The sequence below is a fragment of the Eurosta solidaginis genome, chromosome 5, assembly GCF_040869045.1.
Source record: "Eurosta solidaginis isolate ZX-2024a chromosome 5, ASM4086904v1, whole genome shotgun sequence".
Taxonomy (NCBI): Eukaryota; Metazoa; Arthropoda; class Insecta; order Diptera; family Tephritidae; genus Eurosta; species Eurosta solidaginis.
In genome coordinates this window covers 224,846,934-225,818,454 of record NC_090323.1, presented here as the reverse complement: position 1 = coordinate 225,818,454, position 971,521 = coordinate 224,846,934, and the positions used below count along the sequence as shown (strand labels likewise).

Below are 971,521 nucleotides of genomic sequence, written 5' to 3'. Positions count from 1 at the left end.
TTTTGTTGAAGAGCATAATTCTTCATTAATGTTTAACTTATTATACACTCCTATTAAAATCTCTAGGGTCTTGAGCACAAAAAAAGTTTTTATTTCCCATTCAACTTTGGTATTTATCACCAACCCAGCTACTGTGCGCTCCATATTTGGAGTATAGATGTAGAAACACAACTCTTCTGCATCATCTCCTGGTAGGAAGTGTGTCAAATAGCCTTTCAGAATAATTCATTGCTGTGTGACTGTTCCCCATCATCCTTTTTTGTCAGTCACTGAACCGTATTTCCCTTAGATAGCATTTTCCTCAGTATCTCCGTATCGCTGGAGCATTCTATCACTGCGCAGAAAATTTCCCATGAAACCCTCGTTGACCTGCTGATTTCATGTTTATGATCTTCATCATATCTCTGTATTCTCCCAACAATCCTCGCTTTTGCCAACTTAAAAACCTCTGTTACTTGCCCTCTAAGAAGACTCAACTTCTTAGTCCGCCATGGTTGCTTTGCCTTTCCCTTAAATATTCTCAGAGGATAAGCGCGGTTGTATGCAGTTGTCAGCGCCTTTGGCAAGAAGTTGTTGCAGTCCTCCAAACTCTATAGGGTGGTAGCTTCTTTAGATTACCCAAGTCTTCCTGCTACATATTTGCTGAAATGCGTACCAGTATATTGTCCTAGAGTTTCTTAAGGTTTTTCCCTCCTCTACCCTCTTAAGGGGGACGCTGATCATAAATCATATATATATATATACCTAATTCCTTACATCATCTCCAAAAATGTACTTGCGTTTTCCTGAAGTTTCCCAATGAGCATAAAAGAAGCTGTTCTATCGAAACGTTTTACAGACGCATAAGAATAGGATGTTTCTGGTAATCCCGGGCTATCTCTAGAATTGTGACCACCCTAGCAATGGCATATCGTCTGACGTACCTTTGGTGTATGCTTGTCTGTAAGACCTGACTAAAATATCAAATTGATTTAAAGAGTTTTGTAGCGCAACCCTTTTAAAATGTTTCCAGCGGAAAATATAGCTTCTCCAACCCAATTGTCAACTATAGCTATCCGTGGCGAATCATATTACCTTAACAGCCAAGGCTCTGGCGACTCCAAGTTCCTCATGGATCTATGTGGTGGGAGGGCGGTATGACCTTGAATGTTTCATATGGTCATACTAAATCGTTACCGAGCTGGTCGGCCTGGTGTCTTAATGGTACTTGTTACCGGAACGTACCGGATCTACATCCGGCAAAGCACCATCAACATCGATAACACTCCCCAAGGGCTTCGGGGAGTGTCCTTATCGCCACAACAGCAACAACAATAGCATATCTGTAGAACAAGTTTTTCATTGCTTAAGTGGATAAACCTAAGGATGTTATTGTCACCAATCCAGGAACAAAATTCTAGTAATCCAAGCATTTCTGTGCTAATAAATACAACTATCACGCAATACCGAGATTGCGAAACGTCATAGCTAATCTTCTATCGTCTTTTTCCATATATATAAAATTAATTTCCGTTTGTGTGTGGCTTATAGAATCAATGGTTGCGATCGACGCACAGGGTCTCGAGATATAGCCCAAAACGTGGACACGGGTACCCCTAGAATGTGTTTATAGAATATGGATATAAGAAGAAAGCTGTTGATGAAAGCTTTAGTAATTTTTTAGTAATTTAGGTAATTTTCACACCCCTGGGTGACTAGGGTCTCGAGATATAGACCAAAACGTGGATCAGGGTAACACTAGGGTGTGTTTTTCACATTGTGGGTATCAAATTGAAGCTGTTGATGTGTGCTTTAGTACAGAGTAAGTTTTACACCGCTGGGTGACTAGGGTCTCGGGATATAGGCCAAAATATGGATCCGGATACCCATAGAATGTGCGTGTATTATGGATATCAAATGAAAGCTGTTGCTGAGAGCTTTAAAGTAATTTTCATTGTGATATTCGATTTAGTCGCATCAACCTGGCAAAACTGATAAATATGCAAGCGAAGCCGGAATAAAGACATGAGTTAATAATACCCACATACCTATTTACATACGTCCTATTCGATTTGCCTTAAATTTGGTATATAAATTTGCCTATATTAGTATTTACGATGCTTTTTTCCGGGAAGTGGACCAGAGACGGACTGGGACTGGGATTAGGACTAGGACTGGGACTGAGACTGAGACTCAGAGTGGGACTGGGACTGAGACTCGTAATGGGACTGGAACAAAGTACAGACTACACTCTGGGAGTGGCAAAAAGAGATGAAGATGAATGAGAAAAAATTGGAAAGAGATAGAATGAGACGAAGATGGAGATAGATGAAGCGAAAAAGACGGAGGGAGGAGTGAATAAAAATATTAGGAAAAAGTGTAGAGGGGGGAGGACACAGTTAGGCGGAAAAAGCTTATTAAAATGTATGCAGATAGACCAAATTTAGGGCAGAGCAACGTCTGCCGGGTCTGCCCACTTAAGTTACATTTCTGCACGTTAGACATCGCTCACATTCCTATTGGCACATAATTACGCTATAATCATAAAATGTTGGAAATTTTAATGAGTTATCGGAAGAGAAAAATTAAAAAAAAGAAAATTTCATGCTGTCTGTCTACCAACTGGTGATGCGTGATATATGACATAAGAAATACACCACCCACCAAACTAGTGGCGCTCTCGTAACGAAGTCATACATTATTCTTACCATTAGTTTGGAACTGCAAGTGTATACAATTCCATCTAATACAGTCGACTAAAATACTGAAATATGCAAGTCACGTTTTATACCTTTCATGAACATGAAATGGTATATTAACTTTGGTCCGATGTTTGTAACGTTGAGAAATATAGAAGATAGACTCACCATTAAGTATACCGAATTTATCAGGGATACGAACTGAGTTGATATAGCCATGCCCGTCTGTCCGTCCGTCCGTCCAACTGTCTGTTTGAACGCAAACTAGTCCCTCAAATTTTGAGATATCTCAATGAAATTTGGCACAAGGATGTATTTTTGTATTATATTAGACATTTGTCGGATCCAGTAGGATCGGCCACTATAACATATATCTCCCATACAACCGATCGTTCAGATAAGACGATTTTGGTCATTCCTGCCGCAATTTAGAAAGTATAAACGTGGAACTCGGTGATATATATTCTAATATATCATAGAAGATTTTCTGAAAAAATCACTTTGATCGGAGCTATATATAGTATATATCCCATACAACCGATCATTCAGATGGAAAGATTTTTGGCCATTTCTCCCTTAGTTTCCAATATAAAAACGTGAAACTTGGTGATATTTATTCTAATATATCATAGAAGCTTTCCTGTAAAAATCATTTCGCTCGGAGCTATGTACAACATATATCCCATACAACCGATCGTTTGGATAAGGGGGTTTTTGCCATTTTTTATTTTATATTTATCTTAAAAATCATTTAGGTATGTACATATTTTCACTATATATTTCTTATCTTATACATCCTATTATTTGGAGATTACGAACGGGATAAGATTGTTGTTCAGGCCCATTCATGAAAGGTAGGAAGTCTTCGGCACAGCCGAAGACAGTCACGTCCTTACTTGTGTTTGTTGTTTTACATCTTGACAGCGTAAAATTGATGGTAAAATAAAATCGTGTCTCTTATTTTTGCTTTTATAACAGTAAAGCATTAAAGTAAGAAATAGTAAGCATAGATAGAGAATACGACGTGCTAACAGCGTGACACTTCATGGTGTCCCTCACACAGAGTGAGAGACGCAATGTGATGTGAATTGAATTGCAAAATCTCGCCGCTAGCACTGGGGTAAGAGATATGTGCTGATGCAACTTATAGATGTCGATGCATCACTGAGCGCACCGTAGTGCGGTGATCTGCAAAGTTGCTTGACAGCTTTTCTGTAAAAGACAAAAACTTGTTTTTTTTGTTTGAATTTCTGGATTTTCTTATTACTGCTGCTGCATAACGAGATTGCATTCCAATCGCTATTGCCACAGGTCAAATATTGCTTGGGCAATCACGCAAATAGCATCACCACATACAAACATACACAGGTATATATATAAAAATGTAGTATGGTTATCTACGATACCGCTTTGCTGTCTAAAAACTAGTTGGCAAATTTTGATACCTACTTCTGCAAATCTGTTGGTAATTTGCTAACGTACTACGTATAAGCTAGATGTCGATGGTGGCGAAATGTTTTGAAGATTTCTTGGTAATTTAACTAATGCAGATTTTCCGAATACAATATGGTAAGAGTGTGAGATGTCTGTGATTGTCTGATATTGTCATTTATAGGCGGGGGAAATCTTAGAAGTGTATACATGAATTTCTTAATATTCTTAAACCCCCTTTGTTCAGATCTGGGTTTGAACGCGTCTGGTAATCTTCACTTCGCCACTTCAATCTCGTTTGGTGCTGCATGCAGGTACGTTCGTCAAGCCCTATATATTCTCTACGGAACCACTGTATAGCTTCTTAGTTTCCATTTGATCAGAATGCCAGATCAGGTCCTTTTGGGTTGCACTGTCGGTGGTAACACTACGACACATTATTCCAAGACAAAGAAGATTCACCCTTGTCTTAAAAGATGGACCGCAAATTATCTGAATGGTCGGAACAGGGCCGCCGAGAGAAAATCCGGGCCTGGGGGCAAAAATAAATACGGGCCCCATACTAAAATAAACGAATTCTCAAAATCAAAATTACCATCTTTTACATATTTATATGCATTTGTATATACAAAGTATATTTAAGCGTATACATGTATACGTATTAGGCTGGGTAGATTTATTAACCGATATCGCGCCATCGATTTTTCGATAGGATTTGGGCTTAGGAAGAAAAATTTCCACTACGCATACCCAAACAAATAATATTCGAGCCTGCGGAAAAAAATAGCGAAAGGGTCAATTTTTCAACCAAAACACTCCCCAAAACCCAAAAGATATCTGTTTTTTTTTTTATAAACTGTTATCGCCAACGTTTTTACAAACATACATATATGTATATCGCTTATAAGAATTTGTATCATACCGAATTTTTCTGCTGGAACAGAAAACGAATTCAACTTTATGCTACAAAGCCAACGCCAAAAACCATCAACACCTTATGCGGGGTGCAGACACGTTAAGAGATTTTTAAAATTTGGTGATATTTAAAATGATTGCTATATACGAAAGGTGATTAAAGGTGTGTTTTGTTTATTTTCTGTAAGCAAAAAGCTTGGATAGCATTTTGAGATTCCCGGGCCCCTCCAAAGCCCGGGCCCGTGGGTAATGACCCCTCATCCCCCCCTCTCGTCAGGCCTGAGTCGGAAAGCGGTAGTTTAATTGAGGAACGAAACCTCAAAACCTCGCAGAATTAAACAGGAGATGTCAAAGTCTGGTTCCCACCTTCCAGGCGCATGCCTCTGAAATTGTATCTAAAATACAAAGCAGCAACATAATTTTCAAGTCGCTTGCCGACAGCACTAAGACTAAAGGCCAGCCAAAATGCTTCACTCAGAACTGTCACGGGTTGTCCTCTTATGACCCCTGAACATCACTTACATAGTGCATACCGAAATGCTGAATAGACAGATGAATTTGTCACAAACCTATCTCAAAAATCTTAAAGTTTTGAGTGCCCGACCAAAGATCGAATTAGATCGAACTACTTGCTAACCGAACTCGCATAGGAAATAAAACGAAATTCAGACATATCTTCTAACCAATCGATTACTAATTAAAAATCGATTGTCCTATTGGAAAATCCTCTGCAGTGGCTTTGTGCAGCTAACCAAGTTGCTTTCATAATTTCACTTAATGCGATGTTTACATGCAAAAATAGCAAACACAATAAAATTTGCTTTAATAAATTAATTTGCAAGCATTACAATGCAAAATCAGGAAATGTCTCTCAGTGCCCTTGTTTATTTGTAAAGCTTTGCTAAAATGCATTTAATGCAAATCGTTACACAACAACAAGTAAAATCTACAACTGCAACTATACAAAGCCAAATCAGTTGGCAATGCAGTTGTCATATTAACATACAATGCACCTACCGCCTTCACGCTAAGGTCCTATTCCCGCTCACCTTTCTCCTAACTATATTCAAAACGGAAGCAGCAATATTGCTTACTCGCATTTGCAAAGGATTAGGCGTGCTAAAAGCAAGAACAATAGTGGTAAATACTGTTCAATATTGCTAATGTTCACGCAGTGCATGCATAGAAAGGACGTACCTATCCTGCCGGAAAAAGCTGATAGTTAAAAAAAATTATCAATTTGAGAAGTAGTTGCTATTCAACTGCTTTACAGTGATTGAAAATCTCAGATAACTTGCGGTTATATTCGATAGACCAACCTTTACAAATATTCCTACTGGATTCTAGCCGCACATACAGACAAACTTTTAATGCAATCCATAATTTTTTAGAATTTTTTAGTATGTAAAACAATGTGAGCTATATGCATATTTTTCTTGTGCTGAGGTCTTTCATACACACCCGCGAGTTAAAAAATAGCAGCACAAATTATTTGCAAATTATATCAACTTTGTTTCATATTTCTTATGGAAAAAATAAAGAACACCCTTCTGGAAAAGCTTATTAAAAATCAATGCGAACTTTGCGAGACCGATAACTTGTACTTTGTGAATTAAAAAATAAATTTTGTTTCAAAATATCCAAACAAAATTCAGAAACATCTAATTAAAAATTTAAATTTTTGTAAATTTTCTCCCAATTTTCAAAAACGTTTTTGAGATTTATATATATAGTTTCAGTTCCAAAATTTGTATAAGTTTTTTCTTAAATTATCGAGAAAAGGAGAATCTAGTAGACGAGCTTTGTTAAAAATTACCGCTGCTATTTTCGTGGTGGCTACTGTACGTGTTTAATGCCGGCCGCAAACAGCATTTGAAAGCTTAAGTATTCTAGACGAGAATTGTGAAGTAATGAGAAACTCCAGCTCAACTAAAGCTTCTGTTGTTGTAGCGATAAGGACACCCCCCGTAGGCCTTGGGGAGTGTTATCGATGTTGATGGTCCTTTGCCGGATGCAGACCGTTACCAAGCCCGACCATCTCGGGAATGATTTATTATGACCACATTCGACCTTCTTGGGCATCACGCCTTCCCACCCACTAGATCCATGAGGAGTTCGGGGTCGCCAGAGCCTCGGCTAGAAGGATTGCCCTACACAACCCTTGAACCTGGTATTTTAGTCGCCTCTTACGACAGGCATACCTACCGCGGGTAAATTCTGACCTCTAACCCGCTGGGGGCAACTAAAGCGTCTAGATGAGAATTGTGAAGTAATGAGAAATACCAGCCCAACTAGTGGTTCTACCAACAGGACTGCTTGAAGTCCTCAGGTAAAAAAAAAACATTTGAAAAGCGGACAAAAATAAAACTAAAGATAAGAATTAAGTTAGCGTAAAGTAAAAGTAAGGCTTTTTTGGCGCATAAACCCCAAACGACCTAAAATTTTAAAAATAAAGTGCGCAGAAAAAATTACTTAAAATAAGCAGAAGATTATAATTTGCAAGCAGTTAATTTTTTTTTCTTAAACCATGATCCGAACGTAACTAACGTATGGGGCATTTGTCTGGTGGAAGGCGCTAAACAATAAGAGTAATGAATATAGGGTTGGGAAGATGCAAGGACTAGCATGCGTCGGTACTACAGACACAGCACACCTTACGAAGAGTTAAATGTAACTTTTTACTTGATGCTTCTTCAAGTTTAGGGATTGGCCGCGAATGGGGCTCTGCCACTTAAGAAAGCCAACATGTGGAGATCAACTGAATAACAGCACGCAACGATATAATAAGATGATATGACAAGGGGGCCACTAAACGTAATCACAACTGAGTCCGACATTGACCACAGCACGGAGGTTTTTGACTTTCTGCTGCAGAACATAAAAGATCTTTCAAGGGAGGAATAAGGTGAAGGTCTAGACAGTTTCGGCATTACTATCTGAAACTACAAGGTACACAAATCATCTACAGTTAAACTAATTGTACCGACTGCCTGACTCGCTTCAGTGTCTTCCAGGCGGGGAGGTCTATGCCATAAAGAAAGCAGCCAGACTTCAATGTAACGATCTTTGTCGACATCCGGGCCACCATAAAGGTATTAGAATCAAATGTGATAGAGTCAAATATCGTGCGGAAGTGTAGAGTCTCGCTGGCGCCTATAAGGCACCTAAGTTTTAACCAGGGCACAAAGATATTGCTGGGAATGAAATTGCAAATGAGATGGCCAGGAAAGATTCCGAAAGTAATTATAAATTAATATAAGTGATTTTGACACCTCCGTATGACCACCGCTGGGTTATCTCCTAAGAAAAAATCGATGCACATGAAACTGAGGCAACAGACTCACTGTGGCACAAACGGTTGCGAGGTCTCAAGGTCCTTGCGGCTATGTTTGGATAGAAAAGCAATTAGGTTCCTTCTAGAGCTTACCAAATATGCATTGAGAATACTTACGGGTCCAACAAGTTCACGCTACAGGAGCTGTAAAATTTCTGCGCTCACGGTTTTTCGACAGTCTGGTAGAGATTCGGAAAGGTGACCTTTCACTCCTACTAAGGTTTATCAGAGAAAGCAAATGTTGAGGAGTAATCTGTTTGGGGGAATATGCCGCCACCCGGCAAATTAAATTAGAAATTAAAGAAAATCATCGTACTACTATTTTCGAATATTTAGCGCACTCAGGACTTCTAATGTCATTAAAATAATTGAAATAGCAATAGCTACATAAACATCTGTTCACATGTTTTGGTGACACATTTCACCGTATCCAAATACGTCTTATAACACTCTTAACTCCAGTAATTGGTTTGGGAAAAACGATTTCTTGTGAATTACTCGTACATAAATAGTAAGTAAAATGCTTCGTATTAAATGTTTTACCATTTTTATTTGGGTCCTGGTGATAGCTAAAATAATTCACAGTTTATGAGCCATCATTCAAGCTTGCAGGCATTTTTCGACCCACGCAAACACATTCAAATAAATTTAAGATTTAGTGTGTTATTATTATTATTGTGGGTGTAGTAGTCATATTATTTTTTTCATCATCATTTTTACGCTCTTTATTGTTATGGCAATGAATAAAGGAATGCATACATACATACATATGTTTATTCGAGATCGCAAACAACAGTTCCCAAAATCGATTTTTGCAATCAAAAGAGTTACTCAATGAACACTTTTGAAATAACTGTTAAATGCCGGCATTGTTGCTTTTGGCTTCTCACAGATAAACAAAACAAGAGCTAACAATTTGTTCAGCGACCCAAAATCCATATGAAGTGATTTCTCTATTCCCTTGAATATCCCACTTTTTTCTGTTGGTCTGTGTAATATTAAAGGAAAGAAAGAAAAATAATGTAAAAGAAGAGCAAAACGGAATGGAATTGAAAGAATATCAACCATAATCGAGGAGTCGAGGATCGCTATCGACGGTTCATGGGCTTTTAATAATTTTATTTTAGATAGAATATCGGTTTGTTATCCATTTAGTACCGGTTTGTTATCGGCGATGCATAGATGAGTTAGCGAAATGTAAATTTGTAATCGTTTTCGTTGACGTATCGGTTAATTATCGATCTGTTGTTGAAAATACATCGATTTGTTATGAAAACTTATCCAATCATTACCGAGTATATATCGATTTTTTATAGAAAAAATCTGTTTGCTTTCGAAAAATTTCCGCTTGTTATCGAAAAATATTAAATTTTTATAGAAAAGTTAAGAAAAAACATCGACTTCGAAAACAAACCGATAGCTTTTCGACAAAAAATCGATACATTTGGATAATATTCGATAGCAAATTGATATTTTTACGGTACAAAACGATAATTTTTCGTTAACCAATAAATTTTTTTTGAAAAGCAATCGATGATGACAGCACTTAGATAATTCGCAAAAAACATACAGATAACTCTTCATAAGTAAAGAGATAAAAATTGTTGTCGATAACACGTCAATTATATAGCGATGACAATCTGATAATTATAACAACCCTATACATTTTCGTGTTCATATATGAATTTTTTCGAACCTGCTAACTGATTCTAAAATTGTGCCGAAATAATTGGTAACTCAATCCCGAACTTTCACGAAATGGCGCCAGAATGATTATCCACAGTAATCACAAAGTACCCCCGACATAATTCGGAAATAGTTCCGCAATGTTCCCAAACGCCTTCTCAAAATCATCTCTATATAGTACCGAAAATTCAAAATAGTCCCGAAACTATCCAAAAATATTGCTGCAATAAACACAACATTAGTACTAAGAAGTCTAGATATGATCCCAAAACTATTCCCGAACAGTTAAGAAATGATCTCAAATAAAGTCTAGAAATAGTCCCTGCTTGACCCCAACAATATACGTTTGAGGAATAACAGTTATACCAATAATGTTATATTTATTATGTAAATTCTAACAGAGCAGAAGAGGGATTTTCCATTCTTGAAACCAAAGAAACCCAGAGGCAATAAATATACACGAAAGTAGTAGATGAAAGAACATTTGGAAAAAAATTTTCACCGAGAAGGGCCGCATAAGAAATCTAAGAAACATATCTCACTGAGGAAGTCTATTCTGTTTAAATATCGTTTTTATCCGTGATGAACTGAATACTGAACAAATAAACAGATCAAGCATTAAAAAATGGGAGAGCAGAAAAATTATAGTTAGCTGTGAAATAAATTTTCTCGGCGTAACGTCACGCTTTTGACAACATTTTTCATTTTGACGCAGTGTTCAGACTTTATTCTAATCGAAGTATTTTGCTCCGCTCTTACCTGCTACTAATTTTTTATCTCGCAGGTTTATTTGAGTCGATAAGAAAACTAAATATGATTACTACCTAATATCATTCGGTTGAAGTTTTCATTGCATACGTATGAAAAGCTGATTATTTACAAGTGACAATTGGATGCAATTTTTTTACATGCATTAATTTTTCGTGTCTTAATGAAGACATGTTTATTAATATTGTAACGAATTTACTGCAACTCATCTTATTTGCAACCTTCTGATAACGTTCGAATCACTAAACTGTTGAATAAATAACTCCACTATTCAATAATGCAAAATGGCTTTTATTAAAGTACTTCACAATAACACTACTATTGCTCGCCAGACATCGCCTTAAATCAAACTGATTGTCGTGCCTCTACTGTTGCTGCCTTTTATTCTAGGCATTTCTATTTCCAGAACTTACTAGTTAGTTATCAGCTATAAAATTACTCAGCTGTAACTACAGATGCATGATTTAAAAGCTTCTCTCGAACCCTATGCGCTTGTATGTGTTAGCGACACTTGCACAACCATTGCATACCTTCGGTTGTATCTCAGATTTATGCATGTGGTTGTACGTTGCTTCTACGCTGCGTGTACGTACATATGTGTAGACATAATGATTGAATTATTGATGTGCATACAAGTCACTCCTTAGCATCGGCTTAGAGGTGATAGTATCCCTTAGTGCTGCTAATATTCGTTATAATATTATATTTACAGTGTTTGTAGTTTTTTCATACGGAATGAAAAATAGTAAAATATATGCAAAAAATATGTCCGGACACCATCTGTAGGTCCTGCGAAAATTCAACATACAGCACTTCCGGAAGTTTTATATAAAAATTAAATACGTTGATTAAGTGACGTCAGCTATCTCTGTTTCGTGATAACAGTCACCAATTGGGAGCACATAGTGAGGTCAAATCTCCTACGACTACCTCTGGAGGTCTTCCCCTTCTGCTTCCAAACTGCTGTTACTTTTTTTCTTGGCCGGAGCGTATTCAACCATTCGCATAACATGACTTAGTTAGCGAAGCTTTCTGTTTTTTTTTCGCTGCACTATCGTCATATCTGCGTACAGCTCATATAGCTTATCAATATACCTCCTTCTATACTCGCCGTTGACATCACAGATAGGACTATAAAACTTCCGGAGAACTTTTCTCTCGAATACTCCAAGAGCAATCTCAACTTCTCTCGACACCTTCCATGATTCCGAGTCAAAGATCAGGAAAGGCATGATGAGCGACTTCCAGAGCGAGATTTTGTTCGTCGTACTTTTCAATTGCCTAAAGAAGTAGTTCTTGGCAAGATTCCAAGCAGAATTTTTTTGGTTTTTAATACTGGTTCCCAAATAGACAAAACTTTCAGTCTCGAATTTTTATCCGTTAACAGTGATGTGGCCTTTGCAGCCAGGCCACGCCGACACCAAGTACTTCGTCTTGTCCTCGTTTCCAACAAGACCCACTTTTTTTGCTACTTTATCTAATACCAACTCTTCGCCTCCTTGTGATATTTTAGCCGGTATATTGCCATTCTCACTTCGCCATATATGAGTGCCGGAGCGTGTTTTTCATCATCGGTGATCGGAGTATCGGGTTCGTCTTCTCCTACACTATTTACGTCAGTTACCAGATCGTCATTATCGTTCCTGCAGCAGTCTGCCTGGTCTTGAAATCTTCCGTCATTAAAAGAACAAAATATGTATGGTAAAAGCCCAGTTGACTGTTAAGTACGATCCTGTATATCTTCCCAAAATAATAATAATAATAATATTTTTTCGCGATAAATAACCGGTCATCCTACAGTTTTTCGGCCGACTGGCAAAAAAACAACCGAAAGGGTTTGTCAAGCCATCAAATCAGTTTGATGTTAGTTGTTCACGCGCTTTCCAAAAAGGAAGAAAAACCATACTCCGAAAATGTAACTCTAACTCCCGCGTAGTCGTTTACTTAGACAACAGTTTTAAATACTCCGAACACTGGTAGCGAAGTTTGAAAGAAATGTAATAAATCGAAAATTTTCGAAAGCGCTACGTCAACAAACTTTTTTTTTCAAATTCCATTACAAACAATTCCGAAATGCGTGATCTTGGCTCACTTGTTTAAGGAACTGAGTTGCCTTTTTTCTGGTTAACCGCTATATGCAATCTGTGCTATTTATTCGCAAGTGCTAACATATATTACCTCTTAATGGACAGCTATGTAGTCAGTAGAAGAGGGATCGATCCATCTCTTCATACCAATTTGAAACTAACAGACACCCACATATACTTTTATCTTAAAAAACACATCAGCATTTTAGTGCTTTTGTTTTGCGATGATGGAAGCTATTTTTTTTATTTTACTTTATTATATGTATGTGTTGATTACATTATCGCAGCGCAGTCATAGTCCATACTCAGTAAACCTTTGCTATTATTAGTTTCCATATCAGCTTTCATTCTCAATAGCTTCAACTCAATTTCGTTTATCCCTTTTTATCGTTATTGCAAAATTGTGTTGTTAGTATTTTCATTTAACTATTTTTCTACATCGATTATTGTTTTATTTTTTCGTCTCTAACATTATATACAAAACAATTTTCCATAACATCCTTTTAATGGTTTAAACTGATTTCGTTGTCCTCTGTTATTTCACATTATTTCGTCCTCAGTTTCTTTTTTGCTCTGCTTTTATTTTTCACATAAATTTTAATTTTTTTATTTGGTTTTGTTCCCCATTTTTTTCGACCATAGTTTCTTTGCTAAGTTATCTGGTTGGCCGCTTTAGTCACTATTTTACACCATATCTACAAATATATCTCTATCTATCTCTAGCAAATTTACACTACATCCTCAAGTGAGTCTGTCCTTCACTCACTCACTCAAGCAGCACACATGTCATTCACCCATTTGAATGCTTACTATCTCATACATGCTCACATATACATGTGTATTAGTGCGGGTCGATTTGTGGGAAGGCAAAAAAATCGCTCATTGCTCTGTGAAAATCATATTCAAGGAGCCAAAATAAGAAACTTTGTCGAAGGAACCATACCTCTAAAACGAATTCTGATGCCCCCCCCCCCCCGGTAGGGGTAAATTTTGAAAACTGTAAGACCGACCCCCACTAACTTTGGTGGCCCGACCCACCGATGCCAGTGGCACACCCCCTGGAACCCCCCTGAGGGTTCACCATACAAACATTTCAAAAAATCGCCGGTTTTGCACTTTACATGAAAAAATCGGCGATTCCCCAGGGGGGTTCCAGGGGTGTGCCACTGGTATCGGTGGGTCGGGCCTCCAAAGTTAGTGGGGTCGGCCATTTAGAGTGCTCCAATTGAGTCCAAATGTATGACCGACCCCCACTAACTTTGGAGGCCCGACCCACCGATGCCAGGGCGCACCCCCTTGAACCCCCCTGGGGGTTCTCCATACAAACATTTCAAAAAATCGCCGGTTTTGCACTTTACATGCACTTTACCCCCAGGGGCGTTCCAGGGGGTGTGCCACTGGCATGGGTGGGTCGGGCCTTCAAAGTTAGTGAGGGGTCGGTCATACATTTGGACTCGATTGGAGCACTCTAAATGGGTCAAAGTGGGATTTTTCAAAATTTACCCCTACCTGGGGGGGGGGGGGGGCATCAGAATTCGTTTTAGAGGTATGGTTCCTTCGGCAAAGTTTCTTATTTTGATCCCTAGAATGAGTGATTTTTAAATCGACCCGCCCTAATGTGTATTAAACTGGGTCGATTTATTAACCTATATCGCGCCATCGATTTTTCGATAGGTTTTGGGCTCAGGAAAAAAAGTTACACTAAGCATACCAAAAAAATAATAATTTTCGAGTCTGCAAAATTTGAGTTTTTTGACTTCTTTTTTCTTTGATTTTTAAGGTTTTTTTTCATAACCTACTTAAAAAATTTTCATTTGATTTTAAAATTTTCATGTATAGGAGAGTTTTCTTTAGAAACGTGCAAAAGTGTTGCCGATGAAAACGAATTTGTCTGATAGTTCCTATCCCACTCAAAATTATGCGATAAAAACGTTGGCGTTAACAGTTTTAAAAATAAAATTTTTTTTTTTGGTTTTTGGGACTTGTGTTGGTCGAAATCGATTTTTTTAATTTTCAAGGCTCCAAATCATTTTTTATGTAAATGTTTCCGTTAGACCCAACAATAGGTATGCCAAAATGACCAGGGGACGAGCTGAGTTGATTTAGCCATGTCCGTCTGTCCGTCCGTCCGTCCGTCTGTCCGTCCGTTTGTATGAACGCAAACTAGTCCCTCAATTTTTGAGATATCTTGATGATTGGTAAGCAGGCATATTTTGATGGGGGATTTGACATTTGTCGGAATCGACCGGATCCGACCACTATAGCATATACCTTCCGTACAACCGATTGTTCAATAAGAGGGTTTTCGCAATTTCTGCCCCATTTCTGCCTCATTTTAACAGCTAGCAACATCAAATTTTACCACAAGCTTACGTATTGGGCATAGATGGTTGTCTGAAAAAATCGTCAATATCGGACATATTTTTGCCGAAATCGATTTTAGTCCCAAGTGAATTCATGCGCTAAAGACGGTGGTAAAGACAAATTCGTTTTCATCGGCAACATTTTTGCACGTTTCTGAAAAAGCCCTTAAAAAAAAATGGTGAAAAAATTAATTTTTTCACCAAAACACTCCTCAAAACCCAAAAAATATATATATTTTTTTTTTTTCAAAAAACTGTTATCGCCAAAGTTTTTAGCGGACAATTTTGAGTCGGACAGGGTATACATGAAAATTTTAAAACCAAATGAAAATTTTTTAAGTAGGTCATGAAAAAAACCTTAAAAATCAAAGAAAAAAACTCAAATTATGAAAGCTCGAAAATTATTTTATTGGGTATGCTTAGTGGAACTTTTTTTCCTGAGCCCAAAGCCTATAGAAAAATCGATGGCGCGGTACGGGTTAACTTTCGTCCATGCAAATCAACCCAGCTTAATGTGTATATTGTGATTATGTCTGTGTTCGAGTCCTTTCGTTTATGTGATTTCTAATGCTTTTATGTTTAACAGTATATCCCCTCATATACCATTAACATATTTGCTTTTGCGACACTTAGAATCAAGTTTCACGTAAAGTCTTCTTTATTTTATTTGTCGCCTTCTTTACTTATTTTTTTCGCATTTTTTTTTTTCGTATACGTAATAATTTTACCATTCGCCATTAGATTTTCAACAAACACACATTCGCAATTTTCTCTCTATGACTTTAACATTTATCTACGTATTTATCGTTGTGAGTTTATGTGTGAAATAATTGGCTTAAATTTTATTGCAACATTCACTTAAAGCATTTTTCGGATGTTGTTCTTTTAAGCTTCTTACTTGTAAATGTTCTTTCGTTAGCTTTATTTTGGACCGGTTATTGTATTAAAGAGCTGTGATTTTCGAACGATATATGTAGATATGTTTCTATTTAAACGATAATCAGACCTGGGATAATGTATTAATAATAACTTTCATAATGAATGATATTGACTTTTGTCCAATATTTGTAGCTCAATAAAAAGCCTCACATACATACATACATATACTGCGTTTGTTCACAGTGTTCTGATATTTGTAGATACTAGAAGAAAAACAAGTACAGGTGTCTAAGTTCGGGTGTAACCGAACTTTATATACTCAGCGTGATCTTCTATTGTATATTTCATTTCAGATAAATTACTTTTCTACATAATACGTGGAGAGGGAAGGAATGGCCTGAAGGTTTAATGTGGCCACATAAATCGTTCCCGAGAACGTACCGGATCTGTATCCGGCAAAGGACCATCACATCGATAACACTCCCCAAAGCCTTCGGGGAGCAACCTTATCGCTACAACAACAACAACAAGTAACCTTTAAAGTTCCGTCTAGGGCAATGATACCTTTGGCATCAATGGAATCACTTGTTGCTGTTGTTGTGCTGAAAAGGTCGCTATCATGAGGAGATATCATGCAGTTTTACCGCTGGCCGGTCGACCGGTCGACCAAGCATGTCAACCATACGTTGCTACGCAGAGGGTGGTAAAAAGGTTGAAATTCTTGTTTTCGAAAAAGCGTTGTAACTTCGTCAATTTTTAACATTTTTCAATAAATAAGAACTAGTTTTACTCAGAATTAATAGTAGAACAATAATATAATTAAAGCACGTTTTTCGAATTGTACCAAAAATAAGGCGTCAAACTCGAAAAAACAAAAAAAATTTACGAAAATTTCAGATTTAAGTGGAAAAATTTCTTCTTATACCTTATAAACTAACAAGCTGCTGTTTATATATTAAGAATATCATTATTTAACTTTCCGAAACCGTTGGAAAAATTGAAATCGGTTCAAAATAGCCCATCTAGGAACTTTTATGTGCCAACAAGCATGGAATAACGGTTTTTTCACAATAAAAAAAATTTGAGGGTATAGCGGATTTTTCAAATACATTTTCGTGTTACACTTGACTAGATAAACAATCTTAGCTAGGTCACTTGATGAGTGTATTTACTTTTTTTTTTTGTAGCACTGTGTTATCAACCATAAACATCAAAATAGATATAGAAAAATTAATAGCGGACAATTTACAGTAGGTTAATATCGCCACTTTAATCCTTCTTTCTGAAATACTATTAAATAAAAAAATTAAAAAGGCCGATATAACAACAAAAATTGTTAATACATCCCAGAGCACGGGGAAAAAAGTGTCAATAAAATATGACACTATGGCAGCATTGCCATCAAACAAGTCCAATTTTCACATCCATTCTGCAACAGATGTCGCAGTGTTGTGAATATCAATTGGCACGAAACAGAATAGAAGTAGGATTAATGAAGACAAACAAAAAACCGCTGTGATGGCTGAATGGTTATAGCAGCGGCGCCTAAACGTTGCCGATGAAGGAATTTAGCAGTTCCCGAAATGGATCTAACAACGAGCTTTGGCCGTTGTCTAAATTTTTTTCTTTCTTCAATTCTAATTTAAAAAATTTTTCAATTAAGGAAAAATTTATCATAACAATAATAATGATAAACAAGTAAGGAAGGCTAAGTTCGGGTGTAACCGAACATTACATACTCAGTTGAGAGCTATGGAGACAAAATAAGGGAAATCACCATGTAGGAAAATGGACCTAGGGTAACCCTGGAATGTGGTTGTATGACATGTGTATCAAATGGAAGGTATTAAAGAGTATTTTAAGAGAGAGTAGGCCATAGTTCTATTGATGGACGCCATTTAGGGATATCGCCATAAAGGTGGACCAGGGCTGACTCTAGAATTTGTTTGTACGATATGGGTATCAAATGAAAGGTGTTACTGAGCATTTTAAGAGGGAGTGGGCCTTAGGTCTATCGGTGGACGCCTTTTCGAGATATCGCCATTAAGGTGGACTAGGGGTGACTCTAGAATGTGTTTGTACGATATGGGTATCAAATGAAAGGTGGTAATGAGTATTTTAAAAGGGAATGGGCTTTAGTTCTATAGGTAAACGCCTTTTCGAGAAATCGCCATAAAGGTGGACCAGGGGTGACTCTAGAATATGTTTGTACGATATGGGTATCGAATGAAAGCTGTTAATGAGTATTTTGAAAAGGAGTGATCCTTAGTTCCATAGGTCGACGCCGTTTCGAGATATCGCCATATCAAACGAAAGGTGTTACTGAGCATTTTAAGAGGGAGTGGGCATGAGGTCTATAGGTGGACGCCTTTTCGAGATATCGTCATTAGGGTGGGCAGGGGTGACTCTAGAATGTGTTTGTACGATATGGGTATCAAACGAAAGGTGTTACTGAGCATTTTAAGAGGGAGTGGGCATTAGGTCTATAGGTGGACGCCTTTTCGAGAAATCGCCATTAGGGTGGGCCAGGGGTGACTCTAGAATGTTTGTACGATATGGGTATCAAACGAAAGGTGTTACTGAGCATTTTAAGAGGGAGTGGGCATTAGGTCTATAGGTGGACGCCTTTTCGAGATATCGCCATTAGGGTGGGCCAGAGGTGACTCTAGAATGTGTTTGTACGATATGGGTATCAAATGAAAAGTGGTAATGAGTATTTTAAAAGGGAGTAATCCTTAGTTCAATAGGTGGACGCCTTTTCGAGATATCGCCATAAAGGTGGACCAAGGGTGACTCTAGAATGTTTGTACGATATGGGTATCAAACGAAAGGTGTTAGTGAGCATTTCAAGAGAGAGTGGGCATTAGGTCTATAGGTGGACGCCTTTTCGAGATATCGCCATTAGGGTGGGCCAGGGGTGACTCTAGAATGTTTGTACGATATGGGTATGAAACGAAAGGTGTTACTGAGCATTTTAAGAGGGAGTGGACATTAGGTCTATAGGTGGACGCCTTTTCGAGATATCGCCATTAGGGTGGGCCAGGGGTGACTCTAGAATGTTTGTACGATATGGGTATCAAACGAAAGGTGTTACTGAGCATTTTAAGAGGGAGTGGACATTAGGTCTATAGGTGGACGCCTTTTCGAGATACCGCCATTAGGGTGGGCCAGGGGTGACTCTAGAATGTTTGTACGATATGGGTATCAAACGAAAGGTGTTACTGAGCATTTTAATAGGGAGTGGGCATTAGGTCTATAGGTGGACGCCTTTTCGAGATATCGCTATTAGGGTGGGCCAGGGGTGACTCTAGAATGTTTGTACGATATGGGTATCAAACGAAAGGTGTTACTGAGCATTTTAATAGGGAGTGGGCATTAGGTCTATAGGTGGACGCCTTTTCGAGATATCGCCATTAGGTTGGGCCAGGGGTGACTCTAGAATGTGTTTGTACGATATGGGTATCAAATTAAAGTTATTAATGAGGGTTTTAAAAGAGAGTGGCCCTTAGATGTATATGTGAAGGCGTTCTCGGGATATCGACCAAAATGTGGACCAGGTGATCCAGAAAATCATCTGTCGGGTACTGCTAATTTATTTATATATGGAATACCACTAACAGTATTCCTGCCAAGATTCCAAGGGCAGTTGATTTCGCCTTGTAGAACTTTTTCATTTTCTTCTACTTAATATGGTAGGTGTCACACCCATTTTACAAAGTTTTTTCCAAAGTTATATTTTGCGTCAATAAACCAATCCAGTTCCAATGTTTCATCCCTTTTTTCGTATTTGGTATAGAATTATGGCATTTTTTTATTTTTCGTAATTTTCGATATCGATAAAGTGGGCGTGGTTATGGTCGGATTTCGGCCATTTTTTATATCGAGATAAAGTGAGCTCAGATAAGTACGTGTGCTAAGTTTAGTAAAGATATATCGATTTTTGCTCAAGTTATTGTGTTAACGGCCGAGCGGAAGGACAGACGGTGGACTGTGTATAAAAACTGGGCGTGGCTTCAACCGATTTCGCCCTTTTTCACAGAAAACAGTTATCGTCCTAGGAGCCAAGCTTCTACCAAATTTCACAAGGATTGGTTAATTTTTGTTCGACTTATGGCATTAAAAGCATCCTAGACAAACTAAATGAAAAAGGGCGGAGCCACGCCCATTTTGAAATTTTCTTTTATTTTTGTAATTTGTTGCACCACATCATTACTGGAGTTGAATGTTGGCATAATTTACTTATATGCTGTAAAGATATTAACTCTTCTTTTAAAATTTGAATTAAAAAAAATTTTTTTTTAAAAAGTGGGCGTGGTCGTTCTCCGATTTTGCTAATTTTTGTTAAGCAGACATAAAGTAATAAGGGTAATGTTCCTGCCAAATTTCATCATGATATCTTTAACGACTGCCAAATTACAGCTTGCAAAACTTCTAAATTACCTTCATTTAAAAGTGGGCGGTGCCACGCCCAATGGCCAAAATTTTACTAGTTTTCTATTCTGCGTCATAAGCTCAATTCACCTACCAAGTTTCATCGCTTAATCCGTATTTGGTAATGAATTATCGCACTTTTTTGATTTTTCGAAATTTTCGATATCGAAAAATTGGGCGTGGTTATTGTCCGATATCGTTCATTTTAAATAGCGATCTGAGATGAGTGCCCAGGAACATATATACCAAATTTCATGAAGATACCTCAAAATTTACTCAAGTTATCGTGTTAACGGACAGACGGACGGACGGACGGACGACTGTGTATAAAAACTGGGCGTGGCATCAACCGATTTCGCCCATTTTCACAGAAAACAGTTAACGTCGTAAAATCTACTCTCCTACCAAATTTCAAAAGGATTGGTTAATTTTTGTTCGACTTATGGCGTTAAAAGTATCCTAGACAAATTAAATGAAAAAGGCGGAGCCACGCCCATTTTGAAATTTGCTTTTATTTTTGTATTTTGTGGCACCATATCATTACTGGAGTTGAATGTTGACAGAATTTACTTATATACTGTAAAGATATTAAATTTTTTGTAAAAATTTTACTTAAAAAAAAATTTTTTTTTAAAAGTGGGCGTGGTCCTTCCCCGATTTTGCTAATTTTTATTAAGCGTACATATAGTAATAGTAGTAACGTTCGTGACAAATTTCATCATGATATCTTCAACGACTGCCAAATTACACCTTGCAAAAGTTTTAAATTACCTTCTTTTAAAAGTGGGCGGTGCCACGCCCATTGTCCAAAATTTTACTAATTTTCTATTCTGCGTCATAAGTTCAACTCATCTACCAAGTTTCGTCGCTTTATCGGTCTTTTGTAATGAATTATCGCACTTTTTCGGTTTTTCGAAATTTTCGATATCGAAAAAGTGGGCGTGGTTATAGTCCGATATCGTTCATTTTAAATAGCGATCTGAGATGAGTGCTCAGGAACCTACATACCAAATTTCATCAAGATACCTCAAAATTTACTCAAGTTATCGTGTTAACGGACGGACGGACGGACATGGCTCAATCAAATTTTTTTTCGATCCTTATTATTTTGATATATGGAAGTCTATATCTATTTCGATTCCTTTATATATGTACAACCAACCGTTATCCAATCAAACTTAATATACTCTGTGAGCTCTGCTCAACTGAGTATAAAAATTATTGTTAGGCCTTGAGCTCGATTCGAACCCGCGATCTTAAAAAAATTAAAAACAAAACAAAAAAAATTTTTTAAATATATAAAAAATAAAAAGAAAAAATATAAAAGATTAAATAAAATAATTGAATGAAATATTCTTTTTTCAGAATTACAAAATTATTATTATTTATATTATTATGTTTCTAAAAAACAAAACAAGACAAAAGAATAAAAAAGCTAAAAATATAAAAAATTTTAGAAATAAAATAAAAAAAAAAACTAATGAATTTACCTTCTATCTAGATTACAAAATGTATAATTTTCTTTGTAAAATAATATCATTTTATGAATTTTAGAAGTTTTTACAGTGTACTTTTTACTAGCTCCGTCGCCATGGATTTCAAAGTAGGTGTGGTCACACTTCCATAAGAAGCTTGTGGTTTTATATATGTAAAAAGTGGGCGTGGTTATATTCCGATTTCGGTCACTTAAAATAGCGATCTGAGATTAATACCCAGGAATTTGCATACCAAATTTCATTAAGATACCTCAAAATTTACTCAACTTATCGTGTTTACGGACAGACGGAAGGACGGACGGACATAGCTATATGAATTTCTTTTTTTCGCCCAGATCATTTTGATATATAGAAGTATATCTATCTCGATTAGTTTATGCCGTTACGGGGTACCGATATGCGAACAAAATTAATATACTCTGTGAGTTCTGCTCAGCTGAGTATAATAAGAAGGTAAATATAATGGTATACTAAACAGGAGTTGCATATCATCCATCAAGTAGTAAAGGTTTGGAAAAAAGCGCGGGGCTGCAAAATTTCTAAGATCATGTGCAAAACCTACGATATTAGACTCACAGAGCATGCAGGCCTCGTCAGCAACAGCAAGTGTAGAAAGTGTGAGGTGCAGGAAGAAACGGTTGAGCACGTTCTGTGTTCATACCCTGCGCTCGCCAGGTCAAGGGTCCAGCTACTAGGCGCTGCAGAGGTGCCAGATTTCGATGCGGCAATTAAGTTGGTTTTAGAAAACTGCTAGTATTTGCCAAGAGGACGGAGTTATTCTATAACATATGCCCTGGCACCTGAATGGGGTTCTTTCATCTGGTCGTCAAACAAATTCTGGTAACACAATGGACACATTCAGTCTATGTGAGGTCTTTATTGGCCGGTCAGTTCAACCAACCTAACCTAAGGGTATACTAAAGCGATCAGCAATTCCCACGAAGTTGATTTAGCCATGTCAGGTGAATCGGTTAAAGCACACCTTACGGTTTGCTGGTGTAATCGGTGAACGGTTTTGGGTTTCGGAGAACGTTGCATCGATTGACAGTGGCGGAGTTTGCAGCGGGTTAGTGTCTTATTGATCAATAGAGGTGAGTTACAATGATTGGAATGGCGATTGGTGGAGGCGATGGCGAATTGGTGGATCGATTCCCAAGCAACCTGTGGTTGATGTAATCAATACCCTGCGTGTCTTAGATGACAAATCGGTGAATTGGTGGATGTTGATGAGTAGAATTGATAAATCGGCCGGGAAGAATCAGTGGGTCGACTCCCGAGCAAACGGTGGCCATAAATATTCCGAAAAACTTTTTTCACAAACATTTCCAGATTCGCCATATCTGAGGTGGTTATGGTGCATACTCCTACATCATATAAACGAAGTCATTTATAAACTTACTTCGATGTTGGTTAACCGTTATCCAACAAGGCGCGCCAGTCGCTTATATACTGTTATAAATGGCTCCAGTTGCTAACATGAAGGAAACTTAAATCGTTTTCCGCTTGCTCCTTCCAGTGAACTCAGAACCGCCCTCTTTCTCCGCTTACATACGTAGGTATGTTGCAATACGAATACTTTTTTGGCCGTGCGTTTTTATTCTCCGGATTATGTTAATGTCTGCGTGCAGCTCGTACAGCTTATATTTAAATATTCTTCGGTCCTCGTCGTCGCCAACGCGTAGAGGTTTGTTAATTTTTCGAAGACATTTTTTCGAACACTCATCAAATACGAGCTCGAGTTCATAATGTTTATCATTTTCCATCCCTTTTTGTATTTAGAAGCCTTAAAAATTATTCCCTCCGTAATCTAAGCACCCTCTTCACCTTGACCTTATAGCTGTCGCCATTTTCGTTTCTGCAGAAGTTTTCCTCGGGCTTAAAACCTGTCTGTCGCTGGATTTTATGGTCATATTTTACGGCGTTATTTCTGGTAACTAGTAATTCAAACTCTTCGCACAAAAAGCTTTCTGCCCCTGCCTTTTGCTTGCTGCAAAAGCTTCTCGTTTCCTTCTTCAACTCGTTCAATTTGGTTTAGAAAAATATTTTCGCATAGTGTGGGTATTTTTTACTGTGTTGCTTTTTCGGTTTATCCGTGTTAAATAAAGCTACATATAATTCCGGACGATATACCCGCAAATCGAAAAGGCTAAAGCCGCCTTGTCCACGTTGATAGTCAACCGCATCCAGAAATGTTCATATCGGAGCATCCGATATTTTATATAAACTTTTCATGGCAAGAATTTGTCTCTTAAGATTTATGCAGCGTCATCTTCTTACATCGAAAGTTTGATGGGTTCCATATGAGAACAGCAGATGGAAAATTAAACGTTCTCATGTTCACTTATTTCCTGTGTTCATAAAACTCCCATTTACAAGTAATGTTTAGGTATCACAATATTCAGTGGGTTGTACTTTGATGCAGTTCACCCATTTCGGACATTGTTGGAAGCCTTTCTCTGGTGTATATGTGTTTCGCAGAAGAAAATGTTTGTTCGCCCATTTTCGACTATATATGCAAATATTGTACCCTATCAAGGGTAAGACATGAGAAGACGTAGAGTTCATGGGGCTGTATTCTTTTCGTTTCAAATGATTAATCTTTCCCGTGTTTAGGTAGGAACTTGAATACAGCTCATTCACTTCGAGAGAGTGGCATAACTCAGTCTTGAACACTTGTCCCAGAATTTCGTGCGCCATACTGAGACTGCTTCAACCGACATTTGTAGGCCTTGTTTGGGATACTCTGTGTTTGCAATTAACATAACCATGGAAAGTTTTTGTCGTCCATTCGATTTTGGTCTTTGTCACCCACCCTTGCGCTACTCTCTTCTGTACCGAGTGTTAGTATTTGCAAACAAAAAAAAAAGAAAAGTGATTAGTCTGAAAAAAATGGCATTTTCGCGATGGCTTGGAAGAAATCTTTTCTTATTCCACTCCATAAAAAAGGAAGCAAGTCGTCTATTGAAAACTATCGTGGAATAGCAAAGCTCTCCGCTATCCCTAAGCTTTTCGAAGCAATCGTTACTAATCACCTTACATTTTCGATTTCTACATTGATAGATAGTTCTCAGCATGGCTTTTGTAGAGCCAAATCAACCACAACCAATTTGCTTGAATTTACAACTCACGTCTTTAATGGGTTTAGAAACAATCATTATACCGACGTTATATACACTGATTTCAGCAAAGCATTCGACAAAGTACGCCACTCATTAATTGTTTATAAACTCGAATTGCTTGGTTTTCAACCTGGCCTAACTCGCTGGATCTCCTCCTATCTTTGCGGTAGAACTCAAAGAGTCATTTTTAAAAAAAATTGTACGAATGTCATCGATGTTCCCTCCGGTGTGCCTCAGGGCAGCCATCTCGGTCCTATTCTGTTTTTGATCTTTATAAACGATGTTTCCACAACTATAAAATATTCTAAAATTTTAATGTATGCCGACGACGTAAAACTTTTTAAGTCATAAGCGTCGGTTGAAGAACGTTCTGCACTCCAGGCGGATTTAAATCGTTTAGTTACTTGGTGTAATACGAATTTTATGCCACTCAACATAGAAAAATGTAAATCCATGTGTTTTTCACGTGGGAACATACAGCCAGCTTCCTACACAATTAATGGCCAAACTCTGGAAAGCGTTGATGTTTTTGTCGACTTGGGAGTTACAATGAATTGTAAACTTAGTTTCAACCCTCATATTAATGCCACAGTCAATAAAGCGAGAGGAGTTTTAGCATTTGTGAAGAGATGGGCAAAGGAGTTTGGTGATCCTTACGTTACAAAAACCCTTTTTACATCATTGGTGAGGCCGATATTATAATATGGATCGATAATTTGGAATCCGCGTTATCAAGTTCATGTGGATAGACTAGAATCAATTCAAAAACAGTTTTTACTTTTCGCCTTTAGAAATCTTACACTAATCGATTAAAACTAATAAATCTTCCTACCCTTGCAAGTCGTAGAGAAATGCTAGGTGTACTATTTATGGCTAGACTTTTAAATGGATCGATTTCAAACCCATTTCTATTGAACGAAGTAAACTTGAATGTTCCATGCCGAGTTTCGAAGCATTATAAACCTATAATTCTTAAACAATGCAGAAGCAATTTCCAACTACACGAACCTTTTCTATGTTTGTGTGAAGATTATAACTCTCACTCGAGAATAAATGATGTTTCGGACTCGCTCTTTGCCATAAAAAATACGGTTCTATCTTCTCTTAATAATTAAAAAATTATATTTATACTTTTAGTCTATTGTATTTTGTGAATCTATATTTCTCAGCTGATGAGTTTTTCTGTAGCTGAGCGGTTTTAGATCTCGGCGCTTAAGAAGCCACTGCCTCTCAAAGACTCGGTAACAAAAAAATTATAAGTAACACATAAATAAGAATTAGGATACAAAAAAATAAAAATAAAAAAAAAACAAAAAAAAAAAAAAAAAAAAAGTATGTATGAATTAAAAAAAAAAAACAGGATTAGCCTGGTTTCATCGGGCCACTTGAGGGCAGTGTGCTGCCACAACGTCCGAGAAAAAAAAAAAAAAAAGGTGAGTTTTTCCCAGTGTAAGTTGTACCACAGAACCCATCCGGAGTATAGTGCAGTCCTTGATCTCTCAGTGATGCAATTGGTACAAAAGGTAGGGTTGACGAAAAAAGCTAGAAATTTATCTTTAAGGGATTTTCCAAGTGACTGGAGGCCTTAAGGTTAAATTTAAGTTGGCTTTAACTTATGACTCCATCTTTCGACTCAGCAAGCAAACCACTAACTTCCTCCTAACATTTCAGTTCAATAAAACTACCCAAACTTCAAAACTTCCTACTAATAGCATACCAATCAACAGCCAATTCAACATTCTTTCCACATTTTGCACAAATGATTTCCACAGCGAATTGGTTACATATCCCAAAGCTCATTTACTTTGGCATTGCTAAAGTGCTAAGAACCGCAACGAGCAATGTAAATTATCCGGAATGATGTTGCGTAGGAGCGAAGCATTTTCGTAAATAAAGTGAAACATTTTTTTTTTTTTTTGTTGGTTTGGAGTTTTTGTTTTTATCATCGACAAAGGACCAATGTTGATGGGCTGCTGAAGCAAAGAGCAAATTTTTTGTTATTGTACGCTACTGGCTAACATAAAATGCCACCATAACTACATAAGCATATACGAAAATAACAACTTTTTGCAATTTTTGCTATTTTTACTTTTTTCTCAACTTTTATCGCTGTAAAATGGTATTCAACCGCACTTCGTTCCTATAGTTTTACGCGCTTCTTGAAACATTGTATCTGGTTTTTCGTTTGTTTCAAGCCTCAGCCGAGACGCCTGCAACTAACTGCTCATACCCGCATTTAGCTGTTTTGCTGTGTTAGTGTTGTCAGCATTGTATTCAAATAAGTCACCGCAGAAGGCTTACGAGAAATACTTCAAGTGCTTGTGTACCGTTTCGCTTTCCTTTGCAGTATCCTTCTGCTCGTTTTCCTAAATGGTGCCCGATGGCGTATACGTAACGAGTATTTTGCAATGTTTGAATTTACGACTGGAACGCTATAGCATAGCACGCCTAAACGCCCACTTACACATACGAATTGATGCGTAACCCCATTGTAATTCACCGCTTCTTGATGTTTTTCTTTACTACTGCCATTTGGCTATTTTATTTGCCTTTTTTTTCTTTCTATTTAGTTATTTTAATGTTGTTCTTGCCCCATTTTATTAAGGTTTTTGTGTTAGCCTAGTGCTTAATGCTTCTGTTTCTGTTTTACGTTACAAATTTTATTTGGGCCCCATCTAATGGACTGGATTGCACAGGGCACAATGCTTTTCGTGATTGACTGTAGTGATTTGATAAGTTTTTGCTTGTCTTTTATACACTATTGGGTAACATTACAATTATTATTGGAATGCTCCTTTTATACTCAGCGTGTTTTGCATACAGAATATTGTAAGATGGTAAAGTAAAGAATGAAATTCTGAGTAGTGCCATTTAAGCGGCACCAAGATTGAATTGACTTTATTCAGTAAATTTTGGCTTATTTACACTAAAATATTCTAAACAATTTCTTATGTATTAAAGTTCCTATATACTAATCATACGTACATACATATTGCATGAGCGATGTAAACGTTTGTACATAGCAACCGTTCGCATGGTCGCTGGGGTATAAGCGTGGCTCATATATCGCACGCGCTTCGCTTGTTTGCCTGCCTGTGGGAACGTAATTATGTTGACAGTGCTTATCATAAACACATTCATACTTACGACATAAGCAAAGTGTCGAATGCATTGCAGCGTGAGAAACGTTTAGAACGCATGCAAGATATATGTACGTAACAGTATATTAACTTTGATTGGATAACGTTTGGTTGTACAGGTATAAAGGAATCGAGATAGATATAGACTTCCTTATATCAAAATCATCAGTATCGAAAAAAATTGATTGAGCTATGTCCGTCCGTCCGTTCGTCCATCCGTCCGTCCTTCTGTCCGAAAACACGATAAAGTGTGTAAATATTGAGATATCTTCATAAAATTTGGTACACGAGCTTATCTGGACCCAGAATAGATTGGTATTGAAAATGAGCGAAATCGGATGATACAAAAAACCTAATTATTTAGTAAATAATACACCTAGAATATTGAAATTTGACATATGGACTGATATTGAGACTCTTTTAAAATGGGCGTGGCACCGCCTACTTGTGATAAAATTAATTTTACAAATATCAATAATACAAAATTCGGCAGATTGCTTTGAAGAAAAACTAACGAAATCGGTTATGGACCACGCCCACTTTTATATTGTAACGAATTTACTGCAAATCTTCTTATTTGCCACCTTCTGCTAAGTTCGAATCACTAAACTGTTGAATAAATAACTCCAATATTTAGTAATGGAAAATGGCCTTTATTAAAGAACTTCACAATAAATAACTCTACTATTGCTCGACAGATAGCGTGCTTAATCAAAACTGATTCTCGCGCTTCTACTGGTGTCGCCTTTTATACTTTTTGGTTTACTCGTTGACATTTCTAGGCGGACCTGTTCTAGAATCTACTAGTTGGTTATCTGCTATAAGTTTCTCAGCTATAACTACAGATGCACAATTTTTATAGCTTCTCTCACAGCTCATGCGCGTGTGTTTGTGAGCGACACTTATATTGCATATCTCAGATAAGATATCTGCATGTGTTTGTGCGTTGTTTCTCCGCTCCGCGTACGTACATATGTGTAGACATAATTATTGAATTATTGATGTGCATCAAGTCACTGCTTAGCATCGGCTTAGAGATGGCAATACCCCTTAGTGTTGCCAATATTCGTAACAATATAAAACATTTTTAAAAGGGTCGTGGACGAATAAAGTAAGCTATATCTTTGCATAAAAGAGTTTTATATCAATGGTATTTCATTTCTCAAGTGGATTTATAACAGTAAATAGGAAAAACATAAAATTTGAAAAATGGGTGTGGCACCGCCCCTTTTATGACTAAGCAATTTTCTATGTTTCGGGGGCCATAACTCGAAGAAAAATTAACGGAATGTAATAAAATTGGGTACACAAATTTTCCCTATAGTAGGAAGTATTTCTAAAATAATGGACGAGATCGGTTAAAGACCACGGCAACTTAGGTATAAAACAAGTTTAAAAGGGTTGTACACTAGAATAATAAGTTATAACCTAGCAAAAAATTGTTTTGAATCAATGATATTTCACTTATCATGTTTTATTGTAAGAGGAAATGGGGAGAAATTTTTTTAAACGCGTAGTGCCACGTGTTATGTAGAAAAGTAATTTATCTGAAATAAAATGTGCAATTGAAGCTCACGCTGAGTATATAATGTTCGGTTACACCCGAACTTAGACACCTTTATTTGTTGTTTTTAATTCCAAAAATAAAACGAAATAGTCCTTATGGTAATTCTGGTCCCTAAGGGAAGAAAAAGAACTGAAAGCTAGGCTTTAGACAGAGAACCAATCAAACTCAAGGCGTATGCAATTGCCGTTTCAGTCATCATAACCGCCAGATGTCTATCAACAATCAGTTCTCTGATATGTCAGGCGCTTCGGGATGTATATACCAGAGCATCTGGAATGGGGTTAAACGCTGACGCGGAAAAAATGATCTGGTACTATTTACTAAGAAAAGGCCACTCTCGGTAAACGAAAATCATGCTCTACAAGTCACTTATCGTACCCGTCATGCTAAATGGTGCAGAAGTATGGGAGTGTTCGAGAGAAAAGTTCTTCGAAAGATTTATGAACCTCTACACGTTGGCGTTGGTTAGTAGCGAAAAAGATTTAATGATGAGTAGACTTAACCGAAGGGGGAAGTTAAGAAAGAGCTGATTCAAATAAAACCTATCTCCTTTCAACTGCTTGGAAGCCAAAATCTAAACGATAACCAAATTTACACCACAAACTTATCCTGTAAAAACTCGGGACTAAATCATGTAAAGAACCTGCAAATACCTGAAACAATTTTTTTTGGGACTTAGTTGTTTGATAATAGGTACGATATTTAAGCCTTGTTCGAACCGAAACAAGAATTGTAAGTAAAGCTGAAAGGAAACCTAAAAACTAAAAACTAAACCGAGCTATCTACCGAAGCTGCCGTAAACGAAAGTAGAAAAAAACCATCACCAACGTTGATTTTTGGATTTAGGCAGAAACCAAAGAAAGCTTAGAGCTTAAGAATAGAACCAAACGAAGAACCTATCTAGACATCGAATTTTTGTACCATAACTTTAGATGAAAACAAAAAGATTAAAACTGGAAACAAATAAATGTAAACCAAAATCAAACCCTCAACAATGACTGAAATCGGAAACAAATAAAACCGAAGCAGAAACTGGTATATCCATGTAACTCGCTACAGTGAACGAAAAACCAAAACAAGCACTTGTGGCTAACAAAAACTGAGTTCGAAACCTGAACCGAAATTTTAATTAGAGCCGAAAATTTCATCAATACTGGAACTAAAGCCGTAATGATACCGAAATCGGGTTCAAAATAAGAACAACAGAAATAACGGAATATGAAACCGAAATGAAAATCAATCTTAACAGTCTAATAATCAATTCTTAAGCTAATATCCGAAACGAAACCTTGGCCGTAGCAGCATCTTCTATTCACATAACATGGCCCAGTCAGCTTATCATTAAATCTTCTTCTGTATTCGCCGTCACCGACGCAAGAGGTCCGCAAATCTTTCCATGATCGATTCCGAAATAGTATCCACTCTGAATAAGTACCTTCTTATTAGAAAAGTAACCGGATCTAAAAAATTACCCAGTTATGAAAAGGATACAAAACTTCTAAGATATTTTAATCGCTTCCTAGCAAACACTCCGAGTGTATTTTTACCATCAAAAGCTTCTCAGTGAAAACTCGTCTGCCTTGTGGATGCCGTTCGGTGTCGACGTAAAACATGTAGGTCCCGTCCCTACTATTTTTTAGGAAACATTAAAAGGAGTACGACGCATATTGAAAGAGTATCTCAGCCTAAACTCTCTCCGTTCTTAAAAACTAACCGGTTCAAAAATTTACCTGGTTTTGAAAAAGTTCCACGTTTTAAAAATTACCCGTTTCCAAATAGTACCCAGTTCTTGTAAGTATCCAGTAAAAAATCTACACGGATTTAAAAAGTACCCGGTTCAATGAATTTTCTGGGTTTAAACTATATCAGGTTCAAAAGGTTCTGAAAAAGTACCTGGCTCTCAAAATGTAGCCGGTTCCTAAAAGGTACCCGGTTCTAAAACGGACCCGAAAAAGTACCCGGTTCTAAAAAAATAGCCTCATCCCAAAAAGTGCTCGGCCCTGTTTAATTCGCACTTATAGACTGTGCAATAGGGCCTTCTGCTTGCCCGAGCATGAACATGTAACAGATTGGCTTAGATAACTCTCACATTCTTCAACTTCTTCTCCTACCATACTTTGATCAATTTTGTCGGGTCCCTAGAGCGGAAAGAGTGTCTTAAAGTAGGAGAACTTATAGAGTTAATAAACAGTTGTCTACTTCAACAATACCAAGGAGATATTAAATGCAATTTAAGCATCTAAATTTCTTCTATGTTGCACCTTCCATAAACGCATTAAAGTTCAGATATTTTTATTATGCACGAACTGCTGGTGTCCAAAGTCTTTCCCACAAAAAATAAACCGCTACCAACAATCCCCTTTTTACTAAACGTGTTGTGGTGTGAAATGTTAGCCACTTGAAATGCGGTAGCTTTTAGGCAGTTAAAGCACTAAATTTATGGTTTGCCACTTACGGAACTTCAGGTAGCCGTTGGTAATTTTTACTTGCACATCTATATACATACTAAAGGTTTACGCCGATCTCTTTATCGGCGGCGGCGGCGTAGGCTCGATTATATACCGGCGGCGGCGGCGTGAGCGGCGCGTCGGCGTACGCCGGTGTTTTTACTTTAAAAAGCTTGATTTTTCTATTTAAAAAAATAATACTTAGGAAAGGTTTTATTTGTATGTATTTAAGGAAATCAACGTTTAGGCCATTTCGGAAAGATCCGGGTTTTTGCCTCAAAAACTCGCTGTTCATTCAAAAATTTTCAGGAGTAGCTAGCTCTTTGCGGAGGAATTGTCTCTCGTTGACTTACTCCAGGGAGGCTTCGAACCTAAACCCGGTCTTTCGAATTGGTACTGCTGCGTCTGCTGGAAAGAAATAGAGATACATAAAATGGTCACACTTTTGTCTGTATATGTCGTGCAAAGCGTAGTTTCACCTGGGGTTAACTCCTAATAATCGTCGCGAACACAATTTCTTTAAATCATTTGTGGCTCCTTGGCGGTCACGCAAAATGGCGACTTACTTACTTACTTAATTGGCGCTTAACCGTCTAAACGGTTATGGCCGTCCAACAAGGCGCGCCAGTCGCTCCTTCGCTCCGCCAACTGGCGCCAATTGGTCACACCAAGGGAGTTTAAATCGTTTTCCACCTGGTCCTTCCAACGGAGTGGGGGCCGCCCTCTACCTCTGCTTCCATAGGCGGGTTCCGATAGAAACACTTTCTTGGCCGGAGCATCATCATTCATTCGCATAACATGGCCTAGCCAGCGCAGCCGCTGCGTTTTAATTCCCTGTACTATGTTGATGTCTGCGTATAGCTCGTACAGCTCATCATTAAATCTTCTTCGGTCTATTAATACTCATGACTCTCGTGGCACACGGCGCCACAAATTCCCGATGATTAAGAGCTACAATTCCCGATGTACGAACAGTAGCAATCCGACCGCCAGTCGCTACGACGCCTCCTGACCCTCACACCATAATACCAGCACATAAACTATAGAATTGCGACTTCGAACTCATATGTATCTTCGTCGACGTCACTTTCCTAGAAGCTCTAGGTGTAATTCCGAAGAATTTATAACGGATGTTTTTGTCGCGCTATGCTGCGCGAGCTACACCAGAGAAACACCTTGAAACGTAAGGGAGTGAATATTCGGCCCAGGATGCCGCCCTCGAAATCATAAGCAGTCTAAGTGGATGTTATTGCGTAACTCATGGGAGAAAATCGTATAATCATCGGTGCACCTACATAATTAAAATTTTACAAGGACCCTGGATACAATTTTTAAAATGTAGGCCAAAGTTTGCAGAAGTTTGTGTTCACAACATTGATTTCAATAGTCTTCGTTAAATCAAAACGATATTTTAGAATGGATGACCGCGTAGCTTCAGTTTTCAGACTAGTTCGACTGTCCACTACGTTAGGGTAGTAGCACACATTAGTTCGACTGTCTTGGGAAAGCTTTTGCTTCACCACTTTGAGTGTTCTTGAGAAGGACAAAGCCCCACCTGGTAAATATATGTGCCTACGTATTCACATTTGTAAAAGGAGTCGTAACGCGTAGGTTATATTTAAACTTGGTTGGTAGGCTACAAACAATGTGATTCACTCCAAGGGACTAGTTTTGGATAGGGCCGCCAACTTTAGGAAATGTCAAACCAGGAGACTTGGGTGTTGAAAGATGAAGTGTGAAAATCAAAATTAACATTTCAGACGCTATTTTAAAGTTTCGTAAATAAACAACAGGTGTTTGAATGTAGGCCCAAGTGATTTTTCAAATCCTTCTCATACGTACATATATCCTCAACTTAGGTATGAGGTAAGAATCGTTTCAAAGGAGTTTTTATGCCCCTAGAACCTACTAAAGGATTTTGCATCACTGATTTCGCTTATTATACCTTTCATGAAAATGAAATGGTATATTAATTTCGTCACGAAACCGAAAATTGTAAGTCCTTAAAGGAAAATAGATAGACCCACCATTAAGTATACCGAAATAATCAGGTTGAAGAGCTGAGTTGATTTAGCCATGTCCGTCTGTCCGTCTGTCTGTTTGTATGCAAACTAGTCCCTCAATTTTTGAGATATCTTGATAAAATTTGGTGAGCGGGTGTATTTGGGTGTCCGATTAGACATTTGTCGGAACCGACCGGATCGGACCACTATAGCATATATCCTCCATACAACCGATTTTTCAGAAAAAGAGGATTTTTGTAATATCTTACCCAATTTAACAGATTGAAGCTTCAAACTTCACCATATACTTTCGCATATTGCACGTATTGTTGCCTGAAAAAATTGATGAGATCGGTCGTATATATAGTATATATCCCCCACAACCGATTGTTCAGATAAGGAACTTTTCGTAATTACTGCCCCATTTTAAGAGCAAGAGGCTTCAAATTTCAACGAATGCTTAGGTATATAGCATATATTGTTGTCTGAAAAAATCATAAAGATCGGTGGTATATATAGTATATATATGGTGGTATATATAGTATATATATATAGTATATATATATATATATTTTCGCAAATTTTGGCCCCATTTTAACAGCTAGAAGCTTCAAATTTCACCGAATACTTACGCATATAGCATATATTGTTGTCTGAAAAAATCATAGAGATCGGTTGTATATATATTATATAGCTCATACAACCGATTGTTCAGATAAGAAACTTTTCGCAATTTCTACCCCATTTTAAGAGCTATAAGCTTCAAATTTCACTGATTGCTTACGTATATAGCATATATTGTTGTCTGAAAAAATCATAGAGATCGGTTGTATATATAGTATATATCTCATACAACCGATTGTTCAGATAAGAAACTTTTCGCAATTTCTACCCCATTTTAACAGCTATAAGCTTCAAATTTCACCGATTGCTTACGTATATAGCATATATTGTTGTCTGAAAAAATCATAGAGATCGGTTGTATATATAGTATATATCTCATACAACCGATTGTTCAGATAAGAAACTTTTCGCAATTTCTACCCCATTTTAACAGCTAGAAGCTTCAACTTTCACCAAATGCTTAAGTATATAGCATATATTGTTGTCTGAAAAAATCATAGAGATCGGTTGTATATATAGTATATATCTCATACAACCGATTGCTCAGATAAGAAACTTTGCGCAATTTCTGCCCCGTTTTAACAGTTAGAAGCTTCAAATTTCACAAAATGCTTTCGTATATAGCATATATTGTTGTCTGAAAAAATCATAGAGATCGGTGGTACATATATTATATACTTCATATAAACTCTCATTTTTGCCCCTTTTTTACGGCTAGAAGCTTCAAAATTCATCAAATTTCATCAAATAGTTACGCTTACGTCATATATTTTTGAAATACGTGATTCGTAGTCATAGTTTTTACATGCAGACCACAAAAAACGTGAAGCTTTCCATCCTCACACAGATTACCTACCTATTTTTATACCTTTCATGAAAATGAAATGGTATATTAATTTCGTCACGAAACCGAAAATTGTAAGTCCTTAAAGGAAAATAGATAGACCCACCATTAAGTATACCGAAATAATCAGGTTGAAGAGCTGAGTTGATTTAGCCATGTCCGTCTGTCCGTCTGTCTGTTTGTATGCAAACTAGTCCCTCAATTTTTGAGATATCTTGATAAAATTTGGTGAGCGGGTGTATTTGGGTGTCCGATTAGACATTTGTCGGAACCGACCGGATCGGACCACTATAGCATATATCCTCCATACAACCGATTTTTCAGAAAAAGAGGATTTTTGTAATATCTTACCCAATTTAACAGATTGAAGCTTCAAACTTCACCATATACTTTCGTATATTGCACGTATTGTTGCCTGAAAAAATTGATGAGATCGGTCGTATATATAGTATATATCCCCCACAACCGATTGTTCAGATAAGGAACTTTTCGTAATTACTGCCCCATTTTAAGAGCAAGAGGCTTCAAATTTCAACGAATGCTTAGGTATATAGCATATATTGTTGTCTGAAAAAATCATAAAGATCGGTTGTATATATAGTATATATATGGTGGTATATATAGTATATATATATAGTATATATATATATATATATTTTCGCAAATTTTGGCCCCATTTTAACAGCTAGAAGCTTCAAATTTCACCGAATACTTACGCATATAGCATATATTGTTGTCTGAAAAAATCATAGAGATCGGTTGTATATATATTATATATCTCATACAACCGATTGTTCAGATAAGAAACTTTTCGCAATTTCTACCCCATTTTAACAGCTATAAGCTTCAAATTTCACTGATTGCTTACGTATATAGCATATATTGTTGTCTGAAAAAATCATAGAGATCGGTTGTATATATAGTATATATCTCATACAACCGATTGTTCAGATAAGAAACTTTTCGCAATTTCTACCCCATTTTAACAGCTATAAGCTTCAAATTTCACCGATTTCTTACGTATATAGCATATATTGTTGTCTGAAAAAATCATAGAGATCGGTTGTATATATAGTATATATCTCATACAACCGATTGTTCAGATAAGAAACTTTTCGCAATTTCTACCCCATTTTAACAGCTAGAAGCTTCAACTTTCACCAAATGCTTAAGTATATAGCATATATTGTTGTCTAAAAAAATCATAGAGATCGGTTGTATATATAGTATATATCTCATACAACCGATTGTTCAGATAAGAAACTTTGCGCAATTTCTGCCCCGTTTTAACAGCTAGAAGCTTCAAATTTCACAAAATGCTTACGTATATAGTATATATTGTTGTCTGAAAAAATCATAGAGATCGGTGGTATATATATTATATACCCCATATAAACTCAATTTTTGCCTCCCTTTTTACGGCTAGAATCTTCAAAATTCATCAAATTTCATCAAATAGTTACGTTTACGTCATATATTGTTGAAATACGCGATTCGCAGTCATAGTTTTTACACCCAGACCACAAAAAACCAGAAACTTTGCATCCTCACACAAAGTACCTACCTGTTTTTATTTTATATTTATCTTAAAAATCGTTAAGGTATGCAGATCTGTTCACTATATATTTCTTATCTTATACATCCGATTATTCGGAGATTACGAACGGGATAAGATTATTGTTCAGCCCCATTCATGAAAGTTATGAAGTCTGCGGCACAGCCGAAGACAGTCCCGTTCTTACTTGTTCCTTCAGCCAATCGCAATGTAAATTTTTTTTAAAAATCTGCACCTTTTTTGGGTAATTGGCTTTTTTTAACAACTTGAGGACAATTTAAAAACATGTTCGCCTTGGGTTTTTTTATTTGAATTCATTGTTATTTATTAATTTTATGAAAAAAAAAATATGCAAAGTGAGCATATAAATTTATTATAAAACTTTTCTTTTAGTGTTTTGTTTTAATAACTTGGTGAATTGGGTGATGCAAAGTCCGTGTTAGGCTGACATCGAAAGCGCCTGTTTTCTCAAATAAGCTTTGAACGGTTAGAAAGAGTTAATTTTCGCAATTGGTTTCTTATAACTGGCAGTGGTGATGCGCATCCGTTGATACCACTTTCGACCATATCCGACCAATTTTCGACATGATCAATAAATGGCATAAACAGTCTGAAACGAGTAGAAAATACAGTAACGCGCCGGACGCCGCCGCCGCTGCCGCCGCGCCGATATTTTTGAAATTCGGCGGTGGCGTGCGAAAAACGACTAAAATCGGTGGTGGCGGCGGCGTTTGTCGGCGGCGTATATCTCTAATACGTACATAAATGCATACATATATGTCCTCAAGTGCTGAAGGCTTAGGTAAAAAATCGCCTAAAAATCTCACTCAAATCATTTTTATTTGCCACTACCAATTGTTCTTTGGGTCAAATTTATGAGCGCTGCGGGCGAAAGCTTTCCACTTTCAACCGTTTTTTGATTTTATGATCACTCTTATTGCGTTTATTTTTTGTAAGAGTTTATGTGTGTGTGTATGCATGTATATGAAAAAGTATGTTTTTGTGTATAATTTTTTCACTTTCGCCTTTTGATTGCCGGTGGCCACTTGACAGTGCATTGTTGTTGAACGGATGAGGAGCGCACTTTTGACAACCGATGCGCTTTATTTTCATTGTTTGTAAGCTGCAAACTTAAACAAAGCGCACATGCGCACAACCCAAGTAGGTGCTTTGAATTAATAATGGGTATAATTTAAAAGCATTTAATGTATGTAATGCCAGTGCATAAAAGTTTTCGTTAAACTGAACAAGTTTTCGTTAAACTGTTTTTGTATTTAAAGAATTTATTTTTTATTATGCTAGAAAACAATAAATTTGGAGTTAGAAGACGTGAGAAAACAATCGCCCTCTTTTCAAAAAATAATAGGTATATTCACATAAAAAAAAATTGCTATTCTATTCCTTTGCAATTAACCATCTTATTCGAAAATTTTCGTATTTGCTGTCACAATCTTTTGAATTGCATTGATTTTCATTACATTTTATCCGTTTTTATTTTCTTTCAATTCCACGCACGTATTGTCCTTCGAAATAATCTAACAAATAAATTTGAAAAGTTTTTAGCACGTGAGCTGATAAATATTTCATGTGTGCTGCGAATAATACAAATGAACTTCTAGCGAAGTTACACGTGCCGGGATTCATACATAAATATATATCAATGTATGCGTTTGTACAAAAGTATTGCTAATATTAATACCAAAAGGCTACTTTAAAGGACATTCACATATTTTCTAATAACTATAGCAATGGATTTTTGTAAGTGCTGCCCGCGTTCACACCTTATCTGCCGGTTATGCTATACAAAAATCGATGGAAATCTAAAAGAATCTATTATATAAATGGAAAGTAGAAAACTTCGCTCCCTTTTAACGTCCTAACTATAATTCTAAGTTATAAACAATTTTATATGCACCAGTAGGTATTCTCAAGGAAAAGTACAGGGAATTAAAAAAATTTCAAAAATGTTAAATATACCTATTGTTTTTGTTTTTACCTGCCTATAGCTAAATGATTCAAGGTTCGATTCGAGCTCAAGGCCAGAACAATAATTTTTTTCTAATGATAATTATTGTTATTTTTTAATTTTTCTATAATTTAAAAAAATATGTCTGAAAAATTTTCTACTTACTATTCCAAGAACAAAATACAATTTTCCAATTATAGAAAAATTAATAAAAAGATGATAAAAAATGTTAAGGACTACCTTTATATAAATGGACCAAAAATAGAAGGCAGTTTTTCCTTTAATACAATAATTATAAAGGTAGAACGCGTGTTTAAATTTTAAATAATCAATTAGTTAATACCAAGTACATGGTTTGCATTAAATTGAAAGATTGCGCCCAGCTGAAAATCGTGGTGAAATTCGCATACGCCTGCAAGTCTAAAAAAATTGTGGTGAAAGTCGCGTACGCCTTAAAGTATTCAAGGACGTGCATTGAGTTGGGCCTTCAAAGAGGTGGAATTCTATAACGCCTGGAACACTCAGGAGGCTAGCCATGAAGGCATGGCCTAATCTTCTAAATAGTTCGACTTGTGCGTTACGTAGCTCAAATTTTTTGTTCAAACATTGCACTGTCACCGAGTTTTCAACTGTATTTCAGGTCTCTCTTTCAATCTCTAGATATCCAGGAAGTTAGTTAAAAATCGATTGCAAGATTCCCAGTTTAAAACTAGTTTTCTCAATATCTCGATCCATGCGCAACCTAGCGGAATAGCTAGAAAAATTGGTACTGGAGACATGTGGTAACCGACGTCCCTGAAAGCCGAAATCATCTTCGAAGCTCAGCACTCAGTTGTTATGATTTTTAATTAGGTCTTAAAAGACAATAACTCAATTTCATTAGAGTCGCTAGATTTAGTTGTTAAAATAAGTGTTCATTACACACAGTTCCTTTACTCCCCAAGATCTTTTAAATAAGTAGGAAAACAAACACAAATAACTAGTTTTAATCGGCCAGACAATGAAATTGCTAGTTTTTGTAAGTCATTAGCCGAAAGTGTTAGTTTTCGTAAGAAATTTTTAAAGTTTTACTTTTTGAATTGCACGTTGATATGCGCTTAAGCAATCCGTGAATCCAAAGCCTCACAGAAAAAGTTCAACTAGATGATAGATGGCCTAGTTCGGGGCATTCTTTTTCATGTGGACTGAGCAGAGCGTACTTAAGTTCCGCGTTTTGGTAAACAGTTGATGCTTATTACTATTCTTACTCAGCTGCGTCAGGTTGCGGAGCGTAGATTCCGTTTTGAGAGATTGTAGAATCAATTTCTTTATCTCCCTCGTTATCTCTTTATCTGTTCACCGATACCAATGTACCAATATAATAACTGCAGCAACTTTCTTGTTAGTACACCTTGATTACTAGGTTGAATTTCCCTTTACTGCTGCCTTGCTTTCAGGCCCCAGGTTTCTTTTTGCTGTCAAAGTGGCTCTCAACATATCGTTTCCGCAGCGGCTGTACGTGGTGAGTGAGAAATGTGCTCAAACTGCTCGTGTACATCATCAGGTAAAGGAGTGCTCTCAATGAGAAGATGTTAGAATTATGTGGTTGTAATTTGCGCAGCTCCTCTACGGGAAACTTTTCGTGTGCTACCACGTGCACTTTCCTCCCAACATATATACTTGTGCGTATATTGGTTGCCACTTGCTTATGCTACAAGTTCATACTGGCCCTCGTAGATTGCATAAATTCGAGATACATACCTGAATGTTTCCAGAGAGTTTTTCGGCATATAGTCAGTACAAACACAGAGTGTCCTAGACAGTGTGCTACTCTTAGTGTGGATTTAAAGCATTTATATCTGAAGTTTTCAAAAAATTCGGCAATCCGGATATAACAAGTGAGTTCTTCCGAATATGAAAAATTTCTTAATATTCTCAAACAAAAAAAAAAAAAAAAAAAAAAAAAAAAAAAAAAAAAAAACTTCCTATATTTATGAAAGAACATATTCAAAGCGTGTTTACATGCATATATTAGCTTCACCTATAAAATTGTATGTATGTAACTCTTTTATACAAAAAAAAAAAAAAAAAACCTTAAACGCACCGGTGTCCAGTTCAGCTGGTGGTTTTAGTAAATCGACGTTTTTATTTTAAATTGTTTTTTCAACTCGGCCACATGTTCTACCTCCTCTCGCCATTTTGTGATTGTTTATCATGCTGTTAATAAAAATATCTACTTTTGGCACGTAGAAATGGACCATTAATATTGTCAAAATATTACCATAAATCATTGGACGCAAATCGAAGAACGATGCATAAAATTCGTCAAAGTAAGCTGTTTCTACATTCATATGTGCTTATAACAATAAGAATAAAATATGTTTGGAACAACAATGATTTTATCAAGACAAGGGTAAAAAATGATTGACATTAAATTCAGTGAAGATGCAAACTGTTTGTTCAAAGCGTGAAGTGGGGATAGCCCATTTTGATGCAATAAAGCAATTTTGAAGCATAAAGCAAAGAAAACAAGTGGGGAAGTCTAACGCTGGGCGAAGCCGAATATTATATATACATCAATGTGCTTTTACATATTTATTAAGATGTCAAGAGAAATGTCACTAAAACTAAAGGAATTCGAAATATCTTACCAACGACGTACAGTATCACAGGTGCTCCTCTTCAATCCCTACTTAAATTCAAAGGTGTCATTCTTAACTCCTCGTCCTCGTTCAATAATAATTATATCATCTGCAGTGGTTTATGTTTACTTACGCGTAACAGCATAAGTTTTTCAGATCCATATACCCTGAAATTGCTGTACTTAGCATTTGTACGTTCTAAACTTTGGACCTAAGTTAGCAATTGAAAGAATTGAACAAGTAGAAAATGTTTTTCTTACATTTTGTCTTAGATCACTACATTTCTCCGACCCAATAACTCCGAACCGCTCCCGCCTGTCAAAAAGGCCGTTTGTGTGTTCGCTGTCAGCATTTCGCCAATACATGCGGTTAGCGAGAGCATTCCACCACATAAGATCAGATAACGCCAATATTAAATACACACTCAGCCGATTTTGTTAATATTTTGAAGATAGATGCATGAACACCCAGACATTATTCCTGTCAATTATATTTCGGGAACTGGACAAGACTGAATTGTGAAAAAACTATGTTTGGGATGCCATTGTATAAATTTAGCCTCTAGCTTAGATTATGTAGTACTTAGGACATTATTTTTGTAGATAGGGAACTAGAGACCGATCTATGTGAAAAGATTTAATTCATGATGCGTTTTCAGCAATTCGCCTAAATTAATATTGCCCGTTATTTTTTCAGATTGATACAAATTTGGATAGAGAAAGCGAGAGAAAGGAAAAGCAACACGTATAGAGATAGAGGAATCCGGGAAGGAAGAGAGAGAAACTGAGCTAAAGACATAGACAGCGGAAAAAAAATGAAAATACGGTGGGGAAGAAGGAGAGAAGAGTGAGAGCAAGGAAGAAGGAGGAGCGAACAAAAGAAATAGAAATGGGGAGGAGGAGCTAGAGATAAAACTTTGTGTAAAGTCATGCAGATATACTAAAGCTAGGACAGGACAACGTGCGTCGGGTCTGATAGTTTTGATATAAGTTATTCAATATCTGTTCTGATTTCTTTATGCTCTCACGTACAACCCTTATTGATCCTTGTATAAAAGTACACGCCGGGTACAATAATGCCGAACGAGTTTCATCGAATCTACATCACTCAACAACAAACAAATTTTTGCACAAGTGCGTGTTCAAATCCCTTCACAAAAGAAAGGGCTTTGACTGGAGTACTGTCTTCCTGCCGCTAGTCAAAAAGCATATAAAATATATTACCAGGAAATTAGAGGCCCTGTTTTTACCAACGAATTCAAACAACAAGTTAAGGTGATCGTAATTTAACCTTGCTACTTTGACTTTTTACCCTAATCTCTAGCTCGCCTCCTTGTTAAAGCACCCAAAGTCCGGGTTTAACTCGAGTTAGCTCACACATTTTAAAACGTGGTCAACGTATAGAACGGGTTAGTTGTTTGTTGTTGAAAATACCAGAAGCCAAAGAAAATAATCGATCTAGTATCATTTCGAAGTTCCTGTTTCATTCTGCCGTCTGAAGCTTCTTCCTCCTTCCTTCCTTCCTGGTGGCTGCACCGAGAATTTACACATATTTTACGTGATGTTTACAAATGTGAAATACCGGCTGAGAAGTGGTGATTTTTTCAAGTACGGTCTGTGGGTCAGAAGAATAATAGTTTGAATGATTTTATGCAATAAACCGACTTAGAACTGATAATCAGAATGCTATTCTGAACCTTGAGTCTGTTGTTTAAACAATTTTTTTTTTTTACATTTTTTTCCAAATTTGCTACAAACGTAGACTACCGATTACATGAAGATTAGTTATAATTTTGTTTCTGAATCCCATTTTCGCAGTTCTTATCTTTACCGAATTAACAGAAAATTTAAATTTCCTCAAAAATGTCGCATAATAAATTTCCTACTTTTATGTTTCTTTGTGCTGCAATTATTTAAAATAAACTTTGTTGTTTGCAAGTATTGTTGTTTTTGTCTTTATTTATTCTACATATATTTCATTCTAGATTTACGCCTGTCTGCACATGATGCATTTTCACAGTGACTTGTGAAACTAGCAGACAAGCAGAAACAGACAGACAGCTTAGTAAAAAGACAACTCTTTTGTATGACAAACGAACACCCAATAGAATTCTACCCAACAAAAACTGGCATAAGCGCTTGTAAGCTCTGGCAAAAGAATTATTAAGAGATTGTATTCATAAGGTACTATAAGATACCGAACCAAAGCCGAGGAGTGACCCGTTTAGAAAAACTTTTAAAACGTATTTTTAATGTTACTTGTCTCGTTACTTGAGCACAGGAACTGATAATGAATTTTCGATAATAGATTACCCATCTATACTTGAGTTCTCTTTCGAAATAAGTGAATATATCTAAAGAAAACTAACGGAATTTTACGTCAGACGGTGTCTTATTATAAGTCCTATGCAAGCCTGACTTTATATGTGCAATAAGGCTAAAATATGACATCATTTTCCTAATTCTACCTAATCCTTATTCTATAAGCTTCATAAGCAAGTTTTTGTACTCAATGTATTATCTTAGTATAACGCCTTTCGAAAAATTTTTTTCAATTATTATATAAAAGGTCCGAATACAGCAAGTAGTATCTTAAAATAAGACCTTATGTAAGGCCTGTGTTCTTTGGTACATTACCTCTATAATAGGGTTGTTGTATTTCACCTAATGGCTTACAATAATTTCTTATGCAGTCCTCATTACATATGGGCTATAAGCCTTAGTACCTGTGTGACCGTGCTTTGCTGGATATTCTTCGAGTATCCGCATAATATACTATGTCCCACTTTTTTATACTCAGCGTGCTTTGTACACACAGTATATTAACTTTGATTGGATATCGGTTGGTTGTACAGGTATAAAGGAATCGAGATAGATACAGACTTTCAATCATCAATATCGAAAAAATTTGATTGAGCCATGTCCGTCCGTCCGTCTGTCCGTCGGTCCGTCTGCCCGTTAACACGATAACTTGAGTAAATTTTGAGGTATCTTGATGAAATTTGGTATGTAGGTTCCTGGGTACTCATCTCAGATCGCTATTTAAAATGAACAATATCGGACTATAACCACGCCCACTTTTTCGATATCAAAAATTTCGAAAAACCGAAAAAGTGCAATAATTCATTACAAAAGACGGTTAAAGCGATGAAACTTGGTAGGTGGATTGACATTATGACGCAGAATAGAAAATTAGTAAAAATTTGGACAATGGGCGTGGCGCCGCCCACTTTTAAAAGAAGGTAATTTAAAAGTTTTGCAAGCTGTAATTTGGCAGTGGTTGAAGATATCATGATGAAATTTGGCAGGAATGTTGCTACTATTACTATATATGGAGTAAAAAAAAACTAGCAAAATCGGATGAAGAACACGCCAACTTAAAAAAAAAATTTTTTTAAGTCAAATTTTAACAAAAAGTTGAGTATCTTTACAGTATATACGTAAATTATGTCAACATTCAACTTCAGTAATGATATGGTGCATCCAAATACAAAAATATAAGAAAATTTCAAAATGGGCGTGGTTCCGCCGTTTTTCATTTAATTTGTCTAGAATACTTTTAATGCCATAAGTCGAACAAAAATTTACCAATCCTTTTGAAATTTGATAGGGGCATAGATTCTATGACGATAACTGTTTTCTGTGAAAATTGGTTGAAGCCACGCCCAGTTTTTATACACAGTCGACAGTCTGTCCTTCCGCTCGGCCGTTAACACGATAACTTTAGCAAAAATTGATATATCTTTACTAAACTTAGTTCACATACTTATCTGAACTCACTTTATCTTGGTATAAGAAATGGCCGAAATCCGACTATGACCGCGCCTACTTTTTCGATATCGAAAATTACGAAAAATGAAAAAAAAAATGCCATAATTCTATACCAAATACGAAAAAAGGGATGAAACATGGTAATTGAATTGGTTTATTGACGCAAAATATAACTATAGAAAAAACTTTGTAAAATGGGTTTCACACATGGCATATTAAGTAGAATAAAATGAAAAAGTTCTGCAGGGCGAAATCAAAAGCCCTTGGAATCTTGGCAGGAATACTCTTCGTGGTATTACATATATAAATAAATAAGCGGTACTCGACAGATTATGTTCTGGGTCACCCTTGTGCACATTTTGATCGATATCTCGAAAACGCCATCACATATACAACTAAGTGCCACTCCCTTTTAAAACCCTCATTAATACCTTTAATTTGATACCCATATCGTACAAACAAATTCTAGAGCCACCCTGGTCCAACTTTATGGCGATATCTCGAAAAGGCGTCCACCTATAGAACTATGGCCCACTCCCTTTTAAAATACTCTTTAATACCTTCCATTTGATACCGATGTCATACAAACACATTCCAGGGTTACCCTAGGTTCATTTTCCTACTTCGTGATTTTCCCTTATTTTGTCTCCAAAGCACTCAGCTGAGCATGTAATAAGATATCCTCAGAGGTAACAACTAGGTGGAAAGTCTTAGAATATTAAACACTATACATGTACAAAATTTTATTCAAATGGGTTAAGCCGCGATAGGAGTAGGTATACAAAGAGATGTAAATAATAAAGTGAGGTGGCGACCCTAAGTGGCAGCCATATTTATGAATTTCTCTATTGAAATGCGGAGTGAAATACCTTTTACTTGATACCTTGATACCCATATTGTCATATCTCATGTAATTTTTTTTAATTTCAAATACGTGGCAACCTTGTGAATATATCCTCTGTGGCTACACCTAGGTAGAAAGACTTAGAATGTGATGCACTATCTATAAACAAATTTCCTTTAAATGTGTTGAGCCTTTGCTGAGATAGCAGTGGATATTCAAAGAAATATAAATAATAAGGTGAGGTGGCAACCCTGATTAAAAATTTCTCTATTGAAATGCAATACCCATATTGGCATGTCTCAATTTTTTTACAATTTCAAATACGTTGCAACCCTGTGTGTGTGCAACACCTATGTAGAAAGCCTTAAGATGTGATATACTATCAATGTGCCAAACTTCATTCAAATCGGTAAAGTCCTTTCCGAGATCCTTCCGGATATACAAACAATTTTTACTCATTTACAGTAATAAGATACATAACCTTATCTTTCTGCAAAATTTTATGGCTGATGACCTAAGTTCAAAAATATAAGGAGTATTATAAGAAATACTCCATACAACTTAAATTTCTTCTAGAATTCAAGCCTGATGCCGTAAGCCTTTTAGCCTAATGAAATAAGCCTTATATAAGGTTAAAATTTTTATCTGTGCATATGTAGTTGCAGTCAAGGAAGAATGAAAAAGTTGTTTATTTTATTAGAGAATTATTTTAATTTCTTTGTTGCACTACATTCTAAATATAATAAAGCAAACAAATTAGAAATTGTCACCAAAAAGAATGTGTCGGCAACAACAGGGCGCATTTAGTGTGACAACATTTAGAGTAATTATTTAATTTTATTTATTTGTTGGAGAGAATAGCGAAGAGTTTGATTTACTTTGGCAAAAATAAGTACTAAAATTTAGGCGAGCATTTATTTTTGTTTCTTAAGGGTTCCTTGATTAAATTTTGTAATCTTAATACGATTAGGAGGAATTTATTTATTTTCGATTATTAATTTATTCTATTCAACCGCTTGCTCAAATCTCATAGGTTAAATGTGTCTAGAGAGAAGGTATTCCGGGCATCATCCTCGCCTTCTTGTTGCAGAAGATTAAACATCAACTTCATGCAATCTTTAGCATACATATATAGCCTATGTTGTCCGGACTTTAACTAATAATAAAATTCATTATTAGGTTAGGTTAAACAAGCCGATCAATAAAGTCACGTAGACTGAAAGGGTACATAGTGCTACCATAATTTGTTTGACGAATAAACGAAGAAACCCCAATTAGGTACCATGACTTATGTTATAGAATAACTCCATACCCTTGGCAAATACTTGAATCATTCTAGGACCTAGCTTAATTGCTGCCCCAAAATCTGGCATCAATGCCACTCCTTACAGCTGAAGCATTGATAAGCCGAGCGCAGGACACGAATAAAGAACGTGCTCAATCGATTCTTCCTGCAACTTACATTTTCTACATCTGCTATTACTGGCGGGGCCTAACTTATAAGTAACCTTTTGACCCCCGAAGGCAGTGTCCAGTTTGTATGCACGTACTTGGTGGATCATATGCAACTCCTGTCTCCTTCTGATTCCTTGAAAATGGATTGGGATGTCTACCGTCATCGAGTACCACCCTCAGTTGCCAACTCTAAGCTATTTGCGTTAGCTTTTACCTCTTTGTGACCGGGAACCCAGTACAGGTGTATGATCCCGCCTGAGCGAAGACTCTGCAATTGCTTACATAATAGTTCTGAATGAATTACAGTTTAACATTATTGATTTGATCGCCGCCTGACCATAAATTTTTGTATTGGAGCAATTGTCGAATATCTGCTTATTTCTTCGTGGCTACAAACTTCCGCCTAAAAAGCACTGCAGTGACTTGGCAAAAGCACCGCAGTTATTTTTGTATCGACACAGTAAACAGCAGACCCGATCCGTTCCGTTGATTTGTAACCACCGATATATAAGTGTACAGCATATTCTGTAATTTTCGCACCCTTGCGCTCACCCTTTGGCTCTATTGTGGTTTCAAGATCTAGTTCAAACCTCAGGTAAGATACCATGTATTCAGCTTGTCCTGCATTTAATGGCGCTATACTGCTGTGGCCATAAGGCGTGAGTCCCAGAGGCAAGTCTTGTTGCAATTGTTAGTGGTATATTTTTTTCCGTTACGTCTGTGATAGGAGAAGTGATTTCATATTCAAACGAAAACTCAAAATATATATGTGACCTGAAATTATCAAACGACCCTATAACTTTCGGCCACGGTTGTGGCCAAGTATTTGTAACAGATGCGAATCTGCTTCAGTTTTAGCTTAGTTTCGTTTGCAGCTTTGCGTTTGGCACTAGTTGGGCTTAGGCACCTGTTTCATCCCGCTGTTCTTTCAGTCCTAGTTTGGGCACCTGTAATAGCCTTGAACTCTGGTTTCGTTTTTGTTCCTAATATAAATCTTGTTTTGGTCCCAGTTTCAGGTACATTCTCGTTACCAATTTCGGCCCAGCCTTAGTTACAATTTTGTGTTTATATGGTTTCAGTTCAGATTGCGGTTTTGGTTTGTGTTCCTAGTTTTTGTTAAGGCTTGTGCTCCAGTTATGTTTACGGGCTTAGCCCAGGGTCGATCCGCTTTTGTTTTAGATTTTGATTCTGTTCTTGCTTCATTCGCGGTTCCATTTTTGGCTTTGAATCGGTTCCAGTATAATTTTGGTGCGAATTTCGGATCGTTTTGGCATCGGTCGCTGTTTTTGTTTCTATCCGCTTTTTATCCAGGATTCAGTTCTGTTTTCGGTTTGTGTTTCAGTTTGGTTTTAAGTTCGGTTTCTCGTAACTGTTCAGTTACGGCTTAGCTTCTTAATCTTGAATAACTTTTCCTTTCATTGAAATTAAAGCATAACACTAAACTTCTTGCAGGAAAGTTTAAAATTAATATCATTTAACAATTTCTTAGTACAGACTGTATACAATTTCCTGAATTTGAGATAAGTATATTTTTTTAAAAATAGCGATACATATTTCTCTTTGAATAATATACAAATCCTTAATACAGCCTATGTGCCTTGCCAAGATAGTTTAAATTAACTTTATTCTGTGGTTAAGAATTCATCCGGCAGTTAAATTTCGTAGACCAGCACAAATAAGTTTACTCTCGTGTGTGTGTGTCTTGTTGTACGATTTGTTTTTGATTGTATTTCAGCGAAATGTTCCTATTTGGCGCCTTTATATTTGGCTACCGTTCAGGTAGCCCCAGGATGACATTGGTAAATTGACAGCACAGCAGTGCCAAAATAAACTGTCACGAACACACACACACGATATGAGAGAGTGATAATTGTTTATTTACATAATTTGAAATGTAACAATTACGTGGTAACATCATATGAGATAGGAACAGCCACTGTCTGCTTACTGAAGTGCAAGTTCATTGAATATGACTGAAAATGTTCTGACTGTTCATTTGAATTTTTTTATACTATGTCTCCACGGCACCAAAATCAAGTTGATTTCGGAAGATTCTTAATTTCAGCCGTAATTAGCTAATTATGTGAAAATTGGCAAACGAATTAAGAAATTTTTCTTAATTTCATCGAAATTGGACCCAAATTATGTGCAATTTACTGAGCGACTCTGTGGTCGATTACAATTTACACAAAATAATAGATGGTCTCCCGGACTAGCTGTCAAATTTCAAAACCATATATTTATTTCAGCTCTGGGAAAAAAGCGAAAACAAATTACGCTCAAACACATATGTGACCCGGCCTATGAAAAAGTGGCTTAAGATTCAAAAAAGAAATTGCGAGAAACAGCTGTTAAAGATAAACAATGCATTTTTTCAGTTTCTTAGTAGTTTTTTTGCATTATGAACAGTCATGCCCAAAAGGCAAAGTACAAACCAGTTTCTGACCGATATTTTGGCTCCATTGCCATCGAAAAAATGCTATCAAAAAAATCTGAGGATGAGACACCAGCTACCAAAGTGGCATCGAAGGAACCAAAGGCTTCATCGTCTTTCATTTGCGTTCTTCTTTCTCTACATTTTTAGTACACTTCTAAGCAAGTTAGGACTTTCTAGTTTTCATTACGTGAAAAAGCGTCTCAAAAACTATCGAAACCAGAAAAAAAGTAGAAAATTTTTTTTTGGAGTCATAAGCCACCTTTTCATAGACAGGGTCACATGTGGTAAACACTTAATGGTTAGTCAGTGTCAGTGTCGGGTTGATTCTGAGAAAAGTTCAACATACTAGCTTCAATTAAGCATTTCGTTGTTTTCTTAGATAAGTTCAGTCTATGCACTATTTTGGTTATATCAATGCGGGTTCATTTTCAGATAATTAGAATTTTCAATTAAAAATGTTTTAAGAACCACCACAGCATTATTTTTAAGAATATTCTGAGGAGTACTCAAAACATAATATTCCAAATTCCATGACCCAAAACGTCCAATTTGTGAGCCAAAAATATTTTTTTTTTTCTTTTTCACATTTTGAGCAGCAATAACACTTTTCACAAACTGTTGGAGTTACCGCCGATAAAGCAAACCTTTGCTGGATAAGGTACGATGAGCTACAATCACCTGTTGATAGTACTCCTATTGCCGTGGACACGTGTCTCACTTTTTATGATAAAAAAATGTGTATATTAGTTGCTGCCTCCCAGAAAAACATTGTGGAATATTGAGGCTGCTGAAAAAAATTGAAAAAAAATACGGGAGTACTAAGTACTTGTGAAGCGCACTGTGTAAACGGTGTACGTTTAAAAATTTATAATTTTAAAGTAAAGGTAAGACCTCTTTGATTGAGCTTAAACCACAACAGAGGTAACATTTTCAGAAGCAAATGGTTTTGGGCTATTTGAGAAAAGCTTCGTGGGCTTATAATCTTTGTCTCGTTGAGTTATTGGTTTATTATCTGCTTTTTATTGCCATCGTCTTCTTATTAGTTTTTTATCAGCTTTGAATTAAGATTTTATCGGTATCTGTTTTATTACATCCTGATGAGTAGTCGAAAACAACTCCATAACAAATCGCTTTCTAGTTCCATAGCAAATTGATAAGTTTTCAATACAAAATCTAAACTTTTTAAACTTTTCGATATCTTATAAATTACACGCCGATAGCAAATCTATAACTTTGTTATAGCAAACCGAAACCTATTATTGATATTTCTCGATAATACAACGATCACCTTTCAAAAAGCAATTCTTCCCTTTTCTGTAATAAACCGACAGCATTCTAATAACATATTGTAGCGAATGTTCTTATCACTAGTTATGCGGTTAGCATATAAACGCACCTACAAAACACAGCAAGCAGCGACACTTATGTACTAGGAAAAGAAGAGATATCACACACATACACATCTAGTCAGCGGCCGAAGTAGTTACTCACACATACACATGCATATGTCTACTAGAAAAGCATAAACTACAAATATATGTACATATATATAGCTGGCATGAGATACAACTGTTCCCGAAATTACTAGATCTTAGAAAAAATGGGTGAACGGAAAAAGTGAGAGTATAAAAGCAGCGCAAGCTGAGGAATCAGAGTCAGTTTGATTTAAACACGCTTTTGAAAAGTACGTGATATTGAAGTGTACTACTCTCAAAGTAGATTAAATAAAGATAATATTGCAATACTGGATATTTATTCGACAGCTCAGCGACACGAACGTTAGCAGAAGGTTTAAACTAAACGGAATTTTCCTAAATTCGTTACAATATGTATAACTCCTATATAAAAAAGCGACAACTTTTAGATAATAAATCGAACCACAAATTGTGCATATTAAATCGATAATCGTTTTCTAAAAAGCAGATAGATTTTCGATAAAAAAAAATGTTAACTCATGCATAAAATTTGTTATCGATAAGAAATCGATAACTCGTTTACACTTCGTCGATAACAAACTTATGCATAAATCGTCGAAACGAAATTAATAATAATCCCATATTCCGCCAATAACAAATCGATAATTCATCGAATAGAAACCGTTGCCACTTCGATACCAAATTGATAAGAGACGCCCGGTGTTGATTGGTTTCGTTTTTGACTTCTAATATTTTCTTTCCTCTACCCTTGTTTTATTATTTGCTTTGCTCTCCTTTAGTTTCGGATATTACCTACATTGTTGAGGAAATCCATATAATTCTTTAAGCTTGCGTGGTAACAACGATAACACCGAATCCGGTTAGCTCTCTTACAGACTTGACCTTGATTTAGCGACTCGATATGGCCGATGAGTGCCTGAATTTTCGAAAAATAGGTTTCTAGTAAAAGTCTCAGATCGCTCTACCAAATTTCTATAAGGCGGAAGTAACACAATATCAACTTTAAAGGAAATTTAGTGGAAACTTCTTAGCACAGAAGCACTCGAAAGTCAATGATGTCAAGCCTGGATTGCTCTCACGTTTTGAAACAAACGGAATATTTGATGTAGCGAAAGACATCTTCATGTACATATGTACATATGTATCTTTAACACGTTCGCCACTCAGCGTCACATATATGTGACGTGGGGTATTTAAAAAAAACTCATGTCACATATATGTGTCGTAAAATTACTAAAATGTATTGAGCTGTTATTTCATGAAGGTTTGTAGGAAGTAATTTTCTTGCATGTTTTAGTATCTGGCAAGGTGTCAAATATATACAAAATCTGTGGTTTGGGTATGGGCTAAGCCGTTATTTTAAAATTTCGCTTTTTAAGGGGGTATTCCCCGAATTTTTTCAATGTGCTAATTAATGTGAAAATAAGTTTGAAGTATGCTTTCATCAGTTCATTCGTGTCACAATAGCATTAGAAGAAGGTTCTTATAAGTAAAAGTGTGCATATTTTTTAAGGTAAGTTTTTTTACAATGCTTCAACTATTTTATACTAACATAGAAAACATATAACTATTTATATATATGTGTATATTTTTCGTTTATTGTTTAGAATGGAGGGATGTAGACGAAGGCAAATATCTGAGGAGGAAATTCTTGAAGCCATTTTGAATTCCAGCGAAAGCGACCTGGACTTTGAGGATTCTGGAAGCAGCTTCGCCCCAGAAAGTGAGGACGAAGAGTCTGGGGAAGAAAATTACTCAGAAGGTGGGATAGAGATAGAAGAAACCGATCTTGGTGGAGACGTTACCAATGAAAATGAGTGGATGGATTTAGAGCCCGAAATCCAAAACATGGAATTTACAGGTGAAGAGAAAATTTCTATTGATTTACCACCTAGTGCAAAACCCATAGATTATTTTATGAAAATATTTGATGAAGTGCTTGTAAAGAAAATTGTTTTGTGGACAAATGCACGTGCTAATTTTTTATCTAAAAATGAGAAATTGGGGACGAAATCTAATCTTCTCAGATGGAAGGACGTAACCGCTGAGGAAATAAAAAAGGTAATCGGTTTATGTATTACAATGCCCTTAAATAAAAAGCCGGAAATGAGATAGTTTTGGAGCAAAGATCCTCTTTATTTTCAAAATATTTTCGGAGGAACTATGAGTCACATAAAATTTGAAAATATACTTCGTTGTATGTGTTTCTATTTTCATGACCAATGTGATAGATCCAACCGTCTACACAAAATTGAAAATTTGGTAAACCATATTCTTCAAAATATAAAAAAAAATCTATAGTCCCCCGCAAAACTTATCTTTGGGTGAAGCTCTCCTTTTGTGGAGGGGAAGACTTTTATTTCGGCAGTATATTCCAAATAAAAGACATAAATATGGAATAAAATTTTACGAACTGTGTACCTCAGATGGATTTTTAATAAATTTACTTATATACACTGGAAAAACTACCGTGTGCAATGAAAAAGGACATGCATTTGGTGTTGTCGCTAAATTAATGGAGAATTACTTACAAAAAGGGCATACGCTTTACATGGACAACTATTACAATAGTGTAGATCTCGCTGAATATTTATTGAGTAATAAAACAAAAATGTGTGGAACGTTGAGAAAAAATAGAAAACGGAACCTCTCATATGTCATCAAAAGCAAACTGACCCAAGGAACAACAGCATGGAGACGAAACGCAAACGGTGTTGTTGTTTTAAAATGGAAAGATAAACGGGACGTACTCATGATTTCTACAAAGCATAATGCTTAAAACGTAAACACAACATCGAAGAGAGGAGTAAGTATAGTCAAACCGAAAATGGTTCATGACTATAATAAAAATATGTCAGGTATCGATCGTTCCGATCAAATGGTATCGTATTATGCGTGTCCCAGACGATCAATTCGCTGGTATATGAAGGTATTTTTTCACCTAATAGATATATCGCTTTGGAATGCCTGCTGGATTTACAACAAAATAAATTTCGAAAATCCATTGACACTCCTGTCGTTTAGAGAAAAAATTATAAAAGCCTATTTGGTTGAACCTCCAAGACAAAGATTATCTGTTCATGTAACACCCAGTACATCTACTGCTGCTCATTTTCCAGACATGACCTCTTCAAGAAAACGATGTCGCCAGTGCAGTAAAACTAAAACTAGGACCGCACCTAAATATATATGTGGAGTCTGCAGAGACAAATATGGCGATGTAATTGGATTATGCCCATATCCATGTTTTAGGGACTGGCATATCCAATAAAGCAGACATATGTACATATATAGAAAATAATAAAAATGTTTAATATATAATAAAAAAATTCAGTTTATGTTTTATTGATAGAAATCAAACTATGTTGTGACTCCCATATGTGACACAAGTACTTCCCAAAACTCATGACACTTATATGTGACTTTTGTGTATGTCACAAATACGTGGCACACAGATTCTCTTAAGAAAATTGCTTAGAAAACTCATGTCACATATATGTGACATATTTTTTTTTTGTTCGTGAGTTTTTTTTGAAAGCACAAAAAATCAACGAGTGGCGAACGTGTTAAATTTGGCAAAGCATATTTTTACTAGTTCAGCTTTTACTTTTCATCTGCAATTAACAAAATAAAAAAGTTTGCTAACTCACTTTACAATAGCATGTAAACATTACTTAACACATCATTAAAAATGTATGGTACTAACAGATGGAATTGCACACGCTTAACGGTCTTATCGTGATGTTACTAAAGAACCTAATTTGAAAATCACATGTTTCTTTAACACCTGTCGCACATTCACACGCACACATCTATATAAAAATAAATATGTGTATGTATGTTTGTACATCAACAATATCAAATGCAGTCTACCTTTTGCATGTGTGACAGCAATTGTGATTAAATGGTGGCAAACACTTGTATGCAAATGGCTAACAAATTAAAACAAAAGAATGTAAACAAAATATAACCGAAACATAATGGGACACCATGGCGTATGAGTAACAAATTGCTTGTCAACGAAGAATACATATATGTAAATGCTATGTATACATACAAAGTGCTTAATTGAAAATTTTAGTGTATAGTAGAGGTAATTTTACTTGTAGAAAATCTTCACACCTAATAGGTTTTTGAATGCATTTGCCATTCGAGCACCAATATGAAACCAACTTGATTGGTATTTTCTTATACTCATTAGATAAAATGATGAAGATAGCTTTGGCGTAGACTGGATCGAAAAAAAAGCTGCTAATGTCCGCCCCTAAATTTAAGGATTATGTTGAGAGGGTTTCGGAAAATTTTTTTTAAATTTTTTTTGATCCTTCGAAATACAGCCGAAAAGGTTTTTTCGTTGTAACTTGGTTATTTGACGTCCGACTTTTAAAAATGATATGTCATTATTTTGGCCTTGAGAAGCTTTACATTTCCGTTAAATGTCCTATTAAGCTATGAAGTCGTTTTCACGTGATTAGGTCAGCTAATAAAGTAAAACTGACTGTAGCGCCTCTACGGTTCCTGCATCTTCTAGGCGCTTTTGTTCTAGAATCTACTAGTTGGTTATCTGCTATAATTATAACTACAGATGTACGTGTATAGCTCTCATATGCGCGTGTGTTTGTGAGCTACACTTCCACAATTATAATTGCATATCTCAGATAAGATATCTGCATGTGTTTGTGCATTGCTTCTCCGCTGCGTGTACGTACATATGTGTAGACATAATGATTGATGTGCATACAATCACTGCTTAGCAGCGGCTTAGAGATGGCAGTACCCCTTAGTGTTGCGGATATTCGTAACAATATTTTTTGAGAAAAATTTTTATTAGGGTTTGCGTTTAAAAGTTAATAAAGATATGCCAAATGTCATGAATAAGGGGAAGTCAAAGTAAATAAATGAGTCAAACATGTTGTTTCGTATTTATAATAATAACACTTTTTTTCTGGGTATTGCACAAAACCCACTTTTTTTGTAGAGATTGAGGCTTAAGTAAACAAATTGCTATCTCCGTTTTTCGAACTTAGCCTCGAAAAATAGATATCGGCTTTCGAAGTTCGAAATTCTACATTTCGAAATTTTACAGATTTTTTTTTTTTTTTTGTTAACACGTTCAGCAAATTGAAAAAGTAAAAATGTGGGCGTGGTCCGCTCTTTTCCCTTATTTGAAGGGCTGAATTCCTTTTCTGAGGAATTTAGTATAACAGCTGTTATACGAGGTTAAAAGTCAGAAGTTAGAGTCTGACTGTATTCAGAAATCAAAAAAAAACACATAGTGTTATTATTATAGTTACGAAACAACAGGTTTGACTCACTTATTTACTTTGACTTCCCCTATTCATGACATTTGGCATATCTTTATTAACTTTTCAACAACTTTGTTAGCTGACCTAATCATGCGAAAACGACTTCATAGCTTAAAACGACATTAAACGGAAATGTGAAGCTTCTCAAGACCAAAATAATGACATATCAATTTTAAAAATCGGACGTCAAATAACTTTTTCGGCTATATTTCGAAGGATAAAAAAAAATAAAAAATAATTTTTCCGAAACCCTCTCAACATAATCTTTAAATTTAGGGGCGGACATTAGCAACGTTTTTTTTTGTATGGGGACAAACCCAGTCTACTATGGCCTACCTCGCACTATGAGGGAACTTATTTGTTTCTATCTTTTATTGACAAATATATATTTCGTTTATCAACAAGACTGGTATGCAAAAAAATGTTTACGTAATTTAACTATATATAGCGCCTATCATCAATATTAACGGAGAGTGACGGGAGTGATGTCTGAAAGATACTGATGTGATCAAGTTGTCTGAAGGACCGTTGGAGGACTAGGCGCCTTGAATAGACTTCACCTCCAACTCTGTTGTTTAACTATATAACCATCGATATATATGGAAATGCTTCCATCAATAGCAAGGCACCCATCCGACTTTGCCGAATCATGAATACTGAGAACTTTTACAATAACATTGCTTTCCGCAACAGTTGTGATCGCACAGCGATCCGTGGGGAAGAAAATTTTTGTGTTTGGTATGCAAGAGTGTTCTTTGGTTAAATTGTTCCAGCTATTCCCCCTGGGGTTTGGAATACGAAGAATGAGACTCTGATAAGTCCGTAGTCCTTTGGTTTATTATGAAAAGCCTTCCCTGCCGTTGGAATGTAAATAAACTTGGCACTCCGCAACGCATACGGAATATAGTTATGAGCCAGGCAAGCGGCATAAATGTACAGCAGCCAGTAAGCTAATATCTCCAAAAAGTAGATAAGTTAAGCACCAACAGTCCTGTATACTCCAGCAGTCTTAAGAGGTTTAAATTTCTAAGGTTTCTTTTTCTATGCTGGTTCAGGTACCGTTTTTTTTTTTTGGCAGCGCACCGTCCTCAAGTGGCTTAATAAAACCATGCTTATTCTCCTAATGACAGTTAGACATAATGCCACGGGGTAAAGGCGATTTAATCGCAACTGCTTGGCATTCGCATTTATCTGCAACCTATTTGTCTTCAACTTAAGGGATTTAAATTCCTTTTGGAAGGTTTCTCCACAAAAATCTGTGTACAGTGGGTCTTTTGAGAGAAGGCGGGGGCAATGAAACATTACGTGTTTTACGTTTTCTTATTCGTTGGGACAGTGTTTATAGACAGGGTCCTCCTCTATTCTACGCTTTTGCAAATAATCCTTGAAATCGTCGTGTCACTGAATATTCGCATGAGGTGATAGTTTAGTTTGCCGTGCTTCTGCTCATACCATTCCTCTATATTTCAAACTGAAGTGAATGCCCATCGCCCTTCTTTCGATATTTTTCACCGTTTTTGCTACCCTACTATTCATTTGTGATATATCTTGGTATCTCCAGATGGTCGCACAACTTCAATGTACACAGATAGGCCATTTCGCTTGGCATCAGATCAATTGGGATTTTCCGTAATATACCAAGGATTTCGTCATCAGATACTGACTGATAGGCACTCGTAAGGCGTGTGTACGGAGGTCAGCGTTAAGTATGTGCCTCTGTTTGCCAACGTCGCCATAATAATAGTTAAGTAAGAAAAATATTTTTTGCTCGGACCTGACGAAATAGAGGGTTTATTTTTATTTTCTTCTGCAGCTCCGATGTGCTTGAACCCAGTGACTCTCAAACCTCAAATACCTAAGTTGTTTATCCAGGCTTCTTGCATGAGGACCACATCAATGTCGCCTTTAGAAAGGCGTCTAAACCAATGCTACCTTACGTTTGTGCAGGTTTATCTGCTGCACTCTCAACCAAAAGCAGTGCTTGTACAAATTTTGCTTTATTTTACAGTTAGCTTTATTCTCACATGGAACGTAAGTTTATACACTTTTGTATACAAAGCATCGAAAACTCGAAGTTTTACGAAATTTTAATTTAGAACTTCGAATTTTTAACGATGAGCTGTACAAGGTCTACGCAGACATCAACATAGTCAAGCGAATTAAAACGCATCGGCTGCTAGACCATGTTGGCTCCAGCCAAGAAAGTTTTTCTATCGGATCCCGCCTATGGAAGCAGAGGTAGAGTGCGGCCCCCACTCCGCTGGAAGGACCAGGTGGAAAACGGTTTAAACTACCTTGGTGTGACCAATTGGCGCCGCTTGGCAGAGAGAAGAAGCGATTGGCGCGCCTTGTTTAAACGGTTAAGCGCCAATTAAGTAAGTAAGTGAGCTATTTTTGAGCCCACTCTATTTTAGTTCAACAAAGTACTAGTTATAGGACTATTGAAATTCGCATTTTTATTTGACATTTTTTTTGCAGGACGCTTTGAATTTTCTTCCACACGAAGGGCGCATATGGAAGAAAATCTGAAATAACCATCGGAAAAAATATGTAAAAGATCACTTAAGAACCTTTAACTTATATTTTGTTAAACAAAACTGCTTACCAAAAAATAATTCAGAAAGCATTAAATAAAAGGTTCGAATTTTCGAAAAACTTTCTTGAACTTTCGAATTTTTTCGAACAGGGTTTGATATCGGTTTGCATAGAAACATTTACAGAAGTTATAAAACTCTTTCTTATATTATCCATAGTAAAAAAATAAAAATTTTATTTATGAGATTTGATAAAACTTGCCACTACTATTTTCGTACTTGCTACTGTATATGAAATTAAATCTACAACATCTAAATGCCAGAGTATGTTCAACCAAATTGAGTCTTTTGTATTATGTCGTAATTAGAGTATGGTCATGGAAATTATAAGGTTTTGATGAAAGCGACGTGCAATCAGATAAAGTTGGTTGTTTTCAACAATCCCAAATGGAAGCATATGTTGCATTTGTGAATTCAGTGTTCTTGTATGTCCCAGAAATCATGCAGGGGTTCACCGTTATATACTCCTTAAGGCGTCTAGATTGTCTTAATTGAGCAACTATGGCTACTTATCCAGATGTACATCCATGTTCCATTACGTTCTGAAAATCTAGGTGACATTGGATGTAAATCATTTAAATGTATACAAACTTTTGTGATTACACGAATGTAAGTGTAAGTTAAGCAAGACTCTAAAACCACAAAGCTTTAAATTTTAAACCACAAACTTATGTATGTAAAACAAAAACACAGAAACTTTTTGCACTTGTCACGCTTAATTAGGCTCGCCCTTATCATCATTTCTTGTATAAAGCGAAAATATCTACTATCGAAAAGTTTTACAATTCCTTTTGCAAAATAATACTCACACACACACACAAGCATGCACAAATAACCGACAAGTGATTTTGCTGAGTGCCAGACAGTTCTGCGCAATTTCACTTGAAGTCTAATAGCCGAGGCCCACGATATAATTTCCAACCAACGTTCGAGTATTTTATTATACCCAGCTGTACGTGTATACAGGGTATTATAACTTTCATTTGATAACGGTTGGTTGTACAGGTATAAAGGAATCGAGATAGATATAGACTTCCATATATCAAAATCATCAATATCGAAATAAATTTGATTGAGCCATGTCCGTCCATCCGTCTGTCCGTTAACACGATTACTTGAGTAAATATTGGGGTATCTTCACCAGATTTGGCACACGAGCCTATCTGGACCCAGAATAGAATCGTGTTGAAAATGAGCGAAATCGGATGATAACCACGCCCACTATTTATATATATAACTTTTAGGAAAACACAAAAAACCTGATTATTTAGTAAATAATACACCTAGAATGTTGAAATTTTACGTGTGAACTGATATTGAGACTCTTAATAAAAATTTGATTTTTTTTTTTAAATGGGCGTGGCAGCGCCCACTTGTGATAAAATCTCAAATTTAAAAACAATTCAAATTTAAAAAAATGTGCGTAACACCTCCCCTTTTATGACTAAACATTTTTCTATGTTCCAGGAGCCATAACTCGAAGAAAAACAAGTAACGACGGGACTGTCTTCGGATGTGCCGAAGAATCCATACCTTTCATGAATGGGGCTGAACAATAATCATATCCCGTTCGTAATCTCCAAATAATCGGATGTATAAGATAAGAAATATATAGTGAACAGATGTACATACCTAAACGATTTTTAAGATAAATATAAAAAAATGGCAAAAAAAACCCCTTATCTGAACGATCGGTTGTATGGGATATATATTATATATAGCTCCGATCGAAATGATTTTTACAGAAAATCTTCTATGATATATTAGAATATACATCACCAAGTTTCACGTTTGTATATTGGAAACTAAGGGAGAAATGGCCAAAAATCTTTCTATCTGAATGATCGGTTGTATGGGATAGGTATATACTAGGGCGGATCGATTTAAAAATCGCTCGTTGCTCTGTGAAAATCGTATTCTAGGGATCAAAATAAGAAACTTTGCCGAAGTAACCATATCTCTAAAACGAATTCTGATTGGGACCCTTTGGGTCGAACTTTTGGGTAGGGGCAATTTCAATTCTACTTGCTGTGTCTTGTGGTGGCTTAAAAAAAACAACACAAGCAATTTTGCTATCTGCAATTGTGTCACAGTGATACCTTCAATTTTTAAAACGGTTGAATAAAAAACCCACACAACTATGGTTACGACATGCAAATGCATTACAGTGACGCCTTGGTTTTAAAAGGGGATTGTAAAAACGCTAATTTCTAAATATTTTTTTTAATTTCTTTTCTATTACTAAGTTAAATTCATTTTTTCATTTACATATGTTCTGACTAAATAAATTTCTGAAGAAAAAAATAAACTCCAAAAAGAAAAAAACATAAGCATTTCAAAGTGGGATTTTTCAAAATTTTCAAGTTCGACCCAAACATCAGAATTTATTTTAGAGGTATGGGTACTTCGGCAAAATTTCTTATTTTGATCCCTAGAATTTTCACAGAGTAATGGGCGATTTTTTTGCCTGCCCACAAATCGACCCGGCCTAGTATATACTATATACATATAGCTCCGATCAAAGTGATTTTTTCAGGAAATCTTCTATGATATATTAGAACAAATATCACCAAGTTTAACGTTTTTATATTGGAAATTAAGGGAGAAATGACTAAAAACCTTTCTATCTGAACGATCGGTTGTATGGGATATATCTTATATATAGTTCCGATCGAAACGATTTTTTTACGAAATCTTCTATGATATATTAGAATAAATATCACCAAGCTTAACGCTTTTATATTGGAAATTAAGGGAGAAATTGCCAAAATATCACCGAGTTTCACGTTTATATTTTCTAAATTGCGGCAGGAATGACCAAAATCGTCTTATCTGAACGATCGGCTGTATGGGAGATATACGTTATAGTGGTCCGATCTTACCGGATCCGACAAATGTCTAATATAATACAAAAATACATCCTTGTGCAAAATTTCATTCAGATATCTCAAAATTTGGGGGACTAGTTTGCGTTCAAACCGACAGACGGACAGACAGACGGATAGACGGACGGACATTGCTATATCAACTCAGTTCGTCGCCCTGATCAATTCGGTATACTTAATGGTGAGTCTATCTTCTATATTTCTCAACGTTACAAACATCGGACCAAAGTTAATATACCATTTTATGTTCATGAAAGGTATAATTAACGGATCGTAATAAAATTACGTACACAAATTTCCCTATAGCAAGAAATATTTCTAGAAAAGACCACGCCCACTTTTATATAAAAGATTTTTTAAAGGGTTGTAGACGAAAATAATAAGCTATATCTTAGCGAAAAAATCATTGTATCAATAGAATTTTACTTTCTAAATTGAATTATAACATTAAATTAAAAACACTAAAATTTTTGAAAATGGGTGGGGCACCGCCCTTTTTTTGTCTAAGCAATTTTCAATGTTTCGGGAGTCATAACTCGAAGAAAAATTAACGGATCGTAACAAAATTCGGTACCTACACATATTTTTCCTTATAGAAGGAAATATTTCTAGTAAAAATGGATAAAATTGGTTAAGGACCACGCCCACTTTTATATAAATGACTTCAAAAAGGGTTGTAGGCAAAAATAATAAGCTAAATCTTAGCGAAAAATAGTTTTGTACCAATCGTAATGTGACGAATATTAGCAACACTAAGGAATACTATCATCTCTAAGCCGATACTAAGCAGTCACTTGTATCTACATAAACGAATAAATCATTATGTCTACACATATACACGTACACGCAGCGGAGAGAAACGCATAAACACATGCATATATATTTTCTGAGATGCTCACAAAAGTAGGCAATCATTTGTGCTAGAATCACTCACATATACACGTGCATATGAGAAGCTATAACGTGCATCTGTAGTTATAGCTGGTAATTTTATAGATGGTACCTACGTTAAATTCTAGAAAGTCTAGAAGTATGCGAACGAGGAAACCGAAGAGTATAAAATAGCGCAAGCTTAGCAAATCATAGAATCAGTTTGATTTAAGCACGCTATCTGTTGAGAAGTAGAAGTGTTATTGAGAAAGTAGTCTAATAAAGACTATTTTGCATTATTCAATATTGGAGTTATTTATTCAACAGTTTAGTGATTCGAACGTTAGAAGAAAGTTGCAAATAAGTAGAAATACCATAAATTCGTTTCAGTATTTTTATTGTTCTGTTATATCTTTATTTTAAAATAAACATTAGGGAAATCCCTATATTTGAAGGAAAACTGCATTATTACCCGCTCAAGGTAATTGGTGTTATCCTCTGTATCCTTTTTGCTTCTTTTAAGCGAAAATTACTTCAGAATAGAACCATATGTATATGTATTATTGCGCAGCCTTGTAACACTATTAAGCACACAAAACAAACAACAACAGCATTTCAAGTGCACAGCTGGGTATGTAATGTTCGGTTTCGCCCGAACTTAGGCTTCCTTACTTGTTTTTTACTATTTTTTATTTCATGTGTTTATTCGTAGTTGTAGTTGCGATATGCGTATGTGTTTATGTGTGTATTTGTATGTGTATGCGTTATAATTATATTCACTAACTTGATAGCGATATTACAGAAATTCCATTTATAGGGTAATTAAGGTCAGATAATTACTAACCGAGTATGAAATGCTGCGCCAGAGTAATGTAATATGAACAAGTGGGTGGTTGGTAATAAGTCGTGTTTTTGTATGTATGTACATATGTATATGAATCATCGTTCTTGATAAGTATTTGCAAGTACGAGTACAAAAAACATAGGCTGTATAAATTTGTTCCAACTGTGCCGTTGCGGCAAAGTGGTGATGTGCAATACAACCACAAATTAAGCCACAGAACAACACTTCAAGATATAGCTGCAGTATGCGTTTGTATCAGTTGTATGCATACTGTAGGATAATGCTGTTAGTTTTTGCTATTGACGATATTTCATTGTAAAAATTGATGACAGCGCGATTCCTTGCCGTACGTTATATGATGAGCCTGAAGTTGATATGATATTGTGATTGCGAATTTTTACCAAACACACTGAATGACAAACTCTTGTGGGGAAGGCTGCTTATTTTTCACATATTTTATGTCGAATCAAAATGTCATTAGCTAAACACAGCAGTTTATGACAAAAATCACAACTTCATTTGAACACTGGGAACTTTTTAGGACCTTTGTCACTTGCTGCTTCTAGAGCTGATATCTGTAACACTCCAAATAGCTGGGTTCTAACCCGACGCGCGCAGAGCTTGAGCACAAACATGCTTGATCGCTTCGTCTTCCAAACCCCATCTCCCACATCTGCTATCACTGACTAAACCTCGTTTAAAAGCCTGTGACGACTGAAGGCAGTGTCCAGTCAGAATACCCGTCATGAGCCTACAGTCCTCTCTTCTTAATCATATTTAAGTGTAACTTTTTTAGTCGAAGATTATAAACCTTTCACATAATCTTCAACACTTTTCAGGCTCGAGCTATGGTTCATGCCTTTCCTGCTGGGTCTATCATGGGCAACTAGCACCTTCTCTCAGTTGTTCCCAATCTGGCTGTCACGTCCATGAATAAGCTTTGAGAGATGCTCCCTGTTTAGCTAGCTCATCCGCTTTTCATTTCCCTCTATTCCCTTATGCCTACGGTCATAATGTCGATTTTTATTTCTCCCTATTCTGAGGGGAGTATGGTTGTGCTTTAACACGTGTATCGATTTTGTGCTATGAGTGATTAAAGCTACTTAGCTATATATGTATATACTTAAGGGGATGCAATTTAAGCTTTTTTTCTTCTTTAGTCACGGCTGCTACTTATGCCTGAAAAACACTTAGGTGATTTGGATGCTTTTACAGTTTATTTATTCTGGTTCTGCCCAGTATACCGCAGACCTTGCTTCTTCCATTATTTTCGAATCATCAGTGTACACATGTATCGCTTTGTCTGCCATTTGTCTGCCATTTGAATGCCCTTTGGCCAACTTTCCACCTCTAATGTGGCTCTAAGAGACACATCGAAGCGGTTTGGAAACTAGGTTGTCTGCTTGTCCAATATTTGATGAAACCACGCTACTATGATCCTGAGGCAGTAAGTCTCGTTGCTGTTATTAACGCTAGGTTCTTAGCCAACAGGCATCCAGGTGGAATTTACAGAATAGCAGCCCTTGGGGTTGTTTTCAGGGATCTTTTTATGGTAAGCGTTGTTTGCCTTATTGGTCCGTCTAATTTGCAGAGGTGTGCTTAACAATCGCTTTAAATATCCAATGATAGAGAGACAGATGGTGATAAGCCCCACACCGCGGCATTCTTTTACATGCATAAAATGCAGTCGAACACTTCTTCACTCTCTACTCAACGTTGAGCTTTCACTACAACATACTATCTAAAATTATTCCGAGATATTTGGTACTTAGGTTTAGTCCAATTCGGAACCTCATACTTCCTAGTAAAGAAGGCTATATAAGGCCCAACTCGACATAAGATGCTCAGCTATGTATATCCCAAAGCACCCGGCGCATCGAAGACAGTTTTAGGAAGGCTTTTTCACCTTATGACAACTGCAACGTCATTTGCATACGCCGCAAGTTTGAGCATAAAACTTCTAGCATATTGATTTATGAGGCAAAAAAATATGTAAATGGAGTGGCACTTGCCTATTTTTTGGAGCCCTCAAATTTCAGATCTAATTTGGCAACAAGACACTGCAATGATTTTTTAAGGTGTGCATAATGACCATTGAGATATTGATCAGACTCACTTACTTACTTAATTGGCGCTTAACCGTTTAAACGGTTATGGCCGTCCAACAAGGCGCGTTTCTTCTTTCCAATTTGTCACACCAAGCGAGTTTAAATCGTTTACAACTGGTCCTTACAGCGGCGGCCGCTCTCTACCTCTGCTTCCAGAGGCGGGTTCCGATAGAAACACTTTCTTGGCGTCATCCTTCATTCGCATAACATGACCTAGCCAGCGCAGTCCGTGCGTTTTAATTCGCTGGACTACGTTGATGTCTGCATATAGCTCGTACAGCTCATCCTTAAATCTTCTTCGGTACTCGCCATCGCCAACGCGTAGAGGTCCATAAATATTTCGAAGAACTTTTCTCTCGAACACTCCCAAAGCCACTTCATCTGCTGTTGTCATGGTCCATGCTTCTGCCCCATATAGCAGGACGGGTACGATAAGTGACTTGTAGAGTATGACTTTCGTTCGCCGAGAGAGGACTTTATTTTTCAACCGCCTACTTAGTCCAAAGTAGCATTTATTGGCAAGATTGTGTCTTCGCTGGATTTCAGGGCTGATGTTGTTGCTAGTGTTGATGCTGGTTCCCAAATAAACGAAGTATTTTACTATTCGGAAATTATGACTGCCAACAGTACTGATCAAAGGTCTAGGTAAATGTAAGTAAGTGCATCTAAGAACAGAAAATCGTCAATGAACTGAAGTCAACGTAGCAGAATACTTTAGTGTGTGGAGCTGGAACTCTCACAAGTACTTTCCGATGTGTGATGATGACTTATGTATGGCAAGCCTGTGCTGAGGAAAGAGGGTGTTGGGCAGGTAAAATATTATCACACACCAAAAGCAAAGTTCTCTCCCGGCAAACGAAAATTATGATCTTAAGTCACTTATCGTACGCGTACTGATATATGGTGCAGAGACATGGACACAGAAGTAGCTCTTGAAGTGTTCGGGATAAAAGTTTTTCATGTTTTTAGTTTCTACACACTGGGAATTCAATTTAGCATATACAATACTATTTTACGATAGCTTAAAGAGCTTTTCAATATTCAGCTATGTATAACATTCTAAAAACCTAAACTAGAAGAAGAGGCCACACAAACCAAGTGACAGTTTTGAGTAAGACAACTTCCGCAAAAAGCAATTAGAGATAAGCAGATTCAAAAGTCAAATAGCGCCTTATAGCAATATACATACGTGCAGTACATACACATATATACCAATGTATAAGTATGTACATGTTGTGGTCCATTGCAATTACAAAGATCATTATTTAAATTAAATCAATTTAAATTAAGACACATTTTCGGAGATTACAGCTTAAACAAAATATTTAAATTAAGCAGTTAACAGCGTATATGCCGACCTTTGTTTACGAGACCGTTGGGAATTTTTATAACAAAGTAATAGCACATAATACTACCACAAGGTAAGCCGGCAATTTCTTTTCGAAAGAAAAAAATATAAACGTTTTCTCAAACAGGCTAATGTAAGTGAATTCCTTATTCCATTTGCATACATATTTATTAGAGCGGGTATTTTTTTTTTTTTTTAAGTATATAAAAAACGTAATCTACTGATGATTCTAAGAAAAATTGCTGAAGACACCAAAATTCTAAGTCCGATTTCGAATCCCCAACTCTTGCAAAATAAATATTTTGCATTTGAATGTAGGGTTTGGCCAAAAAATATCCTTAGCTTCTGATAGAATTATAGGAAAATATCATATTGGGGTTACTTTAAAGGTATTTTACGTAGATTTCAGAATCTGTATTAATTCACTACTGTTTTTGAATTTTAGTAGAGATATCAGGCTTAAATTATGAGAAATTAGCCTAAAATGAACTTTTAACAACTTTTATCATTTTTAACAAATTTCTTATGGAATTTTTTTTTCTTTACAGCTAAGAGAAGTTCAGAACATTTCCAACAACTTTTATTCAGACAGTTTTCCTTTTTTTTGAATTCGTTTTAGTAGAAAAAAATGTTGGAAAAAAAACTGTGACGTGGGTTTCGTCGAAGACTGGGGTAGCACTCAGCCAATCCAGAGTCGGAAAAGGACACCTATTTCCTTTTGAAATGAACACACGTCAATTTGTTGTTGGTATTTTGGTAAAATACACACACACCGTTGCAGAGAGGTAGACCTGGCCGAGGAATTGGAAGTGTACTGTCTGTGGATCGATTTCCCCAAACGACCGGAGGTCGGTGGAATCGATGCACGTCGCAAGTGGGCAGCTGGTGGATTGCAGCGGGCCAGTGGATATGGCTCGTGGATCGTTCGATCGGTTTCCAAGCAACCGAAGCTTGGTGAAACCGATACACGTCGTTGGTTGACAATTTGGTGGATTCCGACGGATCGGTGAATACGGAGGGTGATCGTTGGATCGATTTACAAGCAACCGAAGGTTGGTGAAATCGATACAAGTTGCTGGTTGACAAACTGGTGTATTCCGGTGAGACGGTGGATTCCGGTGAGTCGGTGGACACGGCAGGTGGATCGTTGGATCGATTTCCAAGCAACCGAAAGTTGGTGAAGTCGATACAAGTCACTGGTTGACAAACTGGTGGATTCCGGCGGGTCGGTGAATACGGCTCGTGGATTCCGGTGAGTCGCTGCATACGGCAGGTGGATCGTTGGAGCGATTCCCAAGCAACCGACGGTTGGTGAAATCGATAAAAGTCACTGGTTGACAAGCTGGTGGACTATGGTGAGCCGGATGGTGGATCGATTTCCGGGCAACCAAAGGTTGGTGAAACCGATACACGTCACCAATTAATAAAGTGGTGGCTTCCGGTGAATCGGGAGTTAGTTACTGAACCCAATTTATTCGGTGGTATCTTCCCGTAGATGGGGAGATGATTCACCAGTGTCGGAGGGAAACTGTGAGGTGGAAATTAAATCTCCTCACTCACTACTTCCTGGATACACAAAGAGGAAGCGACCAAGGTCGCCCACTTCGCACAGGATCGAAGGTACCAGACTAGGTAATGGTATCCGCTCAGACGCATGGGGTGCGGCTCTTACCTTGCGGAAGGTTGAGCTCTCGCTAATCATGAAATGCATATTATTTGTACTTAAGTAGAAGTGGATATGAAAAGGTTGAGACTAATACGCCGTCTCAGCTAGACGATCGGTGCACGAATGAAATGATTGCCCATTATTACTTACATTTGTCAGTGCCCGTCATTCTCTTGTAGTCTGCTGTTATAGTGGTGGCGTATGTAATAGGGGCAGTGTATTGGCTACAGGGGGGGGGGGGGGGGGGGGGGGGTGGGTGGCAGTGTATTGGCTACAGGGGGGGGGGGGGGGAGGGGGTGCATGTAGAAAATACTGCCAGACCTTCGTCATTTTATAAATTCGCCAGTGTCTAGTTCCAACTGAAGCAGGATCGTTGGTCTATTATAAAACTTGAGTCACAGTGGCTTTAACAGATATCGTGCAAAAATTTTGCAGAAAAATAGACCTTTCTTTCGTCATCTTATAAAGACTGATTTTCATATATGGTCTTCGTCATGATATAAGAAGCCTTATTGTCAGCCACTTTCCATAGTGGTTTTGTCCAGCCAGACACTTTTTATAATGCAAAACTGCACTATTTCATAAAGCTAAATACTTTTTCATAAGCTGAAAGTTTTTTACGGCAAACAATATTTCAAAAGTTTTTTTAAAGATATTATATTCGAATTTCAGTATAAAATTGCTTCGAAGTTCTTTGAAGTTTGGAAGGATTAAAAGTGTCTGGCTAAAAGTGTCGAAATCGGACTTAGAGCTACGGTGTGTTCAGCAATTTTTCTTAGAATCATCTGTAGATTACGTGTTTGCTATACTCCTGATGAAAAAAATCCATCCAGACAATATGACCCGTTCTAATATTTATGTATGTAAATTGTTTTATTTTGGATGCGCCCACTATGGGTTTCACATTTCTTGTTGTGAACATGAAATTAGCTAAAGTAATTTATACATATACTTAGTTAGACAGAGAAGGGGAGGCGAAGATGTAGATAACAAATTTACTTGAAATTTTTGTGGAAATCAAAAATGACTTAATTGCTGCTGTCAGTGTTGGTTAATTGCTATCATTGGCACTGTCCCTTGACCCGACGTTGCTCCCCGCTTCTCATATCTTTTGTTGGCATGTTGCTGGAATTTTTATGCATTCGCACATACATATTTAGATAAAATCTAGTAAGTTAGAGCATCCGATGTGGTAACAGATGAACTTGATTTTAGTTAACCACATTTGGGTTCCTTCGAATTGGATTTCGTTTGATATTTTGTAAATCATGAATGTGGAGGGCTAATAACAAATTATTTGTTTGTAGAGTTTTGTGCTTGTTATACCGCAATTTTCGAATTATTTTTAATATAATTTAAGATGTTGAGATTGAAGTTTATAAGCTAAAGTTTTGGTGACTGGCCAACGCATTGATGGCCTCTGATAGAAGCATTTGAAGTTTGTTATTGTGACGAATATTAGCGACACTAAGGGATTATCTGAGATGCTCCCAAAATTATGCCATTATAATTGTGGAAGTGTCGCTCACAAATACACGCGCATATGACAAGCTATACACTTGCATCTGTAGTTATAATTATATGGCAGTAACTAAGTAAATTCTGGAAGAGCCTAGAAGTAGGCAAACGAGAAATCACAGAGTATACAAGCACCAACAGTAGAGGCGCGACTATCAGTTTCGATTTAAGAGCTATCTGGCGAGCAATAGTAGTGTTATTGTGAAGAACTTTAATAAAGGCCATTTTGCATTATTGAATATTGGAATTATTTATTCAACAGTTTAGTTATTCTAACGTTAGCAGAAGATTACAAATAAGGGGAATTGCAGTAAATTCGTTACATTATTTTAAAGAAATTGATAAGGTTTTTATACCAAGCGGTTACTTGTACACAACGGTGTGATTGTCAAACGGCGAATAAGCTAAGTAGCAATAAACAATCAGGATAGATATAGACCTCCTTATATCAAAATTTATAGCATTGGAAAAAATTGTAATTGGATCTTGTCCTTCTGTCCCACCGTTAACCTGATAACTTTAGCAAAAATTGAGATATCTCCACGAAATTTAATGCACTGGTTTACCTGCACCCAGAAAAGGTTTGTGATGAAAATGGTAGAATCCACTATAACCACGCCCACTTTTCTGTATAGAAAATTTTCTAAAACTGTTGTATTTCATTACCAATAACTTGATCACTCCAGTTTCTTCGCCTCGCGAAACCTGACATTTTCACCGATGAAATCATCGCGACTTTATTTACAACATGGATGCGTCAAATTTCGACCATATTGAGCATCAACGTCGATGGCACCAAGCTACCAAGCTACTGTCTTACACCCTAAAATCTTGGGTGTGAAGTTCGAACAGGATCTACATTTTAGAGAGCATGCAATTGTACCGAAAACCCAGAGCCGTTATAAAATCCCCAAATCTCTTGCTGGCAGTACCTGGGGTAAAGATAAAAAAGCGCTCATTACAAATCAATTAGCCGGCCGATTGCATGCCACGTGTCACCGATATGGTCGCTAAGCTAAAAGGTTACTCGCTGGAAGAAAATACAGACATGCCAAAATACTACCCTCCGAACCGCTACGGGCTGTCTTCTTGTTTTCCCAGAACACCATCTACATAATGAGGCGAGAGTACTCCCCATTAGTACTCCCCATTAGAAATGAAGTGCTAACCAAACAGTTTCTGTTGAATACCTAGAAACCAAGGCATGCCAACAGGCATCTGATTGATGAGGCCACACCGCTTAGGGGCTTAAGGGGTCATCTCTGTAGGCATTATGAGGAAATACGGCACCTGTGAGTACAACCGTATGAAGCAAAAAAGGACAAGCAGATCCTCAGTGATATGCACAGGAAGGCGTCGTACCTCTATGCCAGGAATTGCCCGGCGAATCCAGTACTTAAAGAAAAATACCCAGAACTAGCAGAGGAAAAGCACTCTCCCTAGGGACACGCGCGTCACTCTAGCTCAACTTCGATCTAGGTACTGTAACAGGTTAAACTCTTACCTATCCAGAAACAACCCCGGCATACAAAATGTATGTGCTGCTTGCAATGTGTTCCCACATAACACCAACCATCTCTTCAATTGTATTGTAGAACCAACGCCTCTAACACCCCTCTCATTATGGTCCACCCTTGTTCAAATAGCAAGCCTCATTGGACTCCTGTTAGAGGACATTGATGACAATTTATGACTGGTCGTATCTATTGGATGGGACGAAGCACTGCTACAACAACAACAACAACCAATGACCGGTAAATTGATGAAAGTTGATGAGTGTGTTGACTTGAGCACAAAGTGGATACCTGGTAAATTTTAAAAATATAGGCGTTCTTTGAATTGTTGCAATTTTGTTACTACTTGTTCCTAAAAATCGGTCCAGCTCGTTTACTTTAGGGTGATGCTGAAAATAATAACTATACGCATGGTCGGAGAGAGATCGTGTATCAATCAAAATCAATGTTATATCAAAAACAAGGCTGGACTTTGGACCAACATATGTAGGGACATTACCCTGTTAGCTATTTGCGAATTGCTTTGAGCTAGGTAGCAAAATAGCGACTCGCCCCTGTCATTTGTATCTCCTTCTCCCCCCGCATTATGGTGCGCACAAAAACCTGCTTGTTCTTATACTCGACGGCCACTACTGCGAAGTCATCAGAAGCGTAGTTAGTCAGCATGTATGAGTGCAGCTCTTTTCTTACTATGACTGAAGCTCGCCCTTTCTTCCGATTGCGCGTAGTAAACGCCGTGCGTGCTGAGCCCAGAAACTCTTGGCTTAAGGCTTTCGAGGTCCTCTTAAACTTCTCCTGATTCTTACATACGATAGCCCTAGATACACTAAATACCTTCCAATCAAGTGTCAGTATGTTCGGGCTCTGACTCTGCAGAAATCCTTAGACTTCATCACACATAGTATTTTTAATTCACTTTTGGTATCGTGGCGATTTTCGCTCTATACACCACCTCAATCCACACGTTCCTGCCATGCCTATGGAAGTTTGGAACCACATCCACAAGCTCGCGATATTGTCACTAGCTATCTTCGCAGCGTTGTACCACCCCACCAAATCAAAGGTCGAAAGAGGCTTACATGGTTTTTCCTACATTATCTTGAACATTGAGCCAGTATGCTCACTCCCTACAGACAAATTCCTGCGATCAACCAGCGCAACAGTCAACGATTACTTTGCCAATGACTCACCTGCTCGGAAACATCAGAAATATGAGTGTGGCCTCCCTTCGGTACCTCCGAAAAAGCCTTAGTTTTAGCGTTATCTATCATTAGCTTTTCTCCTACTTTCACATCCGTGGTTGGCACAACGCCAATTTTAACGTCCTCTCCCTAATTTGCAGTTTTTGGGGTAGCTGTTTCCGAGGTGGGTACTACGTCACTATTGAGGTCCATCTGTCCTTCAGCTTTGGGTATATGCGACTGCCCTGCCTCGCGAACCTGGGACTGAGTTCTTTCCGCCTCTTCAAAGCAGGTTTGTCGCCTATCGACGAACGTTGTCTGTTTATTATGCCGTTCGAAGCTTCTTTCTCCTCGCACCTGTTCGCAAAAAACGCAGCCTCATGGGCCCACTATATGCGCTTGCTCAAAAGCTCTGTTAGATCGACCCCTGCTTCCCAGCGGTTCACAATCTTTTTGCAGCCCGATACTGTGAGATAGCTCTCTAACTACATCTGCTTCATACCCTTATCCACTCTACTTCTCTATACGTTCGGATTTGTATGGTTTTTCATCACGGAAGTTATTGACTCTCGACTACTTTCGCTCCCAGAATACGACGCATCGCTTGTTGCGTGTTGTTCTCCTTAGTTTAAGACTCTGTTCTCCCTCTCTTATCCTCCTTATTTAAATAAGATCTTGAGTTGTTCATCTTGGTCGAACGACCGCCTGCCGGATAAGGTGCAGCGTTCCAATATTAAATATGGGGAAAAGCCATCCGCCAAAACAACGCCTCTTACCGTGGTACGGCCACCAACACCTTCCGAGGTAACCCAGTATCGGGAAATCTCCATTGAAATACAGCCGAATGTAGCAACTGACTGCAAATCACCTAATAAGTGCGGTCCGCACAACATCTTCGATTAGGGGTGTTCACAATTCTTGGTCACCGATTTTACGCCACCCTAAAATGAGGTGAAACGGCGTAGATGCAAGCTTCTAAACTGTTCAGCCAACTAATCGTGTGCTTTGGCTAAGCCCCCACACCATCGAGAAGGTGATTACCCAATAGCTCAGGTTAATAAAGTACCAATTATTGCTTTTGATTGGCATTTAAATTAACCTTAAAATCGGGACAGGGAGAAGCATGCATCTATATTGGGTCCCAGGGCATATGTGAATAGATGGGAATGAAAAAGCGGATGAACTAGCTTAAAAGGGCGCTTCCCTTGAAGCGTGCTCCGTAGACGTCCCAATTAGACTGGACGAAATTAAGCGAAGGCGAGAGGTGCACATGATCGACCAAGCAGGAAAGGCGTGGTTTCAAGCGCGGGGCTGTAAAGTGTCGAAGATTATGTGCAGGTCTTACAACCTTAGACTAACTAAGTTGCTTCCATCATTAAAAAGAGAGGACTGTAGGCTCATGACGAGTATTCTGACTGGGTACTGCCTTCTGGCGTCACAAGCCTTTAAATTAGGCTTGTTCAGTGATAGCAGATGTAGGAAGTGCTGTTAGGAGTGATACAGCTGTCAGATCTTGAAGCAGCAAGTGGCTTAAATCCTAGGAAGCTTCTGTATTTTCTGTATTTGCCAACAGGACGAAGTTATTTTATAAGATAGGTCCTGGTTTTTTATAGGGTTTTTCAGTTTGGTCGTTAAAACAAACTTCTGTTAACCAGTTCATGGACCAGCCAGTTCAACCTAACCTAACCTTAACCTTAACATTCTTATTCATAAAATCCAAATAGAAGCACAAAAGACTAGTCAATTTCTATTAATATCTGATTTATTGCATTTTCTGCACTTCCTTCAGAAAGTAAAAGTCTTTTGCTGTCCTTGACTCAATACTCCTACCCGTGCTGTTGGCCAGAATTCCAATTTTGCTGACTTGATATGCATGAAATATATTCGTAATTATAAAATATGGCAAAGACACGCATATTCATAATTTAAGGATGGTTACCGACATACTCCACGTCGCTGAAGAAGAAAAATACTGAAACTACAGAGCGTGTAATGCCACAAAATAAATTGAATTGAAATACGAGAAAAATGTGAAACACGCAAAGACGAGAGATGTCCGTTACTCAAATTATGGAAAACGAAATTTGACAAATGAAAAATGTAGTGGAGGTTGAATGAATTGAACAAAAACAAGAAATTTGTAGTCAATTTTAATTTGGGAAGATGCATAGATTCTGGCAGCACCAATCAACAAAGCGTGCGTATTGTTATAGACGCAATCATATTTTGTACATTTAATAGGCAATGTCAAATTGTACAAGGCTTTATTAATAATTGAAGCTAAAACTAAAATTAGATATATAAAAATATATGTACATAAATATTAATCGTAGGCGCAGTAGGAAATATCAAATACAAGGTTAAATCGAAACAAATGCCGCCTTTTCTGTGGAACGAAATTGAAAATTTGGGACTTAGGACTTTAAATGTACATTTTCGTATTCTGTGATCTTTTTCCATAATTTATTGTTATACAACATTTTGTCGTAAAACCTAATTTAAAAAAGTTATAACACTTTTAGTAACCGGGTTTCATATCGACATACCCTAACGAGCAATTTTGGCTTCACTAAAATAATTTTTACTATTCAGAATGGTTTATTGGTAGACGTGGTAAAGCAAGGGCACGGTACAACGAATGATGGAAATGCCACTAGACGATTTTTCGTTGACATTAAAACTACCGCCTCTATAACTGGTGTTAGTGAAAATCTCATTCAAAGATCATCTATAATATTAGGGGCACTTTCATGTGGGTGTTCAATAAATGTACAAAAGTTCAACATGTACGCCAGAGAAGCCATTTGAGTTTCCGTCGAACTATATGAATGGTATTGCATGCTTTCAAGTGTTCATAAAGTTTTAGTAGACGGAGCTTCAATAATAGAGCATTTTGGTTCCATTCCTATCGGAAAGTTGTTCGAAGAAGCCGCTGAATCCAGAAAAAAAGATTTTGGAGCATATCTTCGAGACCATGCAAGTAAAACTAGCCGCAAAGCCACAAATGAGGACATTTTAAATAATTTGTTAGTTACTTCTGACACATTTATTTCATCGAGGAGAACGAAATTACCTAGTAAGCATGAGCAAATATCCGAAGAAGTGAAATCTCTACCACTCCTACCGCAACACCTCGACTATGATACAGAAAACTCAATTTTAATTGGGTACGAACATGATATAAAAAAAAAAAATTAACGAACAAGCTGGAATAGCTAAATTTTTTATTTGAGTTTTTTGGATTGTGAAATGCAAATACAATATAAAAAAATTAAACGCATAATATGAATTATCAAATATTTTTGTTTTTAAATATTACCCAGAATTAAAAAGTGATTCGCAACAATAACATTAAAAAAAAACCAAAAAACAAAAAACAAAAAAAAAATATTTTTGTCTTTAAATTCTACCCAAAATTAAAAAGTGATTCGCAATACTAAAATAAAAAAAAACAAGTAAGGACGGGACTGTCTCCGGCTGTGCCGAAGACTTCATACCTTTCATGAATGGTGCTGAACAATAATCTTATCCCGTTCGTAATCTCCAAATAATCGGATGTATAAGATAAGCGGCCACCGTGGTGTGATGGTAGCGTGCTCCGCCTATCACACCGTATTCCCTGGGTTCAACTCCCGGGCAAAGCAACATCCAAATTTTAGAAATAAGGTTTTTCAATTAGAAAAAAATTTTTCTAAGCGGGGTCGCCCCTCGGCAGTGTTTGGCAAGCGCTCCGGGTGTATTTCTGCCATGAAAAGCTCTCAGTGAAAACTCATCTGCCTTGCAGATGCCGTTCGGAGTCGGCGTAAAACATGTGGGTCGCCTCCGGCCAATTTGTAGGGAAAATCAAGAGGAGCACGACGCAAATTGGAAGAGAAGCTCGGCCTTAGATCTCTTCGGAGGTTATCGCGCCTTACATTTATTTTTTTTTTTTTTTATAAGATAAGAAATATATATTGAACAGATGTACATACCTAAACGATTTTTAAGATAAATATAAAATTAAAATGGCAAAAGACCCCCTTATCTGATCGGTTGTATGAGATATATATTATATATAGCCCCGATCGAAATGATTTTTACAGGAAATCTTCTATGATATATTAGAATATATATCACCAAGTTTCACGTTTTTATATTGGAAACTAAGGGAGAAATGGCCAAAAATCTTTCGATCTGAACGATCGGTTGTACGGGAGATATATGCTATAGTGGTCCGATCCTACCGGATCCGACAAATGTCTAATATAATACAAAAATACATCATTGTGCCAAATTTCATTGAGATATCTCAAAATTTGAGGGACTAGTTTGCGCTCAAACAGACAGACGGATGGACAGACGGACGGACAGACGGATATGGCTATATCAACTCAGTTCGTCGCCCTGATCAATTCGGCATACTTAATGGTGAGTCTATCTTCTATATTTCTCAACGTTACAAACATCGGACTAAAGTTAATATACCATTTCATGTTCATGAAAGGTATAAAAAACAAAAAACAAAAAAAAAAAACCCGAACCTTTTCGAACCATGAAATCGAGTACATTGCATAGTATATAACCCTAATCTAATATCTAATCTAATCTAATATTATATTATAAATGGCAAAGTTTGGATGTTAAGATGTTTGGATGTTTGGATGTTTGGATGTTTGGATGTTTGTCCAGACGTTTGTCTTTGTGACTCAATAACGCAAGAACGGCTGGACCGATTTGTATGAAATTTTGCACACATATAGCCAATAGTCTAGAAGGATCTACTAGCTATATATTTTTCAAAAGGGGCGTGGTCCCCGCCCCCTAGGAACAGTTATAATTTAATTATTATATTTTTTCGTCTTTGCGACTGAATCACGCCAGAATGGCTACACGGATTTTGATGAAATTTGGGACACAGACAGTAGTATACTAGCGAAATTTTTTTCGAACATGGAAAGAGGGGTGGGGGTCCCACGACCCCTTCGAGAAATTATTTTTCATAATTTTTACACATTATAACTTTACGTATACTGGCCTTCACTAATATCACAGACTCAAAGGGTCAAATAAGTCGAGGGCTTACAAAGTAAGCCCGCCCCCCTTTATCACCCCCCTGGTGTAATATCCATAAATTGTTATAACTCAATCTAAATTTTCTCCTAAATCAATAGTTTTTGGTATCTGGTACATACAGAACGAGATCTAGACAATTTTGGAGGAACGATCAGTGGTCCTCTCCTCTACTCCCGCCATCCGCCCTCCATCAATTGTTTTTATTAGCACGCTTTTATTAGCTTTACCTGTATGTTTCTATCTAACTTTTTATTCGCTCCAATGCGCCTGCTGCCTTATTAACATGGTTTTATAATTAGCTTCACCTTATTTGTAATCCCGTAAGGGTCATATCGAGACCCTTCCGGGATCATTTCTGGATGGTTTTCGGGATCGGTCCGGGATTACGCCGGGGTAATTTCGGGACTTTTTCGGGACTATTTCGGGATAATTTTGGGACCCTTCCGGGATCATTTCTGTATAGTTTACGGGATCCGTCCGGGATCCCGTCGGGGTTATTTTGGAACATTTTCGGGACTAATCCGGAATCATTTCGGGACTATTTCGCGATCATTTGGGGACCCTTCCGGCATCATTTCTGGATGGTTTTCGGGATCCGTGCGGGATCTCGTCGGGGTCATATGGGGACTTTTCGGGATCATTTGGGGGCTCTTCCGGCATCATTTCTGGATGATTTTCGGGATCCGTCCGGGATATCGTCGGGTTCATTTGGGGACTTTTCGGGATCATTTGGGGGCTCTTCCGGCATCATTTCTGGATGGTTTTCGGGATCCGTCCGGGATCTCGTCGCGGTCATTTGGGGACTTTTTCGGGATCATTTTGGGGCTCATCCGGCATCATTTCTGGATGGTTTTCGGGATCCGTCCGGGATCCCGTCGGGGTCATTTCGGGACTTTTTCGCGACTAATACGGGATCATTTGGGAACCCTTTCGGCATCATTTCTGGATGGTTTTCGGGATCCGTCCGGGATCCCGTCGGGGTCATTTCGGGACTTTTTCGCGACTAATACGGGATCATTTGGGAACCCTTTCGGCATCATTTCTGGATGGTTTTCGGGATCCGTTCGGGATCCCATTAGGGTAATTTCGGGACTATTAGGGGATCATTTGGGAACCTTTCCGGCATCATTTCTGGATAATTTTCGGGATCCGTCCGGGATGCCGACGAGGTCATTTCGGGACTATTTCGGGATCATTTGGGATACTTACCGGCATCATTTCTGGATGGTTTTTGGGATTCGTCCGGGATCCCGTCGTGGTCCTTTCGGGACTTTTTTTCGACTAATACGGGATCATTTGCGGACCCTTTCGGAATCATTTCTGGATAGTTGTCGGGATCCCGTCACGGTCATTTCGGGACTATTGGGGGATCATTTGAGGACCTTTCCGGCATCATTTCTGTATTGTTTTCGGAATCCTTTCGGGATCCCGTCAGGGTCATTTTGGGACTTTTTCGGGGCTAATACGGGATCATTTGGGGATCCTCTAGGGGTCGTTTCGTGACTTTTTCTGTTTTATTTCGGGATCATTTGGGGACCCTTCCGGCATAATTTCTTGATGGTTTGCCGGATCCATCAGGGTCATTTCGGGACCATTTTGGGATCATTTCGGGACCCTTCCGAGATCATTTCTGGATCCGTCCGGGATGCCGTAGGAGCCATTTCGGGATTTTTTGTTACTTTTCCGGGATAGTTTTTGGACCCTTCCGGGATCATTTCTGGATCTGTGCGGGATCCCATCTGGGTCATTTCCGAACTATTTCGGGATCATTTTGGGATCCTTCCGGAATCATTTCTGTATGGTTTTCGCGATCCGTCGTTGATTCCCTCGGAGCCATTTCGGAACCTTTTCTGGAGTATGTCGGGGTCATTTGGGGACTTTTTCGGGATCATTTGGGGCTCTTCCGGCATCATTTCTGGATGGTTTTCGGGATCCGTGCGGGATCTCGTCGGGGTCATTTGGGGACTTTTTCGGGATCATTTGGGGGCTCTTCCGGCATCATTTCTGGATGGTTTTCGGGATCCGTCCGGGATATCGTCGGGGTCATTTGGGGACTTTTCCGGGATCATTTGGGGGCTCTTCCGGCATCATTTCTGGATGGTTTTCGGGATCCGTCCGGGATATCGTCGGGGTCATTTGGGGACTTTTCCGGGATCATTCGGGGGCTCTTCCGGCATCATTTCTGGATGGTTTTCGGGATCCGTCCGGGATCCCATCAGGGTAATTTCGGGACTATTAGGGGATCATTTGTGGACCTTTCCGGCATCATTTCTGGATAATTTTCGGTATCCGCCCGGGATGCCGACGAGGTTATTTCGGGATCATTTAGGATACCTACCGGCATCATTTGTGGATGGTTTTTGGGATTCGTCCGGCATCCCGTCGGGGTCATTTCGGGACTTTTTCTCGACTAATACGGGATCATTTGCGGACCCTTTCGGCATAATTTCTGGATAGTTGTCGGGATCCGTTCGGGATCCCGTCACGGTCATATCGGAACTATTAGGGGATCATTTGAGGACCTTTCCGGCATCATTTCTGTATAGTTTGTGGAATCCTTTTGGGATCCCGTCAGGGTCATTTCGGGGCTTTTTCGGGATCATTTAAGGATGGCTTTCAGGATTCGTCCGGGAACCCGTCAGGGTAATTTCTGGACTCTTCCGAGACTATTTCGGGATCATTTTGGGACCTTCCCAAGATCATTTCTGGATGGATTTCGGGATTTGTCCGGGATGCCCTCAGGGTCATTTTGAGACTATTAGGTGAGCATTTGAGGACCGTTCCGGCATCACTTCTGAATGGTTTTCGATATCCGTTCAGATTCCCGTCGGAATAATTGCGGGACTTTTTCGGGATCATTGGGGTCCCTTCCGACATCATTTCTGGATGGTTTTTGGGATTCGTCCGGCATCCCGTCGGGGTCATTTCGGAACTTTTTCTCTACTAATACAGGATCATTTGCGGGCCCTTTCGGTATCATTTCTGGATAGTTGTCGGGATCCGTTCGGGATCCCGTCAGGGTCTTTTCGGAACTATTGGGAGACCATTTGAGGACCTTTCCGGCATCATTTCTGGTTAGTTTTCGGGATCCTTTCCGTGTCCCATCAGGGTCATTTCGGGACTTTTTCGGCATCATTTAAGATTGGTTTTCAGGATTCGTCCGGGATCCGTCAGGGTAATTTCTGGACTTTTCCCAGACTATTTCGGGATAATTTTGGGACCCCCCAAGATCATTTCTGGATGGATTTCGGGATCTGTCCGGGATGCCGTCAGGGTCATCTTGGGACTATTAGGTGATCATTTGAGGACCTTTTCGGCATCACTTCTGGATGGTTTTCGGTATCCGCTCAGGATCCCGTCGGAATTATTGCGGGACTTTTTCGGGATCATTTGGTGTCCCTTCCGGCATCATTTCTGGATGGTTTTGGGATTCGTCCGGCATCCCGTCGGGTTAATTTCGGGACTTTTTCTCGACTAATACGTGATCATTTGCGGGCCCTTTCGGCATCATTTCTAAATAGTTGTCGGGATCCGTTCGGGATCCCGTCAGGGTCTTTTCGGAACTATTAGGTGATCATTTGAGGACATTTCCGGCATCATTTCTGGATAGTTTTCGGGATCCTTTCGGGGTCCAGTCAGGGTCATTTCGGGACTTTTTCGGGATCATTTAGAGATGGCTTTCAGGATTCGTCCGGGAACCCGTCAGGGTAATTTCTGAACTTTTCCGAGACTATTTCGGGATAATTTTGGGACCTTCCCAAGATCATTTCTGGATGGATTTTGGGATCAGTCCGAGATGCCGTCAGGGTCATTTTGGTATTAGGTGATCATTTGAGGACCTTTCCGGCATCACTTCTGGATGGTTTTCGGTATCCGATAAGGATCCCCTCGGAATCATTGCGGGACTTTTTCGGGATCATTTGGGGTCCCTCCCAAGATCATTTCTGGATGGATTTCGGGATCTGTCCGGTATCCCGTCAGGGTCATTTATAGGTGCGTTCGAGATCCCGCCAGGGTCATTTCGGGACTTCTTCGGGACTATATCGGGATCATTTCTGGATGGTTTATGGGATCCGTCCATGACCCCTTAAGGGTCATTTCGGGACTATTAGGTGATCATTTGAGGATCTTTCCGGCATCACTTCTGGATGATTTTCGGTATCCGTTCGGGATCCCGTCGGAATCAATGCGGGACTTTTACGGAATCATTTGGGATTCTTTCCGGCATCATTTCTGGATGGTTTTCGGGATTTGTCCGGCATTCCGTCGGGGTTATTTCGGGACCTTTTCGGGGCTAATACGGGATCATTTGGGGATCCTCTAGGGGTCGTTTCGTGACTTTTTCTGTATTATTTCGGGATCATTTTGGGACCCTTTCGGCATAATTTCTTGATGGTTTGCCGGATCCATCAGGGTCATTTCGGGACCATTTTGGGATCATTTGGGGACCCTTCCGAGATCATTTCTGGATCCGTCCGGGATGCCGTAGGAGCCATTTCGGGATTTTTTGTTACTTTTCCGGGATAGTTTTTGCACCCTTCCGGGATCATTTCTGAATCTGTGCGGGATCCCATCTGGGTCAATTCCGGACTATTTCGGGATCATTTTGGAATCCTTCCGGAATCATTTCTGTATGGTTTTAGCGATCCATCGTGTTCCCCTCGGAGCCATTTCGGAACTTTTTCTGGAGTTAGTCGGGATAATTTAGGGACCCTTCCTGGATATTTTCTGGATGGTTTTTGAGATCCGCCCGGGAGCCCGTCAGGGTCATTTCGGAACCTTTTCGGGATCATTTTGGAATACCTTCAGGGATCATTTCTGTGTGGTTCTCTACATACGTCTAGAATCGTGTCGCTCTCATTTCGGGTTTTTTTGGGACTATTCGGGGAACTTTTGGAGACCCTTTCGGGGCATTTCTGGATGGTTTTCGGGATCCGTCCGCGATAGCGTTGGGGTCATTTCGTAGCTTTTTCTGGATAATTTCGGGATCACTTGGGATCCTATCAGGTTATCAGCTCATTTAGTTCTTTTTTTTACTCAATTACAAAAATAAAATGCATTAGACAGAAAACAAAATTTTAAACAGATAATAAGCAGGCTAACGCGATTAGCCCATATATTTAAAATTTTCCTTGCGGACGGGGCCGCGGGTAAAGTCTAGTTATATAAATAAATTAATGAAGGTTTGAGGAAATGTGAGGAAAATGAGTTAACGGTAAAAATGTGATTTTTCCCATACATACAATTTTTTTATTTGCTATAAATTCTTTGTTTAAGACTTTATGAAAAAATACTCATATATAAAAACGTCATGTGATGATACTTAAAATCGATCCCCATCAAAATTTTTGTGTTGTTAACTTATATTTTTTTCATTTCCCTAATTCCACTGAAAGCCAAATCCAGCCCACTGTGCGGCGCCGCGGCGCTACACTTATTCCCAAGATATTTAATGAATTTGAAAAAAATTTGGTTGCCACAAAAAGTAAAAGTCACTCATAATAATAATGTTAATTTAATTTAATTAAAGCTCATTCATGACATTATAAAAAAAATAAATGTAAGGCGCGATAACCTCCGAAGAGATCTAAGGCCGAGCTTCCCTTCCAATTTGCATCGTGCTCCTCTTGATTTTCCCTAAAAATTGGCCGGACGGGACCTACATGTTTTATGCCGACTCCGAACGGCATCTGCAAGGCAGATGAGTTTTCACTGAGAGCTTTTCATGGCAGAAATACAATCGGAGCGCTTGCCAGACACTGCCGAGCGGCGACCCAGCTTAGACAAATTTTCTTCTAATTTAAAAACCTTATTTCTAAAATTTTAATGTTGCTTTGCCCGGGGTGTGAACCCAGGGCATACGGTGTGGTAGGCGGAGCACGCTACCATCACACCACGGTGGCCGCCATTCATGACATTGTGGGACAGATATAAGCAAGCACAAAAGTGTAGTGTTCTTTTAAAGAAAAAATATAACTTAAATTAAAGTATGACAATAAAATATATTTAAGAACAACATTATCGTACAGGAAAATTTCGTATATGACATGCATGTCAAACATGTCTTCCCTTTTTATTACTTCTTCTATATTAGTTTCGTTTAATGTTTTTCCGCCAATTACCATACAAATTTAGAGAATTTGGCAATCCATTTTTGAGAAACTTCTCGTAGAGCTAGAGTCTAGGAACACACAACGGAAACCGATGATAATTTAACATGAGGTAAAATAAATTTTGCTAGGTGGTACAGGGATCGTAAAAATTCTAAAAAACGTCTGAACTTGGAAATTTTACTTTCGCGTTTTAAGCTACTTCCAGATAACCCAGTCAACTGAAGCTTTGAACATAGCTTTGGGCTTTATTACAACGTTGTTATATTTAGGATAAACAAGTTTTATAGATGGGAGATATTTAGAGATGTTTGGAAAGTCCATTTACGGCATGTTAAATTTTTCGACCGCTATTTGAATAACTTCCCACAGAGCTAAATTCTTGAAACTAAGAACGATGTTCAGAATCTAATTACAATGCAACATGAGGGAACAAAATTTTCGCTAAGAGGTCCAGGGATAATTAAAATTCAAAAAAATCGTATGAGTTTGGAAATTTTGGATTCGAGTTTTAAGGAACTTTTTGATAGCACAGTGACCTGAAACTTGGAAAGAAACTTCAGGCTTTATAAGGTCTTAATATTTAGGATAGAAGGTTTTTCTAGATGGGATAGGGATCTAGATAATCAGAGATATAGAAAGTCCTATTACAACATGTAGATTCTTGCTACCGATATTTGAGTTACTTCACGTAGTACAAAATTCTTGAGACTAAGGACGTACTTCAGAACTCTATGTCTATAAGGTTGTAAAATTAAGAATAAAATAATTTTCTGGATGGGACAGGGACCGAGATGTTTTGAGATATTAGGAAGTTCATTTAGAATTATGCAGTCTTGCGATCGGTTATATATAACCACTCATTGAGCTAGAAACATCAACCCTTACACATAGTTCAGGTCACCTTGACAGTGCAACAAAAAAAAAAAAAACTAACAAAAAGAACATAAAAATTGTTAAAGTAGTACCTTTATATAAATGGACCAGAAGAAATGAAAAATATCTCTTTAAACAAGGACATTATCTTGTTGAAATTTGTTATTCAAACTTTAGCATAATAAAATTTGTATGAATACGTCACTATTATGTATTGCTGAAATATTTAAGAATAGTCAAAAATAGTCAACTATCTAAACTGTTTATAATCTGTGGTCATCGCAAATATCGTTAGCCTAGGAAATAAAGGCTGGTACGTTTTTAAGGTGCATTTCTGATTTTTCTAGACTGAAAAGTAAGCTCAAAATCTACTCATATGTGATGAGTGACGATCGGCTGACATCAGAGTTGTATGAAACTCAAAAAAAGACGTTTTATATTATTTTTTATTTTTTACGACTTGGCTCCCGGAATTCGTGAACAGAGCATTCAAATTTCGGCTCACTTTGTATGTAACACATATGAGCAAACGCAAATCCACCAAATTATGTAGTTGCACAAATGCAAACGGTTTTTAAGAATACATTTTTGAGTGTAATAGAGGGATTAATATCTAAGCTATGTATATTAGGGTGGGTCGATTTGTATGGACGAAAGTTAACCGATATCGCGCTATCGATTTTTCGATAGGAAAAAAAGTTTTACTACGCATACCCAAAAAAATAATTTTCGAGCCTGCGAAATTTAATTTTTTGACTTTTTTCGACTTTGATTTTTAAGGTTTTTTCATGACCTAGTAAAAAAATTTTATTTTTTTTTCAAAAACCGCCAATGTTTTTAGCGGACATTTTTGGGTCGGACAGGGTATATATGAAACTTTTACAATTAAATGAAAATTTTTTTAGTAGGTCATGAGAAAAACCTTAAAAATCTAAGTCGAAGAAAAGTAAAAGAATGAAATTTCGCAGGCTACAAAATTATTTTTTTTGGGTATGCGTAGTGGAACTTTTTTTCCTGAGCCCAAATCCTATCGAAAAATCGATGGCGCGATATCGGTTAACTTTCGTTCATACAAATCGAAAAATAGATGGCGCGATATCGGTTAATAAATCGACCCATTCTAATGTATATCTTTTTTTTTTTCAAAGACATTTCAACGCTAGTATCATGATTACTTTCAGACTGTTTCTCAATAATTTCGGTGGTATTAGGGAACTTTTTTTTGAGATTTTTCGGTATAAAATTCTAAGGAATTGCATTAAGGCCAACAAAATACCAGACATTTTCTGCATTATCTGTGATTTGCACTTGATATTATTTCAAACAGTTTTGAAACTATTTCGAAGTCACCGAATTTCGTCAATCACCTGAAAATTTTCTACAAAAAGTTCCGACCTACCATTAAATAAGGTCTCTTAAGCTAGCCCAACCTTTCCAGCCCAATCATAAAACTAGACCGTACTAAATTGCACAATATTTAATGCTAATTTAATACGGGTTAATTAAATTTATTACATTTCTTTTTTAAAAATTAGCTTAATTAAGCTAGCCCAACCCTTGATATTTTTTAAAAAACAGTTGTAATAAATCTAATTAACCCGTATTAAATTAGCATTAAATATTGTGCAATTTAGTATAGTCTCGTTTTATGATTGGGCTGGAAAGGTTGGGCTAGCTTAAGAGACCTCATTAAATAATTACGAAAACAGCGACAAGGTAAGCCACGTAATAAGGCACATCACTGCATCAAGCAAGTATGTAGCGTTACATAAAAAACAAGTAAGGAAGGCTAAGTTCGGATGTAACCGAACACTACATACTCAGCTGAGAGCTTTGGAGACAAAATAAAGGAAAATCACCAGGTAGGAAAATTAATCCAGGAAGGACATACGGTCGACTGTGTATAAAAACTGGGCGTGGCTTCAACCGATTTCGCCCATTTTCATAGAAAAGAGTTATCGTCATAGAATCTTTGCCTCTACCAAATTTCACAAGGATTGGTTGATTTTTGTTCGAATTATGGCATTAAAAGTATTCTAGACTTTAATTCGTCTGGGCGGAGCCACTCCCATTTTGAAATCTTCTTTTATTTTTGTATTTTGTTGCACCATATCATTACTGGAGTTGAATGTTGACATAATTTACTTATATACTGTAAATATATTAAATTTTTTGTTAAAATTTGACTTAAAAAAATTTTTTTTAAAAAGTGGGCGTGTTCGTCATCCGATTTTGCAAATTTTTTTTTAGTACACATTTAGGAATAGAAGTAACGCTCTTGCCAAATTTCAACTTGATATCTTCAACGACTGCCAAATTACGGCTTGCAAAACTTTCAAATTACCTTCTTTCGAAAGTGGGCGGTGCCACGCCTATTGTCCAAAATTTTTCTAATTTTCTATTCTACGCATAAGGTCAACCCACCTACCAAGTTTCACCGCTTTATCCTTCTTTGGTAATGAATTATCGCACTTTATGGGTTTTTCGAAATTTTCGATATCGAAAAAGTGGGCGTGATTATACTCCGATTTCGTCCATTTTAAATAGCGATCTGAGATGAGTGTCCAGGAACTTACATACCAAATTTCATCAACCTACCTCAAAATTTACTCAAGTTATCGTGTTTACGGACGGACGGACGGACATGGCTAAATGAATTTCTTTTTTCGCACAGATCATTTTGATATATAGAAGTCTATATCCATCTCGATTAGTTTATGCCGTTACGGATTACCGTTATGCGAACAAAGTTAGTATACTCTGTGAGCTCTGCTCAGCTGAGTATAATAAACACATCGCGCGATAACCTTCGTAGTGATTTTAAGTCGAGCTTCTCATTCTACCATGTACGCTATAAAAATATAGCAAATACGTTAAGCTTGCATAACTTTTTTTCGATATGTTTGCTCTTATCTATGTAAATGGTGCTTGCTGGTATCGTAATTCAAGCATTTCCAGATATTTGCAAAAGATATTCTAATTTATAAAACTTTTTTTTTTCTGTTTGTCGTTATTTATTTTTGCTGCCATTGGCTTTTTAGTTATAGCTGCAATATAGGGGGTAGCAAAACGGTAAAATGGCCATAGAAAAAAGAAAGGAAGAGGACATTGTAAGTGAGACTTAAACAAAGGCGCTAAGAAAATTGCCTGAAGTTTTTTAGTTAGTAACTTTTTTTCTATTTTTCTTCTGTCCCATGCAGACTTTATGTTAAAAGCAGTGCATTGAATATGTAAAATATTTATTTTTAAATGTTCGTGAGCGTGTACATAGGCACATTCCTCGAAATTAAAGCAATTGTGAACGTTTTTTGTACAAAACTGGGATGCGTGGTTCAATATGTATATTAGATAGTGTTTCGAATGTTTTCCGAAAGCACCCTGGGGGACTTACATTCATTTGCTTGTGTTTGTAAATCGGACCGTTGTGGATATTTCTATTATTTGAAAATGTTTGCTTTTATTTTTCATGTTTGCTGTATAAAACTACAAACTAAAGTAATTTTTAATATATTAAGAAATATTACAAAACCTTGGATGGAGCATAATTCCATTCTCAATGTGCATACGGCAGCGAACGCGAAAATAGAAGTGGCAATTTTTTATCAAATTCTTTTGATTAAGTTCTGTTTTTTTATACTCAGCTGAGCAGAGCTCACAGAGTATATTAACTTTGTTCGCATAACGGTAATCCGTAACGGCATAAACTAATCGAGATAGATATAGACTTCTATATATCAAAATGATCTGTGCGAAAAAAGAAATTCATTTAGCCATGTCCGTCCGTCCGTCCGTCAGGCGCTCAGATCGCTATTTAAAATGAACGAAATCGGACTATAACCACGCCCACTTTTTCGATATCGAAAATTTCGAAAAACCGAAAAAGTGCGATAATTCATTACTAAAGACGGATAAAGCGATGAAACTTGGTAAGCGCGTTGACCTTATGACGCAAAATAGAAAATTAGAAAAATTTTGAAGAATGGGCGTGGCACCGCCCACTTTTAAAAGAAGGTAATTTAAAAGTTTTGCAGGCTGTAATTGTGCAGTCGTTGAAGATATCAAGATGAAATTTGGTAGGCACATTACTCCTATTACTGCATATGTGCTAAATAAAAATTAGCGAAATCGGACGACGACCACGCCCACTTTAAAAAAAAAAATTTTTTTTAAGTCAAATTTTAACAAAAAATTTAATATCTTTACAGTATGAAAGTAAATTATGTCAACATTCGACTCCAGTAATGATATGGTGCAATACAAAGATAAAAGAAAATTTCAAAATGGGCGTAACTTCGCCTTTTTCATTTAATTCGTATAGAATACTTTTAATGCCATAAGTCGAATAAAAATTTACCAATGTAAGAATTTATTAAACACATTAGCTTGGGTTAGGTGATAGTCGTCCGTGTAGGGGAAGCTCAGTTTGACAGCATGAAGGTCAGTTGTGATACCACATAAAATAACGGTGACATAGATGTAGCTACTTTGAGAATGGTTGCATAACAACTATATAATTTCTAATGGGACTGATCTCAACCTTAGGTAATTCCTGCGGAGATCCAAGTGAGTCACGACCGCAATAATTTCGCCTAGTTCTAGCAAAAGCTGGGCAATCAAGTATAAAGAGACTCGATTATTCCACCTCATCATTCTACAAACAGCTGCAGCAGGATCGGGTTCTCAGTATATTGAGACGTACCGCATATATTCCCATTGGACTGTGCGCTATCAAAACCCCAACGGCCATTGATTGGTGAGCCTTAGTAAACCAAATCATTTCGGCAGTCCTCCTACTATCCACTTCAGGCCAGAAAGTTCTTAATACTCTGCAAGAGGTAGAGTCCGCCTAACTCATGGTGAAACCCAACTATGCAGGAGCAGACCACAGGTGGCCAGCGGAATTCCGAAATACCTTCAACTATCTTCATCCGGTTAAATTGTATCGGTACGGGCTAAGAGATCTGCTTGACAGTTGCTCTTTCCCCAGATAATCTTAATCATGAAATAGTTCGATGCTATCGCCAGCTAAGTTAGGCACTCCCGGACCATCCTCGGTTGCACTATAGTTAATAGCCGCTTGGCTGTCAGAGTAGATGTTAAATTACCTAACCGTTGTGGCAATGGATAGCATTTCATCCCCAATCATGGAAACTTCCGTTAGGAAGACGCTTTAGTGTTCAGCCAGTTTGAACTTGCGGCTTGCATTTAGCTCTTGACAAAATACCCCCACCAACTTTTCCATCCAACTTCGACCCATCCTTGAACTAGTGAGCTGGTCCCTGCCCCATATTAGTTGCCTTTTCCATTCATCTCACGGAGGAATTAGTGGTGTGATGATTGCAAAGGGAACAGTTGTCGGCACACAATAGTTGGAGCTGTCAGGGATAAAGTCGAACCTGGTATGAAGGCTAAAGTGCTCGAAGTCAGAAAGCCCATAGCCCATATTACGAAGTTTGACCAACAAATATATGTTCAGCATGACATTCAATGCCAAGGTAGGTGTTGTTCCAAGAGCGGCGTTGTACTGACACTAATATTTTTATGGTGTTTTTGTTGTTGAAGCAGTGTTTGCTGTGTCCCGTGCATTCCGCCAGATCAACACGCCATAGAGCAGAACGCGTTTGACTAAAGAAAGAAAAGTTCATACTAAAACGTTCGCAGACACCTAAAGTTTTCTAAGAAAATATAGAGACGAAATTGTAATAACCAATGCCGACAAAGGAAATAAGACGGTTTTAATGTACAAAGACGAATATGAGCAAAAAATGAAAGAGCTGCTAAATGACAGGAACACGTACAAAACTATTAGGAACGATCCCACACAAAAATTACTGAGGAAGAACAACGCCATTATAAATGACCTCTACAAACAGAACAGACTCGATACAAAACAAAAATACCAACTGTCTTCCTCGGCTGCTAACGCACCAAGACTGTACGGACTTCCGAAAATACACAAACCGCATACACCACTTAGACCGATTTGCTCCTCTACGAATGTGCCATGCTATAAGCTATCAAAGTTCATTGGAAGTATCTTAAAAAATATTATATCCGAAGATCTCAACAAAAAACTCCATGGAACTCAAAGAAAGTATTAAACATCTCACAATAGAAGAAGATGAAGTTTTGATCTCTATTTACAAATATACCAATACATTTCGCAATACATATTATAATGCAAAAATGGGATAAGTTGGAGAAATATACGAAAATATATAAGAAACTATTCCAGGCGATACTTGATTTATGCTTGCGTGATAATAATTATTTCACATACAATAAAACTTTATATCAACAAATTTAAGGAATGCCAATGGGCAACCCACTATCTCCAACCATTGCAGATATCGTACTTGATAAAATTTTGGACGACAGCCTCGCCGAATTAAAAAGTAAAGACATATATGTCAAATACATGGCCAAATATGTAGATGACATATTCGCTATTGTAAAAACCAAAGACGTGGAAGACATATTGACAATTTTTAACGCACAGCATACCAAAATAAAATTTACAAAGGAAATAGAACAAAACAACAGAATTGCCTTCCTAGACGTGGAAATACATCGAAGAAATAAGAACTTGATTCTTAACTGGTATGCAAAGACAGTATCGTCGAGTAGAATTATTAATTTCCATTCAAATCACCCATGGAAACAAAAAATAAATACGGCAACCAGCCTAATAAGAAAAATACACCTCCTAAGCGATAATGAATTCACTGAAGAAAATAAGAAGAAAATAAGAAGTTTTCTATTTAAAAATAACTACCCCAATAAGTTAATAGAAAATTTACTAAATAATACTACGGAAAAAATGAGCCAACCTAATATTGCAAATGAGCTAACCGAAGCAAATACCAACAAAAAATATATCGGCGTAATCGGCAATCAAGCGCTAAGAAAAATAATGAAAAATGGCGACATAAATTTTGCCTATATACCGCACAATACACTAAGGAGAATCTTTACAAAAACAAAAGACAGGATAGAAAAGGAACAACAAAGCAACGTAGTATACGAAATCAAATGCAAAGGCAACAACAACAATAACTGCAATAAGTGTTACATAGGCACAACAAAAAAGGCATTAGTATCGAGACTATACGAACATCAAATGGACGTGAAAAACAACAAAACAACAACAGCGCTTTCTTAGCAAACAAAAAAAAATATAAATAAATGACGAAATTTTATAAAAGTAGCCACGTCCATTTTTGTGTCCCCCCCCTGTGTCCTTAGCTTTTATGCAAGATTTTCCGAAACTGACACTGTTTATTCAAGTTTCTTTAAAGAAACATACTAGGAATTAATTAACAATATATTCATATATCATTCGTGTGTTTTCGACGGGATATGGAAGCGTTATCCATTTCCGAGTCATTGCTTTGTTATAGGTGTGTTATCGATTAGGTATAGACGTGGTGTTGATTAATAACTCAAGTGTTATTATAAGCTTGATGTATATAAGAAGGGCTATAGATGAGTTATCGGTTCGTTATCTAAAATGTATCGATTTACTTTCGAAAGCTTTAAGATTTTCATCTTTGTTTCAGAACGTTTTCGAATTATTATCAAAAAGTTAACGACATGCTATCAAAAATTTATGGATTATTTATCTAAAAGTTATCTATATACTATCTGCTCAGTTAAATTTTTTAACGTAGTGTTATCGAAACGTTATCGATCGAGAAATTGACAATTTTTTATCCAAAAATGTATGAGTTATTTATCAAAAATTTGTTACCGAAAAATCATCGAATAATTTTCGAATTGTTACCTATTTGTTATCGCCTTCCATAGATTTGTTATCATAAATTTATTATTTCCATCGAATAGTAATCTAGTTTGTACCGAAAAGTTATTAAATTAATCGATTTGTTATCGAAAATTTGTCGACCTCTTATCAAAAAGCTTACAACTTGATATCGAAAAGATACCAATTTTGTATGGGCGTATTATCGAAACGTTATAGATTGGGCAACAAGAAATTTACGATTTGAAATCCAAAAATGTATGGAATATTTACCAAAAAGTTATTGATATGTTAACATAAACTATCGATTCGTTATCGAAAGGTATTCGACTTATTTTCGGAGTGTTACCTCTTTGTTATGGCGTGTCATCGATTTTTTATCAAAACTTTATCAAGTTATCGATTTGTTGTCGGAAGTTTACCAACTTCTTTTCAGTTTGCTATCGGTCTATTAACGATGAGTCATCAAACTGTTATGAAACTATTTGCGATAAAATTTCAATATTAATTTGGTAATACAACTGTTACCCGTCGATAACACGCCGATAAAAAGCCATTAAGGAGGCGATGACTCTCGACAGTAAGCTCATAATTAGCCAGTAACTTGAGGTATCGCTTGTTACTAATAAAAAGCCGATGAAGTTCTTCTCACATGAAGTTCTTCTCACGTGTTATTTGTTTCTGTTTAAATTAACTGTTGTGGTTTAACTTCAACCCCTGGGTGAGTTGTAATTAGTTCACAAACACTAGTTTTCTGGACTTTCACCTGTATGTGTGCCCATCGAACTTCCCCAATGCTTGGTACGCCTGCCCTTTTTTCATAACTGCCATTCTTTATTTCTACCAGCCTGTATTTCAATCCATTTACGCTCAAGCCGTTCGGTATCAGTTTCAACGCATTGTATATCTTCCTACCTCGAGTAACGATGACGCATGCTATGACCTAGGAAAACTCCATATGTCCGATTATCTCATCTTAACTAAACTTCGCGAGAATAATACTGTGACGATTATTAGCAGCTTAGACATGTCAGTATGGTGTTAGTAAATAAATGCTGCAAACACCAGCAAAGCAAGTAGATGACATAAAAATAGTCACACATACATGTAAACAACAGCTAAGATAGCATATGACTTTACACAAACTACCGATATACACGTATGTAACCAAAGCCAATATGAGCTAAAGTAACGAGAAATGAATAAGCAACTATTCGAGAAGGCTGTTCGCGAAATGTCTAAACCCTTGAAATATATGAAACAGGTGAATTGCAGTAAGAACTCTCAGGGACTGAGGAGTATGTTTTCACCCCTCTGTTTTGATGGATGGATAAAGAATGCTCTCAGAGGTAGTCTCCCTCATACACCAACCTAGACTTGATGTTGGCCTTTCAATAATGGTACGCCGCATATGCTGGCCCTTGGTATTTACAGTACATGGAACCGGCTGCTGTTCAACTCAGCTGTGGGAAGTGATATAATTAGGGATAGGCAAAACCTGAAATTTTGATTATTTCTTCAACGTTTTATGTTTACTGGTAATAAAAATTGGATGATGATTATGAGTGATCTCAAATTATTCAGTATGCAAAATGTATGATTGTTAAAACTCCTAAATTGCTGTTCATCTTTTTAAGCCCCAAACTGTCGCCAAATTATCATTTCAGCATTAAGACTTGTGTAAGGTATAGGAGCATGTAAGAAAATTAAGCTGTATTAAAACAGCTTGTATTTTAGACCATTTAAAAAATATTTGAAGATTTTAACACTTCTTTCATTTCAATCCACACAACTAATCAAATTCAATTCAGCAGCTTGTGGCATGCATAAAAGCGCAAGCAATAAATTAGCTATCAATGAAATCGATTCCTTTATTGCATTTGGCAAATCAAGTTGAACACCAAAATGCTAGCTAACATTTTGAAAAAAAAACTTACATTCCTATCCATTTGCGTTCATACATATATTTTTATTTTCTTGGTCTCGTACTTACATAATACATATTTGATGACAGCCGGTATTTTATAGCCGAATATTATTTAAGTTTCTTTTTGTGTTTGCATTTCAAATCCAACCTTATGTTGCATTTGTTGAAATGAGGAAATAAGGACTAATATTATAGCATCTATTTTCATACATAATGCGACGTTTCGTTCTAAGCACTGCTTGGCTACTGGATTTACATGGAATTTGAAAAAGATTGAGGAGCCAAGATATTCACATTTAGCAAATTACAATACAATGATGCCACGACTGCTCTTTCACATCATTCTCTAAAAGGGTTAGGTTATTTTTCAGTGAACTGTTGCTTTTATAACTTTTTATACCTTTCATCAAAATAAAATGGTATATTAATTTCGTCACGAATCCCAAAATTGTAAGTCCTTAAAGGAAAATAGATAGACCCACCATTAAGTATACCGAAATGATCAGGATAAAGAGCTGAGTTGATTTAGCCATGTCCGTCTGTCTGTTTGTATGCAAACTAGTCCCTCAATTTTTGAGATATCTTGATAAAATTTGGTGAGCGGGTATATTTAGGTGTCCGATTAGACATTTGTCAGAACCGGCCGGATCGGATCACTATAGCATATATCCTCCATACAACCGATTTTTCAGAAAAAGAGGATTTTGGTCATATCTTCCTCAATTTAACAGATTGAATCTTCAAACTTCACCATATACTTTCGTATATTGCACATATTGTTGTCTAAAAAAACTGATGAGATCGGTCGTATATATAGTATATATCCCCCACAACCGATTGTTCAGATAAGAAACTTTTCGTAATTACTGCCCTATTTTAAGAGCTAGAGGCATCAAGTTTCAACGAATGCTTACGTATATAGCATATATTGTTGTCTGAAAGAATCATAAAGATCGGTGGTATATATAGTATATATATGGTGGTATATATAGTATATATATTAGGCCGGGTCGATTTGTGGGGAGGCAAAAAAATCGCCCGTTGCTCTGTGAAAGTCATATTCTAGGGATCAAAATAAGAAACTTTGCCGAAGGAACCATACCTCTAAAACAAATTCTGATGTCCCCCCCTATCCCAAATCGGTTTAGCCAGATATCTATATGTATATAAATGAATGTTTGTATGTATGTCATCGATTAACTCAAAAACTACTGGACCGATTATTATGAAAATTGGTATATATATGTATTTTTTCACGGGGAAGGTTTATATAATGAGTACTTTGTTACCGGGTGACTAGGCCCTCGAGATATAGGCCAAAACGTGGACCCGGGCACCCCCAGAATGTGTTTATACAATATGAATATCAAATGAAAGCTGCTGATGAGTGCTTTAGTACAGGGTAGTTTTCATACCTATTGGTGACTAGGGTCTCGAAGTATAGGCCAAAACGTGGACCCGGGTACCCCTAGAATGTGTTTATACAATATGGATATCAAATGAAAGCTGCTGATGGGTGCCTTAGTGCAGGGTAGTTTTCATACCTATTGGTGACTAGGGTCTCGAGATATAGGCCAAAACATGGACCGGATACCCTTAGAAAATGTGTGTATTTTGGATATCAAATGAAAGCTGTTGCTGAGATCTTTTAAGTTATTTTCATTGTGATATTCCATTTAGTCGCATCAACCTGGCAAAACTGATAAATATGCATGCGAATTCGAAATAAAGTCATGAATTAATAATACCCATTTACATACATACGTCCTATTCGATTTGCCTGAAATTTGGTATATAAATTTGCCTATATTAGTATTTACGATGCTTTTTTCCGGGAAGTAGACCAGAGACGGACTGGGACTGGGATTAGGACTGGGACTGAGACTGAGACTCGGAGTGTCTGGAACAAAATACATACCAGCCACTGGGGCTGGCAATAAGATATGAAGGAGAATGAGAAAAACTTGAGAGAAGAGAAAAGAGAGAAGAAGACTGAGAAAGATGGAGATAGATGAAGCGAAAAATACGGAGAGAGGAGTGAATACAAAGATCAGGAAAAAGTGTAGAGAGTGCCGTCTGCCGGGTCTGCTAGAAGTATATATGGGGTATTCCATTCCATTTCGACCAATTTTGAACCCGACCCCTTTAGAATTGGCTGAAAATTTTTCTTCTTTTTCTAGCTTACGAAAGACGTTTTTCAGAATTTTTTCAAATTTTTTCATCCAACTCAAAAAAAGTTATAAATTTAAAAAAACACGGTTTTTGTTTTCAAAGTGCTATAACTTTTTCAAAAATTAACCGTTTGGGATATTTTTTTTTTTTTAATTTTTTTTTAAAGTACTTTTCGGAAAAAATACAAAAAAATTTTAAAGTTTTTTTTGTAATTTTTCAGTTTTTCGAAGATCCCAAACGGTCAATTTTTGAAAAAGTTATAGCATTTTGAAAAAAACACCGTTTTTTTTTTTAAATTCATAACTCATTTTGAGTTGGACACCGTTTTTGTTTGCAAAATGCTATAACTTTTTCAAAAATTGACCATTTGGGATCTTTTTTTTTTTTGTTAAATTGGTTTTTAAATGTACTTTTCGGAAAAAATACAAAAAAAATTTTAAAGTTTTTTTTTTAAGTAAATAAAAAAAAAAAAAATTATCGGCCCACTCCGGGATTAGTTAAGATGATTACAGAATTGATTGGTTTTTTATGATAAAAAAAAAAAAAATGGCCAAATTCGAAAAATCTCGAAAAACTGAAAAATTACAAAAAACAAATTTTAAAAACAAATTTAAAAAAAAAAAAAAGATCCCAAACGGTCAATTTTTGAAAAAGTTATAGCATTTTGACGGTATTTTTTTTGAAAATTCATAACTTTTTTTGAGTTGGATGAAAAAATTTGAAAAAATTCTGAAAAACGTCTATCGTAAGCTAGAAAAAGAAGAAAAACTTTCAGCCAATCCTAAAGGGGTCGGGTTCAAAATTGGTCGAAATGGGATGGAATACCCCATATATATATATATTCGCAATTTCAGCCCCATTTTAACAGCTATAAGCTTCAAATTTCACCGATTGCTTACATATATAGCATATATTGTTGTCTGAAAAAATCACAGAGATCGGTTGTACATATAGTATATATTTATCTCATACCACCGATTGTTCAGATAAGAAACTTTTCGCAATTTCTACCCCATTTTCACAGCTAGAAGCTTCAAATTTCACCGAATGCTTACGTATTAGCATTTATTGTTGTCTGTAAAAATCATAGAGATCGGTGGTATATATATTATATACCCCATATAAACTCTAATTTTTGTCCCCTTTTTACGGCTAGAAGCTTCAAAGTTCATCAAGTTTCATCAAATAGTTACGTTTACGTTATATATTGTTGAAATTCGAGATTCGTAGTTATAGTTTTTACACGCAGACCACAAAAACCTGAAACTTTGCATCCTCACAAAAAGTACCTACCTATTTTGTATTTTATATTTATCTTAAAAATCGTTTAGGTATATACATCTGTTCACTATATATTTCTTATTTTATACATCCGATTATTTGGAGATTACGAACGGGATAAGAGATTACTGTTCAGCTATGAAAGTCATGAAAGCTATGAAGTCTTCGGCGCAGCCGAAGACAGTCCCTTCCTTACTTGTTTTCTCTCAAGTATACACGTGTGTTGTTTTCTCTGAAATGAGTGTTTAACGATTATATATATATATATTTTTTTTTTTTTCTAATATCATATCGAATAAAAAAGGTATCAAATCTATATTTTTCCTTTTAAAAATAATTTAGAATTTTATACTTGGATACGAACGGCTGGAAAACTAAAAACTTGATATATATGACGAGCATTTCTCTAAAAAAAATTACACCACTACCAATGCCAAAAATCTATTTAAATTATGAAACTGCTGAGACGAATACTACGTGTGTTTGATGTTGTTGTGTTGCGCAAAGCAGCCAGCCTCGTGCAAACAATTTGATCTCGCAAGCATAGGAACGAATATTGTGTACATTTGTCTTGTTGAAGGTATAGCGGAAAATTCAGCAAATGTGAGTAAACGTGTAATTTTTAATGCTGATTTTCAAAGTGATTACAAAAACAAACTCGAACAACAAAGTGGAGTGTTTATTCGTATGTTGTTTGCAACATTTTTGTGTACTACCTACCCTCTTCCTTAATAAAATAAAATAAACAAATTTTTTAAAAAATAAAAATATATGATAAAAAAAATAACAAAATGAAATTAAATTAAATTAATATTAAAAATTATATTAAAAATAAAACAAAATAAAATAAAACAAAATTAAATGAAATTAAATAAAAGATCTCATCTGCAAGTTCATTCCCTGCAATATTGAAGTTCCCAGGGACCCAGGAAAGGAAGACATTAAGGTAGCTAATGAATGTTAGCAACTTTGTCGACACCTCAGCATAACATCCGACTCTATCACCTCCGCCTGGAAGATAATTCATGAGTCAGGGAGTACATACGATTGATTTATTTACAGATGCCTTGCGTACATTACAGCTCCAGTTGCTTCTTCCAATTTTGAGCCGTCTGTGTACATGGTTTAAAGTGTAGCCTAAATGTTAAGCCATTCATCAGCTAAAGCCATCTTCGAAACATTTTTATACCAATTTGGAACCCCTTAATTTACTTCGTTGTTTTTTTATTTTATTCAGTTTCAATTTAAAATTTATTCGAACAATAGGCCTAAATTTTTGTTGTTTGAAAAAAAAAAACCCAAAAAAGTTTAAAAATAAAAAAATTTAAACTTTAATACATATCTGGTTTTAAAACATATCCTAACAGTACTTGGTGCTGAAAATTTAAAAGTAAAAAGTTTCATTTGTGAAATTTTTTTTTTAGAAACATTTTGTTATACATACATGGGTGGATCCAGAGAGGCATTTACCTAAGTCTGATAGTCCCGATTAGACCAAATCTCTCGGTCCAACCGCTAATAGCCTAACTCCAAATGAACCACCCTCCTATTTCGTGGTTTCCCAATTGTTTGTATGCGGTAGACTACATCACCGATCCACTTCACAACTTTGTTCGGGCATTCCCGCTGCACTGAAATTTTTATGGAACGCCTTTCCACCGGTGAGGGTTGTATAGCAGTACCAAATCTCCCTCCAGGAGACCTTCCAAATTGTTGTTCTGGTCGTACCTATAATTCATCTTACTACCCAATATCCTGGTTCGTTGCCTCACACTCTGTTGTGATGAACTACTTCAAAGAGTTGTAGCTTCTCGAATTGGCTTTGTATAATCGTTTTGACATGTCACAGCAGTAGTACGCCCTGCCTTATAATCACCCTTGCATTCTTTTTCGAAACCTCTTTTCTTCTTTTGGATGCATCCATTAGGGTTTGTCAACGTCAGTTTTTTTCTCGCAGGTACCTTCGGTTTTGGTTTGTTTGTCCCATTCGTTCCATCAATCTTTGCCCGATCGACTGTCTTCGACTTTTGTGGTCCTTGTCGAATCTTATCTACCAACACCCGCTTACTGCTGAACCCCTTCTCAAAGCTGAAGATAAGTGGCACATCCTTGTTCTTACATCGCATAGTCCTTCTCTGCATATCAATCCTGATGCCATGGCCAAATAAGAAATTCACTCCCAATATGACTTCATCAACGATCTCTGCCACAACGAACCGGAACCTTCCCAATTAAGACTTCACATAGCACAGCATAGTGATGTTAGAAAAGCTAATATTCGCCACAATATTTATGCTAAAATTTTTGATCGTGTATATTTTATTTCCTCTACATCTGTTTGGCTCTTCCTCCCATTTTTCACTTGAAGGAAATATCTTGTTCTGCACCTGGAAGTCAAAACCGGCTGTGATGTGGTCGGTGTCGGATAGGTCACTTTTGATTCTGTTTGATTGTACCCTTTTCAAGTTATCTTATATAGTCGCGTGCCGTAATCGGTTGATTTCTGCATTCTCTTATTAGTAAAGCCCCTTTAGCGATAAGTTGCTGCACGAGCACTTTTAAAGGCATCAAGTGAAAAATTTTAACTTAAGGTGCACCGATCACGGAATACAATGACATGCTATCCTTTGCACCTTCCCTACCCTATGTTGATTGCTTTTCTTGTCTAGCGTCTTCCAGCAAACAATAGCTCTATACGTTTTTATTGTTCGGCTGACTGTGTTGTTCATGCCACTGATGAGTTGCGGTGACAGTCACCAATTCCTCCCGAAATCCTTTTTGAAGGTATGGTATGCTGCCAGAGCTGCCGTATTCATGTGCTCGCTAATCGTTGGCACGAGTTTCACTAAGTCGTTCCTTCTGTCCTAAGGATATCTAAATATTCATTAATTAGCAGTATCCAAAGAAGATAACACGCCGCCCTGATGTGGAATATCGACTGATATAATTATCCCTGATAAACTGAGTTCACGTGTTTTAGTAAAAGTAGCTGCCCTGTCTGCTTTCATTTTTAAGAACGACAAGGGAAAATGTCAGATTGAAAGCGTGTGTAAGGTAGTCAAATTCCTTTAGAAGGTTTAATCTTTTGTATGAATTTTCCATATTCCGTGTGGGTGATAGTTATTTGTACATGGTTTCTTTTTATGCGCCTTTCCGAAGGCTAGGTGGTTGGGCTTGTTTCCTCAAAGCCAACATTGCACGACGGCATCTTAGCATCCAATCTATAGCTGATATGAGATCGTAATTGAAACCGATAACATTGTAGGCCAGACTTACCTCTGGGTGCTCTCTAACTGTAAACGTTCATGTAGATACTTGTTTCTTTTGTGTATGCATTTGTGTTCCTTAGCATAAATATATAAAGCTTTGATTCAAGGTTCGATTCGAGACAACCTGCCATAGCTGCGTAGATAGATTCATTACGCAGCTATGGCAGGTTGTTTGAAAAATTTTCTACTTACTATTCCAAAAGAAAATACAATTTTTCAAATTTAAAAAAACTAAAAAATAAAAAGATGATAAAAAAAATTTAAGGACCACCTTTATATAAATGGACCAAAAAATAGAATGCAATTTTTCCTTTAATACACACATAATCTTGTTGAATTTTGAATAAAAAACTTTAAAAAAAGCTCTTGTAAAAGAATTTTGGGATTTAAAACTACAAAAGTGGAGCGCAATCTTTCAATTTAAGGCAAACCATGTACTTGGTATTAACTAATTGATTATTTAAAATTTAAACCCACACTCTATCTTTATAATTTTAAATCACAAAATTCTTTTACAAGAGCTATTGTTAAAGTTTTTTAGTCAAAATTCAAAAAGATTATGTGTGTATTAAAGGAAAAATTGCATTCTATTTTTTGGTCCATTTATATAAAGGTGGTCCTTAAAATTTTTTATCATCTTTTTATTTTCACTTTTTTAGTGCTGCTTACAAAAAGGCATTTGGAATTTTGGGTTCTTATTCACGGCCCAAGTTTCAAGTCTCTAGCTTACCGGGAAGTTACTTAAAAATCGATTGCAAGATTCCCCTCATTTTTCAAGCATTAACAGTTATCTTGACCAGCGCGTCACCTAGTGGAAATTTGTTTTCTATAAGTTGTATTGTCGCTAGGCCTCTAACTAAGTGCCCAGTTTCAAGTCTCTAGGTAACCGGAAGTTAGTTAAAAATGGATTGAAAAATTCCCAAATCGAAACTAATTTTCTTAATATCTCGATCCATGTGCCACCTAGCGAATTTTTTTTGATAAAATATTGCATTTTCACCGGGTTCTGACTCACGGCCCAAGTTTCAGGTCTCTAGCTCACCGAGAAGTTACTTAAAAATCGATCGCAAGATTCCCTGCGTTTTTTCGTGGGATTTTCAGGAATTTTCGTTTATCTCGATTCGTCTGACACCGGGCGGTATTTTGTTTTGCACGAATTGTAGTGCCATCGACTCGCAAACTATGTGCTAAGTTTCAAGTCTCTGGATTTCGATTTTAAATTTCCATTTTAAAAGTTTATTTCTGTATACGCCGATCCGTGCACCACCTAGCGGATTTTTTTCACTTGCATTGTATTGTCTCCCAGATCTGAACTATGTTCTAAGTATCAAATGTCTAGCTCAACGGGAAGTTACCGAAAAAGACTTTTCCGTGGGTCAAAAATTCGTATGGAAATGAGGGGACAAACATGAAAGCGACTTAATATAAAGGTATTAATAACAATAATTATCATTAGAAAAAAAATTATTGTTCTGGCCTTGAGCTCGTATCGAACCTTGAATCATTTATCAATAGGCCGATAAAAACAAAAACAATATAATGCTTTTCTAAATTTTTGTTTAAATTGTCTTTCGTTTTGTTTCCGCTTTTGATCATTTGAAATACTCCAACACAGTCGAAAAATATTTTTTGATTATATTTTTTTAGGAATTTCTAAATATACTCATACATTAAATTACACTCGCATACAAATGCATTTCTTGCGCTATTTTAAATGCTGATTTGGCAGCGACCAAAGGCGTCCTTTTGCCATAATCATACAATGTGCAGACTCGTGCTGTTTGCAAATTTCATTTCATTTCATTTAGGTTTGGCAGTAATGCAGACACGGTAGCATTAGTTATACTCAAACAAATACACACACACACATACAGACAAAGTTGCACATTAGAGTTGGCCAAATGGCTAACATTATTTAAATGCAAAATTTTCTGTGTTAGTTCATAATAAATTTTAATGTTACACTATTGGCAATGGACCACTTTCGCGTTTGCCGAAATGGCCAAAAAATAAATGTCACTGCTACTGTTTATGCTGTTCTTACAGTGTGCGGCATATAAATTGGCACGCCTTTCATTAATGTGAAAGCTGCAGAGAACGCCCTCACTAAATGGCAATAACTTCACCTCTCAACTAGAGTAAAGTACCTTGGCGTCGAAATAGTCAATGAGTTAAACTTTAAAAATTTTATGAAGTTTTTAGCCGAGTAGAGAAAGCATACATTGCATACCACTTGTGTAAGATAATAGTTAGCAGGAACTGTGGCCTACGGCCAAAGCTTATGAGGTGGCTCTACACAGCGATCACAAGACCCCTCGTAACGTACGGAGCTTAAGTGTATTGACCAGCATTGGAGAAGTTATACAACATCAAGAAATTAAACAGCTACTTGCTCAACCAATAGACAAAGGGAGTTTGAAGATTGCAAGGAAAATCTGTATGACTGTAGCGTTATTCTAAAGGCGTTCCTAAATGTGGATGCGAAAAGAGATAACATATTACCTACATTTTAGGCCGTCGAAAACTGTTAATGTTGTTTTTGTTTTAACGATAAAGAGTTTAGGGTGTTATCGATGTTGGTGATCCTTTGACGGATATAGATCCGGTTCGTTCCGGTAACAAAACACCATTAAGGTACTAGCCCGACCATCTCGCGAGTGATTAATATGACCACATTAAACCTTCTAGACCATACCGCCCCACCCCTAGTTCCATGAGGAACTTGGGGTCGCCAGAGCCTCGCCTGCTTAATATGTGTATGATACATTCATATTTGTAACAGGATTCCACGCCTGTAGCGGAGGTAGACAATTGGGTTTCGGAATCTTTGAAGCTATAAAGCTTTATATTGCTCTTATAACCCCTTGAACCCCCCTCGAAAACTGTAAGATGGGAAGACCGCAATTCGTAATGGGCACTCTACGGAAACTTGCAAAATTAACAAGCAAACATGGCCTGACTACAATCAGAGGAGAAAACAGTCTCTATTGAATATGCCTAGGAAAGAGATATTCGGGATCAAATCCACTATAACGGGACACCGGCCATTTCGCCTATATGCGGAGAGTATGTAAATTCCCTGTAACAATAGGTACAGTAGCTGTAGCATATATGATTGTTAGAGGACAGTCACCCAATTCCTCTGCGAGTGCGCAGCCCTGGATAACATTCGGTTGCGAACTCTAGGCAGTTTTGTGCTGCCCGACCTAGAAATGGTGTCCAATGCTCTGTAAAGGACATGAGATGGTTTCTTGATCTAACCAATTAATTTAATGAGCACACAGTGTAAATTATGCAATTGCTTCCAGGAAAATGTAGATGAAAATGGCGTTTAAAACGATTTAAACTCCCTTGGTGTGACCAATTGGCGCCGGTTGGCAGAAAGAAGAAGCGACTGGCGCGCCTTGTTGGACGGCTATAACCTTTTAAACGGTTAAGCGCCAATTAAGTAAGTAAGTAAGTTGTTTAAATAAAAATCTGAGGTCAAATTAGTTTGAAAACCAAAAACTTTTCCTTAATTATTGGAAACCTTTACAAACAGCTAAAATTTTCTAAATTACATTGAACTCCTTACAGTGGACAATATGGACACATTCAGCATATGTGAGATCTTTATTGACCGGCCAGTTCACCCTTACTACCTTTCATCAATTACATATTTGTATAATGACGTATGGTGAAGATGTAGAATTCATGAGATAAAATTAAATGCCGCCAAGCTAAGCTCGGTAATCCAGGTATAGACTCTTATTTTACATCACATAACTCCACTATTCAATAATGCAAAATAGCCTTTATTAAACTACTTCCCAATAACACTTATACTTCGCAACTGATAGCTTGTTAAATCAAACTGGTTGGTCGTGCCTCAGCTGGTGGTGCTTTTATACTTTTCGGTTTCCTCGTTGGCATATTTCTAGAATTTACTAGTTCGCTGAATATTGCATACTTTTATGAGTATCTCAGAAATATACATGTGTATGTGTGAGAACTACTTTGCTGATGATTGCATACTTTTGTGAGTAACTCTCCGCTGCAGTATGTACATATGTGTAGACATAATGATTGATTTGTTTATGTAGATACAAGTGACTGCTTAGTATCGGCTTAGAGATGATAGTATCCCTTAACAAAAAAAAAAAAAAAAATGCTAATATTCGTCACAATATAAATTCTGCATGGAAAACTAAATATCTTACTTTCGACCCGAATACTAAATTTTTAATAACAATAACCGTATAAATTTTTTTTTAATGACTGTATCTTAATGCCGCACACTGTATCTTTTTACTTGTGCTCATTGCACCATTCCACGCATTCTCGTCACACCAGCACAATTGCAGTAATGAGACGCGCAACATGCAATGGAGCATAGAAATAATTGTTGCTACGTCAGCTGTATATGTGTGTGTGTGCGTGTTGTTCGCTTGTTCTGCAATCGCGCTTATAATGAGCAACAACAGTAACAATAAATTGAGTTTACAAATTTTCGAGAGCAACTCGAGTATAACTTAGTAACATAGGCATTTTGCTCAAATTATATTTTGTTGTATAATTTTTTTTTTTCTGTCATTGCAACACGTTTCTAATGTGCTCACGTTCCATTGCATTTGTTGCAGTAAATTTTCAATATTAGCTGTGTTCAGTTGCTTTATGAGTTTATAGAAAATAATAATGATTTAAAAAAGAAAAATGTACCGAACTTTTTTTTTTTTTGAATTTGAATATTGCATTCAATTTACATCCATTTAGAATGTCACACAAAAAAGCATGAAACTTGATGAATAGATATACCGGTTGATGTCTAGGTTAGGCTTACTTGAAGTGGCTTATCGAGGAAACAAATAGTCTACTGGTATTTGGCAGGTTGTAATACCACGAAAGGACACCTTTACCTTTCCTCTTTGAGAACCTGATAGGGGCCATTAAGACATCGATGCCATACTCCACGATCTGGCGCAGCTTATGAAGCAAGGGAGATCCCTGTAAACGCTTCCTTGCAACCGGCAGTTAGGTGAACCACCGTTTTCTCCTCAACATCCTCTTTACAACTCCTGCAACAACTATGATAAGATTCTATCAATCTTTCTACATGTCAAACTTTAAGGCAATGCCCAGTTACTACTCCCACAAGTGTGGAAATTTTATCCCTTTTCAGGTTGCTGACATAACGGGATCTTTTAGGATCCCATTGTGGCCAAGTTTCCTTCTATTTCCGACACCTTGGTGTTTTTAGCCAACTTTCATTGACTTGACGGTGGATATGCTCCTTTAGTATAAGCTTTCAAGTGGCAGGGGGCATACCTAATCGTTCTTGGTCTGTAATAATCAGTTTTGTCACACCCTGCTTGGCGAGTTCATCCGCAACACAGTTTTCTTTAATATACCTGTGCCACGATGTGCACACAGCTCTGTAGAGCCATCTTTTTAAGAGATCGGCGACAGTTTGTTGTTATTATATAATTGTACGAGTAGGTTAGGTTAGGTTGAACTGGCCGGTCCATGAGAACCTCACATAGACTGATTGAGTCCGTAGTGTTACCTGAAGTTTGTTTTAACGACCAAACTGATAAACCCTATCAAAAACCAGGACCTATGTTATAAAATAGCTCCGTCCTCTTGGCAAGAAGCTTCCTAGGACTTAAGCCACTTGCTGCTTCTAGATCTGACAGCTGTATCACTCCTAATAGCTGGAGTCTTAGCCTGGCAAGTGCAGGGCACGAGCACAGAATGTGCTCGATCGTTTCCTCCTCCAACTCGCACTTCCTAGATCTGCTATCACTGACCAATACTAATTTAAACGGATGTGACGCCAGAAGGCAGTGTCCAGTCGGAATACCCGTTATGAGCCTACAGTCCTCTCTTTTTAATGATAGAAGCAACTGTGTTAGTCTATGGTTGTATGACCTACACATAATCTTCGACACTTTACAGCCCCGCGCTTGAACCCACGCCTTTCCCGTTTGGTCGATCATGAGCACCTCTCGCCTTCGCCAAATTTCGCCCAATTTAATTCGGACGTCTACGGAGCAAGCTTCAATGGATGCGCCCTTTTTAGCTAGCTCGTCCGCTTTTTCATTCCCATCTATTCTCATATGCCCTGGGACCCAATATAGATGTATGTTTCTCCCTGTCCCGATTCTCTCCAGAGACTGCTTACACTCTAACACGCATTTTGATGCTGTGCTATGCGAGATTATTGCCTTAATTGTTGCTTGACTCTCAATATAAAAGTTAACATGGTTGCAGCTTAAGCTATTCTCTTCCAAGGTTTCTACTGCTTTGGTTACGGCTAATATTTCCGCTTGCAAAACGCTACAGTAATCCGGCAGCCTGTAGGATCTGCTTATTTCCGGATCAGCGCAGTATACCGCAGACCCTACTCCTTCCACTACTTTGGAACCATCGGTACATGTGTACAATGTACCGCCTCGTCCGCCATTCGCGCACCCTTGCGCCAACCGTCCACCTCTATTGTGCCCTTAAGATCTCCCTCGAAGCGCAGATAGGGAATCATGTAGTCTGTTCGTCTTGTGATTGATGACGCTATACTACTATGGCCATATGGTCGGCGCTCAAGCTGCCCCGAAGCACCGAGCCTCGTTGCGGTCATTAACGCTTTGTTCTTTGCTACCAGGTCTACAGGTGGAATGTGCAGAATGGCATACAGTGCAGCCGTCGGGGTTGTTTTCATGGCTCCCGTAATGTACGAGTAAGACCCAGGAAAATTTGTTACAGCAAGCTGTCGCGGAAAATAAAAAATTCTGCTTCCAAGATGGTTGAAACTTCTGCCTGGAAAACATTGCAGCGCTCGGCCAGTCTGAAGGAGAGTTGGAGGTCTAGGCCATTTGAATAGACTCCACCTCCATCGGCTAGCTTGAAACCGTGATTGTGTATATGGAAATGCTGCTATCAAACTGTACTTGTTTAGTTAGCTAGAGCGTGGTATGGTTTTATTGTTGCAATTGGATAACTCTCTTAAACGTGGGACTGATGTTACCTCTGCTCTATTATCAGCTAGATCACTGGCTGGATGTCGAGAATGAGCTGAAGAGCTTCGCAAATTGTGGTTATTAAATCACCGCTTATGCTGATCATACTAAATCTGTGGACTTTACCAAACAAGTTTTGGTTTGATGCTTTGCTCTAAGCTTGCCACTAAACGACTATCCCATACAGCAATATCGGCGGGATAATCGCAATACTAATAAACCTATTTACGTCTAAGAAACAAATGTTCTTAAGTTAACTAGACTTCTCTCAGGACTTGGTGTTAAACCACAACATAGGTTACTTTAACGGAAATAAATAATTTAGTCTTTCTTAGAAGTGCTTCGACGGGTTTTTATCGATAACATCCAATCGTAATGAGCCGTCGATGAAAAATTATGCGAAAAAAATTATAATATAACAGTAAGAAGTTTATAACTTTTTGATATCAAATTGATAATTTTTTTATAACAAATCGATCAGTTTTCTGCAAAAAATATAGCAATCTATGGTACTTCAATAAAAAATCAATAACTTTTCGATAGTAAATCGATAGCACGCATGGTTACATTCATCGACAGCCGGTTATCTATTTGGCTTTGGTTTTGACTTTTTTGGCCTTTTTCCTTTCCTTTCATTTCTTTGCGCCCCCTTTCATTACCTTTCCTTGCCATGCCTTGGAGTTAAAAAGATATAAATTAAAATAAGCGCAAATACCCAATACCCTAGAAGAATCTGCTGACTATGTTTACTTAAAATCATTTCCGAACGTTGGAATTCCCTAGGGAGAAGAAAGAATGTGATAAATTTCAGAAATGTTCACCCTGTTATTATCTGTTTGTATAATTTTTTTTATCAGACCCTAAGACATAAATTTAACAATTTTTTTTTTTTTTTTTATTTTCAGGTAAGTGAAACCTTGACACGTACTTTATTTCTTCATTGTAAAACCGAGGTAAGATTTTAAGGTTCATATCACGCACCAAATCTTGTTCGTGTAACTAAAAACACCCCATAGTTTGGCTTCAGAGTTATCAAGGGTATCGTTTGGTACAGCGACGAAGAAAATTTTTATTCTCATGCATTTTGACTCGACCGAGAACAAATAATAATACATATATACATTCTCTAACACCGTCGCCGTGGTGTGATGTTAGCGTGCTCCGCCATCCACACCGAAGATCCTGTGTTCACGCCCCGGGTAAAGCAACATCAGAATTTTATAAACAAGTTTTTTCAATTAGAAGAAAATTTGTCTAAGCGGGGTCGCCCCTCGACAGTGTTTGGCAAGCACTCCGGGTATATTTCTGCCATGAAAAGCTTTCAATGAAAACACATCTGCCTTAGAGATGCCGTTCGGAGTCGGCATAAAACATTTAGGTCCCGTCCCGCAAATTGTAGGAAAAATTAAAAAGGAGCACGACGCAAATTGGAACAGAAGCTCGGCCTAAAATCTCTTCGGAAGTTATCGCGACTTACATTTATTTTATTTTATTTTTTAAACCGTCGAATCTGACACCCCTAAATGGCCACACATTTCCTTATAACTCCGACTGTTGTGCAAAAGATTTGATTTTACCAGGTTGAAACTTCTAAACCATTTCATCATTAACGCATATTTAGAGAAATTATTGAAAAACATTCTCTGGTCTAAGGAGACTCCCAAGGTATAATTCATTTTGTTTATAACCACCCTATGCAGTGTCGTGTTTACCAACTTCCCTTTGGTGTACGCATGTTGTTCTTTGGAGAACAGTTTTTCATCCATGTTGGACTATCAGCCTCTGAAAGGTTTTGAGCAGAAATGATATTAAGCCAATTGGTATGCACTAAGTCTTTGGAATACGTATGAGTGATCTTTCCCGTCTTTGGTAGGCAAAAAATGAGCTGTACTCCAAGAGATGGTTACAAGATTTAGTCTTATGCAGCCTTTGAACTTCATTTTAAGCCATTCCACGATTGCTCTAATCGATATTTGTAGCATGACAGAGAATATACCTTCTGTACCCAGCGAGTTAAACTTAGAAAAAGTTTTCAACACCCATTTGGTCTTGGTATCGAAGTGTAAGTTTTATCTGCGGGCTCGTTTGCGCCTACTTCTGATGGGAAATGTGCGTTGAGAAGCTTTTCAAGGAACTCTTCAAGGGGACAAGAGCTCAATGCGTTTTGTTTAGCTAGGGATATTCGAAATTCTGACAAAAAATATATATATACTTCAATCAGTTTTTTTTATATATATGTAGGGTTCGGAGCCAAGTACTTACACTTTGTTGAAACTAAGATCACTGTTCCATTAAAATAAGTTTAAATGGTATTTAGTACAATAGTTTATAACACATTTTATTGATTTTATTTAAGTGTAAATAAACGTCCGTTGTGGCCTAAGGTAGCACGTAAACTGTAATTCTCTTCAGTCACTTGTATCTCTCGTCTGTCTTTGTGTGTCATTTTCGTTGTTCCTCAAATGTACAGAGGTGTATTTGTTTGTACTATTGTCCGATCATACTATAGTCCGTTCATACTATCGTATAAGTCCGTCTAGTTGTCCACTTCTATATTCCCACACATATGTACATACATACACCTACATAATATTTTTCCCTTCTCATTTCTTAGACTTCCATGTTGTAATAATATTGTAACGAATATTATCAAAACTAAGGAATACTATCATCTCTAAGCCGATGCTAAGCAGTGACTTGTATGCACATCAATAGATCAATCGTTATGTCTACACATATGTACGTACACGCAGCGGAGAAGGGACGCACAAGCACATGCAGATATCTTATCTGAGAAGCTCCCAAAAGTATGCAATTATAATTGTAGAAGTGTCGCTCACAAATACATGCGCATATGAGAAGCTAAACACGTGCATCTGTAGTTATAATTATATAGCAGTAACTAAGTAAATTCTGGAAGAGCCTAGAAGTATGCAAACGAGAAATCACAGAGTATAAAAGTCCGCAACAGTAGAGGCACGATAATCAGTTTCATTTAAGCAAGCTATTGGTTGTGAAGTGTCAGCGTTATTGTGAAGTACTTTAATAAAGGCCATTTTGCATTATTAAATATTGGAGTTATTTATTCAACAGGTTAGCGATACGAACGTTAGTAGAAGGTTGCGAATAAGAGGATTTGCAGTAAGTTCGTTACAATATTGTTATGCAACAACTTTGCTCCAGATTAGTCCCGCCCAAGAGCAACTTAAATTTATATTTCAAATTTTACAAAAATATTCAAAGCGCGTATATCAACACCCTCACATATTTCTTAGCTCATTCATTAGCAGCTGTAATTAAATATTTTCAAGAAACTTAAGTATATAATTATCTGCTTGCTCAATTCAATTAAAAATAATTTACGGAATGACATACACCGTGACTACCAATTTTCCGCCTAACATTGCGCCTTCGGTGGTGTGATGAGCACATAGTTTCGACTTAAAAGCCACATCTTCCAGTTAATATCATTTCAAACATATGTTTGTAGAATCTTATGTATAATCGTACTTTTTAATTGCCGTGTGGTAAGCCTACTAACTCAAATTCACACACACACACACAGACATGTGCATATAACAAAGATGTCTTTTAGAATTGTGTACACGTATGAACATTAAGCTGGGTTGATTTGCATGGACGAAAGCTAACCCATATCGCGCCATCGAATTTTCAATAGGTTTTGGGTCAGGAAAAAAAGTTCCACTAAGCATACCCAAAAAAATAATTTTCGAGCCTGCAAAATTTGAGTTTTTTGACTTTTTTTCTTTGATTTGTAAGGTCTATTTCATGCCCTACTTAAAAAACTTTCATTTGATTTTAAAATTTTCATGTATACCCTGTCCAACTCAAAATTTTCTGCTAAAAACTTTGACCATAACAGTTTTTTGAAAAAAAAAAAACAAAAATATTTTTTGGGTTTTGAGGAGTGTTTTGGTGAAAAAGTTTATTTTTTCGCCATTTTTTTAAGGGTTTATTCAGAAACGTGCAAAAGTGTTGCCGATGAAAACGAACTTGTCTCATAGTTCCTATCCCACTTAGAATTATGCGATAAAAACGTTGGCATTAACAGTTTTTAAAAAAAGTGGTTTTTGGGACTTGTTTTGGTCGAAATCGATTTTTTCCATTTTCAAGGCTCCAAATCATTTTTTATGTATATGTTTCCGTTAGACCCACCAATAAGTATACCAAAATGTTCAGGGGACGAGCTAAGTTGATCTAGCCATGTCCCTCCATCCGTCCCTCTGTCCGTCTGCCCGTTTGTTTGAACGCAAACTAGTCCCTCAATTTTTGAGATATCTTGATGAAATTTGGTAAGTGGGCATATTTTGATGGGGGATTTGACATTTGTCGGAATTGACCGGATCGGACCACTATAGCATATACCTCACATACAACCGATTGTTCAATAAGAGGGTTTTCGCAATTTCTGCCCCATTTCTGCCTCATTTTAACAGCTAGCAACATCAAATTTTTCCACAGCTTACGTATTGGGCATAGATGGTTGTCTGAAAAAATCATCAAGATCCCTGAAAAAAAAAACAAGTCCCAAAAACCAAAAAAAAATTTTTTTTTAAAACTGCCAACGTTTTTATCGCATAATTCTAAGTGGGATAGGAACTATGAGACAAGTTCGTTTTCATTCTGAATAAACCCTTAAAAAAATGGCGAAAAAATAAACTTTTTCACCAAAACACTTCTCAAAACCCAAAAAATATTTTTGTTTTTTTTTTTTCAAAAAACTGGTATGGTCAAAGTTTTTAGCAGAAAATTTTGAGTTGGACAGGGTATACATGAAAATTTTAAAATCAAATGACAATTTTTTAAGTAGGTCATGAAAAAAACCTTAAAAATCAAAGAAAAAAAGTCAAAAAACTCAAATTTTGCAGGCTCGAAAATTATTTTTCTGGGTATGCTTAGTGGAACTTTTTTTCCTGAGCCCAAAACCTATCGAAAAAACGATGGTGCGATATAGGTTAATAAATCGACCCAGCTTAATGAACATACATACCAAGCAACGCTTATGCTTGCCTGGCGCTCGTAGTATGGCTCACTTAAATCTCAAACCAAAACTACGCCAATTCGGTACACAAAGTTTCTAGCATCGAGGTTTTTGATTCTTTGTTCATTGATTTGACATTTCTTGTTTGCCAGCCTCTACCCACAAGTAACGATGCTTTACTTTTGCCTTGTTATCCACAAATTTTCGTCAACATATTCTCATTCAATTAAGTTTTCTAAATGAATTTTCCAGCCTATACACAACCACAAACAAGAAAGCACACACATGTACCCAAACTAATAGACATTCATGTAGCTACATATCCCTAATAAATTTAGGTTTAGAAGCATTTATGTAGCTTGTCGGCGTCTTGATTTACAGTTAGGCATCACATATGGTATTTGGCTGTAATAATTCTCTTCACGCTTTAGAATTTTTTTTCTGGATTGCTTATTAATTTTCCTGCGCTTTAAAGTTTGTATTCTGCTTCAGGCTATACATATGTAAGCGGATAAAGGCCCGCATAGCTCGTGAGTTTTCAAATTTATTAGTGTGCGGCTAGGTTCAAACATTTTCATGTAGGATTGCGGCAACTTAAAAAGTTATAGCTTTCTATTTTTGTGGTTAAAAAGCACTTGTAGGCTGCTTGATGTCTTAATCTGTATGGCAATTTTTGTTGTACTAAAATATTATCATCACCATCATCATCATATGCGATTTTGGTCTCTTCGTAACAATTCACACTAGCGCTCACCTGTTTCGCGATAGCTCATGCTGATTGGGAGCACCAAGGGAGGACAAGTGTTCCTCCACCTACCTCTCCCAACTCAGTGGAGGTCCCCCCTCCATCAGCTTCCAAATTGTGGTGTCCATTGCAATAATTTCTGGACGAGAGCGTCCTAGTCCATTCACATAACAAAACCTGGCCAGAGAAGCCTTTGGAGTTTTATTCGCTGCACAACCTCTATATAGGGCTTATTCAGCTTATCACTATACCTCCTTCGATACTCGCTGTTGGAATCACGCACAGGACCATAAGTATTGCGGAGAAATTTTCTCTCGAATACTCTAAAAGCTATAGTTGTAGATCGCGGTTTTTTTTTGGTCGAGAGAGGACTTTAGTTTTCATTTGCTCACTTAGTTCAAAGTCGCACTTGTTGGCACGAGTTGCTTCCCGTTTGATTTCTAAACTGTCATTGTTTTTTCTATTTTTTCTATTAATTCTGATTCCCAAATAGATGAAACCTTCACAGTCTCAAATTTATATCCGCCTACACTGCTTGGCTGCCAAAGCGCGAATACTTCGATTCTATCTCGGATGACAGCAAGTTTTTCGTATTGTCTTCCTTTAATGCAAGGCCGCAATTTATGTGCTTCATAATCTAACCCAGAGAAGGACACTATACTACTATGGTCATGTAAACTTTGCTCAAGCTGCCCGAGGCATTGAGTTTCGTTACAGTTTTTAACGGTAAGTTTCTCCACTAGGTCTACAGGTGGAATGTACAGAATGTCATGGAGGATTGCCGTCGGGGTTGTTTTAAGAATTCTGGTTTTGCTAAGAACTGATTGCTGGAATGCCCCCTCTAATTTTTTGATGAAGGTATATTTTGCATGGCCTTCCACCAAAAAATGACTCGAAGGTAAAGGATGTGCTTTAACATCGCTATAAATTTCCATTGAAACGTCCACTCCAGCAATCATTTTCATGCATAAAGATGCTTCGTTCACCATACTCCCCACCTTTACCTTCACGACAATCTAGTGTGCAGACATTTTGTGCAAGGTTTCTCCCCTAAGGTCACACCATCTATCTTAGGCTTAGTTCAATTCGAAACCTTATACCTTCAAGTAAACAAGACCATATACGTATGTATTCTCAACATTGATCTTCAACCCGATATTAGATGCTCATACACGCATATCTTGAAGTACACGATCTATTAAAGAGCTAATTGCTTGGAGGGGCTTTTCACTTGGAACAACTGCAACGTCATCTCCGTACGCCGTAAGCTTGACTGGTCCCTCATCGAACAGCCTGAGCAGTTAGTTGATGATCAGTGCCCACAGCAACTAAGTCTGCAGCCGATCCATCTGGTTAGCGTTTTAATGTACCTGAAAATACTTAAGACCATCTATTATCGCCTATTTAGAGACATTGCTGAAATCCCAAATAATGTCTCAATATACTGCTAAGGCGTACTCCTTATATTCCGAAGCTTTCCTGATGTTCAAAACCACCCTATGAAGTGCTGTATCTTCCGCCTTGCTTTTGGTGTATGCGTGTTGTGTTTTGGGGAACATTCTTCATTCGTTTTGAACTTTATATGCACATATATTAGCCTCTCAAAGGTTTTGAACATGTGACCGATACATGTGACCGATCTTATTTGGCTTATGTAGGAAAAATACATGTGCAGTTCTACAAAAGTTGGGTTCATGATTCAGTTGTGGGCATTCGTCGAATATTGTATTAAGCCATTCTACCATCGCTCTACTCGTGATTTATAGCATGGTAGAGAATATACCATCATTCGATCTTGATATCGGCCACAAGCCCGGTATTATCCGCTTCGCGATCGAAGTATGGGGGTTTTTTGCTGGCTCTTTTGTATAATTCACGATGGGAAGAGATTTTAGTGACTACACTACAACATGACAATTCCCAGTTCTCTTTTTGGAGTTCGTAGACTACATTTTTCATAGGTATAACTTTTCTCAACCGCACCGTTTCGCTGGAGCTTTCATTATCTACACAGAAGTTATTCCATGATGCTCTCTTCGCCCTGTAGATTTTCAACTGATACCTATACTCGTCCCTGACCCCTTCTCTTTACGCGACCTTGGCAAGCTTAAACATTTCCTGCTCAATACTCATATCTCATTAAAAATTTATCCAAAAATAAATGTTTTTTAAGCACCTAAAAACAATTTAGGGAACTCATTTTATACTTTCCGCTTTTCATTAATTCAAATTAACATGCAATTTGAAAACTAATTTTCTCAAATATAAATCTCGTTATGCACAGCCGGCTCTACATGAAATATGTAGGTGCGCGTAGGCGTATACGTAACCTACGATTCATACTAATACCACCAAATGCCAACATTGGTCATTCTATTTTATGACCAACACATCTGTTAGATTATTGCCTTAGCCTGCGTCTTGACATATGTACATGCATCTTAGCGATAGATCTTTTCTATGCCACAGAATATGCCAATTAATTTGTCTTATTACATTTTATGTGCGTGTGAGTGTGTGGTTATGTGTCAATAAGACGAACAGCAAAAAGAACAAATTCTTAAAATATTTTAGAGCAAAGGGACAAAAATTTAATTATCGCAAATACCAACTTCGAATGTCGCATGAAAAAGTGAACAAAAAAAATATTTATAAAAAATATATAAAAAAAAAATTAAAAATGAGGACATCACTTTGTTAGGCGCAATATTCTTTATCGCACTTGCACCAGCTGCTGTTGTTGCCGCTTCTCTCTCCCTTACCGCTACAGCTTCCTTGCTAATACTGTTTAACAAATATTCCAGCTAGCAAATCTTTAGTGTTGTTGCTTTCTGTATGATAGTGTGAGTGAAGTGAGCTTGGAATATCTTACTTTTGCGGTAATCCTCAAGATTCTTGGCCGCATTTCTCAGCCTTCTACCGCGCTCTTTGTTGCTGTTGTTGTACAATGCTATGACATAGCAGCATGGCAGGCGGTAGCAGCTTTAATCCGATGTCTAAATATTACGGTTAGAAAATTGTTATGCACTCGTTGGTAGTTTTAGGTACTTTTGTTTTATGTAAGAATTATTGTAGTCAAGTAATCTCTTTGCCTCATGCTGCTCCGCGTACTACGTTTGGATTGTCGTAAAATGTCTGCAGGAACAAAGTTTTCAAAGCAATGGCTGTACTTCAATTCTACTTAAGAATTATATGCCTTTTGAATACCTTCCTTTTTTTTATTACCTTTATATTAAGTCGCTTTCATGTTTGTCCCCTCATTTCCACACGAATTTTTGACCCACGGAAAAGTATTTTTCGGTAACTTCCCGTTGAGCTAGACACTTGGTACTTAGAGCATAGTTCAGATCTGGGAGACACTACAATGCGAGTGAAAGAAAATCTACTAGGTGGCGCATGGATCGAGAAAAACAGGAAATTAATTTTAAAATGGAAATTTTGCGATCGACTTTTAACTAACTTCTCGGTGATCCAGAGACTTGAAACTTAGCACATAGTTTGCGAGTCGATGGCACTACAATTCGTTGAAAACAAAATGCCGCCAGGTGGCAGACGAATCGGGATAAACGAAAATCCCTAAAAATACCTGAAAAAAACGCAGGGAATTTTGCGATCGATTTTTAAGTAACTTCCCGGTGAGATAGAGACCTGAAATTTGGGCCGTGAGTCAGAACCCGTTGACAATGTAATATTTGGCCAAAAAAATTTCGCTAGGTGGCGCATGGAGCGAGATATTAAGAAAATTAGTTTTGATTTGTGAATTTTTCAATCCACTTTTAACTAACTTCGCGGTTACTTGGTGCACTAGTCAAGATAACTACAAATCCTTGAAAAACGAGGAGAATCTTGCAATCGATTTTTAAATAAATTCCCGGTGATCTAGAGACTTGAAACTTGGACCGTAAGTCAGAACCTAAAATTCCAAATGCCTTTTTGTAGGCAGCACTAAAAAAGTGAAAATAAAAAGATGATAAAAAAATTTTCAGGACTACCTTTATATAAATGGACCAAAAAATAGAAGGAAATGTTTCCTTTAATACACACATAATCTTGTCGAATTTTGACTAAAAAACTTTAACAACAATTCTTGTAAAAGGATTTTGGGATTTAAAAATATAAATGTAGAGCGCATGCTTAAATTTTAAATAATAAATTAGTTAGTCCCAAGTACATGGTTTGCCTTAAATTGAAAGATTGCGCTCCACCTTGATAGTTTTAAATCCCAAAATTATTTTACAAGAGCTATTGTTAAAGTTTTTAAGTCAAAATTCAACAAGACTATGTCTGCATTAAAAGAAAAATTGCCTTATATTTTTTGGTCCATTTATATAAAGGTAGTCCTTAAAATTTTTTTATCATCTTTTTATTAAACATCAAAATTTTGCTATGTGTGTCGTTTTTTTCACGCCGAGTGATGAAAGTAATGCTAGTCACGTAAAGTTGTAGGCTTCTGCAACTTCTTTAAATTATGCCCTTTTGAGAATTTTAAATGTTCCTTAGTGGAAAAGAAGAAAAAAATTTATTCAACTAATCTGCATAATGGCCATCGCCTATGACTTGTCTTTTGTACTATCGAGACCCTTTACATGAAGTAACGATGGACTAAAAAGTTGTGAGTACGAAGACCTCCGCCTGGGGTTGAAGTAATAACACAACAGAGAAAATTTACCAGAAAACAAGTAAAGGCCTCTAAGTTCGGGTGAAACTGAACATTATATACTCAGCGTGAGCTTCAATTGTACATTTTATTTCAGATAAATTACTTTTCTACATAACACGTGGCACCGCCCGTTTAAAAAAAATGTTTTTGCTGAGTTATAGCTTAATTATTCTAGTCTACGGCCCTTTTAAACTTGTTTTATATCTAAGTTGCCGTCGTATTTAACCGCTCCCGTCTATTCTTGCTAGAAATATTTTTTGCTCTAAGGACAATCTCATTACGAGTTATGGCTCCCGAAACATAGAAAATTGCTTAGTCATAAAAGAGGTGGTGTCACACCCATTTTCAAAAATTTTAGTGTTTTCCAATTGAATGTTATAACTCAATTTAGAAAGTAAAATTCTATCGATACCAAGCTCTTTTTTACTAAGATAGCTTATTATTTTCGTCTACGACCCTTTTAAAAATCTATTATACAAAAGTGCGCGCAGTCTTTAACCGAGCTCGTCCATTTGTAAACGGTTTTATTTTGCTTGAGTTGACAGGCAGGCCGCACGGCCGTTGTGAACGAATCTTGTAATTGAAATTTAAGTAACTTCCCGATAAGCTACAAGCGTGAAACTTGGAATATAGTTCAGAACCAGATCACAATGCAATAATGAGAAAAAAATCGCCGCTAGGTGGCGCAAGGATCGAGATATTCGCAAAATTCGCATTTGTGATCCGATTTGGCTCATATACATGCAAGAATAGAAATCGACGTGTGAAAAAAAATCGCCGCTAGGTGGCGCATGGATCGAGATATTCGCAAAATTCGCATTTGTGGTCCGATTTGGCTCATATTTGGAACATATAATACATGCAAAAATAGAAATCGACCTGTGAAAAAAAATCGCCGCTAGGTGGCGCATGGATTGAGATATTTACAAAAATCATATTTGTGGTCCGATTTGATTTGGTCCATATTTGAAACACATAATACATACATGAATAGAAAGCGACCTATGATGCCCGATTTGGCTCATATTTGGAACAAATATTGCATACAGTCCAGTAGAAGTGACATCAAAATATTTTGGAGTTGGAGGAGGGACAAGCATACGTGGCGCAGAGTCAAGTAAAGTCTTTGGAAGGATTATGTATTGAGGACTTAGGTTGTAACAAATTGTCAGGAAAGAGTCCTTGTAATAATGAGTCACTAAATGAACTAAATAGAATGAGAAATAATAGGCAATTAAATAAAGACTATAATCTTAAAAATAAATTAATAATCAAAACATTTTTAAGTTATGCGCTTTTATTGAAAACAATACTTACAACGGTTTTATTTAATTGTCTGATCAATGCCCTAGGTTGATAAGGAGTGTGATGACTAGTACCTAGGACCTACCTAATTATTTTCTAGCTTTTCGTATTACTATTATTTCATGTAAGTATTGTTTTCAATAAAACCGTTTAACTTAAATTTTTTTTTTTAATTATTTTATTTCTAGAAATATTTCCTGCTATACGGAAAATTTGTGTGCCCAATTTTATTGCGATCCGTTAATTTTGCTTCGAGTTATGGCTTCCGAAACATAGAAAATTGTTTAGTCATAAAAGGGGCGGTGCCACGCCCATTTTTTTAATTTGCAGTTTTTCCTATTTACTGTTATAAATCTACTTGGGAAATGAAATACCACTGATATAAAGCTTTTTTTTTTGCAAAAATATAGCTTATTTTATTCGTCCACGACCTTTTAGAAATCTTTTATATAAAAGTGGGCGTGGCCCTTAACCTATTTCGTTAATTTTTCTTCAAAGCATTCCCTATAGTAAAAGAAACCCCTCTGCCGAATTTTGTTACGACAGGTTTAACGATTTTTGATTTATAATTAATAATATTTGTAAAATTGATTTTATTACAAGTGGGCGGTGCCACGCCAATTTTAAACAATTTTTTCAAATTTTTATCAATAGTCTCAATATCAGTCCACAGGTCAAATTTCAACATTCTAGGTGTATTATTTACTAAATAATCAGGTTTTTTTTTGTTTTCCAAAATGTTATATATATAAAATGTGGGCGTGATTAACATCCGATTTCGCTCATTTTCAATACCAATCTAGTCTGGGCCCATATGAGCTCGTATACCAAATTTGGTGAATATCTCAATATTTACTCAAGTTATCGTGTTAACGGACAGACGGACGGACGGACGGACATGGCTCAATCAAATATTTTTTCGATACTGATGATTTTGATATATGGAATTCTATATCCATCTCGATTCCTTTATACCTGCACAACCATCCGTTATACAATCAAAGTTAATATACTCTGTGTGCAAAGCACGCTGAGTATAAAAATAACTTTGGACTTTTTAAGAAGAGTCTCATCGGCTTCTTATCGGTAATAGCCGATACCAATATTATTCATTATCGTTAATTGGCGGTTAACGGCCTAAGCGATTTTGACCGTTTTGTAACAAGTCAGCCCAGCAGTGAGGTCAAGTTCCACCTCAGTGGAGGTCTTCCCCTTTCTCTGCTTCCAAAGTTTGGTGTCGACTGATATACTTTCTTCACCAGACCGTACTTGCCGTGCTTTGCATAACATGAGCTAGGCAGCAAAGCTTTTGGGTTTTAACTCGCTGCACTATCGTCATAGCTGCGTAAAGCTCATATAACTCATCTTTACACCTCCTTCGCTCTCGCGTCAGGTTATCACGTACAGAAAGTCTTCAGAAGGAATTTTCTCTAGAACACTCCAAGAGGCATCTGATCTTATCTCGACACTGTCCATGATTCCGAGCCATCTATCAGGACAGATATGATGAGCGACTTGTAGAGCATGATTTTCGTTTGCCCAGAGAGAGTTGTCGTACCCATCCTGCTATATGGTGCAATATCATGGACCATGCCATCATGGGGATGAAGTGGCTCTAGTAGTGTTCGAGAGAAAAGGTCTTCGAAATATTTACGGACCTCTACGCGCTGGCGGCGACCAGTATCGAAGAAGATTTAATAATGAGCTGTACGAACTTTTTGCAGACATCAGCATAGTCCCAGCAAATGAAAACGCTGCGGCTACGCTGTCTAGGCTATGTTTTGCGAATAAAAAATGACGCTGCTAAGAAAGTACATTTATCGGAACATGGCTTTGGATGCAGAGATTCACTCTGATGTAGAGACGCACTCTGCTGTAATGGAAAACAGTTTTAAGTCCCCTAGGGTGATTGGCGCCACATAAACAAAAAAAAGTGGCTGGTGCGCCTTGTTGAACGGCCATAACCGTTTAAACAACTAGGCTTCAATTAAGTAAAAAAAAAAAAATTATGTAAGGCGCAATAACCTCCGAAGGGATCTAAGGTCGAACTTCTCTTCCACTTCGCGTCGTGCCTTTTTTAATTTTTACTACAAATTGGCGGGATGGAACCTACTTGTTTTATGCCGACTCCGAAGTTTCACTGAGAAAGTTTTCATAACAGAAATACATTCGGAGTGCCTGCCAAACACTGCCGAGGGGCGACTCCGCTTAGACAAATTTTCTTCTAATTGAAAAACTTGTTTCTAAAATTTTGATGTTGCGCCAATTAATTAGTTAAGTAATATTGCCATTCTCTTCATTATAATCGGTTGCCGGAACGTGTTTTCTATGCTCGCCGATTTGGGTATCGGGTTCGCCTTCTCCGTCGCTAGCTTGCAGTGAGGATAAGTTTTCCCTCCACAACCTAAGGACAGTCTGTGCGTCAGTTACCAGGTCGCCAATATCGTTCCCGCAGGAATCTGCCACGGTATTGAAAACATCCATCATCCGCCGGGTATCGGCCCATAGATGGCAGCTCCCGTTTTTACGTCATCAAATTTTGATCCGAGCCTGTACGAGTCCTCTGAATTAGGGTCTGTATATGGATTCCCTGTTTTCCAAAAAGTTCTGTCAACAGTACACAACTCAAAATTACGTAAGACTCTGAACGTAGGGGCCACTGCACCACATATCCGATACAGATAGGTAGGGGGTGCAGGGGGTATTTTGTTCACAGCTAAATTTCAGCCGCAAGTTTAAGTTGGCTGAAGACTTCAATGTCTTCTAAGCGAAGTTGATGCGAGTTAGGATGCAGTGGATGAAATGATATTCAGCGCTACTATGGTTAAGAAATCTAACATCTACTCTGATAACCAAGCGGCTATTAAGACCTTTAGTTCAACTACAGTTCGATCTAGGGAGATCTGGAAGTGCCTGAACTCGCTTGCGTTTGCATGGAACTATTTTATGGCTACGATTACCTGGGTCCCGGCTCATTGTGGTATCCCGTTCAAATGTCAAGCGGATCCCTCGCATCGGTACAATTGAACTTGATCAAGATGATTGTAGGGATATCTAGACTCCGCTGGTCATTGGCCGGACATCACCTCTTGCAGGGTGGCAAGCAGGAGGTCTGCCGAAATAATTTGGTGTAATAAGGCTCATCTATCTATGGTCATTGGGATTTCGACAGGTACGTCGAACATGTGCGGTACGTCTCAATGTGCTGCAAACCCCATCTTGCTGCAGCTGTATGGAGAATGATGAGGTGGAGTCACTTTATGCTTAATTTCCCAGCATTTGCCAGAACTAGGCGAAACCATTTTGGCTACGACTCACCTGGATCTGCGAAGGATTTATCCAAAGTTCAGATCGGTCTCATTAGAAACTGTATCGTTAGAAACGGGCGTACATGCTGTCCAAGTTAGCTTCCTCTAACAGGGTGGCTACCACCTCACCTAACCTTACACTACCAATTGTCGATAACAAATTATGAACGCCAAGTCGTCCACTTCTCATTGCAGTTTTATCGGGCTATGTTAAAGCTTAATTGATACTTTTCAATAAGAAATTGATAACTTTTCCACATTAGGTCGATAACCAATCGGTTAAATGATAAAATATCGATATTTTTTCGATAAATAATCCACATATTTTTGGTAAAAAAAAATAAATAAAATTTCGATAATAAGCCGATATCATCGGTAAAATATCGATAACTTATCGCTAACCTTTTGTTATTGATTGCAATTTTTTAACACTTCGATAGTTAATCGATAACTTTTCTATATAACGCGTCTATAAAACACTAGTAGCAAACCGATAACTCGCCGACTGGAAATAATGCGTAGTTTTATTTAAAGGTTATCTCGAACTTGTAATAAATTTGAGTCTTTAAAATTATTTCAGAGACGATTTCGGTTTAAAAATTTTTCATGACCACTTGCTTTTTGAAATAAATCATTTATTTATTAGTTACATAGCTTTAGCGTAATTACTTTGTTGTCAATTCTGCGCTCTGCTGTCATTTGGCAATATTTACCGTTGCCAGTACCGCTATTTTGACTGTTATAAGCCAAATGACTTTAAAATTTTAAATGAAACAAAATATGGTTGGTTTTATTATTACAAATTTTTTTCACATAACAGTTTTTGTCCATTTGTACATTTGTAAATGTGCATTAGGATAGGTCATAGTTTATGTGGGCAAAAGGCATACACATTTTTCAAGTAATATCCTCTTAAGTAGCCCAAAAGCTTCAAAATGCTTTACTTTTTGCCTGCGTTAGAAGAAAATAACGCTCGCTAAAGTTATAAATAGTATGTCAAACAAGAAATCAGTTTTCTCTGCTTCCTTCAAACACTTTTGGAGAACAGATAAGCAAACTGAGACAAGACTTAGCCTCAAGAGCTCTACAATAACCGAAATGATCCACTTATTTTCCAAAAAGCGTTTATGCAGCAAAAGCAACGAGAGTATGAGTCCAATTTTTGAATGATAGTTACCCACTTAGACGGTTTTGGCTGATTTTAGCATGATCTGCCCATCAACCTTCTTTTGCCGATATTCGACGTCTGCTACAAATACCAAGGGGAGCAAGTCTTAGTTCACTTGAGTGTGTCTAACCAGTATAGCTGCTGAATTTCTCAGACGCTAAAATATGTCTAGGTGGGTAGATAGGTAGGTTTGTCGGCTTCGGCCCAGGTCGCCGAAGTAGCTAATGAAAAGCCGTTTTGATGCCAGAAAACTCGTTTGAACTTTCGAAGCGCTACATCGGATATATACTACAACCAACCCGAGTTATTTATAAAATCAAGTATATTTCTACCCAAGTTTTCAAAAAAGGGCTTCCAAGAAATCTAAAGCGTGTTTCAACTAGGCCCGCGTATTTACACAGAAAACGGCCAACAGTCTCTTTTGCAGTTCCGTCTTTATAACTTATGCTTTGGTCATTACGTGAAATAACCATCTTTTCCACATGCGTGCTTCCAGCCAAATGATCTGTGAACACCGCTATAAATTTATGGATATTGGCCTCAGGTATACCCAGTAGACTCCTTGTTCTCTTTTCATTGTAGTCTGGCCATGTAGCTCTTCCAATTGCATAGCCCGTTATCCTTGCAGTGGTTTATTCACTTAAAAATTCCAAATAACCACCTTGGGTCCCTCAGGGACATGCCCTTTTAGACGTTGATTATTTTCTCAACATGTTGATTATTTTCTCAGTATATTGAGAAAAAGTTTTCGAAAGTTTTACAAGTTTCATGTACCCGAATATCACATAAATTCAGACACCCTAATGTGTATGCACATATTTCACATATATTTCGTAGCTGACTATGTTGCACATATATTTTGTGTACATAATTTATAAGCAAATTTAAACGTTTCATACTGTATGTATTTTAACTCATCTGGTTTACCTAATATGATCACATTGCTGTCACTTTCAAAGCTGTTACATGTCAGGTGAGGTGAGAACGAGCCGCAATGGTCACTGTTGTTAACATTGTTAGTTGCTGCGGAATAACAAAATAGTATGTCTGATAGAAAAATACAAATTTGTGAAGAATTTCATATAACTACGTAGAATTGCTGGCAGCGAGAAAAGTTATTTAAAAACTGGTGTGTCTGGCAGACTGTTTTTTCCGAAAATTAATTTTCCTACATATGAATAGCGATTCTCGCTTCCACTGTACACTCTCTATACCAGTTTTCTCTACTTTATCTTCGATTTTTTTTCCATACTTGTCTGATCCTTGCTCCTTTCTATCTCCCTCCCACTTCTAATATCCACTACCACTTTAACTCTCACTCCCACTTCCACACGCACTCCTACTCCCATTCTCACTCTCTTTATATCTACCTTCTTCACCTCAATTTCCTCAAACATGGGATTTTTGGACCAATATGGAATACGTGCTTCCCCTGAAAAAACAATTTCAGTATTTGTGTATAAACTAACACAAAACTATATGAGACAAAATCAAGTATAACTTTTAAAATCGCATTCATTTCTTTATACAAGCCATAGAGAGATAATTAAGATGATCTTCTGCCATTGTAACCGACCAAAGCCTTAATCGACCTGATATAAAACATACACAAAGAAAAAGTCGACCTATTGGACATGCAGTACCCAGAAAGCTGTGCATCCCAGTAGACATCTGATTATAGAGACCTCGCCTCTTAGGAACCTAAGAAGTCAGCTCTGTAAGATTTATGAAGAAAGCCGACACTTAAGAATTCAGCCGTATAAAAAAATAAGTGCGATAAACTTCTCCATTGCGTTCTTAAAGACAAATACGCAAAACTCACAGTTGAAAAAAGCAGCATCCACAGGTAGACGGAGGCCTTTTAGCACAAATTCGGCATATGTTCGATACGTCAACCCTGGTCCAGATATTTGTCTGCTTCTCGAAAGCGCGTTCACATATAGAATTAAAACCCGCTACCTTTTAAACGTTTAATTACAACCTTACATTCAATAACTAAATCACAAAAACACTTTTAAGAGTCACTCGTGGTCCACATTTTGTTCTGAAACGGGATAACAAAGGAACTTAACCCTCACTTTCAAATAATCCACGAGACAACACGAAATCAGCGCAGCTACCATTTTTAAAATCAAATCGGATTATCAAGTTAACAATCGAATTTGCATTAATTTTTATTTATATGATTATAAAAAAAAATTTACCTATACGGATCTGTACCCGTATCTGTAGATGGTATTGACATCGGCATGTAATTGATTTTTAATTAAATTTTTAATTATTATTTAAATAATAAAAAAAAAAAATAATAATAAATGTAAGGTGCGATAACCTCCGAAGAGATCTAAGGCCAAGCTTCTCTTCCAATTTGCGTCGTGCTCCTCTTGATTTTCCCTACAAATTGGCCGGGCGGGACCTACATGATTTTATACCGACTCCAAGGCAAGGCAGATGAGTTTTTACTGAGAGCTTTTCATGACAGAAATACACCCGGAGCGCTTGCCAAACACTGCCGAGGGGCGACCTCGCTTAGAAAAATTGTCTTCTAATTGAAAAACCTTATTTCTAAAATGTTTGATATTGCTTTACCCGGGGTTTGAACCCAGAGCATCCGGTGTGGTAGGCGGAGCACGCTACCATCACACCACGGTGGCCGCCTATTTAAATAATACTGTTTTACAAAATGTTTTATAACAAAATTTATCAACTTTATCAACCTAGGTTAGGTTAGGTTGAACTGGCCGGTCTATGAGGACCTCACATAGACGGATTGAGTCCGTAGTGTTACCAGAAGTTTGTTTTAAAGACCAAACTGAAAAACCCTATCAAAAACCAGGACCTATGTTATAAAATAACTCCGTCCTCTTGGCAAATACTAGAAGCTTCCTAGAACTTAAGCCACTTGCTGCTTCTAGATTTGACAGCTGTATCACTCCTAATAGCTGGAGTCTTAGCCTGGCAAGTGCAGGGCACGAGCACAGAACGTGCTCGATCGTTTCCTCCTCCAACCCGCACTTCCTACATACGCTATCACTGAGCAAGCCTAATTTAAAGGCATGTGACGCCAGAAGGCAGTGTCCAGTTAGAATACCCGTCATGAGTCTACAGTCCTCTAGTTTTAATGATAGAAGCAACTTTGTTTGTCTAAGGTTGTAAGACCTACACATAATCTTCGACACTTTACAGCCCCACGCTTAAACCAACGCCTTTCCCGCTTAGTCGATCATGTGCACCTCTCGCCTTCGCTTAATCTCGCCCACTCTAATTGGGACGTCTACGGAGCAAGCTTCAAGGGATGCGCCCTTTTTAGCTAGTTCGTCCGCTTTTTAATTCCCATCTATTCCCATATGCCCTGGGACCCAATATATATGTATGCTTCTCCCTGCGCCGATTCTCTCCAGAGACTGCTTACACTCTAACACGCATTTAGATGCTGTGCTATGCGAGATTATTGCCTTAATTGCTGCTTGACTGTCAATATAAAAGTTAACACGGTTGCAGATTAAGCTATTCTCTTCCAGGGCTTCTACTGCTTTGGTTGCGGCTAATATTTCCGCTTAGAAAACGCTACAGTAATCCGGCAGCCTGAAGGATCTGATTATTTCCGGATCAGCGCAGTATACCGCAGACACTGCTCCTTGAATCTCAGCTAATGACAGTTTTGAACTTCATTGATAAGGATAGGAAATTTTTGGTATTTAAAATTGAAAATACATATCTATCGGTATCACTGGAACCTTTGGCCTTAAACTTTTTTGTTTTCGAAATTTTCCGATAAAACGAATTGCTTCAATGACATTCGTAAAAGTTTTGTGATGGAAAGCCCTGTCCCACTATATACGCGTGGAGAATCCAAATAACGAATCATAAACATTGTGGGCCCTCTTTTAAGGGTCAATCGATGAGGAAGAATTCCTGATGGCTCAAAAGAGTTAAGAAACACAACCAAATATGCACAGCTTGGTATTCTTCACTTCTTAATAGAGTGATAAGTTGTCTCGGTTCTAGTGATCATCCTTATTGTAGGGTACCAAAAATGCCCTTTCTCGAAGCCATTTATAGTTTGTAAAGATAAATTCAATATTGAAAGAAAAGAAATCAAATCTGATAGTAAATTTTGCCACAGTCAATTTCAAGAAGTTGTTCAGCAAAAGCTGCTGCTGAAGTGTTTCCGTCCAAATACATAAAGCCATCGATGGACGAAAAAGCACGCATTTACTTCATCTGCAGCTTTTACAGCAAGTAAGAGGAAAGCACCACGCTCGGGATGATCATTATGCCTCAAATCCTTAAGCGTTCGATCCATTTGTATGGGAGGTGCCACGCCCCTGTATGTATCGAAATTATTTTTGGCCTATGACCATCCCAGTCGGTGCTGCAAATTTGGTCCGTTTAGGACGGACATACATAATTTGAATTTTATATATATAGATTTCAACGCTCAATATTGCAGGGACGGAAAATAATAATTTTTTTTTCGCAGTCGAAAAAATCCTGGCCAAAAAATTGTCCAAGGTGAAAATGTATGAGTTCGCAGGTATCCCTATAGCAATGTAATGTCGAATCAAGCATTCTTTTTATTTTTCGAACTTTTTCCATAAAAGTCCATTTATAAAAGTATAATCTGTATTTTTATACTCAGTTGAGCAGAGCTCACAGAGTATATTAACTTTGATTGGATAACGGTTGGTTGTACAGGTATAAAGGAATCGAGATAGTCTATATATATCAAAATCATCAGTATCGAAAAAAAATTCGATTGAGCCATGTCCGTCCGTCCGTCTGTCCGTTAACACGATAACTTGAGTAAATTTTGAGGTATCTTGATGAAATTTGGTATGTAGGTTCCTGGGCACACATCTCAGATCGCTATTTAAAATGAACGATATCGGACAATAACCACGCCCACTTTTTCGATATCGAAAATTTCGAAAAATCGAAAAAGTGCGATAATTCATTACCAAATACGGACTAAGCGATGAAACTTGGCAGGTGAGCTGAACTTATGACGCAGAATAGAAAACTAGTAAAATTTTGGATAATGGGCGTGGCACCGCCCACTTTTAAAAGAAGGTAATTTAGAAGTTTTGAAAGCTGTAATTTGGCATTCGTTTAAGATATCATGATGAAATTTCGCAGGAACGTTACTCTTATTACTATATGTCTGCTTAATAAAAATTAGCAAAATCGGAGAACGACCACGCCCACTTTTTAAAAAAAAAATTTTCTAATTCAAATTTTAAAAGAAAAGTTAATATCTTTACAGTATATAAGTAAACTATGTCAACATTCAACTCCAGTAATGATATGTTGCAACAAAATACAAAAATAAAAGTAAATTTCAAAATGGGCGTGGCTCCGCCCTTTTTCACTTAATTTGTCTAGGATACATTTAATGCCATAAGTCGAACAAAAATTTACCAATCCTGAAATTGAAATTTGGTAGAGGCTTAGATTCTAGGACGATAACTGTTTTCTGTGAAAAAGGGCGAAATCGGTTGAAGCCACGCCCAGTTTTATACACAGTCGACCGTCTGTCCTTCCGCTCGGCCGTTAACACGATAACTTGAGCAAAAATCCATATATCTTTACTAAACTCAGTTCACGTACTTATCTGAACTCACTTTGTATTGGTGTAAAAAATGGCCGAAATCCGACTATGACCACGCCCACTTTTTCGATATCGAAAATTACGAAAAATTAAAAAAATGCCATTTTTATATACCAAATACGAAAAAAGGGATGAAACATGGTAATTGTATTGGTCTATTGACGCAAAATATAGCTTTAGAAAAAAAAGTTGGTAAAATGAGTGTGACACCTACCATATTAAGTAGAAGAAAATGAAATTGGAGGGATACTGTTCGTACTATTACATATATAAATAAATTAGCGGTACCCGACAGATGAAAACGCCTTCACATATACAACTAAGGGCCACTCCCTTTTAAAACCCTCATTAATACCTTTAATTTGATACCCATATCGTACAAAAAATTCCAGATTCACCCCTAGCCCACCTTTATGGCGATATCTCGAAAAGGCATCCACCTATAGAACTAAGGCCCACTCCTTTTTAATATACTCATTAACACCTTTCATTTGATACCCATATCGTACAAACAAATTCTAGAGTCACCCCTGGTCCACCTTTGTGGCGATATCTTGAAAAGGCGACCATTATTATATCGGACCAAATTTATATCGGATAAGCCGTTTCTTAGTTATCAAGCGGGACTTTTATTTTGGCCTTAAAGTCCGAGTTTAACTAGTTCTATCGGACTCAAAAAATAAAAATCCGAAAATAATTTTTATCTTGATCCAAATACATTTAAAGTCCAAAATTAATAGTTTTGCAAGGACTTATATTATATAATGAATAACAGTTTCAGCGCCTGCAATATTGCTTGATACACTTCACATCGCGCTTTCCTGTAAGAGAGGGGATGATAAAAAATAAAAGAAATTGTTGACGCTTTAGTTCAAAAAGGAAATCCATCAGTGTACTCAAAAGCAGCTGGACTGCGCCATCTTAATTAAATACAAAACTCAATCTGGCTATGAGAAGTGTTGGTCTCATTTGTTGGGACGACAACCACTTGTGGAATAATAGCACCGTGCAAATACTAGGGCGGGAACGCAAAAACAAAGTTGACATAGCGAACGAACTGCATTTTGAAGTTTACTTGAGAAAATTAACAAAAGGATGAAAAATGAAAGAAATAGAAAAAAGTTTTAAAACATATTTACTCAACAGAAAAACCATTCAGCTCCTTATTCGCCAACTTGGAGAGAAATGTCCAGCCGTACAAAAGATGTAAGATATTTTTTACACTCAGAGTGCTTTGCAAACAGTATATTAACTTTGATTGGGTAACGGTTGGTTGTACAGGTATAAAGGAATCGAGATAGATATAGGCTTCCATATATCAAAACCATCAGTATCGAAAAAAAACTTGATTGAGCCATGTCCGTCCGTCCGTATGTCCGTTGTAACGTAACGTTACAATAACGTAACTCCCCCTGTATTTCCTTATTCACCTAAACCTGAACCTCCCTGTACTTATTTTGCTATAGCATAGCCAACAACCACTTCTTTTATAGCATATTCAACAACCAACTAAATTGCGAACCAATGAAAATCACAATAATGGTGCGTTGAATTCTCAACCAGTTTGCGTCACCACCCATATAAACACTGAATTTGCATTTTCGCAATTCAGTCCTCGCAGGTGAGCCAGCGGGAGTGGATGTCTTTTTAAAGACATATTTTTCCCTCCTGCTAGCTAGCTGAGTGGAAGGGGCGCCGTCATGGCGCGGGTCACCCTTCACTTAGGTAAGGACGACGGGGAGGATGCCTTGTGCTACTTTGCCCCCCGCGCCCTCCTAGGTGTTGAGTGGCCCGACGCGTTCATGGCCATTTAACCCCTCCCCCTCAGTTCTAGCTTAGGCTGGCTGAGTGGAAGGGGCGCTGTCATGGCGCGGGTCACCCTTCACTTAGGTAAGGACGACGGGGAGGATGCCTTGTGCTACTTTGCCCACCGCGCCCTCCAAGGTATTGTGTGGCCCGATGCCTTAATGACCATACAACCCCTCCCCCTCAGTCCTAGCTTTGGCTGGCTGAGTGGTAGGGGCGCCGTCATGGCGCGGGTCACCCTTCACTTGGGTAAAGACGACGGGGAGGATTCCTTGTGCTACTTTGCCCCCCGCGCCCTCCTAGGTGTTGAGCGGCCCGACGCCTTCATGACATTCCACCGCTTCCCCTCAGCTCTGGTTTCGGCCGTGAGCCGATGCGTGCGCACAGGGGCTACCGCTGTGCAGTTAAGGTGCACTTCCCCTCCGCCCACGGGTCGACCCACGGTGTATCGGCTGGTACAACCCCGCCCCCTTTACGCACCTTCTACTAGTGTGCAAGTAGGGGGCGGGAGTGTCCAGCGGTGAAACCAGCACTAACGAGTCCTCGCAGTCTCTTCCGCAGGTGACTGACCCCGCGACTACCAAAGCTGCCGAAGAAGAGCGATTAACCGGATCCCGTGAAGCCGACCGACCAATACCACCCGTTGGTACGCCTATCCTACCCCGCCCAGAACACGCAGCCGCTGTCCAGGTAAACCCCGTCGCCGGCCTAATTTCTCTCTCTCTCTCTCGGCCCTGGTACGCGCTCCGTAGCCCACCGCCGCTGCCGTCGCCCCTCTGGTGCCGCCGCTGCTACGACGACCGTTGGCCGTTCGCCATCCTACCGCCGTTGAGCCGCTGCTACGACGAGCGTTGGCTGTTCGCCATCCTACCGCCGTTGAGCCGCTGTATCCGTCCCGCCGCTGCTACGACGACCGTTGGCCGTTCGCCATCCTACCGCCGTTAAGCCGCTACATCCGTCACGCCGCTGCTACGACGACCGTTGGCCGTTCGCCATCCTACCGCCGTTGAGCCGCTGTATCCGTCCCGCCGCTGCTACGACGACCGTTGGCCGTTCGCCATCCTACCGCCGTTGAGCCGCTGTATCCGTCGCGCTGCTGCTACGACGACCGTTGGCCGTTCGCCATCCTACCGCCGTTGAGCCGCTGTATCCGTCCCGCCGCTGCTACGACGACCGTTGGCCGTTCGCCCTCCTACCGCCGTTAAGCCGCTGCATCTGTCACGCCGCTGCTACGACGACCGTTGGCCGCTCGCCTTCTATCGCCGTTAAGCCGCTGCATCGCCGTCCATCCAGTTCGCTGGTGCCGTCACTTCGTCTATACCGCTACACCCATCCGTCCGCTAATACTGTCCGCCGTCCAACCACTGCGCTTATACTACTGTACCAATCCGTCCGCTAATACTGTCCGCCGTCCAGCCACTGCGCTCATACTACTGTACCAATCCGTCCGCTAATACTGTCCGCCGTCCGGCCGCCGCGCTGATCCCGCCGCTGCTCCCGGACAACCGTACCATCCCGGCCGCTACTGCACCGCCGCTAAACCACCGTACCGACCTCTCCGCTACTACTACGCCTATTAGCCACCGCCTCCATCTTTGTACGGAAAGCTGCTGTCCGCCTAATATCCCCAGCCGTGTGTGCGTGTGTTCGTAACACATAAATATCGTGTATTTACTCAGTAGGGGTTTGTGGGACCTTTACTCGACTCTGGATTGACTGAGTGTTACCCCAGCCTTAGACAAAACCCACCTCATAAATGGCGCCCGAGCAGGGACCCTCCTCCGCAGATGACCGTGGAAAAACAACTGCAACCACCACCAACACTGCCGGGGCGGGTTCAACGAACACATCGCTAGAAACAACACACACACAGGCTCCGGAAGGCACGCTGCTGAACACCGATTCGCTCAATTGGATCTACCTACTTAGGAAGGAGAAGCTGATCGAGGAGTGTAAGGAACACCGAATCGACGTGGAACGCCAAACCGTAGCCGATCTGCGGCGCGCCCTTAGTACCTACGTGCGAGCGAAACGCGCCAGGAAATCCAGTGAAGACCTGTTGAAAGAGCTGGAACGAGAAGTGTACGAGGAGGAGGGGAAGTTCGCTACGCTACCCCAGCCAACAACAAAGCCGATCCCTACAATCCAGATCAACAGCCCACAGCCGCACGGAGGAAAGGGAGAGAACGCACTACCGAAACGAGACGAAATGAGCGACGGTGAACTTATGAATACCGTTCGCCGCTGGGACTTGCACTTTTCGGGGGAGGAGTCACTGCACGAATTTCTTGAGAGGATAGAGGAGCTTGCCGAATGCTACCGCATCCCCGTCGACCGACTCCTCCCAACACTGCCGGAGCTTCTACGTGGGAAGGCACTGCAATGGTACCGCGTCCGTAAGCAACACATACACCGTTGGAGCGATCTGCGGAGGGAGGTGCAAAATTTTTTTCTACCTAAGCGACACATACGACACTTGGAAGAGGCCATCCGACAACGCAAACAGCAAGGCCGAGAGAAGGCCAAGGACTACATCCTCGCACTGGAAACGCTGATCCGCCAACACCCGACGATGTGCGAAGAGAATCACCTCGAACGGATCTATGATGGTCTACGCGTGGAATACCGCCTTTTCGTCAAACGCAGCGAGTTTAGGACGATCGAGGAGCTCCTGGAGCTAACGGAAGAGTATGAGCTGTTAAGAGACGAGAAAGCGAAACAGGGAAAAATGGTGGCCCACAGCCTATACCACCTACCCATGGAATACGACAGCAAAGAGTGCAGTTGGCGCTGCAAGGAACGCGGACACCGCCGCTTCCAATGTAAGGGCCCCTGGAGGAAGGTCTGCTCCCGGTGTGGCCAAGACAACATCCTCTCGAGGGACTGCCCATGCCCTCCGAATAGCCCAACTACCGAGAACGCATCCCGAACACCGTCCAACGCTATTAAAGGAAGCCGCCAAGCACCGTACGTACCAGAGAAGCCGAAGGAACCACCCGCCAGCAAATCAACCGCAAAAACACAAGTAGATGGCCGATTCTATATACCAGTGGTCATCGAGGACATGAGCGTGCGCGCACTAGTGGACACCGGCGCCACCCTATCCTATGTAGATGACACCGTACGGAAACACCTAGAAAAGAACAACATCAAGGCGCGCCCCAACAAGCGAAGCATCCAGCTGGCACACCAAACGTGTGTCTTTACCTCGAACTCCTACCCGGCAAGGATTGTGTATCAAGGACGAGCCACAGACGCGATGCTGTCCGTTATCCCAAACTTGGCCGAACAGGTAATTTTCGGAATGGACTTTCTAAGACAGAGGGGAATCATCCTCACGCTGGATGGTCAGCCGCTAGAGGCCACCGTGACCAAGAGAGCACCCGAACTGGATACGCTATGTGCATTGACGAGCCGAGAACACCTGAGCGACGAACAAAACACGGAACTGGGAAATTTCCTGGCGCATCACCAAAAGCGGTTTGGCGAAATAATCGGACCAAGCACTGCAGCCGAGCATACGATTCATCTCAAACACAACCGACCGCTGAAGCAACGATACTACCCCCGCAACCCGGCCATGCAACAAGTCATCAACGAAGAGGTAGACGAGCTATTAGCAGGAGGAAGGATAGAACCATCGCGAAGCGCGTACAGCTCGCCAATCGTGCTAGTCCGCAAAAAACAGGGCACGTGGAGGATGTGCATCGATTACCGTCAACTCAACGCCGCCAGCGAACCAGACGCTTACCCGTTGCCGCAAATTGGAGCCATTCTCGACCAGCTGAAAGAGGCGAAATTCATCTCGACCATTGACTTGAAGAACGGCTACTGGCAAATCCCGCTCGCCAGAGCATCCCGACCATACACCGCATTTACAGTTCCTGGCAGAGGGTTGTTCCAGTGGAAAGTCATGCCATTTGGCCTACACTCTGCTCCGGCTACCTTTCAACGCGCTCTGGATTCGATACTTGGACCCGAACTCCAACCAAAAGTTTTCGCCTACCTGGACGATATCATCGTATTGGGAGATACCTTCGCAGAACTCTTGGCGATCTTGAGGGAAGTGTTCGAGCGCCTACAAAGACACAGGATGCAAGTAAACTTCGAAAAATGCAGCTTCGTCCAGCAACAACTCCATTACCTAGGACATATCATCAGTTCGAAAGGAATTCACACCGATCTAGCAAAAGTATCCGCTGTACAGGAGATGCCCGCACCGAAAACGCTCAAAGAGCTCCGCCGTTTTCTTGGACTCGCGTCATGGTACCGCCGCTTCGTGTCAGACTTCTCTACGCTCGCCGCGCCGCTTAACCAACTGCTGAAAAAGGGACAAGTCTGGAAATGGGAGGCGCAACAAAATCACGCTTTCAAAGCTCTCAAGGATAAGCTCTCCAGCGCGCCAATACTTTGTTGTCCGGACTTCTCTCGACCGTTTTTTCTCCAGACCGACGCGAGCGGAGAGGGCCTGGGCGTCGTGCTCTATCAACGCCATTCCGACCATGAGAACGTAGTATCTTACGCCAGCCGAAGCCTAACCCAGCTGGAAAAGCGATACTCGGCCACCGAACAAGAATGCCTCGCCGTGCTATGGGGTATCCGTAAGATGAGACCGTACCTGGAGGGGTATCACTTCACCGTCATCACCGACCACCACTCACTAAAATGGCTGCACTCACTCCAAAACCCCTCTGGACGTCTGGCAAGATGGGCACTGGAATTGCAACAATATAATTTCGAGATAGAATACCGAAAAGGAGCACAGAACGTGGTAGCCGACGCACTCTCCCGCTGCCCGCTACGACACGCCGATGACGACATTTTGTACACCATAACCAACGGAATAAACGACTGGCACGAGAGGAAAGCAAGACAGGTGCGGGAAAAACCTCAAGCACATCCAGATTACCAGATCGTCGATAACCGACTCTTCCGCCATATTTCCCCGAGAAATCAACTTTCGCGGTCACCGCAATGGAAGCTGTGCATCCCAGCCGACCGACGAAAGGACGTACTACAGGAAGTCCACGACGCCGCCGCCGCCGGACATCTCGGGGTGAAGAAGACGCTTAAGAGAGCACAACAGAACTATTACTGGCCGGGGATGTTCCGCGATGTCCTCAAACACGTACGGAAGTGTATCAGATGCGCAGAATACAAAGTCGAGCAAAGACGCCCAGCAGGATTGATGGCAACCATGCAATCATCACGACCGTGGGAAATAGTAACCGCTGATTTCGTAGGACCACTACCCCGTTCCAAGCAAGGAAATACTTGCCTCCTCGTCATGGTGGACAAATTCTCCAAGTGGGTGGAGTTGATCCCAGTGCGCCAAGCGACAACGGCAAGCGTAATCAAAGCACTCCAAGAAAGAGTCATATACCGATTTGGCTGCCCGAAAACCTTCCTCACAGACAATGGCAAACAATTCGTTGGGAAGGCATTAGCAACGTTTTTAAAGGACCACCGCATCGATCACAAGTTTACGGCAGCCTACGCCCCGCACGAAAATCCCACCGAGCGAACCAACCGAGTCGTGAAAACCATGATGGCTCAGCGATGCAAGGACGACCACCGCACCTGGGACCAGGAGATACCGCAGATAGCATTCGCGATAAACACGGCCAGCCACGAATCTACAACAGCATCAGCAGCAGAAATCAACTTCGGTAGAGACCTTGCAGCACCGCAGCAAGTGCGCACGGAGGGAGCAGTACCAGCAGAGCCACCAACCGTACCACCGTCCATCACCAAGTTGTGGGACGAGATAAAAGGGCACCTAGCCAAAGCTTCAAAGCAACAGAAAAAACACTACGACTTACGCAGACGGCAATGGAAGCCACGTATAGGCGAGCAGGTGATGAAAAGGGACCACCCACTCTCATCCGCGGCAGACAAATTCGCCCAGAAGTTAGCACCAAAATTTTTCGGCCCGTACTTGGTGATGGAATACGTTTCCACGAACACGGTGAAATTAGGCCACCCGGAGCAACCAAAGCGGCAACACGCACACGCACATTTGCAAGACTTAAAGCCTTACGAATCATAAACAACCCGTTTATCTCTCCATTCCAGGAACCAGACCATCCAACATGAGTCAAAAACACCGGCAACCCATACCACCGGACTCACCAAAACCAATACGGCCGTGGCGCCCACCGTTTGAGGCAACATTATGGCGGGCAAACAAACCAAGGATACAACGCATACAAATTTTTCATGGGCCGCCAATAAACCACCTAATGGCCATCCGGGAGAAGGAGTCGGCGACAGAGCCGCAAGAACGGCGCGCCCCCGAAACCAACGAAACAACAAAAACAGCGCAAAAAAAAAATTACCGGATCCCGAGGAATTTTTTAGAGAACTAAGGCTAAAACGCCCGGCCTACCAATCCAAGAAAACCTGGACATTCCGGTGGAAAGCACAGCGGGTGAGGGTAGAAGTGATAAATGACAAACACGCAAAGGTGTCACTCATGGGAACGAAACGAATCGTACCAATCGAATAAGGGACTGAAGAAGGAAGACGAGACCAATCAAAATTTTCTATTTTTATATATATATGCACCCTCTGTTAATTTTAAGAGAAAATGAAATGTGAATTATTTTTCAAATTACAAAAAAAAAAAGGGAACGAGAGAAGTATGACAACGGATACAGTTCAGTACAACTCCACCCCCGACAAAAAAAAAAAAAAAAATTTTGATGTTTTTTGCAATTGAACCTGAAATAGTAACATTAACTCTGTTAGACTTAAGTAGAATGACTCTGTATATTTTTGGAAAAAATATTTTTTTTTTAAATAAAGTGCTTCGCCCACACGCACACCGGCATAATACCTAGGCCATGCCTGGAGATCCACCTTTCCCCCACCGCAGCTTTCCGTCAACCGAAGTGGGAGGGGGACTGTAACGTAACTTTACAATAACGTAACTCCCCCTGTATTTCCTTATTCACCTAAACCTGAACCTCCCTGTACTTATTTTGCTATAGCATGGCCAACAACCACTTCTTTTATAGCATATTCAACAACCAACTAAATTGCGAACCAATGAAAATCACAATAATGGTGCGTTGAATTCTCAACCAGTTTGCGTCACCACCCATATAAACACTGAATTTGCATTTTCGCAATTCAGTCCTCGCAGGTGAGCCAGTGGGAGTGGATGTCTTTTTAAAGACATATTTTTCCCTCCTGCTAGCTAGCTGAGTGGAAGGGGCGCTGTCATGGCGCGGGTCTCCCTTCACTTAGGTAAGGACGACGGGGAGGATGCCTTGTGCTACTTTGCCCCCCGCGCTCTCCTAGGTATTGTGTGGCCCGATGCCTTAATGACCATACAACCCCTCCCCCTCAGTCCTAGCTTTGGCTGGCTGAGTGGTAGGGGCGCCGTCATGGCGCGGGTCACCCTTCACTTGGGTAAGGACGAAGGGGAGGATGCCTTGTGCTACTTTGCCCCCCGCGCCCTCCTAGGTGTTGAGCGGCCCGACGCCTTCATGACATTCCACCCCTTCCCCTCAGCTCTGGTTTCGGCCTTGAGCCGATGCGTGCGCACAGGGGCTACCGCTGTGCCGTTAAGGTGCACTTCCCCTCCGCCCACGGGTCGACCCACGGTGTATCGGCTGGTACAACCCCGCCCCCCTTACGCACCTTCTACTAGTGTGCAAGTAGGAAGGCGGGGGTGTCCAGCGGTGAAACCAGCACTAACGAGTCCTCGCAGTCTCTTCCGCAGGTGACTGACCCCGCGACTACCAAAGCTGCCGAAGAAGAGCGATTAGCCGGATCCCGTGAAGCCGACCGACCAATACCACCCGTTGGTACGCCTATCCTACCCCGCCCGGAACACGCAGCCGCTGTCCAGGTAAACCCCGTCGCCGGCCTATTTTCTCTCTCTCTCTCTCGGCCCTGGTACGCGCTCCGTAGCCCACCGCCGCTGCCGTCGCCCCTCTGGTGCCGCCGCTGCTACGACGACCGTTGGCCGTTCGCCATCCTACCGCCGTTGAGCCGCTGCTACAACGACCGTTGGCTGTTCGCCATCCTACCGCCGTTGAGCCGCTGTATCCGTCCCGCCGCTGCTACGACGACCGTTGGCCATTCGCCATCCTACCGCCGTTAAGCCGCTGCATCCGTCACGCCGCTGCTACGACGACCGTTGGCCGTTCGCCATCCTACCGCCGTTGAGCCGCTGTATCCGTCCCGCCGCTGCTACGACGACCGTTGGCCGTTCGCCATCCTACCGCCGTTGAGCCGCTGTATCCGTCCCGCCGCTGCTACGACGACCATTGGCCGTTCGCCATCCTACCGCCGTTGAGCCGCTGTATCCGTCCCGCCGTTGCTACGACGACCGTTGGCCGTTCGCCCTCCTACCGCCGTTAAGCCGCTGCATCCGTCACGCCGCTGCTACGACGACCGTTGGCCGCTCGCCATCCTACCGCCGTTAAGCCGCTGCATCACCGTCCATCCAGTTCGCTGGTGCCGTCACTTCGTCTATACCGCTACACCCATCCGTCCGCTAATACTGTCCGCCGTCCAACCACTGCGCTCATACTACTGTACCAATCCGTCCGCTAACACTGTCCGCCGTCCAGCCACTGCGCTCATACTACTGTACCAATCCGTCCGCTAATACTGTCCGCCGTCCGGCCGCCGCGCTGATCCCGCCGCTGCTCCCGGACAACCGTACCATCCCGCCCGCTACTGCACCGCCGCTAAACCACCGTACCGACCTCTCCGCTACTACTACGCCTATTAGCCACCGCCTCCATCTTTGTACGGAAAGCTGCTGTCCGCCTAATATCCCCAGGCGTGTGTGCGTGTGTTCGTAACACATAAATATCGTGTATTTATTCAGTAGGGGTTTGTGGGACCTTTACTCGACTCTGGATTGACTGAGTGTTACCCCAGCCTTAGACAAAACCCACCTCATACCGTTAACACGATAACTTGAGTAAATATTGAGATAAATAAAATAAAAAATAAATGTAAGGCGCGATAACCTCCGAAGAGATCTAAGGCCGAGCTTCTCTTCCAATTTGCGTCGTGCTCCTCTTGATTTTCCCTAAAAAATGGCCGGACGGGACCTACATCTTTTATGCCGACTGCGAACGGCATCTGCAAGGCAGTTTTCATGGCAGAAATACACCCGGAGCGCTTGCCAAACACTGCCGAGGGGCGACCCCGCTGAGAAAAATGTTCTTCTAATTTAAAAACCTTATTTCTAAAATTTTGATGTTGCTTTGCCCGGGGTGCGAACCCAGGGCATACGGTGTGGTAGGCGGAGCACGCTACCATCACACCACGGTGGCGGATATATCTTCACCAAATTTGGTATGCGAGCTTATCTGGACCCAGAATAGGTTGGTATTAAAAAGAACCAATTCGGTTGATAACCACGCCCACTTTTTATATATATAACATTTTGGAAACACACAAAAAACCTGATTATAAAACAAACAAATAATACACCTAGATAGTTGAAATTTGACGTGTGGACTGATATTAGGACTCTTGATAAAAATTTGAAAAAAATTGTTTAAATGGGCGTGGCACCGCCCACTTGTGATAAAATCAATTTTACAAATATTATTAATCATAAATAAAATATCGTTAAATCTATCGTAACAAAACTCGGAAGAGAGGTTGCCTTTACTATAAGGAATGCTTTGAATAAAAATTAACGAAATCGATTAAGGACCACGCCCACTTTTATATAAAAGATTTTTAAAAGGGTCGTGGACGAAGAAAATAAGCAAAATCTTTGCAAAAAAGAGCTTTATATCAATGGTATTTCACTGTCCAAGTGCATTTATTACAATTAATAGGAAAAACTTCAAATTTAAAAAAATGGGTGTGGCGCCGCCCCTTTTATGACTAAGCAATTTTCAACGTTTCGGGAGCCATAACTCGAAGAAAAATTAACGGATCGTAATAAAATTTGGTACACAAATTTTCCCTATAGCAGAAAATATTTCTAGTAAAAATGGACGGAATCGGTTAAAGACTACGGGAACTTAGATATAAAACAAGTTTAAAAGGGTCGTAGACTAGAATAATAAGCTATAACTTAGCAAAAAATAGTTTTGTATCATCAATGTGGAGACATTTTTTTTAAACGGGCGGTGCCACGTGTTATGTAGGAAAGTAATTTATCTAAAATGAAATGTACAATGGAAGCTCACGCTGAGTATATGGTGTTCCGTTACACCCGAAATTGGACACCTTTACTTGTTTTTGTATGTTGTTATTTGTATCCATCAAAACCTAAAACAGAATTGCACAAAGATAGACGAGTTGCTAGCGTTAAATGTAAGTAAGATGATTCCTGCTCCAGCACATACCAAATCCACATCATCAACTGCAATAAAAACTGTACTTTTACGCTGACCACTTTTTTTTTTTTTTTTTTTGGTAGATGCAAGAAAGTTTCTATTCTATTGTCATGTTTTCTAGAACGTGTTGAGAATGACAGAAAATTAAGTTGTTTTTTTTGTTTACATCTATAGAAAGTAGATATTGAGGAATCTAACCCCGCTAAAAACTTAGTTCATATGTGAACAAAAAGTACAGTCACGCCATGTGAAAGTGGTAAAAGTGTTTCGAATTAGATAGATGTTCGCTGTGCTAAAAGTCTTTCAGAAATTTTTGATGAAAATAAATCTCATAGAGTGGTCTGAACTTTCTTTATACATTTGTGCCTAATCGACTGATCGATTAGCCGAATAATCGATTGTTAAGAGAAACCCCAGCGGATAAGGATAATTGGAATATATACCCACAGCAGTTATGCCTGATGTAAAAGACGAATAAAATAACCAATTGATTCAAGGGCTTGTGTTTCGCAAACTTATCAAGGGCGCAATTTATAGCTTGTCCAATCCAATTGTCAACCTAACCTACCATTAAAATTAATAACCTACCCGGTGCTAATCTTGATTCTTAAGCAACCGTAGCTCTGACGACCCAAAGTTCCTCATGGAAGTAGAGTGTGGCGTGCGGAATGGCTCAAAATATTCAATATCGTCATAATAAATCGTTCCCGATATAGTCGGGCCATACCTTAATGGTTCTTTTTTATGGAAAGTATAGGAACTATATCCGGCAAATGACTATCGAAATCAATATCGTGACATTTCCCGAAACCTACGAGGAGTATCTTTATCGCTACAACAACAACCACAAGATTCCACAGAGTAAGCTAATATTCTTGTAGCTGTGATTTTGCCGCGATTGATTGTTTAGGTTTTATACGTCTCGTTCGAAGCAATCACCTTTAAAATTAATCACACTAAAATATAATCCCAACTAGACGCCACAATTAAAATTAGCTAGAACAATGCACCTGTGACCGCAACTTGCGACGTGTACCTCTAGCGCAACTTAATCCGCTATGCAAACATCAACGCAGGCAGCTTACTGTACCTTCAATTACTACTTTGTCGCAGTGCAAATCACATATCGGTCTCGTTTAGATATGCTCTATCGCCGTCTGCTGCTTGTAGAACACATTTTTGCCCTGGTAATAAGAAGGTTGCTGTAGCGTCTACCTCATGTCACACGGCTGTTGTTTCATGGCCCTCATAAATTAGCACCAGATCGTCGGCGAAGGCTAAATTATTTATAAGCCCGTTTTGGGCTTAATGGGCATTTCAAGCGAACTCCGCCTGTATGTGGGTGAGGAGGTACTCACTGCAACCTTCAACTATGTCGTCGTTCTGCTCTAGATGACGCTAATTGTATTAATAATATGCATTTTCAAGGAGTATGGTAGAAGTCGTAAGTCAAGTTCCGCGATATCTGCTTTTTTCCTCTATTTGGTAACGCATAGCGCTTTCTTAAGGACAAGGTATAGAAGGCGATTAAACATCTATTGTCAATGGCCCATTATTTTAATCGATCCGACAGCGAAGCGGCAAATAGCGTCGGCACCGTGTCCCTTAGGTAAATCGGTCGCCAATATGTCACTACACTCACGTCGCCCTTTCATATAGCAAAACAGTTTTGACCTCTGTCCACGCTGTTGGATTCGACTCTGTTTTTAGCACTGCGAATATTCGGTCAACTTTATCGCACTATGGTTAGTTTTACTGAGTTTTATTTCACAAGGAGAGAAGTTGTTAGTCTCGAGCTAACAATATTCTGTAAAAGTTACATACTGTCAATCAATCTAACCGATGTTTCTGTTAAAAGGACTGATTCCATTGGTCATTTCAACGACGAGCAGCTGTCAATATTACTCAAATACCTCCGCGAATGTGGCATCCACTACTTTTTTTATGCCAATGGTGTCACAGAAATGCATGTTGTTCTAATATTGACGATAATCTGTTATTTTAACAGTTATCAATGGTATTCTTTGTGTGATAGTAATTATTGTTAAGTTAACAGAGTAGACATCCACATAGTCCAGCGAACTAAAACGCAGCGGCTGCGCTGGCTAGGCCATGTTATGCGAATGAAAGATGATGCTCCGGCCAAGAAAGTGTTTCTATCGGAACCCGCCTATGGAAGCAGAGGTAGAAGGCGGCCCCCACTCCATTGGATGGACCAGGTGGAAAACGATTTAAATTCCCTTGGTGTCACCAATTGGCGCCGGTTGGCGGAGCGACTGGCGCGCCTTGTTGGACGGCCATAACCGTTTAGACGGTTAAGCTCCAATTAGGTAAGTAAGTAACAGAGCAGTTATTAAATTAAATTGTTGTTGTTTTGACTGTAGCTAAGCGTGGGGCAGTTCAGGGCGAGCAGTTTAATGTGAATTATAAGGGATTAATTGTATGTGCTTGTAGGCGTATGAGTCGTGGCACAGTGGATGACGTACCCGACTCAAACGCTTGGGGTTACGGGTTCAGAGCCCACTGCAACCAAGCATTTTTTTTAAACTTATAAAATTTTTATTATTATTTTAATGGACTGTGTTTTATTTTCATTTAGTTTATGGTGTATTTAAAACACGGGACGATGCAAAGCATCGGTACACCTTTATGTATTTAGTTTGGGGCGAGCATAGGGAACTCTGAGGTTTCGCTCTAATGAGCCACCTCATCTTCTATTTAAAGACCCCTTTAAAAATGTGATGTGGAGGCGAGCTGGGCTCTGAGGTATTGGCATCCCATCTTCTACTCGACGAACCTCAATTTTAAATTAAAAACTAAAATTATGTCTTTAGAATATTTCATAAGCCGGATGAGAATTTCAGCGCTTATGAAACAAACGAAAAAAAAACTCATAGTTTAAGTCGCTTAAAGAGACTGTTTAAGTTATCTATTCTGAATTTATAATTTTTGCGATCGGTAAAAATTTAAACAAAAATATCAGTAAAACCAGCTTTATTCTCTCAGAGTCATGATTGCACCGTCCATCTGACCACAGCATGCCATCGACCAAATGCTCGAAGTTTTAGTGATTTATTTCGAATGATTTGCACTATCCTGCTACTACTACCACTCACTCAAGTTCATTTAGTTATGTCCCTCACCTCTGCTGTCATACTGTACGATATGGCTTTGAGCTACTATAGACTCCCCCAGCGGGTTAGGGGGTTAGAATATACCCGCGCTAGGTATACCTGTCGTGAGAGGCGACTAAAATACCAAATAGATTCAAGGGGTTGTGTACTGCAGCGCTTTCGAGTTGCCAGCGCAATACATAGCTTCTCCAAACCAATGGTCAACCTCACCTGTCCGTGGCGAATCCTGTTTCATTAACAACCGAGGCTATGGCGACCCCGAACTCCACATGGATCTAGGGGGTGGGAGGGCGGTATAGCCTAGAATGTCGCATGTGGTCATAACAAATCGTTCCCGAGATGGTCGGGCTTGGTACCGGAACATACGGGATCTGCATCCGGCGAAGGACCATCAACATCGATAACACTCCCCAAGGCCTTCGGGGAGTTTCCTTATCGCTACAAAAACAACAACAACAACAGCTACTACAGACTACAAACATTTTTCTATAACCTAGACATCTTCCATAATTTTTTGTAATTTTTCTCATTATTTATTTTTTTGAAAATTGTTGTTGCTCCACTCCAACAAGCAACGATGAGATACTCACCGGTCATGGAAGTGCTGGACATGAAGCGTCATAGTTAACTGAAGGTTTAAACAAATATGCGTCAAGCAAACAAGTGGCCAAGAAACCAGTGAACCAAAGAGTAAGTGAAAGAAATAAAATGTGAGGACAAACACGCACTTTTAAGTGAAAACGCGCAAGTGTTCTTCATCAACAATAGCACGCTCCACCTACAATGTAGGTATATATGTAGGTATATGTATGTACATACACTAGGAATATACCAATCTTAATCACCAAGCACTATAAAAACCACTTCAGTTGTCAAACCAAGCCAACATAAGCAATCATTCCTAGTCAGTTGTAAATGAAAAATGCATTGCTTACTTTAGAAGAGGAAATAAATTGAAAAGGTTGTAAATATTAAAGCGGAAAAATCATTGGGAAAAAATAATAGAAGAATTATGTGTTGAAGTGAGTACAAGGTCGATTAGATAACGTCGAACAAATTGATAAGGTAAAATTTAAATAAATTTTTATGGCGCTATCAAGACGTCTTAGAAGTATAGCGTCATCAATTACAGGACGATTCCGAATCTACGCTTCGAAGGGGCTCCTAAAGTCATAATAGAGGTAAATGGTGTGAGCGCCCAAATGGCAAACGAGACGATACACGTGTAGGCCGATAGGGTGGGATGAAGGGATTCAAGGGATTGATAAGGGATTAAAGGGATTTATAAGCGCATTACAAAGTTGTATAGCTTCAAAGCTTCCGCAACCCTCAAATCTCACTAACGCGAGGGGAATCATGGTACAAATGAATGCCTCATACACACATTTAGCAGGCGAGGCTCTGGCGACCCCAAGTCCCTCATGGAACTAGATGGAGGTGAGGGGGGGGGGGGGCTTTACGGCCTAGAAGGTTTATTGTAATCATATTAATCGTTTCCGAGATGGCCGGGCTAGTACCTTAATGGTGCTTTGTTACCGTAACGTATCGGTTCTATATCCGACAAAGGACCATAAACAACGATAACACACCCCAAAAGCTTCGGGGAGTGTCTTTATCGTTAATACAGCAACAACAACCGATAGCTCTAAAGTAGTGGAAGGAGTGTGCACTGCAGTATAACACGGGAAGTAGAAACACGGGAAGTAAAAATAGCCAAACAGCATTTTAGGCTAAACTTTCGTATCGCACAACATCTAAAAGTATGTTGGAGTGTTGGAAGTCCGTAGAAATACCCTTTGTTGGGTCACAGGGCATACGGAAATAGCTCGGATTGAAAAAGCGGATAGTCCTGCTTAAAAAAGTCGCAGCCCTCGAAGCTTGCTCCGCAGACGTCCCAATTTGGTTGGATAAGATTAATAGAATGGAGAGTTGCATATGATTGGCCAATTGGGAAAAGCTTGGGCCGAAGCGCGAGGCTGTGAAGTGTCGAAGATCATTTGTAGGTCTCATTCCTATAATTTAAAAATTGTTCTGACTAGACACTGCTTTCTGGCGTCACACACCTTTAAATAAGGATGTATTAAATGCGGGTTGAAATAGGAAACAATCGAGTATATTTTGCGATCGTGTCCTGCACTTTCCAGACTAAGGCTCTAGCTATAAGGAGTGGCACAGCTATCAGATCCCAAAGCAGCAAGTACTATAGGTCCTTGACAGCTTCTAAAATTTTCCAAAAGGATAGAGTTATTTTATAACATAAGTCCTAGTTTCTGATAGGGTTTTCTAGCTTGGTCGTTGAACGACCTTTTGGTTATACTATAGGCTCATTCAGTCGATGGATGTCCTCACGTAATAGCCAGTCCAACCTAAGCTAACCTAGCAGAGTGAGCGAAATAACATCAAAAGCATTTTGCGATAGGATATCTGAAGAAGAAGATGAATATGAAGATAAAAATGAAGATGGCGTAGACTTGGCTCCAGATTGCTTACCTGTGTGGTTCCGCTGTTTAAACTTCCGGCGCATTAACTGGGACCAAGACTCGACTAATTTTTTTATGGCCTTCGAAGTTCCTGCATGGGAATCTAAATCAGTTCGTCCTCTTTTGTTTTTTTCGGCCCGATTCGCTACACTCCTCTATCTTTTGGGACCTTAATGATCCCATACAGCTCAGCGCTTTTCGAGAAGATCCATGCCAGTCCTTATGTCCTTGGACACGGTGCTCTGCTTGAGCGCGGTTTCCTGCATCCCGCGCAGCACTGCTCCCGCGTACTTCAGTAACTTTTCCTGGCTCTGCCCTCCGAGGGTTGTGTATGATAGGTGTCTTACGTGGCGTTGTGTTCGTCATCGGTATGCATTTTTTTGATATGGTGCCTTGTGTGGGGATTACAGACAAGGTCGTCTTTTGAAACCGGTGATCTCAGCACTTTAGTGCTCTTACTTAACACCTCTTCAACGCCTCTTTCTTTATCGCTCGCTGTAGTGTTATTTAAAATTTTAATTTTCATTAGCTCTAATGAGTCTTCGGTTCAAGCCGCTATCTTTGCACGATTTGCAATAGCCGTCATCAATACCTGTGGTCATGTGCACAAAGTCAGGAACATATGTGTGGGTAGGTTTACACAGGTGCTTATAGAAATCCGTGTACAGAGCCATATGTCAGCGTCAGTCAGGAGTCGTCTCAACTCATTCTGCATCACCAACTCAATTGCGACGTGCTTCGAACGTATTTCAAGACCTGTCCAGATTTTAACGAATGGAGACGTTAACGATATTAACTTACCACCCGTTTTGAAAAGGGGTTTACTCTTGCTACTAAGGTAGTACCTACCGTCATCTCCAGCTTATAGCAAATATTTCAAAGTCGCGTTTCCAGTTCTGGCCAACAGGACCTTCCTGGTATCGGTCCTGTGTATGCTTGATGGAGTAATTCAGGGTGCCATCCTATCGCCTTTTCACCTGACCCGTTGAATGTGTTGCCTTTTGAGCCACACATTCTCGTCGTTTTTTCACTGGATAGCTCGTTTTATTTCGACCTTAGAATTTAATTTCCTCAGTTAGGTTGGGTTAGGTTTATCTGGCCGGTCTATGAGGACCTCACATAGACTGATTAAGTCCGTGGTGTTACCAGAAGTTTGCTTTAACGACCAACCTAAACACCCCTATCAAAAACTAGGACCTATGTTATAAAATAACTCCGTCCTCTTGGCAAATACTATAAGCTTTCTAGGACTTAAGCCAATTGCTTCTTCTAGATCTGACAGCTGTATGACTCCTAATAGCTGGAGTTTTAGCCTGGACAGCGCTGGGCATGAGCACAGAACGCCAGAACCCGCCATTCCTACATCTGTTTAAAAGCATGTGACGCCAGAAGGCAGTGTTCAGTCAGAATACCAATCATGAGTCTACAGTCCACTCTTTTTAATGACAGAAGCAACTTAGTTAGTCTAAGGTTGTAAGACCTACACATAATCTTCGACACTTTACAGCCCCGCGCTTAAACCCACGCCTTTCCCGCTTGGTCGATCATGTGGACCTATCGCCTTCGCTTAATCTTGCCCAGTCTAATTGGGACGTTTACAGAGCAAGCTTCAAGGGATGCGCCCTTTTTAGCTAGTTCATCCGCTTTCCTCAATACCTCCAGTCCTTTTGAAGGCATTTCTCTATCAAAGACGCCCGGTAGGGCACCGATAACCCTAAGGGATAAGTATACATTTAATTGTGCATGTGTGAATACTTTAAACTGTATGCATTTGCGCAAATAATAAGTAAATTAGATACCTAACAATTCTGCAATACCGCGTTCGCCCACTTAACATATCCGGAGGTTCAACAACTAATTTAATATCACAAAATGAATGAAAACACAAACACATGAAAAGCCAACTTCTGTATTATTAGAGAATATTTAATCCAACAAAAAAAACAAGAAACGCGAATCAGTTTTAACTTTTTACCATTCCAGTCCATTTCTCATTCTATTAACCGCGAAGTAATGTATGTAAGTCTATTACTTTTGCTGTTATAATACTTTATTTTTTCCACAATTTTTTTTATCGAATACACATTCTCTCAAGCTATTTTATTATAATTTCTCTTTTATTATACATAAATAGAAAAAAAATAAATTTATTGTATTGTTTTGCTCTACAATAGCGCATAAGTTACCGACTATACGGCTTTGTTTGAAAAATTGTGTCCCCAGTGTTGAAGCGTAAAGCAATACAACAAACAATAAGAAAACTCAGCGCGAATGCGCAATATAATGCAAACGCTCGCTGTGGTATGGTACGGAAAGGAAGCTCGTCGTGGGGTAAGGAAAAACTGTGAAAAACAAAAGATAAATAAATTTTATATCAGCCAGTAGCATTGGAGTCCGGGAACAAAGCATTCTACATTTGCCATTAGCAGAAGTTGCTTCTATTATTGTTCGTTGCGGTTATTCTACTTTTTTTTGTTTTTACTTAACTCGTAGGTGGAAAGAATAATAAAATGCATTTTTAATGTAAGGATAATGCAAAATTTAATTCACCGCATAAAATTTGCTTTTGAATTTTTCACTGTCATTAAAATATATTCAGTATTCACACAAGCGGTGTTTCACAAAACCACACACACACATGTACATACCCAGTAAACAATTCAACAAAGATTCATATCGTTTTTTTACGAGGAAGAGGCATCAAAAGCTTCAAAGTCAGTTTAGGATGAAGTCAACGTTGAATATCGTATTGTGTAAGTGAATTTTCTTAACCGCAAAATGGTAAGGGTGGTCCATTCTTAAATTTTTTTTTTTTATACTCAGTTGAGCAGAGCTCACAGAGTATATTAAGTTTGATTGGATAACGGTTGGTTGTACATATATAAAGGAATCGAGATAGATATAGACTTCCATATATCAAAATAATCAGGATCGAAAAAAAATTTGATTGAGCCATGTCCGTCCGTCCGTCCGTCCGCCCGTTAACACGATAACTTGAGTAAATTTTGAGGTATCTTGATGAAATTTGGTATGCAGGTTCCTGAGCACTCATCTCAGATCGCTATTTAAAGTGAACGATATCGGACTATAACCACGCCCACTTTTTCGATATCGAAAATTTCGAAAAACCGAAAAAGTGCGATAATTCATTACAAAAGAAATTTGGACAATGGGCGTGGCACCGCCCACTTTTAAAAGAAGGTAATTTAGAAGTTCTGCAAGCTGTAATTTGTCAGTCGTTGAAGATATCATGATGAAATTTGGCAGGAACGTTACACCTATTACTATATGTACGCTTAATAAAAATTAGCAAAATCGGAGAAGGACCACGCCCACTTTTAAAAAAAATTTTTTTGAAAGTCAAATTTTAACAAAAAATTTAATATCTTTACAGTATATAAGTAAATTATGTCAACATTCAACTCCAGTAATGATATGGTGCAACAAAATACAAAAATAAAAGAAATTTTCAAAATGGGCGTGGCTCCGCCCTTTTTCATTTAACGCCATAAGTCGAACAAAAATTAACCAATCCTTTTGAAATTTGGTAGGGCATAGATTTTATGACGTTAACTGTTTTCTGTAAAAATGAGCGAAATCGGTTGATGCCACGCCCAGTTTTTATACACAGTCGTCCGTCTGTCCTTCCGCATGGCCGTTAACACGATAACTTGAGCAAAAATCGACATATCTTTAATGAACTTAGTTCACGTGCTTACTTGAACTCACTTTATCTTGGTATGAAAAACGAACGAAATCCGACAATGACCACGCCCACTTTTTCGATATCGAAAATTACGAAAAATGAAAAAATGCCATAATTCTATACCAAATACGAAAAAAGGGATGAAACATGGTAATTTCATTGGTTTATTGACGCAAAATATAACTTTAGAAAAAACTTTATAAAATGGTTGTAACACCTACCATATTAAGTAGAAGAAAATGAAAAAGTTCTGCAGGGCGAAATAAAAAACCCTTAAAATCTTGGCAGGTACTACATATATAAATAAATTAGCGGTATCCAGCAGATGATGTTCTGGGTCACCCTGGTCCACATTTTGGTCGATTTCTGGAAAACGCCTTCACACCACTCCCTTTTAAAACTCTCATTAATACCTTTAATTTGATACCCATATCGTACAAACTCATTCTAGAGTCAACCCTGGTCCACCTCTATGGCAATATCTCGAAAAGGCGTCCACCTATAGAACTAAGGCCCACTCCCTTTTAAAATACTCATTAACTTCTTTCGTTTGATACCCATATTGCACAAAGGAATTCTAGAGTCACCCCTGGCCCACCTTTATGGCGATATCTCGAAACGGCGTCCACCTATGGAACTATGGATTACTCCCTTTTAAAATACTCATTAACACCTTTATTTTGATACTCATATTGAACAAAACAAATTCTATGGCCACCCCTGCTCCACCTTTATGGCGATATCTCGAAACGGCGTCCACCTATGGAACTAAGGATTACTCCCTTTTAAAATACTCATTAACACCTTTCTTTTGATACCCATATTATACAAACAAATTCTAGGGTCACCCCTGGTCCACCTTTGTGGCGATATCTCGAAAATGCGACCACCTATACAACAACCACCACTCCCTTTTAAAACCCTCATTAATACCTTTAATTTGATACCCATATCGTACAAACACATTCTAGAGTCACCCCTGGTCCACCTTTATGGCGATATTTCGAAACGGCGTCCACCTATAGAACTAAGGCCCACTCCCTCTTAAAATACTCATTAGCACCTTTCGTTTGATGCCCATATTGTACAAACCAATTCTAGGGTCACCCCTGATCCACCTTTATGGCGATATCTGGAAACGGCGTCCACCTATGGAACTAAGGATTACTCCCTTTTAAAATACTCATTAACACCTTTCATTTGATACCCATATCGTACAAACGCATTCTAGAGTCACCCCTGGCCCACCTTTATGGCGATATCTCGAAAAGGCGACCACCTATGGAACTAAGGATTACTCCATTTTAAAATACTCATTAACACCTTTCATTTGATACCCATAACGTACAAACGCATTCTAGAGTCAACCCTGATCCACCTTTATGGCTATATCCCTAAATGGCGTCCACCTATAGAACTATGGCCCACTCCCTCATAAAATACTCTTTAATGCCTTTCATTTGATACACATGTCATACAAACACATTTCAGGGTTTCCCTCGGTTCATTTTCCTACATTGTTATTTTCCCTTATGTTGTCACCATAGCTCTCAACTGAGTATGTAATGTTCGGTTACACCCGAACTTAACCTTCCTTACTTGTTTTTTTTGGAAACAAAATTTTTTTTTATATTTTTTTTCTAGAACAGCATTCAAAAATACATACAACCCTCTGGTACTGCGACCTGGACTGGAACTGGGAATAAGGGATGAAGAAACATAAAAAGAACTATAGAGAAAAAACGAGGGAAAGAGAAAACACTGAGATAGGTATAGAGATAGACGAAAATAGAGAAATAGGGATAGAGGGAGCGTAGGAAGAAGAAAGATGAGGAGCTAGATAAAAAATAAGGGGTGGAAAAGACAGATGGGTAGAAAGAAATGCAGAGAGAATAGTAAATAAAAGGATAAGGAAGTTGTGGAGAGGGTTGGGGAGTAAAAGGTTAAACCTTCAAACAGTGGCGGATTTAGCGGGGGTTCGTGTGCAAACTAACTAATTTTTCCCATATACGCCAATTACACGGCTCAAGTATCCTTGTGCCAATTACCAATTTGGTGTATCAATATGGATATTCAATGAAGCGAGCCCATTCAAATGTTCTGACTGACTGATTGTACTCCGCAAATATGATTTTAACCTTTTGAGGCAGAAAATGTGCGTTCTGGTGTTTCTGTCGAAACTGGTAGAACGGCTAATATTCGCAAAATCTTATTTACATGTTCGAAAGCATTTGGATTCACCATTTGACAAAAATAAGATAAATAAGAAATATAGCATACAAATTTTGTAGGTAATCATCAAAATTGTACCCACCTCAAGTGCATCAAACACGTTTTTAAAATTTTGACCACCGACTCGCCTTCTCCACATTTTGACTTCTATTGCAAACTCGGTTTTGGAACAATTCACAACACTTTCATAAAATTCATGCAGTTTATTGCATTTTTCAGAGTTGTATTCATTGCTGGGGAACAAAACACCGAAATTTTCGAAAATTACTTGGTGTTTCATGTAACGGCTCTTGATATGAGTTATGAATGCATCACGGAATGGAATATAGAATGCGATTTTATATTAATCTTCGACGCTGTCAGTACCATCGTTGCATCTATTTAATTGATGTTTACTGATGCGTGGTTTCTTGTGTAACGCAATTCTCTCAAGGGGTTGCCAGCGCATTATATAACTTATACAACCCAATTGTCAACCTCAACTACCCGTGGCGAATCCTGTTTCATTAACAGCCGAAGCTCTGGCGACTCCGAACTCCTGATGGATCAAGGGAGTGGGAGGGCGGTATGGCCTAGAAGGTTTCATGTGGTCATAACAAATCGTTTGCCGAGATGGTCGGGCTGGTACTTTTATTGTGCTTGTTACCGGAAGGTACTGGATCTGCATTCGGCAAAGGACAATCAACATCGATAACACTCCCCAATACCTTCGTGGCTATTATCGCTACAACAACAACAGCAACGTTTGGAATTGCACGCTAGAAGTAGCAGCTTGAAACTTAGAAGCTTGTGCTGAAGTATTGTTGTTTTTCCCTTCTGCTATCTCTTCAAAGGATTCTAATATTGCTGGCTGAAGTTCAATGTAAGTGGATACCGCTTCATGACATTGGCCTATCTTGTTGGGCAGATGCTTTGCAATTTTTGTCTTCGACTTTCTTTTTATACCCAGCTGTACTTGTACACAGGGTATTATAACTTTGATTGGATAACGGTTGGTTGTACAGGTATAAAGGAATCGAAATAGATATAGGCTTCCATATATCAAAATCATCAGTATCGAAAAAAAATTGATTCAGCCATGTCTGTCCGTCCGTCCGTCTGTCCGTTAACACGATAACTTGAGTAAATATTGAGATATGTGCACCAGATTTGGTACACGAGCTTATCTGGACCCAGAATAGATTGGTATTGAAAATGAGCGAAATTGGATGATAACCACGCCCACTTTTTATATATATAACATTTTGAAAAACGCAAAAAACCTAATTATTTAGTAAACAATACACCTATAATGGTGCAATTTGACGTGTGGACTGATATTGAGACTCTTGATAAAAATTTGAAAAAAAAAATTAAATGGGCGTGGCACCGCCCACTTGTGATAAAATCAATTTTACAAATATTACTAATCATAAATCAAAAATCGTTAAACCTATCGTAACAAAATTCGGCAGAGGGGGTTGCCTTTACTATAAGGAATAAATAAATAAATGTAAGGCGCGATAACCTCCGAAGAGATCTAAGGCCGAGCTTCTCTTCAAATTTGCGTCGTGCTCCTCTTGATTTTCCCTACAAATTGGCCGGACGGGACATACATGTTTTATGCCGACTCCGAACGGCATCTGCAAGGCAGATGAGTTTTCACTGAGAGCTTTTAATGGCAGAAATACACCCGAAGCGCTTGCCAAACACTGCCCAGGGGCGACCCCGCTTAGAAAAATTTTCTTCTAATTGAAAAACCTTATTTCTAAAATTTTGATGTTGCTTTGCCCGGGGTGCGAACCCAGGGCATACGGTGTGATAGGCGGAGCACGCTACCATCATACCACTGTGGCCGCCTATACTATAAGGAATGCTTTGAAGAAAAATCAACGGATTCGGTTAAGGACCACGCCCACTTTTATATAAAAGATTTTTAAAAGGGTCGTGGACGAACAAAATAAGCTATATCTTTGCAAAAAATACCTTTATATCAATGGTATTTCATTTCCCAAGTGGATTTATAACAATAAATAGGAAAAACTTCAAATTTAAAAAAATGGGCCTGGCACCGCCCATCGGGAGCCATAACTCGTAGAAAAATTAGTTCAGAATATGTATATGTATTATTGCGCAGCCTTGCAACACTATTAAACACACAAAACAAACAACAACAGCATTTCAAGTTTACAGCTGGGTATGTAATATTCGGTTTCACCCGAACTTAGACTTCCTTACCTTTTGCATAATCGAATTTTTTTCTGGAGAACGTTTTGCCTTTTTGGCCATCGGTATAAATCAAAATAAATGCACCCTGCCTACATCATGTTACAATCAAATAAACGACATAAAATAATGAAGTAAAAACACTGCCTTCAAATTCACAACTATGCAGCTGCACCAAAGTTAAAGCCAAACAACATCTGCCGGGTATGTATACCGCCGTCCTTTTTTATATTTTTTTTTTCTGTAATTTTTTGTTGTAATTTTTTTTATTTTGGTACCTTTTTAAAGCGTGTCACTCCGTAGTATGGATTGTTGAAGAGGCCTAGTCTCCAGTCCGTGGCTCAGTCTGGACTTACTATGCAGGCGATAGGTGTTTGCAGCGATGTTATATTTGGATGGGTAAAAAGGTCAGCTTTGTTACCTGGTCACTTCTTCTGGGGTGCAGCCTTTTCAAGCCTTTTAACCACCTCATTTTGTGTACGATTATATCGCATTTGATTCTTTGGAGCACATAACCTACGATTGTCTCGGGGTGTACTTTTCGCCAAATATGATGCGCAGTCTATATCTAAAGGTTATAACGCCTCGGGCATTCAAAAAAGATTTTGTAAGCATCCTCTATTATTTCGCCTCCACAGTGGTTACATATGTTATATACTTTATGCTTGAACAGATGACGATATTTTTTAAAACAACCGTGAGCAGTTAGGAATTTGGCTAGGAATCCACTTTGCCGTGCGATCTTGTTAGCCACCTATACTAGTCTGGGATGCACCGATGTGTCCAGCATCCTTTTGTACAGTCACTAAATCTCAGCTACCAGGTTTATGTGCTGACTTCTCTTGATCAGGAGCACGCATTTTCCTTCTTAGAAACACCTCTACTTTATTTGGCAATATTTCGATTAAATACATTCCTGCTATTGCTAGAGTTGCCTCAGCTGAGACGGTTCTAAACATACTGCGTTCATGGAGAGCGGATAGTCGGTAAGTTGACTTAATTCCGCAGAAATGTGTGTGCCGCCTGGGCTAAAAAACGCTTAGCTCAGCCCCAATGCCATTTCACAAATATATCTCAAATATTCATGTTCTCAACCTTAAAGAAAATTGAATAATATGGAACTTTTGCTGCTTCTCGAACTGAGAAATATTAATACTCAAACCCAATTAGAACACGACTGAACAAATTGGAAAATGGAAGCTTTTACGTGAGTAAAAATTATGGATTTCAAAGAACGATTTTAGATTCGAAATATGAATCATGCTGCAAATCAATCCGGGGCTTCCATACAAACTTTACTAGTTTCTATGCATTTTGTTGTTTATTGGGTAATCATCATACGGATATCATTTCCAACTTCCTGAAAGCTATAAATATTCAACTGGTTTTAAGCTCATTAAATTTTGACACACCGTGGGACCTCTGTTGAAAATTATGCAGTTAGCTCTACATTGCAGGTTTGGGAGGTTTGCAATTGTATCGCGGGCCATCCCTACTCGTATATCCTCGTCCTATTTCATACACTTTTTACAAAATAATCAATTAGGATCCGTTATTCTACCACCTCTAACGTCAAGGAAGCAGTAAAAAGGAAGGGATCCTAGGTCACTACTCCGGTTTATCGAGTTTAAGTTAAGCTTACGAAGGTTGCAGCAGTTGTCTTAGATCGAGCGGCTTGCTATATAAATATTTAACTATCACAAATTGTGAAACATGCTTGAGCGCCGGGCTTGGTGCTTGCTACATTGAAACTTCCTCGAAAGAAAAATAAGCATGAATCTCATATTAGAGCTCCTTTTTCGAACACAATAATGAAACACGGTGAAAGGGCATGGAAATGTAATGACCGTATACTTTCAAAGGAAGGTGTAGCTACCCGACTGGTTCTTGCCATTATAAACATAAAGCTGATATCAATACCACAGAGAAAACAAAATAAACAGGAAGGGCAGGAGGTCTTTAGAGCCTTGAGGCATATACCATAGTCCCTCAGGAGAACGGAAGGTCTTAGTTTTGTAGTGAGAAAGGAACTTTTTCAACAAACTATACGTAAGCTTTCATCCACAACTGGGAACGATGGTTCGACCGCGTTCAGCAACAAGGCGTGGCCTTTGAATATAACATCCATCTGCAACTTAGCGTCAATAGAAGATCCCGCCGACTTTGATACGGCCTCTCTTTCTAATAAACCTGAAAGGACAGACGTTAACTGACCCGCACACATATCAAAACAAAGCCGGGGACTTTAACGAGAGCGTCAGAAAATTCTTTCTTCTCGCAGACTTTCGACTTACGAATATACCGCTGATCGAACAATGGTCATAAGTGGTATGTAGTTTCATCTTAAAAAGAAACTGTCTCTTGATCAACGAACGCCAAGTCGAATTGATTGCTTTGTACTCAAGGGCAGCCATATTGTTAGTGTTCTGAATGTTCACACTGTACAACGTTCAAATATCGTCCCGAATCATTATTTACCTTATGGCAGGCAAGGCGATCACACTGATCTGTGCAGCGAAGAAGAAAAAGTTTACCATCTATAACCTGAGAGTCCCCTGCATTCCATCCCCATCGGACAAAGGAACTTGAAATGTTCCCTAAGTGGGTGTGGAAGACGTAAAAGGCAACCACAATTCCAAAGCCCGACGGATGATCGAAGGATAAACAAAAAACCGTCTTGGGGCCATCGGGCTAATACCGGAAGATGTTTGTAGCGAAGCATACCACACCCAATCCTACAAAATGCCCATATTCACAACACTCCTGTGTATCCTCGGGTAGTATTTTTACGGTTACCAAACCACAACAACGAAAACAACACGATATCGTTCATCGGGATAGACCCGTTTAATTTTTGAGCGGCAGCGGGAAGTTATTAGCGCTGTAAATGCTTTTTAAAATAAAATAAATGTAAGGCGCAATAACCTCCGAAGAGATCTAAGGCCGAGCTTCTCTTCCAATTTGCGTCGTGCTCCTCGTGATTTTTCCTACAAATTCGACGGACGGGACCTACATGTTTTATGCCGACTCCGAAAGGCATCTGCAAGGCAGATGAGTTTTCACTGAGAGCTTTTCATGGCACAAATACACTCGGAGCGCTTGCCAAACACTGCCGAGGGGCGACCCCGCTTAGAAAAATTTTCTTCTTATTGAAAAACCTTATTTCTAAAATTTTGATGTTGCTTTGTCCGGGGTTCGAACCCAGGGCATACGGTAAGGTAGGCGGAGCACGCTACCATCACACCACGGTGGCCGCCAATGCTTTTTACTAGTTATAAAAACCCATATATTTTCCTACCATTTATTTGCTTAGATAGTCATGATATAGGGTTTTTTGTGAATGGTTTTATTTCTAAGTACAAAGCCCATAAAAGTTGTATCAATAGCAAACAGGAAACAAAAATGCAAAAAGCCTTTCAACTCTTTATTAATTTTTTTTTTTTGTATTTTGCTGACCAGCTTTTACCGACACTGATTGTGGCTGACATGAATACTCATATATTCTCAGTCATAATTTTCCAGTTTGGTTTCGTTTATTATTCTTATTATTGAAGGGTTTCATGGTGAATGGGTATAAAACTAAGTACCTGTTGTCATCCAAAAAAGAGTAAGCGCATTTGTGTCTTGGCAACCACGTCACTTAAGGCAGTCATAATTTTGAAAGAGTAAGAGACTTTGTTTGTTTGGGAAATAGCATTAACACAAACAATAAAGTCAGCCTTGAAATCCAGCGAAGAATCGCTCCAGCCAATAAACGATACTTTTGACAGGGTAGACAATTGAAAAGTTAAGTCCTCTCTCGTCAAACTAAAATCTTGCTCTACAAGTCACTTATCGTACCGAAGCATACACCATGCCAACATCAGATGGGGTGGCGTCCCACCTGCTATATGGAGCGGAAGCATAGACCATGACATCGGATGGGTCGGCGCTGTGTGTGTTTAAGATCTACGAAAACTTTACGCCCCTTACGCACTGGCGACGACGTGTACCGAAGAAGATCAAAAGATGAGATAGTCAAGCGAATTTAGGCCAGTGGCTACGCTGGCTAGCATTTTTATCTGAACAGGCATACGAAAGCAGAAGAACAGGCCGGTCCCTTCTTAGCTGGAAGGACTAGATGAAAAACGATTTTAACTTCTGGAGCCAGTGAGCGTAGCGAAGAAACGACTGGAGCGCCTTGCTGAACGGCAAAAATCGTTTAACTGTTGTGTGTGCCAAAGCACATGGGTACAGTATATTTGTTAAAATATTTACTGAAGTTTTTTTTGTCAGTCTAATTTTTATGCTCATCTGAGCAGAGCTCACATAGTATATTAACTTTGTTCGCATAACGGTAATCCGTAACGGCATAAACTAGTCGAGATAGATATAGACCTCTATATATCAAAATGATCTGGGCGAAAAACGAAATTTATTTAGCCATGTCCGTCCGTCCGTCCGTAAACACGATAACTTGAGTAAATTTTGAGGTATCTTGATGAAATTTGGCACGTATGTTTCTGGGCACTCATCTCAGATCGCTATTTAAAATGAACGAAATCGGACTATAACCACGCCCACTTTTTCGATATCGAAAATTTCGAAAAACCCAAAAAGTGGCAGTCGTTGAAGATATCATGATGAAATTTGGCAAGAGCGTTACTCCTATTCCTATATGTGTACTAAATAAAAATTAGCAAAATCGGATGACGAACACGCCGACTTTTAAAAAAAAAATTTTTTTTAAGTCAAATTATAACAAAAAATTTAATATCTTTACCTTATATAAGTAAATTATGTCAACATTCAACTCCAGTAATGATATGGTGCAGCAAAATACAAAAATAACAGAAAATTTCAAACTGGGCTCCGCCCTTTTTAATTTAATTTGTCTAGAATACTTTTAATGCCGTCAATCGAACAAAAATTAACCAATCCTTGTGAAATTTGGCAGGGGCATAGATTCCATGACGGTAACTGTTTTCTGTGAAAAAGGGCGAAATCGGTCGAAGTCACGCCCAGTTTTTATACACAGTCCGCCGTCTGTCCTTCCGCTCGGACGGTTAACACGATAACTTGAGCAATAATCGATATATCTTTACTAAACTTAGATCACGTATTTATATGAACTCACTTTATCTAGGTATAAAAAATGGCCGAAGTCCGAATATGACCACGCCCACTTTTTCGATATCGAAAATTACGAAAAATGAAAAAAATTCCATAATTCTATACCAAATATGAAATAAAATAATTTAAAAAATTTTTAAGTTAAACGGTTTTATTGAAAACAATACTTATGTACATGAAATAATAATAATACGAAAAGCTAGAAAATAATTAGGTAGGTCCGAGGTACTAGTCATCACACTCCTTATCAATCTAGGGCGTTGATGAGACAATTAAATAAAAGCATTGGGCGCGTGAAATTTCTAAAAATGTGAGGCGTAGCATAACCTGATTAAGGTTCAGTTGGTTTTACTTATGACTATCAGTAGAAATATGACGCGTCCAACGCTTTTATTTAATTGTCTGATCAACGCCCTAGATTGATAAGGAGTGTGATGACTAGTACCTCGGACCTACCTAATTATTTTCTAGCTTTTCGTATTATTATTATTTCTTGTAAGTATTGTTTTCAATAAAACCGTTTAACTTAAAAATTTTTTTTTATTATTTTATTTTCAAGTTTTTAGTCTTTATTTAATTTCCTATTTTTTCTCATTATATATAGTTCATTTAGTGACTCATTATTACAAGGACTCTTTCCTGACAATTTGTTACAACCTAAGTCCTCAATACATAATCCTTCCAAAGACTTTACTCGACTCTGCGCCACGTATGCTTGTCCCTCCTCCAACTCCAAAATATTTTGATGTCACTTCTACTGGACTGTATGCAATATTTGTTCCAAATATGAGCCAAATCGGGCATCATTTGTCGCTTTCTATTCATGTATGTATTATGTGTTCCAAATATGGACCAAATCAAATCGGACCACAAATACGATTTTTGTGAATATCTCGATCCTTGCGCCACCTAGCGGCGATTTTTTTGATAGGTCGCTTTCTATTCTTGTATGTATTATGTGTTCCAAGCATGAGCCAAGTCGGACCACAAATACGATTTTTGTGAATATATCGATCCTTGCGCCACCTAGCGGCGATTTTTTTTCATAAGTCGCTTTTTATTCTTGCATGTATTATGTGTTCCAAATATGAGCCAAATCGGTCCACAAATACGATTTTTGCGAATATCTCGCGCCACCTAGCGGCGATTTTTTTCTTATTATTGCTTTGTCGTCGGGTTCTGAACTATATTCCAAGTTTCAAGCTTGTAGCTTATCGGGAAGCTACTTAAATTTCAATTACAAGATTCGTTCACAACGGCCGTGCGGGCTGCCTGTCAACTCCAGCTAAATAAAACCGTTTAAAAAGTAATGAAACATGGTAATTGGATTGGTTTATTGACGCAAAATATAACTTTAGAAAAAACTTTGAAAAATGGGTGCGACTCCTTCCATATTAAGTAGAATAAAATGAAAAAGGTCTGCAAGGCGAAATCAAAAGCCCCTGGAATCTGGGAAGGAATACTGTTCGTGGTATTACATATATAAATAAATTAGGGGTACCCGACAGATGATGTTCTGGGTCACCCTGGTCCATATTTTGGTCGATATCTGGAAAACGCCTTCACATATACAACTTAGGGCCACTCCCATTTTAAAATACTCTTTAATACCTTTCATTTGATGCCCAAGTCATACAAACACATTCCAGGTTTACCCTAAGTTTATTTTCCTACATAGTGATTTTCCCTTGTTTTGTCTCCAAAGCTCTCAGCTGAGTATGTAATGTTCGGTTACACCCGAATTTAGCCTTCTTTGCTTGTGTTCTTTATTTATATTTTTGAAGTAATGAACAGAAAAATAGCAGTGAATAGTTTTCCCAATTTCGTTATTTCAATTTTTATTTTTGATAATTTAAGAAAATACTTCCATTGGTATTGTAACTAAAATTACGGAAGTCAATTTCTAAAGCGTTTTCGGAAAAATCGAAATTTTCGATTATATAATTTAGCAGCCCAATCAGTCTTAGTTTAACAATATGTAGGTCATTGATCTCTCAAAATTTTAATTGATTTTGAGAATATTTTTTTCTGAACAGTGATTAAGATTTACTTCTATATACAAAAAAATGTTCACACTTTGTACGGAGAAAAATCTTAAATACTCTTCAATTGTCAAAAATTGATTTGGTTATCATAATTTTTCGAATAATTTCGAAAACGTTATTGAGATTAGCTTCCGCAGTTTGAGTTAAAAAACTAATAGAAGTTTTTCTTAAAATTTCGAAAATTAAAAAAGAAGAATTTAATTGACGAAATTTGAAAAAAATTGCCACTGCTTTTCTGATTTTCGCTGCTGTATTTAATTCGACTTTTTTATACTCAGTTGAGCAGAGCTCACAGAGTATATTAAGTTTGATTGGATAACGGTTGGTTGTACATATATAAAGGAATCGAGATAGATATAGACTTCCATATATCAAAATAATCAGGATCGAAAAAAAATCTGATTGAGCCATGTCCGTCCGTCCGTCCGTCCGTCCGTCCGTCCGTCCGTCCGTTAACACGATAACTTGAGTAAATTTTGAGGTATCTTGATGAAATTTGGTACGTAGGTTCCTGAGCACTCATCTCAGATCGCTATTTAAAATGAACGATATCGGACTATAACCACGCCCACTTTTTCGATATCGAAAATTTCGAAAAACCGAAAAAGTGCGATAACTCATTACAAAAGACAGATAAAGCGACGAAACTTGGTAGATGGGTTGACGTTATGACGCAGAATAGAAAATTAGTAAGATTTTGGACAATGGGCGTGGCACCGCCCACTTTTACAAGAAGGTAATTTAAAAGTTTTGCAAGCTGTAATTTGGCAGTCGTTGAAGATATCATGATGAAATTTGGCAGGAACGTTACTACTATTACTCTATATGTGCTAAATAAAAATTAGCAAAATTGGATGAAGAACACGCCCACTTTTTAAAAAAAAATTTTTTTTAATTCAAATTTTAACAAAAAATTTAATATCTTTACTGTATATAAGTAAATTAAGTCAAAATTCAACTCCAGTAATGATATGATGCAACAAAATACAAAAATAAAAGAAAATTTCAAAATGGGCGTGGCTCCGCCCATTTTCATTTAGTTTGTCTAGAATACTTTTATTGCCATAAGTCGAACAAAAATTTACCAATCCTTTTCAAATTTGGTAGGAGCATAGATTCTATGACGGTAACTGTTCTCTGTGAAAATGGGCGAAATCGGTGGAAGCCACGCCCAGTTTTTATACACAGTCCACCGTCTGTCCTTCCGCTCGGCCATTAACACAATAACTTGAGCAAAATCCGATATATCTTTACTAAACTTAGCCCACGTACTTACCTGAGCTCACTTTTTCTTGGTATAAAAAATGGGCGAAATCTGACCATAACCACGCCCACTATATCGATATCGAAAATTACGAAAAATGAAAAAATTCCATAATTCTATACCAAATACGAAAAAAGGGATGAAACATGGTAACTGGATTGGTTTATTGACGCAAAATATAACTTTGGAAAAAACTTTGTAAAATGGGTGTGACACCTACCATATTAAGTAGAAGAAAATGAAAAAGTTCTACAAGGCGAAATCAACAGCCCTTGGAATCTTGGCAGGAATACTGTTAGTGGTATTGCATATATAAATAAATTAGCAGTACCCGACAGATGATTTTCTGGACCACCTGGTCCACATTTTGGTCGATATCGCGAGAACGCCTTCACATATACATCTAAGGGCCACTCGCTTTTAAAACCCTCATTAATACCTTTAATTTGATATCCATATCGTACAAAAACATACCAGAGTCACCCCTGTCCCACCCTAATGACGATATCTCGAAAAGGCGTCCACCTATAGACCTAATGCCCCCTCCCTCTTAAAATGCTCAGTAACACCTTTCGTTTGATACCCATATCGTACAAACATTCTAGAGTCACCCTGGCCCACCTTAATGGCGATATCTCGAAAAGGCGTCCACCTATAGACCTAGTGTCCACTCCCTCTTAAAATGCTCAGTAACACCTTTCGTTTGATACCCATATCGTACAAACATTCTAGAGTCACCCCTGGCCCACCCTAATGGCGATATCTCGAAAAGGCGTCCACCTATAGACCTAATGCCCACTCCCTCTTAAAATGCTCAGAAACAGCTTTCGTTTGATACCCATATCGTACAAACATTCTAGAGTCACCCCTGTCCCACCCTAATGGCGATATCTCGAAAAGGCGTCCACCTATAGACCTAATGCCCACTCCCTCTTAAAATGCTCAGTAACACCTTTCGTTTGATACCCATATCGTACAAACATTCTAGAGTCACCCCTGGCCCACCCTAATGGCGATATCTCGAAAAGGCGTCCACCTATAGACCTAATGTCCACTCCCTCTTAAAATGCTCAGTAACACCTTTCGTTTGATACCCATATCGTACAAACATTCTAGAGTCACCCCTGTCCCACCCTAATGGCGATATCTCGAAAAGGCGTCCACCTATAGACCTAATGCCCACTCCCTCTTAAAATTCTCAGTAACACCTTTCGTTTGATACCCATATCGTACAAACATTCTAGAGTCTCACCTGGCCCACCCTAATGGCAATATCTCGAAAAGGCGTCCACCTATAGAACTAAGGATTACTCCCTTTTAAAATACTCATTACCACCTTTCATTTGATACCCATATCGTACAAACACATTCTAGAGTCACCCTGGCCCACCCTAATGGCGATATCTCGAAAAGGCGTCCACCTATAGACCTAATACCCACTCCCTCTTAAAATGCTCAGTAACACCTTTCGTTTGATACCCATACCGTACAAACATTCTAGAGTCACCCTTGGTCCAGCTTTATGGCGATATCTCGAAAAGGCGTCCACCTACAGACCTAATGCCCACTCCCTCTTAAAATGCTCAGTAACACCTTTCGTTTGATGCACATATCGTACAAACACATTCTAGAGTCACCCCTGGCCCACCCTAATGACGATATCTCGAAAAGGCGTCCACCTATAGACCTCATGCCCACTCCCTCTTAAAATGCTCAGTAACACCTTTCGTTTGATACCCATACCGTACAAACATTCTAGAGTCACCCCTGGCCCACCCTAATGGCGATATCTCGAAAAGGCGTCCACCTACAGACCTAATGCCCACTCCCTCTTAAAATGCTCAGTAACACCTTTCATTTGATTCCCATATCGTACAAACACATTCTAGAGACACCCCTGGTCCACCTTTATGGCGATATCTCGAAACGGCGTCCACCTATGGAACTAAGGATCACTCCTTTTCAAAATACTCATTAACAGCTTTCATTTGATACCCATATCGTACAAACACATTATAGAATCACCCCTGGTCCACCTTAATGGGGACATCCCGAAAAGGCGTCCACCGATAGACCTAAGGCCCACTCCCTCTTAAAATGCTCAGTAACACCTTTCATTTGATACCCATATCGTACAAACAAATTCTAGAGTCAGCCCTGGTCTACCTTTATGGCGATATCCCTAAATGGCGTTCATCCATAGAACTATGGCCTACTCTCTCTTAAAATACTCTTTAATACCTTTCATTTGATACACATGTTATACAACTACATTCCAGGGTTACCCCAGATTGATTTTCCTTATTTTGTCTCCATAGCTCTCAACTGAGTATGTTATGTTCGGTTACACCCGAACTTAGCCTTCCTTACTTGTTATGCTACTAAATTTTACCGTTGTACAAAGTAGTACACTGGCATGTAATCCCATTAAAGAAATCGCGCAAATTGTATGCAGTTGGTTTTCATTTCTCCAAAGAAGGTTAAGAGGAACATTAAAAAATGGTATAAATATTTTCAAGAGCCGTGACACGAAACCGCACAAAGTGAGCCCAACAATATGGAGCACATGAAAAGGTCAGCTATAGCGATAAGTTGCACCACTTTTGAGTTTATGACAATAAATAAAGGGGAATTTATAAAAAAATGTGGAATGAATGTGAATTTAATGAAATATCTAAGAACACTTGTGCTTTTTATTTTTACGCACTTTATTTCAACACACTTGTATGTGTATGAGACTCCTTTATACCAAATAATAAAAAAGTGTTACGTGTACGCACCGCTTCTCTTCTAAGAAGCTTTTCATTTTAGAAATACACTCGGAATGTTTGCCAAATCACTGCCGAGGCACGACCACGCTTAGAAAACCTATCTTCTAAGTGAAAACACTTGTTCCGGAAACTTTGATGTTGCTTTGCCCGGGGCGTGAACCCAGGATCTTCGGTGTGGTAGGCGGAGCACGCTACCACCACACCACGGCGGCCGCCATAATTGAGTGAAGGTGAACATATCTCCGGACCTTCATTGAGAGCACTAATGTGTGGGAAGTGGTGTCCGGAAAAATTAGTTTAGTTATCGCCACTGGCTTAACCCCAGTTACTTTGCGTCTGAGATAGTTCGGTTCCCTCTTATTACACTGATAAACCTTTAGAATGCGTATAGTAGGGGCGACATTGAGTGGGAAAGCGAAACCTGTGATCTCGAGAATTTGGAAATTAGTGAAATATATTTATTCCTAGTAGTGCGCTAGTTTGCTCAAAGCCAAGTGTAGCGCTCTCTGTTGGGAAGATCGTAAGCTGACTATCATAAATATATATATGTAACTAAAAAAATTGTTCAGAAAATACTTGGCTCGATGTCCATCCAAGGAGATTTGGGTCAAGCTTTTATTCCAATTCAAGTCACGGTAGTTTTCTTTTATGCCGACTTCGAACGGTATCTTGAAAGCAGACGAATGCTTTTCTTTGTTTATCTACATTATTTACTAATCAACATTAAACTTTTCAGTATTATGTTGTAAAAATTAATAATTAAATAAGAAAACAAGTAAGGAAGGCTAAGTTCGGGTTTAACCGAACATTACATACTCAGTTGAGAGCTATGGTGACAAAATAAGTGAAAATCACCATGTAGGAAAATGAACCTAGGGTAACCCTGGGATGTGTTGTTTGTACGATATGGGTATCAAATGAAAGGTGCTAATGAATATTTTAAAAGGGCGTTGACCTCAGTTCTATAGGTGGACGCCTTTTCGAGATATCGCCATAAAGGTGGACCAGGGGTGACTCTAGAATTTGTTTGTACGATATGGGTATCAAATGAAAGGTGTTAATGAGTATTTTAAAAGGGAGTGGGCCTTAGTTCTATAGGCGGACGGCTTTTCTCGCGGAAATGTATGCGGTTGAGGTTGGGCTGAGACCTTTTTAATTATAATATAAAAACAAGTAAGGAAGGCTAAGTTCGGGTGTAACCGAACATTACATACACAGCGTGAGCTTCAATTGTACATTTCATTTCAGATAAATTACTTTTATACATAACACGCGGCACCGCCCGTTTAAAAAAATGTCTCCCCATTTCTTCTTACAATAAAACTTGATAAGTGAAATATCATTGATTCAAAACTATTTTTTGCTAAGTTATAGCTTTTTGTTCTAGTCTACGACCCTTTTAAACTTGTTTTATATAAAAGTGGGCGTGGTCTTTAACGGATCCCGTCCATTTTTACTAGAAATATTTTCTGCTATTTTTGTACCCATTTTTATTATGATCCGTTAATTTTTCTACGAGTTATGGCTCCCGAAACATATAAAATGGCATAGTCATAAAAGGGGCGGTGCCACGCCCATTTTGAAAAATTAGAAGTTTTTCCTATTTATTGTTATAAATCCACTTGGGATATGAAATACCATTGATATAAAGCTCTTTTTTGCAAAGATATAGCTTATTTTATTCGTCCACGACCCTTTTAAAAATATTTTATATAAAAGTGGGCGTGGTCCTTAACAGATTTCGTTAATTTTTCTTCAAAGCATTCCTTATAGTAAAGGCAACCTCTCTGCCGAATTTTGTTACGATAGGTTTAACGATATTTGATTTATGATTAATAATATTTGTAAAATTGATTTTATCACAAGTGGGCGGTGCCACGCCCATTTAAAAAAAATTAAAAAATTTTTATTAAGAGTCTCAATAGCAGTCCACATGTCAAATTTCAACATTCTACGTGTATTATTTACTAAATAATCAGTTTTTTTGTGTTTTCCAAAATGGTATATATATAAAAAGTGGGCGTGGTTATCATATGATTTCTCTCATTTTCAATCCCAATCTATTCTGCGTCCAGATAAGCTCGTGCACTAAATTTGGTGACGATATCTTAATATTTACTCAAGTTATCGTGTTAACGGACGGACGGACGGCTCAATCAAATTTGTTTTCGATACTGATGATTTTGATATATAGAAGTCTATATCTATCTCGATTCCTTTATACCTGAACAATCAACCGTTATCCAATCAAAGTTAATATACTCTGTGTGCAAAGCACGCTGAGTATAAAAATAAATATGTGAATTTCCTGGTATTCCTCACTCCTATAATTTAGAAGTTTCGTATGATAAAAAAGACTCAGAAATTATGAGGGCTTTAAGAAGATTCATGATGTTGATGTAGACAACTCTAAACAATTGTGTAGGGTAATATAATACATGACTATGTTTGCGTAGTTCACTGACATGTCAAGCACGTCGAATATATACAAACGATGTAAAATTCGCAACAAAGCTTTTACAAAGTAATCAAGGCAGGGGAACTACAATACCTGGCGGAATTACTCACTTATTTATTACACTTTTAAGCAACGCCGATTAATCACCACCTAACAGCATATTTGCTCGACAATGCACAGCTGTACATACATACTTGGATACATATTCGTATGTCTGTATGAACGTTTACAGCAACGAACTCCAAAATAGCAGTAACAAATATTCAAATTTCGTCAATTAAATTCTCTTTTTTTATTATCTATATTTTAAGGTAAAATTTTTTTTAATTTTGTAAATGAAATTACACAAACCCATGATGCAATAAAACCAGACAAGCGAAGTCATTGTTACAAAATGGAGTCGCATTTCACAATACTCACCCTCATAATTCTAAGCGTTGCTTCTTGACTTATCTGCTGCTTTGATTTTTTTAATATCAAAAAAAAAAAAAAAAAAAACAAGTAAGGACGGGACTGTCTGTGCCGAAGACCTCATACCTTTCATGAATGAGGTGTACATAACTAACCAATTTTTAAGATAAATATAAAATAAAAAATGGCAAAAAACCCCCTTATCTGAACGATCGGTTGTATGGGATATATATTATATAAATAGCTCCGATCGAAGTAATTTTTACAGGAAATCTTCTATGATATATTAGAAAATATATCACCAAGTTTTATACTTTCTAAATTGCGGCAGGAATGACCAAAATCGTCTTATCTGAACGATCGGTTGTATGGGAGATATATATTATAGTGGTTCGATCCTACCGGATCCGACAAATGTCTAATATAATACTAAAATACATCCATGTGCCAAATTTCATTGAGATATCTCAAAATTTGAGGGACTAGTTTGCGTTCAAACAATGAGACGGACGGACAGACGGACATGGCTATATCAACTCAGTTCGTCGCCCTGATCAATTCGGTATACTTAATGGTGAGTCTATCTTCTATATTTCTCAACGGTACAAACATCGGACCAAAGTTAATATACCATTTCATGTTCATGAAAGGTATAAAAATACTACATTAATGCCTTTCTGAAATATGAAGTAACTCGAAGGAAAACAACGCCTGGGGCCTATATTTCCTTATGTGGAAGGGTTTATTCTCTCTTACTGAAAGGAAATGGAAAAATTTTAGTAAACCCAACTGAATAGCTGAATCTTCAGAGTATCCCATTGTCCACAACTAAGGGATATAGAAAAAGACTTTTGACGTCAATGAGATGATTGACGACCTGGAACAATGTTATGAAATCGCGGATGAGTTTCTGGAAGGCCTGTAATACGAAAGCTACGGATCGGTGGTGCACGGTCCTGAGACCCAGCATTTATCTACGTAAACGAAAAGTCAAGGGGTAAGTTCATTGTAGAGAAAATGGTGGCAGGCGTTAAAATATATGTCGGGAGACGTTTTACAGCAACAATGCCTCAAAAAATCAGAACTTAAATCAAAAATATATTTTAAACAGCTCTGGATGACTCTGGAACAGTTTATATTACTACACTATTACTCTTAATCTCATCTTTCTATTATTCTTACTCTTCCTGTAACCCCCTCTTTTCTAATTTCTATCAAACCGTAACCCTTATACTTACTTTACTCTCACTCTCCCTCTTTCTCTTGGTCTCTTAACTCTTCCCACTTCTCTCCAACTTCCTCTACTTTTTCTTCCTATTGTTTCGGTATTCTCATCACTTTTCTGTCATGCTCCCTCTTCCAATGTGTGTGATATATCGATTTTGACTATTTCCTGCACATTACATTGCTAAAGTACCAAAAAAGTACCAAAAGAGTTCCAAACATTTTCCCTTCCTACTACTTTAAAATTCATGACCGGATTATGAGGGCCGTCAAATTTTTGTTCTTGTGCTACTGAGATCACCTGCCTGGTTTTATTGCGTCATGATACAAACTAATCTCAAAAATGCCTTCAAAAAATTTAACGAAATTTTCATCTGGAGTTCTCTGAAATTTATATATTAGTACACATTTTTTCAGCCCAATCAATTTTAGTCTTACAAATTACAAGTTACAGGTCCCTAAAAATTTTCAATGATTTTTGAAATATTTTTACCAAGGGTGTTTTAGACTATGTTCCATATAAAAAATATATCTACGCGCCCTTCATACGACGAGTTATCGGACTATTATCGGTTTATATGTGTGTTATCCATTTGTTTTCAATGAGCTATCGGTTGAAAATTATTTTCTATCGAAAAATATCGATTAGCTATCGAAAAATATTGATCAATTTGATATCGAAGTCTTTGTTATTGATAACCGTCTTTAACGAAGATTTATCGGATTCTTATCTAATTGTTAACTGGATGTTATAGACATGGTAACGACGACTTATCGATTTGCTTTTGACAGTGCTTTAAATTTTTATGGGTAATAAACTTTATTGGTTCTCATCGACGCATTATCAATCTTCCATCGATTAGTTATCGATTTTTAAAAAAAGTTATTGTTTTGCCACCGAAAAAGCTTCTAATTCATTTTTGAATAAATATGGGTTTGTTGTCGAAAATTTATTGTCTTATTAGCGAACAAAAAATTTCGATTTGCTTTCACGAAGTTGTCGATTTGTTATCGTAAAGTAAACGATTTTTTATCAAATATTTATCGGAGTATTATCGATTTCTAATTTTCATGGGATTAAACTAAACCGTAGGAATGAATTGTTAGTTTTGTTCAGATATACATTTGTTTGTGAGTTGAAAAATTGCCGAAATTGTCACTAGTTACGGATTCTAGCCTTAATGTAGCCTTAACATGAAAGCTCAGTGAAACTAACGCCTTCATAAATTGATCTAAGAGGTCCCAGGAAAAGGTTAAGTTGAGTATATCGGGACTCTGTGAACTTTAGGGATATCATCAGCATTGATTGGCGCTTAACTGTCTTGGCAATTTTGGCGGTTTTTTTTACAAGCTGTCGTAAGTAAGTAAGTCGTGACAACTGACTCCACTTGGGAGCTCAATGGGAGGTCAAGTTTTTATCCATCTGCCTATACCTCATTCGATACTCGCCGTTGGCATCAAAGACAGAACCGTAAATCTTATGGAAAACGTTTCTCTCGCAGATGCCAAGAGTCATATTTTCTTCTCTTAAGCCCCCTGCAAGTTATGAGGGCTTGGAATATAACTTCTGTAGGCATGCCTGTGGGAAAAGGCAACTAAAATCCAAAATCCGTTTCTGGGTTTTGTGCTAGGCTTGGGACTTTCCACGTAAAAAATCTTTTGAATGATTTGATATAATAAGCCTCGGATGAGAATTCTTGGGACAGAGGTTAGGTAAATAGCTTTCCAACTCATTTATAAAGGGTAAAATAAGTAAGGTATAAGGAAGTAAGCGACCTGATTTCCACAACATGAGTGTAGAAATTTGTTCTTAATACTTGAACTTATTTCTAGTAAATAAAAGCAAAGAAAACAAGTAAGGAAGGTTAAGTTCGGGTGTACCCGAACATTACATACTCAGTTGAGAGCTATGGCGACAACATAAGGGAAAATAACCATGTAGGAAAATGAATGTGTTTGTATGACATGCGTATCAAATGAAAGGCATGAACGAGTATTTTATGAGGGAGTGGGCCATAGTTCTATAGGTGGACGCCATTTAGGGATATCGCCATAAAGGTGGATCAGGGTTGACTCTAGAATTTGTTTGTACGATATGGGTATCAAAATAAAGGTATTAATGAGGGTTTTAAAAGGGAGTGGTGGTTTTTGTATAGGTGGTCGCATTTTCGAAATATCGCCATAAAGGTGGACCAGGGGTGACTCTAGAATTTGTTTGTATAATATGGGTATCAAAAGAAAGGTGTTAATGAGTATTTTAAAAGGGAGTAATCCTTAGTTCCATAGGTGGACGCCGTTTCGAGATATCGTCATAAAGGTGGGCCAGGGGTGACTCTAGAATTCGTTTGTGCAATATGGGTATCAAACGAAAGGAGTTAATGAGTATTTTAAAAGGGAGCGGGCCTTAGTTCTATAGGTGGACGCCTTTTCGAGATATCGCCATAAAGGTGGACCAGGGGTGACTCTAGAATTCGTTTGTACGATATGGGTATCAAATTAAAGGTATTAATGAGAGTTTTAAAAGGGAGTGGTTGTAGTTGTATATGTGAAGGCGTTTTCCAGATATCGACCAAACTATCTACTTAATATGGTAGGTGTCACAACCATTTTATAAAGTTTTTCCTAAAGTTATATTTCGCTTCAATAAAACAATCCAATTACCTTACCATGTTTCATCCCTTTTTACGTATTTGGTATAGAAGTATGGCATTTTTTTCATTTTTCGTAATTTTCGATATCGAAAAAGTGGGCGTGGTCATAGTCGGATTTCGTTCATTTTTCATACCAAGATAAAGTGAGTTCAAGTAAGCACGTGAACTAAGTTCATTAAAGATATGTCGATTTTTGCTCAAGTTATCGTGTTAACGGCCACCGCGGAAGGACAGACGGACGACTGTGTATAAAAACTGGGTGTGGCATCAACCGATTTCTCCCATTTTCACAGAAAAGAGTTAACGTCATAAAATCTATGCCCGTACCAAATTGCAAAAGGATTGGTTAATTTATGTTCGACTTATGGGGTTAAAAGTATCCTAGACAAATTAAATGAAAAAGGGCGGAGCCACGCACATTTTGAAATTATCTTTTATTTTGTATTTTGTTGCACTATGTCATAACTGGAGTTGAATGTTGACATAATTTACTTATATACTGTAAAGTTATTAAATTTTTTGTTAAAATTTTACTTTAAAAAAAAAATTTTTTTTAAAAGTGGGCGTGGTCCTTCTCCGATTTTGCTAATTTTTATTAAGCTTATATATAGTAATAGGTGTAATGTTCCTGCCAAATTTCATCACGATATCTTCAACGACTTCCAAATTACAGCTTGCAAAGTTTTAAATTACCTTCTTTTAAAAGTGGGCGGTGCCACACCCATTGTCCAAACTTTTACTAGTTTTCTATCCTGCATCATAAGTTCAACTCATCTACCAAGTTTCGTGGCTTTATCTCTCTTTTGTAATAAATTATCGCAATTTTTCGGTTTTTCGAAATTTTTGATATCGAAAAAGTGGGCGTGGTTATAGTCGGATATCGTTCATTTTAAATAGCGACCTGAGATGAGTGCCCAGGAACCTACATACCAAATTTCATCAAGATACCTCAAAATTTACTCAAGTTATCGTGTTAACGGACGGACGGACGGACGGACGGACATGACTCAATCAAATTTTTTTTCGATCCTGATTATTTTGATATATGGAAGTCTATATCTATCTCGATTCCTTTATATATGTACAACCAACCGTTATCCAATCAAACTTAATATACTCTGTGAGCTCTGCTCAACTGAGTATAAAAATTACAAAACCGACAGTTTTACAATATCTGAAAAAAGCTTTCGAAAATATGGTCATTAAGTTGAGTCTGAACTGCTTTTAGTGACTCGCATGGGTTTCAAAGGGCACGGTATTTAAAAGAGTGTGAAACTTAATGAACGTGATTTTATTTGTATTAATTTTAATTAAAGTGTGAATATATACTTTCACATATGAATATATACTAGTATCGCCTGTGGTCGAAATTCGACCAACTCTTATTTTTTTCAACTCAGTCTATGCATCCAGTGTTGGGAGTAGTGAAATAATGCGTTAATAGTTAAGCAGTAAGCGGAAATATAGCAAACTGGTCTAACTTACTGAAATTTTTCATTGAGACATTGTAGTTTTTATTGTATTTTCTTAAATTTTCTACAAAATTTTCAAATGTAATTATAACCTTTTGGTATGGAGCTCCTTAAACAAAAATATAAAAATATGTAAAATCAAAAGAAATTGACATAGAATTAAGGTGAAATTACTTGACATTAAATTGAAAAATAGGTTTCTCCTCACCACCCGGGAGGTCCCCGTTGGGGCGCTACCGAAGTTAGTTTTGTGTGCTCGGTTCCCCAGTAGGCCTATATCTCCCATATACATATATCGCCCATTTACTTCAATAGTGTCATAATTCAAAAACACGAACTTTTAGTTAAAAACGAAGAAATGCGCTTAAGGAATTTAGCCTATTTCACGCCACCCGTTAGGTATGCAATTGGCGCTTTACCGAGTTTAATTTTGTATAAATACAAAAGTGTGACACAAAACGAAAATTTCGAATAGAATAGAGGATATCTTCACAAAAAATAAAAATATAAAAAAATTATGTAATGAGAAAGAAGGCAGAGTTTACTAAAAAAAATTTTAATGAAAGAAAAAAAATAAAGTACTTAAGGTGCGAAAAAATTAATTGATGTGAATAAACAGTTCCATATAAAAACGCAATAAGTGCACTTGGAACTTTTTCCGGGTTTTAATGTTATCATTGTGGAAATATGAAGTTTCTAATATTCGGATATTTAATGTTAGGATTCCCATTGAGATCTATGTACGTAATTAATTTGTATTAAATTTGTAAACATTCATATTCATGAAATGGAGATGAATATATATGACCATATCTACCATAAAATAACGTCTGTGAACGATATAATACTAAGATATAGCAAAGCAGAATAAATTAGAAAAAAAAAAGAAAAAGAAAAACATTGAAATTATTCACGCAAACATATTTACTAAAATAAAATTGATTTCATAATTTTAAGCGACATAAACAAATTAGGATTATGGGATCTAAGCATCCGATTAATGGGCATATAATCAAACAAAGTTAGCCTAATAATAAATATAGTGGGTAATATACTGCCTATGCAATATTTCGACCTAAAATCGAACACGTTTTTGGGTCGTTTTTTTTTCGTTTAATATACAACGTGAAATTTTCCGATTCAATCAAGTTGCATTTAAATAATACTAAACTAAGTTGAAATAAAAGATAATATAATATAATAAAATAAGTAATATCAAAATAAATTAGCATAAAAGACAATATACAAATTTTAATGTAATATCTTTGTAGCAAATTTATTTATTTTTTGTTCACTATAAGACGTGCTATATCTAAAATGAGCGTAAAATCTGGAAATGCAAAAAAAATTTGGGTCAAATTTGCAATTAATTGTTATAAATAAATAAATTTAGTGAGTTTGAACAAAAGTTGACTCATTATTTCTGATTTCATTTTTATTAAAGCATCTAAAATGAAAAACAAAGAATCTGTTAAATAAAGACCTCTGCTTTTACGTGTAAGTAAAATTTGTGCAAAAAAATAGGCCGGTTAAGTTATTACTTCTCTTTAAAGTTTTTTTGTGCGCTAACAATTGTTTTAGAACAATTTTTTAAAGATTTTGGTACAAACCAATATAGGTAATTGGAAACAATATTTTAATTCAACAGAAAATGAGCGAAGCAGTAGTTCTCTCACCGTTTGGCGTGTACAAATATATACATACGTAGAGATGAAACATTTGAGCAACGGAACGATTGAGAATTTGGAGCTATGTACTCAGGGAGGTTTGTGAACATAATGCGTCCTACAGATGGCAATTTCGATAGTTGCACAGATTTTCGAATTTACAAAAAACTTTTTCTATTAATTATAAACAAATAGAGTAATATTTGTTAACAAAAATAGGCCTATGCACTGCGGCTGATCAATACGAATCGATTCATATAACTTTTATATGATTTTACGTATGCTAAGTATGCGAAACAGCCTGTCAATTGATTGTAAGGAAATTTTGTTAGCGTATTAATATATAGATTCAAGAAAACAAGTATACATCCTAGTAACCGCTAATAGCTGCGAATAGCGCCAGTTTATATTTTCAAAGGTACCAAATGCAGACGACACATGATTGAAGACGACTGGCAACTTGACAAGTGTCGCGGGTGACAACTGTTGACGTGCATTGTTAACTCAGTTGAAAGAGAGTCCGACGGACTGATGAAACCGCCAGCCTTGGCGCCACTTAAGCTAGCAATCTGCCTCCCCTGCTATGAGTTTTGTTGAGTTTGAATTTCTTAAACGTTTCAGATTTATGCATTTTCATGGACTGTCATTCATGTCATAGCGCAAATTGTCTCACCACTGTTGGCAGCAAATTTAAAAGTGATACTTGTCTTCGCTGCTAACGTTTCACACCTAGCGCACGTTTGGAAGCAGTACTTCCATTTAACGCTTGCTTGTAAAGTCATTAGTATTCAACTATTTAGTCTACTTTTTTTCGCCACCTTCGTCTCCAATTCACTTAGTCATCAAAATGTTTCTGCTGGTAGCACTTAATACTTACATGCATACATGCTGACATACATATACATCTTCGAATGTTCGGTAAGACGTTCATGTCTAATGAGCCTAATGATGTTGCAACATGTCAAAGGTACCAAAGGCGTTAGTCGTCATTGCGTCGCTCTGTTCTCATTCGACAGCAATTTTAAAGGTGTTCGTGCTAAATTTTGTCATAAATGGTTGACAGGGAGTGCAGTGATTGTATTGCAATTGCCACACAGTCTTTTAGCCTGATTAATAAAGCACGCACACACTCGTACGTATAAACTTACTAGTATGTGCATAAGTTTGTACGTAAGTGTGCGTGCTTGCATGCATTTTTGCAATTATTTTTTAATCGCCTTAACACGTCAAGCGAAGTCATCGACTTCAGGATTTGAACTCTTAAATTTTTAATAACTTTACACACGTTAACATGTTTAAACACTTATTCATATAGTGTAGTGCCTGACTGATTAAGCTTTGCTTGAAGTGAGTTGATTTTGCTGCAGAAAATCTCCAGCTTCACGAAAACGTCTTATATCGAAATGTTTTTTTTTTCTTTTGAAATTTTTATTTGAAATTCATATTCATTTTACCACACAGCGATAACCCCTAATTTGCTTCAAAAACGCTCTGTCTGAAAATTCGGTTGAAGAACCCCTTATTTGGAAATTCTTATCAAAAAAGCCCTATTTTCGTATGTCGAAATGTATTGAACGTACTCTCAGACAGGGTGTTTTTGAAATAAATTCTGAAACAGGAAGATATTGAATTATACTCTGAGACTAGCAGGGTACCCGGGGTTGTTCGGGTTGGGCAGATACTAATCTAACCAAGAAGGTGTATTTTAACGCATTCCTTCCCATTACTCAAAGTCAAGCAATCATTGTATAAGATTTTATTGATCTTCTTCAAAATGTATGAATTACGTTTCCATAGGGAACACACACACACACAGAATTTGATTTATATATATATAGATAGGCCGTTTTTCATACTGTTTCTGAAATGAAGCATTCCCCAAAAATTTTGAGGCAGGGCATTTTCGAAACGACAAATAAGTCTATGTGATGTTGCACTCAGCATTCGATATACAATTATACTAAAACAGTAGCAGACATTGTTCTGCCCTAACTTTGGTCCAGCTTCCTAACTTTTAAGAAGTTTTTACCCTTACTCTGCCCTCCCCCCCTCTCTCCGTATTCTTTTTATCCTTTTATCTACTCGTCTTTCTGCGCCTCTTTCTCTCACTCCGTCTTTTCCATTCCTTCCTTTTCGCTCCAGCTCTTTCCTTATCTATCACCTCGATGTAATGTATTACCATATTTATCTATACAAAATTTCACTCAAACCGATGAATACGCCAGCTCCTTAGCGTTAACGAATTGTTATCGTCGACTTGTCGGTTTAATAGGCTTGTTATTGTCGAGTCATTGGCTTCTTATTGGCTTGTTATCGAAGTTTTACAGACGTGTCAGCGGCATTATACTAAAATTTTATCGGTATTTGTGTCACAACAAACCGATGATTCGTCGATAACAAATAGCTAACAAGCCGATTGATAACACTACGATAACGAATTGATTACCTTCTGATAAAATATCATTCACTTTTTCATAATATCTCGGTAACTTTTCCATAAATTCATTTTTCGATAGATTTCGATAGCAAATCGATAACTTTTTGATTATAAATCGATAACCTCTGAAAAACATACCGAAATTAAAGAAAGCATCAAGAACTTTATTTATTATTAGATATAAATAATAAAGAATCTATGGCAAGCCATTGAGGCTATCTCCCAAAATGGCACACAGTACATTTAATATTGTTGTGAAGCAAATAGTCACTCATGCTTTCGAAGTTCGTTGTTTTAAGAATCTCAGTGAATTTTAAGGTGTCCATTGTGAGCAGAACTCTTTGAGAAATAGCGAATTCGTATCCTGACACTTACTCAGTGGTCTGGTTAACGGAACCTATACATATGGAAAAAATACATGCAGTATACTCACATATGTCAGCCAGCCAGTAAGCCTAGTATTCATGCAGTCTTACTCAACTACTTCTAAGCTAGAGGATGAATGCTTCGCTTCCCAAGGCAGTCGGTTCTATGTACCGGAGCGACTCAGGACTTTTCCCGACCAAGGACTGTCATTTCAGTGTACACTGCTACAACAACAAAAGGATGTATGCATTGGAGTCCTGATCTGGGAGCCCAAACAAGGTTTTGCTAGGATCGGCGCCAGGCTGTATGGCAGACTACCTCGCCAAGTAGGTTACTATATCAACGCTTCTGTAGAATCCTAACGGCAAACACAAGGGAAACTAGGTAAATTGTGTATACACCCAGCCAAACTGTGTATACTCCCAGCAACGAGAGTATCACAAAACCTCATAGATATAAGCAGAGAGGACCAAAGAACTATAGGGAATGCTACAGTCTACGATATCACGTAACTAAAGGAAATCTACTCGATTCACAAATTTTACGCTTAAGTGAGCAATGAGGTCTAGTAATAATAAGTTCAAGTTCGAAAAAAAATAATTGACCTCTTGGGCTCATGAGTAAAATATTTCAGTGAATCAGAATAGCCATGATGTCAATATCATTGATATTGTAACCATTTCAACAGCTGATCTTGTGGAAATTTAAGTGAGCAACTGGTTCGCAGTCCAACGTTCTAGTAAGCAACTGGTTCGCAGTCCAACGGAAAGTTACATACAAACAGGCTGGTGAAGCTAGTATTAAAAAAAAATACTTAGCGCGATTTACCTCCGAAGAGATTTAGGCCGAGCTTGTCTTCCGCTTTGCGTCGTGCTCTTTTTAATTTTCTCTACAGAATGGTGCTTGTCCCATGTTTATGCCGACGCCGAAAGGCATCTGCGAGGCAGATGATTTTCACTGAGAAATACACTGCGGGTGTTTGCCAAATCACTGCTAAGGGGCGATTCGGTTTAGAAAACTTTATTCGAATTGAAAAAACTGTCTTCTAAATTTTTTATGCTACTTTGCCCGCAGGTTGAATCGAGAATCTTCGGTATGGTAGCCGGAGTACGCTACTACCACACAACGGCGGCCGCAGCTCATCATTAAATCTTCTTCTGTGTTCGCTGTCACGTAGAGGCCCAAAAATATTTCGAAGAACTTTTCTCTCGAATACTCCCAGGTCCACCTCATCTGATGTTGTCGTACCCATATAGCAGAACGGGTACGATAAGTGACTTGGATAAAATGATTTTCGTTTGCCAAGAAAGGAATTTTTGTTTCAATTGCCTACCTGATCCGATGTAGAACTACTCAGCAAGAGTGATTACTTGCTGGATCCATTTTGTGTTTATTTCAAAAGGCCCAAAACCTGTGCTTAACCACGAGATAACCATAATTATGAAGCATCGATTTATCGTTTCAATCCCTATTCCTACGGTGCATCGATATACATTAGGCTGGGTCGATTTGTGGGGAGGCAAAAAAATCGCCCATTGCTCTGTAAAAATCATATTCTAGGGATCAAAATAAGAAACTTTGCCGAAGGAACCATACCTCTAAAACGAATTCTGCTGTCCCCCCCTTTGGGTCGTAGGGGCAAATTTTGAAAAATCCCACTTTGAAATGCCTATGTTTTTTTCTTTTTGGAATTTATTTTTCTCTTTAGAAATTTATTTAGTCAAAACATATGTAAATGAAAAAATGAATTTAACTTAGTAATAGAAAAGAAATTAAAAAAAAAAATATTAGAAATTAGCGTTTTTACAACCCCCTTTTAAAACCAAGGCATCACTGTGATGCATTTGCATATCGTAAACATAGTTGTGTGGGTTTTTTATTCAACCGTTTTAAAAAATGAAGGTATCACTGTGACACAATTGCAGATCGTAAAATTGCTTGTGTTGTTTTTTTTAAGCCACCACAAGACACAGCAGGTAGAATTGAAATTGCCCCTACCCAAAAGTTCGACCCAAAGGGGCGGACATCAGAGTTCGTTTTAGAGGTATGGTTCCTTCGGCAAAGTTTCTTATTTTGATCCCTAGAATACGATTTTAATAGAGCAATGAGCGATTTTTAAATCGACCTGCCCTAATATACATAATATATGAATAAGCCGTACGATTCTTTGGCAGATACGAACATAGCGCAGTGAGTTCAAACCTAAAGGCAACGCTGGTTAGAAAATATTAACTAGTATCGGCCAATCAGTCTAGAACTTTATTCACTTTCAGAAAGGTATGTGCCTGATATTTTTCTTATATATCGGTGCGAAATATTGATATTATAGTTCATCCGAAATGTTAAGCACCTTTATTTAGAATAAAACTATCATCAAAAATCGTTAAGTGAATGAATGATGAGGTCATTAAGCAATATCAAATGTTTACTTACATATTAGGTAAATAAAAGTACTTTTTATCAATTTCCCGGATTTGAGAGAAAAGTTTTCAAAAACTTTTTAAACCCCGTGTGCACATGCTTCATATTATCAACCTTTCAAAATTTTGTTCAAAAAGCTTATAAATATATAATTTTAAATGCAGCAATTTTCTACAATGTATGACATACACACATACAAGCATGCCCGCATACTCATACACATACACAAATATGTGCAACGAAGATGTGTCTAACCGCTTCGGAACTATGTATGTGTGAGTTAGGTGTGAGTGGTGGTGTGAGTGCACAGTTGTCACGAATTGTGGCTTATCTTTTACGTTTACCTGTCACACAGGCATAATTTATTATCATAATTTGTAAACCAGAAAATGCTTCAATCGCTCTCCAGAGCGTTAATGGATGAGTAGGGAGCCTTGAAATGGGTGGGTGATGGGATGGTGATAAATATGATACATTTGTTGTTGCATTATGGTGATAGTTCCTGGCAAACATTTTTAAACTTTTCTTTTGTTTTTGTGTTTTTTTGTTTTGTTTTTTTTTTTTTTGTTTTTGTTTTTACTTGCTTGCGATTTATATTGCTTTTTAAATATATCCAAATGTATGACATTTTTTCCATCATTTCACTTCGGTAAAGAAAAAAATGTGAGGGTGTACATTTTTCATTTAATAACACTGGACCACGAATTTCAACTTTTTCTCTTTACCAGAAACGCCGTAATGAAATTCGTTTGTAAAATCACCCCCTGATTTCGAAAATTGAGTTCATTTTTGATTCTATGGTACGGTTTTTGAGATATTTGCAATTTACCGTTATTCGAAAAAACCAAAAAGATGGCTCCCTTTAATTACGTATATCTCACGAACGGGTAAAGCGATTGCAAAAAAGTTTACAGAATCGGAAAGACGATAAAATTTTCTATGAATACATCATACATTGTTTTTTGCTCAACCAAACAGTTTTCGAGTTATTAGCTTATCATTTCAGATTTTTGTTTTTTTTATGGAAAAATATAAAAAAATTACTTTTTGCGAGGGCAACATTCCAAAACCACAACTTCTTATTCAGATATTTTTCCTTTGCGTAAAGATCTGTTTAATTAGAAAAAAGATAAGCTATCATCGAATAAAATCGATGCAAAACTACGTAAGTTATAAACGATCAAATAAAAATACCCAGGTTGGGCAATTTCAACGTATACCTCAAAACGTATGTATGGTATAAAGAAGAGTGAAATATCTAGCTATGCTCTGTTTCTATTTAGTTAAAAGTTCAATTTATGAATGAAATTTCCCATATTTTTAACTTTTTTTTTTTAATTTATTTATGTTTATACTATATTCTAACAATCTTAATTTGATTTTACTATGTAGTCGAAATAATTATGTGTTCTACTTTGACGCTTATTCAGTTTAGGATCGGTTTCTCTTATGAGCTTATATGCTGATGAAACCTTTCGCCATGTTCGTCACTTTCGTCGCCAAGATTGAGCAAAAAACAATGTATTATGCATTTATAGCAAATTTTATTGTCTTTCCGATTCTGTAAACTTTTTTGCAATTGCTTTACCCGTTCGTGAGATATACGTAATTAAAAGGAGCCACCTTTTTGGTTTTTTCGAATAACGGTAAATTGCAAATATCTCAAAAACGGTACCATCGAATCAAAAATGAACTCGATTTTCGAAATCAGGGGGTGGTTTTACATACGAATTTCATAACGGCGTCTCTGGTAAATTTTGGCCGTCGACCAGTGTAATTTATCACCCACGTAAAAAATTAATTCTTCGAACGCACAAATATGTTTTGAATAACTCGAAGAATATCAAAATTTACATATTAGGGTGTTGCACTCGCATCGAGGTCACTTATTTAACATTTTTTCTAGAAAAGGTTAGACCAGGTTGAATTGGCCGGTCCCTGAGAACCTCGCATAGAATTAGTGAGCTCGTAGTGTTATTAGAAGCTTGTTTAACGACCAAACTGAAAAACCCTATCAAAAACCATGACCAGTGTTATAAAATAACTCAGTCCTTTTGGCAAATACTAAAAATTTCTAGGGCCCATGCCACTTGCTGCTTCTAGATATGACAGCCGTATCACTTCGAATAGCTGGAGTATTATCCTGGCAACCGCAGGATCACAAAACGTGCTCGATAGTTTCCTCCTCCATCCCACATTTAATATATCCGCTATCACTGAACAAACCTTATTTAAACGTATGTGACGCCAGAAGACAGTGTCCAATCCGAATACCCGTAATGAGTCTACAGTCCTCTCTTTATAACGATAGGATTAACTCTGTTAGTCTTAGGTCGTGCGAGCTACACATAATCTTCGACATTTTGCGGTTGGATCCACGCCTTTCCCGCTTGATCGATCATGTGCACATCTAGCCTTCTCTTAATCTGGCTCCATCTCAGTGGGATGTCTATGGAGCCAATTTCGGGGGATGCACCTTCTTAGCTAATTGATCTGTTCTTTCATTCCCATATGACCTCTGACGCAATATAGATGAATGCTTCCCCTATCCCGATTCTTTCTGTACATTGGTTATACTCGAACACACTTTAAGATGCTATGCTATGTGCGATTAATGCCTTAATTGCTGCTTGGCTGTCAATACAAAAATTTAAGCGGCTACCGTTGTTCTGCAACTTGATCAATCTCGTCCCTCCGCGTTCAAGCTTAACCTCGTCGACGCTGCATGGCGTCTTTTGAGATTGTTCTTTGCAAAATTCATAACTTTTGAATAATTGACGATATTTTAGAGATCTAAATTGTTGTTCGGACTTTCAATTATTGTTTCGGACCCCAGCAACATGGAACCACTATGATAAAAAAAATGTATCTTAGTGACCGCTTTACAAAATTTTATCAAACACAATAGATGTATTAATTTCTGTGAAAATTTGGTGCACTTCTAAAAGTGAGCCTAAACTTTAAAATAAATTTATATACAGGGTGCTTCAAAATTTATCTTAAAATTTGATAAATTTAAAATAAAAACCAAAAACGTAAATCATAATACCAACTATGAAATTAAATTTACAATAAACAAGTAAGGAAGGCTAAGTTCGGCTGTAATCGAACATTACATACTCAGCTGAGAGCTTTGGAGACAAAATAAGGGAAAATCAACATGCAGGAGAATTAACCTAGGGTAACCTGGAATCCGTTTGTACGATCAAATGAAAGGTGTTCATGAGTATTTTAAAAGGGAGTGGGCCTTAGTTCTATAGGTGGACGCCATTACGGGATATCGGCATAAAGGTGGAACAGGGGCGACTCTAGAATGCGTTTGTATGATATGGGTATCAAATTAAAGTTATTAATGAGGGTTTTAAAAGGGAGTGGCCCATAGTTGTATATGTGAAGGCGTTTTCCAAATATCGACCAAAATGTGGACCAGGGTGACCCAGAACATCATCTGTCAGGTACAGCTAATTTATTTATATATTTAATACCACGAGCAGTATTCCTGCCAAGATTCCAAGGGCTTTTGATTTCGCCCTGCAGAACTTTTTCATTTTCTTCCACTTAATATGGTAGGTGTCACACCCATTTTGCAAAGTTTTTTTCTAAAGTTATGTTTTGCGTCAGAAAACCAATCCAATTACCACGTTTCATCCCTTTTTTCGTATTTGGTATAGAATTATGGGATTTTTTTCATTTTTCGTAACTTTCGATATCGAAAAAGTCGGATTTCGGCCAGGCAGATAAGTACGTGAACTGAGTTTAGTAAAGATATATCGATTTTTGCTCAAGTTATCGTATTAACGGCCGAGTGGAAGGACAGACGGTCGACTGTGTATAAAAACTGGGCCTGGCTTCAACCGATTTCGCCCTTTTTCACAGAAAACAGTTATCGTCCAGAATCTAAGCCCCTACCAAATTTCACAAGGATTGGTAAATTTTTGTTCGACTTATGGCATTAAAAGTATCCTAGACAAATTAAATGAAAAACAGCGGAGCCACGCCCATTTTGAAATTTTCTTTTAATTTTGTATTTTGTTGCACCATATCATTACTGGAGTCGAATGTTGACATAATTTACTTATATACTGTAAAGATATTGAATTTTTTGTTAAAATTTGACTTTAAAAAAAATTTTTTTTAAGTGGGCGTGGTCGTTCTCCGATTTTGCTAATTTTTATTAAGCATACATATAGTAATAGGGGTAACGTTTATGCCAAATTTCATCATGATATCTTCATCGACTGCCAAATTACAGCTTGCAAAACTTTTAAATTACCTTCTTTTAAAAGTGGGCGTTGCCACGCCCATTGTCCAAAATTTTACTAATTTTCTATTCTGCGTCATAAGGTCAACCCACCTACCAAGTTTCATCGCCTTATCTGAATTATCGCATTTTTTCGGTTTTTCGAAATTTTCGATATCGAAAAAGTGGGCGTGTTTATAGTCCGATATCGTTAATTTTAAATAGCGATCTGAGTTGAGTGCCCAGGAACCTACATTCCAAATTTCATCAAGATACCTCGAAATTTACTCAAGTTATCGTGTTAACGGACAGACGGACGGACGGACGGACATCGCTCAGTCAAATTTATTTTCGATACTGATGACTTTGATATATGGAAGTCTATATCTATCTCGATTCCTTTATACCTGTACAACCAACCGTTATCCAACCAAAGTTAATATGCTCTGTGAGCTCTGCTCAACTGAGTATAAAAGTGTTCTAAAGAGTTATGCAGTTTTGTACTTATCGGGTACTTGTGAACTGCTTCATATTTCTACTACTAATATTTTTCGAAAAATCGCAAAGAAACAACACAGTTAACGGATGTCAATTCTGTATGGGAGCAAAATAGCTGCAATTGTCAAAAAATTTGTCATCCGAGCAAACCTCATGTGAAAAAAGCTCTTTCAATTAGAAAAAAGTTTTTCTAAGCGTTGTCTCCCCTCGGCAGTGATTTGGCAAACACTCCGAGTGTATTTCTGTGCAGATGTGGTTCGGGGTCGGCAAAAAACATGTAGGCCCCGTCCCGCCAATTTGTAGGAAATGTTAAAAAGGAGCACGACTCAAATTGAAGAGAGAAGCTCGCCCTGAAATCTCTTCGGAGGTAATCGCGCCCTGCAATTATTTATTTATAGTGTCACGGATATTAGCATCACTAAGCTATACCATCACTAAGGCGATGCTAAGGCCATGGTAAGCGGTATTTACGTCAATAATCAAATCATGTATACACACATATAAGCAGCCGAGAGATGTCACACACAGATGCATTTACTTATACGCCTATGTGTGTGCGAGAGACTGTAAAATACAAACTCACATACATCTGAGAGACGATGAAAAGTAGAAAATTGTAAACAAGTAGAAACTATATGAGAACTATAAACACTCGAAATAGTTGGTAAGTTCTGGAAATAGAAGAGCCTAGATGTATGCAGCGTAAACTATAAAAGTGGCGCAAGCGAGTAAAAAGGAATTCAGTTTGAGTTGAGAAATCAATCAGTTATTGATTAAGCACGCGATCTGGCGGCCAATAGTAGAGTTTCATTTGAGTTATCAGTCAGTTTGGTTATTAAGCCAGCGAGTAGCAAAGTATAAGTGTTATTGTGAAGTAATTTAATAAAGGTCATTTTTCCATTATTCAATATTGGAGTTATTTATTCAACAGTTTAGTGATACGAACTCAGCAGAGGATTGCAAATAAGAGGATTTGCAAGTAAATTCTTTACAATTGGTGTCAGAAGAGGAATTGTTGAATAAATTCCGAAGATTGGGAATACAACTTGGACATGGCAAAGTTCAGTGAATTAAAGATCCAGCAACTGAAAAAGGAGTTGGAGAACCGTGGGTTAAATACAACCGGCAATAAGATCGAACTTCAAGCACGGCTACGAGAGGCAATGGAATTAGAAGGAATTGACGTGGAAGAGTATGTCTTTCATCTTGATGGCGATGAGACAACAAAATTGGAGGAGAAAAATGAAACACCGAAGGCAATGGCGAACACAGACTTGAACATGATATTGGCTGCAATATCGGCACAAATTTCCGAAATGTCATCGCAAATATACACCAACATGTCATCTCAACTAGAAGAACAGAAAACGTATATGTCATCACAGATGGAATCCCAAGAGACACGAATAACATCGAAGATGGAAGAACAGAAAACAAACATGGCGTCACAAATTGCAGAACAATTAAAAGAACAAGAGGCACGCATAACATTACAGCTCGAAGCACAAGAAGAGCGTATCTCAACAAAGCTGGAGGCACAGGAAACAAAATTTTCATCACAGCTGGAGGCTGTTAGTGAACGACAAAATAAAGTGGAGGCCGAGATGGATGCTTTGAAAGATCGGATTCAGGAGTTACAATTGAACCGTCCAATCACTTCAACGTCTACTCTGAAGGTAAAATCCCCAACGTTTGATGGTTCTGTTCCATTCCAGGTATTTAAGCTCCAATTTGAGAAGACGTCGGCAGCGAACAACTGGAATGTGGAAGATAAAGTTGCTGCACTGTTCATGGCGTTGAAAGGGCCTGCAGCTGAGATTTTACAAACCATTCCAGAGAGTGAACGGAACTGTTATGAAGCATTGATGGGCGCTCTAGAGAGGCGTTTAGATCGAGAGATTTGTCTGATCGGGACGATCAGACTTAGGTGGAGGGCAGTGTCACGGATATTAGCATCACTAAGCTATACCATCACTAAGGCGATGCTAAGGCCATGGTAAGCGGTATTTACGTCAATAATCAAATCATGTATACACACATATAAGCAGCCGAGAGATGTCACACACAGATGCATTTACTTATACGCCTATGTGTGTGCGAGAGACTGTAAACTACAAACTCACATACATCTGAGAGACGATGAAAAGTAGAAAATTGTAAACAAGTAGAAACTATATGAGAACTATAAACACTCGAAATAGTTGGTAAGTTCTGGAAATAGAAGAGCCTAGATGTATGCAGCGTAAACTATAAAAGTGGCGCAAGCGAGTAAAAAGGAATTCAGTTTGAGTTGAGCAATCAATCAGTTATTGATTAAGCACGCGATCTGGCGGCCAATAGTAGAGTTTCATTTGAGTTATCAATCAGTTTGGTTATTCAGCCAGCGAGCAGCAAAGTATAATGTTATTGTGAAGTAATTTAATAAAGGTCATTTTTCCATTATTCAATATTGGAGTTATTTATTCAACAGTTTAGTGATACGAACTCAGCAGAGGATTGCAAATAAGAGGATTTGCAAGTAAATTCGTTACAATAGTTCAGGTGGTAGAGCCACTCAAAGTTGACAAATTCTCAACTATGGGAAAAATTTTTAGTTATTCTGCTTTTTCTGTGTATTTAAAATGGCTTTGTCAATCACTCATCACACCACGACGGCCAGCTAAACTAAAGTTTTCTATTTGGTGAGTGTTATTTATTCGTAACCCTAGAAAATTCTCTATTACAAACGTGTTTTAGACATGTATTTCGAAGGATTTCATGAAATTTTTGTATATTTGCTAGACTTTTTTCGGCAGAAGCGCCATAGTGCGACCTAAGCTACGTAAGAAGGCCACTATAGACATCTGAAATTCTTCATACTTGCTTCACACTCAAAATGCTTTAAATTGCCGTTATCGACTGAGAAATACTCATACATATTGCTAAACATAAAGAATTGTTTTCATGCAAGAGCCAAAAATATAAACAAATGAAATAAGAAAATGCTGTTAAGCACGCGAGCGCTCGTTTTCATTTCAACACACCTTTTCTGTGAGTGTTTTTCCCTTAGCAATCGTAAATTAAATAAATGATTTCACAAAACCACTGCCAAAATCGTTGTGGTAATATTCGATATACACTCAACTGTGCTGATATTTATTTGCACATTTGTCTTGGCAGCTGTTGTCGAAACCACGCGACACCGCGAAATGGAACACGGCCAAATATGTATGCCAGCTCAAGTTGTAAGGACATGCGAGAGGAAACAGCATCAGTAAATGCTCGCACACATGCACATGCCACCGCAGGAGCATATTTATATGTACATACGTTTATAAACTTTAAGGGCGCTAAAGACAATCGCAACAGCATTAAACTATTAAAAATATGCATCAGGGCGGATCGATTTTTCCCCACAAAATCGCTTTTGCGAAAAATGCTCTCCGCAACATTCTGAGCATCTTTGCTTTAGACATTGCGATTGCGTATAATTCCTTCGCTAGCGTTTTGAAGCTTACATTAAACTTTATGATTTCTAAATCTGCAAACTTTAAATTAAAACAAAAACTGTTTATTTATAACGAACCACAAGTAAGATCCCACTAAAAAGTCGAAGGCTCGAGATCGTTATTTTACCATTCTTCGAATTTCGGCCTTCTCAAGCACACAATCGCTTTTTTACCCTTGCACTAAAAATTATCAATAGCAAGAGTACAAAAAACGCAATTTTTATACTCAGTTGAGCAGAGCTCACAGAGTATATTAAGTTGATTGGATAACGGTTGGTTGTACAGGTATAAAGGAATCGAAATAGATATAGACTTCCATATATCAAAATAATCAGGATCGAAAAAAAATTTGATTGAGCCATGTCCGTCCGTCCGTCCGTCCGTTAACACGATAACTTGAGTAAATTTTGCGGTAAACTCATGAAATTTGGTATGTGGGTTCCTGATCACTCATCTCAGATCGCTATTTAAAATGAACAAAATCGGACCACAACCACACCCACTTTTTCGATATCGAAAATTTCGAAAAACTGAAAAAGTGCGATAATTCATTACCAAAGAAATCTAAAACGATGAAATTTGGTAGATGGGTTGACCTTATGACACAGGAAAACTAGTAAAGTTTTGGACAATGGGCGTGGCACCGCCCACTTTTAAAAGAAGGTAATTTAAAACTTTTGCAAGCTGTAATTTGGCAGTCGTTGAAGATATCATGATGAAATTTGGCAGGAACGTTACTCCTATTACTATATGTACGCTTAATAAAAATTAGCAAAATTGGAGAAGGACCACGCTCACTTTTAAAAAAAAAATTTTTTTTAAAGAAACATTTTTACAAAAAATTTAATATCTTTACAGTATATAAGTAAATTATGTCAACATGCAACTCTAGTAATGATATGGTGCAACAAAATACAAAAATAAAAGAAAATCTCAAAATGGGCGTGGCTCCGCCCTTTTTCATTTAATTTGTCTAGGATACTTTTAATGCCATATGTCGAACAAAAATTTACCAATCCTTTTGAAATTTGGTAGGGGCATAGATATTATGACGTTAACTGTTTTCTATGAAAATGGGCGAAATCGATTGAAGACACGCCCAGTTTTTATACACAGTCGTCCGTCTGTCCTTCCGCGTGACCGTTAACACGATAACTTGAGCAAAAATCGACATATCTTTACTGAACTTAGTCCACGTGCTTTTCTGAACTCACTTTATCTTGGTATAACCACGGCCACTTTTTCGATATCGAAAATTACGAAAAATGAAAAAAGTGCCATAATTCTATACCAAATACGAAAAGAGGGATGAAACATGGTAATTGGATTGGTTTATTGACGCGAAATATAACTTTAGAAAAAACTTTGTAAAATGGTTGTGACACCTACCATATTAAGTAGAAGAAAAGGAAAAAGTTCTGCAGGTCGAAATAAAGAACCCTTGAAATCTTGGCAGGTATTACATATATAAATAACTTAGCGGTATCCAACAGATGATGTTCTGGGTCACCCAGGTCCACATTTTGGTCGATATCTGGAAAACGCCTTCACACATACAACTACCACCACTCCCTTTTAAAGCACTCATTAATATCTTTAATTTGATACCAATATCGTACAAACACATTCTAGAGTCACCCCTGGCCCACCTTTATGGCGATATCTCGAAAAGGCGACCACCTATAAAACGAGGGCCCACTCCCTTTTAAAAATACTCATTAACACCTTTCATTTGATACCATATCGTACAAAAAAAGTCTAGAGTCACCCCTGGTCCACCTTTATTGCGATACCTCAAAAAGGCGTCCACCTACAGAACTAAGGTCCACTCCCTTTTAAAATACTCATTAGCACCTTTCATTTGATACCATATCGTACAAAAAAAAGTCTAGAGTCACCCCTGGTCCACCTTTATTGCGATACCTCAAAAAGGCGTCCACCTATAGAACTAAGGTCCACTCCCTTTTAAAATACTCATTAACACCTTTCGTTTGATACCCATATTATACAAACGTATTCTAGAGTCACCCCTTGGAGATATCTCGAAACGGCGTCCACCTATGGAACTAAGGATTAATCCCTTTTAAAATACTCATTAACACCTTTCATTTGATACCCATATCGTACAAACAAATTCTAGAGTCAACCCTGATCCACCTTTATGGCGATATCCCTAAATGGCGTCCACCTATAGAACTATGGCCCACTCCCTCATAAAATACTCTTTAATGCCTTTCATTTGATACACATGTCAAACAAACACATTCCAGGGTTTTCCTCGGTTCATTTTCCTACATTGTTATTTTCCCTTATGTTGTCACCATAGCTCTCAACTGAGTATGTAATGTTCGGGTACACCCGAACTTAACCTTCCTTACTTGTTTTTTTTAAGTTTCCTGTGAGAATTAAGCGAAAATTCATTAGGCTCATTCCATTTCAAGACACCCGGCCTGCTCAGGACATGATTTTTGATTTCGATGAAATTTTAATATGTTGTTCTTTGGTCAAAATAATGAAACACGTGTTTTTTTTTTGCCTCAAAAAAATTATTTTTCCGATAGATCGGCAATTGAATTCGATAAAATGCAATCGATACTTTATTCACCAATTTTTTCAATTGTCAATGACTTTGTCAAAAATTAAGAGATTCGCTTAATTTTTTTTTTGAAATATTCGTTATTACTTTTAATTTTATATAATTTAATAAACAATAGCATATATATATATTTTTTTTAGTATTTAGTAAAAGTTTATGACTTTTTTCAAAAATTAATATTTGAATAAATGTAAATTTTTTTTGAAATAAATGTTTTCATATATTTAAAGCGATACCGGCAACCTCCGGTTAACTCATATAAGTAGACAACATTTGGTTAATTCGTTGTAGTTCTATAAATAGAACAAAAACAACAACAAATACCAAGTTTCTCTAAAAAACCGCCTTACAAACATGCATAACTTCAACACATAACTACATACGAATTATGTGATGTGTAGAAGATAATATATGCGAAAGAAAGCAATTGGGAACAACTTTACAACAACTAAGGCATGACGTAGCTGAATGCGTTTGTAACCATTTCAACTATCTTAGGAGTGCGGGTTCGACTCCCACTCCCGAGAGAAAAGGATTTGAAGAGATTTACAAGGTATAACCGAAACAGCTGTCGCCTTGTCCGTCCTGATGTCACCTTGTTTAAATTTTTCCCAAATTATTAAATAAATTATAAAATTAAAAATTGCTTGAAATAAATGTTTTCATACATTTAAAGCGATACGGGCAATCCCCGGTTAGGTAGGTAGGTTGAACTGGCCGGTCCATGAGGACCTCACATAGACTGATTCAGTCCGTAGTGTTACCAGAATTTTGTTTTAACGACCAAACTGAAAAACCCTTTCAAAAACCAGGACCTATGTTATAAAATAAGTCCGTCCTCTTGGCAAATACTAGAAGCTTCCTAGGACTTAAGCCACTTGCTGCTTCTAGATCTGACAGTTGTATCACTCCTAATAGCTGGAGTCTTAGCCTGGCAAGTGCAGGGCACGAGCACAGAACGTGCTCGATCGTTTCCTCCTCCAACCCGCACTTCCTACATCTGATGTCACTGACCAAGCCTAGTTTAAAGGCATGTGACGCCAGAAGGCAGTGTCCAGTCAGAATACCCGTCATGAGTCTACAGTCCTCTCTTTTTAATGATAGGAGCAACTGTGTTAATCTAAGGTTGTAAGACCTACACATAATCTTCGACACTTTACAGCCCCGCGCTTGAACCCACGCCTTTCCCGCTTGGTCGATCATGTGCACCTCTCGCCTTCGCTTAATCTCGCCCAATCTAATTGGGAAATCTACGGAGCAAGCTTCAAGGGATGCGCCCTTTTTAGCTAGTTTGTCCGCTTTTTCATTCCCATCTATTCCCATATGCCCTGGGACCCAATATAGATGTATGCTTCTCCCTGTCCCTATTCTCTCCAGAGACTGCTTACACTCTAACACGCATTTAGATGCTGTGCTATGCGAGATTATTGCCTTAATTGCTGCTTGACTGTCAATATACAATCCCCGGTTAACTTATATAAGTAAATTTTTTTTGTTTAAACTTTTTCTATATCGAGTGAACAGTTTATATTTCAACTTGGGTAAATATCTACGTATTAGCCAAAACTCGTTGTTTTCGGAATGTGAATTTTTGAATATTAAACTTTTTTTTCGCCATATATTGATGCAATACATATCTGCATAAAGGGCGCTCAATGCCAAATGCTTAAAATTAATTAAAATATCACATTTATTATTGAAAACATTTATTTGTTGTTATTTTTAAACAAAAAAAGATAACCTTTTTTTACGAATTGTTTTTTGCAGTCATAAATTTTTACTAAAAACTAAAAAAAATTTAGTTTTAAACTATATGCTATTTTTTATAAATTTATATAAAAGTAAATATAATAACGAACATTTCAAAAAAAAAATCATGACAATCGGTTAATTTTTGACAAAGTTATTGACAGTTGAAAAAATAGGTGAATAAAATATCAATTGCATTTTATCGAATTCAATTGCCGATCAATCCGAAAAAAAATTTTTTGAGACAAAACAAAATACGTATTTCATTATTTTGGCCAAAGAATAACATATTAAAATATCATCGAAATCAAAAATCAGACCGGGTGTCTTGAAATGGAATGAGCCATTATATAGTTGCAGGTTGATGAGGACAACGCCGCCGGCAGTGTTATAAACCAATTTATTTTGTATTCGTTCCTCTCTGACGAAAGAACACAACTTCAGACTCATAGCGGCTTATGTATACCGAAAAGATCGACAATGACGAGCAAAGTTGATTCAGCTATAACCGCCAGTGTATCCACACTAGGCTTAATTATTTTAAGATTTCTTAGTTAACAAAATTTGGTACATAGATTTTTTCTACTAAGCTTTCATATTTTACTAAGCTTTTTCGGTACCGGTAGATTCGAAACACAACTACACGTAATACTATTTTATACCTTTCTCCTCCATAAAAACAGCAAAAAATTTAAATTTCTTGCAGTGTTTACGTATGAGGTGGGTTTTGTCTAAGGCTGGGGTAACACTCAGTCAATCCAGAGTCGAGTAAAGGTCCCACAAACCCCTACTGAATAAATACACGATATTTGTGTGTTACGAACGCACGCACACACGGCTGGGGATATTAGGCGGACAGCAGCTTTCCGTGCAAAGATGGAGGCGGTGGCTACTAGGCGTAGTAGTAGCGGGGGGGTCGGTACGGTGGTTTAGCGGCGGTGCAGTAGCGGGCGGGATGGTACGGTGTTCCGGGAGCAGCGGCGGGATCAGCGCGGCGGCCGGACGGCGGACAGTATTAGCGGACGGATTGGTACAGTAGTATGAGCGCAGTGGCTGGACGGCGGACAGTATTAGCGGACGGATGGGTGTAGCGGTATAGACGAAGTGACGGCACCAGCGAACTGGATGGACGGTGATGCAGCGGCTTAACGGCGGTAGGATGGCGAGCGGCCAACGGTCGTTGTAGCAGCGACGTGACGGGTGCAGCGGCTTAACGGCGGTAGGATGGCGTGCGGCCAACGGTCGTCGTAGCAGCGGCGTGACGGATGCAGCGGCTTAACGGCGGTAGGATGGCGAACGGCCAACGGTCGTCGTAGCAGCGGCGGGACGGATACAGCGGCTCAACGGCGGTAGGATGGCGAACGGCCAACGGTCGTCGTAGCAGCGGCGGGACGGATACAGCGGCTCAACGGCGGTAGGATGGCGAACAGCCAACGGTCGTCGTAGCAGCGGCGTGACGGATGCAGCGGCTTAACGGCGGTAGGATGGCGAACGGCCAACGGTCGTCGTAGCAGCGGCGGGACGGATACAGCGGCTTAACGGCGGTAGGATGGCGAACGGCCAACGGTCGTCGTAGCAGCGGTGGCACCAGAGGGGCGACGGTGCGACGGCAGCGGCGGTGGGCTACGGAGCGCGTACCAGGGCAGAGAGAGAGAGAGAAAATAGGCCGGCGACGGGGTTTACCTGGACAGCGGCTGCGTGTTCCGGGCGGGGTCGGATAGGCGTACCAACGGGCTGGTATTGGTCGGTCGGCTGCAACGGGATCTCTAGTCGCTCTTCTTCGGCAGCTGTGGTAGTCGCGGGGTCAGTCACCTGCGGAAGAGACTGCGAGGACTCATTAGTGCTGGTTTCACTGCTGGACACCCCCGCCTCCCTAGTTGCACGCTTATAGAAGGTGCGTAAGAGGGGCGGGGCTGTACCAGCCGATACACCGTGGATCGATCCGCGCGCGGAGGGGAAGTGCACCCTAACGGCACAGCGGTAGCCCCTTATGCGCACGAATCGACTCACGGCCGAACCCAGAGTTGAGGGGGAGGGGGGGTATAGTCATTAAGGCGTCGGGCCGCTCAACACCCAGGGGGGCGACGGGTGGCAATAGCACAAAGGCATCCGCCCCGCTCGTCCTTACCCGGGTGAAGGGTGACCCGTGCCATGACGGCTCCCCTTCCACTCAACTAGCCGAAGCCAGAGCTGAGGGGGGAGGGGGTTATGTAGTCTTTAGGGCGTCGGGCCGCTCAACACCCAGGGGGGCGACGGGTGGCAATAGCACAAAGGCATCCGCCCCGCTCGTCCTTACCTGGGTGAAGGGTGACCCGCGCCATGACAGCGCCCCTTCCACTCAGCTGGCCGAAGCCAGAGCTGAGGGGGAGGGGCGACATAGTCATTAAGGCGTCGGGCCGCTCAATACCCAGGGGGGCGGCGGGTGGCAATAGCACAAAGGCATCCGCCCCGCTCGTCCTTACCTGGGTGAAGGGTGACCCGCGCCATGACAGCGCCCCTTCCACTCAGCTGGCTAGCAGGAGTGGCAATTTTGTCTTTAAAAAGACAACCACTCCCGCTGGCTCACCTGCGAGGACTGAATTGCAAAAATGCAAATTCAGTGTTTATATGGGTGGTGACACAAACTGGTTGAGAATTCAACGCTCCGTTATTGTGTTTTTCATCGGTTCGCAATTTAGTTGGTTGTTGAATATGCTATAAAAGAAGTGGTTGTTGGCTATGCTATAGCAAAATAAGTACAGGGAGGTTCAGGTTTAGGTGAATAAGGAAATACAGGGGGAGTGACGTTATTGTAACGTTACGTTACAGTCCCCCTCCCATTTCGGTTGACGGAAAGCTGCGGTGGGGGAAAGGTGGATCTCCAGGCATGGCCTAGGTATTATGCCGGTGTGCGTGTGGGCGAAGCACTTTATTTAAAAATTATTATTCTTTTCAAAAATATACAGAGTCATTCCACTTATATATATAACAGAGTTAATGTTAACATTTCAGGTTTTAATGGCGAAAAGTATTGTTTTTTAAAAAAAAAAAATTTATCTTTCATTTTCCAATTTTTTTCTTCTTTTTTTTTTTGTCGGGGATGGAGTCGTACTAAACTGTATCCGTTGTCGTACTTCTCTTGTTCCCTGTATAATGTTATGTAGATATATGTATATATATATATATTGGTTGTTATTAGTTTTTTTTTTTTTTTTTTTTTTTTTTTTTTTTTTTTTTGTTGTTTTTGTAGTATATATTTTTTTTTTTCTCTTATTATTTGAAACATAATTCACAATTCATTTATGTCTTAAGTCTAACAGTTTTGTAAATGGTATAAGTGTATATAAAGAAAAGATATATATTTCGGCCTCCTCTCCTCGTGTCTTATTCGATTGGTACCACCCTTTTTCTCCCCATCAGTGAAACTGTCGCCTGTGTTTTGTCTATCATTCTTACCTTGACCCGCTTGGTTTTCCAGCGGAACGTATAGCTCTTCCTGTCCTTGTGGTTCGAGCGCTTTATTTTCAGTTCTCTGAAGAACTGTTCGGGATCAGGGTCACCCTCGTCGTATGATGTTTTTTTTCCCTGTTTGGTTGTGTTCGGTGTCGCCCCGTTTTTGTTGCTTTGGCGTAATTTCTTTAATAGACTCCTCTGGGTCCGGTCGTTCATTTATTGCCTTTTCTGTGGGCACCTGTTTTGCGTGCGGGTCGGCTTTTCCTTTCTCTGGTGCCAACTCCTGTTCCCTGATGGCCATTAGGTGGTCGTAGATTGGTGGGCCGTGAAAAATTTGTATATTTTGGATTTTTGGCTTGTTCGCCGGCCATAATGTTGCCTCAAACGGTGGGCGCCACGGCCGTATTGGTTGTGGTGAGTCCGGTGGTATGGGTTGCCGGTGTTTTCGACTCATATTGGACGGTCTGGTTCCTGCAATGAAGAGGTAAACGGGTTGTCTATGATTTGTACGGCTTTAAGTCTTGCAAGTGCGCGTGTGCACGTTGCTGCTTTGGTTGCTCTGGGCGGCCTAATTTTACCGTGTTCGTCGAAACGTATTCCATCACCAAGTACGGGCCGGAAAATTTTGGTGCTAACTTCTGGGCGAATTTGTCTGCCGCGGATGAGAGTGGGTGGTCCCTTTTCATCACCTGCTCGCCTATACGTGGCTTCCATTGCCGTCTGCGTAAGTCGTAGTGTTTTTTTTGTTGCTTTGAAGCTTTGGCTAGGTGCCCTTTTATCTCGTCCCACAACTTGGTGATGGACGGTGGTACGGTTGGTGGCTCTGCTGGTACTGCTCCCTCCGTGCGCACTTGCTGCGGTGCTGTAAGGTCTCTACCGAAGTTGATTTCTGCTGCTGATGCTGTTGTAGATTCGTGGCTGGCCGTGTTTATCGCGAATGCTATTTGCGGTATCTCCTGGTCCCAGGTGCGGTGGTCGTCCTTGCATCGCTGAGCCATCATGGTTTTCACGACTCGGTTGGTTCGCTCGGTGGGGTTTTCGTGCGGGGCGTAGGCTGCCGTAAACTTGTGGTCGATGCGGTGGTCCTTTAAAAACGTTGCTAATGCCTTCCCAACGAATTGTTTGCCATTGTCTGTGAGGAAGGTTTTCGGGCAGCCAAATCGGTATATGACTCTTTCTTGGAGTGCTTTGATTACGCTTGCCGTTGTCGCTTGGCGCACTGGGATCAACTCCACCCACTTGGAGAATTTGTCCACCATAACAAGGAGGCAAGTATTTCCTTGCTTGGAACGGGGTAGTGGCCCTACGAAGTCAGCGGTTACTATTTCCCACGGTCGTGATGATTGCATGGTTGCCATCAATCCTGCTGGGCGTCTTTGCTCGACTTTGTATTCTGCGCATCTGATACACTTCCGTACGTGTTTGAGGACATCGCGGAACATCCCGGGCCAGTAATAGTTCTGTTGTGCTCTCTTAAGCGTCTTCTTCACCCCGAGATGTCCGGCGGCGGCGGCGTCGTGGACTTCCTGTAGTACGTCCTTTCGTCGGTCGGCTGGGATGCACAGCTTCCATTGCGGTGACCGCGAAAGTTGATTTCTCGGGGAAATGTGGCGGAAGAGTCGGTTATCGACGATCTGGTAATCTGGATGTGCTTGAGGTTTTTCCCGCACCTGACTTGCTTTCCTCTCGTGCCAGTCGTTTGTTCCGTTGGTTATGGTGTACAAAATGTCGTCATCGGCGTGTTGTAGCGGGCAGCGGGAGAGTGCGTCGGCTACCACGTTCTGTGCTCCTTTTCGGTATTCTATCTCGAAATTATATTGTTGCAATTCCAGTGCCCATCTTGCCAGACGTCCAGAGGGGTTTTGGAGTGAGTGCAGCCATTTTAGTGAGTGGTGGTCGGTGATGACGGTGAAGTGATACCCCTCCAGGTACGGTCTCATCTTACGGATACCCCATAGCACGGCGAGGCATTCCTGTTCGGTGGCCGAGTATCGTTTTTCCAGCTGGGTTAGGCTTCGGCTGGCGTAGGCTACTACATTCTCGTGGTCGGAATGGCGTTGAAAGAGCACGACGCCCAGGCCATCTCCGCTCGCGTCGGTCTGGAGAAAAAACGGTCGAGAGAAGTCCGGACAACAAAGTATTGGCGCGCTGGAGAGCTTATCCTTGAGAGCTTTGAAAGCGTGATTTTGTTGCGCCTCCCATTTCCAGACTTGTCCCTTTTTCAGCAGTTGGTTAAGCGGCGCGGCGAGCGTAGAGAAGTCTGCCACGAAGCGGCGGTACCATGACGCGAGTCCAAGAAAACGGCGGAGCTCTTTGAGCGTTTTCGGTGCGGGCATCTCCTGTACAGCGGATACTTTTGCTGGATCGGTGTGAATTCCTTTCGAACTGATGATATGTCCTAGGTAATGGAGTTGTTGCTGGACGAAGCTGCATTTTTCGAAGTTTACTTGCATCCTGTGTCTTTGTAGGCGCTCGAACACTTCCCTCAAGATCGCCAAGTGTTCTGCGAAGGTATCTCCCAATACGATGATATCGTCCAGGTAGGCGAAAACTTTTGGTTGGAGTTCGGGTCCAAGTATCGAATCCAGAGCGCGTTGAAAGGTAGCCGGAGCAGAGTGTAGGCCAAATGGCATGACTTTCCACTGGAACAACCCTCTGCCAGGAACTGTAAATGCGGTGTATGGTCGGGATGCTCTGGCGAGCGGGATTTGCCAGTAGCCGTTCTTCAAGTCAATGGTCGAGATGAATTTCGCCTCTTTCAGCTGGTCGAGAATGGCTCCAATTTGCGGCAACGGGTAAGCGTCTGGTTCGCTGGCGGCGTTGAGTTGACGGTAATCGATGCACATCCTCCACGTGCCCTGTTTTTTGCGGACTAGCACGATTGGCGAGCTGTACGCGCTTCGCGATGGTTCTATCCTTCCTCCTGCTAATAGCTCGTCTACCTCTTCGTTGATGACTTGTTGCATGGCCGGGTTGCGGGGGTAGTATCGTTGCTTCAGCGGTCGGTTGTGTTTGAGACGAATCGTATGCTCGGCTGCAGTGCTTGGTCCGATGATTTCGCCAAACCGCTTTTGGTGATGCGCCAGGAAGTTTCCCAGTTCCGTGTTTTGTTCGTCGCTCAGGTGTTCTCGGCTCGTCAATGTACATAGCGTATCCAGTTCGGGTGCTCTCTTGGTCACGGTGGCCTCTAGCGGCTGGCCATCCAGCGTGAGGATGATTCCTCTCTTTCTTAGGAAGTCCATTCCGAGGATTACCTGTTCGGCCAAGTTTGGGATAACGGACAGCATCGCGTCTGTGGCTCGTCCTTGATACACAATCCTTGCCGGGTAGGAATTCGAGGTAAAGACGCACGTTTGGTCTGCCAGCTGGATACTTCGCTTGTTGGGGCGTGCCTTGATGTTGTTCTTTTCTAGGTGTTTCCGCACGGTGTCATCTACATAGGATAGGGTGGCGCCGGTGTCCACTAGTGCGCGCACGCTCATGTCCTCGATGAGCACTGGTATATAGAATCGGCCATCTACCTGTGTTTTTGCGGTTGATTTGCTGGCGGGTGGTTCCCTCGGCCTCTCTGGTCGGACGTACGGTGCTTGGCGGCTTCCTCTAATAGCATTGGACGGCGTTCGGGATGCGTTCTCGGTAATTGGGCTAGTCGGAGGGCATGGGCAGTCCCTGGAGAGGATGTTATCTTGGCCACACCGGGAGCAGAACTTCCTCCAGGGGCCCTTACATTGGAAGCGGTGGTGTCCGCGTTCCTTGCAGCGCCAACAGCACTCTTTGCTGTCGTATTCCATGGGTAGGTGGTATAGGCTGTGGGCCACCATTTTTCCCTGTTTCGCTTCCTCGCCTTTTAACAGCTCATACTCTTCCGTTAGCTCCAGGAGCTCCTCGATCGTCCTAAACTCGCTGCGTTTGACGAAAAGGCGGTATTCCACGCGTAGACCATCATAGATCCGTTCGAGGTGATTCTCTTCGCACATCGTCGGGTGTTGGCGGATCAGCGTTTCCAGTGCGAGGATGTAGTCCTTGGCCTTCTCTCGGCCTTGCTGTTTGCGTTGTCGGATGGCCTCTTCCAAATGTCGTATGTGTCGCTTAGGTAGAAAAAAATTTTGCACCTCCCTCCGCAGATCGCTCCAGCGGTGTATGTGTTGCTTACGGACGCGGTACCATTGCAGTGCTTTCCCACGTAGCAGCTCCGGCAGTGTTGGGAGGAGTCGGTCGACGGGGATGCGGTAGCATTCGGCAAGCTCCTCTATCCTCTCAAGAAATTCGTGCAGTGACTCCTCCCCCGAAAAGTGCAAGTCCCAGCGGCGAACGGTATTCATAAGTTCACCGTCGCTCATTTCGTCTCGTTTTGGTAATGCGTTCTCTCCCTTTCCTCCGTGCGGCTGTGGGCTGTGGATCTGGATTGAAGGGATCGGCTTTGTTGTTGGCTGGGGTAGCGTAGCGAACTTCCCCTCTTCCTCGTTCACTTCTCGTTCCAGCTCTTTCAACAGGTCTTCACTGGATTTCCTGGCGCGTTTCGCTCGCACGTAAGTACTCAGTGCGCGGCGCAGCTCGGCTACGGTTTGGCCTTCCACGTCGATTCGGTGTTCCTTACACTCCTCGATCAGCTTCTCCTTCCTAAGTAGGTAGATCCAATTGAGCGAGTCGGTGTTCAGCAGCGTGCCTTCCGGAGCCTGTGTGTGTGTTGTTTCTAGCGGTGCGTTCGTCGAACCCGCCCCGGCAGTGTTGGTGGTGGTTGTAGTTGTTTTTCCACGGTCATCTGCGGAGGAGGGTCCCTGCTCGGGCGCCATTTATGAGGTGGGTTTTGTCTAAGGCTGGGGTAACACTCAGTCAATCCAGAGTCGAGTAAAGGTCCCACAAACCCCTACTGAATAAATACACGATATTTGTGTGTTACGAACGCACGCACACACGGCTGGGGATATTAGGCGGACAGCAGCTTTCCGTGCAAAGATGGAGGCGGTGGCTACTAGGCGTAGTAGTAGCGGGGGGGTCGGTACGGTGGTTTAGCGGCGGTGCAGTAGCGGGCGGGATGGTACGGTGTTCCGGGAGCAGCGGCGGGATCAGCGCGGCGGCCGGACGGCGGACAGTATTAGCGGACGGATTGGTACAGTAGTATGAGCGCAGTGGCTGGACGGCGGACAGTATTAGCGGACGGATGGGTGTAGCGGTATAGACGAAGTGACGGCACCAGCGAACTGGATGGACGGTGATGCAGCGGCTTAACGGCGGTAGGATGGCGAGCGGCCAACGGTCGTTGTAGCAGCGACGTGACGGGTGCAGCGGCTTAACGGCGGTAGGATGGCGTGCGGCCAACGGTCGTCGTAGCAGCGGCGTGACGGATGCAGCGGCTTAACGGCGGTAGGATGGCGAACGGCCAACGGTCGTCGTAGCAGCGGCGGGACGGATACAGCGGCTCAACGGCGGTAGGATGGCGAACGGCCAACGGTCGTCGTAGCAGCGGCGGGACGGATACAGCGGCTCAACGGCGGTAGGATGGCGAACAGCCAACGGTCGTCGTAGCAGCGGCGTGACGGATGCAGCGGCTTAACGGCGGTAGGATGGCGAACGGCCAACGGTCGTCGTAGCAGCGGCGGGACGGATACAGCGGCTTAACGGCGGTAGGATGGCGAACGGCCAACGGTCGTCGTAGCAGCGGTGGCACCAGAGGGGCGACGGTGCGACGGCAGCGGCGGTGGGCTACGGAGCGCGTACCAGGGCAGAGAGAGAGAGAGAAAATAGGCCGGCGACGGGGTTTACCTGGACAGCGGCTGCGTGTTCCGGGCGGGGTCGGATAGGCGTACCAACGGGCTGGTATTGGTCGGTCGGCTGCAACGGGATCTCTAGTCGCTCTTCTTCGGCAGCTGTGGTAGTCGCGGGGTCAGTCACCTGCGGAAGAGACTGCGAGGACTCATTAGTGCTGGTTTCACTGCTGGACACCCCCGCCTCCCTAGTTGCACGCTTATAGAAGGTGCGTAAGAGGGGCGGGGCTGTACCAGCCGATACACCGTGGATCGATCCGCGCGCGGAGGGGAAGTGCACCCTAACGGCACAGCGGTAGCCCCTTATGCGCACGAATCGACTCACGGCCGAACCCAGAGTTGAGGGGGAGGGGGGGTATAGTCATTAAGGCGTCGGGCCGCTCAACACCCAGGGGGGCGACGGGTGGCAATAGCACAAAGGCATCCGCCCCGCTCGTCCTTACCCGGGTGAAGGGTGACCCGTGCCATGACGGCTCCCCTTCCACTCAACTAGCCGAAGCCAGAGCTGAGGGGGGAGGGGGTTATGTAGTCTTTAGGGCGTCGGGCCGCTCAACACCCAGGGGGGCGACGGGTGGCAATAGCACAAAGGCATCCGCCCCGCTCGTCCTTACCTGGGTGAAGGGTGACCCGCGCCATGACAGCGCCCCTTCCACTCAGCTGGCCGAAGCCAGAGCTGAGGGGGAGGGGCGACATAGTCATTAAGGCGTCGGGCCGCTCAATACCCAGGGGGGCGGCGGGTGGCAATAGCACAAAGGCATCCGCCCCGCTCGTCCTTACCTGGGTGAAGGGTGACCCGCGCCATGACAGCGCCCCTTCCACTCAGCTGGCTAGCAGGAGTGGCAATTTTGTCTTTAAAAAGACAACCACTCCCGCTGGCTCACCTGCGAGGACTGAATTGCAAAAATGCAAATTCAGTGTTTATATGGGTGGTGACACAAACTGGTTGAGAATTCAACGCTCCGTTATTGTGTTTTTCATCGGTTCGCAATTTAGTTGGTTGTTGAATATGCTATAAAAGAAGTGGTTGTTGGCTATGCTATAGCAAAATAAGTACAGGGAGGTTCAGGTTTAGGTGAATAAGGAAATACAGGGGGAGTGACGTTATTGTAACGTTACGTTACATACGAATGTATTATAAAAGCAACACATTTTGAAAAAATCACCAGGCTTAGCATATTGTAACGTACTTGGGGGTATTCCGATTATTTTGCACCTTCTGCTAACGTTCGAATCGCTGAACTGTCGAATAAATTACTCCTATATTCAGTATTGCAAAATGATTTTTATTTAGACTACTTTGGGTGTAATACAATTCACTATCACGTACCTATTTCACAAAAGCGTGATTAAATCAAACTGAAACTGATTCCTCAGCTTGCGCTGCTTTTATACTCCCGGTTGTCTCGTTCACCAATTCTCCTAAGGTCTAGTCGTTTCACGATCATGTGTTATAGAATATGTGCCCCTCATGCTTGGTTACCCAGCTATATACATTTGTATTTGTAGTTTATACTTTTCTTCTAGCCATATGCGTGTGAATGTGTGAATATAACTTCTTCTCTTAGCTGATGACTACATACATATATGTGAGATATTCTTCGTCGCCTTCTATATACGTAAGTATTGCTAGCTTTAATGTGTACATGTACATAAATGGCTGCTTGCTGTTTTTGTTGTTGCGATTTTTTACTAACAGCATAGTGATGCTAATATTCGCCACAATATTGTTCGAAAAAAACGATTTTCGATAGATAGTACCTCGAAACTCGGTTTTCAATAACCATTAAATCATTTTGTCGATACTTATTGAATATTTTAGTAACATCTTTCTCAATAATACAAATATTCTTTTCAACTGGATGTTTAGGTTTTAAAACTATCTTCAAAAGTCTTAGTAGGGCGCACAAACATTACTGGTGGACACAGGTTCCAAATTTTAAGTTTGAAAACCGGTCTTAGTTCTCACAAAATTATTCTAAAATAAAATTGCAAAAATAAACGCAACGCGCTATACTCTCCCAAGAGATTTTAGGCCGACATTTTCTCTCAATTTGCGTTGTGCTCCTACAAATTGGCGGGACATGTTTTATGCCGACTCTGAACGATATCTGCGAAGCAGATGAACTTTTACTCAAAAGCTTTCTCTTCGGAGGTTATTTTCACCAAATTTAGTACACGGGCTTATATTAACATGTATTGAAAGAGTCCGAAATCAGATAATTATCACGCCTACTTTTTCGATATCGAAAATTTCGAAAAATTAAACAAATACGGCAATACAATAGAAAATGCTGATAAAGCCAATCAACTTTATATCGCAGAATTAAAATTAGGTAAAGTTTTCGAAAATGGGCGTGGTATCGCCTAAATTTGGTAACAAGTTTTTCAAGCTGTAAATCAGAAATCATTGATATCATTTTACAATTTGGTAGAAGTATAGTTCTTGATATTATATATAGATTACAGCAAAATCGGTTACGGAACACGGCCACAACTCGAAATAAATTCATTAAAGATTTATAAGAATAAAAACTTGGTTCCCTACAAATATTAAAGGATATCATAAAAGGCTATTATTAAAAATTAAAATGGTTATTTTTTTCAACTCGTTATATAGCGATTGTAAATGTCTTAAAAAAAGTTCAAGAATTCCAATACGAAATTGGATATTGAGGCAAAAAAGTGACTCCTGTGGTGAATGACGACAAGACGTAGTACCTGCTACCAGCCAAGCAATAATCGGCGTATTTGCTCTTTTGCATTAACGTCACTGTTGATTGGTATAAGTTAGTGATTTAGAAGGACTTCGTCTATCTGGGAACCAACATTAAGGGTGGAAATATAATTTGCTTAGAAATTAAATAGCTCTTTCCAATAAGTGCTACCTTTATGAAGCAATTGATAAGGAATTGATAAGTAAAGTCCTCGTCACTCATCACACCTGGCTTGATGTATGGTTAGGAATCATGGACTGTGTGGGGAGCCAGTGGACTATCACTGTCGTAAATGGAAGCAAAGGAAGGGGAAACATCCACTGAGTAGGTAAGTTGACGGCAGCTGACACAAAAAAGGAGACTTGGTTACTTTTTACACAAAGGCAACAATCGCCAAAACGGTTAAGTACTATTTAACAAATAATAAGTAGAGTTGAAGAAAAGTATGGTATTAACAACTAGAGTGAAAAACGTCACATTCGAACATTGGCCACGGACCCTAAACTTAAATTTCCCACACCCCCACCTTACGTTAGACAGCTCGAAGGTCAATGTTGTTGTTCTTGTATTAACGATAAAGATACTCCCCGAAGATTTTGGACAGTGTACTCGTTGTTGATGGTCTTTTGCCAGATACAGATCATCGGGTACGTTCCGGTAACAAAGCAACACAAAAGTACTAGTCCGACCATCTCGGGAACGATACAATTTATCACATTGGACCTTCTAGAGCAATTCTGTCGAAAAGTGCTAGTTTCAGGGTATCTGTGGCTTTAATTAACTTGAAATCCGTTTGGTCGTCACTGTATTACTTCGCTAAATAAAGCCAACTGCTATCGGACTAGGAACCGAAATGTAACAAGACACAATTTTAGAGTACGCGTGTGTATTTATGCAGATATGTATATTTATTTATATTCACGTTTGTGTACGGCTTCATAAAGATTGCATGTTCAACAAGATTTTAGTATCTCATAGAGCCAAGTACATTTTGATTACAGCTTGCTCGTTAAATTTCGTAAAACAACCGAAGTTTAAAAGAAGAAGTTGTAGTAGAGGAAGTCAAGTAAGCAAAAGCTTCGGTGTTCATATAGTTAGTACATGTAAGGGTCGCGAACTAATGGCTACTGACTAAGTTGGCTAAAATTGTGCAGAATTCATTAGCTACAAGCGCAGGACATGTAGAAGAAAATTATACAAAACTTTTCAATTTCAACTGCATTGTTAAATTTATGTTAGCTGTTATTTAGCTGATATAAACCGCACCATTAGGGTTGCCACACCATGTTTTTATTTTGGACCAAAATTCAACGAAAAAGGACCGAATATAAAAAAAAAAAGACCAAACTTTAGTTATATTTTATTATGATACAAACAATTCAGCAATTCACAAGAGTGTAGTATTCATTATAAAATATAAAATGTTAGGATGTTTCCATTTTATATAGGAAATTTTACTAAACATAACAAAAGAAGTCTCCTATCCTTTAATTCAAACTTCACAAACAAAAATGAAGTGTACTTTCAGGTATTAAACTTTCACATTTGTAGGATGAGTTTATGTCTTTCACCAACCAAAGGTTTTGAACTTAGTTTTGCTGAGAAAGCTCTTAGTTCCACATTATGTTGTTAATTGCAATGGAATTAAATGTATAGCGCAGTTAGGTTTTAATAAGAAGCGGTTCGAAAACTTTGCGATCTGGTGTTGCCGAGCTATGTGGATCTCAGTATATAATAAATGACAATAAGCAATTATTCGAAGGAATTTCGGTAATGCTATTTTTATAGATGATCACTTTTTAACGTTAAAACTTCATACCAGAGCCTAGATTCAGTAAATGTAAGTTTTGAAAAACTCATATTTACTGAATCTAGTCCCAGGCGTCAGACGTCTAGAATGTTTTAACTATGCATAACGAAACCTGATTACATTTGAATACGTACTAAAACTGGTTTTACAGTGTTCTTATTGAATATTTCGAAATCAAATCTCTTTTTCGTTTGCTCAAAAGCTGAATATCGTATATATTATTTCTAATTGGTGTTTTTATATACGTGTCCCTTTATCGCTCTTATTTGGAATTCAAATCTATAAATAAAGTTTTTGTTGTAAAGATGGAGATTCGGGCTATTAGGAAGCTTTGGATAATTTTGGTCGTAGTGCTTTTGTTTAGCTATATTTTATTAAAATAATTTGTTAAAAAATTGATGGTATAATTAAGTACGTTTGGGACCTCGTTTTCTTGCTATCACAATGTAACACGCTTTTATTAGAACAATTAGGACTGTGGTATAAACTGTAAGATTTAATAACTTAGGTGTAAAGCTTTAATGTTAAAAATATATAATTATGTACAATATTGTGACGAATATTAGCAACACTATGGGGTACTGTCATCTCTAAGCGATGCTAAGCAGTGACTTGTATACACATCAATAGATCAATCATTATGTCAACACATATGTACGTACACGCAGCGGAGAAGACGCGCACAAACACATGCTGATATCTTATCTGAGATGCTCCTAAAAGTATTAAATTATAATTGTGGAAGGGTCGCTCACAAATACACGTGCATATGAGAAGCTATACACGTGCATCTGTAGTTATAATTATATAGCAGTAACTAAGTAAATTCTGGAAGAGCTTAGAAGTATGCAAACGAGAAATCACAGAGTATAAAAGGCCGCAACAGTAGAGGCGGGGCAATCAGTTTTTATTAAGCGAGCTATTGGTTGTGAAGTACCAGTGTTATAGTGAAGTACTTAAATAAAGGCCATTTTGCATTATTGAATATTTGAGTAATTTGTTCAACAGTTTAGCGATACGAACGTTAGTAGAAGGTTGCAAATAAGAGGATTTGCAGTAAATTCGTTACAATATGAATTATTTTTGTCGCAGACGAAGAAGCCTAATTATCGTTAAAGGTTATAAAGTGTTATATTTCTTTACATTTAAATTATTTTTTAATTTTTAGTTAATTTTATTAACCAATAATAAAAGCTTATTTTTAAAAAAGTTTTTTTTTCTTTAATTTTATTTTTTAATTTTTAGTTCGTTTTATTAACAAATAATAAAAGATTGTTCTTAGAAAAGCTTTCTTCTTAAATTTAATTTAAATATTAATTTTTTTTTAATTTTTAGTAGGGTACAATATTGTTTAAATTAGTTATGTAATAATTACTTAGTTATTTGTAACGCTTCTCATTCTATCTATTTCTTTTAATGCATCCACATTACAAGGTTTCTTAGAAATCAACTTTCAACAGTCAAGTCCTTCGATCGAGTGTTAACTAACTTAAAATCATAATTTATTGTGACTTTGCCTATGTCGCGTACAGTTTACAACTACTCATTGCAGATCTCTGCTCTGTTTTGAAATAAAATTCCAACTTTCGCTTAGCTAAAATTCCATCGCCAAAAATCTGTAAAACAAAATCAAGTGCGCAGAAAAGTATGCAATATTTAGCGATAACAGCCTAACTTCTAAGTTCGTTGCATACACAAACCAAGCAAAGTTACCTGCGTTCTTGAGGACTTAGGCTTTTATGCGAAGGTGAGCACAAATCTTTACCGATAACTCAGTTATCGATTAATTTATCGAATTCTCGCAAAGTAATATTATACTTCCCTCGGAGTTATACATGCGTGCAAAATTTCAGCTCAATCGGACACCGGGATGTGTATCAAATTTATCTTGCAAGATTTGATTACAAACAACAGCCAAATGAAACCAAATAAAAGCTTATAAAATAAACGATTGTGAGCACACAAAGAAATCTATTTGTACTATGGCACTATTGTGAATATTTGCACAGCATTATCGGCAGTTGCTACCATACGCCAGATGGCAGCGCAGGCTGTAAGTTTTAACTCATTGATAGAACAGCTGATTTCTTTTGATATTTGATAAGAGACCTTTTTATTGGCTGCGTAAGATGCGCACGGGTCCGGCTCGTAAAATAAATTTTTGTAACCGCAATTCGTAGTACATTTATAAAATTATCGCTTTCAAGAAGTATTTCTGCTTTACTGCCAACTAAACTTAATCTTATGCTAAGCTACTTAATTTTCAAGTATCTTGGGTGGCTTACAGGACTGTAATTCCTTGAACTCATTGAGCTACTTTGATCTTTGTGAGATAAACTTAAATATCGACGTGCCAAACGAAGTACCGCTTTTGAAATATTGCGTAGAAATTCTCTGTAAAAAAAATTTTAAAGTGTTACTTTTTGAGTGGCACCTTAATATATTCCTTCAGAATTGTTTTTTTTTTTCAATTATAGAAAAATTAAAAAAAAAAAACAATAATTACCATTAGAAAAAAAAATATTGTTCTGGCCTTGAGCTCGAATCGAACTTTTAATCATTTACAAATAGGCCGATAAAAAACAAAAATAATTGTTCATAAGCCAAGAGCACTTGGGAATGTCAAACAAAGTAATTGAAAATAAACAAATCCAGCATTATCAGTGATTTGCAACAGATGGCGCAACGCTGATTAAATATAGTTGGTGAGGAGGAACAGAAGTAGCAGTTTATCAGTCAAACAAACCACCGCTGTATAGGCAAATGGTTTGTGCAGCGTACCTAAAGCGTACTGACAGGTTGTCTGATAATTTTTCTACTTACTATTCCAAAAAAAAACAACCAATTTTTCAATTATAGAAAAATTAAAAAAAAAAAAAATTATTGTTCTGACCTTGAGCTCGAATCGAACCTTTAATCGTATATTCCTTCACAAACTTTCAATACCTCTCTGTATAATTGAACATAATTTGGGGAAAGAGGGGCAATTACACCAAACATAAAGCACATTTTTTCATTCTTTTACTTAGTTTTCAATTCATTTTACTCGTAATGGCTCCATCAATGACAATCCCTATCAGTTTCTTAGAGCGACACGTGCATTCGAAATAAATTCTTTTAGCTTAGCTGGGACAAAAATCTGTCACGAGAAGTGTTTGATAAACAATCGAAATATCTGACCACTAAAACAAGACTTTTTATTATAAGTCCGTCTAATGTGTTTACTCTAAGGTCCAACACTTTTATTTTTAATAAAATAAATAAATTTAAGTCGCGATAGCCCCCGAAGAGATTTTAGGCCGAACTCTTCTCCTCTACCCCGCTTAGAAACTGCCTTCTAATAGAAAAAACATATTTCTAAATTTTTTTTTTATTTCCGGTATGGTAGGCGGAGCCAGCTACCACCACACCACGACGCACAGTGGCATTTTTTCATGATTTAGACGCGAAAAATTAATACCTCACTGACAAATGAATATATTTCATTCACAACAAGTGTGTATGTTTGTATGCCTTACCCCCCCCCCCCCCCCCCCCTTCAATGAGGATAGGTAAAGGGGTGGGGGTTTGGGAGGTTGGACCCCCTCCAAAAATTTTGAATTTACCCCAAACAAAAACTTTCTTATAGCCTTATCTTTTGTTCAGAATTGAACATAACCATATTTAAACTTCTTATCTTCTTCAAACCATGAAGCAAACTTTCCAAAAAATTTAAATTTACTTTGGTTTAATTCACTTGAATCCATCTCATTGAGAGTTTGATAAAAAAAATTGGAACTTTACTGCAACATTCAACATAGAATCCCTCGTTTCTATTTACTCCCTCCCTAAAACAGTACACACGTGTTCTAAAACGGCTTTATCCTTTTGCACATACAACTCCCACTTTGTGATCTTCATTATATCAAAAGGCAGGCCTAAGGGGATGAAGAATCATTTGAGTTATATGCAATAATATTGAATTATTGTAGAAGTTCAAAAATTATTGTGCTACAGAATGGTTCAAACTTTAGGCAGGCTTTAATTTTCACGGTTTTATATATTATCAGCACAAAAACAATACACATTAAAAAACTCATAGTTTCGTAAAAAATACTCAAAAACAACTTTTGAACACTTGCAAAATAATATAATTACGTGTAGATTTTAAATATCCAAAAAAATTTTTAGCTTTTTTTCACTACAAAGTTTTATTTAATTTTAAACCACGCGTTATTTCACTTCTGTAAATTGTACTACTTAGTGCGTCATCAACAACTCACAGCATTGTTTACTATAGATTTACAATGACTCAAAGTTTGACAGCAGATTATTCAATGAAGAACAAGAATTATAAGAAACTAGCAGACCCCGCAGACGTTGTTCTGCCCTAAATTTGGTTTTTATGCATAGATTTAAACAAGCTTTTGCCGTCTAACTCTACTCTCCCACTCTTCACTTTTTCCTAATCCTTTTACTCACTCCTCCCTCCGTCTTTTTCGCTTCATCTATCTCCATCTTCGTCTCTTTCTATCTCTTTCTCAATCTCCTTCTCTCTGGTCTCTTCTCTCAAGTTTTTCTCATTCTTCTTCATCCCCTATTGCCTATCCCAGAGGGTGGTATGTATTTTGTTCTAGTTCCAGTCACAGTCCCACTCCGATTCTCAGTCCCAGTCCCACTCCGAGTCTCAGTCCCAGTCCGTTTCCGGTCTACTTCCCGGAAAAAAGGGTCGCACATATTAATATAGGCAAATTTATATACCAAATTTCAGGCAAATCGCATAGGACGTATGTAAATAGGTATGTAGGTATTATTAATTCATGTCCTTATTTCGGATTCGCATGCATATTTATCAGTTTTTCCAGATTAATGCGACTAAATCGAATATCACAATGAAAATTACTTTAGAGCTCTCAGCAACGGCTTTTATTTGTTATCCATATTACCCACACATTCTAGGGGTACCCTATATCTCTAGACTCTGTACGTCGATCGCAACCAAAGCTATGTAATAACCACCGCGTAAAGTATACGCAACTTGTGTGAAATCTTGAACAATATGTTGCTTTTGAAATTCGGCTTAAAAATTGCACATGGAGCAACTAAAGACTCTCCTGAATTAAAAAAAATGTCATAGTACCTCTAAATCGTGGGCCCCCTCAGAAACCCCCTCCCCCCGCCCCCCCCTATCGACGGGCCAGGTGATGTGCTATACTTGATATCATTCGCTATAGCATTTTTTATTGATAAGCACGTTTAATTAAACACCAACCAAATACATGGAAGTACCATCTAAAAATATGAGTGCCGGTGCGTATACGTAACATTTTATTAATACTGTAACGAATTTGCTGCAAATCCTCTTATTTACCCTTTTGCTAGGTTCGTATCGCTAAACTGTTGAATAAATAACTCCAATATTGAATAATGGAAAAATGGCCTTTATTAAAATACTTCACAATAACACTCAAACTGTGCAACGAATAGCTTAATAACCAAACTGATAGCTTAAATGAAAACTGACTTTCAAAATAATACTGCTATTGCTCGCTAGATATCGTCTTAGTCGTAACTGCTTGACAACTCAAATCAAACTGAAGCTCCTCTACATCTGTCGCCTTTTATACTCTTTGATTTTAACATTTTCATCTTCTAGGCGCTTCTAGAATCTACTAGTCCAGCAGCTCTCAAACTTCTCAGCTGTAACTACAATTGCACAATTTTATACATCTTCTAGGCGCTTCCAGAATCTACTAGTCCAGTAGCTCTCAAACTTCTCAGCTGTAACTACAATTGCACAATTTTATAGTTTTTCTCATTGCATACTATAGGAGTATCGCAGATATATGAATGTGTTTGTGCATTGACTCTCCGCTGCTCGTATACGTACATGGTACATATATGTAGACGCAGTTATTGTTTCGTTTATGTAGATACATAATGATTGAATTATTGATGTGAATTCACGTCACTGCTTAGCATCGGCTTAGAGCTGGCAGCACTCCTTAGTTTTGCTAATATTCGTAACAATACATATAAACATTTAAAAAAAATTGCAATAAAATAATATTGCGACTATAAACTGAGATATAACCTATCATATATTTCAAGTTAGACCAACCTACATACGAGCTGCAAAACAAATTCAAAATCGGTTCAGTTGTTTAGGAGTCCATCGCGGACAAACATTGTGACAAGTGATTTTTATATATAAAGATGATAATTACCGTTATATACTGTGGACATTTTAAAAACAAACTGCATTCAAATTCCAAAAAAAAAATGAATTGAAAATTTTGAATTTTTCGCGTCGAAACCAAACAAAAATGCCACTCGCCGACTGCGGCCTTAATTATCTCCTAGGTGAAATGTCATTGTTATGCTACATTATATTGACTGACCAATTGTTGTGGTAAGAGTTTTATTGAAGTAAATTGAAAATTAAACGTGGGTTGATGAAAGCGTATCAAATGTTGTGGGCAGTATTATGAACTTTTAGCTCAGTGAAGAAGATAAGTACCAAAATCGTGGCTACTGCCTTAAAAGGATCAAAATTTAAAAAAAAACTGACCAGAGGAGCAAATTGCTTTTGAAGGGATAATTTTTGGTCGGAATGAACCAAAGTGGCAACCGTGCGCACCATACATGCATACATACATTCATACATACTTATATGCCTCGTGAACCCTGCACCATTCACGCACACAGTGATGCACGAAGCAAACAAGCAAATGGTTATATCTCACTATTTCCTTTATTTGCAAAACTACTGGCAAACTTGTTACAACAAATTTAGATACGTATATGTATGTAACTAAAATGGCCAACAGCACAGTTATCGGCAACTAAAAAATAACAAAAACTAAAAAAAAAATTGTTTAAACTTACCAATAACAAATAACAACAACTATACATACAATGTAATATTTAGCAAGTGCAATCAGTGTCCGTAGCTGCCCACTTCAGATATTGAACAGCATTTGGGCGGCTATCGTTTGTAACAAATAGACCAAAAACGACGAGTAAGTTGTAACAGCAGTAGCAAACATTAAACACGACAAAGCTTTAGCAGCAACAACAAATCCATGCATGTTAAAAGTTTGCCAAAACAAGGCTAACAAATAACAAGTTCGAATTCAGTTTAGTTTCGCAATTGTTTTGTTGTTTATTTATTTGTTAGCCCTTTAGTAACGACAATTCCAGGTATACTTGTTATGGCTAAAATATTTGTGAACTGCACCCACATCCTTGTCGCTCGTAGCTTAGCCACTGGCTGCAATTTCCACAAGCCATAACTTCAAATGGAAACTTACGCTGTTACCTTTCTTCTTGTTGTTCTAGATTTATTTGTGCAATATATTGGCGTTGCGCATGCAACCTTGGCAGTCTGTTTCAAGAAATTTTTTAAAGTTTTGGTTACAAACTTTCTTGGTCATTGATTTTAGGAATAAGATTTTCATGATAAGATTTGTTTTCAATTATCTTTATTTACTTGCCTCCTTTGGGTTGGCTTGCGGCTTGAGTTGATCTGGTTAGCCTTTTAGAAAGGAGACTGAGTTTTTTCTTTGCTCAAGGTATGGGGATGGTCTGTTATATGGAGGAATATAGATTGCCAGTTTAAAGTAAGTGAATGCGCTGTTATTCTTGTTGTTGTTGCGGTGCTCTGCCCCATCTAAGCGGGGTGACCAGTCATAAAATGCCATCAATATCCTCTAACCAGAAGCTGAAGAAACATGCTATTCCAACAGGGTTGGAGACAAGGAGAAAAGAGTGCTAAAGGGGTTGGTTCCACATTGCAATTGAAAATATGGTTGGTGTTATGTGGGGACATGCATGGATAGGCTGCTTTCTTCAACTGGGGGTAACGGCTATGTGTCTGAAAGAACGCGTTTTACCGGGCAATGTGTGGCATATTAGACCATTCTATGCTCCTTTTCCTCATACGGAGATGACTTCCTGTGAGGCTGGGCTTTTTCAACCAAATGTCTGTTGGGATGCTTAGGTTTCTGGGTATTCAGCAGAAACAGTTTATTCAATATTTCATTTCTCTTTCTTATGAGGAGTATTCTAACATCCCATAGCTGTTATGAGTGTGGTATTTTGACAGGCCTGCAGTTTCATCCAGTATAGTTCTCTAAGGCTAAGCTACGATAAGGCGACGCGTAGCATACGTGCGGCCGGCCAGTTGCTTCATTAGTGCTTATATTTGGAACATATATTACATACGGGAATAGAAAGCGACATATGAAAAACAATCGCCTTCAGGTGGCGCAAGGATCGAGATATTACAAAAAATCGTATTTGTGGTCCGTTTTGGCTCATATTTAGAACACATTTGTATTACATACGGGAATAGAAATTGCTTTGTGAAAAAACTTCCTCTAGGACACGCAAGGATTGAGATATTAAAAATACTCGTATTTGTGTCTGATTTGGCTCATATTTGAAACAAATATTACAAACAGTCCGGTAGAAGTGATATCAAAATATTTTGGAGTTCGAGAAGAGACAAGCATACGTGGCGCCGAGTCGAGTAAAGTCTTTGGAAGGATTATGTATTGAGGACTTAGATTGTAACAAATTGTCAAGAAAGATTCCTTGTAATAATGGGTCACTCAATGAACTAAATATAATGAGAAATAATAGGGAATTAAATAAAGGCTAAAAACTTGAAAATAAAATAATAAAAAAATGTTGTAAGTTAAACGGTTTTATTGAAAGCAATACTTACATTAAGTAACAATAATACTAAAATCTAGAAAATAATTAGGTAGGTCATAGGTACTAGTCATCGCACTCCCCATCAATCTAGGACGTTGATCAGACAATTAAATAAAAGCGTTGTGTGGGCTCAATTAAAAGAAGGCAAGTGCTGCACAAGATAGATCAAGCAGGAAAGGGGGTATAACCAAACGCGATATTACAAATGTTCGATGATCATGTGCAGGTCTAACGACCTTAGATAAAAAAAACTTATACTTATCACTAAAAAGAGGGGACTGCTTGCTCTTCTGGCCTCACATGATTTTAAATTATGCCTTTTCAGTGATAGAAGATGCACGCAGTTCGGGTTGCAGGAGAAGAAGATGGAGCGCGTTATATGACGGAGTTATTTTATAATAAATGAACATATTCAGCCTCTATAATGTCCTCACGGATAGGCAAGTTCAAACGAACCTAACTGCATTAGGTATTAACTAGAAAAAGTACACATCGTGGTGGATAATTTGAGTTTGGTAGCATGTGAACCAATGCAATTTTGTTAATACGTTGCAAATATCTCTCCATCATTTAAGTGATAGATATTTTGTTTTATGAACGGCGAGCTGAGCAAATTGCCAAATGAAATATTTATCCCTAAATTTTAAGCAAAAGGCAACTTAACCATTATATAAAGAGAAAAAATTGTAGTCATAACCAACACAGGCAGCCGAGTAAACACGTTGAGCAAATGTAGCGATAAAAAAATGTATATATAAATTTATACTGAGAAATCTGACGCATAACTTCAACCGTTGAGTGGATCGTAACTGCTCAACGGTGCGTTTAGAAAGTTAGCACTCAACGACTGAACAACAGTGTGGTTTTCTGAAAGCGCTCAGCTAGAAAGTGGTTGCGCTACTTAAAAAAAATTTAATAGCTCCGTCACATAAGCAGTTTTTCATATAGATGAGTTTAATACAAGCTTATGCGTTATGAGTAGATTGCACGTATTCTTATGAAGAACGGTAGATTGAGCGATACTGGCGCCATCTGATATGGAAAAGTAGCCAACTCCCAAATTTTGTTGCAAGCAAATCATAAGAAGAAGAATTTGACATTTGCTTTGGCTAAGGGTGTTAGCACACTTTGCAAGTGAAATTATTTTTCCCACTGGTTGATAACTTTTTTAACATTTTTCGCAATTAAAAATTTAATAAAAAAAAAAATAAAAAACAAATGAATACGACACGAAATATGTTAGCAAGTATTTTTGTTGTATAGGGAGAATTTTTATAACATTGCTTCGCGAAATTTTGTATGTGTATCGGCAAGGCGAAATAAACTTCAATTGCCAAGGCTGAAGTTCTTTCATATTTACAAATGCAACATCTTGTTTGATTGTGGCGATGTTATTGGAATGCATAAACGTATCTATATGAAAATAGTCATTGCGCCGCGGCCTTAAGTTCCTGGTATTTATTGACAGTTTCGGCGCGCTGTACTGGTTCGCATCATTTTATTGGCGTAAGCGTGATTTAACTGATTTAGTCCAGCGCTCACGTATGCCCCCATTTCGCAAATTATATGCACATAGCACTTACATATGTATGATACCATGTCACATATGCCACAATACAACAACAACAAATGTTCAACGATTTTTGCTCTCTAAACAACATTACTCGTTCTAATCGACATTGAAAATAAGGTCGCCGGAATGCTTACCAGCGCAACTAGCGTCAATAGTTGGCAAAAGGACAAAATCGTAACTGTATAAAAAATAACAAAATATATGAAAATGCAGAAAAAAAGTACACATAAATAGCCAGTAAAATTTGTATAATGAAATTGCACGCCACATGCAATTCGCATAAATTTACCGACAATGCCAGAAGCTCTCGGCATTTAATGAGTTTGAAAATTTTTTAATTAGATATTTGGTTTTCACATTTTTCCTCGTACGCTTTATCAAATTCTATGAAAATCGCAAAATGCCAAAAATTTATTATACATAGCTAAAGAATTTATTACAGCGTCGTTAACATGGTTTAGAAGGTTTACAATTTTTATTTATTACTTCCTTTATATTAGGTCGGTTGAATGTTTGTCCGCTTTTCATACAAATCTTGCAATCGATTTTTAAGTAACTTCTCGATGAGCTAGAAACGTAAAACTTTACATATACGTTAGAACACCGTGACAAGGTAACAAAAGGGGAAAAAATCGCCGCTAGGTGGCGCAAGGATCGAAATAATTAGATAAGAATTTGAAAATTTTCAAACAAGTTTTTAAGTAACTTCTCGATGAGCTAGAAACTTGAAACTTCAAACTTAATTCAGAGGTCGATGACAGCCGATGACACGATTACAAAAAGATTCGCTAGGGGGAACACTGGATGAGATATTTAGAAAAATCGTACGAATGGGAGAAAATTTTGGGATTGATTTTTATGCAAGTTCTCATTGCTCTACAATTGTAAAACTTCACAGATAGGATAAGACGCCGAGAAAATTTAAGAAAAGGAGAAACAAATTCCGTTAGGTGGCGCACGGATCGAAATATTTAGGTAAGAATTTGGAAATTTGGTCTTTTGAGATCGATTTTAAAGTAACTTCTTACTGAACTAAAAACATGAAAGGCATACAAAATTATATTCGTTTCGTATGCTACTGGTAAAAGTTTACGGAAACTTGGCTTTTCGTTAATCTCACGTCCTTCAAGCTTTCAAGTGATATTTTACGTTGTTTGTATTGAGAGCTAACTTTTATTCATCCCCAAACTAGCGGCGGAAATAATGCTTGATAAAACGGTCATTAGGGACAAGACAAACAATCGATCTCATTTGCTCGTAAGCATCACAATCAACAGCAGGCAAAGTAAATGTTAAAAATCTGGGGTTATAGACAGACTTTAATTACCCACTATAACTGAACCATACCATGCCTCCGTCTGTTACCAAGATTATACTGTTATGTATTTTGAACACAATTTTCGAAGGAGGTACGGCAATTCTAAATTAAATTTTCAATAACTGGCATAAAACAGCATATTCTTCTACATATAATAATTATACATATTTTCACATAAATAAAACAATCATTAATTTACAAAATTTCTTTTTTTTCCTATTTACAGGGAAGTTCTTCCACAGTACCACCTCAGCGTACAGCCTTTCCTGGTGCACCACCACCAACTTCATCGATTGCTTTAAAAGGGGCCCCAAGGCAAGCTATGACTAGTCCAGCAGCAGCAGGCGGCTTAGCAGGTGCTCCATATCGTGGTGCCGCCAGTTGGACTCCACAAGGTTACGCTCCAGCTGCCGCCGCAGCAGCTGCTGCTGTTGCTCAACAAGCCTATAGATATACAGCTCCATTACCGCAACCAGCATATGCTGCATATACACCACATACAGCAACAACACCACAAATAACTACGGTGAGTCCTTCATATACAAAATATATATAAAATAATAAAAGTATTATAGCTGTAGGTAATTAAAAGTATATATGTGGCCCGGTCTATGAAAAGGTGGCTTATGACTCAAAAAAGAAATAGCGAGAAAAAGCTGTTAAAGATAAACAATGCATTTCTTCAGTTTCTTAGTAGTAGTAATTTTTTTTTAGTCATAAGCCACCTTTTCATAGACTGGGTCACATATATAAAAAAAATATAGGAGAAACTTAGACAAGAGAAATATACGAAAAGCCGGTATACAAGCAGCAACTTAATGATCTATTTGAAAATTGTATCTATGGTTGAAGAGTAAGAAAGAGAAGAAAGATTGATAGGGAGAGGAAGAGGTAAATTCCGGGGAGAGTGGGAGATAGAGTGAGGTATAAGGTTCGAATGATGGAAAAAGGAAGGAGAGGAAGTGGTTCAAAAAGACGGAAATTTGCTTGAACAGAGAGGGATGGTTGTGGGAGAATAGAGAGTAATAGAAAGGAAGATAGAGGGTGATAAGGAAGGAAGGGTAAGAAAAGAGGAAATGAGGAAAAAGTAGGGAAAAACAAGTAAGGAAGGTTAAGTTCGGGTGTAACCGAACATTACATACTCAGTTGAGAGCTATGGTGACAACATAAGGGAAAATAACCATGTAGGAAAATGAAACGAGGGAGACCCTGGAAAGTGTTTGTATGGCATGGGTATCAAATGAAAGGCATTAAAGAGTATTTTATGAGGGAGTGGGCCATAGTTCTATAGGTGGACGCCATTTAGGGATATAGCCATAAAGGTGGATCAGGGTTGACTCTAGAATGCGTTTGTACGATATGGGTATCAAATGAAAGGTGTTAATGAGTATTTTAAAAGGGAGTAATCCTTAGTTCCATAGGTGGACGCCGTTTCGAGATATCGCCATAAAGGTGGACCAGGGGTGACCCTAGAATTTGTTTGTACAATATGGGTATCAAAAGAAAGGTGTTAATGAGTATTTTAAAAGGGAGTAATCCTTAGTTCCATAGATGGACGCCGTTTCGAGATATAGCCATAAAGGTGGACCAGGGGTGACCCTAGAATTTGTTTGTACAATATGGGTATCAAAAGAAAGGTGTTAATGAGTATTTTAAAAGGGAGTAATCCTTAGTTCCATAGGTGGACGCAGTTTCGAGATATCGCCATAAAGGTGGACCAGGGGTGACCCTAGAATTTGTTTGTACAATATGGGTATCAAATGAAAGGTGTTAATGAGTATTTTAAAAGGGAGTAATCCTTAGTTCCCTAGGTGGACGTCGTTTCGAGATATCGCCATAAAGGTGGACCAGGGGTGACCCTAGAATTTGTTTGTACAATATGGGTATCAAAAGAAAGGTGTTAATGAGTATTTTAAAAGGGAGTAATCCTTAGTTCCATAGGTGGACGCCGTTTCGAAATATCGCCACAAAGGTGGACCAGGGGTGACTCTAGAATGTGTTTGTACGATATGGGTATCAAATTAGGTGAGGGTTTTAAAGTGGGGGTTTTAAAAGAGAGTGGTGGTAGTTGTATATGTGAAGGCGTTTTCCAGATATCGACCAAAATGTGGACCAGGGTGACCCAGAACATTATCTGTGGGATACCGCTAATTTATTTATATATCTAATACCTACCAAGATTTTAAAGGTTTTTTATTTCGCCCTGCAGAACTTTTTCATTTTCTTCTACATAATATGATAGGTGTCACAACCATTTTATAAAGTTTTTTCTAAAGTTATATTTCACGTCAATAAAACAATCCAATTACCTTACCATGTTTCATCCTTTTTTCGTATTTGGTATAGAATTATGGCATTTTTTTCATATTTCGTAATTTTCGATATCGAAAAAGTGGACGTGGTCATAGTCGGATTTCGTTCATTTTTCATACCAAGATAAAGTGAGTTCAAGTAAGCACGTGAACTAAGTTCATTAAAGATATGTCGATTTTTGCTCAAGTTATCGTGTTAACGGCCATGCGGAAGGACAGACGGACGACTGTGTATAAAAACTGGGCGTGGCATCAACCGATTCCGCCCATTTTCACAGAAAACATTTAACGTCATAAAATCTATGCCCCTACTAAATTTCAAAAGGATTGGTAAATTTTGTTCGACTTATGGCGTTAAAAGTATCCTAGACAAATTAAATGAAAAAGGGCGGAGCCACGCCCATTTTGAAATTTTCTTTTATTTTTGTATTTTGTTGCACCACATCATTACTGGAGTTGAATTTTGACATAATTTACTTATATACTGTAAAGATATTAAATTTTTTGTTAAAATTTTACTTTAAAAAAATTTTTTTTAAAGTGGGCGTGGTCGTTCTCCGATTTTGCTAATTTTTATTAAGCGTACATATAGTAATAGGAGTAACGTTCCTGCGAAATTTCATCATGATATCTTCAACGACTGCCAAATTACAGCTTGCAAAATTTTAAATTATCTTCTTTTAAAAGTGGGCGGTGCCACGCCCATTGTCCAAAATTTTACTAATTTTCTATTCTGGGTTATAAGTTCAACTCATCTACCAAGTTTCGTTGCTTTATCTGTCTTTTGTAATGAATTATCGCACTTTTTCGGTTTTTCGAAATTTTCGATATCGAAAAATTAGGCGTGGTTATAGTCCGATATCGTTCATTTTAAATGGCGATCTGAGATAAGTGCTCAGGAACCTACATACCAAATTGCATCAAGATACCTCAAAATTTACTCAAGTTATCGTGTTAACGGACCGACGGACGGACGGACGGAAGGACGGAAGGACGGACGGACATGGCTCAATCAAATTTTTTTTCGATCCTGATTATTTTGATATATGGAAGTCTATATCTATCTCGATTCCTTTATATATGTACAACCAACCGTTATCCAATCAAACTTAATATACTCTGTGAGCTCTGCTCAACTGAGTATAATAAGGAAGGAAAGAGGGAGGAGGAGATAGAGAACGAGAAAAAGGTAGTGACAGCTACAGAGCAGAAAGGTGAATAAGGACAGAATGTTGAGAAGAAAATAAGACAGAAATTGATACAAAAATTATAAAAAGGTTCCAAAATCAGTGTAGGAGAAGAATTTTAGAGAAAGAAAAAATTATAGAGGAGGAGCAAATTATAGAAACTCTCTAAAAGGTGTTTAGGCTTAATTTGTGAGATTTTTTAAAGCTTACTGCATCAAATGCTTTTTTGGACAATACCAATAGAGCAGAAGTTTTTCTTTTTTGACAGATTTTGGAAGTAAAGAGGTTTATTTTATCAATATTCTCTCTAACATTACAAACGTCGACTGCTAACGAAGTATATGGGCTCCATAAGCTCAATTTCTCTGGAAATCTGGCAAGGTTTCTATTGTAGAAGTATGGAAGTTTTTTTTTCTACAAGGTGTTGCAACTATGAATACGTTATTTCAAAAATAGACAAATAAATAAATTCTTGGGCGATTTACATCGGAGGAGATTTAGACAGAGGTTCTGTTCAAATTGCGTTGTGTTCCTTTTTAAACGGTTTTATTTGTACCTTTATATTAAGTCGCTTTCATGTTTGTCACCTCATTTCCATACGAATTTTTGACCCACGGAAAAGTCTTTTTCGGTAACTTCCCCTTGAGCTAGACCCTTGATGTTTCGAACATAGTTCAGATCAGGGAGATATTACAATGCAAGTGAAAAAAATCTGCTAGGTAGCGCACGGATCGAGATATACAGAAAATTAATTTTAAAATGGAAATTTCGCGATCGACTTTTAACTTACTTCTCGTCGATCCGGATCCTTGAAACTTAGCACGTAGTTTTCGTGTCGATGTCACTACAATTCGCGGAAAAGAAAATGCCGCCAGGTGGCAAACGAATAGAGATAAACGAAAATCCCTGAAAAAACGCAAGGAATCTTGGGATCAAGTTTTAAGTAACTTGCCGATGAGCTAGAGACTTGAAACTTGGGCCGTGAACACCCTGCACAACAGTCACGAGAAGCTGAAGGGGGCCTCGAATACTCTAAACCAAAAGGGCAAGGGGAGGACGACGACGTCAAGACGAAGGTGCTGGAGGGGGACAAACAGCCCGATGGTGCTGCGAGTCCTACAGATAAACCTCCAACACAGTAAAGTGGCGTCGAGCAAACTCCTCCTAACACTTGAGGAGGGTTCGTTTGACGTGGCGCTGATCCAGGAGCCGTGGCTCTCATCGGGAGGAAAGGTTTCTGGACTTAGCGCGCGCAGGTTTGGCGTTTACTACGCGCAAACGGAAGGACGGGTGCGAGCTGTAGTAATGGTAAGGAAACAGCTGCATTCATATATGCTGCCTAATTACACCACTGACGATCTCGTAGCGGTGGCCGTTGAGCAAAAGAATAAGCAGGCATTTATCCTGGCGTCCTGCTACATGGCCCATGATGCGGAGGTCCCACCGATGGAGTGCAAAAGGCTAGTACAGGATGAAGGGCGCAAAGGGCGGTTGGTCATAGGCGCAGATGCAAATGGGCACCACAATGTGTGGGGAAGAGCAGATACGAACGAGAGCGGCGAATCTCTGTTTTGTTACATCCTGCAAACCAATTTGCAGATAGCCAACAGGGGAAATGTCCCTACATACATTGGTCCAACATCCAGCAATGTTCTGGATATTGCATTGAGCTCCGAGCGTGTTATATCAAGGTATGATTGGATGGGTCTTGATAGACCATCCTTCTCCGTCTATGCGTATATCAGCTTCAACATCCCCCTAAAGAGGGTAGAGAAGGGAGGAACCTTTAGAAACCCTAGGTCAACGAACTGGACTAAATTCCAGAAACATGTAGAAACAAAACTGGGACAACCCAAAGAGGTTGCTAATGTAGAGGAACTGGAGGAGTCGAATGAATTCCTAACAAGGACGCTTATGACTGCGTATAACAAAGCTTGCCCTCTAAGAAGATTCAGAGGAAAAGCAAAGCCGCCATGGTGGAGCAATGAGCTGAGTCTTCTAAGAAGACAGGTAAAAGAAATGTTTAAGCTCGCAAAGACCGCGGAGAGCGAAGCGTGTCGGCACAAGTACAGGGATCTACTGAGGATCTACAACCGCGAAATTACCAGGGCGAAGAGAAACTCATGGAAAAGTTTCTGTACGGACATAGAGTGCTCCAGCGAAACAGCACGGCTGAAAAAAGTCCTAGCAAAGGGAAACATAGTCCAAGGACTAATAAGGAAAGAGAACGGGGAATGGTCACGTAATAGTGAGGAATCCCTTGAGGTGCTTCTCGATACACATTTCCCATCGGGAGACGGTTTAGAGGAGCCAGCAGACATCACTCACACTTCGATCACGGAGCTAGTAGTGCCGGGCTTGGTGACCGATACCAAGATCGAGTGGGCAGTGAAGATGTTTTCTAAGTTTAAATCGCCGGGCCCAGATGGTATATTCCCGGCCATGCTACAAGTCTCAAGTAGGGCGGTCGTGGAATGGCTTAAAATAATATTCGATGGGTGCATACGACTGAATCATGTACCGCACTCTTGGAGAACTGCTCGTGTAGATTTTCTACCAAAGGCGGGGAAGATCGGTCACATGTATTCCAAAGACTATAGACCCATTACCTTAACATCATTTCTGCTCAAAACCTTTGAGAGGCTGATAGATGTGTACATAAAGTCCAACGTGGATGAAAAGCTGCTCTCCACAACACAGCATGTGTACACCAAAGGCAAGTCGGTAGACACCGCATTGCATAGGGTGGTAATAAGCATAGAGAAATCCCTGGAATATAAGGCGTATGCTCTAGGAGTCTTCTTGGACATTGCCGGGGCTTTCAATAATGTTGCAAAATGGGCGATTATGGATGGTCTTAATTACATTAAAGTACATCCTGCCTTAATCAGATGGATCGGCTGCATGCTAAATTGCAGAAAGATTACATCACAATGGGGATTGTACGAGGCCACGAAATCAGTGGACAGGGGCACGCCGCAGGGAGGGGTGCTATCACCTCTGCTGTGGACTCTGGTCATCAACCAACTGCTCAGGCAATTCGATGAGGGACCCGTAAAACTTACGGCTTACGCAGATGACGTTGCAATTGTCATAAGTGGAAAGTGCCATCCAACGATTAGTTCTTTGATGGATCGGGCGCTTCGCGATATTCATACCTGGGCATCTAATGTCGGGTTGAAAGTCAATGCGGAGAAGACGGATATGGTCTTGTTTACAAAGAGGTACAGGGTCCCAAACTGGACCAGTCCTAAGTTAGGAGGGGTGACCTTACAGGAAAAACCTTGCACAAAATATTTAGGAATCATCCTAGACAGTAAGCTGTCATGGAAGCTCAACGTGGAGGAGAGGGTCAAGAAGGCCTCAACGGCACTCTATGCATGTAAAAGAATGCTGGGGTGTACGTGGGGCCTATCGCCCTCTCTTTCTCATTGGGTTTTTACAGCGATTGTAAGCCCTATTCTATACTATGGAGTTCTTGTTTGGTGGAAAGCCACACAAAAAACAACATACCTCAAAAAATTAGAGGGGGTATGCAGACTACCGATGCTTAGCATTACGGGAGCCCTGAAAACAACCCCGACGGCTGCACTGTATGCCATTTTGCACATCCCACCTGTAGACCTGGTAGCAAAGACCAAAGCGTTAACGACCGCAACCAGGCTCTGTGCTTCGGGGCATCTTGAGCGCCGACCATATGGCCATAGTAGTATAGCGTCATCAATCACAAGACGAACAGACTACATGATTCCCTATCTGCGCTTCGAGGGAGATCTTAAGGCCACAATAGAGGTGGACGGTTGGCGCAAGGGTGCGCAAATGGCGGAGGAGGCGATACATGTGTACACCGAAGGTTCCAAAGTAGTGGAAGGAGTAGGGTCTGCGGTATACTGCGCTGATCCGGAAATAAGCAGATCCTACAGGCTGCCGGATTACTCTAGCGTTTTCCAAGCGGAAATATTAGCCGTAACCAAAGCAGTAGAAACCCTGGAAGAGAATAGCTTAAGCTGCAACCGTGATAACTTTTATGTTGACAGTCAAGCAGCAATTAAGGCAATAATCTCGCATAGCACAGCATCTAAATGCGTGTTAGAGTGTAAGCAGTCTCTGGAGAGAATCGGGACAGGGAGAAGCATACATCTATATTGGGTCCCAGGGCATATGGGAATAGATGGGAATGAAAAAGCGGACGAACTAGCTAAAAAGGGCGCATCCCTTGAAGCTTGCTCCGTAGATGTCCCAATTAGATTGGGCGAGATTAAGCGAAGGCGAGAGGTGCACATGATCGACCAAGCAGGAAAGCGTGTGTTCAAGCGTGGGCTGGAAAGTGTTGAAGATTATGTGTAGGTCTTACAACCTTAGACTAACACAGTTGCTCCTATCATTAAAAAGAGAGGACTGTAGACTCATGACGGGTATTCTGACTGGACACTGCCTTCTGGCGTCACATGCCTTTAAACTAGGCTTGGTCAGTGATAGCAGATGTAGGAAGTGCGGGTTGGAGGAGGAAACGATCGAGCACGTTCTGTGCTCGTGCCCTGCACTTGCCAGGCTAAGACTCCAGCTATTAGGAGTGATACAGCTGTCAGATCTAGAAGCAGCAAGTGGCTTAAATCCTAGGAAGCTTCTAGTATTTTTCAAGAGGACGGAGTTATTTTATAACATTGGTCCTGGTTTTGATAGGGTTTTTCAGTTTTGTCGTTAAAACAAACTTCTGGTAACACTACGGACTCAATCAGTCTATGTGAGGTCCTCATGGACCGGCCAGTTCAACCTACCTACCTGGGCCGTGAGCCAGAACCCGTTGACAATGCAATATTTGATCAAAAAATTTCGCTAGGTGGCGCATGGATCTTTCAATCCATTTTTAACTAACTACCCGGTGACCTAGGGACTTGAAACGTGGCACACAGTTCGAGGCTTGGTGACAATAGAATTTAGAGAAAACAAAACTCGCTAGGTGGCGCGCTAAGTGAGATAACTACAAATCCTTGAAAAACGAGGGGAACCATGCAATCGATTTTGAGTAATTTCCCGGTGAGCTGGAGATATGAAACTTGAGCCGTAAGTCAGAACCCGGTGACAATGCAATATTTTATAAAAAAATTTCGCTAGGTGGCGCATGGATCGAGATATCGAGAAAACTAGTTTTTTGCAATCGATTTTTAACTAAAAACTTCATGCCATAGCTGTCGAAGGAAGCTGTAAAATAACTATTGGCTTGAAATATGATTGCAATCACAAGGTAAAGAAAATTTCGCAATCATATTAAGAATTCAATCATATGTGGCTGCAAATTTTATAATATAAAATTTACTTCTTCAATCACTTCTGAGAATTTGATTTCAATCATACTTGCCTTGTAATGTTTACTTGTTTGATTCAGTTACAGTATACAGTCATTTTCTTGTAAGAGATTGAAATCCCTTGTTTGCTACAACTATTGCCTTCAGCTACAACTATTGCCTTTAAACATACCTGGTCTCAAATCGTTGATTGCACAAAAATTCTAATTGCAATTAATCTTTGAAAGCAATAATTTTGATTATTTATTAAAGTGTATTTTGAAGAATACGGTACCAGAATGGTGAGTAGCGTATTATAATACAGTGGCACAATGAATCACAAACTTTCTTTGAAACAGCTAATGGCCTTCAGAAGTAATATGTATTTTGTTCAATATTAACAAGTACGTAAACTAACAGAAGTGCGATGATCTATCCAAGTTCCAAATGATTACATATACATATGTTGGGAACAATCATACCATTTCATTGCGTATCTTTACTTATCGCAATCTGGTTGATACAAACGAAGCATGATTGAAAAAAACAATAATACATTGCAAACTGATGACAGTTTTTAAATTTTAAAAACACAAAAAGAAACCAATCACACTTGGTTATAATCACTTAAGCAGGGAAATCGTTGATTGTGAGTCAAAATTATTGTAAAATTTTACAGCTCTATCTATATATAGAACAAGCAAGGAAGTCTTAGTTCGGGTGAAACCGAACGTTGCATACCCAGCTGTATACTTGAAATGCTGTTGTTGTCTGTTTCGTGTGCTTAATAGTGCTACAGGGCTGCGCAATAATACATATACATATGGGCATTTTCACAAAAAGGTCAACCACGAGTGCAAAACTCAAACTGTTCCTGAAAACTTTTTGTTGATGAATAATAAATCTCAAATGTGTTTACTTTATAAATATAAAAGAATTTTTATTATCTTTTAATTTTGAGCCGAAATATACAACAAATAAACAAAATTTACAAAAACCTAACTCTTTTGACCAAATATACCAACTTTTTTCCTTGTATATTCCCTTATTCAAAGTAATACTATGATTTATTTAATAATTTGGGAAAAATTTAAACAACGTGACATCAGGACGGACAAGGCGACAGCTGTTTCGATTATACCTTGTAAATCTCTTCAAAGCCTTTTCTCCCGGGAGTGAGTTTACAACAACTAAGGCATGACGTAGCTGAATGCGTTTGTAACCATTTCAACTATCGTAGGATTGGGGGTCGACTCCCACTCCCGGAAGAAAAGGCTTTGAAGAGATTTACAAGGTATAATCGAAACAGCTGTCGCCTTGTCCGTCCTGATGTCACGTTGTTTAAATTTTTCCCAAATTATTAAATAAATTATAAAATTAAAAATTGCTTGAAGTAAATGTTTTCATACTTTTAAAGCGATAGGGGCAACTCATATAAGTAGACAACATTTGGTTAATTCGTTGTAGTTCTATAAATAGAACAAAAACAAAAACAAATGCCAAGTTTCTTTGAAAACCGCCTCACAAACATGCATAATTTCAACACATAACTACATACGAATTATGTGATGTGTAGAAGATAATATATGCGAAAGAAGGCAATTGGGAAAAACTTTACAACAACTAAGACATGACGTAGCTGAATGCGTTTGTAACCAATTCAACTATCGTAGGAGTGCGGTTTCGACTCCCACTCCCGGGAGAAAAGGATTTGAAGAGATTTACAAGGTATAATCGAAACAGCTGTCGCCTTGTCCGTCCTGATGTCACGTTGTTTAAATTTTTCCCAAATTATTAAATAAATTATAAAATTAAAAATTGCTTGAAATAAATGTTTTCATACATTTAAAGCGATACGGACAATCTCCGGTTAACTCATATAAGTAATACTATGATGTTTTTATAATTTAAAAATCTTCTGCTGATAGTAACATAATGTTTAACAAGCAGACAGACTTAGTGGAGATCGAATAACGGTAGTTTTTTTGATTACTTCTGCTTATATTCGTATGTTGTGTCCGTTACCGAAAAACACCATTTATTGTTCCCATTAGTGCACAAATTGTTGAAGGGTAATTGCTTTCAGACTTTAAGCAAATAAATTATTTAACTTAAGAAAAGTAGCCATTGACTTTCTGCAAAAACGATTAATAAAATTTATTGGTGTTTGAAAATCGTCGCGTCCGTTATCGCAAACCTTAAATATTAAATAAAGTCGTAGAAATTGCACAAGAGTCAAATTTTATAGATGGCAAAAACGGCAAAAGAAACAAGAAAAGCAATAACAATGAAATATAGAGAGAAAATGAAAGAAAACATCGAGAAATGGCAGGAATACAAGAAGAAAGAAGCTAAACGAAAGGAAGAGTACCGAAAAATATTATCGCAAAAAATGAAAAGTTATAGCAATTTATTAGAAAAGAAGAAAGAAAAGGACCGTTTTAGGCAGCAAGTTTTGCGGGAAAAAAAGAGCGTAAATAATATTGATAATTTGAATTGCGAAATTTACAGCTGTAAGTTGAGCGTGCGTTACCTAAAAGCCTGAATAGAAAAATAGCTATACTCAATTCTTTATTCAATAAATATCTTAGGCCAACAGAATCGATGGATGAAAATACTACTAAGTAATCAAAAAAAGTGAAAATTTTATTGAAAAATTCTTTTTGCAAGATGGAACCAGCGTTCAAGCTCTTGGGAGAATGGATACAATGTTAATCAATGGGAAAGTAGTCTCAAAACCTTTTATCCTTATGACCTTAACAGAAGCATATCAACTTTTCAAAGCCGAATATACCGAGGAAAAAGTCTGCAAAACTATTTTTATTCGTTCTAAGCCAACTTACTTTCAGTTAATCAAAGATTTATGACACAGTATGTGTATCTGTAAGTACCATGCAAATTTTATTTTTTTACTAGAAGGCTGTGCAAAGATTATACCGAAGATTCCTGCCAAAGCTGATTTATTTCTTACATCAGTTTGCTACGACGTTATGAATGAAAAGTGCATGGCTAATACTTGTGACAGCTGATATTAAAGACGCTCTAGTTCCAATACAGTTTATTAATAAATTTAATACGCAAATCAAATGGAAATAAAATTGAAGTGTTATAATGGAAAAAATTCTATTTCCTGGTTCATGGAAAATTTTGTCGCGCCCGTAATGTCGCGTCTGTTGTGTCGCGTCTATTTCTACTTCTATACTTAATTGAATAAATCCTTAATTTGCTGAATTTTTTATATTTCTCAATGCGCCTCAAAAAATTATATTTTTTGTCGCGTCCGTATCCCTTTATAATTGCTTATAACTTCGTATTTATTTGTAAAAGATCCTTCACGTATATATTAAAATCTAGCACTCCGTTAGCCCTTTAAAACAATATCAATATATATAAACTTTTACTTTCCCTTCATTGTTTTGGACGCACTTAAAAGCGTACAAATGTCGCGTTCGTTACCGTGGAAATGCCCATATGGTTCTATTCTGAACTAATTTTTGCTCCCGAAACATAGAAAATTGATTAGTCATAAAAGGGGCGATTCCACGCCCATTTTTTAAATTTGAAGTTTTTCCTATTTATTTTTTGCTCATTTATTTCAAATAAGTCTTGATTTCAACTGTTTCTCTATGATGGTATTAATCACCTAACCACTAATGCCAGCAATCGCAATCAAAAGAATTCACTGGTAAAATAAACGTTACCAATTTGCTCGTAATCACTTGCAAAGAGTCTGTCGATTGCTCTACTACATGAAAGAGAAAGAGTGTACGTTAAATAAATTTTTCTGTTGGTTAAACTAAGTATGTTTAAGAAGCGTTCAACATCTTCAGTTAGTATATTATCCTGCAGTTATCAACATTTTCGTTTCCTCTATGCTAACTACAGCATAGGTTGTCACTTGAGTGTAAGGCGAAAGTGTTAACAAAAGTGTAAACAAAAGTCAGCTGTTTTGTGGTTCGCAATAGATTTTCCCAATTTGTTATATAAAATATTCACAATTATTTATTTTAAGTGGGAATTGGTTATCTTTTGTTGGTGCAAATGAAAATATCAAATGAAGCTATCTGAAAGATTGTTATTTTCAAGATAATTTCTAACTTAACTAGAGATTGTAAAACCGACCCTTGCAAGTAGAAAGTTGTTATTAGTATATATACATAAATTTCACTGCATTTAATTCAATAATTTATTTTAATATTTCTCTTTTTTGCAGTTTGTATAAATATTGATTTCATAAATAAAGAATTAGTAATACTACATACACATTAAGAATGTCAATTTTAGGAGCCCGGTTTTGTTAGTTGGATTATTGCACTTTAGTGCCGAGATTGTTCAAAATAGCATTTTAATATCCAATTAAATATTTGAAAAATGTTTTTAAAAGAATCCCCTTTTTAAGAGCCAAACAAGCATTATACTACGGAACAAAAAAATAAAAATCGATTGCACGGTTTATTTTATTATTGATTACTAAGGGTTTTATACAGACCTACAAACAGCCCTATAAATTTTGTACACATAAAGAATATACACAGCTTTGGTCCCGGGATTAAACTTTCGGATCCCAAAAATCACGGGAGACATAAAATCCAGCAAATCGTCATTCCTAACATATACATATGCGTGTTAAAGATGTCGAGAGTTAGGCACAAAATTAAAAAATTAATAACTTTCGAATTTCTGATTTAGTTATTCTCGAAATGAGGAGTATCAAATATCAACGTAAATCAGCGGTTCTTCTAATCAATAAGCTATCAATAAAAACGTACATGCGCTTGCACTGCCATCTGCCGAATGTTAGCAACTGCCGGTAATGCAGCGTTAATCTAATCAAATATTCACAATAGTGCCATGTTACAAATAGATTTTTTTGTGTGCTCACAATCGTTTATTTTTAACAAATTATTTTAATAAAATATAGCCAAACAAAAGCACTACGACCAACAATGCCCAAAGCTCGCTAATAGCATGGATCTCCACCTTTGTAGCCAAAACTTTATTTATAGATTTTGAAATAATATATAAGATAGAATAATGTTAGGTTGAAGGTATCTTGAAAGAATTAGGAGTCCAGAGATTAGAAACGTTGTTTGACTTTTTTTCCTGCCCATCAGGTAGTGCAACAACAAAAACAATGATATTACAAGGGTTTCGGTAAGATATTTCACAATAAAATGCTTAGCTAAACGTGAGCGGCCGTCGTGGTGTAATACTAGCGTGCTCCTGGGGTCACGCCCCGAGCAAAGCAACATCAAAATTTAGAAACAAGTTAGAAGGAAATTTTTCTAAGCGGGGTCGCCCCACGGCAGTGTTTGGCAAGCACTCCGAGCGTATTTCTGCCATGAAAAGCTTCTTAGTGAAAACTCATCTGCTCTGCAGATGCTATCCGGAGTCTGCATTAAACAAATAGGCCCCATTCCGCAAATTTGTAGGACAAACTAAACGGAGCACGACGCAAATTGGAAGAGAAGCTCGGCCAAAAATCACTTCGGAGGTTATCGCGCCTTTCATTTATTTATTTTATTTAAACTTCAGTATCTGTCAAAAATAACCTTACCTCATGGTGCTTGAAAGTAAAACGTATCTTATTTTATGTAGATCACCAACCCCATTAAGGGCTAGATGTTATGCCAGACTCTTCGCTCTTGGCTGGTTCCTATAGATTGATCGTTATACGCTAATACAATCTTCCTTGGTGCTTTTATGTCAACTTCAAACATTGAAGAGATCGCATTACTCCTAAGAGAATGCTTTAATGTCAACTTTTACAAAAGTGAACTATCCTCGCATCCAAACATTCATTCCCACTAACTGGAGATGAGGACTATATACAAGTACAACATAATACAAAATATACAGATTACAAATAGGCTTTCTCAGCTACCCATGACACCATATGGAAATGGAGCATATTTGATCTAATAAGAGGTATACTTCTTTACTATTATTACTTTTTAGAAAAGAATATTTTTCCGGACTAGGTACCCAGTTGAATTTAATGACAGGAAGGCGAAAATACATAACCTCTATCAGGGCAGGGGAAGGATATTTCACTATGAGAAATAAAGCAATCAGTTTAAGAAAGAGGGACACTCCCTTCCGTACAAGCTGTGTGGAGGATAACGCCATTTGGTTCTAAGATGACCGTTAAAATTTGTAATGCCTTCGAACGAATATTAACCGAACAAAGTAGAACTCACAGCAAAATATTGAAATTTTTTTTGTGAAAACTATATTTGCTGCATGTATAAAATGTACATCCATATGTATGAATCCTTCAATGTGTTCTTTATAATTCCGCAAATATATTAAAAATTATTTGAGCGAAAAATCCAAATATAGCAAGTAAGGAAGGCTAAGTTCGGTTGTAACCGAACATTACATACTCAGCTGAGAGCTTTGGAGACAAAATAAGGGAAAATCACCATTTAGGAAAATGAACCTAGGGTAACCCTGGAATGTGTTTGTATGACATTGGTATCAAGTGGAGGTGTTAGTGAACATTTTAAAAGGGAGTGGGCCTTAGGCCTATAGGTGGACACCTTTTCGTGACATCACTATAACGGTGGACCACGGGTGACTCTAGAATATGTTTGTACGATATGGGTATCGAATGAATGGTGTAAATGAGTATTTTAAAAGGGAGTGGGCTTTAGTTATACAGGTGGACACCGTTTCGAGATATCGCCATAAATGTGGACCAGGGTGACCAGAACATCATCTGTCGGGTACCGCCAATTTATTTATATATATGTAAATACGAACAGTATTCCTGCCAAGATTCCAAGGGCTTTTGATTTCGCCCTGCTGAACTTTTTCATTTTCTTCTACTTAATATGGTAGGTGTCACACCCGTTTTACAAAGTTTTTTCTAAAGTTATATTTTGCGTCAATAAACCAATCAAATTACCATGTGTCATCCCTTTTTTCGTATTTGGTATAGAATTATGAAATTTTTTTAATTTTTCGTAATTCTCGATATCGAAAAAGTAGGCGTGTTTATAGTTATTTTTATACCAAGATAAAGTGAGTTCAGATAAGTGCGTGTACTAAGTTTAGTAAAGATATATATTTTTTGTCTTGCTCAAGTTATCGTATTAACGGCCTAGCGGAAGGACAGACAGTCGACTGTGTATAAAAACTGGGCATGGCTTCAACCGATTTCGCCCATTTTCACAGAGAACAGTTACCGTCATAGGATCTATGCCCCTACCCGACTTCTGGCATTAAAAGTATTCTAGACAAATTAAATGAAAAAGGGCGGAGCCACGCCCATTTTGAAATTTTCTTTTATTTTTGTATTTTGTTGCAGCATATCATTACTGGAGTTGAAGGTTGACATAATTTACTTATATACAGTAAACATATTCAATTTTTTGTTAAAATTTGATTTCAAAAAAATTTTTTTTTCAAAGTGGCGTGTTCTTCATCCGATTTTCTTAATTTTTATTTAGCACATATATAATAATAGTAGTAACGTTGCTGCTAAATTTCATCATGATATCTTCAACGACTGCCAAAATACAGCTTCAAAATTTTTAAATTACCTTCTTTTAAAAGTAGGCGGTGCCACACCCATTGTCCAAAATTTTACTAATTTTCCATTTTTATCCGTCTTTAGTAATGAATTATCGCACTTTTTCGGTTTTATGAATTTTTCGATATCGAAAAAGTGGGCGTGGTTGTAGTCCGATTTCGTTCATTTTAAATAGCGATCTGAGATGAGTGCCCAGGAACCTACATACAAAATTTCATCAAGATACCTCAAAATTTACTCAAGTTGTCGTGTTAACGGACAGACGGACGGACGGACGGGCATGGCTCAATTAAATTTTTTTTCGATACTGATGACTTTGATATATGGAAGTCTATATCTATCTCGATTCCTTTATACCTGTACAATCAACCGTTATCCAGTCAAAGTTTATATACTCTGTGTGCAAAGCACGCTGAGTATTAAAAATAAAAGCGAACAAAAAAATCAGTTTGCAAAAGTTATAGTAGTTTCGTCTATTTTTTTATTTTTTGTTGGCACACTGCGCAAGCTGTCGTCGACCAAAACAAGCCACAGTTGAATGTACAATATATTAAAAAAGTTTGTTAAATATCCATACACACACACAATTACACATACATACAAACACACGTAAAATTAACAAATGCAGCTGAAAAGCAATTTCTCAATCTCAACAACAGCAGCGGCAGAGTAATTGCAGACAAAAATTTAATACCAATAAGTATTTTTTATTGCAAATAATTCATGCCACTTTAAGTGACTTAAAATAACCCGCTTTTATATTAATAAGGAAGTGTTAAAAAAAAAAGTTTGTTAAACTTTTGCGGATGTTATAGCAGTTATTTCGAATAGAAATGAAGAGGTTCACAAGTCCGTTGTGAAACTAACTACACTATCGGATGCTGCAAATTGTGCAATTTTTCTATTATATCAATAAATCAGGTTTGTTTTACTTTAATTAACAGATGTTTTGGTAAAATTTATCGGGAATTCAATCGAGTTTTTGAGTCAAGAGAAGAAATTTTATTAGTCATTTCAACAGAATAGGAATTGTTTGTCTTAAGTTAACAATATTATGTAAAAATTACAGATATTCAATCGGTCCAACTGATTTTTCTATTAAGAGAACTGGTTTCATGGTACTTTCAACAGCGAGCAACTGTCAATATTACGCAAATGCATCAGCTAATTTAAAAGAGGAAATTATGCTCACAGCGCACTAAGACCATCTTGCCAATGACATCGCGGCCATACCAACAGCTTTCATTGTTATTCTTATGTTAACGGAAATATGTTTTTTTAACAGTTTCCATTGGTATTCTTGGGGAGGCTGTAATAAATTTCAAGTGAGCAGAGCTATGGCTTATGTATGATGAAAGTTTTTTATTGTAGACTAGCGTACCCGGTGGACGTTGTTCTGCTCTAAATTTGGAAAGTGGAATTCCCTTCTCTCTATCAATCCCTATATCATCGAATAGACAACAACTTTACTAAGCTTTATTTTATTTCTCCTTCTTATTCCTGTAATTTCTTTCTTATTTTTATCTCCACCTCTTCTCAGGCTAGTTTTCCCTCTCACAAGCCTATTTCACTTTCACTCCCACTTTTGGGGAATTAAATTCCTAATGGAAGGCTCCTCTAAAAACTCTGTGTACAAAGACTATTTCGCCGTGAAAACGAGGGCAGTGAAACATTACATGTTCTGCGCTTTCCAATTCGGAAGGACAGTGTGGACATAGAGGATCCTCCTTTATCCCACGCTTATGTAGATATTCCTTGAAGCCGCCGTAGCCGCCAATATCTATGTGAGGTGGTAGTCTAGTTCGCCGTCTTTTCGCTTTTACCATTCCGCTATATTCCGAACTAGCATGAAGATCCATCGCCCTTTTCTCGATTCTTCCCACCGTTCTTGCCACCTAACTATTATTGGTGACCTTACGCTTTTCTTAGCATCTTCAGATGGTCGGCTGATTCCAATGCCATACATATCGGCCATTTCACCTGAGATCTACTTGGATTTTCCTAGATGAAACATGGATCGCCTCGTCGGACACCGTCTGATAAGCACATGCTATTCATATAGCAGTAATATCTAATGTAGGCTGCTAGTATATCTTTTTGCTGGAGCATTTTAGAACCGTGCCATACTGGTGCTGCATATAATACTATCGAGCTGGTTACGTTGGATAACAGCTGACGGGTAGCTTCGCCGATGTTGGGAATTATTCGCTTTACGGCTCCACTAACTCTAGAAACTTTCTCTCCCACCGCCCTGAAGTGCTCCTTAAAAGTTAGTTTTGAGTCAATGTTTACTCCTAGGTATTTCAAGAAAGGCTTTGAATTTATTCTATAATCTGCTATGGTTAGGACAAACTCATCCACAGTCCACTGTGAGCTCACCAAACCCAATTCTGTCTTATTTCTAGCCAACTCCAGCCCCATGTTCGTCAGCCGTTCCTTTATTCTTCCCACGGCGTCATCACATAATGCTTGGAACAAATCAAGTATCTTGACGGCTGCTACTACGACAATATAATATGCATACCCGACAATTTTCGTGCATCCGGAAGATCGATTTGTAACACACCGTCAAATATCGCATTCAATAGTCCCAAGACATCTCTTTCATCTGAAGATATGGTCTACTTTGTGTGCTTGATGATCATATGCAGCTCATCCCACCTTTCTAACATAGTACAGTTATTCCCTTGTACGTGAGCAAGTTATTTTTATAATTTCTTGCACGCCACTTCCCAACACTGTGTGGGATTATTTTCTTACTTTAGAAACTAACGTCATTGTAGCTTCAACATGCTTTCCTCAGTATTTCCACTACTTTCGTCACGACTTAAGTTTCCATCTGAAAGACGACACAGTGATCTGCAGCTTTCAGAATCTATTTATTTCTAGATCGGCGCAGTACACCGCATACGGAGCAGCCGCTCCGTTAAGTTAGTGTCAAGTTATAAATATGTATCGTACTTTCTGTAAACCCCACATTATTTGGACAAGGACCCCATAGTAAAGGCAGGTCTGGAACATCGCCGTAAACAACCTAAGAGAGAGTGTGGACGATAGACCCCAGGTGCTTACCAGCACGTTCCTGTATGCATATAATGCAGCATTCGTCCTCTCCTCTACATGGTGCTTAGACGACGCAACAATTTGCTCTCGGATTTTTAGATATGTTGTGCATTTATGCACTTGTAGAGTTACCTATACCAGTTCGGGTCTATTCAAATTCTGAAACGTGTATTTCTATTAAATAATACTAAATCCATTTTTTTTTTTTTTCTAAGCAGCCCCATTTTAACTTATTATTTAGCCAGAACGATTTCGAGGTATAACTTTTCCTTTGGAGATTAATCTGCTTGCCAACTAAAATATCATAAATTATTTGTTGCAATTTTAAAGCAAGGATAACAACAACTCAAATTAACTACACTGAAAGAAATGGTGCTAGTAAACTCCACGAATCGGTTCTGTTGTTCTTGACTTAACGGAGATTCGGTGAAATTGAACGAATTATGGTTAATTCGACCGAGTTCTTTGTCAAGCGAACAAATTAGTTTAGTCATTTCAACAGAAGAGAAATTGTCGTTCTCAAGTTAACAAAATTCTGTAAAAATGACAGATTCCAATCAATCTAACTGATTTTTTTGTTAACACAACTGATATCACTGGTCATTTCAACAGCGATCAACAGTCAATACATGAGCAAATTTCAAAGAGAATTTTACGCTCACTGCGCTCTTTACTTTGTACTTATGTATGCTGTGTACTATATGTATGCGCATATCTACGTATGTATAAGGCGGCCGCCGTGGTGCCTTGGTGGCGTGCTCCGCCTACCACACTGAAGACCCTCGGTTCATACCCCGGGAAAAGCGACATACAAATATTAGAAATTAGGTTTTTCAATTAGAAGAAAATTTTCCTAAGCGGGTTCGCCCCTCAGCACTGTTCGGCAAGCACTCCGAGTGTATTTCTGCCATGAAAAGGTCTCAGTGGAAACTCATTTTCCTTGCAAATGCCGCAACATAGGTACTTTCGTACAAAGCTGTCGCAACAACTTTTTTTTTGTTCATTTGACTACTAAAACGGTCAATTACGAATCAACGATTTGTGCGCAGTTGATTAAACATCTTGTTGCAATGGATAAAAATTGACAGAAATTTCGGTTGAATTGACCCATACTTCGGTTGCTTTTACCAGTATTTTTCTTTCAGTGTAAGTGCTAGTTGGTGGTACGGCGGCTGCCGTGGTATGATGGTAGCGTGCTCCGCCTACTACACCGAATGCCCTGGGTACACACCCCGGGCAAAGCAACACCAACATTTTAGAAATAAGGTTTTTCAATTAGAAGAAAATTTTTCTAAGCGGAGTCGCCCCTTGGCAGTGTTTGGCAAAGACTCCGTGTGTATTTCTGCCATGAAAAGCTCTCTCTGAAAACTTATTTGCGTTGCAGATGCCGTTCGGAGTCGGCATAAAACAAGGAGGTCCCGTGCCGCCAATTTGTAGAAAAAATTTAAAAGGAGAACGAAGCAAATTGGAAGAGAAGCGCGGCCTAAAATCTTTTCGGAGGTTATCGCGCCTTATATATTTTTTTTAAATTGTCGATTTACGCCTTGTATATTTTTCGGGATAATAGCGAAACATGAAAATTTACGTTGAAATATAAAAGAGAAAGCCCATATAATGAAAAAAAATTTAATTTTAATAAATTGGCCTAACACATAAATACAACAAATGAATACAAATTAGAAATAATTAATCTTGAGCTCTTGTAAACTCTGTCTAAAGAATCTACTAAACATGAAATGAGGATTGGTGATGTGATGAAGTTAATTTTTGTTAATGGCACTTAACACCCAGCATATTTTTAGCAGTCAATTAAAACTGCCGAAATACTTGAGAAAACAGTTTTATTTATTATCTCTCATCCCATTACGAAGTGTTTAATGTGGGAGCGTATTTGTATACTTTATATTTAGTATTTGCTGTATTTAAGACTGAACAGATTGATATACAATGTTGTACACACTGCATTCCTTATTCGAAAATCACCCTTCCAATCATCATTGAAATTAGCAGCTGCCAAATTCAAATCGTTTTCCAGAATTCCCCCAAAATTGCACCGAAATAGGTTTAAAAAGAGACTACCGCTTTGGTATGGTGGTAGCGTATTCCGCCTCACACCGAAGATCACGAGTTCAAGTCTTGAACATAGCAACGTCGAAAATTTTTAAAAATTCCCTTCAGATTCGGCATAAAAAATATTGGTCACGTCCCGCCAATATGTGAATATTGGAAGAGAAGCTCGGCCGAAAACCTTTGGAGGTCAATCAAATCAAACATTCATTTATACATTTTTTTAAAACTTATCTGCGCATTTTTCTTAAGTCATAGTGGTCGTCAACTGCTGCAAAATAAGTAAATCTTTTCCCTTGAATTCAGACAACTCACTCCCCTTTCCTCGAATTCCTACCTTGCATTCATTCGCATAATATGGCCAGCGTGGCTGCTGTGTTTTAATTCTCTGGACTATGTTGATGTCTGCTTAAAGCTCGTACAACTCATCGTTCAATATTTTTCAATACTCATCGTCGCCAACGCCTAGAAGTCCGTAACTCTTTCAAAGAAATTTTCTCTCGAACACCTCCAGAGCCGCTTCATCTGACATGTTCATGGTCCATGCTTCTCCACTATATAGCATGACGGGTGCGGACATCCTGGGCATCCCAACAGACATTTGATTGATGAGACTACACCGCCCCGGGTCTTAAGCGGTCATTTCCGTAAGCACTATGAGGAAATATGGCACCTGAGAACACAGCCATATGACGCAAAAAAGCACAAGTAGGTTCTCAGTGATATCCACAGGCAGGTGTCAGACCTTTGTACCGAGAATTGGCCGGCGAACCCAGTACTTAAAGAAAAATACCCAGAACTAGCAGAGGAGAAACGCACTCGCCTCAGGAAAGCGCGCGTCCCTCTAGCTCAACTTCGATCTGGGTACTGTAACAGGTTAAACTCTTACCTATCCAGAATCAACCCGACATATAAAATGTATGTCCTGCTTGCAATGTGTCCTCGCATGACACCAACCATCTCTTAAATTGTATTGTGGAACCAACGCCTCTAACACCCATGTCATTATGGACCACCACTGTTGAAACAGCAAGTTTCCTTCGACTCCCGGTAGAGGACATTGATGACAATTTGTGATTGGTCGCAGCTATTGGATGGGGCGAAGCACTGCTACAACAACAGCAATAAGAACAGGTGCGGTAAGCGACTTTTAGAGCAAGAGTTTCGTTTGCCGAGAGAGGATTTACTTTTCAACCGCCTACTTAGTCCAAAATAGCCTTTATTGGCAAGAGTGATTCTTCGCTGTATTTCAAGTTGGAGTTTGTCTTTGTATTAATGCTGGTTTCCAAATAAACGAAGTTTTTTACTTTTCCAAAGCTATGGCTGCCAACAGTAGCGTGGTTGCCAATGCCAAGTACGCCGACTCCTTGCTTGATGATCAGATACTTTGTTTTGTCCATATGCACCATCAAACCCATCATTTCCGTTTCTTTTTCTAGTTTGGAGTAAGCAAAACTTACCGAATGGGTGTTCAGACCAATGATCAAATCAATGTCGTCAGCATACACCAGTAATTGCACACTCTTGTAGAAAATTATTCCAGAGTGGTTAAGTTCTGCAACTAGTACAATTTTCTCAAGCATCAAGTGAAGGAAATCGCACGATAGGGGGTCACCATGTCTGAAACCTCGCTTAATTTCAGAGAGGTTCAGAGAGTTCTTTCCCAATTCTGACTGTGCTGATGTTGTTAAAAATCTACGATGAGGTGATGTGTGTAAATTCATTTTTCGTGGGGTTTTTCCAAGATTTGGCGCATGGTGAAAATCTGGTCTTCGGTATATTTATAAAGTCTGAAGCCGCACTGATAAGGTCCAATCAATCTTTCACACAATATGCTTGAGAAAATCTTATGAGGTGTGAAGTTGGAAGAAACAGCCACTTTTTATACCCAGCCATCTTTTATGATTATATTTAAAATATAATAGAATAAAATTTGAGAAGTCCCCTGCAAAAATCGCGAGTACTCCATGCATGCATGTATGGAGTACTCGCTATGGACCAAGCGAGTGCTCCAAAATTAACCACAATTCATACAAAAAATATGGTCCAATTAACATTGCGATGTCCTAGGACCGGACCATATACTCCAGCTCCGCATTACATCATAGTAATCCATGGAGTACCCACAGTCCAATAAACATCGTGTAGTGATAACAATCGTTAAAAACGAGCAATGATCGGCTTACAAAATGTTCGTGTAGAAACATGAGTTGGTCCATCGCTGCATTACAGTGGAGTAGAATGGTAAGTACTCCAGTGGACCACATGGTCCAACGATTTTTGCAGGGGCTTCACCAAATTTAGTACGTGAGCTTAACTGACCTCTAAATATATTGAAATTGAAAACGGTCGAAGTCACATGCATAAAAATATTGACAATTTCAAAAATTAGAAATATGGACAATACTTTAGCAAGTGCTCGCACTTACTTACTTACTTACTTAATTGGTGCTTAACCGTCTAAACGGTTATGGCCGTCCAACAAGGCGCGCCAGTCGCTCCTACGCTCCGCCAACCGGCGCCAATTGGTCACACCAAGGGAGTTTAAATCGTTTTCCACCTGGTCCTGCCAACGGAGTGGGGGCCGCCCTCTACCTCTGCTTCCATAGGCGGGTTCCGATAGAAACACTTTCTTGGCCGGAGCATCATCTTTCATTCGCATAACATTGCCTAGCCAGCGCAGCCGCTGCGTTTTAATTCGCTGGACTATGTTGATGTCTGCGTATAGCTCGTACAGCTCATCATTAAATCTTCTTCGGTACTCGCTATCGCCAACGCGTAGAGGTCCATAACTCTTTCGAAGAACTTTTCTCTCGAATACTCCCAAAGCCGCTTCATCTGCTGTTGTCATGGTCCATGCTTCTGCCCCATATAGCAGGACGGGTACGATAAGTGACTTGTAGAGTATGATTTTCGTTCGCCGAGAGAGGGCTTTACTTTTCAATTGCCTACCTAGTCCAAAGTAGCATTTATTGGCAAGGTTGATTCTTCGCTGGATTTCAGTGCTGATGTTGTTGCTAGTGTTGATGCTGGTTCCCAAATAAACGAAGTCTTTTACTATTTCGAAATTATGGCTGCCAACAGTAGCGTGGTTGCCAAGGCGCGTATGCGCGGACTTTTTGCTGCATGACAGCAGGTACTTCGTTTTGTCCTCATTCACCATCAAACCCATCTTTACCGCTTCTTTTTCCAGTTTGGAGTAAGCAGAACTAACAGCGCGGGTGTTTAGGCCGATGATATCAATGTCGTCTGCATATGCCAGCAATTGCACGCTTTTATAGTATACACGGGTTTTTTCCAAGATTTGGCGCATTGCGAAAATCTGTTCGATGGTAGATTTACCAGGTCTGAAGCCGCACTGATAAGGTCCAATCAGCCGGTTCACGGTGGGCTTCAATCTTTCGCACAATACACTTGAAAGGACCTTATATGCGATACTAAGAAGGCTGATTCCACGATAGTTGGTGCATTTTGCAGTATTCCCCTTCTTGTGGACTGGGCAAAGAACACTTAGATTCCAACCGTCGGGCATGCACTCGTCCGCCCATATTTTGCTAAGGAGCTGCTGCATGCGCCTTACCAACTCCTCGCCGCCGTACTTGAATAGCTCCGCAGGCAATCCATCAGCGCCCACGGCCTTGTTGTTTTTCAGTCTGGTTATTGCTATTCTAACTTTGTCATAATCGGGCGAGGGGACATATATTCCAACATCAATGATTGCGGGATCGGGTTCTTCGTCTCTGCGCGGTGAATTTCTGCCCCCATTTAGGAGAGCAGAGAAGTATTCCCTCCATAATCTAAGCACTCTCTGGACATCAGTTACAAGGTCGCCGTTTTCATTCCTACAGGAGTTTGCCCCGGTCTTAAAACCTTCCGTCTGTCGCCTTTTTTTTTGGTAGAATTTTCGGGCGTTATTCCTGGTGGCTAGCAGCTCAAGCTCCTCGCACTCACGCCTTTCTGCTTTTTTCTTCCTGAAAAGGCGTCACGCTTCCCTTTTCAACTCACGATAGCGTTCGCACACTCCTCTTGTCGCGCTCGCTTTTAACGTAGCCCTGTAGGCAGCGTCTTTTCTTTCGGTTGCAACGCGGCATTCTTCATCGTACCAGTTGATTTTTTGTGGCCGCCGGTAACCAATTTTTCCTCGGCGGCAGTACGAAGTGCTTTGGAGATATGCTCCCACTGCTCCTGTATTCCTTCAGGATGAGCTATGCTCTCAGAGAGCAGGTGTGAGAGTCAAGATGCGAAATCATTGGCAGTTTGTTGTGATTGAAGCTTTTCGACGTCTAGCTTTCCTTGTGTTTTTTGTTCCTTGGTTTTAGCCGCGTTGAGGCTGGTGCGTATTTTGGCTGAACCGAGATAATGGTCCGAGTCGATGTTAGGTCCTCGGATCGTGCGCACAAATAAAACACTGGAGGCATGCCGTCCGTCTATCACAACGTGATCGATCTGATTGCGGGTATTTCGATCAAGAGACAGCCATGTAGATTGATGTATCTTTTTATGCATGAACCTCGTGCTGGATATGACCATGTTTCGAGCACCGGCAAAGTCAATCAGCCTCAGTCCGTTAGGAGAAGTTTCATTGTGCAGGCTGAACTTTCCGACTGTAGGGCCAAAACACCCACCCTGGCGTTAAAGTCGCCAAGCACGACTTTTATATCATGAAGGGGGCAGCGCTCGTATGTGCGTTCTAATTGTTCATAAAAAGTGTCTTTCACCTCATCGTCTTTCTCCTCTGTCGGCGCATGGGCGCAGATGAATGATATATTAAAAAATTTTACTTTTATTCGGATAGCGGCAAGACGCTCGTCCACCGGCGTTAACGCCAGCACTTGGCGACAAATTCTCTCTCCCACCACGAATCCGACGCCGAAACTGCGCTTATTCGTATGGCCACTCCAATAGATGTCACAATTTTTGATCTTCTTTCTTCCTTGCTTCGTCCAACGCATTTCTTGGATGGCGGTGATGTCAGATTTTTCTTCGACGAGGACATCAACCAGCCGGGCATCTGCACCAATCCCATTCAGGGAGCGGACGTTCCAGGTGCATGCCATCAATTCATTGTCCTTCAAACGTTTGCCATGGTCGTCATCAATAGAGAGTGTATTTATCTGAGGCTTGTTGTTATATTTCATTAGAGTATAGTTTTACGTGGCGGGTCCCAAGCCCAGCGCACAACCCACTCAGCGGGGGTGAAAATATTACTTGCACGTTTATATAGCGAGCCGCTTGCTCCAAGACAGACGCCCGCTTGCAGCCGCACCTAGAGGTGTACAGACGCTGCCGATGAGATCTCCCCCGGCTAGCCCTTAAACCGATTATGACAGAGTGGCCTAGCCAGGTTGTTGCCTTCTCACATTAGCTCACCGCTAAACGGATGTTTAGCGGCTACCCAGAGGATACTTGGCCGCAAGCGACCGGCAGTAGTGAGCTGCTTGAACCGCATGCAAAAGAATCGCTCTGGCCATTCCCAGGTGAATGGCGGTCAGAAGCTTTCCCCACTTTCGTGAACTTCTACACACATGTCCACCAGTATTGATTAAATTGAAAATTAGTAAAATTTTGAAAAATAGGCGTGCCAACACCTATATTATGTAGACGAAAGCTCAAAAGTTTTCAAAGGTGTAAATGTGATTTCCTTTTAGATCTAAGCAAAACCGGCTGAGGACCACGACACTTTAAAAAAAAAAAAGTTATTTGAGGGTTTAATTTCATCATAGCATTTGCAAAGTAAACGTAATTGCTCGAATCACTGTGCAACATATTAGATGTCATAACTTTAACAAAAAATACCAATTCTAGCGAAATTTGGCATCTATACGGTTTTAGCATAGTAACCGCCTTATAGCTTCTTACTTTGCTTACTTATTTAATCAGCGCTTAACCGTTTAAACGGTTATGGCCGTCCAACAAGGCGCGCCACTCCCTTGTTCTCTCTGCCAACTGGTGCCAATTGGTCACACCTGGTTCTTCCAGCGGAGTGGGGCCGCCTTTCTTATCATTTTATTTTCGTGGCATTTTCCTTTATATTGTAACGAATTTACTGCAATTCCTCTTATTTGCAATCTTCTTCTAACGTTCGAATCACTAAACTATTGAATAAATAACTCCACTATTCAATAATGCAAAATGGACTTTATTAGACTATGTACTTTCAAACTAACACTACTATTGCTCGCCAGATAGCGTCATAAATCAAACTGATTGTCGCGCCTCTACTGTTGCTGCTTTTATACTCTGTGATTTCCTCGTTGCATCTTCTAGGCGCTTCCAGAATTTACTTAGTTACTGCAATATAATTATAACTACAGATGCACGTGTATAGCTTCTCATATGAGCGTGTATTTGTGAGCGACACTTCCACAATTATAATTGCATACTTTTGGGAGCATCTCAGATAAGATATCTGCATGTGTTTGTGCGACTCTTCTCCGCGTGTACGTACATATGTGTAGACATAATGATTGATCTATTCATGTGCATACAAGTCACTGCTTAGCATCGGCTTAAAGATGATAGTATCCCTTAGTGCTGCTAATATTCATTACAATATTTTGATACATATGTGAAACCGCACAGCTGGGTATAAAATGTTCGGTTGCGCCTGAGCTTAGTCTACTTATTTTAATGTTTATAATCAGATTGCTGTTATCATAGCAAAATATATTTAAGTCCCCTGATGTGGGTTTTTTCGCTTATCTTTTGCTATTTTTGGTAGCCAGGGGGTCAATTCCCTAACTGTGAAAATCTGATAAATGTACACTCACTGAAAACTCATTAGCGCACACAATTTACACTTTAAATTTTCATGCGATTCTGTAAATTATTGTGCATATTGTTTTGCTGAATGTAAAAGTCTTATGTCAGTGAGAAAATATTAATCAAACGCCATAAAAACAAAAAAGTCATTATGCAACAGTGCGTATGAGTTTTGAATGTCACAATAGTATACACTGGCTGCCAAGAAAACTCACGAAGTTTTTATCAGTGAGTTTTTTTGTTAACAGTTTTGCTTTACAGAATCAGAATTTCAAAGTTTACACAATTTCTTGTGTACACTTTATAACTCACAGTTAGCGAATAGGGCCCCAGCAATAATTTATGTGGACTTAGCATTATCATCATTGCGTCTACGGATATGCCAATTCGATTTGCCAAAGACCTTGTATGAAAATACATGTATGCATACGTATATATATATATATATATATATATATATATTAGGCCGGGTCGTTTTGTGGGGAGGCAAAAAAACCGTCGATTGCTCTGTGAAAATCATATTCTAGGGATCAATATAGGAAACCTTGCCTAAGGAACCATACCTCTAGAACGAATTCTGATGTCACCCCCCCCCCCCCCCCCCCCTTTGGGTCATGGTGGCAAATTTTGAAAAATCCCACTTTGAAATGCCTATGTTTTTTCTTTTTGAAGTCTATTTTTCTCTTTAGAAATTTATTTATTCAGAACATATGTAAATGAAAAAATGAATTTAACTTAGTAATAGGAAAGAAATTTAAAAAAATTATTGGAAACTAGCGTTTTTACAACACCCTTTTAAAACCAAGTCATCACTGTGATGCATTTGCATGTCGTAAAATTGCTTGTGTTGTTTTTTTTATGCCACCACAAGACACAGCAGGTAGAATTGAAATTGCCCCTACCAAAAGTTCGACATCATCACAATTCGTTTAGAGGTATGGTTCCTTCGGCAAAGTTTCTTATTTTGATCCCTATAATACCATTTTCACAGAGCAATGAGCGATTTTTAAATCGACCCACCCTAATATATATATACATATATAAATAAATAAATGTAAGGCGCGATAACCTCCGAAGAGATCTAAGGCCGAGCTTCTCTTCCAATTTGCGTCGTGCTCCTCTTGATTTTTCCCTACAAATTGGCCGGACGGGACCTACATGTTTTATGCCGACTCCGAACGGCATCTACATATATATATATTCTAAATATACATTTACTTTATTGATACTTCGAATAACGAAAATCTTTAAACACCACCAAACAGATATTTAATATAGGATTTTAGGAATAGCTTAAATTCAATCATCCATTACTCCGCTTGTGAACTGTTGGGACCTACCTGTACGCATATCGAGTGAATCGTAACGATGTTAAAAAGGAAAACATAAATTGTGGGCATATTACATAAGCTTACCCATTTTTCCCTTAATACTCTCACCACTCTTCTCTCTTCAAATCCTTAAATAGCTTTAGTAAAATTTAATTCGCATACCTTTTACCAAGGACATGATATGTGAAATGGCGAAAACAAATTGTAAAAGTTTTTTTTCGATAGTAGCACTTTTCCTGGTTTACCGTTTTCTTGAGATGGTGAATAGGCTCTCTAGCACATTTTTAAAATGGGATATTTTCATTTTAAGGCATTTGACCGCTTTAACACGAAGTCATTCAGCTTCTGAAATTTTACTTTGTAGTAAGTTTTCATACTCAGCTGAGCAGAGCTCACAGAGTATATTAATTTTGTTCACATCAGAGTACCGCGTAATGGTATAAACCAATCCAGATAGATATAGACTTCTATATATTGAAATGATCTGGCCGAAGAAAGAAATTCATTTATTCATGCCCGTCGGTCCGTCCGTCCGTGAACACGATAACTTGAGTAAATTTTGAGGTATCTTAATGAAATTTGGTATGTAAGTTCCTAGGCACTCATCTCATATCGCTAATTCAAATGAACGAAATAGGACTATAACCACGTCCACTTTTTCGATATCGTATCGAAAATTTTGAAAAACCGAAAACGTGCAATATTTCATTACCAAAGACGGATAAAGCGATGAAACTTGATAGGTGGTTGACCTTATGACGCAGAATAGAAAATTAGTAACATTTTGGGCAATGGGCGTGAAATCGCCCACTTTTAAAAGAAGGTTATTTAAAAGTTTTGCCAGCTGTAATTTGGCAGCTGAGTATGTAATGTTCGGTTCCACCCGAACTTAGCCTTCCTTACTTGTTTAATGGTGTACATATCAAGCTGCGACAATAATTTAGTATCTCCGATTTTCATATTCAAACATCAACAGAGACAGAAAGATATCCATAAAGTCCATATAGCGAAAATGGGAGACGGTCACGCCAAGCTCCAGTTTCCTACTATAGACCTAATGACTACTTCCGAACTGATGCTAATCGAATGGAGAGCGGGGCAGGTGGTAGCCACACTTGCATCAACAGCGCTTAAGGCTGAGTTGCATCCTTATTCATATATTTCTTCTGTATATGTATTTGTGCCTGAGCTCCTCCTAAACAATTGAACCGTTATTGATACAATTTGCATGTGTGTTCAAGGGGATAAGGGGATAAGAGGATTCACTATTTGATCCGTTTTCTTCTTATCTTTCCTAATAGTGAATCAGTATCCGACCTATTTAAAAACTAATTATTTACGGTGCGATTTGCTTTAAATTCGGCGCAGGGACATCTCTGTGAACATGTTAATGTTTGAGAAACTTTTTCTTCCGTGATTTTGACAAGGGGCCAGCCAAGGGGACACGGGGAACCAGTTTTCAAAATAATAGATGCGTTAGTTTCGTAGATGGTTTGTAAAGGGATATAGCTCCATTTGTTGTCTCATTTCTAAGATAAAGACCAAATTGTGGTCTAGAGCCCTGAATGTGTTTTACAATATTTGATATCCATGTAATATGCAAATGAGGGTTTTAAAAGAGGGTGGTTGCTAAGAAGATGAGCGATAGTGAAATGGAGAGTTTTACGAAAAGCATTGGGCTGAAAAAGAGAAAAAAGAAAACGAGAGATAGGAGGGGGAATTGCAGACCGATAAAGAGTGAGAGTGAAAGGAATTAAAATAGAGAGAGGAAGTGGGGAGGGAAGAAAGTTTGAGTAAGAATTGGGGAAAGTTTGAGGGAGTTTAGGAAAGAGAGTAGCCCAAGACGGAAGGAGATGATACCAAATAGATGGAAGTTAAAAGAGAGGAATTAAGTAAGATTAAAAGGGAGAAAATCGAGAAAGTGAAAGGGGGAAGATACGGAGGAGGGACAGGGATCAAACATTGGGATTACAAGGTTGAGCCAAGAATTTAAGAACAATTTTTCTTTGTAGAAGCTACAATATGAGAAATGCCTCTGTTTATTAAAAGGTAGATACATCACAGAGCAAAATATTATCGGGCAGAGAAACATCTTAAAAATTTAACTTTATTTTATATATAAAGGCAAATGTGATTTTAAAAATTGTAAGAGTGAGTGTGAAAAAGGGAATGGGAGTGGAAGAGGAGGGAGAGACAAGAATTTGCAATTTTTTTTTTTGCAGAAACTACAGTATGGGCAATCCCTGGCATAGTAGTCAAATGCCTTTTTATGGATGTCTCTGAGGGCCTCATCTTGCTTCTTTTTTCATACGGCTGAACTATTAAGTGAGGGATCTCTTCATGGTACTTGCGGAGATGGCGGCCGCCGGGTTGTGGTGGTAGCGCGCTCCGCCTACCACACCAAAACACCTCAGTTCACGCCCAGGGCAAAGCAACATCAAAATTTTATAAACAAGTTTTTTCAATTAGACTAAGAATTTTTTAAGCGGAGTCGCCCCTCGGCAGTGTTTGGCAAGCACTCCGAGTATATTTCTACCATAAAAACCTCTCAGTGAAAATTCATTTGCCTTGCAGATGCCGTTCGGTGTCCGCATAAAACATGTAGGTCGTGTCCCGCCTGTTAGTAGGTAAAACTAAAAGCTGAACGACGTAAATTGGAAGAGAAGCTTGGGCTAAGCTCCTCGGAGATTTTCGCGCCTTGCAGTTATTTATTTTTACGAAGATGAATTCTTTGGTTCTTGGGAGGCGGAGCCTCTTCTTCCTCTGAGGTATATTTTGGGATGTCAATGTTGCTGGGTAATTCTCATAAATATTTATCTCACGATTCGCCTTCTCCCTTTTGTACAATTTTCGAATACCTCGATTTGTGCGGCCCCTAGCGGAACTGTTGGTATAGGTATTTCCTTCCCTTTGCCTTCTGAAATACGTTTAAAGTGTCTATCTACAAGCTTTCTAGGAAGTAAAATCAAAAATTATCGAAGGAATCAAAATCTAGAATGAACTTTGTTATTATCTCCATCCATGCGCCATCTAGCGGAAATATTTATATTTTTGTGACATTTTTTGGTCCTCTTGTGTCCACTAAGTGTGAAGTTTCAAGTTTAAGCCTCAACGTGTAGTCTCCAAAAAACTCATCACACAACGAGGGGAAGCTCCCTTCCGTACAATTTTCTTAATACCCCGATCAGTGCGCGCTATATTGGTACTTTTTGCGATTGGTATTGCCGTTTAAAGTATCAAGCTCCAGCTTTCCAGGAAGCAACATTCAAATCGATCAAAAGAATCCAAATCTCGTCTGTAATTCGTTGTTATAGCGGTCCATGCGCTACCTTTTAGAAAGTTGCCTCTACTTGCTGCAATTCTCAGTGCCGTGTCCTATATATGTAGTATGTATGAAGTTTCAAGTTTGTATCTCAATAGTAAGCTAAAATTTGATATCAAGATTCCCCCGTTTCACCACATATGCACTGTATTATCTTCAAGTTCTTAACCAGGTGTGAGTTATAACGTTTGCAACTAAATGGGAAGTAGCTCAAAAATTTATCGCAATTTTCCATCAGTTTCGTACAGTTTCCCAAGTTGTAAAGACGCGACAGCCATCCAGCGAAAATTCTCTTCCTTTTGTTGCATTGTAGCGTTGACATGATCTAATTGTAGGGATTCAAGTTTCTATCTCGATGAGAAGTCACTTACATATAGATTGCAAAATTTCACATGATCTAAAAAGATTTTTTAATTGTACCTTAAATATCAACAACTTAAGAGACAGATAAGATGTGTTCCCGAGATGGTCGGGCTTGAACCTTAATGTTGTTCGTTACCGGAACGTACCGGATCTATATCAGGCAAAGGACCATCAACATCGATAAAACACCCCAAAAACCTCAGGGAGTATCCTTATTGCTAAAACAATAACATGTTCAAAATTTAATCCTTTAGGTTATGAGGAAGTTACTTAAATCTCGAAAGAAATGTGTACGATCCCTCCGCCACGTATTGAAAGTTTTTTCCTCAAGACTCTCAAGACTCAAGCTCCTCGCAAGTTACTCAGGAGTCAATTATAGTAAAACATGAGACTGATCTAATATAAATAAAGTAAAAAGGATACAAAATATAAAAATATTTAGAAATTGAAACCTTGCATCTTTTTCGTTACTCAGGATACTTTGAAATAAGAATATATATTAATCAAAAAATTTTCACAAAAACTAGTTTAGTCACAAACGTTAAACGTATCGACGAAGAAAAAAATTGTATTTTAATTTTTCAAAGGATTAATTTTATATATATATATATTTTTTTTTTTTTTTTGTAATCAACGAAATGAAGCTCTGTGTAATATTTTTCGTACTACTTTCATTAATTATTGCAATTAAAGCTGACGATGAGGACGCTGCACCTGAAGACCCCAAGGATGAAGAAGAAGGCGCAAAAAAGGATGAAGCCGACGGCGATGATGATGACGACGATGACGATGATGACGACGATGACGATGATGACGACGATGACGATGACGATGATAAAGACGAGCGTAATCGTTCCCCAAGAGATATGCCTACGACCTCAAAATATTTGCTTCTACTTGGGTTATTGTGCTTTGTAAATAACTCGATTTGTACTAAATTCTTGTAAAAATTATGTAAGCAGATACCGAGAACGCTATGCAACAAAATTCATAATGTTTGTGAAGTGATTATTTTTTTAAATAAAAATTATTTATATACATACATATGTTTTCTGTAAAATAATTTTTCCCTATTTTAAAATATTACAAAGCGGAACTTTTATCAGTATTTAGGTTGTATGTGCGATTACCATTTTCAATATGGGGAATATGTGATTCGAAATTTCGAAAGTTCATTAGAATAGTATCCGCTCTACAGTCTTGTGTTGGTGAATGCAACTTCCAACTAGAAAATCTAGCGTTATTTTTCCACGGCTGAAGCTATCACCAATAGGTTTGTAGTTGTGGTCATAGTTGAATATTTTATATATATTTAGCGCATGAATGAGACGAAATTATTGAGAACCTCATATACGAATAGTCTGTGAAGGAGTATTCGTTTAATGCCATCCAGTAACAAAAGTTGGGCGCAGCTTAAGTTACATCTCTATTGAACATCTAACATCGAGATTGCTATATGAACGTATCCCAAGTGGTGCCTCACTGAGTGGTGGGGGGGTATTTGAATTGGCTTCAAGATGTTTCGTTGTGCCCCGCTAGTTTTAAAAAAAAAATAAACTAAATGGAAGGCGCGACAACCTCCGAAGAGATCTAAGGCAGAGCTTCTCTTCCAATTTGCGTCGTGCTTCTCTTGATTTTCCCTACAAATTGACCGGACTGGACCTACATGTTTTATGCCGACTCCGAACGGCATCTGCAAGGTAGATGAGTTTTTACTGAGAGCTTTTCATGGCAGAAATACACTCGGAGCGCTTGCCAAACAATTAGAAAATTTTTCTTCTAATTGAAAAACCTTATTTCTAAAATTTTGATGTTGCTTTGCCCGGGGTGCGAACCCAGGGCATACGGTGTGATAGGCGGAGCACGCTACCATCACACCACGGTGGCCGCCGCTAGTTTTTAGGCGTCACAAGTTGTATAATAACTTTGGAAAAAATATTAAAACCAGATATTTTTAGACCAAAAGAAAGGATCTGAACCCTGATCACTATCATTTCTTCGACACTAAATTAAGGTAAGAAAGACTTGAAGACTCATATTGTGGAATACACTTACTTACCCTTAACAACACCGCATCATATTCTTTTACTAGTAATCCATGGCTATTGAACCAATAAGATGTCCAACTCACACAAATACAGCTAAAGTTTTGGTTAGAGCTCTCCTCCGTAATTCCTTCGTATTTGCGCAGAAGCTCCTCTCAGAGGTTGATGGAGCATATCCCCTTGATTCTTCTGTCTTGCTCTCTACTCGATTTCGCAAAGAGGCACATTATCCTACAAAAGACACGCCCAGCTAACTAGGGCTCGGTCTTCTAGCCTTTCAAGTTTTTTTTTTGGAACCAAAGTTGATCCTGCAGTTAAACTTGCTCAACACTTTAAACTTTCTTCGTCTAAAGAACTATTTGCAAAGTCTTCCTTTCCCTCTAATCGACAGTGCCAACAGTAAAACTTCGTTTCAGGAAACTTGGGTTAAATTCCTTGAATATTTTAATTATTTCCTATGGATTAGTTTGCACCGTTGGAACATTGGCTCCAGTTCTTGGATCGTATGTGATTTTATTCTTTTTGATTTAAAAAATTAAAATCTACAATTACTTCTCTGTATTTGATTGCAATCACATTTTGTTTACAATCGTTGCTTGCACAATCAATGGTTGTATAAAAGTTACAATCAACAAATATTGATATGTATGGGATTGCAATCACTTTTCTGCTACAATTAGCAATTGCGGTAATGTATTGGCTGAAATCATTGACTGCGACAATGTATAGGCTGAAATCAAAGATTGCACAAAAATAAAAATTGCATTAAATTTCAATAATTATTATAATTATTATACAGTTTACCTCAAATCTACTTATGCATAAAGTACAAACTATCGAAAAATTCAGATAATGTATCCTAGTTTTTAATGGTTGCATATTTGATGATTGCATTCAAAGAACTTGATTGCGTTTCTAAATTCATTAAATACTGATTACAGATTGTTAATTTTACAATCACAAAAAGCGATCAAATTAATTACATAAGTAGCGTAATAGTTGATTGTAAATCAAAGTGAAGTTAATTTATACAACACTGTTCTTGTTTCTCGCCTTGTAAATAATATTTAATTCATAAAGATTATGACAAAAGTTATCAAAACAAGAAATCTACATTAATGTTCACTTGATAAATAGATTTTGCAGCATTTTGATAAATGTTAACAGAAAATTACAAACAAATCATAGCCACAAACTTCCCTCAACAAACACAATCACAACCGATTAGTTGTTCACTAGCACATATGTATATTGATATTATCATATTCATGTTAATACACAAGAGAATAACACATTTGCCATATAATTGGCTGAATATATGCATCTAAATACTGAGCTTAGCTCATATATTATCCTCTTTAATATTATTAATAATGTAAATTGTTGCATACCTTTAGGCGCCTAACAGCACGTGTACACTTTTACAAACGTTATCTTATTGCCATGCCCAGCGGAAATACTTTATATAAATATGCGTGTCCAAATATTTAGTAGTGAAATATGTCATACCCTAAACACCAGCTGTGCTTACTACACCAGCAACACATTAAGTATCCCATGGGGAGTCAATTAAACTATGCACTGAAGGAAATCTGTGAATAGAAAAAACATCTATTACTAAGGATAATGCATCAAATAGAAATTTATAATTTTTTTTCGTTTATTGATGTGTATAAAAAATTAGTATAGAAGTGTTATCTATATAATATACATAAACTGCTGTTAAATATGTAATTAAAAAAAATTCCGATATATTTATTCATATTATCTTAAAACTTTGTAACTGATGTTATTTCTGAATAATTTTTCAGAAAAGTTTTCAGTTACCGCGTGATCGCCAGTGAGGTTATCATAATGTTACTTGCGTTCACCCAGTGGTTGAAATTTAAATACTACGGTGACATAATGCTATTGCTTTCTTTCCCTTCCTTTCATTTCATCTTTCGCCTTTTCTTTCCATTCTTTTATTTTTCTTTCCTTTCGTCCCCTTTCTTCTTATTTTATACAATTTTTTTCCTATATTTACACTCAGCGTGCTTTGCACACAGAGTATGTTAACTTTGATTGGATAACGGTTGGTTGTAGAGGTATAAAGGAATCGTGATAGATATAGACTTCCATATATCAAAATTATCAGCGTCGAAAAAAAATTTGATTGAGCATGTCCGTCCGTCCGTCCTTCCGTCCGACCGTCTGTCCGTTAACACTATAACTTGCTTAAATATTGAGATATATTCACCAAGTTTGGTGCACGAGCTTATCTCGACCCAGAATAGATTGGTTTTGAAAATGAGCGAAATCGGATGATAACCACACCCACTTTTTATATATATAACATTTTGGAAAACACAAAAAACCTAATTATTTAGTAAATAAACACCTAGAATGTTGAAATTTGACATGTGGACTGATATTGAGACTTTTGGTAAAAATTTGTTTAAACATTATTAATCATAAATCAAAAATCGTTGAACCTATGGTAACAAAATTCGGCAGAGAGGTTGCCTTCACTATAAGGAATGCTTTGAAGAAAAATTAACGAAATCGGTTAAGGACCACCCCCACTTTCATATAAAAGTTTTTTAAATGGGTCGTGGACGAATAAAATAAGCTATATTTTTGCAAAAAAAAAGCTTTATATCAATGGTTCATTTCCCAAGTGGATTTATAACAGTAAATAGGAAAAACTTCAAATTTAAAAATATTGGCGTGGCACCGCCCCTTTTATGACTAAGCAATTTTCTATGTTTCGGCAGCCATAACTCGAACAAAAAATAACGGATCGTGATACAATTGGGTACACAAATTTTCCCTATAGTAGAAAATATTTCCGGTAAAAATGGCTAAAGATCGCGCCCACTTTTATATAAAAAAAATTTAAAAGAGTCGTATACTAGAATGATAAGCTATAACTTAGCAGAGCTCACAGAGTATATTAAGTTTGATTGGATAACGGTTGGTTGTACAGGTATAAAGGAATCGAGATAGATATAGACTTCCATATATCAAAATCATCAGGATCGAAAAAAAATTTGATTCAGCCATGTCCGTCCGTCCGTCCGTCCGTTAACACGATAACTTGAGTAAATTTTGAGGTATCTTGATGCAATTTGGTATGTGGGTTCCTGATTACTCATCTCAGATCGCTATTTAAAATGAACGACATCGGACTATAACCACGCCCACTTTTTCGATATCGAAAATTTCGAAAAACCGAAAAAGTGCAACAATTCATTACCAACGACAGGTAAAGCGATGAAACTTGGTAGGTGAGTTGAACTTATGACGCAGAATAGAAAATTGGTAAAGTTTTGGACAACGGGCTTGGCACCGCCCACTTTTAAAAGAAGGTAATTTAAAATTTTTGCAAGCTATAATTTGGCAGTCGTTGAAGATATCATGATGAAATTTTGCAGGAACGTTACTCTTATTACTATATATACGCTTAATAAAAATTAGCAAAATCGGAGAAGGACCACGCCCACTTTTAAACAAATTTTTTTTTTAAGTAAAATTTTAACAAAAAATTTAATATCTTTACAGTATATAAGTAAATTATGTCAACATTCAACTCCAGTAATGATATGGTGCAACAAAATACAAAAATAAAAGAAAATTTCAAAATGGGCGTGGCTCTGCCCTTTTTCATTTAATTTGTCTAGGATACTTTTAATGCCATAAGTCGAACAAAAATTTACCAATCCTTTTGAAATTTGGTAGGGGCATAGATTTTATGACGTTAACTGTTTTCTGTGAACACGGGCGAAATCTGTTGAAGCCACGCCCAGTTTTTATACACAGTCGTCCGTCTGTCCTTCCGCATGGCCGTTAACACGATAACTTGAGCAAAAATCAACATATCTTTACTGAACTTAGTTCACGTACTTATCTGAACTCACTTTATCTTGGTATATAAAACGAACGAAATCCGACTGTGACCACGCCCACTTTTTCGATATCGAAAATTACGAAAAATGAAAAAATGCCATAATTCTATACCAAATACGAAAAAAGGGATGAAACATGGTAAGTAATTGGATTGGTTTATTGACGCGAAATATAACTTTAGAAAAAACTTTGTAAAATGGTTGTGACACCTACCATATTAAGTAGAAGAAAATGGAAAGGTTCTGCAGGGCGAAATAAAAAACCCTTGAGATCTTGGCAGGTATTACATGTATCCAACAGATGATGTTCTGGGTCACCCTGGTCCACATTTTGGTCGATATCTGGAAAACGCCTTCAAATATACAACTACCACCACTCCCTTTTAAAACTTTCATTAATACCTTAAATTTGATACCAATATCGTACAAAGACATTCTAGAGTCACCCCTATCCACCTTTATGGCGATATCTCGAAAAGGCGTCCACCTATAGAACTAAAGCCCACTCCCTTTTAAAATTCTCATTAACACCTTTAATTTGATACCCATATCGTACAATCACATTCTAGAGTCAACCCTGATCCACCTTTATGGCGATATCCCTAAATGGCGTTCACCTATAGAGCTATGGCCCACTCCCTCATAAAATACTCTTTAATACCTTCCATTTAAAACCCATGTCATACAAGCACATTCCAGGGTTTCCCTCGGTTCATTTTCCTACATGGTTATTTTCCCTTATGTTGTCAACTCTCAGCTCTCAACTGAGTATGTAGTGTTCGGTTACACCCGAACTTAACCTTCCTTACTTGTTTTATGTTGTTTTGTTTCATTTAATTTATTTTATTTATAGTTACTAGGACTTGTTTCTCAATTTCACTTTTTCATCAGTTAGCTTCTAGGGAGATGAGTATTGCACTCGAATATCCAACATTCATACCAGTGTAAAGGCAGATGCCTTTATCCACTCAGCCAACAATCCACCAATCATTGGCGCTTAACCGCCTAAACGTTTTTGGCCGTTTCGTAATAAGTTAGCCGAGTTTCGCGATAAATGATGCCAATTCGGAGTACCAAGAGAGGTCAAGTCTTCCTCCACCTGCTTCTCTCAACTCAGTTGTAGTCTCCCCTTTCCTGTGTTTCCAAACTGCGGTGTCGACTGAAATACTTTCGTGGGTGGATCGTCTTTCTAAATTGGTAATGCTTGATCTAGCCAGCGAAGCCTTTAGGGTTTGCTTCGCTGCACTATCATCATATATGCTTAAAGCTCATACAGCTCATTATTAGACCTCATTCGATACTCGCCGTCGGCATCACAGACAGAGATTGCATTACTCAAAATTTTCAGCACTCAAAAACGCATATGCTGGACAACTTGTTATACTCAGTTGAGCAGAGCTCACAGAGTATATTAAGTTTGATTGGATAACGGTTGGTTGTACATATATAAAGGAATCGAGATAGATATAGACTTCCATATATCAAAATAATCAGGATCGAAAAAAAATTTGATTGAGCCATGTCCGTCCGTCCGTCCGTCCGTCCGTTAACACGATAACTTGAGTAAATTTTGAGGTATCTTGATGAAATTTGGTACGTAGGTTCCAGAGCACTCACCTCAGATCGCTATTTAAAATGAACGATATCGGACTATAACCACGCCCACTTTTTCGATATCGAAAATTTCCAAAAACCGAAAAAGTGCGATAATTCATTACAAAAGACCGATAAAGCGACGAAACTTGGTAGATGAGTTGAACTTATGACGCAAAATAGAAAATTAGTAAAATTTTGGACAATGGGCGTGGCACCGCGCACTTTTTAAAGAAGGTAATTTAAAACTTTTGCAAGCTGTAATTTGGCAGTCGTTGAAGATATCATGATGAAATTTGGCAGGAACGTTACTCTTATTACTGTATGTACGCTTAATAAAAATTAGCAAAATCGGAGAAGGACCACGCCCACTTTTAAAAAAAATTTTTTTTTAAAGTAAAATTTTAACAAAAAATTTAATATCTTTACAGTATATAAGTAAATTATGTCAAGATTCAACTCCAGTAATGATATGGTGCAAAAAAATACAAAAATAAAAGAAAATTTAAAAATGGGCGTGGCTCCGCCCTTTTTCATTTAATTTGTCTAAGATACTTTTAATGCCATAAGTCGAACAAAAATTAACCAATCCTTTTGAAATTTGGTAGGGGCATAGATTTTATGGCGCTAACTGTTTTCTGTGAAAATGGGCGAAATCGGTTGATGCCACGCCCAGTTTTTATACACAGTCGTCCGTCTGTCCTTCCGCATGGCCACTTGAGCAAAAATCGATATATCTTTACTAAACTCAGTTCACGTACTTATCTGAACCCACTTTATCTTGGTATGAAAAATGAACGAAATCCGACTATGACCACGCCCACTTTTTCGATATCGAAAATTGCGAAAAATGAAAAAAATGCCATAATTCTATACCAAATACGAAAAAAGGGATGAAACATGGTAGGGTAATTGGATTGTTTTATTGACGCGAAATATAACTTTAGAAAAAACTTTATAAAATGGTTGTGACACCTACCATATTAAGTAGAAGAAAATGAAAAAGTTCTGCAGGGCGAAATAAAAAACCCTTAAAATCTTGGTAGGTATTACATATATAAATAAATTAGCGGTATCCAACAGATGATGTTCTGGGTCACCCTGGTCCACATTTTGGTCGATATCTGGAAAACGCCTTCACATATACAACTACCACCACTCCCTTTTAAAACTCTCATTAATACCTTTAATTTGATACCCATATCGTACAAACTCATTCTAGAGTCACCCCTGGTCCACCTTTATGGCGATATTTCGAAAAGGCGAACACCTATAAAACGAAGGCCCACTCCCTTTTAAAAATACTCATTAACACCATTCATTTGATACCCATATCGTACAAACGCATTCTAGAGTCAACCCTGATCCACCTTTATGGCTATATCCCTAAATGGCGTCCACCTATAGAACTATGGCGCACTCCCTCATAAAATACTCTTTAATGCCTTTCATTTGATACACATGTCATACAAACACATTCCAGGGTTTCCCTCGGTTCATTTTCCTACATGGTTATTTTCCCTTATGTTGTCACCATGGCTCTCAACTGAGTATGTAATGTTCGGTTACACCCGCACTTAACCTTCCTTACTTGTTTTTTTTTTTTTTTTTTTTTTTGGAAGTGGAAGCTAGCCAGCGTTGCTAATGCGATAGTAAACGAAAGTGTCGAAGCTATCGCTAGTATTTTTTAAACTGCTCAAAATATCGTTTTAATAACGTTACTGTCGGTAGTTTTTCAGAACTGGTTTTATCACCCAAAGTTGTGAAATGTACCACGGAGATTGGAGTATTACGCTACAAATACCCTATGAAAAAGACGTTACACTGATCTCTCGCTTGATGCAAATATTCTCACAACACGTTCTCAGTATCTATTAAAGAAATTAATACGTAGAAATAAAAATCTTTATATTTTATACACCCGTAAATACCTTTTGGTTTGATACAAGCACATTCGAAAGATACGAGAGTGGATAAAGACACCAGGAGCCTAGGGGCTTAAGTTTAACATCGGCTGATGCAATAGTGATAGTTCACTCTACCCTGTGCAGTGGTTTCTAAGGATGCGACTACAACATTTACCTGTTAAAATTTTGTAGCTGTATAATTTTGTAATGCATAAATATTTAAATATAATAAATATATTTTTTTCTTTTGATTTCAGGTAAGTTCCAATTATTGTTCGTCATTCATAAAGGTAAATTACAATGAAATTATATTATTAAACACCGTCTTGACCCACCCAAAAAACTCGTACAAACGAGATATATAGCTATTAAATTTAGGAAAATTTGTTTATATAATAGTTCGCCATACAAATCCTTCCCTAAATCTGGGCAAGTATTTTTTTCAATTAAAAATTTTTCCAATAAAGAAAAAAATTATCATAACAATAATAATGGTAAAACAAGTAAAGACGACACAGCCGAAGACTTCATACCTTTCATGAATGGGGCTGAACAATAATCTTATTCCGTTCGAAATCTCCAAATAATCGGATGTATAAGAGAAGAAATATATAGTGAACAGATGTACATACCTAAACGATTTTTAAGATAAATATAAAATAAAAAATGGCAAAAAACCCCTTATCTGAACGATCGGTTGTATGGGTTATATATTATATATAGCTCCGATCGAAATGATTTTTACAGGAAATCTCCTATGATATATTAGAATAAATATCACCAAGTTTAACGTTTTTATATTGGAAATTAAGGGAGAAATTTCCAAAAATCTTTCTATCTGAACGATCGGTTGTATGGGATATATACTATATATAGCTCCGATCGAAGTGATTTTTTGAGAAAATCTTCTATGATATATTAAAATATATATCACCGAGTTTCACGTATTTACTTTCTAAATTGCGGCAGGAATGACCAAAATCGTCTTATCTGAACGATCGGTTGTATGGGAGATATATGTTATAGTGGTCCGATCCTACCGGATCCGACAAATGTCTAATATAATACAAAAATACATCCTCGTGCTAATTTTCATTGAGATATCTCAAAATTTGAGTGACTAGTTTGCGTTCAAACAGACAAACGGACGGACAGACGGACATGGCTATATCAACTCAGTTCGCCGCAATGATCAATTCGGTATATTATATGGTGAGTATATCTTCTATATTTCTCAACGTTACAAACATCGGACCAAAGTTAATATACCATTTCATGTTCATGAAAGGTATAAAAATAGATAGGTACTTTGTGTTAGGGTGCAAAGTTTCACGTTTTTTATGGTCTGCATGAAATAGCTATGACCATGAATCACTTATCTCAACAATTTATGACGTATACGTAACCATTTCGTGAAACTTGCAGCTTCTCGATGTTAACTTCGTGTAGAAATTGCGAAAAGTTTCTTATCTGAACAATCGGTTCTGAGGGATATGTGCTATATATACGACCGATCTCATCCATTTTTCCAGACAAAAATAAGTGCAATATACGAAAGCATGTGGTGAGTTTGAAGCTTAAATCTGATAAATTGATAAATTGAGGAAGATATGACAAAAATCCTAAAAATCTGAAAAATCGGTTGCATGGGGGACATGAAAAATAGACAGAGGGACATGGCTTAATGGACTCAGCTCGTCATCCCGATCATTTCGGTATACTTATTTGTGGTTCTATCTCTTCTCCTTTAAGGACTTCCAATTTTGAGATTCCTTACAAACTTAATGTACCATTTCATTTTCATGAAAGGTATAAAACCTATTGTTAGGCCTTAAGCTCGATTCGAACCGGCGACAAAACAAAAAAATTTAAAAATTAGAACTATTTGTTTTTTTTGTTAGAGGAATAATTTTCTTAAATGTGGACAAAATTGTATTGAAAAAATTGTAACATTAAATTTTGTTATAATCTCTGATTTAATCGTCATTCGTATTCACAATAATTTCTCTTATTAAATTATTGTAATTTTATAATAGCCGTGTTTTTGAACACGCGTATATCCGTTTACGCTTAAACTTTATATGGACTGCTAAGCGACAAACTTTAAATACACCTCTGAAATTGCTGCGCATAAAATTTGTCCTACTAAATTTCAATATGCATTATACTCAGATGTAACTGAAATATTTGTCTTTGTTTCACCCTCTACACTAATTATACCCTGCAAAAATCGCGAGTACTCCATGCATGCATGTATGGAGTACTCGCTATGGACCAACCGAGTGCTCCAAAATTAACCACAATTCATATAAAAAATATGGTCCAATTAACATTGCGATGTCCTAGGACTGGACCATATACTCCAGCTCCGCATTACATCAGAGTAATCCATGGAGTACCCACAGACCAATAAACATCGTGTAGTGATTACAATCGCTAAAAACGAGCAATGATCGGCTTACAATATGTTCGTGTATAAACATGAGTTGCTCCATTGCTGCATTACAGTGGACTACAATGGTAAGTACTCCAGTGGACCACATGATCCAACGATTTTTGCAGGGTATGTATTCTATGTATGTCCACAATTCATCGCAACTGATTCAGCTATATGTTATACCCTATGGCCATCAGAGCGTTGAGTCCCCGCTTTTCGGTACACCCTGTTGCTGTAGCTGGTTGTTTAACCACAGCCGCTAGATGGGTCTCCTAAGCATTATCTAAGTGAGGATACGCGTTTTTTTTTTTCACGCGCAAACGAAACGTATACGCGTGTGAAAAAACACGGCTATTGATGGAAAACTGAAAGGAATAAAACATACTGGCTGATATTATAACTATTTCGACCCCGCCAAAGTTATCTTCAGATATCTTTGTATTTTGTTTTTTTTTTTTTTTTTAATTAGAAATTATATTCTCCCCGAGTGAGATTCGAAGTCGAGTCTTCAAATTTCTAACACCGCAGGCCTACCATTAGGCTATCACTGCGTATGTTTGTATGTATGTGACTTAACTTCAGTTTTCCCTTTTGTTGTTTTTGTTATTTCGATTTCAATTTATTAAATTTTGTTGCTGTCAGTGCTTTGGATTTCAGGTGGAAGTGCTCAACCTTACAATCAATTGCTCGTGCTCACTGAGCTAACCCGTACATGTAAATATTGTGAGATATTTTCAATCAAGTATTCTTGATTAAAAAAATTTAAGAAAAAAAATTGAAAAATTTAAGTTTTATACAAAAATTTCAAATTCTCACTCATTGAACTGAAATTTTTTCAATAGGAACAACATTTGTAAAAGGGGCCACTTAAAAAAATTATGATTGGATAAGTGAAATAGTTACCAATTTTGGTAGAGGATCGAAAATTAGGATTTCCCCGATATTTTGTTTTTAAAAAAATTGCATACTTTGCAAAAAAATTGCGAATTTTAAAATGGAACTCTCATTTATTGAATTGGTCATAACTTCGGAACGGGTAAAGATATTTTAACCATCTTTGATTTGCATAAGTCGCTTTTTGTTAAAGTTACTATTTCTAGTATTTAACAATTTTTTCTGCAAGTTTGCGAAAAAATATTAATAACCTCAACCTTTCCCAAAAATTAAATATTGCTCATTTTATACAAAAATCTTTTTAACATCGCACATTGGTTCAAAATTGAATTTTTGAGGAATAAAATAGTTGGGGTTAAGCTATCGGTCTAAAATTTTGCATGAGGTATTTGTAGATGGGAATAACATCTTGTGGCAAAAATGGGCGGGCCACGCCCATTTTTCACTACTGCTGCCATACAAAGTGGAAACTATAAATTTAAATTTAATTTCAAACCGGATAGTTTTTTGTATATGTATTTCGATATAAACAGTATTTATTGAACTCGAAAAAACACAAAATCAAAACCTAAAAGAAGTGCGACTCTGCATCAGGAACATCTCCATCTGTAATTATATTACTTTAAAGTTTGTTTATTTGAAATGTGTTTTTAAAATCTTACTGTTACAATTATCAAAAGAATGATCAGTTTCAAGTTCGAATGAATAAAGAGATTCATAAAGGTCCTCCTCATATTAGTAGTGAGTCTCGCTTAGTGCCGCTTTTGAGGTGGAAGGTAATTCACATTCATTAGAGATGTCAGGCATTTTTAAAAGGGAGACTACTGCAGGTGGCAGAGAAAATTTTTGTTTGGCTTTATTGTTTTTCTGTAATGAAGATAATAGTGGATCAGAAGAGTTCATAGCTCTGCTGAAAACATCCTCCATATTGTGCACTCTTGAATCTTTCCTGGCATGTCCGATACGATCACTTTTATAAATTTTGTTACGCGCTTCCGACGCGTTTTCGCTTAAAACACCGAGTGGCAGTATCACAAACTCCAATATTCGCGAAGAGTGCACTAACAGTTTATGAAGAGTTGGTGTCATCGGATTCCAATCGTAAAGCTGAAAATACAATTTTGCTGTTTCCTCACAGTAGTTCTGAAATAGCTGGGTATTTACTTCGTATTCACACGATATAGCTAAGAGTATTATTTGTAAGCGTTTTAAAAAACTAAATCTATTTTAGTAATTGAAGCAAACAATTCTGCGTTTGAGAATGCCTTTCTCGCTGTGTTACCGTCGTTGGTATTACCACTTCCGTTTGTCTTGGGTTTGTCGACATGTAGACCCATTTCGTCCAAGAAATTTTTTTGAATTTCCCGCTTCTTTTTTTCTATTTGCTCTTTGTGTTCTTTGCTTCTTACTTGCCATATTTTTAGATCAAGTTTGTAAGAAAGATGAAGGATAAATTCAAAGCAAAGAAAACATGCATGCAATGGACTTATACCGTACTGCAAACTATCAGATCTAGGTTCAAAACATGGAGATTTCAAGTCCTTAACTGACATAAACATTTTTGGTCCATCACCGCATATTGCACAAACTTGGGTAGATTTCGTATCAGTTAAAACGTTTAAAGCTTTTCCATCGATAAGAGTCATGTTAAGACTATAGTTTATATCAAATCTTGTATCATTTGACCTGAGGGCACAACTCATCCTGAAGGAATACAGGAGCAGTGGGAGCATATCTCCAAAGCACTTCATACTGCCGCCGAGGAAAAAATTGGTTACCGCCGGCCACGAAAAAACAACTGGTATGATGAAGAATGCCGCGTTGCAACCGAAAGAAAAGACGCTGCCTACAGGGCTACGTTAAAAGCGAGCGCGACAAGAGGAGTGTGTGAACGCTATCGTGAGTTGAAAAGGGAAGCGAGACGCCTTTTCAGGAAGAAAAAAGCAGAAGCAGAAAGGCGTGAGTGCGAGGAGCTTGAGCTGCTAGCCACCAGGAATAACGCCCGAAAATTCTACCAAAAAATACGGCGACAGACGGAAGGTTTTAAGACCGGGGCAAACTCCTGTAGGAATGAAAACGGCGACCTTGTAACTGATGTCCAGAGAGTGCTTAGATTATGGAGGGAACACTTCTCTGCTCTCCTAAATGGAGGCAGCAATTCACCGCGCAGAGATGAAGAACCCGATCCCGCAATCGATGATGATGGAATATATGTCCCCCCGCCCGATTATGACGAAGTTAGAATAGCAATAACCAGATTGAAAAACAACAAGGCCGTGGGCGCTGATGGATTGCCTGCGGAGCTATTCAAGTTCGGCGGCGAGGAGTTGGTAAGGCGCATGCAGCAGCTTCTTAGCAAAATATGGGCGGACGAAAGCATGCCCGACGGTTGGAATCTAAGTGTTCTTTGCCCAGTCCACAAGAAGGGGGATACTGCAAAATGCACCAACTATCGTGGAATCAGCCTTCTTAATATCGCATATAAGGTCCTTTCAAGTGTATTGTGCGAAAGATTGAAGCCCACCGTGAACCGGCTGATTGGACCTTATCAGTGCGGCTTCAGACCTGGTAAATCTACCATCGACCAGATTTTCACAATGCGCCAAATCTTGGAAAAAACCCGTGAAAAGAGAATCGACACACATCACCTCTTCGTCGACTTTAAAGCCGCCTTCGACAGCACGAAAAGGAGCTGCCTATATGCCGCTATGTCTGAATTTGGTTTCCCCGCAAAACTTATACGGCTGTGCAAAATGACGTTGAGCAACACCATCAGCTCAGTCAGAATTGGGAAGGACCTCTCCGAGCCGTTCGAAACTAAACGAGGTTTCAGACAGGGTGACCCCCTATCGTGCGATTTCTTTAATTTGATGCTGGAGAAAATTATACTAGCTGCAGAACTTAACCGCACTGGAACAATATACTATAAAAGCGTGCAATTACTGGCATATGCTGATGACATTGATATCATCGGCCTAAACACCCGCGCTGTTAGTTCTGCTTACTCCAAGCTGGAAAAAGAAGCGGTAAAGATGGGTTTGATGGTGAATGAGGACAAAACGAAGTACCTGCTGTCATCGAGCAAAGAGTCAGCGCATATGCGCCTTGGCAACCACGCTACTGTTGGCAACCATAATTTCGAAATAGTAAAAGACTTCGTTTATTTGGGAACCAGCATCAACATTAGCAACAACATCAGCACTGAAATTCAGCGAAGAATCAATCTTGCCAATAAATGCTACTTTGGACTAGGTAGGCAATTGAAAAGTAAAGTCCTCTCTCGGCGAACGAAAATCATACTCTACAAGTCACTTATCGTACCCGTCCTGCTATATGGGGCAGAAGCATGGACCATGACAACAGCAGATGAAGCGGCTTTGGGAGTGTTCGAGAGAAAAGTTCTTCGAAAGATTTATGGACCTCTACGCGTTGGCGATGGCGAGTACCGAAGAAGATTTAATGATGAGCTGTACGAGCTATACGCAGACATCAACATAGTCCAGCGAATTAAAACGCAGCGGCTGCGCTGGCTAGGCCATGTTATGCGAATGAAAGATGATGCTCCGGCCAAGAAAGTGTTTCTATCGGAACCCGCCTATGGAAGCAGAGGTAGAGGGCGGCCCCCACTCCGTTGGAAGGACCAGGTGGAAAACGATTTAAACTCCCTTGGTGTGACCAATTGGCGCCGGTTGGCGGAGCGAAGGAGCGACTGGCGCGCCTTGTTGGACGGCCATAACCGTTTAGACGGTTAAGCGCCAATTAAGTAAGTAAGTAAGTATCATTTGACGTATTGTATTTCAAAGATTTGAGGTTCGATATTTCGAGATCTAATCTCTTTTTTCATTTAAAATATGCTCTTTTGTTTCTTTGACAAATTGAATTTTAAGTGGTCTGCAAAATTTTATAGATTGTGGAGTAGAATTCCACCAAATAATCTTTCCAGACTGCGTTACTAATTTTACGGGAATTATTGACGTCACAAACAACGATTGGTCAAATGACTCGGGAGTATTTTAAAAAAAATTTTGCTTAAATTGGCTATGTCCACTTGAGCCATCAAACCCATAGCTTAAAATTAAAGTTATTGTATTATCTCCTTTAAACTGGAGCAGAACGTCTTCTTGGAGCAACAAAATTCGTTTGACGGTTTGGTTAAGTAAATTTTGTTATGTTACAACTGCTGTAGTTTCTGTTATTTGTATTCCATTCGGTCGGCATTGTGACTTATATTCCAACAACTTATTACAGTGGGGATAAATATCGCAATTACAAGACTTGCTAAGTTGCCGAATGTTGTTATATTGTTGTTTTGTGATATTATTCTCCAAGATAAAAGCCATAGCATCCTCAGGAGAGAAAGGTATTGGATGCACAACCTTCGAGATTTGTTCACTGCATTGAGAACTTAATGAAGATCTGTTTCTTTTGAGTGTTTCGCTGAAATTCAAGCAGCACGAAGCAATAAATTTGAGTTGTGTTCTTGTTCTAATGACACTGTAGACGATATTTTTTTTTCTGCCTTTCGCAAACCATATCATATTGGAGTTTGGTCGGCCTCGAGGCTTTGCAGTAACGGTTTCGAGAACTTCTGCCTCGCACTCTAACCACTCGCGATCGGCTTTTTTTATACCTTTCATGAAAATTAAATGGTATATTAATTTTGTCACGAAACCCAAAATTGTAAGTCCTTAAAGGAAAATAGATAGACCCACCATTAAGTATACCGAAATAATCAGGTTGAAGAGCTGAATTGATTTAGCCATGTCCGTCTGTCTGTTTGTATGCAAACTAGTCCCTCAATTTTTGAGATATCTTGATAAAATTTGGTGAGCGGGTGTACTCGGGTGTCCGATTAGACATTTGTCGGAACCGGCCGGATCGGACCACTATAGCATATATCCTCCATACAACCGATTTTTCAGAAAAAGAGTATTTTTGTAATATCTAACTCAATTTAACAGATTGAAGCTTCAAACTTCACCATATACTTTCGTATATTGCACATATTGTTGCCTGAAAAAATTGATGCGATCGGTCGTATATATAGTATATATCCCCCACAACCGATTTTTCACATAAGAAACTTTTCGTAATTACTGCCCTATTTTAATAGCTAGAGGCTTCAAATTTCATCGAATGCTTACATATATAGCATATATTGTTGTCTGAAAAAATCATACAGATCGGTGGTACATATAGTATATATATGGTGGTATATATTATATATATATAGTATATATATATTTTCGGAATTTTAGCCCCATTTTAACAGTTAGAAGCTTCAAGTTTCACCAAATGCTTACGTGTATAGCATATATTGATGTCGGAAAAAAATCATTGAGATCGGTGAAATATATAGTATATATCTCATACAACCGATTGTTCAGATAAGAAACTTTGCGCAATTTCTGCCCCAATTTAACAGCTAGAAGCTTCAAATTTCACTAAATGCTTACGTATATAGCATATATATTTGTCTGAAAAAATCATAGAGATCGGTGGTATATATATTATATAATTCATAAATCTGTCATTTTTGAAATACGTGTATCGTAGGCATAGTTTTTACACGCAGACCACAAAAAACGTAAAATTTTGCATCCTCACACAAAGTACCTACCTATTTTTATACTTTTCATGAAAATGAAATGGTATATTAATTTCGTCACGAAACCGAAAATTGTAAGTCCTTAAAGGAAAATAGACAGACCCACCATTAAGTATACCGAAATAATCAGGTTGAAGAGCTGAGTTGATTTAGCCATGTCCGTCTGTCCGTCTGTCCGTCTGTCTGTTTGTATGCAAACTAGTCCCTCAATTTTTGAGATATCTTGATAAAATTTGGTGAGCAGGTGTATTTGGGTGTTCGATTAGACATTTGTCGGAACCGACCGGATCGGACCACTATAGCATATATCCTCCATACAACCGATTTTTCAGAAAAAGAGGATTTTTGTAATATCTTACCCAATTTAACAGATTGAAGCTTCAAACTTCACCATATACTTTCGTATATTGCACATATTGTTGCCTGAAAAAATGTATGAGATCGGTCGTATATATAGTATATATCCCCCACAACCGATTTTTCAGATAAGAAACTTTTCGTAATTACTGCCCTATTTTAAGAGCTAGAGGCTTCAAATTTCAGCGAATGCTTACGTATATAGCATATATTGTTGTCTGAAAAAATCATAAAGATCGGTGGTATATATAGTATATATATGGTGGTATATATAGTATATATATGGTGGTATATATAGTATATATATATAGTATATATATATATATATTTTCGCAAATTTTAGCCCCATTTTAACAGCTAGAAGCTTCAAATTTCACCGAATATTTACTTATATAGCATATATTATTGTCTGAAAAAATCATAGAGATCGGTTGTATATATAGTATATATCTCATACAACCGATTGTTCAGATAAGAAACTTTTCGCAATTTCTACCCCATTTTAACAGCTAGAAGCTTCAAATTTCACCGATTGCTTACGTATATTGCATATATTATTGTCTGAAAAAATCATAGAGATCGGTGGTATATATATTATATACTTCATATAAACTGTCATATTGAGCCCTTTTTTACGGCAAGAAGCTTCAAGATTCATCAAATTTCATCAAATAGTTACGTTTACGTCATATATTTTTGAAATACGTGATTCGTAGCCATAGTTTTTACATGCAGACCACAAAAAACGAGAAGCTTTGCATCCTCACACAAAGTACCTACCTGTTTTTTATTTTATATTTATCTTAAAAATCGTTAAGGTATGTAGATCTGTTCACTATATATTTCTTATCTTATACATCCGATTATTCGGAGATTACCAACGGGATAAGATTATTGTTCAGCCCCATTCATGAAAGGTATGAAGTCTTCGGCACAGTCCCGTCCTTACTTGTTAAAATTGCAAAACTTCGACTGTGTTTCTGCCACCTTCTATTGGCGTTTCTACAAAAAATTTTAACTTTGTTTTTTATTGATTCAATTTCTTCCTCCCCATAGCTGTTTTTCAATCTTCCAACAACCCAATCGAACACCGCAACAAAATCTTTTTTATTATCAATCCAAACTTTGAAAATTTCGCTATTTTTGACTACACTTTGCTCTGAAATTGTAGCCTCGCTTGCAAACTCTTGCAGATAAAATAACATTTGCATTAAAGAGGACACTATTAGCAGCAACTACATATATAATTTATATTGATCCTGTTTGATCGAACTTAGTTATATTCTATTTAACACAGAAAAAACTCACAAAAATCAAAACACAACACGGCTTATTTAAACTCAAAAATATATTAACGATTATTATTGTTTCAGAAAAAAGTTTGTTGTTCCTGATTTTACATACCTTTGTTAATATTTTCCATGTTATAAACACACTTTATTCAAATTCGTTAACTTTTTATCACCACGTGAGATTTTTATATAATTTGAGTAAAATCTTTATGAGGTGGGTTTTGTCTTAGGCTGGGGTAACGCTCAGTCAATCCAGAGTCAAGTAAAGGTCCCACAAACCCCTACTGAATAGATACACGATATTTATGTGTTACGAACACACGCACACACGGCTGGAGATATTAGGTGGGCAGCACCTTTCCGTCGCAAGATGGCGAGGGGCGGAGCGGCGGCTAACGGTCGTTGGAGTAGAGGAGGTTCGGTAGGGCGGTTGAACGGTCGGGTAACGGACGGACTGGTACGGCGGTACGGAAGCAGCGGATTGACGGTGGTAGAATGGCAGGCGGCCAACGGTCGTCGTAGCAGCGGCGGGACGGATGCAGCGGCTTAACGGCGGTAGGGTGGCGAACGGCCAACGGTCGTCGTAGCAGCGGCGGGACGGGTGCAGCGGCTTAACGGCGGTAGGATGGCAAGTGGCCAACGGTCGTCGTAGCGGCGGCGTGACGGAGGCAGCAGCTTAACGGCGGTAGGACGGCGAACGGCCAACGGTCGTCGTAGCAGCGGCGGGACGGATGCAGCGGCTTAACGGCGGTAGGATGGCAAGCGGCCAACGGTCGTCGTAGCGGCGGCGTGACGGATGCAGCAGCTTAACCGCGGTAGGATGGCGAACGGCCAATGGTCGTCGTAGCAGCGGCGGGACGGATGCAGCGGCTTAACGGCGGTCGGATGGCAGACGGCCAACGGTCGTCGTAGCAGCGGCGTGACGGATGCAGCGGAGGTGGGCTACGGAGCGCGTACCAGGGCCGTGGTGAGAGGGGAGATAGGCTGGCGACGGGGTTTACCTGGACAGCGGCTGCGTGTTCCGGCGGGATAGGAGGGGCGTATCAGCGGGTTTGTGTTGGTCGGTCGGCTTCGGCAGGTACGGGCTGATCGAAGGTTTTCGGCAGGCTCGGTAATCGGCGGGGTCAGTCACCTGCGGGAGAAACTGCGAGGACTCGGTTAGTGCTGGTTTCACCGCTGGACACCCCCGCCACCCTACTTGCACGCTCATAGAAGGTGCGTAAGGGGGCGGGGCTGTACCAGCCGAGACACCGTGGGTCGATCCGTGCGCGGAGGGGAAGTGCACCTTAACGGCACAGCGATAGCCCCTGTGCGCACGCATCGGCTCACGGCTGAAACCAGAGCTATGGAGAGGGGTCGTGCGGTCGTTCTGGCAGCGGGTCATTGCTCACCAGACCAGGGCGACGGAGGGAAAACTAGCCCGAAAACACCACTCTCGTCGTCCTGATGCAGCAGGGGTTGACTCACGCCACGGCCGCACCCTCTTCTCCCTAGCTAACTAGTGGGAGTGGTCCCACCACTCCGGCCAGCCTATTAAACCAGAGCTTGGGGGGAGGGGTGCTTTGGGTCATTGAGGCAGCGTGCCGCTCAATACCAGGGTGGGCGATGGGAGGGAAAAGTAGTCCGAAGACACCGTTCTCGACGTCCAGCCCTGGTGGAGGGTGACCCGCGCCATGACGGCGCCCCTGCCACGCAACCCGAGCAGAGGGGGAAGGGGCATGTGGTCATTGAGGCAGCGGGCCGCTCACACACCAGGGTGGGCAATGGAGGGAAAAATAGCCCGAAGACACCGCTCTCGTCGTCCAGCCCTGGTGGAGAGTGACCCGCTTTTTTTTTTTGTTTTTTTTTGTTTTTTGTAATTTGAAAAATAATTCATACTTCATTTTTGTGTTTGTCTTAAATCTAACAAGCATTCTTGTAATTGTATATAAAAATGGATTTGTTTGGCCTCCTGTGTTTTATTCGATTGGTACCATCTGGTTAATTCCCATCTGAGAAACTTTCGCCTGGTTCTCGCCAATCATTTTTACTTTAATCCGCTGATTCTTCCAGTGGAACGTCCAGGTTTTCTTTCCCCTTTTTTGGGTCGCTTCAGCCTTAGCTCTTTGAAGAATTCCTCGGGGAAATGTGGCGGAAGAGTCGGTTATCGAGGATCTGGTAATCTGGATGTGCCTGCGGTTGTTCCTGCACTTGCCTTGCTTTCCTCTCGTGCCAGTCGTTTGTTTTGTTGGTTATGGTGTACAAAACATCGTCTTCCGCGAGTTGTAGCGGGCAGCGGGAGAGCGCGTCGGCTACCACATTTTGTGCCTCTTTCATGTATTCTATTTCGAAGTTATATTGTTGTAGTTCCAGTGCCCATCTTGCCAGACGTCCAGAGGGGTTTTGGAGCGAGTGCAGCCATTTTAGTGAGTGGTGGTCGGTGATGAGGGTGAAGTGATACCCGTCGGTGATGACGGTGAAGTGATACCCCTCCAGATACGGTCTCATCTTACAGATGCCCCATAGCACGGCGAGGCATTCTTGTTCGGTGGCCGAGTATCGCTTTTCCAGCTGGGTTAGGCTTCGGCTGGCGTAAACTACTACATTATCGTGTTCGGAATGGCGTTGATAGAGCACGAGCCCAGGCACTCTCCGCTCGCGTCGGTCTGGAGAAAAAACGGTAGAGAGAAGTCTGGACAACAAAGTATTGGCGCGCTGGAAAGCTTATCCTTGAGTGCTTTAAAAGCGTGATTTTGTTGCGCCTCCCATTTCCAGACTTGTCCCTTTTTCAGCAGCTGGTTAAGCGGCGCGGCGAGCGTAGAGAAGTCTGCCACGAAACGGCGGTACCAAGACGCGAGTCCAAGAAAACAGCGGAGCTCTTTGAGCGTTTTCGGTGCGGGCATCTCCTGTACAGCGGATACTTTTGCTGGATTGGTGTGAATTCCTTTCGAACTTATGATGTGTCCTAGGTAATGGAGTTGTTGCTGGACGAAGCTGCACTTTTCGAAGTTTACTTGCATCTTGTGTATTTGTAGGCGCTCGAACACTTCCCTCAAGATCGCCAAGTGTTCTGCGAAGGTATCTCCCAATACGATGATATCGTCCAGGTAGGCGAAAACTTTTGGTTGGAGTTCGGGCCCACGTATCGAATCCAGAGCGCGTTGAAAGGTAGCAGGAGCAGAGTGTAGGCCAAATTGCATGACTTTCCACTGGAACAATCCCCTGCCAGGAACTGTAAATGCGGTGTATGCTTGAGATGCTCTGGCGAGCGGGATCTGCCAGTAACCGTTCTTCAAGTCAATGGTCGAGATGAATTTCGCTTCTTTCAGCTGGTCGAGAATGGCTCCAATTTTCGGCAACGGGTAAGCGTCTGGTTCGCTGGCGGCGTTGAGCTGACGGTAATCTATGCACATCCTCCAAGTGCCCTGTTTTTTGCGGACTAGCACGATTGGCGAGCTGTACGCGCTTCGTGATGGTTCTATTCTTCCTCCTGCTAATAACTCGTCTACCTCTTCGTTGATGACTTGTGTCATGGCCGGGTTGCGGGGGTAGTATCGTTGCTTCAGCGGTCGATTGTGTTTGAGACGAATCGTATGCTCGGCTGCAGTTCTTGGTCCGATGATTTCGCCAAACCGCTTTTGGTGATGTTCCAGGAAGTTTCCCAGTTCTGTGTTTTGGTCGTCGCTCAGGTGTTCTCGGCTCGTCAATGCACATAGCGTATCCAGTTTGGGTGCTCTCTTGGTCACGGTGGCCTCCAACGGCTGACCATCCAGCGTGAGGATGATTCCCCTTTTTCTTAGGAAGTCCATTCCGAGGATTACCTGTTCGGCCAAGTTTGGGATGCAGCGCCATCAGCACTCCTTGTTGTCGTATTCCATGGGTAGGTGGTATAGGCTGTGGACCACCATTTTTCCCTGTTTTGCTTCCTTGCCTCTTAACAGCTCGTTCTCCTCCGTTAGCTCCAGGAGCTCCTCGATCGTCCTAAACTCGCTGCCCTTGACAAAAAGGCGGTATTCCACGCGTAGACCATCGTAGATCCGTTCGAGGTGATTCTCTTCGCACATCGTCGGGTGTTGGCGGATCAGCGATTCCATTGCGAGGATGTAGTCTTTGGCCTTTTCCCGGCCTTGCTGTTTCCGTTGTTGGATGGCCTCTTCCAAATGTCGTATGTTTCGCTTAGGTAGACAAAAATTGTGTACCTCCCTCCGCAGATCGCTCCAGCGGTGTATGTGTTGTTTACGGACGCGGTACCATTGCAGTGCTTTCCCGCGTAGAAGCTCCGGCAGCGTTGGGTGGAGCCGGTCGATGGGGATGCGGTAGCATTCGGCGAGCTCCTCTATCCTCTCAAGAAATTCGTGCAGTGACTCCTCTCCCGAAAAGTGCAAATCCCAGCGGCGAACGGTATTCATAAGTTCACCGTCGCTCATTTCGTCTCGTTTCGGTGATGCGTTCTCTCTCTTTCCTCCGTGCGGCTGTGGGCTGTGGATCTGGATTGAAGGGATCGGCTTTGTTGTTGGCTGAGGTAGCATAGCGGACTTCCCCTCTTCCTCGTTCACTTCTTGTTCCAGCTCGTTCAGGAGGTCTTCACTAGATTTTCTGGCGCGTTTCGCTCGCACGAAAGTACTCAGTGCGTGACGCAGCTCGGCTACGATTTGGCCTTCCACGTCGTTTCGGTGTTCCTTATACTCCTCGATCAGCCTCCCTCCTAAGTAGGTAGATCCAATTGAGCGAGTCGGTGTTCAGCAGCGTGCTTTCCGGAGCTTGTGTGTGTGTTGTTTCTAGCGGTGTGTTCGTTGAACCCGCCCCGGCAGTGTTGGTGGTGGTTGTAGTTGTTTTTCCACGGTCATCTGCGGAGGAGGGTCCCTGCTCGGGCGCCATTTATGAGGTGGGTTTTGTCTAAGGCTGAAGTAACACTCAGTCAATCCAGAGTCAAGTAAAGGTCCCACAAACCCCTACTGAATAAATAAACGATATTTATGTGTTACGAACACACGCACACACGGCTGGAGATATTAGGTGGGCAGCAGCTTTCCGTCGCAAGATGGCGAGGGGGCGGTTGAACGGTCGGGTTACGGACGGACTGGTACGGCGGTACGGAAGCAGCGGCTTGACGGCGGTAGGATGGCAGGCGGCCAACGGTCGTCGTAGCAGCGGCGGGACGGATGCAGCGGCTTAACGGTGGTAGGGTGGCAAACGGCCAACGGTCGTCGTAGCAGCGGCGGGAAGGATGCAGCGGCTTAACGGCAGTAGGATGGCAAGCGGCCAACGGTCGTCGTAGCGGCGGCGTGACCGATGCAGCAGCTTAACGGCGGTAGGATGGCGAACGGCCAATGGTCGTCGTAGCAGCGGCGGGACGGATGCAGCAGCTTAACGGCGGTAGGGTGGCAAACGGCCAACGGTCGTCGTAGGAGCGGCGGGACGGTTGCAGCGGCTTAACGGCGGTAGGATGGCAAGCGGCCAACGGTCGTCGTAGCGGCGGCGTGACGAAGGCAGCAGCTTAACGGCGGTAGGATGGCGAACGGCCAATGGTCGTCGTAGCAGCGGCGGGACGGATGCAGCGGCTTAACGGCGGTAGGATGGCAAGCGGCCAACGGTCGTCGTAGAGGCGGCGTGACGGATGCAGCAGCTTAACGGCGGTAGGATGGCGAACGGCCAATGGTCGTCGTAGCAGCGGCGTGACGGATGCAGCGGCGGTGGGCTACGGAGCGCGTACCAGGGACGGGGTGAGAGGGGAGATAGGCTGGCGACGGGGTTTACCTGGACAGCGGCTGCGTGTTCCGGCGGGATAGGAGGGGCGTACCAGCGGGTTTGTGTTGGTAGGTCGGCTTCGGCAGGATCGGGCTGATCGAATGTCTTCGGCAGGCTCGGTAATCGGCGGGGTCAGTCACCTGCGGGAAAAACTGCGAGGACTCGGTTAGTGCTGGTTTCACCGCTGGACACCCCCGCCTCCCTACTTGCACGCTAATAGAAGGTGCGTAAGGGGGCGGGACTGTACCAGCCGAGACACCGTGGGTCGATCCGTGCGCGGAGGGGAAGTGCACCTTAACGGCACAGCGATAGCCCCTGTGCGCACGCATCGGCTCACGGCTGAAACCAGAGCTTTTGAGAGGGGACGTGCGGTCGTTCTGGCAGCGGGTCATTGCTTACCAGACCAGGGCGACGGAGGGAAAAGTAGCCCGATGACACCACTCTCGTCGTCCTGGTGCAGCAGGGGTTGACTCACGCCACGGCCGCACCCTCTTCTCCCTAGCTAACTAGTGGGAGTGGCCCCACCGCTGGGGGGGAGGGGTGCTTTGGGTCATTGAGGCAGCGGGCCGCTCAACACCAGGGTGGGCGACGGAGGGAAAAGTAGTCCGAAGACAACGCTCTCGTCGTCCAGCCCTGGTGGAGGGTGACCCGCGCCATGACAGCGCCCCTTTCACTAAGCTGGCTAGCCGGAGTGGTTATTTTGTCTTTAACAAGACAACCACTCCCGCTGGCTCAGCTGCGAGGACTGAATTGCAAAAATGCAAATTCGATGTTTATATGGGTGGCGCCGCAAACTGGTTGAGAAGTCAACGCACCATTATTGTGCTTTTTCATTGGTTTGCTATTAGTGGTTGTTGACTATGCTATACAAGCATAAGTACAAGGAGGTTCGGGTTTAAGTGAATAAGGAAATACAGGGGGTGGTTACGTTATTGTAACGCTACGTTACATCTTTTTTACGAATACAAAAATCAAAACCAAGACTTTGAAAGCTTTCTGACAAACAAGTGGCAGCCAAGTGACATTATTTTTTTAATTTTTTATTTACTACAGTAATGTGTAATAAAAGGTAATTATTTTTTTTTTGGGAAAATCAAAAGTCGATAATTGGGTTTAATTCCTCAATATTTCGATTTTGAACCATAGTGCATCGTTTTAAGTGAAATAATTTAAAAAAATATTTAAGTTAAACGGTTTTATTGAAAACAATACTTACATGAAGTAATAATAATACTAAAAGCTAGAAAATAATTAGGTAGGTCCTAGGCACTAGTCATCACACTCCTCATCGATCTAGGGCCTTGATCAGACAATTAAATAAAAGCGTTGGGCGCGTGAAACTAAGAGCATAAATCAACAAGAGACATCACTTAGCATGTTTGCTTCGAACCCAAACTACTAGCTGATTTAGTTTGTGGTTACTGACATTTCTTTTTAAGGCTGTTCGCAAAAACACGGCGAAAACCGCGGTTGCCTCTTCGGGCTCTGTTTGGTGCACTGGTACCTTTTTGTCAATTTTGGTGATTTTTAAACAAGTAGCCACGAATATTTTTGTACTGCACAGATTCAAAAATCGTTCAATCATTTAAGTGCAGCAGAACAAAGGGGATTCCGGCACATAAAGGGGTAATGTCGGATTTTACAAAAAACAAATTTTGTAGATAGTTGATTAAGTTTTAGTGGTTAGATATTTTGATCGATTAAATTAAAAATTTACTTCAAAATCACGTGTGCCTCTTGGTAATTTTATAAAGCTTGCCATTGATGGGGCCAACAAGATGACCAGCAGCGAAAAATTAATTAAAAACAAAATTTTACATTTAGTGCATTCAGGCGAATCGAATTGAACTAGGTAACTTGCCACTCTGCAAAATGGCTGAATTTGTACCCCTTTTCTTATTCTGTAAGAAATATTGCCACGATTTTGTTATGAGAAATTATCTCATTAATTCTCATACATCAGATAATGAATAGCTCTGTGATAATGAAATATTTTGGGTCTTATTTATGTATATGGGCAAGTTGCCTTTAACTTTTAGCTTTTATTCTTAGCGGCGGCCACTGTGGTGTGATGGTAGCGTGATCCGCCTATCACACCGAAGATCCTGGGTTCACGCCCCGGACAAAGCAACATCAAAATTTTAGAAATAAGGATTTTCAATTAGAAGAAAATGTTTGTAAAGAGGTCGCCCTTCGGCAGTGTTTGGCAAGCACTCCGAATGTATTTCTGCCATGAAAAGCTCTCAGTGAAAACTCATCTGCCTTGCAGATGCCGTGCGGAGGCGGCATAAAACAAGTAGGCCAAGTCCCGCCAACTTGGTAGATGAGTTGAACTTATGACGCAAAATAGAAAATTAGTAAAATTTTGGACAATGGGCGTGGCACCGCGCACTTTTTAAAGAAGGTAATTTAAAACTTTTGCAAGCTGTAATTTGGCAGTCGTTGAAGATATCATGATGAAATTTGGCAGGAACGTTACTCTTATTACTGTATGTACGCTTAATAAAAATTAGCAAAATCGGAGAAGGACCACGCCCACTTTTAAAAAAAATTTTTTTTTAAAGTAAAATTTTAACAAAAAATTTAATATCTTTACAGTATATAAGTAAATTATGTCAAGATTCAACTCCAGTAATGATATGGTGCAAAAAAAATACAAAAATAAAAGAAAATTTAAAAATGGGCGTGGCTCCGCCCTTTTTCATTTAATTTGTCTAAGATACTTTTAATGCCATAAGTCGAACAAAAATTAACCAATCCTTTTGAAATTTGGTAGGGGCATAGATTTTATGGCGCTAACTGTTTTCTGTGAAAATGGGCGAAATCGGTTGATGCCACGCCCAGTTTTTATACACAGTCGTCCGTCTGTCCTTCCGCATGGCCACTTGAGCAAAAATCGATATATCTTTACTAAACTCAGTTCACGTACTTATCTGAACCCACTTTATCTTGGTATGAAAAATGAACGAAATCCGACTATGACCACGCCCACTTTTTCGATATCGAAAATTGCGAAAAATGAAAAAAATGCCATAATTCTATACCAAATACGAAAAAAGGGATGAAACATGGTAGGGTAATTGGATTGTTTTATTGACGCGAAATATAACTTTAGAAAAAACTTTATAAAATGGTTGTGACACCTACCATATTAAGTAGAAGAAAATGAAAAAGTTCTGCAGGGCGAAATAAAAAACCCTTAAAATCTTGGTAGGTATTACATATATAAATAAATTAGCGGTATCCAACAGATGATGTTCTGGGTCACCCTGGTCCACATTTTGGTCGATATCTGGAAAACGCCTTCACATATACAACTACCACCACTCCCTTTTAAAACTCTCATTAATACCTTTAATTTGATACCCATATCGTACAAACTCATTCTAGAGTCACCCCTGGTCCACCTTTATGGCGATATTTCGAAAAGGCGAACACCTATAAAACGAAGGCCCACTCCCTTTTAAAAATACTCATTAACACCATTCATTTGATACCCATATCGTACAAACGCATTCTAGAGTCAACCCTGATCCACCTTTATGGCTATATCCCTAAATGGCGTCCACCTATAGAACTATGGCGCACTCCCTCATAAAATACTCTTTAATGCCTTTCATTTGATACACATGTCATACAAACACATTCCAGGGTTTCCCTCGGTTCATTTTCCTACATGGTTATTTTCCCTTATGTTGTCACCATGGCTCTCAACTGAGTATGTAATGTTCGGTTACACCCGCACTTAACCTTCCTTACTTGTTTTTTTTTTTTTTTTTTTTTTTTGGAAGTGGAAGCTAGCCAGCGTTGCTAATGCGATAGTAAACGAAAGTGTCGAAGCTATCGCTAGTATTTTTTAAACTGCTCAAAATATCGTTTTAATAACGTTACTGTCGGTAGTTTTTCAGAACTGGTTTTATCACCCAAAGTTGTGAAATGTACCACGGAGATTGGAGTATTACGCTACAAATACCCTATGAAAAAGACGTTACACTGATCTCTCGCTTGATGCAAATATTCTCACAACACGTTCTCAGTATCTATTAAAGAAATTAATACGTAGAAATAAAAATCTTTATATTTTATACACCCGTAAATACCTTTTGGTTTGATACAAGCACATTCGAAAGATACGAGAGTGGATAAAGACACCAGGAGCCTAGGGGCTTAAGTTTAACATCGGCTGATGCAATAGTGATAGTTCACTCTACCCTGTGCAGTGGTTTCTAAGGATGCGACTACAACATTTACCTGTTAAAATTTTGTAGCTGTATAATTTTGTAATGCATAAATATTTAAATATAATAAATATATTTTTTTCTTTTGATTTCAGGTAAGTTCCAATTATTGTTCGTCATTCATAAAGGTAAATTACAATGAAATTATATTATTAAACACCGTCTTGACCCACCCAAAAAACTCGTACAAACGAGATATATAGCTATTAAATTTAGGAAAATTTGTTTATATAATAGTTCGCCATACAAATCCTTCCCTAAATCTGGGCAAGTATTTTTTTCAATTAAAAATTTTTCCAATAAAGAAAAAAATTATCATAACAATAATAATGGTAAAACAAGTAAAGACGACACAGCCGAAGACTTCATACCTTTCATGAATGGGGCTGAACAATAATCTTATTCCGTTCGAAATCTCCAAATAATCGGATGTATAAGAGAAGAAATATATAGTGAACAGATGTACATACCTAAACGATTTTTAAGATAAATATAAAATAAAAAATGGCAAAAAACCCCTTATCTGAACGATCGGTTGTATGGGTTATATATTATATATAGCTCCGATCGAAATGATTTTTACAGGAAATCTCCTATGATATATTAGAATAAATATCACCAAGTTTAACGTTTTTATATTGGAAATTAAGGGAGAAATTTCCAAAAATCTTTCTATCTGAACGATCGGTTGTATGGGATATATACTATATATAGCTCCGATCGAAGTGATTTTTTGAGAAAATCTTCTATGATATATTAAAATATATATCACCGAGTTTCACGTATTTACTTTCTAAATTGCGGCAGGAATGACCAAAATCGTCTTATCTGAACGATCGGTTGTATGGGAGATATATGTTATAGTGGTCCGATCCTACCGGATCCGACAAATGTCTAATATAATACAAAAATACATCCTCGTGCTAATTTTCATTGAGATATCTCAAAATTTGAGTGACTAGTTTGCGTTCAAACAGACAAACGGACGGACAGACGGACATGGCTATATCAACTCAGTTCGCCGCAATGATCAATTCGGTATATTATATGGTGAGTCTATCTTCTATATTTCTCAACGTTACAAACATCGGACCAAAGTTAATATACCATTTCATGTTCATGAAAGGTATAAAAATAGATAGGTACTTTGTGTTAGGGTGCAAAGTTTCACGTTTTTTATGGTCTGCATGAAATAGCTATGACCATGAATCACTTATCTCAACAATTTATGACGTATACGTAACCATTTCGTGAAACTTGCAGCTTCTCGATGTTAACTTCGTGTAGAAATTGCGAAAAGTTTCTTATCTGAACAATCGGTTCTGAGGGATATGTGCTATATATACGACCGATCTCATCCATTTTTCCAGACAAAAATAAGTGCAATATACGAAAGCATGTGGTGAGTTTGAAGCTTAAATCTGATAAATTGATAAATTGAGGAAGATATGACAAAAATCCTAAAAATCTGAAAAATCGGTTGCATGGGGGACATGAAAAATAGACAGAGGGACATGGCTTAATGGACTCAGCTCGTCATCCCGATCATTTCGGTATACTTATTTGTGGTTCTATCTCTTCTCCTTTAAGGACTTCCAATTTTGAGATTCCTTACAAACTTAATGTACCATTTCATTTTCATGAAAGGTATAAAACCTATTGTTAGGCCTTAAGCTCGATTCGAACCGGCGACAAAACAAAAAAATTTAAAAATTAGAACTATTTGTTTTTTTTGTTAGAGGAATAATTTTCTTAAATGTGGACAAAATTGTATTAAAAAAATTGTAACATTAAATTTTGTTATAATCTCTGATTTAATCGTCATTCGTATTCACAATAATTTCTCTTATTAAATTATTGTAATTTTATAATAGCCGTGTTTTTGAACACGCGTATATCCGTTTACGCTTAAACTTTATATGGACTGCTAAGCGACAAACTTTAAATACACCTCTGAAATTGCTGCGCATAAAATTTGTCCTACTAAATTTCAATATGCATTATACTCAGATGTAACTGAAATATTTGTCTTTGTTTCACCCTCTACACTAATTATACCCTGCAAAAATCGCGAGTACTCCATGCATGCATGTATGGAGTACTCGCTATGGACCAACCGAGTGCTCCAAAATTAACCACAATTCATATAAAAAATATGGTCCAATTAACATTGCGATGTCCTAGGACTGGACCATATACTCCAGCTCCGCATTACATCAGAGTAATCCATGGAGTACCCACAGACCAATAAACATCGTGTAGTGATTACAATCGCTAAAAACGAGCAATGATCGGCTTACAATATGTTCGTGTATAAACATGAGTTGCTCCATTGCTGCATTACAGTGGACTACAATGGTAAGTACTCCAGTGGACCACATGATCCAACGATTTTTGCAGGGTATGTATTCTATGTATGTCCACAATTCATCGCAACTGATTCAGCTATATGTTATACCCTATGGCCATCAGAGCGTTGAGTCCCCGCTTTTCGGTACACCCTGTTGCTGTAGCTGGTTGTTTAACCACAGCCGCTAGATGGGTCTCCTAAGCATTATCTAAGTGAGGATACGCGTTTTTTTTTTCACGCGCAAACGAAACGTATACGCGTGTGAAAAAACACGGCTATTGATGGAAAACTGAAAGGAATAAAACATACTGGCTGATATTATAACTATTTCGACCCCGCCAAAGTTATCTTCAGATATCTTTGTATTTTGTTTTTTTTTTTTTTTTTAATTAGAAATTATATTCTCCCCGAGTGAGATTCGAAGTCGAGTCTTCAAATTTCTAACACCGCAGGCCTACCATTAGGCTATCACTGCGTATGTTTGTATGTATGTGACTTAACTTCAGTTTTCCCTTTTGTTGTTTTTGTTATTTCGATTTCAATTTATTAAATTTTGTTGCTGTCAGTGCTTTGGATTTCAGGTGGAAGTGCTCAACCTTACAATCAATTGCTCGTGCTCACTGAGCTAACCCGTACATGTAAATATTGTGAGATATTTTCAATCAAGTATTCTTGATTAAAAAAATTTAAGAAAAAAAATTGAAAAATTTAAGTTTTATACAAAAATTTCAAATTCTCACTCATTGAACTGAAATTTTTTCAATAGGAACAACATTTGTAAAAGGGGCCACTTAAAAAAATTATGATTGGATAAGTGAAATAGTTACCAATTTTGGTAGAGGATCGAAAATTAGGATTTCCCCGATATTTTGTTTTTAAAAAAATTGCATACTTTGCAAAAAAATTGCGAATTTTAAAATGGAACTCTCATTTATTGAATTGGTCATAACTTCGGAACGGGTAAAGATATTTTAACCATCTTTGATTTGCATAAGTCGCTTTTTGTTAAAGTTACTATTTCTAGTATTTAACAATTTTTTCTGCAAGTTTGCGAAAAAATATTAATAACCTCAACCTTTCCCAAAAATTAAATATTGCTCATTTTATACAAAAATCTTTTTAACATCGCACATTGGTTCAAAATTGAATTTTTGAGGAATAAAATAGTTGGGGTTAAGCTATCGGTCTAAAATTTTGCATGAGGTATTTGTAGATGGGAATAACATCTTGTGGCAAAAATGGGCGGGCCACGCCCATTTTTCACTACTGCTGCCATACAAAGTGGAAACTATAAATTTAAATTTAATTTCAAACCGGATAGTTTTTTGTATATGTATTTCGATATAAACAGTATTTATTGAACTCGAAAAAACACAAAATCAAAACCTAAAAGAAGTGCGACTCTGCATCAGGAACATCTCCATCTGTAATTATATTACTTTAAAGTTTGTTTATTTGAAATGTGTTTTTAAAATCTTACTGTTACAATTATCAAAAGAATGATCAGTTTCAAGTTCGAATGAATAAAGAGATTCATAAAGGTCCTCCTCATATTAGTAGTGAGTCTCGCTTAGTGCCGCTTTTGAGGTGGAAGGTAATTCACATTCATTAGAGATGTCAGGCATTTTTAAAAGGGAGACTACTGCAGGTGGCAGAGAAAATTTTTGTTTGGCTTTATTGTTTTTCTGTAATGAAGATAATAGTGGATCAGAAGAGTTCATAGCTCTGCTGAAAACATCCTCCATATTGTGCACTCTTGAATCTTTCCTGGCATGTCCGATACGATCACTTTTATAAATTTTGTTACGCGCTTCCGACGCGTTTTCGCTTAAAACACCGAGTGGCAGTATCACAAACTCCAATATTCGCGAAGAGTGCACTAACAGTTTATGAAGAGTTGGTGTCATCGGATTCCAATCGTAAAGCTGAAAATACAATTTTGCTGTTTCCTCACAGTAGTTCTGAAATAGCTGGGTATTTACTTCGTATTCACACGATATAGCTACGAGTATTATTTGTAAGCGTTTTAAAAAACTAAATCTATTTTAGTAATTGAAGCAAACAATTCTGCGTTTGAGAATGCCTTTCTCGCTGTGTTACCGTCGTTGGTATTACCACTTCCGTTTGTCTTGGGTTTGTCGACATGTAGACCCATTTCGTCCAAGAAATTTTTTTGAATTTCCCGCTTCTTTTTTTCTATTTGCTCTTTGTGTTCTTTGCTTCTTACTTGCCATATTTTTAGATCAAGTTTGTAAGAAAGATGAAGGATAAATTCAAAGCAAAGAAAACATGCATGCAATGGACTTATACCGTACTGCAAACTATCAGATCTAGGTTCAAAACATGGAGATTTCAAGTCCTTAACTGACATAAACATTTTTGGTCCATCACCGCATATTGCACAAACTTGGGTAGATTTCGTATCAGTTAAAACGTTTAAAGCTTTTCCATCGATAAGAGTCATGTTAAGACTATAGTTTATATCAAATCTTGTATCATTTGACCTGAGGGCACAACTCATCCTGAAGGAATACAGGAGCAGTGGGAGCATATCTCCAAAGCACTTCATACTGCCGCCGAGGAAAAAATTGGTTACCGCCGGCCACGAAAAAACAACTGGTATGATGAAGAATGCCGCGTTGCAACCGAAAGAAAAGACGCTGCCTACAGGGCTACGTTAAAAGCGAGCGCGACAAGAGGAGTGTGTGAACGCTATCGTGAGTTGAAAAGGGAAGCGAGACGCCTTTTCAGGAAGAAAAAAGCAGAAGCAGAAAGGCGTGAGTGCGAGGAGCTTGAGCTGCTAGCCACCAGGAATAACGCCCGAAAATTCTACCAAAAAATACGGCGACAGACGGAAGGTTTTAAGACCGGGGCAAACTCCTGTAGGAATGAAAACGGCGACCTTGTAACTGATGTCCAGAGAGTGCTTAGATTATGGAGGGAACACTTCTCTGCTCTCCTAAATGGAGGCAGCAATTCACCGCGCAGAGATGAAGAACCCGATCCCGCAATCGATGATGATGGAATATATGTCCCCCCGCCCGATTATGACGAAGTTAGAATAGCAATAACCAGATTGAAAAACAACAAGGCCGTGGGCGCTGATGGATTGCCTGCGGAGCTATTCAAGTTCGGCGGCGAGGAGTTGGTAAGGCGCATGCAGCAGCTTCTTAGCAAAATATGGGCGGACGAAAGCATGCCCGACGGTTGGAATCTAAGTGTTCTTTGCCCAGTCCACAAGAAGGGGGATACTGCAAAATGCACCAACTATCGTGGAATCAGCCTTCTTAATATCGCATATAAGGTCCTTTCAAGTGTATTGTGCGAAAGATTGAAGCCCACCGTGAACCGGCTGATTGGACCTTATCAGTGCGGCTTCAGACCTGGTAAATCTACCATCGACCAGATTTTCACAATGCGCCAAATCTTGGAAAAAACCCGTGAAAAGAGAATCGACACACATCACCTCTTCGTCGACTTTAAAGCCGCCTTCGACAGCATGAAAAGGAGCTGCCTATATGCCGCTATGTCTGAATTTGGTTTCCCCGCAAAACTTATACGGCTGTGCAAAATGACGTTGAGCAACACCATCAGCTCAGTCAGAATTGGGAAGGACCTCTCCGAGCCGTTCGAAACTAAACGAGGTTTCAGACAGGGTGACCCCCTATCGTGCGATTTCTTTAATTTGATGCTGGAGAAAATTATACTAGCTGCAGAACTTAACCGCACTGGAACAATATACTATAAAAGCGTGCAATTACTGGCATATGCTGATGACATTGATATCATCGGCCTAAACACCCGCGCTGTTAGTTCTGCTTACTCCAAGCTGGAAAAAGAAGCGGTAAAGATGGGTTTGATGGTGAATGAGGACAAAACGAAGTACCTGCTGTCATCGAGCAAAGAGTCAGCGCATATGCGCCTTGGCAACCACGCTACTGTTGGCAACCATAATTTCGAAATAGTAAAAGACTTCGTTTATTTGGGAACCAGCATCAACATTAGCAACAACATCAGCACTGAAATTCAGCGAAGAATCAATCTTGCCAATAAATGCTACTTTGGACTAGGTAGGCAATTGAAAAGTAAAGTCCTCTCTCGGCGAACGAAAATCATACTCTACAAGTCACTTATCGTACCCGTCCTGCTATATGGGGCAGAAGCATGGACCATGACAACAGCAGATGAAGCGGCTTTGGGAGTGTTCGAGAGAAAAGTTCTTCGAAAGATTTATGGACCTCTACGCGTTGGCGATGGCGAGTACCGAAGAAGATTTAATGATGAGCTGTACGAGCTATACGCAGACATCAACATAGTCCAGCGAATTAAAACGCAGCGGCTGCGCTGGCTAGGCCATGTTATGCGAATGAAAGATGATGCTCCGGCCAAGAAAGTGTTTCTAACGGAACCCGCCTATGGAAGCAGAGGTAGAGGGCGGCCCCCACTCCGTTGGAAGGACCAGGTGGAAAACGATTTAAACTCCCTTGGTGTGACCAATTGGCGCCGGTTGGCGGAGCGAAGGAGCGACTGGCGCGCCTTGTTGGACGGCCATAACCGTTTAGACGGTTAAGCGCCAATTAAGTAAGTAAGTAAGTATCATTTGACGTATTGTATTTCAAAGATTTGAGGTTCGATATTTCGAGATCTAATCTCTTTTTTCATTTAAAATATGCTCTTTTGTTTCTTTGACAAATTGAATTTTAAGTGGTCTGCAAAATTTTATAGATTGTGGAGTAGAATTCCACCAAATAATCTTTCCAGACTGCGTTACTAATTTTACGGGAATTATTGACGTCACAAACAACGATTGGTCAAATGACTCGGGAGTATTTTAAAAAAAATTTTGCTTAAATTGGCTATGTCCACTTGAGCCATCAAACCCATAGCTTAAAATTAAAGTTATTGTATTATCTCCTTTAAACTGGAGCAGAACGTCTTCTTGGAGCAACAAAATTCGTTTGACGGTTTGGTTAAGTAAATTTTGTTATGTTACAACTGCTGTAGTTTCTGTTATTTGTATTCCATTCGGTCGGCATTGTGACTTATATTCCAACAACTTATTATAGTGGGGATAAATATCGCAATTACAAGACTTGCTAAGTTGCCGAATGTTGTTATATTGTTGTTTTGTGATATTATTCTCCAAGATAAAAGCCATAGCATCCTCAGGAGAGAAAGGTATTGGATGCACAACCTTCGAGATTTGTTCACTGCATTGAGAACTTAATGAAGATCTGTTTCTTTTGAGTGTTTCGCTGAAATTCAAGCAGCACGAAGCAATAAATTTGAGTTGTGTTCTTGTTCTAATGACACTGTAGACGATATTTTTTTTTCTGCCTTTCGCAAACCATATCATATTGGAGTTTGGTCGGCCTCGAGGCTTTGCAGTAACGGTTTCGAGAACTTCTGCCTCGCACTCTAACCACTCGCGATCGGCTTTTTTTATACCTTTCATGAAAATTAAATGGTATATTAATTTTGTCACGAAACCCAAAATTGTAAGTCCTTAAAGGAAAATAGATAGACCCACCATTAAGTATACCGAAATAATCAGGTTGAAGAGCTGAATTGATTTAGCCATGTCCGTCTGTCTGTTTGTATGCAAACTAGTCCCTCAATTTTTGAGATATCTTGATAAAATTTGGTGAGCGGGTGTACTCGGGTGTCCGATTAGATATTTGTCGGAACCGGCCGGATCGGACCACTATAGCATATATCCTCCATACAACCGATTTTTCAGAAAAAGAGTATTTTTGTAATATCTAACTCAATTTAACAGATTGAAGCTTCAAACTTCACCATATACTTTCGTATATTGCACATATTGTTGCCTGAAAAAATTGATGCGATCGGTCGTATATATAGTATATATCCCCCACAACCGATTTTTCACATAAGAAACTTTTCGTAATTACTGCCCTATTTTAATAGCTAGAGGCTTCAAATTTCATCGAATGCTTACATATATAGCATATATTGTTGTCTGAAAAAATCATACAGATCGGTGGTACATATAGTATATATATGGTGGTATATATTATATATATATAGTATATATATATTTTCGGAATTTTAGCCCCATTTTAACAGTTAGAAGCTTCAAGTTTCACCAAATGCTTACGTGTATAGCATATATTGATGTCGGAAAAAAATCATTGAGATCGGTGAAATATATAGTATATATCTCATACAACCGATTGTTCAGATAAGAAACTTTGCGCAATTTCTGCCCCAATTTAACAGCTAGAAGCTTCAAATTTCACTAAATGCTTACGTATATAGCATATATATTTGTCTGAAAAAATCATAGAGATCGGTGGTATATATATTATATAATTCATAAATCTGTCATTTTTGAAATACGTGTATCGTAGGCATAGTTTTTACACGCAGACCACAAAAAACGTAAAATTTTGCATCCTCACACAAAGTACCTACCTATTTTTATACTTTTCATGAAAATGAAATGGTATATTAATTTCGTCACGAAACCGAAAATTGTAAGTCCTTAAAGGAAAATAGACAGACCCACCATTAAGTATACCGAAATAATCAGGTTGAAGAGCTGAGTTGATTTAGCCATGTCCGTCTGTCCGTCTGTCCGTCTGTCTGTTTGTATGCAAACTAGTCCCTCAATTTTTGAGATATCTTGATAAAATTTGGTGAGCAGGTGTATTTGGGTGTTCGATTAGACATTTGTCGGAACCGACCGGATCGGACCACTATAGCATATATCCTCCATACAACCGATTTTTCAGAAAAAGAGGATTTTTGTAATATCTTACCCAATTTAACAGATTGAAGCTTCAAACTTCACCATATACTTTCGTATATTGCACATATTGTTGCCTGAAAAAATGTATGAGATCGGTCGTATATATAGTATATATCCCCCACAACCGATTTTTCAGATAAGAAACTTTTCGTAATTACTGCCCTATTTTAAGAGCTAGAGGCTTCAAATTTCAGCGAATGCTTACGTATATAGCATATATTGTTGTCTGAAAAAATCATAAAGATCGGTGGTATATATAGTATATATATGGTGGTATATATAGTATATATATGGTGGTATATATAGTATATATATATAGTATATATATATATATATTTTCGCAAATTTTAGCCCCATTTTAACAGCTAGAAGCTTCAAATTTCACCGAATATTTACTTATATAGCATATATTATTGTCTGAAAAAATCATAGAGATCGGTTGTATATATAGTATATATCTCATACAACCGATTGTTCAGATAAGAAACTTTTCGCAATTTCTACCCCATTTTAACAGCTAGAAGCTTCAAATTTCACCGATTGCTTACGTATATTGCATATATTATTGTCTGAAAAAATCATAGAGATCGGTGGTATATATATTATATACTTCATATAAACTGTCATATTGAGCCCTTTTTTACGGCAAGAAGCTTCAAGATTCATCAAATTTCATCAAATAGTTACGTTTACGTCATATATTTTTGAAATACGTGATTCGTAGCCATAGTTTTTACATGCAGACCACAAAAAACGAGAAGCTTTGCATCCTCACACAAAGTACCTACCTGTTTTTTATTTTATATTTATCTTAAAAATCGTTAAGGTATGTAGATCTGTTCACTATATATTTCTTATCTTATACATCCGATTATTCGGAGATTACCAACGGGATAAGATTATTGTTCAGCCCCATTCATGAAAGGTATGAAGTCTTCGGCACAGTCCCGTCCTTACTTGTTAAAATTGCAAAACTTCGACTGTGTTTCTGCCACCTTCTATTGGCGTTTCTACAAAAAATTTTAACTTTGTTTTTTATTGATTCAATTTCTTCCTCCCCATAGCTGTTTTTCAATCTTCCAACAACCCAATCGAACACCGCAACAAAATCTTTTTTATTATCAATCCAAACTTTGAAAATTTCGCTATTTTTGACTACACTTTGCTCTGAAATTGTAGCCTCGCTTGCAAACTCTTGCAGATAAAATAACATTTGCATTAAAGAGGACACTATTAGCAGCAACTACATATATAATTTATATTGATCCTGTTTGATCGAACTTAGTTATATTCTATTTAACACAGAAAAAACTCACAAAAATCAAAACACAACACGGCTTATTTAAACTCAAAAATATATTAACGATTATTATTGTTTCAGAAAAAAGTTTGTTGTTCCTGATTTTACATACCTTTGTTAATATTTTCCATGTTATAAACACACTTTATTCAAATTCGTTAACTTTTTATCACCACTTGAGATTTTTATATAATTTGAGTAAAATCTTTATGAGGTGGGTTTTGTCTTAGGCTGGGGTAACGCTCAGTCAATCCAGAGTCAAGTAAAGGTCCCACAAACCCCTACTGAATAGATACACGATATTTATGTGTTACGAACACACGCACACACGGCTGGAGATATTAGGTGGGCAGCACCTTTCCGTCGCAAGATGGCGAGGGGCGGAGCGGCGGCTAACGGTCGTTGGAGTAGAGGAGGTTCGGTAGGGCGGTTGAACGGTCGGGTAACGGACGGACTGGTACGGCGGTACGGAAGCAGCGGATTGACGGTGGTAGAATGGCAGGCGGCCAACGGTCGTCGTAGCAGCGGCGGGACGGATGCAGCGGCTTAACGGCGGTAGGGTGGCGAACGGCCAACGGTCGTCGTAGCAGCGGCGGGACGGGTGCAGCGGCTTAACGGCGGTAGGATGGCAAGCGGCCAACGGTCGTCGTAGCGGCGGCGTGACGGAGGCAGCAGCTTAACGGCGGTAGGACGGCGAACGGCCAACGGTCGTCGTAGCAGCGGCGGGACGGATGCAGCGGCTTAACGGCGGTAGGATGGCAAGCGGCCAACGGTCGTCGTAGCGGCGGCGTGACGGATGCAGCAGCTTAACCGCGGTAGGATGGCGAACGGCCAATGGTCGTCGTAGCAGCGGCGGGACGGATGCAGCGGCTTAACGGCGGTCGGATGGCAGACGGCCAACGGTCGTCGTAGCAGCGGCGTGACGGATGCAGCGGAGGTGGGCTACGGAGCGCGTACCAGGGCCGTGGTGAGAGGGGAGATAGGCTGGCGACGGGGTTTACCTGGACAGCGGCTGCGTGTTCCGGCGGGATATGAGGGGCGTATCAGCGGGTTTGTGTTGGTCGGTCGGCTTCGGCAGGTACGGGCTGATCGAAGGTTTTCGGCAGGCTCGGTAATCGGCGGGGTCAGTCACCTGCGGGAGAAACTGCGAGGACTCGGTTAGTGCTGGTTTCACCGCTGGACACCCCCGCCACCCTACTTGCACGCTCATAGAAGGTGCGTAAGGGGGCGGGGCTGTACCAGCCGAGACACCGTGGGTCGATCCGTGCGCGGAGGGGAAGTGCACCTTAACGGCACAGCGATAGCCCCTGTGCGCACGCATCGGCTCACGGCTGAAACCAGAGCTATGGAGAGGGGTCGTGCGGTCGTTCTGGCAGCGGGTCATTGCTCACCAGACCAGGGCGACGGAGGGAAAACTAGCCCGAAAACACCACTCTCGTCGTCCTGATGCAGCAGGGGTTGACTCACGCCACGGCCGCACCCTCTTCTCCCTAGCTAACTAGTGGGAGTGGTCCCACCACTCCGGCCAGCCTATTAAACCAGAGCTTGGGGGGAGGGGTGCTTTGGGTCATTGAGGCAGCGTGCCGCTCAATACCAGGGTGGGCGATGGGAGGGAAAAGTAGTCCGAAGACACCGTTCTCGACGTCCAGCCCTGGTGGAGGGTGACCCGCGCCATGACGGCGCCCCTGCCACGCAACCCGAGCAGAGGGGGAAGGGGCATGTGGTCATTGAGGCAGCGGGCCGCTCACACACCAGGGTGGGCAATGGAGGGAAAAATAGCCCGAAGACACCGCTCTCGTCGTCCAGCCCTGGTGGAGAGTGACCCGCTTTTTTTTTTTGTTTTTTTTTGTTTTTTGTAATTTGAAAAATAATTCATACTTCATTTTTGTGTTTGTCTTAAATCTAACAAGCATTCTTGTAATTGTATATAAAAATGGATTTGTTTGGCCTCCTGTGTTTTATTCGATTGGTACCATCTGGTTAATTCCCATCTGAGAAACTTTCGCCTGGTTCTCGCCAATCATTTTTACTTTAATCCGCTGATTCTTCCAGTGGAACGTCCAGGTTTTCTTTCCCCTTTTTTGGGTCGCTTCAGCCTTAGCTCTTTGAAGAATTCCTCGGGGAAATGTGGCGGAAGAGTCGGTTATCGAGGATCTGGTAATCTGGATGTGCCTGCGGTTGTTCCTGCACTTGCCTTGCTTTCCTCTCGTGCCAGTCGTTTGTTTTGTTGGTTATGGTGTACAAAACATCGTCTTCCGCGAGTTGTAGCGGGCAGCGGGAGAGCGCGTCGGCTACCACATTTTGTGCCTCTTTCATGTATTCTATTTCGAAGTTATATTGTTGTAGTTCCAGTGCCCATCTTGCCAGACGTCCAGAGGGGTTTTGGAGCGAGTGCAGCCATTTTAGTGAGTGGTGGTCGGTGATGAGGGTGAAGTGATACCCGTCGGTGATGACGGTGAAGTGATACCCCTCCAGATACGGTCTCATCTTACAGATGCCCCATAGCACGGCGAGGCATTCTTGTTCGGTGGCCGAGTATCGCTTTTCCAGCTGGGTTAGGCTTCGGCTGGCGTAAACTACTACATTATCGTGTTCGGAATGGCGTTGATAGAGCACGAGCCCAGGCACTCTCCGCTCGCGTCGGTCTGGAGAAAAAACGGTAGAGAGAAGTCTGGACAACAAAGTATTGGCGCGCTGGAAAGCTTATCCTTGAGTGCTTTAAAAGCGTGATTTTGTTGCGCCTCCCATTTCCAGACGTGTCCCTTTTTCAGCAGCTGGTTAAGCGGCGCGGCGAGCGTAGAGAAGTCTGCCACGAAACGGCGGTACCAAGACGCGAGTCCAAGAAAACAGCGGAGCTCTTTGAGCGTTTTCGGTGCGGGCATCTCCTGTACAGCGGATACTTTTGCTGGATTGGTGTGAATTCCTTTCGAACTTATGATGTGTCCTAGGTAATGGAGTTGTTGCTGGACGAAGCTGCACTTTTCGAAGTTTACTTGCATCTTGTGTATTTGTAGGCGCTCGAACACTTCCCTCAAGATCGCCAAGTGTTCTGCGAAGGTATCTCCCAATACGATGATATCGTCCAGGTAGGCGAAAACTTTTGGTTGGAGTTCGGGCCCACGTATCGAATCCAGAGCGCGTTGAAAGGTAGCAGGAGCAGAGTGTAGGCCAAATTGCATGACTTTCCACTGGAACAATCCCCTGCCAGGAACTGTAAATGCGGTGTATGCTTGAGATGCTCTGGCGAGCGGGATCTGCCAGTAACCGTTCTTCAAGTCAATGGTCGAGATGAATTTCGCTTCTTTCAGCTGGTCGAGAATGGCTCCAATTTTCGGCAACGGGTAAGCGTCTGGTTCGCTGGCGGCGTTGAGCTGACGGTAATCTATGCACATCCTCCAAGTGCCCTGTTTTTTGCGGACTAGCACGATTGGCGAGCTGTACGCGCTTCGTGATGGTTCTATTCTTCCTCCTGCTAATAACTCGTCTACCTCTTCGTTGATGACTTGTGTCATGGCCGGGTTGCGGGGGTAGTATCGTTGCTTCAGCGGTCGATTGTGTTTGAGACGAATCGTATGCTCGGCTGCAGTTCTTGGTCCGATGATTTCGCCAAACCGCTTTTGGTGATGTTCCAGGAAGTTTCCCAGTTCTGTGTTTTGGTCGTCGCTCAGGTGTTCTCGGCTCGTCAATGCACATAGCGTATCCAGTTTGGGTGCTCTCTTGGTCACGGTGGCCTCCAACGGCTGACCATCCAGCGTGAGGATGATTCCCCTTTTTCTTAGGAAGTCCATTCCGAGGATTACCTGTTCGGCCAAGTTTGGGATGCAGCGCCATCAGCACTCCTTGTTGTCGTATTCCATGGGTAGGTGGTATAGGCTGTGGACCACCATTTTTCCCTGTTTTGCTTCCTTGCCTCTTAACAGCTCGTTCTCCTCCGTTAGCTCCAGGAGCTCCTCGATCGTCCTAAACTCGCTGCCCTTGACAAAAAGGCGGTATTCCACGCGTAGACCATCGTAGATCCGTTCGAGGTGATTCTCTTCGCACATCGTCGGGTGTTGGCGGATCAGCGATTCCATTGCGAGGATGTAGTCTTTGGCCTTTTCCCGGCCTTGCTGTTTCCGTTGTTGGATGGCCTCTTCCAAATGTCGTATGTTTCGCTTAGGTAGACAAAAATTGTGTACCTCCCTCCGCAGATCGCTCCAGCGGTGTATGTGTTGTTTACGGACGCGGTACCATTGCAGTGCTTTCCCGCGTAGAAGCTCCGGCAGCGTTGGGTGGAGCCGGTCGATGGGGATGCGGTAGCATTCGGCGAGCTCCTCTATCCTCTCAAGAAATTCGTGCAGTGACTCCTCTCCCGAAAAGTGCAAATCCCAGCGGCGAACGGTATTCATAAGTTCACCGTCGCTCATTTCGTCTCGTTTCGGTGATGCGTTCTCTCTCTTTCCTCCGTGCGGCTGTGGGCTGTGGATCTGGATTGAAGGGATCGGCTTTGTTGTTGGCTGAGGTAGCATAGCGGACTTCCCCTCTTCCTCGTTCACTTCTTGTTCCAGCTCGTTCAGGAGGTCTTCACTAGATTTTCTGGCGCGTTTCGCTCGCACGAAAGTACTCAGTGCGTGACGCAGCTCGGCTACGATTTGGCCTTCCACGTCGATTCGGTGTTCCTTATACTCCTCGATCAGCCTCCCTCCTAAGTAGGTAGATCCAATTGAGCGAGTCGGTGTTCAGCAGCGTGCTTTCCGGAGCCTGTGTGTGTGTTGTTTCTAGCGGTGTGTTCGTTGAACCCGCCCCGGCAGTGTTGGTGGTGGTTGTAGTTGTTTTTCCACGGTCATCTGCGGAGGAGGGTCCCTGCTCGGGCGCCATTTATGAGGTGGGTTTTGTCTAAGGCTGAAGTAACACTCAGTCAATCCAGAGTCAAGTAAAGGTCCCACAAACCCCTACTGAATAAATAAACGATATTTATGTGTTACGAACACACGCACACACGGCTGGAGATATTAGGTGGGCAGCAGCTTTCCGTCGCAAGATGGCGAGGGGGCGGTTGAACGGTCGGGTTACGGACGGACTGGTACGGCGGTACGGAAGCAGCGGCTTGACGGCGGTAGGATGGCAGGCGGCCAACGGTCGTCGTAGCAGCGGCGGGACGGATGCAGCGGCTTAACGGTGGTAGGGTGGCAAACGGCCAACGGTCGTCGTAGCAGCGGCGGGAAGGATGCAGCGGCTTAACGGCAGTAGGATGGCAAGCGGCCAACGGTCGTCGTAGCGGCGGCGTGACCGATGCAGCAGCTTAACGGCGGTAGGATGGCGAACGGCCAATGGTCGTCGTAGCAGCGGCGGGACGGATGCAGCAGCTTAACGGCGGTAGGGTGGCAAACGGCCAACGGTCGTCGTAGGAGCGGCGGGACGGTTGCAGCGGCTTAACGGCGGTAGGATGGCAAGCGGCCAACGGTCGTCGTAGCGGCGGCGTGACGAAGGCAGCAGCTTAACGGCGGTAGGATGGCGAACGGCCAATGGTCGTCGTAGCAGCGGCGGGACGGATGCAGCGGCTTAACGGCGGTAGGATGGCAAGCGGCCAACGGTCGTCGTAGAGGCGGCGTGACGGATGCAGCAGCTTAACGGCGGTAGGATGGCGAACGGCCAATGGTCGTCGTAGCAGCGGCGTGACGGATGCAGCGGCGGTGGGCTACGGAGCGCGTACCAGGGACGGGGTGAGAGGGGAGATAGGCTGGCGACGGGGTTTACCTGGACAGCGGCTGCGTGTTCCGGCGGGATAGGAGGGGCGTACCAGCGGGTTTGTGTTGGTAGGTCGGCTTCGGCAGGATCGGGCTGATCGAATGTCTTCGGCAGGCTCGGTAATCGGCGGGGTCAGTCACCTGCGGGAAAAACTGCGAGGACTCGGTTAGTGCTGGTTTCACCGCTGGACACCCCCGCCTCCCTACTTGCACGCTAATAGAAGGTGCGTAAGGGGGCGGGACTGTACCAGCCGAGACACCGTGGGTCGATCCGTGCGCGGAGGGGAAGTGCACCTTAACGGCACAGCGATAGCCCCTGTGCGCACGCATCGGCTCACGGCTGAAACCAGAGCTTTTGAGAGGGGACGTGCGGTCGTTCTGGCAGCGGGTCATTGCTTACCAGACCAGGGCGACGGAGGGAAAAGTAGCCCGATGACACCACTCTCGTCGTCCTGGTGCAGCAGGGGTTGACTCACGCCACGGCCGCACCCTCTTCTCCCTAGCTAACTAGTGGGAGTGGCCCCACCGCTGGGGGGGAGGGGTGCTTTGGGTCATTGAGGCAGCGGGCCGCTCAACACCAGGGTGGGCGACGGAGGGAAAAGTAGTCCGAAGACAACGCTCTCGTCGTCCAGCCCTGGTGGAGGGTGACCCGCGCCATGACAGCGCCCCTTTCACTAAGCTGGCTAGCCGGAGTGGTTATTTTGTCTTTAACAAGACAACCACTCCCGCTGGCTCAGCTGCGAGGACTGAATTGCAAAAATGCAAATTCGATGTTTATATGGGTGGCGCCGCAAACTGGTTGAGAAGTCAACGCACCATTATTGTGCTTTTTCATTGGTTTGCTATTAGTGGTTGTTGACTATGCTATACAAGCATAAGTACAAGGAGGTTCGGGTTTAAGTGAATAAGGAAATACAGGGGGTGGTTACGTTATTGTAACGCTACGTTACATCTTTTTTACGAATACAAAAATCAAAACCAAGACTTTGAAAGCTTTCTGACAAACAAGTGGCAGCCAAGTGACATTATTTTTTTAATTTTTTATTTACTACAGTAATGTGTAATAAAAGGTAATTATTTTTTTTTTGGGAAAATCAAAAGTCGATAATTGGGTTTAATTCCTCAATATTTCGATTTTGAACCATAGTGCATCGTTTTAAGTGAAATAATTTAAAAAAATATTTAAGTTAAACGGTTTTATTGAAAACAATACTTACATGAAGTAATAATAATACTAAAAGCTAGAAAATAATTAGGTAGGTCCTAGGCACTAGTCATCACACTCCTCATCGATCTAGGGCCTTGATCAGACAATTAAATAAAAGCGTTGGGCGCGTGAAACTAAGAGCATAAATCAACAAGAGACATCACTTAGCATGTTTGCTTCGAACCCAAACTACTAGCTGATTTAGTTTGTGGTTACTGACATTTCTTTTTAAGGCTGTTCGCAAAAACACGGCGAAAACCGCGGTTGCCTCTTCGGGCTCTGTTTGGTGCACTGGTACCTTTTTGTCAATTTTGGTGATTTTTAAACAAGTAGCCACGAATATTTTTGTACTGCACAGATTCAAAAATCGTTCAATCATTTAAGTGCAGCAGAACAAAGGGGATTCCGGCACATAAAGGGGTAATGTCGGATTTTACAAAAAACAAATTTTGTAGATAGTTGATTAAGTTTTAGTGGTTAGATATTTTGATCGATTAAATTAAAAATTTACTTCAAAATCACGTGTGCCTCTTGGTAATTTTATAAAGCTTGCCATTGATGGGGCCAACAAGATGACCAGCAGCGAAAAATTAATTAAAAACAAAATTTTACATTTAGTGCATTCAGGCGAATCGAATTGAACTAGGTAACTTGCCACTCTGCAAAATGGCTGAATTTGTACCCCTTTTCTTATTCTGTAAGAAATATTGCCACGATTTTGTTATGAGAAATTATCTCATTAATTCTCATACATCAGATAATGAATAGCTCTGTGATAATGAAATATTTTGGGTCTTATTTATGTATATGGGCAAGTTGCCTTTAACTTTTAGCTTTTATTCTTAGCGGCGGCCACTGTGGTGTGATGGTAGCGTGATCCGCCTATCACACCGAAGATCCTGGGTTCACGCCCCGGACAAAGCAACATCAAAATTTTAGAAATAAGGATTTTCAATTAGAAGAAAATGTTTGTAAAGAGGTCGCCCTTCGGCAGTGTTTGGCAAGCACTCCGAATGTATTTCTGCCATGAAAAGCTCTCAGTGAAAACTCATCTGCCTTGCAGATGCCGTGCGGAGGCGGCATAAAACAAGTAGGCCAAGTCCCGCCAATTTGTAGGAAAAATTAAAAAGGAGCACGGCGCAAATTGGAAGAGAAGCTCGGCCTAAAATCTCTTCGGAGGTTATCGCGCCTTACATTTATTTATATTTATTCTTAGCTTTAAAAATTTTGAGTTCGCTTCTGTTAGCTTTAAATTTTTGCCTTTATAGCTTTTTTTCTGCAAAAAAGTTCTGGCAACACTGCGCTAGTGTTTTGACATGCGGCGAAAATTAAAATGAGTAGCGAGTGTTTGATATCAAATATACGAACTGGCGTATCTTGTTATGTATGCTCTTTGCGTGAAATTTCTAAAAGTGTGAGGCGTAGCATAACTTTATTAAGGTTCAGTTGATGTTATATATGACCATGAACCAATAAACAGATCCCGCATTAAAAAAATGTGAGAGCAAAAAATCATAGTTGGCTGGAAAATAAATTTTCTCGGCGTGACGTCACGCTTTTGAAAACGTGTTTCTTCACTGACGCAGTGTTCAGACTTTATTCCAATCGGAGTATTTTTCCCCAGTCTTATCTCCTAGTACATCTTTTATTTCAAAGGGTTATGTGGGTGGAGTTGAAAACTAAATAGTATTACTACCTAATATCTTTTGGTTGAAGTTTTCATAGCATACAAGTGACGATTAGATGAAATGTCGCGAATTCATTGTTGGTGTCTTATGACATGTTTGTTCACATTTTACTCACAGTTTTTGTACTTTTTTCGTACGGAACGAGAATAGAAAGAGTATAATATAAGCAAAAATGTGTCCGGACGCGATCTGTAAATCCCACCAAGATTCAACATACAGCACTTCTTGAAGTTTTATATAAAAATGAAGTACGTTGAGTCAGTGAGGTCAGCTAACCCTGTTTTGCGATAGCAGTCGCCAATTGGGAGCACCAACGAGGTCAAAGCTTACTCCAACTGTCTCTGCCAACCAAATAAAGGTCTTCCCTTTCCTCTGTTTAGAAGCTGTTGGATCGTATTCGTTCATCCGCATAACATGACCTAGCTAGCGAAGCTTTCTGTTTTTATGTGCTGCACTATCGTCATAAATCTTCCGGAGAACTTTTCTCTCGAATTCTCCAAGAGCATCTCATATTCTCTAGGCACCTTCCATGATTCCGAGCTATACATCAGGACAGGTACGATAAGTGGCTTGTAGAGCGAGAATTGTGTTCATCGAGAGGGAACTTTACTTTTCAATTGCTCAAGTGCTTCTTGTTGGCAAGAGTTATTCTCCGTTTGATTTCTAGGCCGACATTGTTCTTGCTTTTAATGATGCTTCCCAAATAGACGAAATTCTTCACAGTCTCAAATTTATATCCGTCAACAGTGATGTGGCCCCAAAGGCCACGATAACAGCACGTACTTCGTTTTGTCCCCATTTACTGCAAACCCTACTTTTTTTTCTTCTTTATCTTATACCAACTCTTCGCTTCCATGTTTGAACAACCCGGCGGTACCCCGTTATTATTTGGCACCTTGTGATTTTTTAGCCGTGATATTACCACTCTCACTTTGCCATAGTTGGATGCCGGAGCGTGTTTTTCATCATTTCGATCGGAGCTATATATAATATATATCCCATACTACCGATCATTCAGATAGGAGGGTTTTTTTACATTTTTTTATATTTATCTTAAAATCGTTTAGGTATGTACATCTGTTCACTATATATTTCTTATCTTATACAGCGCATTATTTGGGCATTACGAATGGGATAAGATTATTTTTCAGCCCCATTCATGAAAGGTATGAAGTCTTCGGCACAGCCGAAGACAGTCCCGTCCTTACTTGTTTTTTTTTTTTAATTTGGACGTATTCAGGGCCCGTACAGTATTATACGATCACGCACCGAAAAGCAATTAAACCATTTCACACACTTCTCTAATCCAATTGTCCATTTCATAGCTATTGCGATTTTAAAAATATATTTCGATCACGGAACGTATAACGCGTTATGGGCGCAGATTGAACGTACCGTAGGCTAATTTCTGGCTTTAAAATCTGTCGACCTACGTTTTTATATACATTTGTAAATAATTGAGTAATCCATATTTTGTTTTATTAAATTTTCTTTAATAAATTAAATAAATATCTCTAGTTTGAAAAAGTATTTACAGGCAAAAAAAAAATAAGCAACAAAATAATGGCAGAGTTAATTTGATTTAAATATTTAAATTAATCATTCATCATTAAATAAATAGTTTAAAAAAATTTTCGTAATTTACCAAAAAAAAATCGGTCAGTGTGGTTTGTAAATTATTTATTTTTCCATTTTGTGCTTAAATACACTGAAAGAAATGGTGCTAGTAAAATCAACAAATCGGTTCTGTTGTTCTTGACTTAACGGAGATTCGGTGAAATTGATCGAATTATGGTTAATTCGACCGAGTTCTTTGTCAAGCGAACAAATTAGTTTAGTAATTTCAACGGAAGAGAAATTGTCGCTCTTAAGTTAACAAAATTCTGTAAAATTGATAGATTCCTAATCAGTCTAACTGATTTTTTGTTAACACAACTGATCTCACTGGTCATTCCAACAGCGATCAACAGTCAATACATGAGCAAATTTCAAAGAGAATTTTACGCTCACTGCGCCCTCTACTTTATACTTATATATGCTGTGTACTATATGTATGCACATATTTACGTATGTATATGGCGGCCGCCGTGGTGTGATGGTATCGTGCTCCGCCTACCACACCGAAGACCCTGGGTTCTTCACTCCGAGTATATTTCTACCACGAAAAGGTCTCAGTGAAAACTCATCTGCCTTGCAAATTCCGCAACATAGGTACTTTCGTACAAATCTGTCACAACAAAACTGTCACAAGAACTTTTTTGTGCGCAGTTGATTCAACATCTTGTTGCGATGGATAAACATTTACAGAAATTTCGGTTGAATTGACCCGTATTTCGGTTGATTTTACCAGGCTTTTTCTTTCAGTGTAAATTACATTGTTTTATTGTGAAAAATGTATAAAACCAAATTTAGTAAATTTGCTTGCTCTAAATTGTTGTTTATTAATTTCATTAAAATGATGTCCTTAATGACCATTAATTACTTTGCAAACTGCTGTTATTTTTTATCAGCACATTTAAATATTTTAATGTTACTAAATTTTTTATTTATATCTAAATTCTCATTAGCAAAAACAGTTAAAAATTTTCGAATTGAAAAATATATATTATATGTATATATACAACGTAAATTACTATAGTTGAAGTACACACGCTTTTGTGCAAATTTGTTTTTGTAAATTATCAAGTAAATGTAAATACATTGACCAAACGTGCATCATTCGCGCCACAATAGTAAAACTAATACTTACAGTTCGTGATTATTTGGTAATTTGGCAAATTATGTATGCTCAATTATTACAAATGAATACACTTACATAACGGCCGTCATGGTGTGGTGGTAACATCATTACCTACACACCGAAAGTTTTGGGTTCAAACCCCAAGAAAAGCAACATAAAAATACTTAAGGAAATGTTGATCTTAGTGTGAGGTCGCCTATAGGCAGTGGTTTTACAAATACTGCTAGTATATTTGTGCTTTTAAAACCTTTTCAGGGAATGTTACCCTGCCTTGAATATGCCGTTCGAAGTCAGCATAAGACATGTTGGATATGTCCCGCCAATTTGTCGCAAGATTCAAAAAGGTAGGACGACGTAAATTGATAGGGAAGATCGGCCTTAATCTTCTCATACACCTTTGCAATTTGTCTGCAATCAAACCAGATAGCTATAGACTATTATCCTAGTCCACCAAATATCTAATTGGCCTTTACGAGGATCTAAACTAGTCGCCAGAGCTACCGACTAATTCAAATGAATGAATTAAGTTTAGCGAACCTATTTAAATATTCAGTACTGTTCTTGTTTCGAATAGAGATTTAGTCAAGATTAAGACACATTTCATTAAAATTATACAAAAAAATCAAATGCGAAATTTTTTGAGAAAATTAGACCAGTTGCAATGATTTATTCGTATTCAACGCAAAAAATGTATGCAAGAACACTTTTTAACAATTTCAACCATTGATCGCGGTATGAATAAATTCATAAAGTATTGGGAAGGTAGCCTGCAGCGAATCGCAAAATTTCCGAACTAGCGGAAGTGACGGAGCTAGTTCTAATTTAGCCCCGTCGAAGGGCTTTCAACTGACAATTCTAACATTGTAAAAGAGTTCAGATTTCAGTGCTGTTGGTACAAATGTTGCTAGCATCCGAATAGCACTTGTTCGGAGGAAGTCACAGTTCGGATGCCAAACTGTCGACTTTCTCCCCTTTTTTTTGCAAGCGCAAGCCTAAGCGTAGAGTTCGAAAGTGATAGCATACCACTGAGGGAGCACAAAATGTTAGCGTACCTAAAGGTTACTGACTACACTAAGGCACGTTTACTGTACGAAATTGCGACTACGTAATGCAACCATCTCTACACTCAGAATCTCACGGAATTTCGAAGTGTGTATTGTGGAGAGAACTCTTGGTAAAGAGGGAATCCATATACTGACCCTGTATCACAAGTCTGGTTTACAGATGGAACAAAATTCTACTTCAATAAACCGATACCAATGAAGGTAATGAACATGCAGACTGGCTAAGTAGGGCGCTAATTATAGCAGCATGATTCAGAGCCCTTCCATGGACCCACAAAGCCACACACTAGAGAAACCTTCGGTAACTGGAAAACAAAGCAGTTGAGATTGAATTCGAGTGCAAAGATGGTCCAAGTTGTTTATATTCCCAGCAACGCGCTTTCAGCCAAACTCGTTAGAGAGGGCCTACGAACTCTCACTGGGTTCTAAATATACAACGCACTGTAGCATATGATATCACCTATTCAACTAAACCTATCCGACTCACAAATCTATCGTTCTTGTGAGGAGGAGAATAAAACGCATCTCTCGCAAATAGGCGTAGTGACTATTAATTACTTCTTGATATGGACCAAAAAGCCTGAAGAGGTACTTAAATACATTAAAAGCTCCCACAAACCGTAATAGACTGGAAGGTCTGGAGGATTTCGCTTTGTTATCGGCGCCCATATTAGGTGTGTTATCCATTTCTCATCGACGAGTTATCGGTGTGTTACCGACAAGGTGTACAGACGAATTAACAATTTGTTATAAAAGTATTATATATTAGTTATCGACATTTTAAAATCGAGTTACTGGCGTTTAATGGAATATTTATCGATTTTCCATAGAGTCGTTGCCGATTATTGACAAAAACCTTATTGATATGTTTTGTTGTCGAAGAGTGATTGATTTTTTATTTTAGTGATATCACCGTGTTATCGGCATAGTCTCGATAAACTATGGAAAAGGTATCGGTTTTTTATCGAAAAACTATCGATTCATTATCAGAAAATTATTTGTTAACAAAAAATTATTAAATTATTATGAGTATTAGACACTTATTATCAAAACAATATCAATTATTCATCTAGAAATTATCCATATGTTATCAAAAGTTATCGATTTGTAAACGGAGTGTTATAAACTTGAAATCAACATGTTATCGATTTTTTATCGACGATTCGATGATTCGTTATGAAGCAGTTTCAGATAAAGCTGCAATCCAAGATCTATTACACATCTGTAATCCGTCGATAACAAGCCAATAAGAAACGAATAAGAAGCCAATTCATTTGCGATAACAAAGGGTTGACAAACCTACATCTCCATGTAAGTTTTAATTTTGATAATAAGCTGATAGTAAAACAATCAGTATCGGTTGTTACCGATGTAATCCGTCGATAACAGTGAACTCGTCCCAAAAGCCTGAAAATATATATGTTTCTGGTAAAGTAACCTCTGTTGTTGTTTAACTTCAACCTCTGGGCCGAGCTTCTTACTTATTTACTTACTTAATTGGCGCTTAACCCGTTAAAATGGTTATGGCCGTCCAACAACGCGCACCAATCGCTCCTTCTCTCTGCCAACCGGCGTCAACTGGTCACACAAAGGGAGTTTAAACGTTTTGCACCTGGTCCCTCCAGCAGAGTTGGGGCCGCCCTATTCCTCTAAACCGCGTAGAGGTCCATGTATCTTTCGAAGAACTTTTCTCTCGAATACTCCCAGAGCCGATTTATCTGACGTCATTGTTCATTCTTCTGCAGCATATCGCAGGACGGGTGCGGTAAGTTACTTATAGAGCATGATTTTCGTTTGCCGAGAGAGGACTTTACTATTCAATTGCCTACCTAGTCCAAAGTAGTATTTATTGGCAAAATTGATTCTTCGCTGGATTTCAGAGATAATGTTGTTGTTAGTATTAATGCTGGTTCTCAAATAAACGAACTTAACAGTTAACTTATGAGTACATTATACTCACGCCCTCCTTTTGTATCTGTGTTAATAAACAATATGATAGCCAAATACTACAAATCTATTCTGCAGTAATATTATCAACTTCCGACTTTAAGGAACAAATTACCAGCTCGCTTTAACTCTCATAAAGGATTTATTATTTCTATTGTTAAAATTTTATTACCAAATACTCTGTGAAAGTTATTTGTGTTTGTCAAAGTAGAGTAGTTTTTCATACTTTTAATTCATTATCACAAAAAAAGGTAATGTTTCAAATAGTTTTTATTGGACTTTCATTAATGCCGTTAGCATAATAAATTAATTTAATTTAAATTTAAATTTGTTGAACAAATTTTAGTAGTGTGAATAAAGTTTATTTGCATATTTATGCAATGCCATGTACATATATTTTATATAACATAAATAACGATAATATCAGACTAAAATAAATAACAAAAAGTTCGCACAATTTTATATACAAATAGTTATATTAATCTTTTTTTTCTTCAATGATGAAATCAATTGCAGCATTGTAGTTAACACAAAACAAGTAAGGACGAGACTATCCAGAATCAACCCCGACATAAAAAATGTATGCCCCGCTTGGAATGTGTCCCCACATGGCACCAACCATCTCTTTAATTGTAATGTGGAACCAACGCCCCTAACACCCCTTTCATTATGGTCCACCCCTGTTGAAACAGCAAGTTTCCTTGGACTCCCGTTAGAGGATATTGATGACAATTTGTGATCGGTCGCGGCTGTTAGGTGGGGTGAAGCACTGCTACAACAACAACACGGGACTGTCTTCGGCTGTGCAGAAGACTTCATACCTTTCATGAATGGGGCTCAACAATAATCTTATCCCATTCGTAATCTCCAAATAATGCGCTGTATAAGATAAGAAATATATAGTGAACAGATGTACATACCTAAACGATTTTAAGATAAATATAAAAAATGACAAAAAACCCCCTTATCTGAACGATCGGTTGTATGGTATATATATTGTATATAGCTCCGATCGAAATGATTTTTACAGGAAATCTTCTATGATATATTGGAATATATATCACCAAGTTTCACGTTTTTATATTGGAAACTAAGGGAGAAATGGCTAAAAATCTTTCTATCTGAACGATCAGTTGAATGGTATATATACTATATATATCTCCGATCAAAGTATTTTTTTCAGAAAATCTTCTACGGTATATTAAAATATATATCACCGAGTTTCACGTTTATACTTTCTAAATTAAGGGAGAAATGGCCAAAAATCTTTCTATCTAAAGGATCGGTTGTATGGGATATAACTATATATAGTTCCGATCAAAGTAATTTTTTCACGATATATTCTATGATATATTAGAATATATATCACCGAGTTTCACGTTTATACTTTCTAAATTGCGGCAGGAATGACCAAAATCGTCTTTTTTGAACGATCGGTTGTATGGGAGATATATGTTATAGTGGTCCGATCCTACCGGATCCGACAAATGCCTAATATAATACAAAAATACATCCTTGTGCCAAATTTCATTGAGATATATCAAAATTTGAGGGACTTGTTTGCGTTCAAACAGACAGACGGACGGATGGACAGACGGACATGGGTATATCAACTCAGTTCGGCCCTGATCAATTCGGTATACTTAATGGCGAGTCTATCTTCAATATTTCTCAACGTCACAAACATCGGACCAAAGTTAATATACCATTTCATGTACATGAAAGGTATAAAAATACAAGAAATGTTCAAAAGGGCAACAAAGTAAACTGATAATGGTGGCAAAGCAAAAAAGCAAACAATGAAAGAGAATATTTAGATAGGGGTGTGTGTGTTATGCGATAAAAGCAAGCATAGTTTTTGCAGTTGAAAATTTTTTCAAAATTAATATTGACATAAATAATTGTGATGGTGGCCGAAATGGCGATTGTTATTGCCTGCCATTCGCTACTCGCTGTGCTGTTTGTTTGGCGGTTCTCTTCACAATGCCACTTTTACCAGCGAATTTATTACCAAACAACCACAGAAGTGTGTGCAACAAGGATACACATGCATTGTTGGACATAATACATACATACACGACTTAATGTCGCTCGAAAAAGCACGCAGAACACAGTTGCTGTTGAAGATTTTTAAGTGCTAACAGTATCAAAATTTACTTACATGCAGACTAGGGTATGCCGTATTTGTATAGATCTAAATTTTTGATTTTCGGTCATGTTGAAAATATTTTACACATTAATTGTGAAATTTTAGAAGAGCTTTTTACGTCAGAAAATACTGCTTGAAACCTTGTTCTTGGCGTCCGTTTGATAGAGTAAGCAAAATTCTTCCGAAGAGAAAAATCACTTGATTAGGACTTGTATTTGTGTAAAATGGGCCCAAATTTCTCGCGATTGCAGAAAAATGGGAATGAAATGGCACTTAAGAAATTTTTTCCTCATTCGCAAGGCCAAATTTCTTCAAAATGAGGAAAAATTCTTCAAATTGATGAATTTTTCCTCATTTTGAAGAAATATTGGCCATGCGAAGAGTAAAAAATTTCTTAAGTGCCATTTCATTCATGTTTTTTCTGAGTGTAGGGAAAAAAGAAGGATCTACATTTTGGTGAGCACGCAGCCGCAATTGTTCCGAAAATCCAGAGCCGTAATAAAATCCTCAAATCTCTTGCTGGCAGTACTTGGGGAAAAGACAAAGAAATGCTCATTGCCACATACAAAGCAATTGGCCAGCCGTTTGCGTGCTACGCGTCCCATATATGGTCGCCAAGCCTAAAAACTACCCACTGGAAGAAGCTACAGGCCTGCCAAAATACTGCGCTCAGACCCGCCACGGGCTACCTTCTTACGTCCCCAGAACACCATCTACATAATGAGGCGAGTATACTCACCATCAGGGAGAGAAATGAGATGCTAACCAAACAGTTCCTGTTGAATACCCAGAAATCTGGGCATCCCAACAGACATCTGATTGATGAGCCGGCACCGCCTAGGGACTTAAGGAGTCATCCCCGTAAGCATTTTGAGGAAATACGGCACCTGAGAACTCAGCCGTATGAAGCAAAAAAACACAAACAGGTCCTTGGTGAACTCCACAAACAGGCGTCGGACCTTTATGCCGGGAATTGTCCGGTGAATCCAGTACTCGGGGAACAGTACCCAAAACTTGCGGAAGAGGAACGCATACTCCCCAGGGAAATGCGAGTCACTCTGGCTCAACTTCGTTCTGGATACTGTAACAGGTTAAACTCTTACTCGCACTCGCCTCAAGTAAGCGCGCGTCCCTCTAGCTCAACTTCGATCTGGGTACTGTAACTGGTTAAACTCTTACCTATCCAGAATCAACCCCGACATACAAAATGTATGCCCCGCTTGCAATGTGTCCCACATGACACCAACCATCTGCTGTCGAAACAGCAAGTTTCCTTGGACTCCCGTTAGAGGATATTGATGACAGTTTGTGATCGGTCGCAGCTATTAGGTGGGGCGAAACATACAGAGAAAGTAGAGGTAGGGAGAGGAAAAGAAATTCTAGGTAGGCATAAAAAGGAAAGAAAGAAGAGAAATGAAGTGTATGGAAATTAAGGGCAAGGAAAGGACGGAAAACTAAAAAAGCAGAGACAAGGGAAGCAAATGGAATTCAAATAAATAGAGGGGAAAGGAAATATTAGAAGTCCGAAGCCGTAAACGAAACCGGACGACGTGTTATCAATTTACTATCGAAGTGTTAGTGGTTTGTTGTTTATGACGTATTCCTTTGATATCGATAGGTTACTTGTTTGTTACCGAAAAGTTTTGGGTTTAATATCACATAGTTATTTGGTATCGAAAAGATGTCGATTAACTAAGGGTGTCTTTCCAATTCGTTGTTGGCGTACCACCGATTTTCTATCAAAAATTATTGATTTTTAACCGATAAATCATCGATCATTTATCGAAATGTTATCGATGTGTTCTCATAAAATTATGGATTTGGTAGCTAAAGGTTTCCGACTTGTAAAGGATGTGCTAACAATTTATTTTCGTTGTTCGATCGATTTTTTATCAGAAAGTAATGGATTTTTTACCAAAAAAATATCGATTTTCTATCAAAAAATTATGAATTTTTGATCGAAAAATTTTTTATTTCTTGTCGGAGTGTCACCAATTTGTGGCGTGTTTTCCAAAAGTTAAAGATTTGTTTTCGAAAAGCTATACAATTGTTATAGAGGTGCTTCCAATTTGTTATAGATGTGGTGATCTCAAAAATTAGACTATTTTTTATCAAAATGTTATCGATTTAATATCAAACGATTATCAATTTCTTACTGACGTGTTACTAACTTGTTGTCGGAGTTTTATCGATTCGTGATCGACTGCTCATCGGTTTGATAGAAAAAAGATGCTAATACAACTTCAATTTAAAGTCAACTACACATCTGCAAACCGTTAATACCAAACCGGTAATATCGATAATAGGCCGATAATAGAGTCGTAGCTTGTCGGTATCGGCTCCTGCCGAGAGAAATCCGTGTAAGCTCTTTCCAAAAAGCCCGAATTTTTTTGATTCTGCTCAAGTCACCGCGGTAAGGGTAGAGTCCTACTTTGTAGGGCAAAGTTGCAAAATAAGGTGCACCCAAATATGCATCTATCCATGTAAGTACGTACGGCTTTAAAAATGTATGAAAAAGGCAGACAAGGAATGTACAACAACTTTGGCTATTAAAACTGTAACAATATTGTGTACGAAATGTTGCAAGCTAAAACATATTTTTCATATATAAATATTTTTTTTTTACAAATATTTTTAATTGCTCCGCTCAATTATAGCAATTTAAAAGGCATTGGCTACAAATTTTAAGTTTTGGTTGCTGTCAAAGGAAGCCAAAAATAAAAGTGAAATATCACTTAACTTCCACATGCGAGTAAACATACCATGCAGGATATGTTAAAAATGCTTACAAAAATAGCACAGGGTTGCTCAAATTTCTATAGCATAAAGTAACTGTATCGCTAAGCAATCTTACCACTCTACATTTATTTTTAAAATTGAAAAAAATAAAAATAGTCAGTGCATACAATAACCCATTTATACTTGGCAGTTCCTACCCGAGGTATTTCATGGGCTCTAATATACCAGACTCTGGTTAATGTCGTAATTAATATGATTATTTTCCTCTATGTTTCTTATGAGCGGCTGTAGATCGTTTTTTACTTAAGGCAACGTACTTTGCAGGACTTCAATCTTTTTCAACTTTTAACACCCTTTTTAAGCCATTACTGGGAGACCAATGTTGGCAAGAACATACTACTCCCCGAGTTGGTTTCCCATCTATCTCGATTTCCTATATCTCCATAAAATACGGACAGGAGGATTGCCAGAATGGAGTGGAAAGGTTCAGCGAGTGGTGTGCTGTGTCCTCTCCTCTGGATTGTGGTTTGAAAATGGCAAATGAACTACTACCCGAATGTAGAGTGGTGGCTTATGTTTACGATCTAGGAAACACTGCCAAGGGGAAATGTTCGGACATCTAGGGAGGCCTACAGGAATACATGCAATACCTGCAGCGTATTACTTTTAGTTTTATTATTATTAGTACGTTCGGAGCACTGTGATCTTTCTATCCTCTATTGCTTCGCCTTTCAGCCTATTACTGTATTTAAGTACCTCTACTGGCTTCGTACTGTATATCACGAGGTGACTAAGAGTCCCACTACCTAGATGGGAAAGTCTTTGCCTTGCCAGAGCTACGCAATCGAAGATAATGTGAACCGATGTTTCGTACTCCAGCTTACAAAAGCGGATATTTTTTGTATCCGATATATTCACATTACTTAGGTGATATCGTATACTACAATGCGCCTTATAGTTGTAGTACCAAGTGAAAATTCGTAGATTCTGTCCGTTTAAATAAATTGGTTTGGCTGATACTCTCTTGACAAGGTAGCCTACATGCCATTACCTCCATGTCGCTGATACCCGCGAATTATTCCTAACAAAACCTTGTTTTTGACTCCCAGATCATTTAGAACTCCATCTCATTAAACACTAGCTTAGAAATAAGTGTGTAGGACTGTAAGGCACGCAAAACTGCCTAGCTGTCTGAAAAAATTAGAATACTGCAAACCTTTCTGTAGCCCAGCACAGGGAGCTAACTGCGGCCTAGCTGCAAACTAAAATAGTTGTATTTCTATGAATTAAGCGGGGATTGCCCTTATTGCTTTTAAATGTATGAAAACATTTATCTGAAGCAATTTTTAATTTATAATTTATTGAATAATCTGTCGCCTTGTCCGTCCTGATGTCACGTTGTTTAAATTTTTCCCAAAATATTCAATAAAATAGTTATCTTTACGAGGAGATACAAGATCCCTGTACTAAGACCACCCACAACAGGTAGATTATACTTAACCTTCAAAAGTTGTATTTTTCCATGTAGGAGGCTTAATACAATGATAGATGACAATATCAAGCCGAGGTTATATGGGGTGTTAGTACGGTTGTACGCACTGAACATTACATCAAATTTTAAAAAGACCAGAAACTGTGAATCGAATGGCTCTGTTTGGAATTAGCGGGCCCTTTTGACAACACCAACTCTTGGCTTAAACACTATGTTACATATAAACTTAGTGGGCATTTTTGGATGGACAGCTGCAGCTTTGGCGGTAATACGTATTCGAGATGCAGATTAAGACTTTGTGACAAGGACACTCTTACTGGCTTCCATTCACAATAGACAACAGGGTTGCACCAATGTGGAAACAGGGTGAGACTTTTATTCGCCTATAAGGCTGTTGTTACAGTATGGCGAACTTGTTTAGGGATAGGTCCAAGCTGGAACTGAATTACTTAATTAGCTAGAATTTAACCGTTTCGAGTGATTCTTCGCCGGATATATAATGTGATGTTATTTGTGTTAATGTTGGTTCCCAAAAAAGCGAAGTTTTTTACTGTTTCGGCATTGTGGATGCCAAGAGAGCGTGATTTCCAAGGCGCAAATGCTTGATTACAGCAGGTATTCCGTTTTGCCCTCATTCATTATCGAACCCATTTTTTTCGCTTCTTTCTCCAGTTTGTGGTAAGCGGAGCTTACGCGCAGCTGTTTGAGCTGATCAAATCAATTTCATCAGCGACCCAGTAATTCCACGCTTTTAAATTAAATAAATCCCAAAATAGGAGGTAAGCCTGTCTTAAACCTTAGTTTAGTTTCAAATGATTCGCAGAGTCCTTCCCAATTCTCACTGAGCTCATTGTTGCTTATCGTCGTTTTGCACAGCCGTATAAGTTTTGCGGGGAAACCAAATTAAGACATAGCACCATTAAAGCAGCTCCTTTTCGTGCTGTCGAGGGCGGCTTTAAAATCGACGAAAAGATGATGTGGGTCTATTCTTTTTTCGCGGTTTTTTTCCAAGATTTTGCACATTGTGAAGTCTGATCGATGGTAGATATAACATGTCTGAAGCAGCACTGATAAGGTCCAATCAGCCGTTTCAAGGTGGGTTTCAGTCTTTCTGATAATATGCTTGACTGGACTTTACATACAATACTTAGAAGGCTGGCTCCCCGATAGTTGGCGCAGTTTTGCGAATTCCCGTTCTTGTGGACTAAGCAAAGAACACTTAAGCTCACTTGCAGAACGGCAAATTATTTTTTCAGCTCATATGAATTTCACCCCTCATCTAAAGTTAACTCTGAGTTAAAAAGATAGCTTGCCATTCTGCAAGTTGGCCTTAGATTCCAATAATTCTATCACCCTCGATTGCGGACTCAGGTCAATCATCTTCTCTGGGCGTTTCAGGGCTATATCTATTTAGGTGCATGGACAAATGTTCCCTCCATAATCTAAGCACCCTCTGGACATCGCTTACTATGTCGTCGTTTTTGGTCTTACAGGAGTTTGCCCATTGCTTCAAACCGGGCGTTATTCTTGGTGGCTAACAGCTCAAGCTCCTTGCACTCGGGCCTTTCGCTTTTTTCTTCCTGTACAGCCGTCTTTCTTCCCTTTTTAACTCCAGGTAGCGTTCACACACTGTTCTTGTCGCGTCCACTTTCAACGTAGCCTTGTAGGCAGCGTCTTTTATTTCGGTTACAACGCGGCGTTCACCATCGTCCCAGGTGTTTTTCCACTTCCTGAATTCTGATTTAAATTTTTGCCAATAGAAATTATTTGCTCTGATCCTGATATTGACATAACTTTAATGAGCATACATTCAGCAAAACAAACGAAATAACATTTGGAAAAAAAGTTTTTATAATAAAGCTCACAAAAATATCTCAAACAAGTAAGAAAGGCTAAGTTCGGGTGTAACCGAACATTACATATTCAGCTGAGAGCTTTGGAGATAAATGTTGGAGTTGAATGTTGACATAATTTACTTATATATTGTAAAGATATTTAATTTTTATACCCAGCGTGGTTTGACCACAGAGTATATCAACTTTGATTGGATAGGGGTTGGTTGTACAGGTATAAAGGAATCGAGACAGGTATAGACTTCCATATACCAAAATCATCAGTATCGAAAAAAAATTTGATTGAGCCATGTCCGTCCGTCCGTCCGTTAGCACGATAACTTGAGTAAATATTGAGATATCATCACCAAATTTGGTACACTAACTTATCTGGATCCAGAATAGATTGGTATTGAAAATGAGCGAAATCGGATAATAACCACGCCGACTTTTTATATATATAAAATTTTGGAAAACACAGAAAACTTGATAATTTAGTAAATAATACACCTAGAATGTTAAAATTTGACATGTGGACTGCTATTGAGACTCTTGATAAAAATTTGGAAACACTTTTTAAAACGGGGTTGTCACCTCCCACTTGTGATAAAATTATTTTTACAAATATTATTAATCATAAATCAAAAATCGTTAACCTATCGTAACAAAATTCGGCAGAGAGGTTGCCTTTACTATAAGGAATGATTTGAAGAAGAATTAACGAAATCGGTTAAGGACCACGCCCACTTTTATATAAAAGATTTTTAAAAGGGTCGTGGACGAATAAAATAAGCTATATCTTTGCAAAAAGAGCTTTATATCAATGTTATTTCATTTCCAAAGTGGATTTATAACAATAAATAGGAAAAACTTCAAATCTTAAAAAATGCGCGCGGCACCGCCCCTTTTATGACTATGCAATTTTATATGTTTCGGGAGCCATAACTCGAAGAAAAATTATCGGATCTTAATAAAATTGGGTACACAAATTTCCCCTATAGCAGGAAATATTTCTAGAAAAAATGGACAAAATCGGTTAAAGACCACGCCCACTTTTATACAAAAGATTTCTAAAAGGGTCGTAGACGAAAACAATAAGCTATATCTTAGCGAAAAAGAGCTTTGTATCAATAGAATTTTACTTTCTAAATTCAATTATAATATTAAATTGGAAAACACTGAAATTTGAAAAAATGGGTGTGGCACGGCCCCTTTTATGACTAAACAAGTGTTTCAGGAGCCATAACTCGAAGAAAAATTAACATATCGGGGATCGGTTAAAGACCACGGCAACTTAGATATAAAACAAGTTTAAAAGGGTCGTAGACTAGAATAATAAGCCATAACTTAGCAATGAATAGTTTTGAATCAATAATATTTAACTTATCAAATTTTATTGTAAGAGGAAATGGGGAGACATTTTTTTTTAAACGGGCGGTGCCACGTGTTATGTAGAAAAGTAATTTATCTGAAATGAAATGCACAATTGAAGCTCACGCTGGGTATATAACGTTCGGACACCCTTACTTGTTTGTTAAAATTTTACTTTAAAAAAATTTTTTTTAAGTGGTCGTGTTCGTCATCGGATTTTGCTAATTTTTATTTAGCACACATATAGTAATAGGATTAACGTTCCTGCCAAATTTCATCATGATATCTTCAACGACTGCCAAATTACAGCTTGCAAAACTTTTAAATTCCTTCTTTTAAAAGTGGGCAGCGTCGCGGCCATTGTCCAAAATTTTACTAATTTTCTAACCTGCGTCATAAGGTCAACCCACCTACCTAGTTTCATCGTTTTATCCGTCTTTGGTAATGCATTATCGCACTTTTTCGGGCTTTCGAAATTTTCGATATCGGAAAAGTGGGCGTGGTTATAGTCCAATTTCGTTCATTTTAAATGGCGATCTGAGATGAGTGCCCAGGAACGTACACACCAAATTTCATCAAGATAACTCAAAATTCACTCAAGTTATCGTGTTTAAGGACGGACGGACGCACATGGCTAAATGAATTACTTTTTTCGCCCATATTATTCTGATGTCTATATCTATCTCGGTTAGTTTATGCCGTTACGGAGTACCGTTATGCGAACAAAATTAATATAATCCATTAGCTATGCTTAGCTGAGTATAAACAAGTAAGGAAGACTAAGTTCGGTTTTAACCGAACATTACATACTCAGCTGGGAGCATAGCTGCGTTGGTTTCGTAGATGCTTAATAAGTGGTTTTTCATTCCAAATAACATACGTTTGGGAAATATCGAAAAAATTTTAGACCAAGGGTGACGTTTTTTGGAACGATTTTCCTTCATCCTTTGTCGAATAAGGTAAAATCACCATATAGTAAAATGAGCCTAGGGTAACCCTGGAATCTGTTTGTATGATATGTATATCAAATGAACGGTATTAAATAGTATTTTAAAAGGGAATTGGTCTTAGTTCTATAGGTGGATACCTTTTCGAGATATCGCCAATCACCATGTTTCATCTTTTCCGCGTATTTCGTATAGGATTATGGCATTTTTTCATTTTTTTGAAATTTTCGATTTCGAATGAGTCGGATTTCGCCCATTTTTAATACCAAGATAAGGTGCGTTGAGATAAGTACGTGAACTAAGTTTAGTAACGATATATCGATTTTTGCTCAAGTTATCGTGTTAACGGCCGAGCGGAAGAACAGACGGTCGACTGTGTATAAAAACTGGGCGTGGCTTCAACCAAGTTCGCCCATTTTCACGGAAAACCGTTATCGTCAAAGAATCTCAATAAATTTCACAATGATTGGTCAATTTTTGATGTATATTGGAACGATTTTCCGTCATCCCTTGTCAAATTTGGTTTTGAGACAAACCGGTTTCGGCGTTGTGCCATCATCAGTGTCGATTTCGTTCTGATCTGTTGTTGTCATTTGTCCTGTATTTATAGTTCGTAGGTATATGAGCAGGTATTGTCAAATTGATGCTTGTGTATATTTAGTTATGTGTATGTGCTGTGTGTTCGTTCAGAACCGAGGGTGGTTTACTAATCGATTTGTGTGGCTGACTGGGGTAGGTAGAAATCTGTGATTTTAGTCGTTTGACCTTCTTTGTCGGTTTTTTGTTTTGGTGTGTTAATTGTTTTGTGTTTATTTGTTGTTGTGTGTTTGTCTGTTGTACCTGTGTTATTAAGTCGTTTCCTGTAAACAAGTTTTAAAGGCTCGAATATTGTGTCAGAAATTGTGTTTATCTGTTCGTTTATTATTCTACCGTCGAATGTTTTCTGTTTGTAGATTTCCATGTTTTCGAGTACGTTGAGACGTCGGCCCTTTTCTTGTATGTGAAGAACCCTAACTGTTTTATTGATGTTTGCTGGGGAACATTCATTCTCGACCATGTGATTCGCGAAGTTAGACTCGGGTATAATGTTTGGATTCCGTATTTTTTTGTTGTAATCTCTAATATGTTCTCTGAACCTTGTTCTTATTTGCCGTCCTGTTTGTCCTATGTAACCATGCTGGCATCCGCAGGTAAGCTTGTATACGCCGTGGCTGCTAAACGGATCCTCTGAGTTAATGTTAGTTCTTAGTTTTCGCCCTAGATTGTTCGATGTTTTGAATGCTGTGTTAATGTTGTATTTTTTAAAGAAGTTTGCCAATTTATACGTTGCTTTTCCAGTATATGTCATAGTCGTCCAGCTATTATTTTCCTTTTCATTATTTCTTTTTGGTTCTCCATTTGTCCTTCTGAGCTTATCTACTAGTGCTTTTTTATATCCGTTGTTTGCAGCGATATTATATATGACCTCAAGTTCTCTCTTATATGCCTCTTGTGTAAGAGGTGTTCTTTCAAGTCTATGTACCAAAGGCCTTAATGCTGCATTTTTATGATGTTGAGGGTGATTTGAGGTATTGTGTATTATTGTGTCGGTGGCCGTTGACTTTCTATATATGTCATAGTTAAATCTTTTGGCTTCTTTATCGATATTTATCGTGAGGTCTAGATAGTTGGTTCCTCCGTCTTTTTCGGTTTCCATTGTAAATTTTATATTGACGTGCTGTTTGTTGAGGTACTCCAGTACGAGCTCTTCGTTATTAGTAGTTAAAACGCATATTATGTCATCAACGTATCTAGCATAAAATGACACGCCTAATTTGGACTTCAGCTCCTGTATGTACTTTTCTTCCAGATTTTGCATGAACACTTCCATAAGAATTGCTGATGTGGGGCTTCCCATTCCAAGACCGTTTGTTTGTCTATATATTTTATTGTTGAATTTAAAATAGTTTTGACGTAAAGTGGTTCTTAGCGTATTTGTGATTTGCATACTTTTCACTTTGTTTTTTGTGTTATGAACTATTGTTGAGCTAACTATGTCCAAAGTCTCCGATAGTGGTATAGATGGGTATAAATCTTTTATGTCAAAAGATACCAATTTGCTGTTTCTTGTTAGCTCTACGGTCACGAGTCTCTCTATTAGTTCTGTTGTGTTAGCTATTGCATATTCGTTCCTTAGCTCCAGAGTATCTATCAATATCGTTTTTAAATATTTGGACAGTTTGTAACATGGTGCCGATTTGAAATTAATGATGGGCCTCATTGGCGTGTCCGGCTTGTGGATTTTTGGTAGCGCAACCAGTGGAGGAGCCGAAGGGTTCATTTGGACCAATCTATGTGCCATGTTAGAATCTACTATATTTGTTGCATTTTTTATAGCAACTTGAATTTGTTTTTGGTATTCATCTGTGGGATCCTCTCATTCTACGACATTTCATTTCCTCTATGAGATCCTCGGTTTTGGATATATATTGCTCTTTTTCGATTAGCACAGTGGTGTTTCCTTTGTCCGCTTTCGTTGTTACAATATTGTTTTTCCTTAGTTTATGCCGTAGATCCTTTATTGTTTTCTCCTCTGTATTCGGTTTTTGTCCTTCCTGTGCTTTCACCTCCTTTTTTATGATTTCCCTGCACATGTGTCTTGCGTGCTCCTGTTCTTCCTGTGGTATCAATGATATTGCGATCTCCGCATCTACACTCGCTTGCTCCGTTTTTCTTACTGTATTCTGGTCCATGATATTGTGCTTCAGGCCCTTTTCAAGAAGTTGTGCCTCTTCCTTGGTAATGGCCACTGTTGTGAGGTTAACGAACTTGTCATGAAACTGGTGAGTGTTTTGGTTTTTGTTACCCTCTCGTCGTCCTGCCAGCTTGTCCAATTTTCGGTTCAGCGACCTGTATTTTTGTTGTAGTTCCTGATCGACCTCTGTCTTAATGCGGTCGAAACATTCCATTAATGCAGTCGTAGGTAGTTGTTCTGCCAATCTTAAATGGATAGATAATAACTCGGCATTTATCTCATCCTTCTTCGAGTATAAGCTTTCCAACTCATATTTTAAAAAATCATTTTCCGCTTTTCTAACTGTCTTCCTGCTAGATTTGGTATTTGCCTTTATTGTTATTTTTGCGAATTTCGGAGTAGCATTCAATTCCAGGCATTGTTTGTTGAACCAAATGCTCGCCTTTGCTTTATATATTTTCAGTAGGCGTCGCTTGTAAATTGTTAGTAGTCCGTTCGCGTTCAAGTTAAAAGCCTGACAAGCAATAACTGACTCATCTTGTTGTTTGATTTTCCGACAGGGTGGATAAATGATGTATATTGGAACGATTTTCCGTCATCCCTTGTCAAATTTGGTTTTGAGACAAACCGGTTTCGGCGTTGTGCTATCATCAGTGTCGATTTTCGTTCTGATCTGTTGTTGTCATTTGTCCTGTATTTATAGTTCGTAGGTATATGAGCAGGTATTGTCAAATTGATGCTTGTGTATATTTAGTTATGTGTATGTGCTGTGTGTTCGTTCAGAACCGAGGGGGGTTAAGGCACTTGGTACATAGACTTGAAAGAACACCTCTTACACAAGAGGCATATAAGAGAGAACTTGAGGTCATATATAATATCGCTGCAAACAACGGATATAAAAAAGCACTAGTAGATAAGCTCAGAAGGACAAATGGAGAACCAAAAAGAAATAATGAAAAAGAAAATAATAGCTGGACGACTATGACATATACTGGAAAATCAACATATAAATTGGCAAATTTCTTTAAAAAATACAACATTAACACAGCATTCAAAACATCGAACAATCTAGGGCGAAAACTAAGAACTAACATTAACTCAGAGGATCCGTTTAGCAGCCACGGCTTTTACAAGCTTACCTGCGGATGCCAGCATAGTTACATAGGACAAACAGGACGGCAAATAAGAACGAGGTTCAGAGAACATATTAGAGATTACAACAAAAAAATACGGAATCCAAACATTATACCCGAGTCTAACTTCGCGAATCACATGGTCGAGAATGAATGTTCCCCAGCAAACATCAATAAAACAGTTAGGGTTCTTCACATACAAGAAAAGGGCCGACGTCTCAACGTACTCGAAAACATGGAAATCTACAAAGAGAAAACATTCGACGGTAGAATAATAAACGAACAGATAAACACCATTTCTGACACAATATTCGAGCTTTTAAAACTTGTTTACAGGAAACAACTTAATCACACAGGTACAACAGACAAACGCACAACAACAAATAAACACAAAACAATTAACACACCGAAACAAAAAACCGACAAAGAAGGTCAAACGACTAAAATCACAGATTTCTACCTACCCCAGTCAGCCACACAAATCGATTAGTAAACCACCCTCGGTTCTGAACGAACACACAGCACATACACATAACTAAATATACACAAGCATCAATTTGACAATACCTGCTCTTATACCTACGAACTATAAATACAGGACAAATGACAACAACAGATCAGAACGAAAATCGACACTGATGATGGCACAACGCCGAAACCGGTTTGTCTCAAAACCAAATTTGACAAGGGATGACGGAAAATCGTTCCAATATTCATCAGTTTTCAGTTCATTCTGATAGATAAATGTATATATGATGAATCATATCAAAACCTATAAAAAAAAGGCACTTTTTGAACCCGACCCCCTCAGATTTTGATGAAATTTTGCATAGAGGTACACTTTACCTATACAAACACCACATCGTTTTTAGAAATTGAAATTTTGGAAAATGACGGTATTAGGTACTTTTAGCTGTGATAACTACGGAATAGCTCAACCGCTTTCAAAGATCTTGGTACCATTGCAAAGGTATTCAGATCGGCTTTCGAAAATATACACTGTAAAAAAATTGTATTACACTGAAAAATTTTTTGGAAAAAAATTCAAAGGCCAAGTGTTTGAAAATAAACTATATTTTTATTAGAAATACCTATTTAATATATATAACACATCCAAAAACTAAAATTGCGTTTTCTTTCCTTTTTTTTAAATTTTAAGTGAATACATCTCTTTGTATTTGTATATTGTAACGAATTTAGTGCAATTCTCCTTACTTGCAATCTTCTGCTAACGTTCGAATCACTAAACTGTTGAATAAATAACTTCACTATTCAATAATGCAAAATGGCCTTTATTAAAGTTCTTCACAATAACACTACTATTACTCGCCAGATAGCGTCTTAAATCAAACTGATTGTCGCGCCTCTACTGTTGCTGCCTTTTATACTCTATGATTTCCTCGTTGCATCTTCTAGGCTCTTCCAGAATTTACTTAGTGACTGTTATATAATTATAACTACAGACGCACGTGTATAGCTCTCATATGCGCGTGTTTGTGAGCGACACGTCCACAATTATAATTGCATACTTTTGCGAGCATCTCATATAAGATATCTGCATGTGTTTGTGCGTTGCTTCTCCGCCGCGTGTACGTACATATGCGCAAATCCCAAAAACTTTAACTTTTTTAGGTACTCGGATTTTACACGCGGGCAAAAAACTTAAGGCCAGAAAAAAGAACAAGGGCATTAATTTTGACCTTTTAGATATCCGATCGGATGATTTTAAAAATCAAGAAAGTTGATAGTAAGTTTTTGCAGAACTTCGAAACTTAAAAACGTCCATTTTTACACCTTTTCAAGCGATCCCCTTGATTTTTTTTTTTTTTTTTTTTTTTGAAATTTTTCCATACAATTTTGAGGCATCGCTGAAACGCTATGGAATTCAAACTGAATGTTGTTTTTGAGACGCAGATTCTAAAAGTATGTGCAAAATTAATGTGCCCCTCCAATACTCAAAACTATCATCAATCAAATTAGCGATACTTTTTTTGCCATTTTCAATATTCACAGTTTTTTATACCTTTCATGAAAATGAAATGGTATATTAATTTCGTCACGAAACCGAAAATTGTAAGTCCTTAAAGAAAAATAGATAGACCCACCATTAAGTATACCGAAATAATCAGGTTGAAGAGCTGAGTTGATTTAGCCATGTCCGTCTGTCCGTCTGTCTGTTTGTATGCAAACTAGTCCCTCAATTTTTGAGATATCTTGATAAAATTTGGTGAGCGGGTATATTTGGGTGTCCGATTAGACATTTGTCGGAACCGGCCGGATCGGACCACTATAGCATATATCCTCCATACAACCGATTTTTCAGAAAATGAGGATTTTTGTAATATCTTACCCAATTTAACAGATTGAAGCTTCAAACTTCACCATATACTTTCGTATATTCCACATATTGTTGCCTGAAAAAATTGATGAGATCGGTCGTATATATAGTATATATCACCAACAACCGATTGTTCAGATAAGGAACTTTTCGTAATTACTGCCCTATTTTAAGAGCTAGAGGCTTCAAATTTCAACGAATGCTTACGTATATAGCATATATTGTTGTCTGAAAAAATCATAAAGATCGGTGGTATATATAGTATATATATATAGTATATATATATATATATATATTTTCGCAAATTTTAGCCCCATTTTAACAGCTAGAAGCTTCAAATTTCACAGAATATTTATGTATATAGCATAAATTGTTGTCTGAAAAAATAATAGAGATCGGTTGTATATATAGTATATATCTCATACAACCGATTGTTCAGATAAGAAACTTTTCGCAATTTCTACCCCATTTTAACAGCTATAAGCTTAAAATTTCACCGATTGCTTACGTATATAGCATATATTGTTGTCTGAAAAAATCATAGAGATCGGTCGTATATATATTATATACCCCATATAAACTCTAATTTTTGCCCCCTTTTTACGGCTAGAAGCTTCAAAATTCATCAAATTTCATCAAATAGTTACGTTTACGTCATATATTGTTGAAATACGTGATTCGTAGTCATAGTTTTTACACGCAGACCAAAAAAAAACCTGAAACTTTGCATCCTCACACAAAGTACCTACCTGTTTTTTATTTTATATTTATCTAGAAATCGTTTAGGTATGTAGATCTGTTCACTATATATTTCTTATCTTATACATCCGATTATTCGGAGATTACGAACTGGATAAGATTATTGTTCAGCCCCATTCATGAAAGGTATGAAGTCTTCGGCATAGCCGAAGACAGTCCCGTCCTTACTTGTTTCTTATAGCTTTTTGAGGCAACTGAGTATTGAAATTTGGATTATGCACGACAATAGCCTATCAGGGACTAAAAATACGTGGGGCCTCAAATTCGATGTGCCGCTTTCAGTTTTGAAGGTAGAGGCATACAAGTGGAAGCACTTGGTTGCGTAAATTTTTTTCTGGAGCATGTTTTTCTTGGGCACAGCTACAATTTTACTTTTACCACTTCATACCCGTTTGTTAATTTTTTCTCTACACCACAGGCAATTGATGGTTTTATCAGGAAGTACATACCTATATGGGGTATATTTAGGTAAAATTTTGTTGATACCCGAAACCCGGTTTTAGAGATATCGGCAAAAATATGAAACCGGGTAACCGTCAAATATTTTATACCCGTTTGTTAATTTTTTCTCTACACCACAGTAGTAAACCATCAATTGCCTGTGGTGTAGAGAAAAAATTAATGAACGGTTACCCGGTTTCATATTTTTGCCGATATCTCTAAAACCGGGTTTCGGGTATCAACAAAATTTTACCTAAATATACCCCATATAGGTATGTACTTCCTGATAAAATTTCAACAACAATCGGTTAAGAAGTGTTTAAATAAGTAAAAAAAAAGGTTTTCCGGGTTTATATTTTTATCAATATCTCCAAAACCGGATCCCGGGTATTAAAACTTTTTTACCTAAACATATTCGTTCACATATCTATATGTTTTTAAAGTTTCAAAAGAATCGGTAGAAAGGTGTTAAAATAAATGTGTTGCAAACTTTGCAGTAAAAAATATTTGGCGGTTATTCGGTTTTATATTTTTACCGATACCTACAAAACCGGGTCTCGTGTATAAAAAAAATTGTATAGCTAACAGCTGCATATATCTCCATATTTTGTTAAAATTTCGATATAATCGGTAAAGAAGTGTTGAAATAAATATATATTTAACATTGCTACCTCAATCTATATATATTTTGCTCGATCTTTTGACTATATCTTTTTGAAGCATTATGTAAGACGAGTAATGGCGATGCACTATAGCTCCAATTTACCGCTCAATGTTCCTAACAAAAATATATTTGCGTGATACCATGTTTCAAAAAAACCAAAGTTTGGTGGATTTCCCCATATGTGTAGACATAATGATAGAATTATTGATGTGCATACACAAGTCACTGCTTAGCGTCAGCTTAGAGATTGTTTTTAGGCAAACTAAGCGTTTTTAGTTCACAAGATGGTTGGCGCTCGATATAATATTTTACGATTAAAAAAGGCAAACATGCGAACGATCGGAAGTTTCGTGAAGAATTAGAAAAGACATTTTGTTTTATTATTTATATATCAAAGATGTGAATACATTCGATATAATGACATTGCTATAAATTTGTTATCGCAACTTATCGATATATAATATACACGCTTAAGTTCAAAGACATAGTACTTATACAAAATAAAGGCAATATGAGAAATTATAACGTGATTGATTTAAAGCTTAAACATTCACCCCTCCTTGAGAGCACAAAGGGCTATCAACAGGTAGTCGTCTTATTTTAGCAGTGGCCCGCTGAATTTCCTTGCCAGCAGTTTTGATTGTTACTACCCTCACGATACCATCATTGCCTGGATGTAGATGAATTATGCGGCCAAGCTTCCACTGAAGCGGCGAAATGTTTTCTTCCTCCAAAATGACTACATCACCAATATTTAATGGCGGACCTGACTTAACCCATTTATTGCGACATTGCAAGCTTTGCAAGTAATCTTTATGCCATTTGTCCCAGAACTGTTGAAAGTACCATTGTAATTGCTGGTACCTCTGCAAGCGATTGAAGTTTTCGACGCCCTTTACATCTGGTTCAGGAATCGCATTTAACGCAGTGCCAATAATGAAATGGCCAGGAGTAAGGGCAGGTACATCGCGAGCGTTTTCAGGCACTGCCGTGATCGGTCTAGAGTTGAGTATTGACTCGATTTGGATGATAAGAGTATTAAATTCTTCAAAGATTAGTGCAGAGTTATTCATTATTCGTTTGAGGTGGTACTTAAAAGATTTAACGGCAGCCTCCCATAGCCCGCCAAAGTGTGGTGAACGGGGAGGTATATGCTTCCACAGAATTCCGTTAATAGCACATTCCCTTGCGATTTCGTCTTGAGATTGTTTCTGCTGGAACATACTGAACAGCTCTTCTAGCTCCTTTCGAGCGCCCACAAAATTGGTAGCGTTATCGCTATACAAAACCGCGCAACGTCCACGACGAGCTATAAAGTGTTTCAAAGCCATAAGAAATCCCTTGGCAATGAGGTCGTCAACGAGCTCCAGATGCGTGGCCTTAGTGACGAAGCATACGAATATGGCTACATATGCCTTTGTTGGTGCCGTACCGCGGCGGCGAAAATGAATAAAAAAAGGTCCACAGTAGTCAATTCCAACAACATTAAACGGCCTTGATTGTTGTACTCGCAATTCAGGCATATCTGCCATGAGTTGATCGTGCCTTAGTGGACGTGCTCTGGAGCAACGAACACAATGATGAACGATGGAGCGGACAGCAACTTTCCCGTGAATAGGCCAAAACGTTTGTCTCGTTATGCTAAGGAGTGCTTGCGGCCCAACATGATGATTGATAATGTGTAAATGAGTCAATAGTGTTTGTGTAAAGACATGGCACTTGGGAAGTATTATTGGATGCTTGCTGTTGAAATCTAAAGCTGAATTCCGTAAACGTCCACCTATCCTAAGAATTCCCTCACCATCAATAAACGGCATGAGAGCCTTAAGTTTACTTTGCTTTAGCACAGTATTATTGCATCTCAATGAGCGAAACTCTGAAGTGAATTCCTCTTGCTGAATTGATTTTACAATAGCAATCAATGCGAGTCGAAGTTCTTCTGGAGAGAGTACACCTGAGCGACGATTTGATTTAGTGGTTGTGCAGTTATTCTTAAAACGTAATATCTATGCGACTACATTGAGTAGACTTTGATAGTTGTTGTGATATTTGACATTTTCTATGAAGCTGATTTCGTGCGTGGCTGCTAGAACAAGCTTTATTTTTTTTCTTTGTAGAATATCGTCATTGTGATGAATTCCCACAGGCGGGGCAGGCCAAAAATCTTCAGATTGTTTTAAAAAACAAGGGCCGTTATACCACAGGCTGGAATGAATTAATGCCTTAGGTAGTACCCCACGTGACAGTAAATCAGCTGGATTGAGATCGGTTGGTATGTAGCGCCATTGAGAAAATTGACTGCTTTCCTGAATTAACGCAACCCGGTTAGCGACAAATGTTTGCCAGCAGCACGAATCTTGTTGGAGCCAATTTAAAACTATAGTGGAGTCGGTCCAATAGTTGATGCTCTGAAATTCTAGGAAATTAAAAATTGTTTTTATGCGTTTTACCAGCTCGGCCATTATGACTGCAGCACACAATTCTAGCCTTGGCAGACAACATTTTTTAAGCGGCGTTACTCTTGTTTTAGCGCATAATAATTTAATGGTGACAGCGTCCCCGTCTTCAGAGATACTTTTCACATATAGGCATGCTCCATACGCATCTTCAGAACTGTCTGAAAACGCATGAAGCTCATATTTTGCACACGGTGCAAACGCTTGGCGATCGATCTCAAAATCATTTAGGCAATGTAGCTGCTCTTGAAAGTTTTCCCATCTACTATGGTACTCTTGCGGCAGTGCCTCGTCCCAGCTCAGCTTTAAACGCCATAATTGCTGCATGAATATCTTGGCAAGTACTACAACCGGACTAATTAGACCAAGAGGGTCAAAAAATTTAGCAATTTCAGAGAGAATGCTGCGTTTTGTAAATGTTTTTGGGCTCTGTGTAGGCGGTTTTTGATAAAGAAACTTATCTGTAGAAGGGTTCCAAATGTGACCTAATGTCTTGACAGCATTTTTCCCCTTAATTTGAAAAAACTTCTCCTTATCTTCTTCGGGTACAGCCGACAAAATGTCATTATGATTGGCGCACCATTTCTTTAACTCGAATTTCCCTCTCAACAGCATTGACTCTAATTGTCTCTGCAAGATCTTTGCATCTTGAACAGTATTAGGACCTGTTAATAAGTCGTCGACGTAGAATCCATTTAGAGCCGCTTGTGCGGCGTAAGGAAAATGTTGGCCTTCATCTGTACAAAGCTCTTGTAAAGCGCGTGTTGCCAAAAATGAAGCAGATGCTGTTCCGTACGTTACCGTACATAATTGAAATATCTCAATGGGATCACCTTCACATGAACGCCATAAAATGTAATGAAAACGTCGATCATCAGGATGAAGTGATATCTGGCGGTACATTTTTGTGATGTCCGCTGTAAAAACGTATGTAAAATATCGAAAACGAAGCATTGTTGTAAACAAGTCAGACTGAATCACGGGTCCAATCATAAGCAATTCGTTTAAAGAGACACCAGTGCTTGTTTTGGATGAGGCATCAAAAACAACCCTAATTTTTGTTGTGGAGCTAGAAGGCTTAAATACACAGTGATGAGGAATTACGTAGTGTGGAGTTTTAATATCCGAAGGTGCAACCCTTTCCATGTGAGATAAATTAATAAACTCTTCCATAAATTCTACGTATTGTACCCTCAGTTGCTCATTTCTGCGAAATTTTGCCTCTAGCAAATAAAATCTTTTTAACGCAATATTGTAAGATTCTCCTAACATGTTGACATTCTGTTTGAATGGCAATCTTACTTGGTATCGACCGCATTGCATGCGAGCAATATTTTTTTGGAAGTGCGCTTCGCATTCTCTTTCTTCTTTTGTTGTTGTATTATGAGATGGACAGCTGAATTCCTCAATTTTCCAAAAAGCTTTAATCGAGTTATTGAGCATTGAAACTTTGCTTACGTCGGTAAGCGTTGTAAAATAGCTACTTGTATTTTCAGATTTTAGAGCGGAAAGTTTTCCCGCCACTACCCAGCCTAGCAACGTATTCTGTGCTATCGGCAAGTTAGGCCCAAGCTTAATTTGACCGACTGAGAGTATATCATAAAATAAATCTACACTAATAAGAAGATCAACACGTCGCGGAGCGTTGAAAAACGGGTCGGCTAAGGGAATATTTTTTGGAATGTTCCACTCATCAATACAAATTTTGCGATCAGGCATCTGCCCAGTTATATTAGGGAGAATTAAGCCCTCCAAGGTGGAAGAAAATTCATTGAAGCGCGATTTTATTGTTAAGGTAGCTTTAAACTTCGTTGACGTTTGCATGTTACTTGCAGACGTGAAAGATGTAGGAGAATATTGACGTTTGATTCCAGCGATTTTAACGATGCGCTCGGAAATCATGTTTAACTGAGAACCGGAGTCCAAAAGTGCACGGCACGTAATATTTTGATTGAAATTGTTAACCAAGTGTAGGATAACAGTTCCCAGAATATTGCTATCGCTCGATTTGCTATGCAAGGTGACTTGAGGATTAGCTGTAAAATTGAGACTTGGAGATTGCAAATTAGTAGAAAAACCTGTTTGATGGTTGTTGTTGCTGTTCGCTTGCGAGACAGAAGTATTCATTTGGTGCAGTAGTGAATGGTGCTTATGACCACAGGAGTGGCATTTAAAATTAGACGGGCAATTTAATGCAGTATGATTATTTGTTTTTAAACAGTTTTCACATAACTTTAGCTCTCGAATTTTTTGTAATCGTTCCTTTACAGGTAAGTTTATGAATGATATGCATCGATAAATTAAGTGACCTGATTTATGGCAAAAGTTGCATATAATTTTTGTGACCGTGAATGTTTTATGTTGCTTTTGATTTTTAGATGGGCTTGTGTTAGTGGAATTGGGATTGCTCAGAGAGTTTGTTTGTACATTACCTTCTAATATTTGACATCTTTTCTTCAAAAATGCCATTAGTTCAGTAAGCGTTGACATACGATCTGTAGCAGATTCCTCATTCCATTTTAAAGTGGTTTGGGCATCCAATTTTGACGTTATTAAGTGAACAACTAGGTCATCCCACTGATCAGCTGGACGATTTAGGTTACGCAATCCAACCATGTGATTGTTCATCTTGTCGATTAGATTTCGCAGATCGGCAGAGTTTGCATTAGTAATTTTAGGATGATGGAACATAAGTTCGATGTGCCTTTTGCCGATCACTCTTTTATTTTCAAATCGCTCTCGGAGACGCTGTAATGCAACCTCATAATTTTCAGATACTATCTTCAACCCTTCGATAGTTTGCTTAGCAGTACCTTGTAACTTTGCTACCAAATGATGAAATTTCGCGAGAGTTGTGATGTGCTGGTTATTGTGTACCAGTGAAATGAACTCACCGTACCAACTCATCCAAGCAGTAACCTCACCTGAAAATGAGTGCAGTTCTATCTTGGGTAATCTAATGGTGTCATACCTTTCTGGCGTTAAACTATCCACAATTGTTGTGTTGGCTCCATTGTCCAATTTACCGAGCATAACCTTTATGGTGGATGCAGTTAGGTAATATAGCTCCTCGTACGTGGATCGATGATGCTGTGCAGTTTCTTCAGGATCCCTTTCCTCAATTTTTGACTGGGCGCTGAGAAATGTGCTGAATGCATTTTCTAGTGCTTCAAGGCGAATGGTTAGCTCCGATGATGAAATCAAGGTAGGATCTTGCTTCATACGTTCAATGTATTCACGGGTGCGCTCCATTTGTTGCTCGCACACGGTGCGACGGGTATTCAGGATGGTAGCAGCCTTTTGTCCCTTTGCAGAAGCAGTGGAGTTTGTACTTCCTGCGCCTTCGCCCTTTTTAGCCGCGTTGCTCTGCTCATTGTCAGACATGTTTGCACAAATATTTGTTAAATATAATTTTCTCGCCGGGGCCTCCAAATGTTTTTAGGCAAACTAAGCGTTTTTAGTTCACAAGATGGTTGGCGCTCGATAAAATATTTTACGATTAAAAAAGGCAAACATGCGAACGATCGGAAGTTTCGTGAAGAATTAGAAAAGACATTTTGTTTTATTATTTATATATCAAAGATACATTCGATATAATGACATTGCTATAAATTTGTTATCGCAACTTATCGATATATAATATACACGCTTAAGTTCAAAGGCATAGTACTTATACAAAATAAAGGCAATATGAGAAATTATAACGTGATTGATTTAAAGCTTAAACAGAGATGATAGTATCCCTTAGTGCTGCTAATATTCGTTACAATATCATGATAATTTTGAGCTGTGATAACTACGGAAAAATCTTGGTACCATTGGAAAGGTATTTTAATCGGCTATCGAAATCGTACCTATACTGAGAAAATTTTTATTCACTTAAAAGCAATCATATTTCATCAAAAACTGAGGGGATCTGGTTCAATCCATATCGGTTTTTATATGAAATTCTTCATAAATGTAAGTGAGAAACCATTTTTCGTTTGTGGTTAACAGTAAAATGCAATATCTGGTGGCACGTGATTGTAACACTCTTGAAACTATGCCTCATTTGCAGCTTATATGCATTTTAAAATTATTTTGTGCATAATTTGAATGGCATTAAATGCCCATTTCCCGCCGTTTTTTGCATTTAATCTCTCTCAAGCGCTTAATTTGTATTTGATGATCTTGCTGCGTTGAATTTATTAAGACTTTTGATTTCATATACTCAACCTTCTCTGGAAATATGTTTTTCCCGCTGACTTTGCCTGTAAGTTGTTCACTTAGTACATACATACATATACAAGTAGGTTTGTAGGCGCTTTTCATTATCAAATTGAAAACGATCACGGCAATATGCCATCCCTTATTCAAGGCTTAATCCCCCCTCCGTAGCATTCTTCTGCATAGTTGCATTTACAGGATGTGTATTGTGAAGCTTGCTGTCAAAGCCGTTAACAGAATTTCACACAGCAATGCATTTGCACACTTTAATATAGGTAAATAATGAGAGTTAAGCACAAAAGGCGCCTCGCAATAGATATACAGTGAAACCTCCCTTGGGCGGACACTCACCGTCGGCTGATTTTTGTCCGGCCAAGAGAGGTGTCCGGTTATGGGAGTGGGTAGCTATTTTGTGAAGTTTTGAATATTTAACTAATTAAATGCTTACCAATTGCTCATTTAAATAAAATATATTCATTAGATTGCTCACACAAGATTTGTGTTTACTAATTCCAAAATTCATAGACATGCATACATATCTCATATAAAGTAATAACAAAAATAACAATAATTATTCCACTTAGAGCAAGGCACTCTTTCGAAAGTTTGCCTCCTCGACATACCTCATTTTTTACAGCCAACGTTTTGTTTGGCAAAGCTCTAAAGAAAAGGACTGTCTCGTCAGCGTTATAAATATCCCTGGGACCATATCCAATTAGCATTGATGGTAGTTTTTCGAAATTTGATTGACATCTTGCATATCAACAGCAGCAATTTCACCACAAATGTACCGAAAAGTTATGTTATATCTGGTTCGCCATTTTTGTAACCAGCCGTTAGAGGCTACAAAATTATTGAAACCCTGTTTTAAAGCGATACCTCTAGCCTTTTCCTGAATTAGTGGCCCGGAACGTTTTGGCTTCGACCCTACAAAAACACTCGTAACACATCTCGTAAATTTTTTTTCCATCTACTTTCATAAAGGACCTTCTACTTTGAATATTGCTACCATCCATCCATTTCGCTCGGATATCTTCTTTATTTTTAACGATGTGCGCAGCCGGGGTTTTTCCAATTTTGAACCTTAAAACAGATAATATAAGGACTCTGTACATAATTAAGTTGATTTTCTTTTTCATTGAAAATTGTTTTTACACTCCGAATATAAATTTGAACGAAGTTTTTTTTAGTAAAACTTACCTTTTGGCTAATGCTCGTGCGGACAAATTGTTTTCCTCACTAGTGTTTAAGATTGTAATTTTTTCTTTCAAACTCACATTCGACCAAGACATTGTTTTACGTCTTTCACTTTCACTGAACACACTTAACTGAGCAAACCAAACTAAGCATGCGCCTTAAAAAATAATTTCAACAAACACGGGAATCCCCTATTTTTATTTACTCACATCGTATGTGTGTACACAAGCACTACGACGTTTTTTAAAAGTCAGTATAATTGTAACGAACTTTTTGCATTGTTATGTATGTAAAGTTGTGTCCGCTCAAGAGAGGTTTTTCTCTAATTTGTTATGAAACGAAATATCTTTGTCCGTTGACAAGAGGTTCGCGTCCGCTTAATAGAGGTTTTTGGTCTAATTTTATGGCAAATGACTGTCCGCGTCCGGCCAAGAGAGTGTCTGGATAAGAGAGGGGCATTTGTTCTGAAAAATGCACTTAAAACTTGGTGCATATAAAAATGACCGCACAAGGGAGGTGTCTGGTTATTAGAGGTGTCCGTTAGGAAAGGTTTCTCTGTACATATGTATGTATGTACGCACTTCAATACTAACCTATGTAAATGTGTACATGTTGCACTCGATTGAATTCGAAATGCATTTGGCAGCTGGTAGTCATCTTCCACTCTCTATACATTGCCAAAAACTTGCCAAAAATTCGTACACTCCTGTCCGCCCATCAGTTGGAGAGTCGGAGTGATTTATATTATCCTTAATGCGAAAGTGAATGAAATTGTGAATAAACATACACATACATAAACATATTATACAAAACCTGTCGAAAAACAGCAGTCTCAAAAATGTATTGATTACAAAACTAGTAATTGGATATTAACTGCTTTAAACTCATACAGCTTGCGCATTTTTAGTTCTTCAGTTATTACGCTTAGCCTTGCAGAGTTAGGTTTAACTGGCCCATCCCCACATAGACTAGGTGAGTGCATAGTGTTACCAAAAGTTTGCTAAACGACCAAACTGAAAAACCTATCAAAAAACAGACCCTATGTTATAAAATAGCTCCGTCCTCTTCGCGTGGAGTGGCGTGGAATCGCCCACTTGTGATAAAATCAGTTTTACAAATATTGTCAATCATAAATAAAAAACCGCTAAACCTATCGTCACAAAATTCGGCAGAGAGGTTGCCTTTACTATACGGAATGCTTTTAAGAAAAATTTACGAAATCGGTTAAGGACCACGATCACTTTTATATAAAAGATCTTTTAAAAGGGTCGTGGACAAATAAAATAAGCTATATCTTTGCAGAAGAGAGCTTTATATTGTATCGAATTTACTGAAATTCCGCTTATTCCAAATCTTCTGCTAACGTTCGAATCACTAAACTGTTGAATAAATAACTTCAATATTGAATAATGCAAAAATGGTCTCTATTAGACTACTTGAAAGTACTTCACAATAGCACTTATACTTCGCAACTGATAGCTTGCTTAAATCAAACTGATTATTGATTACTCAGCTTTAAATCCTTTTATACTCTGTGGTGTCTCGTTCGCATACTTCTAGGCGTTTTTTCTTCTAGAATTTACTACTTGTTTACCAGCTATAAACTACAGATGCACGTGTATAGCTTCTCATATGCTCGTGTATATGGGAGTGATACTTGCACAAATGCTTGCCTACTTTTGTGAGCATCTCAGATATATACATGTGTATGTGTGAGAAATATTTTGCTGATGATTGCATACTTTTGTTAGCATCTCTCCGCTGCTGGCATGTACATATGTGTAGACATAATGATTGATTTGTTTATGTACATAAAAGTCACTGCTTAGTAGCGGCTTAGAGATGATAGTATCCCTTAGTGTTGCTAATATTCGTCACAATATCAATGGTATTTCTTTTCCTAGGTAGAATTATATCAAGAAATGAGACAAAACTCAAATTTTTAAAAATGCGCGTAACATCGCCCCTTTTATGACTAAGCAATTTTCTTTCTTTCGGGAGTTATGACTCGAAGAATAGTAGGAAATATTTCTATAAAAATAGAAGAGATCGGCTGAGGACTATACCCACATTTATATTAAAGACTTTTAAATAGAACGTAGATGAATATAATAAACTATACCTTTGGGAAAAACAGTTTAATATTAATGGTATTTTACTTAAAAAATTTATAAATTTAAGGCGCGATAACCTCCGAAGAGATTTTAGGCCGATCTTCTCTTCCAATTTGTGTCGTGCTCCTCTTGATTTTTCCTACAGATTGGCGGGACGGGACCTATTTATTTTATACCGACTCTGAACAGCATTTCGAAGGCAGATAAGTTTTCACTGATAGCTTTTCATTTTTATCGCGCCTTGCGTTTCTTTTTTTTATATATATTTTTTTTTTACATCGAAATTCAGTACGATTTTATCGCGAAAAAGTTTCGAATGATCCTGTAATATTCCCGAAACTATCCCGTAAGCAATACCGACATGATCCCGAGTTAATTCAGAAATGATACCGAAATAGCTTCAAAATTATTCCGAAAACAATTTCGAGGATATTCTGAATCAGTCTCCAAATTATCTAGTAATATTCCAGAAATTTCCCAAAAAAACCGAAATAAACCGAAGATGGTGCCGAAATGTTCCAGAAAACTAACCCAAATTATTTCTAAATAGTCCCAAAACGAAGCGGGAAGCGACTAGGATTTGAAGCCCGAAAATAAGAACACTGACTTAAGGCAAATACAATTTTTTTAATTGCATTTCAAATGAATTTCGAACTTACTTCTATGATGGCGCAATTTTATTTTTTTATTTTTTGTGTCACGTGGAAGTAGGAAATACTTTATACAATAAGCGGGTTGTTACGCCTCTGTGCTATACTCTGTAGCAACGAGTCTCTCCGAGTGTAGGAGAATAGATTGTTCTCTTTATAAGCTACCTACTAAAATCTATCTACGACGGCCCGCATATTTTTCATTCCTGGGGCCGCATTTTGCATTACTAAGGGTACGGAAGCGCGCTACGTGAGCTCTATCGCTACTCCCACATTATTGGACTAAGCATTTCTTCTTCCCGTTTCCTATCTGTCACTCCGGCAGTTCATCTTATGGAAGACACTGGCCGGGGATAGATCATCTCATGTGCTATGAGAAATGATCGCATTCGAATAAGATGTGGCGTGCGTCGTCTATGAGCCTACAACAAAGGCATGTCGGGTTTTAAAACTTGCACATTCTATGGAGATATTCCCGAAAGTGGTCATGTCTAAATTGATTTCCTCTCCTCAGCTATATTCTCGCATAGTTTCCGCAATAATAAGGACTGAGTCAGCGAAAACCGTGCGGTAAGCTGAGGCAACTCGTAGCGCCTCCCTACGTTGATGCGAGGTGAAAGCGGCTTTGTACTTCCGGAATTTCATTGCAAAGCAATCAGCTTTCTTATTCATGGCCCTTGCCCGCCTTTGTTTGCATTTAATGGACCTAGGTAATCTTTGGTCTGCCCTGAAAATGTTCTATGAAGGTAAGCTTGCTGTCTCGCCTCACCTCATGTATTTCGTAGTGGTGCGTGTTTGTACTTGCTGCATCGCCATTTTATTATTATTATTCGCACAGTTTGATTTCCCGCAGGTAAGTTGGACTCATTGTTGCAGCCAGAAAAGTACTCCCCGTAGGTTTTGGGTAGTGCAGTGGGAGTCATTTGCAGTATATGAGTCAGTATGCTCCGATACTGACACGTAAGCTGCGTAGGATTTGGTCGACCACCTTTATTAACTGTGCCAGATAAACTGAAGTAAGGCAAGAGATGATAGCGAGGTGGTTGATTGGTCATTAGATTGCACCTTTTCGCCACCAATTACCTAAAAAAAAAATTTAGGTCTTATTCATATTAATAATGAAAAGAATTCGACACGCGAACTAAAAGTAGACAGTCAGTGACATAGAATGAATTGCACTTGACAATTCCACGAATTTTTCTCGCAAGGGATTTGCTGTCATATTCAGCAATGAGCAGCAGTTGAATGTGAAAAATTGTGCTTTTCAGCCAACGGATTGGTGTGGCAAATGAATTCCATTGAAAATTATTTCCTCTTACATTCACTGATTTACGCGAATTAATATAAACGAACAGCAAGAAGTAGAGGAAGAATACAAGAGGAAATCATTTTTTAATTGGTGTAAGTGCGAATTAATGAAAAGCGCAAATTTTACAAAAGGAAAACATACAAATTGGCTTTAAGCACGAAATAACGTCGAAATGAAAGGTGCAAATGATTTAAACCTCAAATATAATGAATAATGAAATCTTTTTATAATTTATTTAATAATTTGGGAAAAATTTAAACAACGTGACATCAGGACGGACAAGGCGACAGCTGTTTCGATTATACCTTGTAAATCTCTTCAAAGCCTTTTCTCCCAGGAGTGGGAGTCAACCCGCACTCCTACGATAGTTGAAATGGTTATAAACGCATTCAGCTACGTCATGCCTTAGTTGTTGTAAAACTTATCCCAATTGCCTTCTCAGCATATTTTCTTTATTCATAGTCCACACTTCGTATGGCATCATATGGTAAAGTTATGCGTTGCTACGGCGGTTTTCAAAGAAACTTTGGTTTTGTTGCTGTTTTTGTTCTATTTATAGAACTACAACGAATTAACCAATTTTGTCTGTTTGTATGATTTAATCGGTGATTGCCCTATTGCTTTTTTTTAAATGTATGAAAACATTTATTTGAAGCAATTTGTTAATTTTTTTATAATTTATTTAATAATTTGGGAAAAATTTAAACAACTTGACATCAGGACGGATAAGCCGTCAGCTGTTTCGATTATACCTTGTAAATCTCTTCAAAGCCTTTTCTCCTAGGAGTGGGAGTCGAAATCTTTTTAAAATTTTGTGTAGAGCTTTATTACGTGAATTGAAGCGAAATTATTTATAGTAGTAAAATTTAATCAAGGATTGAATATTCAACTGCAAAAATTAAGATAAAAAACCAGGGACTTATGTGCAAATTGATTTTCTTTAGCTAACCGATTCCAAGCGAGTTGTTGCTTTTGCCGCAGAATAGTGTCACTTCACCACGATTGTTTGAAGAGATGTAGACTTCATCGTCCCCGATGGGTGTATTGTGTTTTCCACCTCTCTCGGTGTTTAGAAAGGAGACGACACGATTCCTGCATCACTCTGGACGTCAAAATATTCCGCCAGATTATCAAAAACCAGCGTACCTGGAAACTCTTTATTGCTTGAAAATAAGTTTTCCGTTTAAAATAAGTTTTACATTTAAAAAGTCCTAGTTTTTACTTCCTATCACTGTTTATCCCATCCACATCTATCAGGGGCGGATCCAGCACGATTTGGGAGGGGTGGCGATTTAAGTCAACTTTTTAAGTAAGATAAAGTGACCTTAAAATTTTTCATAGAAACACACATACATATCTACACTCATCTACAAAAGTCATCATCACTCAGATTTTTCCAGTTTTTACCAAGTTTTGCTTCGACCTTCATTATTTTCGAAATTTTTATAAAAATATGTATATATTATTATATAACACCAACTTTTTAGAAAAAGTGAGAGATAAATTCTAAATATTCTTACTGAAAGCTAAAAATTTGCATGAAAATTCGCGGAAGTTTCCTTAATTTTCTAAAAAGTTTTAAGTTTCTATTTGGATTTTTTGTGTTATATAACAATACATCTTATATATAAAATTCTTCTGTCACGGTTTTAGAGGCTTAACTCCTCCGAAACGGCTGAACCGATTCTCATGAAATTTTGTGAGCGTATTGGGTAGTTCTGAGAATCGGACCCGGGTACACCTAGAATGTGTTTTTACAATATGTATATCAAATGAAAGCTGTTGATGAGTGCTTTAGTACAGGGTAGTTGTCATACCTATTGGTGACTAGGATTTCGAGATATAGTCCAAAACGTGGATCAGAGTAACACTAGGATGTGTTTTTACATTATGGATATCAAATTGAAGCTGTTGATGAGTGCTTTAGTACAGAGTGCTTTAGTACAGAGAGGCCAAAACAAGGACCTGGATACACCTAGAATGTGTTTGTATTATGGATATCAAATGAAATCTGTTGCTGAGAGCTTTAAAGTAATTTTCATTGTAATATTCGATTTAGTCGTATTAACCTGGCGAAGCCGAAATAAAGACATGAATTAATAATACCCACATACCTTTTTACATACTTTCTATTCGATTTGCCTGAAATTTGTATATAAATTTGCCTATATTAGTATTTACGATGCATTTTTCTGGGAATTAGACCAGAGACGGACTGGGACTGGGATTAGGACTAGGACTGGGACTGAGACTGAGAATTGGAGTGGGACTGGGCCTGAGACTCGGAATGGGACTGGAACAAAGTACATACCACCCTCTGGGACTGACAATAAGATATGAAGAAGAATGAGAAAAACTTGAGAGAAGAGAAAAGAGAGAAGGAGACTGAGAAAGAGTTAGAATGAGACGAAGGTAGAGATAGATGAAGCGAAAAGTACAGAGGGAGGAGTGAATACAAGGATTAGGAAAAAGTCTAGAGGGACGAGGGCAGAGTTAGACGGAAGAAGCTTATTAAAATGTATGCTGATAGAGCAAATTTAGGGCAGAACAACGTCTGCCGGGTCTGCTAGTATTTTTATAAAAACAGCGACAATAATTTAGGTCGAACCAAATTTAGTGACTGTATATATTTTAATAAAAGCTATAAAAGCGTGCAATTACTGGCATATGCTGATGACATTGATATCATCGGCCTAAACACCCGCGCTGTTAGTTCTGCTTACTCCAAGCTGGAAAAAGAAGCGGTAAAGATGGGTTTGATGGTGAATGAGGACAAAACGAAGTACCTGCTGTCATCGAGAAAAGAGTCAGCGCATATGCGCCTTGGCAACCACGCTACTGTTGGCAGCCATAATTTCGAAATAGTAAAAGACTTCGTTTATTTGGGAACCAGCATCAACATTAGCAACAACATCAGCACTGAAATCCAGCGAAGAATCAATCTTGCCAATAAATGCTACTTTGGACTAGGTAGGCAATTGAAAAGTAAAGTCCTCTCTCGGCGAACGAAAATCATACTGCACAAGTCACTTATCGTACCCGTCCTGCTATATGGGGCAGAACCATAGACCATGACAACAGCAGATGAAGCGGCTTTGGGAGTGTTCGAGAGAAAAGTTCTTCGAAAGATTTATGGACCTCTACGCGTTGGCGATGGCGAGTACCGAAGAAGATTTAATGATGAGCTGTACGAGCTATACGCAGACATCAACATAGTCCAGCGAATTAAAACGCAGCGGCTGCGCTGGCTAGGCCATGTTATGCGAATGAAAGATGATGCTCCGGCCAAGAAAGTGTTTCTATCGGAACCCGCCTATGGAAGCAGAGGTAGAGGGCGGCCCCCACTCCGTTGGAAGGACCAGGTGGAAAACGATTTAAACTCCCTTGGTGTGACCAATTGGCGCCGGTTGGCGGAGCGAAGGAGCGACTGGCGCGCCTTGTTGGACGGCCATAACCGTTTAGACGGTTAAGCGCCAATTAAGTAAGTAAGTAAGTATATATTTTAATAATAAGCAGTTTCATGTCCTCTACTACCCACATCAGAATAAATGTTATTCAAATTGTTTGCCTTTTTCGATGGCATAAAAAATAAAGGGACATTTTTGAATACCTAGCGGGGAACCCACTATGTACATGTTGGTAAAAATCCAAATCCTTTTATGTAAACTCTAAAACTTTTTCTATTCGTTTTTTAGCTATTATAAAGGTTATTTATTTTTTTTTTTTGAAAATTTTTTCATTTTTTCGACTTAAAATTAAAGCACATTCTGTTTTTATACTCAGCTGAGCAGAGCTCACATAGTATATTAACTTTGTTCGCATAACGGTAATCCGTAACGGCATAAACTAATTGAGATAGATATAGATCTGGCCGAAAAAAAATGCATGTAGCCATGTCCGCCCGTCCGCCCGTCCGTCCGTCCGTCCGTAAACACGATAACTTGAGTAAATTTTGAGGTATCTTGATGAACTTTGTACCGTAGGTTCCTGGGCTACAACCACGCCCACTTTTTCGATATCGAAAATTTCGAAAAACCGAAAAAGAGCGATAACTCATTACCAAAGATGGATAAAGAGATGAAACTTGGTAGGTGTGTTGACCTTATGACGCAAAATAGAAAATTAGTAAAATTTTGGACATCCGGCGTGGCACTGCCCACTTTTAAAAGAAGGTAATTTAAAAGTTTTCAAGCTGTAATTTGCCAGTCGTTGAAGATATCATGATGAAGTTGGGCAGCAACGTTACTCCTTTTACTATATGTATGCTTAATAAAAATTAGCAAAATCGGAGAACGACCACGCCCACTTTAAAAAAATTTTTTTTTTTTAGGTCGAATTTTAAAAAAAAATTTAATATCTTTACAGTATATAAGTAAATTATGTCAGCATTCAACTCCAGTAATGATATGGTGCAACAAAATACAAAACTAAAAGAAAATTTCAAAATGGGCGTGGCTCCGCCCTTTTTCATTTAATTCGTCTAGAATACTTTTAATGCCATAAGTCGAACAAAAATTTACCAATCCCTGTGAAATTTGGCAGGGGCATAGATTCTATGACGGTAACTGTTTTCTGTGAAAATGGGCGAAATCGGTTGAAGCCACGCCCAGTTTTTATACACAGTCGACCTTCTGTCCTTCCGCTCGACCGTTAACACGATAACTTAAGAAGAAATCGATATATCTTTACTAAACTTAGTTCACGTACTTATCTGAACTCACTTTATCTTGGTATGAAAAATGGCCGAAATCCGACTATGACCACGCCCACTTTTCCGATATCAAAAATTACGAAAAATGAAAAAAAATTCCCTAATTCTATACCAAATACGAAAAAGGGGATGAAACATGGTAATTGAAATGGTTTATTGACGAAAAATATAACTTTAGAAAAAACTTTGTAAAATGGGTGTGACACTTACCATATTAAGTAGAAGAAAATGAAAAAGTTCTGCAGGGCGAAATCAAAAGCCCTTGGAATCTTGGCAGGAAACTGTTCGTTGTATACATATATAAATAAGTCAGCGGTACCCGACAGATGATGTTCTGGGTCACCCTGGTCCACATTTTCATCGCTATCTCGAAAGCGCCTTCACATATACAACTAAAAGCATCTTCCTTTTAAAACCCTCATTAATACCTTTAATTTGATTCTCATATCATACACATTCTAGAGTGACCTCTGTTCCACCTTTATGGCCATATCCCGAAAAGGCGTCCAGCTATAGAACTATGACCCACTCCCTTTTAAAATACTCAATAACACCTTTTATTTGATACCCATATCGTACAAACACCTTTATGGCCATATCGCGAAATGGCGTCCACCTATAGAAATATGGCACACTCCCTTTTAAAATACTCTTTAAGACCTTCTATTTGAAACCCATGTCATACAAACACATTCCAAGGTTACCCTAGGTTCATTTTGCTAAATGGTGATTGTCCCTTATTTTGTCTCCAAAGCTCTCAGCTGAGTATGTAATGTTCGGTTACACCCGAACTTAGCCTTCCTTACTTGTTTTATATTGCATGATTTCGTGAGTTTGCATTCAATTAGGGGCTTTTTAAACTAACACACAGATGCATAAGCAACAACAGATTAACCAAACACAGCTGGCAACCAATCGATGGCTTAAAATATCTGGCATATATTATCTAGATTACCACCTGTTGAAGGATATTATTTTATTGGTTTTCGATGTGGTTTCACTTAAGCTTTATTGTGGCCATTTTGCGTGGCAATATAAATGCATTTTAGGTTCGTTAGTTACGCAGATTTTATTATGTAAATACAATGACGGAATAAAATTTTGCGCTGAAGAATTTAAATCATGTCATGGATTTAAGTTCTGAAAATCTAAGTGTATATGGGTCAATCTGACAAAAAAGTACACTACGAATACAATAATGTATTAACAGCGTTAACTACTCACACATTGTCATCAAAGTGCTCTGACGGGAGTTCAAGAAAACTAACAGTTTGAATAGGGGTGCACCATAAAGACGTTGCTGTTAGAAGCAAAGGTTCCACATTACAATTGAAAAGATGATTGGTGTCATGCCGGTATTCTGGACAAGTAAGAGTTTTACCTGCTCCAGGATCCAGAATGAAGCTGGACCGGGAAGACTCATGTCGCTTGTTAATCTGCTTTCTCCTCCTGCAAGGATAGGATTGTGTATATTGATAACGGGGTACATCACGCGCGATCTAACGGTGTCTACTTGATCTGTTTGTGTTTTTCTTAGGGCCTCATTATGGATCAAGTGGCTGCATAGGCAGCTCTCTGTGCGAAAAGTGGTAAGAAATCTGTTTAGACACCAAATTTTATTGGGGAAAATAGATGGAAATGGAGAGTTATAGCAATTATAAGATACTATTCCAAAGTAGGATAGGTGGGCGGGAGTGTATCTACAAATTTTCAAAATTTGTATACCTCTATAAATCCCTTAGACTTAATATCACTGTTCAAAGTCAGTATGCTTAAAGTAAAGTCCTCTAAATCCGGAAAAAGTAATGTTCATAAGGAATGCAGGAACATACCGCTTTAAAGAAAATATAGTCAGTTGATCCGTCCATACTTACGTCTGTCTCTGTGGCCATTTTCATTCAAATCTGTTCAGCCGTTCTGGCTTGATTGAAAATGAGTCAAAAATTACTCCAAAGTAACTGTTCCCTGGGGGGAGGCAGGATATGCCATTTTCCAAAAATAAATTGCCAGTAGATCCTTTCAGACGATTGGCTATCTGGTGTAAAATTTCATCAAAGTTCGTTCGGCCGTTCTAATGTGATTGAGTCACAAAAACGTTAAGATATTCAAACATCCAAACTATCACACAACCATTAGTTTTTATTAATTATTAATAATAATTAATAATTTACAAAAAATCGCTATATGCATGGGACAAAACCCATGTTCCTATATATATTTCGGAGCGCCATCGACCCGCGATCTACGGATATTAGTATGATCAGGTAGCAGATCGGAAAAAACCCACCAAGCTACTTGGGTATCTTCTGACCAAAATGCCCGCAAATCAGATCTATGGCTCAATGATCAATCAACAACAACATTATCGATATCAAGTATAATGTCAGAGACCACTTTTACGGACACGGTCATCAAGAAACTCAAAAAGCATTTTCCGCATGAACGCATCATTTGTAGGCAGATCGAAAGAATGAAGTAATTTACCGTCGGCAGTAAAGGAATAAAAATGGTAATAAATTTAAATAAATAAATAAATAAATAGCACTGGCCAATGAAATTATGCACTAATTGTGTAAAAACATGGGAAGATCCTGAGTTCACGCCCCGGGCAATTTTAGAAACAAGTTTTTTCAATTAGAAAAATGTTTTCCTAAGCGGGGTCGCTCGGCAGAGATTTGGCAAATACTCCTAGTGTATTTCTGCCATAAAAAGCTTCTCAGTGAAAACTCCTCTGTCGGCCCACTCCTGCCCAATTTTTAGCAAAAATGTAAAAGGAGCGCGGCATAAATTGGAAGAGAATCTCGGTAGGAAATCTCTTCGTGTCGTGCCTTACATTTATTTATTTAGATAATCATCAGCAACTTCATAATATTGCTCCAGATCGTCAGTTACAAGTCAGCTATATGTTTCCATACTCCTAAATTTTGGACAATGTGATACTCTGAAGATGCAGATATTCAATTCCGTTGAATTAAACTTTTCCATTTTCTTTCAGGAAAAGGAAACTAATACTCGCACAAAAGGAAATACAGCCCGCAGGCGTTATTTTCTTGCACGTTACTTCATATTTCAGAAAGGCATTAGCGTAGTATTTTTTAACGATACTGAAAAAATCATTACTGCAGCTAAGTCAAGAAGAAACAGTTCTAACTATTGACTTCGCCTGCCTGGTTTTATTGCGTCATTCAAGCATATCTTTTGATAAATTTCTTAATGTAACGTTCTCAGTTTGAGAATTTGAAATAAAATTTAAATTGTGTCTCTGTTTTAAATCATCTCAAATTCAATCAATACTTTGTTATACTGTTTTTATAACTCGTTTGGCGGATCATAAAATGTCTTGAACAACTATGTGAATAATATATTTTCTAACAACTCATTAAGGCCAAATAATACGGCTTTTCATTCGTCAGTTATCCGTCACTTCATTCTAAATTTTTAACTTGATTGACATTTTTTCCGAAACCCCACATCATGTGTTGGTGCAGTGAAATAACTCCCAAATGAAATAACTCCCAATGAAATAAGTCCCAATAAAAATTAAATAAATCCCAACTTTAATAAATGAAATAACTCCCAAAGAAGGATATGAAATAACTCCCAATATTTGCCAGTTATTTCATAATGAAACCACAAGTCCCAAAAAAAATGAAATAATCCCCAAATCAAAATTTGAAATGGTATCTTTATACTATATAATCAGTTACAATGAGATTTGAAAAATACAGCAAACTATTATGTACATATGTAAAAATTACAATTACAAGAAAACTTGAATAGTGTCGTCGAAGTAAATGTAATTTATTTTAAAAATCGCATTTTTTTATGAAATTAACATAATTTATTAAAAGTAAAAAACAAAAGGAACAAGTTTGCGTAGAACACCTTTTTGCATAGGCGCTCTTATAAAAAATAACCCTAGGCTACGCCATGCCAAGTCCGGGTGTGTGGTATAACCGTGGCTAACGCCACGGTGATGTCCTTCTACCCAGAAGGGTGTAATACGCAGAATTACTGTGCATCGCGCGATTTTTTATTCCAAATTTTCTATTTTTTTGTAAAATAAATAAATAGAGTTGAATGAAAAAGGTTCATTTTCCTCGTTGGTACTATTTAAAAATGTGTCATTCGTTGGAACAATTTAAAGCATCTGGTACCACCAAGCAAGCAGTGAATTAGATAAAATGGCTGTATGCTTGTGTTCGCGGAAAGTAAAAAAATAAATCGTTAAATTTTACAATAATACGCAAATTTAAACAAATGAAAATAGTTGATTGTGGTTTTATAAACATTATAAAGTGTACTCATGTATAAAATTCTTGTGAAAGTGTTCGTATGTAGATAAAAAGTGATAGTTATACCATGGTAACTTTAACTACTAATTACTAGTAAATTGTTAATAACAATTAAAAATTACTTACTGATTCTCATGTGGGAACTCCCTGAGAATCTATGTGAAAAATTTCAATGTCCACATCCCTTTGGTTTACGAATAAAACCAATTGGTCCCTTAATGTATAGTCGACCCATAGAAACTGTTAGAAGAACGTCAAAGTTTGATAAAATTATATTTTTAAGAAAATAAAATGACTCCCAACAAAAATGAAATAACTCCCAATGCTTGATTACAAACAATGAAGTAAGTCCGAATAAAAATGAAACAACTCCCAATCTCAAAAAATTATGAAATAACTCCCAAATGAATTTTATTGGGGATTATTTCATTTGAGAGTTATTTCATAATGAAATATAGCCAGCAAAAATTATGAAGTAAGTCCCAATGAATTGGGAGCTAGTTCATAATGAGATAAGTCCCAATTTGTATGGAAAATATTTGGGAGTTATTTCATTTTTTGTTGGGAGTTATTGCATTTGGGAGTTATTTCACTGCACCGCCTGTGTTTGGGGCGAGATTATGTATGACGCCGTGACATTTTGCGTTGCAATCGCTGGCATTCACATTCACCACTATATAATACCAACAATTTTGCAAAGGCAGTCAGGTTTACTGTTACTCACTGAGGTGAATGAATGCTAAAAATTGCATTATACATAACCTGCCTCTTAATGTGGATACCTTTCGCAGCAACGCAATACAAAGGGCAACTAGTTTTCAATACAAGTAAGGTTATTGCAGCATATTAAATATATTATGTATGTACATTTGAATATTGATTAACTTTTATCGAAATCATGAAAAATTTACCGCAATACAAATAAATAATAAAATTTGCATCAAATTGAACTCAATTTGGTTAAACAATTATAATGACATACACACACATATACAATAAAGGGAAAATACACAAATAATTGGCATGTAATGTGGGTTAATGTTTAAAAAAAAAATTTAACTAATGAATTCCATTTATCAGTAATTCAATTTTAATTTTCATTCCTTTTACGCGTCGCAATAAGAACGCAAAGCGAATTGCTGAATAAATGCTGCATATATTTTTTGCGATAACGGAAAACAGTACGCGAAAATTAAATGGCAAATAACAGTACAACTCAAAGGTTTCCAATGGCAAGAACTTCAACAACTGATATGAACGCTGTTTGTAGTTAATATTGCATACATTCAGGCGCTTAACCACGTTTATTTAATACAGTTTTAGAAATATAATTGGAAATTTATTTCAAAAGAATAAGGATCCCAAATCAAAACAAAAAAATCAAAACATAAGTTTTGTCATCTGTACGTACATTTGGCCAAATATAAGCAGATACTTACATTCATAGTAGATTTAACCACTAAAAGAATTACTTTAGTTATTTTTCTCGGTTTGTCAAACACTTAAGTATGCATGCTTAGAGTAATTTCGTAAATACATAAAAATTAATTGAAAATTCGTCAAGATTACCTCGAACTTTGTGCCATTTATTACAAATTAAGTAAGGAAGTCAAAGTTCGGATGAAATCGAAGATTATATACCAAGCTATGTACTCATATATATAAGTTAAGCATAAATAGAGTAACTTCGGGTATTATGGTATAGGCGTCTAATATAGTACACCTCTCTATATTATGAGCTATTTGCACTGCGACAATGTCGACTACGAAAACAGCTGTTAAATTACGAAAAAGAGAATGGAAAAAAAATTACAGTACTGACAGCTGCCCAGTTCTCTTTCAGTTCTTGAAAACACGTCGTTGTACATGTAAGACATTGTAGTAGAAACGGGGTTTTATTCCGCAACAAAATACGGATAAGTACAAATATCTTTTAAATCGATATTATACAATCAATATTTTATTTTGAAAAGGTGAATTATAAACTTTAAAATTAATGTAAATGAAAGAGGAGTACACTCGTGATGGGGTAATATGGCATAGTGTACCATATTTCCCTCCCTATGTTCAGTAGGTCTGTACGTTAATTTAGTGCTGGAATTTTACAGCAAGAATGCCAAAAAAAGGATGTAAGAAGACCACGGAATGCAGAAAATACGCGCATAGCCATTACAGCGGTGAGAAATGATGAAATTGGGATTTTGTTGGCCTCAAAAAGGTTTGAAGTGCCACACACTACACTGCAACGCATGGCCAGAAGTAAGAAGCCAGAAGCCGGTTGAGGAGCTTCTTTCAGCAAGGCCAGTTTTCACCCAAGAAATAGAACGCGAACTTGTACGATACTATTTAGAGATAGAGTATCGATTTTGGGGACTAACAAGATTAAACCTGCGATCGCTGGCATACCAAATTGCAATTAAAAACGACATTCCAAATAAATTTAGTATCTTGAAAAAAAAATAAAAAATTCGCAGTAAAAGACTGCCTGTAAGGATTTTTTAAACGGCATAGTGAAGTACTAAGCTTGCGAACCCCAACCGGCACCTGATCGAGCAAAAGGATTCACTCGCGAAAATGCGGCTTTGTTTTACAATTTGTTAGAAAATGAGTATGTTAAACATAACTTTTCAGCAACACGCATTTGCAATGTGGACGAAACGGGTTTGTCAGTTGTGCAGTCTCGGTAATCAAAAGTTATTGCACAAAAAGCAAAAACGCAAATAGGCGCGATGACTTCCGCAGAACGCGGATCTCTTGTAACTGTCATTACGGGCATGAGCCTGGTGGCTCTTTTGTTCCGCCTTATTTCATTTTCCCAAGAAAGAACAATCATCCACATCTTATGAATGATGCACCACCTGGAGCGAAATCGTCGTGCAATCTCTCTGGCTGGGTGCAAATACCGATCGTCACAAATTGGTTCAAACAATTCTTGAAGTTTACAAAGCCAATAAAAGAAGAACCTATTCTGCTTATTTTAGATGGGCATTATTCCCGCACGCGAAACATCGAATTACTTGATCTAGCCCATGTAAAGTATAGTTACCTACTTTGTGTTTCTTTACATTACTTATTTTTGACGTATAAGCCAAGTAAATTATTGTATTTTTTTTAATGAATTGGGTTGCTTGTTAGCTTAAAGACGTTTTTGAAATTAATATGACGCCAAGGAGGCTTTATTTGTAATTACATTTCACGTTCTTAATAAAATTGTTTCCATTATACATATTTTGCTTTTTAATTGTATTAATGTTCATGTAAGTTATTTTTTAATTGTAACATTGGGCTGGTAATATGGTATAGTATATCATTTTAAACGAACCTGTATACCATATTACCCGCATGTTTTTCAAAGTGACACTTTTTGAGTTTTTTCAAATTTTCCTCAAGATTTTTTTTTCATATGTTCATGTTTTAGCGATACCGTGTACGAAATAGGTATCCAGTATTACCCGAAGTTACTCTATAAAGAACAAGTGAGAAAGTCTAAGTTCGGGTGAAACCGAACATAACATACCAAGCTGTGCACTTGAAACACTGTTGTTGTTTGCTTTGTGTGGTTAATAGTGTTACAACGCTGCGCAATAATACATATGGTGTGGAGTTCCTTATGGAACTACTTCAGAAAAATTGTTTTTGTGCGCACTCTAATGCACACACGCACTTATTGAAAACCAAACACGTAGTTTATGTTTAACTCTATGTACTTTTGTTTTATTCAGTTTTCGTTTGTAGTACAATAAATGTTTTTGAGTTTTTTTTTTTTTTTTGCACTAAACTTAATTTGTATTTTAGTTTGTACACTTCAATTAAAATGTTTTAGTTCTCCAGACACTTGCTTCGTGTTTTTCTTAACATGTCCAAAATTATAATGATGGCCGCCTTTTTCATTTGCCGACCTCCCCGTTTCCAACTTGTTTCAACACCTGTTGTCCATTCACAATAGACAACAGGGTTGCACCAAGTGGGAAACAGGGTAAGATCATAAGGCTGCTGTTACAATGGTTCTATTCTTAACTCCATTTCGTTCAAAAGAAGCAAGAAGGTTACAGAGGCTACCACTAATGAACTTGAGCGGGTAAAAGTGCAGTTTTCCTTCAGGTATGGGGATTTCTCTAAAATAAAGATATAACATAACAATAAACATATGTTTGCATAAAAATTGTAATTTTTTTTCGACTTATTTTGGAAAGAGTCATAGTAGACTTTTAGGAAAAGTGGGCGTGATCTTTAATCAATTTCGTTTACCTTTACTCAGTCTATATAATTTGGCAAGGATAGTGTGTCTACAAAACTTTAATGTAATATCTTTAATGGCTTTTGATTTAAGGCTTGTTAAACTTTAAAATTTTCTTCTTTTAAATGTGGATAGTACCCCGCGTATATTTCAACATTTTTTTAGATTTAGCTTTTGCGTCATAAAACTAATCCACCTACCAAATTTCATTAGATTAGCGGTATTCGTTTTCGAATGTTCTCATTTTTTTTAAATTTTCGATATCAAAAAGTGGGCTTTGTTACAGACCGATTTCGGTCATTTTCAATACCAACCTATTATGGGTACAATAAGCCCATATACGGAATTTAGTAAAGATATCTCAATATTTGCGCAAGTTATCGAGTTGACGGCCGGACAGATTTCAAATTTGATACACGTGCTTATCTGGGCCCAGAATAGATTGGTATTGAAAATGAGCGAAATCGGATGATAACCACGCACACTTTTTATATATATGTAACATTTTGGAAAACACAAAAAACGTTATTATTTAGAAAATAATATACCTAGAATGTTGAAATTTGACGTGTGGACTGATATTCAGACTAGAAAAAAATTTTAAAATGGGCGTGGCACGGACCACTTGTGATAAAATCAATATTACAAATCGTTAAACCTTTCGTAACAAAATTCGGGAGAAAGGTTGCCTTTACTATAAGGAATGCTTTGAAGAAAAATTAACAAAATCGATTAAGGACCACGCCCACTTTTATATAAAAGATTTTTAAAATAGTCGAGGACGAATAAAATAAGCTATATCTTTCCAAAAAAGAGCTTTATATCAATGGTATTTTATTTCCCAACTAGATTTATAACAATAAAGAGGAAAAACTTCAAATTTAAATAATGGGTCTTGAACCGCCCTTTTTATGACCAAGCAATTTTCTATGTTTCGGGAGCCATAACTTGAAGAAAAATTTGTTCAGAATAGAACCATATGTATACGTATTATTGCGCGGCCTTGTAACACTATTAAGCACACAAAACAAAAAACAACAACATTTCAAGTGTACAGCTGGGTATGTAATGTTCGGTGTCACCCGAACTTAGACTTCCTTACTTCTTGCATAATCGAAATCGGTAAAAATCAAAATAAATGCACCCTGCCCATAACATAACTAAGTGAACCAACTGTAGCAGCTCAAGGCCACTGTATCCAGGTATTCCTACATTAGCTCCCGCAGTGGCTAGCACATGGAAGCACCACAAGCCACAGCAAGGCAGACATATATCGATGTACTCTTTCTCAAAATTGTCTGCTCCATTGCACGATATATCAAGGAACCAATAGCTTGTATCACTAACGACTAGTTAATTCGACTACTGGGTTTATAACTGCCTACATACGTAAAATCAAATATGCAATTACGCATTTCAATTTCCATCAAGCCTTAAATGTGTGAATCCTTGAACTCATTTTACAGCATATTTCGAAAATTTACTTTGATTAATTGCTACCATTTTGCACTTTATGACCATTAAAACATATTAAGCCTCATAAATTGTTGCCAGTGAAATACCCAAATTCTGCTAGCACGAATATTCTGTTATAAATTCTGTATGATTATTACATATGCAAATGCTTTAAGTAAATAAATGAAATCAAATCTATATTGTATAGTCAATTTAATTAAATGTAAATTATCTTTTCAAGAATATTGTGATAGTAATAGGTGTTCTGTTGTCACAGAAGAATTACAGCTTTACACATACCTTTACGTGTACAAACACATACCAATCTTATATTTCTCCTTTGTCTAATTGCAGGTAAGTCCAATGGAATAATGTATCACAGTGTGAACGCTCGTAAATTGCAGGCCTTAAAATTGCTTTATACTTACATACATTGAGGTAACTAAATTTTTACACACACATTTATTACTTCCATTTTATACTCAGCTGAGCAGAGTTCACAGAGTATATCAACTTTGGTCCGTCCGTCCGTCTGTAAACACGATAACTTGAGTAAATTTTGAGGTATCTTGATGAAATTTGGTATGTAGTTTCCTGGGCGCTCATCTCAGATCGCTATTTAAAATGAACGAAATCGGACTACAACCACGCCCACTTTTTCGATATCGAAAATTTCGAAAAACCGAAAAAGTGCGATAATTCATTACCAAAGATGGATTAAGCGATGAAATTTGGTGGGCACGTTACTCCTATTACTATATGTGTGCTAAATAAAAATTAGCGAAATCGGATGACGAACACTTACTTACTTACTTAATTGGCGCTTAACCGTCTAAACGGTTATGGCCGTCCAACAAGGCGCGCCACTCGCTCCTTCGCTCCGCCAACCGGCGCCAATTGGTCACACCAAGGGAGTTTAAATCGTTTTCCACCTGGTCCTTCCAACGGAGTGGGGGGCCGCCCTCTACCTCTGCTTCCATAGGTGGGTTCCGATAGAAACACTTTCTTGGCCGGAGCATCATCTTTCATTCGCATAACTTGGCCTAGCCAGCGCAGCCGCTGCGTTTTAATTCGCTGGACTATGTTGATATCTGCGTATAGCTCGTACAGCTCATCATTAAATCTTCTTCGGTACTCGCCGTCGCCAACGCGTAGAGGTCCATAAATCTTTCGAAGAACTTTTCTCTCGAACACTCCCAAAGCCGCTTCATCTGCTGTTGTCATGGTCCATGCTTCTGTCCCATATAGCAGGACGGGTACGATAAGTGACTTGTAGAGTATGATTTTCGTTCGCCGAGAGAGGACTTTACTTTTCAGTTGCCTACCTAGTCCAAAGTAGAATTTATTGGCAAGATTGATTCTTCGCTGGATTTCAGTGCTGATGTTGTTGCTAGTGTTGATGCTGGTTCCCAAATAAACGAAGTCTTTTACTATTTCGAAATTATGGCGGCCAACAGTAGCGTGGTTGCCAAGGCGCGTATGCGCTGAATCTTTGCTCGATGACAGCAGGTACGAACACGCCCACTTTAAAAAAAAATGTTTTTTAAGTCAAATTTTAACAAAAAATTTAATATCTTTACAGTGTAAAAGTTAATTATGTCAACATTCGACTCCAGTAATGATATGGTGCAACAAAATACAAAGATAAAAGAAAATTTCAAAATGGGCGTAACTCCGCCCTTTTTAATTAATTCGTCTAGGATACTTTTAATGCCATAAGTCGAAAAAAAATTTACCAATCCTTGTGAAATTTGGTAGGGACATAGATTCTATGACGATAACTGTTTTCTGTGAAAATGGGCGAAATCGGTTAAAGCCACGCCTAGTTTTTATACACAGTCGACCATCTGTCCTTCCGCTCGGCCGTTAACACGATAACTTGAACAAAAAACGATATGTCTTAACTAAACTTAGTTCACGTACTTATCTGAAGTCACTTTATCTTGTTATAAAACATGGCCGAAATCCGACTATGACCACGCCCACTTTTCCGATATCGAAAATTACGAAAAATGAAAAAAATGCCATAATTCTGTACCAAATGTGAAAAAAGAGATGAAATATGGTAATTGGATTGGTTTATTGACGTAAAATATAACTTTAGAAAAAAACTTTGTAAAGTTGGTGTGACACCTACCATATTAAGTAGAAGAAAATGAAAAAGTTCTGCAGGGCGAAATCAAAAGCCCTTGGAATCTTGGCCTTGGAATCTGTTTGTGGTATGACATATATAAATAAATTAGCGGTACCCGACAGAAGATGTTCTGGGTAACCCTGGTCCACATATTGGCAGATATCTCGAAAACGCCTTCACATATACAACTAAGGGCTACTCCCTTTTAAAACCCTCATTAATACTTTTAATATGATACCCATATCGTACAAACATATTCTAGAGTCACCCCTGGTCCACCGTTATGGCGATATCCCTAAATGGCGTCCACCTATAGAACTATGACCACTCCCTTTTATAATACTCTTTAATACCTTCCATTTGGTTCCCATGTCATGCAAACACATTCCAGGTTTACCCTAGGTTCATTTTGCTAAATGGTGATTTTCCCTTATTTTGTCTGTTCGGTTACACCCGAACTTAGCCTTCCTTACTTGTTTAATTGGTGCTTAACCGTGTGAGCGTCTATGCTCGTCCAAAAAGTCGCACCATTTGCTTCTTCGTTAGGCTAACTTGGAATTTAAATTGCTTTTCACCTGATCCTTCCAGCGGCCGCCTTCTTCATCTGCTTTCGATAAAAATACTTTCTTAGCCGGAGCATCTTCTTTCTTTAGGATAACACGGCCTAGACAGCGTAGCGCTGTGTTTTAATTCGCTGAACTATGTTGATGTCAGCGTAAAGCTCGTACAGTCCATCATAAAATCTTTTTCTTTAATCGCCGTCGCCAGCGCATAGGTTAAGTTAGGTATGAAACGTCCGGTCCATGAGGACCTCACATAGACTGGATAAGTCCGTAGTGTTACCAGAAGTTTGTTTTAACGACCAAACTGAAATTCCTATCAAAAACCATGACCTATGTTATAAAATAGCTCCGTCTTCTTGGCAAATACTAGAAGCTTCCTTGGATTTAAGCCACTTGCTGCTTCTAGATCTAACAGCTGTATCACTCCTAATAGCTGGAGTCTTAGCCTCGCAAGTGCAGGGCAAGAGCACATAACGTGCTCGGTCGTTTCCTCCTCCAGCCCGCACTTCCTACATCTGCTATTACTGACAAAGCCTAATTTAATGGCATGTGACGCCAGAAGGCAGTGTCCAGTCAGAATACCCGTCATGAGTCTACAGTCCTCCCTTTTTAATGATAGAAGCAACTTTGCTAGTCTAAGGTTGTAAGACCTGCACATAATATTCGACACTTTACAGCCCCGCACTTGAACCCACGCCTTTCCTGCTTGGTCGATCATGTGCACCTCTCGCCTTCGCTTGATTTCGCCCAATCTAGTGGGGACGTCTACGGAGCAAGCTTCAACGGATACGCTCTTTTTAGCCAGACCATCCGTTTTCTTTCCCACCTATTCCCATATGCCCTGGGACCCATTATAGTTGTATGCTTCTCCCTGTCCCGATTCTCTCCAGAGACTGCTTACACTCTAACACGCATTTAGATGCTGTGCTATGCGAGATTATTGCCTTAATTGCTGCTTGACTGTCAATATAAAAGTTAACACGATTGCAGCTTGGGCTATTTTCTTCCAGGGTTTCTACTGCTTTGGTTACGGCTACTATTTCCGTTTGGAAAACGCTAAAGTAATCCGGCAGCCTGCCAGCGCATAGTGGTCCGTAAATTTGTCTCTCGCATACTCCACACTGTCTGAAACCTCGTTTAATTTCGAATGGCTCGGTGATGGTTGTCAATTCTTTTTTCGCGGATTGACCGGGTCTGAGACCGCACTGGTGTGTATAATACACTTGAAGAAACCTTAAATGCGATATTAAGAAGGGTGATTCCGCGATAGTTGGCGCAGTTTGCAAGATCTCCTTTTTTGTGGACTGGGAAGAGAACACTTAGATTCCAATTGTTGGTCATGCACCTGTCCGGCCGTATTTTGCAAAGAAACTGATGCATGCTGATGCGCCTTACCAAGTCCTCGCCGCCGTATTTGAATAGCTACGCAGGCAATCCATCAGCTCCCGCGGTCTTTTTGTTTTTCGGTTACCAGGCCGCCATTTTCGTTTTTACAGGAGTTTGCTCGAGGCTTAAAACTTTCTGCCTGTGGCCGGGTTTTTTTGTAAAACTTGCGGCCGCTTTTGTTAGTGGCTAGCAGCTGAAGTTCCTTGCACTCGCGCCGTCTTCTTTTTTTCTCCCTTTAAAGGCGTCTCGCTTCCCTTTTCAACTCGCGGTTGCGTCTTCTCTCTCTCTCTCTTCTTGTTTTCGTTTGCTTCTAATGTAGCCCATCCTCTCTTTCGGTGGCAACGCAGCGTTATTTATAGTACTTTTATGTTTGGGTGGTCGCCAGTGACAAATTTTTTCCTCGGCTGCGGTATAGAGATATGCTTTCACTGCGCCTGCATTCCGTAGGGTTTACTTTTGTTCTCAGATAGCAGTTGTGAGTGTCGAATTGCGAAATCACTGGCAGTCTGTTGCGATTGCAGCCTTTCGACGTCTAGCTTTCCTTGTGTTTCTTTGTTCCCTAATTTTGGCTGCGCAGAGGTGGGCGCATATTTTTTGACTGCAATGAGATGGTGATCCCAATTGATATTAGATCTTCGAATCGTGCGTACATATAAAACACTGTAGGCATGCCATCCATCTATGGCAAAGTGCTCAATTTGGTTGCCTGTATTTCGATCGAGGGACAACCAAGGAGCTTGGTGAGCAACTGTATGCCTTTATATGGTGCTGGCTATGACCATGTTTAAAGCACCGGCAAAATAGATCAGCTTTAGACCATTAGGGTAGGTTTCGTTGTGGGGGCTGAACTTTGCGGCCGTGGGGCCAATAACACCTTTGCGCCAAAGTCGCCAAGTACGACCTTTATATCATGGCGGGGGCAGTGCAAATGATTTTATGCAGATATCGGCGAGACATTCGTTTACAGGCGTAAACGACAGCGCTTGGCTACATAGTCCGTCTTCTACCACAAATCCAACGCCGAAACTGCGCTTATTTGCATGGCCAATCCAGTAAACGACACAACTTTTAAATGTATCTTTTCTTTGCTTCTTCCGTCGCATTTCTTGGACGGCCGTGATGTTGGCGTCGTGTTTTCACGAAGACATCAACCAGACAGGCATCGGCACTAACCACACTAAGGGAACGGAGGTTCCTGATGCATATCTTCAAACGTTTGCCGAGGTCGTCATCAAAAAAGGGTTTTGTCTCTATCCGAGGCTTTTTAGTGTTGCCTGTGGACTCTGATTTCATGCGGTATGTCCCAAGCCCAGGGCTCAACTCGCTCATGGGGGATAATGCATTCATTATACCCCTTTATATAGCGAGTCGCTTCATCCAGTACAGACGCCCGTTTTCAACCTTATAAAAATCAAACGCTGCTGCAGAAGTCCCACCGCTAGCCTTTAAACCGATTAACCCTATATAGATCATTGCCTTCTACCTTTAGATCATCACCAAACGGAAGTTCAGTGGCCACCCAAATTATACTCATCCGCAAGCGACTGGAGGTATTGAGCTACTTGAACCACATTCAAAAGTATAACCCTAGCCTTCCCTGGTTAATGGCGATCAAAAGCTTTCCACCTACGCGGACTACTACACATCGCCCCAGCCGGCTCTTGTAGGGATAAATGCAATGTTATATGGCACAAAGATTTCAAAATCTCATGATTGCTTACAGTAGGATAATATTTATTTCTAAAAACACACACACCAGAGTTTTAAAAACCTAGAATTTCTACTCCCAACCGTCAGCTTATGGTAGGTGCGCCTAAGACATAGCGGTGCTCTCATACTAAGTAGTACAATTATATCCCGCACGCCTTCCAATTATCTAGCCTACAGTAAAAATAAATCTTCTTGATACAAACGCAGCTTATTTAGCCAAAATGACTCCGTTGATGTACTGGTTTCCCGCTGAATACCACCGCTCCACAGTTGCATAGTTGGTTTTGAAACGGGGACCAGGTATGTAGGATTTATCCATTGACCAGCTTAAGCCTATCTTACCAACCAATATAATTCATCAACCTAAAAGAGTCTGCAGTATTCAAGACAGAACATTTAAATACACATTTCAATCGTAAATCTTTAAAGTGCTTGTTTTTTGAACTTGGCTGTCGCTATTGGCAACATTAAAATTTTTTTAAAAAGAATATAAATAATTTTATTTAGACATTCACAACAGACATTTATTAGTCATCATTCAGTCACAAGAGGTTTGCTCGACAGACAAATTTTTTTACAATTGCAGCCATTTTGCTCCCAAATCGAATTAACTCCGTTAACTGTGTTGTTTCTTTGCGAATTTTCGAAAAATATTAGTAGTATAAATAGGAGGCAATCAGTTTACAAATACCCGATAAGTACTGAACTGCATAATTCCTTAGAACATTTTTTTAAATTTTATAGTGAATTTATTACCTATTCCTCGATCCATTAGTATGACTGAACATTGAACATAGGTTACCATAGACACCATAGACATAGGACACCAAGAAATCGTGCACTTTCGTAAACCTATGAATATACGAACCCTAAACCAATTCAAAATTCATCGTTCAACGTCAAAACCTCGACTACTAAATCGATTAACGTAAAAATGTCATTAGTAAATATTGGGGATTCCATAACGAAATGTACTCCTTGGGCATGTTAACTTAATCAGGTAAAAGTCTAGAACAGGAGTCTCCTGCTAATACGCGTCAAAATATATATCGAGAGAGGTGACCTCTACAACAGTAATCCGAAGGCGGAAAAGAAGAATTGTATCTCTGTCCGGAGATATTTGCAGTTTAAATTGGCAATTTTCATGTGGTTGTTGTAATGTTTTTGTGCACTGAAAAGAGTTTTATGTACAAAAGGATTTTGACACGCATTTAATTTTGATCCCACCTCATGGGTGGACCGGCCAGGGTAATTTTTTATAAGCTCGGCTGAAGGCCGCCAACGCAACCCGGGGCATTTTCGGTTTTTCGTCAATATCTTTTGAACGAGCTAAAATTTTTATTTCCGCCTTCGAATTATTGTTATCGAGGTCAATACGCGTCTCTTGACACTTCTCTGGATATTTTTGGGCGCGTATGAAAAGCCGACCTTCTGTTCTATTCATTCCGTATGTTCGGAACATTCGTCTCCTTTTAAGAATTGGGAATCGGCTTACATCTGGAAAAATGTATGTACTTATTTGATATATTCGGACCTCATGAGGTAGTATCAAATGGACGTATTCCGAATATCCTAAATTAACGGTTTATCCGGAACGCTTCCATGAATACTTAACGAAAAAGAGCTTTCCGAAATATCAGAATAAAATTAAAAAAAATAAATGTAAGGCGCGATAACCTCCGAAAAGATCTAAGGCCGAGCTTCTCTTCCAGTTTGAGTCGTGCTCCTCTTCATTTTTCCCTACAAATTGACCGGACGGGACATACATGTTTTATACCGATTCCGAACGGCATCTGCAAGGCAGATGAGTTTTCACTGAGAGCTTTTCATGGCAGAAATACACTCGGAGCGCTTGCCAGACACTGCCGAGGGGCGACCCCGCTTAGAAAAATTTTCTTCTAATTGGAAAACCTTATTTCTAAAATGTTTGATGTTGATTTGCCCGGGAGTTGAACCCAGGGCATACGGTGTGATAGGCGGAGCACGCTACCATCACTACACAGTGGTCAGAATAAAAAGGTGAATACCCCCTGTGTAGCAGGACCACACAAAAGCTTAACTCGTCTGTCAAAGTCAAGGTAGAAGTCTTAGCGTATCACCCCATGTCGGCTGCCTGTTCAAAATCGTGCTATCTTAAAATATTTTCTGAAAATTCCCCAATTCAGGATTTGTCACAAAACCGCCCTATATTAGAGTTAGATTGAAGAACGCCTTATCTCAGAATGCTGCTCATTAACTCCCTCTTATGACAAAATGCATTGAACTTATGGTCATATAGGGGAGGTTTTGAAACAAATTTTGAGATAGTGCATTTTTGAATAAAATTCTAACATACGGCATTCTTCAAACAATTTCTGAAACAATGACCAAACCTACAGAACTTTATCAATTCACTAAATATTTAGTAGAAAATGAATTATTTCCCCAAAAACGTTTGGCATTTAGAAATTTATTAGCACTACTAATATACCAGTAAAGGTACTTTTCTACAACAATTTTTACTGAAGGGTATTGAATTATTCCCCGATTTCCTTACTTCGTAAAAGCAACCCTTCCAGATTTTTCAACTTGGGAGTGTCAAAGATCTGTCATCATTGGAGAACAAACCTCTAGTAATTGAATCAAAAAAAAAAAAAAAAAGTTAAGTGTTGACAAAACGTGAATGAATCTAAACATGATTTTGATAGAAAAAAATATATCGAAAATATGTACATATATATATACCAAAAATTTGTTACCGCACGAAAAAAAAAAATAGATAAGGAAAAAGTAGTAAAGAATTGTTAAATCCCTTCGGGCAAATAATCTGACATTGTCAACGTTCACAGTGGTTGGTAGTCGTATAGAAAGCGCAATGGATAATGGTTTTGCAGCACAACGGTGGACAGTGGCGGCAGGTCACACAATTTCAAGCTGAAAGTAGCGAAATGGCGCAGATAGGCAGAATTACGCTCTAACAAGCGATAATATGCTTTTGTTTAGTGCAATCACGTTCGTGGAAACTTAAAAGTCCCAAAGCGTAGAGGGAATTTCTTTTATTTCACAATAGTGATAAAAATATGTACATAAGCTAAATTTTATGTTAAATTTAAATTTAATTTGCGCGTAACATTAGCCGTGCTTTTTTTTTTTTTTTTTGCATGTATGTGCAACTGCACTCGCGTGTAAAGAAACGCTTATAATCACTCAGATAATGTTAAGAGCTATCTAGCGGCAATTATTGAAGACTCGCGGCAGTTATAAATAACTCGTTACAAAACAGGTTGCTTTAAATAGCGGAGACACGCTTCTCTGTTGGTCATAGTGTATAACCTATAGCTGAATCGGCTGCGGACTCACACGCATTTCGGCTATAAAATTGGAGAATAATGTGGAGATAAAATGGAGAGATACATTTCATTTGCAACTGAGTGTAATGCATACTGAAATTTAGCAGTACTAATTTTCTGCGCAACAATTTCATAAGTGTACATAAAGTTACACACTTAGCAGTCCATATAAAGCTTAAGTTCGGATGTATATACATGTAAAAAAAAACAGCTATTATCTATTTCAGTTTCGTTAAGCTAATCTTTATACTTGGTTTTCATTAGGTCAAAATAACTGGCGTTAAAAACTACGCCAAACTAAGCCAAACGCTAAACTAAACTAGTCAGTTGGAATCAAAAGCGTTTGAATTATGTCACATTACTGACTCGAAGTCGATAAAGCAGTGCGTGTTAAAAAGCCGTTTCACTACTTCCTGTTGTTTCACACGTTTTGGTCATATTTAATAAAGTGACGCCTGATGGCAAACGAAAATAAATTGCCAACGTGTTTTCAAATAAAACTTGAATGCCTAATTTGTTTTCATTGATATTACCAAGTATGTGGTCAAATATTACCTAGTGAAAAACATACATTACAAACGTAATATGATATCCTTACCTATACATAATAATTGTAATGTTTGGTTTTCATTAAGTCAAAATGACTGACATCAAAAACTTCATCAAGCTGACCCACCAATTAGTTGGGGTTAGTGGCCTTTCCATTATGTCACATCACTGACTCGAGGTCGGCATAACAGTGCGAGGTAAAAACCCACGTCAAATTTTGTATTCATTTATTTCACCAACCGTTTTATTATTTCCCGTTGCTTCGCACGCTGTGGCATTTTTTGATGGTAGGACGCCAGGTGGAAATCCAAAATAGATGGTCAATATGTAACCAAATAAAATTTGAATGTCAAATTTGGCATACCGTATGGTAATTGCCGTTTTCACTTTTTGGTCAACGTAATTGTCAGTATGTAGTCAAAACGTATGATAAACGCATTTGACGTTTTCATTGATATGGCCAAGTTTGTCGTCTAATTTGCCATAATGAAAACTAAGCATTACACCATACAACAGCAATTCTGCAACAAAGCAACCGTGGCATTTCTCTGAAATGTGGCATCGCATATATACACTTTTCGAGCTTGTACAGTTTGTGGTCTTTGCTTTTTAAAGATTATAAGTCCTTATAAAATAAGTAACATTTCATATTAGCGCTCGGAAAATCCATCTTTTCTCCTTTCACCACTTTTTAACATTTTTCCCGAAGGTACTTCGATGGTATGGGCTACGTGCTGATGCAAGTTACTGGGAATTTTTTTTTTTTTTTTTTGCTAAGTGTTCAATATTTGTATTTGTATTTGTATTTATTAGGCAATTCATCCCAGCACATTCCTAAAGTGACAAAACTATGAGAGGACACCAAATTTGTAGGTCCTCCAGATTTTTTAAAACTGGGACTTGGGCCTCTTTTCGTCACTTACTTTTAAGTGCAAATAAAACAAGTAAGGAAGGCGAAGTTCGGGTGTAACCGAACATTACATACTCAGCTGAGAGCTATGGAGACAAAATAAGGAAAAATCACCATGTAGGAAAATGAACCTAGGGTAACCCTGGAATCTGTTTGTATGACATGTGTATCAAATGGAAGGTATTAAAGGTTATTTTAAGAGGGAGTAGGCCATAGTTCTACGGGTGGACGCCATTTAGGGATATCGCCATAAAGGTGGACCAGGGCTGACTCTAGAATTTGTTTGTACGATATGGGTATCAAATGAAAAGTGTTAATGAGTATTTTAAAAGGGAGTGAGCCTAAGTTCTATAGGTGGACGCCCTTTCGAAATATCGCCATAAAGGTGGTTCAGAGGTGACTCTAGAATTTGTTTGTACGATATGGGTATCGAATGAAAAGTGTTAATGAGTATTTTAAAAGAGAATGGTGGTAGTAGTATAGGTGAAGGCGTTTTCGAGATATTGACCAAAATGTGGACCAGGGTGACCCAGAACATCATCTGTCGGGTACCGCTAATTTATTTATGTACGTAATACCACGAACAGTATTCCTGCCAAGATTCCAAGGGCTTTTGATTTCACACTGCAGAACTTTTTCATTTTATTCTACTTAATATGGTAGGTGTCACACCCATTTTGCAAATTTTTTTTTTCTAAAGTTACATTTTGCGTCAATAAACCAATCCAATTACCATTTCCACCCCTTTTTTCGTATTTGGTATAGAATTATGGCATTTTTTTTTTTCATTTTACGTAACTTTCGATATCGAAAAAGTGGGCGTAGCCATAGTCGAATTTCAGCCAATACAAAGTGATTTCATATAAGTACGTGAACTGAGTTTTGTAAAGATATATCGATTTTTGCTCAAGTTATCATGTAAGCGTCCGAGCGGATGGACAGACGATCAACTGTGTATAAAAACTGGGCTTGGCTTCAACCGGTTTCACCCTTTTTCACAGAAAACAGTTATCGTCCTAGAATCTAAGCCCCTACCAAATTTCAGAAGGATTGGTAAAATTTTGTTTTGTATCCTAGACAAATTAAATGAAAAAGGGCGGAGCCACGCCCATTTGGAAATTGTTTGTTATTTTTGTATTTTATTTCACCATATCATTACTGGAGTCAAATGTTGACATAATTTACTTATATACTGTAAAGATATTAAATTTTTTGTTAAGGTTTGACTTAAAAAAAATTTTTTTTAAGTGGGCGTGGTCGTTCTCCGATTTTGCTAATTTTTATTAAGCATACATATTGTAATAGGAGTAACGTTCTTGCCAAATTTCATAATAATATCTTCAACGGCTGCCAAATTACAGCTTGCAAAACTTTTAAATTACCTTCTTTTAAAAGTGGGCAGTGACACGCCTATTGTCCAAAATTTTACTAATTTTCTATTCTGCGTCATAAGTTCAACTCATCTACCAAGTTTCATCGCTTTACCCGTCTTTGGTAATGAATTATCGCACTTTTTCGGTTTTTAGAAATTTTCGATATCGAAAAAGTGGGCGTGGTTATATTCCGATATCGTTCATTTTGAATAGCGATATGAGATGAGTGCCCAGGAACCTACATACCAAATTTCATCAAGATACCTCAAAATTTACTCAATTTATCGTGTTAAGGGACAGACGGACGGACGGACATGGCTCAATCAAATTTTTTTCCGATACTGATGATTTTGATACATGGAATTCTATATCTATCTCGATTACTTTATACCTGTACAACCAACCGTTATCCAATCAAAGTTAATATTCTCTGTGAGCTCTGCTCAGCTGAGTATAAAAAAAATACTCAGACGTGCTGAACGATAAGTATGTATAGTGAGTTATTTGCACTAAGTGCGTTTTCTGAAAAATACCATGGTAACTCAGTTGCCCCGAAAAAGTTCTAATTTTGTTGGACTGCGTTATTTGAGCCTCTATCAAAATCATGAAGCTGTGAATAAGAATAAGGCACTATTGCAGGTCAGCATTTTTTTGCAAATAGATCAATAATAGATTCAGTAAGGCCTTTCTAGATTTTAGCCAACTTTTACGACAGGCATGCCTAACGCCGGAATATTTTTTCTAATTTGGTGGTATCCTATGGTCGTAATACTTTTTCTCATTTTGGTTTAAAACGAAGCTTTATGCTTTCTACTAAGTGAATATGTTCGTCTCGAGCTCATTTTGTTCTTGTTGTAACAATAAGTTCGATAGTTTTAGAAATTTGCATGAAAGTAATTTAACTGAATTCCAAAGAAGCTGGTAGTTTCAAAAAAGTTGAACCATAAAAAATTTGTTCTTGGAGGTGCTAGTTCCACATAACAGATAAATAGATTGCGGAGACGACTTCTCAATATTTTGAAGTAGAATTCCATGATTGAGAGTATCAAAAACTTTTGACAGGAGCATCATGATGTCTTTATTGAGCGTTCTGCCTGTTGAAACGACTGGCGACATAGAGTAATTAATATGGGTAAGCGGTAGCATAGGTCGCCAAATAACGCCTATCTCTTTAGTGAACTGTGTGTTAAAATACCTTTCTTACTTAATATAGCTGAAGGGTCACCCGGGTATATCTTAAGCTTGTTTTCCTGTCTCAAATTTACTTAAGCAACAAGCCGTGTTATACAGCAATGGTGAAAGTCTTTGACGCTGTGATTACAGACTCCTGATAACTTTACAGTTCGCGAACGCCACAATTGGGAGGGATAAACTTTTATTTGATGTGTGTATTTATTAGCCGATTTAGGGTTTTAAGTGGAAGCTTTGACAAACCATTTTGTTTTAACCATAAATAGATACCTTGCAGGTGTATGCGAGTCTTTCGGATGTAGGCGATCCTTTGCCGAACATTAATACAGCAAGCTCGCAACTTTCTTGGCTGGCTTAAATAGTTCGCTAGTGTGCCTCTTGTTATTGTTATTGAAACTGAAAACGGAAATATTAATTGAAAACGGAAATATTCAAAGCTGCTTAACCCTGTGGAGGCTTCTTTAAGTTTTTTTTTCCGTGTATCATTTCCCCCCGGTACTACCATGCAGTATTATTTCGGTAGAGTGGTTGTGCACTGTTGTGCTCACGCTGCAATACATTGACAGTCAGCCGACGTGAGATAAGCTTGGTCTGAAACTCTTATACGCATACGCCGCTTTCTTCCCACCCTTTCCAACTACATTCATGTGTTGATTGGCAATGGACAGCGAGACGTGTTTTAGTATTGTGTTTTCATTTAACTAAAATGTTTTACTCGGTTGGTGTAACTTCTTATTTACTTACGTGTATGTATCTACTTACACTGGTATTTGATTTTGTGTGATTCCGAAAAATTCAAATTTTGTTGAGAAACGCGTTTCTTCTGGTTGAAGAAGACATGTCTCTAATGGCAAATCGCGCTTATACCATTTTTAAATCTAACCTATACCATCTTTACATATAGAGGTATTAAGCTTCGACTCTCCGTCCTTAATTGTAAGGTTGCACATGCCTTGTCTGCAAACCGTAGCGACGCCTTTTCAATTTGATTGCTTCTTTGCCGCTCCTGCGGTTGGAAAGGCTGTGATTCAACTCCGCGGACCTCTTTTAGTGAACACACATACTTATCTGACCTTGGCATAAGAGATAAAAATAAAATTCTTGGAAATGAGGGGGCATTGGTTTTGGTCTGAGCCTTATGTTGACGTAATCTGAAGGTGGGACAAACTTTTTAAAGTTGGTCGTTCTAATTAAATTGGTTTAACAGCAAAATATAAATTAAAATTTAACATTAATTTACAGTGCTATGGAAAAAGTCCCTTACCTATTTTCTTGTTTGCGAACCGGCAAGTTAACCTCTAATTTTTAAGTACATAAACAAAGCTGGTGAGCAAGCATTTCAATGCGCTCACGCAAGAGAGCTCAATTGAGATAAGAGTGAAAATAGCGATAAAAAAAGTCCGTATATAAATATATGTTGCTCTCCTCGATACAATTGCAATCGCGAGCCGGCAAAAACTATAGTCCATATTTACAGACTTTTTTATCAAGTCCATGTTTGCAAAGCCACACGTTTTATGGCATACGATTTTTCTGCAGCAATAACACATACGACTGCATACACATATACAATTCACAGCAGAGATCCAATGTTTAACCACTAAGAGAAAGAAAGAAAATAGCCACTGGGGCGTATACGTAAGGCGCATGCCCTCTACAGATATCGAATGTGCATTATAGAGAATAAGTCATGGCTGCAAAGCAATGCTCAAAAGTTATTTCTCAGCCATCATATGGGCGTAATACATACGTATATGAAAGTGTAATGACGTTTGTGGTGTTATGCGTTTGTAGTAGTTTAGCTGTATTTTCATTTCCTGTAACTATGTATTACTGAAGTGTGTAGTAATGTATCGCTCTGCTTGTTCTTCAAACTAAAATAAAGAAAAATATTAAAAAACGGATGGTCCATATTCTTGTATTTTGCTTCAAATGATTTTATTTCTTATTTATTTTATTTTTGTTTTATTTGTGCTATAATAGTTTTGTTTTATTCTATTTTATTTTATTAATTTTTGTATATGTTTTTTTATTTTATCTTGTTTCATTTTATTTGATTTTATTTTACTATCAAACGTTTTACTTTATTTCAATCCTTTTGCTTTATTTTTTTTATGTTATTTAATTTTATTTCATTTGATTTTATTTAATTTTATAATTTTTTCTATTTTTCTCTATTTTATTCTATTTATTTTATGTTATTTTATTTTATTTTATATTGGTTTTATTTCGTTTTATTTTCCTGTATTTTATCTCATTTTGTTTTTATTATACTCAGTTGAGCAGAGCTCACAGAGTATATTAACTTTGATTGGATAACGGTTGGTAGTACAGGTATAAAGGAATCGAGATAGATATAGAATTCCATATATCAAAATCATCAGTATCGAAAAAAAATTTGATTGAGCCATGTCCGTCCGTGCGTCCGTCTGCCCGTTAACATGATAACTTGAGTAAATTTTGAGGTATCTTGATGAAATTTGGCATGTAGGTTCCTGGGCACTCATCTCAGATCGCTATTTAAAATGAACGAAATCGGACTATAACCACACCCACTTTTTCGATATCGAAAATTTCGTAAAACCAAAAAGTGCGATAATTCATTACCAATACGGATAAAGTGATGAAACTTGATAGGTGGGTTGACCGTATGACGCAGAATAAAAAATTAGTAAACCTTTGGACAATGGACGTGGCCCCGCCCACTTTTAAAAAAGGTAATTTAAAAGGCGGCCACCGTGGTGTGATGGTAGCGTGCTCCGCCTATCACACCGTATGCCCTGGGTTCAACTCCCGGGCAAAGCAACATCAAAATTTTAGAAATAAGATTTTTCAATTAGAAGAAAATTTTTCTAAGCGGGGTCGCCCCTCGGCTGTGTCTGGCAAGCGCTCCGATTGTATTTCTGCCATGAAAAGCTCTCAGTGAAAACTCATCTGCCTTGCAGATGCCGTTCGGAGTCGGCATAAAACATGTAGGTCCCGTCCGGCCAATTTGTAGGGAAAAATCAAGAGGAGCACGACGCAAATTGGAAGAGAAGCTCGGCCTTAGATCTCTTCGGAGGTTATCGCGCCTTACATTTATTTTTTTTTATTTTTAATTTAAAAGTTTTGGAAGCTTTAATTTGGCAGTCGTTGAAGATATCATAATGAAATTTGGCAGGAACGTTTCTCCTATTACTATATGTGTGCTAAATAAAAATTAGCAAAATCGGATAATGAACCCGCCCACTTAAAAAAAAATTGTTTAAAGTCAAATTCTAACAAAAAATTTATTATCTTTACAGTATATAAGTAAATTGTGTCAACATTCGACTCCAGTAATGATATTGTGCAATGAAATACAAAAATAAAAGAAAATTTCAAAATGGCCGTGGCTCCGCCCTTTTTCATTTAATTTGTCTAGGATACTTTTAATGCCATAAGTCGAACAAAAATTTACTAATCCTTACGAAATTTGGTAGGGGATTAGATTCTAGGACGGTAACAGTTTTCTGTGAAAAAGGGCGAAATCGGTTGAAGCCACGCCCAGTTTTTATACACAGTCGACCGTCTGTCCTTCCGCTCGGCCGTTAACACGATACCTTGAGCAAAAATCGATATATCTTTACTAAACTCAGTTCACGTACTTATCTGAACTCACTTTGTATTGGTGTAAAAAATGCCCGAAATCCGACTATGACCACGCCCACTTTTTCGATATCGAAAGTTATGAAAAATAAACAAAATGCCATAATTCTATACCAAATACGAAACGTGGTAATTGGATTGGTTTATTGCCGCAAAATATAACTTTAGAAAAAAACTTTACAAAATGGGTGTGACACCTACCATATTAAGTAGAAGAAAATGAGAAAGTTCTGCAGGGCGAAATCAAAAGCCCTTGGAATCTTGGCAGGAATACTGTTCGTGGTATTACATATATAAATAAATTAGCGGTACCCGACAGATGATGTTCTGGGTCACTCTGGTCAACATTTTGGTCAATATCTTGAAAACGCCTTCACATATACAACTACCACCACTCCCTTTTAAAAACTCATTAACACTTTTCATTTGATACCCATATCGTACAAACAAATTCTAGAGTCACCCCTGCTCCACATTTATTGCGATATCTTGAAAAGGCGTCCACCTGTAGAACTAAGGCCAACGCCCTTTTAAAATACTCACTAACACCTTTCATTTTATACCCATATCTTACAAACCAATTTTAGAGTCACCCCTGGTCCACATTAATGGCGATATCTCGAAAAGGATTCCACCTACAGAACTAAGGCCCACTCCCTTTTAAAATACTCACTAACACCTTTCATTTGATACCCATATCTTACAAACGCATTCTAGAGTCACCCCTGGTCCACTTTTATGGCGATATCTCGAAAAGGCGTCCATCTATATAACTATGGCCCACTCCCTCTTAAAATACTCTCTAATACCTTCCATTTGATACACATGTCATACAAACACATTCCAGGGTTACCCTAGGTTCATTTTCCTACATGGTGATTTTCCCTTATTTTGTCTCCATAGCTCTCAGCTGAGTATGTAATGTTCGGTTACACCCGAACTTAGCATTTTTTACCTGTTTTTTATTTTATTTTATTTTACTTTATTCTTTCTGATTTTATTTCATTCCATCTTATTATTTTATTTTAATTTATTTTATTTTTATTTAATATTTTATTATACCTTATTCTTTTTTATTTGGTTCCATTTTATGCTATTTTATTATTTTTTTTTTTTATTTTTTTCATTTATTTTTTTTTAATTTTGTTTTATTTTTTTAAATTAATTTTATTTTTTATTTTATTTTATTTTATATTATTTTTCCTTATTTTATTTTATTTTGTTTTCACATTTTATTTTATGTCATTTCGTTTTATTTTATTTTACGTTGATTGTTAACTTTATTAAATTTTTTTAAAATTATGTTTTTATTTTTCTTCTTTATGGCACCCTATAACTTTTTCACATAACAGTTTTTTTAATGATTTATTCTTATAATTCTTATATCTTACAGTTCTTATTATACAATTTATATTTGTCTTTAAAAAAGGAAAATTGAAAGCTGAAATTATTAAAACGTCTTTTGTTTGGAAAAAAACTGTATATAAATTTTTATCTTTTTGGCCGGGCCGTGAGGACCTCACATTGGGTGAAAGAGTGCATCGAAAAAAATACTTAAAAAAACACGACATATGTTATACAATAACTCCGTCCTCTCGACAAATACTAGAAGCTTTCTAGGGCCTATGCTGCCCCTGTATCTGATAGCCGTTATACTCAAAATAGCGCCTGACAAGCGCAGTACCAGAGCACAAAACGTGCTCGATCATTTCTTCTCCCTACCCGCACTTCATACATCTGATATCGCTGACTCAGCCTTTCTTAAAATCGAGGGCAGTATCGATTCATAACACCCATCTACAGTTCACCTACAGTCCTCTCTTTTTAATGATAAGAGTGTTCTTGTTAGTCTAAAGTTGCAAGACCTTTATTTTATTTTATCTAATTTTTTCTATATATCTTTTCTTTAAATTTCTCTTTGATTTATCTCATGTAATGTTTAATTTGAATCAGCGACAACGTGTCTGCACAAGCCATATGCGTCCATATGCTTGGGTTTTGGTTTCAACCAAATTAACTTAATAGAATAATTGTCTGTATATACATTAATCTGACCAGTAATATAACAAAGTATATTATTTTTGGTTCAAGCTAGCTTCCTTCCTTAATTTGCATAATATGTGACTGAAAAGCGCACCTGAATAACAAGATGAAGGAGTGCATAAACTGCAAAATTATCCTGAAGCTAACTTTGGATATATTCTCGTTTTTTGGAGATATCTTTACTTCCTATTGATGGCTCATTCCGTTTCATAAAGCCGTGGTAAAAACTGCCAACACTAAAGAATACCTTTTTCAAAAATGTTCAAAAGGTTAATAAATTTTGAGAGTGGGTTTTGAATTCTCATACGAGGCTTGGCGAAATTTTTCATTGGAAATCGTTTTTTATGTGGCAGTACCTAAGCCTAGCGCACATGCCAGGAAAGGATGGTTTTAGTCGCCTTTCATGACAGGCATACGTATCACAGGGGTTATCAAACGCCGTGTGAATTTTGCCTTTTCTTGAATAAGTAAAGAAGCAAAAGAAATGTGGATCTTGCGGTGAATGAGGACAAGTGGAAATACTTGCTGTCTTCCAAGAAAAATCGAGGCATTCGCACTTGGCAGCCACGTTACTGTTGACGGATATAAATACGAGGCTGTGAAGGATTTCGTCTATTTAGGAACCAGCATCAATAGCAAAAACAATATCAGCTTATAAATCAAACCAACAAGAGGTACTTTGGACTGAGTAGACAATTGAAAATTAAAGTCCCCTTTCGACGGACAAAAATCACGATCTACAAATCGCTTTTCAATCCTGTCTTGATATATGGCTCGGAATCGCGTATGGTGTCGACAGAAGATGAGTTGGCTCTTTGAGTGCTCGAGAGAAAATTTTTCTGGAAGATTTATGACTTTGGCCGTACCACTCCGGCCAAGAAAATTTATAAAAGGCGGTTGCAGGAAGACTTGACCTCCGTTGATGCTCCCAATCGGCATCAGTTATCGCGAAAAAGGGATAGCTGACATGACTTGTTGCGAAACGGCCAAAATCGCTAAACGGCTAAGTGTCAATTAATGCTGATGACGACTTTCGAATTTTTTCTGTCTCTCGCAAAATTTTTTTGTGAATGTTCTTAATCTAGTGCTTCCCCTTATTCACATTTTAATTTCCAAACATGTGACTATAAATGTCAAAACTAAAAAATAATTGGATAAAATATTCTTTACAGTCAGGAAGTAATTAGTCTTACAATTTCCGCGATAGCCTATTTACATAGTTTGATTCTGATTCTGCAACGAAGATTCGAAAAAGTAATTTTCAAAATTTTTAACTTGCTTTTTTTCACAATTATATTTTGTGCTCACTCTAATACGCTTTCTATATGTCGTTTGTCGGTTGATAGAGATACTGGTATTCTTATTGACAGAATAACAATTGTGTTGTGTTTTTGTTTTGACGTAAGTTATTTATCTTGTTGTTGGCAGCCACAGGGGTTGAATGACAGTAGCCCAATGGGAAATTTTACTAGTTGAATATCCACCCTTTTTTCATCATATTAAGCATGTAGAGGCTCCCCAGCGCATAAGAGTGTTTTAAGCCAAACAAAAAAATCTGTAATGCCCCGCAAATCTTGAATATATCTTAGTCATTTTTAGTGTGCAGTCAAACTTATGTAATACTCTAAATCCGACTGTAAGTAAAAACTTTAAGTATTAGCTCAGGTGCTCTTGACCAATTCGCAAGCTTTTAAGCTAACTTAGTATTGAGGAAAATTATGGGGGCTACTTCCTTGTACTGGCATATTGTGAATATCTTTCAAATATTATCAGTGAAGCATTATTATTATTTTTATTTGATTTCCGTGTTTCTGATAGTCGTTGTTATTATAGCAAGAGGCTTCTCTCAACTCGAGTTTTTTCCAGTGTAAACAATCTTTTGGGCTTGTTTATAACTCTATGAACAGTTCTCCAGATTACTGTCTCAAGCTTTCTACGCATTATGGTAAATTTTGTTTACAGTGGGACCTATACAATATCTTTAGATTCTAGTAGGTGAAACTTAAATGCATATTTTTAAGTTTTCGATAAGTGATCAAAGTCATCGAAAAACTATCGATATGTTATCCAAAAGTTATCAATCTGTTAACAAAATGTTTTTGCGTTATAATCAAAAATCAACAGGCCATCTGTCGCAAAAACGTCGATATATCAAAAATTTATCGTTTTTTTTTATAGAGAAGCTATCGGATTTTTATCTAATAGTAACCGACTTGTTATCGAAAAGTTCTCGACTTATTATCTTGAAGTTATCGATCTGTTATCGGCGAGTAATCAATTTGCTTTCAGCGTTTTATCGATATGATATCGAAAAGTTATCGATTTATCATCAGATTTGTTATCGAAAGCTTATATATTTACTATCAAAATTATATCGATTTGTTGTCGAAACATTATTGATTTTTTATTTGTGTGTTAGCCGATTTTTTATCGAAAATTTTTAAAAATTGGTTATCGGCGTGCTATTGATTTGTTAAATTTGACTGATCCGATTGTGATGAAGTAGATGACGATAAAAATTCAATATAAAATCGATGAGACTTCTGTTAACAATCCGATATGCGACCAATAAAAAGACGATAATAAGCTGATAACAAACTGATAATTCGACGATGAAAATTCACTACAGATAACAGGTCGATTGAAAAACAACACCTTGTAACAAGGTATCGGTTGTTACCGTAAGTATTTGTTTTCGGTAAAGTTGCCTCTGTTCACCTTCAACACGTGGGCGCGCGCAAGTCAATTCAAAAACTTTTGATTTTAAGCCTTTGACCTGTGTGTTCACTCACGCCTTTTTTTGTTTAAGCTATTTATATATTTATTCCATTTAAATAAATTCTAACCGAAAAGATATAGTATCATCATTACAGTAACCTGCGTAAATTTTTCGAAAACACATTAATTACAGAGTGAGTTTTTCCCGGAGATATCGCACAAAGAATTTAAATTCCATTTAAAAATGCAAATTAAAAAGTCAATGGATGTTTATCAAAGAATGCAATATCGTGTGGCGCTATTGACATTTACAAAAGTTTGATACGTGATATAAATGCGAGATATTTACATACATTAGGGTGGGCCAAATATCAAGTATAATAGTAATAGCGCAGCATGCAAATATAGGAGACAGTCACAAAAAGCGACAATTTCACACTGCTGATCTAATATCTATCTCCGAATTGGTGATAATCGAATGCAATGCGCGACAGCTGGAGCCATTTTTTTCCAATAGCGCTTAAGTGTGTGTGCATATAATTAAATTAATCAATCGACGACAGCGAAAATCTCAGAACCACCTAAAACTGGACTAGCTAAGAACGCATTCAAAAAGTCCGCCAAAGGGGGATATTGACATTTCATCAGCCGTCACAATGTTAAAAGCGTCAGTTGCAATCACTAAGCGGAGAAAGGATAAGAATTAGCACCGTCTATTAATGCGATAGTTCGGAACTAATCATATTTGCTGAAGTGAAAGCTTACCATTGTCCAGAAAGACAAGTCTTCATCAAGATTCAAATTAAAATTATTTAGCGTACTTCATAAAACTATTTGAGAATAGAAAAATTAAAAATAAAAATAAAAACTATTTGAGAAACTTTGATTTAAAATAAAGTTTGACCGACAAGTTCCCTAAAAAGTGTGAATGTTCCTTCATTACACCGTATTATTTTTGAATTAGTTTATATCGAATAACAACTTTATGAATCCAGTTAAGAAAAAGTCTTGTCACGCCTTTTTTTAGATCTTTCAATATTCTATAATAACATGTATAGCTCGGGCTTGGGTACTAGTGTTAAAGCTCTCGAACACTTTTAATAAATGACTGAAAATCTCTCATATGATGAGGTCCATATAAAACATTAAAATAAAAACCCGAAATTTTTACAGGTCATCTTTTTGGATGCCCTGCAACATTTTTGTTTTACTATACCCACAGGAAAAATATTTTTTTTTGGCTCACCTGTATACATATATATAATTTAGTGTATAGATATTTTTTATACTCAGCGTGCTTTGCACACAGAGTAAAGGAATCGCGATATATATAGACTTCCATATATCAAAATCATCAGTATCGAAAAAAAATTTGATTGAGCCATGTCCGTCCGTCCGCCCGTTAGCACGATAACTTGAGTATATATTGAGATATCTTCACCAAATTTGGTACACTAGCTTATCTGGACCAAGAATAGATTGGTATTGAAAATGAGCGAAATTGGATGATAATCACGCCCACTTTTTATATATATAAAATTTTGGAAAACACAAAAAAACTGATAATTTAGTAAATAATACACCTAGAATGTTGACATGTGGACTGATATTAAGACTCTTGAAAAAAATTTGGAAAAATTTTTCAAAATGGGCGTGGCACCGCCCACTTATGATAAAATCAATTTTACAAATATTATTAATCATAAATCAAAAATCGTTAAACCTATCGTAACAAAATTCTGCAGAGAGGTTGCCTTTACTATAAGGAATGATTTGAAGAAAAATTAACGAAATCGGTTAAGGACCACGCCCACTTTTGTATAAAAAATTTTAAAAAGGGTCGTGGACGAATAAAATAAGCTATATCTTTGCAAAAAAGCTTTATATCAATGGTATTTCATTCCCAAGTGGATTTATAACAATAAATAGGAAAACCTTCAAATTTAAAAAAATGGGCGTGGCACCGCCCCTTTTATGACTAAGCAATTTTCTATGTTTCGGGAGCCGTAACTCGCAGAAAAATAAACATATCGTAGTGAAATTGTGTACAGATATTTTCCTTATAGCAGAAAATAGTTCTAGTAAAAATGGACGGGATCGGGTAAAGACCACGGCAGCTTAGATATAAAACCAGTTTAAAAGGTTTAAAAGGCTCGTAGACTAAAATAATAACCTACAACTTAGCAAAAAATAGTTTTGAATCAATGATATTTCACTTATCAAGTTTTATTGTAAGAGGAAATTGGGAGACATTTTTTAAACGGGCGGTGCCACGTGTTATGTAGAAAAGTAATTTATCTGAAATAAAATGTACAATTGAAGCTCACGCTGAGTATATAATGTACGGTTACATCCGAACTTAGATACTTTTACTTGTTTAAGTTAAACTTCTAAGGAAGGTTCCAGCAAAGTAGAGCATGGAAGCGGCACAATTAAAGAGCATAGAATTACAGGAATAGTTCAAAAGTAAGCTGAATTATAGTTCACCCTATCGTTACGTTGTATTATTGACCAAACCTAAACTGTCAGTTGTGGTAGCGGGCAGCATTCAAAGACAAATTTTAGAATTATTCAAGAGATGACTCTACAATCCACAATCGTTATTCAAGGGACTTGCAATTATTACTCTCAGTGCGGCAGCCGTGCTGTGGCGATAACGTGCTCCCTCATACACCAAAAGTCCTGGGTTGAAGGCCGGGGAAACCTCATCACTTTCTAAGAAAACATTTTCAATTATAAAAAGTAAGGAAGACTAAGTTCGGGTGTAACCGAACATTACATACTCAGCTGAGAGCTTTGGAGATAAAATAAGGGAAAATCACCATTTAGCAAAATGAACCTAGGGTAACCCTGGAATGTATTTGTATGACATGGGTTTCAAACGGAAGGTATTAAAGAGTATATTAATAGGGAGTGGGCCGTAGTTCTATAGGTGGAAGCCATTTCGGGATATAGCCATAACAGTGGACCAGGGGTGACTATAGAATGTGTTTGTACGATATGGGTATCAAATGAAAGGTGTTAATGAGTATTTTAAAAGGGAGTGGCCCTTAGTTGTATATGTGAAGGCGTTTTCGAGATATGGACCAAAATGTGGACCAGGGTAACCCAGAACATCATCTGTCGGGTACCGCTAAATTATTTATATATATAATACCACGAACAGTATTCCTGCCAAGGGCTTTTGATTTCGCCCTGCAGAACTTTTTCATTTTCTTCTACTTAATATGGTAGGTGTCACACCCATTTTACAAAGTTTTTTCTAAAGTTATATTTTTCGTCAATAAACCAATCCAATTACCATGTTTCATCTCTTTTTTCATATTTGGTATAGAATTATGGCATTTTTTTCATTTTTCGTAATTTTCGATATCGAAAAAGTGGGCGTGGTCATAGTCGGCCGTTTTTATACCAAGATAAAGTGAGTTCAGATAAGTACGTGAACTAAGTTTAGTAAATATATATCGATTTTTGCTCAAGTTATCGTATTAACGGCCGAGCGGAAGGACAGACGGTCGACTGTGCATAAAAACTGGGCGCGACTTCAACCAATTTCGCCCGTTTTCACAGAAAAGAGTTATCGTCATAGAATATATGCCCCTACCAAATTTCACAAGGATTGGTAAATTTTTGTTCGACTTATGGCATTAAAAGTATTCTAGACAAATTAAATGAAAAAGGGCGGAGCCACACCCATTTTGAAATTTTGTTTTATTTTTCTATTTTGTTGCACCATATCATTACTGGAGTTGAATGTTGACATAATGTACTTATATACTGTAAAGATATTAAATTATGGATGTGCATACAATCACTGCTTAGCATCGGCTTAGAGACGGCAGTACCCCTTAGTGTTGCTAATATTCGTAACAGTATCTTCAACGACTGCCAAATTACAGCTTGCAAAACTTTTAAATTACCTTCTTTTAAAAGAGGGCGGTGCCACACCCATTGTCCAAAATTTTACTAATTCTCTATTTTGGATCGTAAGGTCAACCCGCCTTCTAAGTTTCATCGCTTTAGCCGTCTTTGGTAATGAATTATCGCACCTTTTCGGTTTTTCGAAATTTTCGATATCGAAAAAGTGGGTGTGGTTGTAGTCCGATTTTGTTTATTTTAAATAGCGATCTGAGATGAGCGCCCAGGAACCCACATACCAAACTTCACCAAGATACCTCAAAATTTACTCAAGTTATCGTGTTTACGGACGGGCGGACAAGGCTAAATGAATTTCCTTTTACGCCCAGATCATTTGATATATAGAAGTCTATATCTATCTCGATTAGTTTTTGTCGTTACGGATTACCGTTATGCGAACAAAGGTAATATACTCTGTGAGCTTTGCTCAGCTGAGATGAAAAAGGCAACTTTTTTTGTAGGCAATGAAGCATGGCCTTTTCCTTAAAATTTTGTTCAAAAATTTGTAGATATTATTTTTAGTCGAGTTAACACTTCTTGTTGCTACAGCACTGAATTTGGATTCGTTCATATTAATAATCTTATTCTTAAATATTTCTGAAATGTTTGCGCTAATATTCATTTTAAATAGCTATTTTATTATACTAATTGTAATGATTTATTTAAAGAAAATCGTTGCTCAATAAGTTCAGTAATGTCCAAGATTACCACTTTCCAAAATTTAAGACATCGACTTATAACATGTAAAACAGATATATGTCGTAGTTGAATTTCAATCGCGTGTAGTTAAAGATCATTAAATGCAGAGCCTTTTATATTTAAAATTTTGTACGTCCAATTAAAAATTCTGTATTGCTACATTAAAATTTTTTCGAAAAGTCATCAAGGAACAGCTAGTTGGTCTAGAGGTATCCGCCATGGTAAGAATACTATGAGCTGACCTGTCATGCTAAGGGCCCCAGACAGCTCTAACCTTGAATAAATGTATTATACGATCTGAATTTTCCGTTTAAGCATTTCTGAGTTTACATATTTAATTGAGATCTACAGCAACACGCTCTCAGCAGATTGTGCTGCTAATTTGCAGTATTCCGTACTTAAACGTCCTTAAATGAAATTGCCAAAGATGAGATGCGTTGCTGATATGGCATGAAAAGTCTTAAATTTTATTTGAATTTTTACCAAACAGTGCAACTATCAACTTTTATTGTTAGTCGTTTTGAATACTTATTTTAAAAATAACAGAAAATTTAATTATTGTTAGAGAACGCTAGTTATTTTATAACATAGGTCCTGATTTTTGATATGGTTTTTTTATTTAGTCCTTAAACAAACTTCTGATTACATTACGGACTCATTTACTCCACGTGTGGTCTTCACGGAAGCGACAGTTGAACCTAACCTAACCCAACTTTTTGGTCGAAATCTGCAATTATTTTGGACCCACAAATGCTGTTTCAGTTAAAAGGTATATTTCTTAATATTACATATGTATACTAGCAGACCCGGCAAACGTTGTTCTGCCCTAAATTTGGCCTATTCGCATACATTTTTATAAGCTTTTTCCGTCTAACTCTGCTCTGCCCCCACCCCTCTTCACTTTTTCCTGATCCTTTTATTCACTCCTCCCTCCGTCTTTTTCGCTTCATCTAGTCCCAATCCATCTCTGGTCTACTTCCCGGAAAAAAGGATCGTAAATACTAATATAGGCAAATTTATATACCAAATTTCAGGCAAATCGAATAGGACGTATGTAAATAGGTATGTGGGTATTATTAATTCATGTCTCTATTTCGGTTTCGCATGCATATTTATCAGTTTTTCCAGGTTGATGCGACTAAATCGAATATCACAATGAAAATTACTTAAGAGCTCTCAGCAACATCTTTCATTTCATATCCATATTACCCACACGTTCTAGAGATATTGGGGTCCACGTTTTGGCCTATATCTTGAGACCATAGTCACCAAGCGGTATAATATATTCCTCTGTACTAAAGCACTCATCAACAGCTTTCATTTGATATCCATATAATATAAACAGATTCTAGGGGTACCCGGGTCCATGTTTGAACAAAATCGACCGACGCATCTCTTGAAACACCGGCGACCAACTAACACACATTTTAAGCTTTCCTTATATATATATGTATGGTTTTTTATTTTTCACACTACACTATAATATTGTTACGGATATTAGCAAAACTAAGGAGTGCTGCCATCTCCAGGCCGATGCTAAGCAGTGACGTGAATTCACATCAATAATTCAATCATTATGTATCTACATAAACGAATCAATAATTGCGTCTACACATATGTACACATTCCGACGAGCAACATTTACATACAAGGCAGCGAGAGATGAGATGTCACACACAGATGAATTTACTTATACGCTTATGTGTGTGAGGGAGACTGTAAACTACAAACACATGCATATACCTTATCTGAGTTGTCACAAGAGAGAGCAATAATTTGTGCACGTAGTTGTGGCTGGCGATTTTGTAGCCGAAACAACTAGTAACTTCTGGAAATCGAAGAGCCTAGAAGTATGCAGCGTAAACTATAAAAGCGGTGCAGGCGAGTAAGAAGGAATTCAGTTTGATTTGAGTTTTCAAGCAGTTGCGATTAAGACGATATCTAGCGAGCAATAGCAGTATTATTTTGAATAGTAGAGTTTCATTGAGCTATCAATCAGTGTGGTTATTAAGCAAGCTATTCGTTGCACAGTTGAGTGTATTGTGAAGTACTTTAATAAAGGCCATTTTGCATTATTACAAATTGGAGTTATTTATTCAACAGTTTAGTGATTCGAACTTAGCAGAGGATTGCAAATAAGAGGATTTGCAAGTAAATTCGTTACAATTGGTGTCAGAAGAGGAATTGTTGAATAAATTCCAGCAGACAACAAGGACATGGCAAAGTTCAGTGAATTGAAGATCCAGCAACTGAAAAAGGAGTTGGAGAACCGTGGATTAAATACAACTGGCAATAAGATCGAACTTCAAGCACGGCTACGAGAGGTAATGGAATCGCAAGGAATTGATGTGGACGAGTTTGTCTTTTATCCTGATGGGGACGAGACAACAACAAAAATTGAAGAGAAAAACGAAACATCCCAGACAGTTACGAGCACAGACTTGAACATGATATTGGCTGCAATAACTGCTCAAACATCGACAGTAACATCCAAGATGGAAGCACAGGAGGCACGCATTTCAGAAATGTCGTCACAAATGTCATCTCAACTGGAATCGCAGGAGACACGCATAACATCGAAGATTGAAGCACAAGAAACGCGTATGTCAGAAATGTCGACAAAGATTACATCCAAGATGGAAACTCAACTGGAAGAGCAAAAGACATATATGACATCTCAGTTCGCTGAGCAGTTGAAAGCACAGGAGGCCCGCATATCCTCGCAGCTGGAGGCACAGGAGATAAGGGTAACATCAAAGCTGGAAGCACAGGATACAAAAATTGTGCAGCTCGAGGACAAAATTGATGCCGAGGTAGAAGCTTTGAGAGGTCGTATACAGGAGTCGCAAATGAATCGCCCAGCAGTTTCAGCGAGTAATCCAAAGGTAAAAACACCATCCTTTGACGGTTCTGTTCCTTTCCAGGTCTTCAAGCTACAGTTTGAGAAGACCGCAGCAGTGAACAACTGGAATGCGGAAGATAAAGTTGCTGCACTATTCGTGGCATTGAAGGGGCCAGCAGCGGAAATTCTACAGACGATTCCCGAAGGAGAGCGGAACAATTATGAAGCGTTGATGGCTGCTGTAGAACGACGTTATGGAAGCGAGCATAGGAAACAGATATTCCAAATTGAGTTGCAAAACCGCTACCAAAAAGCAAATGAGACATTGCAGGAGTCTGCTTCAGATATTGAAAGATTGGCTCATCTTGAAAATGCGGACGCACCCGTGGAATACACTGAAAGGGTAAAAATCCAGAGTTTCATAAATGGCATACGGGACGTGGAAACGAAGCGAGCTACATACGCAAACCCAAAGCTGACATTTTCTGAAACGGTATCACATGCATTGACTCAGGAAACGGCCTCACTATTGAGTAAACCAGCATACAAAGCTCATCGTGTAGAAGTGGAAAGACCAGATTGGGTAGACACTATTTTGGAAGCACTGAAGGGATCACAACAGAAAAATGCCGGAGTTATTAAATGTTTCAAGTGCGGCAACCCAGGTCACATTGCACGTCATTGCGATCTTGGTCCTAATAGTTCCAACAATGTGGGTGGCCGTAAACGCAAAGCTGGCGGAAATGAGCAAGAGCGTGTCGAAAGTAAAGAACGAAAACTTGCCCCGGCTGTTGAATGTCCTGTGATACCTGTGTCGCAGATTGGAAGGAAATCAAGCAGTCTTACCATCAGAGGGAATGTGGATGGTAAAGAGCGTGTACTGACTGTAGATACGGGGGCATCTCATTCCTTGATTCGATCTGATTTGGTCTACAGGGGAATAAAGTCATTACCTGGAGCGAGGTTGCGTACGGTCACAGGCGAATATAACCAAGTTCAGGGAGAAGTAATATGTGAAGTCCTAATTGGGAAGGTCATGGTTCTACACAAATTCGTTGTGGCGGAGATCGTTGATGAAGTTATATTGGGAGTGGATTTCTTGGTTGACCATGACATCAAGATCGATATGCAGAGAAGGGTGATGCATTATGAGAACCAAGATGTGCCACTTAACTTCAGTTTGGAAAAAGGGTTCAGCAGTAAGCGAGTGCTGGTCGAGGAGATTCGACAGAGACCACGAAAGTCAAGGAAAGTAGATCGAGCAAAGGTTGATGGATCGAATGTGCCAAATAAAGCGAAATTAAAAGTACCTGCGAGGAAAAGACCGGCATCAACAAACCCTAATGGACGCACTAAATTCACTGAAAGAATTTTTCAGAAAGAATGCAAGGATGATTTCAAGCCAGCGCGCACTTTTGTTGGGAAACGTCGGAACGATACTGAGTATGTGAAGCCAATCCGTCAAGAACAAGCTCTACAAAGTAGTTCTTCATTGGCCAAGCAACAGAGTGCGAGAGAACGATCCAGAATAATGAGTAGTAAGATGGAACACAGGTACGACAGGGAAAATAATTCGGAAGGTTTCCGGAATGGAGATTTGGTACTGTTAAACAACCCTCACCGGCGGAAAGGTGTCCCAGCCCAATTTCGGTGCAGTTGGGAAGGCCCGTACAAAGTTGTGAAGAAGATCAGTGATACCATCTACCGCATACAAACCACTGGGAAACCACGGATTAGAAGGGTGATACATTTGGAGATGCTAGCGGCGTTTAGATTGGGAGATTTGTCTGATCGGGACGATCAGACTTAGGTGGAGGGCAGTGTTACGAATATTAGCAAAACTAAGGAGTGCTGCCATCTCCAGGCCGATGCTAAGCAGTGACGTGAATTCACATCAATAATTCAATCATTATGTATCTACATAAACGAATCAATAATTGCGTCTACACATATGTACACATTCCGACGAGCAACATTTACATACAAGGCAGCGAGAGATGAGATGTCACCCACAGATGAATTTACTTATACGCTTATGTGTGTGAGGGAGACTGTAAACTACAAACACATGCATATACCTTATCTGAGTTGTCACAAGAGAGAGCAATAATTTGTGCACGTAGTTGTGGCTGGCGATTTTGTAGCCGAAACAACTAGTAACTTCTGGAAATCGAAGAGCCTAGAAGTATGCAGCGTAAACTATAAAAGCGGTGCAGGCGAGTAAGAAGGAACTCAGTTTGATTTGAGTTGTCAAGCAGTTGCGATTAAGACGATATCTAGCGAGCAATAGCAGTATTATTTTGAATAGTAGAGTTTCATTGAGCTATCAATCAGTGTGGTTATTAAGCAAGCTATTCGTTGCACAGTTGAGTGTATTGTGAAGTACTTTAATAAAGGCCATTTGGCATTATTACAAATTGGAGTTATTTATTCAACAGTTTAGTGATTCGAACTTAGCAGAGGATTGCAAATAAGAGGATTTGCAAGTAAATTCGTTACAATATTAAAACGAAATGCAGATATTCGTTGCTTTTGAAATTCGGCTTAAAAATTGCACATGGGACAACTAAAGACCCTGCTGAATTTTTAAAAAAATGTCTTAGTACTTCTAAATCGCGGGCCCTCTCAGAAACCCCAGGTCCGGGGGTAATCCCCTCCCCCTCTCTCTCGACGGGCCTGATGATGTGCTATACTTGATATCATTCGCTATAATATTTTTTATTGATAAGAAGTTGTTTAATTAAACACCAAGCAATTACAAGGAAGTATATCCGCACCACCTGAAAATATGAGTGCCGCTGCGTATACGTAACGTTTTATTATTACGTATAAACATATAAAAAAATTTGCAATAAAATAATATTGCGATTATAAACTGAGATATAACTTATGCTATATTTCAAGTTGGATCAAACTACACACGGGCTGCAAAACAAATCCACGATCGGTTCAGTAGTTTAGGAGTCAATCGCGGACAAACAATGTGACACGTGATTTTTATATATATGTATATAAATGCACACATACATTTCTTATCTCCTTAGCCAAGTTGACAAATATCTTCACTCCTCATTATCTTGCACGCTGCTGCGTCATGTATGTCGTGGAATTTCATTTAACTTAACATAAATTCATTGCTTTTTTTTCTTTTCATTGGCATTTTGACTTCAAAATGTCAGCAAGTTGCGAATTCCAAAGTAAATGTCAATAAAATGAAGTCAATGGCTGTTGTTGTTTCTTAAAATAAAAGTTTTAGGTTCATACTCGGCGCAATTTGGTATTTTGGCACATTGTTACAAACAAAGCAATTTAGCTACTTGTTGTTTTTAAAATCATAAGCGAGTAAGCGAGGCAGCATCAGATCTTTTTACACTTTAGTTTTATTTTTTTTTTTTTTGTTAACACTTTCATACCCAGCTGTGTCTGCAAGCGTGGACCAAGCTCGGGGTTATACAGTGTCGAATATCATATGCAGGCAGGTCTAATGACATTATGCTAACAAGTTCCTTATTCCTCTTATCAATAAAAACAAAGGACTGTAGGTTCATAATGGAAATTCTGCCTTCCTGCGCCATATGCTTTTTAATCAGGCCTAGTCAGTAAAGCAGATGTAGGAAGCATTGTGAATGATAACTAAGTGTGATATCTTCTGCATAGACGTCAAAATTCCAAAGTGATTGGATCACCTGATTTGTATTTGACTATCGCTGTCTCATTCTGTATCTCTTTCTATCACCCGCTGAAGATAGGCGCCGCAATATTGAACACCCTGTCAAAACGCTAAAAAGTAGCCATATTGAACATCCTGTCAGGCATTTGACAGATAAGATATCACCCTTAGTTATCATTCACAATGGTAGAAAGTACTGGTTGGATCGAGCACATATTGTCCACATGCCTTGCGGCTATTAGGGGTGATACAATTGTCAGATCTAGAAGCATAATGTGCCATAGGTTATAGAGAGCTTTTAGTATTTACCAAGATTACGGGGTTAATTTATCACGCAGGTTTTGGTTTTTGATTTTGGGGTTTTTCAGTTTGGTCATTATACCAACTTCTGGTAACACTATGGACTCATTTAGTCAGCTACTCACGGATGGGTCAGTTCAACCTATCCTTACTTATACCCAGTTGCAGCTAATAGAGTTTGTATATAATAAACTTAAAAAAAATTCAAATAATTTTGATGAATTTCAGAATAAAAATATTTTACGTTAATTTAGGCAAGAATTTTTTCTAAATTCTGTATTTAGTATATTGAATATGCTATTTTGACGTCGTTAAAGTAACCATTAAGCCAAGCATACACGGCATAGATCTAAAAATATTCCGCCGGGACTCAACATCAATTTCAAAGTGAGACAGACAATTTTTTTCCAGTATATTTTGTTTGGAGCCAAACTCATTCAAAAATAATATTGCGATTGATTTAAGAGAAAAATTATCAATAATCTTCTGCGTGGCTTTATTTGCTGGGAACTACCAGGCAGCATCAGCCCCCATTTTGAGTCCTGGTGCAAACCTTGATACATACACTCATATTGGTGTTAAAGGCAAACATCTCTATTCTCCTCTAAACGCCAGTTCTGTACTCATGTCCCACAGATGGGTTTAATGAAGCAGAAGCGACAACAGAGAAGTGAAAATAATAACACAGAGAAATCTAAGATCTGCCGATGTAACCTAGCAATTGGAGCACATTTCGAGAGATTTAAGGGGTTGCGTAGTTTAACTCTTGCCAGTGCTATATTTAGCTTTTCTAACCCAATTTTCGACCCCAAACACCTGTAGGGAATGCTATTAATTTAGCAAGCGAGACTGTGGCAATCACAAGTACCTCACGGAAGGAGGGGGTGAGATGACTTAGAACATGGCCACGTCAAATCGTTCATTAATGGTGCTATTTATCCGGCAAAGGACCAATAACATCATTTAAACTGCTCCAAACCTTAAGGAAGTCTCCTTATCGCCTCAAGAAGAAGTGCATTTCTAAACCAATACGTACCACACTACCGACATCACAGGGTTCCAGCGAGCAGGCTAAGATAGAGAATGTCACAAAGACTTGGTCCTCAGATGGTAAGAAAAACACCATCCTCAGACCGTTCCCGGTCAGGGAGTCTCCCTATCGCTACAAGAAGAAGAAGCACAGTTCGCAATCAATACGCACCGCGCTGCCGACATTTTGTCGGCTTGGTGGTGGGTGTGCTCGTTAGCATTAGATTTCATGTGGTAAGAGGTACACCTAAGCTTTTTTTATCACGAAGAATCTGCCTGGTTGTACCCTGCCTGGTGAGTTCGTCCGTAATGCAACAACCTCGATTTCCCTGTTTTCTGCGACACACGTGACGTGAACACGGTTCTTTGGAGCCATCTCGTGAAGGCATAGGCGACAGTTTATTGCTAGTTCAGAACTAAACGAATAAGATCCAAGAGATTTGATTGCAGCCCGGCTGTTGCTGAAATAGGGTATCCGTTGCCGATGTTTTGTACACCTATCCTTACTGCGGCTTCCTTTAGAGTTGTTACTTCTACATAGAAGACACTGCAGTGATCGGCTAGTCTGAAAGAGAGTTGGAGGGCTAGGCCTCTTGAATATACTCCACCTCCAACTCTACTGTTTAGCCTGTAACTCTCGTAAATGCTGCCGACAAAAGCAAGGCCCCTATCCGACTCGCACAGCTATCGGTGCTGGGAGTTAGAAAACTGTATTTGTTTAATACGCTAGAGTGTTCTATAGTTTTATTGTTCCGATGATAGGATGTCAGTAATGGTCTGAAGGCTTCAATTTGTTCTCACAGCACCACTTATTCTGGTTATGCTAGGTATGTGGACTTTGCACATTAAGTTTGACGCCTTGCTCAAGGTTGGCCACCATGTGTCTATCTCATACAGAAGTATAGGTGGGATGAGTCCGTATATAATGGAATGTATGCTTTCTTTTGACGCTGAATCGCGTTGTCCGTCCAGTGTATCACTTTGGCAGATCTACGCCTTTGAATTTGGCCTTATCTATCGAGTTTGCGCACACACCAGTTAGTTCTGGTACGTTTAGCGATGGTATTTTGTATCGTTTGGTATATAAAGAAAGCCCAACTTTGTCGGAATCACCATCCCCAACCTTGTATTCTTCAATATTATGAATTGCACCACCAACTAATATTTGTGTTAGTTTTTTTATGTGAAATGTTGTCCATCTCAGCTAAATAAAAACCTGTCCAATAATTATTTTTAAGACTCGCAGCTAGGTATAAAATAATCGAATAAACCCGAAGCTATTAACTTGTTTGCGTTGTTCTGCTGTGTCATCACCTATGCAGCGAGATGTGAATCACTTGAGTGAATGAAAAGTGTGACGTTTGCAAAATATTTTTTACCTATGGGGGCCATGAAACTAAATAGAATTTTTTGAAGTGGGTAAAAGGGCGAATATTTTACTCAAATTATCGAAAAGTCGAAGCACGTCTGCTTAAATTTCCAATACTTCCTACACTAATACATACTTGCCGTCATGTACTTATATGCATCTGTATTATAAAGGACTACTTAAGTCATGCAAAGGGAATAATTTAATTTTCGCGAACGCTTTTGTTTATTCCATACATCTAGATATATTTATATACATACACAACAAAATGGAAGCAAACAACTTTTACTCTGTGTGCGCGTTTTGAATTGCCAAAGAAATTTTTTTTTTTTTTTTGCTTATTGCTGAATTTCCTTTGAAGAATCTCTGTGTCTCCCACGGATTTCCGTTTTCTGTTAAGCAGTTGATAGGAGCAGATGCCCACACATATTGGAGATATATTTCCAGAAATTTATTTGTGGCTTGATAGCCTTTATGACACTGTGTAATGTGTAATCTTTTGTGTTTTTGTTTAATTTTCTCCTCCATACTTTGCTTAGGCCTACTTACAGAATGACAAGTTATCTTTTTAAATCAGATCTGGCATCTCATGGGTGTTAAAACTGAAAGCATTTTGACAAATTGTAAAATTATCTCTCAGCTAAAAATATCTGCAAGAGGGACGTAAATTTTATTTCCATATGAATTAACGGTAGATGACTAAGACGGAATAGGTGACCGGATGGTCTATACCAAATCTGACGATGAAAAAAATGTACGGTGAATCAGTGGTTGGATACGCAAATTCAGCAGTTGTTGTTGTATTAGCATTTACTAGCAATTGTTGTTGTATTAGCATTTACTAGTTATAAGCGCTGACCCATTCAGTAGGCGCGACAAATTCACATCAAATTCCTCTAACGGGATCCCAATTTCGTCTCAGCAGATTGGGGCTACAAGGATATTGATGTTTGGCTCGTTGGTTCCACATCACAATTGAAAATATGGCTGGTGTCATATGGGAACACATCGCATGCAGGACTTATAATCATTCGTCGGGGTTAATTCTGTATAAGTAACAGTTTAAACGGTTCTACAGCATAATACACGGATAACATGTATTGATAACAGAGTTTACCGGGTGCGTATTCACCGACTCAGTGTGGTTGGAGTTTAGAACCTACAGAACCCTTTTGTACTTTTCTGCATTACATGGCTGAGTTTTAAAGTGCCGGATCTTATCCTGCTACTTACGGAGATTTCTCCTTGTCCCACTGTAGGGTAGAGCTAGATCAAACCGTAAGATTTCTGCGATATTCCAGTTTGTGACAATTCAGCAAATACTATCTGTGCATTTCAATATGCATTTTTTTATCGAGGGACCAAGGACTTTTGCCATCACACCTTGGAACAAATTCAGGTTAGCAAAAGTAATTTCGATTCTGAGAGTGAGGGGTGAAAATCGAGGCTAAATTAGAAGACCCGTATCGCGGCGTTTGTTTATGTTAGTTCGAATTTTTTTTTTAATCGACTTTTGATATTGCAGTCAAATGCCGATTTTCAGCATATTGTTTGTATGGTTTTCGAAGGTCGATTAAAAACAATTCGAACTAACATAAACAAATGCCGCGATACGGGTCTTCTAATTTAGCCTCTATTTTCACCCCTCACTCTCAGAATGGACCTAACTTTTGCAAACCTGAATTTGTTCCACAGTGTTATTGTGCAGTCGTCGGCATGGAAAATAATGGTAGGTTCTATTAATAAATAAGGGAGCATTGATATGTAAAATTTAAAAAAGGGTAGGAAACACTCCTGTGGTACCTTGTTTTATTTTCGTAAGTTTTGAGGGTTTTGAGAATGATTTGCTGTCCGTCCTTTTAGATAGGGGTAACGGGTGATCCTTCTATATCTTGGAGTTGTGTGCCGTGGTCGACTGTGTCAAAAGCTTTTGAAAGGTTAAGTGCCGGACTATATGGGGATTTTCGTGGCCTAGAACGCAATATATCAGAATGTTTATGGCATTTAGCGCTGTGGTTTAGCTATACACTTGAGGCCATGCTGATAGCTCGCTACTTTAGAAAGAAGTTACATCGGTCGATATGACTCATTTGCATGTGCTGGTAATGATAAGTTTAAAGGGTGATGGGTTAATCGTTTTTAGCATTCGCACACTTCTTCGAATCAGACATAGTTTTATCACCAAATGCGAATCATATCTTGTCGTTGTATTTAGTCTGATTCAATATATATGAGGATCCCACTGGTCAAGCTGACACGTCAGATTTAATTCTCTCATTAGTGCTGCAGCTTCGCCCACAGAATGAGGTACGATTTCAAGTTTTCTGCCAGCTAGGATGAAGCGAGCCGTATCCAAAGCGATGACCTCACGAAAAGCACGTTCACCCTGCGGGATTTCGTTTTAGAGGAGAACGGCAGCAAGGAGGTTGCCTGTGAATGTCTTGTATTCTTCACAATTTACTTTTTTCAAGTTAATCAAATTTGCAGATGGTTACACTGAGTGGAGTATGGACAGGGGGTCAGATGCTAAGGTAAGCATCGGATACCAATCAACGCAGTTTATGAGTCCTGCGCTGGCAATGGAAATATCTGACGATCTGTGACATTTTCCTGCGATTCGAGTGGGGGAAGTCTATTCTCGATTAGTTTATGCCGTTGCAAGCTATATATAAGCGGACAAAATGTATATTGCCTGTTAGCTTTGCTAAGATTAGTATAAACATTTTTTTTTTGATGGCGTTTTCTTTTCAGAAAATATTATCGCCCTAGTGATTCTTCTTAGGTCTCTTGTAAATGTGTGTGCTCTATTCATAAAATATTTCCCAATGAATAAGAAAACTGGTACCGTTACCTATAACTTCGGCATTCTAGCAGTGCGCCAAGTGGCCTAATTCAAAAGTTAGAATAACATGAAGGTAACATTTTTTACAAAAAGAAAACTCCATAGGTTTAAAATAAATTATTCACTGAGTAATGAAGGCTCGATTATGTGATAAGATTACGGCCGAAAAATAATATAAAGCCTGTGTTTGTTTTATGTCTTTTCCGTCTAATTACAACAAACATGGATTTCTCGAAAGGTCCTTTTATTTCTTCACAAGTAGGTATATAGGCCTTGAATTGGACTACACATAAGCTAGAATCGCAAATTCTGCAAAAAAAAGCGCAGTGTCAAATATCTACGGGTTGTTATATAACCTAAGTTCTGGTTCTTGCAGGTTTTTTTTTTTTTAGGATATACGCTGACGTACCTCTTATACATACAACACAACTCCCTACGCAATTTGTATACTCAGCTGAGCAGAACTCACAGAGTATGTTAATTTTTTCGCATAACGGTACCCCGTAACGGCATAAACTAATCGAGATAGATGTAGACTTGTATATATCAAAATTATCTGGGCGAAAAAAGATATTCATTTAGCCATGCCCGTCCACCGATAATCTGAGTAAATTTTGAGGTATCTTAATGAAATTTGGTATTTTAATTCCTGGGTACTCATATCAGATCGTTGAAATTAACGAAATCGGACTATAAACACGCCCACTTTTTCGATATCGAAATTTTCGAAAAACGAAAAAGTGCGATAATTCATTACCAAAGAAAGATAAAGCGATGCAACTTGGTGGGTGGTTTGACCTTATGACGCGGAATAGAAAATTAGTAAAATTTTGGAAAATGGGCGTGGCACCGCCCACTTTGAAAATAATATAATTTAAAAGTTTTGCAAGCTGTAATTTGGCAGCTGGGTATGTAATGTTCGGTTACACTGAACTTAGCCTTCTTTACTTGTTTGTTCATAACAATGGTAATCACAGTGTCAATAGCGCGGTATGAGCTAAATGTGTGTGATACAAAACTCGCAGCTTTTATAAAATTTATTTCGAGAATTTTCTAGTAATGAGTGACATTTATTCATGTGGTTTTATAGAAAGAAAACTTTATAAAGATTTATTTAATATAATCATACGTGAGCAGGTTCATAAAACAGCTGCATTTCTTTTTTGTAATTCAATTAAATTTGTCATGTCGTATTAACTTTTTTATTTTCTTAAAAAACTAAAAAATCCACGCATGGCACACGCAACGCTCTCACCAATACATACACTAACATAACTATCCCAATAAACACAAGAAAAAATATTCTCTAATAGTTTAGAAGTCCTGCAGGCAGATTTAAGTAATCGCTATAGCCTAAATTTCGAAATATGCTAAGATCCTAAAGCATATGAACTCTCAGAACTTTGGGAAATTTCACTAAATTACGATTTCGAAACACCAGAAGGCCAGCTAAAATTTAATTCACCCCTATTATGGCTGTCAATAGTGAGAAAATTAGTGTCGACACTCATGAATTGGTATCGGCGTTGTCAAGGTCGATAACTATTGACGGGTGTTGACGCTTTTTTGGTATTGGCTATAACAATTTTGAAATTGTGTTGACGTGACGCGACACAAAATTGGTCAACACAATTTTTGGTGACGGCAAGTGCGGCAATACAGAACTCAGCTATTAAAAATTCAAAAAATAAGCTTTTCTTTGCTCTTTATTTATTAATTTTTTATTCAATTTCAGAAAAAATTCAAAATAACCAGCAACAGTCTGTTTAATAGAATTGTAGTAATGTTCTAGGGCAGCGGTCGACTGCTAAAACACGTCCAAAAAACTCAGGAGAGGTATCAAAAGACACGTATCTACCTCGATTTTAATAATCCGAAGGCGGAAAATAGAAATTTTACTTGCGTTAGGAAATATTTACAACAAAAACAGTTGCAAGCTTTCAAGTGGTTCATTAAAAGGTGTTTTGTGAATATTCAAGGATTTTTTATATCCGCCTTCGGATTATTAATACCGAGCTCAATACGGGTATTTTGATATCCCTTCTGAATTCGATTAAGTTTTCCATTAGTGCACCACGCTCTGGGAGGTAGAGGAGTCGCTAATTGTGTACTAAAGAGAAATGCAATCATCTACAATATATTCACTAAAGTTCGTAAACAAATTCCTTGTGTGTATTTTGTCCGGAATGCTTAATTGTGCACTAATAGATTTCAGCAATTATTTAGATCCACAAATTGTTCACTAAACAAAAAATAAACTCAATACAAATTGTAAATAAACAACTGTCAAAAATATAGGGATCGTAGTTTTATCGATATCACGTCAACATCAATACATTGGCTTAAGCGCCAAATACACGACACGAACATTTCCGCGAACATTCCCGTTAAGTCATGTTTCTGCGACCTTTTCTGTCGTGTATGATGGTGTTTGCCAGTTCGCGCAAATGTTGGCCAAAAATCAAAATATTTTAATTTTTGGCGAACATTTGCGCGAACTGTTCGTGCGTGTATGGCGGAATAGCTCATAATCGTAGTAATTTCTGAACGGAACAGACGTGCGCGGAAAAGTAAAATGGACAATAAAAAATTTCTGAGTGAATTTATTGAAATGTATAAATCTTTGCCATCATTGTGGCAAGTAAAAAGCAAATATTATTGTAATAGAATTAAAAAGAATAATGATTATGCGAATTTAATCGAAAAATAAAAAATTAAAATGCCACAGCGAGCAATATTGCTGCAGCACAATTGTTGTCCGTATTCATCGCTGTCTGAAAGAGAACTAATGTTCGGCCAAAAGTTCGTATGGTGTATGGCCAAAGCTGCGAACAAGATTGCGGAATGTTCGCGGAAATGTTCGTGTCGTGTATTTGGCGCTTTAGTAAATACCAATTATGCATTGACGTGACATTGATGTTGATACGACGTGATGTCGATGACGATACGAAGTGATGGTTGACGTTGACAACCGTAATAGGTGTGAATATCTTCTTTTTTTTGTCGCCAGGTTGCGCTGCTGGAGGAAAAACAGCAGTCAAATTTGGGTTTGCTGTCAAATTCAGAAATTTGGCAGATTATTGCTGAATTCGGCAGGTTAAGCTATTTAAGTTTTTCAACACAAAATAGTTGGATTTATAAAATTTAAAATATGCGAAATGAAGTGACAGCTAGTGAAAAACATATATTGCTCACCAATCTATATATTAGGGTTACGAGTTTTGCTTTTCCAGAACTTCAAATTTAACATGAGTAGTCGATAGACAAAAAACCCCTTAGTGAAAAATAAGAGCTTTACATCTGTCAAGAGATATTTGCAAAAGACTGTAGCAATCATTTAGCTTTTGGTTTTTTTATGATTACACATACATACAAACCTAAGCAGAAAATTGTTCCGTGTCCAGAGATATTTTTTTAAAGAGCGCTGAAGGCTGTACATGCGGAAAGAAGTCCCGCTGGGAAATATTATGTATCCCGTTTGAATGAGTCCGTGGCTTTTTTACTTTCAGTAGTTGTCAGTAGTTTTTGAAGGAAGCAATTTTACTATTTGCGCCTTCAAATTATTGATATTAAACTCGAAACACGACTTTGGATACTTTTTCGACATGGTTCACTTCCCGAAGAGAATAGTTGCTCAAATATTAGTCTACTTAATCGAACTTCAAGCAAATCGCACCAGATGTCAGATTTTTTAGAAAAGGTGGTCGGCCATGGTCAACTTTACGGAAAGATCGGCCATGGTCAACTTTACGGAAAGAAAAGGTTTTCAAATATAAGCGTAGGCAGCGCGGTCAGAACAGTGTGTCTGTACCAATAACTGCTGATTACATTATCTAGTTCACTTGGGCATTTATCGTTCATAGCTTAGTCCATTACTAAATGGTGCCAAAAAAAATTATCAAAAATGTAGATTAAAAGAGATTTACTTGAATCGCTAACTTCGCGAAAAAGCGCAAAATAAATAATTTTCTGCTATTACTTGAACATAATACTCATTTACATATCGAAGTTATAAAACATAATTTTTTATAAAAGAGTAAAACTTGAAAAAGAATTAAAAAAAGTAAAATATTTACTATCAAAAATGCAACATAATATGATCAAAGGTTAAGTGGTATTAATGTGAGTTAACTCTACGGATAGTGTGCCTTCTTTATTTTATTTAGAGACCAAGCTGATAATTATCTATCTTCCTAAGATTTGTGTGAAATAAGTAAATTTAAAGTAGAATAAAGAACAAACCCATTATTTAAATGATTTTTAAAGCTAGCATTGAAGATTTCAGAAAATCATTTGACAACCCGTACGTTTCAACTTGATATCAAATGAAATTGTGTGCTGCGATCTATCACCAGCAACGCACGCATTGTAAAAGTACGCGCGAAAAAATTTACAGTATTTGAACCCAAATACGTTAACATTCATAAAGGAGTCTCTTTGTACACCATGTGTTTGAAGATTGTAATTTAAAAGTGAAAAGAGCTGGAATCGCTATACATACGTATACGAAATGTCAGATTTATAAAAAAGCAAAGATGTTTTAAGAATGACACGCGCTATGCACTCATATGTACCTTAGACTGATTAAGCAAATGGTTTTCTTTTCAAACTATTTTAGAAATGTCGTTTTCATGTCACTGGTGCTCTTTATAGAGTTCTTATAATGAAAGTTCTCGAAATGGCAGTCGAGAGATGGGTAAAAAAAATACTGGCCGAATATTTTGGCGAGTGTTTTTAGGGAAGAAAATTATCAGAATTGGCCGTAAATAAACTATTGAGACTTTGGTTCCACATTGCAATTCTAAACATAGCTACTGAAATTTCACGTCAAAACAGGATTCGTCAGTCGTGAATTCAGAAATAAGTTTACCAACTGTTCTGTTTTAGAAGAGAAAGCATTGAAAACTTCAAAATCAGTGTGGGACTGCGCTTAGACTCCTACCATCTAGGTATCAGCTCCCCCTGTACTAATGTCAAGTATTCTATCGTAGTGTTTCTTCATATTATTTGTACTTACCAGGCCTTAGTCGCTTTGATTCAGATTCACTCTATAGTAAGAAACATCATTCAGACGATTGAAGAGGCTTTGTCTTGGCACGGACTGCTTAAGTGGGACCGTAATATCTTGAACTGAAGGATTTTTCTGTTAATTTAAAACTTTTTTTGATACATAAATATTTATATGTATATTTTATTCTCTTGTTTTTGTTTTAGTTTACGTTCAATATAGTAATGCGAATTTAAAAAATTCTCGATCTTTCTGCGCCTTATTTTAACGTTCGAATCACTTAACAGTCGAATAAAAAATTCAAATGTTCTGTAGTTGGCCCATAGATGGCTTTGCAATGCCAGCACTACTATGGTAGTTGATCTCCATAATTTAGTGCATTGGCATACTTCACTTAAAATCAAACGAATTGACTATTTCTTAGCTTGCGCTGGTTTTATACTCTCAGTTTCTTCGTTCGGCTATTTCTCACTGGGTCTAGACTTTTCGCGAACAGCCTTCCCGATTAGTTGCTTACTTACCTCTCTCATACCTCTCTCATACCTCTCCATCTTATATTTAATGTTGCCATATATGTATATGTATGTGTATATGTGGCTGAGTAATACGCGCTATTGCTATTGCTGTTGTCCAGTATTTATTACTAGTGGTATATTGACGTATCGAAAATGCAAATATCCACCACAATGGAATACATTTTTTTTCTTCGTTACCTCTCCGATTTCGTTGGTTGTCTGAGTTGAGGAGGCCATATTTCCAATCCGTGCTCAGACAATCTCTACCTTTGGATTTATCGCTTTTTGTCTCATTCGTCGTTATTTCTAAGGTTTTAGAGGCCTTGTCTCCAATTTGTACATCAGCCTTTACTATTTGATTTTTTTTTCGCAACTTCCGTGTCTGCAGAGACCGTGTTTCAATCCGCGTCTTGGATCTCTTAATGTTACCTGGTCAGGCTGCCGCGGCGTAGTCTTTCTAGACGTCTTAGCCACTTCATGATGTCTGCGACGACGTCGCTTGCCTCTGTCCATTTTTCGTAATTTTCGAGGATATGCCGCGCGAATGTCTCGAGAGTGTAATCTTCCCTTAAAATGATGCGCAGCCTTCATTTATATTAACGAGATTTTGAACATTCAAAAATACAAAGCATACACTCCTTACTTCTTTACATTCACAATGATCGCAGATGTTATTACCTACGTATTTGGCATGAGTAAGGTAGTAGATTTCTACGCAGTGCTTTCGTGACAACCAATGATTGCATGTACCGATGTATTGAGGGATCCTTTGTCAACTTTTTCCATGTCATTTACCAACTCCACATTTTCACTTCTCGTGCTTCGGAGTATATAGTCCTCTTTAGAAGTCACCACTATTTCATTTGACGGTGTCAGATATATTTCCGCTATTAGTAGCGCAACTTCGTCAAATAACGCCGCGAAAGTATGAGTACTCCGTGTGCTTGTTTGGCGCCGTCTTTGCTTTAGCCATCTTATGACGGCATTTATGCTGTAGAGGTAACGTGCTCCCTTACCACACTTATGGTCAAGGCGTAGGAAAAGCAGCTCCTAAACTATTTAGAACGAGTTGTTCGAAGCAGGTTAGCCTTCTTCTTACTATTTTTCTTGAAGCGATAAAGACAATCCCGTCCGTAATATTTTGCGAAGTTTTATAGATGTTGATTTCTTTTTGATTTATCCGTTATGTTCCGCAAAATAGCACAATTAAGGTACCAGCCCGGCCATCTCAAGAACGGTTTGATATGACCACGCTAAACCTTTAAGGTCATCTATGCTCCTCTTTACATGAGTAGCTTGAGGAAGTCGGAGCCTTGCTTGCTAAAGAAAAAGATTTTTCTACATCTAGGTCAGGTTGACAATTAGGTTGGATAAGCTATAAGTTTCGCTGCCAACCCCCTTGAATCCCAGGCTAGGTCGCCTCCGGCAGTTATTTGGCAAACACATAAGGTGTACTTCTGCAATGAAAATTTTCTCGGCGAAAATTCATTTAAGGTGTTAACACGTCAAATTTGCTTTTTGGAACCAGTTTAATATGTACTTCGTATTCATTCTTTTCACTCAGCATCCCTTGAATTGAGGATAGCTGACATGCTGTCGTAACTATCTGATTAGGTCGGCTACGTCTTGCCTATGATGTTGTGCTCTATTTAGGGCTCAAACTAACTTGAAGCTACTTGAGAAGATACAATGGAATTCTATGAAACTAGAAGAGTAAATTGAAGTATATTTATTTTATGTAGGTACATCTGACGTTTTCAACGAGTGACTAGAAGTTAAGTAAGTACAGAAATATTTTGCTACGCAGCGACGACTTAATTAAGAACAAAGCAGCTTTGCTGTTGTTTAAGTTGTGGCCAATGCCAAAGAAATGCATACGCACACTCACACTAACATAAACCCATGTAAATGAAGATACTTACAAGAATAATATTACATTTGAGTTTTAAATAAAGGAAGTTATTTCAGCCAATGCACTTAGAAAAACAATAACCATAGTTTAATGAAATTTTAAGTAAAGTTAGCTGTTGTAGTTGTAAGGGGATGAAACAGAATAGCAGAATTAAGAAAAGCCATAACTAAAATACACAAGTCTGCTTAAAAAAAGCGAAACAGTGAAAATCTTTATGGTTATCTCAAAATGTACTTAAAATGTATGCTTACTTTGAAATGGATAAAATTTTTATATTTTTTAATATAGTATAAGCGCACTTAGTTAAATTGACTTGCATTGTATTTTTTCGTATGTACGAGTAGGTATGCCTAACTGTTATCTGGACCCTGAAATGAGCTTTAGGGCGTGTGCTAAGGATAAAATTTGTTCTTTCCGATATAAATCCTGTACGCTGCTATACCTACATACATGGCATGGTTCTTTCCCAACTGCAGTGGTAGCGACTTCAACCTCTCGAATTTAAAGTTCGAACTATCTTGTAGACTTTTTCTTCAAAAGGTATTTAGGGTTAGCACACATTTTTAGCTTCAAACAAAACAGATTAGTTCCTATGGTAAGTGATCTGCCATCGCATTGGATGCCAATAGCATTTGCGATATAAAAACTCGGTATTTATGTTGGCCAAAATCTGTTGGGCCCGCTATTATTGAAAGAAAGACTTGACTTACCTTTATGTTTTCAAATGGCTATAGGTGGCGTTATAAAGGTGCAACTGCTGTGATTTGTTGGACGCCTATCACACCGAAGATCCTGGGTTTACGCACCGAGTAAAGCAACATCAAAATTTTAGAAACAAGAATCGCGCCTTGGCAGTGATTAGGCAACCACTCTCCACTCAATATTCGAAACAGAATATTGACTGCAGACTTGTGGTGGAGAACTATTGAGAATAGTTTGTTAATGACGTGGGATATCAACTCATATTTATGAAATTTCTCAAAGGTTGGATGGTTATTGGATAATAATCTTTTATATCAACTTGAGAGAGGGATGTTTTTGAAGAATGATGTTGGATATCAACTCCAGAACTAGATATATATTTTCCTAAAAAGTGTTCCTTGTTTTTTACGTAAACAAAATCCAGCTGTTGCCGTATCTATAAATTATCTAGACAATAAAATGTCAATGTTGCCGCACACAAAAGCCTACCCGGCCTTAAACTGCGATGCAATAACTGCAGTTTAAATTTGATTGACAATGAAACAAACTTAGTTTAAGCTAAGTTTAACCAACTCCTGAAAAATCGGGCCAGGAGCATCAAAATTTTATCATCAACTTTAAACATAGTTTTAACTCGCACTGAAAAGCCACGCTTTAGTATAATAAGGCGCGCCTAAAAGTGTGCTAGAAATATAACTGTAATCTGTAAAATCTGTGGTAAAGATCTGTTCAAACTTATAGAAAACCTTAGTTTACTTTCTAGCTTTTCACTTTATTAAATTAAGCCAACTTTTCTTATTCTTCTTAATTTCCATATTTAATCATTTTTGGCAAGAAAAATTTAACATGATAATAAGATACTCCATATCTTTTAGCTACATTACTATCATTGAGGGATCAATGAGTAATTAATTGCAACTAGTGTCATAAACGCTCTACGAGTTATTCGTGGCATACATTTAGGGTGGCAAGCACATTTTATATCTGCACAGAGCAAAGCACTTTATCTTGCGCCAAAAGTTTTGCTTTAAAAACATCTAAACAAAACCAAAAAAACAAGTAAGGAAGGCTAAGTTCGGGTGTAACCGAACATTACATACTCAGCTGAGAGCTTTGGAGGCAAAATAAGCGAAAAATTACCATGTAGGAAAATGAATCTAGGGTAACCATGGAATGTGTTTGTATGACATGGGTGTCAAATGTATCAAAGTAAGGGTGGTAATGAGTATTTTAAAAGAGAGTGATCCTTAGTTCTATAGGTGGACACCTTTTCGAGATATCGCCATAAAGGTGGACCAGGGGTGACTCTAGAATTTGTTTGTACGATATGGGTATCAAATGAAAGGTGTTAATTAGTATTTTAAAAGGGAGTGGGCCTTAGTTCTATAGGTGGACGCCTTTTCTAGATATCGCCATGAAGGTGGACTAGGGGTGACTCTAGAATTTGTTTGTACGATATGGGCATCAAATGAAAGGTGTTAAAGAGTATTTTAAAAGGGAGTGGGCCTTAGTTCTATAGGTGGACGCCTTTTCGAGGTATCGCCATGGAGGTGGACCAGAGTGACTCTAAAATGCGTTTGTACGATATGGGTATCAAATGAAAGATGTTAATGGGTATTTTAAAAGGGAGTGGCCCTTAGTTCTATAGGTGGACGCCTTTTCTAGATATCGCCATAAAGGTGGACCAGGGGTGACTCTAGAAATTGTTTGTACGATATGGGTATCAAATGAAAGGTGTTAATGAGTACTTTAGAAAGGAGTGGACCTTAGTTCTATAGGTGGACGCCTTTTCGAGGTATCGCCATGGAGGTGGACCAGAGTGACTCTAAAATGCGTTTGCACGATATGGCTATCAAATGAAAGTATTTTAAAAGGGAGTGGCCCTTAGTTGTATATGTGAAGGAGTTTTCGAGATATCGACCAAAATGTGGACCAGGGTGACCCAGAACATCATCTGTCGGGTACCGGTAATTTATTTATATGTATATGTCATACCACGAACAGTATTCCTGCCAAGATTCCAAGGACTTTTGATTTCGCCTTGCAGAACTTTTTCATTTTCTTCTATTTAATATGGTAGGTGTCACACCCATTTTACAAAATTTTTTCTAAAGTTATATTTTGCGTCAATAAACCAATCCAATTACAATGTTTCATCCCTTTTTTCATATTTGGTATAGAATTATGACATTTTTTATTTTTTCGTAATTTTCGATATCGAAAAAGTGGGCGTGGTCATAGTCGGATTTTGGTCATTTTTTACACCAAGACAAAGTGAGTTCAGGTAAGCACGTGATCCAAGTTTAGTAAAGATATATCGGGTTTTGCTCAAGTTATCGTGTTAATGGCCGAGCGGAAGGACAAACGGTCGACTGTGTATAAAAAGTGGGCGTGTATTCATCCGATTTCGCCCATTTTCACAGAAAACAGTTATCGTCATAGAATCTATGCCCCTAACAAATGTCATAACGGTTGGTAAATTTTTGTTCGACTTATGGCATTAAAAGTATTCTAGACAAATTAAATGAAAAATGGCGAAGCCACCCCCTTTTGAAATTTTATTTTATTTTTGTATTTTGTTGCACCATATCATTACTGGAGTTGAATGTAGACATAATTTACTTATATACTGTAAAGATATTAAATTTTTTGTTAAAAATTTTCTTTAAAATTTTTTCATCATGATATCTTAAACGACTGCCAAATTACAGCTTGCAAAACTTTGAAATTACCTTCTTTTAAAAGTGGGCGGTGCCACGCCCATTGTCCAAAATTTTACTAATTTTCTATTCTGTGTCATAAGGTCAACCCGCCTACCAAGTTTCTTCGCTTTAGCCGTATTTGGTAATGAATTATCGGACTTTTTCTGTTTTTCAAAATTTTCGATATCAAAAAGTGGGCGCGGTTAGTCGTTCATTTTAAATAGCGGTCTGAGATGATTGCCCGGGAACTCGCATACCAAATTTCATCAAGATACCTCAAAATTTACTCAAGTTATCTTGTTTACGGACGGACGGACATGGCTAAATGAATTTCTTTTTTCGCCCAGATCATTTTCATATATAGAAGCATATATCTATCTCGATTAGTTTATGCCGTTACGGATTACCGTTATGCGAACAAAATTAATATACTCTGTGAGTACAAAAATTACTTCACTTAAAAGAGTATGGAAAAGAGTAAGCGAGAGTTATTGTAAAAACATTCTCCTCTGTTCGCAACTCACCCATGTGTCAACACTGACCAAGAGAACAAACATATTTGCTAATTTTACGCTATTTCCTAAACTATTTTCGTTTTTCTCAGTTACGCTCTATTCTCTCCACTGCAATGTTGTACAGAATCATAACAAGCGGATAGAGTAATATTAAAGTAAAAATCTCATAACTCTATAACAAGAGATAATAAAAACAGCATGGTATTTTAAGCATCGAGCGAAGTATAGTGAATAAATAAATGATTTTTTGTTTAAACAAAACAAATTTTAGTTTTAAATTAATTTATAAACTTAAGTGGTGTTTGTAGAAGTCTGTTGTTGCTAAAATTCATCGTTGGTGTTGCTGTCAGCGGGCGATTTTTAACGTTGCATCTGACGGTGCCATATGGTAAGGATTGTTTTAAGCTTTAATTTTGGTAGACATATTTGCTGTCTCTTGGGCTTTAGGTTTCTGTATAAATATATGTTAGAGAGACAAAGCAAAAAACATATATATTTCTACACGTACACTTTATATATACTTATATATAGCAGTTTGTAAAAGTGCCGGTCATAAATCTCTCACTAGTTTCGGTTTAATTTTTGCAACTAAATAGCTATTGGTGTAGCGTCTATGTACATATCTACGCTGATTCTTATGTGTAAATCAAATTAACGAATTTTTCAGTCAATCTCAGATGGTAATGCCTAGGTCAGAAATTTCCCATATAAATTTGGTACCGATTAGATACGGGTTGGGCGTGTTGCTCAAACTCAAATAACTGAATTTCAATTCTTTGTGTCGCCATAGAGAAATCATTATTTTGAACCCTGCCGACACCCCCTAACCGTCTCCGAACGAAACCAAAATGTATGTGTGATATTTTTGACCTAGGTATTACCATCTGAAGGGATGGGACTGAAAGGAAACGTGCATTTGATCTATCAGGACCACCCTAATATATATTGACTTAAACTATAAATATTGTTACGAATATTAGCAAAACTAAGGGGTGCTGCTATATATAGGCCGATGATAAGCAGTGACGTGAATTCACATCAATAATTCAATCATTATGTATCTAAATAAACGAAACAATAATTGCGTCTACACATATGTACCATGTACGTATACGAGCAGCGTAGAGTCAATGCACAAACACATGCATATATCTGAGATACTCCTGAAAGTATGCAATGAGAAAAGCTATAAAATCGTGAAATTGTAGTTACAGCTGAGAAGTTTGAGAGCTGATGGCAACTAGTAGATTCTGGAAGCGCCTAGAAGATGCGAACGTTGAAATCAGAGAGTATATAAGGCAGCAAATGTAGAGGCGCTGGAATTCAGTTTGAGTTGAGCTATCAAGCAATTTCGATTAAGACGCTATCTAGCGAGCCATAGCAGTATTATTTTGAGCTATCAATCAGTTTGGTTGTTAAGCCAGCTAGTTGCAAAGTATAAGTGTTATTGTGAAGTGCTGTAATAAAGGCCATTTTTCCATTATTCAATATTGGAGTTATTTATTCAACAGTTTAGCGATACGAACGTAAGAAGCAAGTTGAAAATAAGCGGAGTTACAGTAAATTCGTTACAATATATTGTACATACAAATGAATGCATTTATGGGTAAAAGTATACAAGAAATCCTATTTGTCTTTTGTGGTTAGCCGTAACAACGACTTTGTATGTCCATATTGTTAGTAGCAATCCCAACGTAAATCCAACTAGCTCAAGTATTTCGGGCTCTATCATAATTCTCTCTTTTTCGCCAGAGCTGGCTCAACGTGAACTGTTCCGCGACATTGCAGGTAAACGGGTGGTCGGTACCAAGATCTTCTACCCCCCTTTTTCGTAGTGTTATGTAAAGCGTGCCTGTTGAGTGACATGCAAAGAGGATGTATATTCGGTTGTTCTTGAACGAAGCTTTCCCTGTATTAGATCGACTTGGGGGGTAACGGTTACCTTGCCAAGCAAGTTCGGCTGGTGTGGCGAACGTTTCTTTTAAATGAAGATAAGAATGAGTAGAGAGGTTGAGTAGGGGCGTAAATTATGGAGAGCGCCGGGGCTGTGCTTCGATGTGAGAACTTCAACTGGCTGTGCAAACAACAAAAATTAACCCATTGTTATTCGTTTTATTATTATTATTATTATTATTATTATTATTACTATTATTATTATTATTTATTACTATTTATTTGGGAATTATTAGAACAATAAGACCACATTGCGGTCTTCTATAATACAAGACATAGGTTAGGTTAGGTTGAACTGGCCGGTCCATGAAGACCCCACATAGACTGAATAAGTCCGTAGTGTTACCAGAAGTTTGTTTTAACGACCAACCTGAAAACCCCTATAAAAAATCAGGACCTAAGTTATAAAATAACTCCGTCCTCTTGGAAAATACTAGAAGCTTCCTAGGGTTTAAGCCACTTGCTGCTTCTAGATCTGACAGCTGTATCACTCCTAATAGATGGAGTCTTAGCCTGGCAAGCGCAGGGCAAGAGCACAGAACGTGCTCGATCGTTTCCTCCTCCAGCCCGCACTTCCTACATCTGCTATCACTGAACAATCCTAATTTAAAGACACGTGACGCCAGAAGGCAGTGTCCAGTCAGAATACCCGTCATGAGTCTACAGTCCTCTCTTTTACAAGACATTATTACATGAAAATTTTTATTAAAATTTAAGTAAATAGGAACTATATAAATAGAGAAAGCAGTGGCCTCGGGTGAAAAGAAATGTCAGCGGTTTTCTGAAACCACGAGCCTGCTTTTAAGAGGTAACAATAAGAGGATCAACTTACCAGTCCCAGACCGGTGAGGCACTCAGGCCACAACGACGAAGAATGCATCAATAAAGCTGTAGATGAAAGAAGAGGGAATTCGCAATACTCGCCATCCATGTAACTCAAAAGCTGAAACGCAAAAAGATGAGAGAAATAGTGGATGTATCCAAAGAGTAGACAGAAGGATGGTTAAAGTGGTTTTTAAGCCATAACGGTGAAAAGTTTGAGCCTATATCTGAAACTTGTTTTTCTACAAATGTTCCTTACTAAACCAAAGTTGGGTTAAAATTTATATTATACTGGTTTTCAGTGAAAATAAATTCCAGAAGTATGCACAAGCAGTTAAGAAAAAAATTATGCAGGCCGTCGGTAAGTCTTGAGCCGACGTTATCCGAATCAAAGTCGAGTGCTCTACCCACTGAGTTATTGCATCTATATAAACGCATATTTACATAGCATTAACACTTGAAAATTTAGAACTTCAGCAGCAATTTAAAATTTTTGAATATTGGTTTGAAACGAGAAATGTATACAAGTTTGTTTTGTGTTGAGACCAGAAGTGTCTACAAATTTCAATTTTTGAATTTTTTAAACTTTATGGGTTCGTTTTAAAACAATTTTGAAATTTTAAATTGTTGCTTAGGTTAGTTAAGGTTGAGGTGGTTGTCCAGGGGCACACTTTTTTTGTCTCACAACTGGCCTAATATCACTGGCCTAAGCGTGCCCTCGAGCAGCCACCTCAACCAATTCTTGCCTAGTGAAGTTTAAATTTTAAACCGGATAAAATTAAAAACCGTCATATTATATTGAGATGCTTCAAATTTGAGCAAAAAGGTTTGAAAAATTGCTTCAAACGAAAAAACATTTAAAATTGAAACTCTTTCTTTTAATCGTGAAAGAAAATTTGATAATACGGCCTACTCGAAGAAATCAAAGGAGATAACGTCAAGATCCTCCGACCCTATGGTCAACCGATTTAGCAGCTTCCATTATTCCATTCGGCGGGGTGCTACATTGGAATTCAGCTGATAAGGTGCAATAACACAGCGCATTTTGGGGGTTGGCTCAAACTTCTAAAGGTGGTGGAGAGTTCTTTCATCTCCAAAACAGCACAAGCAGACCCTGAAACCACCGACTGCGAATTGGAAGCAACTCCTTATACCTCAATCCACGGAGGAAAATAAGCATAACATCCTCCAAAAAAACAGAGGTATACGATATGCTGCAGCGGCGTGTTTTAGTGGAAGAATGCTGGCCGAACTCACCAATGGTCCCCTACACAACTGCACTAAAGATCACTCTTTACTAAAATTTTCTTTAACAGGTTTCATTTGGTAGAAAAATGTTCACGGTAGCAAATGTTTCGCCCATTTTAAAACGTGCGACAGTGTATAAATGAAAATATTGTTAGAAATATCTATAAACTGTTGTTTGTCCATATGTACGTGTACGCAAACGAAAGTATGTACACAAAACGCTATGAATTTGAGTAGGGAATATTATAAGCAAATATTTACAATAAACAAAAACTTATTTTCTTTTCGACACCTTCGCTTCCGTTCACCCAATTTTCTGTCATGGCTTGCAAATTGGTTTCCGCTTTTTATTTCTGCTGAAATGTGGCTTACGATAACTGACATTTTATTAATTTTAAAATTCGTTGAAGAGGATTAAGAGCGTTAATGAGATTTTTTACTTACTTATTTTGTTTTGTTGATTTTCCGACAGCGTGGATAAATGATGTATTTTGGATCGATTTTCCGCCATCCCTTGTCAAATTTGGTTTGGAGACAAATCGGTTTCGGCGTTGTGCCATCATCTGTGTCGATTTTCGTTTCGTTTTCGAGAAAATCGTTCCAATATACATCATTTTTTCTAAATTTGAGGCTAAACAAATATTCACGGCACTTTTGCAAAACCGCGTAAACGACATATATCAGAGACTCCTGGTGTTAGTGACACTTTTTCCATGTATCGGACATATGTTCAAATAACGGCCCTCGGCCTGAAAGGCCCGGTTTTTCATAGCGAGTTTAAACTTCAGTTTAAGTTGACTATAATTGAACCTTACCACCTTATACGATAGCATACAAGTTTGCTACTCATCTTAGTTTAAGCCGCCAAAGTGATAGGGTTAAATTCAAATCAACTTTAACTGGAGTTTAAACTCGTACCGAAAAACCTGTTCTAAGTATTTTCTATACATGCATTTTTTAAAAACCTAAAGTCAGCGAACTACACCAAATTCCAGAAACAAAGCTTGGCCAACTCAAATAGAGGGCCACTGTGGAAAAAATGGAGGAGTCTAATGACTTCCTATCAAAGACGCTTGTGACTGCATATGAGGTGGCTTGCCCTCTTAGAAGAATCAGGGGAAAAGCAATGTCGCCAGGGTGGAACTGTGTCTTCTTAAAAGACAGATAAAAAAATATTTAAGTTGACAATGGTCGAGGACAACGAAACATGCAGGATCGAGTATAGAGATCTGTTGATTACCTACAAGCGTAAAATTTCCAGGGCGAAGAGACTCTCATGGAAAAGTTTCTGTGCGAACTTAGAGTGCTCTAGCGAAGCATCGTGGTTGAAAAAAGTTATACTCCCCGCTATGCTACAAATTTCGAGCAGTCTGCTCATGGAATGGCTTAAAATAATATTCGATAGGTGCATAAGACTGAATCATGTACCCAACTCTTGGAGAACAGCCCGCGTTGTTTTCCTAAAAAAAAGGCGGGGAAATCAGTGATACAGTTCCATTAGCTGAACATCATTTCTGAGGCTGAGAGATATGTAAATAAAGTACAACGTATGTACACCCAAAGGCAAGTCGGTAAAGATGGCACTTCATAAAGTGGTTATTAACATAGAAAACGCCATGGAATTTAAGTGGCCTTTGGAGTCTTCTTAGACATTGCCGGGACTTTGAATAATGTCTCTAAAGGCCGATCGTGGGTGGGGTTAAATATATTGAAGTACATGCAGCGATAACCATATGAATCGGCTGCATGTTAAATTGCAGGAAGATTAAGTCACTCTGAGGGTTATATAAGGCCATGAAATGAGTGGACATGGAACGCCGCAGGACTAGGTATTGGCATCTCTTCTGTAGACGCTGATTATCAACCAACTGCTAAAGCTGTTCGACGAAGCACACGCCAAAGTGACGGCCTATGCAGAAAGAGAATATGGTGTTGCTTACTAGGAGGTACAAGGTCCCAAAATGGACTAGGCCTTAGCTGAGAAAGGTGGCCCCGCAGGAGAATACTTTGCAGCCACATTTTGTTCGAAAGCGCCGAGGACTGAGCTATATGTATATGCAGAACCGACTACTGCTGAACCAGTTAAAAATGCATTTAAGTCATCTGTAAGAGAAGCAATTGCCAATAGTTCTAAGCTCGTTCGCAACCAGTGCTATTCGCTGCTGGGACGAACCGGCTATGTATATGTATATATAAATATTAGACCGGGTCGATTTGTGGGGAGGCAAAAAAATCGCCCATTGCTCTGTGAAAATCATACTCTAGGGATCAAAATAAGAAACTTTGCCAAAGGACCTATACCTCTAAAACGAATTCTGATGTCCCCCCTTTGGGTCTTAAGGGCAATCCCACTTTGAAATGCCTATGTTTTTCTTTTTGGAGTTTATTTTTCTCTTTAGAAATTTATTTAGTCAGAACATATGTAAATGAATTTAACTTAGTAATAGTAAAGAAATTAAAAAAAAATTATTAGAAATTAGCGTTTTTGCAACCCCCTTTTAAAACCAAGGCATCACTGTGATGCATTTGCATATCGTAAACATAGTTGTGTGGGCTTTTATTCAACCGTTTTAAAAAATGAATGAAAAATGACACAATTGCAGATCGTAAAATTGCTTGTGTTGTTTTTTTTAAGCCACCACAAGACACAGCAGGTAGAATTGAAATTGCCCCTACCCAAAAGTTCGACCCAAAGGAGGGGACATCAGAATTTTTTTTTAGAGGTATGGTTCCTTCGGCAAAGTTTCTTATTTTGATCCCTAGAATAAAATTTTCACAGAGCAATGAGCGATTTTTAAATCGACCCGCCCTAATATATATGTACCTGTGCGCATGTGATAACTTTTTTTTATTCTCAGCTGAGCAGAGCTCACAGAGTATATTAACTTTGTTCACATAACGGTAATCCGTAACGGAATAAACTAATCGAGATAGATATAGACTTCTATATATCAAAGTTATCTGGGCGAAAAAAGAAATTCATTTAGCCATTTCCGTCCGTCCCTCCGTCCGTAAACACGATAACTTGAGTAAATTTTGAGGTATCTTGATAAAATTTGGCATGTGACCATAACCACGCCCACCTTTGAGATATCGAAAATTTCGAAAAACCGAAAAAGTGCGATAATTCATTACCAAAGACGGCTAAAGCGATGAAGCTTCATAGGTGGGTTGACCTTATGACACAGAATAGAAAATTTGTAAAATTTTGAACAATAGGCGTGGCATCGCCCACTTTTAAAAGAAGGTAATTTCAAAGTTTTACAAGCTGTAATTTGGCAGTCGTTGAAGAGATCATGATGAAATTTGGCAAAAACGTTACTCCTATTACTATATATGTGCTAAGGAAAAATTATCAAAATCGGATTACGAACACGCCCACTTTTAAAAAAAAATTTTGAAAAGTCAAATTTTAACAAAAAATTGAATATCTTCACAGTATATACGTAAATTATGTCAACATTCACCTCCAGTAATGACATGGTGCAACAACATACAAAACTAAAAGAAAATTTCAAAATGGGCGTGGCTCCGCCCTTTTTCATTTAATTCGTCTAGAATACTTTTAATGCCATAAATCGAACCAAAATTTACCAACCCTTTTGAAATTTGGTAGGGGCATAGATTTTATGACGTTAACAGTTTTCTGTGAAAATGGGGGAAATCGGTTGAAGCCACGCCCAGTTTTTATACAAAGTCTTCCGTCTGTCCTTCGGCTTGGCCGTTAACACGATAACTTGAGCAAAAACCGATATATCTTTACTAAACTTAGTCCACGTACTTATCTGAACTCACTTTATCTTGGTTTAAAAAATGGCCGAAATCCGACCATAACCACGCCCACTTTATCGATATCGAAAATTACGAAAAATGAAAAAAATGCCATAATTCTATACCAAATACGAAAAAAGGGATGAAACATGGTAACTGGATTGGTTTATTGACGCAAAATATATCTTTAGAAAAAACTTTGTAAAATGGATGTGGCACCAACCATATTAAGTATAAGAAAATGACAAAAGTTCTGCAGGGCGAAATCAAACTCCCTTGGAATCTTGGCAGGAATACTGTTCGTGGTATTACATATATAAATAAATTAGCGGTACCCGACAGATGATGTTCTGGGTCAGCCTGGTCCACATTTTGGTCGATATCTCGAAAACGCCTTCACATATAGAACTAAGGGTCACTCCCTTTTAAAACCCTCATTAACACCTTTAATTTTATACCCATATCGTACAAACACATTCTAGAGTCACCCCTGGTCCACCTTTATGGCGATATCCTGAAACGCCGCCCACCTATAGAACTATGGCCCACTCACTTTTAAAATACTCTTTAATACCTTCCATTTGAAACCCATGTCATACAAACAAATTCCAGGGTTACCCTAGGTTAATTTTGCTAAATGGTGATTTTCCCTTATTTTGTCTCTAAAGCTCTCAGCTGAGTATGTAATGTTCGGTTACACCCGAACTTAGCCTTCCTTACCTGTTTTTTTCTAAAAAAAACATCCCACAATTGCAATAAATGTGTTTATTCCCACTTGTTTTCCTAATCACCTCCGTCGGCTTCCGTAGCAATCAAACGCATCTCCCTACTTTAACATTGTAGAGATAGCCGTATTTAACCTTAACTTTTGCTTTTTCCATTTTGGTTGCCATTTTTCCGCAACAGGTTGTTGCTGCTGGTAAGGGGAAAAATTATGGTTACTAACTTAAACGTAATCGGCGTGATATTTTAACACCCACGCTCCGTCACTTTTTCAACCTTCCTTATCATATCGCCTCCTTTTGCACTACGTCATTTGCGCATAAAAATGTTTTTTTTTTTTGTATGCGAGTGCATTTGTGAGTATAAACGTTTTTTACACTTGTCTTACTTATATTCATCGGACATCCGATTGACACCTTCACTTACTTCATAACTCTTGAATATAATGAAAGCGCGGATGCGTTTGTGAAAACTTATAGATTTTTTATCGGCGTGTTATAGAAAATTTATCGAGTTCGTTATCAAGATTTTATCGAAAGCTATCGATTTATTTTCGATGGTGATGATCCCTAGTGTAATTTTGTATCAGCATGTTATAATTAACTAATAATGGGCGCGACCGATCACAAATTGTCATCAATATCCTCTAACGTAAGTTCATAGAAACTTGCAGAGGAGTGTTAGAGGCGTTGGTGCTACGTTTCAATTGAAAAGATGGTTGGTGTCATGTGGGGAGACATTGCAAGCCGGACATACATTTTGTATATCGGGGTTGATTCTGGATAGGTAAGAGTTTAACCTGTTACAGTACCCAGATGGAAGTTGAGCTAGAGTGACGTGTGTTTCCCTAGGGAGAGTGCGTTTCTCTTCCGCGAGTTCTGTGTATTTTCTTTAAGAACTGAATTCGCCGAGCCATTCCTGGCATAGAGGTCCGACGCCTATCTATGGATATCATTGGGGACCTGGTTGTGTTTTTTGCTTCAAACGACTGTGTTCTCAGGTGCTGTATTTTCTCATAATGCTTACGGATATGACCTCTTAATCCACTGCAAGGTGACGCCTCTTCAATCAGATGTTTGTTGGGATGCCGAGGTCAGCCGGGTTCGTGCTCTCTTTTCAGTTAACGTTCTCTCGCTAGCTTAGGGGTCTCCACTGGAAAATGAGGCCGGATTTCCGGGCTTCATACGGCGGGAACGAAACGAGCCGAATCGGATTCGATGACCGTACGGAAAGCACGCTTCCCTTGACGGGCATCAGTCGGGATAGGTTTATCGGGCAAAACGCCGTTCCTTCTATTTGGTCCGCCAACATCCCGCCCGCTGTCCACCTGCAGATCAGAATACCACAGATTGTGGTGGCCAATGAAATCGTCCAGGTTAATGCGATTTTCACCAGTAAGTAGTACGCTGATTTCAGGGCAGTATCCATTGGGGCAACAGGTAGCAGGATAATTCTAAATTTGCATCGCCTGAACGGACAGATATGCCTTGACGTTCCAGGACACTGTCCCTATGACCGATGTCGGGATCAAGTTAAATGTGTTAAATGCGAGACCGTCTCTATTTCCACTCTCGTGATCTTTTCTGTGGATGTTATACCCAGAACAGGTTTGCAAAGCTGGTCTTGCCGTGACTTTAGTCTCTTGGATCGCAGCGATGCGGATGTTGTGGCGCTTCATAAAATCGACTATATCCGTCATCTTCCCAAATAACCCATTACAGTTTAACTGCAGTATTCTGAAATGCAACGGAGAAGACGTCGTCACTGTGGTTAACTAATGGGTGACTTCGCCTGGGTTGAGGGAGGCCAGGACGTAAGTGCTGTTGTGGCCCTGGGATTTGACGTCCGACTTGTCGGTATAGGTTGTTACCGAAAAGAAACCAACAAACCACTTCTCAAAAAGACCGAAACTATTTGTTTATGGTAAAGTTACCGTTGTTTTGGTTAAATGTTTGCATTCTAATTTCCAGAAATTTATTGACTCTTCAAGCTAAATTTGAACATGTCTTCCAAAACACTAACTCTATTAAAATTTGTCTAATAAGTTCTTTTTGCATTTTCTATTGAATTGCTATTGATACTGTATGTATAACGGTAGGAACCGATTACCCCAATACATGCCAGTTAGCCAGTATCTCTTGTACACAGTCATTCATAACACACCTCCAAGACTCCATCTCTTCAACCTACATGTACTTGCTGCACTAAGGGATGTCCAGTATATTGAGACGTAATACATGAACTTCATTGGGCAGAGAGCCCTAAAAATCCGGCGCTCCAATGCTTTTTGGAGATACTAGCAGAGGCTAATTGATGCGTTAAGGATCCTACTGTCATGCAATGAAGTCAATTTTAACCATTTTTCAAAGCTGAATGCTGGGTCTGGAAATTTTCTAACCCCTCACCTTCGCAAACTTATACAAACAAAAACACATTTTCGCACGTTCTTCAAGGTCTTTGCAAATTTATTTATTACACATTATGTGTTGCATTTTTACCCCAATTCATGCCAAGTGAACACCAATGCCATCAATACATATTGAAATTGCGATTGGTACTATGGCCTTCAGGCCACTGGAGCCACAACTAACAATAAATGCAACTGCACAGTTGGATTACAACGGATATGGATTAGAGTGTCCGCTAATTTAAAGTTGTTACTATTTTTGTTAAAATAAAGTAAAAAGTAAACATAACTTTCACTCTTACAAATGCAATGCAATTTTACCATTTTTAGCTAAAGTTGATATGAGTAAAATAATACAGAAACGGAGGGGTGAGGATGGGTAAGATTATAAGTGAAATTCGATCGGAAACTGAAAACGGGCGAAGTGTTACCAATTTGTTATTGCAGTGTTTTAACGATCAGTTATGGGTATAGACGGGATATGGGCTTTCTGTACTATCGACGAAGTTTAGATGAGTTATCGATTTATTATCGAAGTGTTATAAATTTGCTTATCAATTTTTATCGATGAGTTATCGGGTTTGTCAGCATAAAGTTATGGATTTCTTAAAGAAACCAAAAGGTCTCTATTTGCTGACGAAAAATATAGACTTATTATTGGAGTGTTTGTTATCGACGACGTAAATACGAGCTTTCCGTTGGTTATCGAAGTTTTTTTAAAATCATCGATATATTATCACAAAGGCATCGATACAAAAAAAATAGAAGGGGCGACAAACACCCGAAGAGATTTTATTCCGAGCTTCTCTTCCAGTTTGCATCGTGCTAATTTTAATTATTTCTACAATTTGGCGGGACGGAATGTGTTTTACGTGTTTTACGCCAACTCCGAACGGCATCTTCAAGGCAGACGAGTTTTCATTGAAAATTGTTTCATGGTAGAAAACACTCGCAGGGTTTGCCAAATTGTCGAGGGCCGACCACGCTTGGAAAAACTTTGTTCTAATTGAATAAACTTGTTCCCATATTTTTGATGTTGCTTTGCCAATCTATCTGTATGCTTTCAAAAGTTAAAATTTCATTATCTGCGTGTGATCAATTTGTTTTGGAAAACTTATCAATTGTTTTCGCAGTGATACTAATGTGTTATCGATTATTTATCGAAAACCATCGACTGGTTATCTAAAAAATTATCGATTCTTACTGATTACACTCCTATCAATTTGTTATCGGCGTGATATCGATTTGTTATCGAAGATCAGCGGTTTGTTAAGAAGCAGTTATTAAGAAACTAATAGGATGCCGATAACGAATCGATAGCTCGATGCTCGGTTTCGGTGGTATAATTTGTTACCGAATAAAAGACCGCGATGCTCCTTTCACACAGCCCAATTTTATATGTTTCTGGTAAAGTTACCTCTCTAGTGGTTTAACTTCAACTCCTGGCCGAGCTCCTAATAACGTAAAAACAGTTAGGTTCTAGACATACATCAAACTTCATCAGTACTTAGTATGCACGTCTTTTAAAGCTTTCACTTGAAGGAAGTGCTATGAACAAAAGACCAACCAGTTAAAAAGAGGACACGCTAGTGTATAAGCTTACAAAAGGATATTCCCATACGGCTGTGGCCTTCACTTGCGTGATTTTCCCCAGTACATATTGTATGTACAGTTATTCTTTTGTTTATCGTGCAGCTTCAAATACAGCTGTCAGTTCATCGAGATAACCAAATAAAATAGTGCTCTTTAAATGGGGCTTATTGAATTTGGCTAAATAATTATAACATAGCCACACAAATTAAAAGTAATGGCCAGCACTATTTCTACGTTTGTTTTGATATGCTGATCCCAAATTTGGGACTTTTTTAGGTTCAACTAAAAGGAGTACGTCGCAAATTGGAAGAAAAGCTCGTCCTAAATCTCCTCGTAGGTAAATCGCGCCAATATTTATTTATTTATTTTTATGTAGTGCGATGAGAACAAAATGAAATTTAACCTAAACAAATGTAAGTCCATGTCCTTCATGAGGAAAGCTTTGCTTGTACATAGCTACACGATTGGGGACTACTAGACTACAAGCAGGCTGTAAGCTTACTTCATTGATTTAGGTATTACAATTGACCCTAAAATAGGTTTTAAGTCGCATATTGTAAGTTGTGTAAACCGAGCTAAAGGAATTTTATAACTCGTTAAATGACGTTCAAAGGAATTCAAACCCTACATTGACAAACCGCTCTTCACCTCACTTATTAGAACAATCCTGGAACATGTTTTAGTAGTGTTGAGACCACGTTAATAGATTCGTTGCAATAAATTTAAATCGGTCTAAAAAACGTTTGTACTTTGTGCTGAGAGACTTACCATAGGTGTCGGGAAGAAATCTTGCTTACTAATACAGCCACATAAAACTCATACTCAAACTGCTCAATTTTCAGAATCGTATAGAGATTTTTGATATATTATCTATGGTAAAACTTACAAGATGGTTGGGAATAAGATCGTTTTAGTTTTGAAAGGTTGCGTTCAACGAAAAGTCATCGATTTTTTACAATCAGGAAGTGGAGAAATTTTTATGCACTTTTCTTAAGCACATGCAGATCTTATTTTGAGAAGCAAGAACCTTTCCGTTGTTTGTGCGAGTGTTTTAAAAACATTGTAATTATTTTGACATTACTGTCTCTCAATTCACAATTAAAAAGAATATACTTACTGCCTTGAATAGTTAAAAACTTTTTTAGGGTGGGCGACTCCCAAGTACATACTTTCCAAACTACTGTTTGAAAGGTTTACTATGTTGCTCGAAATCACGTTCATTCCGACAGCATCATTAATAATTGTACACCAATACATAAGAGTTTTGTAAATAATAATATACGAGTAGATTGGAAAATGTGGTTTTTAAACCGAATAAACTTCGGTTGTGTCGCTTTTTTACTTTAAATTATAAAAAGCATAGGATAAATTTGAAAATAATATTTTCCTACCTTCCAACCAACTTAATTTTGGAGCCAATTCCGTCCATTCCGACACTATCAAAAGCTTAATTTAGAATTCATATCAGCTGGGTAATATACTGAAACGCTAATATATTTTTAAATTCTAAATTATTTTTTAAATTCCTTGCTTACACACACATCTACGAAGGTGTTCATGTATGGGTAAAGTACAGCTCTCATTCATCATCATCATCATCTTCCTCAACTCCTATTGGAGCATAGGGCCTCGACCACCGACTTAAATCTTATTCTGTTAGGTGCAGTTCTTTTGATATCATTCCACGTGTATCCTGCGTCTTCGAGTTCTTTGTCCACAGTTCTGCGCCAAGTTTTCGCAGGTGCACCAGGTCGTCGGCTTCCTTGTGGATTCCATCGCAATGCTTGTCTGGCTATATTTACTGAAGGTATTCTGAGAGTATGACCAATCCACGACCATTTACGCTTGGTTATTTCTGTGGCAGCCTTAGGTTGATTTGTTCTAGACCATAAGTCGTCATTTGAAATTCTTTCCGGCCATCGAATTTTTAGGATTCGGCGCAGACATTTATTAATAAAATCTTGTAGACGCTTCTGAATTAAAGTTGAGCTTTTCCACGTCTCGCAAGCATAAAACAGTACTGGTTTGACATTCGTATTAAACAATCCAAGCTTCGTTTTTAAAGATATTTGACTGGACCTCCACAAGTTTGTCAGTTGCCCAAAAGCCATTCTTGCTTTGTTTATGCGAGACTGAACGTCCTCATCTGCACCGCTCTTATTTGAGACAATACTACCAAGATAAACAACGGACTCTACACCTTCGATTTCATTTTCGTCAACCGTAAGCATTAATGGTCTTGATGAAATACTATAGCCGCATCTTATGACTTTTGTTTTCGCTGTATTGATGCTTAGTCCGGCCTCCTTTGCATGTGTGTTGGCAGCTTCTAGATTGTGTTGAAAGTCAGTACTTCTTTGACTTAGCAGACAGACATCGTCTGCATATTCTAAATCCCCTAGCTGAGTGAAAGGCGTCCACTGTACACCGTGTCCACCATTTTCTGCGTTCCTCATAATCTCGTCTAGTGCCAAAATAAACAAGAGCGGCGAGAGTATGCATCCCTGTCGTAACGCGCTTTTAACTTCGAAGGAATCTGAGAGGCACCCATCGTGACTGACCCGGCACTTAAATTCGGCATACATTGCCTTTATAATGTTAATTATTTTATTGTGCATCCCTCGTTTTCGTAGTATTTCCTGTCGAGGCTGTCAAAAGCATTTTTAAAGTCAATAAAAAGTAAATAAGCTGATGTTCTGTATTCACAGCATTGTTCAACAATGATTCGGACGGTATTTATTAGATCAATCGGATCGATTTTGTCTAAAGCCAAACTGAATTTTTCTTAGAGTTCCGTGCACCGCCTCTTGAATTCGGGACAGTAAGATCGTGGAAAACACTTTTCTAGGAATCGAGAGTAAGGTGATACCTCTGTAATTGTTGCAATCCCCTTTTTGCGACTTTTACAAGTATGCCTTCCTTCCACTGATGACGGTAGGATTCTTCTTCCCATACCTGACGGAAGATTGGAAGTAAGGTTTCAGCTGCGGTATCTGGATCTGCTATGAGGTATTCAGCATATATGTCATCAGTTGCTGGGGCTTTGTCCTTTTTTAATGACTTGATTGCTGAAATTATTTCATTTTTCGTAGGGGGCGCGCTGTTTACTCCATTGAAGTGGGGTTGGTTGTTGTAGATTGCAGCACTAGTGTTAGAATTTAAGGTCGCTTCACCTACAATTATTTAATACTTTCTTGAAGTGTTTCACCCATACTCAGCTCTCATTAGACGTAACAAATATTAATGATCTGATTTCAAAGGCAATGTATATCTTTCCATCCGGTGGATCTCTTAGTGTACATTTAGAAGTGATGTATATCTATCTGCTATCAACAATTTCCCCTGCTAGTGTGGAGTCTGAAAAATGTATCTAAACTTCCAGTTATTTCTGTAGGAAGTTAAAATTTTGCCTTTCATATGATACCCCATATACTTCAATATGATGATTTCTTTTTAAAGAGAGAAGTATGTTGAATTGGCTTAACTTTCATATTTAAAACTTGTATAAAAAAAAAAGTTGGGTACTCGCCATCGCCAACGCGTTGAATTTTTCTCTCGAACACTCCCAGAGCCGCTTCATGTGATGTTGACATGGTCCATGCCTTTGCAGCATATAGCAGAACGGGTACAATAAGTGACTTGTAGAGCATGATATTTTACTTGCCGAGAGAGGACTTTACTTTTCAATTACCTACCTAGTCCAAAGGTATGTATAACTACGTTGCATTTACGTTACATCATTATTTATGAAATTCAAAAATAACAGCTCTGTGTAGCTGCTGAAAATCCCGGGACCCTGGGGTTTCGGGATTTAAAAATGACAAAGATATTCGGAATTTGATGCCTTGGTCATCAGTACTCCTTATTTCTTACTATACCTCATGCAATTTTTTGCTGGGTATTTTTCATCATACTTTTTTGTTTGGCTTATTTTTATACCTTTCATGAAAATGAAATGGTATATTAATTTCGTCACGAAACCGAAAATTGTAAGTCCTTAAAGGAAAATAGATAGACCCACCATTAAGTATACCGAAATAATCAGGTTGAAGGGCTGAGTTGATTTAGCCATGTCCGTCTGTCCGTCTGTCCGTCTGTCTGTTTGTATGCAAACTAGTCCCTCAATTTTTGAGATATCTTGATAAAATTTGGTGAGCGGGTGTATTTGGGTGTCCGATTAGACATTTGTCGGAACCGGCCGGATCGGACCACTATAGCATATATCCTCCATACAACCGATTTTTCAGAAAAGAGGATTTTTGTAATATCTTACTCAATTTAACAGACTGAAGCTTCCAAAATTTCAACGAATGCTTACGTATATAGCATATATTGTTGCCTGAAAAAATCATACAGATCGGTGGTATATATAGTATATATATGGTGGTATATATAGTATATATATAAATATTCACAATTTTAGCCCCATTTTAACAGCTAGAAGCTTCAAATTTCACCGAATGCTTCGTATGTGGCATATATTGTTGTCTGAAAAAATCATAGAGATCGGTTGTATATATCTCATAAAACCGATTGTTAAGATAAGAAACTTTTCGCAATGTCTACCCCATTTTAACAGCTATAAGCTTCAAATTTCACCGGTTGCTTACGTATATAGTATATATTGTTGTGTCAAAAAATCATAGAGATCGGTAATATATATAATATATATATGATGGTATATATAGTATATATATATTTTTTTTTTTGCGATTTTGGCCCCCCCCAGCTAGAAGCTTCAAATTTCACCAAATGCTTACGTATATAGCATATATTGTTGTCCGAAAAAATCATTGAGATCGGTGGTATACATAGTATATATCTCATACAACCGATTATTCAGATAAGAAACTTTTCGCAATTTCTACCCCATTTTAACAGCTATAAGCTTCAAATTTCACCAAATGCTTACGTGTATAGCATATATTGTTGTCTGAAAAAATCATTGAGATCGGTGGTATATATAGTATATATCTCATACAACCGATTGTTCAGATAAGAAACTTTGTAAAATATCTGCCCCATTTTAACAGCTAGAAGCTTCAAATTTCACCAAATGCTTACGTATATAGCATATATTGTTGTCTGAAAAAATCATTGAGATCGGTGGTATATATAGTATATATCTCATACAACCGATTGTTCAGATAAGAAACTTTGTAAAATTTCTGCCCCATTTTAACAGCTAGAAGCTTCAAATTTCACCAAATGCTTACGTGTATAGCTTATATTGTTGTCTGAAAAAATCATTGAGATCGGTGGTATATATAGTATATATCTCATACAACCGATTGTTCAGATAAGAAACTTTGTAAAATATCTGCCCCATTTTAACAGCTAGAAGCTTCAAATTTCACCAAATGCTTACGTGTATAGCATATATTGTTGTCTGAAAAAATCATTGAGATCGGTGGTATATATAGTATATATCTCATACAACCGATTGTTCAGATAAGAAACTTTGTAATATATCTGCCCCATTTTAACAGCTAGAAGCTTCAAATTTCACCAAATGCTTACGTGTATAGCATATATTGTTGTCTGAAAAAATCATTGAGATCGGTGGTATATATAGTATATATCTCATACAACCGATTGTTCAGATAAGAAACTTTGTAAAATATCTGCCCCATTTTAACAGCTAGAAGCTTCAAATTTCACCAAATGCTTACGTATATAGCATATATTGTTGTCCGAAAAAATCATTGAGATCGGTGGTATACATAGTATATATCTCATACAACCGATTATTCAGATAAGAAACTTTTCGCAATTTCTACCCCATTTTAACAGCTATAAGCTTCAAATTTCACCAAATGCTTACGTGTATAGCATATATTGTTGTCTGAAAAAATCATTGAGATCGGTGGTATATATAGTATATATCTCATACAACCGATTGTTCAGATAAGAAACTTTGTAAAATTTCTGCCCCATTTTAACAGCTAGAAGCTTCAAATTTCACCAAATGCTTACGTATATAGCATATATTGTTGTCTGAAAAAATCATTGAGATCGGTGGTATATATAGTATATATCTCATACAACCGATTGTTCAGATAAGAAACTTTGTAAAATATCTGCCCCATTTTAACAGCTAGAAGCTTCAAATTTCACCAAATGCTTACGTATATAGCATATATTGTTGTCTGAAAAAATCATTGAGATCGGTGGTATATATAGTATATATCTCATACAACCGATTATTCAGATAAGAAACTTTTCGCAATTTCTACCCCATTTTAACAGCTATAAGCTTCAAATTTCACCAAATGCTTACGTATATAGCATATATTGTTGTCTGAAAAAATCATTGAGATCGGTGGTATATATAGTATATATCTCATACAACCGATTGTTCAGATAAGAAACTTTGCAAAATTTCTGCCCCATTTTAACAGCTAGAAGCTTCAAATTTCACAAAATGCTTACGTATATAGCATATATTGTTGTCTGAAAAAATCTTAGAGATCGGTGGTACATATGTTATATACCCCATATAAACTGTATTTTTTTTCCCCTTTTTTACGGCTAGAAGCTTCAAAATTCATAAAATTTTATCAAATAGTTACGTTTACGTCATATATTGTTGAAATACGTGAATCGTAGTCATAGTTTTTACACGCAGACCACAAAAAACCTGAAACTTTGCATCCTCACACAAAGTACCAACCTATTTTTTATTTTATATTTATCTTAGAAATCGTTTAGGTATGTAGATCTGTTCACTATATATTTCTTATCTTATACATCCGACTATTCGGAGATTACGAATGGGATAAGATTATTATTCAGCCCTATTCATGAAAGGTATGAAGTCTTCGGCACAGCCGAAGACATTCCCGTCCTTACTTGTTTACTCATAGCATTGCTCCTCATCCCTCAGTATACATAAATTTTTTACAATTTCAAATTATGTATAAAATGTTCACAGAGCCCTATGTAGGCGTATGCTCAATGCAGCAACAATACCGGTGCAGTTGTTTCTTTTACACGTACTTTGTCTCACACCTTACTTTTTTATACTTTACAGTAAAATTGCAAAAGTTTTGTGACGAATTTTTTTAACTTCTTTTTCACATTTTCCAATTTTGTACAAATTCCTTGCAGGCACTTTATCGAATTGTCATGTATGTAAATATTGATTTTTGGGTGATTGTTATTTATCTTTCATCAGCTGATGTGGGATATTCATGTAAATATGTATGTTAAGTTTGGTTGGTGTGGAATATTTGTTTAAGTTTTTTGTAATGACATAGATACAAATGTACAAATGTCATCTACTGTCGTCAAGTTATTGAAATCTCTTAAAATATATTACTAATGTTTTAATTCAAGTGCTCCCAAGTCGCTGTCGCCATCTTAGTAGCTTATTGTCTGCAAATGTTTAAACACTATCTCATATATGTATGTATGTATATGGGGTATTCCATCCCATTTCAACCAGTTTTGAACCCGACCCCTTTAGAATTGGCTGAAATTTTTTCTTCTTTTTCTAGCTTACGAAAGACGTTTTTCAGAAGTTTTTCAAATTTTTTCATCCAACTCAAAAAAAGTTATGAATTTAAAAAAAACACTGTTTTTGTTTTCAAAATGCTATAACTTTTTCAAAAATTGACCGTTTGGGAATAAAAAAAAAAATTCTCGCCCCACTCCGGGATTAGTGGGATGATTGCAGAATTCATTGAAGTTTTTTATGAGAAAAAAGGGCGAAATTCGAAAAATCTCGAAAAACTTAAAAATAAAAAAAAAACTTTAAAAATTGTTTGGAATTTTTTCCGAAAAGTACATTTAAAAACAAATTTAAAAAAAAAAACGATCCCAAACGTCAATTTTTGAAAAAGGTCTAGCATTTTGAAGACAAAAACGGTGTTTTTTTTAAATTCATAATTTTTTTTTTAGTTGGATGAAAAAATTTGAAAAACTTCTGAAACACGTCTTTCGTAAGCTAGAAAAAGAAGAAAAACTTTCAGCCAATTCTAAAGTGGTCGGGTTCAAAATTGGTCGAAATGGGATGGAATACCCCATATACAACACTGTTCACACAAATTTTAAATCTTTCATTAAAGAACTTTATCTTTCACAATTTTCGGCTCTGACAATGTTTGACCGATAAAATGATGATTGCTTTGAACGAGATTGTTCAATGGGCCAAATAAATAAGATGGTTACATTTATCAACGCATCCGCGATGCGCCAGATCCTGCGGAAGACTCGCATTAGTCAATTGACACTCACCATATTTTTGTTGCATATGCCATTATGCCGAGCCGCCATTTCAGAGCTATTGTGATTTAAAAAATGAGTTTCGATCACCGATCATAACACGGGATACGGGCCCAGTCTTTGACATCGCGATAAGAAGTTTCTTGTATGTTGATATTTATTTATTTATTTATAGTTTTGTAGACTTAATTTATTTAGTAGCTGGGCGACCGAGCTTTGCTCGGCAACGTTTCTTTTTTTTAATTTCAAATAGGTGGCAACCTTAAATGACAACCCTACTCAAAAATGCCCTATTGTAATGCGGAGTGAAATACCTTTCGTTTGATACCCATATCGGCATATCTCATACAATTTTTTTTTTATTTCGAATAGGTGGCAACCCTAAACGGCAAATGTCCCTATTGTAATGCGGAGTGGAATACCTTTCGTTTGATACCCATACCGGCATATCTCATGCAATTTTTTTTAATTTCGAATAGGTGGCAACCCTATTGTAATGCGGAGTGAAATACCTTTCGTTTGATACCCATATCGGCATATCTCATACAATTATTTTTTATTTCGAATAGGTGGCAACCCTAAACGGCAAATGTCCCTATTGTAATGCGGAGTGGAATGCCTTTCGTTTGATACCCATACCGGCATATCTCATGCAATTTTTTTTATTTCGAATAGGTGGCAACATTAGATGACAACCTACTCAAAAATGTCCCTATTGTAATGCGGAGTGAAATACCTCTCGTTTGATATCCATATCGGCATATCTCATGCAATTTTTTTTAATTTCGAATAGGTGGCAACCCTATTGTAATGGGGAGTGAAATACCTTTCGTTTGATACCCATATCGGCATATCTCATACAATTATTATACTCAGTTGAGCAGAGCTCCCAGAGTATATTAAGTTTGATTGGATAACGGTTGGTTGTACATATATAAAGGAATCGAGATAGATATAGAATATATATCAAAATAATCAGGATCGAAAAAAAATTTGATTGAGCCATGTCCGTCCGTCCGTCCGTCCGTCCGTCCGTTAACACGATAACTTGAGTAAATTTTGAGGTATCTTGATGAAATTTGGTACGTAGGTTCCTGAGCACACATCTCAGATCGCTATTTAAAACGAACGATATCGGACTATAACCACGCCCACTTTTTCGATATCGAAAATTTCGAAAAACCGAAAAATTGCGATAATTCATTACAAAAGAGAGATAAAGCGACGAAACTTGGCAGATGAGTTGAACTTATGACGCAGAATAGAAAATTAGTAAAATTTTGGACTATGGGCGTGGCACCGCCCACTTTTAAAAGAAGGTAATTTAGAAGTTTTGCAAGCTGTAATTTGGCAGTCGTTGAAGATATCATGATGAAATTTGGCAGGAACGTTACTCCTATTACTATATGTACGCTTAATAAAAATTAGCAAAATCGGAGAAGGACCACGCCCACTTTTTAAAAAAAAATTTTTTTAAAGTAAAATTTTAACAAAAAATTTAATATCTTTACAGTATATAAGTAAATTATGTCAACATTCAACTCTAGTAATGATATGGTGCAACAAAATACAAAAATAAAAGAAAATTTCAAAATGGGCGTGGCTCCGCCCTTTTTCATTTAAATTGTCTAGGATACTTTTAACGCCATAAGTCGAACAAAAATTAACCAATCCTTTTAAAATTTGGTAGGGGCATAGATTTTATGACGGTAACTCTTTTCTGTGAAAATGGACGAAATCGGTTGATGCCACGCCCAGTTTTTATACACAGTAGCCCGTCTGTCTTTCCGCATGGCCGCTAACACGATAACTTGAGCAAAAATCGACATATTTTTAATGAACTTAGTTCACGTGCTTACTTGAACTCATTTTATCTTGGTATGAAAAATGAACGAAATCCGACTATGACCACGCCCACTTTTTCGATATCGAAAATTACGAAAAATGAAAAGAATGTCATAATTCTATACCAAATACGAAAAAAGGGATGAAACATGGTAAGGTAATTGGACTGTTTTATTGAAGCGAAATATAACTTTAGAAAAAACTTTATAAAATGGTTGTGACACCTACCATATTAAGTAGAAGAAAATGAAAAAGTTCTGCAGGGCGAAATAAAAAACCCTTAAAATTTTGGCAGGTATTACATATATAAATAAATTAGCGGTATCCAACAGATGATGTTCTGGGTCACCCTGGTCCACATTTTGGTCGATATCTGGAAAACGCCTTCACATATACAACTACCACCACTCCCTTTTAAAACTCTCATTAATACCTTTAATTTGATACCCATATCGTACAAACTCATTCTAGAGTCACCCCTGGTTTATGGCGATATTTCGAAAATGCGACCACCTATACAACAACCACCACTCCCTTTTAATACCCTCATTAATACCTTTAATTTGATACCCATATCGTACAAACACATTCTAGAGTCACCCCTGGTCCACCTTTATGGCGATATTTCGAAACGGCGTCCACCTATAGAACTAAGGCCCACCCTTTTAAAATACTCATTAACTCCTTTCGTTTGATACCCATATTGCACAAACTAATTCTAGAGTCACCCCTGGCCCACCTTTATGACGATATCTCGAAACGGCGTCCACCTATGGAACTAAGGATTACTCCCTTTTAAAATACTCATTAACACCTTTCTTTTGATGCCCATATTGTACAGACAAATTCTAGGGTCACCCCTGGTCCACATTTTTGGCGATATCTCGAAACGGCGTCCACCTGTGGGACTAAGGATTACTCACTTTTAAAATACTTATTATAACCTTTCTTTTGATATCCATATCGTACAAACGCATTCTAGAGTCACCCCTGGTCCACCTTTATGGCGATATCTCGAAAAGGCGACCACGTATACAACGCACACCACTCCCTTTTAAAACCCTCATTAATACCTTTAATTTGATACCCATATCGTACACACACATTCTAGAGTCACCCCTGGTCCACCTTTATGGCGATATTTCGAAACGGCGTCCACCTATAGAACTAAGGCCCACTCCCTTTTAAAATACTCATTAACACCTTTCATTCGATACCCATATCGTACAAACATATTCTAAAGTCACCCCTGGTCCACCTTTCTGACGATATCTCGAAAAGGCGAACACCTATGAACGAAGGCCCATTCCCTTTTAAAAATACTCATTAACACCTTTCATTTGATACCCATATCGTACTAACCAAGTCTAGAGTCACCCCTGGTCCACCATTTATTGCGATACCTCGAAAAGGCGTCTACCTATAGAACTAAGGCCCACTCCCTTTTAAAATACTCTTTAACTCCTTTCGTTTGATACCCATATTGCACAAACTAATTCTAGAGTCACCCCTAGCCCACCTTTATGACGATATCTCGAAACGGCGTCCACCTATGGAACTAAGGACTACTCCCTTTTAAAATACTCATTAACACCTTTCTTTTGATGCCCATATTGTACAAACAAATTCTAGGGTCACCCCTGGTCCACCTTTATGGCGATATCTCGAAACGGCGTCCACATATGGGAATAAGGATTACTCCCTTTTAAAATACTTATTAACACCTTTCTTTTGATATCCATATCGTACAAACGCATTCTAGAGTCAACCCTGATCCACCTTTATGGCCATATCCCTAAATGGCGTCCACCTATAGAACTATGGCCCACTCCCTCATAAAATAGTCTTTAATGCCTTTCATTTGATACACATGTCATACAAACACATTCCAGGGTTTCCCTCGGTTCATTTTCCTACATGGTTATTTTCCCTTATGTTGTCACCATAGCTCTCAACTGAGTATGTAATGTTCGGTTACACCCGAACTTAACCTTCCTTACTTGTTTTTTATTTCGAATAGGTGGCAACCCTAAACGGCAAATGTCCCTATTGTAATGCGGAGTGGAATACCTTTCGTTTGATACCCATACCGGCATATCTCATGCAATTTTTTTTATTTCGAATAGGTGGCAACATTAAATGACAACCTACTCAAAAATGTCCCTATTGTAATGCGGAGTGAAATACCTTTCGTTTGATACCCATATCGGCATATATTATGCAATTTTTTTTTAATTTCGAATAGGTGGCAAACCCAATTGACAATCCTACTCAAAAATATCCCTATTGTAATGCGGAGTGAAATACCTTTCGTTCCATACCCATATCGGCATATCCCATGCAATTTCTTTTTATTTTCGAATAGCTGGCAACCCTAAATAGCAACCCTACTCAAAAATGTCCCTATTGTAATGCGGAGTGAAATGCTTCGATACCCATATCGGCATACCCCATGCAATTTCTTTTTATTTTCGAATAGGTGGCAACCCTAAATGGCAACCCTACTCAAATATGTCCCTATTGTAATGCGGAGTGAAATACCTTTCGTTTGATACCCATATCGGCATATCTCATGCAATTTTTTTTTAATTTCGAATAGGTGGCAACCTTGTGAAACATTCTGAGTGGCAACACCTAGGTAGAAAGTCTTAGAAGGTGATAGATTATCTCTGTGCCAAATTTCATTTAAATCGGTTGAGTCGTTCCCGAGATCGTTCGGCTATACAAACAAACAAGAATTGCTCGTTTAAAGTTATAAGATAAGATACAGTCTTGTAGACTTAATTTACATCTATGAGATCTTTTTATGTTACTGCTAATTGATTTTTTGTTTTACTTCTTAAATATGTCTGTATTTGAGTTCCCTGCAAAGTTGATAAGGCTCTGTCAAATGACATTGAACAACACCACCACCTCCTTAAGGATTGAGATGGATTTCTCCGAGCCTTTCGAAGCCAAACGAGGCTTCAGACAAGGCGACTCCCTTCGTGAGATTAAACATAATGCTGGGGAAGATAATTTTGGCAGCAGAGCTAAACCGTGATGGTAGGATGATGGGATCTATTATAAGAGCGTACAAATTCTGCGGTATGCTGATGATATTGATGTTATTGGGCTTTACAAATGCAACGCGTGTTCTGCAGCATAGAATTCAATGGAGAATAACTCTTGGAAACAAGACTCAGTAAGCAATTGAAAACTTAAGCCCTCTCGCAACGAACAAAAATCTCGCTCTACAAGTTGCTTGTTATACCAGTCCTGATGTATAGCTCGAAATCATGGACGGTGTCGGCCGAAGATGAGATAAATTTTGAATTGTTCGAGGGAAAAAAATTTCGAAAGGTGAATATGGAAGGGGGTATAATGATGAAGAAGCCAAGAAGTTTTAGTCGGCATCGCAGTTGGAAAGCATAGGAACGAGGGATCTATTCTGAGTTACAAGAGGCAGGTAGAGGTGAACTGAGCCTCCCGTTGTGCTCTGAGTTGGCGTCAGATATTGCAAAACTTGGACAGCTGGGTTGATTTATCACGAAACGGATAAAACCACTTAGGCGGTTAAGCGCCAATTAGTGGTGATGATGATGATGAAGGTTAAATCTAAAATATTAGCACATTGCATTATAGTTAATAAGGCTAGAACATAATTACCAAAAACCCAACATCTCATAAACTAACCTGTGAGTTTAAGAGTGTTGATGACAGCAAATACATGACTGGAAAGTAATACTTAATTTAAGCTAAGTATTGAGAGTTACGTTAACCGCACTTCTGTCCAAAGAGTCAGTAAATAGGGAAGAGGTCTTATTAACGGCTTCTGGTTTACCCAGCTCTCGATTTAAAAAGAAGTTGAAGATATGAAAACGAGCCCAACTACTATTTTAAAGGGTTTGATAGCTAAACACGATATACAGCGTTATAACTGCAGATCTTCTCAAATCTGAAGATACAACTCCAACTTTCAGAGTTTGTAGGGTAGGGAATATTCCCCTAGTTTTCCCCCTGTGTACATACCTGCGGTAAGGTCCGAGACGACGCTCAAATAGTTGAAGTTAAATTTGCCTAGATTACATACGCGAAAGATATTCTGGTGGGACAGGCTGAAAGTTTCGTAGTTGTCATATAAAATCTTCTCTGGAGCAATGGATCTAGTACCTACACTTGCTATAAGTTGAGCGTACGTTGTCCATATCCGGCAAAAATTGTCAACATATATCGGCAACAGTTTCACACTTCGGGGATATTTATATAAGATAAAGGTAAGCTTGCTGGAGCTGTACCCTATCATGCCCCATGTATTTGTGGAAGGGTCAACCCAAACCCGGGAGCTTGTTGAGAAATAAGGCCGAGGCAGACAGTATTTTTGATGGAAAAGATTTTGAAAATAAATTAAGTCTGCGTGATTTAAAGCACTCGATAATTCTGTCCAACAAATCATACGGTGTGGTATTTTAACAGTTGGATAAATTCTGCCGATATGGCTTAGAGAGAGGCAGATTTAGCTTACTAATGCCTTTAAAATGCGTCAAATTTATTTAAACCTTAATTATGAACCGAAGAAAGGTTTAAAGCAATAATGTCTGGGACGATTTTTCCTCATAACTGACCGATTTTATTGTGGAGACAAAGCAACCTCGAGTTTTTTCCATCGTATGTGTCCTTTTTCCTCATTTGTGTTCGCGTTTACCTGTACGCATTTAAAATCTTTCATTCCAAATTGACAAACTCTTACCCTGCAAGAAACATAGACATTAAAGAGGACTAAAACGGCCGTGATGTGTTGGTAGCGTGCTCTGCCTCCCACACAGAAAATCCTGGGTTCACGCCCCGGTCAAAGCATCAACAAAATTTTAGGAACAAGTGGAATCTCATCTGCCTTGCAGATGCCGTTCAGAGTCGGCATAAAACAAGTAGGTCCCGTCCCACCAATTTGTAGGAAAACTAAAAGGAGCACGACGCAAATAGGAAGAGAAGCTCAGCCTAAAATCTCTTCGGATGTTATCACGCCTTACATTTATTTTTATTTTATTTTTTAAAACCTTCTCAAGATCCGAGAGAGTTTTTCGGTAAGAAAATCTCTTGCTAGAGACGTTATTAAATATTTCCTTCAAATCAGTAAAAAAAAAAATGCTACCAACACTTTATACATACTTAAATACAGGGTATAACTTCTGGGCTTTCAAACAACACTTCCATTTGTCTTTGTTCGTAAATACAACTTGGTATTCCTTTGCGTATACACAATGGCGCTAAAGTAAGTTTAACAGTGCAGTGAGTAGTAGAGGGGGGAACACGAACGTTTTGCCAACACTTATACAGCTTCCTTTGCTTTGATACTAGCAGGCAGTGAAGAACCAAGATAGATTAAAAAAATATTAGTTTCCAACTGTAGTTTTAAGAGTGAGTTTGAACTAGTCTGAAAAAAACCGACTAAACATTAAAGGCTCTAATACCGTGAAGACCCTAATTGTGATAACTTTTCTCAAATTTCGTCACTTAGATTATGCTTTTTAAGAACATTTTGGTAAACAGAGAATCCATAAACTCATCCTGATTCACAGGTCTGGTGCACTGACGAATCAAAACTTGATGACGAAAGAAATGCAACTTGTACCTATAGGCAGAACTGCAAGAAATCAATACAAAGGGATGTTACCGCACTTTTTTTTTTGGCAGAAATCCATGCAATAGAAGTTTGCGGTAGGAAATGCCTACGAAGAGGCTTATCCTCGAGAACAGCCAGGCAGCCTTGCTTGCCTTGAAGTCTTACACAAATACGTCCAAAGAAGTGGACGAATTCAATCGAGCCCTGAATGATGTAATGTTTTGTTAGGACTACCGGGCATCAGGTGCATGAAGGTAATGAAGAGGCAGACTTTCTAGCCAACCAGAACCCTTAGACTAAAGTTGTTTGGGCTACAAAACTGCATACTCGAAAAATTCAGAAAATTCTAAATAAAAATTTCCAAATTTGTTTATGGAATTCATGAAAGTTTTTTCCTTAATTGCCGAAAATAAAGAAAAAGACTTTATTTGAAGAAATTTTATAAAAATTTCCACCACTATTATCGTGCTAGTTGCTTTACGTCTCCTTTCTGAAAATTTAAGAATTTCCGTCATAAAATGTGTTGGAAGCGCGCTACGTGTGCTTTATTGAGTATTCGCACGTTACTGAGCTAAGGAAACATCTTACCGTTTTGCGAGGAGGAATTTCCTAACTTATTTTCTGATCATTCCCATCTGTCACTTCCGCAGGCCATCCTATAGATGACAATGGCTGGGAATAGGTCTGCTAGTATTACCACCCTTCTCCGTTGCTACACAAAGTGATCGCATTCGAAAAAAATGTGGCGTGTGTCGTCTATGAGCCCACATACAGGCAGTTCAAGTTTTCAACTTTTCCCATTCGGTGGAGATATCCCCGGTAGTAGCGGTGGCCAGTTAAAAATTGTATCAGGTTGAAATCGCCCTCGCCATGTGGCCACTCCAACCATTCCTTCATTCCTCAGGAATCAGTTCCTTATCCACTTGTCTTTAGCACTGCATCTCCATTGCTGCTACCAGCGTCTGATAGATTATTTTCGCGCACGGCAGCAAAATCTCTCCCAACTCCTCATCGGAGATGATAAATGGATTTACTTTCCCCAGCGAGAAGGTGTATCGGTAAAGTTCTTGCATTGACAAGGACTGCATCTGCGGAAACAGTATGGTGAGCTGTGGCGATTCATAAAGATCTTCTTCGTATGACCGAGGTTATAGCTGCTCGGTACTTATGGAATTTCATTGCAACCGTAAAAAGTAAAAAGTAAAAAGTATGGCCTTAGCCACCTATGTTTGCCTTAGGTGTCCTGTAGTTCTGAGAAGGTTAGCTTGCTATTTAGCCTCATCCTAAGATATTTCATGTTGGTACGTGTTTGTACTTACTGCTCCTCAACCATCTTATTGATTGATTATTTTTTCATTCCTCTCTTCGCGAGGATCACGATCTTGTTATTGGCTTCGCAACCTGAACTCCATGGTCATTCATCCACCTTTTTACTTTGTTAAATTTAAGCTGCGGCTTACAGTTCCGTGCTGCATTTACAGAAGCGACGTCATCTGCGAAAGCAACAAGAAAATTACTTTGTGGGTTGTGAAAGCGAAGAAGGCTGTCATACGAAGCATTCCAGAGGCCAAATTCTAACATCGACCATCCGCCTGTTATCCTCATCTTTCTCTGATCTTGATTTGTTTCGTACGTGAGCCAGCGATCTTATAGGTAACACTTTAATTAACTAGGCGAGTAGATAAGAAGATACCTTGAAAGTATTGTAACGAATTTACTGCAAATCCTCTTATTTGACCTTTTGCTTTGTTCGAATCACTAAACTGTTGAATAAATAACTCCAATATTGAATAATGGAAAAAATGGCCTTTATTAAAGTACTTCACAATAACACTTATACTTTGCAACTAGTTGGCTTGATAACCAAACTGACTGATAGCTTAAATGAAACTAAACTATTGCCCACAAGATAGCGTGCTTAACTGAAACTGCCTCTACCGCTGGTGCTTTTATACTCTGTGATTTCCTCGTGGAATCTTCTAGGCGCTTCCAGAATTTACTTAGTTAGTTATAAATTTCCCAGCTACAACTACAGATATATAATTTTTATAGATTCTCTCTTACCCCATGCGCTTGTATGTGTGAGCGACTTCCACACTTCCACAATCACAATTGCATACCTTTTTTACCTATGTTGCTTCTCCGCCGCATGCACACATATGTGTAGACATAATGATTGAATTATTGATGTGAATTCACGTCACTGCCTAGCATCGGCCTAGAGATGGCAGTACCCCTTAGTGCCGCCAACATTCGTAACAGTATGTTTTAAAGCGTCGAGCATATCGTCCGTCCCACCTGAAAGAATTAAAGGTATTTTTAATTTGTTTATATATATGTGCTAGAATTTATTTATACGATACTTTATCTTAGTTTTTCCAAGCTTAAAATTGTTGCTTTTAAGTTTCCCAATATTTTCTAAAAAAAAAAAATATTGCCATTTGTCGCAATTCAGCACTACACTGAACACACTTTCCGCTCTCTTTCATATGACAAAACCTCTAAATGAATCAATTTCAAGCCTATTTCTTTTGAACATAGTGAACTTTAAAGCTCCTTTTAGACCTACCGGACGGTGCAGATCTTTTCGAACGAAACGAAAATTTTTATTTTTGCCAATTTTTTAACTCTCACTCAAACATACATATATTGCTAGCTCGGACTTCCTTTGTTCTATAAAAAGACTACTCTCACCTCACTTCTATTAATTTAGGTATTACACTGATTTTAGCTGATGATATCGCTTCTGTAGCTAAGCAGCTTTAAACCTCAAAATTTAACAACCTGCACATAAGCAACTCGGCAAAAAAATAATAATATTGAACAGGATTAGCTAGTTTCATTGAGCCATCAGAAGCCAGGGTGCCGCCCTAACATCCAAGAAATAAAAAAGGACAAGTTAGTTTCGGAAATCCATTTCCATAACGAAAAATATTCCCCAATTTCCTTTATTTTAATATATGTATTTTTTCTCTGACTTGCGACTATGTTCGAGTTTATTTCCAGAATGTTCTTTGATAAATTTCGCTTCATAAGTCAGTTATTTGATTAGCAATTGTATACCATTTCCTTAGATTACTTGGAGCCCGAGCGCAACCTCAATTTACCTCTGGAAGACTTTCCACCTTATCATGGCTCACTTGGCGCCCGAGCGCAAATCCGCCTTTCCGCAGTATCTGGCGGCCAATGAAAAATTCTATTAGAAATTAGTCAATTGTTTCACTTCTGTCTCAAAAATTATATTTGTTTTTTGTTATGTTTTAAACTGGCGCAGTATATTTCATGTCGGAATAGTAGGGCAGTGCTATTTTCTAAAAATAAATGTTTACCAGTGCCTTCGAAGTCATACTAGTTTTAAAGTAGTTTCCAACTAAATAATAGAATGTATAGCAAGGTGGCTAAAAATAAATCTAAGGTGGGAGTGGAAGAAACCCCAAATGAGCTTGCGTACTTTTGCAGCGTTCAAGCTTGTGATTTTGTTCTTACACAGAACCATTGCGATTATGCGGGTAAACCTCAAAAATTTGGGCAGGCAAAATACATACGACAACATTCCATCGCTTGCTACTATGACTAGCTATGACTGTTTTACTCAAGCCATATTCAATGCCCAGTGGGAATTTTTAGTGTATGCAAATATGCATACCCTATTGTTGTTGTTGGTCGCGCCAGTTGCAGTAACCGTATTGAATGTTGATAATATCTAATGCAAAATCTTAAAGCGACAATCTAACTTAGGTAATGACTCACTTCCATATCACCCGCCTTCATCATCCTTGTAGTTAGTCATCACAAACCATCTGGGTAGGTGCATGAAGAAATTCAAAAATAAAAGAGAACAGCAGCATCTGGTGCACCTCCCAAATGGTGTGACAACATTATCTTATGCTCTTGATTATTCATGCACTTTATGGAGTTCACGAACATTTTTGTAATTTGGGAAAATTTTCCACCGCTCGCACTTCATGTTCTTGCCGCCTGCAATATGCTGCATTTCAATGCAGCATCCAACTTTTCGGTTGCCGAATTTCTTAATTACAAGCAACTACGCATAATTTCATCAAGTGTTCGTGAGATGCATTGTTTCTCAGTTCAGACGCATTTGTTTGCAGAAGAAAGTATTCGCATACAATTTAGTCAGCTTTCGTTCGTCGTCTGGTTTTCGGTTGTCGAAAACTCTATAAACATTGCTTTTCGCTTAATTGAATATGAATTTATTCCTATTCAGTTAGAAGAATAAAATTTTTCTTCCTTTATTTAATTGTCTGCAGAGATATTAGTGCTTTGTAGTCCAGGCGATCTTCAGTGACATTCTCTCTTTATTCGTACCAGAAACACAATGTTCAAACTGGTTTGGCTCAAATTTATTTAGGGTAGTAAGCATATCCCATTCGCTGGGGCGACATAGAACTTCTATATACACATGTATGTATCAATGAGTTGGTGCGCGATAGTCTCTCTAAAACTCAAAAACGGATTTGGATAATTTTTTGGTTCGTTACGGTTCAATGATGGTAAAGAAAAAAACTCTTGGAAAAGTAAGCGGTACCACGCTCCCTATTAGCAAAACTTTAAATACGCTTTAGAGTTAGAGCAGGAGTGAGATGTGGAGTGGGACTGATAGTGAAAATGAGAATGCGAATAAGCGTGAGAGTGGGAATGGGAGTGAGAGTAGGAATGGGAGTGGTAGTAAAAGCGAGATAACGGAATAAGCGATGGATAAGTAGAAAAAGAAAAATGGAGGATAAAGTAGTCGATAGTGGTATAAGGGTGAGGAGAGGGGAAGCGAGGCTCACTTTTTGGGCAGGACAATGTCTTGCAGACACACCTATCATTAACAAAAGCTTTCTTCTTTGCAACAGATAGTATTTTGTTCCCAGACTGGCTTGAAAGGAGTAGGTCTAAAGATTTTGGTAGATTGATTAAGCCTAGCGGCCGCTGTGGTGTGGTGGTAGCGTGCTCCGCACTACACTGAAGATCCTGGGTTCATGTTCCGGGCAAAGCAACATTAAAATTTTAGAAACGAATTACTTTAATTAGAAGTAAGTTTTTCTAAGCGGAGTCGCCCCTCGGTAGTGATTTGGCAAGCACTCCCAGTGTGTTTCTACCATGAAAAGCTTCTCAGTGAAAACTCTGATTCCCTAAGCACAATACGATAGCAACTGTCTGATCAACTTTGCTACTGTTGAAACAAATATACAACCGTGGGTCGTGGCAGTGAAGTTTTATTGACTTAAGCTAAGCGAAAATTTGGGTCGATAAACCTAAACACGAACGAATTTATCGTCGTGATTGACCACAGGTATACAACAGTGTATATGCGACAGCTACGATCCGCACATTCACGAGCTCAGCGCAATAACCTTAGGATATTTTCCTATTGAGAATATGATTTCCGCGCTTAGCTATCGTACTTGCTCTCTGAGATCAATTTATGATCTAACCAAATTGTGGGAACACATTTCTCATAAACTACTTCCGCGGCAAGGAGAAAACAGTGATTCAATGGAGAATGCTGCGCCGGCACGGAAAAGAAGGCCGAAGAAGGCAATGAGCAATATACGTATGTCAGCAGTATGAAAGAAGCCAAAGGTTAAAGGTGCTTAATGTGCTGCATGATAATATAATATAGAGAACTTCTACCAAAAAATACAGCGGATCATAGGAGTTTTTTGAACAGGGGCAAATTCCAGCGACACAGGGCAGGTAGAAAACATGATCTCTCGTGATACCAGAAATTGGGGTAAGTTTTTTAATTTGTTCGAAGTGGCTATGCATTTTCATAAGTAGTACTAACTTCTCGGGCACTTCTTAATAATTCGATCTTATACATTTTGTTGCCTTATCCACTAACCCCGTCCCCAACCACCCCCTCACTGCCTTCTACAATAAAGTAGCTTATTTCGAATGCATGTGTTCGTTAAGCTCTCAAAACTAAGCGTTTCTAGCCCGCAGCAAAAAGTACATACGCATTTCTAGTTGGCGTATTAAAATTTTTAACTACAGAGTGTGCGCTTGAAAGAGATGGCAAATTCTACACACCCGTTTAGAGTGAGGCATTTAAGTCTTTGGTAATCTACAAACCTACCATACAATAGTGTGGTGTGCTGCATGCATACGTGTGTGTTTGCGCGTTTTTGTCGAAAATTTTCAAGTGCACTCAAATAAATTTGCGCATTTCCGGTATGGTTGTTGCGGTAGCAAAGCATATTTCATGATTGTACGTTTGTGTAGGTGCTAGATGTGTGTTTATGTGGGTTTCCTATATCAAAATTATCTTGTGTGTTTAAGTGTCGTTGGTTTGGTGCACTTGCACTTGAGATCTCTTGATGGTTGGAAATTCATATATAATTTTTGAACCAGCGCTTTTTTCTGGAATCAAAAGCAAATAAAATTTCGAGGAACTGTCACGCACTGCAAATGTTATTAATCATCAATTTAAAGATTTTGGTTCACGAATTTGTTTTTCGTAAAGGGATTTAATTTCTCAATTTAATTGGTCTTAAATCATGAAGATGTGTAGTTCTTCCGAGTAATGTGAGTGCGAAAGGTGAGTGGTAATCGCAGTAGTACCAGCTTCTTGTTAGGACCTCTCTTTTTAATAGCACGAATGTTCTGTAAGTTCAACTTGTCCTGCCAAGCCCATGAACATACGAAATTTTTGTTTTGTCACCATCGCCTAATTATTTTACATCGACCCCCATTTCCCTCTTCCACACATCTCCTAGCTACGTTCTTGTATCTATTAAATTGTTGTATTATCATCGGTCCGGCGACCGCCGTGGTGTTGTGTAGCGTACTCCGCCTACCACACCAAAATTCCTGGATTCAACTCCCGGGCAAATTAACCTAATAAATTTAGAAGAAAGTTTCTTCAATTAGAAAAAAGTTTTTCTAATCGGGGCCACCCTCGGCAGTGATTTGGTAAACACTTCGAGTGTATTTCTGAAAACCTTCTCAGTGAAAATTTATCTGCCTTGCAGATTCCGTTCGGATTTCTCTTAAAAACATGTAGGTCCCGTCCCGCCAGCCCGTGTGGGGAGCTAAAAAGAACACGACGCAAATTGGAAGAAAAGCCTAAACGTGTTCGGAGGTAAATCTAGCCAAGTATTTTTTTTATTATCATCGATACTTGACAAGTTTAAAATATTTTAAACATATCTCACCGTACAATATGCATATCCGTTTTATACCCAACATGTACTTGTACAAAAGAAAATTATAACTCTGTCTAGATAATGATTATACGTTAGGGCATAAAGCAATCGAGATAAATGTATATTTACCAAAACTATCAGCATCGAAAAAAATTTTGATTGAGTCATGTACGTCCGCCGGTTAACACGATAGCTTGAGTTAAGATATTTTATAAAATTTTTCTAAGCGGGGTCGCCGCTCGGCGATTTTTGGCAAGCACTCCGAGAATATTTCTGCCATGAAAAACTCTCTGTGAAATCTCATATATCTTGCAGATGCCGTTCAGAGTCGGCATAAAACAAGTAGATCCCGTCCCGCCAACTTGTAGGAAAAATTAAAAAGGAGCACGACGCAAATTGGAAGAGAAGCTCGGCCTAAAATCTCTTCGAAGCTTATCGCGCCTTACATTTATTTATTTATATAGATATTTTCCCTTAGCAATGATATGCTGGAGCAAAATACATGAATTTAAAAATTTTTTTATAATAGGCGTGGCCCAGTCCCCTTTTTAGTATATCGCTCCTTAATATTATCAATGCAATAAATCGGACTATATTGATTCAACAATCAACCAAATGTAACGCAAATTGGTAAAGTATTTTTTTTGGAACAGTAACTGTTTGTTGTAGAAATGGGCGAAATCATCCCCCGAATTTGGTAATTTGAAAACTGCCAAAATGTGATTATAACCATACGTACTTTTTCGATATCGAAAATTTAAAATTGGGATTATGCATTTACAACTACTGGTAAAATGTTGAAATTTGGCTTTAGATAGAAGTATGATATAATTTTGAAAATAAAGAGCGTGATAATCCAACATTTAGTAAAAGAAAATTTTAAATTGATATCATTTCGCAACTCGGCAGAAGTATGGTACTAAGTATTATTTATATAAGGGCATACAGCTGGGTATATAATTTGCGGTATCGCTGGAGTTTAGACGTCCTTACTTGCTTAAGGTAATATTACTTATTTACTTAATTGGCACTTAACCGTTTAAACGGTTATGGCCGGCCAACGAGGCCCACCAGTTGCTTCTTCTCTCTGCCAACTGGCGCCAATTGGTCACACCTAGTGGAGGGTGGAGCCGTGTGTAGAAGTCCATGAAAATGGGAAAGCTTCTCACAGCCACTCACCTGGGAATGGACAAAGCGATTCTTTTGCATGCGGTTCAAGCAGCTCCCTACTTCCGGTCAACTGCGGCCAAGTATCATCTGGGTAGCCACTGAACATCCGTTTAGTGGTGAGCTAATATGAGAAAGCGACAACCTGGCTAGGCCACTCTGATATACTCGGTTTAAGGGCTAGCTGGGGGATATTTCAAAGGCAGCATCTGTCCACCTCGAGGTGCGGCTGCAAGCGAGCATCTGTCTTGGATCAAGCTGCTCGCTATATAAAAGTGCAAATAATATTTTCATCCCCACTGAGCGGATTGTACGCTGGGCTTGGGACCCGCCACGTCAAACTATACTCCAATGAAAGGAAAAAACAAGCTTCGGATAAGAAGAGAACCCTTAAGGTAATACGGTCACTTTTTTCAACAAAATATGCTTAAATTAAAATATAACTTCAATATAAAAACAACTTCTTTGGTATGGCCGGTACCCTGGCAAATTAGACGAGAGATCTTGCGTTCTAAAAGCTCTAAGTAAATGTCGAAACTTTTTGATAAATTTTCAGGTTATCTAATATGTTGATTTCGGATAGCCAATTTACCAACTGATTGAAGATATTACACTATATATTCTTCTGAAAAATGTGAATGATTTGTTTCAAGCTGCGTACATAGGCTATACTTCAAATAGCTTAAGGCCAAGCTTCTCTTATACTTCGTGGTGTGTAATTCTCTCATTTCGTAGGTTCCATGTTTTATACCAACTTTAAAGGATATTTTTGATGTTACTTGTTTTAAGACCTCGTACACAAAGCACAGCTGTTTAAATTGGACAATGAAGCTTGATCTCCGTTTCTACAACAAAATTGGCGTCAGTTATCGCGTAACGATATGGGACCTTTAGTATGGTAGGCCTGCTACTTACTACCTCTATACCTTTGTTTTATAGTTATTTATAGTTTGCTTTTTTACGACTCGTTAACAAAAGATAGCAGCCATATACAGGGTGGCGACGATTCAAATTTACACTTTTTATAGTTCTATCGTGCCAATAGTAGCAAGCGGAACCTAAACTTTTGGTTTAGCTTTGATTTGCGTATTCTTATTACTAATTATAACAACAGCAGAAAAATAATTCATTCAGTGTACATAGAAGGTCTGAGAATGAATTAGAAATGTATAGAGCAAATTCAAAAACAATTCGTTTGAATGGCTGTACATCTCCGTGAATCCAAATTCCGTGCATAACTCTGCATATGGTATTAGATGGTGGAGATGATGAGGACCATAAAACATTTTGAGATGCAACAATTCAAGCAACGCTTATAGAGGATATGGAACGAAATTCTCGACCAAGTCATGCGTGCTGTCAGCGCAGTTTTCACGAAGCACTTACGACTAGCAAAACGCAACGGAGCAAGACAATTTTTAACTAATGTTTAAAGATAAAACTTAAAGGCTTCTAAAATATAAATAACATACTTTTATGAATTAGAAAAAATCGTTCACAGTTTTAATAAAATTTGTGTAACTTTTATTCGTCGACACGCTGTTTATTAAAAAGTTATTGCACTGCTGATAACACTCCTTCGGTAAATTTATCAAATTATGTGTGAGCTTCATTTGTAATAAATATATAAGTGAACACGCATTTACGAATTTAGACATGAATACATATATATGTATACACATACTCCAAACACTTCATCTGCGCATCACTCACATACTTTCAAGTGCACTTTAAACTCGAACTTAGTTTTGAGTTAAATTATTTTAACAGCTACTCACCAAAAATTCTTATTACTATGTCATTTTGTCACTATCAACATAACTAATTGTAGCCGCACCACCTCACACCTCAGCACTCACCACAAACTAATTCTGGTATCACATTTATCGTTTTCCGCCTGTGCGAATACCAAAATATGGTTTCTACATCCTCATGAGCCCTCTTCCTTTCCATGAAATACACCTAGCTGATGTTAACAAACCCTTGCTGACTCGCAAACGAACCTTGCTCCCACCCTTTACACACACATACATATGTACATACACTGAAAGAAAAAGACTGGTAAAATCAACCGAAATACGGGTCAATTCAACCGAAATTTCTGTTAATTTTTATCCATCGCAACAAGACGTTGAATCAACTGCGCACAAATCGTTGATTCGTAATTGACCGTTTTAGTAGTCAAATGAACAAAAAAAGTTGTTGCGACAGCTTTGTACGAAAGTACCTATGTTGCCATATAAATAAATAAATGTAAGGCGCGATAACTTCCGAAGAGATCTAAGGCCGAGCTTCTCTTCCAATTTGCGTCGTGCTCCTCTTGATTTTCCCTACAAATTGGCCGGACGGGACCGACATATTTTATGCCGACTCCGAACGGCATCTGTGAGGCAGATGAGTTTTCACTGAGAGCTTTTCATGGCAGAAATACACTCGGAGCGCTTGCCAAACACTGCCGAGGGGAGACCCTGCTTAGAAAAGTTTTCTTCTAATTGAAAAAACCTTATTTCTAAAATTTTGATGTTGTTTTGCCCGGGGTTCGAACCCAGGGCATACGGTGTGGCAGGCGGAGCACGCTACCGTGGGGCACTTACTAACCGAACATCAATTGGGCTGGCACACATTAAACATTATACACTTTATTATTTTGTTTTATTAAACGCACTTTCACCAAATTTTATATTTTATAATTTATTTAGTTTATGGTTTTGAACTTCACTTTGCAAATAGAAATAAAAATAGTAGTCACAAAACTGGTTCTCAATTCTTTCGGTTGCAGCTCAGTTCATTCTCTATTTCTTCTCTCCCATGTAGTTGCCACACTTTTCGAACAAAACTTGTAGTATAAATGTTTGGCGTAACATTTTAATAAGAGAATTTGTAAGTTATAGAAAAGTAAATAATCAAATCGCAGGAAGGTAACTCACCACTGGAGTAACTCTACATGTAATTCGGCAAGTTTAATTTTCGTAACACTTTAAGTTGAAATGATTCCAAAACAACTCAAACTTTTATGTTGTCGGAAACATCAACATTAAAAAGAAATGTTTTTTATTATGTTATTAGATTCGTTCGCGTGAGTGAAAATTCATAAAAACTTGAACAAAATGTTAATAACTTTGGAAAAATCCTGTTCGTTCAAGCAAAACTTTTGCAACAAGAGGGCACAATTTTGCATTTCGCTTGGAGGAGAAGTTGCAAAATTGTACCCGATAAATAGGTGTCCCGGTATCTCATAATGTTTTGCACAGGAAATTCAAAAAATGGTTTTTCGTTTTCTATTGGTAACTGAAAAACTAGTTTTTTGTTGTTTTCACATTTTGTGTGTTTTTCCAATTGGTGGTTTTCTTATTTTGGTATTTTTTTTAACAAGTGGCACCATCGTCTTAAGTACAAAGTAGAGAGCGCAGTGAGCATAAAATTCTCTTTGAAATTTGCTCATGTATTGACTGTTCATCGCTATTGAAATGACCAGTGAGATCAGTTGTGTTAACAGAAAAATTAGTTAGATTGACCAGGAATCTCTCGATTGTACAGAATTTTGTTAACTAAAGAGCGACAACTTCTCTTCTGTCGAAATGACTAATCTAATTTGTTCGTTTGACAAAGAACTCGGTCGAATTAACCGCAATTCGATCAATTCCACGGAATCTCCGTTAAGTCAAGAACAACAGAACCGATTTTTTGATTTTACTAGCACCATTTCTTTCAGTGTATTTATACAACTATAACGCCAATGTTGAATGGCACTCATATCGCGAATGATGATGACTATTACATCAAAAACTAACGTCAAGTGCAATTAAATTACTCATAAATTTTGTCGTTTGGTAAAGTTTGGACTGTTTTTTTTTTTTTCAATTGTTTTTTGGTTGTATTTTGGAGTATTTTATTAGTTTTGTTGTTGTCATTAGTGTTATTTTGTTTTGGTATATTTTGAAAGCGAATGGGCGTACGACTGTGTCACTAATTGCTCTTAAATTACCAACGGCCTTTATGTTGTTGAAAACTCTGTTGAATTGATTTACTAAATGAAGCATCAAATCTCGTACGCATGCAATTTGGTCAAGAATGAGATAATTTTGAGTAAAGTTTTTTTTTTTTTTTTTTTCACTCACGAATCACTGCTAATGAGGTTGACTTTACTTTTCTAATTAATAATAATAACCTTGACAGATTTTGGTCCCATTAATTTGTGGCGATTTGTGTACTAAATTTAAAGTATAAATTTAGTTATTTTTTTTTGCAAATTGTAATTAGGAGGTTTCTAAGAAAAGAGGACAGCGTGCTGATAATTATTTTTTTTTTTTTAAATACTGTTGCTAAACATATCGCCCTTGTAATTGATATTAGAGAAAAATTGTAAGTTTACCAACGGCGATGGTTACTAGCACATGTTTCTGAATTTCACTTCTTCATCAGCTAGCTTTTCGGGAGCTGAGCGTTGAACTCGAATCTCCAACATTCATATCAGTGCAAGCCTTTTAGCTGCTAAGCCATATGAATGTCCCGTTGTTCGCTGTACAATTGGTCTCTAAGAGTTGCCTTTTTGTTTATATTCCTTTTTGATCGCCATGTAGGCACATACACTCTGTATGTAGTTTATTCCTAATGGTGTGAATATGATTTTTAGGCGCCCTTTTATTTGTAACATTTGCTCTTGCAGATTAGAACGAGCTTGAAGCAAACACACAAGGCGTTCAAATTTTGGTCCCCAGGGATCAAAGGACTTCATCTATTCCAAGTTCCCAATTTCAAGATGTAACTTCTACCTTCGATGGTTAATAAAACAGCTGAAACGTCCGGATTAATTATCCTAATACTTTATTCTTCAGTCGTCAATCCAATAATGAACCGGAAGTCCACCATCTTCTCTTTTCTTCCTTTACAGTGATGTATTTTTTCTTATTCTATTAATTAGTTGACATGGTTGCATTTATGATCTTACAAAGAAGAAATTAGAAATTTTCGTAGAATTTTCTCAAATTTCCGAAAATACTTTGGAGATCGGTTTGCATAATTTTAATTACAAAATTTATGGGTTTTTTCTAAAATAAAAGAAAATAACAATTGTTTTTGTTTTAGCGGCCTATTGATAAAGGACTTCAGGTTCAGGTTTTATATTTTTATTTAATTTTTATTACTTTTTCTAAAATACATATTGTAAACAATTATTGTAATAGTCCTTGACTTAGAATTCTATCCTGGAATTATAGAAAATAAGAAAAATTTTATTTATTTGATGTAAATTGCGACTGCTGTTTTCGTGTTCGCTGCTGTAGATTAGAAAACCCTGTTGGCTCTGGAGATTTTCGTGTATACTTCTGGTCTCCTCTAGTACTACGCAGTGTCATGTACTTAAAAAGCTGAACATGTCGAGTCCAATCAAATGCATACAAAGATATTTGCGCTGATTTTATCGCCGCGGTGGAGAGCCTTAAAGATCTTATTCTCAGAACCCTGGACTAGGTCGGAACACCTCGAGTTATGATGAGAGGACTTAGTCTATTAAAAATTTCTCATTTCAGTTTAGCAAACACATCGAGTGTATACCACTTGTTTAGCAAAAACCCAGCTAGTGCTTCGAGGAAAGCATAATTTTAAGTGCTTTCTACGGATGGCTTAGCTAATGTCATCTATATCGGCTTTGTCTCGCCTCAGCTAGAAAATTCTAGATCCCTTAATAGTTCCTCAGTTTTCTGTTGTTACAGTGTCCTGTGAGCGACAACTCTGTAGCTACTAAGTGATACAAAGATTGGTGGAAAGTCTACCATTAAGAGCATAGATATCAAGCGCAGACAGGAGTTGCATAAGATCCATCAAACAGGAAAGCCATGGAAAAAAGCGCGGGGCTGCGAAATTTCTAAGATTATGTGCAAAGCCTACGATATGAGAATTACAAAGTTGCTCATATCTCTAAAGAGTGGCGACTTAAGGCTCTTGATGGGCATACTAACTGGACACTGACTTCTTGTAAATTAGACCCTCGGCAATTAAGCTAGGTCCAAGAAAACTTCTTGTGTTTGCCAAGAGAACGGTGTGATCTTATAATATAAGTTCTGATACGTAATTCATGTTTTCCGTTTGATCGTCAAACAAATTCGGGTAGCACTTAGGAATCATTCAAACTATGAGAAATCTTTATTGACTGTCCACTTCAACCTAACCCAACCTCCATTAAATGGATCACGACAGGCAAATCAATGTCTTTAAGCATAAACGTCTTTAAAGACTTTCTTTGTATAAATGGACCGGAAGAAACGAAAAATGACTCTTTAAACAACGGCAGCTGTATATCTCGTCGAACTATGAAGTTCTTCAAAACTCGGAAGCGAAATTCCCAAGTTCGGTAGACTTTCAGATTTTTCGCGATATCTGGGCCACCTAGTGAACATTTTTTTCGCTAGCTTAAAGCTTAAAATTTCGATAACTCTTTATTAAATCTTTAGTTTTTGATGTTTTTGCATTCCTTCCTATTTAAAAAAAAACGAAAGGAAATTTGTATGCAAATTCAGTTTCATAATATCTACTAAGCAAATACCCGTAGATGCATACAAATATCTTTATTATATACACATACAATGTAAAGTCACACCCCGAATATATTTACATTTATATGTATGTATGTATTTATTGCAAAGGATATTGGTTAGGGGATGTGCAAACTAAAGTTGAATGAAATTTTACAAAGTACCAAAAACTAACTATGTGCTATGCTTCGCAGAGCTGAATGCATTCACAACAAATTAAAAGATTGCTGCAACAATAACCATTCTGAATACAATAACATAACAAAATAATTCCATACTTTTTATACCTTTCATGAAAATGAAATGGTATATTAATTTCGTCACGAAACCGAAAATTGTAAGTCCTTAAAGGAAAATAGATGGACCCACCATTAAGTATACCGAAATATTCAGGTTGAAGAGCTGAGTTGATTTAGCCATGTCCGTCTGTCCGTCTGTCTGTTTGTATGCAAACTAGTCCCTCAATTTTTAAGATATCTTGATAAAATTTGGTGAGCGGGTGTATTTGGGTGTCCGATTAGACATTTGTCGGAACCGACCGGATCGGACCACTATAGCATATATCCTCCATACAACCGATTTTTCAGAAAAAGAGGATATTTGTAATATCTTACCCAATTTAACAGATTGAAGCTTCAAACTTCACCATATACTTTCGTATATTGCACATATTGTTACCTGAAAAAATTGATGAGATCGGTCGTATATATAGTATATATCCCCCACAACCGATTGTTCAGATAAGGAACTTTTCGTAATTACTGCCCTATTTTAAGGGCTAGAGGCTTGAAATTTCAACGAATGCTTACGTATATAGCATATATTGTTGTCTGAAAAAATCATAAAGATCGGTGGTACACATATTATATACCCCATATAAACTGTATTTTTTTGCCCTTTTTTTACGGCTAGAAGCTTCAAAATTCATAAAATTTTATCAAATAGTTACGTTTACGTCATATATTGTTGAAATACGTGATTCGTAGTCATAGTTTTTACACGCAGACCACAAAAAACCTAAAACTTTGCATCCTCACACAAAGTACCCACCTATTTTTTATTTTATATTTATCTTAGAAAGCGTTTAGTTATGTAGATCTGTTCACTATATATTTCTTATGTTATACATCCGATTATTCGGAGATTACGAATGGGATAAGATTATTGTTCAGCCCCATTCATGAAAGGTATGAAGTCTTCGGCACAGCCGAAGACAGTCCCGTCCTTACTTGTTTACATTATTATATGTTTATATTAGACTGGGTCAGAAAAATAAAAGTTCCAAACGTCCGCCCCTCTAGTCAAAGCTTGTGTATATTGTAAGACTTTCGGAAACAAATAAATTTTTTTTTATACTCAGTTGAGCAGAGCTCAGATTGCTATTTAAAATGAACGAAATCGTACCATAACCACTCCCACTTTTTCGATATCGAAAATTTCGAAAAACCGAAAAAGTGCGATAATTCATTATCAAAGACGGTAAAGCGATGAAACTTGGTAGTTGAGTTGAAATTATGACGCAGAATAGAAAATTAGTAAAATGTTGGACAATAGGCGTGGTACCGCCCACTTTTAAAGGAAGGTAATTTCAAAGTTTTGCAAGCTGTAATTTGGCAGTCGTTGAAGATACCATGATGAAATTTGGCAGGAACCTTACTCCTATTACTATATGTGTGCTAAGGAAAAATTTGCAAAATCGGATTACGAACACGCCCACTTTAAAAAAAAAAAAATTTTTTTTAAGTCAAATTTTAACAAAAAATTTAATATCTTTACAGTATATAAGTAAATTATGTCAACATTCAACTCCAGTAATGACATGGTGCAACAAAATACAAAACTAAAAGAAAATTTCAAAATGGGCGTGCCTCCGCCCTTTTTCATTTAATTCTTCTAGAATACTTTTAATGCCATCAATCGAACAAAAATTTACCAATTTTTTTGAAATTTGGTAGGGGCATAGATTTTATGACGATAACTGTTTTCTGTGAAAATGGGCGAAATCGGTTGAAGCGACGCCCAGTTTTTATACACAGTCGTCCGTCTGTCCTTCCGCTCGGCCGTTAACACGATAACTTGAGCAAAAATCGACATAACTTTGCTAAACGTAGTTGACGTACTTATCTGAGCTCACTTTATCTTCGTATAAAAAATGGCCGAAATCCGACTATGACCACGTCCACTTTTTCGATATCGAAAATTACGAAAAATGAAAAAAATTACATCATTCTATACCATTATATACATTTATTGACGCAAAATATAACTTTAGAAAAAACTTTGTAAAATGAGTGTGACACCTACCATATTAAGTAGAATGAAATGAAAAAGTTCTGCAGGGCGAAATAAAAAACCCTTGAAATCTTGGCAGGAATACTCTTCGTGGTATTATATATATAAATAAATTAGCGGTATCCAACAGATTATGTTCTGGGTCACCCTGGTCCACATTTTGGTCGATATCTCGAAACCGCCTTCACATATACAACTAACGGCCACTCCCTTTTAAAACCCTCATTAATACCTTTAATTTGATTCCCATATCGTACAAACACATTCTAGAGTCACCCCTGGTCCACCTTTATGGCGATATCTCGAGCGTCCACCTATAGAACTAAGGCCCACTCCCTTTTAAAATACTCATTAACAACTTTATTTTGATACCCATATCGTACAACACATATTCTAGAGTCACCCCTGGTCTACCTTTGTGGCGATATCCTGAAATGGCGTCCACCTATAGAACTATGGCCCACTCCCTTTCAGAATAGTAATTAATACCTTCCATTTGAAATCCATGTCATACAAACACATTCCAGGGTTACCCTAGGTTAATTTTGCTAAATGGTGATTTTCACTTATTTTGTCTCCAAAGCTCTCAGCTGAGTATGGAATGTTGGGTTACACCCGAACTTCGCCTTCCTTACTTGTTTTTTTTTTCCTTGTTATTTCGATAAACACCCAAAATATGGGAAAGACAGATATTGTATGAAAAAAATACTATGCGAAAACATGATTCAATTACTAGAGGTTTGTTCTCCAATGATGACAGAGCTTTTACACTCCCAAGTTGAAAAATTTGGACCCGTGGTTTTTACGAATAAGGAAAACGGGGAGCAATACAGTCCCCTTCAACGAAAATTGTAGTAGAAAAGTAGCTTTGGTAGCATATCGGTAGTGATAATAAATATAATAAAAGCCAACAGGTTATGGGGGAAATAATTTATCTACAAAATATTTCGTGAATTGATTAAGAGCTATGTTGGTTTGGTCATTCTTTCAGAATTCGGTTGAAAAACGCTGTACGTTAGAATTTTACTCAAAGATACACTATCTCAAAACTTGTTTCAAAAACCCATTATCTGAGCATAAGTTCAATGCATTATTATATAAGAGGCTGTTAATAAGAGGGACTTCTGAGATAGGGCGTTCTTCAATCTAATACTAATATAGGGCGTTTTTGCGACAAATCCTGAAAGGGGAAATATTTGAAGAATATTTTGAGATAGGACGATTTTGAATAGGTACCTGATATGAGGTGATACTCTGATCAGCAGGCCGAGATGAACTGAAAAACAAGTAAGGACGGGACTGTTGTTATTGTTGTTGTTGTAGCAATGTTTCGCCCCACCTAGTAGCCGCGACCGATCAAAAATTGTCATCAATATCCTCTAACGGGAGTCCAAGTAAACTTTCTGTTTCGACAGGGGTGGACCATAATGAAAGGGGTGTTAGAGGCGTTGGTTCCACATTACAATTAAAGAGATGGTTGGTGTCATGTGGGGACACATTGCAAGCGGGGCATACATTTTGTATGTCGGGGTTGATTCTGGATATGTAAGAGTTTAACCTGTTACAGTATCCAGAACGAAGTTGAGCCAGAGTGACTCGCCTTTCCCTGGGGAGTATGCGTTCTTCTTCTGCAAGTTTTGGGTACTATTCCCCGAGTAGTGGATTCACCGGGCAATTCCTTGCATAAGGGTCCGACGCCTGTTTGTGGAGCTCACCAAGGATCTGCTTGTGTTTTTTTGCTTCATACGGCTGAGTTCTCAGGTGCCGTATTTCCTCAAAATGCTTACGGAGATTACTCCTTAAGTCCCTAGGCGGTGCTAGCTCATCAATCAGATGTCTGTTGGTATGCCCAGGTTTCTGGGTATTCCTTAGGAACTGTTTGGTTAGTATTCTCATTTCCCTGATGTAGCCCCATTTAAAGGACGGGTCTGTCTTCGGCTGTGGCGAAGACTTCATACCTTGCATGAATAGGGCTAAACAATAATCTTATCCCGTTCGTAATCTCCAAATAATGCGCTGTATAAGATAAGCAATATATAGTGAACAGATGTACATACCTAAACGATTTTAAGATAAATATAAAAAAATGGCAAAAAACCCCCTTATCTGAACGAGCGGTGGTACGGGATATATATTATATATAGCTCCGATCGAAATGATTTTTACAGGAAATCTTCTATGATATATTAGAATATATATCACCAAGTTTCACGTTTTTATATTGTAAACTAAGGAGAAATGGCCAAAAATCTTTCTATCTCAGCGATCGGTTGTATGGGATATATACTATATATAGCTCCGATCAAAAAGATTTTTTCAGAAAATCTTCTATGATATATTAGAATATATATCACCGAGTTTCACGTTTAGACTTTCTAAATTGCGGCAGGAATGTCCAAAATCGTCTTATCCGAACGATCGGTTGTATGGGAGATATATGTTATAGTGGTCCGATCCTACCGTATCCGACAAATGTCTAATATAATACAAAAATACTTCCTTGTGCCAAATTTCATTGAGATATCTCAAAATTTGAGGGACTAGTTTGCGTTCAAACAGACAGACGGGCGGACGGACGGATAGAGGGACATGGCTATATCAACTCAGTTCGTCGCCCTGATCAATTCGGTATACTTAATGATGAGTCTATCTTCTATATTTCTCAACGTTACAAACATCGGGCCAAAGTGAATATACCATTTCATGTTCATGAAAGGTACTAAAGTAAAAGAAAATGGCTTATAGTCTTAGAACTTTATATTCCGGCCCTGACTTTGACAGAAGAGCTAAGGTTTTGTACAGTCCTACTGGTTCCTACTTTATTCTGAAATTCCGGAAAGCTCTTTTCCGTTAAGTATTCATGAAAATGTTCTGGATACACCGTTGATGTAGAATATTCGGAATACGTTCGTTTGATACTACCTCACGAGTTCCGAATATATCAAATAAGTATATACATAATATTCCAAATATAAACTGCTTCCCAAATTCTTAAATGGAGACGAATGTTCCGAATCGACGGATTGAACATGGTCATTGTGCGCACATTGAGTACATTTCTTTATGGCATCTCCATTATTTACTAATGAAATTTTTACGTGAATCGTTTACTAGTCGAGTTTTTGACGTTCAACGATGAATTTTGAATTGGTTTAGGTTTCGTATGTTCATGGGTTTACGAAAGCGCACTTGGTGTCCGTACTTTTCATAAACCCATGCTCAGCCACTCTAATAGATCATGGCATAGTTAATAAATTCATCATAAAATTAAAATAAATATTTTGAGGAATTATGCAGTTCAGTACTTATCTGTACTTATTGTAAACTAATTGCTTCTTCTACTACTAATATTTTTCGAAAAATGGCAAAGAAACAACACAGTTAACGGATGTCAACTCGATTTGGGAGCAAAATGTTTGCAATTGTCAAACCTCTTGTGATTGGATCATGATTCGAAAAGACAAAGCTCAACAGAAAATTCAGAGAAATTATTTAATTTCTCACACTCAAAAGAAAATCATATCAGTTTTGAAAATCGCAGGTCAAGTAACAAAATCACAATAAACGTAATTCCAGTTGGTTTAAGCAGGATCAAAATGAAACAAATTTTTACATAAGCTGCGAAAAAAAAAAATGTGCGAAATACCCTTTCGGAAAATACCATAGTTAGTGTGTTGCAAACAAAAGGTCTGAAATCGTTGTACTGTGTTATTATGATATTTTTCTTTTTTTCATCAACTTTAAAGAGAAACACACGAATCTACAAAAAGTATCAAATCTCCATGTTGACTGAAAAAATACTAAAACTTGCCACAACAAAAACTAACATTAACTAAACGGTCACCCCAAACACATACCAGACATTGTGTGCTGAGGTGAAACAAAGCGTGTGGCTGGCTGACTTTTCATTTTCCTTGTGTTATCGGTATACAAAATTATTCCCTTATGCTTCACTTGAATTTTGGTTTCCGTTTGTCTGCTCCAGCTTCATTGCACTGCTTTGCTCTGTTGAAAATAACCTGATGTGTCACGTTTGGGGTGGATTGTAATTTTTGGAATTTTTTTTTTTTTTCTCATATAAACTTCTTTACAGGTCGCGCCACTCTGAAACACTTATGCAAAAATTCGTGCTATTAATTCCTCAGGAGAGTAGTCTGCAATTGATCTTTTTTGTTTACATTGGGGTATAACTGATCCCATCTGGACCCTTTTGGCTATCGTTGGGATTAGTCGGTTTGAAAAAAATTATATTTTTAAATGGATAAAATGAAAAAAGAAGACTTGTCTGACAGTACCCGTAGGTGAAGAAAGAGGACTTGTCAGATAGTACCCATAGGGGTACGAAAAGTATCTGTCCGACAGTACACGAAAGTTACAAAGAAGACCTGTTGAACACTACACGTAAGATCATGAAGAAGAGTAGTAAAATGTCCTGTCTTACACTACTTTGCCTGGCACTACCCGTTTAGGCTTAAAAAGTACAAATAGTCTATGCATACTCAAAAAAAAATTCGTGAAAACGAAAAAAGAATGGGATTGATTTTGCGCCACAGAAACGCTCTCCTTAATCTAGACATGAAACTTTCTCAAAAACTAATATATTAGTTTCCTTGGTTAAAGGAATAATTATCTTAAAAATGGAGAAAAAATGCTTAAAAATCGAGGTCTGAAACTTAACTCTTATTCACAGAGCTAACTCATACATGTAAATATTGTGAAACTATTCGATCAAGTATTCTTGATTGAAAAAAATTAAGACAAATTCTCCCTTTTGTTAATAAGAAGCCTTATACAAAAATTAGATATTCTTACTCATAACATTGAAATTTTCCTTAACTTAAACACAATTTTTTTAGGAAGGATTTTCCTAATTTTATGTAAGTGCTTCTGAGTACAAGGGACATTCTCACACATAGAACAACCCATATAAACTAGATCAAACCCGACTATAGTCAGATACGACTTTGCAGCTCATGCCGGACTCAACTTCTACTTACCGCCAATATCGCACGCTTAGATCAATAGGGAGATAACTCAAATATCTGAAATATTGGAGGTATGAGTACCTCCGGAATTCCTTAACCAATACTAGATAAACCTTCGCTGATTTCGAATTTAAATCAACCTTTGCGAGAGATGATAATGTGTATTATAGCTACAAAAAGGCCTGATGCTTGTCCCAATCTAATATACATACGTACATATCAATACACGTGTGTTATTTTAAACACGTCAGATTGTCCAAAGGTCGTGAAACTTTATTAAATATACAAATATTTGTGTAAAAATATTTTCAAAGTATTTTATGGTTTTTACATACATATATATATCGTTAGCTAAATGTGAAAATGTGCTAAGTCGACTTTTACGAATTTTACAGGAGACGAAAAAAATTAATAATTTTTGAAATAACCTTTTTCTGTCAAAACTGTGAATGAGGATACCTTAGTTGCAATACTTTTGAGAAGCTTTGAAAAAAATAAATGAAAAGCATGTATGCTAACCCAGCAGCAATTTTATGACTTAGCACAATTTCCGCAATCAAAACAAATTTTTTCTCTTGACTTAGCACTTTTTACTCAATACGTTTCCCCATCACTCCTCCCCTTTAATGATTGAAATATAACACTAAAACCATATATTTCACAAAAAATACTATTTATTTGACAAACTATTTCTAACGGTTCTGATCTGGACTCTTTTGCCGGATGGTGCGCAGACAATAATTTATTTTTAAATTCAAACAAATGCTGTGTTGTAACTTATTCCAAAAAGACAACTGCCACATTCTTTATCTACAAACCAAATGCTAAATCTCTTAATCGTTCTCAAGAGAGTAAAGACTTGGGTGTAATTTTTGACTCCAAACTCTCTTTTTCTAGTCACATTGACTTCGTTGTTTCAAAATTTGTTGCAATGGTTGGGTTCAGTAGACGTAACACCAAAGACTTTAAGGACCCTATGACGTTAAAGGCACTTTATATATGCTTGGTCAGAAGTGGTCTTGAATATTACTCAATAATAGGGAATCCTTTCTATGAATCTAACTCCTATAAAACTGAGGAAGTTCAAAAAATTTTTACAAAAATTGTTCACTGCTTCACTGGCCAGACGGCCTCCCATCATATACCAGCAGGCACAAACTGCTTGGTCTTCAGGATGTGCATGCCAGAGGAACTTTTATCTCACTCATGCCCTATAATGTAATAAACGTTAGCAAAAATTGCTCTGATTTATGTAATTTGTTCATTCCATATATTCCAATGCGTGATCTTCGGCATAATAGATTACTTATATAAACAACTAATAAAACGAATTACGTTATGAATGAACCTATAACTAAGACTATACTACATAGCAAATAAATTCAGTGGAGTTGTTTATTTTAGTAACAGCTTATATAACTTTAAATTTGAATTGTTTTCTATTTTTAACTAGTCTGTAAGAAAGCATGTAGTTATCGACATGTAAAAATTGAAGTAGATTATGGTCAGCACAAAGCATTTATCTAACACCAAAGGCATGTCTCTATTGGGTGAATCCAATTTCAAGGGGTTGTGTGCGCAACCCTCTCAACCTCAATTGTTAACCTCACCTACCCGTGGCAAATCCTGTTTCGTTGACAGCCGAGCCTCTGGCAAACCCAAATTCCTTATGGAACTAGGGGGTGGGGAGGGCGGGATGGCCTAGAAGGTTTAATGTGGTAATATAAATCGTTCCCGAGATGGTCGGGCTGCTACCTTAATAGTGCTTTGCTACCGGAAAGTTCCGGATCTATATCCTGCAAAGGACCATCAACATCGGTAACACTCCCCAAAGCCTTCGGGGAGTGTATTTATCGTTAATACAACAACAAGAACAACAACAACAACAACAAAGTGTGTACTTTTACACTGAATGCATTAAATCAATAAATAAAATGCGCGCACAAAGAAATGACTAGTAATTCAGATTGATGGGAGCGTGCCATTATTCTGTATTACAAAATTCTGGGTGGGAAAATTCTGTAAATTGCAAAAAAATTCTGCTTGAACAAATTTCTGCTTTTTTAAAATTCTGCTTTTTAAAATTCTGCTTTTTCAAAATTCTGCATGTTTAACTCTGGAAGTCAAAATTCCGGAATCATGGCATGGCGTAGCCGGTGTTGGATCGGCTAAGGGTTATTTTTTTAAAGTGCGACCGAAGGCCGCCTACGCAGAAGGGTATCTACGCAGAATTACTGTGCATGGCGCACTTTTTCAAAATAATTACATGACACCTTTAACATTGTTAACATTATATTTTAATACAGAATTTTGTAATACAGAATTTTGTAATACAGAATTTTGAAAGCAGAATTTTAAAAAAGCAAAATTTTATTTTTAGAATTTTGTACATACAGAATTTCGACACCAGCCCCAGAATGATATTATTGACAGGTTGACTTAGCACATTCTTTTTAACAACTGACGACTTAGCACATTTACACATCATTGAAAAATAAAATAAAAATATTTTTTTGTGATCGATGTATTTTGAATTCAGTTTTAAAACTGCATTAAAATACAATTTGTCAAACAAAGTGACTTAGCACATTTTCACATTAAGCTAACGATATATTTAATTTTATTTTTGCCAAAGAGTTTTTTTCCAACAGTTTTTTGTTGAGTTTTATTGGAAAATACAATTAAATTTAATATTCTACGTGAATTGTGCAAACGTGCGGTTTTAGTAGAAAATACAAAGTAAGATCATCAGCTTATCTGTTTTAGTTAAATTTAGTACACCCAAAGAAATGAAGCTAGTAAAATTACCAAATCAGGTTTGTTGTTCTTGAAATAACAGTAATTGAGTAAAATTGATCGCACTATGATTAATTCAACGGAGTTTTTTGTCAAGAGGACAAACTTATATTGTAATTTCAACAGAAGAAAAGCTTTTGATCTCAAGTTAACAATATTCAATCAATCTTACTGATTTTAGCATTTTATTTTATTTCAATGTAATAAATGTTAAATATCTATGATAGAGATGAAGTATATTGGCTGTAGAGGTAAGATAACATACCCACAGAAGGTTAGGGGGCTTAGAATATACCGGCGGCAGGTATGCCTGTCGTAAGAGGCGACTAAAATACCAAATTAAGTCAAGCGGTTGTGCAGCGCAACTCTCAAGATATTTTCAGTGCAATTTATAGCTTTTCCAACCCAATTTTCAACCTCAAAAGTTGCTTAAATTCTTTATAACTGTGAGGTTATAGTTGGTAAAGTTCTAGAGTCTTATAAATGATTGATGTCGATACAATAGGACCGACCACATCTCTAAGAATTCTGCTTCTACCTTCATTCCTGAATAGAGTTTATTGATCACAATCTAGGTTGGATGTACAACTTTATATCCATGAGTTATTAGTTATCTAATGGGTGACAAGACCTTCAGTTTCATTGTGGAACGATCTTTTCTCTGTTAGCGTTAATGCCATAAATATTCCGTCGGACATGCCAAAATTTATATTCTGTGGCTTTATTTAGACCAGTGGTCTCAACTGCTTCACTTATTCGTTTATTGAATGTTTTAGTCGTCGCTGAACAAGCGGAGTAGCTACATCGGAGGGGACTATTGTTTAATTGCGTTTTTTTAAGTTAAATAGATTACAAACAAAAGCTCATGGCGGAATATTTAAGTTTTTTAATATTGTACCGAATTTAGTGAAATTCCGCTTATTTGCAACCTTCTACTAACGCTCGTATCGCTAAACTGTTCAATAAATAACTCCAATATTCAATAATGCAAACTGGTCTTTATTAGACTACTTTGAATAACACTTATACTTCGCAACTGATAGCGTGCTTAAATCAAGCTGATTGCTGTTTACTCAGCTTTCGCTCCTTTTATACTCTCGGCTGTCTCGTTCGCATACTTCTAGGCGTTTCGTCTTCTACTACTTAGCTACCAGCTATAAACTACAGATGCACGTTTATAGCCTCTCGCATAGCCATATGCGCGTGTATATGTTAGTAATACTTCTATCTATGATTGCATACTAATATAGGCATGTGAATTTGTAGTTTATAGTCTCTCGCATAGCCATATGCGTGTGTATATGTGAAAACTACTTTGCTGATGATTGCATACTTTTGTATCTCTACGCTGCTTAGTATCGGCTTAGAGATGATAGTATCCCTTAGTGTTGCTAATATTCGTCACAATATTATCAATATATTTTGTTTTGATTTCTTGGTACTCTCATTTAATTAAATACTACTTTCGTAGCATATTTACGAATAATTTTGTGAATATTAGCAAACAATGCGTGTTGCTCGTTGATCAACGACTGAACCGATACAATCATAGTACCTTTACCAACGCATACAGTGTCGTGAAGCGACGGAAATCTATTCGATAAGCGCATCGCCTGATATTCAGCAGAGCAAGCAGTGAATCAGTGTACTTCAAGCTATAAACATCTCATGAGCAAAATCTATGCTTAAATTTTTTTCAGCAGTCGAATTTGTATACGAATCTCTGCAGATATTTTGTATCTCTGATTTAGATCTTTGCACACAAACAGCATTGCATTTTCCCTGTGAAGTTTGGAAAAATTTTAAACGATCTATCACTTTGTTCGATACAAAAGGTGTCCTCCTTTGACATTTTTTTTATAATACATCTAACGAAGAGATCTAATTCGCGAATAGTCATAGCCAAATTCATTTTGTTTTTGTTAAATAATTCAAATTTTTGTAAAAGGAAAATATTAAATTAATTTTCTCGTTTAATTTTGAAATGAACTAAATTTAAAAAAGAAAATATTTCTACCATAACCTTAGCTTTGTTTGACGTATATTCATTGGCACAATTTGAATTTTTCATTTGCATTGTACTGATCAAATATGGGTGTCAAACGTGACTAAAATCCGAAATGTTTTTTTTTTTTTTTTATTGTCTTCATGATTTTGCACATTTTATTTTAATATTCACCGTGGCTGGGGTGGGTTCATTGTACTAGCTGTACTTTACTGACTTTTTGCATACACATAGATAATAAATTCTAATAGCTTGATTCTTACTCATTATGTATGCCTTGGTTGTTTAAGCTATACTTATGGATTTAGCTATGCAAAAAAAAGGAAATCAAACGAAAAAACAGAACGTTAAAAGAGTTTGCAGGTCAACTACTTTCAAAAAAACTGTTGGCGAAATTTTTAATCATGCGCTAGCGTAAGTACCCAACAAACATCGAAAAAATATTTCTTTAGCCAGTCGTGAAGTTGAATTCCAACATCATTCCCTAAATATTATCCAACCTTTAAGAAATTTTGTTAAATGTATACTTTTCGAGTTGATTTCCACCTTGTTCTCCGATTATTCTGCAACAATATAAATCTTGTTCATAACGCTATGATACTCGAGTTGAGCCAACAGCAAGTTAGTTAGCAACTTAAGCTCTAATATGACTCAATCCCAAATAAAAATAAATGTAAGGCGCGATAACCTCCGAAGAGATTTTAGGCCGAGCTTCTCTTCCAATTTACGTCCAGCTCCTCTTGATTTTTTCCCACAAATTGGTGGGACGGGACCTACTTGTTTTATGCCGACTCCGAACGGCATCTGCAAAGCAGACGAGTTTTCACTGAGAGCTTTTCAATGCAGAAATACACTCGGAGTGCTTGCCAAACACTGCCAAGGGGCAACGCCGGTTATACAAATTTTCTTCTAATTGAAAAAACTTGTTTCTAAAATTTTGATGTTGCTTTTCCCGGGACGTGAACCCAGGAGTTTCGACGTGGATGGCGGAGCACGCTACCATAACACCACGGCGGCCGCGGCAAGCCCAAGTGCTTATTGGGTGTTAAGGTATGCTTTCTTTAAAAGTTAAATGGTTTTGAAATCTGATGAAAAGAAAAACCTTATACCGTCGTCAGTAAGCAATTGGCAAATACTGATATATTGGCTGTATGATATGGTGATGAAATCGATTCTCTTTATATAGTTCCGGTCTCCTAAACCACATTATACGATTTTCCATGGTCAAGAGGATGAAAGAGCTGCTTGGAATATTTGGAGCCCTTGGTACAACCCCTATCTTTGTTAGTATCACCCTGTTGTTCTTTTAGCGATAAGGACACTCCCGACGGGTAGTTATATCTCTGTTGATGGTCCTTTTCCCGATGCAAATCCGGTACGTTCCGGTAATAAGCACCATTAAAGTACCCCAGCGGGTTAGGGGATCAGAATATACCCGCGGTAGGTATGCCTTTCGTAAAAGGCGACTAAAATACCAGATTCAGGGGGCTGTGTAGCGCAATCTTTCAGGTTGCCAGCGCAATATATAGCTTCTCCAAACCCAATTGTCAACCTCACCTATCCCCGGCGAATCCTGTTTCACTAACAGACGAGGCTCTGGCGACCCCAAGCTCCTCATGGAACTTGGGGGTAGGGAGGGAGGGAATGGTCTAAAGGTTTAATGTGGCCACATAAATCATTCCCGAGATGGTCGGGCTAGCACCTTAATGGTGCTATGGTACCGGAGCGTACCGGATTTGTATCCGGCAAAGGACCATCACATCGATAACACTCTCCAAAGCCTTCGGGGAGCAACCTTATCGCTACAATAACAACAACAACAACAAGCTCAAACGACATCAACTCTCGAAAAAAACTGAAAGCAAGTGGTCTTACATTTCGACAAAATTAAACAATATATAAATATAGCCGATACGGTCGATTCTTTATAAGCTTTTGGTTCTTCGGAACCGCTAATTATCACCATGAATATCTAAGAATGTTTATTTGATTTGCTTACTATTAAAGTAATTCTGCTTTTGCTTAAATCAATTTTATTATACTCACTTCCAACAGATCTTCTGTTTTAACGTATTTCCAATTATACCTTTTTTAGCTTTTTTTTTTAATTTCACCGTTCGAATTTCGCATTCATTTGCATTGGCTTTGTGAAATCTGTTTATCAGTTTGGTGACATCATTTGCTCTCATTTTTAGCTACTAGAAGCAAAAATCCATATCAATGGTTTGTATTTGTCATGTTTTTATGTTTCATGAAGCCAAAAGGGTATGAACAAAGCAAAGCTATTTATTTTCCAAGAAAAAACTTTATTTGTGTAAGTTCGTAAATATTTGCTTTGCACATATTATGAATGATAAGAACCTACGCTAATTTATGTTATATTCGACTGTTTGTGCTTTTCACTTTTTTTCATTTTCTTCTTCGGGTATAAAATTCTTCATGAAGAAGTATAATTATGTCATCTTTATTCACAAAGAAGATAGGTACACCACGCCGACTCTATCATGTAGACTTCCAAGGTAACAAGAATGGAAACAGGAAGATTTTCTGCAACTAAAATTCACTCTTTTACTTTGGTATTCTACTTTTCTAATAACTTAAGTTCGACCAGTGGTTGATATTCAACCAGCCCAGAGGTAACTATACCTATGAATTCCTTTCCTCTTCGTTTTCTTTTTAACACGCTTATATTAGCTTCACTTGTATGTATGCTTGTTTGTATCTCTCTAGGCTAGATGCGCAACGGAGAATTAGACCCATCTAGGAAATTATTGAAGGCTCGCGGCAGTGGTTAAATAACTCGCTCCAAAACGAGTTGTGCTTAATAGCGGAGACACAAACCTCTGTGCTACTGTACTATCAACATGAAATATCTAAATGCTTTGTAGATACTAAAACGGCACCAAATTTGCGTGTTCTTTAGTTTTTTAATCTACATATATATAGTATTATTATTACTATTGTTGTTTGTATTATAGTTTTATACTCAGCGTTCTTTGCACACAGAGTATATTAAGTTTGATTTGGATAACGGTTGGTTGTACAGGTATAAAGGAATCGAGATAGATATAGACTTCCATTTATCAAAATCATCAGTATCGAAAAAAAGTTTGATTGAGCCATGTCCGTCCGTCCGTCCGTCCGTCCATTAACACGATAACTTGAGTAAATTTTGAGGTATCTTGATGAAATTTGGTATGTAGGTTCCCGGGCACTCACCTCAGATTGCTATTAAAAATTAACGAAATCGGACTATAACCACGCCCAATTTTCGATATCGAAAATTTCGAAAAACACAAAAAGTGCGATAAATCATTACCAAAAACAGATAAAGCGATGAAACTTGGTAGTTGAGTTGAACTTATGACGCAAAATAGAAAAGTGGAAAAATTTTGGACAATGGGCGTTGCACCGCCCACTTTTAAAAGAAGGTAATTTAAAAGTTTTGCAAGCTGTAATTTAGCATTCGTTGAAGATATCATGATGAAATTTGGCAGGAGCGTTACTGCTATTGCTATATGTATGCTTAATAAAAATTAGTAAAATCGGAGAACGACAACGCCCACTAAAAAAAAAATTTTTTTAAAGTCAAATTTTAACAAAAAATTTAATATCTTTACAGTATATAAGTAAATTATGTCAACATTCAACTCCAGTAATGATATGGTGCAACAAAATACAAAAATAAGAGAAAATTTCAAAATGGGCGTGGCTCCGCCCTTTTTCATTTAATTTGTCTAGGATACTTTTAATGCCATAAGTCGAACAAAAATTACCAATCCTTGTGAAATTTGGTAGGGGCTTAGATTCTAGGACGATAACTGTTTTCTGTGAAAAAGGGCGAAATCGGTTGAAGCCACGCCCAGTTTTTATACACAGTCGACCGTCTGTCCTTCCGCTCGGCCGTTAACACGATAACTTGAGCAAAAATCGATATATCTTTACTAAACTCAGTTCACGTACTTATCTGAACTCACTTTGTATTGTATTGTATTGTAAAAAATGGCCGAAATCCGACCATGACCAAGCCCACTTTTTCGATTTCAAAAATTACGAAGAATTAAAAAAATGCCATAATTCTATACCAAATACGAAACGTTGTAATTGGATTGGTTTATTGATGCAAAATATAACTTTAGAAAAAAACTTTGTAAAATGGGTGTGTAAATTAGCGGTACCCGACAGATGATGTTCTGGGTCACCTTGGTCCACATTTTGGTCGATATCTCGAAAACGCCTTCTAATATACAACTAAGCGCCACAACCTTCTAAAACCCTCATTAATACCTTTAATTTGATACTCATATCGTACAAACACGTTATAGAGTCACCCCTGTTCCACCTTTATGGCGATATGTCGAAAAGGCGTCCACCTATAGAATTAAGGCCATCTCCCTTATAAAATACTCGTTAACACCTTTCATTTGATACCCTTATCGTACAAACACATTCTAGAGTCACCCCTGTTCCACCTTTATGGCGATATGTCGAAAAGGCGTCCACCTATAGAATTAAGGCCCTCTTCCTTATAAAATACTCGTTAACACCTTTCATTTGATACCCATATCGTACAAACACATTCTAGAGTCACCCCTGGTCCACCTTTATGGCGATATGTCGAAAAGGCGTCCACCTATAGAATTAAGGCCCTCTTCCTTATAAAATACTCGTTAACACCTTTCATTTGATACCCATATCGTACAAACACATTCTAGAGTCACCCCTGTTCCACCTTTATGGCGATATGTCGAAAAGGCGTCCACCTATAGAATTAAGGCCCTCTTCCTTATAAAATACTCGTTAACACCTTTCATTTGATACCCATATCGTACAAACACATTCTAGAGTCACCCCTGGTCCACCTTTATGGCGATATGTCGAAAAGGCGTCCACCTATTGAACTAAGGCCCTCTCCCTTATAAAATACTCGTTAACACCTTTCATTTGATACCCATATCGTACAAACACATTCTAGAGTCACCCCTGTTCCACCTTTATGGCGATATGTCGAAAAGGCGTCCACCTATAGAATTAAGGCCCTCTTCCTTATAAAATACTCGTTAACACCTTTCATTTGATACCCATATCGTACAAACACATTCTAGAGTCACCCCTGTTCCACCTTTATGGCGATATGTCGAAAAGGCGTCCACCTATAGAATTAAGGCCCTCTTCCTTATAAAATACTCGTTAACACCTTTCATTTGATACCCATATCGTACAAACACATTCTAGAGTCACCCCTGTTCCACCTTTATGGCGATATGTCGAAAAGGCGTCCACCTATAGGACTAAGGCCCACTCCCTTTTAAAATACTCACACCTTTTATTTGATACCCATATCGTACAAACACATTCTAGAGTCACCCCTGGTCCACCTTTATGGCGATATGCCGAAAAGGCGTCCACCTATAGGACTAAGGCCCACTTCCTCTTAAAATACTCACTAACACCTTTCATTTGATACCCATATCGTACAAACACATTCTAGAGTCACCCCTGGTCCACCTTTATGGCGATATGCCGAAAAGGCGTCCACCTATAGGACTAAGGCCCACTCCCTTTTAAAATACTCACACCTTTTATTTGATACCCATATCGTACAAACACATTCTAGAGTCACCCCTGGTCCACCTTTATGGCGATATGCCGAAAAGGCGTCCACCTATAGGACTAAGGCCCACTTCCTCTTAAAATACTCACTAACACCTTTCATTTGATACCCATATCGTACAAACACATTCTAGAGTCACCCCTGTTCCACCTTTATGGATATGTCGAAAAGGCGTCCACCTATAGGACTAAGGCCCACTCCCTTTTAAAATACTCACACCTTTCATTTGATACCCATATCGTACAAACACATTCTAGAGTCACCCCTGGTCCACCTTTATGGCGATATGCCGAAAAGGCGTCCACCTATAGGACTAAGGCCCACTTCCCCTTAAAATACTCACTAACACCTTTCATTTGATACCCATATCGTACAAACACATTTTAGAGTCACCCCTGTTCCACCTTTATGGATATGTCGAAAAGGCGTCCACCTATAGGACTAAGGCCCACTCCCTTTTAAAATACTCACACCTTTCATTTGATACCCATATCGTACAAACATATTCTAGAGTCACCCCTGTTCCACCTTTATGGATATGTCGAAAAGGCGTCCACCTATAGGACTAAGGCCCACTCCCTTTTAAAATACTCACACCTTTCATTTGATACCCATATCGTACAAACACATTCTAGAGTCACCCCTGTTCCACCTTTATGGCGATATGTCGAAAAAGCATCCACCTATAGGACTAAGGCCCACTTTCTTTTAAAATACTCACTAACACCTTTCATTTGATACCCATATCGTACAAACACATTCTAGAGTCACCCCTGGTACACCTTTATGGCGATATGTCGAAAAGGCGTCCACCTATAGGACTAAGGCCCACTCCCTTTTAAAATACTCACACCTTTCATTTGATACCCATATCGTACAAACACATTCTAGAGTCACCCCTGTTCCACCTTTATGGATATGTCGAAAAGGCGTCCACCTATAGGACTAAGGCCCACTCCCTTTTAAAATACTCACACCTTTCATTTGATACCCATATCGTACAAACACATTCTAGAGTCACCCCTGGTCCACCTTTATGGCGATATGCCGAAAAGGCGTCCACCTATATGACTAAGGCCCACTTCCTCTTAAAATACTCACTAACACCTTTCATTTGATACCCATATCGTACAAACACATTCTAGAGTCACCCCTGTTCCACCTTTATGGATATGTCGAAAAGGCGTCCACCTATAGGACTAAGGCCCACTCCCTTTTAAAATACTCGCACCTTTCATTTGATACCCATATCGTACAAACATATTCTAGAGTCACCCCTGTTCCACCTTTATGGATATGTCGAAAAGGCGTCCACCTACAGGACTAAGGCCCACTCCCTTTTAAAATACTCACACCTTTCATTTGATACCCATATCGTACAAACACATTCTAGAGTCACCCCTGTTCCACCTTTATGGATATGTCGAAAAGGCGTCCACCTATAGGACTAAGGCCCACTCCCTTTTAAAATACTCACACCTTTCATTTGATACCCATATCGTACAAACACATTCTAGAGTCACCCCTGTTCCACCTTTATGGATATGTCGAAAAGGCGTCCACCTATAGGACTAAGGCCCACTCCCTTTTAAAATACTCACACCTTTCATTTGATACCCATATCGTACAAACACATTCTAGAGTCACCCCTGGTCCACCTTTATGGCGATATGCCGAAAAGGCGTCCACCTATATGACTAAGGCCCACTTCCTCTTAAAATACTCACTAACACCTTTCATTTGATACCCATATCGTACAAACACATTCTAGAGTCACCCCTGTTCCACCTTTATGGATATGTCGAAAAGGCGTCCACCTATAGGACTAAGGCCCACTCCCTTTTAAAATACTCGCACCTTTCATTTGATACCCATATCGTACAAACACATTCTAGAGTCACCCCTGTTCCACCTTTATGGATATGTCGAAAAGGCGTCCACCTATAGGACTAAGGCCCACTCCCTTTTAAAATACTCACACCTTTCATTTGATACCCATATCGTACAAACACATTCTAGAGTCACCCCTGGTCCACCTTTATGGCGATATGCCGAAAAGGCGTCCACCTATAGGACTAAGGCCCACTCCCTTTTAAAATACTCACACCTTTCATTTGATACCCATATCGTACAAACACATTCTAGAGTCACCCCTGTTCCACCTTTATGGCGATATGTCGAAAAAGCATCCACCTATAGGACTAAGGCCCACTTCCTTTTAAAATACTCACTAACACCTTTCATTTGATACCCATATCGTACAAACACATTCTAGAGTCACCCCTGGTCCACCTTTATGGCGATATGTCGAAAAGGCGTCCACCTATAGAACTAAGGCCCTCTCCCTTATAAAATACTCGTTAACACTTTTCATTTGATACCCATATCGTACAAACACATTCTAGAGTCACCCCTGTTCCACCTTTATGGATATGTCGAAAAGGCGTCCACCTATAGGACTAAGGCCCACTCCCTTTTAAAATACTCACACCTTTCATTTGATACCCATATCGTACAAACACATTCTAGAGTCACCCCTGGTCCACCTTTATGGCGATATGTCGAAAAGGCGTCCACCTATAGAATTAAGGCCCTCTCCCTTATAAAATACTCGTTAACACCTTTCATTTGATACCCATATCGTACAAACACATTCTAGAGTCACCCCTGTTCCACCTTTATGGCGATATGTCGAAAAGGCGTCCACCTATAGGACTCAGGCCCACTCCCTTTTAAAATACTCACTGACACCTTTCATTTGATACCCATATCGTACAAACACATTCGAGAGTCACCCCTGGTCCACCTTTATGGCGATATGTCGAAAAGGCGTCCACCTATAGGACTAAGGCCCACTCCCTTTTAAAATACTCACTAACACCTTTCATTTGATACCCATATCGTACAAACACATTCTAGAGTCACCACCGGTCCACCTTTATGGCGATATGTCGAAAAGGTGTCCACCTATAGAATTACGGCCCAATCCCTTTTAAAATACTCATTAACACCTTTCATTTGATGCCCATATCGTACAAACACATTCTAGAGTCACTCCTGGTCCACCTTTATGGCGATATGTCGAAAAGGCATCCACCTATAGAACTAAGGCCCACTCCCTTTTAAAATACTCTTTAATACCTTCCATTTGATACACATGTTACACAAACACATTCCAGGTTTACCCTAGGTTCATTTTCCTACATTGTGATTTTCCTTATTTTGTCTCCAAAGCTCTCAGCTCAGTATGTAATGTTCAGTTACACCCGAACTTAGCCTTCCTTACTTGTTTAATCTGTTTTATTGTAGTTTGTTTTAGTTTTTTTTATTTTATTTTATTTTATTTTATTTTAGTTTATTTCAACTTTATTTATTTTTTATTTAATAATTTGGGAAAATTTTAAACAACGTGACATCAGGACGGACAAGGCGACAGCTGTTTCGATTATACCTTGTAAATCTCTTCAAAGCCTTTTCTCCCGGGAGTGGGATTTGAACCCGCACTCCTACGATGGTAAACCTTAACCTAATTGCCTTCTTTGCATATTTTTCTTTATTCGCCGTCCATGCTTCGTATGGCACCTGTGGTAAAGTTATGCGTTGGTAAGGCGGTTTCAAAGAAACTTGGTGTTGTTGCTTATTGGTGTATTTATAGAACGACAACGAATTAACCAATGTTGTTTATTTGTATGAGTTTTAAGCGGGGATTACCTTATTGCTTTAAATGTATTAAAACATTTATTTGAAGCAATTTTTAATTTTATAATTTACTAGCAGACCCAGCATACGTTGTTCTGCCCTAAATTAGGTCTATCTGCAAACATTTTAATAAGCTTTTTCCGTCTAACTCTGCCCTCTCCCGTCTACACTTTTTCCTAATATTTTTATTCACTCCTCCCTCCGTCTTTTTCGCTTCACCTATCTCCATCTTCGTCTCATTCTATCTCTTTCTCAGTATCCTTCTCTCAAGTTTTTCTCATTCTTCTTCATCTCTTATTGCCAGTCCCAAAGGGTGGTATGTATTTTGTTCCCATCCCATTCCGAGTCTCAGCCCCAGTCCCACTCCGAGCTTCAGTCTCAGTATCAGTCCCAAATCGAATAGGACGTATGTAAATAGGTATGTGGGTATTATTAATTCATGTTTTTATTTCGGCTTAGCATGCATGTTTATCAGTTTTGCCAGATTGATGCGACTACATCGAATATCACAATGAAAATTACTTTAAAGCTCTCAGCAACAGCTTTCATTTGATATCCATAATAGACACACATTCTAGGGGTATCTGGATCCATGTTTTGGCCTATATCTCGAGACCCTAGGCACCCAGCGGTATAAAACTTACTCTGTACGAAAGCACACATCAACAGCTTCAATTTGAAACCCAAATGTAAAAACACATTCTAGGTGTATCCGGGTCCATGTTTTGGCCTATATCACGAGACCCTAGTCACCAATAGGTATGAAAACTACCCTGTACTAAAGCACTCATCAACAGCTTTCATTTGACATCCATATTGTATAAACACATTCTAGGGGTGCCCGGGTCCACGTTTTGGCCTATATCTCGAGACCCTAGGCACCCAGGGGTACGAAAAATACCCAGTATCAAAGTACTCATAAGCAGCTTCCATTTGATACCCATATTATACAAACACATTCCAGAATTACCCTGGTCCACGTTTTGATCTCAAGACCCTAGCCAGAACAGGATAGAAAGTATCCTATATCCGTTCCCTGGTTCTAAGCTACCTCTCCACCAATTTTCAGCCAAATCGGTTCATCCGTTCTTGAGTTATGCGTAGTGTAACTAACACCACTTTCTTTTATATATAGATTTAATGATTTGCGAAAAATTTAAACAACGTGACATCAGGACGGACAAGGCGACAGCTGTTTCGATTATATCTTGTAAATCTTTTCTCCCGGGAGTGGGATTTGAACCCGCACTTTTATCTTATTTTTTTTTTTTTTGCGCCTAAACAAAACTTACAATTAAAATTTTTCAAATTAGAGATTTATGGAGAAAGGGACTTCGAGGTTTCTGACGAATTTGACTTTAAGTGCATTTTTTATTAGATTAAACCAATAGTTACTTGAACAAATATGATTATTGAAAAACTATCCGACGAAAATATTATCTCTAATCTTGATTATTTTTGCTGTCACCCATATAAATTAATACATTTTATTTACTTTACTTTGCGTGAAAACTTTTGCTTTATTATAACCATGCAACCACAGTTATTTCTGTAGAATTCTAATGATATGTAGCTAAACTGTGTTTATATACATATTTACATGCACATGTACATACATAATAAATTAACACTGTCACTATTCATGCAACAAACTGTATTGACCCAAAGGGATAACCATTTCGCCTTTTGACCATACTGAAAAGTTGGGGGAGCAAGCAAACCAATGTTGCAGACATATTAATATTCCTTAACAGTTTCGTTAATATTTTATTTTTGACGATAGTTTCATAAGATAACCCATGCTTAAATTTTACCAAGGAGTAATGTAAATGGGCGATGTTAAAGTGTCACAAGTTTTCCAACTTCAACTTAATAGTGGACGGCAGAGTTTGTGCATTCATAATTTTTGGAATTTTGGCAAAATTTTGCACAATGTCAGCATACGCAGTTCTGCTTATTTATCATATTTAGAGACATTTTTCAAATATATATTTTTTTTTCGTATTGTTTTTTGCCTTTATTCCATTCTCAAGGATTGCTTCAAGGAAATCCTATAAGTTGTACTTGTGCACATAAAAAATAAAAACGTTGCAAAAAGCTGCCTGTTGGTTTTAATTTGATATTGAGCGGGCCCCGGATTCAATTTCTTTATATTGTTTTGATCCTTCTTACTACATCGGAAATTCTTTGTTTGAAGTACCAAAGTGGATGTTTGACGTCCGATTTTTAAAACTGATAGAGCATGACTTTAGTGATGATTCTTTCTAATTTCCAAGGAGCTATAACTCGTTAAGCAGACAAAACTATATCTAAGTGCCTTCATAGCCCAATATATGGGTAAAAGAAGTATAAGGCTTGTAGAAGCCAATCTTATGGCATCTCAAGTTTAAAAATTAGACATCAAATAACCAACAAAAAATTATTTCATTTAATAATTTGGGAAAAATTTAAACAACGTAACATCAGTTCATCTGTTTCGATTATACCTTGTAAATCTCTGCAAAGCCCATTCTCCCGGCAGTGGGATTTGAACCCGCACTCCTACAATGGTTGAAGTGTTACAAACGTCGTCTTGTACGTCCTAATGTCACGTTGTTTAAATTTTTCCCAAATTATAAAAAAAAATTATAAATAAAAAATTGCTTCAAATAAATGTTTTCATGTTAAAGCTCATATACAAAATTTATTTGCCTACATTAAGAAAAGAATCGAACAAAACTTCTAATTTAGGGGCGAAATTTGGTTACACCTACGGAGTAGGGATTCGGATTTCAACATTACTACATGGATGTTTTACAGGCAGGTCTACATAAAGAACCTATAATTCGATTGCGAGTAAGAGACAGAGCTAGGCGACTTCATTTACCTCGTACTGCTGTCTTATGCCAAACGTTGGTGTCTGGTTGTATGCTGAACTCTTACGGGGATGGAAAATATTCTGTAATTCTTCAGAATGCAGTCAGAGTCACCGTTATTCTTTCTTTGCCTATTACTTCTTCGGCTGGTGGATAGCGGTCTGAAATTAACTGAAGCTCATGATGGTGCCAATCTTCAGACATGAAACTATGAATCATCTAAAATTATTGAGGTAGTTGTGAAAGAAAGGGATTAATCAGTTTGGTATGCAACAATTACCACGCATCGTTGAATATAGATCGAATGCTTCCAATCTGGAGATCTTCAATGAAGATCGTTTCGAAGGTGCAGAAATCGATTCCCCCTATACCAAATTCTCAAGACCTCTCGACATTTCGTTTCGCAGAAGAATTTTATTTCATGATTTAAGTTTTGGCGCTATCGACTATCGTATGAAGTATCTGGCACTAAGGCGCTTAGCCATAGGTTGCTTTATTCTAACTTGGGTGTTCCTTCCTTCATCGCATAACGATGAGGCTTAAAAATATCGAGCGTTGTTTCTTCTCTCTGCAGCGTCACTCTGTAGCAGCGTTCTCTTTTTCAAAGTAACGCGAAATGTCTCATGGTAACGCTTGTTTTCTTTCAGTCTCGCTGGAACCATATAACCACTGCACGGTTATATTGTTACATCAGAGATTGCTTTGAATGATTAAGTGCCAAAGCTGGAAAATTATCATTTGCCTGTTTTGTAAGCAAATTCTCGGTGGAAACCTTCCGTGTGTCAATGGCGTAAGCATTGTTGGCAGAAGGTTAAGGTCCGAGTTGATATTTGGAAAGTATTTCGTAAATCTTGGAGCAAAGTATGGAAGAAATATCAACATAAAGGATATGATTCCTAGTTTTACTACATTATCCCGACATGTCGGCCCAACGGCTCAACAGAAGAGGACAGAATTATCAGCAGAATTAGGGCCTTTTATAGAAGAGGGGGTGTCAATTACATGCCACCTTTGGAGCGATAATTTTGTAAGAAGACATTTTTTATATGCTACTCTTCATTTACAAAAAAATGTCAAGCCAGCAGAGTTAGTCTTAGGTACAAATTCTCCTGAATTCGAGTGACGTACAGGAGAAAATATTTTGTCCAAGCTCCAATCACTTTTAGAGGAATTTAACATAAGATACCTTCAAAATGTTACATTTGTAACAGATAGGGGTTCCAATATAATTAAAGCTCTAGAAGGCTTCAATAGAATTAACTGTGCTAATCATTTGCTGAACAATGTACAACGCTCTGCATTTGAAGCAACTGAGGAACTAGGCCTTGACTCTTGTAAAAAACTGGTCCGTTATTTCCAAAAATCAATTTTACAGCACATGCTAGATACTTCATTAAATAGATTACTCGACTTTAAATGTATTGGTAGAACTTTTTGAAAAGGTGATAGAATCAACCGAAAGCTACAGGGAACAAATTATGTGTCAAGAAACTATGTATACCTTTCGATTTGCAGCATGAGGCTGATTTGTTCTCCTAATCACGAAGACTTATTAGTCATGCAAACATTGAAAGATAAGATTTTGCATCAAATAGTGGAGAAGTGGATTCCAAATCTTAGCATATACCACCAAGTAGCTTGTTTTTTGTATTTTCCCACTAAAAATCTAATTGAAGACAATGCTGAAATCAAAAATTTTTGCATTTCTAAAATTTGGCAAAGAAATATGGTTAACTCAACAATTGAGTATACCTCAATGAGTTCCACAAATCAAGATCTAGATTTCAGTTTATTTTTCTCAAGTGTGATTAGTGCAGAGAACCGTTCAGATTGAGAACATGTAGGAGATGAATTGCAAAGGTACTGCTCGTGTAAAGTAAATCCTGATAAAAAATTTGAGCCATTGAAATGGTGGGATCACCATTCCTCAGAGTATCCCAGCCTAACAAAATTTGCAAGAATGATTTTGTGCATTCCTGCAAGCAGTGCCCCATCTGAAAGCGTTTTTTTCACTCGTGGGAAATATTATGATTGACAAAAGGAATCGCTTAGGACCAAAAAGTTTAAATAATTTATTATTCTTAAATTCTTTAAGTAATTTTAAAAATAATAATAACTAAATATATAATTAGATATATATGAATTTTTTGTATCAAGAAAAACGCATTTAACTTAATTTTAAGATTTTGTACTTTTGTAAGTGGAACTATTATAGTTTTAAAATAAAATTATTTAAAATATATAAAATCTTTTTCAATCAAGAGATAAGTTTAATAGGAATAATTTGTTTATATTGATAAAATATTAGAATAGTATTTTAAATAATATATTTCGAAGCATTTTCAGTATATGAACGAAAATGTTTGTGTGTGCGTGAAAAACCCTGAAAAGTATGCAACATTTTGTCGTTGTTTGATACAGGTTGGTTTCACCACTTTAACATCGTCATACACCTCGAATGACATTCCTGTCTTCTAAAAAGCTTCGAATCATTTTTGGTGTTGGACGAATCATTTTAGGGGATTCCCATTTTCAGAAGAGTTTAGCAGAGGATTCATGCTTACTTTTTTTTGAAATAAAGATAAGAAAAGATAAGAAAAAAACATAAAACATAAATATAAGTTATGAAAAAAATTAAATAAAAATCTCTGAATGATTAATTTTATTTTAATTTTGCCCTTGTGAAACAGCTGGTAAAACCTTCCTTATTTCCTAGCCGTAACTTAAGCATCAAACTTACTTAGATACCAATCATCCGTTCAGCTTTTAAGTAAGTGGACTTAATCAGCATTGCTTTCCGTTCACGATTTTTTAGAAGTTGTTTAAATTAAAATATTATAGAACTCAAGTGGAGACAGCGTATGTAAAAAATACTAATTTTAATTATCTCAACCTTTAAAGCTCGACATAGAGACATAATATCAAGCTGCTAAACAAGTTTCTAACTTTGATCAATTCCTTTTCAATCGACCCTGCTTTTTTCGTGCAATTTTAAAAACTTAATTTGCTTAATACATATCGGCCTGTACTAATAGGAAAGTTGTAACTCAAAAGATTTGTTAAAAAGGACGTATCTCAGACATTCTGATAATAAGACCGTATCTCAACGAAGTCGTTAATAAAGTCGTAGTTAGGTCGAGATATGAACTAAATTTAGTTCAATTTCTTTTGAAAGTTTGTTAAATGCTAATTTGCTAAACTATACTATAGAAGACACAAAAGCAATATTCTGATTTACCAATTTATGTCTTTTGTAAATTGTGAATAGGAAATAAAATTAAATTCGAAGTTTTTTGGACAAAAAAAAAAAGTAATTTTTTCAGTTGCGACCTTTTTAAAACCTGAGATATGACTTTATTAACGACTTCGCTCAGATACGGCCTTATTAACAAAACTTTTAAGTTATGACCCTTCTATTAAAATAGGTCAATAAGTATATTTGTATATTTCAATGCATAAATATATAGTTAGCAATCATACTAGCAGTTTATATAACGTTAAAAGTGGTTCAAACATTTTTGTGACACTAATTTTGTAGCTTCATGAAAAAGGCATCAAGTAATCGTCAAAGGCATAGGTGCATATAAAACCAATCGCGAATACTAGCCGTGTTTTTTAACACGCGCGTATACGTTTCGTTTGCGCGTGTTAAAAAACTCCTATCTTCGCTTAGATAATGCTTAGGAGACCCATCTAGCGGCTGTGGTAAAACAACTAGCTACAGCAACAGGGTATACCGAAAAGCGGAGACGCAACGCTCTGATGGCCATAGGGTATAACATATAGCTGAATCAGTTGCGATGAATTGTGGACACACATATAATACATAGAATTAGTGTACAGGGTGAAACAAAGACACATATTTCAGTTACATCTGAGTATAATGCGTATTGAAATTTAGTAGGACAAAATTTATGCGCAGCAATTTCAGAGGTGTATTTTTAGTTTGTCTCTTAGCAGTCAATATAAAGTTTAAGCGTAAACGGATATACGCGTGTTAAAAAACACGGCTACTAATAAAGTATTCGCTGCATTCAAGCAAATTCACCACAGGCAGTACATGCTTTGACATCAACAGTCACCAACACCACGCTACGTGAATCATGCCTTGAATCCCACTCGCATTTTAGGTACACAGTGCTGATTCACCAATCGTTTTTTTGGGAGTGGCTCATTTTGGTTTTTGTTTGCAATGATGCAGATCACTGATATACAACTGCACTCGCGGGTAAAAAAACGCCTATCATCACTCAGATAATGTTCAGGAGAGCCATCTAGAGGCAATTATTGGAAAGTCGCTGCAATGGTAAATAAAAATTACTCGCTACAAAACGAGTTGCTCGCAATAGCGGAGATGTGTACCTTTGTTGGTCATAGCAAAGACTCTATAAATATAAGATGGGACATTGTAGAGTACTAAAGCTTTGTGGAAATTGTGGGACGGCTGTACCAGGAATTCACCATACTTTTTGCTATGCTGTCCGCCTCAACATAGCTGATTTTATAAGGCTGTTTAACTTTGTAATTTATTTTGCCTTTGGAAAAATTACCTATTTGAAAATAAGCTGGCTGAAAAATATTGGCATAACAGGTTAAGTTAAATCAACAAATGAAAATCTCAGCCAAGCGATTTGTAAAAAAAAGCTAAGTTGTCTATTTCTTACTTTCTCGATATAGGGTTTGTTCGAGCTGCAGCAGTGTTACTTTTTATGACAGCGGATAACGTTATTCAGCAACATTTGAGCAGATGTGGCAATTTCCCGCGTTCGTTGAACGAAATGTTGACCAATCTATTGATCATCTCTAGGAAATTAGCGACATTCCATCAACTAAGCAGCACTTTAGCAATACTACTGTTATTATTTGGCTGCTCAAACACACCCATATAAATTGTGCATTAAATCTAAAATATAAAACTCAAAAATGACTCTGCTTGTTATATCCGCAACATTTATTTAGTTCAAAGTCACAGCCAATAATAGCCAAAGCCATAATAATTTACACGGGTCATCAATTCTTTCTCTGATTCAAAAGCTGAACTACCAGCGCTACCGTCATCAGCTCAGTGACATCATTGCCAGTAGCGCCAATAACACCAAACTCGTGCCTGACACACAAAAGTCGTTTCACACAATAGCGCAAGTGAAATGTACTACGCACTCACTACTAAGTAGCGTCAAAAATTCGCTTGGAGTAATTGCGTCAATGAGTTACCATTGAGCTGGCACCACATTGGCGCTGGCGCCATGCAATTTACATCACTAAAATTGCGGGAATACTCAGGCTCATGACTTTTTTAATCCCGATGGTGAAAACGAAACAGGTGCAAAATGTATGGTGTATTCCTGGTGTAGCCGTTCCACTTTGTGGAGAATGAACGACTCTACAATGCTCCCTCTTATTAATCTACTCTCTTTGGTCATAGTGTGTAACCTGAATCGGTTGCGATGAATAGTGGACTCACACATCTTTCGGTCGTAAAAGTGGAGAACAATTTATAGCTGGTTTTTCAATGCAATTTTAAACTCTAGTTAAAGTTGACCAAAGTTTAACCTTGCCACTTTGTTCGATAACAAAAAATGTTGCTGCTCATCTCAGCTTAAGCGGCTGAAGTGGCAGGGTTAAACCGTAGTCAACTTTGACTGGAGTTTAAACTCGCACTGAAAAACCCGGCCTTAACGATAAAATAGAGAAATACATTTCAGTTATAACTGAGTACAATGCAAGCTGAAATTTAACAGTACTAATTTTCTGCGCAACAATTTCATAAGTGTAGATAAAGTTACATACTTAGCAGTCCATCTAAAGTTTAAGTGCATATGTATATACATCAGAGAAATTTTTCAACATTCTTCCATTTCATCAGTTCTTCCATATTTATTCGCAGTGAAAGAAAGACCGTTTTATCCTAACTTTATTTGACCATCGTCATCATTATCATTTGTTAAATCCATACCACAGCAACAATAAAAATTAATTGGAAATTCTAGTCGTCAGTGGCATCAATGAAAATCTATGCCCCTGCCACTTTTTGTCACATTTATTTCCAGCTTCCATTTTTATACTCAGCTGAGCATAGCTCACAGAGTATATTAACTTTGTTCGCATAACGGCAATCTGTAACGGCATAAACTAATCGAGATAGATATAGACATCAAAATGATCTGGGCGCAAAAAGAAATTCATTTAGCCATGTCCGTCCGTAAACACGATAACTTGAGTAAATTTTGAGGTATCTTGATGAAATTTGGTATGGGAGTTCCTGGGCGCTCATCTCAGATCGCTATTTAAAATGAACGAATTCGGACTGCAACCACGCCCACTTTTTCGATATCGAAAATTTCGGAAAACAGAAAAAGTGCGATAATTCATTACCAAAGACGGATAAAGCGATGAAACTTGGTAGGTGGATTGACCTTGTGACGCAGAATAGAAAATTAGTAAAATTGTGGACAATGGGCGTGGCACCGCCCACTTTTAAAATAAGGTAATTTAAAGGTTTTGCAAGTGTAATTTGGCAGTCGTTGAAGATATCATGATGAAATTTTGCAGAAATGTTACCCATATTACTATTTGTGTGCCAAATAAATATTATCAAAATTGGATGGCGAACAGGCCCACTTTAAAAAAATTTTGTTTCATCAAATTTTAACAAAAAATTTGTTGTCTTTACAGTACATAAGTAAATTATGTCAACATTCGACTCCAGTAATGATATGGTGTAACAAAACACAAAAATAAAAGAAAATTTCAAAATGGGCGTGGCTCCGCCCTTTTTCATTTAATTCGTCTAGAATACTTTTAATGCCATAAGTCGAACAAAAATTTACCAATCCTTGTGAAATTTGGTAGGGGCATAGATTCTATGACGATTTATGTGAAAATGGGCGAAATCGTTTGAAGCCAGGCCCAGTTTTTATACACAGTCGACCGCCTGTTCTTCCGCATGGCCGTTAACACGATAACTTGAGCAAAAATCGATATATATTAACTAAACTTAGTTCACGTACTTATCTGAACTCACTTTATCTTGGTATAATAATGGCCGAAATCGGACTATAACCACGCCCACTTTTTCGATATCGAAAATTAAGAAAAATGAAACAAATGCCATAATTCTATATCAAGTATGAAACATGGTAATTGGATTGGTTTATTGACGCAAAATATAAGTTTAGAAAAAACTTTGTAAAATGGGTGTGACACTTACCATATTAAGTAGAAGGAAATGAAAGTTTTGCAGGGCGAAATCAAAAGCCCTTAGAATCTTGGCAGGTATACTGTTCGTGGTATTACATATATAAATAAATTAGCGGTACGCGACAGATGATGTTTTGGGTCACCCTGGTCCACATTTTGGTCGATATCTCGAAAACGCCTTCACATATACAACTAAGGGCCACTCCCTTTTAGAACCCTCATTAATACCTTTAATTTGATGACCATAACGTACAAACGCATTCTAGTCACCCCTGGTCCACCTTTATGGTGATATCTCGAAAAGGCGTCCACCTATATAACTAAAGCCCATTCCATTTCAAAATACTCACTAACACCTTCATTTGATACCCATATAATATAAACACATTCTAGAGTCACCCCTGGTCCACCTTTATGGCGATATCTTGAAAAGGCGTCCACCTATAGAACTAGGGCCCACTTCCTTTTAAAATACTCATTAACACCTTTCATTTGATACCCATATCGTACAAACACATCCTAGAGTCACCCCTGGTCCACCTTTATGGCGATATCTCGAAAAGGCGTCCACCTATATAACTAAGGCCAATTCCCTTTTAAAATACTCATTAACACCTTTTATTTGATACCCATATCATACAAACACATTCTAGAGACACCTCTGGTCCACCTTTATGGCGATATCTCGAAAAGGCGTCCACCTATAGAACTAAGGCCCACTCCCTTTTAAAATACTCATTAACACCTTTCATTTGATACCGATATCGTACAAACAAATTCTAGAGTCACCCCTGGTCCACCTTTATGGCGATATCCCGAAATGGCGTCCACCTATAGAACTATGGCCCACTTCCTTTTAAATGCTCTTTAGTGCCTTCCATTTGATACCCATGTCATACAAACACATTCCAGGATTACCCTAGGTTCATTTTCCTAAATGGTGATTTTCCCTTATTTTGTCTCCAAAGCTCTCAGCTGAGTATGTAATGTTCGGTTACACCCGAACTTAGCCTTCCTTACTTGTTTCTAACTGCGCTTAGCTCATATACTCTATTTTCATTTCCTTTTTGTGGTCTATCCGCTGTTTGTTTTTTTCATCACTTTTTGTTCTAGTTGTCGTTTGCTGCGTGTGTTTATCAATGGAAAATTTATTACAGTGAAGTTTAAAATGGTTTAAAGATGCATTTGATTGCTGCTGACACGAGCGATTATTGTTGGTTTTTTCGGTTTAACATTATTGGCGGTTTGAACTCGTTAGCTTACATCGCTGTTCGCTTTTTGCCTTATTTTCTTTTTTTGCACTAATTAAATAGTGAAAGTTCGAATGGAATTTGATTATTTCAATATTTTTTAGTTTTTTTCCTTTGAATATTATAGAAACATTTCTCAAAATTATTTATTCTGTTTTAATGCGATTCACTTTATAAATCGCATTTGTATTAACCAACTTTGACTTTTTAAGTTGACTTGATTTCGATAGTGTTAAACTGATTTAGTTTTTATGTGTTAGCAATTGTGCTCTGCCATGAATTCGTTTTTGTTGAGCGCGGTAAATAAAATTCAATTTTTCATGTGATTTGCTTATTAAAATTATCCCTTTCCAGCGGCGCTAATAGAAATACGATAGCATAGCGAAACTTCAAGGTAATAAGATTCACCCTGTGTCGTGCAACATCTACTCCCATGTGGCTCTGCTGTGTCGTGCAACATCTACTCCCATATGGCTCTGCTGTAGCTCGGATACCACATCTGCAGGTGCTCCAGTTCAGTCCCCTATCAGAGGTGGGGTGACGCAAGGTCAATGGCGAAAACTTCAGTTGAAGTTATAACTACTCTTTAAGACCATTTTAAATGGCAACAAGGTCAATTGACTTCATGCCCCTTCATAATATTGTAACGAATTTATTGCAATTCCCCTTATTTGCAATCTTCTGCTAACGTTCGAATCACTAAACTGTTGAATAAATAACTCCAATATTTAATAATGCAAAATGGCCTTTATTAGACTACTTTCAAAATAAATAACTCTACTATTGCTCGACAGATAGCGTGCTTAATCAAAACTGATTCTCGCGCCTCTACTGTTGGTGCTTTTATACTCTGTGATTTCCTCGTTGCATCTTCTAGGCGCTTCCAGAATTTACTTAGTTACTGCCATATAATTATAACTACAGATGCAAGTGTATAGCTTCTCATATGCGCGTGTATTTGTGAGCGACACTTCCACAATTACAGTTGCATACTTTTGGGAGCATCTCAGATAAGATATCTGCATGTGTTTGTTTGTCTCTTCTCCGCTGCGTGTACATATGTGTAGGCATAATGATTGATCTATTGATGTGCATACAAGGCACTGATTAGCATCGGCTTAGAGATGAGAGTATCCCTTAGTGTTGCTAATATTCGTCACAATATGTCTTCCCTTTGCGGGAAAAAGACAATAGCTATATACAGCAATTTAAGATCCGTACAAAAACAAAAAACTTCCGCAGTATAGATTAGGCGTTTACTTTCGAAGGAGTTCTCACGGGCCCAGCGTTCAATCCGATTTTTAACCTGAACTTGGAAAGGCAGATCCACAAGCGACTGAACAAATATAAAGCGGAAAAAATATAACTTAGCTGTAAATCAACAGTTGTTAAAATTTGGAGGCTATAAACAAAATAATTGACCTTATGACCACTTGAGAGTAAAAGAGTTTGGTTTATGACAGCTTCGCGAAAGCAGGATGGTCACAATGTCACTATCGTAAATATGTCAATATCGTCGACATTGTAGCCATTTTAAATTTAACGTTAGGGGGTCATCGTAAAAGGCGACTGAAATACAAATTCAAGGTGTTTTGTAGCGCAATATATATCTTTTCCAAACCAATTGTCAACCTCACCTACCCATGGCGAATCCTGTTCTCTTAACAGCCGAGGCTCTGGCGACCCCCAAGTGTCTCATGGATCTAGTGGGCGCGATGGCCTTGAAGGTTTCAAGTGGTCATACTAAATCGTTCCCGAAATGATCGGGCGTTTTAAGTGTTTGTTTTTTATTTTTTTTTTTTTACGTATTCTAAACATTTATAGATTTTAAGTATAAACGTTGCTTTCTGAGATATTATCACTCAAAGAAATGGTGCTATTAAAATCAACAAATCGGTTATGTTGTTCTTGACTTAACGGAGATTCGGTGAAATTGATCGAATTATGGTTAATTCGACCGAGTTCTTTGTCAAGCGAACAAATTAGTTTATTCATTTCAACAGAAGAGAAATTGTCGCTCTTAAGTTAACAAAATTATGTAAAATTGACAGAGTCCTAATCAATCTAACTGATTTTTTTGTTATCACAACTGATCTCACTGGTCATTTCAACAGCGATCAACAGTCAATACATGAGCAAATTTCAAAGAGACACATATAGCATATGTATGCACATATATACGAATGTATATGGCGGCCGCCGTGGTGTGATGGTAGCGTGCTCCGCCTACCACACCGAAGACCCTGGGTTCACAACCCTGGCAGAGCAACATAAAAATTTTTTAAATAAGGTTTTTCAATTAGAAGAAAATTTTCCTAAGCGGGCTTGCCCCTCGGCAGTGTTCGGCAAGCACTCCGAGTGTATTTCTGCCATGAAAAGATCTCAGTGAAAACTCATCTGCCTTGCAAAGGCCGCAACATAGGTACTTTCGTACAAAGCTGTCGCGACAACTTTTTTTGTTCATTTGGCTACTAAAACGGTCAATTACGAAACAATGATTTGTGCGCAGTTGATTCAACATCTTGTTGCAATGGATACAAACTGACAGAAATTTCTGTTGAATTTACCCGTATTTCGGTTGATTTTACCAGTCTTTTTCTTTTAGTGTAGGAATGGAAAAACGAATATTTTTCCAGACTCGACAACCTGGGATGCGGTTTCAAAAAAAAAAAAAAACAAATAATCAAGCGATGGCATGTTTTCAATCAAATAATTTGATCCGTTCAGTAGCACAGATAGTGTGCCTCGTTTTAATTTTTTTATCCTTCGTTGTTTGCCATTAGCCTGCTTGGCAAAGATACATTTCAGATGCCTTCAATGGATTCATAAGCGCATTTCATAACTTCCGCAACCCAATTGTCAACCTGAACTATGCTAGGTGAATCCTGTTACAAATATGCATGTATCATACACATATTTAGCAGATGAGGTTCTGGTCACCCCAAGTTCCTCACGAAACTAAGGGATGGGGGACGTGATGACCTAGAAGATTCAATGTGGTTATATAAAATTGTTCTCGAGATGGTCGGGCTGCTACCTTACTGCTGCTTTTTACCGGAACCTACCGGATATATATCCGGCAAAGAACCAGCAGCATCGATAACACTCTACAAAATTTATGTATGTTTGTTTAATGGTGTGTTCAGTTAATACTTATATTTAAAAATTCATGAGCTTAACACCGGCTTATTGAATTTTCAATTATTATGTTTTCTAAGAGAAACTGAAAACAATGAAACATTTACTGGCATATTGCTTTGGAACCATTTCGAAAACCGCCAACATAATCATCATCGGGCAATTCTGTAATGTTGTCAAAGGTTTCACCGGGAACATTACAAAATTGCCTGATGATGATTACGTTGGCGGTTTTCGAAATGGTTCCATAGCAATATGCCAGTAAGTGTTTCATTCTCTACAAAATCTTCGGGGAGTTTCCTTATCGCTACAAGAAAAACAACACCTTCTCGCTGCCATTCTGAAAATGTATTCAGTATAGAATCGGTTTAAAACCTAGATAGTTAAGGTTGGGTTTTGAACTTAATTTCAAGGACGGAAGCTCCATTTTTTCAGCCGGAGTTCGTTTTTCCTAACATTTGTTTTGTATGTATCCTTACCTTACTTCTTGCTTTTTCTGTGTCTCAAGCTGTAATAGCAGTGCTGTCTGCGTACCCGACATAGAATGAAGCATCGGTAATTTCTAGATTGGAAATTTCATCGTTGCTAACTTTGCTGGTCCATAGATTACGAGCATTGATCCATGTGCTACTACTCATGCGATTTTTATAGTCCGCTGGCTTTCTGAGTTTTAATATGTAAGTACGTAAGCAGCAAAGTTTGTGGAGGCGTTTCTTATGTCTAAGGATTCTAGGTTGGTGCTACTTCTACACTAGTGAAGATATCTTTCTTTTTGCCTAGTTTGAATTTATCTGGTCGGATGCCATGTTTTCTGGCTGTTCGTCCTCCTTATTGGTCTATGACAGCTTCAATACGTAGTCTTCTGACAGTATAGGCGGTGTGGATATATTTGTTTCAAGCGTATGCAGTTTCGCCTTTTCTCTGCTACTCCACCACCACCAGCAAGCGGACTATTTGCGAAGTTTATTTGATAGGTCTACATTTGTCTACAAAGGACATTTATTGATAGTCGCTTTAGTGAAGCCTAACATTCCTTTTTGTTATAGTTCCAAACTGCTTAAAGGTGACATCATGGTACTTGCTGAGTGTCGGGAAGCAACTAACTGTTTTCACGTTTTGGAATTGTGCCGGCATCCGGTATAACACCTTTCATGTGGTGGTAGCTGGAATATCGAACCAGTTGACTAAGGACTGTGTTAGAAAATAATTTCATTCACAAAAATCCGGATTCGCTTTAAAGTAGCAGACCTTTCTTGTATAATAGCCAGTACTTTTGATTATGGTTTTTGTAATGCTTGAAAGATTTTTCCATAGTTTGTATTTTATGAAATTGGGACTATTTCTTGTACCACCCCCTTTAAGAGCTTTATGATATTTTCGGAGGCTTTACAAGCTTCTAAATATTAATTTACCAAAAATTTTTAAGCGATCTTGGAGGATTCGCATCTTAAAAACCCAGCCAGAAAAAACAGAAATCTTGAAGCGTCTTAGAAGATGATTCATACCTGTCTCTGGAAGTCCATCGTCATCTTTGGATTTGATAATTCCTGTGTGTTTCTGAAAAACTCCGCCTTTCGCTATGCTGTCTGCGTGCTATAGGGGAGATATCGGACGAAATTTTGACTGTGTTTTTTGCCTAAACTTATAGCCTATATTTTTGAGAGGATTTGCAAAGTAAAACTCTTTACCTGAATGCTGTGAACGGACAACCATAGAATATTTCGTTCATGATAGAACTTTCGAAAAAAATTAAACCTTTGTTTTTGACACATTGTTTAGGATCCACGTGGTTCACAAAGAGCACTCTTCTTACTTTAAATTTCTTAACAGCTGCTTCCTCGACTTTTCTTTTCTTCATTTGGTCACTAATGGCTATTTTTCGGGCAGAACCAAGCTTCCAAGTAACGGCCTACACATTTTTGAATTTTTTGATCCTGTCTGAAGATGAGTTTTGGGTTTGCTTTGGTTTCCATTTGTGGTCAAGAACACTTTTCAAATAAAGTAGATAAGCAAGCAATAGGAATTTTTAACTGTTATTTTTTAAAGAAATGAAAGCGCCTAGCGGAAAACTGTAAGTATGATAAATTTTTAGAAGGTAAATCCAATTATTATAAAAAAAGAGAGAAAAATTAAAATGTTTACAAACGCCGATGGTTACTAGGACTTGTTTCTGAATTTCACTTTTTCATCAGCCAGTTTCTCGGGAGCTGAGTATTGAACTCACAATCTTCAACATTCATACTTTATACTAGTGTAGAGGCAGATGCCTTTATCCACTCAGCCATATTAATGCCCCGCTGCTCGCTTTGTAATTGATCTCTAAATGTTGCCTTTTTATAAGCTTTTATTTAGTTTCACTTTTGTTGTCTGTAATGGAATCTTGTAAGTTAAATTTGATACACTTCCCGGTGTCCGATTGAGCTGAAATTTTGCACGCATGTAGAACTCCGATGACAATGCAATATTACTTTGTTAGAATTCGATAAATTAATCGATAACACAATTATCGGTAAAGATTTGTATTTACTTTGGCATAACAGCCTAAGTCCCATACAAACCCGCCGGTACCTATCCGTGGATTGTGATATATGGACGTGGTGAATCACGCGTGGCACGCGTGGTGAATCTCAACGCTTGCGAAAAGCGGAGACACAACCCTCTGTTGTATTTCTGTGTATAACCAACATAGCTGAATTTTTAAGGCTGTTTAACTCTGTAATCTTTTCTGTAATTTATTTTGCTTTTGGAAAAATTACCTATTTGAAAAAAGCTGGCTGAAAAATGTTGGCATAACAGCTTAAGTTAAATCAAGAATGGAAAATCTTGGAAAATTTGAGCAGATGTGGCAATTTCGCGCGTCCGTTGGACGAAATATTGACAATCTGCTGATCATCGCTAGGAAATTAGCGACATTCCATCAACTAAGCAGAACTTTAGCAATACTACTGTTATTATTTGGCCGCTCAAACACACATATATTAATTGTGCATTAAATCTAAAATATACAAATATACCATAATAATTTACACGGCCAAAGCCATAATAATTTACACGGGTCATCAATTCTTTCTCTGATTCAAAATCTGAACTAGCAGCGCTACCGTCAACAGCTCAGTGTCATCATTGCCAGTAGCGCCAATAACACCAAACTCGTGCCTGACACACAAAAGTCGTTTCACTCAATAGCGCAAGTAAAATGTACTACGCACTCACTACTAAGTAGCGTCAAAAATTCGCTTGGAGTCATTTCGTCAATTGAGCTGGTACCGCATTGGCGCTGGCGCCATGCAATTTACATCACTAAAATTGCGCGAATGCCCAGGCTCATGACTTCAATACTTATATTTACTATGCTTTAAACTTTGAATACACCGCTGAAGTTGCTGCGCATAAATTGTGTACTAATAAATTCCAATCCGCATTATACCAAAAATTTTTGAATATAAAGATATTGCATGCGCGAACTTCGGTGGAAAGCAGCGGAGCGTAACAAAATTCTAGTAGGTCACTTTCACCACACCAAACACTTTAACACAATTTTTAACATAATTTAAGCACAGAAATACACTGATTGGAGTTTTAGTGAGTAAAAGTTAAAATTCTGAACACATTAGCTGAATAAAAAGTGTACAAATAATTATTAAATAACAAATACAGACAGTGGTAGTTTAACAAATTCTGCTGTGGTAAGTGGTGAATGTGACCTACTAGAATTTTGTGAAGCTTGCCTCACACGATTTTTCGTCTATGCAATGTCTCTATATTATATCGTTTCTGATTATACGCAGATGTAACTGAAATATGTGTTTTTGTTTCACCTCCTTTACTTATATTTAAAGCTTTTCTAAGAACAAGCTTCTATTACTTCTTAATAAAACGAACTAAAAAGTAAAAAATAAAATTAAAGAAAAAAAAACTTTTTTAAAAATAAGCTTTTATTATTTTGGTTAATAAAATTAACTAAAAAGTAAACAATAAATTGACTCTAAAGAAATATAACACTTTATAAGTTCATTGTAAGCTTAAACGATAATTAGGCTTTTTCGTCTGCGACAAAAAAATCTATATTGTACATAATTATATATTTTTAACATTAAAACTTTACACCTAAATTATTAAATCTTACAGTTTATATCACAGTCCTAATTGTTCTAATAAAAGCGTGTTACATTGCGATAGCAAGAAAATGAGATCCTAAATGTTCTTAATTATACCATCAAAATTTAACACGTTTTTTATTAGAACAATTAGGACTGTGATATAAACTGTAAGATTTAATAATTTAGGTGTAAAGTTTTAATGTTAAAAATATATAATTATGTACAATATAGATTTTTTTGTCGCAGACGAAAAAGCCTAATTATCGTTTAAGCTTACAATGAACTTATAAAGTGTTATATTTCTTTAGAGTCAATTTATTGTTTACTTTTTAGTTAATTTTATTAACCAAAATAATAAAAGCTTATTTTTAAAAAAGTTTTTTTTTCTTTATTTGTAGCTATTCTTCTATTCACTATTTAGGTATGTACATACTAATTCTATATGCTTTTTAATCCTAATTGTGTGGAATAATTATAGGCGCGCTCTAAGAGCTTAGTAAACATTGGGTTTATAGCATTGCTTTTATAAGCAGTACTTCCCCTGTTCACTATTATATCAATTTGTAATTTGTCTCTAATATCAATAACAAAAACAATTGTGTAAAGCAATTAGAGCATGTTTCGCTAATTATATACAGATAGTAAATTGGAATGAAGATATTGGTCAAAAACTATATATGTGAACCGGCTTATGAAAAGGTGGCTTATGACTCAAAAAATAAATTGCGAGAAACAGCTGTTAAAGATAAACAATGCATTTCTTCAGTTTCTTAGTAGTTTTTCTTTTGCATTATGAACGGTCATGCCCAAAAGGCAAAGCACAAACCAGTATCTGACCGATATTTTGGCTCCACAGCCATCGAAAAAAATGCTATCAAAAAAATCTGAGGATGCTTCACCAGCCACCAAAGTGGCATCAAAGGAACCAAAGGCTTCATCGTCTTTCATTTGTGCTCTTCTTTCTCTACATTTTTAGTACACTTCTAAGCAAGTTAGGACTTTCTAGTTTTCACCACGTGAAAGAGCCTCTCAAAAACTATCGAAACCAGAAAAAAGTGGAACATTTTTTTTTAGTCATAAGCCACCTTTTCATAGACCGGGTCACATATGACAATTTCCGAACGCAATCCTTAGGTGTGCGTATACGGGTTTTCTACTCGGTAATTTGGTTTCTAGTGCAATATTCATGGCTTTCCGTGGTACTTGTGCATCCTCACCTTCCCCAGTCGGTTTATGGGACTTATTTGGTAACTAGCTCTGGGCTCTACTGAAATCAGATATGCTATCTTTTCCTGTACTTTTTACATAAAGTTGAAAAAGTATAATTTATGACTATTAAGAAAAAACTCGCTGTATTTGAGTGTTCATTAAAAATTAAAATAATTTTCATTAAATTTTGTGCACCTTTTTTGGTTTCTCTCATTTAAAGTTTTCCAGCTGTCACCAAATTTTTTTTGTTTTTTTTTTTTTTTTTGTTTTAATTCAGCGCGCATGCATGAACAAATTTTTAAAATCGGCATTCTTACCTTTATTTGACGTGCTGCTTTGTTGCGCTTTAGAAGTCAGCGAGTCCTTGTAAATAATACTTTCTCGTTTCAAATAAATCGGCAAAATAAATTAAAAAAAATATCTTGAAAAGAAATAAGCTCACTTTTCATGCCCCAACAACTTTTGTTTTCGTCGCACATATTCATTAATATAAATATTTTATATTTAATACCTTTCCGTTTGCACTTCGCAGCGTTCTTCGCTATTTATTTGTACCAACTCGGCTGGTACATTGATGGGTTAAACAGCGCAGCAGCATTTGGCTTTGTAACCCATTTTCCATTGTCGACAGATTTTTTTTTGATTTTTTATTTTTTTTTTTTTTTTTTTTTTTTTTTTTGATATGGTACACTTAACTACGAATAAAAGTTACTGATTTTCATACCAATGCGTGTTTAATATTATGCAGGTTACACTCACACTTCAAAAATGCAATGCAACAAACTGACTGCGAACACGTCCTCGCTGCTCAGAGAACACAAAAAATCCTCTTAAAATGTTGTCGCTGACTTCTTTTAGTTTGTACGCGATTTTCCTCAGTCGCTTTTTTCTTGCATACATTTTTCTTTTTAAAATGTTATTGGCGCATACTGATCCGGATACATGTCTTTAAATGCCACTTCCATGTTCGGTACGCGAATAAAAAAAAAACAGCGAACAACTAACAACAAAAAGGACAGGGAACTGAGGGGTGGAAAGGGTAGAGCTTAACTACCGCATCGTTGGTCGTGTCGCTGGCTTGTTAACAATTTTCACTTGACATTTTTTTAAGAATAGTGTCAATTTTCGGATCAGACCATGCATAAGTATTTCTCAAACTATTGTACGGGGGCCACTGAGAGTTATGTTAATAGTCTGTCGTAGTGGTAAAAAAAAAATAGTGCATTTACATCAGTAATTCGCCTTCTTAGGGAATTCTGCGGCTCCGGCTAGTAACTTTGATATTTGGGGCTGACTACGAATTTTGGGATGTCTTGGGATCTTGGGATGTCTAAGATTTTTCTGAACGGCACACAATTTTGCTACCTCGACATTGAACTACTTAAGCTTTTTGCGTGTCTTGGGTGAAAAATACTCACGCCTTGCTAGTAATATTGTAAGATCTCCATCATTGTATTTCTACGGCAAATTAGACTTGTAGTACTTGGTTAAGATCAAGCGTTTTGATGATTTGTTTTGCACTGAATTACCAAGGACAACAGATAGATAGGTCAAAGGAACTAACCGACTCCTTTGTTCTAATATTCATCACTTATCTTTTAATGCATAATCAATGTGTGGTGATTGAAAACTGAAGTTATATCAAGATTAGTCGCCCTGAACCGTCTCACTGAAGATCTAGTTTCGATTAATACAAATCCACCGACTTGCTCGTCGTCTTGTAGTCGCTGTTTTAGCAGCACTTTACCTGGTGCTGGTTTAAGAAGAGCTTGCTTTATTGATTATACAAAAAGGACCTATATGAAATTTTAGCAAAAAGTCTATAGTTCATCTAGGTGAATGATGTGCTTCTTCTGCTACAGGTTTCAGTAGAAACCTGATGAAGGCAACCTACCTTCAAATTTTTGATCTCGTTTGTTGACGGCCGCAATGCTAGGCAAGGTTTAGTTGAGAGCAGAAAAGATAATTATAAAAAGCAAATTTTGCAACCATTGATCTCGAATATCTTAAGACCCAGCTTTTACAATGCCAAAATAAGGTTATGATGAAAAGCTGAGTATACAATGGGGCGTTTTTTACTTTTTATATAATCTCTGTTACTGACTTCTCCGATATTCGTCCAAATACAAAGCTTGAGCAAACTCGCTTCATTTAACACACCCCTTTTCCAGTTAATGTAAACTAAATTTAAAAAAAAAAAAAAAAAAAAATTTTTAATTTTTAGTTAAACGGTTTTATTGAAAAGAGTACTTACATTAAGTAATAATATTACTAAAAGCTAAGAAAATAATTAGGTAGGTTCAAGGTAGTACTAGTCATCACACTCATTATCATTGACCAGAAAAATAAATAAAGGCGTTGGGCGCGTGAAATTTCTAAAACCGTGAGGCGAAGCATAACCTGATTTAGATTCACAAAAACGAGTTTTTTGAATGTCTCGATCCTTGCGGCACCTAGCGGGAATTTTTTTACATAAAGAGGTTTCGCTTTCTGTATGTCATAGATGTTTTCCAAATATGAGCCAAATCGGACCCCAAATACGATTTTTTTTATATCTCGACCATTGCGTCGCCTGACGGTAATTTTTTCATGTGTCTCTTTCTATCCATGTTATATGTGTTCCAAATATGAGCCAAATGGAACCACAAATACGATTTTTTGAAATATTTCGATCCTTGCGTCACCCGGCGTCGATTTTTTTCTTATTATTTACATTGTCATCGGGTTCTGAACTATATTCCAAGTTTCAAGCTTGCAGCTTATCGGGAAGTTACTTAAATTGCAATTAACAAATTGTGTTCGGCTATCCGCTCAAGTCAAGCCAAATAAAACCGTTTAAAAATTACAACTCATGTTTAGAATTATCAACTAAATTTTGGAAAGTTACAATTCAAGTTCAGAAATTCCAATCTAAACTCAGAAAGTTACAGTAAGTCAAAAAATTGCAGTTTTAGTTCAGAAAATTACAATTGCACTATAGAACTAGTAGGGAAGGCTAAGTTCGGGTGCAACCGAACATTACATACTCAGTTGAGAGCTATGGAGACAAAATAAGGAAAATCACCATGTAGGAAAATGAACCTAGGGAACCCTGGAATGTGGTTGTATGACATGTGTATCAAATGGAAGGTATTAAAGAGTATTTTAAGAGAGAGTAGGCCATAGTTCTATGGATGGACGCCATTTAGGGATATCGCCATAAAGGTGGACCAGGGCTGACTCTATGTTTGTACGATATGGGTATCAAACAAAATGTGTTACTGAGCATTTTAAGAGGGAGTGGGCATTAGGTCTATAGGTGGACGCCTTTTAGAGATATCGCCATTAGGGTGGGCCAGGGTGACTCTAGAATTTGTTTGTACGATATGGGTATCAAATGAAAGGTGGTAATGAGTATTTTAAAAGGGAGTAATCCTTAGTTCTATATGTGGACGCCTTTTCGAGAAAGGTGGACCAAGGGTGACTCTAGAATGTTTGTACGATATGGGTATCAAACGAAAGGTGTTACTGAGCATTTTAAGAGGGAGTGGGCATTAGGTCTATAGGTGGACGCCTTTTAGAGATATCGCCATTAGGGTGGGCCAGGGTGACTCTAGAATGTGTTTGTACGATATGGGTATTAAATGAAAGGTGGTAATGAGTATTTTAAAAGGGAGTAATCCTTAGTTCTATAGGTGGACGCCTTTTCGAGATATCGCCATAAAGGTGGACCAAGGGTGACTCTAGAATGTTTGTACGATATGGGTATCAAACGAAAGGTGTTACTGAGTATTTTAAGAGGGAGTGGGCATTAGGTCTATAGGTGGACGCCTTTTAGAGATATCGCCATTAGGGTGGGCCAGGGTGGCTCTAGAATGTGTTTGTACGATATGGGTATTAAATGAAAGGTGGTAATGAGTATTTTAAAAGGGTGTAATCCTTAGTTCTATAGGTGGACGCCTTTTCGAGATATCGCCATAAAGGTGGACCAAGGGTGACTCTAGAATGTTTGTACGATATGGGTATCAAACGAAAGGTGTTACTGGGCATTTTAAGAGGGAGTGGGCATTAGGTCTATAGGTGGACCCCTTTTCGAGATATCGCCATTAGGGTGGGCCAGGGGTGACTCTAGAATGTTTGTACGATATGGGTATCAAACGAAATGTGTTACTGAGCATTTTAAGAGGGAGTGGGCATTAGGTCTATAGGTGGAGGCCTTTTCGAGACATCGCCAATAGGGTGGGCCAGGGGTGACTCTAGAATGTTTGTACGATATGGGTATCAAACGAAAGGTGTTACTGAGAATTTTAAGAGGGAGTGGACATTAGGTCTATAGGTGGACGCCTTTTCGAGATATCGCCATTAGGGTGGGCCAGAGGTGACTCTAGAATGTTTGTACGATATGGGTATCAAACGAAAGGTGTTACTGAGCATTTTAAGAGGGAGTGGGCATTAGGTCTATAGGTGGACGCCTTTTCGAGATATCGCCATTAGGGTGGGCCAGGGGTGACCCTAGAATGTGTTTGTACGATATGGATATCAAATTAAAGGTATTAATGAGGGTTTTAAAAGCGAGTGGCCCTTAGATGTATATGTGAAGGTGTTCTCGCGATATCGACCAAAATGTGGACCAGGTGATCCAGAAAATCATCTGTCGGGTACTGCTAATTTATTTATATATGCAATACCACTAACAGTATTCCTGCCAAGATTCCAAGGGCTGTTGATTTCGCCTTGTAGAACTTTTTCATTTTCTTCTACTTAATATGGTAGGTGTCACACCCATTTTACAAAGTTTTTTCCAAAGTTATATTTTGCGTCAATAAACCAATCCACTTACCATGTTTCATCCCTTTTTTCGTATTTGGTATAGAATTATGGCATTTTTTTCATTTTTCGTAATTTTCGATATCGATAAAGTGGGCGTGGTTATGGTCAGATTTCGGCCATTTTTTATACCAAGATAAAGTGAGTTCAGATAAGTAGGTGGGCTAAGTTTAGTAAAGATATATCGTTGTTTGCTCAAGTTATTGTGTTAACGGCCGAGCGGAAGGACAGACGGTGGACTGTGTATAAAAACTGAGCGTGGCTTCCACCGATTTCGCCCATTTTCACAGAGAACAGTTACCGTCATAGAATCTATGTCCCTACCAAATTTGAGAAGGATTGGTAAATTTTTGTTCGACTTATGGCATTAAAAGTATTCTAGACAAACTAAATGAAACTGGGCGGAGCCACGCCCATTTTGAAATTTTCTTTTATTTTTGTATTTTGTTGCATCATATCATTACAGGAGTTGAATTTTGACTTAATTTACTTATATACAGAAAAGATATTAAATTTTTTGTTAAAATTTGAATTTAAAAAAAAATTTTTTTAAAAAGTGGGCGTGTTCTTCATCCAATTTCGCTAATTTTTATTTAGCACATATATAGTAATAGTAGTAGCGTTCCTGCCAAATTTCATCATGATATCTTCAACGACTGCCAAATTACAGCTTGCAAAACTTTTAAATTACCTTCTTGTTAAAGTGGGCGGTGCCACGCCCATTGTCCAAAATCTTACTAATTTTCTATTCTGTGTCATAACGTCAACCCATCTGCCAAGTTTCATCGCTTTAACCGCCTTTGGCAATGAATTATCGCATTTTTTCGGTTTTTTGAAATTTTCGATATCGAAAAAGTGGGCGTGGTTATAGTCCGATATCGTTCATTTTAAACAGCGATCTGAGATGAGTGCCCAGGAATCTACATACCAAATTTCATCAAGATACCTCAAAATTTACTCAAGTTATCGTGTTAACGGACGGACGGACGGACGGACGGACGGACGGACGGACATGGCTCAATCAAATTTTTTTTCGATCCTGATTATTTTGATATATGGAAGTCTATATCTATCTCGATTCCTTTATATATGTACAACCAACCGTTTTCCAATCAAACTTAATATACTCTGTGAGCTCTGCTCAACTGAGTATAAAAATCAAGTCAAGCTTAGTAAGTTACATTTTAAGTTCAGATGTCCAATTTAAATTCAAAAAAGCACAACTCAAATTCAGAAAATTTTTAAAATTTTTTGATTTTTCATTCAAAGGAAATTAATATTTACAAGATAGTAAATATTTCCATTATTAACTTGATGCATGGATAGCGCAGCCTTCTTTCTATTGACGAAATATAGACTTCTAATTATTAGTTGGGTGTCGTCTGGTGCTGTTTGAGAACCGCTATTTACGGATAAATAAGACACACATACAATCACTTACTCTTATTATTAAGCACAATAACAAATATGAGCTTCATGCAGTGGGAAATTGGAGCGTCTGTGTTCTACCATATGTTTGTTTTTTTTTTTTTTTTTGTTTTTTTTTGTCAAATATGATCTGAACATATGGAACAGTTAATTTAATTGTATCGCATTTGTAAGCGTTGAACCGATGAGCATGTTTTTGGATACCAAACAATATTGTAAGCGAGTACTACAAATATCATTCATACGAAAAAATTCAAGTACATGTTTTATAAAAGATTGAAATCGAATTTAGATATCAAAACTGATAACGAAATAACTGAGCCTTTCCCTTTAATCTTTGAACAAAATTTTCACTGTAGTAAACATTTGTAGTCGCTCATAGGCATTCAGGCCCCAGTGAGTTCATTGTGATGCCCTCATATGCATGTAGGCCTTACTGTGCCTGCCACCGAAGATCGAGTCATTTGGTAGAGTCAATAAATTTAACTTAAGGGCGTTAAGCTAGGATACCTCTGCAAAATCATTGAAAAACGATTGACCGAGTGTAGCCAGCCTCCTTATATTTAGTACCGGACTGTAGTTTGGCAGATGCTACACGCTTTCCTCCTCCACAATACATCCGCAGCGGCGGCAGTAATCGTAAGATTAGAAGCGCATCCTAGTGGAGTGAGTACTTATCGTACAGTGACCCTGAATTATTCAGAATCAAAAGAGTGTGAGTTTATCCTTAATCATAGAAAGGCCAAGTCTATCTTGAAGACTCGTACGTTGTAAGCGCTGACGAGAGAATATTCGCCCCGGTTATAATGTTGGGTATATGTACCCCCCTTTACCAGCTTATTTGCTCTAGGATGTCTTCAATATCCCTGTATCCAGGTACCCATATAAGGCTTATACAAACGTTCGGGCCAATCTCATTGAGATATCTGTGTTATTTATTCATCGTCTTTATGTTGTCGACATACCCATACCCAGGCCTGGCTCTCCGAGTTTATAATCACCCGTTTCCGTTTGAGGTAAATAATTTACAGCACCGCGTATTGCTAAAATTTTTGCTTGATATAAAATCCAGCGGCTACGCTGGCTAAACCATGTTATGCGAGTGAAGGATGACGCTCTGGTTAATAAAGTATTTTTATCGGAACCCGCCTATGAAATCAAAGGAAAAGGCTGGCCCCAGTCCACTGATGGCACCTTGAACAGCATGTTTCCTGTTTGCTGATGCACACTTCGAAATTCGTAGTAAAAATTTTGGTATAAGTGCAATAATCAGTGAATATTAGTCATCAAAGTACTTCCTACATACTTAAAATAGGCCCTTTCTCTATTTCGCAAGGCTGCGATAACGGATATTTCCTTCGCCACCAAACCCAGTAAAGGTAGATGCAGGATATTGTTGAGTGCCTCTATCGGAGGGGACCAAAACCTTCGCTATTGCATAGCTCCGAGCTCCACTGGTATTTTTGTGTAAAGATCGTGCCATGTGCAAATAACAAACCAACAAACGAGTAACAATACAGTAGAATTGAGCACACAATGGCTGTAAAGAATCCAATATAATACTTTGGGAGTAAAAACTCACGAGACAGTAATTGCTCTTATAAAGGAAAATAACAGAGTTATTCCTTTCTTCCCTATCTAAAATGACTCCCAGCCAATCCGGCTTGGTATGAGCTTCGGGTACTTGTACTTTCTTGTGAAGAAGACCAGTTATTTCATGGTAGAACAAATGTTCCTGACCTTTTGTTCAGTTAAATATTGTTTATAATGCCGTCACCATCAAATTACCGGAAATTTGAGGGAGTTTTCCTTCATAAAGAGCATTTATAATAATTTTAAGAGACTACTGACCAACAATAAGGGATAGTTTTTTGACTTCGATGTGGCGTTGTTGGTTGGTTGCTTGCCTGCTTTGCTGGCCGGGTTATAAAAGTTGCTCACCCAAGTACCGCTTAAAATGCCATTGGAATTTACTTTTGCCTAATGATCAATTGTTTTAAGCTGCTGCTCAAGTCCATTCTTGAGATGGACCTTACCTTGTTACTCATGTTTAAACTTAGCGATAGTGGGAGATAATCATTTACCGGAATCTCATCGAAGACCTGCTGAGGCTGTTCAGCAGATTGCAGTTTCATGATTTTGAAGTTATATAAAAAGGGAATAGGTTAATAAGTTAGTATTTCTGCTACTCGTACAAAGCCTATTCGCTGTACTTGATTCAGTTTCTCAATATGGTATTGTGTCCAAACCGTTCCCATTTATATGTTTGTAGGTGTCTAGCGGTGGCCTTTCAAACGCATCGTTTAGATCTAAGTTTCTGCTCACTTTTATTATACGCGAGTTCAAACTTACTAGGCCCTTTCCATACTGCGTGTACTGTTAATTTTCCGACAAAGCTTACTGTCTGACTTGACTCCAGATACTCAACGTTCGTGGAAAGGTCGAGTGAAGTACCAGCGGATATTCTGTTTTTTGGCAACGCATATATACATCCTCTAATGCATTCGTTCTTATATTTTACTTACTGTAGAAGTAAATTTACCTCATACATGCGATAACTACGCGTATGCGTATGAGAGTACCTTCACTTCACTTTTATTGAAATCCAGCAGAGTATCCTTCAAGGTGTGGTATTGTCCACCCTTTGAGCGTACTTTTAACATTCTTAAAGTTCTCGGTCGACCCAATGGTATACACAAGTACTGCACTGTACAAAAAGTTTGTGAAAAAACTTTATTATAGGAAGAGATGAATAAAAAAATGATGCGGAAGGGAAACGCCAACCCACTCCATTATTAACATCAAACTACCAAATAAGCAATTCACTTTAGTTTTATCGCCTCCCTGTGCTGGGAATTCGACGAGCTCGTATTAAATCTGCACAAGTGTTGTATTTGTTCTGTATCTAATGACAACTTCCATCTGCGCGTTGCAGTCACTTTTTATTTCTTTGGCTCATCAACTTTTTCGTAATTTTTATGTAACAATCTTCACGAACTTGAGACGCTCTATAGCCGCTCTGATGCTGTTTTGGTGCTTCTCTACATGGTATTAACGCCATCGCGAGTTTGTCGCAACTTGATCTTCGGTGTTGTTGTTGGCATAAATGTCAACAGCAATTCAATTTATTTATAATTTTCTTTTTTGTCATTTTTTAAAAATTGCGTCTTAGCACGTTTGTCGCGATACTTGTGCGCGCATTATTGGCTTGATTGCGTCAATCAAATCACGCCTGCATATCATTTTCACTGTAATTGAATTGAGAATTTTAAAGACATGCATGTAGACTTTATTCTATGATGAGAAGGAAAAATATCTTGAGAAATACTACACAATGCAAATGCAATGCTAGGAGGATTTTTCGCATCAAGTTCCAATCTGATCATAGAAAATTTGTATGTGATTTAGTTTTTAGAACCTTATGAAATGTACTTTTGCAGTATATGAAAGCTAAGGCGCTATATTTTAACTTTCTTAAATCTTTAAAGGTAAAACAATTGGGTATGATTTTTTTATATTCAGTTGAGCAGAGCTCACAGAGTATATTAACTTTGACTGGATAACGGTTGGTTGTACAGGTATAAAGGAATCGAGATAGATATAGACTTCCATATATCAAAATCATCAGGATCGAAAAAAAATTTGATTGAGCCATGTCCGTCCGCCCGTCCGTCCGTTAACACGATAACTTGAGTAAATTTTGAGGTACCTTGATGAAATTTGGTATGTAGGTTCCTGAGCACTCATCTCAGATCGCTATTTAAAATGAACGATATCGGACTATAACCACGCCCACTTTTCCGATATCGAAAATTTCGAAAAATCGTAAAGTACGATAATTCATTACCAAAGACGGATAAAGCGATGAAGCTTGGTAGGTGAGTTGAACTTATGACGCAGAATAGAAAATTAGTCAAATCTTCGACAATGGGCGTGGCACCGCCCACTTTTAAAAGAAGGTAATTTAAAAGTTTTGCAAGCTGTAATTTGGCAGTCGTTGAAGATATCATGATGAAATTTGGCAGGAGGACTCGGAGAACGATCACGCCCACTTTAAAAAAAAAATTGTGTTAAAGTAAAATTTTAACAAAAAATTTAATATCTTTACAGTATATAAGTAAATTATGTCAACATTCAACTCCAATAATGATATGGTGCAACAAAATACAAAAATAAAAGAAAATTTGAAAATGGGCGTGGCTCCGCCCTTTTTAATTTAATTTGTGTAGGATACTTCTAATGCCATAAGTCTAACAAAAATTTACCAATCCTTGTGAAATTTGGTAGGGGCTTAGATACTAGAACTATAACGAAATCGGTTGAAGCCACGCCCAGTTTTCATACACAGTCGACCGTTTGTACTTCCGCTCGGCCGTTAACACAATAACTTGAGCAAAAATCGATATATCTTTACTAAACTCAGTTCACGTACTTATCCGAACTCACTTTGAATTGGTATAAAAAATGGCCGAAATCCGACAATGACCACGCCCACTTTTTCGATATCGAAAATTACGAAAAATGAAAAATATGCCATAATTCTATACCAAATAAGTAAAAAGGGATGAAACATGGTACTTGGATTGGTTTATTGACGCAAAATTTAAATTTAGAAAAAAACTTTGTAAAATGGGTGTGGCACCTACCATATTAAACAGAAGAAAATGAAAAATTTCTGCAGGGCGAAATCAAAAGCCCTTGGAATCTTGGCAGGAATACTGTTCGTGGTATTACATATATAAATAAATTAGCGGTACGCGACAGATGATTTTCTGGATCACCCTGGTCCACATTTTGGTCGATATCTTGAAAACGCATTCACATATACAACTACCACCATTCCCTTTAAAAACCCTCATTAATACCTTTAATTTGATACCCATATCGTACAAACACATTCTAGAGTCACCCGTTGTCCACCTTTATGGCGATATCTCGAAAAGGCGTCCACCTATAGAACTAAAGCCCACTCCTTTTTAAAATACTCATTAACCCCTTTCATTTGATACCCATATCGTACAAACAAATTCTAGAGTCAACCCTGATCCACCTTTATGGCGATATCCCTAAATGGCGTCCACCTATAGAACTATGGCCCCCTCCCTCATAAAATACTCTTTAATGCCTTTCATATGATACACATGTCATACAAACACATTCCAGGGTTACCCTCGGTTCATTTTCCTACATGGTTATTTTCCCTTATGTTGTCACCATAGCTCTCAACTGAGTATGTAATGTTCGGTTACACCCGAACTTAACCTTCCTTACTTGTTGTTACTTATTTTTTCAGTACCTTGCTATGTTTGTGTTATCGATTACTTTAATGAATGATCGAAAACGGAATTTTCGACAAATTTTGAGGCCAAATTAGGACTCGAAATGAAAAATATTATCAAAAAATTGATTTCGAAATTATTGTTACAGTATTTCAGGATTGATTTCCGGATAATTTAAGAATCACCTCGAAAATTTGCGGATTGTCTTCGATTCATTTCCGGGACATGTGGCTTCTGCTTTAGTGATTATTTCGTAATAACTTCAAGATTATTTATAACACATTCCAGAACAATTTTGGTATCAATTCGGCCCATTTCGGATTAATTAGTAACTATTTTAAGATCACTTCGAGACTGTTTTCAGGATAGCTAAGGAACCTTTGTTTGTTTTCGGAATCAATTTGGCAGTATTGTGCTCGTTATTTTTGCAAGGATATTGCGCCAGTTTTTCTGGACTACTTTCGGAGAAAATTTCTAAATTCTCTTTATAACGAGTCATTGATAGGCAGCGATTTGTCATGCGTCGAGATCTAAAATTGCTGAGCTACAGAAATGATACTATCAGCTCAGCGTAATACTTAAATTAATAGAACAGAAACAAACATACTAAACATTAGTTGTTAAGGGAGGTACGAACAGTCTTCATTATAAAAAAGGTAGTCCGAGCTTTCCAATGTGGTTAAGTGTGTCTTTGCACAAACACCGAAAAGTTTCGTTTAGCTCGAAATTCCTTCTACATTGTTTAAGGAGAAGAGGTTTTAAGTGTCTCGTAGCTCGAGAGAGAACATTCAAAATAAATGGGCTGGAAAACGATGCATTTGCTAAATTTATCATAAATATTAAACCAAGCATTTCCCTTCGACTAGCAGGAGTTGGAATTTTGATAAGCCTTAACCGATGGACATAAGGTGGAAGATTGAAATTTTTTTGTAGGCTGTCTACATGGACTTGATAACGCGGGTTCCAGATTACTGAACCATATTCATAGTATTGGCCTAACCTATGTTGTTAAAAAAGGCTTGGGTACGAAGGGTCATTAAATTCTTTGAACCAATTCTTTTTCGGAACCAATTTGATGCGGTTTTCAGAAGAAACGAATTCGTGATCGTTTTTGGACCATCACAATTTTGTTTCTGAACTGTCTTCGCAGGCATTTGATTTCAATGGATGGTTTTTGGAATACGCTTCAAAATAACCTACAGTGGTTAACAAATGTTTCCTACAAATAATTGTATTTGATTTAAATCATAATTAAGCTACCTTCCTACGATCATATTCTTGATTTAACAAAAAATCTTAGCTGGAGCAACCAAATTACTTTTAGGGTGGCTATGACAACAAAATCGGTAGATTTCAATCGTTAGAGTAATCAATGATTACATGCAATGAAACTGCGCTCGGCCCCTCCCCTCCTCTTCCTCCTCCTCCTCCCTCTGCTTTTAAATGACGGTTTTGATTGGAGTATTTTATTAGCCGGACCGTCTCCGTCCATTCAGCAATTAAGCTTTTGAGCCTTAAATCGTTGCTTTATTATTACACCTCCTTCGATACCCGCCGTTGGCATTATGATAAACTTTCGAAAAACTTTTCTCTCGAACACTGAAAGAGCAATCTCATCTTCTGCCACGGGTAGGACGAGCGACCTTTAGCGTTTGATTTTTGTAGGTGGAGAGAGAAATTTAGCTTTTAATCGCCTAATCAGTCCAACTTGTTAGGAAGAGTTACTCTCTATTAAATTTCTAAATACACCTTGTTTTCACTGCTGTTACAGTCTCAAATTTATATACCCCAATAGCGACGCGGCTGTCAAGGTGCGAGTTTGCCAATCTTTTCTTGGATGACAGCATGTATTCGTCTTGTCCTCATTTAACGCAAAGACCCACTTTTTTAACTTTTTATACAATCCAGAGGAGGCAGAACTCACCGCGCGTTTGTTAGGGCCTATAAAAACAATATCATTAGCATACGCCAGTAATTGTACGCTCTTACAAAAGATTGTACCATCATGGTTAAGTTCTGCTTCTAGAATTATCTTCTTCAGCATTAGGTTAAATAAATCTTCGAAAGAAGCCTCGTTTGGTATAGAATTGCTCGGTTCTGCTGAATCTTTACGAAGCTGGTGATGTTGGCTTGCTAAATTTGCAGGGAACTTAAGTTCAGACAAAGCACTACTGAAGCAATTTCTTTCCGCACTGTCAAAGGCTGATTTGTAGTCGACAAAAATATAGTGAGTGTCGATTATGTTATCGTGATTATTCTCCAGGATAAAAAAGAACCTTAAACGCAATACTAAGTAGGCTCATCTGCAGCAGCAAGCGCACTTTGTGGGTTTAATAAGTATTATTCAGACTTAAGTACTGTTGGTACAGTTTGGAGGTAGTCATTGAACCACTCGTGTGAAACTCAGTCCCATTTTCATATAGGGGAAATACTTGTGCATGCGTTTTGTATTTTAGTTTACCTTCATATTTAACATCGCTTTCAAGTTCTACTTTGCCCATTATCGCATATGTTTTATATTTATCAAATATCAAAATGACTTTCTAAATAGTTTTGAAATGATTCTTTTAATATCGCTCATCATAGGTACTCGCATACATTCATGTCATGCTTCATCTTCTCTGTTGCCAGCATAACTGACAAATATGACAAACTTTTTACATTAGCTTAATATATGTGCAATAAGAAATTCATTTATTTCCGAATTTATGAAACTAATGCATAATTTATAATATAATGAAATGTTTTCTGTCATTCAATTCTTTGTAAGCATCTATTAATATAAAATTATTCATCAAAAATTTATTAACGATTTGCTTTTCTTTTTTATTTATTTTCAGGTAAGTTCCATTTAAGAGCATTCATTGAATGATATGGTATGAAGTCTGCATAAATCATTTGGAGTATGGTGAGATAATGATAAAAAATGTTGGCAAAATGTGGGATTTTCTTCAATTGGTAGGGTTTTTTGTACAGAAAATGAGCCAAATATTGTTTAAATAAAAACCAATTACACACAAACATATTCGTAGTACTTTTTTTTGGGGGAGGGCTGAAAAATGCTTAATGCATCATAATTGCTGCCGTTGCAGCAACCGTGTGTCCTTAGACTAAAAAACAGCCCCGTTTTGGAACCATCGCCCACCCCGGTACCACTTTCTCATTACTTCAGGGTGGTGTTCCATATTTCTCATTTTTTAAGAGCCTAATGTTGTACCGCTATTTGCTCTGAGTGTCGATTTAATCGCCACTGCTTCGCATGCCCATTTCTCTGCAGCCATCAGGCGTGTTATGACTATAAATGCCATTTTGCTCACTGCTGTCCAGCACTCTTTCCTGTTGTGATACTAAATTTCTCGTGGTAGGTTCCTCCCCAAAGACTATGCAAGGCAAGCCTTTCCTCGTGGAAACGAGTGCAGTGGAACATGACGTGTTCTGCGTTGTCTAACTCCGTGGTACACAATGCGCAAAGAGGATCTTCCTCTATCCCACGCTTCCATAACTACTCTTTGAAACCGCCATGTCCATTCGGTATCGGCGTGAAAGGCGTGTATTACCTGAAAAGCGGGGTGTATACTTTGTTGTTATTTGGTATAAAGAGTATCAATCATACAAACTAAGAATTAGAGTTAACATTTGGGCAATGCGAACACGACCTTATTGTTCATAAAATCACATAAATAATTGTTTACATATACATATGTAAGAAAAATTTAATATTCAAGGTAATTTTTCTTGGTGGGAAAAAGTGGGGGATTTTCGCAATCGAATAAGGGAAACAATTTATACAATTTCGTGGGATTTTTTTTTCGATTCGATAGCATCACTGATGATAAACTCTTGAAATAGATTCATTAGCAGAATGTCGACAGGAAAATGTTCCCTTTCTATATCACACGCCATAAACACATTTGAAACTTCTTTTAAATTTTACTTTCATACATAATGAAAACATTTTCTGAAAATTAGTTTTTAAACCAAAAATAGTTATTTCATTTAATAATTTGGAAAAATTTAAACAACGTGACATCAGAATGGACAAGGTTGTTCTTTTTGTTATAGCTACAACAACAACAACAGAACGGACAAGGCGACAGCTGCTTCGATTACATCTTGTAAATCTCTTCAAATCTTTTTCTACCGGGTAGTGGGATTCAAGCCTACAACCCTGCGATGGTTGAGGTTTTACAAACATATTCAGCCACGTCATGGCTTAGTTGCTGTAGACTTATCCCGATTGCCCTCTTTGCATATTTTATTCTATGCACCGTACGCACTTACGTTGTGCTTTTTGTTCTTGGCAGGTTTCAATAAAACTGAAATTTTTTCTTTGTTCCGTTCAAAGAAATAAAACTAATTAACCAGTGTTGTCCATTTGTATGAATTAAGCAAATATTGCCCTCATTGCTTTTAAATGTTTCGAAACAGCTGTCGCTTTGTCCTTCATGATGTTTGGTTACATTTTTCCCAAATTCTCAAATAAATTAAAAATCGCTTCAAATAAACGTTTTCATACATTTAAAGCAATGAGGGAGATCACCGATTAATTCATACAAAAAAAATTGTTTTAAAATTTATTACACTGAAAGAAATGGTGCTAGTAAAATCAACAAATCGGTTCTGTTGTTCTTTACTTAAGGGAGATTCGGTGAAATTGATCGAATAATGGTTAATTCGACCGAGTTCTTTGTCAAGCGAACAAATTAGTTTAGTCATTTCAACCGAAGAGAAATTGTCGCTCTTAAATTAACAAAATTTTGTAAAATTTAGAAATTCCTAATCAATCTAACTTATTTTTCTGTTAACACAACTGATCTTACAGGTCATTTCAACGGCGATCAACTGTCAATACATGAGCAAATTTCAAAGAGAATTTTACTCTCTCTACTTTGTACTTATGACGATAGTGCCACTTGTTTAAAAAAAAAACACCAAAATAAGAAAACCATCAAATCGAAAAAACACACAAAATGGGAAAACAATAAAAAACTAGTTTTTCCGTTATCACTACAAAAAGAAAAAACCCTTTTTTGATTTACTGTGCAAAGAATTATGAGATACGGGGACACCTATTTATCGGGTACAATTTTGCAACTTCCCGTCCAAGCGAAATGCAAAATTGCGCCCTCTTGTTGCAAAAGTTTTGCTTGAATGAACAGGATTTTTCCAAAGTGAGCAACATTCAAGTTTTTATGAATTTTCACTCACGCGAACGAATCTAATAAGATAAAAAAAAATCCTTTTTTAATGTTGATGTTTCTAAAAAATAAAAGTTTGAGTTGTTTTGGAATCGTTTCAACTTAAAGTGTTACGAAACTTAAACTTGCCGAATTACAGGTAAAGTTACTCCAGTGGTGAATTACCTTCCTGCGATTTGATTCTTTACTTTTCTATAACTTACAAGTTCTCTTTTTAAAATATTACGTCAAACATTTATACTACAAGTTTTGTTCGAAACAATCAAATGTGGCAACTACATGGGGGAGAAGAAATTGAGAATGAGCTGAGCTGCAACTGAAAGAATTGGGAATCAGCTCTGTGACTACTATTTTCATTTCTATATTCATATGTATGTATATGTAGCAAGCATGCGTATTTATATGGCGGCCGCCGTGGTGTGATGATAGCGTGCTCCGCCTACCACACCGAAGACCCTGGGTTCACACCCCGGGAAAAGCAACTTCAAAAGTTTAGAAACAAGCTTTTTCAATTAGAAGAAAAATTTTCAAAGCGGAGTCGCCCCTCGGCAGTGTTCGGCAAGCACTCCGAGTATATTTCTGCAATGAAATGCTCTCAGTAAAACTCATATGCCTTGCAGATGCTGTTCGGAGTCGGCATAAAACACGTAGGTCGCATCCCGCCAATTTGTAAGAAAAATTAAAAAGGAGCACGACGCAAATTGGAAGACAAGTTTGTCCTAAAATCTCTTCGGATGTTATCGCGCCTTACATTTTTGTATTTATATGGCAACATAGGTACTTTCATACAAAGCTGTCGCAACAACTTTTTTTGTTCATTTAACTACTAAAACGGTCAATTACGAATCAATGATTTATGCGCAGTTTATTCAACGTCTTGTTGCGATGGATAAAAATTGACAGAAATTTTGGTTGAATTGACCCATATTTCGGTTGATTTTATCAGTCTTTTCCTTTCAGTGTAGGGGGTGGGTTCAGTCATTGTGAGTTTGAAAATGTACACATTTTCTTCATATAATAATAATATGTATGGAAGCAGCCCCAGAGGTCGGACTCGTATGCAAAAGCATATATTTCTTTGAGGTTGTAGAAACTCATGTCTCTATATATATCCCCAGAAAGACCATAAATGGTGCCGAACCACTTTTAAAAATAGCAAAAAACTCATGAAGTAATAATATATGCACTTAAGAAAAATAGTCTCGCAAGTGGTCTTAATTTTAAAATAACATTTAGTTTCATTGAACTGGCCGGTCAAAAAAACATTGACTGCATCTGTCCGTGGTATTAACAGAATTTATTTGACGACCAAACGAACCCCAATCAGGTGCCAGAAGTTATGGTATAGAGTAACACCATCCTATTGGCAAATGCTAGAAGTCTTCGAGAACCTAAGTTAATTGGTACCGCGAGATCTGGCAACTCTGCGCCCTAATAGCTGCAACCTTGACCTACCGAGGACACGAACACGGAACGTGCTCAAACGGTTTATTCCTGCATCTGTTGTTACTGACGAGCCCTAAGTAAAGGCGTGTGACGCCAGAGGGAGGTGTTCAGTTAGTATGCCCATCGTCAGCCTTAAGTCTTCTCCCTTCAGAGATATTATCCACGTTGTGAGTCTAATATCGTAGGATTTTTATTTGATATAAGAAATTGCGCTTCTGTTCACGCCTTTCCTGTTTGATAGATGATATGCTTATCCTGTCTCCTTTTTGGGATCTCCCAAACAGATTGGAACGTCTACGTCGATTTAGCGAACGCTGCACCCTCCTTTTCCAACTCATCGGCCTTTTGTTACCTAGTATTCCTTTATGATCGGACACCCAGCATAGATGTATGGTCCGGCCAGAGCAAAATTTTTCCAATGCTTCTTTGCATTCAGATTATTGCTTTAATCGCTGCCTGACGGACAATATATATATTGACGCTTAAGTACACTTCCTACAGAATCCCGGCTGCTTTTTTCACGGCTGTGATTTCCATCGGAAAGGCGCTGCAGTAATTTGGTAACCTGTAGGATCTACATATCTCTGAATGGACATAGTAAACAGCAGAACCGACCCCTTCTGTGAACCTAGAGCCATCGGTATATACGTATATAGTATGTTCTACTATTCCTGTACCCTTACGCAACCCTCCCGCTCAATTGTGGCTTTAAGATCTCTTTCGAAGCTTATGCACGGTGCTCGTACTTGGTTTTCACGAACATAAATTTTACATATTTCTGACATTTATTTTCATTTATTTTGAATATATCTCCAATTTTCATAGAAATCCAAACTCTGGTCCTTGTACACATTGCCCAAGTACATTTTGTGGCCTTTTAATCCGTGCGATTCAACCTTTCAGGAAGATACAATCGTTACTCTGCTGCAAAATTGTTGTTTCACAGCGTTATCCCAAGATTTACAAATAAAAAGTTATTGAGCAACGATAATCCCTCGTCAGTAAAGTACTTTATTGATAAAAATATGTTTGTCTATCATATAAAATTTAAGCGCTACATAAGAAATCATTAATTTTGTTATACTTAAGGAATGACCTATAAAAAATTAATACAAAAGAGTTAAGTGGCTGCATACCCATAAAGCAGTCAAAACATGAGCGGCCACCAAAGGAGGATTAAGTACTCATCCAATAAACCGAACAGAGTGCATTGAGTCAAATATTTGATGCATAAAACTAGTCACTATTCTCTTTGTACTTCTAAGTTTGAAGTTGCTTTTGTCTGCTATAATGATATGAAATTGCTGTGTGCTGATCACAGTTGCCGTTTTGGCCGAAATGTACCATTTTTGGTACAAATTTTTTCTCCAGGTACGTTGGTACGCAACTTCCAAATTTAGTACGTTTTTGCCATTTTTACTTCAACGCAACTCCGATAACTGCTAAATATATCAAACTTGCATTTGAATGCCTACAAAAATTGTTTACACAAACTATCAAATCATTTTTTGTAAATTACAGCATTCCCATTAAAAACATGATCGGCTTTGCCACGGATAGTGTCAGTACCATGGCGGGTCATTTGAATGGTTTGAAGGCAAAACTTAGATCGATACTGATTTGTTTTACATAAAATGCACTTGCAACTCGCTACATCTTTGCTTTAGCTATGCCTGACGCTTCCTGTGCAAATAGAAGAGCTTTACCGTAATGTATACATGTTTTTTTCACATAGTCCTAAGCGTATCAAAGAGTTTCAAGAAATTCAGGACTTTTGTCAGGTTAAGCTCCATAAAAGTTTAGGCTTATCGTTAACCAGATGGCTTGCTTTAGAAGGCGTTATAGCTCGTATTGTCGAGCAGTGGGAACCGTTGCATCTGTATTTTCTAGCTTGCTCCTTTGAAACTAGTGATGTAAAACTACGAGAATTAGCCGATTTATTAGGCAACCCTGAGCTTAAAGCTCATATGATATTTTTAAATTATATTCTTAAAATTATAGATAACTTAAATAAGGAGTTTCAAGCAGCAGAATATGTTCGACTTTCATACTTATAGCAGCAAATGGAAGCACATTTAAAATTACTTATGAGCAATTACATGTCTATTGAACATATTAAACGTACTCAAAGTGTACAGCCAATTGATTTAGAAAATGTCGAAAATTACTTGCCAATTTGTGATATTTTTATTGGATCAAAAGCAGAAAAATTTATTAAGTAAATAGGAATTGTATTGTGACGAACAGCGTGAAACAGTTAAATTAAACATTCGAAATTTCTATATTGAATTTTTGAAACAACTATTAAAGAGATTTGATCTCCACAGGAAAGACATCGGGGGCTTGAGTGTTTTAATTCCTGATAATGTATGCTCCGATTTAAATGAAACCACTGACACATTTTACTATCTGGTCAATGAATTTGATCATTTATTAAAGTGTGATGCTGATACAATTATGACCCAATGGTGTTTGCTGAAGCTAAGAAGTGGCGATTTCAAAAACTATTCCAATATTGAAACCTTTTGGGAAAAAATTTCTTTAGTTAAAAATGGGTTAGAGGAATATGCTTTTAGCGAGTTAACACAATTTGTGTTTCATTTGGTAAGCCTTCCCCATAGCTCTGCAGCTGCCGAACGAAATTTTTTTGAATTGAGTCTGATAAAGACAAAATTGAGAAATAAAATTTTATTTAAAATACTTAATAATGTTATGCTTGCCAAAGAGCTTTCCATAGGATATAGTGACGTTCGGACGGAAAGTAAAATTTTTTAAATTTCAGTTGGTCAAAATATTAAAACGAAAATATTTTTTAATAATTCTTAACTACTATTGATCCTTTATGAAAGGAATTGTGGACATTTTAATTTATTTATTTACTTTTACTCATTATATGGTATATTGAGAAGAAAAAAATGTTATATGTTTTAAATTTTTTTATGTTTATACATACACATATGTATAATGAAACCCGTTTCTGTGTAAATTTGTCAGTAGATGAACTGCTTAAAATTGTTTTAATAAATGTTATATTGTTTGCCTAGCAAATTATTTGGTACGTTTTTTTCGGTTTGGTACTAATTTTGGTACGCAAAATTTTAGGCAAACGGCAACCGTGGTGCTGATATGCTCAGTGAGTCAGTCAATGGTTAAATTGCGATGTAACGTATACGTCATGGCAAACTTTAAACAGTAAAGTCAACGCGGGAGTGCGTGAGACCATAAATTAATGCCTCATCGTACTTTCATCTGCAAGCAACGCACACCAATACATATCTATAAGTATTTTATGTGCTTTTGTGCACATGTTGTATGCAAAAATTAAATATCTATCTCTAGTTGTGGCGCGTGAAAGCAATAAAGTTTGAGTAGAAAATCGAATACCAAGCGGAAAATGGCTGAAATAGCACAACATGACAAGTAGTTTGTCTAAAATTTTAATATAAAGGGTCCAGCATAAGCATTGGTAATGCTGAATTATTTTTGATTAACGACAATACGACAAATAAGAATAAATTGGTATTGGTAACATTTCCACCCGGACTTTGGAAGAATACAAATATAGTTTTAAAAGCGTTTTCTGACTTCTGTTTATAATTCAAGAGATATTCGAAGCACAAGTTTTCCATTTGCTTTTTATTTTTGGAAAAAGGTGTCCTGCCACACCACATTATATTAGTTTTGACCAATGATAATAAGTAAAATAATAGGTAATATGAAAAATGGATACTGTCATTCACCCCGTTTCTGTTCTTCTCCCTGGGAACAGAATTTTTTTAATCAATATAACTCTGAAGCCCACTTGCAGAAGTTTTTAACTCAGAGTTAATTTTAAAATTTGTCATAACTCTTCTGGAGAAACTAACTCTGAGTTAAAAAGATAATTTACCATCATGCAAAAGGGGCTGAATCTGTATATTTTAGACCTACAATGCTGCCATTCATATCAAGGATTGACCAATTTTGGAAAAGTTAGAGTAAGCACACTCGCACTCTTTCCCTTGCCATCGGTATAATCTGTATAATTTTGCATTTGAGCTAGGATAATGATATTTGTTTTATCGACGGCGGCCGTTGTGCTTCGATATTGCGTAAACTATCCGAAAGTCCCTGATTCAACTTATGAGACAACTAAAAAAAAAATAACAAGGTTTTTTCTTCTTTCTTCTACATAGTTGTGTTTACGCCACGGAGATTAATGAAAACAAGTAAGGAAGGCTAAGTTCGGGTGTAACCGAATATTACATACTCAACTGAGAGCTTTGGAGACAAAATAAGGGAAAATTACCATTTAGGAAAATGAACCTAGGGTAACCCTGGAATGTGTTTGTATGACATGGGTATCAAATGGAAGGTACTAAAAAGTATTTTAAAATGGAGTGGGCCATAGTTCTATAGGTGGACGCCTTTTCGAGACATCGCCATAAAAGTGGACCTGGGGTGACTCTAGAATGTGTTTGTGCGATATGGGTATCAAACGAAAGGTGTCAATGAGTATTTTAAAGGGGAGTTGGCTTAGTTCTATAGGTGGACGCCTTTTGGAGATATCGCCATAAAGGTGGGCCGGGGTTGACCCTAGAATGTGTTTGTACAATATGGTCAATGAATTTTTAAAAGGGTGTGGGCCCTAGCTCTGTAGGTGGACGACTTTTCGAAATATCGCCATAAAGGTGGACCGGGGGTGACTCTAGAATGTGTTTGTACAATATGGTCAATGATTATTTAAAAGGGTGTGGGCCTTAGTTCTATAGGTGGACGCCTTTTCGAGATATCGCCATAAAGGTGGACTAGGGGTGACTCTAGAATGTGTTTGTACGATATGGGTATCAAATTAAAGTTATTAATGAGGGTTTTAAAAGGGAGTGGCCCTCAGTTGTTTATGTGAAGGCGTTTTCGAGATATCGACCAAAACGTGGACCAGGGTGACCCAGAACATCATCTGTCGGGTATCGCTAATTTATTTATATATTATTTATATATGTAATGTCACGAACAGTATCATGGCAGGATGATTCCAGGGGCTTTTGATTTCGCCCTGCAGAACTTTTTCGTTTTCTTCTACTTAATATGGTAGGTGTAACGGCCGTTTTACAAAGTTTTTTCTAAAGTTATATTTTGCTTCAAAAACCAATCAAATCACCATTTTTATCCCTTTTTTCGTATTTGCTAAAGAATTTTGTCATTTTTTTCATTTTTGGAAATTTTCGATATCGAAAAAGTGGGCATGGTCATAGTCGGATTTCGGCCATTTTTTGTACCAAAATAAAGTGAGTTCAGATAAGTACGTGAACTAAGTTTAGTAAAGGCATATCGATTTTTACTCAAGTTATCGTGTTAACGGCCGAGCAGAAGGACAGACGGTCGAATGTGTATAAAAACTTGGCATGGCTTAAACCGATTTCGCCCATTTTCACAGAGAACCATTACCGTCATAGAAGCTATGCCCTTACCAAATTTCAGAAGGCTTGGTAAATTTTTGTTCGACTTATGGCATTAAAAGTATTCTAGACAAATTAAATGAAAAAGGGCGTAACCACGCCCATTTTGAAATTTTCTTTTATTTTTGTATTTTATTGCACCATATCATTACTGGCGTTGAATGTTGACATAATTTACTTATATACTGTAAAGATATTCAGCTTTTGTTAAAATTTGACTTTACACAATTTTTTTTTAAATAGTGGGCGAGTTCGTCTTCCGACTTTGCTTATTCTTATTTAAAACACATATAATAATAGGAGTAACGTTCCTGACAAATTTCATCATGATGTCTTCAACGACTGCCAAATTACAGCTTGCAAAACTTTTAAATTACCTTCTTTCAAAAGTGGGCGTTGCCACGCCCATTGTTCAAAATTTTGCAAATTTTCTATTCTGCGTCATAAGGGCAACCCACCTGCCAATTTTCATCGCTTTATCCGTCTTTGGTAATGAATTATCGCACTTTTTCGGTTTTTCGAAATTTTCGATACCGAAAAAGTGGGCGTAATTATAGTCCGATTTCGTTCATTTTACACAGCGAGTGCCCAGGAACATATATACCTAATTTCATCAAGATACCTCAAAATTTACTCAAGATATCGTGTTTACGGACGGACGGACGGACATGGCTAAATGAATTTCTGCAATGAAATACTTCACAGAAAAATTCATATTTTTTGGCAGATGTTGTTTGGAGTCGCCGTAAAAAATGTCCTCCAATTTGTGGAAACAAATCAAAAGAAAAAAACCATAAATTTGATGAAAATCTCAGCCTTAATCAACTCAGAGGCAAACCGCGCAATTTTAGTAAGTCCGCAGTGTCAATAGAGTTTCTTTTGTTTCGGGTCCTACTTGCCACTTTCGGCCTTTTGAAGCACCGTTAGGGCCTAGAGATACGAAATTATTTCCGGACTACTTTGGTATCATTTCGAGGCTTTCTAAGTGTAACTTCGGTACCATCTTTTCGACATACATATAATGTTTTCGCGGTAATAGCCCCGAATTGCATATCATTTTAAGGCTGTTTCGGGATCATTTCTGGGCTATTTTTGAGGCTGTTTCCGGATAATTACAGCATTCGTTTTCGAAATCATTTCGGGACTATTTCCGTACCATTTCGAGCCTATTTTTGGATTATTTTCCAGCTGTTTTGTGGATCCCTTTGAGATGATCTCCAAATCATTTTGCGACCTATTCCAGATGTAATAAAGAATCATATCGTGTATATCCTTGAGCCATTTCGTGGTAATTTTGGAAATATTTTGAGATCATTCCCGGATTGTTTTTAAAACTCTTTTCCTTATAACTTCCCGCTTGGGCAAGTTTCAAGAAAATCTTTTGACCATTTTCGAACTAATTTGGAAGCATTTCAAATTTGTTTCAGAAGTATTTGGTATAGTTTCAGAATTTGCTTTGGAGATCATTTTGGGACTACTTCGCGATCATGTTGAAACTATCTTGGTATCACTGCGGTATCATTTTGGTACTATTTTGATTCTATTCAATTCACAATGGTTTTTGGCCTCACTTTGAATTCAATTTAAGGATCATAATATATCCTATGAACCTTTTTAGAACTATCGGAATCTAGGTTGCATCAGTTTCGGTATATGGTCGCGACTGTTCCCGGAATTATTTGATGACTATGTTTGAACCGTTTTGGTGTTGGAAATCTTTAAGTGCCTATCTATCTCTGGATCTTTAAGTGATGGGTTTCGGATCACTTCTATTTCAGCATTATTCCTAGACTATCTACGGATCTTTTCGGTGTTATCTTGATATAATTTCGACTGTTTTCGGTATAAATTATGAGTTTTTTCGGATTATTTCCTGATTGTTCCCGGACGGTTTCAGCGCTGTTTTCGGGATAGTTTCAAAACTATTTCAAACCGATTTGGGATCATTTCTAACTTTCGGCTCGAAAATATTTGGGGGTATTCAGGACTGTTTTGGGTATCGCGGCAGAATTATTTGGAATTACTCGTATTCATTTAGATTTACTCGTATCGTTTCAGGATTGGTCAGGATCAGTTCGGGAATGTTCAGGTACTTTAAAAGTTTTTCGGTGCTATTATGTGTCGTTTTCAGGACATATTTGGAATGCCTTGGGATGAATTCGAGAATATCTCCGCTTCAAATCGGTTTTATTTTCGTTGTATTTTGGATTTGGCTTTCTTAACATTTCAAGACTATTCCGGCATCAATTGGTGGTTATTTTCCCGAACCGCGGTGTAAAACTAATTATTGGTATACTACAGCTAATACAAATTTTCTTAAATTGTCACTCAGATGTTCAGTTAACGGTTATTAAAACAGCCTTGTAGTTTTTCCACTAGCCATAAGAATGCCTGTTGTAGCATGGGCTGCCTCCGTCTGTACACATTCGATGCCCTTTTAACATTGGAAGTGGAGTCCTGCTTCACGTAGTAATCTTTAGATATTAATAACTATAACACTGAGAGGGTAAGGGAAATATTGTATTGCCTAACTTGATAGACTCTGGGATATTTTTTTTTTTCAATATACTCAACATTGTGAACTAAATGCTGAGAAATATCTGGCGAGAAGGCTTGATAATAGGCATGGTAATAGGGCAATGAGAAAGTGCTCATAGAATTTTTTATCTTACCACTGCTAGAACAACTGAGAGCACCGAATAATTAAAATTTGTATCATCTACATTTCTTAATAAAATTCGCCAATGAAAGCCAATAAAAGTATACTTCCTTCAGTCGCTTCCATTCTAAAAGAATCCCTTAAATAACTTTCAAAGTAAAGTTCACTGTCGCATAAAAGCTCGAGTTTGCAATTTAGCTCAACGATTGCCTCTATCACCCTGTATATCTGCTTACTTCCATGCGCATGTTTGCTTTGTTTAGTACATAAATCCTTAACACAGATTCAAACAGCTGTACCAAACGACGGTTGATTAAATGAATAAATAGACATCTATTTCGATCAAGTTGATGTGATAGTGACATAGCAGGTGCGTCTGTGTATGTTTGTGTGTATAGGACGTAATTGCCTGTGTCAGCTGCGACGGCCGCATAACAAAAGGCATGGAAGAAATTTGAGAAAATGCGGTTGCGAGGCAGAGAGATATAAATGTTTTAGATGACCGCAACCATACATACCAATTTACTACCGATGACGTTGTTGATGTTGATAAACGTGATAGCAATAATAATAATGGCGGCCACCGTGGTGTGATGGTAGCGTGCTCCGCCTATCACACCGTATGCCCTGGGTTCAACTCCCGGGCAAAGCAACATCAAAATTTTAGAAATAAGATTTTTCAATTAGAAGACAATTTTTCTAAGCGGGGTCGCCCCTCGGCAGTGTCTGGCAAGCGCTCCGATTGTATTTCTGCCATGAAAAGCTCTCAGTGAAAATCTCATCTGCCTTGCAGATGCCGTTCGGAGTCGGCATAAAACATGTAGGTCCCGTCCGGCCAATTTGTAGGGAAAAATTAAGAGGAGCACGACGCAAATTGGAAGAGAAGCTCGGCCTTAGATCTCTTCGGAGGTTATCGCGCCTTAGATTTTTTTTATTTAATAATGATAATGCTATTAAAATTATTGTTCTTGTCGTATTACGGAGAAAATTATATATGTGTGCGGTTGTGTATGTATACACTGTGAAAAGAGAAAGCATCATCATGCAAATTACCTTCAATTGACTTACCATATATGCACCTACATACTATATCTAAGCTTATTGCATACATATTTCAATAGCAAATATATTAGCATTTGTGCGTTAATAAAGATACATATATCAAACACCAAAGGATATTACGCTTCTGACGCAGCGTGGGATATGAATCGCTGTCGCTCAAACTTAACCTGGAATGAGCTGATAATTATTGAGTGACATTTAAGCGTAATAATTACTTGCATATATGCTGGAGGATATGGCTTTTGTGGCTTTAAACAGCTGGCAACACACACACCAGAGGCATGTATGGGACCGAGCGTATCGAGAAAACAAAATGTATCCGATCTCATTTGTGGTTCAATCCTTTCGTTGTTGTTGTTGTGCTTCGCCCCATTCAATAGCCGAAATCACTCACAAATTGTCATCAATGTCAAAGTCTTCTAACGGAAGAACAAGGAAAATTGCAGTTTCAACACTTATATTACGTATGTGTAGGTTGATTCTGGACAAGTAAGAGTTTTACCTGTTACAGTATCAACAACGAAGCTGGTCCAGGGTAACTCGCACCTAGGTATTATGCTTTCTCATTCTGCAAGAGTAGGATAGTATATATTAATAACAGGGTTCACCGTGCGTGGTTCACCGGCTGTGTTGGCAGGTGACTCATCATAGTGCTTATGGAGATGTTCCTTTAACCCTCTTGGAGGCGGGGCTAGATCAAGCAGTTGTTTGCTAAGGTATCCTAGGGGATTCTTTCGTGTAATGCATAAACGTTGTTGCGTTATTAAGAAATCCTGTTTTTCGATACCGTCTAATATACAGGTATACATAATATATCTGCGCATATTGATGCTTATGCCGGTAAGTGAAGTGCAAACAATATACACATGTCACATGTTAAATGTATACATTTTATACACACGACCCACCAAAAAACTTGCAACTTGAATGAGGCTGATTTCGTTTGATCAAAAGGCTTTTACATTACACCTGAAACTTTGTAAAGAGTTCAGCAATAGGCTAGTTTCCTTATATCTTACTAACATATTTAGCGCTTCACTGTTGAACTAGTTTTGGGCGTCGCTTCTTTCGTCCTGACGTCTGTCGCCAATTGCAAGCATTTAGCGAAATAACTTATTTTTCTGCTTGGACTCTCTAAATTTTCTAGGTACTTCGAGATCTCTCTTCCTCAACTTCCAAAGGTGGGTCCTCATAAAAAAATTCTAAGACAGAGCATCTCCTTTCATTTGCATAACATGACCTGCCCATTTCCGCTTGGTTTTATTTCGCCGATTCGTCATGATGTCTGCATCAAAGTTCACATATATATATCGGCATTGAATCTGCTAAATAGTTTTTTAAAAATTCAAAAATTTTAAAATATATTCGTCAAACTTTAGCGCGTGATTTCTACTGCTCTTAACTTAGACTTATTAAGAGCTAATTTAATAACTTCACAAAGTGTCAGACTTTTATAAAATCGTAAAATTTAAAATTATTTCACCTTTAGTGCCTCTTCAATTCCCATGAAAGGATTTGACATTTATTAAGCGCGAAATCTATAGTGACCGTACTAGAACGTATAAGGATATAGACTAGCGCTGCATAATTCTACTAAACATAAAAAGCCCGCTAGGATTGTCATCTATGCCAGGTACTTAACCACATATTAGTAAACTATTATCTACAATTATCCATTTCGATTAAGGACTGGATGAACCTAGAATGGAGTTTTTAATGTACTGAATATCTAAGATTGGAGTGGTTATGAGCTAAATAACTTTTTTTCGAGGGCACGGCGAAAAGTTAAGCTTTGCAGGCCAAGAACGAAAACTGAAAATAACTCGAGAAATTGTTAGCTTAGTTTTGGAAAACATTAAAGTTTTTGTTCATTTGTTCCATTTGTAAACAAACTTAAGTCTAGAAAACTATTGTGCCCAGGGGAAGAAGTTAAGCCACTTTACCAGATACAAATAATTAAGTCGATTTCTTATGTACTACAAGCGATACGGAAAATTTCATGTTTTTCTATCGGCTTATTATCGAGGGCTTACAGATGTGTCATTGATTTTTTGTCGAAGGTTTATCGGCATAACATGTCGATCGATAGCTTTTCGGTTGTGAATGTGTAGTTCTTCGATAGCCAGTCGTTAATTTTTGTTAGCAAAACGATAACACATCGATAATTTTTTCATTAATACCCGCCTTACTTTTTGATAACATAACTTTTCTATAGAGAAACGATAATTTTCGATAAAAATTGATAACTTCGGTAATTAACCGATAATATATAAAAAATATCTATAACTTTCCGAACACCAATCAATAGTAAGTTTTCTTTGACAGAAACCTTATGACACTAATTAGTCGATAAGAAATTTATATCATGCCCATATTCCGCCGATAACAGTCTTATAACTCAACGATAACAAATAGTTAACAGTTCGATAACAAACTGATTACTCTTCGATAGCAAACAACTAACACTGTGATACAAAATTCGTCATACAGCGGTTCAGAATTCAATATTTCCTTTCCTCGTCTTTATTTTCTTTTTCCTCTACTTTCGTTTATTTCTTTCCTTTTACTTTTCTCTCCTTTCCCTTTTTTTCCTAACCTGGGCTTCGGCAGCCATGGCAATAACCATAAGCAACGTTAATATCATCAACAACACATACTACCACAAAAAAGTTGCGTTTGAGTTCGAAGCTCTTCGTGGCGTTATGGACCATTGAAATAAATCGTAGATTTGCTTTTCTGCCTTCGTTAGTTAAAGAAACAGGATTTGCCACGGGTAGCTGAGGTTGACAATTGGGTTGGAGAAGCTATATATTGCGCTGGCAGCCCCTTGAAAGGCTTGCGCTACACAACCCCTTTATCCCTATATTCTAAGCCCCCTAACCCGCTGGGGCGACCACGTTCTCATATTAAGCTACAGTGTAGTGACAACACTTACACCTACCGTGAGCTTAGATGTTTACACATCATAAATAAATAAAAAATTCGAAGAACTCTCAAATTCAGGGGTTATCGTTTGCTACTTCTTGTTTCGTTTTTGGACCCACCCAGTCTAATATACATACATACATTGGTACATATAATGTATGCCAACACATTTGCATCGAAATTTGTAAATAAATTTTGTTTGGCTTTACAATGGCATGTGTCGCTGGTCATCTTAGTCATTCATCCGGAATTTATTACATGTAATATGAAACGCTGATATCGCGTAATCAGTAGCATTTCTAACAATGAGCCCCACACATGCATATAAAGACTTAGATTCATATGTTACTTATGTATGTAAACTACATACCCTTTATTGAAGAATTACTTACTATTTATAATCAAAATTGGCCGAAAATTATCAGAATTGGAGGATTAAAGATATTTTTACTTCGGATATTATCAGAGGGACAAAATTTCCATACCGTGGTGTGGTGGTACCGCCTACCACCCGAAGATACTGTACTCAACGCCCGGGCAAAGCCACATCAAAATTTTAGAAAAAAAAATTTCCAAGCCTGGTCGTCCGTCGGCAGTGATTTTACAAGCACTTCGAATGTATTTCTGACATGAAAAGCTTCACAGTGAAAACTTATCTGCCTTTCAGATGTCGTTCGGTTGTGGCGTAAAACATGTGGGACCTACAAGTCCCTCCAAATTGAAGAAAAAATTTAAAATAGAGCACGACGAAAATTGGACGCATTTTTCTATTTTTGTCGAAATAAGTACTTACATAGTAGATAATCTTCAAAGTTCGTCAAAACTATTGGTTAGCCAGTACACCACAACTAACCTGCTACTCTCTGTACAACATTGAATTCCTTAATAATTTGTCCAGAATAATCTTTAGTACTTAATATTTTCCGATAATATATGCAAGGTGATCATCCTGTTTTCCCAGCTCAGGGGTCGTATTGTGTTTTAGGCTGAGAGTTCGAATGCCATTTTTTAACTCACAATAGCGCCGAAAAGGCGAATGGGATTAATAGGTATAAAGCTTTAGTAGTTCCTTAATATATTGTTATGAATAGTTTGTCAGCCTATATTTATCACTTGAGCGAAAATTATCTTCGATCCGTGATTGTAAGTGACGATATGTCCCCACTTTTATTTGAACTCACACTGAGCCCACACCTACCCTATACATCACACTTTCTTACTCGAATTGGTTTTGAATTATTAATTTCATCACAACGAAGCAAGGTTGTTTTATAAAACATTTGCGGACCTTATACACGTTGTTTCCTTTTTCTCTTCCACCCCTTCCTCTAATTCGCATTTTCCACCTCCTGCCTCTTCTACATCTTCTACACTCCTACACTCACATTGCCTTTTCAATTCATAGTCCAACAAAAAATTCCGTTAAGGACGGCTGAGAACTTAGATCAGCTATGAAATCCACACAACCATACTTGTGGGCATTACGAAAAGTTATGATAAATATATTTAAAGAGAGTATCTGCCTCTTAAGCTCATCCTCACGGTGTCAAACACACAAATCTAGTTGCGTGATCAGCGGCACAACGAAACAGCTTCATGTTTCCAAACCAAACATTTTAGCGGCGAATCGTTGGTACCAAATTAGCTTGTAATCGGGTGCACACTCACAACGCCTTACTTTGGTAAGATACAGGTTTTATCTAAACCCCTTACATTGTTATGTATAATGGCATCCAGTTGCAAGGCAATACCTCGAAGCATGAAAAATTCGCTGCATAATGTTCTGATCCTTTGGCACAATACAATCAGATACGTAATACAATTCCACAATTTCAGTACAAGTACCAAGGGATATGAACAACTTTTTCTGAACACCAAGATAACCTGCATCTACAATTAACAAATGTGGTTACAACTTTTTAAAGTGGGTTGTATGAAATGTCCGTTCGAGTCTACGACTCAAAATCTCATATTCTCATCACATTTGAAATATATCAGACTCGGCATAGCTTAACGCAGTTTCAAATATCTAAAAATTAAGAGTGATTAGATACCCAATCTTACAGTATCAACTGTCATGGTAGGCATCTGTCTTGTCAATATTAAGCCAACCATATTACACAACCACTTTACTCAACAGGTATACTCCGGGGTCACAATTAAGGAATTTGATCAACCTTTGCTTCGACTTTCCGCACAAGAATAATTCAAAAATATATGCTTAGTTTACAATAGGTAAAGAAACTGTTTTGCCCGTGTAGGTGGATCAAGAGAAAGCTTTAATGCCAACTTTCCAACGAAGATGACCGCATCAGGCTTTATTATCAACTTCCCCAAAAGTGAACTCCCCCGCATGAAAAGAAAACCACACATGCGAGATGAAATCAGAGCCCCGCGATTCATCCTAATTCTCAAAGCAGAAGACAAGACCTGTATACAAGTATTAAAGATACAATTCATACAGGTAACGACTGGCTTATTTTGCTTCCCTCGATACAATTTTTAACAACCGTTATAGGGTCGCGTTATTGATACATTGATCCCTTACGGCAATTAAAGTCGCCTTTTAAGACCTACCTCGGGCATACTCTACTATCCCTAACCCACAGGACACATTACAAATAGATATATAGGAGAAAGATGCGCAAATAGAGCTGATTACATTCAACACGGCGTCTACAGACCACAACCACAATAAAGCAAAGCTTGACGACAACCGTAGCCTAGCATTGGCTTCTTGATTTCTTTGAAAGCGGCAGCCACTAATATAAATTACAGCAAACAGTAGCGAAAAATTTAGAAAAAAAATTATAATTATGTTTAAAAAACGCCCAAAAGAATGATTTTAGCTTTTATTATCTGTAATTTACTTCTAGTTTAGTTTTTATTGATATATCGTGATTGTAATCAGCCCTAATAGCATTAATATGCTTAAAGCCGGAGTCATTGGTGCCGTATGTCGTATCGCTGTATCCTTATCCCTAACGTAATCAGCTGTTTATCGTTACGACGGTAAACCAAAACCCAATTGGTTGGCTACGATACGGTTACGACCTTAGCGGCACCAATAATCGATTGCATTGATTCTCATAAGATTGGTCGAATCAGCTGTTATAAGGTTACCGATACGGTTACCGATAAAGCACCAATGTCTCCAGCTTAAAAGACATTTGCAGTTATAACGTTTTAGAATTCGATCTTTCCTTGGAGCGCCGCACCACTGCTGCAATTATCGGACAGCCTACGTTCGTTTGTCTGTAAGGTTCCAAGTCTTAAACCTCGAAATCCATACTTTATGGTAATAGTCTCCTATACGCCCACATGACAGTCGGTTTTACCGATGTAAATGGCGAACTCATATCCGATGAAAGCTGTCATTCCTGTAGCATTTCAAATTGGTTTATTTTCCTACTGGGTACTTAAGAGCACACGCATGGGGTTGACATCAAATGATTATGCGAATAACTGCAGGCTTTGCCTCTTTTCGCAGCATTTCTCAGCATAGCTATTGAGCAGATTTGTATTCAATGCTGCCGTTTATGGCTTTTGTCTGTGATGGATGACTTTACAATTGACATTTGAAGCGATCAAAAAAAAAATGTCACATATATGTGCATGTATACACATCTACACAGTTAAATATATATGTATGCATTATCAATATTGAACAATGCGTTTGTGTTTGTATATATGAAGATGTTCAAATATTTTCCAAATGTGTTTTCATATTTAGAACACAAAAACAATTTTAAACTAAACAAAAACACATATGTGCAAAATACGTGATTTATGGGCGTTTTATGCAGCTATTTCCTTAGTTGTTTTTTTTTAGAGAGCGTTTCGTTTCATTCCAGTAATATATCTACAATAACGCCCACTTGCGTTAGAACACCAACGCACTGCTTATAAACTTCAAAACGCCCATCAATGGAATGGAATTCATTTGACGTTAGACATAGTTTCTAAATTGTGAAAAATCGATGCAATATTTAAATATGAAATTCTTCTATCACATTCATGCAAAATATCATTCGATAGAATTTTGAAATGCGTTATTGTTTTATGCAATTGGTGACATAGTATGTTGATGATATTGATCTCAATGGATTAAGCACACGCTTCGAAAGTTTGCTTTCTTTGACCTTGATAAGTAGACGAGGATAATAAAACTCGGCCAATTGCTGAGACTCGATTTATCAAGTAAAATGTTGGTTGTTTTTTTGCTACTGGAACTAAATACCCAGCGTTTGTTCAGAAACTCCAATACGAGCAATTTCTCGCTTTATAGGCATGCGGCTCAATGTGGGAGTATGGTAGAATAAGACAGGGAAGACCACCAAAAACTTTGAAAAATTTACTTTCTTTGTTCCTTGCTGTTAATTATGGCACAGAAATTAACATTTTGAAAAGTAAGGGCTTCATTCTCTATTACGAAACGAACGTTCGTTTCGCCTCAGAGACGAATCGCTAGTGAATTTGTACTATGCTAAACGATGGAAACGTTTCAAATTGTCCTCAAGTTGTTAAAAAAAAAAAAACAAGAAAGGTTCCGATTTTTTTAAAAATTTTATATTGCGATTGGCTGAAAGAATAAGCCAAATCAGTGATGCAAAATCCTTTAGTAGGTTCTAGGGGCATAAACACTCCTTTGAAATTATTCTTACCTCATACTTAAATTGAGGATATATGTACGTATGAGAATGTTTTGAAAAATGATTTGCGCTTACATTAAAAAATCTGTTGTTTATTTGCGAAACTATAAAATAGCGTCTGAAATGTTAATTTTGATTTTCACACTTCATCCTTCAACACCCAAGTCTCCCGGTTTGACATTTCCTAAAGTTGCCGGCCCTATCCAAAACTAGTCCCATGGAGTGAATCACATTGATTATAGCCTATCAACCAAGTTTAAATACATATCACCTACACGTTACGGCTCCTTTTACAAATGTGAATACGTATGCACATATGTATATGTATTTACCAGGTGAGGCTTTGTCCTTCGCAAGAACACTCAAAGTGGTGAAGCAAAAGCTTTCCCAATACAGTCGAACTCAGGACCGTGTGTTCTACTACCCTAACGTAGTGGACAGTCGAACTAGTCTGAAAACTGAAGCTACGCGGTCATTCATAATGAGCTCTTATATCATAAGGCCGGAAAACAGAAGTTAACATCTTTCAACTTAAAATAGGTCGACTTTCATTCTAAAATATCGTTTTGATGTAACGGAGACTATTGAAATCAATGTTGTGAACACAAACGTCTGCAAACTTTGGTCTACATTTTAAAAATTTTATCCAGGGTCCTTGATAAAATTAATTATGTAGATGCGCCGAAGATTATACGATTTTCACCCATTACGCAATGACTTCCACTTACATTGCTTATGATTTCGAAGGCGGCATCCTTGGCCGAAAAGTCACTCCCTAACATTTCAAGGTGTTTCTCTGGTGTAGCTCGGCTGCATAGCGTGACAAGAGCATCCGTTGGAAAGTCTCCGCAGCTACACTTAGAGCTTCTAGGAAAGTGACGTCGACGGAGGTATGCGTTCGAAGTCGCAGTCCAATAGCTTCTGTGCTGGCATATGGTGTGAGGGTCAGCAGGCGTGGTAGGAACTGGTGGTCGGGGTTTGCTACTGTTCCGACATCGGGAATTGTAGCTCTTAACAACAGCCGAAAAAACTGGAGGTGACCAGTGCCACGAGAGTCATGAGTATTAATAGACCATTAATAGCAACCGTAAGTCGCCTTTGTGCGTGACCGCCAAGGAGCCACAAATGATTTAAAGAAATTGTGGTCGCGACGATTATTAGGAGTTAACCCTTGGTGAAACTACGCTTTGCACGAGATATGCAGACAAAAGTGTGGCTTATTTATATATCTCTATTTCTTTCCAAAGACCGAAGTTAGGTTCGAAGCCTCTCTGGAGTAAGTGAACGAGGGACAATCCCTCCGCAAGGAGCTACTCCTGAAAATTTGTGAACGGTCTGCGAGATCTTGAGGCAAAACCCCGGGATCTTTCCGAAACAGCCAACACGTTGATTTCCTTAAATACATACAAACAAAACCTTTCCTAAATACTAGAAAAATTAAGCTTTTTAAAGTAAGAACACCGGCGTACGCCGCCGCCGCCGATTAAGTGATCCGCGTAAACCTCTAATCAATACCTTGGAATAGTATTCCTTCTCATTCTCTTGCGTTAATATTATGACGATATTGAGCAGGTTATCATCATAATACAAGACCATTTTTTGTTCTTTTTATTATTTTGGTAAAGAAAATTTCGAAATCTAGATATTAAACTAAACAGTTCCTGTGAAAAAGAAAATATCATTTGCGGCCACCGTGGTGTGGAGGTAACGTGCTTGCCCGTTACATCGAAGGTTTTGGGTTCAATTCCCGAGAAAAATAGCATCAAAAATACTTTGAAAAATGTTTTTTAACGCGGGGTTGCCCCTCGGCAGTGTTTTAGCAATCACTCCGAATGTATTTGTGGCATGAAAAAATTCTCTTCCCGCCTATTTAGCTTGAACTAAAAAATAACTTAAAAAAAATGTTTTCAGCTAAACGGTTTTATTGAAAACAATACTTACGTGAAGTAATAATAATACTAAAAGCTATAAAGTAATTAGGTAGGTCCTAGGTAGTTGTGATCACACTCCTCCCCAATCTACGGCGTTGATCAGACAATTAAATAAAAGCATTGGGTGCGTGAAATTTCTAAAAATATTAGGCGTAGCATAACCTGATTAAGGTTCAGTTGGTTTTACTTATGACTATCAATAGAAATTTTACGCGTCGAATGCTTTTATTTAATTGTCTGATCAACGCCCCAGATTGATGAGGAGTGTGATGAGTAGCACCTAGTAGGACCTACCTAATTATTTTATAGCTTTTATTATTATTATTACTTCATGTAAGTATTGTTTTCAATAAAACCGTTTAACTTAAAAATTATTTTTTTTTTATTTTATTTTCAAATTTTTAGTCTTTATTTAATTGCCTATTATTTCCCGTTCTATTTAGTTCATTTAGTGACTCATTATTACATGGACTCTTTTCTGACAATTTCTTACAATCTAAGTCCTCAATACATAATCCTTCCAAAGCCTTCACTCGACTTCACTTCGACTCTGCGCCACGTATGCTTGTCCCTCCTCGAACTCCAAAATATTTTGATGTCACTTCTACCCGACTGTATGTAATATTTGTTCCAAATATGAGCCAAATCGGACATCATAGGTCGCTTTCTATTTATATATGCATTATGTGTTCCAAATATGGACCAAATCGGACCACACATTTTGAATATCTCGATCCTTGCACCACCGATTTATTCACAGGCCGTTTTCTATTCATGTATGTATTATGTATTCCAAATATGAGCCAAATCGTACTGCAAATAAGATTTTTTGAATATTTCGATCCTTGCGCCACCTAGCGGCGATTTTTTCATAAGTCTTTTTCTATTTTTGTATGTATTATGTGTTCCAAATATGAGCCAAATCGGACCACAAATACGATTTTTTGCAATATTTCTTATCCATGCGCCAATTCTTCTGTCATGGTTTTAGAGGCTTAACTCCTCCGAAACGGCTGAACCGGTTCTCATGAAATTTTGTGAGCATATTGGGTAGGTCTGAGAATCGGCCAACGTCTACCTTTTTTTCGCTACGTGTCTAGGGTCTTGAGATCAAAACGTGGACCCGGGTACCCCTAGAATGTGTTTATAGAATATGGATATCAAATGAAAGCTGTTAATGAGTGCTATAGTAAAGGATAATTTTCATACAACTGTGAGGCTAGGGTCTCGATATATAGCCCAAAACGTGGACCCGGGTACCCCTATAATGTGTTTATACAATATAGATATGAAATGAAAGCTGTTGATGAGTGCTATAGTACAGGGTAATTTTCATACAACTGGGAGGCTAGGGTTTCGAGATATAGCCCAAAACGTGGACCCGAGTAACCCTAGAATGTGTTTATACAATATGGATATCAAATGAAAGCTGTTGATGAGTGCTATAGTACAGGGTAATTTTCATACAACTGGAAGGCTAGGGTTTCGAGATATAGCCCAAAACGTGGACCCGGGTAACCCTATAATGTGTTTATACAATATAGATATGAAATGAAAGCTGTTGATGAGTGCTATAGTACAGGGTAATTTTCATACAACTGGGAGGCTAGGGTTTCGAGATATAGCCCAAAACGTGGACCCGAGTAACCCTAGAATGTGTTTATTCAATATGGATATCAAATGAAAGCTGTTGATGAGTGCTATAGCACAGGATAATTTTCATACAACTGGGAGACTAGGGTCTCGAGATATAGCCCAAAGCCTGGACCCGGGTACCGCTAGAATGTCTTTATACAATATGGATATCAAATGAAAGCTGTTGATGAGTGCTATAGTACAGTATAATTTCATACAACTGGGAGGCTAGGGTCTCGAGGTATAGCCCAAAACGAGGACCCGGATACACCTAGAATGTGTTTTAACATTATGGGTATCAAATTGAAGCTGCTGATGTGTGATATAATACAGAGTAAGTTTTACACCGCTAAGTGACTAGGGTCACGAGATATAGACCAAAAGATGGACCCGGATACCCCCAGAATGTGTGTGTATTATGGATATCATATGAAAGCTATTGCTGAGAGCTCTAAAGTTCATTGTGATACTCGCTTTCCCGCATCAGCCTGGCAAAACTGATAACTATGCATGCGAAGCCGAAATAAAGACAACAATTAATAATACCCACATACCTATTGACATACGTCCTATTCGATTTGCCTCAAATTTCGTATATAAATTTGCCTATAATAGTATTTATGATGCTTTTTTCCGGGAAGTATATCAGAGACGGACTGGGACTGGGATTAGGACTAGGACTGGGACTGAGACTGAGACTCGGAGTGGGACTGGGACTGAGACTCGGAATGGGACTCTGGAACAAAATACATACCACCCTCTGGTACTGGCAATAAGAGATGAAGAAGAAGGAGAAAAACTTGAGAGAAGAGAAAAGAGAGAAGGAGACTAAGAAAGAGATAGAATGAGACGAAGATGGAGATGAAGCGTAAAAGACGGAGGGAGGAGTGAATAAAAAGATTAGGAAAAAGTGTAGAGGGGTAGGGCAGAGTTAGACGGAAAAAAAATAAATAAATGTTAGGCGCGATAACCTCCGAAGAGATCTAAGGCCGAGCTTCTCTTCCAATTTGCGTCGTGCTCCTCTTGCTGACGGGACCTACATGTTTTATGCCGACTCCGAACGGCATCTGCATCTCCGAACGGCATCTCATGGCAGAAATACACCCGGAGCGCTTGCCAAACACTGCCGAGGGGCGACCCCGCTTAGAAAAATTTTCTTCTAATTGAAAAACCTTATTTCTAAAATTTTTTATTTATTTATTTATTTATTTATTTATTTATTTAATCTTGAAATTGTTACATTTCTTACAGACTAATTACAAATGTAGGCAAATACCAACTAACTTAACTGGTCATTAAGTAGTATTTTAAACCTATTTTCACAAAAGGAGAAATCCAAAACTGAAGAATTCGGAAGCAAATTAAACTCTTTAAGAGCTCTGACAACAGGAGCATTGGCAGCATAATTAGTCCTCGCCAGCCCCACATAAAATGTGGCATGATTCCTTAAACAAATATTAGGAATAACAAAGAAAATACGTTCAAGTAAAAAGGGGCAGTCCACCACCCCAGATATCAAATTAAAAATGAAAGTTAGAGATAAGAAGGTTCTCCTACAATTTAGTGTCTTAAGACCGATAAGCAAACATCTAGACTCATAAGCGGGAACCGGAAGTTCAAAATGAAGGGGTCGCAGAGCATACTTAATAAAGATTTTCTGAACTCTCTCCAATCGACTAATATGACAAGAATAATACGGACGCCAAATTAAAATTTTGATGTTGCTTTGCCCGGGGTGTGAACCCAGGGCATACGGTGCGGTAGGCGGAGCACGCTACCATCACACCACGGTGGCCGCCGACCGCCGAGTTAGATGGAAAAAGTTTATTAAAATGTATGCAGATAGGCTAAAATGAGGGCAAAACAACGTCTGTCGGGTCTGCTAGTATTATATAAACATGTGCCGTGGTAACATATATCCCATACAACCGATCGTTCAGATAGAATGATTTTTAGCCATTTCTCCCTTAATTTCCCATATAAAAACGCTAAACTTGGTGATATTTATTCTACTATATCATAGAAGATTTCCTGTATTTCGATCGGAGCTATATATAATATATATCCCATACAACCGATCATTCAGATAAGGAGGTTTTTTGCCATTTTTTCTTTTATATTTATCTTAAAAATCGTTTAGGTATGTAATTTCTTATCTTATACATCCGTTTATTTGGAGATTACGAACGGGATAAGATTATTGTTCAGGCCCATTCACGAAAGGTATGAAGTCTTCGGCACAGCCGAAAACAGTTCCGTCCTTACTTGTTCCTTATTATTGCATATTCATCGAGTTCTGCACTATATTCCAAGTTTCAAGCTTGCAGCTTATCGGGAAGTTACTTAAATTTCAATTACAAAATTCGTGCCAGCCAGCCAGCCAACTTGTCAATTTAAGCTAAATAAAACCGTTTAAAAAGTAAAACGACGCGAATTGATATTATATCTCTTCTTGGTTTGGTGGAGCACCACTTTTTTCTCGTAAGAATTATGCATCGCGAAACCTGGCATTATCACCGACTAAATCTTCCGCGACCTTATTTACGACATGGGCGTCCCAAATGTCGACCATTTTGAACATCCACGTCGATGGCACTACGCTACCGACTGTCCTACACCCCAAAATCTTGGGTGTGACGTTTGATCAGGATCTACATTTTGGTGAGCACGCAGCCGCAATTGTTCCGAGAATTCAGAGCCGTAACAAAATCCTCAAATCCCTCGCTGGCAGTACTTGGGGAAAAGATAAAGAAACGCTCATGACTACATACAAAGCAATTAGCCAGCCGATTACGTGCTACGCGTCACCCATATGGTCGCCAAGCCTAAAAATCACCCACTGGAAGAAGCTACAGGCCTGACAAAATACTGCTCTCAGAATCGCCACGGGCTATCTTCTTATGTCCCCAGAACACCATCTGCATAATGAGGCGAGAATACTCTCCATCAGGGAGAGAAATGAGATGCTGACCAAACAGTTCCTGTTGAATACCCAGAAACCTGGGCATCCCAACAGACATCTGATTGATGAACCAGCACCGCCTAGGGGCTTAAGGAGTCATCTCCGTAAGCATTTTGAGGAAATACGGCACCTGAGAACCCAGCCGTATGAAGCGAAAAAACACAAGCAGGTCCTTGGTGAACTCCATAAACAGGCGTCGCACCTTTATGCCGGGAATTTCCCGGTGAATCCAGTACTTAACGAAAATTAGCCAAAACTCGCGGAAGAGGAACGCATACTCCCCAGGGAAATGCGTGTCACTCTTGCTCAACTTCGTTCTGGATACTGTAACAGGTTAAACTCTTACCTAGCCAGAATGAACCCCGACATACAAAATGTATTCCCCGCTTGCAATGTGTCCCCACATGACACCATCCATCTCTTCAATTGTAATGTGGAACCAACGCCTCTAACACCCCTTTCCTTATGGTCCACCCCTGTTGAAACGGCAAGTTTCCTTGTACTCCCGTTAGAGGATATTGATGACAATTTGTGATCGGTCGCGACTATTAGGTGGGGCGAGCATTGCTACAACAACAACAACAACAACTGACTCGATGATTCGTTTCGATTTTTCGGTACTCACCTATAAGATATTTAATTTAGATTTTGGAGCGATTAAGTTATCGAAGGAGTTCGCTAAGAATTTCATAATGGGATCAGGTCTTAAGATTTCGCGATCGATGCATTAGTCGCTAGTCGACATATTTGATACCTCAGCTTCTAGGAACAGCTAGGATATTTACTTATCAAGCTGTTGACAGACGAGAATGCCAAATATAGAGGGTGGTAAATAATCTTTGGGCACACTTCAGCAGCCATTGCAGAGAAAAGTACCTGTAGTTCTGCCTTACATGTTTATCAGTAGAAAAAATGCATGACAAGCTCTGGGTACTTTCCAAACAACATGTGCAGTAAACTGAATTTTTTGTGTCAAATAGCTCAGGTCTCTAAACAAATACATATGTATGTTTCGAGGCCATTACACCTAATCCTAATGAAAGTGCGATCCTAAAGTGTTCAACCGTCTCATGCCCTCAGGGCCATATAGGAAGGTTAAGTTTTTATATGTTAACCTTGGGACGTGCCAAGTTATAAATCTGCTCAATGAGAGCGGGTAGCTAGTCAGAAGTTCTGAGAATGATAAGACCATGAGATTTGCCCACCTCTGCCTCGACTTTTCGAAATATTCGCAACGTTTTTGACCATGGCTTCGATGGGTGAAGAGGGCAGTGCTATAACAGAGATGCCTGATTAGGGATACCTCTGGTCAAGTAGTAAGCCTTCTCATACACAGGGACTCTTATGTGTTTCAGTGACCAAAGTATAGCGCGTTATGTTTGGCAACTTTATTTAGCTGCAACTTGCTCCTGTCATAAGTAAAGCTTAGCTGTCACTACAAAAGACTCCTGCCACTTCGCCCATTCTCCGCAGCTCCGTACATGACCTTAAGAATTTCGATAACTTCAGCCTGAAATTCTGAAACATAGTCTTCAATTAAAGTGAAGTTCGTCGGCATTGGCTTCAGGAAGCACCCCAGCTTCTGAATCGCATTCGGTATTTGAGTCGTCAGTAAATATTAAGTAGTGTATCACCCATTAAAAATCACTTGAAGTGAGTTAATCACAGACGCTTATTAACTCCGTAGCTGCATGAGGCTTAGCTTCTTTCAATTATTACAATACACTATAATGTTATCTTGCATTGGGGCCAAACTGCAATAATATTGAACCTAGCACTATCAAGAATACTTTCTATGTCTTCAAAGATACAGAAGGTAAACTATTTCATCTGCATATAGCACTTCTCCTCTCTCTCCCATCCTCACACCTCTCCTCCCTAGCTTCCTTTTCTAGCTGTCTCATTTTCTTTATTCCACTCCGCTTTTTAGCTCTCCCTTCTTCGTTTTTCTGTGTCCATATCGCTTCTCTCAGGTGGGTATGCTAATTCACCATGAATGTGATGTGTTAGAGTGCTCTCGGCGAACACGCGTTTGAATGTTTGGTTCACAGCGAACAAACACATAAACAGTTTTTTTAAGATATCATTTTAAACCAAGTCATTAATCAACTTTTTTACTGCAGAACGAAAGCAAATATTTCAATATATCTTTTTAACTCTGACTTGCCGTTCTGCAAGTGCGCCTTAAAGTTTGAAATATTGACTTTCGTTCTATGCACAGAAAGAAATGGTGCTAGTAAAATCAAATCGGTTGCTCTTGACTTAACGGAGATTCGGCGAAATTGATCGAATTATGGTTAATTCGACCGAGTTCTTTGCCAAGCGAGCAAATCAGTTTAGTCATTTCAACAGAAGAGAAAATGTCGCTCTTAAGTTAACAAAGTTCTGAAAATTGACAGATTCCTAATTAGTCTAACTGATTTTTCTGTTAACACAACTGATCTCACTGGTCATTTCAACAGCGATCAACAGTGATCAACAGTCAATACATGAGCAAATTTCAAAGAGAATTTTACGCCCACTGCGCTCTCTACTTTGTACATATGACGATGGTGCCACTTGTTTAAAAAAATACCAAAATAAGAAAACCACCAAATAGGAAAAACACACAAAATGGGAAAACAACAAAAAACTAGTTTTTCAGTTATCAATACAAAACGAAAAACCCTGTTTTGAATTTACTGTGCAAAAAATTATGAGATACTGGGACACCTATTTATCGGGTACAATTTTGCAACTTCTCGTCCAAGCGAAATGCAAAATTGCGCCTTCTTGTTGTTTTGTTTGAACGAACAGGATTTTTCCAAAGTTAGTAACATTTTGTTCAAGTTTTTAGGAATTTTCACTTACGAGAACGAATTTAATAATAATAAAAAACATCCATTTTAATCTAAAGTTAATGTTGATGTTTCCGACAACAGAAAAGTTTGAGTTGTTTTGGAATCGTTTCAACTTAAAGTGTTACGAAAATTAAACGTGCCGAATTACATGCACAATTACTCCAGTGCTGAATTAACTTCTAGCGATTTGATTCTTTACTTTTCTATAACTTACAAGTTCTCTATTTAAAATGTTATGTCAAACATTTATACTACAAGTTTTGTTCGTAACAATCAGGTGTGGCAACTACATGCGAGAGAAGAAATTGAGAACGAGCTAAGCTGCAACTGAAAGAATTGAGAATCAGTTTTGTGACTACTATTTTTATTTCTATTTGCAAATTGAAGTTCAAAACCATAAATTAAATAAATTGTAAAATATAGAATTTGGTGAAAGTGCGTTTAATAAAACAAAATAATAAAGTGTATAATGTTTAACCTGTGCCAGCATATTTTATGTAAGCCCAATTGAAGTTCTAACCGAACTAAGTGCGTACATATGTATGTATATGTAGCAAGCATGCGTATTTATGTATTCACATATTTTCGTATGTATGTATATGGCCACCGTGATGTAATGTTAGCGAGCTCCGCCTGCCACACCGTATGCCCTGGATTCGCACCTCGGGCAAAGCAACATCAACATTTTAGACATAAGGTTTTTCAATTAGAAGAAAATTTCTCTAAGCGGGGTCGCCCCTCGGCAGTGTTTGGCAAGCGCTCCGAGTGTATTTCCGCTATAAGAAGCTCTCAGTGAAAAGTCATCTGCCTCGCAGATGCCGTTCGGAATCGGCATAAAACATGTAGGTCCCGTCCTGCCAATTTGTAAGGAAAATCAAGAGGAGCACGACGCAAATTGGAAGAGAAGCTCGGCCTTGGATCTCTTCGGAGGTTATCGCGCCTTTCGTTTATTTATTTATGTATATGGCAACATAGGTACTTTCATACAAAACTGTCGCAACAACTTTTTTTGTTCATTTGACTACTAAAACGGTCAATTACGAATCAACGATTTGTGCGCAGTTGATTCAACATATTGTTGCGATGGATAAAAATTAACAGAAATTTCGGTTGAATTGACCCGTATTTCGGTTGATTTTAACAGTATTTTTTCTCTCAGTGTAGTAAAATAATTGAAATAATTAACTCATATAATTAAAATTTGAAAATGACATCTTAAGCTTAAACCCGTTTGCGTGTTTGTGCGCTATACACCAAACCTTCAGCGAGAGCAAATAAGAAAATTTTTTAATCAAGTGATTCATTTTTGGTATATAGCTGGGTAAACAACAATTTTATGAATTTACACCATATTCTGGCAAGCTGCAACGCCCCTTCATAGACTCCTTCGCATTATGTTGAATATAACCGTCCCTTATAGTTAAGGTTCAAAATAAAAAACGCATTTCAAATCGGAGCATTGTGTTCTGAGCTATTTTATCAAATATTCATGTACAAATTTTACAAAAAGAAAATTGACTTAGTTACATATGTACATTCACACCATAAATTCAATATTTCCAAAAGTTCACGAAATGTTTGGCTCAGTATTGACACTTTGTAAAGAAGAAAGTTATTATTGAAAGTTTGCCTGTTAAATTTATTACCAATAAGCAAATATATTTTGGCGAAAATTATCTACACAAAGACTGCACCGACAAAGTTGGCAATGTTAATCGTAAGTATAAGAAAATGCCTTAGCAAGGAAGCGGAGCAAGAGATGGGTGCCAAGTCTTAGGAATTTGATCAAGAAACGGGTGAAACTATTTACCAACTACCGCTATGCAGCTGCACTTTAAATAAAAGTTATAAATATGCGTAAAAGGCAAAGCAGCGGCTTTTCCAGTAGTTTGCCATAATATTGCATCTTGTTAGCGCTCTCAACAAGGAATATGCGGATAATCCATCCCATTTTGCATTTGCAGCTATTAAAAAGGTTCGCCGCCTCATCTATTTTATGTACTCTGCGGTAGCGCAAACTTAAATAACAACATGCGGCCGTATGCAGCAGCGCAAAGTAAAATGAGAAGAAGGAAACTCAAGAAAATCCTTCCTTCTTGGAAAACTTGAGACGCACTTAAGTGCTTTTGGCGAATTTTAAATAACAGTAGTGGTGGCGACCACGCCCTTTAAGTCCGCTAGTATGAGATTGGTATTGCCTTCATAAATCATAAATAGCTCAAAAATTAAACAAAACCCACAACAACAAACAAAGTTGACGCTAATAACCACAACTCAACTCAAACTATGTAGTTTTAGTAAGGCAATCGTCTTTAACTAGAAACTTTAACAGCACCACCATCAACGAACATAAGCAATTCAATATTTGTTCGAAATTATATTTATCTTTCAGTTACTTTGAGCTGTTGCACTCCTAAAGACGTTCCCGTTCTTGTCGCCACCGCGTTTTGTAATCGTGTTCATCGCCTCGCATCATATCCATAATCGAAGGGAAATCAAGTTGTTCAATATGTGCGCGATGCTTTGGAAAATCCAACGAAAAACATTAATTGCAATAAGTAAGTGACTGTACAATTTGGAGTGCCGGAAATGCGGGGCGAGTTCTTATGGTTGCTTCAAGTGCCGGATGTGTTTCGCCCACCCACTGCCGCCCCAGCGCATCTCTAAGTTTTTACTAAGTTTCGTGCTTCTTGTGCGCAGCTTAGAATATATATGCAATTACAGTTAGTTGGGCTAAGTTGGATGTTGGAGCATGTACCCCGCAGTGAAATATCAAACTACTTACTAACAAAATAGTATTTTTAGAGTGAGATGGAACTAGTCCGAAAAGTAATAATCACCCTGAATTGGACAACAACACGCGTAAACATCTGCTTATGGTATAGGGGAATTCAAAATATAAGCGTAAGGTGAGTGCAAACGTAAACGTAGTCCTCGTAAGTTTTATGCCATATGAGGGACATAGAGAGGAAACGTAAGTGTAGTCACTACAATGGAGCGTAATATGGGAACATATGAGCGAAATCAGACAGAAAACAAGTAAGGACGGGACTGCCGAAGACTTCATCTTCAATAATCTTATCCCGTTCGTAATCTCCAAATAATCGGATATATAAGATAAGAAATATATAGTGAACAGACGTACATACCTAAACGATTTTTAAGATAAACATAAAATAAAAAATGGCAAACGATCGGTTGTATGGGATATATATTATATATAGCTCCGATCGAAATGATTTTTACAGGAAATCTTCTATGATATATTAGAATATATATCACCTAGTTTCACGTTTTTATATTGGAAACTAAAGGAGAAATGGGTAAAAATCTTTCTATCTGAACGATCGGTTGTATGGGATAGGTATATACTATATACATATAGCTCCGATCAAAGTAATTTTTTCAGGAAATCTTCTATGATATTTAGAATAAATATCACAAAATTTAACGTTTTTATATTGGAAATTAAGGGAGAAATGGCTAAAAATCTTTCTATCTGAACGATCGGTTGTATGGGATATATATTATATATAGCTACGATCGAAATGATTTTTTTATGAAATCTTCTGTGATATATTAAAATAAATATCACCAAGTTTAACGTTTTTATATTGGAAATTAAGGGAGAAATTGCCAAAAATCTTTCTATCTGAACCTGAACGATCGGTTGTATGGGATATATATTATATATTTCGCCGATCGAAATGATTTTTACAGGAAATCTTCTATGATATATTAGAATATATATCACCTAGTTTCACGTTTTTATATTGGAAACTAAGGGAGAAATGGCCAATAATCTTTCTATCTAAACGATCGGTTGTTTGGGATATATACTATATATAGCACCGATCAAAGTGATTTTTTCAGGATATCTTCTATGATATATTAGAATATATATCACCGAGCTTCACGTTTATACTTTTTAAATTGCGGCAGGAATGACCAAAATCGTCTTATCTGAACGATGGGTTGTATGGGAGATATATGTTATCCTACCGGATCCGACAAATATCTATCTCAAAATTTGAGGGACTAGTTTGCGTTCAAACAGACAGGCGGATGGACGGACAGACGGACATGTCTATATAAACTCAGTTCTTCGCCCTCATCAATTCGGTATACTTATTGGTGAGTCTATCTTCTATATTTCTCAACGTTACAAACATCGGACCAAAGTTGATATACCATGTCATGTTCATGAAAGGTATAATTGGGGTAAAGCAAGAAAAGGAAAGGAAAGAAGGGGAAGTGAAAAGAAAGGAAATGAAACGAAAGGAAACGAAAAGGAAGGAAAGGGGTGGAAAGGAAAGATATGAAAGGAAAGCTAATGAAGATAAGGAGAGAAAAGCAAATGAAAGAAAAGGAAATGAAAGGTAAAGAAAAATCGAAAAAAAAGCAATGGCGTGTTGTTGAGAAGGCATGGACGAGTTATCGATTTGGTATAGAAGTATTTTAAATTAGCTTCTCCAAAGTAAGGGTTGTAAATGAGTTTTTTTATTTTCTATCGAGGTATCATCGGGTTTTTATCTAAAAGCTATCAGTTTTTAATCGAAATTCATCGATATGTTATCAAACAATTATCGATTTGTTATCCTAAAGTTACCGATTTGTTAGAAAGAAGTTATCGACTTGTTGTTTTATCAAAAAAGTGTGGGTTTATGGCCAAAAATGTTTGGTACATTGCTGAAAAGTTATCGATTTATTTTCTAACGAATTTCGAAAAAGTATCGAAAATTTATTGCAATGTTATCAAAGCATTTGTTGATTTGTTATTGAAAAGTTATCGATTTGCTATCGGAGTGTTAACAATTTGTCATTGGCGTGTTTTCGTCATTTTATCGAAAATTTATCTACTCGCTATCAAAGAGCTATCGATTTTTTATAAAAAATTTATCGATTTGAGGAGGGTAGAACCGTGTGTAGAAATCCACGAAAGTGGGGAAAGCTTCTGACCGCCATTCACCTGGGAATGGCCAGAGCGATTCTTTTGCATGCGGTTCAAACAGCTCACTACTGCCGGTCGCTTGCGGCCAAGTATCCCGCGACAACCTGGCTAGGCCATTATGACATAATCGGTTTAAGGGCTAGCCGGGGAGATCGCATCGGCAGCGTCTGTACACATCTAGGTGCGTCTGTACACCTCTAGGGTGTCTGTCTTGGAGCAAGCGGCTCGCTATATAAACATGCAAGTAATATTTTCACCTCCGCTGAGCGGGTTGTGCGCTGGGCTTAGGACCCGCCACGTAAAACCATACTCCAATGAAATATACCTACAAACCTCGGATAAATACACTCTCTATTGATGACGACCATGGCAAACGTTTGAAGGACAATGAATTGAGGGCATGCACCTGGAACGTCCGCTCCCTGAATGGTATTGGTGCAGATGCCCGGCTGCTTGTTGTCCTCGTCAAATCAAAATCTGACATCACCGCCATCCAAGAAATGCGTTGGACGAAGCAAGGAAGAATGAAGATCAAAAATTGTGACATCTATTGGAGTGGCCATACGAATAAGTGCAGTTTCGGCGTCGGAGTCGTGGTGGGAGAGAGACTTTGTCGCCAAGTGCTGGCGTTCACGCCTTTGGACGAGCGTCTCGGCGCTATCCGAATAAAAGGAAAATTTTTTAATATATCATTCATCTGCGCCCATGTGCCGACAGAGGAGAAAGACGATGAGGTGAAAGACACTTTTTATGAACAATTAGAACGCACATACGAGCGCTGCCCCCGTCATGATATAAAAGTCGTGCTTGGCAACTTTAACGCCAGGGTGGGCAAAGAACGTGTTTTTGGCCCTACAGTCGGAATGTTCAGCCTACACAATGAAACTTCTCCTAACGGACTAAGGCTGATTGACTTTGCCGTTGCTCGAAACATGGTCATATCCAGCACGAGGTTCATGCATAAAAAGATACATCAAGCTACATGGCTGTCTCCTGATTGAAATACTCGCAATCAGATCGACCACGTTGCGATAGACGGACGGCATGCCTCCAGTATTTTAGATGAGCGCACGATCCGAGGACCTAAAATCGACTCGGCCCATTATCTCGTTGCAGCCAAAATACGCACCCACCTCAGCGCGGCTAAAACCAAGGAACAAAAAACACAAGGAAATCTAGACGCCGAAAAGCTTCAACAACAGAACAACAGACTGTCAATGATTTCGCAACTCGACTCTCACACCTGCTCTCTGAGGGCACAACTCAGCCTGAAGGAATATAGTAGCAGTGCGAGCATATCTCCAAAGCACTTCATACTGCCGCCGAGGAAAAAACTGGTTACCGGCGGCCACGAAAAAATAACTGGTACGATGAATAATGCCGCGTTGCAACGGAAAGAAAAGACGCTGCCTACAGGGCTACGTTAAAAGCGAGCGCAACAAGAGGAGTGTGTGAACGCTATCGTGAGTTGAAAAGGAAAGCGAGACGTGGTCTTGGCAACTACGCAATTGTTGGCAGCCAGAATTTCGAAATAGTAAAAAAATTCGTTTGTTTGGGAACCAACATTAACACATCAGTTCTGAAACCCAGTGAAGAATCTTTCTTGGCAATAAATGCTACTTTGGACTAAGTAGGAAATTGAAAAATAAAGTCCCATCTCGACAACCAAAAATCATGCTCTACAGGTTACGTATCGTGCCCGTCTGCTAAATGGTAGAAACCTGAATGATGACAACATCAGATGAGGTGGCTCTGGGAGTGATCAAGAGAAAAGTTGTTCTACGTATTTACGGAACTGTACGCGTTGGCGATGGCGAGTGCCGAAGAAGATTGAAGGATGAGCTTTACGCAGACATCAATGTTGGTTGGTTGGTTGGTTGCTGTGCTGCTTGGAGCCGGGTCCAAGTAGCGCTCAAGGCGCTATTTTGATGCACTTTCTCCTGGAACCAATTATATTTTGACTGATGTACCCTGCCTGTTGTTTTACGCAAACCTCTTGGTTAAAACAATAAACCTACTGATGTCCTGGATGAAGCAGTTTGACACCGCCCTTAAGTCCGGAAACACATAGTTGCCTAGAGTTCGGGACCGAAAATTCGCGAGGTCTGTGCACTCGCAGAGGAAGTGAGTAACCGATTCCTCGGTACCCTCCTGTCTACAGCTCCTAAATCTCTCATTGTAGGGGATACCCATTCTACTCGCGTGCGGACCAAACGGCAAGTGCCCTGTAATAGTGGCCGTGATTCTGTGTATTTCCTTCCTAGACCTATTTAGTAGATCATCGGTTCTTTTCTGGTTGTACTCTGGCCGGTGATTCTACAGGTGATTCTACAGGTGTCCGTAGAGTACCAATCACGGATTGCTATTTTCCTAAGATGTAGTCAAGGGAATTAAAAGCGCAGCAAAATAATAATAAAAATTTCTAAAAAAAAATTTTTTCTAACAAAATTAGGTAGGCTCGCAATTCATTTCAGAACTATGGTCCCATGGACAATATTACTCAGTATGACCCATAGATTCAGAAACTGGATGTGCACCAGAAGTTTTTTCCCCCATACATATAAAGTTTAAGCGTAACATATATAGATGTAAAAAAAACACAGCTATTGTTATCTTATGGCACTGTCAAAGCATCAGAGCGAAGCAACGCGACCAAATCGTTTATGTTAATCTGACCTTAGGTCCTCTACCAGCTCTAGTCACGCTTACCAATATACAATTGCTGTACATTGCACCGACCTTTCAGTATTTTGTACACCGGAATCATAAGCTGATGTTTTTGTCTCTCCTTAAGTTATACATTACATATATATGTATATCTATATACTAGGGTGGGTCAAATTTATTGTTGAAAAGGCACATCCAGTTTCTGAATCTAGGGAACATACTGAGTAATATTGCCCATGGGACCAGAGGTCTGAAATCTATTTCGAGCCTCCCTAATTTTATTAGAAAATATTTTTGTTAGAAATTTGTATTACTATTTTTATTAGAAAATATTTTGGGCTATTTAAAAATTGAATTTGCAATATAGAAAAGTAAAATATTCGTCGCTATAGGGAGCTTTCCTACTCTTTTTCGCATTTTATCGCTATAATTTTATCGAATAATCGACGAAAATTTTTCTTTTCCATATTTCAAATTCAATTTTTAAATAGCCCAAAATATTTTCTAACAAAAATAATAATAAAAATTTCTAAAAAAAAATTTTTTCTAACAAAATTAGGTAGGCTCGCAATTCATTTCAGAACTATGGTCCCATGGACAATATTACTCAGTATGACCCATAGATTCAGAAACTGGATGTGCACCAGAAGTTTTTTCCCCCATACAATTTGACCCGCCCTACTAAATACATTCAATTTTTTTGCCATTACTCAGTTAAGCATTTATCTTCTGTGTGCAAAAGTTCAAAACAATATTCGATTAATTTAATAATTTAAACGTAAAAACTTTAGGAACCCCACAGGAGGCTGTTAAGGAACGTTGAAATGCTGTTAAAATACGCGTTCACACCTCAAACGCAACGGCTCTAACCTTAATGTGTGTGAAGAAAATATCATTCCCTTTTTTGCGAATACAAAATCGATTGGTTGTTAATATGTCTCTAGCTGCAAGCAAGAACAGCCAATATCTAGTTCGAAAGAAATTGAAGTATTTACCAGCCTAGTATTCTACGTACTTGGATCCATTTTCAAACGAATTTGGCTTTTGCTCAAAATATAGGAATTGTTATGCAAACCAACCCCAAGAGCTAAAGTGTGTTTGCTTAATATTTTAGAAAAAAAAATAGTTTTCTAGAAAATGAAACTCGCACGTTAACTTTTTCCTCAAAAAAATATAATGCCAATTTCACAAAGAGGTTTAATGAAATAATTAGTCAAATTTTCTACATTAAAGGCCTAATTTAACTCAATCTTCCATACAAAATAAAAATTCTTAATTTTCTCATCATTGCTTTATTGAATGCCTAATCGAGTGAAAAATACAATCGGTTTTGCTTGGTGCTTCGAAGTTTATTGTCAATGTAACAAATGGCAATCAAAAATAAATTGTTTTCAATAATTTACAAAAAATAGAAAAACACGAAAAAATTCAAAATTTAAGTTTCGCTGCATTTGCTGCAAAAGATAATATGGCTTTTACGAAAATAGGCATATATTTGGTTAGGTGCAACATCTATGGGTAGTTGCGCATGCATTTCATTTTGATTGTATTTATAGTTACGAAGGAAACGGATGCTTTCCATTTTAACTATTTTTTGTAAAAACAAAATATTTTTTGGGGCTGCTAAATAAGCAAAAGGCACAGTATGAAAAGGGAAACTTAATTATTTAATTAAATAGAATTGTGATTCGGTTAAGTTTCTGTGTGAAAACGGTATAACACATATTACGTAAAATTATAAAAATCCACTTTGGCTGTTATTGCTTATTGCCGCAAATATTTATGTACAGACAAACAATCGTACATACATATGTATCTGCAACTCTATGCACACGTGCAAAGGAGCCAACGATTATTCATAAATTTGCTAGGGCGTAAACTGTTACACTTAAAAAAGTTATGTGACTTCTGTTCGCGAAAAATTTGTTGAAGGGTGAGTTTTTTAGCCAAATTACTTCGATGCAGAAAGTGAACAACGCAAATAACTTTTATATGGCGTTACATTCAATTGTCTTCTATTTACTGGCCATTTTTGTATTTTTATATAAATTTTCTGCAAAGCTTTCTTCTTGATTTTTTCGATTTTTTCTAACTGCGCCATTGAAACAGCACTCGCAAAGCAGAACACCTTCCCGGACATCTAAAGCATTTAATTGTTTGTCATTTATTTCGTAAACACCGCCGGAAAACGAGGTGAAGGCCACGTCTGCAGCAAATTCTAAACTACAAATTCATGAGCATTATCTACAAATGCCTGAAACGCACGACAAGCTAGTTATATAGTTTCAAGTTAAAATCCTATCTTACTTTGAACATCCGAATGATCGAATATATTTTTTAGGCTTTTACATTTCAGGTAGGTTAGGTTAAGATGAACTGGCCGGTCCGTGAGGACCTCACATAGTGTTACCAGAAGTTTATTTTAATGACCAAACTGAAAAACCCTATCAAAAACTAGGACCTATATTATAAAATAACTCCGTCCTCTTGGCGAACACTAGAAGCTTTCTAGGAATTAAGCCACTTGCTGCTTCTAGATCTGAAAGCTGCATGACTCCTAATAGCTGGAGTCTTAGCATGACAAACGCAGTTCACGAGCACAGAATTTGCTAGATCGTTTTCTCCTCCAACTCGCACTTCCTACATCTGTTACATATTCTGACCAAGCCTAATTTAAAGGCATGTAACGCCAGAATACCCGTCATGAGTCTAAAGTCCTCTCTTTTTAATGATAGAAGCAACTTTGTTAGTCTAGGTAGTCTGTCCATCCTGTGATGACCCAATACTATTACGGCCGTATGTTCGGCGCTCAAGCTGCCCCACGAGGCACTGAGCCTGGTTGCAGTTGTTAAAGCTATGTTCTTTGCTACCAGGTCTACTGGTGTAATGTGCAGAATAGCACACAATGCAGCAGTCGGGGTTGTTTTCAGGGCTCCCGTAATGCTAAGCATTGATGGTCTGGATACCACCTCTAATTCTTTGAGGTGGCTTTCCACATTTCAGGTAAAAAAAGCTTATCATCACTTAGATAATGTTTTGGAGACCCATCTAGCGGTAATTATTGAAAATTCGTCACAGTGTTAAATAACACGATACAAAACGGGTTGTTCTGAATAGCGGAGATATCAAATCTGTTGGCCATAGTGTCTAATTGAATCGCTTGCGATAAATACTGGACTCACACCATTTTCGGTAATGGAAGTGGAGAGGCACATTTCAGTTGCAACTGAGTATAATGCATACTGAAATTTAGCAATACTAATTTTCTGAACAACAATTCATAGGTGTCGATAAAGTTATGCAATTAACGGTGCATATAAAATTTAAGTGCATATGTTTATACATGTAAAAAAATCAGCTAATTTTGCTTTATTTTCCGTTTCATACATCAGTAAAAGTGTGAATCGGAAGAAATTCAAATGTACATATACATTTTTTTGTTGTAAATCCTCGTTCCATTTTCAATGGTTAGGTAGAATTTAAAGAAACCTTGTGATAAGCTAGAAATTTGATACATTGAACATCACCATTTCCATCCTTATACACTATTTGTCTTCTGTACATTTTTTCTTTGTAAACAGTGTAAAAATGACTTAACCAAAATCGGGACCACTGAAATACACGAAACGTTCATACAAAAAATTATCAAATATTTTTATCCATTTTATTTTTCAGTGTAGTCACGCTCATGCATTTTTTAGCGTGAATAGCACGAATTCCCTAAGGGTGATTCACTTAAGTGTAAATTCAATTAAATTATATTGAAAAAACAGTAGGTGTGTTGCTGTGGATGTAAAAGAGCTTAGGGACCAATCGCCGAAAAGTCGAAAGTTCCGCTTGAGTTAGAGAGCTATGATTCAGCCTATGGTTCTGTGTCGAAGTATTCGATTTATATGCTGCACTACGAATGTAATTTTTGCACATTTCTTAGTTTGCTATCATTATTACTACCATTAATTGGCGCAAGTCATGCCTGTCATCCATAGTGTTAAATAGGAACACCATGGGAAATTATGTATTCGTCCACCTGCTTCTGGCAGCGGTTCTAGTTGTTGTTGGTGTTGTTTTTGTAGCTATAAAAATACTCTCCAAAGATTTTGGGGAGTGTTATCGATGTTGTTGGCCCTTTGCCGGATATAGATCCAGTACGTTCCGGTAACAAGCACCATCAAAGTACAAGCCCGACCATCTCGCGAACGATATAATATGAGCACATTTAACCTTCTAATGAATGCCACCCTCTTCTTCCATGAGGAACTTGGTGTCGCCAGATCCTCGGCTACTAGAGAAACAGGATTCGCCACGGGTATGTACGGTTGTTAGTTGGGTTGAAAAAGCTATAAATTGCGCTGGCAACCCCTTGATGGGGTTGCGCTGCTCCCTGAATTATTTAGGTATTCTAGTCGCCTCTTACTACAGGCATATCTGCCAGCTCAAGGAGGTATCTTCTTTCTGTGCTACCAAATACAAATATCGATAGCAATAATTTCTTTCTACCATCTTATCTTTACATCGTCCATTATTCTAAGCGATATATAAAGACTGTTCGTCTAAAAGACTTCACTTTTCAATTGCCGACACAAAAGTTACGTGGCTAGAAAAGCCTGAACTCGCCCATAATTTCTTTGGTTACAGTAAATACTTTCCCTTAACTTTTTTACCGCAAGATTCATTTTTCTTATCTCCTTATCCAATCAATACTATAGGTAAAGATTTGAGAATAGCATGATAGGGTATCGTTTTGTCTGAAACGTTCGTTCTCCTCAGCGTCACTTGGCAGCAAGCAAGAAACTCCCTTCGTGCTGTCAAAATCTGCTTTAGAATTGACAAACTGATGGAGCGGGTGCGGTGCCTCTCATCGTAGATCTTCTCTGGGACTAAATGTATAGTGAAATCTGGTCAATAATAGATTTATCATGTCTGGAACAACACTGATAAGGTCAAATGAGTTTGCCAGTTTTAAACTTAAATCCTTTTAAAAATATTTTTATTTGCCTTCAAATATTATAATTTATTAAATTCTGATGAGCTCAAGGCAGTTTAAAAAATTGAAACACAGTTTAAATGTTTGTATTTGTAATTTTATTTGGTCGATATTTCGATCTCATTCTGAGATAATCTTCAGGAACTGTGGACAAAAACAGCAATTACTTAGCATGTAAACAGGGTGAAAATTGTTTACATGCTAACTAATTGTTGTTTTTGTCCATAGTTCCTGAAGATCATCTCAGAATGAGATCGACATATCGACCAAATAAAATTACAAATACAAATATTTAAACTGTGTTTAAATTTTTAAACTCCCTTGAGCTCATCAAAATTTAATAAATCTTAAATCTTTTTCGGAATACGTTTCATCGAACTTTTTACCCGCTCTTAAGCAGAGAAGAAAGATAGAGATACTCTGTTTGGATCTATATTAGACCGCTATACAACAAACTGTTAAGCAGTTGTTGAAATCGCCCTATATAAACAATTTAGTTTTCTCTTTCCATTTAATTCAGGGAATACGAATCAAGTTTAGTTTCGTTTTCATCGGCAACACCTATGCACGTTTCTGAAGAAACCCTTAAAAAAATGGCGAAAAAATAAATTTTATCACCAAAACACTCCTCAAAACCCAAAAAAAATTATGTTATCGCCAAAGTTTTTAGCGGACAATTTTGAGTCGGACAGGGTATACATGAAAATTTAAAAATCAAATGAAAATTTTTTAAGTAGGTCATGAAAAAAAACTTAAAAATCAAAGAAAAAAAGGCAAAAAACTCAAATTTTGCAGGCTCGAAAATTATTTTTTTGGGTATGCTTAGTGGAACTTTTTTCCTGAGCCCAAAACCTATCGCAAAATCGATGGCGCGATATGGGTTAACTTTCGTTCATGCAAATCAACCCAGCTTAATATACATATATGTATGTGTATAGGCACTGTTTTCGTTGTATTTTTATACTCAGCTGAGAAGAGCTCACAGAGTATATTAATTTTGTTCGCATAACGGTAATCCGTAACGGCATAAACTAATCGAGATAGATATAGACTTATATATATCAAAATGATCTGGGTGAAAAAGGAAATTCATTTAGCCATGCCCGTCCCTCCGCCCGTAAACACGATAACTTGTGTAAATTTTGAGATATCTTATTGAAATTTGGTATGTAAATTCCGGGCTCTCATCTCAGATCGCTATTTAAAATGAACGAAATCGGACTCTAACCACGCCTACTTTTTCGATATCGAAAATTTCGAAAAACCGAAAAAGTGCGATAATTCATTACCAAAGACAGACAGAGCGATGAAACTTGGTAGGTTTGTTTCACTTATGATGCAGAATAGAAAATTAGTAAAATTTTGGAAAATGGGCCTGGCACCGCCCACTTTTAAAAGAAGGTAATTTAAAAGTTTTGCAAGCTGTAATTTGGCAGTCGTTGAAGATATCGTGATGAAATTTGGCAGGAGCGTTACTCCTATTACTATATGTATGCTAAATAAAAATTAGCAAAATCGGATGACGAACACGCCCACTTAAAAGAAAAAAATTTGTTTAAGTTAAATTTTAACAAAAAATTTAATATCTTTACAGTATATAAGTAAATTATGTCAACATTCAACTCCAGTAATGATATGGTGCAACAAAATACAAAAATAAAAGAAAATTTCAAAATGGGCATGGCTCCGCCCTTTTTCATTTAATTTGTCTAGGATACTTTTAATGCCATAAGTCGAACAAAAATTTACCAATCCTTGTGAAATTTGGTAGAGGCACAGGTTCTATGACAATAACTGTTTTCTGTGAAAATGGGCGTTATCGTTTTGAAGCCGCGCCCAGATTTTATATACAGTCGACCGTCTGTCCTTCCTCTTGGCCGTTAAAACGATAACTTGAGCAAAAATCGATATATCTTTACTAAACTTAGTTCATGTACAATGTACTTATCTGAACGCACTTTATCTTGGTATTAAAAATGGGCGAAATCCGACCATGGCCACGCCCACCTTTTCTATATCGAAAATTTCGAAAAATGAAAAAAAAGATGTCTTAATTCTATACCAAATATCAAAAAAGATATGAAACATGGTGATTGGATTGGTTTTTTGACGCGAAATATAACTTTGGAAAAAACTTTCTAAAGTGGGTGTGACACCTACCATATTAAGTAGAAGAAAATGAAAAATTTCTGCAGGGCGAAATCAAAAGCCCTTGGAATCATGGCAAGAATGCTGTTTGTGGTATTATATACATAAATAAATTAGCGGTACCCGAAAGATGATGTTCTGGGCCACATTTTGGTCCATATCTCGAAAACGCCTTCACATACACAACTAAGGGCCACTCCCTTTTAAAACCCTCATTAATACCTTTAATTTGATACCCATATCGCACAAACGCATTCTGGTCACCCCTGGTCTACCTTTATGGCGATATCTCGAAAAGGCGTCCACATATAGAACTAAGGCCCACTCCTTTCTAAAATACCCATTAACACCTTTCATTTGATACCCTTATCGTACAAACACATTCTAGAGTCACCCCTGGTCCACCTTTATGGCGATATCTCGAAAAGGCGTCCACCTATACAACTAATGATCGTCTTTTAAAATACTCACTACCATCTTTCATTTGATACCCATATCGTACAAACACATTCTAGAGTCACCCCTGGTCCACCTTTATGGCGATATCTCGAAAAGGCGTCCACCTATAGAACTACGGCCCACTCCCTTTTAAAATACTCATTAACATCTTTCATTTGTTATCCATATAGCACAAACACATTATAGACTCACCCCTGGTCCACCTTTATGGCGATATCTCTAAAAGGCGTCCACCTATAGGATTAAGGCCCACTCCCTTTTAAAATACTCATTAACACTTTTCATTTGATACCCATATCGTACAAACACATTCTTGAGTCACCCCTGGTCCACCTTTATGGCGATATCTCGAAAAGGCGTCCACCTATACAACTAAGGATCATCTTTTAAAATACTCACTACCACCTTTCATTTGATACCCATATCGTACAAACACATTCTAGGGTCACCCCTGGTCCACCTTTATGGCGATATCACGAAAAGGCGTACACCTATAGAACTACGGCCCACTCCCTTTTAAAATACTCACTAACACCTTTCATTTGATACCCATATCGTACAAACACATTCTAGAGCACCCCTGGTCCACCTTTATGGCGATATCTCGAAAAGGCGTCCACCTATAGAACTAAGGCCCACTCCCTTTTAAAATACTCATTAACATCTTTCATTTGATACCCATATCGCACAAACACATTATAGACTCACCCCTGGTCCACCTTTATGGCTATATCTCGAAAAGGCGTCCACCTATAGAATTATGACCCACTCCCTTTTCAATACTCTTTAACACCTTCCATTTGATACCCATGTCATACAAACAAATTCCAGGGTTACCCTGGGTTCATTTTCCTACATGGTGATTTTCCCTTATTTTGTCACAAAGCTTACACACGAACTTAGACCGCCTTATTTGTTGTTATTGTTGTTTTATCACACAAAATCATAAATAATTTGTAATAATTCTTTATTAACTGAGGCGAATTGATGCTCCTCCATGTCATTTCATTAAAATAACACTGTGTTGTTGTTTTTTTTTTACATCGTCGTGCTCAATTTTCCGGTGGAAACATTTTTATTCCAATAAAGTACATTTCCAATCACTTGCTGTGATTTTGTTTGTAAATTTCCCTTTTAAATTCTTTGATCCTAAACATTTCGTTTTATTATCAGTGATATGTTTGTTTGTGCTGTACACCACATGTCTCTTTGCATTATCATTGGCTTCCTTTTGATATGGTTTTGTTTATTTGAGCTAATGTCTTTTTTGAATCTACGAAATCTACGGCAAATAAGCGGCGCACTGGTAACACCCAACCACTCATTCACCAACAATCGAAGGGAAACTCCTCTTATCTATTTCTATTTATTTTAGTAATTATATAGTCACATTTTATGTGACTTTACTGTCATAAATTAGATTGAATTGCTGTGACCTGCTGATAGCAGTCAATTTATACATCGATAAACAATTTAGTAGGTTGTTTGTTTTTTTACAAATGACATAGAGCCAGCTTAACTTCCGAAAGTAGCGTTAACAGCTACAAGCTTCATCCATATATTGACAAAAATAGTATGGCGAATAAAACTCCCGCAAATGAAAGAAATTTAATAAAGCAATACGCACTCGACCATTGGCGCTAGCATTGCTATGTTAATGGAATAAAGCTATAAAGCTTGAGATCCAGTATAAGAGTCAAAATTTTTCCACAAAACCCTCAATAGTTACAATTGAGTTATTACAGTACTCGCGCATGTCAAATTTTGTTCGTATGCCACCAAGTGTGGACCCTTTTTAAACTAGTGGTTTCATCTCAAACCAAATATTCTTAACTGCAATAGAAATCAACATATTCAAATCTCTATCCATATCTGCAATTCTACTTCCAACTCCAAGTCAACTGGTCAATTATGTATTCAGCTTTATATCTACTTTCCTTCTCATCTAAATGATTCCACCCCAGTCAACTTTTTTCAATTTATTTTATCATTTTATGACCGATCTTTTCTGAAGATACCTGACCTCAAGTTTTGTACAACGGTTTTGTCCAGTTTTAGCGATGTTGTTTGCCACTTCTGCAAAGTTTTTTTGATTTTCCTGTTTTCAAAAGTTTTGCTTTCACCAGATCCCAATATCCAATGAGATAGGAATGTCTTTCAAAACTGCAATCAGTAGAAAAGGGTACCTGCAACGTTCTCAGGTTCATTTTCAAAAAACTTTCGTCGGTCTCAATCACACAGAAATATTTGTTTTCCAATTTGGTCCCATTTTGGAAATTTTTTCTTTTGGCAAGTTTTAATAGCATTCCTCTGCTTGATTTGTGTGACTTGCACATGTGTGTTTTTAGCTAATTTGGCAACATCTCTTATTGACATGGACTTTCTTTTTCATATTTGGAGATAGAACTTTTTTTACGTGGGCGTCTGCTGACCCCTTTGGATGTCCACTTCTTGGTTTCTCCCCCACGAAGCCGCATTCATTTAAAAGATTTTTGTAAGAAAACATTGGGACTATTCGTCCAAAGGTATAAACAAAATTTAAGTAGCTATTAATTCGAATTAATATTTTTTTGTTGAAAGCTTAACTTCAGAGCTAACTTATTTCGAAACATATTATAAGGTACCTATTCAAAACTAATTCACTCTAAGCGTATTATGTTGTAGAACTTTCTGTACCAGTTCTTAGAAGGGGGCGTTTATGTTATATAAAATAGGTACTATTGAATTACCCTGACTAATATTTTTTCAGTATTACCCCAAACATGTGGGCCTTTAAAAATGAAACCCTTAATCTTCGTCTTTCCCACTAGAACGCCTAAGTGACTCTAGACGAGTTCGACAAGGTAAGTTAATTCTTTCCTCTTTAAGGTAATTGACGCCTGTTGCAAAAGTAAAGGAGTCCAAGTCCGTATTTTTTTAATCAGTGTAGCTTACCGTTTCTTTTGCTTCCACCGGAATTTAATTTATTGAAGTAGTGAACGCTTATAACCGCCGCTCATCCGAGAAAGTCAAGGCTTATTATTCATCTGCCGTACAGAGTCGTAATAAAATATGTAGGTCCCGTCCCGCCAATTCGTGGGCAAAATTAAAAAGAAGCACGACACAAATTTGAAGAGAAGCTCAGCCTAAGCTATCTTCTGAGGTTATACGCGCCAATTTTTATACTCAGTTGAGCAGAGCTCACAGAGTATATTAAGTTTGATTGGATAACGGTTGGTTGTACGTATATAAAGGAATCGAGATAGATATAGGCTTCCATATATCAAAATAATCAGGATCGAAAAAAAATTTGATTGAGCCATGTCCGTCCGTCCGTCCGTCCGTTAACACGATAACTTGAGGAAATTTTGAGGTATCTTGATGAAATTTGGTATGTAGGTTCCTGAGCACTCATCTCAGATCGCTATTTAAAATAAACGATATCGGACCATAACCACGCCCACTTTTTCGATATCGAAAATTTCGAAAAACCGAAAAAGTGCGATAATTCATTACAAAAGACAGCTAAAGCGACGAAACTTGTTAGGTGAGTTGAACTTATGACGCAGAATAGAAAATTAGTAAAATTTTAGACAATGGGCGTGGCACCGCCCACTTTTAAAAGAAGGTAATTTAAAATTTTTCCAAGCTGTAATTTGGCAATCGTTGAAGATATCATGATGAAATTTGGCAGAAACGTTACTCCTATTACTATATGTACGCCTAATAAAAATTAGCAAAATCGGAGAAGGACCACGCCAACTTTTAAAAAAAAAATTTTTTTAAGTAAAATTTTAACAAAATATTTAATATCTTTACAGCATATAAGTAAATTATGTCAACATTCAACTCCAATAATGATATGGTGCAACAAAATACAAAAATAACAGAAAATTTCAAAATGGGCGTGGCTCCGCCCTTTTTCATTTAATTTGTCTAGGATACTTTTAACGCCATAAGTCGAACAAAAATATAGCAATCCTTTTGAAATTTGGTAGGGGCATAGATTTTATGACGTTAACTGTTTTCTGTGAAAATGGGCGAAATCGCTTGATGCCACGCCCAGTTTTTATACACAGTCGTCCGTCTGTCCTTCCGCATGGCCTTTAACACGATAACTTGAGCAAAAATCGACATATCTTTACTGAGCTTAGTGAACGTGCTTACATGAACTCACTTTATCTTGGTATGAAAAATGAACGAAATCCGACTATGACCACGCCCACTTTTTCGATATCGAAAATTACGAAAAATGAAAAAATGCCATAATTCTATACCAAATACGAAAAAAGGGATGAAACATGGTAAGGTAATTGGATTGTTTTATTGACGCGAAATATAACTTTAGAAAAAACTTTATAAAATGGTTGTGACACCTACCATATTAAGTAGAAGAAAATCAAAAAGTTCTGCAGGGCGAAATAAAAAACCCTTAAAATCTTGGCAGGTATTACATATATAAATAAATTAGCGGTATCCAATAGATGATGTTCTGGGTCACCCTGGCCCACATTTTGGTCGATATCTGGAAAACGCCTTCACACCACTCCCTTTTAAAACCCTCATTAATACATTTAATTTGATACCCATATCGTACAAACACATTCTAGAGTCACCCCTGGTCCACCTTTATGGCGATATTTCGAAACGGCACCCACCTATAGAACTAAGGCCCACTCCCTTTTAAAATACTCATTAACACCATTCGTTTGATGCCCATGTTGTACAAACAAATTCTAGGGTCACCCCTAGTCCTCCTTTGTGGCGATATCTCGAAACGGCGTCCACCTATGGAACTAAGGATTACTCCCTTTTAAAATACTCATTAACACCTTTCATTTGATACCCATATCGTAGAAACGCATTCTAGAGTCAACCCTGATCCACCTTTATGGCTATATCCCTAAATGGCATCCACCTATAGAACTATGGCCCACTCCCTCATAAAATACTCTTTAATGCCTTTCATTTGATACACATTCCAGGGTTTCTCTCGTTTCATTTTCCTACATGGTTATTTTCCCTTATGTTGTCACCATAGCTCTCAACTGAGTATTTAATGTTCGGTTACACCCGAACTTAACCTTCCTTACTTGTTTTTTAATGATTTAGAACTAAATTTATTCCATTGAAATTAATTAATTTTGCTTCGAGGCTTAAATTTTACATAATAGAAGTTAGACGTTCAAAATCTGCTTTCATAGTACATTGTTTATGACTTCGCAATTTTGCTCTCAGGGTCACTTCGAGATCGAATGCAAAGATAAGACGGTGCCAACGCTTCCCCTAAACAATGACTTCTCCCATATTTCCTTTACAGTGAAAATCTCGTCTATAGCAAACTTGCTTCCAAATTTGTTTGAAAAAAGGTCAACAACTCTCTATCTGAGACTATGACTAAGGCCCGGTTTTTCAGTACAAGTTCAACTCAGTTTTTCAGTTAAACTACGCTTAAACTTATCCAGCAGTACTTCAGTCCACTTCAACTAAAGTTTAAGCTGAGCTTAAGCGGCCGATCTGGCAGGGTTAAACTATAGTTAACCTATCAGTTATTTGCGTTCGTTCGAAATGGCGTCGAGTATACCCAACAAGCTTGAGTGCCCTTAGAGCTCATTTTCATATCTAGGCATACTTACAAAATCTTAAGAGTTGCTTCGAAACGGTGGCTCAACTCGAGAATTATAGCGTACTCAACAAAAGAGGGATTTTTTTATGAAGCAAAAAATGCTATTACTTAAGTTGAAAAAATTTAATTCCCAACTTGTGGTGCTCTAACTGGACTCAAATGTACAGTACAGTATTTTCACGAAAATAAAATAAAATATATAATTTATTTTTGATTAATTACGCTTCATTAGTGCCATCAACCAGGTATTTATTTCTAACAATAAACAGCTGCTGGTTTTGGTGGTACCACCTTGTAGATTTTTTTTTTCAACTCAATATCCATTGTAGGATATCAACTGGAGAAATGTGTCATTTAAGAAGTGTCCATTTTCCAAAATGTCTCAAAGGTTGGATAATAATTTGATAATGAATAACGTTGGAGATCAACTCGATAACTCTAAATTTTACAAAATTTCTGAAAGTTTGGATAGTGATTGGAGAATGAAGTTCGATATCAACTCGACAACAATCTGGTTTGAGAATAATTGAATAATGATGTTGGATATCACCTCCGGAACCAGATATATATTTCGCTGGAGAAAACTTGTTTGTTAGATAATAAAAAAAAAAGAATGTTGTCGCACAAAAAAAACTGTGACTGAAAAACTTCTCAGATGTTTAACTGGAGTTTAAATTTGACTAGAGTTTAAGCAAACTTAGTTTAAGCTTAGCTTAACGAACTACTAAAAAACCGGACCTAAACCTTGTTAAATTAAATACCCTCTTTCAATAACCTTTAGTACAAGAAACAATAAAATCGAATGCATATTTAAGCAAAATCAGCCCCGATTATAAAAGATATCATAACTGAAGAACATTGCACGCCCAAAATTTTCTATTTTCTCACAAATCTTTATCACATAACGATATTTTTAAATCTCATACTACTTCATTTTTATTTCTTTGTATTTAGGGAGGAACATGCGTTGTTGGCATTGTTGTTATTGATTAAGATAACGCCGATGGATATCCCTAAATGAGTGTTGCGGCCCTTTTTTTGATATGACTACAAATGCACACTGAACCTATACATATATATAAGGAAATACACACACACATATTTAAAAATACGCATACCCTGCAGGGAAAACCACTAGTTAAGATGGCATTCTTTATAAGCATAACCGCTACCAAATCGTCACATCCCCTTTGAAATCAAACAACTGGCGACTTTCACAAAACGAAGCACAGTGATCGATTTTTCTCGCTAGCGAAGGGAAAATACATTTTTATTTTCGTTATATTAAGTCGGTTGAATGTTTGTCCGCATTTTCAATACAAATCCTGCAATCGATTTTAAGTAACTGCACATTAAAATACAAACCTGAAACTTCACATATGTATAGGTAAAGATACCGAGACAATGCAACAAAAGGGGAAAATATTCCGTTAGGTGGCACACGGATCTAAAAAATTAGATACAAACTTGGAAATTTGGAATTTTTCATTGAACTACAAACGTGAAAGTTCACATATAGGTTAAGACATTGCGACAATGCAACAAAAGGGAAAAAATCCGTTAGGTGGCACGGATCGAAATGATAAGATGAGAACTTAAACCGGCTTTTACGTAACTTCTCGGTGAGCTAGAGACTTGAAATTGCAAACTTAATTCAGAGGCCGATGACAGTATAAAACGCATAACAAAAAGGTTCGCTGGGTGGCGCACGGATCGAGATATTTAGAAAAATCGTACGGAACGGAGGGAATCTTTGCGATTGATTTTTAAGTAATTGACCTGCAAACGTGAAACTTCACAGATAGGTTAAGACACCGTGACAAAGGAACAAAAGGAGAAAATAAAAAGAAACAAAAATTTAAGCATTTCCTTTATATAAATGGACAAAAGTCAGCTAAAAATTTGTCATTATATAAAGACATATTCTTGCTGAACTTTGATTTTATAACTTTGACATAGAAATTGTAGAAATATTTATGGGAAATAAAAATATAAAGATGGAGCATTTAATTGACTATATATTGATAACTTGACTCCTTTTCTGCCAACTCTCCAATCCAAGTAATGTGCGCTCCACTTTTATATTTTTATTTCTCATAAATATTTTTATAATTTCTATGTCAAAATTTTTAAATTAAAGTTCAGCAAGAATATGTCTTTATATAAGGACACATTTTTCGCTGATTTGCGTCCATTTATATACAGGAAATTCTTAAAATTTTTTTATTTTCTTTTTATTAAATTGAATTAAACGTAAAATTATGATTTCCTTTCGGTCAAAAGCTCTTCAGTTATTATGTAATCGACTTTTAAAAGCAAGTCTCGAACACTTACGCACAGTTTTTAGCTGCTAAACACAATATCGAGCGCTCCATGGAAAATCGGAGCTTTTCATCGATTTTCTAATTGCTCTACATTTTAATCTTCAATATCAGCATGTATTTAATATCGATAATAATGAAATCTAGGATACCGAGGTAATTAATGTGGTGGCGTAGCCCCGTAGGTGTAGGACGGGGGGTAACGCACCGGTGTCTAGGAGAAAAAGGGGTTAAGAAGCAGGTTCCTTCGCGCCCAATCTCCGAACACACAAAAAAGTAGTAGCGCGCAAGAAATGCTTGCAAGTGACTACTTGCATTTTTTTCTGTACATTCTCGTTCGTTTTCTGACCGCTGTTACAGTGGGGCCGTATGTTGAAGTAACCATATGAATGTGGGGTGGTGATACTACTGAAAGCGGCATTACGAACTGTACAAATGCGTTCTATATATCTCGAACCAACCGTGGAGGGCCTATTATATTAGGTCGCTTTCATGTTTGTAAATTTTCAGTACAAATCGATTTTTTAGTAACTTCCCGTACAGGTAGAGTCTTGACAAAAATGAAAAAAAGGAAAAAAATTACATAGGGATCGTGATATTTAAATAACTCATCCGAATTTGAAAATTATTCTGTAGATTTTTAAGTAATTCCCCAATACCTTGCGACCGGACGCTTTCAGAATGGCTTAAAATTCTGTTAAAATGACATGTTTAGGTTAAAAAAAAAAATCGTCTAGATGGGGAAAGGATCGAGATAATTAGAGAATTTAAGAAAATCCATATCGAACCCGGGCGCCCTGGGTATGTTTGAAATTAAGTACTTAACAATGCTAGTTTTTATTCAGAGCGAAATTTGGCAAAAAAATTAAATAGAGCGTTATATTTTCTGCTTGGTGTTGGCACTGTAGATAGTTAAACAAGTTAAAAAATATTAAAATGAAGTTATGTGTGTCAATATTAATATCAAAAGAAAAGTGATATCTGCGTAGGTGTTGCCATTGAAAGTAGTAATACAGTGTTCTCAGTTATACATTTTTTTTTAACAATTTCAGGTTATTCTCATGTCCTTTTCAGTGCTAAATACTTATTTCAGGATAGTGGTTCTTATCATTTCGAGAGCCCATTTCGATAGAAGTATGTGGTTCCGAAAAGGTACATATTTTCCAAAACGTACCCCGTTCTAAAAAAGTAACCTACTCTTAAAACTACCCGTCTATATTATACGGGTCTAAAAAAGTGCCAGGCTCTGGAAATGTACCTGGTCTCAGAATAGTACTCGATTCTGGAAAAGTACACGCTTCATATAAATAACTGGTCTTAAACAGTACCCGATTCTTATAAAATACATGGGTATAATATAATAATCGGCTCGAAAAAAGTGCCCGACTCTAAACAAGTACCCAGTTAAGAAAAAGTTCCCCGTTCTGTAAAAACCAGGTTCTGGAAAGATGTAAGAGAGAGACAGTTAAACCTTATGTCTGATAGGATCATATCGTATTGTAAAAATATCTCAACTAAAATACGCTTTTTTGCTGGCAATGTCTATGTCGTTTTTCGAAGCCTTATCGTTGAATATGTGAGTCATGTTGCCCATATCAATTCTGACACATGATTGTTAGAAGTGCGTGTGACTGTGTCTACTGCAAGGAAATGCAATTCTTTTTTGAATCTACAATATATATGTGGACATGTATAAAAATTAATTATTATACTGTTCGCATTATATGCATTTTGCTTATTACAGTATTCGTCCCAATTCCTCCCACAAATCATTTGGCTTTGTTGTTAATGTTCAATAGCGACCCACATTGCCACTGTTAAAGCGATTATCGCTCGTTTGCTGTGTATGGCTTTGGATTTGTTTTTTGTGGATGTCTGCTTTTCATTAAATTCATAATTATTTTTACCAGGGATCAGAACAGCTAAAACTTTTGTTATTAAACTCCTTTAGTTATTTAAAAAAAAAAAAAACTTTATTGAAGTTGCAACATATCTGGAGCAGTTACAACATTGGTGTCCCAGAGAATATTTCTCTCTGTACAATGCTTAACATTCTGTATTAGTAGTAGATAAGTGCTTCCGTAGTATTTTTACCCTAGAAGTAAAAATGCCGAGCAAATATTTAGCGATGTGGTGTATCAGCAAATTACTGATGCCTCCGGGGAAAAAAGTGGCGGAAGAAAAAATGGTTAAGTTTCCAAATGGTCGTATGAAATGTTACTCACCTAATAGAGATATACGCCGCTGATAAACGCCACCGCCGCCGCCGATTTTAGTCGTTTTCCCACGCCGCCGCCGAATTTCAAAAATATCGGCGCGGCGGCGGCGGCGTCCGGCGCGTTACTGTATTTTATACTCGTTTAAGACTGTTTATGCCATTTATTGTTCATGTCGAAAATTGGTCGGATATGGTCGAAAGTAGTATCAAAGGATGCGCATCACTGCCAGTTATAAAAAACTAATTGCGAAAATTAACTCTTTCAAACTGTTCAAAAGTTATTAAAAAAACAGTCGCTATCGATGTCAGCTTAACACGGACTTTGCATCACCCAATTCACCAAGTTATTAAAACAAAACACTAAAAGAAAAATTTTATAACAAATTTATATACTCACTTTGCATTTTTTTTTTTTTTAAAAAAATTTAATTAACAATGAATTTAAATAAAAAGACCCTAGGCGAACATGTTTTCAAATTGTCCTCAAGTTGTTAAAAAAAACCCAATTACCCAAAAAAGGTGTCGATATTTAAAAAAAATACATTGCGATTGGCTGAAGGAATAAGCGAAATCGGTGATGCATAATCCTTTAGTAGGTTCTAGGGGCATAAAAGCTCCTTTGAAATGATTCTTACCTCATACTTAAGTTGAGGATATATGTACATACGTATGAGAAGGATTTGAAAAATCACTTGGGCTTACATTTAAACACCTGTTGTTTATTTTCGAAACTATACAATAGCGTCTGAAGTGCTAATTTTGATTTTCACACTTCATCCTTCAACACCCAAGTCTCCTGGTTTGACATTTCCTAAAGTTGGCGGCCCTATCAAAACTAGTCCCTTGGAGTGAATCACATTGATTATAGCCCATCAACCAAGTTTAAATATCACCTACGCGTTACGGCTGCTTTTACAATTGTGAATACGTAAGCACATATATTTACCAGGTGAAGCTTTTTCCTTCGCAAGAACACTCAAAGTGGTGAAGCAAAAGCTTTCCCAAGACAGTCGAACTAATGTGTGCTACTACCCTAACGTAGTGGACAGTCGAACTAGTCTGAAAACTGAAGCTACGCGGTCCATTCTAAAATATCGTTTTGATTTAACGAAGACTATTGAAATCAATGTTGTGAACACAAAAAACGTCTGCAAACTTTGGTCAACATTTTAAAAATTGTATCCAGGGTCCTTGTAAAATTTTAGTTATGTAGATGCGCCGAGAATTATACGATTTTCTCCCATGAGGTACGCAATGACATCCACTTAGACTGCTTATGATTTCGAGGGCGGCATCCTTGGTCGAATAGTCACTCCCTAACGTTTCAAGGTGTTTCTCTGGTGTAGCTCGGGCAGCATAGCGCGACAAAAACATCCGTTAGAAAGTCTTCGGAGCTACACCTAGAGCTTCTAGGAAAGTGACGTCGACGAAGGTACATATGAGTTCGAAGTCGCAGTCCTATAGCTTCTGTGCTGGCATATGGTGTGAGGGTCAGGAGGCGTCGTAGCGACTGGTGGTCGGGATTGCTACTGTTCGCATATCGGGAATTGTAGCTCTTAGTCATCCGGAATTTGTAGCTCGAAAAAACTGGATACGCCATGTGCCACGAGAGTCATGAGTATTAATAGACCAATAATAGCAACCGTAAGTCGCCTTTGTGCGTGACCGCCAAGGAGCCAGAAATGATTTAAAGAAATTGTGTTCGCGACGATTATTAGGAGTTAACCCCAGATGAAATTTCGCTTTGCACGACATATGCAGACAAAAGTGTGACCATTTTATGTATCTCTATTTCTTTTCAGCAGACACAGCAGTACCAATTCCAAAGACCGGGGTTAGGTTCGAAGGCTCCCTGGAGTAAGTGAACGAGGGACATTTCCTCCGCAAAGAGCCACTCCTTAAAATTTTTGAACGATCTGCGAGTTTTTGAGGCAATAACCCCGGATCTTTCCGAACTGGTCTAAACGTTGATTTCCTTAAATACATACAAATAAAACCTTTCCTAAGTATTATTTTTTTAAATAGAAAAAATCAAGTACGCCGGCGCGCCGCTCACGCCGCAGCCGCCGGTATATAATAGAGCTTACTCCGCCGCCGCCGTTAAAGTGATCGGCGTAAACCTCTATTACCTAATAAGAACCTATTTTCCCTAGGAACCTAAGCTTAAACTTTTCAGCTCTTTACACGCATGGACGAAGGGCACTGTGTGACCAGTTTAACCTTGAAATGCAAATTAAAAGAAAACGAACGAAAGACGAGCTGGACTATTAGTTTGTGGAGAAAAGTTTATCTGGGCGGTATAATTTTTCAGAAAAGTTTCGTACACATTCTTAAATATCTTTCTTTATTTTAAAGGCCACGGCACAATGAAATTTTTCATATAAATGCGTTTAGCACAAGCTTATGCATTCCATCAACATCACCGCCATCAACCAAGATGTGGCGTTTATAAATATAAAGGAACTTTAGACTTGGCAATTGAAGTTTATTCAGCTTTGCCTGCAGCTGTTATAAACATTCTCTCTATACAACAAAAATACTTGCTAACATATTTCGTGTAGTATTCATTTGTTTTTTATTTTTTTTTTTTTATTCAGTTTTTAATTGAGAAAAATGTTAGAAAATTACCAACGAGTGGGAAAAATAATTTCACTTGTAACTTGTTCACCCTTAGCCAAAGCAAATGTCAAATTCTTCTTCTTATGCTTTGCTTGCAACAAAATTTGCAAGTTGGCTACTTTTTTATGTCAGATGGCGCCAGTGTAGCTCAACCTACCATTCTCAAAAGGTTCAATAAAAAGTTCTTTTTTTTTTAATAAAAGATTTATATACATATTTACATACCACAAAATTTTACTTTTAAGTCATATATTTCGATATTAGCATTTTTTTAAATAAGAGCTAACTTTAAAATTTTGTTTACATTTTTGTTAGATTTTTTAGACCACTGTCATCTTTATAGCAAGGTTACTTCGTATGCATTTCATAATTTTTTTGGTGAAAATTTCCGATCAATAACAATTATTTACAATCCCTGATTGTTACATTATCAGTTTATTTTTGGAATAAACTACAAACAGACTCAACTGGCATGCATTCGCATTCATATAATATAGGACTAATTGTATCTAAAGTGCATGCCATTGTGCGTAGATATGCATGTATTTACATATATATGTGTTTATGTGTTCGGGTGTACCATTTTTAACAGCAATTTTCCTTTTTATTGCTACTTGAGTACCAAATACTTTTTCTCGTATTTGGTAATCAAGCAGGAATAAAAAGGAAAATCCGGGAGTGTGAATGATAGTGGAGTCGTAGTAGGAGTGAAAGTGTTAGAAAAGGATAAGGAAATAGAGGGAATGTAAAAAGGATAGAGCTGAAGTGGGAGATAAAGAAGAAGATGGGGAAGAGGGTAAAAAGCAAAAGAGAAAGGAAAATTTTTCAAATGTGGGTAGGACAACATGTTCCCGATAAGCTAGTTAAGAACAAACCTGCAAGAGTTAACTTACACGTTCCATAATCCCTGATTGAACTAATAATGAGCTGTTACTATGCCGTTCTTTAGAGCTTACCATTTATTTTTAGTTCTAAGTAAGAGCTAAATCAGAAAAGTAGAGATGTGTGGAAAAAATATCATTTTATATAGTACTACAGTATCCGGCATACTTTATTTTGTCCGAAAATTGGAGTATCTACATTTAAAAAGTGAACCTCGCTTCTCCTCTTCATTCTCTATCCCATTCTCTTCTATTTTATATTCCATTTTTCTTCTTATTCTTGTCCATACCATACTCGATTATTCTCCCACGAAATCCCAAACCTAATCCCATTGCCATTCCCACTGACGCTCCCAGCCCCACTCTCACTTCCATTCCTCTCTCACTCATTTTTATATATAAGAAGTATCTACTCTGCCAATAACCAGTGGCTAGTTTCACACTGAAGATTCTGCAAAAACAATTTATATCTTCCTGCCTCTCCCTTCTCCTCTCCATGACTGATACCTGTCTTTCTTTCGCTATCACCTTTTCAATTTTTATTCTTTCTACATCCATTTTCTTTCCTTTCCTTCAACCTCCATGCGTTTTCCTCATCTCTTTCTAATCCCTTGCTTCCTCTCTTTCGTAGCCTTCCCTCGCACTTTCCCCATATATATATCTGTTACCACATTTTTATTTTTCTCCCAAGCCACTAACCCCCCCCCCCCTTCTCATTTTCCACCACTTTAATTACCACTCCCCTCCTTAATTTCCCTTTTTCTCTTTTTCTGCCTATAGGTTTTCGTATAAATTTCCCTTTCCTCTCTCTCTCATTTCCCCCCCCCCTTCTCATTTTCCACCACTTTAATTACCACTCCCCTCCTTAATTTCCCATTTTCTCTTTTTCTGCCTATAGGTTTTCGTATAAATTTCCCTTTCCTCTCTCTCTTCCCCTTAATTGCCGCCCTTTTTTAAAACGCTTCTTACTGACATCTTATTGAGACCCAATTTGGGAAAACACATTCTGTAGTCACCCTGGTCCACCTTTGGTTATATCCTCAGAAATGGCTACATATATGAAAATTATACCCACTTACAAACCAGCTATGAATTTATAAGAAATCGACGCAGATATATTTTTAAAACTGGATCTTGAGTTATAAAGTTATGCATGCATGAATCAAAATTTCAAACAAATCACTCCATAAATAACATTTATTACAATAGCTCGGACCCTGGTCTGAGAAATATATATTTCTAAAATAACAAACTAGTAAAAGAGGTACCCCTTTATCAAAGCTTAAGCTAATCGGACCATAAATAAGATTTTTTAGAATATGTTTGGCCCTGGTCTAATAAAAGAAAGAGTCTCAACTATTAAGCTTGTGTACAAAATTTCAAGCAAATCGTACCATAAATACGATTTTTTCGAATAGATCGGCCACCTGTACATTTCCCGGAATTAAAAGTTTCTCCAATAGTAACTTGGTCAAAGGAGTATCTTTGTACCGGATTTCAAGTAAATCGCACAATAACCCAATATTGTGAATCTATAGCATTCTCAAATCCCTTTCAATATACAAAAAATCTCAAAAAAATCTGCCCATTCGTTTAGGAGGAGTTCAGAAGGAAGTATACTTATATACAAAGATTTTTTCATAACTGCGGATTATAGGGTAATGTTAGGCACGAGGAAGTAAATATGTATGTAAGACTACTGTAATAATTTTTTGTACTTAATATATGTATTTGCAGAAGGAGAAATATTTTTCTTTAGGGCCTAGATTTTCTGAAAAAATTTAAATAGATCAAAAAAGTACCCTAATATACATATTAATGCATATACACATACAAAAGTTATACATGCTCTTCTTACTAAAAAAAAAATAATCAATCATCCGCTTTTAATAATAAATTCATTGTTTTATGATAACATTCAGTCATTTGCTTTCTTTCGCTATATTTATTTTAAATGTATTAAATTGCTTATTGGTTTTTTGCTACTTTATCTCTTTTTTTATTTTTACAGTTCCAGATAATTTGGACGGGGTATTTTCTTTGCTAAATTTTTAGCGATATTAAGCACACATCTGTTCTAACTATTAGGGTGTTATATTACTTTGCTTTGTGGATAGATCTAGGTATTTTGCCAATTGTTGTGAGGAGATTATGTTAAGTTATAAAATTTGCTATTTTTTCTTACGCTAGATTTAGATAAACTTAAAAAAAAAACAAAAAGAACAAGTAAGGAACGCTAAGTTCGGGTGTAACCGAACATTACATACTCAACTGAGAGTTTTGGAGACAAATATTGGAGTTGAATATTGACATAATTTAGTTATATACTGTAAAGATATTAAAATGTTTGTTAAAATTTGACTTAAAATTTTTGTTTTTAAATGGGCGTGTTCGTTATCCGATTTTGCTAATTTTTATTTAGAACGCATATAGTAATAGGAGTAACGTTCCCGCCAAATTTCATCATGATATCTTCAACGACTGCCAAATTACAGCTTGCAATACTTTTAAAATACCTTCTTTTAAAAGTGGGCGGTGCCACGCCCATTGTCCAATATTTTACTAATTTTCTATTCTGCGTCATAAGGTCAACCCACCTACCAAGTTTCATCGCTTTACCCGTCTTTGGTAATGAATTATCACACTTTTTCGGGTTTTCGAAATTTTCGATATCGAAAAAGTGGGCGTGGTTATAGTCCAATTTTTATTCATTTTAAATAGCGATTTGAGAGGAGTGTCCAGAAACTTACGTACAAAATTTCATTAAATTTCAAAATTTATTCAAGTTATCGTGTTTACGAACAGACGGACGGACATGGCTAAATGAATTTCTTTTTTCGCCCAGATCATTTTGATATATAGAAGTCTATATCTATCTAACAAAATTAATGTAGTCTGTCAGCTCTGCTCAGCTGAGTATAAAAACGGCGTTCTTCATTGCAAAATCCAGCGCTCTAGATATTTCGAGCCTAGGTTGAAAAGATGAGCCTCAACGAGTTAGCTAATATAGAGAGATTTAGTTCTTTAACTGCAAATTGATTGTTTCCCACAGCTTGAATCATACCAGTTGCTGTATATGGCTACGTCTAACATATCTATATTTAGTAATCTAAAAAACATATTAAAAACACCTTAAAGCATTCTAAGTTTAAACCACAGTCTGTTTCATGACAGGAGTAAACAGTCACAATCGGTAGGTGGCCTTAGGGGTATAAGCTTTACTAAGCACTGCAGACCTTAGCGCGAACAGTTCATTCTAGAGATATACTAAGCAAATTTCGAGCCCTTCCACAAATAACAAAAACTGGTAAGAAACATAGAATACTACGATTTAAATCGCAAACCGTTATAATGCAGGGTTATAAAAGATTCGAGATCAATATAAACTTTTCTTTTCATATTTTTAAATAATTAGTGTAGGAAACCATACCGTTTAAGATTCGTTCGTGTCCGCCTTTTAATACGATGACGTGAGTAAAAATTAGATAAATTCACGTCCACACGTTTGTTTCAGCTCAGATGAGCTATAGATATCGAATACTTCAGAAGATAGTTCAATAACGAATATTGGTAGGCTGATGAGAACTCCGCTATAGATTGGTACTATGACATAAGCTAGAAGTTTAGTCAAACTTGTTTCAATAGGCATAACACCGCCTACATTTATATGATGAAATTTCAAAACCATAGAATTTTAACATAAGTAATCGACAAACCCTTTTTGAAAAACTTTGTTTTAGATCTCTTATTATAGAAAATTTTGCAATATATTTCTGATTTGTAACCAAGTTTTTTATTCCCAATCCGTAGGCATATGGAAGAGTTTACGTTAAATCCCGTTGAACTGTCTGGCCAATAAAGGCGCCACATAGAATAAATGCCCCTGTGCTTCGCCATGAAAATTCAACCTTTTCAAATTGTTCCAGAGTTCCCTTGTCGGTAAGGACGGACTAAGTTTGGCATCGCAATACGCTCTCTTTGCATTTTTTTATAATTAAGTTGTTTTTGTTTCGGCCAATTTTATACTGTGCCCAATCATATGTAGTTCTAGTTCGTCTCCATCTGGCATATAATTTATTTTAAGTTTTTATTGCTAACCTAACTACATGGTTGTACCAGGGGCGGAAATATGTATTTAAGGCTTTAATAATTCTAAGAGGTACATGCTCATTAAAGAATTGGGTTAAATTTGTATTTAAAAAGTCAAGTTTTTCGTCTACAGTCTCATATAACCAACATTCAGACCAATTAACATAAGACAGACTAGCGTGCAAATCACTGACGTTCACCGACTTCAAGTCACGATACACGAAAATACTGCAATTAGGAGGACAATTAAATGACACATCAATTGAATAAAATAGCAAGTCATGGTCCGATATAAAAAACATTTGGTCAAATTTTAAAACATGGTCAGAACTGGATGTAATAACAAAATCTAATAGGCTAGGACTAGAGTTGTTGGCATATCTCGTTGGTATGAATCTGTTTACTACAGTAAGACCTGCAGTAGATACATGGTCGAGTAGTTTAGCTGTATAAGAGTCGCTTAAAAGAAGGTTTACATTAAAATCACCACATATAACATAACGCTCATAATCAATTATATACGTGGATAAAACAACAAAAAACGAATCTAACATGCAACACTTATGAGGGTTATACACACATAAAACAAACGAAAGAAAAATATTCAATTTACATCTCCTCATTAACAAATACTGCAATATTACTGTCATATAATCATTAAATTAATAATAACAAGTAAGGACGGGACTGTCTTCGGCTGTGCCGAAGACTTCATACCTTTCATGAATGGGGCTGAACAATAATCTTATCCCGTTCGTAATCTCCAAATAATAGGATGTATAAGATAGGAAATATATAGTGAACAGATGTACATACCTAAACGATTTTTAAGATAAATATAAAATAAAAAGTGGCAAAAACCCCCTTATCTGAATGATCGGTTGTATGGGATATATATTATATATAGCTCCGATGGAAATGATTTTTACAGGAAATCTTCTATGATGTATTAGAATATATATCACCAAGATTCACGTTTTTATATTGGAAAATAAGGGAGAAATGGCCAAAAGTCTTTCTTTCTGAACGATCGGTTGTATGGGATAGGTATATACTATATACATATAGCTCCGATCAAAGTGATTTTTCCAGGAAATCTTCTATGATATATTAGAATAAATATCACCAAGTTTAACGTTTTTATATTGGAAATTAAGGGAGAAATGGCAAAAATTTTTCTATCTGAACGATCGATTGTATGGAATATATATTATATATAGCTCCGATCGAAATGATTTTTTCAGGATATCTTCTATGATATATTAGAATATATATCACCGAGTTTCACGTTTATACTTTCTAAATTCCGGCAGAAATGACCAAAATCGTCTTATCTGAACGATCGGTTGTATGGGAGATATATGTTATAGTGGTCCGATCCTATCGGATCCGACAAATGTCTAATATAATACAAAAATGCATCCTTGTACCAAATTTCATTGAGATATCTCAAAATTTGAGTGACTAGTTTGCGTTCAAACAGACAGACGGACGGACAGACGGACATGGCTATATCAACTCAGCTCGTCGCCCTGATCAATTCGGTATACTTAATGGTGAGTCTATCTTCTATATTTCTTAACGTTACAAACATCGGACCAAAGTTAATATACCATTTCATGTTCATGAAAGGTATACAAATAAATTTAAATTTTCTGTTAGCCGAAACTGTGTAGAGTCTCATCGAAGGTCCCAACGCGATTTTTGGGGTCAAATCTCTTCGGAGGTAAATCGCTCCGAATTTATTTTTTTATTATTTGTTTCCGGAACAAAAAATTTTGCGCTAATATCATGGATTTTGATAATTTAGAATTTTGAATGATCAAACAATGAAATATTCAGTTCCAGAATAAATACTACGAGCCGGACCCGTGCGCATCTTGCGCAACCAATATAAAAGTCCCTTATCAGCTGTTCTATCAATCAATTAAAACTTACAGCTTGCGCTGCCATCTAGCGTATGATAGTAACTGCCGGTAATGCAGTGTAAATATTCACAATAGTGCCATAGTACAAACAGATTTCTTTGGGTGCTGACAATCGTTTATTGCCCAAAGCTCGCTAATAGCCCGAATCTCCATCTTTACAACCAAAACTTTATGTATAGATTTGGATTCCAAATAAGAGCGAAAAAGGGGCCCGTACATAAAAATATCAATTAGAAATAATATATATTATCGTTTATCTAAGATAAATGCATAAAACTTAAACGTTATCAGCGCAGCTGGGTATTTTAAAGTACTTTTAAATTTGCAGCCCTAAAAATTGTAAGTATACACTACTGTTCAAAAACTGGGTGGCGCTGGGCTGACTCAATCTGCCACATCGACGGTTCGTACTCTCCCAAGCACACACGCACACAATAATCGAAATATCTTACGCTCACACAAATATACGGCAGCAAAAACCAAACAAAACCAGCAAAATTTTTTGCCGACAAGAAACTCACTATTTTGTGGTATTTTTCTTATATTTCGCTCTTTCGCTAGACTCTGAGAGTAATCACACAAACACAAATATGCATGTATGCATGGGTTAGTAAAAGTATCTCTGTGTGTTGATTTTTATAGCTCAACTTTGATTGAAACAAGTAAGGAAGGTTAAGTTCGGGTGTAACCGAACATTACATACTCAGTTGAGAGCTTTGGGGACAAAATAAGGGAAAATCACCATGTAGAAAAATGAACCGAGGGAAACCCTGGAATGTGTTTGTATGGCATTTGTATCAAATGAAAAGCATTAAAGAGTATTTTATGAGGGAGTGGGCCATAGTTCTATAGGTGGACGCCATTTAGGGATATAGCCATAAAGGTGGACCAGGGTGACTCTAGAATGTGTTTGTACGATATGGGTATCAAATTAAAAGTATTAATGAGGGTTTTAAAAGGGAGTGGTGGTCGTTGTATAGGTGGTCGCCTTTTCGAGGTATCGCCATAAAGGTGGACCAGGGGTGACTCTAGAATGCGTTTGTACGATATGAGTATCAAATGAAAGGTGTTAATAAGTATTTTAAAAGGGAGTAATACTTAGTTCCATAGGTGGACGCCGTTTCGAGACATCGCCTTAAAGGTGGACCAGGGGTGACCCTAGAATTTGTTTGTACAATATGGGTATCAAAAGAAAGGTGTTAATGAGTATTTTAAAAGGGAGTAATCCTTAGTTCCATAGGTGGGCGCCGTTTCGAGATATCGCCACATAGGTGGACCAGGGGTGACCCTAGAATTTGTTTGTACAATATGGGCATCAAACGAAAGGCGTTAATGAGTATTTTAAAAGAGAGTGGGCCTTAGTTCTATAGGTGGACCCCGTTTCGAAATATCGCCATAAAGGTGGACCAGGGGTGACTCTAGAATGTGTTTGTACAATATGGGTATCAAATTAAAGGTATTAATGAGGGTTTTAAAAGGAAGTGGTGGTTGTTGAATAGGTGGTCGCATTTTCGAGATATCGCCATAAAGGTGGACCAGGGGTGACCCTAAAATTTGTTTGTACAATATGGGTATCAAAAGAAAGGTGTTAATTAGTATTTTAAAATGGAGTAATCCTTAGTTCCATAGGTGGACGCCGTTTCGAGATATCGCCATAAAGGTGGAGCAGGGGTGACCCTAGAATTTGTTTGTACAATATGGGTATCAAAAGAAAGGTGTTAATGAGTATTTTAAAAGGGAGTAATCCTTAGTTCCATAGGTGGACGCCGTTTCGAGATATCGCCATAAAGGTGGGCCAGGGGTGACTCTAGAATTCGTTTGTGCAATATGGGTATCAAACGAAAGGAGTTAATGAGTATTTTAAAAGGGAGTGGGCCTTAGTTCTATAGGTGGGCGCCTTTTCTAGGTATCGCAATAAAGGTGGACCAGGGGTGACTCTAGACTTTGTTTGTACGATATGGGTATCAAATGAAAGGTGTTAATAAGTATTTTAAAAGGGCGTGGGGCTTAGTTCTATAGGCGGACGCCTTTTCAAGATATCGCCATAAAGGTGGACCAGGGGTGACTCTAGAATGAGTTTGTACGATATGGGTATCAAATTAAAGGTATTAATGAGAGTTTTAAAAGGGAGTGGTGGTAGTTGTATATGTGAAGGCGTTTTCCAGATAACGACTAAAATGTGGACCAGGGTGACCCAGAACATCATCTGTTGGATACCGCTAATTTATTTATATATGTAATACCTGCCAAGATTTTAAGGGTTTTTTATTTCGCCCTGCAGAACTTTTCATTTTCTTCTACTTAATATGGTAGGCGTCACAACCATTTTATAAAGTTTTTTCTAAAGTTATATTTCGCGTCAATAAAACAATCCAATTACTTTACCATGTTTCATCCCTTTTTTCGTATTTGGTATAGAATTATGGCATTTTTTCATTTTTCATAATTTTCGATATCGAAAAAGTGGACGTGGTCATAGTCGGATTTCGTTCATTTTTCATACCAAGATAAAGTGAGTTCAAGTAAGCACGTGAACTAAGTTCGTTAAAGATATGTCGATTTATGCTCAAGTTATCGTGCTAACGGCCATGCGGAAGGACAGATGGACGACTGTGTATAAAAACTGGGCGTGGCATTAACCGATTTCGCCCATTTTCACAGAAAACAGTTAGCGTCATAAAATCTATGCCCCTACCAAATTTCAAAAGTATTGGTTAATTTTTGTTCGACTTATGGCGTTAAAAGTATCCTAGACAAATTGAATGAAAAAGGGCGGAGCCACGCCCATTTTGAAATTTTCTTTTATTTTTGTATTTTGTTGCACCATATCATTACTGGAGTTGAATGTTGACATAATTTACTTATATACTGTAAAGATATTAAATTTTTTGTTAAAATTTTACTTTAAAATTTTTTTTTTTTTTTTAAAGTGGGCGTGGTCCTTCTCCGATTTTGCTAATTTTTATTAAGCGTACATATAGCAATAGGAGTAACGTTCCTGCCAAATTTCATCATGATATCTTCAACGACTGCCAAATTACAGCTTGCAAAAATTTTAAATTTCCTTCTTTTAAAAGTGGGCGGTGCCACGCCCATTGTCCAAAATTTTACTAATTTTCTATTCTGCGTCATAAGTTCAACTCATCTACCAAGTTTCTTCTTTTTTTTCGATATCGAAAAAGTGGGCGTGGTTATAGTCCGATATCGTTCATTTTAAATAGCGAACTGAGATGAGTGCTCAGGAACCCACATACCAAATTTCATCAAGATACCTCAAAATTTACTCAAGTTATCGTGTTAACGGACGGACGGACGGACATGGCTCAATCAAATTTTTTTTCAATCCTGATTATTTTGATATATGGAAGTCTATATCTATCTCGATTCCTTTATATATGTACAACCAACCATTATCCAATCAAACTTAATATACTCTGTGAGCTCTGCTCAACTGAGTATAAAAACAAAATTGGCAAATTGTTAGCCGCAAAAACATTGCTACACACGCACACAAACAATAATGAAACAATTGAAGAAAAAATATAAAGAGAAAGGAAACAAAGCAAAAGAAAAGAGAAAACAAACAAGTAAATAATAAAATAATGAGCAATATGGACTTGGATACTTAGTATCATTTACCAAATGTCACGATGTAGATAAGTATTAAAAAAAAGGTACGTAAAGAGAAAACAAAGGGGAGCAACAGCGTTAAAATTAAAAAATTAGAAACTTATCGGCGTAATTAAAGCACACACACATACATACGTACATATACTTGTGTGGATGCATACGCATTTGTGTGTAGGGGAATACGCCCAAATGCATTATCGAATTAGAAAATTGAGATACCCATACATGCATACACATTTACACACAAAGATATGAGCGTGAGTATGCTGTATGCAGATACATAGGTGCATCTTTAATAAAATAAATTCCTATTTTGAGCAGGAATTTGATTAATTTTTCAATCTATATTTCATTTATAATATGTGTACATATGTATGTAGGTATGTATATGTATACGTACCATATAATTAAGTTTCTTGAATTCATCGTAATGTAATTGCAAAAATATTTGGAATTTTTTCAGGCTGACACGTTTGAAAAGTGCCGGTATATATATGTATATATGTATGTATGCATGTGTTATGGGTTAGACCATAAGAAAATAAATAATAGACGCATACAAGTAAAAAACGGTGCAAAACAACTGTAAATTTTTTTTTTTTTACATTTTCATAAATACGCACACGTCAACACCAAGTCGCTAGCAGCTAGATACGATGTTCGATAAGTTAATAAGGTTGCCAAAGTAATACATATATTCAATGGTCAGAAAAAAATTTTTTTTTACCCAATAGCGACTAGCACTGCATTTCACCATACAGCTTACACAATTTCTTAAGAAAATTAACACCTTCAAAATTTCACGTGAAAACTAACACCTACGGCCCTTGGCTGACGAAAACTAGTAAGGTCGGTCTATGGATGATGAAATCTAGCAATTTTACTTTGTGGCTAACGAAAAGTAGTGATTTAGTTTTCTGACTGATGAAAACTAGCAATCGTCTTCATCGATTCGCAAACCAAAATCTAGCCAACGAAGCCTCCTTATGTAGACGCAATTTATGTTATACGATTCCTGGGCTATCATTGGCTCTCATCCGGGTGATAACCTCGAAAATGGTTGGTAGATATAGATACATCTATAAGCTTAGCAGCTGCCGTTTAATCCTCCTATTTTCAAGAAGCAACTTCTAACAAGTTGGCTATATCTCCCGAACAGGGTGGGCTATTGTAATGAAAATTTCTCTATATTACAAACTTTTTGTTGGTTTTCCTTACCGTAGAAACACATCTCCAGGCTATGCCTGCAGCCTGGCAACTTTGAAATTAGTCTTATAATGTTCTGTTGTTGTTGTCGTTGTTGTAGCAGTGCTTCGCCCCACCTAATAGATGCGACCGATCACAAATTGTCATCAATATCCTCTAACGGGAGTCAAAGGAAACTTGCTGTTTCAACAGGGATGGACCATAATGAAAGGTGTGTTAGAGGCGTTGGTTCCACATTACAATTAAAGATATGGTTGGTGTCATGTGGGGACACATTGCAAGCGGGGCATATATTTTGTATGTCGGGGTTGATTCTGGATAGGTAAGGGTTTAGCCTGTTACAGTATCCAGAGCGAAGTTGAGCTAGAGTGACTTGCGTTTCCCTGGGGAGTATGCGTTCCTCTTCCGCAAGTTTTGCGTACTGTTCTTTGAGTACTGGAGTCACCGGGCAATTCCTGGCATAAAGGTCCGACGCCTGTTTGTGGAGTTCACTGAGGAACTGCTTGAGTTTCTTTGCTTCATACGGCTGAGTTCTCAGGTGCCGTATTTCCTCATAATGCTTACGGAGATGGCTTCTTAAGCCCTTAGGCGGTGTTGGCTCATCAATCAGATGTCTGTTGGGATTCCCAAGTTTCTGGGTATTCAACATGAACTGTTTGGTTAGCATCTCATTTCTCTCCCTGATGGGAGTATTCTCGCCTCATTATGTAGATGGTGTTCTGGGGACATAAGAAGACAGCCCGTGGCGGTTCTGAGAGCAGTATTTTGGCAGGCCTGTAGCTTCTTCCAGTGAGTAGTTTTAAGGATTGGCGACCATATAGGGGACGCGTAGACGCGTAGCATGCAATCGGCTGGCCAATTGCTTTGTATGTGGTAATGAGCCTTTCTTTGCCTTTTCCCCAAGTACTGCCAGCAAGGGATTGGAGGATTTTAATACGGCTCTGGATTTTTGGTACAATTGCGGCTGCATGCTAACCAAAATGTAGATCCTGATCAAACGTCACACCCAAGATTTTGAGGTGTAGCACAGTCGATAGCGTAGTGCCATCGACGTGGATGTTCAAAATGGTCGACATTTGGGACGTCCCGGATGTTTTTTTCGGTGATAATGCCAGGTTTCGCGAGGCGAAAAAACTGGAGAGATCAGGGAGGTAGCCGTTTATTCATAATGTTCTCCTGCCTCACTGTCTTTCGGACATTTATGGCACAAGTATTGCGTAAGGCTTAGAACTGTAGCTTTGTGTACATATCTTTAACGACTTTTGCTGAAGGACGTGTGAAAGCTTCGAACCCGTTTTTCAAAATTTTGCATCGAAATTCTCAATCTCGCAAAACTGGGTAAGTCAGAGGTTCATATTTGTGTTATCGACCTATTGTAAATATTCTATCCATAACAAAGGCTATCGATTTTTCACCAACTAATTATGTGTTTGTTGTCTAAAAGTTATCGCTGTGTATTGGAAAATGTATCGATATTTTTTCAAAAAGGTATCGGTTTTCGAGTTGATAAGAGAAGTCGATAAAAAGCCAGAAAGAAGACAATGGATAAGCGCAAACATGTTGATAACCAAGCAATAACTTGACAATAACAATTCGCTATCGATAATAAAATGATAATAAAACAATAACTTGTCGGTATCGATTGTTGCCGAACAAGCCACGACAGTGGGTTGTGGAAGAAACGAAAGAAATAACTTTATTCCCTAAGTAATTTGAACACAGCGTAAAAATCTGAAGATACTGCAAAAATTATTCACTCAGCGACAGAATTTATTCAATACAGTTTAACTAAAACAATAAGGAAATACCTACTACCAGAAATATAACAATGACTCGCATTTTCTTCTTAAGTCTATATACTAAACAATTTAATAGGAACAACGTTTTTGAAACACCTTAATATTACTCAACCGAAAAAAATGTGGTACAACGAGTTTCTGTGGTTTCTACACCTGTAGGTATTTTTGAGATTATTGTTTGTTTCATTTGAAAAATACAAAATTGCTGGGTATGTCGATAAACCAGTTATGTAATGAAAATAATACAATATTTCACCAAATTGTGGGTCAATTCAACTCACATACGGAATGTCAGTACACTTTTAAAATCCGTTAAATTCCTTTTATCTGTAGTTAGCGGCCAAACCCCTTCTTTTTCACAAGCTCACATCTTTATTTCAAGCATTCTGCTACTATGAAGCTTTGTGCATTTAAACTCTTTTTTTATGATTTAATTTGTTTATAAGCATAGTAAACATTAATTACATTCGAGCATTAAAATCGTTGAAATTTTCACTTCTTCCAAATTTTTCCTATTTTTCTTATAATAAAATTACGTAAAGATCAGGTAGGAGCTAACTCTACTGTCTAAGAAGATAGTTTACCCACTAAAAGCCACATTTTTCGTGGAAAGATTTTATATTAGCTATACATATTTTTAAACGTAAGAAGGGTTGGCGATGCAACTAGGTTGAAAATATACATAGCTCAAAATTTAAACTGATGCATATTTTCATTACACCGAATTCCCACGGTAACAGAAAATTACTCAGTATAGAAAATTCTTTCGAAAAAACAACACTTAAAATTAAAATGTTTTGGTAAATTTTTCTTTAATAAAAAGTTGTTAAACACGAAAAGTAGAACATAAAAGCTGCACAATTGAAACTACTGAATATAAAGCCTTCTAAAGAAAAAATTGTCCGGATGCACACCTGGTTCGTTGTATGAACGTACTAATGAGCATTTAATATTTATTTTGGTGAATTGTGTAGGTATTTTAATTTTCTCAAACATGGAACAAAATTAAATTTAATTATATAATGTTTGGGAACAAAATCGACATCAGGACTGACAAGACGGCAGCTCTTTCGATTATACCTAGTAAATCACTTCAAAACCTTTTCTCCCGCGAGTGCGATTTGAACCCGCACTACTGTGATGATCGGATTATTGACATATACTATATATATCTGACCATCACCACCACGTCTTACTGTTACACAACTTTTTCGCAATTGCCACCGTAGCAATTCGGGTTCAAATCCCACTACAGGGAGTAAAGGTTTGATGATAATTACAAGGCTGTCATCTAGACGGCTCTGATGTCGAGTTGTTTCAATTTTTCCCAAATGTTTAATTAAATAAAATTCTCAAAATTGCTTGCAAAAAAGTGTGTATTCATTTCAAAGCAAATGGACAATCCGCGTTTTGCAATAACAACCAACTATCATAGTTAGTTGTTTTTGCTCCCACTCAACCAGGCATGCTTACCCAACGAACCGATATCATTTCGTTACGATAATTAACATTAATAAACGAAACAAAGTCATTTCGTTTCGTTTATTAACGTTAAGAACGTCAAATTAACGAAATGATTTTGTTTCGTTTTCTGCCATATCAAAACGAAATCAAATCGTTTATGTTGATTATTAATTTCAAACTATGCTGGCAAAGCTGATTGATGGCGGAGTCATTAAAGGTGAAAGCATTAGCCAAGCTGATTGCAACTTTTCTCATGAATTTTGACAGTGCGAACATTTCACAGAGTATTTTTGACATTACCACCAACGAATTACACAAACAAATTACATGGAGTTTGTGTGTATGTCCGCTCGCTGTTACCACCTTCCGGCTTCACCATGGCTATAGCATTGCCAGCACAATTCAAACATAAAGTATCACGTTTTTGTTAAGGTTTTTAACGTTAACGAAAGCTTTTCGTTTCGGTTAAAAACGAGATACCATTTATCTTGATAATTTCTTTATTGATAATATTTCGAAGTGATTCAACAGAAACGGTGGCAATTTTTCGATAAACGATTAGCTTTACGTTAAGGCGCATCCCTGCACTCAACATAATACATTTAATTAGGTTTCTTGTTAAAGCTTCAAAATGAACCATAAAACTACACAACAGTAAGTTGGCAATCTTTTTCTATTTATTTAATAACTAATTAAGAGTCAAAGTAAACTAAAGAGCACCATCGAAGAGTGTGTATTAATGACTTACTCTCAGAAGAGCACGTTTTATGCTTCGTGATTCTCTCATATGACCGGCTGATTGCGGCTTGGGTATGTTTTCATCAGTCTTCATTGACATCAGCTGCTGTAGGGTAGTTGTGGTCTTCTTAGTCGCCGTGTTTTCTCATTATTCGTAGTCAAGAATTATTTGCCTCCGCCTTCGCCGTCACCGCCAACACCTTATTCACTAACAAACAACATAAATACCATTGGCGCTCCAACCAACAAACGTTTGCTATACCATCAAAGCGGCAAGCAAGCAAAAATCTTCCCATATATACCCACATTCATACATGTATGTGCACGCGCAAGGTTGTCAAAAAGCCATAGAACATTTAAAATGAACACGCTTTAGTTTTGTTTTTAGTAAATTTTAACAACTAAAGTAACCACGAAAAAGGAAACGAAAAACCACAAAAAAATAAAATAAAATATCGTGCAAAAAAGCAAAACCCGCAAACGTGGAGCTAAAAATACCAAAAAAATAAAATAAAAACAGATCAACGAAACAAGTTTAGTGGTTAAATAAATGAAAAAAGATATAAAATGAGTGCTTGAGTTTGTGAAAAATTTTAGGTTATTGTGCGCAATTTGTGATAAATTGCAAAGGCAACAAAAAAAGTTGCTAAATTAAGCTGCATATGTTATCTACTAACACATTGACGAGTATTATTACGCAGTGCAGTATAAGAAGCGCATTTAATAGGAGAAAATTTCTAGAAAATATAAAAAGAAATCAAATTAGTTTTACATAAAAAATTCACTTATGTAAAATTTTGGATAATAATTAATAGAGTGTTGCTTATTTCTCTTAAATATAGCTTACGTTACACCTGCTTCGTTAAAACAGTTTTTATAACCTAAAAATCGGTTCCAGCTGTTAACAATATTGTACTGGAAAAAAAAATTTCGCGACTTATTTTTCATTTTAAGTTTTGTTTTGTGTGTCATCTATTTTTTTGGCGTTTACAGTATTCACAATATATGTAGTTAGCATATATAGAATTAAAAAAAAAACAGCAACACAGCAGCGTGGAGAAAACTAACATCAAGCAAAGAGCAGTGATTAATTAAATTGGCCAGAGTTCAGACGTTTTATTAATACATACAAGTGAGTATCTTAACAAATCTATTCATAAATTAATTTTTGTATAAATATACATATATACACATAGATAGTTGTATACATGAATATATATATATATATATATATATATTATATTATATATGTGAAATGCGTCAATACAAGTGTAATAAATCAGTGTATATGCCGGCTCTCGCCAACGCCTGGAGCTGCAGCATGTATGTATGCATGTGCATATGGAGCTGGACAGCTGTTCGGCTGCAATACCCACTTTTTCAGCTTACTCTCTCTCTCTCTAAGACACCTACTAATACAAATGTTGCTTTCTTTGTTTCTTCTTACTATTTTCTTCATTGTCGTCATCTGTGAAGGCGAAAGGTGAAATGTTATAATAGCAGAGAAAATTATTGTTTACAAAACAGAAAAAAAAAATGATCTAGCAGGTAGGTATTTTCAATTTTTTTTCATACATTTCAGTTTTTCTAATTTTTCATTATTATTTTGTTTCATCATTTTTTGTTGGTTTTTCGTTCATTTTTGTGTATTGTTTATATTTTGAACTTAATTTTTGCATGTTCTATGTACCTTGGGATGTATATCTATTCCTATTCTATTTTTATTTCGTTCAATTTGTTTATAATTCAATGTTTTATTTTAATTTATTTTATATTATTTTGTTATAATCTATTTTGTTTCATTTTGTTTTGTTTAATTAATTTTAATTAATATTTAAGAATAAATGAGCTTAATTTTGTTTTAATTTACTTTATTTTATTTTTTTTTTTTTCTATAATTTTTTGTTTTATTTTGTTCAAGTTTATTTTAATTTAATTTAATTTTATTTCACTTCAGTTCGTTTTATCACATTTTATTTTATTTTATTTTATTTTATTTTATTTCATTTCATTTTGATTAAGTTTATTTAATTTAATGTTATTTTATCTTGTTTTATTTTCTTTCCTTTAATTTTATTTCATTTTGTTCTATCTTATGTTAATTTATCCTATTTACTTCTGTTTTATATTATTTTATTTTATTTCAATTCGCATTATTTTCTTTAAATTTATTTTATTCTAGTTTATTTTATTTTATATAATTTTTTTATTTAACTTTATTTCATTTAATTAAATTTATTTTTTATTTAATTGTTTAAACCGTCTATGAAACAAAATATATTTTATATAATTTCATTTCCTTTTATTTTATTTTAGCTTTTTTTTTTTTTTGTTTTTCATGTTGGTTTTATTTAGTTTTATTCTTTTTTTATATAATTTTATTTTGCTATATTTCATTTTATTTTTTAATTTAATTCGTTTTATTTCTAAAAAATCCGTGAACTATACTCCGGTTAATAAAAACTGCTATTCAGTTATAATATTTTTTTTTATTAGGGAAAAACTGAAATTAATGAAAAATTTCGTTACGTAATTTTTCAGAGTTTTCATCGAGATCATTGCTTAGCCATATTAAGGATATATTTATATATCTTATGGTATTGGAATTTGATGCAAGCTTCTTGATCAAAGTACCACGAGTTTGTTATATAATTGTAAATATATTTTAATGAAATGATAACATTTCAGTGTTGTTATCATAATTAAAATTTGGTATAACTCCAACACTCAGGTATGATCCAATTCAAGGACATTGCCAGGTGGGAAGTTTGACTGGGGCGGTACATCTCTCAAATAATAACGGAGGTGTCCCAAGGCCAGCTCATTGCGGACAGAAACCACACATAGAGCAAAAGGGCAAATGCTGACTTGCGTTGAAGGATGACTGTGGTAGCCTTCTTGTATTTGTAGCTTACTTCAAATAATTGAACAAGTTGTTCCCCGAATGAATTTGATTTTATAAAATACTTTTTCTGTAGCGCTGGTAACTATGTCGACTACTTGTTTCTCGACGAATTTGGAAATGCTGGATTCAACTTCCGTGCAAAGTAACATCAAAAAATTAGAAACACGTTTTTTTCAATTAGAAAGAAGTGTGTCGCCCCTCAGATGTGATTCGACAAACAGCGAGTGTATTTCTGCCATGACAAGCTTCTCAGTGAAAATTCAGCTGCTGGTTGCAGATTCCGTTCGGAGTCGGCATAAAACATGTAGGTCCCGTCCCGGAAATTTGTATGAAAAATTAAAATGAGTACAGCGCAAATCGGAAGAGAAACTCGGCCTAAAATCTCTTCGGAGGTTGTCTCGCCTTGTGTTTGGTTTGTCTTAGTAATTTCAATAATCATATCAAAAGGAAATATTTGTTACTTTTTCTCATTTCTAAACTCTCCTTATTGCAATCTAGGAAAAGTAACTTACATATCGTCATCGCATAATGACAGCACATATTCTCAAAGAGGATAAATTTCGACAGTTAAACCTCATTAGTCCATTTCAGCTTGTATAGCTGGGTGCATAGTTAGGATTTAATCATCAAGTCACATACGAACATTTTAATGACAGGCTGAAGTCATTAAATCATTTTGGACTTAAGGACCAATTAATGGTGACTTATCCGTAACCAGATAAAACAGCTGATCGAATCAACCTTATGGAAATCTATGTAATCAATTAATGGTGCCATACCATAACGCTAAAGCCATAACCATTTCATAGCCAACCAATTGGTTTTTGGTTTTTCGTCATATCCATAACCTAAAAACATTTGAGGTAGAGAATTTATTAACTTTTTGTAGATTTTATTTATTTTTTTGATACGTTTTGACTAAGAGACTTATTTTTTGTGGTATATGTTTATAATTTTTTGCGTTTTCTTTATTTTTATGAAAGTTTCACGATTTTTAGGTTAAGGCACCATAACTGATGCCAATTTGATATGGATAAGTAAAATATGGTTATAACTATGGCGTTAGGGTTAAGGAAGTTTAATTGGCCCTGTAGTTATTTTTACCAGATCGACGACATTGGCCGTATACTATATAAAGAAATTCTAAGTATTGCAGAACTTCAAAGGCTACCATGTGCGGTAAATTTTTTATCAATTTGTTTGCTGTTTCGTTATCAAACTGACAGATTAAATATACTTTTTGTACTGTTTCTCCCATATACCACTATATACGTGCACATATATGTAGATATAAAATGTATACTCAGCAAAAAATGTGAACCTAATATAAGGCTCATTTCATAACAAAAGGTTTTTGGCATCAGACCTTAATTATATAAGGAATATAAGTTGTATGGCGTATTCCTTAAAATGCTCCTTATTTTTCTATTCTTATGTCTTCAGGCAAAATTTTTATCTGAGAGGTAACTTTATGTATAAGGCTTAAAGCCCATATAAAATAAATTATTATAAGCCATTAGGAATAATATGGCAACCTTATTATTGCTGTATGAGGACCTTTTATATAAGGTTTAACATCCACCAAAACTCAGTTTTATATATGTAAGGCGTTATAGTAAGATAATACATCGAGTTCAATAACCTGATTATAAGGTTTGCGCCCACCGTGGTGTGATGGTAGCGTGCTCCGCCTACCACACCGAATGCTCTGGGTTCACACCCCGAACAAAGCAACATCAAATTTTTAAAAATAAGGTTTTTCAATTAGAAGAACATTTTTCTATGCGGGGTCGCCCCTCGGCAGTGTTTGGCAAGCGCTCCGAGTGTATTTCTGCCATGAAAAGCACTCAGTGAAAACTCATCTGCCTCGCAGATGCCGTTCGGAGTCGGCATAAAACAAGTAGGTCCCGTCCGGCCAATTTGTAGGAAAAATTAAAAAGGAGCACGACGCAAATTGGAAGAGAAGCTCGGCCTAAAATCTATTCGGAGGTTATCGCGCCTTACATTTATCTTTTATAAGGTTTATGAACTAGGTGGAATAAGGAATAGTATGCCATATTTTAATATTAAAAATGCTTGTTAAAAGTTATTTAAACGGGTCACTCCTCCGCAGTGGCTTGGCCAGCCCGAAAGTATATATCAGTCATGGAAACGTCAATTGGAGTCGGCATGAAAAGCGTAGCCGCCACTAATATGAGGGAAATAAGGAGTTATTATAAGGCCTTATTTTTCTTGTTGTTGTAGCGATGAGAACACTTCGCGAAGGCCTTGGGGAGTGTTATCGATATTGATGGTCCTTTGCCGGATGCAGACCCGTTACGTTCCGGTAACAAGCACCATTAAGGCACCAGCCCGATCATCTCGGTAACGATTGAGTATGACCACATGAAACCCTCAAGGCCATCCCGCCCTCCCACCTCCTAGATCTATGAGCAACTTGCGGTCGCCAGAGCCTTGACTGTTAAAAGGATTCGTCACGGGTAGGTAAGGTGACAGTTGGGTTGGAGAAGCTATATTGTGCACTGACAACACCTTGAAAGGGATGCGCTGCACAACCCCTTAAATCAATTTGGTATTTTAGTCACCTCTTACGACAAGCAAACCTGCCGCGTGTATATTCTAAGCCCCCTAACCGATGGGGGAATAAGGCCTTATTCTAAGGTTTATCTGTCAGGAGTGAATTATTCATTATTGCTTCAAACTGCTTATGCCAGTTTTTGCTGGGTACTGTCAGATCATTTCCTTATCGCGTTTTCTTGTGTTGAGTCAACGAAATCATAGTTTAACTCGCAAGTACTTTTCGTACACGTTTTTAAATTAAAATTTTCTTTTTTTTGTTTCAACATCGCAATGACACTCTTCAAGCTATATTAATTTCGCTGATTATATTATCACGAAACGAACTGTGTTTTCAAAATGGTGTTTTAACTGACTGTTAAACTTTCGAATACATTGTATTAGCGCTTAGTTATAATGTACGCTTTATAATACAAAGATCCCAGCTTCGCGAGACATATTCAAAATTTTGCTATTTTCATATGGTGTCGTTTAGTTACAAAATCTTTTCAAATGGTTCCGCGAATTAAAGATTTCGTCTTCATTGTTAGAGAAACCTTTTAGAGCTGTTTAAAAGGTGTTGTTGTTGTAGCGATAAAGAAACTCCCCGAAGCATTTAGGGAGTGTTTTCAAGCGTTTTTGATCTTTTGCTGGATATAGATCGGGTACGTTGCGGTAACAGGAGCCATTAAGTCACAAGCGCGTCCGTCTCGGGACGATTAAATATGACCACATTGAACCTTCAATGCCATCTTGCCCCCATGCCATAGTGATGGGGGTAGTAGGTGAGATTGACCTTGGTTGTGGGTACTATAAACTGCACTTGCAACCGGTTGAAAGGGTTGTGCTACACAACCCCTTGAACCCCACAGATGAAAGTTTTTTTTGGTTCCCAACTGACATTGAAATTAAGCAGTAAGGTGTACTTATTATTATCAATATATCGAAGCAATAAGGTATTGCAGTAAACAGGAATAAGGCGAAATTCTTGCTGTTATCAAATAAAGAATCAGCTCACTCGCGTCTTATCAGAGAGGTCACTGTTAACTAAAAAAAATTCGAAACAGTGAAGGACTTTGTCTATTTGATAGCCAGCGTTAACTGTAAAAATTATATCTCCTGAGAAATAAAACTAAGAACTCTTCCCAAAAAGAGGTACTTTGAACTGAGTGGCCATTTTGAAAGTAAATTCCTCTCTCGACGAAGAAAAGTCGGGCTCTATAAGTATCTACTTTGTCGAATGAAGATTCAAGTGCTCAAAATTGCAGCATGGAAGAGATTTTTCCTCTGTTATGATTTCGCATTGCTTTAATGTCAAGTTTTTTTTTTTCAAAAATCTTGTAAAGAACTACCAGGTTGGTCCAGCACTTGAACCAGTATGTCTGCACTAATTTGCTTCATTTTAGTAACATGCTCTCGTGGGTCTAATTGTTTAGCAGTACACCACGAATCCAAGCATTTGTTTTTTTTTTTTGCTCCCACCATTTCAGACCAATTGCCATTCATCGCTTAACTTCTTTTGTTCTATAATTATTAATCTTTGTCAAATTCTTTCTTTCATTGTATGTTTGACTAAATTTATCTGCCAAATCCGCTAATTTATTTATAACGCGCTTTATTTTCTTTTCGCTAGCTTCTTTTGTACCACGTATTTATGAGGTTTCCGCCTTTTGTTTTGTCTGTGATATTTCACTTGCTCTACGGCTGCAACAAAGACCATACAAAATATAAAGACAAAGAAGCAGACACCAGAGGCAATAACCAGCAGAACGGCAGGTAAAAGAGCAGCAGCAAAAAATTAATTACAACGTCACAGCATAAACAACAACAGAAAGCAGCAAATTGCCAACGTTGGATCTGCGAAACAAGCTTTACGAATGTTCCCACTTTTACTGCACCAGCCAGCAGTTTTTCATCTCAATGTTCCTGTACGTTTGCCACATATTTTGCTTTCTCTTTAGAGCTTACTTTTGCTTTTACTCGATGTTTGTGTGGTGCATGAATTTGCTTTTTGACGGCAATCTGCATCCACCACTTTTACCGTTATTTTCTACCCTTAACTACCCTTATACACCTGCATGCAAATGTGATATTTGTACATATGTACCAGCAATCATTTGTGAAAACAATCCTCATTCTTTCTCCCCTCTAGTACAACACCCTTTTCTTTGCTTCTTATTATACCTTTCATGAACATGAAATGGTATATTAACTTTGGTCCGATGTTTGTAACGTTGAGAAATATAGAAGATAGACTCACCATTAAGTATACGGAATTGATCAGGGCGACGAACTGAGTTGATATAGTCGTGTCCGTCTGTCCGTCCGTCTGTCTGTTTGAACGCAAACTAGTCCCTCAAATTTTGAGATATCTCAATGAAATTTGGCACAAGGATGTATTTTTGTATTATATTAGACATTTGTCGGATCCGGTAGGATCGGACCACTATATAATATATCTCCCATACAACCGATCGTTCAGATAAGACGAATTTAGTCATTCCTGCCGCAATTTAGAAAGTATAAACGTGAAACTCGGTGATATATATTCTAATATATCATAAAAGATATCCTGAAAAAATCACTTTGATCGGAGCTATATATAGTTATATCCCATACAACCGATCGTTCAGATAGAAAGATCTTTGGCCATTTCTCCCTTAATTTAGAAAGTATAAACATAAAACTCGGTGATATATATTTTTATATATTATAGAAGATTTTCTGAAAAAAGCGCTTTGATCGGAGCTATATATAGTATATATCCCATACAACCGATCGTTCAGATAGAAAATTTTTTGCAATTTCTCCCTTAATTTCCAATATAAAAACGTTAAACTTGGTTATATTTATTCTAATATATCATAAAGATTTCCTGAAAAAATCACTTTGATCGGAGCTATATGTATATAGTATATACCTATCCCATTCAACCGATCGTTCAGATAGAAAGATTTTTGGCAATTTCTCCATTAGTTTCCAATATAAAACCGTGAAACTTGGTGATATATATTCTAATATATCATAGAAGATTTCCTGTAAAAATCATTCAGATAAGGGGTTTTTTGCCATTTTTTATTTTATATTTATCTTAAAAATCGTTTAGGTATGTACATCTGTTCACTATATATTTCTTATCTTATACATCCGAGTATTTGGAGATTACGAACGGGATAAGATTATTGTTCAGCCCCATTCATGAAAGGTATGAAGTCTTCGGCACAGCCGAAGACAGTCCCGTCCTTACTTGTTTTTGTTTTGCCAATGATTCCATGCTTCTTCCTGTTTGTTCTCTGAGGCAGAACTGCGGTTACTTCACACATTGGCACAATGGCTAAGGTGTTTGTCGGCTTTGTTATTTGGCGTGTGCCATGGCATGTATGAATGGTTGATTGTGTATGTATTGGACTTTCCTGCTAAGTTTTTCAATGTTTATAGATATGTATTCCCTGTATTGCTACTGAGTGGCAATTTGCTAATTCCTCTGTGCTCCCCTTGCTATGTTTGGTCAGCTGTAGTCTACTTCTTGCACCATTTGCGTCTCGATGTACAATTTTATGTTTCACATTGCTTGGATCAGTTTTTGTTGTCGCCTTAGTTTACTTCTTTCGACTGTAAAATGTCTGCTTATTTTTACTCCTTTCTGCGGTTTTGCTAGCTACTTTCTATCATTGTTTTGCAACACTGTTTTCCTTTGTTCTTCTTCTGTTTTCCTTTATATTTCTTTGTTGTCATTTGTTACTTTGTTTCCATTTGCTTCACTTATACAGTCATTGCACCCTTGTGTTTGCACATTTAACTACACTTTACAGCTTTTCGGTGTGCCACCTCAAACTTACCGCCCAACCCGCTTAACCCCTGCTCATCTGGTTTTGCTACCATGGATATTGTTTTCTGCTTTTATAATTTTATATATTTTCAACCCCAAAAGCGTACATAATACCAATATTTTTAACTCTGTCATTTCACAGATTTTATTGTATTATAGTCTCAGGGTTTAATGTACTTTATTCAAGGGCAATATTTATGCCTGGAACATATCTCTATAGCGATATTAAGTTTCAATGGCCTGATAATGTTGGGCTACCTTCTTTTAAAACAAAACCTAGTTGACTTTGAGAAACACTATACACACTGAAAGAAAAAGACTGGTAAAATCAACCGAAATAAGGGCCAATTCAACCGAAATTTCTGTAAATTTCTTTCCATCGCAACAAGATGTTGAATCAACTGCGCACAAATCGTTGATTCGTAATCGACCCTTTTAGTAGTCAAATGAACAAAAAAAGTTGTTGCGACAGCTTTGTACGAAAGTACCTATGTTGCGGCATTTGCAAGGCAGATGAGTTTTCACTGAGATCTTTTCATGGCAGAAATACACTCGGAGTGCTTGCCGAACAGTGTCGAGAGGCGACCCCGCTAAGGAAAATTTTCTTCTAATTGAAAAACCTTATTTCCAAAAATTTTATGTTGCTTTGCCCGGGGTGTGGACCCAGGGTCTTCGGTGTGGTAGGCGGAGCACGCTATCATCACACCACGGCGGCCGCCATATACATACGTAAATATGTGCATACATATTCAACACAGCATACATAAGTACAAAGTAGAGAGCGCAGTGAGCGTAAAATTCTCTTTGAAATTTGCTCATCTATTGACTGTTGGTCGCTGTTGAAATGACCAGTGAGATCAGTTGTGTTAACAAAAAAATAAGTTAGATTGATTAGGAATCTGTCAATTTTACAGAATTTTGTTAACTTAAGAGCGGCAATTTCTCTTCCGTTGAAAATACTAAACTAATTTGTTCGCTTGACTAAAACTCGGTCGAATTAACCATAATTCGATGAATTTCACCGAATCTCCGTTAAGTCAAGAACAACAGAACAGATTTGTTGATTTTACTAGCACCGTTTCTTTCAGTGCATATTATTTCAATCTGAATATGAAAGTATGCCTAATTACGTTCATCGTGATTTTTGACATGCGATTTCATTCCGGGTTAACTCACTGCATTAAATGTTTCCTTAAAAATATATACGTAATTGGTCGACTGACAGCACCTGCAATATCAAAAAGTGAAGCATCTCGGCTGTAACTTTAATACTTAATCAAACCTCTTGTCACCCCCGAACGATAAGGTACCAGTAGAGGCCAAATCGTGCCTACTTCGTTCTCAAGTTTCGTAAGGGCCTTACCATGTGAATAACTGCGTTAATTACTCGCAGCTCAGTGAATGTCCCACCTTCCTCTCTCCCCAAACACTAGAGTTTATACATCTGCTAGAAATTTTTAAATCATTCGGCAATGAGTACAAATCGTTCATAATTTTATCTTGAATCACCCTTTAATAGCCGTCACCTTGACTGGAAACAATCAATAACCCAACTTAACCTTTCTCTACAGGAGTTAATACCTACATATATACATACAAACTCGTATTAGAAATCATATTATGTGAAAGCACGTCAAAATATGGCTATTTATAGCACTTTCATTTCCGCTTTTCTCGCACTCCATTTTTTCTTTGTGAGTGCTTTCGCTTGTTTCGTTGTTATATGAAATTATGATATAACGTATAAAACTTTATTTGAATGTTGTTTAGTTTCGGGCTATTTATAAATTCAAATGTTTACTCGTAATTTGTACTCATTCATACCTGAATATAATTTTTTCCCAAATGATTACGATAGGGGTTTTCTTTTAATCAACTTTCGTTCATTTTATTACTTTCAAGGAAGAAATCCTTAGTCCAGTACGGAATGAGGGTAGAGAAATTATGTGTGGGGAGTGAAATGATTGCTTATAATTTTGTTTAACATCTTTTATGTCGACTTCGAACAACTTCTCGGAGGGTTTACGAACCAAGCTATTTAGAAAAATCTCTTCAAGAATATAGATCCTCTATCGATACTTGAACCTCGTACTTACATATACTACAACCATACTTATTACCGATGTAAGAGGTGCTCTCCCGAACTTCAAGAGCTTCACAAAATGATTCGGCCTTCAGTTACATGTCGCATGAGCGCAGGGATTGAGACACGACAGAGCTAGCACTGAAACTATTTTCTCTTGTGGGTAGGTAGGAAAGTATAATGGCTGCGACCAAGGTCACCCAAGTAGGTAATGAATAGTCATTTAGATGCTATAAAACTCGTCTAAACGTACAGAATGATTCACCGGATATTTTTTTTTTTTAAATCAGCCAGAGCTGTTTATAACGTCAAGAATATTTCAAATCACTATTTGCTATAATCTACCCAGATTTTAAAGCTGGAGCTTAATGGAAAAAACTGTTTTCTAAATTTTTGATGTTTCTTTGTCCGCTACGGAGGACGCTACCATGGTTGTATGAAGCTCTTTCACTCTTGCCTCGCTTTGTTCACGAATGTGCCCCTTCGCTTTCGCTAGGGGTTAACCTACATAGACGCTGGTTATTCCCTCATTTCCACCCGCTAAGGCTCGACATACCATCCTATCAGCCATCTAATTACCCTCGATTCCCTTTTGCCGCGAATTCCATATAATGGGGCTGTCAAAAGTGTTAGTTAACGCAACTAAAAGCTGTTTGCATGTCTCTACTTAATTTAAGCAAATATTTAGGGTAGCTAGCGTCCTTGTTTCTGTTTGCCTGTTAGAAAATATAGATACCTTTCCGGTTATGTTCTGGACGTGAAGTTATTTGCAGGCTTGCTGAATCTCGAGACATCTTCTCGAAACACACTACAGTATGATTGCAGTTTGAATGACCTAGAAGTCTCTAGAGAATCCAAATAGATTTCAGCCCCAATACCTGTGTTCATCTGGTAGTAGTCGGTGTAGATTTGTATTTCCTTATTAGCATGAACCATGCTCCTCTTCGAATCATTTCCGATTGAATGGATACTGTTCACACAGCTCTTGAGTTGCACATTTTGGGAACAGTAATCTATTTCGTAATCAAAAGCTCCCACCGGGAGTAAATTAGAGATATTGTTATGCGCTTTCTAAACATCTTTTCAGCACCCAAATGCCGAGATTCTCTGTGCAGCTTGTGCCGCCTTCATATTATGTGCAATGTGTATCGGAAGCAGGCTTAAGATGGTATCAGTTACGACTAGCATTGGTGGTGACACCAACGCACGCAATGCACTGAATTTTCCGCAGGCTGGTGAAATTTTAGTTCCTACTAACAGTTGTCCACCACACTATAGAGCCATTCGTCATCACTGGTCGCTCAAACATCGACCTTCAGGCGTAGAAATGGATGCAGGCTTCCTTTACTAGTTCGTTGCTGCCCGTTTAGAATTAGTTTTCTCGTTGACTTCATGCAGTAAGTATATCATGTGCAAATTATATTCTAAATATTTTCTTCACCAATCTCTTTGTATAAAAATACGAAGTACATACTACACAAATTCGAAGCTCTGTTGGCGTTGTGCACCACTGTTGAAGTTTAACTTGATTCTGAACACTCCCGGCCAAAATTTCGCTGTTCATTCATATAACTCGGTTTCGGTCTTTACTTCGTTATTTTTCATGTGTTTCAAAGAGTTTGTAATGTTCTTGAGTTTTGACTTACTTCAAAAAAAGTTTTTTCTTTTTTACTTATTTATTAGTTACTTTATTAGTCCAAAGTTACATTCCTTTCTTCGTTAATATTTAGTAAATTCGCACAGTTTCCTATTTAACTTCTACAATTTTCTTTAGCTATTTGTTTCTAGTAATATAAACTTGTATAGAAAATCAAAACTCTAATCTCACCCCATCTTTAAGCTTTTGTAACAAATCACTTAAAACACCAAACAAATAGATCTGAGAAAAATAGTGCCAAATATATGCTTTCATTAATAACGAGCTTTCGCTATTCGATTGACTGTCAATCAACTTTAAGCAAAGCTACCTGTGGCGATTTATTTCGCACTTTGCCCAATCGCCTTAGTTTTGCTTTTGAATACATACATACATGGAAACTTATTCACGTTACGTTGAATTGCTCAGACATAATTTCGACAAATTAGAACCTCTCCTTTACAAAATGGTGGCCAGATTTCCCTACAAGGAGATATTATTATCTGATCTTATGTTTAAAATTCTACTCTAAAAGAAATGTATAGCCCCCTATATTTCTATATCTTCCTAACGTGGAATTCGCCAAGTCTCGCCCTATTCAAGATATTAACAAAAGATATAAGTCTAGAATTAGATATCACTTACGGAAGCGGACGCTATCAAACCAGTGCTTAAGACGCGGCCTCTAATGTGCTAAAACTTAGTAGCCATACGGCAAGCCTTCAAACTCTGCACAATGCCGTTACCTTGTCAGATTTTAATGTTTTTATACTCAGCGTGCTTTGCACACAGCAAATTTGATTGGATAACGGTTGGTTGTACAGGTATAAAGGAATCGAGATAGATATAGACTTCCATATATCAAAATCATCAGGATCGAAAAAAAATTTGATTGAGCCATGTCCGTCCGTCCGTCCGTTAACACGATAACTTGAGTAAATTTTGAGGTATCCTGATGAAATTTGGTATATAGGTTCGTCCGCACTCATCTCAGATCGCTATTTAAAATGAATAAAAATCGGACTAATCCACGCCCACATTTTCGATATCGAAAAAGTGCAATAATTCATTACCAAAGACGGATAAAGCGATGAAATTTGGTAGGTGAGTCAACCTTATGACGCAGAATAGAAAAGTAGTAAAATTTTGGACAATTGGCGTGGCACCGTCCACTTTTAAAAGAAGGTAATTTAGAAGTTTTGCAAGATGTAATTTGGCAGTCGTTGAAGATATCATGATGAAATTTGGCAGGAACGTTACTCCTATTACTATATGTATGCTTAATAAAAATTTGCAAAATCGGAGCCGACCACGCCCATTAAAAAAAAATAAAATTTTTAAGTCAAATTAAAAAAAAAAAAGTTTATATCTTTACAGTATATAAGTAAATTATGTCAACATTCAACTCTAGTAATGATATGGTGCAACAAAAAACAAAAATAAAAGAAAATTGCACAATGGCTGTGGCTCCGCCCTTTTTCATTTAATTTGTCTAGAATACTTTTAATGCCATAAGTCGAACAAACATTTACCAATCCTTTATAAATTTGGTAGGGGCGTAGATTCTATGACGATAACTGTTTTTTGTGAAAATGGGCGAAATCGGTTGAAACCACGCCCAGTTTTTATACACAGTCGATCGTCTGTCCTTCCGATCGGCCGTTAACACGATAACTTGAGCAAAAATCGATATATCTTTACTAAACTCAGTTCACGTACTTATCTGAACTCACTTTGTATTGGTATAAAAAAATGGCCGAAATCCGACTATGATCACACCCACTTTTTCGATATCGCAAATTACGAAAAATGAAAAAAATTCTTTAATTCTATACCAAATACGAAAAAAGGATGAAACATGGTAATTGGATTGGTTTATTGACGCAAAATATAACTTTAGATATAACTTTGTAAAATGGGTGTAACACTTACCATATTAAGTAGAAAAAAATGAAAAAGTTCTGCAGGGCGGAATCAAAAGCCTTTGGAATCTTTCAGGAATACTGTTCGTGGTATTACATACATAAATAAATTAGCGGTATCCGCCAGATGATGTTCTGGATCACCCTGGTCCACATTTTGGTCGATATCTCGAAAAGGCGTCCACCTATAAAACTAAGGCCCACTCCGTCTTAAAATACTCATTACCACCTTTCATTTGATACCCATATCGTACAAACACATTCTAGAGTCACCCCTGGTCCACTTTATGGCGATATCTCGAAAAGGCGTCCACCTATAGAACTAAAACCCACTCCCTTTTAAAATACTCATTAGCACCTTTCATTTGATACCCATATCGTACAAACACATTCTAGAGTCACCCCTGGTCCACTTTATGGCGATATCTCGAAAAGGCGTCCACCTATAGAACTAAGGCCCACTCCCTTTTAAAATACTCATTAGCACCTTTCATTTGAAACCCATATCGTACAAACATATTCTAGAGTCACCCCTGGTCCACCTTTATGGCGATATCTCGAAAAGGCGTCCATCTATAGAACTAGGGCTCACTCCCTTTTAAAATACTCATTAACACCTTTCATTTGATACCCATATTGTACAAACATATTGTAGAGTCACCCCTGGTACACCTTTATGGCGATATCTCGAAAAGGCGTCCACCTATAGAACTAAGGCCCACTCCCTTTTAAAATACTCATTAGCACCTTTCATTTGATACCCATATCGTACAAACACATTCTAGAGTCACCCCTGGTCCACTTTTATGGCGATATCTCTAAAAGGCGTCCACCTATAGAACTAAGGCCCACTCCCTTTTAAAATACTAATTAACACCTTTCATTTGTTACCCATATCGTACAAACAAATTCTAGAGTCACCCCTGGTACACCTTTATGGCGATATCTCGAAAAGGCGTCCACCTATATAACTAAGGCCCACTCCTTTTAAAATACTCATTAGCACCTTTCATTTGATACCCATATCATACAAACACATTCTAGCTCACCCTGGTCCACTTCTATGGCGATATCTCGAAAAGGCGTCCACCTATAGAACTAAGGCCCACTACCTTTTAAAAAGCTCATTAACGCCTTTCATTTGATTCCCATATAGTACAAGCACATTCTAGAGTCACCCCTGGTTCACCTTTATGGCGATATCCCGAAATTCCGTCCACCTATAGAATTATGGCCCACTCCCCTTTAAAATACTCTTTAATACCTTCCATCTGATACCCATGTCATACAAACACATTCCAGTATTACCATAGCTTCATTTTCTAACATGGAGATTTAGCCTTATTTTACCTCCAAAGCTCTCAGCTGAGTATGTAATGTTTTGTTACGCCCTAACTTAGCCTTCCTTACTTGTTCCTTTAGCAATCACACATTCGTTTTCTTGGGTATCGTAAGCTATCGCCTACAGGGACTACCGAACGCTGAGGAAAAATAATTTGTACGCTATGTTTGAGTGAATTTGACAAGCTTTCGCTTCATGTTTCGATGACAGTTTGTATTCAATATGGAGGGCTAGTGAAAGTGTGGTGATTCCCAAAAAAAAAACTTTCAAATATTTATTTACAAATGATTATAAATCACGTTTAACACATTGTTAGCAAAAAGGTAAGTAAGCTGTCTCGTGTCGGGTTCGTTTTCGTTAAATATTTTTTTACCTTTACCTTGAGCCGTGCCTGGCTAAACTGTTTGATTACAAATTTTGTGTTTTTATGTTATTGGGTTTTTACGCTATTAACGAACCGTTCGCTTTGTTAGCAGAATTATGGTTCTAAGGGAAACCTCAATTTATCAACGAAAACCACATTGTATAACTTCATTTTTTTTGTTTAGTGTAATGCTACCCTTTTGTGTGCGATATATTTATTACAAATTTTCTGCCACATTATTGAAAATACCTTTCTAAAATTGATAAGTGAGTGACGTACAAAAATGTATTGTTGTTAAGTTTGTATGTGTTTTCCTATTTTTCCAATATTTTACAATAAGCGCATTCCATTTGCGTTTTTTTAAAGTTCATTTACCGGTAAGTGTATTATAAGTCATACATATTTAAACACCTAACTAGTAACACACATATGTGTAAATCGAGCATATATACAAACTACAAACTTATGTTTGCGGATCATTCCACGGCAAGTTGGACGTCCTTAACCGTATGCATTAAGTCCCATTATTTACACTAATTGACATTGATCTTACTTATTTACCCAAGTGGCGCTTAATCGTTTAAATGATTTTGTCCATCCAACAAGTTACGTTAACTGGGAAGGCCAAAGGAATTCAAATCGTTTTCCACCTGCTCCTTCCAACGAAGTGGGTGCCGCTCTCTTTCTCCGCATCCGTAGGCGGGATTCGATAAGAAAACCTTCTTTACCTTTAACAATCTTCTTTGGCACACGCCGTCGCCAACGCGACGAACACTTCCAGAGCCTCCTCAACAGATGTGTTAGTTTCCATGCTTGTGTACCATACAGCATGACGAGTACGATAAATGACTTGTAGAATATTATTCCCGTTCGCCAAGATGGGACTTTACCTTTTAATTATCTATTTAGTTCAAACTAGCATTTATGGGCAAGAGTATTCTTTGCTGCATATCAAGGCTGACGTTGTTGTTAGTATTAGTACTGAATCCCAAATAAACGATGTCTTTTGCTCGAAATTACTTCTGTCACAAGTACCGTGGCTGCTAACACGCAAGTGCACTGTTTCTTCTTCTTTTTAATATTCTTATTGCTATACTGACTTCGTCATAATCGGGTGGGGAGACATATTGATCAGCGAAGTACTCCCCCCATAATCTAAGCACTCTCTGGACATCGGTTACCTGTCCACCGTTTTCGTCCATTCCAGAGTTCGTCCCGTCTCTCACAGATTTTTTTGGATGCTCAATCTCCGCTCACTCACACCTTTCAGAATCTTCTTTCTTTCAAGGCAGCACGCTCCCCTTTCCAACTCGCGAATGTATTCACACACTTTACTTATTGCTTTCGCTTTTACGTTTGCCTTGAAGTCACGGTCCTTTCTTTCCATTGCAACGCGGCATTCTACAGCGCTCCGTCGGATTGACTTGTGCTTTCACGGAGGAGGTGTGAGAGTCGAGTTGCGAAATCATTGGAAGTCTGTTGGAATTGCTGCCTTTAGAGGTCTAGCTTTCCTTGTGTTTCTTGTTTCTTACTTTAGGCTATGCGACTCGATCTGAGAACATGCGGTCCATCTTTCATAACGTGATCGATCTGGTTGCTTCTAAAGCCATGAGGGGGCCGTCATGCAGCTGGATTAATATTTCGATGCATAACCCTGGTGCTGGTATCATCATGTTTTGAGCACCAGCGAAGTCCATCAGCCTTAGTCCATTAAGTGAGGTTTTATTGGGTAAGCCGAGATTTATGACTGTGTAGTGGCTAAACACAGATTATTTGTTCATCCTGTAACGGTCTTGCATGGGCGCCGATGAATGAGATGTTGCAGAATTTCGCCAAAGTCTCTCTCGAATACGAAGCCGTAGCTGCGCTTATTTTCATGAACACTCCAGTAAATGCCATACTTTACGGTCTTTTTCTTTCTGTCTAATTTCTGATGTCAGATTCAAGGGCTAAATGTTTGCTATGTTCGTCATCAGTAAAGTATTGTCTTGTTATCCGAGTCTGTTGTTTCTTTTCATTAGAATGTGGTTTGACGTAACTTGCACGTTTGTACATCAAATATTTATAAATAGTGAGTACTCTCTTTATGAAGTAGTAGCCGATTTGGTGTGAAATGTTCCATATACATACATACATATACATATGTATATGTAAACAGTGGCACAACCATCAATGGCATCCAACATTCCGTTCGAAATCACACCTCACCACATTCCAATTCCATGCGTTGATGTTTGTGTCGATTATTGCTTATGATGATTGCAATATATTTTGCCACACTTCTCTGCTATTGTTGCTCATATGCTTATTGTCCAACCATTGCTATAAACTGAACTTTAAAGTTAGTTACCAAATGCACAACAAAAACTTTCGGAATGTCTGTGAGTACGCGTGTACCTGCTTTTTGGCTATTTAAGCGCGCTAACCAATAGTTGGGTCGATTTGTCGGTTTTTTTTTGTCGTTTAATACGTTTTATCGCCAAATGCGCATTTCATATCACTTTTCGAACATGTGGACTTCCTTCCTACGCCGCTTACCTTTTTTGTTAGTTAAAATATACCTTTTTTAACAAAATAGAAATACCTTTAATGCATACCTATATAGCTTTATACCCAACAAAAAAAAACTTCATTAATGAAACTAGGTGACAAGGTATATGGTAGCAGCACTCATATTCTGATGACTAATAATCTTCATTAAATATACATATGGCATCTACATTATGTCGGACAGCCAGGCGGCACTGCGTGCCTTTCAATCCAACACAGCTTTATCTAAGCTAGTGGATGAATGCACTGAAATCCTTAATGCCCTGGGAGCCAAAAACAGGGTTTTGTTGGGATGGGTTCCCGAACATCAGGGACATGAAGGTAATGAACATGCAGATTACCTAGCAAAGCAGGGTGCTACATCAGCATTCTATGGCCCAGAGCCCTTTTGTGGAATCACAAAAGCACACACCAGGGAAACTATAAGTAACTGGGAAACTAAACAATTCAGACGTCACTGGAATGATTGCCCAGGGCAAAGGTAGGCCAAACTGTTTATACTTCCGGAAACGAAAGTATCAGCCAAGCTCATTAACCTAAGCAGGGAGGACCTAAGAACTCTTACTGGGTACTACACGGGAAACTGCGGTCTACGATATCACCTAAGTAAATTAAATCTATCTGATACCCAAATTTGTCGTTTCTGTGAGCTGGATGATGAAACGCCGGTTCACATTCTCTGCGAATACGTCGCTCTAGCTAGGCAGAGACTATCCCATCTAGGTGGTGGGACTCTTAATCCCTATGTTATATGGAGTAAAAAGCCTAAAGATGTACTAAGATATATCAAGAGCCTCCAGATACAAAATTAAGCTGAAAGGTCTTGCACAATAGATCTGCACAAAGGTTGCAGTAATTCCAGACCTATTAATAATAATAATAATAAAACATATGTCATATACTCGTTCTCAATATCTCCCATTTCCAAGTAGAGGGAGTCGTTGTAAATGGGCTCGTACTATTCTACCATACATATATATGTACGTTACTCACAAAAATATATACACACTTGTTTTATGCTGAAAATAAATAATAGTTTAAAAGAACTAAAAAAAACACGTTTTTATAGCAAACCGAAATAAAAAATAGAAAATAATTTTCAATTAAAAAGAGTTTATATAACAGTAGTAGAAGGTCAAACAATCGTTTATAGTTGTTAATAACCTCAAAATAAAATTATAATACAATTTAAGTTATTAACAGAATAATTTAATTCACAGTAAAAAGCGTGGGGTGCTTGATATTGAATGTTACAATCATTCTATTGGCAACTATCTGAGAGGAAAGATATGAAATGTAGTCAAATGCACCCCACTCTTTTTACTGTGAATTAAATTATTCTGTTAATAACTTAAATTTTATTATAATTTTATTTTGAGGTGATTAACAACTATAAACGATTGTTTGACCTTCTACTACTGTTATATAAACTCTTTTTAATTGAAAATTATTTTCTATTTTTTAGTTCGGTTTGCTATAAAAGCGTGTCTTTTAGTTTTCTTAAACTATTATTTATTTTTAATTTTTTAGTTCAAGTAATTTTAAAAGTTTTAGTCGAGAGTGAAGAAACCTCGAAACGCCAGCGGTCCATGGATGAATCCAACCCCACGGCACCGAAAAGGGCCAAGACGCGGTGTTTCGCCGAAATTGCCAAAGGTCGGCAGATCATTGACATTATTGACGAGAGCAGCGAAGATGGCAGGATCCCGAAACAACAGTGGAAGTGGATCGAGGCCGCGATCGCTACGGTGGCCGTTAAGGTTAAGAAAGACAACCCTGGTGCACCGCCATCTTACATCGATGCAGGGTGGATAGGAAGCTATTATGGAGTGGCCATATAGTGGAGCGATCCAAGAAGGCAGCAGCAGAGCTGTTCACCTGCAAGAGGGCAACTGGCACCTCCTAGGGATTCTCCCCTAAGATGACCTACTGGATTTACACAGCCATTGTGCGCCCGATTCTTCTTTATGGTACCTTGGTCTGGTGGCCTGTACTAGCTAAAAGTACCTATCTTAAAATGTTTCAAAAGGTGCAACGGAGTTCGGAGCTTGCCAGGGCTCTCGGCTCCACTCCAGATTCCGTGACATACATACATGGATACATAGATACATAGATACAGGCCAAGCTAACAAAAACGTGTTAAAAAGGGCTCCAGTATGCTCTTTCGTAGATGTGCCATGCATCCACTTCTATCATTAACAAAGGAATGCGTTTTTCGCATTATGTGCAAGGTTTCAAATCTATGGTCATTTGTGGTGGTCATAAGTTCAATTGACCTTATGTCCGTTAGCCTTATGTCACCCCACCATCACATTATTGCATTGTCATCGAGCCTTCATACGTGTGCAAAGTTTCAATTAAACTTATGGTCATTCAAAGTGGTAATAAGGCCAATTGACTTTATGGCCGTTGACCTTATGTCACCACACCATCACATTAATGCATTGTCATCGAGCCTTGATACGTGTGCAAAGTTTCAATCAAACTTGTGGCCATTCAAAGTGGTAATAAGGCCAATTGACTTTATGGCCGTTGACCTTATGTCACCACACCATCACATTAATGCATTGTCATCGAACCTTGATACGTGTGCAAAGTTTCAAATTAATCAGACTTCTAGAAACCGGTGAAAATTAAGCTCAAAGATTCCGTTACATACAGGCCAAGCTAATAAAAGCCTGTTAAAAACTAAAATGCAGTGGCTCACAGCTTAATTGATAATTTTCATCTGAAATATCGCAAATTACCTAACAGAAACCACATTTAAAAAAATGTCGAAAGGTTATTCAAAGGTAAGGAGAATTAATCAAAATTTCAAAAATGATCATAAAAATTTTCAAATTTTTTTTCAGAATTTCTAGAAAAATTTTGGGCTGTGAGCCACTGCATTTGATTTTTTTTGTTTTTTTTTTTTTTTAGCATAAACCAAGTGTGCACTTAATTTTGTGAGTAACCCTACATCAAAATAATTTGAAATTCACGTGGCGGCCTAGGTCTCAGTTTGTATGCATTTTAATCAAATCGCAACAGCCTTATATAAGGTCCGCATTTTTGGCAAGCATGCATTGGCATACATACCTTGATATGTATGCAAACACACGAAAAGTCATACGTTTATATGTATGTGTATATATTACTAATACTGTTGTTTAATTTATGTCGACAAGTTGGCCGTAAAGTGGATTTTGTCTGGCTGTCTGTATCTACATAAGTACGTTCATTCGCCGCAGTTCGCTCGTCGGTGTCATGCACACTTTTTTAATGCACTGTATATCTTACCTACATTCACACATATCCATATTTATGTATCTCCCATATGTGAGTTGCGCAAATTGAATTTAAACGTTCGTATTAAAACCTAGACACTGGTGGCAGGCCCATCAAAAGTAAATGCGCTTTTTCTACTCATAAATAGACACATACGAATTCGCATGTGGGTATGGATGTACATACAATGCTCTATTTATCGTACGCATTTATACATACAAATATGCAACGAAGTGGGGGCCGCCCTCTACCTCTGCTTCCATAGGCGGGTTCCGATAGAAACACTTTCTTGGCCGGAGCGTCATCTTTCATTCGCATAACATGGCCTAGCCACATTTTACTAAGTACAACCCATGAGAAATCCGCTGTTCAGTAGTGGAATTCACTAACTTTTTTAACGACATTTGCCATCGCTTTATTTGCGAACCGATAACTATAACGATTTCGTTATTCAGTAACTATTTTGTATCGATATTCGTTTATCGATGATCAGCTGTGTCGTTAAATAAACGGCAAGTAAATTGGCTGCGTTAAAAATCACGATATTAATATTTTTTTTTTTTTTTTTTTTTTTTTTTTTTTTAATGGACGTTGTGGCAGCGCGCTGCCCTCAAGTGGCCCAATGAAACCAGGCTAATCCTGTTCACGCGATCGATTTATATATATATATAATAACTTTTTTTTTTTTTTTTTTTTATTTTGCCGAGTCTTTGATGGGCAGCGGTTTGTCAAGCGTCACGATCTGAGACTGCTCAGCTACAGAAGAAATTTCATCAGCCAAGCGTAATACTTAAAGAGAACAGAAGCAAACGTATTATACATTAATTTAGAGAGGTGAGAACAATCTTTTTTATAGAAAAAAGGGAGTCCGAGCTATCAAATGTGTTTGAGTGAGAGTTATAATCTTGGCATAAACGCCGAAAAGGTTCATTTTGTTCGAAATTCGTTCTACATTGTTTCAGCAGAAGAGGTTTGAAGTGTCTCGATGTCCGAGAGGGAACGCAAAAGTTCACTTCATTCAGAAGGAATGGGCTCGAAATTGATCCATTTAAAAGTTTTGTCATAAATATCACACCAAGCATTTCCCTTCGACTAGCAAGAGTTGGAAGATTGATAAGCTTTAATCGATTAGTATAAGGTGGAAGATTAGTTAAAGAGTCCCATTGGAAATTTCTTAAGGCAAATAGTAAAAATTGTTTTTGTATTGATTCGAGACTGTCTGCATGGACTTGATAACGCGGATTCCAAATTATCGAGCCGTATTCTAATATTGGCCTAACTAATGTTGTAAAAAGTGCTTTAGTTATGTAAGGGTCGTTAAATTCTTTTGACCACCGTTTAACAAATGCAAAAACACCTTTACCTTTATTCACTGTAGCATTAATATGAAGATTGAAACTAAGTTTGGAATCCATCATGACTCCCAAGTCAATAAAATTATTTACAGTTTCTAGACTATAGTTGTTAATTGTATATGAAGCTGGTGGCGAAACTCTCCGAGAAAAACACATGAATTTACATTTTTTGAGATTGAGCGGCATATAATTTACATTGCACCAGGTAACCAAGTGATTTAAATCCATTTGAAGCAAGGAATGTTCCTCAACCGAGGCACATGATTTGAAAAGTTTTACATCGTCTGCGTACATCAAGATTTTTGAGTATTTAATTGTACCAGATATATCGTTTATGAACAACAAGAACAGAATCGGACCAAGATGGCTGCCCTGAGGAACACCAGAAGAAACATTGATGACCCCAGAAAGTGTATTTTTAAAGATTACTTTTTGCGTACGATAACCAAGATACGAAGAAATCCAACATATAAGACGGGGTTGAAAACCGAGTTGACTGAGCTTATGAATAAGTAATGGGTGTGATACTTTGTCGAAAGCTTTACTGAAATCGGTGTAAATTACATCAGTGTGAAGGCCTTTTCTAAATCCATTAGAAACGTGGGTGGTAAATTCTAGTAAATTGGTGATAGGTGATTTGCCCTTACAGAACCCATGCTGCGAGCTTGCAATTATGGGGGAAATAGGGAATGTTAGGTGGTGGGTAACAATAGCCTCAAATAACTTTGGGATAGCGGATAACTTTGCTATGCCCCGGTAGTTTTCTATTGAAGACCTGCTTCCATTTTTATGAAGCGGAATAAGAAAGGATTCCTTCCATATTGTTGGGAAAACGCCATAAATTAAAGATAAATTAAATAAATCTGTTAGCGGCTGATAGATGTTTGCGGCACATTTTTTAAGAAAGTGTGTCGGGATCCTGTCGGGGCCGTATGAATATGATACTTTTAAAGTTTTTAAATAAGATAATACATCTTCTGAAGATATAAATGGAGCTCTGATTGAATAACATGAATCAATATGGTATGGGTATTCATTAGGAGGAACGTTGGTCTCAATAGAGTAATTTGATTTGAAAAATTCCGCAAAGAAGTCGGCGATCTCTTGATCATCGCTGGAAATATTATCTTGGAATTTCATGGATGATGGAAACCCTTTCACCCTGCGTTTAGAGTTTACGAATCCGTAAAATGCCTTCGGGTTGCAAGTTATATTTCTTTTCATTTTACAAAGATAAGCTTTGTAACACTTTTTGTTCAATTGAAAATACTTGCAGCGTAGAATCGAGTACTGTAAGTAATGGTTATGTAAACCCGTCTTTTTGAACAACTTGAAAGATCGAGACTTTTTATTCTTTAAAATTTTCAGCTCTTTAGTGAACCATACTTGGCTTGTATCGGAATGTACACAAATCCGCTTAGGTACGTATTTTTCAAAAAGACAGTAAATGGTATTGTAAAAGTGAGAAACGCTTTGCTCCACATCAGCATTAAATGTTGGCCACACTATTCGAGATAGATCACGATTTAATTTTTTAAAATTGGCCTTCGCAAAGTCGAAGCGATAACTGGAGTCGTATCGTTTATTTCCGCTGTTACAAGCATAATTTACAACTTCGTAAACTATTTTGAGGGAAGGGTGGTAAGCATCTTCAGGTTCAATAATGGGTTCGCATCGACTAATGGAATATTTAGATTCATCATCCACAAAGGCTAAATCCAACACTCTTCCGAATTTATTCGATTGGATGTTGATTTGTTGAAGGCACAGCTCAGACATTCCGTCTAGAAATTCATTGTTGGAAGACTTTGACGAAACTGGTACGATATTAAAGTCAGAGATGCACCATGATATGTGTGGCATATTGAAGTCACCCAAGACAATAATGGAATCGGAAGGCTTTAGCATCGAATTAACAGTTCTTAGCAAGGAAATGTGATTCATATAAACGGACAGTTCAGAAGATGGCGGGATATAACAGATGGCCAAATAAATGTGGATATTTGCTAGTTGTGTGCGTATGCACAAGAACTCAGTTGTATCGGTGGCGGTTACGCAAATCTCTTCAGATGGTATTGAAGAGTGTACAGCAAGCAGAACCCCACCTCCAACCCTGTTCAGGCGGTCATTTCGATATATCTGGTAGTCATTACAGAGGATCTCTGAGTTAAAAACATGAGGTTTCAGCCAGGTTTCGGTTAAAGCAATTATATCGTAGCTTGAGTTAAATGATTTTAAAAACAGTTCTGTTAACTTGGTGTTTAAGCCTCTAACATTTTGGTAAAGTATATCTAAAGCAGATTTTTCGTTCAGTTTTTTGACTCAGTGTTATTAACAGGGATCTTTGCCAAGTTTGGAACACTCTTATTCCGCCTATATTCAAATTCCCGCACAAGTGCCCCAGAGGGCCAAAAATCGTTACTCAAGATAGTGTCAAAATGGTCAATAGGTACATCTAATCTAAAGGAAGATACGTTTCTTTCATAACTAAAATTAAATTTCCGAATTGTTACGTCATGGGTTTTCCTTTTTGAGAAGATATACGATTTCAGATCCTCCTCAGTAGTATCCCTGTTGAATCTTGACACGAATATCGATTTTTTAGGAGGGACTACAACCAACTTCCTAGTTCCAGGCTCAGTCGCCTGAGAACGGTTTGCAGGTTCAATATTTTTTCTAGCTGCTAGTTTTGTTGGAGGTGCCTTTGATGTTGAAGGCTCTACTGTAAGAGGACTTGGAGATGCTAAGTTTATTAATTCTATCGTGCTAGGTGTAGGAACGATTGGGTTCTGGATGTTTTGAACGGGGTCTAGGGTCAATACGCCAGCCGAGACATCAGTTCGTTTTCGTTTGCTGTCACGACTGTCGCTGTTAGCATTAGCAGCTGAATCGGTAATACATTTGAAAGTTTTAAACAAGTTTTCATAATACTTGAATTTATCCCCCAATGTAGAAAGTTCCTTACCGATTTCGGAGAATGCGTTTCGGGTATGTTTGAAAAGCTTAAAAAGATCCACTTCGGTGGATCTGCATTTCAAGCACGACCAACGCACACCCTTGTTATCGTTGATCGCATCACACACCCTTGCTGTCAAACTAGCGCACTTCATATGAGCAAGCTCATCACAAAGCCAGCACGACACGAAACGCTCGGTATCACCTTTCAATTGGCAGTTAACAAAATTGCAAGACATTATAAGTTAAAGTAAAATTGATTAAACAGACGGAGGCAGTGAAAATAGTTTGGAGATCACAGTAAGAAAATCACTGTTTGAGCAGTTTGAAGATCACTGTATGTGCAGTTTAAGATCGCTATTAACTGACGCTTAACAACACACAATGCAAACAGCTGTGGCAGTGAAAAGAAAATGAAGTAAATGTGCACGAGCAAATAACAATTGAAAACTGAAAATATGTAAATGCCAATCAAATGCAACAACAAATATGCAAAGTGACTCGGCAAATATGTATGTATGTATGGATATACACACTTTATCAATTATTTTTAAGATACAATTTATTTTAGTAAAGAAAGCAGAACTTTAAATTGCGAATGCAGTACACAACGTGTTTACACTTATTTTTAGCACAATAATTATTTAAACAAACAAATTTATTTATTTAAGACAAAATAAGGCACAATAGAAATCAAAACACAACTTCACAGCTTGACGTTCGCACTTTGACTTTTCTGACAATTTTAGTTAAAAAAGAAAATCGAAACTTTAATTAACTACTTTCAAACACGAAAAGCTGCTTTATTTATAAATCAAATGGCATTTGAGTACTTGGCGTACGTTTTATAACAAAATGAAGAATTACGAAGCCCATCGCCAGTGGTTCTTAGAGAAGTAGATGACCCATTCCACTTGAATGCAACGGAGTTTCTAAAGCTGTACCGACTAACCCTAGACTTGGCTCATGATATTATTTCTCAACTTAATGGTCAATTAAGGAGTACAAGAATAACTGCGATGTCAACAGAGAAAAAAAAATAATACCGCATTTACTTACCTTTTGTTAAAATATGTAAAAACTTTTAAAAGCAGTTAGTATGCGGAATTTATTTATTTTTGGCACTCCTTTTGTGCTTTTCGCATTTTTTAGGTTTCGTTAAGCTGTGCTGCCACCTTTATACTATTAAAACGAAATTTAGATGTAATTTATTTCGATTCGTTAAAACTAAGTTAGTGAATATCACAATCGATAAGGCAAACGACAAAATCGTTAATTAAAATCTCGACAAATCGCTACAGATCTTTCGTTTGGTTCACCTTTGGGGTCAATATCTCCTACAGAAAGTAAGATATTACAAGGTTCACCGTGGTCATATTAAATCGTTCCCGAAATGGGCTATTACCTTAATGGTGCTTGTTACCGGAACGTACCGGATCTATATCTGGCAAAGGATCATCAATATCTATAACACTCCACTAAACCTTCGGGAAGTGTCTTTATCGCTACAACAACAACGAAAACAGCCGTGAATTCCTATCGTATAATAGCTTTATAAAGAATATGCATTTAAAGATACATTTGGTCCACATTTTAGCCCATATCGTGTTGGAATATCCCAAAAAGATTAATTTTATCATAACGGGGGGCTTGAAATTTTGAAACGTTAAGTCAGACCTCGACTGATGCAACTGTGAAAGTTGAGCTCAATTCTATGCAGTGGTTTCTGAGTGTTGCTAGAACAAACATACAGACAAAAATTCTAAAAACTGATTATGCGAGTTCAGGGGGTCTAATAAGGACTTTTATATAAAGTTGTTTTTAAATATCTTCAATATGCAGACATTGTTCTGCTAGAATTTTGTTATATGTAAAACCACTCAATCTCAAAACTTGTTCGAAAGCGCCTTATCTCAAAATACCATTTAAGAACATCTTATTTCAGAATTTGATTTAAACACGCCGTGTCAAAAAATTATGAACTTATGCTGAAATAGGATGTTTTCGAAAACTAGTTTTGAGAAGTGGTTCTTCTGCCAAATTTTGGAGTAGTGTGATTTTCAGACACACTTCGATATATGTCCATAGGTCGTTTTTCAAAAGCTTACTGAGATAACCAATTATTGCACTCTACAGTCGATTTTCCAAACGTTTATTTCTCTTAAAGAAGGAAATGCAAACATAAAACTCGTAAATATGTAAAGATGTTACGAGGTATACATCACGATTTTTGTTATACCTTTAGTGCCGTTCCAAGTAGATCTTAGTATTTTGACACGGCTCCCTTTCTGGAAGATGTCTTGATCTATATTTGTATTTAATTGAGATCAATTTTATTCAAACCCTTTTGATTGGGAAGACAAGATCGAAAAGTGATTTGAGTTTTAAATGTTCAACATTAGTCTAGGAATAAATGCTTTGATGTTAAGCTCTCTGGATAAAAGTGCCCTTGAGAGCTTCATACAGCAGCAGAAAACTATTTGGTATTCACTTCCATGTCATTCGAGAGCAGCGACATTGATTCAGCGAAGAAAAAATTTCAAATACTTTGGTGTTGCATCAATGTCGCTATTTATGCTAATATATTTCAAGTAACACATATCTATATCGAATGATTGTGTTATCAAATCTTATTTGTATCACATAAAAAGTCAGTAAGCACATCACCGATATTATTTCTACTTAAGCAGCACATCAATATTGATTGGTGGAACATTAGTATGCATTTGGTAATACAATAGGTATCTATAGTTGTGAAGGATACGACCATGAAATTCCTTACTGTAGAAAACACCTGCTAGGTTTTATAATCTGTCAAAGCTGTCATTTTCTATAAACAATGGTGCAAAGTAGAAATTAATTTTGAAGAATCACTTGCCTTTGTGTTTTCAAATAGTTTGGTATTGCAATGGTGCTTTGTTTGTTCAGAATTATTTTTTTGTCACGTAATCGACTACCGGTCTTGTAGGCAGCCTTAACAACGAATTTAAGCGCTTCGCAATTTAACTAAACTGTTGTAATGATTAACTGTTAAATGACAGTAATAGGCATGTTTTAAATTTAATATGACGCAACGAAACTAAATGGAAAATCAAAATTTTAACATTACCGATTGCTAATTTTTTTCCAAAAGTCTTCATCGATTTAATTTGTAGCAGCTGGGACATTTTAATTCGATGGGCGCTACTGAGAATATCGTCAAAGGCAGCCGAAAATTTCAGGTGCAGCTATCACCACAATTGGTCATTATTCCAGAGAAGAGTAACAAAAGAACTTCCCTAAATTTGAGGTTCTCGGAAAATTTTTTTTAAATGTTTATCCTGCAAAATCCAGCTGAAAATTGAGAGGCGAGTGAAAGGAAATTGGCGTTTCAGAAGGCGAGAAGAGTATAGGAAAAGGAGCATTAAAAGCAGAAGTAAGGCGAATAGCTAAGCTAAGACGAAGGGGGAACAATGGCTTTAAAGAAATTCGCAATTATTTTTATTTCAAACTGAGTTGCGGTGAAGCTTTGACAAATTTGCCAGTAAAAAATGGAAATCAAAATTTCGCACAATATTTTGGTAAAAGTCATATTTTTCGTAAATCAGATACGACAGGTACATTGTGAAGTATGTATGCGTATACCATATAATAAGCCTCATTATAAGCATTTCTTACACACTTGTATAAAAAGATGTTCTTGTATATGTACGTAGGTATTTATTTAACAATAGTAAGGTTGTTTAATAATTATAGTTATTTGACAACTCTAACCCCAAGATAATTCTCTGTCGTGATTTATGTCCTCATACATAAATATGTATATATCAAAGTGCATAAATTTCAATTACACTTTTGCTTAATAAATAGTTAATATATATGTATGTAAATAACGTTGAAAGAATTTAAATTAAATTGAATGGAAAAAAGACCAAACAAATGCAAATGGTACCCGGCATTGAAGCAACAAGTTAATCAGAAAAAATACTACTTTTAAACTGAGAATATCTGGCTAAAAACAAATTATTAAAAAAAATCATAGACCGAAAAATTTGTTGTTAAATGAACTGTACATACAAAAAAAATAAAAATAAATGTAAGGCGCGATAACCTCCAAGGAGATTTTAGGTCGAGCTTCTCTTCCAATTTGCGTCGTGCTCCTTTTTAATTTTTCCTACAAATTGGTGGGACGGGACCTACTTGTTTTAAGCCGACTCCGAACGGCATCTGCGAGGCAGATGAGTTTTCACTGGAGCTTTTCATGGCAGAAAAATACTCGGAGTGCTTGCCAAACACTGCCGAGGGGCGACCCCGCTTAGAAAAATTTTCTTCTAATTGAAAAACCTTATTTCTAAAATTTTGATGTTGCTTTACCAGGGGCGTAGCCATAAAATTGCCTTGGGGGGTTAAAAAAATTTTTTTTAAATAAATAAAAAAAAATGTTGTCTTTAGCTTTAACATTAAAGTACGCGTATTTAGAATATGATATGAAGAAGGTTACATTAAAAACTCAAGCGCATGCGTCGGCTTTTCTTTGATATTTCATCTAAAACTTCATTACCGGTAACAATTTGATCACGGTGGGTGCTTAGTGATGCACACCCATTCAATCGATTTTCACTCATCGTATTTCTCAAATAGTTTTTAATCAGCCTAAGAGTTGAAAAAGATCTCTCGTTCGTTGCCGTTGTTACTGGAAGCGTACACAAGATTTTCAACAACATGTGAACATTAGGAAAAGCCACAGAATCGCATTCCTGCAAAATTAATCATAGATAAATTGATAAAAAACACCGAAGTACCTCCTTCAGGAATAAGTAGAATTCGTGCTTTTTGAGCCTATGCATGAGGTCTTACGTATACGTATATAAAATTCAAAAGGAAGAAACTGATTGAATGAAAAAAATTTTATTTAAAAAAGTCATATCTACTCGGAAAAAACACTAATGTGTTTTTTACATTTTAAAATGTAAAAAACACATTATTTTTTCGTTTATCAAATAATTTGAATTTTACATTTTTGAAATGTGTTTTTGATATGAAAAAAATGTAGATATTACATTATAATAATGTGTTTTCCACATGGAAAATAATGTCAAATTTGCATTATATTTCAAAATAGGAAATATGTACTTCGAAAAAATGCTGTAAAATTAACATTATTTAAATGTAAAATTTGCATCAAAAACATGCTAAATTTACAGGAAAAATAATGTAAACTTTTCATTTTTTTTTCAATGTAAATTCCACATTCAAAATAATTTGAAGTTTACATGAAAAAATAAACTGAATGTTACATTTTTTTAAATCCGTGTAGCCTCGGACTGTGTTGTTAATGTACCAACTTACCTCCAACAAATCGTGAGCATTCCAGCTTTTTTCTGATTTTTGGGCATAAAGAGATTTCGGAAGGCGTTACCAAAGTTTTATTTCAGACATGCCAATATTTTCATTACCACGACAATGCAAAACTTTTGCATATCAAGAAATTAAATTTTTTGCTTGAACGCCGTTGACATCATTTGAAAGCAATGCGTCAAAAGACACCAGAAGTTCTTTGTGGTTCAAAAATCGTAATTCCAAATTCTGAATTGCTGAGTCTAGAAATGGGATAAAAATTTGTATACGGTAGTGATCCTCCGCGTTTGTTTGAGTACTTTTTCTAGGCAAAATAATTGGGATTTCATTAGAAGAGCATACTACTTCAACTGTCTCGTGCATATTCTTGAACTTCTCGCCAGCTGATCTACGCATATCTTTGAGCTCTTCGTGTACTAAATCGCAAAGTCGTATGGCTTCTTTCATTTCGATTTTCTTTTCTTGAAGCTGATGATTCAACGGCAGAGTAACGGACAAAATCGCGGTGCTGACAACAATTGAAGTTTGAAATTCTGCAGATTTTATAGCTTTCAATAACTGGTATGCTGTTGAAAAAGTCACGATATCTTTTCATTGCAGAATTATTATGAAACAGAATATGATTAAAATATAAGTGTTCACTTCGTACATACATATGCTTGCATATTAAAAATATAATATCACCAACAAAGTAAATACGTAGCGGAATTATAAAGAAATTTATTAACATAGACATAAAAACGTAAAATATTTGAATTGTAACGACCTAAAAAATGAAATTATCCTGAGGCAGGGGGGAGGGGGTTTAAACCCCCAAACCCCCTCCCCCTTCGCTACGCCCCTGGTGTGAACCCAGGGCATTCGGTGTGGTAGGAGAAGCACGCTACCATCACACCACGGTGGCCGCCATGAACTGTGCATAGTCTGTGACAAAATGAGATACGGATTCATTAAGTCTAGTTACTGCCTGATCTGCTGTAGCATTACCAACCATGTATGTAGATTTCATCTTTAACATTGCTTTAAACGTTTCAGAACTAAAGGCTACGCTAGTAGCAGACGTAGGGGATAACTTTATGTGCTAAGCTAAATCGCTCAATACTTGATACTAACTAATTTTGGTGCCTCAACTCATGCAGTCAACTCGAGATTCATCAGTGCTCTATACCAGAAGAAACCGTTCGGCTGACTAGTTGCTTTATATTGAATACGCGTTTTAAGGTAGTTTACAACTTGTTAAATTTACTGTAGGGTACTTACACATGGACACATACATACAAATATCTTAATTAAATGCCAACAATGCAATTATACTTAATGAGATTATACAAAACACCCGCATATCGTCACAGGAAATACAAAGGGCTAACTTACAGTTGTTTTATCAACCGATGTGGGGTGTTGTAGACGAAATGCATAATATTGATGAAAAAGCAAATCATTTTGTTTAGGCGTACAGGGTGCGGGAGTATAATTACATATAATTTCTTAAGCAAAGTTGGTTTCATTTCTTCTAATCTTTAAATGCGGATTGCGTAAAGTTCGAAATTTATATATGGACTCTAGAGTCGATATTTCTCTTTCTTATTTTTTCACATGTAGAACCGATTTTATAATCTTTAATGAATAGTATAAAGTTTAATCTAACCTATGATATCATTTCAGTTTTACAATGTCATAATTACTTTCAGCCGAAGAACAAAGATGGCAAGGGAGAAAACTAAACGAAATACTACTAGATTATTCTAAAATGAAAAAGACATTTGTTTTTAAAGTTTTGAAACTAAAAAAAATATGTCCATAATAAATGGAGTCCATTACAATTAATTTAAAATAAACCCAACGGGCATATTCACAGTCAAAATTTGTTAGGTAATTGCAGCTTTTTAACAGCCAGCCCCTAGCAAGTTATGTTAAAAAGCTGCAACTAACTTTAAGTAAAAACACAATTTTAACAAGTAAAGGTGTCCAAGTTCGGGTGTAACCGAACATTATATACGCAGCGTGAACTTGAATTGTACTTTTCATTTCAGATAAATTACTTTCCTACATAACACGTGGCACCGCCCGTTTAAAAAAAAAATGTCTCCCCATTTCCACTTACAGTAAAAATTGATAAGTGAAATATCATTGATTCAAAACAATTTTTTGCTAAGTTATAGCTTATTATTATAGTCTACGACCCTTTTAAACGTGTTTTATATCTAAGTTGCCGTGGTCTTTATCCGATCCCCTCCATTTTTACTAGGAATAGTTTCTGCTATAAAGAAAATATATGTACACAACTACATTACAATCCGTTAATTTTTCTTCGAGTTATGGCTCCCGAAACATAGAAAATTGCTTAGTCATAAAAGTGGCGGTGCCACACCCATTTTCAAAAATTTTAGTGTTTTCAAATTTAATGTTATAATTCAATTTAGAAAGTAAAATTCTATTGATACAAAGCTCTTTTTCGCTAAGATATAGCTTATTATTTTCGTCTACGACCCTTTTAAAACTCTTTTATATAAAAGTAGGCGTGGTCTTTAACCGATCTCGTCCATTTTTTCTAGAAATATTTCTTGCTATAGGGAAAATTTGTGTTGCCAATTTTATTACGATCCGTTAATTTTTCTTCGAGTTATGGCTCCCGAAACATAGAAAATTGCTTAGTCATAAACGGGGCTGTGCCACGCCCATTTTTCTAAATTTGAAGTTTTTCCTATTAGTTGTAACAAATCCACTTGGAAAATGAAATACCATTGATACAAAGCTCTTTTTCGCTAAGATATAGCTTATTTTATTCATCCACGACCCTTTTAAAAATCTTTTATATAAAAAGGACCACGCCCTTAACCGAATTTTTCCTCAAAGCATTCCTTATAGTAAAGGCAACCTCTCTGCCGAATTCTGTTGCGATAGGTTTAACGGTTTTTGATTTATGATTAATAATATTTGTAAAATTGATTTTATCACAGATGGGCGGTGCCACACCCATTTAAAAAAAGCATTTCAAATTTTTATCAAGATTCTAATTAGGTGTATTATTTACTAAATAATGATGTTTTTTGTGTTTTCCAAAATGTTATATATATAAAAAGTGGGCGTGGCTATCATCCGATTTCGCTCATTTTCAATACCAATCTATTCTGGGTCCAAATAAGCTCGTGTACCAAATTTGGTGAAGATATCCAGATATTTACTCAAGTTATCGTGTTAACGGTGAGACGGACGGACGGGCGGACAAGGCTCAATCCAATTTTTTTCGATACTGATGATTTTTATATATGGAAATCTATATCTATCTGGATTCATTTATACCTGTACAACCAGCCGTTATCCAATCAAAGTTAATATACTCTGTGTACAAAACACGCTGAGTATAAAAATTAATATGCTCCAAGGTTTTCAATATATTTTGCAAGATATATACATAAAAATTGAATACACATTTGAGGGCCGTTTTCACCATCTCTAGTTAAGTTAGAAATTATCTAGAGATAGCAATGCTTCAGATAGCGTAATTTGACATTTTCGTTTTCACCAAAGCGGAATCGATAATTGTGAATACTTTTAAAAGAAATCGCAAAAATCTATTCTGAATACATGAAAATCAATAAAACAGCTGAGGTATGTTTACACTTCGCCCTTGCACTTAACTGACAATTAGCATCGTGAAAACGAGAATTTCGATAACTTATTATGAATAACTAACTGAAGATTGTGTTCTTTTGCTTGTTTTAGAGTATGGTTAAGGGAGTCGCCAAAATAATCAAATAAAATGCGTTTGTTTTTAAATGTTCGTTTTTGAATCTTTGCTTTACGCAGACATCTTGTCGTATAATGTTCGGCTTGGGTGGAACTTGGGCTTCCTTCGGCTTATCCGTAACTTTGTCTTCCCTACTTGTTTAAATTTAAAAATAACAAAATGAATTATATGGCACCAAGTGATAATTTTTTTTAGGACCATACGCGCCTGCTATTCATTAGGCGGTGAAACAAAGACATTTTTCATATAGATGCGTTTAACACAAGCTTATGCATTCCAATAACATCGCCACAATCAACAAAGATGTTGCGTTTGTAAATATGAAGGAACTTCAAACTTGGCAATTGTAGTTTATTACGCCTTGCCCATTAACATACAAAATTTCGCGAAGCACTGTTTTAAACATTCGCCCTATACAACAAAAATACTTGCTAACATATTTTGTGTCGTAATCGATTGTTATATTGCAGTTTTTAATTGCGAAAACTGTTAGAAAAGTTACCAACCATTGGGAAAAATAATTTCACTTGCAAAGTGGGCCAACACCTTTAGCCAAAGCAAATGTCAAATTCTTCTTCTTATGATTTGCTTGGAACAAAATTGGGGAGTTGGCTACTTTTCAATATCAGATGGCGCCAGTGTCGCTTATTCTACCGTTCTCCATAAAAATACGTGCAATCTACTCATAATGCATAAGCATGTGTTAAACTCATCTATATGAAAAACTGCTTATGTGTCGGACCTAATAGGTCTGCTTATGCTGAGTGCATTTTTATCTATTAATGTGAGTGAATTTAGATGTTATTGTTCTAAAATATAATTAAACATAACACTGCCACGTATACTATAAATACGTATCAAATATTCGTATCGAGTATGTATGTATAATGTTTTGTACGCCCCAATGCAAATGATGCGAATTATTGTATGTATTTGACGGACCAATAACAACGGCAATGTGGCGACGCGTAAACTTTTTGTGTGAACGAACGTAAATGGATGCCACATAAAGGCTCATAAGTGCTACTTCCGCTGCACGAAATGGCAACAATACTTGCAGCAGTGACAAAAAACCGCATACATATCTAACAAACGAACACGATTGTACATAATTTAAATATATTTATAAATATGTATTTTATTTTATTGAAATGTATTATGTTGCACACAAAAGAGCACAATAATGCGGGCGTAGGTTTTTAAACTTCGCAAACCATCTGAGTATAATGCGTATTGAAATTTAATAGTACTAATTTTATGCGCAGCAATTTCAGAGGAGTATTTAAAGTTTGACGCTTAGCAGTACATACCTATAAAGTTTAAGCGTAAACGTCTATAGATGTAAAAAAACAACAGCTAATAATAATAATAGTTACAATTAACGTTTGGCGTATTTACCAGCCGCATTATACCCCAGTTGAGATATCTAATGTGAGGGTCTCTTAGGTCGAGCTGTCTCGCTAAGTCACTTTCCCTTGCCAAGGTTGCAGCTTCGGCCGAGAAATGTGGTATGACTTCAGGTATTCTACCGGCCGCGATGAAGCATGTCGAAGCCGAAGTGATGACTTTACGAAACGCACGCTAACCTTGCCGAACATTAGTCGGAATGTGAGAGCAGCGAAAGTTCGATTTGTAATCTTCCCCATTTACTTTTTTTGAAATGAATGAAAGTCTACCGTTCAGAGGTGATAAAATTTGCTGATCGCTTTATTGAGAGGAGTATGGGCAGATGCTAAGCATGCAGGATGCCATTTAAAGCATAAGTCCTGCACTTACGATGAAAATGTCTGGCAAGTTGTGACAGTTTTCTGCAATTCGAGTGGTGCATCGCCATTTAACGTGCAAAAAGTCGTATTGTCTATTAGCTGTGCTAGCTCCCTGCCTCAGCTGTCGGTTGTTAGGCTTGTAATGTTGTCCTTCAGGTAGTAGTTTGTATTAAGAAGACATTTCTTAGCCGTTTATTGTGTAGCCAAAGCAATCACGTAGTTGACTGCCAAATTGCTTAGTTGAGATGGACCCGCTTCCATTAAAGGAAACCTCTTGCCTGTTCAAGCCCTCTCTTTTATGAATGTTCACAATCCTTATAAAAGCGTCTTTCCTTAACGGATGTCAAAAAGGGCAAGAGGTAGGATTTAAACCCCACTAGGCGTTATCCTACACTCAGAGAAAAAATCGTTCTAAAACGAACGAAATAAGTTCAAAATTAAGAAAATTCGTTGACAAGAGTCTGTTCAGTACGTTTTTTCTTAACTTGTTTTAAGAAGAGTTTTTCAATGCACACCGTTCGTATTTTATGACCACTTTTGTATTGATGTGTGAACCTTCTGTCCTCATTTCAAGCACTACTTGGGCTTGATTTAAGATTTTTCGTTCTCACGCTTCGAGAACGATTTGTGGTCGATTTAACCCTTTTCGGTGTCAGTTCAAGAACGGTTTGTGCTTGATCTTTGGGGAAAGTGGGAAAGGTAATTTTTTCAAGTTGTACCCATTTATTTATTTTTTATTAATAAATAATTTTTTTTCATTAATAAAAAATACTAAAAACAAAAAATTATAATTAAAATTCCAAAAGATTTGAAAAAATGCATAATATGCATTTTTTCATATATTTCTCTTTTTAAGAAATTCTTTTTTTCGATGATGCAATCTGAATATATATTTATAACATTGCATAACAAGATTGAGAATTACCTGTGCATATGTGAATGGAAATCAACGAAGAATAAGAGTTAAAAAAATAGAATATAAAAAAATTGTTTTAAAAAACTTCAGAGTTTGACGCTGATCGAACTCGCGCCACACGGTCGCAACCGCAACACCATAGCCGATGGGCCACTACAACTTCTTGGTAGCTTGTGCCAAATATTGTATTTAACATTGTAGTGCACACGAATTGTACTGTTTCTTTTTTCTTGAACTTAATTTAAGAACATTGTGCTTAATTTAAGAACATCGTTCTCATTAATAGAACATTTGTTCATATTTTAAGACCAACCGTTCTCTTTTCAAGAACAGGTCGTTCGTTTTTCAAGAACAAAAAAGTGAGAACATGAAAATAGAACGGCGTTTTTCTCTGAGTGTAAATAATTTTGATACAGATACTAAAAACATTGTTAGATCTTCAAGCTTGCTCGTTAGATGTGGTGGAAGCGCTAATTTAGGAAAAAAGTTTGCTTTATGTTGTTTGCATTTACTATACAGGTAGAATTACGAGTACTGTTTGTGAATTAAGTGGGCTTAACTTCTGCATGTAAAATATTAAACACATATCATACATTTATTACTTTTGGCCACTATTGAAATAATTAGTATGTATTATTTTTTAAGCTTTTCTTTAGAATCAACTTTGCAGAGCGTCATCAAAGAAATATTTTTTTATATCCTTATAAATCCTTTAAAGAATTTATTGAAAGCAGGTCAAGTTTACTTTCTGACGAAATTCCATTCTATATTTTCTTTTACCACTATACATAAAGACTGCAAAAAGAAAGTTTTTCTGAACAGTTTATCTCAATCTGTGTCATTCTTTCTTACCGTTTTGTGACCTTCACCAATATTTAAAAATTATAATAAATTATTAAATTGTTCCAGTGTTTTCTGTAGCTCAGAGGTATTCTAAATTTAATTAGCACAACAAATCTGTTTAAGCAAAACAAACAAAATTTAGGCTGAGTAGCAAAAAATCGAGCGCTTTATTTGTAGCAAAAAGATTGGTTTGTTTTTAATTTCAAGGTTAAAAATGAGCGTACTACATATTTTTTTTCTTTACTTTTGTTTGGCTTTGTGAGGAATTTTTTACTTTACTTTATTTATTTTTTAACTTTTGCTGTTGCTGGTTAATTAAATTCTTTTGAGCGTGTCTGTACGCGAGTATGTGACTCTTTTGATATTGTGACAATTTAATGCCAACCGGACAAGCTCAATGAAAGTGAGCGCATCATCAATACTCGCTATTGTCGTGTTCATAGGCTGCGTACCCAATAAACATTTACTAAACAACAGAATCAAACACTAAAAATTTTAAAAATATTTAAGTGATAACTTCTAGGTAAACGCTTCCAAAATTTAAGTTTTCAGTTTGTATGTAGTTTGAGAAAATACTAGTTCTCGATTTGTCTAGCAGAGTTTCTTATCATTACGTGCCTACTTAGCGTATTCTGAAACTCTTCTTATACGTCATTTTCGACTTGAGTAAGATTTGAGAAACATTTGACACAGGCGTATCGACGCAATTTCGTTACGGCCGCAAAAACCTCCTTCTGACTTGAGAATGCTTGCGGTGATTGCCTTTGAGATGCCTTTTAGAAGTACCGTTTGCAATTTAAAAAAAAACGGAGAGTTCTCTCACGCTTTTCAAGTTGAATTTGAAAAAAAAAATGTATGTTGGGTTTTTATGTAGGTATTGGTGTATGGGTGTGTTATTTGATATCTTGGTTTTTATTTTCAAAAACCGATACTGTCTCTCTGTAGGCTGATTCATCACTGTGTTTATCAGCACTTGCATATGTATTGATGTACAAGCCGGTATCATCATTATATCATATGCGACCTGTGCGTACATGTATATATATCTTCAACGAAATATTAACAGTATCTGATGCATGTATTTAAGAATTGAACAGAGTTACCGATGATATAGTATTTATCTGTAGTGGAATTCACTTACATTTTTAACGACATTTGCCATCGCTTTATTTGCGAATCGATAACTGTAACGATTTCGTTATTCAGTAACCAATTTGTATCGATATTCGTTGATCGACTATCAGCTGTGTTGTTAAATAAACGGCAAGTAAAATGGCTGCGTTAAAATTCACGAAATTAATATTACTGGCAATATTAGTTAAAAAAGAAAATCGGAACTTTAACTAAATACTTTCAAACACGAAAAGTTGCTTTATTTATAAATCAAATGGCATTAGAGTACTTGGCGTACGTTTTATCACAAGATGAAGAATTACTAAGTCCATCGCCAGTGGACAGACACCTTCTTCGAGAAGTATGTAGATAACACATTCGACTTGAATGCAACGGAGTTTCAGAAGCTGTACCGACTAACCCCAGACTTGGCTCATGATATTATTTCTCAACTTGATGGTCAATTAAGGAGTACAAGGATAACTGCGAAATCAACAGAGAAAAAAAAAGAAATTAATACCGCATTTACTTACCTTTTATTAAAATAGGTAAAAACTTACACAATAATGACTTTTAAAAGCAGTTGGTATACGGAATTTATTTATTTTTGGCATTCCTTTTGTGCTTTTCGCATTTTTTAGGTTTCGTTAAGCTGTGCAGCCACCTTTCTACTATTAAAACGAAATTTAAGCGTCATTTATTTCGAGTTGTTAAAACTAAGTTAGTGAATGGTACAATCGATAAGGCAAGCGACAAAATCGCTAATTAAAATCTCGACAAATCGCATCGTTATAAGTTAGTGAATTCCACTACTGAACTTCAAACTTTTTATAAAACTAGCAGTCCCGGCAAATGTTGTTTTGTCCTACATGGGTTTTAATAAATGTTTACCTCTTACCCTTCTTTTCCTCTTTTTTATTCACTCCTTTATCTTACGTTTGCTCTCCCTCTCTGCGTTTATTTGTACCTCTCCTCCCCCTGCTCTCCCTTCCACCGTATTTGTCCTTATCTCTCTCTCTCTCTAGCTCTCACTTCTCCGCTCCACCATCTATATCTAACATGCAGTGCACGGACTTTACCACTTTATTGGTAGATCTACCAACTTTTTAGCCCATTTTCATTTTCTACCACTTCTACCACCAAAGCCCAAAAATCTACCAACATTTGCCTTTGTAAGGAAATTAAGAAACAATTCAATTTCGAAGACGAAAAGTTACACCTTTTCCAAAATGTTGATGAAAAAAATATTAATTCTAGTCAAATGACAATGATTGTTCCATTACTTAAAGCTTTTTCATTTCACAAGATTTCCATGGAAATTCTTAACAACGAATGGCGATCATTAATGCTATATGATAAGGAAATAATAGAAAAGGTATTTTCCGACGATATTCTTAAAGGATGGATAAAATTAGGAACTGAAAAGTCTTCTAAAAGAAAATTTGAGTGAATAAATATTCTCCTTAGCAATATTACCTCACAGTAGTGCAGCCGCAGAAAGGTAGTTTCTATAATGAACGACATAAAAACCGCGAAGCGTAATGGATTAAAAATTTCAAGCATTTCCAATCAAATATTAATAAAAGAGTATTGTATCGGACGGACTTTATTTCAGCCTCCAATTATATTAATAAGATTTTATAAAAAATTTTACTTTGTAGAAGGTGATTTTGTTCCTTGTATTTAATAACACCCATATGGAACTAGATTTTTCTTTTGTTTTTTTCTGACATTTTTTTTTGTTGAAATCCGGTTTTTATTTTGAAAAATTTGTGCACAAATTCAAACAAGAAATAAATTTGTTTATGAAAGAAATGTAGTAAATGAGCTCGCAAATATTTTCCTGTGATGTTTTCATCAGTTTTTTATGAATAATTTTGAACGAAAATAAAAAAGTTTTAAGTAAACGATAACATGCCAAAGTCGGTTATTTTGTGGCAGAAAAATACTGGTACATTGGAAATTTGTTGTTGTAATGAGACGTATCGGTAAAGTTTCCTCAGTATTTCAAGCTCAAAATAGAAAAAAAGCAAGTATCGTATAGGCAAAAGCTATGTACTTATATACAAATTTACATGAATTTTTTTGTTTTGTTTACATGTTCTTTTTAAGTGTTAATTCCGTGAAATGTGCTTTATTTGTTTTACAATAAAATATGAATTTTTTTTTACAAATATAAAGAGTAGATATTGTTTCCTTGAAAAAAAAAATCTACTAACTTCTACCACTATTTTAATTTTTCGTCTATCAACATTCTCGTTTTAAAAGTCCGCGCACTGCTTACACGTCCAACTATATCGCTTTCTCCTTACCTCGTCTTCTCTATGCAAACTTCTGGCAATCCGCTTCCCTAGTAAAAGTATTCGAAATGATATGATGGAATGCTCTCAACGAATGCTTGAACGGATGGCTTACAGCGAACACACACACAACTTGCACTTCTTTAAAGATAATTTTGTTTAAACAATTTTTGTTGTTATATCGGCCTACTGTTTTGTAAGATCGCGAGTTTGAATCGAGCTCAAGGCCAAACAATAATTATTTTATCATTATTATTGTTATAACATATTTTTTCTTAATTGAAAAAATTTTAAATTAGAATAGAAGAAAGAAAAAATTTTATATAGATATATTATAACAATAATAATAATAAAATAATTATTGTTTGGCCTTGAGCTCGATTCGAACTCGCGATCTTACAAGTCAGTAGGCCGATATAACAACAAAAATTGTTAATACATCCCAGAGCACGGGGAAAAAGTGTCAATGAAATATGACACTATGGCATCATCGCCATAAACAAAGTCCAATTTTCACAACTATTCTGTAACAGATGTCGCAGTGCTGTGAATATCAATTGGCAAGAACCAGAATTGAAGTAGGAATAATGAAGACAAACAAAAACCGCTGTGATGGCTGAATGGTTATAGCAGCGGCGCCTAAACTTTGCCGATGAAGGAATTTAGCAGTTCCCGAAATGGATCTATACAACGAGCTTTGGCAGTTGTCTAAAATTTTTTCTTTCTTCTATTCTAATTTAAAATTTTTTCAATTAAGAAAAAATATGTTATAACAATAATAATGATAAAATAATTATTGTTTGGCCTTGAGCTCGATTCAAACTCGCGATCTTTTAATTATGTTTAAACAATTTCGGTTAAATTAGAAACAAATCAACACTTTATTTAAAAAACAACGGTAATAAGACGCGGATTTGCTCTGTCTTGCAAGGTGCAGGGATTGTTTATATCCTATGCAATGCTACGAAAATGCGTACGAAGCTATAGCGTGCATCAGTATGGGATGTCGACAGGAATTCCGTTGCATTTTCATTTCTTGTAACTTGTTGCACGAAAATATACATAGTTTTGGGCATAACATATTTGCGCGGATTGCATATAACTTTTGTGTGTTGTTTTTTTGTTGTGATTTGGTGGTCCGTTTGCAATACAAAGCTAGTCCCCCTAACATTTCAAAGGTTTATTGCAAATAAGAAATGTCGCCCAAGCCCCGTGTAAAATGATAGCGCTTAGGTGATTATTGCTTACGAACACAAATATTTCAATCGAGTGATTCGCTGTTGATTTTAGCTGCGTAAACTAGAATGTTATGATTTTTTATCACATTTTAGCAATTTGCCAAGCCTTTGTTATAAAATCCTTCACAATTAATCATTTCACGAGAAGTTATCGCATTGAATCTACATTTAGACTTTATTTTATAAGTTGTATAGATGTTCTAAAAATTTGAAGTTGACCCGAAATAAACCTTGAAGGAAAACGAGGATAAATATCTTATAATTGGAGGAAAAAAATTGGACTCTTAGCGCATCTTAAGACTTTGCAGGTCTTGACAAACATTTCTCATATTCTTGGAAAAGAAACTTACTTTCGTATATATCCTTATGCAATAGATAGCAAATTTCCTCTGTTTGGCATCTCTGTAATAGTTAATAATTAATCACTCTCTTTTGTTTGCTTTGTTTCCGCTCACCGACTTATACATACTTAGGAATTTTGCAGCAGCAAGCTGTAATAGCAGCCAGGGTTGCCGCTAATTTAAATTTTTAGTAACCAGAATTTTCCCAAAAAGTAACCATAAGTGGAAAATGGTAACTAAACCGAGAAAGCTTTTGTTTCTGCTGGCAGCATTAATGTTTATTTTATTTTACGCGTACATATAACGTAAACACACTTAGAAAAAAAATTAAGAATTCAATTTTTTTTACATAAAATTTGATAAAAACAAAAACATAAAATCATGTTATTACACATGCTGTGTGTGTGAGTATGAAACATAATGTTTTAACATTAGAAGTAATTACATAGTTACCTAAATTTGTAATGAGATAAAAAGTAAATGCAACCACAAATAATAATTCTTTTCATTTTCTTTGGACACAACTCTTTTGATGGTATGTTTTATGTTCTTTAAAGTTTTAAAATCTAGATTGCTTCCTAGCAGGTCTCTCCCAATCCCATTCTTTTAACATGCAACTTTTTCCCAAACAAACCGATAATAACCAGCGATGACAAGAACTTGGCAAAGATCGATACTTATATCTATAGATGGAAGTGTCGCCACTATACATAGATGCTACACCATCGAATTTTAAATCACATTTGTCTTAATATATCAAAATCACTCTACATGTTACTTGTTGCAAAATAAAGCTCGAAAATATAATTTATAGGTATCAAAGTGGACAGTTTATACGGTAACCAAAATAGGCAAGCGGTAACCACGTAACCAAACGAAATTTCGGTAACCAAATTTGGTTACAAGTAACCAAAAACGGCAACACTGATAGCAGCGTTGGCGTTCTGTCATTAGTTTGAACGTGAGATTAGTCACAAAGATGGGATATGCAGTAAATAAAAATGTATATGCGTGAATGAAAACACGAATGCATATGTATATATGTCTCCAGCATTGTGCAAAGTCGTCGCATTAATGTGTTACGTCGAGCCGATACACCCGTCCAGAATGGTAACGGCGACAGGAAATGAAAGTGATTCTTTTTTTTTTCAAATGTACGATTATTCCAGTGCGCGTAATAGTACAGCATCTAAATGCGTGTTAGAGTGTAAGCAGTCTCTGGAGAGAATCGGGACAGGGAGAAGCATACATCTACATATATTGGATCCCAGGGCATATGGGAATATATGGGAATGAAATAGCAGATGAACTAGCTAAAAAGGGAGCATCCTTTGAAGCTTGCTCCGTAGATGTCCAAATTATACTGGGCGAAATTAAGCGAAGGCGAAAGAGAGAGAGCACTTGATTGACGAAGCGAGAAAGACGTGGGTTCAAGAGCGGGGCGGTAAAGTGTCGAAGATCATGTGTAAGTCTACAACCTTATAGCGTTTTCTTTTCTGAAATAAATTGTTGCCTAAGTAAATGGTAAAGCCTTAATAGAGTTACTCCTACCCTAGAAAATGTTCAACATTTATAGTGCATACAAAGAACATTCCAACTCACTATATTCACTCATATTAACAGAGTATATGTGGAACTTAAGAGCGAATTGAGAGTTTCACATTGTTGCACTGCCACACCGCCATTTTATACAGGGTAAAAGTGTAACGCTTTTGCGTTGCGAGTAGGCAACAATTTTCACAAAAGAACGAAATACCCCATAAAGGCGTTGCCTGTTTTTTAGAATAGAACAACAACCCTTGCGCGGCGTACAAAAAGCGTAACATTTTAGCCAGAAAAGAAAACGCTATTAGACTAACAAAGTTGCTTCTATCATTAAAAAGAGAGGACTGTAGCCTCATGACGGGTATTCTGAAGGGGCACTGCCTTCAGGCGTCACATGCCTTTAAATTAGGCGTGATCAGTTATAGCAGATGTAATATTTTGTCCGACCTTTTCACAAAATTACCCAAGTCTTGTATGTAGCTCTTCACCAATATTATTGAGTACGTCAGTTTTGAAAAAATCAATTAACCAGTACTATTCTTACTGGGAAGCAGACGAAATATTTGCATGTTTATGTTTGTTTTTTTTTTTGCAATTTTGAAATAAAAAAGGTAGTATGCAATGCGGCGTGAAAATATAAGATTTTTCTTTTATTCAAACAAAACTTGTTTAGCAAATAATTTTCTGACTTAGAACTATTAGGACTTGATTTCTTACAATTACACAGTTGCAGTGGTTGCCATGGCAGCGCTGCAACCAGTTAATCGCCGACTTAGAGTACGCTGAATGAAACTACACTTAAACTTTTTCTGCAGTTTTTCAGTCTACTTTAACTGAACTTTAAGCTGAGCTTAAGCGGCCGATCTGGCATTTGGGCTTGAGTACCATTAGAGCTCATGTTGATAAGTAGGCATACTTCTAAAATCTTGTTGTTTGAAACAGTGGCTTAACACGAGAATCATAGCGTACTAACCAAAACGGAGAATTTTTATAAAACAAAAAATGTTATTACTTAAGTTAAAAAACTTTAATTCCCATCTTGTGGTTCTATAACTGGACTCAAATGTAATATTCCATACTACAGTATTTTCACGAAAATAAAATGAAATATATATAACTTTTGATTAGTTATGCTTCATTACTGCTATCAACCAGGTGTTTATTTCTCACAATAAACAGCTGTTGGTTTTGGTGGTACCACCTTGGAGATTTTTTTCAGCGTAAATTTGGCTTGTATGTTGTACTACTTATTTAGCAGCCAGTGAAGTAAAAAAGATACGATTATATCGAAAATTCCATCACTGGTACACATTAATATAGCTGTGTTAAGCTCGTTGTTGGTAAGTGGGAAATTCCCTTGCTTCCCCTGTATATGAATTTTATGATCGCACCGATTGTGAGGTTTTAAATATAATTGATAATATACAAGGTAACGAATATGAGTCGGATATTGTTTAGCCGGAGTTATCTAAGATTGTACTTACTTACTTAATTGGCGCTTAACCGTCTAAACGGTTATGGCCGTCCAACAAGGCGCGCCAGTCGCTCCTTCGCTCCACCAACCGGCGACAATTGGTCACACCAAGGGAGTTTAAATTGTTTTCCACCTGATCCTTCCAATGGAGATTGTACACTCAGAGAAAAGCGCCGCTGTAAAATCTAACACCACCGGACTCAATTCAAGCTTTACATGTTCTTATCTTTTGCTCCTTGAAAAACGAACTACCAGTTCTTAAAACAACAACGTTGTGATTGAACTGACACCATTTTCTCGAAAAAAGGAACGGCTGGTCTTAATATATGAACAAATGTTCTCTTAATGAGAGCAATGTTCTTAAATTAAGTTAAATAAATAAGACACGGTACAATTCGTGTGCGCTACAATGTTAAATACAATACTTGGCACACGGTTCGATCCCCGTCAAACTCTAAAATTTTTTAAAAAGAATTTTTTTAACTTTTATTTTTCGTTCAATTAGATTTTCCATTGACATATGCATGGATAATTCTCAAAGTTGTTAAGAAATGTTTAAGTATACGTATATGCAGATTACGTCTTCAAATAAGAATAATTTCTCAATAAGAAAAATGTATGAAAAAATGCAATACGAATTTTTCTTAAGCTTTTGGAATTTAATAAAATTTTTTTTTGTATAAATATTTTTTATTTATGGCAAAAAGGTTATTACATATTAACAAAAAGTAAATGGGTACCTATTGAAAAAATTAATTTACCCTCCCATCAATGATCAAGCACAAACCGTTCTTGAATTGAGAACGATAACTGTTAAATCGACCACAAGTCCAGTGTTGCCATTTTGAAGCTATATCTAGCCCTTTTTTTATGCGTTTAGCTTCAAAATTCCGGTTTAGCTCCTAGCTCTTTTTTTGACATTTTTAAAATGTTTGCCCCTTTTTGGCTCCAAATCTATTTCGGCAATACGTATAGTGAAATTTGTAATGTGTTTTATGTGTGAAGTTTTATTTTATTTGTTTCGTTATATATGCTGTTGCAACTCGGTACTCAACTGATAACAAAAACTGTGACCGATATCCCCCCAGCGGGTTAGGGGGTCAGAATATACCCGCGGTAGGTATGCCTGTCGTAAGAGGCGACTAAAATACCAGATTCAAGGGGCTGTGTAGCGCAACCCTTCAGGTTGCCAGCGCAATATATAGCTTCTCCAAACCCAATTGTCAACCTCACCTATCCGCGGCGAATCCTGTTTCACTAGCAGACGAGGCTCTGGCGACCCCAAGCTCCTCAAGGAACTTGGGGATGGGGAGGGAGGGATGGCCTGAAGGTTTAACGTGGCCACATAAATCGTTCCCAAGATGGTCGGGCTAGCACTTTAATGATGCTGTGTTACCGGAGCGTACCGGATCTGTATCCGGCAAAGGACCATCACATCGATAACACTCCCCAAAGCCTTCGGGGAGCAACCTTATCGCTACAACAACAACAACAACTGTGACCGATAAACTGTGTCATGAGGTTGTACATTTGCATTTCCAGCTTGTGCAACAGCATAGTGTCACCTTCTAAGAGTTTCGATCCTTTAACTTCAGATTATAATAAATGTTTATCTCTCTTACCTTATTTTCATTATACCTTTGAAGAATATATACGAATTAAAAAAGAAGATAAATGTATAGACGAATTTATTGAAACAAAGATACGTAATATGTATATGTCGCGACTTATAATTAAATTAATAGAGCAATTAAGGCAACGCTTGCCGCAAAATATAGAAACGCTTAGCAAAATAGATTTCTTTTCAGTTGAAAACACATTGAGAATTGTGAAACCTAAATTGTTTTCATATTTCACAAATGAAAAAAAAAGTATAGCACTTATGAAATAACTAGGTTAGAAATGCAAAAATTCCAAAATTGGAAAAATGTGACGTCAACTTTAAGTTTTTGGTTTGAGGTTAAGGAGTTTAAGAACGCGTTAAATGAAAGCCCTTTCCAAAAGCTTTTCGATTTTGTCCTTACATTTCTTTTGCTGCCAATAAGTAATGCTGAAGTTGAAAGAACGTTAGCCGTGTTTTTTAACACGCGTATATCCGTTTACGTTTAAACTTTATATTGACTGCTAAGAGACAAACTATAAATACACCTCTGAAATTGCTGCGCATAAATTTTGTCCTACTAAATTTCAATACGCATTATACTCAGATGTAACTGAAATATGTGTCTTTGTTTCACCCTCTACACTAATTCTATGTATTCTATGTGTGTCCACAATTCATCGCAACTGATTCAGCTATATGTTATACCCTATGTCCATCAGAGCGTTGCGTCTCCGCTTTTCGGTACACCCTGTTGCTGTAGCTAGTTGGGTCTCCTAAGCCGCTAGATGGGTCTCCTAAGCATTATCTAAGCGAAAATAGGCGTTTTTTTACACGCGCAAACGAAACGTATACGCGCGTGTTAAAAAACACGGCTGTTTTCAAACATGAGTTTAATTAAAAGCAAACACAGAAACAAAATGAATTTAGTTATGTTGAATTCACTTCTGACAATACGAAGTGGTCTTAAACGGCTGAATAAATGCTGTCATGACTTTGAAATAAACAACGATCTCTTAAAATTAATGAACACAAAAAATATATGAATGTAGCAATAATAATAATTCATCTTCTGAGAACCAAATCATAGATTTTGAAGTCTAAGGCCCTTCATATATATCTCGTCCCAACATAAACTTAAATATCGCACGATACCTTACCGCCAAATGGCAAAACAAAAGTTAAAAAATAAAACGTTGTTTTTGTTGTTAAAAAATATAAAATGAACTATAAAAATAGTATTATTTATATACCTCTATTGTACATTATTATTATTATTATTTTTTTTTTTTGTGAGTTTACTGTACTTTTTTATAACTTTGTTTAAGTTTGATTTGAAATAAATGTGAAAACTTAAGTTGAAAAGTATGCATATACTTTTAGCTCTTTTTGCAACGGTTTTCGAATTTTCTTGAAGAAATTTAGCTCTTTCTATCCCTTTTTTTCTAGATTCTAGCCCCAAAGAAATTTTTTTCGTGGCAATACTGCACAAGTCGTTTTCGAAGCGTGAGAACGAAAAATCTTATTTCAAACACAAATAGTGCTTGAGTTATGGAAAAACGTACTTAACAGACTTTTGTCAACGAATGTTCTTCATTTTGAACTTGTTTAGTTCGTTTTAGAACGATTTTTCTTTGAGTGTAGAAGTGAGCTACACGTGTTGATACATTTTTAATTATGTATTTATATTTGTTTACTTTACAAACATACGTCATAGCAAATGAAAGTGAGCATAAAATTTAAATGGTTTTAGATATGGATTTTAACATTTATTTTTTTAACTTTATATATTATTATATAGTTATACTTAAGTGTGTAGATATAGAAGAAATGACACCCCATACAAAAGGCATCTTAATATTTTAATTAAAACTATTGTCCACGTCTTTATTTAAAATTTGTTCCTCTCTCTTAAGCCACTCTAATAATATTTTTTTCTTTTCATTTCTTTTTCAGGTAAGTTAAAAACTATACACAGCTGTATTATAAAGTGGCGATAATATGTAAGTTATTGGAGAAAAGTTTGTAAAATATTGTAACTAATTACACCGACACACCAAATAAAAAAAATGGTGTATACTTTTAGACAGACAAATACAAATGGGTGTTAAAGAAAATATATAAAAAAAATAAAAAATTGTAAGCCGCGATAACCTCCGATGAGATTTTGGGCCAAGCTTCTCTTCCAATTTGCGTCGTGCTCTTTTTTAATTTTTCCTACAAGTTGGCGGAACGGACCCTATTTGTTTTATGCCGACTCCGAACGACATCTGCAAAGCAGATTAGTTTTCCCTGAGAGCTTTTCATGGCAGAAATACACTCGGAGTGCTTGCCAAGCACAGCCGAGGGGCGACCCCGCCTAGGAAAATTTACTTTTAATTGAAAAACCGTGTGTTTGATGTTGCTCTGCCCGGGGCGTGAACCCAGGATCTTCAGTGTGTTTGGCTGAGCACGCTACCATCACACGACAGCGGCCGCCATCCTTTAACGAGAAATCGAGTATGGAAAGTAGTGTTGGTTATATTTCGCTTTCAAGCCCATAGTGTTACAGGCACTTTAATAAAAAAATTACAATAAAAAGTGGGTGAAGTATAAGGAAGTCAAGCCGAATTTGTATTTGTCATATCTCTTTACTCAAAGGCATTTACAAAACCTAGTCCTAAATAACCTTCCGGCATATCATCAACTAAATAAATATCCATCAAAAACAATACAAAGATTATTCTGTAATTGCTAAACAAAAAGGGGCTTCATCCTTCATAGCCGATTGAAATGTAAATTTAATTTTAAAGGATTGCTAAAAGAACGAACAAAATGCAATTAACATAAATAAATAAACTTTGTCATATCATTACAAACTACATTGTAACTGAAAGTAGATATGGACAAGTCCACATTACTTTACCTTTGTGGGTACTCGTTGATCTCGACATTAAACGTTTTAACAGCACAAAATTAATTTACGGCCCTTTCCTGATTTATTAAAAAAGTTTGGCTGTCCCTATTCGTCCGGAAAATTCAGTATTAAAAGGTTCGACATATTTTTTTGTGTTTTTCTTTTATTGGTTTTTTTTTGCTGTTTAACTTCATTCTACCTACTTCGTTTTAGATAGGTAAAAAAACATTTCTGGACGAATAGCCATTTCCTAAGGTTGTTGTAAGGACCGATTCGGATAAAATTAACTAATAGAATAAATGTGAAACGTAATGGTTTTTAGCAAAGTGAAACGCTAACTGCCAACTAAAAAATCCTATTTTTAAAATGACAGTTTTATTATGTTAGAGCACATAATCATTTTTGCCACATATTGTTGTTGTAGTGATAAGGACACTCCGCGAAGGTTTTGGGGAGTTCTATCGATGTTGATGGTCCTTTGCCGGATGCAGATCCAGTAAGTTCCGGTAACAAGCGCCATTAAAGTAATATCCCGACCATCCCCGGAATAATGTAGTATGACCACATGAAACCTTCTAGGCCATCCCGCCCTCCCAGTCCTTATTCCATGAGGAAATTGTTGTCGCCAGAGCCTCGGCTGTTAAAGAAACAAGATTCACTACGGGTAAGAGAGTTTTACAATTGGGCTGGAGAAGCTATAAATTTCCCTGGCAACACCTTGAAAGTGTTGCGATACCCAACCCCTGGAATCAATTTGGTATTTTGGTCGCCTCTTACGACAAACATACTTGCTGCGGGTATATTCTATGCCCCCTAACCCGCTGCCACATCAGACTTCTTTCTGATCTCTCACTGACATCCTCTATTGTACAAGCTACATGGCCCTACCTGGGCCGTTTGGGGGCTTTCAGCGAACACAACTGTCCATCAATCGTTGAGTGAAGAAATTCTGAACGCACCGTTGAGTACTTTGATCCACTGAACGCTTCGGATTTTACGTCAAATTACTGAGCATAAATTTGTTTCGCTACTTTCTCTCAGCGTATTTATTCGGTTGTGTGACAGTTCTTTGGCTGAAAGCGCCCAATACCAGATTTCCGTCAACATTGAAATAACAGTGAGGCACTGTGTGGCATCATGCTCATAAGTAGTAAGCGCCGTGAGCGTAAGTTACTCCTTAGAATTAGCTGATACATTTGTTGTTAGTTGTTCGTTGTTGAAATTACTATTGAAGTCATTTATTTTAACAACAAAATTGCTTGGATTGATTGAGAATCTGTAATATTTACAGAATATTGGTAATATGTGGTCAGCAGTTTCGTTACTGTTGAAATGAGCAAGCAAATTTTTTGTCTTGATTGATATAAGCATAATGCTATCAATCCCACCAAATTTATGTTAATTAAAAAAAAAATAAATAAATCCCATTTGTTGATTTTACTAGCGTCATTTCTTTCGGTGTATTATTACTTGGAATTTTTTAAGAAGCTCCGCAAACAAAAATTTCTCTCAGAAATTAAGGTTTTCGTGGATTATACCACAAATCTTCATATTATTTTCTTAATTAATCCACATCTAAATTAAATTATATTTCGTAAACAGAGCATGAATGGAAAATAACAAAAACTTGTTGATTTGCTAAACTGTCGAATTTGCATTTAAATTATTCTAGCGTAGAAAAGATTTACTTAAGTATTTACGTACGTGAAATTTATTAAGGTGCTCATACTTTCAAAGATGTATACATTAGACTGGGTCGATTTATTAACCGATATCGCGCCATTGATTTTTCGATACCCACAAAAATAGTTTTCGAGCCTGCAAAAAAAAATGACGAAAGGGTAAATTTTTCGACCAAAACACTCCCAAATTGTTGCATGAGCGAAAGTATATTTGTTGCTTTACAAATTTTTCTGATAAATTTACTATTCATACATACTATGGTTTGTATTCGGTTAAGTACGTCGATTGACGCATCGGTGACTCAGTGAACTAAATCTGATTGTATACGTGCGTAGTGAAAAAAATAGCGAAGTACACATTTTTGTTCCCTCTCAATTGGAAACATTTGAGGCCTTATGGGGTCAATCCAACCGAAATTTCTGTAAATTTTTATCCATCGTAAATATCAGTTTAATCAACTTAACACAGAATGTTGATTCCGAGTTGACAAATTTCTTGATTAACAGTCAAACCAACAAAAAATAATTGCTATCATATCGCCGGTGCTATGAAAAACTGGCATGGTTCAAGTTCGCGTCGAATGCTAGCACAGTTCGTTGTTCTCTTGGAAAACCAGAACATTTCAGTTGTTCGTAAAACGGGCCGCCGGTATGTAAGCCATGGCTCTGTTAACTTTAAAATTATTACTGTCACCCTAGGAATACCAGTCAAAACTGTTAACATACCAGTTTCCGTCAACATCCGTATAACAGTGAAGGCTGTTGATATGACAGAGATTTATGTGTCACCATGGTCAAGAGAACAAAGTAGTGAAGACGTGAGCGTAAGTTTCTCTTTAAAATTAGCTGATGCGTTTGCATAATGCTGGCAGTTATTCACTGAGGAAATGACCACTCAAATCAGTTCTTTCAACAGAAAGATCAGTTGGATTGATTGAGAATCTGTCTTTTTTTGCAGAATATTTTTAACTTCTCTTCTGTTGAAAAGATTGAACAAATTTTATTTAATTAAACACAATACGATATATTTTACCGCACATCTGTTAATTCAAGAACAGCAATCCTAATTTGCTGATTTTACTTGCGTCATTCTTTCGGCGTAAACTTTTTACTTTATTTATTATATGCAACTCAAACAAATTTTCAGTGTTATCTTTCTAAATGTCACATATTTTATAGAGAATTTTCACTAGTATTATTTTCAAACTTATCTTAGACATGTTTGGATTAAAATTGTTTCAACACTTGGAGATTATTTTGTGATGTTTATTGGGTTTATAAAAAGTACAAGCGTTGTGGATTTAAGCTACATAAGTATATACTCAGTCGCTTTGTAGTTGAATTAACAATGCATGTATTTAATAAATAAAAGAATGTTTTTGATTTAATTCAATAAAAAGGGGAATTCATAATTTTTGATTTTTTGCCAGTTGATTCCTGACCGCTCGTTATCGTTTCGGGTAAATGTTTCATTTATTTAGCTTTCTAATAAGTGTATATGTTCATGTATGTAAACGTGTACACTATGGATCAACTGAACAGATTAAAAATTCAAAATAATTTTGTTCGCAGGCTAAGCTTATTAATCAGGTAAAAGTTTTTTTTTTTTCATTTAATAACTATATAGCGTAATCTATAATAGAAATCACCATTTCAGATTTATTATACGTTGAGAAAAACATGTTTAGGGGTTTACGTTATATAAATATCGATGGCTGACTTAACACCATTTTTGGGATATGGAGCATCATAACCAACAGACAAACTGGCGCCAATTGGTAACAGCAAGGGAATTTAAATCATTTTCCATCTGGTCCTTTCAGCGTGGACCTCTCTCTGCTTCCATAGGCGGGTTTCGCAAAAAATACTTTTCCAGAATGTCATCTCCCATTCGCACAATATAGCATACCTCGCGTAGCCGCCGTGCTTGAATTACGTCCGATGTCTGTGTAAAGCTCGTATAGCTTATCGTTAAATATTCTTCGGTACTCGCCGTATCCAACAGAATTTCAGTCGAACAGTTCCAGAGCCGCCTCATCGGACAATTGTCATGGTCCATGCTTCTGCACCATATAGCAAGATGGGTGCGATAAGTACTTGTAGAGCATGACCTTCGTTTGTTTTTTTTTTTTTTGTAAATTTCGAACAAGTTGAACCTGTATAGATACGCAGTGGCCGGCCTTCAGTAGGAGAGTTCACAATGCAGAGCTATGCAGAAAAGGCAGAGCAGAAAATGTCATCCAAATAGATCAAGTCGTTTTCGATATAGATGCGGATATAAAAAAAAGCTAATTAAAAAGGGTTAGGTGGCAACTCTAGGTAGCAACTCTACTTAAAAACTTTCTTGTTGTAAAACGACGTGAAATGCCTTTCGTTTGTTAGCCATATTGGCATATCTCATTCAATAAAAAAAATTCCTATTGGCAGCAACCTTGTAAATACATCTTTAGTGACTAACTAGTCTCAGATTTTAATGCACTATCTGTGTACTAAATTTCACTCAAATCGGGTTAGCCGTTTTGTAGATCGTTGGGATGTACATAGTCAAATTAAGGGTTTTTTTTACAACAGCTTCAACATTTTTCTGCTCACTTAGAAAAAAATTTCAATTGAAAGGCAAAAACAAATAAATTCCAATTTCACACAGAGGGTTAATGAAATAATTAGTCAAACTTACTACATCAATCAAAGCCCTTATTGAACTCAATCTTCCATTATTTCCTTATTGAATGCCTAAAAAAGTAAAAATAAATTATTTGCAATAATTTACAAAAAATTTAAGTACACTAAAAAAAAATAAAAAATTGCATTTAAACATGATTATGCTTTTTCAAAAATAGACACATATTTAGTGAGGTACTACATCTATGACTAGTTGCGCATATATTGGTTTATGGTTTTCGTTATAGTAAAGAAGGCTGCTATCCATTTTAACTATCTCTTGTAATATGTTAATATTTTTAGGAGCTGGTGACAGATGTTCGATTAAGTAAGAAGGTGGCCCTGTATGAAAAGGCAAACTTAATTATTTCATTAAACAAAGTTGTGACTTGATTAAGTTTCTGTGTGAAATTGGTATAAGCAACTCGCTTAGCTTGTTTTTGTTTTTCTTATTAAAACTACTTTCTAAGCGAGCAGAAAAAATTTTAAAGCTGTAGCAAAAAAAACCGGCCAGTATATGTATACAAATATACAAGAATTGCTCGTTTACAGTTATAAGGATTTTGTATTGGGATATGAACATAATCTAAACTGTAGTGAAAAAGTCTTCCAAAGTAGACCTAAGTTTTAAGTCTCTGTTTTGCCAAACAAGAAAGCTAGTTATTTGCATATATATGTAGGTGTCCATTCAAACTGAAGCCACAAAGATAATTTTATAATATTTTAAAATTAAGAAAATTTCAGTGCATTATTGGGAATCGTAAAAGCTCACAAAAGCTATAATATTAACATGTAATTGCTTCTAAATTACAAAATATGCGTACATTCAATCATCGGTTTGTATTACGTAAGTGGAAATTTATTTACTACAAAAAAATTTCAATTATGAAAAAAATTTTTGTAAATTTTTGTGTGAAAATTTAGAAAAATACTAAGCTTCCACAATACCTCATTCCTATTAAAGTTACGTATACGCCCCGTATACGTTACAGGAAAGTTGTTAAGGAATTAATAGCGAGCTTTCTACAGTTTCCAATTTTCTGGCTTTTCCCCTATTTTAGTTTAGTTAAAATTTTTAAAACATTTTTTATATGATTTTGATTTCTTTCTACACCTTTTTCATTTTATATTCAGAATGTTGCAGTTCATATTTAGAAAATAACAATTCATTTTCAGATTTTCTATTTCATATTCAGAAAGCTAAATTTTTATTCAGAAAATTCCTGTTTATATTCAGAGCTTCCATTTCATATTCTGAAAACTACAATTCATATTAAGAAAGTTGCAATTGATATTCAGAAATTCCATTTTATATTCAGCAACTTACAATAAATATTCAGAAAACTAAATTTCATGTTCAGAAAATTTCAATTCATACTCAGAAACTTTCAATTGATATTCAGAAAGTTACATTTCATATTCAGAAATATTTTCAAATATATTTTTTATATCTTACATTCAATGGACCGTTGAGTACTTAAAAGTGGTCTTCAAGGGCATGGCAGACCACTGTGTGGAAACTGTGTGATTTAAAGTAAAGGTGTCTTTCCAATTTCGCTGTTTTTGCAGGGTGAGTGAGTGTGGAAGCGTGGGAAAGAAAGAGGACGATAGCAAGAGACGCAGAAGGAGTTGGATAGATTAGATTTTATTTTAGACCATATTGCCCTTACTGGGTCCAACATTAGACAATATGTCAAAGGCGTAGTACTCTTGTCCATTACAATATACTGCAACTTACTTGCTTGTTTTATTTTATTTTTTTACTATGAATGTGAACCGTATAAAAAATACAGAACCATCGGTGTGGTAGGCGGAGCACGCTACCACCACACCACGGCGGCCAAGGCGGCATGTAAACAACAAAAAATTTACAAGCATACAGTACAATTTTCTGAATATTAATTGTAAGTTTCTGAATATGAAATCAAAATTTTAAATATTAATTGTAACTTTCTGAATATGAAGTGGAATTCTGAATATAAATTGCAACTTTCTGAATATGAATTATAACTTTCGGAATATGAAATGAAAATTTTTCAAGTTACAACTTTCTGAATATTATTAAACTTTTACTAGGCCACGTTCTTCAATAAAAAAAAAATTCAATATCATACAAAAACTGTTTAAAAAATTTAAACTAAAAAAAATATAACGGAAATAACAAATGTATCCATAGTCCATATTGCATGGAATTTGTTGTTGTATCTCTTTGCATATAGCATTAACTCTGCAGTAGAATCCTTTTACTTCAATTTTCGCGAATAACCAGTACTTACAGCCTCTGATAAGTTTAGGTACACTTTTTGAAACCGCCAAGCATTTCAGCAGCATTTCATGCGATATTTGAAATAAATAAACGTACAAAATAAAATTACGGCCGCCGACGAGCAATCGAGAAATGCTATACAGAAATGTATATACATTACACTGGGTCGATTTATTAACCGATATCGCGCCATCGATTTTTCGATAGGATTTGGGCTCAGGAAAAAAAAATGTCCACTACGCATACACAAAAAATAATTTTCGAGCCTGCGAAATTTCATCGATTTTTTTATGCATTTTTTTTTTTTTTTTTTTTTTCATTTTCAAGGCTCCAAATCATTTTTTCGTGTCAATCGGCAAATGCAAAATTGGTAAATGCAGTTTTTAGAAAAAAATAAATTCTTTTATGGAGATTTAGAAGAATTTTGGTCGAAAAATCGACTTTTTTTCGCAGGCTTGAAAATTATTTTTTGGGTATGCGTAGTGGAGCTTTTTTTTCCGGAGCACAAATCATATCGAAAAACCGATTGCGCGATATAGGTTAAATTTCGTCCATACAAATCGACCCAACCCAATATATATATTTGTATATAAAATGTAAATCATCAATCAACTCAATAAATCCAAGTATCAACAATTGAAAATATTTAACTTTACAAATAAAATATTTACAACAGCATACGAAAGCTGATATTGCAGAGATTAGCGAAGTTTTCCTTTCATTATTCTAAATAAAGCGTTAAAAAAGTATGTTGATAACAAATATATACATGCATAACGTACGATGCATGTATGAAGTGATAAATCAAAAAAACTAGTATAGTTTATTTTGGCTCAAATGCTTATTAGCATGTGAAGATTTATTTTATCATACAGCCTTCTGGGCTTTGCGGTCTCAAATAACTACTTCTGAGATATTAGATATATCCATTGAACCCTGAATGGTGTGAGTGACCAAAACCAAATTTTCTTAGGACATTGAAGTCAAGATCATTTCAATCAATCTGGGCAAGCAAACATAGGTGAATTTGTATACATCCCCATGAAAAAGAGTGTCAGCTGGATTCAATAATAAAAGCAGAGAGCTCATACTGGATACTATAGGAGACACTATATTCTACAATATCTCATATGTATGAAACACCGGAATTATTCAGTGACTTAATCCGTTCGGATTATGAAGTAAAAATCCTGAGGAACTAGGTATAGTAGCTTGGGTTGAACTAGCTGGTCAATAAATACCTCACATTGACTGATTGTCCATAGTGTTACCAAAATTTGTTTGACGACCAAACATTAAAACCCCTAACTACACTCAGAGAGAAAAATTTTCTAAAACGAACGAAACGAGTTCAAAATTAAGAACATTCGTTGACAAAAGTCTGTTAAGTACGTTTTTTCTTAACTCGTGACCGATGGGCTTGTTTTAAGAACAGTTTTTACAAGCACACCGTTCTTATTTTACGACCAGTTTGGTATTGATGTCTGAACCTTCTGTGCTTATTTCAAGCACTACTTGTTGGACTTGATTTAAGATTTTTCATTCTCATGCTTCGAGAACGATTTGTGGTCGATTTAACAGTTTTCGGTCTCAATTCAAGAACGGTTTGTGCTTGGTCATTGATGCGAGGTGGGAATAATAAAAAATATTAATAACAAAAAAACCATTATTAAAATTCAAAAGATTAGAAAAAACGCATAATATGAATTTTTCATATATTTATCTTATTGAGAAATTCTTATTTGATGATGCATTCTGAATATATATATTTAAAACATTGCATAACAATTTTCATAATGCGCTTGTTGCCTAACAGCTGTTGCATGTCACTCCCATGTTTGAATAGCTCTGCAGGTTGTCCTTCGTTTTACTTCGAATTATAATTTTTTGAGTCGGGATATTAGTACTCGTCAAGAATTTGGTTCAGCTATTTGTAATGTAACTGAGGCCACTTACATTAAGCAGTTGATTTTCTGGAAAAATTTTCGGGCATCATAAGTTGTGACGTAGCTCAGTACACAATTTTTAAAATGCTAATGAACTGCGGAATATGTAAATACTATTATTCCAAAGGAAGTTCCTAGTTTACAAGAATATGAAATAGCTGTTATTGAGAAAAATCTGATGATGAAAAATTGCTAAATCCGTAATCTGAATTTACAATATTGTAAATAAACGTATAAATAAATTTCTTTGTATATAAAGAAAAAATGGCGCATATTTGCCAGCAAAAGTTGCACATAAAAAAATAAATAAATATGGAAGTAGAGAATAATAAGAGATCAATGTACTTATTGTGTATATATGTTGGCACATTCGTCGAAGTGAAATGGTAAAAGACTTTTGACGCCACGCTCATAAATGAAAGCAGACAAAACAAAAAAGTAATGTGTGCGTAAATATCTTGGTATACATGCATTTATATTTTTTTATTATATAAATTGACATAACACGTAGCAAATAAGTCAGGTTTATTGTGCGCTTTTGTAATAATTCTATTAATATACTTAAACACAAGCACACAAATATATAAGACACAATAGCTAGTCATCGGACATTAGCTATATATATTGCAAGAGAAAGCGTGGAAGCAGAAAAAACTCTCAGGGATGTTACTATCTACTCTCTAAGATTTGTTTATATATGTATATACGTATGTACACCAGTAGCGGAACACTCTGAAGGAGAGATAATTTCTCCAATACAGAAATTTATCCATTGCTAGGGCCCTCAATAAGTGCACGAGGGGCCGCATATATTTGAATGAACTTATCTAATCTACAGTCGAACACCATGTAGGACAAATTAGGATACTTCAAAACAGTATTGACTTTTGGTGTATTTGCTCACGGTATGGGGGAATCCGTGTTGTGTTTGAAAGTGGTATGCTATATTAGGAAAGACGGTATTTAAGCGAAAGTGTAGCTACTTCACTTTAGCGTAATGTGCGAACAAAGTACATTGTAGAGTTGATATGAGCCTAATCAAACAGAAAATCCGTCAATGGAAATTTAATTAGTCCAAAAAACAAATTGATGTTTTATAAAGAACAGAGTGAAACGACAAAGTAAAAGAAGTAAATGTAAGAAAGATGAGTCAGAAGAAAAGGGTAAAGAAAAAGAGTAGTTTAATAACAATATTGTTAATGATGTGGATGCTAATAATTATAGAAAAGGAAAGATTGAAAGTCAAACCCGAAGTCGGAATAGAAACTGAACGGCGTGTCATCAATTTTGTGTCCAAGTGTTAACGATTTATTAGCGAATAGTTATCGATGTGTTATCGACTAGATATAGATGAGTTATGGATTTTTTATCGATTTGTAAAGATCCGCTAGCAATTGTTATCGATTTTTTATCCACTATATCGAAAAAGTAGCAAATTTTGTAACGAAAAGTTATCGATACATTTTAAAAAATTATATATTTTTTACCGAAACGTTATTAATTTGTTATCAATTTGTATCGGCGATTATCGATTTCTTATCGATTCGTTACCAAAAAGCTATCGATTTGTTAAAAAAGTTAAAGATCTGTTTTCAAAAAACCGTTTGTGTACCAAATTTTTGTTTGTAATGCCGATAAATTTTAAAGTTTCATCTGAAAATGGGGCATAGTTTTCTAGGCATACACCTGTATAATTACACAGCGAACTTCACGAGTACTTGGTACTCACGCCTTTTTTTTAATTCTATTGGTTTCCTCACAGATACAATTATAAACTCTATTCAACCCCGCGCAGGCGGCACAGTCATTATTGAAGTGTTATCATAAGGCCAGACGAATAGTGGCTGTTGTATGGGTTCGTTTTAGGCAAATTTTAGAGAATTGGCGCGGAAAGCCTTCCGCTGAGAATTTTCTCACGACAGAAATACATTCAGGGGATTTTGCGACCAATGTGGAGGAGCCATATTCCTACGCTCCATTACTGATTGAGTTGTATTCATAACACAATACCTAAGTAAGAAAGAAGAAACTATGACGGAAGCAAATTGAACAAATCACCATCAAATGCTAAAAATGGTAAATTTTGTTCTACGATGTATTCAGTTCTCTTTTACTTTATAACTATGTATATGCACCGTAGAGATAACAAATGAAAGGTAAACGCGAAAAACGTCGTAAGCGCCAATTTCTGCAAGCAATGAATCATCACTACTAACAAAAGAATTATCATTATTATCCCCTTTCATTGCGCAACGATCAATTAGGCCAATATGTATGATCACAGTTTCTGATAAACCGAAAAAGATACACAAGAAATTGAGATCTATTGACTAGAATCTAAGGTTTTTTTTTTCTTCCAATGATCTTCGCGATTATTCTTTAATTAACGTTACAGGTGATGTCAACTTAAATACTTGCAAATTTCTGTCAAAATAGTTGCATAGAAAGTTGGTAAATGAATGAGGCAAATGTAATGTTTAGTTTGTTGTCCAAGGATCCTATTAATGCTTGAAAATTTAATGAGACTAAAAAATTTATCAGAAGAAAAAAGTTTGAATTTATTTCCAACTCCGTATCTCTTAACAAAAATATAAACGAGAATCTTGAATAATAGTCAGTAAACTTAGTCATATGACACCATTCTAGGACCTAACCTTTGCAAACGAGTCAAACAGTGTGACAAAATTTTTAAATATTCATTATTTATAGAAGTTTTTAGCCAAAGTCTATAATTGTATTTAATTCTTTACCCATTTCATTCTAAGCTGTAGTGTTATGCAAATTTATTTATTTAAATAAAAAAAAAACTTAAAACTAGTTAAGCTATTTTGTATAGTTAAACAATTATTAGTCATATCTCGAGCGTTTCTGTTTTCGGATATCACTTTAATACGATAGGGAAGATGGTGGGGAAACAAATATTTATTATTACTTATGCATGCGTGTAGTTTTTTTTTGGCATTCGAATTATATACAGTAAACTGGCAATAATTTTTATTAAAACGATGGCACATATATGTCGGCCTCCGTGGTGTGATGGTAGCGTGCTCCGCCTACCACACCGTATGCCCTGGGTTCACACCCCGGCAAAAGCAACATAAAAATTTTAGAAAGAAGGTTTTTCAATTAGAAGTAAATTTTTCTTAGCGGGGTCGCCCCTCGGCAGTGTTTGGCAAACGCTCCGAGTGTATTTCTGCCATGAAAAGCTCTCAGTGAAAACTCATCGGCCTTGCAGATGCCGTTCGAAGTCGGCATAAAACATGTAGGTCCCGTCCGACCAATTTGTAGGGAAAATCAAGAGGAGCACGACGCAAATTATTTTTATTTTTTTATTTACATATATGTATGTATGTCGAACGGAGGTAAGCAAAAGATCAAAAATTTTAGAGTTCTGAATACAAGCTCTCTCAATTCAATTTATTCTTTTGTTTGCAAAATGTTAAGAATATTGAGGAAATTCTCACTTTGATAACGAATAAATAAATAAATACAGGGCTTTTGTAAGGGAAAGTCAGCAGTGTCTAACCTTCTTTAGTTCACGACCCTTGTATCCAAAAGCTTCAAATCTAACTACGAGATTGATTTTATTAAAAAAAAAAAACAAAAAACACGTAAAAAACGTAAACGAATAAACGTAAGCAAACAGTTATTTTTAACAACTGTTGATCTAAATTTATCAATGGACCAGTGTTATTCCAACTATTCATTAATGATCTACCAAGTGTTTTGAAGCACTGTACACCGGTGATGTATGCGGATGACGTGAAACTTATCCGCTCACCCGAGTATAGAACACTTCTTCGGTCGGATCTAAGCAGCCTAGCTGTATGGCGTAATGTAAACCTCATGTCAGTAAACCTTCCGAAGTGAAAGTTCATGTGTGTGGCAAACACTCTTACCAACTTTTACTTTGTTTTTGCAAATTCTTTTTTTACACTTCTATCTTTTTAAATTTTGTCTTCTCAAAGAAAAATTATTATTATTAAAAATTCTTTTAAACACGGAACTACTGTTTTTATTTTAAATATATAGTTTTATCTATATATTTTTGGTGACCCCGATACACGTAAAAGAAAAAATGTCCTTAAATCATTCTCCGGTTCGTCCAGCAAATCCTCCAAGCGGAGATGCTATATCATCGCAACGTCAGAATTTGGGCACAGATGATATTGAAATTGGAGCAGCAACTGTATGCAAGCTACCTCCTTTCTGGTCGGAACAGCCACAGTTATAGTTCATTCAGGTGGAGACTATTTTCTTCCCTTTCGCGCATCAGGAGGGATGAAACGAAATACGCACATGTCGTCGCTAATTTGGACTCTGCATATTTAAAATTTGTTGGAAACATTTTACTTTCCCCACCACAAGAAAACAAATATGAAGCCATTAAGCAATGCCTGATATCATCCTTTGCTATTTCGGAAGAAGTTAAATTAAAGAAGTTGTTTGGAGGTTTAGTGATTGGTGATCAGAAGCCAATACATTTTTTACAGTCGTAGGTAACGGTGTTGGAGATAATGTGTTAAAGACTCTATTTTTAGATCAATTACCGAATAATGTACGTTCAATATTAGCAACAAGCAATGCAGAACTTACAGAATTCGCTCAACTAGCTGATAAAATTTTCGAAATTTCTCGACCGCAGATAGCATCTTTATCAAATACTGATAATGTCATCAATTACCTTTCTGAAAAAATTTATGTGCTGCGCGGGAGAAGTAGCGGCAGAGATCGCTCAATGGTTGGTAGAAATAGAAAGAATAGTAGGTCAAAGAGAAATGATTTGTGTTGGTATCATAGTCGTTTTGGTCTTAAAGCATCTAAATGCATTCCACCATGCTCATTTAATCAACAAAAGTTTATCGAGATACTAAGTCACCTCAGGGCATTTTTCTTGTGCCAACATATTGATTTTCTAGTATACATTTGGATTTAGTTGATCCTTTACCTCCTTCCGAAGGTAAATGCTATTTGCGTACTATGGTAGATCGTGTCAGCCATTGGATGGAAGTAATCCCACTTAGTACAATTACTGCAGAGGAAATATGTCGCGCATTTTATGATAATTGGAACGCACGCTTTGGTTGTCCAAGTACTATTCATACGGATAGAGGTAGACAATTTACGTCTAATGTTTTCTCCAATTTTGCTAAAATAACAGGCTGTAAGCTTTAGGTTAGGTTAGCTTAGGTAAGCTTTACCACACTACATTTTTTCAACCACAATCAAATGGAATGGTAGAACGTACACATCGAACCTTAACAGCAGCTCTTATTTCACATGAAAATGTACAATGGACGAAGGCATTGTCAACAGTGTTGTTGGAATTACGCACTTCTTTTAAAGAGAACATTCAAGCATCAGCAGCAGAACTGTTCTATGGCCAGACGATTCATTTACCTGGTAAATTTTTTACTGACACAATATCTGAACGATTAGATATGCAAGATGAAGTTCTCAGCAATTTACGACGTTTCATGACAGAAATGAAACCTATTCCAGCTAGTAACTATTCAAGTCTCAAGCCTTTTGTTTATAAAGATTTAAAAGATTCCACATGTGTGTGGGTGAGATCAGAACATCAAAAAGGGTTAGATTACCGATATAATGGACCTTTCAAAGTTTTTGAGCGGAATTCCAAACATTTTAAAATTCAAGTTTGTCAAAAAGAAGGTACAATTTCCATTCGCAGATTAAAACCAGTTTTTTTAGAATCTTTGTCGGTAAACAATACTAGTTTTTTAAGTTCATTATCAGTTTGTACAAATACAAAGGTTAAATCTGTTTCGTTTAATTTATGCTAAACTAGGAAGGGTGTAATGTGGCAAACACTTACTAATTTTTACTTTGTTTTAAAAAATCTTTTTTTTACACTTCTATCCTTTTAAATTTAGTCTTCTCAAAGAAAAATTATTATTATTAAAAATTCGTTTAAACACGGAACTACTGTTTTTCTTTTAAATATATAGTTGTTATTAAAAGGTGGTGGTGAACAGGTGGTCTAAGGAATTCAATGATCCGTACGTTACTAAAACTTTTTTTTACATAATTAGTGAGGCCAATATTGCAACAGGCTTCGATAATCTGGAGCCCACATTATCAGAATCACGGCGATAAACTGGAATCGGTCCAAAAAACACTTTTTGCTGTTTGCTTTAAAACACTTGCCATGGGATACGTCAAGGAATCTTCCGCCGTACTGCAGCCGGTTAAAACTATTACAGTTGCTTACATTACAGAGCCGTAGGGAGATGCTTGGTTTGGTGTCTTATTTATAGTAAAACTCTTAAGAGGGATGATAGCTAGTCCATTTTTGCTTGGCGAAATTAAGATCAATGTGCCAACAACTGCTGTTTGCTTTAAAACACTTGCCATGGGATACGTCAAGGAATCTTCCGCCGTACTGCAGCCGGTTAAAACTATTACAGTTGCTTACATTACAGAGCCGTAGGGAGATGCTTGGTTTGGTGTCTTATTTATAGTAAAACTCTTAAGAGGGATGATAGCTAGTCCATTTTTGCTTGGCGAAATTAAGATCAATGTGCCAACAACTGCAATAATTACACTTCGAATTGCATAACCCACTTCGTGTAATTTGTCATCGTTCCAATAATCACTGCAAAAACTTAGATGCTTGCGATCCGATTTTCAGAATTAAAAAGTACCTGCTTACTACGTTAAATATGTAATGTGTAACCCCCTATGCCTCTGTGCGTATTTTAGACTTTTAATTTGAATGATTTAATAAGGTACAGTATATATTTGTAATTAGTATTTGAATGTATTTAAGTCGCCAAGACTTTTTATTTGTCTTTGATCAATTTGTATTGTGTAATTATTAATATTAAATTTTATTTTATTTTGTTTTGTTGTATTTTGCCTATCTGTGGGGACTATGTCCTGTAGATATATATGGGGTATTCCATCGCATTTCGACCAATTTTGAACCCGACCCCTTTAGAATTGGCTGAAAGTTTTTCTTCTTTTTCTAGCTTACGAAAGACGTTTTTCAGAATTTTTTCAAATTTATTCATCCAACTCAAAAAAAGTTATGAATTTTTAAAAAACACCGTTTTTGTTTTCAAAATGCTATAACTTTTTCAAAAATTGACCGTTTGGGATCTTTTTTTTTATTTGTTTTTAAATGTACTTTTCGGAAAAAATACAAACAAATTTTTAAAGTTTTTTTTTAATTTTTCAGTTTTTCGATATTTTTCGAATTTCGCCATTTTCTTTTTCTCATAAAAAACTTCAATCAATTCTGCAATCATCCCCACTAATCCCGGAGTTGGCCGATTTTTTTATATTTTTTTTTATTTAATTGAAAAAAAAATTTTTTTTTATCAATTTTATTTATATAACAAAAAAATGTAAGAAACTGATTTTTAAGTATTCTTTTCGTTATATATTATGGTAATCTACGATTAAAATGACTCGCTTTCGCTTTCAGCCATTAATTCTGGTTATTTTAATCGTAGATTACCATAATATATAAAGAAAAGAATACTTAAAAATCATTTTCTTACATTTTTTTGTTATATAAATAAAATTGATAAAAAAAAATTTTTATTTTTGAACATTTTTTTCAATTAAATAAAAAAAAAATATAAAAAAAATCGGCCCACTCCGGGATTTGTGGGGATCATTGCAGAATTGATTGAAGTTTTTTATGAGAAAAAGAAAATGGCGAAATTCGAAAAATCTCGAAAAGCTGAAAAATTAAAAAAAAAACTTTAAAAATTTGTTTGTATTTTATCCGAAAAGTACATTTAAAAACAAATTAAAAAAAAAAATCCCAAACGGTCAATTTTTGAAAAAGTTATAGCATTTTGAAAAAAAAACGGTGTTTTTTTAGAAATTCATAACGTTTTTTGAGTTGGATGAAAAAATTTTAAAAAATTCTGAAAAACTTCTTTCGCAAGCTAGAAAAAGAAGAAAAACTTTCAGCCAATTCTAAAGGGGTCGGGTTCAAAATTGGTCGAAATGGGATGAAATACCCCATATATAAATAAACAAATAAGCTCCGAAGATATTTTAGGCCGAGCTTGTCTTCTGATTCATTCTGATATCATAGAATGGCGGCCACCGTGGTGTGATGGTAGCGTGCTCCGCCTATCACACCGTATGCCCTGGGTTCAACTCCCGGGCAAAGCAACATCAAAATTTTAGAAATAAGATTTTTCAATTAGAAGAAAATTTTTCTAAGCGGGGTCGCCCCTCGGCAGTGTTTGGCAAGCACTCCGGGTGTATTTCTGCCATGAAAAGCTCTCAGTGAAAACTCATCTGCTTTTGCAGATGCCGTTCGGAGTCGGCATAAAACATGTAGGTCCCGTCCGGCCAATTTGTAGGGAAAATCAAGAGGAGCACGACGCAAATTGGAAGAGAAGCTCGGCCTTAGATCTCTTCGGAGGTTATCGCGCCTTACATTTATTTTTTTTTTTTATCATAGAAGATTTCATGAAAAAATCATTTCGATCGGAGCTATATATAATATATATCCCATACAACCGAACTTTCAGATAGAAAGATTTTTATCCATTTCTCCCTTAATTTCCAATATAAAAACGTGAAACTTGGTGATATATACTCTAATATATCATGGAAGATTTCCTGTAAAAATCATGTCGATAGGAGCTATATATAATATATATCCCATACAACGGATCGTTCAGATGTGGGGGTTTTTTGCCATCTTTTTTTTTATATTTATCTTAAAAATCGCTTAGGTATGTACATCTGTTCACTATATATTTCTTATCTTATACATTCGATCATTTGGAGATTACGAACGGGATAAGATTATTGTTCAGCCCCATTCATGAAAGGTATGAAGTCCCGTCCTTACTTGTTTTGGTACATTTCGCTTTCCGGAAGTATGTTGGTACTACATTGACATATTTGGTACATTTTTGTAAAATACAGCACTCATTTGCAAAGCAGCTCTGAATGTACAAAAAAATTTTAATTTTTCCAATAAAATATATAGTTAAGTTGTTTTGTTGCAGAGCACAATTTGCCATTTGCAATTATGGATCATTTAAATATGATTATAAAAATTAACATAACTGATTCTAAAATTGTGAGCAAATTTTGCATCAATACAATTAAAGTACAGAAAATAATAAATAATTCAATTTTTGATAAAAAGTGCATAGATAGATTTTTAGATTTGATACCTTTGACCGATTGTAGCACGGACGGTATTTTTAATGCCATTATTACATCTTTGAAAGACCATTCAATACCACTTGAAAAAATGATTGGTTTCACTGCCGACAATTGCTCGGTTATGATGGGAGCAAAAAGCGGAGTACAAGCAAGGCTGATGCAAGTTGTCTCAAATCTGCATGTTAATGGATGTGTTTGTCACATTTTAAATTTAGCTTCAATGGCCACTTGTGATGTATTACCCAACAAAATTGATAATTTTTTAAAAGACATAAACTATCAATTTTATGACAGTCGCCTTAGGAGGGCTGACTTTCAGTGTTTTCAAGAACATTTCGGTACAGAAATGCATGTTATACTAAAGTATCCCCCCACAAGGTGGCTTTCTAGACAAGCAGTCATAGATAGAATTCTTGAGCAATGGAATGCCCTCAAGTATTATTTTAATATTTCCGTATTTGAAAATAAAAGCAATAATCAGAATATTAATCTTATATCTGAAAATTTGCAAAGTCCTATTTATAAAGTATATTTTACATTTCTTTCTTATATTTTAAATTAAATAAATAAATTGAATATAGAAATGCAGTCTGAAGATATTCGCATACATTTAATTATTACCAAATTAAAAATTTTACAAAAAAAATTTTATTTAGACTCCAGTCCTATTTTGGATGTTAAATATTGATTCAGAAGAAAATCACTTAATCACAGACGAAGTTTACTGCGGTGTTAATGTGAATATTATTCTATCAAACAACCTTTTCGAAAAAGATGACGTACACATATTTAAAAGTTGTGCTAAACAATTTTATATACAATTTTGTACAACTCTGCAGTGCTCACGCAACGTAAAAGGTGTAAAACAAATTTGATTTCTCTTTATCTGGAAAAACTCTTTTTCTACCGGTAGAAAAATTGAACTGCGTGAATGTATTCGGTTTACATACAAATTCATTAGCAAGTGACGTAATTGTACAACAAAATTTTTACCAAATCTATCGGCAGCCGCTATTTGTATTGCAAAGACTTAAATGCCTTAAGAGAAAAATTAACAAAAAGTAATGTTTATTTATACGAGCATTACGGGTGCATAATCTATTCTTTGATGAAAAAATGAAAATAAAATTGTATTTATTAATTATGCTTCATGTCTGCATGTATTTGCTGACGTATTTTGGCGGAGATTAAAAAAAATACATTTCATAAGCTCGCCGCGTATTTTTTAAACAAAAACCGCGAAGGCAAGGTAAATTTATTCAATAAAGTATACACATAATGAAATACTCATATATTTTAAACTTTTACTTTTACTTTGAAGCAGATACAGTCATATACCTCATTACGAACAGTTTGTATTACAAATGCCGCGTCCAGTAATTGTTCGGAAGTAAATTTCTTTTTAAAAACTGCCAAGACTACAATATAAAAAACAATTTATTTCATTTTTTATATGGGGTGGACTCGCGTGCAAGTCTTGACTTTAAGTATTTAATACTCAATGGGGTAGTGTTAAGAAACCCTATAACTCCTTTCGCAAAACAAATATTCGAAAAAATCAGGGCTTGGTTTAACGCACCTTATTTAGTGGATACTTTAGAGAGTTGTTTGTTAGGGCCGAAGTATTCTACCGCCTGTTAACAATCTAGGTAAACATGATTATGAGTAACAGCAGGCACTTCCTGAACTCTGTGTGAACTTAAAAATGCACATATTAATAAGTGCCCAACGCTTTTATTTAATTGTCTGACCAACGCCCTAGACTGAACCTCATCAGTGAGGAGTATGATGACCTACCTAATTATTTTCTAGCTTTTAATATTATTATTACTTAATTTAAGTATTGTGTTCAATAAAACCGTTTAATTTAAAAATTTGTTTGTAATTATTTAATTTTTAAGTTTTTAGTCCTTATTTAATTGCCTTTATTTCTCATTCTATTTAGTTCATTTAGTGAGTCATTATTACAAGGACTCTTTCCTGACAATTTATTACAATCCAAGTCCTCAATACATAATCCCTCGAAAGGCATTACTCGACTCAGCGTCACTTATAATTGTCCCTCCTCGAACTCCAAAGTATTTTGATGTCACTTCTACCGGACTGTATGTAATATTTGTTCCAAATATGAGCCAAATCGGACCACAAATAGGATTTTTTGAAATATTTCGATCCATGCGCCACCTATCGGAGTTTTTTTAACGGTTTTATTTAGCTTGACTTCACAGGGTGAACGGCCGGTCGGCACGAATTTTGTAATTGAAATTTAAGTTACTAAGCTGCAAGCTTTAAACTTGGAATATAGTTCATAACCCAATGACAATGCAATAATAAGAAAAAAATCGCCGCTAGGTGGCGCAAGGATGGAGATATTCGCAAAAATCGTATTTGTGGTCCAATTTGGCTCATATTTGGAATACATAATACATGCAAGAATAGAAAGCGACCTATGAAAAAAATCGCCGCTAGGTTGCGTAAGGATCGAGGTATTCATAAAAATAGTATTTGTGGCCCGATTTGGCTCATATTTGGAACACATAATACATACATCAATAGAAAGCGACCTATGATGTCCCACTTGGCTCATATTTGGAACAATGTTCGGTAGAAGTGAAATCAAAATATTTTGGAGTTGGGGGTGGGACAAGAATACGTGGAGCAGAGTCGAGTAAAGTTTTTGGAAAGGTTATGTATTGAGGACTTAGATTGTAACAAATTGTCAGAAAGAGTCCTTGTAATAATCAGTCACTAAATGAACTAAATACATGCATGCATGGAGTACTCGCGCTTTTTGCAGGGTATTGTGTGACAAAAATGGTACCTAGCTATACTTTGGAAGTTATACAGATACTATGACTAAGTATTCTAATAGATTCGAACAAGAATCGTATTATCAAATTTTTCAGACACGCACAATAAATAGACATACACTTGATAAAGTAAATTTTTTATAATTGATATTAGAGAAAAATTGTAAGTTTACAAACGGCGATGGTTACTAGGACATGTTTCTGAATTTCACTTCTTCATCAGCTAGCTTTTTCTATCTCTATATCAATTACAAAAACCATTGTATAAAGCAATATGAGCAAAGCTCGCTAATTAAATACATATGGTAAATTTTTTATTTTTATTTATTTAGATTTAATATACAACTTTGCGCAGCTCATACTGCTGACTTTCGGAATATTTGCTTACTTACTAGTTTGTTCAGGTAAACTACGCCTGTCCATGCTAGAGCGCTTGACGTCCAAAAACTTTGTTTTATTTTTTTGTATATCTTTGCTAATTTTTATCAATTCGTAAGATAAATCATGCCCAAAAATGTCTTTAATTTCCTTAGATGTCATGGTGTTTGGTAATAGAGATAATATTTTTGCTTATCCAAATTATTTGAGCAGTTTTCGATTTGATATTTCACGTTCCCCAAAATTTGTTCGTAGTAAGCTATGATCTTCTTTAGGTCTTCTGATAAAGTTGACAGTGAACCACCTCCAAGTGAATCCGAAATACTTTGCGCAATTTGCTGTTTTTTTTTTTTTTTTTTGCAGTATGAATCCCTTTCTAAATATTTTCGCTTCATTGGCGATGTTTTTAATTTGTATATCTCCATGTTCTCAAGCACATTGAGCCGCCGACCTTTTCCTTGTACGTGAAGTATTCGAGCCGTTGTTTTGATGTTAGCTGGGGTGCACCCGGAATAAAAATTTTTTACAGTGTACTTTTTCAAAGGTGATTTTTGAAATCGGTTGATTAGTTTACGCGTGATATCAAAATATCAGAAAGTAACCAAGAGATGCATTTACTTAAATAAATTAAAAAAAAAAGAAAAAAAACACCCTTCTAGTTTTCAGATATGTTATATATATTAAATCTACCTTTCTAAAAAAAAATTTTTTTTTTAATCAGTGTTTTCTTTTTTTCTTTTTTTAATCAGTTTTTTTCTTTCAGTGTAATATAGAATCTTTACAGTATATGCTTTCGAAGGTGATTTTAATACCTTTCTAACGGTATAACAATTTTTCAAATTGGTTGATTAATTTACGCGTGATATCCAAATATGAGAAAGTAACCAAGAGATGCATTTACTTAAAAAAATTAAAAAAAAAAAACACACCCCATTTTAGTTTTCAGATATGTTATATATATTAAATAGACCTTTCTAAAATAAAATTTTATTTTTCAAAATCGCTTGATCTTTGAAGTGTTTTTTTCAGATTTAAATTTTATTTAAAAAAAAATTTTTTTTCAGTGTACTAAAAATTTTAACAGTATATTTTTTTGAAAGCTTATTTCAATACCTTTCTAATGGTATGAAGATCTTTGAAATCGGTAAAGCCATTCCGTAGTAATCACACTTTAAAAGTACCTATTATCGTCATTTTTTTAATATTTTCGGATATTTCGATACCTTGCCACGCCCACAATTTTTCGAAAATGCAATTTCTAAAAATGAGGTTGTGTTTGGGTGGGTAAGATGTAACCCCATGCAAAATTTCATCAAATTCTGAGGGGGTCGGGTTCAACGCATATTGGATTTGATATGAAATTCATCATTTATAGAAATTTCACGCGCCCAACGCTTTTATTTAATTGTCTGATCAACGCCCTAGATTGATGAGGAGTGTGATGACTAGTACGTAGGACCTACCTAATTATTTTCTAGCTTTTAGTATTATTATTACTTCATGTAGGTATTGTTTTCAATAAAACCGTTTAACTTAACATTTATTTTTATTTTATTTTTTCTTATTGCATTGTCATCGGGTTCTGAACTATATTCCAAGTTTCAAGCTTATCGCGAAGTTACTTAAATTTTAATTACAAAATTCGTAAAGAACGGTACACAGAGTCAAGCTAAATAAAACCCTTTAAAATGCACCCCCTGGTGTTTATTATGCCACTCGTATTCAACAATTTCCTTGGCAATAAACTCTGAAGTTTCAAATGTATGTATCTAAGCATGTGTATATAAATCTGAAAGTGGTTCCAAATAGTTCTTATCTGTTTTAACTTAACAGCCGATTTTCAAGTTTTAAAATACTCAAGAAACTTAGTATGTACACAAAAGTTACTAGGGTACAACTTGAAGTGTTTTAAATGCACCACCAAAATTATTTTTTGTTATTTGTTATTGTTTTTTTTTTAACGAATCCCCTCTTTGTATTGGCTTCCCATAAGTCTTACCACAAAATTCTTGAAAAATTTAAGATGTTTGGAAGGAAACAAATACATACTTCATACATTCCATAAAGCAAAATCTGTTTCCCATTCCTCTTACTTCCCCTTCCATTTGCTCACCTATCTCGCCGATACTGCGTCACCGCCACCGACCTCATACTTATATGTGTATGCTTCCTAGTTATTCAAAGGCATGGAGTTTTTTCAATGACGCAGAGAATTTAGAAGTATATGATTCACTGTTTGAGAAATTTTAGCTGTAAGTTGTATTTTTACTAGCATCACGATTGATGACCCTAAATACGACTCCAGTTGCTTAACCTTCCACAAACTGTGTTTTGCTTGGCCACACCCTAACAATTCACTAAATAAATCTGCAAATTGCAAACTCTGATTTTTAAGTTCTACCGCATACTAATCTCGTAACGTACGGATGAGTTCCAAGTATTGTTTAGAAATGGTCTTGATTTAGAAGTATATGATTCATCGGGCAAAAAATTATTTATCTGTCAAAGTCTGACTAAAATTATTCTTTGTAAATGCTTGTAGAGCTTCTTCTGGTATTTTTTTAACACATTTTTCTCTTAGTGTAAGTAGATATATCAAGTTTTTGTGCTTATTCAACTACAACTAAAAAAAAATAGTTAAACAAATAAACTGAAAACGTGCGAAAGAAGTTTATTTGATCAGCAAGCACGTACGCAAATCTTCTGAAACCCATTCAAAATATGCTTAAGTATTTTAGTGCATTTTGCCCATTCGGTCGTTTAAATTTTTATTATGCGAAAAAGTTTGCAAATTCAAAGATTGTATTGAGTACGCATTAATAAATCACATCTTTACCAGCAGTAAGGTGTAAGGTGTACATAGATAGTTTTTACTAATCTACTGTAATTTGAAAATAGTTCCATACAAATAATAAAATATTAAAAATGGTTTGTTTTAAAACAAGCAAAAACGAAAAAAGCTGGAAAATGATTCCTGTATAATTTATGAAGGAAAACCAAACAGTTTTTTAATTGATGTTGCTGTTTTATTTTTCTGAATTAGTTTTTTTTTATATTAAAACAAGTAAGGAAGGCTAAGTTCGGGTGTAACCGAACATTACATACTCAGCTGAGAACTTTGGAGACAAAATAAGGGAAATATGTTTGTATGACATGGGTTTCAAATGGAAGGTATTAAAGAGTATTTTAAAAGGCAGTGGGCTATAGTTCTATAGGTGGACGCCATTTCGGGATATCGCCATAAAGGTGGACCAGGGGTGACTCTAGAATGTGTTTGTACGATATGGGTATCAAATGAAAGATGTTAATGAGTATTTTAAAAGGGAGTGGACCTTAGTTCTATAGGTGGACGCCGTTTCGGGATATCGCCATAAAGGTGGACCAGAGGTGACTCTAGAATGTGTTTGTACGATATGTGTATCAAATGAAAGGTGTTAATGAGTATTTTAAAAGGGAGTGGACCTTAGTTCTATAGGTGGACGTCGTTTCGGGATATCGACATAAAGGTGGACGAGAGGTGACTCTAGAATGTGTTTGTACGATATGGATATCAAATGAAAGGTGTTAATGAGTATTTTAAAAGGGCGTGGGCCTTCGTTTTATAGGTGGACACCTTTTCGAGATATCGCCATAAAGGTGGACCAGGGGTGACTCTAGAATGTGTTTGTACGATATGGGTATCAAATTAAAGGTATTAATGAGGGGTTTAAAAGGGAGTTGCCCTTAGTTGTATATGTGAAGGCGTTTCCAAGATATCGACCAAAATGTGGATCGGGGTGACCTACAACATCATCTGTCGGATACGGCTAATTTTTTTATTTATATATGTAATACCACGAACAGTATTCCTGCCAAGATTCCAAGGGCTTTTGATTCCGCCCTGCAGAACTTTTTCATTTTCTTCTACTTAATATGGTAGGTGTCACACCCATTTTACAAACTTTTTTTAAAGTTATATTTTGCGTCAATAAACCAATCGAATTACCATCTTTCATCTCTATTTCCATATTTGGTATAGAATTATGGCATTTCTTTCATTTTTCGTAATTTTCGATGTCGAAAAAGTGGGCGTGGTCATAGTGGGATTTCGGCCATTTTTTATAACAATATAAAGTGAGTTCAGATAAGACCGTGAAGTAATTTTAGTAAAGATATATCGATTTTTGCTCAAATTATCGTGTTAACGGCCGAGCGGAAGGACAGACGGTCGACTGTGTATAAAAATTGGGCGTGGCTTTAACCGATTTCGCCCATTTTCACAGAAAACTGTTATCGTCATAGGATCTATGCCTCTACCAAGTTTCACAAGGATTGGTAAATTTTTGTTCGACTTATGGCATTAAAAGTATTCTAGACGAATTAAATGAAAAAGGGCGGAGCCACGCCCATTTTGAAATTTTCTTTTATTTTTGTATTTTGTTGCACCATATCATTACTGGAGTTGAATGTTGACTTAATTTACTTATATACTGTAAAGATATTAAATTTTTTGTTAAAATTTGACTTAAAAAAAATTTTTTTTTTAAAGTGGGCGTGTTCGTCATCCGATTTTGCAAATTTTTATTTGGCGCACATATAGTAATAGGAGTAACGTGCCTGCCAAATTTCATCGTGATATCTTCAACGACTGCCAAATTACAGCTTGCAAAACTTTTAAATTACCTTCTTATAAAAGTGAGCGGTGCCACGCCCATTGTCCAATATTTTAAAAATTTTGTATTTTGCGTCATAAGGTCAATGCACCTACCAAGTTTCATCGCTTTATCCGTCTTTGGTAATGAATTATCGCACTTTTTCGGTTTTTCGAAATTTTCGATATCGAAAAAGTGGGCGTGGCTGTAGTCCGATTTCGTTCATTTTAAATAGCGATCTGAGATGAGCGCCCAGGAACCTACATATCAAATTTCATCAAGATACCTCAAAATTTACCCAAGTTATCGTGTTTACGGACGGACGGACGGACATGGCTAAATAAAAATCTTTTATAGCCCAGATCTTTTTGATATATAGAAGTCTATATCTATCTCGATTAGTTTATGTCGTTACGGATTACCGTTAAGCGAACAAAGTTAATATACTCTGTGAGCTCTGCTCAGCTGAGTATAACTAGAAACAACTAAAAAAACACCCTTTTATAGCTAACTGAACAGTAGGTAAAGATCGAATAATAAAAAGGTAACATTATAACATTATATTTAAGTTATTAACAAAATAATTTAATTCATATTAAAAACCGTGGGGTGCTTGATATATTAAATGTTGCAATTATTCTATTTACAACGATCTATAAGAGAGTTATGAAAATAGAGTTAGATGAACCCCACCCTCTTTACTCTGAATTTAATTATTCTGTTAATAACTTCAATTTTATCACGATTGAAGTAATTTTGAGTTAATTATTCATGGTAGATTACTCAACCTTACTTGGCCTTATGGCGACTCTAAATAGCCAATTGACCAATTTATATGCCCATAAGTTAGATTGTTCTTATTTCCGTTGACTTTATGTCATCCCACCATCAATTATGGCATTGGTCCATGAGACGTGCATACAATTTCCATTGACCTTATTGCACTTTAAAGTGACCTTGTACCCGTTGACCTTATGTCACTCCGACATTGAATTTTTGCATTGTCATTCGTCCTTAATACAGATGTAAAGTTTCGACTGACCTTAATGCCATTACAATTCTGATTTTGTATTATATGTATATCCCCGGGCATTTTCAATGTTCAGCTTTTTATAAACAGTTTCATTTTGCCACCAATTTCGCAAATTCGCACGCATCTCGTAGCTTACTGTCCTGGGACTGAGATTGCTGAATCTAACCATTTTTTCCATAACTAAAATACAACCTAATCTGAAAAGATTTGAGTTTCTGAAACATTTTCAAATTTTTATGTATCCCAATGTGATGCTGTTAAATAGATCATCATTCATTTAAATTAGTTTACCTACATACATACGTCATAGTCCCCAACAATAAAAGGCTTAAGCAGTGGAATATTTACAATAACTTTCCAGCATTCATAAAGGCAATTGTATGCTTAGAAACAAAATATGCACAAGCAAGAGCAGCCACAATAAAATAGTTAGGTATGAAATTCAGGAACATATGCGAGACCCCGGGGTGACAAACATAGCACATATTTATTAAAGATTTATGGTATGGGTGTTTGTTTTCTTATACAATTATGAAAGCATATGTTGGCGTTTAGTTAATACATAAATTTTAGTTATATACGCATTCTATGAGCAAAAGCAACAGTGCTAACATTAAATGAGTTCAACAACGTGCGACAAGTGTAATACACAAAATGGGCAACCTAAAAAGTAATAATAAATAATTTTAGTTACCTGCACACCCCCTCTCGTACCATTTGTAAACAGGACGTGTTCAGATGCTATGCAATGTGTAGCATTTAATATTTGTGCCACCATACATAACTAAAATTTAGTCAGTACGCGTTGATAAAGTTGGAAGCTGTTAGATTGGTCGCCTTCACACGGCGAATACTTTTCCCCTCCCTTTTATCAATATAGATTGTAGAAGTTTTCATACATGCTTATACGTAAAAAGTTACACCATGTGCCCTATTTTGGCTGCATGTTGTACTTATTTTACAAGCCAATAATGCGACAAGTATCCACTTTAATTATAAGAATGTATGCGTTTTTTGCAACAAATAAAATTAGAAGTGTTCGTACTTAGACCTTTTCAAAAATTTTAGGGAACTACACGCTCTTTTCAATGTCGAAAACAGCACTCAGAGCTAATTCTTTCTGTGCTCTAGGGATCTCTCTATTTCTTCCATAGTCGAATGGAGAACAGTTTCCTTTGACCTGCCCCAACAATATGTATGTGCGATGCTGACAGTAAACCCCGAGGTATCCTATCTCATATGTACAGATAGGTATGTTGCTTCAACCATTTTAGGAGTAACGACAAGAGACTGGTTGGTTTGAAATCCTTAGGAGATACGTGAGATCCCTTATCGGCCTTTGGAATAAAAGCAGTTTTGACCTTTCTAACCCCGTTTCAGAAAATTAGTGGTAATCCATACGGAAACCAGCGGCATTTGTTGCATACGGAAATTTGAACTTGCTATTTTGAATAAATGCCATCAGCGCCCGGAGAATGATTCTGCTCCTAGTCTGAGCGCAATGTACTCCTCCTGGCTCTATTGAAGAGGCGCCTACTGGATGTTATGAGGTCCTTGAGAGAGTTCGACCACAAAGGGGGCTTGCATTTACCCCTATAAATTTCCATCGGACGGGTTTGCTCTAAGAATAATCGTTCGGTGATCAGAAAAGGAATGCTTGTTAGGAACCCTATTATGGGATATTCGGTTTACCAATTCCCTACTCTTCAGAGTGATATCTACTTCCTCCCTTACCGCCTTAACAAAGCTCATGATATCCCTCCAGTTACAAGGGCAGTGCTCTTCATCTACAAACTCTCGTTTTGATATCTACACTCAGGGAAAAAACATTGTAAAATCAATGAAAACGTGCTTAATCCCAGCAAAAACGTATTTAGTAAAAGTGACGTAAATATGAAAATTTTTATTTTAAAAATGTGCATTATAAAGTTGTAAAATCAAGTAAAAAGATATTTGATTTAAACATTTTCCAATTTCATTTTAAATACATCACGATTTTGAATCAAAAATTATCACATTTAATTTAAAAATTTTCCTTTTTGATTCAAGCATGGGTTTTGTTAATTTAAATAACAAACGCATTTGATTTAAAAATATTTATATTTAAATCAAATATGAGTTATATTGAATCAAATACCTAAATTGTTGAATTAAAAATACACGTATTCGTTTTGATAATGAAACATTTTACTTTTTCGACTTCACCACACTTTATTTATTCACCTTTTTTAAGCCATACAAAAATTGTTAGTTATAATCAAAAACTTAAATCTAAAATCGTACTATCAAAAATGCGTTATTATAATTTTATCATATTAAATTCGGCATTTAAATGAAATGAGCTACATATATACTTATATATAATAAAGTTATGTGTATTATTCAAACAAGTTAAGATAATCAAAACTGATCAAAACATCACATGTCTATTGTTTTGTTACAGAATAAATACATGATAAATACAACGTTTAAAGATATTTTGGTTTTGCGTATGTTTTGCCATTATTTATAGAATATAAATGTAATGGTTGACTTGTAAACATAGATATATTTATAACTTTTAAAACGTCTTCTTTCAAGCCAACTTCATAGGAATGAAAATGTTGGTCGAAGCTTTTAATATATATAGGATAGCATATAATATAAAGATTATTATTTTGATACAGAAATGATTTAATTTCGAATAATTCAGAATTATTGTGAGAACATAAATAATAATTGCTTTTATAATAAGTGCCTTTATAATGTACTTCATTTAACAACATTACAGTTTTAAAATTAATGGGTTGATTGATATTTATTTTAAAAAAAACTTCCTCTTTTGTTAAATCTAGAATTTCATAGCTTTTATAACTAATAATTGATTCAAATGATTTTTCATTATCTAACAAAAATTTAGAAAATTTTATACTTGACTTTATTGCTATAGAATATGGAGGATTAACTCTCGAAGTAATGCTGTTAAAATATACTTTAGCTCGTTTATGCTTCGCTTCGAAACGCATACTCCAAATATATTTAAGAGGTCCGCAGTTTTTAATAGCTGTGGGGTAGTGCACAAGAAAATGATGTTTGGGCTTTAATTAGCTCTTCCAAGACAACCAGCTCTTCAGTAGCTATTTGAGGTTTTAATATGTATTCTATTATTTGCGTTAAAATTAAAAAAAACTTCCAGTGCTCGTTATCGCGTGGTATTAAGTCGCCTATCATTAGGGGTAAAAAATGAATAAAACATGCCACTTCAGATGCGGACATTTTTAAATTATAATTACTTAATCTTCCGGCTTCTAAAGGGGGAGATTTATTGCCTATTTCTATTTCGCCAAACTGAAAAAATTGTTTTCTACTGTTAATAATATCGAGTGTTATGACTTCGTCTTTAATCAAATTTAGCAAAACATTACAAACATCATATATGCAAACTCCTTCGAAAACATCATGCATTAAATCAAATGTAAAATTTTCAGTCACACTAAAATATTTTAAGTTATCAAAAACGCAAACTTCCCTTATTCCTGTTTCCTGATAATTATTTTCTGATAAGTCTTTGTAATAGTTCTCTTCATTTCTCAAAGCTTCTTGCTCCTCTGATACATCGCTTCTCATTTGGTCTTTTGTTCTAGTGCAAACACGACAGAATCTCTTAGAATTGAATGATTGAACAAACCCCATTATGCTATTAACGGCTAAATTGTCTCCTATTACTAAACCTAGCACAAAATGAACTTTTTTACTTCCATTTTCCGTCACAATTTCAATACCTTCTTCAAGGAGCTTTAACTCATGTACAAGGTATAGAAATGAGTTCTCAACACCGCTGGATTTAACTGTTTTTGTTGAAATGAAAGCTCCATGGAAAATGTACTGTAGTTTGGACAACAGGTGTTTTGGCATTGATGGAAAACTATAATAACATCCACATATCGAGTACGTATGACTGCCGAGAGCATTGTTGATTTGGAAATCATCAAAATAAAGAATGTATGGTATAACTAATTCAGATTGAATTTTATCTTTTCGTGCTTTAAATATTCTGCCGCTGACAAAGTTTTGTATACTACTTTCTTTTAAGTATTTTTCTGTATTCTGTAATGTGCTCTGCAAAAGGCATGGAATCTCAAAAATAGCTTTGAACTGAAAATTTAATGGCATAATGTATATGTCGAATGATTTAGGAGCTAAGGTTGGGATACCGTATTTTGTTGTTTCAGTAACAGATTCTTTGATGGTGATAGTCTTTGGATGTTCATATAAGTTAAGTTCCTTTAATATCTTAAAGAGTCTATACTCAGAGCTTATATCCTGAAAAGGGTTTTTACAAAATTCTAGTAGTAGTTGCAAGTCATCATTAATATCACTAATAGCCTCTGAGTTTAATACATTATGTATAATAAAGGATATAGACGAAAGTAGAGAAGATACCATAGACTGAATATCGATTACTTGTTTACGTGGCAAATTGTTTTGAGCATACAAACTTAAAGATAAATACAGCGCCTTCTTCTTTAGATTTTTAGTTTCATTAACAATATTTTGCACTGATAAATTAGCACCATCTTGTGTTTCCGTTTCTGTACTTGAACTATTACTTAAAATCGGTAACAACATATCTTCCGTTGGAGCTACGTTTTGTGCGGATGTGCTTTCAAATTTTGTATGAATATTTTGCAAATGATTGCGAAAAGAAGAAAATTTTGTGAATAATTGATTGCAGTTATCTTGCTTACAACGCAGTCGTAAAAGTTTCGTAGAAAGCTTATGATATACTTTAAAATGACATATTAAGGCGTCAGCTTCTGAAAAATTTTTGTGACACTTAAAGCAAAAAAACATTTTGAACGAATTAATTATTTGTCATAAAACTCAAAAGGGACGTCAGGTTTGCCGACTTGCAGTCATATGAAGTATAAATTTCAAAAAAAAAGTGTTGTATGAAAGTCCAAGAAGTTTCACATGCCTGAGGATATTTTAGAGAAAGTGTGTGAAAGATTTTGAAACAGATATCTAAACATTCTAGAAAGGACTCAAATTTATATAATGTTTTATCAAAATATATATAAAATCCTATAATATCTTCCTCAACTATTCCTTCGACAATTATGAAAGGCTGTATTGTCATTCCTACAGAGTAGTACATACTTATTAACTCAGTAATTTTTCTTTCGTAATCGTTGATTGAAGTTAATAGCAAAACAAAGCTTTCTTGTGCGTCTGCTATTGTGGCCTTTTTCCTTATTTTCCCGCACGAACTTTGAAACCTCGACGAAGGTGGAAGAACTCCATTTAGAAGCGTTGTAAGAATGTAGTCTTGTGTATCTAAAAAAACATAAATTAACGTAAGCGCATGGATTTTGTAGTGTTTTGTTTTTGTTTCATTACACTTGATCAGCGTTTATGTACCTTTTTTCGTTGAAGCTTTAGCGAAAGAAAAGGGCTGCTTGCAAAAATCGTTGTGTAGATTAACTTCATAAAAGCGTTGTATTTTTTCGGTAAAAATTTCCCATTTCAAATATAAACAATTCTCCTTACCAGGATACATGATCTTAAAATCAAGGTATATCTGCAATGTGTGGATGTGTTGCTGTGAAATTCAAACTAAGTATGTATGTATGTATTTTCATAGTTACCAGTTCAGGAGCCCGCGAATCAGTATATTTCAGCCAGGTTTGGAGAAAATCAATATTTGTTAGTTCTTTTAAGTCATTCTGTCTCAAGTTAAATGTTTTTTGCCATTTATCTTTGACTTCATTCCAATCAGCAATGCTTCTACTGAGAGATGTTTTCAATGCTCTACATATAGTAACATCAATTTCAGGAACTTCGTCATTTTCGGTGGGGGCCCCAGTATTATCACTAGCAGGTGATGGTGTGTTTTGCTCAAAGCACATGCTCTTCCTTTTCTTACTGCGTTGGTTAACATATTTCCCATATAACTTTCCACTAGGGCATTTTTTACCCTTGCGCGGAATATAATAGTATTCCTGGCAAATTAGAAAATCAGGTGGCATAATTAGTTATATTTTTTAATCAATTTTATAATAAATATATTACCCGAACACCATTTTCGTTTGGAAAGAGATTTATAATCTGCTCGAGCAAATTTGCAAAATCCTTGGCTTTTAGTATAATGTCATTTGCTATAACTTCGTCAATAACTATGCTTATGAGGTCGTCACGGTTTCTGTTGGTCAAATGTTGATTTTTTTTGTAGGATTCTAATAAAAGCTTCCCCTTGCAAGTTTGTTGGAGTAAACTTAGTAAATCCTTGTTCAAGAAAGGATAGTTATTAGGGGTATTTAGATCGAAAATAATTTATTAAACTTACTTTGTTGAGACAGTGAGGCGAAGAAAATGATTGACTTGACGGCATAAAGTTATTACTTTGTAACCATTCAGTTACTTTGCTTGGCATCGACATGGTTTCATCATCTATTCCATACTATTAACAAAATAAAATATGTGAACGGATAAAGATTTTTTAAGAATTTACCAATGTACATACGCACCTCTTTTTTCTTCCAAATAAATAATTTCTCTCTAAACTCTACACGTAGACCCAGCGGCGGAATGGCTTCCTGTAGGTCAGCAGCCTTTAGAAATTGCAGGCTTCTGAAAGTTATCTGCGACGCTGCAGGTCGTTGTCAGATATATGTAATAATAGCAAGTTATTAGCTCGATACAAATATTTATTTGTTAAGTAATTAGTCACCTTTTAGGAATGGCAAAACGTCGACCAAATCAAACTCTTTCAGCAGCTCTACCAACTTCTCCTCATCCTGATTGTCAACAATTTGTGTGGTAGTAACAACTACTCCTTCTAAATTTGTACACACTTCTTCAGATTCCACGTTCTCGAAATTATAAATAAAATCATCAATTTGCAACGAGTTGTTCATTTTGTTCACAATATATCAAGCAAAATCCACAAAATAAATTTTTTGTCAGAACGGACAGCAAATAAAATCAACTAAACTCAGCAAACTGCTTCTTCTTACTTATGCATGAGCCATACTTTTAAATATGAACATGTTTAAAATAAAGACGTTTATGTTTGAACTAAAGTGGTACATTTTTGATTCAAGTATGGAACGTTGTAATCGCACGCAATTTTTAAAATGAATATGTCAATATTAGAATTAAAAATGCAACATTATTAATTCAAATATGAAACATTTTAAAATCTAAAATACACTTTAATTTTAAAAATGACATATTTAATTTAAAAATATTTTGATTTGTTTTGAAAATCTTCATTTTTAAAATAATAATGTCCTCGTTAAAAACGTGCATATTAAAAATAAAAATTTTATTTTTGATTTTAAAATGCAATTTTTCTCTGAGTGTAAGCTCAACCAGATGGTTGCCCAGCACCACATCGGCATCAATGCTCTTGCCACTTCTCTTTATTTAGCTTTGGCAGTGATTTCGACCAATATAGCAAGAGGTTGCTGCGTTTCATCACCATTGGCCATGTACGCGAAAACCACCCACAAATTGCCGTCGTATCGCTCGAGTAGTTACATTGCTGTTGCTCATATTTCAGAGAATAAAAGCTTTAACCTCCTTTCGTCCCGAATTCAGAAATCTTTCCGGCGTTTCTGCTCAGCCGTGGTCCTGAGTAAAAACTATATTCAACCGCTTTTTTCAAGGCAAATTAACAGATTAGCGCAAGCATAGTAAAGGTGCTGCAGATTGATCTGACGGTTTTTGATCATCATAGCTTTTCTTCAACAAGACGCACAGTTTCTTCGCTGTCCGGTTATCTGCTCAGCCGCTGTCGCCCCTTCGAACGCCTACATCTTCCGATCAGCCTCTAGGGAAGAGGTACATCTCCCCTGGAATCGGCGTGATAGACTTTAAGGACCACACGCTCACGAACGTGTGAGATAGTCCCTTACCCATCAGAGAGTCGATGGACAGTGCATTCAGCACTTCCCGACATGGACGGCTTCTGCTACCCTTATGACTCTCAAACTGTTTGTGCGAAGGTCTGGGTTGTACTATTATCTGGTCCTGCAGTTAGCTTCACTAAAACCTTCGATTGAAGGGAAAGAACCCTCCGGTCTACAACTTTGAGCTTAACCCTCTCAAGCCCTGGAAATTTATCTCCCAAAAATAATGGCCAACCGTTCATAAGCAAAAGTAACCAGCTAGAAATTATGATACCACCCCGAGTATACTAAGGCTGGACGCGGTCCCGAACTCTCCATAACGGCGATCGTATAAGCTGAGGATATGGCACTAGCCACTCACAGCAAGTCCTCTCGGGTGATGACACCATGTTCTCTGCATTTGCTAAGAACGAGAGGATGGGGGCCGTAGGTTTAATGGTTTCACAGAATGCACCCCGGGTTATCTCTTTCAAGAAGGCGTTACCCTAACTGGATCTCTGCATCTTCCTTGGCCCAGAAAATTCGCTGTATTGGTATTTGATTTTAGTACATGCTCTTTCAAAATGCTTGTAGGAATCCACACATTTTCACGGTATAAAAATAGCCAATTTAATATATGTATGGAATTTTCGAAAACTGTAAATTTTCAAACTTGATTTCCCAATATTTTGATATACGCACATTCATGTGTTTGGTAAGAGGCCGGCGATATTTTTTCTGTTGTCACCTTCAGTCATGAATGGTTACATTCCCCAACAGAGAAAGGCCAATTTATTTTCGTAGTCAATTCTCACACATTCGAATCACTTTCCTTATTCATACACGCATTTTTGATGCCAATGAACTTTGCCGATAATGAAATTATGTCACTGATGCCGACTGGCTTAGTTTTATTAGACGTCAAAACACAAATTTACATTTTATACATAACTACCCAGTAGAAAAGGGAAGCAATAATATGCAAACAGTGGCTTGCTTAGCATACAAGCCGAAAAGCTCTACTTGCCTTAAGTAAATATACATTTCCACTGTCCTCGAATACCCACTTCCATATGAATCCTTTGAAAGCTTTTACAGTGGCCTCATTTTCATTTCGCGCAATCTTCCCTGCAGGACTAGAATGCCAGGACATCCATCTATAGCGATAATGGTCAGTTTGGCTTTACAAAAACTGGTAGAAACTACTATTTATAACTGGTAGAGAGTTCTGGATCTATAATCCTTTCCCAAAAGTACCACAAATAACATAGTATATCGGCAAGCATTTGAACACATTGTGGAGCCTATGATAAAAAACGGATGGACCTTTCTTTACACCGATGGCTCAAAAACGGAAAATGACACATCTTTCGCTGTGGTTCATCATAATGGAACTATAATCGCCAAAAGTAACATCCAACAACACTTTTCCATATTTACGGCTGAAGCTTTAGCTATAAAGCTAGCTTCTGATTATGCAATAAAGAACAAAGGAAATTTTGTAATCTGCTCCGACAGTAAATCAACTTTAAACGCAGTCCGCAATATAAATAACTCCAGCAGTATTATTTCGGATATTAGGAGTATATGCATACAAAAATGCAACAAAATTAGGTTTATGTGGGTCCCCGGACACAGAGATATAAAAAGGAATGAAGTTGCTGACAGCACCACTTTTGATACCCACTCAAGACCTTGTATAACTTATCACACGGCAAACAATAAAGACATCCTTCGGGAAGTGAAAATATATTTGAACACCCAAAGAGAAATATCCTGGCATAATCAGACTCACAGATATTCGCTGGTAAATCCAAAAGATAGAAAATCAGTCTATCCAACCACGCTAACACGCCAACGAACAACAATATTCACCCTCCTCCGCTTAGGTACACACGCCTCACAGACTAATATCTGCTGGGCGGCTTAAGACCACCTAGCTGTCCTTTTGGCAACAACACACTGTCCATAGATCATATACTGGATAGTTGTAGCAATTGAGATAATTTTAGGAAAAAATGTTTTGGCAGCACTGCACCTAGCTCTCTCCTAAATATACATAGCTATGAGAATACCTCAAATTTTATAAATTACTTTAAGTCTTGTAACATACTCCACAGCATTATCTACTATGTCGCACTGTTATCATAATATCTTCTAATATATAAAATTCTTCTGTCACGGTGTTAGAGGCTTAACTCCTCCGAAACGGCTGAACCGATTCTCATGAAATTTTGTGAGCATATTGGGTAGGTGTAAGAATCGGCCAAAGTCTACCTTTTTTCGCTACTTGCCTAGGGGCTTGAGATCAAAACGTGGACTCGGGTACCACTAGAATGTGTTTATACAATATGCATATCAAATGAAAGCTGTTGATGAGTGCTATAGTACAGGATAATTTTCATACCCCTGGGTGACTAGGGTCTCGAGATATAGGGAAAACGTGGACCCGGGTACCCCTAGAATGTGTTTATACAATATGGATAACAAATGAAAGATGTTGATGAGTGCTATAGTACAGGATAATTTTCATACAACTGGGAGGCTAGGGTCTCGAGATATAGCCCAAAACGTGGACCCGGGTACCCCTAAAATGTGTTTATACAATATGGATAACAAATGAAAGTTGTTGATGAGTGCTATAGTACAGGATAATTTTCATACAACTGGGAGGCTAGGGTCTCGAGATATAGCCCAAAACGTGGACCCGGGTACCCCTAGAATGTGCTTATACAATATAGATATCAAATGAAAGCTGTTGATGAGTGCTATAGTACAGGATAATTTTCATACCACTGGGTGACTAGGGTCTCGAGATATAGCCCAAAACGTGGACCCGAGTACCCCTAGAATGTGCTTATACAATATAGATATCAAATGAAAGCTATTGATGAGTGCTATAGTACAGGATAATTTTCATACCACTGGGTGACTAGGGTCTCGATATATAGCCCAAAATGTGGTCCCGGGTACCCCTACAATGTGTTTATACAATATGTATATCAAATGAAAACTGTTGATGAGTGCTATAGTACAGGATAATTTTCATACCACTGGGTGACTAGGGTCTCGAGATATAGCCCAAAACGTGGACCCGGGTACCCTTAGAATGTATTTATACAATATGTATATCAAATGAAAACTGTTGATGAGTGCTATAGTACAGGATAATTTTCATACAACTGGGAGGCTAGGGTCTCGAGATATAGCCCAAAACGTGGATCCGGGTACCCCTAGAATGTGTTTATACAATATGGACATCAAATGAAAGCTGTTTATGAGTGCTATAGTACAGGATAATTTTCATACCCCGGGGTGACTAGGGTCTCGAGATATAGAAACCGTGGACCCGGGTACAACTAGAATGTGTTTATACAATATGGATAACAAATGAAAGCTGCTGATGAGTGATTTAGTACAGGATAATTTTCCAACAACTGAGAGGCTAGGGTCTCGAGATATACATAGCCCAAAACGTGGACCCGGGTACCCCTAGAATGTGTCTATACAATATGGATATCAATTGAAAACTGTTGATGAGTGCTATAGTACAGGATAATTTTCATACAACTGGGAGGCTAGGGTCTCGAGATATAGCCCAAAACGTGGACCCGGGTACCCCTAGAATGTGTTTATACAATATGGATATCAAATGAAAACTGTTGATGAGTGCTATAGTACAGGATAATTTTCATACAACTGGGAGGCTAGGGTCTCGAGATATAGCCCAAAACGTGCTCCCGGGTACCCCTAGAATGTGTTTATACAATATGGATATCAAATCAAAACTGTTGAAGAGTGCTATAGTACAGCATAATTTTCATACACCTGGGAGGCTAGGGTCTCTAGATATAGCCCAAAAAGTGGACCCGGGTACCCCTATAATGTGTGTACAGGATCATTTTCATACAACTGTGAGCCTAGGGTCTCGAGATATAGCCCAAAACGTGGACCCGGGTACCCCTAAAATGTGTTTATACAATATGGATATCAAATGAAAGCTGTTGATGGGTGCTATAGTACAGGATAATTTTCATACCACTGGGTGACTAGGGTCTCGAGATATAGCCCAAAACGTGGACCCGAGAATGTGTTTATACAATATGGATACCAAATGAAAGCTGTTGATGAGTTCTATAGTACAGGATAATTTGCATACAACTGGGAGGCTAGGGTCTCGATATATAGCCCAAACGTGGATCCGGGTACCCCTAGAATGTGTTTATACAATTAGGATATCAAATGAAAGCTGCTGATGAGTGCTATAGTACAGGATAATTTTCATACCCCTGGGGACTAGGGTCTCGAAATATAGGTCAAAACGTGGACCCGGGTACAACTAGAATGTGTTTATACAATATGGATAACAAATGAAAGCTGTTGATGAGTGATTTAGTACAGGATAATTTTCCAACAACTGGGAGGCTAGGGTCTCGAGATATACATAGCCCAAAACGTGGACCCGGGTACCCCTAGAATGTGTCTATACAATATGGATATCAAATGAAAACTGTTGATGAGTGCTATAGTACAGGATAATTTTTATACAACTGGGAGGCTAGGGTCTCGAGATATAGCCCAAAACGTGGACCCGGGTACCCCTAGAATGTGTTTATACAATATAGATATCAAATGAAAGCTGTCGATGAGTGCTATAGTACAGGATAATTTTCATACCCCTGGGTGACTAGGGTCTCGAGATATAGGTCAAAACGTGGACCCGGGTACAACTAGAATGTGTTTATACAATATGGATAACAAATGAAAGCTGTTGATGAGTGATTTAGTACAGGATAATTTTCCAACAACTGGGAGGCTAGGGTCTCGAGATATACATAGCCCAAAACGTGGACCCGGGTACCCCTAAAATGTATTTATACAATATAGATATCAAATGAAAGCTGTCGATGAGTGCTATAGTACAGGATAATTTTCATACCCCTGGGTGACTAGGATCTCGAGATATAGGCCAAAACGTGGACCCGGGTACCCCTAGAATGTGTTTATACAATATGGATAACAATTGAAAGCTGTTGATGAGTGCTATAGTACAGGATAATTTTCATACCCCTGGGTGACTATGGTCTCGAGATATAGGCCAAAACGTGGACCCGGGTACCCCTAGAATGTGTTTATACAATATGGATAACAATTGAAAGCTGTTGATGAGTGCTATAGTACAGGATAATTTTCATACCACTGGGTGACTATGGTCTCGATATATAGCCCAAAACGTGGTCCCGGGTACCCCTAGAATGTGTTTATACAATATGTATATCAAATGAAAACTGTTGATGAGTGCTATAGTACAGGATAAGTTTCATACCCCTGGGTGACTAGGGTCTCGAGATATAGGTCAAAACGTGGACCCGGGTACAACTAGAATGTGTTTATACAATATGGATAACAAATGAAAGCTGTTGATGAGTGATTTAGTACAGGATGATTTTCCAACAACTGGGAGGCTAGGGTCTCGAGATATACATAGCCCAAAACGTGGACCCGGGTACCCCTAGAATGTGTCTATACAATATGGATATCAAATGAAAACTGTTGATGACTGCTATAGTACAGGATAATTTTCATACAACTGGTAGGCTAGGGTCTCGAGATATAGCCCAAAACGTGGACCCGGGTACCCCTAGAATGTGTTTATACAATATGGATATCAAATGAAAACTGTTGATGAGTGCTATAGTAAAGGATAATTTTCATAGAACTGGGAGGCTAGGGTCTCGAGATATAGCCCAAAACGTGGTCCCGGGTACCCCTAGAATGTGTTTATAAAATATGGATAACAAACGAAAGCTGTTGATGAGAGCTATAGTACAGGATAATTTTCATACAACTGGGAGGCTAGGGTCTCGAGATATAGCCCAAAACGTGGACCCGGGTACCCCTAGAATGTGTTTATACAATATGGATATCAAATGAAAGCTGTTGATGAGTGATTTAGTAGAGGATAATTTTCATACCCCTGGGTGACTAGGGTCTGGAGATATAGGCCAAACCTGGGCCCGTGAACGCCTAGACAATGTTTTTACATTGTGGGTATCAAATTGAAGCTGTTGATGTATGCTTTAGTACAGAGTAAGTTTTACACCACTGGGTGACTACGGTCTCGAGATATGGGCCAACATATGGACCCGGATACACCTAGAATGTGTTTTTATTTTATGGGTATCAAATTAAAGCTGGTGATGTGTGCTATAATACAGAGTAAGTTTTACACCGCTGAGTGACTAGAGTCTCGAGATATAGGCCAAAACATGGACCCGGATATCCCTAGAATGTGTGTGTATTATGGATATCAAATGAAACGTGTTGCTGAGAGCTCTAAAGTTCATTGTGATATTCGATTTAGTCGCATCAACCTGGCAAAACTGATAAATATGCATGCGAAGCCGAAATAAAGACAAGTATTAATAATACCCACATACCTATTTACATATGTCCTATTCGATTTGCCTGAAATTTCGTATATAAATTTGCCTATATTAGTATACCAGAGACGGACTGGGACTGGGATTAGGACTAGGACTGGGACTGAGACTGAGACGCGGAGTGGGACTGGGACTGGGACTCGGAATGGGACTGGAACAAAATAGATAACACCCTCTGGGACTGGCAATAAGAGATGAAGGAGAAGGAGAAAAACTTGAGAGAAATGAAAAGAGAGAAGGAGACTGAGAAAGAGATAGAATGAGACGAAGATGGAAATGAAGGGAAAAAGACGGAGGGAGGAGTGAATAAAGAGATTAGGAAAAAGTGTAGAGGGGTAGGGCAGAGTTAGACGGAAGAAGCTTTTTAAAATGTATACAGATAGGCCAAATTTAGGGCAGAACAACGTCTGGCGGGTCTGCTAGTATATAACTAAAATTCTACCAATTAATCTACAAGCGAGTAGAAGGCCTAGCAGCCAGCACTCCTTTTAACATTTAAGTATAATAATTGTATTATTATGTCTAAATATATTAAATAAATAAATAACTGGTACTGCATTAAGATTGTGATTAGTGGCTTAACAGTTATGAGTTTTTTTTTGTCAAATGTCAAAAGCGTGAGTGAGTCATTTCGGAAATGCAATTTGTTTGAGATAACGCGTCGCATTTGGAATTTTTCACCCAAAATGACGCATTTTGTGATATAGTTCAGCAACTCAAAAACTAAAGTAGGATTAATTTTTACTAAAAACAGCTGTTATTATGTTGAGTAGCAGCAACAACAATTAGCTATGATACTTAGTTGTTGTTGTAAAGCGGGGATCGCCGATTTGCTTTTTTATATGTTCTATATGGAAGTATAAATAAATGAAGCAGAAGGCAATTGGGAAAAGGTGTATAACAGCAAGTCGTGTTGGTCGTCGAATGCGTTTGTAAGTAGTCCGATAATGGCAGGAGTGCGGGTTCGAATTCCACTTCCGGAAGAAAAGGCTTTGCAGAGATTTACAAGGTATAATCGAAACAGCTGTCGGCTTGTCCGTCTGGATGTCGAGTTATTGCAATTTTGTTCCCAAACAATTAATAAAAAAATGCTTTCGGATTATTTTTAACTATTAAAAAATGGTAAAAAGACGCAATATGAGGGTTTTTAAACATTTTCCAATGTTTAGTTTTGAAACTTGTATCAATAGCAGATTTTTCTCATATCGGCGAAAAATTGGCCTTTCAAATGGCTTTTGATTGATAACTCTAGCCTTAACTTTGCTGAGATATCCGTTTTTCAGACAACTTTTAACCCTGTAGTGCGCCACTGGCAAGAGTAGGGAATTGCTGCGCGATGTGCATTGATCTTGCTTAGAACCTGTTTGGAATGCAGTAGATACTTTGCAGAGAATCGCCCTAGCTATCGCAATAATTCTGTCCCGCTCAGTGCTTTCAACTTACACATCTAACGTTCTGATGGGCTTAGAAATATCATTTGCCTCCCTTCGCAGACCTTTTGAACGGGTTCATAGCTGGTCCAGTCGGAGGTGGTTCTGAAATATTCTTAGCTCAGACTTCAGCCTTGTTAGTACAAGAGTGGCTGTCAACTGTCCCGGTTTGCATCCGATTAGCACCAGTTCGGAGGTAGTCATTAAACCTGTAGTGCGAAACTGTCTCATTTTGTGACTTTCTTCCATCTCCCCTGCGGGCTATGTATTTGTCAGGTGTAAATATATAAACATATCTTCATGTAAATATATTTATATATGTATGTGTAATGCACTTACATATGAATGTCACGTAGTACGTATCAATTAGAAAGCACACTCCATGAACTTTGAATAATAAGCACCCAGCATAGCAAAAACAAAAGTATTACAATTGAAAGAATTTATTTCATACACATAAACATATACAGTGTACTTACAGCGATAAAGAAATATAATGTGATGAAGGTTTATTTGTTTTCCGACTGCTACATAGTTTTATGTATTTAAACATATAATTTTATATATATTATATATAAAACAAATGTTGGTATAATTTTGGCAAAATTTTCATTCTGAAAATTGCCTAAATATTCCTTGTTCCTAAGTATTCCACATTCTTAACTAGAGATACATTTGGACAGTTTTACACAGTTTTTTTTTGCTCATAGTAGAACTTTTCTTTAAGGTAAGTTAGGTTACACTGGCCTGTCAATAAAGACCTCAAATAGCTCAAATAGACTGAATATGTATGTCCATAGTGATACCAGAATTTCTTTGACGACCAAACGGAAAACCCCCAATCAGGTACTAGGACTATTATAGAATAACTCTGGCAACTCTACCGTCGTAGTACCAGCAGGTAATCAACTGTTTCTTCATACAGCTTGCACTTCCTACAACTGCTGTGACTGACAAGGCCTTACTTAGAAGTATGTGATGCCAGAAGGCAGTGCCAGTGCCATCATGAGCCATAAGTCGTCTCTCTTTATATATATGAGCAATTTTGAGATCCTAACGTCGTAGAACTTTCTAACGATATTCGAAATTTTGCAGCCCCGCGCTTTTGTCCACGCTTTTCCCGCTTGATGTATCAAATGCAACTATTGTAGCCCTTGATTTCTCTCAAACGGATTGGGATGTCTACTGCCGGTTCATCGGATGCTGCTCCCTCCTTCACCAACTCATCGGCCTTTTTGTTACCTGCTATCCCTTTATTATCTAATTGATAAAATTAATTAGTTGGTTCATTACTCATATCCGTTTTATTACACAAATTTCTGCGGTGAATAGATTCTCCATCCTTTTTTCGTTATCAGGTTGTTTTTTAGATAACTGATAAATTACCAATTTTGCTCTTTTACATATTGTTTTATCAGACAAACGTTATACAATTAAAAGTAAAATGCAGTCGAACTGCCTCATTTATATTGGGCTTGTTTCACGTATCAGAGACCAACAATAATCGCTAAGTATACCCTCACCCCGTTGCAGTTTTTTTTTTCTTTTGGGTGCGTGGTACAAGGCGTGGTATACCTCCAAATATATTTAGACCGAGCTTCTCTTCCAATTTGCTTCATGCTCCTTCAATTTTCTTTCAAATTGGCGGGATATGACCTACACGTTTTACGCCGACTCCGAATCACTGCCGAGGGATTAACCCGATTAGAAAAACAGTATTTTCGGCGTTGTAGGCGGAGCATGCTACCACCAAACCACAGCGGCCACCTACACTGAGGCAAAAACAGTCTAACATAAAGAAAAACGGTCTTAATTTAAGCCCAAACGTTGTTAATAGTCTGTTAAGCTTGAAAAATCTTAATCTAATAATGAAAATCTTATTTTTAGACCACTAAATTTAAGATTATTTCGGTCTGTTTTTAAGAACCAAATTCTTAAAAAGAGATTGATCGTTCTTGTTATAAGATTGAGAGATTCTCCCTTCTTAAACGTGCATTCTTGATATTAATCTGCACCGTTCTAAATTTAAGAACGTGTGTTCTTGATACTAATCTCCTTTGTTCTTACCTTTCACTTTCGAAATTCGAATTTCGAAATATAGCTTACCCTGTAGGAATGCAATGAAAACAATGTCAGATGTTATACTTCACTTTCATTTTATTCAAGAATTTATAAAACAACTACATAGAAGTTTATTCATATATATTTCAGTCTTAGAAAGGTTTTGCCATTTTTTAAATAGTATAAATGCATCGGAGGACTTATAAACTTAGATATATTTATTATTTGTAAAGTTTCATTACTACAGCCTAATTTATAGGACTGAAAATGATTGCTGAAATTTCTTATAACTATTTGATTACATATTACAAATATATTTTCATTTTGAAACAAGATGTGCTTTGTTTATAAATAATAATTTTGATTTAGTATGTAATAATAAAATTCAGAAATTTCGGTAAAAATTTAAATTAATTAAACTAAGAATACACAAACCTCAGAATTTCTTTCGCTAGGAAAAATTGTGCAAATTTCATTTACAAAAGTTGAAAAATCATTGGCTTCAAGCGTAATATTGTATACAAAAGTTTCTTCAACAATTATGTTGATAATTTCATCTCTGAAGAGACTTGTTAGGGTGTTCTCTTTGTAATACTCCATTATATTAGATGTCTGCGTCAGTATATCAGTTATATCCTAAATAAATATTTAAAAAGTTGTTTCAGTAAAAATAAAAATTATAAATAACAATACCGGCAAACAAAATAGTGGTATAAATATTTAACCAGGCCTATCTACCCACATGTATTTCAACATGGCGTGATGAGACCGAATCTGGGTAGATGTGTGTGGTAGATGAAATGAGGGTAAATGGGTCTGGTCAAATGTCCAGGCGAATTTTATGTCTCGGTGTGATTAGTAAGTTATAACCTTATTAAAAAGTCGTGGACACAATGATCTGCTTGTTGATGAGAGACAAGAAGTTTTACTCTGACCATCTGCGCAGCCTTTGAACCAGTCATGTATTTTCGATGGCACCGACATTATTTCGTCTTCAATTCCAAACTTAAACAAGAAGACTTCATACCTTTCATGAATTGGGCTGAACAATAATCTTATCCCATTCGTAATCTCCGAATAATCGGATGTATAAGATAAGAAATATATAGTGAACAGATCTACATACCTAAACGATTTCTAAGATAAATATAAAATAAAAAATAGGTAGGTACTTTGTGTGAGGATGCAAAGTTTCAGGTTTCTTGTGGTCTGCGTGTAAAAACTATGACTTCGAATCACGTATTTCAACAATATATGACGTAAACGTAACTATTTGATGAAATTTTATGAATTTTGAAGCTTCTAGCCGTAAAAAAGGGACACAAATGACAGTTTATATGAAGTATATAATATATATACCACCGATCTCTAATATTTTTTCAGACAACAATATATGCTATATACGTAAGCATTTGGTGAAATTTGAAGCTTCTAGCTGTTAAAATGGGGAAGAAATTGCGCAAAGTTTCTTATCTGAACAATCGGTTGTATGAGATATATACTATGTATACCACCGATCTCAATGATTTTTTCAGACATCAATATATGCTATACACGTAAGCATTTGGTGAAAATTGAAGCTTCTAGCTGTTAAAATGGGGCCGAAATCGCAAAAAAATATATATATATACTCTATGATTTTTTCAGACAACAATATATACCATATACGTAAGCGTTCGGTGAAATTTGAAGCTTCTAGCTGTTAAAATGGGGCTAAAATTGCGAATATATATATATATATATATACTATATATATATACTAAATATACCACCATATATATACTATATATACCACCGATCTGTATGATTTTTTCAGACAACAATATATGCTATACACGTAAGCATTCGTTGAAATTTGAAGCCTCTAGCTCTTAAAATAGGGCAGTAATTACGAAAAGTTTCTTATCTGAACAATCGATTGTGGGGGATATATACTATATATACGACCGATCTTATCAATTTCTTCAGGCAACAATATGTGCAATATACGAAAGTATATGGTGAAGTTTGAAGCTTCAGTCTGTTAAATTGAGTAAGATATTACAAAAATCCTCTTTTTCTGAAAAATCGGTTATATGGAGGATATATGCTATAGTGGTCCGATCCTGCCGGTTCCGACAAATGTCTAATCGGACACCCAAATACACCCGCTCGCCAAATTTTATCAAGATATCTCAAAAATTGAGGTTTGCATACAAACGGAGAGACGGACAGACGGACATGGCTAAATCAACTCAGCTCTTCAACCTGATTATTTCGGTATACTTAATGGTGGGTCTATCTATTTTCCTTTAAGAACTTACAATTTTCGGTTTCGTGACGAAATTAATATACCATTTCATTTTCATGAAAGGTATAAAAATATACCATAATTATTTTTTCATGCATTTGTACATCAGTCTTACAAATATTGTTCTATTTACCTTTTTCTTTCTCCAAGCGAATAACTTTTCACGAAACTCTGCGCCAAAATGTGAGACTGCTATCTTCAAATCCCCGTTTCGAATATATTGCAGGCATCTATACGTGATTTGTGCAGCTAAAAAACATGTATTAAGTTCGACTCTTCATGTATCTTTGTACATGTATCACCAAATAGGGAGTACCTTTCAAGTTCAAAATACATTCCAGATTGAATTCCTACAGCAAAGTTTTAAGATTTACACCATCTTCGATATTTGAACTTTCATCTTCTGCTGTATTTAATCCGCTTTCGTTGTTTTTTGTAAAAACCGAACTTCCTGCAGTTGCTCCGTCGTTATGACAACCCAATCGCTAACTAAATTTTCATCACTATTAGCATTATTTGAATAAACACTATTGTTTTCCATTTTTCTATTTATTTACTTCGATTAAGATGCGCAATAACTAAAAAAATGTCACAAAACTAAAACGACTGCACAAAGTAAATTAAAGTTTTTTATAACATCACATTTGCAAAATCCAAACCAAACTGAGATGCGGGATAGTTTTAAGCTCTATCGTTCATAGTTTAATATTGTAGTGTTCTTAAATTCAAGAACGTATAGACGATATTTAAGAACGGGTATTCTCAAAATAAGATTGTATGTTTTATAAAAAAAAATTTTGTTCTTAATGCTAGAGAATTCTCTCTTAATTTAAGAACACTTTGTTCTTTTATTAAGACCATTTCCTACCGGAACAGAGCAATCTTAAATTAAGACCAATAGGCTTAAATTTAGACCGCTATTTTTCTCTGAGTGTAGTAGTAAATCATACCCTACAAGTCACGTATCGTACCCGTCCTGCTGTATGGGGCAGACGCATGGACCATGACAACAGCAGATGAAGCGTGTTTGGGAGTGTTCGAGAGAAAAGTTCTTCAAAAGATTTATGGACCTCTACGCGTTGCACATAGGTAGATTTTAGACATTTAGGCGGCGATAATTGAATTTCTGAAAGTTGCCACAATTACAAAAAAAAGCACTCCCGCAGCTTAAGAATAGACAGAGAAACAATAATTCTACCCCTTCCCAGCCATCGCATACCTGGCATTAGCTGTCAAGTAATCGGAATTTAGCTATTTCTGAAACGCCTGTTATAGTTTTTTTTTTTTAACCTATGTGAAATCGCATGTTTTAACGTGAATATTTTAAGTTTTAAGACAACTGAATTGAGTAATTGTGATGGATTCTGATATTTCCGGTAAATACTAACATTATTAATGGTGTTTGGTGATTTTTAAAAGTTATAAATTGATAGAGAACCTATTTTCTTTATGATGTTAAAAAAAATGTTTATTTTTGGTGTTCAAAACCAGTTTTGTTATGTTTCCAAGTCCGTCCAAGTGAAAATTAGTTTTGAACGTGGTACTTGGCACAATTAGCTTGCCAACTGCATTGAATTTAGCTGCAGATAATTGCAGATAGGGGGTTAGATAGAGGGTTTAATACACCATAGTTGCTGTACAACAAGGAAAATAGCCTCACTGCGCAGGTATTTTTTAGTGTTCACAGTGTAATATCTACTTTTTTTAATATAACCGATTAATTACACAAATTATTATAATTTTTCATTTATTAAACAGTTTTAGGAAGATATAGGCAGTAAAATATTTTTGGCCGCCTAAAACTTGAAAATCTACCTATGTGCGTTGGCGATGGTGAGTACCGAAGAAGATTTAATGATGAGCTGTACGAGCTATACGCAGACGTCCACATAGTCCAGCGAATTAAAACGCAGCGGCTGCGCTGGCTATACCATGTTATGCGAATGAAAGATGATGCTCCGGCCAAGAAAGTGTTTCTATCGGAACCCGCCTATGGAAGCAGAGGTAGAGTGCGGCCCCCACTCCTCCGTTGGAAGGACCAAGTGGAAAACGATTTAAACTCCCTTGGTGGGATCAATTGGCGCCAGTTGGCGGAGCGAGAGCCGATTGGCGCGCCTTGTTGGACGGCCATAACCGTTTAGACGGTTAAGTGCCAATTAACTAAGTAAGTCAGTAAGCAGCGCTCATTGCTGTGATAGGACGACCAGTATTTCCCGAAGCGTCCCCACTTCGAAGAGGCTTCGTAAGTAAATCAGAACTTTCTGGGGAAAAGTTTGTCATTAGGGAATTTTTAAAAAACAATCAGCTTGTAATCCAATTACATATAATTGAGGCAAACGTGGTACCCCTCTTCCCGCTTCCATACTTAATACATTTACTCTATATTCTTCGTATATGCACTAACATAGGTATTTATGTATGTGGCGCTTGAAAGAATGCACAGCCAAGTAATTCGTGCAATTTGCAGCTAAAGATAATTATATGTATATCTGCATGTCAACTCCCTTGTACAAATTTGTTAAAATAACAGTGAATCGAATGAACGTACAAACTTACAATCTCGAACTAGCTGCCTTTACATCGGCAATAGGCAAAGCAACAATGTCTAAGGTCATGCTAATCAATTCTTTGTAGTTGTTGTTGTCACACGGCCAAGAAAGAAAATTTATGTAGTACGTCTGAGGACTTTTACATTTGCAAAATTAATGGTACTTCATTACATTTTATATGCTAATTTTATGTCGCTCTTAAATTTACATTTGTTGATTTCAACATTGTATTGCAATCTAATGGATTTTACATTAATTTCTTTATTATTCATTTACAATTTCTCATTTACAGTACGGACAGCGTGTACCAACTGCAGCATCGCCAAGTAATACGAATTCGAGCAGCTCCTCAAATACCGGCTCACAGAGCGGAACTTTAAGTACTAGTCTCAGTAATACCAATACAAATACAACAATGGGTCCTAGTAACGGTACACCACAGCAGGGTGAACAATTGTCAAAAACAAATTTGTATATTAGAGGATTACAACAAGGCACAACCGATAAAGATTTAGTCACTATGTGTGCACAGTAAGTATTTATGTAATTTTAATATATTGTCTTATTTCTGTTTTATGCACATAGGTACACAGTCCATATTTTGAGTAGATATAGAAAATTAGTTTACGCAAAGTTGGAAGTGAAACTGACTCATTTTGTTTTGTTGATATTGCGACAGGGTGGATAAATGATGTATATTGGAACGATTTTCCGTCATCCGTTGTCAAATTTGGTTTTGAGACAAACCGGTTTCGGCGTTGTGCCATCATCAGTGTCGATTTTCGTTCTGATCTGTTGTTGTAATTTGTCCTTTATTTATAGTTCGTAGGTACATGATACCTGCTATTTTCAGAATTGATGCTTGTGTATATTTAGTTATGTGTATGTGCTGTGCGTTCATTCAGAACCGAGGGTGGTTTTTACTGATCGATTTGTGTGGCTGACTGAGGCAGGTAAAAATCCGTAATTTTAGTCGTTTGACCTTCTTTGTGGGTTTGTTGTTTTGGTGCGTTAATTGTTTTGGGTTTATTTGTTGTTGTGTGTTTGTCTTGTAAACAAGTTTCAAAGGCTCGAATATTGTGTCAGAAATTCTGTTTATCTGTTCGTTTATTATTCTACCGTCGACAGTTTTCTGTTTTTAGATTTCCATGTTTTCAAGTACGTTGAGACGTCGGCCTTTTGCTTGTATGTGAAGAAACCTAACGTTTTTATTGATGTTTGCTGGGGAACATTCATTCTCGACCATGTGATTCGCGAAGTTAGACTCTGGTGTAATGTTTGGATTCCGTATTTTTTTTTTGTAATCTCTAACATGTTCTCTGAACCTCGTTCTTATTTTCCGTTCTGTTTGTCCTATGTAACTATGTTGGCATCCACAGGTAAGCTTGTATACGCCGTGGCTGCTAAACGGATACTCTGAGTTAGTGCTAGTTCTTAGTTTTCGCCCTAGATTTTTCGATGTTTTGAATGCTGTGTTAATGTTGCATTTTTTAAAGAAGATTGCCAATTTATATGTTGCTTTTCCAGTATATGTCATAGTCGTCCAGCTATTATTTTCCTTTTCATTATTTCTTTTTGGTTCTCCATTTGTCCTTCTGAGCCTATCTACTAGTGCTTTTTGATATCCGTTGTTAGCAGCGTCGTTATATATGACCTCAAGTTCTCTCTTGTATGCCTCTTGTGTAAGAGCTGTTCTTTCAAGTCTATGTATCAAATGCCTTAATGCTGCATTTTTATGCTGTTGGGGTGATTTGAGGTATTGTGTATTATTGTATCGGTGGCCGTTGGCTTTCTATATATGTCATAGTTAAATCTTTTGGCTTCTTTATCAATATTTATCGTGAGGTCTAGATAGTTGATTCCTCCGTCTTTTTCGTCTTTCCATTGTAAATTTTATATTTTCGTGCTGATTGTTGAGGTACTCCAGTACAAGCTCTCCGTTATTAGTAGTTAAAACGCATATTATATCATCCACGTATCTAGCATACAATAATATGCCTAATTTGGACTTCAGCTCCTGTATGTACTTTTCTTCCAGATTTTGCATGAAAACTTCCATAAGAATGGCTGATGTGGGGCTACCCATTCCAAGGCCGTTTGTTTGTCTATATATTTTATTATTGAAAATAGTTTTGACGTAAAGTGGTTCTTAGCGTATTTGTGATTTGCATACTTTTCACTTTGTTTTTTGTATTATGAACTATTGTTGAGCTAAATCTGTCCAAACTCTCCGATAGTGATATTGATTGGTATAATCTTTTATGTCAAAAGATACCATTATGTTTGATATACCATATAGGATATCAAATTGAGGCGCATTTGAAAATATAAATGTTATCCAAAAGACAAAAACCAACAGTTGTATTTTATGCAGATTTAAACATCTGATTGATAGCATTAATGGAGTGTTAAACAAAGCCTTGTTTTCTAGCGAATGGCCCTCTTACACATGTCATTTGTCAAGGATTTATATTGTCGTGAGTTTCCTCCAGAATTTGACGTATCCTGACGATTTGGGCATAATAGTTATGCATTCGCACTGATAAGGGCTCAAGCTATTCGCGGAATATACTAGATAGTGTCATATATGCTAGATAGGATCTTTAAGCGAAAATTGGAGAGATTTGCGGGATCTCATTTCTTGTGCATCGGCATAGAACCCTGAAACTTCAATCAACAGATATGCGCCCGCCCAACCAATTTTTCATAGAAGATGGTGTATGCTCTTTACCAACACTTAGGCTGAATGTTTGAACAGCTCTTGGTCATTTATTGTTCTTTTAACGGTTTTTTGCTACCGGCACTTCGTCAGACGGTAATTATACTCAGCTGAGCAGAGCTCACAGAGTATATTAACTTTGTTCGCATAACGGTAATCCGTAACGGCATAAACTAATCGAGATAGATATAGACTTCTATATATCAAAATGATCTGGGCGAAAAAAGAAATTCATTTAGCCATGTCCGTCCGTCCGTCCGTAAACACGATAACTTGTGTAAATTTTGAGGTATCTTGATGAAATTTGGTATGTATGGTCCTGGGTGCTCATCTCAGATCGTTATTTAAAATGAACGAAATCGGACTACAACCACGCCCACTTTTTCGATATCGAAAATTTCGAAAAACCGAAAAAGTGGGTAGGTAGGTGGGTTGACCTTATGACGCAGAATAGAAAATTAGTCAACTTTTGGACAATGGGCGTGGCACCGCCCACTTTTAAAAGAAGGTAATTTAAAAGTTTTGGAAGCTGTAATTTGGCAGTCGTCGAAGATATCATGATGAAATTTGGCAGGAACGTTACTACTATTACTATATATTTGCTAAATAAAAATTAGCAAAATCGGATGAAGAACACGCCCACTTTTAAAAAAAATAAAAATTTTAACAAAAACTTTAATATCTTCTCTGTATATAAGTAAATTATGTCAACACTCAACTCCAGTAATGATATGTTGCAACAAAATACAAAAATAAAAGATAATTTGAAAATGGGCATGGCTCCGCCCTTTTTCATTTAGTTTGTATAGAATACTTTTAATGCCATAAGTCGAACAAAAATTCACCAATCCTTGTGAAATTTGGTAGGGGCTTAAATTCTATGACGGTAACTGTTTTCTGTAAAAATGGCCGAAATCGGTTGAAGCCACGCCCAGTTTTTATACACAGTCGACCATCTGTCCTTCCGCTCGGTCGTTAACACAACAACTTGAGCAAAAATCGATATATCTTTACTAAACTTAGTTCACGTACTTATCTGTACTCACTTTATCTTGGTATAAAAAATGGTCGAATTCCGTCTATGACCACGCCCAGTTTTTCGATATCGAAAATTACGAAAAATGAAAAAAATTCCATAATTCTATACCAGATATGAAAAAAGGGATGAAACATGGTAATTGGATTAGTTCATTGACGCAAAATATAACTCTAAAAAAACTTTGTAAAATGGGTGTGACACCTACCATATTGAGTAGAAGAAAATGAAAAACTGACTTATCTTGTTTGGTTGATTTTCCGACAGGGTGGATAAATGATGTATATTGGAACGATTTTCCGTCATCCCTTGTCAAATTTGGTTTTGAGACAAACCGGTTTCGGCGTTGTGCCATCATCAGTGTCGATTTTCGTTCTGATCTGTTGTTGTCATTTGTCCTGTATTTATAGTTCGTAGGTATATGAGCAGGTATTGTCAAATTGATGCTTGTGTATATTTAGTTATGTGTATGTGCTGTGTGTTCGTTCAGAACCGAGGGTGGTTTACTAATCGATTTGTGTGGCTGACTGGGGTAGGTAGAAATCTGTGATTTTAGTCGTTTGACCTTCTTTGTCGGTTTTTTGTTTTGGTGTGTTAATTGTTTTGTGTTTATTTGTTGTTGTGCGTTTGTCTGTTGTACCTGTGTGATTAAGTTGTTTCCTGTAAACAAGTTTTAAAGGCTCGAATATTGTGTCAGAAATGGTGTTTATCTGTTCGTTTATTATTCTACCGTCGAATGTTTTCTGTTTGTAGATTTCCATGTTTTCGAGTACGTTGAGACGTCGGCCCTTTTCTTGTATGTGAAGAACCCTAACTGTTTTATTGATGTTTGCTGGGGAACATTCATTCTCGACCATGTGATTCGCGAAGTTAGACTCGGGTATAATGTTTGGATTCCGTATTTTTTTGTTGTAATCTCTAATATGTTCTCTGAACCTCGTTCTTATTTGCCGTCCTGTTTGTCCTATGTAACTATGCTGGCATACGCAGGCAAGCTTGTATACGCCGTGGCTGCTAAACGGATCCTCTGAGTTAATGTTAGTTCTTAGTTTTCGCCCTAGATTGTTCGATGTTTTGAATGCTGTGTTAATGTTGTATTTTTTAAAGAAATTTGCCAATTTATATGTTGCTTTTCCAGTATATGTCATAGTCGTCCAGCTATTATTTTCTTTTTCATTATTTCTTTTTGGTTCTCCATTTGTCCTTCTGAGCTTATCTACTAGTGCTTTTTTATATCCGTTGTTTGCAGCGATATTATATATGACCTCAAGTTCTCTCTTATATGCCTCTTGTGTAAGAGGTGTTCTTTCAAGTCTATGTACCAAGTGCCTTAATGTTGCATTTTTATGATGTTGAGGGTGATTTGAGGTATTGTGTATTATTGTGTCGGTGGCCGTTGACTTTCTATATATGTCATAGTTAAATCTTTTGGCTTCTTTATCAATATTTATCGTGAAGTCTAGATAGTTGATTCCTCCGTCTTTTTCGGTTTCCATTGTAAATTTTATATTGCCGTGCTGTTTGTTGAGGTACTCCAGTACGAGCTCTTCGTTATTGGTAGTTAAAACGCATATTATGTCATCCACGTATCTAGCATAAAATGACACGCCTAATTTGGACTTCAGCTCCTGTATGTACTTTTCTTCCAGATTTTGCATGAACACTTCCATAAGAATTGCTGATGTAGGGCTTCCCATTCCAAGACCGTTTGTTTGTCTATATATTTTATTGTTGAATTTAAAATAGTTTTGACGTAAAGTGGTTCTTAGCGTATTTGTGATTTGCACACTTTTTACTTTGTTTTTTGTGTTATGAACTATTGTTGAGCTAACTATGTCCAAAGTCTCCGATAGTGGTATAGATGGGTATAGATCTTTTATGTCAAAAGATACCAATTTGCTGTTTCTTGTTAGCTCTACGGTCTCGAGTCTCTCTATTAGTTCTGTTGTGTTAGCTATTGCATATTCGTTCCTTAGCTCCAGAGTGTCTATCAATATCGTTTTTAAATATTTGGACAGTTTGTAACATGGTGCCGATTTAAAATTAATGATGGGCCTCATTGTCGTGTCCGGCTTGTGGATTTTTGGTAGCGCAACCAGTGGAGGAGCCAAAGGGTTCATTTGGACCAATCTATGTGCCATGTTAGAATCTACTATATTTGTTGCATTTTTTATAGCAACTTTGATTTGTTTTTGGTATTCATCTGTGGGATCCTCTCTCATTCTACGACATTTCATTTCCTCTATGAGATCCTCAGTTTTGGATATATATTTCTCTTTTTCGATTAGCACAGTGGTGTTTCCTTTGTCCGCTTTCGTTGTGACAATATTGTTTTTCCTTAGTTTATGCCGTCGATTCTTTATTGTTTTCTCCTCTGTATTCGGTTTTCGTCCTTCCTGTGCTTTCACCTCCTTTCTTATGATTTCTCTGCACATGTGTCTTGCGTGCTCCTGTTCTTCCTGTGGTATCAATGATATTGCGATCTCCGCATCTACAATCGCTTGCTCCGTTTTTCTTACTGTATTCTGGTCCATGATATTGTGCTTCAGGCCCTTTCCGCGAAGTTGTGCCTCTTCCTTGGTAATGGCCACTGTTGTGAGGTTAACGAACTTGTCATGAAACTGGTGAGTGTTTTGGTTTTGGTTACCCTCTCGTCGTCCTGCCAGCTTGTCCAATTTTCGGTTCAGCGACCTGTATTTTTGTTGTAGTTCCTGATCGACCTCTGTCTTAATGCGGTCGAAGCATTCCATTAATACAGTCGTAGGTAGTTGTTCTGCCAATCTTAAATGGATAGATAATAACTCGGCATTTATCTCATCCTTCTTCGAGTATAAGCTTTCCAACTCATATTTTAAAAAATCCTTTTCCGCTTTTCTAACTGTTTTCCTGCTAGATTTGGTATTTGCCTTTATTGCTATTTTTGCGAATTTCGGAGTAACATTCAATTCCAGGCATTGTTTGTTGAACCAAATGCTCGCCTTTGCTTTATATATTTTCAGTAGGCGTCGCTTGTAAATTGTTAGTAGTCCGTTCGCGTTCAAGTTAAAAGCCTGACAAGCAATAACTGACTTATCTTGTTTGGTTGATTTTCCGACAGGGTGGATAAATGATGTATATTGGAACGATTTTCCGTCATCCCTTGTCAAATTTGGTTTTGAGACAAACCGGTTTCGGCGTTGTGCCATCATCAGTGTCGATTTTCGTTCTGATCTGTTGTTGTCATTTGTCCTGTATTTATAGTTCGTAGGTATATGAGCAGGTATTGTCAAATTGATGCTTGTGTATATTTAGTTATGTGTATGTGCTGTGTGTTCGTTCAGAACCGAGGGTGGTTTACTAATCGATTTGTGTGGCTGACTGGGGTAGGTAGAAATCTGTGATTTTAGTCGTTTGACCTTCTTTGTCGGTTTTTTTGTTTTGGTGTGTTAATTGTTTTGTGTTTATTTGTTGTTGTGCGTTTGTCTGTTGTACCTGTGTGATTAAGTTGTTTCCTGTAAACAAGTTTTAAAGGCTCGAATATTGTGTCAGAAATGGTGTTTATCTGTTCGTTTATTATTCTACCGTCGAATGTTTTCTGTTTGTAGATTTCCATGTTTTAACTACTAATAACGAAGAGCTCGTACTGGAGTACCTCAACAAACAGCACGGCAATATAAAATTTACAATGGAAACCGAAAAAGACGGAGGAATCAACTATCTAGACCTCACGATAAATATTGATAAAGAAGCCAAAAGATTTAACTATGACATATATAGAAAGTCACCGGCCACCGACACAATAATACACAATACCTCAAATCACCCTCAACATCATAAAAATGCAACATTAAGGCACTTGGTACATAGACTTGAAAGAACACCTCTTACACAAGAGGCATATAAGAGAGAACTTGAGGTCATATATAATATCGCTGCAAACAACGGATATAAAAAAGCACTAGTAGATAAGCTCAGAAGGACAAATGGAGAACCAAAAAGAAATAATGAAAAAGAAAATAATAGCTGGACGACTATGACATATACTGGAAAAGCAACATATAAATTGGCAAATTTCTTTAAAAAATACAACATTAACACAGCATTCAAAACATCGAACAATCTAGGGCGAAAACTAAGAACTAACATTAACTCAGAGGATCCGTTTAGCAGCCACGGCGTATACAAGCTTACCTGCGGATGCCAGCATAGTTACATAGGACAAACAGGACGGCAAATAAGAACGAGGTTCAGAGAACATATTAGAGATTACAACAAAAAAATACGGAATCCAAACATTATACCCGAGTCTAACTTCGCGAATCACATGGTCGAGAATGAATGTTCCCCAGCAAACATCAATAAAACAGTTAGGGTTCTTCACATACAAGAAAAGGGCCGACGTCTCAACGTACTCGAAAACATGGAAATCTACAAACAGAAAACATTCGACGGTAGAATAATAAACGAACAGATAAACACCATTTCTGACACAATATTCGAGCCTTTAAAACTTGTTTACAGGAAACAACTTAATCACACAGGTACAACAGACAAACGCACAACAACAAATAAACACAAAACAATTAACACACCAAAACAAAAAACCGACAAAGAAGGTCAAACGACTAAAATCACAGATTTCTACCTACCCCAGTCAGCCACACAAATCGATTAGTAAACCACCCTCGGTTCTGAACGAACACACAGCACATACACATAACTAAATATACACAAGCATCAATTTGACAATACCTGCTCATATACCTACGAACTATAAATACAGGACAAATGACAACAACAGATCAGAACGAAAATCGACACTGATGATGGCACAACGCCGAAACCGGTTTATCTCAAAACCAAATTTGACAAGGGATGACGGATAATCGTTCCAATATACATCAAAATGAAAAAGTTCTACAGGGCGAAGTCAAAAGCCCTTGGAATCTTGGCAGGAATACTGTTCGTGGTATTGCATATATAAATAAATTAGTGGTACCCGACAGATGATGTTCTGGGTCACCCTGGTCCACATTTTGGTTGATATCTCGAAAACGCACCCTCACTAGGGTAGGCACCTTTTCGTTGGTGTGAGGGCTTAGCCGAACTCCATAGCGCCCGACAATGAGGCGGAGCTGTTTAGGACTGGCATCTACGCCGTTTCGCCTCATAGGAGGGCGTCGGGATGTCGGTGACCAAGAACTGCCAACCCCCTAATCCAGGGTGTTATGCGGACCGTGCCTATTGGACGATTTGCAGCCAGGGGATAAATTCGGCTGTATTCGAACGGAGCCTTCCCGATACCGGGCCACCTCGGGAAGTATTAATGGCCTTACCACAGTAGGGGCGTTGCTGTGGCGGACGGTTCTTTCCCCGTATATAAAACTGAACCGAAATCAGCCAGTTCACCTTTATGGCGATATCCCGAAATGGCGTCCATCTATAGAACTATGGCCCACTCCCTTTTAAAATAATCTTTAATACCTTCCATTTGATACCCATGTCATACAAACAGATTCCAGGGTTACCGTAGGTTAATTTTCCTACAAAGTGATTTTCCCTTATTTTGTCTCCAAAGCTCTCAGCTGAGTATGTAATGTTCGGTTACACCCGAACTTGGCCTTCCTTACTTGTTTTTTAGTTCTCCGCGTTTTATTAATTTTAACCCTGGTCTTTGCTCCTTTAATTTCGTCATATTCGAATGACGGAACGAATATTCCACCGCAGATAATGGCGTATTCGGGTTCATCTCCTCGCTCGAGCAGTGGAATGAAGTGTTTCCTCTGCACTCTGTAAGTCGGGTAAAAGGTGGCGAATATAATTCCTGCAGAGATTTTTCACGGCCGTGATGTCTTTTATTACCCGCTGAATTTTCTGGTAGAATTAGATGCGCAAGTAGACACTGGTGCGATTTGATTTTGTCTTCTTTTACACGGATATAATCGAATAGATTGGTCGTTCTGTTAATGCTAGAACATGTTACTACATATCATATTTCGGGCCATGTCAAAGTTGTTTCATGCCGGATTATTATTTATTGGATTAGTAGTTATCGTAAACATGCGGCTAATGGAAGCAGAATAGTAATTATCATTTATATGCATAAAATAGACCAATTTCCTTTATTTCTAATTCTAGCTTACTTATTTTTTCTTATAACGTTCTATTTTCAGATATGGAACGATTATATCAACCAAGGCCATTTTAGATAAAACAACAAACAAATGTAAAGGTATTTTTTTTTTCTTCATCATTAATCATCTTTATTATTTATGTGTGCTTTCGTTGTAGAAATCTGATTTTGTTAAGCCGAAACTAATTTACAAATCGAAATAGATTATAGAACAAAGTCGAGCTAATCTGAATAAAATTGAACTAAATTGGGTGAACTTGAAAAAAAAATTTAATTAGGCAGAGATTGTAAAATTGTAAATCAGTTGGCCATGTTAACGTTAATTTTATCAATAAATGGAAAAAAAATTCATTATAATTTTGTTTAGCCTTAACTGGCAAACGAAAAAAGAAAACGTTTTGTTAAATTAAAAAAAAATCGCTTCATTAGTTAACAAAAAATGTTCGAAATATTTATATTGTTTGAAATTGTTCGAAAAAAAGGTTAATTTGTACGTCCCTTAGAAATGTGCATCGATAACAAACACTAACGACGGTTTATAAATTTTTTGTAGATATGTTATTGATTTGTTACCGGAGTGTTACCGTTTTGTTACCGACAAGCCATCGGCGTACTTTCGATTTTTTATCGACAAGAAAACATTAACAAGGTTATAGCAAACCGATTACTCTACGTTTATTTCGCTAGCGATAATCTAAAAATAAAAGCAAACATCGTCTATAGCAAACCAATAACACATCGATAACAAGTCGATAGCTCGACTATATCGGTTGCTATTCATAACAAGACGATAACAAATCGATACATAACCGAAAATATGTCTTTAATTCGGCGATAATTAGGCCTGTTGATAAATTGTCGAATTCATAAATGTGTTTTTCCGAACCCAGCCAAAAAGATTCTAAAATATTTCCGAAATAGTCACGAATATAATCACGAAATGATCCCGAAACAGTCGTGCAAATAATCCCCACGTATTTTTCAAAACACTCTCGAAAAGATCTCGACATAGAGATTCAGATAAAGCTTGTCTTGCAGTCGTTCTCCTTTTTATCTTTTCCGAGGTCCTACTTGGAGCTTGAAATTTTGTCATTATGTCTCGCAAAGTATGAAGATTTTTTGATCAAATGAATACATGAATCATATTCAGCACTAAGTTCTGAACAAAAAAATTGATGGAGCCACATTTTCATCGTCAATATTGAAGTTTTTACGTAGACGTTTTTACGTGCTACCAGTTTAAAAAAAACCTGAGAATCATTTCAAAAATAAAATATAATACGGTTATAAAGTCTGTTTTTGTTCTGGTTAACCTCTAAATGTAATCTTTGAAATTTAGGTTAACCAACATTATTAAATATAGATTAAGAACAAAGTTTTATAAAAATCCAATTATTTAATAACTGGTTTAAATCCATTTTCATACAGATTCCTTTTTGTTTCAACAAAAGCTGTTTATCAACTTTTAAGGCAATATCTCAATTAGATCAAACTTTAATGCGAAAAAAATTTGAATCAAAACTTTTCTCAGTGCTACATTATTCTTGAAAATTTTTTTGTTGTCAATTTGTTAGTGTAAATTTGAGTATCATGCTGGAGTGTCTTGGCTTCATATGGAATTGCTTTTTCCTTGCACTTTCATATGAAATTCAGGCACTTTCATGTGAATCGAATTTATATGTGATTGCATATGGGAGTGCTATGAAAAATTTTTTTTTTTATATTATGAATTTGTATCTGTGCATATTCTTCAGGGCAAAACAAAAACAAAAGTGCTATAAGTGTATAGGGGTGGAGAAGCTATGACTATGAGAGTTGGTCATGGTTTTTCATGACAAATTTCTAGTACAAAACTTTGAAGTGAAGAATGGTAGAAAATTCTGTCTATTTGGATGCAACGTTCCTTATTTATACGGTTAAAAACTTGAGCCTAAATATGAAACATTTTTGTATTATATATGTATAATATACATTATATATACAATGACATATACATTGTATATATTATGATCAAATCGAATTCGGTTTTAAACGTCGATTATACCAGCCCTTCTGAAATTTCCTGCACAGAACTGGGTTTTTACCTACAGGAGGCAACCTACAGTAGCAGTTATAAAAAAAAAAGAAAAATTTAGTGGGTAGTGGCCTGGTTTCGAACCGACGTTCCATGGATTCTTGTAGCTTGCTCTATCTACTGAGCTATCACAATTTTGTAAGCAATCATGTCAAAGGACCTTATATGTATAATGAAAGGTTTCGAAAAAGAATCTATGACTGCTGTAATTTTTCACAAATGAAATTTTTAATTTTTAAAATGTCAGCACCGAGCTTAGACTCTGGGATTTGTTTTTACTAGAGGTGTATCCAAGTTTCTATTGCTAAATTTTTCAAACTTTTTGGTTTTGTTTCAAGCCCAGAAGTGACTACAAGTTTCTATTTTTAGATGTTTTAAACTTTTTTTAATTTGGTTTTAAAACAATATAGTAATTTTAGGCGCATTATTCAATTATGTTTTAAATTGCAATCCAACAAAAATTAGAAAATAAAGAAGTAAATTGAGAAGTTTTGAATTTAGGTAAAAGAAGTTTGAAAAATGGCTTGAACCGATGAATGGTTTAAAAATTACGCTCAAATTTCTAACCGTGTATGATCCGGACTTTTATTCTAGAAATCCGGATATAACTTTTATTTTTGGACTTATAAAACAAAAGTCTGGACTTCATAATTTCTTTCGTACTAAAAAACTTATAAAGTCCGGAAATAATTTTTTTGGAGCACTTTTGTTATAAAATGATTAACAGTTTGGGTTCCTGGCAAATACAATATATAAAGATAATTCCAAAGTAATAAAAAAAATTTATGAATATATATATTTTTTGTTAGATCAACAGATTTTTAAGAAATATAATTACTACACATTATGATTTTTAATTATCATTCAAGTGGTCTAATTATATATAAATATAATAAAAATAAAAATCTATTTCGGTTATGTATTTTTGCTTAAGGCTTGTTCATTGGATTTTCAACCAGATCACTCAAATTTATTGTAAACTCGTAAAATTTTTTATATAAAATGCTAATCTCTTGTGTTTTTCTTTTTCTTTCTACCACCATGAACATTTTGTTTTTGTTCTTTTTTCTTAATTATTAACTGCAAATTTTGCTATAATTTCAACTCTTTACAATTTGTTGTATTCGACTCTTTTTATCCTCTCATCAATGTTATATCATGTTAAATAATACCAAATTTTTCTTGAAAATCTAATTTTCAATTAATTCGTAAAATATCAATATATTCTTATCTAAAAAAAATTAAAAACACGCTCATATCACGTGCCAAAAACAAAAACAAAATATTCTTTCTTTTCAGGCTATGGCTTTGTCGATTTTGAGTTGCCAGCATACGCCGAGGGTGCCGTAAAAGGTCTACAAGCAAAGGGCGTTCAAGCTCAGATGGCCAAAGTGGGTATCTGGGTGCTTCATAGGCCGGCCATTGTACGTTTGTTTGCATGCAAGTAATACTCACCCCCACCCCCACTTCTCTAGTTGGTTAAAAGTTTTTTTTTATTTTGTTACATTTAATTTGTTTCTTGTCAATTATTTCAAAGATTATTTCGTACATTTGCGAAATAATTTTTTTTTTTATTTTTTTTTTTTTTTTTTTTTTGATAATAAGGCGGAAAGCAAAACAACAATAAGTCTTAATTTCAGTTGTGATACTTTTTAAAGATTCTTTTTTTTCTGTTTTTCAGAGAAATTTGATTTAAGTAAGCAGCTTAAGAAATTTTAAGTATTTGCTTTAACATAACTCACATCTTGCAAAGGCAGCTTTCAATCTACAAGTCTTAACTTTTAGTTTTCTATCGAATTTCATTCCTTTGATGTGCAATTTTTAATTATCAGGGATCAACCTTGCTAGTGCATAGAAAATTGCGGAAATGGCAACGACCGATTCAGCTCATAGCACAAATAAACCCAGCTTATACATTTGTACTCCCTCCGTGTTTAAAATTGTTAGATTCAAGCTATAGTTAGCTTTGTCCAGTAATTACACACTGATGTTAAACAAACTGGCCCCTCAGCTGTGCATTGGATAATTTTAACGTAAACATAGATTAAGTTGAGCTTAAAGTATTATCTATCGCTAGTAGTTAAAAGTTGAAACTTGGAAAATGTTCTCGGCTTAGAAAAATGCACCAAGAGGAGGCTCTAAGAATCCAACTGTCCAAAAGAATAAATGCATTAACTCAGAAATCTCAAGGCTCACAAATTATTACCTAGGCTAGTAAGTACTATTGCAACAACTCCATTCACCAAGATGTTCCAAATGCTTTATTCTCTTAAAACTAAGCTCCTGTTTTTCTCCAGTAAGATTTCAGCGCTTACATACCAGAGATGCTAAATTTTTTGAGACCATAAATAAGTTTTTATAATCCCCCGTTTGAGGAAAATTTTTCAAGATCGCATAAAAAAAACTTATAAAAAGTTAATTATAATCCACGTGACACATTCTTAGAACCCTTATATACAATAAGTTCGTTATACATACTTTATTAATGTTTTATAATAATTCACTTGATAAACTCGGGCCGTCTATCATAGAGAGAATATATTATATATATTATAATGAAATACAAAAATTGCTTGAACCGTCGGGCATAAACAAAGGTTTTATTTTAGAGTGAGATAGTCTAGAATAAAAGCCTTATGTAAGACTAAGCGGCCTTATGCAAATAAAACGTATACTTGAAAACATCAGCACAGAAAAAAGGTTATATTTTAACGAATGTTGCATCCAAAAGAATTTCTAACAAATTTCAGGCAACATGATGTAAGCCTTTTGATCAAAATAAATAAGCCCCTTATAAGTTGTAGTTTTTCTTTGCCAGAGAGCAAGAAGCTGCGTTCCGCTGTACACATTTGGTGAAAATCAGTGGGCTCTCGCAATTGCCAACACTGGAGTAGTAATTTAATAGCACAGTAGTAATTTAAAAGCTTGATATACATAGACTGAGTCCATAGTGTTACCAGAAGTTTTTTTAACGATCAAACTGCAAAACCCTATCAAAATCCAGGATCTATGTTATAAAATAACTCCGTTCTCTTGGCAAATACTAGAAGCTTTTAGGGCCTATGCCACTTGCTGCTTCTATCTATGGCAGCCGTATCCTAATAGCTGAAACCTTATCCTGTCAAGTGCAGATCACGAGCACAAAAGCTGCTCGATCGTTTCCTCCTCCAATCCGCATTCCTACATCTGCTATTACTTACCAAGCAGGCATATGATGCCAGAAGCCAGTCAGAATACCCCGTCATCAGTCGACAGTCCTCTATTTTTAATGGTACGAGTAACTTTCCTAGGTTAAGATTTTAAGAGTAAAAAATGATCTTACATTCTTTGCTTGTCTAAGGTTTTATGACTAACACATGATTTTCGACACTTTGCAGCCCCGCGCTTGTGTCCACGCCTTTTCCACTTGGTCGAGCATGTGTACCTTTCGCCCTCTCTTAATTTCGCCTAATCTAATTGGGAATTCTACGAAGAAAGGCAAGCTTCTTCTTCTAGCTAGTTCATCCACTTCATTCCCATCTATTCCCATATGCTCTGGTAAAATCGATGATATAGTTTTAAAATTTTAAATTAAAAACAGAAATTTTATTTAGACCACTCTAATTTTCATACTTTGTCGCTTATGTGCGGCCACCAAATGTTATCCGATGTTCCCCAAATTTAATATTTGAAGTATTTAGCTGAAAAGGAAACATTTACTGCCCGGAGGTTTGAACGCAAAAAAAATGTTTAAAGCAAGAGCCGGCTTAGTACACATACATAGATACATCTTTTAAAACAATCATAAAATCTTACTATGCCGTTCATTGTTCTAATTATCGGCATTGGAGTTGGCAACAATGAATAGCCAACAGCCAACACATTTATAAATTTGCTACATTGTAGTTAAAACATCCCATATGAAATTTTTCCATAAAAGAAGGCGGCAGTATATTAAGCCCACTTCATTGCCTCCAGAAATAATGCATCCTGATATAATGCGTACGTATGTATGTATAAGTGCTCATAAATATATAAATGAATATACTTTATATGAACATAATTCGTATCCTTTTGTCGCTTTTCTTAAAGAAAAGTTTATGTACAGTTATATACATACATATATGTGTTCGTATATACATAGTACATACATATGCCGCTAGAGTTCAAGGAACTACACCATTAAATGTTGCTTTTCGTCTTGATGGCCAAGCTCCTTATCATTATATTTTTTTTCTTTTACATTTCATAATTTTTTTTTTACACCACCCCAAAGAATGATGGATAATGAAAGCCCGAGATGGCATTATTTGATATTACGGGACGCTGCATGGTGCTTTTGCTTACAATCCCACACGCAGGGCATTCACATACACATTCTTATTTGTGCATGTATGCAGCTATTATATAATTTTTACATTTTGCGACACAGCAAAGTGTGACATTAACTTTGCCAATCGCCATGGTAGTTGCCTCTTATTAGCCATCATAATTATAGTTACCTTCCACAAACAGCTTTTCAATAAGAAAAAAAAGTCGATGAAAGCCCGTCATCGGCATTATTTCCTTGTTTCATGAGAAAAGCAAAAAGAATAAAAAATCAAATTAACAAGGATTCATTTATCAGTCCAGTACGTGGCACTATTTGCCAGCTGTCTAACAACAGACACGAATGTGTTAACAGGAAATTAGCAAACATTTTCAATCTTTTAATTTTAACAATTTTATATACGAGTTAATGTTAAACTTTTCGTCGAATTACACAATAAAAGATTTTACGTGTAAACGCAAGGTAATTTTAACTTATTTCCTATTTACTTTCATTATACTTTCAATAGTTTTCCAACTTTTTTTTTCAATTAGTTTTTTTTTTTCATTTTCCTTATTACTTAGTTTATGTTTGTAGCTTTCCCAATGTCCTATATAAATTTAGTATTATGAACTCGTAGATACCAAAACATACTTACTTTGAAACCAATGTAGCTACATCATTAGTAAAACATTCAATAGACATTTTTAGTACAAGTATTTTTAGAACATGTATTATATTTTTTTCTTACAACATTCATCGTCCTTTTAGTATAAACTTTTCCCATTGAACATAATAAATAAATATGTATATATGAAAATTTAGTATGGAAAACATAGTTGAGTATATGAATGTACGTAGTAATTGTAGCTTGATAACGCTTTGAAAAGTTTGGTGCAAAAATATAGAGAAAAGTTCTGTTCTCGTTCATAAGATATAATCTGAATTCAAACCGATTGATGTTAGATGCAGAATAGAGCTTATAATGTGTCGATTTTTTTTTTTTATATTTTAATATATAATTGGAACTGTAACTAATGGGGTATTCCATAGTGACGGTTGGGACATTTTGACTCGACTTTAACTCAAAGTTTCACTAATTTCTCTACAACTAGTAATTATAGATGTTTTGAAGTTTTATCACTTAAAGGCGAATACTCATTTCACGAAAAGCTACTGAAATATAAAACTTAGATGTGTAATTTACACCAAAAAAACTACTATTTTCTAAACGTGCCGGGTGGGACTGCGAAGTCAGCCGCTCCTTCACTTTCTAATTTCAGACAAACTATAAAAACAATTTCAAAATTGGTTGTACCCTCTGTTTTATTGAAAAACTAATATCCAAATTCAATCTTAGCGAGACTTTTATGTTTAACAGAGAAAATTTAACTTATGACGGGTGGGACCGATTGCATTTTAAGCATATAAAAGCCGTTTTTTTACGCGCATATAGATATGCACTTAAATTTTATATAGACAGCTTAGTGCATAACTTTGTCTGCACTTATGAAAGTGTTGCGCATAAAATAAGAACTAAAAGGGGTCTGCCTCCACTATTGTCAACTTTCGATTTTGATATTCGTGGCTATGACTAAAAAGGTTCGTGTCTCCAATGTTTCACCATACACTAGTACAATCGCAGAAGTATGTATATGCAAGTAAAAAAAACTGTGTAACTGCTTCTCGTTTCTGATGCTTTAAATTTCAATTTTTTGTATGCGGTGTTTTTTCTTGAGGAACGACCCCGCACTTTTCGAATATCACTTTGATATCTTACTTGACTTAAGAATGATGAACCACAAGTTGGATTTAATCCTTTTAGGTATTGAATTCGAGCTTACTGACCGTCAAATTTATTCACAAATAATTTTGTGATCGCACTGTATAACGACCATTTTGCAACAGATAAACAACCATGAGTACTTTTCGGAATCACATAGATCATTTTTTCTATACCAAACTTTATCTCAGAATTATCAGCACAGCAAAATAGTTCGAAGAGGAAAGGTAATTATGTCTTTTTGTGGTATCGAAATGAGCCTCCTTACATAGTCCGTCTAATTTCTTTTAAGCTTGTGTTTAAACATTAATCTTGTTAAAGGTGTATCCTTGGCCCATGCGTAAAGTTTCCCAAAGAGTTTTACCTTTGATGCCCAATGTGAGTATTGGTCCTTAAAAACTTCTTGCTGGCCATGATTGTGCAAAGTCTTCGCCCAGCGCCTACTATACACTTTCATATATAGAGAAATGACTTAGTATAATATTTGATTCTTACATATATTTATATAAAAACTCATATCCTCAGCCAGTACTGATTAGTCAGCTTTCCATATCTGAATATCGCATTAAAAAGGTACGAGCCGGACCCGTGCGCATCTTACGCAACCAATATAAAAGTCTCTTATCTAATAACAACACAAATCAGCTGTTCTATCATTCAATTAAAACAGCTTACAGCTTGCGCTGCCATCTGGCGTATGGTAGCAACTGTCGGTAATGCAGTGCAAATATTCACAATAGTGCCATAGTACAAATAGATTTCTTTGTGTGCTCACAATCGGTTATTTTTGACAAATAATTTTAATAAAATATAGCTAAACAAAAGCACTACGACCAAAATTACCCAAAGCTCGCTAATAGCCCGAATCTCCATCTTTACAACCAAAACTTTATTTATAGATTTGGATTCCAAATAGGAGCGAAAAAGGGACCCTTACATAAAAACAGCAATTAGAAATAATATATATGATTATTTTACTATTATACGCTACGCATAATATTTTATGGATGAGGCGTGGTTTCGTGTCTGTTCTCCGCTGACGGGACTTATCTCTAAAATATTTATTCCATTTTCATCTGCACCGATTTCATTTTGTTATATAACTTGTATTTAGTGCACTTGAACAGATGTAAGGCTTTTAATGTATATATGTTAAAATCAACAACACACACGACAAACCAATTTGTGGGCCTAATAAACAAAGGGCGGTTGATTTACGAATCACATAATTAAATTTCTTGCCGGCACTGCACTGAATTCGTTCTATTACCAAAAAATAACGAAATTTCTAATTGTGGAGAGTCGGAGTTTGAGTATAAAATGTTAAACTTTTTATAAAAAATTTTTTAATTTTTTAGCTTTGTTAAAAATTTGTACAAATTGATCAGGAGCCCTTGTAACGTCTAATCACAAAGTACAAATAAAGAAGAACTCTGACCATGGCTGGATCTAAAAAAGCCATAGAATGCAAAACCAAGTCGTATAGTGTTATTATTTCGTATTATGATGCCCAAACTTTTCAAAGCTAAACTTTTCTTTCCAATCAAATATCCAGTATATACTGAAATTTGTATTTGATAAAACTGAAATATTTATTTTCTTCAATCATTCCCTTAGCAGTAATGAAAGAAGCCTTATTTATAGAGCTACGTTCTCCGAAATGTAGGTAACTGAATACCATATCTTAATAGAAAAGTAATAAAAGATCCAAACCAATGTTTGAAGTATGTAGATTAGACTGGGTCGATTTATTAACCTATATCGCGTCATCGATTTTTCGATAGGATTTGGGCTCAGGAAAAAAAAGTTCCACGCATACCCAAAAAAATTATTTTGAGCCTGCAAAATTTCAACGATTTTTTCGATTTTTTATGCATTTTTTCATTTTCAAGGCTCCAAATCATTTTTATGTATTTTTTTCGTGTCAATTGGCAAATGCAAAATTGGTAAATGCAGTTTTTTAATGGGGATTTAGAAGAATTTCGGTCGAAAAATCGATTTTTTTTGCAGGCTCAAAAATTATTTTTTTGGGTATGCGTAGTTGAACTTTTTTTTCCTGAGCCCAAATCCTATTGAAAAATCGATGGCGTGATATAGGTTAACTTCCGTCCATACAAATCGACCCATGTTAATGTAGATGACTAGCAAGTTATAACTATGTATCCTTTACTTAGAATATTTTTAAATTTATAAATAGTACATACAAGTTTTAGTTAAACTCTAGAATAAAATTGAGTATATTCAGTACTTATTTATGTATGCATTTCCAAAAAATTTTAAATTTGTAAGAAATTAGATATCTTTAAAAACCCTTCATATAGCATATTTTGGGCAGTTTAGGGCCTAATTATATAAAACGAGGTGATGCTATGAGTCATTCACATGCACCTGCATATGATCGCAAAGAAGTACCAAACACTAGCATTTACTGTTAGTAGTGCAGTGAGTAAAAGGCGATGTTTATGATACGAATTTTCTCTTTATACGAGATTAACTCGTTCGGTTGCACCGCGTTTTACATAACAAGGTTATTATTTACGAAAACATAATACATACATACTTCATACAAATATGTAAATAACGCTAGATAAATATATATAAATTTATTAGATCACAAATGCAAAGCTTTTGCAAATAAGTTCCTGATAGGGGAGTTTTATAAAGTTGAACTTCTGATAAAAATTGTCTCATAAAAACGCCTTATTGTTGTTTTGTCATCGTTTATCGAATATCTTTAAAAAAAAAACAATAACAAAGATTAAGATTAACATGTCGGTAATTGTTAGCAAAAAAAATAAAATAGTCAAAACATATAAATTTTTGAAAATTAAAAGAAAATACACATTGAAGAGGGGAGTCACATCTCATGTTTCATAAATATATACAAACATTTTTCAATTAACTACATTAATCAAACATAAGTACTAACGAAATAATATTGATTTCGCAACTTTGTGGACTTGAATAAGTATTCATCTATGGATTGGCGCATTACTTAATTTATTATAAAAGAAGTGTTCCTAGAACACACATCAACTTACATGTGAACTTGTAGTTAGTCATACTTTAGTGAGTATGAAACACAATAAAACTAGCAACACTTTCACCATATTTGATATATGTTCTAACTTCTTCTTTTCTTATTAGTATTGAATTCAAAACATTACAATCAAATAGTAACGTTTCTTAGTGTTTTGATAATTTAGAATTTGGAGTTATAGTCGAAAAAGTTTACGCAGATATTTGCTTTGACTATACTTACGTAATTTATGCACATATTGCATGAGCTTTCTGTTGGCAAATATGGGTTTCAAGTGGAACGCTTACCGCGCCGGAGCGTCTTCATCCATTTCCAGAACATGACGAAGCCAGCGAAGTTTTTTTGCTTTTTTCGTTGTAATACAATTTGCATTCATTTTCAATTAATTACTGCATAAAGCACATAATTTAACTTCTTTGGATACAAGTCATTGGCCTAGTGGTATCGACCAGAAATTTTCGCTCGAATTATTCGATCGTATTGCTGCTTTCTCTCGACATTGTCCATAATTCCAAGCATTCATCAGGACAGGTATGATAAGTTGCTTTACTTTTTAATTTTCTGCCATAGTAAAAGGACTTACGTTGCGTTTAATTTAATTTTAAAAAAGTTTAATTTTAAGTGAAAAAAGTTTCATTTGATTTGAAAAAGGTTATTTGATTTGATTTGAAAATAGTTTCATTTAACCTGAAAATGTTGTATAAGTTTCTGCGCTAAAACTTATTCGACTATTAACATTGTGATACTGTTATTAACAGTTCCTTATTTTTATACTCAGCGTGCTTTGCACACAGAGTATATTAACTTTGATTGGATAACGGTTGGTTGTACAGGTATAAAGGTATCGAGATAGATATAGACTTCCATATATCAAAATCATCAGTATCGAAAAAAAAATTTGATTGAGCGATGTCCGTCCGTCCGTCCGTCTGTCCGTTAACACGATAACTTGAGTAAATATTGAGATATCTTCACCAAATTTGGTACACGCGCTTATCTGGACCCAGAATAGATTGACATTGAAAATGAGCGAAATCGGATGATAACCACGCCCACTTTTTATATATATAACATTTGGAAAACACAAAAACCCTGATTATTTAGTAAATAATACACCTAGAATGTTGAAATTTGACGTGTGGACTAATACTGAGACCCTTGATAAAAATTTTAAAAAAAGTTCCCAAGTGGATGTATAACAGTGAATAGGAAAAACTTCAAATTTTAAAAAATGGGCGTGGCACCGCCCCTGTTATGACTAAGCAATTTTCTATGTTTCGGGAGCCATAACTCGAAGAAAAATTAACGGATCGTAATAAAATTGGGTACACAAATTTTCCCTGTAGCAGGAAATATTTCTAGAAAAAATGGACGAGATCGGTTAAAAACCACGCCCACTTTTATATAAAAGATTTTTAAAAGGGTCGTAGACGAAAATCATAAGCTATATCTTAGCGAAAAAGAGCTTTGTATCAATAGAATTTTACTTTCTAAATTGAGCTATAACATTAATTTTGAAAACACTAAAATTCTTGAAAATGGGCATGGCACCGCCCCTTTTACGACTATGCAATTTTCTATATTTCGGGAGCCATAACTCGAAGAAAAATTAACGGATCGTAATAAAATTGTGTACACATATTTTCCTTGTAGCAGAAAATATTTCTAGTAAATATAAACGTGATCGGTTAAAGACCACGGCAACTTGGATATAAAACAAGTTTAAAAGGGTCGTAGACTAGAATAATAAGCTATAACTTAGCAAAAAATAGTTTTGAATCAATGATATTTCACTTATCAAGTTTTATTGCAAGAGGAAATGAGGAGACATTTTTTTCTAAACGGGCGGTGCCACGTGTTATGTAGAAAAGTAATTTATCTGAAATGAAATGTAAAATTAAAGCTCACGCTGAGTATATAATGTTCGGTTACACCCGAACTTAGACACCTTTACTTGTTTATAATAATATGTAAAAATTAAATTTTCTATAAACCATTTTCAAACAATTTAGACAACATTTTTAAAATACCTAATGTTCACTAGTATTTACTAGTAATATATAATTGAAGAAATATAATCCTTAGAAATTGTGTAACTTACCCCTTTTTGTCATTAGAATAATAATTTTTTAAGATAGTCAGAGAAATAATGTTAATACCATTTAAAATAGTAGATGCTACTACTGTGCCGGCCTTAAAAATATGTTTAATATAATAAATAATATTTTAAGCATAATTGGTGGTATGTTATAATGTACGTATTTATATTTATACTTACTATGTATCAGGCTTAGCATTTAAGACAAACTTTCGTCAAAAGTTTAACTTCTACCTCGCATATTTTTATAAGCTTATTATCTTATCATTTGAAGTTTAAATTGATGAGAAATAGTAGGTTAATATACCGACTTCTGAGTGAAATATCACCCTATCACGGCTGCCAGTTCGAAAACGCCGTATACCAAAATTTTTTGACAAACGTCAAAACTCAGTATTTGTTTTAAAAACGCTCTGTACCAGAGTTCGGTTGAAGAATGCCCAAAATCTGAGTTTATGTTTATGTTTAGATAGGCCGTATTTTTTAAAACAATTCTGAGATTGGGCGTTTTTGAATAAAAATTTTAACTGAGCGTAGTGCAAACAAACTTTCAAATGTGTTCTGAGAAGGAGAGTTTTCGAAACTGCTGAAATATGTTGAGATTCCACTCAGCAGTCGATATAGATTATGATCTCCGATGAGTTTCTCTTCAATTTATTTAAGTGAAATACTTGCAGGTACTGTAAAATTTCAATTTAATTCAGCGAACAATGGCCATAGTTAATCAACTGGAACTCACCTTTTTTTAAAAAACTTTTAAAAGAAGGCCATAAGCTTATATGATAAAATAAGTCTTAGTCTTGCATCTAAAAAATACTTTTCAAATTTGTTCGAAAAAAAAAAAACAAAAAATAATATTTTTTGCAAATTTTATTTTTGATAAACTAAAACGAAAAAAAGTGAGAGAATAACTAATAACATTTTCATATCAAATTGATTAAAAAATGTAGACGTTTTTACAAAAACGCTTTTATTGGCAACTAAGAAAATTTTTATATAAACTAAGCAAGTTTTCTCACGTATATGCCAAAAACATTTCTGTGCGTGTGTGTGTTGTGAAGATAAAGCTTGAAGTAGTCGACTACTCTGTTCATTCTCTTGTCGAATACATGTAGTATTTAATAACATTTTTCAATTTTTTGTTGTTAAAAGCGGAGTCCCTTATTGCTTAATGTATTTAAATATCTTTTAAGTAATTTTATAATTTTAACTCATTAAATATTGTAGAAAAAATTGAAACAACGTGACATCAGGTTGGACAAATGGGATATCTGTTTCAATTATACCATTTCTGCTTTCGCACAGAACATAAGAATTCCAGTATAATTAATAAAGATTTCGAGATATGCATTTGTTTCTGACCATTCGTGTTTGAAAATATTTTTAAAACTGTTCAGCTCACGTAAATCCTATTAAATGCTATGGCTCGATGCTCATGAGACGAATTGTCGCTTCTACGCTTTAAACCAAAAAATGTCTTAGAAATTATTCCAAAAATAAATAATTTAAACTTATGCGCAACCGAAATAAAAGGAAAATAAAAAAGAAAACCCGTCTGTGTCAAAGCACTTGTACCAATTTGAAAAATCAATCAGTTGCATGGTATATTGTATATCATAGATACTAACGATCTTGACGAGAATCTTTTAAAATTTTAAGCTTCTAGCTGTTAATGACGAAAAATCATTCATCTGAACAATCAGTTGTATTGTATGATTATCATATGTACATATGTATGTATGTATATATGATCGATCTATTCCACACAAAAATGTATGTCATTTATGTTGTCTGGTGAATTTCAAGCTTTATGCTGTTGAAATGAGGAAGAAATTACGAAAACCCTCTGAAGTGGTCCGATTGTGTTCGTTCCGGCAAATGATTAATCGAACACCAAATACAACCGCTCACTGAATTTCATCAAGAATATTTACTAACTGACGAACATACCGGTATGATTGAATCGACTCAGTTTGTCATCCTGATTATTTCCATATACTCATTGGTGGGTCTATCTCTTCTCATTTAAGAACTTATAATTTTCGAGAATCGAAACCAATCTTAATACACCATTTCATTTTCATGAAAGACATACAAATTTATGCATCGCTGTGTTTTAATAAAAATATGAAAACATAATGATTTCTAGTTTCGAACATTTTTCAGTCATTAATTTACTTCAATGATATGTGAGCAAACTGTTTTAAATATAAATTCATTTTAGGCTTTCGAAAATAAATGTCTCAAGCTCATTGCATGACTACAAAAGCCAAATAACTAATTGTATCAGCTAATTTTAAAGAGAACGTTTGTACCACGCAAATCTCTGTCATATCAACAACCTTTAATGTTGACAGAAATCTGTCGTTGTCATTGTATTCTTAGACTAACTGTAACAATTAAGGAGTTGCGTGCAAAAAGGGAACTTCTGTGAAAATTAAGTTTTGAGATTTTCGTGTTTTAAACATTTGAGTTGTTGTAGTATTTGAAACATTTTCTTAATATATAGTATATTTCATATATACTCTTTCCAATTTATATGTTGAAAAACCCCATTCTTCACAATTTTCGCCAAACATGTTGAAATAATTTGGGGATAGATGTTACCTTTTGCATATAATATAGAAGCGAAAGTGGTATGTCTATGAAATTTTACCTAAAACTAAACAAAAAACTGGCACATACATTTTGCGTTGTCAAAAACTCAATTTCAGGCATATAAAAAAAAAAAATTTGGTGTGGGTATATAACTGGACCTCATCTTCCTATTAATGTGTTTTACGCAAAAGCGGATCTTCGGCCCTTTTTGCACGGGATCTACGCCCCTTGATCCCTTTTTGCACGCAACTCCTCAATTGTTAAGTTAGTAGGGCTATGGCTTGCGTATTGTGCAATTTTTTTGATGATTTTACTGTTGAAACTGTCAATTTCGAATGAACAGTTTGTGCGAAGTTGATTCAACAGTTATTTGCAATGGATCAAAATTGACAGAATTTTCGGTTGAATTGACCTATAATTGGGTTGATATTAACAGCTTTTTTCTTTCAGTGTAGCATTACTGTACCTTTAGCGACTGGAAGCTTTTATGTTTCCTACATATCGGTCTAGTGAAACTGGCTGAATTATATAATTCAGGCGAAAAGGCTCTACTTTTTGTAATCACTTATTTTCCGAGACAATAATTATTAGAGTGAATTACTATCAAATAAGTTCCTTAGTAATTTGCAGCTTGATGTGCTAATGACGACAATAATATTAACAACACTTAATACGCCAAATGTTATATTACAAACTGTTAATTTGCTTAATTTCTAATTCTTTGAACAAAAATTAATGAGTTTTTCAATAAATTTAAATAGTATGCGGTGAGAAAAAAGTAAAGTAAAGTTTAATAGTGTTTTAATGATTCCGGCAAACAGAAACACACACACACACATACAATTTTGGTATGATTTATATTATTCATATCACATATGTAAGTATTTATGTATAATTTATTTTAAGTATATATTTTTATAGGTTATATAAGTCAATCAATAAACGTACATCACTAACCCATACACTAACATATATATGTTCATACAAACATACATATATACTTATTTACACATGCTAGGTACTTGAATTCATATGTACATACATTCATTTATATAAATACACAGAATGCGAACTAACGAACATTAACTTCTACAACACTACACAGCATTTACACACACAACATACATTGACACGCTTTATCACAATTGTTTACTATAAAATTGAAATCGAACTAACCAATAAATATTTTATTTTTCAAATATTTTCTTCAACTAATGCTCGTGTCTTGCAACGTATGCCCACAAAAACAAAATATGCCAACCTGCGCTGTCCGAAAAAAAAAAATGAAAATAAAAACTAAAATAAACTGTAAAACAAACAAAACACACAAATGCATTAAACAATATGCAAATCTATCTGCACATACACGCACGTGCATCCAACAAATACACTTTCAATTAAAACAATAATACTAAAATGTGCAACATGCAAATTCACAAAAAAAAATTTACAACACTATGCAATACATTAAAAATGCTCTCGAATTGCTTTGCACGTTTGTCATGTAAATACGAAATAAATAAATAAACAAAAATCACACTTTACAAAATAAAAAAATACTTGCCCATATTTAAACACCTTCGTATAAACAAAAAACAAACATACCCACGCTCATCTAAACACTTGAATTTTGCCATCAATGGGCAACACATTCAATTCTACAGCAACAAGAACAGGATCCCACAAATTTGTATATTGCAAATTTGCCACCACATTTCAAAGAGACCGATTTGGAGAATATGCTATCAAAATATGGTCAAGTTGTTTCCACTCGTATTTTGCGCGATCAACAAATGAATTCGAAAGGTAAGATGAATATGTGTCCTGGAATTATGAAACGACCCTATTGTGCGAAAATACCATTCTTCACTTTTTGAGTGCTTCTTATAGGATATTGAATGCTCGTTAAATGGAACAAACCGTAGTTTTCTACCTTTCGTTTCCCAAGGCAGTCGGCGCTTCCCATGGCAGTCGGTTCTATGTGCCGGAGGGACTCGGGATTTTTCCCGACCAAGGACTGTCATTTCAGTGTACTGCTACAACAGCAACAACAACGTCTTTCTCAGTTTTTTCACAAATCGCATTTAAAGCCAAATCGGACCAGAAATACGATTTTTTGAAATATTTCGATTCATGCGCCACCTATCGGAGTATATTTTTCTTATTATTGCATTGTCATCGGGTTCTGAACTACATTCCAAGTTTCAAGCTTTTAGCATATCGGGAAGTTAATTAAATTTTAATTACAAAATTCGTTGACAACAGCCAACCGCTACACAGAGTCAAGCTAAACAAAAACTTTAAACGCGTTTTTCATGAAAACTTGTTTTCACGCAATAGCGTCGTTTCATGATTCCAGATCACATATGCATTTATTATTTTAATTATTATTAAAATTTGTACTGAAAAGCTAGGTCCATCCTTACTATATATAAAATTAAAGACCCTAACTTGCTTAGAGCAAAACAGCTAATTTCGTGGGGCAATTTTTCTAATTCAAGTATTAAAAAGACACGTTTATACCCCAGACTTACATATGGGTTTTTTATAGGTTTTGTTGTTGTATTAACAGTGCATTTTATTGTCATTTTATTGAAAATATGTTTAGGTAAATTGTTTATCACTACACCAAAGCCAAGCATTACATGAACTGATTGCCATTCAATCGTTTGTGCTTATATATGTTACCAAAGAGGATAAATATAATAAGAGACGTCACTCGTTACTTGTAGCCATTTGCTAAATGATTTCTTCGAGGTAGTCGCTGGTTTTTTTGGGCGAGAAGTGCATAAAATATCTTCTATACATTTTCGTTGGGTTACCAAACAAGATAAGTCAGTTATTTGTGTTTATTTTTCCGACTGTATTTAATTAATTAATTAATTCTCTTTCCAAAAATTACAGTTGCACTAGGTGCCTACACGGCATGGATAAATGCGAGACAATTAAAAATGTCCCTCTTAGAAAACATTGGGCATCAATTTTTTTAATTTTCATCGTTTTACTCGCCACTGGTAGCAGACTGGTGGCTCTTATTATATTTATCCTCTTTGATATTACTATCTGACCTTGTCTTTTTATGCTCATATCGCAACCAATGTCTCGAGCGAGTAAAATCAATGGTTATTGCTGAGATAGCTTCAGCGATCTAAATATAACGTGTTTTTTGAGTGTTTTCAAGTGCAAGTCGACTGGCAGCTTAGAGCACATAAGATTTGCTTTGTCTTGCAAGGTGAACTGATTGCACGGATTATTTATATCCTACGATAAAATAAGCTATATTACGAGAGCATCCTATTGCGAAGTTATAGAAGCATCAGTACGAAGCGTAAACAAATTTGCACACAAAATAACAAAATTTTGTGAGCGAAATATGAAGATTGAGAAGAATCCTGTTGAAGCAGGGCTGATTTTAATTTTCTACCATTCGTTGCATGAAAATATATGTTCATAGGTTTGAACATACTATATTGTAACGAATTTAGGAAAACTCCGCTTATTTCACACCTTCTACTAACGTTCGTATCGCTAAACTGTTGAATAAATAAGTCCAATATACAATAATGCAAAATGGTCTTTATTAAAGTACTTCACAATAACACTTATACTTCGCAACCAATAGCGTGCTTAAATCAAACTGATTGCTCATACCTCAGCTGGTGCTGCTTTTCTACTCTTCGGTTTCCTCTTTCGCATATTTCTAGGCGTTTCTCCTTCTAGAATTTACTAGTTCGCTGATGATTGCATACTTTTGTGAGTAGCTCAGAAATATGCATGTGTATGTGTGAGAACTACTTTGATGATGATTGCATACTTTTGTGAGTATCTCTCCGCTGCTGTATGTACATATGTGTAGACATAATGATTGATTTGTTTATGTAGATACAAGTGATTGCTTAGTATCGGATTAGAGATGATAGTATGCCTTAGTGTTGCTAATATTCGTCACAATATGTAAATTGCATGAATTGCATATAATTGTTTGCGTGTAGTTTGCTGTTGTGGCTTAACAACCCGTGAAACCTATGCATTCTGTGCAATCCGTGCACCGATTGCAAGACAAAGCCAATCTCCCCATTCATGCAGAAGCAGCTTTATGCTCAGAACAAAATTTACGTTTTGCACTAAATTCGCTTTCTGACTTATTTTGGTATGTTGATTTTCGGACAGGGTGGATAAATGATGTATATTGGAACTATTTTCTGTCATCCCTTGGTTTCAAGACAAACCGTTGTGCCATCATCAGTGTCGATTTTCGTTGTGATCTGTTGTTCTCGTTTGTCTTATTAAAGTTCGTAGGTACATGAGCAGGTATTGGCAAAATGGATGTTTGTGTATAAACCAACCGGTTTGTGTCGAAACGAAATTTGACAAAGGATGACAGAAAATTGTTCCAAATTCGTTTTCCTTACATACATACATAAATTGTTTAGTACAAACTCTAAAGGCGGATTTACATAAACGCTTTTGCCGGTGCAAAGCTACAAACGTGGCAAAGTGTTCTATTGTTATAGTGTGCCGACGTCAAAGCGCCAAAGCAAAGCAACGCAATAAAGCGTTTATATAAATCCGCTTGTGTTGTGATAAACGGACAGGTGAAGTAAATATTTAAAAATGTAGTCGCATTTGAAAATACTCACCTTCATTACTGAAGGTGTATGCTTCCTTGTAATAAGCCTGATAGGATTCATGGCGGCGGCTACAAAGCGACGTTTGTGAATTTTTTTACACCAAATCTGATGGGGGTCGTTATTTTCGGCGCGACAGAGCAGCACGACAAATACAATTGCTGATATCGCCAGATTAAACTAATTATATTTTTGGCAAGCCCCAACATGGCTACGATAGTCATCAATTTTTGCTTTACTGTGGTTGTAGTCTGTAGCTGTCTGTCTGTAGTAATTAGCGTAATTCACAATAGCCCCATCCAACGAAAACTTTATAATTGACCTGGTTACAGATTATGTACTAAATACAATTTTTATTATCCTGCTTAGGTGTTGGCTTTGCACGCATGGAAAGTCGTGAAAAATGTGAACAAATCATACAGATATTCAATGGGAATACAATACAGGGTGCCAAAGATCCACTTTTGGTTAAATTTGCCGATGGTGGTCCAAAAAAGAAGAATCTCTATAAGAATCCTGATCCAAATGCGCGAACGTGGCGTGATCCTGCAGAAGGAATACCCGTAACCTATGATCCGACAATGCAGCAAAATGGTGTTAGTGTTAATGTTGGTACACCAATTGGAGTGCCGTATTCACGTTTTGGGGCACCGCAAGTAAGCAGTTATCCAATGACAGCTAGCTCACAATGGATACCAGGCTATATGATGACGCAAGCAATGCCGCAAGTTGAGGATCAAGTAAGTAAATTGTAAAAAAATTAAATTTTAGATACATGCACCGGCATATATGAACTTAAATGTTTTTTTTTATTAACCGACTGACGTTTGCATAGGTCCAAGTTTGACAGTCGCTTCATACAGGCCTATATCCTTCAGAAAATCAAGGATTCTATTGGGTGCGAGTGTGCTAAAATCCTTGTCAAAATGATTTTCTCTATTCCACTCGAGGAGAATGTGCTCAACTGTTTCATATAATAATGATAATGCAGAAATTCAGAGGGGCTCACGGACTCAGTTTCGAAATCTAAAATTTTATCTTACAAATACTCCGAATGTGATCTGCTAAGGCAGATTATTTTGATGAGAATCTTTTCATTTCAGAAAAAGTTTCTAGGCAATTCCGATGTTAGTTGTAACCTCACTTGTGTTGGAAACCATTGAATAATTAGACCAGCACTCTCTCCTTAAAAAACCCTCAGTGTATAGACATGTATAAGAAAGGAAAAGACGATACGATCACTGGTCTTAAACGTTCGTGTGAACAACATAGATTACCCGACAGTCTCTTTACGATGGTATGAACTTGTGTTAAAAAAATTATTAGACCAAACGTTTTAGCTACAAGTCCTTTGTTGCTGTTGTTGTAGCGTTGAGTATACTCCCATAGGTTTTGATCAGGGGCTGAAACTGTTATTCCTTTTATAATATAATTCCTTGCAAAACTATTAATTTTGGACTTTAAATATATTTGGATCAAGTTAAAAATTATTTTCGGATTTTAATTTTTTGAGTCCGATAGAACTATTTTTAAAAGTCCGAGTTTAACTAGTTCCATCTGACTCAAAAAATAAAAATACAGATTTTACTTTTATATGTGGACTTTTATGGAAAAAGTTCGAAAAATCAAAAGAATGCACGATTCGACATGATATTGCTCTAGGGATAACTGGGAACTCAAACATTTTCACCTAGGACAATTTTTTTACCAGGACTTTTTCGACTCCGAAAAAAAATAATTATTATTTTCCGTCCCTGGCTTTGAGGAGTGTTATCGATGTTGATGGTCCTTTGATGGTTATAGATCCGGTACGTTCAGGTTACAAGCACTATTAAGGTACTAGCCCGACAATCGCAGGAATGACTTAAAACGACTGCAAGTCCTTCAAATGTTTTGTTGGAACCTGAGTTTTTAGTATTTATGTGTGTATTATTTTGTGCTGAAAACCTGATCATAGTTTGGTTGATCTAACAAAAGACAGATAAAACTGGCACATTTCATGCTCAAGGTTTTTTCTTATTTTCCTGAAAAATAATAATAAGTTCTTATATTAATTTGCGGCCACCGTGGTGTGATGGGTAGCGTGCTCCGCCTATCACACCGTATGCCCTGGGTTCAACTCCCGGGCAAAGCAACATCAAAATTTTAGAAATAAGATTTTTCAATTAGAAGAAAATTTTTCTAAGCGGGGTCGCCCCTCGGCAGTGTTTGGCAAGCACTCCGGGTGTATTTCTGCCATGAAAAGCTCTCAGTGAAAACTCATCTGCTTTGCAGATGCCGTTCGGAGTCGGCATAAAACATGTAGGTCCCGTCCGGCCAATTTGTAGGGAAAATCAAGAGGAGCACGACGCAAATTGGAGGAGAAGCTCGGCCTTAGATCTCTTCGGAGGTTATCGCGCCTTACATTTTTTTTTTTTTTTTTATATTAAAAACTTAATCAAGCCAACCATTCTTCTATCTCCAAGGATATTATGGCTGAGCTTCTAAAACAATTAATAGTGAGTTGCTGTAAAATTTTTCCGACAAGTTGGCTATTCTGGGTTGAATTGCAAGCTTTGCCTGCATTCTCGACATGACAGCCCAGCATTTTTATACCACACAGTTCATTTATCACCTTCTCGCTTTCTTAATAGTATGTGTTAAACACAAAAGTGCGCCTTATACTAGAGTTTATGGCGCAACGCGAACAAAGTGTCTCGACAAAATTTTTAATTTAATAAAATAGAGTCTCGAATTAAGCTTACGCATATTTTCAACACTTTTCCTTTACAGTATATGCAAATGGCTGCTGCTCCACAATTGGGTGTTGCTTCCTACAAACCAGATGCTGTTAATCAAGTGCAACCACGTGGTATATCAATGATGGTTAGTGGTGATCCGTCTGTGCCATATGGACCAATGGTGCCACAACTAGCTACATTACAAATTGGAAATTCTGTAAGTATAAATTAATTGTTTTCTTATTAATATCAACATTATGTTAGGAAGTAACATACACATTTAACTTTTTATTCATAAAAAATACAAAAGGTTTATAACGATTTTTAAAATGATATTTCAATACAAATTTCCAATTATAGAACCTAATTTATTTTTCATGAATAAGTGGGTTAGATTATAGACAAACACTTAACAGAAAATGCACTCATTCAAAAATCATCATCATCATCAACGCTACTTCCAAAAATATTTAGGTTGCTAAACGTTTACTTTGAGAAAAATTATGGCAGAGCAATGGCTTTGCTTAGCTCGACAGTAATTTCACTTGGAAACATTTTTGTTAACTTTTGTTGTTATAAAACTTTACAATTATTAATTTTAAATAATTTATTTGACCCAAGAAACAAATTTCGCATTTAGTACACCTTATAAGAGACTCTTTGCACATTTTTATTTATTATTGTTCTATTTTTATGTACACATGTATAAACTTTCACTGCGATCACACCAACAAGTGTGCATGTGTGTGTTTGCGTGCTTGGCACTCTGATTTTGCGGGTTTTGATTTCTGTTTTTTTTTTTTAAATAGTTATAACGTACACAAAATAAGATTGATATGAAGAAATTTTAAAACTATTTACTCGTATCATTCAACCCTAACCCTCTTTGACCAATTTCACTCACAAAATTTTTGTAAATACATAACCATAAAATTGGAATCTCAAAGACTCCTAAAACTCTTAAAAAGAATAGTTAGCTATACATCATCATCGTTCTGGCCATTATAATGTGAATATTAACCGTTAAATATGAAATTTGTTTTTCTTTCTTTATTTGATTTTTTTATAGAATTTCTCTCCATCATTACAGTATATTAGTCCAACTTATCCATATTATGCACAACCAACAATTATTCCAACAATGCCAATGACAGATTCCGAACAGGCTAGCACAGCTGCATCACCCGATGAGGCATATACACAGTATCCACATCCAGCCGCTCCCAAATAGGTCATCGCGAGGTGAGTGCGTGTGACTTACGAAAATTTTCGAAAACAAAATTCGAACAAACAAAATGCAATGAAGCAAACAAGTTAAATAAGTTTCTTAACAATTTCTCTTACAAAACAATATTTAAGGCTTTTGCGAGTGTTCTAATTAATTTAATAGTTTTGTTGCTTTACAGTTTTGAAATTAATTAAAGCAAAATCTTTAATATGAATGAGCTCGTTAACTGCTTTGCCTTTTTTTTTATAAATTTGAAATTTATTTTTATTTAGGCTTTTTTTGTATTATTTTTAAAAGTTTGCAGGTGTATGCATTTCCTCTATTTGCCTTTTAAAGGAATATCCATAAATTGGCTTTAAATTGAGAAATTCGCTCTGACCTAATTTTTTGCATGTCACTTAGACTACAAAGCGTATTTTATTTTAAACCCACTCCATAAATTTTTCGTCATTCAGATCAGTGAGAATGCATTTTGTGTTGCGATACATCAACACAGCGTCACAGAAGCATCATCCATCCTTATAATTCATGACTGAAACTTTTTTATTTATTTTTTATTTAGTTTTATTCTTTTACTCACGCTTTTTATACCCAGCTGTACTTGTACCCAGGGTATTATAACTTTGATTGGATAACGGTTGGTTGTACAGGTATAAAGGAATCGAAATAGATATATACTTCCATATATCAAAATCATCAGTAACGAAAAAAAATGTATTGACCCATGTCCGTCCGTCCGTCCGTCTGCCCGTTAACACGATAACTTGAGTAAATATTGATATATTTTCACCAAATTTGGTACACGAGCTTATCTGGAACCAGAATAGATTGGTATTTAAAATGAGCGAAATCGGATGATAACCACGCCCACTTTTTATATATATAACATTTTGAAAAACACAAAAAACCTGATTATTTAGTAAATAATACACCTAGAATGTTGAAATTTGACGTGTGGACTGATATTGAGCCTCTTGATAAAAATTTGAAAAAAAAATTTAGATGTCCGTGGCACCGCCCACTTGTGATAAAATCAATTTTACAAATATTATTAATCATAAATCAAAAATCGTTAACCCTATCGTAACAAAATTCGGCAGAGAGGTTGCCTTTACTATAAGGAAAGCTTTGAAGAAAAATTTGCGAAATCGGTTAAGGACCACGCCCATTTTTATATAAAAGCTTTTTAAAAGGGACGAATAAAATAAGCTATATCTCTGCAGAAAAGAGCTTTATATCAATGGTATATCATTTCCCAAGTGGATTTATAACAATAAATAGGATAAACTTCAAATTTTAAAAAATGGGCGTGGCACCGCCCCTTTTATAACTAAGCAATTTTCTATGTTTCGGGAGCCATAACTCGAATAAAAATTAGTTCAGAATAGAACCATATGTACATATATGTATTATTGCGCAGCCTTGTAACACTATTAAGCACACAAAACAAACCAGAACAGCATTCCAAGTGTACAGCTGGGTATGTAATGTTCGGTTTCACCCGAACTTAGACTTCCTTACTTGTTATAGATACAAAAGTGTTCAAAAAAATAGCACAAATTACAAAAAAAAACATGTTTTCATTAAAAAATTTAGTTCTATCTTAACATAAGTCACAAATATAGAAAAATTATGCACAAAGCGGATAAAAATTAACTTAACTTTGAAATATCACCAAAATGTCTAAAATGTTATTAAGAACCGTGTACAACAGTAGTCATGCAACATAATAACCATAGTATATTTTATAAAGGTGGCATCGGATAATTTTTCCTTTATTTCACATAAAAAATGAAATGTTGTATTAAATTTGGTCCGATTCTCTATAAGTATACCGCAATGATTAGGATGAACCATGTCCGTCCTTCTGTTTGAACACAAACTAGTCCCTCAAGTTGTTAAATATCTTGAAAAAATTTTGTGAGTGGGTATATTTGAGTGTCATAATTATCTGCCGGAATCGACCACAATTTTACCAGATGCTTATATATATGCCACCTATTGTTAAGATCAGCCATGTACACGCTTAATGTATATTCCACACAACCGATTGTTCAGAGACGAGGTCTTGCGTCATTTCTTGCCCATTTTGACAACTTGAAATTTGTTCAGATGCTACTTATGTGGCTTACAATCGTCCAGATTGGTTGTATATAGATATTCTATATATCCCGTACAACCTTTTATTCAGATAAGAGGTTTTCCGACAGTTTTTCTGATTTTAATAGCTAGAAGCTTGAAATTTTATCAAATGCTTACATAAACGGCAACGTTACTATCTGAAAAATATTCTAGATTGGTCACACTATTCAGATTTTATGAAATTTTCAAATTTCAGCAGATGATGGTTCAGACCCCTTTATGTTTTTAATGAACTTATGGCAGCGTCAGAATAAACTATCTCATGTTCATGAGTTTTGCTACAGACTTCAGACTTATAGGTGAAACTACTAGTTTCAACTCATACAAAACTTCAAGACGCACTGTTACAAACATGCATACTAAAAACAAATAAATAAATATAAGGCGCACTAACCTCCGAAGAGATTTTAGGCTGAGCTTCTCTTCCAATTTATGTCGTGCTCTTTTTAAATTTTTCATACAAAAACCTTCTTCTAATTGAAAAAATGTGTCTCTAAAATATTGATGTGGCTTGGGATCGTGAATCTAGGATCTTCCGTATGCGGATCACGCTACCACCATACCACGGCGGCCGCCAAACATGCATACTATACAAAAAACATACATACATATGTATTTTATCTATTATTATTTAGTTAAAATACAATTAATGATTGAGAAAATCGTTGTAAAAGTTCCAACTGCTTCGAAAAATACTTTCACTTGCTAAGTGTGCAATCACTCATGGCCAAAACAAATATTAAATTCTTCTCCATCTGCTTTATATGCAGCATAAGTTGAGAATTGCCATTTGGCGTTCTTTATGCAAATACATACATACATGCAATCCACTCATCTGTTAATGCACGATACATCAAATATCTTATGTGACGAAGCTATTATAGTCCAGCAAGTGTAATTTGGTTTTAATTTGTATTTAAAGGGTAATCTGACCACCTTGGGCCGTGTGCAAAGAATCCTGCGAAGATTTAGCTTTGATGTCTGGGAATATAGTGGTCGTTATGAAATAAGTAACATTACGTACTAATATTTCACATCAATCAATTTCTTATGCCACCATTTTTCCACATCTTTCCGTTGGCAGCATAGAGTTGCCACGTATTGATGGATTGTGTTAAAGATTTAATGGCTGAGAATCGAAGTGTAAATATAAAATGCAAAGCTTTTTATAAGAAGCAATGTCCCTTACAACACAAAAGTTATAACTTTTTCGGATTTCGTAAAATTGTACCGCTAATCTATGCATGGCCATTGTAACGCTGTTGCAAAAAAGTGCTTATTTTGTTGTTATGTATTACTAATATTTTTAGCACGAAGTTTTATAACTCATTGAATTTATTGCTGAAAAATCTCATTAGAATTAAAAATCGCGATTTCGAAAAAGGTTATAAATTCTTTCCATTCATTTTGCTTGTTTTGTGTCATATTTATGTGTATTTGAGAAATTCAAAAAATGTTAATCTAGGTTCTGCAAGCTTTTACGATTATTTAAGTAAAAATTAATAAATATTAAAAATTCATAGCTAATGTCTTTTTTGAATTTTGATGCTATTTTTTTAACCGCAAATGTGAATATTTCTTTTTTATCTCATTTGCTTTTTATATGTATGTATGTATGTATGTATATTAACCTGAGTCGATTAGTCGCGCCATCGGTTTTTCGATAGAATTTTGAACTCAGGAAAGAAAACTGTTGTAAAAACGTTGGCGATAACAGTTTTTTGAAAAAAAAATATTTTTTGCGTTTTTGGGAGTGTTTTTGTCGAAAAATTTACCCTTTCGCCATTTGTTTTTCGCAGGCTCGAAACTTATTTTTTTGGGTATGCGGAACTTTTTATTCCTGAGCCCAAATCCTATCGAAAAATCGATGGCGCGATATTGGTTAATAAATCGACCCAGTCTAATATATATATTTGTGCATTTATTATTACCTTTATTCATGAGCATTTCGCTTTAGTCACACTCACCACAAGCACTCTACTATATTTGAGCATTTCATCAGTCTCATTGTTGTGCTTCCATTTTCGCTTAATTAATTTCTGACATATTTTTGCCATATTTTTGTATTACTTTCTCTAAAGCAAAATTATTCATAGTCATCATTTATTATATTTAGTTAGAATCACTTGCATTTCAAAGCATATTCGTATATGTATGTAACTTTAAAGTTGCATACATTCACACGCTCGCACACATACATATATACTCATGCGCTGCTGGTTCAGTCATTCACTCACTCAAAATCAACCGTAATGTTCTTACCGGTTTTTTTTTTTTTTTGATGCCATTTACCGTTTGCTGTTTGCCGTCATCTTTATATATTATTTATTATTATTATTTTTTTTATTTTGCTGTGCTATGCTTTATTGCTGCCTGCATTGCCTGCTTACTGTGCTTGTGCTTGCCTACTTTGCTTGCCTGTTTGTGCTTATCTGCTCTCAGAATATTGTGCAAAGCCTCAACATTTTTTAATACTTCTTCGCCCTCAATCATGTAGCGTGCTACAATTTTGTATATATCATATACATTAGACTGGGTCGAAAAAAAAAGTTGCTAATGTCCGCCCCTAAATTTGAAGATTATGTTGAGAGGGTTTCGGAAAAAAATTTTTTAATTTTTTTTTATCCTTCGAAATACAGCAAAAAGGTTTTTTCGTTGTAACTTGGTTATTTGACGTCCGATTTTTAAAATTGATATGCCATTATTTTGACCTTGAGAAGCTTCACATTTAAGTCAGAAGTCTGAGTGTATTCAGGAGTCAGAGCCTGACTTTTCACCTATTATAACAGCTGTTATACTAAATTTCTCAAAAAAAGAATCCAGCCCTTCTAATAAGGGAAAAGGGCGGACCACGCCCACATTTTTACTTGTTCAATTTGCTGAACGCGTTAACAAAAAAATAAAATAAAATTTCGAAATGTAGAATTTCTAACTTCAAACTTCGTAAGCCGATATATATTTTTTGGTGGCTAAGTTCGAAAAACGGAGATAGTACTTTGTTTACTTAAGCCTCAATCTCTACGAAAAAGTGGGTTTGTCCAATATCCAGAAAAATAGTTGATTTTGTCGCATAGTGGTATTATTATAAATACGAAACAACAGGTTTGACTCACTTATTTACTTTGACTTCCCCTATTGATGATATTTGGCATATCTTTATTAACTTTTCAATGCAAACCCTGCAATTTTTCCCACAAAAATATCATAAGTTTCAGGTCTAAGTATAATAAGAATCAGGTAAAATAACGGTTGCAATAAATATTGAAAGTGCTATAACTTCTTTGTTTATTATTTTAGTAATATGGTTTCAAAGCAATATTTTCTTGAATTTTTAACTACTTTCGTTTGGTAAGGAAAAAAATATACATTAGGGGGGGGTCAAATTTTGTTAGCTGACCTAATCATGTGAAAACTACTTCATAGCTTAAAAGGACATTAAACGGAAATGTGAAGCTTCTCAAGGTCAAAATAATGACATATCAATTTTAAAAATCGGACGTCAAATAACCAAGTTACAACGAAAAAACCTTTTTGGCTGTATTTCGAAGTATCAAAAAAAAATTAAAAAAAATTTTCCGAAACCCTCTCAACATAATCTTCAAATTTAGTGGCGGACATTAGCAACTTTTTTTTGTATAGGAACCAACCCAGTCTAATATACATACATATTTTATTCGCTTCTAACAGTGATCCATTTGAAGTAGTTCATCATAGTTACCTGCATATTAGATACATATTTATGTATATATGTATGTAGATATTCTTTACTTGAAAAGATATCTAGTACCATCATTGCTTTTTTCTTGCTTTGGTTTGTTTTATGTTGTTGTTGCTTTCCTCTGACGGCCATTGGTATCATTATGATTACTATCCAGCGCGTCCTTCACACCTTTTTTTTGGTACATCAATATGATGCACATGACAGCGGTAGTGATGACAAAAACATAAGTTTATGTGTACGTCCTTGTAGGTATGTAGGGATGTGCTTTTCAATTGTACGTGCAAGCATTTGCATTACAGCAAAATTAATGTTATATTTATGCGTAGTTTTTAAGATTTGTTATTTCTGTATATGTGCTAAATGCATATTAGGGCTTTGCTGTGAAAAATCTTAACCGTCAAAAGAACACACCTAAAGAACGCGAATTGTTCTAGTGCTTATGTAAGTCAAAACATCTCATGATGAGCTTTTAAATTTAGGGTACAGTACAGTCGGAAAGTATTAGAACAAGATAAAAAAGAGGTTGATGTTGGAATATCCTCATAATTGCATTTTTCCAGATTGAAAATGGTCAAGCGAAAGGAAATATTCATCGAAATGCGAGCCCAAATCATTGTTTTGCAAAAAAAAAGGGTAAAACTATCGAGAAATAGCCAAACTTTTGAAAATATCTCTGTGTTCAGTTCATACGGCCATTAGAATATATCGGGAAACTGGACAAAATACTAACAGAAAACGATCTGGTCGACCAAGAAAGACAAATCAAAGAATCGACAACAAAATATATGCAATAAGTAAGGCCAATCGACGGAAATCTGCATCATATATTCGTGCTGAAGTCAATGAAGACTTACATTCACCAATATCGCTCACGACAGTCAAAGGCCGGCTTAAAGAAAAAAGTATGATTGGACGCATTGCTGTCAGAAAGCCACTTCTGCGGCCAGTAAATAAACAGAAAAGACTGACGTTCGCTCAAGAACATATTGACTGGATGATTGATCAGTGGAAACCATTTTAATGGTCAGACGAATCAAAATTCGAGCTTTTGGGTAGCCATAGGCGTCAATATGTTCGCACAAACGTCAATGAAAGATTCAAAGCAGATTGCATTGTGCCAACTGTGAAACATGGCGATGGCTCAGTGATGGTTTGGGGGTGTTTCAGCTACGCTGGCGTTGGTCAACTAAAAAAAAATTGAAGGAATTATGAAAAAAGAGCAGTATCATAGTATACAACGCCATGTAATACCATCTGGCATTAATTTGATTGGTCGTGGAATCATGTACCAACAAGAGAACGATCCGAAACATACACAAAAGTTTGTACTTCTTATTTCGAACGAAAAAAGTCGCAGGTGACCTTGATACAGTAGAGTGGGCACCAAAATCCCCCGATTTAAATCCTATCGAGATATTGTGAGAAGAATTGGATCGACGTGTGAGAGATCTAAAGCCAACAAGCCTTTCTGACCTCTGGGATTGTTTGAACGATGCGTGGAATAATATTCCAAATCAAACACTTCAAAAACTCATCGAAAAAATGTCGAAATTGTGCCCTGCAGTCATCAAAGCAAAAGGTGGCTTTAAGTAACATAATCACTGTTTTCTTGTAAATTTTGATGGAACTTTCAGTAAAATTCATTAAAAATGTCTTCGGACCATAGAACTACGATGAATGTACAAAACTACCGCGAGTATGTAAATAATATTTTAATAAATGATACGATAAACTGACAAAAACAACTCTTTTCATCTTGTTCTAATACTTTCCCACTGTACTGTAACTACTGCTAATAATTAGGAACCGGTTCCTATTCAGATTTTGTCGCTTAAGTCTTCTTTTATTACTTTCTTTAAAAATGTTGATAAAAGCTGGGCCCGTATGGTGTCATACGATCCGTGATCGAATTAAATTTTTTAAATCGCAATAGCATTGAAATGCGTGCTCGGATTGGGGTAATATGTGAAATAGTGGCTACGAGTACTTGGTAGATTCACTGTGTATTTTTATACTCAGTTGAGCAGAGCTCACAGAGTATATTAAGTTTGATTGGATAACGGTTGGTTGTACATATATAAAGGAATCGAGATAGATATAGACTTCCATATATCAAAATAATCAGGATCGAAAAAAAATTTGATTGAGCCATGTCCGTCCGTCCGTCCGTTAACACGATAACTTGAGTAAATTTTGAGCTATCTTGATGAAATTTGGTATGTAGATTCCTGGGCACTCATCTCAGATCGCTATTTAAAATGAACGATATCGGACTATAACCACGCCCACTTTTTCGATATCGAAAATTTCGAAAAACCGAAAAAATGCGATAATTCATTGCCAAAGGCAATTAAAGCGATGAAACTTGGCAGATGGGTTGACGTTATGACACAGAATAGAAAATTAGTAAGATTTTGGACAATGGGCGTGGCACCGCCCACTTTTACAAGAAGGTAATTTAAAAGTTTTGCAAGCTGTAATTTGGCAGTCGTTGAAGATATCATGATGAAATTTGGCAGGAACGCTGCTATTATTACTATATATGTGCTAAATAAAAATTAGCAAAATTGGATGAAGAACACGCCCACTTTTTAAAAAAAAAATTTTTTTAATTCAAATTTTAACAAAAAATTTAATATCTTTACTGTATATAAGTAAATTAAGTCAAAATTCAACTCCTGTAATGATATGATGCAACAAAATACAAAAATAAAAGAAAATTTCAAAATGGGCGTGGCTCCGCCCATTTTCATTTAGTTTGTCTAGAATACTTTTAATGCCATAAGTCGAACAAAAATTTACCAATCCTTCTCAAATTTGGTAGGTACATAGATTCTATGACGGTAACTGTTCTCTGTGAAAATGGCCGAAATCGGTGGAAGCCACGCCCAGTTTTTATACACAGTCCACCGTCTGTCCTTCCGCTCGGCTGTTAACACAATAACTTGAGCAAAAACCGATATATCTTTACTAAACTTAGCCCACCTACTTATCTGAACTCACTTTATCTCGGTATAAAAAATAGCCGAAATCCGACCATAACCACGCCCACTTTATCGATATCGAAAATTACGAAAAATGAAAAAAATGCCATAATTCTATACCAAATACGAAAAAGGGGATGAAACATGGTAACTGGATTGGTTTATTGACGCAAAATATAACTTTGGAAAAAATTTTGTAAAATGGGTGTGACACCTACCATATTAAGTAGAAGAAAATGAAAAAGTTCTACAAGGCAAAATCAACAGCCCTTGGAATCTTGGCAGGAATACTGTTAGTGGTATTGCATATATAAATAAATTAGCAGTACCCGACAGATGATTTTCTGGATCACCTGGTCCACATTTTGGTCGATATCGCGAGAACACCTTCACATATACATCTAAGGGCCACTCGCTTTTAAAACCCTCATTAATACCTTTAATTTGATATCCATATCGTACAAACACATTCTAGAGTCACCCCTGGCCCACCCTAATGGCGATATCTCGAAAAGGCGTCCACCTATAGACCTAATGCCCACTCCCTCTTAAAATGCTCAGTAACACCTTTCGTTTGATACCCATATCGTACAAACATTCTAGAGTCACCTCTGGCCCACCCTAATGGCGATATCTCGAAAAGGCGTCCACCTATAGACCTAATGTCCACTCCCTCTTAAAATGCTCAGTAACACCTTTCGTTTGATACCCATATCGTACAAACTTTCTAGAGTCACCCCTGGCCCACCCTATTGGCGATGTCTCGAAAAGGCCACCTATAGACCTAATGCCCACTCCCTCTTAAAATGCTCAGTAACACATTTCGTTTGATACCCATATCGTACACACATTCTAGAGTCCCCCTGGCCCACCCTAATGGCGATATCTCGAAAAGGCGTCCACCTATAGACCTAATGCCCACTCCCTCTTAAAATGCTCAGTCACACCTTTCGTTTGATACCCATATCGTACAAACATTCTAGAGTCACCCTTGGTCCACCTTTATGGCGATATCTCGAAAAGGCGTCCACCTATAGACCTAATGCCCACTCCCTCTTAAAATGCTCAGTAACACCTTTCGTTTGATACCCATATCGTACAAACATTCTAGAGTCACCCTTGGTCCACCTTTATGGCGATATCTCGAAAAGGCGTCCACATATAGAACTAAGGATTACTCCCTTTTAAAATACTCATTACCACCTTTCATTTGATACCCATATCGTACAAACACATTCTAGAGTCACCCCTGGCCCACCCTAATGGCGATATCTCGAAAAGGCGTCCACCTATAGACCTAATGCCCACTCCCTCTTAAAATGCTCAGTAACACCTTTCGTTTGATACCCATATCGCACAAACATTATAGAGTCACCCCTGGCCCACACTAATGGCGATATCTCGAAAAGACGTCCACCTATAGACCTAATGCCCACTCCCTCCTAAAATGCTCAGTAACACCTTTCGTTTGATACCCATATCGTACAAACACATTCTAGAGTCACCCCTGGCCCACCCTAATGACGATATCTCGAAAAGGCGTCCACTTATAGACCTAATGCCCACTCCCTCTTAAAATGCTCAGTAACACCTTTCGTTTGATACCCATATCGTACAAACATTCTAGAGTCACCCTTGGTCCACCTTTATGGCGATATATCGAAAAGGCGTCCACCTATAGAACTAAGGATTACTCCCTTTTAAGATACTCATTACCATCTTTCATTTGATACCCATATCATACAAACACATTCTAGAGTCACCCCTGGCCCAACCTAATGGCGACATTTCGAAAAGGCGTCCACCTATAGTCCTATTGCCCACTCCCTCTTAAAATGCTCAGTAACACTTTTCGTTTTATACCCATATCGTACAAACATTCTAGAGTCACCCCTGGCCCACCCTAATGGCAATATCTCGAAAAGGCGTCCACCTATAGACCTAATGCCCACTCCCTCTTAAAATGCTCAGTAACACCTTTCATTTGATTCCCATATCGTACAAACACATTCTAGAGACACCCCTGGTCCACCTTTATGGCGATATCTCGAAACGGCGGCCACCTATGGACTAAGGATCACTCCTTTTCAAAATACTCATTAACAGCTTTCCTTTGATACCCATATCGTACAAACATATTCTAGAGTCACCCCTGGTCCACCTTTATGGCGATTTCTCGAAAAGGCGTTCACCTATAGAACTAAAGCCCATTCCCTTTTAAAATACTCATTACCACCTTTCATTTGATACCCATATCCTACAAACACATTCTAGAGTCACCCCTGGTCCACCTTAATGGCGATATCTCGAAAGGGCGTCCACCGATAGACCTAAGGCCCACTCCCTCTTAAAATGCTCAGTAACACCTTTCATTTGATACCCATATCGTACAAACAAATTCTAGAGTCAGCCCTGGTCCACCTTTATGGCGATATTCCTAAATGGCGTCCATCCATAGAACTATGGCCTACTCTCTCTTAAAATACTCTTTAATACCTTCCATTTGATACACATGTCATACAACCACATTCCAAGGTTACCCTAGGTTCATTTTCCTACATGGTGATTTTCCTTATTTTGTCTCCATAGCTCTCAACTGAGTATGTAATGTTCGGTTACACCCGAACTTAGCCTTCCTTACTTGTTATATTTACAAATACCTTGCCAGATTCATATTTTCATTTGAGTGAGATTGGTTTTCGATACGTGATCGCATAAAACGATAAGGGCCCTAGTTTCAGTCATCTTTATCAAGTTGCAAAATGTGCACATATATGTTTTTTGCCTTTTTGCTTACGGCATATTGGCGTTCATGCAAACCTTCCCTATAAACATTGTAGTAAGTTATGTAGCAGCTTATGAACATGGTAATGTTTCCAAACGTATTTTTTCAACAATTTCAGATTGGTTTCAGTCCCATTTCGTCCATTCTTCCAAGCTTAGCTATGCATTGCCCTTAAGGTGTTATAGCTACAAGCATAAACAATACGATTTTTGTAATGATGAGAATGGTTCGGGATGGATATAGACTTAAACAAAACAAAATTATGGACATAGTTCCCAAGATAACTTGGGAAAAAAGTAAACATACTGTTCGTTTTTCAAGTAGTCTAATAAAGACCATTTTTCCATTCATCAATATTGGAGTTATTTATTCAACAGTTTAGTGATTCGAACGTTAGCAGAAGATTGCACATAAGAGGAATTGCACTAAATTCATTACAATATTATTCGAAGTACCGATACTTAGTTACATAATTTGCAACGACCGCCGTGGTGCGATGGTACCGTGATTGTCGTTGTTTTTGTAGTGATAAACATGGTAGCGTGCTCGCCTACCACAGTGAAGGTTCTGGGCGCCTGGATGAAATTTCATCGATAATCTTTTCATGGCAGAAATGCACTCGAAGTGTATGCCAAACCACTGCCAATTGGAAAAAACTTTATTCTAAATTTTCAATGTTTCTATTCCCTTTCTTCCCAACATTCCCACACACTCGAACGAATATCAGAGTTACAGGACCACATTTAAATAAAAAATAAAAAATAAAAAGTAAGGCCGTGCTTCTCTTCCAGTTTGCGTCGAGCTCCTTTTTAATTTTTCCTAAAAATTCCAACGGCATCTGCAAGGCAAATGGAGTTTCATCTAGAAGCTTTTCATGGCAGAAATATACTCAGAGTGTTTAACAAACCACTGCTGAGCGGGGACCCGACTTAGTAGGAAAACTTTTTCTAATTGAAAAAAACTTCATTCTATATTTTCGATGCTGTTTTGCCCGGCACTTTTACCCATGACTTTGGGTGTGGTAGGCACAGCACCCTACCACCATACCACGACAAATATTCACAACGGTTACACCTGGCTAATTTTGCGTCCATACGCTTATTTCAGTTTAATGATAGTAAGGTTATTTTTAGAAACACTCATAGAAATTCTTGTTGGGAAGCAATGTGGAATAAAAAATGTTGCGTATACGACATGGGTACCTATCATCAAAACTATTCGAACTACACATAACTGGGTTAAAGTAAGCCTGAAGTCCATTTAGACTGGTATCTGACACCAAATATACATATGTGACCTGGAATCATAAAACGACCCTATTGTGCGAAAATACCGTTGTTCACTTTTAGAGTGATTCTTATAGGAAATTTAACGCTCTTTCCAATGGAACAAACCGCAGTTTTCTGTCTTTCTTAGTTTTTCACAAATCGCATTTACAGCCAAATCGGACCACAAATAAGATTTTTTGAAATATTTCGATCCATACGCCACCTATCGGAGAATTTTTTTCTTGTTTTCGCACAATAGGGTTGTTTCATGATTCCAGGTAACATATGTTCTTCTCAAATCTCAGGCGTTGTTTCTGAACAGAGACTTAACTTAAGAATCAACGTTCGGAACAACAATGGCATTTTTGTTTGCAAAAACTGTTGTTTTTCAAGTTGGAAAAAATCGTTTGTACTCAAATATGATGTTGGAGGTTTTTATTTTATAACTATCAATCAATGCTACCAATCACTTGTTTATTGTTTATAAACTGCGGTTGGTGCTCTTTTGGAGAAAATTTTAACCTCACCTCAACTTGATAGCTAACGTCCCACTAACATATTGTCTGCGATGCAATATTTCCATTAGGATAGATCGATATCTTTTGCCAAAAATTTGGATTTCGGAAAAAATCTAACCCCCTTATCAATAAAAATCATATATTTTGGCTACCGAAACAAAATTTTTAAGTTCAAGACTACGTCTTATTAGTAACAAGTATGTACATATCTTTATATATAAAAATCACGTGTCACATTGTTTGTCCGGGATGAACTCCTAAACTACTGAACCGATCTTTAATTTGTTTTGCATTCCGTGTGTAGTTTGTTCTAACTTGAAATATAGGATAGGTTATATCTCAGTTTATGGTCGCAGTATTATTTTATTGCAATTTTTTTTTAAATGTTACGTACACGCACCGGCACTCATATTTTCAGGTGGTACTTCCGTGTAATTGGTTGGTATTTAATTAAACAACGTGCTTATCAATAAAAAATATTATAGCGAATGATATCAAGTATAGCACATCATCAGGCCCGTCGAGACGGGGGGAGGGGAATGGGGATTACCCCCGGGTCCGGGGTTTCTTAAGGGGCCCGCGGCTTAGAGATACTAAGAAATTTTTTTTAATTCAGGAGGGTCTTTAGTTGTTCCATGTGTAATTTTTAAGCCGAATTTCAAAAGCAACGAATATCTGCATTTCGTTTTAAAATTATAGTGATGTGTGAAAAATAAAAATCTATATATATAAAAAGAAAGTCTAAAATGTGTGTTAGTTGGGCGCCGGTGTTTGAAGAGATGCGTCGGTCGATTTTGTTCAAGCTTTCACACAAGTTGCGTATACCTCACGCGGTCGTTATTACATAGCTTTGTTTGCGATCGACGTTCAGGGTCTAGAGATATAGGCCGAAAATGGACCCGGGTACCCCTAGAATGTGTGAATAAAATGGATATCAAATGAAAGCCGTTGCTGAGAGCTCTAAAGTAATTTTCATTGTGATATTCGATTTAGTCACATCAACCTGCAAAACTGATAAATATGCATGCGAAATAAGGACATGAATTAATAATACCCACATATCTATTTACATACGTCCCATTCGATTTGCCTGAAATTTGGTATATAAATTTGCCGATATTAGCATTTACAACCCTTTTTTTCCGGGAAGTAGACCGGAAATGGACTGGGACTGAGACTCGGAGTGGGACTGAGACTGAGAATCGGAATGGAACTGTTACTGAGAATCGGAGTGGGACTGAGACTGGGACTTGAACAAAATACATACCACCCTCTGGGACAGGCAATAAGGGATGAAGAAGAATGAGAAGAACTTGAGAGAAGAGAAAAGAGCGAGATGAATATGGAGATAGATGAAGCGAAAAAGACGGAGGGAGGAGTGAAAAAAGGATTAGGAAAAAGTGAAGAGGGGCGAGGGTAGAGTTAGACGGAAAAAGCTTATTAAAATTTTTGTGCATATGGGCCAAATTTAGGGAAGAACAACGTCTGCGGAGTCTGCTAGTATGTATATACAGATCACCTGCGCATATGTTAAACATACTTTTCTTGGTATACAAATAAAAAGCTGTTTGTTAAACCAAATATTTGTTTTCCACCACGTTGAAAAACGTCTTAGACCACTTGTTAAAACAGATGTTTTGTTTGAGCTAACAGCTGTTTGTTTGTATTTATGAGTGTTTATTGAAACCCGACTGCAAGCCAGTTGAAGTATTTATCTGGTATTTATTTATTTATTAGTCTACAAATTTAACAAATAATCAGACTAAATATACATAGTTACGGATTTACTGTACAGATGCAAGGTGATACAAGGTGAACAAAATTTATATTATAAAGTATGTATGTATATTATTGAATCAGTTGTTGGACTAGACTGTGATGCCCAGCCATGGGAATTAATTATTAGCGCTGCCGGAATGGACATGATTTCGATCAGCTGATGTATGTATACGCCCACTAGTTAGGACTGCATTGTCTGGGAGGTTGCAAAGGACGTGATACCAATCCACCCACCCGAGAAACGGAAATTGATTATTAGTGCTGTCGGAGTGGACGTGATTTCGATCAGCTGATATACCCTACAAAAATCGTTGGATTATGTGGTCGACTGGAGTACTTACCATTATACTCCACTGTAATGCAGCAATGGACCAACTCATGTTTCCACACGAACATATTGTTAGCCGATCATTGATCGTTTTTAACGATTGTAATCACTACACGATGTTCATTGGACTGTGGGTACTCCATGGATTACTCTGATGTAATGCGGAGCTGGAGTATATGGTCCAGTCCTAGGACATCGCAATGTTAATTGGACCATATTTTTTGTATGAATTATGGTTAATTTTGGAGCACTCGGTTGGTCCATAACGAGTACTCCATACATGCATGCATGGAGTACTCGCTATTTTTGCACGGTATATTTAACACACAATAAGTAGGGCGGCGATGTGTGGGAGATTGGAAAGGACGTGATTTCAAGCCACCCGCCCAAAATTACTGGAACTGGCGATAAGACTGAGGTCGTAAAGGACGTGATTCCCAGCCACCCACCCAAATCATTGCATAATTAAGGTAGTCAGTAGATATTTTTTTATTACGAGGTGTGATTCGTATCAATGTTTTTGCAGTACCTATTGAAATCAGCACACAGACAACGAAGAGGATCGTGCATTTCAAAATTCAATCTGCATGTGCTTATATGAAGCGGTTGAATATGTGTAGATGGTCAAAAGGGAACGTTCAATAAAATTTCACCAAGCAGAAATGGGCTATTTTTTTCTTTATTAATGACATATTTATAAAATACTACCGAGGGTTTCTTTCTCGAAAAAATAAATTTTGCTTGAGAAGATAGTTTAACGTTGTAAGTCATATTTGCTTGCTACGCTGTCAAGTGTGTTAGTTATATATATCAAATTGACATTTAGATTAATTTATATATAATTATATGTGGTTTCCTAGGGAGCTGAATAGGTTTTAAACGGCAGGAGTAGGGAAGAAGGATCCTCGAAGAGTGCCACGGTAAGTCCCTTAGCGCAAAAAGCAGGAAATGCCTTTGAACCGATTCTAATTTGTCGCAGTTGGTCTAATAACGAGGGTTCCAGGTTATCGAAGCGTATTACAATATAGGCCTCGCCAAAGATATAAAGAGAGTTAGTAATATATGGATCATCGAATTCTTTACACCATCGTTTCACGAACGCCAAAGTTCCTTTGGCTCTGTTCACCCAACCTTCTATATGCAATTTCAAGTCAAGTTTAGGGTCCATCGTAACGCCAAGGTCTACGAAGCCAATGACTTGCTTAATTGTATAATCATCAATCATATACTCGTGGGATTGGTAGGATTTCTTTGTGAAGCACATGAACTTGCACTTCGGCGGGTTTAGTCACAATACACTCACGCTTCACCATTCAACTACACTGAAGGAAAAAGACTAGTAAAGCAACCGAAATACGGGTCAATTCAACCGGAATTTGTGTCAATTTTTATCCATCGCAACAAGATGTTGAAAAATTTTCTTCTAATTGAAAAAGCTTGTTTCTAAAATTTTGATGTTGCTTTTCCCAGGGTATGAACCCAGAGTCTTCGGTGTGGTAGGCGGAGCACGTTACCATCACACCACGGCGGCCGCCATATAAATGCGTAAATATGTGAATACATAAATACGCATGCTTGCTACATATACATACATATGAATATAGAAATGAAGCTAGTAGTCACAAAACTGATTCTCAATTCTTTCAGTTGCAGCTCAACTCATTCTCAATTTCTTCTCTCGCATGTAGTTGCCACACTTGATTGTTTCGAACAAAACTTGTAGTATAAATGTTTGACGTAACATTTTAAAAAGAGAACTTGTAGGTTATAGAAAATTAAAGATTCAAATCGCAGGAAGGTAATTCATCACTGGAGTAACTTTACATGTAATTCGGCAAGTTTAATTTTCGTAACACTTTAAGTTGAAACGATTCCAAAACAACTCAAACTTTTATTTCGTCGGAAACATCAACATTAAAAAGTACGTTTTTTTTATTATCTTATTAGATTCGTTCGCGTGAGTGAATATTCATAAAAACTTGAACAAAATGTTACTAACTTGGGAAAAATCCTGTTCGTTCAAGCAAAACTTTTGCAACAAGAGGGCGCTATTTTGCATTTCGCTTGGACGAGAAGTTGCAAAATTGTACCCGATAAAAAGGGTCTTTTCGTTTTGTATTGATAACTGAAAAACTAGTTTCTTATTGTTTTCCCATTTTGTGTGTTTTTTCGATTTAATGGTTTTCTTATTTTGGTTTTTTTCTTTTAACAAGTGGCACCATCGTCATAAGTACAAAGTAGAGAGCGCAGTGAGCATAAAACTCTCATGTATTGACAGTTGATCGCCGTTGAAATGACCTGCAAGATCATTTGTGTTAACAGAAAAATCAGATTGATTAGGAATCTGTAAATTTTACAAAATTTTGTTAACTTAAGAGCAACAATATCTCTTCTGTTGAAATGACTAAACTAATTTGTTCGCTTGACATAGAACTCGGTCGAACTAACCATAATTCGAGCAATTTCATCGAATCTCCGTTAAGTCAAGAACAACAGAACCGATTTGTTGATTTTACTAACACCATTTCTTTTAGTGTAAGCTATTCAGATCCGATTGTAGATTTGATCCATCCGCTGGTAAGCGAATAGGTGGTATAACATTAGCGGCTTGCAGTACTTCAAAACATTTGGAAGGTCGTTAATGAACAGCAGAAACAGCACTGGACCAAGGTGGCTGCCTTGAGAAACCCCAGAAAGAGTTTGGGAATAGCACTAAGCTTTGCTATTCCTCGGTAATTTAAAACTCAGAATCTGTTCCCATTTTTGTAAAGTGGTATTATAAAAGACTCGTTCCACTTTCTGGGAAATATCCCTTGCTTGCTTTAGGGATGCGTTAAAAAGACATGTAAGAGGTTTACACGGGAATTCAGCACACGTTTTAAGCACAAGAGATAGAATTTCATCAGGTCCGCTGGAATAGGAAATTTTTATCCTTTCCAGATGCCTTAGTACGTCCTCCGAATATTGCTTATAATGCGTTGTTAAAGTGGGTGCAACTCATTTCAACATCCCCATCGTAGGCGGACCAAGAAATTTTTGAAACCTCATCAATTAGCACAGACAGATTAGCGTTCATAAATAGAAACGGGCCAGAACACACATTCGTAATAGTTCTACGCTACGGTACATTGAGATAATCCAAGTATAAAGCCAGAGCCGGATGGTATACATCTTCGGGCAAAACTATTGTATCGCATCGACTCACTGAACAATTCGGCGAGTCATCTGGAAAAATTAAGTCTAAGCATTTACCAAATTCATTATGAATCCTATTCAGTTGATAGAGGTCAATATCTTCCACTGAATAAAAAAAAAGATCTTATTACCTACGAATATTGCCACTTTTCATAACGTTAGGTAACCTAGTTTAAAAGTAACCACATGGGGGTAACAGAAAAAAACAAGCTTACAATAGTGTGTATTGAAAGGGTACAAAAGGCCTTCCAAATTTTCGCGAAATCGTTGATACAAAACCTGTTATCGGATTGAGTTGTCACGGAAGGTCCCATACGTTTGCATATACAATACGTAAGAATTCTTGCTTTTCGAAAATAGCTTTCAAACGGGTAAAAAAGCTAAATTTTGAATGTGAGCCATAGATGGCTGACCTAAAATAAGAACATAGTGTAGAAACGTTCCGTATGCCGCCAAAAAGTACAAAAATCACCTATTAGCCCTTTACAGAACATAATTCTCAATTGATAAAAAAAAATCTAACAAATTGTAGACTGTTTTACGGGACTCGAAAAAGCATCTCACTTCCTACAAAAAGTCCAGAGTCGTTAACATTTTAATGCGTTGAGGTGTGAAACTAAATAAGTGACCTTATAAAATATAACATAGGTCAGAAAAATGCTCCACTACCAATTTCTGTGAAGTGGGCATACACAAGCTCGCAAAACAAAAGAATCGAAGCTGTTTTGAGTAGGTTTAGAATAGTTCTGAAGTTTCTGAAAAGGAGAAAAAAGGTTCTACAAAAGTACGCCCAATATTTACATTATTCCAAAAGTTGAAAAGCTTTCTATTTTGAAAAAGTAAAAAAAAAAAGTTAATCTGAATAGTTTATGAATTGGTTTTGTTATTAAATGTAGATTAAGCTATTGGCGGTAAACGTATGTATGTATATTAGCAATTAGCAAGGTATTTCTCGGGTTAAAATAAAAATAAACGCGATAACCTCCGAAGAGATTTTACACTAAGCTTCTTTTAATTTGCGTCGTGCTCCTTTTAATTTTTCCTACAAATTGACGGGACGAAACCTACGTGTTTTATGCCGACTCCGAACGGCATCTACAAGGCAGCCGAGTTTTCACTGAGAAATGTTTCATAGCAAAAATATACTCGGTGTGCTTGCCAAATCACTGCCGAGGGGCGACCCTGTTTAGAAAAACTTTCATCTAATTGAAAAAACTTGTTTCTAAAATTTTTATGATGCTTTGCTCAGGGCGTGAACCCAGGATCTTCGGTGTGGTAGGCGCAGCAAGCTACCACCACACTTAGTGTATCACCTTCTAAATTTTTTTTCAAAGAAATCTTGGAGAAAAAAGATTATTTGAAATGTATTTTAGACATATTGTCCGCAGTAAGGCTCGGTTTTTAGTGCCACTTTATACTTGAGGTTAAATAGACTAGAGTTCAACTATGTCATTATAGTTGCTGAAACTGATATGAGCAGTTAAATTGTATGCAAAGGGCTAACGGAGCCATATGCAGTTCTAAAGTAAATGCTCAAAAAATATTTTGCATTATTTCTTTTTCATATAAATAGGAGCAGCCAAGAATTTTTACTTTTGACATCGCAAGGTGATTGATGCACAACAATATTCTCTAACAACAATATTTTCTCTAATATCAATAACAACAAGTAAAGGTGTCTAAGTTCGGGTGCAACCGAACATTTATATACTCAGCGTGAGCTTCAATTGTACATTTAATTGCAGATAAATTACTTTTCTACATAACACGTGGCACCGCCCGCTGAGAAAAAATGTCTCCCCATTTCCTCTTACAATAAAACTTGATAAATGAAATATCATTGATTCAAAACAATTTTTTCCTAAGTTATACCTTATTATTCTAGCCTACGACCCTTTTAAACTTGTTTTATATCTAAGTTGCCGTGGTCTTTAACCGATCCCGTCCATTTTTACTAGAAATATTTTCTGCTATAGGGAAAATTTGTGTACCCAATTTCATTACGATATGTTAATATTTCTTCGAAATAAGGAACATAGAAAATTGCTTAGTCATAAAAGGGGTGATGCCACGCCCATATTTTTAAATTTGAAGTTTTTCCTATTTACTGTTATAAATCCACTTGGGAAATGAAAAACCATTGATACCATTGATATATCTTTTGCAAAGATATAGCTTATTTTATTCATCCCCGACCCTTTTAAAAATCTTTTATATAAAAGTGGGCATGGTCCTTAACCGATTTCGTTAATTTTTCTTCAAAGCATTCCTTATAATAAAGGCAACCTCTTTGCCGAATTTTGTTACGATACGTTTAACGATTTTTGATTTATGATTAATAATATTTGTAAATTGATTTTATCACAAGTGGGCGGTGCCACGCCGATTAAAAAATTTTTTTTTTTTTCAAATTTTTATCAAGTCTCAATATCAGGCCACATTTTAAGTTTCAACATTATAGGTGTATTATTTACTAAATAATCAGGTTTTTTGTGTTTTCCAAAATATTACAGATATTTTACAGAAGACGAAAAAAACTGAATAAATTTTGAAATAACCTTTTTTTCAAAACTGTGAATGAGGATACCTTAGTTGCAATACTTTTGAGTATAGAAGCTTTGAAAAAGATAAATAAAAAACGTGTATGCTAACCCAGCAGCTATTTTATGACTTAGCACAATTTCCTCACTCAAAACAAATTTTTCTCCTGACTTAGCACTTTTTATTCAATATGTTTTTGTTAGCACTTTTAACTCAATATGTTTCCCCATCACTCCACCCCTTTAAGGATTAAAATTAACACTAAAACTATATATTTAACAAAAAATACTATTTATTTGTCAAACTATTTCTAATTATTGGCGGCCACCGTGGTGTGATGGTAGCGTGCTCCCCCTACCACACCGAATGCCCTGGGTTCACACCCCGGGCAAAGCAACATCAAAATTTTAGAAATAAGGTTTTTCAATTATAAGAAAATTTTTCTAAGCGGGGTCGCCCCTCGGCAGTGTTTGGCAAGCACTCCGAGTGTATTTCTGCCGTGAAAAGTCATCTGCCTCGCAGATACCGTTCGGAGTCGGCATAAAACAAGTAGGTCCCGTCCCGCCAATTTGTAGGAAAATTTAAAAAAAAGAGCACAACGTAAATTGGAAGAGAAGCTCGCCTCTTCGGAGGCTATCGCGCCTTACATTTATTTATTTTATTTCTAACGGTTCTGATCTGGACTCTTTTGGCGGATGTTGCGCAGACAATAACTTATTTTTAAATTCAAACAAATGCTATGTTGTTGTGTCTTATTCCATAAAGACAACTGCCACATACTTTATCTACAAACTAAATGCTAAATCTCTTAATCGTTATCAAGAGAGTAAAGACTTGGGGGTAATGTTTGACCCAAACTCTCTTTTTCTAGTCACATTGATTTCGTTGTTTCAAAATTTGTTGCAATTGTTGGGTTCAGTAGACGAAACACCAGTGACTTTAAGGACCCTATGCCGTTGAAGGCACTTTATATATCCTTGGTCAGAAGTGGTATTGAATATTGCTCAATAATATGGAATCCTTTCTATGAATCTAGCTCCTATAAATTTGAGAAAGTTCCAAAAAAATTTACAAAATTGCTTTACGTATGCTTCCTGGCCACACGGTCTCCCATCATATACCAGCAATCACAAATTGCTTGGTCTTCAGGCTTTGCATGACAGAAGAACTTTTATCTCACTCATGCTTGTCTATAATGTAATAAACTTTAGCACGAATTGCTCTGATTTAACTACTCTATTCATTCCATATATCCCACTATGTGATCTTCGGCATAATAGATTATTTATCAAAATAACTCATAAAAAAGCTATGAATGAACCTATACCTAGGACTATACATCTAGGAAATCGATTCAGTAGTGTTATTAATTTTAATAACAGCTTATATAAGTTTAAGCTTGAATTGTTTTCCATTTTTAACTAGTCTGTAAGAAAGCATGTAGTTATAGACATGTAAGAATTGAATTAGATTATAGTCACCCGCAAAGCATTTATCATACACCAAAGGCATGTTTCAATTGGGTAAATCCAATTTCAAGGGGTTGTGTTCGCAACCCCCTCAAGGGGTCGCCAGCACAATATATAGCTTCTCCAACCCAATTGTCAACTCACCTAACCGTGGCGAATCCTGTTTCATTGACAGCCGAGGCTCTGGCGACCCCAAGTTCCTCATGGAACTAGGGGTGGGGAGGGCGGGATGGCCTAGAAGGTGTAATGTGGTCATATCAATCGTTCCCGAGATAGTCGAGCTAGTAGTACTTTAATAGAGCTTTGTTACCGGAACGTACCGGATCTATATCCAGCTAAGGGCCATCAACATCGGTAACACTCCCCAAAGCGTTCGGGGAGTGTCTTTATCGTTAATACAACAACAACAAAAAAGCATGTAGTTTTAGACTGAATGAATTAAATAAATAAATAAAATGCGCGCACAAAGAAATTACTAGTAATTCAGATTGATATTATTGACAGGTTGACTTAGCACATTTTTTTTTAAAGCTGACGACTTAGCACATTTACACATCATTGCCCACAGCACGTAAAACTGAAAAATTTAAATATTTTTTTTTGTGATCGATGTATTTTAATTTCAGTTTTAAAACTGCATTAAAATACAATTTTTCAAAAAAGTGACTTAGCACATTTTCACATTAAGCTAACGATATATATAAAAAGTGAGCGTGGTTATCATCAGATTTCGCTCATTTTCAATACCTATCTATTATGGGTCCAGATAAGCTCGTGTACCAAATTTGGTGAAGATATCTCAATATTTCTCAAGTTATCGTGTTAACGGACCGACGAATGGACAGACATGGCTGAACCAAATTTTTTTCGATAATTTTGATATATGGAAGTCTATATCTATCTCGATTCCTTTAGAAACAAATGTATAAAGCAATATGAGCATGTCTCGCTAATTAAATCAGATAATAAAACTAATATAATAATAATCAGCGGAACCATTGCTTATAATCCAATGCTACTAAGCTCTTGAAAGCGCGCCTATAAGTATTCCACACGATTAGGATTAAAAACATATAAATTTAGTATGTATTTAATAATGTATAAAGGAATAGCAACAAAAAGGCAATACTTAGAGACCATTTGCAAAGCAGGCAGCGGTGCATTCATTTGGCTGAGTGGATAAAGGCATCTGCCTTTACACTGGTATAAAGTATGGATGTTGGAGATTTCGAGTTCAACACTCAGCTCCCGAGAAGCTAGCTAATAAAGAAGTGAAAGTAAGAAATATATCCTTGAATTGAATTAAGAAATAACTCCTATTGAATTTTAATTGATTTTAATGCATATTTAACGTTATATACATATATGTTTGCTGGCCGAAGTGTCACTTTATCTTTAAGAAACAACGCACAATCAATTACTTCTTGCCAAAACCAGAGTTGAAATTGTACTTAAAAATGTTTAGAAAATAGTAGTCGAAATTTCTTGAGAGCTGCGTACAGCAAAAGAAAATTTGACAGACGAAATTTTTCTGAAGAATCTATTGCATGTACTTTTATATGAATTTTTTGGTTTTAGTTAGAGCTTTATACGGCTCTTAAAGTGGCCAACTTAAACTTCAGTCAAATTTAACTGCTGCTTAAACTCGCACTGAAAAACCGAGCCTTACATATTTAATTTTCTTATTCACATACTTATACTTCGATAATATGTAACAAAAGGTATGCATATTCCTGGAGCTAAATACTATTTTTGGTCCATCAGAAGTAACTGGAACTTAGTGTTGTAGTTTATTTCTATACACCATTTAGCAGAGTACGGCTAGACTGTAAAGTTTTAATGAGATTATTTAAACATATCTTAACAAAACACATCATTGTTTAATAAATACATTTTCCATTTGCAGATGTAATATTATGATGCCGCGCTTGACGCTCTAATGGGAGCAGCAAATGGAATCGGATAAACGCGAATAACAATAAATTATGCAACAATATATACACGATAATAAAAACGAACACATACTTATAATGAGATATGAGGGTAGTGAGAATAAAAAAGAAGATGAAATATACAACAACGCAACCAACCTTTGAACAAAATAAAGATAATAACAGCAACAGTAACAACAACCACAACATAGAAATCAGCGGCAACCAGCAACAATAAACATATTAAATTAATAAACAAAATAAAACAAAACAATAGCATTTGTGACCAAAATGAATAATAATAAAAGCTAAATAAAAGCTTCCAATAAAAATTGCAGCATACTGCAATGAATTTGAAAAAAGGAAACTTTCGAAAAAAAAAGAGTTTTGTGAAGAAAACAAATAAAGAGAAATACAACATTTTATATTTGTATGCAAACCAAACCAGGATACTGAAATAGCTAATGAGAGTTAAAAGAAAATAATTTAAATGAAGAGAAATGTAAAGACTTAAGTTTAACATAAATACAATACACAAATGTAAAAAACAATATGAAAAATAGAAGAAGATATTGAAAATGTAGATGAAGAAGAGAAAAGCTATATACATACAATATATAATTTGTAAAACAAAAATGCAAATGGCATGTAAAGAAGGTTGGATTTTTTTTTATCGAAGAAGAAGAGTATTAAATACGTATGCGAAAAGAACAACTGTGGCTCAGCAGATAAATATTAGGTAGACGAAAAGATTTCATTTTTGCTTTGAGAAAGCATATGAGATGGGCAAATGAGCTGAGCCAAAATCGAACAGAAGAAGCGCCAAAATATATGAATCGTGAAACACCCTTAAAATATGCAAGGAATTTTGAATGTATTTTGAATAGAGTACATTAAAGTATTTACATTTTAAATGAAATAGGAAGAAAAATAACAATAAATAGACGCAAAATGAAAAAGAATAAACGTTTATATGAAAGATGAAAAGGAAAATGAAAAAAGTATAAGGGTGTAAAATAATTTATTTATTTATTACTACTAGAAAACGAAAATAAGAAAAAATAGAACAAGGAAGAGAAGTAACAGGCGCTAAATGGTGATGAAAGTAAATATTTATGTTTCACATTGTATGTTAATGATGAAAATCAAAATTTACTTGAAATTTTACAAACTATTGTTGAATTTCTTTAAATTTTTTCATTTTATAAATGACATTTAACCGTTATATTTTTATTTGTTACTTTTTGAAATAAAAAAAATTAAACACATGCATAATAATAGTTTATAGTTAAAACGGAAGATGACTAAATAGTAGAATGAAAAATGGTTTAGAAGAGATAACGTAAAGGTAGAAAAAAAATATTGAGAAATATATGTAAATGAAGAAAACGATAAATGTATTAAGAAAAGGAAAAGAAAAACAAAAGTTGAAGAAAAAATAAAAATTGATAATGTGCGTATACAAAAGTAAAGAGGGGCAAAACCAACAAAAATCTTGCAGATGATAGAAACGAAAGAAAAAGGATGTGAGATGTGTAAGGACAAGAGGAACGACTTAGAAAATGACAAGGAGTGGCAGAAGAAGTTATAGGACATAAGTATTTAAGTAACAAATTGAATTTGAACAGGTCCGAATTGTTTGTAATGAAGAGCCACAATACACTTACACACTTATTTCACGTATCGTCTCCAATTTGCAACATTCATAAATACATACATAACTAAGTTGACATTATTTATGAAAAAATTTGTTATACATGCACACAAATCAGAACAATTATATATGTATAAAATAATTTCTTATACGAACGCTAATTAAAAGCAACAAGAAATGAATGAGGTAAAAACAACAACAACATAAAACAAATTTGATAGCGAAAACATAAACAGTAAACAAATAAACATCTAAGCAAACTTACATGCAAATATTTTCTTAGTGGATACTTTTTATGCCACGAAAGCATAGAAAGAAAATCGTTGAACACCAACAAAATTGTGTGTAATGCGAGAACCAAATAAAAACGCTAAAATCAGGCTGTTGTGAGCGTTAATTTTTAGGGAAGTAAAAAAAATTTTTTTTGAAAAAAGTAGTATTAGTTTTTAAGCCATGTAGTTCGGGTGTAAGGACTAAATTGCATTTAAGATAAAAATGAGACATATTTATTTTTTTGTGTTCTTATTTGAAAATGTAAATTTGATACTAGATGAACAAACAGCAAATAAACGTAGAAGTGAGTACGAGGGTCCAAAAATAAAAAATTTATTTAAGAAGAAAGGTAGTCTCATGTATAGGGGATAGTTAAAAACTGGATAGAAAAGTGGAAGGGTTGGACTTAAAAAGGAGCAATTCTCAAAAAAAAAATCTGAGCAAAGGACTCAGTTTTTTAATGAAAATAAATCGGTTTTTGCAGAAGAAAATTTAAAGAAACCCCATACAAAAGTGTTATATAAAGAATGGCGATAAGAAATTGTAGAATTTTTTACATACAATGCGAAAATGCAAAAAGTAATGAGTAGCCGAAAATTTAACATTTTAGTAAACTATAAATGAATATAAATGAAAGAAGAGAAAACATGAAGCTTTGATAAAAAAAAAGCAGTAATTAAGCAAATGAATAGATGGAGTAAACTGAAAAAGTAATTTAGTAGTTAATAAAAAAAGGGGAATAAGTGCATAGACTAGAATTATGTAAGATATAATTTTTGTAGCATTAGGATAATTAACTTTAAGGTAATAAAAAGAAAGAGCAAACAACAAGAAAGAGCAAAAGAAAAAGGAGATTAGTAATAAAAGTGAAAGGAAAAGCGGGAAAAGCAGAAAACAAAAGTTAAATTAAGAAAATTGTTTCTATTTTTAGCGCTATTTTAGTTATTTTATATAGCTTTAAGCAAAATTAAGTTAAGCTTTACCGTTTTTCCCCTCCTCTTCATAAAATAATTAAGTATTATTAAGACTTTTTTCTAGACTCTAGCTGTGCGTAAATGAAATTGAATTGATGCAAAATTCGAAGAAAATGTTGTGGGCTAAATAATATGAAATTGTGCGCTTTAAATAAAATTAGCATACAATTTAGTATTGCTGCTAGTGGATTAGCAAAGTTGGAACATAATTTTTTTTATTTTTTTATTTAAATATACAACCTATTTAAAAAAAATTTTAAGTTGGAATACCATAACGTCGCTTAAAAAAATTACTTTTGTTTAAAATAGCGGAAATAATAGTTAAAATAATGGCGTTTATAAAACAAAATTTAAATTGTTTTGACTAAATGAACAAATTTGCACATTTTATCTTCTACCAATACAGCGACGTTATGTATACACATATATTTATTATTTCCTAATAGATATTACATTTTAATGCAAGCTTTCAACTTTTTTATTGCATCAAAACATTACTAATAGATTGTTGTTGTAGTAATACGGACACTCCCCGAAGGCCTTGGGGAGTGTTATCGAGTTGATGGTCCTTTGCTGGATGCAGATCCGGTACGTTCCGGTACCAAGCCCGACCATCTCGGGAACGATTTGTCATGACCACATGCGACCTTCTAGGCCATACCGCCCTCCCACCCCCTAGATCCATGAGGATTTCGGGGTCGCCAGAGCCTCGTCTGTTAATGGAACAGGATTCGCCACGGATAGGTGAGGTTGACAATTGCGTTTGGAGAAGCTATATATTGCGCTGGCAACCTGAAAAAGTTGCGCTACACAACCCCTTGAATCTGGTATTTTAGTCGCCTCTTACGACAGGCATACCTACCGCGAGTATATTCTAACCCCCTAACCAACTGGGGGGTATATTTTTGAATCATTTTGTTTTGAAAATGGTTCCAATATACATCATTTTTTTTCGATATAAATATTCTCCTTAAAGAGCAAAACAAGCATTACACCGGGGAACAAAAAAATATAAAGAATCGTTGGCAAGATTTTTTTTTTTTTGATTTCTGACGGTTTTTATTGCACAAAACCTTAATCTGAAATGACGTTTTCCAAATTGGTTCAGGTTTTCGAAATATTCGTTTGAAAATTGCACAAAACGTCTTTTTATGCAATAGCACTGGCCGACAAAAATTTAAATGAATTTTGTGACCAGAAACGCGACTATATTTTCTCGAATATTTAGACGCAGTGAACCCGAATCTCAGTCCCGGCACTTCAAGTTTTTGAGATATCCGAACCTGGAATTTAAATACATTTGAGGTCATGCAACTTTTTGCATATTTTGTCAAAACCATAAATAAATTTATGCAAGCTGAAATTTCGGGATCCCGGGATTGAATTTTCAGATCCCGAAAATCCTGGGAAGCAGGAAATCCAAATAATCGTCATCCCTAGTCGGCACAGTGTGGAGTTTTGAAATTTTCACAAAAATATAGTGGCCTTTATGTTTCACTTAACAGCACGTATTTCGTCTAATGTTTTATGGCAATTTGGAAATTTTGGTGTTCGAGCCGACCGTGTCTCAGATTCTAATACATAGTTATACGTACCTTAGGGTAAGCTAACACAATCTGAGGTTGAACTTTGGTCTCGAATAATTACCAAACGAGTAAAATTAGCTAAGAATCTTTTTTGTCTTTTTTTGTAGACCGTTCAACTTCCTATTACTTAGGGTTAGAGTTCTGGTAGTTAAACCCTTAAGCCGCGATGAGGTACCTCTAAACATTAAAATAAAAATCTGAAATATTTACAGGCTTTGTTTTTGGATGTCTTGAACCATTGTACCTATAGAACCACTTTTTTTAGTCCACCCTAATAGAACCCCAAATAAAAATAAAAAGTTTGTTTATAAAATCGCTTTAATTTTCACATATAATCTTTTCGGATTGTACTTTGTCAGCATTTAGATTTGTCCGGGATTTTTTATTGTTGGTGTTCGGCCTTTCCAGGATTCTGAAAGTAAGAAGCAAAAATTCCGAGATAACTACGTAGTTAAAGGTTTTTCACTTTCATTTTTTAATGTTTATTTTATTATGCAATAATTAAGGATTGCAGTTGTTATTTAAAGCATTTTTAAAATAATACTAGTATTGAGATTGCAGTTACCGCAATTAGATTTTTTTTCTGTATATTTTTTTATTTTGTTTAAATTTTTTTATCTGTTTCATTTGGCTTAATTATTAATTTTTTACATTGTTCATATATATAATAAACCATTAACATTTTATTTGGCTTACACTTTTTTTGTATAAAGATAGTAAATGTTCCAAAATATTAAAGATTTTTTGATCTACCCTAATACTAAAATGTGTATGCATAAAAAATGAACTGATGAATATTTTCTAAAGCGATTTTCAGCTGTTGTGAACAGATGAAAAAATATTAAATTGCTTGTGCTAAATAATAAAAAAAAATCTTAAATATTTGTGACTTATTAAATTTTTCTCTATTACAAGCGTATTTACATGCCTTCGCTATTTTCTTGTTTGGCTGGGTACAAAAAACAAAAAAAAAAACAACTAAAAAGTGTGTTTAGCATAAACAAAAGACTAGTTTGATAAAAAAAAAATAGAAAACCGACAACAAACAACACGATATGAATGCAAAAAATTGATATCTAAGAAAAGTAGTTTTTTAAAAAGAAAATGTAGTAGAATGAAATTAGTAACAAAGCAAAATAAGAAGTAAGTAATGAAAAACTTGTAAGGCATTTGAAACACAGCAGAAAAAAAAAATAAGAAAAGAAATAAGGAACAAGAAAAAATAAAAAGAAATGCTATTAAGCGTGCAGTTAAAGTTAAGCTAATAAAAAAGTAAAAAAAGTAGTTTTATATGAAAATTGAAACAAAGAAAAGGAAAAAAATAAGAAAACGTATTATTAAGAGCGAAACTGAAAAATCAAGCAACAACCACACCACACACACATACACACACCTACACTTACTATTTAAGTGACTGCAGCGTAAAAAAAAGCGATGTTTGCAAAAATATAGTTTTAATAAAAAAATGAGTAGATTGTAGCAAAAATAATAGTTTAGTTAAAAGTTACTACAATATGCCACACAAACAACAACAATAGAACAGGAAATGGAAAATATTCATGTGAGCATATCGGAAAAAATTTGCATAGTTTTTGTTGCAAAAACAAACTAACAACTTTTATGTTTTCCTTTGTTTCAATTAGTTTAATTTATTTTTGTCGTTGATCATTTACAGCCAATTTTACGAAAACATTTAAATGAAATCTTTTTTTTTCACGTTCAGATATACATACATATAAAAATTAAAAAAAAAAAACTTCATTCAAATCACTTTCGTGAAACTGGCTGTTTAAATTAAAAAAAAATTATTTTCTGTTTTTGTTAATGACTGTTTGTATTTGTGATTTTTCCCCAAAATTAGAAAATAAAATAAAGCTAAATAAAATACAGATGCGCTTCTTTACTCATTAGAAATACCAATGCATTAGAAGAAATCCATATTTTCGCAGTTGTTCAACTTTGAAAGTAATAACTCAAGAGCTACATACTCGTACGTGTTGGCAACACTGATCTGTACAAAGGGGCAATTACTCATCAACACTCTTTAAATTCTCCGAGCATGTTTTCTCTTAGCAGCTGTATTCCATTCGCAGTTCACGAGTATGGCTACGCTATAATTATGAGCGCCTAGTACTTTTTCCATGCAAACGATATTACAGAAGAAGAAAACCTCACCATATATGTATGTGAGCAGGCTTCGTAATATTTATGTGCGCCTAATACATTCTGTTTACAAATGTCGCGGCAGCAACGGGTTTGCTTTTAGATATTGATAATCCCTTTTTGATATTTTCGCATACTATATTTTATGGACTCCTATTATTCTCATAAATATCTCTGCGAATTTAAAAAAAAAAGGAAACTCTGTGGATTCACATGCACATTATGATTATGGGCGACTTGTATTTGTCATATATAGAAACGAATAAGTGGAAAAATATTCACTAAGATGATGCCCTTGAATTAAATGAAAGACTGGACTATGTGAGCTCGCATTCTTTAATTTCTCTATCTTTTGTATACAAACGATATCACAGGAAGTGTTGCTGTTCTGTTAGTAACAATGATTCGTATAGGGAGGCAATCACTCATCTAAACTTATTAAATTCACTGAGCATGTTTTCTGTTAGCAGCTGTAATGCATTTGCAGTTCACGAGTATGGTTACGCTTTAATTATGAGCGCCTAGTACTTATTCCATACAAACGATATAACAGCACGGTTTACAGAAGAAGAAAAACATACCATGTGAGCAGACTTCGTAATAGTTATGTGCGCTCCGGGTGTATTTATGCCATGAAAGGCTCTCAGTGAAAACTCATCTGCCTTGCAGATGCCGTTCGGAGTCGGCATAAAACATGTAGGTCCCGTCCGGCCAATTTGTAGGGAAAATCAAGAGGAGCACGACGCAAATTGGAAGAGAAGCTCGGCCTTAGATCTCTTCGGAGGTTATCGCGCCTTACATTTATTTATTTTTTTATTTAATCTACTTTTTGATGATATTTTCTCATGCTATGTTTTTATGGGCTCCTATTATTCTCTGAGAATTTTTCAAAAGAAACGTGGAAACTGTGTGGATTCACATACACATTATGATTATAATTGTAAATTTTACCAAGTAGCGCAACTAACAGCTGATCGGTGAAAATTCGCACATTCACACGCACAGTTCTCGACTCAGTTTCAAAACAAAACTTTAGATTATTTAATTCAAATTTTAAAGTGAGATAATCCTTACAAATTTATGTATACAGAATATATATGGCGTTTTTGTTGTTATTAAAACAATAGTTTTAGTTATATTAAAGCTTTTATCATTTTTTTTTTTTTTTAACTTTGAAAAATCTCCGAACACCATACCTTGATTATATGACATTCGACTGCCTAGTCCACTGCCTTCCACTCTATTCGCAACATAACCTCTACTTAAGCTGCCAAACTATATAGTAAACAATGATGATTATGGGAGTTTTGTTTTTGTCATAGGTAGAAACAGATAAGTGGAAAAATACGTGCTAAGATGCCGTTAAATTAATTGAAACACTACGGACTATGTGAGCACGCATTCTTTAATCTCTCTCTCTTTTATATACAGACGATATCACAGGAAAATGTGGTACACAGATGCAATTACTCATTAACGCTCTTTAAATTCACTGAGCATTTTTTCTCTTAGCACCTCTAATCCATTATAAGTTCACGAGTATGGATACGCTTTAATTATGAGCGCCTAGTACTTTTAGTATACGAATGATAACACAAAAAGAGTATTGCATTTGAAAAGCGTTCTGTTTACTCTCTGAGTGCGGTGAGCGATTGAGAAAAGAGGAACCATGTGACCCGTGAGCACCTACACTCTTATTATGAGCGCCTGATATTTTTCCAAACATTGTTTCACTCAAAAGAGTGTGCACTCTATCTTATCAGAATAATTGTCATTGATCTGGCTTCGTTATGGTTATGACCACATAATATATGTTTTCCACGCCAACAGAGTTTGCTTTGGAAAAGCTTCTCTTACTCTTTACTCTTTGTTGATCTTAATTATTACTCTCTAATTTTGTAAGGTTTTCATAGAAAGTCAGTGATCATTGACAAGTTTATTCATAAGTCCACATTGCTAATAGCACATAGTACATACTTTCATAATATTTGCCTTGTAAGCCAAGTATTATGTCAACAGCACCGTTTTTTTTTGTAGAAACAACAACCAAGAGACGAGAATTTTTCAAAATAAACATGAAAACTCTGTGATTTCACGTACACATTATGATTATGGGCACCTGGTGTTTTGTTATATATTATAAAGGTGCTCTGGTGCCCTTGAAAATAAATAATGTGAGTTGTTAGTTTGAGCACATAATATTTTTTCCAACACAAATAATATATTCCTTCTAATAAAACTACAGAAATTTCGTGATATGGTTTCATCATGGTCTGTTCGCCTGGTATATTTATTCTCATAGAAATTATTCTCATAGAATAATATTGTTTTCCGGTGTTTTCCCCGATCTTATCGTAGGCTGGCTAAAACCTCTTTCCACAGTGTCATCATCAAAATTCTTTACATCTTTCATGTTTCCAAATATAAGAATTGATATTCCATACGAATCGTGAGCACGTCTAGTATAGCTGTTGACAAGCACAGACTTTTTTCTACCTTCCTTTTTTCAAGCAATGGCCTCGCATGGGATATGCTTCCACGATTTCAATGTTCCTATCCTATCATAATGGCTCCGAAATGCTTCAAAACGGAGTCTCTTCGGAGTTCAATAAGGACTACACTTTGAAAATATTGCGTTGTCTACATTTTTTTGGGTGTAGCAAAGAGTCCTCTAATTTTCAGCACACTGGTAACACGGTTTGCTGTAGAGAAGCAAGCACACTTAGATATCTCAGAGCATCTTTTATGAGAAGCAAACACTCTGTATATGACCAGCTCCGATTGTCATGATTCGTTATTGTCATCCACAGCCACCATGATTGTGATCACCTAGTATATAATAAATAAAAAAGAGTAAATAAATATGTAAAATGTCGGACTTAAATTCAAATTCTGAATATCTATCGTAAAAAGATATGTTGCCAGAAACAGAAACATGTCTATAGTTTTGCAGCTACAGCAAAATACTTTGGAAACAGATTTTCTAGTCGTCGCTGCTCGGCAGTGTTTCGGCAAGCACGCTGAAAGTTTTTCTTCCTTGAAAATGTTGTCAGCAAAAATTCATCAGCCTTAATGCCGTTCGGAGTCGACTCAATACATGTGATCCCGGTAATTTTTAGAAAATATTAAAAACTATATCTCGCCAAATTTTTGTCATTATATTATTATGCTTTGGTTGCGTCCGTATATGACAGTAGGAACTATATTTACAATTCATTTTAAGCTTTCATGTTGGTGAAGGCGACTCATGTTGTTGTTGTTGTATTAACGATAAAGACACTCCCCGAAAGCTTTGGGGAGTGTTGTCGATGTTGATGGTCCTTTGCCGGATGTACGTTCCGGTAACAAAGCACCATTAAGGTACTAGCTCGACCATCTCGGGAACGATTATATGACCATATTAAACCTTCTAGGCCACCCGGCCCCTAGTTCCATGAGGAGCTTGGGGTCACCACAGCTTCAACTGTTAATGAAACAGGATTCGCCACCGGCAGGTGAGGTTGACAATTGGATTAGAGAAGCTATATATTACGCTGGCAACCTCTTGAGAGAGTTGCGCTACACAACCCCTTGAATCAATTTGGGATTTTAGTCGCCTCTTACGACAGGCATACCTACCGCAGGTATATTCTAGTCCTCCTAACCCGCTGGGGGCGACTCAATAAAATGCTTTGCGAAAGTACTAAAAGAGTGAACAAAGTCTTCCTTTTTATATTCATAGGACTAAAAAATAGTAGTATTAAATATAATGTACATGAAGCAAGAAAAATACCTAAATACATATGTATATATAAAGCTAAAATCTTTACCCAAAAACCAATGCACGTGAAGGATCATAAACAGATGTTGTAATTAATCCCTAGACACTCCCGAATCCAGATGGAACAATAATGGTATCAGCATGCCATAAAATGATATATAAAATATAAAGTATCTTACTAGCAAAATTGCCCTCAAAATTTACTATTTTATAAATTGGTTTATAAAATGTAAATTAATAAATAAACAAGAAGGTGAATAGTAGAATACGACTTGCCAAACAGAAACAAGGAGCTAACTCCAAAAGTTTGAAGCACCTAAATGGCAACTCTGATGAACAGTGCTCAATAATCTAAATGGAAGGTAGACTCATATTTCGCTGTAAACTGAAAGATGTTGAAAGTTGCGTTTACAGGTTAGGTAGAGACGCAGATAAAAATGGCCTAAAGTACCAGAGATCGTAATCCGAGTTCAATTTTTCGCTCGGAAAAATATTACTGCTTTTTTCGCATTTTTTATGCTAAGAACGTCATAGTAATTTTACAATTTTTAAGCGGCCGTTATCACAAACACATGCAGCCCAATACTAAACGAAAATTCCGTGCGAGTTTTTCCTTTCTCCCATTCCTCGTATTCTAAATAAAAATTCCTTGAGAGTTATTTCACTTCTCCCTTTCCTCCTATTCTGAACAATGTTCGAAAAAGAGGAAACCGGTTATGTGAGAAAAGTAGGTATTATGAATGTGAGGGAGAGGGAGATTTCTTTGCCATTTCATAGGAGTTTTTTCACTAGTTAAATTAAAGGAAATGCATCAAAATAGTTAAAGGAAATTAGTTTTTTTAAGAAAGAACACTTATTTGTAGAAATTTCCGCTAAAATATGTATTTACATTCTACCACAATATTCTCACTGTTAATACAACAACAACAGCAACCAACATATTCTTTATTTTAAGTCGAAAAGTATATCATAAGCAACGGAAGAGCTCTTCGCATATTTGATGCAGCCATCCAAAAATTGCGCAAGGATTTTTTAAGAAGGCTTAATTAGCATTGTTTATACCTTATTTCTTAATTTCAAACAAATAAGAAATGCGCAACGAAATTTCAATTGACAAAACAGCTGACTTCGAAAATTCGAAATTCCTATTCCCCAATTTTTCTTCTCCCTAGGAGAAAAGAATTGGAGGAATTTTTCCTCGGAATAAAAAAATCCGCGAGAATAAAATTCCGCGAGAATATTTAGAATTGGTCTGATGTGTCCGCCATAGAAAATTTTTCAAAGCGCGGCGCCCCTCCACAGTAGTTAGCAACATGAATGTATTTCACTGCATGGACCGTGACACACGCAAAAAATTTACCAAACTCCATGTTTTAAGTCGGTGTAACGCACATGAATCGATTAGATAATTATTAATTTAATTAGCATTGAAAAATAAAAAATTGTTAAAGGTGTCAAGGTTTGCTGTTTTAGTTTTAAGAATTAGCACACTCATTATTTAATGTGCTTCACTTTCAACAATCGACAAACGTAAACATACTTTCATATCTCACACGGCAGGTAGAGCATTTGCCTTTACGTGTACACTAACCTGCTGGGCTAGCAAAAGACCTTTTTTTATATGGGCAAATAAAATTATGCGGCACTGTCTCTCTCTTTTCAATGTTAGGTTTGAGCGCTTTCCAAAAGAAAATATCACTGATGACCTGATACGAAACACTCATTCTCTCCCAATTCGTTTCCAGGAATGGGTATTGAAATCAGCTGTCTGTTCATTCAATTGTAAACAAAAGTTCATTCGTTTCCAAGAATGTGTCTTGAAACATCAGATGGCTATAGAGTTGCCTAAAATACGCCAAAAAAAACTCCAAGAAATCCGTTCGGTTTCATTATTTTCAAATAAATCAGCAAGCTGATAAAAACTTATTAAAATGTATAAAAAATACAAAGTTTTGTAGAAATATTTTGTGGTAGATAAGTGAAAAAATATGAAACAATATACATATTTCGATAGCGTTGTTTTGCTTTTTTTTTTTTTTATTATAGAAGATACTACTCCAGTAGCATCAAAAATGGCAAGTGACTTAAAAAGAGTACCCCAGCGGGTTAGGGGATCAGAATATACCCGCGGTAGGTATGCCTGTCGTAAGAGGCGACTAAAATACCAGATTCAAGGGGCTGTGTAGCGCAACCTTTCAGGTTGCCAGCGCAATATATAGCTTCTCCAAACCCAATTGTCAACCTCACCTATCCGCGGCGAATCCTGTTTCACTAACAGACGAGGCTCTGGCGACCCCAAGCTCCTCATGGAACTTGGGGGTAGGGAGGGAGGGAATGGCCTGAAGGTTTAATGTGGCCACATAAATCGTTCCCGAGATGGTCGGGCTAGCACCTTAATGGTGCTATGGTACCGGAGCGTACCGGATTTGTATCCGGCAAAGGACCATCACATCGATAACACTCCCCAAAGCCTTCGGGGAGCAACCTTATCGCTACAACAACAACAACAACAACAACAACAACAACTTAAAAAGAGTCCTTAAATGAGTTTTGTTGCCCTGACACCGCCTTAAGATAACAATGAATTGCTAAGCCATTTTTTCACTTTGATGCGACCAAAACGTTTATGTACATACATATGTATATCCACATACAATAAAAAACGCAAAAGATTTATAAGTAAGTACGAAATTATATCACTTGGTGAAGTATCTGCGTTGTCGTCTGCAAAAGGCTGTTAATTAAACATGTTGCTATACGTATACCTACAATTTATCTCAGCTGTCAAAAATGGAATGTCGCAACGCGCCACAAAAACATGGCCTTTGTCTATCCACGTACATCAAGGCGAAGGCTAAGAAGACAACTTTTTCACCAATCGAAAGTCGCTACCAAAACCCGTTTCGTGTGCAGCCCTTCGATGAAAGGTGTTGTCACAGATAAATTTTCCACGGGTGAAAAAGAGTTATTTTCTTCTTCGGGTTTGTAATTCCGACATCAATTCGAGTTTTTTGATATTCCAATGGACAATTTTGAGCAAATTTTGGGTCAAAATCATAAAATAAACCTTTACCATGTAAAATACCCCAACGTTATTCGGAAATGCCCAAATCTGATTTTGAGCATGACAGCATCTATGGCCAATATTATAAAAAATGCACATTTTCACGCGCTCTCAGAGAGCGAAAAGTTTCATATCAGGTCATTAGTGGAAAATATCACTCATGTTAGCATGGGTAACTCAGAATGAAATATTGAGTGAATGAATACGCACGATATGATACTGAGCACCTAGTATTTTTTCATCTAGTAAATGGTAAAATATGTAGTGAGAAGGTATGCGTATTTCATGAAAATGATTTATTTACAGGTATATACAAATCACGGTTGCCACACGAGTTTTGAACTCAGACTAAAAATCAAGCGCCTTAAAGTTAAAACTGTGTAATAACCAGGGCTGCCAACCGGTTCGAACCGAACCACCCGCTATATTGGGGCTTTGAACCGAACCACGAACCGAACCGTTTTTTTTTCTTAACTCCAAAAACCGAACCTAAGACCACCCAAAAAAAGTGGTTTGATTCGGTTCAAAATAAAGTTTCAACAAAAATCACTTAACTTATTTTTATTATATCACTTTGCTTGAAAATACAACTCTAAGATAAAATTTGTATTAATTTTCTAAACTTTTTATAAGCAGTTTTTAGAAAATTTCTGAAGGTGCAGTCTTCAAGCTCATACAATTGTAGTGTAATAGAGTGCAAGCTTCAAGTAGATGGGAATTACAGTTAATTTTTAAACTTTTTTTCCCCGAGTGTGTTGCCCATATCTTCCATATAAAAACAAATTTTGTTCATGCGGTGTATGGAAAAAAATGCGAACACCCTTTTGAAACTTGCACACTATTACACTACAGTTACATGAGCTACAAAACTGCACACTTAGATATTTTTGTAAGTTTTTAATAAGTCTGGAAAACTGATGAAAATTTTATTAATTGTTGGGAAATTTGTGTAAGCTTTGAAATGTATATATATAGTTGGAATTATTAAAAACTAATAAATAAACATAATTTGGGAACAATACCGTTTTAAAGGGAGACGTTATTATTTTTAACATAACCGTATATCAACATTTATAAGCTTAATGCCTAAGAAAAGCAAAGAAGACATTTACTTTTTCTTCAATATCTTTTAGTTTGTGTAGTAATCTCGCATCTACAATTTAGTAGGTATGTTTTATATGTATATTGAAAGCAGCTAATTGAATAGTTTTTCTTCTCTTAAAAATACGACTACTTTCTTATGTGCAGAATATATGTATGCGTTGTAAATACTCCCTATAGGTATAGTCATACATTCTACAATTTACGTTCCTTACATTTTATAATAATCAACAAACCGGTTTGATAAGTTTTATAAATAAATACATACATGGATTTGATCTCAATAACTGTATTTTATTTGTATGTTTAGCATACAAATTGGTTGCACATAGTCCCCAAGTGACGAATTTCAAATTTTGTATACTATCAAAATTTAGTATTAAACGTGTGAACCACTTGAACCGAACCGGTTCGGCGGTTCAGAGGTAGCCGAGAACCGGTTCACGAACCGGGACAAGTTTTTCCTCGGTGGTTCGAACCACTGAACCGAACCGATTCGATTTTTGGGGAGATTTGCAGCCCTGGTAATAACTGAACGGGATTACATGTAATCAGGTACGAGAAACTAGTTAAGAGTGTTGTGATTGAAGTTTATTGGGGTCTGCAAGCACCTACGGGAATATTTTTACACAAAACACTTCAAAATAAATTTTTTAATCGCAATTCGTTCTACACTTATAAAGGTGATATACTAAGTTTTCAAGTATCTTATGTGACCTTACACCACAATAGTCCTGGAATTCCTTAAACTCTTTGAGCTGCTTTGAACAGGCTGAGAAAGACTTAAATATCAACGTTCCAAACGAAGAGTAACACTTTAAAAATTTTTGCAAAGGATTTTTATTTTTGTAAAAAATTTGAAAAGTATTACTTTTTGTTTGGAGCAAATTAGTTTCATTCTTTTACTTAGTTTTCAGTTCATTGTCATACTTCTTAGAGACACACGTGTATTTGAGATACATATTTTTTGCTCGACTAGTTACAAAAATATATCACGAAAAGTCTTTGATAACCGATCGAAATACCGAATGAAAACACTAAAACAAGACTATTTTTCTGTTAAGTCCGCTGCTTCATCAGAAATTAATGACAATGTTTTTGCCCAAAAGATTCAATACTTCTCTTTTTAATGCTTCGCCTAAATTATCTCCCAGATGAATTGTTCTGCTACATTTTATTGACTGAGCAATTTTCGTGGGAAGCATTCCATTGAAGTAAATTGAAAATATATGTGGGTTAATGAAATTGTGGAAAATTTTATGAGCAGTATTTTGAATTTTTGTTTCAGTGAAAAAGAAAGAAAAGTCCCTAATTCGTGGCTACTGCCGAAAAAGGACCAAAATTGAAAAAAAGGGACCAGCTGACCAAGTGGGGTTGGAAGGGGCCATTTTTGGTCCAAATGGACCAAAGTGGCAACCGTGGTACAAATAGAAATAGCATATAACCAGGGACCAAAAAAAACACGGTTGTTTTCGAACTATTTTATGAAGGAGAATTGTATGTTTCAGTAAGTACGTCTAAAGGAATGTATTGCTCGTCCTTCTAAGTAAGGATACTAAGAAAACTCGTGTAAGCGTCACTGCGAGAACCAAGTAAAGTTTGTTTTTTTTGTCAAATTGAAACCGAGAAAGGCTGTAATAGAAAAAAATGCTAAGATATCAAGCGGAATTTTTTTTGTTCAATCAAATAGTTTGCGCCATGCTCGTTTTTTAATTTTCCCTACAAATTGGCGGGACGGGAACTACATATGTATTTTATGCAAGCTACAAACGTCATCTCGACGTGTTAGAGAAATCGCTGCCGAAGGGCGACCTTGCTTAGAAATATCATTTTCTAATTGCAAAAAGTGTTTTCTAAATTTTCGATTTTGCTTTGACCGAGACTTGAACCCAAGAAATTCGGTGTGGTTGGCGGAGTACGCTACGAGCACATCGCGGCGCCCACCTTAGATTTGTATTTCTGGTATTAATCAAGGTATTGTATGAGTTTAAAGCGATGTATATATATTTAATACTTGTTTTATAGGTGTTTCTATATAAAACTTAACTTGTTTCACTTCTTTTTGCTTATACACTATCATTATATTATTAAGTTTTGTAGTTTTTGTAAAATTTAATAAGTTTTAAGCGCTGTTCACACAATTTTTTCCTTTAAAAACAGCGTCTTAAACCTATTCAATTTAAAGAATGTGGATGATGATTGAACGATTAAAATAAAATCTAAGATATTATTTCTTCTTGAGAAACTTTTTTTGAGCAAAAACAAAAATTAAGTCCAGTTATTTGCGATCTTTAAATATTTTTTAACTAAAAAAACTACTAATGACTGCATTGTTTTGTCCAGGACATCATGGACATGAAGGTAATGAACATGCAGATTACCGAGCAAAACAGGGCGCTACAGCAGCATTCTATGGTCCAGAGCCCTTTTGTGGACTCACAAAAGTACATAAGGGAAACCATAAGTAACTGGGAAACAAACCAATTCAGACGTCACTGTGTTGGCTGCCCAGGGCATATACAGGCCAAACTGTTTATACTTCCGGCAACGAAAGTATCAGCCAAACTCATTAATCTAAGCAGGGAGGACCTACGAAATCTCACTGGGTACCATACATGACACTGTGGTCTACCGTATCACTTACATAAGTAAGTTAAATCTATCCGATGCAGAAATTTGTCGTTTCTGTGAGCTGGAGGATGAAACGCCGGTTCATATTCCCTATGAATACGTCTCTCTGGCAAGGCGGAGAATATCTTCTAGGTGGTGTGACTCTTAGTCCCATGTGATATGGAGTAAAAAGCCTGAAGAGGTACTTAGATATATTAAAAGCCTCCACATACAAAATTAGGCTGAAAGGTCATGCACAATAGATCCACACAAAGATTGCAGTGCATCCAGGCCGAATAATAAAAAAACTACTTCAAATTAACTTTTAGATCAGAAGAAAATAATAAAAAACACAATTATAATTTGTATAGCGTTTCTGAAAATTTTCGTTATTGTTCTAGATTCCGGCGGGTTGTACCTTTTCGAAAATCTTTTGGTTGTGTGGTTGAGTTTTTAGTAACATCAGACATGCTCGAATGTTTAGGGTCGCTTATCAGTTCTCCATAAGATGTTTGGTGTGAACTGTGCAACCCAATGTTGAGGAGCAGAAGAGATTGTGTATGAGAGATACATGACGTCATATCCGCAGATAAACCATCGAGATGCACGGCACTATCCTTTGGTGTGCTACGTCAGCACGTAGAGCACTCGACTGTGATGCAAATGACGCCAGTTCGAAGCGTTAACATTTTGTAGTTTGGAACATTCGATTCGAATAAATGTTCATGCATGTTCATGGTCTCTTAATAACAAAAAAAATTCCAAGCATCCGTTTTTCCAGACAACGCAGTCTTAAAAATTATGTAAAATAAAAAAAACATAAAATTAATTTCGTTGTTGGTTCAACATCAAAACCGGACACGAGTAATGACCTGAAACACTGAACCGTTCGGTCGAGATCTGGATGGTTGCAAACATTGTTTTTTTTTTTAATTACACAACTTCTCAAGAACCAAGAACAAATTTCCTTAACTTTAAGAACACCACTATGCCCGAAATTAAAACATATGTTTAGTGCGAAAATTAGTAGGTAAGCTTCTCAAATTTGATGTTTATGTTTGATGATATGTTTTGGGTTTATGTGGAAACCTTTCTACCTTCCACTCGATGATTCGAAATATTAAAAACCTAGTATAACGGTATTTCCATAAATCCCAGATATGTATATTAATTTAAAAAGGAAATCACAAATACAACTTCAAAATCTGTTTAATTGTTGACTTTGTTCAAACCGCGATTTTTTAAGTACTTTAAACTAACTTTAATTATTAAGCACAGATTTTATAGTTAGGTTGATGAAAGCATTAGCAAAGCTTATGCATAATGTATATTACCATATAAACAGAATAAGAAATATTTCTTGTATTGAAAATTTGCAACAACCGTTTACTTTTAATGCCTGTTAAGTTTTGTTGCTCTTGTAAAAAAAAATAGAAATAAATATTTATATTAAGCCAAGTAAAAATTAAGTAAATTTAATTTATTTTTTTTTTTGTAGTAGACAACGCAATTCAAATGAATAGCGAAATAAGTACAACCTGCTTTTGCGGGTTTAAAAAAAAACTTAGATTATATTATTAAAAAACTTTCAGCAACCAAACATAAAACACAAACGCAAACGTGGCAAGTAAAACATACATATAGTGAAAAAAAGAAATATTTTTTGACGATGGCCAGTTGAACCATAAACATAATGTTTAGCCAATAATAAACATGAACAAGGAAAACTCACAAAAACAGAAATGAAACAACAGAATGTAGAAAAAAATGCAAGAAATATAGCGGATAAGACTAAAATAAGTACATAGAATAAGGACTAAAGTAGTTGAATGGGAAACAAAAAATAATTATAATTAATTAAGCAGAAAAAGTAGCATAAAATAGTCGGAAAAAATAGAACCGCAAAAGTTTATAGAAACTCGAGGTAAGTGGCCTGCATTTGCAATACGACCATGTTAGTTTATTAAGATAGTGAAAGAAGAATGTGTGTGGAATCGAGACATGGTAATAAGTGAAAAAGATGTAGTTTGTAGAATGTAGAATGTAGCAAACAATTTTAGTTAAAAGCAAGCAACTGTCATTCTCTTATTGAAATCATGAAATATGATTTCAGCACGAGTAGTTACATATCGTCACCCTTAAACCAGAAATATCAATGTAATAAAAAGCTGCCCGTAATGGTGCCTGTGGTATTTGTGCCGCTTGCTGCTTACTGCAGTGGGTTGACTTAAGATGGACACATTGGTGCTTTATCGGTAACCGTATCGGTAACCTTATAACAGCTGATTCGACCAACCATATGGGAATCAATGCAATCGATTATTGGTGCCGCTAAGGTCGTAAATGTATCGTAGCCAACCAATTGGTTTTTGGTTTACCGTCGTAACGATAAACAGCTGATTACGTTAGGGATACGACTACATCGATACGACAAACGGCACCAATGACTCCCGCTTTAACCTGGCATCTTAGACTTCATTGTGTGTATGTACTTCGTTCGCTACGCGCATCTTCATCCTATCAACTTTTTTCACAAATTAAAGAAATATACCAGATTTCTAGAAAAGTCAAAATAAAGCGTCTTATCAAAAATGGCATGCAAAATCTACTTACAACTTACGTATAAAATCAAAGCTCAGCAAACTTCTCAGACTTAGATTAAGTATTTCTAAGGGTCAGGGATGGCCACACGATATCGAATGGAAAGTACCGATACGGTATCGGTGCATGATAATATCGAATCAAAAATACTCGATACTCAAAGTATTGATACTGAATTGACAAGACAAATATTGCACCTTTTATTGAGATCTTAATACATATTTGTTGAATAAATGTTGCAGTTAAGCCCGATTTACACAGAACGCTTTGGCAAGCGCTTCAACTTTGATAGAAGAGCTCGTTATGTTACAAATGCGCAGCTTTTTGTTTTCTTTTATGTTCTACAAACTATGTGCAGCAAGACGGCACCTTAACAATATATTTAACTCAACTGCCAAAGCGAAACACTGAGCAAAGCGTTATATGTAAATCCGGCAGGTAATGATCAATGGGAACCTTGATTGTAAAGTTGTACGATTTGTTTGCATTAATTAACTGCACATTTTTCCGCTGAGATTTTTCTTTCGATTCTCTAAACAAATCAGACAGGGGAAACATAAATCAACTCATTTGTACGATTAGCTCTTTCCTTGCGCGTAATCCGCGACCTTTTATCGAAAATTCGACCAAAAAAAGTCGCAATAGAAGCATCGAGTATAAAGTATCGGTATCGTATATCAAAAGTATCGATATGGTAAAGTATCGTATCGAAATTGGTGTCTCCAGTAAGTGATAGTACTCAAGTCAAGTTAAGTCTATGGCTATGTTTGTCTACCGACAGTTTTAAGGTCGATTTTTTTCACAAAGTCCGGTAAACGTCAAACAGCACCATTTTTTTTGGAAAAAAAAAACATATGTCAATCTTTTCTGCTAAAGTGCTTCATCGACTATTGAAAAACACGTTGTAGACTTACACTGTAATTGCCGTCAAACTAAGTTGGATCGTATTAAAAACAACTAATTGCACTACTTACAGGCCATTTCAAACCGATCTATTATCACCCTGACTAAGTATCTTTAATACATGGGTTTCCAAATGTTGACAGTGATTGCCCTTTCAAATACGCAATGAACACCCTTCTGAGAACTCTTTTCAAAAACAACCCACATCACATTTTTAGGCAGGAAAATAACTTTGAGGTAGGTTGGGAAGTTTTACTGAAGCACGTTTTTCAAATGTTCGCCCTATGAACGCACCTGATGTTGTGATTTCTTTAGTAGGTGAGAGGGTAATTTATGCTGCGCTTTGAACATAGCTTTAAGCACTAAACTTGCTAGATAACATAGAAAATATTGCCAGATCATTTATCAGCTGGATAAACTTTATCAGCGGTATGTCACATTTCCTGTCGAACTTCATTCACAAAACTTTGTTTGGATGAAATTACAATTTCCTTGTATGCATGAGTTTCCAGATTTTGATTTAATTCAGAACATACAATAGTTAGTTTCATGAATCAACTAACTAAAAATCGGAAAGCATTCACATATATGTTTCTAGTAAAAGAGTGGCGATGTAATTAGGAACAAGCTGCGGTTTTGCTTTTAAAGCGATTTATGTCTATAGATCGATGTATATATGTATGTATATTTTTAGTAAATTTAATTAAATAACCTTTGACAGAGGGCTTTTCCATCTTCAACTACTAACCCTAAATTAATTTATCAGCAGAGAAAAACAACGTCAACAGTTTGAAACATCTGTGCTATGAAAAATGTTAATAGATCTAAAGGGTTTTCTAATGAAAATCAGAATAATTTCAAAATTGTAAAATAAGCTGAACTTCCTTCAAGGCAGTAGAATGAACAAAGAATCATATCACTGATCAGTCTTTGAAGTTAATGTAAACGACTAATGCTGCCCTTGGTTGGTAACCTAAAAAATTTAATATATATTATATATATAATAATTATATATATTATTTCTAATTGCTGTTTTTATGTACGAATCCCTTTTTCGCTCTTATTTGGAATCCAAATCTATGAATAAAGTTTTGGTTGTAAAGATGGAGATTCGAGCTATTAGCGAGCTTTGGCAAATTTCGCTCGTAGTGCTTTTGTTTAGCTACGTATATTAAAATAATTTGTTAAAAATAAAGATTGTGAGCACACAAAGAAATCTATTTGTACTATGGAACTATCGTAAATATTTGCACTGCATTACCGACAGTTGCTACCATACGTCAGATGGCAGCGCAACTGTAAGTTTTAATTGATGTATAGAACAGCTGATTTCTTTTGATATTTGATAAGAGACTTTTATATTGGTTGCGCAAGATGCGCACGGGTCCGGCTCGTATATTATAATAGTACTGGAAATTGTGTTCAATAGCACAAATGCTCTAGCGATTTCGAATACCACCAAGTAGTTGATTTACCACTTACTTTTTAATTGTTTTTATTTTGTTTGTTCCACACATTTTTAATAATGTATCCACCGCTAATCAAGTTCAAATTCATAAGACTACAAAATCTCTGTGCAAAGCTTGATTAATTTAGAAAATAAATTCTGACGTTAAAAATCATTTCTGCAAAGATTCGAATACAAAATACCAGGTATTTAATATAGTTAAATACAACTACTATATTTCGCTGCTCTCAAAATTTATTTAACAGAAAATCAAGTTTTCACTCAAACATTAAATAAAAATAGCTCTGAAATCGTGAATCCAAATAACGACATTGTGAACTGGAGACCTCGCGTTCTAGTTGGGTTTATAATTTATCATAATTTGTATAAATAGTTTGGCAGTTTCATATTTATAAATTGATTGAATAATGGATCCCAATACGAATCGTAACACACGATACGGACCCTGACCTTATGTGGTTGCTCTAAATTTGAGTGTTTCACCATCTACCGAGCTGGTCCCTCACTCGCATGAACGCCTCCTTTTTTTAGCATTACAATGCTACGTTTTTCGGGTCATGAGTATGCTTCAGCTCTTTCGAATCTTTGTGTCTAGTTATCTATCATTGTTTAATATCTCATATTTTGTATTTAGTTATCGTTATACTTTTTATGCTTCGTATCGGTGTTGTTGTATCGGCTTTTTGTGCTAGTGACAAGTTAAGAAATTTTTGTGACGACAAAGGTTTAAAATGATGAGTTCGGCAGTTGAAGAAAGAAATATATCGTTTAAAAATGTGTGAGTCAAGAAAGTATACATACATATATACATACATACTAAACCCATATGAAGATTGGAAATTTGTTAAACAGATGAAAAAGGAAATGCATGAAAGCTGAAAGATATGTAAGAGTGACAGTAGTATATAGAATAGTACGTAGCATATACATAAGAAGTACATAAAAAATGTCTGTAAATTAATAAAGTAGAATTAAAAAAATAAAAAACCACAATAGAAATAAAAAATTAAACAAAAAAGCGTGTAAACTGCGCGCGCATTGTTGCTTTAGTATTTGATTTACCTTCTAGTTTGCATACAAAAGATTTATGCTAAAAATGCTTGAAAACCATTAAAAACGAATCCAAATAAAACAAAATCATAAACTTATAAGTCAAAAAAATATTTATTGTTCTTTATTCCCTTAATTGTATTTCTGTTTTTAAGTCTAATCCTCAATGTTTTGTGCTCCAATTTATATAACGTTTAAATGTTAATACATATTTCATAAATATTAATTCAATAAACTGAGTGCAGATCTCCTATTCTTCCTTCATATACTCGTCCGACTGAAAAACTTTCTGAGCAGAACCATCCTCTTCCATTCTCACAACATGACAGCCAGTGAAGCCTTTGGGCTAAAAGCACCTATCCTGATCTAAATAAAGCCCATAATTACCTTGCAAAAAATGCTATTAGTCTAAGATGAATCCGAGTTGAGTTGCCAAAGAATATGCGATTATAGCCGGTATATATCCCTTTATATGGGTTGAGGTGAACCCTTTTATTTGAGCATGTCCTATGGAGAGACCAATTGGCCTGGTCTTCTTTATGCTTCTACGAGTAGTGTCGGAAATGTAATTTTTCTACAATCTTTTATATCTTTTTCCTATTCCAGTTATAAATTTTTTCAACTAAGAAAAAAAAATTTAAATAAAAACAATAACCATAAATACAAATTATTGTTAAGTCTTTGAGATCGATACGAACCCACGATCTCTAAAACGAATTCTACAATAATGAAACACAAGGTATTACATTTTATAGCTCGATATGGGGCTCCGCAAACAAAAATTTCTAGCCGAGGTCGTCACTCGAATGTATTTTTGCTATGCAAAGCTTTTCAGGGAAAATTCATCCGCCTTGCAGATGTCGTTCGGAGTCGGCATGAAACATGTAGGTACCGCGCCAGAAATTTGTAGGTAAAACTTGAAAACGAGCACGACGCGAATTGGAACCGATGCTCGGCCAACATCTCCCCGGAGGTAAATCACGTGTTTTTTTAAACGGTTTAATTTAGCTTGACTTGACAGGGTGGACGGTCGGCCGGCACGAATTTTGTAATTGAAACTTAAGTAACTTCCCGATAAGCTACAAGCTTGAAACTTGGAATATAGTTCAGAACCCGATGACAATGCAATAATAAGAAAAAAGCGCCGCTAGGTGGCGCAAAGGTCGAGATATTCACAAAAATCGTATTTGTGGTCCGATTTGGCTCATATTTGGTACACATAATACATACATACATACATGAATAGAAAGCGACATATGAAACAAATATTACATACAATCCGGTAGAAGTGACATCAAAATATTTTGGAGTTCGAGAAGAGACAATCATACGAGGCACAGAGTCGAGTAAAGTTTTTGGAAGGATTATGTATTGAGGACTTAGATTGTAACAAATTTTCAGGAAAGAGTCCTTGTGATAATGAGTCACTATATGAAGTAAATAGGACGAGAAATAATGGACAATAAAATAAAGACTAAAAACTTGGAAATAAAATAATTAAAAAAAAATTTTTAGTTAAACGGTTTTATTGAAAACAGTACTTACATGAAGTAATAATAATACTAAAAGCTAGAAAATAATTAGGTAGGTCCTATGTACTAGTCAACACACTCCTCATCAATCTAGGGCGTTGATCACACAATTAAATAAAAGCGTTGGACGCGTAAAATTTCTATTGATAGTCATAAGTAAGACCAACTGAACCTTAATCAGGTTATGCTACGCCACACATTTTTAGAAATTTCACGCGCCCAACGCTTTTATTTAATTCTCTGATCAACGCCCTAGATTGATGAGGAGTGTGATGACTAGTACCTAGGACCTACCTAATTATTTTCTAGCTTTTAGTATTATTACTTCATGTAAGTATTGTTTTCAATAAAACCGTTTATAATAATAATAATAATAATAATAATAATAATAAACCCAACGGATTAATACCCTCCAAAGCCGGCCTCAACCGACACGAGGGGCGCATCCGCATGACGCACGGATTTGTTTTTGTTTTTGCCGAGTTGTTGATAGGCGGAGGTTGGTTAAGCGTCGAGATCTAAAACTGCTCAGCTACAGAATAAAAATCATCAGCTGAGTATTATATACATAACAGTTGAAAAGTATATATATAGTAAATTCTGAAATAAGTTAACGATTTAGCATATAATGATTTTTATTTTTTTTTTGTTTATTTTATTTTTTTTTATTTTGTTACGAGTTAAGATAGCATAGGACAGTTTACCTTATAGTCAAAAATATTACTGCCGGGCTAAGGAATCTTGTGTTCGATGGACGAAGGAGCGGGGGAAGGACGTGGGTGTATCTAGTGGGTTAGGTTAAATCTTATTATTTTTTTGCCATTAAAAAAGTAGTAAATAACCAAAAATATTCCCAAATTCAAATACATACATATAACCCACTCATAATTGACATGTTTTAACCATTTATATAATTTCATTTTTACTTCAAATTGTTTTAATAGAAATGTTATTTCAAAGCCATATAAATCTACAGTGTTCCCAACGTTCATATATTTTAAGAGTTCAAGAGCAAAAACCGGAGAAACAGTTTTTTAGCCATTAAATTTTAGTCTAACAAGGTGGCACTTTTGAGCAGTTTTAAAGTCGCCTTGACCCAAAAACAATTCTTTGAACCCCCAAAATCCTCCCGCTGCGGCCGGCCCTGTCTGAAAGAGTATTTTTAAAAATAACTTTTTGCGTTCGGCCGCAGAGATACGACGAGATCCACTGGGTGAGACCAGGTTGGAAACCAAGCCGATTAAGCTTGTAGATAAGCAATGAATGGGAAACTTTGTCAAATGCTTTACTGAAATCAGTGTAAATAACATCGGTGTGAAGATTTTCTCTAAATCCATTAGAAACATGAGTTGTGAATGCAAGTAGGTTGGTAATGGTAGATTTGCCTTTACAGAATCCATGTTGAGAGTCTGCAATCAATGCAGAAATGGAAAATGTTAGCTGATTGGTAACAATGGCTTCAAATACCTTTGGGATGGCAGACAATTTTGCAATTCCTCGATAATTTTCTACACAGGACCTACTGCCGTTTTTGTGGAGGGGTATTAGAAAATATTCCTTCCAAGCAGAAGGAAAAACACCATGTTTTAGGGACATGTTGAATAAATCAGTTAGGGGCTGATAAATGTGTTCTGCGCATTTTTTGAGAAAACATGTGGGAATTAGGTCAGGACCGTATTTATAACATTCCTGCAAAGAAGTTAAATATGTAAGAACCTCTTTTGGAGATATTGATGGAATATTAATTGCTTTATGTGAGTTAAGTTGATACGGGTATTCACTAGACAAAGAAATTAATTCAACGTAATAGTTAAATTTGAAAAATTGTGCAAATAAGTTAGAAATATCTTGATCGTTGCTAGAGAAATTATCACGGTATTTCATACCAGAAGGAAAGCCTTTAATCCTACGTTTAGAATTCACGAAATCATAGAAACCTTTCGGATTGCAAGTTATTTTCTTTTTCATCGCACAGAGATGGGTATTGTAACAATTCAAAATATTTTTGACGCAATATAGAGTACTTCAGTGTGTGAACCCGTCTTCTTGTACAGCTTGAAGAAACGCTATTTTTTGTTTTTGAAAGATTTCAGTTCTTTGGTGTACCATATTTGGACTAGTTCAGTGGAAACACGTTCACGCTTAGGTACATGTCTTTCCAGAATAGCGTGAATGATGGCATTGAAGTCAGAAACGTTTTGTCAATATCTGCACCGTATTTGGGCCAAACTATTGTAGATAAAATTTGGTTGAGTTTATTAAAATTAGCCTTCGCGAATTCGAATCTAAAACTAGAGTCGTTTTCTGTGGTAGTGCAACTCCGAGAACTTTCTTCCGATTCGTAAACTATTTCCAGCGAAGGATGGTAAGGGTCCTCAGGTACAGGAAGAGGTTCACCCCTCCTAAGAATGGATGTTGATGTATCATCAACAAATACCAGATCAAGTACCCTCCCGAACATGTTTGGAACTATATTTATCTGTCTTAGGCAAAGTTCAGTTATTTCAGCTAAAAAGTCGATGCTGGACAATTTTGAAGAAACCGGATTTTGGTCGGATGTGGTCCATGATACGTGCGGAAGATTAAAGTCACCCAAGACACTTATCGAGTCAATAGGCTTCAGCATTGGACTGATATCTTTCGGTAACGAAATATGGTTCATATACACCAAGGGATCTGCAGATGGTGGGATATAGCAAATGGCAATATAGGTAAAACCTATTCCCAGTTGGGTTCTAATGCACTTAAATTCCGTAGCAGATAAATTTACCTCAGCGGAAGGTATAGAAGAATGTACCGCGAACAAAACTCCACCTCCAACTCTGTTCAAGCGGTAATTTCTATATATTTGGTAATCATTGCAAAGAATATCCGAATTAAAAATATATGGCTTTAACCAAGTTTCAGTAAAAGCGATGATATTGTAATTACAGTTAAATGATCTCAAGTATAGTTCAGTTAGTTTCGTGTTTAGGCCTCTTACATTTTGATAAAATATATTAAGGACAGATTTAATATTTAGTTTTTTGCAGCATTATTGTTATGAGGATCGGTAGCAAGATTACGAATATTAACGTCGCGTCTATGCACAAAGGCTGCGGGTGACCAAAATGAATTATTCAAAATAGTTTCAAAATGTTGCGCTGATACGTTAATCCTAAATAACGAAGTGTCTCTAAGATAATTAAAATTATATTTAAGAATAGTCACATTTTCAGTTTTAAGTTTACTTATGATGTACGACTTCAGGTCCTCTTCTGTAGTGTCTCTCTCGAATCTGGACACGAAAATCGACTTTTTAATCGGGACAGTAATCAATCTACTAGCCGGCGGTTCAAATTCCGAAGAGGGGTTTTGGGGAACCTGGTTCCTTTTTGTGGAGGGTATGGTAGATACAGCTGAATGAGCCTTCGATGTCGATCGTTGAACTGCTAAGGGACTCTGAGAGGACAGGTTTATCAATTCAGTAGTTGGAGGTGGAAGATCTGGAAGTGAAGGAATTTTGGAATCAGCATCCATAGTCGGAGTTGGAAGGGAAACATCGATAGACCTACGATTATTATCCGGAATGTTTACATTTGAATGTTTGAAAGACTTAAATAAGCTTTCATAATGCTTAAAATTCTCGGATAAAGCGGAAATCTCTCTACCTATTTCAGAAAATCCATATCGGGCCTGTTTGAAGACCTTGAAAAGATCAATTTCGGTAGGCCTACATTTCAAACAAGCCCAACGTACTCCCTTATCCTTATCGTTAAGTGCGTCAACCACTCGTGCTGATAAACCGGCGCACTTCATATGGGCAAGCCCATCGCAAAGCCAGCATGCCACGAAGGGATGTGATTCGTTTTTGACTAAGCAGTTAGGATATAAACACGACATTCTTGATAAATTTAAAGAGGATGAGGAATAAATATATACATATGTATATATAAATATATAAATGCTACAGAAAACCGAGAATAAATAAAATAGGAAAAGTATGAACATTAATTGAGCGATAGCACAACGGGTTATAAGAAAAAATGCAACAGTTTGAAAGTAGCTGTTAGAAAGAGATATGCTGTATGAGCAGTTTGAGATGCACTGTAATAACACTGAGCAAACCGCGGAAACAGCTGTGACACTGAGGAAAGAATGTGCACGCAAAACATCTATATATATAAAAATCAAATTCTGTGTGTGTATTACCTATGGAAACGTATTTCCCACACTTCAATAATCGCCAAATTTTGGCTATAGGTTTCTTCGATCAACGGGAAGGTTTTAGGCTAAAAATAATTTGGATATATAAAAGTGGCGTGGCACCTCCCATACAAATGAAATCTTTGGTACTACATAACTCTGAAGGTATAAATCCCAGAGCATTGAAATTCAGTAAGGAATTATATGAGGTCAATCCCTAACACCACCAAGAAAATGTGGAATTGGGAAAAAGGGGGCGTGGCAACTTCCATACAAATGCATATCTCTGGATGTAGTAATGGTGGGATAGTGAAAATTGGTAAGGAGCTATATGACGTTAAGCCCTAACACTTCCAGTAAAATGTGGAATTGGGAAAAAGGGGCGTGGCACCTTCCCTACAAATGGAATTTTTAAAACTATGGCTGCCGTATAAACTTAGGTTATTTTAACACTTAAAGTTTGACTGCATTGTTGAGTTTGGCTGTTATTCCTTTTGGACGTTTAGTAATCTGCCGCCATTAAACAAAAATTGGTGGCTTCAGTCTATCTACATCTTCTATAAAAATCAAAATCTGTGTGTGTGTTCTCTATGGAAACGTATTTCCCATACTTCAATCATCACCAAATGTTGGCTATAGGTTCCTTCGATAAAGACGAAGGTTTTTCATATTTCAGAATTAAGAATTTTAAATTTATATTTTTTTTTGGCTATGCGAACGAGCAACCTTATCTCCCAAAAGGATGATGTTAACAAAATCAATGATCGCATTCAAAACCAAATTCCTGGTGAAGTAACGAAATATAAATCGATCGACACAGTTACAGATGAAGATCAAATCGTGAATTATCCAGTTGAATTTCTAAACTCTTTAGAACCACCTGGAATGCCGGCGCATATATTAACTTTGAAAATTGGCTCACCAATCAAGCTTCTTCGGAATTTAGACCCACCAAGATTGTGCAATGGAACCAGACTTTGCGTTAAGAAATGAATGCCGAATGTAATGGAAGCAACAATCATCAGCGGTAAAAGCAAAGGTAAAGATGTGCTCATACCACGGATCCCAATTATTCTTACAGATTTTCCATTCAATTTTAAGCGCTTACAGTTTCCTGTACGCCTTGCTTTTGAATTGCAATCAGCAAAGCACAAGGACAATCGCTTACTGTTGCAGGATTAAATTTACAGTCCGTTTTTTTCCCATGGCCAGCTATATGTTGCTTGCTCTAGATTTGGAACGCCAAAAAAATTGTTTATCTTTGCACCAAACGAAAAAACCTAAAATATTTTGTACCCACATACATACATTACAATAAGATACAAGAATAAAATGTTTTAACAGAAAATTTCACCAAATATGCGTACACAATTCAATTCAATTCACAGAACAATAAACTAAATTATCAACAAACGAAACAGAAAAAAAATGCAACATTAATTCGATCTCGGGCGTTACAACGCACGCCGGGTAAGGTTAGTCAAAAAATAAAAACAAAATACACTATTAAAAACTGAAGCCTATCAACAGCAACAACACAATGCAAAAATACTCGGCAATTCAACTGCAAATAAATATGTACATATGTGTATATGCAAATTATTTTATTTTTATGGAGCTCCCATATATGTAATACTCCTATATTGCTACAAAAGGCTAGGTACATTCCCAAACATCAGAGTGTCGATATATTTCTGTTTAAATGTTTTTATTTTTGTAATCAATAATTGAATGTACCTAAATTGAATTTTTTTTCTTGTCACACCTGCCATTTCTATGCCCATACTAAGCAGAGACGTGAATGCACATCAATAATTTAATCATTTTGTCTACACCTATGTACGTACACGCAGCGAAGAAGAGATGCACAAACACATGCAGATATCTTATCTGAGATGCTCCTAAAGGTATGCAATTATAATTGTGGAAGTGTCGCTCATACATACAAGCGCATGGGGTATGAGAGAAGCTATACAAATTATACATCTGTAGTTGTAGCTGAGAAATTTATAACTAAATAGTAAGTTCTGGAATTAGAAAAGCCCAGAAATATGCAACGAGGAGGTCGGACAGTATAGAAGGGCGACAACAGTGGAGGTGAGAAATCTGTTTCATTTAAGCTATCAGTCAGTTTGGTTATTAAGCAAGCTAGTTGCAAAGTATAAGTGTTATTGTGAAGTACTTTAATAAGGACCATTTTTCCATTATTAAATATTGGAGTTATTTATTCAACAGTTTAGCGATACGAACGTTAGCAGAAGATTGCAAATAAGGGGAATTGCAGTAAATTCGTTACAATATATTATATTAGAGTATTACATACATATATTGGAGCTCCACATTTTTCTTAAATAATTTATTTCAATTAAATTCAATTTTTATTTTATCTTCGATTGCCGAACTTTTGTTGTTTCTTAAAATCGGCTACGAAAGTTTCAGATTGACTAACCCCAAATTGTAAACAAAAAAGATTAATCGCTGACCAATCTCTTTAGGGACTAGTCGTACGATTTTTTGCAAGGTATAGCTCCCTCTATGCGCATATGGGATAAGAACAGACCACCAGACCAGAACAACCACAATGTGCGATAACCGAGCAGCATGGACAGATGAGCTCCTTTTTTGTTAAACGTACTGCAGAGGGATGTGCTTATTAGTATCACTGGTACAATGTGTACTAACAATATCTATAATGCTTTGTTTGTCATCTTTCCCACAGCGTTACACATAACAAAAGGTGGCATATTTCAAAACAACGCATTTGCATGACTATGAAATAATATCCCCCCAGGTCTTTGAAGAAGGTAAGTACACTACCTGCAAGAGAACAATACAAGACCCTATCTTATAGACACCAACGAAACCTTTCTGTAGATACATCTTTCCAAAAGGCCTTTTATTTTCCAAAAGTTCAAAGGGTTTGTTAATTTGGCCATATATATATGTACGTAAGTTTCAAGTTTGTAGCTGGTAAAATAATGAAAACCTTCTTATCTAAACAATCGGTTGTAGGGAATATATACTACCTAAATATATGACCGAACTTGACGACTTTTTCAGGAAACTTTGAATTTCATATACGTAAACGAACCAAGAAATTTCAAGTCTATCGCTTTTGTAGGAAAAACTAAAGGGATCATGGCAGAAATTGGAAGAGAAGCTCGGCCTGAAATCTCTTCGAAGATTATCGCGCCCTCAAAAATTTTTTTACTCCTAAAATAGCGGCCGCTACATATCGGTAAATTGTCATACGTTGTCAAAAATGTTGTGATGCAAAAGTAATTATGTCGAAACTAAAGCAGAACGAAGATGGTGCAGTTCACCGTAACGTAATTTACCGGCAGAACAATGAATATTATGGCCAATGAATAATATTGGCGGTAGAAACTCGTTCATCGCCATTTTTCCCTCCGCTATTATCAAAGCGGAGAACATTTTGTCAAATAATTGAAACTATTAAAAAAAACCAACATTTTTGAATAAAATTTTTTTTTTCGTGTACGTTTATTTCATATATTGCTAACCGAAAATGCTCGCAATGTGTTTTGAATTCGAAATCAAAACAAGACAGCCTATAAAATGTTTGTGATTATAGCAGCATAAGTGTGACAAGAAAAAATTTCAATTTAGGTTCGATTATTGAATAAAAAAACAAAAACGTTTAAACAGAAATATATCGACACTGTGATGTTTGGGAATGTACCTAACCTTTTGTATTACATGTATGGTTTATTTAAAGAAACTTATAAAAAAAACCTAAATTAACGAACAAAAATGCATTTCACACACATAACCAGCAGCTTGAAGCGAAGAGAATATTTCACACACATGTAGACGGCAATAAAGCATATGACCTTACATAAACTACAGATATACATACGTGTTCGTGAAAAGTATAGACCTTAAGATCTAATTATACTTACAGTGCATTGCATGACAAACCAGTACATGGCATGTAGAACATGGACCTGATTATACTTTATGTAGCTTACATAGACTATCGCTAACACACACAAATAAAGTTAGTATGTAAAATATACACAAACGCCATGATTCAATTACTAGAGGTTTGTTCTTCAATGACGGCAGAGCTTTGACACTCCAAAACTGAAAAATCTGGACGGGTTGCTTTTACGAAGTAAGGAAAACGGGTAATAATTCAATCCCCTTTAGCAAAAATTGTAGTAGAAAAGTACCTTTAGTAGTATATTAGTAGTAATAATAAATTTGTAAATGGCAACAGGTTTTGGAGGAAATAATACATTTTCTACTAAATATTTCATGAATTTATAAAGAGCTATGTTGGTTTAGAATTTTATTCAAAAATACACTATCACAATTTGTTTCAAAAACTCCCTATATGAGCATAAGTTCAATGCATTTTGACATAAGGGGGAGTTAATGAAAAGCATTCTGAGGCATTCTTCAATTTAATTCTAATATAGGGCGTTTTTGTGACAAATCATGAAATAGGAAGTTTTTGAAAAATGTTTTGAGATAGGACTATATTGAAAAGGCAGCCGATATGGTCTGCCAAAAAAAATGTAAAAGAAAATGGCTTATTGTCTTAGAACTTTATATTCCGGTCTTGACTTTGACAGAAGAGTTCAGCGTTTATGCGGTCCTGCTACACAGGGAGTATTCACCTTTTTACTCTGAAATTTCGGAAAGCTCCTTTACGTTGAGTATTCATGGAAGTCTTCCGTTAATTTAGAATATTTGGAACACGTTCGTTTCATACTACCTCACGGGGTCCGAATATATCAAATAAGTATATACTACATAATATTCCAAATATAAACCGATTTCCCAAATTCTTAAATGGGGACGAATTTTCCGAACATACGGAATGAATAAGTTAACATGTTCAATGAGTACATTTCGTTATGGCATCTCCGATATGTGCACGATTCCTTGATGTCCGTACTTTTCAAAAAATTACCTATGTTCAGCCATACTAATAGATCATGGCATAGTTAATAAAATCATAAAATTAAAATAAATGTTCTAAGGAATTATGCACTCCAGTACTTATCGGGGATTTGTAAACTGATTGCTTCCTATTTCTACTACTAATATTTTTCGAAAATTTGCAAAGAAACAACACAGTTAACGGATGTCAATTCGATTTGGGAGCAAAATGGCTGCAATTGTCAAAAAATTCGTCTGTCGAGCAAACCTCTTCTGATTGAATCATGCACAAACGCAAGCAAGCAATATGTGCTACTGTGAGAGTGATGCTCATTTTTCCACCCTTTGCAATAACAATGTTAGCAGCACGAAGAGTGAGAGAGTCACGCGCATAACGCATACATGGAAATCAAAATTCAACAGACTTCCATACAATGCAATGCACTGCGTAGTATAATCAAGAACACGCAAATCAGAACAGATATTGTTTGTGAGAGCAATGTTGCTGTGCCCTGCTTTGCTATGCACGTATAATTGGCCTTAAGGAGAAATATGCGAACGAGTCAACAGAGAGTAAAAACCAGCGCAAGCTGAGGAATAATCAATCAGTTTGGTTTTAAACGCTATAATTGAAGAACGCGATTATTATAATTGTGATGTAGTACTAAGTACCAAAGTAGTGTAAATAAAGAACATTGGCTATACTGAATATTTGAGTTATTTATTCGACAGTTCAGAGATTCGGACGTTAACAGAAACTGCAAAATAATCAAGAATTTCACAAAATTCGTTACAATATAAACTGTTTCATATATCAATTTATCCATTTAGGCACTTCACTAGGAATCATTTTCGCCGTATGTGATTTATTTTAAGCAAATTTGAATTTGCAAATAATAAAAGACAACTTTATACTGCCCAATTAATTGGCTCTTAACCCCTAGGAGATTGTGGCCGATGGACCAATAGGGAGCACCAAGGAAAGTCTGCCATCTAAAGGTCTTTCATTCTTCTGCTACTAAATTCGGGTATTGATAGAAAAGCTTTCTGGGACGAAGCATTTTATCCCTTCACATAACAAGACCTAGAGTTTTTTATAATTTTAAAACTTTTTGTTATAATTCATTTTTGTAAGTAAGGTTGAAGACAGAAGCGTTGCTACAATATAAAGATAGAAAGCTATGGACACTATTTCTTATGGAAATTGTAAAAGAATTCAAATATTACTTAATGCGCGGCAAAGCTTATGGCAAGCGTTGTGCCGAAGAAGATTGAAATATATCGGGAAAAAACAAAAAACGTTGTGTTTTTTAATACACCTGACCTCGAGCCAGTGTTCACAAATTATGTTCTATAAGAATTAATAGGTCGCAGAAGAAATACATATTTATGTTGTGCCCTCAGCCTAAGCTAACATTGCTAGGCATCTTTCACAAAATTGTGTCTAGGTACTTATCTGTTAAAAAACACTTATTGAAAAAATTAAGCAACTGTAAGCCGGGGCGAATGAGCAACATTAAATTCATCTTTAATTGTATTTTAATAAAGTAAGCGGCCTGATGTAGAGAAGCAATCAACCACCTTTTTCTTAATTCACAAAGGCCCAAGCCAAAAGATTTTTCGAAACTGCGTTTTTTGCAGGTTTTGGTATGATATATCATTACACAGCCCAGGATAAATTGGAAGGTGTTAGAACCAATAACAAAGGAGTTACGTCACTCTTGAAAACAAACATCTTTTTTCCTTCTCCTGTAAAACTATAAAGTTGTTGGTTAGGGCCTTTGTGAATTAAGCTAACGATATTAGGGGTTAGCTCCTCAATCGATATTTTAATAAACACACTTTAAACAACTGTCAAATACCGTCACTGCTGCATGCAAAATAAATTTAGTTCGAGAACGAAAGGAAAGGAGAACAAAGCAAAGGAAAAGAATGCAAAGAAAAGAGATACAAGGAATAAAGAAAATAAGAAGGAAAGATGAGAAACAAATGCTGTAACAAGACGGTTATCGATTTGTGTTAACGGTGAAGTGTCGCTAAAAATCGTTATCGACGAGTTATCGATTTGTGTTAACGGTTTATTATCGCTAAAAGCCGTTATCGACGAGTTATCTCTTTGCTACCAATTTGTTCTTGGAATTGCTATCGAAAAGTGATCGACTTATTATCGACCTGTGGTCGATTACTATAACATTGTGATGACAACTTCTCAACAACAAACCGATAAGGCGTCGATAAGTCGTCGATAATATACCGATAGCTCTACGATAAAAGTTGTTATCGATAACAAGCCGATAACACCTCGAAAACAAACCCATAATATGTATTCATAAATGATTAATTTTTTCGAACCGTGCCAAAATCATTTCAAAATTTTCCCCAAAAAATTATCTCGAAATGATCCCCAAACAGACCGCAAAATGATCTCCGAATGGTCCTGGAAATAGTCCCTGCATGATTTCAAAAATATACGGTCGGGACGTAGCATGTTTTTCCTGATTTACGTTTTCAGGTATATTATTATTTGCAGACCCTGATACTCACATAATGCTAATACCTATATCACACTACCTTATTTTGTCTTGGAATCCAAGCTAGAAAAACTGACGAAAGTTTATCGGAACTTCAAAAGACAAAAACAATTTATATCATGAGAAAACGAGACCACGATGCACAAAATTTTGAAACTAAAAACGAAATTCTCATTTGTCTGAAAAAATAAAGAAAAAACTGCCGAATTTTTCTTGTATTTCGTTAGTTTTTTGAAATATAGTTTACAGACTTAAACCAGTACTGAAACCGTATTAGGAGGGAAGGCGACAAAAAATATAAGAGAAAATACAAGAAAAAACTGAGATAATAGAGTAGTGTCATATAGGTATAAATTTAAAATCACACTAAACGATTTCAGTGATAGTGAAAAAACATTTTAAAATTAAAAATAATCGCTGTGAAAAACCGAAGAAAATCAAAAATAAATGTAACTCACTAAAACCCGTTTTCGTGCTTGTGCGGATAACAACCGGATCCGTCATAAACGAATTGATTTTTTTTCGGTAACCCGTTAAATGCACTATACAATTAATTGATTTCGCCTCTCCAAGTATCTGACATTCACATAACACATATTTTATATATTGTTATGTATTTCAAAAAACTCTCGATAGTTCCGCCCTTCTGTTATCGTTCCAATCACTTAGCTGTCGAATAAATAAACGTTAATATTCTGTATATAAAATGTCCTTCATTAACGGCACTACTACGGTAGTAGATCTTCACGATTTAATGTATTCCCGTACTATACTGCATCTACATCTATATTTGTTGGTAAGAAAACGCTTTTCACTTAGAGACTAATCTAGCGGAAATTATTGAAGACTAGCGTTAGTGGTTAAATAACTCGCTACAAAACGTGTTCTGCTTAATAGCAGGGACACGATGTTGGTCATAGTGTATAACCTATAGCTGCATCGGTTGCAATGAATCGTGGACACACACACTTTTCGGTCATAGAAGTGGAGAATAGTGTAGAGATAAAGTGGGGAGATACATTTCCATATATAGATGTAAAATAAAATAATTTAAAAAAAATTTTTAAGATAACGGTTTTATTGAAAACAATACTTACATTAAGTAGTAATAATAGAAAATAATTAGTTAATTAAATAGTTTTCAATTGCGAAAAATGTTAGAAAATTTGCCAACCAATGGGAAAAATAATTTCACTAGCAAAGTGTGCCAACACCCTTAGCCAAAGCAAATGTCAAATTCTTCTTCTTATGATTTGCTTGGAACAAAATTTGAAAGTTGGCTACTTTGGCGCCAGTGTCGCTCATTCTACCGTTCTCCATAAAAATACGTGCAATCTACTCATCTATATGAAAAACTGCTTATGTGTCGGAGCTATAAGAGATTTACTTTTGTAGAAAATCGACGTCAATGAACTAAGTTTTATGTTGGTAACACTTTCGCCATCAATTTCAGAAAAGTTACATGCATCAAAGTTCGTAGGTAGCCAATTTTTGGATCAACTTAATAAATTGATTCGTGCAATGATGCGTTAATTTTTGCACACTAATTATTGCAACTCTGACGACTTTTTGGAAAAAATTTCAAATATTTTATTGGCATAGAACAATTATCTTTAGAAAATCCTTCCTTTTATTTTATAGAATTCTTTTCAAAAACTATTTATTAATGTAAACGTGTGTGAAAAAATTTTTTGCAATCAACCTTTCTCATGCTACTGTAATTGATTGATAGCGTAATTTCAATACAGTAGTCGCACACAAATGTCCAGAAATTAGAATCAACTTTTTCAATACATTACATGATCTGAAATTGGAATTAGAAATTCTAATTTCTGAGCGTATTTTGCTTTTGTTACAAAATAGATATAAAAAGGGGAATCCCCAATTAATTCATATTACGCTCGGTAGTCGTTAGATTTTCTTCGCGGTTCTGTACAGTTTTTGTGTAAAATTCGATACGCGTACACGTGTGTTGGCATTGTTTGTTTAAAAGTGAAAGCAATTGGCTGAAATGCCAAATAAACCTAAGAAAAATACTCTGTCCTTGGAAACCAAAGTTCAGATCTTGGAAAAGCCTGACAAAAGTGTTCAAGGGAAGCGGTTAGCCCTAGAATTCGATGTGCCGCCATCTGCAATCAAATCGAATAAATCATCAATTTTAAACGCTGTTTCTAATACCTATCATGAGGCTAACAAAAAATCATTGCACATCGCTAAATATTAGTTATGAAGTTTTTGATTAATTTTTGGCCTTTTTAATGTATTTCTATCGATTTTTTATGTATTTTTTGAGAAAATATATATTTACTGTAATTGGAGATTTTGTTTTTGTGGATCTTGTTTTGATTTAGCGCATATATACATATATGTATATTTAATACAAAAACATGTGATATGTGTTGTACTGGTTTGTTATCTTATGTTTTCCCGTTTTTATGAATAAAATTTAATAAGACAAACTTTCATTGTATTTTTTTAATGCAAATTGACTTAATTTTTAAGGTTTTATACAAATAAAAAACGTCCAGGAATTAGAATTGTTCAGATATTAGAATCACCCTAAAAACAAAGTGGTTCTAATTTGTGAGCGTCTACTGTAGCACCTTAAAGCCGCAGTTACCCACGAACGTACGTACAAACAAGTAAAAGTGTCTAAGTTCGGGTGTAACCGAACATTATATACTCAGCGTGAACTTCAATTGTACATTTCATTTCAGATAAATTTCTTTTCTACATAACACGTGGCATCGCCCGTTTAAAAAAAAATTTCTTCCCATTTCCACTTAGAGTAAAACTTGATACATAAGTGAAATATCATTGATTCAAAACAATTTTTTCCTAAGTTATACCTTATTATTCTAGTCTACGACCCTTTTAAAAATATTTTATATAAAAGTGGGCGTGGTCTTTAACCGATCTCGTCCATTTTTTTTTTTAGAAATATTTCATGCTATAGGGAAAGTTTGTGTACCAAATTTTATTACGATCCGTTAATTTTTCTTCGAGTTATGGCTCCAGAAACATAGAAAATTGCTTAGTCATAAAAGGGGCGGTGCCACACCCATTTTCCAAAATTTTAGTATTTTCCAATTTAATGTTATAATTCAATTTAGAAAACAAAATTCTATTGATAAAAAGCCCTTTTTCGCTAAGATATAGCTTATTATTTTCGTCTACGACCCTTTTAAAAATCTTTTATATAAAAGTGGGCGTGGTCCTTACCCGATCTCGTCCATTTTTTTAGAAATATTTCCTGCTATAGGGAAAATTTGTGTACCAAATTTTATTACGATCCGTTAATTTTTCTTCGAGTTATGGCTCCAGAAACATAGAAAATTGCTTAGTCATAAAAGGGGCGGTACCACACCCATTTTCCAAAATTTTAGTATTTTCCAATTTAATGTTATAATTCAATTTAGAAAACAAAATTCTATTGATACAAAGCCCTTTTTCGCTAAGATATAGCTTATTATTTTCGTCTACGACCCTTTTAAAAATATTTTATATAAAAGTGGGCGTGGTCTTTAACCGATCTCGTCCATTTTTTTTTTAGAAATATTTCATGCTATAGGGAAAGTTTGTGTACCAAATTTTATTACGATCCGTTAATTTTTCTTCGAGTTATGGCTCCAGAAACATAGAAAATTGCTTAGTCATAAAAGGGGCGGTGCCACGCTCATTTTTTTAATTTGAATTTTTTCCTATTTACTGTTATAAATACACTTGGGAAATGAAATATCATTGATATAAAGTTCTTCAATCGTCCACGACCCTTTCAAAAATATTTTATATAAAAGTGGACATGGTCCTTAACCGATATCGTTAATTTTTCTTCAAAGCATTCTCTGCCGAATTTTGTTGTTTAACGATTTTTGATTTATCTAATATATAAAATTCTTCTGTCACGGTGTTAGAGGCCTAACTCCTCCGAAACGGCTTAACCGATTCTCATGAAATTTTGTGAGCATATTGGGTAGGTCTGAGAATCGGCCAACGTCTACCTTTTTCTTCGCTACGTTCCTAGGGTCTTGAGATCAAAACGTGGACCCGGGTACCCCTAGAATGTGTTTATTCAATATGGAAATCAAATTGAAGCTGTTGATGTGTGCTATAATGCAGAGTAAGTTTTACACCGCTGAGTGACTAAGATCTCGAGATATAGCCCAAAACGTGGAAAAGGGTACCCCTAGAATGTGTTCATACAATATGGATATCAAATGAAAGCTGTTGATGAGTGCTATAGTACAGGATAATTTTCATACAACTGGGAGGCTAGGGTCTCGAGATATAGCCCAAAACGTGGAAAAGGGTACCCCTAGAATGTGTTTATACAATATGGATATCAAATGAAAGCTGTTGAGGAGTGCTATAGTAAAGGATGATTTTCATACAACTGGGAGGCTAGGGTCTCGAGATATAGCCCAAAACGTGGAAAAGGGTACCCCTAGAATGTGTTCATACAATATGGATATCAAATGAAAGCTGTTGATGAGTGCTAGAGTACAGGATAATTTTCATACAACTGGGAGGCTAGGGTCTCGAGATATAGCCCAAAACGTGGACCCGGATACCCCTAGAATGTGTTTTTACATTATGGGTATCAAACTGAAACTGTTGATGTATGCTTTAGTACAGAGTAAGTTTTAGACCGATGGGTGACTGCGGTCTCGAGATATAGGCCAAAACATGGACCCGGATACCCCTAGAATGTGTGTGTATTATGGATATCAAATGAAAGCTGTTGCTGAGAGCTCTAAAGTTCATTGTGATATTCGATTTAGTCGCATCAATCTGGCAAAACTGATAAATGTGCATGCGAAGCCGAAATAAAGACAAGAATTAATAATATCCACATACCTATTTACATACGTCCTATTCGATTTGCCTGAAATTTCGTATATAAATTTGCCTATATTAGTATTTACGATGCTCTTTTCCGGGAAGTATACCAGAGACCGACTGGGACTGGGATTAGGACTAGGACTGAGACTGAGACTCGGAGTGGGACTGGAACAAATACATACCACCCTCTGGTAGGGCAGAGTTAGACGGAAAAAGCATATTAAAATGTATGCTGATAGGCCAAATTTAGGGCAGAACAACGTCTGCCGGGTCTGCTAGTGAATAATAATATTTTTAAAATTGATTTTATCACAATTGGGCGGAGCCACGCCCATTTAAAAAATTTTTTATTTCAAATTTTTATCAGTCCACACGTCAAAATTAAACATTCTAGGTGTATTATTTACTAAATAATCAGGTTTTTTGTGTTTTCCAAAATGTTATATATATAAAAAGTCATTTTCAATACCAATCTGTTCTGGATCCAGATAAGCTCGTGTACCAAATTTGGTGAAGATATCTCAATATTTACTCAAGTTATCGTGTTAACGGAGAGACGGACGGACGGACGGACGGACATGACTCAATCAAATTTTTTTTTCGATACTGATGATTTTGATATATGGAAGTCTATATCTATTTCGATTCCCTTATACCTGTACAACCAACCGCTACCCAATCAAAGTAGATATACTCTGTGTACAAAGCACTCTGAGTATAAAAACGTGTCAGCTGGCACGACCTATCTTATGAATGTGCAATGTAAACGAAAACTCACCGACGCACAGTGGCGCCTTTTGAGTTTTTTTCTTTGCAAAAATCATAACTTTTGAACCAATGAAGATATTTTAAAAATTTAAAATGCAAATGAAAACGAATTATTTGAAGTTTTATTGTGTGAAAGCTCAGAATGTCACAGGCACAGGGTGCTTCAAAAAAATTCGTCAAAATCGAAAATTTTTAGAAAAATGGAAAACAAAATGTTAAAGTAAAAAATAAAAAAAAAATAAAATGAGATTTGTCTTATAATGACGTATTTAAGCATTAAATAAGATAAACTAATGATTTTGATAAGATAGCGTAGCACTGCCCACTTATGATAAAAAGTTGTATCTAAGTAGTCAAGTAATCAATAACTACAAAAATCGATAGACGTATTGTTTCTTTTAAATGGCAATACTCTTATAAAAATCAAATGTCCGTTTTTGGTGCCACAATAACAAGGTGCTTCAAAATTCACCGTAAAATTTTACATGTTTTTTTTTTTTTCTTTTAATTTACAAGCCAAATATGTATTTTATTAATAACTAAAAGTTATTGAAAGTGGTTCAATGAAATTTTATTTGAGCTAAAGATTAAACAGCCAACGAATTTTGGAAAAGGGGAGTGGCACTGCCCATTTATGCTAAAAAGTTTGATCTTAGTAATCGCTTTACCAATTTGTACCAAACTCGATAGACGTATTGATTTCTATAAAAATTTAATACTCGTTTGAAGGCGAAATGCCTAAGCTTTGAAAGAAATTTGATAAACTTTAAAGAAATGCAATAACGAAAAGTATATATTTATAAATTACTAAATTAATTAATTCTTTTATTTGAAATAAAAAATTAACTTGTACAAAGATATCTTATTTTTCAATAAAGTAACAAAATTGATTAGTAAATCTCTTTTTCATTGTTTTGACAAGAAGTGAGAAACTTATTTTATCTTAATATAGTCATTGTCACTGGAACATATATCTAACAAAGCAACCATTTCCGAGCTATACGCATCTGTAATATCTTTTTGTGTTCTTACATACCTCATAGATGATATGACTGGATCAGAAGAGATAGCTAACATGGTGAAAAGGTCTTCATTTTGTCTAACTCGTGGTACTTTGCAGGTGTTCGCACATCTAAATCTTTTGTAGTACTTGTTCTTAGATTCTTGAGTTTCTTCAGACAATTCTCCTAATGGTAAGCACTGGTACTCTATTAAATCTTTTCCATGTGGTAAAATTTTATGTACCTTTGGTGTAAGTTTCTTCTCAGGATACTTTTGATGCCGCAACTCTGTAGTTTTAGATGCATATTCTCCAAATTTGGGTCCATTAACTGGTCCATGGCAGTTTAAAATATTTAAAATTACTCCCAATCTTTTCACAATATCTCTATGAACTCCTGTTAAGCGAGCAGTCACTTCATCGTTTTCAAAAAATCTTCTTGAGGAGTTACCATCATTTGAATTTCCGAATCCATACTTTGGACAGTCAACTCTAAGGCAAATCGCTTTATAGAATGCATCCTGAATTATTTTTTTTTCTCTGTTTTGTTTCTCCTTACATGTTGTATTGTCGTTGAAAACTTTTCCTTGTTGTGGTAGTGTATAAGCCAGCTTCAAAACAAATTCCATACATCTTATCCTAGCATGCAAAGGAGATATTCCATACTCATAATTTAGTTCGTCAGTTATTGAATCATCAAGATTTTCAAAGTCCTTTTGTCTCTTCTTACAAATTGGACATTTCATTGTAGATGTCGTATTTGTTATTAAGTTCAAAACTTTTCCATCGACCATTGTTAGAACAAAATCATTCTTTATTGTAATGACATTACCCTCTTCAATTTCAATTATTGTTGGTTCTAATTTGGCAATTTGATTTTTTATATCACTCACTGTAGCTTTTATGAGTTCCGAAGACTCCTCGTATTTAAATAATATCGGGCGGCACAATATAGTTGATGACGGAGGTGGATTTTCCAATATTCTGAAGCTTCATCATAAACATATTTACTATCTGTAATTGTTTCATCTACATTTATTCTATGTTTATATGCGCTTTGTCCTGATGATCCATCACAGCCCCACTTAGTTATAAATGCTAGCTCCTTTGGCAGTGATTTCAACTTTTCTTCAGTAAAACTTTGAAGGAGTCGTGTAGACGTATGTTCCATTAGGTTTTGTAGCTCAATTTCAGCTGATACTTCAGTTATTTTGGGACTTAGAGGAACTGTTTCTTTCTTGGCTTGAGTAATTTTTTTGTATCCAGGTAAAATATCGGCATTACGTTGCAATAATGACTTACGCAATATAATATATTTTTTCTTCGTTAACCGAGATCTATAAACAGCGCCAAAGCTTATTCGGGAGTGTATTTCCTAGGTAGCGCATTTGGTGGTGTGGGAATGCTGTTTTTGATCCTCATCAATCGCACTGGACTTGCTACCGCAACTGCTTCTGTTATATGAGACTTCACGTTTTCTTCGTCTTTTGTATATTTAATAGCCAGTGCTTCTGAAAGATGAGTCGTGGCCATAGCTTTTGTGGTATCAGACAGCTTCCTTTTCCTTGTGTAGGTAGAACACTCTTCTATGGATTTTGTTGGTCTCCCTCTAGTTGGATTGGTTGACGTGATAGGCGTTTCTTCGTCTAAAAAAGTTTTGTCAGCTAGCCACTTTTCATGCTTACTTAGCAATTTTGAATTGTGACCATAGACGTCCTTCCATTTTCTTTCTATCATAATGTATTGTAAACCAATTTTTTCTTCCATGCCTTCCCTTTCTTTAATGCTTGTTTCACTCGCTAATTCTCTCATAATAGCCTCAACGAAGTCCCGTCTTGACTTTGTAGATTTAAACACCGCAAATAGTTTCGAGTTTTCTAGATACATATTAGAATTGGCTTCGAGTTTATCTGACTAAATATTAAACTGTGAACTATATTTAAAAATACTATTCACTTTATTTAAGTAAACAGAATACTTAGTTCTTTAAGAGATGGCTAGTAAACTTTTGTGCGCTAATTTGTGACCGTTTGCAGTTTTATGCAAAAACACCTAATTAAAGTTTGAAATATTGTGAAAATAATTCGAAATAATTATGTAAAAGCGCAGATTATAAATATGTAATCTATTTATACTTATTTAATATTAATTCCAGCCTTTTACAACATCAGAAATTAAAATAGAAAAAGTTGATTGTTCCATATGCATGCATTCAAACTGGTCGATGGCAATATTTTTTTCGTTGCCATTACGGGCAAAAATTTCGCTCAAATGGTTGTGCGTACGTCATACGTATACGTACGTTACACACGTCGGTGGGTAACTGCTGCTTTAAGTGTAAAATAAATATTTACGTAGTTAGATTTGACTAGGACCTACTCTATGCCAGGAATTACCCGGCGAATCCTGTACTCAAAGAACAATACCCAAAACTTGCAAAAGAAGAACGCACACTCCCTAGGGAAACGCGAGTCACTCTAGCTCAGCTTCGATCCGGATTCTGTAACAAGCTAAAGTCTTACCCATCCAGAATCAACATACAAAACATATGTCCTGCTTGTAATGTGTCCCCACATGACACCACCCATCTCTTCAACTGTATTGTGGAACCAACGCCTCTAAAACCCCTCTCATTATGGTCAACCCCTGTTGAAACAGCAAGTTTCCTTGAACTCCCGTTAGAGGATATTGATGACAATTTGTGATCGGTCGCACCTATTGGATGGGGTGAAGCACTGCTACAACAACAACAACAACACCTACCTATTTTTAAATTCCTACTAAAATCTGGCAAAATGTATATTAAAAAATTGTATTTATAATGCTTTAAGTTTCGATAACAGTGTCACTTAGCGGTTCAAAACTAAACTACGGGCATTTTGGGTATTGTCGCACAAACTTATACAAATTTGTTGGCAATACCATGTAAACTAATAATAAATTTACGTTCCAAACCTACACGACCTAAACCCGATATACAGCATTGCGCTGTTACAAAGGACAACGACGGTTTATCCTCTTTTTCGAATTTGCTTAGACCGTATAGAGCAAGAGCCTGTGACTGTCAGACCTTTGTCATTTTATAAAAGCTGAAATTTCGATAGCTACCGCCAGCAGCTTATGTGCTGCTAAGTCTCCGACCATAAAATTTACACCCGCAAGGACATAGAGGAGTAATGTTGCCGTTGTAACGATAGACACTCCCAGAAGGTTTTGGGGAGGGTTATCGATGTCGATGTTCCTTTTTCGAATATAGATCCTTAAGCTACTAGCCCGACTATCCCGGGGATGATTTAATAAGACCACTTTGAACCTTCTGGGCCATCCCGCCCCACCCAACGAGGAATTTGGGGTCGCCAAAGCGTTGCCTGCTAAATATGTGTGATACAGTCATATTTGTAACAGAATTCACCTCGCGTAGGCGAAGTTGACAATAGGGTTGCAGAAACTGCGAATTGCACTTATATATATTTTCCAGCAGTACAGCAGATATAATATTTATATTAATAAAAAATTGTTAATACCTACCAACATCAGGTAAAGCACTAGTTGTTGGTCGATTAAAAATACATATCTAACGCAGCACACATATATCTAAGCTACCTGTAAACTCTAGCAAATCTAACCCAATATCTTAAACAAATGATGTTCAAGCAACCAAATAAATCAAAGTCATTGCATATTAGTTTATTTAATATTACAAGATTTATGTTGTTCTAGGTTTATTATGATTTAGGCAACCATTTCTATTAAATGAATATCCAATACAACTTAATATAAGGCTATGAAAAAAATCATTTCTTTGCCGTCAAAGAAAATGTATAGAAAACTGATCGTTATCAAATTTTTTTATACTAAATAATTTTTTCCCTGTCCTCAAACTTGTTATTTTATAATTATTTGTTAGCATTGAATACGTGTATGCAGTCCTAATTTCGACTAAATTTTCAATTTATTAAGTTGTTTATAGTTTACAAAATTGTAAATAAAAATTTATCCAAAAAAGAAAACAACAGAAATTACGTTTACTGGTTTTTAACAATGAGACAAATAGGTGTGCCTAACATAATGCTGCACATGAACGGCTCTTTCTTTGTTTTGCTAAGTCTTTCTTAAGAAATAATTTTTGCTAAAACCTAACACTTGCATAGTTCACCCAAGCGTTTCACTTCCCACCAAAACCCCCCATTAAATTTCCTAAGCCACCGAGACCACCAGCTGCACCCTGTTGTAATTGTCTCATCATGTTCTGTAGACCACCAACTCCGCCCATTTGCTGCAACATACGTGGATCGATCATTTTCGCCATTTGTTGATTTAATTTTGCCATTTGTGTTGGATTAACGTTCTTCGTCATATCGCCTTGCTTGAATAAGCCCTTAACGCCGCCCATTTTTTTCACCACTGCTGCGAATTTGGTATAGTGGGCAATAAGATCGCGGACCTCCTTTTCGAGAACACCAGAACCTTGAGCCACTCGTACATAACGTGTCGGCTGTTTTGTGAATAACTTGACACCATCACGATTATCTAGTTCTCCATCAGACATACTATCCATCATGGTCATCATACGTTTAATGCGTGCCATTGATTCTTGTTCACCGCCTTTGGTCATGAAATCTTGTGAGAAACCAGGAATCATGCCCATTATTTGCGAGAATGGACCCATTTTCATGATGTTTTGAAATTGTTCATACATATCACGTATTGTGAATTGACCATGCTTAATCTTTTCCAGTAGCTCTTCATTTCCATCCAGTTTAAGTTCGTTGACCTGGAAAATCAATGTATTCCAAGTACAATGCTGAAACGAATATTCTGTTATATGTATTTACCTTATCAATGAGGCCCTCGATATCGCCCATACCAAGTAGTTTACTAATGAATGGTTTTGTTTTGAACGGCTCCAGGTCATCAATATGCTCACCTGTTCCTATAAAAATTATAGGCGAATTCGTAGATGCTACTGCCGATAAAGCACCTCCACCTTTGGCGTGCCCGTCCAGCTTGGTAATAATTACAGAACCAATATCCACCTTATCTTTGAACGCTTTCGCTTGAGCCTCACAAGCTTGGCCTATAGAAGCATCCATTACGAATATTATATTATCTGGCGAAACAGCTTTCGATACAGCTAACATTTCTTCGAACAAAGAATCTTCTTGCTTGTGACGACCAGATGTATCAACAATGATAATTTCGAAACCTTCGCGTTTAAACATTTCTACACCGTCTTGAGCAATAACAACTGGATCGATTTCTGTATAACTACCATAAAACGGTATTCGGGCTTTTGTTGCATTCTGTTTAATCTGATCGTAAGCACCAGCGCGGAAGGTATCAGCACATACAAGACAAGATTTCCAATTGCGTTTTTGATAGTGATAGGCTAGTTTAGTACATGAAGTAGTCTTGCCGGAACCTTGTAAGCCGACGAACATAATAACATTGGATCGCCCTTTGACTGGCTGATAAGGTTTCACTCCCGGATCGACCAGTTTGATCAGTTCCTTGAAAACAGCGGACTGTATCATGCGTCGTTTATTTAATCCACCAGCCATTTCATCAAAATCAATGACGGCTCTTACATTTTCACGCAATTGCTTCACCAAGCGTATATTTACATCAGCCTCAAGTAAAGCTGCGCAAATTTCTTTCAGCATAGAATTTAGTGCCTCCTCATTGATGACCGTCGCCTTACTTAGCGATTGGATCGCTGATGTTATCTTTCGTCCTAAATCCGCCAAAACCATATTTTTACCGTTCTATAGCGTGCACCTTTGCAATTTTTAAGTTTTACAATTTTTAATAAAAGTATAGTTTTTAATAAACAATTCCAATCGTATAAATCCGATAATAATACTTATAATACTTTTGATTGTTTGACACGTCGATGTACATTGGCTGTCAGCTGTCACATTCACGCTGCCAGATTCCTAGCTAGTTACCAATAGATGACGCCGAAATGAACAAAGGCCAGCTATATCCCAGCCAGCATTTTTTGAAAATTTAGATCAAAATATATTTAAATATCATACCCCAAGATGATTAAAAACGTTCAAATTTAAAAGCATTTTCTGTTCGAAAATTAATGTATCGTCGGGAGAAAAATGTACCTTAAATGTGATTATTCTTGAATAATCATTTATGATTCCTATTTCGAAACGCTTTATATTCATATTTGATAACATTGTAAAATAGAGCTTTAATTGTTTTAGAGTAATATTTGACTGCTTTTCACAGTCATTTTCTGATCATATTCGTGAACATATTTCAATCGTTTTGGTTGAGATTTTTGAATAATTTTTGAATGCGATTATGATGCATTTATTCTTCATATCTCATTCAAAATAAGATCCTACATAGTAATCTTATTTCATCAGGGGAAGAAAGCATGTGGAAGTGATCTATTTGAACCACAGGTCACTCGCAAATAGAGTTGGGTCATTTCGTTCTGAACTTGTTCAATTGACCGGGTCTCTCAACTGAAAAAGTGAACTAGATCTTTGATTTCGGTTCTATTTGTTCTTTTAGTTCATTTGTCCTTTTTATCTAATGTTATTCTTTCTCTTTTCTCGTTCGCGAACATTGTAAATTCATACATTCATACGCAGAAATTCACAGTGAGCATGAATGTCGATGATGCCACTTACACTAAAGATATGTGTGGTCATGTGTGTTTGGCACTGCTCCAACAATATATGTATGTATGGATTATTTATGAAAAACATGTTTTGTAAGAAACTAATTATTACATTTATGAAACTTGAAAAGTTCATATTTACAATTTGTGTCTGTACTCTTTCAATTTCTTGGATCTTCTGAAATTTTTAACTTTTTTTGAAGTTAATTATACATATATATATTAACTTATTCATTCATAACGCATTTAAATATGCCTACATAAAGCATTGCTGCATACACACCTCCATCTATACTTATTGGCTTTTTTCGCGGGTGCGAGCAGGTGTGAACAAATTTGCTTGAAAAAAAAAGAACAGATGAACAAAAAGAACAACTTGTTCGTTCATCAGAAAAAGAACGAAAGAACAGAATCTCTGAAATGAACGAAAAAGCACAACTCTACTCGCAAACAAACTTGACCGATATACACCTCGACTACAACATCCAACATCAGCTATGATCGTCAATACATATATTAAAATACGATAAGGTACGGGATGTTGAAGACATCAGGAGCTAAATCGTGTGGTTGAAAATGTTAATAAAATTAAAATTTAACAAGCTGTGCTAACATTGCTATAACAAGTGTTCCGCTGTGTGCGAGTGAAATTAACGTAAATAGAAAACATTCTTTTATAATTACAACGTAGTGGTTAAATTCATTCTGCTTTTAAACGAACCGAATAGGTATCGTTTTTTATTGGGTATCTTTGGTTATCTTATATTTCATAGAAATACATACATTTTACATTTTCTAGACTCAAACCCATGATGAAAACACTACGATACATCTACGAGGTATAACCGCTCTCTCTCTTCTGGTCGGCCATAACTTTTTTTTTGAAATTTTTGCGTAATTTAATAATTAAAAACAAAATGAAATCACAAAATAAAATATTCAAATTTGTTTTTATAGTGGAAAAATGTCAACAATGTCGGGTACGGCTATACCTTGAAATTGTTTTTAGTTGTGTTTTTTTTTACATCTATAGACGTTTACGCTTAAACTTTATATGGACTGCTAAGCGTCAAACTTTAAATACACCTCTGAAATTGTTGCGCATAAATTAGTACCACTAAATTTCAAAACGCATTATACTCAAATGCAACTGAAATATGTGTCTATGTTTCACCTCTACACTAATTCTATGTATCAGCTCTTAAAATGATGCGTGTCCACAATTCATCGCAACTGATTCAGCTATATGTTATACACTATGGCCATCAGAGGGTTGTGTCTCCGCTTTTCGGTACACCCTGTGCTGTAGCTAGTTATTTAACCACTGCCGCTAGATGGGTATCTTAAGCATTATCTAAGCGAGGATAGACGTTTTTTTTTTACGCGCAAACGTAAACGTATACGCGTTTAAAAAAAAAACACGGCTTTTGTCATGTTCAAACCCATGTACAATTTAAATAGAAAATTCATTAACGGGGCAAGAATAGATATGATTTTTTTTATTTCAAGAACAGGAATTTTCTGTGCGCGACAGTTTTTTTAACATTTTGAACGCATAAAATACATTTTATAACTAACTTCTGTCGCTAAATACAGAATACGATCGAAGGACATTACTTGTGTAAGCTATGTGATTTCTCAGTGTTGTATTATTGCGGCCGTCATGAGGGTAAAAACGTTTTTTCCCACCGCTATTCTGAAAGCGGTGTAGATTTTGTCAAATATCTCGAAAATAAACAAATATTTATACTTCAAATCTATTTTTGAAAATCTATTTACATATATAAAAAAAGAAAACACAAGCCTTATGAGGCGGTTTATCAATGCGAGGCGGTTATCAATGTCCACTTAAAGGTGACAAAAGAAGAATGTAAATTGGTATTAACGTACATCAAAAACATTGACTTGGCAACCATAGTTATGGTTCTTCTTGCGCAGCCGCTTTTGACAGCAGCGCGGCTATAAATTATTTTACTTTTGCTGTGGTATGCGAATACATATTTTGTTTTCGTGAATTTTATAATAAATTAAAATTAGTTGAAATTATAGTTAATATTGACTTAGACACTTCCGTAAAAAATGGCGGGCACAATACTTGAGAATCTTAGTGGTCGTAAGCTGTCCGCATTGGTTACGCTTTTACTTTTAAGTCAAACACTTTGTTTTCTTTTGGGTGGTCTACTCGCGCCACTACCAGCCGGTCATCAAGTGATATTGGGTATGGTATGCAAAGATACACCAAAGCGTCAAAATGACACTACTTTCTGGTTGCATCTACGCGGTGTTGGCAAATGTGCATCCGTTTCCCAAGAAGAAATTGAGAGGCATGATACAAAAATGGCAAATGAAATCGTATATATTTTTCAAATGCCTCTGCCGCGTGGTGAAGAATTGGACTACTCCCGTTGGCAGCAAAATTTAATTGGAGTATTGCAAATGGATATTGCGTACGATGCGGACGTGTCACGGATTGCACCTCCAAAAGATATGCAAATCACTATAGACGCGCGCCTAGCTTACAGGTTAATAATAGATATTTTTAAAATTATTTAATTTAATATATGCTTACCTTTTCAGAAATAAAGGCGACAGACAAAATGACTGGAAGCTATATGCACATTCTCTGGAGCGACGTTATTTAGATTGTAGTTTAAAAACAGCAAGTCAGGAAGAATCTTTATTTTCTTGTGATATGGTACCTCTATTTGAGTTGGGCGATCTGCATCATGATTTTTATTTGCTTAATTTGCGTTTTCCGATTGATACCGATATGAAAATGAATCTCAACTTGGGCCATATGCACGATTTAACACTTACAGTCATACATCAAAATGGTGGTTTCACTAAAGTTTGGCTATCGCTAAAAACGGTACTATTCCCATTTGTAGTTGCCATCATGGTTTGGTTTTGGCGTCGTGTGCATATACTACAACGTTCCCCAGCACTTCTAGAATACATGCTTATCTATCTTGGTGCCGCCTTGACCTTCCTCAATTTTCCTTTGGAATATTTGTCTTTGTTCATTGAAATGCCATATTTGCTCCTATTGAGTGATATTCGTCAAGGCGTATTTTATGCAATGTTGTTATCGTTTTGGCTTGTTTTTGCTGGAGAACACATGCTTATTCAAGACTCCCCATATAAATCGACAATACGATCCCGCTATTGGAAACACTTATCAGCTGTTGTTGTCGGATGTTTATCACTCTTCATTTTTGATATATGTGAACGAGGTGTACAAATGCGTAATCCATTCTATTCTATCTGGAATACTCCATTTGGCGCTCGCGTCGCTATGAGTTTCATTATTTTGGCTGGAATTTCTGCCGGTATTTATTTCCTCTTTCTTTGCTTTATGGTTTGGAAGGTTTTCAAGAATATTGGTGCAAAACGTACATCGTTACCATCTATGTCCAGTGCACGTCGGTTACATTATGAAGGTGAGCTGCAAATTAGTTGAGAACATTAGAACTTTAAATACATATTGTGAGCTGATAGCCATAGCAGCTAGGGCTCTCTTTTGTTAGTTTTAAAATTTATTTTAAGCCCAAATATATAATAATAATAAATGCATATTGTCGTACCATCAGTAAAAACTTCTAATCCCATTCAACAACATTTTACGGATACACGAAAACACAGCCCAATGAGCACTCAACTTAAAGCAAGCATACGTCTTTTTTATACTCAGCGTGCTTTGCACACAGAGTATATTAACTTTAATTGGATAACGGTTGGTTGTACAGGTATAAAGGAATCGAGATAGATATAAACTTCCCTATATCCAAATAATCAGTATCGAAAAAAAATTTGATGGAGCCATGTCCGTCCGTTTGTGCGTTAACACGATAACTTGAGTAAATATTGAGATATCTTCAGCAAATTTGGTACACGAGCTTATCTGGAACCAGAATAGATTGGTATTGAAAATGAGCGAAATCAGATGATAATCGCGCCCACTTTTTATCTATATAGCATTTTGGAAAACACAAAAAACATGATTATTTAGTAAATAATACGCCTAGAATGCTGAAATTTGACATGTGGACTGATATTGAGACACTTGAAAAAAATTTGAAAAATGACCGTGGCCCCGCCCACTTGTGATAAAATCAATTTTACAAATATTGATCATAAATCAAAAATCGTTAAACCTATCGTAACAAAATTCGGCAGAGAGGTTACCTTTACTATAAGGAATGCTTGGAAGAAAAATTAACGAAATCGGTTAAGGAACACGCCAACTTTTATATAAAAGATTTTTAAAAGGGTCGTGGACGAATATAAAAACACGTTATCTTTGCAAAAAAAAGAGCTTTATAACATTGGTATTTCATTTCCCAATTGGATTTATAACAATAAATAGGAAAAACTTAAAATTAAAAAAAAAAAAAATGGGCATGGCAACGCCCCTTTTATAACTAAGCAATTTTCTATGTTTCGGGAGCCATAACTCGAAGAAAAATTAACGGATCTTAATAAAATTGGGTACATAAATTTTCCCTATAGCAAGAAATATTTCTAGAAAAAATGGACGAGAATAATAAGCTATATCTTAGCGAAAAAAGAGCTTTGTATCAATAGAATTTTACTTTTTAAATTTAATTATAACATTAAATTGTAAAACACTTAAATTTGAAAAAATGTGCGTGGCACCGCCCCTTTTTTGTCTAAGCAATTTTCAATGTTTCGAGAGCCACAACTCGAAGAAAAATTTACATATCGTAAAAAAATTGGGTACACATATTTTCCTTATAGCAGAAAATATTTCTAGTAAAAATGGACGGGATCGGTTAAAGACCACGGCAACTTGATATAAAACAAGTTTAAAAGGTTTAAAAGGGTCGTAGACTAGAATAATAAGCGATAACTTAGCAAAAAATAGTTTTGAATCAATGATATTTCACTTATCAAGTTTTATTGTAAGAGGAAAGGGGAGACATTTTAAACGGGCGGTGCCACGTGTTATGTAGAAAAGTAATTTATCTGAAATGAAATGTGCAATTCAAGCTCACGCTGAGTATATAATGTTCGGTTACACCCGAACTTGAACATCTTTACTTGTTTTTTTTTTTATATTTGATTTCTGTGGTAGGGATTCTTAGATCCTCATAAACCAGGTTGTATTCCGACGTATTTAAGTGATTTGGTTGTTGAGAAGAATACAAAATATTATTTCAATTTGAATTTAGTTCAGTTATTAAAATTTATTTGTGGTTTTACAATCTTCAGGTACCAAACGTATTAAATTTTTGGTTGTTCAGTTTTTGTAAAAACATGTTCGTGGTATTAAGTGTTGTATTATAACAAATGTATGTTAATTCTGGTTATATATGTACATGACTGTGCATTAGACTGGGTCGATTTATTAACCGAAATCGCGCCATCGATTTTTCGATAAGATTTGGACTCTGGAAAAAAAGTTCCACTACCAAAAAAATTATTTTTGAGCCTGCGAAAAAAAAATGCCGAAAGGGTAAATTTTTCGTCCAAAACACTCCCCGAAACCCAAAAAAAAATTTTTTTTTCAAAAAAACGGTTATCGCCAACGTTTTTCAACAGTTTAAAAAAAAATATTTTTTGGGTTTTGGGGAGTGTTTTGGTCGAAAAATTTACCCTTTCGCAATTTTTTTTCGCAGGCTCGAAAATTATTTTTTGTGTATGCGTAATGGAACTTTTTTTCCTGAATCCAAATCCTATCGAAAAATCGATGGCGCAATACCGGTTAACTTTCGTCCATACAAATCGACCCATGTTACTGTACATATATGTATAAGGGTAATTTCTATCCCGTTGTTTTTTCCGTTTGTCCTCGGTGGCGTTATGTATTATCATATTATAAATCAAATAATTAAAACCACTTAATATAATATTCTTCTAGGTCTCATATACCGCTTCAAATTTCTTATGTTGGCTACACTTATTTGTGCGGGATTAACCGTTGCCGGTTTTATAATGGGTCAAGTTGCAGAAGGACAATGGAAATGGGATGAAGATATGGAAATACAATTAACATCAGCTTTCTTAACAGGTGTTTACGGCATGTGGAACATTTATATATTTTCTTTGCTTATACTCTACGCACCAAGTCATAAACAGTGGCCGTCCAATAATTCGGACGAAACAACACAATCAAATGAAAACATTGTTGCAGCAGCAGCAAGTGAAGAAATTGAATTTAGTCACTTACCATCCGATTCGAATCCTACTGAAATTTCATCGCTCACCTCATTTACTCGAAAAGTTGCATTTGATTAGACGCTACTTAATATTGGAATGAAAATGGAGCTGTTTATAATAGACTGAAGTTTGGCACAATAATGACAATTTGAGTCAGTATATCTTCGCATATACATACAATCGTATAATACAGCATACCCAACCATGTACTTACATTTTATGATCACTGAACGAATATTAATATCTAATATATAATTAATCTTAATCTATCAAACCCCCTCCCATTACTTACAATAAGTCAAGGCATTGAAAGTACATAAGCAAAGTATTGAAATTTTTATATACATACCTAATTATAAATTATAATATCTTGCCATAAGAAAGTAATATAGAAAAACTTATCGTCGATATTTACGCTCTTCTTAATATTAGACTTAGCACAAATATGCTGCATAGCAATAAGAAAAAAATTAACAGTATTATTTTGAGGATATTTACTTATTATTAAGGTAAAATCCATATGCCACCTCTTATAAACTTAATATTTAATTTTTTTTACTACTAATGTAGTGTTTGCATGTAACTTTCTCTTTTTAAAATAGTATATATAAATAAATTTTTAACGAAAATAATTTTTTTAGCAGAGAATTGTTTTTGTCATGCTGTTGTAATAACAAAGACGATCCCCGAAGGTTTTGGGGAGTATTATTGATGTTGATAGCCCTTTGCCAGATATAAATCCAGTGCGTTCCGGTAACAAGCACCATTAAGGTACAAACCATCTCGGGAACGATTTAATATACCACATTGAACCTTCTAGGCCATTCCGCCCCTCAATCGCCAGAGCCTCGTCTGTGGTAGGTAAGGTTGGATTGCAGTAAGCAAAAAACTTTGCAGACGGATTTCGAACCGTTTGTTGAAATTGAAATTGGCTCAAATGTCTCTCCCGCTGCCTTAAACTGGCTGCTAGGGTAGACGGGTCAATTATTCAGTAATGCCTTCGCAGCTGTCGGCAAACAAATGGAACGGGTTTTTGCCTCGAGCATCTGATATACTATAATAAAATTTGCCTACTGACATTACCGGTTTCTGTCCTGTCATGGCAATGTCCTGAATTTACGCCCCTAATCCTGCCAACTTTTCACATTGGTCTATTTATCGTTCAACCCACAACACAACTCGTACTGGAAGAAAGCCTTTGCTCCGTAAAGAGTTTGTTGTTAAGAAAGCTCCCTGATGTGAACATGAAGGCGTCAAATCTTTTATCGCATTCTACGGTACTACCCGTCATTGTTCTGCTGTACAGTTGCCCCTGATTTTCATCCAAAGTCTATCTGTGGGAATCAAGACTGCGTGAAAAATCGACCAGGCATTCGACTCTTGTGAAGGCATCTTAATGCGATTGCTGTCGTTTCAATGGCAAAAGTGTTTAGAAAGCCGCCGTGGTGTGGTGAAAGCATACTCCGCCTACCACAGCTAAGGTCGCGGGTTCACCTCCAGGGTTAAGCAGTATCGAAAGTTTAGAAAATGTTTTTTCAATTAGGCTAACGTTTTTCTAAGCCGGGTGGGCTCTAGGCTGTGATTTTGCAAACAATCCGAGTGTATATCTGCCATGAAAGCTTCTCAGTCAAAGTTCGTGTGTTTTGCAGATGCCTTTCTGAGTCGTTATAAAATATGTAGGTCCTGTCTCGCCAAATTGTAAAAAAATTAAAAAATGGACGACGCAAAAAGGAAAGAGGCTCCGCCAAAATTGGGTAAAAGTCTAGAGAGGTGTGAAACAACGCGTCTTGACATCAGTATTAATAATCCGTAGGCGGAAAATAAAAATTTTAACTCGTTCAAAAGATATTAACAAAAAACCGAAAAAAGACCAGCGGGTACCTCCGAAACGGGGGGTGGTATCCATAGTATTTTTGCGCACAACACCTTTATGCGTTGGCGCTTATAAAAAATTACCCTGGGTGGGTCCAACACCGGTTTGGAGACCAAAACTATATCCGCACAAAACACTTATGTTCACAATTTTTTTTGTGGGTACAACAACATTACAACAACCGGTAATAGTCTAGTTGAGGGGTTGACTACTAATATGCTAACAAAAATATCAAGAGAGGTGTCAAACGACGCGTCTTGACATCAGTATTAATAATCTGAAGGCGGAAAATAAAAATTTTTAATCGTTCAAAAGATATTGACGAAAAACCGATAAAAGACCCGCGGGTACCTCCGAAACCGGGGGTTGGATCCATAGAATTTTTGCGCAGAACACATTTCTGCGTTGGCGGCCTTCGGCCGCGCTTATAAAAACTAACCCTGGGCTACGCCATGCCTAGTCCGGGTGTGTGGTATAACCGTGGCTACCGCCACGGTGGTGTACAATTTTTTTTGTGGGTACAAACACAACAACAACCACATGAAGATCGCCAACTTCAACTGCAAATATCTCCGGACAGAGATACAGTTTTTCTTTTCCACGTTCAGATTATTATTCTCGAGATTAATACGCGTCTTTTGACACCTCTCTCGATAGTTTTGGTAGCGTATTAGCAGTCGACCCCTCAACTAGACTATTACCCAACAGCCACATGAAAATCGTCAACTTCAACTGCAAATATCTTCGGGCAGAGATACAATTTTTCTTTTCCGCCTTCGGAGCGCTCCGGGGCCATTTACCGGTTTTTTGAAAATATCTTTTGACAGAAATAAAATTTTAAATTTTCGCTTTCGGATTCGTGGCCCTGAGATCAAAACGCGTCTTTTGATACCTCTACCGATATTTCGACGAGTTTTAGCTGTTGTGAGCTAAAGTAAAGAATTACCATATTTACAAACGCAACATCTTGGTTGATTATGGCGATATTATTGGCATGCATAAGCTTGTGTTAAACGCTTCTATATTAAAAATGTCATTGTGTCACGGCCTTTAAATTTCTATCTGTATATGGATCTCGCTTCATTGGAACGGATCAGCTGTATTCCGAATACCCCTGTGGGCTCATAGCATATTTCATACTGCGCTTCGTCGTGCTCTTCAATTTGAGCCTGCATAACTATTTCAGTGCAGCGCTGCATCACCATTGCCTGTCTTGACTCCCTTAACTTGGAAATTGCTGAGCACATCATCAACCCAAATCCACGCACATCTGAGCTGAACTCTTCGCGACGAGCCTTGCGTTCACATACTTCCTTGAACGTTTTTATTGTATCAAGGATAGCAGCGTCTAAATCATCACGTTTATCAGCAGCTCGTTTTCGTCGAGACGTTGACGGTGCAGACGAATCTGTTGAAACCTCAGCGGGCGGAATTGTTGATGGCTCAGTGGGCGGAATTGTTGATGGCTCAACTGGCGGAATACTGATTGGTGCATGCTCAGATGGCGTAATTGTTGAAGGCTCAGAGGCCGGTGGCTGAGCTGAAGGAATTGGAGAAGACTGTGGAGTGGGTGTACTGCAGATGAGGGACTCGGAAAAACTTAAACATACTTCCTTTGAACCACAATCAAGCATTTGAGAGCTTTGCCGCATTCTGTTAAAAAAAAGTGTTGATAATATGCATACACAAAATGCTAATACACTACACATTACTTACGGCCTAGGAACAATGTGCCCTCTTAAAAATTGGAGGCTTTCCATCAGCTCCCACTGCCTTCCGTTAACAGCACCACTTCCAGAAGCTCTGTTTGAATTGCGCAATTCTTTACCAAAGCGTTCCCGGAGGTTTCCCCATCGCTTCATCGCTACGCTTTCTTTAGTGAGGGAATGTATTTAAGGATGTATGTATATATGTACATATCTAAATAATAACGAAGAAGTTACCATCAACTCCTAGATTACTCCCAATTTGTATCCACGCTAGTCTCTTTTGGTTGGAATCTTTAAAATCTTTGTGTGTCTTGTCATAGAGGCAAGGGCAGTCTCGCACCAGCTGAATTAGATTGTCATCCATTTTGCTAAGCTATGAACGCAATCTTAATTAATATTTTCTTAAAAAATGTAAAATGATAACTCACCAAACAGCAGAATACAATAAATATAGAAACAATCGCAAAATTAAAGCAAAACAATCAAATGAAATAAAGGAAAAAGCTAATCAGCTGTTTATCGTTACGGCGGAAAACCAAAAAACCAATTGGTTGGCGTTACGATAAAGCACCAATAATCGATTACATTGATTCCTAGGTTGTTCGAATCAGCTGATATTAGGTTACCGATACGGTTACCGATAAAGCACCAATGACTCCAGCTTTATCTATTTTAGCAAAGAGGATTTGATTTTAGTACATTTTTTATGATATACATATTTCGAGGGCAAGATGGCAACTCTGTACTTTGACAGTAAGATCGAGTGTTATTGAAAATAGAGGCGAAGAAGAGGAAATACACAAAATACACAAAACAAAAATTTTCAATGTGTGAAAAAATATTGTTTATTTAAAAAAACTGAAAAAATATACAAATATAGTATTTAAACATAGTTTTAGTAATCAAACATAAAGCAATCTGTAATATAATACTAATAAAGTCTGTATAAATAATACACCAGAGCTCAGAGCTCAACCTGCAAAACCACACACAAACAATGGCCGCGAATGATTCCGGCGTTGAGACAAGTAATGATAGCAATGATGGAGTTAGCAACAATATTGGTATTAATATTGGCAACGGCGGACTTACAGTGGGGACTATCAAAAGTAAAATTATTGATATAACACCTCCACCGGCATTGATGCCACCCACACCAACATCCTCGCCCAACACACACGAGTGGCCAAGCTTCAGTCCGAATGCTTTCCAACTGAATCGTGGTGAACATTTTGCGCTACCACATTTACCGCCACTACCACTTAACTCCGATTATTTACTGCATCCTAGTAAGCTGCCATCAGGAAGTCATCTATCACAATTCAAAATGCGTTTACGTACGCGTGATAAGCAACGTTTACGTTCCAATTATAATTATATTAAGGCTGAATCGTATGGACGTAAGCTACGAACTGCTGCAACAACCTGCAATATAGAGCTCTTAACACGCGTACTAGAATTTGGCGCGGATCCCAACGCAGCTGATGAATATAAACGAAGTCCATTACATTTGGCTGCATGTCGTGGTTACATACAAATCGTCCAACAATTGTTAAAGTTCGGCGCTAATCCAAATGTTGTAGATTCATTAGGCAATACACCTCTACATCTTGCTGTCATTTCAGCAAGCTCTAATAATTTTAATGTTGTGGTGCGGGTGCTACTACAAGGCGGTGCTAGTGTACATATGTATGATCGTAGTGGTAAAACGCCGCTTGAATTGGCCGAAGCTAAATTACGGCTATTACGCACACGTTATGACCGTCCTACACCAGAATCCGCCAAAATACTTGAAGATATGTGTATGCTAATAACGCTCATATTGCGTTATATGGTGAAGCAGCAGCGCGAACTGGAAGATTTGTCAACGCTTGAACAACGTTTACAAAATTTAAGCACCAGCGATAATCAGAATCAAGTCGTTTCACAAACGGCGGATGAGCTATTGGCAAGTGTCGAACGCTTATCTATTAATAAATAAATATATGTGTGTGGTTTGAAGATGGTATTGTTGGTACAACACCCAAGCAATAACCCAATTTCTGCTTTTTACTTATGGTGTGTCCTCGCTTAAAGTGACATAATCTCTCATTTTCTGTTAGGTTGTAATGCATTTAAAAGAGAAACAAATCGTAAAATGCGAAAAACTATCAAGTACGATATAAAATTTTGATTAACAAAAACTGTTGTTTTAACGACTCTAATTGAATCTTTTTTTGTTGTGAGAATGGGGCATTCCGTTCAAATTGGATTTTTTTTTTAAATAAATCCAGGTAAATGCTCCTTAATGACATTGAAAATACTTTGCACAAAGAAAAGAGGCAAAACGTATATTTTTGGAACGTGGTACAATTTTTAATGCGATGGGCTTAAAAGTCGCGAATTTGAAGTAACAAAAAAAATATCGTTTCAGCCTTTGGTTTTTGGTTTTAGATAAATGAACTCTAAATTTGAGGATTTTTCGTCAGATATTATACTCCTATGCCATAAAATACTAATATCGAAATAAGAAAAAAAAACTAAATTGATAAAGTAAAATTTAAATTACATGTTAAAGTTATTGAATGACGAAACAAGAAATATGTAAGGGCCAATAATTAAAGGTGACTTATAACCAGACCTGTTAAATTTGAATTAGCATTAGTAATCAATGAATTAGATGTATGTTTTAATGGCCAATGATTACTTCAATTGTTTTCCGTAAAAAGCAATTACTTATTGATTACCATTAGAATAAAATCAAAAAAAAAATCATGATTTTTTCCGATTATTGAAAACAATCTAAAAAAATCAAAACTAATCAAAAGTAATCAAAAATGCGTTTTTTATTATTTTTGATTTTTTCGATTATTTTTTTTTTTTTTTTTTTTTTTTTGATTATTTTTAATTATTTTTGTGCTTGGTTGAAAGAAAAATTCTCGTTTGTTGCATGCGCGGAATAATTGCTACATACAAGTACATTTTAGGATGCAATATTAAATCGTAACCGCTTATCGAGGCAAATATATACATGCAACATATAGGGAGAATGGTATATGAGCGTTGATCTAAACATATTCTCCGGTGAGTATATACACGTGCATATTTTGCTACACTCATTATATAAAATAATAACGATCCTCTATGGTTCATCCTTAAGTCAAGCCAATTTTGTTTTGTATACAAAATTAATATATGTGACCCGGCCTATGAAAAGGTGGCTTATGACTCAAAAGAAATTACTACTACTAAGAAAGTGAACAAATGCATTGTTTATCTTTAACATCTGTTTCTCGCAATTTTTTTTTGAGTCATAAGCCACTTTTTCATAGGCCGGGTCACATATATCCATATATTGGATTACGTTATGGCTATGCACTGATTTTTTTGTACATACAAGTACATTTGAGGATGTACCGGTATATCGTGAGCGCTTATCTAGGCATATGGGTACATGGAGCATTTATAATTCCTGCAAAGGAAAATAGTCGCTCAACAGGAGCAGAAGAAGTTAAAGGCATGTTGAAGAGTTTTGCAGTTTCTTTCAAGCAATTCGTGTTTTCCAAATGTCCATGCTAATACATTTTGTACCAAATTTTTCAGCCCACATTTTGTTGGAGAACATTGCCCCACACTGGCGATGATATGAAACAAATATTACTAAAATAAAGCGAACGAAAGGAAAAACTTTGATTACAAAACAATCAGTGCATAGTCATAACGTAATCCAAAATAGTGGATATATTAATTTTGTATACAAAACAAAATTGGCTTGACTTAAGGATGAACCAAAGAGGATCGTTATTATTTTATATAATTAGTGTAGCACATTATGCACGTGTATATACTTACCGGAGAATATGTTTAGATCAACGCTCATATACCATTCTCCCTATATGTTGCATGTATATATTTGCCTCGATAAGCGGTTACGATTTAATATTGCATCCTAAATGTACTTGTATGTAGAAATTATTCCGTGCATGCAACAAACAAGAATTTTTCTTTCAATAAAGCGGAAAAATAATCAAAAGTAATCAAAAAAATAAAATCAAAAGTAATCAAAAAGGCCTTTTTTGATTACTATTGATTATTTTTGATTTTTTTTGATTTTTTTCAATAATGGTAAAAAATCATGATTTTTTTTGATTATTTTTTTTAATTAATTGAAAAGTAATCATTAAAAATAGAAAATAATGGCAAGTAATCATTAAATGGCGTTTAAAGAAAATAATGGAACGGCTAATCATTACCATTAGTAATCATTATTTAACAGGTCTGCTTATAACCATAAACCCATAACCAGATAAAACAGCTGATCGAACCTACCTTATGGAAATCAATGTAATCTGTTAACGGTGCCGTACCATAACGCTAACGCCATTACCATACCATAGCCAACCAATTGGTTTTTGGTTTCTCGTCATATCCATAACCTAAAAATATTTGAGTTGGTGAATTTAATAACTTTTTGTAGATTTTATTCATTGTCATTACGTCATTTGGATACGTTATGACTAAGAGACTTATTTTTTGTGGAATATGTTTGTAATTTTTTGCGTTTTCTTAATTTTTATGAAATTTTCACGATTTTTAGGTTAATGCACCATTAATCGATCACATTGGAGATGTTAATGGATATGGGTATGGTTACGACTATGGCGTTAGGGTTAAGGAAGTTTAAATGGCCCTTTAGAAGGAACTTGTATGATTCAAAGAAAATTATACTTTTTTAGACAAGTTATAGTGTCGCTAATCTGGGGAATAATATACCCAGTTAATAATTGTCCAAACAATTTTTACGTTTTGTTTATTTTAATACAAAGTTATAACCTGATAGTATTGAGCTACAACTACTTATGTATATCTGAAAACTCGGTCAATTTAACCGATTAGGTAAAGAAATACTATTTTAATTTTATAAATTTGTCTACGTGTATTTACGATTAATTTAAATAAATACCATATATTCCGATATCTCTTTAACTAACAAAATATTTTAATTTATTTTGTTTGAGAAGAGTCGAAACGGTTTTCTTGGCAATATATAAATAAAATTAATTTAAATACTAAGAAATTAACAAATAAAATTTGGAGCTGATAAAATAAAAATAATCAGAATGGTATTTGAAAATTTTAAGTTCATATCTGAGCTAAATTCACAAAATAACAACTATTATAAAACCGAAAAGATAAAAAAGCAAGTAGGAAAAAAGGAATGCAAATTAAAATTTTTAGGAAGATCTTTAATATGACTAGCACATCAAGAAGTGGATTTCAAGTCAAATCACAAGATGTATTCAATGCATATGTACTATATATATATATGGATTCCAACTGTGAACTTCATACACATAGCTACACCTAGTACATTTAGCATATAGTAGAGAAACTAGCACACCGAAATGATAAATAACATATGCATAAAAAATATAATTAAAATGTATGTAATTTCAATTTTATGAGTGTAAAAATAAAGGCACTTGCCGTTTAAAGAATAAAAATCCGTATATTAATCTTAAAAAAAAAAGAAACATATTTTGCACTTAAAATTCGCCTTCAAAAGCATACTCAGAAATTTCCAATTCAAGTTCGTTATAATAAGAAACCCTCAATGCAAATTTTGAAGGTGATAACAAAGTTTCAATTTAAAATTCAGAAATTTTCTTTTAAAGTTCAGAATATTATAATTTAAGTTCTGACTTATACAAGGTTGGCTAAGGGGATTTACACAAGACAAAGCGAATTCAACCCAACTCGCCGTACAGAAGAATGTGAAGTCAAAAGAAAATTTGCATCGATTTCGATTAGCTGACATCAAGGCGAATCCATATCAGGTGGTGTCAAAGCGAATTCAACAAATTTGCCGTGCAAGAGAATGTCAAATCAAAAGAAAATTTTCTGATTGCTTCTTTTTGATTATTTTCCGTACAACATTATGTCAATGAAAATTTTCTCTTGACTTGACATTCTTCTGACGGCGAATTGGTTGAATTCGCTTTGTCATCAGCTTTTATGAATTCACCTTGATTAGCATTGATTTCGATTAACTGATTAACTGTATCAAGGCGTTGCTTGGAATAAATAAGAAGCAATCAGCTGATGGAATAACACCAACTGGTATTGAATTTAGCTGTGTTTTTTTTACATCTATACGGACTGCTAAGCGTCAAACTTTAAATACACCTCTGAAATTGCTGCGCATAAAATTAGTACTAATAAATTTCAATACGCATTATACTCACATGTAACTGAAATATGTGTCTATGTTTCACCTCTACACTAATTCTATGTATTCTATGCGTGTGCACTATTCATCGCAACTGATTAAGCTATATGTTATACATTATGGCCACCAGAGGTTTGTGTCTCCGATTTTAGGTACACCCTGTTCTGTAGCTAGTTATTTAACCACTGCCGCTAGATGGGTCTCCTAAGCATTATCTAAGCGAGGATACGCGTTGTATTTTACGCGCAAACGAAAACGCATACGCGTGTAAAAAAAACACGGGTTTTGCCTTGTAGGTTGGCTAGAAAGCAGGTGTTTCACCAGAAAAGTGACGCAGCAATTCGCTCCAATAACGAAATAAAAAAATATGTATACATATATTGCATTCGCGAAAATTAGTGGAGACAAAGCAACACAAAACTTTATTTGGACACATTCACACCTTACCACAGCAAAAAATGTTAACTACCACTGTCTGTGTTGCTTATTTAACAATTATTTGTAGACGATGGCACTACAATTCGTGGAAAATAAAATGCCGGTGAGCGAGAGACTTGAAACTTGGGCCGTGAGTCAGAACCCGGTGATAATGCAATATTTTGAGATATTAGGAAAATTAATTTTAATTTGGGAATCTTTCAATCAATTTTTAACTAACTTCCCGGTTACCTAGAGACTTGTAACTTAGCACATAGTTCGAGACCCGGTGACAATACAATTTATAGAAAACAAAGTTCCGCTAGGTGGCGTGCTCATTGAGATAACTACAAATCCCTGAAACGAGGGGAATCTTGCGATCGATTTTTGAGTAACTTGCCGGTGAGCTAGAGACTTGAAACTTGGGCCATGGGTCATAACCTGGTGACAATGCAATATTTTATCAAAAAAATTCCGCTAGGTGGCGCATCGAGATATTAGGAAAACAAATTATAATTTTGGAATCTTTCAATCCATTTTTAACTAACTTCCCGATTACCTAGAGACTTGAAACTTGGCACTTAGTTAGAGGCCTGGTGACAATACAACTTATAGAAAACAAAGTTCCGCTAGGTGGCGCGCTAGTCAAGATAACTGCAAATCCTTTGAAAACGGGAGGACTCTTGCGATCGATTTTGGAGTAACTTCCCGATGAGCTAGAGACATGAAACTTGGGCCGTAAGTCATGACCCGGTGACAATGCAATATTTACAAAAAAAGGTGGCGCATGGATCGAGATATTGAGAAAACTAGTTTTAAATTGGGAATCTTGCAATCGATTTTAACTAACTTCCTGGATATCTAGAGACTTGAAACATGAAATATAGTTTAAAACTCGGTGACAGTGCAATGTTTGATCAAAGAGCTACGTAACGCACAAGTCGAACTATTTAGAAGATTAGGCAATACCTTCATAGCTATCCTCCTGAGTGTTGCAGGCGTTGTAGAATTCCAACTCGTTGAATGCACAACTCAATGTAGCTCAAGTTGCATACTTTTAGGTGTACACAACTTTCACCACGATTCTTTTAAACTTTCAGGCGTATACGAATTTCACCACGATTTTCAGCTGTGCAAATTAAGTAGCTGACAAACGAGGTGGAATTCTCTTGTTATAATTTTAAATCCCAAAATTCTTTTACAAGAGCTATTGTTAAAGTTTTTTAGTCAAAATTCTACAAGACTATGTCTGTATTAAAGGTAAAATTGCCTTCTATTTTTGGGTCAATTTACAAAAAGGTAGTCCTTAAAGTTTTTTATCATCTTTTTATTTTTTGTGCTTAAATTATGTTAAAAATTGTGCTAAATGTTTGTGGGTGTGTTGAAAGTGTCATACTAGAATTGTGTTACGATGCACTATGGTCTGGCGACCGGGGGTTGCTGGCCAAAAGTCATTTTCTAAAGTATCCGATATCAATTTTTTTTATACCCTCACAAAAATAATACTCCAGACTAAGAAAGTGCATACTTAGTTTTTTCTTTAAATATTTGGCAATAAAGATTTCAGCTGTCAAATTTCGAATTTCAAAAAAAAAAAAAAAATTTAATAGTTCCTTTTCAGCTTCCTCGCATTTAAAAGTTTAATAATTCCTCAGATAAATTTTAAAAAAAAGTGAATGGAGGTCAATAAGCAAGGTATGTATTTATGATTAAAGGAAAAAAAGTTATTATTGATTGCTGGATAAAAAATAAAATCCCTTTCAAAAAGGTCTCTGATTTTGATGATAATACTCCTAGATAAGGAGAGCTATAAAAAAGTTTGAGGATGTCTGACCTAAAACTTCTTGGAGCGAAAAATCCATTCAATTTTGAGTTTGAGGGCTGACTATTACGTTGCGCTTTTTTGCATTTTTTGAATAAAAGCCCTTTTTCTTAGAAAACTTCTACGTGCGTGTTTCCATGATTTTCGATGTTTGGAAAGAAGCAGTGAAAAATAAAATGATAAGAAAAAACCGCTGTTTTAACTTTCTGTTAAAAAACATAATTAAAGAAAGTACAACTGAAGAATAAGACAGATACTTGATGGAAAAATCAAGACCAATATGCCTGCAAATGAGTGAAAAATGGGAGAAATGTTATAGAAAGGTCCAACATTTTTTGAGGAAAAACGCTGAATCGCTTCAAACGGAAGCTATAATAAAAAACCCGAAATCATCTTCTTTAACCCTCATATTAAAAATGGGCAATGAAAAATCAGACCGATCCCAAAGAAGACAGGCTAAGAAGCTATCAGAAAGTCAAGAAAACAACCTAGGTTTAATGCTTCGTGCTACTTCTACGTCTGCGGTAAAAAGAGGTAATGTTGATTAACTCCTACTTTGAGGGCAGTTTGTCAAAATCCCACAAATGTTTCCAAACTCAGAAAAGTTGTTGAAAATAAATTTAAGGAAAGATCTCCCATACCGATGTCTGGAAATGAAGCCGTAGCTTTCATTTTAGACAATAACCACACGAAGGAGCAGTATATGAATACGCGCTTGGAAAATAATAGGCGAAATCTTACATTTACCCACCATATGAACAGATTTTAAACAAAAAACGCGAGTGCCGACCGGCGATAATCACTGTAACAGAAAATTATGCAAAAGTTTCGTTACACATGTTAATAAGGCATACAACCGAAAGAATTGTTGTTACAAAAGAACCACGGAGTCCAAAAAAGAGGAAATTTGAGTTGCCGATTTAACTATCAGTTAGGGTTTGATAGTAGCACGGGTCATTCTCTTTTTAAACAGAGCTTTCCGTCCTCATCAATATCATCGCAATTGAACACTTCGCTCCTTACTACCACGTTTACACCTTTATGTTTAAAAGATGCAGCTGGAAACATTTTATGGTGCAATCGAACACCACAATCCACTAGATTCCGCCGACCACTAAAACTAAAATATATAAAAGAAACAAGAGAGGTTATCTTGAATGAAGTTAAAAATATTAAAAAAGAAATCGAAGAAATGGAATCTCTCCTAATTACAATAGATGCTCAGAAAAAAAATTTTATTTGACAGCAATTGATGGAAAAGTTTTAAATATATTAACTGAAACAAAGTCAACTCAAACTTGCCCGATATGCAGTACAACTCCAAAAGACTTTTTAAAAATAACAGACCTCTCGTCAGATAAGTTCAAACCAAATCCCGGCAGTTTACGATATGGAATAAGTCCTTTACATTGCTGGATAAGGTTTTTTGAATTCGCTGTTCATCTTAGTTATAAAAAAGATGTAAAAAAGTGGCAAATTCGCAATGAAGCAGATAAGGCATAGTTGGAGAAAACAAAAGGAATATTCAAGACTTGTTTTGGGAAAAGCTTGGACTGCATGTTTATAAACCAAAGTTGGAGGGTTTGGAAATACAAACGACGGGAACACATCACGACGCGCTTTTTCGAATAACGAAATATTTGCAGAACACATCACGACGCGCTTTTTCGAATAACGAAATATTTGCAGAAATCACTGGTGTTGACAAAGCGCTTATATATTGTTACGAATATTAGCAAAACTAAGGAGTGCTGCCAGCTCTAAGCCGATCTAAGCAGTGACGTGAATGCACATCAATAATTCAATCATTATGTATCTACATAAACGAATAAATAATTGCGTCTACACATATGTACACATTCCGACGAGCAACATTTACATACAAGGCAGAAAGAGATGAGATGTCACACACCGATGAATTTACTTATACGCTTATGTGTGTGCGGGAGACTGTAAACTACAAACACATGCATATACCTTATCTGAGTTGTCACAAGAGAGAGCAATAATTTGTGCACGTAGTTGTGGCTGGCGATTTTGTAGCCGAAACAACTAGTAACTTCTGGAAATCGAAGAGCCTAGAAGTATGCAGCGTAAACTATAAAAGCGGCGCCAGCGAGTAAGAAGTAATTCAGTTTGATTTGAATTGTCAAGCAGTTACGAGTAAGACGATATCTAGCGAGCAATAGCACTATTATTTTGAAAGTCAGTTTCCTTTAAGATATCAGTTTGGTTATTAAGCTATTCGTTGCACAGTTTGTTATTGTGAAGTACTTTAATAAAGGCCATTTTGCATTATTACAAATTGGAGTTATTTATTCAACAGTTTAGTGATTCGAACTTAGCAAAAGGGCAAATAAGAGGAGTTGCAAGTAAAAATCGTTACAATTGGTGTCAGAAGAGGAATTGTTGAATAAATTCCAGAGGACAACAACGACATGGCAAAGTTCAGTGAATTGAAGATCCAGCAACTAAAGAAGGAGTTGGAGAGCCGTGGATTGAATACAAGCGGCGTTAAACTTGAACTTCAGGCACGGCTACGAGAGGCAATGGAAGCGGAAGGAATTGATGTGGAAAAGTATGACTTTCATCTTGATGGCGAGGAAGTAACAAAAGTTGAAGAGAAAAACGAAACATCGCAGACAGTTACGAGCACAGACTTGAACATGATTTTGGCTGCAATATCTGCTCAAACATCGACAATGTCATCACAACTAGAATCGCAGGAGACACGCATAACATCCAAGATTGAAGCACAAGAAACGCGTATGTCAGAAATGTCGACACAGATTACATCCAAGATGGAAACGCAATTGGAAGAACAGAAGACATATATGGCATCCCAACTGGAATCGCAGGAGACACGCATAACATCAAAGATGGAAGAACAAGAGGAGCGCTTATCATTGCAGGTGGCACAAATGTCTTCACAATTAGAAGCACAGGAAGCAAGGGTAACATCAAAGCTGGAAGCGCAGGATGCAAAAATCGCTCAATTTCAGGCAGAAGTCGATGATTTGAAGGGTCGTATGGAGCAGTTACAATTAAATCGTCCAGCAGTTTCAGCGAGTAATTCAAAGGTAAAAACACCATCCTTTGACGGTTCTGTTCCTTTCCAGGTCTTTAAGCTACAGTTTGAGAAGACCGCAGCAGTGAACAACTGGAATGTGGAAGATAAAGTTGCTGCACTCTTCGTAGCATTGAAAGGACCAGCTGCCGAAATCTTACAGACTATTCCCGAAGGAGAGCGGAACAATTATGAAGCATTGATGGCTGCTGTAGAACGACGTTATGGAAGCGAGCATAGGAAACAGATATTCCAAATTGAGTTGCAAAACCGCTACCAAAAAGCAAATGAAACATTGCAGGAGTTTGCTTCAGATATTGAAAGATTGGCTCATCTTGCAAATGCGGACGCACCCGTGGAATACACTGAAAGGGTAAAAATCCAGAGTTTCATAAATGGCATACGGGACGTGGAAACGAAGCGAGCTACATACGCAAACCCAAAGCTGACATTTTCTGAAACGGTATCACATGCATTGACTCAGGAAACGGCCTCACTATTGAGTAAACCAGCATACAAAGCTCATCGTGTGGAAGTAGAAAGGCCGGAGTGGGTAGACACAATTTTGGAAGCACTAAGGGGATCTCAACAGAAGAATGCCGGAGTTATTAAATGTTTCAAGTGCGGCAACCCAGGTCACATTGCACGTCATTGCGATCTTGGTCCTAATAGTTCCAACAATGTGGGTGGCCGTAAACGCAAAGCTGGCGGAAATGAGCAAGAGCGTGTCGAAAGTAAAGAACGAAAACTTGCCCCGGCTGTTGAATGTCCTGTGATATCTGTGTCGCAGATTGGAAGGAAATCAAGCAGTCTTACCATCAGAGGGAATGTGGATGGTAAAGAGCGTGTACTGACTGTAGATACGGGGGCATCTCATTCCTTGATTCGATCTGATTTGGTCTACAGGGGAATAAAGTCATTAGCTGGAGCGAGGTTGCGTACGGTCACAGGCGAATATAACCAAGTTCAGGGAGAAGTAATATGTGAAGTCCTAATTGGGAAGGTCATGGTTCTACACAAATTCGCTGTGGCGGAGATCGTTGATGAAGTTATATTGGGAGTGGATTTCTTGGTTGACCATGATATCAAGATCGATATGCAGAGAAGGGTGATGCATTATGAGAACCAAGATGTGCCACTTAACTTCAGTTTGGAAAAAGGGTTCAGCAGTAAGCGAGTGCTGGTCGAGGAGATTCGACAGAGACCACGAAAGTCAAGGAAAGTAGATCGAGCAAAGGTTGATGGATCGAATGTGCCAAATAAAGCGAAATTAAAAGTACCTGCGAGGAAAAGACCGGCATCAACAAACCCTAATGGACGCACTAAATTCACTGAAAGAATTTTTCAGAAAGAATGCAAGGATGATTTCAAGCCAGCGCGCACTTTTGTTGGGAAACGTCGGAACGATACTGAGTATGTGAAGCCAATCCGTCAAGAACAAGCTCTACAAAGTAGTTCTTCATTGGCCAAGCAACAGAGTGCGAGAGAACGATCCAGAATAATGAGTAGTAAGATGGAACACAGGTACGACAGGGAAAATAATTCGGAAGGTTTCCGGAATGGAGATTTGGTACTGTTAAACAACCCTCACCGGCGGAAAGGTATCCAAACCCAATTTCGGTGCAGTTGGGAAGGCCCGTACAAGATTGTGAAGAAGCTCAGTGATACCATCTACCGCATACAAAGCATTGAGAAACCACGGAGTAGAAGAGTGGTACATTTGGCGATGCTAGCAGCGTTTAGATCGAGAGATTTGTCTGATCGGGACGATCAGACTTAGGTGGAGGGCAGTGTTACGAATATTAGCAAAACTAAGGAGTGCTGCCAGCTCTAAGCCGATCTAAGCAGTGACGTGAATGCACATCAATAATTCAATCATTATGTATCTACATAAACGAATAAATAATTGCGTCTACACATATGTACACATTCCGACGAGCAACATTTACATACAAGGCAGAAAGAGATGAGATGTCACACACCGATGAATTTACTTATACGCTTATGTGTGTGCGGGAGACTGTAAACTACAAACACATGCATATACCTTATCTGAGTTGTCACAAGAGAGAGCAATAATTTGTGCACGTAGTTGTGGCTGGCGATTTTGTAGCCGAAACAACTAGTAACTTCTGGAAATCGAAGAGCCTAGAAGTATGCAGCGTAAACTATAAAAGCGGCGCCAGCGAGTAAGAAGTAATTCAGTTTGATTTGAATTGTCAAGCAGTTACGAGTAAGACGATATCTAGCGAGCAATAGCACTATTATTTTGAAAGTCAGTTTCCTTTAAGATATCAGTTTGGTTATTAAGCTATTCGTTGCACAGTTTGTTATTGTGAAGTACTTTAATAAAGGCCATTTTGCATTATTACAAATTGGAGTTATTTATTCAACAGTTTAGTGATTCGAACTTAGCAAAAGGGCAAATAAGAGGAGTTGCAAGTAAAAATCGTTACAATATAATTTACACATAATACTGACATGCTTGTCATGCCAACTTCCGCTAGACTTAAACAATTTTGAGCTTTCCTGTTTCCGAACAGCAGAAATCATGTATCAAAAATATCCTTGGTGCCCTTGGTGCTACCGTACACAAAGTTCTTATTCACTCGAAACAAATTATTAAGAACGTGATACTACCAGTTGGGTATTTTGGGGAAGATGCATCAGAGAGTAGACACAACCTTTATAAATTCGGTAAGCTGCACCATGCTCGCAAAAACAGCAGAGTTAATAACATTGGGGACGTATTTTGCAGAGCCTTGGATACGTCAGACCCAATGATTTCGAGCGTAAGTTTTTCCAGACGGATCAGAAGAGGCACGTATGCAATTTCGAGCAGAAGTAAGATCCTTGCTGAGCAGTGCGGATTGCTATTTACTAAGTAATGAAGACGAGCAAACCGAAGAGGGGCGCGACCTAGAGAGTTTCGATATCGATCCAAGCTTCGATGCACTTTAATATAGCTTAGAGTTAGAAAATGAGATATAGAAACTCATTTAAAATATTACAGCATTATTTTTGTTACTATAACTACTATTTTTCTATTGTAATATGTTTGTACTTTTGAATAAATTAAAGATAAATAAACAATATAATAAAACCAAATATAAGACAGTGTTATTATTGTTACTAGGAAACTAATTGCTGTACTTAAAATGACTTAAGTTAATGGTTAACCGAAAACATGGAAAACATCAGGTTGGTTTCTTTTATCGTGTTCTTTGAAAATAACTTGTAAATTAAAAAAAAAAAATTGGGTGAAAGATGAAATTTTGACATCATATTCGTGATCACAGATTTCGAAAACCCTGGCTTTATACAAAATTTTCAATAAAACGGATATATTAATAAAATTGGTCGCCATATTGGATCCGCCATTTTGAATTTTAAAATTCTGACATCAGATTCGAAATTAAAAACCTCGAAACCCCATATATACCAATTTTCATAACAATCGGATAACTCCTCGAGTTTTGGCCAGCAAACAGTGCTCGCCAGACCATAGTGCGATGGCTTGCTTTTAAGACGCAACTACGGCATGCAATTTAAAAGAGACGACAGATTAAACTTTGGAAAAAAAAGGTAAAACGCGAGTGGTATGTCAGAATCAACGCTTTATAAATAATGTATACAACAATTGTAGAATTAAATAATTTATTTTCAAAAAAGATAATTTTTCGTTTTTTGCACATCACATTAAAGCATACATATAATAATATTTAAACGTCACGCAACGGCCACCAAAGTTTTATCAGACATGACCTTTATTTACTAACGGTATAGTAAGGTCAAAGAGGATAAATATAACACCCCAGCGGGTTAGGGGATCAGAATATATCCGCGTTAGGTGTGCCTGTCGTAAGAGGCGACTAAAATACCAGATTCAAGGGGCTGTGTAGCGCAACCCTTCAGGTTGCCAGCGCAATATAAAGCTTCTCCAAACCCAATTGTCAACCTAATCTATCCGCGGCGAATCCTGTTTCACTAACAGACGAGGCTCTGGCGACCCCAAGCTCCTCATGGAACTTGAGGGTGGGGAGGGAGGGAATGGCCTGAAGGTTTAATGTGGCCACATAAATCGTTCCCGAGATGGTCGGGCTGGCACCTTAATGGTGCTGTGGTACCGGAGCGTACCGGATCTGTATCCGGCAAAGGACCATCACATCGATAACACTCTCCAAAGCCTTCGGGGAGCAACCTTATCGCTACAACAACAACAGGATAAATATAATAAGAGCCACCAGTCTGCTACGAATGGCGAGTAACCCGCTGGAAATTAAAAAAAATTGATGCCTAATGTTTTCTATGAGGGACATTTTTAATTGTCTCGCATTTATCCATGTCGTGTAGGCACCTTATGCAAATGTGATTTTTGGAAAGAGAATTAATTAAATACAGTCGGAAAAATAAACACAAATACCCCACGAAAATGTATAAAGACATTTATGCACATCTCGGACAAAAAAAACCTGCGATTACCCTAACCAAAAACATTATGCAAAGTAACGAGTGACGTCTCTTATTATATTTATCCTCTTTGGTGAAGAGTAAAAAATAATTTAAGAAATCCTTTAAATAAAATTTTAAGGATATTTAATCTGCTCAAAGCGCCCAATATAGAGTTGGCAAATATCCGTGTACCTGTGATTTTGCCACAGCTACTGAAATATCACAGTACATTTCAGCGACTCCTTAGAAGAAATAACCGTGAAAACATGTGACAGCATTTATTTCCCGTTACCAATCACGCTTACCAATAAGCTCAACCATAGACTAAAATAAAGCTATGGTCACAGGAACAAATCGCTTCTATGCTATTGTAACGAATTTACTTGCAAATCCTGTTATTTGCCCTTCTGCTAAGTTCGAATCACTACACTGTTGAATAAATAACTCCAATATTGAATAATGGAAAAATGGCCTTTATTAAAGTACTTCACAATAACACTTATAATTTGCAACTAGCTTGCTTAACAACCAAACTGATTGATAGCTCAAATGAAACTGACTTTTCGCCTCTACTGTTGTCGCCCTTTTATACTGTCCGACCTCCTTGTTGCATATTTCAAGGCTTTTCTAATTCCAGAACTTACTAGTTAGTTATAAATTTCTCACCTAAAACTACAGATGTATAATTTTTATAGCTTCTCTCATACCCCATGCGCTTGTATGTGTGAGCGACACTTCCACAATCACAATTGCATACCTTTAGGAGCATTTCAGATAAGATATCTGCATGTGCTTGTGCGTTGCTTCTCCGCCGCGTGCACGCGTATGTGTAGACATAATAATTGAATTATTGATGTGAATTCACGTCACTGCTTAGCATCGGCCTAGAGATGGCAGTACCCCTTATTGTTGCTAATATTCGCAACACTCTCGATCTAATGCTGCTAGCCTCTCCAAATGAACCACTTTCAATTTGGTTCGTGGTTTGCCAATGGTTTATATGCGGTATACTACATCGGTGATCCGTTTTACAACTTTGTATGGGCCTTCCAAGTTACACTGCAATTTCGGGGACAAACCTTTTTTCCGTTGTGGGTTGTATAGCAGCACCAAATCTCCTTCCTGAAACCCTTCCGAATTAATTGCTTTATCGTACCTCGCTTTCATCTTGTCACTCATAATCTTTGCTCGTTGTCTTAGCAGATCGTGTATCTCTCTCAGCTCTTCTTCCAAGACACCAGTGGATTTCTTGACATTCCTCTCCGCATCGGCATCTATCCTATACTTCAAATCAGCTGGCAGTCGAAGGTCATTGCCAAAAATTACCTTTGCTGGAGTTTGGCCCGTTGTCTCATGTACTGCCGATCGGTAGGCCATCAAGAATAATGATATTTGTGTATCCCAGTCCTTATGGTACTTGTCTACTACTTTCCTTAAATGCTCCTCCAATGTTCTATTGAAACGTTACACCATACCATCGGACTGAGGACGCAATGCAGTTGTCCGTGTTTTCCGAATGCCCAACTTCTTGCACATTTCTTGGAACACAGCTGATTCAAAATTCCTGCCTTGGTCAGAATGTAACTCCATTGGTACACCATACCTTGCAACCCATTCGTTTGTAACCACTTCTGCTACTGTTTCTGCTTCTTGGTTTGGGATTGGGTATACCTCTGCCCATTTACTGAAATAATCCATAACCACCAGTACGTATTTGTTTCCGCGGTTGCTAGTAGGAAATGAACCTGCGACATCCATGGCGATCCTTTCAAATGGTGCACCTGAAATATAATGCTGCATCTGGCCATGACTTCGTGTTTTGGGCTCTTTCGCTCTGTTGCATACCTCGCAGTTGGCAATCCACTCGGTGACCGACTGACGGCAACCAACCCAATAGAATCTCTGCTTAATTTTCTCGAGCGTCTTTGTGTTTCCAAGATGACCTCTACTTGGACCATTATGCAGATCGCTGAGCACGTCAGGAATCCTCTTTCTGGGAAAAACTATCAGTTTCTTCTTGCATTGACCATCCTCACTCTCCCATATTCGATGAAGGCAACCGGATATAAATTCTAAACTGTTCCACTGTGCCTACTATGACTTCGCAATGGAACTCTCTGCTAACATCTCTTCTCTGTTTGGTCTTTCGTTTCGTTCGAGCCCTTGCATAACATGTGATAGATCTGTATCTTCTAGCTGACACTTTCTTGTTGTTCCTTGTCCCATTCATCCGTACACGTTATAGTCATTAGCCGGACATCTATAGTGCCTTCTTTAGCCTCGGCCCTTGAACAGTACTTGCATTCCAAACTACATGGTCTTCGTGACATTGCATCGGCATTTCCATGGGTACTACCTTTCCGATGCTCAATGGAAAAGCCATAGCTTTGTAGTCGCTCGATCCACCGTGCCAATTGTCCTTCCGGATTACGGAACTGCAGAAGCCATTTTAACGCTGCGTAATCTGTCCTGACACGGAATCGCTGGATGTAGAGGTATTTGTGAAAATTTTTAATGCACTCTACCAATGCCAACAGCTCTCCCCGCGTAACGCAGTAGTTACTCTCTGGTTTTCCAATCAAACGGCTGTAATATGCAACTACCTTCCCCTTTTTCCATTAAAAGGCTTTATTTTTTCTTGTAAGCTCATGGAGGCTATGGGCTACGCTGGAAAAATTAGGTACAAATCGGCGGTAATATGTGCACAGGCCAAGGAAACTTCTCAATTCATGTAGGTTCTGTGGTCTTGGCCAATCCTTTACAGCCCCTATCTTTTCGTTTGCAGTGCAGATGCCCTCTGTCGTTACCTTGTGACTCAAATAATTTACTTCCTTTTTAAACAGCGCACACTTTTTGGGACTTAACTTCAGACCAGCGCCAGCTATTCTCTGGAAAACTCCCTCCAAGTTCTTAAGATGTCCATCAAAGTTCTTGCCCAATACGAATATGTCGTCCAGGTACACCAAGCATGTTTTACAATGTATACCTTTCAGTACCTGGTCCATGAGTCTCTCAAAAGTAGCTGGTGCATTACAAAGTCCAAAAGGCATTACTGTAATTGCCAAAGACCATCACCGAGACTGAAGGCTGTTTTCTCTTTATCTTCCTCCTTCACCTCAACTTGCCAGTAGCCGCTTTTCAAGTCCAGTGTGGAAAACAATTTCGTACCAGATAGCGAGTACAGAGTGTCGTCAATTCTTTGCAATGGGTAGCTATCCTTTTTCGTAACGTCACTCAACTTCCGGTAGTCCACGCAAAACTTAATTTTTCCATCCTTCTTCTTTACAAGTACTACCGGTAAGCTCCATGGACTAGCTGATGGTTCGATGACGCCGCTGTCGCTCATTTCTTGTACGGTTTGACTCACAATTTAAAAATTTAGATTAAGTACACATTTTAATTAATGCAATCATATTTTTATGTTTTGAACTAGGCTCTTAGAGTCGTAATAAATAAATAAATATAAAATATTGTAACGAATTTGCTTGTAAATCCTCTTATTTGCAATCCTCTGCTAAGTTCGAATCACTAAACTGTTGAATAAATAACTCCCATTTGTAATAATGCAAAATGGCCTTTATTAAAGTACTTCACAATAACAAACTGTGCAACGAATAGCTTGCTTAATAACCACACTGATTGATAGCTCAATGAAACTCTACTATTCAAAATAACACTGCTATTGCTCGCTAGATATCGTCTTACTCAAACTGCTTGACAACTCAAATCAAACTGAATTACATTTTACTCGCTTGTGCCGCTTTTATAGTTTACGCTGCATACATCTAGGCTCTTCTATTTCCAGAACTTACTAACTATTTCGAGTGTTTATAGTTCTCATATAGTTTCTACTTGTTTACAATTTTCTACTTTTCAGCGTCTCTCAGATGTATGTGAGTTTGTAGTTTACAGTCTCTCGCACACACATAGGCGTATAAGTAAATGCATCTGTGTGTGACATCTCTCGGCTGCCTTATATATGTGTATACATGATTTGATTATTGACGTGAACATCGCTTAGCATCGCCTTAGTGATGGTATAGCTTAGGGATGCTAATATCCGTGACACTGCCCTCCACCTAAGTCTGATCGTCCCGATCAGACAAATCTCTCGATCTAAACGCTGCTAGCATCGCCAAATGTACCACTCTTCTACTCCGCGGTTTCTCAATGCTTTGTATGCGGTAGATGGTATCACTGATCTTCTTCACAACCTTGTACGGGCCTTCCCAACTGCACCGAAATTTGGATGGAACACCTTTCCGCCGGTGAGGGTTGTATAACAGTACCAAATCTCCATTCCGGAAACCTTCCGAATTATTTTCCCTGTCGTACCTGTGTTCCATCTTACTACTCATTATTCTGGATCGTTCCCTCGCAATCTGTTTCTTGGCCAATGAAGAATTACTTCGCAGAGCTTGCGCTGGACGGATTTCCTTTGCATAATCAGTATCGTTCCGACGCTTCACAACAGTAGTGTGCCTTGGCTTGAAACCACCATTGCATTCTTTCTTGGTTTTAGTACGTCCGTTAGGGCTTTTCAATGCCAGTGTTTCTCTCGCAGGTACTTTTGATTTTGATTTATTTGGCCCATTCGATCTATCAACCTTTACCTTTGAATTTCGTGGCCTTCGTTGAGTATTCTCCACCAGTACCCGATTACTGCTGAACCCTTTTTCCAAACTAAAGTTAAGTGGCACATCTTGGTTCTCATAACGCATCACCCTTCTCTGCATATCGATCTTGATGTCATGGTCAACCAAGAAATCCACTCCCAATATAACTTCATCAACAATCTCCGCCACAACAAATTTGTGTAGGACCATGACCTTCCCAATCAATACTTCACATATCACTTCTCCCTGAACTTGGTTATACTCGCCAGTGACCGTACGCAACTTTGCTCCAGGTAACGGTTTTACTCTCCTGTTGACCAAGTCAGATCGGATCAAGGAATGAGATGCGCCCGTATCTACAGTCAGTATTCGTTCTTTGCCATCCACATTCCCTCTGACGGTAAGACTGATCGATTTTCTACCAATTTGCGACACAGATATCACAGGGCATTCAATAGCTGGATCTAGCTCTCTACCTCTTACTCGCTCTTGCTCATCTCCTCCAGCTTTGCGTTTATGGCCACCCACATTGTTAGAACTATTAAGACCAAGATCGCAATGACGTGCTATGTGACCGGACTTCCCGCATTTGAAGCATTTGATAACTTTTTCACTTCGCTTTTGCGATCCTTTCAGGGCCTCCAATATTGCGTCTACCCACTCTGGCCTTTCTACGTCCACACGGCGTGCTTTGAAAACTGGCTTACACAGAAGCGACGCCGTTTCCTGAATCAGAGCTTGTGACACCGTTTCTGCGAATGTTGGCTTTGGGTTCGCGTATGTGGCTCGCTTCGTTTCCACGTCTCGTATGCCATTTATAAAACTCTGGATTTTTACCCTCTCGGTGTATTCCACGGGTGCGTCCGCATTTGCGAGATGAGCCAACCTTTCAACATCTGAAGCAAACTCTTGCAATGTCTCATTTGCTTTTTGGTAGCGGTTTTGCAACTCAATTTGGAATATCTGTTTTCTATGTTCGCTTCCATAACGTCGTTCTACAGCAGCCATCAATGCTTCATAATTGTTCCGCTCTCCTTCGGGAATCGTCTGTAGAATTTCCGCTGCTGGCCCCTTCAATGCCACGAACAGTGCAGCAACTTTATCTTCCGCATTCCAGTTGTTCACTGCTGCGGTCTTCTCAAACTGTAGCTTAAAGACCTGGAAAGGAACAGAACCGTCAAAGGATGGTGTTTTTACCTTTGAATTACTCGCTGAAACTGCTGGACGATTTAATTGTAACTGCTCCATACGACCCTTCAAATCATCGACTTCTGCCTGAAATTGAGCGATTTTTGCATCCTGCGCTTCCAGCTTTGATGTTACCCTTGCTTCCTGTGCTTCTAACTGTGAAGACATTTGTGCCACCTGCAATGATAAGCGCTCCTCTTGTTCTTCCATCTTTGATGTTATGCGTGTCTCCTGCGATTCCAGTTGGGATGCCATATATGTCTTCTGTTCTTCCAATTGCGTTTCCATCTTGGATGTAATCTGTGTCGACATTTCTGACATTCGCGTTTCTTGTTCTTCAATCTTCGATGTTATTCGTGTCTCTTGGGATTCCATCTGTGATGACATATACGTTTTCTGTTCTTCTAGTTGAGATGACATATACGTTTTCTGTTCTTCTAGTTGAGATGCCAGTTGAGATGTTATATCTGTCTTTTGCGATTCCAGTTGAGAAGCCACTGTCGATGTTTGAGCAGATATTGCAGCCAAAATCATGTTCAAATCTGTGCTGGTAACCGTCTGCGATGTTTCGTTTTTCTCTTCAATTTTTGTTGTCTCCTCCCCATCAAGGTGAAAGACATACTCTTCCACATCAATTCCTTCTGCTTCCATTGCCTCTCGTAGCCGTGTCTGAAGTTCAAGTTTAACGCCGCTTGTATTCAATCCACGGCTCTCCAACTCCTTCTTTAGTTGCTGGATCTTCAATTCACTGAACTTTGCCATGTCCTTGTTGTCCTCCGGAATTTATTCAACAATTCCTCTTCTGACACCAATTGTAACGAATTTGCTTGTAAATCCTCTTATTTGCAATCCTCTGCTAAGTTCGAATCACTAAACTGTTGAATAAATAACTCCCATTTGTAATAATGCAAAATGGCCTTTATTAAAGTACTTCACAATAACAAACTGTGCAACGAATAGCTTGCTTAATAACCACACTGATTGATAGCCCAATGAAACTCTACTATTCAAAATAACACTGCTATTGCTCGCTAGATATCGTCTTAATCAAACTGCTTGACAACTCAAATCAAACTGAATTACATTTTACTCGCTTGTGCCGCTTTTATAGTTTACGCTGCATACATCTAGGCTCTTCTATTTCCAGAACTTACTAACTATTTCGAGTGTTTATAGTTCTCATATAGTTTCTACTTGTTTACAATTTTCTACTTTTCAGCGTCTCTCAGATGTATGTGAGTTTGTAGTTTACAGTCTCTCGCACACACATAGGCGTATAAGTAAATGCATCTGTGTGTGACATCTCTCGGCTGCCTTATATATGTGTATACATGATTTGATTATTGACGTGAACATCGCTTAGCATCGCCTTAGTGATGGTATAGCTTAGGGATGCTAATATCCGTGACAATATAATATATAACTTCCCGTTTTGCCATGGAACACTACGAGGAGCTTGGCGTATCGGCCTCGCGTCTCCAGTGTCAATTTGATGTTTCACAACATTGGTGCGGCCTGGTTTGGAGCCATCCTGGTCAAATATGTTCGCGTGCTTTAGGAGCAGTTGTTTTGCCTTACTCTGATAGGCTTCCTCTAGCCCCTGCGTCCATGCCGTGATGTCATTTGAAAGATCAGTATTACTAGATGATAACTACTTCAGCCTCTTGACATCTTGCCAAAATAGCTCCTTTGGTCAAATTGAATGGTGACTTGAACTCATTTAGTACTCTTACCGGAATACGTTCATCTCGTTTTGTCATAGCCAGGGTTTTTCCTACAAGTATGTTCAGTGCTGATTTGTTTGCTGCTTCGACAACCTACAATTTGTTTGTCCCACAATCTCCATCAACCTTTGCCCAGATGACTGCTTCGGATTTTGGTGGTATTTTCTGACCCTCTTCCACCAGCACTCGTTTACTGCTGTAGCCTCTCTCGTAGCCGAAATTAAGTGGCACATCCATGTTCTTATATCGCATCGTCTTGCTTTGCATATCGATCTTGATGCCTTGGTTGATTAAGAAGTCCACTCCAATTATGATTTCATCAACAATATTTGCCACTATAAAATTGTGTAGTACCGTGACGTTCCCAATTGCTACTTCACGTTCTACTTCTCCAATTACCTGGGTGTTCTCTCCCGTGGCTGTACGTAATCTTGCTCCAATCAATGGTCTTATCTTCTTGTTCACTAAATCTGATTGGATGATGGATTGGGATGCACCCGTGTCTACAGTCAGTAACCGTTCCTTTCCATCCACATGTCCTCCGACAATTGAGGGAGCCAGCTGTCGCCCCTTGCGGCTGACTCGCTTTAGTTTAACGATTGAGTGGTCTTGGAGATTTGCTCATCTCCTTCTGCTCTGGGTTTACGACCACCCACATTGTTGGAACTGTCAGAATTGGTACTGCAATAACGTGCAATGTGCCCTGGCTTCCCATATTTAAAGCATTTGACGGCACCATCGTTTTTCTGCTGCGTTCCTTTTAATGCTTCCAAAATTATGTCTACCCAGTCTGCCTTTCCACTTCCACGCGATGAGCTTTGTATGCGGGCTTACTCAAAAGTGACTCTGTTTCCTGAGTCAGTGCGTGGGACACCGTTTCAGCAAATGTTAGTTTTGGATTCGCATATGTAGCCCGCTTCGTTTCCACATCTCGTATGCCATTTATGAAGCTCTGGATTTTTACCCTTTCAGTGTATTCCACGGGTGCGTCCGCATTTGCAAGATGAGCCAATTTTTCAATATCTGAAGCAAACTCCTGCAATGTCTCATTTGCTTTGTGGTAGCGGTTTTGCAACTCAATTTGGAATATCTGTTTTCTATGCTCGCTTCCATAACGTCGTTCTACAGCAGCCATCAATGCGTCATAACTTTTCCGTTCGTACTCTGGAATAGTCTGTAAAATTTCGGCAGCTGGTCCTTTCAATGCTACGAAGAGTGCAGCAACTTTATCTTCCGCATTCCAGTTGTTCACTGCCGCGGTCTTCTCAAACTGTAGCTTAAAGACCTGGAAAGGAACAGAACCGTCAAAGGATGGTGTTTTTACCTTTGAATTACTCGCTGAAACAGCTGGGCGATTTAGTTGTAACTGCTCCATACGACCCTTCAAATCATTGACTTCTGCCTGAAATTGACCGATTTTTGCATCCTGCGCTTCCAGCTTTGATGTTACCCTTGCTTCCTGTGCTTCTAACTGCGTAGACATTTGTGCCACCTGCAATGATAAGAGCTCCTCTTATTCTTCTATCTTGGATATTATACGTGTCTCTTGCGATTCCAGTTGGGATGCTATACTTGTATTCTGTTCTGCCAGTTGAGGTGACATTTGTGACGACATTTCTGCAATACGTGTCTTCTGTTCTTCCATCTTGGATGTTATACGGTTCTCCTGCGATTCCGTATATGTCTTCTGTTCTGCCAGTTGAGATGACACTGTCGATGTTTGAGCAGATATTGCAGCTAAATTCATGTTCAAGTCTGTGCTCGTAACTGTCTGCGATGTTTCGTTTTTCTCTTCAATTTTTGTTGTTGACTCGTCGACATCAAGATGAAAGACATACTCTTCCACGTTAATTCCTTCTGCTTCCATTGCCTCTCGTAGTCGTGCCTGAAGTTCGAGTTTAATGTCGGTTGTATTTAATCCACGGCTCTCCAACTCCTTCTTCAGTTGCTGGATCTTCAATTCACTGAACTTTGCCATGTCCTTGTTGTCCTCTGGAACTTATTCAACAATTCATCTTCTGACACCAATTGTAACGAATTTACTTGCAAATCCTCTTATTTGCCCTTTTGCTAAGTTCGAATCACTAAACTGTTGAATAAATAACTCCAATATTGAATAATGGAAAAATGGCATTTATTAAAGTACTTCACAATAACACTTATACTTTGCAACTAGCTTGCTTAACAACCAAACTGATTGATAGCTCAAATGAAACTGACTTTTCGCCTCCACTGTTGTCGCCCTTTTATACTGTCCGACCTCCTTGTTGCATATTTCTAGGCTTTTCTAATTCCAGAACTTACTAGTTACGTTATAAATTTCTCAGCTACAACTACAGATGTATAATTTTTATAGCTTCTCTCCTACCCCATGCGCTTGTATGTGTGAGCGACACTTCCACAATCACAATTGCATACCTTTAGGAGCATTTCAGATAAGATATCTGCATGTGCTTGTGCGTTGCTTCTCCGCCGCGTGCACGCGTATGTGTAGACATATTGATTGAATTATTGATGTGAATTCACGTCACTGCTTGGCATCGGCCTAGAGATGGCAGTATCCCTTAGAGTTGCTAATATTCGTAACACTATGAACCAATACAATGAGCATATTATTTAAGCTGCAACTGAATAACAGTACATGTCCCAGAAAACAGAGCTGTAAAAGTGTGCAATCATTCGATATTTTAAACTATTGACTTAAGAATGCTTTCTTCATTCATTCTTTGCTAAGGAATGTGGCTTAAAAGTCAACCCATTCTTCATTCAGTAGTGGAAAAGAAAGAATGCACTCCTTAACTCATTCGAAGAAAGAATGAAGTAATTGAATGAAACACAAAAATTTTTCAACACAGAATAAGCATTCAAATGAACGCAGCCTTTGGTGAATGTGCACACACTTTTCTAGTACCAATCAATTATGAAAAATGTCGTACATGCACAAAACCCGCTCAAATATCACATGGTTGCATTTAATTAAACCCACTTCAAAATATCACCACAAAAATTTAATTATTGTCCATGATGATCAGTTTTTTCCATATTTAAATGACAATAAAGTACGAAGAGTTTAATTGGAAAAGTATTCATATTGAAATTTTCCTAAAAATTTAATAATAAAAAAAGCAAATTACAAATATTTCAACATCTCTGTTCCGAAAATTGTCATCATTCTAAATGGGTGTTGCCAATGTGCCATATAAAAGGCTTGCATTAAAAAGTACTAGCCTAAATGCACGTCCTCAATTGGTGATTAAACAATTGAAGAAAAGGCAATACATTATAAAATGTTACGGTCCGCTGCTACGGTCTACGGCTACGACCCACTTGGGAGCGTGTTCACGCGAACACACCTAGCGATGTGGCGAATGTTGCGATAAAAAAGATATCAAAAAAGAAGGGAACACACAGACCTGCCATCACGAGCACAAGAAAATGGAGGGAGTTTTTTTGCCAGCAGATAGGCACGAGGAAAAAGAAAAAAGAAGAAAAAATTGGGTCTTTGTTTTTTTTTAGCACGAGGTTCCGGCCATGAAAGTTCAGCTAGATTGGAGCGAAAAGAAAAAAAAAAACTCCCAAAATTGGACAACAATAAGCGATTGTTTTCCCGCTATTTGTATTGCACATAATACACTTCGATTATTATAAAAAAAATTTTGTAGAACAGCGACAAGAAAGTCGCTTATCAATTAAGTTCATACGCTGATGGCCGAAAATGAAATTTTAACGAAAAGCACAAACAAAAAAAATACTGCTAATTTATGTGTGACCGAATCTAACAACACTCAATTGTGTGGAGAAAATTTAAAAAGGTTACAGCACTTTTCTTTGACTGGGGTAATACATCGATTCCCACACGCTCGGGTGAATTGTTGAAAGCAGTGGGAAAGATCAGTCTCCGGTAACAACATCCAATTATCGCCATCAAGCATAAAACACCCATATATGAAGCAAATAACATAAGGACAATTGAGAAACGGCAGCAGCACGCGGCAGCGTAACCCAACGAACGTCAAAATTAGCACCAAGTCATCAAGTTCGTAAAGGTCAACACGAAGTCTATTGCCACCAGGTTCACTCGATCACCTCGGACCAGAACGCAACAACCACCAACAGTACCAACACCAACTACAACAACAACGTTTGAAACTGGGTGAGTCCGTTCCAACTCGGTGAAATTATATTATGTATCTATATGAAGTGATAAAATTCGTCACTTACAGATTATCGTTTCAAATTTTTGTAATTCATTCCAAGCACGCTTAATGAACCTAGAGACCCCTTTCTGTAACTCGATTCGAACATACGGCATATGAATTCGGACACTTTGGTGCTCTTAACTCTGTTGACCCGTCGGATAAGTGCAATGTAAAACCCGTTCTGTAATCTTGCGAATAAGAACCATTGTTCTGTAAAGCTTGTGAAAGGTCAATACAGTCAAGAAATAGAAAACCAAAATTATAAAAGTTTGAGTTCTGCAAATAATTTTATTCCAGTCAAGTTACAGAATAGTGTCACTAGTACATATAGTACCTTACATTTTTGAATGTGTCACTCGGAACCATATTTTTTTTATATCCATACATGCGAAAGCCATGCGGATGTGTAATGCATTACACATTAGCGACATATGCCTTTCCGCGAGAAATTAGAATCTAGTCGCAACAAGAAATAGAGGATCTACGTCTTGGTGATCAGGAACAAATAAACTCTTTCTATAATTTTTTTGAAATATTTTTTTTACTGCTCCACTATGCTGTTGCGACTGAAACGTCACCTGAAAGTTCATAAATAATTTTTCTCTATATGATCACACGGCACAAGTTAGTATGTGTCAACGAAGACTAAAGCTATAAAAGCTTATTAAATTGTTACGAGAGTTTTGCCGACCATATCCATTGGTGTGGCAATCAAATTTCCATAGACTCGAGATAAGACAAATGAAATGAATTTAATACAATTGAACTTGCTGATATGAGAAAAGTATAATTAACGTAATTGGATACAATCGAATGCAATTATCATAAATTGGAACTTAGAAAAAAAAAATATATAAAAATTTGTACTAAATACAATCCAAAAGTAAATTTGAAGTTTGGACAACTATAATTTAAAATAGATGTGAAATAAGAAAATCTAATTAAATCCTAACAAAAGGAACATTCTAAGTTAGAAATAAGAAAATGTAAATGTTAAGAAGTCTGCAAACTCTGTAAGGCGGTCTACGATTTACTATAGGAATTTTGAGCCAAATAACTACATTTTTCTTAAGGTATTTTTTTTTACTCCAGTGTGCTTCGCTTGGTTTCCACGTTATTTGCTATGTACAAGCATACCTATGAAATTAAAATCTATTCAGCAGTATGGAAATAGATTCGAAAGAGCATTTAGATGAATTCCACATTATTTTCAGCAAATGACCTGTAAACCAGAGCAACAACCGCAACAATGTTATCAAACTTAGTTATAATAAGAAGGAATACAACTTCCTGTATAATTTTTTTTTACAACAAAAAAAATGTTATATGTACATACAGCTGCGAACAAAAGAATAGCAGTCGAAGATATTAAACACCTTTTATTAGTAAAAGAAGGATCATTTATTTGATAAGCTGCAATAAACTTGCAACCAAACTTATTTTAGAACCATCTAAAAACGTTTAAAGCCCCTAAAAGGAATTATTGCTTTGGCGTTACAAAGTAATATTTACTATTCATGTTTCTTAATACCGGGATCGTAATGAATTATGTCAATTAGATACTTATGTACAATTTCTTTGTTCGAAATTATTTCTTTTACTTCTTAAACAAGCATTTTATTCACCGTTTCCTCTGTAACTTAATGCGTACAACTTATTTTGAAGAAAGCAAATTTAGATAAAACTCAGGATTGATTAGTATATACATCTACATATTAATTTTTTTTAAATGATGGATTATAAATAAAAATTGTAATTAAAAATGGGAATGTTGGCATCTTCATTCTTTTAGAAGGCACGTAGGGTATACAGGTAAGGGGCCACCGAAAGATTAGGTGCGTCGGTGGCCATGGTTATTTGAGGGTGGGACTAAGCACCGGGCGTCGCAACAACACCCGCGGCGCCCCTCTGTGTATTCGGCCTTTTATTTTCCTTTCAGTTTTTGTTATTTTACTTTTCAGCTTTTTTGATATTTGATTTCAGAGTAGTAACCGGTCATGTCCGGTTCGGTAATTTTTTCTTGCGTCAGTTTTTTTAATTTTTTTTGAATTTGAATTTAAATTTTGGAATGTTAACGGTCTGTCCGTGACATCCGGTTCAGCCGGATGTTGTTTTATTTTGTATTGATAAGCGTTTTGAGTCGGTCTCTGCGCTTCTGCCAGGTTTTTTGAATTTGACAGCTGCTCGTTTTGACAGGCATGATAGGAACATTTTTCTGTTTATGGCGCAGGAACAGTAAGGTTGGCAAGGACCCGCCCCAGCCGACAATGACTAGCCACTGTGCACCAACACATCATGCCGACCGCCTTCCTTACTGCTCCAATGTAAATGCGTATCCATAACAAAAAGCTCTTAAGTTCCTCCATATATTCTTCCTAGCGGTATATGGTCAAATACTGTATCTATACTGGTTTGTGAGTTAATTGCAATAGCAATATCCTATTTTCTAAGAAAAATATTCTTCGAAACACAATAGTTTGTAATTACAGCCATTAAAAGTAGGCTTTATAGGTAGTTGTAGCTTTTTTAAGGAAATTAACTTTGAAGACAAATCTGCTCAAGTAAGATAGAATTCAACCAAAACAATTTCAATCTTTTACCAATGCCGTGCAAATAGGGAGCGACTATTCTCAACCACTCGGGTGCTATATTTATATTCCGTCAAACACTGTTAAAATATCAGCTGTAAAAAAACTGTAGTCCGATGGAGCCAGTCAATAAGAGTTTCTCCCAATGGAAATTTTTTTTTGTGGCGCAGATGAAGGAAAACGGGGAAGGTGAATCAGGTGTATAGAAAAAGCCTGAATCACCGTAGGACGATGCCATGAAAATACATGTTTATCGAAATTCTCGGAGTTATGAGGCTCCAACGAAATCGCCGATGGACCTATGCACTTTGATGTATTTAATTGACTTAAACTCAAGTATCTGTTTTTGTTACATTATCGACAAAAAATATCCACAATTTACTCTATTTGGTCAATGCACAATGTGTTCATTTACAAAATCCATTTTACAACAATAGCAAAATAAGTAGTGACATTTTGACATATAGCAAGAAAACAATAGATTGCCCTTGCGAAGTTTCAGCCAAATTCGACTATATCTTCATGCCTAGTCACGAGTAAAAACCGCTGTGACTGAGAGGTCACTACATTACAGGGCATAAGCGGGAGTCATTGGTGCCGTATGTCGTATCGCTGTAGTCGTATCCCTAACGTAATCAGCTGTTTATCGTTACGACGGTAAAGCGCCAAATACACGACACGAACATTTCCGCGAACATTCCCGTTATGTCATGTTTCTGCGACCCTTTCTGTCGTGTATGGTGGTGTTTGCCAGTTCGCGCAAATGTTCGCCAAAAATCAAAATATTTTAATTTTTGGCGAACATTTGCGCGAACTGTTCGTGCGTGTATGGCGAAATAGCTCATAATCGTAGTAATTTCTGAACGGAACAGACGTGCGCGGAAAAGTAAAATGGACAGTAAAAAATTTCTGAGTGAATTTATTGAAATGTATAAATCTTTGCCATCATTGTGGCAAATAAAAAGCAAAGATTATTGTAATAGAATTAAAAAGAATAATGATTATGCGACTTTAATCGAAAAATTAAAAGAAGTAGATCCTGATGCGAGCAATATTGCTGCAGCACAATTGTTGTCCGTATTCATCGCTGTCTGAAAGAGAACTAATGTTCGGCCAAAAGTTCGTATGGTGTATGGCCAAAGCTGCGAACAAGATTGCGGAATGTTCGCGGAAATGTTCGTGTCGTGTATTTGGCGCTTAAACCAAAAACCAATTGGTTGGCTACGATACGGTTACCACCTTAGCGGCACCAATAATCGATTGCATTGATTCCCATAAGGTTGGTCGAATCAGCTGTTATAAGGTTACCGATACGGTTACCGATAAAGCACCAATGTCTGCAGCTATAAGCCCAATGGTGTGTTCATGTCATCTTTGGCCTTCATAAAGTTATCACTCAACCATTGTAAATATTAGTAAACAATGCACTCAACGCCTGATCAATGGCTGTGTTTGTTGCAAGGCGAATTCATTACCGGTGGTGTTATCCCATCAGCTGATTGCTTCTTCTTGATAATTTTCCATACAAAGCCTTGTACAACAAAATGTCCGTTAATCGAATTCTATGAAAATTTTCTTTTGACTTAATATTCATCTGCACGGCGAATTGATTGAAATCGCTTTGCCACCACTTGGTATAGATTCGCCCTGCTATGCAGTTTGACAGCTCAAATTGAGGTTATGTTGCGAATAGAGTGGAAGGCGCTCGAATTCAGTGAAAGGCACTCTAATAGAGTGGAATGAAGAACAGTTGGAAGAGCAGAGTTGCATCGCATTAATATAACTTTAATCATTGTATCAATATTAAAGATAAATTTAGAAAAAATGATTAAATACGTGAGTATAAGCAAACAATTTCTTTCAATTACTGCAATTAAAGTGTCCCATATGCTATATATTCCAAAATTATAACATTTAATGTCTGTTAGAGTTGTGCTTTTTCGTTCATTTCAGAGATTCGAATCTTTCGTTCTTTTTCTGATGAACGAACAAGTTGTTCTTATTGTTCATCTGTTTGTTTTTTTTTCAAGTAAATTTGTTCACTGCTGCTCGCACCCGCGAAAAACGCCAACATAGATGGGGGGGGGGGGGGGGGGGGAGGCGGGTGTATGCAGCAATGCTTTGTGTAGATATACTTAAATGTGTTATGAATAAATAAGTTAATATATATATATGTATAATTAACTCCAAAAAAAGTTACAAATTTCGGAAGATCCAGGAAATTGAAAGAGTACAGACACAAATTGTAAATATGAATTTTTCAAGTTTGATAAATGTAATAATTAGTTTCTTACAAAACATGTTTTTCATAAATAGTCCATACATATATTGTTGTAGCAGTGCCACTCACAAAGATGACCACACATATCTTTATAGCTCCGACACATAAGCAGTTTTTCATATAGATGAGTTTAACACATGCTTACGCATTATGAGTAGATTGCACGCATTTTTATGGAGAGTGGTAGAATGAGCGACACTGGCGCCATCTGATATTGAAAAGTAACCAACTCCCCAATTTTGTTCCAAGCAAATCATAAGAAGAAGAATTTGACATTTGCTTTGGCTAAGGGTGTTGGTATAGGAAAATAAAGAATAAATATTTCCTATTGAAATTTAAATATAAATGTATTTTATTATTTCACAATGAAAAATATTTAATGACTGACTCAACTATGAAAACTTGTTGAACAATATAAAATTTAAATGTTAGTTGCTAAGCAACACTTTTGTTCTGAAAACTTGAACTGCACCGCCACACTACCAATATAGGAAAATAAAGAATAAAGATTTCCTATTGAAATTTTAATATAAATGTATTTTATTATTTCACACTGAAAAATATTTAGTGACTGACTCAACTATGAAAACTTGTTGAACAATATAAAATTTAAATGTTAGTTGCTAAGCAACACTTTTGTTCTGAAAACTTGAAATGCACCGCCACATTGGCACACTTTGCAAGTGAAATTATTTTCCCCACTGGTTGGTAAATTTTCTAACATTTTTCGCAATTAAAAAGTGAAATATATCAATCGAACACGACACAAAATATGTTAGCAAGTATTTTTGTTGTATAGGGGGAATGTTTACAACAGTGCTTCGCGAAATTTTGTATGTGAATAGGCAAGGCGTAATAAACTTCAATTGCCAAGTCTGAAGTTCCTTCATATTTACAAACGCAACATCTTGGTTGATTGTGGCGATGTTATTGGAATGCATAAGCTTGTGTTAAACGCATCTATATGAAAAATGTCATTGTACCGCGGCCTTTAGTGTAAGTGGCATCATCGACATTCGTGCTCACTGTGAATGAATTTCTGCGTATGTATGTATGAATTTACAATGTTCGCGAACGAGAAGAGAGAAAGAATAACATTACATAAAACGAACTAAAAGAACAAATGAACTAAAAGAACAAATAGAACCGAAATCGAAGATCTAGTTCACTTGTTCAGTTGAGAGACCCGGTCAATTGAACAAGTTCAGAACGAAACGAGCCAACTCTGTCTGTTTAAAAATTTAACTTGAAATTCGCTAAAGATTTCCGTAATATGGCCCTAAGTGATGTTTGTGTATGTGTGCTAATTTTGAGCGATCAGCTGTTAGTTGCGTTACTTGGTAAAGTTTACGATGCCGACCAATCAAAATTTTAGGAGTGTAAAAATATTAGAAATGTGCGATATTCGAAAGACTAACTAAACCATAACCATGGCCATAATGTACAAGTACAAGTGTGTTGACTTCTTTCTGACAGGCACTCGCTTAAGTGAGCATAACGGGAAAATCTGGGTTGCCATTGTTGTTTCGGCTGAAAACGGTCAATTAGGGTTCTGTGCAGAGACGTAAAACATTGAAACAGGGTTTATGTAGTCACAAAAGTGTTGCTCCTGTTCCACAGCATTTTAATTTTATATCATGGCGAAAAGTGTTCAGTTCAGAGTTATTGATTTTCATTAAAAGTTTAATTTATTACGGAGGGTTACTCCTTTAAGTGCAAAAAGCAGAGAAAACGTAGATTTTTTCAAATTATTGTGAAAAACTTTTTAATTTGAATTTCTGTACAAAAGTTCACTATATTTGTGTAACACAAGAATCTGGAGGTCAATTCCTTAGCTATGAAAAACTGAAAAATGTACACTTATTGAAAACTTATTTGCACACACAATTTACACTATGAATTTAGTTGTGTTTTTATGTACAAAATTTTAAAACTAAAAACAAAGTATTCATTTGTCAGAAAAAATAAAGAAAAAACGGCCTAATGTCAAAACCCCTATCGAAATACAACCTGGCTTGTTTGTTTTTAATGAACTACGTTGTATTTTTCTTGTATTTCGTTAGTTTTTTTTTAATATAGTTCACACACTTACACCAGTACTGAAACCTTATTGGCTCCCTCGACAAAAATATAAGAGAAAATACTAGAAAACTACATACAAAATAAAGTAGTGTCATATAGGAGTTTCATTTGTTTGCACTTACAGCACCATTTTATTTGCCGGAGACTTTCACAGCTACAAAAATTAAGGCGGATTTACACAGACGTTTTGGTTGTGTTGCATTCATTAGTTCATCTGTCGGGCGATTTATCGAAAAATTTACATAAATGCTTTGGTTGCGTGCCTACGCTTTGACAACGCCAGACGAAAAACAATGAAACGCCGTACGTTATCTTTGCTTTGAAGCGACCAAAGGGTTTATATAATTTTTCCCTTATGCATTTGTGTAAACAGCCTTAGAAGTGAAATTTTTCCATGTTACACGTGTGGCGCTTTATATTTTGAATCTAATTTAAATAAATTTTGCTTTCCGTATGTTATTGCAGGCTACAAAACTTCTAGTATTCTTATTTCCGCGGAAATATATGCATCTATTTTATCTATAAATACTACAAAGTTTTATTAAACTATCAAATGCAACTCAGCTTGAAGTACTCTTGTGTACCAAAAATGCAACTCTAGACCTGAGATTTGCATCAGGTGAGCGAGGCTGTTTGTAGTTTTGACGTTTATCGCTTAGCTGCAATGATGACATGATATGAAACTTCTCGCTCTCTGAGAGCGCGTGAAAATGTGCATTTTTTATAAAATTGACCATAGATGCCATCATCCTCAAAATCATATTTGGGCATTTCGGAATAACTTTGGGGTATTTTACATGGTAAAGGTTTAATTTATGATTTTCACCGAAAACTTACTCAAGATTGTCAAATGGGATATCAAAAAACTCGATTTTTTTCAGGATCACAAACACAAAAAAAAGCTTATTTTACCCGTTAAAAATTTTTCCGTGACAACACGTGAAATTTAATTTTTTGATAGCTAAGATTAAATGTACTTATCTCTTTTCGTGCGTTAATATAACTTACTTACTTACTTAATTGGCGCTTAACCGTCTAAACGGTTATGGCCGTCCAACAAGGCGCGCCAGTCGCTCCTTCGCTCCGCCAACCGGCGCCAATTGGTCACACCAAGGGAGTTTAAATCGTTTTCCACCTGGTCCTTCCAACGGAGTGGGGGCCGCCCTCTACCTCTGCTTCCATAGGCGGGTTCCGATAGAAACGCTTTCTTGGCCGGAGCATCATCTTTCATTCGCATAACATGGCCTAGCCAGCGCAGCCGCTGCATTTTAATTCGCTGGACTATGTTGATGTCTGCGTATAGCTCGTACAGCTCATCATTAAATCTTCTTCGGTACTCGCCATCGCCAACGCGTAGAGGTCCATAAATCTTTCGAAGAACTTTTCTCTCGAACACTCCCAAAGCCGCTTCATCTGCTGTTGTCATGGTCCATGCTTCTGCCCCATATAGCAGGACGGGTACGATAAGTGACTTGTAGAGTATGATTTTCGTTCGCCGAGAGAGGACTTTACTTTTCAATTGCCTACCTAGTCCAAAGTAGCATTTATTGGCAAGATTGATTCTTCGCTGGATTTCAGTGCTGATGTTGTTGCTAATGTTGATGCTGGTTCCCAAATAAACGAAGTCTTTTACTATTTCGAAATTATGGCTGCCAACAGTAGCGTGGCAACCCCAAGGCGCATATGCGCTGACTCTTTGCTCGATGACAGCAGGTACTTCGTTTTGTCCTCATTCACCATCAAACCCATCTTTACCGCTTCTTTTTCCAGCTTGGAGTAAGCAGAACTAACAGCGCGGGTGTTTAGGCCGATATAACAGCTCATTTAATTTTGTTATTTCTTGTACCTTTTTTACAAATTTTTGATCCGCTTATGTAGTTGAATACACTTGAAATGAAAAATAATAAAAACGCACCGATTTTCTTGGAATTTTTTTTGCGCGGTTTACGCAACTCTGATCTTCAAGACCTATTCTTGGAAACGAATGAAGTTTGTTTACAATCGAATGAACCAATGTTTACAATTGAATGAACTTTAAGACCCATTCCTGGAAACGAATTGAGAGAGAATGAATGTTTCGTATCATGTCATCATTGCTTAGCTGACACACTTGTATAGCTACACTATGACCATGGCGGAACATGGTTCAACTATATACAGGTTGGCTCATCTGTAAAGCAACAATATATGTCTGTTCAAATTGTCAAAATCTGGGTATTGGTGTTGGTGCGAATGGTAAGGAATGGAAACATAAAACCTAGCAGTTTTTGTATGTGTAAGTAAAATGTTGCCAATGTGTTGGTTTCATTTTGAGATTGCCATCTCCTTTTGACAATCTCTTCGACCATGCAATGACATAAATAAAATCAGCTGATGAGCCAACCTGTACATAATTGAACCATGGGCGGAACGATACAAGGTGGCAACATGGGACAACTGATCATACCCTTTTTTGATTTGATTTGATACATCAACTTTCGGCGCAGTACGATTTTGACATTTGTCCATCGAATTTACAAAACCAAAATACATTGAATTTTTATTTATGCTTGTAGGCATAGCGGAATGATACAGGTGGCAGCATGGTGACATACCTACAAACATAAATAAAAATTCCATGTACTTTGTTTTTGTAAATTCGATGGACAAATGTCAAAATCGTACTGCGCCGGAAGTTGATGTATCAAATCAAATAAAAAAAGTTTATAATCAGCTGTTCCATGCTGCCACCTTGTATCGTTGCGCCATGCTTGTAGGTATGTCACCATGCTGCCACCTTGTATCGTTCCGTCATAACCATAACTCAACATCATAGTGTACCACACATTGACCTATGCTCAGCGGAATTATTCGAATCGGATGTAGATGTTTACGTGGAATATTCACAGGTAACATTTTAAAAGTGATATGCTACTGCGCTTTTGAAGGTAATAATGATCATCTAATTAGCATAGAACGATAGCTGCTACAACGACATACAGGTTCCTATAGTTTGCAGAACAATTTATATTTATTTTAAATCATCTCCAATATATTGAAGGTTAGTACCTAGTTGAATATGCATTACCTTTAATAACAGTGTTATAATAAAACAACATTAGTTACAGATTCTAAAAGCTGCTGATGTATATATCCTACCACTGTGTTAAAACAATAATATCTGAAAGTCTATTGAAGACCATTGACAGTGGTCGCCACTCAAAATTCCTATAAAACTGAAAAATGATTACGCTAAAATACTTAGCCAAATAGAACGCAGGCGATGGTGTACTTATATTCGTACACAAACAGAACTTATTTCAATTTTCCTAAGAAAAAAATCTTTACAAAACTATTTAGCAGGGAAATCTTGATTGACAAAAAATTTTCCTTCAAATTTAATTAATTCGAAATTCTAAAAAAATGTCATATTCCCCTTACCAAGCAGCCGAAGCGGGCAATTGGACGGTAAGTTTAAAATAAAATATACATTTTAGGCAAAACGATTGCAAATACCTAATTTGCTTTTTACAGGACTTACCACTGCATTGCGTACTTTATGAATGGTTAACGAAAAACATGAATTTGCCTAACGACTATGGTACCATAATTGCCTACATTGGATTATTCCTTATTACATGGTATACAATAATATGGGCTGTTCGCCTAGTGATGGCTGTTATATGGCCCCTGTTTATAATAGCTTCTGCTATTGTAAGTTTTGTCTAATATATTCATGTAATCAATGTAATCATGCAAGCACTGATATTCTTATTCTTTAAAGGTCGTGTTCCGTATACTTCAATTTTATGATCCCGAAGAAATAACAAGCATTATGATTAAATCTTTTAGTATAATTGCGGACACTTTGGTAAATAGTTTGCTGAATACGACATCCAAAGAAATATTTTATTGCTCTATTTTATTATTTTAGGTAATGGTTCTGGCCAAGCTTCTTGAGTTCGCGTTTGGCCTATTTGATTAAATATATGTATAAAGAATCATCCAAACGATCTTTAGCTGCCAAAAAAAAAAAACGAAGCAAAAAATCCAAGTTTGAACAAGATCAAAGTTGCTATGAAAGAAAATTATAAAAAATATATAATGAAGGAGAAAAGTCAGAAAGTCTACAAAAAGTAAAAGAAATCTAAAAGAATCTAAATTAAACGTTATAAATTGCAAAGGCATATAAATTTTCGGTTTTACGAAAAGCAAAAAATGTCCGTAGCTGTGCGCTTAGTTGAGGTCTTAACCTTAATCACACTTTTAGGTATGCTGACGGGATTGTCTATTGTGATCGTGATTCTGCAGCGCATAATTGTGGTTACATTATATTTACTCGGTGTAAGTATTCACACGCTTAAAGTATTGCATTATATTATATTTGATCATACTTTTGTGGCATACTTTCAGCCTATAACAGCAACAGTGGGCGGCATACTATATGCTTCGGAAAAAATACTTGTCGGCGCGTTGATGAGTATATTGAATTTAACAACAGCGCTGGGTACTTCCACATAAAAAAAGAAAATTTTGAAACTCTTGGCTGTGCAAGTAGGGGAAACTATTGTCTATTATATTTTGTTCATATTCAAACTAAAAAAGAAAGTTTTACGTGAAATTTATGTGATATCGTTTATTAGTAATGTTAGACACAACTTTCTTTTGCAAACTTTAAATGTTTTCAAATTTTTAGTTTTCAAATACATACATACTCTGTAGCAAGAATACTTAGAGAATTTTTTATGGCGTAAAACATACTGGTAGAGGGTATTTAAAATATCGAGGAATATTTAAAGAAATGTTTCTCCAAAGATACAAAAATATGCATGCATGCCTACTTATAAAAATATATATATTTTTTTTTTTATGAAGGATATCAAAAGATACCCGAATTTGAGCTCCTACACGATTCGTTTTTTGAGCCTACACTTTATGTTGATAAGGGCAATACAAAGCTTCATAGCTTCAGAGCTTCTGCAACCCAATTGTCAACTTCATCTACGCAAGAGGAACCCTGTTACAAATATAAATGTATCAGACACATATTTGGCAGGTGCGGCTGTGGCGACCCCAAGTTCCTCATGGAACCCGGGGGTGGGGGGAATGGCCTAGAAGGTTTGATGTGGTCATATTAACCGTTCCCGAAATGGTCGGGCTCATACTTTAATGGTGCTTTTTACTGGAACATACCGGATCTATATCCAGCAAAGGAACACCAACATCGATAACACTTCCTAAATTGTAAACCATTCATTCTTTAGCCAAATTTCCATTTGTGTAATACTATATTCCTAATCGAAAATGCTCGCAATGAGTTTTGAATTCGAAATCAAAACACGACACAATTTTTGTGATTGTAGCAGCATAAGTGTGTGTGACAAGAAAAAATTTAAATTTAGGTACATTCGGTTATTGAATACAAAAACAAAAACATTGAAACAGCAATATATCGGCACTCTGATGTTACCTGGTCCTTCGAGCGGAGTGGGGGCCGCCCTCTTCCCCTGCTTCCATAGGCGGGTTCCGACAAGAAAATTTTTTGACCGGAGCATCATATTGGGGTCTACCTAAAAATTATGTCTTTCATAACCCTCACCGCGCCAAGAAGTTGAAGAAGCCCTCAATTAAAATTTCAATTTATTCAAAACGATACATTAGTGCAGTAAGACCGGCATATGATACACTACTGAAAAAGTTTAAGGATAAAAAAAATTTTGGGCAATTTACAACAGGTCATAACATCAAGAAAAACGGTCGTAGAGGAAATCCAAAGGGAACTGTAGCTGCTAGTGTCTAGTTTCAAGATAAGGGTTTTAAATCTATCCAGCCCCTGCGATTTAGAAAAACGAGCGTGGAAAATTTGTTTTTGTCTAACCATTATAGATACCGGATACTTTGTTCATTCAGCTTTAATTGATGTTTTCACATGCCTTGGTACGCCATCCACGACGATGGCTTTCAGTTCTCCCCGGATCGTATAAGAAGGGATTTAGACCTTACCAAAGATATATATATGTATGTATATATCAGCTAGGAAAACATCACACAACTGTAAAAATCTTCCCAATGAACAAATGTTTTCACTTTTTCCGGGTTACTTCAACTTTGGTGCTATCTGTGCGCACTAATTTATAAAAGGACTATACCAACTCTTCATTCACATTCTTCACCAAAACTCGAGTAATAGGGATTCAAGGGGTTGTGTAGCGCAATATATAGCTTCTCCAACCCAATTGTCAACCTCACCTTCGAGCGGCGAATCCCGTTTCACTAACAGACGAGGCTCTGGCGACCCCAAGCTCCTCATGGAACTTGGGGGTGGGGAGGGAGGGATGGCCTGAAGGTTCAATGTGGCCATATAAATCGTTCCCGAGATGGTCGGGCCAGCACCTTAATGGTGTTGTGTTACCGGAGCGTATCGGATCTGTATCCGACAAAGGACCATCACATCGATAATACTCCCCAAAGCCTTCGGGGAGTAACCTAATCGCTACAACAACAACAACAACAACAACAACTCGAGTAATAGGCAACAAAGTTATAGGCTAGCAAGGGTGTAAAGATACGAAAAACCGGGTTTTTGTCCGTAACTGACAATTTTGGGGGCGTCCGGGGAAAACTGTGTATGCAGTCATTCTTCGATCTTCGAGGTCTACTAGAAAAATGGTATGACGTCCCAGGTATTTTTTGATGTCACACAGTGTTGTTTATGATAAATATGTACGCCGGCTCGCCATCGCTGCCGATGAAGTGATCGTAATAGTTCGTGGAACGCTTAATTTTCATTCAGGCTCGAATAACATCGACACATATCATTCATTTTTTGAATGCGCAAAAGATTAAAATTTTGTTGCAAATAAAAAATGTGTTATTTCGTTGTTGTTGTTATTCTAGCAGTACTTCGCCCCATCCAATAGGCGCGACCACTCACAAATTGTCATCAATATCCTCTAACGGGAGTCCAAGGAAACTTGCAGTTTCAATGTGCGAACCAGAATGAGAGGGGTGTTAGAGGTGTTGGTTCCACATGGCAATTAAAGAGATGGTTGGTGTGATGTGGGGACACATTTTAAGCAGGGCATACATTATGTATGTCGGGGTTGATTCTGGATAGGTGAGAGTTTAACCTTTTACAGTATCCAGATCGAAGTTGAGTTAGAGTGACGCGCGTCTTCCTAGGGAAAGTGCTTTCCTCTTATGCGAGTTTAGGGTGTTTATCTTTAAAAACTGGGTTCGCTGGCTAATCACTGCCGCCTTTTTGTAGATATCACTGCGGACCTGTTTCTGTTTTTTTTTTTAAACGGCTGAGTTCTCAGGTGCCGCATTTTCTCATAATGCTTACGGAGATGGTAATGAGCATCTCTGTCTTTACCTCAAGTGGTGCCGGCACGCGATTTGAGGCTTTGAATACGGCTCTGGATTTTAGGTACAATTGCGGATCCTAATCGAACGTCACACCAAGTATTTTCGGATATAAGACTATCTGCAGCGAAATGCCAGTCGTGGATGTCCAATATGGTCGACATTTGTTTTGTGTATGTTGTTAATAAGGTTGCCGATGATTTGGTCTATGACAATGTCAGGTTTCGCGAGGCAAAGGGATAGCTGTTTTTTTATTACATAGCTCATCGATGGGTGGGCCGTGGCCTGTGGCCATTATCCTGCAGTCATCAGCGTTTGATACAATGGTGACTCCTTCTGGTGGCGAAGGGAGCTTCGATATGTAAAAGTTAAAAAAAGTGGGGATAGGACACCGCCTTGTGGATTGTATCAAGAGCTTTCGATGTGGTGGGGTGTTTGATTAAATCCGCAATTTATCAGCGAGTTGATGGCGTTTAACGCGATGGTAGTGCTATGTATTTTTCGATGGCCATGCTGATGATTGGCAAGACGCAAGTTTTCAGCGAAGCAGAATGGCTTCGAGTGTCTTGGCTACTGACGATAGGAAAGATATCGGACGATATGTTTTCTTACGTTAGCTGCTTTCCCAGGCTTTAGTAACGGTACCACCCTAGCAATTTCCATTTTTCGAGGATGACGAAGGTGGACAAGGATAGGTTGAACACATGCGCTAGATATTTAAATCCCTCTTTGTCAAGTTTTTTAAGCATCGGCATGGCTATGCTGTCTGGGCCTACTGCTTTAGATCAACCTCTTGACGGTGATGGTAATGGGGGACGCGCCGTGTTTATGCTTGTGTGCGCGTCTGTTGGCAAGCCGTCTAGCTTTTTGAACCGTATAATGAATTACATATTGTCGGCATAAAGCGCTCGCGCGTTCTTTCGCATCCGACACCACTTTGTCACCGAAGGCGATGGATAATTTGTCGTTGTGCTTAGTCGGGTTCGATAGCGACTTTAGGGTAGACCATAGCTTACCCACACCGGCAGAGAGGCTACAATTATTTAGGTGCTCCTCCTATTTCTCCCGCTTGTGTTCATCCGCAAGCTGTCTGATGCGCTTCCCAAGGCAGTCGGGTCTATGTACCCGAGCGACTGGGATTTTTCCCGACACTGACAGCCCTTCGGTGTAGCGGCATTTAATTTGTTTGTGCTAATTGTGTTTCGGATGAGTAAAACCCTTCTAAAATTTATCTATATACATTTTAAAAGCGTCAGTCTAAGATCTTGACACTCACAATAGGAAATATCATTCGCACCAGCCATAGGAATCATAGTTGTGACGCGCGATATAGATTAATGTGCATTTTTACCCAAGCGTGTTCTTGCACACAAGGGTTATATAACTTTTACCGGATAAAGGTAGTACGTAATGGCTTTAAGGAATCGAGATAGATATAGACTTTCCTTTGTCAAGATTATCAGGATCGAAAAAGATTATGATTGAGCCATGTCCATCCGTCTGTTCGTTAACACGATAACTTGAGGACAAATGAGATATTTTTACGAAATTCGGAATCCTGGCTTATCTGAACTCAAAATAGATGGGTATTGAAAATTGAACTACGCCCTGTTTTTCAATATCAAAAATTGTGAAAAATGCGATAATTCACTGCCAACCACCGATAAAAGGATGCTACTTGATATTTTGGAAAATAGACGTGGCATTAATCAGATTTAGAAGAAGAAAATTTAAGTTTTTCAAACCGTAAATAAAAAGACGTTTAAGATATCATGTTTAGAATTGGCCTGCGGGTTGCCCTTGCTATATCATACATACACGTTTTGAAAATTTAAAAATCTGTTGGCGACCAGCAGGCCTACTTAAAAAAAAATAGATACGAAATTTCGAAAAAAGGGAAAAATACGATAATTCACTACCACAGACCGAAAACGTTAAGAAATTTGATAAATGGGCTGACTTTATAGGAACAAATATAAATTTGTTAGGATTTTAGAAAACGTGCGTGGCATAACCCACATTTAGAAGAAAAAAATGTCAACATTTTTAAGCCATATATCAAAAGCCATGAAGAACTTTGGCACGGAGGTTGTCCTTGCTATTTGGTATATTTGACCCTTGTGAAATATAACAAAAACCGATAAAGTGATGAAACTTCATATGTACATACATATGTAAATTGACTTTAAAAAAAAAAATATATTGTGGCGAATATTAGCAGTTCTATACATCACTATGCTACTAATAAATAAATGCACAACGAAAGCAAAGTAAGCAACCACACATGCATATAAACAGCTAAGAGAATATTTCACATACATACATGTAGTCGGCAGCTAAGAACATAAGTTATTACTCACGCATACACACGCATATAACTAGAATACACACGTGAATATCAGATACATAAAAGGGAAATGCATAAGCAGCTGTTGGAGAAAGTTGTTCGTGAAAAGTCTAGACCTTAGAAGAATTGGGCGAACGAGGTAACCGAGATTATAAAAGCAGCGCAAGCTGAGGAATAGTCAGTCAGTTTGATTTCAACACGCTATTAGTAAAGTACGCGAGTATTTTAATTCTGAAGTACTACTGGCATAGTAGAGTTGTAAATAGAGCCTACGATTTCTCGAACATATTCGAGAAGAGATTTCTCGCGAGTCTCGCCTTCTCGCGAGATTCTCGAATCTCGAATTACTCGTAAGGCTCGCGAGCTTCTCGACATTCAACATAATCGATTCACTGGCTGTTTTAGCTTACGATTTTTTCTGGAGCACAAGCCAAAATGTCCGCAAAACCACAAGTAAAAAACCCCGAAATGTATAGAATATTGCCAATGCAGCGACTGAATTGAAAGTCGAAAAGATCGCTAGTATTACGAGTAATTCGAGATTCGAGAATCTCGCGCGTCTTACGAGTGATTCGCGATTCGAGAATCTCGCGAGCCTTGAGAGTAATTCGAGATTCGAGAATCTCACGAGAAACCAGAAGACGGTTCCGTTGAAAAATAAAATATTGCAAATAAAATTATATGTATGTATAATAAATATCATGATACAAAAAAGAAGGTAGTTCCACTCAAATTTTTTTTTACGTATTTGGGGATTTTTAAAGTTTCATAATGTTTGTTGTTTTGCCAGAAGCGTTGCCATACCGTTACTATTTAAGGCGAAATTGTGGTTTTTCGGGATGGTAATTTCCTTTAAGATGAAAACGCAATGGTCAACTGAGACAATGACTCATATAATTACATCAGCTTGACCCCTAGACAGAAAAAAAAACACGAAGGATCCTGTTGTTCTAGCATGGCCCTATTATCATGCCCTAAAGTGGACATTTCTTAAGGCATGTTGAGAAAAATTGTACCTCGAAAGTCTGCACATCTATGTCAATGCTAAAAGGGCACAGAATGTGTATAGGCGGGCTGTCCCAATTTAACCCCTGGTACAACGGGCAAAAGCAATCTCCTAACTAGTGGCTAACCTGCAGAGCTACAGGGTAATGTTCTCCCTAAAAAATGGTTTAACAATTCCCTCCTAAAGCGCAACGCTTGAATTATACAAAAAATAAAGAAATAAAAAATATGGAATAGTAGCCAATTTATCAAGAAATTGCGGTGTCGGCTTATAAGGACCTCCTTTGAGCTAGCAATTGACAAATGTGTATGTTTTGTCATAATATTCTGAGCAAACGTACGGACACTTACGAATGATATTGTGACGAATATTAGCAAGACTAAGGGATACTATCATCTCTAAGCCGATACTGAGCAGTGACTTGTATGCACATAACCAAATTAATCATTATGTCTACACATATGTCCATACAAGCAGCGGAGAGCAACGCAGGAACACATGCATATATCTGAGATACTCCCAAAAGTAGGCAATAATTTGTGAAAGTATCACTCACATATACACGCGCATATGAGAAGCTATACACGTGCATCTGTAGTTATAATTTTATAGCTGGTAACTAAGTAAATTTTGGAAGCGCCTAGAAGTATGGAACGAGGAAATCGAAGAGTATAAAAGAACGCAATCTGAGCAATCATGAATTCAGTTTGATTTAGCAAGCTATCAGTTGCGAAGTATAAGTGTTATTTTCAAGTAGTCTAATAAAGACCATTTTTGCATTATTCAATATTGGAGTTACTTATTCAACAGTTTAGTGATTCGAACGTTAGCAGAAGATTTTGAATAAGCGGAATTTCAGTAAATTCGTTACAATATATTCCCTTGCCTTGCATACTTCGATGCATGTTTCTTCCACCAAAACAATTTTCGGGAGTTCGAAAAACTTATTAAAAACCTTTTCTAGGCTGATATTTCCTATTAAAATATTTCCAAGGCATGGGACTCATTTTTTTTTTTTAATTAACATAACTATGAAAGTAATTTAGTCGTTTTCGGTAATACAAAATCCATCAAAATTAGAAAATTTGAAACATTTTTCAATCTGGTAGCTTGTTTTTGGTGAAATTGTCATTGTCCCCGCAAAAGTTAAGTGGCTAACGTCACATTAAATGGAACTACCTCTATTTTTTGTATCATGATAAATATGTTTTGAGTTAAATGTCATTGGAAGCAATATAATCAACAAAAAAGTCACAAGTAAAAAAAATAAACAAGTGTATCAATACTGTCCATAAAATTAAAATAAATAAATGTAAGGCGCGTTAACCTCCGAAGAGATCTAAGGCCGAGCTTCTCTTCCAATTTGCCTCGTGCTCCTTTTGATTTTCCCTACAAATTGGCCGGACGGGACCTACTTGTTTTATGCCGACTCCGAACGGTACAGATGCCGTGAGTTTTCACTGAGATGAGTTTTCACTGAGAGCTTTTCATGGCAGAAATACACCCAGAGCGCTTGCCAAACACTGCCGAGGGGCGACCCCGCTTAGAAAAATTTTCTTCTAATTGAAAAACTTTATTTCCAAAATTTTGATGTTGCTTTGCCCGGGGTGTGAACCCAGGGCATACGGTGTGGTAGGCGGAGCATGCTATCATCACACCACGGTGGCCGCGACACAAGAATCTCGCGAGAAGTCGAGTTTTCGTTTTATCGGGTCTCGAAAGTCTCGCTTATGTTCGAGAAGAAATCGTAATCTCTAGTTGTAAATAAGGAACATTTTGCCATACAGAATATTTGAGTTATTTATTCGACAGTTCACCGATTAGAACGTTTACAGAAGCTGCAAAATAATCAGGAATTTCCCAAAATTCATTACAATATATATATGGTGAAATTTTGGAAAATGGACGTGGCACCGTCTACATTTAAAATAAGATTTAAAAGCTTTGCCAACAAGTGCTACTTTGGACTGAGTAGGCAACTGAAATATAAAGTCCACTCCCGACAAATAAAAATACCTGTCCTGATGTATGATTCGGAATCATAGACGGCGTCGAGAGTGGATGAGATGGCTCTTGGAGTGATCGAGAGAAAAGCTCTCCGGAAGATTTAGGGTGCTGTGCGTGATGTCGGCGGCAAGTATCGAAGGAGGTATAATGATGAGCTTTACGCAAATATGACGATAGTCCAGCGAATAAAAACCCAAAGGCTTCGCTGGCTAGGTCATGTTATCCGGCAGAGAAAGTATACCAGTTCATAGCGCAGTTTGGAAGAGAAGACCTGCACTTTGTTTGGAGAGTCAGGTGGAGGAAGACTTGACCTCCCTTGGTGCTCCCGGTTGGCGTCAGTTATCGCGAAACAAGGATAGCGGGGGGGGGGGGGGGGGGGGGGTGACTTGTACGAAACGGCCAAAATCGCTTAGGCAGTTAAGCGCCAATTAATGACGATTTGAAAGTTTTGCAAGCCGAAAATCCACAGCCATTCAAGATATCACGCCTGTCGTAAGAGGCGACTAAAATACCAGATTCAAGGGGCTGTGTAGCGCAACCCTTCAGGTTGCCAGCGCAATATATAGCTCCTTCCGTCCGTTACTACTAAAACTTTAGCAAAAATTTCGAAATATTCCGTGTGAATTAAGTACACGGGCTTATCTAAACTCAAAATATATTTGTATTAAAAGCCACGCCTACCTATTCGATACCAAAAACTAAAAAAAAAAAAAAAATTGGGATAGTGTATTAACAAACACAGGTAAAGTGATGAAACTTGGAGAGTGAATCAACATTACGAACTCATTCAGTCTATTTGAGGTTCTCATGGTCCAACCAATTCACCCTGGCGAGCGAATTAACTTTATAAAGCAAAAGGAAAATTGAGTAAAATTTTAGAAATTAAGCGTGGCACCGCCTTCATTTAGTAGAAGAAAATTTAAAAGTTTTGCAAGCCGTTAGTATAATTTTGCAGCTTTGCAGAATTATGGTTTTTGGCAAATTCGATAACAAACACGCCCTTTTTTAAAGTTGTTAGTGCAAAGTACGAAAATTAAAAAATTGTAAATGGCAGGACCAGTTTCTTTAAGTTTAGCTCCTCACTTGAAAGTTTTAGTTTTCCAAAACGGATTGATTGTTTTGATAATATATCCATACATTTTCGGTAAGTAATCGATAACTTCTTGATAACAAATCGATAACTCTTCAATAGCACTGTAGATATATGATATGGTTGGTTAATATATTTTTATATTTATTGGATTTTTATATTTATTAAATCGTTTCTATTGAATCCAATTTTATTTGTAATGAAAATTTTTGATAATTACAAAGTCAATATTGAAAATTAAAATATTGGTAAAACATATTAAAATTACAAAGTTCAAAGTAACTTAAACACAAAGTTAAATGAAAATAATAAGAACCCTACATTACTCCCCCTTCCAGAGAATTAACATTAAATAAATTAAATGTGACTTTCTTTTTTGTTCCAATGTTATTGTGATTAGTGTTACAATTGTTAGGTAACGTTTCAATTATCGCTGGTTTTAGCCTGTCAATCGGGATAGTTTTGATTTCATTATCAATTTCAATTTTAAAATACTTCTTATTTTTTTCAAGTACCTTGTATGGACCTTCATATGGTTGTTGTAAAGAACGCTTATTAATTAAACGAACAAAAACAAATTTACATGTTTGTAAATCTTTCGTAATATAAAAACCAACATTAGAGTTATGATGATTTAAACTCGAATGAACATTTCAAAATTTTTCACGTAATTTACCCAAAATTTCATTTGACGATGAATTTTCAGATGTTGGAACAATAAGTTCACCGGGTAATCGTAAATTCTGTCCAAGAACCATTTCAGCCGGTGTAGCCGAAATATCTTCTTTAAATGTTGATCGCAAGCCTAACAGTATTAGAGGTAGCTCTCCATACCAATCTCTGGTTCCATTTGTAGCCATTAAAGAAGATTTCAATTGCCTATGAAATCGCTCTACCATGCCATTCGCTTGAGGATGATAAGCTGACGTTGTAATTTGATGACTGCCTAATAACTTTGTTAATTCTGTAAACAATTTTGAAGTAAATTGAGAACCCTGATCAGTAGTTATTTCTAGAGGTACACCAAACCGAGATATATATTCACGTAAAAATTTATTTGCAATTGTTTCTGCAGAAATTTCTCTTAATCCGTATGCTTCTGGCCAACGTGTGAACCTATCGATAATAGTCAAAATATAGCGATGTCCCTTTGAAATAGGTAAAGGTCCTACAATATCTAAATGAATATGTTCGAATCTTTTGTTCGGTATTGAAATTTTACTAACTGGTGATTTCGTATGTCGATAAACTTTAGACTTTTGACAACTAATACATTCTTTGGACCATCTATTAATTTCTTTATTCATGTTTGGCCAAAAATATTTTTTTATAATTAGACGTCGAGTGGCTTTAGTACCCGGATGTACTATTCCATGTAACTTATCAAATACTGTTTTTCGTAAATTATTTGGAATGAAAGGTCTAGGATAATCTCCAGATGATTCACACCATATATTGAAATTTAAAACAGGAATTTTAACTAATTTTAAATTTTGAAATGATTGTTCAGATACGAGGTTGTTTAGTTCATCATCTTGTTGTTGTTCCTTTTCTAAAATTTTAAAATTAAGTTCTGAATTTTGAATTGTTTCTATTTCAAATGCCCTAGATAAAGTATCGGCTACCACATTTGCTTGTCCAGTAATATGCTGGATATCACTTGTAAATTGTGCAATAAATTCAAGATGTCTGGTTTGTCGTGGACTACGTTCAGTTTTTGAATTTAGAGCGAAAATTAAAGGCTTGTGGTCAGTAAACACAGTGAATTCTCTTCCTTCTAATAGGTATCGAAAATGCTTAATATTAAGATAAATTGCTAATAGCTCTCTATCAAAAGCACTATATTTCATTTCAGCTGGAGAAAGTTTCTTCGAATAAAATGCGAGAGGCTCAGATTTATTGTTGAAATTCTGTTGTAGAACTCCACCGACTGCCGTATTGGATGCATCTACTGTTAAAGTTAATTTTGCATCTTTGCTAAAATGATTTAACAAGACCTTAGATGCAAATTTATCTTTAATGCATTCAAACGCTTTAATAGATTTCTCATCCCAAACTAGAATTTTGTTCCGGTTTTTACTTGATTTGTTAATTAAATCATATATAACTCCAGTAAATTCTGCTAATTGTGAAATATATCTATGGTAATAATTAACCATACCAATAAACTTTTGTGTTTGCTTAATGGATTTTGGTTGTTCAAAATCTCGAATAGCTTTTATTCTATCGTCAGATGGACATATTCCTAATTCAGAAATACTATGTCCTAGAAAATCAATTCTAGTAACGCCAAAAATGCATTTATTTGGTTTAACATTTAAACCATATTCAGACAAACGTTCAAAAAGTATACGTAGATCTTTAAAATGTTGCTCTTCACTCTCACTTGCAACTAAAAGATCATCAATGTACGTGAAAACAAAATCTAATTTACCTACAACTTCATTGATGAATCTTTGAAAAGTTTGTGCTGAGTTCCTCAAACCGAAAGGCATTCGAATGAACTCAAACATACCAAAAGGAGTAGTAATCGCTGTTTTATAAATATCTTCTTCTGCCATTGGTATTTGGTGATACGCTCTAACAAGATCCAACTTTGAAAATATCTTTTTATTTCTTAGATTCATATTAAAATCCTGAATATGTGGTAAAGGATAGCGGTCAGGAACAGTAACAGTATTAAGTCTTCTAAAATCACCACAGGGACGCCAATCATTACTCTCTTTTTTTGGTACTAAATGAAGTGGTGATGCTACAGAGGAATTTGATGGTCTACAAATTCCAGTTTTTACAAGAAAATCAAATTCAGTTTTAGCTACCTTAAATTTGATTGGGTCTAAACGTCTGGGCTTTGAGAAAGGAAGATTACCTTCTGTAACTAGTCTATGAACTGTGGTATGTTTAACTGGTTTTGAATAATTTGGCTCTTCTATAAGAGAAGGAAATTCTTTCAACAATTTTGTGTATTGATTTTCTACTGAAAAAATTTTTGGAAGAGAGATGTTACAATAGTACGAAATTGTGTTAACTGATAAATTTGTTAATGGATCTATTAAACATTTGTTTTTAATATCAATAAGTAGTCCATATTTGCATAAAAAATCTGCACCTATAATCGGCTTTGCTATATCAGCTATCAAAAACACAAAAGGAAATTCCCGTCTTAAACCTAAATTAACATTTACAAGTTTTTTTCCATATGTAAAAATCGTTGAACCATTGGCTGCTGTTAAAATAATATCTGATGATTTTTTTGTACACGAGAATTTCGAAGCTGGAAGCACAGAAATTTCTGCCCCACTATCAATCAAAAATTTTAACCTGTTTTCTTTGTCAAATATAAATAAGCGACGAGTTGATATTTCTGAAATTCCGTTATTTGTCGCTGCAACAACGGAACATTTTAGTTTGTTGGATTACTATTTTTTACAAACGCGCATGGTTCCTCACATCTCCTAGCTTTATTTCCGAATTTGTAATGATATCTACATAACCAGTTGGGATTATCACGAGATTTCGAACGATATCTAACAGGACTTCTAAAACTATTTCTACTTGTTGAGCGTGATCTTGAATAATTCTGACTAATTTCTTTTTTAATTTCACTTAATTCCAAAGATAATTTTTGAAAATTTTCACAAATTAAAGATGTTGTCTTAACCAAATTAGTAATAATAGAATTTTCGCCTTTAGAATTTTGAGAACTGTTTATCAAAGCAATTTCATTTTTACTGATAACTTCCCAAACGTTATCAGCTAATTTAGTTAGATCATTTATGTCATTGAAATTCGAACTTGTTAAAATTACATTCAAGTTTTTGGGTAATTTTCGCATCCAAAGTTTCTTTAACATTTCTTGGCTAAAATTAGAACCAGAAAGTAGAACTAAAGATCGGTAAAATTCTGAAGGCTTGCGATCACCCATTTCAGAATCAGACAACACTTTATCTAATTTTGCATTCTCACTTAAGGAATGTCTTTCGATCAAAGTTTGTTTTAATGCAGAATATTTATTTATTTCCGGTGGATTTTGAATAAAATCCAAAATCGTCATTATGACATCCTGAGGTAATGCAGTAATAATATACTCATATTTGGTCGTTTCTTGAGTAATTTTTTTAGTATTGAACTGCATTTCAGCATGTATGAACCATGCCTCAGGACAACTTGTCCAAAACTGAGGAAGTTTCACTGAAGTGGAAAAAATTTCGTTATTGTTTTCGTTCGCATATGGATTTATTAGGTCATTTTGCGAAGAACCATCTTCTAAATCAATAAGCGAATCGTTAACCCGGTGTGTTGGTGTAGATAAATGTCTGTCGTGTGGTGGTGTATGAAACATAATAAATTAAATTAATTGAAATAAATTCTCAAAAGTAGACGTTATTGGTGATAATTATAAATAATATTTAAGATCTCTGGAAAAGAGCGTTTACAATTTAAAACTTTTACCAGATAAAAATAAAATAAATCTTTATTATTGACGAAAAGAAAAATTAATAGTATGTAAATTTATATCTGAGTTACGGAATTGCTCAAAAGTAATATTAAACTAGAAAAAGAATGACATTAATACATAAATGATATTATAAAACAGTATCAAATCAATTCGCATATCACTGGATGAAATAGGTTAATCAATATATACTTTTTGTACATAAATAGTTACGTATTGCTCTTATGTTGGCTTTTCTGTTATTTTGATTGTTGTTATAAATATTGATGTAAATTTATTGTTCTATCAGTTTCATACCTTTATTTTTCTTGTTGTTGCCAATTGTAGATACGTTTGTTTCGATTACAAGCTCAGAATGCACAATATATACGTTTCAGTTTCCTTATTTATTTACCTCTATTTTTGTTACTTCTCACTAACTTTTAATAGTCTTGTATCACCAACTTTCGACTTTCTTTCTAAATTTTTATTTTGAATTTTGAATTTCAAGCAATCAATATTCTTTTCTTTTAAAATAACATTTCATTTGTCAAACTATTAAATAACTTCAAAACTTATATTTTTTCATTTATTTTAATGTACGTATATGTTCCAATTTTTATTGTTTCTATTTCTTCACATTTTCAAATTTTGACTTCTATTTTGTTAACTTCATATTGTCTATTTTTTTTCTTTTTTAACTTTCATTTACAATATCATATTCTTGTTCGCAAATTTTAATAATTTTTATTTCCTGCCAAATTTGTTTTGTCATAGATGTTATGAATTTGTTTTGTAGCCTTGTCGCAGCATTCACTTTTTGTATTTTGGTATCAATGAAATTCTCAATTCTTTGTTTTTTTATCTATTTTGTTATACACCAATTTCACGGTAAAGATGATAATGGATGGTAAAGATGATGGTCAGCGGGAATACGAATCAGCGTTGTAATTATTAGGCAGGATCGCCAATTGTAGATATATGATATGGTTGGTTAATATATTTTTATATTTATTGGATTTTTATATTTATTAAATCGTTTCTATTGAATCCAATTTTATTTGTAATGAAAATTTTTGATAATTACAAAGTCAATATTGAAAATTAAAATATTGGTAAAACATATTAAAATTACAAAGTTCAAAGTAACTTAAACACAAAGTTAAATGAAAATAATAAGAACCCTACAAGCACTTCAATAAGAAATTGGTAACAATCCCATAATATTTTGATAACACATCGATTCGATTACACATTGTAAATCTCTTCAAAGCCTTTTCTTCCGGGAGTGGGTTTCGAACCCGCACTAAATTTTATTTAATTTGATTTAAGTTTATTTTATTTTATTTAGCATAGTTTTATTTAGTTTAACTTAATTTAACTTATCTTAATACATATAACTTAATTTCCTTTTATTTTGTTAATAATAATGTGGCGAATATTAGCATTACTATGCTCTTAGTAAATAATCACAACAACAAAAACAGCAAGATGCCACACTATGTACATTACACATACAATGCGAGGAAGAATATTTCACACACATAACCAACGGCTTAAAGCAAAGAAATTATCTCATATACACATATGTAGTCCGGCGGCCACCGAGGTGTGATGGTAGCGTGCTCCACCTACCACACCGAATGCCCTGGGTTCACACCCCGGGCAAAGAAACATCGAAATTTTAGAAATAAGGTTTTTCAATTAGAAGAAAGTTTTTCTAAGCGGGGTCGCCCCTGGGCAGTGTTTGGCAAGCACTCCGAGTGTATTTCTGCTATCGAAAGCTCTCAGTGACAACTCATCTGCCTGGCAGATGCCGTTCGGAGTCGGCATAAAATAAGTAGGTCCCGTCCCGCCAATTTGTAGGAAAAATTAAAAAGGAGGGCGACGCAAATTGGAAGAGAAGCCTGGCCTAAAATCTCTTCGGAGGTTATCGCGCCTTACATTTATTTTTTTTATTTACACATACATATTTAGTCATCAGCTAAGTGCAGAAGTTTTTACTCACGCATACACACGCATATATCTAAATTACCAAACGGGAGATGCAACAGTTCTAGAAGGTAAAATGTCTAGACCTTAGGAGAAATATGCGGACAAGGCAACACAGAGTATAAAAGCAGCGCAAGCTGAGGATAATCTAATCAGTTTTGAATTAAACACGCTATAAAGTGAAGTATAATTGTGAAGTACTACTCCCAAAGTAGTCTAAATAAAGAACATCTTGCAATACTGAATATTGGAGTTATTTATTCGACAGTTCAGCGATTCGAACGTTAGCAGAAGATTTCAAATAAGCGGAATTTGCCAAAATTCGATACAATAATATAAATAATAAAAATCACGCATTTGCTTATGTTTGCTCTGGCTCTTTATTTCCAACAAAACAGCAGTGTAACATCTGTTCGAGCAGTATGCACAAAAAATGTGAATATGCTCAAGGACTTTATATGTAGCTGACATGTTTGTTAAGCGCCAATTAAATAAGTTAAGACATGTTTGCCTGAGTTACTGTGTGGTTTCGCTCATAACAACTCTACCCACGTACCTTGCTCCCACATTACACCACAGTGTAATGACTACACTTACTAGGGCTGTGAACTGCATCCGGATTTTTCAACTATCCGCTGTTCGGCTATCCAATATGTAAACGGAAAATCCGAATATCCGTATGTCCGAATACTGGAATATAAAAGTTGAATATCTGCATATCAGAATTGAACGAAGAAAGCATCGAAAAATTATTTACAAAATATGTTTGTAGATTATTAAATTAACGTCAAAATTAAAAAGCCACAATTTTACAAACAAGTGAAAATAAGAATAGTACCATTTGTTAATATAGTGAAAAAACGCTGTTAATTGATTTAAATGCCCACGAATTTACTGTTATTAATGTTAAATAAACATACATATGTATATGGTACATCAATTTGTTGCTTACAATGGATATCCAAAAATACGGTTATTAACCGGATTTTTACAAATTCGGATATCCGGATAGTTTCACAAACGAACCGGTTATCTATGCCGTCCGGATTTTATCCGTGTCAACGGATATCCGTATGGATATCCGGATATTCGTATATGCGGATAGTCCCAGCCCTAACACATAAGCTCCCATTACTGATACTTAGCATAGACTTGACTTGACTTGGCGTAAACTTGGCAACTTAGCCACGATTATACTCCACTTGGCGCATAAAATCTGGCATCATAATCAGCGTTGAAATTTATTTTTAAATAAATGTCAATTTGTATGACAAAATGTCAAAATGAAATGGAAACAAACAAATGGCATCTCAAAATATAAGCGTCACTTAGAACTTACATAGAAAATCAAAATTCAACAGACTTCTAAGTCAAGTTAAGTTTTGAGTAATCAGTAACATGCAATGTTCATTTAACAGAACTGTAAGTGACAGTTCGCAAGGCAAGTCAAGTCTATGCTAAGTATCAGTAATGGAGCCTTTACCCATACATTATCTAGTACTTCGCACATTACTTATTAAATGTACACTATGGAGCAAAAGTGAACACTTAAGAATCAATTTTGCAGGTTATGTCATACACAAAACGTAGTGTTATAATATGACAGAAATCAACCAGGTTATTAGCATTGCCATTGTTTTTGGAGCAAAAATTAATTAATAAACAAAAACAACAACAAATTCATTTAACACAATTCGTCTTTAAGTAAGGATAGGTATAGTGTTCACTTTTGCATTCATTCAAATTTGTTGCACTTGGATAAAGTAGGAGCGGCGTTAAATACCGTTATTCGGTATTTTACTAAGATAAGGGATTGACTTGGTATTTGCTATTCCAGCTATGATCAGTTTGTCCTAGTTCGCTGTGAAAAGTGGAAATATTAACCTTTATTTACAAAATGAAGCCGCGTAACAACAAAATGATTGCGGAGGTAGAAAAGCTGCTTCAACTGGGCAAGTCTACACGGGAAGTTGCAAAGAAACCTAAACTCTCCCAATCACAAGTGATGAAAGTGAAGAAATCTAAAAATTTGGCCACTCAGTATTGCAAAAATGGCCGATCAAAGAAGATAAAGAGTAACGAAGCGAAGCTTCTGGCACGTTTCTTAAAGACCGGGAAAGCAAAAACAACAAAAGAGGCATTGCAAAGTATTAATTGTGAAGCCAGTGTGTGGACTGTCCGGCGTGCGCTTAAAGGAGTTGGTTGTTTCCTGCAAAAAATGCTCAAGAAGCCTAAGCTTTAATTAAAAAACAGATATGCTCGGATAGCGTTTGCAGCACGTCATAAGAATTGGACTATTAATGAGTGGAGACGCATTTATCTGACCATAGAAGCTTCGCTTCGCTACTCTTTATCTTCTTTGATCGGCCATTTTTGCAATACTGAGTGGCCAAATTTTTAAATTTCTTCACTTTCATCACTTGTGATTGGGAGAGTTTAGGTTGCTTTGCAACTTCCCGTGTAGACTTGACCAGTTGAAGCAGCTTTTCTATCCCCGCAGTCATTTTGTTGTTACGCGGTTTCAGTTTGTAAATAAAGGTTAATATTTCCACTTTTCACAGCGAACTAGAACAAACTGATCTTAGCTGGAATAGCAAATACCAAGTCAACCCCTTATCTTAGTAAAATACCGAATAACGGTATTTAACGCCGCTCCTACTTTATCCAAGTGCAAAAAATTTGAATGAGTGCAAAAGTGAACACTATACCTATCCTTACTTAAAGACGAATTGTGTTAAATGCATTTGTTGTTGTTTTTGTTTATTAATTAATTTTTGCTCCAAAAACAATGGCAATGCTAATAACCTGGTTGATTTCTGTCATATTATAACACTACGTTTTGTGTATGACATAACCTGCAAAATTGATTCTTAAGTGTTCACTTTTGCTCCATAGTGTATATGTATATCTGCATTTTCGATTCATTCATAACATCGAGCATAGGGAAGTTTGCAAAACACTATCAATGCGCATGTCTACGATATTGTTTATATTTGCTATGAGTTAATCATCATTTATACGAATGCAATGATAACGATTATAAGAACACCGGCAAAATATAAACATGACCTTATTTAGTAAACAAACACTTGTTACATGCGTCACACTCTGCCGGCCGCGTGACATACAAAAACATAAACAATTAATAAGCGCATGCGTTTATTTTGGTGCGGACATGCGTCGGAAACCCTTAAAAGAGTAAAACCCTATATATTAACGCCGTACAATATTTTACCTCTTGTAACACATTGACTTTAGGCGATGAACTCATCAGTGTTGACGTTATATGGACAAATTTGTGAAAATCGGTGTAGAGACATAAAGTTTTTCAACTGAAAATTTATTAGGAAATAAAAATGTTATGGATTTTATTGTTAAAAATTACACCGTTAAACAGTGCATATAACTGCTAAAATAAAACAAAATTGTTAGTAAATATAAAAAATTTATTTTAAAAACCTGAGTGTATAAAATATTGTAAAATATGTGAAGAAAAAAAAATTATGTGAAGGAATGCTTGGATGCATAAATTTTGTTTTTCTATGAAAAGTTAGTAATTTTATAGTTAGTTAAAATTGTTGCAAACAAATATAAATAAATTTTATAGAAATTTTATTTAAAAATGGGATGTGATTGGGTAACGCGGACGCATTATTTGTTAATATGTTTCTTTTTATTATATCCAAATGGTGCTAATTTTGTGCCAGGCGAAAAAATCAATTACAATCTGTGAGTTAATTTTTTACTGAAAATTTTGTAAAGTTTCTAATAAATTTTATATGCTTAAATGCATATACATATTTAGTGTACATTCATGGGCCGACAAATTAGGCATGGAGCTATATCATTTGGGTGATTTCATTACAAGGCGTAAGGAAGTTCAAGAGGTAAGCATCTGGAATTCCAACACAGCCATTACTATGTTAATTATCGATTTTTCCAAAAAGTATGTAACCTATGCAGAAAGTGGGTTAATTACATACATATGACACATTGGAAAAACAGTTAGGAATTTATATGGGCATTTATGCTCAGCGTGGCAGCTGGCGTAATGACCTTAATGACAACTTTTTTAAGATGCATTCGTTTATATATTACTTTTAAAGCTATTTTTTATATCAACATTTTAGGGATGTTGGAGTGTAGCATGATTCAATCACAAGAGGTTTGCTCGACAGACACATTTTTTGACAATTGCAGCCATTTTGCTCCCAAATCGAATTGACATCCGTTAACTGTGTTGTGTCTTTGCGAATTTTCGATAAAATATTAGTATTAGAAATAGGAAGCAATCAATTTACAAATACCCGATAAGTACCATAGCGGAATGATACAAGGTGGCAGCATGGTGACATACCTACAAACATAAATAAAAATTCGATGTACTTTGTTTTTGTAAATTCGATGGACAAATGTCAAAATCGTACGGCACCGGAAGTTGATGTTTCAAATCAAATAAAAAAAGTTTATAATCAGCTGTTCCATGCTGCCACCTTGTATCGTTGCGCCATGATAAGTACCTACTGAGCTGCATAGTGAATTTATTAACTATGCCTCGATCTATAGGTATGGCTGAACATTGAACATAGGTAATTTTATGATAATTGAGGACACCAAGAAATCGTGCACTTTCGTAAACCTGTGAATATACGAAACCTAAACCACTTCAAAATTTATCGTTCAACGTCAAAACCAGGACTATTAAATCGATTCACGTAAAAATGTCATTAGTAAATAATTGAGATGCCATAACGAAATGTACTCATTGGGCATGTTAACTTATTCAGTTAAAAGTCTAGAACAGGAATCTAATGCTAATACGCGTCCAAAAATATCGGGAGAGGGGACCTCGACAACAATAAGCCGAAGGCGAAAAAGAAAAATTGTATCTCTGCCCGGAGATATTAGCAGTTGAAGTTGGCAATTTTCATGTGGATGTTGTAATGTTTTTGTGCACTGAAAAAGATTTTGTGTACAAAGGGATTTTGCACGCATTTAATTTTGATCCCACCTCACTGGTCGACCGGCCAGGGTAATTTTTTATAAGCTCGGCTGAAGGCCGCCAACGCAACCCGGGATCATTTTTCGGTTTTTCGTCAATATCTTTTGAACGAGCTAACATTTTTATTTCCGCCTTCAAATTATTGTTATCGAGGTCATTACGCGCCTGTTGACACTTCTCTGGATATTTTTGGGCGCGTACGAAAAGTCGACCTTTTGTTCTATTAATTCCGTATGTTCGGAACATTCGTAATTATTTAAGAATTAGGGGATTCGGTTTATTTTTAGAATATTATGTATATACATATTTGATGTATTCGGACCTCGTGAGGTAGTATGAAATGAACGTATTCCGAATATTCTAAATTAACGGTTTATCCGGAACGCTTCTATGAATACGTAACGGAAAAGGGCTTTTCGAAATTTCAGAATAAAAAGGTGAATACTCCCTGTGTAGCAGGACCGCACAAAACCTTAACTCTTGTCAAAGTCAAGGTAGGAATATAAAGTTCTAAGACAATAAGCCATTTTCTTTTATTTTTGTTGTTCATTGCGGCTGCTGAGTAGAGTATCACCCCATGTAGGCTGCCTGTTCAAAATCGTCCTATCTCAAAATATTTTTCAAAAATTGCCCATTTCAGGATTTGTCACAAAAACGCCCCATATTTAATTACATCGAAAAACGTCTTATCTCGGAATGATTTTCATTGACTCCCTGCATTGAAATTATGCTCAGATAGGGAGTTTTTGAAACAAATTTTGAGAAAGTGTTTTTTTGAATAAAATTCTTACGTGCGCCATTCCTCAAACAAATTCTGAAAGAATGACCAAACCAACATAACTCTTTTTTATCAATTCACAATATATTATTGATGATTTTTGATAGCCTTGTAAGTTCACAAAATATTTAGTAGAAAATGAATTATTTCCCCCAAAACTTGTTGGCATTTACAAATTTATTATCACTACTAATATACTACTAAATGTACTTTTCTACTACAATTTTCGCTAGAAAGGAATTGAGTTATTCCCCGTTTTCCTTATATTAGTAAAGCAACCCGTCCAGATTTTTAAATTTGGGAGTGTCAAAGCTCTGTCATCAATGGAGAACAAACCTCTAGTAATTGAATCATGCGACTGTAGTTTTTCTTTAATTTACAGAAACATGAATGAGAAATCAAGGCATGCCACCTTGGCAGACGTTTTGCATATATTATTCAGAGACTAGGTATGGTTAAACTGGCTTGTCCGTAAGGACCTCACATAGACTGAATGAGTTCATAGTGTCACTAGAAGTTTGCTCAACGACCAAAATGAAAACCCATTTCAGAAACCAAAACTTATGTTGGTAGATAACTCCATCTTCTTGTCAAACACTAGAAGCTTTATAGCACTCATGCTACTTGTTGCTTCTAGATCTGATAACTGTGTCACTCCTAATAGCTTGGGTCTTAACCTGGCGAGCGAAGGGTACACGCTTGAACGTGCTCGATCGTTTCCTCCTCTAAACCGCACATTCTACATCTGCTTTCACTGAAAGAGGCTTAATTTAAAAGCATATGGCGCCAGATGGCAGTGTACAGACAGAATACCCATCATTAACCTACAGTTCCCTCTTTTCAATCTTCCATACTTTGCAACCCCGCGTTTGGTTCTACGCCTTTCCTGATTGGTAGATAACGTGCGGCTCTGGCTTTCTTTTAATCTCGCTCAATCTGATTGGAACGTCTTCGGTACATGCTTCCAGGGATGCGCCCTGTTTAGCTAGCTCATCCGCCTTTTTATTTCCATCTATACCCATATGCCTAGATACCCAATAAAGATGTTGTGCTATGACAGATTAAAGCCTTAATCGATGCTTGGCTGTCAATGTAAAAATTGACGCGGCTGCAGTTTAAGCTATTTTTCAGCAGTGTTTCTATTGCTTTAGTCACGGTCACTACTCCCGCCTCAAAAACACTACAGTGATATGACAGCTTGTAGAATATGTTTATTTCCGGATCTGCCTAGTATACCCCACAACCTACTCCTTCCATTAATTTGGAGCCATTTGTTTGTACGTGTACCACCTCGTCTGTCATTTGAGCGCCATTGCACCAACCCTACACCCATATCGTGGCTGTAAGTGATCCATCGAAGCGCAGGTAGGGAACAAGGTAGTCTGTCCGTCCCATATTTGAGGTTCCCAATATGGTACGCATTGATAACCTTCATACCCCTCCTAATTTTTTGAGGTACGTTCTAGAATGATTCATAGATATTTGGTACAAGGTTTCTCATGGCGGGTCACACCTCCTAGCTTAGGTCTAGACCAATTTGGAACCTTATACCTACTATTAAACAATACCATTATTCAGAGCTGCGTTCTTACCCGACTTTGGAACGTAACACCTATGACCTAAACTGGTTCCCAAATCATAATTTCGCGTTAAGCCTATGTTAGTTCGGTAACCGTGATCCTTGCGTGACACGTCAACCCTAGAGACCCCCTTATTAGGAGTCTTAATTTGGATAACATGCGGCTGGTAAATGAACATAAACGTACCAAATGGGAGGAGCATCTAAGGAACTGCAACCTCTCTGCGGGTGTTGGTAAATTGTGGTCAACCGTCAAATCCTTGTCTAATCGTACCAAACACAATGATAGAGTTTTTATTATTTATATAGTTTATCTGATTCGAAGAAATGCGAGAGCGGCTTTTACCGACAATTTATAATGCATTCTTTTGTACACAAAGCCAGACGTCGTGCTAACAGACGAGCCCATAAACATAAACACGACGTCCCACCCATTACCATCACCCCCAGAGGTTGAAGCAGCCATCCGCAAGGCCAGGCCTTCCAAGTCGATAGACCCCGACGGAATAGCCATGCCAATGCTTAAACACCTTGGCGATGAGGGAATAAAATACCTAACACATGTTTTAAAACTGTCACTGGCAAGGATAATCCCGCTACTAAAGCCTGTAAAACCTGCCAACGAAGGCGAGTCTTATCGACCGATATCACTCCTTTCGCCAGTAGCAAAGACATTGGAAACTGTTTTGCTTCCTCATTTTACGGCAAATCCTAGCCACGCACCAACATGGCTTCCGTAAAATGCACATCACCACCACCGCGCTCAATGCTATTACCACTCAGATAATTACGGGTTAAATCAGCAAAAACCCCATCATAGGACGGTGCTCGTGGCACTTGACCTGTCAAAAGCTTTTGACACAGTCAACCACGGCACGCTACTCCAAGACATAGAAGGCTTCCACCTTCCTGCTTGTCTAAAAAGATGGACCGCTAATTACCTGAGTGGCCGGCAGGCGTCGGTTGAATTTAGGAACGAAATTTCTAAACCTAGAAAAATTAAACAGGGGGTTCCACAGGGTGGTGTCCTATCCCCGCATCAGTTTAATTTTTACATGTCAAAACTCCCTTCCCCACCAGAAGAAGTCACAATCATGTCCTATGCTGACGACTGCACGATTATGGCTAGAGGACCTGGCCTTTCAGTTGATGAATTAGTTTCTAAAATAAACAGCTATCTCCCCGATTTTTCCGGTTTCTTCACCTCGCGCAACTTGGGATTATCACCGACAAAATCCACGGCCACTCTGTTTACGACGTGGAAGGAATAGATGTCGCAAAGATTGCACGTTCGCGTCGATGGTGTCACACTATCGACTCTCAGTCATCCAAAGATATTAGGGATAACCTTCGATAATACTCTAACCTTTAAGGCTCATGCCACCGAGATTGTTTCTAAAGTACAAAGTCGCAACAAAATCCTCAGTCGCTTGCCGGCAGCACATGGGGAAAAGATAGAGAAACGTCGCTAACCACGTACAAAGCAATTTTCCGGCCGCTCATGAGCTACGCGTCACCAGTCTGGTCGCCTGGTCTTAAAAATACACACCGGAAAAGGCTACAGGCCTGCCAAAATGCTGCAATCAGAACTGCCACCGGATGTCTCCTTATAACTCCCGAACACCATGTATATAGTGAGGCTGAAGAGCTTAATATTAAAGAGCACAATGAAATGCTTAACAAACAGTTCTTGCTTAATTGTCACAAACCAGGACATCCTAACAAACAACTGCTTGATTCAGTACCGCCTCCACGGGGATTAAGGGAACATCTCCTAATGCACTATGACGAGATCCGGCACCTGCCAACACTGCAGTTTGATCCAGGCAAGCATAAGCAGGCCCTTAGCCAAATTCACACAGAATCGGTAAACGCCTTTGTCAGAACGCGCCCGGTGAACCCCGTTATTAATATGCAATATCCCACCCTTGCAGAAGAAGAAAGCACACTACCAAGGGAAACACGAGTCGCCCTGGCCAACTTTGTTCTGGATACTGTAACAGATTAAACTCTTACTTGTCCAGAATCAACCCCGACATACGTATTGTATGTCCTACATGTGATGTGTCCCCATATGAAACCAACTATCTTTTCAATTGTACTGTGGAACCTACACCTCTAAAACCCATCTCCCTATGGTCCGCCCCTGTTGAAACAGCCACTTTCCTTGGACTCCCGTTAGAAGATTTTGATGACAATTTGTGAGTGGTCGTGCCCATTGAATGGGGCGAAGCACTGTTTAATACAACAACAACAACGCACCTCTAAAAATAACCGAAAAACACTCCCAACCTCTAGGCAACCTTTAGTAGAACGCTTTCAACCTCATGGAGGAATGGCCATGTGAAAGCGACCTATATTCACGCTACAAAATACCATTTCTTAGGGCGCCGCACAGTGATTAAGGTTAACAAGCGGAAAAAACTAAGCATCTACGGTAATTTTTTTTTAAATATTTGTACACAACGAAGAAACTAAGAAATTGTCGAACTCCCGACTGATACGTAATACCCGAACATCGACTTACACGTTGTTCTGGCGTTGGCGTTTCTTTAAAATAACGCACCTCATACAGAAAAGAGAAAGCAACAACAACTTCTTTAGTTAGAATACAAAGATATTTCCATAATGATAAAAAAAAATGGAAATGAAAGGGCATACGTAAACGAAGTTTTACATTTCGTACAGCTACACTTTTCAGCTCCTGAACCACCGCCGCTCTTCAATTAGTAATACTCAAACGTTCTCCGGAGCCAACTGAAAGAAACGTTGAGCTACAAGGAGTGGCCGGTATAGAAAGAAAAAGCATTGTCTGCGCAATGTTAATATCAGAGACACATTACCCAAAACCCGCTGTTTTGCCCTGGACGGACATTAGATTTGCGTATCATGGCAGAAGCATTGCATCGTTGGAAGCAAGATATTGCAGGGAGTAGCTAAGCGAATCATATGTCACAGTGGTATACCTGGAAAATGTGCTGCCGATAAACTGGACAATAAAGCTACTAAATACGTCGACCGGTTTAAGCCACCTGAATGAATTTCTGTCGAAGCTGTAGGAACGAAGATTTTATCGAAATTATATGGAATGTCTGAACAGCCTAAGTGTGCTCTTCTGCTATGTTGGGCGGCAGCCACCGCAGCCACCGCAGCCATAGTTATCGATATTATTACATTCAGGGCCATTGGCTACTACTTTCCACCATTGAATTTCATTCGGAACTAGTAACGCTGTTTTTATCTCTCTATGTCGTGGAGTTCACTTACCTCGCAAATATTCATGCAATTTTGCTCGTGAGAGTTTGGTATCTTATAAGGTTTCGCAGCCTGCTCCACGGCGAGGAATCGTCATCGTCCGAACTTTTCTATTCTGTGTAGGTATATTTTGAAGAACCCGAGTCTTGAAAATATTTGGGTGACGTTGAAGCTTATCGCTGTCCACCTACCTCGTTGTTCGTCTTCCCACCACCTCCACTTTTCCTGTCTGCTTTTTTGGCGAATAAATTTTATACGATCTTCATCCGTTTGCTTCTTTGCTTCCCAAAGCCTTTTTCTTCCAAGCGGCAATAGGGTAATCAGAACTGTTTCATTGAGCACGGTTGGTTGTTATTGTTGTAGCAGTGCTTCGCCCCATCCAATAGGCGTGACCGATCACAAATTGTCATCAATATCTTCTAACAGAAGTCCAAGGAACTTGTCTGCTTTTTTGGCGAATAAATTTTATACGATCTTCATCCGTTTGCTTCTTTGCTTCCCAAAGCCTTTTTCTTCCAAGCGGCAATAGGGTAATCAGAACTGTTTCATTGAGCACGGTTGGTTGTTATTGTTGTAGCAGTGCTTCGCCCCATCCAATAGGCGTGACCGATCACAAATTGCCATCAATATCTTCTAACAGAAGTCCAAGGAAACTTGCCATATTGAGAGGGGTGTTAAAGGCGTTGTTTCCACATTGCAATTGAAGAGATGGTTGCTGTCATGCGGGACACATTGCAAGCAGAACATACATTTTGTATGTCGGCGTTGATTCTGGAGAGGTAAGAGTTACGCGTTTTCCTAGGGAGAGTGCGCTCCTCTTCTGAGAGTTCTGTGCATTTTACTTTAAGAACTGGATTCGCCGGGAAAATTCAGTATAGACGTCTGACGCCCGTTTGCGGATATCACTGAGGATCTGTTTGAGCTTTTTTGCTTCATACGGCTGGGTTCTCAGGTGCCGTATTTCCTCGTAATGCTTACGGAGATGACCTCCTAAGCCCATGGGAGGTGTGGGCTCATCAACCAGATGTCTGTTGGGATGCCCGGATTTCTGGGTATTCAAAAGAAACTGTTTGTTCAACTTTTCATGTAGGTGGTGTTCTGGGGACATAGGAAGACAGCCCGTAGCGGTTCTGAGGGCAGTGTTTTGACAGGCCTGTATTTTTTCCAGTGAGTACCCCTTAGGCTTGGCGACCATATCGGGGACGCGTAACACGGCTGGTCAGGACGAATAGTGGAGGCTTCTTTCGAAGCTACTGTTCGCAGTTTATGCATATTTAGGAGCTACTCCTGAAGGGTGTGCAAAGCCCATTATCGTAGCAATACCTGATTATATGCATGTCTCCCTATACAATGCTGAATACGCCTAAGTAAGACTCCTTAATACCAGAAATGGCTTCTACAGGTATGTAGTTTCAGGTTAGAAGTATCAATTATGTTATTTTCTCCTAAGTGGCGTTGTGATCTGCGTATCCGAATGGGAATGGGTTATCGGGTATTTCAAGATGTAGAATTTTATCTCAGTTGACTTTCCAATGATCAGCACTAACGGCGACGCCCACACATGCTTGTTAAGAAGCCGTCAAAGTTCGCCAGACATCTCTATCGTAAGCGCTGGTTTTGTTAACTGCGTTAACTGGCAGCCGATGGTCACATTGGCAGCCAACCTCCTACCTAAGAATACAAAACATATACAGACAATCACTGCTGCCATCTCAATCACGACTGATGTTCGATAAGGAGACCGTGCTTTGCACAAGGTTAATGAATCCGTGTCGGTTCGTTTTATTCCAGCTGGAAGGATTACGGGAATCCGGTACGACAACACGGCCTTGGCATCCCCAAACAAGAGGCATAAATCATCGTATCAGACAGTTGTGGACAAACGAAAGCGGGCGAAATGGGAAGAACATTTAAAGAATTGTAACCTCCCTGCCGGTGTATACAAGCTATGGTCAACCGCAACGTCGCTATCAAACGTGACTAAGCACAACGATAAAATATCCATTGCCTTAGGCGATAACGTGCCATCGGTTGCGAAAAATAGCGAGAGTGGTACCGCTACTGGAATACCAGCGTTAGTGGGAGAATCATATCGTCCGATATCTCTCCTATCGCCAGTAGCCAAGACACTCGGAGCCATTCTGCTCCCACGGAACTTTACTGCAAAATTTGTAAGGGTCCCCGCCCTTCCTCTTACTGTCAAAAGGTGGACTGAAAATTATTTGTCCGGTCGTCAGGCATCAATGAAATTCAAGAACGTTACATTTAAACCCCAAAAATTAAACAAGGGATGCCACAGGGTGGTGTCCTTCCCCGATTTTGTTTAACTTATATATGTCTTCCCAACCAGACCAACCTACTTCGATGACTGCACGACAATCGCTCCAGGTCCCGGCCAACCCATTAATGAGCTATGTAATAAAATAGTCGACTACTTCCCTAAACTCTTCAGTTCCTCCGCATAGCGAAACCTGACATTGTCACCGACCAAATCGTCGGCAACTTTATTAACAGCATACACAAAATAATTTTCGACCATACTGGACATCCGTAGCTGGCATTTCGCTACAGACTCTCTTATATGCGAAAATACTGCGTGTGACATTCGATCAGGATCCGCAATTGTACCTTTAATCTAGAGCCGTAATAAAATCCTCAAATCTCTTGCCGGCAGCACTTTGGATAAGGAGATGCGCTTTACCACTTACAAAGCAATTGGCCGGCCGCTTACATGCTACCCATCCCTAACATGGTCACCTGGGCATCCCAACAGGCATCTGATTAAAGAGACCCCACCTCCCAGGGACTTCGGAAGTGTTCCCCGCGAGAAATTTGAGTAAACGCGGCACCTGAGAACTCAACCGTATGTAGAAAAAAGCACAAAAGGTCCTCAGAGATATCCATCAAAATGCGTCGGACCTCTATAAAATAAATAAATGTAAGGCGCGATAACCTCCGAAGAGATCTAAGGCCGAGCTTCTCTTCCAATTTGCGTCGTGCTCCTCTTGATTTTCTATACAAATTGGCCGGACGGGACCTACATGTTTTATGCCGACTCCGAACGGCATCTGCAAGGCAGATGAGTTTTCACTGAGAGCTTTTCATGGTAGAAATACACCCGGAGCGCTTGCCAAACACTGCCGAGGGGCGACCCCGCTTAGAAAAATTTTCTTCTAATTGAAAAACGTTATTTCTAAAATTTAGATGTTGCTTTGCCCGGGGTGTGAACCCAGGGCATAAGGTGTGGCAGGCGGAGCACGCTACCATCACACCACGGTGGCCGCCGACGTCGGACCTCTATGCCAAGTCAAAAGTGAAATACCCGCAATTCGCATTAGACGAAAGCAACCTTCCCAGGAAGACGCACGTCACGCTAGCTCAACTTCGATCTGGATAGTGTAACAGGTTAAAATATTACCGATCCAGAATCAACCCCGACACACATAATATGTGTCCTGCATGAAACTTACCATATTTTCAACTGCAATGTGGAACCAACGCCTCTAATCCCTTATATCTGGTCCACCTCTGTTGAAACCGCAAGTTTTCTTGGACTTTCATTAGAGGATATTGATGACAATTTGTGAGTGGTCTCACCTATTTGATGGGGAGAAGCACTGCTACAACAAACACAATAGGAATTCAAGGGGTAGATAAGAACAATACAAAGCTTTATAGCTTTAAAACTTCCGCAACCCAATTGTCAACCTCACCTACGCGAGGGGAATTCTGTTACAAATATGAATGTATCATACACAGGGGGTAGGGGCGGGATGGCCTAGAAGGTTTAATGTGCTCATATTAATCGTTCCCGAGATGATATGGCTAGTACCTTTATGATCCTTTGTTACTGGAAAGTACCGGATCTGTATCCGGCAAAGGACCACCAAAATCGATAACACTACCCAAAACCTTCGAGCAGTATCTTTAGCGCTAATACAACAAAAACAACAACAACAATACGATGCTCTTGTCAACTGCCCACATCTCTCTAAGGAATACTTAAAGATAAGTTCGACAGCGTATGATAGAATATTTGACGTAATCTAAAGGGAACAATTGTAACAACGCGACTAATGAAATAGGATTCTACGGTCAGCATATATTGTCTATGTCATTTATAACTTTAATTTCTGCATAATAAAATAATGATGGGAGTTATAAGAAATGAAAGGTTTTAATTCATTGCTTTACACTTTTTTGTTTTGAAATTTTGTATATAGAGCTTTAAAGAAGCGCAAGTCGTTTCACGATCTGGGGCCAAAATTGTTGAGAACATGGCGCATGATATAAAAATGATGATGGATTTAAAAATAAGTGCAGTGCGGGTAAGAAAAAATATTTTAAAATAAAAATATTTACAAAAAAATATTAAAAAACAAAAAAATTGAATACAATAATTTTCCTATATTTTAAGCGTATTATGGACACGGCGGAGAATACTGCGCTCTCACATCAAAACGAAAAGGAAGACCAACTGTTTTCCTATTTTAATTCCAAAGATATGAGAGAGCCAAACGATCCAATACCAACACCAGCACCACGCGAGCTGGATGATATGGGCGAGCCACATATTTTTGTACCGCCCAAAGAGATTGTTCTAACACCGAAAGCTGAATTTTTTAATACGCCAGTCAATCTGAGCGTCAGTTCAGTGCATGTGCCCTTAAATGTATTCGATAGAGGTTTGATTTTCATTTGACTTTATTCGTTGTATATTTCATTAGTGCATCCTCATTTCTAGCAGTAAATATGTAATCATAAGTTCATACATTAATTAACATGTAGGAAACTTTTTTGAATACAAAGCTTGCTCTAATACAGTTTGCATTGTGTTTAGAAAAGTAAATTTGGAATATAAAATTTCAATTTCGTCAGGAATTCTTATGCAGACACATTCGTGCGCCCGCTGTACCTTAACGCCTAATATGTATTTATGTACGGTTACTCACAAAAGTAAGTACACACTTGGTTTATGCCGAAAAAAACTCAAATGCAGTGGCTCACAACTTAATTGATAATTTTCATCTAAAATATCGCAAATTCCCTAACAGAAACCACATTCAAAAACATTTCAAAGGTTATTCAAAGGTAAGGAGAATTAATCAAAATTTCAAAAGTGACCACCAAATTTTTAAAATTTTTTTTTTCAGAATTTCTAGAAAATTTTTGAGTATGCAGTTTTGTAGCCCGATGAATTTTAGTATAATAATGTGTAAGTTAGAAATAGCTAAAAAATTTTCCTGAATTTTCAGACTTTTTTTCGGCGAAGGTGTTGAGCAATTTGTATGTGGGATATTGCTCAACACCCTCGCCGAAAAAATTCTGAAAATTCAGGAAACATTTTGAGCTTTCTAACTTAAGCATTATTGTACTAAAATTCATTGTGCTACAAAACTGCATACTCAAAAATTTTCTAGAAATTCTGAAAAAAAAAAATTTTGAAATTTTTGATGGTCATTTTTGAAATTTTGAATAATTCTCCTTACCTTTGAATAACCTTTGACATTTTTTTGAATGTGGTTTCTGCTAGGGAATTTGCGATATTTTTGATGAAAATTATCAATTAAGCTGTGAGCCACTGCATTTGAGTTTTTTTCAGCATAAACCAAGTGTGTACTTACTTTTTTGAGTAACTGTACATATGTATGCTTGTAATGATTTTATATGCACCGATGTGACTGCGTAAACGATTCTGGCCAAAGTAAAAATTGTTCCAAGCCTCATTATATCGACAAGAAGCTAGGTGTTTAATAATTTGACTCAATTTTTACATACATGAATATATCCATACATACGTATTTTTACAAAAATTGGATAAGGCCGTTCAATAAAGACCTCACATGGACTGAATGTGTCCAGTTTGTTAGCAGAATTTGTTTGACGACCAAACGGAAAAACTTCAGTTAGGTACCAGAACTTATGTTATATAATAACTCCGACCTCTTGGGAAAATACTAGAAGTTTTCTAGTTAATTGCTGCTACGAGGTTTGGCAAATCTGCTATAGGTTGAGCCTTGACCTAGTAAGCACATGCAGCTTGCACTTCCTACATCAGCTGATACTGACGAGGCCTATCTAGTAAGCGTGTTAAGCCAGAAGGCAGTATCCAGTTAGTTTGCCCATCCTGAGCCTTAAGTCTACCCTTTTCAGAGATATGAGAAAATTTGTGAGTATAAAGTCGTTGGATTTGCACGTGATCTGAGACATTTTGCAGCTCAACGATTCTGTGCACGTCTTTCCAGCTTAAGGAATCATATGCAACTCCTGTCTCCTTTTAATTTCTCCCAAACGCATTGGGTCGTCAGCCCTCGCTCCACCTTGTGCTACACTCTGCTTTGCCAACTCATCGATCTTTTCGTTACTTTCTAACCCTTTATGACCTGGAGCCCAGCATAGATGTATGTCTACGCTTTTTCTGCTTGAGGAATCATATGAAACTCCTGCGTTCATTTCATTCCTCCCAAAAGCATAAGGACGTCTACCGTCGATTCATCTTTTGCTACACCCTCCTTTGCAAACTCATCGAACATTTCGTTTCACCCTTTATGACCGGTAACCAAGTATAGATGTACGCTCCGGCTAAGCGAACGCTTTCCAATGAATCTTTGCGTTCCAGGACACTCCTTTATATATTGACGCGATTGTAGCTTAAGCACGATTCGTCCAGGATTTCTGCCACTTTCTGGAATGCTGCAATTTCCGCTTGTAAGACACTGCAGTGATCTGATAGCCTGTAAGATCTACTTATTTCTGGATCGACACAGTCAACAGCAGACCCGACCCCTTCCGTTAATATGGAACCCTCGGTATAGGCGTGCATAGTGTGTTCCTCCATTTCCGCACCCTTGTGTCAACTCCCCAGCTCTATTGTGGCCCAAGATGTACTTCGAATCTCAGGTACAGGACCATGTAGTTCGTTCGCCCTATATTTACTAAAGCTATACTCGTATGGCTTGCACCCGCCCCCAGGGATTTAGCTTTGTTGCTGTTGGGATGTGCAGAATAGCATGCAATGCTGCTGTCGGTATAGTTTTCGGGGCTCTCGTTATGCTAATCATTGATAATCTCCATACCCCTAAAAGTATTTTTTGATATGTACCTTTTTCTGTGGCTTCCCACTAAACTAGGACCATATAGTAAATAGTTTGGCGATAAGCCCGCCGTGCTTTCTATCAACCTCTTGCAAGCATACAGTGCCACGGAGGTTTCTGTCGCTCGCTCTTCCACACGGAGTTTCCACGGAAGCTCACTATCCAATTTACTTCCAAGATATTTTGTGCTCTAATGTGCACGCTTAGGCTCAGTCCAATTAGAGACCTTATACTGATTAGTAAATACAACATCATCAGTTTTTTCCGCGTTGGCGATTAACCCGAAGCGCCTGATCCATCATAGATCTGATTGCTGTTAGTGATCTGCGGCTTATTGCGACTGAAACGTCATCTGCATACGCCGTGAGTTTACGTGGTTCTTTCTAACCGCCTAAGCAATTGGTTGATGACCAGCGTCCAGCCCATTGGAGATAATTCTTCAAAGTGCGGAGTTCTCCTTTGTACAGAGACTCGATTGCGACGTGATCATTCTGCAGCTTAACATGAAGCCCATCCAATGTTTTAAGGGCAGATGTACTTCTATCGAGTTGAGACTGTCAATGATTGCTAGTTTCGATACATTGTTGAAAGCCCCGGTAATGTTCAGAAAAACAACGTTTCAGGTGCTCCAGTGCTTTCTCTATATTCGTGACCACCCTATGCAATGCAGGATCGGTTAACTCGTCTTTGCTGTAAACATTTTGTGCTGAAGAGAATAATGATTCCTTCATATTTGATTTGAAATACACATCTAATTATCTCTCTAGGGCTTTGAGTAAATAAGATGTCAAACTAATAGGCCTGGTTCTTAACCGCTTTTGGTGTGAAGACTACTCGAGCCATTTTTGAAGATTGCAGCACGTGGCTCAGTTTTATGCAACCCTCAAAGATTGTTCTAAACCATTCTACAATCGTTCTACCTGCCATCTGCAACATATTAGGGATAATCCCATCTGGACTTCGGCAAACGTTTTTATCGCCCATTCAATTTTGGTATTTGTCAACAATCCTGGTACTGGTCGCTCCATATTTGGAGTGAAGACGTTGTTACACAATTCTTTCACATCATCTCCAGGAAGTGTGTGCTAAGTAGCACCTTAAGGAGTCTTCCATTTCCCGTCGTCCTCTTTTATCAGTCCCCGAACTGTATCTATCCTAGACAGGACTTTTCTCAGTTTTGAGATTTTGCTGGAGAATCTACGGCCACACAGAAACTTTTCCATGAAACCCTTTTCGACCTGTTGATTTCACATTTATAGATCCTTAACAAGTCTCTATTTTTCAAGATAACAAAGAACTAAATTTAATAAGGATAAATAATAATAAATAATAAGCCTTGTGATCGCATGTAAAAATTTGTCTATTGAAATATAGAGTAAACGTAACGCATTTCATACTAATTCCGCATTGGCAACACGTACTTAGAAAGTCTGTCTATGTATCGGCTGACGGTTCCCGAGCAGGGCTGGGTGGTAATGAGGAATTAAATGATAGTCAATTTCCCATTACAAGTACTTGGGGAATGTAGTCAATTCCTTTCTTCTACAGCAAAGGAATTTATTAGAATTTCACACAGAATTGACAATAAAATCCGAAGCACAAAGCAAAACCATGATCCAAGTAACAGATCTCGCATTAAAGACAGCAACAAAAAGTAAAACTTCCGTTGTGACGTCACGCTTTTGAAATATGATTCAAATGAAGTGAAATGTAATAAAAGGGAAAGAAACAACAACAAACAAAGAAAATTGTTTGAATTGAACTTTTATTGAATAACTAAATTCAAATTATTAATTTATGAGAAAGCTTAAATAAAAACTACACAAAACTTCATTTTAAGACATTAGCCATGGATTTTAGAAACCCCTCCGAAAAATTGTCAGTGGTTAGTGTTCTTTCCTCCACATTTTTAAGGCGCAATAAAATCTTTGCTGCCAGCGCTTGGGGGAATGATAAAGAAGCATAGTTCTTAAGGTAACTGGCCAGTTGCCCGAGTTAAATGAAACTCAACGGAGAAGTTTGCAGGCCTGTTAGAATACTGCGCTCATACCTGCGCAGGAATGTCTCCTTATGACTCCTTAACGTCATTGACATAGTGGCGCTAAAAGTGCTCACTGCCAAAGAGTGTACTAAATTGCAAAAAACTAAGACATCCCAGAAAATAACACACAATGATTTAAGAAATTCTACATTCATGTGAAAGAAAAGCCATGAGGAGCCTAATCCACACAGTGTCCTTCGTTATTCACCCAATGTGAGCTCCATAATTCAAACAGCTTCAAAATATATTTGATATCGTGACAAATATCGTGACGATATCTGATATCAAGATAGAACGCCTTAAATGTCGTGTATTTTCGTTTGGTTGTTGTTATAGCAGTGCTTTGCCCCATCCAATGGGTGCGATTACTCAGAAATTGCACGGAATCTTGGTGTTTCAACAATTTTGTACCAAAAAAAGTTAAAGGCGTAGGTTCCACATTGAAACTGAAAAGGTGGATGGTGTCGTACAAGACATATATTATGTATATAGGGGTTGATTCTGGATAGATACGAATTTTACTTATACGGTAATCAGGTGGAAGTTGTGACAGAGTGATTCCCTGGGGATTTGGCTTTCTTCCACTGCACTCAAAAAAAAAAGTGTCACTATCATTTTAATACACGATGTGCAAAAATGAAACTATAAACGGTATCATATTCGTTAATGCAACGATAAATATTATAAAAAGTATAATTAAAAGTATCAATTTTGTATCTTGACTATTGATTTGCCCATGGAAAATATTTGTTTCGCCCTTAAAATGTATCAAAATGATAACTGTATAAATTTCCTAGTTTCATTATGATAACATTAAATACTAGATTGATTATAAAACGCATTACATTTGTATGTAGTCTATTAACTTGACAAATACAAGTATCAAACTAATATTTCGAAAATGTCAATAACATAAGATCATTGATGACGAAAAAAAGATAAGCAAAAATTGCACATTGATGCCCAGATGGCATCGCCTTAATGATAACTTTTTTTTGAGTGTGGGAGCTTCGGATATTGGACTCTGAGAACGGGGTTCGCCTGGCATTTATCGGCTACGACATTTTCGACGCTTTTTTGGTTCACGTGGTGAATGTGGTCGCTGAAGAATTGGCCGATGATAATGCCACGAAAGACTAGGAAGATAGTTGTTAATTTTACAGCAAAGTGCATAGATGAAAGGGCAGGACCTGTTGCAAGTATTGTGTAATCATTGGCGTAGAAAACAATGGTTAAGTGTTTCGGGCGGGATATGCAGCTTCGATATGTAAAAATTACACAATAGTGGGGAATGGAACACGCCCTGCGGCATCCCTTAATTATTTCTTCTTGGTTTTGATGTTAGATTCCTGAAGTGGACCGAATACTATGCATCACCACAAACGATTAAAAGTCCCTTGGCTTAGAATTTGATTGAAAATAATAAACAATCGCAAGGAAAAAATTTACTTTTACGAAATTAAAATTTTTGTTCGTTAAGAAAAATCGCCAATGATAATTCAAAGAAAAATAATAATTGAAGAAACCTAAAAACTTCAAAAGCGTTACGTCATTTGACAGTAACTTTTTTCCTAAATTAAATTACAAATACACGGTTGTGGCATTACCGGATCTTTAGTCATTCGTTCATGGTTCTGGCCTACAAGGTTAAACTGTCAAAAAACAAAGATGAACAATTGAGAATAAAATGAACTAAAATTGGTGTTAAAAAGTGTTAATATTGTTTAGAGATTCTTCTACGTAAACATGGATACACTTTTTTTTAACAAATATTTAGTAAACTCGATCTCCTTGGTCCAATATTGTCAACATCTATGTCTCCTCGCCTCTTTGTTCTAAACCTAGCTTGCATAGAACACTAATTCAGAGAAAGCAGCATATAGTCTACTGTTTTTCGCACTGTAAAAAGCTACTTTTTTGATGGATTTCCCCCAGCAGTTAGCATATCATGAAAATCTGAAGGTTAATAAATTCACAGTTTTCCGAGATATTTACCGTGCAGATTGGAAGTACCAAACAAAATTTTTGTAGTATAATGTATCCAAATAGCAACCCGCCTTTGACAAAGGAAGAAAGAGGACGGACGACATATCTTAGCTGGGAAAATCGAAAGGATAATGGTTTGATATTCCTGCCTTCAGTTACCACTCACAAGAAAAATCTGGAAAAATTATGAAAAGTGTGACCCGAGCCACATTATACACCAATTAACTTGTAGTTTTTCAATTACATTCACAATTCCTCTGAGGAATGGAATAAGAAACTCAAAAGTACTTTTGCAATCAATTGTAATGTAATTGAAACAAATTTCAATGGTAGTGTAATGGTTATGCATTTACCCAGCTCTGTTTCGTAGATAGTAGTGGATATAAAATATACAACAAAGATAGTATGCACATTAAAACACTTACCTCCAATTTACGGGATTTGGACATCTGCTGTAAAAAAGGCAAAGAGCTTTTGACGTTAAGTCTGAAAATACACAAAACCAAAAAAATTGCGTAAGGATTACTTAATTAGGTAATATCACTTAAACAAGTAATATTTATAGAAGCAAATACCGATAAAGAAGCCAGGAAAAAATCTTCCATAAAATATTTTACCTATGCGTTAACTTTCAATGCTTTCATTCATTTCTAAGTTATAATGCATTTTTGTAAAAGTGGGACGATTTAATACTAGAAAAAAATTTTTAAACTTTTTTTTGGTGTACGCCTTAACCAAACGTACCCCATAACAGTATATGCAGCCCTTAAAATTTGATCCTAAATTTTAAACTATCGGTTTATATCATTTTTCAAACTTTTTAAATTTGTATAAGTTTAAATTTTTAACTTAACTGTACAATAGGTATAAAATCTCAAAACTGTTGTAAATCAAAGCTAAAAAGGCTAAGATATTTAAATATAGACACTTGCAGCCATTCCTGGTTCTAGAAAAAAGGGAAATTATCATAACCGTGTGGAACCTTCTTATGTCTGTATGTATGTATTCATGCGTACTGTAAATCATTATCAGCTGACATTTTTTATACAAAAATTTTCGTAGTGTAAACTACACTTTTTCCAACTATATTTCGGAAAAGAGCAAATTTATTTCAGAAAATCACAAATATATTTCAGGCATGCCAATTGTACTTTGGACATCTAAAGCTTTATTTCAGAAATCATCAAGTGTTTCTCAGAAAAAGTCAACATTATTTCAGATTTTCCAAATTTATTCCAGAAAACCTCAAATATATTTCATAAAACCATTAATTTATTTCAGAAAGTTTTAGATATTTCACAATAGTCCATCAAAGCTAACATTTTATTTTTAATAAAAAGTTAATTGAGCTAAAATGATGAGACAAGCAGCGAAATAAATAAAATTAGACAAGTAAGGAAGGCTAAATTCGGGTGTAACCGAAAATTACATACTCAGCTGAGAGCTTTGGAGACAAATTTTGGAGTTGAATGTTGCCATAATTTACTTATATACTGTAAAGATATTAAATTTTTTGTTAAAATTTGACTTAAAAAATTTTTCTTTTTAAGAAGTGAGCGTGGCGTGTTCGTAATCCGATTTTGCTAATTTTTGTTTAGAACACATACAGTAATAGGAGTAACGTTCCTGCAAAAATTTCATCATGATGTCTTCAACGACTGCCAAATTACAGCTTGAAAATCTTTTAAATTACATTTATTCAAAAGTGGGCGGTGCCACGCCCAGTGTACAAAATTTTACTAATTTTCTATTTTGCGTCATAAGGTGGGTTGACCTACCAAGTTTCATCGCTTTATCCGTAATGAGTTATCGTACTTTCTCGGTTTTCGAAATTTTCGATATCGAAAAAGTGGGCGTGGTTATAGTCCGATTTCGTTCATTTTAAATAGCGATCTAAAAAGAGTGCCCAAAAACTTAGATAGCAACTTTCATTAAGATACCTAAATGAATTTCTTTTTTCACCCAGATCATTTTGATATATAGAAGCCTATATCTATCTCGATTAGTTTATGCCGTTACGGGGCACCGTTATGCGAACAAAATTAATATACTCTGTGAGCTCTGCTCAGCTGAGTATAAAATAGTTGGTATAACTGACATGGCACGTCATCCCGAAGCATCTAAAAGACACAAAGGGACACTCCAGCTCTTGCAATTATGTTTTTTATTTGTTGAATAACCCGTTTCACATATTTAACAAACGTCTTTACTCCTGGTCAATTTATATTGTAAAGTGCCATATTCGTTTTTACGAATGATTTTATTTTTACCGTGAATTTTCAGTTGGAGTTAGTTGTTTGTCTGTTATAACCGACTTCCTACGACTCAGCATTTGACTATTTCTAAAATACTTTTTCCATTTTCTGAAATACATTTGCGGTTTTCTGAAATGCATTTGAGGGTTTCTGGAATACGTTTGGTAAAAATTAAATATGGTCGGATTTTTCTGAAATACATTTGATCTTTTCTGAAATGACAGTTGATTTTTTCTGAAATAAATTTGAATTTTGCTGATATTCATTTGATCTTTGCTGAAATACAATTGATTTTTTGAAATGCAGGTGGAAAAGGTGTACTCTAGAGTTCACTGTCATCTACATCCCGCACTCATTTACGTAAACCATTTTTATTTTATAGTAAAACCTATACATATACCACACAGAAGCTTAATGAAATAATATATTTTTACTGTGCCTGCTTTTTAAAATGTTTTTTTTTTTTGCTTTTTATAAATTGAAATAGTATTCTTTTTGATTGTCAATTGCTACATTGGCATTGTTATTCAATAAAGCAATAATGAAATACATAATGAAATGTTTTTGTTTTCTTCGGAAGACCAAAGACTTTTAATTTGACTAATTATCTCATTAACTCTCTGTGTGAAATCGGCATAAAATTGAGAACTAATAAGATTCTAAATTTTTCTTTCCATAAAAATATCGAAATATGAAACACAAAATTCGTCAAACAATTCGTTAAACAAACATTCACATCAAACAAATTTGGACAAATTTATAATTTTAAACAAATCCCATTCACTGTACACGTTTATTTGATGGGGCTATATTAATTATAGCCAAAGACGTCATCAAAGACATACAATGGTCAGAGAATTTAGATCAAATATTTCGTGATAATTATAAAAACGATCCAACATTGTCGTGGCAATTTTATGGCAGCTCGACCGGTTTCATGCGCCAATTTCCGGCGGCCAAGTGGAAAGCCAAACCAGTCGATTTGTATGATTGCCGTCTACGTTCATGGTATATGGAAGCAGCGACAAGTCCCAAAGACATCATCATACTATTGGACAGTTCTGGCTCTATGAAGGGACAGAGGCTAGATATCGCAAAGAAGGTTGTTAATACAATACTCGATACGTTGGGTACCAATGACTTTGTGAACATCTTCACCTTTGGAAAAACAGTAGAGCCGGCCGTCAAATGTTTCGAGGATACACTTGTTCAAGTATATACGGTTTTTATTATCTATATTAAATTAACTTTAATGATCTTGAATATGTTTTTTTATTTACTTAATAACACTCTTTTTCAATGTTATTTTGGTTTTATTGGTCTATAGAAAATTTATTTAATAACTTTTTTTGAAAAACTATATTTTTTTACATTTTAAGGAATTAAATTGGTGAAAAATAATACTTAGATTGAAATAACTCGCTTTTAGTTAGCTACAAAAAGCCAAAGAAATAACCACCGTTCATTACTTTTTGGTTGTCATGCCATTCTCGGCAATCGCCATCCAAAGAGGTTAGCTCTTTTTATATAATATTACACATTAGCTCCTTTGGCATATTTATATATATTCCTGCTGCAGAGCACCTACCTAATTGAATCTAACACAACAATCTGAGAACTTAATCTACAATAAATCGGCAACAGATTACGCGTCTACTTATATTCCATCCCTGGGAACTGGATTATTTTTTTTTTATTTTAAATTTTATACGTTTTTCTTTTATTTTGTGCTTCAGATGTGAGATTAGACTCTAGAGCAGGGACGGAAAATAATAATTATTTTTTTTCGGAGTCGAAAAAGTCCTGGTCAAAAAATTGTCCTAGGTGAGAATGTTTGAGTTTCCAGGTATCCCTATAGCAATATCAAGTCGAATCAAGCATCCTTTTTGTTTTTCGAACTTTTTCCATAAAAGTCCACATATAAAAGTAAAATCTGTATTTTTATTTTTTGAGTCCGATAGAACTAGTTACACTCGGACTTTTAAAACTAAAAGTCCGGAAATAAAAGTTAAATCAAGACTTTCATTTTTTAAGGCCGAAATAAAAGTCCCGCTTGATAACAAAGAAACGGCTGATCCGAATTAAAAAAAAATGTTTATTTCGGATAAGCCGTTTCTTTATTATCAAGCGGGACTTTTATTTCGGCCTTAAAAAAAGTCTTGATTTAACTTTTATTTCGGGACTTTTAGTTTTAAAAGTCCGAGTTTAAATAGTTCTATCGGACTCAAAAAATAAAAATCCGAAAATAATTTTTATATTCATCCAAATATATTTAAAGTCCAAAATGAATAGTTTTGCAAGGATTTATATTATAAAAGGAATAGCAGTTTCAGCCCCTGCTCTAGAGGTAGAAATTTTTCTATGAAAAAAAATCCCCATCTCTAAAACTTGTTCATAATTACCGATAATCGAGGGGGAAATGTATATGGGAAATATACATTTTTTTATTAACGATTTGAAAATAAGTACGAAAATTAAGATAGTTCAGTTTATATAAACTCGGTTTAAATTTTAGCCTAAAAATGATCCATAAGTCTATGAGCTTCAAGGTTTTGCTCAAAAAATCTGTTTTTATAAATAAAAAAAAAATAAATTTTAAGTTCAATTGAGAAATCAATCCCAAAATTTCCCAATAATTTAAAAACAAAACCAAAAATGTTTAGCTTGCTGTAGAAAATCTAAAAACAGAAACAAATTGCCGTTTCATTTAAATTTGTTGTCATCATAAGTCGCAACTAATAGACTCACACTATTTCATTTGCCGTCCGTGGTATTTTTGTGGCAGCTGCGAAAAGTTTTAAAAACTCTTGGCTGTTCGGAAACTAGTTTAAACAATTATTTTTATTTTTATTAAGGAGACACGAAACAAAAACTGCTCGCAATTTAAGTTATTTGCAAAGCTCGAAACACACTTTGAAAACACTTTTGAAAATGTGCCCAATGAATACTGCTAATGGGTTAAATTTTCTGAAGTATATCAAAATTTTCGATTGAGTAGAAAATTTTCAGGCGCGCTCAACAAAACATAGTAGCAATGTTTCTATAGTGTTACAATGTTACTAAGCAACAAAAATAGCAATACTTAGAAACGATTTGCAAACCTGCAGCGGGCATTCATATGGCTGAGTGAATAGAGGCATCCGACTTTACATCAGTATGAAGTATAAATGTTGGAGATTTCGAGTTCAAATTTTTCTCCAATATCAATAACAATAAAAAATTCCATCATCGAAAAATCCTGATACACTTCAAAAAATTTAACCCATGAACAGCATTCATTGAGCATATTTTAAAAAGTGTTCTGCTAAACTTCAGAAAACTGAAGCCTCATACCATAATACGGCAACCAACTCACTGCGTGTTCGATATCAAATTGAAATACCCAGCCGAAAGGTGCACCGGAACACTATTCTCAGTTTAATAAAAGGGCACAATTACAATACAGTTTTTCTTCAAAACAAATTGTGAAACAGCTAACTTTTTTTAAAAAACTTCCAAAAAACTTAAAAGAATAAGGCTGTAGCTGTCCCCTTGAACAGGCCTCGACCAGTGTTGTCGTTTCGAGATATTTATATAGCTTTTGTACCTAATTTTAAATATTTTCTGTTTTGATGCTCTTTGGATAAAAAACGGCTTGCTTTGATATATTTTTTTGTGTTACTAAATTATTATAATTTCATTTAAACATTTGACCAACGTACATTAATATATAACGTTAGCTTAACTCACAAAGGCTCTAACCAACAGATTTTTCGAAAATGCGTTTTTCACAGATTTTGATATGGTACATTAAAAAACGCCCTCCATTAAAATTTTAATTTATTAGAACGACACTTTTAAAAAGCCATATCTGCATAAAGTGAATGTTAAAAATAAAAATAAAATAAAAAAATTTTAAGCACTTACTTTATATGAATGAACAAAAATCAGCGAAAAAAGTCTGCTTATATAAAGACATATTGTTGCTAAACTTTGATTTTTAAATTTTGACATAGAAATTGTAAAAATATTTATTAGAAGTAAAAATATGAAAGTGGAGCACACATTACTTGGATTGGAAAGTTGGTAGGAAAGGAGATATTATTAGTCAATCAATTGCGCTCCTTTATATTTTTACTTCTCATAAATATTTTTGCAATTTCTATGTCAAAATTTAAAAATCAAAGTTTAGCAAGAATATGTCTTTATATAAGCAGACTTTTTTCGCTAATTTTTGTCTATTTATATAAAGAAAGTGCTTAAAATTTTTTTATTTTATTTTTATTTTCGCCTTTTCTTACATTTTCTCGGTGTCTAACCTATCTGTTAAGTTTTACGCTTGTAGCTCAATCAGAACTTACATAAAAATCAATCCCAAAATTCCCTCCGTTCCGTTTGATTTTTCTAAATATCTCAGTCCGTACGCCCCCTAGCGAAACTCTTTGTATTGTATCATCGGCTGTCATCGACCTCTGAATTAAGCTCTAAATTTTGAGCCTCTAGCTCATAGAGAAGTTACTTATAACCCGGTTTCAAATTTCCAAATTATTATATAATTTTTTCGATCCGTGCGCCACCTAACGGAATTTTTTCTCCTTTTGTTCCTTTGTCACGGTGTCTTAACCTGTCTGTAAAGTTTCATGTTTGTAGCTCAATGACAAGTTACTTTAAAACACCAAATTTCCAAATTCTTATCTAAATATTTCAATCCGTGCGCCACCTAACGGAATTTTGTTCTCCTTTTGTTAAATTTTCTCGGCGTCTTATTTCATCTGTGAAGTTTTACAGTTGTAGCTCAATGAGAACTTACATAAAAATCAATCCCAAAATTCCCTCCGTTCCGTTTGATTTTTCTAAATATCTCATCCCGTGCGCCATCTAGCGAATCTTTTTGTATCGTGTCATCGGCTGTCATCGACCTCTGAATTAAGTTTGAAATTTCAAGTCTCTAGCTCATCGAGAAGTTACTTATAAGCTGTTTTGAAAATTTTCAAATTCTTATATAATTTTTTCGATCCGTGCGCCATCTAACGGAATTTTTTCTCCTTTTGTTTCTTTGTCACGGTGTCTTAACCTATCTCTGGGGTTTCATATTTGTAGCTCAATGACTAGTTACTTTAAAATCGATCTTAAACCACCAAATTTCCAAATTCTTATCTAAATATTTCGATCCGTGCGCCACCTACCTGAATTTTTTCTCCTTTTGTTAAATTTTATCGGCGTCTTATCCTATCTGTGAAGTTTTACAGTTGTAGCTCAATGATAACTTACATAAAAATCCATCCCAAATTCCCTCCGTTTCGTAAGATTTTTCTAAATAGCTCATGCCGTGCGCCCCCTAGCGAATCTTTTTGTATCGTGTCATCGACCTCTGAATTAAGTTTGTAATTTCAAGTCTCTAGCTCATCGAGAAGTTACTTAAAAGCTGGTTTGAAAATTTTCAAATTCTTATCTAATTATTTCGATCCGTGCGCCACCTAACGGATTTTCTTTCTTTTGTTGAATTGTCACGGTGTTCTAACCTATGTGTAAAGTTTCACGTTTGTAGCTCAACGAGAAGTTACTTAAAAATCGATTGCAAGATTTGTATGCAAAGCGGACAAACAAATTATTACGATCCGTGCGCCACCTAACGGATTTGTTTCCCTTTTGTTGCATTGTCACGGTCTTCTAACCTATGTGTAAAGTTTCACGTTTGTGGCTCAATGAGAAGTTACTTAAAAATCGATTGCTTGATTTGTATCAAAAGCGGACAAACATTCAACCGACTTAATATAAAGGAAGTAATAAAATGTTTTTTGCTTCTCCTGTAAAATTTTAAATTTTTTGGTTGAGGGCTTTGTGAATTAAGCTAACGATAAGCATATATGGCATGTACGTTGGTACTCACATTTTCTTATTATTTTGTTTAGTAATTTATATTAATTTTGTGTTTTTAACACATATGTATATACACTTCTTTCCTTAACATTCCTAACACGCATTCACAAAATTATACACTAACATTCATTCCTTCCATTCATACTTATATATCAGGCGAATCTTGGCAATATTCGGGAGCTCATGGAAGGTGTTGACTCTATAAAAATTGCCAACATTGCCAATTTCACCGCTGCATTGACAAAAGCTTTTGAAGTTTTGGAACAATTTCGTACGGAAAATCGTGGTGCGCAATGCAATCAAGCCATTATGATTGTGAGTGATGGTGCACCCTTTACATATGAAGATGTATTTAGGGAATTTAATTGGCGTGATATACCATTTAAACCCGTGCGCGTTTTCACATATCTCATTGGCAAAGAGGTAGCCGATGTTGAGCATATCAAATGGATGGCATGTGCAAATCAAGGTTATTATGTACATTTGAGTGATATGGCGGAAGTGCGTGAAATGGTGCTCAATTATATACCAGTGATGGCGAGACCACTTGTTTTAGGTAAACATGACCACCCTGTTATTTGGACGCAAGTTTATGCGGATGTTATTGTAAGTATGGGATAAATGTACAATGAAAGATATTCAATAGAGCCTAATTCGAAGATTATATGAATATAAATATTATATTGTGTTGTGTTTCTTTACAATTTATAGGATCCAAAACTCTCCGACTGGCTGTGGGAAATGAAGCAATGTGATGATCAACGCGAAGATGTTTTGCAATTTCGTCGAGAAGGGCTTGACATGCTGAATGAAACCAAAGTGTATAGAAGAATTTATGAACGGAATAAAGCGGTACTACATACATATGTATATTACAGTATATCTATATATATAAAAAAAGTGTACATTTTGATTGTCACTCCATAACTCCAGAACGGATAGAAAGATTGCCATGAAATTTTTAGGATAACTTAATAGGAACCCGGAGAGTGTTTGTCAACAGTTTTTTTTTCGGGAAGTGGACCAGGGACCGATTTATTCTAAACTGTCGTATATATGGCTCGATTTGCCTGAAATTTGGTATGTAGGTAGCGTTATATCTAGAATAAAATGTCGGATAATTTTTCTTCCGGGAAGTGGACCAGGATACATATTGGTGACTAGGGTCTCGAGAAATAGGACAAAAAGTGGACCCGGGCGCCCCTAGAATGTGTTTATACAATATGGATATCAAATGAAAGCTGCTGATGAGTGCTTTAATAAAGGGTAGTTTTCATACCTACCCGAGATATAGGCCAAAACGTGGACTCGGGCACCCCTAGAATGTGTTTATACAATATGGATATCAAATGAAAGCTGTTGATGAGTGCTTTAGTACAGGGTAGTTTTCATACTTATCGGTGACTAGGGTCTCGAGATATAGGCCAGAACGTGGACCCGGGCACCCCTAGAATGTGTTTATACAATATGGATATCAAATGAAAGCTGTTGATGAGTGCTTTAGTACAGGGTAGTTTTCATACCTATTGGTGACTAGGGTCTCGAGATATAGGGCAACACGTGGACCCGGGCACCCCTACAATGTGTATGTATATTGGATATCAAATGAAAGCTGTTGCTGAGAGCTTTTAAGTAATTTTCATTGTGATATTCGATTTAGTCGCATCAACCTGGCAAAACTGATAAATATGCATGCGAAGCCGAAATAAAGACATGAATTAATAATACCTACATCCCTATTTACATACGTCCTATTCGATTTGCCTGAATTTGGTATATAAATTTGCCTATATTAGTATTTCCGATGCTTATTCCGGGAAGTAGACCAGAGACGGACTGGGACTGGGACTGAGACTGAGACTCGGAGTGGGACTGGGACTGGAACAAAATACATACCACCCTCTGGGACTGGCAATAAGATATGAAGAAGAATGAGAAAAACTTGAGAGAAGAGAAAAGAGAGAAGGAGACTGAGAAAGAGATAGAATGAGACGAAGATGGAGATAGATGAAGCGAAAAATACGGAGGGAGGAGTGAATACAAAGATTAGGAAAAAGTGTAGAGGGCCGAGGGAGAGTTAGACGGAAAAAGCTTATTAAAATGTATGCAGATATACAAATTTAGGGCAGAACAACATATGCCGGGTCTGCTAGTATATATATAACAAGTAAGGAAGGTTAAGTTCGGGTGTAACCGAACATTACATACTCAGTTGAGAGCTATGGTGACAACATAAGGGAAAATAACCATGTAGGAAAATGAACCGAGAGAAACCCTGGAATGTGTTGGTATGACATGTGTATCAATTGAAAGGTATTAAAGAGTATTTTAAGAGGGAGTGGGCCATAGTTCTATAGGTGGACGCCATTTAGGGATATCACCATAAAGGTGGATCAGGGTTGACTCTAGAATTTGTTTGTACATTATGGGTGTCAAATGAAAGGTGTTAATGAGTATTTTAAAACGGAGTAATCCTTAGTTCCATAGGTGGACGCCGTTTCGGGATATCGCCATAAAGGTGGACCTGGGGTGACCCTAGAATTTGTTTGTACAATATGGGTATCAAAAGAAAGGTCTTAATGAGTATTTTAAAGGGAGTGATCATTAGTTCCATAGGTGGACGCCGTTTCGAGATATCGCCATAAAGGTGGACCAGGGGTGACCCTAGAATTTGTTTGTATAATATGGATATCAAACGAAAGGTGTTAATGAGTATTTTAAAAGGGAGTGGGCCTTAGTTCTATAGGTGGAAGCCGTTTCAAAATATCGCCATATAGGTGGACCAGGGGTGACTCTATAATGTGTTTGTACAATATGGGTATCAAAAGAAAGGTGTTAATGAGTATTTTAAAAGGGAGTGGGCCTTAGTTCTATAGGTGGAAGCCTTTTCGAGGTATCGCAACTTAGACTTTGTTTGTACGATATGGGTATCAAATGAAAGGTGTTAATGAGTATTTTTAAAAGGGAGTGGGTCTTCGTTCTATAGGTGATCGCTTTTTCGAGATATCGCCATAAAGGTGGACCAGGGGTGACTCTAGAATATGTTTGTATGATATGGGTATCAAATGAAAGGTGTTAATGAGTATTTTAAAAGGGAGTGTTGGTAGTTGTATATGTGAAGGCGTTTTCCAGATATCGACCAAAATGTGGACCAGGGTGACCGAGAACATCATCTGTTGGATACCGCTAATTTATTTATATATGTAAAACCTGCCAAGATTTCAAGGGTTTTTTATTTCGCACTGCAGAACTTTTTCATTTTCTTCTACTTAATATGGTAGGTGTCACAACCATTTTACAAAGTTTTTTCTAAAGTTATATATAAAATTATGGCATTTTTTTCATTTTTCGTAATTTTCGATATCGAAAAAGTGGGCGTGGTCATAGTCGGATTTCGTTCATTTTTTGTACCAAGATAAAGTGAGTTCAGGTAAGTACGTGAACTAGGTTCAGTAAAGATATGTCGATTTTTGCTCAAGTTATCGTGTTAAGGGCCATGCGGAAGGACAGACGGACGACTGTGTATAAAAACTGGGCGTGGATTTAACCGATTTCGCCCATTTTCACAGAAAACAGTTAACGTCATAAAATCTATGCCCCTACCAAATTTCAAAAGGATTGGTAAATTTTTGTTCGACTTATGGCATTAAAAGTATCCTAGACAAATTAAATGAAAAAGGGCGGAGCCACGCCCATTTCGAAATTTTATTTTATTTTTGTATTTTGTTGCACCATATCATTACTGGAGTTGAATGTTGACATAATTTACTTATATACTGTAAAGATATAAAATTTTTTGTTAAAATTTTACTTTAAAACAATTTTTTTTTAAAAGTGGGCGTGGTCCTTCTCCGATTTTGCTAATTTTTATTAAGCGTACATATAGTACTAGGAGTAACGCTCACCATGATATCTTCAACGACTGCCAAATTACAGCTTGCAAAAGTTTTAAATTACCTTCTTTTAAAAGTGGGCGGTGCCACGCCCATTGTCCAAAATTTTACAAATTTTCTATTCTCCGTCATAAGTTCAACCCACTTACCGAGTTTCATCGCTTTATCTGTCTTTGGTAATGAATTATCGCACTTTTTCGGTATTTCGAAATTTTCGATATCGAAAAAGTGGGCGTGGTTATCGTTCATTTTAAATAGCTATCTGAGACGAGTGCTCAGGAACCTACATACCAAATTTCATCAAGATACCTCAAAATTTACTCAAGTTATCGTGTTAACGGACAGACGAACGGACGGACGGACGGACATGGCTCAATCAAATTTTTTTTCGATCCTGATAATTTTGATATATGGAAGTCTATATCTATCTCGATTCCTTTATACCTGTACAACCAACCGTTATCCAATCAAAGTTAATATTCTCTGCTCAACTGAGTATAAAAAGAAGTGTACATTTTGATTGTCACTCCATAACTCGAGAACGGATAGAAAGATTGCCATGAAATTTTTAGGAAAGATACAGGAAGGAGAGATGATGGTTAGTTGATTTTGAAATCCCAAATCGGTTTAGCCATTCTTGAGTTATGATTTTTTTTTTAGAAAAATACTATATAAAAGAAAGTCGTGTTAGTTACGGATGAACAAATTTGGCTGAAAATTGGTGGATAGGTACCAGGGAACGGACATACGATACTTCTTATCCCGTTCTGGCTAGGGTCTTGAGATCAAAACGTGGACCTGGGTAATCCTGGGATGTGTTTGTACAATATGGGTATCAAATGGAATCTGTTTATGAGTACTTTGATACTGAGTATTTTTCGTACCTCTGGGTGACTCGGGTCTCGAGATATAGGCCAAACCGTGTACCCGGGCACCCCTAGAATGTGTTTATACAATATGGATATCAAATGAAAGCTGTTGCTGAGTGCTTTACTACAGGGTAGTTTTCATACCTATTGGTGACTAGGGTCTCGAGATATAGGCCAAAACGTGGACCAGGGCACCCCTAGAATGTTTTTATATAATATGGATATCAAATGAAAGCTGTTGATGAGTGCTTAAGTACAGTGTAGTTTTCATACCTATTGGTGACTAGGGTTTCGAGATATAGGCCAAAACGTGGACCCGGGCACCCCTAAAATGTGTTTATACAAAATGGATATCAAATGAAAGCTGTTGATGACTGCTTTCGTACAGGGTAATTTTCATAAGGCAAAATTTTCAAAGGGCAAAATGTGGATCAGGGTAATACTAGGATGTGTTTTTACATTATGGGTATCAAATTGAAGCTGTTGATGTGTGATTTAGTACAGAGTAATTTTTATATCGCTGTGTGACTAGGGTCTCGAGATATAGGCCAAAACGTGGACCCGGATACCTGTACAATGTGTGTGTATTATGGATATCAAATGAAAGCTATTGCTGGGAGCTTTAAAGTAATTTCCATTGTAATATTCCATTTAGTAGCATCAACCTGGCAAAACTGATAAATAAGCATGCGAAGCCGAAATAAAGACATGAATTAATAATACCCACATACCTATATATGTACGTCCTATTCGATTTGCCTGAATTTTGGTGTATTAATTTGCCTGTATTAGTATTTACGATCCTTTTTTCCGGGAACTAGACCAGAGACGGACTGGGACTGGGATTAGGACCACCCTCTGGGACTGGCAATAAGAGATGAAGTGGAATGGGAAGAACTTGAGAGAAGAGAAAAGAGGGTAGGAGAAGGAGACTGAGAAAGAGATAGAGTGAGACGAAATAGAGATAGATGAATCGAAAGAGGGAATCGACGGAGGGAGGAGTGAATAAAAGGGTAAGAAAAATATAAGAGGGGGGAGGCAGAGTTAGCCGGAAAGAGCTTATTAAGATGTATGCAGATAGACCAAATTTAGGGCAGAACAACGTCTGCCTGGTCTGCTAGTTACAGTATAATAATTTTTTTTACTGTCAACATTAGCATTTTGTTAAACTATCCTTTCCACTTCAACTGCTGAGTGGAATAACACTCTATCTATATCTACAACATTTTTCAAAAGCGGATTATATCAAGATTTCTTTCAAAAACGTTCTATCTCAGAAGTTGCATCTTGGAATTTGTTTCATAAAGGGCCTATCTCAGGATTTGTTTCAAAAATGCAAAACTCAATTGAAGAGCGTTTATCTTAGAATTTGTCTCATAAAAGCCTATCTAACATCAAAATATATTGGGTTTACGCTTATATACTAAGGGCGTTTTTGAATAAAACTCTGAGGTAGGTCTTTTTTCCGACCAATTATAAAATAAGGCGTTTTTTAAAATAGGGCGTTTTCGAAACGAGTAAGGGTTATCTTCCACTCAGCAATAGATTAGTGATAAATCGATAGTTGAATTTAACCTCAGAGTAGAATTAGAAAATACCGTCTTAAGTCTAGAGCAAGCACTCATACATCTGCGTTCAGCATGAGAGCTTTTAATTAGTGGTTTGTCTAATATTTAAGTTAAGTTGAATTGGAATTAGTAGTCTGTCAGAGTTAAGATATAAAATGTTTTTTGCCATTTTCAAAATAAAATCACACCCAGAAATGAGCATATGCTTTTTTTAAGACCCTCGTTACGTTGAATCAGAATACAGTGTCAAAATTTTTAAATCGGTTCTGGTTTCTCAGATATTTGTACCTGAGACTGCTTAAAATGTTGCGCTCCAGAAATTCAGAAAGACAAAATTCAGAGGTCGAAACTCAGAAGTCAAATTTCAGAAGTGAAAATTCAGAAGTCAAATTTCAGAAGGCAAAATTCTGAAGTCAAAATTCAGAAAGTAATGAGACGACAGAAAAAACATAAAATTTTTCTCAAAATTCAGAAACGTTTATTTATTTGGAAGGAATTATGTATAAAGAAAAAATTAAATTGTGTAAATGTTGAAATTTGACATGTGGACGGATATAGAGACTCTTGATAAAAATTTGAAAAAAAAGTTTAAAATTTAAAATCAATTTTACAAACATTATTAATTATAAATCAAAAATCGTTAAGCCTATCGTAACAAATTTCGGCATAGAGGTTGCCTTTACTATAAGGAATGCTTTGAAGGAAAATTAAAGAAATCGGTTAACGACCACGCCCACTTTTATATAAAAGATTTTTAAAAGGGTCGTGGACGAATAAAATAAGCTAGATCTGTGCAAAAAAGAGCTTTATATCAATGGTATTCCATTTCCGAAGTGGATCTAAACAATAAATAGCAAAAACTTCAAATTTAAAAAAATTGGCGTGGCACCTCCCCTTTTATGACTAAGCAATTTTCTATGTTTCGGGAGACATAACTCGAAGAAAAATTAACGGATCGTAATAAAATTGGGTACACAGATTTTCCCTATACCAGGAAATATTTCTAGAAAAAATGGATGAAATCGGTCAATGACCACGGCAACTTTTATATAAAAGATTTTTAAAAGGGTCGTAGACGAAAATAATAAGCTATAACTTAGCAACAAATAGTTTTGAGTCAACGATATTTCACTTATCAAGTTTTATTGTAAGAGGAAATGGGGAGGCATTTTTTATTAAACGGGCGGTGCCACGTGTTATGTAGAAACGTAATTTATCTGAAATGAAATGTACAATTGAAGCTCACGCTGAGTATATAATGTTCGGTTACACCCGAACTTAGACACCTTTACTTGTTTATTTTATTTATGAAATTAAAAATGTTAGCGTGTGTTCCAAACGCACTTTGAATGACGTTGTGCCACCTTTCGATAGAATTATTTGTACGGACTTCACCCAATTTGGTGATATTATACATATTCCATAATTCGATTGGATATAACGCCTACTTTCCACGTTGCTGTGTTCCAGGCTGAAAAAAATTTCAGAAGTCAAAATTCAGAAAGTAATCAGACAGCAAAAAACATACAATTTTGCGCAAAATTTAATGTGTTTTGCTGTCTGATTACTTTCTGAATTTTGACTTCTGAAATTTGACTTCTTAATTCTGGCTTTCAGAAAAAAGGGTTCTGCCCATGATACAAAAAAGAAGGTAGTACCACTCAAAATTTTTTGACGTATTTGGGGATTTTTGAAGTTTCATAATGTTTGTTGTTTTGCCAGAAGCGTTGCCATACCGTTACTGTTTAAGGCGAAATTGTAGTTTTTCGAGATGGAAATTTCCGTTAGGATAAAAACGCAATGGTCATCTGAAACAATAATAATATGCTTTAGCACGATTTTTGTGCATATATATCGATTGAGAATACAGTGAAACATGTAATTTCATTGAAAAATAGTGGATAATGACTCATACATTGGTTAATGACTCATATCTTAATGGCAGCTTGACCCCTAGACAGAAAAGAAATACACGAAAAATCCTGTTGTTTTAGCATGGCCCTATTATCATGTCCCTACAGTGGATATTTCTCAAGGCATGTTCAGAAAAAGTGTAGCTCCAAATTCTGCACATCTATGTGAATGCTAACAGGGCACAGAATGTTTATAGTTGTATGTGTATGTTTTGTCAAAATGTTCTAAGCAAACGTACGAACGCTTAAGAAGGCTATATTCCCTTGCTTTGCATATTTCGATCCATGTTTCTTCCACCTAAACAATTTTCGGCAGTTGGAAAAACTTATTAAAAACCTTCTTTTCTAGGCTGATATTTCGTATTAAAATATTTCCAAGGCATGAGGCTCATTTTTTTCTTTTTTTATTTAAAATAACTATGAAAGTAATTTAGTCGTATTCGTTAATATGAAATCCAACAAAATTAGAAAAATTCGTATCATTTTTCAATCTGGTAGCTTGTTTTTGGTGAAATTGTCATCGTCCCCGCAAAAGTCAAGTGGCTAACGTCACACTAAATGGAACTACCTCCATTTTTTGTATCATGGTTCTGACTAATGTTTTTTGAAAAAATGTGTTTCCGAATTTTTGTTTTTTTGAATTTATGGGGGAACCACTTAAAACACTTGTTTTTCTCCGAAATTCCTTAAGCTTTTTCGTTTCCAAAAATTCTTTTTATTAAAAAGCTACAAATAACATTGCAATGTGCTATTATTTTCCATGAAAATGTTTTTTTCGCTCTCTTTGTAATATGAGATATTGTTTTTTAAACTGTATTAGGTTTGCGACGATTTTCCTAAACAAAATTTTTTTCAAAAATTTGAATTCTACTTTTAGGCACGTTAGTTATTTGTTACCTGACTGTAGGCGAATTCTGCAAACCAAAATAAAATGCATTTAAATAATAAAGGAATAATATCGACTAGTTCATCTGGTACCCAATTCCAAACTCAATATGCCTGACATTGCTTTTGTTCGCAGCTATCAAGGACGTGGAGTACAAAAACGCATATATTAAAATACCACAAGTAAATATCGGGAAAAACTAAATGGTGTAACGGGAAATTATGTGGATTAGTGGAACTTCAACCGGCTGCCAATTTCAAAATTTGTTTCAAAAACGCCATATCTTAGAACTCGGTTAAAGAACGCCCTGTTTCAGAGTTTGTTTTAAAAACGCCCTATGTGTGCTTGAACTCATTACATTTTTTACAGTAGCTGGGGCGTTAATGGAAAAAATCTGATAAAATCTGATATAGGGAGTTCTTCAACCAAACTCTGCAATAGAGTTTTTTTTAACGTTTTCAAAGATAGGGGGTTTTCGAAACAGTAGCCGAGATAGGGTGATACTCCACTCAGTAGTCGATAAGTTGATTTTGGTTGAAAACAATTTTTCGTGGTTAAATTATGTATTGAATACAGCCAAGAAACGTACTTTCATGTAAGAATATCTCGAAAAGAAGAACAACAATTAAAAATCTGATTCGGCATTCGGATAAAGCGAACGGAAGGTCTCACGAAAAGTATTAATTCTTTTTTAGGTCTGGACTTTTTTAAAATGTTGTCGGCCTGTGACAAACCCCTCTAGGGGGAATCTCCTTAAGGTCCAACTCTGTTAAAAATTATATCTTTCTTGGGCTTTTGTTAGACGATTCTGATCGACATGTCCATTAGTTTGGGCGAAGTACTGACAGTTTCGACATTTCTGCCTCTCAAATCGGAGCAAGGTGTGTTGCTCGCTCTCTAATTTCAACCTGAAAAACATTTAGTTTACGGAGGGTGCCAAGGCTTTCGATCAGTCGAAAAGACTATAACTCCTAATTAATAATTATGCATTTCTTACTGTTATTTATATTTTATTTTTTGTTTTTCAAGGCTTGGAATCAACCCATCGAATCCGATGTATATCAATTCATGACAACCGTTTCTATGCCTGTATTCGATAGACGAATGAATGCGGTAAGTCTATTCATTTAAAAAATTTAAAAAAGTCTTTCACAAACTTGCCAGGTCTGTAAATAAGTATTAATTTTGGAGGAGATAAGATTTTTTTCATCTAAAAGAAATCAAACAGTTAAACCAACTGGTTTGAAGATTTACCGGCTTCAACTTACAAGGCAATTCTGGCCGTTTTCAGCCTTTCTTTCAGTGTACATATAATTTTGTATATGTATTGTGGTTTGCAATATAAAAATTTTTACATAGCCGTTCTAATATGTTTTTAATCTCTATTTTCCTTTAATTTAAATTAGGCGGTGAGTTGAAAGTCGCCTGAATAGTTAGTAGTCTTACGAACGATTGTTTTATGGTGAGAGACCGTAAATTTATCGATTATGATGTAAGGTGATAGATGATACGAGTATATATCTTTGTAGAACATTATATTCGTTTGACTCACAAAAGCGTAGCGTTGGCCCGATTTTTAGATGGAATAATCAGTGATAGAACGATACGAGTACTGAGTGAGTAGTACACATACTTTTGGAAAATTACTCGAGTATTTCGTACTCGACGCTTTTCATCATTCATACTAACTCCCAGTCAACGTCGAAACAATATTTATCCAGCTTTTGCGAAAATCACATTTCTCACGCTGATCTATAACATAATTTTCCAATTATTCTCCAACCTTTTATAAATTAAAAGAAACATATATTTTTCCAATTTAACTCCAACATTTTCTATCTCCAATCTTTAAGAAATGTATGGCTCCAATTTATTCCAAGCATCTTTCTCCTAAACGCTTAAGTAGGTATTATAGCATTTATTTTGATAACGACTTCGATTGAGGAACGCCATATCTAGCGAGATCATCTTCATTTTTGTACTAGATTTTCTTTCGATAATCCCTAATTAAGAACAAATTTCAGGGATGTCGATTCTTTCTCAGAGCTAGAACTATTTCCAGAGTATCATCCCTGGTGTGTAATAAAGAATATGATTTATTAAATTCTATTAAATTATGCACAACTTATTTATAGACCAAGTGTTATAATATTCCGCCCAACAAACTCAATATTTACCAAAAAAGCTTATATGATTAACCGCTTCGTACATATGTACATGTCTGAAAAAAGTTTTTTTTCTAATAAATTTAAAATACATACATATACGATCTGTTGAAAAAAAAAATAAAAAATTTTCTTGAATTTTGGTAAATGTATCAAGGTACTCTCTTGGATCGAGTATACTTGATACTTTCTACTGAGTATGAGTAGTAGCCTTTAGTAGATACTTTGATCCAAGTATTTTTAATGAGTACCAATCATTACTTTTCTTAATTTTTGGTGATCTCAAGAGAACTAAAATGGTTAAGTGTACTAATTTTTTTCATGAATCGCGTCACTTGGGTAAACAAAGATTATATTTACAGACTTGGCCTAACTACTCCCACCTCAATAATGATTGCTGTATAATATACATTTTAATGTACAAAATTTAAACCGTTTGACTCACAAAAAAACAAAATACTAATTTTTAAATTTTTATTGTACTTCACCATGTACCATTTGCATCAAACAAAAATTTCTACTACGTATTGTATATATTATGTAATTACTAATAAAAAACCAATCAAATGTAACACTAACAGAATATCACCGAAGAGGTTTTAATAAATGAGGCGCTTTGGGAATTACAAACTCGTGAGGTACCTAGAGAATTGAAAACAAAATACAATGAAATCGCGTAGTAAGAAGTCAGTTGCTGAAATTTTAGAGTAAATTTATTGCCGTTGCATTATAAAATTATATGTATATAGACATTGTTAGAATTGCGTAAATCCATTATATAGTAATACAAAATTGGGTAAAAATTTGCTTAAACAAAGTAAACGCATAATTCTATTAAATAAATGTTTTTGTAGCCAGAGCAGAATAGATATGTATTCTCATTTCCTCCCAAACAGTGTGAAAGAGCTCGTGTTTTTAGAACTATAATATACAAATTCATACTCGGGCCTGTTCTAGATTTCGATTCCGACCAATTTTTTCGGAATCGAAATGGATTGGTGTTCTGAATATCGATTCCGACCAGACTTGTTCGATTAGAAAAGTTTTGCCTCTGAGCAGTCGGAATCGAAAGTAATTAGCCTATTAAGCACAAATAATTACATTATTTTTCCCACAAATAAGTTTTATTAAATTACTCATTTTATTTGGAAGATTTATAACAACTTTTGTTCGACTATTTGTTTATTTAGTATAACGAATCTTAATTTGAAAATTCCTATCAAAAATTTTCCAAGCTGAACAAAGCGATTGTGGTCTAAAGGAAACCGACGTAGTCGATCGATCGATTTTCGATTTTTATGCGCAATTGCACGTCTTCTTGCCTCTGCATTTCCGAAAACCATGGTTCTGGCATTTTGTTCAAATTTTTGCACAATTTTAATTTAACTAAAACCAAAATAAATAAAAACAGTTTCGCTTGATTATCGACTCGAAATGAAAACGATTCGAAATCGACTTCGAATCGATTTGTTTCAATTGGAATTGAAAACACCAAAAAGAAATCGACTCGGAATCAGCCTCGTTTTACTTTTCAAAACGAGTCGGAATTCAGAACAGGCCTGATTAACAAATATTCAAACCACAAATTTATAACTTACATATAAACTACAACATAACTAGTTTCATAGGATAAATAGTGTTCGGAACATCATTAGCTTTATTGGTAAATACTTCATAAATTTATTATTAGCTAAATATTGAGGTTTTAAAAGCATTATCATATTTTAAAATTGAAATAGATAAATTTTCTATTAAAAAAATACCAAGTAGCGAAGTGCATGTGATATATTTTATGTATGTATATATAATTGTACAAAAAGATGTAAAAATTGTTCCGAACTGGTTCCCAAATAGACTCGAAAAATTTTTGAATTGGTCCCGAAATGATACCTAAAACTGTCCCGAAGTGATCCTGAGACTGTTAAGACCTGGTCCTGGAAGGATCCTCGAAATGATTCCAAGTGTATCCGAAAGCATGCTTAAACTGTCCGAAAATCTTAAAGTGATCGTGAAATGATTCCGAAATAGTATTGACATGATTCTGCAGTGATCATGTAATTCTCGCGAAACGGCTTCGAAAAAGTTTTGTAGTGATTCCGAAACTGTACCTAAATAATAAGGAAGCGACTCTAAATTTGCTCCAAATTGGTTCCGTTGTAGTCTCGAAATGCTTCTGAAGTCTTTCGAAATGTTCACGAAGCGGCGCCGATGTAGTTCCAAAATGGTCCAGGAATATACTATACAGTTCCATACCCTTCAACATTTTATCGAAGTCCGTCAATCCTTTACGCATGATTAAAGGTGGCTCTATATCAGTAAAATGTGTCCACTTTTAATTGAGTTATCTGGTGTGTGTTCTTCTTATGAAAAAAACGTTAAGTCCGTGTTTTATTGTATAAATCGATGTGTCCTAGTTTTAAGGGAAAAGGTTATGAGTCCCGTCTTCATCGCTCTTTAACGGATTTGTTTATAATTCTCGCTTTTATTTACTTTTAAAATAAATACATTATTTATCAAAGTTTACACTTGTTCTACTGCACATCTCTCGCTTACCCGCCATTGAGTTAGACTGTCGAATAAAGAGTTCTTTAACTCACCCCAATTTTATTATGCTAACCAATGATTTAGACAAAGTAAATTTCAGGCAACTTCATAAGGACAAGAGCGATTACCGCAGTAAAAGACAATACTGGCGGAGATAGTTATCATCTAACATATTGTTTTCAACAACCGCGATAACCTAAGGTAACAGAACTAAGCTCACAACAACAAGCATTATCGGAGAAGCATGATTTGCAGCGCTATTTTTGTAGTCTTATGTTATGAGACACACTTTGATTACCCCAATCAACCCTGACGGAGCTGGTAGATTTTCCCCGTTGACTGAAAATTTTACTTGTTTTTATACAATAATAAGTTAAAAGCTTATTTTTGATATCTTAATGAATTTGGTGATATATTGGTGTCCCGTTAATCATTTATCGGAACCGACCGGTTCGTACTCCCATGGGCTTTATATCCCATACAGCCGATTCGGATAAAAGGGTTTACGTGATTTCTTCCTCGAACATACATTCATTTATCCGACATGTTCCGTGATTTCTTTCTCGTACATACGTTCATTTATCCGACATGTTCAAACGCAAACGCGACAAACGCATCTATATGAAAAATGTCATTGTACCGCTGCCTTAAGCGCCAAATACACGACACGAACATTTCCGCGAACATTCCCGTTATGTCATGTTTCTGCTACCTTTTCTGTCGTGTATGGTGGTGTTTGCCAGTTCGCGCAAATGTTCGCCAAAAATCAAAATATTTCGTGCGTGTATGGCGAAATAGCTCATAATCGTAGTAATTTCTGAACGGAACCGACGTGCGCGGAAAAGTAAAATGGACAATAAAAAATTTCTGAGTGAATTTATTGAAATGTATAAATCTTTGCCATCATTGTGGCAAGTAAAAAGCAAATATTATTGTAATAGAATTAAAAAGAATAATGATTATGCGACTTTAATTGCCACAGCGAGCAAAATTGCTGCAGCACAATTGTTGTCCGTATTCATCGCTGTCTGAAAGAGAATTAATGTTCGGCCAAAAGTTCGTATGGTGTATGGCCAAAGCTGCGAACAAGATTGCGGAATTTTCGCGGATATGTTCGTGTCGTGTATTTGGCGCTTTAACAGCAAAGAAAATATTTCACATATATACATGTAGGCAACAGCTACCCTGCAATAATCGCGAGTACTCCATTCATGCATGTATGGAGTACTCGCTATGGACCAAGTGAGTGCTCCAAAATTAACCACAATTCATACAAAAAATATGGTCCAATTAACATTGCGATGTCCTAGGACCGGACCATATACTCCAGCTCCACATTACATCAGACTAATCCATGGAGTACCCACAGTCCAATAAACATCGTGTAGTGATTACAATCGTTAAAAACGAGCAATGATCGGCTTACAATATGTTCGTGTAGAAACATGAGTTGGTCCATTGCTGCTTTACAGTGGAGTATAATGGTAAGTACTCCAGTGGACCACATGATCCAACGATTTTTGCAGGATAAGAACAGAATTTATTACTCACACATGCACATGCATATAACTAGAATACAAACGTGAATATCAGACGCATAAAGGAGAGATAAATAAGCAGCTGTTCGCGATAAGTCATGGCGGAACCATACAAGGTGGCAGCATGGTGACATATATACCTACAAATATAAATAAAAATTCCATGTACTTTGTTTTTGTAAATTCGTCAATGTCAAAATCCGGAAGTTGATGTATCAAATCAAATAAAAAATTTTATATTCAGCTGTCCCATGCTGCCACCTTGTATCGTTCCGCTATGCGATAAGTCCACACCTTAGAAGAAATATGTGAACGAGGCAACAGAGGGTATAAAAAGAGCTCAAGCTGAGGAAGAGTGAATCAGTTTGTTTTTAACACGCTATAAGTGAAGCACGCGAGTATTGTAATTGGGAAGTACTACTACTAGAGTAGAGTTGTAAATAAAGAACATTTGCTATACTGAATACTTGGGTTATTTATTCGCCAGTTCGGCGATTCGAAAAATAACGGAAACTACAGAATAATCAGGAATTCACCAAAATCCGTTACAATGTGTAATAATGAGGAAGCGCTGGTGGTCGAGCGTTTTTTGCGCTGCAAATAAAAAAAATTCCGCATTATTTGACTTCTTTTTATGCTCGGATCTATGTTCTTAGATTTATTTGTAATGCTGTTCGAATGTAGGCATTGTTCGTACTATGTAATGCTTATGAAGAAAATTGTAACATTATCATTGAATAGCATTGTCGATATTGTAGGCATAAACATAAAAATATATATATAATAGCCCTTAGTTATAAAATAATTCTTTTTTATGACTAAAATAGTTGGATTCCTATGTATTAAGTATAAAATAACAAATTAACTACATGTAGAACATTCCATGCCTGGTACGGTACACATCGTAAAGATTTATGCACTTCTTCTTCTTATTCATGTAGCAAAAAACCGACTCACCGAAGGTTTTGAGGGGTGTCATCGATGTTGATGGTCCGTTGCATTGTTTTAAATAAATCTTACAACTCTTATTTAAAGAAAACAAAGTGAACTTTTTTTACGGAATTATGTATGAAATTGTTCTAGGTGGCATTAATAAATCTCTTCTTATTTTTATAGCATAAGAGATTACTAATTTTTAATATATTAAATTGATTTAGAATAAATGAGCAACGTTTAATTTTTGGAAACGAGTGAGGTAAAGAATATTTTATCTTTACGCCTTCAGAAGAAATGAGAATTCAACTTTAAATTCGCAATTTTTTGCAAAGTATGCAAATTTTTGAAAAACAAAGTATGGGGAAAATCCTAATATTTGACGATCTATCAACTATTTAGTCAGCAATGAAAAATTGTTTTAGGTGGTCCGCAATAAAAATTTTGTGCGAGTATGAATTTCTTTTCACCAAACTATGAAAAAATTACTATGCAAAAAGGACTTCCGAGCTGAAAAGGACATTAGAAGGAATTATAGAGCTTCTCAAGCCAATAAATTTACAAAAATCGGATGCTAAATAACCAAATAACAATTAAAAAACAATTTCGTTTGTATTTGCTATTATCAAAAATATAAAAAAAATTCCGAAACTATCAGCGCATAAGCTTCAAATATAAGGGCGGACTCTTGCAATATTTTTATTTCGTATGTGGACTAACCAATGCTTTTGTACTTGTATCGATGCATATTAAATCAACAAAATTTTATTTATTTATTTAAATTATAAATTATATTTATTTGTTTAGCTTAATATATAAGAGTGATACAACGATATTGTGGTACAATACATTTTCATTTTAGTAAACCCACCGAAAGTTACCACTCTCCATGGAATGCTTTATACATCATTTACGCTATAATAATTAGAATCAGACATTCACAATGAAGTATTTTAGAATTAATACCCGGTAGCCATAGTCAATTCTATAATTTTAGGTAATATCTGTAACTAAGGGACCAATGTTTATTTATACTTTCATTAATATTTATTTAGATGCTTGCATAATTACTAGCTCCCTAAAAAATCTTTCAGAATTTGTGTACTTACATAAATTCATAGAGGTACATACATATTAACACTAATATATAAAAACCTATAGTATATTTACGTATTTTGGTAAAAATTATTTATGTATACTAACATATTTAGGAAAAAATATTTTCTATGGTCTCTTATAGTGGACAAATATAAGGTGGTGCAAGACTTTCTTTAGGTTTGCTTCTTTATATAACAAATGTCATTAAAAAACTTTAAATGCATAACAAAACTATCTTATTAAAATACGGCAAAAAGCTGACAAAAAAAATAGTTTTATATAACGAGTGAACAAAAAAATGAGGAGTTTTAAGGAAAAATTTAAGAATAAGTAACACAAAAATATAATAAAAAAAAAAAAATGGTTGGTTCAGCCTATATTTTAACCAGGCATGCTTAACGAACGAAACGATATCATTTCGTTACGATAATCAACGTTAATAAACGAAACGAAGTCATTTCGTTTCGTTTATTAACGTTAAGAACGCCAAATTAACGTTAATTTGACGATCTTAACGTTAATAAACGAAACGAAGTGACTTCGTTTCGTTTATTAACGTTGATTATCGTAACGAAATGATATCGTTTCGTTCGTTAAGCATGCCTGATTTTAACACTCCTCTTAAATACAAGCTCAAAAGATTTAACACTCTGATACAACAGGAATCGCATTACATTTCCAAACTGTTGTTTTTAGAACAGGGCTGATATTTTTTTATTTATTTGTTTATCTCATGGTTCAACTATGTGGTTGGGTCATCTCTACAGCAACAACATACCTTTGTTCAGATTGTCAACATTTGCGTGTTGATGTTAGGCGAATGGAATGCAGAGAAAACATAAAACTTTGCAATTCTTTTGTGTTGTGGGAAAAGATTAGATGGATTTACTAAAAAAATAACTTAAAGTGTTTTGAAACAATTTTTTAATATAAATTTTAACACCGCAGTAAATAATTGTCAATGTGTTGGTTACATTTTGTGTTTGCCATCTCCTTTTGACAATCCATATGCCAGTGAAATGAGAAAAATTAAATCAGTTGATGAGACGAGCCAACCATATAATTGAGACATGGGTCATCTTTAAAAAATAGTAGTTGAAAAACTTTATCGAAAAATCACGGATCACTCACAATACTTTTAAAGTAGATAAAAATAAAGAGAAAAAATTCAAAATTTAACTGAAGATTTGTTTGAAAGTACCAAAATATCTTATACCTTTACCAACTGCGTTTCGGAAAAGAAAAAATGTATTTCAGATATTCCGCAACTTTATTTCATAAAAGCTCAAGTGCATTTCAGGAAGTCAACTGTGTTTCAGATTTTAAAAATGAGTTCCAGTAAACCTCAAATGTATTTCAGAAAAGCACCATCATTTGCTGTTTTCTAGAATACATTTGAGGTTATTTGGAATACATTTAGACAATCTGAAAATAATTTGACCTTTTCTGAAATTAAATTGAGATTTTCTGTATAATAATTGGAACATCTGAAAAACAATTGGCTTTTTCTGAAATACATTGCCTTTTTCTTTTATTTTTTTACCTTTTCTGAAATACAGATGGAGATGAAAAGGTGGAGTTCAATTTCTTCATAAGATTTATGCATTTTTATTCGAGATTTCCAATTTCCGATAAAACTAGCGCCACCTTATAATTTTATATGTAGGCACTTTACTTTCCTTATTCAGAGTAGATGGTTTGTTTCCATTTGTAATCGGTAAACGAAATTTAGTATATTAATTAGTAGAACCAATTTTGTTTTTACCCCCGAATAATATTTATAAATATGCATTCTTAGACCAAAATTGCGAATTTACTGGGTGTGGCAGGCACAGATGTACCTATTCGAGATATCAAAAAAATGCTGTCCCCATTTTTGGTAAGTGCAACTATTTTTACGCCACTTGTCATGTAACATAGTCTCGTATATTTCAAGTCTATATTAAATCCCCAAATCTTTCAATAACTGGTGATATATTTAATTGGAGTTAAATTTTCTCTACTGTCTATTCTCAGCTGGGCGTTAATGGCTATGCATTTATAGTAACAAATAACGGTTACATACTATTCCATCCAGACTTTCGTCCAATTGTAAGTTTTGCATTAAGTCTACTCGTTAAGTCTGCAATCTAAAATTCACCTTGCTTGTACGCCTTTTGTAATCAAATTTAGTTTCAAGGCAATATCTTGAAGCCCGCTTACAATAGTGTGGATATGATTGAAGTTGAATTATTGGACGATGATCGAGCACCAAGAGATTTCAATCCAGTACTACTAACGGTATTTATACGCATTTATTTCGTTGTCCTGTTTATATTTACATACATTTTATTATATCTTTAGATTCGTGATTCGATAATAAATCAATCGACTGGTAGTAAATGGATGTTAGTGAAAAATCATTTCGATGAATTGGTAAGATATTAAAAAAAATATATTTACATATAAATGGCCAAGTTGAAAGTTTTGCGCCCTTTTACGGCCAAACTATAATTTCGAGTGATAAATATTTAGATATATTTCGATGGGCATTCTCAAGGAGCAGTGTAGGCCATTAAAAATATTAAATATAGCGCTGAAATATTAATTTAAAAATTACCCCACTATAACGCGAGCATCAGCAAATATGTGTAAATGTGTAATTTGCTTTGCTGAAGTGTTTACAAAAACAAACGAGAATATTCAAGTTCCTTTATTTATTCGGTTTGTTGGTTGGAACAATTTTGTGCAATACTTTCTTAGTAGTTCGACGGGGGTGCATAAGACTGCATCATGTACCCAACTCTTGAAGAACTGCTCGTGTTGTTTTCCTATCAAAAGCGGGGAAGATCAGTCATATCGTTAGCTTAATGTGAAAACGGGCAAAGTCACATTTTACGAATTTTAAAGGAGACGAAAAGAAATGAATAATTTTTTAAATAAATAAATAAATACTTTTGAGTGTAGAAGCTTTGAAAAAGATAAATAAAAATCATGTATGCTAACCCAGAATCTATTTTATGACTTAGCATAATTACTCAATATGTTTTTGTTAGCACTTTTTACTCAATATGTTTCCCCATCACTCCTCCCCTTTAATGATTGAAATATAACACTAAAACTATATATTTCACAAAAAATACTATTTGTTTCTCAAACTATTTCTAACGGTTCTGATCTGGACTCTTTTGCCGGATGGTGCGCAGACAATAATTTATTTTTAAATTCAAACAAATGTTGTGTTGTGTCTTATTCCAAAAAGACAACCGCCACATACTTTATCTACAAACTAAATGCTGAATCTCTTAATCGTTTTCAAGAGAGTAAAGACTTGGGCGTAATTTTTGACTCCATACTATCTTTTTCTAGTCACGTTGACTTCATTGTTTCAAAATTTGTTGCAATGGTTGGGTTCAGTAGACGTAACACCAGTGAAGTAGGGACCCTATGACGCTGAAGGCACTTTATACGTATATCTTGGTCAGAAGTGGTCTTGAATATTGCTGAATAATATGGAATCCTTTCTGTGAATCTAACTCCTATAAAATTGAGAAAGTTCAAAAAATCTTTACAAAAATTGCTTAACATATGCTTCACTGGCCAGACGGCCTACCATCATATATCAGCAGGCACAAATTGCTTGGTCTTCAGGCTTTGCATGACAGAATAACTTTTATCTCACTCATGCCTGCCTATAAAGTAATAAACTTTAGCACGAATTTCTCTGATTTATCTAATTTGTTCATTCCATATATTCCACTGCGTGATCTTCGGAATAAAACGAATTATGCTATGAATTAACTTATAACTAGGACTATACACCTAGCAAATCGATTCATGAGTGTTATTAATTTTAATAACAGCTTATATAAGTTTAAGATTGAATTGTTTTCTATTTTTAACTAGTCTGTAAGAAAGCATGTAGTTATCGACATGTAAGAATTGAAGTAGATTATAGTCAGCGCAAAGTTCACAACCCACTCAAGAGGTTTCCAGCGCAATATATAGCTTCTCCAACCCAATTGTCAACCTAACCTACCTTGATGTGGTCATATCAAATTGTTCCCAAGATGGTCGGGCTACTATCTTAGGGGGTCAGAATATACCCGCGGTAGGTATGCCTGTCGTAAGAGGCGACTAAAATTTCAGATTCAAGGGGCTGTGTAGCGCAACCCTTCAGGTTGCCAGCGCAATATATAGCTTCTCCAAACCCAATTGTCAACCTCACCTATCCGTGGCGAATCCTGTTTCACTAACAGACGAGGCTCTGGCGACCATAAGCTCCTCATGGAACTTGGGGTTGGGGAGGGAGGGGATGGCCTGGAGGTTTAATGTGGCCACATAAATCGTTACCGAGATGGTCGGGCTTGCACCTTAATGGTGGTGTGGTACCGGAGCGTATCGGATCTGTATCCGGCAATGGACCATCACATCGATAACACTCCCCAAAGCCTTCGGGGAGCAACCTTATCGCTACAACAACAACAACAACAACAACAACTATCTTAATAGTGCTTTATTATCGGAACATACCGGATCTATATCCGGCAAAGGACCAAAAACATCGGTACCACCCCCCCAAAACCTTCGAGGAGTATCTTTATAGTTAATACAACAACAACAAAGCATGTACTTTTAGACTGAATGAATTAAATAAATAAATAAAATGCGCACACAAAGAAATGACTAGTAATTCAGATTGATATTATTGACAGGTTGACTTAGCACATTCTTTTTAACAGCTGACTACCTAGCACGTTTACATATCATTGCCGCAGCACGTAAAATTGAAAAATTAAATTTTTTTGTGATCGATGTATTTTGAATTCAGTTTTAAAACTGCATAAAAATAAAAATATTCAAAAAAGTGACTGCACATTTTCACATTAAGCTAACGATATGTAGTTGTTTTGTTGGAAGTATAACGTGAGAGTCAGCAAATATGAGTAAATGTGTAATCAGTAAAGAAGTATTTACAAAAACAAAGGAGAATATTCAAGTTAGTTTATTTATTCGGTTTATTGTTTGGAACAATTTTGTGCAATACTTTGTTCGTAGTTCGACGGGGGTGCATAAGACTGAATCATGTACCCAACTCTTGAAGAACTGCTCGTGTCGTTTTTCTATCGACAGCGGGGAAGATCAGACATATGTATCCGACCAATTAGCTAAACATCAGTTTTGCTCAAAGCCAGAGAGACTGATGAAGTCTATGTAAAGTCCAACATGAATGAAAAACTGTTCTCCACAACACAACATGCGTACACCAAAGGCAAGCTGGTGGACACGGCACTGCATAGGTATAGACATAGACAAAACTTCTGAATACAAGGAGTACACCTAAGGCGTGTTCTTAAACATTTCTGGGGCTTTCAACAATGTCTCTAAACAGGCGATCATGGAGGGTCTTAAGTACATTAAAGTACATCCATTCCTAAGCAGATTGATCGGCATTCTGAATTTCATTAAGATTACTCCACAAAGGGGGCTGTATGATGCCACAAAATATGTGATTCTAGATAGTAAGCTGTCGTGGAAGGTCAAATTGGAGCAGAGAGTGAAGTAGGCCTCGACGGCACTTTATGCATGTCAAAAAGTGCAATGGTGTACGTGGGGCTTATTGCCCTCTCTCTCTCATTGGATATTTACAGCGATTGTAAAAGCTTTACTATACTATAGAGTGCTTGTTCAGTGGTCTCACATTCAAAAAAGAACGTACTTCTAAAATTAGAGAGGATATGTATGTATGTATGTAACGCGAGCCCTGAAAACAATCCCGACGATGGTCGCTTGAAGCTTTCAACGTAAACGTTCGAATGAGTCTAAAAATAAAAATAAATGCTAGGCGCGATAACCTCTGATGGGGTTTTTAGGCCGAGCTTCTCTTCTAATTTGCGTTTTTCCTATACATTTGGCGGAACAGAACCTACATGTTTTACGCCGACTCCGAGCGGCATGTGCAAGGCATGAATTTTCACTGAAAAGCTATTCATGTCAGAAATACACTCGGAAGCTTGTCAGGTAGATACGCTATCACCACACCATGACGTCCGCTCGTCCACTTAAATTGGGCGAGATTAAAAGAAGGCGAGAGCTGCACATGATCGAGCAAGCAGTAAAGGCGTGGAACCAAGCGGGGGTTGCAAAGTTTCGAAGATCATGTGCAGGTTCTACAACCTTAGATTAACAAAGTTACTTTTATTATTGAAAAAAGGGGCTGTAGGCTCGTAATGGATATTTTCACTGGGCACTGCCTTCTGGCATCACATGGTTTTAAATTAGGCCGTGTCAGTGATAGCAAAAGTAGGAAGTGCTAGTTAAAGGAGGAAACGATCAAGCACGTATTTCTGCCCTGCATCCGCTAGGCTAAGACTCCAGCTATTAGGAGTGGCACAGTTATCAGATCCAGAAGCAGCAAGTAGTCTAGGTCCTAGAAAGATTATAGTACTTGCCATGAGGACGGAGTTATTTAACAACATACATTGGCGCTGGTTTCTGATAGAGGGTTTTCAGTTTGGTCGTTAAGCAAACATCTGGTAACACTATGGAATCAATGTGAGGTCCTAGTCCGTGAGTTCATACTAACCTAACCTTATTAGTTAATATAATAAAATGAAATAAATAAAGCTAAGATAAAATAAAAAATAAATAAAACAATTGTAACGACTGAAATGGAAAAAAGAAAGAAAAAGAAAGGAAAGAAAGGGAGGGAAAAGAAAAGAGCAGAAAAGAAAAGAAAAGAAAAGGAAAGGAGATGAAACAAAGGAAAGCAGTGTAGTGTTTGAATTTCAACCTCTGGGCGAACTGTAGTATTTAGAAAAATTACTTGAATAACATCAATTTATACGCGGTTATTTTATAATTTCAGAAACGTGTTGCTCGCATCAAACGACAATATTATTGGCGTGCAATACCCAATACACCATTTACTCTTGTAGTTACTTATCCTGAGTTATATGGTGTACATCGTTTGTCAATACGAGCTGAAAATGAGATCCACCGCATGAATATTAAAGGTGATAACTTATTAAACTACTTTGGTGGCAAACGCTGGCGTATTCATCCAACCTGGTAAGTAAAGTTACTCTATAGACGTCATTCAAACTACACTTAAATTAAACAGTTGTCTATGGACCACTTGCAGAACGGGAAGTTATCTTTCTAACTCAGAGTTAACTCGACATGAGGTGTTAAAATCATATATTTTTGACAAATTTTAAAAATTAACTCTCAGCTAAAAAAATAATTTGCCGTTCTGCACGTGGGCCTAAGACCACCGTTATATTCGATATTTTAATTCAGAATGATATATATATGTATGGGCCCTATATCCAAAAAAATGTTTCGTATAAAATTGGTTTCAAATAAATCGCGTTAGCAAGAAATTAATAAGAAACTGCAATACAAGACAAGTCCTTACAAGATTAAGTCTAGTGGTAAGGCATATAGTTTGTATCCTTTGGTTTTACTGGGATCCACTGAACTGGTGTCGATTGAAATGGTGAAGATGGATGCTTTAATGAGAAATGGGGGAGGAGGAAATGGTGAACGAGGAAGAGAAGGGAGAGTGGCAGCGAGCGAGGTAAAAGTGGAAAAGCAGAGAGGAAGATAGAGGTATCGAAGTATGCAAAATGGGTCAGGTAGACGCGAATTCGAGAAAAGAGGATCGAGTGACAAAAGAAAGGAAGCAGGTACAGGTAGACATAGATTTAAATGTGAAGGCAGGAGCACAGGTAAAGGTAAATGGAGATGAATAGCAAGGGGAAAGGAAGGAGGGAGAAGAGTCTTAAATTAAGAAATAAAGGGAAAAGAGATATTTCGAGGTGGACAGATGAGATAACAAAGGGAGCGAGAACTTGAACGGGAGCGAGGGACGAAGAATGGAAACTGAAGGAAAGGGTAACACTTTAAGAGAGGAGGACATAGATAGGTGAGCGGAAGAGTGCAAAAGACGGGAAGAGGAGATAAGGGACGTCCAGGAAGGTTTAGAAATTAAGGTACAGCTAAAACTGTTTCTTAAAAATATAATTCACTTTTTTACTTTATTGATAACAACAATAATTTTCTATTCGCAGGTTATATTGCAAACACAACAATAAAACATTTTCAACTCCAGAAGAAGAATTGATTTGGTTTTTAAATAAAATGTCACAACCTGGTTGGAGGTGGCCATTAAGTAGAAGTGCGGTGCCTCCAGAGCATGCAGCTTTATTATTTTGTAAGTATACATTATAAAAAAACCAATTTTTCTAAAAGGAGCTTTTTGGAAAAATTTTAGAAAAATTAATAAAAACTATACTCTGGTCCAAAATCACTAATAATAAAAAACTTAAAATTGTATGTATGTATGTAGATTAAGCAAAGTATGTATGGTATAGCTCGGCTTAGGCTTTGACTCAGATTCAAGAGGCATGAAAGTACCTACTACATAGATGTCGCATTACGAATAAATTGGACGTTGTTATCTCTATAAGAATTATTGGACGTATTAGCCATGCCTACTCAATTCTAACAACTGTTTCAGCGTACATGTGACGGGTGGAACATACTTAGGGTAGGTTAGTTTAAAGAGGCGTGGGGAATTTCCCACGATTCAACTCGGAGACATTTTTGTCCATTGTGGGTGCTCTCACTAAGTGCCGGGTGACGAAATCTAACCAGATGTGCAAACCAATTGCTTTCTTTGATAAACTTAAGTAGGAGTGAAAAATTTACCATTCCAACCTCTGACAGACTATCCATGCGCATGGAAATCGCAGTCGTCTTATTTACAGTCCTAGACATCGGCAGAGGTAGAGGGAGGGATGAATCGACTTCTCTTTCTCTCTATCCTGACAGCTTCTTCAGAGGGAGCTTGTTGGTATGCGCCACCGTCGGAGCGTTGGTGCAGTAGCGCAATGACTTCTGATGACACCCATAAGGAAGCTTGTTCCTTCCCTCTCCAAGTATGGCCGTATGGACCTTGAGGCTTCGCAATGATCCCGGCTGGTCCATAGCAAGTTCGTTCCCCTAATCTCAAATTTCCCGATTTTTCTCGGTTGTACATTTTGAAACCTTTTCTGGCCATCTCATCTGCAAATTCATTCCCTGCAATTTAGCTGTGCTCCGGGACCCAGCAAAGAGAGAAAAGTAGTTGCCTTGGGGACACCAGCGAGACTCGACATCTTCCTAAGATATTCGACTTTATCACGATGAATTCTAATGCCATTAAGGCGGCCCGACTGCCGTCAAAGATTGTTCCATTGATGTCTGGGTCCGTATTATCCTGCTGTCGCTTACTAATAACATGTTCGAGAATCTTTCCTATCAAATCCAACATACAACATGGAAATGGGTGGTTCGAAGTCGGTTTTAGACTCATAGTGTTTTAAGCAAACTTGGGCACAAAGATCCATACTATTGTGCATATTTTCTTCGTATGTTTGTTTGATTTTTGTTGTTATCGTTTATGTGTTAACAGTGCTTAGCGCCATTCGATAGCTGCGACCACTCACACTTTTATTTTAAAACCGTGTGCAGAAATCGTCCCCGATTCCACCAGTATCGAAAAGACCTTTTGAATGAAAAGTGGAGTTAAAGCTTTTATTGCGGCATCGACAATATAATATTTTGAGCATTTTTTTCACACAAAAGTCTCAAACATGCATTTGGTAGATAGACTTGCAGCTCGTAATATAACTCACATCAACTCCCGTTAGCATGAAACTTGGAACGTTATTTAGACTAGTGGTGACTTTCCGCACTCATCAATTTTTAATTTTTCACTGGTTTTATGCATATTCGCGAGTATTTCTGACTTCAAAATAGAAATCATTCTTTAAATAATCCCTAAAACATAAGCCCACGAATAGGCAAAACGAGATCAAATATGCTTAGTGCTAGGGTATCGGTGCATTAATGTAAAGTTCACGCCTGAAACTTAATTTATTAGTTACCTCAGTTAGGCCCAGTTATTTGTATCACATGATCATGGAAGCATCTTTCTACAATTGTTCATATCTATATTAGGGTGTGCCATAAAATAACAACATTGTGTTATTTTTCACTCCAAAATAACAGAGAATATGTCTAAACAAAAATTGTGTCAAAGGCGGAGCTCTTAAATTTAATTTGAAGAGGTCCTCCACGGAACTTGGCCCAAATTTTAGTATAAGATATTCTATGAAAAAAGAACAATATCGTCATTTTTTGGCATACCCTTATGCATATGTATATAATTAGCATATTTAATATCCATTACTTATATAGTTTTAGAAGGAAACAATTTGTATGAAGCGTTCCAGGAGAAAAGTAACAGTACGATGAGAGAAATTCGATGGACATAAGGCCTTAAATACATATGTAGATTGCGATTTGGATTGCGATTTGGATATTTTCTAAAATTGTATTCACAATTTTTGTTGTTATATCGGCCTACTGATTTGTAAGATCGCGGGTTCGAAACGAGCTTAAGGCCTAACAATAATTATTTTATCATTATTACTGTTATGATACATTTTTCCTTACTTAAATGAAAAAATTTTTAAATTAGAATAGAAGAAAGAAAAAATGTTGACAACTGCCAAAGCTCGTTGTATAAATCCATTTCGGGAACTGGCAAATTCCTTCATCGGCAACTTTTAGGCGCCGCTGCTATAACCTTTCAGCTATCGCAGCGGTTGTTTGTTTGTATTCATTATTTCTAATTCTATCCTAGTTCTTGCCAACTGATTTTTACAATGCTGCGACATCTGTTGCAGAAACGATGTGAAACTTGGAATTGTTTCATGGCAATGATGCCATAGTGTCACATTTATTGACACTTTTCCCCGTGCTCTGGAATGTATTAACAATTTTTGTTGTTATATCGGCCTACGGATTTGTATTATCGCGGGTTCGAATCTTAAACTTTACCGATGAAAGAATTTAGCAGTTCACGAAATGGATCTATACAACGAGCTTTGGCAGTTGTATAAATTTTTTCTTTCCTCTATTCTAATTTAAAATTGTTTTCATTTACGTAAGGAAAAATTTATCATAACAGTAATAATGATAAAATAATTATTGTTAGGCCTTGAGCTCGATTCGAACCCGCGATTTTAAAATGTGCTTCGGTATAATTTGAATAGCGTGTATTGAATCATCACTGCCACTAAAGCTGCAAAACTATCGACAGTGGCGCCATTCGATATTATCGATAGTTTTAAAAATACTGTCGATGGTTTTCGATAGTATCGTATACTAAAAATAAAACAAACAAATTTATCTAGTAGCATTACTTGACATGGTAATATCAGGGTCGAAACTATTACATATATATTTTGGTCCTAACTGGAGATGGGTCGCACATGGGTCAAAATTACGATTTTTCTATGGAGATAAAATTACTAATGCCCCTATTACGTTTAAGAACTCAACTTAGTTGGATTGTAATTAAAACAACTTAACTTTAAGACAACTCAACTCTGGTTTGGTATTACGAATTACAACTTATTTCAGTTGAAGTTGAATAGGTGTTGCCAACCTAAAAACTTATGATTTGACAGATAAATGAATAGCTGATCAATTTGTGGCGGAAATTTAAGCATTTGCAAGAGTGATTTTTTTATTAAAGCAAAATGGATATTAGCTTAAATTTATTTTTTACCAACGAAAATGTTGGTGACAAAATTTACATGTCTCGAATAAGGAAATAATTCGCGTGATCACTCCAATCCCTTGGACCTACCAAGCACCAAGTAAAAAAACGTTTAAGTGAAATGTTTAAAGAAGTTATTTTGCATATTTGTAAAATATTTTCGGTTAAGTAAGAAAGAATTTACAAAAAGTCCAACGCACTGCGTGTGTTGGTGCCATAGGGGCCGGACGCACTTGCCCCACAGCTGCTTTAGACCCCATTTTGCACCTGCTTCCGATCGACTTGCATATACTTTGTACATCGTCACAAACAGCACTGAGACACAGGGAGTCTGGGTGTTAGAAGGATACTCAGCAAGGGCATAGTAGTATCCTAAATAAACTTCCGGATGGTACATGTAGTACCGAGACAGATTACTACCCTCGCAAACTGAAGTTTGAGTACGGTTGTAATACCGCCATTCCAATCAGGAACGAGTGGAAGAGAAACCCGGTCATAAGGGTCGACGACATCCAAATCTACACTGACGGCTCCAAGACGGAATCGGGAGTGGAGGCCGGAGTCTACACTGAGTCCCTAGATTTGTCTGCATCATTCAGACTCCCATCGCACTGCAGCGTGTTTCAAGCAGAAATCCTCGCGATTTGGCATGCCTGCAAATCACTGGAGGGCTTGAATGTAGCTGGTAAAGTTTGTATCCTGTCGGATAGCCAAGCAGCGATAAAAGCGCTTTCCTCGCCACACATTAACTCAAAATTAGTGTGGGCTTGTAAGCGACTCATATCCCAGTTATCCACCAATCTAGAACTATGCGTTATCTGGGTCCCGGGTCATAGGGGGTTAGAGGGTAATGAGAAGGCCGACGAGCTGGCACGCAGGGGCTCATCGGAGATGAGCGAGGAAATAACCAGTGTCGAAGTAGGCAAACCCTTAACAATAGCCAAGGGGAATATTCAAAGCTTCTACTTGAAGAAAGCACAAACAAAGTGGAATAACATCACCACCTGGGCAATATCAAAATCCATTTGGCCAAACTATGATGGAAGGAGGACGAGAAGTCTTCTGAACAAATCCAGGGCGGCCAACACACGCAAACTGATAGCAGTCTGCACCGGTCATTGAGCAGTAGCTACGCATGCGGAAAAGATGGGCATTCCGTATAACGACTATTGCAGAAGCTGCAAAGATCCAAATGCCAGGGAGACAGTAGAACACTTTATGTGTAAATGTCCGGCTCTAGCTAGAGCCCGACTAAGGTTCCTTGGAACCACGTTTGTAGAAGACCTCAGGGGTATATCTGTGATAGCAATCCCAGCAATTCCGAATATTCTTAATTTTATAACACTCTGGCTGGTTATAATACATTGACCGTAACATTCCGTAGGTTTTAGACAAGTTATATGGCATCAAAACGGCTTTAAATAGCTACTTGGGCGACCAGGGTCGTAGTCATTTCACGTACCTACCTACCTAAGGAAGAATTTTGCTCTTTACTAAACAAAATGAAGGGCAAATTCCGCAAACGCGTTCGAGGGACGGCTGTACCCCTATTTTAAAATTATGCGCTACGCTCCGATTCCTTGCTGATGGCAGCTATCAAAAATGCTGTGGAAATGATTTTAGTGTTGGACTGGGCAAGATTTACAGTTATTAAAGAGGTTTTAGATATTATTGAGGAGCATATACTCTAAAACAGGATTCCCAGGATTCGCATAATTTCACCAATTTCGGCTACATCCGAACTGCGGCTTGCCTCGTATAACTTAGGATGTCGCTTTATAAGGTCAATAAGTTGTTCAATGCAATCCTTCGTTGAAACCTTGCTTTTTCCATAAATGTGTACAAATTGCTGATTATAAAATTTGTTTAAATTAATTTTAAAAGGTTTAATTACCCGCTTTCCATTTTTTACAATATTTATTTCAAACAATTTCAAAGTAATCAGTTGTCAGATCTCGATGTCTTTGACCAGCAACACAAGGTTGTAAACGCGAATGCCACAAAAAGTTGTTGGTCTAGGCAACTTCAACCTTCAACATTTTTTTGACAGGTTGAGTTGTAATCTATAATACCAAATTGCAAAATTTTAACTGCAAGAGAGTTGAGCTGTAAACCGTAATAGGGGAATAAATTCATTTCTTTCATATCTTAAACCAAAATAGATGATCTCATATATAAATCTTAGTCCGGTACCTTCGCATTGTCGTTTCCAAGACTGGAAAAAATTGTTTATTTAATTTTTAAGAACCACACTAATAAAGCAAGGACGTGTGTATGTTTTAGGCGTCCAAAGTACTCGACCGATCTTCACAAAGTTTTCAGGCTAGGTTCACGTGGTCACGCGCTTATGGAACAATGGACGATTCCACGCCCCAGCCAGTTTAAATGTCATTTTGCCGAAAATCTGAGTCTTTTGGCCTCAAGCCATTGATAATTAAGTTTATGTAGCTTATATATTAATCTGTATAGAAATTTGGAAAAGTGGGCGGTGCTACGCCCAAATATAGGGGCATGTGTACGTGTCATTTATGCCTGTTTTGAAAAGAATTGGTAAAGAATTTAATGAACAAAAATGAATGTTTGTGAGAGTGTGTAAGTTGTGGGGCGTCCAAAGTAATTAACCGATGTTGACAAAAGTTTCACAGTAAGTTTATGTCCGGTATTTTTCGGGCTATATAAAATTAAATAAAATAAGCGGTGTCATCCCCATATTAGCAATTGTTTTAATGAAATAATATCAAAAAATTAGGTGGACGGAGTAGAAATGAAATTCAGAATAGAAGCAAGAGCGAAAGTTACAGTAGGATGAGTGAGTGTGAAACAAAAAATTTTAAATTCTCTATATGTGTCGGTGAAACACACAATTTTATTATAAATGTTTTAAATGTCATTCGAAATTATCAATGACCCTGTAAAAGTATATGCGTATTGTGTTACAGGATCTACTGTGCACATAAAATACTTGTTGAATAAATTTGTATGTGATCGAAGTAAACTGTTATCACATTCTTTCTTTTAATGTGAAAGGCTTTAAATCGTTCGGACGCACAGTTGTTCGCTGCGCTTTATTTTCACAGTTGTTCGCTGCGCTTTATTTTAATAAAAGAAAAGAAAAAAAATAACTTCAATCCTTTCGGGTTATGGAAACCGTTACCAAAGATGGTGATTCGGGCCAAGGGACTACGGCTGGCGAATTTTATAATGTCAATTGTAATCCTGACCCGACATCTGGTGAAATTCAAAATGGCGTTTGCGATCCCGTTCCGACATCAGAAGTGGGATGGACTCCCCCATCCTCAATGAGCGCAAATAACGAGCAGCTGCGCCAAATTCAGTAGATGCAGAATCGACAATTCATTGAACTTTTTAAAACAATGAATCTTATAAAATCTTCAAGAAAAGAGCATGTTACTTTGCCGAAATTTAACCCTGATGTTATGGGTGTAGATGCTATATCTTGGTGCTCGACTGTGGACGTAATAATGGCAGACAATCCGTTGGAAGGCAGTGCGCTTATTATTGCCCTCAGTAAATCGTTCGAGGGGTGCGCGGCGCAATGGTTGTCTCAAGTAAGCTTTGCGGGTATTACTTGGGAGCAGTTTAGGGATTTGTTTGTACAACGCTTTGAAGGTATAGACTTCAGCAGCTACACTCATGAATATACTAAATGGGAGGCCAAATGACAATGAGTGCATTTCGGTGTATGCAACCTCACTTATGCATAAATGGAAATCACGGACTATAGAAGAAATAGCTATCGCCGTGGTTCGTGCACATTCAGCTCGTTTCGATAACAATTTACAACGTTTATTATTTAAAACAAACATTAAAACCCGTAATGAGCTTCAACAAGAGCTTAGAGCATTCTCGTTTGGCAAAAGAAAGTTTGCTTTTGGAAATCAGCCTGAACTGAAGAAGCACAAACCATCACCATACTTAAAATGTCATTTTTGTGGAAAAGTGGGCCACAAAATCGCTGATTGTCGACTAAATAAAGACAACAACAAATCATCAATCAAAGCAAATCAATTTTCCGGTAACACAGCTGGTGAAAAAGGTCGACCACTCATTTGTTTCAAGTGTGGAGAAGCTGGACATTACGCATCAAAGTGTGCCAAAAGCAACAATCAGTCAGCAAACAACAGCAAATTCGGGGTTGAAAAAAGAGTGGATGTATGCGAAGTAATTGAACCAAAGGGAGTACTTAGTCAATCTGGTGAGTTATATCAATTCTACTTTGATTCTGGGGCTGAATGTTCGCTACTCAAAGAATCGGTGTCAGAAAAATTTTCGGGTAAACGTTTAAATAATACTGTATTTTTAAGGGGTATCGGAAATACTTCTATATGTAGTAATTTACAAATTTTATCAAGTGTTAAGATATGCAGTTATTCTCTTGAAATTTTGTTTCATGTTGTATTAGATAAATATTTAAAACACGATGTTATGATTGGCCGTGAAATTCTGGCTCAGAATTTCAGCGCTATTATTACGGCAAACAAGTTTGAAATTTTTAAAGAAAAGATGGCAAATCTATGCTCTAATAGCTCATTTTCTCTAAATACCGATGTGGCGGATAATGATAAAAGTAGGTTGATGACATTGTTGAATAAATATTCAGTTTTTTTTATAGAAGGTATTCCGCGAACTCGAGTTACCACTGGTCAATTAGTGATACGGTTAATTGATCAAAATAAAACAGTGAAGAGGCGACCTTATAGGTTAAGTTGCGAGGAAAAAGAAATTGTTAGAAATAGAATGTCAGAGTGGTTGGAACATAATATTATCCGCCCTAGTAGTTCTCCATTTGCTAGTCCAATGTTACTTGTGAAGAAGAAGAATGGGTCAGATCGCCTTTGTGTTGACTACCGTGAATTGAACTCGAACACAGTTTCTGATAGGTACCCATTACCACTTATATCCGACCAAATTGCTAGGTTACGTGGAGCAAATTATTTTACTAGTTTGGATATGGCAAGCGGATTTCACCAAATACCTGTTCATCCAAACTCAATTGAACTCACTGCTTTTGTCACGCCAGAGGGGCAGTATGATTATTTGACAATGCCTTTTGGACTCAAAAACGCTCCATCAGTGTTTCAAAGAGCTGTAATGAAAGCATTGGGAGAACTTGCATACTCGTATGTAATAGTGTATATGGATGACATTATGATAGTCTCATCAACTAAAGAAGAAGCTTTTGAAAGGTGGTGTTGGGTATTTTGACAGAAGCTGGGTTTTCGTTTAATGTCACCAAATGTTCTTTTCTAAAATCGAGTGTTGAATATTTAGGATATGAAATAAAAGCCGGAATAATTCAACCCAACCCTCGTAAAATTCAAGCTTTAACAGCTCTACCACCACCCCAGTCGGTTCACCAATTAAGACAGTTTTTAGGGTTAGCTTCGTATTTTCGGCAGTTTGTAGCTAAATTTTCACAAATAACGAAGCCGTTGTACTTCCTTGTCTAACAAAAACAATTTTAACTGGGAACCAGAGCTTGAACAAATACGACAAAAAATAATTTCATTGTTGACAAATAAGCCAGTGTTAACAATTTTTGATCCGCAATATCCAATAGAATTACATACAGATGCCAGCGCTGATGGATATGTTGCTATTCTACTGCATAAAATTAACAATAAGCCTCATGTTATCGAATATTTTAGTAAACGGACTTCTCCTGCAGAATCTAGGTATCACTCATAGAGTTAGAAACCTTAGCTGTCGTTAATTCGATTAAACATTTTCGACACTATTTGCAAGGACGCCAATTTGTTGTAGTTACGGATTGTAATTCTCTTAAAGCATCTCGTACTAAAAACGAATTAACGCCAAGAGTCCATCGTTGGTGGGCTTATCTTCAATCCTTTGACTTTGCGGTAGAGTATGCAGAAGGTAAACGCATGGTACATGCAGACTTCTTCTCTCGTAATCCACTACCATCTGACAACCCCCCTATTGTAAAAATCCCAGAAAAGCGTGTTAACCTAACAGAAATTTCAAAAGACTGGCTTCTTGCAGAACAACAACGAGATACCGAGGTGGCTTCCATTGTGTGTAAGTTGAAAAATAATGAACTTAACAGAGATGAGGCAAATTCATATGAGCTTCGCGCAGGAACATTATATAGGAAAATACAAAGAAATGGTAAAACAAAATGTTTACCAGTTGTACCAAGACTTTTCAGGTGGTCTGTGATTAACCATGTGCATGAATCTATCATGCACTTGGGTCCAGATAAGACCCTTGATAAGGTATACGAATATTATTGGTTCAATAATATGGGTAAATACGTTAGAAAATTTGTTGATAACTGTATAACATGTAAGCTGTTGAAGTCAAATTCAGGCAAAATACAAGCAGAACTGCACCCTATTCCTAAAGTTAGTGTACCATGGCATACCGTGCATATTGACATCACTGGCAAGTTAAGTGGTAAAAACGATCTCAAGGAATATACCATTGTTCAAATTGATGCATTCACTAAATTTGTCCATCTATACCATATTGTCACGGATATTACCATCACTAAGGCGATGCTAAGGCCATGCCAAGCAGTATTTACGTTAATAATCAAATCAAGTATACACATATATAAGGCAGCCCAGAGAGATGTCACACACAGATGCATTTACTTATACGCCTATGTGCGCGCGAGAGACTGTAAACTACAAACATTCACATCAATAATTCAATCTTTATGTATCTACATAAACGAATAAATAATTGCGTCTACTCATATGTACGTATACGAGCAGCGGAGCGGCAATGCACAACACATGCATATATCTTATCTCAGTGGTCACAAGAGAGGGCAATAATTTGTGCACGTAGTTGTGGCTGGCGATTTTGTAGCCGAAACAACTAGAAGTTCTGGAAATCGAAGAGCCTAGAAGTATGCAGCGTAAACTATAAAAGCGGGGCAAGCGAGTAAGAAGTAATTCAGTTTGATTTGAGATTTCGATTAAGCGCTATCTAGCGAGCTATAGCAGAATTATTTTGAATAGTAGAGTTTCATTTGAGCTATCAATCAGTTTGTTTATTAAGCTTGCTATTTGTTGCAAAGTATAAGTGTTATTGTGAAGTACTTTGATAAAGGCCATTTTGCATTATTACAAATTGGAGTTATTTATTCAACAGTTTAGCGATACGAACTTAGCAGAGGGTTGCAAATAAGAGGATTTGCAGCAAATTCGTTACAATTGGTGTCAGAAGAGGAATTGTTGAATAAATTCCAGAGGACAGCAGGGACATGGCGAAGTTTAGTGAATTGAAGATCCAGCAACTAAAGAAGGAGTTGGAGAGCCGTGGATTGAATACAAGCGGCGTTAAACTTGAACTTCAGGCACGGCTACGAGAGGCAATGGAAGCAGAAGGAATTGATGTGGAAGAGTATGTCTTTCATCTTGATAGCGAGGAGACAACAAAAATTGAAGAGAAAAACGAAACATCGCAGACGGTTACCAGCACAGACTTGAACATGATTTTAGCTGCAATATCTGCTCAAACATCGACAGTGTCATCTCAACTGGAAGAGCAGAAGACATATATGGCATCACAACTAGAATCGCAAAAGACAGATATAACATCCAAGATTGAAGCACAAGAAACGCGTATGTCAGAAATGTCGACACAGATTACATCGAAGATTGAAGCACAAGAAACGCGTATGTCAGAAATGTCGACACAGATTACATCGAAGATTGAAGCACAAGAAACGCGTATGTCAGAAATGTCGACACAGATTACATCGAAGATTGAAGCACAAGAAACGCGTATGGCAGAAATGTCGACACAGATTACATCAAAGATGGAGACACAACTGAAAGAACAAGAGGCACGCATAACAGTACAACTCGAAGCGCAAGAGGCGCGTATATCATCAAAACTCGAAGCACGTATGGACGAGAAAATAACGCAGTTTGAGGAAAAAATCGAAGCCGAGGTGGATGCTTTGAGAGGTCGTATACAAGAGTTGCAATTAAACCGCCCAGCTGTTTCAGCAAGCAATACAAAGGTAAAAACACCATCCTTTGACGGTTCTGTTCCTTTCCAGGTCTTTAAGCTACAGTTTGAGAAGACCGCAGCAGTGAACAACTGGAATGCGGAAGATAAAGTTGCTGCACTGTTCGTGGCATTGAAGGGGTCAGCAGCGGAAATTCTACAGACGATTCCCGAAGGAGAGCGGAACAATTATGAAGCATTGATGGCTGCTGTAGAACGACGTTATGGAAGCGAGCATAGAAAACAGATATTCCAAATTGAGTTGCAAAACCGCTACCAAAAAGCGAATGAGACATTGCAGGAGTTTGCTTCAGATATTGAAAGATTGGCTCATCTTGCAAATGCGGACGCACCCGTGGAATACACTGAAAGGGTAAAAATCCAGAGTTTCATAAATGGCATACGGAACGTGGAAACGAAGCGAGCTACATACGCAAACCCAAAGCTGACATTTGCTGAAACGGTATCACATGCATTGACTCAGGAAACGGCCTCACTATTGAGTAAACCAGCATACAAAGCTCATCGTGTAGAAGTGGAAAGACCAGATTGGGTAGACACTATTTTGGAAGCACTGAAGGGATCACAACAGAAAAATGCCGGAGTTATTAAATGTTTCAAGTGCGGCAACCCAGGTCATATTGCACGACATTGCAGCAGCGGTCCCAATAGCTCCAACAATGTGGGTGGTCGTAAACGCAGAGCAGAAGGTGATGAGCAAATATCCAAGACCACTCAATCGTTAAACTAAATCGAGTCAGCCGCAAGGGGCGACAGCTGGCTCCCGTAATTGAATGCCCCATAATCTCTATCTCGCAGATTGGAAGAAGATCGAGCAATCTTACTGTTGGAGGGCATGTGGACGGAAAGGAACGGTTACTGACTGTAGATACGGGTGCATCTCATTCCATCATTCGAGCGGATTTAGTCAACAAAAAGATAACACCATTGCTTGGAGCAAGATTACGTATAGCCACGGGAGAGGACACCCAGGTAATTGGAGAAGTAGAATGTGAAGTCGCTATTGGGAACGTCACGGTAGTACACAATTTTATAGTGGCAGAAATTGTTGATGAAATCATAATTGGAGTGGACTTCTTAATTGACCAGGGCATCAAGATCGACATGCAAAGCAAGACGATGCGATATAAAAACATGGATGTACCACTTAATTTCGGCTACGAGAGAGGCTACAGCAGTAAACGAGTGCTGGTGGAAGAGAGTCAGCAAATACCACCAAAATCCGAAGCAGTCATCTGGGCAAAGGTTGATGGAGATTGTGGGACAAACAAATTGTGGGTTGTCGAAGCAGCAAACAAATCAGCACTAAACATACTTGTAGGAAAAACCATGGCTATGACAAAACAAGATGGACGTATTCCGGTAAGAGTACTCAATGAGTTCAAGTCACCACTCAAACTGACTAAAGGAGCTATTTTGGGAAGATGCCAAGAGGCTGAATTAGTTATTAACTGTGAACAGCTCCAGGAACACGTTTCAGCTAGTAATACTGATCTTTCAAATGACATCACGGTATGGATGCAGGGGCTAGAGGAAGCATATCAGAGTAAGGCAAAACAACTGCTCCTAAAGTACGCGAACATATTTGACCAGGATGATTCTAAACCAGGCCGCACCAACGTTGTGAAACACCAAATTGACACTGGAGATGCGAGGCCGATCCGTCAAGCTCCACGTAGTGTTCCACTGGCGAAGCGGGAAGTTGTGAGTCAAATCATTCAAGAAATGAGCGACAGCGGCGTCATCGAACCATCAGCTAGTCCATGGAGCTCACCGGTAGTACTTGTAAAAAAGAAGGATGGAAAAATGAGGTTTTGCGTGGACTACCGGAAGTTGAATGACGTAACGAAAAAGGATAGCTACCCATTGCCAAGAATTGACGACACTCTGGACTCGCTATCTGGTACGAAATGGTTTTCCACGCTGGACTTGAAAAGCGGCTACTGGCAAGTGGAGGTGAAGGAGGAAGATAAAGAGAAAACAGCCTTCAGTGTCGGTGATGGTCTTTGGCAATTTACAGTGATGCCTTTTGGACTTTGTAATGCACCAGCTACTTTTGAGAGACTCATGGACCAGGTACTGAAAGGACTACATTAGAAAACATGCTTGGTGTACCTGGACGACATCATCGTATTGGGCAAGAACTTTGATGAACATCTTAAGAACTTGGAGGAAGTTTCCAGAGAATAGCTGGCGCTGGTCTGAAGTTAAGTCCCAAAAAGTGTGCGCTGTTTAAAAAGGAAGTCAATTATTTGGGTCACAAGGTAACGACAGAGGGCATCTGCACTGCGAACGAAAAAAATATAGGCTGTAAAGGATTGGCCAAGACCACAGAACCTACATGAATTGAGAAGTTTTCTTGGGCTGTGCACATATTACCGCCGATTTGTACCAAATTTTTCCAGCGTAGCCCATAGCCTCCATGAGTTTACAAGAAAAAACAAAGCTTTTGAATGGAAGAAGGAGCAAGAAGTGGCTTTCCAAACATTGAAGGAGCGTTTGTGCACTGCCCCAATGTTAGCATATCCGATTCCAGGAGCAACATTTATTCTGGATACAGATGCGAGTGGATATGCTATAGGAGGCGTTTTATCACAACTGGTCGATGGACAGGAGAAGGTAGTTGCATATTACAGCCGTTCGATTGGAAAACCAGAGAGGAACTACTGTGTTACGCGGAGAGAGCTGTTGGCATTGGTAGACTGCATTAAACATTTTCACAAATACCTCTACGGCCAGCGATTCCGTGTCAGGACAGATCACGCAGCGTTGAAATGGCTTCTGCAGTTCCGTAATCCGGAAGGACAATTGGCACGGTGGATCGAGCGACTACAAAGCTACGACTTTTCCATTGAGCATCGAAAAGGTAGTACCCATGGAAATGCTGATGCAATGTCACGAAGACCATGTAGTCTGGAATGCAAGCACTGCTCAAAGGCCGAGGCTAAAGAAGACATTATAGATGTCCGGCTAATGACTATAACGTGTACGGATGAATGGGACAAGGAACAACTAAGAAAGTGTCAGCTAGAAGATACAGATCTGTCACATGTTATGCAAGGGCTCGAACGAAACGAAAGACCAAGTAGAGAGGAGATGTCAGCAGAGAGTCCCATTGCGAAGTCATATTGGGCACAGTGGAACAGTTTAGAATTGATATCCGGTTGCTTGCATCGAGTATGGGAGAGTGAGGATGGTCAATGCAAGAAGAAACTGATAGTTATTCCCAGGAAGAGGATTCCTGACGTGCTCAGCGAGCTGCATAATGGTCCAAGCGGAGGTCATCTTGGAATCACGAAGACGCTCGAGAAGATTAAGCAGAGATTCTATTGGGTTGGTTGCCGTCAGTCGGTCACTGAGTGGATTGCGAACTGCGAGGTTTGCAGCAGAGCGAAAGGGCCCAGAACACGAAGTCATGGCCAGATGAAGCAATATAACTCAGGTGCGCCATTTGAAAGGATCGCCATGGATGTCGCAGGTCCATTTCCTACTAGCAACGACGGAAACAAATATGTACTGGTAGTTATGGATTATTTCAGTAAATGGCCAAACCAAGAAGCAGAAACAGTAGCAGAAGTGGTTAAAAACGAATGGGTTGCAAGGTATGGTGTACCAATGGAGTTACATTCTGACCAAGGCAGGAATTTCGAATCAGCTGTGTTCCAGGAAATGTGTAAGTCATTGGGCATTCGAAAAACACGGACAACTGCATTGCATCCTCAATCCGATGGTATGGTAGAACGATTCAATAGAACATTGGAGGAGCACTTAAGGAAAGTAGTAGACAAGTACCATAAAGAATGGGATACCCGCATACCATTATTCTTGATGGCTTACCGATCAGCAGTGCATGAGACAACGGGCCAAACCCCTGCAAAAGTAATTTTTGGCAATGACCTTAGACTGCCAGCTGATTTGAAGTTTGGGATAGATGCCAATGCGGAGAGAAATGTCAGGAAATCCACTAGTGATTTGGAAGAAGAGCTAAGAGAAATACATGATCTGATAAGGCAACGAACAAAGATTATGAGTGACAAGATGAAAGCCAGATACGATAAAGCAATTAATTCAGAAGGTTTTCAGGAAGGAGATTTGGTGCTGTTATACAACCCACAACGTAAAAAAGGTTTGTCCCCGAAATTGCAGTGTAATTGGGAAGGCCCATACAAAGTTGTAAAACGGATCAACGATGTAGTGTACCGCATACAAACCATCGGTAAACCACGAACCAAAATGAAAGTGGTCCATTTGGAAAGGCTGGCAACGTTTAGATCAAGAGATTTGTCTGATCGGGACGATCAGACTTAGGTGGAGGGCAGTGTCACGGATATTACTATCACTAAGGCGATGCTAAGGCCAAGCAGTATTTACGTTAATAATCAAATCAAGTATACACATATATAAGGCAGCCCAGAGAGATGTCACACACAGATGCATTTACTTATACGCCTATGTGCGCGCGAGAGACTGTAAACTACAAACATTCACATCAATAATTCAATCTTTATGTATCTACATAAACGAATAAATAATTGCGTCTACTCATATGTACGTATACGAGCAGCGGAGCGGCAATGCACAAACACATGCATATATCTTATCTCAGTGGTCACAAGAGAGGGCAATAATTTGTGCACGTAGTTGTGGCTGGCGATTTTGTAGCCGAAACAACTAGAAGTTCTGGAAATCGAAGAGCCTAGAAGTATGCAGCGTAAACTATAAAAGCGGGGCAAGCGAGTAAGAAGTAATTCAGTTTGATTTGAGATTTCGATTAAGCGCTATCTAGCGAGCTATAGCAGAATTATTTTGAATAGTAGAGTTTCATTTGAGCTATCAATCAGTTTGTTTATTAAGCTTGCTATTTGTTGCAAAGTATAAGTGTTATTGTGAAGTACTTTAATAAAGGCCATTTTGCATTATTACAAATTGGAGTTATTTATTCAACAGTTTAGCGATACGAACTTAGCAGAGGGTTGCAAATAAGAGGATTTGCAGCAAATTCGTTACAATATTTTAAATATTGACACAGGAAACTGCATTAGGTCTCTCAAAGCAACAATTTCACTTTTTGGTGTGCCTACTCGAATAATTGCTGATCAGGGTAGGTGTTTCGCTAGCAAGGGGTTTCGGGATTTTTGTTCTTCTCAAAATATTAATTTACATTTGATTGCCACCGGTGCTAGTCGGGCAAATGGACAGGTAGAACGAGTAATGAGCACTTTGAAGAATATGTTAACCGCGGTTGAAACAAGCCAACGCTCTTGGCAAGATGCTCTGGGTGAAATTCAATTAGCACTAAATTGCACGGTCAATCGTGTTACTAAGGCTAGTCCATTAGAGTTACTAATAGGAAAAGAGGCACGGCCATATGGATTAATTCCAATTACTACAGAAGAAAATAGAGTAGATATTTATTTATTAAGAGCTGAATCGTCTAAAAATATACAGAAAAATGCTTGTTATGATAAGAAAAGATTTGATAAAGGTAAAGCAAAAATTGTTAGATATAAAGTAGGTGATTATGTACTTCTTAAAAATGAAGAAAGGCATCCGACGAAGTTAGACCCTAAGTTCCGTGGTCCGTTTTTGGTGGCAGAGGTTTTAGAAGGAGACAGGTACATATTGAAATCACTAAACAGTAAAAGATCGTACAAATACTCACATGAACACTTGCGAAAACTTCCTAAAGAAGAAATTGCAAATGAGTTGAACATGAGTGATAATGAAAACGTTGAAACAGACGTCAATGATAATGAAAACGTTGAAAGAGACGTTAATGATAATGAAAACGTTGAAAGAGACGTTAATGATGATGAAAACGTTGAAAGAGACGTTAATGGTAATGAAAACGTTGAAACAGACGTTAATGATGGTATAGAAGTGGATGAAGAAGATATTGAAATAGATGTAAACGATTAAAATGTTGCAAAGGGCGTTGTTGTTGATAAAAGCACTAAAAAACTGTTTTAACTGATTGTGAGACAATTAGAATCAATATAATCAATTTGACTCCTAATTAAAATACTCTGTCACTAAAACAAATACCTTATAAAATTATCTTATAAAATCTACCTTAAAGAAATTAGCTTTAAGTTTAGTTTTTTTAACAATATAATGTTTTGTTATTTTAGTATAACGTATAACACACGAGGACGAGTGTATGTCAGGAAGGCCGTGTCGGTGAAACACACAATTTTATTATAAATGTTTTAAATGTCATTCGAAATTATCAATGACCCTGTAAAAGTATATGCGTATTGTGTTGCAGGATCTACTGTGCACATAAAATACTTGTTGAATAAATTTGTATGTGATCGAAGTAAACTGTTATCACATTCTTTCTTTTAATGTGAAAGGCTTTAAATAGTTCGGACGCACAGTTGTTCGCTGCGCTTTATTTTAATAAAAGAAAAGAAAAAAAATAACTTCAATCCTTTCGGGTTATGGAAAACGTTACCAAAGATGGTGATTCGGGCCAAGGGACTACGGCTGGCGAATTTTATAATGTCAATTGTAATCCTGACCCGACATCTGGTGAAATTCAAAATGGCGTTTGCGATCCCGTTCCGACATATGCTATATTTGGCATAAATATTTCATCATCAAACTGGGAACGATAGAAAGAATGAAAGTGAAAGTGGGAATGAAAGTTGGAGTAGAAACAAGGAGGAAGTATACAATATTTCAAATATAAATTCCATGTAATACTAGGTAAATCAGGTGGAACACGTATAGGGCTTGGGAGTAGTAGTGGAAGTGCAAAGCGCAGTGGGAATGAGAGTTCGAGTGAAGCAAATATTTGAATTCGCTATATCTCCATAATTATTTGAAGAGGGTATGCAATTTTTGGTATATATTTAGATTCCATATATGAAATATAATACAGAGGTGGGAGAGGTAGTGGAAGAGGGAGTAAGAGTGGGAAAGAGAGTGGGTGTGGAAGTAGGATTGGGTTTGGGAGTGAGACGGAGAATTAGAATGAGAAAGGAGTGGAGATAAAGGCAAACGAATTGACAGGAATAAGAGGGAAAATGGAAGAAAAAGTTGTAGTCTATTTGATGATATAGAGAGTGATAACGGCAAGTGAAGTTCCCTTTTTTAAGTGTAGGGCACGATATCATCTGCCGGGTACGCTAGTACTAGATACACAACGTGTTTTTACTGGAAAGTTCGTGAGATCAAACAAATCAAGTAGAAACCGGGCTCGTACCGGATTCATATCCAAAACCTTCTGGGAGTTCTTTTGCGGTTTCAATAGCAACAAAAATCCGCAAAAGTGCGTTTTTAAATTAACAGGTACCTTTACTTAAATGCTGTCAAAATTTGGTACGGATCAGCCAATATAAAAAAAACATACTTTGAGAAATGTAAAAATTTATATTGAATGTATTATTATTATTATTCATAAGTTCTACAATGTGATTTAATAAATATTGTTCAAACTAGGCTTACGCTGTAATAAATAAATAAATAAATATTTAGGCTTAAAATGAATTTTAAGACTAACAAGAAAAAGAGCACTAGCAGCTATGGCTATCAGCTCGTATATTGAATGTAAACTTAAAGACTTTCGATAGAAAAAAATTGATAGTTTTGCAGCTCTAGCGGTCACTACATGGGCAAATAACTCAATCGCAACGTATGAGTGTCACCAAAGTTAGTTGTTCGATAGCGCCATGGCTTAAAATTCATAAGCAGTCAACCTAAAGGATAACTTAGCGCCATTACTCGCTTTTCTAATTTGCAGTTAGATCGGCCGTCATAGTTAAGGTGGCATTTTGAATTTTTCACTAAGCTTTCACCAAATTTGTTTTATCGTATCCTTACGTTTCTCCGGTGGAATGGCCCATACATGTTATTCTTGTTATGTCTATTTCACAAACATCTATTACCATTATCGTAATTATCATAATTTATGTATGTAAATGCAAATCCACAGCTAACACATCTACTGGGCGCATACTATCCATGTATGAAAAAGAAAGTTACTATTGTGAGTAAAAATGAGTTTCAATTGTGTTTATTTTTACAATTGCTCGCATACGAAAAACATTTAGTTAAAATAATTCATTGTAATTTTGTTATAGCAAATTTTCACTGAATAGCACTTATACCATTTTAAAATATATTCATATAATTAATTACTAATTTTGTTAACTTCACCAAAGCACAAACGATCTAATATCTTATTCAAATGTATTGAGTTAAAATTGAAACTTACTGCATCAGTATCGATCAAATTTCCTAATTATGTACTAACATTTACACTTATTCTTTTAAATGATTTTACTTCATGACTTGCTTTTAATTTTTTTACATATTGTCACCTGGCTGGCTGGCTGGCTGGCTGCACGAATTTTGTAATTGAAATTTAAGTATCTTCCCGATAAGCTACATGCTTGAAACTTGGAATATAGTTCAGAACCCGATGACAATGCAATAATAAGAAAAAAACTCCGATAGGTGGCGCATGGATCGAAATATTTCACAAAATCGTATTTGTGGTCCGACTTTGTTACTATTTCGAACACATAATACATAATACATACATGAATAGAGAGCGACCTATGAGAAAAACTCGCCGCTAGGTGCGCAAGGATCGAGATATTCAAAAAAATCGTATTTGTTAGCCGATTTGGCTCATATTTGGAATACATAATACATACATGAATACAAAGCGACCATGATGTCCGATTTGGCTCATATTTGGAACAAATACTACATACAGTCCGATAGAAGTGTCATCAATATATTTTGGAGTTCAAGGAGGGACATGCATACGTGGCGCAGAGTCGAGTAAGGGCTTTGGAAGGATTGTGTAGTGAGGACCTAGATTGTAACAAATTGTCAGGAAAGATTCCTTGTAGTAATGAGTCACTAAATGAACTAAATAGAATGAGAAATAATAGGCAATTAAATAAAGACTAAAAACTTGAAAATAATAAAATAATTTCTAAAAATGTGAGGCGTAGCATGACCTTATTAAGGTACAGTTGGTCTTAAAAAAAAAAAATAAATGTAAGGCGCGATAACCTCCGAAGAGATCTAAGGCCGAGCTTCTCTTCCAATTTGCGTCGTGCTCCTATTGATTTTCCCTACAAATCGGCCGGATGGGACCTACATGTTTTATGCCGACTCCGAACGGCATCTGCAAGGCAGATGAGTTTTCACTGAGAGCTTTTCATGGCAGAAATACATCCGGAGCGCTTGCCAAACACTGCCGAGGGGCGACCCCGCTTAGAAAAATTTTCTTCTAATTGAAAAACCTTATTTCTAAAATTTTGATGTTGCTTTGCCCGAGGTGTGAACCCAGGGCATACGGTGTGGTAGGCGGAGCACGCTACCATCACACCACGGTGGCCACAGTCTTGGTCTTACCAACGCTTTTATTTAATTGTCTGATCAACGCCATAGATTGGTGAGGAGTGTGATGACTAGTAACTAGGACCTACCTAATTATTTTCTTGCTTTTAGTATTATTATTACTTCATGTAAGTATTGTTTTCAATAAAACCGTTCAACTTAAAAAATATTTATTTATTATTTTATTTTATATATATTTTTTTATATATATTTTTTTTAGATTTGTTGAGCTGAAGGGCCGCGGTTATTGAATAACTTCCTTTTGGTTTGTTTTATTGTCATTTTTATTAAAAGAGTTACCAGGGAGTTCTACTGAGTTTGAACCGAATTGTTTGCCATCTAATTGAATCTCTAACCGGTCTGAATTTTTTCGAAAAGCTTTGAACTGAATAGAAAACTGAGCCACTTTTTATAAAGTCTAAGACCATGTTTACTCATGCACTAATCCAAAGCCACAATAGTTAATCTACGCGATATGTCCCGTCCTTAGGAACTAGATTATTAGCTGTACAATTTTCACGTTTCTCTTTTATTTCGTGCTTCCATCTAGAGATGAAGCCCTAGAGATTGTTCTTGGTCTAAAACAAAATCGTAAAATCTAGTGATGTAATTACCGATTAGGAGTTAACTTGGAAAATTTGGATAATCCCCTTGTATGCGACTTGGTATAGGGGTCATTTTCTCAATATCCAGTTAACGTTAATTGGCAGTTTATTTGAAAGTTTACGGAATGGCCAAATAGCTTTAAGCATTATTTGGACCTACTATATATATTTATATTACCAAATTTTAAAGCCTTTTGATTGATAATAATGAGCATTTTTCTATTTTATTTCAATCTTAAATTTTCAAATCCCAAATATGTACATGTCAACTACTGAGTAGAATATCACCCTATCTTGGAATAACGCCCTACCTCAAAACTAGTTTCAACAAGTAAAGGTGTTTAAGTTCGGGTGTAACCGAACATTACATACTCAGCGTGATCTTCAATTGTACAATTCATTTCAGATAAATTACTTTTTTACATAACACGTGGCACCGCCCGTTTAAAAAAAAATGTCCCCCATTGCCTCTTACAATAAAACTTGATAAGTGAAATATCATTGATTCAAAACTATTTTTTGCTAAGTTATATCTTATTATTCTAGTCTACGACCCTTTTAAACTTGTTTAATACCTAAGTTGCCGTGGTCTTTAACCGATCCTGTCCATTTTTAAGTTATAGCTTATTATTATAGCTTATAGCTTATTATTTTCGTCTACGACCCTATTAAAAATTTTTTATATAAAAGTGGCCGTGGTCTTTAACCGATCTCGTCCATTTTTTCTAGAAATATTTCCTGCGACAGGGAAAATTTTTGTACCAAATTTTATAACGATCCGTTAATTTTTCTTCGAGTTATGGCTCCCGAAACATAGAAAATTGCTTAGTCATAAAAGGGGCGGTGCCACGCCCATTTTTTTAAATTTGAAGTTTTTCCTATTTACTGTTATACATCCACTTGGGAAATGAAATACCATTGATATAAAGCTCTTTTTTGCAAAGACATAGCTTATTTTATTCGTCTACGTCCCTTTAAAAATCTTTCATATAAAAGTGGGCGTGGTCCTTAACCGATTTCGTAAATTTTTCTTCAAAGGATTTCCTATAGTAAAGGCAACCTCTCTGCCGAATTTTGTTACGATAGGTTTAACGATTTTTGATTTATGATTAATAATATTTGTAAAATTGATTTTATCACAAGTGGGCGGTGCCACGCCCATTTAAAAAAAAATTTTCAAATTTTTATCAAAATTCTCAATATCAGTCCACACGTCAAATTTCAACATTCAAAATTTATAAGAACTAGACCTAAAAGAACAAATATATATGAACTACTTAGTTCGATAGTAACTAGATTTTCGGTAATTCAAAAATCGACAAGTTCAGGATTTCATAAAAAATCCACTAGCTTGAAGGAGCTTGGACTTTGCAAAGACCTCTCTTCCCCACACTTTAACGCCTTTCCTTTACCTAAACTCTATGGCACATAGGTAAGCTTAGAAAATTTACAGAAAAAGGGTTCTTCCAAGTCAACTATTTCGTAATAAATTCAACCTAGTACATTAAGACATGCATCATGCACTTACTTCAATCAAAAAAAATATACATAACGGATTCAAGAAGTTAGCAGTCTCCAACTGGTACTCTTCGGACACCTGCAGGATAAGCCAGTAAAACTGGCCGAAGTACGGTTCAATTGTTTTTGAAGCAAATTCTGAAATAGGGTGTTTTAATAAATAGTTGAAGGAAAAAAATCTGTATGACCACACCCACAATCACTGGGCGGTCTGCATGCGAAGAGAATGAGGATCCCTTTTAACAATTAATTTATTAAGTTGCAGGAGCTGCGGCTGTGTGAATGTTCATATCTAGCACACACTAGGTTTATAACTATGGGCAGTTATATACTGTCGGAACTTAAGGAAGTAGCTAAATGCTGTCCAAACAAGTAAGGAAGGCTAAGTTCGGGTGTAACCGAACATTACCTACTCAGCTGAGAGCTATGGAGACAAAATAAGGGAAAATCACCATGTAGGAAAATGAACCTAGGGTAACCCTGGAATGTGCTTGTATGACATGTGTATCAAAATGGAAGGTATTAAAGAGTATTTTAAGAGGGAGTGAGCCATAGTTCTATAGGTGGATGCCATTTAGGGATATCGCCATAAAGGTGGACCAGGGCTGACTCTAGAATTTGTGCGATATGGGTATCAAATGAAAGGTGTTAATGAGTATTTTAAAAGCGCGTGGGGCTCAGTTCTATAGGTGGACGCCTTTTCGAGATATCGCCATAAAGGTGGACCAGGGGTGACTCTAGAATTGGTTAGTACGATATGGGTATCAAATGAAAGGTGTTAATGAGTATTTTAAAAGGAAATGGACCTTAGTTCTATAGGTGGACGCCTTTTCCAGATATCACCATAAAGGTGGACCAGTGGTGACTCTATAAGGTGTTTGTACGATATGGGTATCAAATTAAAGCTATTAATGAGGGTTTTAAAAGGGAGTGGTGGTAGTTGTATATGTGAAGGGGTTTTCGAGATATCGACCAAAATGTGGACCAGGGTGACCCAGAACATCACCTGCCAAGATTCCAAGGGGTTTTCATTTCGCCCTGCAGAACTTTTTCATTTTCTTCTACTTAATATGGTAGGTTTCACACCCATTTTACACATTTTTTTTCTAAAGTTATATTTTGCGTCAATAAACGAAACCAATTACCATGTTGCATCCCTTTTTTCGTATTTGGTATAGAATTATGGCATTTTTCGTAATTTTCGAAATCGAAAAAGTGGGCGTGGTCATAGTCGGATTCCAGCCATTTTTTATGCAAATACAAAGTGAGCTCAGATAAGTACGTGAACTGAGTTTAGTAAAGATATATCCATTTTTGCTCAAGTTATCGTGTTAACGGCCGAGCGGAAGGACAGCCGGTGGACTGTGTATAAAAACTGTTATCGTCCTAGAATCGAAGCCCCTACCAAATTTCACAAGGATTGGTAAATTTTTGTTCCACTTATGGCATTAAAAGTATCCTAGACAAATTAAATGAAAAAGGGCGGAGCCACGCCCATTTTGAAATTTTCTTTTATTTTTGCATTTTGTTGCACCATATCATTACTGGAGTTGAATGTTGACATAATTTACTTATATACTGTAAAGATATTCAATTTTTTATTAAAATTTGACTTAAAAAAATTTTTTTTTTAAAAGTGGGCGTGGTCGTTCTCCGATTTTGCTAATTTTTATTAAGCATACATATAGTAATAGGAGTAACGTTCCTCCCAAATTTCATTATGATATCTTCAAGGATTGCCAAATTACAGCTTGCAAAACTTTTAAAAGTGGGCGGTGCCACGCCCATTGTACAAAATTTTACTAATTTTCTATTCTGCGTCATAAGTTCAACTCACCTACCAAGTTTCATCGCTTTGTCCATTTTTGGTAATGAATTATCGCACTTTTTGTGTTTTTCGAAATATTCGATATCGAAAAAGTGGGCGTGGTTATAGTCCGATTTCGTTCATTTTAAATAGCGATCTGAGATGAGTGCCCAGGAACCTACGCACCAAGATACCTCAAAATTTACTCAAGTTATCTTGTTAACGGACGGACGGACGGACGGACATGGCTAAATAAATTTTTTTTTCGATACTGATGATTTTAATATATGGAAGTCTATATCTATCTCGATTCCTTTATACCTGTACAACCAACCGTTATCCAATCAAAGTTGTTATACTCTGTGAGCTCTGCTCAACTGAGTATAAAAATATCAACAGGTTCATTGTCCGCGCCAAATGGTTCGAACGGAGTAACAACTATCATCAAAATGGCGCCCCATGCGTTACTTGGGCTTGGATCTTTGGTATCCGGGAGGCACAGCAATCAGCCAACAACAAGACAATGAGAAGTCAATTTAGACAATTTATATAAAACATACATACATAAGTCCTTCAGAGGGCGTTGTCCGAAATATTGCATCGAAACTCGAAATGGGTTTTGTATTATAATGTGTGGAAAAATGTATCAGCTAAAACTACCAACAAAAGATCTATGTAGATCTAAACTGTAAATATTTACCCTAGCCCCCCGGACCTATAAAATAGTATCAATAAATGGAAAAGATTTTTTAATCACGTGGGAACTATTGAAAAAGTGCCAATAAAAAGTGGAAATTTGTATGTAGTTCGCAACTACAGAAAAGGTAATGCAGCGGGCACAATTTCCACTGCCTGGGACATAAAAAAGATAGAGGGCAAACTAGTAGTGGTTCCGAATGCACTACACCTTTTCCAGTTTAAGTTCAGAAAATTAGAATTTAAGTTCAGAATTTCCAATTTAAATTCAGAAATTTACAATTCAAGTTCAGAAATTTCCAATTCAAGTTCAGAATTTTCAATTCAAGTTCAGATAATTGTCGGGTATTTTTTTTTTTTTTCATCCAATGGAAATATATGTATGCAAGATGTTATCTATGTGTTATTTTATTTATTTATTTATTTTTCATAAGAAGCAATTGCAATGCCATCCAGCTATATTCTTAGCGTCACAACCATTGATCTGCACTCAGTATGACAGCAGTGATGACGAAGATATGACCACTTAAACAGTCAACGGAGCGTCAACATAGATCTTGGCACCATATGTCAATATATATCAACTTATCCGCAATCATCATCATTCATCATGAATTGACACTTAATTGCGATTTTTGCAGTTTCGTAACAAATCATGCCAGCTTTCCCTGTTTCGCGGTAACTGACGGCTATTGGAAGCACCATGAGAGGTCAAGTCTTCCTCCACCTTCTCAACTCTGTGGAGTTCTCTCCCTTCCACTGCTTTCCAAACTGCCGTTTCGACTGAAGTTCTTTCTTCGCCGTAGCGTCATCATGCACTTGTTGGAAAGAATTATGCTCCATTTGATTTCAAGGTTCGGGATGTACACACCTTGATGGAAACATGCGGTATACTATACCCAAGCCACCATTTTGGCAACATGGTCAACGAAGCATCAACACTTCCGCAAGTAACATAATATAAGTATAAAGTTAATTAATTAAAATAAATTTTGAAAATTAACATACTACTTATAAATTTCTGAATTCGAACTGTAATTTTCTGAACTTGAAATGTAATTTTCTGAACTTGAAATGTAATTTTCTGAAATTGAATTGTAATTTTCTGAACTTGAATTGTAATTTTCTGAACTTGAAATGAAAATTCTGAATTCGAATTGTAATTTTCTGAACTTGAATTGTAGTTTTCTGAATTTAAATTGGAATTTCTGAACTTGAGTTGTAATTTTCTGAACTTGAATTGGAAAATCTGAAGTCGAATTGTAAATTTCTGAACTCGAATTGTAAATTTCTGAATTTAAATTGGAAATTCTGAACTTGAATTGTAATTTTCTGAACATGAGTTGCAATTTTCTGAACTTGAATTGTAAATTTCTGAACTTAAACTGGAAAAGGTGTAGAAGCGCAACAGTTCTGAACTAGAGATTTTCCTTACAGGGGTAATATTGCTAGTAACATAAAATGAAATTATTAACATTTTATAGATTCTTTTTGATCAGTTAATGCTTTATTACCAATTTTTAATTGTTTTATTTTTTTTTATTTATTTACACCTCTAGTGTTTATTTGGTTTTTATCACATCTTTCCCTTTAAAACCTTTATTTGTAACAATAATTTCAATCGCAATATCCACCATATAACTTTGTCACTAAAATAAAAAAAAAAAAACAATGAATAAATTTTGAAAGTCTCATAAATTATTGTTAGCTGAGGACTTGCCAAAGCATTTTGCATGCAACACATTGCAAATTCATTTATCATAAAACCATAACCACGGATTTGTATTTATATTTATTTTTAAAATATAGATTTTGTATAACCACACCCGTAATCATATTTCTTTCACCTGCACCAACATCGTCTTAATAATTGCAAAGCTAGCCTTAATTAATATTATTCGTGTAAGAAGTACTCACCAAACTGGTGCATAAACAACAAATTAGGGAATCGCGTTATCTTGCAAGGTGCACGGATTGCATCAGTTGTTTATGTCCTACACAATACTACGAGAGCAGTATTTTCGCGAACGAAATGAGAGGAATAGCGTTCAAACAGGGTAGTATTTTTATTTCCTACAATTAGTTACACGAAAATGTACATACATAGGTTTCAGCATGACATAAATTGCACGGATTGCATAAAATTTTTGCGTGCATTTTTTTTACTGAATTTACAATCCGTGCAATCAATACAATCCGTGCAATCCGCGCACTGTTTGCAAGATAAAACGAATCCCCCCATTGATTTTTTTAGTTTTACATAAGATTGCGATTTGTATTGAAGGAAATCAATAAGTCACGTACCCCGGAAAGTGAGTGCTTCTTTTGTAATTATTTGGAAATACGTAATTCTTGCTGTTTTAACAAGTCTAATAAAAAATTTGAATTGATTAAAAATTTTCATTTATTTTTAGGCGATCGTCAGCTTATGCAATCACTCGTTTTTGATGCAAGAGTTACAGAATGGTTTTCTAAGAATACAAGCTTTAATTCCAAAGATGATAAAGGGTAAGTTTTCTTAATAAAGTTCGCTCTAGAAATGGATCGTTATAGATCTGCTGCACTAAAAATAAAATAGTATATACGATTGCATCTGAGCGGATCGTAAATGCACTGCTGGTTGATATTCTTGCATATACAAGGCGGACGTCATGCCACCAAGGCCGTCTTTACATTATCGGATGCCTTGAGACAAAATTTTCTTATGATACTTGAAACACTTTTAGAACGTGTTACGTTAGATTGAGCTGAGCGGTCCGTAACGATCACGCGTAGATTTATCTATTAGGTGTGGCAACTATGTTCAGGCAATTAAGGAATAATTTCACAACTGGCAACACTTTTTCTTTCGTCATCTGTCTGAGAGAGGGAATCTTCCTTTTAGTTAGAGTTCAATGTTGAAGTAGAAAGCACGTTTGGGTTGTGTTGAGTTAAGTAAATATTGTTGAAGTTAATTTCTGAGATATAAAAACAATATTTGGTGTGGGTACAAAAGTGGACATATTCCTTTCTCTTAAGCTGTTTTAGGCAAAAAGAAACCGCCGGCCTTTGACCGCTTCATACGACAGCCGGTTCTCTGTACCGGAGCGACTCAGAATTTTTCTCAACCAAGGCACTGTCCCAATGTAACCCCATTTAATGTGTTGCGTCCCTCCCACAAATTGTCATCATCAGAGCAGATCCTTGCAGCGGAACTGCTCCATACTCCCTTGCACCGGAAGTTGTTGGGCCCAGACAAATGATTTTGCTGCCTGTGCCGAAAACGAATCTCTTTAGGACGGTCACACTCTTGTCAGTGTGTCACGTGCAAAGGATAGGGTGTTCTGCGCTGGTTGCCAACATTCGTCGACCCCGTAATTTTTTCAAAACTAACCTAAGCGCCCCCCTCCCCCTCCTCCGACTACCTTCTATCAGCAACGCTGCTCAGCAAGCCACCGCCACTACCACCTACTGCTCGCGTCCTATGCCTTCTATGGAATGGATATATACTTGAAACATTTTCCAACATTCAGCTAATTACAATTTTTTTCAAAGCGGTGTGGGTTCACCCACTTTCCAAAAATTGCATACTACTTTATCTTTGGAGAAGAAACACTCGCATGCGACTTTCATGTGTATATGAAGATAGATAGGATATATTATCTTTTCTGCGATACTTTAGGAACGTTCTTCTCAAAGTTCACTTTAAGAGTTGTATAAATTAGACAATGTCATAAAAACATATAATTGGATATATTTAAGCAGCTCGTTATCTCAGAATACGGATATCGTGTGTAGCAAATCTTGATTTTTCAGGTGACGAATTTATAAGTGTACAACGAAAAATATTTGTTTTCTCGAAATTGGAGAAGAACACTTCTCCTCATTGATAGCTAGCGAGTGAGAAGATGAACCTGATACCCTAACCCGGAAAACACGTTCCGTCATTCGACTATAAGGAAGTGAGAATAGTGATATTACTGCTAGAGGATAACAAGGCACCGATTAATGATGAACTACCCTCCGAGCTGTTCAAACACGGAAGCTGGTAATAAGTATGCATCAACTGCTATGTAAAATATGCTCGGGTGACCGCATGCCTTTAGATTGGAGTTTAAGTGTGCTCTGCCCAATCCACAAGAGGGGCAGTCCCACAAACAGCACCAATTACCGTGGAATCAGCCTGCTTAATATCGCGTACAAGGTGCTATCTAGCGTACTATGCAAAAAACTGAAGCCTTAAGTCAGCGAACTGATTCGACCTTATCAGTGCGGTTTCAGGCCTGGTAAATCTACTATCTCCCGGATCTTCCTAATGTGTCAGATCCTGGAGAAGACTCACGTCAAAAGAATCGACGCTCACTATCTTTCTGTCGACTTCGAATCAGCTTTTGACAGCACGAAAGCAAGTTGCTTACATGCTTTTATGAATTTAAATTCCCTGCAAAGTTAATAAGGCTCTGCCCAATGACGTTGAGCTACACCACCAGCTTGGTAAGAATTGGGAGGAATCTCTCCGGGCCATTCGAAACCAAAGGATGCTTCAGACAAGGCGACGTTCTTTCGTGCGATTTCTTTAACAAATTGATTGAGTAGATAATTCTAGCAGCAGGACTTAATCGTGATAGTACAATCTATTATAAGAGGTTTTACGATACTGGCGTATGCTGATGATGTCGCTATTATTGCACTTAACAAACCAGTAGCGAGTTCTGCGTTCTTTGGATTAGATAAAGAAGTAAAAAATTAGGTATTTCCGTGAATGAGGGAAAGACGAAGTACATACTGTCATCCAAGTCTGAATTGGCACATTCGCGTCTTGACAGCCACGTCACAGCTGGCGGTGATAAATTCGAGACTGTGAAGGACTTCGTCTATTTGGGAACCAGCATTAACAGCAATAACAATGTCAGCTTAGAAATCAAATGGAGAATAGTTCTTAATTAAAAAGCAATAAATAAAATAAAAATAAAAATAGTAAAAAAAGTAAAATGGAATGATATAAAATAAAATTAAATAAATTAAAATGAAATAAAATATAAATAAAGTTATATTAAACTAATTAATGCCCCTATTACCGTTTACAATTCAACTCTGGTTGGGTTGAAATTTCGAAATTTGGTATTACAGATTACAACTCAACCTGTCAAAAAAAATGTTAGTTGAGTTGTCTCGTCTAACAACTTTTTGTGGCATTACCGTTTACAACGTTGTGTTAGTGTAGTTGTCAAACGCGTCAAAATCTTACAACTGATTACTAGCAGTTGTCTCATACAATTTTGCAGTTGTTTTGAAAAAATGCAACGTTTTAGAAGACGGTTCACCACCTAATTTTTAACAAAAATTTTCAAAGTTGGTATCAAAAGACGCGTTTCGACCTCCGATTTAAGAATCCGAAAACAAAAATTAAAAATTTTATTTCTATCATATCATTTCGGTTCAAATTTTCATGTGGATGTATTGTGCCAGATTTTTTGTACACACTAATGCAGAAAGGCGTTGGACCTACCCAGGGTTATTTTTACAAATCGCGGCCAAAGGCCGCCAACACAGGAAGATCTTCTGTGTAAAAAAAACGTGGATCGGGCCTCATATTTCGGACCCTCGGGCCATTTTGTGGGTTTTTGTAAATATTTTGCGACAGAAATAAAATTTTTAATTTCCGCTTTCGAATCCTAAAAACGGAGGCAAAAGTCTAGTTGAGGGGTCGACTGCTAATACGCTATCAAAAATTACGAGAGAGGTGTCCAAAGACGCGTATTGACCTCGAGAAGAATAATCCGAAGGCGGAAAAGAAACATATTAGCAGTATTAGTAGTCAACCCCTCAACTAGACTTACCAAAACGGAGATCGAAACGCGTCTTTTGATCCACCTTTGATGAGAGTTAGATGGTGCACGGGCTCATAACACGTTACAAAAAAAAAAAAAAAAACAAACAAAAAATTTAAAGCCGGTACTTAAACATTTTTTAATCAAACAATAATCCACAATTTTGTGCACAACAACGTTTAAACGAAGGATTACATTGAATATATTCCGAAGTTGGACGAGGCTGGCCGCAATTGGGATGCAGCCAAAATAGGTGAAATTATGCAAACGTGAGTTCCATTGTTAGTAATCACTACTCCTAGGCATCCTGTTTTAGAGTAAAATACAATTTTTGCTGTTTGGGTTTTAATCCACTTCTAATCTATCTTCCAACACCAAAATCATTTCCACAGCATTTTTGATAGCAGCCATCAGCAAGGAATATGAATGTGACGCATAATTTTATTATAGGGGTTCAGCCTTCCCTCGAAAGCGTTTGTGGAATTGGTCCTTAATTTTGTTTAGTAATGAGTAAAATGCTTCCTTTCAAATCTGCAAAATAACTTCATGTGAAGCTCATCATTTGTCACTTAAACATTTTCTTACTTGGTGCTTGGTAGTTCCAAGGGATTGGAATGATCACGCGAATGTTTTCTGCATTCGCGAAATGTTAATCACCAACATTTTCGCCATTATAAAATAGATTTCATATCATATAATATCTCGTAATAACAAAATTACTTTTGCAAATGCTTAAATTTTCGCCACAAATTGATCAGCTGTTCATTTATCTGTCAAATCAACACTTTCTTAGGTTGGCAGCACCAATTCAAGTTCAACTGAAATAAGTTGTAATTCGTAATACCAAACAGGAGTTGAGTTGTCTGAAGGTTGAGTTGTTTTAATTACAACCCAACTAAGTTGAGTTGTATACCGTAATAGGGGCATAAATTAAATAAAAGAACATTAACAAAAAAATTAAATAAACTAAAAAAATAAAACAGAATAAGATAATATAAAATAACATAAAATAAAATAATATAAATTAAAATAAAATTAAATTAAGTAAAATAACATAAAATAAAAAGTCATATGTATTTAATTAGCGAGCATTGTTCATATTGCTTTATACAATGGTTTTTGTTATTGATATTAGAGAAAAATTGTAAGTTCACAAACGGCGATGGTTACTAGGACATGTTTCTGAATTTCACTTCTTCATCAGCTAGCTTTTCGGGAGCTGAGCGTTGAACTCGAATCTCCAACATTCATATGAGTGCTAAGGCCTTTAGCTGCTTAGCCATATGAATGTCCCGTTGTTCGCTGTACATTGGTCTCTAAGAGTTGCCTTTTTTGTTTTTATTCCTTTTGATCACCATGTAGGCACATATACTCTGTATGTAGTTTATTCCTAATGGTGTGGATATAATTTTTAGGCTCGCTTTTTTTTGAAAGCTTAGTAACATTTGTTCGGATTTTTTCATATGGCTAAGCAGCTAAAGGCATCTGCCTTTGCACTCAAATGAATGTTGGAGATTCGAGTTCAACGCTCAGCTCCCGAAAAGCTAGCTGATTATGGAGTGAAATTCAGAAACATGTCCTAGTAACCATCGCCGTTTGTGAACTTACAATTTTTCTCTAATATCAATAATAAAATAAAAAAATAGAATTAAAATAAAATAAAATGAAATGAAATAACACAAAATGAAGCGAGCCGAAATAAAATAAAATATAAATTAAGTTATATTAAACTAATTACATTAAATTAGTTAAAAAAAAAAAATTTTAATCAAATAAAACAATATAAAAAAATATAACGTAATTCAATAAAATCGATTTTTAATCGACAAGTTATCCGTTTGTTATCGATTTATCATTGAAAAATTATCTATATGTTATCAACATCGATTATCGATTTTTTTGTTCTATTGTTACACATTTTTATCGGAATGTTATAGAAAAGTTGTGGAGATATCAAGATATCAATTTGCTGTTGGAAACTTATATATTATATACCTATTTTTTATCGGTATATTGTCGCGGGCCGCCGTGATGTAGTGGTAGCGTGCTCTGCCTACCACATCGAAGACCTTGGGTTCAAGTACCGGGAAAGCAACATCAAAATTTTAGAAACAAGTTTTTTCAATTAGGAGAAAAGTGTTTCTATGCGGGGTCGCTCTCGGTAGTGAGTGTATTTCTGCCATGAAAAGCTTCTCAGTGAAAACGTATCTGCCTTTCGGAGTCGGCGTAAAACATGTAGGTCCTGACCCCACAATTTCTAGGAAAAATTAAAAGAAGAACGACGCAAATTGGAGGAGAACCTCTTTCAAAATCTCCTCGGAGGTACATTGCGCCTTGTATTTATTTTCTTTTTTTTATCGAAAAGTTGTCGATTCTGTTATTAAAAGTGTATTGATAGTTTAAGACACAATTATTTTATTCAATATGCAATAATTCCTAATTTAAACAAAAAAGTACACATACGACACCGGAATTCTGAGGTAACGAAGTGTTGCTACATGCTGTAACGATTTCTGGGAGACTCTGCTTATTTTACACCTTCTACTAACGTTCGTATCGCTAAACTGTTGAATAAACAACTCCAATATTCAATAATGCAAAATGGTCTTTATTAGACTACTTTGAAAACACTTCACAATAACACTTAACTTCGCAACCAATAGCGTGCTTAAATCAAACTGAATACTGACTACTCAGCTTTCGCTGCTTTTATACTCTGTGCCCAAATGTCTAGATGTTTCTTCTGCTATAATTTTCTACTTGGTTACCAACTATACGCGTCGCGTGTGTATCTGTAGTTTATAGCCTCTCACATAGCCATATGCGCGTGTACATATATGTGACTATTACTTCAACTGATGACTGTGTGTGATCTGTGTGTGAGTTATCTCTTCGTTGCCTTGTATTAATGTGTTTATGTAGCTTGTTTTAATGTTTTTGTTGTTGTGCATTTACTTAGTACCAGCTTAGAGATGGTAATATTCGTCACAATACATAAATACGTATGTATGTAGCTTAGGATTTTGTGTGAAAAAATTGCTTACCAATCTCAACTATACCTAAGAACATATAATATTTGCAAACGATTAGTTTTAAAGATTATGGAAATACAGCGTTCCTTTTAAATTACTACGTTTCTTTTTTCCATACGCAACAAAAACAATTTTCCCCTCTTTTTTATATGTTTCGTTTTCTGTTTTTCAAAAACTCCTTTTCCATCATGTCACAAAAATTTCCTTTTGAATTTTTTTGAAAAAATAACATAAACTTAACAAAATAAATACATTTGATTTAGCACAAGTGCTTCAAGCCCAATCGCCGTTCTAATGGGTTTGTTGCCAAGGTAAAAAAAATTATTGGAAAGAAAATGTTTATCTTACAAAATTACTTATAATTGTTTATGTTATGCATTTTTTTTATTTCATTAGCTGTTACATGATACAAGAAAACAAGGTAGTTCCACTTTAATGTATTTGAAATAAACTGTGTTAGTTGTCAGGAAGGCGAATTCAGTACCAGGGATGTTATCCCAACAGCTGATTGCTTCTTTTTGATTATTTTCCATACAACGCCTTGTACAACAATGTGTCAATAAATCGAAATCAATGAAACTTTTCTTTTGGCTTGACATTCTTCTGCACGGCGAATTGGTTGAATTCGCTTTGCCACCACCTGCTAGGAATTCGCCTTGGATTCGCATTGGTTGTTAGAGATACAATTTGTCAAATTCTTAAAAAGCATTGACACCTCAAAAGAGTTATGTTTTGGAAATTAAAAGATTTATGAGGTATTTCTATTCAACTATTAATATCCGAAGGGTAAATATTTACGATTATTATTTTGTTATCGTACCATTACCAATTTTTTATCAGCATGTTATCAGCAGCCGCTGTGCTGTGGTGGTAGCGTGTTCCGCCTACAACACCAAAGATCCTGAGTTTACGCCCGGGCAAAGAAACATCAAAATTTTAGAAACAAGTTTTTTCAATTAAACGAAAGTTCTTCTAAGCGGTGTCGCCCCTCGGCAGTGATTTAGCAAGCACTCCGAGTACATTTCTGCCATGAAAAGATTCGTAGTGTATACTCAACTTGCTTTGCAGATACCGTTCGGACTCGGCATAAAACATGTTGAAAGGAGCCCGACGCTCGGCACTAAATCTCCTCGGAGGCTATCGCGCCTTACATTTATTTTTTTATTTAAACATATTCAGAGCTGTTAAAAGGTGTGAACTGATTTAAGTACAACTACAATTTCGCATCCAAAGGTTAAATCTGTATAACACAATATTGCTTCTTGAATTATAACCTATTAGATGGGAAGCGGTTTGTCTGTCCCCCCAGAAGATTTGGGGCATTGCGACTAATTGCATTTTTTCAGAAAATAGTGTCGCCCTGTTGGTTCTGCTCGGCTATCACGTGAATTTGTGTGTGCCTTTCACAAAACATTTTCCACTGAATGAGAAAAGGGGTATCTTTACCCACAAATAGAGCCATTTTGCTTAGCGCTAGGTGACCTAGTTCAAAAGTTAGAGTTTAAGAGTGCGACATGAGGGTAAAATTTTGTCCAGGAAAGAAAACGGCGTAAGTATTCTTCTTTCACTGGGTATAACATATATTCCGCCTATTTGCTTATTAGGAGATTGATATACGCCTAGTACCTTTCAATCCCGTGTCGATATATTACGGGTTTTATTATGCGTCCTCAAACTTCACCTCACATAAGATTTTTGTCCTGCCTTTGGAAGTTTGGAAAAACTCCTTCTATATATTTGAAGTGGTTAATATTGTTCAGCCTTATCAATTTAACTCCATTATTTCGATAGGCCTTCTTCCCATAGAAATTCCTGCATATATTAGCGTGAGAGTCAGGAACTGCTTCGACGCTTCGTTCATCTTCCTGTGGACAATCGGAGTCGAAGCATTTTTCTTCTTTTGGAATCTCAGAGTAAAGCCAGAGTCACCACACGTTAGCTTAGCAAAAACTTAGTAGCTCAAGCACCTTTTGCAGCGACACGACCACCGTTAGGTCTGTTCACAGCGCAATTCACGCATGCAAGTGCCCAGGCTACTCAGCTAAACATATGGGCTAAACCCTAACATCAGTGACAAGCTGCCTGTTCTAGCAATGGCTTAAGATCCACTAGGGGAAATAACCTTGTATATGTATGCGGTGAGTCAAGTTCGGAGCAACTATTATATTGAACCGAGTACGAATTAGCAAGATCATATTTTCTGGCAGATACAGTTCTTGTAGGTTCTTGGACATGCGTGGCGTTCAATACCTTCCTGGGACAGCATGTTGAATGTCAAAGAATGGAACAAAAACTTGAAAGAAAGAGTGAAGGAGCATATGTATTATTAGGATATAGTAGCGCTGTTTTAATAGGGAACGTCAAAGCACAGTTTACATCAAATGGTGGCAATGGCGGAGACAGAGAATAAGAAGTGGAACTACCTCTATATTTTTTGTATCATGAGCCGATATAAAAGTTGTATACTGCAAATATATTAAAAATCTTTATTTTCACAGAAATGAATTCAGACAACGTTTCGGCATCACAGTAGCATTTTTGGCAACGCATAGTGGTCTAACAAGATGGCAGGAGTTTCATTCAAATATGGCTGAGGAAGCTAGCGCTGGGTAAGATCTACACATTAGAGCGTATCACATATGTATGGAAACTAAAAGGATTTTAATTAAATTTTTGGATACTTTCTGAAATTGAATTCGTTGGCATTCAAAATCGCTATCTATACGAGTACTCGTTGTAGACCAAAAGAATTGAAGCCAGTAACATCATCAAATCAAGTGTCTTGTTCTTGAATTAACAGACATTCAGTTAAATTGATCGAAATATGGTTAATTCAACCGAGTTGTTTATCGAGAAAAACAAATTTGTTTAATTATTTCAGCAGGAGAGAAACTGTTGGTCTCATATTCTGTAAAAATTACGGATTCTCATCTAACTAATTTTACTGTTACAAAAACTGTTGGCCATCTCAACAGCGAACAATTGTCAATATTATATAAATGCTTCAGTTAAGTTTAGAGAGACACTTACGCTCATACTACACAAATCTCTCTCATATCAATAGCTGCAGTTATTGCAATGTTGACAAAAATCTGTAAATTTAACAGATTTCATTGGTATTCCTAGGGTGGAATTAATAATTCTTAGTTAACAGAGCAATTCCCCCCCCCCCCCCCCCGGCGGGTTAGGGGGTCAGAATATACCCGCTCTAGGTATGCCTGTCGTAAGAGGCGACTAAAATACCAGATTCAGGGGGCTGTGTAGCGCAATCCTTCAGTTGGCAGCGCAATATATAGCTTCTCCAAACCCAATTTTCAACCTCACCTATCCGCGGCGAATCTTGTTTCACTAACAGACGGGGCTCTGGCGACCCCAAGCTTCTCATGGAAATTGGGGATGGGGAGGGAGGGATAGCCTGACGGTTTAATGTGGCCATATAAATCGTTCCCGAGATGGTCGGGCTAGCACTTTAATGGTGCTGTTACCGGAGCGTACCGGATCTGTATCCGGCAAAGGACCATCACATCGATGGCACTCCCCAAAGCCTTCGGGGAGTAACCTTATCGCTACAACAACAACAACAGAGAAATTGGTGCCAGTTAGCGTAGCGAAGAAGCTACTGGCGCGTCTTGTTGGATGGTCATTAACATACTTACGGATAACCGCCAGCTAAGTAAGTAAGTTAACACAGCAGAGATAGGCGGTCACCCTGCTGTGATGGCAGCGTGATACGTCGAAAATCTTGAGCTCAAGGCCTGAAAAAGCAAGATGAAAATCTTTGGAAAAAAGTTTTTTTCATTCGAAAAAAAATTTCAGAGCGAGGTACCCGTAATTATTGTACTTATGTTTTTAACAGCGCTGTGGATCACATTTAATGAGATTCAATTCAAAATTGACAAATTGTGCGAAGTTGATTCAACAGCTATTTGCGATGCATAAAAATTTATAAAAATATCGTAACTCTGTTGACAATTTGTAGCATTTTTTTCGGTTGAAAAAATTCAAGTTCGTTGCTTAAGTCTTTGGTTCTGGAGCTATCAGAGGCCAGCAGACGAAATCTTATATGATGTCCAAACGATCCATTATTGAGGCTGCAAATAGTTTAGTATGTATGTAATCTCCGAATAGCAGTGTGCCCATGGCATTATTCGCAATTAGGTTGGGCCTCAGAAAATCAATACAATTAATTCTTCTTGCAGGGCTTCAGAGCTCCATGGCACCGCGGCGGAGGTGTAAAGCTCGTTCTTAATCTTACCGCAGATATAGGTTCAAGCCGAGTGGAAGATGGGAGGGATGAAGAACGTCTGCCTGGCCTTCTAGTTAATAAAGTTTTTAGATATAAAATTGAGTTCATTTCTTAAGTCTTTCGTTCGTCAAAACAGAAATTTATCCATCTTTTTTTTTTTTAATCTACACCAGGCATGCTTAACCAACGAAACGATATCATTTCGTTACGATAATCAACGTTAATAAACGAAACGAAGTCATTTCGTTTCGTTTATTAACGTTAAGATCGTCAAATTAACGAAATGATTTCGTTTCGTTTTCTGCCATATCAAAACGAAATCAAATCGTTTATGTTGATTATTAATTTCAAACTATGCTGGCAAAGCTGATTGATGGCGGAGTCATTAAAGGTGAAAGCATTAGCCAAGCTGATTGCAACTTTTCTCATGAATTTTGACAGTACGAACATTTCTCAGAGTATTTTTGACATTACCACCAACGAATTACACAAACAAATTACATAGAGTTTGTGTGTGTATGTGCGCTCGTTGTTGCCACCTTACGGCTTCACCATGGCTATAGCATTGCCAGCACAATTCAAACATAAAGTATCACGTTTTTGTTAACGTTTTTAACGTTAACGAAAGCTTTTCGTTTCGGTTAAAAACGAGATACAATTTATTTTGATAATTTCTTTATCGATAATATTTCGAAGTGTTTCAACGGAAACGGTGGAAATTTTTTGATAAACGATTAGCTTAACGTTAAGGTGCATCTCTGATCTACACTTCAATGACATATACGCCACGCTCATGAACGAGAAACTCAAGGGTTTATTGGGAGTGCTATTTAAATTGATTTATCATTAACATATTTATCGTTCGGAGTTTTCAAATGATAAAAAATTAAAAATCCAAATCAAGAAAGATTAAACATGGGTTGCAAGTGAGAGTTTAATTTCTAAATATCCATACACGCTTTTCCGCCAGCGGATTGAGTGGATATTACAATGTTTTTATAGCATTACGAACTATGCTTCATTCCCTAAAAATTTTGATTACTTCAAACCTTTATGTACCTATATATGACCATATATAATGCAGTTCGGACGCGACAGGAAATATGAGTAATTTTTTAATGCTTGTGAAAATATGCAAAACTTGGCGCAGCTAAGAAGATTTTACATTACTTAAATGATAGACTAAAGGTAAAAGAAGACCCTATGCCCGTGGATTAAAGAAATCTGAAATATCCTTTGAAAACGCTGGATATAAGCTAAAGTGTGGTTGAAATTTGGCTAACTTATTCCCATTTGTCCATTTCTAGTCGACAAATATTTTTTTTTGTTTTAAGCAGATAAGATTCAAAAGAAAAATGCAAGGAAGTTTGTAGAGCTTTCTTTTATGGCTTCATATGAAATTGAATTGGAATACACCAATAAAACCTAAGCAAATATTTAAAACTCGTATCTTGTTGGAATTAGAACTGATTTTAGATTTTCCTAAATTAATCCTTTGTATATATAAGTAAATAAAAAAATTAAGAACACCATCATACAAATTGAAAAAGAGACACATACATCAATTAAAATTTTCCGAGAAATTTATTTTATTTTTGTAAATGCTAAAAAAGTTAAAAAAAATTGAAATAGAAGCAAATATAAAGATTTGGGTTGAACAGCGCAACTATATAAATAAATATGTAAAATATATTTTGTTAGAAAACAGTCAAATTCGCAAAACAGATGAAGCCTATCTTTGAAATAAAGTTCCACTGTCCAGGATTCACAATAAACTATTTTATTTCCACTACATACACATATTTGACCTCTAATTCCAAGTGATAGAAATACAGCCTGAAGATTTTTTGATTTTCGTTGTGTACCTTATTTGGGAATCACCCATATGCCTACTTCCTATCACGATTAAGGCTTCTATTTATAATGGCCGGATTCTGTATTTAACCTTAATTTTTTATAAATCAAAAATTTCCATCAATAAAATTCTTTGATATTTCAATACCTAACTGAGCTAATATCGTCAAATTTGGCTCGTGGATTGCCTAGTACAGCTTACAATGTCTGCATAAAAATGGGCGTGGCCTACCTACTAAATGAGTGATAATAAGAGTGCTAAAATGCCCAATCCTGGACTTCCCCAATATACTAGTCAAAAATTGTCCTCATAACCTTTAAGAGAAACGAACTGAGGCTAATTGAGGGAATGTGTGGAATAACGGTATAACTCAAAAATCAACCTTTTGAGAAAAGTGAAAAAAACTTGACAATACAGGTAAAAATAAATTTATAATAATCCTACTTGGTAAGATCTTAGACAGTATGATTCTTTGATAAGAAAATGTAATAAATTTTATATATACATAATTTTATTAGAAAATGGATGACTTCTTTTTTTGAGTTATACCGTTATTCCATAGATCGAATATCAAATATTTTTATTGAGATACTTTATTAAACAAAATAGTAGATACATTAATAACCCTTTTTAAATAAATTATATTCTATTATTTAGAAATGCTTATAACTATTTGTTATTTCTTTTTGTTATTTTTAGCAATTTTTTTTTACTACTTTTATCTGTTTTAACCTTTTTTCTATTTTTAACAATGGAGTTCTCTGTCTGCTTAGTCGTTTTTGAAACCACATCAATTCTTTTATTTTTCAGTTCTTTCTGGTCTACGACATTGAATATATTTTCACACCATTTCGATGCTTCACTACTGCAAAATTTTATTAGAGAGTTATACCGTTTTTCCATAAATGAAGCTAACATCTTTGTTTAAATATCACTATTGTTTTCTAAGATTAATATGTTATGTGTATGTAATCATGCTCATTTTATTTAGTTGATTTATGGAAAAACGGTGTAACTCCACTTATACTATTATTCTACACATCCCCTCAATTGGTCGATACGACTAGGACAGGTTTCCCTGGCTTTGGTATAAATACTACCTTAGCGTATATCAACCTATTTGGAGTGTAGCCAAACAGTAGAGATGCCTTATATAGGTAGGATAAGGCTGAGGCTATATGGTTTATTCCCCGCTGTAACAGACAGAGACTTCCTCAGGTTCTGGTGACTTGAATGGACTGAAAGTAATCAAGCTCATCACACCCGCTTGACAGTGATGAATTTTGCTGCTAGGCTTTTTCTCTGCCACTAACTAATGGTGGGCAAGCCGCTCATTATGTGATCTGTGTACAATAAAATATGCAGTACACTCAGAGAAAAAATCGTTCTAAAACGAACGAAACAAGTTCAAAATTAAGAACATTCCTTGACAAAAGTCCACTAAGTACGTTTTTTCTTAACTCGTGACCGATGGACTTGTTTTAAGAACAGTTTTTCCAAACATGAAAATTTCTGGGCTCATTTCAAGCACTACTTGTGCTTGATTTAAGATTTTTCGTTCTCACGCTTCGAGAACGATTTGGGGTCGATTTAACATTTTTCGATCTCAATTCAAGAACGGTTCGTGCTTGATCTTTGATATTTTTTTCAATAGGTACCCATTTAGTTTTTATTAATAATATTTTATTTTTTTGTCATAAATAAAAAATATTTATGACAAACAATTTTTTATTAACATTCAAAAATTTAAGGAAAAATGCATTTTTTCATAGATTTCTCTTATTGAGAAATTATTCTTATTTGAAGACGTAGTCTGCATATATGTATACTTAAAACATTTCATAACAAGTTTGAGAATTACCATATGTGAATTGAACTGAACGAAAAATAAGAGTTAAAAAAATAGAACATAAAAAAATTGTTTTAAAAAAAATCAGAGTTTGACGGTGATCGAGCTCGCACCACATGATCGTAACCGCAACATCATAGCCACTGGGCCATTACAACTTCTTATTAGCGTGTGCCAAATGTTGTAATTAACATTGTAGTGCATACGAATCGTATCGTTTTTTGTTTCTTGAACTTAATTAAAAAACATTGTACTTAATTTCAGAACATTCGTTCTCATTAATAGAACATTTGTTCATAATTTAAGGCCAGCCATTCTCTTTTCAGGAAAATGGTGTCAGTTCAAGAACAAGGTTGTTGTTTTAAGAACAGGTCGTTCGTTTTTCAAGAACGAAAGAGTAAGAACATGAAGAGCTTGAATTGAGTCCGGTGGTGCTGGATTTTAGAACGGCGTTTTTCTCTGAGTGTACCTACTTAAAAAATATTTGTTTGCAGTGTATTTTGTTTTTGCAACTGTATAAAATATATAACCATATAAGGTGATAAACAGGGTTAGGTTAGATTACTTTTGTTAAAGACCTAGGCAACGATTTTTAGTTTTTTTTTTAGGAAGAGAATTATTCAACTAACTTAGGACGTCATGTTTACTTTTAATCTATTTAGCGAAACTTTTAGCGAGCAAAATAGACGAGCCATAGATGAAATGTGGTATAAACGTGCTGTAGATCAACATTTCGTCCATGAAGACAGTTTTGTGTATTCGGTGCCATTCGATGCTGGAGGTAATTTACTTCTTTTATATTACTGATTTTCATAGTTCGGATGTGTGTCAACTATTTCATATTTATTTTAAGATTATGCGGAAGAAATCACAGTGACCGCCAGCAATGCCATTTTTCACACCGAAGGTGGCAAATCCGCACCAGCAGCCGTTGTAGGATTTCAATTCCATTATTCTGCATTGCAGCAATTATTTCGCAATATTACTGGAAATGTAAGCTGATAACAAGCGCAATAGTTGAGAGGAACATGAAACTAATTTAGCAAATGGTTGAAGAGTATCTCGTCTTTTTGGGCAAGACACTGTCTCTTGAAGTTTTTCTAAAAAAAGAGTTCATACAATAACAGAACATTGTAGAGTTGAGATCGATAAAGGACCAGCTAAAACATAGCCTCCTTACATTTCCAGATTTTGAAAAAAAAAAAAATAGCAAATACGGCTTTCTTCAACCATTTTTTGAGATAGGACGATTTGACTTAGTTTCTTTTTTCTTTTCTAAAAAAAGATTTTGTATTTTCAAGGGATGCGCTAAGCAGGATCGGGAGTGTTACGTTATTGACAATAACGGCTTTATTGTTATCTCTCCAAGCCGCAAAGAGACAGGCAAATTTTTTGGTGAAATCCATGGAGGTGTTATGTTACGTCTGGTTGAGGAGAAAGTGTTTAAACGTGTTATTGTATATGATTATCAAGCTGTTTGTTTCGAATCCGATGGTGATTACAATTCATCGAACAGCTTATTATCGGTAAGTTTACAATAAAAAAATTGTATAGTGAGATTATGCATATATAAGAGCTTCAGCTCTTGGGAACTTAATTATCAGAAAAAAGAGGAGAGCAAAAATTAACTAATGAAACAGAAAGGTTAGGAGAATAAGAGAGTGTGACACACTGGTAAGAGGGAAATACATATATGCAGGGAGAAAGACGGATGTAGAGAAAGAGACAAATATGGAGAGACCAAGAGAAACCCCAGCGGGTTAGGGGGTCAGAATATACCCGCGGCAGGTATGCCTGTCGTAAGAGGCGACTAAAATACCACATTCAAGGGGCTGTGTAGGGCAACCCTCAATATATAGCTTCTCCAAACCCAATTGTCAACCTCACCTATCCGCGGCGAATCCTGTTTCAATAACAGACGAGGCTTTGGCGACCCCAAGCTCCTCATGGAACTTGGGGGTGGGGAGGGAGGGATGGCTTGAAGGTTGAATGTGGCCATATAAATCATTCTCGAGATGGTCGGGTTAGCACCTTAATGGTGCGGAGCGTACCGGATCTGTGTCCGGAAAATGACCATCACAGCGATAAAACTCCCCAGCCTTCGGGGAGTAACCTTATCGCTACAACAACAACAACAACAACAACAACAGACCAAGAGAAAAATTTTGGAAAGAGATATGTAGAGTCAGACGGTGTTGATTAAGAGGTAAACGAAATTATGTTCGAAGATGGGGAGATGATATGCAGAGATAGAGAGAGAAAAAGTGGTAGATATGTAACTAAATCGAGAGGAGGGAGAGCGAGGCGATAAAAACAGCGATAGGAAGGCAAAAGAAGACGAATCCTGCCAGTACACCATTCAGATTTAATAGCACTCGCCATCGCCAACGCGTAGATCTTTCGAAGAACCTTTCTCTCTAACAAATGATATAACCTAGTAACAACAAAAAAAGGCGGGAGTACCAAGTAATCGTGAAACTCGATGTGTAACACCTGTGTGTTAACATCTTTACATCAGAAACAAATAGTTTCGGGATTTTTGAGAAGAGATACCGAAAAGTTATTGTTTTTTCAAATCGATACATATTTGATAACAAAATCGATAACACGCCGATAAGAAAATTGGTTACACTCCGACAACGAATCTATAAGTTTACGAAAACAAATTGGTATTCTTTTAATAACACATCGATGGTTTTTCGTTAAGTAATCGATAACATAGTTATTAAAAATCGATAGCTTTCCGATAAAACTCTGTTAAAAATTTGGTAACAAATCGGTGGCATATTAAGTTCAAAACTTTTCGATACCAACTGATAACTCGTCAACTAAAACTCGATTAAATTTAATTTAATTAGTTTTAATTTCACTTTGTTTTACTTTATTCTATTAGTTTATAAATAATTTGGATTTGTTTCTTCTTTTATTTTGTTTTATTTTATTTTATTTTTGTTTTATTTCATCTCATTTTATTTTGTTCTATTTTATTTTACTTTACTTTTTCTGCTGTATTTGATTTAATAAAATGTTTTGTTTTTTTATTTAATTTTAATTTATTTTGTTAGATTTTATTATACTTTAGTATTTTTTTGTTTTACCAAATTTTTTTATTTAAATTATTTTACTTTTTGCTTTGTTTAAGAAGAATCAAACAACTTAAACCTGAATCTCAAACTACGTGCTTTGTTTTTGTAAAAACTTTTTCACGCATTTGCTTATGTTTGCTATTACATCCCTGACCTTTAATTTCCAACAAAACAGAAGTGTATACATCTCTTCGCGCCCTTGCATGCATAAAAATTATGTATATACTTTAATTTAATTTAATTTAAAAAAATTGCAAAAAAGACGTTGTTGAAAGAATTTCGGAAAAATAAAAAATAACTTGCAAATATAGCCGAAATTGTTTTTTTTTTTTTGTTTTTCTTCTTGTCAAGTTATTTGAAGTCCCATTTTTAAAATTAATAAAAAAAATTTACGTAAGGCGCGATATCCTCCGAAGAGATCTAAGGCCGAGCTTCTCTTCCAATTTGCGTCTTGCTTTTCTTGATTTTCGCTACAAATTGGCCGGACGGGACCTATATGTTTTATGCCGACTCCGAACGGCATCTGCAAGGCATATGCGTTTTCACTGAGCGCTTTTCATGGCAGAAATACACCCGGAGCGCTTGCCAAACACTGCCGAGGGGCGACCCCGCTTAGAAAAATTGTCTTCTAATTGAAAAACCTTATTTCTAAAATTTTGATGTTGCTTTGCCCGGGGTGTGAACCCAGGGCATACGGTGTGGTAGGCGGAGCACGCTACCATCACACCACGGTGGCCGCCAAATTAAAATTGATATGTCTTTATTTTTTCCTTATGAACCTCTAAATCTCCTAATTTGGTGAAAAGAAAATCATATTTTAAGGGACTACAACTGGTTTAGCTGAAAAAGCTGTGAGAAAGCGACTTAGAATGAATTATAGAGGTTCTAAAGACAAAAATTACGACACATCGAATTCAAAAATCAGATATAAAATAACCAAGTTGCAACAAAAAACAATTTATCTATTTACACGGACTGTATTTAATGTCTGTAAGCTTCCATCGCAGACTTTATTGCTTTCTTAAGAGACTTTTACTGTTTTCACACAGACCCTTAATGATCTCATATCACCTTCTAATGAAATCGTAAATATTTTGCTTTCACACAGAAGTAGTTGCTCGATTAGTATGAAGGATGAAATGTCAAGCGACTAAAATGGCAATGCTATATGACAGATAATGACATTTACTTTGACAAATCACATTTTTAAGCACTGAACACACCAAAAACTAAGATTAGTCACTAATGAAATAATTATAGATTCGAATTTTGTAGGGAAGATTGAGCTCAATAAGCGCCTTAATGTAGGAAACTGCCTTTATTATTCAATAAGCCGTGTGTGTGAAAATAGTATTTGATTGATTTGCACTAACTAAAATGAAGAGCGCACTAATTGTGTTTATTTTTTACCTCTCCCTTACAGCCTCTCTTTCACTTGCTACGTGCACTCAAATGGTTGATCCATACGGTGTTGTGGTATATTGTGCAATTTACGAATGCCGCCGTAGCCGAATTCATCGAAATTTTCGACGATGATATGAACGACTATCCGGCCAATACCAAGAGTACCGATTGGGTACGTTTGGTAACGTTGCATCGTACACGCCTAAAGTCGTGCGATATGCAACGTGAATTATATTTAATGTATAATGAAAAGGATAATGTTGTTTACAATATGACAGCTCATGCATGTGAACGGCCATTTGTTGTGCTACCAATACCGAATAGTAATATGATTTTAGTTGTGATCGATCACCGATGTCCACGTGATACATCAATACAATTAAGCGTTAATCCAATGGATATAATTTATCCGTTAGACAAGAATCAAACATTTGCTTGTTATAAAAATGATCGAGAATTTTCGAGAGTACGTCCAGTTAGCTGCATAAACAAGCATATAAATGTAAGTATAAAAAGTGTTTCTTTTTTGTATAAAGTAGTAAGAAGTTTAAGTTCAGAATTTCCAATGTAAATTCAGAAATTTACAAATTGAGTTCAGAACTTTACAATTCAAGTTCAGAATTTCCAATTCAAGTTCAGAAAATTACAATTCAAGTTCTGAAATTCCAATTTAAATTCAGAAATTTACAATTCATATTGAGAAAGTTACAATTCAAGTTCAGAAATTCCAATTTAAGTTCAGAAAATTACAATTCAAGTTCAGAAAGTCTATCAGGAATTTTTTCTTTCATGCAATCGAAATAAAGGTATGTAAGATGGTAAATGTTAGCGCTAATAATATTATGCAAAGATATTATGGCCTACTATCTGTCAAAGAAGCATTGGACTTCTTAACTCATTTAAATCAATTTTGCTCACATGAAGGAGATAGCGAAAAAAACCGTTTCCTCTCTTTCCTCCTCTCATAAGAAGTCAGTTACAAGGACATCCAGCTATATTCTAAAGGTCACATGCATTGATCTGGGTTGAGTATGACAGCAGTAATGACGAAATCAACGGAACGTCCACAATCCCACAAGTAACGTATAAGTACTGTGTGCACAGATCAAGTCTTCCTCCACCTGCCTCTCGCAACTCTGTAGAAGTATCCCCCTTCCAGTGTACAGTGAAGTACTTTCATGGCCGGAGCGTCCTCTTACACTTGTTGCAAAGAGTTATCCTCCGTTTGATTTCTTAGCTCGGGATGTCTTCTTCGATTAGACATGGCAGAAAGCACTTTCCTCGTTGCCTTTGCAGACGACGTGGCAGCTGTGAACACAGCAGCAAGCTGCGAGCTGGCACAGCTAAAATTAAACCAGGTCATGCGTAATGTAAATAGATGGATGGCTGAGCATGTTTTCCAGTTAGCAACAGCAAAAACGGAGATCGTCATCCTCACAAAGAGACGTATTCCCACTACCAGGAAAATGATGGTTGAGGACCAGCCAATAGAAACACTCGCTTCAACGAAATATCTAGAAGTGATGCCTGCGGAAGAGCTGCGCGCACAATAGCGCATTTGAGCAGATTAATGGAAAACACAGGTGGCCCAAAGCCATGCACAAGGAAGTTGCTTGCCTCGGATTCTATACTTTTATATGGTGCAGAAATCTGGGCGAACACAATGAAATACCGGAAGAATCGAGTCGCCCTAACGTCGGTCCAACGCAGAGGGGCGCTGCGAATATCTTCGGCTTACCGCACGGTATCGGCTGAAGATGCCCTGGTCCTTGCGGATCCATACCGATATATCTTCTCGCTGAGGATCGTAAGCAAGTAGAGCTGCTGTTGACATGCAGGCGCGAGAAGAATCGATCCGACGCTGGCAAGATCAGTGGAGCAACAGCATCGTAGGAAATTGGACTAGGGAACTAATCCCTGAACTGAATCCATGGTTGAAGCGACCACACTGAGAGGTAGACTTTTACCTGGCCCAGTTTCTAACGGGACACGGTTACTTCCGCAAATACCTACACAGAATGGGTAAGGTTGCAAACCCGAGCTGCCTGTACTGTGGGAAAATAGACGATGTACGCCACACCTTCTTCGAATGCAGACACTTCTCCGATCAGCGAAGGAGGGTAAAAGAGGTATTTGGCGACCTATCCCCGGGCAGTGTCATCAATAACATGACCTGTCGAAGAGACAGATAGGATACGGTTAGCACATATGTGAGGCATATACTTATCAGTAAACGAGAAGACGGATGCCTAGCCCATTAGCGTGAGAGTAGCCATAGAGCACACGTAGCGCGCACCCGTACCCGAAGTAATGCTAAACGCGGTCCCAGGTATGGGGATTTGTGCGGGCCGTGGGAGGTTAGGTTTTAGTGGGTAGGCCTTCATGGAAGAAGGGAGTCCTACACTCGGAGAGTCTCGCAATGAGGCTTACATATCGCGGTCAGTGCATAAATCATTTCCTCCTTCCACGAAACAAAAAAAAAAAAAGCTCGGAATGTACACGCCTTGGAGAAAACTTAGGGTACAGTATATCCAGGCCACCACTGTTAACGAAGCATCAACACTTTCGCAAATAACATATATCTAAGTATTACATTACGTAGTATGAATTGGAATAACTTTTGAAAAATAACACCCTACCCACTCAGCATTTAGATTATTAAATTTTGAAATTCCCTACATATAAATACAATTTGATTACTCTTTCTGACTAAATAATGAGTTATCATACAATTGAACAAAAGAAATAATCAAATATGAATACTTTTGATGATCAAAAACTGAAAAGCATTTTTCGATCAATTTTTGGAATTATTTTTGAAGTCATTTGATGATTAAATCCCAGCCTCTGCCAGGCTGTCGAAAACCCGTGCACCTAGAAATTTCAGTCGTCTTGTTTATAGTCCTGGACATCGGTGATGTTAAGCCTACAAGAGAGGTACTCACTTTAAGTTTATAGTACCTGGGCGACCGAGCTTTTCTCGGCAACGTTTCGTTGTGCTGGCAACGTTTCTCGAGTATCTTCATGCGCCGAATTATTAATTTCAAACATTTTTTTAGCTATACACTATGAAAGTCTCACAATTTTATTACATTCCAAAAACTTGTAAATTTCACGAATGACAACTATCAGTTAGTTTAATTAAATGTCAACTTACTTCCCTAAGCGCCATCTGTTGGTAAGTAGTTAAATGGTTAGATGTCGTTTTCAAATTGAATATATGCCGCTAGTGTTCAACGGTAGTAAATTACCATGGTGAGATATCTTTTTGCTATGGTGAGAAATCTTGCTAACAGTAATCTGTGGGAAATTGCAATTATTCATTTCATATTTGCCAAAAATATGCATTTAAATATATTTTGCTAGAATTTGCCACGGTGCCTTGATATTGCATTTCAATTTTATTAGCGTGTGTGAAATTAAGAAAATGAAGTCGAATCATGTGTAAGATTTTTTTACGAAGATTTTTAACTTTAATGTTCTCCTTTAAATATTTAATAGAATATGAGTAAGTAAAGTACTATTTCGTCTAACTACCCCAACCCTAAATGGCAACCCTTCTCAAAAATGTCCCTATTGCAATGCGGAGTGAAATACCTTTCGTTTGATACCCATATCGGCATAGCTCATGCAATTTTTTTAATTTCGAATAGGTGGTAGCCCTAAATGGCAACCCTAACCAAAGATGTCCCTATTGTATTGCGGAGTGAAATACCTTTCGTTTGATACCCATATCGGCATATCTCATGCAATTTTTTTTAATTTCGAATAGGTGGCAACCCTAAATGGCACCCCTACTCAAAAATTCACCTATTGTAATGCAGAGTGAAATACCTTTCGTTTGATACCCATATCGGCATATCTCATGCAATTTTTTTTAATTTCGAATAGGTGGCAACCCTACTCAAAAATGTCCCTATTGTAATCCGGAATGAAATACCTTTCGTTTGATACCCATATCGACATATCTTATGCAATTTTTTTTTATTTCGAATAGGTGGCAACCTTGTGAAACATTCTGAGTGGCAACACCTAGGTAGAAAGACTTAGAAGGTGATACATTATCTCTGTGCCAAATTTCATTTAAATCGGTTGAGTCGTTCCCGAGATCGTTCTGCTATACAAATATACAAGAATTGCTCGTTTAAAGTAATCTATATATTTGTGAAAGTATGTCTGTATGTATGTTTGGACATGCAGCCTAAACCGTAGAATGGAATCGAACGAAATTTTGCCATGGCATACCCTGAGTGCGTCAATCTATGGTAGGCTATATAAAAAAAGTTTTCGACAAGGGGGCGTGGCACCTCCCACACAACTGGAATTTTTCGCAGTCAATCAGCCCTATTCTGCATTTCGACTTGGATTGGAATTTTTTCGATTTGGCAATTTTGGTATTCTGTGTTCCAATCTCTTTCGATCCAACTTCGAATCGCTCGATTTTTTGTATTCTGCATTTCGATCGTAGTTCCGTTTTTCTAAGTTGCAAATTAGTTGGCGGAAAAATATTTTCTTTTTATTTTTTTATTAATTTATAACAGAATTTTAACAAAAATGTAAGTAAAACTTGTTAAGAAACGTAGAAGGCTTGATGATGATTGTTTTTTATATGTTTCCAGGTCAAAAACAACATGTCGATGTCGAAGTCATTGGACGTATTTGCCCCGCAAAAGTATCTAACACATACTTGAAAGCATCCTTGTTAAGTCGAAAGTTTTTTTTGAACCTAAATAAGAAAATAAGTCATTAAACTTTACCACTTATAAGTTCAATTTCTTACAATTCGTCACTCATCTCAAATGGATTACACAAATTTCGCAATATTTGCCTTTCCATTCTCGCCTGGCCATTTTCGTAAGCGTTGCTTTCCAACTCCATAAATAATGCCGCGGCTATTGTTTCCATTATAATAGACAGCTACAATTTGTGTCTGTTCGTTGGGTCCAGTTATATGCCAAAGCAAGCTGCCGGAGTAGAGGAAGGTGAAACGAAAACGTAAACAATCCTTGCGGAAAGAATAAATAAATCTTCATAAAGTATTTTAGGCCAGTGCAATGAAATTAGCATCCTTAAAATTCAGAAAATGTCAATATATTCGTGCAGGAATCCGTTTTAACAAAACTTGGTGGCCACGGCAGGGAATTGGCCAAAAGAACGACAAAAACACACTTACAGTTATGAAAGCACTTCACTCAAAAAAATATAACACTGCGGCAATATATTGTATTGCTTTTTTTTGTACAAAATGGCGTGGATAATAAAATATAAACGTTTTTCAGTGTTTTTTACAAATTTTCTTTAATTTATTTTGTTCCAATGTTCACACATTCCGTACCAACAGCTGATTTCGAAAAATCATTTTCTCTTCCTCTTCTCTTTACGATTCCGTCGTAATGCAGGATACCAAACTTCGATTGAAGCGGAGCGTAGAACGGGAACGTAATCGAAATGCAGAAGAGGGGTGAATATATCTGAAAGTATTAAGGCTAGACGACTGAAATTAGGTGAGTGGTTATATGAGACCAATCCCTACCCCCTCCAGAAAAACTGGGTATAACGAAAAAGGGGGCGTGGCACCTCCCATACAACTGGAATTTTTCGTTGTCAATATATCTGAAAGTATTAAAGCTAGACGACTGAAATTAGGTGAGGAGGTATATAAGACTAATCCCTACCACCTCGGGAAAAATTAGGGATAGCGAAAAAAGGACGTGGCATCTCCCGTACAATTGGGGGTTGGGATTAGTCTAATATATTCGTCTATATAGTACTGCTTTTATTTATACCCGAACGACGTCGGGTACTCTGCTAGTAAGATATAAAATTGTACTTAAAAGGTACCTCCCCAATAGTCAATTTTTTTAAACTTGTTCAAAGATGATAATAATACAAATAAATATAACAAAATATTAACAATATTTTTTGGGCGTAAATGGGTAAATGGGCCTCTAAGCAATGTTCAAAGATTGAAGTTTTTACTTCACAGGGAAGTAATTGGAAAGTCGACCGCAAAGTTTCCAAACTTGACATACGCATTCACAAACGCGCATGTCTAAAGCTCCACATCCGTAACATCCCAGTACTAATTTTATTAATTTTCTTTGACAGGAAAGTTCAATCGAGTCATGTGGCAACGCTGGCAGTATCTTCGTCAACATATTTCTGCTGCTATTTGGTCTTTCACTTAGTCGATTTCTGTAGCAAATAACTAATTTAAATTAAAACCAAAGAAACAAACGAAATAAATTCTTGTAAATTCAGTCATCTCCTTAATTTTATTTTAAGTAAATACTAGACCTAATTAATTAACTTTTATACGCATTTGTAAGTAATTCGCAGTAGCTAATTAAAAACATATATATAAAATAAATACCCATGTATATATATTTTAATATTGTGCTTTATAAATAGAATTTGCGCTTTCATAAACAGAATTTTGCTGCTAAAAGTGATTTTTTGATAGAGCGAATTTCACTAAAGCTTTGTTAATTAATTCAAGTAATTAAAAGGATCAATTAAGCTGATTTTCACAAACTTAAATTAAAAAAAAAATAGGAACAAATTAGCTTATCAATTTGTAAAGACATGTTTGTAAAATATTAATATGTATTTAAAATTTTTTTAATTGTATTATATAAAAAAAAGGTGCGTGTTATAGAATTTTAAAAATGTTGCTACTCACGTTAGCGATTTGCAAGAAAATATGTATGTATGTATGCGTTAAATACTTATGTATAACTTTTACTCTAAGGTACCACTTAGTTAATTTATAAATTATTGAGCATAAAAAACTAAGTTTTTGTAGAATTTTGGCAAAACTCGTTTTAAGTAAATTTTTTAGTATAAATAACTAGCAAAATAAAAAATAGAAAATATAATAAATAATTACTAGATAATTATACTGTATAAATCCTCTAAAAACACATAGCAAATATAAAAAAAATTAATAAATAACAAATCGAACTACGTGTATTTCAATGTTTTACTGAGGAATTTAGTGTTTTGTGCGCTAAGTATTTGAGATTTTTGGTGACTAGATATATAGCACAGGACCCTAAACTCCATTTGTATGTGTGTTTTTCATTTTCGAGCCCGAAACAGCAAAAATAAGTAAGGACGGGACAGTGCCGAAGACTTCATACCTTTCATGAATGGGGCTGAACAATAATCGTATCCCATTCGTAATATCGAAATAATGGGCTGTATAAGATATTGTAACGAATTTAGAGAAACTCCGCTTATTTTACACCTTCTACTAAAGTTCGTATCGCTAAATTGTTGAATAAATAACTACAATATTCAATAATGCAAAATGGTCTCTATTAGACTACTTTGAAAGTACTTCACAATAACACTTATACTTCGCAACCAATAGCGTGCTTAAATCAAACTGATTGCTGACTACTCAGCTTTCGCTGCTTTTATACTCTCTGTTACCTCGTTCACCCATTTCTACTAAGGTCTTGTAACTTCGCGAACTTCACGCCTGGTTATGAACCATATATGTACATGTATATTTGTAGTTTATAGTCTCTCGCATAGCCATATGCGTGTGTATATGTGAGTAATACTTCGGCTGATGGTGAGTATATCTCTGCTGCCTTGTGTGTTCATGATGATTGATTTGTTTACGTGCATACTGCTTATTATCGTCTTAGTGATGGTAGTCTCGCTTAGTGATGCTAACATTCGTCTCAATGTGAAATATACACTGAACAGATGTACATACCTAAGCGATTTTTAAGATAAATATAAAATAACAAAATAGGATGGTAGTTTGTGCAAGGATGCAAAGTTTCACGTTTTTTGTGGTATGCATGAAATAGCTATGACAATGAATCACTTACCTTAACAATATATAACGTAACCGTAAGTATTTGATGAAATTCGAAGCTTCTAGCCGTTAAATAGTGGACAAAAATTACAGTTTATATGGGGTATATAATATATATACAACCGATCTCTATGATTTTCTCAGACAACAATATATGCTATATGCGTAAGCATTTGCTGAAATTTGAAGCTTCTAGCTGCTTAAATGGTGTAGAAATTGTGAAAAGTTTCTTATCTAAATAATCGGTTGTAGGGGACATATGCTATATATATGACCGATCTCTTTGAATTTATCAGACAACAATATCTATTATATACGAAAGCATATGGTGAACTTTGAAGCTTCAATCCGATAAATTGAGGAAGATATGACAAAAATCCTCTTCAAAATCGATCTTTTCCGATAACAAATCGATAGGTTTCCGCAAACAAATTGATATTCTTTTGATAGCATATCGATAATTTTTCGGTAAGTAATAGATAAATTTTTGATGACAAATTTTTGAATAAAAATCAATAACTTCTCGATAACACTCCGATAAGTAATTGATAACACTACGATAACAAATCGATAACTTTTCAATTAAAATAAATAACTCGTGGATTATATTCATTTAATTTAATTCCATTCAACTTAATTTAATTTATCTTAATTTAGTTTAGTTAATTAATTTTAATTTCATTTTATTTTGTTTTATTTTATGATACTTTACTTTATCTCCGTTAATTTAATTTACATCAATTGAATTTAAAATTAATTTATTTAATTAAATTTAGCTTATTTTAACTTCATTTTATTTTATTTTATTTTTTGTTTTTTATATTATTTTATTTTAATTATTAATTTTTCTTTATTGATATTAGAGAAAATAAAGCGAGCAGCGGGGCATTCATATGGCTGAGTTGTTAAAGGCATATGCCTTTACACTGGTATGAATGTTGGGCATTCGAGTTCAATACTCAGCTCCCGAGAAGCTAGCTGATGAAGAAGTGAAATTCAGAAACATGTCTTAGTAACCATCGCCGTTTGTAAACTTTGCAATTTTTCTCTAATATCAATAACAAAAACAATTGTATAAAGAAATATGAGCATGTCTCGCTAATTAATTAAAGGCGATTAATTTTTCTTTGTTTACAGTGTATTAAAAAATAAAAAATAAATAAATAAATGCAAGGCGCGATAACCTCGGGAGAGATTTTACGCTGAGCTTCCCTTTTAATTTGCGTCGTACTCCTTTTAAATCTTTCACACAAATTGGCGGGACGGTACCTACATGTTTTATGCCGACTCCGAAGGCAGGTGAATTTTCACTGAGAAGCTTCTCATGGCAGAAATACACTTGGAGTGTTTGCCAAATAACTGCCGAGGGAAGACCACGCTTAGAAAAACTTTTTTCTAAATGAAATACCATTTTCTAAATTTTCGATGTTCTTTGACTGGGAGTTGAACCCACGATCTTCGGTGTGTTAGGCGGACCTTTTTATTACATATAAATCTAAGCAAGCCAATACCCCACACCGCGCATTTACACTCTACATACATCCTCTATATATAGAGTTGGGATTCTACCGGGTATTTACCATTTTTATGGGTAAATACCAGGAAAATACCCGGAATATTCTTCTTTTTGTATCTTTTTTAGGGTATTTAAAAATCATTTGAATCAAGGCTGCTTGTAATTACAATTCAGCAATTAAATTTATACGTCATTTGAAATAAAATAAATTTCGTTTTGAACAAACAACCCAGCAAACACTCGGAGGCAACAATTAGTCTGAAAGGAGTACAAACTTTGGATCGTTTGCACTCATTATGAACTCATTTAGGAGGCTGAAGCAAATGCTATATGCTCATATTTTGCCTCTAACATAAGTCTTATACAGGCCTCCTTCCGATATCATATCTGAGCCTTATTGGCGTCATATACTGCTGATTTTGAGTTTTTTAGTGACACTACTTCATGGCTTTTAGAAAGAATTTTTGACATATATCCGAAGCGGAAAACATAGGGGAGAAAATTGTTGTGATAAAACTCCCATGAGGATAAGATAGAAATGAAATAAGTATTAGTTGAATTATTTATTTAGAATAAATTGTCGCAGATTTCTGAGTTTTTATTTAACGGCCTAAAAACTCCTAACCTAGCATGGAAAAATTATCATTTATCAACTATTTATGGTGGTCACAGCAAGTTTGGAACAAATTTTGAAAATTTTTTAAAACAATTTTTCATTTTAATACAAAATGAATTACATTTGTACATTATTGTTACCCTTGCTATTCTTGCGCTGACGATGCCTAATAAATAGGCCATATAGGTGTCAGATAATCAGAGTTTATTACAGTTAAAAATAACGCCGGAGAGTTCCAGTAGAGTATAATACGATTTGTTTAAACGCCTTTTAAGACTTATGTTGGACTCTTATTTAGGCTCGAATGATATACGTTAATATGCTCATATATGACGACCATTGCAATAAGGGAAATACATTGGTTTCGGCCTCCCAAATGAGCACATACCGACTGTAAACGCTCCAATTTAGGTATTTTTCAGACTCTTTTTATACTCAGCTGAGCAGAGCTCACAGAGTATATTAACTTTGTTCGCATAACGGTAATCCGTAACGGCATAAACTAATCGATATAGATATAGACTTCTATATATCAAAATGATCTGGGTCTGTAAACACGATAACTTGAGTAAATTTTGAGGTATCTTGATGAAATTTGGTATGTAGGTTCCTGGGAGCTCATCTCAGATCGCTATTTAAAATGAACGAAATCGTACTACAACCACGCCCACTTTTTCGATATCGAAAATTTCGAAAAACCGAAAAAGTGCGATAATTTATTACCAAAGACGGATAAAGCGACGAAACTTTGTAGGTGCGTTGACCTCATGACGCAAAATAGAAAATTAGTAAATATTTGGACAATGGGCGTGGCACCGCCCACTTTTAAAAGAAGGTAATTTAAAAGTTTTGCAAGCTGTAATTTGCCAGTCGTTGAAGGTATGATGATGAAATTTGGCACGCACGTTACTCCTATTACTATATGTGTGCTAAATAAAAATTAGCAAAATCGGATGACGAACACGCCCACTTAAAAGAAAAAAAAATTTTCAAGTCAAATTTTAACAAAAAACTTAAAATTTTTACCGTATACTAGAAAACCCGGCAGACGTTGTCCTGGCCTAAATTTGGCCAATCTGCATACATTTTAATAAGCTTTTTCCGTCTGAATCTGTCCTCCCCCCCTCTTCACTTTTTCCTAATCCTTTAACCACTCCTCCCTCCCGTTCGCTTCATCTATCTCCATCTTCGTCTCATTCTATCTCTTTCTCAATCTCCTTCTCTTTCTCTCTTTTCTCTTCTCTCAATTTCTTCTCATTCTTCTGCATCCCTTATTGCCTGTCGCAGAAAGTGGTATGTATTTTATTCCAGTCCCAGTCCCAATCATATTCCGAGTCTCAGTCCCAGTCCTAGTCCTAATCCCAGTCCCAGTCCGTCTCTGGATAATATATTACTCTGTACTAAAGCACTCATCAACAGCTTTCATTTGACATCCATATTGTATAAACACTGGCTAGGCATTCACTGGCCCACGTTTTGGCCTATATCTCGAGACCCAGTCACCCAGGGGTATGAAAATTACGCTCAGCTAAAGCACTCATCCACAGCTTTCATTTGATATCCATATTCTATAAACACATTCTAGGGGCACCAGGGTCCACGTTTTGGCCTATATCTCGAGACCCGAGTCACCCAAGGGTATGAAAATTACCCTCTACTAAAGCACTCATCAACAGCTTTCATTTGATATCCATATTCTATAAACACACTCTAGGGGTACCCGGGTCCACGTTTTGGCCTATATCTCGAGACCCTACCCAGGGGTATAAAAAATTACTCTCTACTAAAGCACTCATCAACAGCTTTCATTTGACATCCATATTCTATAAACACACTCTAGCGGTTGCCGGGTCCACATTTTGGCCTATATCTCGAGACCCTAGTCACCCAGTCACCTATCCTATATTTAAAGTTAGATCAAACTACACACGGGGTGCAAAGCAAATTCAAAATCGGTTCAGTAGTTTAGGAGTCCATTGGCCTCAATTGTGTGACACGTGTTTTTTTATATATTAAGATAAGTAAATTATGCCAACATTCAACTCCAGTAATGATATGGTGCAACAAAATACAAAAATAAAAGGAAATTTCAAAATGGGCGTGGCTCCGCCCTTTTTCATTTAATTCGTCTAGAATACTTTTAAGGCCATAAGTCGAACAAAAATTTACCAATCCTTGTGAAATTTGGTAGGTGCATAGACTCTATGACGATAATTGTTTTCGCGAAAATGGGCGAAATCGGTTGAAGCCACGCCCAGTTTTTATACACAGTCGACCGTCTGTCCTTCCGCTCGGCCGTTAACACGATAACTTGAGCATAAATCGATATATCTTTACTAAACTCAGTTCACGTACTTATCTAAACTCACTTTGTATTGGTATACAAAATGGCCGAGTTCCGACTATGACCACGCCCACTTTTGCGATATCGAAAATTACAAGAAATGATAAAAATGCCATAATTCTGTACCAGACATGAAACAAGAGATGAAACATTGTAATTGGATTGGTTTGTTGACGCAAAATATAACTTTAGAAAAAACTTTGTAAAATGGGTGTGACACCTACCATATTAAGTAGAAGAAAATGAAAATGTCTGCAGGGCGAAATCAAAAGCCCTTGCAATCTTGGCAGGAATACTGTTCGTGGTAAGACATATATAAATAAATTAGCGGTACCCAACAGAAGATGTTCTGGGTCACCCTGGTCCACATTTTGGTCGATATCTCGAAAACGCCTTCACATATACAACTAAGGGCTACTCCCTTTTAAAACATTAATACCTTTAATTTGATACCCATATAGAACAATACACATTCTAGAGTCACCCCCGGTCCACCTTTATGGCGATATCCTGAAATTGCGTCCACCTATAGAACTATGGCGCACTCCCCTTTAAAATACTCTTTAATACCTTCCATTTGAAACCCATGTCATACAAACACATTCCAGGGTTACCCTAGGTTCATTTTGGTGATTTTCCCTTATTTTGTCTCCAAAGCTCTCAGCTGAGTATGTAATGTTCGGTTACACCCGAGCTTAGCCTTCCTTACTTGTTTTACTTAAAATGTTTACTGGCTAAACTTAAATTTTTGCAACGGCATGCATTATTGGCTAAATATTTTTGAAAAACGCTGGATTGCAGATTAAAACTAATTCAACCGATAGCGTAATAGATAACTACCCACCAATATAGGACAAATAGGGTATATTTTGGATTGAATTTGTGTGTTTGTTTCCTATATTTTCGAAAAGATTATTTTACCCTTCTTTTGGATAAATATTAGGGTATTTACCCATTTTTACCATATATAACCAATTTAACAGGTATTTACCTTTTGGGTATTTACCCCTTTCCCATCTCTACTGATTCTGAATTCTTTCAGTTGCAGCTCAGCTCATTCTCAATTTCTTCTCTCGCATGTAGTTGCCACACTTGCTTGTTTCGAACAAAACTCGTAGTATAAATGTTTGACATAACATTTTAAATAGAGAACGTGTAAGTTATAGAAGAGTAAAGAATCAAATCGCTAGAAGGTAATTCACCACTGGAGTAACTTTACATGTAATTCGGCACGTTTAATTTTCGTAACGCTTTAAGTTGAAACGATCCAAAACAACTCAAACTTTTATGTTGTCGGAAACATCAACATTAAAAAACGGATGTTTTTTATTATCTTATTAAATTCGTTCCCGTGAGTGAAAATTCGTAAAAACTTGAACAAAATGTTATTAACTTTGGAAAAATCCTGTTCGTTCAAACAAAACTTTTGCAACAAGAGGGCGCAATTGTGCATTTCGCTTGGAGGAGAAGTTGCAAAATTATACCCGATAAATAGGTGTCCCGGTATCTCGCAATTTTGGGCACAGTAAATTCAAAAAAGGGTTTTTCGTTTTGTATTGATCTGAAAAACTAGTTTTTTATTGTTTTCCCATTTTGTGTGTTTTTTCGATTTGGTGGTTTTCTTATTTTGGTATTTTTTTTTTAAACAAGTGGCACCATCGGCGTAAGTACAAAGTAGAGAGCGCAGTGACCAATAACTTCTCTTTGAAATTTGCTCATGTATTGACTGTTGATCGCTGTTGTTGAAATGACCAGTGATATCAGTTGTGTTAACAGAAAAATCAGATTGATTAGGAATCTGTAAATTTTTATTTATTTATTTATTTATTTAAGCCAATCAGCATACAAATCTTATAGGCTATTTAGGCATATATATATATATATATATTAAACAATAATACTACATTTCAAACACTTTATTTATAAAGAGTAGTTAAAAAACTTAAAAAGCGATCTTTCGAACCTGAAAAATCTATCTCGATAAATCTAGCAATTCTGTTGAACTCAATTAAAGCTCTAGTAATTGGAGCATTTTTCACATAAAGAGCTTTAGAAATACCAACATGGAAGAACTCGGAGCTACGCAGAGCTCTAGCTGGAATGTTTATTAGAATCCTTTCAAGGAGCACGGGACAATCAACAACACCCCGAAAAAAATCAAAAATGAATTACAGCGACAAAATTGTTCTCCTGCTCTGCAATGATTTTAAACTAATCAATAAGCATCGCGCTTCATAAGTCGAAATAGGCTCCGAGAAACGTAAGTTGCGTAATGCAAATTTTAAAAATACCTTTTGGATGCGTTCAATTCTTACAATATGGCAACTGTAGTATGGCGACCAAATGAAGCAGGCATACTCAAGCTTGGAACGCACAAATGCCGAAAATAACTGCTTAAGCGTATAAGGGTCGGCAAAATCCGAGCTATGACGCCTAACAAAGGACAGCATGGCATACGATTTTGAAATGCAAAGGTTAATATGGCTTGCAAAAGTAAATTTCGAGTCGAAAATTACTCCTAAGTCTTTAATTTCACTTACCCGCGACAAGGGCGTATTAGATATATGATATGAGGTATGAATGATATTGATACGTTTCGAAAAAGTAATATGAAAACACTTACTTATGTTGAGTGTTAGCCGATTATTTTTACACCAGTTACTTAATTTATCCAAATCTAATTGCATCAATTCGGAATCATGAAGGCTATTGATTATAGAATATATTTTAAGGTCATCCGCGTACACTAGAAATCTTACTGTAGAAAAGCAAGAGCAAATGTCATTGATAAACAAGACAAAGAAAATTGGGCCCAGAATGCTTCCTTGTGGAACACCGGAGCAGGCGACGAACGGGAGAGACCTAACATTGTCAACCACCACCATGCAGTGACGATTACAGAATTTTGTTAACTTTAGAGCGACAATTTCTCTTCAGTTGAAATGAGTAAACTAATTTGTTCGCTTGACAAAGAACTCGGTCGAATTGACCATAATTCGATCAATTTCACCGAATCTCCGTTAAGTCAAGAACAACAGAACCGATTTGTTGATTTTATTAGCACCATTTCTTTCAGTGCATGTTTAGAATATAGATAGTAATTTTATTGATATTATTACATTGTGACAATAAAATTTTTATGAAAGATATAAGTTTGCATTTTTTGATGGAAAAAAGAAGGGAACGGACGTGAAAAAAGGGCCCCCAAATTGATGATTGCCTAGGACCCCGTTGAGGGTTAATCCAGCCCTGATTAATACGGAAGAATTCGAATCTCAGAGAAAAGCTAAGAAAAATTTTATTCATCCTATACCCTGCATTCTTCTATTATGACGGTGAATCTATAACAAAATAGTTTTATATTTGTTGCGTACGTAATTTTATTTTAAGTTTAAATGCATAAATTCATATATATAACTAATATTTATGTTTGTTGGAATATGAGTTAAATCTACATATGTATATATGTATATGTTTATTGATTACTGAATATTAAATTCAAGTTTTCACATAACTACTATATCTTATGTATGATGAATGTTTTTGATAAATGACAAATTTTATATATGTATTTAGATGTAGTATACGAGTATATGTTCATAGGTATAGACGTAGTCTTAATAGGAATATACGTACATAATGTTAGTATGTATAAGTATTTAGGTATGTATGATTAAGTACAGATTACAAAGCTTCAATGGTAATACTATCTATGCAAATAGGAATGATATATTTTAATGTAAAACGTTGTGAATACTTATAAATTAACATGTAAATTGAAATTACAATGAAATTTCGGTATTCTCTTCCCCTTTACATAGTGGCAAAAGAGCACGTATGTTTAGGGGATTCGGCGCACACCATTTATAAGGGTCGAAAATATTCCCGAGTTATAACGACTTAGAAATATGTTGGTGAACAAAAATTTCGAAATAATCACTAAATAGTTCTGATAGAATCTTAAAAACAATCCTGATGCAGTTCGAAAAACGATTTCGAAATATTTCTTCCCGAAATGAGCCTTAAACCGTCACAGAGGATAAAGAAACAATAACGTAATGTTCAGGCTATAGCCATAAAGATTCGCAGATACATAGTTCCGAAATGATTCTGAAATAATACTGAAACTATCCCTTAAGTAGCCACGAAATAAACTTCAAAATGATATAAACTGGGATCAAAATAGAACTGCTATGGTGTTTATATATTGTGTTAAGCTATTTACTTAAATATATTTTATTTTATATTTAAATAAACATATTCACTTTTAAAATTTTTTTTAAAATTTCAAAATTATTTACAAAATTAAAGTACATTTTATAAAGTATATAACCGTACATATAATGTATTTGGTGATAAACCAAATAATAAAACTATTTATTTATTTTTTAAATTTATTTTATCATTTGAAGTATTTATTTTGAACTAATTAAAATTTTCTGTTTTTTTTTTTTTTTTAACGGACGTTGTGGCAGCGCGCTGCCCTCAAGTGGCCCAATGAAACCAGGCTAAATCCTGTTCACGCGATCGATTTATATATATATATAATAACTTTTTTTTTTTTATTTTGCCGAGTCTTTGATGGGCAGCGGTTTGTCAAGCCTTACGATCTGAGACTGCCCAGCTACAGAAGAAATTTCATCAGCCAAGCGTAATACTTAAAGAGAACAGAAGCAAACGTATTATACATTAATTAAGAGAGTTGAGAACAATCTTTTTTATAGAAAAAAGGGAGTCCGAGCTATCAAATGTGTTTGAGTGAGAGTTATAATCTTGGCATAAACGCCGAAAAGGTTCATTTTGTTCGAAATTCGTTCTACATTGTTTCAGCAGAAGAGGTTTGAAGTGTCTCGATGTCCGAGAGGGAACGCAAAAGTTCACTTCATTCAGAAGGAATGGGCTCGAAATTGATCCATTGAAAAGTTTTGTCATAAATATTACACCAAGCATTTCCCTTCGACTAGCAAGAGTTGGAAGATTGATAAGCTTTAATCGATTAGTATAAGGTGGAAGATTAGTTAAAGAGTCCCATTGAAAATTTCTTAAGGCAAATAGTAAAAATTGTTTTTGTATTGATTCGAGACTGTCTGCATGGACTTGATAACGCGGATTCCAAATTATCGAGCCGTATTCTAATATTGGCCTAACTAATGTTGTAAAAAGTGCTTTAGTTATGTAAGGGTCGTTAAATTCTTTTGACCACCGTTTAACAAATGCAAAAACACCTTTGCCTTTATTCACTGTAGCATTAATATGAAGATTGAAACTATGTTTGGAATTCATCATGACTCCCAAGTCAATCAAATTATTTACAGTTTCTAGACTATAGTTGTTAATTGTATATGAAGCTGGTGGCGAAACTCTCCGAGAAAAACACATGAATTTACATTTTTTGTGATTGAGCGGCATATAATTTACATTGCACCAGGTAACCAAGTGATTTAAATCCATTTGAAGCAAGGAATGTTCCTCAACCGAGGCACATGATTTGAAAAGTTTTACATCGTCTGCGTACATCAAGATTTTTGAGTATTTAATTGTACCAGATATATCGTTTATGAACAACAAGAACAGAATCGGACCCCTGAGGAACACCAGAAGAAACATTGATGACCCCAGAAAGTGTATTTTTAAATATTACTTTTTGCGTACGATAACCAAGATACGAAGAAATCCAATATATAAGATGGGGTTGAAAACCGAGTTGACTGAGCTTATGAATAAGTAATGGGTGTGATACTTTGTCGAAAGCTTTACTGAAATCGGTGTAAATTACATCAGTGTGAAGGCCATTTCTAAATCCATTAGAAACGTGGGTGGTAAATTCTAGTAAATTGGTGATAGGTGATTTGCCCTTACAGAACCCATGCCGCGAGCTTGCAATTATGGGGGAAATAGAGAATGTTAGGTGGTGAGTAACAATAGCCTCAAATAACTTTGGGATAGCGGATAACTTTGCTATGCCCCGGTAGTTTTCTATTAAAGACCTGCTTCCATTTTTATGAAGCGGAATAAGAAAAGGTTCCTTCCATATTGTTGTGAAAACGCCATAAATTAAAGATAAATTAAATAAATCTGTTAGCGGCTGATAGATGTTTGCAGCACATTTTTTAAGAAAGTGTGTCGGGATCCTGTCTGGGCTGTATGAATATGATACTTTTAAAGTTTCTAAATAAGATAATACATCTTCTGAAGATATAAATGGAGCTCTGATTGAATAACATGAATCAATATGGTATGGGTATTCATTAGGTGAAACGTTGGTCTCAATAGAGTAATTTGATTTGAAAAATTCCGCAAAGAAGTCGGCGAACTCTTGATCATCGCTGGAAATATTATCTTGGAATTTCATGGATGATGGAAACCCTTTCACCCTGCGTTTAGAGTTTACGAATCCGTAAAATGACTTCGGGTTGCAAGTTATATTTCTTTTCATTTTACAAAGATAAGCTTTGTAATACTTTTTGTTCAATTGAAAATACTTGCAGCGTAGAATCGAGTACTGCAAGTAATGGTTATGTAAACCCGTCTTTTTGAATAACTTGAAAGATCGAGACTTTTTATTCTTTAAAATTTTCAGCTCTTTAGTGAACCATACTTGGTTTGTATCCGAATGTACACAAATCCGCTTAGGTACGTATTTTTCAAAAAGACAGTAAATGGTATTATAAAAGTGAGAAACGCTTTGCTCCACATCAGCATTAAATATTGGCCACACTATTCGAGATAGATCACGAT

At 36.9% G+C, this 971,521-nt stretch overlaps 9 protein-coding genes across 28 annotated transcripts; 6 read left to right on the top strand and 3 right to left on the bottom strand.

Moving 5' to 3' along the window:
• The first annotated feature begins 99,354 nt into the window (after positions 1–99,354).
• Positions 99,355–742,448, top strand: shep (alan shepard). 7 transcript variants are annotated; one of them, XM_067788649.1, is made up of 10 exons: positions 99,355–99,510; positions 221,264–221,563; positions 677,384–677,622; positions 686,999–687,051; positions 690,332–690,423; positions 704,504–704,645; positions 707,837–708,207; positions 710,240–710,404; positions 711,257–711,429; positions 736,052–742,448. In XM_067788649.1, exons 1-9 carry the CDS (start codon positions 99,394–99,396, stop codon positions 711,416–711,418), a joined length of 1,641 nt encoding a protein of 546 aa, XP_067644750.1. In that variant the 5' UTR covers positions 99,355–99,393; the 3' UTR covers positions 711,419–711,429; positions 736,052–742,448. The 7 variants fall into 7 exon arrangements, with proteins under 7 accessions (XP_067644750.1, XP_067644747.1, XP_067644752.1 ...); XM_067788646.1 differs by having other exon boundaries at positions 690,332–690,456; XM_067788651.1 differs by having other exon boundaries at positions 686,999–687,057; positions 711,278–711,429.
• Positions 657,484–659,867, bottom strand: LOC137252992 (uncharacterized). The gene is made up of 2 exons (XM_067789187.1): positions 659,848–659,867; positions 657,484–659,763 (listed from the first exon to the last, which is right to left on the bottom strand). Exon 2 carries the CDS (start codon positions 659,278–659,280, stop codon positions 657,484–657,486), a length of 1,797 nt encoding a protein of 598 aa, XP_067645288.1. The 5' UTR covers positions 659,281–659,763; positions 659,848–659,867.
• A 2,057-nt stretch (positions 742,449–744,505) lies between the features above and the next one.
• On the bottom strand, positions 744,506–796,005 carry LOC137252637 (transcription factor Adf-1-like). Of its 3 annotated transcripts, none has more exons than XR_010953638.1 (6): positions 795,886–796,005; positions 795,692–795,830; positions 795,465–795,621; positions 794,695–795,401; positions 788,265–789,140; positions 744,506–745,555 (listed from the first exon to the last, which is right to left on the bottom strand). XR_010953638.1 is itself a non-coding variant. In XM_067788653.1 (4 exons), the coding sequence occupies exons 2-4, from the start codon at positions 795,819–795,821 to the stop codon at positions 794,807–794,809; spliced, it is 882 nt and encodes a 293-aa protein (XP_067644754.1). In that variant the 5' UTR covers positions 795,822–795,830; positions 795,886–796,005; the 3' UTR covers positions 791,986–794,806. The 3 variants fall into 3 exon arrangements, 1 of the variants encoding a protein (XP_067644754.1); XR_010953639.1 differs by having other exon boundaries at positions 794,695–795,389; XM_067788653.1 differs by lacking the exons at positions 744,506–745,555; positions 788,265–789,140 and having other exon boundaries at positions 791,986–795,401.
• Srp54k (signal recognition particle 54k) lies at positions 782,715–784,953 on the bottom strand. The gene is made up of 2 exons (XM_067788652.1): positions 783,888–784,953; positions 782,715–783,826 (listed from the first exon to the last, which is right to left on the bottom strand). The coding sequence occupies exons 1-2, from the start codon at positions 784,803–784,805 to the stop codon at positions 783,218–783,220; spliced, it is 1,527 nt and encodes a 508-aa protein (XP_067644753.1). The 5' UTR covers positions 784,806–784,953; the 3' UTR covers positions 782,715–783,217.
• On the top strand, positions 787,644–792,505 carry wls (Wnt ligand secretion mediator). Its single transcript, XM_067788644.1, has 3 exons — positions 787,644–788,217; positions 788,273–789,135; positions 791,577–792,505. Exons 1-3 carry the CDS (start codon positions 787,775–787,777, stop codon positions 791,951–791,953), a joined length of 1,683 nt encoding a protein of 560 aa, XP_067644745.1. The 5' UTR covers positions 787,644–787,774; the 3' UTR covers positions 791,954–792,505.
• A 223-nt stretch (positions 796,006–796,228) lies between the features above and the next one.
• LOC137252602 (ankyrin repeat domain-containing protein 54) lies at positions 796,229–798,595 on the top strand. The gene has a single exon (XM_067788574.1). The coding sequence runs from the start codon at positions 796,455–796,457 to the stop codon at positions 797,436–797,438; it is 984 nt and encodes a 327-aa protein (XP_067644675.1). The 5' UTR covers positions 796,229–796,454; the 3' UTR covers positions 797,439–798,595.
• A 33,973-nt stretch (positions 798,596–832,568) lies between these two features.
• LOC137233717 (uncharacterized) lies at positions 832,569–834,156 on the top strand. 5 transcript variants are annotated; one of them, XM_067757006.1, is made up of 7 exons: positions 832,569–832,586; positions 832,858–832,989; positions 833,051–833,141; positions 833,203–833,548; positions 833,615–833,794; positions 833,865–833,951; positions 834,015–834,156. In XM_067757006.1, exons 4-7 carry the CDS (start codon positions 833,504–833,506, stop codon positions 834,063–834,065), a joined length of 363 nt encoding a protein of 120 aa, XP_067613107.1. In that variant the 5' UTR covers positions 832,569–832,586; positions 832,858–832,989; positions 833,051–833,141; positions 833,203–833,503; the 3' UTR covers positions 834,066–834,156. The 5 variants fall into 5 exon arrangements, with proteins under 5 accessions (XP_067613107.1, XP_067613110.1, XP_067613108.1 ...); XM_067757009.1 differs by lacking the exon at positions 832,569–832,586 and adding an exon at positions 832,612–832,656 and having other exon boundaries at positions 833,056–833,141; positions 833,209–833,548; XM_067757007.1 differs by lacking the exon at positions 832,569–832,586 and adding an exon at positions 832,612–832,656 and having other exon boundaries at positions 833,056–833,141.
• A 130-nt stretch (positions 834,157–834,286) lies between these two features.
• LOC137233718 (uncharacterized) lies at positions 834,287–834,810 on the top strand. Its single transcript, XM_067757010.1, has 2 exons — positions 834,287–834,424; positions 834,494–834,810. The coding sequence occupies exons 1-2, from the start codon at positions 834,299–834,301 to the stop codon at positions 834,599–834,601; spliced, it is 234 nt and encodes a 77-aa protein (XP_067613111.1). The 5' UTR covers positions 834,287–834,298; the 3' UTR covers positions 834,602–834,810.
• An 18,784-nt stretch (positions 834,811–853,594) lies between these two features.
• stj (straightjacket) lies at positions 853,595–959,424 on the top strand. Of its 8 annotated transcripts, XM_067788637.1 has the most exons (25): positions 853,595–853,871; positions 853,930–854,051; positions 854,128–854,209; positions 865,160–865,264; positions 865,354–865,621; positions 875,134–875,525; positions 880,328–880,777; positions 880,883–881,023; positions 890,330–890,413; positions 892,047–892,103; positions 899,377–899,457; positions 899,595–899,669; positions 899,751–899,858; positions 899,922–899,993; positions 904,426–904,628; positions 905,633–905,775; positions 925,142–925,195; positions 933,606–933,699; positions 940,297–940,344; positions 942,532–942,642; positions 948,646–948,764; positions 948,837–948,976; positions 949,285–949,509; positions 952,493–952,975; positions 958,582–959,424. In XM_067788637.1, exons 2-25 carry the CDS (start codon positions 853,945–853,947, stop codon positions 958,672–958,674), a joined length of 3,735 nt encoding a protein of 1,244 aa, XP_067644738.1. In that variant the 5' UTR covers positions 853,595–853,871; positions 853,930–853,944; the 3' UTR covers positions 958,675–959,424. The 8 variants fall into 8 exon arrangements, with proteins under 8 accessions (XP_067644738.1, XP_067644737.1, XP_067644741.1 ...); XM_067788636.1 differs by having other exon boundaries at positions 853,595–854,051; XM_067788640.1 differs by lacking the exon at positions 892,047–892,103 and having other exon boundaries at positions 853,595–854,051; positions 958,582–959,423.
• Positions 959,425–971,521: the final 12,097 nt, after the last annotated feature.

Excerpts from the sequence above, each read along its gene's own strand:
- shep (XM_067788645.1), top strand. The coding sequence starts at position 99,394 with ATGTTGTTGTGTTGCGCAAAGCAGCCAGCCTCGTGCAAACAATTTGAT. Across the intron at positions 221,564-677,383 it reads CAACACCACAAATAACTACG|TACGGACAGCGTGTACCAAC; the intron begins GTGAGTCCTTCA and ends TCTCATTTACAG. Across the intron at positions 690,457-704,503 it reads TGCTTCATAGGCCGGCCATT|CAACAAGAACAGGATCCCAC; the intron begins GTACGTTTGTTT and ends TCAATTCTACAG.
- LOC137252992 (XM_067789187.1), bottom strand. The coding sequence starts at position 659,280 with ATGTTTTTTTGCTTTAAGTGTCACAAAAATTTTTCAGAAGCTGACGCC.
- Srp54k (XM_067788652.1), bottom strand. The coding sequence starts at position 784,805 with ATGGTTTTGGCGGATTTAGGACGAAAGATAACATCAGCGATCCAATCG. Across the intron at positions 783,827-783,887 it reads TCGAGGGCCTCATTGATAAG|GTCAACGAACTTAAACTGGA; the intron begins GTAAATACATAT and ends TTGATTTTCCAG.
- wls (XM_067788644.1), top strand. The coding sequence starts at position 787,775 with ATGGCGGGCACAATACTTGAGAATCTTAGTGGTCGTAAGCTGTCCGCA. Across the intron at positions 788,218-788,272 it reads GACGCGCGCCTAGCTTACAG|AAATAAAGGCGACAGACAAA; the intron begins GTTAATAATAGA and ends TTACCTTTTCAG. Across the intron at positions 789,136-791,576 it reads ACGTCGGTTACATTATGAAG|GTCTCATATACCGCTTCAAA; the intron begins GTGAGCTGCAAA and ends ATATTCTTCTAG.
- LOC137252637 (XM_067788653.1), bottom strand. The coding sequence starts at position 795,821 with ATGGATGACAATCTAATTCAGCTGGTGCGAGACTGCCCTTGCCTCTAT. Across the intron at positions 795,622-795,691 it reads GAGTAATCTAGGAGTTGATG|AAAGCGTAGCGATGAAGCGA; the intron begins GTAACTTCTTCG and ends CCCTCACTAAAG. Across the intron at positions 795,402-795,464 it reads GGGCACATTGTTCCTAGGCC|AATGCGGCAAAGCTCTCAAA; the intron begins GTAAGTAATGTG and ends TTTTTTTAACAG.
- LOC137252602 (XM_067788574.1), top strand. The coding sequence starts at position 796,455 with ATGGCCGCGAATGATTCCGGCGTTGAGACAAGTAATGATAGCAATGAT.
- LOC137233717 (XM_067757006.1), top strand. The coding sequence starts at position 833,504 with ATGTCATATTCCCCTTACCAAGCAGCCGAAGCGGGCAATTGGACG. Across the intron at positions 833,795-833,864 it reads TTATAATAGCTTCTGCTATT|GTCGTGTTCCGTATACTTCA; the intron begins GTAAGTTTTGTC and ends TATTCTTTAAAG. Across the intron at positions 833,952-834,014 it reads GTATAATTGCGGACACTTTG|GTAATGGTTCTGGCCAAGCT; the intron begins GTAAATAGTTTG and ends TTATTATTTTAG.
- LOC137233718 (XM_067757010.1), top strand. The coding sequence starts at position 834,299 with ATGTCCGTAGCTGTGCGCTTAGTTGAGGTCTTAACCTTAATCACACTT. Across the intron at positions 834,425-834,493 it reads TTACATTATATTTACTCGGT|CCTATAACAGCAACAGTGGG; the intron begins GTAAGTATTCAC and ends GCATACTTTCAG.
- stj (XM_067788637.1), top strand. The coding sequence starts at position 853,945 with ATGGGATGTGATTGGGTAACGCGGACGCATTATTTGTTAATATGTTTC. Across the intron at positions 881,024-890,329 it reads TTTATGAACGGAATAAAGCG|GCTTGGAATCAACCCATCGA; the intron begins GTACTACATACA and ends TTGTTTTTCAAG. Across the intron at positions 890,414-892,046 it reads TCGATAGACGAATGAATGCG|AATATCACCGAAGAGGTTTT; the intron begins GTAAGTCTATTC and ends TAACACTAACAG.